Source organism: Chiloscyllium punctatum, chromosome 7 (assembly GCF_047496795.1).
Source record: "Chiloscyllium punctatum isolate Juve2018m chromosome 7, sChiPun1.3, whole genome shotgun sequence".
NCBI lineage: Eukaryota > Metazoa > Chordata > Chondrichthyes > Orectolobiformes > Hemiscylliidae > Chiloscyllium > Chiloscyllium punctatum.
This window is the reverse complement of record NC_092745.1, coordinates 81,428,241-82,518,295: the sequence shown is the minus strand read 5'-3', so window position 1 is coordinate 82,518,295 and position 1,090,055 is coordinate 81,428,241. Positions and strand designations below refer to the sequence as shown.

The window sequence follows — 1,090,055 nt, the reverse complement described above, 5'->3', positions numbered from 1 at the left end:
AGAAGAGAAAGAAGAGAGTGTTTGAACTTCAGAAAATGACACTTAGAAAGGAAGCCAGCTTAAAAGGATGGAGATGAAGGCTGAAAGCAAGCTTAGTGTGAAAGAGCAGAGAGTTAGAACAGCAAGGTTAGCAGCTGAACTGGCTGATGATTATGAATTGGTCCATAAAACACAGTTTGGCTTTCAGAACCCACTTCAATCCATGAGGGATAGGAATTGGGAAAAAGAGAAATTCTTACAATGAAAGGGAAAGGTAGATCTTGGTGAAGATCATGAGAAGAACTTACCACAGGGTGAAAAGGAAACCCTTGAAGGAGACAAGGAATTTTTAAAAACTCTGGTGTTTTCATTAGAATAAAGTAGGCCACATGAAATCATAATGTTGGTCGGCTAGGAAAAAGCCAGATGTCGGAAAATAGGACAAGTCTGGGAGTTTTGTTGAAATGGTAGCAGAAAGCACAGTGGAAGCTAGAAAGCTGCATCAGTGTGTACACGCTGATCAGAGGTTGGTTAAGGAGGAAGTGCCGGGTCTGCTTAGAAAATATACTCACAAAGGTAGAGTTTATTCACCTAGGCCAGGAGTAGCAGGTAAAGAGGTTATAATATTAAGGGACACAGGATCCTCTCAATCTATGATGCTGAAGGATGAGGAGATATGTACTCCTGAAGGACTATTGTCAGAAAAGGTACTAGTAACAGGAATTCATGATGAGATAAAAAGTGCTCAATTACGTAAAGTGAGGTTAGAGTATCCAGACAACAGTGGAGAATTTGTGCTAGGAGTACTGGACAAACTCTCAGTTCCAGAAATACAATTTGTCCTTGCAACTGATATAGCTGATTCACCAGTAGGAGCGCTGCCTATTGTGGATGAAAGGCCAATGAAGACTCCGGCAACTGAAGCAATGCAGGACTCTTATCCTGGAATCTTTCCTGATTGTGTAGGTCACAAAGTCATCAATTGAAACAGGAGAGGTCAGAGGGCACTGATAAGGAAGATAAAGTGGCATTAGCAGAGACTGTGTTCGATCAGATAGTTGAGACAAAATAGGAGCCAGTAGGTGGTCATGCAAATATTTTAGCTCAGCTAAACTAATTGAGTTACAGCAGAAAGATGAAAGTTTAAAGCAGCTATATCAAAAGGCATATACAGAGAATGAATCTGAATGTATCCCTGATTGTTATTACCTGAAAAATGATGTCTTCTTGAGGAAATGAAGGATATCACATATTCAGGCTGATGAGAAATGGGCAGAAATTCATCAAATTGTCTTGCCAGTGGGGTAGAAAAGTGTTGCAAGTGGCACATGAGTTAACACTTGGAGGTAATTTAGGAGTGAGGAAAACACGGGCAAAAATACAAAGACATTTTTACTGGCCGGGACTGCACAAGGATGTAGTTGAATTTTGTCAGACGTGTCATACATGTCAGGTGGTAATAAAACCTGCACCTTTAAAACCTATTCCAGCATTTGAGGAGCCTTTTACAAGAATCTTAATTGATTGTGTAGTTCCCTACCTCAAACAAAAAGTGGGAATCAGTATTTGTTAAAAATAATGGATGTGTTGACTAGATTTCCAGAGGCTGTCCCCCTATGCAATATCACAGCTAAAAGGATTGTAGAGGAAGTACCAATTTTTTTTACTAGATATGGACTATCAATAGAGATACAGTCCGATTGAGGGTCAAACTTCACATCAAAACTATTCAAGGAATTTATGCAAAGCTTAGGCATAAAACAATTCAAATCTACTGTGTACCATCCAGAATTGCAGGGAGCACTTGAAAGATGGAATCAAACATTAAAGACCACGTTGAAGGCTTATAACAGGACTATCCAGATGACTGGGATAAGGGAATTCCATTTGTGCTTTTTGCAATCAGAGATGCACCAAATGAATAGACCAAATTCAATCCGCTTGAATTAGTTTTTGGGCATGAAGCAAGAGGACCATTAAAGTTGAGTAAGGAGAAATTAGTAGGTCAGAATTCAGAGACCACCCATTCGGACTATGCGTCAAATTTTAAAGAACGATTAAATACAGCTAGGGAGTTGGCTTGACAGCATTTAAAAGTATTGCAACATACAATGACAACAGCAAGCCGACAAGAAATCAAAAATTCACAATTTTGCTATCGGGGATAAAGTATTAGTGTTACTTCCGCTAATAGGTGAACCTTTAAAAGCAAGGTTTAGTGGACCTTGTCAAATCAAGAGGAAACTGAGTGAGGTGAATTACTTGATAGGGACTCCAGACAGGAAGAAATCTCAGAGTGTGTCATGTGAATATGCTCAAAAGGTATTTGACCGGGAAGGAAAGCAAGAGGAGAAGGGGTTAATTAATACAACATAGAGAGAAGAACCAAATTCAGAGGATTCTGAATTGGGCATGCCTCTGATTAAATTGAGCAATGAGGAAGTTGTCAAAATTTGGGATAAATTATTGGGTTACCTTCCTGAGAAAAATCCAAATGATCTGAAAGAGTTACGACTATCATAGAGAAATAGACTGGGAAGTACTAAACTAATTGTGCGTGATGTAGATATAGGAGATGCTATTCCGACTAAGCAACATCCTTCTATGCATAACCCTCTCAAGTTGGCGCAGGTTCAAAAGGAGATTTAACACGTGATCCAAGGCAACATAACTGAAGTGAGTTACAGTGACTGGAGCTCACCCATAGTCATGGTGCCAAAGCCAGTTGGTGCCCAATAGTTATATGTGGACTATCGCAAAGTTAATGCTGTTACAAAGACTGATGCATATCCAAATCCGCGATTGGAAGACTGTGTTGAAAAGGTGGGACAAGCAACTTACATTTCTAAGTTGGATTTACTCAGAGGCTACGGGCAGGTATACCTTTGTCAGAAAGAGCAAAGGCAATTTCAGCTTTTGCAATGCTGAATGGACTGTATCAGGTTAAAGTTATGCCATTTGATATGAGAAATGCTCCAGCCACATTTCAGAGACTAACCAATAAAGTAATTACTGGATTACCCAACTATGTGTTGTACATCAATGACATGGTGACTTTTAGTCATTCATGGGGGAAAATTTACAAATGATAAACCTCGCTAAAAGTGAATTTGCCAAAGCCCAAGTCACCTTCTTGTGTTATTGGATATGGACAAATGGCTGCATAGGATGCAAAAATGAAAGTAATTGGGGAATTTCCCATACCATCGACAAAAGGAGCAGTACTACAATTCCTGGAATAGAGTGGATTCACTGAAAGTTTGTGCCAAACTTTAGCAGTGGCTGCTCCATTCTTCAAACTGATTTTAAAAAAATGTTTCAGTGAACAGCAGATGGTTAGAAGGCATTTGACAGCCTGAAAACAGTGTTAATCACTGTCCCAGTATTAGGCACACTGATTACGCAAAGCCTTTCAAGATGGCTATCTCTGTAAGTGATGTGGGTGTCAGTGCCGTGCTTCTGCAGGAAGACAAGGAGAAGATGAAAAGACCTATCCCGTATTTCTCCAGGAAGTTGAATGTTCATCAGCAGAAATATTCGACAGTTGAAAAAGAGACGTTGAGCTTGGTGTTGGCTCTACAGTATTTCAGTGTTTATATTACCATCCATGCATCTGAGACAATTGTATACACTGAACAATAATCCATTGATTTTGTGGAGAAATGTAAGGATAAAAATGCCAGACTGTATAGATGGAGCCTATTGTTACAGCCATTCCATTTGAAAATTGTGCAGGTGGTTGATGGGAAAACATGATTGCTGACGCATTGTCAAATCTCGAGTGAGAAACAGAGGCGTTTGGTGGTAGGAGTGCCTCAGACTGAATCTGAATGTGGTTGCGCATACTTGCATGTTTATAGTGAATGTATGTGTGTGTCTTAGAGTAGTAACCAATTTGTTTTGGGGGTTTTGAAAAATGAAGCCATCTTTGGATATAGATGGTTCATTTTTTTTAAGGGGGGAGATGTCACAAGGCTGGTCCTCTCTCAAAGTTACTGTGCCCTTGAGTTTTTTTTTCAGAGAGGTAATTGGCCAGGCTCCAACTAGACTGGGTTTGAATGGTTTATTGAGGCCCTTTTTATTTTCCCCTAACAGATAATGCTTCCGGCCTAAGGCTTTCATGTCTTAAAAAAAACCCAGTATAATCAAAGGGGTGTGGCCAGGTGTCAAGCTGTGCAGGTTATTCAGTTCATGGGTTAGTTGAGTCAAGGTCACAGTTGAAACTTGAAGCTCTCTGTCGCTCCTTCTGCCCTTCTGACTTTGTAACCTGTACACTTTTTGTGTCATTTTTACTCTTTGTGCTAACGGGTCATTTATTGGGACCGTTGCAAGTATTTTGGAACAGCATCATTAAGTTGGAATAGTCTATTGGGTTTGGATAGGATGAGTTTTTTGGATATTCTATTTTTGATTCGTTGTGTTTCATTCCATAATTTTGTAAATAAATTCTGTTTGTTTAAAGCGTGGCAGTCTGACCTGCTAATTGACTCTGGGAATATCCACTATACTCTTGCCTAAAACAAATAGCAAAGTTATGGACTGGGCTACCTGCTTAAAAATATTTTGGGGGATCAGGTCTGGTCCATAAAAATACCCCAAATAAATTATTGAAGGAATTTTGTTATCAATGCTGGGGAAAAATGTGACCAACTATGTTGCACACTAAACCTCACTGAGGAGTAGAAAAACTAACATTGCACAAATATTGAAGGCTTTGAAGACCCATTTTGTATCTGTTACTAATATTGCTTATGAACAATAAATGCTCAATATCGGAACTCAGGAAGAAAAGGAGAAAACTGACCAGTATGTGACTGCACAGTCACATGTAGTGCTGAATCTTGTGTATTTGGACAATCGATGAAGGGCTTATGCCCAAAATGTCAAGTCTCCTGCTCCTTGGATGCTGCCTGACTGGCTGTGCATTTCCAGCACCATACTCTTTGAATTTAGACAAATAAGATGATCTCAGAGAAAGCATTGCCTTGGCACTAAACACTGGAATGGCACAGTGTTCAGAGCTGGACCTCAGCTATTTATGATCTACATTAATGATTTAGATGAACAGTCAGAGACTAATGTATCTAAGTTGCTGATGACACAAAGCTGGGTGGAAAAGTAAGTACTGGCAAGAACACAATGGTTTTCAAGAAAGCGTACGTAAGTCATTGTGGCATTCCACACACTACAAGAAGTGATAATTAATAAGTGAAGACTTAAGGTGTTCCATAATAGATTGGGAAATTCAACACCGTACATCATGGGCGGCACGGTGGCACAGTGGTTAGGACTGTTGCCTCACAACACCAGAGACACAGGTTCAATTCCCGCCTCAGGTGACTGACTGTGTGGAGTTTGCACATTCTCCCCGTATCTGCGTGGGTTTCCTCCAGGTGCTCCGGTTTCCTCCCACAATCCAAAAATGTGGTTAGGTGGATTGGCCATGCTAAATTGCCCATAGTGTTAAGTGAAGGGGTAAAATGTAGGGGAATGGGTCTGGGTGGATTGCACTTCGGTGGGTCAGTGTGGACTTGTTGGGCCGAAGGGCCTGTTTCCATACTGTAAGTAATCTAATCTCCAGTCAAATGGAAAGGCTGAGGCAATGGTGCAAATTGCCAAAAGGTTCATAAAGAAATCAAGCAAAACCAGTAGGACTTGTAAAAAGGTAAAAAATGTGTTGCTGGAAAAGCGCAGCAGGTCAGGCAACATCCAAGGAGCAGGAGATTTGACATTTCGGGCATAAGCCCTTCTTCAGGAATGAGGAAGGTGTGCCAAGCAGGCTAAGATAAAAGGTAGGGAGGAGGAAATTGGGGGAGGGGCGTTGGGAATGCGATAGGTGGAAGGAGGTTAAGGTGAGGGTGATAGGCCGGAGAGAGGGTGGGGGCGGAGAGGTTGGGAAGAAGATTGCAGGTCAAGAAGGCGGTGCTGAGTCCGAGGGTTAGGACTGAGATAGACTGGAAGGATCCCTTGGGGCCTTGGAGGGAAGTGAGGGGCGAGGTGTGGGCGCATGTTTTGCATTTCTTGCGGTTGCAAAGGAAGGTGCCAGGAGTGGAGGTTGGGTTGGTGGGGGATATGGACCTGACAAGGGAGTCGCGGAGGGAGTGGTCTTTCTGGAACGCTGATGGGGAGGGGAGGGAAATGTATCCTTGGTGGTGGGGTCTGTTTGGAGGTGGAGGAAATGACGAGGGATGATATGATGTATCTGGAGGTTGGTGGGGTGGTAGGTGAGGACCAGTGGGGTTCTGTCCTGGTGGCGATTGGAGGGGTGGGGTTCAAGGGCGGAGGAGTAGGAAGTGGAGGAGATGTGGTGGAGAGGATCGTCAACCACGTCTCAGGGGCAATTGTGGTCTTTGAAGAAGGAGGCCATCTGGGTTGTTCAGTATTGGAACTGGTCCTCCTGGGAGCAGATGCGGCAGAGGCGAAGGAATTGGGAATATGGGAGGGAGGAGTCTGAGATGGTCCAGGTAAATTTTAGGTCGGGGTGGAAGGTGTTAGTAAAGTGGATGAACTGTTCAACCTCCTCTTGGGAGCACGAGGTAGCACTGATACAGTCATCGATGTAGCGGATGTAGCAGGCATTGGCCATGCGGGTGCCCATGGCTACTCCTTTGGTTTGGAGGAAGTGGGAGGATTGGAAAAAGAAGTTGTTCGGAGTGAGGACCAGTTCAGTCAGTCGAAGGAGGGTGTCAGTGGAAGGGTACTGGTTGGGTCGGCGGGAAAGGAAGAAGCGGAGGGCTTTGAGGCCTTCGTGATGGGAGATGGAGGTGTATAGGGACTGGATGTCCATGGTGAAGATAAGGCGTTGGGGGCCAGGGAAGCGAAAATCATGGAGGAGGTGGAGGGCGTGGGTGGTGTCCCGAACGTAGGTGGGGAGTTCTTGGACTAATGGGGACAGGACCATGTCGAGGTATGCAGAGATGTGTTCGGTGGGGCAGGAGCAGGCTGAGACAATACCTGCTACATCCGCTACATCGATGACTGTATCGGCGGTACCTCGTGCTCCCACGAGGAGGTTGAACAGTTCATCCACTTTACTAACACCTTCCACCCGACCTCAAATTTACCTGGACCATCTCAGACTCCTCCCTCCCCTTCCTAGATCTCTCCATTTCTATCTCGGGCAACTGACTCAACACCGACATTTACTGCAAACTGACCGACTCCCACAGCTACCTAGACTACACCTCCTCCCACCCTGCCCCCTGTAAAAAATTCCCAATTCCTTCACTTCTGCCGCATCTGCTCCCAGGAGGACCAATTCCAATACCGAACAACCCAGATGCCCTCCTTCTTCAAAGACCGCAGTTTCCCCTCAGACGTGGTTGACGATCCTCTCCACCACATCTCCTCCACTTCCCACTCCTCCGCCCTTGAACCCCGCCCCTCCAATCACCATCAGGACAGAACCCTACTGGTCCTCACCTACCACCCCACCAACCTCCAGATACATCGTATCATCCTTCGTCATTTCCTCTACCTCCAAACAGACCCCACCACCAAGTTTATATTTCCCTCCTCTCCCCTATCAGCGTTCCGGAAAAAACACTCCCTCCGCGACTCCCTTGTCAGGTCCACACCCCCCACCAACCCAACCTCCACTCCCAGCATCTTCCCCTGCAATGCAAGAAATGCAAAACATGCGCCCACACTTCCCCCCCTCACTTTCCTCCAAGGCCCCAAGGGATCCTTCCACATCCATCACAAATTCACCTGCACCTCCACACACATCATTTACTGTATCTGCTGCATCCAATGTGGCCTCCTCTACATTGGGGAGACAGGCCACCTACTTGCGGAACGTTTCAGAGAACACCTCTGGGACACCCGCACCAACCAACCCAACCGCCCCGTGGCTGAACACTTTAACTCCCCCTCCCACTCCGTCAAGGACATGCAAGTCCTTGGCCTCCTCCATCGCCAGACCATGGCAACACAACACCTGCAGGAAGAGTGCCTCATCTTCCGCTTAGGAACCCTCCAACCACAAGAAATGAATGCAGATTTCTCCAGCTTCCTCATTTCCCCACCCCCCCCACCTTATCTCAGTCCTAACCCACGGACTCAGCACCGTCTTCTTGACCTGCAATCTTCTTCTTGACCTCTCCGCACCCAACCCTCTCCGGCCTATCACCCTCACCTTAACCTCCTTCCACCTATCGTATTCCCAACGCCCCTCCCCCAAGTCCCTCCTCCCTACCTTTTATCTTAGCCTGCTTGGCACACCTTCCTCATTCCTGAAGAAGGGCTTATGCCCGAAACATCGATTCTCCTGCTCCTTGGATGCTGCCTGACCTGCTGCGCTTTTCCAGCAACACATTTTTCAGCTCTGATCTCCAGCATCTGCAGTCCTCACTTTCTCCTTGTAAAAAGGTAATCCTTGAATGGAACAAGACATGTACTGAATGTATGGAAAATAGTCCAGTACAAAGTCTAATGCCATGTTACACCCAAATTCCTCTTTAAATAGCAAAAAACCCCAAACAATTGAAGATTGAAGTAGTGGCAAGTGTGAGAATTTCAAAGTGAAAATGACAGAAAGCTAAATATTACTTTGATAAAACTGTTATTGACAGAGCTGAACATCAGAGAGGTAGAGTACAAACATTCAATGCTCTCAACCATAAGGCTAATTCAATTAAATTCGATTCCAAAGGTCAGCTCACCTAACTGTGTAGATCTGTGGGAACTGAGCAGTTGTAACCTTGATCATATGTAGTTAACATGAATGCCCACATTGTTCAACCGCAGACATCCATGTATAACTACAGAAGCTGTCCTTTCACAGCTGGTAGCAGAACAGGAAGAAAGGAGCTCAACATCTACATGGAGTGTAGAATATTCTTAAATCCCAGAGGTCACTGTTACCCTGAAACAGACATGAATCAGTGACAACAGTTACTAAGGCAACAGCACACTCCAGAGAAGGAAAACCATGCTACTGATGAGCAGGTATGAGGAACAGCCAACAACACAACTGCATACGATTAAGACATTTTCAAATTTAAAGACTATGTTTGCACAGTCTGATGAAATTAAAATAACTAGACTTAATATCTCTTTATTGATGAATGAATTTGTTTGTGATCATCTTTATTGGTAACTTGTGTAATTTTTAATTGCAAATGACAGTGCATGTAACTTTTTTTATGAAAGAAAGAATGTTTGCTGAAATGCAATTGTATTTTGTGTACTACCTGGCTTGCTGTAGTCATGGGACGTGTACCTCTGCTGTAAGTGTCTTTGTGTGCAGTCTGTGACCATTAAAAACATAAAATGAAACAGGAGACACATTTCAGTATGTGTTCAAACTAAATGAGTAGTTGTCACTCCTGAGTTATTGTTGGATGAATGGGGCACCATATTTTCTGTTAAAGCTTAGTTCCTAATTTCAGTGGTTTTAAAAGATGCTCTGAAGATTTCTTCCTATAGTAAGGCATGTTTTAATGTAATCATGCTTGCAGAATTGTATGTTACAGTCAAAATTCCAGATACTGCCATCACCATCCCTAGATATGTCCTATACCACCAGCAGGACAGACCCAGCAGTATACAGTCAGGAGGGAGTCCTCAACATTAATTCTGCTCTCCATGGTACAGACATCTCATGGCTTCAGGTTAAACATGGACAAAGAAACCTCCTGCTGATTACCACACACTGCCCTCCCTCTGTTACTGAATAAGTACTTCTCCATGTTGGAGGAATCAATGAGGATGGCAAGGACACAAAATGTATTCGGGGGTGGGAAATATCAGTGTCCACCATCAAGAGTGGCTCGGCAGCAGCTCTACTGGTCAAACTGATCAGGTCCCAAAGGACATAGCTGCTAGACTAGGTCTGTGACAGGTGGTGAGGGAACCAACAAGAGGGGAAAAACATAATTGACTTCATCTTTACCAATCTGCCAGCTTCAGATGCACTTGAACATGACAGTATCAGTAACCACTGCACAGTCTTTGTTGAGATGAAGTCCTGCCTTCACAATGCAATTGTGTGGCACTATTGCCATATTTCAGTATCTGAGGAGTTGTAAATAGTGCTGAACATTGTGCAATAATCAGCAAATATCCCCACTTCTGACCTTATGATAGACGGAAGGGCATAGGTGAAGCAGCTGAAAATGTTTGGACCTAGGACACTACCCTGAGGAACTCTTGCAGAGATGTCCTGGGGCTGAGATGACTGACCTCCAACAACGAACTTCCTTTGTGCAAAATATGACGCCAACCAGGCAGGACCATAAGACATTGGAGCAGAAATTAGGCCATTCAGCCCATCGAGTGGTTCAAGGAGGCAGCTCCCTGCCACGTTCTCATGGCCAACTAGGGACACCCACATCTCATGAGTGAATATAAAAGAGAAGCGCAACTCCATGTTTTAAACAGGATTTCATTTATTTCAGCTTTCCACGAGAGTTTAACACCGCTCCCGATGATCTAATGATGGGAACTTCTTCCCGCTCTGGGACAGGCATCAGAGAATGACACGACCAAGGAGACCATTCGGCCCGCCGTATTAATACTAACTCTTTGACATAATTATACAGTGAGTCCTTTTCTCCGCGTAGCCGCCAAAGTACCAGTCCCTCTCCCCTTGCGCTCAAAAATAAAGCAGAGTAAAGATATTAAAACAGGCTCCATGTTAGAACCGGCCGAAGGTGATTTGCCGGAGCCGGTTGTTCCGGGCCGTCCGGACCCAAAATGATGAGACACCGTTTTTTTTAACCAGGTCCGTCACTTCCGGCCGTCCGGGTGGATCTGGAACTGGATCTGAAGGATAAGGTGGGATCAGCCTGAGGTTCAGCCCCTGGCACTGACCAAGGTAAAGGGCAGATTGTTGGACCAACAGCTTCCTCACCCCCTCCCCAAACTCCCCTCAACACACATCCCCACCCCTCCAAAACTCCCCTCAACACACATCCCCACCCCTCCAAAACTCCCCTCAACACACATCCCCACCCCTCCAAAACTCCCCTCAACACACATCCCCACCCCTCCAAAACTCCCCTCAACACACATCCCCACCCCCCAAACTCCCCACCCCCCAAACTCCCCACCCCCCAAACTCCCCACCCCCCAAACTCCCCTCAACACACATCCCCACCCCCCAAACTCCCCTCAACACACATCCCCACCCTCCCCAAACTCCTCTCAACACACATCCCCACCCCCCCAAACTCCTCTCAACACACATCCCCACCCCCCCAAACTCCCCTCAACACACATCCCCATCTCCTCAAACTCTTGTCAACACATGCCCCCCACCCCCACAAACACACATCCCCATCTTCACAAACTCCCCTCAACACACACCTCCCCCCCCAAACACCCATCACCCTCATACACACCCTCTCTCACACCTCCCACAAACCCCCATACACCCCCATCCCCAGACACACCCCACCACCCCCACACATATTCCCCCCCACCCCCCAATCCCCGGCCTCCAAACATTGTAATTTCTGATGTTCCTCAACCTGACAACAAGCTGGGGTTGGGCTGCAACTAAGAGTTGGCCCCAGAAACAAACAAGCCCAAACGGTTAAACAGTGTTGACAGGTAGGAGGCTGGAAGAACACAGCATCTGGATTAGTGGTGCTGGAAAAGCACAGTCGTTCAGGCAGCATCCGAGGAGCAGTAAAATCAACGTTCAGGCAAAAGCCCTTAATCAGGAATTGATGAAGATGAAGGGATTTTGCCGGAAACGTCAATTTTACTCCTCCTCGGATGCTGCCTGAACTGCTGTGCTTTTCCAGCATCTGCAATCATTGTTTTTACCTGGAAGAACGCAGCAGGCCAGTTAGCATCAGGAGGTGCAGTAGTTGATGCTTTGAGTGTAACCCTTCAGGGCAAAGAGCAAAGGCATGTTGACTTTTTCCAAGAATAGATTTTTCTTGAATAAAATAAACTCACACTTGTTAGAGCTATCTTGTCCCAAAGTGCTTTTTAGCTGTTTTATTTTTGGACTGAAAGTTGAAAGATAAAATCTGTCATTGTTGTTGAACACAGGTTGTAAGTTTGCTCGCTGAGCTGGTCGATTTGTTCTCAGATGTTTCGTCACCTTGCTAGGGAACATGATCAGTTGAACACACTCCAAAAGAAACTGCACCAGTTGCACCAATCGCCAAGAGGAAGTCATTTGTTTGAATTTTCTGCCTCCTAAGCCAAATTAGGAAATTCTCAAATGACATACAAGAGTTCGGTCAACAGTTACAACATTCAAGAGAAATTCTGTCAAACAGACTACGACGAAGTTCAAGCAAGTGCCACAATCATGCGGTAAATCAATCTATAGTTAAAAGACAAACCAGACTCTGGCTCCTTCATTTACTTTACAAAGGGTTTAACATCTGGCATTTCATCATATTGTTCAATGGTACTATACCATAGTAGGTAAAAGAGGTTTCTTCTGAATTTATTATTTGATTTCTTGGTGACCCTTTTACTCATAAATGTTCAGATCAAAGATCGTTAAGAGAGGTACCAGGGAGGAAGATGTGACAATATTGTTCATACTGTTGAAAAGACGTACAGAAAAGTGGGTGCATGAGGGAAGCTAAAATATTGAAATCCAGAGCACTCAAAGTTATACTTAGGAACAGAGCCAGGGTATCAGACACTACTGAGCGACAATTATTTGACACATTCATTTCGAGAAATGATTGTATCCTTTTTTTAAAAAAATACATGAAGAACAAATCTATAGCTGGAGACAATATTTCGAAAAATGCTTGTCCTACTACTTTCTTTTGTATTCTCAGCCATGGTTGTTTGAATAGCAATCATGAATAGGAACAGTGGCTGATATTTGTTTTCCTTCTTTTTCTAATTTAGCAAGATTTTGAACAAGCATTTGTAAAGTCTGAAGTGTATTTTGGATGTCTGATGGGTTACCTCATGGATGTTTGAATGTGTTTCTGATAGGGTTTGAACAAGCTTGTGAGGTCATTGGATTTCCATTGCCTGAAGCCCGATATCAAGAAGCCCAACATCAAGAATCATCTATTTCTGTTTAATGACTATTGATGTATTGTTTCTGTATAAGTGTTCTGAAGTTTTAGCATAATTACCGGAATCCTTTGATAAGAACATAGGAATGGGGACAAGACCTACAGAACTTGTTCAACATCCAGCCAATTTCTGGGATCTTACTGGTATTTCATTACTAAAATAAGTCATAAAAACTTAAGTACCTTACATTGATTGTGTGAAACAAACATACAGGGAAAATGCTGGAGAAACCTAGCAAGTCTGGCAGCATCTGTCATGAGAAAATAGAGTGGAATGTTTGAGTCCACTATGACTTCCTCTGAAATATTAACGGTTTCTCTCTCCACAGATGCTGTCAGAACTACTGGGTATCTTCAACATTTTATATGCTTGTTTCAGATTTCCAGCATCCACATTATTTTGCTTTTAATTGATTGTGTGATGTTGGTTGCAGGCAGTTTGTAGTCTCCCCCAGCATCTAATAACGTACTATTTGGAAGCTGTTTGCAGTTATAGCTGAGAGATTGTTTTTCAGTTGTCACTTCTTGTTTGTTGTATCCCTTTTTCATATTTATACTTAATAGCATGAAATTAGTTTTATTTTTGCTCTTCAATTCTTTTCAAGCAGTCTTGATTTCTTAAAAGGTTTGCTTCATAATGTTTTATTTCTAGTCAGCAGGAATGAAGACAGGACTTTTGTTTTGGGATGCAAGAAGACATCTATTCAGCTGGCGAAATTGTACTTCTCTGCAAAAAATCTCAGCATTCCCAGAAAGAACTCAGACATGGAAAACTTACAAAATAAAAATCCAAAGATTAACAATGAACAATAGCCATGATTATTCAAGGAGAGATTCTCAAGTTTGGCAAACCTATGTTCAACGCAATGGGGAATTGGTAATGTGCTCCAGACATTATTCAACCTTCAGAACTATTGTACACAATGCGGGAAATGCATCAAAAACAGTACCAGCAATCCAAGTAAGCATGGTTGTCAGCCGAAACTTTCCCCACTACAGCAGATATATGCCTGCTTCTATTTTATCAAAGAAACGTTCCATTCTTGAAGAGGCTGCTGACCTATCTAAAGGTTTTCACACATCTTCTCGTGTCTTAGCTTTACCAGTCCCACTACTCTGGATTCTACTAAAGCCAGTGAAAAAGCTGACAGCGATGCTTCTCGGCAGGTAACCTGCACGTTATATAAATATTTTAACAGGTTCATTGCATTCCTAACAATAGTGGTGAATAATATACATATTTTCAACATTGCACTCCCATGTCAATGATTTGGAACTTGCATTCCAGTTTCCAAAGGGATCATGAAGTTAGAGGTATTTGCCTCTGCCTTGATAACGTTAAAATAAGAGTGGCCTTTGTATGGTTAAAATGATAATGTAAAATAGGAACATTAAGCTGTCATTTTATAATGTTTTTACAATCATGTAGCCTGAGCTTGTTAATGTCATTTTTGATGCCTTTGGAGTTACTTTAATTAATATTCCAACTGCAGATGGAGAACTGGTTATTTGCAAAAGATGAGAGAGTTTGGTTGCAGAATTTAGCTGTAATAACAAATCTACGAGTTACATTTTTGTTGCAAAAGATGTTGGTCAGCTCTCTTAGAGTGTTGTATGCAGTTTCAGCAAACATAAGAAGGATATGTAGCATAGTGTAGTGTCTGTACTTCTGAGCTTGAGAACCTGGGCTCAAGTCCCACCTGCTGCAGAGCTGTGTCACAGCATATAAGTCATAATGATATGTTGCACGGACAGAGACCTTTGGTCTAACTTGTCCATGCTGACCAGATATCCTACAGAAGTCTAGTCCCATTTGCCAGCATTTGGCCCAGATCACTCTCAACCCTTCCTATTCATATACTCATCCAGATGCCTTTCAAATCATACCAGCCTCCATCACTTCCTCTGGCTGCTCATCCCATACATGCACCACCATCTCTGTGAAAATGTTGCTTCTTAGGTTCCCTTTAAAATATTTCCCCCCTTAACTTAAGTCTGTGCCTTAGTTTTGGTCTCCACCACCCTGGAGAAAAGGCTTTGCCCATTTACACTATCCATGCGCCTCATGATTTTATAAACCTCTATAAGATCACCCCTCAGCCTCTGATGCTGCAGGTAAAATAGCCCCAGGGTTTCAGCCTCTTCCTGTGGCTCAAACCTTCCATTCCTGGCAACATCCTCATAAATCTCTTCTGAACCCTTTCAAGTTTCACAACATCCTTTTTATAGCAGGGAGACCAGAATTGGATGCAGTGTTGCAAAAGTGGCCGAACCAAGGTACTGTACAGCCACAACGTAATGATGACCACGAATCCATTACCAATTGTCAGGAAAAACCCATCTGGTTCACTTATGCCATTTAGGGAAAAAAACTGCCATCCTTCTATGGTTGGACCTCCAGCAATTTGGTTGACTCTTAACTGCCCTCTGGGCAATTAGGAATGGGCAATAAATGCTGCCCAGTCAGCGATGCCCACATCCCATGAATGAATTTTAAAAAGCCAAAAGCCGCCTTCACTATCCTATCTGCCTGTGATTCCACTTTCGAGGAACTATGAACCAGCACTCCAAGGTCTCTTTGTTCAGCAACACTGCGCACGACCTTATCGTTAAGTGTACAAGTCCTGCTCTGACTTGCCTTTCCAAAGTGCAGCACCTCTCATGTATCTAAGCTTAACTCCATCTGCCACCCCTCTGCCCAATGGCCATTCTGAGCAAGATCCTGTTGTACTCTGTGGTAACCTTCTTTTCTGTCCACTGCACCTCCAATTTTGGTGTAATCTACAGACTTACTAACTATATCTCCTATGTTCACATCCAAATCATTTATATAGATGACAAAAAACAGTGGACCCAGCACTGATCCTCATGTCACATCACTAGTCACAGGTCTCCAGCCTGAAAAGGACCTCTCCACCACCACCCCTTATCTGAACAGATTGATTAAAATAACTGAAAGTTGCATTCTTCCCCATTTAAATGGAGGCTTCTGGACAGGAAAAGATATAAACTTGTGGTAAATGATAAGTTTTAAAAGGCACTTCTAGAACAGTCATGCCCACTTCTGATTCAGGACGCGCGTATTAACATGTCTGAACTGATTAATTGGAAAATGTCGAGGAAGGACAGAAAAGGTCTTGGGATAATGTAAAGGCAAATATCATTGAATATCAGAAATTTGAGTTCTGAGCTATATTTAAACAAGTTTGGCTTTTCTTCATCAAGGAGGAGATTTTGAGGATGATTTAGTTGGCATTTTAAAATGATTGAAAGGTAGTTGACGAAATGGATCAAACGAGTAAAGGATTGAAACAAAATGAGGAATTTGCAATTTAAAAGAAGCTCAATAATATTTTTGCTTTGAATCTGTGTAATAGAGTTCTGCAAGAGATTGTAAAGAAATGCTTTTAAAGTAAAAAGTACAATTTTGAAATAGTTGGCTTTTTTTGAAATATCAATCTCATAGATAAGCGTTTTTTTAAAAGAAATTAGAAAAAAACACTGGACATTCAACACAAACTGAAGATGTTACTTAAAGACTGGATATATTTACCAGCCAGCTTCTTTTCCTGCATTCATGTCACACTGGTTCATGATGTCAATCCACTGCTGGTCTCATTGCAGTTAGACCTCTCGGCCCACAACTTTATCTTCTCCCACTCACCCTTGCCCTTGAGAGTCTACTTCTTGCAGTAAGCCCTTGTACTGTTCCCCTTTGCACATAATTTCCACTTTGAACTAAATTTCCTACAGTACAGTCAGTAATTCACTCAATCTTTGCTGCACTCTGCAATCCTACTGTGAAGTAAGTTTGCAGATGACACCAAAATTGGAGGTGTAGTGAACAGTGAAGAGGGTTACCTCAGATTACAACAGGATCTTGATCAGATGGGCCAATGGGTTGAGAAGTGGCAGATGGAGTTTAATTCAGATAAATGCGAGGTGCTGCATTTTGGGAAAGCAAACCTTAGCAGGGCTTATACATTTAATGGTAAGGTCCTGGGGAGTGTTGTTGAACAAAGAGACCTTGGAGTGCAGGTTCATAGCAGTGGATTCGTGGGTAGGTAGGATAATAAAGAAGGTGTTTGGTATGCTTTCCTTTATTGGTCAGAGTATTGAGTACAGGAGTTGAGAGGTCATATTGTGGCTTTACAGAACATTGTTGGAATATTGTGTGCAATTCTGGTCTCCTTCCTATCGGAAAGATGTTGTGAAACTTGAAAGGGTTCAGGAAAGATTTACAAGGATGTTCCCTGGGTTGGAGGATTTGAGCTATAGGGAGAGGCTGAACAGGCTGGGCTGTTTTCCCTGGAGTGTCAGAGGCTGAGGGGTGACCTTATAGAGGTTTACAAAATTATGAGGGGCATGGATAGGATAAGTAGACAAAGTCTTCCCTGGGGTGGGGGAGTCCAGAACTAGAGGGCATAGGTTTAGGGTGAGAGGGGAAAGATATAAAAGAGACCTAAGGGGCAACTTTTTCATGCAGAGGATTGTACCTGTATGGAATTAACTGCCAGAGGAAGTGGTGGAGGCTGGTACAATTGCAACATTTAAAAGGCATTCGGATGGGTGTATGAATAGGAAGGGTTTGGAGGGATATGTGCTGGGTGCTGGCAGGTGGGACTAGATTAGGTTGGTATATCTGGTCGGCATGGACGGGTTGGACCGAAGGGTCTGTTTCCATGCTGTACAACTCTATGACTCTATGTTCCTTACTAACCATGAGGTGACAGAATTTTCTTTCTTATGAAGACCTGTTCAGAGAATCTATTAGCTACAGTGATCAAAACCTGATTTGGGTAGAGCAATTTGGTGCTTGATATCTGAAAGCCTGCATCAGGCAGCTACCTTCTTTGATTAGGTTATTCTGCCTTTTTAAAGGTGCTGTACTAATCTGACTTGAACTTGAAAATTGAATTTGGAAAGAATATGCCAGTTGCAATCCTGCTTTAAACCAAATTTTCAAAAGTGCAGTCATTAACTCACTGGACCTTTGTCCGACTCTGCTGCATTCCCACATTGACCATGCTCCATAGTGACCCCCTTACTCACTAACGTCTTTATTCAAAAAGAGAAAGTATAAGCCAGTTAGCTTCACATCTGACATTTTAAAACCATATTATAAAGGACGCAATACCTCAGAATTTAGAGGTAGATAATGTAATCATGCAGAATCAACTTGGCTTCAAAAATGGGAAATAATGTCTGACTATTTTCTTAGAATTCTTTGAGGAAGTAAGAAGCAGGGTAGATAAAAAGGAATCAATAGACATAATATGTTTGGATTTCCAAAAGGCATTCAATGAGAATCCATTAAGAAGGCTGTAGAACAAGATAAAACCCTGTGGTGTTTGTTGCAGTACATTAGCATGGTTAGAGCTTGGTTAACTAATGGAAGACAAGGGCCAAAATCTTATCACAACCTGAGCAGGACAGTGGTGAGAAATGTGGCAGAATTTTCTGAAATGTCCAGCATCGACTTCCGGTTTCAGAAGTCGCTGCCATTGATGGACCATGGAGGTTCATTGCAGAAACAGATTTAAAATAAAGAGGAATTGTATCCATTATCCATGGATGTTTGGCATCTGATATGTATCATCTCCTCAAGATCCTCATGGCACCTTTCCAATCCTTAGCAAGCACCGACCCACATTGCAGGGCCGATCAGCTTGCATTGAAAGGCTGTTGCAAGGACACCCTGCATGCATGAACAGACAGGCTGCGTTTCAGAGCTGCTTGCTTACTCAGCATCTATTGAAGCTTACAGAATCCCCTGCCTTGCCATAACTTGTGCGGTCACAGAAGCAGGAAGCTTGCCTTGCTCTTCAGCAGTCCTCAGTCGCAATGGCATATGTCCTGCTTTACCTCCACCACACGCAAACAACTTACGCTGCAGACAAATTGCAAGAAACCATGTTCAGTCTTATGGAAATAGTCCTCACCAAAGTCCATGGAGGCATCCATTAGTCAGGGGATCCAGCCCAATAAATCAAGGATAGCCTCCAGTCCAGGGAATAGGCATCTGATAAGGGGTGTTTCTCACTCAGGAAGTCCATGCCTCTGCGTTCAGGAGTGAATAATGGTAAGACCTATGGCCCCATTGCTGCCAATCCAGGGAGTAGGATTAATGCAGTCGGGCAGATATACAGGTATCAGTTATGTGTCCAAACACTTCTCATCTGGAGCTGTCTGGCTAGGTCGCTGATGTGTTATAGGTAGTCAGTTTGGTCAATCCAGTGAAACCTAGAGGAAGATGAGTTGTGGGGTAGGGGACTGTTGCCATAGGAAGGAGAGTTGGGAAAATATTTATGGGGATTAGGGGCTGCAGAATGGGGGGGAAAGAATAGAATGATAGTTATGAAGGGGAAATTATTTTTTTGTGAGATGAGGAACTGCGGTAAAACGTGGATGGGAATGGGACATGGGAGGGTGTTTCATCCCTGGTTAGGAGCACCTTGGCTTCAAGTGGAGAGGCTGGGGACAGTGTGGGACCACACCCGATATTGTGACCTCATATGCCAGGAGTCTGGTGTAGGGGGGAAGGTATGTACGTGCGGGCTCGTATAACCAGGTTGTATGGGGATCTGAAGAGATGCTAAGCCTAATGGCTTTATAAGAAGGGCTGTCAAGAAGTAAAGCTTGATGTTTGGGCCTTACTGACATGTAGAGGCAGAGACTTGAAACCACTGTCAGAAGAGCACTTACTATCCCCTTCCATAAGGCTAGAAATTGAAACTGCACAATGGGAAAGAGAATGGCTATGACCACACCTCCTGTGAGGGAGGAGGCTTCAAGAGCCACCAGTGTGAGGCCCTTTAGAGGCCCAGAACATTACGTACTGACCCATTTTTTGTGGAGGACTCAGGCTGATGGGTCTTTGAATTTCTGATGATCCTAATGCTTTGAATACCATTGCCCTTCCCGGTTTAAATATGGTGCAGGCACTTGGGATTCTGATCTTTCAGCAAATATCCGATGAGTAGCTTCTTAGTTTGGGAACAATGAGTGGCAGAATGAACCTAGAATTGAGTGAAAAGGGGCACCATTGGTGCGGGCAAGTTACTAATGAGGCGAGTTGATGTGAATTAGTGCATTATTTAAGTAGGCCCAGAGTGAACTTTTCTTCCTAACCAGTTGCTCAAGAAATCCTTTTATGAGCACAGCAAAGAAACTTACCAAAGGACCGAGAGAAAATACCATTTTAAACAAACTTGTTGCATATTTTTACAGACGGTAAAGTTTGAGTATATCAGAAAAGCTTTTTTACTGGAGTGGGAAATAGTTTTCATAATTCCTCCTTCCCAAGTTTAGAAGAGGTTAAATCATATTTTCTTTTTAAAAAAAGCTTTCATTCATCTAGAATGCATTATCTGAGATATCTTTTCTCTCTCGGGAACCACTTCGTTAAAATTAGCTGCAACCTCATCATATGAAATCTTCAACACCCTTCTGATCCTGGATGAGGAGTGAAAATTTTGTTTGCTCTGTCATGTGTGTTTCTATGTTGACTGTGAAGTTTAGAAACCCTTCAGTCCTCATCAGATCTGGCATCAAAGGACACTATAAAATCTCCATAATTCCTTAAGAAATACCTCACAAATATTTTTTCAAAATTACGCAAGTTAAAATTTTGGGGATGTAGTTAATGAGTTGGAGGCTGACTGTTTTAGAAAAGTGTTATAAGTCTTGAGCAGAAAATAAAAGATCAGTTGGCTGAGGGCTCAGAGGCCAACAAACCATGCATTTCCTCCATGCGCTGTGTTCCTCTGCAGCAAATGTGGCAGAAATGCTATATTAGAATGGCTCTGCTAATCCACATCAGACAGTGTTAACTCTGAGTTTGGCTAATTTTATGAGGTTAAAGGCTGCCGAGGAGTAAATGAGTCGAATATCTTTTGAAAACTCACCTTGATGGACAGTACTTTATATTGATGCATCGCTTTTCTTTACATAAGCACTTCCCCTTTGCTAGACTGATCTTTTGTTGTATAGTTCGAAAATGTTACTACAACTAATTTGGGTTGAAAGTATTCTGTGAATTGGGCAAGGATAAAGCAATATTTTTGTTTTCATTTTTGAAGTATTTTGCTTGCAAGATAGATATTTAGTCATTTGATAGTATAAGACTTGAGAATTGTTGAAATGAAATACATTTTATTGAAGCTTTGTCTCTTGCACTCATCAGGACAATTCACAAGAAAACAAATAAAAGGGGAAACACAACATTTATGCTGAATGAGAAGAGGTGTTGCCATGGAGCAAGCATCCATTTTGTTACTGCTGATGGAGAGTTAATAACCAGATTTTGTTTAAATTTTAAAGCAGGCAGGTTGACTCTTATTATTAGCACATTGCCTTGAGCAATCGACAGTGATTGGCAGTCATTTATTTTATTGAATTGGAACAAGTGCAGTGCAGGCTCTGTCTAGGTACACATTCTATGTACACGAATGTATGTAACTTCCAGGACACGACATTGCAAGCCAGCTGACAATCTTGAATTGGATGTCAGCATACTTCCTCATACTTTCAGGCTTATGTAGCAGATGTTATCCAATTGCAGAATCACATCTAATATTGGACAGTATTGCGAGTTTTGCAGGCTCGGACTGGTTGGTACAGTTAGTGCGTTGCTTGTTGCAATCAGCTGAAGGGACATGCTGTTTGAGATGATTCACCAATCTGTGGGATGTATGGTTAGTGTAGCTGGCATCACACAGGCACTGAAAGTCGTAAACCACATTACTCATTTGTATGATAGGAAGAACTTTTCTTTTGGCTGGATGGCAGCATCCTGTTTGTGGCGGACACCATTCCTGTTGTTACTATGTAGTAGCAGCATTAAACAGCTAGCTTCACCTAGTGCTCAAGCTTTTAAGATACCTTGCCCTTTCCAATATAATCTGAGGTAGGCTGGGTCGTTTTCAAGATCAAAATGACTATCTTTGGGCCTTGCATGAGTTTCACAATATAAGTGAGAAATGATCTAATCAGAGTAGCCATTATCCTACAGAATGACTTTGATGTGCCCATTTCTACATCAGGTTTGCAAGTATGCCTTGTGCTGTATTTCTGAGATTGCTGATAAGGGCAATCTTCTAGCATGTGAAACTGCAGGAATGCTGGTGTGTATGCTGACTAGTGAAGGTAGGTTTGCAATAGATAGAGCAAAGAAACTTTCACAGATTGCTCAGCTGGACATTGAAGAAAGGGAGCTCATTTGACTGCTCCATTTCAAATGTGAATTTGCACTTAGGATGTAACTTATTAAGATATACAAGGACATTTTTGCATGTAGTGTGGATTCACATATAGTAAACACACCATCTATGTATGAGAAACATGCAAGGGGTAGGTCGTTATGTGTCAATTTGTGGAAGGCACGTTTCTCAGGGGGTCCAACATCAATACTCATTTACATAAATATTAACCACTGGATATGTTTTAATTGCATTTCATTGTTTTTATATTTTGCAATGAAATTAGCCTTACGTTTGAGCATTGAACAATTATATCAATTCCACCCAGCTGTATTAGCTTCAGCTTGGTATTTTATGGAGCAGTCTGAGATCAACAACCATTCAGTCAGTTAATTGTATTCTCATTTTGTGCTGTTGCTGAGGTATGAGAAACCCTTGTCTTTGATGTTTTAGCCTAAAGATAAAATGACAGAGACTAAAGCCAAAAAAAAAGAGTTAAGTGCATTGGCGTAATGGGAGATGACTGCATACATATGGCAAGCATTTCAGAATTTAAGCAAGCTACAGTGTCTATAGTGCAGAAAATAGCAAGCTTTCATCAGGTTGTAACAGATTTATTTTGTGTGCTTTCAGGAGTATAAGGAAATGGTGGCAGGCTCTTCCACCTGACAAACAGGAGCTACTTAAAGATAATGTGAAAAGGCACAAGTGGAGAATTCTATTCGGCATATGTAGTCTGTCATGTTTGATTGCAGTATATTTTTGGACCCACTTGGACAAGAATCCTATTACAGGCCGAACTCGTCTACTGATGTTCAGCAAACGACAATTTCTGCAACTCGCTGAATTTGAGTACCAGTCGGTAAGTATGTATTGAATACAAAAGGGTCTGAACTGTATCCTTAGCTTTTGTGTCTGTCAACACAAATTTATCCTGAATGACATCTTCAGCTGTTGTCTTTTAAAAAAAAATCATTACATTCCACTGAGTGCTTATAGTCTGTCCTAAATCTATAATAATTTATTATCCAAGTACTATATCCAAATATATGCCATTGAAATATTCTGCATCAACATTCCTGTTGAGTTTCTCATGTTAAAGGTTTTTAAAGGCAGCTATTCATTTAGATCTGTCGTAATTTCTCTATGAACCAGTAGATGGCACTTCAATCGCTTTCCCCATAATCTCTCACTGAAATTTAACACAGAAATATCAATGCATCCATCATTGAAGACTCTGTGCACGTGCCCAGACCTCCATTGTTTTGTTTTCAGTTCTCTTTTATTTGCACATAAGCTCTTTATATAATTGTTTTGTACTAGAATCTTTTTTGCACCTTTACTATGTTTGTTAGTAGCTCTTTGTGACTTTGTTAGTAGCTGGGAATGGTGGATCAGTGGTTAGCACTGCAGCCTCTCAGCGCCAGGGACCTGGGTTCGATTCCAGCCTTGGGTGACTGTCTGTGTGGAGTTTGCACATTTTGCCCGTGTCTGCGTGGGTTTCCTCCGGGTGCCCCGGTTTCCTCACACAATCCAAAAGATGTGCAGGTCAGGTATTGGCCATAGTGTTAGGTATGTTAGTTAGGGGTAAATATAGTTTGGGGAAATGGGTCGAGGTGGGTTATTCTTCGGAGGGTCAGTGTGAAGCTGTTGGGCTGAACAGCCTGTTTCTGTACTGTAGGGAATCTAGTCTAATCTTCATTTGCTCCTGTTCTTGACTTCCTCTGGCAGACAGTAATCCAGCATCTTTGCTACTACTGTTCTCTTGTATCTGCAAAATAGTCATTCTTGAGGCTTTCATGGCACTGATTTTTAATTTGCTGAAGGTGTTTACTACTGATTCTTCTCATCTTTTCAGGCATCTGCCATGTCATCTGATATTTTGTTCTTGAGCACTTGCCTCCACACTTGAGAATATTATGGAGTTGTCACCTTCTTGAACTGTTACAGTTCATGGGGGGAGGTGTTGATTTAGATTCCCCCACAATGCTGTCGGGGAGGAAACTGCAAGATTTGGATCTACCAACACTGAAGGAACGACAGTATACTTCCATGTGAGGATCATATATAACTTACAGGGGTAATTGCACATGGTGGTGTCCCCTTCCATCTTCTGTCATTATTTTTCTTGTTAATGGAGGTTGAGGGTTTGTAAAATGCTGTTGAAGAAGCCTTGGTGAATTCTTGACCCATCTCTTATTATTGCTGAAGTAACTCCTCAGAATCACCACGTCACCCTTTATTTACAAGTGGAGTCCAGCTTTCTCAGAGCCACCTCTCAGATTGAGCAGAGCTCTGACACTCCTGTTTATATCTTGTCAGCCATGGCTTCCTTATTGGACCAGATTAACAGCCTGAAAGAGGAACTCACATTCTGACTCCACTTGCCTCCGCACTTGCATTCTCTCATTTCTGTTTCCAGTTGCAACACAGTAGGGAAACGTTTTCACACTTCGGACTTCCAGATCACTTGTGTAATAATCCTTTCAGTACATATGAATAAATTAGTACTCTAGTTAGCTGCACAAATTACATAGTACACTTCAGCCAATACTCTCAATTACTGAATAACTTGACAACGTAATGTTCCTGAAATGTAGATATTATGCCTCCATATATTTCTGGACTCTTCACAGTTAGCTATTTTTGTTTCCTTGTAATGCCCTGCGTCTTATTTCCTGGTCCAACCTGAAATATATTAAAAACAACAATGGTCCTGAGCTGATTGCTCTGGAGCATCACTACTTATATCCCTCCAGTCCAGAATCCATTCATTGATTGCTGTCACGTGGTTTGTCCCTTTCTTAGAAGTCACATGACACCAGATTATAATATGAACAGATTGATTTGAATTTGCAAGGTTTCACTTCACCTGACGAAGGAGTAGCACTCTTAAAGCTTGTGATTTCAACTAAACCAGTTGGAATTGTAATCTGGCATCATGTGACTTCTTACTTTGTCCACCCCAGTCCAACATGGCATCTCCACATCATGTCCCTTTATTATACTAGCTCAGATGAAAATTCATAAGCCACTGCATTTCCTTTTGAGGAGAGTGTAGTCTTTTCTGCAAGAACATTCTAGATTTGTAGCACATGACAGACTTCTCTGATCCACATTAGGAACAGGAGTAGGCCAGTCAGCCCCAGTAGTCTGTTCCACTATTTAATGTGGTCATGACTGATCTATGACCTAACTCCAGACTACTATGTGCACTTATGTACATACTAATCAAACTTTCTCCTGTCACAATTTAACTTAATTAGAACAAAGTACAATTAAAACTTTCTAGACTGACAGGAGTTGCAGCCTCCAGGGCATTCAGGTTTTTGGTAAGTGAAAATTAGATGATTTATGCAGTATATTTACAGTTGGATCAATTTCATTCACATTCCTCTAATTTCACTAAATCTAATCCCTAAAAGATTTAGTGGCACGGCGGCACGGTGGCACAGTGGCTAGCACTGCTGCCTCACAGCGCCAGAGACCCGGGTTCAATTCCCACCTCAGGCGACTGACTGTGTGGAGTTTGCACGTTCTCCCCGTGTCTGCATGGGTTTCCTCCGGGTGCTCCGGTTTCCTCCCACACTCCAAAGATGTGCAGGTCAGGTGAATTGGCCATGCTAAATTGCCCGTAGTGTTAGGTAAGGGGTAGATGTAGATGTAGGGGTAAGGGTGGGTTACGCTTCGGCGGGGCGGTGTGGACTTGTTAGCCCGAAGGGCCTGTTTCCACACTGTAAGTAATCTAATCTAATCTAAAAAAAAAATTACTTTTCTGTTCAGGCTCTATTTGCAATTATGAAAATGCTTCCTTAATTTTATTTGTGCACTTTAAAAATATCTTTAAAATCCCTATTAACATTTTTAGAAAGACAGTTAACAGAGATCAAGGTTTCCTTTGTTTTCCAACCGCAACAGAGGGAGTTTCCCCTCCTCTCAATCGACATGAAATCTAGTGTATGGCCAATCCTCTGCGCACGCATTTGTCCCTGCCCCCAACACATTTTACCAGCAGTGGGAGTGACATCAGGCCAGTTGAGACTCTTAAATCGGCATTTAATTCCCAATTAATGGCCTTCCTGTTGCCACTGTTATTTACCTAGTGGTAGAGTCCCATGCTAACTGTCCAGCCCAACATTTTTCCTTGCTCAGGTTGATGGTAAGCAGGAGGTTCCCTCTGGACAAATGGAGGGTTTCCTCAAGGCAGTAGCCCCCACAACTAATCCCTGGCAGCTCTTTGAGGTGGGATTGCCTCACCCAGAGGGGAGAAAAACCTACCTTCACCTATAACAATCAGTCACTTAATGGCTGTATAATGGCGTTCTGCTTGGCGAACTCTGTACCCTCAACTGAGGGGTCCCTGCATACACCATTAAGTCTAGCCCATTGCCTCAAACTTTCCACTGGCAGCTATTGTTTACTAAAATTAATAAATAGAGAAAAAAAATACACCAAGTTAATATATAATTGTTTCCACTTTCATTTCAAGGTATATTTTATAGTTTTCTTTTAAATTAAGAAATGTAGCTCCAGGCACAGGGCTTAAGGTTGTGTGTACTATTCAGGATGAAAGGAATTGATGTAAATGACAAAGAAGCAGTCAGGTGTGGTGCTAAGCTTGGCTTTTAACAGTTTGTAAGAGACAGAGAAGGCTAATGGAAATGAGTTTGTTTTAAAGATAACTGAAAGAGTGAATCAATGTATTTAGAGAATCCGGTGTTGGACTGGGGTGTACAAAGTTAAAATTCACACAACACCAGGTTATAGTCCAACAGGGTGGCAGGAGGCTCAGACTAGCGATTCTGTAGTCCAACATGTTGCGTATTTTTGCTGTTAGCAAAGACGTTGCCAAATTGACAAATTCATGAACTAGTAGAGTGCCACTAATTTTTATTTTATAACTGTGTATTTGTAAAGATTCCCTTGCTAAGACAAATAACATTAAATATACATTTTAATGGAATTAGAAAAGATGCAACTTCAGAAACTTTCTGTTCAGTTCTGAAAAGCCTCATTGAACTTGCAGAATCTCTGGCGCTGAAACTATGAGTTTCCCAGTGCTCCCTTTTCAGAATTGAAGATTAAGTGACCTTATTTTGCAGTAATAAAACCAGAAAATGCTGGAAAAACTCAACTGTGGAGTCATCTACGGACCTAATGTTTTGAGTTGAATGATTCTTCAAGTCGTATTTAACTTGAAAAGTTAACTGTTTCTGTCTTTACAGAATGCTGCTCGACCTGCTGAGTAATTGCAGCAATTTCTGTTTTTATTTCTGATTTTCAGCGTCTGCAGAATTTTGCTTTTAACCCAGCACTTGTTTTAGGACAATTTTGGGTCTTTCAATCTTCTCTGGATTCGGAAGTGGTGATGGAGGACTGGAGAATTACAAAAATTTTGTCTTGTTCAAAAAGATTGTTGAAGATGCGCCCTGTAATTACAAGCCTGTAAGTTTAACTTCACTGGTAGGGAAACTGCTAGAAACAACAATTAGTATTAACATGCATGTTTTGAGAAGATTTGTAGCTCAGGTTGAGGTTCTGGATGTAGTTTGCTCACTGAGCTGGAAGGTTCGTTTTCAGACATTTCATCGCCATACTTGGTAACATCATAAATGAGCCTCTGGTGAAGCATAAGTTTAGTGTGTTGGTGGGTTTGTGGGCTACCATTTCTGAGTAGTCTGGTAGTCATTTCTGAGATGTCTTTGATGTAGGGGAGTGTGGCTAGGATTTCTAGATGGGTTTTGTCTGCTTGTTTGGGTTTGTTGCTGAGAAATCGGCGGACTGTGTTTAGTGGGTACCCATTCTTTTTGAATACGATGTATAGGTGATTTTCCTCAACTCTTTGCAGTACCTCTGTGCTGCTGTGTGCGGTGGCTCATTGAAATAATGTTCTAATGCAGTTTTGTTTGTGGATGTTGGGATGATTACTTCTGTAGTTCACTATTTGGTCCGTATGTGTTGTTTTCCTGTAGGCGCTGGTTTGAAGTTCCCCATTGACTGTTTGCTCTACTGTGACATCTAGGAATGGCAGTTTGTTGTTGTTTTCCTCCTCTTTAGTGAATTTTATGCCAGTAAGGGTATTATTGATGATCTTGAAGGTTTCCTCTAACTTGTTTCGTTTAGTGATGACAAAGGTGTCATCCATGTAGCAGACCCAAAATTTGAGTTGGATGATTGGCAGAGCAGTTTGTTTGAGATTCTGCATTGCTGCCTCTGCTAAGAACCCTGATGTTGGTGATTCCATGGGTGTTCCGTTGGTTTGTCTGTAGGTTTTGTTGTTGAAAGTGAAACATGTGGTAAGGCATTGGTCCACTAGCTTGATGATGTTGTCCTTGCTGATGAAGTTAGTAGTGTTTGGTGGCAAGCTGTGTTCTTGAACTACTGAAACCCATTTGCTGTAAGTAAACCTAAAATGCTGGTAGGGAACTCTGTGTCTTTGGTTCTTCTGAATAATGTAGTCAGTGTTTCTTTGGCCAGGTTGATGTTGACTTGAAAGGGTTAAGAAAAGATTTACAAGGATGTTGCCAGGATTGGAGGATTTGAGCTATAGGGAGAAGATGAACAGGTTGGGGCTATTTTCCCTGGAGTGTCAGAGGCTGAGGGGTGACCTTATAGAGGTTTACAAAATTATGAGGGGCATGGATAGGATAAATAGACAAAGTCTTTCCCCTGGAGTGGGGGAGTCCAGAACTGGAGGGCATAGGTTTAGAGTGAGAGGGGAAAGATATAAATGAGACCTATGGGGAAGCATTTTCACAGGGTGGTACGAGTATGGAATGAGCTGCCAGAAGAAGTGGTGGAGGCTGGTACAATTGCAACATTTAAAAGGCTTTTGGATGGGTATATGAATAGGAAGGGTTTGGAGGGATATGGGCCGGGTGCTGGCAGGTGGGACTAGATTGGGTTGGGATATCTGGTCAGTATGGACGGGTTGGACCAAAGGGCCTGTTCCCATGCTGTACATCTTTATGGCTCTGACGGATGTGAACAGGCTGTTACGTCAAAGGAGACCATTATTTTGTCCTCTTCTGTCTTGGTGTCTTTGGTATTCAGGTATTCTTGGGTGGAGTGAATGGAGTGGTGTGAGTCTTGTAAATGTTTTCATCTTTGGTTCCTTGGCCAATCTGTATGTTGGTGTTCCAGGTAGCGCGAAACTATGGGGGTGGGGGGCTCCTGTTTTGTAACAAACAGGACATTGGACAAACAGGCAGAAAACTAGCCACCACGCTACATGAACATCAACTAGCCACAAAAAGACATGATCCACTATCACTAGTATCCTTTCATACAGATGACTGGGACAACATATCCACCTTCAGACAAGCCAAACATGGACAAGCACGAGAATTCCTTAAAGCACGGCATTCCAAGTGGAACTTTATCAACAAATACATCGACTTGGACACCATTTACAACTCTCTGAGAAAAAGAACAAGAAATGACACCACCCCAGGAAATGACACCACCAACCCAAGAAAACCTAAACACAAATAGAAAGTAGGTTGCACTACTAGTGCTTCACCAGAGGCTTACTGATGATGTTTTCCGAGTATGGTGATGAAACGTCTGAAAATGAACCTTCTAGCTCAGTGAGCAAACTTACATTCAGCATAGTGACATGGAAAAACATTAGTTGCGTAGGCAGAGCCAACATGGATTTGTTTAGGGAACGTTCAGTCTGATTAATTTGCTGAAGTTCTTAGAAGAGGTGTTGTTCTGGTGCACATAGACTTGCATAGGGTTTTCAATACAGTACCCACAGTAGTTTTGTGGGAAAAGTTATATCTCATGGAGTAAAAGAGTTAGTAATAACATAGATATAGAATTGGCTGAGGAATATAATCCATAGACTGAAGGTTAACTTGAACTGATTTGGGCTGGAGAAAGGTTTGAAGTGGTGCTTTCCAGGTTCTGTATCATGACCCTTGTTTTTTCTAATGAAAAACAAGTGTAGATCTTGGTGTGCAGGGGACAACTTCAAATTTGCAGATGACTCAAAACCTGAGAGCATTGTAAACTGTGAGGTGGACAGGGGAAAACTCCAAGACAACATTGACAAGTTGGTGGAGTGACTTACAGGTGACAGCTGGTGTGCAATGTGAAGCAGTGTGAGCTAATACACCTTGATACAACAAAAATGAAGAGACCTTATGTAAAAGCAACTATTCTAAAGGAAAGGGGCAGAGACACCTCAATGTGTGTGTGTGTGTGTGTGTGTGTGTGTGTGTGTGTGTGTGTGTGTGTGTGTGTGTGTGTGTGTACATTAAGACATGAAAGGTGGCAGGACAGGTAGAGTGAGCTGTTAATATCACATTACAGTATTCCAGTTTTCATTTATCGGGTCATAGACTCAAGAGGTTTGCTGAATTTGTGTGTGGAGTATTGTGTCCAGTTCTGAGCATCACGCTTTAGTGTGATGTGAAGGCATTGGAGAAAGTGGAGAAGGGTTTACAATAATGGTTCTAGGGATGTGAAACTTCAGTTATGAGGATAGACGTAAAAAGTTAGGACTCTTTCCCTTGGACAGACTGAGGCTAAGAGGAGATTTGATAGAAGTTTTCAAAATTGTGAGGGGTCTGGATAGACTAAATGAGGAGAAACTGTTTGCACTCTTAGATTAAGAACCGGGTGTGCAAGTTCAGTGTTTTGCAAAAATAAAAAAGTGCAAGCTGAGAAAAAAAAACATTTTTGCACATTGAATAATTAGTGTATGGAATGCACCACCTTGAAGTGTGGTGGAGGCAGATTCAGTTAAGGCATTCAAGTGGGCATTAAGTAATTATTTTAAATTGGAATAATTTTGCAAGATTATCACAAAAAGGCAGGAGAATAATAATAATCAAAATGCTTAGAGAGCTGGTATAGACACAATGTAGTGTTCAGTTTATTTTGGAGCTAAGCTAGTTCAGTGTTATGTAAAATATGGTTGGCAAGAACTAAAGATAGCAGTAGCAGTTTCCATCAGGCCAGTTATATAATCGAGGCCACAGTAATTAGTGCTAAAGTCCACTAAGTAAATGTTCAGTGTTTTTTATGTTGGAGTGGAGGAATGTTCTTAAATTCTGAAACATATTGTCCACCTGGCTGCAGTTGTTCATTTGTAGCTTTGTCATTTTAAAATAAATTTCAGCAGAAAATGCATCCACATTTTCAAGACTATCAAATGGCAATGATTATTCTTTGCAATTCTGAAAACTGTACTTTTTAAAAGCTACAAATTCAAAATAATTTTCTTTTTGAGACGCTGTTTAAAGAATTTCTTCCCTATATATTTGTAAGTAAAACCAGGACACTGAGTAGCAACACACTTATGATTATATATTATACATCAGAAATAATTTGCTGCATAATGGATTGATAAGCCTTAAGTTTACCAAATAATAGCTTGTCAGACTGTCAGGTTGTGAGGAGAACAAATACACTTAACTCACTATAAAGCATTTGTAAAATATAGCACCTTTATTCTGTTATTTATTTGTTGGACCTGGAAGGAAATTTAGCAAAATGTAAAGGTGATAGCAAAACCATTCAGCAACTTGTGAAATGATATTGGAAGTGACTAAGAAGCTATTAATGTTGGAAAAATGAGTGATATGAAACACTTGTGTAATTATTTTTAATAAAGGAGGATTTGGCTAGGTGCGATTAGACTAAGTACGATTCTTCCTTCACAAATTCATGTTTTTGCAATGTCTTTATGTAGAAAGATGTAAACCTTTTGTAATTAATGCATTGTGAGAATCTGAGGAAATGTAGATGAATTCTAAAACATCACACTCTGCTTGATACTATTCTCTTATACACCAAGGTATAGATTAGCCAGTTTCTGATAAACGGTAGCACAGTGTAACTAATCCATACAGGGGTTGCTGGAGTATGCTTTGAGTAAGTACAACTAGATGTGATTCTTACAAGGTATATTTTAACATTGCACTGTATTTTATTACCTGAAGTGCATGAAGGACAATAACTAAAGAAAGAACAAACTTTCATTTCTCCAGGGCTCATGACTTTCATTACTTCAGTAGAACCCAAAAGCATTTTACAGAGAATGAATTATTTTTGAAGTGTAACCATTCTTGTATTGTAAAGTAATTGCTCCTTGCATGCAATGCACATTTTGTACCTTGAGTTGCCTCAAAATGCTCAGACTGTGATTAAAGATTGTAGCGGTACCAATCTTACAGCTGTAGGGACAGAGCTTTTGAAAGGGAGGAAGAAGACATTTTGGAGATGTTGGAGGAGGCAGTTCCTGTGGGCAAGCGGCATCATAGCTCATGTAGTCACTGAACTCATAGTGTTGCTAAGCTTAGATTACATAGATTTCCTACTCAGTTTGATATCCAATTGGTGTATCAGAAACTTGGAATGGAATAATACAACTTTGATAGCTTAATTTTTGAGCTTAACCATGGTATTTTGGAAGGACAGTGGAGGGCGAAATCATGCCTTAGCTATTCTTTGATATTTTCCAGTGCCTGGCTTATAGTGACATTTTGAAAAGTTCAGTCATGGTGTGGCCCAGAAGATCAAACAGGCCTGGGGAGAAAACACACACTTAACATTCAGCTTAATTATTGTCTTAACATTTTTAAATGAATTGTTCGATTAATTTTATCTTGAAGAATTGATGCTGAAACCACATTTGTTTCTCATTATTTCTTTCCTCCCTTAGGTGCTGGAGAGCTACAAGGATAAAATTCTACCTGCGAATGACCCAATGTATAAAACCACTCAGTTTATTTTCAGCCAGTTGGTTGAAAAAAACAAAGATATCCCAGGAGTTTCTGAAACTAAATGGAGTATTAATGTTGTTGAAGATCCAGAGATCAATGCTTTTGTCATGCCAGTAAGAAATAAACCATGAAATGTCTTTAGGCTAAAGATGTAAACATTTAGTATACTACATTAACAGCTTAATTGGGATCTTTGCAGTATCAGAGTTGTTATATTCAGTTACGAATTCTGTAGTACAATTGAAAAATAATTTCCTTATTCTATCCTCTTGTGGCTTACTTGATTAGTATTTCTCTGCAGTTAATATGTCATTACAATGTTTAATCAGTGAAGTGTCTCTAACGCTTCAGCTTTTGTTAAATGTCCAACTTAATCCGTGTCATATTCCAATTAATTTAGAATCTCATCAACCTATGCTTGATGCTACTTTATACAATGAAGCAGGACCCAATAATAAGTGCCAATTAGCATTTTATTCTAAAATATAGCTGAAAATGATATTTAATTAAGGCCTCCTGGTGACAATAATGTGAACTTATCAGTTATCATTAACCATCTACAAGTGATGGAATGTTGTGCATCAGTGCACAGGACAACATCATGAGGAAAGGGCATAGCTTCATTTTCAATTTCCTAGGTGTTGCTGAATTCCCAACCCCAATGTTTTTGGGCCTCTAGGTACAACGTGAGTGAATATTATAAGAAAGAGAGTTTCTTTGGATTACAATCTGATTTACTACCAAAAATGAGTACATAGCTCTTGTGATTTCAGCATGTTATTTAGATTGGATTTACATATTGAACAAAGATTTTTGTAAGGGTACATCCTAGTATGGTATTTTTATCCGGTAGCAATTAGAAAATACACTTTTAAATCTGAAGTAATATTTGTGTACTGTAAACCTAATCTATATATAAAATTAATTGTTCACTAGGAGCAGGCCAATGATGAATTTCCTGTAGACTATATCAGTTAAAAATGAAGGAATTAGTGATTTCTACTGCAAAACCTATTTAACAATTGTGCCAGCTTCAAGAGACATTCAGCACTCAAGTTGATCTGCACTACTTCATTTCAATAGTGTGTGCCAGTGGCAAAACATTTGCATTGGATGTTCCTTTTGTGCCAGTGGTTGTGTTTCTTTACCAATGATTCACTGCCATAATCTTACCACATTTACAAGATGGAATAGACCTTGTTTCGAGCATGTTATGATTTCAAACTGACTCAACACTGAAGATTTTGAGGATGCACTCCCTTTAAAATGTGATTATTTTTTTAACCAAAGAAAGAAAGAATGCTTTTAAACTAAATTATTCATCATTTAAAATAAGATAATCAGTACATTGTGCACAATTTGTGTGGATGCATTGTTATCTGGGTGGCACAGGTTTATTGCTCTTTGCTTGTTCTTCTGTTAATATGTCTATCTTTACACTTGCTATATGTTATTTTTACTGAATTTAAGAGTTGTTTTAAATAATCCAGAAATGACTCCTGTGGCGTTTGCAGGAAGGAAGCCTGTGAAGTCATTCCCAGATCATGCTTATGCTTAAGTCATATCAACACATGATAATATTTAACAAACATTATCTTTCCCAGCAATTTGGTGGCTGCCTTCTTCCTCCCATTGCTGCAGCCCTCAGCCCTCAACGTAGGAGCCCACCTCTCCTATCTGCCTGATCAATGTTGAACATGCACTTAAAGCAAGTCTGTGTCTCACCATGTGGTACTTTTGCTGCCACTATCTCCTTTTATGTATAGGGATTTACAGGGTATGCTTGATCTTTTGTGATGGAGGAAAACCATTTATTGGTCAATAACTACAAGATGCTGTTGTATTGAACAAGTAATTTATTGCATTGTTAACGACTGGTTACAGTTTACATTGATATGATAGACATTGTTATAGAGACTAAGAGGAGGTTCTGAATATTAGGGCCTAAGCTGCTCTGCCCATAAGTCCTTATGATATCATCATAGTGGGTGGTGAACAAGGCTCTCCTGAGTATTAATCCTTCAGACCCTTAAACACTTACATAACTATCAGGATGCCATTTCTGTAATGAGGTTGAAGTATATCATTTAAAAGCTCAGGAAAATGGTTTCTATTTTTTGCTTCAGTCTGACCAAATATTTTCAGCAAATATTGATATTGCATACTAGAAGGCTGTGCTTTAATCAGTAATATACTTTTGGTTGAGTAAAGTGCCCCAGTTTTTGCATGTGGCCTTCATGACTCCTTCCTAGTTGCCTGCATTGAGGTGGCCAGTGTGCAAATTTTGGTGTACCTACCTTACCTGCATGAATGTAGCACACAATTCATTATGTCCCATAGCTCCTTTGTGCTGCTGTCTGCTTCTATGTTCAATAGGAGGCAAATCAGCATTGTGCAGACACCATATGGATTAACTAGTCTGCTGTTCTAGAAGGTAGGCTCCTAAAGATAAGTCGCATAGAATAATATTTATATAATTTCAATTATGGAAAGTTATCATCAGCGCATGGTGTTCCAGTGTGATACAAGTGAGGCTGGAGACATTATTGGCAAGCTGAACATGAGGGCTGATACCATTGTTTTGTAGACAACTAGGAAAGTCTTCAAAGATCACACTCAGAAGGTAAATACAAGTAATACAGTGACCTCACGTGGGTGGTCAAGTTTGGTGAATGCACCTTCACATAGCACCTCCTCAGCAAACCACCACTCCCTCACACTGGTCAAAGTTCACCATCCCTATCACTTACTCACCAGTAAATCCTTGGGCCCTTCTGGCATGCACTCAACATCCAGTCATATCATCTCATTCTCTCTCTCACACACCAATGCCTCCAATTAGGTTGTACTCGCAAAGTGGTTTTCAAACAGTGTAACCTTGATTAGAGAGTTGCTGTGGAGATTAATTTATCACCACTGGATTTTCAGATGATGTCATAAACATTAGAATTCCACCTGTGGTTCCTAAATTGTAATTTAGAAATATGTTTCACCGTAATTAGCTTGTGAAGCAGTTTATTTTCTTCTTTCTTTTCCCTTTTCTCCCATTCCCTTACCAAATGTCATAAGATTTGTTAGTTTTGTGATGAGCAACAGTAGCAATGAAAACTTATATCATTTGGACAATTTTACTGACGCATTTATTTGATCCTCGGGAAATTAATATGGAGTTGTATAACTTATTTTCAAATTTTGAATGCAGTCAAAATTTGGTATACAACTGTTAGCATTCAGCATTAAATTCCAGCCTTATCATTTACTTTCCCTAATTTTGTGTTGAAGAAGTGTCCTTTTCTAATAAAATTGTTTTCTTCTCACACAGAATGGGCAGGTATTTGTTTTGACTGGGCTGTTCAAAGCTGTGGCAGATACTGATCAACTTGCATGTATTCTAGGTCATGAGATGGCTCATTGTCTCCTTGGTCATGGGGTGAGTACAAGTCATTGATTTCAACTATTTGGAAAGGGAAACATTTAAGAATTGAAATAATGATATATTCACAAATTGACTTAGATATACAAGTTATCAATTTTATTGTTAGAATGGGACAGCTTAGATATTCAAGTGGAATAAACTTAAATCTTGGAAATTATAATGGTAAAATATGGCATTTTCATTGCGTTCAATTTAATAACAACTGGAAAAATCTTGGGCACTTGTTGCAGTTCGAGGACTTGGCTCTCACTCTGCAAACATACCTCTGAGCTGAGCTAGCTTTTCTCTCCTTCTCCACTGCTTCCAAAGCAACAGTGGAAACATAACTCACAGTGAGTTCCAATAATTTGTTTTAATGTGTGTAGCCATTCTTTCCCCAATCCTTGGTTTTAAAATCATCTTCCTTCTGTTTTAGCCCCCAATGAAAAATAAAGAAAAATAAAAAGATGCAGACTCTAGAAGTTCAAATTCCATCATCTGCAATGAAAGGATTCACAGGTCTCAGCAGTGTAACCTGGGTCTCTGGGTTACTAGTGCAGCAGCAATACCACTGTGCTATCACCTCCTCTCATCTCACCAACACCAAGACCCCCTATTTCCACTTCTCTGACACTGTTTAACTGGACCCTGATTCACCTCATTTCCTGCGTCGTTGAAGCTTTTGTTCCCTTTAGGCATGACTTTCTAATGATTTCCTGACAGGACTCCCATCTTGAGCTCATCCAAATATCTGCTATCCCTATCCAGTTTTTACCAGTTTACCATTTAGCCCAAACAAGCTGAACAATGTTTGTTCCTCGTGTGAAAGTACCTTGATTTTTAAAATAAAAACCGAAAGAACTCTGGATGCTGGAATTCAGAAATAAGGACAGAAATTGCTGGAATAGCTCAGCATGTCTGGCTGCAGCTGTAGAGAGAAATCAGAGTTAATGTGTCCCTTCCTCAAACCTGCTGAGCTTTTCCAAAAACTTTTGATTTTAAAATGCTTGTTGTCAATTTCAAGTACCTCCACAGCCTCACTTCTCCCATTCTGTAAATGCTCCCAAGAACTAATAGTTTGACTTCTTATATCTGACAAATTTTCATCTCCTTTTCCATCTAGGTACCTTAAACCCTCTGGTCTCAACATTAAACTAAACAATTTCAGAACAGTAACACATTTCTCCACGTTTGTTATCCACCCCCATACTCCCGTATTCTGTTCTGGAAAGTTACTCGTTTTTCAACTATTTACAGTTCCCATTAGCAACCATTCACCATTTATTACCTTCTCAGCCTATCATCAGCAATTCTTTCTGCTTGTGCTTTTTTTTCTTTCCTCTATCTATTTACTCCTCCCCCTCCAACCCCAAACCCCTTCAACAGCCTAAATACCTCATGTTTCCTAGCTACTTTCAGTTCTGATATAGGATCACTTGACTTGAAATGTTAACTCTGTTTTTCTCTCCACATGCCAGACCTGTTGAGTTTTTGTTTCAGATCTCTAGCACCTGCAGTTCTTTGATTTATTTCATCACCCAACCATCAGCAGCTGTATCCTCAGCTGTTTGGGCCCTGTGGTCTGGAATACCCACTGTAAAACACTCTGATTCTCCTTTAAAAAGCTTTCAACACACAATTTTAACCAGGCTTTTGATTACTCGCCCAAATATCTCAATTGTGATTTATCGATACATTTTGCTTGACAGCACTTCTTTAAAGGGTTTTGCTCTCTTAGATGCTCTATAAGTATCTGCCGCAATATTTTAGTGAACACAGGTTTGAGGAACAGCACTCTGGACTCAACATTCAGTTCACCAATTTCAGAACAAAACCTTTTACTCTCATTTTGTTTAATTTCCTTTGCACTTTCCTTTTGCTTTTAGACAGCAGCACACATGCTGTAGCCACATTATATATTTCTTTCGTGAATGGGGCAAGAAAAGAAACATTTGCTTTGCCCCTGTGAGACTAACTTGTAACTTTACCCACTTCTGATAAAAGGTCATCAAACTGAACTGTTAACTCTGGTCAGTCTCCACAGATAGTGCCTCACCTGCTGAGTACTTCTAGAATTTTACATTTTCATATCATAATAAATGCAAATTGTTTTTATGATGATAAGCTTAAAAATGCAATGCATGTAAACTTTTACATCACTTTAGATCTTTCACAAAACCCCAAGTTACTTCTCTGATTTTGATGAATTCCGATTGACCACCACTTTTCAAGACAAAATAGACCCAGGTTATTTATCCTTTCCCCATTGGGTATAACTCCAGAATCTGGTTTCATCCTGTAAGTCCTGTTCTGTATCCTTACTTATCCCTTTATATTCTTTTTATAATATTACAACCAAAATTGCCCATGAGACATCAAGACCAGCCACAATACAAATTTAGTATAATTTCTCTATTTTTTAATTTTGTTCATCTAGAAACAAACCCTCATGTTTGTATTTTTTTTTATTTGACGTTTGTAAAAGTGGTCAGTGATTTGTGCATTTTGCTACGGGACAAGCCAGACCCCTCAAAATATTTCAAGATAGGTCATCCCTAACTGCTTTTGAACTGAACTGCTTCTCTAGATTCCAAAATATGTGTATGCAATCACTTCAGAATAGGACTTCTCTACTTTTTGATTTTGATGAGTTTATTTGACATCTATCCTCCATTTGAAATTTGGTTATTGTAATTCTTTATAATCTGCTGCTTCTCCCAGGTAAATCTGAGCAAAAATAATTGTTTTTGTTGTTTCATTATCATTGTGATTTTATCTCTATTGCTTTTATTGTGCCCGTTGAATATTTAACTATACTATTTTGTATTATTTCATAATTTAGCTTCATAGTTCCTGTTATGACTATTATATATTTTTCTTCCCTCTAGTTTTTCCATATTCTCACTTACCATATTGTCCGCTAATATCCATGCATTTAGTTGCTGTCCTTTACATAACTCTCAATATCTTTCATTTATTTTTTATTATCACAATGATTTTTATTTTTTCTCTTGTTATTAGTAGAACATAACTTTACTGACCCTCTGTTAAATGTTATCCAAAATGTTTTCCATATGCCAAGGGCATATCCTGGTTTACAAATACATGTTCTGGACAGTTAATTTTGGTGCAAATGAAATCCCCGATCATAATTATTTTCTACTTGTTAATTTGTGTTCATATTTCTTCCTCTATCTCACTTTCATTGTTTGGAGGTCTATAGACTGCCACTATGAGTGTGATTGATCTTTCATCTGTATTCACATGAATTTTATATCTGTCTGAATGATGGCTCTGTCACATTTTCTTCAGCAGTTACGTTATCTGTAATAAATACAAGTGATTCAGCTCACCTTTGTCCCTATCTACCTTTACTAAATGTGTTACACTTGTAATGCTTAATTCCCAAGCCTTTTTTTTCTGCAGGCCTAACTCAGCAATCCCAACTACATTTGGTTCTTGCAATGTATTATTGTTCCAATCCCCCTATGTTTATTACAAACAGTGCATCCATAACTGTACAGATGGTTTAAATCATCTTTAGTACTGCAATCATCTTTTCACCTTTCTTTCTATTAATATGTTTCTTCTTTGGTTATTTATGTGCTCCTTCAGTATTATCTCTTGTGCTCTTCTTTCCTCTTTTGTTTTATAGTTTAGCTTTTCTCATTTCTTGTAGATCCTTCCTTCAGAAGTTGCTATTTTTTGGAAGAGAGAACACAAGAACAGTGTTATTTAAATTGAGAAAAATAACTGAAAGCTGCAACACAAAGGGACTGGGGGAGTGGGATTGGGGGGTTTACTTGTGCGTAAAACCACGGAAAGCTAGCATACGGGTGCAGCAGGTAATTGGGAAGGCTAATGGAATATTGGCCCTTATTTCAAGGGGTTTGAATATAACAGTAGGGAGATCTGTACATGTTCTGGACAGTTAATTTTGGTGCAAATGAAATCCCCCATCATAATTATTTTCTGCTTGTTAATTTGTGTTCGTATTTCTTCCTCTATCTCACTTTCATTGTTTGGAGGTCTATAGACTGCCACTATGAGTGTGATTGATCTTTCATCTGTATTCACATGAATTTTATATCTGTCTGAATGATGGCTCTGTCACATTTTCTTCAGCAGTTACGTTATCTGTAATAAATACAAGTGATTCAGCTCACCTTTGTCCCTATCTACCTTTACTAAATGTGTTACAAGGTGCTGATGAGACCACATTTAGAATATTTAGAGTTTTGGACCCTGTATCTAAGGAAAGGTGTGCTGGCATTGGAGGAGGTCCAGAGGAGGCTTACAAGAATAACCCTGGGGTGAAGGGCTTGTCACACAAAGAAAGTTGAGGACTCTGGATCTATGCTCGATGGAGTTTAGAAGAATTTCTGGAATACTGGGTTTAATTCCGGTTTCCCTTCAATTGCAAAGATACCCGTAAGATACAGGAGCTGAAATTAAGTCATTCAGCCCATGGAGTCTGCTCCACCATTCAGTCATGGCTGATAAGTTCCTCAACCCCATTTTCCATGTGACCCTTGATCCCCATGATATTCAAGAACCTATCTACCTCACTCTTAAGTATACTCAGTGACCTTGCTTCCACAGCCTTCTGTGGGAATGAATTCCATAGATTTATCACTCTCTGGCTGAAGAAGTTTCTCCTTATCTCTGTTCTGAAGGGTCTCCCCTCTACTTTAAGGCTATACCCTCAGCTCCTAGTCTCTCCTACCAATGGAAACATCTTCCCAACATCTACTCTGTCTAGGCCATTCAGGATTCTGTATGTTTCAAGTAAATCCCCCCCACCCCCAATCCTTCTAAACTCCACTGAATATGAACTTGGAAAGGTCCAGAAAAGATTTTCAAGAATGTTGCCAAGGTTGGAGGATTTGAGTTATAGTGAGAGGCTGAATAGGCTGGGGCTATTTTCCCTGGAGTTTGGAGGCTGAGGGGTGACTTTACAGAGGCTTATAAAATCATGAGAAGCATAGGATAAATAGGCAAGGTCTCTTCCCCAAGGTAGGTGAGTCCAAAACTAGAGAGCATAGGTTGAAGGTGAGAAGGGAAAGATTTAAAGGGATCCTAAGGGGCACCTTTTCATGCAGAGAGTGGTGCGTGTATGGAATGAGCTGCAGAGGAAGTGGTGAAGGCTGGTACAGTTAGATTATTTAAGAGGCATCTGGATGGTTACATGAATAGGAAGCATTGAGAGGGATATGGGCCTAATGCTGGCAAATAGGTCTAGATCAGTTTCGGATATCTGATTGGCATGGATGAGTTGGACTGAAAGATCTGTTTCTGTGCTCTACACAACTGATTCTATGACTCTTGACTGGTTGAAAGCCTTTGCCCTATTTACCCTGGTTGGTGCAAGATAGGTCACACTCTGGTTCACATTATGGAGTGGTATCATCCATGGCTAACCTGGTACCATTCTTGTCTGAGTCAGAAACCTGAGTTCATGTCTATCTCCAGTACTTGGACATCAAAAAACTCTCCAGTGCAGTACTGAGTGGTTAATTTGAAAGTGGTTGCCAAGGTGAGGTTTTATAGTTGGATTGAGTTAATTTTTGACAGGGAACTCCTCATTAGAACAATATCATAGGCTCTTGAATCAACACAAGTATGCTGCAATTAAGATAGTTATCATTTAATTTTAGATGAGTTGAGGGATTCACTTATGTCAGATAGGAGCAGGTTGGTGTTGGTAGACAGTATAATTTTCCAGTATACGGAAAATCAGGATAATTGTAGTGTGGATAATGAGGTTCCATTGCTTATGCATAGATCTAACAGTGTTGTGATGATATTTGTATGCATTTGACTCATTTTCAATGAAATGAATAACCACTGATTTACCAGGATGCTAGTTATGCGATCATGTTTTGATTTCTAGGCAGAACATGCAAGTATAATTCAGCTCCTAGATTTTGTGTCCCTTGTTTTCTTGACACTTATTTGGGCTGTGTTCCCACGGGATGGTCTTGCTGCTCTGGGACAGTGGATCCAAAACAAACTGATTGAGGTGAGAATGTTCCCTTGTTTTCTGTGAATGTAGATTTTTAGATTAGCTTTATCTTCAAAAGAACAGTAACTCCTCTCTACAGATGAAAATCATAATTTGTTCAAAATGTAGCAGTTCCTTTTGTATTCCTGTCTCTTTAACACATTGACTCATGCTGGACTTCAATTCATGATGGCTCTGATTTTGGTAGTTTGCTATCATTTAAAAATGAATGAACAATTTTGATAATTGGATTGCTAATGTGTTTTTTTTTCCTGGTGCATTCATAAAGTTGTCAGACTCCTGCTGTTTTTTTTGTGCTGGCATAAGTTAACTCTGCACAAACTGAACTCTTCTAGTTTTGTATGCTTGATTAGTTTGCCAGGTGCAGTATTTCCTCGTTGTCATGTTGGCAACATTGCTTCTTTTATAAAGTATTAAGATAAAAGTTAAATGTTTTATTAAAATTAGCTGTCATCATATTCTCTGACTAACCATGCCATTTGTAAAATCTTCAGTATTACACTGAGACTGTCTTTAATGTTTTCTCGAGTAGGGCATGCAGTCCTGCTTCAAACCATATTTTTCACTTTGGTAGGCAGCTAGTGTAATTTCAATATAGTAAGGAATGTAATGTTTCAACAGTTTAGTAATGCAAACAAAATCAGTTTCCTGCTTTCCTGAAACCATTCTTTGTGCTGATGGCTCAGTCTCTTCCCAGTTTTACGGATTCCTTACGTCCGCTATTACTACCAACCCACAACCTCAACTGGTCTTATTGTTGGGAATTATTTCTAGTTCTGCCCTGCTAGTTGACCTTAACTTCATCTTAATTCTGTGCCTGGTCCTTTGAAAACAATTTGCTTTTCAAGTGTTTGCATTAAAATTTTGAATTATTTTGAGGTACATTTTACTTTGAATGTCCTTTGTCTTTTACATTTAAAACAAAACTTATTTCAGTTTAATAACATTTTAAATGACCCCAATGCTCCTAACAATTAAAATGATTTGGAGATGCTGGTGTTGGACTGGGGTGTACAAAGTTAAAAATCACACAACACCAGGTTATAGTCCAACAGGTTTCACCTGATGAAGGAGCGTCGCTTCGAAAGCTAGTGTGCTTCCAATTAAATCTGTTGGACTATAACCTGGTGTTGATTTTTAACAATTAAAATGTTATTCTTTCTCTGTTGCCATTGTTAAATAGGGGACCATGTTGAAAGCAAAGAGAGGGGACTGATGTGAGCATCGAGAGAAATTCTGAAAGGATTACAGAATGGGTGCAGATGGCTTCATGCAATATCATCTGAGACACAAGTTGGATAAGAATAGAGAGGCACTGGAGGGGCTTAGTGTGAATATCGATGCTAACACTTGCAGAGTATTGAAACTGATAATGCTGTCGAGGTAACTATTGTTTTAGGAGGCATGAATCAGTATCGGAAGCAATGCTGGCAGTGACATAAAAAAGAATTAACAGTGACAGGCTAACTTGTCATATAGAAAAGCAACCACTCAGGACTATAAATTACATTTCGTAAACCTGCCACTATTAGGTGAAACTTGCAGACCTTTTTAACGTGGCTCATTATTTCCTACCTGAAAGGAAGCAGGGAAGCAACAAAAACAGAAATTAAATAGGCAAACAAGGGGAAAAGAAATTTCAGTAAAATTATAACAGAATGCAAAAGGAGACAAAGAAATAGACAGACAAATGTATTTTGAACAAAAGAGACATGGTGACATCTGACGTATTGTGATCAATATCATGGGAAATGTATTCTTGTGATCTGTCACCCTGTGACATTTTACTTAAGTAATGGAAAATACTGTCTGTTCAGTTTAAGCGAATTGATATGCATGATGAAGAGAACTCGGTCAACTAAACCACCTCAAGTTATGTTATTGGTACATTGATTCTTAGGGCTGGTTCTTTGAAGTGTGTGTAAACTGTAAGCAATCCAGTTTTTGTTACTTCTGAGTCTTACATAAAACATTTGGTAATACTTTTGCAATTTAATGCTTTACTCTGCTTTTATTTGAAATTTAACACTAGAGTAATAGCAGCAGTTACACGATCAGGACATGTTTTAATTGAATGCACCCTTATGAAAGATAATGGATTTACTAGTTGTAGTACGACTTTGAAGTCCACAGCCAGCATATTGTGTTTTATTGTGCATACATCTAACACCCTATAAGACAGCAGCATTTCTTGAGATGAAACCTGGCATTTTATACCTTACTTTCTGGGAGGCTCTGTAACCAAATGCGGGTAGCAGTCAAATGAGATGAACAACAAAATGACAGCAGATGAACTGATAACACACATTGAAATAAATCTCACAGCCATTATACAGACATGACTGCGGGATGACGTAGATTGGACCTGAATATTGAAGGATACGAGAATTTTTAGGAAGCTAGAGTAATGTGGAGGTTTGGTTCTGTTTAGCTAATGATGGTATTAGCACTTCAGAAATGGATGACCTTTGTTCAGGCAATCAAGATGTAGAAGCAGTTTTGGAGAAATGAGAAACAAATCATTTGTGGTGTACAGTCCTTTTAACTGAAATAACATAGCAATGTGGAATATAAAGGAAAAAATAGTGGGAATTTGTCAAATGTACAGGAGTAATTATAGGAGATTCTAATCTATGTATAGACTGGAAAAGTCTGAAGGGCAAAGGTGATCAAATGAGGAGTTTATAGAATGTTTTTGAAATAGTCTCTTGGAACTGCACATTTTGGAATCAGCCAAACAAGTAGCTATATTAGACATGGTACTCGGCCAAGAAATGAAATGAATTAGTGGCCTCATAGTCAATGCACCTCTAGGTGACAGTGATCAGAAGATGATTGATATTTAAATTTGGTTTGAGGGAGAGAACAGTGTCCAAAATTAGAATTTTAAACTTAGATGAGGGCATAAAAGGATAACTAACTAAAGTGAACAGGTAAATTAGCTGAAGGGATGCGTCAATAGAGATGCGATGGTGCACATGTTTCAGGTTCAGTACATTCAGTGAGAAAGAAAAACTCTAAGGGGGAAGACATCACTCAATGGTTAACTTAAAAACTTAAAGGTAGTATGAAATTTAAGGAAAATAACATAATTATGCAAAGATGAGTTGTGGGGGCGAAGATTGGATAGAATATATTTATCAAAGAATAACTAAAAGTACTAAGAAGGATATTAGAGCATGAGTGAAAGTTAACTAGACATAGGAAAACAGATTTATATACATTTTAATAAAGAGATAACGAAGTGAGCAGTCATTCAAGAAAGTGGGAAATTAATAATGGAAGATAAGGAGATGGATTAATTGATAGGTATTTTCCATCTTTGCGGAAGATACAAGTAATCCCAGAAATAACTGTAAATCAGGAAATAGAATGGAGCTTAAGAAAATTACAATCACCAGTGAAATTGTTGGAGCTACAAGCTGTTAAGTCCTTGATTCCTGGTCAACTTTATCTTCAGGTCTTAAAAGAAGTGCCAGTGAGATGGTTAATGTTTTGGTTTCAATTTTCCAGAATTCCCTAGACTCTGGGAACCACTCCATTTGTTTGGAAAATAGGATTTTGTTTGTTAAAAGGGCAGGACATTAGCAAAAAGCAAACTACAGACTAGTTAGCTTAACGTCAGTCATAACGAAGATATTATTCAGGCTGTCATAGAAAAGTTCAAGGTAATCAGGCATAGTCAGTATTGTCTTGTTGGTTCCAAGACAATACTGACTATGCCTGATTACCTTGAACTTTGGAAAATTGAAACCAAAACATTAACCATCTCACTGACACTATACCTCTGATCCTAGTCATTTATGTAAATTGTAAACAATTGAAGCCCAGCACTGAGTCCTGCATCTTGTCAACCAGAAGAAGATTTATTTTTGTCTATTTTGTCTAGCTAACAGGAAGGAATTTCCTAACTATGCCAAAATGTAACCTCTATTTTATTTTCCATAATAACTTTTGATATAGCACCTTACCAAAGTACAGTACGTCAACCAGTTCCCCTCATCCAAAGCACATTATTTTTCATAGAATTCATGGAAGCTAAATCAATAAACTTTATCTTTTAATGTGAGAGAAGTTTGAATATTTGAATATAAAAGTGAGAAAGATTATGCTTCAATTGAATGGGGCATTTCTGAGACCACACCAAGAATACTGTGTACAATATTGCTTTCCTTAATTAAGGAAGGATATAAATGTATTGGAAACAGTCCATGAAGGTTCTTTACTAGTCTAATACCAGGAAAGGGTAGGATATTTTATGAAGAAAGCTAAGCTTATATCTTCTCGAGTTTAGAAGACATAGAAGATGATGAGGGGTCTTGATACAATGTAAGTGGAAAGGATGTTTCTTCTTGTAGGATAACCTAGAACTATTTAAAAGCAAATGGTTACACAACTGAGGCAGATGACAGGAATTTTTCCACAAATGGGTTTGAGTGTCTTTGAAACTCTGTTCCTCAAAAGGCCATGAGCATTTTTACAACAGTGGCAGATAGTTTGTTTTTTATGTAAGCAAGGTGGTGAAAGGTTATCGAGGATAGATAAAAATATAGATCTGTCAGATCAACCATGATATTGTTGAATGGTGAAGTGGCATTTCCAACTTTTGACTTTGTTGCTAAATATTTACTCTTGACTCTGAAAGTATATTTTAAAGCTGTAATAAAGTGCGATCAGAGGTGACGCAAAATAATTCTATTGAATGGAATTACCTACTTCGATTTATACATTAGAATTGAAGAATTGATCAATGTTATCAATCACCAATAACATTAGTACGTGTATTTTCTACAGTACATGTTTGACAGACCGTATAGCCGGAAACTAGAGATCGAGGCTGATGAGGTTGGATTACGACTTGCTGCTAAGGTAACTTATAGTCTCCAAAGCTATCTGATTTTTGGTTTGCAATCATGTATTGAACGGTACAAAGTTTCATGTATTGCCAGTTGCAGAGAATATAATTACCAAGTATTTTGCTCACCATTCTTTACAGAAGACCTGGTGAAAACATGCTTTCATTGTGTAATTAAAAACTACTGTCTTCAGTTTTCTTTATGGTCCATTGGAATTAGACTGATTCACAGAATAAAATACTGATGCTGAAACTAACATTTTTATCTCTATAATTTTTACCTTTTTTATTAAAGAATTTGTGTTTCAAATTCAGAGATTAATATTTTGTATAGAATGTAGTTTCTTTAAATATGGAGCTGCTGCTGATCAGTAATTTTGTATTTTAAAATAACACTAATGGCATTGACTAGTGGAGAGATGCATCGTGTCAGATGCTTTTTGTTACTTCTTTCAGAGATCCATTGTTCACAAATGACCTTCACCTGGCCACAATTACCAAAATGAGTTAATTCTTGGAGACCGCATAGTTGAGTCTGATCGTCATTATCCACTAGACAGATCAAATTTTCAATTTTTATATATTTTAATTTTTATACTTTTTTAAGAAGAGTTGTAGAGTCATACAGACCCTTTCAGTCCGATTAGTCCACATTCACTGTTCCCAAATTAAATTAGTCCCACCCTCCTGCATTTGATCCATAGCTCTCCAAACCTTTCCATTTCCTGTGCTTATCCAAACATGTTTTAAGCATAATTGTACCGGTATCCACCGCTTCATCCACACACTGACCACTTCATGTAAAACAAAAGTTGCCTCTTGCAGCCTTTTTAAGTCTTTGTCCTGCCACCTGAAAAATAAGCCCCCTAGTCTTGAACTCCCACAACCAAGGGAAAATATCTTTGCAATTCACCCTATCCCCCTAATGATTTTACAGTGTCTCGAGGGTCATCCCTCAACCTCCTATGCTCCAGTGAAAAATGTTCCAGCCTACTTTTATAAGTCAAACCCTCCATTCCCACCAATATCTTGGTAAATCTTTTATGAACCCTTGCCAGGTGAATAGTATCCTTCCCATAACAGAGTGAGCAGAGCTGCACACAGTACTCCAGAAGACACCTCACTAATGTACTGTACAACCTCAATATGATGTTCGCAAGTAAAGGGACAGCTGAAGAATCGGAAGCCTTCAGAAATGAAATAACGAGAGTCCAGACACCAAATATTCCTCTTAGGGTGAAAGAAAAAGCTGGTAGGTGTAGGGAATACTGGATGACTGGAGAAATTGAGGGTTTGGTTTAAGAAATGGAAGCACATGTCAGATACAGGCAGGAGAGTATAAAGGTAGTAGCAGTATACTTAAGAGGGAAGTCAGGAGTTCAAAAAGAGGACCTGAGATAGCTTTGGTAAATAGGGTTAATGAGAATCCAAAGGGTTTTTATGTTAAGGACAAAAGGGTAACTATGGAGCGAATAGGACCCCTCAAAGATCAGCCCCAGCCTATTCAGCCTGTCCCTTTAGCTCAAATCCTCCAACCCTGGCAACATCCTTATAAATCTTTTCTGAACACTTTCAAGTTTCACAACATCCTTCCAATAGGAAAGAAACCAGAATTGCACTCAATGTTCAAAAAGTGGCACAACTAATGTCCTTTTCAGCTGCAGCATGACCTTCCAACTCCTATACTTAATACTCTGACCAATAAAGGAAAGCATACCAAATGCCTTCTTCACTATCCATGGCACTTCTAATTTTGGCAAATAGGGTTAATGAGAATCCAAAGGGTTTTTATATGAAGGACAAATGGGTAACTAGGGAGCGAATAAGGCCCCTCAAAGATCAGCCCCAGCTTATTCAGCCTCTCCCTATCGCTCAAATTCTCCAACCTGGTAACATCCTTATAAATCTTTTCTGAACTCTTTCAAGTTTCACCACGTCCTTCCGATAGGAAAGAGACCTAGTTGTGTGGAGCTGCAGGAGATGGGGGAGATACTAACCGAGTATTTTGCATCACTGCTTACTGTGGAGAAGGACATGGAAGGTATAGAATGTCAGGAAATAGATGGTGACATCTTGAAAAATGTCCATTTTACAGAGGAGGAAGTGCTGGATGTCTTGAATTGCACAAAGGTGGATAAGTCCCTAGGACCTGATCAGGTGTACTCTAGAACTCTGTGGGAAGCTAGAGAAGTGATTGCTGAGCCTCATGCTGAGATATTTGTATCATCGATAGTCACAAGTGAGGTGCCAGAAGCCTTGAAGTGGACGAACGTGATATCATTATTTAAGAAAGGTGGTAAGGATAAGTCAGGGAACTATAGACCAATGAGCCTGACTTTGGTGGTGGGCAAATCATTGGAGGGGATCCTGAGCGACAGGATTTACACGTATTTGGAAAGGCAAGGACTGACTAGGGGTAGTCAACATGGCTTTGTGCTTAGGAAATCATGTCTCATAAACTTGATTGAGATTTTTAAAAAAGATACAAAGAGGATTGCTGAGGGCAGAGTGGTGGACGTGATCTTCATGGACTTCAGTAAGACAAGGTTCCCCATGGGAGACTGGTTAGCAAGGTTAGATCTCATGAAATACAGGGAGAACTAGCCACTTGGATACAGAACTGGCTTGAAGGTAGAAGACAGAGGGTGGTGGTGGAGGGTTGTTTTTCAAACTGGAGGCCTCTGACTAGTGGAGTGCCACAAGGATCAGTGCTGGGTCCATAACTTTTCGTCATTTATATAAATAATTTGATGTGAGCACAAGTGGTATAATTAGTAAGTTTGCAGATGTCACCAAAATTAGAAGTGGATAGTGAAGAAGGTTACCTCAGATTACAATGCGATCTTGATCAGATGGGCCAGTGGGTTGAGGAGTGGCAGATGGAGTTTAATTTAGATAAGTGCGAGGTGCTGCAATTTCGAAAGGCAAATCAGAGCAGGACTTATACACTTAATGGTATGTGGTATGGTCCTAGGGAGTGTTGCTGAACAAAGAGACCTTGGAGTGCAGGTTCATAGCTCCTTGAAAGTAGAGTCGCAGGCAGATAGGATAGTGAAGAAGGCATTTGGTATGCTTTCCTTTATTGGTCAGACTTTGAAGTATAGGAGTTAGAAGGTCATGTTGCGGCTGAACAGGACATTAGTTCGGCCACTTTTTGAATATTGAGTGCAATTCTGGTCACTTTCCTATCGGACGGATGTTGTGAAACTTGAAAGGGTTCAGAAAAGCTTTACTAGGATGTTGCCAGGGTTGGAGGATTTGAGCTATAGGGAGAGGCTGAACAGGCTGGGGCTGTTTTTCCTGGAGCATCAAAGGCTGAGGGGTGACCTTATAGAGGTTTATAAAATCATGAGGGGCATAGATAGGGTAAATAGACAAAGTCTTTTTCCTGGGGTGGAGGAGTCCAGAACTAGAGGGCATAGGTTTAGTGTGAGAGGAGAAAGATATAAAAGGGACCTAAGGGGCAACTTTTTCGCGCAGAGGGTAGTAAGTTTATGGAATAAGCTGCCAGAGGAAGTGGTGGAGGCTGGTACAATTGCAACATTTAAACGGCATCCAGATGGGTATTTGAATAGGAACGGTTCAGAGGAATATGGGCCAAGTGCTGGCAAATGGGACTAGATTAGGTTGGGATATCTGGTTAGCATGGATGAGTTAGACCAAAGGGTCTACTTCTGTGCTGTACATCTCTATGACTCTATGAACTTGGCACAGGGGACTCCTCAAGTCCCCCAACTGTCAGCATTAAACTGTGCATCAAAAAAAGTCTTTCCAGAGCTGTCCGTGTGTAGGCCTCTCCAGAAGCTGTATATAAAAACAATCTCTCCTTCTTCACATTTTTTTATTGAAGTATGAAGTTTCAAACATTGAAAACCTCCTTCTCCAGATCAGAACTTGACAAATAGTTGGAGGCCTCTCCCACACAAATTCCGTTTGAGAAAATAATTTTCTTACTTCAAAATGTAAACAGTCTCTCCTTCACATATATTTTTGAGTGTAGTGGACAGTGAAGAAGGTTACCTCAGAGTAGTGGGATCTTGATCGGATGGGCCATGGCCCGAGGAATGGCAGATGGAGTTTAATTTAGGAAAATGTGAGGTGCTGCATTTTGTAAAGGCAAATCAGGGCAGGCCTTATACACTTAATGGTTATGCCCTGCGAAGTGTTGCTGAATAAAGAGACCTTGGAGTGCAAGTTCATAGTTTCTTAAAAGTATATTGAAGAAGACATTTAGAATGCTTGTCTTTATTAGTCAGTGTATTGAGTGTTAGATTTAGCAAGTCATGGTGCAGCTGTATAGGACATTGGTTAGGCCACTTTTGGAATACTGTGCGCAATTCTGGTCTCCGTGCTATGGGAAGGATGTTGTATAACTTGAAATAGCTCAGGCAAGATTTACAAGGATGTTGCCAGGTTTGAGCTATTGGGAAAGGCTAAATAGGCTGTGGCTAGTTTCCCTGGAGTGTCGGAGGCAGTTGGGTGATCTTAGACATGGTTTACAAAATCTTGAGGAGTTTGGACAGAGTGAATAGCCAAGGTCTTTTCTCCGGGGTGGGGGAGTCCAAAACTAGAGGGCCTGGGTTTAAGGTGTGGGGAAAGATTTAAAAAGAACTAAAGAAGCAACATTTTCATGCAGAAGGTGGTGGAGGCGGATACAATTATAACATTTAAAAGGTAACTGGATGGATACAGTGCACGATAGTCGAGGATGACATATCCTCTGGGGTGGCACGGTGGCTCAGTGGTTAGCACTTTTGCCTCACAGCGCCAAGGACCCGCGTTCATTTCCTATCTCGGGTGACTGTCTGTGTGGAGATTGCGCATTCTCCCTGTCTGCGTGGGTTTCCTCCGGGTGCTCCGGTTTCCTCCCACAATCCAAGGATGTGCAGGTCTGGTGAATTGGCCATGCTAAATTGCCCATAGTGTTAGGTGCATTAGTAAATATAGGGTAGGGGAATGGGTCTGGTGGGTTACTCTTCAGAGGGTCGGTGTGGACCTGGTGGGCTGAAGGGCCTGTAGGGAATCTAATCTGATATCCCTCCCAGATCATCTCAACGCCTTCTATGCTCACTTTAAGCAGAACTTTGGCAGATTTTGAGGTATTTTAGGTGTTGGAGGTGATTTCCTCGAATTCCAAGAGCAGCAATTACTGTTTTATGTGTTGCATTGTTTTGGAACTTTGGAGAAAAAAGGTCAAAACAACAGCACCTTTAAAAGGGAGAGGAACAGACAAGGGAAGCACATGGTGAGGTCAGTGCAGTGGGGGAGAGAGAGACAGACCCACACTGACACAGTGGTGAACCTGCACAGTTATTGCCTTTGCTGTTTGAATTCATGTATCATTGGACTTCGGAGTGCAAATGGGAAAATTAACAAACAGTGAAATTCACAACAGATCTTGGAGGAACCTGTTTGGGAGAGGTCACAGCACAGAAACAGATAAGTGGATATTTTAAGCGTGCCCTCACAGTAAGTCTGCAGGAGTGAGTAGTGTGGGTTCTGTCTTGATTACATGTTTTCTTGGGATATGTCTCTTGATTAAACAAGTATGAATTTAACCTGGAGCAGGGTTTTGTAGAGGCATAAGACAGTGCTAGTTTCTGGTCTGTAGATTGAAAGAAGCAAAAATGGCCTTCAGGAGAGTGATATGCTCCTCATGTCAGATGTGGGAGTTGAGGGAGAGCGTATGGGTGACTGAGGATTATATCTGCAATAAATGTCGTTGGTTGCGAATCCTATCAGATTGAATGGATCGGTTAGAGAGACACTTAGAGTCAATGACGAATTTACAAGAACAAGGCGATGTGATGGATGGCAGCGAATGGGAAGGGGGAAAGTCGCAGATACAATCACATAGATGGGTTAACTCCAGGAAAGGTAAGAGAGGTAGGCAGTTAGTGCAGGAGTCTTCTGTGGCTATCCCCATTTCAAAAATGTATGTTGTTTTAGAAATTGTAGGGGGTGATGGATTCTCAGGGGAACAAAGCACGAACAGCCAAGGTTCTGGTATTGAGACTGGCTCAAATGCAATGAGGGGTACGTCTGCTTCCAAGAGATAGATTGTGTTAGGGCATTCTCTCGTCCGAGGTACAGACAGATGTTTCTGTGGTCAGCAGCGAAAAATCAGAATGGTGTGTTGCTTCCCTGGTGCCAGGATCAAGGATGTCTCAGAGAGGGTGCAGAATGTTCTCACGGGGGAGAGGGGACAGCATGAGGCATTGTACACATTGGAACCAATGACATGGCAAGGGAAAAGGTTGAGATTCTGAAGGGAGATCACAGAGTTAGGCTGGAATTTAGAAAGGAGGCCCTTGAGAATAGTAATATCTGGATTACACCCGGTGCTATGAGCTAGTGAGGGCAGGAATAGAAGGATAGCGCAAATGAATGCACGGCTGAGAAGCTGGTGTATGGGAGAAGGATTCACATTTTTGGATGATTGGAAACTCTTTTGGGGTAGGTGTGACCTGTACAAGAAGGACAGATTGCACCTAAATTGAAAGGGGACTCATATACTGGCAGGGAGATTTGCTAGAGCTGCTCGGGAGGATTTAAACTAGTAAGGTGTGAGTTGGGGGTGGGGGGGTGGCGTTGACTCAGGGAGATAGTGAAGAAAGAGATCAATCTGAGACTGGTACAGTTGGGAACAGAAGTGAGTCAAACAGTCAGGGCAGGTAGGGTCAAAGCAGAGAACAAGGTAGGACTGATGAATTAAACTGCATTTATTTCAGTGCAAGAGGCCTAACAGGGAAGGAAGTTGAACTCAGGGCATGGTTAGGAATATGGGACTGGGATATCATAGCAATTACAGAAATATGGTTCAGGGACGGACAGGACTGGCAGCTTAATGTTCCAGGATGCAAATGCTACAGGAAGAACAGAAAGGGACAGAAAGAGGAGGGGAGTGGCTTTTTTGTTAAGGGATAGCATTACAGCTGTACTGAGGGACGATATTCCCGAAATACGTCCAAGGAAGTAAGAAAGGGATGATCACCTTATTGGGATTGTATTATAAACACCCAAATAGTCGGAGGGAAATTGAAAAACAAATTTGTCAGGAGATCTCAGTTATCTGTAAGAATGATAGGGTAATTATGGTAAGGAATTTTAACTTTCCAAACATAGACTGGGACTGCCATAGTGTTCAGGCTTTAGATGGAGAGGAATTTGTTAAGTGTGTACAAGAAAATTTTCTGATTCAGTATGTGGACCTACTACAGAAGCTGCAAAAATTGACCTTCTCATGGGAAATAAGGCAGGGCAGGTGACTGAGGCAGTAGGAGTATACTTAAGAGGGAAATCAGGAGGGCAAAAAGGGGACATGAGATAGCTTTGACAAATACGATTAAGGAGAATCCAAAGGGTAACTGGTGTACCCTCGACCCCTGTGGGAAGCTAGGGAAGTGATTGCTGGGCCTCTTACTGAAATATTTGTATCATCGATAGTCACAGGTGAGGTGCCAGAAGACTGGCGGATGGCTAATGTGGTAACTGTTTAAAAAAGTTGGTAAGGACAAGCCAGGGAACTATGGACCAGTGAGCCTGACGTCAGCGGTGGGCAAGTTGTTGGAGGGCATCCCGAGAGACAGGATGTACCTGTATTTGGAAAGGCAAGGACTGATTAAGGATAATCAACATGGCTTTGTGTGTGGGAATTCATGTCTTACAAACTTGATTGAGTTTTTTGAAGGAGGACTGATTAGGGCAGAGAGGTAGATGTGATCTATATGGACTTCAGTAAGGCTTTTGACAAGGTTCCGCGTGGGAGACTGTTTAGCAAATTTAGATCTCATGGAATACAGGGAGAACTAGCCAATTGGATACAGAACTGGCTCAAAGGTAGAAGAACAGAGGGTAGTGGTGGAGGATTGTTTTTCAGACTGGAGACCTGTGACCAGTGGAGTGCTACAAGGATTGGTGCTGGGATCGCTCCTTTTTATCATTTATATAAATATTTGGATGTGAGTATAAGAGGTATAGTTAGTAAGTTTGCAGATGACACCAAAAGTGGAGGTGTAGTGGACAGCGAAGGAGGTTACCTCAGATTGCTACAGGATCTTGATCAGATGGGCCAATTGGCTGAGAAGTGGCAGATGGAGTTTAATTTAGATAAATGTGAGGTGCTGCATTTGGGAAAGCAAATCTTAGCAGGACTTATACACTTAATGGTAAGGTCCAAACAAAGAGACTTTGGAGTGCAGGTTCATAGCTTCTTGGAAGTAGAGACGCAGATAGATAGGATAGTGAAGAAGGCGTTTGGTATGCTTTCCTTTATTGGTCAGAGTATTGAGTACAGGAGTTTGGGAGGTCATGTTGCGGCTGTACAAGACATTGGTTAGGCCACTTTTGGAATATTGCGTGCAATTCTAGTCTCCTTACTATCAGAAAGATCTTGTGAAACTTGAAATCAGAAAAGATTTACAAGGATGTTGCCAGTATTGGAAGATTTGAACTGTAGGGAGAGATTGAATAGGCTAGGGCTGGTTTCCCTGGAGCGTTAGAGGTGACCTTATAGAGGTTTATAAAATCATGAGGGGCATGAATAGGATAAATAGACAAAGTCTTTTCCCTGGGGTGGGGGAGTCCAGAACTAGAGGGCATAGGTTTAGGGTGAGAGGGGAAAGGTATAAAAGAGACGTAAAGGGCAACTTTTTCACGCAGAGGGTAGTACGTGTATGGAATGAGCTGCCAGAGGAAGTGGTGGAGGCTGGTACAACTGCAACATTTAAAAGGCATGTGGCTGGCAATATGAACAGGAAGGGTTTGGAGGGATATGGGCCAGGTGCTGGCAGGTGGGACTAGATTGGGTTGGGATATCTGGTCGGCATGGCCAAGTGGGACCGAAGAGTTTCTTTCCGTGCTGTACATCTCTATGACTCTAGTTCCAATCATCAATCGGTGCTAAATTAATTGATTGTAGTCAGTTGGTAGCATGTTCGAAATTGTGGTTTGAGTATGGGGTTAAAAGCAGCAATAGTTTCTACAACCAATTGTTATCCAGTGAATGTGGCTGAGAATTTGATCTCAGCCCTCTTGTGGGCAGTGGTAGTGTCTTTATCCTTGGACTGGGTGGTCAGGATTCAAGTCTCACCTGTTCCAGAGGTGTGTAATAATATCTTTGACAGGTTGATATTGAGAAACAGGTTGAAGGCTTTTGGAGGCCCTCTTCTGGCACAGTGGTAGCGTCCATCCTTCTGGATTGGGAGGCCAAGGGGTCAAGTCCCACCTGCTCCAGAGGCGTTTGATGACATCAGGTTGATTAGAAAAATAGGTTAAAACATAAAACGGTGAACTAAGAGTTAGTGAATCTTGCAGCTGCTCCTGAGTCACAGGCTTTCTTATGGGTTATATTATCAGAAACATAATATTTTTCATTTTAAATCATTTTTGTGGAACATTTACAGTCTTAAAAAATGTTTAAAAAGTGAAGGAGAAGAGACTTTTTTTGCTCATTAGGTCTCTTTTATATCTTTCCCCTCTCACCCTAAACCTATGCCCTCTCGTTCTGGACTCCCCCACCCCAGGGAAAAGACTTTGTCTATTTATCCTATCCATGCCCCTCATAATTTTGTAAACCTCTATAAGGTCACCCCTCAGCCTCCGATGCTCCAGGGAAAACAGCCCTAGCCTGTTCAGCCTCTCCCTATAGCTCAAATCCTCCAACCCAGGGAACATGCTTGTAAATCTTTTCTGAACCCTTTCAAGTTTCACAGCATCCTTCCGATAGGAAGGAGACCAGGTGGCTTCAGGTAATTTTTTTTATCTTTGCTACCTGTAAGATTGAATGACATTAATCTTGTAATTGCAAGTCATTTTCTTTTTGTAGAATTACAAACCATAGAATCTTTCTAAGGCTTTAACTTAAACTATATATCTAAACTATGTTCAGAACTAACATTATAAAGGTCTGCACTGTTGATAACAAATGTTATTTCCATTTTTTAATCAGTTCATGATCTTACCAAGGTGTGTAAACGTAAATCGTGGGCAAGAAACCACATTTGACCTTTGGGTCTTTAATATTCTTTGCTACTTTTTATTTCTTCTAGCATTTTGCTAAATTTTACTCGTGTGTCTGAGATATTGCAGCTGCTGTTACTTTCAATTATAATATGATCCAACAGCAGTGAATCCTTTCAGGTTTAATTAGAGAAGGCTTAATAGTGTAAAATGTTACAACTGAGATAGCCAGACAATGAGGGCTGGAAAATTGAGTCTGGTCTCAATACACTGTTAAGCATTTATTTTTACACAATGAATGTCGAGCACCTTCAGCAAATTGCCTGTCTTTTATATGTATTTATGAGCACAGGTGAGCACCTAATTAGTGTCACCATGTGAATGCAATTAATACTTAATTCATAGCAGGAGATGCAATGGACTCTTGTGGCTCGGTGGTGGTGTCTCTGTCCCTAGACCAGGAGGCCTAGCCTTAAGCAGAGGAGTGTAATAACATCTGTGAACTGGTTGATTAACAAATGTCTAGCAGGAGGCGCAAAGGCTCTTTTGATTCAGTAAGAGTGACTTTTGGGCCATCAGGCTGGGGATCAAGTTCCATCTGCTCTATAGCTGTGTGTGACACTTCTAAGCAAGTTGGTTATAATCTATAGCATGAGGTGTACTGGAGTGGGTATGGAGGCGCATAGAAAGAGAATTGAAGGAGGATGTGAGCAGCCAATGACATTCATTACTCCCTTCAATTTTTTTTGGGAATGGAAGGTTGACAGCAATCTTACGCATTGATGTTTGCTTTAAGGCCTCATCTTGCTGAAGCTGATAGGGCACCCCTACTGCCAGCCACTAAAAGTTGGGTGTCCTCATCGTGGAAGAGACTGCAGAAGGAGAGTTCATAATTGGGTACCGTGTGGTACCAAGGTAGACTATGTTGGATGATTTGTTAATTCCAGCATTGACTATTTTCATATTTACCAGTGACTTCTACCTACCAGATCCTGACTGACTCCTCCAAGATCCACATTCTGAGGTTTCATCCATTGTTGCTGCAGTCCCATTGGAGCACATCGCCTACTGATTGGCTAGCAACTTGAGGAGATGGGATCTTTGAATGTAAAAGCACACAAGTTCCTTTAACCAGACAGCTAACTGTTGACTTTAATCTGTCTGATTGGTATACAATTGTTTGAGACTTTTGAAAATGACCTTAGCAGGGTTTCCCTCAACGTGTTGGCGAGTGAATGGAACTACTGCTCCAGCCATTAGTTTCAGTCCAACATACAAATTGATGTGACAACTGTGAAATCCAGTACAAATCAATCAAGTTATAATGTTCTTATGTAAATGTGCTTTTTATAAAACATAATTGCAAAAGGCTGACAAACCAAATTTATTGTGATTAATCAAATATGTATTAATTTTAACCTTTATTTCACAAATTTTTTCATTATTGTAGGCATGTATTGATGTGAGAGCAAGCAGTGTATATTGGCAACAATTGGAATTGATGAAGATCGTTTCTGGAACATTTCAAATTCCTGAATGGTTTTCTACACACCCCTCAAATGATCATCGAGTTGAACACCTGGAAAAGCTAATACCTGAGGTAAATAAGAGCCTGTATTCTTCTAGAGAACTGTCGAGCTAGGAGGGTAATCAATTAAATGTTAAATCTTTCTGTCTTATTAACATACCTGTGACCTAGAAAGTGTTTGTCAGGCATCCATACTCTGATTTTTTTTTTTAACTGTTAATATTGTTGAAGTTCAGGTAACGTTACTAATACTTGGCAGGTTTAGATTTGATCCTAAACTTAGAAAGCCTTCAGTTTCAGAGAGAATTTCTATCTCTACTCTGTCTGCTGCTTGACTTTACCCTGTTGAAGTTAAGATTGCAAGGCTAATTTTCAGGTTTACCACCTGGTCCTCTGAGTTGATAAATTTAAAAATAATGGCTTAGTAATAAAATTAATTTAGTATTAGAAGGCCACTCAGGTTATGAAGCTGAAAGTTCCACCTTAAGTTATAATAATTACCAGTCAACTTCCTGTAAACCCAGCATCTGAATCTGTGAAAGAGCACAATGCTATGGTATGTTGTCAGTTGCTATTGTGTAAATGGATAGGGTTGGTACATTCATGTGCAACTGACTTTCGTTCACACGGAACTGGGAACAAAGTGTGTAGGATTTCTACAATGTCTTCTCTTCCTCTTTCCTGTCTTGATGTATATATTTAATAAGGATTGTTGACATTCACTGATGAGGTGTGGTACATTACATCAACAAGCAGGTCGTACTTATATTGCAGTTATTACAGAATAAATGTACCAAAGTGTTTTGCAGAGGCATTACAAACGAAGCGTGATTCAGAGATGGATTCATGCAACATGGAAGAGGCCTTTCAACCCATCCAATCTGTGTTGACCTATATATTAATCCCACTTGCCAGCACTAGCCCCACAGCCAGGAATATTATGACATTTCAAATTCTTTTTTTAAAGTTGTGAGGTTTCCCCCCTCTTCTACCCTCTAGTCTGTGCATGCCATATTCCCATCATCCTCTGGGTAAAAAGTTTTTTTATTTACAAATCCCCTCTAAACCACCTGCCTTTCACCTTAAAATTATGCCCCTTGTTATTGGCCTTTCAACTAAAAGGAATATCTGCTTCTTCATCCTGTCCAAGACTCTCATTGTCTTAAAACCTTAACAAAGTCCCCTTCAGCCTTCTCTGCTCTTTTAACAAAACAATGTGAGCCTATCCAGCCTCTCTACATAACCCGGGCAATGTCCTGATGATCATCTCTGTACCCTTTCCAGTGCAATCTTTCCAATAGTGGTGAACCAGAGCTGTCACAGTACTCCAACAGTGGCCTAACCAAAGATTTTTACAGCTCCAACATAACTTCCCTCTCTTACAATCTTTGCCATAACTGATAAAGACATGTGGCCTGTATGCCTACTCAACTACCCTATTAATTTTACTGCTGCCATCAATGGTCTGTGAATTTGCACCCTAAGATTCCTCTGCTCCTTTGAGCTTCCCAGTATCCTGCCATTCGTTGAATACTCCCTTGTCTTGTTACTTCTTCTAAAATGCATCACCTCTCAATTTTCAGAGTTAAATTCCATCTGCCATTCCATCTGATCAACCTATTGATATCTAAGACCTTTTTCAACCACTCATCCGCAAGCTTATAATCCCCATCACATTCTCATCTAGATTGTTTATATTTATCACTCACGGTGGGGACCCAACACTGATCCCTATGGTATGCTCCAGAACACTGGCCACCAGTGACAGAAACAGCTTTCTAACACTGCTCTCTTTTGCCTACCATGAAGCCAATTTTAGATCCATCTTTCCAAGGTACCTTGAATCCCAGATACTTTTACCTTCTTTATCAGTGTCCCAGGTGGGATATTGTTAACGGCTTTGCTGAAATCTGTAAAAACTATATTAGCTGCGATACCCTCACCTACACATTGAACACCTCTTCTCAAATTTCAATCAGATTTTTTAGGCATGACCTCCCTCTGACAAAACCATGCTAACTATCTCTGATCGAACCCTGCCTCTCCATGTAGCGATAAATTCTCTGTTTCAGAATTTTCTCCAGTAGTATCTTTACCACCTTCTTGAAAATGGAACCATATTAGCTATCCTACAATTCAATAAAATCTTGGTTGATCTGTTTGTGCTTTTAATTCCATGTTCCCATCTACTCCCAATAACATTTGATTCCTTTCCCTAATGAAAATCTAGCCCCCTCTGCTTGAGAAGTTTTCAATGATTCCACTTGCACCATCTTCTGAGGCATGGATATTCCAAATTAGCGCAACCCTCTGAGAGGAAAGAAAATCTCCTACTTTCTGTTCTAAATGTGGGATTCCTAACTTTAAACAAGTGCCTCCAATTCTGGGTGTGTGTACAAGAGGAAACATCCTTTTCAATTCCACCTTGTCAAGATTGTTCAGGATCTTGTATACTTTAGTTAAATCATTCCTCACTTGTCTAAACTTGAGTGAAAACAAGTCCAGCTATCCAACCATTCCTGATAAGATAACATGCTCATTCCAAGTTATTCCAAGTATCAGTCCAATAAATCTCTTCTGCTCTGAGCCTCTTCCACTGCATTTACATCCTTCCTAACTAAAGAGACCAAATTGCACACAGTATTTGGGATGTGGTCACACTAATGCTGTGAATAACTGCATAACATTCTTATTTTTATGTTCAATTCCTATTGTTATAGGGGAAAGTATTCAATTAGGTTTCTTAATCACTTGTTTGTATGTGCATGCTTGTTTTTGTATGACCCCTGAACTAGAACTGCTAAGTCCATTTACATCTTGAAATTCTGCAGTCATTCTTCATTTTGGTAATACAAGTTCATATTTTTGCACATTTTACTTGATTTACCAGTTCTTTGCCTTCTGTCTCAACAGTCTGAGGCAACCTGTTCCAACTGAAGACGTAGCCATTAATAGTAGAGTAATTCAAATCCAGAATAAGCAAGAGGTCCAAATTAGATGTGTACTAATATCTTGCTATGTTATAACACTGAAGGGGATTACAGAAATAAGGAGGGTTCAGGCCATGGATGGATTTGAAAATTGGTGAGAAGTTTAAAATCAAGGTAACTTTTAACTGTGTGACAATATAAGTTAGTGAGAATAGGGATATTGGGTAATTTGTTACTGTAAAGATAACATGATTACAAATGCTAGAGTGTGTGTTGCTGGCTAGGATTGCATTAGAATGGTTCAACCTGCAGCAATGTTTCCTGAAAGTTGCACAACTGCTTAGAGAATTTGCTCGCTTTAATTGGCACAAGGACACATTGACTTCCAGTTCTGGAAGTCACTACCATGCACAAATCTTGGAGTTTTGTCCAGCAGCAGAATAAAGAGATGGGAAGTAGTTCTGGAGATAAGAAAGGCATGTGTAAGGGTTTTGGCATCAGATCTGCTAATGCTAGGGTAGGGGCAAGCAACGCTCTGAAGGTGAAAATATGCATTTGTAATGATTATGTGGTCCACAATGCCATTGTGCACCCCTCTTAGGGTCAGATATGACAGCAAGTTTGTGAACAGCATAGTTCAGCTTCAGGAGGTTGCCGTAGGAGAGTGTGGAGTTTATGATGCAGACCAAAGAGAGTGGCTTCAGTCTAGCCAATATTTAATTGGCGGAAATCTTTGCTCATCCAACAGAGAGTCCCTAGTTCCCCTTTCTCAGTGAATAAGAACAGAAATAAAAACACCTATTTAAGGTTAGTCAGATGTTGTGATTGTCTCAAAAGCAGGTCACTTTATACTAACGTACTTCTTTTGATGAGAAAGCTAGGCTTTCATGGGAATTGTGTGTTCTTTTAACTGCTAAAGGAATAGTGTGATTATTTTTATTCATGAACTAATATAAATTAGTTGCACTACAGGAGTCATTCATTCACTTATACTCTGTGAGTTGCAGCAGCTCAATGATTCTCATCTTACTAATAATATAGTCAAACAGCCTACTAAAAGATCACTGAGGTTTGGCTGAGGGAAAATGTAAAAAGCATACCCTGTAACCTCAGAATTGCATGTTATGTTTAATGTGATTGAACCTTCCCCTGACCCCCTCACCAAGTTCGTAATGTCTGACTTGGCAACAGGTGATACAAGGCCAGTTCTGAACACGCAATGTGCAGTTTGATTCTGGGAGTGACTATTGTTAACCTGAACCAAAATTTAGTAAAAAATGTCATGGGGGTAATGGATATACAGATGTCTGCAGTGATTGTTATAAGCCTTCAGGTACAATAAGGTAAAAACAAGGACTGCAGATGCTGGAAACCAGATTCTAGATTAGAGTGGTGCTGGAAAAGCACAGCAGTTCAGGCAGCATCCGAGGAGCAGGAAATTGATGTTTCGGGCAAAAACCTCTATTCCTGATGAAGGGCTTTTACCCGAAACTTCGATTTTCCTGCTCCTTGGATGCTGCCTGAACTGCTGTGCTTTTCCAGCACCACTCTAATCCAGAAATAAAGTAAATTTAAGTGATCTACTGTCTCACTCTTGAGGTCATTGTTAAATATAGATTAAAGTGGAACAGTGGCACGGGCGGCACGGTGGCACAGTGGTTAGCACTGCTGCCTCACAGCGCCAGAGACCCGGGTTCAATTCCCGCCTCAGGCGACTCTCTGTGTGGAGTTTGCACATTCTCCCCGTGTCTGCGTTTCCTCCGGGTGCTCCGGTTTTCTCCCATAATCCAAAAATGTACAGGTTAGGTGAATTGACCATGCTAAATTGTCCCTAGTGTTAGGTGAAGGGGTAAATGTAGGAGTATGGGTCTGGGTGGTATACGCTTCGGCGGGTCGGTGTGGACTTGTTAGGCTGAAGGGCCTGTTTCCACACTGTAAGTAATCTAATCTAATCTAAAGCTAAAAGTACCACACAAAAGTGGCACATTACACATCCTGTGTAAATTAAAAGTATGTTCTTACTCCACTTTGAAATATCAATTAGTGAGCATCTTTAGCACATTTATACAAATACCAGGACACACAACTTTTGATTCTTAAAATTATTGTTTCCAATGTCAGAGATAATGGGCTGAATTTAATGCAACCCATTGGAGGCAAACACAAATATAGAGATGCCAAGAAAAAAATGCATAAGGGCACACAGGGATAATAGAAATAAAAGGGCAACAGAAACATAGAGGTGTGTCATAGTGCAAAAAACTGCAAGGGGCCTAGTTAGGAAAAGTCACTTTTTATTTCTGTCCTGGAGGTTGAGTTCAACCAACTAATTCTAAATTTTCCTGCTTTTATTTTTATTACACTGGCAAGCACGATATCTGAACAATTGTAGGTATTGAGAATTGCTTACTCTCATTTCAAGACTTTGGATACCAAGTCCAGCAACAACAGGAAAAGTATTTTATCTTTCCTATTGTTTCATGAGTAGTTGATAAATATAATATTTATTTTGATTGGGAATGTAATTTTGGAAAGCCATCACTGCTGTATTCCTTCAAACTGTATCTTTTTTTGCACCCCGAGGTGAATTTCAGTATGGAACGAGGATGAAAACTTCGATATGAAGTCATGATTTGGAGATGCCGGTGTGAGACTGGGGTGTACAAAGTTAAAATTCACACAACACCAGGTTATAGTCCAACAGGTTTAATTGAAAGCACACTAGCTTTCGGAGCGTCGCTCCTTCATCAGGTGGTAGTGGAGGGCTCAATCCTAACACAGAATTTATAGCAAAAATTTACAGTGTGATGTAACTGAAATTATACATTGAAAAATTGATTGTCTTAAGCCTTTCATCTGTTAGAATATCATGATAGTTTCACTTCTTTCATGTGTAAATCACAAAACCTTTTTTTAAAAAGTTGCATTCTCAGGTTAGCTGTTAACAATGGTGATAGCCAGACAATATGTTGAAGGTGTTAGCCCCCTGTGTTCTCTGTCTATGCCATGATGTTTAGATTGATTCTAGTCTAAAAAGTGAGATAACGGAGTTTTACATGAATTCATGCAGTTTTTGAGCTCAGAGTTCTACATGAATCTGTGTGTGGTGTGTGTGTGTGTGTGTGTCTCTACGCGAGTCTGTGTATATGTGTGTGTCCGTGGGTGTGTGTGTATATAGTGCAATGGTGGTCACCTGTAATGTGGCATGAACCCAAGGTCCCGGTTGAGGCCCTCCCTATGAGTACTGAACTTAGCTATCAGCCTCTTCTTGGCCACTTTTTGCTGCTGCCTGTCCCGAAGTCCACCTTGGAGGATGGTCACCCGAAGGTCCAAGGTCAAATGTTCTGGGCCACTGAAGTGTTCCCCAACTGGGAGGGAACCCTCCTGTCTGTTGATTGTTGTGCGGTGCCCATTCATCCGTTATTGTAGCCTTTGCTCAGTTTCCCCAATGTACCACGCCTCTGGAGATTGAAGTCCTGAGTAGGGATCTCAACATCTGCCCCACCGCCAAAATGGACCCGTTGGTTCTGGCAGCAGACATGGAGGAGTTCATCAGACGAATGAGACTTTGGGAATTCTTTCAAGGTGGCAGCAGTGATCCCAATGAGCCCACTGATGAACTGGAACAGTCACCACAGGGATCTGTAGAGGAGCGACCAAAGAACGTGTCAACTTGGACCCCACTGGAGGGCCGCTGCCCTGGGCTTGACATGTATGCTCAAACCGTCAGGAAATATATAAATGCCAGATTCATCAGCCGTACCCACAAGGTAGAGCAAAACATCACCTGTTCACATCGCAATGCCATCCAGGCTCTCAAAACTAATCACAACATTGTCATCAAACCAGCAGATAAAGGAGGAGCCATTGTTATTCAGAATAGAACAGATTATTGCAAGGAAGTGTACCAACAACTGAACAACCAGGAACACTACAGGTAACTACCAGCTGATCCGACCAAAGAACACACCCGTGAATTAAACACACTGATCAGAACTTTGGATCCAGTCCTTCAGAGTTCCCTACGCGCACTCATCCCACGTACTTCTCGTGTAGGCGACTTCTACTGCCTTCCAAAGGTACACAAAGCCAACACACCAGGACATCCCATCGTGTCGGGCAGTGGGACCCTATTTGAGAATCTCTCCGGCTATGTGGAAGGCATCTTGAAACCTATTGTACAGGGGATCTCCAGCTTCTGTCGCGACACTACAGATTTCTTACAGAAACTCAGCACCCACGGATCAGTCGAACCAGGAACATTCCTCGTCACAATGGATGTTTCCGCACTCGACACCAGCATCCCCCACAATGATGGTATCGCGGCAACAGCCTCAGTACTCAACACCAACAATTGCCAATCTCCAAACACCATCCTACAACTCATCCACTTTATCCTCGATCACAACATCTTCACCTTTGACAACCAGTTCTTCGTCCAGACACATGGAACAGCCATGGGGACCAAATTTGCACCCCAATATGCCAACATTTTTATGCACAGGTTAGAACAAGACTTCTTCTCTATGCAGGATCTCCAACGAACATTATACACCAGGTACATTGACGACATTTTCTTCCTCTGGTCCCATGGCGAGGAGTCACTGATAAAACTACACAGTGACATCAACAAGTTTCATCCCACCATCAAACTCACCATGGACTACTCTCGACTGTCTGTCACATTCTTGGACACATGCATCTCCATCAAGGATGGGCACCTCAGCACCACACTCTACCGCAAACCAACAGACAACCTCACAATGCTACACTTCTCCAGCTTCCATCCAAAACATAGATACCACCATTACGCGTGGGGACACCTCCCACCTTGTACATGGCAGGTACTCATGTGACTCAGCCAACGTTGTCTATCTTATACATTGCAGGCAAGGATGCCTGGAGGCATGGTACATTGGGGAAACTGAGCAAAGGCTATGGCAACGGATGAATGGGCACTGCACAACAATCAACAGACAGGAGTGTTCCCTCCCAGTTGGGGAACACTTCAGTGGTCCAGGACATTCGACCTTGGACCTTCGGGTGACCATCCTCCAAGGTGGACTTCGGGACAGGCGTCAACGAAAAGTGGCCAAGCAGAGGCTGATAGCTAAGTTCGGTACCCATAGGGAGGGCCTCAACCGGGACCTTGGGTTTGTGCCCACATTACAGGTGATCACCATTGCACTACACACACACACGCACACACACAAGCACTCCTATACACACACACATGCGGACACACATATACACAGACACCCAGACACACACTCCCACACTCACACATGCACCCCCCCCCAGAGACTTAAGACACTCTATATACACACACACACACACACAAACACGCACACACACATTTCTCACACTCTCAACCCCCAACCCAGACAGACGTACACACAGACAAAGACCACATACACACATATATTTTGTGGGGTGAATTTGTACTTTCAGGGTTACATTGTACTTTACTCAAAAACTGCATATATTCATGTAGAACTCTGAGCTCAAAAACTGCATGAATTTATGTAAAACTCCGTTACTCACTTTTTAGATTCAAATCAATCTAAACATCATGGCATAGACAGAGAACACAGGGGGCTAACACCTTCAACATATTGCCTGGCTATCATAATTGTTAACGGCTAATCTGAGAATGCAATATTTTCAAAAAAGTTTTGTGATTTACACATGAAAGAAGTGAAACTATCACTGTATTCTAACAGATGAAAGGCTTAACAGACAATCAATTTTTCAATGTATAATTTCAGTTACATCACACTGTAAATTTTTGCTATAAATTCTGTGTGTTAGGATTGAGTCCTCCACTACCACCTGGTGAAGGACCGATGCTGTGAAAGCTAGTGTGCTTTCAATTAAACCTGTTGGACTATAACCTGGTGTTGTGTGATTTTTAACTCGATATGAAGTGATTGTAATGTTTCTGATGCCCAACACAAACACCTGTTGTTTAGGCAAACCTGTTTCAGTTGCAAGCCAAAACTCAATTTTATGTGCAAACTGGTCTGGAATAACAAACTGCAGGGTTAATTAATCAATTTTAACCATTAAGACATATTCTCTACAGAGAATGAGTTCACATGACCTCCCAATTCATGATAAACATCACAATAGCAGCTGAAGCCTACTTATTGAATTGATTAAGAAACAATAACAATTAAACAGTAAATTTTAATTATAAAGGTTAATTCAACATAAGTTTCTCTTTGAATAAACAAAAATCCAGAAATCCAACTCCAAACAACTGAAACTATGCATTATTGATTACAAATTTATTGTAAATTTAAAATCACAACACCAGATTATAGTCCAACAGGTTTATTTGGAAGCACTAGCTTTTGAAGTGCTGCTCCTTCATCAGGTGGTTGTGGAGTATAAGATCATAAGATTCACCACCTGATGAAGAAGCAGCTCTTCAAAAGCTAGTGCTTCCAAATAAACCTGTTGGACTATAACCTGGTGTTGTGTGATTTTTAACTTTGTCCACCCCAATCCAACACTGGGACCTCCAAAGTTATTATAGTTTGAGAAGATCATTCAGCTATTTTTATGTTAATTAACCAGAGTATCTAATGTTCATCCATTGTTCATTTAACTGACTCCAGGATTTGTACCTCCTGTACAAACAAAGTACCACGTTTGTTGGAAATTTGAAATAAAAATAGAAAATGCTCAAAATCCTGAAGAGTCCATGAATCAAAACTGATAGTATTATCCCAAAAATTAACTGTTTTTCTCTCTCTACAGAAGCTGCCTGACTTAGAGTATTCCTGCCCGTTTTTTGTATCGTCTAGATTATTTTAAAGTTTGATCCATATGTTGATTATGTTTGTATGAAAGATTTCCTGATATCAGTCATGAACAGGCTCTTTACTAGTTTAAACTGTATTCACATGTTCTGTTGCTATTCCTAACAAGTATTAGCTCAGGTTCGGTTTAACTACAATTTGAAGAAATTTAAAAATTTAATCTATTGGTCAACACTTTTCTTGGTTGAAAAACTCAAGGTTTTTGCACAACAAACTTTAAGTGAGAAATAAATCATGCACCACATGTCATTAGCTTTTGTCAATTAGTGATATAGTAAGAAAGGAATTGTACTTAGTGCTTCAGCCCTGGGATTTATCTTCCCAATTTTCTTTGACATGAAGTTGATATAAAAGAAGATCATGAAGTATCCTTCAGAATTAGTCAAAACTATCAAATAGGGAGTTCAAAGGTATAGCATGCTTTACAAGTTTTCTTATTCATTTCAAGTGTTTTTGCATCAAAATGACTCTATGACTGTATGACTCTATAAAACAATTCTCTGACTCCTGCTCCAACCTTGGAGAATAGCCACTGCTGATATTGTCTTGTCTTAGTAATCCATATAATCAGAGATCTTACAGCTATCTCCCATTGACAGAGACCAGGGTACAAGCCAGGATTCCATTCCTCACTCTGATACATTTTTGGAAATTCAGAGGGCATTTGACTTATTCCAAATCAAGTTAAATATAGATATTTTGAAAATTCTTGACACAAAAATGATGAGGTTTGGAGAGATGTAATGGTGGCTCTTGATCTACAGAATTAATATGTTAAAAGATGCAACTGAAGTGGCACCATGCACTGTTGTGGATCTTAACACCCAGTTGAGCATCCTGCATCATTACCAATGTGTGAAAAATAGCCTTTGATAACAGCAACATTTCAGTTTTGACACTTTCCATTCTTTATTGAACTGCACAAGAAAAAGACTTGGAAGTTCGAAGCGTGCTGACAGTATGATTTAACCACACGACTGTAATCATGTTCCAGGCACCGTAAATCACTGTCAGCATAATTAGAACATAATTATTTCAACTGATTTCCATAATAATATGGTAGATAGTTGATTCATTGACACCCATAGAAAAGATTTTTTTGGAATGTATCTAATTTGCATTTATTTAGTTGGGGTTCATCGTCAACACAGTTAATTGGTTTGTCTGATTTCACTGAAAATTCTATTTGTTTGGACTTGATGGGAAGACATAGATGGTAAGCAGAGGGAAAATCAAGTTATATTGTACAATCATTCAGCACAGCAACAGACCCTTTGGACCAACTCATCCATGTTGACCAGACATCCCAATCTAACCCAGTCCCATTTTACCAGCATTTGACCCATATCCCTCTAAATCCTTCTTGTTCATATACCCATCCAGATGCATTTTAAATGTTGTAATTGTACCAGCCTCCACCAGTTTCTCTGGCAGTTCGTTCCATTTATGCATCACCCTCTATGTGAAAAAGTTACCCCTCAGATCCTTTTAAATCTTTACCTTCTCACCTTAAAGCTATGCCTTCTTGATTTGACCTTGAGAAAAAAGACCTTGGCTATTCACCCTATCCATGCCCTCATGAATCTATAAGGTCACCCCTCAGACTCTGACACTCCAGGAAAAAAAGCCCTAGCCTATTCAATATCTCCCTATAAATCAAATCCTCCAGTTCAAGCAATAATCCTTATAAATGTTTTCTGCACCTTCTCAAGTTTAATAACATCCTTCCTATAGAAGGGCAACCAGATTTGTATGCAGTATTCTAAAAGTGGCCTCACCAATGTTCTGTACAGCCACAGCATGACATCCCAACTTCTATGCTCAGTGTTCTGACCAATGAAGGCAATCATGCCAAACACACCCTTTAACACCCTGTCTACCTGCAACTACATTTTCAAGGAACTATGCACCTGCACCTCTAGGTCTCTTTGTTCGGCAACACTTCCCAGGGCCCTCCCATTATCTGTATAAGTCCTGCCCTGGTTTGCCTTACCAAAATGCAACACCTCAAATGTATGTAATTCAAACGCCAACTGCCACTCCTCAGCCTATTGGCCCATTTGATCAAAGTCCTGCTGTACTATTCTTCACTGTCCACTACACCACATATTTTGGTGTCATCTGCAAATGTACCAACATACATTCTATATTCGCATTCAGATCATTTATATAAATGATGAAAAGTAGTGGACTCAGGACCTATCCTTGTGGCACATTGCTGGTCACAGGCTCCAAACTGAAAAACAAATCTATATCACCAGCCTGTGTCGAACCTCTTCTTCCCAAGCCCACAAACTTTTGCTTTTATTAATATCTGAAGAGTTTCGATAGTGGACAAGGAAAGTATTTTGCTTTAACATAGGAATTAGTCATTAGAAGTGACAGTATTAAAATTGTCACTAAATATAAGGAGAAGCATTTTTGAAGTATTTAGTCCTGAAGCATGTTATTATAGCTTTAAATATTTTGCATTAATATGCTGTTGATAACAAAAATGACAGTTTAAGGAAGGTGTTGATAATGCAGAGTGTACAGAAAGAGTATTTTGTTGGCGTAGTTTTTGGGTTGCTTAACAGAGAATTATCATTCTGGGCTGAACTCCTGTGTTGTGAACTTACTTGGTCCTGAATTGGCACATGCAGAATCATGACTGCAGTGGACCCTCAATGCCCAGAAGTCTGTTTGTTTACATGCCAGTAACTCGTCTTGCAATGTCATGTGTGTGATTGATGAAGTTTTAGATTAGATTCCCTACAGAATAGATTCTAAACAGTGTGGAAACAGGCCATTTGGCCCAACAAGTCCACACCCTCCCTCCGAAGAATAACCCACCCAGACCCATTTCCCTCTGACTAATACACCTACACAATAGGCAACTTAGCATGGCCAATTCACTGAACCTGCACATCTTTGGACTTTGTGAGGAAACCCATGCAGATATGAGGAGAATGTGCAAACTCCACACAGACGGTTGCCTGAGACTGGAATTGAACCCGGATCCCAGGCGTTATGAGGCAGCAGTGCTAACGCTGAGCCACCGTGCTGTCCCTGTTCCTGTTCACTGCCTGGATAAGCTTTTCAACAAAGCAATAGCGAGTCCACTTTCAAGGTACATCATTTGCTATGTAGTGCTTTGGGATTCTTGAAGTTCTGAAATGCACTGAAATAAGAATTATCTTATGGCTAAGACCTTACATAAAGACCTGGATGAAGCAGTTGATGATGACTATGTCTGCCCTACACTGGGATTTTATAACCTGAAGGAACCTGTAAACTGACAACCGAAGAGGCTTTGAGAGTTGGACAGCTATTGGAAAATATCGCTCAGATTTTACAGAAGACATGCTGTCATATTCAGGCCCAGAAGGAAAAAGGCTACTGCTATAACTCAAGGGTGCAAAAGGTAAAAAACAGAAGCAGATGGAATGCCATGTGGCTTTGCAAGGAATGCAGATTGATGCAGGGTGTCACTAGTGCATGCAAGGTTTTCCATAAACTTTGTAGCTGCCTTCTGTCAACTCCAAGATATATCGCAGCCAGAAGAAATTCCACAACCTTTTTGTGTAATCATAGGTAGATTAAATGAAGGTCAGTGTCTGTGATCCCAACAGCATCATGACACATTTGTTCTGTCTCAGTCTGCCATACCATCTGTGTTTGAGCCACTACAGAAACCTGAGTATGGCTTCTGGGCAATGACTCACGATTCCAATGTGTGACCCAAGCACATGGAGCATCGTACATGCTGATAAAAGTAGTCCTGCCACTAATAATATGCTTGAACTGAACAGAAGTCTGAGGGGCTGAAACAGCGCTTTCACTGCCTGAACTGCTCTCGAGGAACCCTGTAGTACTTGGGCAGATCTTGTATCAAGTTTTTTCATGATCAGCTTTACCCTGAGTAATATCCGCATCATGAGGCACTGCTCTTAACACCTATAGTGATTAGCTGGAGAGGAAGAAAGGAGACAGCCAGTACCTGTACTTTGTTTATTTTTGGCCAGGCTTGCTGTGATCAACACTTCCAATTGTAAATGAAACCACTGCTAGTCCCATATACTACCTTCATTCTCTTACTTCAACGCACTGTGTCTGATTGAACTCAGTGCTAAAATAGAATCTATCACAAAACAAACATTCCAAACCAAATTTACAAACTGAACATTGTCAGAATGCACGCAAAAGTCGACTCATCATCATTGCACATTCCCTTTAATACTTGATTTCTATGTATCTTCTTTGCCTGTCTAGTGCTCCTGTACAGTGCTTTTTGCCTTCTCCCTTTCCTTTTGTCCTTCAAAGCAGAGATGATTGTGTTCATGATGTGGATTGTTTGATATGGTTCTGACGTGTATGTAGGTGATATGAGGGCCAATATGTGTTCAGCATGTTCTGCTACAAGTAGCACAGGGTACTTGATGTTTGGGTTTTAGTTGAGTTACTGGTTTGGGATCTGTGCTTTCACTTCTCTCTGCACTTGCTTTCAAAAGAGTCCTCACCATTTATTTGGTTGTGTGGTCCTTGGTGAACTACACTCTGAATTCAAAATCGATGTCAATACTCCTAAGTGGAGACTTCATTGTGCTATTATAGAGCTGCTTTTGACTGCCATTACAGTGCATTCCAGACCCAAGCTCCTTATAGAGAATTTGGTTTGATAAATAAATGTTGGCCATTCCGGCTTCGTGGAACAGACCAAATCAGCTGTGACAGTCTGAATATCCTGTGTATGCAGATAGGAACACAATGGCAATTTTCAGGATGGTATTATTTACTGCATTGACCTTTTAAGATTATTATACTATGATTAGATAAATAAATAATTAAATAAGTAGTGTGGTACATTAAAACGCCATTTGATTTCAGGATGTTGAATCCTCCCCCTATTCCTGGGTTTCTTTCAACAAAAAACCTCCAATTTTTTACAGATGGAATGGTGTAGGAGGGAAGTAATGGTTTGGGAAGGGTGATATCAGTGTGGTGGAATGGTATGAGAGGGATGAAATGCCATAGGATGGAAGGGGCATGAGTGGGTGACATGAGAAAAATGAGAAGGAATGGGATTGGAACAGCATGAAAGAGAGAGAATGGCACGATCGGGGTAAATGAGATAAAGAAATTGATTGTGTATTGATTTCATGAGGTTGAGGGGTGACCTTATAGAGGTTTTTAAAAACAACAGGTAAGGTGAATAACAAAGATCTTTTCCCCAGGAGTGAAAAGCTAGAGCTCATAATTTTTAAGATGAGAAAAGAAAGATTTAAAAGGGACCTGAGGGGCAACTTCTTCAGACAGAGGGTGATTCGTATGTGGAATGAACTGGCAGGGAGTGGTAGATGCAGGTACAATTACAACATTCAAAAGACATTTGGACAGGCACATGAATAGGAACAGTTTAGAGGAATATGGGACTAGTTTAGTTTGCGAAATCTGATTGGCATGGACTAGAGTCATAGAGATGTACAGCACGGAAACAGACCCTTCGGTCCAACTCGTCCCCGTCCATGCCGACCAGATATCCCAACCCAATCTAGTCCCATCTGCCAGCACCTGGCCCATATCCCTCCAAACCCTTCCTATTCATATACCAATCCAAATGCCTCTTAAATGTTGCAATTGTACCAGCCTCCACCACTTCCTCTGGCAACTCATTCCAAACACGTACCACTCTCTGTGTGAAAATATTGCCTCTTAGGTCTAAATTACATCTTTCCCCTCTTACCCTAAACCTATGCCCTCTAGTTCTGGACTCCTCCACCCCAGGGAAAAGACTTTGTCTATTTACCCTATCCATGCCCCTCATGATTTTATAAACCTCTATAAGGTCACCGCTCAGCCTTTGATGCTCCAGGAAAAACAGCCCCAGCCTGTTCAGCCTCTCCCTACAGCTCAAATCCTCCAACCCTGGCAACGTCCTTGCAAATCTTTTCTGAACCCTTTCAAGTTTCACAACATCTTTCCAAAAGAAAGGAGAGCAGAATTGCACACAATATTCTAAAAGTGGCCTAACCAATGTCCTGTACAGCTGCAACATGACCTCCCAACTCCTAACTCAATACTCTGACCAACAAAGGAAAGCATACCAAATGCCTTCTTCACTATCCTATCTACCTGCGACTCCACTTTCAAGGAGCTATGAGCCTGCACTCCAAGGTCTCTTTGTTTAGCAACTCTCCCTTGGACCTTACCATATGACTCTATATGTATGACTTTCCTGTAGAGTGAACCTACATTTGTCCAACTTTTCTCTTGCCCTGGTTGCAAATCATGTATGCCACACAAGTGTTTATTATACGTTACATAGGAAATAGGAGTTAGACTGAGCCACTTTGCTCTTCAAGCCTGCTCCGCCATTCAATATGATCATGGCTGATTATCCAACTAAGTGGTACCCTGTTCCCACTTTCTCCCTTAGCCTTTTATGCCTTTAGCCCTAAGAACTTTGTGTCAAAGCTTTTTCCTGAAAACATTGTGTTTTAGCCTCAACTGCTTTTGTGTGGTAGAGAATTCCACGTGCTCACCATCCTCTGGGTGAAAAACTTTCTCCTCATCTCAGTCCTACCTTGTATCCTTCATCTGTGACCTCTGGTTCTGGATTCCCCCCACCACCAAAATGTCCTTCCTGCATTTACCCTGACTCGACCCCTCCTCCCTCATTGTTCTAGACTCCACAGAATATAATCCTGACCAATCCAGTCTCCTTCCATACATCAGTCTCCTGCCACCCCAGGAATCAGTCTGTTAAACCTGATTACAATCTCTTCATAACCAGAACATCCTTAGTCTGATAAAGAGACCAAAACTGCACACAATATTCCAAGTATCGTCTCACTGTAGCCCAGTGTAATTGAAGTGGGACATCACTGCTCCTGTACTCAAATCATCCCTATGAGGACCAACAGATAATTTGCCGCTTTCACTGCCTGCTGTACGTGTATGCTTGCTTTCAGTGCTTGCTTTATAAGCACACCTAGGTTTCATTGCCCTTTCCCACTCTATCACTATTCAGAAAATCTGCCGTTTTGTTTTTGCTACCAAAGTGGATAACTTCACATTTTATCCACATTATACTTCATCTGCCAAGTATTTGCCCACTCAGTTTGTCAGAATTCCACTGAAGCATTTCATGCATACGACTCACAGCTCACCCTCCCATATAGCCAGGTCAGGAGTGAGGTGATGTGGTCACCTTTTATGAAGTGTTATGTTGTACTGTATATGGAGACCAAGTGATGTCTGCCAACCACCTGACAGAAGTTCACATCATTGCTCATGTTGTCAGACAATGAATAAGCATATATCCTCCTCTATAAGGACCATAAGCCATGGAAGTGGAAGTAAGGCCATTCGGCCCACTGAGTCCACTCCACCATTTAATCATGGCTGATGGGCATTTCAACTCAACTTATCCGCACGCTCCCCGTATCCTTTAATTCCTTGCGAGATCAAGAATTTATCAATCTCTGCCTTGAGGACATTTAACATCCCGGGCCTCCGCTGTGCTCCGTGATGATGAATTCCACAGGCCCACCACTCTCTGGCTGAAGAAATGTCTCCTCATTTCCATTCTAAATTGACCCCCTCTAATTATAAGGCTGTGCCCACGGGTCCTAGTCTCCTCGTCTAACGGAAACAAATTCCCAGCGTCCACCCTTTCTAAGCCATGCATTATGTTGTAAGCTTCTATCAGATCTCCCATCAACCTTCTAAACTCTAATGAATACAATCCCAGGTTCCTCAGCCGTTCATCGTATGTTAGGCCTACCATTCCAGAGATCATCCGTGTGAATCTCCGCTGAACATGCTCCAGTGCCAGTATGTCCTTCCTGAGGTGTGGGGCCCAAAATTGGACACAGTATTCTAAATGGGGCCTAGCTAGAGCTTTGTAAAGTCTCAGAAGTACATCGCTGCTTTTATATTCCAACCCTCTTGAGATAAATGACAACATTCACTTTTTTAATCACTGACTCAACCTGCAAGTTAACCTTTTGAGAATCCTGGACTAACATTCCCAGATCCCTTTGTACTTTGGCTTTATGAATTTTCTCAACATTTAGAAAATAGTTCATGCCTGTCTTCATTTTCCCAAAGTGCAAGACCTCCCATTTGCTCACATTGAATTTCATCAGCCATTTCCTGGACGACTCTCCTAAACTGTGTCTAAATCCTTCTGCAGCCTCCCCACTTCCTCAGTACTACCTGCCTGATCACCTAACTTCATATCATTAGATTAGATTCCCTACAGTGTGGAAATAGGCCCTTTGGCTCAACAAGTCCATACCGACCCTCCAAAGAGCAACCCACGCAGACCCATTTCCCTCTGACTAATGCACCTAACACTATGGGCAATTTAGCATGGCCAATTCACCTGACCTGCACATTTTTGGACTGTGGGAGGAAACCGGAGCACCCAGAGGAAACCCACGCAGACATGGGAAAAACGTGCAAACTCGACACAGACAGTTGCCCAAGGCTGGAATCAAACCTGGGATCCTGGTGGTGTGAGGCAGCATTGCTAACCACTGTGCCACCGTGCCATCTAAACTTCATCAGCAAACTTCACCAGAATGCCCCCAGTCCCTTCATCCAGATCATTGATATATAAAGTGAACAGCTGCGGCCCCAACACCGAACCCTGCGGGACACCACTTGTCACCGGTTACTATTCCAAAAATGAACCTTTTATCCCAACTCTCTGCCTTCTGTCAGACAGAATCCTCAATCCATGCCAGTTGCTCACCTCGAACACCATGGGCCCTCACTTTACTCAGCAGCCTTCTGTAAGACACCTTATCAAAGGCCTTTTGGAAATCCAAATAGATTTCGTTGGTCTGACCTATCTGTTACCTCTTCAAAGAATTCTAATAGGTTTGTCAGGCACGACCTCCCTTACTAAATCCATGCTGACTTGTTCTAATCCGACCCTGCACTTCCAAGAATTTAAAAATCTCATCCTTAACGTTGGATTCTAGAATTTTACTAACAACTGAGGTTAGGCTAATCAGCCTATAATTTTCCATTTGTTGTCTTGATCCTTCCTTGAACAAGGGTTTGCAACAGCAATTTGTCAATCACCTGGGACTTTCCTGACTCCAGTGATCTTTGCAGTGATCAACCAATGCCTCCGCTATTTCTTCAGCCACCTCCCTCAGATAAACGTTTGGGCTTTGGGTTTGAGATAGTTCCAAATGGTATAGTAGATGATGCTGATTTAGAATTAATGGGAAAGACCCACATTGATTAACCAGTCTGGCTTGGCTAAGGTAGCATCTTCATTGGAATTAGCATTTTTGCCTGTCTGAAAGCTAATGAAGATCGTGATCTTAACTGGACAAAACCAGGACGTTTAAAAATGCTGGTAAAAGCTACACACTGTCAACTGCTTAAACACAAGCTGGATCTTTGTAAGGCTCAGTTCTGTTGTGTTCAAGCCCTCTGAACTTCATTAAGTTTGGAATGTTTCTAAGGACATTTTAAGCACGATATGTTCTACATTTGATACAACAGATTGACCAAAACAAAAAAAATCAACTGTTGCCATTGTCGTGACTCGAGTGTAAAATCATTACTTTGATTGTAATAAGATCTACCTGCATTTACAGAATGGTAGTATAATATCAGTTAATAAGTCGACTGCATTGACAAGATCATGGAAAGAAAGCATCGAGATAGAGCGATACCAATAAACTGTTCTTGCTGAGGCCTGAATGCAACAGGAAATTTGTTCAGTTTTCAGATCTAAACACATTATATGGCCTTTTATTTATACTAATTACATTAATATGTTTAACAATATACCTTGTGCTATAGCATATCATGTTCAGTCTATTTACACAGATTGATCAAGAAGTGCTTAGATGGGAGAACAGCTGCATATGGTATCGAAATGATACCAGTGATGTTTTTACAATGTAGTTTAATAAACATTGTTAGTGAGTGGCTAAAAATGACTGTTAACTGTATGAACGTTGGCATTTCTTTAAAAGGAATTGATTTCCTGCTTATTTTTGTGATAAAGTGTTTCTTGTTTTCTTATACTTCCATGCAATTCAGGGAACAAATGAAGGTAGCAACTTTGTGAAAGAAATTGGTCTGATGATATCCAGTTTGGTGTTTATTAAACTTTTCAACATTTCTTTATGAGAAATATATGTATTGAGAGAAAGTTGGAACTTTTCACTCAGCTTTTTATATAGTCAAAACAGAAATCCTTACTTATCATACTTTCAGTAACCAGAGATACAAACTGTTATGGATGTTGAATTCTATGGCCAACTTTAGGCATAATATAAATTTCATACTGCTTTTTGATTTTCTTGCAGGCTATAAAATTACGAGAGGAGTGTAGTTGTCCTTCCTTACCATCTGTAGATCCACGGTTGATCTTCAAGCTCAGCATGCAGGAGATACTGAAACTTTCAAGGAAAAAGGAAGAAGCAATTTGTTCAGATTCTGAAGCTAAGCATCTTTCTCAATGTTTTGAACCTAGTCCAGTCATGATTGAGAGAATACCTATAGTCGTTCCAGTACAAACACTCCAGAGTACACAAAGCACTCATAAGTAAATGTATTTCATTTTTATTCACTTCCATGACTTGAAAATCAGCATTGTGTGATTTTTTTATTTTTTTAAACTCTTAACAGAAGTAGAAAGGCTGTTTGCCTATTGTGTTCCCAAAGCAAATATTTAATCACCTCCTGAATTTTGAGGATTCCTGTAGTTATCCTCCTAATTATTTCATAATTGAGTTTAGTTCTTTTTTGATCTTGAGTGCAGACAAGCAGGGGAGGAAATCTGCATTGCTCACAAAAACGTGATTGTACAGGGCATTGTTGGTGACAGAATATCAACTTTGGTCTTGTGCTTTGCTCCTCGGAATTCAGTGGAGCAGAAATGTACATTGGCTGCAAAGTTATTCTATCCACTGATGCCTTGTTTTAAGTATGCAGACTGGGTCTAAGTAATAACTATGTAATATATAAAGTAAATGTTGTGCTGATAATATTATTTGATTAATACTGTAGAGGCCTGCACTAATGTTGTGGACTCTATTTCAAATCCCAGTGCAGCAGCTGGGGATGTTAAACTAAATTCATCAGTAAATCTGGAATAAAATACTGGTTCCATAAGTAATAAAGTTTACATAAGCCTAGAGGACCAGACAGTTGCTCTCTCATTAGAGAGATGGGACTTGTGAGTTGAACCTGAGGTCATTGTACCTCAGGTGAGGGGAGAGGTTGAGAAAGAAGCATCTTCACGGTGACTTCAGCTGGTATAGGAAGCAAACCCGTATTGTTGGCATCACTCTGCATCACAAACCAGCTGTCCAGCCAACTGAGTTAAGAGTTTCATTAATAATGTTTAAAAACCGTCAGAATGTCTTTAAAAATCCACTTGGCTCACAATTTCATTTTAGAGGAGGAAATCTGCCTTCAGTACCTGACCTGGCCTTTTTGCGACTTCAGACAAACAGCTTTGTGGTTAATTCCTAAAGGTGATTTGAAGTGGCCTGTCTGGCCATTCAGGTGGCTGACTGCCACCTGCTTATGGCAAATTAGAGATGGACAAAAGGTGCTGGTGTTACCAATGATATTTATATCCCATGAAAAATAAGATGAAAATTCAAAATGGAGGAGGAAATTCAAACTGAAGAAGAAAGGTAAATAAAACTGCATTTTTAAATAAATAAATGACAATTAAGATTACCTAATGATTTGATGGTCTAATGGTAATATCACATTCACAGTTACTCTCAATGTAGCAGATCCTAGTGTATATGAGACAAAGTCAAACTTTTGATCTGCAAAACTTTTAATGTCTTTGCATCTATTTTTAAACTTGGTGGTGAATTTTTAATTTTTTTTTATACTGCTTTCATGCCTGTGCAAAACTGAATTTTTTTCTGTTAATGGAGCAAATGCCTCTGCTTTTCTGCAAGTTTCAGAGAACAGGTGCAAATCTCTCACCTCTATCATTGGTTTTAATTTGGGATTGAGAACAGGAACAACCGTTCCTACACTCATTGCACTTTCATTAGCCTACACCAATTTTATATAAAATTACTTTATATAAAATGCTTATTAACTGGAATTAAATTGTGGAATTTCTGTATATCTAAAGGAAAGGAAATATATATTTTTTTGAGAACTATCAGTCGGTGTCTTTTTATTTACTCCATGCAGATACCATTGTACAAATGGTAGGAAAAACAAATACAGTTGACTACTTCAACAACAAGATATTGGGAACTATGGGTGGGAAAACAAGAGCTGTTTAAAGACTTTAAAGAAAACTGTCAAGAGCCGAGTGGGCCTGGCAGAATCCAAACTGACAGGTGAGCAGGTCATTTTGAAGAAATTGCCATTGAGTCAATAGACACATTCCATCAATTTGCTAATGACAGAAAATAGATAGGATAGTAATTAGCCAGCTTGGATTTGTCTTTTTGTGAACAGGATATACCTGGATAGTTTCCACATTGCCACGGAACATTTGGCAAGGGACATGGCAAGTTCTGGAGTTTTCAGTACTATTGCCAGAATGTTATTAGGGCCCATAATCTTTGCAGTATTGAGTGCGGACAGCCATTTCATGTTAGTGAATCATATTGGCATTTGTGATCTGTTGAGGAGGAGCCTGAGTTGATCATCTATTCATCACTTCTGAAGATGGATGCAAATACTTTAGACTTGTCTTTTGCACTGTTGTGCTGGACTTGCGTATCATTTGGGATGTGAGTATTTGTGGATCCATTTCTCTGGGTGGTTGTTTACTTGTCCACTACCAATCATAGATACCTATGACAGGACTGCAGAACTTACGTCAGATTTGTTAGCTGTGAGATTGCTTAGCCCTGTGTTTTAGCTTTACAGGTTGATATCTCATTTTTAGGTATATCTGACACTGTTCCTGACAACCCTACTTACATATCTAATTAAACTAGAATTGATGCTCCAGCTTGATGATAATGATAGAGAAGTGCATATGCCATGTAACCTATGAGGCTACAGACTGGTTGAATTCAATTTTGCTGCAGCAGATGGTCCATAGCTTCTCATAGATTCCCAGTTTTGTGTTGCTAGATCTGTTTGAAATTTATGCCTTAAATTATTCAAAGATTCTGCATCCACTACCTTTTCAGGTCAAGAATTCCAAAGACTTCCTACTCTCAGAGCAAAAATAATTCATCTCATCTATGTTTTAAATGAGTGATCCCTGATTTTTAAACAATGACCTTGATTTTAAATTCTCCCATAACAGGAAATACCCAGCCATTTCTACCTGCTGATGAGGGTAGTGCATATGATGTGGTCTACAGGGACTTTAGCAGGGGTTCTGATTAGATTCCTCATGGCAGACTTTTCAAGAAAGTAAGAGCCCTTGGGTTCCAGGGCAAAGTGGCATATTGGATCCAAAATTGGTGAGAGACAGGAAGCAGAGGATGTTTCTGTGCCTGGAAGCCTGTTCTGCGGGGCTTGATGCTGGGGCCTTGCTGTTAATGGCATATAATTATGAGATGGACTTAAATGTGGAGTGTATTATCAAGAACTGAAAATGTGTTGCTGGAAAAGTGCAGCAGGTCAGGCAGCATCCAAGGAACCGGAGAATCGACGTTTCGGGCATCAGCCCTTGGATGCTGCCTGATCTGCTGCGCTTTTCCAGCAACACATTTTCAGCTCTGATCTCCAGCATCTGCAGTCCTCACTTTCTCCTCTGTATTATCAAGAAGGTTACTGATGACATGAAAATTGGTTGGGTGGTAAATCGTGCAGAGGATAGCTGTAAACTGTAGGAGGATATTAACAGATTTATATAAGCTGTTACTCTTTCAAGCTTCAATGGAGACCAGCCTAGCCTGTCCAACCTTTCCTCATTAGACAGCGGTATTAGTTTGGTTAACTGTCTCTGAACTGCTTCCATTGCGTTTAAATCTTTCTTCACATAAGATGAGCAAAACTTTGCACAGTACTCCTAATGTAATTTCATCAAGGCTTTGTAGAACTGAAACAGAACATCCTTACTTTGTATCAATTACTTTTGTGGTAAATGATAACATTCTATTAGATTTTCTAAATACTTGCTGTAGCTCCACATTAACTTTTGCAATTTATGCACCATGACTCTTCAATTCTGCTGCATCTCAAAACTCTGCATTTTCTCACCATTTGGATAGTATGCTGTTTTATTCTTCCTGACAAAATGGACAGTTTCACACTTTTCCAATTTGAACTCCATTTTGTCACATCTTTGTTCGCTCATAACTTATCTGTTTCATTTTGTAACATTGTCCTCATGACAACTTACTTTCCTCTCTGACTTTGTGTCCTTAGTAAGTTTGGCAATCATGCCTTCTGGCCCTTCATCTTAAGTATACATTATAAACAGTTAATGGTCCCAGCACTGATCTCTGTGACACATCACTCGTTACATTGCTCAACCTCAAAAAGACCAATTTATGGCCACTCCCTACTTCCTTATAGCTAGCCAGTCAAAGTGAGTTGCTGGGCCATTGTAGTAGGTAATTAAAAATTACATAGTAGGTTGTCTTCCATAAAGAGCATTAGTGATCCAGATAGCTTTTTATCACTCTATATAGCCATCGATCCAGCAGGTTTGGTTAATCAGCTGTTTCTGATTTCAACCTTTGCTACTTCCATCATTCCTGGAAGGACAATCTTCTATCTAAAGGTAATATTCAAATATTAGATTTCTATTTTAAAGAGATTTTCACCAACCAGTCCCTTAGGATGAGTATGAGGCAGTTGGTGCAGTGGCAGCAGGGAAAATGAGCTTCGCACAGGGGAAGGAGAGTAGTGCAGAGCAGGGCTCTCTGCTATGGACGTTAAAGATCGAGGGTGTACAAGGGCATGGTTGTAATATCACTGGACTTCAAATGATCTGTGGGTTCAAATCCCATCACAACTGCTCGTGCTTTTTAAACTAATAAATCTAGAATATAAAATCTAGTATCAATAATAATGACCATGACAACTATCATTGATTGTTGCAAAACTCCATCTAGTACATCAGGATCATATTGCTATTGGAGATAAAGGTGACTGTGACCCTTAGCTTCACTGTCCAATCCTTCCAGACAGGAAGAGGCAACGTAATTAACAACGTGCAGATTAACATTTACTGCTGTATTTTAGAGAGATTATGAAGATTCTCTTCAGTTTTGGGTGGGTGGGGGTGGTGTTTTATTGTCCTGTAAACAGAAGGAGGATTCGCATGTGCCTTTGCCAGGTTAGTGGAGTTCTCCAGGGTGCCAGCCACTGCATATGACTAGCTTTGTAAATATCTCATTGCAATAGTGACATAAACTGCAAAGGTTACCACTTAATCTGCAGTTTGTATGACCAGTCAGCAAATTATATCGTTGAAATGTTGACATTCTGCCAATTGTTTGTCTTGTTACTTCAATCCTTCAGCAACCATGTCAAACTATAGAATTGCTACTTTGTGACAAAACCTATAAATCTTATGCCTGTCCAATAACTCTCCTCCACAATCCAGTTACATATGACTAGGCTCATAAAATGAGAATAGTTTTGCCATGAGGAACATTCTTCTGCCAAGAACTGGAGTGCTAGATGTTGCCTCAACTATTTTTTGAGGAGCATGCTAATATCACTGGGGAGTGTCCCAATTTGTGAAGGTGGGCTTTCACATCTCCCACAATCTTATCATGAAGGCAAAGCCTTTTACACCAGGGAGTACATCAGCAAGAAGAGATGGGAGGAGGTGATTAGTGCATCCACATTCAGATAAACTGTCATTGAGGATATCATTCAAATGGTTCATGAATTTGACTCCTTACCATTCTTCCGTTATAGATGATCATACCATATACCCTTGGCTACAATCCTGAATTAAAAGCCACTACAAAACAACCATTCCATTGCAACTTCTGGGAACAAAGCATCAAGTGCAGCATGGTGGCTCAGTGGTTAGCACTGCTGCCTTACAGTATCAGGGACCCAGGTTCAATTCCAGCCTCGGGTGACTGTCTGTGTAAAGGTTGTTAATTCTCCCAATGTCTGCAGGGATTTCCTCCAGGTGCTGCGGTTTCCTCCACAATCCAAAGATGGTCATGCTAAATTGCCGATGGTGTGCAGGGATGTGTACGCCATGAGAAATGTAGGGTTACAAAGGATAGAGTCGGGGGCTTTGTCAGGGTGCAAAGCTCTTCAGATGGTCAGTGTAGACTTGATGGGCCAAATGGTCTTCTTCCACACTATGGATTCTATGATTGAGCTAATGATCAACTTGTGCATTTCCTGTATGCCTGTGTTTTTTCTATTCACTCATGGAGTGTGGTTGTCACTGGCTGGCCAGCATTTATTATTTATTTCTAGCTGACGTTGAGAAGATGGTGATGAGCTATCTTCCTGAACTGCTGCAGTCCACATGCTGTAGGTTGACCCACAATATCCTTATGGAGAGAATTCCAAGAATTTGATTCAGTGACAGTGAAGAAATGCCAAAGTATGTCCAAGTTAAGATGGTGAGTGACTTGATGGGGAATTTGGGTAGTGTTCCCATGTACCTATGGCCTTTATCCAATTAGATGGATGTACTTATGAGTTTTGAAGGTACTATCTAAGAATCTTTGAATTTCTGCAGTGCAGAAATAGGGAGGGAGAGAGTGAATGTTCATGAGTGTGGTGCTAATCTAGCAGATTGCTTTCGCCTGGATAGTGTCATGCTTCTTGAGTGTTGTTGGAGCAGCATTCATCTAAGCAAATGGAGAGTATTATCTGTTATGCTCCTAACTTGTGTCTAATAAATGATGGACAGGCTTTGGGGATTCAGGAGGTGTGTTACTTGCTGCAGTACTCCTAGCCTCTGACCTGCTGTTGTAGCCACTGTGACTGTGTGGCAATCCTAGTTGGAGTTTCTGGTCAATAGTAACTCCAAGGATGTTGATGGTGGGGGATTCAGTGATGGTAACACCATTGAATATCTGGGGGTGGTAGGTGGATTGTCTCTTATTGGAGATGGTTATTGCCTGACATTTGAGTGAAGCAGATATTACTTTCCACTTGTCAGCCCAAACCTGGACATTGTCCAGATCTTGTTGCATTTGAACATAGACTTCTTCAATATCGGAGGAGTCATGAATGGTGCTCGAACATTGTGCAATCATCGGCAAATATTCCTTCTTCTGATCATAAGATGGAGGGAAGTTCTTGTTGCTGTCTTTGCCTGACCCAATACTTCTGAGCAGTGAGATGTCAGTGGCTACAGGATGGCTAGTGGAAAGCTGCCGACCTCTAAATCTTGTGGCCTGGAGAAACCAGCTTTGTGCCTGCACTGTACTATCTGGTGATAGGAAGTATACTGTCTGATGGATAGCTGCAGATATAATGGGATGAATTCTGTCATTCCAAAAAGATCATGCTTGTGGTCCATGAAACCATTGTGATTCCCCTGGGGTGACACTGCAGCAATCTGAGTAATCTGCTGGAGGACAGATTTATCGATGTCAGATTTTTCTCCCCTGAACTGACTGTGGCCCACTCCTGCTCAATGACTGTCAGTTATCGAGGCCAGTAGCTGCAAGTATAAGATCAAGTGACAGTGTTTCTTTCTCCTCTGTCTTGTCTCCTTAGGCCCGCATCAGTACTTCCTGGTCAGGCAAAACTTTTGGAATGATGTACCTTTAAATAAGCCAAGTACCAGATGTTATCAGTTGTCCACAGGCTGTCTGCACTGGAGCACTTGAATACTCGACTGTAGACAGATTACTCTGCATTATATATATGTGTGCTTAACATAAACAAACACACAACTGGTCATTAAATAAGCAGAATTCATTTGCTCATTTTATTAATTTAGCATAAAATATTATGCAGCTGCAATGTTTTTTTTTAATATGTAACAAATACAAACAAAGAAGAAACCAGGCTTAAAGATAGGGGGAGCTGTATCAAACAATCTATCATCAATTCTGAAATTCCCTATATAGAAAACAAACAAAAGTACAATATTTCTCAGCAAATCAAGTATCATTTGTGCAGGCTGATTCAAGCCCATCCTATCTAAAGATTATATCACATTTGAACAGCCATCAGGAGTCAAATCTATACTGAGCTAAGTAAAAATACACTTAAATTCAAACACTAAAAAAAGGTTGTTTTGTTATAACATGAGTTTTGTTAATACAAATTCGCTTCAACACATTTGATGAATTGGGGACACTGTTTCTAAAGTCTGAACTTTTAAAGCGTGTATTAGTTATAATGTAATTCCGGCCCCATTAGTTTAAATGGTGCTGTTATTATGCAATTTCTTTATAACACAGGATTGCATGAGAATGGAGCTACCATGTTATAACAGAACCAACTGTATGTAGCATTTCACAACAATGCAGAGCCACAAAACAAAACAAGCCCTAAAACAAGTTTCAGCCAAAAAAGAACACTAAGTACAATGTTAAAAGCACAGAAGGCGTACGTAAATGAAAATATAAAATAAAAAGACAGAAGAACAACAGAAACATGGATAACAAAGCCACCACAATACTTTGAAGGGATATGACCTATTCTCTTAAATTCAAACCTTTTACATGACAGATGCAGCTGTGCTTAAGCGATTAAGTATGCTGTGGTAATGTTCACAGGTGTTGGTAATGAGGGGTTAACAAAGCCAATATCTTAGGCCTTTCAGAAGAGGACCAGCAAGATCCCCCAGAGAAATGGAAAATGCTAAAAAAATCAACTTGTGAGATTCAACTTTAGTATTCATTGCTTACAAACAAAATTCACAAGAATCAAAAGGATCAATTTGTTGGTATATGCTGTAACAAGGGCAATAAATGCAAGTTTTACCAGTGTAATATAAATGGTGGTTGCCTTTCAGAAGAGGACCAGCAAGATCCCCCAGAGAAATGGAAAATGCTAAAAAAATCAACTTGTGAGATTCAACTTTAGTATTCCAATTATTCCAATAAGAATTTGTTAAAAAAAATCACAACATTGATTTAATACCAGCAGCTGGCACAGAATACAAAGGCATCATAGTCAGACAACTGTGCCTATAGTTTAATGTGCAGCTAACAGTGTTGACAGTGTAGCCAAGACAAAAAAAAGCAAGCCATCTGCGTGGCAAGTGTGATCTATTACACTCACCACAAAGCAATCCAAGATATATGCAAGACACATGGTGCAGTAGGACACTGTGTCTGCCAGTGCAAGAAATTTAGCTCTAAAAATACTACAAAAGGGACTACAAAAGGGCACCAAATAGAAGACAGGTACAATAGTATGGCAACAGCAGCAAGTTATGTACTAGAGACCTGTGTAAACATACGGTAATACACTAAGTTCACAGCTTGACAGACCCAAGTCAAGACCCAGAGTAGAATAACTCCCAGGTAGCGGATGAACAGACTTTCCACATTGTGAATGCAAGACATTATGTGGACGAGGTCAACCTATTTAGAAGATTTTATCGCAATAAACGTTTGTAAAGAAAACTGGCAAGTACATTCAGAACCAATATTGACAAGGAGCTCGTCCAAGTATCCTACCAATGGGAATTCTGAAAGACATATTCCGTGAACATTAGAACTAAGGACAACTGACAACTGCTAACAAGGGGTCACGAATCCCTTACATCGTTACACTGACAATATAATTCAGCTTGTGGTAATTCAGCATGGAAACCATAGATATTTTATCTGTTAGACATGAGCAGACCAGTGCTTTCACTCACGAATGGTTGGCTGTGATGGTCTAACTTTCAACAGCAAAAGTTGCCAGGTGAATGTAAGTTAGATTTTTTTTTGGCACTATATATTCAGCTGGCAGATTCATCCCAACCCAAGCAAAGTGAAAGAATTTAAAAATTGCCTTACACAACGAAATAGATCAACAGATATGCCTTAGATTCTTCAACATCTTCATATCATACTATGGATTTTTTAAACAAAGAATCATATTTTTCTTCGGAAAGTTATTCCTTTATATATTGCAGGAGAACTATCAGCATGTGTTCAAGTCTCTCAGACTAAAGTTGTCAGCAGAAAATTGCCGTTTGCAGAAGTCCAACCCAAGGAAGAAGACAATACAGGTTGTCAAAGCTTCACAGCAATGACCATAGATATGCATTGAGCAAGAGAGTAAACAAATTGAGTTTGAATCCGAAAGTCTATCACAAATTCTTTAAATTATTCCAATATAGAGCGTAAAATACTTGCTCCAGTATACAGTACCATAGAATATATTTACCTGTTCAGTAAGCAGTTCACTGTCAAAATTGATCACAAGCCATTAAAAATGATTTTCCATAATCCTTTGGGAAATGCACCATCTAGATTATAGTGACTTTGGTGAAAGTCCCTGTATTTCAACATCTGCTACACTCCTGGCACAGTAATAAAAGCAAATTACTGTGGATGCTGGAATCTGAAACCAAAAGAGAAAATGCTGGAAAATCTCTGCAGGTCTGGCAGCATCTGTAAGGAGAGAAAAGAGCTGACATTTCGAGTCTAACTGACCTTTTGTCAAAGATTCCAGCATCTGGTAATTTGCTTTTACCAAGTATTTAACCCACTGCCACCTCTCTTCCAGGAATGTCTACCCTGAAGAAGTACTGCTTTTCTCTCTGACAGGATTTTCGTTCGTCTCTCTCTCCCTGTCCACCTTCACAGCTTTCCTTTTCTGTCCCAGTGCTAGAGTATTTACTAAGACTCACTTCCACAGCCATATTTCCTTCCTCAGTGACCTTCTTCGTCTCCGACTTACTCCATGTGGATTTCAACTCCAATTCCACCCTGCATGCAGCCTCCAGGATTACAGGTACTTGCATGATATACAACATTTTTCCAACTGCTATTCTCGCCACATCCTAAAAGCCACACTCAGGGCCATGCACTGCCACATGAAAGCACTTGACACCTCTCTCCAGCAGCACTGACTTAACTCTTTCTCAAAGCTGTCCTGGTCCACAGTTTCATTTCATCCTTCGTATTACTCGACGCCTTAATTCCAAACTTTTCCTGTTTCTCGCAGATGTTAAGGAACGCAAGCTTCAACTTCTCATCCACACCCCTGCCCACCCTCCACCTTCCAACAGTCCCAATCCCTTGAACCCCATCTCCTCCAGCCCCAGCTCTTGCTGTGTGTTCACCATACTCTCTGACCTTCCCTTCTCTGAGGCTGAGCGTGCTGTTCTCAGCAAAGGATTCAGCTTTGTACCCTTACACCCCACCTCAATGAATTCCTGGCACAGTAATGTTAGTTTTCCCAAGATGCTGGCACCGGTAAGGTAAGTAGTGTTTGGCTTTCTGAGCCCATCCACTCCAGATCAGCCTCACCCTTCCTTCACTTGCTTTTTTTGTCTTCTTTTTCTTGCCTTTTTGTCTGCTTTCTTTTTCTTTTACTTCATCTTCGTCTTGGCATCATGGACGAGACGGGAGTGAGTACTCCCAGCGATGTTGGCGAGATGGTATCTGCAGCTTTGTTTGCATGGTGAGCCCGGATTGGGACTCCTAGAGATGTCGGTGAGGCAGCAGCAGCAGAGCTGAGGACTTCTAGGGAACCAGCAAGACCAGTCACCATATGCGCTTGTTTTAGTGAAATGTTTTCTTTTTCTCTCTGGAATAATTCAGATCATGTTTGATGGACCCTTCACTAAAATTACTTATTTTGCGGTTCACAGCTGAGTATAGGAGGCATTAAAATTAAATGCTTCAACCTCTCTCAGGAACAAATGATTTTTGCTATTTTAACAACTCCTGTACTGACCCTGACTACATGACCTCCTTTGACTTCTTCAAACCTTCCACTCTTTCAATAACGAGGCTGCCATATTAGGGAGACACATCTGACTACAGGTTACAACAGTTGTGGTGCCCAGGTGTGGAAGGGTGAACTGTAGTTAGAATTAAGTGTCATACACCGAGTCATCAGGAAAAGTAATTTCTTGGATATACATTACAGGAGCTTTTGAGGGCTTTGAACTCTTAGAAAAATGATGTAAACTTTATCTTATATTGTAAACATTTGTTAGCAGAGATGCTAACTCTTTACTGACTAAAGAAGATTTTACTTTTAGACAAAGAGTCATAGACTGTACAGCAGGGAAACAGACCCGAGGGTCCAACGTGTCCATGCTAGCCAGATATCCTAACCTAATCTAGTCCCATTTGCCAGCACTTAGCCCATAATCCCTCTACACCCTTCCTATTCATATACCCATCTAGATGCCTTTTAAATGTTGGAATTGTACCAGCCTCCACCACTTCTTCTAGCAGCTCATTCCATACATGTCCTACCCTCTGTGTGAAAAAGTAACCCCTAAGGTCCCATCTAAAATTTTCCCCTCTCACCCTAAACGCTGTAGTTCTGGACTCCTGTTTTACTCTGAGGTAACCTTCTTTGTTGTCCACTACACCTCCAATTTTAGTGTCATCTGCAAACTACTAACTATATATCCTATGTTCACATTCCAAATTATTTATATAAATGATGAAAAGCCGTGAACCCAGCTCCAATCCTTGTGGCACTCCACTGGTCACAGGCCTCCAGTCTGAAAAACAACCCTCCACCACCACCCTTTGTTTTCCAACTTTGAGCCAGATCTGCATCCAAGTGGCTAGTTTTCCCTGTATTCCATGAGATCTAACCATGCTAACCAGTCTACCATGAGGAACCTTGTTGAATGCCTTACTGAAGTCCATGTAGATCACGTCCACCGTTCTGCCCTAATCACTGCTTTTTGTTACTTCAAAAAACTCAATCAAGTTGGTGGGACATGATTTCCCACACATAAAGCCATGCTGACTATCGCTAATCAGTCTTTGCCTTTCCAAATGCATTAAAATCCTGTTCCTCAGGATTCCCTCCAACAACTTGCCCACCACTGATGTCAGGCTCACCAGTCAATAGTTACCTGGCTTGTCCTTACCACCCTTCTTAAACAGTGGCACCACGTTTGCCAACCTCCATTCTTCTGGCACCTCAACTGTGACTATCGATGATACAAATATCTCAGCAAGAGGCCCAGCAATAACTTCCCTAGCTTCCCACAGAGTTCTAGGGCACACCCGATCAGGTCCTGGGGATTTATCCACTTTTATGTGTTTCAAAATATTTAGCACCTCCTCCTCCTTTGAAATATCGATATTTTTCAAAATGTTACCATCTATTTCCCGTCGTTCTATATCTTCCATGTCCTTCTCCACAGTAAACACTGATGCAAAATAACCGTTTAGTATCTGCCCCATCTCCTGCAGCTCCACGCATAAGTTGCCTTGCTGATCTTTAGTTACCCTTTTGTCCTTAATGTATTTGTAAAATCCTTTTGGATTTTCCTTAACCCTATTTACCAAAGCTATCTCATGTCTCCTTTTTCCTTCCTGATTTCCATCATAAGTATACTCTTATTGCCTTTATACTCTTCTAAGGACTCACTTGATCTCCGTTGTCTAATGTGCTTCCTTCTTTTTCTGAACCAACAACCAGTCATCCAGCATTTCCTACACCTACCAGCCTTTCATTTCACCCTAACAGGAATAAACTGTCTCTGGACTCCCGTTATCTCATTTTTGAAGGCTTCCCATTTTCCACGCATCCCTTTACCTGCGAACATTTGCCCCCAATCAGCTTTGGAAAGTTCTTGCCAAATACCAGTAAAATAGACTTTGTCTATTTATCCTATCCATGCCCCTCATGATTTTATAAACCTCTATAAGGTCACCCCTCAGCCTCCGACCCTCCAGGGAAAACAGGCCTAGCCTATTCAATCTCTCTCTATAGCTCAAATCTGCCATCCCTGGCAACATCCTTGTAAATCTTTTCTGAACCCTTTCAAGTTTCACAACATCTTTCCAATAGGAAGGAGACCAGAATTGCACGCAATGTTCCAACAGTGGCCTAACCAATGTCCTGTGCAGCCGCCAACATGACTTCCCAACTCCTGTACTCAATACTCTGACTAATAAAGGAAAGCATACCAAATGCCTTCTTCACTATCCTATCTACCTGTGACTCCATTTTCAAGGAGCTATGAACCCGCACTGCAAGGTCTCTTTGTTCAGCAACACTCCCTAGGACCTTACCATTAAGTGTATAAGTCCTGCTAAGATTTGCTTTCCACAAATGCAGCACCTCGCATTTATCTACATTTATCTCTATCTGCCACTTCTCAGCCCATTGGCCCATCTGATCAAGATCCCATTGTAATCTGAGGTAACATTCTTTGCTGTCCACTACACCTCCAATTTTAGTGTCATCTGCAAACTTACTAACTATATCTCTTATGCTCACATCCAAATCATTTATATAAATGACGAAAAGTAGTGGACCCAGCACCGATCCTTGTGGCACTCCACTGGTCACAGGCCTCCAGTCTGAAAAAACCTGTATACCTTGCTCACCAGTCTCCCTTGGGAACCTTGTCGAACACTATACTGAAGTCCATATAGATCACATCTACCACTCTGCCCTCATCAATCCTCTTTGTTACTTCTGCAAAAAACTCAATCAAGTTTGTGAGACATGCTTTACCATGAATAAAGCCATGTTGACTATCCCTAATCTGTCCTTGCCTCTCCAAATACATGCACATCCTGTTCCTCAGGATTCCCTCCAACAACTTGCTCACCACCGACGTCAGGATCACTGGTCTCTAGTTCCCTGGCTTGATCTTACCACCCTCCTTAAACAGTGGCACCATGTTTGCCAACTTGCAGTCTTCCGGCACCTCACCAGTGACTATCAATGATACAAATATCTCAGCAAGAGGACCAACAATCACTTCCCTAGCTTCCCACAGATTTCTAGGGTACACCTGATCAGGTGCTGGGGATTTATCCACTTTTATGTGTTTCAAGACATCCAGCACTTACTCCTCTGTAATTTGAATATTTTTCAAGATATCACCATCTATTTCCCTACATTCTATATCTTCCATGTACTTTTCCACAGTAAATACTGATGCAAAACTCTCGTTTAGTATCTGCCCCATCTCCACACAAAGGCTACCTTGCTGATCTTTGAGGGATCTTATTCTCTCCCTAGTTACCCTTTTGTCCTTAATGTATTTGTAAAATCCCTTTGTAAAAACCTTTTGGATTGTATAACTCTATTGTGGCAACAAAGTATTTTTCACTGTATTTTCCCAAATGTATGGAGTTGTAGGATCATAGAGATGTACAGCACGGAAACAGACCCTTCGGTCAAACTAGTCAATGCCAACAAGTTATCCCAACCTAATCTAGTCCCATTTGCCAGCACTTGGCCCATATTGCTTTAAACCCTTCCTGTTCATATACCCATCCAGATGCCTTTTAAATGTTGCAATTGTACCAGCCTCTATCACTTCCTCTGGCAGCTCATTCCATACACGCACCACCCTTTGTGTGAAAAAGTTGCTGTTTAGGTCCCTTTTATATCTTTCCCCTCTCACCCTAAACCTGGAGGAAACCCACGCAGACAAGGGGCGAATGTGTAAACACCACATGGACAGTTGCCCAAGCTCAGTTCGAACCTGGGTCTCTGGGGCTGTGAGGCAGCAGTGCTAACCACTGAGCCACCATGCCAGGAGAGTACATTGCCCTTGGGCCGAAGGGCCTGTTTCCACACTGTAACTAATCTAAGTAATCTAATCTAATCTAAAGTCTGTTCAAAAGAGTGTGTCAAGGGTGTAATCTTTTTCAGCAACTTCTAGCGTTTAAGTAAAATAAATCCCTGAAGCTCATTTTACAATCCGCAAGTAACAATTTATTTATCTAACTCTAGCAGTGAACAAATTAATTAAACTATTGACAGACCGAACAAATCCCCTCTAACTGCTAACTATTCCCAAATAAGGCAAAATTCTGATGGTATGCTGTTCCAATAAAAGAAGCCCCACTTATATAACAAAACAATAAAATATAGTCTCTCAAAAGTACAGCCAGGTTACATGTCTTCTGGAACTTTCTCTGTCTTCTCTAATGATCCTTCTGTCAGGAATGTTTTACTCTGTAGATTCTTCTGTCAGGAATTAAGATGGTGTGCCACGGTACCATGGTAAATCGATGGTGCTCTCTCTAAGAGCTGAGAGCTGTTATCTCTAGTGCCTGAAGTTCTCCATGTGTGAGACATGCTAGAGCAACAAAGGTGACCATTGATCTATTCACTGTGAATGGAGACAACTTTATCCCAGTCATATATACTTTTCTCCCTGTTTCCGAGATCCAGCTCATCAGAATGTTCTTCCTTGCACAATATGTTAGAATATTAAACAGTTTCTTCCCATGCTCATCTAAAGAAGGCAGATTCAGTAGGCCCAAGAGGAGGGATGACAGATCTACTTTGACTTTGGTTCCCAAGATCCCCTCCAAAACATTTGCTATAGTGCCTCAATACCTGCGAAGCTTGTGACATGACCACATGGGTGAGAGTACCAATGTCTATTTTGCATTTGGGGCACATTGGGAATGTTCCATTTTTAAATATGGCAAGCTACTCTGGGGCCAAATAGGCCCTGTGGAGAACCTTCAGTTGCATAGCCTGCATTCCATTACAGATCTCAATCTTTCTCACTTTCTCCCAAATGTCCTCCCATACCTCTGACAAGATGTCCACTCTCAATTCTTGAGTCCAGATCCCACAGAGCCGTTCAGTGTTCTTCGAGACACCTCATCCCAGTAAATAGTAGAGGGTACTAATCGAGAGAATACCTATGAACTAAAGTACTCTCCTCTCCACATCAGGCTTACAGGGATTAACCAATGTTATATGGTCTTTTTTCTGTATAAAGTCCTTAATCTGAAAATAACAAAAGAGGTCCCTACTGGACAATTCATATTTATGGCTCAGCTGATCGAAAGACATCTTGACATCTCCTTCGAATAAGTCTCCTAAACAGGAGACTCCTCCAGACTCTCATAACCTAAAGCCAGAATCCATCAATCCCTCCTGAAATTCTGGTATTCCTACTATGGGAGTAAGAAGGGAAGTTTTATATAAATTACCCTCACTTTGTCACATCATTCTCCATGTTTTAACTGTGCTAATGAAAATCCAGTTTCTCCGATGCTCCATGACAGTCATCATCTTGTCCATAAACAGCAAATCAATAAGGGGACGTTTTGCCTGGGAGGCCTCGGGTTCTGACAAGCCCAATCATTCACATAGGATAATAGGGAATTTATTTAATATCTCTTGAAATCTGGGAAATCTAAGCCCCCATCCCCTATGGAAGCGGCAGTCTAGCAAGCTTAGTAAGAGATCGCATGAGGCACCAGATGAAAGAACCAAGCTTAATTCTCAGCAACATTTGTCGAGGTAGCATCAGAAGGAGCATTTGCATGGGATATAATAAGCGAGGAAGAACATTCATTTTAACCAGAGCTATTCTACCCAACCAAGATATTGGTAGAACCTCCCAATGTTGAAGGTCCTCTCTTATCTTCTCAAACAAATGCACAAAATTAGCTTTATATAGTTAATCAAAGTCAGGAGTAATAAAAATGTCTAAATTATATAAAGCCTCCCTGTGACCACCTGAAAGGGAATTGGATTCCACCTTCAAGATCAGATACTCACGGCATAGCCTCCAATTTCATAAAGTTGATTTTATACCCCGAGAAACAGCCAAATAAATTAATATATTGTATTAAACGGGGTGCAGATATTGTCGGGTTAGATAGAAAAAGAAGAACGTCGTCTTCATAAAAGGGTGATTATTAGGCCCTCCTGATCCCACCTCCAGGACAACTATATTGGGGTCCCTCTGGATAGTCAATCACTAATGTAAACAGCAGCTGCAAAAGGGACACCCTTGTTGGCTACGTCTACGAATACTAAAATTGTCAGACCTTATGTCATTAGTAAGGACTGCTGCCGTAGGATCACTATATAACACTGCCACCCAGCTGGCAAAGACCCCCGCTCAAGACCAAACTGTTCCAGGACCTAAAAAAGGTCCGGCCATACCACCCGGTCAAACGCTTTCTCCACATCGACCAAGCCCGGAATCGACCCCCTGCTAGCACACCTGGACCATGGTCAGCACTCTTCTAATGTTGTTAGAAGACCCGAGACCCCCAATAAAACATGTCTGGTCCTCCTTTACAATAGGGGGCAATATCTTCTCCAACCTCAGCACTAGCATTTTCGACAGAATTTTCAAATCCACATTTAGCAGTGAGATGGACCTGAATGAAGCATAGTCTTCTGGGGTTTTCCCTCTCTTGAAAGGAGATGTTACTTTCTCTCAGAGAGGATGGGAGGCAGTCCTGACTGTACAAATAATTGTACATGTCCAACATTGGCCAGGCCAACATCTTTATCAAGTCCTTATAAAACTCACTCAGAAATCCATCTGGGCCAGGTGCTTTACCACTTTGGAGCTGCCTTGCCACCTCCTGTATCCCTTGCATTGTCAGAGGGGTATTCAAAAGGGATACCTGCTCCAAAGTTACACCTGAAAGGTTCAAGATCTTAAAAAAAGACTCCATCTTCATCAACCTGTCCTCATAGACCTCTGATTAATACAACTCAGAGGAAAATTTCCTAAACGCCGTATTAATCTTTTTGTCTAATGGATGTGAGAGATTGGGGGTCACTTATCTTCCTGGCCAGATATACCAGGTATCTACCTGACTTATCACCGCACTCGAATAGCCTTTGTTTTGCGAAGGCGATCTCTATCTTCATTGTCTGGGTGAGTGCAGCCCAGAAAGCTGTAACCCGCTGTAGCCTGGTTATAAATGGCCTGTCAAAGTATGTCACCTTGGCTGCCTTCAGCTGGCCCTCAAGCATACATTGCAGCTCTCCCCTCTGTCGCTTCCAGGTCACTGAGTAAGAAATAATTATATACCCCTTGCATAGTCCTTGGCAGTCACCCTGAGCACCAAAGGGCTACTGGCTGTACCCAAATTAATATCACAGAAAATTTTAAACTCCCACGAAAAGTACTCAATAAACTTGCTGCACGTCAGGAGAAAAGGATCTATGTGCCAATGCCGCAAGCCTGTCCCATCACCTCTGGCCTTAACCTCCAAATACACTGCCACATGGTGAGAATGTTCCCAATTCTACAGGACAGTACAGAATCCAAAAAGGCCAATGGAGCAAAAAACATATCAACCCTTCTGTGGCACTTGTATGGGTTAGAGAAAAAGTCCCTCCCCTCAGAGTGAAGGCATCTCCACACATCCACCAGCCCCAACTTTGCACACAGGTCCACCAGTTGTCTGGATTGCAGGGAGGTGCCTAGGAGACCCCTGGGCATCCTGTCCACCTTGGGGTCTGACAGTTTATGTTTCCCCCCATAACGTGGTGCACTCCAAGGACCATCAACTTGGAAAGTGCATCAATTAAAAAATTAAGGGGGTGTGTAGGGGCAATGAACATTCAAAATACCATACTCCTCCCCATGCATTAGAGCTTTGAGGATCACAAACTACCCATATTCATCCTTAATTTGGTCTAACAGTTGAAATGGGAAATACAAGATAATCAGAGGGTTAGATAGGGTGGACAGGGAGAGCTTTTTTCCAAATAAGGGGACAGCAAACACGAGGGGGCACAACTTTAAAGTGAGGGGAGATAGGTATAAGACAGATGTCAGAGGTAGTTTCTTTACTCAGACAGTAGTAAGGGTATGGAATGCTTTGCCTGCAACGGTAGTAGATTCACCAAGTTTAAGTGCATTTAAGTCGTTATTGGACAGGCATATGGACGTACATAGAATAGTGTAGGTGGGATGGGTTTCAGATTAGTATGACAGGGCGGCGCAACATCGAGGGCCTGTACTGCGCTGTAATGTTCTATGTTCTATATTCTATTAAGTATAGCTACTCCCCTGCTTTAGAATTAAAAGACGAGAAGAACACTTGGCCGAACCTTCTCTGCTGTAACTTTAAATGCTCCTTATCGTCTAGATGTGTTTCTTGCAATAGAGTGACATCAACCTTCTCTTTTCTAAAACTCAAAAGTATTTTCTTTCTCTTAATCAGTGAGTGACTTCCCTTAATATTCCAGGTGCACCATTTAAATGAGCAACTGGCCATAGCCATCTGAAACTGCCCGTGATCCCCCCATGAGGAACAACCCTAATCATAACACACTGAGTGGAAATCGTAAAAGATTCATAAAATCTAGAAAGTACAACTACAAAAACCAACAAAGCAGAACTCCTAAAAACTACTCCTACAGTAAACCAACACAAAAGACAGATAATAGGAAACTTCCATCCTTGCCCACAGGGGGCACTCACATTGGTCCTTCTAGCTGAAGCTGCACCCTAAACCCAAACAAAACAAAAGTAAAGAATTCATATATCTTATAAACAAGGAAATTAGAAGTGGGCATTCAACCCATCCCACCCATACATTGATCCCAGTTATTACTGATAAAAAAAACCCATCCCAAACCCAGAAAAAGAAAAAAAAGAAGAAAAAATGAAGAAGAAAAGGAACCCCATATATTAAAGGAGCAAAACCAGGTAAACAAAGTAAACAACAGAGAAAACAAAGGAAACACTATTGTCCATATTACTTGAATCAGCCAGTCTATTTTTAACTTTCTGATGAGTCAAAAATATGCACGGATCTTCCATGGCTGAAACACAACACTGCCGGGTACCTTACAGAATACCGAATATTGAAGTCGCTCTCAGCCTCTTCCTTACTTCATCAAATCACAGCCACTGATCACAGCCACAGAAAAGTCCTGAAAGAACATCATTTTCGATCTCTTGTAAATTAGGGCCTGTGGATCCTTCCCCATTGTTCTGGAAGCTTCCAATACCATTTGTTTGTCTCTATAGTACTGAAATCGTACTAGGTCCAGGCGGAGGTGTTAGTCTGATCCAGGCCAGCACGCCGTGACCTGGTGAGCCTGCTCAACTTGCACCCGGCCCACCTCAGCTTCCAGTCCCAAGAACTGCAGGTATCATTGCTCAAAGAAGCTGACTGGCTGATCCTCTTCCTCTTGTTCCGGCAGCCCAATAATGTGGATTTTTGGGTTCATTGGCCTGCTTCACTAAGGCCCATCCACACCTGTTTTTCAATGGTGTGGATTCTGCTGTGGTCTCCACTGCTCAACCTCCTCCATAGGCGGTCCGAGATGCTGGATCTCCTGCTCATGCTTTTGCAACATGGCTAAGATCAGTTCCAGCTTGGTCCAGGTCTCCTCCATCGCTGATTCAATCTTTTCTCAGAGTTTAATGAACTCTGAAACCAGGCTCTGCTGCGCAGTTAAGTTCAAAGGAGCTTCTGCAGAGGTCGACTCTGAGGCTGTGGGCGTGTCCATTACTGCAGGGGGTGCCCTCCATGTTGTGATCCACATGACCCTTTTCCTTTGGTCATCTTCCTTGATCACAAAAAATAACGTACAAAGATTCAGGGGACTTAATATTGCCGATTTTTACAAAACTGCTAGTTAAGGGAGGGTAAAAACACACCACTTTTCCTGGGTTGTGGTGCAGAGCTCAACAAGGCAGACCTATCAGATCGCCGCCATCTTGAATCCTCCTTTATTTTAATTGATTTTTATTATTAGATATCAAACCATTTTTCAGTATTATTGCTGACTGTAGATTTAAGTCAAAGTGGCAAAATACTCGTTTCTATGGTTTCAAATATTCATGCTGATGTTTAGCCCTGGTGATTGTTAAGTTGCTGTGCTTAAAACCAAATTAGATTTGAATTAAAAATTAAAACAGTTAGTATGTTATCACCAAGTTGAGAAGTAGAACAGATGGAAAAGACTCATCTTCCCTCCCTGCCCATTTCAGTTTGTTTAGGAAACCATATGAAAAAGGGCTAATCTCTGCCTTTTCCAGAAGGTTGAGTTTTCCCACCTCTGGGTGAAGCAATGCAATTATCAACATGAGGGCAAAATGTGTGGTTTACTCGCATACCAATTAGGTACAGCGAAAAGTGCATACCTTGTTCCAGCTGTTGACACTCCTATGGGGGACAATGTGACAGATCCAATAGAGATCAATGACAAAGTCTGCAGCTTTGATGCATGTCTGAAACCAGAGCTTTGAATGAAGCATATGAAAGCTTTGATGCTGTGGGGAACTCTTGGAGTTTAAGAGAATTAAAAGTCATTCTAATCTGCCTTCAGCAAAAGCACTTGAATTGGATTTTCAGACCAGGGAATTCTTCAAAGTATTTTTCACCATCCTCCTTTAACTGAGAGAGTATATGTTAAGATTAATCTGCTCAGACGCCTGGAGACAAAGATTGCTGAGTTAGAGGTATGGCATATTGGTGAGGTTTCTTAGAGTTTTAGACTGAATGTGATTACGGTATATATTATGAAGGTTGAAGTGATAAAGTTAAAGAATGAGTAGCTAGTTATAAGGGGAAAGGAAGGAAGAAATGTGTTTGAATTTTGGATTCTAAAGAATTGCAGAAGGGTGCAATTTTAGATTGTAGAATTTATATTAATCAGAAAAATATTTGTAGAGAAATATTGCTATGTAGCAGCAATGTCAACACTAAACTGATAATGCACAATGTTTTGAAAGCTGTTAATGGGGAAATAAATTGAGATGTAACAGAACAGTATATCTTCTACTTCTATTATAATAATCAGCATATGCTATGACCCACAAGTGGGAGAATTAACTTGAAACTCATCAGTGCTTTTGTCTGCAGATAATAATGAAGCTAATCCACCTCCTGATCGCCAATGTTGGCAGTGTATGTCAGTGCAAATAATTACGAGACCGAACTCAGAAATCATTAATTCCTTTCAAGTATATACACTGACTGATGTTGCTAATTTTCCAATCAACTATTTACTGATGATTCAAACAAATAGGAGAATCAGACAGACAAAGGATTTCCTCAAGCAGATATGAACAACAGGCTTATACTGTGTCCTCCATGTTTAATGGGAATTTCCTTTCATAGAATCCCTACCAGGTGGAAGCAGGCCATTCAGCCTATTGAGTCCATACTGACCCTCTGAACAGCATCCCACTCACATTCAGTCCCCTACCCTATCCTATGATCCTGCATTTCCCAAACCACCTAACATGCACATCTTTGGACTGAGGGAGGAAATTGGAGCACCCACAGGAAACCCATACAGACACAGGAGAAAGTGCAAACTCCACACAGTCACCCAAGGCTGGAATCAAACACAGGTCCATGGTGCTGTGAGCCACTGTGCTGCCCCACATTTGGAATCGCTTGATGCCAGTGAAATAAAGAATGTCTGCTTCATGATCTTTGGGTTAGCTGTGTTAAAATTTCATGATTAATTTTTGGTGCAGTCAGCAGATTTCACAGCACAGGTATCATACTGGATGAGGTTGAAAGGTGCATGGTCGAGGTGGAGCAAATGGTGGAAGAGTCAAAAAGGGTCATTTCACAAGTGAGGTCATAGCTAGTCTGGTATCATTGGATGCTCAAGCATCAGCAGAGGCAAAACCCAGGCAAAGACCATAAGACATAGGAGTGGAAGTAAGGCCATTCATCCCATCAAGTCCACTCCGCCATTCAATCATGGCTGATGGGCATTTCAACTCCACTTACCCACACTCTCCCCGTTTACCTTAATTCCATGCAAGATCAAGCGTTTATCAATCTCTGCCTTGAAGATATTTAACGTCCCGGCCTTCATGTGCTCCATGGCAATGAATTCCACAGACCCACCACTGTCTGGCTGAAAAAATGTCTCCTCATTTCCATTCTAAATTGACCCCCTCTGATTTTAAGGCTATGCCCATGGGTCCTAGTCACCCTTGTTGGAAAACAAATTCACAGCGTTCCCCCTTTCTAAGCCATGCATTATGTTGTAAGTTTATATTAGATCTCCCCTCAACCTTCTAAACTCTAATGAATACAATCCCAGGATCCTCAGCAGTTCATTGTATGTTCAGCCTACCATTCCAGGGATCATCTGTGTGAATCTCCGCTGGACACGCTGCAGTGCCAGTATGTCCTTCCTAAGATGTGGAGCCCAAAATTGAACACAGTATTCTACATGGGGCCTAACTAGAGCTTTAAAAAGTCTCAGAAGCACATCGATGCTTTTATATTCCAAGCCTCTTGAGATAAATGACAACATTACATTTGCTCAACCTGCAAGTCAACCTTCTGCAAGAGAATCCTGGACTGGCACTCCCAGATCCCTTTATACTTTGGCTTTATGAATTTTCTCACCATTGAGAAAGTAGTCCATGCCTGTATTCCTTTCTCCAAAGAGCATGACCTCGCATTTGCTCACATTGAATTCCATCAGCCATTTCCTGGGCCACTCTCCTAAACTGTCTAAATTTTTCTGCAGCCTCCCCACCTCCTCAGTACTACCTGCCTGTCCGCCTAACTTCGTATCATCAGTGAACTTTGCCAGAATGCCCCCAGTCCCTTCATCCAAATCATTAATATATAAAGTGAACAGCTGTGACCCCAACACTGAATCCTGCGGGACACCACTTGTCACCGGCCGCCATTCTGAAAAGAACCTTTTATCCCAACTCTCTTCCTTCTGTCAGACAGCCAATCCTCAATCCATGCCAGTAGCTCACCTCGAACATCATGGGCCCTCACCTTACTCAGCAGCCTCCCATGAGACATCTTATCAAAGACCTTTTGAAAGTCTAGATAGATAACATCCACTGGGTTTCCCTGGTCTAATCTATTTGTTACCTCTATAAAGAATTCTAATAGGGTTGTCAGGTATGACCTCCCCTTATTAAATCCATGCTGACTTGTTCTAATCCGACCCTGCACTTCCAAGAATTTAGAAATCTCATCCTTAACGATGGATTCTAGAATTTTACCTATAACCAAAGTTAGGCTAATTGGCCTATAATTTTCCATTTTTTGTCTTGATCCTTTCTTGAACAAGGGGGTTACAACAGTCATTTTCCAATCATATGGGACTTTTCCTGACTCCAGTGATTTTTGAAAGATCATAGTCAACACCTCCACTATTTCCTCAGCCACGTCCCTCAGAACTCTAGGATATAGCCCATCGGGGCCAGGAGATTTATCACTTTTAGCTTTTCTAGCACTTTCTCTTTTGTAATGGCTACCACACTCAACTCTGCCTCCTGACTTGCCTTAATTGTTGAGATATTACTCATGTCTTCCACTTGAAGACTGACAAAAAGTACTTATTTAGTTGTTCAGCTATTTCCTTATCTCCCATTACTAGCATTCCAGCGTCAATTTGGAGCAGCCCAATTTCTATTTTTGCCTTTCGTTTGTTTCTTATGTATTGAAAGAAACTTTTACTATTATTTCTAATATTACTGGCTAGCTTACCTTCATATTTAATGCTCTCCTTTTTTATTTCTGTCTTTGTTATCCTCTGTTTTTGTAGTCTTCCCAATCTTCTGATTTCTCAGTGCTCTTGGCCACTTTACGGGCTCTCTTTCTATGATACATTTCCTGACTTCCTTTGTCAGCCATGGCTAATTCCCGCCCCAGATAATCTTTCTTTTCTTTGAGATGAACCTTTGCACTTTGTCCTCAATTACACCCAGAAACTCCTGCCATTGCTGCTCTACTGTCTTCCCCACTAGGCCCTGCTTCTGGACGATTTTCATCAGTTCCTCCTTCACGCCCCTGTAATTATCTTTATTTAACTGTAACTGACTGAACTCTATCATATTATGATCACTCCTCCTAAGTGTTCCATTATTTTAAGATTTTGTATAAAGTCTGGCTCATTACTTAGCCCTAAGTGCAGAATAGCCTGCTCCCTTGTGGGCTCCATCCCAAGCTGTTCCAAAAAGCCATCCTGCATTTCATGAATTCCCTTTCTTTGGATCTACTGGCAACATTATTTACCTTGCCTTTCTGCCATACCCTATCTATTTCTTGGTACATCCCTATCTATTTCTTGGTACATCTGGTCCTGGTCCTGACCACTGCTGGGAGGTCTGTACCTATGGTTTTGTTTTGCCTTTGTGGTTCCTCAACTCCACCCACACAGACTCTCCATGTCTATCCCTAACCAGGAAGGAAAGCTACTCGTGGCTGGATATTTTATGTGCTAGCAAGTGGGAAGTTGAACAGATTCAGGGTAAGACTGGAACACTTGATGATCTCAAAGTCAAAGTCAGGTTTGAGGGCACACAGCTGTTTATGACATCTATGAGCCTCAATGTGAGTGAGCAGGCAGCATTCAAGATGGAATATTTGTGCAGGAAAGCCCATTGGGAAGTATTGTTTAGAGGTCAAAAACACTGTCTCACTTTTCTGTTAGATATTTATATTTCTCACGAGTGGGAAGATAATAAGGTGTTGAAAAATTAACATCAGTTCAAATAGAAGATTCAGGAGAATGCCAAAATTGTAAGAGCTTCGGTTATGTGAAAAATATAGTTTCCTTCACTTTGAAAAATGATCACAAACACAGAAACAAAATACAGAAATGTTCTAAATCTCATCATGTTTTGTGGAATTTATGATCACTATGACAGTTGATAGCTGGATGACTGAATGGTCTGGCAATCACCAAGTAATAACGGTAAGTATTTTTAAAGCATTCATGGAAAGATTAGTTATGTAGTATATTCATACTATTGACAATCTTTAGGGTGTATGGTTGGTGGGAATTTATACTCATGATTACATTGGAAGCAGCTGGTATTGGTCTATACCAAGCTTCTTTGTTGATTTACTATGAATACATTTCACACAACTGTAGACCAAGTTTTCCTAAGCCATTTAGCAAAATTACAGGTTGAGCTGCGATCAGTGGAATTAAGCTTTAATTTTGGAAATTCTCAAGTTTAAAGACTATAAACCTGGCACTTACTGATGATTGACAGTTTTATAACGTTACAAAAGTGACTCTTAATTAATCGTTAAATCCATGCTTACAATACTTAACCAATTGGAAAATAGAAAGGGGATAACCAAGCAAGTCTACATATAATAAACTTCAGTTTTTAAAGTATGTTCCAATCATTCTCCTGCCTTAGATTACAATTTATGAGTGCCAACTTATGCTCTGAGGATATTGAATGGTCCAACCCGTTTTCTGAAAGGAAGTGTGAAGGTGTATTAGAATTGACTGGATTTCCCTCTACATCACTGAGTTCATTACACGTACTTGGAGAGTTAACAGGGCATTAACTTGGCCTTTCTAAATGGGGAGGTAGCTGCGATTTAAAATGCTGTCCATCACTGCAAAGTAACTTGAACAATCAATATGCAATATGCAGAGTATTTCTCCTTGTACCATAAATTAACCATGGTTAATTTTCATCAGAATATATCTATTTTCCATATTTATTTGGGGATTTAACAGATTTGTGCACAATGCAGATATACAGATTTTTAGACATTGAAGGCTAAAGTTTTAATTTGTGAATGTCTATTTTCTAAAAATCAATGTGATTAAAAGCATGTTGTTGACAGTACGTTGTGAAATAACTTACATTTTACAGTTATGAATTTCACTTGCATAAAACAATGAAGTATGTTCAACATAATGATGCACTTTATTTTAATGTTGTCAGTTTGATTTGAATATTTCCTTGCTATGTTTTACAAATTATTCCTTAAAATACTGCCCATTTATTTGCTTCCTTCTATCTCCTTGAGTCGCATTTACGTTTTAAGAAAAGGTTTCACTCAAAATCTCCCCAAAAAAGAAAAGAAATGATACTTCTCTTCAAAATATATAGCAGCCAATGTTCAATCGTCAATCATATTTCTTTTTAGCTCAGGTCTCATTATATTTGCTATTGAACTGAAATGACACTGATGGAAACAGAGTCTAAACCATAGTATTCTGCATTCAATAAAATGTTGTACAATAAACATACTTATGGTGCTTATTTCTGCAGTATTTTAGTCAATGTTATTAAATTAGATGTTTGTTGTTGCTATAATTTAAGGAATAATATTTATAAACTCTCAAGGAAAACATGGAAGTATTTAGTCATAGAGTCACAGAGATGTACAACATGGAAACTGACCCTTCGATCCTACCTGCCCTGCCAACTAGACATCCCAACCCAATCTAGTCCCACTTGCCAGCACCAGGCCCATATCCTTCCAAACTCTTCCTATTCATATCCCCATCCAAATGCCCTTTAAATGCTGCAATTGTACCAGCCTCCACCACATCCTCTGGCAGCTCATTCCAAACACGTATCACCGTCTGTGTGTAAAAGTTGCCCCTTACGTCTCTTTTATATCTTTCTCCTCTCACCCTAAACCTATGCCCTCTAGTTCTGGACTACCCAACCCCAGGGAAAAGACTTTGTCTATTTACCCTATTCATGTCCCATATAATTTAGTAAACCTCTATAAGATCACCCCTCAGCCTCCGACGCTCCAGGGAAAACAGCCCCAGCCTGTTCAGCCTCTCCCTAAAGCTCAAATCCTACAACCCTGGCAACATCCATGTAAATCTTTTCTGCACTCTTTCAAGTTTCACGACATCTTTCCAATAGGAAGGAGACCAGAATTGCACGCAATATTCCAACAGTGGCCTAACCAATGACATGTACAGCCGCAACATGACCTCCCACCTCCTGTACTCAATACTCTGACCAATAAAGGAAAGCATACCAAATGTCTTCTTCACTAACCTATCCACCCTGTGACTCCACTTTCAAGAAGCTATGAACCTGCACTCCAAGGTCTCTTTGTTCAGCAACACTCCCTAGGACCTTACCATTAAGTGTATAAGTCCTGCTAAGATTTTGTTTCCCAAAATGCAACCCCCACGCATTTATCTGAATTAAACTCCATCTGCCACTTCTCAGCCCATTGGCCCATCTGATCAAGATCCCGTTGTAATCTGAGGTAATTTTCTCCACTGTCTACCACACCTCCAATTTTGCTGTCATCTGCAAACTTACTAGCTGTACCTCTTATGCTCGCACCCAAATCATTTATAAAAATGTCAAAAAGTAGAGACCCAGCACCAATCCTTGTGGCACTCCACTGGTCAGAGGCCTCCAGTCTGAAAAACAACCCTCCACCACCACCCTCGGTCTTCTACCTTTGAGCCAGTTCTGTATCCAAATGGTTAGTTCTCCCTGTATTCGGTGAGATCTAACCTTGTTGAACGCCTTACTGAAGTCCGTATAGATCACATCTACTGCTCTGCCCTCATCAATCCTTTTTGTTACTTCTTCAAAAAACTCAATCAAGTTTGTGAGACATGATTTCCCATGCACAAAGCCATGTTGACTATCCCTAATCAGTCTTTGCCTTTCCACATACATGTACATCCTGTCCCTCAGGATTCCCTCCAACAACTTGCCCACCATCAACGTCAGTTGATTAATGAAAATGATTGATTTCCATCCATTAAAATGATGCTATATTAAATAAACCCTTTTCAAAACTACAGATGATGTTCGAAGAAAAGAACTGATTTGTTTGAAAATTTGAAATCACTTTGCTATCTTGATAATTGAATCCTATTAACTTTTTACTCAGTCGTTTTATTGGGAATCACACTGGCTTCAATCATGGCTTTGTTTGTGACTCAGCAATATTGCATGTGGCCACTAAATTTCCATCACTGTCTGCAAAGTCGATCCTAGTGGAACAGCTCTCAAGATATTTTGGAGATTCTTATTCCTTCACAGAATTTGAAGTTTGCAGGATTTCCTTCATGTACTAGCAATACTTTAGATCGAAACATCTAAGTGCAGAAACAAGGTCCATCGTATAGAACAATGCAACCCTTCATAAAAGTAGCATAAAAGTTAAGAGTTCAATTAGTGGTGAACATTTGGGCTTTAAAACTATAGTTGCAATGTGTGACTAATAGGTGGGGAGTTCTGCAGTTTTGAGATGTGACAAAAGGCTGCATTCTCGAATTCAAGAACAATCTAGTTTAATTGAACGAGAAGGAAGGCCATTTAGCATTCTGCATTGGGAGCATTGATGTCCACACATAGAATGCATGAAATACACCATTTCCCAGTTACTTGCACTGTAGCAATCCTAATAACCAAAAAGGGTGTACAAGCACATTGGGGCTGCATTCTCAATGTTTGGAGATTTTTTTTTACAATTACCTGAGAGGTTTTAACTTCTATATTTGTAGCAAAGAAAAACACAATTTCTTTGAATCCTTCAATTTGAAATGTAGTAAAAATTAACAAAAAAATTATCCCATCACCAATATAAATCTCTGAACTTGATTGAATCAAATTTCAAATCCTGAAGTACCTCAGTGCTTAGCCGAAGCAGAATTTTGTCCTTTAAATGAAGTCAGACATCAGAAGTCTGGTGACCTTTGTTTCCTTTGAAATGGTAAGGAAATTATTTTTATGGTTTCTATTTTCAGTATTACAGCTGATGTAACTGTCATAACTGTTTCAGTAAGTTTATTTTGATGGGCAGTTTTATTTCGGTGTGCATATCAAGGTCAGACCCATTGTCAACAAGATGTGTTTAAGAGCGTATTGGCAATGATTGCAAATACTTAAAAATGAATGGTGCTATTTTTAACAATCAGAGAAAACAAACCGTTTTTCCTCACAAAATTGAGAAGGGTTACCAAAAGTAAAGGACTGATTGTGGTACAATTTTCTTCACATATTTGTCAAAAATGCTTCTCAATAGTTTATATTGGAGATACTATATCACATTTATAATGTTCTTCCAAAGACAGCACTGGGTGATTTCATGCAGCACAAAGTACATAGATACGGTTGAATGATTATTTACCTGGTAGTAAAGTACTTCTAACGGCTGTGATAATGGACCAGTTTTAATAGATTGAAGTGACATTGGAAACTGACATCAACCTTTAATCAGATTGAAGTAAAACTGCCTAGTATTGCACTAAAGGAGGTTACAGCACCAAAGTTTACCTCTTTCAGTGTAACCTCTCCTATGGGAAATAGAAAAGATGATTTTTCACTGAAGGTTTTTCACCAGTTAAAATCATCAGTGTCATCATTAATAGTCTGTACAAATCTAGTGAATTGTAATAAAAACAACATTGAGTCCACTTTCAACAAAGACAATGAAAGCTGAAATGGCTTCACTCATGCTTTCTATCTATCCAATATTAATCAGAAGCACCAAGTAAGCGAGCCCTATCCTCAAGCTTCAAAATCACAGATGCATTCATTCCACAGAAAACTCAGCATTCATCTCCAGCAACATCTCTAGCCTCATGGCAGCAAAAGTGACTTGTCTTTTTGTCATATTTGAACCAGATGTTGGCCACATACACATCTATAGTTGTCCATAATTCCTAAAAATGGGCATTTTTTCTATATATATGATGATAGCTTTTAGACTGCCATGTACTTCAATGCTGATCCATGCTGAAAGTCAGTAAACATTTCGAAGGTCTTCATTCCTTCATGGAACCTGGAGTTGCAGCATTTCGTTTCAAAGAGCAACAAAGTTTGTATTGAGAACCCTGGGTGGAGACTAAGATCCATAAAGCAGGATTTAAAGTAACATAATAAGTAGACTTCACTGATAGCTTTCACAGACCCACAGAACGATTACAGTGTGGACAGAGGCCTTTTGGGTCCACATGCTTGTTTTCCCAATGGGTATCACACCTCGTGTCATTCTCCTGCCTTCTCCCTGAAACACTGTGCACTGTTCAATTTCAAAATATCTTTTTAAATGCTTTGTTTTACCCTACCTCCATCACATTGACAAGCAGTGCATTCCAGATCTTAACCTCTTGCTGCATGAAAGCATTTTCAATCGCATTACATATGCTACTTTTACTGATTGGTTTAAATCTATTTCTTTGCATTCTCGATCTTTTTATGAATAGTAATATTTTCATCTTATTATTCTATCTGGACCTCTCATGATTTTGAATACTATAGAGATAAGGCAGGAACAGGATACTGATTAAGGATGATCAGCCATGATCATAATGAATGGTGGTGCAGGCTCAAAGGACAGAATGGCCTACTCCTGCACCTATCGTCTATTGTCTATTGTCTATTTTCTTCAAGGAGAACAGCCCCAACTTCTCCAGTCTATCTTCATAACTGAAATCCTCATCCCTGGAACCATTTTTGTAAATCTCTTCTGCACTCTGTCCAATTCCTTTACATCCTTCCTGAAGTCTGATGCACAGCACAGGATGCAACACTCCAGCTGAAGCTGAACTAGTGTCTTACATAAGTTCAATATTACCTCCTTGCTTTTGTACACAGGCCCCTCTTCAGCCTTTCACATCAAGGCTGCATTCCACTGAGTGTGGCATTAAGGAGTCCCAGCAAAACTGGAATCAATGGGTATCAGAGGCAAACTCTCCAGTAGTTAGAAACATATCTGCCACATTGGAAGATGATCATGGTTGTTAGAGGTCAGTCACCTCAGTTCCAGGATATCTCTGGAGGACTTCCTCAGGGTAGTGTCCTAAGCTCAACCACCTTCAGCTGCTTCATCAATGACCTTCTCTCTATTGTAAGGTCTGAAGTGGGGTTATTCATTGATGATTGCACAATGTTCATCACCATTCATGACTTTTCAGATACTGAAGCAGTCCATGTCCAAATGCAACAGGATCTGGACAATAGCCAGGCTTGAGCTGACAAGTGGCAAGTAACATTTGTGCCACACAAATGCCAAGCTATGACCATCACCGCCTCTTAATATTCAATGGTGCTACCACCACTGAATCCCCACTATCAACATCCTAGGATCAGAAACTCAACTGGATTCACCACATAAATACATTGGCTACAAGAGCAGGTCAGGAGCTAGGAATATGGCAGCGAGTAACTCACCTCCTGACTCCTGAAAGACTGTCCACCATCTACAAGGTACAAGTCAAGAGTCTGATAGGATACTCCCTACTAGCCTGGATGAGTGCAGCCCAAACAACACTCAAGAAGCTGGACACCATCCAGGACAAAGCAACTCGCTTGATAGGCACCACATCCACAAGCATCCACTCCTTCTAGCACCAACGCATAGTAGCAGCAGTGTGTACTTTCTACAAGGTGCACTGCAGAAATTCATGAAAGATTCTCAGACAGCTGCTTCCAAACCCATGATTACTTGCACCTAGAAGTACAAGGGCAGCAGATATATGGGAACACCACCACCTTCAAGTTCCCCTGCAAGTCACTCACCATCCTGACTTGGAAATATATTGCTGTTCCTTCACTGTTGCTGGGTCAAAATCCTGGAAATCCCTCCCTAATGGCAATATGGGTCAACTCACAGCAGGTGAACTGCAGTGGTTCATGAAGGCAGCTCACCACCAACATCTCAAGGGCAATTAGGCATGGGCAATAAATGCTGGCCTGCCACCGATGGCTGCATCTCACAAAAAAGTGCCATGATAATGAATGTAAATCTGTCAACCTATGCTGCCACCTTTAATGATTTATGCAAATGTTCATTTGGGACCCTCTGATCCTGTACCAAGTTTCGAGATTTACTTGTCTCCATTTACAGTCTCCATGTCTTTCTTACCAAAATATATCCTTTCACACTTCTTTGTAATAAACTTAACCTGCCAGCTGCCTGCCCACTTCACCAACTTTTCTCTGTATTTCTGAAGTTTTAAACCATCCTGCTCACTGTTTGCACTGCTTCCAGGTTTTGTATCATGTCACCATTATTTTCTCTTTCTGTCACTCAACCAATTTTGTATCTATGTTGTTACTGCCACTTTTTTTCATGAGTACTAACTTTCCTTAGACGTCTGTTATGCAACACTGTAACAAAAGATCATGGGTACTAAATAAACAGCAAGTATTAGCTGGATGATGACTTGTACAGTAGCGAGCTTTTGCAACTCTGACTTGTATCTCATTCACAGTGACTGGGTGAAGATGAGACATCTATCTGCAGAGACCAGTTGCTGTGGCATAAATAATCATCTTCAATCTTTTGACAGCTCACATGTCGTGCCAGTTTGTAGTACAGGAATTTTCAGCAGTGCTTTACCTTTGTACTCTGTCTACATTGCCTTCTTCGACCTCATCAGATTTGGGTTGTATGGCTGTCTTGCTAAGGGGTCATCCACAGGACAAGGTGAAGCACCGGATCTCCCAGTCAGAGGTTACAACCCTGCTCACTGGGCTGTGAAATAGTCAGCATGCAAACCCAGCGTATGGCAGCTTTACTGGCACAACCAGCCAGACATTAAAAAAAGGTGGGGCTGCTGGCTTCTGAGTCCAGTTTATTCGGCTCCTCCAGTTAAATATTATATCACGTCCAATAGGGAATTTCAAGACATGTAACCCAGTTTTAACGGTTAAATTGATGACTTACTGAATGCAATATGAGCCGCTTATATCAGGAATTTTCTAGTTTTTTTGATGCATGGATTATAGTTAGTTAGCTATTTTTGAGTTTGACAGAAGTAGGCCAGAGGTATTCATTGGCCTCCTTTTCTTCGTGCTTGGGAGAGTGATAGGGTTTCTGTTGCTCATTATTCTCTATGCTAAATAGATATTCAGTAACATCTGGACCATCTGAAAAAAATACAGAAATGGGGGGATGTGCATGCTGACAGCTACACCATGTAATATTGGATAGCGCCAATTATAATTGCTTTTGAACATTATCTACCTTTCTCACTTGTTCTTCAAAAGGTTCATTTAAAACAATAAACATTGGACAGCAGGAGAAGAATTGCTCAATATTTGTTTGAAGTTATTTATTGTCAGGATACTGCATGAGCCTGAATTCGAATGCCCGCAGATGTGTAATTTTGATTTACACAGGGTCAAATGTACACCAACTATGCTCTTTGTAAATTTACTGTTGCAATTTTTTTGCATGGGAAAAAATCTCAAAATGACACAGGAAAGACTCAAGTGATGAATTACTTTCTTTATTCAATGATCAAAGGCAGGTTCCTTTTTCTCATGGCCATTTTGTACTCAGCACTGGCAATAAAGGCTTTGCAACCTTTTAGAATAGTGTCTCCCCTCCAAGTCTCACATTACTCTGACTTGGAACTGTCTCACTGTTCCTTCACTGTTGCTGGGTCAAAAGCATGAACCTCCCTTTTGAACAACTGTTATTTTACAAACACCATATGCTTATGGCAGTTCAAGAAATCCACAACGTTCTCAGGTGCCAGTGGCATTCACATGCCATGAATGAATTAAGTATATCTTAGCCCTTTAAATTGTGAGTTAGGTTTCAGAACAGCAGCAGCAAGTCTTAAGATTAATTAATCATTATAAACTGTAAGGAGGACAGTTCAGAACTTCAGAAGGATGTAGACAGGTTGGTCAAGTTGGGGAACAGATTAAGTTCAATATGAAAATATGTAAGTTGATACATTTTTGGTAAGAAGCACATGGAGAAACTGCAAAGAATTAAGATTACTTATACTACACTTCCAATCACTTTAATATATCAAGTTAAAAGTGCTTTGTTTGAGGTTAAATTTTTCAAACAAATTAATTCAGTAGAATAACTTGTCTGTCCACTGGCATCACAAACAATAGTCATAACCTTAAAATCAGTGCAGGGCCATTCAGAAGAGAATTGAGAAAACCTGCCTTCAGGCAAAGGATGTACAAGTGTAGAACTCGTTTCCTCAAAAAACCTTACATACTGGTTCAATTACTGCGTTTGAATTCAAGATCCATAGTTATTTTGTGAGCCAAGTGTATTAAGGATTAATAAGGCAAGACTGGTGGATAGAGGAACTACACAGATCAGCCATTGAATGGCAAAACAGATTCGAGGGATGAATGCCATATTCCTGTTCCTATCATTTTCCCCAATTTGGAAAACATTTTGCTGGCTTTTGTAAACAGACTGAATCACTGTGTTGTCAGTGGTCCAAAAAGGTGAGAGCTGCAGATTTGTTTCAGCTGTTCATGTTGCTAATTCTTGCACGACATCTTCAATAACTTGGGGAAACATTCCCCTTGAGAAGAACACTCTGCATTGCTGGAGATGTTGTCGTATTGTTGGTGCTAAAGTCTAGGCTATCGCCAGTAGCAATGCTGTAAGGTAAGTGGAATAAGTGCAATGAGATGATGTGACAAAGTCAGGATATGTGCAGAATGAGGACATATAAAGGATGAGGTCATCAGGATCTGGGGGAGAACAGTTGTGGATCCTGAAGGAGTAAAGCTTATCATCTCGGTATTCCTCAGTCTGTCTGACACTGTTTATCACATCACTGTAACTTGTACCGAGTTGAAGATAAGAACCTCCTCCCATTAGACTTTTTGCTACCACATTAAATCAAGCAGGTTCAGTGTATCCCTAACAAGAGGGAGAGGATGGTGACAGTAAAACTATCAGATACCTCACACAATGATGAGCAATGTGAGGATTTCTTCCAGAACCTGAGGGCAAGCACTGCTGGATCTATTTAGCTGTCCCTTACAGCAGTTGAATCTGAAGGTTTCTTGACAGCTTTTGGAAGGCTCCTTAGGCAGACAGTAAGCAGAAGAAGTGAGCATTCAAGAGCTTAACAGAAGGCAGAATCTACACTTGGTGTCACACGATAGCATTTCAGACTGGGCGAAAGACATGAGCAGCGTGGGAGGACTAGGAAATCTATGGAGCTGGAGTCACACAGGGAGAGTCACTGATTGCGTTGAATGCCAGTAGTTTGTCAGAGTAGTTCTGAGTGAATGTTCAACTGGAGAAGAGTAGATATTGGAGACTTTGTGGATGAAATCCCTGGCAGGTGCGGGGAAATCTTTAAATAAATAGTGCAGTTAACAGGCTTTGAAAGCTAGAGATAGGCGGGTTTGTGAAAAAGAAAGGAGATTGGAAGAATCAAATGACTACAGCTCCATGGAGTTCCTAGTTCTCTCTTGCTGCTGCATGTTTCTCGTCTGGTCTGAAATGCTTTCTTTTGTCACCAAGTGTAGATTCTGCCTTTTGTTGGGTTCTTGAATGCTCACCTCTTCTGCTGACTGTCTGCCTGAAGAGCCTTCCAGTACTTACAGTTCAATAGGCATGGCTACAGTAAGGAAATCAAGGGCCACAGAATCAATTTAAAGCTATGTCCCAGGCTGGGGAAGTTGTGTAGCCAAGATTACAATTAAAAGCTGAAGCAGACAAACTCTAATGGAAGAAGAAAGTTAGGAGACTGAGTGCCGAAGAGAAGGTGCATTCATTGCTTAAATCACAATAAAGATGAGTAGGCATAATTTAACTAACACATAGTGGGACATTCTGAGAAAAAATTGTGAAAGCGGAAGAAATTATTATGTAGACACTCAGAGAATGGGATAGATTCAGTCAGGCCTTTAAGTAAATTGCAATCATTGTTAAAGCTACAGGTTCAGGATTCATTCAGTAAAACCATTCAGGAAACAAATATCATTTATTCAGGCTACAATTAGTGGAAGTGGCAAAAAAGGCAGACATTTTACTCACAAAAGATGGGAATCCTCCATTTTACTTTGTGAGCAAAGGAATCTTCCATTTTGACTGCAGAAGCAAAGGAAAAGCTTGTAGTCTGACAAACAGGGCAGGAACATTGATGTATTCATAATGAAAAGCCTCAATAATCACATTAGAAAGACATGACAGCTGAATAATATTGCTAGGAAGATTAGATTTGGAGATGGGTCAAATAGAACACAGAGCACAACATCTTTACGAAAGCAGTTCTTATGGTACAAAATTGCTTCCATCTGTGATATCTTTGCAGGACAAAGTGAAACAGAAATTCAACACTGAGTTAAACTGGTTTCTTCTGGTAATTACATATATATAAATGTACACAGGAGGGTGCTATTTCATTCTTTCTCCTAAATGAATATGTTAAACATTATTTAAAATTCCATGCAACTAATTGTTTTATTCCATTGTTTTCCATATATTTACAAATCCAACTTAAGCACTGATTTCTTATTCCTAAGAGGATAAGGATGTTGCCAGTGTTGGAGGATTTGAGCTACAGGGAGAGGCTGAACAGGCTGGGGCTGTTTTCCCTGGAGCGTCGGAGGCTGAGGGGTGACCTTATAGAGGTTTACAAAATTATGAGGGGCATGGATAGGATAAATAGACAAAGTCTTTTCCCTGGGGTCAGAGAGTCCAGAACTAGAGGGCATAGGTTTAGGGTGAGAGGGGAAAGATATAAAAGAGACGTAAGGGGCAACTTTTACACACAGACGGTGGTACGTGTTTGGAATGAGCTGCCTGAGGATGTGGTGGAGGCTGTTACAATTGCAATATTTAAGAGGCATTTGGATGGGTATATGAATAAGAAGGGTTTGGAGGGATATGGGCCAGATGCTGGCAGGTGGGACTAGATTGGGTTGGGGATATCTGGTCAGCATGGACGGGTTGGACCGAAGGGGCTGCTTCCATGCTGTACATCTCTATGACTCTATGACCTAAGAGGGGACTCAAACTTTCAGAACTTGGGTAAAAAACTTGATCTGCTACAGCCTGAGACTGAGGAGAAATTTTCTCTGACAAGACTGACTTTGTCCTTGACCTTTAATTTATTTTTCTTTCCTTCATCAGACATGTATGTCTGACTCTGACTCTGATCTGAAATGGTTTCAAGTACAACTTGTGTTGGAGTAACTATTAGTCCTCAATTCATATCACAACAGTCCAACTGATAATAGTCAATTAATTCTTCCAATCTCCCTTATTTTTCACAAATCCCTGAAGTAACACGTGATTCATATGTACAAATCTAAGTTTTACACGATCAAACATTTGACTAAGTAAGTGTGAGGGCCACATATTTTTATGATTTTCACTTGCAGTCACTTCAACTACTTATGATGGTGTTAATTCACCCTAGCCTTTTGGTTCAACCTCAGACTTCTTTCTCTTACTCAACCTTATCATGACTCTGGTCTGACTTGCTGAAGCTGCCCCTCTTGGTTGTGATCAAAGTGTATGAAGTTGATGTTAAGACTATCTTCCAGTTCAGATTCAAAAATAACCCTTGGATAGCAATAAAACTTCAGCGTTTTTGAAGGTGTACATGCGTTATGTCAAGTTGGCTATATGTAGCGTTTAATCAACTAGGGGAAAGTGAGGACTGCAGATGCTGGTGATCAGAGTCAAAAAGTGTGGTGCTGGACAAGCACAGCTGGTCAGGTAGCATTCAAGGAACATGAGAATCGATATTTCGAGCATAAGCTCTTCATCATGAATGAGGTGGTGACCCAAGGGGGCTGAGAGATAAAGGGGGTGGAATGGGGGGGGCATGAGTCTGGGGGGGAGGTAGCTGAGAATATGATAGGTAGATGAAGGTGATAGGTCAGAGAGGAGGGTGGGGCGTATAGGTGGAAAGGAAGATGGACAGGTAGGACAGGTGAAGAGGGTGGTGCTGAGTTGGGTGGTTGGATCTGGGATAAGGTGGGCGGAGGGGAATTGAGGAAACTCGTGAAATCCACATTGATTCCATGTGGGTGGAAGTCCCAAGGCCGAAAATGAGGTGTTCTTCCTCCAGGTGTCGAGTGGCTAGAGTTTGGCATCCTGTCTCCCCAGTATAGAGGAGACCACATCGAGAGCAATGGACACAGTAGATGACTTGTGTGGAAGTACAGGTGAATCTCTGTCAGATGTGGAAGGATCTTCTGGGGCCTTGGATGAAGGTGAGGGGGAGGCCTGCGCTGAGTTTGCACTTCTTGTGGTGGCAGCAGAAGGTGCCAGGAGTGGAGTGTGGGTTGGTGGGGAACGTGGATCTAACAAAGGAGTCGTTGGGGGAATGGCCTTTCTGGAATGCAGATAAAGATGGGGAGGGAAATATATCCCTGGTGGTGGGGTCTGTTTACAGTGGCTGAAATGGCAGAGGATGATGCAATATATTCCGAGGTTGGTGGGGTGGAAGATGAGGACTGGGGGTTCCTTCCTAGTTGTGATTGGAGGGGTGGGGTTCAAGGGTGGAGGTGCGGGAAGTGGAGGAGATGCACTGGATGGTTTTATTGGAATCTGCACACTGTAATATTGTGTTGTACTTTGGACTTCTCTGGGTGATGGGACTTCTGACACATTTTCATCTAATTTTCTCTTGTGGATCAAAGCTTACATATGTCATAAAATGTTGGACACTGTCTTCAATGAGAGAGACAAGCCACACAAAATGCAAGATTTGGATTTTATACTAAACTTGTTGGCAGCTACAGCAATTGTCCTGAGTCAAATGCTTGCATTCTGCTGCTCCACTCCGATTCTTTTGAATTTTCATCCTTCTTCTAACAAAGCTTCAATAGCATATTCCTAAGTTTGTCCAGAAATGCCTTTTTTTGGATTTCTTCACTGTAGATGCAATAATCTTTCCATAAGCCTTTCAGCTAAGTTAGTTTGGTGAAATCATGTTCCATATTTTTGCATTGGACAAATTGGTCAATCATCACTTATATCCTGAAATTGACTGCATCTTTAAGTTGATCTTCTAACTTCTGAAAAATGTCATTTTTTCTGGTCATCATCAGAAAAATTGGAGAATTTAATTCTTCTTAACTCTTTGGTATGCAAAGTAAAAGAAGGCTGATTACCTACCTTCTTTTTGGCTATCCGTTATTTGATGAAGTAAAGAATGATTCTTTCTTTAAATGACAAAAAGTCTGACAGCATGTGACTAGACTGCTACTCCTTCATTCAATATTTGCTTTCCATCTTTCTTTGGTTTAGTTTTATGGCTTTAAATTATTGCGAGTAAAAATTTATTTTGCAAAGTTCTTTGTTGGCTTTCCTCTTGTTTTCTGTTATTCCAGTTTTAACAGTTGCTGTCCTTTTGATAGCTGTACGCTTGTGAGGGAGAGAAGTAGATATGCTACAGTGCTTCAGCTCTGATTTGTATCCTTTGGTTTGGTTGTAACACTTCAGTTTTGGTTATAGTTGGAACTCTAGCTCTGAACTTGGACAGTGATGGATGACTGCTGAGAAAAAGACTTCTCACAACTGGTGTATTACTGTCAGATTTTCAACCTTTAGTTGCCACAGCAACAGGTAAGCTGCCATGCCATGACTATCTTTTAGAGCCTATTTGCTGCCGCCATTGCTGCTAGCATGATTTGCTTTGTTACTTTCTAATATTTGTCTATGCAACATATATAATGAAGGCAAAATACTTGACAAGACAAGACAGATATCTTGAAATTTATTTACAACGCAAACTATTTACTATGATACTATATAACAGACAGTCTGGATTCTGTGCTTCCTGATGTTACTGTATATTACTCACATATAAATGACTGCATACCCTGACTCTATTGCTTAAAGACTGAAGGCAAGATTAATACTTTCATGCTGGAGCCTCAAAAGTCATAATGTCATGTAACTGTCTTAAAGGTATGGGCCTGTCCTGTTTGGAAACTGTGTCATAATACAAGAGGATTTATTTTATTTGATACATTTACTGACCTGTCCTTGAAACTGTAGTTAATTCTGATTGTTGATTTTAACATTCACTTTAATATGTGCTTGAATAAAATCTAACCTCACCTCCATTATGTCGACTTGCCTGCAGCAATTCCACTTGAATATGTATTATTAGGTTTAATGAAGCAAAGCATTCATTATGGACTTCCCACCAAATCTGTTTCATGGAGCATTTTGTACAGTTTGGTTTACTGAACAATTCTTTAGTTAGGAACAAAAGGGAATGAGCACAGAGCAGGATGGGACTTGGAATAATGCTTAACCTACTTGCATTGCCACTGTTGTCTGAATGCAGCAAGTTGGTCTATGAGTTATATAAAGCTAGGCAGTTACAAACCATGCAATAAAATTTATAAAGAACTTTGCATGATGGATCTCTGTTTTCTTGGAGCTTTGGAATTTCTGGTTTCTTACAAAAAAATTGATATTTGGTGGAACTGACTGTTAGCCATGCACCCAAGAACAGACTCTTGATTCTTTTCCACTAACCTCTGTCAATCATAGATTTGTAATCAGTATGTTCACTGGAATGATTTTTTTTGAAAAAATCTTGGTCTGATGTTTGATGTAGGCAAGGAACATACTGTTAAAGCTGCCCTGGGGAAATGCTGTCCACATAAATTTGCCATGTGACACTGTATTGAATATCTCATTAAACAATGTACTTGTCAAAGATGAACCTCATACACATACATCAACTGTCACATTGTAAATCATGAATGTATTGTTTATTGCTGTTGACAGTCTAATCAAATAAGTGACAAGAATTTGATGAATCAGTTTCTGGGTTTCTAATTGATGGTATTAACAGAATATTTTGCTTTGTTTCTAGAAAGGTGTCAACCTTGACTCACTTTTGTTTCTGAGGTAGAAAATTATATTTCAAGTTCTACTCAGGACAGAAGGATATAACCTAGAGATTTCTTGGATCCAAAACATTGAGGCTGATATTAGATCTTGTACTTTATTTAAATAAGCAAATAAAGGTCAGTGTCCTTAGCTAGCATCAACCCTGAGGAAGATTTAATTAATGGCATCTCATCATATCAAGGTCTTGTAGTGAACATTCAGATATTCCTCAGTCATGTTGGATATAAAGTGTTAACACTATTTCTTTCTCCACAGATGCGATCAGATCTGCTGAGTTTCTCCAGCATTTTCTGTTTTTATACCATACCATAGCATCGATGGTGCTTCTTGAGGCCCTGATGCTCAATACATAGTCCAAATTTTGAAGCTGTATAGAAAAGTAAGAAGGACCACTGTCTGAGACATAGTGATCTTGGTATCAGTACAGATGATCACTGTTGTCAAAGACTCTCATCTTTATGTCCAAATGTGGTGCTCACAGATTGGAATGCAGTGTTGAATCTCCATATCGATGTCAGCCTAACTTGAGAGATGGTTCTCCAGGTAGGAGAAGTGTTCCATATTTGAGAGGATTTCTCCATTGATCTTAATAGAGGGTTAGATTGGAAATTGCCCTGAATACTTCCCTCAAGAAATGCAAATTAGATGCCCATACATAGGAGACCTTTATTCAGAAGAAACTGACTTGAAGGAACCTCCTGAATGAAGGAATACAATTTTAGGAGAATGCCCGTTTGTAAGAAGAAGACAGAAAAGGAATTGGAGAAAGACATGTCCACAGTTTGAAGGCTAAGGACCAAATCCACCTCCCAGAAAAGCATCTTTGCAGGAGTTACTCTGGGTGGACTCCTAAGTCCAATCATCTTAAGTTGCTTCATCAGTAATATTTAAGCCATCATGAGGTCATAAATGGAAATGTTCACAGTTCAGCACCAATCCTACTTCCTCAGATATTTAAGTCGTCCTTATTCATGTATAGCAAGGCATCCACTATGATGAGGCTTGTGTTGATAAGTAAAAAATAAGCATTTCCAACAACAGTGTTTAATAACCTCCCCTTGATTTTCAATAACAGTAGCATCGTTGAATTCCTCATTGTCAAGATCCCAGGTATAACCATTGACCAGAAGCTGAATTGAGGTCAGAGGCTAGGAGTTCTGTGGTATGGAATCACCTCCTGTCTCAACAAAGTGTGTCTACTATCTATAAAGTACAAATAAGGAGTATGATAGAACACTCTATACTCTCTTGTTATATGCAACTCTAACAACACCTAAGAAACTTGACAGCATCCAGGACAAAGCATCCCACTTGATTGACACACAGCCCACCACTCTCAGAATTCACTCCCATCACACCAATACACAATGCCTGCAAGTGTATGCCATCTACATGACGCACTGCAATAACACACCATGGCTCTTCTGACAGCACATTCTAAATCTGTGAGGTCTACCACCTAGAAGGACAAGAGAAGCAAGTGTTTGGAACATCACCAGCTGTAAGTTCCCCTCTAAGCCACTCACCATTCTGACTTGGAAATGTTCCTTTACTGTCCCTGGGTCAAAATCTTAGACCACCCTAATGGCAATCAGGATGCAGCTACATCCCAAGTACTTCAGAAAGAAGGTAATACACCCAACCTTCTCCAGCACTGATTGGTATGTACAATAAATGCTAGCTCTCAATGAATAAAGAAGGACAAAAAATGTCTTTTAAATATCCTGCTGGAAAATCCTTAATGATGGATTCCAGCATTTTCCCAAACACAGTAGATGTGCTTAAAACAAATTAGCATGTCTTGAAGTCTAACAGAGTAGTCCTCAGCAATCAGAGGTCCTTGGAACAGTATGTCAAGGGCATTGTCTGATATCAATTCAGAGACTTGTGCGCGGTCTGTCGACTGTTTGGCACAGTCACAATCAGGGAATCCATACACCTACAATCCAGGGAATGGGCCATGGTCAGGCCTGAGGGTCCAGTGCAGTCCAGAGAAATCACACAGAACAGTCAGGAAGCTGTGCAGCTGTCAGTCAGGAGTCTAGACATTCATTGCTTGGAGCTGTCTACCGAGGTTGCTGAAGGGGATAGATCATGATAAGTCCTGAGAGGGTCAGTCCACTAAATGTCAAGGGGAAATTACTCAGGTCTCATTGCTGCAGGAGGGAATCTGAGGAACATTTGTTGGGAATGGAGTAAGCATGCTGGGATGTAGACACGATTACAATTGTGAAAGAGGGCAACTCAATAGATAAGAGGTTGGAAATGATGGAGCATTGATGGAAAAGAGGTTATGTGGGAAGGGCATTCCCATCAAGGGCAATCAGCACCCTGACTTCCATGGAGGAACAGTATTCTTCTACATCTGGCATGTTGACTTGATATCTCTGTGGTAAATCTGACACTTCCCTCCCCTTCCTGGACCTCTCCATCTCCATTAATGACGACTGACTTGACATTTTTTACAAACCCACCGACTCCCACAGCTACCTGGATTACATCTCTTCCCCCCTACCTCCTGCAAAAATGCCATCCCTTATTCCCAATTCCTCCGCCTCTCCGTATCTGCTTCAAGGAGGACCAGTTCCACCACAGAACACACCAGATGGCCTCCTTCTTTAGGGACCGTAATTTTCCTTCCCATGTGGTTAAAGATGCCCTCCAACGCACCTCATCCACATTCCACCCCTCACCCTCAAACCCCACCCCTCCAACCGTAACAAGGCAGAACCCCCCCCGGTGCTCACCTTCCACCCTACCAACCTTCGCATAAACCACATCATCCGCCGACATTTCCCCCACCTCCAAACGGACCCCACCAGCAGGGATATATTTCCTTTCTCACACATTTCTGCTTTCCGCAAAGACCGTTACCTCCATGACTACCTGGTCAGGTCCACATCCCCCAGAAACCCACCCTCCCCATCCTGGCACCCTCCCCTGCCACCGCAGGAATTGCAAAATCTGCGCCCACACCTCCTCCCCCACCTCCATCCAAGGCCCCAAAGGAGCCTTCCACATCCATCAAAGTTTTACTTGCACATCCACCAATATCATTTATTGTATCCGTTGCTCCCAATGCGGTCTCCTCTACATTGGGGAGACTGGACGCCTCCTAGCAGAGCGCTTTTAGGGAACATCTCCAGGACACCCGCATCAATCAACCCCACAGCCCTGTGTTCCCAACATTTCAACTCCCTCTCCCACACTGCCGAGGACATGGAGGTCCTGGGCCTCCTCCACCGCCGCTCCCTCACCACCCAACGCCTGGAGGAAGAACACTTCATCTTCTGCCTCGGAAAACTTCAACCCCATGACATTAATGTGGATTTCACCAGTTTCCTCATTTCCCCTTCCCCCACCTCACCCCAGCTCCAACCTTCCAGCTCAGCACCGTCCTCATGACTGGTCCTAACTGCCTATTTTCCTTTCTACCTATCCACTCCACCCTCCTCTCTGACCTGTCACCTCCATCCCCACCCTCATTCACCTATTGTACTCTATGCTACTTTCTCCCCACCCTCACCCCCCTCTCATTTATCTCTCCACTCTGCAGGCACCCTGCCTCTATTCCTGATGAAGGGCTTTTGCCCGAAATGTCGATTTTCCTGCTCCTCCGATGCTACCTGACTTGCTGTGCTTTTCCAGTACCACTCTAATCGAGACTTTGATATCTCTGTGGCCAGCCAGCTTGGAGTTAGTCCTCAACTGAGGAGATTCTCATCTCCTGGTTATATTTTTTTTCAGAGACAGTCCCCTGAACTGAGGCGATTCTAAGTTTCCTGTTTATATATATATATAATATTTCTTTTCATCAGGAGATTCAAATCTCCTTTCTTTTTGTTTATTTTTATATTCTCCTGGTTATATTGGTCAGCTTGGGCTCTTCTGATTGGCCCAGGTTAACAACCCCAATCAAGAGCCTCATAGTTATCAAGGTCCACTTGATCCCAGTCACTACAGTGAGGTTGGAAGGGGGTGCTAGCAAGAAGGGACTATGTACATTTGAGACGTTCACCAATAGGAAAAGGTTAATGTGAGACTTACTATGTGAAGAATGACTACTGTTTGCTTCCATCATACTGATTATGATTGTTACTATACCCAGAGTGTTTTGTCCAGTGTAGGAGGAGCTTCAATTCTCAGTAATGTGAGGCTTTTCAAGGGGCAACATTATAACAGAAGCTTAATAAAATAAAGCTGACACACACCTGAGAATACAACATGTTTTGTGAATGTTAGACCAGATTTGGTAAGATCACATTTGGAGTACTGTGTTCAGTTCTGCGATAGGGAGAGTTTTCGTACCAAGGAGAGGCTGAATAGATTGGGACTTTTCTCCCTGCAGCATAAAAGGCTGAGGGGGACCTGATAGAGGTTTATAAAATCATGAGGGGGCATAGATAAGGTGAATTGCAAAGGTCTTTTCCCCAGTGTAGGGGAGTCCAAAACTAGGCGACGTTGCTTTAAGGTAAGAGGGGAAAGATTTAAGAGGGACCTGAGGGGCTTATATTTTTACAGAGATTGGTGAGTTTATGGAATGAGCTGCTAAAAGAAGTGGTAGTGGCAGGTATAATTACGATACTTAAAAGACATTTGAACAGGTAGATAGATAGGAGAGGTTTTGAGGGATATGGGCTGAATGCAGGCAATTTGGATGAGTTCAGTTTTGGAAACCTGGTCAGCATGCATGACTTTGGCCCAAACGTCTGTTTCCATGGTATTTGAGTTTATGGTTCTATTGTATTTGACTTTACGGTTCTATTGTATGCCCCAAGCACTATTGACCACATCATGCAACATCACAAGTCAATCCCCCTAATGGCTGTGATGTGACCTGGAAACATACACTTTTGTTGCTCAAGTACCAGTCACCTTCTATGATCCCATTGCCCGTGCATAGTGCATCAGGAAAGATGTTGAATGCAATAGTGACAATGGTATCGTGTAAGTCTTGGTATGAAGTGTGTTCAATAGCAGAGACAGAGTGAATGCATACCTGTCTCAGTTAGGTTCAGGCAACACTAAAGCTCCTACTTTTCCCAATATTAGGTGTCACACCTAAGATGATCATCAAACTTCAAATAGCCCTTGAACAGGGGAAGAGGCAAGTTAAAGTAGACTGGGCTGTAATCTGTTGTGAAAATAGAAATAACAAGGGGCTGGTGACCTCCTGCTCAGCAACAAGTCACCGTCTGTGGGCTATGCCCCATGCTGCAGACATATTTTATGTTTGCATCTTTGAAGAATTCACAGGACAGGGGTTCAAAAGCCAGTTTCAACTCTGCTGTAGGATGCTAGTTGGATGGAATTTTTTGTGTGTACCAGCTGGTATTGAGCATTAGCGTGCTGTGAAGGTCATAGTTGAAGAACTATCCCTATTCATGCTAGTGTTGCAGGTAAAATGATTTTCTGAACTCTGAGTGCTAGAAATCATATAGCTAGCAGCCAGATAAAATGGAACAGAACAACAAAAGGACTCTTTTTAAACCTGAATACTGGAATTTATTCCTGGTCAAAATGAATAAAAGTTACTGAATCTCAACCACTCTGTAAACTAAGGATAATGAAACTGACTGTTCAACTATTAATGTCAATGCTACCAGTAAACTCCACTGCAAAACCCATAACATTCAACTATCTGCTCATGAACAATTCAGAGACTAATTTCTAATTAGCTCATTCTTTTGGACTCACCTCTTATTTCTAGCCTATACCAATGTGTGCTGCATTTATAATTCTTCTTTCATGTAGTAATCAATAAATTTACTTTTTTGTTAATTCACAAATTAGTCAAATTGGCTCCTTTGTGTAATCTCAAAGGAAGATATCTATAATAGGCTAAATGGCCTTTTTCAATGAGCCTTGTTGTAACCAACCAAACCAATGAGTGAATGAAGAAGAAAAGCCAGTTCATCCCTCATCACCTGAGTGTTTACCAGTTTGGGGTATTCAGTCCGAAACTATAATGAATTGGGGAACCTCACCCAGGGTCAGGGTGTAACACTGGTATCAGTGTCCCATGAATCAAAACCCTTTACTCCCACAACAAATTTAGAACCATACATTCAATTCGCTGGTACTATTTTCCCTGGGCCAATTTACTTCTTGCTCAGGTACCAGACCAGAGACTACTTTAGCCCCTAGCTGCTCACATTTCTTTGTCCTCTCTATATCATCAGTGCATACATGGACCCTTCTCTACCCACTCCAAGTTCCTCCTTGTTGAGGGTCAGGTGACAGGATTAAATTAACTCAGAGGAAACCAAACAAAATGTCAGAGAGGAATGCTGCAATATCCATTCTCTCCTTAATGTCTAAAGGTCCGGGATTGATCGTTGGGCTGTACCTGGGAGTATTACCAGGAACAACCATTGCTTTCAGTGCAAATACAATGGGCTGAATGGCCTCCTTCTGTGCCACAACACTTCCATGATTTTTATCTCCAGGGGCCTATTTCCTATGGGAGGTTCAGTGCTGACCAGTGATGGGCACTTGATTACATCAGGCCTCCCTCAGAGACAGGTTTCCAGTGGTTATCTTGGGCAGGATGGTGTGGAGTGCTTCATGGGAATGAGAAGGGAATTACCACTACAGGAACAAAATTCCAGCCAATATCTGGACCCATTCCTTGATGGAGGGCAAGTCTACTTTGAAAACCTATCAAAGGAAGCAGAAGATCAAATCATAACTAATATTTTTTGATGTGCATTAAAGCCAAGCAATCACTTCAGCCCAAAATTAAACTCATACAAAATTAGAAGGGCCCATGGGAATATTTATTAAAATCAAATAAATCTTGCTGAGGTGGAAAGGTTGTGAGTGCTTGTTCAGTCATTCTGAAGCTGAACTATACTTAGACGGAAACTCACTCAGAAAAAGCGATATTGGATGCCAAGGACAATATTGAAATACCCACACTGGAAGAAATGACCCTAGCTATAAAGAAATTACGACATGGCTATGCTTCAGTATCTGACTGCATAGTTACCAAATTTCTCATTATCTTTGAGCCCCAGGCTCCTCATGATATTGCCCATGATTTATTTGGATTTGGACTTCAGGAATGGTTCTATTGGAGCAAAGGTATGGATCATTAACTTGCTTTATTTAGTTGAGCACTAAAGTAAATTCTTGAGTGATACAGTTCTAGACAATCTGTTAAATTTATTATCTTATTTGTGAAATGGGATCTTTCTAAGAAGGAATTATATTAAAAAGAAGTGGAGGCATGATATGTTCGATGGTCTTTTGTTCTGTGAAGTTGTAAGTTGTTAACTGTAATCTGTTATACATGCTAAATATTGCGCTTACTTCTAACAGAGAGAGTGAATGGCTATAAGAAATATTTTATGAGTTACACTGAAAAGGGATTGAAATGGAATGCTATGATGTTCAATTGTAGGGGAAACAAGGTAACTAAATGTCTAGATTTTTACAAATCAGCTCCACTAGTTAAAATGTTACGTAATATATAGGACAATTTATTTTCTGGTTTGCATACCATGGAATTATAGGAAATCCTGATAAGCAGGTCATTCAACACATCTGGCCTTTGCCAGTTTTTTCAAAGAGCATGCCACTTATGGACCCATTCCATTGCTGTTTCAGCATATCTCTTTAATCTTTTCTTCTTTCAAGTGATTACGTAATTTCCTTTTGAAGGTTAAATTAAATCTATTATGATTAAATCTGTTTACATTATTTGATCTAGCAGTACAATCCAAATCCTACCTACTTGCTGCATGAAACAGGCTTTTCTTTTTATTTGCAAATCTCTTTTAAACAAACCTCTCTTTCTCAGATCCCAGCACTGATCCCTGTGGCACCTTTCATACCACTTGTTCTATCTTGCAAACCTGGAAAATATTTATTTAAACTTATTCTCTGCTTCCTGTTAACAAGCTAATCTTCGATCTATGCCAAAGTGCTTGCCTCTACATTATGAACTTTTAATTTCCACAAGAACCTTTGATGTGGAATTTGATCAAATGCCCTCTGAAAATCTAAGGACAGTGCATTATCCACAGAACATGTTTACCTCCTTAAAGAGCTCCAATGGATTAGTCACACATGATTTCCCTTTCACAAAACATGTAGACTCTGCCTGACTACCTTGAATTTATAATCTTGCCTTGCTATAATCTCTTTAGTGATATCTTCAAATATTCTCCCTATGGCAAATGTTAGACTAACTGACCTGAGTTTTCTTCTTTTTATCTCTACCCTTTCTGAATTTACAAATTCTATGTTATTCTTTATTACATTTGCTTTCTTTCAATCTAATGAATCCATTCTTGAATTAAGAATGTTTTAGAGAATTAAAACCAATGAATCAACTATCACATTAGACATTTCTTTTAAGTGCTGACAATTAAGTCCATCAGTACATGATCACTTGTCAGCCCACAGTTCCAATGATTTACTTAGGACCACTTCTCTGTTGATTGTGATCTTCTTGCCTTCTCCAAATGTCCTGTGTGCTTCAAGATTCACATCCCAATCCATGTCTCTGCTTTGTCTCTGGAATAGTTAGAAGATTGTACTTACTTATTTCCTTATGTATTCTCATTCATTTGTTTTGTTTTGAAAGCTGTGGGCATTCAGACACAGAGTCTTTAGATTTATCCTTTAATTCTTCTTGTAAATTTTTAGCTTTATCTGCCGGTTCACTCATTTGTAGTCATTATCCCTGCAGGTTATAGTTTGTTTATCTTTTTTCCTATTAATATCTTTTTCATGTCACAGTATTTGAAGTCTTAGCTGGAGTTCCTAAAACAATCAACATTTGCTACTGATGTGGTCACTGTGAACCACAATAGAGTCCACCAGCTCCCATATTATGCAGTTACAACACATCACCTGGTTCTGCATCTCTTATTTATTTAATTTGTTTTTAATTTTGTTTTTTAAAACTTCCTACTGGTATAATAACACATTTCACCTTTGAAATAGATTTGGTTACAGATCTTAAAATTAGACATAAAAGTACACAACTAAGTTTATGATCCCATATCAAGCTAACATTTAATTTTTAAAAAAATGTATCATTGTGTGTAGAGATATTCGAGGAGTTAGTTCAGTCATTTTGCCACAAGTAAGGCAAAACAAAACAACTTGATCCAAATTCAATCAGAAGTCCTCATTTTGACAAAGCTTTGTTATCTGTATTTGACAGACTGGAATTTACAAATTCCATGACTGTAATTGTATCTTAAGACTGTAAGTATCAACTATTATACTTAGCCATGACAGTGTAAAATGAATATCAGATATATATCTTTACAATATACTCTTGTAGTGCATTTGAAAGTAGATGGCTACGCTGTTCTTTTCAGTATTACATTGCTCATTTCTATGCAGTTCAGCATTTTCAGTGCTTCTCTTTATGTAGAACTATCAGACGTCTTCTATGTTATTCATTATTTCAAAAAGGGTCCTGTATTCAGATTAGCTTTACAGGTAAACATATTTTGTATAATAAAATAAGACTGCCTGCAGTTATATTCATTTTGTTGGATTCTAGCAAGCTCTTCATTCAAAATTACCCCATAAATCCTCTGGGGGAAACAACCGGCAAGTAGATTATTTTAATAAAATGCAAATTATATTTTAAAAAGGGATTATGTAATTATATAATTTCAAAAGGAATACAATTTTAATACATAAATATTAATATAATGCTGCCTTAAGACCCTCAAAATATTTCCATTTTAAAACTATATTTTTCCTAAAGAGTGTCAATTTATTCATTGTTATTGGAAGCAGCAAGTCAGGAAATTAGAGTTGCAAAAGGGAAGTGGCTGCTTGTGAACCAAGATCAGTAACAATGACACTAGAACACAATGAAAATTACATTTATTTATTTAGATCAATAATCTCATTAAGATAATTCTAAAACTAAATACTGAGGTGAACTTTTTGGGAGGCCTTTTGAAGTAACTCCTGATATTGTTAGCTGTCACCTTGTAATTATTTATAAGCACCAAAACAGAGTTGAAATATAATGTTGAAAATGTTGGTGATAAGTCTTTAATCCCTAACCAATTGAAATGAGATTAGTGCAGCTATGTGCCAAATATGCAAATATCAGTGGATTTTCCACTTGCATACAATTCAAAAGCACTGTAATTAAATGAATAAAACTGTTTTTTATCTTCAAAGTGCAATTTTATATAGATTAAGAACTGTAATCATGGAAGAGATGGAGGATTTCTGTCAATTTTACTTTTAGATGACTACTCATACTGAGTAGATGGACAGAACACTGCAGTAACGACAATTGACTATTTGCAAATGTTGCACCCTGTTCAGAAAAGTGCACAAAGATAAACCAAGAGACTATATGTCAGTCAGTTTAAATTCAGGAGTGGCGAAGCTTCTAGAAATAATAATTCAGGGCAAAATGAATAGTCATTTGCATGAATATGGATAATAAGGAAAGCCAGCATAATTTTATTGAGAACAATTTATGTTCAACTAAATTGCTTTTTTTTGATGAGCCAACAGAAGGAGTTGATGAGGGTAATGCTGCTGATGTGGTATAAATGGACCTCCAGGGTACAATTCTAAACAGGAGCAGTGAGGTTTTGGTGTATATGTTCTTAAGAAACTGAATGTAGACTGACAGGTTAAGTGATTGGTTAATAAACATGCAGCACCCCTGACTTGATTAAAAGTGGGATCTGGTATTATGGCCAGTCTATTGGTCCTGAAACTTAGCCAATATTCTGGGTGGGGTGCAGATTCTACTCTCATCATGGCAGATAGTAGAATTTGAATTCAATAAATAATCCGGAATCCAGCTGCCTCCTCTATACCATGGATGTGCAATCCCTCTACACGTCAATCCCCCACCAGGATGGTTTCAGTGCTCTCCATATCTTTCTGAAACAAAGGTCTGTATGGTCCTCACCCTCTTCCACCTGGTCAAGCTTGTCTTCACTCTAAACAACTTCTCTTTTAACACCTCTCATTTTCTTCAGGTCAGAGGGGTGGCGGTGGATACTTGCATGGGCCCCAGTTATGCTTGACTCTTTGTGAGGTACGTGGAACATTTCTTGTTCCAGTCCTATTCTGACTCCCCAGCACAGTTTTTTTCTCCGATGTATCGATGATATCATCTGTGCTGCTTCCCTCTCTTTTCCAGAATTGGAAAGGTTTATTGATTTCACCTCCAATTTCCACCCTGCCCTCACTTTCACCAGGTCCAACTCTGACTCCTCTCCTTCCTTCTTCCACATCTCTGTTTCCATTTCTGGGGATAGACTGGCCACCAATATCCACTATAAACCCACCAACTCCCACAGTTATCTGGACAATACATCCTTGCACCCTACACCCTGCAAGGACCCATATTCATGCAAATGACTATTCATTTTCCCAGTTCCTCTGTCTCCACACATATGCTCCAATGACACAATTTCAACAAGGGACCCTCCAAAATGTCCACCTTCTTCCTCAACTGAGGATTCTCCAGCACCATTGTCAATGGGGCCATCAACTGGATCTGACCCATCTCTCGCACTTTGGCTCTCATCCCCTCTCTTTCTTCCTGTAACAGCTATAGGCCTCCCCTTGTCATTACCTACTGTCCCACCAGAACCCACAACCATAGGATCATTAGCTGCCATTTCTGCCACCTCCAGCAAGATGTCACCACCAGACACATACTCCTCTCCCTTCCTCTGTCGACCTTCTGCAGGGATAATTCCCTTTGGGACACCCTGGTGCACTCTTCCTTCACTCCCAACACCTCCCCACAGTTTCATAGCACCTTCCCACAACCAGCAAAGGTCTAACATCTGCCCATTTGCCTCCTCCCTCCTCAGTATCCAGAGGCATAAACATATCTTCCAGGTGAAGCTGCACTTTATCTACATTTCACACAATCTCGGTTCCTGCATTCACTGCTCACAATGTGGTCTCCTCTACATTGACGAAGCAAAACACAGATTGGATGACAGCTTTGCAGAACACCTACATCCTGCCTGCAAAAATGACTCTGAGCTTCCAGTTGCCTGCCATTTTAACACACCACCCTGTTCCCTGGCTACCATCTCTGCCTCAGGCTTGCTGCAGTGCTCAAGTGAAGCCCAGCACAAGCTGGAAGAACAACTCATTTTCCACTTGAGGACCCTGCAGCCTTCTGAACTCAATATTGAGTTCAATAACTTTAGGATTTGAGGTCTCCCACGTCCTAGCCCCCACCCCCATATACCAGGTCTTGTTACCACATAGTCTGCTGTTACATACAACCCATCGTTAGTCACTGACAGTCTCCATTAACAGATATTCACCCTCCTAGCCAAGTCGTCATCCAATCCTTTGTCTGTCCAACTGTTCTTTTCTCTCTTTGGACTCTATTCCTCCTGTTATTTACTCCTTACCCCCTCCCCTATCCTATCTTTTGCATAAAAAACATTTTCCTGCCTACCATCAGTTCTGAGGAAGGGTCACAGGACCCGAAACGTTAACTCTGATTTCCATTCACAAATACTGCCAGACCTGCTTAGCTTTTCCAACAACTTCTGTTCTTATACCTGGAATTAAGGGTTGATTGAAGACCGTGAAACTATTGCCGATTATTGGATAAAAAACATTTGGTTCGCTCATGCTCTTCAGGGGAGGAAATCTGCCAACCTTACCTGGCTGAGTCAACAAGTGACCCTAGACCCACTGCAATGTAGTTGACTCTTAACTGCCCTCAGGGCAATTAGGGATGGGCAATAAATACTTCTCTAGCCAGAGATGCCCACATTCTCTTGTAATTACAAGAAAAACGAGTGCAAAAGAAAAGAGGTAATGTTAAACTATGGAGCATTGGTTTAGCCTAAACTGAAGTACTATGTTTAGTTTTGAGCATCACCCTTTAAGAAAGTTTGAGGAGTAGGGACACTGTACAAAAAATGAACTGAAATGGCTCTACCAATGAGGAACATCACTTAGGAAGAGTCTAGGACTGTTTCCTTTTGTGGAGAAAAGGTTGAGAGGTATACAAAAATCAAGAAGGGTCTGGTCAGAATAGATGTAAAAAAGCTGTCCCACTGGTGAAAAGATCAACAATATGATAGTCAATAATGATTGGAATGTGGACTGCACTGATCAAGAGTGTGGTGCTGAATAGGTCAATTTCAGCATTCAAGAGAATGTGAACACAGGAGGGATATTTAGTACGTTTGCAGATGACACACAAAATTGGAGGTGTAGTGGACAGTGAAGAAGGTTAACTCAGAGTACAATGGGATCTTTATACAATGGGCCGAGGAGTGGCAAATGAAGTTTAATTTAGATATTTGTGAGGTGCCACATTTTGGAAATGTAAATCAGGGCAGGACTTATACACTTAATCATAATGTCCCAGGGAGTGTTGCTGAACAAAGAGACCTTGGAGTGCAGATTCATAGTTTAGTATGCTTTTTTTTTATTGGCCAGAGCATTGAATATAGGATTTGGGAGGTGATGTTGTGACTGTACAGGCCATTGGTTAGGCCACTTTTGGTATATTGTATGTAATTGTGGTCTCCCTCCTATAGTGGTGAAACTTGAAAAGATTAGAAGTTCAGAAAAGATTAGCAAGGATGTTGCCAGGATTGGAGTGTTCAACCTATAGGGAGAGGCTGAATAGACTGGAGCTGTTTTCACTTGGAGCATTGGAGGCTGAGGGGTGACCTTATATGGGTTCATAAAATCATGAGGGGCATGGATAGGATAAAAAGACAAGGTATTTTCCCTTTGGTGGGTGAGTCCAGAACTAGAGGGCATAGGTTTAGGGTGAGAGGGGAAAGATTTAAAAAGGTAACTTCTTCATGCAAAGGGTAGTGTGTGTATGGAATGAGCTGCCAGAGAATGTGGCGGAGGCTGGTACAATTACAACATTTAGAAGGCATCTGGATAGGTAAATGGATTGGAAGAATTTAGAGGAATATGGGCCAAGTGCTGGCAGATGGGACTAGATTAATTTAGGATATCTGGTCGGCATGGATGAGTTGGACCAAAGGGTCTGTTTCTGTGCTGTACATCTCTATGACTCTATAGACTCGAAGAGGAAGCTGGATTATTATCAAAAAATGAACATGCAAAGCAAATGGGGAGAGACTATCGAAAGGCACTAGGGAAATTATTCCTTCAGACAGTCAGTACAGACACAACTGGCTAATGGATGTCCTTCTGTGCTGCAACCATTCTGTGATTCTGCAAAAGAAATAGGATTAAGTGAAAAATGTTTATCACTGAATTCATTTCACTGAAGTTTTGGCATTACTCATGAAATAGGAAACAACTGGGAGTTGGAATGAGAGATAATTATAACAGGATTAAATGGAGTTCTTCGGGTCCTCTGTACTATGACCTTTGCTGCTTGTTATTTTTATTAATAGTACCAAGGAGGGCACTAAAAATACTATTATTACATTTGCAGGTGATAGTAAATTTACACAACAATTGGCGAGAGAGAGAAAATTATTAGATTGCAAAATAATTTTCGATGGATTTAGTGAATTTTCTTCTAACTGACTACTATAGATTCATAAGTACATCCAAACATATGAAAAAGGAATCATGGTAGGCCACCTGGTCCTTTGAGGTTGTTTGATTGATCTGATTTTAACCTCAACTCTATCTTCTGCATATCCCCCATAACCTTACATCCCCTTGGTAATCAAGAATCTACCTAGCACTGTCTTAAAATTATTCAAAGATTCTGCATTTTGAGGAAGGGAATTCCAAATATTCACAATCTTCAGAGAGAAAAACTGTTTCCTCATCTGTGTCTTAAATGCGTTACTTGTTTTTTTTAAAACTATGACCTCTGGTTCTAGATTTTCCTTTTGATATTCACCCAATCAAGTCCCCTGAGGCTTTTATGTTTCAATTAAGTAATCTCTGATTCTTTTGAACTCCAGAGGATACATGTCTAACTTTCTAACCTTTCCTCATAGGGCAATCCACTCATTCCAGGTAGTAGTTTAGTGAACCTTCTCTGAACTTCAAAAACATTAACATATTTCCGTAAGTATCTAAGTGTTGTGACCAGTTCTGTTCATGATACTCAAGATGTAGTTTCACCAATGCCCTGTATAACTGAAACATAACCTCCTTGTTCTTGCATTAAATCCCCTCATAAAATATAATATTCTATTTGTTTTCCTATTACTTTGATGTACATGCATACTAATCTTCTGTGACTCATGTACGAGTATACTCAGCTCTCTCTGCATCTCAAAGCTCTGCAACTTGTCACCATTTAGATAATATGCTTTTTTTAAATTCTCTGTGACAATTTCACATTTTCCCACATTGTACTCTATTTGCCAAATCTTTGCCATTCACTTAACCTATCCATATCTTTAATAAGCTCATTATTCCTTCCTCACAACTTGCTGTTCAGCGACTGGCTACTTTCAAGTTCCACAAATATCCCCTCCTCAATGATGAGGTAGATTCTTGATTACCAAAGGATGAAAGGTTATGGGGAATATGCAGAAGACAGAGTTGAGGTTAAAATCAGATCAATCAAACATCAGTATGAAAGATAAGGCTTTTTCATAGGAATCTTCAATCAGAAAAGCAGAGTGGATAATCCATCTCGGCCTCCTCCAGTGGTCCCAACAACACTGATGCCAGTCTTCAACCATTCAAATCGCTCCATGTGATATCAAGAAATGGTTAGAGGCACTAGATATTGCAGAAGCTATGAGCCCTGACAATATTTTGGCAAAAGTACAGAAGGCTTGTGATCCAGACCTTGTCGCACTCCAAGCCAGGCTGTTCCAATACAGTTTTAACACTGACATTACCCGACAATGTGCAATATTGCTCTAGTATGACCTGAACACAAAAATCAGAACAAGTCCAACCCACCCAGTTAGTGTCACATCAATCCACTCTTGGTCATCAACAGTGCTATTGAGCAGCACCTGCTTAGCATTAGCCAGCTCAGTGATGCCCAGTTTGGGTTCCACTAGGACCACTAGCTCGCCTTGGTTCAAATAGGAACAGAAGATCTGAATTCCAGAAGTATGTGGCCTCAAGGGCCCTAACAAAAGTGGAATCATTGGGAATTTGGTTGCAAACTATCTGGTGGTTGGAGTCATAGCTGACACATAGGAAGATGATAATGGTTGTTGCAGGTCAGTCATCTCAGCTCCAGAATATCTCTGCAGGAGTTCCTCAGGGTAGTGTCCACGGTCCAACCATCTTCAACTGCTTCCCTCCATCATAAAGGTCAGAAATGAGGATGTTCGGCAAGGTTCGGCAATATTCAACACCATTCATGACTCCTCAGACACTTGAGGCAGTCCATGTTCAATTGCAACAAGCTCTGGACAATATCCAGGCTTGAACTGACAAGTGACAAGTGACATTCACACCACACATGTGCTAGGCAATAACCATTTCTGATGAGAGTCAATCTAATCACTACCTCTTGACATTCGATGGTGTTGTCATCACTGAATCCCCCACTATCAACATCCTGGATGTTACCATTGATCTGAAACTCAACTATACTCATTACAGAGGAACCGCGATTATCCAAAGGACATGGGCGGGGAGTATTTAGTTTGGTTAATTGAATTCCGGATAATCGAATGCTGCAAAATATTTCACTGAGCATTGGGAGCTTGCGATCTTGCCAGATAATCCAATATTCGGACAATCGAATGCAGGATAATTGAGGTGACTCTGTATATAAATACAGTAGCTATAAGAGCAGGTCAGAGGCTAGGAATACTGCGGTGAATAACTCACCTCCAGACTCCCAAAGTCAATCCACCATGTGCAAGGCACAAGTCAGGAGTGTGATGGAATACTCCCCTCTTGCCTGGATGAGTGTAGCTCCAACAACAACACTCAAGAGGCTTAATGGTTTGATTGGCATCACATACACAAGCACTCACCCCCTCTATCACCGACAGAGTAGCAGCAATGTATAATACCTCCAAGATGCATTGCAGAAATTTACCAAAGATCCTCAGACAATAACTTCCAAACTGATGACCACTTCTATCTAGAAGGACAAGGACAGAAAAGAAATGGGAATTCCAACACTTCCAATACACCCACCAGAGTTGAGAGTGTGGTGCTGAAAAAAATAGAAAGTGCCAGAGAAACTCGGCAGGTCAAGCAGCATCCAAGGAGCAGAAGAAGGACTGCTTGCCTGAAACATCGATGCTGCCTGGCCTGATGGGCTTTTCCAGTACCACACTCTTGACTCTGATCTCCAGCATCTGCAGTCCTCAATTTCTTCCAATACACTCACCATCCTGACTTGGAAATATATCGCCGTCCCTGCAGTTGTTGGGTCAAAATCCTGGAATTTCACCCCTAAGGACAGTGTGGGTCTGCCTGAGGCACATGGACTGCAATGGTTCATAAAGGCAGCTCACCACCACCTTTGCAAGTACATTTCGGGACAGCCAATAAAGGCCAGCCAGTAATACCATGTCTCACTCGTCAATAAATAAAAAGCAAGAGTAGGGTGGATACCCTTCAGTTGTACAGGGTGTTGGTGAGATCACATCAGGAATACAGTGCACAGTACTGATCACCATATTATGGAAGAATGTTAATGCACTGGAAACAGTTCAGAGAAGGTTTATAAAGGCAACACCTGGAATGAGCAGATTGCTTCATGAGAAAAGACGAGACAAGTGAGACCATAACCTCGAGTTCAGAAGAGTCAATGGTGACTTAATTGAAACAAGTAAGATTCCTGGGGAGAGCTTGACAAGGTTGCTATGCAAGGGATCTTTTCTGTTTTGTGTGAATCTAGAACAAGGGGTCATAGTTTAAAAATAAGATGGGGCAACCATCTAAAAGGGAGACGAGGAAACATTTTAACTCTCAGAGGGTTGTGAGTCTTTTGAGTTCCCTTCCTCAAATGGCAGTCGATGCAGAATATTTGAATATTTTTAAGGCAGCGGTAGATAGATTCTCAATTTCCAAGGGGCATGAAAAATTATCGGGATATGCAAGAGTATGGGGTTGAAGTTAAAATCAGATCAGCCATAATCTTATGGAATGGCTGAATGGACTGAAAGGCTGAGTGACCTATTTTTGTTTCTTGTTTGTATGTTCACATGTATGTTTGTACAACACTTCTGAAAGAAGAATCATATTGGACAAGAAACTCTGCCTATCTGTCTCACTTCATACATACTGCTTGACCTGTCGAGTTTCTCTGGCACTTTCTATTTATATTCTTTGAAAGTTTTATTCTTTCTCAAATCCATGCCCATCCCTGAAATCTGCCATAGTCTCTAAATAATTCTTTAGAGTTACCATTGGCTGTGGTTAAGTTGGTTTCACTCTTGCCTCAGTTATAAAGCTCAAAATTGGATTCCTACCCCAAAGCAGGAAACATCATGACTGAAGTTCTGGTGCAGTACTGAGCGAAGTGTCTTTTGGATGAAATATTGAAACTGAGGCACTGTCTTCTTTTCATGTGGACATAAAAAATCCTGGGTCACTATTTTGAAGTTATTCTTGCCAATGTGTAATTCTCAATTAGCACCACTGAAACAAATGATCTGATCATTATCACCTTGCTTCCGTGGGAGTCTGCTGCTTGAAGATTGGTTGCCATATTTTCTACACGACAAAATTGATTACAATTCAAACATTCATCAACTGGCTCAAAGCACTTTACAGCAAATGGTCATGCCAAGTGTTGCATAAGGCTAATCTTCTATTTCTTTCTGTTACCAAAGTCACAAATGATACCCTATTTGACTACAATAAAGGGGAATAATCACAACTTGTGTTACCTGTAGCCTTTGATATATCATCCATCTCCAATAATAATTGTGGATAAATTTCCTCCAGTTAGACGCTAGGTACACAGAAAAGACATTCTCTTCAATTTCTGCCACAAATTCTATTGCCTGGCAACTAACTCCATTCACCTTGCTAGCCACTAAGGTTGAATATGATAGTTTGCAGCTTTAATGTTTGCATAATACAGCTCTGAGCTCTGAGCACATATCCACTACCACAAAGACTGTTGATTTTCACCTCAGTATTATTGCTTGATTTTGACATTGCCTCAACTTCTCTGCTACAGATAACAATCATTTATGCCACTACTTTTGGCTATTTCAATGCATTCCTTGTTGAACTCCCATTTTCCATTTTCTGAAAATTTAAGGTAATCAAAAATATTGTTACTCATATCTTGCATCAAGATCTAATCACCTTCCATCCCTGTGTCTCAAAAGTGCCTCAATTTAAAAACTCTCATCCTTGTTTTCAAATCCTTTGATGTTTTTATGCCTCCAGAACCTCCTCGAAATGCCTGAGAATCCATGCTATCTGATTGTGATCTCTTGCACATCACCAATTTTAGTTGCTCTGCCATTGAAAACCTTTTCTTCCTGTAATTTCCTAAGCATCTCCACATCTATATTCTCCATTGATATGTTCGGCAAAAATTCTTTTTATCTAAAATTTTGGTCTTATGTCCTAGAGCTTCATTATGTGACTTGGTGTTAAATTTGCTTTGGTAACACTCCTGTGAAAATATACTTTACGTTTTATCACAGTAAAAGCACTATATAAATGTCAGGTTCTTTTAAAAAATCATTTTCAGGAAGAGGGAAGTGCAGCTGGTGATGAATGCTCAGAATGCTTTGCTGTTGTATGGCATTGTGTTTATTGATTCTCCTGATCTGGTGCTAGAGGTTATAGTTTAAAGCCAAATTTCAAAACCATCAACTGAAAGTGCAATCAATACATGATCACAGAGCTACTAGACTAATAATAAAGTTTATTTTAGCATATTTAAGATGCCCTTTCATTGTTGAGGCATCATCAAAGAATGATCAAGGACTTGCACTAATAATACTTGACAACTTTTTGCTGCCTGTGGCATTCAGCACAGCATGACATCCATCTGTAGAATTTCAGTCGACCTGTCACATTGTAGTAATAAAGCACATGAGATAGATGACTCAGGGAAAGAGTGGGGATTGATATCTATGGCTGCCTATTATTTTCATCATGCTTTTATTTATCGTTACTTTTCTTGAAGAGCATTGGGTTCACAGACACATTTGGTAGAGTGCAGTGCATAATCATATAGATAATAGTAGCAGTTGAATGTAATGCTTAACATAAAAAAAAATCCATTAAAAAGAGTTCCAGAGGGTTGGAGCTAAACAGTTTTGTTAAATAGCCTCTTCATACCGTAAACTGTGTGGCTGGTTTGTTCAGTCAGCTGGATTTCTAGTTTATGATTCAGAATAATGACAACAGTGTGGATTTAGTTCCCATTCTGGCTGAGGTAAATTTGAGGAATCTGTCTCTTTACCCTAACATGGGGAGAGGACAGAAAGCCATCCCACTGATGCCAAAAGAATTGTCTCAGACTGATGCATCAGCAAACAATGAACCATAGGCCTGCATTTAGGCAAAATGCATATGAATTAACACAGTAAAAGCTAATATAATTAGAAAATGTGAGGTGAATCACAATTTCAAATGTAGCAGGCACAGTGATCTTGTTAGAATCATAGAATGGTTACCATTTCAGAACAAGTAAGCAATTATTTCATTCGTTGTAATTGCATGTAATCCAAACCATTGTCACTTGTTTTCCCCTGACATTTTTATCAATTATCTTAAATCTGTGTCTTCTAGCTACCAATCCTCCCCCTAAGTGGTAAACATTCCTCCCTACTTGCTCTCCTAAATAATCTTACCCCTCCTGTATTTAATTCCCTCAAAAACTATTTCTCCCTGAGGGTGAACTATCTTCTGTCATCTCTCTATATATCTTCACTCCTGCATTCCTAGTATCATTAACACAACGTAAATAGATACTGTATAAAGCAGCTTCATATTCACAGTAAGTCTGCAAATAAAAGTGCCTCAGGCTACCTCACATGAGGAACAGACTTTTCCTACAAATTTCAAATTTTATACAAATTTGAATCAGAAAATAGTTAACAAGGTAGAGACAAGTTTTATCACAGCCCAAAAAAGTGATCCACTTTTACTTTTCTCTCTCTCTGGAGATTTCAAATTATACATCTGGATGCAGGAAAAAAATCTTTTTTGTTGGTAACATTTATACGTCATAAATATCAGGCAACTGCCATCTGCAACAAGGGAGAATCTAATCATCGCCCTTTGATATTCAATAGCATTATCATCCCTGAATCCCCAACCACCAATGAACTAGGGGTTGCCACTGACAAGAAACGGAACTGGACCAGTCATATAATTATTGTGATGATAGGTGCAAGTTTGTAGCTGGTAATCCTGAGACAAGTAACTCACCTCCTGAATCCCCAAAGCCTGCCCACCATCCATGAGGCACAAGCCAGGAATGTGAAGCAATACTCTTCAGTTACCTGAATGAGTGCAGTTCCAAGAACACTCAAGACGCTCAACAAATCTTTCCAGGATAAAACAGACTGCTTGTTTGGCACCTCATGCAAATCTTCAATGTCCATTCCCTCCTGCACATTTATACTGTGGCAACAATATGTGTTACCTCCAATATGCACTGCAGTAACTCACAAGGCTCTTTTGATGACACTCTATCAACTGGAAGGACAAGAACAGAAGATGCATGGGAAGGCCACAATCTCTTTGCAAAGCTGCACACAAAGCTGTCTCGAAAATTGTATTACAATTCCTTCACTGTCACAGGATCAAAATTGTGGAACTCCCTTCCTAACAGCATTGTGTGTCCCTACACCTTGCATGGACTACAGCAGTTCAAAATGTTGGTTCACCACCAATTTCATAATAGCAATCAAAGATAGGCAGTAATTGATGACCAAGGTAAAAACAATGACTGCAGATGCTGAAACCCAAATACTGGATTAGTGGTGCTGGAAGAGCACAGCAGTTCAGGCAGCATCCAACGAGCAGCGAAATCGACGTTTCGGGCAAAAGCCCTTCATCAGGAATGATGAAGGGCTTTTGCCCGAAATGTCGATTTCGCTGCTCGTTGGATGCTGCCTGAACTGCTGTGCTCTTCCAGCACCACTAATCCAGTAATTGATGACCCACATTTCATGAACAAATTTTTAAAGAATTATTTCTGCTGTCCTACCCAGGATGCGAATATACAAGTTTTCTTGTCAAAATCGTTCTATGCTGGCTTGGACTCATGGTGCATGAGATTCAGCTTTTGTGAGAAACAAATGGGCTGTTGAGTTTTGATGCTTTGCTTTTACTTAAATGAGGAACTTTTAGTGACAATGGACATATACGGAGATGATTTAATCTGGTGTCATGGGTGTGCAGATAAATGAAATTGCACATGGAACATTTTTTCATTAAGGAGCTATGTGTTCAAGCTTGATTCTGATTTTGAGAATTTAATGAAATTCAAATAATATAGATTAATTCACATCTTTACTAAGATTATGACTTAGTCCTTCTGTCGCTTTAAGTTGATTACTCTTGAGCCTAACAATAATCGGTTGTGAGCCATACTAACTCATTACAATTGGCCCAAGCCTGTCTGATGTTCCATTAAAACTATCTTATTCACTTTAAAGCTCATGCTCTACTCCAACTCTGAGCAATAGTTGATTCTGCCTTATCATTGCAGGATAACTTGTTATTCTTTCCCTTATCCTGGGCAGTCTTGTAGAACAGAGAGACCTAAACGTTCAAGTACATTATTCTTTGAAATTTGTGTCACAGGATGGTTAAGAAGGCATTTAGCATGCTTCCCTCCATTGCTCAGACCTTTGAGTATAGAAGTTGGGACATCATGTTGCGGTCGTACAGGAGGTTGGTGAGGCCTCTTCTGAATTACTGCGTGCAATTCTGGCCACCCTGTTATGGGAGGGATATTATTAAACTTGAGATGATTCAGAAAAGATTTACCAGGATGTTGCCAGGAATAGAGAATTTGAAATATAAATATGGACTGGAAAGACTGGGATATTTTTTACTGAAGCGTAGGAGGTTAAGGGATGACCTTAAAGAGGTTTATAAAATCACGCGGGGCATAGATCAGGTAAATAACAAGAGAAAGTGCCAGAGAAAGTGACAGTTATTAATGTTTAAAAGACATTTGGATAAGTACATGAATAGGAAAGGTTTGGAGGGATATGGGCCAAGCACATGCAGATTTGACTAGTTTTGTTTGGAAACATGGTCAGCATGGACTGGTTGGACTGAAGGGTCTGTTTCCGTACTGTATGACTCTATGGCTCTATTCAATGATTCAGTTATTGATCCCTCTTCTCTTCAATTCTCTTTTATAATGTCAGTCATTACTCTCAAGGCAACCTTTCCATTCTCTGAAACTCTATTTTTGCTACTATTCTTAGTTTCCTGTCACCATAACAGCTTTCATTTTCTGCTTGATGACCATTTCACTTCCTTGTAAAAGCTCTGAGATGTTTGACCACATGAGGAGCATGGTGTGAATATTGTGCAGTTTATTTACTGTGAAGGGGCCACCATGAGAGAACTACTACTTTTCTGCACTGAAGAAATAAGAGCTATCTGAACTCTCAGAAATACTGGCAGAAATGCATGTCCAAATTTCTCAGCTTAGTCCCTAACAAAATGGCAGGACCATTATTGAATTGGGAACCCAGTGGGTTCTGCTGTGATGCGAGAACAGGGAACTGGCTTAATAGCCCACCTCCTAGTTCCACAGCCAATCAGGAAGGAGAGGTGCATCTATTCTGTTGAAGGTAAAATTTCTAATTAAAGGGCCTTTGGCATGTGTTAGAATTCTGGATTCAAGAGGCTCGGCAAACAAAGGAAACCTAGAAAGGTACCTTCCTGGATATCTCAGCATTGCCTCACACTCATTGTTAATGCTCCTCAGACCAATATATCTTGCAACTCCACTTTAAAAAAAACCACTATTACCAGGGAAAAGGTGCTGGAAAGCTACTAGACCAAAGGCTTGAGAAGATCCCAGGACCAGATGGCTTCCATCCCAGGCTCTTAACCAGAGGTGGCTGCAGAGATTGTTAAGGCATTAATTATAAACTTCCAAAATTCCTTAGTTCTGGCAGGGTCTGAATGGATTGGAAAATAACTAATGTAACCTTACTCAAGAAAGGAGGAAGACAGTTAGCAGGGAATCTACAAGCCAGTTAGACTAACATCTGTCATAAGGAAATTGCTCATCATAGCAGGATATTAAGAAAATCAGGATGTGACTATTACATAATATTCAGAATAAAATTAGTAATGAATTGGAGAAAGATAGATTCACTAGATAGAAACAACACACATGTTCTGGAATGTTTTGAAGAGATAACAGAAAGGCTCAGTGAGGGTAACACTGTTGATATGGTAGAACGTGGATTTCTAGTAGGCATTTGAAACAGTGCCACCACAGCAGACTTGTGACAAATGTTGCAGGTCATGCTATAAAAAGGACAGTGGATACAAAATTGGCTGAGTGACACGAAATGGAGTGTAATAGTCAATGGATATTATTTGGGCTGGAAGGAAGGTTTGTAGTGAAATTCCCAGGTGTCAGGACCCTCACCTTTCCTGATTTATATTAATAAGCCGGATCTGGGTGTGGAGAGGACATGAAACTTGAAAGAATTGTAATCTGTGAAAAGGACATCCAAAAGAACATTGGCAAGTTGGTGGAGTGGGCAGATAGAAGGCAGGTGAGATCAATTCAAAAAGAGTGAGGTGATGCAATTTGGTTGGAAGAGTATTGAAAGACAATATAAAATTGGTTGATTTTGAAATACAGCAGAGGGATCTATCTTGTAGGTATACAGATCATTGAAGGTGGTGGTCAGGTCAATAAAGCATGATCGTTTTCAGCTTTATTATTAGGAGCATAGAATGCAAGAGCAAGGAGATGATGTTAAACCTAACTTGTTAGATCTCATCTGGAGTTTTATGTACCGTTGTAGGTGCCTCATTGTAGGAAAGATATGAATGCATTGGAATCAGCGCAGAAGCGATTTACAAGAATGGTTTCAGGAATGTAAAACTTCAATTGAGGATGAAATGGAAAAGTTATGAGTGTTCTTCTTGGAGAGAAGATGGCTGAGAGGAGATTTGATAGAGGTTTTCAAAATTATGAGTGGGTTGGACAGGTAGATACAGTAAAGCTCTTCCTGCTTATAAAAGAAACAAGAATTAGAGGGCATGGATTTAAAGTGATGTGGAAATGAGCAATGGAGATATGAGAAAACATTTGTTTTACTCAGTAAGTAGTTAGCATATGGAATGTTCTGCCTGGAAGAATGGTGGAGGTAGGTTCAATTGAGGCAATCAAGAGGGCATTGGATAATTAGTTGGGAATAAATGGTGTGCAGAGACATACAGAAAAGCAATGGTCTAGATAATGGAACTGATGCAAGCTCGGTGGGCTAAATGGCCTCCTCCTGGTCATAATAAATTTTGTGATTCCGTGATTAAAATATGGAACAAGTCGCGAATCAGGCAAGATCATATTAAATGTCACAACAGGCTTGAGGTATGAAATGGCCCACTCCTGTTTCTTCAGCCCTAGTTGTATGACTGATCCAAAAACAATTTAAGAGGAAATAAAGTAGATTGAGTCACCTTTCCACTCCGCAGGAATTTTAATGTTACGTACTGTTTTGTGTGATGGTTGAAGCTGCAATATGTTTCTGTGAATTGCAATTGTATTTCATTAATAGGATCCCAATAGATTTTTACCTGTTTACTAAGTCAAACACAGAGCTTGATTAATCCCATTGGTGAAAGATCCTCTGAAGAAACCATTAAATGTAATATTGAAACTTTAGTGGCCAAGAAGAGCAGACATATAGAGGGATTTGGGAATCCTCATGTGTAAATCATAAAAAGCTGACATACAAGTTCAGCAGTTAATAAGGAAGTCAAATGGCTTTTATTTCAAGGAGAATGAAGTATGAAAATAGGGAAGTCTTGCCCAAACTATATAGTATAGTGCTGTTAGGAACCTTTGTCTTTGAGAGCAAACAAGGTGTGTTTTATCCACCACTATGAGTCCCAATGTAAGAGATGATTTCCTAATTCCATACTCCAAGAAGGAAGCTATGCTCATGAGGATAATGTGCTGGCAGTAGAACAGACTCATTGTAGCTCTGTGTGAGCTATCCCAGCTGAAAGTGTTAGGATTATGGGAGGACTGCAATAACGTTTAAATAATATTATCTGTATAAATCTGACAATACAAATTTAGAAATCCTTGGTATGTAGATTCAGACCTAATAAGTCAACTAGTGCACAATGCTGAGAAAGTGTTTCAAATTTAACAGTGATGAACTGATGGAGTAAAAAATATAACTAAAAATACCTATGTAGTGGCTCGGACTTCTATTGAATAGCTAGAATTGTAATCTTTATGTTTCTAACCAACAGTAGTTTGAAAGGGTTAGAGATTAAATAAAATGATGGAGGAAAATGGTGACAGGGTTGAAGAGAAACTAAGTGGCAATATATGTATGATTTTGTGCATTATTTGTAGGATGTTAAAGTAGGGCACAGTAATGCCTTGATAGAACTGCCACATTATGGAAACTGGAATGAACATGTCTCTTTAAAAAGAAACCCTTCAGTACTGCAGAGCTAAGGACATCACTGTCACCCCATCACTTCTCTCATTGTTATTATGCAAAGTTGCATCTGCTCAATTTTATTCAGTATTCTGGAAAGCTTCAACCATTAACATGCTGTATGCATTTCAGTACAAGTGTAAAATTGATGTCTGTCTGAATTATGAAACTGTCACCCAGTAAAAGATTTCCTAGTATTCCCATAATATCCATAAGTACAGAGCTCCCTGTGATGTTTCATATTAAATGTGTCGTGGATATGACAATTCCTCAAGGCTCCTGGTGCAAAGTGTTTGATATTCAAGCATGAAGCAAACCCTCCAAAAATAATCAAGACATGGTCAACAATGTATTCAGGGAAATTATATATGTGGAATAGATAATGTTCTTAATGGTAAATGGTACACACTTATACAATGAAAAATAGTTTTCCAAAATAATTGCCTATCTGTTCTTGAACAATGCTCCTTCTTATAATCACTCCATTTCTTTATTCATAGTGAGGTTATGTGGATGTAGAGAATTGAAAAGTAATCAACTTTTGGTGAAAACAGAATACACTGTTCTCTTTCTTTACCTCTGAACGAGCTTTCTCATCAAATGTCTGCCCATTTAAAAAAAAACTCAGTGGTGATATCAACCCCGCTTATCACCCTGATTTACCACGCTGCAGAAAGAAAATGACATCCATGTCCACTCTTTGGTCTCAAAAGCATTGTGTGAGTGGAATTTATGCAAACACAGGAAGGCTTCTATTAAAATATTAATATCTTCCCCAATATCCTTGGAGTTTTGGTATTACACTTCAGAGTGTGTTGTGCATTGTGGGAAACATCCTGCATTAATATAGTGTGAACACGTTTTACGTTTTTATCATCTCAACAATTTGTGCGGAAACTATCATACCTGCGTGAGCATGGGACTCCTTAATCATTTTCTTTTAAGTTTGATCCTCAGAAATCTCTTAAATTTCAGCTCTTCATGATCATTGAAGAAAATGGCAAGGCTAGTAGGAGCTGTAGGATGGTTTCATATGTGAGTCTAATGAATGGTATGTAGAAGTGCATTGTTGATTTACACACTTATTCTTGAAGACTAAAAGTAGCACTTGCAACAGATAATTTGTGTTGTTGAAATGGTTTTGAACAAAAAAGAAGTAGAAAAATGTTTGAGCAATGAAAAGAGGAGTGAAATAGTAGCGTTGGTAGTTCTTGAGAAGTTATTGAACCTCTTTGTGCACTGAATAGTTAGGGCTGTCATGATAGGGCTGCATTGATTGCTTCTAACACCCCTCTGTGAGTCGCCTAAATCTTATTTTTATGGGTTTCCTATCTCCTAACAGCCTACTTCCTAAATCCCTCAGCAAAAAGAAATGCCTCAATTGCTTTGAAACAGTTTTTTTTGAGAAACAGATATTTTTGTTCAAGTCTACACTAATATATTATCTCATTTCTAAATTTAGCTATGCTAAGTTGTGGATTGAAGTAGAATTTTGTAAAAATTAAACATATTCTCTGTTACTCAGCCAAATACCAGCATTGACTTTTAATGAAGTGTAATATCGTTTTGTACCTCTCAGAATTTTTAGCTTTAACAAAAAAAAAGCTAGCAATTCTTCTCTGCTTGAGGTGGATTTTTTTTCAAAACATTCCACTTGTACTTGCAAGAAGAGCTGGTAATAACCACATGCCTGCCTGATTATTTAGCTGGACAGTTAATATCTGATGATCCAGAAATTGTCAAACCAAACAATCCTACCATCTGTGCAATTAATTTGGATCTGAAGCCAGGCTTTCTACTCTCAGGCTAGGGAGTTTCACTGCACTGGAGCTTTGACTACTGGCAACTCCATATTACCAATGTTCGCAGATGTGAGAATGTGTTGGCAAGGATACTGCCTGCTTTGTTAATCTTCCTGTAAAAATTCAACCCACCACTGACAAAAATTGTAAAGAAAAACTGCTCTGGATGAAGAATCAACAGACAATGAGGCAAATACTTACTTCAGGGCAGAGCACTTGTGGAATGGAATGAAAATTTAGAAAATCATGTTAAATGTTGTATTAATTTTCCATTAATCTTTATTGTATTTGTTTGAAATTCCCCTAGTACAGTCAATCAAATTTATTACCATGAATTTATCAAATTCTTGCATTTACAAAGATCCTTAAGCAAACACATTTTGTATCAATTATTTTTCTGTCATCTTGTGAGCTACTATTTAATGTGTAGAAACATATACAGACACAGAAACATAGAAAGTAGGAGCAGTAGTAAGCTATTCAGCCCTTTGAGTCTGTTCTGTCATTCAATATGTTCACGGCTTATCATTCAATGAATCCCCTGTTCCTGCTTTCGCCCCATACATTTTGATTCCTTTACTCCTATGAAGAATAGCAATCTCCTTGAAAATATTCAATGTTTTGGCTTCAGTCACTTTCTGTGACAGAGAATTTCACAGGCTGACCACTCTCTGCTGAAGAAATTTCTCTTCACCCCAGTACTAAATTGCTTATCTTGCATTCTTAGATTCTGACCCATGGTTCTAGATTTTCTGTTTGTTGGGGACATTGTTCTCATGTTACCTTTTCTGTTTCTGTTGGAATTAATAGGTTTCTATGAGGGTTGGGTTGCATGGAAAATTAGATAATCAGAGATAAAGCAGAAAGTCGGATTGCAGGTTATTGATGAACATGACTATTATCAGAAAATTAAAGGAAGGGCCAGAATGTGTGAATGTCATTTTGCACCAAAGAATTGTGCAAGTGTCGGAAAACTTGATAATAGAACAAATTAAAAACTTCTTTTATCTGAATGCATAGAGCATTTGGAATAAAATTAATGAGTTAACAGTGCAAATAGAGATGATGAGGATGATTTGTTGGCATTTACTGAGACATGGTTGAAGGGAGACCAGATTTGGGAATTGAATATTCAGTGTTTTGGAAGGAATAATGGAAGGAAACAGAAGTGGTGTAACTTTGTTAGTAAAGGAAGAACAGTAGTAAGAAATGATATAGGCACTGGAGATCATGACATAGAATCAGTCTGGGTAAAAATAAGATATAAGAAAGGAAGAAAGTCCCTGGTGGGAGTAATCCCAATACACTAGTTCCACAGCAGGGCACAATATAAAGCAGGAAATACAGCAGGCTGATAAGAAATGTGCAGTCATAACCAAGGGCAATTTTCACATGCATATAAACTGGATTAATCAAATTGGCAAGAGTAGCCTCAAAGAAGAGTTAATTGAATGTATTAAAGATTTATTCTTGGAGCAATATATTGGGAAACAACCAGGAAGGAAGATATTCTGGATTTGGTATTAGTGTAATGAGGTAAGGTTAATTAATAATTTCTAGTCAAGGATCCTCTAGGAAGGAGTGATCTCACATTTGAGAATTTCAAACTTTGTTGGAGGAAGAGAAATTGGAGTCAGAGCACTAGCATTCTTGAATTAAACAATAGGTGTGAGGACAGTTTTCGTCCTAGTCAGTTCAGCAGGAAGACTGAAAGGTAGGACATTTGATGAGCAGTGATAGACGTTTAAAGATATATTCAGTTCCTCCTGACTAAAATATATTCTGGGGAGGAAGAAATATTGTAAGAGGGGTAAAAAATCCAAAGCTGAGCAAGGAATTTAAAGATATTATAAAACTAAAAGCTAAGGAATACCATATTGTAGAGACCACTGGCAGACTGAAAGATTGGAAAACTTTTAAACATGAACAAAGGATTAGTAAAAAGGCAATAAAAAAAAGCAAAGGTAAATGGTGAAAGAAGGTGAGTGCAAAATATAAAAATGAATGTTAAAAGCTTTTATAGGTATATGTAAAGGAAAGGAGTAGCTTTTAGTGGATAAAATTACAGAGTTGATAGTGGGGAACATGAAAATGGCAGAAATACTAACTCAGTATCTTACTTCAGTTTTTTAGAGTGGTGGACACTAGGGTCATCCCAATAGTAACAGGTAATGCAGAGATTATAGAAAGGGAGGAATTTTGAATGATCATTGTCATTAGAGAAATAGTACTAAGCAAACTACTAGGATTGAAGGCAGAGATGTCCCCAGGGCCTACTTCCTCAGGCATTAAAGGAAGTGACAGCAGAGATGGTGGATTCATTGGTGGGAATATTTCAAAATTTTCTAGATGCCGGAAAGGTAGAAGTGGATTGGAAAAATACTCATGTAACACCCTTATTCAAAAAGGGAGGATGGTAGAAAGTAAGAAACTATAGACTAGTTAGTTTAATATGTGCCATTATGAAACCAGTATTAAGAATTCAGTGTTAAGCAAGTAATAACAGGATATTTGGAAAGTCAAAACATAGTCCATCAAGTCAAGCATAGATTTATGAGGATTAAATCATGCTTGATCAATTTGCTAGATTTCTTTGAAGAGGTAACAAGCAAAGTGGATAATGGGGATTTTGTGGATGTAGTATGTTTGGACTTCCAGAAGGCATTCGATAAGGTGCCGGACAAAAGGTTAAGAAACAAGGTAAGATCACATGGGATTAGTGTACTTTATTAGCTTGGACAAAGGATTGGCTAACTAACAGAAAGCAGAGAGTGGAGATAAATAGGGTTTTTTTTGGTTGTCAAGCTATAACTAGATGTCACAGGGTTTGGACCTTGGGCTTCAATCATTTACAATCTATATTAAAGTGCTAACTCCTAAAGGCCTATAGGAATCACCAAGTAATCACCTTGTGGAACTTTTGAGTAGGGGTTGCCTTGGCAACAAGCCTGTCCAGCTGGAACTCATCACCTTTATAAAGCAGACCAAAGGGGATCCTCTTGTGGTACTGTGGTAGTGTCCCTACTCCTGGACCATGGTGGCCTGGGTTCAATACCTGCTTCAGAGGTATGTAATAATATATCTGAACAGGTTAGAACATAATACATAGAGCATAGAACAATACAGCACAGAACAGGCCCTTCGGCCCTTGATGTTGCGCCGACCTGTGAACTATTCTCAGCTTGTCCTCCTACACTATCCCAAATACATCCATGTGCTTATCTAAGGATTGTTTAAATCTCCCTAATGTGGCTAAGTTGACTACATAAGCAGGTAGTGCATTCCACGCCCTTACCACTCTTTGTGTAAAGAACTTGCCTCTGACATCTGTCTTAAATCTATCACCCCTCAATTTGTAGTTATGTCCCTCATGCATGCTGATGTCATGAAAAATACTTTAACTATCTACCCTACCTAATCCTCTGATCATCTTGTACGTCTCTATCAAATCCCCTCTTAGCCTTCTTGCCAATGAGAGCAGGTTCAACTCTCTCAGCCTTTCCTCATAAGACCTTCCCTCCAGACCAGGCAACATCCTGGTAAATCTCCTCTGCACCTTTTTCCAATGCTTCTACATCCTTCCTGAAATATGGGGACCAGAACTGTGCACAATATTCCACGTGTGGCCGCACCAGCGTTCTGTATAGTTGCAGCATGATATTGCGGCTCCGGAACTCAATCTCTCTACGAATGAAACCTAACACACCGTATGCCTTCTTAACAGTACTATCCACCTGGGTGGCAACTTTCAGGGATTTATGTACATGGACTCCAAGATCCCTCTGTACATCCACACTACCAAGAATCTTTCCATTGACCCAGTACTCTGCCTTCCTGTTATTCTTCCCAAAGTGCATCACTTCACATTTAGCTGCATTGAACTCCATTTGCCACCTCTCAGCCCAATTCTTCAGTTTATCCAACTCCACCTGCAACCTGTAACATTCTTCCATACTGTCCACTGCTCCACCAACTTCAGTGTCGTCTGCAAATTTACTAATCCATCCACCTATGCCTGCATCTAAGTCATTTATAAAAATGACAAACAGCAGTGGTCCCAAAACAGATCCTTGTGGCACACCACTAGTAACTGGACTCCAGGCTGAATATTCTCCATCAGCCACCACTCGCTGCCTTCTTTTAGAAAGCCAGTTTCTAATCCAAACTATTACATCACCCTCAATTCAATGCCTCTGCATTTTCTCCAACAGTCTACCATGTGGAACCTTATCAAAGGCTTTACTGAAGTCCATGTATACCATGTCAACTGCCCTACCCTTATCTACACGCTTGGTCACCTTCTCAAAAAACTCAATGAGGTTTGTGAGACACGGCTTGGCCTTGATGAAACCATATTGACTATCTGTAATCAAATTGTTGTTTGTTAGATGAATATAAATCTTATATTTTATAATCCTTTCCAAAACCTTTCCTATAACAGAGGTAAGGCTCATTGGTCTATAATTACTTGGGTCATGTCTACTGCCCTTTTTGAGAAGGGCACAACATTTGCAATCCTCCCGTCCTCTGGCACCAAACCTGTAGACAATGATGACTCAAATATCAAAGCCAAAGGCTCTGCCATCTCCTCCCTAGCTACCCAGGGACTCTTTGGATAAATCCCATCCGGCCCAGGGGACTTGTCTACTTTCACTCCTTCTAGGATTGATAACACCTGTTCGTAACTAACCTCGATCCTTTCTAGTCTAATATCGCGTACCTCATTCTTCTCCTCTACAATATTCTCCTTTTCCTGAGTGAAAACCAATGAGAAATGTTCGTTTAACATCTCTCCGATCTCCACAGAGTCCACACTCAATTTCCCACTTCTGTCTTTGATAGGCCCCATTCCTACTCTAATCATCCTTTTATTCCTCACATACCTATAGAAAGCTTTAGGATTCTCCTTTATTCTATTTGCTAAAGACTGCTCATGTCCTCTCTTTGCTCTTCTTAACTCTCTCTTTAAATCCTTCCTAGATGATCAGTAACTCTCCATCGCCTCATCTGTACCATCTTGTCTCATCAACACATAAGCCTCCTTCTTCTTCGTAACAAGAGATGCAACTTCTGTAGTAAACCACGGTTCCCTTACCTTATCACTTCCTTCCTGCCTGACAGGGACATACCTATCAAGGACACACAATATCTGTTCCTTAAATCAGCTCCACATTTCAATTGTCTGCATCCTCTGCATTTTGCTACCCCATTCTATGCATCCTAATTCCTGCTTAATCGCATTATAATTGCCCATGCCCCATCAATAACTCTTGATCTGTGGCATGTACCTATTCCTTTCCATCGCTAAACTAAATGTAACTGAATTATGGTCACTCTCTCCAAAGTGCTCACCTACAACTAAATCAAACACCTGGCCTGGTTCATTACCAAGCACCAGATCCAGTGTGGCCTCCCCTCTTGTCGGCCCTTTGACATACTGTGTTAGGAAACCCTCCTGTACACATTGGACAAAAACTGATCCATCCAACGTACTAGAGTTATAACATTTCCAGTCAATGTTGGGGAAGTTAAAGTCCCCTATAATGCCCACCCTGTTCCTTTCACTCCTACCCAGAATAATTTTGCTAATCCTCACTTCCACCTACCTGGAACTCTGCGGAGGCCTATAAAAAACTCCCAGCAGTGTGACGTCTCCTCTCCTGTTTCTAACCTCAGCCCACACTACCTCAGTAGATGAGTCCTTATCAAAAGTTCTCTCAGCCATCATTATACTATCTTTGACTAACAAGACCATGCCTCCCCCTCTTTTACTGCCTTGCCTGTTCTTAATGAAAGATCTAAACCCTGTAATCTGCAACATCCACTTCTCACCCTGCTCTATCCATGTCTCCGAAATGGCCACAACATCGAAGTCCCAGGTACCTATCCATGCTGCAAGCTCACCTACCTTATTTCAATACTTCTGGCCTTGAAGTAGACACACTTCAAACCAGTTTGCTGTCTGCCAGCACATTCCTGTGACTCTGAAATCCTGTCCCTGTCCTTCCTACTCTCATCCTCCTGTGCACTGCAACTACACCTCAGTTTGCCATCCCCCTGCTGAGCTAGTTTAAACCCACCCAAATAGCACCAGCAAATTTCCCACCCAGGATATTAGTACCCTTCTAGTTCAAGTGAAGACCGTCCTGTTTGTACAAGTCCCACTTTCCCCAGAATGAGCCCCAATTACCAAGAACCTGAAACTCTCCCTCCTGCACCATCCTTGCAGCCACATGTTCAGCTGATATCTGTCCCTATTCCTTGCCTCGCTATCACATGGCACGGGCAACAAACCAGAGATAACAACTCTGTTTGTTCTAGCTCTCAGCTTCCACCCTGAAATCCTGCCCTACATCCCTATCCCTCTTTCTACCTCTGTCATTGGTACCTACATGGACACTGACTTGGGGCTGATCAACATCTCCCTTCAGGACCCCAAAGATACAATCCGAGACATCACGGACCCTGGCACCTGGGGGGCAACACACCAACCGCGAGTCTCGTTCGTTCCCTACAAACCTTCTATCTGAGCCTTTAACTATTGAGTCACCAATGACTAACACTCTCCTCCTTTCCCTCCTTCCCTCCTGTGCAACAGGGACAGGTTGATTATAAAAAATAGGTTAATAACAAAATATAAGCAGACCCAGGGCTGGATCTACAGAATAGTCTGTCCCAGGTTAGGACTAGCCCATGAACTACATGAGTTATGGCTCTATTTTGTTGTTCAAAACTACACAATTTTTTTTTCCCAGTTGGGTTTCCTGAGTTATTACAATTAATGACTTGGATGCAGGGATGATAGCCTAGTCAACTTTAGATGGCACTAAAATAAGTGGGAAAGTAAGTTGCAATAAAGAAGTAAGAAATTCACAACTGGATATGGACAGTTCGGTGAATGAGCCAAAATTTGGCAGATAGAGTTTAATATGGATAATGAGAGGTTATCCATTTGACCATAAGAATAGAAAGGCATGTTATTATCTAAATAGAGAGAAATATCAAAGTGCTTTAGTGTCGAGAGATTGGGGCATCCTCATGCAGAAACTGCAGAAAACTAGCATACAGACACAGCAGGTTAAAAGTAAGGCAAATGTAATTTTAGCATTCATTGCTAAAGGAATAGGATATAAAAGTCAGGATGTGTTGCTGCATCTGTTCAAGGCATTACCATGAGTGTACTTGGAGTATTGCATACATTTTGGTCCTCCTACTTGTGGGGCAATTTGGAATTAGGTCATAGTTTTAGGACAAGGGGTCGCAGATTTAAAACAAAGGAGGAGATATAACTTATCCGAATCTGAGAAATTCACAACCCCAAAGTGTGGCAGTTACTGGGACATTGAGTAAATTTAAGGGGAGACAGATGCTTTTAATTAGTAATGGGTTGAAGGGATAAGATGAATGAGCAGGAAAGTGGGGTTGAGGCAGAAGTGAGATCAGTCATGATCATATTGAATAGTGGAATAGGGTCGAGGGGCTGAATTGCCTACTCCAGCTCCTAGTTCTTATTTTCTTATTCTTGTAAAGCCCAGTGAAGAGAGTCCTAACTGAGCCAATCTTTCTTCATATATCAGTACTGCCATATCAGAATAGTAGATTTAATATCTCCAGCATCCTTACACTATGAATACCTAATTTCAATGATAAGTTCAGAAAATTAATTGCATCCATGGTTCAAATGATAAATAATTTCAATAACATTTGATTACTTTGAACCAAAAATAAATGAGACATAGTATCATTACAGGAACTTGCCAGCAGTGGACAATAAACTTTGATTTTTCTAAAGATTTTACTAAACATGGAAAATGTCTTTGCAATATTGTCTTGAAGTTGAGAAGAACACCACTTATCTTTCTGATTGTGTGTTTGTTGCAAAAAGGTCCAATTTTTTTGTATTGTGAAACATTTATGTTGCTTTTGAAAGCTCCACATGCTTTCAGAACCTGTTAGAATAAATGAATAATTCCGCAAATGCTTCAGAGCTCTGCCAGTAATATAGTCCAGAATAAAACTGAGCCCTACATAGCACAAAAGCCCTGTGCTGAACCCCACATCATATTGAATTACCTGGTCTCATACTTGGCAGAGTTACTTTGGTTCAGTTCACAGCAGTTGGGCTAATCAAATGGGACAACTCATCCATGGTTTTCACTCCTGATTGCTATTCAGTCAATCCTGCAGGAAAATTCTCTGATGTTCATGTCAAGAACAAACATTAGGCCTGTTCATAATGGCCGCTATGGTCTGATAACTTACTGACATTCACAAGAATGGTCAGCTATAAAAGTACAACAGTTTGCCTGCACGTGCAAATTATTGCTTCAGATTAGGAGGAGTAATTATATAAAATGGTGGAATAGTGTTGCTCAGAGTTTGCTGTTTGTGCATTGAAAAAAGCTGTCTATTTCATTGCTCAGTTAACAATGCTTGGTGTCAACTTTCAATATCTTGTGGTTAAACTTTTTGAAATTACCCAGCATAGCATGAGAACCAATGTATTATTTGTTATGGAGGCGATTGGAAGACATTTTTAACATGACTCCATATATGATTAGTAGAATTGTGTTGCGTATTATGCTTTTTAATATCAAACTGTGTTTGAAACTTGTTTAAGACAGGAGCCCTTTAATTGTAAGTCTTACTTTATTTTAATGAAAAAATGAGGGAAATGAACATAGTCAAAATTGTGGAGTTTTAAATTTTTGGTTTGAGTCTTTCAAGTATGAAATATGCATTTAAATATACATTAGGATCTAAATTAGTCAGCATTAAACATACAAGTTTCGAAAACTCTTGTGTAAATCATATTAGTTCGGATACCCGATTACAAATGTCAGGTCAACTTTTTAAAGAGATCTCTGTTTGTGAAGGAATGCTTCAAGAGTAATTCAACAATTCAGCAAGGAGATTTACCAGGATACTGGTTGAACTGGAGAGTCTGAGCTAGGAGGAAAAAAATTAGTTAGGTTGGAATTGTTTGCCTGGAGGCAGTGAAGGTTTGAGACAGGAGCTGATAGACATGTATAAGGTTATGAGGGGCACAGATAGGATGGATAGCAAGGCATTCTTTTTCATTAGTACAGGGGTCAATAAGCAGGGTTCATAGAGTCATAGGTTCATACAACATGGAAACAGACCCTTGGGTCCAACTCGCCCATGCTGACCAGATATCCTAAATTAATCTAGTCCTATTTGCCTTGAAAATGTTAAACTCTTCCATTCATGTACCCATTCAGATTCCTTTTAAATGTTGTTACTAGACCAACCTCCAACACTTATTCAGGAAGCTCATTCTGTACACGCACGTCCCTTAGGCCTGTTTTATATCTTTCCTCTCTTACTTTAAACCTATGCCCTCTAGTTTTGGACTCCCCTACCCAGGATAAAAGATGTTGACAATTCACCCTATCCAAGCCCCTCTTAATTTTATAAACTTCTCTGAGGTCACCCCTCAGTGTCTGACACAACAGGGTAAAAAGCCTCAGCCTGATCAATCTCTTCCTATAGTTCCAATTCTGGCAACATCTTTTTTCTTCCAATCTTTTCTGAACCCTTTGAAGATTCACAACATCATTCCCATAGCAGGGAAACCAGAATTGAATGCAGCATTCCAAAAGTGGCCTCATCAATGTCCTGTACAGCTGCAATATGAACTCCCAACTCCTATTCTCAGTACACTGACCAATAAAGGCATGTGTAACAAACACCTTACTCAGTACCCTGTCCACCTGCACTCCAAGGTCTCTTTATTTGGCAACACACCAAGACCTTACCATTAAATGTATAAGTCCTAATCTGATTGCCCTTCTGAAATGTAGCACCTCACATTTATCTAAATTAAACTACATCTGCCACTCCTCGATCCATCAACCCATCTGATCAAGGTCCCATGGTATTCTGAGGTAATCTTCGCTGTCCACAACAACACAAATTTTGGGGTCATCTGCAAACTTACTAACTATACCTCTTATATTCACATAGAGCCATAGAGTCATAGCGATCATTTATATGAATGTCAAAAAGCAGTGGACTCATCACTGATTCTTGTGGCACATTGCTGGTCACAGACCTCCCGTGCGAAAAGCAACCGTCCACCACCACCGTCTATCTCCTCCCTTCAAGCCAATTCTGTATTCAAATGGATAGTTACAGAATCATAGCTTTGCACAGCATAGAACAGACCCTTTGATTCAACATGTCCATGTCAACCAGATATCTAAACCTAATCTAGTCCTATTTGCCAGCCTCTGACATTCCAGAGAAAAGCCCCTCTTCCCTATAGCTCAAATCTGCCAATTCTGGCAACATGCTTGTAAATCCTTTCTGAAATCTTTCAAGTTTCACAACATCCTTCCTATGGCAGGCTGACCAGAACTGAATGCAGTATTCCAAAAGTGGCCAACCAATGTCCTGCACAGTCACAATGTGACCTCTCAGCACCAATACTCAATGCACTGATCGATAAAGGAAAGCATACCAAATGCCTTCCTCACTATTCTATCTACCTGTGACTTCACTTTCAAGAAACCTGAACTCCAACGTCTCTTCGTTCAGCAACTTTCCCCAGGACCTTACCATTAAGGGTAAGTATCCTGCCCTGATTTGCTGTTCCAAAATGCAACACCTCACAGTTATCTAAATTAAACTTCACCTGCCACTCGTTGGATCAATGGCCAATCTGTTCAAGATCCTGTTGTAATCTGAGGTAACCTTCTTCACTGTCCACTACACCTCTAATTTTGGTGTCACCTGCAAACTTACTAACCGTATCTCCTATGTTCATATCCAAATTATTTATATAAATGACAAAAAGCAGTGGACCCAGTACTAATCCTTGTGGCACACCACTGGTCACAGGCCTTCAGTCTGAAAAGCAGCACTCCACCACCATCCTCTGTCTTCGAACTTCAAGCCAATTCTGGATCCAAATGGCTATTTCTCCCCATATTCCATGTGATCTGACATTGCAAAGCGATCTACCATGAGCCTTGTTGACCGCCTTACTGAAGTCCATATAGATCACGTCTACAACTTTGCCCTCATCAACAGTCTTCATGAATTCTTCAAAAACTCAGTCATATTCCACGTGATGTGACTTTGCTAACCAGTCTACCATGTGTAACTTTGTCTACATAGACTACAGTAAGATGTTCAACAATGTCCACCATTCTGCCTTCATCAATCCTCTTTGTCACTTCTTCAAACTCAATCAAATTTTTTAGATTAGATTCCCTACAGTATGGAAACAGGCCCTTCGGCCCAACAAGTCCACACCGATTCTCCGAAGAGTAACCCACACTGACCCATTCCCGTACCCTGTATTTACTCCTGATGAATGCACCTAACACTATGGGCAATTTAGCATGGCCAATTGACTTAACGTGCACATCTTTGGACTGTGGGAGGAAACTGGAGCACCCAGATGAAACCCATGCAGACAAGGGGAGAATGTACAAACTCCACACAGACAGTCGCCCAAAGCTGGAATCGAATCTGGGTCCCTGGTGGTGAGAGGCTGCAGTGGATGAACACGTGGCTTGAGGGATGGTGTAGGAAGGAGGGGTTCAGATTTGTGGGACATTGGGACTGGTTCTGGGGAAGGTGGAACTATTACAAATTGTACGGTCTGCAGCTGAACCAGAGTGGAACTAATGACCTTGGGGGGAGTTTTTGCTACTGCTGTTGGGGAGGTTTTAAACTAATATGGCGGGGGCTGGGAACAAGAAGAGAAAACAAATACACAGCGAGGTGGAAACTGGAGACTGTAAGAATCATGAAGTCAGCATTAATAACACAAAAGAACTGGTGGCCTGAGGTGCATATACTTTAATGCAAGGAGTATGGTGGGTAAGGCAGATGAACTTACAGCTTGGATTGGTGCCTGGGAGTATGACGTTATTGCAATTACAGAGACCTGGTTAAAGGAAGGGCATGATGATTGGCAACTCAATGTTCCAGGAAATAGAGGCTTCAGACAGGACAGGGAGGGAAGTAAAAGGAGGGGGTGGAGTTGCATTGCTGGTCAGGGATGATCTCATGGCTGTGCTAAAGGAGGACACTATGGAGGGCTTGAGTAGTGAGGCACTATGGGTGGAGCTGAGAAATAAGAATGGTGCAGTTACATTGTTGGGGCCGTATTACAGACCTCCCAACAGTGAGCGTGAGGTAAAAGAACAAATAGGTAAACCGATTATGGAAAGATATAGAGGCAACAGGGTGGTGGTGATGGGAGATTTTACTTTTCGCCATATTGACTGGGATACACTTAGTGTCAGAATTTGTAAGAAGCGTCCAGGAGAGTTTTCTAGAGCAGTATGTCAATAGTCCGATGAGGGAAGGGGCCAGGACAGGTGGTAGAAGTTGCAGTGAAGGATTTCTTTGGGGACGGTGACCACAATTCTGTAAGTTCTAGAATACTCGTAGATAAAGATGAGTGGTCCTAAAGGAAGAGTACTAGACTGGGTCAAAGCCAATTATATCTAAATTAGGCAGGAGCTGGGAAATACAGATTGGACACAACTATTTGAAGGGAAGTCCATATTTGATATGTGGGAGGCTTTCAAAGATAGGTTGAAGATATGCAGGACAGACATGTCCCTTTGAAAACAAGGGATAGAAAAGGCAAAATTCATGATCTATGGATGACAGGAGAAATCGTACGACTAGCCAAGAGGAAAAGGGAAGCATACATAAGGTCCAGGCAGCTAGGAACAGAACGGGCCCTGGAGGAATATAGGGAGAGTAGGACCAGTCTTCAACGAGGAATCAAGCGGGCTAAAAGGGGTCATGAAATAGCTTTAGCGAGCAGAATTAAGGAGAATTCCAAAGCCTTTTATTCTTATAAGAAGCAAGCAGGTAACTAGAGAAAGGATTGATCCACTAAAGGATAAGGAAGGAAGGCTATGTGTCGAACCTGAGAAAATGGGTGAGATTCTGAATGATTACTTTGCATCAGTGTTCACTGAGGAGAGGGACGTGATGAATGTTGAGATTAGAGATAGAAGTTTGATTACTCTGGATCACATTGACATAAGTAGGAAAAATGTAGGGGTAGGCTAGTGGTTATTAATGTGGCGGGACAAATCCCCAGGACTGGATGGGATCTATCCCAGGTTGCTGGGGGAGGTGAGAGAGGAAATAGCTGGGGCCTGACAGATATCTTTGTAGCATCCGTAAATACAGGTGAGGTGCTGGAAGACCGGAGGGTTGCTCGTGTTGTCCCCCTGTACAAGAAGGGTAGTAGGAATATTTCAGGTAACTATAGACCAGTGAGCCAGTCATCAGTGGTAGGAATGTTGCTGGAGAAGGTACTGAGGAATAAAATCTATTTATTTTTGGAAAAGAATGGGCTTCTCAGTGATAGGCAACATGGTTTTGTGCGGGGGAGATCATGCCTTACCAACTTAATAGAATTCTTTGAGGAAGTAACCAAGTTGATAGATGAAGGAAGGGCTGTAGATGTCATATACATGGACTTTAGTAAGGCGCTTGATAAAGTCCCACATGGTAAACTAATAGAGAAAGTGAAGTCATATGGTGTGCAGAATGTTCTAGCTAGTTGGATAAAGAACGGGCTGAGCAAAAGGAGACGAACAGTAGTAGAGGAAGTGAGTTTCTCGAAATGGAGAAGGGTGACCAGTGGTGTTCCACAGGGATCAGTGCTGGGGCCACTGTTGTTTGTGATATACATAAATGATCTGAAAGAGGGCACTGTTGGTATGATCAGCAGGTTTGCAGGTGACACGAAGATTGGTGGAGTAGCAGAAAGCATAGGGGACTGTCAAAGAATACAGGAGAAAGATAGATGGGCGAGTTGGGTGGAAAAGTGGTAGATGGAGTTCAATCCAGGCAAATGTGAGGTGATGCATTTTGGAAAGTCTAACTCTAGAGCAAATTATACAGTAAACGGAAGAGCCTTGGGAAATGTTGATGAGCAGAGAGATCTGGGAGTTCAGGTTCATTGTACCCTGAAGATTGCTGCACAGGTAGATAGAGTGGTCAAGAAGGCATATAGTATGCTTGCCTTCATTGGATGGGGCATTGAGTATAAGAACTGGCTGATCATGTTAAAATTGTATAAGACATTGTCAAGATTAGAGTGGTGCTGGAAAAGCACACCAGCTCAGACAGCATCTGAGGAGCAGGAAAATTGATGTATCGGGCAAAATCACTCCATCAGCCTCCTGATGAAGGGCTTTTGCCTGAAACATCGATTTTCCTGTTCCTCAGATGCTGCCTGAACTGCTGTGCTTTTCCAGCACCACTCTAATCTTGATTCTGATCTCCAGCATCTGCACTCCTCACTTGTGTCCAGTTCAAGACATTGGTTCGGCCGCATTTAGAATACTGTGTACACATTTCTGGTCACCACATTTCCAAAAGGATGTGGACGCTTTGGAGAGGGTGCAGAGAAGGTTTACCAGGATGTTGCCTGGACAATATCCAGGCTTGGGCTGACAAGTGGCAAATAACATTCATGCCACACAAATGCCAGGCTATGATCATTACCAGTAAGAGACACTAACCACCATGGCTTGACACTCAACGGTATTACCATCACTGAATCCTCCACTGTCAACATCCTTGGGATTACCATTGACCAGAAACTCAACTGGACTCACTACATACACAGTGGCTACAATACCAGGTCAGAGATTAGGGGTACTGCAGCGAGTAACTCATCTCCTGACACCCCAAAGTCTATCCACCATCTACAAGGCACAAGTCAGGAGTGTAATGGAATATTCCCCACTTGTCTGGACAAGTGCAGCTCCAACAACACTCAAGAAGCTTGACACAATCCAGTGCAAAGCAACCCTCTTGATTGACACCACACCTACAAACATTCAATCCCTCCACCACTGGCGCTCAGTAGCAGCAGTGCGTACTGTCTACGAGATTCACTGCAGAAATTCAAAGATCCTTAAACAGCACCTTCCAAACCCACGACCACTTCTACCTAGAAGGACAAGGGCAGAAGGTACTTGGAAACACTACCACCTGCATGTTCCCCTCCAAGCCACTCACCACCCTGCCTTGGAAATATACCACCGTTCCTTCAGGCATTGGGTCAAAATCCTGGAATTCCCTCCCTACCAGCATGGTGGCTCAACTCATAGCAAGTGGACTGCAGCAATTCAAGAAGGTAACTCACCACCACCTTCTCAAGGGCAAATAGGGATGGGCTATCAATGCTGGCCAGCCAGTGACATGCAAGTCCCACAAATGAATAAAAATAGAAGCATGGAGGTGAATAAGGGGATGAGAGCAGCGGGCATGGGAATTGATAGTCTCTTCTGCTCTTCCTGGGTCACCCAGCCCAACTCAATTCAGCCTGCTGCCCCCCAACTAAATTAGAAATGTAGATGGCTATATATAATGGCTGGGTTTGTGCAATTAACATGCAATTTCTCTCACCTCTCCACACCTGACCTAGGATTGAGAAATGGGGCCTTGGCTTATGCTCAGGGGAAAGAAATTGATATACTTTCCATTGACTGAGCTTGATTCATTGAAGATGTGTCTGGACAGATGCATGAGTAGGTGGGGAGCAGAGGGATACAGATGCTTAGGGATTGGGCAACAGGTTTAGACAGTGGATTTGGATCGGCTCAGGCTTGGAGGGCCGAAGGGCCTGTTCCTGAGCTGTAAATTTTCTTTGTTCTTTGTTCTCTGCTAAACACTGAGCCACCGTGCCACCCATTAGTGAGACATGATTTCCCATGCACAGTTTATTTCAAATTCCAAATACAACATAAAATTGTGTTAATCATATATAGAAAAACATTAAAATGTCTTCTAAACTCCTCAATATTAAATAAATTCTGGTGCTTTTCTGAGTGTTTGGGAACATTACAGCGCAAAAAAAAGATGAAAGTTAATGTCAAGAACTGTACCTGATCAATGACAGGTATCTGTAGAGAAATATTTCCTTTGCTTTGTCCTAAAATCTCCAGACAGTGATAAATGAGATTTGTCTCCTAAACCCACACAAACTTGCATTTGTACATTTCCTGTCTGCCCACCCAAAGTCTGAAGTGTTTTGGTCACAGCTTGTGTAAAGTTTGGAGCCCCACTTATTCCCTCACTCTTCCTTAATGGAGAACGTGCTGACTATCCCATTGCAGAAGCTATGCTTCTCAGTAGATTGGTACCCAGCAGTTTTAGAAACTGAACATTGAGAGATACCAAGCAGATAGATACCAACCGGGAGTTTGACTTCTTTCTTACATTCCTGGCCAGCACTGCCACTCTCTAGCCACACTGCTCCTTGACCCGAAGTCCCAATTTCGTCACTAGCCCCTAAATGTTGGTAAGGAGGATTTTACATGGCCGAAAGGGCTGTTTGTATTTTTGCCATTGTCTTTTCCGGTTCCAAGGTCAATGCCAGGTGGTCTGTCTGGCTTCATTTCTTTGTTGTGACTTTTTAGTGGCCGATACAACTGAGTGGCTTGCTGGGCCATTTCAGAGGGCAGTTGGGATTCAAACAACATTGCTGTGGCTCTGGCATCACAAGTAGGCCAGATCAGGTAAGGATGGCAGATTTTCTTTCCTAAAGGACATTTGAGCAATTCACTTAATGTCCTGTCTGCATCCACATGGCCCCACACTCTTCATGCCAATTGCAATGGACTCTCATACCCTGTGCCATTCTTTTGCTCTATGTCATTCTCCATGTTCCCTTACACCCACCATTTCCCATCTATTCATAGTCCGACATCCCCCAATCCACTGGTTATCCATCATCCCTTCCACGTGGCTCCTCGTAAATCCTATGATACCCTTTATATATCTACCCATCCCTACTGGCCCTGATATTCCCATTCCATTCTTTGCCCACTGCCATCCTATACTGTCAAACATCCTCGAGCCCTTTGGCCCTACCCAAAATCCATAGACCCTATAGCCCCATGCATCAGCCTTTGTCATTCCCTTTCCATACCAACTCATCTGTTGTCCAGAATGGGCATACATCATGAGGCTTCCTGATAGAAAATAACATTATGTCACTATTGCAAAGGCACATCCATATTGGTACAATTTAACATTCAATACATTGAAATTCCTTCTACTAAACCCTTATGAACACAGATATTTCCATTCTATAAACAGTTAGAGCTGTCTATCAAAATGTCTACTTGATAGACATCCATTTTGAAGATGATAGTTTGGAAAGTCAATCATATAGTCCAAATATTTCAATGGTTTTGGCAAACAGGGACTCTGAAATAACGAGCACAATGGTTTTGTTTTTAACTCTAGACCTTTTTGGTCAGTTCCTTGACAGTTTTGATAGTTTTGACAGATCTTCATTCTGCCAGGTATGGCAGTTGCATTCATCATCCCAGTCATCAGTAAAGTGATGGAAGGGGTCATTGGCAGTGACATATTCAGCAATAACCTGCTGGTTGACGCTCAGTAGGTCCACATCTCTCCTTACACATTACAGTTTCAGTCCAACCACGGACAAAAGAAGTGAACCATAGAAGTATGGTGAAAGCGAATATGCTTGACATCAAGGTAGCATTTGACTGAGTATGCCATCAAAACTGGAGTCAATATAAATCAGGCAGAAAACACTCTGCTTGGTTGGGCATATATATAACACAAAGGAAGATGGTTGTTGTTGTTGAAATTCAATCATCTCAGTCACAGGATATCTGTACATGAATTTCTCAGGGTAGATATTTTCAATCAATCTACTCAACTATTATCACATACCTCTGGTGTGTGTGGAACTTGAAAAACCCAGGCTTCCTTGTTCAGTGTTAGGGACACCACCACTTCACCATAAGGACCTTCAATTCCTCAGGGTAGTGTCCTAATTTATCTGTTCAGAGATGTTACAACACAACTCTGGAGCAGGTAGGACTTGACTCAGGCTTCCTGGCTCAGAGGTAGAGACACAACCACCATGTCACAAGATTCCTCAGTTCCTCAGGGTAGTGTCCTAGGCCCAACCATCTTCAGCTGCTTCATTCATGACCTTCCCTTCAATATAAGGTCAGATGTGGGAATGAGTGTTCATGATTGCACAGTGTTCAGTACTATTTGTGCCTCTTCAGATACTGAAGCAGCCCGTGTCCATAAATAGCAAGACCTGAACAATGTCCAATCCTGAGCTGAGAGGTGGCAAGTGGTATTCATTCCTCACAAGTGCTAGGCAATGATCAGCTCCAACAAGAGAGAGCCTAACTATCTCACTTTACTGTTCAACAGCGTTACCATCATTGAATCCACAATTATCAATATCCTGGTACCATTGACCAGAAACTGAACTGCAACAGCAAAATGAATATTGTGGCTACAAGAACAGCTCAGAAGTAAGGAATTCTGTAGTTAGTGACTCACCTCCTCTCTTTTCAATACCTGACTACCATTTACTTGTCAGGAGTGTAATGAAATACTCCCCACTTGCTTGGAAGGATGTGCATCTAAAAATACACTGTCTAGGGGAAGAGCATCTAGGGGAACAGAGCAGTCTGTTTGAAGGACACCCTATTCATTACCTTCTACAATTACTCACTTCATTACCAGTGCACAGTTGTAGTAATGTGTGCTGCCTACAAGATGCACACAATAATCCACCAAGGCTTTTATGGCATCACCCTAAAAACCTGCCACCGAGAAGGAAAAGAGCAGATGATATCACCACTTGCACGTTCCCTGCCAAACCACACACCATCCTGATTTGGATCTATGTTGCTGTTCCTTCACTGTCATTGGGCTAAAATCTTGCCACTCCCTCACTGTGCTGTGGGTGTCCTTACATCCAAGGACTGCAGTGGTTCAAGAAGTTAGCTCCCTTCTCCAGCACAGTTAGGAACTGGCAACAGTTGCTGCTCTCATCTGCAATGTGCACATTTCAGGAATGATTTAAAAATGAACTCATGCACTTTTCATTCATAAGTATTCCCTTATTTCATAATCTCAGAGAATGCATTACCTCTCCCAAAGGTGCTCTGGGGCCTTAGCTCTCCAAAACTGTCCCTAGCTATCCAAAGGAAATGCATTGACAACAGACCTGCTCTTTCCTAGTCACATCTCCACACACAAAAGTTCATTTTCCAGGGACTCCAAAATATGATTTCAGGGGACGCAGCTGCTCATTTAACTGGCCAGCTGTCCCAAGGAACCATGCTTGCTTAACCATGGCCCTTCCCCAGTGCCACTCGTGCAAAACTGAGAGATGCCAGGTTCAGTAGTAGGGTTTGAGACTTCCAAGTGTCCCAGTATAATGGTATGGTATTTAATGCATTCCTCAGCATTAGTAACTAGTCTTTATACAACTTGGTATGAAAAGATACAAGGCCGATCATCTCTCTTTGGTAAGTTATTTGAAACAAATGGGTGATTGTAAAACAAGAGATAGAGTTGCATTTGGCATGAAGAGGACCATTAAAATTTATTAGCTTCTTGGCAGTTAAAGGAGGTTGTGTCGTCTTTCAAGACAAAAGCACACAGACATTTAAACTGTTCAAGAATATCTAGAAAGCTGATTATTATGGAATTTGCTGAAATTTCCTTAATATTACTATAGAGATAAATATTTATACAGTATGATGTGTTTTCGTTTAACTGACAGTTTCTTTCATGAATGTCAGAATACTCTTCATATAAGAGTTAATATCCAAGGTTGGTCTTATCAACACTAACCCTAAATAAGATTTGCAAGTTTTATGGTTGTGTTACCATGACAACTGTTCTCCGGACACCTGGTCTTTTGATTTGTTGGAATAGCTAGAAGAATATTAATGCTGGCAATGTGTCTGAAAGATGAGATGTACAGTGAATGCTTTGGAGATCACATTTAGTGTCCAAGTGGAGTTGAAAACAAATTCACAGTGTAGTTGACATGAAGGAAGGCTTGGTTTTCAGAGGATTTGGACTGACAGTAAAGCATTCTTGAAAGGAACAGAAGTATTTTAGAAACTGTTAGGAAGAACTGTGCACATATCTACACTATGGATAATGACACTTGTTTTATTAGTTGCTGTGAAGAAATTATCCTCCTTTCTCCAACAATTTCATTTGGTGCAGTTGTTATCACTTTTCTGATCATTTGGTTACTGCCTGGAAAATAATAGCTTGGATGTTGCAGTCAAAGTGACAGTGCTCATCACTGATCCCAAAAGATACAGAATCTCTCAGGCATGGATTTTACATTACTTGATTGCAATTTATTTCTGGTGGCAGCTATAGGCAATATGCAATATAAGGCACATTGATGTCATCAAGCAGGCTAATTAGCCAATCACATTGAAGAATTTTCACAAATCTATTAAGAGGTAAAACACGTTAATTATTTTGATGTACACATGGTACTAAGTCAAAGGTGAAATAGTGTAATCAAATCTTTTTTTAAAAAGAAATTTTCTGATGTCTCTTTATATAATGGGGAAATTGTATAGGCCCTAAATGTAACATTTTTTCAGAGCCAATGAAATTCTTCAGAAAGAATTGTTAGTGATACACTGTTTAAAAAAAAATAAATTACATCAGGTCTAGTGATTTTTAAGACTCCCATTGGCTAAAACTTTTAACAGCATACTGAGAAGCAAGATTTCCATTGGCTAAAATTTCTAACAGCACACCTCGAGGACACATTGAATTGCTCACAGCTACTTCTGGATTTCACATTTAGCTGAAGATATTAGGATAACAGAAGTTGCTGTCAGTCTCACCAAATAATGATGGCAGATGTTATTCAGTTTCACCCTAATTACAACTACAAAATCTGTGACAATACATTTGTATTTGATGACAGACTGGGTCAATGTGTTTCAAGGTATCATTATTACAACAACTACAAATGGTTACCTGCATGTTTGATAACATTTTGGTCTTTTATATTTTTCATATTTTGCAGGATATTGACAGAATCTTCTGCTTTCTTTGCTGGCAAGGTAGGAAGAGCATTATTTAAGCAGGGTGATATTGTGCCTGAACCCCATCATTTTCTCATCTCCATCAGAATCAAATTCTGAACAAGAAGGCCCATGATCGACATTCATCCCCTGCCACCGGTCAGATCCTTAAGTGACTGATTAAGGGTCAGGTCTGAACCCACTTGCAAGCATGTTGTTGCTATGCAGCTTACATAATAGGTCAAATGGTGTGGACCTACCTATTATCAGCTGGGTTGGGGAGGGTCACTCACTGAAGGCGGCCAATTGATCAAAAATAATAAGTGCTTGATTGAAAGTCTGGATATTGAGAAGGGGGGAGAAGCTGGTATCAATACCCTTCCTTTGCTTCTGATCCCCACTCCTCATTCTCATCCCATCCCACATTGCAAACCTGTAGCCCAGACCCTCAGTAATCCTGGGACTCTGGGGCTGTGTCCGTTTTGACAGTGACAGGCTCTTTAAATTGTGCTGTCAAACATAAAAGACTGGTAACTCTCATTAGGTGGGACATCTGGGTGGCTCAGTGGTTAGCATTGCTTCCTCATAGCAGCGGGGTCCCAGGTTTGATTCCAACCTCAGACAACTGTCTGTGTGGAATTTGCACATTCTCCTCGTGTCTGTGTGGGTTTACACCAGGTGCTCTGGTTTCCTCCCACAGTCACAAAGATGTGCAGGTCAGGTGAATTGGCCATGCTAAATTGCCCATAGTGTTCGGTGCCTTAGTCAGAGGGAAATGGGTCTGGGTGGGTTACTCTTCAGAGGATTGATGTGGACTGCTTGGGCTGAAAGGCATGTTTCCACACTGTAGGGAATCTAATCTAATCTAATCTGACCCCAGAATCTTGTTTCCAAAGGAAGGCTAGCTGGTGGCAGCACTACTACCTGACGGACATTGGCCTTCCTGAGATTTGGATTAGATTTAGACTAGATTCCCTACAGTGTGGAAACAGGCCCTTCGGCCCAACCAGATCATGATATATTGTGTTAAAAATCACACAACACCAGGTTATAGTCCAACAGGTTTAATTGGAAGCACACTAGCTTTTGGAGCGACGCTCCTTCATCAGGTGATTGTCACTAACCACTGAACACAATCACCTGATGAAGGAGCGGCGCTCCGAAAGCTAGTGTGCTTCCAATTAAACCTGTTGGACTATAACCTGGTGTTGTGTGATTTTTAACTTTGTACACCCCAGTCCAACACCGGCATCTCCAAATCATGATATATTACAAGTCTCTTGTCAGTTGTCCAGCCAGTAGGTGAGGTGGCAATACTTTAACAAGATTCTGCCCACTGAGTCAGTTAGAAGAAAGGCCAATTATGCATTATTAGCAGAATTCAAACAGGCCTTTGTTGAATTCACTCACGAAAGTTCTGAGTTCACATTCTGACACAGTGGCAATGAAGCCCAGAGCCATGGAAATGGAAACAAGTGTTAAGAGTCTGAAGTGAAGACAGTGATGGCAAATCGCAAAGCTACCCCGGCAAACCAAACACAGAGGTGGGAACTACATCAAGTGAAGCTCAGTGATCATGCAGACTGACCAGCAATGGACTTAGCTAGGCACTGATCTGTGAAATAAACCTAATACAGAAGTGAAAAATAGCACAGGAGAAAGCCCCCAATAGAGGATGCAATTAGCAACACGAAAAACCAATTGCCCTCAATAACTGAAATATTATTTAAGTGAAGGTAATTAGAGAGAAAGGGAAAAAAAATGCACTCAGAAAATACATATTGGCAAGCACATGAAGGAACATAAGTGGGCTAAGTCACGAAAGAACTCCATTGATGGGAACCCAATCAAGCAAGATCGTTAGAGAATCACAAATGCAAAGAGAGACTGGAGTAAAGCTGTAGTGGAAGCACAGAAATGTAAACAGCAGTCAGTGAGAATCCCAGCAGCAGGGGACATAGATTGACAGGCTGATCTCTTCCTGGGAAAGAGACATGGCAAACGCATGAATTTGACTTGCTTGTCAAAACAGACCCACAGGACAAATTTTGGTAGGCAGAGATTAAAATCACATGTTGATTAGTTTGCACACATTGAAGCCACTTCAATTTGAGCATTGCAAGAAGCTGCAACAAACACTCTATTTCTCTTAAAACACAAGCTATATGTAATGGGAAAAGAATCCAGTTCCAAAGACCAGTCTTTGGTCTCAAAACATGAACTCTATTTTGCTTTCCACAGATGTGCCAGATCTGTCGAATTTCTCCAGTTTTTCTGTTTACTTCATATTTCTAGCATCTGCAGTATTTTGCTTTTACATCACATTCTTCTGGTGCCCAGATTTGGAATCACTCAATAATAAGATTGCACTGGTACGCAGGTTTAACAAAACATTGACACTTTTGTATTCCATGTCTTTCTTTATACAGACTATTGAAAGCATAGGTCTTAGTTTGATAAACTTTACAACAGTGGCTTTGTCAAAGAAATTACCAACAATTGCAATCAGTTCTGTTTCTTTGAAGCTGGGCCAAAACCAGTGGCCAAAAGAAACTTTAAGGGGTTTTCATGAAATTTTCTAAATGGTAATGTTCTGATTTACTGGGCCACATTGTCATTCTTTTCATCTATTAGTTGATGCTGTCACACAATAATAATATTTGAGTTGTATTTAAGTTGATATATGGAGTAGTTTGTCCCACAGAGACAGAATTCGAATAATTCATAAATATGCTCAACTATGAATCTTTTATATGAATCATTTGTTAAACTTAAAGACACAACACACACAGAAAGCATGGACCTCCTAGCTACCACAGTATTTAAATTAGAACAAAACAACTGACAAAGGTAGCAACAAATAAACAAATGGGTTCCCCTGTGGTCGTTCCCCTAAAAAATAAGTATACAGCTTTGGAAACTGTTGGGGGGGACAGCCTTGCAGGTGTAAGCTGCAGTGAAGGGGTCTGTGGCTCTGAGATTCAGAAGGGAAAGGGGGAGAAGAGGAGAGCGCTAGTTATAGGGGACTCTCTAGTTAGAGGGACGGACAGGCGGTTCTGTGGACATGGGCGAGACTCTCGGATGGTTTGTTGCCTCCCGGGTGCTAGGGTCCGAGACATCTCGGACTGTGTCTTCAGAATCCTTAAGGGGGAGGGTGTGCAGCCAGAAGTCGTGGTACACATTGGCACCAACGACATAGGTAGGAAGAGGGGTGGGGAGGTCATTCAAGAGCTCAAGGAGTTAGGCTGGGAGCTAAAAGCTAGGACAGACAGAGTCGTCATCTCTGGGTTGTTGCCGGTGCCACGTGACAGAGAGGCAAAGAATAGGGAGAGAGTGCAGTTGAACACATGGCTGCAAGGATGGTGTAGGAGGGAGGGCTTCAGATATTTGGACAATTGGACTGCATTCTGGGGAAGGTGGGACCTGTATAAACAGGACGGGTTGCACCTGAACCAGAAGGGCACCAATATCCTGGGGGGTAGGTTTGCTAGCACTCTTCGGGGGGGTTTAAACTAATTTGGCAGGGGGATGGGATCCGGACTTGTAGTCCAGCAAGTAAGCTAGCTGTGTGTCAGGATGTCCAAGACTGTAGGGAGGCTGTGGAGAAGGTAGCACTGACAGGGACTATTTGTGGACACAGAGATGGGCTCAAGTGCGTATACTTCAATGCAAGGAGTATCAGAAATAAGGTGGGTGAACTTAAGGCGTGGATCGGTACCTGGGACTACGATGTTGTGGCCATCACGGAAACATGGATAGATGAGAGACAGGAATGGCAGTTGGAGGTTCCTGGTTACAGATGTTTCAGTAAGATTAGGGAGGGTGGTAAAAAAGGAGGGGGTGTGGTATTGCTAATTAGAAATGGTATAACGGCTGCAGAAAGGAAGTTTGAGGGGGATCTGCCTCTGGAGGTAGTATGGGCTGAAGTCAGAAATAGGAAAGGTGCAGTCACCTTGTTGGGTGTTTATTATAGGCCCCCCCAATAGCAGCAGAAATGTGGAGAAACAGATTGGGAAACAGATTTTGGAAAGGTGCAGAAGCCACAGGGTCGTAGTCATGGGCGACTTCAACTTCCCAAATATTGATTGGAAGCTCTTTAGATCAAGTAGATTGGATGGGGCGGTGTTTGTGCAGTGTGTCCAGGAAGCTTTTCTAACGCAGTATGTAGATTGTCCAACCAGAGGGGAGGCCATATTGGATTTGGTACTCGGTAATGAACCGGGACAAGTGGTGGGCTTGTTAGTGGGTGAACATTTTGGTGATGGTGACCACAATTCTGTGACTTTCACCTTGGTTATGGAGAGAGATAGGTGCGCACAACAAGGAAGTTTTTACAATTGGGGGAAGGGAAATTACGATGCTGTAAGACAGGATTTGAGGAGCATACGTTGGGAGCATAGGCTGTTAGGGAAGGATGTGGTGGAAATGTGGAACTTTTTCAAGGAGCAGATACGACGTGTCCTTGATATGTATGTACCGATCAGGCAGGAGAGAAATGGTTGTGTGAGGGAGCCTTGGTTGACGAGGGAGGTTGAATGTCTAGTAAAGAGGAAGAAGGACGCTTACATAAGGTTGAAGAAACAGGGTTCAGACAGAGCAGTGGAGGGATACAGGATAGCCAGAAGGGACCTGAAGAAAGGGATTAGGAGAGCTAAGAGAGGGCATGAAAAATCCTTGGCGGATAGGATCAAGGATAACCCCAAGGCATTCTATGCGTATGTGAGAAACCTGAGAATGACGAGAACGAGGGTAGGTCCGATCAAGGACAGTGGTGGGAGACTGTGTATTGAGTCGGAAGAGATAGGAGAGGTCTTGAACAAGTACTTCTCTTCAGTATTTACGAACGAGAGGGACCGTATTGTTGAAGAGGAGAGTGTGAAACGGACTGATAAGCTAGAAGAGATACCTGTTAGGAAGGAAGATGTGTTGGACATTTTGAACAACTTGAGGATAGACAAGTCCCCCGGGCCTGACGGGATATATCCTAGGATTATGTGGGAAGCAAGAGAGGAAATTGCAGTACCGTTGGCAATGATCTTCTCGTCTTCACTGGCAACGGGGGTGGTACCAGGGGACTGGAGAGTAGCGAATGTTGTGCCCCTGTTCAAAAAAGGGAATAGGGATAACCCCGGGAATTACAGGCCAGTTAGTCTTACTTTGGTGGTAAGCAAAGTAATGGAAAGGGTACTGAGGGATAGGATTTACGAGTATCTGGAAAGACACTGCTTGATTAGGGACAGCCAGCACGGATTTGTGAAGGGTAGGTCTTGCCTTACAAGTCTTATTGAATTCTTCGAGGAGGTGACCAAGCATGTGGATGAGGGTAGAGCAGTGGATGTAGTGTACATTGATTTTAGTAAGGCATTTGATAAGGTTCCCCATGGTAGGCTTATGCGGAAAGTCAGGAGGCATGGGATAGAGGGAAATTTGGCCAATTGGATAGAAAACTGGCTAACTGGTCGAAGTCAGAGAGTGGTGGTAGATGGTAAATATTCAGCATGGAGTCCAGTTACAAGTGGAGTTCCGCAGGGATCAGTTCTGGGTCCTCTGCTGTTTGTAATTTTTATTAATGACTTAGATGAGGGAGTCGAAGGGTGGGTCAGTAAATTTGCAGATGATACAAAGATAGGTGGAGTTGTGGACAGTGAGCAGGGCTGTTGTCGGCTGCAGAGGGACTTAGATATGATGCAGAGCTGGGCTGAGGAGTGGCAGATGGAGTTCAACCCTGCCAAGTGTGAGGTTGTCCATTTTGGAAGAACAAATAAGAATGCGGAATACAGGGTTAATGGTAGGGTTCTTGGTCAGGTGGAGGAACAGAGGGATCTTGGGGTCTATGTACATAGATCTTTGAAGGTTGCCACTCAGGTGGATAGAGTTTGTAAGAAGGCCTATGGAGTATTATCGTTCATTAGCAGAGGGATTGAATTCAAGAGTCGTGAAGTGATGTTGCAGATGTACAGGACTTTGGTTAGGCCACAGTTGGAGTACTGTGTGCAGTTCTGGTTGCCTCACTTTAGGAAAGATGTGGAAGCTTTGGAGAGGGTGCAGAGAAGATTTACCAGGATGTTGCCTGGAATGGAGAGTAGGTCGTACGAGGATAGGTTGAGAGTTCTCGGCCTTTTCTCGTTGGAACGGCGAAGGATGAGGGGTGACTTGATAGAGGTTTATAAGATGATCAGAGGAATAGATAGAGTAGACAGTCAGAAACTTTTTCCCCGGGTACAACAGAGTGTTACAAGGGGACATAAATTTAAGGTGAAGGGTGGAAGGTATAGGGGAGCTGTCAGGGGTGGGTTCTTTACCCAGAGAGTGGTGGGGGCATGGAATGCGCTGCCCGTGGGAGTGGTAGAGTCAGAATCATTGGCGACCTTTAAGCGGCATTTGGATAGGTACATGGATGGGTGCTTAATCTAGGATAGAAGTTCGGCACAACATCGTGGGCCGAAGGGCCTGTTCTGTGCTGTATTGTTCTATGTTCTATGTTCTAAATGTTTTTATAAAGTCACTGATGTAATTTTACATGCAAAAGGAACCACCAAAATACCCCCTCAGCATTTGATGAAGTCACAGCCAATGTGTTTCTACCACATGTGCACAAAGCTGGAAGATTTTAACCAGACAGTTATTGCCTATTTATTGCATCTCAAATTTCAAGGCAAGATTTAAATATAGAGTTTATAGTGTGCATTGCAATAGTATCCATGACATTTTTTCCACGCACTGTAGCTACCGAGCTTATTGAAGCATTAAGGTGGAGAGTCAGGTACAAGTTCACATGGAACTGGCACCTGGGTCTTTGTGACTCAAGTAAGATGTCCTCCTCTAGCATTCTCAGTATATAATTATGTTCAACAAAAGCCTGTAGCTGTTCATCACAAGCAGAAGAGTGTGGATCTTGCATTATTACATTCTCCAGCCCAACAAAATGGAAAAGGGTTAGAGAACTTTTAACCAGATCTCTGTCCTGCCAGCCATGCCAGGTATATCTTTGGGCCTGTGTCTTTGTATCCACAAGAGATTTTGTGTGTGCTGGCTTTGATCCACTGCATATGTTTTTAAAGACACAGGAGGCATTTCCTGCAATGAGTCTTTTGCTTACCTGCCCTCCTGTTACGGACCAGACCAGACCCATTAAGAAGGTAGCCTAGACCCTAACTTTTTCTTATTGTAAAGGTAAATGTAAGGTGCTGTGTTCAGGGAGCTCAGGGATGTGGCTGATGTCCCTGACTCTTATACTTGCAAGAAGTGTGCCCAGCTGCAGATTTTGTTTGACTGCATGATGTCTCTGGAGCTGCTGGTGGACTCACTGTGGAGCATCTGCAATGCTGAGGATGTCGTGGGTAGCATGTTTAATGAATTGCTCACACCGCAGATTAGAATTGCTGAAGGAAACATTGAATGGGTGATCAAAAGGCTTACAGAGTAGGAAGGCAGTGCAGGTGTCCCCTGAGGTAATCTCCCTCTAAAACTGGTATACCATTTTGGATGCTGTTGGGGGAGATGGCTCACCGGGGAGGACAGCTGTTGCCAGGATCATGGCACTGTGGCAGGCACTGCTGTTCAGAAGGGCGGGAAAAAGACTCGTAGGGCCATAGTCATAGGGGATTCTATTGTAAGGGGAGTAGATAGGCGGTTCTGTGGCTGAAAACAGGACTCCCGGATGATATGTTGCCTCCCAGGTGCACGGGTCAGGGATGTCACTGATCTGCTGCAGAGCATTCTGAAAGGGGAGGGTGAACAGCCAGTTGTCCTGATGCATATAGGCATCAACGATATAAGTAAAAAAGAGAGGAGGTCATGAAAGTCGAATTCAGGGAGCTAGGAGAGAAGTTAAAGAGGAGTACCTCAAAGGTAGTGATCTCATGATTGTTAGCAGTGCCACGTGCTAGCCAGGGTAGAAATTAAAGGACAAACATGTGGCTTGAGGGATGGTGTAGAAGGGAGGGGTTCAGATTTGTGGGACATTGGGTATGGTTCTGGAGAAGGTGGGACTATTACAAATTGGATGATCTACACCTAAACCAGACTGGAACTAATGTCTTTGGAGGAGTTTTTGCTACTGCTGGGGAGGGTTTAAACTAACGTGGCAGGGGGCTGGGAATTAGAAGAGAAGACTAGTAGACAGTGAGGTGGAAATTAGAGACTGTAAGGAACAGGATCATGAAGTTAGCATTACCAAAGGGAAGAGTAGGCAGAGAGCAGATGACCGCAAATGAACTTGTAGTCTGAAGTGCATATGCTTTAATGCAAGGAGTGTAGTGGATAAGGCACACAAAATTATGGCTTGGATTGGTGCCTGAGAGTATGACGTTATTGCAATCACAGAGACTTGGTTGAAGGAAAGACATGATTGGCAACTAAATAGTCCAGGCTTTAGACAGGACAGGGATGGAAGTAAAAGGTGGTGTGGCAATTAGGGAGGAGTTGCATTGCTGGTCAGGGATGATATCACAGCTGTGCTAAAGGAGGACACTATGGAGGGCTTGAGCTGTGAGGTGTTATGGGCGAAACTGAGAAATAAGAAGGGTGCATTTACATTGTTGGGGCTGTATTACAGGCCTCCCAACAATGAGTGTGAGGTAGAGGAACAAAGAAGGTAAATAGATTATAGAAAGATGTAGAGGCAACAGGGTGGTGGTGATGGGAGATTTTAATTTTCACCACATTGACTGGAATATACTTAGTGTCAGAGGTCTGGATGAGGCAGATTTTGTAACGAGCATCTAGGAATGTTTTCTAGAGCAGTATGTCAATAGTTCAACTAGGGAAGGGGCCATATTGGACCTGGTGTTGGGGAATGATATGTGGGAGGCTTTCAAAGATAGGTTGAAGATATGCAGGACAGGCATGTCCCTTTGAAAACAAGGGATAGAAAAGTCACGATTTGTGAACGGTGGATGACAGGAGAAATCATGCAACTAGCCAAGAGGAAAAGGGAAGCATATATAAGGTCCAGGCAGCTAAGAACAGAATGGGCCTGGGAGAGCTTGACCACACCCATTCAGGCTGCATCTATTGTTCCAGCTTTTGAAAAAAAAAACAAGGCATTACAAGCTGTTTACTCTAGTGGTTCTGGTAGACTGCTCAATATCTCCTGCCTTAAAACCTCTCTTCAAAAAATAAACGCAGGACAAAATAACTTCTTAAAGCCATAGCATCGTCAAACTCAAGCACAAAGGAAGGGATGCCGTCTGAGGAGTTTCAGGTCATGGTGATCATCTCTGTCTTTGCCTTTTCCTTATTATTACCCAGGTCTAGTATAATAGTGCCTTTTTATTCTGAATTATTAGATGTAAAACAAATGTATTATCTGCATTTATCAGTTTTACTAATGTGACTGCATATCCTACATTAACCTTCTGTTTCTTTGTTTTTAAAAGTGCATTGCTTTACATTGATATCAGTGCTGTGGAAGACAGAGGGCTCTGTGAACCAAGGATTGTTTTCTGAGGCAAAACAACGAATCTTGCGTGCTAAGAATTTTGTAATCTTAACAGCTTGTGTGCACAACTAAACTTCAATTACTGCCAATGGGAAATAGCGGTAAATCATTCATCAAAGTCAAGAAATGTACTTTTTCACAGGCGATTTAATTTGTGCAACTATATCTAGATTTCCACTGGACAAATTAATGTATGTAATAACTGCATAAAATATTTTTCTGTTTCACTTCTTCGAATGATTGAATTGCATAAAGATTATAGTGCAGAAAGAGGCCATTCACCACAATGACATGCCTGTGCCAGCTCTCTGCAAGAACAATTCAGTTTTTCATCCAATTGGCTTTTGCAAGCTACAATTGGAACTGAGCACAATATTGTCAGGGGGTATATTCCCAGTTTGATATGGAAAATAAAAGCTTTTTCCCTTACTGACATTGATTCTTTTGCCAAAAACATTCAATCAGCATTCTCTAGTTCAGCATTCTTCTTTCAATGGAAACATATGCGTCTTTATTTATTCTGTCTAGATCCCTCATGATTTTGAACACCTCCAGTAAATCTCCTATTAACTTTATCTGACATCTACAACTATTCACCACTGCTCCCAGTTCCCTGTCACTCAGTCAATTTTATCACAATGTTGCTACTGTCCCTTTTATTCCATGAGTTCTAAATGTTTTGATACTACTTTTGTTTAGTATTTTATCAATTGCCTTTTGAAAGTCCATACACACCACATCAACTGCATTGCTATCAGCAATATCTCTGTTAACGTTATCAAATATTGCTCTTAGCAAATCAATGCTAGCTTTCCTTATTTAATCTGTTGGCAGAATTTTCTCATTTTCAGTTGAAGGATTTTGTTAAGTGAGATTCCAGTCATCAGATCCACCATGGCTCAGAGACATTCCTTATGAAATTTTCTGAGCTTTACCTTATTAATCAGTACCTTAAGAATTGAATGGCAGAAGATATGAAAGCACTTAACACTGCTTCTGTGCTCATGTCACTGTCATCAAAATTAAAACAAGTCACTTTAGGTTCCTGAAAAAAAGATTTTTGAGTGCTAGACTAATGGTCTTCTGGTTGCAGTGCCACCTCAGCCTCCATTGACTGAGCTCATCTGGCTTTGGACCACATCCCCACACAGGAAGGGAAACCCTGACCACTTTCTCCTGTCATTGTTCAATGTCCATGGCCTCAGTAGGTCTCCTGTAGAACACAGGGGAAGCTTTTGCCTTTGATCTCTTCAGGCTGTTGTGGAGAAGCTTGTTGACCCATCTACAGGCAAATTAGGGGGTGATTGAGCAGTGAGCATAAGAGCAAACTGAGTTGTCTCTGACCTTAACTCTGAGTCAGCGGTGTCTTAATGGGACACAGTAGAATTCCTACTTCTCAACTCTAGCTGCCTTAACTCAACTCTCCTTCCTGCCATTTTGTGTCTTCCCTCCTTGTCATTTCCTCTCATTCCCATCTCTCGCTTTCTCTCTCTCTTTCTCTTTCTTTCTTTCTTTCTCTCTCTCTCTCTCTTTCTTTCTTTCTTTCTTTCTTTCTCTTTCTCTCTTTCTCTCTTTCTTTCTTTCTTTCTCTTTCTCTCTTTCTCTCTTTCTCTCTCTCTTTCTTTCTCTCTTTCTCTCTTTCTCTCTTTCTCTCTTTCTCTCTTTCTCTCTTTCTCTCTTTCTCTCTCTCTGTCTCTCTCTCTAGAACATAGAACATAGAACAGCACAAAACAGGCCCTTTGGCCCACGATGTTGTACCGAACATTTGTCCTTGCTTAAGCACCTATCAATTGCCGCTTAAAGGTCACCAATGATTCTGACTCTGCCACTCCCACAGGCAGCGGTTTCTGGGTAAAGAAACTATCCCTGACATCCCCCCTATACCTTCCACCCTTCACCTTAAATTTATGTCCCCTTGTAACACTCTGTTGTACCCGGGGAAAAAGTCTCTGACTGTCTACTCTATCTATTCCCCTGATCATCTTATAAACCTCTATCAAGTCACCCCTCATCCTTCGCCGTTCCAATGAGAAAAGGCCGAGAACTCTCAACCTATCCTCGTACGACCTACTCTCCATTCCAGGCAACATCCTAGTAAATCTCCTCTGCACCCTTTCCTAAGCCTCCACATCTTTCCTAAAATGAGGCAACCAGAACTGCACACAGTACTCCAAATGTGTCCTTACCAAGGCCCTGTACAGCTGCAACATCACCTCACAACTCTTGAATTCAATCCCTCTGCTAATGAATGCTAATACACCATAGGCCTTCTTACAAGCTCTATCCACCTGAGCGTCAACTTTCAAAGAGCTATGAACATAGACCCCAAGATCCCTCTGCTCCTCCACCTTACTAAGAACCATACCGTTAACCCTGTATTCCGCATTCTTATTTGTCCTTCCAAAATGGACAACCTCACACTTGACAGGGTTGAACTCCATCTGCCACTCCTCAGCCCAGTTCTGCATCATATCTAAGTCCCTTTGCAGCCAACAACAGCCCTCCTCACTATCCATAACTCCACCAATCTTCGTATCATCTGCAAATTTACTGATCCACCCTTCGACTCCCTCTTCCAAGTCATTAATAAAAATTACAAACAGCAGAGGACCCAGAACTGATCCCTGCGGAACTCCACTTGTAACTGGGCTCCAGGCTGAATATTTACCATCCACCACCACTCTCTGACTTCGACCAGTTAGCCAGTTCTCTATCCAACTGGCCAAATTTCCCACTATCCCATGCCTCCTGACTTTCTGAATAAGCCTACCATGGGGAACCTTATCAAATGCCTTACTAAAATCCATGTACACTACATCCACTGCTCTACCCTCATCCACATGCTTGGTCACCTCCTTAAAGAATTCAATAAGACTTGTAAGGCAAGACCTATCCCTTACAAATCCGTGCTGGCTGTCCCTAATCAAGCAGTGTCTTTCCAGATACTCATAAATCCTATCCCTCAGTACCCTTTCCATTCCTTTGCTTACCACCAAAGTAAGACTAACTGGCCTGTAATTCCCGGGGTTATCCCTCTTACCTTCTTTGAACAGGGGCACAACATTCGCCACTTTCCAGTCCCCTAGTACCACCCCTGTTTACAGTGAAGATGAAAAGATCATTGCCATTGTCTCTGCAATTTCCTCTTTTGCTTCCCACATAATCCTACGATATATCCCGTCAGGCCCGGGGGATTTGTCTATCCTCAAGTTTTTCAAAATGCCCAACACATCTTCCTTCCTAACAAGTATCTCCTCTAGCTTCCCAGTCCATTTCATACTTTCTCTCTTTCTTTCTTTCTCTCTTTCTTTCTTTCTCTCTCCCTCTCTCTCTCTCGCTCTCTCTCCCTCCCCTTTCTTCTCTCTGGTTTTCTTTCTTTCCTCTCTTTTCCTCTCTTTGCATTTCCTTCTGCTTTACTTGAAATTCTACTTTCCATTGTTCCCATTTTTAACCTGTCTTCCACTATTTGATTCGTTTCACTGTCCTCAATATCCACATGTAAACTATTAGCCACCCCTATGAAAAGTTTGGATTTTCTGGCTTTTGGGAAGTTCTATTACTAACTGCCTTGCTAAGTATTTTAAGTGATTAAGGGACAGAAGTATTATGTCCTCAAAAGTAACTTCCCCAATTCTGCTTGGAAAGTGCCACTCGATTTGCATCCGCAGTCATTTTGGTTGCATTAGTCATCTTAATGATGTAATTTAAAAGTTTAATGTGTCCTTAGGTGATCCAGGGTTATGATCCATGGTGGTGACATGCAGACATTAAGTGTACAACTTGCTAATTACTGTTGTGTTAAGATAAGAATAGTCTGAGAGAGATGAATCTCTTCTTAAACTGCAGCAAAAAGAAGTAACAGTGGGAAACCACTTCGAGCAGTTTTACCTAGTGATGGGATAGAGTGAATTGAATCTCACCAGTTTACTGGAAAATATGAATCACCATTTTCAGACGCACTAATTCAAAAGTATAATCCTTCATTTATTGAAAGGACTGCAATACCTACACAACAACTTGAATGTTAATTTTATTGTTTGCTTTTAAATTTGTATAATCGTGTTTCCCCCAATAAATTACATTGGATTGTTTCCTCATTAGTTTTTTTTTTCAAATTGTTCATATTGTAAACAGGCTCAGTGCATTATAATGTCATGAAAAGTTTTATTTTGTCCATGGTGGGGGTGTGTGTCTCTATTTCCTGACAATATGTAGCAGCACTTCTTAATGGTACAAAGTATTAACATTAATTGATGGTGGAACTTGTAATGAGTAAAACATTCTAATATGCAGAGAATTAGATGTTGGATATCATTTTATATTCTTCAAAATGGAGCTCCAGTACAATTTGTTCATTTCCAAGTTTTATTGGTTTTTTAATGTTGTTTTCCATTTGGTTATGGCAAAGATTTTGGCCAAATCTAATGAGGCCTGTGCTTCAAACTGTCTCCACACTGAATCAGTATTATCAGTAGTTGAATTCGATAGACAATAAAAATGTACTGCACTTACTTTGCCAAATGAAATACATCACCCCACCAATGATGCAATACTAATTTAGACCTTATTTACTCCTACCTATTCTGATACAAGCTAATATCTTACAATTTAATATACTCCACTGCTTTTTCAGAGTTTGCTGTGCACCTTGTTTAGCTTGCTGGTATTTTCTCTTGCTTCCCACACTACTACCAAGTTAATTTAAGGCTTTTCCATCAGCACTAAAAAAAACCCCACAAGGAAATTGGTCCTGCCTCTTTTCAGGTACAATGCAACCAGCCATTATAGGTCCTATCCCCCCTACAACCAATCCCAATGCCCCAACAACCAAACCCCTCCCTTCCTGCATCATCTCACCAGCCACAAACTCATTGCTTTAACCTCTGTTTCTATGCACACTAGTATGTGATATTCAGTAGAATTTGAAGTCCCATGCATTAGTTTCTTTCCCAGCTCCTTAAATTCTGCATGCAGGATTTCATCCTTCTTTGAGTCTACATTGCTGGAACTGATATGGATGATGATCACTGGCTGTTAATTTTTCCTCTTCAGAATACTGGGCAACTACTCTCTGACACCCTTGATCCTAGCATCTGGAAGGCAATGAGCCACTCTTGAGTCACATCCACAGCTGCAGAAATTCATGTCTGTCCCTTGACTAATATCTACTGAAGCACCAGTTATTTCTCAGTTTTGCTGCAGTGTCCATACCCCTCTTCAATTGAGTCAGCCATGGTGCCATGGCTTCAGCTATCCCCTAGCACAGAGGAACCTGGATTCAATATAGAATACCACCTAGATAGTACAATACACTCAGGAATTTTTCCTGTTGTCAACTGCCTGGTGGTCACCCATTCCCTCTTATCCTGAATATTCTGAAGCTGAGAGGTATGAATGACCTATCCACAAAACTCTCAAAATCGTCAGAATCTGGAGCTCAAGCTACTGCAGCTGACAAAACATACTATCCATAAAGTTACCTGGAATTCCCATTTTGAAGAAAATGCACACAAGCATCCAGTGGGAAAGGTGAATCTATGGGGACTAACAAAATAACTTGAAGATTACGTTAGATCAAAGGAAGTCACTTATAAGGATTGCAGAAATAACTGGTAAGACTGATGATTGAAAGCAATTCATAACCCAACAAAAGATGACCAAAAACTAATAAAGGAAGGGAAAAGAGAAAATGAATGCAAGCTAGTAAAAAAAAGTGTCCTGTAAAAGCTATAAGTATATGAAAAGAGAAGGCTGGCTAGAACAAATTCAGGTTCATTACAGGCAGATACAATAAATTTTATACTGGAGAGTAGAGAAAATGTTGAAGAAACTAAAAATTACAGAAAAATTTGTTTTAAACAGCACCTTATTAACTGCCTTCTCAATGAACCAGCAAAAATTATATACCTGAAATACTAGAAGTTTGCTGTAATATAATGATCTCCATGATGTTAAAATAGTTGGTTGAGGGCACGAGTGAGAAGGCTTTCTGCCAATCAGTTTTATTTAAAGTGAAGATGCAATATTATTTAAGTGATTTCTGCTGGAAATAAACTGTAATAGTGGTGTGTATATCCCCTGCATTACATTAGTGTGTGATCTTAGATTGATTATGTGAACCTTCTTGATCAACTTGAATATTTGTTCAATCAGTACATCCCTGGTCCCCTGGGTATTGGTTAATAAATGCGTGTGTTTGTCTTCACTGCAGAAGAACACAAAATAACAAAAAATGCTAGGCAATTATGAGGAACTGAAAGAAGTTAGCATTAGTAAAGACGTAGAATTTGAAAAGTAAATTGAATTGAAGATTGATGAATACATTGCATCAGATGAGCTGCATCTAGAGGGTTGAAGGGGATGGCTATCATTGACACATTAGTGGTATTCTTTCAGAATTCTATTTATTTTGGGAAAGTTCATACAAACTTGCAAGTAATAAGTATTACCCTTATAAGGAAGGGCGAAATAGAATGGAGAACTGTAGACCTTCATTTGATGTCAGCAAGGAATTTTGAAGTTTAAGGATTTGTAAGGATTTCTACCAGTGGATTCACTATCTCAGTGCCTACTTTTGATAATATCCTGGAAAAAAAAACTAGGATTTATCATATCAGGTTCAGTGGACCATCAGACTTTAGCTCCATTAGTTTTTTGAGCATTGTTAGCCAATGGTAGTCATTGTATTTATTTTCCATCCTCCTTTTGAAGAGACTTCACAAATATTCCCATCCTCAATGATTGAGCAGCCCAAAACATCAATGCAAAACATAAGGCTGAAGCTTTCTCAATAATCTTCAGCCAGAAGTGCCAAGTGAATGATCCATCTTGGTCTCTTTCTGTGGTCCCCAGCATTACAGATTCCAGTCCTCAGCCAGTTTGATTCCCTCCAAGTGGTATCAAGAAATTGGTGGAGACACTGGGAACTGTAAAAGTTACGGACCCTACAACGTTCCAGCAATAGTACTGAAGAACCTGCCACTCCCCTAGCCAAGTTGTTCCAGAATAGTTGTAACACTGGCATCTACCCGACAATGTGGAAAATTGCATGGGAAAGTCCTGTATATAAAAAGCAGGACAAATCCATTCTGGCCACTTACTGCCCATCAAGCCACTCTCGATCATCAATAAAATTATAGAAGGGGTCATCAACAATGTTATCAAGCAGCATCTGCTCAGCAATAACTTGCTCAGTGACGCCCAGTTGGGGTTTTGCCAGGGCCACTCAGCTCCTGACCTCATTACAGCCTTGGTTCAAACATGGACAAAAGAGCTGACTTCCTGAGGTGAGGTGAAAGTGACATCCTAAGACATCAAGGCTGCATTTGACCGTATGACATCAAGGAGCCCACACAAAACTCAAATCAATGGGTATCAGGGGACAAAATCTCTGGTGGTTAGAGTCATACCTGACACATTGGAAAATGGTCATGGCTTTTGGAGGTCAGTCATCTCAGCTCCAGGACATTGTGCAGGACTTCCTGAGGGTCATGTCCTAGGCTCAGCCAGCTTCAGCTGCTTCATCAATGACCTTCCATCCATCATAAGGTCTGAAGTGGGGATGTTCACCGATGGTTACATAGTGTTTAGCACCATTCACGACTCCTCAGATACTGAAACAGTCCTTGTCCAAATGCAGCAAGGTTTGAACAATACCCACCCTTGGGCTGACAAGCGGCAAGTAACAGTCATGCCACACAAATGCCAGGCCAAGACCAAAACCAATGAGAGACAATCTAATCACCACCCTTTGACATTCAGTACGGTTACCATCACTGAAATCCCTATTATGAACATCCTGAGAGATATCGTTGATTAGAAACTCAACTGGACTCACCACCCAAATGCAGTGGCTACAAGGGCAGGCCAGAGGCTATGAATACTGAGTAAGTAACTCAACTCCTGACTCCCCAAAGCCTGTCCACCATCTACAAGGTACAAGTCGGGAGTCTGATGGAATACTCTCTACTTGCCTGAAAAAGTGCAGCTCCAACAACACTCAAGAAGCTTGACACCATCCAGGATAAAGCAGCTCATTGATTAGCACTACATCAACAAGCATCCACTCTCTTCACCATCAACACTGTGACACACCTTAATGCACTATTTACAATATGCGCCACAGAAATTCACTGAAGATCCTCAGACAGCACCTTCCAAACCCATGATTACTTGCACCTAGACATACAAGGGCAGCAGATATATGAGAACAGCACCACCTTCAAGTTTCCCTCCAAGCCGCTCACCACTGACTCAGAAATTTATCACAGTTCCTTCACTGTCACTGTACAAAATCCTGGATTTCCCTCCCATTGGCATTGTGGATCAACCCACAGCAGGTGGACTGCAGCGATTCAAGAAGACAGCTCACCACCACCTTCTCAAGTGCAATTAGGGATGGGCTATCAATGCTGGCCAGCCAACGACGCCCATGTCCCACAAAATGAATGAATTTTTAAAACTCTGTATTTGTGCCAATCATTCATTTATGTAAAGGATATAGTAATTGGATACTTCAATAATAATTGTAAAATTAGGCAATCAACATGTTTATGAAAGGGAAATCATTTTTGACTAGCTTGTTATAGTGTTTTGAGGACTTGATATAAATTTAAACTAGATTTTGATTTAGATTTTATTATCACATGTACTCAAGTACAGAAGTACAGGAGTACAGTGAAAAGTGTACAATGTTGCAACAAAACACATTATCTTAGGTGCCAAGGTATTTCGGTACAAAAAACTTAGGCACAATGTCATAAGAGAAACAGATTTTAAAGGTTAAACATCACTCCATAGAACAAGTGGAAAAACAAAGAAATAAGGTAGTAGTTAACATTGCAGTCTTTATTAATTTAGACAATGAAAATAAAGTAATAAGTTAAAAGTTCAACACTCTTTGATGAGTCCTCCACTAATCTTGCTCAGCAGGAGGCAGCTGTCTGTTCTCGACGGTAATGCCAGGGACACACCAGATGGCCTCCTTCTTTAGAGACCGCAATTTCCCTTCCCATGTGGTTAAAGATGCCCTCCAACGCATCTCGTCCACATCCCGCACCTCCGCCCTCAGACCCCACCCCTCCAACCGTAACAAGGACAGAACGCCCCTGGTGCTCACCTTCCACCCTACAAACCTTCGCATAAACCAAATCATCTGCCGACATTTCCACCACCTCCAAAAAGACCCCATAACCAGGGATATATTTCCCTCCCCACCCCTTTCTGTCTTCCGCAAAGACCATTCCCTCCGTGACTACCTGGTCAGGTCCACACCCCTCTACAACCCACCCTCCCATTCTGGCACTTTCCCCTGCCACCGCAGGAACTGTAAAACCTGTGCCCACACCTCCTCCCTCACCTCTATCCAAGGCCCTAAAGGAGCCTTCCACATCCATCAAAGTTTTACCTGCACATCCACTAATATCATTTATTGTATCCGTTGCTCCCGATGCGGTCTCCTCTACATTGGGGAGACTGGGCGCCTCCTAGCAGAGTGCTTTAGGGAACATCTCAGAGACACCCGCACCAATCAACCAAACCGCCCTGTGGCCCAACATTTCAACTCCTCCTCCCACTCTGCCGAGGACATGGAGGTCCTGGGCCTCCTTCACCGCCGCTCCCTCACCACCAGACGCCTGGAGGAAGAACGCCTCATCTTCCACCTCGGAACACTTCAACCCCAGGGCATCAATGTGGACTTCAACAGCTTCCTCATTTCCCATTCCCCCACCTCATCCTAGTTTCAAACTTCCAGCTCAGCACTGTCTCCTTGACTTGTCCAGACTTGTCCGACCTGCCTATCTCCTTTTCCAGCTATCCACTCCACCCTCTCCTCCTTGACCTATCACCTTCATCTCCTCCCCCACTCACCCATTGTACTCTATGCTACTCTCTCCCCACATCCACCCTCCTCTAGCTTATCTCTCCACGCTTCAGGCTCACTGCCTTTATTCCTGATGAAGGGCTTTTGCCCGAAACTCGATTTCGCTGCTCGTTGGATGCTGCCTGAACTGCTGTGCTCTTCCAGCACCACTAATCCAGTATTTGCTTTCCAGCATCTGCAGTCATTGTTTTTACTTCGTTAAAATGCAAGTAACTGAGTCTGGAAGAAGGAGGACACATAAGCTAGATACGAAAGAAGTTAATTTAGCTGGAAATATATTAAAATACAAAGAGTAAGACAGATGAGCTGAGGTACAGATAGGCGTAAGAGCGCATGATATCATAGCTACAACTGAGACTTGGCTAAAAGACAGGCAGGATTGGCAGGTCAATGTTCCTGGTTTTAGGTAGTTAGAGAAGGCAATAGAAGAGGAAGGGTGTTGCAGGATTTATCAAGGCATCAATTGTAGCAGTGAGGAAGGACGATATCTCGGAAGGATCATCAAATGTGGAGAAATTTTAAAAATCACAAATGTGGGAAGCACATTGTTAGTTGTGTACTAAAGGCTACCAAGCAGTTAGGGAGAGGTAGAGGAACAAATATGTAATTAAATTTTATATTAAGGCAATAATAGTAGGGGGTATGAATTGTTGAAATGTTAACTGGGATAGTTTTACTGTGCAAGATGGGGAGGGAGCAAAATTCTTAAATTGCATACAGGTGGGCTTTAGCCTGTACGTAGAAAGCTCAATGGAGGCAGGGGCTTATGTGGAAATGAGCCCAGACAAGGTTATAAGTAGGGCAACATTTTGGTGATAGTGATCATAACTCAGATTTAGAAAAATTAAAGATGAAGATATTCCAGAAAAAAAATCTAAACTGGGAATAGGCCAATCTTATGATGATACAATTTGGCTGGGAGCAACTACTTGCAGACAAACCAGTCAGAGTAGTAGGAGACTTTTAAGTCGGAAGTAACAACAACCACTATGTTCTTTTGTAGACAGACCATGGAACCAAGACTGGAAACCCGTCGATGTTAAGGGATGTAAAATTTGAGATTAAGGTAGAAAAAGAAGCTTATAGTAGATATCAAGGTGTACAAAAAGTGCAGGGGGAGAAACTTAAAAAGGAAATTAGAAAACCAAAGACAGTGCATGAGAAAGGATTTGCGTTTGGAATAGAAGAAAATCCAAAAGGCTTTTAAAAAATATATAAAGAGCAAAGAATAACTAGAGAAAGAGTACAGCCTATAAAAGGCCAATGATATAATCCGTGCATGAACCTGGAAGTAGCAGACATTGATTCTCCCAATAGAAAATTGCAGGTATAAACGTCAGGTGGAAGGACTGTGAAATATTAAAAGAAATTAATGTAAAGAGAGAAGCTGTACTCATAGGATTAACAGCCTCAAAAATGAATAAATTCTGAGGCATGAATGGGATGTATCCTAGGCACTAGCAAGCAAGTGAAGAGATATTAGGATCCCTCGCAGTAGTTTTCAAGCCTTCTTTAGGGGTGAGGTGTTAGAGGACTGGAAGATAGTATTGTTGTCCAATCATTATAAAAGTGAAGAAGAGATACAGCAGGAATGTACAGTCCAGTCAATCTAACCTTAATGGTTGGGAAGCTATGAGAAAGAATTCTGAGAGATAGCTTGTATCTGCACTTGGAAATATGTGGATTAGTCAGGGATAGTCAGCATCAATTTGTTAAAGGTAGATTGTGTTTGACAAATTTGATTGAATTATTTTTACCACAACTAGTAATGGTTTAACCTGAGGGTCACCATGCATCAGGCGAGGGGATGGCTTAAGAAGGACAATCGTTCATAGTAACATCATCTTGTGCAGGAATTGAATCCATGCTGTTAGCATTATTCTGCTGTATCACAAATCACTTGCCCAGCGAACTGTTTTTTTTGTTTTCAAAATCATGGCACTATACTTTTACTGTGTTTAAAAATCTCTGAATTTGTGTTGTCACAAAACTGGTCTTTTTTTTCCTAATTGCTGTCCCTTTTCTGAAGGATACTGTCTCCTCGTTTTTTTTTCAGAGGGGCTCCAATTAGACTGGCTTGGTACAGATATTAAAGGGTATCGAGAGGCCTTTTTGTTTATATGTACACAGATGAGACTTCAGGCCGAAGTGGTCATGTTTTAGAAGTGGCTTGTATAAGGAAAGGGGAGTGGTCAGCTCTCTAGCAGTTCAGTCCAGAACTAGTTAGGAGTTCAGCTTTGTGGAAAGAGGCTGCAAAACTCTTTCTCTCCTTCTGCCCTTCTAACTTCAACCTGTAAGTATTTGCTCTATTTTATTCTGTTTTTTCAATGGGGTTTGCTTATTGGGACTGTTGTGTATATTCGGAATCGCACAACTAAGTCTATATTGGATAGACTGAGTTCTATAGGGGTTCGTTATTCTGTTCTTTGTGTTTCAATTTGTAATTTTGTGAATAAATTTTTATCTGTTTTAAAACCTGGTAGTCAACCTGGCGAACTTACTTTGGGTAATTTTCACTGTACACTTACTGAAACAAATTGCAAAGTTATAGTCTCGACTGCCTGCTTAAGAATGTTTTGAGTGGTCTGACCTAGTCCATAACAGTGTTTTAAGTAAATAGTTTGATTTATTCTACTTTTTCTTTTGGTTCATACATTTCTGTTTTATAGTTCAAACAAAATCTGCAATATTTTGTGTTTACGTTTCAGTGAGAGACCACCTTGTTAAAACAAAGCAATTAAACCAGGTTTCAGTTCGCAAACTGACTTGTCCAGTAATAACATCAGCAGTGATCATAACACTCTCAACTTTCCATCTTCTCACTTGTTCTGACTCTTCGTTCTCGATCTTTCTCACCTCAATCTGATTTTCCAATCTTGGGCTTTCTCACTCCCATTGCCTGTATCGACACACTGTATATTATCCACACTAAATTTTTCCTGTTAATTATATATACACTGTATATTATCCATGCTAAATGTTGCCTGTTAATTATATCTGTTAAATGACGTGAGATGTGTATGTAATGTGGATCTGGTGTGCTGATATTTTAACCTCTTGCATGTGGCCTATTTTCATCTTGCATTGATGTTAAAGTTAGAGCTTGTGCTCCTAATGAATTATTCATTCTGGACAACACATAAGATTAATGTCTTGTCTACTGGCTTCCCCTTATGTGACCCCTATCTATCAGGCAAATCGTTAATCAGGATGTTAGTATATTGGCATAAAACTACAGATAAATAAGCAGACCAGAGGTTTAATAAGCCTACTGTAAATGCAGAGCCTATTTATTATTGTTTCCCTCACCATGATCACAGAATTATGTTGCTGAAGTATTTACTGTACATGAGTTCTTAAGAGGCCTGCAGATGGCCTTAGAATGATGTGAAATGTTGGTCAAATAAAAACCTTATCATGTCTATTAATGCTAACTAGCAGATAAAGATAGACTCTGCCTTTCTAACTTTCCTAATTTATTGTAAAACAGGATCAAAGAGCTGATGAAAGTGTCTGATTTTGTTCCCTTTTAAATGGCTGCCTGCCTTCATCACAAGCATTTTATGAAACAGTTGGGATTCCCAACGTCAGTGAAGAAATGTTGATCATAATGTTACCTACAGTGAATTTCCCAAGAAAGATGGTAGGGCTCCTGTTAACAGTAATGATGCTTCCAAATATCTTAACTCTTAATGAACTTTCTTCTTTCTTTGAAGAAATATTTTGTGTCAGATTTGGTATACAGTGCAGAAGATGTAAGCTTTTGAAATGTAATCATCCTACAGATATAGTTTTGTTTGTGTCATATAAACATCTGACATCAACAGCTGGCAACATGTGGTTGGGTAAATTGCTGCCACCATCTGCAGCCTTTTAACTGTATCTACAAGGCCTACTTGGTCCAAAGTGAAAGAGGAAAAGAGATAGTCTAAAGAGAAGAGGCTCTTTCGTCAATAAAATAGAAATCAGATGCAAGTTACATTAGTTAGATTGACATTATTACAAAAACTACTGGGATACCGAGTTGGTAGGTCTGTCTTCTATGAGATCCAGAGATATTCTATCTTTCACCACCACTGTCTTAGGCATTAATTCTTGAAGTACCATTTCCTAACACAACAGTTAGCTGTCATAAGGAGTCGACCACATACAACATTTTTCAAGAAGCTAATGAGATGATAAGTTTACCTTATTAGTGTAGCTGTGAAGCACACATTCATGTATTTTAGCTCATGTAGTCATTATCCTGACATCCTCCTCAATAACAGTTTTTTTAAACAATCTGTCTCCTGACAACCTAAGGAGATCCTTGCAATTATATTCTGCTTTCTCAGCTTATCATTAGCATTCCTATCACTTAGTCATGTCGTTAGGATTTCAGGTCCCACTCCAGGACTTGATGAGAATAATCAAGACTGACATTCTTGTTAAACCAGAGCAGGGACCTAAGGGGTAATGTTTTCACTCAAATGGTGGTACGAGTATGGAATGAGCTGCCAGAGGAAGTGATGGAGACTGGTACAACTGCAACATTTAAAAGGCATATGGATGAGTATATGAATAGGACAGGTTTAGGATGGGACTAGATTTAATTTAGGATATCTGGTCAACATGGAACAAAGTTCCTGTCTCCATGCTGTACTTCTCTATTACTCTATGACTCTCTGTCATCTCAATTGTAAGTCAAGGATCTCATGGCTGTATTTCAAATAAAAGAACAAAGGAGTAATTCCTGGTGTCCAATTTAATATTTATCTCTCAATCAGCATCAGAAAACAGATTGTCCAATACTTATCTAACTGCTATTGTGAGAGTTTCATGTGAACAAATCAATGCCACATTTCTTACATTTCAACTCAGGCCACGCTTCAAACTTTTATTGATAGTAACGTGTTTTGTATCATCCAGCAGTCATTCAAAGCATTACATCATAATCACTTCAGGCCTGTTCTCTAAATATTGGTCATGTGAGACTTTGTTTCAGCTTTTTTTGCCTTTCCAGTTTTCAAGTGTTTCAATTTAAGTTACAAGCAGCATAAAGTACCTTGCTGCCATTCTATGCTAGGCCAGCTGCAGTATTCCACTGAAGCCCAAACACAAGCTGGAGGATCAGAACCTCATTTTCTGCTGAGACACTTTACAAAATTCAACATTGCATTCAAGAGCTTCACAGCATGAACACTAACCTCAATTTGGATTACACCCCTCACTGTGTCTACTTTATGTCATTTTGGCTTTTTGGCTTTGCTCTCAGTAGACCTAATTGATTTTTGCTTATTTAAACCTACCATTGACATCTATTTTATATTTCAGTCTCTCCTTTACTATATTAGCACACCCTCTGTCTTTTGCTCTGTGTGCCATCTCCAACTGTGCCATCTGTTCCTCCTCCTCTTTTGTCAACAGGATTGAAAAACATTATTTTCCAGGTTTGGACTGTAAACATTTAATCTCTTTCTCCACAGATGCTGTTAGACCTGTTGAGTTTCTCTAAAATTTTCTATTTTGATTTCAAATTTGTTTTTATTTAAGCAAACAGAATTATGCTTTAAATATAATCTAGTTAATTATTCAAGTTTTGCTGGAAGGTATTTAAGTATAAAATGATAAAAGCAGTGGCTAAAATACATATACAAAAATAAGTAAGGATAAAGGTGATATATGAGGATAAAAATTAGATCAGTGTTTAATGTCTTTGCAGTCTTGAACTCAGAATTCAGCAGATATAATGGCTTCTGTATTCAAAGAGGTGGAGGTTTGCTCCTAAATGTGGATTGTACGGAACAGTTCAGGGAGTAAGTTATGACTCCTTTCTTTCATTTACATGGTACTGCAGGTTGTAGCTATTGGTAATCTGATTCAGTAGAACAACTGTGGACATCTGTCTCCCTGTTGAAAGCAGCGACTTTTAAATGTTTCTGTCATGGTGTTCTAATTGTTCTGATATCCTGCACCAAATCATTGCCCACAAGCCTGACTCAAATCAAAATATAGACTGAAAGTAAATTTCAACTCAGTTCAAAATGTAAAATGGCTGTTCTTCCAAATCTGTCTATTACTGCCTCTATATGTCATGTTTCTTACCTTTGGTCTGAGACAGATATCGATCCATTGTCTTTTAGTTGATATAATTATCTTTTTAACTGCCTCAGTTATTAGCTTTAATGACTTGCATTGTTGTAAGTTATTGATGAAAAGGAACTAAATTTTCAAACTTTGAGGGAAGTATTGTCAAGGAGGAAATGGAGAAAGGTAGGATGGGAATGTTGTCATGGTAATGTCATTGGATTCATAATCCAGAGACTCAGGCTAATGCTTTAGAGACATAATTTGAATCCCACCATGCGAGATGGTGACACTCAAATTTAGCCAATAAATCTGGAATTTTTTTTAAAAAGCTAGTCTATTAGCAACCATGGAGCCATTTCAATTGTCATAAAAGTCTACCTGGGGAGGTGACAGCTAGTGATATTATTGCTGGACTGTGAATCTGGAGACCCAGGTAACATTCTGGGGACTGGGTTCAAATCTCCACCAGGACAAACGGTAGAATTTGAATTCAACAAAAATCTGAAATTAAGAGTCTGATAATGACCATGATGCTGTTGTTGATTGCTGGAAAACCCATCTGGTTCAATAATGTCCTTCAGAGAAGGAAACTGCCATCCTTACCTGGTGTGGACTACATGTATCTCCAGAGCAACACCATCTCCCCTCCCCGCCACGGTTTCATGGTTACCATTGCACTAGCTATGCTTTCAATTCCCAACTTAAGAAGTAAATTAAAATTTCATAAGGTTTGAGGTTTGAGCCCATGTTGCCAGAGTATAGCTTGATCCCTGAATTACTAATCCAGTGAAAATATGACTATATCATGTTGAGTACTACATTTGAGGATATGCAGAGAGTGGCAAGGACATGAAATGGACTTTGGGTGGGGGACTTCAAAATCCATCACCAAGAGTGGTTCACTGGAACCACTATTGACGAAAATGGTCAACTACTAAAGGAGATAGTTGTGGATTGGGCCTGCAGAATTGGTGAGAGAAAAACTTATTTGATCTTGTCCTCATGAGCCTGCCTGAAAAAGATGTATTTGTCTATGGTAGGAGTGTGACCACCATATAGTCCTTTAAAAACAAAGTCCTGCCTTCACATTGAGGATAGCTTCCAGTATGATGAATGGGATAACCACAATAATGAATGTGGTATTTTGAACTGAACTGGCAGCTCAGGACTACACCTTAATGAGGCTCTGTGGGCCATCAACAACATAAGAATTGCACTCAATCACAATCTGTAGTCTCATGACCTAACATATCCCCCATTCTATCATTAACATCAAATCAGGGAATCAACCTTGCTTCAATGAAGAAAGCAGGAGGGCATGCCAAGGGCGGCACCAGGTAAACCTAAAGATGAGTTATCAACTTGTTGAAGCTGTAACACATGTCCTACATTCCAGTGTAAGCAGTATCTGGTATACAGACTATGTGGAGAAGAAAGTGAGGACTGCAGATGCTGGAGATCAGAGCTGAAAGTGTTTTGCTGGAAAAGCGCAGCAGGTCAGGCAGCATCCAAAGAGCAGGAGAATCGACGTTTCGGGCATGAGCCCTTCTTCAGAAATCCTGAAGAAGGGCTTATGCCCGAAACGTCGACTCTCCTGCTCCTTGGATGCTGCCTGACCTGCTGCGCTTTTCCAGCATACAGACTATGTGAGCTTACAACTAATAAGCTAACAAACAACTTATAAGCTCTGGAGTTCAGCCACATGCAATTATGAATGGTGGTAGATAATTAAACAACTTACTGGAAGTGACTGCACAAATATCCTCAACCTCAATGATGGAGGAGACCAGCCCTTCAGTGTAAAAGGCAAGGGTATAGAATGTACATCCATCTTCAGTCACAAAATTGAGTGGGTGGTCTGTGTCCTGTCCACAAAAAAAACATGACAAATCCAACTCAGCCAATTATTGCCCTTCAGTCAACTCTCAGTAGTTACCAGAGTGATGAAGGTAGTCATTTTCAGTGCTATCAAGTGGCTGTTACTCACCAATAGACTGTTCATTCATGGCCAGTTTGGTTTCCATCTGGATGACTCAACCCTAAATTTATCACAGCTAAATATCGACAAAAGAGTGGAACTCGTGAGGGGAAATGAAGCTGATTGCCGCTGACTTTGAAGTCACTTTGAAGCAACTCTTGCTTTAAAGAGTCACAGCAAAACTGGTCAATGGCAGTTGGGAGTGTGTGTCTCTGTTGAAGTCATATGTCCTCTTGTGGAATCAGGGCCAACTGTCTTCAGCTGCTTTATCAATAATGCTCCCTCCATCATAAGATCCGAAATGGGCGTGTATATAAATACTGTGGATTTTTAAAAAGTTCTTTTTTGATGGGATGTGTGCCTTATGCCCTTGAATTGAATGGCTTACTGGGCTACTTGAAAGTGTAGTTAAGAGCCAATCACATTGCTGTTTGGTCTGGAATCAATATGGGCCAGACCAATTAAGAAAGGCAGATTTCCTTCCCTGAAGGTCATTCCTGAACCAGATGTGCTTTCCTTCCCCCTCCACATTCCTAATGAAGGGCTTATGCGTGAAATGTCGACTCTCCTGCTCATCAGATGCTGCCTGACCTGCTGTACTTTTCCAGCACTACACTTTTCGACAAATGTGTTTTTACAACAATTGATGAGAGTTTCATAGTTACTGTTATTGAGACTAGCTTTCAAACTCAGATGTTATTGGTTGAATTCAAATTTCTATAGCTGGCTTTGAACCTGTATCCACAGAGTATGCTTCTGGGACATTAATCCAGTGACATTATCATTACACACACTTTTCCCTCCCGAAACCTACAAGAGCAGTTCCAGGGCGAAGGATTCTACAAGTAACTTCCCTCCCTTCTCCTCACTGTCTGTCTACATGGTACAAGGTAGCAGAATGACAGAATACTCTCCATTGCCTGGATAGGCACAGCTCCAACAACCCTCAAGATGATTTACATCTTCCAGGACAAAAGAGCCATGCATAAGTATCATGCTGTCCACCATTTTTAACATTCACTCCCTTCATCAATGATGTACAATGGCAGCAGGTGTACTATCTACAAGATGCAGTGCATTAATTCACCAAGACTCCTTCAATATCACCTTCCAAACTTGCAACTTCTACCACCTAGAAAGACAAGGGCAGCAGATGCATAGGAACAGCATCACCTACAAGTTCTCTTCTGATCCCACATCATCTTGGCTTGGAACTATATCACCATTCCTTCATTGTTGATGGGTTAAAATGCTGGAACTCCCATCCTAAAAGCACTATGGGGTTACCTACACCTAAAGAATGCAGCAGTTCAGCAAGATTGATTGGGCAATGAATTCTGACCTAGCCAGAAAGTGAGGACTGCAGATGCTGGAGGTCAGAGTTGAAACGTGTAGCGTCGAAAAAGCACAGCAGATCAGGCAGCATCTGAAGAGCAGGAGATTCGATGTTTCGGGCATAAGCACTTCATTAGGAATTCCCAACCTGTGCTTTTCCAGCACTACACTTTTCAACCAACATCCCTAATCACACAAGCAAGTAACATAAAATGTATGGCCATCAGATGGGAGTTACCTCTGCTTGGAGAGTGGAGTGATTGGATTCTCTTGGCTGATTTTGTGCATCTCTGCTCATTACTAATTGTCCTGTTTCTCGTTCAGCCAAGTGCAAGGCTTTTGTAGCCTTAAGCATTATATTACATTCCATGCATGAGGCATGTAGCTCACTCTAATTCTGAGTGGTTTTCATTACCTACTGTTATCCACAGCACTGCAACCTTGGAACCAATAACTGCAACTTTACAAAAACGGAAAGAACTGTGGATGCTGTAAATCAGAAACAAAAGCAGAAGTTGTTGGAAAAACTCAGCAGGTCTGGCAGCATCTGTGAAAAGAAGTCAGGATTTACGTTTCTAGTCCAGTGACCCTTCCTCAGACCTCAGGCATTCTGAGGAAAGCTCACTGGATCCAAAACATTAACTCTGATTCCTCTTCACAGATTCTGACAGACCTCTGAGCTTTTCCAGCAATTTCTGGTTTGTATCTCCAACTCCTTGTCTTTAAGATATAGATACCCATGCCAGTGAAGGTTCCTGCATTGGTTCATAGACACCACACTCCACATGGCATGATCTGGTTGGGATGTGGGTGTTATAAGTAACTAGAGCCTGTTAATCTTTGTGTAGCAGTAAATTTCATTGCAGTGTACAGTTCTCAACTAAGTACTTGCTGGATGTTTTTGTCTGGATTCTGTTTCTCATCTCTCACACTTGGGTGTTTTAACTGGACCTATGCAAATAGCCCTGAGACTCCTCTCATTTCACCTGTGTATTTTCAGCGAGGGACACTTTTTAATATGGCCAAGAGGAAAGAATGACATGTAAGTTTTGTTTCCAATTCTTTCATCTGGAATCCATCCTCTAACCTAGACTCTTCACCTCATATCTGTTGATGGTTTCGTCCTTTCCCCGGCCTCCCTTCTGGCATTCTTCAATCTCTCACAGTCACTATATCCCTATTCATGAACTCCCTTGACATTCTCAGCTTTCTCCATCCAACTCCCCAAAGCTAGGGTTTACCCTGACACCACCCTTAACAAAATACATCTGCTTCTTCAACTTCATCAACACACCTCATGATTTTGTTATGTTTACCCTTCTCAACATGCGGTTCCCACCTTTCCTAGACCCCTTGTCTTGAGCAATATCTTCTGTTTTTCAGTTGCCTGCCTTAATTCCCCAAGATCCTTTGCCAAGTCACCAGCCGCACACTTTAAGTTTCATTCTTTGCCCTTACTTTCTAACCTCTCACTTGTTCCAAGCCAGGATGGTGTGTGAATCAGAAGAGAACTTGTCGGTGGTGCTATTCCTATGCATCTGTTGCCCTTGTCCTTCTAGGTGGTAGAAGTTGCAAGTTTGGAAGGTGATGTTGAAGGAGCCAGTCTGGTTGCCCTGGACAGACTGCATCCCCTAGACCATAACACTCAGACAATAGCAAAATCTTGCAAGTCCTAAACTACAACAGGAACCACCCAAACACACAAGAGCATTAGCACCCTGTTCAAAACGGCTACAATGCACTGCAGCACTCCCAACCAATGAAGGGAAGAAGAACACCTCTACAGAGTCTTCGCCAAGAACGGATATCCCTGCAACTTCATCCTCAGATGCCTAACAGACAAGGACATGCCACAACCTAACTCACTGGTCATGCTACCATACATGAAAAACATCTTGAATCTGATAGCCAGACATGTCTGACCACTAGGTTTCATGACAGCCCATAAACCTACAGCCACACTCGGTCAACAACTCACTAAGACAAAAGACCCTATACTCAACATGCGCAAGACTGACATACTTTACAGGAGTCCATGGTAAAGACTGCATGCAACACTATATAGGACAAACAGGTGGACAACTAGCAATCTGCATCCATGAACACCAACTAGCCACTAGATGCCACAACTAGCTGTCCCTAGTAGCCACACACAGAGATGACAACTGTGACCACAAATTCAACTGGGTTAACGCAACGATCATTGGACAAGCTAAACAGAGGATAGTCAGAGAATTTCTAGAAGCATGGTACTCATCCATGGGCTCCATAAGCAAGCACATGGAGCTCGACCCAATATACCGGCCACTACAACAAACAACTTGAATCAGCAGGAATGAAACCAACTCAATTCCAGAAGACGCAGTACAGCAGCACTTCTCAAGAGGCTCCAAAGTGCTGAAGATGTCACCTAGACAGGGGACAAAACGTCTGCAAATCATCTTCCCAGCTCGGCGAACATACCCACAACCATGACAGACTCATTATGAATAAGGTTTCTTCTGAGTTAGTTGCCCTCGAGGCTGTGTCCCTTAGATCTCAAACCTATGTGCAATCAGTGCATTCAAGATCCATTTGTGAAGGATCCAAGTTATTGAAGAAGCGTATACTCAACAGATGTTGCAGGAAGTAGTCTACACCGAGATATTAGCCTCCTGTATATGGATGGGTTTGTAAAGATGAGGCTTTCCTTGCTTTTCACTGACAAGGTTGTAGCTGTTAAAGTAATTCCAGTGAGCTGAGTTGTCAATGAGTATACACGGTATTCTAATGAACGCAAAAGAGTTTCTTGACTATCATTGTTGGGAAGGCCAACCTGTCTGAAACTTTATGCTCACTTATTACCAGAACTTGGTAACTCGCTGATGGAGATCTGAGTTTTGACCCCACACCTAATTAAGTACCAGCACCATCCCTCCATTCCCCCACCAACCCTCACCCTCAGCTTTCCACATGGGCTAAGAAGATTTGATCATATGTGCATTTTCAGCGTTTCCATCTTAATTTCATTTTCCAAGGTTTTCACTTTTTTTCTTTGTATCCCATAAAATATTCAAATACTTTCTTTTTCCCAAAAGTGGTTATGTCACATGAGATTTGCTTCCCTTTCTCTCAAATTGCAGCTGATGCTTTATGAATTGAGAGCAGTGTCTGTGAAAATAGCTGCTGAGGCTCTGCTGTTCCAATGTGTACTGAGCCTGTCGGAGAGAGGCAGGGCATATAGACAGCAAGATCAATTGATTCTCAATCTCGGGGAAACTCGTACTCCTCAGCTGTTACTGTAATTCTAAGCACAGAGGAGCACTGCAGTTTTCTGAGAATACAGTTTAAGGACTTTTGATCAGATTTAATGTTATTGGCCCCAATTTAGAAATATTAAGGTATGTATGGTAATTCTGATTAGTGTTACTCACCAGTGATTCTCTGTGGACTGTTTTCATTTGGGAGGGGTTGTTCATCCAAATACTTCTATAATTTGCATTTGATGCTGAGTTAATCACAAGCATTTGAGACCTGTCACCCACGCAGGGAAGCAGTAATTATTCTAGGAATTGCAATGCAGAACAGTAATGCTCAGTTATTTTTTATGAGATAAATATGAGTTCTATTCAGGGACAGGGAGAGAAATCGTAGGTCCTGGTGCTTCTATTGCCATGCTCCCCAGCCTACGTCTGCCCTCCTGACTCCCTTAATCCTCCTCCTCAATCATGCATGATAGCTTTCCCCCTTTTCAAGATTCACCAAGAATTTTCTTTTTACTTAAGCTCTTCCTGCTCAATCATAGCCTCCAAGTATTTCAAATATTTGCAATTTTTATTTATCCATTACTGATGTCACTCTAATGTGGCTCCATCTTTATGACAAGAAGTGAATATGCGTTCAGAGTCATGTTTATAACCAGTGAATCTTAGAAATTAATTAGAATGAAAAGTCATAGCACTTGAAGAGACAAATTGAAATTGGGTAAATTTTATTTGAAAAGAAAAATTAGATTTTAGTTGTCAAACAAATAACAGCTGCTGACTGATTTGCCTGCTAGGGTGGCAAGTTGGCTCAGTGGTGAGCACCGCTGCCTCACAATGTCTGGAACCTGGGTTTAATTCCACCTTTGGAGTTTGTACAGTCTCCCTATGTCTGCGTGGGTTTTCTCTGGGTGCTCTGGTCTTCTCCCACAGTCCAAAGACGTGCAGGTTAGGTGAATTGGCCATGCTAAATTGCCCGTAGTGTCCAGGGATGTGGAGGTTAGGTGGGTTGGCCATGGGAAATGCAGAATTACAGGGATAGGATAGAGGGTGGATCTGGGCGGGATGCGCTTCGTAGGGTTGGTTGTGGTCTCAATGGGCCGAAGGGCCTGGTTCCATATCATTGGGATTCTATGATACACTACATATTTGTGGGAAACATTAGATGTGCAAAAGAAGGCCCCCCCCCCCCCCACCAAAATGGTAGCAGGCACACGTTGCATCATTAGTGCATCATAAGCTGCCAACATCTCTTCAGAACTTTCATACGCATTGTCACATGCATTAATGGAATTTTACATCCAGTATTTAGTGTTTGTGAATCTTGCTGAGCGCAACAACAAAGGTGCCAGAAAGCCTTACATGACAACATTTACTGCAAAAGTATTTTATTTACACAAGTAAAGCCAAGGTTCTGTGATCAAAGTTTTAGCCAGAAATCATTAGATTAACTTATAAAGGACTGACATTTTTGAGGGGTTGAAATCCACCATCTCCTATTGTTTCACTACTGAACCGTTTGCAGTGGTATATCAACTGATCACAGAGTTGCCAGGTCGGAGGCTGTTCCTGCCAACCATGCTCCCAAAATTATTCCAAAAGAAGCCAAGAATTATTTGTATTGTTGATTTTGTTGATTATAATGATAATAGAATGGCAAATTCATCAAATATATCAAAATTGAAAGTTATTTACAAATTAATATAATTTAACTATTTTCTCCATAAAAAATCCTATCATGTCTTCAAAAACCAAATAATGTATCCTTATCTGTTTCTTGAAGACCATCATCACATGGATCATGGAGGAGTAAAGGGATGACCTTTTAGAACTGAGATGAGGAAGAATTTCTTCAGCCAGAGGGTGGTTAACTATGGAACTCATTGCCGTAGATGGCTGTGGAGGACAAATGATTGAGTGTACTTAAGACATAGGTAGATAAGTTCTTGATTAGTAAGGGTGTCAAAGGTTGTGGGGAGAAGGAAGGATAATAGGGTGAAGAAACATATCAGCTATGATCAAATGTCAGAGAAGACTTGTGGGTTGAAAGGCCTGATTCTGCTCCTATATCTTATGATTTTATGATGAAGTCAAAAATCACACAACACTAGGTTATAGTCCAACAGGTTTATTTGGAAATACAAGCTTTCAAAGCACTGCTCCTTTGTCAGGTAGCTAATGAGGCAGGATCATAGGACACAGAATTTATAGTAAAACATCAAAGTCTTATACAACTGATGTGATTTGAACAAACCGAGATTGCTGCTAAATCTTTAGTCACTCAGAATGGGTTGCAGGTTGTGCTTCATTAATATGTAAATCCCAGAACTTCTTTCAAGTCACATTCCTGAGATAACTTAAGGTTTTAAAACAAAGATGAAATCTCAGCTCAGACAATGTATTAAAGGTGTAAGGATAGACTCTGTCTATATCCCAACCTTGAATCAGACTGGTTCTGTGTCCAAAGAAGGAGTTTATAAAATGTCAAATGGACTGACTGCCTACAGATTGAGTGTTTCCTGAACGAAATAGAATGTATCCGTAAATGCAAATTCACCCCATTGACATGTGTGTGCACTCGCGCATATGTGCATCTGAGGGAGGGAGACAGCGTACATGCCTGTGTGTAGGGGAGAGAGGGAGAGCATGCATTTGCACGTGAGAATTTGTGTGTGTGCACATTTGTGCGTGCTTGAAAAGCGTGTGCGCAAGTGTGACATGGTATACGCCTGTGAGAGAGTTTGAGTGTGAGGGGTGTGTGTGCCTAAGAGAAAGTATGTGTATGAGAGGATCTGCTTGAGTTAATTAGTGGGATTGTGTGTGTATGTGTGTGTGTGAGAGTGTATAGTGTCGTGGGGTCACCTGTAGTGTGACATGAATCCAAGATGGTTGAGGTCATTCTCATGGGTATCGAACTTAGCTATCAGCCTCTACTCAGCCACTCTGTCTTGGATGATGGTCACTCAAAGATCCAACGCTGAATGTCCCTGACCGCTGAAGTGTTGCCCAACTGGGAGGGAACATCCCCATCTAGTGATTGTTGCCCGGTGTCCATTCATCTGTTGTCATAGCATCTGCTTGGTCTCACCAATATACCATGCCTTGGGACATCCTTCCCTGCAGCATATGAGATAGACAACATAGGCCGAGTTACATGATTACCTGCCACACACATGGTGTCCCCCCACATGTAATAGTGGTGTCCATTTCAACACTCTGACACGTCTTGCAGTGGTTGCCATGACAGGCTTGAATGGGGTTGTGGTCAATGTTGTCCTGAAAACTGGGCAACTTGCTACGAACAATGGTTTGTTTAAGGTTTGGCGGTTGTTTAAAGGCGAGAAGTGGAGGCGTAGGGAAGGTCTCAGCAAGATGCTCATTCTCATTGATAATGTGTTGCAGGCTGTGAAGAACACGACATAGTTTCTCCGTTCCTGGGAAGTACTGGACAATGAAGGGTACCCTTTCTGTCTGTCACCTGAGGAGCTCATGATGGTTTCTCACTGTGGCACGTAGGAACTGGCAATCGATGAGTTAAGCATTGCACCCTGCTCTCATGAGGGCATCCTTGAGCATCTTCAGGTGTCTATCTCAACCCAGGTACCCCGTAGCCTTCTCTGTTCTAAAAAAAAACAACCTGACCCTACCCATCTTCTCTTCATAGCTAAACTGCTCCAAAACAGGCATCATCCTGGTGAATCTCCACTGCACTCCCTCCCTTCCTATCATGCAGTGGCCAGAACTGCATACAGCACTGCAGCTGTGGCCTAACCAAAGTTTCATACAGCTCCACAGAACCTTCCTGTTCTTATAATCTCTTCTATGACTGATCAAGTTAAGTGTGCTGTATAACTTCTTAACCACCCTATTAAGCTGTCCCGATGCCTTCAGGGTCTGTGGACATGCAGTGAAAGATCCCTGTGTTCCTCTGAGCTTCCTAGTGTCTTGCCATTCAATGAGTACTCCCTTGTTTTCTTACTTCTCCCAAAGTCCATCAGCTGACACTTTTATGAGTTAAATTCTGTCTGCCACTGATCTGCTATTTGACCAATCCATGTGCATCTTCCTGTAACCTAACATCTTCTTCCTCACTAATAACCACCCAGCCAATCGTTTTGTTCCACAAACTTACTTATCATCACTCCCATAGGCTCATCCCTATCATTGAGATATATCACAAACAATAACGAACCCTGTAGTACACCACATGACACTGGCTTCAGTCTCACTAACAGCCTTATGTCACTACCCTCTCTCTTCCACTGAGCCAATTTTGGATCCATCTTGCCAAGTTACCCTGAACTCTATCTGACTTTACCTTCTTTATCAGTCCCCCATTTGGGTGCTTGGCAAAGGCTTTGCTGAGATCAATTTAAACTATATTCAGTGCATTTCCCTAATCTGTACACCTGATTAACTCCTCAAAAATTCAAACAAACGTCTTTGGCATGACCTCCCTCTAACAAAGCCATGTTGACTATTCTTAATCAAACCTTGCCTCTCCAAGTGGAAGTTAAGTCTTTCCTTCAGAGTTTTCTCCAATAGTTTCTCCACCACTGATGTGAGATTCACTAGCCTGTAATCACCCACGTTATTTCTACCATCATTCTTGAAAAGTGGAACCACAGTAGCGGTCCTCCAGTCCTCTGGTACTTCTCTTAAGGACAGTGAGGAATTAAACATTTGATTTCGTCTCTTACCTCCTGCAGCAACCTGGAATACAACTGATTCAGATCGGGGATTCATCCACAATTAAGCCTGCCAAAACCTCCAAAACCTCCTTACTTCATATGTCAATCTGCTCAAGAACCTCACAGTCCCTCTCCTCAGTTTATGTACCTTCTTGCTCCTCTTCCTGAGTGGAGTACCTACTTAACATCTTGTCAATGTCCTCCAGTTCCACACCCAGATTGACTGCCCCTACGTCCCTAATGGGCCTGGTTATCCCCTTCTCCTCCTTCTCCTTAAAATACAGAGAGGGTATCTTGAGAGTCTCCCTAATTTTACCTGCCAGTGTTGTTCATGCTCCCTCTTCGCTCTTCTAAAACTGCTTTCTGAAGATCCCCTCCCCCCCCCACCGCTGCATTTTCTATACACCACTTACTGTCTCTGTTGATTTGCTCTATTTTTACCTGTTAAAATTCTTTGTTTCCTTCTTATCCAGTCCTGAATATTGCTAGACACCCAGGGTTACCTGAGCCTGTTGTGCCTACATCTCATTCTAAAGGGAACATGTTGAACTTGTACTCTCCATGTTTCTTTTTGGAATGTCCCCGACTGTTCTGCTGTTGATTTCCCCACAAGTGACTGTTTCCAGTCTATTTTAGCCAGATCCTGCCTTAGTGTAATATAATTTTTACAAGTCAACATTCTCAAAAACTTAAATTAAAACAGGTTGTGTAATGGTTGTTCCTTTTTGAAGTTTTACTAGAGGATGGAATTGGCAGGAAGAAAGCATGCAAGAGTGAGGTGCTAGTTTTGGCAACATTTGTTGTCGAACACAGACATGAGGAGCTGAACAGCTGTTATCAAATAAATAGGTTCACACCAGGCCGATTTTGACTTCAGTGGTGAGCAGATGCCAAGTAAAAACTGTTTAGATTTTATTGACCAAAATCTCAATGTCATTTTTTATACATGTAATATATGGGAAGTTAAAGATGTTTTGGCCAAAGGTTGGTAGTTATGTGTACTGTTAAGATTAACTATTGCTCAAATATATATGGTACTTCAGCTACAAAGCATTTTTGTCAGCTTATGAACAGTGTAATATAAATACAAAGTTGTTTCTCTTACTTTATTTCCAAGTGTATAAAAGTTAAGATAACTCCCAAGAACTCAATGGAACTACTGCATCACTTTGAGAATAAAAAGCTGAAAATTACCTGTACTTAAAATATGTCTTGGAAAAGAATGTCTCTGTACCTCTGAACTTCAGATTGTGATTATTCACTTTATCTACACCCCTTGCTTGCAGTTAAGTTTAGTATCATTTCAATGAATTGATTTTATCTCACTCTTATGAACTGTCAAGTCTGTTGTATTTTTCTTGCATTCCTCCAATGTTGGCTTCCATTGACGCCTTTGTGATACGCTTTGGGTTCTGTCGTCTTAAAGTGGGCCAGCATCTGTATGTGAGAGTGAAAGTGCCCCCAAGGGGGAGCTATGTTACACAAAAAATATCCTGTCAAATAAACTATCCTCATTGTCTTGGGGTCTCACTACAGGACACCAGATCTTAAGTACTGGTGGGTGTTCCAGACTTGGATGAAACATAGATCATAGGATGATACAACATAGAACAAGGCCTGGATATTATTTAAGTTCACATTCTCTTGCTCTTGTTTATATCATTTGCTCCCATTCAACTTCTCCTTTTTGAAAGTTATCTGCTTTCCAGAGTTGCATTATATACCCTGTCTTCAACATAGGTTTGTCTTGTATACCCTGCCTTCAACAGTAGGGAGTATTCCTTGTCTGTAATGTTGATCACAGGGAGCTGGGGGGAGGCCAAGAGAAATTCCCCAGTGGTCTGGGGAATGTTCTCCTGATAATTCCTGGCAATAAGTAGGGGACGCACTGAAGACAAATAGGTTCCTAAGCCTGTCTTCATGTCCATGTTCTCTTTAGTCCAACTCTGAAATTAAATCTTCCTAGCAATACTATTTCTGATGCCAGATGTTCCTAATGTAATCAAGTATTTTATCTTCCTTAGTAATTTTTATTCAGCTCTGACAGTGATTCTCCCTTGCTTTGTTGTTGCATTGGAGGGGTTTCCTTTGCTTGTCTGCAATAATGGAGCTTTACCCATGTTTTGTGGCTCAAATGACTGTTTTTCTGCCCATCATAGCTTAGTGGAGGCTTTCCCATGCTTCAAACCTTCGTTATGACTCCTGTCACATTATTCTAGACTCCTGAAAAACTTCTGTGACATACAAGAATTATCAACTACTTTAACTTGCTGAAAATGTAGCAAATGATTTGATAGAAATTTGCCCAGCTCACCACTCTCACAGAATGCATGAGTCGTCCCTAGTTTAATTTTTCCAGCCCTGCTTCATAGTCAGATAGTCCCAGAGCTGCTCTCACAACAGAGAGAGACAACTAGTGGTGGTTTAACCTAGGGGTCATCAGACTTCAGGTGAGGGGAAAGATTGAGAAGGACTTTTCAGGTGACTACAGCTGGTCCAGGAATTGCACCAGCACTATAAACATCATTCTGCATTATAAACCAGCCATCCAACCAACTCAGCTGATAGAGATGTCCAATTGGAGATGCAACCTTTCAATAAATGACTGCCTTTTCATCCTGAATAATGGTGCCATTTTGTAGGAAGGACTTTTTGGATTTGTTTTATGCAATCCTCAAGACCAGGTCAGATCACAGATTCAGGATCACTTCTGCAGACCATTGCCTTTTGAAGTAGTCTGTACCTTTACCTTGATTTCTTCTCTTCCTTCATGTCTTCAGTCAGGGCTGAAATGCTTTCTCTGTCATAAAATCATAAGAACTAGGATCGGGGGCCGGCAATTCATCCCCCCGAACCTGCTGCATCATTTAACATGTTCATGGCTGATCTCATCTTAGTCTCAACTCCACTTTCCTGCCTGTTCTCTATAACTCTTCAACTCATTACAAATTTAAAAAACTGACTATGTCCTCCATGAATTTCAATGTGTCTCAGCATCCACTACTCTCTGAATTCCACAACCTTTTGGGAGATGTAATTACTCCTCATCTCTGTTTTAAATCTGCTACCCTTTATCTTAACCCCTCACCTCTGGAATCAATCTACTGATCCTCCTCTGAAATGCTTCCAATGCAATGACATTCCATCTCAAGTGAGGGAACCAAAATTGTACTTTATACAATTTTGTACAATACAAGCTGCAGGCTTGCTAATGCCCTGTGTATTTGCAGAAACACTTCCATACTTTTATACTCAATTCCTTTCACAATAAATTTCACTTGTCTTCCTTATTACCAGCTGTACTTACACACAAGTTTTCTATGATATATGCATGAAGGCACCCAGATCCCCTTGTGCTGAAGCATTCTGAAGTTTCTTTCCACTCTTCTGACAAAAATGGATAGCCTCTCACTTATCCATGTTAAACTTCATCTGTCAAATTTTGGCCCATTCACCTAACTTATCTATATCTATTTGTAAATGTCCTACTTATTCATTGCAACTTGCTTTTCTACGTTAGTGTCATCTGCAAATATGGCTATGGTACTTTCTATCCCTGCAACTGAGTCATTAATATAGATTATAAATAGTTGGGGCCCAAGGTCTAAACCCTGTGCCATCCTATTAGTCATATTTGCCAACCAGAAAGACTTACTTATCCCAACTCTTTGTTTTCTGTTGGTTAGTCAATCCTCTGTCCAAGCTAATAAATTACCCCTAACCCCATATGATCTTACTTTGTGCATTAACCTTTTGTAGGGTACCTTATCAAATGCTTTCTGGGAGACCAGTATTCTATATCCTTAGGATCCACATTATCCACATTGTTACATCTTTGAACAACCCTAGCAAATTAGGCTGATCTCTCATTTTAGAGAGAGAGAGAGAAAGAGAGAGAGAGAGAGAGAAAGAGAGAGAGAGAGGACTGGTGGTGGTTTAACCTGAGGTTTACTCTGCAGATTGAGAAGGAGAGTCCTTCATGCTAACCTCAACTGACATGAGCATTGAACTCATGTTGATATTGCTCTGTGTTGTAAACCAGCCATCCAGCCAAGTGAGCGAACTAACACCCTAGTATTACTTCCTTAAAAATGAATTCTAACAATTTCCAATGACCCGTGTTAAACTAACTGGTCTATAGTTCCCTACTTTCTGTTTTGCTCCCTTTTTAAATAGGGCTATTATATCAGCAATTTCCATTCCACTGGAACTTTTCCTGCATCCAGGGAATTTTGAAATGTTACAACAATGTCCTTCTCAAAACTATCTTTTTGCGTTGAATATTAATATGGTTTATAGGTTTTATTATCATCAGCAATACCTGTGTCTCTTGAACTCTTCTGGATCACCAATATGTTATTCCCTGATTTTTTAATGAAGATCTAAATTATAGTTTCTCTCAGTTGGCACATTTAGGCATAGTGCTTGTCATTCACTGTTGCCGCTGTGCTTATGAATTCATTCAATATTAGAATTATTTACTGTGGATTAGAATATTCGCCTTCTGGTCTAACTAGAATAATCTTGTTTAATAAACAGCATGAATTTTATTGCATTACTGCAACCAGTTATAGGTTATATGCATATCACGTACATTACTACAGAAATTGTTAGGAGCACTGTTACTACCGGTCTGTCTCCAACAAGCTCCTTCTCCAGTCTAGTTAAATCACCACCATGTCATGGCAGTGGATGGTGCCTACTTTCAGACCCCTTTCCAAAACTCATTAAATATCTGTTTAGGAACAGGCATCACATGTTTGGAACTGATTGAATACTATGTGAAACAAGGTAATTGGTTGAATAAAATTACATGCAAATTAAAAACATTCTAGAATTTGGTGTCGTTAAGACACTGTGCAATTTTTTTTCTGTCTGGTTGGTTGGTTTAATTCCATAACAATGTTAGTTGTATGTGATCTCCTTAAGAATATGCTTGATAGGTCAACTATCTTTTTATGTCCAAACCACAAAAGCAATATGTGATTGATGCTGGAAATCACGAATACACCTTTTCACATTTGAACTAATATCTTTTACCTTTCCCATGCTGGTTACAGTGTTCCTTGATATTGGGGAATGCTTTGTCTAATAAACATTCAACATAGGTGATGTTCTCATGGTATTTTTGCTAGATTGTTAATCCAGAGAGCCAGGAAATGTTCTGTGGACATGGCTTTGAATCCCACCATGGCAGATGGTAGAATTTGAATTCAATAAAAAATCTGGAATTAAGAGTTGAACGATGAACATTAATCAATTGTCAAAAAAGCCGATATGGTTCACTAATGTCCTTCAGGAAAGAAATTTGCTATCCTTACCCAGTCTAGCCTACATGTGACTCCAGACCCACAACAATGTGGCTGACACTTAACTGCCCTCTGGGAAATTAGGGATGGGCAATAAATGCTGGCCCAGCCAGCGACACCCTCATCCCGTGAACAAATTTTTTAAAAAACAGCTGTTATGTGTAATATCTGTTTTTCACTAGGGAGTTGAAAATTTTACCAAATCCTCAGTATCTTTGATGGCGTTCAACCCATCTCTGTACGACAAAACTGCAGTATCCTTGGCTAAAGATGGAATTAAGATTACTATCTATTATCTATTAAAGACTATAATGAGGCACATTGTAGCAATTTCAGTTTAGTTTTCTTGAAAGTGATTACAAAGTACAAAACTGTCTTAAAATGTAACATTTCATATTCAAAATCTTGCTTCAAGGAACACAAATAAGTGGTATTGTAAGCAGAACATTATAATGGTGTTATAGGGAGTTCTTTCCATACTTGATATTAAGATGTGTTGCAGAAAACGTAGCATTTCAAACAAGCTTCTGTCATATATCTGGTCAGTGAATTCATTTTGCTTGCCAATATCAAATGGGCAAATAATATTTGTCTAAACTGATATTTCTATATTGAGAGTCAGTGCATGATGTGATAATAAAAACTTTATATTCGTGTATTGATCAATTTATAAACTTATAATTTCCACTTGTTGCTGACACAGGTGACGTGCTAAAAGAAAATCAAATATGAGTCGAGAAGAGAGATTTTATGTTCCAAACAAGAGGTTATGAGATGAAGGATGAAATTGAGATGAATATCTGAATGCAAATGATAATGCATGTACTTAAAATCAGATATGTGGAGATAAAATAATACAGAGAAATTGCCAAAATGACAGTGGTAAAGAACACCAAAAACAAGCAACATGTCAGGGAATTGTTTCTGTAGTTCCCTTTAAGGAATGAAAATAGTCAAATGTTAAAAAAGTTAAACACATCTATCAGGGAAATGTTAATGATAAAGAAACATTAATAGAGGAAAGGGAATTATGAATGTCTGAAATAGAAATTGGTAACAGCTAAGAATAGTAGAATCAAAACTGAAGAGAGAAAAATTGGAACTGGAATAGACCACTTGATTTTGATCCACATTCTGAGGAGTGAAAAAGTTGTTTTCAAAATGTTTGTGACAGGTTTAAAATTAAGCAGTTAATATAAGTAGAAAAGGTGCTAGTAGAAGGTATTCGTCGAATTGTAGGATATGTTTTCAGAAATGTTCATGTAAATGGAACAACTAGATGTGAAGAGAGAAAGGGTAGAGGATTGCATTAAATAGATAGCAGAGATTGAGATCGATTCAGAGAGAATTTATTTGTTTTGCAGAATGATCTTTCACTAGAATTTATTATACTATCAACTACAGGAGACAGAAATTTCCAAGGTACAAAAAACATTAAATTAAGCATCTGAGATCTACAACTGATGAAGAGATAATGAGGATTGATTAAAAAGCACAATATTTGTCATAACTAAGGCTTTAGATATCATTTATATTTGTATTGAGGTTATCACATCGTCCATTATAATTGTTCATAAAAGGACTTTGAAATAAATTTGGAGTCATGTAAACTTGTTATTTAAGCAAGATATGAATAATTTTAATAGGACAGAACTTTTTTGAAAGTAATTAAAAACTACAAATGTGAAGCAAATGGATATACTTAACATAATATTTATTATGTTATGAATTTATTATGTGGTTGTTTGTGAGAAATCCAAATTATTTTTAAAAAATAAAACATGATGATGGAAGTGCTCATTGGGTCAGGCCGCATTTGTGAAGACATATAGAGTTAAGGACATTTCTCATTGAGATGATTTTTTAAAATGAAACATGCTTTTTGTCTAGTTTAAATTTGAAAGTGGTTTGCATTAAAAACTCAACCCCAAAATTTTAACAAGTTAATAATCAATTGCAATCTGGTTAATATCTCAGCCTGGTTCAATAGTGTTTTGCAAGAATTGCCAGTTAGTTTGGCTTCTGCATAGATACTTTGAGGATGGAATCTTTTCTTGAAGTGGTTTCTTCCAGAATGGAAGGGATGTCTTGAGTAGACTTACCTGCCACCAATCTTTCTTACTGGTATCAGTTTCGGCCACTCATACCAAGCAGAGGAGAATGGCCATATGATCATCCAAGCAGAATATAGGCTCAATCTTGATGAACAGTGAATAGTATATTAATTCTTACTTATTAATTAGGTACATTATATCTGTGATAAATAGTTATTGCTTGTGTAACATCAGGCTTACCTTGAGAGTAAATTCACATTACAGTTATGAAAATATTCAGCAAACTATCATCTGAAGCCTATGAAATCACTCCATTGCCAAGTAAAGTTACAATGATCAATAGCATTTAGCTACCAAAGTTGGTGAGGTTCTTCAACATACTCCAGAGTGTGGTGCTGGAAAAATACAGCAGGCCAGGCAACATCCGAGGAACAGGAGAATCAACATTTTGGGCATAAGCACTTCCTGGTGAAGGGCTTATGCTGAAATGTCGATTCTCCTGTTCCTTAGATACTGACTGGCCTGCTGTGCTTTTCCAGCACCACACTTTTGACTCTGATCTCCAGAATCTGCAGTCCTCACTTTCTTCAACATGCTGCAGAATTTTCAGAGACAAGTGTGCTTTTCTTCTCAGGAGTAAGAAGTGTTGGTCTTTAATGATGTACTGGATTAGTGGTGCTGGAAGAGCACAGCAGTTCAGGCAGCATGCAAGTAGCTTCAAAATCGACGTTTCGGGCAAAAGCCCTTCATCAGGAATAAAGGCAGTGAGCCTGAAGCGTGGAGAGATAAGCTAGAGGAGGGTGGGGGTGGGGAGAAAGTAGCAGAGAGTACAATGGGTGAGTGGGGGAGGGGATGAAGATGATGTGGCTGTGGTAGCGAGTTTTTGTTTCAGGACATGGTTGAAGAACACCTGTTGCATACAGTATTAATTTCTGTATTTTATGAGTTCTCACAACAACGCTTTGATACCGAGCAGTGTTGCGTCTGCACCATGAAATTGTGTTTTAGAGAATTCATTCACTTCAACCAAAGAATTTTGTCCACATCAAATAGTAACAATTGGCCCCATGTTAAGTTTGAAATTGATTAGATCACTCTTAACCATTGTGATTTCTGTTATAGGAGCAAATTACTGCAGATGCTGAAATCCGTACTGAAAACAACAAATGCTAGTCAGACAGCATCCATGGAGAGAGAGTAAGCTCTGGTGAAGAATCATCTAGACTTGAAATGTTTGCTTGCTGTCTCTCCATGGATGCTGTCTGACTAGCTGTGATCTCCAGCATTTGTTGTTTTCAGTGATCTCTGTTATAATTGGTTCAGCTGAGTCATCAATTACTTTAAGGAAAGATTGATTTGTACCTTACAAAGGGAGCATATCATTATGTATTGAAATACTTTCTAATGAAGGCAAGTCTTGATTTTCTATGTTTACCTACAAAGATGTTTGCTGCATGGTCTTAGCCTATTTGTGCACATTAGCATTATTAATTTTGTGGTTTAATAGTTGTTTGGACTGCTGCATCCACATTCTCTAAAGATGCCCCACTTTCTTTCAAAGGTTGTGATAAAGCTGGAGATTGTTTTCATTTATGTTTATTAACTCCACAGCTAGAAGAATTACTTCTCATATCAAAGGACTTAAAGATGTTTTGCGTTGCTCTATCATGTGATGTAATGGTGGTTTTGCACCTTAGAAAATTGATAAATTGTGTTCCCTTGTATCATAGCTGAAAGAGATGTATCAGAAATTCTGACAATTCTGCCCCTGATTCATTCTAGTTGTATGTCACCATAATTACAAAATTCTGACAATGTGTAAATATCATTAATATTGTTCTCAACAATCTACAGGAGCCTGTATTCATCAGTGAAATCTTGCTCTCTCCATTATATGATTGCTGTTTAATGTAAAGTCTTTATCAAATGATCTTGCAATCTTATCAGCTGTATCTGTTTCTTCTCTTACATTTCATCACTCTAAAGCTGGATCTGCAACCAAACTTATAGGATAAGTGTTATGGACCAGGTAAAAACCCCTCAAATCATTTCAAGAAGATAGCCCAGACCCTAACTTTTCTAGTTGTTTTAAGCAGGTGGAAGGTGGATATTCCAGGAGTGATGCAGCTGGTCAAACCACTCAATTTTAAACAAAACAGAATGTATTTACAGACTACTGAATGAAACAAAAGCAAAGAAAACAGAATTTAGACAACCTGCTTGACACGATATCTCCTACAACTTAACCAAGAGCTGTTCCAATCTCCTGCAACATCCCATAAACGCACCCCTTGGCAAAAAGGTAAATTCAATCACAGGTTCTTACAGCAGAGAGAGATTGCAGAGAGGATCAGCTATGGATCATTGGCTGAAATTCTTTTATTCTTCTTTTATTCCCAGCAGCTTCTCAGGATCCCCAGCTAAAAGTAAACCAAACTAGACAAATTCCTGAACTGGAGAACTGGTCACTCCCCTTTCATTGTACAAGTGTTTTAAAAAACCTTTTCCATGATTGTTGCCTTAGGCATCATATGTTAGTTATAATCAAAGTGGTCTAACCCAGGCAAATCAGAACCTCTGCCTTTTACAAGCCCTTTTGAAACAAAAAACCAAGGACAACATAACCTTGTTGAAGCAGCAGCTTCGTCACACCTTCAACCTTAAAAAAATAAACCACCAAAGATGGCTTCTTTTCAAATCCCTTAATTCAAACCCCTTTTAAACACCCACTCTACTATAAAATGTACACTATAAAATGTATACATTACATTGACTATAACCATACAAACATGCACTACTACATTCTATTTCAGTCCATTTACTCTTGCCACCAAATACCTCTGTTTCACATCCAAGTCTCGATAATGCATTGGCAATCATATTTTCTCATCTTGCCACATGCACAATATTCAAATCGAATGGCTGTAATAACAAGTTCCATCTAAAAAGTCTGGATTTTTTTGTCCTTAAATTTCTGCACAAACTTCAGTGGGTTATAATCAATATACTTTCATTGTCTCAAATACATAACTGGTAACAGAAATGTTGCAATGCCAATACCAAGCTCAAAGTCTCCTTACTTGTCAAATTTTTCTGTTGATGCATGTTCAGTTTTGGGAGAAATCCTGATGTCTTTCTACCTTATCTTCCTGTAAGAGCACAGTACTGACACCCATGTCACTCATATTTATAGCCACCTTGAATGGCTTTGCAGAATTAGGTGTGCCTAACACTGGGGCAGTGGTTAACACAGTATTCAGGCTGTCAAATGCATTCTGACAGTTTGCTGTCAACTGAAAGTTCTTGCTTTTCTTTAGCAATTCAATGAGAGGAGCAGCCACATTGCTAAAATTTGGTACGAATTTCGGATAAAACCCACTCGATCCCAGGAACCATAGTACTTTTCATCAGTGGTATGGGAAACTTCCCAATTATCTTTGTTTTTTCATTCATGGGGCCATTTGTCCATTTCCAATAACATTGCCCAAGAAGGTGACTTGGGCTTTGGCAAATTCGTTCTTAACCAGATTTATTGCCAAATCTGCCTCCCGAAGTCGATTGAACAATTCTGATATATGTTGCAAATGTTCCTTCCATGTGTGACTAAAATTACATGGTTATCAATATGGAAATGCCCTTATTGGTTGGTGTCTGAAATGTGTCCGGCGCATTTTTCATACCAAATGACATGACTTTAAATTGATACAGTCCATTCAGTGTTACAAAAGTGAAAACTGACTTTGTTTTTTTAGACAATGGTTTCTGCCAGTATCCTCTGAGCAAGTCCAACTTAGAAATATAAGTTGCTTGCCCTACCTTTTCAAATGTGGAATTGATTATGAATCAGACTTTGTAACTGCATGACTTTGCAATAGCACGCACAAACTGTTGGGTACCATCTGGTTTGGCACCACTACTATGGGTCATCTCCAGTCACTGCAACGCACTATGATTATGTCTCCCCTTGCAATAACAATAACTGTTTCAGGTCATTTTGATTTCCCTCTGGAAGGTAACTCAATACTTTATTCCAATTTTTGACAACTTCCTCATTTTCCAATTTAGTTTTAGGAATGTTCAATTCAGAATCCTCTGAACTTGGTTCTTCAATCTGTATTGTAATCAGTAACACAGTCGCCTTTTGCTTTCTTTCCCTGTCAAATTTGAGCATATTTACATGACATTATCTGTGAGATTTCTTTCTGTCTGGAGTCCTTGTCAAATAGTTCACCCTACCCAATCTCCTTTTGACTTGATAATGTCCACTAAACCTTGCTTTTAAAGGTTCACCTATCACTGGAAGTAACACTAACACTTTGTCCCTGACAGCAAAATTGCAAGTTTCTAATTTCTTGTCTGCTTCTGGTTCATTGTATGCAGTGATATTTTAAAATGCTGTCTAGCCAACTTCCTTGCTCTATTTAATTGTTCCCCAAAATCTGACACATAGTCCAAATATGTGGTCTCTGAATTCTGACTCACCAATTTATCCTTAACCAACTTTAGCAGACCTCTCACTTCATGCCCAAAACTAACTCAAATGGATTGAATTTGGTCGATTAATTTGGTGCATTTCTGATGGCAAAAAGTACAAACAGAATTTCTTTATCCCAATCATCTGGATAGTCTTGAGTGTAAGCCCTCAACATGGTCTTTAATGTCTGATGCAATCTTTCTGGTGCTGCCTGCAATTCTGAATAGTATACAGTGAATTGGAATTGCTTTATTCCTAAGCTGTCAATAACTTCCAAGAATAATTTTAATGTAAAATTTGACCTTTGATCTGATTATATCTCTGTGGGTAGTTTGTATCTAGTAAAAAAAATTGAGTAACTCCTCTACAATCCTTTTAGCTGTGATATTGCGTAATGGAATGGCCTCTAGAAATCTAGTGGACGCATCCATTATAGTTAACAAATACTGATTCCCAAGTTTTGTTTTGGGTCAGGTCCTATGCAGTCAATTAAGCCTCTTGTAAAAGGTTCCTCCTCATCTGAACAGATCCTGTATCTGTGCAGAGCTTGTGTGTAAGGAATGGCTGTTTTAATGTGTTTAGGGTGGAATCTAGAGAAGTGCAACATCATTAGGTTATCCATGGGTTTGTGGTAGAGTGAGGTGCTGAGGTCACCATCCTTAATGGAGATGCATGTACCCAAGAATGACACAGATACTAAAGAATAGTCCATGGTAAGTCTGATGGTGGGATTAAACTTGTTGATATTACTGTGTAGTTGTTTCAGTGACTCCTCACCATGTCCGGAGGATGAAAAATGTTGTCAATATACCTAGTGTATAGTATTGGTTGGAGGTCGTGTGCAGAAAAGAAGTCTTGTTCAAACATGTGCATGAAATTGTTGGCATACTGGGGTGTAAATTTGGTCCCCAAGGCTGTTCTGTGTTTCTGGATGAAGAACTGGTTGTCAAAGGTGGAAACGTGGTGGCCAAGGCTGAAGTGGGTGAGTTGTAGGATGGTGCTTGGAGATTCGCAGTTGTTGGTGTTAAGTACTGAGGCTGTTGCTGCAATGCCATCATTGTCTGGGATACTGATGTAGAATGTTGAAACGTCCATTGTGAGGAGGAATGTTCCCGGTTCGACGAGCCCGTGGATGCTGAGTTTCTGTAAGAAATCTGTAGTGTTGCCACAGAAGCTGGGGGTCCCCTGTACAATGGGTTTCAAGATTCCTTCGACATAGCTTGAGAGGTTCGCACACACACATGTTCCCATTGCCTGATATGATAGGACGTCCAGGTGTATTGGCTTTGTGTATCTTCGGAAGACAAGGATGTTCTTTTCCAGTCAGGGAACATTTCAGCTGTCAGGAACATTCGGCTGCGGATCTTCAGGTGCCCATCCTCCAAGGTGGACTTCGAGATATGCAACAACAGAGTGGCCAAGCAGAGGTGAATAGCCAAGTTCAGAACTCATGAGGGTGGCCTCAACCGGGACCTTGGGTTCATGTCACACGGTAGGTGACCCCACTGCAATATACTCTCTCTCTCTCTCTCTTACACACACACACACACACTTTCATAAACACACACATACACAACCCAAATTCAAACCCAAGCATACACCCTCTCACAGGCTTATACTCCGTCACACTCATACACGCACATCATGAAGCATGCACACATGCAAACGCACACTCCATCACTCACACTTGCACTCACACTCACACACAGACTCACACTCTCTCTTATGCATGCACACACAAATAAGTCTTTGGGGTGAATTTGCATTTGGAGAATTATATTTGCAGATACATTCTATTTTGCTCAAAAAGCACACAATATGCAGGCAGTCAATGCAAGCAGTCAATCCATGTAATATTTTATAAATTTCTACTTTGGAAATAGAACCAGTCTGATTCAACATTGGGATACAGACAGACTCTAACCTCAAACTCTTAATACATTGTCTAAGCTGAGATGTCACTTTTTTTTATAAAACCTTAAGTTATCTTGAGAATGTGACTTAAAAGGAGTTCTGGGATTTACATATTAATGAACCGAAAACTGCAATCCATTCAAAAAGATAAAAGACTTAACAGCAATCTAGCAATCATTTCAGTTGCATGACACTGTAATCTTTTGTGATAAATTCTGTGTCTTATGATCCTGTTCCACAGCTACTTGATGAAGGAGCAGTGCTCTGAAAGCTAGTGCTTCCAAATAAACCTGTTGTACTAGAACCTGGTGTTAAGTGAGTTTTATCTGGACATATTTAAACAGATCCTTACAAGCCCATTGGCTGCAACAGGTTTGCTCATCCTCACTCTTTGCCTCACTAAGCTTACTTTCTGCCTTCATCTCCATCCTTTTAACCTGATTTTCCTCTCTAAGTACCAATTTATAAAGTTCAAACTCCCTCTCTTTCTTCCTTTCTCCTCTCTCTCTTTGTCTCTTCTCTCTCTTTCTCTTGCTTTTTCCCTTTATTCTCTCCTTCCTTTTGTATTTCCTCTGCTTTTATCATAATTCAAACAGTTTCATTTCTTTTTCTCTTTCTTTTTTCTTTTTCTTTTGCCTCTAACTCAAGTTGCTTCATTTTCAGTTGAATTTTAGCCATCTCCAAAGATTTTGATGGCATCTCAAGCAAATTTAAATGCTGAGCTATTGTTATAATTGTCTCTCCTTTCCTTATGAAAGAAGGCTGCTCCAACTCCAGCTTGATGGCCAATTTGAGCAGCTTTGCCCCCAAAAGCCCCCAGAGTCATTTCTTCCACCCCCAGAAAAGTCTTGGTAACTGACAGAGCCATTACTACATCAGCACTGTTTGAACCAACCAAATTCAACACCCGGAACAAAAGGCACTATCACCTACCATTCGCTGCCTTTGAGTCCAACAACCCTAATCCCGAACCAGGACTACAGGATAAAACCCACAAAGAGCTCCCAGTTTGTTATGGACCGGGCCAGAGCTCCTCAAAACATTTCAAGAAGGTAGCCCAGACCCTATCTATTCAAGTTGTTTTAAGCAGGTGCACAGTGGATATTCCAGCAGTGGTGCAGTTGGTCAAACCACTCAGTTTTAAACAAAACAGAATTTATTTACTGAATGAAATGCGAGCAAAGAAAACAGAATTTAGAAAACCCGATTAACTGCCGAATGAAACATAAACAAAAGAAAACATTATTTAGAATAACAACTATTTGAAAACCCGATTGACTTGATATCCCCCACAACTTAGTAAAGAAGTGTTCTGATTTCCTGCAGCATCCCATAAACACACCCATTGGTTAGAAGGTAAATTTAAACACACATTCTTACAGAGATTTTAGAGAGGATCAACCAAGGATCATTGGTTGAAACATGGGATCATGCCCATTTAATTTTTAAAAATACCTAAAAGCCCTTTTCCTTCATTGTTGTCTTTGAGTATCTGTTAGCCATAATCAAAGTGGCCTGACCCAGACATATCGGAACCTCTGACCTTTACAACCCCCTTTTGAAAGAAACCAAGGACAAAAACCTTTCTAAAGGAGTAGCATCATCACAGTAAGAAATATATAGATTTGTTCTGCTTTGAGTTTTTGTGTGAAATCCAAAGCAATTCTTTACCACACAAATTGTCTCTTTCATTTAGACCTGTTCAGTTTCCTGTCTGAAGGATTTGTGAGTTTAAATCTGCCTGGAGGTGTGTAATATTTTTCTCCATTATCATTTGTTGTTGTTTCTCTTATTAAATGATTTACTTGAAATTTGTTGCAGAAATTTAGGAGCTTTTCTGTAGACAGACTTTACAGTTTGATGTTTTAAGTTGTTCAATCACTTTGACTGTAATAAATGTTGATGCTTCAGTGCATTAAAAAAAATTAGAATAACTTTTAAAATTATTGGATACTGAAAATGAACTGTTAGATCACACTTATCATGCATTTTAACTGAGATCATCTCATTTATGCTTTTAAATGTTTTCCTTAATTTCTATGAATTTACATTCTGAATGTAACTACAACATGCTTCACTGAGATTACTGATTAACTTGTCATCATATATGTCATGGTCAAATATGTTTGCACCAGTATTGGTAGTTAATATAGTTGGTCACTGCATGAACTTCATATGAAGAAATTTGTGGTTACAGATGCCTTTAACCTGTATGTGTAAATGTCTGATAAAGATGATTGCCTTGAAGAGCCTCACATCTTTCACAAGTAAAACTCACTCCCTGAGACCAAATAAAAGCTTATTCTAGCCACGCTGGGTGAAATGCTGCACTGGCAGCCTTTTGGTCATTTCCATTACAGGCTTGCAATTTGGAGGAGGCTGGAAAGCAACACAGACTGCATTTTACAAAGTGACTTGTATCCTCAGCCTGTCAATCTAGTTGACCCTCCTCCCATTTCTGCCACCCTCCCCCGCCCCCCCCAAAACCTCCCCAAACCTTTATGCTCCTTTCTACCTTGCTCTCCCTTTCAACCTTATCAGGTTTCAGTCTCCCCTCACTCCCATGCAACCCTTTTATTTAAGTCTTCATCTACATCTCCACTTTACTCCTTAATGCAAGGCATACAGCTTAGTAACACCAACATTTATAATGCACTGTTCATCCAGCTAAGACAGGATGGTGGTGACCACAGATGACACCTTGCAGTCGCCCCTACCCTCTCATGCTCCATCATCTCCAACCCAAACATGTTGAGTTATCTCCTTCACAATGATTGCCCTATCTGCATCCCAGCATGGTGTCTTCAATCTCCACAAGACTTCCTTAAACTTGCCCAAGACAACAGTCCCTTGATTTTCATTGCATTGGCCTCCAGGAATGACTCTGACTTACCCCACTGAACAATGTGGAAGAACACCCCTGACTAAAGCTGGACTAGTCCCCTGATTGATCTCTATTCAACTCCCTGAGTGAATTACTGCTTGAAGGAATCAACCTGCAAGATTGACCGTGATGCACTTCCTGTACTTTAAATCGATGGTTTCTCTGATCCTTAATGCCCAAATCACTGACCATATCCAAGCCTCTAGAATAGGGATGGGTAATTCCCTTGACTGTAGCAGTATCTCCTGATGATCCCAGTCTTCCTCGACGACACTAACAACTATTCCCCATAGACTTGGAAACATGAGCATTTGGTGAATGCACAAGTTCGTAACATAAACTGTTGGAGCAAAATGCAGTGACTTAAGCTTGGGTATTAATGATATGTGAATGTATACAAATATTTCACTCATTATGCGCAAGTGAGATTCTTGACCAGCTTTAAAATCTTAACTGCAAAAGTGGACATTTTATTCTCAATGTTGCAAACCTCCCCTTTCCAATCTTGCTGTATTTTACCAATTGTCTCACTGTTGCCTGCATTATTCAAGAGCTGGAAAAATTCTGCCTTGCATCTATAAAAGTCAGTTTTAAAATGCATAGCTTCCAGAGCAATTGAGAATCATTTATTATTTTTCTTGTTATAAAGAGTTGACACATTCGAACAGTGATATGATAATAACTTTAGATGTCTACTTATGGTTGTGCCGTAAATTTGTTTAGTGGTTAATGCCTAGAAAGACCTTTACTATGCTGATATTCTGTTGTGTCTGGCAGATGTGGGAAGAATGTTGTGCTGGCAGGGGAGTTACCCTGCAGTTACTAAGGAAAGGTTTCTAATTTATTGGCCTTGACACAGTTTTAAATCGCATCAAGTTCTCAGTCAGTGGAGCTGCTCTGGAGGATGTGGAAAGCTAAGAATCACTTATAAAGATAGTCAGACATATATGATTTGAAGAGGACAGAAAACTCTCTGAATGTAACTTGAAAAATGCTTATCAAAGTACAGGAGAACAATAAGGTCATGCTGAGAATGTTTCTCACAGAAGTCTTTTCAGCTGAATATAAAAACTTGTTTCTCCTTCAAAACTCTTCTCCTGTAAGTTTTCCCTTTTTCATTAGTTGAGTTATACTGTTGGCTTCCCAACTTCTATAAGGAGTGTCATTTTGCAGCAAAGATTTTTCTTGTGAATTTTACTGATTTAAAAAAAATATAATGATGCTCATTTGTGAAGGTGGCATTTTAAGCTTTCTTTTATCCTTCTAGCCAAGAATTTTGCTTTTAAATTAAACATTTTTATTCTTCATCTAATGGATTAACTCACCTTGTGTTTCTGATATATTCTGCTGTATCCTGGATACAGAGAAAAACCTTTGTTACAAAAAAAGGGACACACATTACAGAAAGAGGGAAAGTAGTGGCCAAAATCAATTATGGGTGTGGAAAAATTGAATATGGAAGAGTTATTAAAAAGAATGTTTTGAACAGGAAATGAATTGTTTATATTTCAACATCAAACTTACTCAGCAATGTTCCTTCAATGTGCAGCACACACATCTCTTTTCCTATTATTCTCACTTTCACACTCAGCTGCTCAATCCTCCTCCATTTCCCTGCCACATTTATTTTCAGGAGGACACAGTGCTGACCATCGAATTAAGCAAGAATTGACTAGTAATTCTGTTTTATTTAAAAGAGGGGCAACACAATGCTTTACAGCAACCTTACTTTGATTTCCAGTTATGATACACCAATTATCACCATTAAGTAAAATGAAAAGGCAAGTAAAAAAAGAATAAACTTCAATATAATAAATAGACAATAAAGCGAGGATACCAATGATTCTTTGTTCTTAAAGGTGAAGCAACATTGGTATGCAAGGAATACATTGTTATGAACATATGTTACTGAGGTTGACAAGGTATACATTGCCTAATTAGCTGAGAATGAATGAGGACGTTGGAGCTTTATGACACTGGTATATACTTCAGCACAAAGCAAATTTAAGTATTACAGACTACACGACAACATTGAGGCTGTGTATGTATAGTTATCATAGATATCAATTTTTGTTTTACTTGCCTCATACGTGATTCTTCCATGTTGCTAATAACAGTCCAGATGTTGCTTTGGGCAGGTAAATATAATGATTGACTCTATATTCAACTGGAGGATAAGGAGAAAAAGTACATTTCTTAAATAGTTGCAATGTTAATATATCAGTTGTGACTTATGACACTACTTTGCATTCTTGATTACAAGTAATGTAAGTGTGAGATCACAAAGGATGTAACTCTTGAGGATTTGGAGAAAGTGGTGTATTCATCTAGTAGTCCCCAGAATGATGATGTGTTTTCTTGTGTCATGAATCTGTGAGTGGAGTCTTTTGATGTTGGGAATTTGTTGTGCTGTAGCTGCCACATGTTTCTAGCTGACCAGGAAGCTTCTGCTCTTACCACCTTCCATAAGCATGTCAGCAGGATACACAGATCAATAAGCAACCAATTTAGCAGTGTAATGACACACCTTCCATCCCCACCAAGTCCGGTGAAGGGTCTTGAAACCAGAGTTTCTAACACAGAGGCAGTAACATTACCACTGCACCACAAGACTTCTTCAGATACGTATTTAACCCTTTTCCTTATTTATCAAATTATTGTCCTAACGATTTACTACACATGAATATGTCTCATATTTGATTACATTAAGCTCAGCAGGATTCTTTGATAAATCCTACTCCAAGACTTGACCGAAAAACTCAGGGTTGATACTCCTTGCAAAAATAAGGGAGTGCTATTGTGTTGGAGGTACAGTATTTCAGATGAGCCATTAAAATGAGAACCTGATTAATGCCTCAAATCAATACAAACGATTCTATAGCATTATTTCAAAGAAAATGGAGATAATTCTTTTGTTCAATATATTAATTAACAGCACTGAAACAGATAATGTGGTGAATGTCTCATTGCTATTTGTGGAAACTTGATTTCCAAATGGCTGCCATATTTCCTATATTACAATAGAGAGCATATTTCAAATGTACCTCTGGCTGTAACATGTTTTGACATATACATGAATGAAAGATAATATATAAATACTAGTCATTTACTTTTGATCCAGCTTATCTGAGATAAGTATTGATACGTTCCTGACTTGGCCCCATCCAAATTCCTCCCACTTGGAAAAAAATCATGAATTATGTGGCATTGCATTTCCTCCATCATGCTTTAGTTTTACAATCAGTCTATTATCATATGCAACTCTGAAGCTCCCAGATCATTGCCTGCTCACTCCCCTGAGTTAATTGTTAGTTTCTGGGAAACTTGGTTATGTGTGGTCCCAATATCCACAAGTTATTCAGGGTTGCGAGTATTGCTGAAATTAAGCATATTTTTGAAAAAAAATTGACATGTACTCATCAGTACATTTCAAAGGAATATAAATTCGACGGGAAAGCTAACATTAATACAGCATGAGAGGAGAGAGCTAATTGCTAGTAAGTGACTTTTAATTGGTAGAGTTGTTCTCATACAGAATGCATATATTAATGCTGATTGACAGATAACAGCCAGGCTTTGTTTAAAATTTAATCCAGGTACTTTGATTGTAATCGGTAATGTCATTGAAATAAACTAGCAAATGGTTGACACCTATTTTGTTGCTTTTAAAGAAATCACACTGCATGTACATGAGATTTCTATCTGGAAAGAACAGGGCCCTGTTTATTAACATGTGAGGCTTCCAATGCAAGTAAGTGTGCCACACTACAAACCCAACTGATAATCTTAAATTGGTTGTCAGCATAATTCCTTGCCCATTCAGGATTATCCAATTACAGACCAATTGGCTATCCTAGGATCCTCTGGAAAGCAAGGGAAGAGATTGCCGAGCCTTTGGCATTGATCTTCAAATCATCATTGTCTACAGGAATAGTGCCTGAGGACTGGAGGATAGCAAATGTGGTTCCCTTGTTCAAAAAGGGAAGTAGAGACAACCCTGGTAATTACAGACCAGTGAGTCTCACTTCAGTTGTTGGTAGAGTGTTGGAAAAGGTTATAAGAGATAGGATTTATAATCATCTAGAAAAGAATAATCTGATCAGGGACTGTCAGCATGGTTTTGTGAAGGGTAGGTCATGCCTAACGAATCTTACTGACTTTTTGACAAAGTGACCAAACACGTAGATGAGAGTAAACCGGTTGATGTGGTGTATATGGATTTCAGCAAGGCATTCGATAAGGTTCGCCACAGTAGGCTATTGTACAAAATGCGGAGGAATGGGATTGTGGGAGACATAGCAGTTTGGATCAGTAATTGGCTTGCTGAAAGAAGACAGAGGGTGGTGGTTGATGGGAAATGTTCATCCTGAGTCCAGTCACTAGTGGTGTACCGCAAGGGTCGGTGTTGGGTCCACTGCTGTTCGTCATTTTTATAAATGAGGGCTTAGAAGGGTGGGTTAGTAAATTTGCGTTTGACACTAAGGTCAGTGGAGTTGTGGATAGTGAGGAAGGATGTAATAGGTTGCAGCGAGACATAGATAGGATGCAGAGCTGGGCTGAGAGGTGGCAAATGGAGTTTAATGTGGACAAGTGCGAGGTGATACACTTTAGACGGAGTAATCGGAATGCAAAGTACTGGGCTAATGGTAAGATTCTTGGTAGTGTAGATGAGCAGAGAGATCTCGGTGTCCATGTACACAGATCCCTGAAAGTTGCCACCCAGATTGACAGGGTTGTTAAGAAGGCCTTTATTAATAGAGGGATTGAGTTCCGGAACCAGGAGGTTATGCTGCAGCTGTACAAAGCTCTGGTACAGCCACACTTGGAGTATTGTGTACAGTTCTGGTCACCGCATTATAAGAAGAAGGTGGAAGCTTTGGAAAGGGTGCAGAGGAGATTTACTAGGATGTTGCCTGGTATGGAAGGAATGTCTTACGAGGAAAGGCTGAGGGCCTTGAAGCTGTTCTCATGAGAGAGAAAAAGGTTGAGAGATGACTTAATAGAGACATACAAGATAATCAGAGGGTTAGGTAGGGTGGACAGGGAGAGCTTTTTTCCAAGTATGGGAATGGCAAGCACGAGGGGACACAACTTTAAAGTGAGACGAGATAGGTATAAGACAGATGTCAGAAGTAGTTTCTTTACTCAGAGAGTAGTAAAGGTATGGAATGCTTTGCCTGCAACGGTAGTAGATTCGCCAAGTTTAAGTGCATTTAAGTCGCCATTGGACAGGCATATGGACGTACATGGAATAGTGTAGGTGGGATGGGCTTCAGATTAGTATGACAGGGTGGCGCAACATTGAGGGCCAAAGGGCCTGTACTGCGCTGTAATGTTCTATGTTTTATGTTCTATGTTAATGTTCATCATTGTGTTGCAAGTTTCGCAAGCCTAGCTGGTCAGGTGCCTTCAGTGCCTTGCGTGTTGCGAACAGCCAAAGGGCTATGTTGTTTGATATGATCTGCCAGTCTTTGGGAGGTGTGGACTAAACACCTGGCATACAAGAACTGAAATTCATATATTACTCATTTGTGTGACCATCTTTTTGACTTGATGGCAACATCCTCAGCTTCACATTTTGCTGGAAATTCTGGGTTATCTTGACATTCCAAGGCAATCTGAGATAGATTGGACACTTTTTAAGACCAATGTTGATAGTCTTGGGGACTTCTGTGAATTTATATATAACACTGGGTTACAGTTCTTGAGGGGAGAGGTCTCACTGTATAGCACTAGTACACAGTTCTGGTGGAACCAGATCTGTAACTGTATAATGCTGATATACAGTTCTGGTGGGGACGGGTGTGTCAGTGTATAACACTGGGGTACAAAGTTGGTGGACACAGAGTGGCTTTGATGTGTCCTATTTCAGCACCTGACTTATGGAGACACTATGGCAGCATCATGTATTTTGGCAGATGCAGTGTCATTGAAACTGAACACTATTTATAGCAGGTGAAGGCCGATCTTATAGCGCATGAAACTTTCGGAATCCCAACACGTAATCTGAGCAGTAAAGGTAGGTTTCAGTAGACAGTGGGAGAGACACCCTGTCTAATTGCTCTCTGAAGACATTGAGGAAAGACAGCTCATTTGACTCATCTGTCAAACATGAATTTGAGCACAGGATGGAGTCTATTAAGACATGCAAAAAAAGGTTACATGCAGCTGCAAATTCAAATATAGCAAATATACTGTCAACATATCAGAAATATGCAAGGGGTAAGAGGCTAGATGTCATTCCATCAAAGACACATTTCTCATGGAATCCAATGGAAATATTTGCCAGCACTGGGCCTGCTGGAGACACTATGGCAGCATCATGTATTTTGGCAGACGCAGTGTCATTGAAACTGAACTCGGTGTCATTGAAACTGAACTCAACTGTATAAGTGACTGAGTCCATAAGTTCAATGAATAGTGATTCTCACACACAGTGGTGTGTCTGAAATTGTCATGATTAGTGCTGCAGTGCAAATGTCTATGGCTTCACTGGGTGGTGAATGGGCAAATGGTGCCAAGTGAGCAAATGGACATTGCATTTCTATCAATATGCAAGTTCTGAATGGCCTTTCCTCGAAAAGAGTTTGTTACCATGTAAGTGTGCAACTTGCTCAAAAATGGTTGTAGCAATCCACTGAAACATTTAATTTAGCCAGTTCATGTTATGCTGAACTGAGCACAGATAAGAGAGAAGGTAAAGAATTCATTGCTTTTGTCTGTCTTGGGTAGCCCATACGTACACCAATAGGTGCAATTGTGAAAATTGCAGGGATGCTATGTTTGCCACATAATTTTGAATTTGCATCTACTTTTAATGTGTCAGCTTACAATAATATTTTAATATAAGCAGATGTGAAGAGGTATGCAATACAGAATAATATTGACTTAATTATTTTGGTTGAAATGTAGATTGGCCTGATGATGACAGATAATGCTGGTGGAATTCATAAATTCAGTTTGGCAGTTCTATGAGTCCACAGGAATGGGACACATGGCATGTGGGTGACTGAGGTAGGTTGCAAAATTTTGGCTTTCTAATGGCAAGTTGAGATGCAACAATAAAGTCAGCAACATGTTTAAGAACAGGAGTAAGCCATTCAGCCCTTCAAACCTGTTCTGCCATTCAATGAGATCATCGCTGCTCTGTGGTCTAACTGCACATACTTTCCTTTGGCTCATATCCTTTAATACCTTGGCTTAAGAAAAATTTTATCTATTTCAGACTTAAAACCAAAAACCGATCTAGCATCAACTACCATTTATGGTAAAGAGCTCCAAACCCCTACCTATCCTCTGTGTGTCGAAGTGCTTTCTAACGTCTCTCCTGAATTATCTGGCTCTAATTTTTACACTATGTCCCGAAGTTCGAGAATTTCCAATCAATGGAATTAGTTTATCTTACCTTGTTTACAGCATGTCAAGTATTATACTAGCCTGTGGTGGGTTTATATTTGTAACAAATTTGCATGCCACAAATGCTCATTAAAGTGAAACAATTTGCAATAAAGTCCTACCTTCAAGATAAAGTTAATGGTGTATGAGAATCTAGTGGCACCCAGTTCACATTTTTTTTAAATACCATACAACTGTCAGTTTTGTGCAGTTGTGTATAATTGAATTGCTTTACCTTGTTTAAGTCTGTGGCATAAGAGGGAAGAGCAGGAGAATGTCAGCTTATGTGGTGTCTTTGGAAAGACAGTGGTGGATCAGTGCTGATGGGGGTTGTGCAGTGAGTTTGGGGGCATAAAGTAGTGAAATGGAAAGTGGGTTAGAGACAGTCAATCAAGGTAAGGAAACATCAGGTTGTATCAGTACTGTTTAAATATGTTTCATAGGATGTTAGTTGGCAGAATCCTTATTGTGCACTGACAACGTTACAATTACTCCCACCGTGATTATTCAGACAATGATTTTTACATTGCAAAAACAGAGCCAACTGTGCTTATAAGTTCTGCTATGTCCCTCAGACTGCTGTTAATACTGGACACTAACATGAACATTCAAGAGTAAATAAAATCATAATGTTTTGTTTGTTTCAAACTAGTAGAACACCCCTACAACCATCACTGTGTGCTAACAATGTGGCAGGTTAGTATAATTAGCTGTCTGACTAGGCTAGTCTCAACAAATAACACATGAATAAATTGAGAGCATTGTAATACAAACTACTTTCAAACAAAATCTAATTTTGAAACACACACATGCAACTTTTGTGCTCTCAATACATCTCATATTAATGGCAATTGTTTGGTTAGGAAAGTTGTAGCCATGATCCACAGCCACATTGTTTCACCAGGAATCTTTTTAATAGGCAGCCCATACATACAACATTATCAGCTGATGGTGGCTTCACCAAACCCCTAAATCAAATGTATTTTGCATGCATGCTGCTATTACTTAGAAATATAATTGTAAATACGTGGGGAAAGACAAAAAAAGAGGAAGAGTACACAGTTTCATTGAAAGCTTCAGAATAACATACTGTTGAAAAAGTCCTGCTACAACATACAATAAATTAACCCTATGTGAATCTTCCTGGATTTCAATTAAAAGCTTAGTTGATTTTTTTGGTCCCCTGCTATTTCCTCGATGAATTCAGATAGAAAAGGTTGAATCTTAGCTGTTGGAGTTTAAAATAATAAAGGGTGATCTTATTGAAACACTTAAGCCCCTGAAGGAACATTATAGGATGGGCATTTCCTCACATGGGGAAATGGGACTAGGGTATGCTATTTAAAATAAATGGCTGTTGTATGAGGTGATGGTTTTGAAAGGGTTAATGCTGGAGACTGCACTAAGCTCCACCCAATTTGATGAGGTCATACAAACTTGGATACTGACCAGTCAGAACATCTTAGACTCTTGTGGAGTGAAGGCTTATATCCACAGGTCTCCTCATTGTCTTAGTAACCATGTTTGTCTTTCTAATGTAACTTGTATCTGATTGCTATCATGCAGTCAATTACACCTTGTTTAAGATAATAGCCTCTTCTTGTTAAAACTCAGTTGGTGGCAGCAAATTACCCTAACCACAGGCTGTCAGTGGTTAGTATCCCAAACCCAAGTACAAGTGATATCTCTTTTCCAGACACAGTTGAGAAGTTTCTTCTGAGGATCATTAATCTGTGAAATTCTCCTCCCGAGAGACCAATGGAAACTGGGTCAATTAATTTCTTCAAGGCTAAGCTACCGAGAGTTTTGGCAGATAAGGGAGTTAAGACGTTAGAGGGACAGACAGTAATATGGAGTTGAGATCACAATCAGATCAGCCATCATCTTATTGAATGCTTGAATGGCCTGTTTACGGCTTCTAAATCCCCTGTTTCTATGTAATATTTACTGTGATATTAAAAAAAAATTCTGTTCAGGATCACTTGATAGATTTTCCTTGGTTCAAAGTCTGTATCGTTGGGAAATCAGCAAAGCCCAGAGTTGATAGCAAGACTGAATAAAAAAGTTAAATAAAACATTCAAAGCAGGAGCATCTTTTTTCTGGCAAGTGGACAGAAACACAATCTGAATCAGTCATTGATTTTGTGTCAATCCTTTGTTTTATTGGAAAAGATTTTCAAATAATCCCACAGAGGCCAGTATCCTGTCACCAAATCATCCTTTATTTACACATGGAGAGTCTTTGACACTGATCCAGCTCCCTCAGAGCCAGGTCTCAGAGTGAACAAGACCATGGGCACTCCTGTTTTTTTATCTGTCAGCCAGGGCTCCCTGTTTGGACCAGATTTGCAGCCTCAACCAGGGAACTCATATTCTATGAAGACTACCTGACTGATTTCATTACAATCATTACAGGTTTTGTTAATTTGCTACTAATTTTGATATGGTTCATGATTACATGTTTTATGATAGCGAAGTAAAGGTTATTCTGTGTATTTTGTTTTGTTTCACCACAGAGTTCTGCCGAAGGCTGACGTGAATTTTCTCCATATTTAGGTGTTTTTGCAATCAATTTTCCAAAATTGATTATTTTTAAAAATCAATTTCTTCACATTTCTAAATAGTGATTAGATTTCCTAGTGAATAGGGTGGATGGACAGTGGTTTTCAGGACTTTGAGTTATGCTTGTGCCCAATTTCGGCATGGTATAGCACACTTTGATATGGTAAAACATGACAGCAGCTCTTGGTAGCCTCATGTTTTATTTTTGAAAACTCATGCACACAATTTCCTGTAATGAAAGAATAACCCAGTATGCATTCTGTTCACCATAAACTGATAACAGAAACATGTTAGCTTATCTACCTCTGTGGTAACCATAGAACTGGCTCATACTTTGTATGTTTGTCCGGACCCAACCTTTATTACAATTCCCTGAGAGACCAGCCAAGTGTGACTCATCCTCCACCTTAATAGCATTTGATCCAATATACTTCAGAACTCACTCTGTGCTGGCTGAACCACTAGGTCACTGAGTTTTTTATGTGTAAGGGATCTTCTCAGCTTCTTGCTTACCCAGCTGTTTGAGAGACTTGCAGTTCTGACACAACAACCAAGTTCTTCAATTTTCTAAAAATTATTTCCAAAAAACCCATCATTTTTGCAGTCAATCATGTTATTGCCTTCTAGCCAATATTTCCGTACACCAATTCAATATCACTTTCTGAATATATTAAAATATTCTTCCCTTATTTCTTAAACTTACAATACCTGTATGATTCTCATGCTGTCAAAAGCAACAAGAGGAGTACATTTTACCTCAGGAGTCATTCTGCACAGGGGTCAACATGAGACAATATGATGATTGCTTGATAATTGAGTTGCTAGACAACTGGCCCGTGCATTTATGATGGCAAGCTAACAATTTGAAGATCTAAACAAAACTAGTAATGTCCTATCCCACTTGAAAATTTAGAATCATATTCAATTCAATAATATTACAGGTAATGTGTTTGACAGTTCTACTGAATATCAATGAGAGTTTATGGCACAGTGCAAGAGCATCGTGATGATTTTCTTTTCCCCCTCTTGGTCCTGTACTGGCTTGCTTTGATTCCTTCCCTTTGAATTTACATTTGTCTCTCCCTTATTCTCGGGTGAGGTTTTTGTTCAGCACAGTACTCTTATTCTTATTTATCTTCCTTTTTTTGTTTAAGGTGGAAGCTTACAGTGTTTTGGTCGAAAACTATTTCTTAGTTTTCATTCTGATAATAAATAAGAGGACATGTCTTTTTTGGCCAGGACATTGTTTTAATATCACTGATTCTGTTCAGTTCACATTTTTTTTGTCAGCGGTGGGGTGATGGTAGTGACAGTTTGGGAGAGTGGAAGGAACTTTGTTCTAGTGGTGCCACTTCAAAGTGATTTTACGTAGACTGTGTAGAAACACTGGGGGCAGAAATGCATGGTGTTCCTTATTAATATCAGTGATTATTAATATCAAAGCTGTTGGAGCTTGTAGGCAGCAACATGCGATGTTGCATATCCCCAGGGTTTGTCTGTAATCAGTGCGGTGTTGCTTCAAATGATGACATGAGGGGCAAGAAATTCATTTTCCCTTCTGTCTGAGCATAAGAGCCATGAGTTATGGAATGTCCAAGACTGAGCTGAGTAAGAGACAAAATTGGTCTACCCATCTCATTTCCATGATGGTGACACAGGATGAAATGGTTGCACACTCTGATCTACATTATACCTGTGGCCTCTCCCCACAGCAAGAGGGCTCATCAATGCTGATTCTCCCTGACGTGATCCAAGCAGTGTGCTCCTTTTAAAGTTCACTGCCAGTTTAAGGGAGTCAGCACATCTGTAGTGATGCATGGCCTGATGTCGAGGATGCTCTTGACACCATATAGAGTTCAGAATGGGAGACCAGGGAGTAAAGTGTTTCCCAGGGGAAGAAAGAAGCCCTCCAGGGTCAGCTCAAGGAGCATGTTGCCCAAGAAGCTTACAGCCTGGAGTGTGGCTAGAAATGACCTCTCATAGGTGGTCAAGGTCAGTGCGTGCATTCTCACATTATATCTCATGCCCATCATACCTCTCACTAGTTCAACATTCTATACCTTCATCACTCACCTAACAAACACTCATGACTCACACCTAACAATATATTGCACCTCACTCACACATACGCAGCACCTCACCCACATGGCTCTGGCTCCACATCACCATCTCCCAGCCAACTTCCCTCAGCTATTCAGTTATGGTGGGCACATCATTGAAGGACTGACACAGTCAGTGACACTATGCCCATCCCTTGCAGGAGAAGATTGCCCATAACAGAAACTTTCAGGGGAAGGCTCCATGATTCCATCTTCTGAGGTCTTGGGAGGAGATAATGGTACACATTATGGGCTTTGAAGTAATGCAACTCAAAGTCTTGGCTGTCCACAATAATTGTAAGTGACAACCTTATGCCCCTTTACAATTCCCTCCTCCTCATCTTCCTGAAATGTGACATTGTTTGGCAACTGATGTGGCCATAAAGTCCTTTCTTCCTTGCTTCCATCTTTCCCAGTTTTTGTATCACAGAAACCCTCTCCTTCATCTTTGTACATTTTCAGATGGCAAATAATTACTGATTAGACGATCACAGCAGAGTGAGGATGCACAACATTGAAAAAGAAACATCATCATGTGACTTTACAGTGAAAGGATATCAACACTTCACATGCCCTAGAAGCTAGCATAGAATTGGTAGCTACATACAGAGAGTCATTAGGCATGACTGGACTACTGCCAGGGCAGGGAGAAGGGGTAGCTGGTGTATTAGCTCCTTGGAGGAAAAGATTGCAGAGAGATCTGCTTAGGGTATGTAGATGAAGTCTTTGAGGCAGCATATAGGAGAATGCCGATAACCATTTAGATGGAGCTGCTTGAGACCTTGGTAGGATTGTTAGATAGTCGCCTATCACTTTTCAGGAGTTTGGAGAACTCGAGTCTGCATGAGTTCTTAAAGCCAAGTGACCTTTAAATTAATAATTGTAAAGATAGGGTACTTCTGAGGTAGGTAGTGATGTCATTGTGCTCTCAGTGGTCATGTGTTAGAGATTCAGGAAGCAGTTGCCTTGTAAAAGGTCAGTCTTTGTTTTAAAGTTTGTTAACAAGATAGGGGTGTGTCTAGCTAGGTCAGCATTTACTGGCCATCCACAGAGTCAGTAACTTTGCCATGGGTCTCAAGTTATATATAGACCAGAGCAGGTAAGGATGGTAGATTTCCTTCCCTAAAGGACATTAGTGAACGAGATGAGATTTTACAACCATCAGCAATGGTCAACTCAGCATTAGGCCAACTCTTTATTCCAGACTTTTTTTTAATTGTATTCAATTATTGTGAAATTCAAATTTCACCATCTGCCACTGTGAGATTCAAATTCCAAAATGTTCGTCTGGTTTCTAAATTGATAATCCAGTGACATTACACCCTCCCACCACCTCCCCTCCCAATGCTTCTGAGAGGACTTGAATTCTCAATGCTTGGATCTACTGGAATTCTCATCATTGTTACTTGTGGTATTAGCAATGGTGCCCTCCAGTGAGACTATGTTGTAGATGCGACAATGTCAATTATTGCCACAGTTTGAAGTTGGGGTAGTTTGTAGTTGCAATCATTTCTTTGAGTCTCTGTGTAGTCCTAAATGTGTAGCTTGATGCCTAAGTGTTATCTGTACAGAGATATCTGTGATGAGATGCTGCAGCATATGGAAGCAAAATGAATAAGACCTGTATAGGGCAGAAAAGTGTTTAATTTAGAAAAATGTGAGGTTCTGTATTTTGCAAAGACAAATCCAGGTAGGATATATACACTTAATAATAAGTTCCTGGAGAGTATTGCCAAGAAAGAGCGCATGTTCATAGTTCCTTGAAAGTGGAGTCTCAGATAGATAGGATACTGAAGAAGGTGACTGGCATGCTCTTCTTTATTGGTCAGAACATTGAGTATAGGAATTGGGAGATCACATTGCGGCTGTGCCACCTTTGGAATACTGCATGCTATTCTGGTCTCCCTGTTATAAGAAGAATGTTGTGAAATGTGAAAGGGTTCAGAAAAGATTTACAGGGATGTTGCCAGGGTTGGAGGAATTGAGCTATAGAAAGAGACTGAACAGGTTGTGACTATTTGCCCTGGGGATTCAGAGGCTGAGGGGCGACCTTATAGAGGTTTATAAAATCATGAGGGGATTGGATAGGGTGAATAGAAAAGGTCTTTTCCCTGGGGTGGGTCAGTCCAAAACTAGTAGGCATAGGTTTAAGGTGGGAGGTGAAAGATTTAAAAGGGTCCTAAGGGGCAATTTTTTCATGCAGAGGGTGGTGCATGTATGGGATGAGCTGCCAGAGGAAGTGGTGGACACTGGTACAATTACAACATTTAAAAGGCATCTGGATGGGTATACAAATAGGAAGGATTTAGAGGGATATGGGCCAAATGCTGGCAAACGGGTCTAGATTTATTTAGGATGAGTTGGACTGAAGAGTCTGTTTCCATGCTGTGCATCTCTATATCTCTTTGGAAATGAGTTATGCTGACACCATTGCCTCTCATACTAAAATATCTTTAGTCTTTCCTTGGCTTCTGTGTCCAAATGTGTTGGTGTCAATGAATTGGTCAATGACATTTGGAGCCTTAGGATTGCCAGGAATTACAGACCCCTCAGTTCCATGGTAAATTTGTTTTCCTTTAAAGGACTTCATATTGCTGAATCTAGCAGCCCTGCCCCTCTCAAACTGAGATATTTATCCTGTCCACTCAGGGTGGGGTCACAGCCATTATATTCCCTCTTCCATATTTTCAGTTCATATGTTGGTGAGGCCCTGAACTTCCTCTAAATGCCATAGGATTCACATCCCCCCAGGTCCCAACTGAATCCACCTCATCTCCTTTCCACCCAGCCCCTGGCATATAAGGTGCCTATGCTAAGTATGGATATACAATGTCCTCTGCTCTCTCCTGAGGCCAGGATGTTCCTGACTGTAGGTGAACTTCCCATCAGCATTATTCCATTCTCTTCCATAATAATTTACTGTTTACCTCTTTATAAATGCAGGTTCTCCCCATTACAACTCTCTTCCCCTTCCCTCTGGTCTCAGCCCCCAGTGCTGGTGAATTGGTTCCCTAGTCTCCTTCCCTTTCCCCTTTGGTAAGTTAAGAATCAAATTATTCGGGCATTATTAAGGCACTTAACAAGCTGTAAATCCCCTCATTAGTAACTCACTGCTGCCTGATGAGAACATTGCCTCACCACTTGGCAAATGTAAGAAAGTTGCAATGGATTGTTCCCAGTGTCAACAGAGACCTTGCTGGACTGGTCATAACTCATGTTGTTCAAGCTCCTATAAAGTTCTGCCCAATGTTTCAGGTTAGGTTACCTGATGTCTGAGATTATTGTCTAACAACAACAATAATAACAACTTTCCTTTGTTCTTGGTATCTATCCAGGTTGGAGAGATTTTTGCCGGATTCCTTATTTTACTAGGGCTCTGTGGTGCCAATGCTTGTTAAATGGTCAAATGCTGCCTTGATAGTTAAGACAATTACATTCATCTTTGAAAATAAACTCTTTTGTCCCTGTTTGAATCAAGGTTATAATGATGTCTAAAACTGGTTCTGAAATAAAATAAATCTGAGGGTAAGGGGTAGCAAATTTACAGCAGAGTTGAGGAGAAACTAAATCTCCCAAAGTGCAGTGAATGCTGGGACGGTAAGTAAATTTAAGGAGGAGTTAGACAGATTTTTAATTGGTAATGAGTTGAAAGGATTGGAGAGAAGACAGGAAAATGGGGTTGAGCAACATATCAATCATGATCAAATGGCGGAGCAGATTCAATGGGCCGAATGGCTTGGTTCCAATCCTATATCTTATGAACTTATGAGCTCTGGAGAGCAGATTAATGGTGAGTAAGAAGAGTTTACTATCACAATGGATGAAACTTTCCATCATTTTGATTGCAGTTATTGCTAATGTGATGATTCAATAGATTAGATGTGTCTTGCTTTTTGTGGACAGGTCACTCTGGGTTATTTTCCACATTTTTATCTCAGTGTTAATGTTGTCGCTGGTAGTAGCAGTTTGACTAAAAGTGTCGTTAGATTTGGAGAACTCTAAAGTCAGAATGCTATCAGGGCCCATAGCTTTTGCTGCATACAATGTGTTCAATCATTTCCCAACACTGTATGTTGTGAATCAAATTGTCTGAATGCTGGCATCTGTGATTGTGATCAGGAGTAGACCACGATGTATCATCCACTCTACATGTCTGAATGAAAATGGTTTTGAATGATTCAGCCTTGTCCTCTCTTAACATTAAAACTCCTTTCTCCTTAATTCTCAGCTGGGTCATAATTTGGAGACAAGAATAAACGTACATGAGAACTTGTTGTCTGTGCCATTCAGTTGTGATTTCTGGTAGGCTGAACAAAAATTAAGATGACAGTAATCACAATGCATGTCTACAAGCTAGACTGTGTCAGCCTCCAGGATGATGAGTAGCATGGACTGCAGTGGGATAATTAGGAGAGAGACATTTGAGAAGATTAAGGAAATCTAAGACAGGTAATATCTGTAATTGGGAAAGAAAAAATGTATTACATATTACTATCCTCTACATAATTCATTTAAAGACAAGCTAGGAGGCTGAGAATTATAAAGCAAGTAATATGGTGAGCTGGAGTAAGAGATATAGTGAATTTAGCTTGTTAAAGTGGTTTCAGGGCTCTGCATGCAAGAATTGCTGATAAGGGAGATGGGTAGTTATAATGCCAAAACATAATGTCTGTAAGTTTCTAATGCATGATCCGAAATCAGTGTCCGTCTGAACCAAAAAACATTGCAAAGGATACATTACTTTTAGATAGTGAACAGTGAATTGGTATCCAGGATTCAAAATGAAGGAAAAAGAGCATGGTTAGTGTCTCACTTTGCTCATCTTGGCTAGATTGCTGAGAAAGTAGCACTTGGTACTGTTGTCACTTCCCCCACATAGTATGAGAAATGTTCCGGGTAGATATACTGCCCCAGGTCATAATTATGAAACTTTGGTTTCATTTTCTTTGCCTTTGTGCCAAGATGATCTGGCTTCTTTGCCTGCATGTATTTTATAGAAGGAACTTTTCAAAAATGACAGAATAAGACATTGCAATCAAGCTGACAATCACATGTCAGAGCCAAGCACAGTTCCTGGTTTACCTGTTGCTCCAATGCATTGTTGTGATATTTATCTGTGAAAGGCCTTACAGAGGCTGCATGATTACATGCAATTTACATGAGATTTATACTAATCACTATCCTAAATTACATTGAGAAACTTTGTATGAAAATCTCTTCAAATCTTCATTGGAGAACAAGAAAATGCATTTAAATAACATCTTTAATTTTAAAAAGTGCATTATAAGAGGGTTATAAAATCTAATTTGACACAACCATTTCATAGTGATGGAAAAGTGATAAAATTCATCACGTGTAAATTCCCCCAAATAACTTTCCCTCCAGAATGCGAGAGAATTTCCATGGAAATATTGTGATTCCACACCATTACTTTTGTGTTTACACCATTTATCTCTTCATTTTCCATTGAAATTGCAGTGGGAAATAGTATGAGATCACAATGAAATTACTTGTCACTATCTCAATTAGAGATAGGTAAATATAAATTTAAAGGTTGTAAATATGTAACATAAAACAAACAAATATAATAATGTATTGTGGGTAATAACTTCTAATTTTGATTTTCATTGATACTGGTTCAATATTTGGACAAAGCTACTAAGCTAGAATGAAACAGAGAAGAAATTTGCAATCTTCCCCTCAGATCACTCATGATCTAATTGAAGGCCTGATGGGCTGAATGGCCTCATCATTTTCCTGTATTTCTGTTATTCACTTTTGGAAAGAGTTACAGTTTATGCCATTTTTAGTTATGTAGTTATTACTGTTAATTAAATATTTCATTTTGGCATTTTCTGCAGCGATAAACTCTAACAAAATGATTACAGACTTCATCATGCAACTATGACAACCCCTTAGCCTGGCTCAAGTTCAACTTTCAACACACTTGAGAGCTGATAGTTCTTTTCTTTAAAACGATTGCACAGATCAGGTTCAGCTTTCCTTTCATCGTTCCACTAGCTGATTTTATGAACATTAAAAATGTATTATTTTTCACTGCTGTGTTTATTAAAGAATCCACTGTAGTGATGTACAATAAATAACTAATAGATTCATTTTTGTGTCGGCTTTTGGCAGTATGGCTGCTGACATCAAGTAGTCTGAAAATAACTGGGTTAAGAGATAACGAATATGACAGACTAATGAAACTTTTAGCAGTTTCCTCGAAGTCATTGCATACATATTTCTGTTTCTATTAACACGAATAATACATTTAACTTGCACTGAAATTGGTGCAACCATTGAAAATTTTTACCAGCAGGGTTTAGAATAATAGGAGGATTGCAGCAAAACCCCTCGATCGGGAAATACAAGAACAAGGTGAGAACTAATGCAGATTGCACATTGAGCTTTGTTCAACTTACCACCTCTAGATTAAACTAAATAGCAAATCAGAGAAGTTAATACAACTTTATTGAAAATAAATGTTACTGGCTCTGTATCTAGCTTTCTTTCTCTCATTTGCTAAATATATCTCGTAACTCACATGAATCCTCCTTTTCCTTTTGTTCATACAATTGCTAGTTCACCTGAAGAAACTGATGAGATTGTTGGGTTTTCCTCCAGATCTTAGAATCTTGATATTCTAAAGAGCGTGCTTCTCTAACTTTATTCAATTGAACCGCTCTAACAAACTTCTAGTTTAATCTTTATTGACTGTTCTGTAATTCAGTGGTCGGTTCTCCTTTGAATCGTCCTTCCTTATTTTTCTGAAAGTCTGATTACATTAACACACAGCCTGTGAGTTTTCCCAGGGTCATCTTTTCTGCTCTTCTGATGTAACTATTTTAGAAGTATGGTTGAAAGCTAATTTACCTACAAAGAAATTTCCATTGCACTTTCGGTGAAGGTACAGTGAAGAACAGGAGGTTTCTAAGGAAATTAATCTCTCTCAGTTCTTCTTCCTTGCAAATCTTCATTATATTATCCTGTGTATTCCACTTTTCCCTCACAGTCCATGGATCCAATTGAGTTTATAGCACAGAAGGAGATCATTTTGTCCATTAGTTCTAGGCACTTCTTTTCTGGAACAATCCAAAACTGTGACCACCCTCATAGCATTGTATTTTACTCACGTAATATTTACTCAGTTTTCCCTTAAAAGGTACAATGATTTGTGCCTCAACTATTTTCTATGTTAAAGCATTCAAGCGTTGAAGCTCTGACCCTAAAGGTGTTTCTCCTAATTGTTTTCTTCACTGATGTTCCTTTCTCCCTTTTTGCACAGAAAGAAGATTTTGAGGGTTAAAAAAATCATTTCACACTATTTATTTTATACTGTAACATTGCTTTCACACTCTAATTTCACATTGTAATCTGCCTCACCTGAATTGGTGTGTTTGATGCTATGTCAGTTCAGGCAAATGTTTAGTAATGCTGCCTGCTTGAAATAGGTGTTCAGCTCCTCAAACGAACAAACAGGATCCTACACTGGTAGGCCAGACCCTGAGTGCAGACCCTGAATGGAGTGTGCTTTTACTCTCCCTTTTAGTAATTTCAACAATTGAATGATGCTGGACGTTGCTCAAGAAAATAGTCTGGGAAATCTTCAGATTTTGTTTTGTTGGACCTGGGAGAAACAGAAGTACAGGAGTACAGAACTGCCAACTTCCTGCTGGTTGTCCACCTGTTCCAAAATTTTGGAAGGTCTCAGTATAGGCAGCCAGAGTGCTTGTTGGGAATATTCAGAGGCCAAAAAAAAATCTGCAGACAATATTCAAAAGATGATGTCAACATCCCTTATAGCTTTGCTTGTATTTTTCACTAATTTCTAATCCCATCCACAACAATGGATGCTTCATGTACTGGTGTAACCATTTCTAATAATAGATAAAAATATTATTAGCCACTTCAAATGAAAATGCTGGCAAGTTTGTAAGGACAGCGCTGAAAATGTGTTGCTGGAAAAGCACAGCAGGTCAGGCAGCATCCAAGGAACAGGAGAAGCGACGTTTTGGGCATGAGCCCTTCTTCAGGAAGGCTCATGCCCGAAACGTCGATTCACCTGTTCCTTGGATGCTGCCTGACCTGCTGTGCTTTTCCAGCAGCACATTTTCAGCTCTGATCTCCAGCATCAGCAGTCCTCACTTTCTCCTCGAAGTCTGTAAGGACAGTCAGCTTGTGTTATATTTTAACTTGTTACTCAAACTGGTCCAAACTTTGGAACATTCAACCTTCTGAGGGGCTTTTGACAATACAGACACTTTCTCAAGAGGGGTTCTTTTGGGCAGATTGATTAGCTCAGTTGGCTGAGCAGCTGGTTTGCAATGCCATGGGATGGCAGCAGTGTGGGTTCAATTCCTGTACCACCTGAGATTACCAGGAAGGACTCTCCATCTCAACCTCTCCCCTTGCCTGAGGTATGGTGACCCTCAGGTTAAAGACCCACCAGTTGTCTCCCTCTCTAATGAGAGAGCAGCCCTGTGATCTGGTAAGACTATGGTAACTTTCTTGTATCTTACATTGGCGATTACAGTTTAGCAAGGAAAGGATGTCTGCCTTCCTGTTGCTAACTTGCAGCACTGTCTCAGGAAATTTGAACTCTGGTTGAAAGGATGTTGCTTGTTGCTCCAGAATATGGGTGTGCTTTATCCAACATTAACAGGATACCATCCCTTTAAAGTCTGGCCATTTTTAAGTAACAGCTTCCTGATGAATTTTCTGCCTCCTAATCGTTGAGCTGCCTATAGGAATTGTGGTTAGTGCTGGCAGTTTACCAATTGTGTTTAAATTAGACTTGGCCTTGGAAACAAGATAGGACCCTTGCCAACTGCATTAGGCAGGTGGAGCAGATGGCTGGCCCATCACTTGCCTGATTTACACTACACACAAAGATTGCCCCCATACTGTCTTAAATTGCATGATAGTCCAACCACCACAGGAACCAAACTGTTAATTAGAGGACAGTTAATTACACCTCTTTTGTAACCAGTTAATGACCTATTATTGCCTCAAACCGGCTCTCAGTTAAGGCATTAGATAAGCGACTTAAATCTTTCAACACTGAAATGAAGTAAATGATATTAAATATAAAATCAAAGTATAGTAAAATAAATTAAAATGTTAACAATTCTGACCCAATCATTCCTGCTGAGGCTAATATTCTACATTTTTCTAGTCTCTCAAAATCCATGTGCCTACAGCTCAAATCTGGATTGATACCAAAACCTGTAGCGTAGCCTTTGAATCTAATTGATTCCTGCCCAGAACCTTAACGCTATGCAATAGCTTGTGGCCCATACTGATAGTCCCTGAAAATGGGTGTGGGGAGTGTGATGAATTCTTTCCCCTGCAACCAGTCGACGTAACACAAGCAGTTTCTTGCTCATTACCAGCAATATCCACGCTGTTGATCAGCTACACTCGTCAGCAGGGGAGTCACAAATGTAACCATCTTGTATAACGCAAAGCTCGCCTGCTGTTGTAAGAGGGAGCCACATTTTGGCTGGAGATGATGTTGGAAGTCTTTTTGATTGCTGAATTTGACTTGGTGTGATGAATCTATGAGATTTATATAAATGCATTTTGATATCTTTTACTGTGAGTTTGGGTTCTTGAAATTCTAAAAATTAAAGATATGAATTTTCTGCGTGTTTGGAGTTAACAATTAAAATTTAAAGAAAACTACAATATCCACACTTCTAACTGAGCAGAAATTACCCAGGGAGCTACCCAGAAGCTTACTGGGAGAATGTTCCAGACTTTGACTTCTATTTGTCTGTGCTGGGAAGTTGTTTGAGAGAGAAGTGTGTATCAAGATCTGGAGTGGTAAGAAGTCTGCTGAGCAACATGTGCTAAACACATTCCAAAGAAAAGGGGGTTAAAATAATTAAATTAACAGAGAATAAGAAATTATTACCAATCCCAGATCAGAGTGTTAGGCTACATTTGGTGGCAAAGAAGTGAAGGTTTTTGATATTTTCTAAATAAAAGAAGAAGATTAATTAAAGCTACTTCAGGAATAAGGTAAAAACAATGACTGCAGATGCTGAAAACCAAATACTGGATTAGTGGTGCTGGAAGAGCACAGCAGTTCAGGCAACGAGCTCGGTGGATGCTGCCTGAACTGCTGTGCTCTTCCAGCACCACTAATCCAGTACTTCAGGAATAGTCTAGCACTGGAAGAAAAGTAAGCCCTGGGCATAATAATTAAGGAAGTTATCTACAGTTCCTGTAGATAGGTTGAAATTTTACTTCAAGCCTCTCAAAGTTTTAAAAAGAAGCCTTTTTCCTTTGGAAATGAGAGCAACTGGGTCATGCTAGATTTACACCACTAGGTAGTCTTAGAACTGCAATCATGTTTCTTAGTTCAAATTTTGTGAGAAGATTTGTAGCTCGGGTGCCCGTTGTTATGGTTCTGTTCGCCGAGCTGGGAATTTGTGTTGCAGACATTTCGTCCCCTGTCTAGGTGACATCCTCAGTGCTTGGGAGCCTCCTGTGTAGCGCTTCTGTGATCTTTCCTGCGGCATTTAAATGGTTTGAATCTGCCGCTTCCGGTTGTCAGTTCCAGCTGTCCGTTGCAGTGGTCGGTATATTGGGTCCAGGTCGATGTGCTTATTGATTGAATCTGAACTAATCCAGGCAGTTGGATTGTATTGCATCATATTCTTTACTTGTAGGTGGTGAAAAGACATTGGGGACTCAGGAGATGAACCACCTGCTACAGATTTCGCAGCCTCTGACCTGCTCTAGTTGCTACTGTATTCGTGTGGATAGTCTAGTTCAACGTCTGGTCAATGATCACCACTTCCACTTATAGTGATAAATTTGGTGATGTTAATGCCACAAGGAAATTGTCAGACTTGTACTTTCCTGCCACTTTATGTATGAAAGTTACTTGCCACTCATTAGCCCAAATCTGAATGTTATCCAGGTCCTGTTCTGTGAGTCACAAACAGTTCAATATCTGAGGAATTATGAATATAGCTAAAGGCATTATAATCATCATTATACATCCTCACTTCTGCCTTCATGAAGGTAATTGATGATACAGCTAAAGAAATTGCAAACACTCCATCCTTGCCTTACGCCTTCATTTGTTAAATCTGCTATCATTGCGAATGGAGTTGCCCATGGCACCTCCTCCACTAATTAGTACACCATCTTTCATGACAGTATGTGGCAGAACTGTAGACATTCGTCCTGATCTGTTTGTTGCAGGATAACTTTGCTTTGTCTAAAGTAAGCTACTTGCTGTTAAAATATGTATGGTGTCCTGTGTAATGACTTTATCAAGCTGGCACTTTATTTCTCGATACACTTGGGCTTGCTTCTAGCATACTACAAGTTCTTTATTAACCAGTTTGGACATCTGACTTTACAATGCCAATGTGCTACATTTCTCCTGAGTAAGCTTACTTTGTTTTAAAAAAAGGTGATATTGCTCATTTACGCAAAATGACAAATATCTCACCCTTTTTTGTTGTGGATCACGTACCAAGCGTAATGCTATCTGTATAATCTATTTTGTTTTAGGCAGACCACTGGCTAAAGCACGTGTGATAATTTTCCCAGACATTGCATGGAAAATGACAGCAAAATCTGAAAGTATGGCGTCTACATTCAGGCTGCTCTTGGTTTTTCGATTTTCTTGGAACAGTAGGTCAATTCTTGCTCGTTCTCTGGATTAGCTTGAATGCATTTAACTGGCTTAGGAGAATGGTGACGGGTGAGAGAAAACCAGAGGTGACTCTGACTTAGGCTGCTTTCCATATCTACACATGCACTCTTCAGACTGGACAGTGATCATTGTCAAGAACCCTGGCTGATTGTTCCTCCTTAACCAAGAAGGACTTAGCTGATTTTAATGCTCCAAGGGCTGCTGAGACTGATAACAGATGAGAGAATCAAGATTGTGATACCTCTGTATCACAGCAGGCAGGGTACTTACACACTAAGCCAGCTTGAGAGTGACTGATTGTATTGTTTTTTATATATATAAACACCATATGGTCTTTTTGAACAACTCAGAGATGATTGACAGGTTTGCTTTTTGTTAATTAAATTAAATAAAGTCTGTGTAGGCTAATTAAGATAAATACAGCAAATATTTGAATTAACCTTCTGAGTACTGCAAGACTCTGAGCACATGCTCATCTATCCTTCCACTTATGTATGTGCTAATAAATTTCTACATGCCTTATGAAACAAGGCCAGTAATAAAAATGTGGAATCTCAAAATATTCTGGAATTTGTAAAATGATAAAACTGTTTTGTATAGTTCACAATAGTTTATTCTTAGAGCAGAATATAACAGGCAAGGGTTAATACTTTTGGAGCAGGACAGATATTTTATTTTACAGATCATTGGATAATTGAATGAAAATTATGTTATAAATAGCCTAAGATGAATCTAAAGAAGAAATATGGTGCACTATCTCGTGGGTTTATAGTGCTTATAGAAACGCCTGAAGCTTCTGGGCATTTTATTAGGAGGAGTGTGGTAGTGATGTATAAGGTATGGAAGATGTGGCCTGCTGACTGCTGTGTTCCATAGGTATTCAGACTCAGCTGCTGAGGTTTTTTACAGTGGAAAGAAAATAAATTTTGTCACTGCTGAAGGACCTACAGGCTTGCAAAATCTTGCAGCGAATCCCCAAGAGGAGACTGTTCATTGGAAAGTGGAGAGTGTGTGCAGGATGGGAGAGCAGCACACGTTCAAGGTAGGGTGTCTTTTCATTGCTGTGATGAAGGAGCTCTGATTGTTGGGTGAAGGAAGAGAGAGAGAGCGAGGCTTTCAGTGTCGTCTGTCATTCAGGTCATGCTAAAATGTCAGGTCATCTGGAATCCGTTTATGCAATGTGAATGCATTTAGCAAAGGTTCTGAGTTTTCTTTATTCTGGAGAATTGTGTTATCACTGACTTGTATTATAGATTTCCGAAGGCAAGTTTAATGCTGGGTTAGGCTGAAACAGGCTGTGTGTAAATCACTGGCTGTATGTGAATATATTACTGTTGCATATTAGTGAACACAAAACAAAAGATTTGAGAAAATTATGAAAAATTAAATGATTCACATATGGTAGTTGGGGAATATATGTTGCATATTCTTAATTATTATCCTGTTACTGAAACATGATTACTGAATTTGATGAATCTGTTTTGCAGTTGGCCTGTTCTAAGAGATTGTGTTTTTGATTCATGGCTTTCAGAATCTGTGACACAGTTGCTAACAGGTTACTATTTTGTTTTCCAAATGTTGTATTTAATGTAGATGCAGAGGGTCCGGGTAGTGGTGATTGTAATGAAAGCTACTCTTACAGATTGGCTGGTAGGTGTGTCTCAACTGCTGTGCGATTAAGAAAATGACATGATGCAGCACATTGCATTACAAATCAATACAGCGTTGACAGCTTTTGCCAGCCCTTGCAGGGCAACCAAAAGGGCCTGGCCAGTAATAAGGAAAAGGTTTAATAAGGAAAACTGTGAAACAAATTGAAGAAATTTATGCAGCTTTATTCAGTTAGTGTGTTCTACAATGAGGCTATGATTTATACACTTTCATCATAAGTGGTTGAGGCATGTACATTCTCCAAGAATTGCATTGAGCACCCTAACTTTTAAAAAAATGTTATTGTTCTTTGCATTGTTCTTGTCTAATTTCTTTATTACATTTTATCAGTCTTGTGAATCAAACTCATTTATTTATTGTATATCTAGTGATAGAACAAAATGTTGGTGAGTGATAGGTCAACAGCCAGTTGATATCTATAAAAAAAGAAAATCCTTTTGGATTTCCATTGGATACCAACACTAGAATGTAAAATTATACTTAATGTACAAGATACAAATGATGTATACATTATTATCTTTTGTCTTTTATGTAAAATTTTCTAAAGTGCAGCTGAAAAATTCCTAAGGATTTACATTTTTTCACTTTCTTTCTCAGTAGATTGCAGTTGTCATGACATGGAGTCTTTCAGCCAATCAAGAGCTGGGAGGCAGTTAGAGTTAGGGATAGAGAATGGTCTACAATTGTCATAATTGTTACTGGTTGGTAGGATAAATATTCTGTCTCTTACTCTAAAACAGTCTAGCCCATCACAAGATGATGATTTGCCCAACATGTCAACTAATAAATGATAAAGCTGGTTGGATGATGGATAGTGCTTGGAATATCAGGGTACTTAACCATTTAATTAGGAGTCTATCATGTTTCATGGATTTGTAAGTTTTGCTTTGTGAAGTATTTTACCCTAATGTACAAGTGATACCTTACCCAGTCTAGTACAAGTACCAGCGTCATTGCAACCTAAATTACAGCCCAACTCGGATTCTGAGTACATGCTTTGTATTAGGTATGTCATTGTTTAATCTTAGTATGGGAAGGATTGTGTACTAGACTTGATGTAAGATCATTATTTCGGTCATGAATTGTTAGTAGTTAAACTTGGAGTGGGAAATAGAGTCTCCTCATAGACGCTGGTGCTCTAGAGTAAAACATAATCAAGTTTAACATCCCATTCAAGAACAAAGCCAGTCAGAAAATTATGCAAGCTGATACTATTACAAAGAAAGTTAGATTTGCAGAAGCTGCAGATAAGTCTAAATGATTGGAGTAAATCTAAATTTGAAGTCAGAACTCCTTGTGAGTTTACTGTTTTTAGATTCCTTTCACTAACTTCCTGCAAAACAGCTGGAGGTTCTTTCAGCTGGAACACCAATGCTCAAAATCCTCAAGTTGCACTTACCTGAAGCAGACAGTGGGTGGCATCAGAAACCTAAATAGATCATCTGAAATAATTAAACAGATGTGTTGACCTAATTCTGATCTACAGAAATCTTCAAGTGATACGAACTGTGATTCTTAGTTGCAGGAGGGACTTGGCAGTAGCAGAGTAAATAGAAAACGTCAGAAAATTCAGCATGATTCTTCCCTACCTTTGTAACATAGAATGAACTGCTTGAAACTTTTCATGGTTTTTCAGTTAAGACTAAAGTTGAGGAGGTTTCTTGAATCTAATCAAACTGGGCTACAAAGGTACATGGTCATTACTATCTATGAATAATCAGCTAATTGAAATTAAAATGAATGGTGAAACTGAACGTTTATCACAATTTTATTTTTAGTTCAAACAAGCAGTTTTGAGTTGGATATTTTACTGCATTGTTTAAAGGATCACTAAACAATAATTTGGAGGCAGTTAAGCCCGTCCAGCAGGGAATTACCAGGTTTTGATAGATCAGTTTTACAACTTACTCCATTTTTATTTTCCATTTTGTGTTTGTTTAACAATGAATCCTTACTTCTGTTGTGTCTCCCCTTATTAAGATACGTCCTATCAAAATCATTGCTTTTGATGTAATATGGCTGTGATTGTTAAATTGATTGCAGTCTATTCACACAGCACACAATCCCCCAAAAGCATCTATCCATGTCTAGATCCATATCCATGGATCTATTTCTTTTAACAAATGAACATTCACCAAGATAACCTCCTACGTTTCTTCAAGTAATATCAGGTGATATTTTATACTCATTTGGATAGGCAGACAAAACTCAGATAAGTCCCTCATTTGAAAATTAACAATTTTGATAAAATAACATTGAATACCAGCTTTCAATAATATTCTCAGGTTTTTATAGTGAGAGCTGAACCTCCTGGCCTGACTCAGGTGAGTGCTACTGAGCCAAACTGACAGCGACTTCATCTCTTGTGAATACAATTGAATGATGAAATTACATTATTTGTGATGTCATTGTTAACAACCAAGAGTAATTAAGGTTCATGCAAAAAAATTACATTGAAACAAATAATAATACTTTCTATATTCACTTATGGGATTGGGCATTGCTCTCCAGTTATAGTAGAAAGTAGTGGTCAGCTGCCTTCTTGAACTGTTGCAGTCCACATCCTGCAGGTAAATCCACAATGCTGACTTTAGGAGGGAATTTCAAGATTTTGAACCAGTAACAATGAAGGCAGAACCTCCAATTTCAGTGAACATTCTGGAAGGGAAAAATAAAGCCAACATGTACTCATCCACCTGTTTCTAACTTCTATTTTACAGAAAATGCTTGATGCAAAGATAGATTAAATTATGTCACTATTGCATTTGTCACTGGAACTGATTCTTGAGGGAGGACAGAGAATTAGGGCTTGGAGGAACTCTTAAAACAAATTAGCGTTACCTACAAATACTATGTGTAAAATCTCACGTCTGAACTGTACAATTCGAAAGCAACTGTGGTTTAGTGGGCTGCACTCTCGCCTTCAAGAAAGTTAGGTTTTTGGGTTTCATTCCAGGGACATGAATATAATAAATCTAGGCTGACACTCCAGTGCAATACAGAGGTGCTGCATTGTTGGATGACAAATTAAACTGTGGCCCATTTATCGTCTCTGGTGGATGTAAAATGTCTCATGGTGTTATTCTGCAGATAAAGAAGGGAAAATCCCTGGTGTCCTAACCTATTCCTCAATCAACATCAGTGAAACAGATTATGTGATCATTATCACATTGCTGCTTATAAGATCTTGCTATTCACAACTTAGTTTTTTTAAAATTTTCTACTGTATAACAGTGAGTTTTCATTTCAAAAGTGTATTGGCTGTAAACTGTTTTGGAATGTCCTGAAATAGTGAATGGTGCTACATAAGTACAGGGTTGTTTTGTATCAATGGCTTGTTTTGTTTCGAATATGCTTTCCATAGTGCAAGTGAATATGTAGTCACTGCTTCACTTTTTCCATTTAAGAAGGTACTGGCTTCATTAAAAAATGTATTTACCAGTTGTAAAACATGTTGCCATTCTCACAATGATAAAATAGTGCACTTCAGTGTGACTTATGAAACAATGTATTTTTGAAAATAATACATTTTTCAAATGGTTTTATGAGAATGGAACTTTTAAAAATCTGCATCTTTGATATAACTGAAATACTGCCCCTTCAGCTTTGTCATGAAATGTAAGAACTGCTATTACAACCGGGAACCTGTTTTACAAAGGTTACCCTGCACCAGTGTCCAACTAAATTGTATCACTTCCACATAGTTAAACAATAACATAGCTGAAACATCCAGGCTCAATTACTATACAGTGACATTAATTTGGTTTCTTCTTGCTATTGGTGTTTGTAATATCTTCAAACAATATCCTCTGATTAAGCTCTGTTTAAACAAAAATATTTTTAAAAATCAATAGAAGTAGAAGCAGCAATGTAGAAGATAATCATATTTAGAATGTTAATGAATGATCTGATCAAAGTCTTCAAAATAATCACAGGAAAATCAGGGTGGACAAAGATAAACTATTTCCACTGGTTGGAGATTTTAGAACGATTCTAGAACAATTTCCAGAACTAACTAGCTTGTAAATTAGGGATAGATCATTCAGGAGAGATTTTAGAAATCTCTTCACACAAAGGGGAAAAAAATCCAATAACACGTACTCATCCACCTGTTTCTTTAGGGTGCTTTAGGTTTGGAACTATCTTCTATAAAAGGCAGTTGATGCTAGTTCAGCTGTTAATGTTAAGTCTGACGGAGATACATTGTTGTGAAGCAGAAGTATTTAACCCAAAGGCAGGCCTATGGAGGTAGGCCACAGATCATCCATGATCCCATTGAATGGCAGAACAGGCTAAAGAAGCCGAATGGCCTCCTCCTGTTCCTATGTTTTCGATTTAATTGATAAAGCTGTAAAGATGGTGCCTTTTCAATAGAGATTGATCAATGGATTGAGGAGAGAGAGTCTGGGACTGGCATTTCTCTGTCATAATGACTTGAAATGGAAACAATCGGACCTGCCAAAGGAGCACAATAATTGGGGGAGAGATGGGGCGTTAGATCCACAATGTTGGGAAACTGTTCCCAATTAAGATGGGGGTGGGTGGCTGGGGGGTGGGGTGGTGGTGGTGGGACTGGAAAGGCCTGACGCAGGAATCCTTAATGTACTGTTTGAAACTAATCAGTCCTGCCTCCACCAGAATTCAGTGATTCTCAGACAAAATGGATTTCAAGGAGTCTCCTAGGTCTCTTGAAGAGTGACTGACTAGCAAATCCCTGTTGGGTTTATTTACAATCTCTGTACGGTTGGGGGGAGGGTGGATGACCCTCATTGACTGGCACCTGGTAGCCAGTCACATGACTCAGTATTGAGAAATGGGTATCACTGAAAGTCAATAGCTTTGCATCCAACCTGCAGCTTTCCTTCCAGATGATTCTGTCCCCATGATCTTCATCCTATACCACTCAACTATCCACAGGGATCAAGTGTGATCCTCTGGCTGGACGTCATAGTTATTGGATAGAACTCTGAAGAGGAGTCAGTGGACTTCAAACATTAACATTATTTTCTCTTCTGCACAGATGCTGCCAGACCTGGTGAGTTTCCCCAGCAATTTCTGTTGTTGTCTGATGCAGTTCTTCAGCATTTGCAGTTCTTTGTTTTATGATATCCAACAATTTGGACATGATGAAAATCTTTCAGAAGTTAAGATTTTCTCAACAGTATATCTTTTGAATTTTATTTTATATTTGTTTGAATCTTTATCACCAGGAATAGTCTCAGTTAAACAGGCAAATGAAGTGTTGTTTTATTTATCAGAGATTGTCAGCATTGGCTGAAGGGATGGGGACTTGAGGCTGAAGGAAAAGATTTATGGAATTGAAAATTAGGCAATTGCTCTGATAACACGGATGTATTTGGTTGGAAAATGAAGCAGTATTACATTATTAAGTGCTTAGAAATAACGACAAACAATTGGGAATATTTGTGATGGAGAGGAAGAGACTGCCTGCTAGTGATGACAGTGATAATGTCTTATCAATAATTACTTTGTTGCATCCTACTCAGGAGTCCAAAAATCTTCTCAAATCCTGGACAGAAATTAAAACTTGGATGGATGTTGGATTTGCAAAAGAATTACAAAGTATTGGGGAGGAACCAAGTGTTTTGCATAAAAGAAACAGCTTGTTGGAAGCAAATTTGGCAAATCAGGAGACACAAGAATAACAGTTCAGGTTTAACACCATAAGACCATAAGACAGAGGAGTGGAAGTAAGGCCATTCGGCCCATCGAGTCCACTCCTCCATTTAATCATGGCTGATGGGCATTTCAACTCCACTTACCCACATTCTCCCCGTAGCCCTTAATTCCTTGTGACATCAAGAATTTATCAATCTCTGCCTTGAAGACACTTAGCGTCCCAGCCTCCACTGCACTCTGCGGCAATGAATTCCAAAGGCCCACCACTCTCTGGCTGAAGAAATGTCTCCGCATTTCTGTTCTGAATTGACCCCCTCTCATTTTAAGGCTGTGCCCACGGGTCCTAGTCTCCTCGCCTAACGGAAACAATTTCTTAGCGTCCACCCTTTCCAAGCCATGTATTATCTTGTAAGTTTCTATTAGATCTCCCCTTAACCTTCTAAACTCCAATGAATACAATCCCAGGATTATCAGTCATTCCTCATATGTTAGGCCTACCATTCCAGGGATCATACGTGTGAATCTCCACTGGACACGCTCCAGTGCCAGTGTGTCCCATCTGAGGTGTGGGGCCCAAAACTGGACACAGTACTCCAAATGGGGCCTAACCAGAGCTTTATAAAGTCTCAGTAGCACATCGCTGCTTTTATATTCCAACCCTCTTGAGATAAATGACAACATTGCATTTGCTTTCTTAATCATGGATTCAACCTGCATGTTTACCTTTAGAGAATCCTCGACTAGCACTCCCAGATCCCTTTGTACTTTGGCTTTATGAATTTTCTCACCATTTAGAAAATAGACCATGCTTGTATTCTTTTTTCTAAAGTGCAAGACCTCGCATTTGCTCACATTGAACTTCATCAGCCATTTCCTGGGCCACTTTCCTAAACTGTCTAGATCCTTCTCCAGCCTCCCCACTTCCTCAGTACTACCTGCCTGTCCACCTATCTTCATATCATCGGCAAACTTCGCTAGAATGCCCCCAGTCCCTTCATCCAGATCATTAATATATAACGTGAACAGCTGCAGCCCCAACACTGAACCCTATGGGACACCGCTTGTCACCGGTTGCCATTCTGAAAAAGAACCTCTTATCCCAACTCTCTTCCTTCTGTCAGACAGCCAATCCTCAATCCATGCCAGTAGCTCACCTCGAACTCCATGGGCCCTCACCTTACTCAGCAGCCTCCCATGTGGCACCTTATCAAAGGCCTGTTGGAAGTCTAGATAGACCACATCCACTGGGTTTCCCTGGTCTAACCTACTTGTCACCTCTTCAAAGAATTCTAACAGGTTTGTCAGGCATGACCTCCCCTTACTAAATCCATGTTGACTTGTTCTAATCCGATCCTGCTCTTCCAAGAATTTAGAAACCTCATCCTTAATGATGTATTCTAGAATTTTACCAACAACTGAGGTTAGGCTAACTGGCCTATAATTTTCCATCTTTTGTCTTGATCCTTTCTTGAACAATGGGGTTACAACAGTGGTCTTCCAATCATCCAGGACTTTCCCTGACTCCAGTGACTTTTGAAAGATCTCAACCAACACCTACGCTATTTCCTCAGCCACCTCCCTCAGGATGTAGCCCATCGGGGCAAGGAGATTTGTCAATTTTAAGACCTTTTAGCTTTTCTAGCACTATCTCTTTTGTAATGGCAACCATACTCAACTCAGCCCCTTGACTGCCTTTAATTGTTGGGATATTATTCATGTCTTCCACTGTGAAGACTGACGCAAAGTACTTATTAAGTTCTCCAGCTATTTCCTTATCTCCCATCACCAGGCTTCCAGCATCAGTTTGAAGTGGCCCAATGTCTACTTTTGCCAGTTGTTTGTTTCTTATGTATTGAAAGAAACTTTTACTATCATTTCTAATATTACTGGCTAGCCTACCTTCATATTTGATCCTCTCCTTCCTTATTTCTCTCTTTGTTATCCTCTGTTTGTTTTTGTAGCCTTCCCAATCTTCTGATTACCCAGTGCTTTTGGCCACTTTATAGGATCTCTCTTTTTCTTTGATACATTTCCTGACTTCCTTTGTCAGCCATGGCTGTCTAATCCCTCCCTGGATAATCTTTCTTTTCTTGGGGATGAACCTCTGTACAGTGTCCTCAATTATACCCACAAACTCCTGCCATTTTTGTTCTACTGTCTTCCCCGCTAGGCTCTGCTTCCAGTCGATTTTCGTCAGTTCCTTTCTCATGCCCTCGTAATTACCTTTATTTAACTGTAACACCATTACATCCGAATTTGCCTTCTCTCTTTCAAACTGCAGACTGAACTCTACCATATTATGATCCCTTACTTTAAGATCTTTTATAAAGTCTGGTTCATTACATAGGACTAGGTTCAAAATAGCCTGCTCCCTTGTGGGTTCCATGACAAGCTGTTCCAAAAAGCCATCCTGTAAGTATTCCAAGAATTCCCTTTCTATGGATCCACTGGCAACATTGTTTACCCAGTCCACCTGCATATTGAAGTCCCCCCTGTGATCACCATGACCTTGCCTTTCTGACATGCCTTTTCTATTTCCCAGTACATGTTGCGCCTCTGGTCCTGACCACTGTTAGGAGGTCTGTACATAACTCCCATTATGGTTGTTTTGCCTTTGTGGTTCCTCAATTCCACCCACACAGACTCCACATCATCTGACCCTATGTCATTCAGTGCCATAGATTTAATTTTGTTCTTGGATTAGTGGTGCTGGAAGAGCACAGCAGTTCAGACAGCATCCAAGGAGCTTCGAAATCGATGTTTCGGGCAAAAGCCCTTCATCAGGAATAAAGGCAGTGAGCCTGAAGCGTGGAGAGATAAGCTAAAGGAGGGTGGGGATGGGGAGAAAGTAGCATAGAGTACAATGGGTGAGTAGGGGAGGGGATGAAGGTGATAGGTCAGGGAGGAGAGGGTGGAGTGGATAGGTAGAAAAGGAGATAGGCAGGTAGGACAAGTCCGGACAAGTCATGGGGACAGTGCTGAGCTGGAAGTTTGGAACTAGGGTGAGGTGGGGGAAGGGGAAATGAGGAAACTGTTGAAGTCCACATTGATGCCCTGGGGTTGAAGTGTTCCGAGGCGGAAGATGAGGCGTTCTTCCTCCAGGCGTCTGGTGGTGAGGGAGTGGCTGTGAAGGAGGCCCAGGGCCTCCATGTCCTCGGCAGAGTGGGAGGGGGAGTTGAAATATTGGGCCACGGGGCGGTGTGGTTGATTGGTGCGGGTGTCCCGGAGATGTTCCCCTAAAGCGCTCTGCAAGTGGATGTGCAAGTAAAACTTTGATAGATGTGGAAGGCTCCTTTAGGGTCTTGGATAGAGGTGAGGGAGGAGGTGTGGGCGCAGGTTTTACAGTTCCTGCGGTGGCAGGGGAAAGTGCCAGGACGGGAGGGTGGGTTGTAGGGGAGTATGGACCTGACCAGGTAGTCACGGAGAGAACGGTCTTTGCAGAAGGCGGAAAGGGGTGGGGAGGGAAATATATCCCTGGTGGTGGGGTTTGCTTGGAGGTGGCAGAAATGTTGGCGGATAATTTGGTTTATGCGAAGGTTGGTAGAGTGGAAGGTGAGCACCTTGGATGCTGCCTGAACTGCTGTGCTATTCCAGCACCACTAATCCAGAATCTGGTTTCCAGCATCTGCAGTCATTGTTTTTACCTCGTTAATTTTGTTCTTAACTAACAAGGCCACCCTGCCCCCTCTGCCCACCTCCCTGTCTTTTCCATAAGTTGTAAATCCTTGGATGTTTAACTGCCAGTCCTGAACCCCCTGCAACCATGTCTCTGTGATGCCTACCACATAATCATTCATGATGATCTGTGCCGTTAGTTCATCTACTTTGTTACGAAGGCTATGAGCATTCAGGTAAAGTGCCTTAATGCTAACATTCTTATCATTAGAGATATTGGAAGTCATAAGATGTCCTAAGTTATCCTTCCTTTTTGTTGCATTCCTAATCTGCCTCAAGGTTAAATCCACCTGCATACATGCTATCCTCCTGCTTATCTTTCCATTTAACTCCATACTCCCTGTTGCTTTTATTTTCCCTTCCCCCCAACTCAAAAGTTTAAAGTCCTACTGACCACCCTATTTATCCTCTTTGCTAGAACATTGGTACCAGATCGGTTCAGGTGGAGACCGTCCCAACGGTACAGATCCCCCAGTTCCAAAATTGATGCCAATGCCCCATGAAATGGAATCCCTCTTTCCCACACCAATCCCTTAGCTACATGTTTACTTCCCTAATTTTCTTATCCCTATGCCAATTGGCACATGGCTCGGGCAGTAATCCAGAGATTATGACCCTTGAGGACCTGTACTTCAATTTCCTTCCTAGTGCTTGATAATCCCCAAACAGGTCCTCCACCCTAGCTTTGCCTATGTTGTTAGTCCCAACGTGGACCACAACAACTGGATCCTCCCCCTCCCGCTCCAATATCCTTTCAAGCCGGTCAGAGATGTCCCGCACCCTGGCACCGGGCAGGCAACACACCATGCGAGACTCCCGATCCGGCTTGCATAGGATATTATCTGTCCCCCTAATTATAGAATTCCGTATAACCACTACTTGTCTTTTTGCTCCCCCATCTTGAATGGCCTTCTGCACCATGGTGCCGTGGTCAGCTGGCTCATCCTGTCCACAGCCCTTTTCCTCATCCGTATCAGGAGCAAGAATCTCTAATAAGTGAATAAGGCCAAAAATTGGTATGAAACTTTAAAAAATGCTTCAGGGCATTTGTAAGGAATAAAAATAATAACTAGTTTTGTTTTTATTTGTAAAGAGAATTGACAGAGGCTGATAAAATTACAACACCTAAGAGGAATCTGAATGGATATATGGATAGGAAGGGTTTAGAGGGAGGTGGGCTAAATGCTGGCAAATGGGACAAGATTAATTTAGGATATTTGCTCGGCATGGAAGAGTTGGACTGAAAGGTCTATTTCCGAACTGTACACCTCTATGACTCTACGATGTGTGATGTATAACTGATGTAATCAGTGTGATTCTGAAATGAAGCAATGCCAAACATGACTAGAGTCTCAAGGACAAACCAATTGGGATCAGCAACGCAGCTGGGGTCAGGGATTAAAATTATTGAAATGAAGACCTTAAAAAGTAGCAAACTTACTAAAATTATTTATAAATGAAGAACAGATTGATTCTGTTAGAATTTTAAATGGATTGAATTGTTGGAGTCTTGATGTTTGATATTTGTGCACAATCATGCTTTACTGTAAATTGACAGGATTTCTACTGATCGCTGAGTTAGTGATGGATTGCGCACCAATCAACCCCGCTGCCCTGTGTCCCAACATTGTATTCTGTCCTGTCTGCAACTCTGTTTCAATCCCACTCGTCTAGCAGGAACTCAGTGGGTCAGCAATGAATTACTCAACTACTGTGAAGCCACCAGGAGCTAAACAATTGAGATTTTATCTCACTGCACAGACTAGGCAGTTAAGTACAGCCAGCAAAAACTGGCAAGGTTCTTTCTTTCAATGCAGGCACATTAAGTTCCAACGATGTTGATGGAAGCTGGCTGCTGTTTTTGCTAGGAAATGCCAGTGAATTTCTCATCTCGATAATCCAAATGTTAGATGAACTATAGTCATACAGTACCCAAAAAGATAGACTTTTACATTTGTTTAACCTGTGGGCCTTGAGAAGGACTCAGGGGCTTTTCCAGTCACATATCTGCTGTTGGCAGGTGGCCAGGTGATCTGCAATTCTCTAGGTTCATTCTTTATGGCAACTTTACAATGTAGGAATTCAGCCAGTGGGATTTTAGGAGGGCTTGGACCTTAAATCCAGCCAACTCTTATTCTGCTATGAGTTCATGAGAAATTAGCTTGCCGGAACAGCTCCACCATCTGTGGAAATCCATTAAGGATAATATATCCAGGCAAGAAAGAATAGCAATGTCCCATCTTTCAGGTCATGAGAGTGATGTCAATCCAAGTGTCTTACACATAGCTTAGATGAGAATAGGATTGGATAGAGCTGTGATGTTTTCTGTCAATGAATGCTATGCCACTGTGGGCTGTCATATAGGAATGGTTGTTTGAATTTGCAAAGTTAACATTATCTGACATTACACAGTTAACAGAATCCCTCAGAGAGGAAGAGATAATAGTAAAAAATGAGCACACTGATCAATGGGACCCCATTAATTATTTCTCCATAAATGCAGAGGGTGAAATTCATGTATACGATGGCGGATCACACTCATTGGTCAGGGGACCAGCTGGAGACCTGTATCACATCGGTGGGTGAAGTAAAATTAAACTGAGTTCTGGCCGGCATCAAGCCTTCTCCAGGACCCCGGATTCTGGGGAAGGCGAGGGTGGGGGTGCACAGGTCTGTAAAGCTGGCAGTACCTCTGGGCGAAGTGGATGCTTGCACTATCACTATTGATTCTATTACAATGGTTTATATTACCTTTACAAATTCTTTCTAACTCAGCTCTCTGTACCAGAGTCGAGATCACAAATTATAAACTGTGGTTCCAGAGCTGCAAACAGCTCATTCGAGGCTCATGTGCACCTCCTGAGCTCATGGGAAAAAACTCTTGCAATTAAGTAAGAAGTAGGAAGGAGCCTAAGACTAACAGCACGCCCATTCACAGTGGTATTATGAATTAAGCCCAATAATGAAAGAGCCCACCAAAACTTACTGGTGACCAACAAAATAAATGAGAATCACATGTCTCTCCCATGCATCTTGAAAGTTGCTCAGCGTACCCTGATCAGCTTGCCAGAGTTGCGGGAGGGTGGGGGGGTGGTGCGGTGTGGGGGTAGGTTACCTCTAGTGATGCACTCTGTGCTTGATCCAGGGACCCAGAGCATGAAACTGAGAACTGAGAAGCAAACCTGCCACCATTGCCTCTGATCCCCGTCTGGTCCTTGCCTCTGTGACCCTCCTCCTCATCCCAGTCCACCATCATTCAACTGTATCCAGGATTCACCGATTATCCCTGTTCAGGTTCTTGTGCCTGAAGAATTTATAAAGGTGATATAAACCATTGTAACAGAGTCAATAGTGATGAGAATCACCGTAAGTGTAATGGAAAGAAATATGTTGAGTGAACTTCAATACTGAGTGATGCACTTTGGAAGGATTACTCTGTGCAGAACATATATTGTAAATGTCTATATTCACAAATTCTTAAAATGTGGCAGAACAAGTTAATAAGTTGCTTACAATGCCTGCTTTCCTGTTATGTCTGGTGCCCCTAATTCTCTAGGCCTTCTTATTTTCTACTTCTATTGCCAACAACCCAGAATGGAAAAACCCTTGCCCCTAGCTACATATTTCAATACCTCCTACGCCCAATACTCAGAATGACCCACTGGTCTATGGAGTCAGTCTGCTGTGCTGAGTGGGTGAGGCTTCTGTAGATACAGATCTAATTGAATACATTTTCTAAATGCACCCTCTGAGCCCCCTATTCATGGGTTCTTGAACTTCATTTCATCCCAGTTACAGGATTGGGACCTGGGGACAACAATCGTTGTCGGCGGCACGGTGGCGGCACGGTGGCACAGTGGTTAGCACTGCTGCCTCGCAGCGCCGGAGACCCGGGTTCAATTCCCGCCTCAGGCGACTGACTGTGTGGAGTTTGCACGTTCTCCCCGTGTCTGCGTGGGTTTCCTCCGGGTGCTCCGGTTTCCTCCCACAGTCCAAAGATGTGCAGGTCAGGTGAATTGGCCATGCTAAATTGCCCGTAGTGTTAGGTAAGGGGTAGATGTAGGGGTATGGGTGGGTTACGCTTTGGCGGGGCGGTGTGGACTTGTTGGGCCGAAGGGCCTGTTTCCACACTGTAAGTAATCTAAATCTAAATCTAAAATCTAAATCTAATCTAAAATCTAAATCGTGCCCCACATTTCAGCAAAGCCTTAGAAAAGCTGCCGAGGAGGTCTATCAGAATGATTCCATTGATGAGGGATTTCTGTAGTGAGGAGAGTTTGCAAACATTAGCACTGTTGTCTTTGCAAGGGGAAAGGCTAAGACATAATCTAATAGAGGCTTAAAATAGGGGTTTTGAGCAAATAAAGGCTGTTCTACCGAATGATTTTATCAATAACCATGTGATAGTTGTTAAATCATTGGCAAAGGCTCTAGTGAGAAGATGAGAAAACATTTTGTTGGCATGAAGAGTTACTAGTATTATTGTATTACGAATGTCTAAAAAACTGCTTGAAGCTTGTAAAAGGGAGTTCAGCAGGATTATGGATAAATAATAGGAGTGGGGTCTCAGTAAAAATGGTCTTTCTAAATCCTATTCCAACGCAAAGTGTGGTATGGCCTTCTTCGATAGTGTAAGCGTCTATAATTCTATAATCTACTTCAGGCAACAGGAGACTATAGGGTGGAACTGGATGTTCTCAACAGATGTAAAATTATTTAGGTAACATCAAAATGTCAGTACAACTCAAATTAACTAACATAAAGGTTACGTTCTGTAGATTAATATAATTAATCTGGAATCTGAACCCTAATTATCTTGAAGTGAAATTAAATCCAAAAATGTTATTGTGATTGACAGCCCTCATTTGTATCAAAATTGTACTGATATAATTAACTACAATCATTAGGCTGCATTTACTGTTTTAGTGTAGTCATTTTTGACCAACATGTTGTTATTCTAGGAGAAAGTGAGGACTGCAGATGCTGGAGCATCAGAGTCAAAAAGTGTGGCGTTGGAAAAGCACAGCAGGTCAGGTAGCATCCGAGGAGCAGGAGAATCAATGTTTCCGGTATAAACCTTTCATTAGGAATGTAGAGGCGGAAAGGGGCTGAGAAATAAATGGGGTTGGGGGCTGGGCAGAAGGTAGGTGGGAAGGTAGGTGGATGCAGGTGGGAGGTAATTGTGATACCTTGCCCCCCAGCTCCCCCCCACTCGACTTCTCCTATCCCCCTATTTATCTCTCAGCCCCCTTCCCCCTCAACATTCCTGATGAAGTGCTTATGCCTGAAATGTTGACTCTCCTTCTTCTTGGATGCCACCTGACCTGCTGTGCTTTTCCAGCGCACACTTTTTGATATTGCAATTCCAGAAATGCTTCACACAACTTTAATAATTGCCTCTATATTTAACATTACACTGGCAGTAACTCCAATTCAAAAAGACATTCTTTCTTGATTATTGAGCTTTCAAAAATATTTTCTTCGCCTATCCAACAGTAAAGCAATTTCATCATTAGGGTTCCCCTTGTCAAGCACAAAGCTGTAAAAGAATAATTGACATTATGAACCCTGTTGTTAAAACTTTCTCTTCACCTATCATTGACTCACTTTAGATTGGATTAGATTAGATTAGATTCCCTACAGTATGTTAGCCTGTTTTCTTTTGTACATTCTCCTTGTGTGTTTACTCTACAATACGTAGGCTATATTTATACCCTTCAAGTGCTTTGTAACATCCTGAAAACAAAAAATAGGCATACATTCTTTCTTCAATCACTGGTCTAGGTAGATACTCCAACCTGTATCCTATGGATTTCAAGCAGGCATGACTCTTAATCCTCAATCAATGAAAAATATTTTAAAAATTGCTGGAAGTTGAAAGGCTGTATCTGGTTATCATCTCTATAAACAATATAAAACTGATTTTTTTTTTACCCAGTAGATTTTACTGTTTTATTTGCAACATAATCTGAACGCTGATGGAGAATTTGGACAGACAGCTGAAAACATCATTATTCTGACATCTTCATGGCCTCAGTTGCTCGCAGATCCTGACATCTGATGTGAAATGATACTCTTGTTGACTTGCTGTTTGCTTTTTTTCTGTTACAAGGCATCTCTCCTCTACTCCACAGTGAAACATATCAAAATGAGCAACTTATATAAGGGAAGACCATATTAAATATAACGTGAAACATTAATCTTTTTAAAATCGTGATGATATGTTGCTCAGTATTTATAAAGACAGATGGAACAATATTACTGTATATCCACAGGATGAGTTAGAATGCAAAGATATATTAATAATGCTAAATATCTGAAAGGAAACAAAGTCTTGGAACTCCACAGCAGGTTGATTAACATCTGACTCTGAAAGCTGTGGCCTTTACCATGTATGTATGCAAACCATGTAAACGTTATGGTGTTGACTGATCCAGATGGCCTAGGAACTCAGCTTTCTGGTGTAGAGCCAAACTAGTGACCCTCACTGCAGGTGCCTCTAGTATTGGCCTATCACATTTTCTGTCAGTGTAGCCATGTTGCAGGGTCAGGGAACAAATCCTTGTGTCTCCAGAAGTAAGTGAGTTCAAAATCTTTTGAATGTAAATAGGATATTGAATGAGTATTTCAGCAGTTGTTCACATTTTTGGTAGTCCTGCAACCTTTTGAAACTATGAGAATGTAAAAATTAGATTTGAATTATTGGATTTTTTTTTAGAAAAGAGAAGCTCTTCTAAATCACATTATTTTTTATTACTGTCATCTCAAGTAAATGAAAAAGAAACTTGGGGACCTTGTCCTTTCAGGTTAGTGTTAGGTTACAGAAAAGAATGTATTTGTGTACAATGCATAACCTTGACCTTCATCTAATACCAGCAATTTTTCCTGATACCAGAGCTTTATTGCAAGAACTTATGATGTTTCCTGAAAATCATTTGGTCCAGATTAAAGATTCAAGTGAAAATAATCACACCAAGTTCCTTTAAGCTTACAAAGAAAATTATTTCTATGACATAAATCCGTGTGAAACTGCCAAACCCTGTACACTACCCGGCATGACATTGAGGAGCTTTATGGTTGATTGATCTGCTCCTTGTACCTTCCCCCCTCTTTCTCCATACTAATTGAAATTCCTGTGTGTATGCGTGGTAAAGGTGTGTTTCAGAGAAGAGCTTTATATTTATTTATCTAAAAGAGAAAAAAATCAAAGCACAAAATCTGCGGATCTATTTAATTTATTTTGTGAGTTTGAATTTGAAAAGACATTCTTGTGACAGATGCTTTGTGGTAGAGATAGCAATTGTCACTACCAAATGAAATAAAACTAGCTGCCAAACTAGTTCCCATTTTTAATGTGGGCCTTATTGAACTTACACTCTGTGTGACTTTTAAAACAAAAGTCTGCTTCAGTAGGCAAGACAAATGGATAACCATTAGAATCACTTCCTGGCACAGTATACTGTTGATAGTTGATTAGCGTAAATGTGTTTGAATTGAGCCTCGGTCTGAGGTCAAAAATGGCTGCCACACTGTTGTGTTTGCCAAACCACAGACAGCCTGGGTGATTAATAGGCCTGACCTTCAATTTTTATCCCTGAGACATTTAGCACTATCTTCAATTTCACAAGACAGTACACAATTACAGTTCTCATAGCATTTAATTCAATCACACCTGACTGAATACAAGACAAAAAGTTGATTGTCTTGATGTATCTACCAAAAATTTGAAATGAAAATGACTGAAGTTACATTGATGCCATGATGTTGTGATATAATGAAAACAATATTTGATATGTGTAAAAATGTCAGCATTAGGCAAAGTTTATAACTTTTAAAATCTGTATTGATAGTCAATCTTTCCTGGACAATAATGGGTGAACTGTTTTCATGCTAAATTGAGAACAGGATCTGCAATTCAATTATTTGGCTAGCATCCCTTTAATATTTGCAAAGTCTGCTATTTCAGAGCAGTGATTTTACAATTGATGCATTTAGTGTTCTTTGGCATTGTGATCTTCGTCACCTTGACTTCTGCTTTTATGCAGCTTGTTTTGATGCAGTGTTTAAGAACACTAACAATTGTAACAAAAATAGAAAATGCTGGCATCATTGAACAGGTGAGTCAACATCGACTGCGAAAGCACATGTTGACATTTTGGATGCAATTTTAGGATTATAGGATATTAATTGGAAACAGCATTTAAATTAGAACAGGACAAGGAGAATAAGGAATGGAGAGCATAGATCAAGCAAACACAAACAGAACAGAATGACCTCTAAAATATTTACATGGCAAAAAGGAGACATTATTAGCCAGATATAATCTGTTAATAAGATAAAGGGAGGTATAATAAGTACAAGAGACAAAAGGGGTGCGTTTAATAGACTCGATAGCTTACCACCAATAGTTTGTAAATTAACTTTTTGCCAGTAACTGTTCTTTTGGTACCAGTCAAAAACCTTGCGCCATCCGAAATTTCACTCTTGCTTTCTGGAAGCTTGATGCTTCATGCCTGTTTCTGAAGGACAGATGGGATATGGTATACAGATGAGGTTACAGTTGCCTGGGATGCATAATATTGAGGTCAGGATGGAGGTTGAGTTGGAGATGCATGGGACAGTTGTAACTCTAGTGCCCGAAAAGTCGACTCTCCTGCTCCTCGGATGCTGCCTGACCTGCTATGCTTTTCCAGCACCACACTTTTCAACTCTGACTCTCCAGCATCTGCAGTCTTCACTTCCCCCCTGTAACAATTCCTTGCCCTGATTAAAATGAAAACTATAATATGTGGCATTTTAAAGGGAGACAGTACTGTGGACTATCACATGGAGATAATTCAGGCAAGAAATATAGACATCAGCTATGGGAGGTAACCTCACATTATTTAGCCTTCACACCTTAGCAATGTAACTAATTTCAATATAAAGTGGTGTTTAGCAGGTCGACAGGCATCTAATAGGCAACCCAGAAGTTATTAAAATTTTGTGCAACCTTTTAAAGTGACTGAGAGCTATATTGGTAATTTAAAACTCAGCTGAATTTTGGATATACTTTTCAATGGGCAGAATGTGAGGCAGAACCAGTGGGATAACCCTAACCAATTGTCCATAGGTACTGTTGTCAAACAGGTACCCGTAGTACAATGATACCTTGCACATAAATCTGCAAATCTGATGTATACAATACCCTTAATTGGGGACAAATCAATCATATCTAACTAGCAGCATCATTTCAAATAAATAACCTTGGCGAGTTCTTAGCCATTACAATTCCTTCAAGTAGTACGTTCAAATAAAGAGAGATTCAGAATGCAGTTTTGCCTTTAAGGTAGAAGCTGTTTTATATGGTTGTGTCCTCACGGAGTATGAAAATCAGGCTGTTTCCCTTTTTTAAAAGGTTCATAAAGATAAAGGGATAAGTTACCATATCAAAGGATTTCCACATTTGATACACAAGCCAATTCCCAACAGTTTGCTCACTTTTGCCTGTCATGCACAGCAGGGTATTGAAAATGCTGACTAGTGGTCTATCACTGCTGAAGCCTGATTTTTATTATAGTGCTGTGCATGGAGGCTGGCTGTGATATAAATTAGGCGCAAATAAAAAAACAGCAATACTGCACATACTATAATCAGAAATAAATGCAAGCAAGGCTGGAAACATTCAGAAGGCCAAAGGAAAAAATAAAATAATGTATGATTTTGGACTCTGTACTTCTCCTTAATATAGCCAGCGTGTAACAGTTTGAAGACAGCTAAGAATATAACAGTGTGTTTTCAGTATACTTTTGAAGGCAAATTAAAACTGTTGGCAAACAAAATTGGCTGGTTCCCTTGATATATGATGTCTGGCCACCATTTTGTTCTGGTCATTGGCACAATGAATTCTCACCCAGCTCTTAGTGACACCATTTTAAAATTGTTGCCTTGTTCCATAAATTATAAATACCATTTTGAACAACGTTGAAATTTCTGCAGATACACAATTATTGTGATGTTATTACTGAACCTTAAAACTGCCTTGTATGAACAAGTCCAAATCATTACATGGGCCGAATTTTAAACTGGCTATAGTTTGCTAAAATTGTGTTACCTTGGATAATTGTGGAAAATGATGGTATGATTCATCACAAATTAAATTCTTGAACTCTTCTGGGCCCTTCAGTAGTACAAAGAACTTGCCACATTCCATATTCTTTGACAATTGATAATTTTATAACATAACCGTTTCAATAACAACTAAAGATGAATACTTTATAGGGCAAATCATTATAATTTTGATGCCAAGAACCAAATGATATTTTCACTAGTACTCTGAGGAATATTTCTGCCATTTTTCTGAGACTTCAATTTGCTAATTTGAAAATACATAAGACGGTATTTCCTTGTAGAACTTGATTGCCATGTTAGAAAACGATTTTCAGATTAATCATCTTGAATTAAGCTAATGCGTTAATTTTGTGCCATGGCAGCTGTTTTCACGAGGATATTGAGGATGTGCTGTGGTCAGAAGCAGCGTGGCAGACCATTCGACTGTCAGGTCCCATGTTTCTGTTGAAAATCAGGATATTATTAATTGAAACTGGGCTGTGAGTGCTAACATTAATTCACACCAATGCTCAAAATTGGAAATCTGTATCAATTAGCTATTTATCTAAATAAACTTGTAAATTTTGAAGCCTTGCTTTTTGAACTTGATTGTAAAGAGGGTGGAACGTGTATGGAATGAACTGCCAGAGGAAGTGGTGGAGGCTGATACAATTGCAACACTTAGAGTCATAGAGTCACAGAGATGTACAGCATGGAAACAGACCCTTCGGTCCAATCCATCCATGCTGACCAGGTACCCCAACCCAATCTAGTCCCACCTGCTGGAACCCGGCCCATATCCCTCCAAACCCTTCCTATTCATACACCTTCCAAATGCTTCTTAAATGTTGCAATTGTACCAGCCTCCACCACATCCTCTCGCAGCTCATTCCATACATGTACCACCCTCTGCGAGAAAAGGTTGCCCCTTAGGTCTCTTTTATATCTTTCCCCTCTCATCCTAAACCTATGCCCTCTAGTTCTGGACTCCCCAACCCCAGGGAAAAGATTTTGCCTATTTATCCTATCCATGCCCCTCATAATTTTGTAAACCTCTATAAGGTCACCCCTCAGCATCTGACGCTCCAGGGAAAACAGCCCCAGCCTGTTCAGCATCTCCCTGTAGCTCAGATCCTCCAACCCTGGCAACATCCTTGTAAATCTTTTCTGAACCCTTTCAAGTTTCACAACATCTTTCCGATAGGAAGGAGACCATAATTGCAGGCAATATTCCAACAGTGGCCTAACCAATGTCCTGTACAGCCGCAACATAACCTCCCAACTCCTGTACTCAATACTCTGACCAATAAAGGAAAGCATACCAAATGCCTTCTTCACTATCCTATCTACCTGCGACTCCATTTTCAAGGGGCTATGAACCTGCACTCCAAGGTCTCTTTGTTCAGCAACACTCCCTTGGACCTTACCATTAAGTGTATAAGTCCTGCTAAGATTTGCTTTCCCAAAATGCAGCACCTCGCATTTATCTGAATTAAACTCCATCTGCCACTTCTCAGGATGGGTATTTGAATAGGAAGGGTTTTGAGGGATATAGGCTGGGTGCTGGCAGGTGGGAATAGATTGGGTTGGGATATCTGGTCGGCATGGACAGATTGGACCAAAGGGTCTGTTTCCATGTTGTACATCTCTATGATTCTATGTCTCTAAATGTATACTTCAGATAAGCACTCCTCCTAAGTTTTTCTCAATTTGCCATGCAGCACAGACCAAATAATACCAGTTAAATCTCAGTTAGAGCATGCAACTCTGGGAAAGGTTTAGATTGGCAGCTTCTGGGACCAAAGGACTGGAGGCCCTGGCTGTTGGCCTTGAGGGACTGAAATGACAAAAATGCAAGTGGGTGTGTTGTGGTGGGGAGACAGGCCACTGTCAGGATAGGGATCAGAGGCAACAACAGGAATTGGGGGGGCCGGGTGTGGTGTGGCTTGCTTCCAGAAGCCACCATCATGCCCATTGTCCTTGCCTCTAATTGCATCAGATTGGGTAAAATGGTCCCCTCTCCATTTCCATAGCTGTGACGGCCTGGCAGGCTGATCCTGTCAGAAAGCTGGGCATTTCTCTTGCCTGCCAGTGGTAGTTTGAGGCTTTTATTGTTAACTGATCACCTAATTGGGAGCAGGTCAAGAAGGTCCCCCAGTGAACCTTTTCTCCCAGGTCTTAATTGCTAACGTAGCGAGAACAGGAGGGTGGGGGATCTTTCAAAGTGCAGTCATTTGCCCTTCTCACCACTTTCCTCATGGAGGAGGTGAAAATAGTGCTATCTGAGTGATGGCTGATATACCATATGATCATGCAGATGTATGATGAAAAGGTATAGTCATTGCAATCTATTATGAAAATACTATAAACATATTGGTTATATAATTTAAAAAAAAAAGGTCTGTGGGATTAGACTGAGATCTTCCACCAGCAGAACCATCAAGCACCTGGCAGAGAGAGACTGAGATTCAATGTCTTATCAACGATGTCTTTTTTTTCTACTTTGGTTGCATTCCTTTTGCCTAATGTTCATTAAAGGCAATATTAATCTTATTGTTATAACATTATTTTGTATACAGGTGACCAGATTGAGTGAAATAAAGCACAATTCTACTCAGGTCTGACAATCCCACTGTGACATGTCATCACTGCTGGTCAGGGCTAACATTCCATGTAACTTTTCTCCCTGTTGCATAGACCTTCCACGTCCATGTGCAGCAGTGACTTCCTGAAGCAGAAGCAATTCGTCAGCACGCGATGAGCATGCACAGAAGTTCCCAGTGGCTGCACAGTTGTACAACTTAGAAAGAACATTTGTCAGAAACCAGAGTCCAGGGGACATTTTTAAGTTATAATTCCAAACCGGTTTATTTAAAAGAAGGCTGATACAATTGAAAATATCTGCCAATGTAAATTGTGTGACTATCTGAAGAGAGACTGATGAAATGTAACACCTAAATTGTCACAGAAACTTCAAACAGATTGAAATGTGATCTCTTGTGATTACAAGTAACTGCAGCGGCTGGCAATCCCCTGCTCAATAGCATGCCATCCCTCTACAAATTAGGTACCAAAGTGCAGATGCATGTTTTTCCCTTTGAACGAATCACAAAAATAGCAGGATTACCATTAGTCAGACTGAATGCTCTCATGTGTTCCAGCCTGGTTTCAAGCATTAGTATACTGTGAAGGTCACAGAACTATCCCTTAGTTACCTCTATGTTGCAGGTAAATACCTCTCACTCCAAGTATCTCCAACTACAATTAAAAAGGCAAAAAGACAACAATGCTGGAATTCAAAAAAGGCCAAAAGGAATCAGAACTACAGACACTCAATCAATTTGCAAAACTAACAATCACGAAACCAATAATTCAATTACCGCTGTCATGTTACTCCAAACCTCCACTGCAATAGCTCTGATATTCAACTATTCCTTCTTCACAAATAATTCACAGGTGAATTTATATATGTACTTTTTCTAACTCTTATCTTTATAGGCTCACCTTTTATTTCCAACCTGTCAGTGTATGTGTAGTGTAGGTAATTCTTCTCACATTTTGTAATGAATGAACTCTTGCTTTTTTGTCAAGGAAACTTGATTAAATTTGTTCCTTTTTAAAACATAAGTAAACTTGATTCTGAGTCAAAGACGTCCACAAGAAATGAGATCATTCTTAAATGAGGTGGTGGTTGAATGAAAGGAGGGCCAGTTTAACCCTCCTCACCTGGGGTAACAATTCAAGGTACACCCTCTGAAACTGAGATAAATTGGAGAACCTCACCCAGGACCTAATCATAACAGTCATTGCTACATTTGTAATAATATCTCAAAACATGATAATTGTCATTTTTGGGCAAACAATTGATTTATTTGTGATATTTCTATCATGCTAACTTTGATGTATGGTTTGAATGGGTATTGTGCCAAATATTTCATTAAGTGAAGATTACCTTTGAGCCATGCATCAGTTAATATTTTATAAAGTCAACAAAATGTCAATAAGCCTCTCAGTAGATCAACCCCCAATTGGTCATCCTACTCAGTAATCCATTTTCTATTCAGAAGTGATTTGGGTTCATGAAAACAATCTGTTTCAAAGTATTTTCTCAAACGTTAGTCTGAAGTCTATTATCTGTAAGGCGAAAGTCTAACCCAGCTTTCTAACTTTTCATTTGGTAATGTAACACAAAGTGCTGAAAGTGCAAAAGGGCACAATGTTTGTTGAAACCAGAGCCGTGCTCTCCTTACCATTTTCTTAGGATTCCTGACAAAGTTAAAGCTGACTTTAGGACATCGCCAGCATTTCTACACCATAATTTTCAGATTTCATTTGAAATAGCTTAATAAACTAAATTACATTGAACCAATTTATGAACCAAGGTATTGATGGAGTTCAGAGATCATATCACCAATCATCCCTCCTCAGAAGTCTCATTCTGCATGCCCTAGGATATTACAAAACAGGAGCTAATATAATTTACACTGAGGAATGTTAGCAGAAGAACCTATTCTAGTGTACAGACTGAAATTTCAACATATAAATTTGAAATTGTTTTGTGTCTCTGCGTCTGACGTCTTCCTAGTTTACTGTTGAGGTGAATGTAATCTAACTGGAACAAGCGATTTTCTTTATTCCCAAGCAAATGTTATCAGTAATACATCACCTGTATTACTGTATTTAAATCTGTATTAGTATCTCCATCAAACAAAATTACAAATCTTACTAAGTGTGCCAATGACCCTTTTCACTGTCTCCACACGGTCTGTTTCAAGCATTTAAATTTTCCTCCAGAATTTCTAGAGAAGGCAAGGAACTTTTCTAAAAGATGTAGATTGGCAATGCCTTAAGGCTACCCTTATGAAATTGCTCAGAATAATCATATTCATTCAAACACAGATTCTTTCTCTGGGTTATTTTAGAATCTAAATCCCAACACTTCCATATTTAGTTTTACACCCTGTAGTCACCTTTTTTTTAATTTCTCCAGTGTTTCAATTTTCCCCTCCACAGAGCTCCCTCAGCTCATTAAAATCTCCTTGTAGCTAGAGGGCGAGTTGTAATCTCTGTAACTGCTGTCAACACTGGCACATGTGAGCCCAAAAGGAGATGAAGTTGTTGCAGTGTGAACAATGGTTTACCTCTAATTCAGCGACATACATGAGGAGCCCATGCGTATTGCAACATATAAATAAGATGGAAGAGATTGGAGAGACAAACTGTGGCCAACAAGAAGCAGTGAGGATAACAAGTGTGGATCTCAAAAATCTGGAGATTATAGAAGAAAAGAAAGACTGAAGCAAATCCAGAATCCACAATATTCAGATACTGAGTTTGGATTGAGTAAAGCATGAGTATAGTTGAATTATATCCTCAGCAAAACTGTTGCACCACATTGACAAGTGGACTTTTCAATTTGAAGCATTATCATCCTGTGAAAGATCAGCCCTGAAAATCCACCAGATTATTTTTAGCAATGTAATGCCACTTGAACTTGTAATGATTTGCATCCTCGAATGTAGATGATTACACTGCTCACCCATCCTACTCCCTGTTTCTATAAGTTGTGACTGTGGTCAGAGAATTGCAATATCCATTGGTGTTTTGATTTTCCAGCTTTGGGAAGGATTTAGGTTAAAAATGAGGATTGTAGCCATGAAAGAATGAAGAATAATTAAGGATTGCAATAGTAAGCTGGGGGAGTAGCAGGTAAATGTTAAACAATGTTTGGAACAGTGAATTGTCTGACAGCTGGATGTAATAGAAAATCTTGTGTGATTTTGTCTCAAATTTAAAGGAGGTTTTCAAGTGAAATACATGACAGAGACTCCCAAAGAAGTGAACAAGGTATTGGAAGGAAGTAAAAAAGAGATATGTACGTAAAATTGAATTTTCTATATGCCTAGATGCAATTGGGTTATGGAAACAAAGCTCATGTGTGCAAATCGCAGTCAATGTCTCATGTGCCATGTAAAGAGAGTTGGTTGTGATGCTGAGTGCCATCTCCCTTCCTGGATTACTATGTAATGTGTTTTTTAAGCACATGCACTTCACAGTGGTTATGAAACAGTAATTCTTTATTACACTGGTGTCAGATCTTTACAAATATTAATGGGAAAGCTTAAAAGAATAAATTATTTATAGAGGACATTCACAGCCGATCCTAGAGTTTCACCATCAAAGGCTTAACTCCTGAACTTTAATGAGCCACCTTACACAGTTCAGTTGGGAGCACCTAATGCTAATTCACATGGTCACTTGAACCTTATCTCCAGACATAAGAGAAATCTTCCTACACTTGGGGCTTCTTAAATACTCTGCAGGTGGTTATACTGGGTCTGAAGCAACTGTATACCATCTCCATTTACACTTTACAAATCTCTAGTCACTGTCAGAGGGTTCCAGCTGTGACATTCTGCAACACACAAGTCCTGGATTCTGCTGCTTGCTGCTTTCTCCCTTGCCTTATGAGATCCAACCCTGCCCCTCATCTTGCCAAGGACATTTTTCCCTGCGTGGAGGATCCCACAGAAGCTCATAGGTTCCCCTCCTTGGTTCTCTTCTCCCCCACACCTCTGCACATTTCCAGTCACCCTGCTACAAACAGTTGGCTACAGATCAGCAGCACTCAAGAATGTGAAGTATTTTAGGGTGACACTTGCTAACCAAATGCATGTCACTTTTCACATGAAGTGGAAAGTATAAAAATTACATTTTTAACATTAACTTAACATTTCAGAGTATATCACCATTAAATAATAAAGCACAAAGTAATTCTTTATTAGACATGCTGGATAATGGCAAACTGCACTGATGTTCCAATATGCTGTGTCATGGGTCACAGTTGGAATTTGGTCACCACTTGAATTAACTCCCAGACAGCTAGGTATCTCTGGATAAAATGGTTCCCCATTTGAAAGAGATAAATCATTTTTTATCTAACTCTGAGCTGCGGTTGTGGAGCAGTTAAGATGTACCAGGAGCTCATCTGCCCAAGCTTTTGTGCAGTGCAGGGAGGAGGATACTTTCTGGTTCAATATGAAAGACAAGATTAACAAGAACTTGGTGTTACTGTTACTATGTACAGACTTCGTGGGTAAGTTCAACTCAGAAACTTCAGAGTTCAGGGACAGGTCTTGCATGAGTTTAGAACTTTCTTTTCATACAAGCCAATGTCAACAGTAAATGCTTAAAGGTTTATTTCACTCCTGCAGGAATAGGAAATATGAACACAGTTTGTTGCTCAATGGTCAAATTTATGGAAAAGGTCTCTGACTGCTTTTTGACTTCACTCTTTCACTAATGAAATGCCCCAAAAAATAGTCAAAATTGTCCTTACCCTGGAAGTGATGACAGATTAGGCATGGAGTAGAAAAAAATAGGGTAAGTTTGCCCTGAAGAGAAGTTCACTCACTTTACTTGTGCAGATAAATACTGGGTGAGAAGGTTCATAGATGACTGTTGACTCACTAGCAATTAAGGCCCTTAAGTGGTTAGTTTGCCCACGTGGAAACCAGGGTGACCTGCTGGATGCAGGAGCTCCAATTTCCACAACCTGGGGCTGTTTAGAGGCAAAGCTGGCAGGCAGATGGGTGGCATGAAAACCATCCCCCAGCTATTACCTCTCATTCCTCTCTCCCTATCCTACCCCACAATGACAAGTGAACAAAGATCACCTTGGCATCCCTTCAGAGTAAGCTTTCACAGGCAAAGAGGCTGGCAGCTTCCAGTGACCTGGCACAGCAGTGACTAGGCACCTGATAGGATGAGAAGCTTGCCTACGCACTATATATCTTCTCTGAATGAGCTGACAGGTGGGCAATAGACTGAGTTATCTCATCTCTGTAGGTAGCATCTTAATCATCACTGACAACTAAAAGGGGCAAATCTCACAACCTTAAATAGAAGTCTAGATTTTGCTGACCTGTGTTAATATGTGGTTGTTTTTAGATACAATACTGATAATATTCCAAGTTTAACCATATTTTAAAATCAAGATTAGGAACTGAAGGGTGAATGGGTTCCAGCAATTGCCAATGAGGCTGGTACTGATGACTAGAAAATTGATTCAATCACTCGTAATATTTAAGCTGCCACAGACTCATTGCTGTGGAACGTTCTTATAATTCTATGGCAAATTATTATAAAATATCTGGCATGGTGGTTAGTGCATTGTGGCATTATTAAACATTGATAGGGGATGGCTCAATGATCCCTCCATTGATTTTGTAATCCCAGCCTTGCTCTTGTGGGATGTGCTGAACCAAATACCTCTCCCTGGGAGGTTAAGTTGTACATGATTGTTCAATGGACGAATTTCCACGTCGATAGGCTGCAAGCTGTTTAGATGGTTCCTCATAGATGGCTGTATTCCTGCTCTCTTGAACTCAAGATAAAGAACAATGTGGATTTATATAGTGCCTTTCATGATCTGAGGATAACCCACAGTGTTTTGCAGCCAAGAGAGTACATTTGAAATATAGTTGTCATTGTGATTTAGGAAACAAGCTGGCAAACTGCACACTGACAGCAATGAAATAATGAATAAATAATCAGCAGCACAGAAAAATGATTGATGGATAGAAATTGAGCAGGAAGCTGATATTGTACTTGTTTTGTTTAAAACTAAGGTGTCAATTAGCTCATTAGCTAGACACTGATTTTCATTTCAGAGTGATGCCAATAGTGTGGGTTCACTTTCTGTGTCAGCTGAGATTACCATGAAGGTTCAAATTTCTGAACCTCGACCTTTGCCTGAAGCAGGGTAACCCTCTGGGTTAAACCACCACCAGTTGTCTCCATCTGATAAGTGCGCAGTGTGATAGTCCCCTTGGACATTGGATACTTTTCTTGCTCTGAATTAGTACCATGGGATCTTTCAGAGACTAACCAGGGCCGCAGTTCATTGTCTCATCCGTGCTATAATAGGGCATCATGGTGGCCCAGTGGTTAGCACAGCTGCCTTACAGCGCTAAGGATCTGAGTTCAATTCCAGCCTTGGGCGACTGTCTGTGTAGAGTTTGCACATTCTCCCCATGTCTGCATGGATTTTCTCCCAGAGTCCAAAGATGTGCAGGTTATGTAGACTGCCCATGCTAAATTACCGATATGCAGGCTAGGCCATGGGAAATGCAGGGTTTCAAGAATAGGGTAGGAGGTGAGTCTGGATGGGTTGCTCTTCAGAGAGTTGGTGTGGACTTGTTAGGTTGATCCGCTTCTGAGCTTACTTTCACAATCAGGACTCCCGCCCACCTTCCGAGGACCCCTTCGCCCACCTCCAACACACTGCATCCACCTGGACACCCCGCGCTGGCATATTACATGCCCTTGACCTTTTCATTTCCAACTGTCGCCGGGACATTAACCGCCTCAACCTGTCTACCCCCCTCCGCCACTCCAACCTCTCACTCTCACAACGTGCAGCCCTCCAATCCCAACCTCACCATCAAGCCAGCAGATAAAGGGGGCGCAGTGGTAGTCTGGCACACTGACCTCTACACCGCTGAAGCCAAACGCCAACTCGAGGACACCTCTTCCTACTGCCCCCTTGACCATGAACCCACCCCCATCACCAAACCATCATCTCCCAGACCATACAGAACCTCATCACCTCAGGAGATCTCCCACCCACAGCTTCTAACCTCATAGTCTGGGAACCCCGCACTGCCCGGTTCTATCTCCTTCCCAAGATCCACAAGCCTGACCACCCTGGCTGACCCATTGTCTCAGCATGCTCCTGCCCCACTGAATTCATTTCGACCTACCTCGACATTGTCCTACCCCCCCCCCAGTCCAGGAACTCCCCACATACGTTCGAGACACCACCCACGCCCTCCACCTCCTCCATTTCCCTGGCCCCCAACACCTCATCTTCACCATGGATATCCAATCCCTCTACACCTCCATCCGCCATGACCAGGGCCTCCAAGCCCTCCGTTTTTTTCCTCTCCCGACATCCAGTACCCTTCCACTGAAACTCTCATTCATTTGGCCGAACTGGTCCTCACCCTTAACAATTTCTCCTTCGGATCCTCCCATTTCCTCCAGACCAAAGGGGTAGCCATGGGCACACGTATGGGCCCCAGCTATGTCTGTCTCTTTGTTGGCTACATAGAACAGTCAATCTTCCGTAATTACACCGGCACCACTCCCCACCTCTTCTCCGCGACATTGATGACTGCATTGGCACCACTTCGTGCTCCCACGAGGAGGTTGAGCAATTCATCAACTTCACCAACACATTCCACCCTGACCTTAAATTTACCTGGACCAACACCTCCCTCCCCTTCCTGAACCTCTCCATCTCCATTAATGACGACTGACTTGACACTGACATTTTTTACAAACCCACCGACTCCCACAGCTACCTGGATTACACCTCTTCCCACCCGACCTCTTGCAAAAATGCCATCCCGTATTCCCAATTCCTCTGCCTCCGCCGGATCGGCTCCGAGGAGGACCAGTTCCACCACAGAACACACCAGATGGCCTCCTTCTTTAGAGACCGCAATTTCCCTTCCCACGTGGTTAAAGATGCCCTCCAACGCATCTCGTCCACATCCCGCACCTCTGCCCTCAGACCCCACCCCTCCAACCGTAACAAGGACAGAACGCCCCTGGTGCTCACCTTCCACCCTACCGACCTTCGCATAAACCAAACCATCCGCCGACATTTCTGCCACCTCAAAAAAGACCCCACCACCAGGGATATATTTCCCTCCCCACCCCTTTCCGCCTTCAACAAAGACCGTTCCCTCCATGACGACTAGGTCAGGTCCACACCCTCCTACAACCCACCCTCCCATCCTGGCACCTTCCCCTGCCACCGCAGGTATTGCAAAACCTGCACCCACACCTCCTCCCTCACCTCCATCCAAGGCCCTAAAGGAGCCTTCCACATCCATCAAAGTTTTACCTGCACATCCACCAATATCATTTATTGTATCCGTTGCTCCCGAAGCAGTCTCCTCTACATTGGGGAGACTGGATGCCTCCTAGCAGAGCACTTTAGGGAACATCTCCGGGACACCCGCACCAATCAACCACACCGCCCTGTGGCCGAACATTTCAACTCCCCCTCCCACTCTGCTGAGGACATGGAGATCCTGGGCCTCCTTCACCGCCAGTCCCTCACCACCAGACGCCTGGAGGAAGAACGCCTCATCTACTGCCTTGGAACACTTCAACCCCAGGGCATCAATGTGGACTTCAACAGCTTCCTCATTTCCCCTTCCCCCACCTCACCCTAGTTCCAAACTTCCAGCTCAGCACTGTCCCCATGACTTGTCCTACCTGCCTATCTTCTTTTCCACCTATCCACTCCACTCTCCTCTCTGACCTATCACCTTCATTCCCTCCCTCACTCACCCATTGTACTCTATGCTACTTTCTCCCCACCCCCACCCTCCTCTAGCTTATCTCTCCACGCTTCAGGCTCATTGCCTTTATTCCTGATGAAGGGCATTTGCCCGAAACGTCGGTTTTACTGCTCCTTGGATGCTGCCTGAACTGCTGTGCTCTTCCAGCACCACTAATCCAGAATCTGGTTTCCAGCATCTGCAGTCATTGTTTTTAACTTGTTATGTTGATTAGCCTATTTCTACACAGTATGGATTCTATAAAAAATAAAATGCACTGTGCCATAAGTATTACAATAATAAATATAGAATGTTTCACAATCTAAATATCAGGAGAATAAATTAATTTCTGGTCATCAGTAACTAGCCTCACCAGCAAATGCTGGGAAACATTTGCCCTTTAATTCCTTGTGGAATGGCATTCTTCAACCATGCAACAGCAACTGTAACAAAATTACTTCCTGTAGTTTAACAGACAGAAATCCTGTGGTGTTGTTTCTGGTGGCACTGTGCAGATTAATCTCCAATAGACAGCACCATATGTTGTTAGCTGTATGGTCCATGCTGTATCTGTCATTGATGTGGGCATGTGCAGCCTAAAAACAAGTGACAGCGATACTCTGCTATTACTCCCCTTCCTCCTGGGGCTCCTGTTGCAACTGTTCTTGGGGATCTGTGAGCAGATTTTCAAAAGGGCAAGTCTAGAATAATGGAATAGGGTTGGGATGCAAGATATTATTGATTATGCCATCAGCTTGCACTTCATATCAGATGTCAGGAGCAAAGGGGAGGTAGGATTTGAAAAGGGGCATAAAGCAGGGAGGTGCTATCATCCTTGAATATTCTCAGATTGTGACAGCCAGCTTCATGCTACTGAGAGTCACTTCCTATGTGGGAACCAAGGGATTCTAGCATCCTTGTCCAATATCTGTTCCCTTCTACCTTGTCCTTCTTAAATGCTGGAAGAATGACAGTGATTGGATTGGGTGATGTCAAGAGCTACCAAAGCTGAATGGCTTCAGGTAGTAAAAGGTGGGTTTGAGGCTGTAAATACAGTAGCTGTTTGAGGGAGGTGTGGAATATCAATGTACGGCATGAGTCCTACGGCATGAGGAATGCTGCTGATTAAGTGATGGGAATGTGATACAATGAGCAGTGATGCAGAAGATAGTAGATGTCACCTGAAGATGAATGCTTTGACTGATTTTGACCTTCCTCATAAGGTCATTGGACTTTTTGCAAAACTACTGTCATGACCTTAGTCTGGACTTTTGGTAGTTGATCTGCTCCTATTCTCCCTAAGGGTGATCCCTGAGAGATACCTGGACCTCCAAGGGATTAAGGCATCTCTGTTCCTGTCATGTGCAGTGCTAATACCTGATCATTTTGTCTCCCTTGGTGTTCGTTTTCCAAATTCTTCTGTTTTGGCAAGTGTTTCTTCAACTTGTCTTCAAAAGTCTGTTGACCTTTAAGGGTGGCTAGAACATGTTTTAAGTACAGAAAGCACAGGAGCAAGGAAAAGCTACTCAGCCCATTGTCAACAGTGTGGTGCTGGAAAAGCACAGCAGGTTAGGCAGCATCCAAGGAGCAGGAGAATCAACATTTTGGGCATAAGCTCTTCATCAGGAAAGAGGTGTAGGCCGGGGTTGAGAGATAAATGGGAGAGGGTGGGACTAGGGGCAAGGTAACTGAGAGTGCAATCGGTAGATGAAGGTGGGTGGGAAGGTAATAGGTCGCAGAGGATGGTGGAGTGGATAGATGGGAAAGATGATGGACAGGTCAAGAGGGTGGTGCTGAGTTGGAAGCTTGGGACTGGGATAAGAGGGGGGGAGGGGAAATGAGGAAACTAGTGAAATCCACATTAATCTCATGCAGTTGCAGGGTCCCAAGGCGGAAGATGAGGCATTCTTCCTCCAGGCATCAGATGGTTAGGGTTTGGCGATGGAGGAGGCCCAGTGCCTGCATGTCCATGGTGGAGTGGGAGGGGGAGTTGAAGTGTTCAGCCACAGGGCGGTGGGGTTAGTTGATCTGGGTGTCCCAGAGATATTCTCTGAAATGATCCGCAAGTTCACATCCTGTCTCCCCAATGTAGAGGAGACCACATTGGGTGCAATGGATACAGTAGATGACATTAGTGGAGGTACAGGTAAATTTCTGTCGGATGTGAAAGGATCCTTTGGGGCCTTGGACAGAAGTGTGGGGGGAGGTGTAGATGAAAGTTTTGCACATCCTGCGGTGGCAGGGGAAGGTGCCGGAAGTGGGTCGAGGGCTGGTTGGGGGTGGGGTGGATCTGACAAAGGAGTCGTGGACGGAATGGTAGGTGTGGGGAGGGAAGTATATCCTAGTGGTAGGGTCTGTTTGTAGGTGGCGGAAGTGGCGATGTAAAAGGAGGTTGGTGGGGTGGATGGTGAGGTTCTGTCCTTGTTGCGTTGAGAGGGGTAGGATTCAAGGGCGGAAGTGTGGGAAGTGGAGGAGATGCGCTGGAAGGCATCGTCGACCATGTGGAAAGGGAAATTGTGTCCTTTGAAGAAAGAGGTCATCTGGGATTTTCTATTGTGGAATTGGTCATCCTGGGAACAGATGCAGTGGAGGAATTGGGAATATGGGATGTGTTTTTACAGGAGGCAGGGTGGAAGGAGGTGTAGTCCAGGTAGCTGTGGGTTTATAGTAGATATCCGTGGTTAATCGGTCGCAGGAGGTGGGGATAGAGGGGTCCAGGAATGGGAGGGAGGTGTCCGAGATGGTCCAGTTGAATTTGAGGTTGTGGTGAAAGGTATTAGTGAAGTTGATGAACTGTTCAACCTCCTTTTGGGAGCATGAGGTAGAGCACTGATGCAGTCATCGATGTGAAGGAAATGGTGGGGGGTTGGTGCCAGTTTAGCTGCGGAAGATAGACTGTTCCATGCACCCGATGAAGAGGCAGGCACAGCTGGAGTCCATGCGTGTGCCCATGGCTACTCCTTTGGTTTGGAGGAAGTGGGAGGATTGGAAGGAGAAGTTACTAAAGATGAAGACCAGTTCAGCCAGGTGGATGAGGGTGTGAGATGAAGAAACGGAGGGCTTGGAGACCTTCATCATGGTGGATAGATGTGTACAGGGACTGGATGACCATGGTGAAGGCAAAGCATGGGTGGGGGGAGGGGCGGGGAAACAAAAGTCTTGGAGGCGGTGAAGAGCTTGGATGGTGTCCCAAACGTAGGTGAGGAGTTCCTGGACTAAGGGGGACGGAACAGTGTTAAGGTATGCAGAGATGTGTTTAGTGGGATAGGAGCAGGCTGAGACAATGGGTCGATTGGGGACGTCTGGTTTGTGAATCCTTGATAGGAGATAGAATTGGGTGATGCAGGGTTCGTGGACAATGAGGTTAGAGGCTGTGTCTGGGAGATCCCCAGAGATGTTGAGATTCTGGATGGTCTGGGAGATGATGGTTTGGTGATGGGAGGTGGGGTCGTAGCTGAGGGGGCAGTAGGAGGAGGTGTCCATGACAGGCATAGCTTCAGCAGTGTAGAGGTCGGTACTCCAAACTACCACAGCGCCCCTCCTTGTCTGTGGGTTTGGTGATGTTGAGATTGAAGTGGAGGGAGTGGCGGGCTGCGTGTTGCGAGGGTGGGAGGTTGGAGTGGGTGAGGGGGGTGGACAGATTGAGGTGATCTATGTCACGGCAGCAGTTTTAAACAAAGAGGTGAAGGGCGGGTAATAGGCCAGTACGGGCTGTCCAGGTGGATGGGACATATTGGAGGTGAGGGAAGTGGGTGGGTCGATGTCTTGATTGAAAAAGTGGGTCGGGAGCAGAGACTGTGGAAGGAATGTTCGATGTCGCAATGCATGTCAAACTCATTAATCCGGGAGTGTAGAGGGATGAAGGTAAGGCTTTTGCTGAGAACTGAACATTCATCCTCAGTGAAGTGGAGGCCTGGGGAAAGAGTAAAAACCCGGCAGTGCTGGGAGCTAGGACCTAGGATGGGGGTGGTGGCGAAGACTGCCACTAGTGGCGTGACTACAGGATGGGGAATAGAAGTGACACTCACCATGGGGTGGAAGTGGGGCTTATGGCAATGCCCGTAGGGACAGAAGTGATATAACGCATGATGTCAGCGACATTGCCGGCTGAGTTCCGGTGAGTGACGTCACTGGTGGAAGTGACATCGGCGATGTCGTTATTCATGTTCCAATGAGTGATGTCTCTGGGGGGGATGTTGCTGTGGCAGCAGCAACAACGGGGCCAGTAGTGACGTGCAGGGTAGGTATCATGTTGGTGCCGGCAGCACTGGATCTAGCAGTGGTCATGGCAGTGGTGGATCCTGCGGCGGCCACCTTCCCAGTGATAGTGATGGTGGTTATCCGGAAGGTGATCATGGAGGTGGCGTGGTTGGCAGTGGCAGTGGTCTATGGGGCGGTGGGGGTGGAGTTGTCATCATCATTCACTGTGACGGCCATGGCTGGAGTAGTCGCATGGCTAATGGCATCTGAGCAGTTCCAGAAGCCAGGAGAAGCTTCTGGAATGGTCGAGGAAACCCACCGCCCCATGGCTGAACACTTCAACTCCCCTCCCATTCCACCAATGACATGTAGGTCCTGGGCCTCCTCCATCGTCAAACCCTAACCACCTGATGTCAGGAGGAAGAATGCCTCATCTTCCGCCTTGGGACCCTGCATCCACATGGGATTAATATGGATTTCCCCTGTTTCATGATTTCCCCTCCCCTCAGCTTATCCCAGTCCCATGCCTCCAACTCAGCACAACCCTCTTGACCTGTCCATCATCTTTCCTATCTATCCACTCCACTCTCCTCTCCGATCTATTACCTTCCCATCCACTTTCATCTACCTATCGCATTCTCAGTTACCTTCTCCCCAGCTCCACCCCCCTCGCATTTATCTCTAGCCCCCTGGCCCATAAGCCTCATTTCTGATGAAGGGCTTATGCCCGAAACATCGATTCTCCTGCTCCTCGGATGCTGCCTAACTTGCTGTGCTTTTCCAGCACCACACTTTTGGCTCTGATCTCCAGCATCTGCAGTCCTCACTTTCTCCTATTCAGCCCTTTGTGCCTATTCTGCCATTTGATGTGATCATGGCTGACCTTCAACACCATTTTCCTGCATTATTCCCATTTTTCTTGCTGTTTTATAAGACCACAGAATAGGAACCGAAGCAGATGATTGAGTTACAATGTTGCTGGTCACACTGGCAATGCCAAAAAAAATCCTTGCTGAAGGCTCAAATCCCGGTATGGAAGCAATTCAACTCGAGTTTTGTGTTTTTCCACTTGGCTCTGAATGGACATGGTCATGCTGTATACTGGGGTCGGTGCTCCCAAACATCGGGACTATTGAATGTTACTTCTCAATCTCAGAAAATAGATTTTGGAAGTTAAAATGTTTTGTTCAGAATGGCACTTTTGACAATGCCAGCCCACAGTTATACACCTTATCCAGCTTTCTGCTGTAGTGATATAGCTCTCAACTGGAAGTTGACAACACAAAAACCTCTGTCTCAAATTCACATCAAACTGACTGTCATAAAGATTGCAATGAATGAAGTCTTGTAGGTGCCTGAGCAACTTGGACTATGGTAAGATATGTGACAGAATTGGGTGAGAATTCTGGTGCAATACATCTCAACGCTGAGGTAATCTCATTTGCATTGATAGAATTCTTTCTACAAAGACATTGATAATTTGATTGTGTCGCATAGGTTCATAGAGGACAAATGTGCAGAATATCTCATCCAGTACAAGTTCGAATATTTGTATGGAACTGAGAATTTTGCAAAATATTCAGTAATTGAATGGAAAAAAAAGGAGGGATAATAGATTGAATATAAGGCCCTGATACTTTTATTGAATTGGAAAGGCAGGCAATGACAGAGATTAACTTTATTCTTGGTCATTCTCCAGTGCCCTTACTAACAAAACAATCTCTTCCCAAAATTATGTCCACACACATGTGCTATGTAAGTGGGTTGACATTGGTGTGTTTATTGATAGATAAATGGGTATGATTATCAAATATGAAGTCATCCATGGATTCCAAAACAATTTAAAATAATCCTTTAGAAAAATGACTTTATAAAAAAATCCTTTTTTAAAAAAATATTTTTATGATAAATCTTTGTAACACAAATGAATGGTAAAAGCCAAGTAACAGTTCTGACAAACGTTTTTGGTTCTCATCATGAGGGATGTCAGGAATGGAGAATTTTCTACTTTCAAAAACTCAGCAGCAAACATTCCATGTCAGATATAGCAATATTGTAGATCCATCCAGATTCAGAATAGTGTGACATTTAATTTCCCACTCAAGCTGTCTTGTGCGCTGGCAGAGTAGTGCTGGCAGAGTAGTACTGTCAATTGCTAGGGCAGCTGATTTGCTGTTGCTCAAATGTGCTTGAAAACTGGAATTTTCAGTGTTACTATGACTTTAGTGCAAAGCTGTGGTACTGAAGTCGCAAACTGGAGAGCTAGCTTGTGCCTTGGCTGTGTTGAACTGAATAAAAATACAGCCTTCAGGGGCTCAGCTTTTAAAAGAAATATGCTTTCTGTGTACTGTGTTACTGAGAACATTGCTGCCTATTCGGCAGCTTCCAAAACATGTCAGGCAGCAAAGTGAAGTCCACGACCATCTTGTGTAGCGTTTTCACGGTATTGCACTCTGTAGTGATGAATAACAATTTTAGTTAGGTCCTTTCCCTGCAGGAGTACGTAACACAGTGGTAGCATTTCTCAGAGACGCTTTTTTTTCAGTCCATGCAGACTCTAGGCTCAGTGACTCATTCTTGATCGGAAGTACAATGGGGAATCTTTTAGAAAGTAAAATTTTGCCCATTGTCATATCCACAAATGATAACTCTGGGCCACCTAAAAACATATTATACTTTTAATGACAACCTATGGTTTTTTTCAAGAAAGAGGAATTACAGTGAAAAATTGGTTGTGGATATAAATTTAGTGGCTTTCTGGAGAGGAATTCTGGAATGCCACTCAAAAGGCATCAAAGGAGAAATGATCCACAAATTGAACTGTAATCTCCCGTGAGTATCTCCGACTGTGAACATGATGGTTAAAAAAAGACGACAAATATGTCTCTCAACTAGATTGTATTTCCCCTTTCAAGGATGTGCAGGGATATGGGTTAAAAGCAAACATCACCCTAGTCTGTGTGCACTGGTGTGCTGTAGTGTTTGTGTGCATGAGCTTGTATTTGAACACTGCTGTTAAAACCTCAATCAAAGGACCATCTACTAGTGACTCCTGCATATCAAGTACAGAATTCTCTCCTGCCAAGAGTGCTGGAAGCAAGTTTGCAATCCAATTCAAAAGAAGATAGGACAAAGAAATGTGGTTAACCTTACAAAGCCAAGTATTTCAAAATTGACTGCTCAACTACCAATGATCTATTATCTACTCATTATGAATGACCCAGAGACTGATCAGTATATCTTTGTATCACTTTTTTGGGCTCATTTCTCATTCCAAATCTTTGTGTGCTGTAGCATTATTTCATCTTGCCTTTAATAATGAATGAACTTGCTCATTTGTTAAATCAAAGCTTGTCCTCAGTGAGTTTCTATTGAATAGATCTGTTTGCAAAAGCCTCCTTTTACTTCATTATCATTCTCTATCACCTCTGTCCTTTCTCTCATCCTGCTTAGCTTCCTTCTCAGTGATGCTCCGCCTATGTTAACACGAATACAGAGCCATATTTTTCAGTAATGCAGCAAAGCTCAAATATATAGGACATGACTCTTCAGCTGTATTACAGGAAGCCACCAGGTCTATTCAAGCACCTGAATCTGTTCATAGAATCCCTCCAGTGTAGAAACAGGCCCTTCAGTGCAGCAAGTCCAACCGACCCTCCGAAGAGTATCCCACCCAGACCCATTCCCTTATTACGCTACATTTACCCCTGACTAATGCACCTACACACCCTTGAACACTTGGGCAATTCACCTAACCTGGACATCTTTGGATTGTGGGAGGAAACCAGAGCACCCAGAGGAAATCCACGCAGACATGGGGAGAATGTGCAAACCTCTTGGAAGATCTGCTTTATTTGACTTCCATTTGATATGAATCACTTGATTGCACCACAACTAGAGATGGGAATCCTAAAATGAAACATAGAAACATAGAAGATAGGAGCAGGAGGTGGCCATTTGGCCTTTCAAGCCTGCTCCACCATTCATCACTATCATGGCTGATCTTCCAACTCAATAGCTTAATCCTGCTTTGAGACAGAGAAAGGCATGTAAGGGACAGCCCTTATGTCCAAGCTGTTAGCCATTTTTTTTTGTCCAGAGGCAAAGAATAGGGTGTTGAATGACTGACACAATATAAAAAGCATTGTGGAAGTTCCCAGAAAAGCAGGCGCAAACCTGAATCACACACCAGATGCACATTAATAAAGTGAAAGCCTTGTGATTCATGAAACTAGTTGGTTTGTGTAGTAAAGCTACATGAGTCAAGTCAATGACAGCATCGATTTGAGGGAATCCTGCAGTCTTTGCAAATCCCAAAGTCCTACACCACTGCCTCAGGACGTCAGGGAGAAATTGCTGAATGTGTTTGCTCTCTCAAGCAAGACATCAGTCATTTGTTTACTACAAGTATGAACTGCAGATAAACTGATGTTGCTGATATTCCCTGTGGCAAACTTGAAGGAACCAGAGGCAAAGAGGTTCAGGACTGCAGTGGCCTAAATTATAAGAGGCAATACTGTGCTAGTTGGTCACAAATCGTCTTGTAGATATGACAAATCTGTCACTATTTCCATTAAGAATTGAAGTGCTTGGTTACACTGTTCCTTAGGGAACGGCAGGAATCTTGCTCTGAACCTACCGTTTCAGTTGGAAGAATAATAACTCCCTCTGAGCTTCATTGATCTGCAATTTTGTTCCGTTCTCCTGCTAATTCTACTCCTCCCAGAGTTAGTTTCTGATAAGGACCCTGACCAGCAAATAACGAATCTCTTACAATTGTGGAGCAAACTCTTTTAAAGCCTCTAATTTCAAACACCCTACCGCTAATTGTTAGAAAAATGTCTCCAATAGCTAAATACAGTTTGCTTGAGTGTAACTGAGGAACCATATAAATAGGTTGCATCAGAACATGTGCAGCTTGTCTTTGGTGGGCAGAGAGAAGTGGTTTTGGGTGGTAATTTCACAAAATGACATCAGATTTGTAATGATGTCAGTTAACTTAAGTTTAAATATTTTAATCAGGCTCCCACTATTTTGTACAAGAGCTCTGCTCAGCAGGTTTAGTAATCCCAGAAAATCAAGGTAGTTGTTAAAGCAGCAATAAGAGGCTGGGAAGAAGAGAAATGTTATTTTCCATTCTCTTGTTCTTTCAGTAGCTTGATTATTATTGATATCTTTTAAATTCAATATGATCATCTTATAGAATTAACCCCAGTATATCTAAACATATCTGGTGTCGCAATTGAAATAATTAACTCAAAAGATGTCTCTTAGGATTTCTTACCATGACATTGTTTTATTGTTTGCGTCTTCTGCATGTGGTAAAATATCCAAAACCTATCTTGCAATGTTACTTAATAGCTGTGGCTGAAATAATAGTCTTGATTCTTGTGGCATGTAACAAAATATTATTCTAACCAAGTGGTTTAAATATTATAAAGGATATGAACAGTAAATGCCTTGCTAGCAAAGTCCACATTGAGAATAAATTAAGAAAACAGATTTAATTCATGAGCAAAATTGGGAATCAGGGAGCAAACTGTGCTGGTTGAAGTCATGCCTGGCACCTATGAAGATGGTTGTGGTTGTTTGACATCAGTCAGCTCAGCTCTGAGACATCTCTGCAGGAGTTCCTCGGGGTAGCGTCCTAGGTTGAACCATATTCAGCTGCTTCATCAATGACCTTCCCTCTATCATAGGGTCAGAAATGGGGATGTTTGCTGCTAATTGCACAATGTTCAGCACCTTTCACAATTCCTCAGGTACAAGGTGCATTGCAGAAATTCACCAAAGATCCTCAGATAGCACCTTCCAAACCCACAACCACTTCCATCTAGAAGGTCAAGGGCAGCAGACATATGGGAACACTACTAGCTGCAAATTCCTTCAAGCCACTCACCATCTCAGCTTGGAAAGTATGCCAGCCAGCAATGCCTACGTCTACAAGAAAATAATTTTTAAAAAGTTTACATTTTAATGTCAACAAAAAAAGCAACTAGATACTTCAGTTTCTCCAGTATAAAAGTGTGTTTTTTTAAACCTTTAGGCTTTCTTCGTATGAGTTGCAATTATGTTGTTTATGGTGAAGCCAAGGACTTTTGTATTACCTCCTCAAAATGTTCTCCCCATATTTATGAATGTTGATTTTGACACTTTTTCACCATATACTATACACACTTGTCAATTCTAACCTGAAGTTACTTTATGCTAATAATAAACATTTTTTAAAAGATTACTAGATAGAGTTTTTTTTATAAACTACAGAAATCACCTGATAAAGATTTCAGAAGGAAGTATATTAATCCACACCTGTTTTACCATTCTAGTACCTCAGGTATTCAACATTGTAGTTACCTTAATTCTGGTTTATATTTCAATGTATTTCCATTAATTAAATATGTTCCTAACACCACTCAAGAGATTTTGTACTATGTGGTTGACAGTGTGACAGATGCTGCCAGTGAAAGGTGGAAATCCAAAAGCATCCTGGTTTTAAACATTAATATGCTAGATGGCTAGGAGAAAGTGAGGCCTGCAAATGCTGGGGATCAGAGTCGAGAGTGTGGTGCTGGAGAAGCACAGCAGGTCAGGCAGCATTCAAGGAGCAGGAGAATCGATGTTTCGAGCATAAGCTCTTCATCAGGGATGAGGCTTGTGGGCTGGGGGGCTGAGAGGTAAATGGGAGGGGAGGTTGCGGCTGGGGGAAAGGTAAGCAGGTATGACAAATCAAATTTTCATAATCTCAATAATGACAGATATGATTAGTAATGCTTCTGTTTCTTCTGGAGTGAGATCTGGTGGATATATGAACCTATTCTAAATGACACCATTTTTCAAGGTCATAGCTAGAACCACTCAGAGTAAGAACACAAGGTCCTCCCTTCACTGGCAGCCTCTGAGCAGTGAAATTGAATGTGACCTCCAGTGAATTTGCAGTTCAACTAATAGCTTGAAACAGAAGCTCCAACCCCAGATACTGACTGCTGCAGTAAACAGTCTCCGCAGTACCTGGAAATCAGCCAGAAGGTGAGATATGGCTATGTTTTTAAACCTAGTATAATTTGAGCAAGCTGGCAAATCCACAACAAAGTGTATGGGATGAAACCCAAGCATTTTACCATTAGTAGTCTGAAATTCAACCTGACATGTTGAACCATTCAATGAAATGAGTGTAGTCATGGAGATTGTTATGAATGTTCACATCTCGTTGAAACATTAAAGTTTAACAATTTATTTCTAGACTCTTTCCCCTTTCAGACACATCAAACATGTGCAAACGTCATGAGGTTCCAGTTCAGATTACAAGAGGATGAAGACTTTTACATTCTTAGTCACATAATCACTTGGGTGGCACAGTGGCTCAGTGGTTAGCACTGCAGACTCACAACGCCAGGGACCTGGGTTTGACTCCTGCCTCGGGCGACAGTCTGTGTGGAGCTTGTACGTTCTCCCTATGCCTGCGTGGGTTTCCTCCCACAATCCAAAGATGTGCAAGTTAGATGAATGGGACATGCTAAATTGTCCATTGTGCTAGGTGCATTAGTAAATATAGAGTAGGGAAATGGGTCTGAGTGGGTTACTCTTTGGAGGGTCAGTGTGGACTTGTTGGGCCGAAGGGCCTGTTTCCATACTGTAGGGAATCTAATTTATCATACATTTAGTGAACTCCCATAGAATTAAGATGCTTAAATGAGTTAGGAGAGTGAATGCTATATTTTACTGGAGAATATCTACAACAGATTTGTGTACATGATACTTCCCTTCAGACTTCCCCTTAAATGAATCCAGATTGCATTAACTCTTGATCTTCTCTGAGGCAATCATCACACTTTTCCTCTCAAAGAAACTTGTACTTCCAGACAGGAACTAAGCTTAGCATGCGTGACATGCAGCTGAAGCTTTACTGGTATATCACAAATTGGCTGTTCTAATACTTGGATGCTTCAATTAGCTTGTATCAAACTCTTGAATAACTTTAATTTGAAAGCTCCTTTAACTTGATACGTCAGCTTCATCTCAAGAGGCTGCTCACAATGTCAAATATGAACAGTAACATTCCCAAGTCTGTCTGTGTGTGGAAACTGCCAGAGTGCAAACTGAATAAAATTTCATTTGTGCCAAACTGGAAGATTAGATGGAAACAGGTGTGAGTTAATTATCATATTTTTGCCCCATCAGTGGCACTGTCAGAATTTTTTTTATTGTTTATGTGTGGCTTCCCTACTCCTACTCTAGCTGAACATACCACAAAATTAAGACTGAAACTGGGCCTTCCATATTTTTATTGCTCAGTTCTGTCACATTACCCACAAAAACTCTGAACCATCAAAGTACCCATTAATTGATCTCTTCTTAACTTTTACCTCCTAAGCTCAATTTTCATATCAGCCAAAGATCATCTAAATGGCAATGACAACTCCATTTATTTCAATGAATCACACCAGCAAATGGCCACTTTGTGATTTGTCAGGATGCCTATGTCAATTAACCTTTGTACACAGATTAGTAAGTGCTAGTGTTCTCGCATGATCTGTAACATTTATATCAGAGGATATGTTACTAATGTCAGTTCTCACCCACTATACTGATGCACGAGATTCCTATTTCCTATTCCTGTCAATACTCATCAATTTTTGAAAATGTCAAAGGAAAGAGTATTAAACAACATTGGCCTGTTTTCCTTCTGGTCTTTATTTACAATCCAATATGAAACATACTAGAAGTAGTAACATAGCATTTAACATGCAATTTTGGCTCATAAGGGAAAGCTGACAAACAAGATTTCTTATCCCTGGAGTAATCCTTTCATTACATTTTACATCCAATCCTAATCATGTATCTCATCCTTACAATTGATTACTTGTGTTAATGGACAATGTTGATGTACTGTGTGTTATCAAATCCCCTGCCAACACAATGTATGCAGTTCTTGACTTAGTGTCAACTATGCTTGTGAACTGGCACATTATCTATCACGGGATATTGTGATTAGTGAATATCCCTTTAACTTGGCATTACAATTGATGGGTATCTTACTGAAGGAGAAGCATACTTATGTAAAAAAGAAAAAGGCATACTTTTTTGTCTGTTTATTTTATTTGTCAGATATCACAGTGATTTTCATCAAAAATCAAAAGGTTTGCAAAACAATTTGAGTCAGAAATATTAAAAGTGAGAAAGGATAATTACATGGAAAATATTTGCAGATTTTTTTTTCAAGACCTTGTTTCAAATCTAGCCTAGGTTGATGAGATACCTATTTGCTCTGAGAGTTCTACATGAAATAGAGTTGGTATTTAAACCCAGGTCACAGTGACCTGCGTTAAACTACTCCATGGGTCCTCAGTCTTATTTTGAGAGATCACCTGACAGCTAACATGAAAACATGGAAAATGCCATGTTGATGGACAATATTGTAGTTTAATATTAGAATAGCAAATCAGAACGGCCAAGTGCAAATCCAAGCAGTTTAAAAATTATATTAATCTGGTAATTTTTGGTACATACCAGAAAGAAATGTTGATGGAAGCTTCTTGCAAAGGTCCAACTGGTTCAGTACCATCCAACCCCTGTGATTGTTTTGTGGTTAATCCATGTGGTAACTATTCTCTGGATAACAATGAGTGGATAATAAATGTTATTTTGCTATTATGACTTACTTCTAGAGGATTCATTGGATAGATTTATATCCTGCACATAAATCTGCTGTTGTGGAAATGAACAATAGGCAATTTTTAGAATGAGCAACTAGTGCACTGTGTTAATTTTCACAATATTGGCCATTGTGGGGAAAAGAAAAGTATCATTCTGAATTAACAATATTATATTTTGCTTGAGTTGGCCAACCAAACCAGTAAGTTGTTTAATATATTGCAGTAGTTAAGTTTATATTGATTAAATATTCAATTCCATAAGATCTATTGTCATGAAAAAAGACTGAAAACTGATTGGAAGCATTTTAGTTTAAAGGATCCAGTCAAAAACCCTTAAAAGAACATCTGGTTGCTGGGGATTGAAGAAAAAACTCCTAGTAAGCAAATCTCAGTTGATACAGAACTAAAATACTGCAGCTGCTGAAACTCTTAAATAAAACATAAGATGATAGTAGAAACATGGAAAAATTTTGGTAGCATTGTCAGAGGGAGAAACAGTTAATATTTCTGGTCAATGAAATGTAATCAGAACTGGAAAAAGTTATAGACATAAGAGGTAGTACATATGAAGGAAATGTGGTGGGACAGGGAAGGTGAGGAACAAAAGGTAAGATCTGTAATATAGTTGAACACAAAGAGATTAAATGGGAACAGGGATAATGGTGCAAGTAAAAGTAATTGATAAGACAAATAACCATAAGATTTGACCACTGTGGTTTTAAGTATAAAAGCTACTGAGATGAATGGTGTCTTATTTATTATTTAAAACATTATTTTTAGAATTCAGATTTTAGAATAGTGACATATAGGGTTTGTTACTTCTCTGATTTTTTTTAAAAAACAAAATACAGGGTCAAACAATCTTTCCTGAACAGTGACTTAATCCAGTGTGTGTCAATGAGCAGGGACCCCATGTTAATAGGATATTATTTTTACTGTGGATATTTGAAACAGATGGGCTAAATTGAGTCATTAATTTGTTTTTGGATAATCAAGGTTCAACCTAAGCTTGAGAAACCCAGAGATTAAAAGTTTTCAGGTAGTTGGGAAGAGACCTGACAGGGACAAGAAACAAAAACATTTTTCTCCTAAAGGAAAATTGAATAGTTCAGGGAAGAGTCTGTGGAACACCCAGACCACGTTTATTTTATTAAATATCTGCACAATAGTCATACAGTCATAGAATCATAGAGATGTACAGCACAGAACAAGTCTAAAATCTCAGTTTTGTGAGTAGCATGTGTATCTCAAGGCATTTTTTTTGTTTCTTTACTTTTCCCATTATCAACCATTTATGGTTTGCATTACCATTTTTTTGTCATTTAATCTTGTCCATTTTCTATTCAAACATAATTCATCCCCTCCTTATCTCTGTGCTTGCTGAAGCACATTACATCTCTGGTTCAAGATCTGAAGCAATATCATTGAGTTGCATTAAATGTGGCCCATCACAGTGGGAAACATTGCAACCAAGCTCAATTAATTGTGGGTGAGAGCCCACATCAGTGTCCTGGCAGAAGAAAGCCTTTCATAATTAGATTGTGATGAGAAATGGCCCATGGAAAATCTCACCGACTTGAGACAACTGGAAACCTGACGGGTTGATTTCAGTCCTGAGAGACCAGTCAAGGACCAATCAACTTTGGTAAAGCCTTTGAAAAGGTTCCACATGGTAGGCTTTTGAGAAAATGCGGAGGCATGGAATTGAGTGTGATTTAGCAGTTTGGATTAGAAACGGGCTTTCTGTATTAAGGCGGCAAGTGGTGGTTGATGGAAAATATTCAGCCTGGAGTCTGGTTACTCATGGTTTTCCACAAGGATCTGTTTTGGGACCACTACTGTTTGTCATTTTTATAGATGACATAGATGCAGGCATAGGTGGATGGGTTAGTAAGTTTGCAGATGACATTAAAGTCGGTAGAGTGGTGGACCATGTGGAAGAATGTTACAGGTTGCAGGGAGGTAAAAACAATGACTGCAGATGCTGGAAACCAGATTCTGGATTAGTGATGCTGGAAGAGCACAGCAGTTCAGGCAGCATCCGAGAAGCAGTAAAATCGACATTTTGGGCAAAAGCCCTTCATCAGGAATAAAGCATTTATTCCTGATGAAGGGCTTCTGCCCAAAACGTCGATTTTACTGCTCCTCGGATGCTGCCAGAACTGCTGTGCTCTTCCAGCACCACTAATCCAGAAACAGGTTGCAGGGAGACTTGGATAAACTGCAGATTTGGGCTGACAGCTGGCAAATGGAATTCAATGCAGATAAATGTGAGGTGATTCACTTTGGGAAAAGTAACAGTAAAGCAGAATACTACGTCATTGGAAAGATTCTTGGTAGTGTGGATGTGCAGAGGGATCTTGGTGTCCATGTACATAGATCCTTGGAAATTGCCACCCAGATTGATAGTGCTGTTAAGAAGGCATACAGTGTGTTGGGTTTAATTGGTAGAGGGATTGAGTTCTGGAGCCGTGATGTCATACTGCAACTGTACAAAATGCAAGTGTGGTCGCACTTGGAATATTATGTACAGTTCTGGTCACCCCATTCCAGGAAGAATGTGGAAACATTGGAAAAGGAGATTTACCATGATGTTGCCTGGTCTGGAGGGAATGTCTTATGAGGAAAGGCTGAGTGTCTGTTCTCATTGGAGAGAACCAGCCTAAGAGGGGATTTAATAGAGACATACAAGATGATCAGAGGATTAGATAAGGTGGACAGTGAGAGTCCTTTTCCTAGGATGATGATGTAAGCTTGTACAAGGGGACATAGCTGCAAATTGAGAGGTGATAGATTTAATATAGATGTCAGAGGCAGGTTCTTTACTCAGAGTGGTAAGGGTGTGGAAAGCCCTGCCTGCCAATGTAGTTAACTCAGCCATATTAGAGGCAATGGATTGATCAGTCCACCAGGCTACAAAGCACCATCCTTATCATCATTGCAAAGTCAGAATTGAATCTGAGAGCATGGGAGAATAGATTGGAATGGATAAGGAGTGGAGGGGGGTTGGGGAGGGCAGAGAAATTGAGGCGATCAATGTCATGGTGACAGTTCTGAATGAACAGGTCGCTTGTTGGTAAAAGGCCAGAGGGAGCGGTCCAGGTGCAAGGAAAGTGTTGGAGGTGGGTGTAGGGGTCTGTGGAATGGGGATGGGACTCTTGTGGGCATTTTTAACTCATTCATTTCAGTACCATTGCTTCACGGGTAAGAAATAGCAAGACCTCACCAGCAAAACCATTTTATCTCTTTCTCAAATTGTGATCATGTACAAAATCTAAACACTACAGAATCGCTATTCCCTCAGTAACAAGATTCTTTTGTAATACATTTTTCCTTCTTGGTAAAGTAGGGACCTTGTAAATAATGGGCCAATGCCATCATCCAGGCAGTGTCGTTAGTATGATTGAGTGGCAACTTAAACAATATTGATGAGAATCAAATTGAGCTTGCTAGTACACGAAAGCCTCTGTAACAATAGGATTTCCTTACCCCTTTACCTCCTGCCTGATTGTTAGTATTGAAATCGTTGTTGATTGAGAAGGGTGATAGATCTGATTGTGTTTTATTGAGTATCACAGCACTACACATTTGAGCATTTGTGAAAAAAAATCACTGAAATCCTGTTTTACAGTTTGGTGTTTTATGTAAGTTAGTTTTATATTAATGCTGGCAATAAGCCAAACCTTAAAATATATTACAGTGGATTCTAATGGTTTATAAATGTTGCCAATGGCATTACCTTGACAGAAACACCTTTTGTTCAATGTCTGTGTAAATGAAGACCTGGGGTAATTAAGTCTGATTGTGAATAAGAAAATAGTTCTTAATTATTTTGCCCATAATTCATTTTTCCAATATTAATTACAAAAATTGTATCCCTATTAATGTTCATTTTTGACAACAGTAAATAACAGGCACATCTGCACACTGAAACTCCACATGTGAAATGCAGGAAGCTGATTATGTCAGTAAAAATAAATGAAGTAGAACCACATTCCGGAGCTTCAGTTGGTAATTAAATATTTCTGCTTTCTCTTGGCACCTGTCAGATGAACCTAGTGCTTCACCAACTGTTTGGCAACTGTTCCTATGGTGACTGTTGCATACTTGCACCTTGTCAGTTGGCCGATTTTAACAATTGTTTATAATGAACAACAGTTTAGAATGCATTAAACTCCACTGAAGCCTCTCTTAATCAGACTTGCATCAGTAATTATAGCTCCCATTATTCAGCTTAATCAAAAAAGCTTCTTCAAATATTAGTAGTAAAGAAAACAGTCTTTCCCATGATTCGCCAGATATTATAGCTTAATTTAATTGTCTCTTTATGCACGTGGAATGACTTAGTTTACCAGTGTAAAGTAAAAATGCTGGAATGCATATCACATCAATCATCTTCTGAAACAAGAGAGTTATTAGTGCAATACAGTACTATGAAGGGTTATGTCCAAACCATAACCTGAATTTATCTCTCAGCTTCAACTAAATCTTTCAGATTTCCAATATTTTTCATGTCAGCTCAAAATCATATTTTTAGAAGTAACGTAATGTTGATAAAAGGCAGATGGATATTTTGTTTAATAAAACATAGAAAGAAAATCCCTTTCTCACTGAGGAATCCATCAATTATCATTATGAAGATAAGGAATCTAACTTTAGGTGTCTATATCAAAGCTGCTTTGAAATCCTTGCCAGTAGGCAATTGAGATCAGTTTGGGGCCATTTCCGATTCTGCACTGTTCCTCCCTCTCTATCCCTGGGACTGAGCACCTGGTACCCAATCTGTATTTTTCACAGTAATATAGTCACAGTATAGTTATAAATGTGGCAGAACATGATGCGAGAACTCCCACTTAGTAGAATTCCATATGATCCAAAAGACCTGAGAAATCTGGTGGCAGGCAAGACGTGTGATTGATACGTCTCGTGTACAAATGGTTATTTATATTGCTATACAGCAGAATATTAAGAATGATTTGTTTCAGAATGTGACTGGGCGATAGTTTCTGAATGTGTAGACCTACTAAATAAACTGGAACCTCAGTGCAGGTGAACAGGTATTGTTCAAACATCAATGACTCTAGTGTAGTGATTAAATGTCTCTCCTTATCAATAGAGTGCGAGAAACCATTCCTTACCATGGCAACATTAATCAGTATCCTATTGGACTACTTATAATACAGTCATTTAATTTGTTACAGCATATGGAATTAATCCTTTTATCACGCTTTGTTGTTTGAGGGAAGCCTATTTACACGTATCACCCAATCTACCAAAGGGGATCATTTGTGGTTACGTTAACTATCTCAATACCCCATTGAAATAAAGTAGATTGAGATTTAGAATTCCTAGATTTCCAAAATTTCAATGTCCTCAATTGACTATATGACAGTAGTGTTACTCATTTTAAAATGTTATTGTTTATTTACATGTTAACATATATTAGTCATTGCAGCATTATGATGTTAAAGACATCAGAAAGACAGCAGTAGATTAGTCAATGGAAACATTAAACACTAAAACATTTTTAATATTTTTAAACATTATAAGCAGTGAATGGGAATCTCCATATAGAATTGTTGCATTAAAAATTAACCTTTTCAGAACAGGCCATTTATAAGGACAAATTTTGTTAAAACTTACTTTGCAGCAACAGTATATGATTAGGACTCTGTATCCACAGCCTACAAGGAAAATTAATGTCTCCTCTATATCTTGGTATCCTTGTCCCTCCTGAAAAATGAGCCTGCCTTGGATATTGGTTGGTGGCTGCCTGTCACTCCCACCCACCAGGCCAGCTTTTGCTTTTCCCCTGTTTCTCTAGTTTTAGCTGAATTTCATGATCTTTAAAAAGTGGCATCCTTGTCCCAACCATTAACTGAAGAGTGTAATGTGTTTGGTAGAGAATTAAAATCAGATGCCTATGTTTTCTCCACCTGCTGCTATAGTGAAAGCGGTCTTTTGATGAGGTGCAAACTTTTGACTTCCTCCTTCTTCCCCCATCCCCAACCTGGATGTGAGGGGCTTTTAAAGAAATATATATCTGCAGTGCAGGGTGATGCTCGATGGTAGATATCATGCTCTGCACATCCTCTCATGGGGAAGAACAGTCCATGTGGAAATATTTCAGGTTAAATTTCAGTGTCATTGAGAGTCTGATTTCAAAGGTGACAAATGATGCAATAACTCAGGAGCACCAAAATACATCATACACTCAGCGTAAACAGGCTAGTTCAAGCCTGGGACAGACAATTCTGCAGATCCATTTCTAGGTCTGCTTTATGTACTTTCTGATCAGCCTGTTCAGTGATGTTGTAACACTGAAGGAGGATGTAATTCTGAAGATGGACGAGGGAGATCCAGTAGATGTAGTGTACGTGGACTTTCAGAAAGCTTTTGATAAAGTCCCACATAGGAGGTCAGTGAGCAAAATTAAGGTGCATGGTATTGGGGGCAAATTAAAAGTTGGTTAGCTGATAGAAAACAAAGAGTAGTGATAAACAGCTCCATTTTGGAATGGCAGGCAGTGACCAGTGGGGTTCCACAGGGATCAGTATTGGGACTGCAGCTTTTTACAATATATGTTAATGATATAGAAGATGGTATTAGCAATAACATTAGCAAATTTGCTGATAATACTAAGCCTCTCCCTATAACTCAAACCCTCCAACCCTGGCAACATCCTTGTAAATCTTTTCTGAACCCTTTCAAGTTTCACAACATCCTTCCAACAGGAAGGAGACCAGAATTGCATGCAATATTCCAACAGTGGCCTAACCATGTTCTGTACAGCTGCAACATGACCTCCCACTCCTGTACTCAGTACTCTGACCGATTAAAAAAAGGCATACCAAACGCCTTCTTCACTATCCTATCTACCTGCGACTCCACTTTTAAGGAATAATGAACCTGCATTCCAAGGTCTCTTTGTTCAGCAACACTCCCTAGGACCTTACCATTAAGTGTATAAGTCCTGCTATGATTTGCTTTCCCAAAATGCAGCAACTCACATTTATCTGAATTAAAGTTCATCTGCCACTTCTCAGTTCATTGGCTGAACTGGTCCAGATCCTGTTGTAACCTGAGGTAACCTTCTTCGCTGTCCACTACACCTCCAATTTTGGTGTCATCTGCAAGCTTACTAACTATACCTCCTATGTTCTTATCCAACTCAATTATATAAATGATAAAAAGTAGTGGACCGATCCTTGTGGCATTCCACTGGTCACAGGCCTCCAGCCTGAAAAGCAACCCTCCACCACCACCACCCTCTGTCTTCTACCTTTGAGCCAGTTCTGTATCCAAATGGTTAGTTCTCCTTGTATTCCAAGAGATCTAAACTGACTAACCATTCTCCCATGGGAAATCATGTCAAATGCCTACTGATGTCCATATAGATCACGTCCACTGCTCTGCCCTTATCAATCCTCTTTGTTACTTCTTCAAAAAACTCAATCTAGTTCGTGAGACATGATTTCCCACACACAAAGCCATGTTGACTATCCCTAATCAGTCCTTGCCTTTCCAAAAATGAGTAAATCATGTCCCTCAGGATTCCCTCCAACAACTTGCCCATCACTGATGTCAGGCTCACCAGTCTATAGCTCCCTGGCTTGTCCTTACCACCCTTTTTAAACAGTGGCACCATGTTAGCCAACCTCCAGTCTTCCGGCACCTCACCTGTGACTATCAATGACAAATATCTCAGCAAGAGGCCCAGCAATCATTTCTCTAGCTTCCCACAGAGTTCTCGGGTACATGTGATCAGGCCCTGGGATTTATCCACCTTTATGCACTTTAAGACATCCAACACTTCGTCCTCTGTAATATGGACATTTTTCAAGATGTCACCATCTATTTCCCCACATTCTATATCTTTCATGTTTTTCTCCACAATAAATACTGATGCAAAATACATGTTTAGTATCTCCCCCATCTCCTGCTGCTCCACACATCTTTGAGGAGCTCTATTCTCTCCCTAGTTACCCTTTTGTCCTTAATGTATTTGTAAAAACCCTTTGGATTCTCCTTCATCCTATTTGCCAAAGCTATCTCATGTCCCCAATATTTCAACCAGCTAATTCATGAAAACCATTGGTATGGATTATAAGTGACTGAGGCCCAAATACAAAACCTAGTGGCACTCTATTGAGTTACCATTCCGTAAATGACATATTCATTTTTATTCTGTTTTCTGTTCATTAACCAAACCCCAGTTGTTTCAAATATGTTAACCCCAGTCCTCTGCACTTCATGGTATTCAAGAACAAATGTTCAAAAGTTGATGAAACCACCAGACAGTTAAATAGTTTTTGTTGGCACCTTCCACCCTCAATCCTAAAACAGATTACAAGAAGGGGTGGCATAGTGCCTCAGTGGCTGGCACTGCAGCCTCACCAGCTCCAAGGAACCGAATTTGATTCTAACCTTGGGCAACTGTCTGTGTAGAGTTTGTACATTCACCCTGTATCTGTGTGGGTTTCCTCCAGGGCAAGATTTCCTCCCACATTCCAAAGATATGCAGGATAGGTGAATTTTCGAAATCAAACGATCTACCACCTCCCCCACTCCAACCTCCCCTCCCTCACAACACATAGCCCTCCAATCCCTTTGCTCCAATACTGACCTCACCATCAAGCCAGCAGATAAAGGGAGTGCAGTGGTAGTTTGGCGCACTGACCTCTACTCCGTTGAAGCCAGACGCCAACTCAAAGACACCTCCTCCTACCACCCCCTTGACCATGACCCCAACTCCCCCATCACCAAACCGTCATCTCCCAGACCATACACAACCTCAGCAGCTCAGGGAACCTCCTGCCCACAGCTTCCAACCTCATAGTCTGGGAACCCCGCACTGCCTGATTCTACCTCTCTCCCAAGATCCACAAGCCTGACCACCCTGGCCGACCCATTGTTTCATCCTGCTGCTGCCTACTGTCCTATCCCCTCTAGTCCAGGAACTCCCCACATATATTTGAGATGCCACTATGCCCTCCACCTCCTCCAAGACTTCCGTTTCCCCGGCCCCCAATGCCTCAACTTCACCATGGACATCCAATCCCTCTACACCTCCATCTGCCATGACCAGGGCCTCCAAGCCCTCCGTTTCTTCCTCTCCCAACATCCCCAACATTACCCTTCCACCAACACTCTCATTCATTTGGCTGATCTGGTCCTCACCCTTAACAATTTCTCCATCGAATCCTCCCACTTGCTCCAGACCAAAGGGGTAGCCATGGTCACCCGTATGTGCCCCAGCTATGCCTGTCTCTTTGTTGGCTATGTAGTACAGTCGATCTTCCGTAGTTACACTGGCACCACTCCCCACCTCTTCCTCTGCTACATTGATGACTGCATTGCCGCCACCTCGTGCTCCCGCAAGGAGGTTGAGCAGTTCATCAACTTCACCAATACATTCCACCCCGACCCTCAATTCAGGGTAGCACGGTAGCACAGTGGCACAGTGGTTAGTACTGCTGCCTCACAATGCCAGAAACACGGGTTCAATTCCCACCTCAGGCAACTGTCTGTGTGGAGTTTGCACATTTTTTTTTAGATTAGTTTACTTACAGTGTGGAAACAGGCCCTTCGGCCCAACAAGTCCACACCGCCCCGCCAAAGCGTAACCCACCCATACCCCTACATCTACCCCTTACCTAACACTACGGGCAATTTAGCATAGCCAATTCACCTGACCTGCACATTTTTGGACTGTGGGAGGAAACCGGAGCACCCGGAGGAAACCCACACAGACACGGGGAGAATGTGCAAACTCCACACAGTCAGTCGCCTGAGTCGCCTGAGTCGCCTGAATCCACGTGTTTGTGTGGATTTCCTCCAGGTGCTCCGGTTTCTTCCCACAGTCCAAAAAATGTGCAGGTTAGGTGAATTGGCCATGCTAAAATTGCCTGTAGTGTTAGGTGAAGGGGTAAATGTAGGGGACTGGGTATGGGTGGATTGCTCTTCGGAGGATTGGTGTGGACTTGTTGGGCCGAAGGGCCTGTTTCCACACTATAAGTAATCTAAAAAAAATCTAATCACTTGGACCATCTTCGACACCTCCCTCTCCTTCCTGGACCTCTCCATCTCAATTAATGATGATTGACTTGAAATTGATATTTTTTACAAACCCACCAACTCCCACAGCTACCTGGATCACACCCCTTCCCACCCTACCTCCTGCAAAAATGCAATCCCGTATTCCCAATTCCTCCGCCTCCGCCGCATCTGCTCCCAGGAGGACCAGTTCCACCACAGAACACACCAGATGGCCTCCTTCTTTAGAGATCGCAACTTCCCTTCTCAAATGGTTGAAGATGCCCTCCAACGCACTTCGGCCAAACCTCACCCCTCCAACCATAACAAGGACAGAACCCCCCCCCCCCAGTCCTCACTTTCCACCCTACAACCATCGCATAAACCAAATCATCCGCCACCTCAAAAAAGACCACCAGGGATATATTTCCCTCCCTACCCCTTTCTACCTTCCGCAAAGACTGTTCCCTCCGTTACCACCTGGTCAGGTCCACACCCCCCAACAACCCACCCTCCCGTCCTGGCACCTTCCCCTGCCACCGCAGAAATTGCAAAACCTGCGCCCACACCTCCTCCCTCACCTCCATCCAAGGCCCCAAAGGAGCCTTCCACATCCATCAAAGTTTTACCTGCACATCCACCAATGTCATTTGTTGTATCTGTTGCTCCCGATGTGGTCTCCTCTACATTGGGGAGACTGGACGCCTCCTCGCAGAGCGCTTCAGGAAACATCTCCGGGACACCCGCACCAATCAACCCCCCCCGCCCTGTGTCCCAACATTTCAACTTTTCAACTCCCCTTCCCACTCTGCCGAGGACATGCAGGTCCTGGGCCTCCTCCACTGCTGCTCCCTCACCACCCGATGCCTGGAGGAAGAACGCATCATCTTCCGCTTTGGAACACTTCAACCCCAGGGCATCAATGTGGACTTCACCAGTTTCCTCAATTCCCCTCCTTTCACCTTACCTCCGTTCCAACCTTCCAGCTCAGAACTGTCCGCATGACCTGTCCTACCTGCCAATCTCCCTTCCCACCTATCCTCACCACCCTCCCCTCTGACTTATCACCTCCATCCCCACCCCCATCCGCCTATTCTTTGCTACCTTCTCCCCAGCAACACCCACCCCCCCAAACATTCATCTCTCCTGTTGCTATCCTCTATTCCTGATGAAAGGCTTTTGCCCGAAACACTGATTTTCCTGCTCCTCGAATGCTGCCTGACCTGCTGTGCTTTACCAGCACCATTCTGATCGAAACTCTGGTTATCAGCATCTGCAGTCCTCACTTTTTCCTAGGTTAGGTGAATTGGCCATGCTAAATTGCCCATGGCTTTTTGGTGCATTAACAGAGGGAAATGGGTCTGGTAGGTTACTGTTCGGAGAGTCAATGTGGACTTGTTGGGTCAAAGGGCCTATTTCCACACTGAGGGGAATCTCATCTAATCTGAAAAAAAGTATTGCACATGCTGGAAAAACTGAAATAAAGACTGGAAAAAGCAGGTCTGCCAGCATCTCTGGAGAGTGAAACAGTATATATTTTGGTTGATAACCTTTCATCAGAATTCTAGGGAAAACATTCAGCTCGGGTGCAAATGTTTTTGCTGGCCACCCTGTATTCTTTGACCAGTTGTCAGCTGAGAGTAGATAGCACATTTTGGGAATGTAACTGTTTGACATTCTGAGTTTTGGCCTACCCAGTGCAATTGTCACACAAAATGATTGACAGATGAGAAAGGTTGATGCATTCCATCACTGCTATTTATAGAAGGTCCAATTGATCACTTGAATGGACTGCTGGAATAAGCGCTAACTCTTCCCAGAGGCTGTCCTATGTACCTCAGTGGATGGAAGTACACAGAGACTTTGTAGTAACTCTCTTTTCAGGTCAACTGCCTTATAATAATTATCAGTTTTTTAAATGTATTTAAGATGATTTAACTTTCTGTTGCAAGTTTAGTTCAAATGCAACTACAGCAACTCCTTGCCATTTTATGCGTTCAGTAGTGAGACAGACAATGAGATGCCATTTTTGAGTAGCTAATGGAGCAACACAATTCAGACAGAAACTTTGGAAAATTAGCATTTAACCACACTCTTGCTCTTTACCTGAAATTTCTGTTTAATGGCAAACACCATTATTTTGAGAGCAAGATTTGTCCTATTGTTTGTCATTTTCCTGGTCAGTTGAGTGAAAGTCAATGACTTTATGTGCTGGAGTTAGGGATGCGATGGGTGACAAGGGATATGAATCTTTTTGACTTCACCTGGAAGCTCTACTCTGTATGATTTTGAAAGAATGGTTACCCAAGAAATCTTGCTGATTTATGATGTAATGTAGAAAAAATATTCAGAAGAAGCTGACTTTGGAGCACAGGATTAAATAGCCCGTGCAACAGTTCCAGATAATCAGCAGATATACTCGTATCTATAAGTCTTTATCTATCTATGAGTCTTTGAATATTGCTTAAGCAGTATTAAAAACAACTCCATTTGCAATAATCTATTTGCCAGGTTAGAGTAGATGGAACCTTTGTTAGCACAAAATATCTAACCCGTTTAATCATTTGGGTAAATCAACATATATTTGTAGCTGAATAGAAACACAGAACACAAAGTTATGTCCAGTTTTATCTGTTCTGCTTCTTATACTCCCATTTACTCCCGCACACATTCCCAATTGTCTTCAAAGAAAAGGTGGAACTAACAACTGATGAATGTGCAATCCCACTCCATTATCACAATCTTCCACAACAAGTATTTTTTTCCTCAATAAGTTCACTTGTTATAAACTGAAATCATGGGCAAGATTTTCCCTTGGGCTTTTGAACCATAATGTTCAGGCCAAATGGGCATAGTAAGCCCACACTGTATAAGGAACAGTTAGCTGGCTGTGATTTTTCCCCAAATTGGCCAGAGGGTGGGCTCACCATTCTGAACTCTGAGAATGTTACCTACAGAGTTAGATATTGCAGAGTTCAATGACTCAAAGAAATCTGGGTGTTTATGAAATACAAAAGTATATGGGTAATTAGAAAAGCTCATAGAATGTTATCATTTATTGTATGGGAAATTGAATACAAAATTGGAAGGTAATGCTTCAGTTATATAGGATATTGGTGAGTCCATGCCTGGGGGACTATGTACAACATTGGTCTCTTTATTTAAGGAAGGATGGGAATGTGTTCAAAGGAGTTTCAGATAAAACATACAGTCTTATGGTCTAATATCTGGAATGGGTAGGTCTTGTGAGGAAGGGTTAGACAGGCAAGCCTTTAATTCACTGGATTTCCAAGGCATAAGAGGTGATGTGATTGAAATGTATAAAATTCTTGAAGGTGTTGAGAGTGTGTATGAGGAAAGGATGTTTCCTCCTGTAGGAGAACCTGGAGCCAGGAGTTACTACTTCAAAATAAGGGGTTGTTTATTTAAAACAGATGAGTAGAATGTTTTTAATGAGGATCATGGGGGCCTTGGAAGGCTCATCCTCAAAAGGTAGTGGAAACAGTTTTTAAATATTTTTAGGGCAGATGTTGACAGGATCTTGATAAGCTAAGGAGGTGGAAGGTTATTGAGGTAGGTGGAGTGTGGATTTGAGATTGCTATCAGCTCAGTTATGATTTTATTGGCTGTTGGAGCAGACTTTATGGTCCAAAGGACCTATTCTTCCTCCTTGTTTATGTGTACTTCCAATTGAGGATGGTGTGCACATTCCTGCAGCAGAGGGGCCAAAACAAGGCCTTCCAGCTTAGAAGAAACAGCAGGTTATGTTTTCTGATAAATGATAGGGATAGTATCCCAAGATAGGGGTGCCCTCTTTCCAACTTCTTTCAACCTTGATTTTTAAAAAATGGTCTCAGTGGCTGCATAACCATTGTTTATGGCTGAGATGTGGAGGTACTCTCCAAAGCAGCTAGACAGACAGTGAGAGCTTCCCAAGCCTTCTTGGGACACCGTCTCTCTCCCTATGCTTTATAGCCAGGACACTTCTTTCTATTTTTACTGTCCTCGCCACTTCTGTCAGATTGGAAAATCTAACTTACTTCTAAAATTTTGGGTCTTAGTAGACTCTTAACTAGTTGAATTGTTTACCCATCATTTGTGATTGCACTGTCTTTGTCATAGGCATGTCCATTCCTGCACCTTCCTCATGTGATGGACAAAAAAACTTCTCCAGATGTTCCAAATCTTTTTAAAAAAGTGTCTTAAATCCAGGAACGAACAATCAAAAAACACCAGAGCTATATGTTATAAAAATAGAACAAGCTGAGGAATTTCTGAAGAAGATTCCTATCAAGCTCAAAGCATTAACTTTTTCTGTCTCTCCATAGATGTTATTAGATCTGCTGAATTTCTGTAACCTTTTTCTATTTTTATTTCAAATTTCCAGTGTCCACAGTATTTTGCTTTGATATACGAACTGTACATAATATTTAACATTCTATGGTTTTGTTATTGAAGAAAAGAACCAGTGCATGTTAAATCATTACTAGAATAAATGAATTAGAATGATTAAATGAAACATAATTGAGATTTTTATCATCTCATTACACAAAGCTGTCATGCAAGAAAGCTACACGCAGTTGTTGTATTTAACGCAAAGAAACTGCATTTAGTGCACCACTGAGAAGGGCATTAAACATTTGATCAAGTGAAAATAATTAGTTGAAAAGCTTTTGAATATGACTTACCCTGGTGGCACTATGAATTATCCTACAGAGTAAAAGGCCCCAGGCATGTTTTGATTGACAGGCACTTTGCATCTGACACTTTTTTGCATCGTCAGTCTTTGTGAGACATTGTCCACTTCCTGAGCATGTTAGTTAGCTGTAAGGTTTTTGCTGGTTAAGAGACAAGTTGAAGACTCTAATGTGAATAAGGAGTAGCTGAGACACAAGAGGAGTGAAATTTTTTGAGAGATGAAGGAACTTCAAGTTTTCTTACAGTAAGACTAACATAATGAGAGAGTGCAAATATTGAGTATTGCTGAAAAAGAGATAAGCTATTGAAACTTTTTGTCTTGAACTTATCATAACAGAATCAAAAATAGTAAATCTTACAGCAACGATTTATGCTGCAGTAGAAAAGGGTCCTGATTGGTTGGAATATGTAGATTCTGATTTGTTGAGGTGCTACCATGGAGAATCCAGGGAACCTCTGTTCTCAGGTATTCTGATAATTTACTGCATGCTAATTTATTGTCTAATACATTAAAAAACACAATACCTGGACATGTTCTTTCCGTTTGTTGAGAACAGGGCATTAAGTGTGAATATAGACAGCTTTTAGCAAATGGAAGTGAACTACATTGCAAGGATAACTAATAACCTTATATTAATTGTTCACGTAATCATTAGCATATTCAAGATTATTCAGCAAATATTGTTCAATTGCAAAATCACATCTGATGTAAGAAAATCAGTTTGAGCTTTAGAACGATAGGTTAGTTGAGTTTCAGGCATTATTCTCCGTATTGTAAATAGCTGAAGACATGTGATTAATGACCAATCTGATGCTGTGCTTGATTGGAACTTGCTAAACAATTCCAAATTTACTAAGATTTACACTATCATCCAATTTGAGATAATTGATTAGACTCCGAATGTGTTTCACTTATGCTTACTAGATGTGCCTATGGTCTTGTGCAAGCAGAAATAACATGTCCAGGCTTGGCACCCTTTTCTGAAGTAAGCAAAAGCATGGGGGTCAGTAGTTCCCGGATATCTTCCCTTTGGCAATGTCTGAACCAACAAAGTTGACTTGTTAACAATTACCCCTTTTTCTCACGCAGTTTAAGTTATTGCTCCCTTTGAAATTTGGTACACTTGCCTTTGCCCCAGTTGAGTGCAAAATTAAAGGTTTTGATTGTTTTCTTTTCTTGCTTTGTTAGCAATCCAAAGATGAAAGTAATTCGGAAGCTCTGATTAGGATAATTGACTTAGCTTTGATTGCAAGAGGAAGCAGGAACTGTAAGAATTGAAGAGTTGTACCGTTTTGAAAATGTGGATAAAATGAATTATAGTTGCTTTCAAGTTAAGATTCATTATATTGTCTACTGTAAGTTGGAGGGCAAAGGAAAAACATGCATAAAAACATATTTAAACCAAAGAGGCATGCTGGAAGTACTCAATAAGTCATGCAGCATCTCTGGAGAGAAGAACAGAATTAATGTTTCAGGTTGATGACCTTTTGAAGAGAACTCAGTATTTTGCTTTTGTAGGATTACATTTGGAGTTCTGACATTTAAGCTGCAGAGCTATCTATTTGTAGATGTAGAAGAAATCTTTGGCATTTGCTTCATTATTGATATGCTGGGAATATGAAGTATGCAATTTAATCAAACAATGTAGCTCTGCGCTTGGATGCTAAGAAGGAACTCCTGGACGCCAAGTAAAGCACATTTATCAGACATTAAATTTTACATACCCATGTCCATCAACAGGATCTCAAAAGTGTTTTTCAAAAGAAACACACATTACTGCTCAAATCTCAAGTTATCTCCCTTCCACATCTTTGAAGTGATGGGTATGTTTTTTATTTATTCATCCCACTCTCACTGTCCTGCTAGATCATCATTTTCATTCAATAACCTTTTTCTCACTTCAGATACTAGTCCCTATCAAGATGTTCCTAGGTTTGTTAAGTATTATGTTCCCAGGTTGCGCAGATGTGTGGGTTAGACTGGCTTAACATGAGAACTAAGGCACCTATTAGAGTAATAAAGCAAATCTAAATGTAAACATGTGCCAGTTGACCTTTCGGAATTTTGTCATATCACTTGTACAGATTTTGTTCTGCTAAGAGTTTTTACAAAGCTGACTTCCACACTCTAACACAGACTTAATATAAAATGGAACTTAACACAAATGAATTTATTTTTGTCAAAGTATACATTTGTTATTTTACTATCATGATTTCTAATACCTCACAAATTTATCAGCAATTTGTTTTTATTTGAGAGATTTTCTAATCAGCATTTTCAGAGGTCTAGACTCGAAACATTGGCTTGTTTTCTCTCCATGAATGCTGCCTGACCTGCCATGATCTCCAGCAGTTTTTTTTTGTTTTCAGTCATGTTAATACATACCTCTGGAGCTGTTGGGTCTTGAACCCAAGCCTCCTGACTCAGAGGTATGGACACTACCACTGCATCACAACACCTTATAGGAATGTCTAGCTTAATTTATACTTCACTTGGCTGCTTAAGTAGAATAACAAGGGAACAGGATGATGAGTAACTTTACGCAGTCTGTTGTCATGCTTTGAAAAACTGACCCGTTGGCAACCAGCAGTTCTTTAAAAAAATGCAGTTAGATTTGAGAGATCTTGGCAAAACCACATTTATTGTCTGTCCTGATTGTCTTCTGTCTTGAGTCAAACATGGAGTGTCAGACTGGAGCTACCTGTAGACAAGGACAGATAGTGTTGACAGTCTTCCTTCCTTGAAGTAAATTGTTGAAATGTTTATATTACAATGTGTGTTGCTATTTCTTGTACCAACACCAAGTTATTAGTTTTATTGGAGTAGATATTTTAATGATGTCGAAGGTTCTGCTGAATCAAGAACTTTATGAATAAACCTACAGCAGATTCACCTTGCAATCATTTATTTCCATTAAAGACAGAGTGGAAGAGTTATTATTTTTAAAAAGGTCTGGGTATGTCAGTTAATAATCTACCAGGCAAAAGTACAACTTGTTACCTCTTTGATTTTGGTTTCCACTGTTCTCTGTAGCCAATAATTACTGGATGCTGTCAATTCAGGAAACTTGTCTACAAGCCATAAAGGTCACCACATGGCATTTCCAGTCTGTGATTTGATAGCGGATCTTTGCCAGATCAAAAGTTGGAATAATATTTTAGTTTTGTTTGGAATAGGATAGGCCTTTGTTCTTATACATACCTATAGTTCAAAGGCATGAAGATATTCCATTTCTAAACTCACACCAAAGAATGACTGATCAGATGAGAGTCAAGATTAGAGTGATGCTGGAAAAGCACAGCAGGTCAGGCAGCATCCGAGGAGCAGGAAAATCGACATTTTGGGCAAAAGCCCTTCATCAGGAATAGAGGCAGGGTGCCTGCAGAGTGGAGAGATAAATGAGAGGGGGGTGTGGTTGGGGAGAAAGTAGCATGGAATACAATGGGTGAATGGGGGTGGGGATAAAGGTGATAGGTCAGAGAGGAAGGTGGAAAGGATAGGTGGTAAGGAAGATAGGTAGGTAGGACAGGTCATGAGGGTGGTGCTGAGCTGGAAGGCTGGAGCTGGAGTGAGGTGGGGGAAGGGGAAATGAGGAAACTGGTGAAATCCACATTTATGCCATGGGGTTGAAGTGTTCCAAGGTGCAAGATGAGGTGTTCTTCCTCCAGGTGTTAGGTGGTGAGGGAGTGGTGGTGGCGGAGGCCCAGGACCTGCATGTCCTCGGCAGAATGGGAGGGGGAGTTGAAATGTTGGGCCAGAGGGCGGTGTGGTTTATTGGTGCGGGTGTCCCGGAGATGTCCCTAAAGCGCTCTGCGAAGAGGCGCCCAGTCTTCCCAATGTAGAGGAGACCGCATCGGGAGCAATGGATACGATAAATGGTATTGGTGGATGTGCAGGTGAAACTTTGTTGGATGTGAAAGGCTCCTTTGGGGCCTTGGATGGAGGTGAGAGAGGAGGTGTGGGCACAGGTTTTACAATTTCTGCGGTGGCAGGGGAGGGTGCCAGGAAGGGAGGGTGGGTTGTTGGGGGGCGTGGACCTGACCAGGTAGTCACAGAGGGAACAGTCTTTGCAGAAAGCGGAATGGGGTGGGGAGGGAAATATATCCCTGGTGGTGGGGTCCGTTTGGAGGTGGCGGAAATGTCATCGGATGATGTGGTTTACGCGGAGGTTGGTAGGGTGGAAGGTGAGCACCAGGGGGCTTCTGTCCTTGTTACGGTTGAGGGGTGGGGTTGAGGGTGGAGGCGGGATGTGGATGAGATGCGTTGGAGGACATCTTTGACCACGTGATATTACTTGAGCTGGATGAAGTAGCATCTGCTACTTGTATTTAGGATACTTGGATAATTGCTTAATATCTATTTTACATTAGCAAATCAAAAGGACAAAGTGGGTTTAAATAGTACGTATTTCAATGCCATGAAGACAGCAAACTTTCCACTAATTGTTGAAGGGGAGACGCAGCTAATGAAAAGAGAAATTCAGAAGCAGTTCACCAAGCAATCTTTCTGCTGGAAAACAAAAGCATCATAATTTCAGTTTTCTCTTCATAAAATATCAGCATATGAAGTATTCATTACTGTCAAAGTGTAATGAAAACAGTATGGCTTGTGGACAAGTTTCCTGAATTTTAATGAACATAATAGAGTTTTTAGCAAATTTGTTTATTTTATCTGCTGTGTTATAATCTATGGGTTTAAAGTTATTTGCCTGTAGGTTTTATTTTTACAATTTTGCAAATCCCATGTCGCTATATCACACATGAAACAGAAAAGTGAGTTTGGGAGTTACTTCCACTGTCAGAGCTGCATACATGTTTATACGTCCTGAAATACTAACGTAGAATAGGTGGCAATGACCCAAAATTGGATATTCTAAATTGACCCAGAGCTGGAGAAATCAGTCCTGACAGGAAATTGCCAAATTAAATTAAACAGTAGTTAGTAGTTATCATGCACAGAGAACAGAAGAAACTCAAGTCAAAGGGTCGGGGGAACCGCTTACAACTAGCTCAAGGGCTATGAATTGGATACATGTTGATCAGACATTCTGGCATCTTCACTGCCAGAGTCTGTGCACTTTACACCTCTGGCATAGCACCAGAAAAGGCTGTTGGCGCAACCCCACGGATTATTTGAACCTTGCGCATGATTCACAGAACTTTCTGGAAGGTCAGGGATGAGAGGCAATAAGATACACCTGGATATCATCCCTTCAATGAAGATCAGAAGACTCACAGCAAGTCTCATAGCAGAAGACTGTGTTGCAACCAAAGAAGACCCAGGAGAAGATCTACCTTGACCTCTGAGACTGACCTTTATGTAAGAAAGCTAGTCCTATGCCAAAAGACTAAGGAGATTCCAATAAAGTAGTTGAAATGTCCAATGCATTGACACCGAAGTATGGACAACACAAGTAACAAAGAACTTCCACACTTTTCTAAAGATATAAATGGAAAACCCTCCCCTATCTGTATTGGCAAGCAAAGTTCAGTTTGTAGAGAGACTAAGTGACATACAGGATGAACAAACTCGAGCTCCTTACATTTCGAGCAGGAATTTGATATGGGCAATGTAGGTAAACCCCACTTTGGAAAACTTGGGAGAGCCCTGCATTGTTCTGTGCTGGGCAGCTTTCAGGAGGTTTCAAACTATGTGACTTCCATTTAATCTCTGAGCCCCTACTGAATTCCTGTGTTCAAGTAATTAACTAATCTGCTTAACAGACACCCGTGCGATTAGGTAAATTGCAAGTATCAAATTGTTTTCATTTCTCACCTCCACATTAATCACAAGAGATTTTCCAGCAGACTGATGTGCAAACTTAGACATGATTCTGTGGATTTGGCTACCATGTTTCCCAGCATGAAATGCTGTATTGAATTCCACCCTGAATTCTGATTTCAAACCAATTTAGAATAATTGTTTGAGGAGGAAGCTCTTCCATTTGGCAGAAGCCTTAAACTTGAAATAAGTTTGGCCACATTGAACTGATGTCCCAGTGGCGATGAATCACAAGACAAAAGGGTTTTTAAGTCGATTGTCTCACTCAGTAGCCACAAGTGATCTAGTGTGTGAAATAAAATTTTTCTTCAGTTATCTGTGCTTAGGATGAAGGCATTATTAAAGCAGAGTAGAGGGTGGTCAAGAAGGTAAAAACAAGGACTGCAGATGCTGGAAACCAGAGTCTAGATTAGAGTGGTGCTGGAAAAGCACAGCAGGTCAGGCAGCATCTGAGGAGTAGGAAAATCGACGTTTTGGGCAAAAGGCCTTCATCAGGAATAGACCAGTAGTCAAGAAGGGCAGACTGTCATACTGCACAATAGAAATGTTTTTCTGTGTTCGAACTGAGGCACATTATTGTGCAGAGTAAGGGGAACTTTGACATGCATTTATCCTGAAGAAAGGCTTATGCCCGAAACAGCGATTATCCTGTTCCTTTGATGTTGCCTGACCTGCTGCGCTTTTCCAGCAACACATTTTTAAGCTCTGCATTTATCTGTACTTTGCCAAACCTGGGAGTGCTTGATCCTGAGATACAAATGTGCATTTATTTAGATTTGTACAAAAATGCATTTCTCTTGAAAGTAGAGAACATTGTAAGATATCATAATTGGAGGGAATTGAGAGTCGTAGCACAATGGTTTGTTTATTCGGTTACCACAAAAAATTCATTAATCTCCACATTTGTGGTACTGTAATGAAATAATTTGATTTGTAAACTAGAACCCAGAAATACTGAACTCTCATCTCACCATGATGAGTTTTTAGTTGAACTTAATAAATCCTTGGTTAAGAGCATGAGAACAATGATTACGAATGATTTGGAGATGCCGGTGTTGGACTGGGGTGTACAAAGTTAAAAATCACACAACATCAGATTATAGTCCAACAGATATAATTGGAAGCACACTAGCTTTTGGAGCACTGCTCCTTCATCAGGTGATTGTCAGTAGCTGCATTGTTATAAATATGTGAGTGAATGCTTTATAAATGAAATAGAAACATCAAATGCTGGAAATAGCAGGTTTGGCAGTGTCAAATGTGAGAGAAATGGAGTTAATGGGCCTGATTCTCTGAGGAGTGACAATCTTATGCAGTTGCCACTCTCCCTTTTTTTATGGAAGGAGGGAGCTCCTCATTTCAGGGTAATTCCACATAGCATTCCTTCAGAAATATGGAGCCATACTTCCATTCTGACAGATTTTCATTGTGCAGATCTGTCAGAGGAAGGCAAACTATGCTCCCTTTCACAGCAGCCAGCTCCATAGAGGGGTGAGAGGGTCAAGTCAGAGTCTGGGATTGTGGTGAAAGGGGTGGGGAGGGAAAGTGTGTTTGCAGGGGTGCAAGATAAGTGTATGATCAGTTGGATAGTTACTCAGGAGTTAGACTTTATATTTAATATTCTAACTACCCTTGGGTAACTATCTTATCTGATTTAATCTGAACCTTCCAATTCTCCAATTTAAGTGGACATTTCCAGAGGGTTGCAAGTGCAGAGGAATTGACCGGTTGAATCTTCAACTTCCAATTTGCTTCAGAAATGATTTATCTGGCAATGTTCAAGGTTAACAATTTCTCTGCACAAAAACTGCCAACCAACTGACTGTTTCCAAACAGTTTCTGTTTTAAAGGTGGCAAGTTGTGTTGGGTAGGCTAAAGGATATTAGGGTGGACAAATCCTCAGGACTGAATGGGATCTATTCCAGGTTGCTGAGGGAGGCGAGAGAGGAAATAGCCGGGGCCCTGACAGATATCTTTGTAGCATCCTTAAATACAGGTGAGGTGCCAGAGGACTGGAAGTTTGCCCATGTTGTCCTCCTTTACAAGGGGACAACATGAGCCTAATGTCAGTGGTGGGAAAGTTGCTGGAGAAGGTACTGAGAGATAAAATCTATTTATATTTGGAAAATAATGGGCTTCTCAGTGATAGGCAACATGATTTTGTATGGGGGAGATCGTATCATACCAACTTAATAGAGTTCTTTGAGAAAGTGACCAAGTTGATAGATGAAGGAAAGGCTGAAGATGTCATACATATGGATTTTAGTCAGGTGTTTGATAAGGTTCTCCATGGTAAACTAATGGAGAAAGTGAAGTCACTTGGTATGCAGGGTGTTCTAGCTAGGTGGATAAAGAACTAGTTGAGCAACAGGAGACAGAGAGTAGTAGTTGAAGGGAATTTCTCGAAATGGAGAAAGGTGACCAGTGGTGTTCCGCAGGGATCAGTCCTAGGGCTACTGTTGTTTGTGATGTACATAAATGATCTGGAAGAGGGCACTGTTGGTCTGATTAGTAAGCTTGCAGATGACACAAATATTAGTGGAGTAGCAGAAAGCATAGGGGACTGTCAGAGAATACAGGAGAATATAGATAACTGGAGAATTGGGCAAAGAAGTGGCAGATGAAGTTCAATCCAGGCAAATGTGAGGTGATGCATTTTGGGAAGTCTAATTCTAGAGCGAACTATACTGTAAACAGAAGATCTTTGAGAAAAGTTGATAGCAGAGGGATCTGGGAGTTCATGTCCATTGTATCCTGAAGGTGGCTGCATAGGTGGATAGAGTGGGCAAGAAGGCATATAATATGCTTGCCTTCATCAGACGAGGTATTGAGTATAAGAGCTGACAGGTCATATTAAAATTATACAAGGCATTGTTTCAGCCACATTTAGAATACTGTGTACAGTTCTGGTCGCCACATTACCAAAAAGATGTGGATGCTTTGGAGAGGGTGCAGAGAAGGTTTACGAGGATATTGCCTGGTATGGAAAGTGCTAGCTATGAAGAGAGGTTGAGTAGGTTAGGATTGTTTTCATTAGAAAAAAGGAGATTGAGGGAGGACCTGATTGAGGTCTACAAAATCATGAAGGATATAGACAGTGTAGATAGAGATAAGCTTTTTTCCAGGGTGAGGGATTCAATAACAAGAGGTCACATGTTCAAAATGAGAGATGAAATGTTTAAGGGGCATACACAAGGCAAGTACTTCACACACAGGGTGGTAGGTGCCTGGAATACGTTGCCAGCAGAGGTGGTGGAGGCAGGCACAGTAGATTCATTTAAGATGCATTCGGACAGATGCATGAGTAGGTGGGGAGCAGAGGGATACAGATGCTTAGGAATTGGACAATAGGTTTAGACAGTGGATTTGGATCGGTTCAGGCTTGGAGGGCTGAAGGGCCTGTTCCTGGGCTGTAAGTTTTCTTTGTTCTTTCTTTAGTGGCAGGAGACAGAGGATGGTAGTGGTAGAAGACTGTTTCTGTACTTGCAGCAATGGGAGATCAAATGGGTTAGTACTGGGCCCCTTATTGTTTGTGATGTTCATAAATGATGTAGATGAGAATATAAGGGTGATGAAAAGTAAGTTTGCGGAAATTGGCTGTAAAGGAGTATATAAACTGTGGCTCAGTGGTTAGCACTGCTGCCTCACAGCACCAGGGTCTCAGGTTCAATTCCAGCCTTGGGTGATTGTCTGAGTGGAGTTTGCACATTCTCCCCATGTCTGCGTGGGTTTCCTTCCGGGTGCTCTAGTTTCCTCCCACAGTCCAAAGATGTGCAGGGCAGGTGAGTTGTCCATGCTAAATCGCCCGTAGTGTTTAGTGCATTAGTCAGAGGGAAATGGGTCTGGGTGGATTAGTCTTCAGAGGGTCAATGTGGACTTGTTGGGGCAAAGGGCCTGTTTCCACACTGTCGGGAATCTAATCTAAATGGTTTGGTCAGATGGGCATATTGGTGGCAGATGGAATTTAACTCCGATAAATGTGAGGTGAGGAACTTTGGAATAAGGAAATACAGAATGAAGTACTAGGATGCTGTTGGGGTACAAGTCCACAGATCCCTGAAAGTAGGATGATGGGGTAATAGGGTAGTTAAGAAGGCATATAGAATGCTTACCTTTATAACTCGAGACATAGATTATAAGAGCAAGGAGCTAATGTTGGAGTTGTACAAGACTTTGGTTAGGTACTGTGTGCAATTCTGGTGACCAGCATATAGGAAGGATGTGATTAATATGGAGGGAGCACAGAGGAGATTCATTAGGGTATTGCCTGGGATGGAGCCTTCAGATATGAAGAGAAGTTTGTTAAGTTGGTTGTTTTCTTTACAGTAAAGAAAGTTGAGGGGGAACCTGATAGAGGTGTATAAAATTGTGAGGAAATGAACACTATGAATGGAAAACAATTGTTCCCCTTCATTGAGCACCCATAACAAAAGGGCATTGTTTTAAACTGAAATGCAAGAGATTTAAAGAGAATTTGAGGAAATGCTTTTTACCCAGAAGGTAGTAAAGATTTGGAATGCACTGCCTGGGAGGTTAGTTGAGGTGGGAAACCTCATAAAATTTGAAAAGTACTTGGATGAACATTTAAGGCTATGTACCAAATGCAAGAAAATGAGGCTAGTGTGTGTGGGTGTATTTTTGGTGGTAAAGATTTGGTGAGCTAAAGACCCTCTTCTGTACAGTATGATTTTGAGGGTTTTGTCATTTTTAACTAGTCGGGCTTACATGGAAATCCAATTGCACAAGGTTTCCCAGATGCCCGTGCAAATGTCAGGGCAAGACCAACTCCAATTGGCTGAATTTCCTTCCTTTAAGATTTTTGACACATTTTCAGTTAGAATGAAGGGGCACTTCTGTCATTCTCCAGGAGGATATCTCCCACCCCTCATAGAACGACCTGCCAATCAGTATCCAGCAGCTTTGTGCCACACCAGATCAATGACCACTTCTGGTAGGGGACCCAGGAGATTGAAGAATAATGGATGCCCCTAAATACTGGTAAATTTGAAATCTCTCACCAGAGCTGCATTGGTAGACCCTGGCAAAGGAGAAGAGTTGTGAGAGAATGCTAAACAGAGGTGCGATCAGGAGGGGAGGGGGGAGTTAAAACTGTGGGATTGGGAATGGGTTGGGCTGCAAATGGCACTGGATTCCAGAAAGCAGGCATCCCCATTCCAATGGACCAAGTGTTCCACTTGATCAAACATAATTTTTCAGACTCTAGGGAGCTGACACAGATTCATCTGCTCTCTCCAAAAGCTCATGTAGAACGCTTTTTGTTTCTACTCATAGACTCTGTGACATTACATTGAGTGGAGGCAATAAACAGTAACCCCTTCAGATCACTTCCTTGTACAACAACAGACTGCTGCTAAAACTGTACCCACCATATTCAAAATAAAAACAAGAAACTGAGAGAAGTCAGGCACTTAATGAGCCCACAATTTTATAAATTCAGTCGACAACAAGAGTGAAAGGCCCACTCCTGGGGAGAATAGGAAACAGCAGAGAAAAGGCAAGATTCAACCCTATGATTTAGTGGATATTTGCATATTAGCCCCACCTCTCTTCACACTTATTGGGCTAGAAGTATTTAGCTTTTAATCTTGTTCTAGTTTGTTTTATTGGCTGCTTGCCAACCATTCCTACATATGGCCTGACCTTTCTAATGAAGTAACTGTTTCATATTTTATCCATGTACTTTAGAATTTTTTTAAAAAGCATCTCTAGCAATCCATTAATCAATTTTCTTAAAAATTTGAAATACAGATATAATTTATTACTATTCTTGCAAGTCTACCCATTGCTAGATCCCACATGATAGTGATGAGTGCTGTACTTTTGCAGCATGAAAGAGAAGGCAGAGTCTTTAATTTCTCAGAGGGTTATTTTGTGCAGTACTGTTGAAATATTTGGTGGTAATACAAAATTATTCTTTATAGCATTAGATGTCAACATGAATTGCTATCTTAAGATGACTCAAAATGTGAACCAAAATAATTGTGATGTTTTGTAATGATATTCTAGTGCTTTCACTCTAATTTACTGGATAACTAAAAACTTGAATCTGATGTCAGACTCATAATTAATTGCTTTAGGCACTGAGAGTTGGGAGTATATTGCTATGACAGTCCTCCTATAGTTGACCTTCCGCATGACACAGTCATCAGAAGCAAAATGAAAAATGCTCCATTATCCCAAACTGTCAACTCTCGCTCTGAAGAAGACCTCAAAATCACAGGCGTAATTTTTCAATTATAGGGTATAGGAACGATTACACAACATCTGAATCAGTTTATTTTTAAATGGGCTTTGTGTCTAGAGGTTATCATTCAGTGGAGTTTGTCCTTGGAAAAGTGCAGGTTTATGCGATCATAACTTAGAAAGAAATTCAGCATCAATTTCACCACTGATTTATTAATGCATGCAGGGTGCACACTCTTGCTTTAATGAGCATCTGTCATGTTATTGCAATGTTGCTGAGCATCCTGGAATCCTTTTTAAAAATTAAAGATGTCTTCGGGGGATGATCCTTTCATCCAGACTTAGTTAATTGATGCAGTGAGACACTGGAAACAGAGAACCAATAAACAGAGCACTATACAATTATTCAATAAACTGAGCTTGGATTAACATTGTTTCTAAAATAGGGAAGCTGACTATCATCAAATTAAAAGGCTATTATTTGGGTTACCAAATATTTCTTTATATGTTGTTTTCTCCCTCTATCCATTCATAATTTTCCTTCGTCTCAAGGCACTCACTGATACCGATGCAAGATTTCACTGGCACTTGTAGCCTCCGCTATGTGGCCATTTCTCTTCATGAGAATAGACAGTGGAGTAGATTTTTATCCTCACCACCTGAGTGCTAAGCACCACCTGGATGGAAAGCACAGAGGGAATCTGCAGGTGAGGGTCCGTAAATTGGGAACAAGAATTTGTCTAATTTTCATTCCATTGAAATTGCCGGAAAATAAATTTTTTAGGTTTTGTAGATGTTGTGATATCCCCATCTAATCTTCCTCTTTAGACATTGTTCAAGCTACAAAAAGAAAATGTCCCACAATGAGCAGTGTTGAGCAATTGGAGGAGTGGGTAGAGGAGGCGGCTACAGAGGGATGGGTCCTCCATAAGGTTTTTTAAAAATGTAATACTACAGATATTCGACAGAAGGTCACCAAAAAGTGATCAAAGACAGGGACATTTCTTCTCTTCTCAGCTGAGGAGCATCAAACTGTGACATCTTTACTTAAGTTGTTTTGCTTAGATAAATTAATTAGCATCAATTTGAATTTATAACTACCTAGTCTACATGACTCCATACTATTGTCTATATTTATCTAATGAGCTATTAGAAAAACCAATGATTTGCATATCACTTTTTTTTGTTCTTTTATGTTACTGACATTCTGTTATAAAAATTATTCATCAAAACATCTGACTCCTGCATACCCACAACATTTAAAAAACATCTGAATGTGAATATAATGTTCATTTGTAAAGTAAATTGTGTTGATAATGTGAATGGATAAATCATTAGCTAATTCTGTGGCTCCAATATCCAAACAGAGTGTAATTTATTGTAGTAGGTTTGCATTTAATCATGAACTTGTCATGGTAGGAATGTGTTAATCAGTTATCCTATACTTGTCTTTTTCAATAATGGTGTAGTCCAGAAGGTTTCTCGAGATAAGACTGCGAGTTATAGAAGATAACTGTTTAATGCATAGGATTTCTATATTATGGCATTGTAGTTAAATGTAACAGAAGTTGATAGAGAGTTGAGAATGAAGCTGATTTTGCTATTTATGGAAATGGCACATTCTGTGTGGTGCTAAGGCCTTCATTGCCATTCACATGCCACACTCTTTTATTGCTACTCCAGCCAAGAAAAAGAGCATTAATGTTCTTAACACTTCCATTGGCATCCTTGACTCATTCAAGTGGCTAATTTTACTTGACTGTAAACCTGGAGATATGTGGTTATCTGAACTGCTCAGGAAGAACAATAAAATAAATATGTTCAGTGGAAAGGAGCATGTGTAAAAGAGAAGAAAATTGGGGTCTGCATAAATGCTAATTAATGGGTTGACGATGGCCCCGTTCAACTAAACCCATTCCGTAAGATTGGCTAGTTCGCAAGTTTTTGGAGTCATTAAAAAACCTCTCCAATTGTTTATAAAATTCTCCCATTGGGTTGGTAAATATCAACAAGCAGAATGAAATAAAGCAGCAGACATGTTGTCAAAAGCAAATATTTTTAGTCCAGTTTGGCTCCTAGAAAATTGAGTGCTGTTTTGGAAATAATGAATGTACATTGATTGGCCTTTTGCACCCACAATGGGTAGACATGGCCAATCAATTAGCCTGAACCTCTTGCACGGTTCTACATAAAGGGGGATTTTTCACTTCATTGTACTTGTGACAGGGTGAAAAATGAGCAGACCTGTAGAAGGTGTTTGTTTCATATAATAGAGTCATTGTTTTTATTTGTAAAGTAATATTTAGAGATGAGCTCCTGCAGGCAATTGGTAGAAATCTATTTAAAATTCTGCTGTAGCGATAGGCATATACTTAACATCCCTGTGTCATGAACAGATAAGGAAAGAGAAGCATGTAGAAAGCTTTGAACTAAACAAGATTGAGACGGTTTGGGAGAGCAGTCAGTTCCCAGTGGTAGCCTTGTTAATGTCCAGGAGGCAAAATAAATACAACAGCTGACAAAATATAACAATCCTATAATCCATTTTAAATGACATCATTGACAGTTTAACCTTACTTTTACATACACAGAAATATTTCAGGAGTAATAGTGCTGTTAACATCAAGCAGCCATGATCTAAACCAAAAATGTTTATTTGCCTTAGGCAAAATCACAAAAGACACATTTGAATCCTTTTCACTGCCCATTGTGAACATGACATTTTTTTATGGGTCCATTGTTAGACAGTTGCAATTGGTATCATTCATACATGTAGGAAGTCGACATTACAAGTCTTCTCTGTTCCCAAGAGATGAAAAGGCCAAGTCAAGGTAATGTATTTAAAATTATGAAAATATCAACAAAGCTGGCCATGGCTAATTTCTTTGTCAGAAAGGTTTTTAAACTCCAGATAACTCTAATTAAACATATAAGGTGGTTTGTTGGAATGGAGGTTTTTTTTTAGCCTAAGCTTCCAGTGGGTATCATGTTGAGACCTGGAATTTCCTCAAGTTATGCATAAAAAATAACCAAGCATAATGTTATTGCAGTGCAATGTGTGAGGAAATTTGTGCCCATTTTCATGCTATGCTTGGCCTTTGCATCAAGTCAATGAATTAGCTGCTCAATAGCATGGCTCAGCCCTCATACAAAAGAAAATCTCATGCAATTTGCCTAAATTTAATGCCAGTTCTCAGCTGGTTTTAAATGAACACTCATTTAGATTTAGTCACATTTCTTTTTTTTATGACATTTCATTATTTCACTTCACTCAAGACTTGCATTTTCTGTATCTATTCTGATGCAATTTATTTTTAAGGTTTTCAGAATTGCACATACAATTGGCTAGGAATTTTCCTTTTCTTATCGAATTGTCTGAGTGGGTGTCTTTAGGTATGAGACAGCCCTGCTTCAACCAGCAAAAGAGGGTCATTGGTTCAGGTGCCAGTGAATCACTTAAATAGTGGCCTGGCAGTCGCCTTGGCCAATCCATTCCTGAAGAAAGTGAGGACAGCAAATGCTGGAGATTAGAGTCGTGAGTGTGGTGCTGGAAAAGCACAGCAGGTCAGGCAGTATCTGAGGAGCAGGAAAATTAATGTTTTGGGCGTGAGCCCTTCATCAGGAATCATCAGGAGTCAGCCCTTCCTGATGAAGGGCTTGGCCGGAACGTCAATTCTCCTGCTCCTTGTACGCTGCCTGATCTGCTGCGCTTTTCCAGCACCACACTCTCAATCCATTCCTGAGACAACCAGTGGCTTTAGGTGGGGTGGGTCAATCAGAGGTCACCAGCCACTCGGGCATTGCTGTTTCAAAGGCCTAGGCTTTAGTGCTGAGCAGCTGGAGTAGTGGGGTGGTAGGTGATTTTTTTTTGCTATGATATTATGCAATGGGTCTTGCAGAGATAAGGAGATAATGGAAGCTCATATGCAAAGGCAGAGTGATAGCTTTTGTTGGTCACCTCGTCACCCCATACTTGGGCAAATCACTTACCTCCCCAACCTGGCAGGAAGGCTGTCACTTTTTGTGTCTAACCAGGAATATAATTAATTAATTAGGTCAGTGGTGGTAAGGCTCTTACAATTATTTGACCATTTACCTGTCTTAAATGGCAATGAGTCAGAAGGGTTAACCATGGACCATTTTGCCTAAACATAATGCCAGAGGTATCAGGAAAAGTGCAGGTTTCTCCTTAGCACCAGTCTGCCCAAATATTTGCCCTTCTTTCCAATTTCATTGCCATCTCGAAGGAAAGGAGAAGTCCTGACCTCTGTACCTATGGCATCATAAGGATAGCTTGACTGCTTCAAACTTCAATCTCAAATGTAAGAATTGACTTGAAAAAGGAATAGGTCTTAACTTCTGTGCTTTCTTTGAGCCTGTTGATTTCTCCTTCTATACATTGGTTTGCATATATGATAATCATATTCTCAGCAAATTTTGGCATCAGAATATTGAGCAAAGTATGAAGCACTGCTACTGTGGATAAATTTTATCGGTCAGACTGAAATCAAATCAGACTCTAGTCAAGGAAAACATTTTACTTGCAACTACACTGTATAACCTTTTAAGTTCAAAGTTTGTGAGAAGATTTGTAGCTCGGGTGCTCGTTGTTGGGGTTCTGTTCGCCGAGCTGGGAATTTATGTTGCAGACGTTTCGTCCCCTGTCTAGGTGACATCCTCAGTGCTTGGGAGCCTCCTGTGGAGTGCTTCTGTGCTGTTTCATCCGGCATTTGTAGTGGTTTTAATCTGCCGCTTCCGGTTGTCAGTTCTAGCTGTCAGTTGCAGTGGTTGGTATATTGGGTCCAGATTGATGTGCTTATTGATTGAGTCTGTGGATGAGTGCCATGCCTCTAGGAATTCCCTGGCTGTTCTCTGTTTGGCTTGTTCTATAATAGTAGTGTTGTCCCAGTCGGACTTATGTTGCATGTCATCTGTGTGTGTGGCAACTAAGGATTCTGTACACCAGAACTGCAAAAAGAGGAAGAAGAACACCTATACAATGTATTCGCCAAAAACGGATACCCGCGCAATTTCATCAACAGATGCCTAAGGGAAAGACAACGGTACAAGGACATGCCACAACCCAAAGGACTAGCCACGTTACCATACATCAAGAGCATTTCTGAACTGACAGCCAGACTACTGCGACCACTAGGACTCATAACAGAACACAAACCAACAGCCACTCTCAGACAACAACTCACCAGAACGAAGGACCTGATACCCAGCATGAGCAAAACCAATGTATTGTACAAAATCCCATGCAAGGACTGAACAAAACACTACATAGGACAAACAGGAAGACAGCTAACGATCCGCATCCATGAACACAAACTAGCCACGAAACGACACAACCAGCTATCCTTAGTTGCCACACACACAGATGACAAGCAACATGAATTCGACTGGGACAACACTACTATTATAGGATAAGCCAAACAGAGAACAGCCAGGGAATTCCTAGAGGCATTGCACTCATCCACAGATTCAATCAATAAGCACATCGATCTGGACCCAATATACCGACCACTGCAACAGACAGCTGGAACTGACAACCGGAAGCGGCAGATTCAAACCACTACAAATGCTGGAGGAAACAGCACAGAAGCGCTTCACAGGAGGCTCCCAAGTACTGAGGATGTCACCTAGACAGGGGACGAAATGTCTGCAACACAAATTCCCAGCTTGGCGAACAGAACCACAACAAACTTTTAAGTATTTTGCATGTTTCAATAAAATTATTCATCACTCTTCAAAGGTGTAGAGAATATAGACCCAGTTTGTTCAACCTCTCTTCATAGGTGCCAAACAATGACCATCTCCAATTAGAGAGAATCGAACCATTTCTGTTTGATCTTCAGTGGTATTGTGCATTGTGTTCACTCAATTTCCCTGCAATGTCCAACCAGAATATTTGTTGGATAAAATAAGATAAAATTAATTAACTCTATCATAGAGTCATAGAGATGTACAGAATGGAAATGACTGAAAAAAAATTTTGCATACGACAGAAAGCTAACCAGACATAAAACCTCTTACAAATTTTTTTCAAGGTTTTGAAAGAGTTAACAAAATGTATATCCTACAAGAAATGTCAAGACAATTGATAATGGAAAATAATGAAATGGCGGATGAATTAAACAGGTACTTTTCATCAGTCTTCACTATAGAAGGTAAATGTAATATTCCAGAAACAGGTTTAAATCAAGAAATCAAAGGAGGGGAAGAACTTGGGAAAATAAAATCATCAGAGAAGTGGTGCTATATCATTTGTTGGAGTCATGGGCTGACAAGTACCAGAGTCCTGACAAAGATCATTCTGGTGTCTTAAAAGCAATGGTGGGTGAGTTAGTTGGTTTTATTTTTCCAAAACTCCCTTGATTTGGGGACAGTTCAATTAGATTGAAAGATAGCAAATATATCTCCTTTTATTTGAAAAGGAAGAGAGACAGAAAACAGGAAACTACAGGCGAGTTGGCTGACTCCTGTCATCAGAAAGATTTTAGAAAATATTATTAAATAAGTTATGTCAGGCCACTTACATAGGTTCAAGATAACCAGGCAGAGTTAACATGGTTTTGTGAAAGGGAATTCATGGTTGATCAATCCATTGGAGTTATTTCAGGAAGGAACATGTACTATATAAGAAACCGGTGTACTACTTTACGAGTACGAAGTGCTGCTTTTCTTAGATTTCTGTAAGGCATTTACTAAAGTCCCATATCAAAGGTAATTATGGAAAATAAAATCTCAATGTGTGAGGGATAGCATATTTACATGTATAGAAGATTACCAACTGGCAGAAAGTAGGCATAAATGTTACATTTTTGGGATGGCAAGGTGTAATGACTGATCAATGTTGGGGCCTTAACTATTTGCAATTATAAATGAAAAGGAGATGAAAAGTATGCTTGCCATGTTTGCTGATGACACAAAGATAGGGAGGAGAGTAGGATCTGAAGAAGACATTTACAAGCAACAAAGAGATGGCGATAGATCAGGTGAGTGGGTAAAGTCCTGATCAATGCAGTACAAAGTGTGAAAATGTAAAAATTATCCATCTTTGCAGGAAGAACAAAAAAAAACATATTATCTAAATGGGGTGAGACTGTGGATCTCTGAGACGTTAAGGGCTTTAGGATGTCCTAGTGCATGAATTGAAAAGGCTAGAATGCAAGTACAACAATAAATAGGAAAGCTAACAGACTGTATCATTTATCATGAGGAGAATCGAATACAAAAATGTGGAGGTTAGGCTTCAGTTTACAAACACAGGTGAGACCATGTCTGGACAACTGCGTACTGTAACATTCACCTTATTTAAAAAAGAGTACATATGTTAGGAGCAGTTCAGCAACAGTGTTTCAAAGACTAATACCTGAAATTGATGTGTTAACTTGTGAGGAAAAGTTAGACAGGCTAGGCATGTATCCTTTGGAGTTTAGAAGAGTCAGAGGTGACTTTATTGAAACATATAAAATCCTGAGGTGTCCTGATAGGGTAAATGTGAAGAGGGCCTTTACTATTGTTAAAGTATCTAGACCTACTGATCACTGTTCAAATATTAGGGGTTGCCCATTTTTTAAAAAAGGAGGCAGAAGGTTCTAAGTCTTTGGAACCCTCTACTTGAAAATATGATGGAAGCAGTATTTTTGATTATTTTTTAAAGCAGACCTTGGTCAGCAAGGAGATGAAAGGTTAGAAAGGGTAAATGGGACTGTAGGTTTGAGGATACAATCAGATCAACCATGATTTTTATTAAATGATTTGAGGGGCTTATTGGCAGACTGTTGTTACTTTTTTGTATGTTTGTAAGGATCAAAATTCCAGTGGCTTGCCATTCACTGAAACAACCTATCCCTATAAATACTGTGGCTATAAGAACAGGTCAGACGTTCTGAATTCTGTAGTGATTTATTCACCATCTGTCTCTCCATAACCTGTCCACCATCACAAAGCGTAAATTAGAAATATAATTGGAGTAATTCTCACTTGCCTGGATGAATGCAGCTCCAACAACAGCTTGACACCTTCCGAGACAAAGCAAAAAGCTTGTTTAGTCCACATTTACCATTTTCCCAACATTCACTCTATCACTGATGCACTGTTGCAGCAGTGTGTACCATCTTCAAGATGCAGAACAGCAGCTCAGGCTCCTGTGCCAGCACCTTCCAAATTCTTGAATGCTGCCAGCAGTACCAATGATTGCAGCTGGATTAGTGGTGCTGGAAGAGCACAGCAGTTCAGGCAGCATCCAAGGAGCAGCGAAATCGACGTTTCGGGCAAAAGCCCTTCATCAGGAATAAAGGCAGACAGCTTGAAGCGTGGAGGGATAGACTAGAGGAGGGTGGAGGTGGGGAGAAAGTAGCATAGAGTACAATAGGTGAGTGGGGGAGGGGATGAAGGCGATAGGTCAGCGAGGAGAGGGTGGAGTGGATAGGTGGAAAAGGAGATAGGCAGGTAGGACAAGTCCGGACAAGTCATGGGGCCAGTGCTGAGCTGGAAGTTTGGAACTAGGGTGAGGTTGGGGAAGGGGAAATGAGGAAACTGTTGAAGTCCACATTGATACCCTGGAGTTGAAGTGTTCCGAGGCGGAAGATGAGGCGTTCTTCTTTCTCCAGGTGTCTGGTGGTGAGGGATTGGCGGTGAAGGAGGCCCAGGACCTCCATGTCCTCGGCAGAGTGGGAGGGGAAGTTGAAATGTTGGGCCACGGGGCAGTGTGGTTGATTGGTGCGGGTGTCCCGGCGATGTTCCCTAAAGCGCTCTGCTAGGAGGCGCCCAGTCTCCCCAATGTAGAGGAGACCACATTGGGAACAACGGATACAATAAATGATATTAGTGAATGTGCAGGTAAAACTTTGATGGACGTGGAAGGCTCCTTTAGGGCCTTGGATAGAGGTGAGGGAGGAGGTGTGGGCGCAGGTTTTACAGTTCCTGCGGTGGCAGGGGAAAGTGCCAGGATGGGAGGGTGGGTTGTAGGCGAGCGTGACCCTGACCAGGTAGTCATGGAGGGAACGGTCTTTGCGGAAGGTGGAAAGGGGTGGGGAGGGAAATATATCCCTGGTGGTGGGGCCTGTTTGGAGGTGGCGGAAATGTCGGCGGATGATTTGGTTTATGCGAAGGTTGGTCGGGTGGAAGGTGAGCACCAGGGGCGTTCTGTCCTTGTTACAGTTGGAGGGGTGGGGTCTGAGGGTGGAGGTGCAGGATGTGGACGAGATGCGTTGGAGGGCATCTTTAATTGCGGTCTCTAAAGAAGGAGGCCATCTGGTGTGTTCTGTGGTGGAATTGGTCCTCCTCGGAGCAGATATGGCAGAGGCGGAGGAATTGGGAATACGGGATGGCATTTTTGCAAGATGTAGGGTGGGAAGAGGTGTAATCCAGGTAGCTGTGGGAGTCGGTGGGTTTGTAAAAAATGTCAGTGTCAAGTCAGTCGTCATTAATGGAGATGGAGAGGTCCAGGAAGGGGTGGGAGGTGTCAGAGATTGTCCAGGTAAATTTAAGGTCAGGGTGGAATGTGTTGGTGAAGTTGATGAATTGCTTAACCTCCTTGCGGGAGCACGAGGTGGCGCCAATGCAGTCATCAATGTAGTGGAGGAAGAGGTGGGGAGTTGGGCCGGTGTAATTACGGAAGATGGACTGTTCTACGTAGCCAGCAAAGAGACAGGCATAGATGGGGCTCATACGTGAGCCCATGGCTACCCCTTTGGTCTGGAGGAAGTGGGAGGATTCGAAGGAGAAATTGTTAAGGGTGAGGACCAGTTCGGCCAAACGAATGAGAGTGTCAGTGGAAGGGTACTGTTGGGAACGTCTGGAGAGGAAAAAGATGGAGGGCTTGGAGGCCCTGGTCATGGCAGATGGAGGTGTAGAGGGATTTTATTTCCACGGTGAAGATGAGACATTGGGGTCTGGGGAAACGGAAGTCTTGGAGGAGGTAGAAGATGTAGGCGGTGTCTCGAACGTATGTGAGGAGTTCCTGGACTGGGGGGATAGGACAGTGTCGAGGTAGGTAGAGATAAGTTCAGTGGGGCATGAGCATGCTGGGACAATGGGTCAGCCAGGGTGGTCAGGCTTGTGGATCTTGGAAAGGAGTTAGAACCGGGCAGTGCGAGGTTCCCGGACTATGAGGTTGGAAGCTGTGGGTGGGAGATCTCCTGAGGTGATGAGGTTCTGTATGGTCTGGGAGATGATGGCTTGGTGATGGGGGATGGGGTCATGGTCAAGGGGGCAGTAGGAAGAGGTTTCCTCGAGTTGGCGTTTGGCTTCAGCGGTGTAGAGGTCAGTGCGCCTTTATCCGCTGGCTTGATGGTGAGGTTGGGGTTGTAGCAGAGGGATTGGAGGGTTGCGCGTTGTGAGGGTGAGAGGTTGGAGTCGGGGAGGGGGGTAGACAGGTTGAGGTGGTTAATATCCCGGCGGCAGTTGGAAATTAAGAGGTCGAGGGCAGGTAATAGGCCAGCGCGGGATGTCCAGATGGAAGCAGTGTGTTGGAGGTGGGCGAAGGGGTCCTCGGAAGGTGGGCGGGAATCAGAATCATGACTTGTCCAGACTTGTCCTACCTGCCTATCTCCTTTTCCACCTATCCACTCCACCCTCTTCTCCCTGACCTATCACCTTCATCCCCTCCCCCAATCACCCATTGTACTCTATGCTACTCTCTCCCCACCCCCACCCTCCTGTAGCTTATCTCTCTCTCCATGCTTCAGACTCACTGCCTTTATTCTTGATGAAGGGCTGGTGCCCGAAACGTCGATTTCGCTGCTCCTTGGATGCTGCCTGAACTGCTGTGCTCTTCCAGCACCACTAATCCAGAATCTGGTTTCCAGCATCTGCAGTCATTGTTTTTACCCCAATGATTGCAGCAGCTGCATTGGAAAACCACGACCTCACTTTGTCCTTCAGGCCGCTCACCATCCAGACTTAGAAAGATTTCACCATTCTTTCAGTGGTGCAGTGTCAAAATTTGGGAACTCCCTTCTAAACAACATTGTGGGTATATGTGCATCTCAGTGATTGCAGGGGTTCAAGAAGGCAGCTCACCATCATTTTATAGGGCAATTCGGGATGTGCAATAAATACTGACCCAGTAAGTGATGCCTACATCCCATGAATGAAACCTGACCTTACTTTTATCTTAATTATATAATCCATTTATACACTAAAATACAAATTGATTAAAACAAATAATGAATTCAATTGTTTGTCATTTGCTATGATAGCTTTCATTTGAAACAATAGACATTTTGTGTTTAAAAAAGCAATTAAATCCTATGGTGCATTAAATTTCAAACTGCATGGTGGTATGTATTCACAGATCAACATAATTCCACTCTCCATATCCTGTATTCATTAGAGGAATGCTTACATGAAAATATGAAACATTGTTACAGACAGGAAGCTTATGTTATGGTTATATTATCTGACTATGTCTTTAATTGTGGTTTAAAATGAAGGATTCATTTGATCTGTTCGGAAGTCTACCTGACAACAGACTTGTGTGGCATGGCTTTCAAAGACAGAGGGAGGTCTGGTTTCTTTTGCTGGAAAGAGATGTACAGTGCTCTGATCTGAACACAATGGCAACAGCATCTGTGTTTATGATGATTCAGATGCTGGGCTCCAAAGTCCTAGGAGAACATTGAGCATGATTTTGTGGATGATGTCACGTAAATGGTTTTGCTTTCAACTGCCAATGTAGAGTAAAGTTCTGATGTACAGAATAGCTTATCACCTATTCTATTTAAATCGTGTGGACTTTGTATCCATGTTGGCATGGAAACTGACTTTGAGAGTTACCAAGTACAATGTAGCTGCTTGAAGGATCAATTGGTACAGGCTTTGCATATCTTTATCATTCATCACATACCCTTGATGCATGTTCCATTTGGCCAGAGTGTAACATGCAGTACTCTGTGTCGGTACTGTAACAAATCCGAGACCTGAGCAAGCATGAGAACCTCATTGATCCATTAAGAATGGCTCCTAAGAGCCTATTCTGGGGCATATCAGAAACAAGCAGTTCATCAGTAATGAGATAATTCAGGTAGCATTTAACCATAATCATCTAAGCAACAAGGAGGAAAATAGAATATCTCAGCATTCTACCTTTTAGATCTGATTCAAATACACAAGCCATGTGCTCATGTACCGTGGGAGATTGGGATTGAGGTAGGAAGAATGAGAACTTCTCCCCTAACATTACCCACGAAAAACGGCATTGCACATTCAATAATAGTGTGGATATTCTATGGTTGTAAGTGTGACAGAAGCAGCTCCTGCATTTTGTGCAGGCTGTGAGACCTTGGAATGGGTTTTTGAATTGTGAAGCTCACCTGACATTACTTCTGCTTTCCAGTCATCATTAGGATTAGTTTGTAATGATCTGTGACATGGCCAGGATTTGTAGTCAGCAAAGTTGGCCACAGCATGAGATTCACATGCAGAATTCTGTGTTTACAGGTGCTCTTCACCTGGACTGTATGAGAATCTGGTTAGTATAATTGCCCTTGATTGGCCTCATAACACTCATAAGTAGAAACTGCATCCTCTGAGGGAATAAACACTAACTCTGACCACTCTAGCTGAGGTGGCAGCATTTGTCATTTCTGTTGTGACTTAGATGAGGATGGAATGCATCACAGCATTTCAGAGTGAGTTGTACACTCAGACATTCAATTTAGGAGATCCACCAAAAATTTATATTCCTTTTTGCATTCCAGTCCCTGTCAATCTCATCAGTGTCCCCACATTCCAACCCAATTATTTTTATTTAACTGTTCATTGCCCTTCTTTATCCTTTGAGGTGTTATGATGCCCAACATCATATTGCATTCCCCCACATTATAATCGAAGTCATGGCCATGGTGACTGTTGATACCCTCCCTGCTCTAATGTGTCATATCCTTATATGCTGAGATCCTCCCTTTCACAATGATTGTCCCCTCTGCATCCTAAAATACCCACAATTAACTACCCCACTACAACACTGGCCTCCGATAACCCCCACCCCCCCCTTGACTTTCAGTGAAGAGAACCCCTGGACTGACTGAGACCCAGTACCTGGACTGACTTGAAATTGCAGCCCTTTTGTGGTTATTCTCCCGCAAAACACCGCAGGAGGATATGAGAATGTAGGTTAACTTCACGTTCATAATGAATGTTAGACTAGCTAAACAGAATTATGTCGAATACTTTGTCCTTGCTCTGTTCTACCTCTGTCCAATCTCTTTTCCACGTGTCACATGTCTGTCTAATTTTGATCTAATGTTAGTCTTAATTGTTATAGAAAATGAGGTTATACATTCATTTATATTTTATTCTTGTACAACAAGCAAAAATCTTCTATTCTTGGCCTTTCTTTTATCCATTCAACAAGAATCCATTTAAATTCTAGTTTACTGTCAAGGTTGATGCAGGCCTTCCAATGTATAAGGTACCTCTTCAGTCATTTCTGCTGATGTGTACTCTTGGGGAGTTCAAACTTGTTAAAATCTGCTTTATAATACTAAAAGTCATTTTGTGGCTGTACAGGATGTTGATTAAGCCACTTTTGGAATATTGTGTGCAATTCTGGTCACCCACCTATCGGAAAGATGTTGGAAAACTTCAGCGGGTTCAGAAAAGATTTACAAGGATGTTGCCAGGGTTGGAGGATTTAAGCTATAAGGAGAGGCTGAATAGACTGGGGCTATTTTCTCTGGAGTGTACGAGACTGAGGAGTGACCTGATAGGGGTTTATAAAATCATGAGGGACATGAAAACGGTAAATAGTAAAGGTCTTTTCTCTGGGTAGGGTGTCCAGAACTAGAGGGCAAAGTGACCTAAGGGGCAACTATTTCACGCAGAGGGTGGTGCATGTATGGAATGAGCTGTCAGAGGAAGTAGTGGGGGCTGGTACAATTACAACATTTAACAGGCATCTGGATGGGTATAGGAATAGATGTTTAGAGGGATATGGGCCAAATGCTGGCAAATGGGAATAGATTAGGTTAGGATAGCTGGTTGGCATGGATGAATTGGACCAAAGGATCTGTTTCTCTGCTGTACACCTTTGTGGGCGGCACGGTGGCACAGTGTTTAGCACTGCTGCCTCACAGTGCCAGAGACCCGGGTTCAATTCCCGGGCGACTCTCTGTGTGGAGTTTGCACATTCTCCCCGTGTCTGCGTGGGTTTCCTCCGGGTGCTCCGGTTTTCTCCCACAGTCCAAAGATGTGCCGGTCAGGTGAATTGGCCATGCTAAATTGCCCGTAGTGTTAGGTAAGGGGTAGATGTAGGGGTGTGGGTGGGTTGCGCTTCGGCGGGGCGGTGTGGACTTGTCGGGCCAAAGGGCCTGTTTCCACTCTGTAAGTAATCTAATCTAATTCAAAACCTCTATGACTCTAGAACTCAGAGCAGAAGTAGGCATTTCACCCCTTCACGCCTGTGCTGCCATTCAATGACTGTGATTGTTCTCAACTCTATTTTCCTGTCCATTTTTCATAACTCTTCAACCAATCACTAATTAAAAACCTGTCTTTTTCCTCTTTAAATTTAAGAATGTAAGAACTAGGAGCAGGAGCTGGCCATCCTGCCCTCTGAGCCTGCTCCACCATTCAATAAGATCCTGGCTGATCATTTTGTGGCCACAACTCCACTTGCCCATCCTCTCACCACATTTCTGAATTCCTTGGCTGTTCAAAACATTATTTGTCTTAGCTTTAAAAACATTTACTGAGGAAACCTCAATCACTTCACTGGGCAGGGAATTCCATAGATTCACAACCCTCTGGGTGAAGAGGTTCCTTGTCAATTCAGTCCTAAATCTGCCAGCCCTCCCAATTTTGTCCTCTTGTCCTAGTTTCACCTACTGTGGAAACATCCTCTCTACTTCTATCTTATTTATTCCCTTAATAATTTCATGAGTTTCTTTAAGATCACCCCTCATTCTTCTAAATTCCCCCAATTCCAGTCTACTCAGTCTCTCCTCATAAACCAACACTCTTAACTCAGGAATCAATCTTGTTAGCCTCTTCTGCACCCCCTTCAGTGCCAGTACATCTGTTTATAAGTAAGGAGACCAAATCTGCATGCAGTACTCCAAGTGTGGCCTCACCAGCACCCTATAGAGCTGCAATATTACCTCTGTGCTTTTAAACTCAATCCCTTTAGCAATGAAAGACAAAATTCCATTTGCCTTCTTAATTACCTGTTGCATCAGCAAACCAACCTTCTATGCACAAGGTCCCTCTGCACAGCAGCATGCTGCAATTTCTTACAATTCAGGTAATAATCTTTTCCGTTATTCCTCCTGAAATGGATGGCTTTACATTTATTAATATTGTACTCCTTCTGCCAGACATTCGACCTCACTTAAACTATCTATGTCCCTTTGCAAAGTTTCACAGTCCTCTGCACACTGGTCTACCACTCATCTTAGTGTCATTTGCAAACTTTGGCACACTACACATAGTCCCCAACCCCAATTTACCTATGTGAATTGTGAATAATTGCAGTCACAACGCTGATCCCTGAGGCACAGCACTAGTCACTGATTGCCAACCAGAATAGCACTCATTTATTCTCATATAATATAGAACATATAAAAGCAAATTAATGTGGATGCTGGAATCTGAAACCAAAAGAGAAAATGCTGGAAAATCTCAGCAGGTCTGGCAGTATCTGTAAGGAGAGAAAAGAGCTGACGTTTCAAGTCTAACTGACCCTTACAGATGCTGCTAGACCTGCTGAGATTTTCCAGCATTTTCTCTTTTGGTCTCATTTATTCCCACTTTGCTTCCTGTTGGTGAACCAATCCTCTATCCATGCTAATACATTACCTGTAATGCCTTGCATCTTGATCTTATGCAGCAGCCTTTTGAGCAGCACCTTGTTGAATACCTTTTGGAAGTCTACGTACACATCTACTGGGTCTCTGTTGTCCACCATGTTCGTAATATTTTCATAGAATTCCAAAAGAATCGGTAAACATGACCTTCCCTCCATGAATCCATGCTACGTCTGCCCAACGGGATAGTTTCTATCTAGATGCCTTGCTATTTCTTCCTTGATAATAGACTCTACCATTTTCCTCACTACAGAAATTAAGCTAACAGGTCTATAATTCTCCATCTTTTGTCTCTCTCCATTTTTAAGCAGTGGTGTCATAATCTGATGGAACTGCCCCAGAGTCCAGTGACTCAATGTTATTCAATGTTACTTAAACTTACTCAATGTTCCAGCATATGTCACATTCTGGGGTAATGCATTCAACACAGTCACAACCTTTTGAAAGAAGTAATTTGTCCTCATTTCTGATTTAAATCTCCTACCACTTATCCTAAAACTATGACCTAGTTTTGTCCTGTCTTACTACTTTTGAAACCTGTTTTATAAAATCTTATTTAGTTCCCACTATTATTTCCCAACTGATGACTGACTGACTAGTCCTTTGACTGCACTGTATGGAGATCTCCAGCTGACTTCCCATTAATTCCCTGACTGGTTGGACTACATTTGCAGGACTGAGTGTGACCTACATCTCAAACTGGAGTGATATGGAACCTTTGAAACTTAACACACCGAATGACCTACTGATCATGGACAAAGTCTTTGACCTACTCTGCTGGTATCCCTGACTAATGACAGTCCCTCTTGACTGAAAAAACATTCCTCCTGATTTTCAAACATGGCTTTCTGATTGAAGCACATTTGTGTATATTTGTCATGTAATCCACTGGTAAATGTTGCGGGTATGACATAGCACAGTGCCATACATCAACATTTCCAGCCACCTGATTGATCATTCCTGGCGAGCATGATTGCTGGCTTTGTGTCTGTGTTAATGAACAAGACAAGATGTGAGTACTGTATGAAATAGTTTATTGGATTATATTTTAAATTGCTTACAGCTGATGTGATACCAATCTTGCTGACAAGTCTAAAACAAAACTATACCTTGAGACTGAAAGAAGCCCTATAACCAACACTTTCCAGCTTCAAATTCACCTGAGATTCAATTCTGAGGTAATTTAACTGTAAGCTGTTTCATAGCTTATTGAGAACCTCTGCTTTTATCAGACCTCCAGTCATCAATTCAGCTAAGAAACTACAATCCTGCTACAAAAAGAGACTGATCTTGTTATAATTCATTTATGTATTTATTCCCAAACGTTTCTAATCTCTTGGGTGTATAATAGTGTGTGTGAGTTATCATGTTTAAATACTGAGTGATATTGATAATAAACAATCATGTTTCTTTTTAAATTCACAAAATATGCAGCTACAAATTATTTAAATTGGGATAAGTCACCCTGTCTGTAAAATAATCATACACCTCAAACACAACAATACTTTGTTCAAAGACAATAACAAAATACTGATACCAAGTCTGTGACAAAAGGCATCTGTGGTAGAGCTGGTGTCAAGAAAGTGGATAGCCTTAAGGATCCCAATAAATAGCCCTAAAACTTCTGAGGAAATCATATTAGGAAAGAAAGGGCCAGATGAAGACGTTCATCTGAAATAGACATGGTTGCATGTTATTAAGCTTTTCAATGTAAATTATAAGTAATTACCTCAGAGTTTACTTAGTGTTTGCTCTTGATTATTTTATAGGAAAATTAATTAGTTTTACAATATGGTGCTATCATGTGCAGATAGCTTTTAAGAAAAAATATAAAAGTCTAGTTAACTGTCCCAACAAGGGTCACATCATTACAGGGAACAACATTATGATCCCCAAAGAGACTATGATCAAACCCTGAAGACAACCCAGAACAGAATCAATGTGATATGTCAGTATCATTCCTCCTGTCATTATTTTGTGGAAATGCCAAAGAGTTAGGAAGCCAGAATTTGAATACAAATCAGATTAGACTGTCATCTGTACACCCTTTTTATGTAGCTGTGATAACAGGATTGGCATAGTTAATAATCTTGTGATCTGTTGCAACAGCTTTAATCTAAAATGGTTTGGGATGTCCTGGTCTATTATAATCTCAAGACGTGTTTGAAGTTTTAGAAAATTGAAATAAAATTATTCTTGAAACAAAACTCCATGTCATTTACAAAGGTCTTGAGTACACAGTTAGAAAGATACTTGTTCTGATCCCCGACCTGCATTCCCACTTATTCCATTTAATGATGAATTGGAGACTTTACACCAATGTCAACCTGGAAATGAATTTAGATCTTCAAAAATATTATCATCCTTTACACTCAAAATTTAAAACTCTTTATAAATTATGAAATTTTAAACATATGCATCATAAGAAGGAGGAAGCACGAACATTTTACTGAGTAACAATATATTGGAAACCACTTTCATATATTCATGTACATAGATTCCAATTGTCTGCATTTAATACCAAATATGGATATTTTCTTTCAAACTTTTTTCCAGTCATTTCATTAAGAAACTTTGATAATGTGAGAAAATTTAAGGGAGCTAAATTATTACTGAAACACTCCAGTACATCTCTGCATCTACAAGGTAGGTCAGAGCTAATGATTCAGTTATGTTTCTTGTATGATCTGATGGCACACAAAAATACCGAAACAATGTATGAGTGCATGAGTGATCACAATGTAGTTTCATCAAGATAACACTAGAGATGATAACCATTGTCATGATGAATGATGTAATAGATGGCTGAAAGGATATTTGATTGAGTTTGAGATTATTAAGAATTTTGATAAGCTAAATGGGGGCAGATTGTTTCCTCTGATTAAGAAGTCAGTGACTTGGGATCAGAAATCTGGGATTTTCAATGGCAATGGAGAGATTACTTGGAGTTGTGGAAGTCTATGGAGTATTTTGTCAAAGGGACTGGTTTAAGCTGAGAGCATTGCATCTTTTTAATGGAAATTGGATATCTAGTTGAAGCAAAGCTGTTACAGGGCTATATTATGGAGAGCACCTGGATTTATTTTGGAAGAGCATGGCTGAAAACTGTCATCAACATAAAGGGCTCAATGGCTTTCTCCTGCAGGTGTGTACAATTCCATGGCTCTATGGTCCACATCTGTGCTTCACAAACCTTTTCATGTTGTGACTCATACTGAAGCCTGAAAATTGTCATGCCCCTTTGATAAGTGCTGGAGAAGAGAAGACTTACGAGAATAAGGGAGGGGAGTCAGCCAATGCTACCTTGCCTGAAACCCTGAATTTCAGGTGAAATCCCTATTTTAGACCTGTCAGTCTCCATTTTGAGAAGCCCTCCTACTTGCATACTATTGTTTTAGACTCAAAAGAGTCTAATTATAGAAAATGTACAGAATCAGATGATGTATTTTTCAGAAAAAAATACATTATCTGCTTTGCTGACATCTACAATTGTATGTTGTCAATTCAAACTAGACAAACAGGAGGCTGGAAGAACACAGCAAGCCAGGCAGCATCAGGAGGTAGAGAAGTCGAAATTTCAAGTGGAACCCTTCTTCAGGACTGGGGGTGGTGTGGGGGTGGGGGGTGGGGGCTGCAGATAAAGCGGGTGGCTGGGATAGGATGATGAGATGGGGATAGGTGAAGACAGGTAGAGGATAAGACCTGGTTGGTCAATGGGAGGAATGATCCAGTTGTTGGCTAAGCAGTGAAAGGGATTAGGGAGGGGCTGGAAGGGAATCAGGGGATGTGGAGGGAGGTTATCTATCCAAACTGAGCTGTGAATACAGCAGAACTGCCTTTGGTTTTAAATTTGGTAACAGTGAAGTTTTCATATACCATACTCATTGAAAATGTTACACCTCTACCTATACTGTTTTTCCTCTTCACAACTACTCACTCAGCTTGAATTGTGAATTTGGACTTTTGACCATTAACTGAACTTCAAACTGACCAAAACACCCTTTTCCACTGACTGTCTTTGCCTTTGTTCATATTTAGCCAACACAAACTTCAACCTTGCCTTCAGTATCTCTACACCTAATTTTGATCAGTCATCACACCACACAGAAATTCCAATCCTTCAAAATGAGCCATCCATGTCCAAGTTCCATCTGCACCAATTGCCACTGGGTTTTCAGATTTCTACTGTTTCTTTAACATCACTGTGCATTGGTTTTAAAATTCTTGTTTTTGTCTCTAAATTCCTGTAGAGTCATAATATACCCTATGTTTGCAATTTCTTTTCAAGCTCTGGATCATAATTTGCTTTTATTTTGTCTGCAATCTTGGGGGTGTTTACATTTCCAACTTTATCCTTAACATTTTGATGATTTTTTGGACAACCTTCCAAATTAATGTCCTATTAAATGCTTTAACTCCAATTTGTTTTTGTATTACCAAATAACTTGACAGTTTGTTTTGTTTCAGGATGCTATTTAAGTACAAGTTGCTTTTGATGTCAGATTGCATGGTGAAATGCAAGTGATGACACCTTAATATTCCTGAGCTATTTAGCAATTCTAAGACAATATCATAAAAAACATATAAAGTATGTATATGTATTGAAATTTCTTGGGTTTGGTTGCCTTGACAACAAGCAAGTTTAATATGTATGTGAATTATTGTTCATTTAAACTTCCCTTCCTTTTGTGGATAATTAAGAATCAATAGATTACTGATTTATAAAATTTTATAAAGATCTTTAACCTATTGGCTTCTATAAACTGTGCCTTCCCTTGAGTGGATTAAAGGTTTATAAGAAATATGTGATGTTTATTGAAAGTGCTTAGTTGTGATTGAGAGTAATCTTTTAAATTCCTAATGATTGAATTTAAAGTGTCTGGTCAGATTAAATACCTGCTTGTAATACCATAGATTTACATTATAGAAGGTGTGAACACAAATCTTACTGAAAACTAGTAAATTCAATGCTTCACTGTTCCTTTCCTCATCTGGAAGATGCCAACTTTCCTGCACCAGTAACATTGGTGCTGTGAACATCTGTGTCTTACATGTTGGTAAATATAGGCAAGATTGCACATTGAAAAACATCTGAACTGAGCATTTGCTTTTCAGTATGGTCACCCTCTTCAAGTACCATGTCCTGTTGACGATCGTGGACTTGTCTTAGATTATGCTTGAGAAAATACTGCAGTAGGAGCCATTTCCATCTGTAGGATGGCCGATGGGGAATCTCTCCTGCTCTTACTGCCTGCCATAAAATGTATTGAAAGGGTTTATAGCCAGATAATCAACATGTTTGCATACAAGAATCATGATTTCAAGCCGCAGTTTTATAAGGCTTTGGTTAGGCCACACCTCAAGTATTTCATTCAATCCTGGTCGTCACACGAAGGTTTGGAGATGATGCAGAATAGGTTTGTCGGGATGCTGCTTGGACAGAGGCTGGATAGAGTGTGGGAGTGTGTGTGTCTGTAAGGGTGTGTGTGTGCGTGTCTGTATATATGTGTGTCCATGTGTATGTGGTATGTGTGTGTATTGGAGTGTGTGTGTGTGTGTGCGTAGGAGTGTCTGTGTGTGTGTATAGTGCAATGGTGGCCACCTATAGCGTGACATAGACACACATATACACAGACAAGCACACAGACACTCACACACACCCTTACAGACACACACTTACACATGCACCCTCCTCACAGACTTAAGGCACTCTACACTCACTGCACACACATATACACTCTCTCTCACACTCACAACCCCCAAGCCAGACAGGCACACACACACAGACACAAAGACCCACATGCACACGTACATATATTTTGTGGGGTGAATTTGTACTTGCATTGCACTTTGCTCAAAAAAACTGCATGAATTCATGTAAAACTCTGTTATCTCACTTTTTAGATTAGAATCAATCTAAAAATCATGGCATAGACAGATAACACAGTGGGCTAACACCTTCAACATATTGTCTAACTAACAGCAATTGTTACAGTTAACCTGAGAATGCAACTTTTTAAAAAAGGTTTTGTGATTTACACATGAAAGAAGTGAAACTATCATGGTATTCAAACAGATGAAAGACTCAACAAACAATCAAGGTTTTTTCAATGTATAATTTCAGTTACATCACACTGTAAATTTTTGCTGTAAATTACAATTGTGTCCTCCACAATCATCTGCTGAAGGAGCTGTGCTCCGAAAGCTAGTGTGCTTTCAATTAAACCTGTTGGACTATAACCTGGTGTTGTGTGATTTTTGACTTTGTACACCCCAGTCCAACACTGGCATCTCCAAATCATTAATATTCTTTGTTGGACTTAAAGAATAAAATTGTTAATTTTTGCTTTAAATAGTGACCTCTGGGATAGTTTTTTGCCTCTTGAATTTTAACAGATTAGCACGTGAGGTAAACTTTTTCTGTGTGGCTGGTTTAAATTAGCAGTGGGATTTATCCCATGTTGAAACAGTTTTTAGGCACTTTTAGATAAGCACATGAATGTGCAAAGAATGAAAGGATATGAACCAAGGACAGACAGAAGGATTAATTTAATTTGGTGTTATGCTCAGCACAACATCGTGGGCTGAAGGGCCATAGTGTTCTGTATTATATCTTCTATGTGTTTGGTCACACTACAGGCACAACTTCCATGTCCACCAAGATCTAAAGTGGGGCTTGAGCCCAGAGCTTATGGTCCTCCTGTAGTGTGGGTCATTGGTTAGCAATTATAAGGATGAACTTTGTTTGAGTTCACAGCCCTCACATCACAACACTCATCCTGTGGAGCTAACATGACCTGTCGTGTTGTCTTGACTGATATAAGTGATTATAGTATATCTGAGGACCGGTTTTAGGATTCACAATGTAGCATGTCAAGCATACACTTTCCTAAATATTTCATTATTGATAGCTTTTTTAAAAACATTAATACAGTCCCAAGATGTAACTCTAATGTAACACAGTAATTGAAACATCACCATAGGGCTGTTAACTCCAGCTGCACTTTATTTACTGACAAATAAAGGATTGTCAATTATTTTAGTTAATATCTGGTCCTGAAAATTGCTAGGATTAGTATGTCAACAATGGATGTACAAAACAATAAATTTCACAAAATATTACATATAAACACTGCTTTTATGAGGAGGCTCCACTTGCATTTCACAAAAAAATTAAGTAGTTCCCAAAACTGGTTGGAAATTTCCAGACAATATTCAGTAGGCTTGATTTCTGTGACCCCCACAATTAACTTAGCGAAGGTTGATTCCAGTATTCCTGAGAGGATTCTGGTGATTGTCTACCATTAATGGCAAATCAAAATGATTTCATTTTAATTTCAGTACAAGCCTTTGCAGTTGCACATGAACAAATTTCAATGAGGGATTAAGAGTTCATTATAAGCTGTTGACTTGCCAGTTAAAGATGTCTGTGTCTATATGAAGGTTCATGAGGGCAAGGAATTAATAAGGACTTTTTAAAAAAAATACAAAGTGCACTTTCCCATTGTCTGATTTGAATGGAATCTTTTTTGTACTTTTTTCTTCACTGCCAATTAGTTTGAAAAAAAACTTCAACACTGCAAAATGTGAGAGGCATGAATGTCTGACTTCAACCCAGTTAGATAGAGAGGCATAATTTGCTGATATAAACCGAGCCAAACAGGATCTAAATTGAACATCTATAATTGGGAGATTTCGATCCGAGAGGCTAATGCCACATTATTAGCATGAAATACAAACTTATCAAAAGGAACAGGGGAAAAACATTACAATTATTGCAATTATTATAATGAAGTTGCAAAGTCAAAATAAATCAAATTCAGTTAAAGATTGCTTAATTTTGCAAGTGGTAAAATTTTTCTGCGGAAAGTGAGATTAAGTTGCAGCAATCATTAAACAGTTGGAACTTCACTCTGATGGCCCTCACACAATATTGTTGCTGAGAGCTTTAGCAATGCTGCTGATTCCAGAGGACCAAGACCCATTTAAAGAGGTCATTTTCACCAGTATCAATGGAGGATCAAACATGGTGAAAAATAATATCGTTTATATGGTGACAGAGACTAGCTGTTTACCTCGTTGTCTTAAAATGAAAGCAACATGTAGTCAATTGTGTAGATTCTTCCACAACTATCTGCATCCAGTCAGGCCTCAGAATAGTCAAGAATGACAAGCTTATCTTTCCAGTGTTGACAGATTACTCTGCAGTATGAATTGATGCCTTTCAGAAAATCAGAAAGCTAAGGAATTAAAAAAATTACTTTTTATTTCAAGATTCATGTAAGGTGTAAAAGGCACAGGATTTTACACATATTGTGGTGGAAGTAGGCAACATAGAAAATTAGTGTCAATATTAGAGTGATGCTGGAAAAGCACAGCAGGTCAGGCAGCATCCGAGGAGCAGAAAAATCAACGTTTCGGGCAAAAGCTCTTCGTTAGGAATGAGGCAGGGAGCCTCCGAAGTGGAGAGATAAATGGGAAGGGGGGGGTGGGGCTGGGGAGAAGGTAGGTGAGAGTACAATAGGTTGATGGAGGAGGGGATGAAGGTGATAGGTCAGAGTGGAGGGTGGAGCAGACATGTGGGAAGGAAGATTGGCAGGTAGGACAGGTCATGAGGGCGATGCTGAGCTGGCAGGTTGGAACTGGGGTAAGGTGGGGGGGAGGGGAAATTAGGAAACTGGTGAAGACCATATTGATGGCCTGGGGTTGAAGTGTTCCGAGGCAGAAGCTGAGGCGTTCTTCCTCCAGGCATCAGGTGGTGAAGGAGGGGCAGTGGAGGAGGCCCAGAACTTGCATGTCTTCGGCAGAGTGGGAGGGGGAGTTGAAATGTTGGGCCACAGGGCGGTGTGGTTAATTAGTGTGGGTGTCCCGGGGATGTTCCCTAAAGGGCTGTGCAAGAAGGCGTCCGTCTCCCCAACGTAAAGGAGACCGCGCCAGGAGCAACGGATACAATAAATGACATTGGTGGAAGTGCAGGTGAAACTTTGATGGATGTGGAAAGCTCTTTTGGGGGCTTGGATGGAGGTGAGGGAGGAGGTGTGGGCGCAGGTTTTGCAATTCCTGCGGTGGCAGGGGAAGGTGCCAGGATGGGGAGGGTGGGTTGTTGGGGGGCATGGACCTGACCAGGTAGTCACGAAGGGAACAGTCTTTGCGGAAGGCGGAAAGGGGTGGGGAGGGAAATATATCCCTGGTGTAGGGTCCGTTTGGAGGTGGCGGAAATGTTAGCGGATGTTGTGGTTTCTTCGGATATAGTACAGAATGGGTCCTTTGCTGTTCTGAGAGAGTGTGGCCCTCAGTTGAGGCATAGCTGACTGTAGAGAGGTTAGGTGGCGGCACCTGGCTGCGAGTGTGGAGCGGAGGACCCTGAAGGAAAACCGTTGCTGATGGTTTTGAACTTGTAGTCTGTGCTGGTTGTCCTGTTCGGATCCAAATTGTGCTGGTTTGAATGTAGTCCGCAGTCCATGTGGGATCAGTTGGTTGCGGAGGCAAGCACTGAGGAAGCAGATATGACTGTGGTAGCAAATTTGTTTTAGGACCTGGTTGAAGAGCTTCAGGGCAGAGGAGATGACCTGGGGTTTGCAGTGAGAGAGAGAGAGAGAGACTCGCTGAAATCCTTGTAGAGAGCAGAGGAGACCATCTTCAAGGTAGGCATCCTTGCAAGAGGATTTGCAGTAAGGTTAAAATCAACTAGGCAAAAGTGAGGACCGCAGATGCTGGAGATCAGAGTCAAGATTAGAGTGGTGCTGAAAAAGCACAGCAGGTCAGGCAGCATCTGAGGAGCAGGAAAATCAACATTTCAGGCAAAAGCCTTTCATCAGGAATGAGGCAAGGAGACTCTGGGGTGGAGAGCTAAATGGGAGGGGGGTGGGGCTGGGAGATGGTAGCTAAGAGTACAATAGGAAGGAGGTGGGCATGAAGGTGATAGGTCAGAGAGGAGGGTGGAGTGGAAAAGGTGGGAAGGAAGATTGGAAGGTAGGACAGGTCATGAGGTTGGTGCTGAGCAAGCAGGTTGGAACTGGGGTAAGGTGGGGGGAGGGGAAATGAGGAAACTGATGAAGTCCACATTGATGCGTTCTTCCTCCAGCTGTCAGGTGGTAAGGGAGTGGCAGTGGAGGAGGCCCAGGACCTGCATGTCCTTGGCAGAGTGGTTACACAAACAAAATAACTGCACTGTAAACAAGTTGCTAATTTAAGAAACATTTAACTGTGTCATCAGTACAGTGTGTTTATCATATTTATTCAAGAGGATAATTTTCAGTACAGCTCCAAATGTATGTTGACTTGAATGCGCATTGGCCTAATATGCCAAAGGGGACTTTCTTTTTAGTTTCAGGCTGATTTATTGAATGATAAATAGATCGTAATTCTAGTAACATTTACCTTTACTGTTATTGTCACATTAGCACCAACGATACTGATAATTGAAACAAAAATAACGTTGACTACAGTCCACCAAAATAATGAGTGTTAGTAAATAGTAGTATTGTCTGACACACAACCATATATTTTCCCTGCCTTAAAGAAGGAATTTCGCCATAGTAACTTATTTCAACAACCCAATCTCTTATTAATGTTAATCCTCTTAGGCTGTCCATTTCTGCAAATGTTCTGAATATTTGAGCAGTAAGTGTCAATTATCATTAGGAAGATCAGCTTGGAAGACTGCTAAGCCTGGACCATGTAAAAGAACTAAATTAACATATACAGTTGATGCCACATTATTCCTGAACTAATGATTGCTAAAATTAATGCAGCTTTCTAGTGATTGTGTGCAGTAATCTTTCACGTTAGTGCTATTAATTATGTCCTCATCACTCAAGGCAAGAATGTTTAAGAATGGACATAACAACGCAATACAATGTTATTCAGAATTCCTTGGAATAGTTTAATATTTATAGATCGAATTTTCATGGTTAAAGCTAATATATTATCATCACAGATTTCTTATACATTTCTCTTTTGCACCTGCATGTTTTGAAATCATTTTGGAAACAGTTTTTTGTTGGAAATGACAAAACATTGATACATCTAACATGTTATTGCATTAAACAGTAAACATTAAACATATTGTAAGCCAAGAGACCCAGGTTCAAGTCCCACTTGATCCAGAGGTGTGTCTTAACATCACTGAACAGGTTGATTAGGAAATAATCTTAAGGGGTCCAGGTACTACCATCTTTGTTCTTAGTTAAATTCAAGGTACCTAAACTTTGAAGGTTTTTTAAAAAAAATGTAAAGACTAAGGGCAAAATGTTCCCTTTCGAAGTTAAAGTATGTCATTCAGTCTGTTGCCTGGCATCATATTCACTAACTCCTGGGGAAAATTGGCAGTGTAGTGCACAGTGAAGAAAGTAACTGCAGAGTACAGATGGGCTTGATCAGTTGGGCTGATGGGCCGAGGTGTGTCAGATTGAGTTTAATTTAGGTAAATGTGAGATGTTGCAAATTCTCACCTTGGAAAGGCAAATCAGGGCAGGCCTTATACACTCACCGAGGACCTAGGGGGTGTGGCTGAACAAAAAGACCTTGGAGTGCAGATTCATAGCTCCTTGAAAGTGGAGTCACAGGTAGACAGGATCATGAAGAAGGCATTTGGAATGCTTACCTTTATTGGTGAGTGCTATGACTAAAAGAGTTGTGAGGTCATATTGCAGCTGTACAGGATGTTTATTAGGTCACTGTTGGTATACTGTGTTCAATTCTGGTCTCTCTGCTGTTGGAAGGATCTTGTGAAACTTGAAAGGGTTTTGAAAAGATTTATAAAGTTGACAGGATTAGAGGGTTTAACCAAAGGGAGAGGCTAGGGATATTTTTTCTGGAATGACAGATGCTGAGGGGGTGACCTTATCGAGGTTTATAAAAGCATGAGGGGCATGAATACAGTGAATAGCCAAGGTCTTTTCCCTGTGTGGGGGAGTCCAAAACTAGAGGACATAGCCAAGAGGGGAAAGATTTAAAAGGGATTTAAGGGCAATGTTTTCATGTGTATAGTATGTGCTGCCAGAGGAAGTGGTAGAGGCTGGTACGATTACAACATTTAAAGGCATCTGGATGTGTCTATGAATAGGGAGGGTTCAGACAGATATGGTCCAAGTGCTGGCAAATGGTACTAGATTAATTTGGGATATCTGGTTAGCATGGACGAGTTGGACTGAAGGGTCTGTTTCCATGCTGTACAGCTCTCTGACTCTAAGGTATCTCACTGGAACAGGCACTTCTCAACTCATTATCTCTGCATACAAGATGGTTTATGAGTTGAAAATATGCTGGAAATCACAGTGGAGAAAGTCTCATCCATGGAGAGAGAGCAAGCTAACGTTTCGAGTCTAGATGACTGTTTGTCAGAGCTATCCTTTGTTGTGTGAATTACTGAGCAAATTGCCTCATGAGCTAGCTGGAAGTTCTCATCACCAAAGGTACTTTCCAGGTTTGAATGGTCAGACATCATGTTGAAAACCCAGCTGCATATCACTTCAGGTGTGCACCAAGATCTTCCTATCAGATGTTACAACACTACACATACCAGCAAACTCCCATTCATTGGCTCTTTGCTTCACAGATGATACCCAACAGGTTTTGCTGGATGGTGTCACAGAAAGATGGGACATTCTGTTCCCTGTGAATGGAGTCAAGAGATAGAGTCAAAAGAGATAGCAAAGATTGCTGGCGAAAATTCAATGTGCTTCACTGGGGTAGGTAGCAATCTGTTCTGTCTTCTACCTCACATTGTCAGGCCATCACTCACTCTAACTCTGCCACTGCACACGTCTTTCAAAGCCTCTTAGCCCTCAAGCTTCACCATCACACACACTGTCCACTTAAGGGCTCACACCAACCTCATCCTCTCCCACAATGAATCATTCCTGACCAATGCACTTCCTACTACTCACTGGGGATGTCTTGCCACCTAGAATAGTTATACAAACCGCTACTGCACCCATTGCCATCAACCTCCAATTCTTATATCTCATTGCAGGATAAACTGGCCCATAACTGGGTCAAGGGCCAATGCTGGCAGTAGTTGGCAGACATCAATCTGTATGCCCCCTTTTCAGGAAGGCCCACCATGCAGGCTAGAGATGAGCAGGACTATTCCTAAGGGAGCCATCAACAAGTCAACAACATTGTGCTCTGATCTCCTCTAATGCATTGGTCTGCATAATCTGCTCTCCATCTTCAACAATAATTCTTTCTCTTACCTTGCCATGGTACCCATGACTCCTCAACAAGGAGCCTGTATTCCTCTGTGCCAGCATCCCTTCTACAGACAGATTTTACAATCAGTAACTGCATTGCGGGTTACAGGGAAAAGTCAGGAATGATGGATTTGAAGATTACCAGATCAGCCGTGATCTAACTGAAGGGTAGAGTGGGCATGGTGAGTTCATTTGCCTTCTTCTGCTCCAATGTCTAATAGTCATAAGGAGGAAGCCCGAGAAACTTCAGGGTACACTAGCAAGGCACTCACCTAACCCTCCACCACCATAGTGACTGTCACCTTGGTGGTATCATAGGTAGAATAGGTATGGGGACACAATCTAGTGAGAATGTCACTGATATGAAACCACAGCCAATGAAGGAAGAATTGCCCTAGGTCTGCTGCAGACCATTCACTGACCCAACCCCATGCAGAATATGTGCCTCTCTACTCTGTTCTAAATGAACAGCTTTTCCACCCTCTTCCACCAGTCAGAAGATACAAAAGCTTAAATACGTAAACCAACAGGTTCAAGAATAGCTTCTTCCCCACTGCTACTTGACTTCTGAAAGTCCCCCTCAAATTTAAAGTTTAGTGTTTACCTCACTCTTTATGCGCCTTCTCTGCAGCTGTAACATTGTATTCTTCACTCTGTTTTATTACCCTAATGTACTTTGTATGGTAAGAGCTGCCTGTACTGCAGGCAAAACAAAACTTTTCACTGCACCTGGGTATATGTGACAATAATAAAGCAAGTCAAAGACTTCAGGATGGAGGAACCAGGGACTAGGATGTGCAATTCGTAGGCTCAATATGGACCTTACAGGAGAGATTGAGGAATCTGTCAGGTTTCCACAGACTACAGGGGGGACCGTCTGTCCTATGTCTTAAAGCCATATTGTAACATTTAAAGCTGTGAGGTTGCCAATTTTCAGTTTCTGTCATAACACTGTGAATAAATTGTAGCCTATATCAGTGGAAGCTTTGTCAAGGCAATGCAATGGTACAGGGAAGTTTTATTGCAGGGACAGAGATGTGTCTCACACTCAGCTGTCTTCATTAAAGGGTAGAATCTCTGATGGCACTCATACATCTCTGGTGCAAAAACCATTTTAGCCTTTGCATCCAGGAAGTATGAATTGCTCACTGTAATACAGCTGCCTTAGCAATAACACAAACGGAGATTGCTGGAAAATCTCATTATCTAGATTGAGGAAGCAGAGTTACTAGTGGTTTTTCAGAACTGATGGTAGCTAAGGAAAGCTTGGTATATGTGCTGAAGATGGGGGTGGCAGGAGGGGTTAGGAGTAAATGATCAGTTGAGATGAAGTCCAGAGAGCGAACACAATTGGGCAGACAAAGGAATGGATAAAGATTAGCTTGAGGGAGTCAGTACCTGCTAATGGGGATCATTAGTGGCTGACAATAGATTGTGTGTAGTAGCAGTCAAGATTAGAGTAGTGCTGGAAAAGCACAGCAAGTCAGGCAGCCTCCGAGGAGCAGGAAAATCAATGTTTCAGGCAAAAGCCCTTCATCAGGAAGGTGATATAGTCCATGCCATGACAAGGCCTGATGTGTGGGGGTTCTGCTAAGTACATGGGAGAAGGTGCTCAGGTTCTAAAATTATTGAACTCCATATTGAGTCCTGAAGGCTATAGAAGTCCCCAAAGAGGAGAATTAGGTGCCGTTCTGTGCTGAGCTTCACTGAAGCACTGCAGCAAGCCTGAGACAGAGACGTTGGCTAGGGAATAGGATGATATGTTGAAGTAGCAGACAACAGGATGCTCAAGGAGGAGAAAGCGTGGACTTCAGATGCTGGAGATCAGAGTCAAAAAGTGTGGTGCTGGAAAAGCGCAGGTGGTCAGGCAGCATCCGGGGAGCAGAAGATTTGACGCTTTGAGCACATGCTCAAAACATCGATTCTCCTGCTCCTTGGATGCTGCCTGAGCAGCTGTGCTTTTCCAGCACCACATTTTTTGAATAGGAAGCTCAATGTCTTTTTTTGCAGATGGTAGAATTTCCTCAAAGTGGTGTTTTGTCTCCACAGCATAGAGCAGACCACATAGTGAGCAGTGACTACAATAGACTAGACTGAGTGAAATGCCGGTAAATTGCTGCTTCACCTTGAAGGTGTGTCTGAAGCCTTGGATACTATGGAGGGAGGAGGCAAATGTCATGCCAAAGGTTCAATGAGTTAGAGGTACAGATGGATAAAATTAAGACCTTTTTGAGTACAGAATGTTCAGCATCAGAGAGTGGAAGGGGAGAAGGTACGGTAAATAAACAACATGAAGTGGGGTTGGAGAGGGAATGGAATAAGAGGGAAAGGCAGGCAGGGAAAGTACCAGAGGATCATGGGTATCTCTGAGCTGTTGCACCCTGTGTTCATTAATGCCTGAAAGGAAACAAAAAGGTTTCTCATTAGAAAGTCAAATGAGCCAAAGGATGAAGTAGACCTGAGGGGTAGACAGCTCTGAGCCTGCTTAATGCAGTGCTGATGGAGAGAGAGTCGAGTGTGTATGTGGCACTGAGTGTGGATCTCAGGATGTGACAGGAACAGCTTTTTGAGGAGCATTGTACATCATGGAAATACCTGTGATCCTGGGTGGATTCAAAACACAAACTTCACTTGGAATCCATGAAGTGTGAGTCTGAGCAGAGCCAGTCACTGAGGAATGTGGTGTGGCTGTGGAAGTGATTGTTCGTGATCAATTTTGCAAACACCAGGAGCAAATCCAAAAGTAATGACGATGAACAAGAAAAAAAGATTAAAACAGAAATCCTGTCAGAGAGAGGAGCAGAACTTCTTCAAGGTGGACATACCTGGAAGAGTTGTGGTAATGAGTTAAACACTAAACAAAATAAAAGGATTTCTGTTATAATATACAAATTTACCATGCAGCCAGTTACTATTTTGTCTACATTCTCCAAATCAAAATGCCTGTTGGTGGGCTGCAGTTTGAAAATTGCAAGTAAGATTTTGATTTGCACAATTTGAGCAAAGTTTTCTACCTACTGAGATACAAGGGAAGACTTGTTTCTCTATTTGATGTATACAATAAAGTGTTTTTTTTCAACAATATCTTTTAATATGCTTACCTATACAAAGGACAAAGCTTGACCAGCACCAATATCAATGCCAAGGCAAAAAAAAACTGTAGATGTTGGAAATCAGAAACACAAACAGAGATTTCTGGGAATGGATTTCAGCATGGATTTTGGTCCGATAATTTAAGGGCCTGAACACCTTGTCCAATGTCTTTACCCCAACTCCTAGACACCAGGCCTTGTCATCACATGGGCTACTACCACAACCAGGCAAAAGTGAGGACTGCAGATGCTAGAGATCAGAGTCTAGATTAGGGTAGTGCTGAAAAAGCACAGCAGGTCAGGCAGCATCTGAGGAGTAGGAAAATCGACGTTTCGGGCAAAAGCCCTTAAGTCCTGATGAAGGGCTTTTGCCTGAAACATTGATTTTCCTGCTCCTCAGACGCTGCCTGACCTAATGTGCTTTTTTAGCACCATCCTAATCTAGATACTACTACCACAACCAACTATTGTCAGTCACTAATGGGGTCCATTTAGCAGCTTTGATTCTGCAAGGCTGCGTTTTACACATTTGTTTTCCCAATTGCTGTTCTCTCTCTTTGGGCTCCATCTCCACCTATTGTTTTCTCCTCACCCCACTGGGATTGGAGGGTTTGAGTTATAAAAATTTGCCTGGATAGGCTGGGACATTTTTCACTGGAGTGTATAGAGGTTTATAGAATCATAGATAAGGTGAATAGCAAGGGTCTTTTCCCTAGGATGGGGGACTACAAAAGTAGGGGACACATTCTTAAGGTGAGAGGACAAAGTTTTCAAAAGGACATGAGGGACAGCATTTTTAGAAAGAGAGTGGTTCACATATGAAAGGAACTGCCAGAGGAAGTGGTGGATGTGATTACTGTTACAGCATTTAAAAGACATTTGGATGAGAACATGAATAGGAAATGCTTGGAGGGATATGGACCAAACACAGGTGGGTGGAACTAGTTTAGTTTGGGAACATGGTCAGCATGGACTAGTTGGACTGAAGGGCCTGTCAATGCTGTATGACTTACACTGCCATTGTCCTCCCTAAAATCGATTCTGAAGAAGGTTCACTGGGTCTGAAATATTAACTTTGCTTTCTCTCCACAGATGCTGCCAGACTTGCTGAGGATTTCCAGCAATCTCCTGTTTGTGTTTCTGATTTCCAGCATCTGCAGTTTTTTTTAAACTTTAGCAATAACATTGGTGTAGGACAAGCTTTGTGCAGACACTAAAACCGATTATAGAGGTAAGAATATCAGATATGCAATTGGAAAAAAGAAACATTTTATTGCATACATCACACAAGTCATTCCTTGAGAAATGTGTACCTCAGCAGGGAGAAGGTTTTGCTCAAAATTGTGCCAGACAAAATCCTACTGGCAATTTTCAGGCCTCAACCCACAGATGGGCCTTTTGATTCAGAGGAGGTAGATGGAAAGGTAATTGGCTGCATCAGGGATTTGACCTGAATTTTCTGAATAAAATTAGTCTGGGTAATTCTCCCGTTTGGTGAGGTAGATGCCAGGGCTTCTGCATGAACGTTTTCCCTCTGGTAATCAGGTAAAATTTACTGATTTCCCTGCTTGCTAATTGGCTACCTCAGAGAAAAGCTGCTGTCTAAGCCTGCCGGCAACTATGGAATCTCTCATCCTGACACTTGAGCATAGCTGTTGCCAAATTGGATGTTCAGAGGCTGCAGGGAGACATTATACCCAGTGACCATGGAAGCACCTTCTGCAGTTGTAATGGATCCATTTAAAGTGCAGAAAAGGAGGATGTCAACCAAGCCATGTATGCACCTGCAAGTGAGGTTTAAGACCCAATACAGTAGGCACCTGCTTGATTTTGGAAACATTGTGATTCTGAATGTGACATAAATCGATTGGGATGGGGTCGAGTTGGGTAATTAATAAAATTTAAAATGTATTCCTGTCACTTGATAGCAAGATTTTTAATTCACCATTTCAAGAATGAAACCTGAAGCTATGAACTACTCCTACTTAGCATTTACTTTAAGTCCATGACTGTCATCAACTAGCTGAGCAGAGAGACTGTTAAAATAGTTGCTGAAGAGTGCACCAGAATTAGTTAGTCCTTAGCAACCTGCTCTACTGTAATAAAAACAAAGGGCTAGAAAAACTCAGCCAGCTTGGCAGCAGCTATGAGGAGAGAAATAAATGAAATGTTAAGAGTTTTTCCAGTAATTTGTTTTTATTTAATATTTCTAGCATTTCCATACTAGTACCTACCTACCCAAACTGGAACATATGTCCAGAAAATGAAGGGCAAATCTCCAGTACGTGTATTTGCAGTCAGTGTACCCCCTTCAGATCATAAGCAAAGTGATGGAACTATAATTTATATCATCAAGTATCATGCACTCACCATTAGGATGCTGCTGATGCTCACTTTAGGTTCCAATAGAACAACTGACCTTGTCACAACTTGATCCATACATTGTTAGAAGGATTGCCTACATGAGGACCAGTGAGAGTAGCTGTGTTTAATGTCAAGTCAGCATTAAACCAAACATTTGACAGCAGAAAACCCTAGATCAACTGGGGTCAAAAGGGTCAAAGGAAAAAGTATTGATTTAAAATCAGTCAAGTTGCATGCTTTTTGAGTATGCATGTAGATGAAATATTGGCAATTTGATCTGACTCTATAATTCTTGTTAATAGGCTTAGTTTCATAAATGCCTTCTACAAGGAAACATATGATTCTTTATTAACATGTTCAACTTCTCTCTATTGGGGTAGACTTTACATGAATGTGAAATTGATATTCTATATTGGGCTTCCGTTATGGAAATGAAAAATTAGACAGTGTCGAGAATGTGTGCCGAATTTGCAGGAATTTTTAAATAATACCATCTTCAGTATTAATTGAACTGCCATCTTGCACATTTGCCTATTATTTTATCTAAAAATAAATCTCTACAAGTAGTTTAATTTGTATTGAGACATTAAATGCTTTACTTTTCTTCATCTTTGGGTTACCAGGGAATATATTAGGAATGTCATGTACTCTAATTAGCAGTTTACTGTAGTTTGAGGCGACTGTTTGATCTATAGGATGTTAACATGAACGCACAAAAGATGCAGATTTCAGTGTTTAGGAATTTCACCCTCACTATTGAAATTCTGTTTCCTTAATTATAAGAAAAACAGCCCGGAAGAGAAGGATGCATAGCCAATGTATAAAGCAATGTTTTCTATTTCCTTCAAGTGTTGGTACCCTAAGTGGTGTATTGGGTCAAAGTTAATTGGTTGAGCATAAACTGCACCTTATATGAGCTCCTTTCTTACAGAGCACCAATGAGAAGATTCTCCACTTCCCATGCTAAAATGCCCATGTTAATGGGTACAAAATTCACAAAAACTGCTAAGAATAAGCTAGAAGAAATCAATTGTGTTTTCTGTGCTTTTGAGGGCAGTTATTTTTCAGAAATTCAATTAATAAATTGTATTTTAATAATTACAATATTGTTGCACTTTGGAGCTTTCAGATCACATTAATTAACACCAAAGAGAAAACTATTTTACAGTATTAATTTATGTATAAACTAATTCAATAATGCAGTCAATCTTTTGGACAATGATAGGAAATATTTAATGTGGCACTGACCTTCAGCACCAATACACAATGCATTCTTCCACAGTTATACAATTTTCATCGGCAATCTTTCCCAAACAATTGTTATTAAATTTTATAGAGAGCAAATATGGGTAAATTATTTTCTGTTAGAGCTAAGCAAGCAATTATTTCAAATTGAATATTAGATATGAGAAGTAGTATAGGATGGTTCATTACAATCTTATAAAATGAGATTTATTTGCCTTTTGTCATATGTTTAAATTTTGATTCATAGACATGTGTTTGAGTTTTATTGAGCCAGTATTTGAGATACTCCATTCAATATTTAGGCTTTCCGTCTGAAATATATATTAGAGAGGTAAAAGATGGTTATTGGAGTTGATTGCGAAAGTTAAACAAAGGAGTTTTTTCACAAAAGGATAAATGTCTGTGCTAGGGCATTATCAGTTGGACATTCTAGACTGTGTTCTGAACTTCTAAAAGGATGGCACACGTATTAATGTGTATATCGATGAAACATTTAAGTCTACTTTTGTCTTCCAGAGTTTTAAAACTAGGTTTCCTACCTGACATTGAAATTATAGATGAACAAATTCACACTTCGACTTTTATGTTAATTGTCAATATATTAATTTAAAACCAGTCCAAATTAATTAAAATAAAACATTATTTTCTAATGATAATCAAAGCAGTGAAAGAAGTGAACCGACATTTGTTACTCGAAGTCTAGTTAGTTCATTGTGATGAATCCAACTTACCAAGATTTTTAATTTGGCAAATTCTATCGGTATTGATAAAGGTTTTTGCAGGATCTAAAGATGTATGTTGTTATGGAAGATGACACTCCCTTTTGAGCTTGTGCTTGAGCAAGTTACTGAGCAGACAGACATCTGTGCTTGAAACTAAACCCATGCTTGGGGTTGCCAGGAGGGTTTTTTGTGGCAATGTCATTTTACTAATTGTAATCAAGGTTAGTGTCATTCTCATATTTGTGGGCTTTGAGATTAATTGATCAAAGCAGGATACTATTTCTCATCAGTCTTTTAAACTGAGGAAGGTCAGCTCACTAATTCAGATTCAATATAATAAACCCGTATTTTTCCTTGTTAGGTAATGTACACTACGTGGGGCTGCATTTTCTAGCATCATTCACACACCTTCTCCAAATTGTTTTACATATATAGTTAATTGCCTGTTATTGATTGAATGAAGAGACTAAAAGATTTTAAGTACAGTGAAATAAGAATCCAGAATTGAACTAATTGCTAAATACACTTTGGTAAAATTGATCAATTAAGGGCCATATGGAAAAGTGAGTTTACACTAAAGTTGCTGGCTATAGTTGTGCCAGGCAAACCAGGCTTACATGTAGCCATAATTTGTTGGCCACACCTGAATGTAGCCCAAGGCCAAATATTCTGTTTACCTTGAACTTGGCCATGACAACTCAGAGATTGTCCCCTGTGCACATATAGTCTGCCTTGCTACACCAATGCCACCAGCTGTTAGGACCTTGGTTGAGAGCTTCACTTTAGGAAAAAGCACATGGCCAATGGCAGTGATCTAAAAACCCTTGGATATCATGTAATAAAGCCACACATTTTTCCTGGAAAAGTGAACAGAGCTGTAGAATTTTATAATCCCCAAAGCAATAACAAGAAAATGCCAGGATATTGCATTATGGTAAGAAATGTGACATATATAGTTGTAGGAATTTGGAGTCCTGATACCTTGCATAAGAAGTTGTTGCTGTAAAACAATGTATTCTCATGCAATGTTATTAGCGATTTATCTGTAGGTTAATGAAAATAGTATGTGCGCATATGTTTCTTTCCATTACTTCATGCTTCCTGTGTCACATTTTTCTATCACAGTTAATTATAGGAAAACTTTAGGCACATTTTTTGCAGCTGATTGGTTTTGATGATAATTGTTTCCAACAATCTTTCCTTTTTTCCAAAGGATAAAAGAAAATAAATGGTTGCTGATAACTGCTATTAGCTCTTTGTTTCAGCATGTGCAATGACTAATTTCACATTCTGTCAATAATGAGCAGTAACACAAAAGTTATTATAGCTAAGATCATTCACTTCATAGAACAATTAAATATGTAAACATTAAATTTAATGCTACAAAACACTTTGCTACAGTGTGCCAATCATTTTGTTTCATGAGCATTTGTTGATTTTTCTTTTATGAGCATTTGTTGATTTTTCTTTTCAGATATTCTATTTTTAAATTCTGATATATTTGTAATGGTATAAGAGCCGTTTAAATCTTCAGCGTAAATAGCATTCAACTTTTGTAGTATAACATGCTTTATTTGCAAAATTGTTCATAACTTCAATGCAAACTCTGTTGCATATGAACTAATTGGTAGGTGGAGGGATATTGTGATGCTAAAGTTGAAAGGGCAGATATTTGAAAAATAACAGGCAAAGTTGAAAGGAATGAATCTCCAACGGAGCCAAGAGTCATTAGAGAAAATAAAGTATTATCCAATAGCTTGATTGTTAAAACATAGATGCAACTCCATGAAATGTTCATTAAGGAAGTTGCCTTGTACACTACTGCACTGTATCATGATCTGCACTGTAGCAGGACAATTAAGGAAACGCAACAAAATTTAGGCTGATATTATCCACTCACATATAAAAATTCCATGATACCTGACTGCTGTGGGTGCTTTTGCAACAGCTTAGCACTTTTCCTTCTGCTGACCCAATGTCTGAAACTGTAGAGTACTGCAGTCTCACTATTCTTTTGCTCTGCATGTTCCTGTGGAATTGAGTCATTTTTTGACAGCAATGAATGAAGCACTGTGAATGCTGGCACTGTTTTTTTTCATGTATGCAGTAGGGTTATTGCACAGATCTCAGAAAGACATTATTTCTTTAAGACAGCTAGATGACATCAAGATATGTGACACTTTGGTATAAGTCTCCCTCTTACATTTTTGTGTGGTCATTTGGTCCTGCAGTCATTCATTCAGTATTCACCCTGTTAGTGGTCAGTCTGCTAGGTAATCAGTCAACAACGTAAACGATATAAAAGTAAGCTAAGCTTTGTACAGATGCTAGGGTGCACAAGGGTCTGGTCAAGCTGGTTCATGTGATTAGCATTGTTAAATGGTTGTTATTCACTGATGTAGATGCAGGGGGCTGCAGGGTCTTTTCCTGTGCTGTAGACCTCTATGATAGAATGAACATGCAAGTCTGAGATGTTGTTATTCAAATTGTTAGTTGGAATGAGCTGGATTAACACAAAGGCTTTGAAAATGTGTAACTGAAACAAAATACAATGAGGTCTCAAAAAAAACCAGAACAGATTACTAAAATCTTTTTGCATTTTCGAGGTTCCTCTTTCTGCTCAGTTTCATTAGATAAGGTAGGGTTCAAAATCTGGAACCACTCTGGAAGGTGGCTCAGTGTTATTCCCTGGTCCCTGTAAATAATATTGTTTTGGAGCTGCAGATACCCTCTCCAAGCCTGACTCTGAAAGTCTGTGGATCCAGAAACAAAGGCGGAGCACATAGAACTGATTCTTACCCAGTTTCCATCACATTGTCATGTCTAATTTGAAATGCCATGTAGAACTCAGCCCCTTTATGTTTCAAGGTTAAAAATCACACAACACCAGGCTATAGTCCAACAGGTTTATTTGGAAGCACTAGCTTTCTGAGTGCTGCTCCTTCATCAGGTGGTTGTGGAGAATAAAATTTTAAGACGTAGAATTTATAGCAAATACTGTGTTGTAAGTTCTATTGCTATAGAATGTTTCTCATAAGCATCAGGAACACAGGACATAGGAGCAGGAAGAGTACATTGCAGCCTTGAAGTCTGCTCCACCATTCAATAAGGCCATACTGAGGTGTGAACTCGACTTTCCTAGATGGCCACATAATGCTTGATTCCTTTGTCTATTAGAATGACTCAATTTAGCACTGAATAAATTCGATGACCCAGTCTTTATAGTTTTCTGGGAAATAACTGCTTCTAAACCCAGTTTTATCTTTTCCAGTTAAGGAGGTTAAAACTATACACTGTGCTTCAGATGTGCTCTCAGTAAGGCTCTGCCTGGCTACAGGACAATACCTCTCCTCTTACATTCCATTCTCTTCACAACAAATGCTACCATTCCATTTGTTTTACATATTATTGCACACTAACCTTCTGAGACATGTATTGCAAAATTCTGTAATCACTTTAATTTAAATAGCATTCTGCTTTTCCATTACCCTGCTAAATTGGACAAGTTCACGATCCTGGTAATGGATTTGAGCTTATGGACATATTGAACTTTTAATAACAATTTTGTTTTTAAAAGAGGACATACAACCAAAAGACCAAATATTCAATGATTGGCTGGAGATGAGATGGAATTACACACATGAACTTTCAAACAACAGTCTTCAAAGGGAGAGAGGCAAGTCAAATCAAACTGGATTGTTATCTCTTGTGGCTACAGTGATAATAACAGGCTGACGACCTCCCCTCTCACCTGAAAACCATCTTGTGTTAATATCCCAAACTGCAGACTTGTTTGTGTTTTCCCTTTAAAGAATCAAGAAAAAAGTTAAAAGCCAGTTTCAAATCTGGTCTGTGTGTGCTGTGAATGACACTGTGAAAATCCCTGGTCATGCCTAGGCCTTCAGGTAAAAAGAAAGGAAGACTCACTTTCTGGTTTGAGCACAAGTTAAAAAGTGAAATCTCAGCCAAAAGGGAACAGACCAGGCAAAGGCAATTCAGCTGGACCTGCAAAGCCAAGCTTCTTGAAATCAACTTGTGAGGGGGTCAGAAAGAGCTATACTTGTGGCTAGTTGTATAGTGTGATGCTGTCATTCAATTGAGACAGATAGGCAGGTGAAGGGCATAGTGCAGGAAAAGAAAGAATTTGAATATAATCAAGAGCCATCAAGCTGCAAAGCCTGGGTCTGAAAATCTCTAGATGGAAAATTTCTTAATATTTATTGTGGTTTCAGATCACATTTCTTCTCCATTATCCCTGAAGGATGTGAGCCCATGCATTTAAAAAGTCTCTTTAATTAAAGAATAAATGATTGGATTTGGCAGCTCTGAGTAAGCCTTGGGGAGGTTTGGTGGGACTTCAGAATATTGCTACAATTACAAACATTTTAATCTGACCTTTCTGATGAACATGAAAAAGATGAGCAACAATTTAAGGGTTCCTTAAACCCATATCATCCTAATTCATCAAATTTATTCAGAGTCCATTTTCACACCATAACTAGTTATTTCCTCTTGTGCATAATGAATGAGTGGAAAATCCTGCTTAAACTATTTAATCGATTGCTGTTAATTAGAGGAATAGAATGCAAATCAGAGAGGGTATTGCTGTATTGAATATTGACCTGAATCTAACTGAAGAACTGCCCACATTTCCAAATATGTAGTAACAGGAAGGATATTATTGTCCTTGAAATGACACCAAAGTCATACATTTGAGTGTAAGCATTTAGGAGCAAGAATAAGATATTCAGCCCTTGGTCCTGCTCAAGCAATGGATGAGACCATGGCTGACCTGATTGCCTCACATCTACGTATCTGGCTACCCCTTATACATTGAGTCCTTTGTTGGTCAAGAATTTATATAAATCTGCCTCAAATATGCTCAGTGATCCTGCTTACACCATTCTCTGGCAAAGAGAGCTTCACAAATCCTGAACCCTCAGAGAGAAAAATCAAATTCTCCTCATGGCCATCTGAAATAGAAGATCTCTTATTTTTAAACTGCATCTCTAGTTCTAGATTCTTCCATAAATGGAGACAACCTTTCAGTATTTACCCTGTCAAGTCTCCTTGTGATCTTGTATGGTGCAATAAGATCCCTCACATTTTTTTAGTCAGCCCAGCTATTCCCACATTTCCCCATAAAATAAGCTCATCAACCCAGAAAAAAGTTGTGATTCTCTGAACTCTTCTGGTGTCAATATAGCCTTATAAAGTGAGACCAATATCATAAAGTATGCTAGAATTGTCTGAATTGTACAACTGTAGCAAAATGTTTCTACTTTTCTCCTGACAATAAGTGATGGCATTTCATTTGTGTTCTTAATTACTTGCTGTATCTGCATATTAATATTTGAGATTCTTTTACCAAGGGATCCAAATCTCTCTATACCTCAGACTTCTGCAATCTCTTACAATTTAAATAACATGCCAAATTGAACATGATCACAAAATGTGATCATGACTCCTCACTTAATCACTCTCTATCGAGAAACATTGAAAAGAGGTGTAGGAGTAGGCTAGTTATCCCTTCAAGTTTGCTCCATCATTCAGTATGATCATGGCTGATCCTTTATCTCAGTGCCATATACCTGTTTTTTCCTCATACCCCTCAATGCCTTCAATTTATACAAAATGGTATCTATACCTTTCTTCATTATACTCATTGATCTCCACAAGCTTCCTTCTGTGGTAGAGAATTCCACCTGTTCACTACTTTTTTCAGAGAAGAAAATTTTCCTCATCTCAGTCTTAAATGGTGCAACTCATATCCAAAAACTGTCATCCTGGTTCTTGACTCTCCAACAAGGGAAGCCATCTTCCCTGCATCTCATCTACACAGCCCTTCTGGAATTTTAGCTGCTTCAATCAGATCTTCTCTCAGCCTTCGAAACTCTAGTGGATACAGGACAAGTTGAACCGATGTCTCCTCAAAAAACTGTCCTGCCATTCCCAGTATCAGCTTGGTAAACCTCCACCGCACTTCCTCTTTGGCAAGTATATCTCTTCTTAGGGAGACAAAAACTGCATTCACAAAATAGAATCCCTACAGTCATTTGACCAATTTAAGTCCATACTGACTCTCTGAAGAGCATCCACCCAGACCCACCCCATCCCTGTAACCCCACATTTCCCATGGCTAATCCATCTAGCCTCCACACAGACAGTCGCCTGAGGGTGGAATGAATCCAGGTCACTGCCGTTGTGAGGCAGCAGTACTAACCACTGAGCCACCATGTTGCCAAACTCAGTATGCCAGGTCTGACATCACCACGGCCCTGTATAATTTCTTTTTATTCACTTGTGGGAAATAGGGATTGACCATCCCTAGTTTACTTGAGAAGCTGGTGATGAGCTGCCTTCTTGAACTACTGTAGTCCGTGTTCTATATGTCAACGCACAATGTCCTTAGAGAGAGATTTCCAGGATTTTGACCCAGCAGCAGTGAAGGAATGGCAACATTACCCAGAAAATATTCTCTTTAATTCCTCAGACAGTATACTTCTTGTACATTTGCAACAGTGCCAACATTTTGGGAGATAGTAAATGAGTATTTTGCATCAGTGTTTACTGTGGAGAAGGGTATGGAAGGTCGAGAATGTGAGGAAATAAAGCAACATCTTGAAAAGTGAACATTTTACAGAGGAGGAAGTGCTGGACATCTTAAAATACTTAAAGGTGGATAAATCCCCAGGACCTGATCAGGTGTACCCTGGAACTCTGTGGGAAACTAGAGAAATGTTTGCTGGACCCTTTGCTGATATATTTGTATCATCGATAGCCACAGGTGAGATGCTAAAAGAGTGAAGGTTGGCTCATGTGGTGCCACTCGGTGGTAAGGAAAAATCAGGGAACTATAGTCCAGTGGGCCTGACTTTGATGGTGGGCAAGTTGTTGGGGGGAATCCTGAGGGACAGCATTAACATGTACTATGAAAGGCATGGACTGGTTAGGGATAGTCAAACCTGTTTCACAAACTTGATTGAGTTTTTTGAAGAAGCTACAAGAGGATTGATGATGGCATAGTGGTGGGTGTGATCTGTATGGACTTCAGCAAGATGTAAAACAAGGTTTCTCATGGTTGACTGGTTTGCAAGGTTAGATCACATGGAGTATAGGGAGAACTAGCCATTTGGATACAGAACTGACTCAAAGGTAGAAGACAGAAGGCGGAGGGTTGCTTTTCAGACTGGAGGTCTTTGACAAGTGGTGTGCTACAAGGATCAGTGCTGAGTCCACTATTTTTCTTCATTTATACAAATAATTTGGATGTGAATGCAGCAAGTTAGTAAATTTACAGGTGACACCAAAATTGGAGGTGTAGTGGACAGTGAAGAAGGTTATCTCAGAGTACAACGGGATCTTGATCAGATGGGCCAATGGGCCGAGGAATGGCAGAGGGACTTTAATTTGAATAAATGCAAGGTGCTGCATTTTGGGAAGGCAAATCAAGGCAGGATATTTACACTTAGTGGTCAGGTACTGGGGAATGTTGCTAAACAAAGAGACCTTGGAGTGCAAGTTCATAGTTCCTTGATAGTAAAGGAGATGCTTGGTATGCATGCACTGAGTATAGGAGTTGGGAGATCATGTACAGGACATTGGTTCGGCCACTATTGGAATACTGCATTAAATTCTAGTCTCCCTGCTATCAGAAGGATGTTGTGAAACTTGAAATGGTTCAGAAAAGATTTACAAAGTTGTTGCCAGGGTTGGAAGGTTTGAGTGATAATGAGGGTCCAAATAGGCTGGGGCTATTTTCCCTGGAGAATCAGAAGCTGAAGGGTGACCTCACACAGGTTTATAAAATCATGAGGGGCATGGATAGGGTAAATAGACAAGGTCTTTTCCCTATGGTTCGGGTATCAAAAAGTTGAGGACAAAGGTTTAAAGTGAGGGAGAAAGATTTAAAAGGGACCAAAGAGGCAAATTTTTCACACAGAGTGGTGCATATATGGAATGAGCTGCTAGAGGAAGTGGTCGAGGCTGGTTAAAATACAATATTTTAAAAGGTATCTGAATGGGTATATGAATAGAAGGGATTGAGAGGCCAAATGCTGGCAAGTGAGACTAGACTAATTTAGAATATCTGGTTGGCATGGACGAGTTGGCCTGAAGGGTCTGTTTACATGCTGTGTATCTCTATGACTCTATTTAAGAGGCAAACATTTTGAGTGAGTACATTAGAGAAATTATTTGGAATCTTAATCATTACGGGATTGCAATTAAATGATGTATTCTAGTTTATATTGTCACAAATGAAAGTGTACAAATTCGATCTCAGAGGTGTGTCATCCTTGTTTCAACAAGGTTCAGTTAACATTGTATCTTGTTTGATATCAACAGGTGAAAAAAGCATTGAATAGAGGTATCATGACCCAAACAATATTCATAATCTTGTTGTTCATATTGCCTATGTCCATATTTAAAGCTAAATATCTTGCCTTAGAAATTCTGTTACTGTTGCCAGATTACCTTATTTAAAGGAGGCCCAACTTTGAAGGTGTGTGAATTTTTACCCATTGGTTGAACATATATTTCTCCCCTATGCTTTCTGTCGAAAAATTGACAAAATGTTAATAATGTGACATACCATCATCTAATTAGTGCAAAGAAGGATGCAAAACCCTGTTTGCATGAAATAGCTCTTTTGAGCATGAAGCATTTTGACTGTGATTAGATGCCTGGTCTGACCTTTGGAGACCACTGACAGTTCAAATCCTCTGAATAATTCAAAGATATATTAAAGGTGCAGATGAAAGAACTACAGTGAACTGAAATCACCTTGTGCTGTGCAGATGTGTTCCAAATATTCTCTTTACCTTTGATGCTCAAAGGGATTCAAATTTTGTGCAATGGTTGCATCAATGCTATGGACAAACACAAAAGGGGATTTATTATGTTTCTCAGCTGATTTGAATCCATCTATCTTTGCTTAGATATACACATATTTACAAGGTCGCCTTCAAAGTCAATTACGTCTGCCAGTCATTAACATTTTTTCTGCAGATTGGAAACCTTTTATTATTTTGGCACATAATAACTGAAACTTTGCATGAATTTAATTTACATTTCTATGTACTTAGTTAAGTGGAACCTGCAAGAAGAACGTGTTCGTGGTTCTATTATCTTTAACCCATGGCAAGGTAAACCTACCAAATCAAACTTATTAACCTTAATCCTATTATCAGCTTTCAACATCAAACAAGAGAAGTATACTCACAATTCAATATAATTTCTTTAGAGTAATTCTCAGAGAAAATCTGTTTTAAGAGAACTCACCTGTTTCTTGTTTCACCATTTGTTTGACCGTGTGTTGCTGTTTAAAACTTAGTCTGTCTGTGGCTGTTTAAGCAGGCTGTCATTATCTATTTTATAGGAGAAAGTGAGGACTGCAGATGCTGGAGATCAGAGCTGAAAATGTGTTGCTGGAAAAGTGCAGCAGGTCAGGCAGCATCCAAGGAGCAGGAGAATCGACATTTCGGGCATGAGTCCAGAAGGGCTTATGCCCAAAACATCGATTCTCCTGCTCCTTGGATATTATCTATTTTATGTCAACAAAAAACAGTCCTTATCATTTCACTTTTACAGTTGCTTGCATGATTTTTAATGGTTCAACTCTTCTTTGGTGACCCTCCAAGACCCCTACAAGTTCTGAGCTTTTCTGTTTTCTCACTAGTTTCTTGGCACTGATTGAAATGCTGCATAGTGCATTCTATTTCCAATAACTCTTATTGAATTAATTTAACCCTTTCATATTTTAATTAATTTGGTCATTCCCTATACTTTAGGAATGCCACAGAACTTGCAGTCTGATTGTTTAGGTGCCATGATCAATGTTTCCAGATTATGATCAGGACATCTCACAGAAAATCTTCTGACATGTATCAGGATTTAAATTCCAAGAAGCTTAAATTGAAAGTTCAAAAATGTGTTCTGGAAGAAGAGTGGAGAGTAATTTTAAAAGTGCAATAGACTTATGTGGCCAACTTCCGCCTGTGCTGGACCTGTTTTTGTGTCAGACTTTGCTTCCTATGGGAAATTGAGTTTCTTGCAGTAGTTTATGTTCTCTTAATTGACACCAAGATACTTTCCTGTCTAATTAAAGCTGGCTGGAGCAGGAATGGGGATCAGTTTCAGGCATCTAAGGCAGCAAGCAAGAGGTGTCTGGTTGTTCTGAGTGAGAGTTTGTGTTAAACCTTGCCATTACACGGTAGGTAAATGAGTCATCATACAGAGTTGTAGGTCTGGCAGCCATGCGGAAGTAGAGGGAGGTCCTGGAGAGTTGTAGGAGTATGCCCCTCATCAAGTTGCAGGTTACCTCTGTTAAGCATTATGTCCTTTTGTCACCAATTCCTCTTCCCTAAACTCTTGCTCCTCGCCCAGGACTATTGCCATTGTGCCTCATGGTGCTCAAAGCCAACTTTTCTTTGGAGGACAGAGCAAAACATCACAATGTCTGACACCTTTTCAAAATTATATTTCTAGAACACTACCCAATGCTTGTTTAGCCTCAGTGAAGAGGGCATATGTCAATGGGTGATGTCCCTGTGCATAGCCACCTATGAGATGCCGCAGTAGTCTGCAGTATTCTTTAGTACTGGTCCTCCGTCGTCTACTGGTCTTTTTGCCTCTACCCATAGATTTGGTTTTCAGAGATGCGCCTTCATCTCCTTCATGCTTCCTGTCCCCCTTTGTTAGCTTCCTGATGCCCTGATGTGCAGGTCAGCGCTCATCAGCTCCACTGGCCTCAATTTCTGAAGATGCTGCACCTTTTACCATCTGCAGTCTTCCTGGTACACATTGGGGTGTCCTGTTATGTGACTTCAGATGAAAAAAAGGTATTCTGATTCTCAATGGGAGGCAATGATCTAGTGGTATTATCACTAGACTATTAATCCAGAGACCCAGGTAATGTTTGAGGGACCTGGGTTTGAATCCCACCACAGCAGATTGTATAATTTGAACTCAGTAAAATCTGATGATTGTGAATCCAGTGTCAATTGTTGAAAAAACCCATCCGGTTCATTAATGTCCTTTAGGGAAGGAATCTGCCATCCTTATCTGGTTTGGCCTATATGTGACTCCAGACCCACAGTAACATAATTGACTCTTAACTGTCCTCTGGACAAGTAGGGATGGGCAATAAGTGCTGGCTTTGCCAGTGAGGCCCTCATCCCATGAACAAATAAAAAAATACATATTCTGATTTTAATACCTGAGACCTTTATGGAATAAAATGCTTCTGAAAAAGGAAAAGATGTCTTTAAAATGGCCACAGCAATCATCTGACCACACTGGTTAGCCAAGCTTTATGGAACGAATGTGGAATAGACAAAATCATCTGAGTTAAAATGAACATATTTATCAGAACATGTTAAAAACGTGTCCACCTGGTTAGGCCTGAAGAAACCCTCATCTTCTAATTTGATTTCCAACTTTTATTGTAAGCTTCAAATATTTAAAATGCAAAACATTGCCTCCAATTATTAAGCTTGGAAACCAGGAACTCGCAGTGTCCTGCACGAAGCAGCTATATTTCAGGGAGCTGTTCTTTGACAGAGCAGACAAGATGGATTTATAATAGCAATACAATGGAGAAGGTATTCTCTTTTAAACTCTCGAAGGACAAAGCATCCTGTGACAACAACTGAAGAGAGTCCTCTGAACACTGAGGACTTAAAGATTGACAGAGGAAGTAAACAACTGTGGTCTTTGATAAATGTTTTTCACCTCAAAGTACAACGTAAATACATTGAAACAAATATGCCTCTACCTTCGTGTCCAGGGTCCTCTGTCTCTTTAACTTTATACTTGCGTGTATGCTAGACATTGTAACTATCATTTTTTTTAATGAACAGATATTAAAATTGGTCTATCTTTCATTCAAGAATATCTTGTGTTAGTGGGTCTTTATAGACAAAACACACATTTATTACAGAGTGGCACGGCCTCAAGTTAAAAGGAATAGAAGTTTGTTACAGCAATCCAAGTAGGCTATAAAGAAGGAATTCAACAATCCTCACCTAGTTGTAACAGTCCTAGCAGCTGTGCTCACTGTTCCAAGGCCCAAATATACTCAAGAGGCTGATCAACGTCTAAACTAAATCTGAATATCTTGAATGCTTGCTCAGCTTGTGATAAGTTGAGAAGCTTTAACTTCAAGAGGTGTTTTAGGTGAATTGTGGGGTGAGGTTGGTTTATTGGGGAACTCCTTAACCTGTGAAAAGCATCAACAATTCTCTTATTCACCTCCAGGACTGGTTCTTGACATGCTCCTAACCTGCTGGGTTTCTCCAACACTATCTACTTTTATTTCAGATCACTAGCATCCACAGTATTTTGCTATTGTTTGATGGATTGAGAAATGTGAGTTGATAAGTAGTTATTAAGTTGCAGCCCTTTGCATCACAGCTTACGCTTATGACCCAATCACTATTTTTAAATGCTCATTAAAATTAATTTTAATAACCAGTCAGTGAAAATTTTAGTTTCTTGGGCATAATTAATATGCAGTGACATGTGTGTAATATGTGATTTAATAATTATGTGATGCATCTTTGAAATTCTCTTGTATTTCACCAGCTAATTAAAACACCTCACAATGACAGCTTAGGTGTCTGAATACTTACTTGGGAAAATATGGTCTATTCACTCATGGGGAAGATAATGTAGGTGAATGTGGAACTAGCTCCTTTAAATTTTGGATATACTTTAAAGTAATCTTTTGCTCAAAGTAGCAGCATTTTGCTCTAATAATTGCTTTTTTCCCCCAAAAGACTCTATTATTAGTGCTGGATCATACTGAAGTAGCATTGTTTGAAAGATTAGTCCCAGCATTTATTATCTTGCCCATATGGAGCTTGGGTTTATTAAGTGGGATAAGTGCTGTAACAGATTTTATACATCTAGTAGTAGCATGTAGCTGATGGCAGGAACTGCACAGCACACAGTACATGCTGTTACTCAGGAGCTGGTGCTTCCTTATTGTGATTCCGGATCTGTATGTTTAAATGTTATAGCTGTTTTGTTCCCAATTCTCTTCATTTTGGAAATGGATCTCAATCATGAGATTTCTGATAATGGTCAAATTAAAAAGGGCAGCATGGGTGACTCAGTGGTTAATACTGCTGCCTTACAGCGCCAGGGACCTGAGTTTGATTCCAGACTCTGGTGACTGTCTATGTGGAGTTTGTACGTTCTCCCAGTGTCTGCGTGGGTTTCCTTGGGAGCTTTGGTTTCCTCCCACTCTCCTCAGATGTGCAGGTCAGGTGGATTGGCCACACGAAATTGACCCATAGTGTCCAGGGATGCTCAGTCTTTGTTGATTAGCCATGGGAAATACAGGGATAGGAGAGGAAGGTGGTTCAGGGTGGGTGTAGACTCGATGGGCCAAATGGCCTCCATCCATACTATAGGGATTCTGTGGTGAAACAACACTATCTTGTAAATCAGAATTATGTACTGGGCAGTTATTTATAAACATGCTGATATTTTATTGAAATGACAGTTAAGACAATTTTAAAATGCTCAAATATTTAAAACATTCAGCAAGTTTCACATAACGTTGCAGACATTGGGTGAAAATTATTGCTGCACATTCAGTGTTGCTAAACCCAGTGGATAGAGGAGATCTTCTCCTTTTGATTGGAGTCCTTACACTTTAGAGATTTTATAGTGGTAAGCATATTTTTTTAAAATCTCCCAGTCTTAGCTCCCAATGTGTCTTCAAAACTTCCCTTGTTACTCTCAGCTGTAAAGTCTAGTTTGCAAATTGTTCTCAATGGAGTTCCTCTGCATATGCCTGATTTGTGTTGCTGTACCAAACTGGAGGATACCAAGGCATAATTTCTTAGTTATAATTTGATTTGCAGAGAATGTTGGGAGCAGGAGTGCTCCTTCCCACACCACAAGTAAAACTTAGGCCTTACCTAAATTGCTCAGTCTCCTTCTCCCCAGAATAGGACAGCCTGGCAGATTCTATCACTTACCTAATGTTGGAAAAATGGGGGTAGAGAGGTGTTATGGGAAAGGCAGCTGGAAGATATAATGCAAATTAAATGAGGCCTTCATTTCTTGGACCATTACGCGTGTTCATATTTCACTGTCAGTATATCAGTCTGCCATTAAGACACATGCTCGTGATATCAGCAATATCATAGGCTGTGACTTTTCACCTAGCTTAATGTTATCCTAGAGGCTAACAGCCCACAGAATGCAATGTTTGTACAAAACAGTTTGCTGCAATAAATATCTGTTGGATTCTACAGCACCATGCTAACTATAGTCTGTTTCATATGTTGTAGAGGATAACATAAACATTGCCACATCAGGTAAAATACGCGAAAGTAAAACAAAAAAAACTGCAAGTGCAGGAAATCAGAAGAGAAACTAAATCTATTGGAGAAATTCAGCAGGTCTAGCAGCCTCTTGGAGAGAAAGCAGAGTTAATGTTTCAGGTCCAGTGAACAGGTGCATTCTGAAGAAGGGTCAGTGGACCTAAAATGTTAACTCTGCTTTCTTTGCACAGAAGCTGCCAGACCTGCTGAATTTCTCCAGCAATTTCTGTTTTTATTTCAGTTAAAGTATCCTATTGGAGTTGCTCACACCATTGCACACATGCCAGAACTAGTCGTGCAGTAAAAATTGATAAAATGACAGATCAGTTCAGGTAATGCCTAAATTTTACTTGTGGTGCAGGGAAGGACACTCGTGCTCCCAACATTCTCACAGAGACAAATTATAATGACAAATTATAACTAAGAAATTGTACATTGATATCCAACAGTTTGGTACAGCAACACAAATCAGGCATGTGCAGAGGAACTCCACTGAGAGCAATTTGCAAGCTATAGATTTTGCAGCTGCGAGGAAGAAGGGAGGAGAGCTTTCAAAGTCACATCAGGAGCTAAGGCTGGGAGATTTTTTTTAATAGGCTTGCCACTATAAAATCCACAATGTGCAAGGGGAAAGGAGAAGATCTCCTCTGTCCACTAGGTTTAGCATCATTAATGTGCAGTAATTATCATCACCCAATGTCTGCAGGATAATGAGAAACTGTTGTGGAGTGTTTTAAATGTTGCGCCCTTTTGAGCATTTTTAAATTGTCTTGTCATTGCAGTAAAGTATCAGCAGATTTAACTAACATATTCACTATATTCCCTTGAATTTATAAGATGGTAGTGTCAACAAAACCACAAGAGACCAGAACAATAGTTTGGTAGAGTTACAAGATGAGCTCATTTTATATTCTCATTAAAGTATTATAAACAATTTCAGTATTCTGTAAATTTAATCTGGTTGAATTACATATATCCTGAAATTAGAATGTAACGGCTGACTGTAATCTTCCTGAAACAAGAAAAAAGTTCAAATTGTTAAGAAATATAAGGAGAAAGTAAGGATTGCAGATGCTGGAGATCAGAGCTGAAAATGTGTTGCTGGAAAAGCGCAGCAGGTCAGGCAGCATCCAAGGAGCAGGAGAAGCGACATTTCGAGCATGAGCCCTTTTTCAGGAATGAGGAAAGTGTGCCAAGCAGGCTAAGATAAAAGGTAGGGAGGAGGGACTTGGGGGAGGGGTGTTGGAAATGCGATAGGTGGAAGGAGGTTGAGGTGAGGGTGATAGGCTGGAGTGGGGGTGGGGGCGGAGAGGTCAGGAAGAAGATTGCAGGTTAGGAAGGTGGTGCTGAGTTAGAGGGTTGGGACTGAGACAAGGTGGGGGGAGGGGAAATGAGGAAACTGGAGAAATCTGAGTTCATCCCTTGTGGTTGGAGGGTTCCTAGGCGGAAGATGAGGCGCTCTTACTCCAGCTGTCATGTTGCTACGGTCTGGCGATGGAAGAGTCCAAGGACCTGCATGTCCTTGGTGGAGTGGGAGGGGAGTTGAAGTGTTGAGCCACGGGGTGGTTGGGTTGGTTGGTCTGGGTGTCCCAGAGGTGTTCTCTGAAATGTTCCGTAAGTAGGTGGCCTGTTTCCCCAATATAGAGGAGGCCACATCGGGTGCAGCGGATGCAGTAAATGATGTGAGTGGAGGTGTAGGTAAATTTGTGGCAGATATGGAAGGATCCCTTGGGGCCTTGGAGGGAAGTAAGGGGGGAGGTGTGGCCGCAAGTTTTGCATTTCTTGTGGTTGCAGGGGAAGGTGCCGTGAGTGTAAGTTGGGTTGATGGGGGGTCTGGACCTGATGAGGGAGTCACGGAGGGAGTGGTCTTTTCGGAATGCTGATAGGGGAGGGGAGGGAAATATATTCCTGGTGGTGGGGTCCAGTTGGAGGTGGCGGAAATGACGACGGATGATACGATGTATCTGGAGGTTGGTGGGGTGATAGGTGAGGACCAGTGGGGGTTCTGTCCTGGTGGTGATTGGAGAGGCAGGACTCAAGGGGGGAGGAGCGGGAAGTGGAGGAGATGCGGTGGAGAGCATCGTCAACCACGTCTGAGGGGCAATTGCGGTCTTTGAAGAAGGAGGCCATCTGGGTTGTTCGGTATTGGAACTGGTCCTCCTGGGAGCAGATGCGGCGGAGACTAAGGAATTGGGAATATGGGATGGCATTTTTACAGGGGGCAGGGTGGGAGAGGTGTAGTCTCGGTAGCTGTGGGAGTTGGTCGGTTTATAGTAAATGTCCGTGTTGATTTGGTCGCCCTAGACATGGAGAAGTCTAGGAGGGGGAGGGAGGAGTCTGAGACGGTCCAGGTAAATTTGAGCTCGGGGTGGAAAGTGTTGGTAAAGTGGATGAACTGTTCAACCTCCTCATGGGAGCACGAGGCAGCGCCGATACAGTCATCGATGTAGCGGAGGAAAAGGTGGGGGTGGTGCCAGTGTAGCTGCGGAAGATGGACTGTTCCACATATCCTACGAAGAGGCAGGCATAGCTGGGGCCCATGCGGGTGCCCATGGCTACTCCTTTGGTTTGGAGGAAGTGGAAGGATTGGAAAGAGAAGTTGCTCAGAGTGAGGACCAGTTCAGTCAGTCGAAGGAGGGTGTCAGTGGAAGGGTACTGGTTGGTACAGTGGGAAAGGAAGAAGCAGAGGGCTTTGAGCCCTTTGTGATGCGGGATGAAGGTATACAGGGACTGGATGTCCATGGTGAAGATAAGGCATTGGGGACCGGGGAAGCAAAAATCATGGAGGAGGTGGAGGGCGTGGGTGGTGTCCCGAACGTAGGTGGGGAGTTCTTGGACCAAGGGGGACAGGACCATGTCTAGGTATGCAGAGATGATTTCAGTGGGGCAGGAACAGGCTGAGACAATGGGTCGGCCGGGCAGTCAGGATTGTAGATTTTGGGCAGGAGGTAGAAACGGGTGGTGCGGGGTTGTGGGACTATGAGGTTGGAGACGGTGGATGGGAGATCCCCTGAGGTGATGAGGTTATGGATGGTCTGGGAGATGATGGTTTGGTGGTGGGAGGTGGGGTCATGGTCAAGGGGGCAGTAGGAGGAGGTGTCCGCGAGCTGGTGTTTAGCCTCAGCGGTGTAAAGGTCGGTGCGCCAAACTACTACCGTGCCTTCCTTGTCTGCCGGTTTGATAGTGAGGTTGGGGTTGGAACGGAGGGAGTGGAGGGCTGCATGTTCAGAGGGTGAGAGGTTGGAGTGGGTGAGAGGGGTGGAGAGGTTGAGGCGGTTAATGTCACGGCGGCAGTTGGCTATGAAGAGATCGAGGGCAGATAAGAGGCCAGCACACAGGTGGATGGGGTGTGTTGGAGGCGGGAGAAGGGGTCGTCAGAGGGTGGGCGAGAATCCTGGTTGAAGAAGTAGGTGCGGAGGCACGACAGCTGGAGAAAGAGTGCCTTATCTTCCACCTAGGAACCCTCCAACCACAAGGGATGAACTCAGATTTCTCATTTCCTCATTTCCCCTCCCCCCACCTTGTCTCAGTCCCAACCCTCGAACTCAGCACCACCTTCCTAAGGTAAAAACAATGACTGAAGATGCTGGAAACCAGATTTTGGATTCGTGGTGCTGGAAGAACGCAGCATTTCAGGCAGCATCCGAGGAGCAGCAAAATCAAAGTTTCAGGCAAAAGCCCTATTCCTGATGAAGGGCTTTTGCCCGAAATATCGATTTTGCTGCTCCTCAGATGCTGCCTGAACTGCTGTGCTCTTCCAGCACCACTAATCCAAAAACCACCTTCCTAACCTGCAATCTTCTTCCTGACCTTTCTGCCCCCAACCCCACCCCCACCCCCACTCCCACTCCCACTCCCACTCCCACTCCCAATCCCAATCCCACTCCGGCCTATCACCCTCACCTTATCACCCTCACTTTAACCTCCTTCCACCTGTTGCATTTCCAATGCCCCTCCCCCAAATCCCTCCTCCCTACCTTTTATCTTAGCCTGCTTGGCACACTTTCCTCATTCCTGAAGAAGGGCTCATGCCCGAAACGTTGATTCTCCTGCTCCTTGGATGCTGCCTGACCTGCTGCGCTTTTCCAGCAAGAAATATAAGGAACTGAGCATATTCACTCATGCAAGTTACTATGGCAATGAATGGACTTCTCCTTAATCTTATTGGTTATGTTCTCTGATTCAGTGCTGATATTTGAATAAGGACTGAATAATTTTTTTTGCTTAAAAAAATTTTAAAATTAACTGCAATTTCAAGTACTCAGAATGTAATGGTTCTGACCCTGACATTATTTAGATTAATGTAAAGTGTATGATGGTGGATGAATTTGTAATTTTAATTGAGCAAGATTCCCAAATGAATATCCCCCATTTCACACATATGCTATTTAGAATTCAATTTGAAACTCTTGGCATCAGGGAACTGATGCCTGGCTCAAACCACTCATCATAATAGGTGCTCTACATTTCAATTCAGAATGAAAATCTATTAGTTTGAGTTTGCAGTGTTGTACTGTCTGCGGGTCATTGACGATAGAGTTAATATGAAGTGGTGGTATTGGCTTCCAAGTGACTACCCTACTACCTACAGTGAGTAATTATTTCCTTAATACTAAACATGAAAGAATAGCGACAATCTTTTGATCATGTTCCATATATCTGGCTATGTACTCCTGTTCCTGCAGGGCCACAAAGGAAAGTGAGAAATAAAACAGGCCCCTTTTATTTCTCAGCAGGTGATTGATTCTTTTATTCTCTTGATGAAGAGGAGACAGTGCTTTCCCCGTTCATACCTCCATTAAAATTGAAGACGCAGCATATATTTTGTAATGAAAGAGACTTCCAGTTTTGAACAGGTACCTTTGCTCCTACTTGGGCAAATGTTAAATTTCTATCTGTCAAATCTTGGCAATTTGGATGATTCTAAAATCAGCCATCTAGTTGCTGTCAGGCAGGTGAAGAATTAACGCAAGGAAGAAATTTGGAAAGGAGAATGAAGTCTTTTGTGTTTAGACTGTATAAAGTGAGAACTGCTCAATTTTCTAATTCACTATTAAAACTCTGAATAAGAAAATGCCCAATTATATCACTGAATCAATTTGCTAAATGCTCATGGAATATTAGTCTACATTTGCAGAATTCTGGATTATAAATGGTAGAAAGCTGAGTAAACTGTCTCTTTTTTCTCTTTTGGGCATGAATCTTAGGAGGGATATTTGAACGTGGTGTTGAATAGTGTAAATTCACCCAAATTATACTAGTACTGAAGTGAAGGAGCTGGTGTTGGTCTGGGGTGGACAAGGTTAAAAATCACATAACACTAGGTCATAATCCAACAGGTTTATTTGGAAGCATTAGCTTTTGGGCGCTCCTTCTTCATCAGGTAATAAAGGAGCAGTGCTCTGAAAGCTAGTGCTTCCAAATAAACCTGTTTAACTATGACCTGGTGTTGTGTGATTTTTAACTTGAAACCAGTACTGTAAAACATCACCCATTTAAGACAAAGATGTGGAAACATTTTTCTCTCAGAGGGTTATGACTCTTTGGAATTCTCGTCCTCAAAAGGTAGTGAATGCAGAATCTTTATTTTTAAGGCAGAGGTAGGTTGATTCTTGATTACGAAGGTGATAAAAGGTTATTGGGTTAAGAAGGAATGTAGAGTTGAGATTAAAATCCGATCAGCAACAATCTTATTGAAATGAATCAAAGAACTGCAGATACTGGAAATCTGGAACAAACAAAAACTGAAATTGCTAGAGAAACGTAGTAGGTCTGGCAGCATCTGTGAAGACAATACAGAGTTAATATATCAAGTTCAGTGACTCTTTTTCAGAATTGCTGACAGCTAGGAAAGCTTGGTATTTATGCTGATGACAGGAATTGAGGAGAAAGAGGAGCAAGTGGAAAAGTGGAAAGGGAGCCCAGAGAGAGGGGTCAAAAAAGGTAAAAGGGCTTGGTGATTGGTAGCCAGGGAAGAAGAGAAGTTAGAAAGATGATAATGGGGACTATAAGTAGTTAAAAATGGGTTGGCTGTGTTGAAAGGAAACTATTACATGACAAGCCCTGAGATGTGGGGTGGAGAAATGGGGGTGGAGGGTGGCAATGGTAGTAGACATGGAAAGATGTCATCTTACTGAATGGCAGAGTAGAATTGAATGGCTGAGGAACTTTTGATTCTTGTTTGTATGTTAATAGTTAAACATAATTTTCATGCTTGTACTCCTTAATTAAACCACATTTGTCCATGTGACTATTAATTCTGCCCTGAATGATTGTTTCTAGAAGTTTCCCTACCAATAAATTTAAACTGTGTATTCTCTAATTGTTGGCTTTATCTTTACACCATTTTGTGAACAAAGGCACAATGTTTGCAATTCTCCAGTCTTCTGGCACCACTCCTGAGACTAAGGAAGACTGAAAAGTGGCCAACACTTCTGCAATTTCCACTCTCGCTTCCTTCAGTATCCTTTACAAGAATCTCATTGGTTCTAGTGCCTTGTCAAATTTAATTATATAGAGTCTATCTAATATCTTCTCCTTACAAATTTTAATCCCTTCTAATGACTGAATTACTTCCTTTTTTCACTAGGACTAGGCTAGTGTCTGCTTCCCTGTTGAAGACAGGTGTAAAGTATTTGTTTAGTACTCCAGCCATGCTCATTGCTTTCACTTGTAAATCTTCTCCAATTTGTCCTACCCCCCTTACCACCATTTTACTACTTATGTACCTATAGAAGACTTTGTGATTCCCTTTTATGTGAGCTGTCAGTCTCTTTTCAAAATTCCCCTACTTCTCTACACCTTTTACTCCCTTTTGAGCCTTCTATGTTCAGTCTGTTTCTCAATTGTATTGCCAACTTGACATTTGCCAAAAACATGCTTTCACCTCTTTACCTTAGTTTCTATCTCCTTCTTCATCAAGACAGCTTTGGATTTGATTGCCCTACTTTTCCTTTTGCAAGAATAAATCTTCTCTGTGCCTAAGCTACTACTACTTTGAAGAAATCCCATAGTTGACCTTCAATTTCTCCCACTTATCCTTGGCTCCAGTCTATCTCGCTCATTCTGTTCTCACCCCATTGAAATCAGATTTCTCCCAGTTAATTTTGCTTAGTATGGATTGTTCATAACTATTTTCCAAAGCCAATCTCATGATACAATGATCGCTGACAGTTAGATGTTTTGTCATTGACACTTGATCCACTTGTCTTACGGGTTTTTTAAGAATCAAGCATAGCAGTGAATCCTTTCTCGTTGGCGAAGACATGTTCTGCTGTAGGCAACACTCCTGAATATAAGTTAGAAACATATGCCTCTATCTTCACTTTTCACCAACATCATCCTTGTCTTTAGTCAAATAATTAATGTTCCCCATTATAACTACTTAAACTGTCAATTTAAGTGATATACAATCTTGACATGAAACACTCTCCTGCAGACTTATTTGTAACACTCCTATAAAAATTACAGATTTGCTCATTCACCTTTTTCACAATGCTATTACAGAAGAATCAAATGTGATTAATATTGAAAATTGTACATTTTAATATATAAATATTGACATAACAAAACCAAAATTCTAGATTAGATTACTTACAGTGTGGAAACAGGCCCTTCGACACAACAAGTCCACACCAACGTGCAACCCATCCATACCCACTCCCCTACATTTACCCCTTCACCTAACACTACGGGCAATTTAGCATGGCCAATTCACCTAATCTGCACATTTTTGGACTGTGGGAGGAAACTGGAGCACCTGGAGGAAACCCACACAGACACAAGGAGAATGTGTAAACTCCAGACAGTCAGTCGCCTGAGGCGGGAATTGAACACGGGTCTCTGGTGCTGTGAGGCAGCAGTGCTAACCACTGTGCCACTGTTCCACCGTGCCGCCCAATTGAATTGAAAAAGTCCAAGGAAGAAGTTACATTCTGAAATTCTTGTTACATTATTGAATTTTTATTTGAAATGGGGTTGCTACTATACAAATATAAAGTGAAATTTGCACCAAAATCTTAGTTCAACTCCTGATAGGAGAGGTAGGCTGTATGGGAATTGAACTGACAATTGAAAGAAACTTAGTAAAAGCCTATATGAGACTAATTGGATGGGTCAAATCTTCTGCATGCATGCATAAGTGATCTAAAACGATTATTATTTGTTATTTACTCATATTTTGTACAATTTATTTTATATAGGCTTGCTACTCTAATGGCTATCTTTGTTTGCCTACATTTTTTGATTTTGATTTTTGATTACTGGTATTTTCTAGTTTAAGCAATAACATTTATACTCATGCCTTTCCTTCATTTTGTAGTTTTCTTTACTGTTGCTTTAGTTACTTTTATTTCATTTACTTTATAACTTGCCATCCTTTTCACTCCATCTGTTACCCACCTCGATTTCCTTTCCTGTTACATAGTTACTTTGTTGGCGCTGAACGGGTGGAATTTAAAATTTATGAGATGGAGTACAGTAGGTTCAAAGAAACAAAACAGCAACAAGCTCAAACTGAAAAGGTAAAATAATTAGGTATAATAGTAACTAAGGCAAGAAGAGGATAGAGGAGCTTTGGTCTAGAAAAGAAAGAATGCGGAAGAACGATGCAAGATTTTTTTTAAAAAAGCAGTGATTGCAGTGAAGCTGGATTGAGGCCAAAGGAAACAGAACATGGTGGAGCTGAGCCAACTGGCAGAAAACATGCTGGAGTTATAGTAAGATTGAGGAAAGGAAGTGAAGGGAACTAGGGCAGAGCTAAAATTAGGAAAGCAAGTGCAGGCCAGAAACATAAAATTTAAAAAAGGGACAGAATTAGAGCAAGCCCAAAGGGAATTGGTGAGATCTGAAAGAATATTAAGAAAATGAGTATGACTGAAAAAGGGAATCGAATTAAAACAACATGTGAATTGTTTATGCAAAGGTAAAGGAAAGTGATTATTTATTAAATGAGTATTTGCTTCGCGGAACAGGGATTAGATAACTGATAGGAGAATGAGGTGAATTTCTTTTTCTTATTCTGAGTTGAACTATCGGGATCAGGGATGACTTTCTTTCAATTCAGGGATGAGGGTTACTGAGCAGGCCAATGCCGGATCCCCATACACTGCCACAGGTGAGGCACATGGTGTTTGAAGAGGCTAATGGGTGGGATACTCAGGTATTCACTTCATTTTCTCTCTATTTGAGTTTCGACTCCACCTGGGCATGCCAGAGACTATCTGAACTGTTGACGTCTTCGTGAGTGCTTCGTCTCCAGTTTGAGCTGTCTTGGGTGAGAGTTCCCATGTTGGAGGTATTTAATTTTCAGAGAGGCTTTGAGAATGCTTTTGAAATCTTTCCTCCACCGTTCTGGGAGCTACACGCCACGTTAAGGCTTGGAGCAGAAGGCTGGTTTTGGAAGACTTGTGCATGTATTTGGAAGGTGTGACCCATCCAATGGAGCTGATTGGACTATAATCCATGGCTTGATCTTGGGGTAGATGATCTGAGAAAGGACACTGTTATTGGAAACCTATCTTGTATTGGATTTATAGGGTCTTGTGAAGGTATCATTGATGATACTTTTCCAGTGTTTTACATTGATTATGTCTATGATGCATACAAAAGGGTAGTAACACTGCCCTGGAGACCATTAGCTTGATTTTGGGCTTTCTCATCAAATGCTGTGTGTTCCTCAGAGAACAAGTCCATGCTGGCATATTGGGAGGATGTTGAGCTTCAACATTTCTGATTGCCCTGTCCGAAATGATGTGACTGAGATATAAGAATTAAATCACGTTGTCTCGTTGACCTTGATAGTCTGAGAGCAGTGTAGTTCAGTGAGCCAAGGCTTCTAGAGGAGCTTTGCTTTCAGGATGTTTTGCCAAGGGGCAATCCTTTTGTATCCTTTCCTTGCCTCAGTGAACACATCAACAATGATGTTTAGTTTAGCCATTGAGTATGGGCACATATAAGTGTGTTGCAGTTTGATGACAGTGATGACAGTGATTGGGGTGAACTTGGATCTGGTCTCGAGGTTGTAAAGTTTTCCTTTGTCCTGTAGATAACCTACACTCCAGCAGGGTGCTTCATGGATATAGAATGGAATGTTACTTTTTGGAAAATTGAGAAGAGCACATATGAGATGATGAAGCTTTACTTTGGTCCCAGATTAGACTTCTGTGGTGGATCTGTTGGTGAGAATCAAGGTTTGCATGTCATCTTATAACAGGTGGAAGATGATGGCACATTTCTGTGGGTGGCCAAATTTGAAGAGGATGCTCCATAATCTCTCTTGAGATAGAGGTTGCTGGATGCATTTGTCATGGAACTGTCTTGTTGTGAAAATCATGTCCCCAGTGTCTTTGGTGGATGGAAACATTTTGACTCTTAATAAGAGAAACCCACCGTCTTCTCATACGTACTGTTTGTGAAGAATTTTAAGGGCAGACCAGGTGTTGTGGACCTTCTGCTGTTCCTTTTCTCTGAATGTTGCCAGGTTGATTGTGAGGCACTGACTGGTTAGATCTTTGCATGCAAAGAACTTCAGTCCATTAACATTGAATTTCCAGTGCTTCTGGTGCCGCTGCTGTTTTTGGGTGAGTCTGATGGAAGTATTCCACTGGATAAGGTGATGGTCAGTCCAGCAGTTTAGTCAGCCCAGCTGTCTTAGTGCAAATGATGTGAACATCCTCATTCAGACAATGATGTAATCTAGCCAATGTCTGGATTCATGGTATTGCCACGAAGTCTTGTACTTGTCTCTCTGGTGAAATAGTGTGTTTGTTATGCGTTTGCTCTTGGCATTTTAGCAGGAGGAGGACCCCATTGGTGTTGGCTGTCTCTATTCCTTCCTTGACAGTCATGCCTTTCCAAAGTTTTTTTGTCCCTCCAAACTTTGACTTTGAATTCAACAAAGAAAATCAGCTTTCCTCCCTTTGGCATACCTCTCAGTGATAATCAGTGCTTCAATAGAATTTCTCTTTGACCACATTTGTTGCATCTAGTATTGGGACATGCTCATTGATGACTGTAGTATACTGCCTCTCCATTTGGGTGAGCTAAAGGGTCATGAGGCGTTTGGTTATCCACAAGGTGCAAAACTTGACCTACTCTTGGGAAATAAGGCAGGGCAGATGACTGAGGTGTCAGTGTGGGAGCACTTTGGGGCCAGCGACCATAATTATATTAGATTTAAAATAGTGATGGAAAAGGATAGACCAGATCTAAAAGTTGAAGTTCTAAATTGGAGAAAGGCCAATGTTGACGACATTAGGCAAGAACTTTCGAAAGCTAATTGGGGTCAGGTGTTCGCAGGTAAAGGGACAGCTGGAAAATGGTAAGCCTTCAGAAATAAGATAACGAGAATTCAGAGAAAGTATATTCCTGTTAGGGTGAAAGGAAAGGCCGGTAGGTATAGGGAATACTGGATGACTAAAGAAATTGAGGGTTTGGTTAAGAAAAAGAAGGAAGCATATGTCAAGTATAGAGAAGATAGGTCGATTGAATTCTTAGACGAGTATAAAGGAAGTAGGAGAATACTTAAGAGGGAAATCAGGAGGACAAAAAGGGGACACGAGATAGCTTTGGCAAATGGGGCGGCATGGTGGCTCAGTGGTTAGCACTGCTGCCTCACAGCGCCAGGGACCTGAGTTCGATTCCAAACTGTGTGGAATTTGCACATTCTCCCCGTGTTGGCATGGATTTCCTCCGGTACTCCGATTTCCTCCCACAGTCCAAAGATGTGCTGGTAGGGGGAATTGGCCATGCTAAATTGCCCATAGTGTTAGGTGCATTCGTCAGAGGGGGATGGATTTGGGTGGGTTACTCTTCGGAGGGTCAGTGTGGACTTGTTGGGCCAAAGGGTCTGTTTGCCACGCTGTAAAAAAAATAGAATTAAGGAGAATATAAAAAGTTTTTACAAATACATTAAGGACAAAAGGGTAAGTAGGGAGAAAATAGGGCCCCTCAAAGATCAGCAAGGCTGCCTTTGTGTGGAGCTGCAAAAAATGGGGGAGATACTAAATGAGTATTTTGTATCAGTATTTACTGTGGAAAAGTAAATGGAAGATATAGACTGTAGGGAAATAGATGGTAACATCTTGAAAAATGTACATATTAAAAAGGAGGAAGTGCTGGATGTCTTGAAATGCATAAAGGTGGATAAATCCCCAGGACCTGATCAGGTGTACCCTCGAACTCTGTGGGAAACTAGAAACTGGGCCTGTTGCTGAGATATTTGTATCATTGAAAGTCACAGGTGAGGTGCCGGAAGACTGGAAGTTGGCTAATGTGGTGCCACATTTTAAGAAGGGTGGTAAGGACAAGCCAGGTAACTATAGACCAGTGAGCCTGTTGGGCAAGTGGCCAGTGGGCAAGTTGTTGGAGGGAATCCTGAGGGACAGTATGTACAAGTATTTGGAAAAGAAAAGACTGATTAGGGATAGTCAACATGGCTTTGTATGTGGGAAATCATGTCTCATGAACTTGATTGAGTTTTCTGAGGAAGTGACAAAGGGGATTGATGAGGGCAGGGCGGTAGATGTGATCTATATGGACTTCGGTAAGGCATTCGAAAAGATTCCCCATGAGAGACTGATTAGCAAGGTTAGATCTCATGGAATACAGGGAGAACTAGCCATTTGGATACAGAACTAGCTCAAAGGTAGAAGACAGAGGATGGTGGTGGAGGGTTGTTTCTCAGACTGGAGGCCTGTGACCAGTGGAGTGCCACAAGGATCGGTGCTGGGTCCTCTACTTTTTGTCATTTATGTAAATGATTTGAATAATTTTGCACATGACACCAAAATTGGAGGTGTAGTGGACAGCGAAAAGGGTTACCTCAGATTACAACAGGATGTTGATCAGATGGGCCAATGGGCTGAGAAGTAACAAATGGAGCTTAATTCAGATAAATGTGAGGTGCTGCATTTTGGGAAAGCAAATCTTAGCAGGACTTATACACTTAATGGTAAGGTCCTAGGGAGTGTTGCTGAACAAAGAGACCTTGGAGTGCAGGTTTATAGCTCCTTGAAAATGGAGTCGCAGGTAGATAGGATTGTGAAGAAGGTGTTTGGTATGCTTTCCTTAATTGGTCAGAGTATTGAGTACAGGAGTTGGGAGGTCTTGTTGCGGTTGCACAAGACATTGGTTAGGCCACTGTTGGAATATTGCGTGCAATTCTGGTCTCCTTCCTACCGGGAAGATGTTGTGAAATTTGAAATGGTTCAGAAAAGATTCACAAGGATGTTGCCAGCGTTGGAGGCTTTGAGCTATAAGGAGAGGCTGAACAGGCTGGGGCTGTTTTCCCTGGAGCGTTGGAGGCTGAGGAGTGACCTTATAGGCTTTTATGAAATTATGAGGGGCATGGATAGGATAAATAGACAAAGTATTTTCCCTGGGGTCAGGGAGTCCAGAACTAGATTGCATAGGTTCAGGGTGAGGCGGGAAAGATATAAAGGAGACCTAAGGGGCAACTTTTTCACGCAGATGGTGGTACATGTATGGAATTTTTAGGCCTTGACTGAGACAGTCACAGAGATGTGCAAGCATTAAATTTACAATCACATATCTGAAACTTTTCTCTGGAGGCAGAATAAGCGGTGGCAGGGCTATGTGCCCAGAAGCAATAGATGGTCAATTTTGTCATTAATGGTCACTTAAGGCTGACCTTTGGTAGATAGCCGTCTGGATGTGGCCACACAGCGGCAGATCAAGAGCAGCAGTGCACAAACAAACAGAGGACCTCCCTTCAGCTACAGGAGAATGACAAGTGCTGGAGACCATCAAAACTTGACAGGTCCACAACACACGTCAAGTGGTGGTCATCACACATGTCAAGTATTTTGGACTCTATTGTTGGGAGACCATGGAGCAGTGAATATGAAGAAAAAAATTCATACTCAATCCCTGTGTTACCATCACACTGAGGCTTCTACAGAAATGGAAAAGGAACAAGCACGAATCCCCACGGTTGCTTTACTAGGTTAACCAATTAATAGGTTAAGTAAGTGGGCAAAAAATTGGCAGATGGAGTATAATGTGGAAAAATGTGAAGTTATTCATTTTTGGAAGGGAGAACAAAAGAAATGAAGATTATTTAAATGGAGAAAATCTGGAGAAAGCTGTAACACAAAGGGACTTGAATGTACTTGTGCATGAAGCACAAAAAGCTAGCACACATGCAACAGGAAGGTTGGTGGAATCAGATTAGATTCCCTGCAGTGTGGAAACAGGCCCTTCAGCCCAACAAGTCCACACTGACCCTCCAAAGAGTAACCCACCCATACCCATTCCCCTACCTTATATTTACCCCTGACTAATGCACCTGGCACTATGGGCAATTTAGCATGGCCAATTCACCTAACCTGCATATCTTTTGATTGTGGGAGGAACCCCAAGCAGACAAGGGGAGAACGTGCAAACTTCACACAGTCCAATGCTGGAATTGAACTCTGGTCCCTGGCGCTGCCAGGCAGCAGTGCTAGCCACTGAGCCACCATGTCATGTTAGCTCTTATTTCAAGGAGATTGGAGCATTAGACTGAAAACCAGAATAACTGCGGATATTGTCAATCAGAAACAAAAACTGATACTGCTGCAAAAGCTCAGCAAATCTGGCAGGATCTGTGGAGAACAATCAGAATTAATGTTTCTGGTCATATGACTTGACTGAGGAAGTTCTGAGGAAGGGTCACTCAACCTGAAATATTAACTTCTGACTTTTCTTCAGAGATGCTGCCAGATCTGCTGAGCTCTTCCAACATTTTCTCTTTTGTTTTTGGAATATGGGAGTATTGTGGTCTCACTGTGGTTTTACAAGTTGCTAATGAAACCACATCTAGAGTATTTTGAGTAGTATTGGTCCCCATATTTGAGAGAAGATATTATTTCATTGGAGGCAGTTCAGAGAGGTTTAACTAGAATGATCACTGGTATGGAGGAATTGTGTGATGAGCAAAAGCTAAACAAGTTGAGACTCTACTCACTGGAGTTTAGAAGAATGAGAGGTCATCTCATAGAAACATTATAGGGTTTTTGAAGGGGCTTGAAAGGGTAAATGTTAAGAAGATGTTTCCCCTCGTAGGACCAAAAGGCATAGTCTCAGAGAAGGTGCCTATTTAAGATTGAGATGGGGAGGCATTTCTTCTCTGAGGGTTGTATGTCTTTGGAACTCCTTGCCACAGAGAGCTGTGGAGGCAGAGTCCTTGTGTAGATTTAAGCAAGAGATGGATACATTCTTGATTGATAGAGGAATCAAATGCTATGGAAAAATGTGCAGCCAAGTGAATATGAGGAATGTCTGATCAGCCATGATCCAATTGAATGGTGGAACAGGCTCAGGGGCAAAATGGCTGACTTCTCTTATTTCTTATGGATTTCTTTGAAAAGTATGACCCTTGAAAACAACAGCAGGTCAGGCAGCATCCGAGAAGCTGTAGAGTCGATGCTTTGGGCGTAAGTCCTTCATCAGGGACGTGGAGGGAAAGGGGGTCTGAGGGATAAATGGGGCTTGGGGCTAAGGCTGGGGGCAAGGTAACTGGGAGGTGATAGGTGGATGTAGGTAATTGTGATGGGTCGTGGGGAGGGTTGAGCTAATATGTGGGAAGGAAGATGGACAGGTAGGATACGTCAAGAGGGTTGGATCTGGGATGAGGTGGTGGGAGAGGAGATTTGGAAACTACTGAAGTTGATGTTAATCCCATGTGATTGAAGGGTCCCAAGGTGGAAGATGAGGCGTTCGTCCTCCAGTTCGCGGGTGGCTTATGGTCTTTTTGTCTAACTGGTCAGAATATTGAATATGAAGCCATTCAGTATCGAATGGTGACCAGACCAGTTACAAACCAGATTGTCCATAAAGAAATCAAATGTCTAGTCACTGTAAGCTTCAGTCTGCTTGTGTTGTGGAGTGAACCTGTCACAGGCCTGTAGCTAAGATCTTTTCTTTAACTTGGAAATTTAAAATTTGAAGAAGTGGGAGAAGGGATGTCTCCATGTTAGGGGTGCTCACCCTCACTGTAATGGCATCTTGCTGCTGATTCCAATCTGTAGAGCTCCTGTCGGCTTTTCAGCTTCAGCAGGCCACCTCCTGTCTTTACATGAATAGCAAGCCCCCTCTCTGCCCACAAACTGGCTGATTTGCAGTATGTCACAGCAAAGTGACTATTTTCCAATCAGAAGCCCGCACGAAAATCCAGCCCTTGCGTTACTAATTCAAGCCTTTTTCAAGTATGAAATGCATAATTTAAGTTATTTGCTGGAATGTTAACTGCAACACTGCAGTAGCCCAAGCAACTGGAAGGTCATGATCATTCTTGCAGACAGAGCTGAGGTGTTCTCTCAGACTGCATTTAGTCTTACCAATGTAAAGGAAAACATATTGTGAGCAGAAAATACAACTCAGATTGAAATAAATATTATTAAACTGTTGCTTCACCTGGAAGATATGATTTGGGGCTTTGGGTGGTGAAGACAGAGGAGGTGGAAAGGAAGGTGCCATATCTTCTGCCATTGCATGGCAAGGTGCCATTGATTGTGAGAAAGTGATAGAAGTGTGGAAGAGTTGACCAGGGAGTCAGAGAAGGAATGATCCATGCAGAATGTTGATAGTGGAAGGGAAGGAAGATGTGCTTGGTGGTGAGTATGTTGCTGGTAGTCACCATCTCTGTCATCCATTTTTATTACAAACGTCTTCCCCCATGTCTTGTTTGAGGCTTATTAGCTTTTCTGTCAGCAGAGGGGATCCTTTTTTTCATCTTTTATATCTATCATTTACACGTACTTTAATTTTCTATCTCTCCTTTACCATTAGTAGCATTCCCTTTGTCTCTTGCTCTGACACCTTAGTCATTTGCATCTCTCGCTCTTCTTCACCTCTGTCTACAGCATTAAAAAACGCAATGTTCCAGCCCATTTCAGTTCTGAAAAAGAATTGTTTTGGGTATGAAACATTAACTCTGTTTCTCACTCACAGATGATGTCAGGCCTGCTGAGTTTCTCCAGCGTTTTCTGTTTTTTAATTATTGATTATCTTTGTCAAAGTTGTGTATGAACAGAAATAGGTATCTTGCTCTCAAACCTATTCTGTCTTTCAATAAGATCATGGCTGACCTGTAACTTAACTTCAGATAATCTGTCCGTGCTTCACAGCCCTGGACACCTTTGGCTACCCAATTTTTATTGGTTTTCTATCTACCCCAATTTTTAAAATAGATCCAGCATCAATTGTCATTTGTAGAAAAGTGTTCAAACTTCTACTACAATTTGGGTGAATAAGCATTTCCTAACTACATTTGTGAAATATTTCTAATTTGTTGATTTTGCCTCTGTTCTATATTCCCCAAAACATGGATAATTTATTCAAATCTGCCCTAGTTGATTCTTAATATTTTGAACACTTTGATTAGGTCACTTCTTTAACCTTTGCAGGTTTAAGAAATATAAACCTAATGTGTAATGTCTCTCCAAAAGTAAAAATAAAATGAACTGTGGATGCTGAAAATCTCAAATAAAAATGGAAAGTTCTCAGCAGGAAATACTTGGCTGGTTTAGCAGCATCTGTAGAGAAACAAAATTAACATTTCAGACTGATTAGCTATCCTGATGAAAGATCATCAACTTGAAACCTGAGTTGAATTTATTTGGCCTTGAACTGTATACCAGAAGACTTGGGTTGGCCATTAAAATAGCCACGATTAAGTTGGAGGGCTCCCTGAAGCATTCCCACTATACCTGTCTGAAGTGGAGGCAAAAATACAGATTTCCTGATTATACCAGTTAGTCTGACATTGGTGAAGGTCAGGTTATTGGAATAAATCCTGAGGGACAGGATTTATATGTATTTGGAAAAACAAGGACTGATTGGGAATTGTCAACATGGCTTTGTGCATGGGAAATCGTGTCTCATTAACTTGATTGAGTTTTTTGAAGAAATAACAAAGAGGATTGATGAGGGCAGAGCGGTGGACATGATCTATATGGATTTTAGCAAGGCGTTTGACAGGGTTCCTCAAAGTAGAGTGTTTAGCAAGTTTAGATCACAAGGAATATAGGGAGAACTATACATTTGGATACAGAACTGGCTCAAAGGTAGAAGACAGAGGTTGGTGGTGGAGGGTTGTTTTTCAGACTGGAGGGCTGTGACCAGTGATGTGGCACAAGAATCGGTGCTGGGTCCACTACCTTTCCTCATTTATATAAATGATTTAGATGTGAACATGGGAAGTAGAGTTAATAAGTTTGCAGGTGACACCAAAATTGGAGGTGTGGTAGAAAGCGAAGACAGGTACCTCAGAGTGTAACGGGATCTTGATCGGATGGACCAATGGGCCGAAGAGTGGCAATGGAGTTTAATTTAAATAAATGTGACAGCACTGCATTTTGGGAAGGCAAATAAGGGCATGACTTACACACTTAATGGTAAGGTCCTGCTGAACAAAGAGACCTTGGAATGCAGGTCCATATTTTGTTGAAAGTGGAGTCTCAGGTAATTAGGATAGTGAAGAAGGCATTTGATATGCTTCCCTTTCTTGGTCAGATCATTGAGTATAGGAGTTGGGAGGTCATGTTGCGGCTGTAGAGGACACTTCTGGAATATTGTGTGCAATTCTGGTCTCCCTCTCATAGAAAGGAAGTTGTGAAACTTGAAAGGGTTCAGAAAAGATTTACAAGGACGTTGACAGGGTTGAAGGATTTGAGCTATAAGGAGAGCCTGACTAGACTGGGACTGTTTTCCCTGGAGTGTCAAGGGCTGGGGGATGACCTTATAGAGGTTTATAAAATCATGAGGGGCATAAATAAAGTAATTTTTTTTCTCTCTCTGGGGCAAGAGAGTCCAAAACTAGAAGGCATAGGTTTAGGGTGAGAGGGAAAAATTTAAAAGGGACCTTCAAGGCAACTTTTTCAGGCAGAGGATGATGCATGTATGGAATGAGCTGCCAGAGGAAGTGGTGGAGGCTGGTATAATTATAACATTTAAAAGGCATCTAGATGGGTATATGAATAGGAAGGGTTTAGAAGGATATGGGCCAAATGCTGGCAAGTGGGACTAGATTATGTTAAGATATCGAGTCGGCATGGATGAATTGGACTGAAGGGTCCATTTCCTGTGTTGTATATCTCTATGACTCTATGACCAGAAAAACATGCAGCTAATTTCCATGATTTGAATGCCAGGAAGGGTGGATTTTCCAGTTTTAGATTTTGTTGATTGTAGACTGGCCTCTCCTCTGCCTTTACATGCGTCATGGTTGCCCAACATCTTAATGGAGTTAGCTAGCCAGAGACAGATTACACTGAGGAGGATGGGGTCAGGAATCTGTCAAAGTTGGTGGTAGTAGAGAACTTACAACTTCCTTGGAGTAAATATCACCAACAACCTGTCCTGGTCCATCCACATCAACACTTCAGTCAAAAAAAGCACACTAACTCCTCAGAAGGCTAAGGAAATTTGGCATGTCTGCAATGACTTTTAGCAATTTTTATTGACGCACCATAGCAAGCACATTATCTGGCTAAATTATTGGTTGGTATAGCAACTGCTCTGCCCAAGACCTCAAGAAACTACAGAGAGTGGTGAACACACCCCAGTCCATCTCACAAGCTAGACTACCTTCTATTTACCCCATCTACTCTTCTCGCTGCCTTGGGAAGGTTTCACCCACTGTGGTTATACTCTTCCACCTTCTTCCATCAGGCAGAAGTTACAAAAGTTGGAAAATTTATACTAGCGTATTTGAGAACAATGTCTTCCCTGCTGTTATCAGATTTATGAACAGACCTCTCATACATTAGAGTTGATCTTTCTCTGTACCTTCTCTGTAGCTGTAACTCTGTATTCTGCATTCTGATCTATTACCCTGACGTACTTATGTGAGGTATGATTTGTCTGCGTAGCACACAAATCAATACTTTTTGCTGTATCTCAGTACATATGACAATGAAAAATCAAATCAAATTACATCAAATCATTGGTATCAAGGGCCATCCACATAGAGTGGTTCTTATCCTCTCTAAAATAATTATTCTTTTGCAGACTTGGGGTTGCTGTGGCTCTGAAACTAATGGTCCTTTGGGCTTGCACCATCAAGAAAGCGAACAACAATTAGTTTAGAGGCCACCAATTAACAGGACACTTCTGGGAATATCATTGTGTCAGTCTCATTGCAGCAAGTGAAAGCTCAGGGATCCCCATTTAATTCTGATATTAGGTTCAATAGCTCATGGGAAATTCCTGTTTGTTTAACTCTTTCTGTCATCATGCATACTAATTAATCTGCTGAGAATCCCTAGTTTGTTTTATCTTACCCTGTTGCTATTTTGTGCAGTGTCTTGTGAATGTATTTTTTCACAATGCTGTATCTGAGACAGTTGTCACCTTTTGGATGAAATGTTAGACTTGTCTTGACCTCTCAGGTTGAAGTAAAAGCTCCCATATATTAAAGAAAATCACTGGTGTTATCCTGCTATCTGAATCATTGTTTATTAGTCAACATAATTAAATAGATATGTCTGGTTATTATAGCAGAACTTCAAGAGAGTCAGTGTAAAGAGGGGAGTGTAGTGGCCATCACTAAGGAGAAGTTGCTGAGGAAGCTGGATGAATCACCCGGACTGAGTGGACTATGCCCCAGAGTTCTGAAGGAGATAGCTAAGGATATTGTAGTGGCATTGATGGTGATCTTTTAAGAATCACTGGAATCAGGGAGGGTCACAGAGGACTGAAAAATGCTAATGTTTAAAAAGGAAGGGAAATAGAAAGTGGGAAATAGAAAATGAGAAATTATAAGCCGGTTAGTCTGACTTTGGTCGTTGGTAAAATTTTGGAGTCCAATATCATGGATTCATAGAGACATTAAGTTATAAACCATTGCAGAGTGCTTGGAAGTGCATTATAAAATAGGGCTGAGTCAGTGCGGCTTTGTGAAGGGGAGGGCAAGCCTGACAAATTGGTTAGAATTCTTTGAGGAGTTGATAAGCAAGTTCGACAAAAAAAAAGCTAGTGAATGTGATCTATTTGGGTTTCTACTCGGCATTTGACAAGAGGCCATACAGGAGGCTGCTAAACAAAATAAGAGCCCAGTGTGTTAGAGGCAAGGTACTGGCATGGATAGAGGATTAGCTGACAGGGAGAAGGCAGAGTGTGGGGTAAATGGGGTCTTTTTCTGGACAGCAGTTGGTGACAAGTGCAGTTTTGCAGAAGTTAGTGTTGGCATCACAACTCTTCATGTTATACATTAATGATCTGAATGAAGGAACTGGGGGGATTGTTGCATATGACACAAAAATAGGTGGAGGAAGTGTTGAGGAAATGGGGAGGCTGTAGAAGGCCTTCGAAAGACCAAGAGAGTGATCATAACATGCAAAGGAATGTAATTTGGGAATATATGCATTTTGGTAAGAAAAGTAAAGGCATAGAATATTTTCTAAATGGGGAAAGGCTTCAGAAATCTGAAGTGCAAAGGGACTTGGGATTCATAGAGACACTGAGTCATAAAAAAATAGGAAGAGACCCTTCAGTCAAATTAATCTAAACTGACCATAATCCCAGACTAAACTAGCCCCACATGCCTGTGCTTGGCCCATATCCCTCCAAACATTTCTTGTTCATGTACTTATCTAAATGCCTTCTAAATGTTGTAACTGTATCTGTATCCATCACTTTCTCTGGAAGTTCATTTCACACACAAACCACTCTGTGTAAAAGCATTGCCCCTCATGTCCTTTTCAGACCTTCCTCTTCTCACCTTAAAGATATGCCCCCAATCTTGAAATCTGCCACACTCAGGAAAATATGCGTGCCATTCACATTATCTATACCCCTCATCATTTTATAAACCTCTAGAAGGTCATTCCTCAACTCATAGAGTCAGAGAGTAATACAGCATGGATCCAGGCCCTTCAGCCTAAACATGTCCATGTTGACCATAATGCCCACTCAGCCAGTTCCAATTTCTTGTATCTGGTCCATATCCCTCTAAACCATTCCCATCCATTTATCTATCCAAATGGTTTTTAAATGTTGCTATTGTGCCAGCCTCAACTACTTTCTTTGGCAGCCCATTCCATGTAAGCACCACTCTCTGCATGAAGAAGTTCTCCATCTGGACCTTCTTAAATCTTTCCCCTCTCAGCTCAAACCTATTCCCTCTAGTTTTCAATTCCCCATCCCTGGGAAAAAGACTATATACATTCACCCCATCTATGCCTCTTATGATTTTTTACACCTCAATAAGGTCACCACTTATTCTCCTATGTTGAGGGAATAATGTCCTATCCTGGCCAACCTCACCCCATAACTCAAGCTTATTAGTCCTCGCAACATCTTCGTAAATCTTCTTTGCGCTCTTCATAGTTTAATTATGTCTTTCCTATAACAGGGTGACCAAAACTGTACAAAATACTCCAAGGCCTCACCAATAACTTATACAACATAATAAACCCAACTCCTATCCTCAATGCCTTAACCAATGAAGGCCAGCATGCTAAATGCCTTCATCAGCACTCTGTGTACTTAGAGCCATAGAGTCATAGAGATGTACAGCACGGAAACAGGCCCTTCGGTCCAACCTGTCCACGCCAACCAGATATCCCAACCCAATCTAGTCCCACCTGCCAACACCCGGCCCATATCCCACCAAACATTTCCTATTCATATACCCATCCAAATGCCTCTTAAATGTTCCAATTGTACCAGCCTCCACCACTTCCTCTGGCAGCACATTACATACCCGTACCACCCTCTGTGAAAAAAGTTGCCTCTTAGGTCTCTTTTATATCTTTCCCCTCTCACCCTAAACCTATGCCCTCTAGTTCTGGATTCCCCAACCTCAGGGAAAAGACTTTGCCTATTTACCCTGTCCATGCCCCTCATAATTTTGTAAACCTCTATGAGGTCACCCCTCAGCATCTAATACTCCAGGGAAAACAACCCCAGCCTGTTCAGCCTCTCCTTATAGCTCAAATTCTCCAACCCTGGCAACCTCCTTGTAATTCTTTTCTGAACCCTTTCAAGTTTCACAACATTTTTCCAATAAGAAGGAGACCAGAATTGCATGCAATATTCCAACAGTGGCCTAACTAATGTCCTGTAAAGCTGCAACATGACCTCCCAACTCCTGTACTCAATACTCTGACCAATAAAGGAAAGCATACGAAATGCCTTCTTCACTATCCTATCTACCTGTGACTCCACTTTCAAGGAGCTATGAACCTGCATTCCAAGATCTCTTTGTTCAGCAACACTCCCCAGGACCTTACCATTAAGTGTATAAATCCTGCTAGGATTTGCTTTTGCAAAATGCAGCACCTCACATTTATCTGAATTAAACTCCATCTGCCACTTCTCAGCCCATTGGCCCATCTGATCAACATCCTGTTGTAACCTGAGGTAACCCTCTTCGCTGTCCACTACACCTCCAATTTTGGTGTCATGTGCAAACTTACTAACTGTACCTCTTATGCTTGCATCCAAATCATTTACATAAATGACAAAAAGTAGAGGACCCAGCACCGATCCTTGTGGCACTCCACTGGTCACAGGTCTCCAGTCTGAAAAACAACCCTCCACCACCACTCTCTTCTACCTTTGAGCCAGTTCTGTATCCAAATGGCTAGTTCTCCCTGTATTCTGTGAGATCTAACCTTGCTAATCAGTCTCTCATAGGGAACCTTATCGAACGCCTTACTGAAGTCCATATAGATCACATCTACTGCTCTGCCCTCCTCAATCTTCTTTGTTCCTTCTTCAAAAAACTCAATCAAGTTTGTGAGACATGATTTCCCTCGCACAAAGCTATGTTGACTATCCCTAATCAGACCTTGCCTTTCCAAATACATGTACATCCTGTCCCTCAGGATTCCCTCACCAACTTGCCCACCATCGACATCAGGCTCACTGGTCTATAGTTCCCTGGCTCATCCTTACCACCCATCTTAAACAGTGGCACCACATTTGCCAACCTCCAGTCTTCCGGCACCTTGGGGGGTGACTATCGATGATGCAAATATCTCAGCAAGAGGCCCAGCAATCACTTCTCTAGCTTCCCACAGAGTTCCAGGGTACACCTGATCAGGTCCTGGGGATTTATTCACAGCACTTCCTCCTCTGTAATCTGGACATTTTGCAAGATGTCACAATCTATTTCCCTACAGTCTATATCATCCATTTCCTTTTCCACAGTAAATACTGTTGCAGACTAATCATTTAGTATCTCCCCCATTTTCTGCAGCTCCACACAACGGCTGCCTTGCTGATCTTTGAGGGGCCCTATTCTCTCCCAGTTATCCTTTTGTCCTTAATGTATTTGTAAAAACCCTTTGGATGCTCCTTAACCCCGTTTGCCAAAGCTATCTCATGTTCCCTGTTTGCCTCCTGATTTCCCTCTTAAGTACACTCCTACTTCCTTTATACTCTTCTAAGGATTCACTCAATCTATCCTGTCTCTACCTTACATATTCTTCCTTATTTTTCTTAACCAAACCCTCAATTTCTTAAGTCATTCAGCATTCCCTACACCTACCAGCTTTTCCTTTCACCGTAACAGGAATATACTTTCTTTGGATTCTCGTTATCTTATTTCTGAAGGCTTCTCATTTTCCAGCCGTCCCTTTACCTGCGAACATCTGCCCCCAATTGGCTTTCGAAAGTTCTTGCCTAATACCGTCAACATTGGCCTTTCTCCAATTTAGAACTTCAACTTTTAGATCTGGTCTTTTCCATCACAATTTTAAATCTCATAGAATTATGGTCGGTGGCCCCAAAGTGCTCCCCCACTGACACCTCAGTCACCTGCCCTGCCTTATTTCCCAAGAGTAGGTCAAGTTTTGCACCTTCTCTCACGGGTACATCCGCATACTGAATCAGAAAATTGTCTTGTACACACTTAACAAATTCCTCTCCATCTAAACCTTTCACACTATGGCAGTCCCAGTCTATTTTTGGAAAGTTAAAATCCCCTCCCATAACCACCCTATTATTCTTACAGATAGTTGAGATCTCCTTAAAAGTCTGTTCCTCAATTCCATCTGAGTATTAGGGGGTCCACAACACAATCCCAATAAGATTATCAACCCTTTCTTATTTCTCAATTCCACCCAAATAACCTCCCTGGATGTATTTCCGGGAATATCCTCCCTCAGCACAGCTGTAATGCTATCCCTTATCCAAGTCCCATGTTCCTAACAATGCCTTCTGTTCATCTGCCTTCACTGTAAGGCCCCTTGCATTGAAATAAATGCAGTTTAATGTAGCAGTCCTACCTCGTCCCTGCTTGCCCTGACTGTTTGACTCGCTTCTGTTCTCAACTGTACCAGTCTCAGATTGATCTCTTTTCTCACTATCTCCCTGAGATTGTGGAGGATGCTCTATATACTTCAACACACTACATACATTATCTATATATATATATACATACAAGCATACAATAATTGGTTACAATTGTTTTCTAAAAATATTGTCTTTAGTCTGGAGTTGATAGAGTGTGGCGCTGGAAAAGACACAGCAGGTCAGGCAGTATCCGAGGAGCAAGAGAGTCAACATATAGGGCATACCCCTTCTTCAGGAATTGTACTCTACTGAGGCAACATACTCCATATTTTTATATCGTACACACCTGACCTGCTGTGCTTCTTCCAACGCCACACTCTATCAACTCCAGACTAAAGGCAACATTGAAAATGGAAAAAAGCAAAGATGTTTGTCATGGAAATCTGAACAAAATCAGAAATTAACTGGAAACAATCAACGTATACTTTTACAGTAAACAAGTGAGTATTTCAGATATTTTTAATTTCAAAACAAGCATTCAAATAAATATATTTCATGAGAGTGTATCTCATGTTTGATATCTGGATGTGTTTTATGAGGAATAGAATGTGCAAATCCAGCTTGTGAACAGATAGCCATCTGCTATTAGCATGATCCTTTGTGTTAGCTTAATTATCGAATCCATTATGGTTAAAGATAGCTCTGCTGTTTTGAGCGAATACCTCTTTGAAGCAATTTATGCAGAGAGGCTTTTATGTGTGTCAAGTAGGTGCTGAGAGTCTGACAATTGGCCCTGGAGGGTAAAAGTCTAAAATCGAATTCTAAATAGGAATGTTTATCTCGGAAGAAAACTCACTTGGGAATTTTGTCAAATTATAATTACAAGGTCTGTTTCCAAATGGCTGCTGTCAAAGAACAGATTCCATAATCAAAATCAGTATCCAGGAACTACACCCAAAATGTAAACTCATTTGTTCTCTCCACAGATGTTGTCTGACCCACTGAGTGCTTTCAACATTTTCTGCATTTGGTTAAAAGGTTTTGACACAACACTGTTACATTTCCTTAATATGCAAACAAACCAATAGTGAGGGAGTTGGTACAAGGTGCACAAATAAAGAAAACCATGCCATTCAGATAGATGTTTGAAACCCAATACTGCCTGTTTTAGAATATGTTTTGTATTTTTGTCATTCCTTTGAAGAGATTATTAATTAGGCACTCACTTTTTGTTTTTTTTTTGCTTTTTGTTTTCTCAGAATGCCTAATTCCTGATTTATAACGACAAAGTACATTTAGTTATGCCTTGGACAGGATAAACAAAATACAGAATATATTTTAGAAGCAATTGGTAGATTACAAATACTATCTGAATGACATTTTTGTTTTAACTTAAATGCTTTGTGCCAACTCATTTAACATTAGTTTGTTGATGTTGTAAGAAAATGTTACATATTATATAACAGATGTGTTAAAACATCTTAACCAAATGCGCAAAATGCTGGAAACATTCAGAAGGTCAGACAACATCTGTGAAGAAAACAAATTACTCAATATTTCAGGTGTAGTTCCCAGATACTGATTTTGATTACAGAATCTGGTCTTTTGACAGCAGCCATTTGGAAACAGGCTTGTAATTATAATTTGGCTAAATTCCCAATTGAGTTTTCTTTATAGATAAACATTCCTATTTAGAATTCGATTTTAGACTTTCACCCTCCAGGGCCAATTGTCAGACTCGCACCTTCTTGACACACATAAAAGCTTCTCTGCATAAATTGCTTCAAAGAGGTATTAGCTTGGAACTGCAGAGCTATCTTTTACCATAATGCAGTTGATAATTAAGCTAACACAAAGGATCATGCTAATAGCAGGTGTCCATCCATTCCTGGATAGATTTATACATCTTATCCCTCATAAAGCAAATGCAGACGTCAAATATTGAGACACAATAAATATTTTTTGAAGCTAAATATTTCAGGCAATTGGGTCTGTAGAAAAGACAGGGAAATTGACAAACGAGAAATAACTATATTGATTTTAAAATACATTATTAGCAGTGGTAAGAGGAATTCAGTAAGGCTGATCAGGCAGTGGAAACACTGAGGGAAGGATGAAAAGTGGATGTGAGACTCAGTAGAAGTAGTCAGCAATAGTAAAAACAGAGATAGATATATACACCAAATTAGTTTTGTTACCAAAGTGGAAATGTGATGTTTTCCACTTTTGTAGAAAAACAGGCAGACAGATTATTACCCGAAAAATAGATGGGAAAGGGGAAATGTGCAACAAAACCTGTGTGTCCTTGTACACTTGTTGTTGCAAGTAAACAGGCAGGTGCAGCAGCATGGTATGATGGTTTTCACAGCAAGAGGGTTAGAGTACTGGAGCAGGGATGTCTTGCTGCAAGTGAACAGGACCTTGCTAAGACCACTCCTGGAGAAACTGTGTGCAGTTTTTGCTTCCTTATTTCAGGAAAGATGTCCTTGAAGTTCACCAGACTAATTCTCAGGATGGCTATATTCACTAGAATTTCGAAGAATGAGGAGGGAATGTCATGTAGAAATGTATAAATTTCTAACAGAATTAGACAGTGTAGATGCTGGAAGGATGTTTGTGATGACTGGGAAATCAGAAACAGGAGCCACAGATGAGGGATAAGGGGTACGCCTGTTAGAATAGAGATGAGGAGGAACTTCTTCACCTACACAGCAGTGAGTCTATGGCATACTATGCATGAGGTAACTGTTAAGGCAAAAACATTGAAGGCATTCAAGAAAGATGTGGATATAGTTCTTAGGATGAAAGGGGAATTAGGAATAGAGAAATCAGTAATCAGCCAGGATCATACTGAATAGTGGAGCAGGTTCAAAAGACCAATTGTCTACTACTGCTCTTATTGAGTCATAGGGATGTATAGCATAGAAACAGATCCTTTAGTCCAAATTATCCATGCCGACTAGATATCCTAAATTAATCTCCACCCATTTGCCAGCACCTGGCCATATCCCTCTAAACCCTTCTTATTCAAATACTCAACCAGATGCCTTTTAAATGTTGTAATTATACCAGCCTCCACCACTACCTCTGGGAACTCATTCCATACACTCACCATCCTCTGTGTGAAAAAGTTGCCCCTGAGGTCCCTTTTAAATCTTTCCTCCCTCACCCTAAACCTACGCCCTCTCTGCTATCCCAGAGAAAAGATCTTGTCTGTTCACCGTATCCATGCCCTCATAATTTTAGAAAGTTTTATAAGGTTACCCCTCACCCTCTGATGCTCCAGGGAAAATAGCCCCAGCCTATTTAGCCTCTCCTAATAGCTCAAACCCTTCAACCCTAACAACATCCTTGTAAATATTTTCTGAACCCTTTCAAAATTTCACAACATCCTTCCTATACGTGGGAAACCAGAATTGAACACAGTATTCCAAATGTGGCCTAACTAATGTCCTGTACAGCCTCAACATGATCTCCCAACTCCTATACTCAATGTACTGACCAATAAAGGCAAGCAAACCAAATGCCTTCTTCACTATCCTATCTACCTGGAACTCCACTTTCAGGAAACTGTGAACCTGCATTCCTAGGTCTGTTTGTTCAGCAAAACTCCCAATCTAGTAAACTGAAAGAGCTATTACAAAGTAAGAATAAGATGCAAAGAAAATAATAATAAGTACAAAAGAGAATTCTGAAAAGAAATGCAAGGCTGCTATGGTCTGCAGCAAAAGTTTAAATGAAGATGCAGAAGAGTGATAAAAGGACATGTGGGCTCATTGTTGTCTCAATAGCATCTGTCCTTAATAGACAGAAGACTACACAGATGATGTGAATGGGGAAAACTATGGCAGTTAGAGTTCTACATAGGAAGCAAGAGATCATTTGAATTGGAAAAAGCCCAAATTATTTTATTTCCTTGATGATTAGACACCATAAGTTGGACTATATCAACATCCTCTCTCCTACAACCCACCCATTGCCCGGTGTATTTTCTGCTGGGGGTGTTGGGCCTATATAATATGATTAGCCCACCACCTTCCTACCCATCAGTGAGATGACTCTGGCAATGTGATAGGGACAAGCATTGAAATTGGTAGGTTGTTAAGGTCAATTGCCTTGTTAACAATATGCTGCGCACTACACAGTAAAGAGCTAAATACTAAGAATGTACAGCAGATGCTATGTCAGAAGTAATAATACCATGATCACATGATGTTGTAGAGACTCTATGGAAGGAGCATAATAAGTCATAAGATGTGGATGTTTCTGGCTTGTTCAGCATTTATTACTCTACCTCGTTGTCCTTGAGATGATGGTAGTGACCTGCCATTTTGAATTGCTGTAATGCTTTTTCTGTAGGGAGACCTACCATTACATTAGAGACAAAATTACAGGATGTTGATCTAGCTAAACAGAATGAATTTGATGAATGTCTGAGTAAGGATGATGAGAGAATTGGAGGAGAACTTGCCGTTGGTGGTCTTCCTCTATATCTGCTGCCCCTTGTCCTTTTTAGATAGGAGAGATTGTAGGTTTGAAAGTTCTGTCTAAGGAACCTTGATGAATTTCTGCAGTGCATTTGGTAAATGGTACACACTGCTATTATTAAGTGACAGTGAGGGCTGAATGTTTGTGAACATGGTAGCAGTCAAGCAGACAGTTTGTCTTGGATTTTGTCAAGTTTCTTGGGTGCTGTTTGAGCTGCATACATCCAGGCAAGAAGGAAGTGTTCCATTACATTCCCAATTTATGCCTTGTAGATGACAACAGACAGGCCTTGGAGAGTGCGGGATACTAGTCTGAAAACGTCTGATCTCAGAAGCTAAGCAGACTCAGGCCTGGTCAGGCCTACTTGGATGGGAGGCCTTGGAGAGTCGGGAGTCAGGAGTTAAGTCATATGCTGCAAAATTCTGAGTTTATGCCCATAGCCCCTTGCAAACATCTCTTCGCTGCTGATGTGACATTTCATTGTTAACCAGTTGAAAATAATCTTAGAACAATGGCAAACTGTATCCATGAAGTTTGTTTTGTCAATAACATATTGGCAGTATTCAAATTATTTTGCTCGCTATAGGGCATTTTTAATGCTTCTAGTGCAAAGCCTCACCTGCCAGAAAAACCTACCCCAAAATCTTCTGCAGCACTGGCATTTTTAAAATCTGTCTTATTCCAGTCAGTGAGAAAATCTTTGATTCTATTGTTTTTCTATTCCAGTGTGCAGTCTATATCAGACAGATTTTAAGGTGGATGTTCAAAATCAGAAAAAAAGTCCTCAATTTTCGGTTTCCCTCCATTGATGTGATACATTCATTTAGGCTATTCGCATTTTCAGGGCAGATGCTGAGTTTTACCCAACTTAATTTTCATTTAGACTGTCACAACCTTGCTTCCAAGCCATCTTTCTCAGTTTTGGATTCCAGCTGATATTCAGTCCCTTTGTTATTATGACACTGTATGGTTTTACATCTCCAAACATTTATCACTTTTTAGTTTAGCTTTGAAATAACTCGTCAGAAGCCAGCATTCCATTGCCAATCACTCTTTATTTACAAATGCATAAACTTTGACAATATCACTGCCTCTCACTGAGTCAACCACTCCAGACCCAATATCCCATTTTCCCTGACTGGGGCAATTAATCTGGTCCAATCAGGAAACTCACATTTTATGAGATCCAGCTGGCTGACCTGATTACAATCACAAGGAGAAAGTGAGGACAAAAGAAAAAAAAAGGAGAAAGTGAGGACACTGCAGATGCTGGAGATCAGAGCTGAAAATGTGTTGCTGGAAAAGCGCAGCAGGTCAGACAGCATCTCCTGCTCCTTGGATGCTGCCTGATCTGCTTTGCTTTTCCAGCAACACATTTTCAGCTCTGATTACAATCACAAGGTTGATTCAATTATAAAATCCTCACGTTCTGAATTAAAGACAGCGGATTTGAACCTTCTTGAATGGAAACACAAGCTGATATCTCGTGGACTAGTGAAGATAGGTTTTCATTCGTGAAGATTCCATCTTAGGTGGGAGAGTAGATTGAGACCTTGATAACCTATTCAAAAAGTTCATATTGTGCTATTCAAAGAAAAGCAAAACGTTTTCTTGTGGTCCTAGCCAATAGCTGTCATTTATTGTGTGCAAGTTATTTGCCACAACTGTCTACTAATAGAAGAAACCCAAAAATAATACATTGGATGTGGATTCAGTTTGTGGCTTTATAAATTCAAGGCTTTTCTTGCTCTTCTTTTATGAAACTTTCTCACCTTGTGGAGACTAGAAGCATGTCTCTCTTTTAAACTACTTGAAATTTACACTAGTCTCACTTTCCAACACTTGAGCCCATAGCTTGAATGTTTTCACATTTCGAGTGCTCATCAAATACCTTGTAAGGATTGTGAAGTTTCTCACCTCAACTACCCTCTGGGTGAAAAGCAAATTCCTGAAATCCCCTCTAAACATCATGCCTTTCACCTTAAAATTATGGTACTTGTATTGACTCTTTCTCTGGGGGAACAGTTGCTTTCTGTTCACCCTGTTCATACACCTCATAATCTCCTCAACCAGGTTCTCTCTCAGCTTTCTCTATTTTAAAGAAACTAACCAAGCTTACCCAGCCTCTCTGCATAGTTAAACTGCTCCATTCCAGCAATATCCAGGTGTATACCCTCTGCACTCCCTCCAGTACGACCATATGCTTCCTATAGTACAGTGACCAGAACTGCACACAGTACTCCTTACCAAAATTTAGTACAATTCCAGAATAACCTCCCTGCATTTATAATCTATGCTACTTTTGAAAAAGGCAAATGTCTCATAAGCCTTCTTAACCACCCTATTAACTTGACCTGTTGCCATCAGAAACCTGTGGAAAAGTAACCTAAGATCCCCCTGTTCCTGTTTCTACAACCTATCCTTTATCCCACAATGCTTTCAAATTGACAGATTCAAGAGATTCACTGTCTTTGATATGGGGCTAAGAATATATATGTCTGTTTTGGATTAAGAGATTAGAATGTATTGAATAGATTTTTATGAATAAGATTTTTTTAGTATTGTGAAGTCTGTAATAGTTATTTAGACAGGTACTCCATCACAGAATTGCTTCTGAAATCTGTCCAGGGTGGGTGAGTAAGCGTGCATGGAGGCAGCAACGGCATAGGTTGATAGGTCATAGGGGAGCTATATGAATCCATGGGTCTGAGTGAGGCTAACACTAGTTAGCACTAAACTGGCATAGAAACTGTAAGGGGTCAGGGTGGTTGGGGCACCATGAGTTGACATGGGACTAAAAGAGTCAATGGGGGTGCATTGGTCTGGCATAAGGTTACATATGTAGGCATGGAGAGCAGGAGAAATTGTGAGGGGCATGAGGGCTGAGGCCAAGGGATGAGAGCCCCTTATTTAACAAAATAGAAGTTCCAGAGATCTGAGGTAGTCCTTTAAAACTGTAATACTCATCAGCCCCTGTGGCTACCTCAGATCTGCAACTAACTCCTTTCTGCACTGCCTCACTCCCTCGCTGTCACCAAGATGAAAATGCTATCATTGGGGCATCTCATCCTAAGGTAGGTTTGCCAATCTGGAAGAATTCCCAACCCTTCGTTTTTTTAGCAAAACCATCAGTCATTCGTTTTTTCGTAGGTACGGTCAGTATAGCTATGAAGATGTAGAATGGTCAGGAGTTGTGACTGTTAACTTAACATTTCACAAAAAGGACCGTTAATGAAGACAAACTATGAAAAGGAAAGAACTAAATATGCTCGACTAATAAAGATACAATTGATTTGAGTTAACTGAAAATTCTCTGATTACCTCCTCCATAATGTAAATCTTCCACTAAACTAGACCTGTCCGGATTGGATTAAACAGGGGTGTGTCTAAAAAGAAAAGGAACGTGAAATTCTTACCTCTATTTAATAAAGGTAGCGGAGGATGTGGGCTGTGCAGTCTGCCTGAACCAATTAAGGAGGCAGTTAATCTTGGGGGTTCAATGAGCAGCCATACAAGAAACCTTTTTCTTAATTTCATGAAGGTGGCTACACTTTCTAACAGCTGCTGTTTTTACACCAGCCACATGGAAGTGTATGTTATGCATTGAAGATGGGAAGGTATTAAAAGGTCGGGATAGCTCCTTTACAGTTCATCATGAAATTTCGTAGCATGCTATGCTCGATAAGACGAGTTTTGCCAGTGCTATGATTGGGAGATGTAACTGTGCCTTTGCTAATCTGTTTGCCACATTGCTGTATCTGACAGCTGGGGGGCCTCCAACCATTGTAAATCTGAAACATCATTGCATAAGTTTAAGTTCATCTAATAGATGATGAGGTGGATTGAAATTCATACTGAAAAAGTGTAGCCTTGTTCAATAACAATGTGTACTGTTTAATCTTTTCCTATAGCTTTAATGTCTGGCTTTCTGTTGAGAAAGCAGTTCAGGAGCATGTTTGCATGGTTAGAAAGTTTAGTGTGCTATTGGCTGTAACCCTACTCTTAATCAAGTGCTTGACTTTGTACACAGCTAGTTTGAAGAGCCTACTTGTTTACTCAGGGACTTTCAGCTGTCACAGGGCATTTGAAATCTGTTTATAAGTTAGGTATTAAGCCAGGGATTGAGGGTAGAGGCTGTTGAAAGTAGTCAGCCATTTTTGACAAACCACTGATTGTTTCAGAAGAACTGATCCAAGAGTTTCTGGGAATAGGAAAGTCATTTTACCTGACTTATCCTGGAGTCAGCCTGTCCCTATTTGCACCTCCGGTTTGTTTTCAGGCCTTTTAGGATTTTATCCTGGAAAATTCTATCTTGCAGAAGTCATAGGTAAAATTATGATGGTAGGATTAGTCTTGTTTACTGTCTCATGCCTCCATTATGAAAATCCAACACATAGAATTAATTATGGTATCAGTGGGTAGAATCAAGTAGGCAATGCTGACTATGCTGAGATGTATGGCAGAAAAGGCATGTCTTGATGTTGAGATCATTTTGCCCCTATCTTTCATGCTTTAAACAATCAGCACAGTGAGATTCTCAATGGGTAGATGCCAGTTGCCAGTGATTACACAACATGGGATATCTTTGAGTCACCCACAAGTCACTTCCACACTTCAGTATTGAACATTGGGCTGCACAAGCAATGAACATTGTAATGCAGCAGCAAGGACACTGTGTGCTCAGGACGCCCATGCAGCTTGTGGACTGGACCAAGGTGCATCTCTGGGCTCTTTGCTTGCTGTCATAATGCTCACTCACTCTGAACCTTCCTGAATAGTCATAGCAAAGAGGAAAAAACGAGGTAAAAACAATGACTGCAGATGCTGGAAACCAGATTCTGGGTTAGTGGTGCTGGAAGAGCGCAGCAGTTCAGGCAGCATCCAAGGAGCTTCGAAATTGACGTTTCAGGCAAAAGCCCTTCATCAGGAATAAAGGCAGTGAGCCTGAAGCGTGGAGAGATAAGCTAAAGGAGGGTGGGGGTGGGGAGAAAGTAGCATAGAGTACAATGGGTGAATGGGGGAGGGGATGAAGGTGATAGGTCAGGGAGGAGAGGGTGGAGTGGGTAGGTGGAAAAGGAGATAGGCAGGTAGGACAAGTCCGGACAAGTCATGGGGATAGTGCTGAGCTGGAAGTTTAGAACTAGGGTGAGGTGGGGGAAGGGGAAATGAGGAAACTGTTGAAGTCCACATTGATGCCCTGGGGTTGAAGTGTTCCGAGGCGGAAGATGAGGCGTTCTTCCTCCAGGCGTCTGGTGGTGAGGGAGCAGCAGTGAAGGAGGCCCAGGACCTCTATGTCCTCAGCAGAGTGGGAGGGGAAGTTGAAATGTTGGGCCACGGGGCGGTTTGGTTGATTGGTGCAGGTGTCTCGGAGGTGTTCCCTAAAGTGCTCTGCTAGGAGGCGCCCAGTCTCCCCTATGTAGAGGAGACCGCATCGGGAGCAACGGATACAATAAATGATATTAGTGGATGTGCAAGTAAAACTTTGACGGATGTGGAAGGCTCCTTTAGGGCCTTGGATAGAGGTGAGGGAGGAGGTGTGGGCGCAGGTTTTACAGATCCTGCGGTGGCAGGGGAAAGTGCCGGGATGGGAGGGTGGGTTGTAGGGGGGCGTGGACCTGACCAGGTAGTCACGGAGGAAACGGTCTTTGCGGAAGGCGGAAAGGGGTGGGGAGGGAAATATATCCCTGGTTATGGGGTCTGTTTGGAGGTGGTGGAAATGTCAGCGGATGATTTGGTTTATGCGAAGGTTGGTAGGGTGGAAGGTGAGCACCAGGGGCGTTCTGTCCTTGTTACAGTTGGAGGGGTGGGGTCTGAGGACGGAGGTGCGGGATGTGGACGAGATGTGTTGGAGGGCATCTTTTACCACGTGGGAAGGGAAATTGCGGTCTCTAAAGAAGGAGGCCATCTGGTGTGTTCTGTGGTGGAACCGATCCTCCTCGGAGCAGATCCGGCGGAGGCGGAGGAATTGGGAATACGGGATGGCATTTTTGCAAGAGGTAGGGTGGGAAGAGGTGTAATCCAAGTAGCTGTGGGAGTCGGTGGGTTTGTAAAAAATGTCAGTGTCAAGTCGGTCGTCATTAATGGAGATGGAGAGGTCCAGGAAGGGGAGGGAGGTGTCAGAGATGGTCCAGGTAAATTTAAGGTCAGGGTTGAATGTGTTGGTGAAGTTGATGAATTGTTCAACCTCCTCGTGGGAGAACAAGGCGCCAATGCAGTCATCAATCTAGCGGAGGAAGAGGTGGGGAGTGGTGCCGGTGTAATTACAGAAGATCAACTGCTCTACGTAGCAAACAAAGAGACAGGCATAGCTGGGGCCCATACATGTGCCCATGGCTGCCCCTTTGGTCTGGAGGAAGTGGGAGGATTCAAAGGAGAAATTGTTAAGGGTGAGGAACAGGGGTACTGTTGGGGACGTTTGCAGAGGGAAAAACGGAGGGCTTGGAGGCTGTGGTCATGGCTGATGGAGGTGTAGAGGGATTGGATATCCATGGTGAAGATGAGGCATTGGGGCTGGAGAAACAGAAGTCTTGGAAGAGGTGGAGTCTCAAACATATGTGGGGAGTTCCTGGACATAGGGGAGATAGGACAGTGTTGAGGTAGGTAGAGATGAGTTCAGTGGGGCAGGAGCATGCTGAGACAATAGGTCGGCCAGGGTGGTCAGGCTTGTGGATCTTGGGAAGGAGGTAGAACCGGGCAGTGCGGGGTTCCCGGACTATGAGGTTGGAAGCTGTGGGTGGGAGATCTCCTGAGGTGATGAGGTTCTGTATGGTCTGGGAGATGATGGTTTGGTGATGGGGGGTGGGGTCATGGTCAAGGGAGCAGTAGGAAGAGGTGTCCTCGAGTTGACGTTTGGCTTCAGTGGTGTAGAGGTCAGTGCGCCAGACTATCACTGCGCCCCCTTTATCTGCTGGCTTGATGGTGAGGTTGGGATTGGAGCAGAGGGATTGGAGGGCTGCGCATTGTGAGGGTGAGAGGTTGGAGTGGGGGAGGGGGTTAGACAGGTTGAGGCGGTTAATGTCCCAGCGGCAGTTGGAAATGAAGAGGTCGAGGGCAGGTAATAGGCCAGCGTGGGGTGTCCAGGTGGAAGCAGTGTGTTGGAGGTGGGCGAAGGGGTCCTCGGAAGGTGGGCAGGAGTCCTGATTGTGAATGTAAGCTCGGAGGCGGAGGCGATGGAAGAATTGTTCGACGTCACGGCGTGTATTAAATTCGTTGATGCGTGGACGGAGGGGGATGAAGGTGAGTCCTTTGCTGAGGACTGATTGTTCGTCCTCAGTGAGGGGGAGGTCTGGGGGGATGGTGAAAACTCAGCAGGGCTGGGAGCTGGGATCTGGTGTGGGTGTAGAGCTGGGAGTGGGGGCAGAACCTGTAACGGGAGTGGGTGTGATGGTGGGGGAATGGGGGTGGAGTCATGAGCAGGGGTAGTGTTCCCCTCGGGGTTCTGGGGGGTGGGGAAAGTGACAGTGGGGTCTGTGGGGGGCATGTCAGCAGAATGCAGGTGAGTGGCGATGGTGGGGGCGGAAGTGGTGGTGACCACGGCAGTAGGGGTGGCAGAAGTCACTGAGCATGTGGCATCAGCGATGATGTGAAGGGCGGAAGTGATGTCACGTGTGATGCATGAGGAATTGTAAGGGGTGGAAGTGGTTGTGGAAGTGGCCATGTTGGGGACAGAAGTGACATCATCAATCAGCGTGGGGGTGGCAGCTGCATCAGTCGCATGGCTAATGGCGGAATAGATTCCGAGGCCAGGGGAATCTTCTGGAATGTTTGAGGAGCGCTGGTTATGGAGGTGGGTGGATAAAAGTTTGTTGTACTTACAGTTTTGATGTTTGAGATGGAATTGAAATACTGTTTGTTGAGAGTATGAATTCTCCTGAGGATGTAGTACAGAGTGGGTCCTTTGCAATTCTGAGAGAGTGTGGCCCTCAGCTGAGGCAGGGCTGACTGTAGAGAGGTTAGGTGCCAGCGCATTGCTGCGAGCGTGGAGTGGAGGATCTTGAAGGAGAACTGTTGCTGGTGTTTTTGAATCTGTAGTCTGTACTGTTTGTCCTGTTCGGGTCCGAACTCTGCTGGTTTAAAGGTGGTCCGGAGTCCGTGTGGGATGAGTTATTCCTTTATTCCTGATGAAAGGCTTTTGCCCAAAACGTTGATTTCAAAGCTCCTTGGATGCTGCCTGAACTGCTGTGCTCTTCCAGCACCACTAATCCATTGCAAAGAGGAAGTCCCACTGTGCACTACCATGTCCAGTAGAAGCTCCAACATCCTGCCCACAAAGCAGAGTGCTAATTTCTCCTTGTCTGCCACATGTCGGACCAATGTTAGCAGTCGCACAGACGGTTCTAGACTGGCAGTGCATGTCTGGATACAAAACAACCTGTTAAGGCTAGTTCATGTGCCAAGGATGCTGGACAATTCCGTGATATCTGGTGAGTTATAGATGTCTACAGCAGATAAATGGCCCTTTGTACCATTGAGTCTCTACTCATCAAAACAGCCATTGAACTATTGTAATCCTGTTTTCCAGCGCTTGGCTGGTAGCCTTGTATGCTTTGGTATTGCAAGTATATATCTAACGACTTAATGTTATCAGAATTTCTGCCTCTACCACCCTTTCAGGCTGTGGATTCCAAATTCCCATCACCTTCTGGATGAAAAAAATGTTCTCATATCCCCTCTATACCTCCTACCCCTTTACCTTAAATCTATGCCCCATGGTCTTTGATCCTTCCACAAAGGAGGAAAGATCCTTCCTGTCTACCTCTGTGAGGGGTGAGCTGTTCTAGGAGTATTGCATGGTAAGACGGGGTGGAAATCAGATGTGAACACAGGCTATAGCAATAGGAATGGCAATTAATGTGTCAGATTTGGTGAGAAAACCTGCCCAGACCTGTGGCAAAAATCACTCCACCAAACTCTAAGCTTCTTGCATCTCGGCTGAATCTTACAGCTTTTTGGCTATTGTTTTTCATTAATTTTTCATCCTGCCTCCTGGTGAGTGACACTGTTGTTTAAAATTGGACTGTGGCCCTGTCCAAGTTCACAATGGCTGAAACTCTCTGACTGTCTTTTCATGCATCTTGTAGTATTCTAGAGTAGCAGATGAAACAATAGGCCCAGTGACACTTCAGACACAAGTGTTGAAAGAAGTTCACAACTGCTAACGGTATATGAGTGAGACTATAACATGAGCTTCGTGCATTACCCTGGCTTATTTCCCAATAACCTCTCCTAATCAAGATGCAGAAAAATATAACACAACCTTCACAGCTGCAAATTTACTTGAATTAATCTATTGTGCTAAATGACTTTCTGAATTCTTTATGAAATTGTATTGACAAGGTTGTATGATCTACACTGAGTTTCAATGATAAGCAAATTCTGCAGCGAACTGAATCATCATATAATTCAGTAGCAGAATTTCCAACAAGATTATGGTCCAATTCAGAGATATCTTTGATTTGCCTTTTTTTAAACAAAATGATTGATCACATAGAGACAGAATCAATATTTTGACTGTGTATATAAATTGGCATTTATACATTAAAATGGCCTGATCTAGATACTTCCAATACATGATGTATGATTTCAACTGTGGACTGATCCTTTGATTATTATCGTCAACTATCCTGTTCAGGAAAGTCAGAAGTATAGCTACTTATCGACCACAGATCTGCTTTACTGGGCTCTTATATAATATTGCTTGTCATCTGCAATTTGTCAAGACAGATTAAATCTTTTGTCTGAAATATTCTAAAGCTAACAACAATATGAATAGTATTAGTTTTCACGGTGTCTTCCAAACTTTTTGGCATTTGGTTTCAGCCACCAATCCTGATAATACATGGAATTCATTCTGTGAGCAATCATTATTTTTCACAGTATATATGTCTACTCTTCCTGACTTACTTTTGGGGAAATTGACAGTTTTGTATTAGGATGAATTGATTGTCCAGATCATGTGGGCACTGTCAAAACAGCATGTTTGGCCTCTACTGTCACAGACACATTATATTTATTTGTTATTCACTAATGTTGGAATCGATAGTTGCAGGCATGGATTTTTCCAATCTGGCAATCATCAGGTCGTATGTTGTTAGCCCTTGTCTTGGATATTCTATGTGTACAGATGCTGAGAGGTGGCCAATAAGTGGTATTTGTTTTCATCTAGTTATGCATGCCTTGGTTATTTGTTGAGGGTAACTAGTTACAAAGCTGACTTTTGACAATACCATTGTTAATTATTAAAGAGAGGAATACGATCAAACCCTAAATGCCAGGTAGAGTCATAGAGCCATAGAGATGTACAGCATGAAAACGCCCTTCATTCCAATCCGTTCATGCTGACCGGATATCCCAACACAATCTAATCCCAACTGCCAGCATCTGGCCCATATCCCTCCAAACCCTTCCTTTTCATATATCTATCCAAATATATCTTAAATGTTGCAATTGTACTAGCCTCCACCACTTGCTCTGGCAGCACATTCCATACACGTACCACCCTCTACGTGAAAAAGTTTCCCCGTAGGTCTCTTTTACATCTTTCCCTTCTCACCCTAAACCTATGCCTCTAGTTCTGGACTCCCCCACCCCAGGGAAAAGACTTTGTCTATTTATCCTATCCATGCCCCTCATAATTTTGTAAACCTGATAAGTTCACCCCTCAGCCTCGAAGCTCCAGGGAAAACAGCCCCAGCCTGTTCAGCCTCTCCCTATAGCTCAAATCCTCCAACCCTGGCAACATCCTTGTAAATCTTTTCTGAACCCTTTCAAGTTTCACAACATCTTTCCGATAGGAAGAAGACCAGAATTGCACATAATAGTCCAACAATGGCCTGACCAATGTCCTGTACAGCCGCAACATGACCTCCCAACTCCTGTACTCAATACTCTGACTGATAAAGGAAAGCATACCAAGCACCTGCTTCACTATCCTATCTACCTGTGACTCCACTTTCAAGGAGCTATGAACTTGCACTCCAAGGTCTCTTTGTTCAGCAACACTCCCTAGGACCTTACCTTTAAATGTATAAGTCCTGCTAAGATTTGCTTTCCCAAAATGCAGCACCTCGCATTTATCTGAATTAAACTCCATCTGCCACTTCTCAGCCCATTGGCCCATCTGACCAAGAACCTGTTGTAATCTGAGGTAATCTTCTTCGCGGTTCACTATGCCTCCAATTTTGGTGTCATCTGCAAACTTACGAACTATACCTCTTATGCTCACATCCAAATAATTTATGCAAATGATGAAAACTACCTTTGAGCTAGTTCTGTATCCAAATGGTGCATTCTCCCTGTATTCCATGAGATCTAACCTTGCTAACCAGTCTCCCATGAAGAACTTTGTCGAACGCCTTACTGAAGTCCATATAGATCACATCTACTGCTCTGCTCTCATCAATCCTCTTTGTTACTTCTTCAAAAAACTCAATCAAGTTTGTGAGACATGATTTCCCACGCACAAACTCATGTTGACAAATCAGTCCTTGCCTTTCCAAATGCATGTACATCCTGTCCCTCAGGATTCCCTCCAACAACTTGCCCACCACTGAAGTCAGGCTCACTGGTCTATAGTTCCCTGGCTTGTTCTTACCACCTTTCTTAAACAGCGGCACCACGTTAGCCAACTTCCTTTCTTTTGGCTTGTCACCTGTGACTATCAATGATACAAATATCTCAGCAGGAAGCTCAGCAAACACTCCCCTCACTTCCCACAGAGTTCTAGGATACACCTGATCAGGTCCTGGGGATTTATCCACTTTTATGTGTTTCAAGACATTCAGCACTTCCTCCTCTGTAATATGGACATTTTTCAAGATGTCACCTTCTATTTCCCTACATTCTATGTCTTCCATGTTCTTTTCTATGGTAAATACTGATGCAAAATACTCGTTTAGTATCTCCCCCATTTTGTGCGGCTCCACACAAAGGCCGCCTTGCTGATCTTTGAGGGGCCCTATTCTCTCCCTAGTTACCCTTTTGTCCTTAATGTATTTGTAAAAACCCTTTGGATTCTCCTTAATTCTATTTGCCAAAGCTATTTCATGTCCCCTTTTTGCCCTCCTGATTTCTCTCTTAAGTATATTCCTACTGCCTTTGTACTCTTCTAAGGATTCACTTGATCTACCCTGTCTATACCTGACATAGGCTTCCTTCTTTTTCTGAACCAAATCCTCAATTTCTTTAGTCATCCAGCATTCCCTATACCTTTCCTTTCACCCTAACAGGAATATACTTTCTCTGGACTCTCATTAACTCCTTTCTGAAAGCTTCCCATTTTCCAGCCATCCCTTTACCTGCGAACAACTGTTCCCAATCAGCTTTTGAAAGTTCTTGCCTAATACCATCAAAATTGGCCTTTCTCCAATTTAGAACTTCAACTTTTAGATCTGGTCTATCCTTTTCCATCACGATTTTAAATCGAATAGAGTTATGGTCGCTGGCCCCAAAGGGCTCCCCCACTGACACCTCAGTCACCTGCCCTGCCTTATTTCCCAAGAGTAGGTCAAGTTTTGCACCTTCTCTAGTAGGTACATCCACATACTGAATCAGAAAATTTTCTTGTACACACTTAACAAATTCCTCTCCATCTAAACCCTAATCGTATGGCAGTCCCAGTCTGTTTGGAATGTTAAAATTCCCTACCATAACCACCCTATTATTCTTACAGACAGCTGAGATCTCTTTACAAATTTGTTTCTCAATTTTCCTCTGACTATTAGGGGATCTATAATACAATTCCAATAAGGTGATCATCTCTTTCTTCTTTCTCAGTTCCACCCAAATAACTTCCCTGGATGTATTTCCAGGAATATCCACCCTCAGTACAGCCCTTATCAAAAACACCATTCCCCCTCCTCTCTTGCCTCCCTTCCTATCCTTCCTGTAGCATTTGTATGCTGGAACAGTAAGCTGCTAGTCCTGTCCATCCCTGAGCCATATTTCTGTAATTGCTATGATAACCGAGTCCCAAGTTCCTAACCATACCCTGAGTTTATCTACCTTCCCTGTTAAGCCCCATGCATTGAAATAAATGCAGTTTAATTTATCAGTTCTCCCTTGCTCTCTGCTTTGTCCCTGCCTGCCCTGACTGTTTGACTCGCTTTTGTTCTCACCTCAGATTGATCTCTTTCCTCACTATCTCCCTGAGTCCCACCACCCCCTTCTCCCCACCTGACTAGTTTAAATCCTCCCGAGCAGCTCTAGCAAATCTTCCTGCCAGTGTATTAGTCCCTTTCCAATTTAAGTGCAATCTGTCCTTCTTGTACAGGTCACTTCTACCCACTGAGCATTGATTTAACCAAGTGCAAAAAGTGTTTGTATATTTAGTCTACTCGAGTGAGGTTTCAAGTCCCAATCTTGCTCTGTGGGTGACCTGCAGTGTGGTTTAAAAATCAAAAATAATAAATTACTCATTTCTTAAACTTTCCAGAATAAAGTGTATCTGTGGGATGACAATGAGAATCTGCAACTGGGTTTTGAATATGCAAGGATAGGATGTTTAGGGGCAGAGGTCTGAGGTCAAATTCACATTTAAAACAAGGCATATACCCAATGAATAATTTATTTGATGGAATTTATTTTACCCGTCTTGTCTCAATCAGTCAATCAAACTGTGTCTAATGCTGTCGTGCAAATTGATCCCAAAATTGTGCGAAGTACCCACTATACTTTTTAACCACCTTTTTATATCCATCTTGTCAAATGATCCAGCATAGCTGATGGCTTCCGAGCTCCACAGTTTGCAGGATTTCTTTTTTTAATGCTTGTAATTCAACACAAGAAATGTAAATGCATTTTTCTATATGTTTAAATGACTGCACTCATTGCAGGCAATAAAAAAGCTTTAGCAAAGCGAAGGACACAATCTTTATCCATTATCCATATTACAGGCCAAGATTTATTTTCTCGGTAATGCCATCAATTAAAGATACAAGTCTACAAAAATACAGCACAGCAAGGAATACATTCAGAATAGAGATGGGTCATTTAGGTAGCAGGGCTGATGAAAGGCTAGTGAGCACTAGGGCAAGGAAGAGCTTGAGCTGTCACAGTGAAAGGCCCAGGGGTAATGTTTTGTTATCATTGCATGGATAGTAATCTGTGAAATCTGTGGACTGGATTGTGCATTCATTGTAAAAACCACTTGCTTTTCACTCCATTGATTTCAGTGGAATGAATACAAATCAAGTTTCTGAAATCAGCAGGCAGTTCCAACCATCACATTACCCTTCCATTGTTAAAGGCCAGATTTTACCCTTCCTGTTTTAACAGTTGGATGGAGGGAAGGGAGGGGATTTTGATAGCATATATTGTGAGAGGCTGTGTCACATCAAATTGTTTATTGAGAGACATATCCTGCTTTATATTCTGTACCTACTTGTGTATATTAGTTTTGAAAATTTAAAGATTTGCTGTCATCAAAGTCTAGAGCTGATCTCTGCCAAGCTTTCCCTAAATGTTGACTCTAATTATTTCTCCATTTTCAAGTAATTGACTGAAGTATTTTTATGATTTGCTTAATTACTTCAAATAAAAAGTACATACATGTTTGTAGTAAGCTACAAGTGAGCTCCCAACATTTGCAATCCATGCAAATAATTTAGATGATAGGGCTGGGTGTAATATATGTAAGTTTCTTTTTGATGCAAAGCTAGTAAGAAAAGTGAGCTCTGAGGAAGACATGCAAAGGTTGCAGAGAGATACAGACTGGTTAGCAGATTAGGCAAGGAGGTGGAAAATGGAATGCAATGTGGGGAAATGTGAAGTTAACTACTTTAATAGGAAAGATCAAAGTGTGGAAAAGGCCATTTGACCCAATAAGTCCGCACTGACCCTCAGAGTATACTGGTCAGACTCCCTCACCTCCCCTCTCCCCACTCCACCCAGAACCCTGCATTGCCCATGGCTAATCCACCTGGCCTGTGTATCCCTAGACACAATGGGCAATTTAGTACAGCCAATTCACCTAAAATGCATATCTTTGGACTGTGGGACGAAACCAGAGCACCCGGAGGAAACCCACACAAACACAAGAGAATGTGCAGATCCACACAGACAGATGCCCGAGGGTGGAATTGAACCTGGGTCGCAGGCACTGTCAGGCAGCAGTACTAACCACCTGTGCCACTGTGATTAAAAAGGTCATTGAATATCTATTATAAGGTTTGTGCCTTACAATAGTTGGTACTCTCGATGATCTTGTCTACGAATCACATAAAGTAAATACAGCAAATGATTAGGACAGCACATGTTTTGCTAGCCTTTATTATAGAGCGATTGGCACATACAATTAGAAATATACTACTGCAACTCTATAGAGACATAATAACATCACACCTACAGTGCTGTGTGCAGTTTTAGTTTCCATACATAAGAAAGAATACGTTTGCATTAGAAAGCGTACAATGAAGATTCACAATCTGATTCTTAGAATGAAAGATTTGCCCATTTTGAAGGTAGATTGAATAAAGAAGGTTTAGAGAAAAAGAAATACATGATCTTATTGGAACATATAAAATTCTTAAGTTCCTTGGGAGAGGAGATGTTGTGGAGTTAGAACTAAAGGTTATAGTCTAAGAACAAGAAGTCAGCAACCTAGAACTGAAGTGAGAACAAATTTCAACTTGAAGGTCTGTGACCCTTTGGAATTCTCTACTGTGGAGGAGTAAGAATTTTCTTTTTTTTGTGTATATTCAAAGCAGACTTTTTTATATGTTCATAGGATTTGTGGCATCATAGGGCATCAGCATTAATTGTCCTGGAGAAGATATTGAGCTGCCATCTTGAATTGCTGCAACCCTTGTATGTAAGGACATGCACAGTGATGTCAAGAAGGGAGCCCCATGATTTGAAACAGTAAAAGAATGACAATATATTTCCAAGTCAGAAGAGTGTGTGACTTGAAGGGAAACTTGCAGGTGGTGGTGTTCCGGTAGTGGTGTTCCCATCTATTTGCTGCACTTGTCCTTCTAGTTAGTAGAGGTTGCGGCTTTGTGTGTTGACTTTGGAGCCCTGTTGAGTTACTGCAGTATGTCTTGTGGATGGTACACATTGCTGCCACTGTGTCAATGTTGAAGGCAGAAAAATTTGAAGATGATGGCTGGAGTGTCAATTAAAAGACCTGCTTTGAAATGGATGGTATCAAGTTTCTTACATGTTTTTGAACCTGCTCTTTATATGGCAGGTCTAATTCAGTTTCTGCTGAATAATAATCCCTAGAATATTGTCACTGGGGGACTCCGAGCTGGTAATACCATTGAATGTCAAAGTGTGATGATTATATAATCTCTTCTTGGAGATGTTCATTGCCTGGCGCAAATGTTATTTGCTGCTTCTCTGCCCAAAATTGGATATTGTCCAACTCTCTGCAAATGGACCTGGACTGTTTCAGTATTTGAGTTGTCATGAATAACAGTGAATAATGTGTAATCATCAGTGAACATCCCCACTTCTGATCTCATGATCTTTGAAGCAGCTGATGATGGTTTGGGTTAAGGACAGGAGATAATCAACAGTTTGCCTGATAAACAAATCAGTTCTGATAATCAAAGTGAGTGCATTGGTCCCAAAGGACAACTGTCAAAAGCGATACTGAAGTCAAATATTTCCTACATGGTGCACGTCAATGGAGAAATATGACTCTTGTAAGTAGAGCAGGGAAGGCCACTTAAAACACAAAAGCTGGTTCAATGTAAAGGATGAGAGAAGAAGGCCAATGAAATCTGGGAGCAAATATATCCTCAGAAGATCTTGGGTCATTGAAAGGAGTCAAATTAGTAGGAGGGATACATAAAACAATAGCAATCAAGAAAATGATAGAAAGCAAAATGGAATGCACACTTTAATAAAGTCAAGGAGCATAGTACTGATAAGAAGCAGAAGCCCATGTGATCCAGAAGTCTTAGTGGCTCAGAAAAAATTAGAAAACAAGTTCAGAAAAGATACCAAGCAGCAAGATTTGAAGATTTTCTTGGCTTTATAGGCAACAACTACTTGGGAATGCCCCAAGATTGCATTTCAAAAATAAGTATTTGTTTAAAAAGTTTGTTGGATTCCCTCTAACACGACTGGCACATGTTATAATGTTAAAAATCACACAACACCAGCTTATAGTTCAATAGGTTTATTTGGATGTACAAGCTTTTGCAGCGCTGCTCCTTTGTCAGGTAACTAGAATAATGAATAATGGATAATGTTATAATGAATTGCATGAACAAATAAAACACTTGTGTTGTCATCGTTTTGAATACTTTTTCAAGATTGTGTGGAATATTAAAGGATATATAATAATGCAACACACAATACAGTATAATATGTTATCAAAATGGAATATATTATCTGTTATTATCTAATTCTGTCAATAGGATACAAAATACCTAACAGTTAAAGCTTATAAGGTGCTGTGAATAAACTAGTTAATTGTATTAAAATACATATGAAGAGTCAACCAAAGGTTTTGAGGCTTTTGTGGTGTGTGTGAAATAAAACCTTAACAAGAAGGTGTTGACTGGACTTGTTCTAAATGCATTTAGCATCTATTGTACAACATTGGAAAGATCAGTTACAAAACAGCTGCAGTTGATTGGTCATTGCCTAGAGGTAGTTCTGACATCCTTGGATTGAGATGATGCAGAATCTAAACTGTAATGAGTTAATAGTTGTCAAACTATGTTACTCATATCATTATAATCCTCTAACTTCATTATATTTTTTGCATTGAACCGTAGATGTGTTTTAAAACAAAACGTCGCTTTAACAAAGGAAACGATTCAGCAATCACATACTTTGTCTCTTGCTAACCTACTTAGTTTAGCCATAAATGAAATATTTTATGCAAATAGTCATTTAATATTTACTGGTGGAGAGTGTGGACATACTGATTATTTTGTCCTTCTGTCATAGATCCTGTTCATTTTTTTGAATTGTTAAAGAAAATTTTATATTCCTGTCATTTTGTTCCCTGATAAGCAGACAAAGCATACATGCCAGACATTGCATTTTTTATATAAATGGAATTAGTGAACAATTAATTGCATGCAGAATGGCAGGGTTTCTGATTCTACTGTTCTACTTTTGTGTTGCCCTTCACTGGTTGCTGCTTTAAAGAAAGCCCTGCAGTCATTGCCTTATAATTATTCCAGAATCTCATCCAACTTACATGAACTCTAATGATGAAAAAATAATGGCTTCAACTAACAAATTGAGTGCCCATGTTATTAGTATTTGAGCTGACGCATATTTCAGCAAGTATTTTTTTTAAATGACTGCAGAAAAATTAGCCGATTGCATCCTCATATAATGGTGAAACACAGACTTGTGTTCTCTAAAAACAAGCCAAAGGCTAGCAATTTATAAAATCTATTCTGAGTGAAATACAAACTAAACCAGGAGGTGAAATCTCTTTAAGCAAACCATGCAGTCTGAATTATGTGACTGAAAATGACAATATGCAGGATTAACCAAGCAGTTTACTCAACTAAGGCAGTTCATATTTATTTAGTTGAATTCATTTACACCATTTGCAATGTACAATTGAGTGTTCTGTTGGTAGTTGTTGGCTGAACTGATTGATCTTTTGAATGAGATAAATAAAGATCAAGTCAATATCAAGACTAGATTCAGCCAGGTTTTTAATTAATATTACTGTCTAAAGACAGGAGGGTCTTGTGGCACAATGGTAGTATCTCTACATCTGGGTTAGAAACTTAGGTTCAAGTCCTACTTGCCCCAGACATGCCTGAAGATGTTTGGTTAATTAAAAGTATCTACTTTGCAAAGACATGTAGAATAAAATGCCCCTCACTAACATCACAAATATTGGACAAGGAAGGCAAATTCATCCTTGTGCTATCCGTTTAGAATTACACTATTCTCATTTCAGTGTGTTATCTTTACTGTTTGCAAAATGTGAATGGTTTTTTTGCATTCACTCCTTACCCAGAAGTCACATTTTTAATAAAGAAAACCCTCCTGATTTAATTAATATTTTACTATATTTAACCATTAATGTAGAGGCCAGAAAACTAGTCTAGACTGTTTACAGGTTTGTACTGTGACTCATTATGTTTTGGGATGATTGCAATCCGGTGAATCTGAATGTAGACTTAGGGAAAAGCTTACTTTTATTCTTACACATTTTCAAGTTGATTTTTTAGTTACTTAATCATTATTCCATTGTACCTAAATTTGTGCAAAGATTTCATCCTGTGACCTTTCGAAAGCAAATGAAATGTGATTAATGTCAGCCTGAGACCTAGTAGTAAAGAGTATAAAAATTGTACAATCCCTACAGTGTGGAAGCAAGCCATTTGGCTCATTAAGTCCACACTGACCCTCTAAAGCACATCCTGCCCAGAACCAACACCATGTAAGCCTGCATTCACTATAGCTAATTTACCTGATCAGCACATCCCTTGACACTATGAGCAATTTAGCCTGGCCAATCCACCCAACCTGAGCACCTTTGTAATGTGTGAGGAAACCAGAACACCCAGAGGAAAGCCATCTAGAAATAGAGAAAATCAACACAGACAGCTGCCCAAGGTGGAATTGAACCGAGGTCCCTGGCACTATGAGGCCAACCACTGAGCCTATGCTGCCCTGCCAAGGTGAGCTTGTACAAGACACCTGTTAGACTTCAGCTAGAGGACTGTGTACAATTGTGGACAATGCATTACAGGAAAGAAATGAATACATTGGAGAGAATGCAGGAGCAATATAGAAAATCTCAGTTATGAGGATTATTCTCCTTGAAGAGAAGGTGGCTGGGAGGAGATTTGACTGAGTTTTTCAAAATCACAAAGATGGGGAAAGTAAATGGGAGAAGCTGTTCCCACAGGTAAAATAAAAAAAATTCACACAGTAAGTAATGAGAGTATGGAATGCACTGCCTGAAATATTGTAGAGACCGACCCAGTTGAAGTATTCAGGAGAACATTGGATAGTTATTTGGATAGAAATAGTGTGCAGGGAATGGGGCAAAGGCAGGAGATTGGCAAAAAGTAATTGAAGCAATGCAGCCATAATGGACCGAATGCCGTAACAGTTCTCTGATTTTTGAACCAACACTAAAATTTGGGCCCCAGATGTAGCACTACCCGTAGACAGTTCTGGTACCAACTTTATTGCTCAACTAGAATATAATTTCTATTGTAACAAAGCTTTTCTAATCGTCAACAAGGTGGAAGGTACAATCTTGACAGTTGCTACTCGTTGTCAGCATTTGACTACTATCTATGCAGAATAAGGGGCTCTCAATGCCACCTCAAACACGGACCAAACAGAAACGATAGGAAACATTTCCACTTTAACAGTGTGTGTCACTGCAACAGTCGTCCCTCTGGTCTTTCTACATGTGAATGTTAATTAATACTGATCTGTGAGAAACATTGCAATATTGACCCAGGTCCAATAGGAGCCAACTGCCCATCTTTATTTCATTTAGGTCTCTAATCGCTGAGAGAGATTGAGAGGAGTTTTAACAAAACCACACTGGGCAGGATTCCAAAAGCCAGGTTTCCAAGGTTGGAAGGGCAGTATTAATCTAAACCTTTGAGCCACTCAGCCACCCATTGTTACAATTACTAAAATTATGATGATTTTCACAGCTGTAGTTGTGTTGCTAATTAGCTCAAGTTAGGAACACTCAGAGGAGCTTTTGTTCAACACTAAATTGGGGATGTTATGACATTGATTCACGACTGTACATTGTGGAATTCTACACCATCCGGAAGCATTTGTTTATTTTTTTCTTTGTTCTGCCACTGTTAGTTGAATTATTTCTGTAAGTATGTTACAGATGTCACAAGATATTTGCAGACATCTGTACTCTGATATTAATAAAATAATCGTTTGCATTATGAATTGAATTGAATTTATTTTCACGTGTACAGAGGTACAGTGAAAAGCTTTGTCTTGAGAGCAATACAAGCAGATCACAGAGTTAAGTAGCATAAATAAGTAAATAATAGGTAAACAGTGGTACAAAAACAAAAACACAGGTACAGGCGAATGCTAAGAATTCATGAGTCCATTCAGTATTCCAACACCAGTAAAGTAGAAACTGTTATGAAGCTGGCTGGTGTGTGTGTTCAGGCTTCTGTACCTTCTCTCCAATGGTAGAGGTTGTAGAAAAGCATTGCCAGGGTGGGATGGATCTTTGAGAATGCTGGCGGTCTTTCCTTGTCAGTGGGCCTGGTAAATGGATTCTATAGATGGGAGATTGGCCTTTGTGATGGTCTGGGCCAAGTTCACCACTCTCAGTAACCATCTCCAATGTTGGGAGAAGATTTGTAGCTCGGTTGCTCGTTGTTGTGGTTCTGTTCGCCGAGCTGGGAATTTGTCTTGCCAACGTTTCGTCCCCTGTCTAGGTGACATCCTCAGTGCTTGGGAGCCTCCTGTGAAGCGCTTCTGTGCTGTTTCCTCCGGCATTTATAATGGTAGTGTTTATAGGGCAAGCCAAACAGAGAACAGCCAGGGAATTCCTAGAGGCATGGCACTCATCCACAGATTCTATCAACAAATACATCGACCTGGACCCAATATACTGGCCACTACAGCGGACAGCTCGAACTGACAACCGGAAGCGGCAGAGACAGGCCACTATAAATGCCGTAGAAAACACAGAAGCGCTTCACAGGAGGCTCCCAAGCACTGAGGATGTCACCTAGACAGGGGACGAAATGTTTGCAAGACAAATTCCCAGCTCGGCGAACAGAACCACAATAACCATCTCCAATCTTGAATGGTACAGTTGCCATACCAGGTAGTGAATCGTCCAGACAGAATACTCTCGATGGCGCACCGATAAAAATTGGCAAGTGTATTTGCTACCGTGACAAATTTTCTCAGCTGCCTGAGGAAGAAGAGATGTTGTTGGGCCTTTGTAATCAGTGTGTCCACATGAAGAGTCCAAGAAAGCTTGTTGTTGATGACCACTCCCAGGAGCTTGACACTCTCCACCCATTCCACTTCTGTGCTGTTAATGTGTAGGGGGGCTTGAGTAGTATCCTGCCGAAAGTCAATAATGAGTTCCTTGGTTTTACCAGCATTGAGATCTAGGTTGTTCTCAGTGCACCATTTTCCAGGACTTCTACCTTCTGTCTGTAGTCTGTTTTGTCGCCGTCTGGGATTCAACCGACTATGGTGGCGTCATCAGCGAACCAGTAAATGCATTAGTCTGGTATTTGGTGACGCAGTCATGTGTATACAGCGAGTACAGTCGGAGACTGAGTACGCACCCCTGGGGGGCTCCAGTGTTGAGTGTTAGTGAGGATGAAATATTGTCCCTCATTTTCACTAATTGTGGCCTGTGGGCCAGGAAACTGAGGACCCAGTTGCAGAGAGTGGGGCTTAGTCTGAGATCACTAAGTTTAGTAATCAGTCTCGAGGGGATAATAGTGTTGAAGGCTGGGAAATCTGGGTTCGTGTTCTACTTGATTTACTCTGAATTAAATATATGCCAGTGTTTGTGGTGAATCGTACTGTTTTTCTTTACATAGCCTATTTATAATGCTAAGTAAAATATACTGTAAAAATAGACTACATCAAACTCCCTCTTTATGTTTAATAAATACCATTGTTATTTAGACCCCTGACAGCATATAGCAATCGGATGATTAACAGTTCTGATAAAAAAAACACCTTTAATGGATTTGTCTTCAGCAGGAAGTGTATTTCAATGTTGTGATTCATCTTTTGGCATATCAATAGACAATAGGTGCAGGAGTAGGCCATTCTGCCCTTAGAACCTGCACCACCATTCAATATGATCATGGCTGATCATCCACCCCCACCCTCCTCTAGCTTATCTCTCCATGCTTCAGGCTCATTGCCTTTATTCCTGATGAAGGGCTTTTGCCCGAAACATTGATTTCGCTGCTCGTTGGATGCTGCCTGAACTGCTGTGCTCTTCCAGCACCACTAATCCAGTATCCTTAATCAGTATCCTGTCCCTGCCTTATCTCCATAGCCCTTGATTCCACTATCCTTGAGAGCTCTATCCAACTCTTTCTTAAATGAATCCAGAGACTGGGCCTCCACTGCCCTCTGGGGCAGAGCATTCCACATAGCCACTGCTCTTCAGGTGAAGAAGTTTCTCCTCATCTCTGTCCTAAATGGTCTACCCTGTATTTTTAAGCTGTGTCCTCTGGTTGATGAAATGTTTTCATTGTATTTACTTAATTATTGCTATTCCTTTCTCTCTTCCATGCACTCCACATTCTGATTTTTGCCATCTTTGCTCCTTTGAATTTATAAGCCAATCTCTACAGATTCATTGAGTAACTTTGTATAGATATCGGTTGGAGAAAGTGAGGACTGCAGATGCTGGAGATCAGAGCTGAAAATGTGTTGCTGAAAAGCGCAGCAGGTCAGGCAGCATCCAAGGAGCAGGAGAATCGACGTTTTGGGCATGAGCCCTTCTTCAGGAATGAGGAAAGTGTGCCAAGCAGGCTAAGATAAAAGGTAGGGAGGAGGGACTTGGGGGAGGGGTGTTGGAAATGCGATAGGTGGAAGGACGTTAAGGTGAGGGTGATAGGCTGGAGTGGGGGTGGGGGCGGAGAGTTCAGGAAGAAGATTGCAGGTTAGGAAGATGGTGCTGAGTTAGAGGGTTGGGACTGAGACAAGGTGGGGGGAGGGGAAATGAGGAAACTGGAGAAATCTGAGTTCATCCCTTTTGGTTGGAGGGTTCCTAGGCGGAAGATGAGGCGCTCTTCCTCCAGCCGTCGTGTTGCTACGGTCTGGCAATGGAGGAGTCCAAGGACCTGCATGTCCTTGGTGGAGTGGGAGGCAGAGTTGAAATGTTGAGCCACGGGGTTGTTGGGTTGATTGGTCCGGGTGTCCCAGAGGCGTTCTCTGAAACGTTCCGCAAGTAGGCAGCCTGTCTCCCCAATATAGAGGAGGCCACATCGGGTGCAGCAGATGCAGTAAATGATGTGTGTGGAGGTGCAGGTGAATTTGTGGCAGATATAGAAGGATCCCTTGGGGTCTTGGAGGGAAGTAAAGGGGGAGGTGTGGGCACATGTTTTGCATCCCTATCAGCGTTCCGAAAAGACCACTCCCTCCGTGACTCCCTCGTCAGGTCCACTCCTCTCACCAACCCAACCTCCACTCCTGGCACCTTTCCCTGCAACCACAAGAAATGCAAAACTTGCGCCCACACCTCCCCCCTTACTTCCCTTCAAGGCCCCAAGGGATCCTTCCATATCCGCCACAAATTTACCTACACCTCCACTCACATCATTTACTGCATCCGCTGCACCCGATGTGGCCTCCTCTATATTGGGGAAACAGGCCGCCTACTTGCGGAATGTTTCAGAGAACACCTCTGGGACACCCGGACCAACCAACCCAACCACCCCGTGGCTCAACATTTCAACTCCGCCTCCCACTCCACCAAGGACATGAAGGTCCTTGGACTCCTCCATCACCAGACCATAGCAACACGACGGCTGGAGGAAGAGCGCCTCATCTTCTGCCTAGGAACCCTCCAACCACAAGGGATGAACTCAGATTTCTCCAGTTTCCTCATTTCCCCTCCCCCCACCTTGTCTCAGTCCCAACCCTCTAACTCAGCTCCATCTTCCTAACCTGCAATCTTCTTCCTGACTTCTCCGCCCCCACTCCCACTCCAGCCTATCACCCTCACCTTAGCCTCCTTCCACCTATCGCATTTCCGACACCCCTCCCCCAAGTCCCTTCTCCCTACTTTTTATCTTAGCCTGCTTGGCACACTTTCCTCATTCCTGAAGAAGGGCTCATGCCCAAAACGTCAATTCTCCTGCTCCTTGGATGCTGCCTGACCTGCTGCGCTTTTCCAGCAACACATTTTCAGCATAGATATCGGTTGGCAAACCTACTCTGAGAACTACCTGCAGAGACTAATCACCAGTGCTCTTTTAAGTACATTGATTCTGTGTATAACATGGGGAAGTTTGATCCTTGTATGCTTGATACATTTGATAATTCTCTCAAACATGTCTTTTATTTATGCTGTTTATGACTTGCCAGGTGTACATTTGAAAATGGCTCCAATTTATACAACGAAAATAATGTATACATAGCATGCATGCCCACTTATTCAATTATGCATGCAATTGCATTACTGAATACTGCTAATTCAATCTTTTCAGTCCTTGATTAATAAGTGTTAAATTGAAGCACTATTTTCAATTGTTATATCTAGTCTTTTTTTGTTTCAAAGTGTTTTTTAAAAAAATGATTTTCGCACTCATTGAGGTGAGGGCTGTCAATGCTAATGGTAAAAATGCTTTCTTGCTTTTGCATCTTTTGCAGCCTGCATCAACAATAAGCAATTCACAATTATGAATAGTTCTTATGCTTTAAGCACATCTTGTTGGACTTATGTACTCAGTGACTGTAGAGAATAGAATATTATGAAATTTTACTACAGGGGCTCTGGTGGGGTTTTCTAGGGTAAAGATCGAGAATGCCATTTCCTGGCAGGCCTGTCGGTCTTGACAGGATTTCCAATTATGCATGAATTGCTCTGGACTAATTTACATTCCTTTCAAATCATCAATAGTCACAGGTGAGGTGCCGGAAGACTGAGGTTGACAAACGTGGTGCCACTGTTGAAGAAGGGTGGAAAAGTCAAGCCAGGGAACTATAGACCGGTAAGCCTGACCTCAGTGGTGGGCAAGTTGGTGGAGGGAATCCTGAGGGACAGGATACACATGTATTTGGAAAGGCAAGGACTGATTAGGGATAGTCAACATAGCTTTGTGCATGGGAAATCATGTCTCACAAACTTGATTGAGTTTTTTGAAGAAGTAGCAAAGAAGGTTGATGAGGGCAGTGCAGTAGATGTGAGCTTTTTGGACTTCAGTAAGGCGTTCGACAAGGCTCCCCATGGGAGATTGATTAGCAAGGTTAGATCTTATGGAATACAGGATGAACTAGCCATTTGGATACAGAACTGGATCAAAGGTAGAAGACACAGGGTGGTGGTGGAGGGTTATTTTCAGACTGGAGGCCTGTGACCAGTGGAGTGCCACAAGGATCAGTGCTGAGCCCTCTACTTTTTGTCATTTATGTAAATGATTTGGATGCGAGCATAAGAGATACAGTTAGTAAATTGGCAGATGACACCAAAATTGGAGGTGTAGTGGACAGCGAAGAGGGTTACGTCAGATTACAACAGGATGTTGATCAGATGGGCCAATGGGCTGAGAAGTGGCAGATGGAGTTTAACTCAGATAAATGCGAGGTGCTGCATTTTGGGAAAGCAAATCTTAGCAGGACTTATACATTTAATGGTAAGGTCCTGGGGAGTGTTGCTGAACAAAAAGACCTTGGAATGCAGGGTTAATAGCTCCTTGTAAGTGGAGTCACAGGTAGATAGGATAGTGAAGAAGGCATTTGGTATGCTTTCCTTTATTGGCGAGAGTATTGAATCCAGGAGTTGGGAGATCTTGTTGCGGTTGTACAAGACATTGGTTAGGCCACTGTTGGAATATTGTATGCAATGCTGGTCTCCTTCCTATCGGAAAGATATTGTGAAACTTGAAAGGGTTCAGAAAAGATTTACAAGGATGTTGCTAGGGTTGGAGGATTTGAGCTATAAGGAGAGGCTGAACAGGCTGGGGCTGTTTTCCCTGGAGCATCCAAGGCTCAGGGGTGACCTTATAGAGCTTTACAAAATTATGAGGGGCATGGATAGGATAAATAGTCAAAGTCTTTTCCCTTGGGTCAGGGAGTCCAGAACTAGAAGGCATAGGTTTAGGGTGAGAGGGGAAAGATATAAAAGAGACCTAAGGGGCAACTTTTTCACGCAGAGGGTGGTACGAGTATGGAATGAGCTGCCAGAGGATGTGGTGGAGGCTGGTACAATTGCAACATTTAAGAGGCATTTGGATGGGTATATGAATAGGAAGGGTTTGGAGGGATATTAGCCAGGTGCTGGCAGGTGTGACTCGATTGGGTTGGGATATCTGGTCGGCGTGGATGGGTTGGATCGAAGGATCTGTTTCCATGCTGTACATCTCTATGACTCTGACTCTAAATGTTTAAGGAACCCTTCTAGGTCATTGAGAGTGCACCTAGCTGGTGTACAATAATGAGACCTAGAAGAGAGACCCTAAGTCATGAGACCCAGTCTGGGGAGCCTATAAGAGGAGAGGTCACAGGAATCAGGTGTCTTTTAGCCATCACCCCTTGTCTGTCCATATTCATCCGCAGATTAGGGCACGTATGCTCCTCCACCAACTGGCAGCAAGGTCCACCTGGATTGCCTGTGGAAAACTCATCACTTTTCTTACTTGCTGAGAAAACCAAGTAGTTAGGCCAGGGGAGAAATAAGGTCCTCAAACATTTGTGAAATTGTCTGAAGTCAACACCAGGTTGTCGTCCCACAGGTTTGTTTGAAATCACAAGCTTTTGGAATTAGCCCCTTCATCAGCTGAACACTTTAGGGCCTTACTTGATGGTGTGTTGAGAAGTTGTCATGCTTGGAACCTCTTGCCCCGAATTTAATTGGGGGACTGATGGGTTAGGTGGTTTGGGTTGGGAGTCAGTGAATATTTATCTGGGGTTAACTCCCCTAACTATTTGTACCCCTCATATTTTTTGCCACTTCCAGGAGGGGGAAATCATACCCATTGAATCCAGTGAAGATAACAGGAACAGAAATGAGAAATCTCCTGAGAGATCAACAGGAGGCACCAAAAGATGATTACACCAGCAAGCCAGTGGTCTATAGAAAATCGAACATTACAGCACAATACAGGCCATTTGGTCCTCGATGTTGTGCCGACCTGTGGAACCAATCTGAAGGTTATCTATCCTACACTATTCCATTTTCATCCATATGTTGGTCCAATGACCATTTAAATGCCCTTAAAGTTGGCAAGTCTACTGCTGTTGCAGGTAATGCATTCCACACCCCGACTACTCTGAGTAAATAAACTATATCTAACACCCCTCAATTTAAAGCTATGTCCCCTTGTGCTAACCATCACCAGCTGAGGAAAAAGGCTCTCACTCTCCACTATATCTAACCCTCTGATTATCTTATATGTCTCAATTAAGTCACCTCTCAACCTTCTTCTCTAACAAAAACAGCCTCAAGTCCTTCAGCCTTTCTTCGCAAAACCTTCCCTCTATACCAGGTGACATCCTAGTAAATCTCCTTTGAACCTTTTCCAAAGCTTCCACATCCTTCCTATAATGTGGTGACCAGGACTGTACGCAATACTCCAATTGCGGCTGCACCAGAGTTTTGTACAGCTACAGCATGACCTCATGGCTCCAAAACTCTACCAATGAAAGCTAACACACCGTACACTATCGGCTTATGCCCGAAACGTCGATTCTCCTGTTCCTTGGATGCTGCCTGACCTGCTGCGCTTTTCCAGCAACACATTTTCAGCTCTGATCTCCAGCATCTGCAGTCTTCACTTTCTCCTAATATACTATCTTAACCCTATTAACCTGAGTGGCAACTTTCAGGGATCTATGCACATTGACACAGAGATATCTCTGCTCATCTATACTATCAATAATCTTCCCATTAGCCCAGTATTCTGCATTCCTGTTGCTCCTTCCAAAGTGAATCACCTCATACTTTTCTACATTAAACTCCATTTGCCACCTCTCAGCCTAGCTCTGTGGCTTATCTATGTCCCTCTGTAACCTGCAACATCTTTCAGCACTACCCACAGCTCCACTGACCTTGGTGTCATCTGCAAATTTACAAACCCATCCTTCTACACCCTTATCTAGGTCATTTATAAAAATGACAAATAGCGGTGGTCCCAAAACAGATCTTTGTGGTACACCACTAGTAACTGAACTCCATTTCCCATCAACCACCATCCTCTGTCTTCTTTTAGCTAGCCAATTTCTGATCCAAACCACTAAATCACCCTCAATCCCATTCTTCCATATTTTGTGCAATAGTCTACCGTGGGGAACCTTATCAAACGCCTTCCTGAAATCCATATACACCACATAAACCTTTATCCTTATCTAACTGTTTGATCAACATCTTAAAGAAGTCAATGAGGTTTGTGAGGCACAATCTACCCTTCACAAAACTGTGTTGATTATCCCTAATCAACTTATTCCTTTCTAGATGATTATAAATCTTATCTCTTATAACCTATTCAACACTTTTCCCACAACTGAAGCAAGGCTCACAGGTCTATAATTACCAGGGTTGTCTCTACTCCCCTTCTTGAACAAGGGGACACTTGAACAAGGGGACAGCATTTGCTATCCTCCAGTCCTCTGGCACGATTCCTGTAAACAATGATGACACAAAGGACAAAGACAAAGGCTTGGTAATTTCCTCCCTGACTACCCAGAGAGTCCTAAGATAAATACCATGTGGCCCAGGGGACTTATCTATTTCCATACGTTCCAGAATTGCTAACACCTCCTCCTTGTGAACCTCAATCTTGCCGAGTCTAGTAGCCTGCATCTCAGTATTCTCCTCGACAACATTGTCTTTTTCTCGTGTGAATACTGACAAAAAATATTCATTTAGTGCTTTCCTTATTTCCTTGGACTCCATGCACAACTTCCCACTCCAATCCTTGATTGACCATAATCTTTCTCTAGTCATTCTTTTATTCATGGTATACCTACAGAAAGCTTTAGGGTTTTCCTTGATCCTATCTGCCAATGACTTCTCATGTCCCCTCCTGGCTCTTCTTAGCTGTCTCTTTAAGTCTTTCCTGGCTAACTTGTAACTCTGATGTGCCCTAACTGAGCTTTCACATCTCTTCCTAATGTAATCTTTCTCTTTCCTCTGGTTTGGCATGGATAAGGAAAACAACCTGGTCTAACTGGAACAGTCTGCTTGAGCAATCAATAGGAATTTTAACGCATTTCTGCAACTATTTACAGGTTACAAGATCTACATTACTGGAGAGACTATTAGGAGCGTACTTGCCCCAGATCTGTCTCCTACCAGTTCCTTCATTAATCTGACCAACTTACTATTTTATTATAGTGTGAGGTGTTTACTGAATTTAATCAAGTACTAACCTTTTCAAGCACATATACAACAGAGGAATTGAGGAGAAGGCTCTAGGTTATGCTGTGTCCAGGCTCCATGTAACCATATAAACTCCACAACCACCTGATGAAGGAGGAGTGCTCTGAAAGCTAGTGTGCTTCCAGTTAAATCTGTTGGACTATAACCTGGTGTCGTGTGATTTTTTAACCATGTAAGCAAGGCTGTGAGAGGCCGTGTGGGAGTGAAGAAGGAGCTGAAGTTCACCTGGGAGCTAGTTGTGGAGCATTAGCTAGAAGATAAGATTGAGCACTGAGAAGTGAGGAAGCATGTAAGGTGCTTAAAGTAAGAGTGATTTTGGAGGGAATTAAGGAGTGATGTATCAGAAAATAAAGTGTGAAATCCTTCTGGGGGATGATTAGAATCTTTGTGACACACAGTAATTACTGACATCTGTGTGGTTTGCTAAGCAATCCATGGTATTGTCTTTGTCTCATCTGTCATCTAATATGCAGTGTATTTCACTTTAGATTCAGGTTTTATTGTCAGGTGTACGCAAATGCAATGAAAAGTGTACCGCACCGTATTAGGTGCAAAGGCACCTATGTACAAAATCTTTGGTACAAAAATAGAAAAACATAGAAATAAGTGTAAAATGTTCAACACTACAATTCTTCTTAGTATAAAGTAGAAAAATAAAAGAAAAAAAAGTTACAAGTTAACCATTACAGCCCTTTCTTATACCATGGGGCTGCAGATACTTTGTGCTGGGCTTTCCCCATGAGGGCTCGCTCTTCACAATGTAGGGCACGCTAGGCTAAGTCCCACCCAGGCTCGCTAGCTACTTAATCTCCACCCACTATCTGGTCTTGCCAGTCTTTGGATGTTACAATATTAGATATACATTTCTTGTTAACTCAGCCTGATTTCAGATGTCAGCTAATTTTCCTTTTTTTGCCTTTGTTTCATAAAGTTTCTGTTTGCTTGTTCAAATCCACTGAATCTTGTGGTGTTATTCTATTCTTAAAGATTTGATATTCCCAAACTTCATTAAGTTTAAGCAGAAGTTACTGATCCCTAACCAGACCATGAGCAGTTTTGGGGGTCTGGTATGGGATTGTATCTAAAGAAATGAAACAATTTAATCTCAGTTGTTTTGTAGAGCCTTTAAGATCCAGAAGACTGCACTTCTTATCAATGCAGCTCCTGACAAAGTGCACCATCACAGAACCTAATGAAATTGAAGTCAAAGGAAAAAAGGGAAGCTTCTTCACGAGCTTGATTTGTACCTACCACAATATTAAATGGTTATGGATGTGGGACATCATTCATCTAAGACCCCAGATATCATTGCAAGCTTGGGTTGAGAAATGGCAAATAGCAATCACTCTATATGTGCCAGGCAATGACCCTCTCCAAGAAAAAATTCAGACCACTTGCTCTTTACATTCAATAAATAATTCATCAGTATTAGCATCTGGGAAGCAGGTGAGAGACAGCATTTACAAACCGTAAGTCAGGAAGTGAACTCCATTTTCCTATTGAGTGCAGTTCTCACAACATTACAAAAGATTAATACCATCCACAACAGAGCAATGCATCAAAGCAATACATTTGAGGAAAATTTCAGGAATTTGGTTTCTTTAGAAATAGATTTCTACAGAGAATTAATTGAAGTTTTAGTTTTGACTAAAGCTGATGGAGGAACACTACCTATTATTCCAAAATGCTCAAACACAAAAAGTACATATCCCTAAAGTGTAATATCTCTAACTGTGTTGAAACAAACACAGGTGGATTTAAAAATGACAGATTCCAAACACACCCAAATTTTGTTGGGCTGTGATAAAGATGTGAGTAGTGAGGCTCCACCCTGCACACCTGACCTGGTCAGCTCTATTGTGGCATAGATACCTTCTGGACCACCATGACTTTCATCAAGTGGCCACCTTCTGCCTGGCTTATTGACCCTCAAGAGTCATGAGTCATAATCTGCATTCAGGCACTTTTTAAGAAATATGTTCAAACACATTCTTGCACATGCTACTTCCATGTCTCCCATGTACTCTTCATGACCCTATTTAACCTCCATACCAACTCATACCAACCTATGCTTTCATTTGTACCCTGCTTGCCAACATAAAATGGAACTAGTCTCATGACAAGCCAGATTACCATTAAAAAGATCGGATGAGAGAATTTGTTGATATGGGTGTAAGGAATATTGTGAATTTTGTAATTGGGTCATAGTCAATGAGTCATACAGTATGGAATAGACCCTTTGGTCCAACTAGTCCACACTGATCATGTTCCCAAAATGAACTAGTCCCACCTGCCTGTGCTTGGCTCATATCCCTCCTTCCTTTCCTGTTCATGTACCTAACCAAATGTCTTTTAAATGTTGTAACTATGCCTGCATCCACCACTTTCTCTGGGTTAGAGACAAAAAAAAACTGCAAATGCTGGAATCCAAAGTGGACCGGCAGGAGGCTAGAAGATCACAGCAGGCCAGGCAGCATTAGAAGGGGCAGAAGTTGCGTTTCAGGTGTGACCCTTCTTCAGTCCTGAAACATCGACTTCTGCACCTCCTGACGCTGCCTGGCTTGCTGTGTTCTTCCAGACTCCTGCCTGTCCTCCACTTTCTCTGGCAGTTCATTCCACTCAGAGCCACTCTCTATTTTTAAAAAAAAGTGCCCCTCATGTCCTTATCAGATCTTTCTCCCCTCACCTTAAAAAAAATGCCTCCGGTGTTGAACTCCTGCACCTGAGAGCAAAGACCCTGTCACTCACCTTATCTATGCCCCTCATGAATTTATAAATCTCAATACGATCACCCCAACCTCTCCTACAGTCAAGTGAAAAAAAGATCCCAGCTTTTCCAGTCTATTTTTATATGTCAAACTCTCCATACCTGGCAATTTCCTGGTAAATCTTTTCTGAACCCTCTTGGGTTTAATGATATCCTTCCTGTAACAGGGCAACCAGAAGTGCAATTAGTATTCCTGAAGTGGCTTCACCAACATCCTGTACAATCTCAATATGATATCCCAACTCCTCTATTCAAAGGTCTGAGCAATGAAGGCAAGTGTGCTAAACACCTTCTTAACCACCCTGTCTACCTGTTGTTTTTTCAGGATCTGTTTTGGTCAATGTCTCAATGTCTATTTAGACAAAGTAAAAAGATGTCTAATGGTTGTATGTTTTATGGATAGCAGATGATTGAGGGAAAATTGGTTGATGTTGACTACATTAACTTCAGTAAAGCCTTTGACTTGGCAGACTGGTACAAAAGATGAAGTCACATGGTATCAGGGGTGAGCTGGCAAGATGGATGCAGGACTGGCTCAGTAATAGGAGACAGAGTAGTGGTGGAAAGAAGCTTTTCAGAATGGAGGGTTGTGACTAGATGTGTTCCACAGGATCAATGCAGGGATCTCTACTGTTTGTGATCTACATAAATGATTTGGAGGTAAAGGTATCTATTCTAAGCTGTAAGTTTGCAGACAATACAAAGATTGGTGGAGTTGCAGATAGTGAAGAGGATTGTCATAAGATACAGCATGATATAGATCAGTTGGAGGCATGGGCAGAAAAAATAGCCGATGGAGTTTAATCCAGACAAATGTGAAGTGATGCATTTTGGAAGGTCAAGTACAGGTGGAAATTATACATTGAATGGCAGAACACTTAGGAATATTGGTATGCAGGGGGATCTGAGTGGGCATGCCCACAGATCACTGAAGGTGGTGGCAGCACAAGTAGATAATGTAGTTTTAAAAAAGGCTTCTGGAATGCTTGCCTTCATTGGAAGGGGCATTGAGTTTATGGATAGACAGGTTATGCTGCAGCTTTGTAGAACTTTAGTTAGGCCACACTTGGAATATTGCGTACAGTTCTGGTCACCACACTACTAGAAGAATATGGATACTTTGGAGAGGGTACAGAAAAGGTTTACCAGGATGTTGCCTGGTATGGGGAATTTAGTTCTGAAGAAAGATTGGATAGACTTGACTTATTTTCACTGGAACATAGGAGTTGAGGGCGACCTGATAGAAGTTTATAAGATTGTGAATGGCATGGATAGAGTGGAAAGTATGAGGCTTTTTCCCAGGTTAGAGGCGTTAATCACTAGGAGATACAAGTTCAAGATGCAAGGGGGGCAGAGGGGGGAGTTAAAAGAGATGTGTGAGATGTGGTGAGTGCCTGGAATGCAGTGCCAGAGGAGGTGGTGGAAGCAGACACAATAGTAGCATTCAGGAAACACCTGGACGAATACACAATTAGGAATGGAATAGAGGTATACAGATCCTGTAAGTGAAGACAGTTTTAATATGGAAGGGCAAAAATGTGTTGGTGCAGGCTTGGAGGGTTGAGGACCTGTTCCTGTGCTGTATTGTTTTTTGTTCTGATACTTAAAATATCTGATTAGCACTTTTATATGATTGTAATATCAGTTTTTCTAAAAGTTATGAATAGACATCTTTCGAGTTATTTCACACATGCCATTGTTACTCTTGGAGTCACTGATTATGTGAATTAATGTTCGGTGAATAGATGGAATAAATATGCCATGCGTTGGCATGAAGAGTACGAAAGGCTAATGTAGATGGGTCATGAGTTGGTACAGAGTTGAAAAGTGTGGTGCTGGAAAAGCGCAGCAGGCTAGGCAGCATCCGAGGAGTTTCGGGCATAAGCCCTTCTTCAGGAATGAGGCTGGTGTGCCAAGTGGGCTGAGATAAAAGGTGGTGGTGGGGAGGATAAAAGGTACCTCAGCCCACTTGGCACACCAGCCTCATTCCTGAAGAAGGGCTTATGCCCGAAACTCCTCGGATGCTGCCTAGCCTGCTGCGCTTTTCCAGCACCACACTTTTCAACACTGGTCTCCAGCATCTGCAGTCCTCACTTTCTCATGAGGTGGTACAGAGGAGTAATGGTAGGGGAGGGCTGTGGGGGTGAAGCTAGAAAGATTGAAATATAGTACACATTTAGTTAGTAAATCCAGAGAACAGTGGTGAGTATCTTAAACATCTGCCTGGACTCTCGATTTTCCTCAGTGCCTGCCTCTTAACTGATTCCAGGATTGCAGACTGGACTCTATCTCACATTTGCTTCCCCCGGATCTCTACCACATTACCCTAACATGAAATTTAGGTCTGACAGGACACTTTCTACTGAAGTTGGTTGACTAAGTTACAAATTTCTGGATTCAAGCTACCTGTATGAAATGTGAAAGCTGGGCTCTAGAAGCAAAAGGGGCAAGTTAGAAGGACTGGATTACACAAAGACTTTATGCTTTTGGAATATTGTTGGGAATTGAGTACTGCATGAGCTTCCAAGACACAACCCAAAATGTTTCTAGAAGGAGAAAATATTGAGTCTACGGATGAGGTAAAGCTTAATGAGAGAGGATTTGTTTTTTGGACCTACAACACTTTTCTGTTTTAAAACATTCTTGTGTTCTTATTATATTTTGATCAATTTCCTCAAAAAAGTGGCATCAGAAATGTTTGTCCTGTTGTTTATGTTTCTCATTCACAATCAACTGATTTTTTTTAAAGCTTGATTTTGATTAATGTTTAAAGATAAATTATATTTTGCAAAATAGCTTTAAAATCTGATGCTAAGAGTATTGGTAAAATTCTTGATCTTTTTTCTTCATTTCTTTCATGAGCCATGCTAATTTCAACAGAAAATTATGATCTAATTGTACACAATAGTACTGCATCAAATAATTTACTCTATAGTTGTGATATTTATTATTCATTAGTCTAATCATCTTGATTGCTTTCTATCTTACAACCTTGAATTTTAGCACTTATGAATGTGAGATGTATTGATATTTAGGCATGCAAATATAATTTGATGCAATTATAACCATTAAAGAATAGTCACAACACATTAGCCTTATATCGATTCTATCTATTATGGAGGATAACAGATTTCATTCCAACAAAGAAATAGTTTTGCATCTTCTATCAAACCAAATAGAAAATGTCTTGTAACCAAATATTCATTGATTAAATTAAATCACTTTAGTCCCCAAAAAGTTTAAATGTGGTGCCTTTAAGTTTGAAATACGGCACCAATTAACTAACAGAAATGACATTTAAGGTATCATTTGTTTGCAAAATATGCACAAATTAAGCTAAGAGATCCCTGCCCTGAACTGTTGTTTACAAGTGTTTGAATGAAATAATTTAAATGTATTAATGCACCCAGTATCATTAATAGCCCCTCATATTTTATAATATGAAAAGACAAATGTAGAAGATGAAAGAACTTTTAATTTTACCACTGTGCTCTACAGTTGAACACAAAATGCATTTGCTGCAAATCCATTCACACCCTTTTTTGATTACCCTTGTTATAAAAGTTAATATAAGGGTGATTTCCATAAATTATTCTCAAATCGTCAATAGCTTGATTTGAGAGACAGTTTTGCTATTAGCTATAAAATTGAGACACTTGATATCTACCACCATGTGATATGTTTCCTTCCGGTTGTTAAGTCATCAAAATGATCTCTCACATCTTTTTCAAAAATCCTTTGGTTTGCATTTATTTCGTCTTTGTGTTGGCCAAATAAAATCCTTGCAGAAATTATGAAATTGCCAGTCTTTGCTTGCCTGTAAATGATTTAATCCATTGATTTTAGGTGTTAATGCACTGCTCAGGTTGCTGCCCTGTGTTGAGTTCGCCATTGTCAATCCTGCGCACTGCTAGTATGTTAAAACATTCTTCAAGTTCCTCAGTTCATAAGGGAAAGATTAGATAATCATCTATATTTAAGTGATTAGCTTTGAGAGATATTGTGTTTGCGAACACCAGATTGAGACAACTAGCTTCTGATTGTGAATCTTTTGTGTTCTCTTCACTGGCCCTCATGTGAAATGATGAGAGGTTTACAAATGTGGAATAACTACTTGGCAGCAAAGCTTGAATCCTTTGGATTCCTGTGGAACCATATGTTGGCATGGGGAAGGGCTTATAACCAAAACATCGACTCTCTTGCTCTTCGGATGCTGTCTGACCTGCTGTGCTTTTTCAATTCCACACTTTTTGACTCTGACTCTCCAGCATCTGCACTTCTCACTTTCTGCCATGGGTCAACTCCTTCAGGACAAGATTAGATTAGATTCCCTACAGTGTGGAAACAGGCCCTTCAGCCCAACTAGTCCACACTAACCCTCTGAAGAGTAACCCATCCAGACCGATTTCCCTCTGACTAATGCACCTAACATTATGGTCAATTTAGCATGGCCATTCTTTGGACTGCGGGAGGAAACTGGAGCACCCGGAGGAAACCCATGCAGACACAGGGAGAATGTGCAAACTCCACACAGACAGTTGCCTGAGGCTGGAATCGAACCTGGGACTCTGGTGCTGTGAGGCAGCAGTTCTAACCACTTGAGCCACCGTGCCACCCCGCAAGTGCTGTTTTTTTTTTAATCTGGAGGTGATGAGGAAAAGTGACAAGTCTTTTCTTTCTTCAAATATTAACTTAGATATTATTAAACCTCAGTGACCACCAAGAGCATCAAACACATCTGGCATGTTGAATAACTCTCTTCAGGAAAGACGTGAAGAGCTTCCACCTCCACATTCTGAATCTCTTCACAACTAAATTACCCAGGTTTGTTATCAGAGAGACTCAGAATAGGAAACACTCTGTGATTCCCTTCACATTACCTTATACTAAAGGCGCAGTGTCAAAACATAAGAATCTTAACCGTCAGTTGTAACATAGTCATAATAGAAAAATGGCTGGAATGTATCATTCCATGAACCTTGGAGAAACATATTGCCATTGCAGCCACTGGCTTCTCTGGAAAGGAAAAGTTTTACCAATCAATGTCATATAGACTGAAATTGCTTAAATTAGCCAGCAGAATAGAAGACTTCCATTCCATCAGTTTGGGGTGGTTTTGAAGTCTGACCATGAATTTAAAAGGTAATACCTTATACCCAATCACCCTTTCTCATTTCCTGAGTGCTAATAACCTGTTTCCTTTAGCTTTAAAATTTAACAATAACTTGTCCAGTAAGTATACCTTCTGATAAGACTGGTCACTCCATAATAATTTCTGTTTCTTATTCAATTATTGATGCTATTTCATAATTCTTAGAGTTAAAGCGTTTCCGAGTTGGATGAACTTCAGCAGCAGTTTTTTTTCCGAATGTGTTTTTGCATTTTCCAATACAGGACAAGTGAAGTCTTGCATGAATTCAACAATTCTTACCTTAATCATCTCTGTAATAAGAAGACTTATTACATTCACCAATGTGCTGGGATAAGAGAATTGCCTGCAGATGTCAGATTTTACATACTTGACACATTTTGTCACTCCTGGCATCAAACCGAACCCATTACTATTTAATCTGATTTGAGTACTGTTTCATTTGCCTAAGGTTTCATTAGCAAAGATGGATTTTCAAGCTATAGTCATCGAGGCTGAACATTCTACGGATACAAGCATTTTGTTTTCTCAGCATTGATCCAATAGGGGCAATATCTCCCAAAATATGTGTTTGGCTAATGCTTTATGCTTTGGAAATGGAGAGGAATTCTGCATGAATTTTAACAGAAGTTCTCTGGTGCAATTTATTTCAATATACATCAATGTATTTTCTTCAGAATGGTCCAAAAAAAAAGACACAATGAAGTAGTCTTCAAATTATTTTTCAAATATCAATCCATTTACAGTAGTTAACGTTTATATATAGTTGTTTTGAAAGTTGTGTCACAGGTAGACAGAATGGTTAAGAGGGTGGTTAATGCGCTTGTCTTCATTTCTCAGAGCTTTTGAGTATAGCAGTTGGACATCATGTTGAGGTTGTAGCAGACATTGAGGCCACTTTTGAAGTGCTGTGTACAGTTCTACTTGCCCCGCTACAGGAAGGATATTACTAAATTGGTGAGGGTTCAGAAAAGAGTTACTAGGATGTTGCTGGGACAGGAGCGTTAGAGTTTTAAGGATAGGCTGGGAATTTTTTTACTGGAGCATAGGAGGTTGAGGGGTGATCTTATGGAAGTTTACAAAATCATGAGAAGCATAGATAAGGTAAATAGCAAAGGTATTTTCCATTGGATGGGGGAGTAAGATTTAAAAGGGACCTGAAGAGCAGCTTTTTCACACAGAGGGTGGTTCATTTGTGGAATGAACTGCCATGGGAAGTGGTAAATACGGGTACAGTTACAATGTTTCAAAGACACTTGGAGAGGTATGTGAATAGGAAAGGTTTAGAGGGATATGGGCCAAATGCAGGCAAGTGGGAGTAATTTAGTTAGGTCAGCTCGAATAAACTGGACCAAAGGGTCTGTTTCTGGGCTGTATGACTCTATCACTTGGTAACAGTGCTCACAGCTGACCTCCAAAAAAGCCATTCTATCGAAATCTATCGGCATAGATTTCTATTTTCCCAGCATTAGTTTGAAACTGTCACCAAGTCATGGGGCTTTTCAAGGGTGCAACAACTGTGATATCATGAAGCAAAGTAAACAGTCAAACACTTATTAAAAAATCCGTTTGTAGGATGTGGGCATTGACGGCCAGGCCTGCATTTTACTTTTCATATGGAACAATAAGTATTGGATTGTTTCGTCAGTATTGTAAAGTTTACTGGCAGCGCTATGTTCTTTTGGAAGGTTTGGGGGTATTATAATAATTAGCCCTTCAGGGAATGTTAACAAAACTCTTGAAGCTCTATAGTCAGATAGTAACCTTTTCTTTTTTAACCTACACCAGATAGCCCAATAAGTAATCTAACTTATTTATTAAAACCTCTCACTAACAGGTTAAACCTTTTCTATGCTTAAACAGTAGGATATTTGTTTTAGTATCACATAATAATACTTAAATAAACAGTATCCACTCTTCAAGACCATTTGCACCAACTGCAGTTATTCATGACTCACACACTGCAGGTTAAACGTCTTGCACCCAAAATGGGGTCTGTCATAACACTGCACTAAGTTGAAATGGTTCGGCTGACCTCAGGTTTCATAAAATTCCTATAGAGCAGAAAGGGGTCATTTGGCCCATCGAGTCTATACCGACCCTCCAAAGAGCATCTACCCACACCCAGCCGGCTATCCTACCCACATTTATCATAGGTAACCTGCACATCCTTGGCTTCTATGGGGCAACCTACTGTGGTCAATCCACCAAACCTGCTCATCTTTGGACTGTGGGAGGAAACCCATGTAGATATAGGGAGAACATGAATACTCCACCCAGTTACACAAGACTGAAATCAAACCCAGGTTCCTGGCACTGTGAAGCAGCAGTGCTACTCATTAAGCCAACTTTTCCCTCTGTGCAATTTATGTCACTGCCCCTTTCATCATACGATCAAAAATTGTATCTGTCAGAAATGAATGTGGGACATCTGAGTTCGACTTGCCATTTTAAAAGGTCGGCTGACTCTTCCCAATTTTATGAAAATCTAGCCTTATATTATTTTGTCCAGTATTGCCATTTCAAGTTGATTTACGGAGTAAAGGCAAGTAAGGAACAGATTATTTTCTCTCTCCACAAATGTTGCAACACATGTTAATCTTTTCCAGCACTTTTTGGGTTTGTTTAAGATTTCCAACATCTGCAGTATTTTCCTTTTGAAGAAAGAGCAGATACCCAGGTTTAATTTTAAGGTTACACACTTTTGCTCTGAACTCAGATAGCATACATTGACTTTGGCATGAGTGCAGCATAGATTCACCAGATAATACAACTGTTGAAAAGATTTTGTGTTCTTTATTCTGAGATATGGTTATTGATGGTAATGTCAGCATTTGTTGCCCATCCGTAATTGCACTTGAAAACAATTAAGAGTGAACCACATTGTTTGGGTCTTCAGTCACATTTAGGCCAGACCAGATAAGGATGACAGATATTGTTCCCTTTTAAGGATATTAAGAAATGAGTTGGGGTTTTGCAATAGTTGGCAGGTTCACCAATACTGGGCGTACCTTTCATTCCCATATTCAAATCCACCAGCTGCCATGGGATTTGAGCTCATCTACCCAGAGCATTTGCTTGGGGTTGGGATAACTAATCCAATGACATTACTATCATCTCTTGAAGTATGACAGCAGATTGCATTAGTTTGGTTTACATTGAGTATGAAAGATCAAGGGTGAGAAATTTGGGTGTTCAAAATGATTGAAGAACATGTTAGGGGAGATAGAGAGAAAATTATGTGAAGAATCACAATTGCTACAAAGGTTGGTGGAATCAGGCAGAAAGGACATTGTCATAGAGTCATAGAGATTTACAGCATAGAAACAGACCCTTCGGTCCACCTTGCTTGAGATTAGATCAATTGAAAAATTCAAAACTGAGATTATTGGCTGTTTTAAGGTGATGGTATTTAGTGTATCAAATTGGAGACAAAGGTAAGAAGTAGATCAGCCATGATCTAATTGAGTGGCAAGAAAGAGTTAAGAGATTGAATGACCTATTCTTGTTCCAATATTGCTTTTTTGTACAGTTTTGTTTTTCTTTCTATCTTTTTATTTTAAGGAAATGGTTATTCAAGACAGGACAGAGGAGAAATTTCTTCTCTGTTTTTTGTTAATCTTTGAAATTCTCTACCTCCAAAAAGCAGTAGAGTTTGGGTCATTTAAGTATATCACCTCTGAGTGAGACAGTGTTTCAATCTACAAGGGAGTCCAGGGGTGTGAAGGGCATGCAGGAGACTGAATTTACAGTTAAAATCAGATCATCTATGGCCTTATTGAATGGCAGATCAAACCAATGGGCCAAATGACATACTCATTTTTTAATGGTATTTTGCAAGTCTGTGAGATCTCCACTTTTTCTTTCTTTGTACTTCTCACCTAATCCTTTAACCAATATTGTTAAATTAAATCATAATCATAACAGCCTCTTTCAAATGTAGTGCACTAGGAATACTTAGGTTGTGTTATGGTATGGAGATAGACAGCTGAAACAAATCAGGCAAAAGTGAGGACTGCAGATGCTGGAAACCAGAGTTTAGATCAGAGTAGTTCTGGAAAAGCACAACAGGTCAGGCAGCATCCGAGGAGCAGGAAAATCGATGTTTTGGCCAAAGGCCTTTCATCAGGAATAGAGGCAGGAAGCCTCCAGGGTGGAGAGATAAATGGGGTGTTGGGGGGGGAGGGGGGGTGGGGTTGGTGAGAAGGTAGCAAAGAGTACAATGTGAGTGGGGTGGATAGATGGGAAGGGAGATTGCCAGGTAGGATAGGTCATGAGCTGGAAGGTTGGAACTCAGGTAAGGTAGGGGGAGGGGAAATGAAGAAACTGTTGAAGTCCACATTGATGCCCTGGGGTTGAAGTGTTCTGAGGCGGAAGATGAGGCGTTCTTCCTCCAGACGTCAGGTGGTGAAGGAGCAACGGTGGAGGAGGCCCAGGACCTGCATGTCCTCGGCAGAGTGGGAGGGGGAGTTGAAATGTTGGGCCACGGGGCGGTGTGGTTGATTGGTGCGGGAGTCCCAGAGATGTTCCCTGAAACACACTGCGAGGAGGTGTCCAGTCTCCCCAATGTAGAGGAGACTGCATCGGGTACAATAAATAATATTGGTGGATATGCAAGTAAAGCTTTGATGGATGTGGAAGGCTCCTTTGGGGCCTTGGATAGAGGAGAGGGAGGAGGTGTGGGCGCAGGTTTTGTAATTCCTACCGTAGCTGGGAGGGTGCCAGGATGGGACGGTAGGTTGTTGGGGGGCGTGGACCTGACCAGGTAGTCATGGAGGGAATGGTCTTTGCGGAAAGTGGAAAGGGGTGGGGAGAGAAATATATCTCTGGTGGTGGGGTCTGTTTGGAGGTGGCGGAAATGTCGGCGGATGATGCAGTTTTTGTGAAGGCTGGTAAGGTGGAAGGTGGGGACCAGGGGGGTTCTGTCCTTGTTAAGGTTTTGGGGTGGGATTTGAGGGCGGAAGTGTGGGATGTGGATGAGATGCGTTGGAGGGCATCTTCAACCACATGAGAAGGGAAATTGTGATCTCTAAAGAAGGAGGTCATCTGGTGTGTTCTGTGGTGGAACTGGTCCTCCTGGGAGCAGATATGGCAGAGATGGAGGAAATGAGAATATGGGATGGCATTTTTGCAGGAGGTAGGGTGGGAAGTGGTGTGGATCAGGTAGCTGTGGGAGCCGGACATTTGTAAAAAATGTCAGTGTTAAGTCGGTCATCATTAATGGAGATGGAGAGGTCCAGGAAGTGGACGGAGGTGTCAGAAATGGTCCAGGTGAATTTCCGGTTGGAGTGGAATGTGTTGGTGAAGTTGATGAACTGCTCAACCTCCTCGCAAGAGCACGAGGTGGCGCCGATGCAGTCATCAATGTAGTGAAGGAAGAGGCAGGAAAATGGGCTTTTGGCCAAAATGTCGATTTTCCTGCTCCTTGGATGCTGCCTGACCTGCTGTGCTTTTCCAGCACCACTCTGACCCTAACGCTGAACCAAATCACCCATTTTATTCTGTATTCACAACACAGGAAGATTAAGAACTTCGAAGACCCTCAAGATTGACCCAACAGTTTTTGGAATGTCCAATCTCAGACTTTGTGTCGAATTAATTCCTGGTACTGTTTGTAGCTTAAACAAAAGATTTAGCAATTTATTAACAATATGGTAACTTTAATATGGCAAAATAAAACAAGATAATCTAATTGGTCAATTCTATAAACCGAAAGGCCTGTGATTTCAGCTGCATTCACACAAAATACAGGCAGACAAACAAACACAATTACGAGAATAAATAAAAGGAAAGAACAAAACTGGCAAGATTATTTAAGTGGCTTTCAAGATGCATTGTTTCATGAGTATAGATGATGGTTTCTTGATAGATTTTCTGGAGATGTTGATCAGGGTCACATTTACAGTTCATTCAGATAAAAGCAGTAATACTTACAACTTAGTTTTCTATTCTCTGAGCTTCTGAGAGCTGCTCACAGGAGGTTAAGCAGGGAGCTTTCAAATCTTCATGTGGTAGCATCAACAGCCAGATTCCTTTTCGCAAAAATACAATCCAAATCCCAATTCAAACTCTGGCCATTCCGTGACGGACTTATCATCTCCTCCACAAGGTCTGTTACCATTCAACATCTGCCATCTGCCTGAGCACAAGGTCTTTTCCAGACTACTTGGCAACAATTCCCAGGTACTGACATCATAAATAGCATCTTGTTTAAACAGAATGGTCTTCCCTAGTGATGAAGCACCTGCAGAATCTTTATTAAGAATCAACCTGCAATTAACTTTTGTGCTTGGGCTCATGAATAACCAAACACTTGTTTGGTCCCTTTTACTTTGAACTCAAGCTGTTACCAGAAGTTCTCTTTAGCTCATGGTTCCAGTTCACCAACAAATTGATTAAAATAATAAGTTACGAACAATCAGTGAGGATTCTAACAGTTGGTACAAGCTTAAATTTTACAAGTACCTAGAAGGCTGTATTATAGGTATAATACTCAATGGCAACATTGTTTAAGGAAAGGTTATGTCTTCTATCACTTTTACTGCAACAAACGTGCAATCTTGCAGACTAGGCAATGGTCCGATTGGACAATTGTGTCAAATAATGTAACAATGAGATTTATTTTCAACTCGCTGTTCCAGAAACCTTTTGGTGATTTGATGAGCCTTATGTAACTTGCATTGTTGGAACACATCCATTTTTTTTACATATTGACTCTTTGGTTATAATTAAGCAAAGATGAGCACATGTTGGAAGACCAAGGTTGCCAATCCAGCCTGGTTTCTCAACTGTTTCCTTCTATGCTTGGTAATTTGGTGCTTTGATTAGCTTAATCCGTTCATTCCTCAAACTTTCAATCAAACTCCTAAATTATGTTTACAGTGCAATTGGATAAATCTGACGTCATTCCCCAACAAGTATGCAAATTGTGTCCCCGCACTTATGGCCCTGATATAATTATTTATGAAACTGTCTCCAACTCTAAAACTGTATCTTTGAAAACACCATTCCTTGCATAGTCACCATCTGTGCATTTCTCCAACCCCTTCTTCACTATTTAACCAAGACCCTGTAGATTAGAGCTTTCTCTTTGCCCTTATTGGTTGAATTGAATTCCTGCTTTTAAAGATATAAATGATATTTTCTTTTGTATTCATCAATATAAATGAAAATTCAATTGTGCTAGCCAGAATTTGTGATTTTTCTAACTTTGAGTGAGCATTGATGCTTACTGGCAAAAAGACAAATGCTCTTTTTATCTTTATCACTGTCAAGGATTGGATCCAAAATTGCCAGGCATCGGGCAATTCCCCAAAAAGCCAATAGTTAGTGGGGGAAAAGCAACACAATTGTGAAGCTTGGTGTATCAAAACTGGGGTTAAATGAATGACCCAAAATATATCCAAATTATGCTGAGTTCAATCAACTATAAATGATAATACGAGGACTAAAATTTTTTGATAGACCTACCAAAAACATTATTTGTTATAATCTTCAGAGAATATCAGCGTGTCATAACAAAGTGTGGACAGTCAATGTCTATAATTATTCATGATTATCATAAAAATCAATTATCTGTGATAGCTTGGCTGCCCTACAGATTTGGCACTGGAATCCAACTGTAGGATTTTTGAAGATCACTGTGAGGTAACAGCTGGTGACTAGAATTCTGATGATATTCCCTTAAAACAGAAATTACCAGGCAGATCGGCTTTCAAATACTATTCTGCCAGCAGCTAAACTGTAAACTTCAATTCAAAAATCTGTTTAAGGATAAAGCCTGGAAATTTCATCAGCATCAGCAAAAACCAAGGCCAGGTCAATCTATTACTTTACTTCCTATGAAATGTATTTATTAATTTGCAATGCAGACTTCCATTATTAAAGAAAACATTGGGGGCTACTACAGTAGAGAGCTACATCATCATTTTACAAATCCAGGCAAGAAATGCTTCTGTGAATGATTTGTCAATTTGGACCTTTTTAGGTTGATTTGGATATGTTTTGATATTTTTGATCAGTCCTGCATTCCTTTTAATACTCAAAGTGTCTTTTATTACATATGCATAGATTTTAATTTTTTTATGGAGGAGAGGTGGAATAGTAATGTTGTTATAACACTTCATTGGTATGCTTGTAGAGACCATCTGTTGCTTGGCAACATAGCAGAAAGCACACATTTCGCTTTTTCAAATTTTCTTCCATTCCCTTCTGATGAGATGCATGTCCAACTGCAATTTTACATCTCAAAATATCTAAATACTAGGCATTTCTGTCAATTATCAATCAAATTACTTTTGATTCCTTCCTTGTTTACTGTCATGTATTTACTCATATTCTGATTTTACTTTGATTGCCTTCATTATGTCTTCTTTGTAAGTTCAGTTGAAATCCCCCTTTATTTGCATAGCACATGCCTTCCAAATAGTAAATTTTGCTTGGCATTTTGGATTCAGCAATTAAACTGCACCAGTCATTGCTATTAAATGTTTTTTGGAATTTCCTGGGCTGTTACTTTCGTGGTGCTCTATTGTTTGTCAAGTTGTCAATGGTTGGGCATGACCCTAGACAGGAATTGTTGAAAGGTTGATTGTGGGAGGCCACAATATAGCAACACTTCTCTTTGAGAATCTCAGATCTAGAAGGTTGTTGAGGTTGATCCCAGGTCACTGAATGGCATAAGACTCTGTGCTGTTTGTCTTGTTCCCAGTGTTTCATACTGAGACAAAAATTCTGCTGAGGACCAACAACTCTGTGAAAGATTGCCCTTTCGTCTGCTAAAACTGTCTAGTCTTTAAAATTTAAAGAGCAGTACATTATTTAATGAGTCATGCTTACAAAATTCCAAGATCAAGGATTTGATGTTAAGAGCAGGTACTGGAGAGGCTCAGTAGAGAAAGGCCACTGCCTAACACTTCCTTTCACAATGCACAAAGGAACTAGAATCAACAAAATCCTTAGGATTATATGCATTGGGGAACACTAAGGAAATAAATATATATATGTTTTAATCATTGCAATGGCAACTGTAATAAGGCACCATGTGTCCAAGTTGAAAGAAATTGATCTGTATTGCACTTCAGAGAATGTCAAGTTTGAACTAATATGGAATGAATTTTTAAAAATTGAATAAATATAACTATTTTTTTACAAAAATAAAACTCTGCAAGAGTTGCCGACATGTGCAGAGAAGCGGCTATGGCAGAATATTGTGCTTTTTGAGCTAAGTGCAAGCTAAATTAGGTGGAGTGAAAGTTGTCACAAAGCCAGCCAATTTTTTTCTCACCAAGTCTTATCAAAATGCCCGTTTTAATTGCCATTGTTGTCACAGTGGCACGTATCATGGTTACATCTTCCGCCGTTCTGAAGAACTTGCCACTTGCTGGACATCCGTCGCAAGACCAGCAGTCCTTGGAGTTGCACTATCTTCAACAGTCCACTATGCACCTGCAGGAGTGTGGGATCTAGCATTTGCCCAGCTTGTGACTGGTGACTGGACAGAGATGGTTAAAACAGGCTAAATGACACCGAGATATTGCAACGGTGACCTGGAGGTGCTAGTTGACAGGATAGTACACAAAAGGATTACCCTCTTCCTGCTGGATAGATGAGGAGGGGATACTCACCTTGGCTGGAGAGGACCGGGACAGGTTTTGTGTGGATATAAAAACACTCGTGCTGGCAACTGGATAAGTACCATCTCAACATTCACAGAGTGCTGCATCAGGCACTGCCTCTAACCCATTGACTGCAACACCTTCTGTGTCTTAAACAGAAGTCAATATGCCGAGCGCATCAGGGGAGGTGTAACCATTGGGCCCAGAGGAATCCTCTTGATCTTGGTGGAAGAATCTGTTCAGGACTGTAAGCAAGGCTGCTCACTGTACATTCCACGAGCAGTGACATTGAACCATCAGAGGGCTTGCGAGGGGAAGGGAATGTGGTCTGGGAAGTTGCTGAGGAATTTACACACTCAGTTGTGCAGATGGGTGAGGGTGAAGTGTTCCAGATCTCTGGCACTTGGAGTAGTGATGGTGACCAAGCATCTGCTCAGTCCACCCCAAGACTGTAGTTTTTGTGATGAGAGACTTAATGAGGTTATTCAGATATAAGTGAGATGGGCAGGCATTTTAGACTCTCCTCGCTGAGAAGCTGAAATGATGCAGTCAGTCCAGTGACTGTCTGGGTCCATAAAAAGGTTGTGATGGAGAGTCAGGCTCAGCACCCTCAGAATGCTGCAATGTCCCACACATCTACACTCTAATTTCCAGATGTTGGTCTTTGGGAATGAAACCAGGGTGAACGAGCGGGAGCAGGGAGCCTCTACCACATTCCAGGTGCTGCGTCCTCCCATGGAAACAGGGCAGTGCCAGGAGGCACACGACCAGAGGAGAAGCCACATATGGGTCCCCTCAGCAGTGCACACTCTGGTGGCTGCAACGGTAGCTGGGTTCTCCAGCTTCATCCTGCCTACCTTCTCCACTCCTTGGAATTTCAAACTGGGAAGGACCACCTTGCCACAAGCAAGAAGATCCTTGGTTTTACTGAACTATCTGGACAGAATTGCTACTAGAGTCATCACATCAAATGTAGAGCAAGTTGCCTCTACATCATCTAGACAGGGAACTCAGTGAGGCACAGAAGAAGGGTTTTGTGAGGGGCCCCCTTGCAACCACGGCTGCCATTTGTGTATATTGACTGAGTTTGTGATGAAGGTTTCTTTTTCGCTGCTCACCTGATTGTTGACTACCTCTGCCGTCACCCGAGTGTGCACTGCTGAGGGGACCCATATGTGGGATCTCCTCTGTGTAGGGCTGAGATGGTTTGTTGTTTCCTGAAACATCGCTCCTTGGTTCCTCAAGATCCACTATGATGAAGGTGGTGATGATGTCTCCCTGAAAGTCAGGTGCCATTGTCCGTTCTGAAAAGGTGCATGTGGCAGGTGCACATGTGACCTGACCTGCTGTGCAGTTGGACGTGAGAAACATAGGGGTTGTTTGGAGCAAGGTACGAGCTGAACCTGATAGGTAGTCAGTCAGGTTTCCGTTTTGTGTATTCCCAAAAGATTGCACATTGCTTTTGTTAAGATTGCAACCTGTGATGAGTTGGTATGTTAACAAGCTGTTTAACAAGGAAGAAAGGGCATCAGTTGGGAAGGCAGCACTCCCTGGTAAGAATCTCGCCCTACCACTTGAGCAAAATAGGGAAATTGTGGCAATATGATCGTGACATTGAGATGACCATTCACCTGATTCTACTACTCATCTCACCCTAGTTCATGTCAATCATTGCTTGTAAAACTCTGCTCCATAATTTTTATCTTCCTTTCCCAATGGTACTGAGGCCAATATCTGGTGTCACAATATCTATCCTACTTCCCTGACATGCACCTCAGTTTTGGGCATGCAAGTGAACAGACATTGATTCTAATTTTAAATATGTGGGAAACATTTTTAAGACAAGGCATCAATCAGCTGCCATCTGAGAATGATGCTCAGTGGTTAGCACTGCTGCCTCTCAGCACCAGAGTTCTGCATTCAATTCCACCCTCAGGCGACTGTGCAAATTCCACACAGACATTCTCCCAAGTCCAAAGATGTGTAGGTTAGTTGGATTGGCCATGCTAAATTAACCATAGTGTTTAGGGATGTGCAGGCTAGGCAAATTAGCCACTGGAAATGCAGGGTTCCAGGGATAGGGTGAGTCTGGATGGGGTGATTTTGGGAGGGTTGGTGTGAACTTGATGGGCCCAATGGCCTGCTGCTACACTGTAGCGATTCTGTGACCAGGAGGAGACTGCATACACTTCCTGTCCTCACAAGGAAACTTAAACACAAACGATGTTAAAGTGATCTTTGTCCCTTTTCTGCTTCTTCTTATTGGCTTAACATGGCTTCAAAATGACAATAGCTCTTCGCTCTGGCCGTTGAATAAAATACACTTGGCACCTGACCCCATCAGAGGCTTTGAACATCCATGTTCAAAGAAGTATCCAGCTGGTGTTCATGCTGGCTACTCAAAGAATTAATCGTAAAACAATTGCAGGAATGAATGGAATATCAATGGACAAGCCTTTTGGCCAATTTTAATTGTCACCCACTGGCTCAAAGGAGCTAGAATTGTTTTGTGTGTGCAGACCATAGGCGCATGGACTTGCTCCCACGATCTTTCTGTGTGCTCCCTGTTGGTAGCTGGGTAATTGTAAGTTAAATTCATTTTTTGTGAGCTACATCCTTAAGCTCTGTTGCCATTCATTGTGATCTTGCCCAGCCATGTTAGTATTCAGCAAAGGAAAAGGATGAAACACCCGCTACTTACTGATGGATGTTAAAGATTATGTTATAGATCAGGCTGCAGTTACGGTCAGACCAACTGTCTTTCACTATGATTAGAGTAGAAGACAAAAGGATTTAAAAAAAGCTCCTGATACATTCATAAAAACACAAGGAAGCACATGTGATGATGGTCATGACGAGGACTAACAGAAGTTAGAGTAAGAATTGAGCTAATTAAAATATATAATTACATTCTATATATTGCAATTCACTACTTTTGTACAACTATCAATTAAACAAAATGAAATACATGAGAACACAGAATACGACATTCGTAACCATGAAGCTTAGCATTCTGAATTTGTTTGACTCAATGTGTATTGAAAATTAGTTTTCATCCTTTAAGTTTCATTTCTTTTTTTATCATCCAGGATATTGTCAATAGAAAAAGAAGCAAATACATGGAGCAGCTATTGCAGGTTACAGGATTATGTACACTACAGCTCCAGTTTGAATGGATTGCTGCCTGGAATCCAGCTGACAAAGCCTAGTACAAGCTCCTTCAGTAAATTAGAATATCTTTCATCTAGTGCTGCCTTCTAATAATAATGGAGGATTGACTGCAGACAAAGACGAGTATTGGGAACTGGGATGTTTAATCCTGGGACTGGCAAGATGCAGAAAGGATGTTTGATTTCCTGTCAGTCCAAATGAATTAACCCTGTATCTTTATAATAAGATTTCTTGTGTAATGCAAAGTTCTACCAAGTACTTCATGACTGTTGAGCTATGATAACACTTATCCTCATGAGTTAAGTATTGTCTATATTTTATTTCTTTTTGATTTGGTCACTTTCCAGTTCTGTTCTTCTTTCAGGCCATGTCTCAAAACAAATTTTCTTCAATCCTTTGGAAAAAAAAGTTAGATATTAAGAAGGCTTTAAAATGCTGAAAAGTTTTGGTAGAGTCGATGCAGAGGGAATGGACAGAAATAACAATAGGCTCACTGAATTGTGGAAAGGCTCTGTGGCAGTCTCTCAGCAGGGAAAGAAGTACTGTGGTTAGGTTTATTTTTATTCATTCCCAGGATGTGGGCATTGCTGGCTAGGCTAGCATTTATTACCCATCCTGAATTGCACAGAGGGCAGTTAATCAACCACATTGCTCTGGGTCTGGAGTTCAATGTAGACTGGACCAGGGAAGGATGGCAGTTTTCTTCCCTCAAAAACATTAGTGAGCCATATTTTTTTCCTGACAGTTGGCAATGGTTTCATCATCATCATCATCAATAGACTCTTAATTCTAGTCTTTTATTGAATTTTTGAATTCACCATCTGCCATGGTGTGATTCAAACCTGGCTGCCTAGAACATGACCTGTGTTTCTGGATTAAATACTCAAACAATAAGACCACTAGCCCATTGCCTCCCCTGAAGTGAAAGGAATGAGTCATGGGGAAATATGCTTACTCTTGGCTACATGTCAGTTAGGCTCACTAATGAGCCAGCTATCCTTGAGCCCATCAGACTTCAGAGGTGGCTTGATCTTTGATGAAGTCCTTGCAGCATTGCTGGCAACAGTCATTGCTCCCAGTGACAATGACAGCAGTGGGGAGCAGATGGCCTCTAATTCACCAGCAACTCTTGGCAGCCAGGTTTTCCATTAACGTGATCTAAATCTTGGGCAATGGCTATATTGTCATAGATTCATACAGCATGGAAACAGACCCTTCGGTACAACCAGTCTACGTTGACCATGTTTCCAAACTAAACTCGTCACACCTGTCTGCATTTAGCCCATATCCTTCCAAATATTTCCTATTCATGAACTTATCCAAAAGTCTTTTGAATTGTTGTAATTGTAATTGTACTTCACCATCTTCTCTGGCAGTTCATTCCATACATGAATCACTCTCTATTTTTTAAAAAGAAAGATCCTCCCACGTACTTTTTCAATCTTTCTCCTTTCACCTTAAAATATGCGCCTTAGCTTTGAACTCCCCTAACCCTAGGGTAATAAGGCTTGAAAGGCCAAATGGCCTTTTCTTGCTCCTTTATTCTATATTTATATATTTCGTGATTCTCCACACACTATATTTTTGACATAGATCCTTCATTCACCTCATCTATACCCCTCAGATAATTATATAAATTATTTATATCGATGACAAATGAAATTGGACCCAGGTTTTGTGCAAGGAAAACTGTATTTCACAGACTTGAGTGAGTTTTTTTTAAATAAAGTAATGAAAAGGATTGAGGGCAATGTGGTAGATGTTGTTTGCTTGGACTTCAGTAAAGTCTTTGACAAGATTTCGCATGGTGGACTAATTAGTAAAGTTGGATCCCATGGGATTCAGGGTGAGCTTGCCATTTGGATACAAAATTGGCTTGATGGTAAGATACATAGGGTAGTGGTAGACAGTTTTTTTTTGGACTGGTGGCCTGTGAGCAGCGTTGTTCCACAGGCATTGTTATTGGGTCCACTTTTGTTTGTCTTTTTATATAAATAATTTGGATGAGGATACAGGTGGCATGGTTAGTAAATATGTGGGTGATGCCAAAGTTCGTGGTATAGTGGTTAGTGAAGAAGGTTAGCTAAGATTACAAACAGATCTTGACCAATTGGGATAAATGTGAGCTGTTGAATTATGGTTGTACAAACAAGGGCTGGGCTTCTCCCCAGCTCTGGAGAGAAAAACCAAGACATGGCATCATTTTACTTGATGTAATATGAACAACAGAGGTCTTGTTCATTGGCTAGCTGCTAGTTTACCCAAGGGAGGCCTGATGACGTAAATGCCTCTCAAGGACCTACCATTAATTGTATAAGAAAGGGATGATCATCTTATCGGGATTGTATTATAGACCCCCCAATAGTCAGAGGGAAATTAATTTGAAAGGAGATCGCAGTTATCTGTAAGAAGTGGATATGGATGGGGATTTTAAGTTTCCAAACATAGACTGGGACTACCATAGTGTTAAGGGTTAAATGGAAAGGAATTTGTTAAGTATGTACAAGAACATTTTCTGATTCAGTATGTGGATGTATCGACTAGAGAAGGTGCAAAACTTGACCTACTCTTGGGAAATAAGGCAGGGCAGGTGACTGAGGTGTCAGTGGGGGAGCACTTTGGGGCCAGCGATCATAATTCTATTAATTTTAAAATAGTGATGGAATAGGATAGGTCAGATCTAAAAGTTGAAGTTCTAAATTGGAGAAAGGCCAATTTTGACAGTATTAGGCAAGAACTTTCAAAAGCTGACTGGGGGCAGATGTTCGCAAGTAAAGGGATGGCTGGAAAATGGGAATCCTTCAGAAATGAGATAATGAGAGTCCAGAGACAGTATATTTGTGTTAGGGTGAAAGGAAAGCATGGTAGGTGCAGGGAATGCTGGATGATAAGAGAAATTGAGGTTTTAGTTAAGAAGACGAAGGAAACATATGTCAGGAGAGATTGAAAGAATCCTTAGTAGAGAATAAAGGCAGTAGGACTATACTTGAGAACATGTGCAATGAATACCAATATGTTGCAAAGTTAGTACAGTCATATCGCTGTAATTCAGCATTAACTGCCTTGTTAGTTATGAACTGACATGTTCTGTCTCCCAATTGATATAAATTGGCGAGAGATTCTATGATTAGACACCTTGCTTGGTGTGAAGTTAATAATATTACAATGCAAGTCTACTGGATATATTGAAATGTAATTAGTTTAGCTTTTTATTGATTTAACTCACAACTACTTAAATGATTTCAAGCGTTTTAATGATTTGGTCTTTCTTATTTGACACTTGATTTGGTTTATTCACCATCTTCTAGGTTGATGATATTAGGAAAGTCAGACTGATGAACCTTTCTATGTAAACACAATATTTGTTCCCTCCTCAGTTCCCTTGTCTTGAAGAAATCCATCATACACACAGCAGTCCATATTTGAAATACTTTATTGAGATAATGCTTTGCTTAGTTCCAGAGACATATGTACATCTCTAAATGATATACTTAATCTGACTACAAAGCTTAAAATCTACAATCTTTCTTCCTTATTTCCCCCTTGACCTATCAGAAGATGAGCAGTTACATTTTCTAGTGATATATTTTCTATCTCTGTGCACAGACATTCTTATGCTAAGCAATAAATGTCTGCACAAGAGTATGTAGTACCACCAGAGTTAACTTAATATAAACATTTTAAAAGGTTAATCTTCAAATACTAACTTATATATTTTTTAAAATCTTGAAATCTCTTGAATATCGTGGTTAATCAGTCTGAGAACATGTCAAGTGATCTTGCCCCTTTGGGTATGAAATGTTGTAAAATACAATTTTAAGGAATTATAATGAGCTCAAAGTTAAAGGGGAATGCAGACATGTCATGTGATCATTTCACTCTTAACTTCTCAGCTTCCTTATAAAAAAGAAATAAAAACCTTACACTTATTTAGCATCTTTCACAAATTCAAAGCATCCCAAAATATTTAAAAAGCAATGTTTAAACAAAAACAAAAAGCTCAGCAGGTCTGGCAGCATCTGTGAAGAGAAATCAGAGTCAATGGTTTCGTGCCAGTTACTCTTCCTTGGAAGCAATGTTTATATGTACTCACAGTGTAATGTAGGAAACTTTAACAAATAACATCCACATTTTCAGATATAAAGCAAGTATTCATCGTCTTCTAGCACATTGTCTCTGTCTCTGATTTGGGATATTAAAAATTGAGAAGCAATTAACTTTTGTTAGCTTTTTGCTCCCAAGAAGTCAGTATGACTGTTGAAGTTTCATTTTGAGAACAAAATTGGGCAATTTCTAAGGCACTTTTACAGATAGATCACAGAAGTCTTATTCTATTTTCAATGGAGTCAAACCGCAATCTCCATGGCATGCCATTAAACTCCCAGACAGATGTTCTCCTATTCACTAGATTTTCCAGTCAACACATTTCTATATATCCCATGGGTAAGAACCTTGTGCAGTCTTTTATGTGGATCTGGGTCAAACGCATTTTTAAAATCCAGGTAAATGACATTCACTGTGACACGCTAATCCACAAGGTCAGTAACTTCATTGAAAAAAAATCTAATAGATTGGGCAAAACATGACCTCTCATTTCTAACGTCATACTGCTGTTTCCTGCTCAGCTATACGTCTCTTGATTATCCTTTATACTGCCCAAAGCAAATCCCCCACAATTGATGGGAGATTTATAGGTCTATAATTAGATAGCTCATCCCTTGCTCCTTCTTGAATAGCAGTTGTATATTTCCAATTTTCTTTTCTTCAGTGAATGCAAGTTTAGTTCTGCAAATTGTTTTTCATAATTTATCGCCACAAATAACAGACTAATCCTTGACATTCTTCTTTGACTATTCTGCAAATCATCAATATTCTTTTGAAAAATCAAACCTTACTTTTTCTAGTGATATATTTTCTATCTTTGTGTTGTGGTGGGCGAGGTGATGGACTAGTGATATTATCACTCAACTATTAATCCAGAAACCCAGAATAATGTTCTGGAGACCTGGGTTCAAATTTGAATTTAATAAAATAAACCTGGAATTAGGGGTCGATTGATGACCATGAAACCATTGCCAATTGTTGAAAAAACCCATCTAGTTCACTCGTGTCATTTTTAGAGAAGGAAATCTGCCATCCTTATCTGATCTGACCTATATGTGACTCAGAGCCACAGCAGTTGACTCTCAACTGCCCTCTGAAATGGCCTAGCAAGCCACTCAGTATCAATCACTAGAAAGTCACAACAAAGAAATGAAATTGGACAGACCACCTGGCATCGACCTTGTTACCGGACAATGGCAACAATACAAACATCCCTTTCGACCATGCAAAGTCTTCCTTACCAGCATCTGGGGACTAGTGCAAAAATTGGGAGAGCTGTCTCACAGACCAGTAAAGCAATAGCCTGACATAGTCATTCTTATGGGAACTATACCTTACAGGTAACACCCCAGACCCCACCATTACCATCCCTGGATATGTCCTGTCCCACTAGCAGGAAAGACCCAGCAGAGGTGGCAGCATAGTGGTATACAGTCAGGAGAGAGTTGCTCTAGGAGTCCTTGACATCAACTCCGGACCCCATGAAGTCTCATGGCTCCAGGTTAAACATGGGCCAGGAAATCTCTTACTGGTTACCTTGTATCATCTTCCTTTGGCTGATGAATCAATATTCCTCCATGTTGAACAACACTTGGAGGAGGCATTGAGTGTGGCAAGGGCACAAAATATATTCTGGCTGAGGATTTCAATGTCCATCACCAAGAGTGGCTCAGCAGCAGCATTACTGATCAAGCTGGTCAGGTCCTAAAGGATATAACTGCTGGGCTGGGTGTGCGGCAGGTGGTGAAGGAACCAAGGGGAAGAAAGTGAAGACTGCAGATGTTAGAGATCAGAGTCGAGAATGTGGTGCTGAAAAAGCACAGCAGGTCAGGCAACATCTGAGGAACAGGAGAATCGACATTTCAGGCATAAGCCCTTTGTCAGGAATGAGGCTTGTGAGTCGGGGCTGAGAGATAAATGGGAGGAGGTGGGGTGGGGGGGAAGTAGATAGGAAAGCGATAGGTGGATGAAGGTGAGGGAGAAGGTGATAGGTCAGAGGCGGCAGTGATGGACAAGTCAGGAGGGCGGTGCTGAGTTGGAGGCCTGGGACTGGGATAATGTGGGGGGGAAGGGAAATGAGGAATAAATCCACATTTATACCGTGTGGTTGCAGGGTCCAAGGCGAAATATGAAATGTTCTTCCTCTAGGCATCAGGTGTCAACGGTTTGGCAGTGGAGAAGGCCCAGGACCTGCATGTCCTTGATGGAGTGGGAGGGGGAGTTGAAGTGTTCAGCCATGGGGCGGTGGGGTTGGTGGGTGCGGGTGTCCCAGAGATGTTCTCTGAAACGATCTGGAAGAACGTCCTGTCTCCCCAGCGTAGAGGAGACCACATCAGGTGCAACAGATATCGTAGATGACATTGGTAGAGGTACAGGCAAAGTTTTGATGGATGTGGAAGGATCCCTTGGGGCCTTGGATGGAGGTGAGGGGAGTGGTGTAGGCACAGGTTTTGCACTTCCTGCGGTGGCAGGGAAAGGTGCTAGGAGTGGGGGGTGGGCTGGTGGGGGGCACGGACCTGACGAGGGAGTTGCAGAGGGAATGGTCTTTTCGGAACGCTGATAGGGGTGGAGAGCGGTGGTGGGGTCTGTTTGGAGATGGGAGAAGATGATGTGTTGTATGCGAAGGTTGGTGGAGTGGAAGGTGAGGACTGGAGTATTTCTGTCCTTGTTGCGTTGGGAGGGGTGGGGATCAAGGGTAGTGGTGCATGAAGTGGACGAGATGCACTGGAGGGCATCGTCAACCATGTGGGAAGGGAAGTTGCGATTGTGGAAGGAGGCCACCTGAGACTTTGTGAGGTGGAATTGGTCATCTTGGGAACAGATGTGGAGGAATTGGGAATAAGGAATGGCAGTTTTACAGGTAGTAGGGTGGGAGGATTCATAGTCTAGGTAGCTGTGGGAGTCGGTGGGCTTGTAGTATATAATCTGTGGTTAGTTGGTTGCCAGAGATGATGATGGAAAGGTCCAGGAAGGGAAGGGAGGTGTCCGAGATGGTCCAGGTGAATTTGAGGTCGGGGTGGAAGGTGTTGGTCAAATGGATGAACTGTTCAGCCTACTTGTGGGAGCACGAGGTGGCGCCGATGCAATCATCGATGTAGCAAAGGAACAGGTGGGGGGTAGTGCCGATGTAACTGAGGAACATGGACTCTTCCACGTACCTGACAAAGAGGCAGGCAGAGCTGGGTCCCATGTGGGTGCCCCTGGCTATCCATTTGATTTGGTGATGGAACCAAAAAGAGGACAAAACATACTTGACCTCATCCTTACTAATCTGCTGGCTGGACAAGCATCTGTCCATGACAGTATAGGTAAAAGTGACCACCACACAGTCCTTGTGGAGATGAAGTCCCGCCTTCACATTGAGAATAACCTCCATCATGTGTGTGGCACGATCACCGTGCTAAATGGCACAGACTTCAAACTCGTCTAATTGCTCAAGACTGGGCTCTGTCAGCCATCAACAGCAACAGAACTGTACTCCAGCACAATCTGCAACCTCCTGGCCTGGCATATCCCCCACTCAACCATTACCATCAAGCCAGGGGATCAATCCTGATTCAATGGAGAATGCAGGAGGGCATGCTGACGTCAGGCTTACCTAAAAATAAGGTGTCAACCTGGCGAAGGAACCAAACAGGACTATTTGTGTGCCAAACGGCATAACCAGCAAGTGATAGATATAGCAAAGTGATCCCACAATCAACGGATCAGAGTTAAGCTCTGCAGTCCTTACACATCTAGTCGTGAATGGTGGTGGACAATTAAACAACGGTGGAGGAGGAGGGTCCACAAATATCCCCATCCTCAATGATGGAGGAGCCCAGCACATCAGTGCAAAAGGCATGGCTGATGTATTCACAATACTCTTCAGTCAGAAGGACTGAGTGGATGATCCATCACTGGCTCCTCCAATGGTCCCCAGCATCACAGATACCAGTCTCCAATCAGTTCAATTCACTCCACATGATATCGAGAAGCGGTTGGAGCCACTGGATACAGCAAAGCCCTGATAACATTTTGGCAATAGTACTGAAAATGTATGCTCCAGAACTTGCTGCTCCCTCCTAGCCAAGCTCTTCCAGGATAGTTACAACACTGGCATTTACCTGACAATGTGAAAATTGCCCAGGTATGTCCTGTACTGAAAAATGTGTTGCTGGAAAAGTGCAGCAGGTCAGGCAGCATCCAAGGAGCAATGAAGAAGGGCTTATGCCCGAAACGTCGATTCTCCTGCTCCTTGGATGCTACCTGACCTGCTGCACTTTTCCAGCAACACATTTTTCAGCTCTGATCTCTAGCATCTGCTGTCCTCACTTTCTCCAGGTATGTTCTGTACACAAAAAGCAGGACAAATCCAACCCAGCCAGATACCGCCCAATCAGTCTACTCTCCATCATCAGTAAAGTGATGGAAGGGCCCATCAACAGTGCTATCAAGCAGCACCTGCTCAGCAACAACCTGCTCAGTGACACCCAGTTTGGGTTCGTCAGGGTCACTCAGTTCCTGACATCATTACAGACTTGGTTCAAACATGGGCAAAAGAGCTGAATGTCGGAGGTGAGGTGAGAGTGACAGCCCTTGACATCAGGATATGCCAGGATTCACTGAAATAATTTCTTGCTAATTTCAGTCAGGAATTGATTTTCTTTATTTTTAACAAAGTCTTCTATTTCCTGCCTGACTCTTCCACGGTCTCTTTGGTGTTATACACATAACCTTAGTGTACCCATCTCTCAAAGTTAAATGTATTCATACACACATTGCCAGGACAAACAACCTTAATAATTGCTGCATCCTTGTGATATCCTTCAATTATTTTGAAAATGAGCCATGTTTTTATACTTGAGTTTCCTGGTAGTAACACATATGTAGTGGATCTTGAGTTGCTTAACATAAATTAGTTATAAGTTTTTGAATTAAGAGCTGGCTGACTGTAGGAGTGTTCCTTTTGACCAATATTACTTGATGTTTTGCCTGTCAAAGTTGGAATTTTTTTCCTAAATGAAGCTCATGGTTCATTGGTCTTCTGTTGTTGCCAGGTTTTTCTTAGAGATTGTTTGTTTAAATTGCATTGCTCTGTATTAGAGATATGACTAGTAGCTAAGATTGTTTTCAAACAGACTGGATCTATAAGTTGAAGTTCTAAATTAGAGGAATGCTAATTTTGCCAATACTAGGCAAGAACTTTCAAAAGTTGATTAGGGGCAGATGTTTGCAGGTAATTGGAAAGCAAATCAGAGCAGGGCTTATACACTTAATTGTAAGGTCCTGGGGAGTTGCTGAACAAAGAAACCTTGGAGTGCAGGATCAAAGTTCCTTGAAAATCGAGTCACAGGTAGATAGGATAGTGAAGAAAACATTTGGTATGCTTGCATTTCTTGGTCAGTGCATTGAGTACAGGAGTTGGAAGGTCATGTTGTGGCTGTACAGGACATTGGTTAGGCCACTTTGGAATATGGTGTACAATTCTGGTCTCCATGCTACAGGTAAGATATGTGAAACTTAAAACGTTCAGAAAAGATTTACAAGGATGTTGCCAGGGTTGGAGAGTTTGACCAATAGTGACAGGCTGAATAGGCGAGGGCTGTCTTCCTAGAGCATCAGAGGGTGAGGTTTACAAAATCATGATGGACAGGGATACATTTTTTCCCTGGGGTGGAGGAGCCCAATACCAGAGGATATAAGTTTAAAGTGAGAGAGGAAAAATTTTAAAATGGATCTCAAGGACAACTTTTTCACGCGGCGGGTGGTGTATGGATAGAACAAGCTGCTGGAGGAAATGGTGGAGACTGGTACCATCACAACATGTAAAAGGCATCTGAATTGGTGCGTCAATAGGAAGGGTTTAGAGGGATATGGGCCAAATGCTGACAAGTGCGACACGATTAGTTTAGGATATCTGGTCGGTATGGACAAGTTGGACAGAAAAGTCTATTTCTGTGCTGTACATCTCTCTGACTCTGACATTAACTGTATATATCAAGGTAAGAATTAGATCTCAGCTGCTGCTTATTCCCCCATGTGCTTATGTGCCCTTTACATCATCATGACTGCTTCATGTGCATGCTCAGTAGATAATGTTAGATTCAAATTCCTGAAAATAAAAATGGTAGCTTCATTCCTGTGCATTAAAAACAACAAATGCTGTAGAAACATAGCAGACCTGGCAGCTTTGTGGAGGGTAAACAGAGTTAACATTTTGAGTCCAATATAACTCTTTAGATCCCTTCAGGTTTCACTTCAGGTTTCTTGCTCCACAGGTTCCGCCAGACCTGCTGACTTCCTCCAGCATTTTCTGTTTTATGTCAGACTTCCAGTATTTGCAGTATGGTGCTTTTAGTTTTTTTTTGCTTTACATCTTCTTCTAAGTCTTTCCTTTGTTAAATAATACACACAATTCTTCCTACAAAGATTTTACAGTCATAATCTTTGTGGTGGCTTCTTCACCCTTCCCCATAATTGTACACGTCTCCTTCTTCCCTTCTGTGCTTGGAGTGGAAAGTTTGCTTGTTATTAAAGGGAATGGATGACTTTCTATTTTCTTATTGGTTTCAGAAAATCTTTGGTAGTTAGTGCAGGAAACACTTTCAGTTTCTCTCTCAAGAATTTATATGCTTGCTTGGGATAGTTAGGAGTGGTAATTCTCAGCAGTGTTTCAGCAATTGTTTGGTTTTGCCCAAACATTTATTTTCATTCACTCATGGGATGTGTGTGTCTCTGGTTCAGCTAGCATTTATTGCCTGTCCCTAATTGCCAAAAGTCCAGAGTGTGGTGCCGGAAAAGCACAGCACGTCAGGCAGCATCTGAGGAGCAGGAGAATCAAGGTTTCGAGCATAAGCCCTTCATCAGGAATCCTTTGATCTCCAGCATTTGCAGTCGCCATTTTCTCCTAATCACCAAGAGAGCAATTAAGAGTCAACCACTTTGTTGCAGGTCAGGAGTGACATGTAGGCCAGACCAGGTAAGGATGACAGATTTCCTTCCCTCAAGGACATTAGTGAATCAGATAGATTTCCCTCCACAATTGACGATAGTTTCATGGTTATCAGTAGATTCTTAGTTCCAGATTTTTAAACTGAAGTTAAATTCCATCATCTGTCCTGATGGGATTTAAACTCCGCTCCCCAGAGCATTCTGTGGAACTCTGGTCCCCAGAAAACATCACTAGGCCATTGCCTTCCCAGTATACTCAATAATAGTATAATATCACATCCAAATCAATCTGAAGTTTTGGATCCTTGGTAGCACTTTGGTTACTTTCTTTCAATTTTATAAAGTGCCAATGATCAGCTTTAATATTAAACTGTGTAGTTCTAAGACATAGAGAATTTCTCACATGCCTCAGTTGCTGCAAGGATTTCTTTTCTCTCCAGCCACATGTCTCTGTTTGGTTTCAGTTAGGGATCTTGAGGCATAGTGAACTGGGCTTTCCCCTTTTATCTTTGAGTCTGCCACAAAATTGCTCCCAGTCTGATTGATGACACATCAGCCACTGCACTATTGGAAACTGAGTTAGGATCTCCAAGGGTATTAGCAACATTTTTATTTTCTTTGAAAGTTATTACAAATATTCATTCTTGAACAAGTTGTGGTCTTGTGCAAGAAGTTGCCTCAAGCTTGGTGTGGCAGAAATTTACCAACTTCATTGACCATGCTTATTAATCTGTCAATTTCTGTGACATTCCTGGATGAGGGGTATCTTATTTTCTGTGGATTGCCAGTGATTCCTGTTTCTTGGACTACCAGTCCTAGAAACTTTATTGTGTGCTTTGGCAACTCAAGTTTCTCATTTTTTTATTCAATCGTTGGATGTGGACACCATTGGCTCAGCAATTTTTTGCCTATCCTTAGTTGCTTTTGAGAAGGTGGTGGTGAGCTGCCTTCTTAAACGATGGCAATCCATGTGCTGTAGGTTGACCCACAATTCCCCAAGGTAGATGTAATGATTGTTACGAGGTCAGCCAGGAAAACCTCATTGAATATGAGTTCACTGATTGGGGCTGTTAATTGGGCCCAGTCCAGGAGCCCTGGATGACTGATTAAAGAAAGGTGTATTGTCAGACATTCTGACACTTAGAGCTGGCGCTGAGGAAGCTGGACCTGTGTCAAGGATTTTACACATGTAAATAAAGTGTGGATTGGTATAGCGATATGTCCTCTGTGGGCTTATTTCAGTGGAAATGAGAATCAAGCACACTCTTGAAGAAACTCACTTGAAAAAGTCATTGTTGTGTTGAGGTAAACATTTCTGGCATTGTGTTGTTATTTGGGAAACTTGACCTGTTCAATCCTGCCATTAAAGACTGGACTGAGTATGTGGAAGGAATACGTTAATTTTTGCCGGCAAATAACATTGGGGCAGATGAAAAGCAATGAATAATTCTCCTGAAAGCTTGTGGACCTGCATCGTTTTATGTTATTAGGTGCATGACTTTCCCTGAGACACCCGATACTAACACCGATCAAGAGTTGACAGACTTAGTTAAGGAATATTATAATCTCAAGCCACCTCTAATTCTGAGAAGCTATCAATTTTATTCAGTAATTTGAGAGCCAGGAGAATCCATGCCAAGATTTTTGACTGGGTTAAGAGGAGTGGCAGAGGCATGTGTCTTTGGTTTAACCCTAAATGAGATGCTGAGAGACTGTTTGTTTGGTATGTGGGTTTAATTATGTTACCATGCAAAAGCAACTACAGGCAGAAGCCCAACTGGACTCCAAACAGGCACTACAACTGACTTTTTCGTTGGAAAATGTGGCAAGTGGAACATATGAGTTGCAGGACATTCGATGGAAGTAGACATCCTCACCAGTCCTACTAAGCTTGGGGTACACCACTTGAGTGAAGGCAATTGTACAGCCTTACCCAGGACATTTCCTGAGCAGAGGGACTCTAGGTCAGCCCACAGAAAAACCTCAAAACAAAGCCAAGCCTTGGCTAAAGTTTCAAAATTTCCTTCAGGATCTGGGTCAGCAAGCAATTGTAGTTGCTGCTGCTGTGCAGACTCGAGACAGCAAAAGAGACCTACTGGACTTAAATTGAGTAAGAGAACACATAAGCCAGGGTCCAGGAGAGTGCATACTTTGGAAAGTCTAATTTGGAACAATTACATTGCTTAGCAACATCCAAACCAAATGTCTGGTTAAATGATCATCCAATTCTAATGCAGGTCAATACTGGTATGATCTTTTCAGTGATTGCAGACCCAATCTTTGACAAAATTCGCTCTAAACTCCAACCTTTAAATTTGCACATGACCTTGGCTAGACTGAGAACCTATACTAGGGAACCTTTACAGATTAAGGGTACAACTTCATTTCTAGTCTCTTATCATAAGCAGCTTATTCAGTTACCAGTGATGTCATAAAAGACTCAGACCCAAGCTTGATGGTGTGAAATTGGTTGTGAAAGATTCACCTAGATTGGCTCAACATTTTTCAATTTAGAAAATGGCTGCCTGCGTGAAATCTGAACTAAGTACCTGGAAGTTTTTCAGGAAGGTTTAGGGACTATCAAAGGAGCTAAGGCCATCTTGCATTTTGATCAGGAAGCAATTCTATGATTCTGCAAGGCCCCCCCCCCCAGTGCCATTTGCCTTATGGGAAAAAGGAGAGGCAGAAATGAGGAGGCTGAAACCAGTACAGTTTGCGAAAAGGGCATCACCAGTTTTACCGATTGTGAAGCCTGATGGCTTGGTTCGTCTTTGTGGGGATTTTAAACAAAGGAAAAACTGTACTTCACAGCTGGATAAATACCCAATCCCTCACATAATGGATTCCTACACAAAGTTGGCAGGAGGGCTGTCCTTGACGGAGCTGGACATGACTAATGTGTACTTGCAACTGTGGTTAGATGAAGGTTCCCATCAGTTTGTGACAAGTAATACCCATAAGGGCTCCTAACAATAAATGAGACTGCTGTTTGGGTTAGCGTCAGGCTGTGCAATGTTTCAGCAGATGATGGAGAACATTTTACAAGGGCTACCCCAGATTGCCATTTATCTAGACAACATGCTAATAACACGAAGACCAATAAGGAGCACTTCGAGAACTTGGACATAGCCCTTAGATGTTACTCTCAGGTGGCCACATGCTTAAGAAAAGAAAAATGTGTGTTCCAGGCACCCCAAGTAACATACTTGGACTACAGAGTCAACTAGGCTGGGTTACACCCATTGGAAGATAAAGTGAGGATGATCAACGGTGCCCCAGTTCTGACATCTGTTACCAGAGCTGAGGTCTTTCCTTGGCCTGGGGAATTGTTCTGGAAAGTTCATCCTAAAAAAGGGTCAGCCTTGGAAATGGTTGCATAGCCAAGCTACAGCTTTCAGGGAATTGAAGAAACCACTATCTTCTAAGATGTTAACACACAAAACATCCATAGCAAGATCTGTTATTGACATGCAACTAGGCAAAAGTGAGGACTGCAGATGCTGGAAACTAGAGTTTAGATCAGAGTGATGCTGAAAAAGCACAGCAGGTCAGGCCTGTACTCCCTGAAGGGCATCGGAGTACTATTAGTTCATAGATGGCCCAATGGAGAGGAATGTCCTATTGTGTATGCATCAAGGACTTCGGCTAATGCAGAGTGTAAATTTACCCAGATAGAGAAGGAAGGTTTGGTGATCATATTTGGAGTCAGGAAGTTCCACCAATACTTTTATGGAAATATATTTGTTATAATAATGAACTAAAAAACCCCTACTAAACCTACTTGTAGAGGACAAGGCAGTGCCACCAATATTTTCAGGCCAAATTTGGATATCGGCCTCTGTGGAATTATTCCAGGAGGGAATTTCAGGATTTTGACTCAGGAACGGTGATATATCTCAAAGTCAGGATGGTGAGTGGCTTGGAGGGGAACTTGCAGGTGGTGGTGTTCCCTTGTATTTGCTGCCCATGCCCTCTTGAATGGAAGTGACTGTAGTTTTGTAAGGTGCTGTCTAATGATATTTGCTGAATTTCTGCAGTGCAGCTTGTAGTCAGTATGCACTGCTGTTACCGAGTGTCGGTTCTGGAGGAAATGGAAGTTTCTGAATAAGGTGCCAATCAAGCAGGCTGCTTTGTCCTGGATGGTGTCAAGCTTCTTGAGTGTTATTGCGGCTGCACCCATCCATGGAAGTGGGGAGTATTCCATCACTCTCCTGACATATGCCTTGTAAATGGTGTTCAGACTATGGGAAGTCAGGAAGTGAGTTAATCACCACAGTATTCCTCGCTTCTGACTTGCTCTTGTTGCCACTGTGTTTATATAGTGGGTTCAGTTGAGTTTCTGCTCAATGGTAATGCCCAGAATATTGGTGGTGGGGAATTCAGTGATGTTAATGCCAATGATGTCAAAAGGTAGTGATTAGACTGTCTCTTATTGGTAATGGTCATTGTCTAGCATTTATGTGGCACAATTGTTACTTGCCATTTGTCAGCTTAAGTTTGGATATGGTCTGTTGAATTTGAACATTTAGGGTTAATCCTGCATTTTATAGTGTTTGTAGTACTACTCTTCATATATGTGCTCTGCCTTTATTGAATCATGGATCAAGTTAGCATCCATATATCAAATGATGCCTTCTATACCTTCTAAAATTTTTGACATAGTTCTCTGGAAGATCTCCAGTGTGGATGTGATCCCAAAAGATAGATCATTAAAACAGTAATGTTTAAAAGATGTAATGAAAGTTGTTAAAAGCTTTGGCTTCTCATCTAGTGGTAAATGCCAAAATCCACAGTTTGCATCAAGTTTTGTGAAGATGGTACTTTTTGTGAGTTTTGGCAAGCTTCAAAATGACGGCATTGAATGTGCATGTTCTGCTGTTTTATGCATTTTGGGCAAGATCAATGACAAATTCTGATGGAACCATTTGGTTTTGGTACTATGCCAGAACACCATCTTGATAGTTTAGTTACTAGCAAAATAGTACCTTGTTGAAGCATTGCCTCTATTTCACTTTTTAGATTAGATTAGATTACTTACAGTGTGGAAACAGGCCCTTTGGCCCAACAAGTCCACACCGCCCCGCCGAAGCGTAACCCACCCATACCTCTACATCTACATTTACCCCTTACCTAACACTATGGGCAATTTAGCATGGCCAATTCACCTGGCCTGCACATCTTTGGACTGTGGGAGGAAACCGGAGCACCCGGAGGAAACCCACGCAGACACGGGGAGAACGTGCAAACTCCACACAGTCAGTCGCCTGAGGCGGGAATTGAACCCGGGTCTCACGCGCTGTGAGGCAGCAGTGCTAACCACTGTGCCACCGTGCCGCCCACCCAAGAAATGGGTGTGGGACTTATCTAGATATAAACCAATTAGTTACTTTAGCATCTGTTCTTATCATGAGATCACATGCAGTTTTCAGTTTGAGCATGGATCTGAACAGTTTTGAGGATTGCATTCTGATTTTATTGCTTTGTTCTTGGTCATTAACTTCTTCAATGTTGAAGATTAGTTCTGCTTAAAAATGAGCATTCCTGGTTCAAAACGAAATGTAATGTTTCAGTGGATTCTCTATCTTTGCATATTGGTGTTATATTTAGCTGCCCTTTAACTTTCAATATTAGAGTCAGATTAATAAAATTGCAGAGTTTCATTTCAGTCTCCAGTGCTAGCAACACATTGTTCACAGCTGCCAACTGTCTTCCTGCCACACTAGTGAGATTCTACAATAACATCTTGGGAATTTTCTTATTGTTTCTCTGGCTGCTGTTTCAATGCACGCTTGGTTTTTCACCATTGAAATTGAGTGGCTCCAAAAGGCTTGTTCAGTGGGATTTTTCTCTCTCTCTGAAAAAAAAATTGGCTTTGCTTTCTTATCTTGGACTGTATAGCCAGCTGTGCTGCCTTCATCAATATTTGATCTTCTTAAGAGAGTAGAGTCTGAATGACTTTTTTTCTATCCCTGTCTAAATAAACCTTTAACATTCTGTACTCTCAATCGCCAGCCAAATGCTAAACATTATTAAAATATGAAGTGATTCCTTCCCCAGGGGCCATATTTTCTTCAGTTAAAACACAATCGAGCAAGTTGAATTTATGAACACTGAAATACGAGTCAAAAGCTTCAATGACATCCTCATAGGAGGCTGTCTCTTCATTCACCCAACCTGGTTAGCATATCACACGCAGTAATGGTATATAGCAAGGTACTGACCTGATCCTTATTATTCTTTGTTTCCACGCTTGAAACATTTCAAAAGCAAGTGAAACATTTTTTCCATTTTTCTGTTCAATTTCTCTGCCTGTGTGGGCCCTCCACCTTTTTAACCATTTCTGGGAGTAGCATGATAACCATTTTCCCATCCTGGGTTGAGTTTCCTATCCTAAAACAGAAGAAGTGAAATGAGGAAAGCAGATATCTTGGTCTTTTTGGTCATCTTACAGGAGCTAACAACTTTTCTACCTTCACAGTTAGAATTAGATTTTGGAAAGATAAGACTCATTTGTTACTTGTAGCCATTCTTCAATTTGACCCAGTTATAAATCTCCATTCATATTCCTATCATTCAAGCTCCCAGGTTTGTAAGAATTATTGAACCTTGCATTATCGGGACTTAGGGCTAAGACATTCACTGGTGCTGGATGATTTATTTTGAGTGCTAGGTTAGATCTGTTTGGCCTGTTAAACCTTTTTGATATTCAGTACAATCATAGCTGTACTGTTTGTGTTTTGGATTCCATATTCCCACACCAATAATGTTTGATACACTTACAAAAATTTATACTGGCTTCTTATAATACTCAATGACCCTGCCTCCAACTTTGAGAGGAAAAAAAGAATACTTTAATCTCTGTCATAAAAGAGTGATCCTGAATTTCAAGAGTTCCCTAGTTCTGGGTTTTGACTTGGTTACAAAGGGCATTGAGTTAAGCTTGTTTGATAAATAAGTGTTACAGGGATTAAGAAATAAAATTATGAATGTAGGTATTAGAGATTTGGCAGTAATCAGAGTTAGTGGTGCTGACCAATGATGGTATGAAAGTCAAGGTATATGGCATTGGTAATCTCCTAACTGGAAGAGGAATCTAAATTACAACAGAGCTATTTTCTATGGTTCTGCACCTTGTGGTTCAGCTGGAGATTACAGCTGGGAATTTTGTCAGAATCAAGACCCAGGCACCTTTGCTTATATCGAAGAGAAAGTGAGGACTGCAGATGCTGGAGATCAGAGCTGAAAATGTGTTGCTGGAAAAGCGCAGCTGGTCAGGCAGCATCCAAGGAGCAGGAGAATTGATGTTTCGGGCATGAGCCCTCTTTCAGGAATGAGGAAAGTGTGTCCAGCAGGCTAAGATAAAAGATAGGGAGGAGGGACTTGGGGGAGGGGCGTTGGAAATGTGATAGGTGGAAGGAGGTCAAGGTGAGGGTGATAGGCCGGAGTGGGGGTGGGGGTGGGGGCCGAGAGGTCAGGAAGAAGATTGCAGGTTAGGAAGGCGGTGCTGAGTTCGAGGGATTTGACTGAGACAGCAGTCCAAGGACCTGCATGTCCTGCTGCGCTTTTCCAGCAACACATTTTCACCTATGCTTATATCACCTACAATGGGTAGGTTTTGTTTTGCCAACATTGAACTGGAGTAATTTGTGACCTGTCTGGGTCCAGATGTCAGACACGTCATTAAAAGCTGTAGCCTACTGATTGACGGACTGGAAGTATAGAGGTAAATTTGAATAAAGGCTGACCAGTACTTCCTGATTTCACCAGGACAGCAGGTTTCCTGTGCTCAATTTTAGTTCCTCAAATTATTGTCTTCATTTTCCTCTTTTAAATTTGTTGTGTCTTACCCTATTTATAAAAGGTATGTGAAATGTGAGACTATGAGCTACACTCACTTAAAATAATCTGCTCTGGTTCAAGTTTGATGAGCACTCCGAGGCAGAATCACAGATTTTGTAGAATCAGAGTGAGAAAGAAATTGTATTGTGATAAAAGAAAATTCCTCACCTAAAGAAGGAGGTTGTGCAGCACTGTTTAAACAGCCCAACATCCATAGATTTCAAATGCAGTGTGGGATTTTATGAGGTAATAATTTCACAGCACTCTGGGGAAACAACAACATTTGAATTACTTGAGCTTCAATTAATCATTCTGTTTTGGTTTAATTAAAATTCCATGCATTTATGGTTTTGTAGGGAGCTCAAACTATAATTCAGTCCCTTATTGATCCTGGTTTCATGTGAATACTGCCCACCACTGGGAACCTCAAACACATACTTATGACACCACACTTAGAATAAATGTTTGCTGTGATGGCAGAGATTTTGAAGCTGACTTTAATCTCTCAAAAAGTGGACAGTATATGATAATTTTGTCGTTGCTTTCCTCTTGACATCTATATTTTTAACCTATTTCTTCACGGAATAAGAACTGTCTTGTATTATTTTTAGCCATTGTGGCCAATAAAAACAGTACCCATTTTCCCATCTTATGATGGAGACACTACAGATCAAATTTGATTCTTAATCTGAGCTCAGTTGTAAATACTCAAGTAATAGCTGAGATAATGCAAATGTTTTTATTGGTCCTGTCCCCTGAGGGAAAAGATTGGCCTTGGCACAGAAAATTCTTGTATTGAACATCCAATTGAGCCTCCGAATCTAGGAACAAAAGGCTGCATTTCACGACCTCTAGGAAAGAAAAGGAGAAAACTGGTGCAAGCTGTGATAATATAAGCAGGTTGCTTTGAACAACAGCAAAATTTGAAACAAATGAGCAAAGCCCTTTCTGAAAGGTTTCTGCGAAATAGCCAAATTATAAGATCACAAACATGAATTTAAAGTAGTACCATTAAATGCTGACTTCTTTACTGGGATGCACTATAATCACAAGTTATCTTGAAAAGTAGAGAAAAATTTAGAGATTTTACACATTCACCATTTTACATCAAATGTAAAGTTTGTCAGTGTTCCGTACAATCTTATTTATTTTCATAGATTCTTAAATAAGTAATTACTGTAAGCTCAATGATTCACTTAAGTAACAATAAGTATGTTTATAAAGGACCTTTAACATAGGAAGATGCCCCAAGACATTTTACAGGGTCATAATCAGGCAAAAAGTGACACAATGAAAAATCAGTAAGGTGACCAAAAGCATGATCGTAGTTTTTAAGCACTTCACTATCTTACACTTTCACCAACCAGGCTAATTAAATATTAGATCTTCAGGATATTTTATTGTTATTCCAATCTATTACAGATCATTGCAGAAACAACATTTGAGAAGGTGAAATACAGTTTTAAGGAGCAATACGAAAGATATAGTAAAGAGGTGATTATGTTTCTGGAAGGCTACTAATGAAGTCAAGGAAGTGAAGTGGTATAAGAGATCAGGGTTGGGTGAATACCGATTCTGAAGTGTTATGGAGCTCAGGATTAAAATGCTTTTATCAAAATAGAAACAAACAATAATTAATATGTAAAATCTGACCACTTGTAATTATGGAGAATGTAATCCTCAATATGCTTATTCTTCCCAATTATTTGCAAGAAAAAGATATCTTTTGCATTTAAAATGATTGAATACACCAATAACCAATATTTAGGTGTACTAAGCATTCCCCGTGATGTCTCACATGTTAGAATTTATAGGGCACTGCATTTCCCCAAATTATTACTTTCATCTTCTTTTATTAGCAGTAAGGTGAATAAACCAACTCTCACAATGAAAGGAATACACAGCTGTTGGTTTAATCTTAAATTAAATTAGTTACTTGAATACTTCATGCCCACCATCATAGTCCTCATCAGTGTCTTGAGAAAAATAAATTCTTGGGATTTGCAAATAATAACAAACTTTTGCAGCTGGTATAAATAAGATGAATGTCTTTTAAAAACATTAAGTGTGCTCTCAATGCAGGAGGTAGGATCCAGTCATTGAATAATTTTTCTGACTAAGATATCCAGAGATGTTACTTACACACCACTGGAGCAGGTGGAACTTGAACCCAGGCCTCCTGATCCTGCAGCAGGGACACAATCACAAGAACATTTTCTAATCAAGAGATTTTCAATCACCCTGCTCAGCGATGTTTATGATACACCTGAGGAGCAGGTGGGAATTGAACCCCGTCACACCTGTGATATCACACCAGCTCTTGATGGTAATTAAAACCACCTGAAGTCTCTTCAAGCAAAATATTTATGATTTAAGCTTTGTAGTAATTTCAGGCTTAGTCAATATTTTAAAAATGTTCTGGATGATCAGGTTGTAAATATCAGGAGAGAAGATTTTGATTATTTTTGCACAATATGGGTCAGAGGCCCTTGTGTCTTGGCTAGCTCAGTTGGTTGGATGTCTAGTTTGTGATGGAGAATGATACCAACAGATGGGTTCAAAACCTGCACTGGCTGAGGTTACTATAAAGGACTTGCCTTCTCAACCTCTTTCCTTGCCTGAGGCATGGTGACCCTCGGGTTAAACCACCACCACTTCTCTGCCTCTGAGACTGTGGTCTGATAAGCCTATGGGGACTTTACCTTTGTATTACATTTTCTCCTAAAATCATTCCTTGAAGATTGATCTTAATTTCTTTGGCTATGGTAACTTCATTTAAATTCATTTGAATTACATTTTGCTGCTCAAAGCAGACTTAAAAGTCACACTAATTTTGTGTATGCAAATGTGGTGCTATACGTACTAGTGGGGTTGGCCACAAATGCAACCTTTCAAAAAAAGCATTTCTTTAGTTCTGCATCAGTTAAATAAGTGAATTAAGAATTTCATTTAAAAATAAGACAGATGTAAAATAATTAATGTTGGAAGAATCATTTTAGGTAATTGTTGATGACCTACTGAAAACCTTCAAGCAATCCTATACTTTCACCAACTAGGTTAATTGTATACTAGAACTATACTAATGTTCAGGACATTAATAGGATGTCTTACTGCAGTTATACAGGGGTTTGGTGAGACTGCACCTGAAGTAATAATGTACCATTCTGGTCTCCCTGCTGAAGTCCCCGCTCCAGGCATCCTCCCAAATCCATGTTTTTCACCACTCTGACAAAAGTATTTTTCAGAATTCCATCATTTGGAGATGCATAAGCGAAGAAAAGATATATTGCACTTGCCAGAGAGGGATCATGTTGAAGGTTCACTAGATTGAAACTGGGGATGGCAGGACTGTCATATGAGAAGTAATTGGTTCAACTTGGCCTGTATTCACTATAAAAAAAATGAGATTGGATTCAGTTAGAATGTATTAAATTCTAACAAGGCTGGACAGATTAGATGCAAGAAAATGTTTTTCTCAGGATTGGGAATGGGGAACAGGGGTTACTGTCTGAGGACTTGGGCTAAGCCATTTAAAACTGGGATGAGGAATTATTTCTTCATTTGGAGGGTAGTCAACCTATGGAATTTACTACACAGACCACTGTTGAGGCCAATTCACTGAGTATATTCAGGAAAGGGATTGATACATTTTTAAATGTTTAAAAGCATCAAGCTGTATGATGAGAAAATGAGAATATGGTTTTGAGATAAAGGATTATCCATGATCATCCATGATCCATTGAATGGTGGAATAGGTTTGAAGGACCGAATGGTTTACTCCCATTAATAATTTCTGTGTTTCTAGAGATATCCTTGTTGAACAAATGAATGATTTATTGTCACATATCTCTAGGAAGATACAGTGAAAAATTTTTGTCATCACAATCCGGAGCCATTTTGTGATACAATAAGAATAAGAAGACATTACCTAAATAGGAGTTCATTTTCTGTTCAAATTGGCTTCAGGACTTTTACAAGATATTCCAGTCCTCAAGGAGTCCTTGCTGCAGGTACAGCAGATGGTGCTGATGAACCAAAAGACCCTGCTCTGCTGCTGCTGTCCCCATCTGGCCAACACTGCCAAGAGTCTCCGCACCAGGCCTACTGCAGCTGGGAGTCCCCGCTCCAGGCATCCTCCCAAATCCATGTGTTTCACCACACAGACAAAAGTATTTTTCAGAATTCCATCATTTGGAGATGCATAAGTGAAGTCCTTCTGTTATTCCTCCTCCATTTCAGTAAAATTTTTTCTTTTCCCAGTGAAAAGGCAATGTCTCAGGGAGTGGAGTTCCTGGTCAAAAATGTTCACAACTCAGGCCGAGGACCTACATGAAATCGGTAAATTTGCAGCAGACATTGATGTGCTCTTGCTTGACATTACACCTTGAGAGTCCAGCAGATTGTAAAGGAACATAAAGAAAGAAACAACCCGTCTTTCACATTAGTGCCTCAGCTTCTTCTCGACAGCATCACAGGCACCTTCATGTTATAATCAATAAATAAGCCTGTTCTGGTATTGCCAAAACAATGTTTTTCATTGAGTATTCTGTCAAATTTTTCTGCCAGTTGTTTGGAAGGTACGTTGGCTGCAAAATTGGAAACTGTAACCTTAAGCCTAAGGGTGCTGCTTTTTTACCAAAATGACATCTGCACCAACTGTGCACTTCTTTTGGCATGACCCAAGCTGAATTTTATCTTGAGAAAGGGATTAGTGTGTTTTGTAAAATTGCATTGTGTGATGTTAGCCAGTATGTCAACTGATTGTGCAACTATGTAGCCATTTCAACCTTGCATTCCAACTAATGTCATCTCTTGAACGTGTATTCACTGAGTGTGTTAAACAGTAGGAAGGAGTCCTACTAATGTCGTTTAAAGTATTCAACAGTACTCTCAGGTTAGTTTTGATTGCTTTCTATTGACTCTTCTGGAAGTATTGGGTCTTTTGAGGAATTGTTGAAAGTTGGGGATGCCTATAACGAGTGATGCTGCTTGTGGGGAAGGTGAAGAGCACTCTGTTCCCTTAAACTTACAGCCAACACATCAGCTACTGAGTGACAAAGATGATCCAATTTACACCTGGCTATTGTTTCACCTTTGCAACCAAAGCACAAATGACCAGTACGCAGACGACGAAGGCCACCAAGCTGCAACTTAAAACATCACAGGTCCACCCTCTGGAGGATTGAAGCAATGGCTCTGCAGGCTGGAGCACTCAGGAAGAGCTCTCTCTGGGTGTATGTCCGATTGTTGGTGGTTTGCTATGTCTTACACAGCTCGGCCATGCTAAGTACAGAGTCAGTGATTTAGTGAACTGTTCAGGTGGACCAAGAAGAAGGGAGGAGGCTGTCAGCACTTCTATGTCCACAATCACCTTATTCTGTTTTGATTTCCATGAACACAGCCCCAGATTTCTATTGTTCAACATTTCCATATCATACCATCCCTCCGTTCTGGGTCGTTGTAGTATTTTCATATTCTCACGCCATATTATTGAAATAAAATTAACTAGTTCACACTACGTTTATCCAACTAAACCTTCAGTATGCCCAAAAAGACTCAACTAATCATGCGTCTACATTTCTTTTGTGAAAAATTTGTGTACTGAAGAAAGGTCATTCCAGATTCACAATGTTAACTCTCTTCCACTCTCCACAAATGCAGTCAGACTTACTGTGTTTCTCCAGCATTTTTTTCAGAACTCCTGCCTCCACAGTAATTTTTGCTTTTATTTTCATGCCACAAGAAGACACTGTTTCACTTTCTCCAATGCACCAAGAGTTTAGTTGTGTTTACCTATCATCTTTTCATGTTTGCATCCTATCAAAGTCCCCAACTGAGTCTTCTATAGCATGTGTAACCTCGGCTTTGAGTGGGCTGGGAATTGTGTTATCCCTTCATCCTGTCCTGGCTCCACACCACTTGCATCCAGTCATTCAATTCTAAAGTACACATATTGTCTGTACCTGGGCTGGAGGCTAAATGTAAGATTGATGGTCAGTATTTCTCCATCATTGTACCATCCCTCTTGTTCTTCATGAACTTCTTGCTGACATAGATCGAAGTTCTTGTATATCTGAAATGAGAAAGGTGAGGTAAATTTACAAATTGAGTGATGCATACTGACATGTCCTGCAATTTGCATTTCAGAAGAGATTGTGTGGATGAGGGAGGAGGTCCTCAGGATAACTGATTGCGGTGGCGATCTGCTCCTGCTGCCTATTGAGCACTTGTCTGTAGGGTCTCTGTTCCATGTGGGAAGGTCTCTCTCCCTCTGGAGCAGGAGCTCTAATGTTGTATCAGGAAAAAACCCAGAACCCAATCTCTGACCTATTGCACTGTTTTAGCTCTTCTATTGGTCTTTGGCAATCGCTTCCAATGTCTGGTGCACCCAACATGCCTATTGCCTTCAAAGATACAGGCTAACGTCAAGTAATACAGGCTAGGTGTCAGTGATGCTTTGCTCAAAGGAACTTAAGCATGCAGTCAGCCAACAGTGTGTTCTGCATTTAATTTTTAACTCATCAGTTAGTTCTTTAAAAAAATTCACGTACTTGTGAAAACTGAAAAATTGACAAATAAAGTTTTCACACATTAATAGTGTTTTGTGAAGGTTAGCAACCTGCAAATAAAAGTAAATACATTTTGAAAGGTTGATTAAAGATTGTTTAGGTGCGGCTGAGTATCTGTTGTAAATAATGCATGTTCAGCAATTTTGTTTTTCTCTCTGAATGCCGAAAAGGTAAAAAGAATTCTTTAAGGGTATCATATTTCAATTCCAGCATTGCATGCAAAAGCTTTATAAATAATATGAACCTTTCTACATTTTTAACAGACCATATTCAATTGAAGATTGATGCAGTTTTGCTGTTGCTGCCTGTTATTATAACCATCAGTTTAATGCTGTAATGTTCAGTTTCTGCATCTGTAAGCTACTGATTGTAATCCAGAAAAGTGACATTATCTCATGTTCCAGTGCCTATCAGTAGACATTATTTATCGTTAACAATTGAATACCTGGGCCTTTGAAACTTGTTTCATCCCTGATGTTTTTAAAGAATTTCATTTGTCCAATTAGCACACCCAATAGCTACACTAGTTTTGTTGTGTTAGTGAGCCCATGACTAACTTATAAGATCATCAGACTTCTTTTAGGATTTGTGAAGGCTATTATTAGTATTTTTATCACTAACTCAAGAAAGTGTCTCATATTTATCAAGTTCGCATTTATCAGAAATTCTAGAAATATTGGTATGTTACAGTGGACTTGCAGGCAATAGTCCCATTCACAAAGCTTCCTCTTGGGTTTGTGCCAAATGTTGTAAGTCCTACCCAAAATATATAATTTAATTTTTTGACAAGTTCCTGTATTCATCAAAGAAAGGACTGTCAGTTTTGGAGAGTAAAACAGGTTCATTAATTGCAATCCTTGTTGACATCAAGAACATGCAGGTCTTTTCAGCATAGGTTAGAGGTGAAATAATATTTATATTGTCTTGAGACAAGAATATATCAATCCAATCTTTCATAGTATCTGTAGGGTACCAGTCTCTCTCTTTTTAATCTATTTGACTGTTCCAAGTTTCATTTTGTTCATTCACAGGACAAGGGCGTAACTGGCTCGGCCAGCATTTATTACTTATGTCTAATTGTCCAGAAGACAGTTCAAAGTTAACCACGTTGTTGTGGGTCTTGAGTCACATGCAGGTCAGACTAGGATAGGATGGCAGTTTCCTTCCCTAAAAGACATTAGTCAGCCAGATGGGTTTTTCCTAACAATCGACAAGAGTACGTAGTCATGATTGGACTCTTAATCCCAGATTTTTAGTGAATTAATATTCCACCATTGGCCATGGTGTGACTCAAACCTGGGTCCCTAGAACTTAACTTGTGCCTCTGGATTAACAGGCACTGATTCCTGAAGAAGGGCTCATGCCCAAGACGTCAATTCTCCTGCTCCTTGGATGCCGCCTGACCTGCTGCGCTTTTCCAGCAACACATTTTCACCTCTGGATTAACAGTCCAGTGACAATACCACTCAGCCATCACCTCTCCTTTGATATTGTGTATATATAAAATTAAATAATTGTATTATATTGTATTATTATGTCAAATTAGAGTCAATTAAATTAATTTTATACTGTCGATTCATAGCAAATGGTTTTCATCATGGACTCTAATTTAAATATAGATAAATATATTTGAAAAATTGTTTTGAAGAGACGTGATCCAAATATTACTATTTTAAGAGGATTATATATATAAAACTTTAAACCAATGGACACTTTACTCAGGAAAATAATGTAACAATGTGACAACTGCAGGGAGCAGATCAGATGGAGCCATACAATCTGGCCAGATTTTGAAGAGTTCCCTTGAGAAGAACTATTGCACTTTTGAATGTAATGAAAGAGAATTTGGCCTGCCTGTGTAGAAGTCGTCTCCAACCTTTTTTAAACAGAAGATCAGTTTAAAATACAACCCAGGATTTGCCCTGAAGAGAAAAATAGAACAAGTAGTTTATGTCTAGAACTGTAGAAGTGTGATACAAGTATATGCAATTATTCATATTTTCCTCTGATCACTGAGTCGCAGTGTGACATGTGCGACTGCACATTATTTGCCAATGCCTTGAAGTCTAGGTTGTAGTTTGAAAATGCTAGTTGTATACAGTCCATCAAATAGGTATTTGTGAGATGGGTATGATACTTAGACTTATTATCTTCATTTGGGAAAATGCTGTCTCATAGAAGTATGTGGATTCAAAGTGGGTATTTTACTCTATTTACTCTATTTATCTATCTGACTTTCAACTCAATATCAATTTTATATAGTAATCATCTTCAGAATAACTCCATTGCTTTGTAAATCAAACACCTGATGAAAATTTGTAGCCAACCCACCAATGTTTACTTGAAGGAATTGATCTGAGACAAAAAAGACAATTTGTTCCATCACATCTAATTCCGAGTGAATTTCTTTGCTAACTTTCTCAGGCGTGTACAGATGTGTTCTAAATAGAACCATATTTCTTTTCCCTTGATTTTACTTTTTGTAGTATTTTCTCCAAACTCAGGAAATGTTGTAGCATTTTGTTTTCCAATTGGGAGGACCACGGACCCAGGTTCAATTTGAGTGCATGCATTGTCAGCACTGATTATATGCTCTAAGTCTCTGTCCTTTCCTTGCAATTAATAATTTATCTTGTATAATGTTGATGTCTGTCTGTAAGGGACCTGAGGATTAGTTCATTGTAGGCAGCATCAGGTTTGTCAAGTAAGGATTCAAACAAATGTTGTTGATGGGCTCTTTCTTGAATCAAGCTCATAATCTTAAAACCAACTTCCATTACACAAGTTCACAACCTTATTCACTAATGCTTAACTAGTGTAATATACACTATTTGACAAAAATAGGAGAAATCAAGATCATTTCTGCAAACTGTAACAAAGTCCACATTTGTACCAAGCATAGCTGGTGCACCATCAGTTATGATAAAAACAATTTTGATTGGTATGATTTTTTTCACGCAAGTACTTTTCAAATTTGTTGTAGATATCCTCAGCCCCTGTTCTTGCTATAAGGGGTATAAGGATGGGAAATTCCTCTTTAGTTGTCACATCCTTAAAAACTGCGTGCACAAGGATAACCTGTGTCAGTCATGTCAATGCATTCATCAAACTACAATGAAAACCTTCCACTGTTCTTCAAGTTTTGCTGTGGTTGCTGAAAGACAGCTTCAGACAAAGATACCAGTCATCTCACTACTGTGGAAGCGCCAAGTGACATGCTCTGGATTCTCATTATAATTTCTTCTTTGTTCTTAAAGTCTTTGAGTAAGAGTCAGTGGCCGCAGTCTTTGTTTCTTTAATTACTTCCACCATCTGTGAATGATTTCCTGTGTTTTGACAGAAGATGGCAAGCGTGAAATGATGGCAAACACTTCACTGCAAGCCTTACAGTTCCTGCTTGTTCAGAAAAAAAAATGACCTGTGCTTTCAAAACAACCTTCAGCTTATCAGCTTCTTTTGGCTGAAGTGTGCTGTTCAAGGGAAAACTATTACTGAATTTATTGTGCATCCTTGTGCGGTGTCAGAACTAACTCCCTTTTTTTAAACGTTTTTAGATCTTGGTGACCTAATCAGGCAAATGCTCTTTTCTTTTACAGTTGTGAACAGAAATTAATTTTCCCTTTCCACTACATGTTTTTTGTGTCCTTTAGAAGTCCCAGGTTCATCACTCACTGTTATTGTATCACTTTGTAGTTTGTAGGTTTATACTACAGCTGGGCCTCTGGATCTGTGCCTCTGCATTGTCTGGAATATTGCTGGCTGCTTTCAAGTGTGGAGGCATGGAAGGTCAGTTCCATGGTTGTAATTTGTTTCCAGGTCCCTGGTTGGCCTGCGTCACTGATATATTGGATGTGGGGTGTGACAGCATTCCCTGCACTTTTTCTTTTTCCTGTAAAAAAAACTATTAGAGGACAGCTGAAGGAAAAAAAAAACTGCAGCTCTATAGCGAATGGACAGTAGAGTGAGATTAGCTGAAATGCTCTTCTAGACAGTCTGCATAGACATGATGGGCTAACCAGCCTCCAATGTTTCTGGTACTATAATTTTGAAATGATAGTCTACCTGCTAAAGCTAAAGCTGTAAACCCTGTTAAGAACATACAGTTTACTCTAGAGACGGGACTTCTGGAAGTGTAAATCACACAGCAGCATGATGATTGACATGAGCACATTGAGGGACAGTGGGCAGACAGTGAGAGACTTTGCGATATATCAGTTGATTGTGATCTATATGGTGGATATGAGGGCTGTAGAGCATAGAGTCATAGAGGTCTGCAACACTGAAAAAGACCCTTTGACTCATTGAGTCTGCACTAGACAAAAACAACCATCTTATTCCTTATGAAGGGCTTTTGCCCGAAACGTCGATTTTCCTGCTCCTTGGTTGCTTCCTGACCTGCTGTGCTCTTCCAGCACCACTCTGATCTAAACTCTGGTTTCCAGCATCTGCAGTCCTCACTTTTGCCTAAAGACAACCACCTACCTATTCTAATCTCATTTTTCAGTACTTGGCCCATGGCCTTGTACACTTGCAATGCCAAGGTATTCATCAAAATACGTGTTACATGTTTTGAGAGTTTCTGCCTCTACCACCCTGGAACTCAACATTGAGTTCCAGATTCCAAGCAGCCTCTGACTGAAAAACATATGACCTATCAGGGCAGGACTAATGTACTTAATGTTATGGTCCTGGGGAGTATTGCTGAACATAGAGACCTTGGAGTGCAGGTTCATAGTTCTTTGAAAGTGGAATCCCAGGTAGACAGGATAGTGAAGGAGGTTTTTGGTATGCTTGCCTTTCTTGGTCAGTGCATTGAGTGTAGGAGTTGGGAGGTCATGTTGCAGCTGTACAGGACATTGGTTAGGCCACTTTGGAATACTGCATGCAGTTCTGGTCTCCCTGCTACAGGACTTATGTTGAAAAACTTGAAAGGGATCTCTCAAGATTTCCAAGGATGTTGCCAGGGTTGGAGGGTTTGAGCTATACAGCGATGCTGAATAAACCGGGGCTATTTTCCCAGGAGCATTGGAGGCTGAATGGTGATCTTATCGAGGTTGATAAAATCATGAGAGGCATGAATAGGGTAAATAGACAAGGTCTCTTCCCTAGAGTGGGAGAGTGCAAAACAAGAGGGCATAGATTTAAGGTGAAGGGGGGAAAAATTTAAAAACGACCTAATGGTCAATTATTTCACCCAGAGGCTGGTGCATGTATGGAATGAACTGCCAAAGGAAGTGGTGGAGGCTGATACAATTACAATTACAACATTTAAAAGGCTACTGGATGGGTATATGAAAAGGACCTGTTGAGAGGGATAAGGGTCAAATGCTGGCAAATGGAACTGATCAGCATGGATGAGTTGGATTGAAGGGTCTGTTTCCATGCTGTACAGCTCTCAGACATTATGACTCTCTAAACCTCCTACCCTTATCTCAAATCTGTGCCCACTGATCACTGAACTCTCCACAAGGGGAAAAAGTTCCTTCCCTATCAGTCCCTCATAATTTTATACTTCTCAATAATGTCCCCCTCAGTCTCCTCAACTCCAGGAAAGCAACCCTTGTTTATTCAATCTCTCTTCAAATTTAAACTGTCAGTTTAGGCATCATCCTAGTAAATCTCTGCAACGTCTCCAATGCAATCACATCCCTCCTCAGAAATGGCACACAATACTCTAGCTGTGACCTAACCAACTTTCTACATAGTTTCAGCATAACCTCCCTGCTCTTCAAATATATGCCTCAGTTAACAAAGACAAGTATCCTATATGTCTTCTTGAGCATTTTATCAACCTATCTTGCTACCTTGAGGAACTGGTAGAAATGCACACCAAGTTCCCTCGATCATTGGTGCTAGCCAAGATCCTACAATTTAGCATGTATTCCCTTGCCGTGTTTGTCCTGCCCTGGTGCATCACCTCATACATGCCCAAATTGAATTTCATTTGGCATTGATTAATCCATCAGACCATCCAGTTTATATCCTCCTGTATTCTAAGGCTGTCCTCTTCCCTATTTGCCACCTCAAACAGCAAGGGTCCCAACATTAATTCCTGAAGAACCCCACTCAATAAAGTCACACAAACACCGCTAGAATATCATCCTCTGCTTCCTGCCAATCAGCCAAATCTGAATCCAATAGCCAACTTTCCTGGGATCTCCTGGGCTGTTGCCTTTTTTCTATCAGTCTCTCCCATAGGACCTTACCAAAAGCCTTGCTGAAATCCAAATGCATTGCCCTCATTGACATTCATGGTTACATCTTTGAAAAATTCAATCATAATCTCCCTTAACAAAATCATGCTGAATCTTGACTAATTCCTCCCTCTCCAAGTGCAAATTAATTCTGTCTCTCTGAATTGCTTCCAATAGTTTCCAAACAACTGAGGTTAGACAGATTGGCCTGTGTTTTCTGATTTAGTCCTAGCTGCCTTCTTGAAGAATAGTCCTTCAGTTCTCTGGCACTTGTGGCCAGAGAGGGATTGAAAATTTTTGACAGCTCCCCTGTAGTTTCCTCCTTGTCTCACTGAAGAATCTGGGATGCATTCCATCTGGCCCTGGATACCAATCTAATTTTAAGCATGCCAGACCATTCAGGATCTCCTCTCTGTCTACGCTAATTTCTATAAGTATTTCACAGTCTTTCTCCCTGACTTCTATATCAATGTTATCCCTCTCACTATTGAATATTGACACAAAGTATTCATGTTGAACAATACCTACATCCTCCAGCTCCATGCACAAATTATCACTGTGTTCCTTAATGGGCCCTACTCTTTCCCTAGTTATCTTTTTAATATCAATATATTTGGAAAATAACTTCAGATTTTAATTTATTTTACCGGCCATTATTTTATCATGCCCCATTTTTGCTCTCCTAATTTACATAAATTACCCCTTGCACTTTCTGCATTGTCATTGCTCTGTCTCACTATTTTTCTATTTTTCTTTGCAACACCAACACCTCTCAGCAAAGTGTGAGGGCTGAAAACTCACTAAAACTTACCTGTACCACTGGGGAATTCCTGAGGAGCATTTTCTATTCATCCACCTGAAGCATAGGGAATTCAGCCAATTAAAGCTGTTCAGGAAGATAGCGAAGTGCTTGCAGGTAGTTTGCACAGAATACGTCACGATGAGAACACCATTTGGCACAATTTGTGACTTATCCTTTTCTCATAAACTATTACCTGACCAAAGTACCCTAAAGTTAACACTTTGCAGAGTTTTCTTTTTTTTTGTTTATTATGAAATGTAGTTATATGTAATATAATCCAAACTGTTTGTCAATAATCTTTGCATCTTGATGTGCCGTGTCAATGGTAGTCATGATTTGGAGGTGCATGATTTGGCTTTGCATCTTGAAGTTTGTTCTGGATAATAACCTAATTGTTTATTGACTAAAGAAAGCTGGTTGACTTGTCCTTAATACTGAGCATGATACAGTATGAGACTTCTCTAATTGTCCATTTTAACATCCCGGTTATATTTCAGATTTGTTATGACTAATGAAGGAGTGGGACTAGGAAAGAAAACAGTGCACCCCTACAATTCCAGGTGTAATAATACTTTCCTGCTTTGGGAAAATGCTGGATGGCTATGTCAAGATCTAATCCAAAGCTGCAGCGTCAGACTGTAAGCTGCAAAGTGGACTTTGATTCAAGTTTTGTCTCACTTAAAACATAAGCAGTAGCAGGATGAAAGTCAATCTGACAGCAACAAGTCTGTGTAAATAGGAACCTGTTGACTCAATTTAGCACCTTCACAGCCAGCAGAATGAACATATTTTTGATCTATTAGTATTCTAAACTACTACATTCTCAAAATCATCCCTATGTGCAGTAGGCTATATTTGTGTGAAATCTCATTTAGAGTTGCTGCTAAATGACTTATTAATCCTTCAGTGAACAAAGCTCTGTTCAGTTGGGACTATTTGCACTCAAATGACATTGATTTGGTTTTCAATTCCCATTTTGTTTAAGATATGTGTGTCTTGATTAATGGAATGTATATGGTACATTAAGAGTTTTTTTTTTGCAAAGAAAAGCTATCCCCAGTAAGAAACAAGTGCAAATAGCTTTTAAGGAGGCAAATTTTCATGCAATTTCTTTTTTAATCACCTTTCTTTGATTCAAACAAGAACTAAAACTTTATCACTTTGGACAGCATGGTATAGCATAAGTGATGATGATTGATCACATTGTATCACTACTTATATTACTGTGAGATTAAATCAATATCTAATATTTGCAGAATGTTCATATAGTGATCTAACTTTAAAATAATTTCAGAAACAGTTTCTTCAAACCGTTATAGTTAGAACTAATCAGAAATTTGCGCTGATTTGTCCGTTAAACTTATTTTTCCAATTTGAGAGATCAAATTGATTCCAAACACTTTGGCATTTTTGTTCTTCCCAGGGTGATGTGGAAAATGGTGACAAAGTTTGGAAAATGCAGTGAGAATTAAAAGATGAGACTTTCAGTGTTGAGAAAAAGTTGCGAATTTCCTCTTAAATAGCAACTTCAGAATTTGCTGTTAACAATGCTTGCTTTCTTTTGGGCACAGGTTTCTACAGATTATACCCATGTTACTTTAAAAACGCTCTATCACTAACATGCAGAGTTCATTTTTCACTTTCATCAGTGTTCAAATTACAGGGCGACCGCTCCCCCCACCCCCCACCGTATCCATTGCATCCCAAACATATAAAAGGGAACGTTCTAGAACCAGAGACCAGGAGGCTGCTGGGAAGGTACATTTCCCATTTAAATTAATGGGTTTGCACCTATCCATGGTTTTGGACTTCTGCGGCAGGTCTTGGTACATATCTCCTGTGGCTATGGGGTGGGGAGGGGTAACTACTGTATATTTGACAGTCAATGCTGACTTTGGATCTCTGTGCTAGATATTTTGGGAGCCACCGTGTCTGTTACACACTAGAGAGCTTACAAATTCCTGTCATATTCCTAGGTTCTTGGGCTATGGGGATGGCTGCTGGGAGACAAGGGTTACCTCCTCCAAACATGACTGATGACACCTTTTGAAAACCCTCAAACTGATGCAGAATGGAGGTTAGCCCATGCTTTCAGTAGGACCATTGTGGTCCTTGACTACAGGGCCACAGCCTCCTTTAAGTGATTGTTTTGATGCATGAACTGCTCTGGAAGGACCTTGCAGTTCAGACCAGAAAGGGTGTTTCACATCATTCGGCGTGTTTTGTCCTTCACAACAGCAAGGGAGGATCATAGGACAGGCTTGGATTGAAAGACAGATGTGGTATTGATGGGGAATCCTCTGAAAGAATTGGACGGCAGATCCTGGTTGTGCAATAATAGAAGATTCACAGCTGCAATGAGGATAAAAACTTGGCTTCCAGTCAATATCCTTACAAATGTACAAATAGTGTCTCCCAGCTGAGCTCCTCCCTGTTTGCTGAACCTGCATGATTATCCTAGACCTTCTTTTTATTGCTTACTTAGGGATACACTGCTGTGGATTAAAGGATTAACATAAACTTTACTCTAAGAGTTACTGAGAAAATATATAAGGAGCCTTGTCATAATGATGTCAGACTACATGGAACTGGAGGCTGAGTCTATGCAGTCCTAGAAAATGTCCTCTTTTACCATCTGTTGTAAATGATTATGTTCAATCAAGCCTGTTAGTGTTCACCAATCACCTAAGTGTGGGCTTGATATTACCACATCAGGGCGATAGTGCAACTCAAGCAAATAATGATTTCTGCCCTAACCTACCTGAAATATTTCTCAGCAATGCAAGGTCTCAGCCAGACAGAATGAAAGCAGAGTCAGCATAGAATGTGTAGAACTGAAAGGTCCATCACGATGGCATCAGGGGAATCAAGCAGAAAAGGTACCAACTGTAATTTTACGAACATCCAGAAATGGCAGTGAGAAGGCCCACAGGTGAGAAGAAAGGTACTTTCCACACAGCAGAAATTGCAATCACAGCATTGCCCTTTCACTACTGAAGCCTATATTCAGAAGATGCAAGACAACAATAATTTGTAACACATTTAAGACCTAGAGGAATGCCTCTACTTATAGAGTCATTGAGTCATGCAGCATAGAAACAGGCCCACGGCCCACCATCTCTATGCCAGGCAACAAACACCAAGCCACATGAATCCCTTTTACTTGCAGTTGCATTTTAAGTTTTTATCCTGATGCGAAAAATAAAATACTGGGTATCACCTTCTGCTGAAGGTAGATATTTATCTTCAACAGGAGAAAGTGAGGATGGCAGATTCTGGAGATCATTTTCTTGTCTGCTTGATCCCATCCAGGATAGTCCCATGCCCACTTAAAATTGAAACAAAAGATGAAATTGAGACCATGCTCCAAAACAAAAATTCAAAAGCTACATAGCTAACAATGCAGTTATAGTGTCAGTTCCTAAAACAAATGATCCATTGGAATTTATGTTGACTGAATACATTTGAACAGGATAGTGCAATGAAAAGTGCCCTCAATGGCATCTATAAATGAGACCTGGATACAACAGCAGTTTCTCTTAATTTCCATTAAAGGAATCCAAGCGGCTGACCACATTTACAATACCCTCTGAACATTATTGTTTTTGTTGCCTGCTCCTTGGCATCTACATCCACACCTCAGATTTTTCAGCGGGCAATGTCTAATGTGTAGGGTGATCCCCGTATCTGCGAAATTGTTTCACTTTCTCGCAGTTTACTGTGGCCCGAACATATTATAGGGAACGTTCCGGGACCAGGGCTCCGCCAGGATGGTAAATTTCCCATTAAAATGAATGGGTTTGCTCCTATCTGTGGTTTTGAGCTTCCACTGTAGGTCTTGGAATGTATCCCCCGTGGGTATGGCGGGGGGGACTACTGTATTGAAAGTTATGGAACGTGCCAAGTGCCACATGGATAACCTTTTCACATGAGTCCACTAAAGCTCAGCATGAATACTGAGTGAAGGGAGTCTTGAGAAGCTTATACAGTGTTGATTGTGATTTAATGCCAAGTGTGAATTCTTAAAGCCAAAGCTAAATTTTTGGACTACATTGTTTAGGCAAAAGTGGTCACGGAAAATTTCCAATGTTTAGGAATATTCAGAACAAAGGACAGCACAACATAGGATGCCTGTCTGAAATAAAAACCTTTTGTTTCTATGCAGTCCATATCTCTCTATTCCTCACCTATTCATATTTCTGTCAAGGTGCCTCCTAAATATTGCTATTGTATTTGCTTCTGCACCTCTCTGGCAGCGTCCTCTGTGTAAACAAAAAACTTTTCTCTCACATCTCCTTTAAACTCCCCCCCCCCCCTTTTAACTTTCCTACATCTGCTAGTAATTGACATTTCTAGTCTGGGAAAAAGACTCCGACTATCCATTCTATCCATGCTTCTCATAATTTTGCAAACTTCTATTAGGTCGCCCCTCAGCCTGCAACATTCAAGTGAAAACAAACCAAGTTTGTCCAATCTCTCCTCATAGCTAATAGCCTCCAATTCAGGCAATAGTCTGGTTTGCCATTTCTGTCTCCTCTCCAAAGCCTCCACATCTTCCTTGTGCTGTGGTGACCAGGATTGTATGTAATATTCCAAATGTGGCCTTACAACATTACATACAGCTACAACGCAATGTGCAGATTTTTATGCTCTCTGCCTGACCAATGAAGGCAAGCAAGCCATATGCCATCTTGTCCAATTTATCCACTTGAGTTGCCACTTTCGGGGAACGGTAGACCTATATGCATAGATTCCTCTCTATGTTGTAAGAGTATACTTGTATACACTTGTAAGAGTACTTGTAAGAGTATTGCTGTTTACTATATACATCATCAGTAAGTACTGGAACAATCTTATTTCACAACACAATGGTATCTGACAACCATTCTATTAAACCTCAAAAGCTCTAACTGACAGAAAGCCATCATTGAGATTCACTTAATGATATGGGCATCCTGGAAGTTCTCTGACAATGCCTGGGTCTACTGATCAAAATTGAAATGGATCACACTACCATAATTTTGTTAAACACAATGAAGCTCACAAAAAGGTTTCCCAGAACCCAAAGGATCTGATTGTAGCTGATGCGGTGTGATATAGTCACAGGATAAAAACTACTGCTAATTCTCTATCAAGGATAGCCATTATGCTTCATGCAGGGATCATTAAAGAAACTAAGGTCTTTGCAGCTTTAACCACTCAATGTTTGCAAGCCAAAGTGAAGACATTGCAGGAATTTTATGAGATTCAGTTATTTAATGAAGAATGTGTGCAAATCTATGTTCTACCTTGAGATCTGACCAAAGTATGCCCCAGTAACTTTATTTTGCCACAGTGTTTTGAACAATGCCAATGATCTTTTGGCCTAAAATGAGAAGTTGTTTGCCTCTCAAACTTTGTGAACATCCTATAGAAGATCCATCAGGGCCATCTAGTGATGTCCGGATGTACAGGGTGCAGTAGTCACTATTGATCCCTTGTTTTCTTCGGGAGATGATCTCCAAATGTGCTACCTGTCCTAATCATGCACAGTAGCAGCCCTTCTCCTTTCCTGCCAGGCCTTGGGAACACCTTGGCATTGATCAGTTTGAGTTTAGGGAGATGAATTTTCTTAGCTTGGTCATATACCTGAAAGGCGAGGTCAGAAAGTTCAATCAACCAACCTCAAAGGCCATGATAACTCTGTGAAGATATGTTTTCCACACATGGAATCTGGACATAGTCACCTTTGACAGTGAAGATAATTTGTCAATAAGCATTTTCAAACCTTTGCCACCTCATATGGATTAGTCCATTTAAGAAACTTACTAAAGTATCTTAGGCTAACAGCAGAGTAAAGAGTTAACTCTACATTTATTCTAAGCACAGCTACTGATCATGTATGAAATAAGTTGTTGCATTTCCTACAGTGTGGAAACAGGCCTTTTAGCCCAACAAGTCCACACTGACCCTCCGAAGAGTAACCCACCCAGACCCATTTCCCTCTGACTCGTGCACCTAACATTATGGGCAATTTAGCATGGCCAATCCACCTGACCTGCACTTCTTTGGACTGTGGGAGAAAACCAGAGCACCCGGAGGAAACCCATCAGACACAGGGAGAATGTGCAAAGTCCACAGAGTCGCCTGAGGTGGGAATCAATCCCAGGTCCCTGGTGCTGTGAGGCAGAAGTGCTAACCACTGAGCCACTGTGCCATCATTATGTCATCCTGAAGAGAAGAAGAGTCATTAGATTCGCACCATTAATTCTGTCTGTATCTCCACAGACGTATTGAGGTTCACGGGCACTTTGTTTTTATTTCAGATCTTTGGTATCTTCAGTACTTTGCAATCACATGGAGGTGGAGTCTGAATTTGTTAGGATGCCAGATATGACCTCGCTTCCCATCCTTGTATGTGATGATGGTTAATAAAGTCTATTAATGATCAGTCATATGTATAGACCTGATCTTGAGGTCATAGATTCATTCGTCCAGCTGGTGTGGTTTTCTGCAGATGTTTTGTTGCCTCGCTAGATGACATTGTCAGTGCATCTTCAATAAAATAATGGTCTATCCTGCCTGGTTTTTATGTGTCTCTATTTTTTTGGAACTTCCAGTTCTGTATCTGAATGGTTTGTATATGGGGTCCAGTTCAATGTGTTTATTGACTGAGTTCTCACTGGTGTGCCTATCTTGCATATCTCTGTGTTGCCTGTGCTATGATGGTTACACTGTCCCAATTGAATTCATGCCTTTTGTTGTTAGTGTGGTCGGAAATGAGAGTGTACTGGTCATCTCTGGCAGTGGTGAGTTGATGTTCATGCACACATATGGTCAGTTTTTTCCCCGTTTGTCCTATGTAGTGTTTTTCACAGTCCTTGCAGGGTAACTTGTAAATAACGTCTGTCCTGTCGGATGTGGGTGTCAGGTCTTTCACCTTTGTGAGGAGCTTGTGAAATTTGTTTGCTGTTTTGTGGGCCACTAAGATTCCTCGTGGTCTGAGTAGTCAGGTAGTCATTTCTGATATTTCTTTGATGTACTGATCTTACTACAACTGCTATTACATGATGATAAATCTGGCCACTTGCTGCCTGCCCCCACTCCCAGTATGTGATCCACATAGCTATTGCTAACCTTTAATATGAGAATTAACATTAAATTCTGTCCATGCCAATTGCTGACTTGCTTGTGGAAGCGTGCACACTTCTCTTAATGCTGTTAAGACTCAGGTTTCACAGTTTAAATTCCGCCCAGTGTTAACACAGGCAGCTTCCAGCGTGGATAATTGCCACTCAGGAGCCAGAATCCTGGCTGAAATTTCTCCCTTACTAGCCAAAATGTACTGTGATTAATTGTCATATGCCAGTTATCTCAGCTGAAATCAGCTAATTGTACACAAACTGGCTCAATATTGTATTGTATAGTGAATTGGGTAGAGCCATATAAATACTTCATATCCAAAAATTACTTTTCTCTTGATTTGCCATAAATTCAGTCAGGAAATAAGGATTATTTTTATTCGGGAATAGTTAAAATGTAAAACCTGCTACTACAAGGAGATGTTGAGACAAAAAAACTTAGATGCATTTGAAAGGAGACTGGACAATTATGAGAGAAATTGTAGTGGAAAGAAACATTGAAAGATATTGTAGACACAATGGGAGGATGTCCAGGGGGAGTATAAACTCCACTGTCAGGCTGAACTGCCCACGCTGTGTTCTAAATTCTTTGTAATATTAAATGAGAAATTAATTGAGAAAATAGTTTAAACCTCACTGTGGCCAGCTCAACTGCAGAATCTGTGTATTAGAAACCAGACTATGAAAGGTTTGACACTATGACCATTCTGAGATATCAGTCCTTGCCGTTAAATGTAGTTAAAACATATTAATATGTATTTTAATAAGTATTTTAACAGACACCGGGACAAACAATTAGCACAAGAATCAAAGTCCAAATGCATAGTATCTATACAAATAAATTATTCCTCAATTAGGCACTGAGTTGTCTTTGAACAAGAGATTCACTGGGAACTGCAAGCAACCCTGGGTTGTGGGTCCTGTACCCATTGCTGGGTGAATACCAGCAGCAGTGGGATGAAGCCCTTTTAGTGAGTGTTCTAATTGGCAATGGGGCAGGCAGGCCATCCACTATATCCTACTTAAAGTGGAAGGTGGTGGAGAATTCATCTACCATCTTGTCTAATTAAATGCTCTTACTCACCACATTAAATTGTCCTCTATTTGTTCATCTCATTACACACACATTCTTGCAATTACAATTCATGCAGAAAATGTAGTTGTATTGTGTTATCTGACTATGGTATTCTGTACTAAAAACAATGCTATGAATGCAACCATGATTTTCAGCTGTGAAAGCTGGTAAAATGTTTGTTGGTGCCTCTTTCACATAGTTGCTGCTATCGGTATACTTTCAGTTCTGCACCCTCTCTAGAAACTCAGCCCTTGTTCAGTTTGTCGGCGAACTAGATTATCCAGACAGAATTTAGGTATGTTGAGCAGAATTCATTACTCATTTGAGTTGCAGTCAGTCTCCTGCAGTGCTGCTTATGTTGGCCAACAGACTTGTGATACATTTATCCTATTTATTTTGCACAGGACATACCTGGGCAATTTTCCACATAGGCAGGAAAATTGTGCTGGAACAGCTTGGCTAGGGGCACTACTAGTTGTATAGTACAAGTCTGCAGTACTATTGCTGGCATGTCATGGGCCTTAGTCTTTGAAATACCCAATATGCTGTATGAAAACTGACATCAATGATGTTAGAAGGGGAGAAATGTAACAAGATAACATTCTTAATGTTACATTAAGAAGAATGCTTAATGGTCAAGATGGTGGCAGAATAGGATGCTCCAACTGGAGCTCCTACTCTCCTTCCCTAATTCTTGCTTCCTTCTCTTTTTATCTCCTTTTTAAATCTCTTTCTACACCCCCCCAATCTTGGTGCTTTCCCCATCTTGGTGTTCACGAGGCAGGTCTTGGCTGCTTTCAGCCTGGTCTCTCAGTTGTATGTTGGCTGGTTTCCTGGGCTCATGACTGTGAGTGGATCCTGCCCAGGCATGTTCTAAGGCACCGGGAGAGATTAGAGAGGTGGCAGTTCCAGTGATGGTATCTGCGGTAGCTTCATCGAGAACAGACAGCTGATGTCTTCCTGGAGAGCGAGATAACTGGAGGACTCATCAAAGGCTGTTGAACTTTTAACTTATCCCTTTATTTTTCTAGTTTAAACTACAAAAGATTTTAATGTAAACTATGATCTATTTATTTATTTTTCTACTATTCTTTGGAATAATGCTTAACTTTTTAACTCTCGTTTCTCTTGCTACTTTGAACTTATGTTTTGTATATACCTTGGTACCTTATGTGGCAACATTATACACTTTTCACTGTACTCCTGTACTTCTGAGGTTGAGTACATGTGACAATAACGTATTAAATCTAAGTCTAAAAGAATACTTCAAAGGGCAGGGCAATGATAGTTGAAGTCTTTGCTGTTGATATTGGAGAAAAGGGAGGATGAGCATAGTGCTGAAGGTTAATGGTGAAACTGAGATTTAGAATTAATTAAGCAGGAAAGTTAGAGGTTTGCTGTAGAAGAGTTAACTGAAATAATGATTTTGATATTGAACTATATGCTGGATAACAATGATGAATAGACTTTGATAACCACAAATGTGACAAACTTGCACTACTTGGTGTAAGATGAGTGATGAAATTATAGAAAGTCAGAGCTTGTATTGGGTAGAAATTAGAAAAGTGGCAGCAAGAGCATTGGAGATGTAAGAGGAATGAAGGGTCATTTCAATGATACAGGAAATCATATTTGGTTTGTGTGGTCTCTACTTTATTAGGCAAATTTCTCCGACACCAGGTTAGTGCTTTGAATTTCCTAATCCTCTCTTCACTCCAACTTACTGAGTTGAACAGCAGAGCAGCAACTGAGTACAGAGTTTTGTCAGACATATAAAGCTCAGTGGTCATTACATTAAAATTTGACCTGATTGTTCCTAACAACATTGCTGAAGGGAATTTAAGTAAAAAAGTGGAAAGGTGAGTTAGTTGAGTGGTGGAGATGTCCAAAATAGGAATAAGTGCTATTGCTGATGTGTTGGTTATGTTGGAGTTGAAAGAGAAAAGCATAATTATTTTTCCTTGTCAATAGATGTGGAACTGGAAATGCACAGGAGATCAGACAGCATCTAAGGAGCAGGAAAGTCAATGTTTCAGTCTGAAACACTGACTCTCCTGCTCTTCGAATGTTCTCTGCCCTGCTGTGCTCTTCCAGCTCCACATTCATTGGCTCTGACTTCCAGCATCTGCAGTCCTTCCTGTCTCCGTTATTTTTCCTTGGTTTCTATGGACCAAATCAAGAGAACTCAGAAAAAAAAACCAAGCCTGTTTTGTACAGAATTGTTCCAGGTATCATTTTACATACAGATATGTATTCAAATAAATCCACATTCAGTCAGGAGTTCTGTTTGATGTTAGGAGAATTTTTTTTCTTTCCGGGTCATCCTTGAGCCGTATTTCTCAGCCTCAATTACTGAAATTAAATAATGTGCCAGAAGCCATGAGAGGATGATTGACAAACCAAAGAAATGCTGAATCAATCATCAAGCTGCCAGAAATAAAATAATATTCAAATTACTTTGAATTCAATTCAGGTAATATTGCAGTTTGATACATCAAATTAGATGATTGTTCGCTGTCTTTTGAGGAGTGATAATAAAAACTGTAATTATTGTAAATCTACAATGTGTCATGGTTTCTGTTCACTTGTTCTTAGGCTGCTTAACGCATTGTTTTGGCAATTTACATTCTACATCAGAGGCTTGTGGTATGATTATTCAACTGCCTTCCAAAATAGAGAAAGATTACTTGAGGGAAAATAATATAATCAGAAAGCCAAAATATAATAATGACAGTTTGTTTGATCAATGGGCATGCTACAACTCCCCTACAAAATGACAGGATGAAGTACATTCCAAGGGATCACCTATGGGCAATAGTCTGAAATACTGAATCTGAGAAAAATATCTGAAGCATATAGTTTGATGATGCACCAGACTGGAATTAGACTTGAAACCAGATGGGAAATTTTCCATTTCATATTGTAATAATAAAACCAAAGCAAATTATTGTGCCTTTGGATGATCCCATCAATGCTTGGTTAGTGTAGCAATAAAGTTAGGAATCAGATATGGGATCTTCTTAGTCAGACAACATTAGGTAGTGTATTCACACCAGTTAAGTGATTGATGGCAGGCACATGATTATTTTTAAGCATCTTGTTAACCTCATGGAGCTTCATGTAATGTTCTCTTTTTACAATTCTCTTGTTTAAAAATGTAACTTTGGTTTACATGCCGTTGTCTCCCAATTGATATATGCGTGTTTAATAGCAGTCAATTGTAATGAATATACTTCATGGTAATATAACTTCTCAATGGTAAAATAACTAACACTTTAAAATCTTGTCACAAGTCATTAGCTGCTGATTGGTAGTGCATGATCCTTAGTGATATTACTTAGCCAGTTGGATAGTTAGCTAAACCTTGGGGAATTTGTTTGTAAAATTTGAAACCCATCATGCAGGAAACACCAGTGGTGTAAAACATGAAGCAGGGTGGGGTGGGGGAAACCAAAACATTATTACTCAAAACTTGAGAATTACTGAAAAAAAAGACACGTTTGTTAAACCTTTTGTCGTGCACTTGTCAGGACATTTGCAAGAATACCAATTCAAAGGGAAAACCAACAGTTATATTATATGGAAGGAGGGTGCTGATTGGTTGGCACGTAGTGTCTTTTTTAAATTAACTGTCCCGAGCTGCCTTTGAATAGCTTGCTAGATCATTTCAGAGGGCAGTTGAGAATCAACCACATTGTGTGGTTTGTAGTCACATGTAGGCCAGACCAGATAAAGATGGCAGATTTCCATCTCTGCAGGTTATTAGTGAGCCAGATGGGTTTTTCTGACAATCAGCAATGGTTTCATGGTCACCAGTAGGTTCTTAATTCTAGATGTTTTTATTGAATTCAGATTCCATCATCTGCCATGGCAGGATTCAAACCAAGAACATTAGTTGATTTTACGAACTAATGGTCTAGCAATAATGCCATCACCTTCCCTGCATTGACTTAGATTGGAGATCAAATGCTTTGGACTAATATGTTTGGACACTTAGAACAAAGAGACATCTTGTGTCTGAAAACATTTCTTCCGTGAAGTGAATATTTATTTTCTAATACTTCACTTTATGCTCTTTTATTTGGCAGTCAGGGAGAATTATCGTGTTGACTTATAGAGTGATCTCCTGCTCAGTTTCTAGGTTAGAGCGTTAGGATAGAAATATGCTAAAATACATAGGGGCCGAGCATATATTCCCCAAACATCTGCAAGCAAGAGATATTCATCTGCAGGCAAGAGGTATTCATCTGTTGCAGAGGTGTAGATGCCTACATGAGGCTGATTGATACTCCAAACCCACACATGTAGCTTCAGGTCACAATTCCGTGAGGTGATGTACTAACCTGCACCCTGAAGCATTGGGTAGACAGTAACACTAATCCTGGTGAAGCACAACTAATCATTCATCATTGTGTGGCATTGGGGTCAGGTTCTCTTCAGCAATCCATGGGAGCTGAGCTCTGCGGAGAGCTCAGTCATGGCTGCCTTTGTCAGTTGTGATAGCTTCACATCTTGGCAATGAAACAACTCTTCTCTCCTAAATGGCCTGCAGGAGAACATTTCCAGAGGAAAGTTGGGGTGAGGAGCAGAGCTTGAGTGATGCTTCCAGGTTGCAGATAACAAAGTGTTGCCTGGATGCCTTTTAAATATGATGCCCAGAAGTTGGAGCCAATAATGTCCTGGTGTCATTCAGAACTTCCAGCCCATTAGATCTGGCATTTTAATTGTGCATGAGAATGCAATGAGCTGAGAAAAACATAATAATGCAACAGCACTCAATCCCTTCCTAAGCATAAGTAGTTCCTGCTTTCGGGTCCGTTGCGACATTCAGTCCCTAAAAATCAAGAATTCACCCAGTGAATTGAAGAAGATTGTATGAATTAACAATTTCATTTATTTGTTATTTCTAATAAGAATTACTACAAATGTGAACTGAAGTCAGATAACTGCAAAGTACCAAGGAATGCTCTCTCCATACATTCTAAAGTATATGTCACATTCATCCAGTATGAATTTCTACAGCAGGTTCCAAGGTACTAATGATTGGTAGACTTACATCTATCTTGCAATTATTAGACTTATTCTTAAACCAAAGCAAATTATTGCAGTTACTGGAACAATGCAATACAAGCAGTAAAAGCTGGATGTCAGGAAGTCGGACAGTATCTGTAGAGAGAGAAACAGGGTTTTTGGTTTTGTGACCTTTTGTTTAGAGCACAGACAATCACCTCAAAGTGGTATGTGACAGGAATGAAGAAGCACTTCAGTTCAGCAACCTGTATCAGGAGAAAGTGCCATCAAACAGGAGAGTTTCAGTCTGAGACGTTGTGTCTGATAACACGAGTCGGCCTGTCAGGAAGAGTTTACCGATAGCAACGGGAATTCTGGCTACTGAAGTGAATTGTTTTAAAAGATCAATTTTGGCCCTCCTCACCAAACCCCCAGCACCCCTATTCCCAACCCCTGTCCAACCATGCCATCGCATGATCCCAACCCTTAATTGCCTCTGACATCCACAAGGGCTTAGCCATACCCCTTATTTTCAGAATTACAGAATCTCAATCAATTTAAAAATGAAGGATCATGAAGCTACTGTTCAACAAACAACGTCAACATTACTGGTAGCCTGCACTACAATGAACTTGACAATCAAGTCTCTTCTCTTTGCAAATAATTTAAAAACTGGTCCATATGTTGTCTTTTAATTTTTATCATTTGCACTCATCTCTTATTCTTAATCTGTGTATAAGTATGTTCCATTAGTTATTCTTCTCACACTTAGTAATTTATAAAGTGACTCTTCTTAATAATAAAGCAAAACTTGTTAAATTGGCCCTTTTTAAACCAAGTTAGTTCGCATCTGGGAGAAAAGTAATGATCATTTTTAAGTTAATCTTGTTGCAACAAACTGAGGGGCTGTATAAATGAAGAAGGGGAGCTATTTCATCCCTCCGCACCCACAAGCTTATGGTGGGTTCTGAATTGGGAACCATAATGAATTGGAGAAACTCACCCAGGATCTGGTTGTAATAATTTCCACATTGCTACCTTGAGCAGAATACCAAATTCTGATCAGAGTCATAGAGTTGTACAGCATGGAAACAGACCCTTTGGTGCAACCCATCCATGTCGACTGAGTTTCCTGAACTAAACATTTGCATGTGTTTGGCCCATATTCTTTCTATACCTTCCCTATTCATATACTTGTCCAATTGTCTTTTCAATGTTCTAATTGGAACTGCATCTATCACTTCCTCTGGCTGTTCATTCCACATACAGACCACCCTCTGGGTGAAAAAGTTGCCCCTCAGGTTCCTTTTAAATCTTTCTCCACTCATCTTAAAAATTTGCCCTCTAGTTTTGAACACCCCTATCCAAGGGAAAGAACCTTTGTTATTCACCTTATATATGCCCCTCATGATTTATAAACTTCTATAAAGTCACATCTCAACCTCCTACACTCCAGTGAAAAAGTCTCAGTCTATCCAGCCTCTCCTTATAACTCAACCCCTTTAGGTGATCAGAATCCTTGGAATGGCACAGGACTTCATTTCAAACATTCCAGTTTGACTGATACCTGTTGTTGGATTGAGCACTGGCTGCCTATTATGGGGCCTGCTGAAAAATTGAGCCTTGGGTGACTTGGGAATTTTTATTAAAAGATCTATTTATTGTCACTAGATTTCACATGGTTACAGTTATACAAAGAGTTGTTCCTTCAACTATAATACCTGCACAATTTAGATTAGATTGGTTTTAGACCATCTTTAATCTGCTTGACCAAGTAGAATTGTCTCATACAACTTAGTTAGAAGCCACATGACACCAGGTTATAGTCCAACAGGTTTATTTGAAAGCTTTTGGAGCATGGGACTTCACCTGATGAAGGAGCAGTGCTCCAAAAGCTTGTGATTTCAAATAACTCTGTTGGACTATAACCTGGTGTCATGTGACTTCTGACTTTGTCCACACCAGTCCAACACCAGCACCTACACATCAGATAACTTAGATTAAGTAAATGGTGCAATCTGTTTTCTCCATAAATTTCAAGATGATCTGATAATTCTTTTTTGGGTACTGTTTAGGCAAATTGAGTTCCGGCAGCTCCAAGAACTCTAACATTTAGAGGGAACAAGACCTACTTTCTACATTCAGCCATCTTCAGTTGCATCTTGATTGCTATTCTACTAAACTGTTCCAGTCCTCCCAACACTTACTTTCCTCCATCTTCATGTCTGTGTTGCATGTTTATTATTGCCCTCTCCTCTTGTCTGCAAAGTCCACTTTTGTACAGGTTGCTCCAAAGCAAAACATATTATCTTGTGAACAGTTAGTATGCTGCAAGAAACAAAAACAGAGAATGCTGGAGAAACTCAGCAAGTCTGCCAGCATGTGTGGATAGAGTAATAGACTCAACATCTTGAGCCCATTATGTCTCTACTTTAGAATTGAAATGTATTGGAAAATCGGGTTCAGATCTCCAGCATCAACAGTATTTTGCCTTTGTTATTTTAGCATGCTGCAAGACCATTTTATGTTGCTGTACGTGAGTTAGAGACTGATGGGAAGATAGTAATGGGCAACATTTATTCTCACTTTTTCAGTAAAATAGGGCAGTAGTCAGACAAAAGTTGGCTGCAATGAATGCAACTGAAGCAGTCTCATTACTGTTTGTAGAAACCACTTCTATATTAGAGATTTTTGAGAAGATTTATAGCTTAGGTTGATATGTATGTAAGCTAGCTTGCTGAGCTTGAGGGTTTGTTTTTAGATGTTTCGTCACTATACTAGGTAACATCAGCAGTGAAAGTCTGTGGTGAAGCGCTGGTGGTATGTCCCGCCAATTTGTTTATAGGTCTTGGTTTCTTAAAGTGGGTCTGTCATTTCTGTTTTTTTTCAAGAGAAGTTGGACAGGATCTAAATTAAAGTGTTTATCGATGGTGTTCTGATTAGATGCCATGCCTTCAAGGATTCTCATGCATGTCTTTGTTTCACCTGTCCAAGGATGTGTATGTCGTCCCAGTCAAAGTGGTGTCCTTCTTTGACTGTGTGTATAGAAACTAATGATAGTGGGTCATGTCTTTTGGTGGCCAGTTGGTATCCTGGTGGCAGGTTTCCTGCTAGCTTGTCCGATGTAGTGTTTATTACAGTTTTTGCATGGTATTTTGTAAATGCTTGGTAATTAGTTTGGTAATAGTATCTAATGGATCCTTTAGATTCATTAGTCATTGTTTAAGTGTGTTGGTAGGTTTGTGGGCTACTATAATACCTTCCCTTGGGGAAGAAAACAACCAGAAATGACATCACCCACTTTAAGAAACCAAGACCTATAAATAGAGAGGTGGAGCATACCACCAGCACTTCACCGGAGACTCACTGATTATGTTACCTAGTATGGTGATAACACCCTGAAAATAAACCTTCAAGCTGAGTGAGCTAACTTACATACTTAGCATATATGTATATTCACTATTATGATAAATAGTCAATGGGGAAATATTATTTCTGACTTTGCTCATGCATTACTCATTGGCATTTATAGACATGGTCTGTATCAGGTTTGTCATTTCAACAGTAGACAATTGTTCATTGAATTGTTCTAATTGTATCATAGAACAGACCTGGACTTTTTCCACTGTATTATGAGTTGAGACAATCAAGAGGTTCGATGAGATTTACAAAGGCTCAGTGGTTACCACTGCTGTCTCACAGCGCCAGGGACCTGGGTTTGATTCCAGCCTTGGGTGACTGTCTGTGTGGAGTTTGCACATTCTCCCCATGTCTGCGTGAGATTTCTCCGGGTGCTCCTGCTTTCTCCCACAGTCCAAAGATGTGCGTTAGCTGAAGACTTCCACTCCCTTTCCCACTCCACCAAGCATGCAGGACCTGGGCCTCCTCTATTGCCAAGCCCTAACCACCTGACACTTGGAGGAAGAATGCCTCCTATTCTGCATTGGGACCATCCAACCACTTGGTTCACCAGTTTCCTCATTTCCTCTCCCCCCACATTATCCCAGTCCCAAGCCTCCAACCCGGCACCGCCCTCTTGACCTGTCCATCATCTTTCCCATCTATCCACTCCACCCTCTGATCTATCAACTTCTTCTTCCCCACCTTCATCGACCTATTGCATTCTCAGCTACCTTCCCACAACTCCATCCCTCCCATTTATCTCACAGCTGCCCCAGCCCACAACTTTTATGCCTGATGAAGGGCTTATGCCCGAAATATCGATTCTTCTGCTCCTCAGATGCTGCCTGGCCTGCTGTGCTTTTCCAGCACCCCATTCTTGATTCAGATCTCCATCATCTGCAGTCCTCACTTCCTTGCAGTCAAAAGTTAACTAGATTTCTACCACTAGGGTAGTATAAGGTAGCTGCATTAGTCAGGGGAAAGTAGTCTGGGTAGGATACACTTCGGAGGGTCATGTAGACTTGTTGGGCTGAATACCCTGTTTCCACACTGTAGGGATTCTATGATTCTATAAAGGGTTGGACAATTTAATTTACATGTGTATATGCAGTCCAATATTCTTTGAATGCATGGGTGCAGATTTATATTCCTATTTTTATCTTTATTAATAGAATGAGTCAAGGTGAAGAAAAAAAGGTGGCGTGTAATCCTGACCTGCCCTTGTTATTTGTATTCCTTGTATATAAAGTCTGTTTAATGAACATATTGGTAACATTAATGGTGGAATATGTTTATCAGGCCCACTTTAGAAATTACATTACCTCTCTGTCTATTGATTTTCTAAAGAATTTATTGTATAATAGTGCCTCTGCAATCAATTCCCTTACTTTAATAGGTATAGATACTATCCATCTGGAGCAGAGAGTTTGTCTATGTTAATCTCCTCCTTCATTTAAATATTTTTGAAATTTTTGTTCTCTTTCTCTAATGTCTCAGCCACTTGTTCACTTCTGTGATAAATACTGCAGCAAAATGGTTGTTCAATATTTCTGTTCTTTCTACACCATTTCTCCAGCTAGGTTCTCGTCTGGTGTATTCTACTATTTCTACTCTCACTAGCATATATAAAGTTGCCAGAGAAAGAAACATCTATGACTATTGGAGCATTTTGAATTCAACAAGAGAGAGGGCAAAATCCTTATTAAAGAGGAGGAAAATAGAGTAAAAATGCAGGACATCTGAAAATTGACCGTAAAATCTTCTGTAAATATTTGAAGAAAAAAAGATTACTGAAGCCAAATGTAGATTACATACAATCAGGAGTCAGGAAAATTATAATGGAGAACAAAGAAATTGAACACATACTTAAATGTCATCCAATAACTAGGACCTGATAATCTACATCCCAGATTACAAAAGAAAATGGCCCTGGAAATAGTCATGGAATCCTCACAATGTGGAAGCAGGCCATTGGCCTGTTGAGTCCACACCAACCCTATGACTCAGACCGACCCTATCCCTGTAACCCTGCATTCCTAAGGCCAATTCACCTAACCTGCACATCTTTGGACTGTGGGATGAAATTGAAGCAGCCGGAGGAAACCCACGCAGACACAGAGAATGTGCAAACTCCACACAGACAGTCGCCTGAGACTGGAATCGAACCCAGTCCCTGCTGCTGTGAGGTAGCAGTGCTAACCACTGAGCCCACCATGCCACCCAATATTGGATGCATTGGTGATCGTCATCAAGAATTTTATAAACTCTGGAGACATTGCTACAGATTGGATAGTAGCAAATGTAAGTCATTATTTAAAAAGGGAGTGAGAGAAGTGTCAGAGAATTATTGACCTAAAATCAAGAATAAGAAAAATGTTAGAGTCTATTGTAAAAGAAATGCTAACAGAACATTTGAAAAGCACTAATGGGATTGAACAAAGCTAGCATGTGTTCATGGAAGGCAAATTATGCTTAACAAATCTACTGGAGTTCTTTTTGATGATGTAACTCATAAAATAAATAACAGATAACCAGTGGATGTGGTATTTTTGGATATTTGGTAAGGTCCAGCAGAAAAGGTCAGTGGGCAAAATTGGTGCATGTGGGATAGAAGATAATATGTTAGCATTGATTGAGAATTGGTGGACAGATAGAAAATAGAGAGTGGGAATAAATGGATCTTTTTCCGGGTGGCAGGCAATGAGTAAAGGGTAATGCAAGGATCAGTAATATAACACCCAGCTGTTGTGAATAGATCTGGTTGACAGAACTAAAATGCACATTTTTAAGTTTCTTGATGACACAAAATTGGGCAGGGTTGTGATTTGTGAGGAGGATGTAAGGAAGCTTCAAGGTCATTTAGGGAGGTTTAATAGATTGAATAGGTTGACAATGTTGCTGTAAAAATGGTGGCTGCATATACATGCAAAGTGCAAGGTTATATACTTTGGTGTGAAAAACAGAAAAGCAGAGTATTACTAAATTAGGGCAGAACGGTGACTAGCACTGCTGCCTCACAATGCCAGGGACCCAGGTTGAATTCCTGCCTCAGGCAACTGCCTGTGTGGAATTTGCACGTTCTCCCCAGGTTTCCTCCAGGTGCTCTGGTTTCCTCCCATAGTCCAAAGATGGGCAGGTCAGTTGAATTGGCCATGCTAAATTGCCCATAGTGTGAGGTGCATTATTCAGGTGTTAAGTATACAGTAGGGAACTAGGTCTTGTTGGGTTAATCTTCAGAGGGTTGGTGTGGACTTGTTGGGCCGAAGGGCCTGTTTCCATGCTGTGGGGAATCTAATTGCGACATATTGGGAAATGTGGATGTACAAAGTGATCTGGTTGTCTTTGTACACCATTCCATGACATTAGACAAGCAGATGCAGAAAGCAATTAGGAAGGCAAATGCGATGTTGCCATTCATTGCAAAATAATTTCAGTTCAGAAGTATGGATATCTTACTGGCCTTGGTAAAACCAAATCTGCAGTATTATACGCACGTTTTGTCTTCCTACCAAAGAAAGGATATATGTACCATACAGGGAGTGCAGCAGCAGTTTTCTAGGCTGTTCCCAGGGATGGTAGGACTGTTATATGAACGGAGATTAGTTAGTTGGGCTTGCATTTGCTCATGTCCAGAAGGATGAGCGGGCATATGATTGAAACATATAAAATTCTAACAGGGCAGCACAAACTGGTTAGGGAGTCTAGAACCAGGGGTTGGAGACTTAGCATATGGGATACACCATCTAATGGTGGAACTCATTTCTGGAGCAGGCTAGGGAGGCAAAGTCATTGAGTGTCTTTAAGACAGAGATAGGTAGATTCTTGATTCATAAGGGGATCATGGGTTATGGGAAAAAGGCAGGAGAAAAGAGTTAAGAACCATTGGAGCTAGAACAAACAGAGTTGTTATCTCTGGTTTGTTACCCCTGCCACGTGACAGCGAGGTGAGGAACAGGGAGAGATATCAGCTGAACACGTGACTGCAGGGATGGTGCAGGAGGGAGCGTTTCAGGTATAGGGATAAATGGGGCTCATTCTGGGAACGTGAGACCTCTACTAACAGGATGGTCTTCACTTGAACCAGAGGAGAACTAATATCCTGGATGGGTAATTTGCTGGTGCTATTCGGGTGAACTTAAACTAACTCAGCAGGGGGATGGGAACCTGAGGTGTAGTTCCAACGCACAGGAGGATAAGAGTCGGGCATGGACAGGATGTCATGGTCATAGGAGTGTGCTGGCAGACAGCAAGCTGGTTAGAAGTGTGTCTACTTCAACACCAGAAGTATCTGGAACAAGGTAGGTGAGCTTGCAGCATGGATAGGTACCTGGGACTTCGATGTTGTGGCCATTTTGCAGACATGGATAGAGCAGGGTCAGGAATGGATGTTTCAGGTTCCAGGGTTTAGATCTTTCATTAAGATCAGGCAAGGTGGTAAAATAGGGGGAGGTGTGGCTTTGTTAGTCAAGGACAGTATAACAGTAGCTGAAAGAACTTTTGACGAGGACTTGTCTATAGAGGTGGTATGATCAAATTGGTGGAGCATATTCAATGAGATGAATGATCTAATTCTGCTCATATGTTATTTAGAACTGAGAAGGAGAGAATTCTCCACTTAAAGGGAAGTGAACCTGTGGATTTCTCTACCTGTGGATTTCTCTACCTATAGGGGTCTTGACCATTGAAAAGTCAATAAAGAGAGAGAACCACAGATTTTAAAGGCATCAATCGCTCTGGGGATAATGCAAGAGTATGATATTGTGACAGAGAGTCATCAAGGATCCTGTTGAATGGTGGAGCGGGCTCAAAGGGCCACGCCATCTACTTTTACTCCCACTTCCTATGTTTCTGTGTTTCACTGTTATTTTTTGTGAGATTATGTTGTGAGTCCCTTAGAGGTTGTATCACCAATGTTCCCTATAATATATTGTCCACTGCGCAGAACTCTGTGATCCATGTATAGCAGAAACGTGAAAGCCAATGAGCCAGCATGCTGAACAGCATGTGTGGAACTTCCCAGAGGCTGTACATGAGAAGGAATACTGCCTATCAAATTGTCATTTTTAATTTTCAATTTGCATATTTGCAAAATCCTTTTCTATTCCTTACTGATTTAGTCATGTAGTTTGGCTGTTTCTACTTATTTTTTGGTTTCATTCCAAAATATTAACACTTTCTTTCATCATCTTCTTTATTATTTGCAAACTTAGAGATTTCCTTCTACTTTAGTTTCAGTTTTTCACCGATGTTTTACTCATTCATGATGTTTCATTTTTTGTCTAAATCATATTTCTCTTGAATTCTATTTTGGTCACAATTAGAAGTATTTCCCACTCTTTATCTTTAAGTGTCAACATTTCTTTTCTAGTTTACACTTCCTAGTTCTATTGTCATGCCCTCAAAATGAGCTTTTATCCTGTCTGTTACTTTGAATTCTAAAAGGCTGCTTTCTTTTGCTCCACAATGCTGTACTGGGTTGCCAGTCCTCTATTTAGCCATGTCATTGACAACGCAATGGTTGAAAGTACTTAAAGCTTTCAATCAGGAACTGACCCCAGTTTGAGAAAATGAATTGGGCACGCTATTGAAAAATCAACCTGTGACCTCTCAATGAAGAAGGTACAAATACTCACTCCTCTTGGTCAGGTACCAATAAAACAGCTGGTGCCTGTTGAAGTCAGTCACATCATGAGTCAACACTTTAAAGAAAATAGGGGAAGAAATTGGGTAGAATTTAATAAAACATAATGGCATAGATCCAGACTTTATATGATAACGTGAAACAGCGACGAGCACTCCATCATATGGCAATAATGATTGAAGGAGATATAAAATGATCTGCCAATTCATTACCACCCATTGTGCACTATTGCACAAAATTAAGATTGACACCAATGACTTCTTGATTGACTTACAAAAGAAATAGTTTAAAAAGGTCCAAGAGAAAATTAAATATGATTCTGGAGTTAGAGAGGATTGAGAGATATGTCAAGACTGTTAAAGGGAGATATCTTTGTTCAGTTTAATGGGCCTTTCCTTTTACAAAAATTCTTATAGTCTTACATATTGTTCCACCTTTTCCAGGCTTCAGTTGGAAATGAATATGTATGATTAAGTTCTTCTGTGCCTTTCTCTTGACAAAATAATAACCTCATCATTTCCAACTTACTTATAGCTACATTTTATTGCTGGTCCATTGGCATCATATCATATTCCACTTGAAGGAGTGCATGTTGCTGACTCGTATCCACTAGGAATTAGATTTAATGCAATACTGCTTAGTCTCATTTAACTAGGGGACTGTGATTGCTGTCAGGGAAGAAATTAACATTGTTCTTGCTCCTGTCTCAACTAGAGTCAACCTTTAACAGTGGTAATTCCACAAAAAGGTCTTATTACTTTCATAATATGTGAATCTGTTTTGTTTTCTCATTGCAAATCATATCAATTAGGATAATAGAAGTAGGAAAAAAAGTGATTTACATGGTAACTGAAATGTTATTCCACTTGAAAAATATATATTTGCTTTTATATAACACTGAAGTGTCACTGATGTAACTGGAACTATTTCAGTGTGACATTTAACTCATTGTTTTGAATAGTATTGAGTGTCTATCTAACTTGCACAGAATTACAGGAGTGTGATTTACAATGAGCAAACCTTAAGAAGTCTGAGGATAAATTCCTTCTAGTCTAGACGAACAGATAAATTTGAAAACCTCCCTCAAAAACTGGCTGTGGAGTCAGTGTTTCCTGAGTGGGAATAGAAATCATAAAGATTTAAACTAAGGCCCCTTGAGATACGGTGATATGAATTTAATTTTATTGTATGGAACCATATGAAGCTCATGGGAGTGGAAAGTGAGAAGAGCACAAGCATTTAATTGTGCAAGAGGCCAAGACTAAGCTTCAGAATGATTGGAATCAAGCACAGTTTTAAGCCATTGGTAGACTGACAGCAGCTCATCAGGAACTCTTTTTAAATACATTTTCATGCCATGTATGCTGAGTGAAAGGCAACCTTGCCAGAATTAATAAAAACTGAAAGCACTTGAGAAATTCAGCAGGTCGGGCAGCATCACTCCAAATCACAGCAGCAAAACATCACTGCTAGCTGGATATTTTGTCCACTGCTTCCTCTGCAACCATAAGAGGTAGGAGCACAAGTAGGGACATTCAGCCCATTAAGTCTACTTCGCCATTCAACAAGATCAGTATTGATCTGGTAACCCTTTAGCTCCACTTTTCTACCTTATCCCCAGAACCCATGATTCTCTTACTGTTTGACAATCTGCCTGTCTCAGCCTTAATGTACCAGCCTTAACAGCCCTCTGTAAAATTGGGAAATGAATCTGGAGATTGATGAATTTGCCTAATTATCTTTGGCCATGGGAATATTTATATGGTATATCACCCCCCCCCCCCCTCCCAAAACCTACAAAAGGTTGGGCATGGTCAACAGTAAGATAATTCCTGATTTAGGCACAATTTGTATCACTGTGATTAGAAACTTATTTTGCACTGACATAAATGAGGAATCTCTCTTAGATACAATTTCAAAGTCAATTTATTTGTAAAATCGCACACAGCTCCACTGCAGAATAGGACATTCACTGGGTACATATTAGTATTATCAGAGGATGACTGTATATGCAAGTGAAATTTAAAGCAAAAGTGACATTTGAAAAAGAATCTCAAAATATGGTGCAAAAGTTATGAATTTGCTTCAGAAAGGCTCAACAGGCTTCTCAGATCATTAATAACTTATTTGAAGGGAGGAGATAAACTTTGGCCAAGTAAAAATAAAGGAATAGAGAATCCAAGGTTTAGTCATGAGTCATACAGCCACGACAAAGCTTACCAGCATAAGTCTCCAATTCACTTATTGCAGATGTTAAAGTAATTGCTCTTTGTGTCACTTTGCGTCACTATCCCCAAGGGGAACTATTAGAAAGTGCTTCTATGAGACAGAGTTGGTTTCAGCATGCTGATACTCTATTGTGTAGGTGTTGCTGCTGCAATGGCAACGTTTTTTTTTCTAGTTAATAATGAGTAGTACCCATTGTGCATTCTTAAATGTTTGCAATCTTGGTAATTTTGTGAACTTTGAGATGTGATCCTTCACCTATGTATCCTAATTAAGAATATACTTTCTTGATAATAGGGCTGTTTTAAGCGAGCTGATCCCATTTCTTATGTAATCATACTGCAATTTACAGACTAATTATCATTTGTAAGGTTGTTGATTAAAAGGACTCCTAGAAAAATAGCACAATTAAGCATTGCAGCAAAATATTTTGTTTAATTAAAGCTTTTTGAAAGCACGCTGATTTCTTAAACTGAGTTACACTGAAAAAGGTTTACTAATGTAGCAACTATTGTCCCAATGAATAGTACCCAGAAGATTATGTTTCTTGGCTGTTTATCACCAATTTTCTTGCCTTCCCTTTACTGCCACTGACACTTCTATTCCCTCCTCTGTTTCCTCTGGTATTGACTCATTAAGCTAGATTGACTATCTACTCTTTGAGTTTAATAATATGATTAATTACATTCTCAGTAGTGAAATCTCAGTTTGATCGCTGCTCTGTGCTGAGTTGGCTGATAACATCTTGGGTGGTGATCGTGTCCTGAAAGACAAGGTTTGCATCTTGTGGTTAGAGAAAGATTTGACTGTGATATCTCTTGTTACCAATTAGTTCTGTTGACTAAAAGATGGGGTCTTTTATGATGGGGTCACTCTGTAGAATACTCCACCAGCATGAACTCTTCATAAGAGGTCATTATAGATTTAGATTCTTTGATGTTGCCACCGCAGACTTGCCAAACTATTTAGCATTAATTTGAAGGCTGTTGATCTGAGAAAGGATGTTTTCTTTTCTGTGCAAGTCTGAAAGCAGGATGCTGTTTAGAAAAAATAGAACTAGGAATGTCTGTGTTGAGAAAAAAAGGGGTAAACACAAAATTACTATATCGCAATGTGATTCACCAATTTGAGTGGAAGACAGAAAAACAGTTGGGAAAGAAACGTTAATGAAGGAGTTTCAGGAAAATGATTGGTTTGTATTCTTGAGGTATCTGCTGTTTAGCTGTTCTGTTTGTCTTACTTGTTATTTGTAAACTGCTTCTTTTAACTCGATCCAGTATAGCCATCATATGCCATAATTGCAACTTTCTCTCAAAATATCTCACATTCGAAAAAAGAGAGAAGGCTACTAAACTTTCTGATCTTGTTTTAGGAATAGCCATACAATAAAATTTTTGACTGATTTAAACTTGTAAAGACATTAATGAGAAAGGATTCTTCTCTTGAACAATACCATAAGTAAGCATTCAAGTACAGAATTTAATTAGACATCAGCTCAATTCAAGTTTCTTTTAAAAACATGCAGCTTGTGATTTTAATTAGTTGAGATGTTACAGTGGCCTTTGGAACCTTGGAATGACAAAGGGAACTGTCAGCCAGATTTTCTACTTCTGATCAGTATCCTTGCCACCTGTTTGAACATGAGGTGAAAACAGAATGAAACTTAGTTCTGGCATCTCATTGATTGAATATCCTGCTGATGCTCACTCTCTAGGCTTAGACATGCAAAAAGCTATTGCAAAAGAATAATTGACTGGAGGTAAGGGACACCATAGACTGAATGACTGCCTCAAGATGACAGGAAAAAATTGGGTCAGTAGCAAATTAAAATGGCTCTGAAAATATTACACTGGCTGTGCAGACAGTCCTTTGAAAGAATTAACATTCTTTGGGTTAATATAATAAGCATCAAAGACGATCAGTTCTAGTTTAACAAAATAATCTTTTGGGTTTCTGAAATTGCTTTTAATATTTGAAGAATTGGCCACTGACTTGTCCGTGAAATACTACAATTTTAACTACATTATTTTTTTGAATGCAGTTAATTATCAGATATGTGAAGACACTGTTGGACTGTCATCAGCGTGTAATGACACTTTGAAGTTTGAATCTACCCGAGGAAAGTAATTAAACTGATAAAGAAAAGTGGGGGTGTTCAGGCAGACTCTTAAAAGATGCCTGTTTAGATTGGGTTTAAGTTGGCAAGTGTGTTGTAAAATGTGGCCCTTTTATGTCTTTTTATCTCGGTATGACTAAAACCAGTGTACAAAATGGCTCGTCAGATTAACCAATTCCTGTAGATTATTGCACAGAATATGGTGATTTACTTGATCAGAAACCTGCTTAAGATTGAAGTGCACTGCAGCATCATGTTGATCTGATTTGTGAATTTGTCACCTTGCCTGCAGTACCAGCAAATGAAGAACTCCAAATTTCTCACATACTCCATTTTCAGCTAGTTTACACAGAGTTGGGAAGACAATTGGAGCAGTTGCTTGCATGAGATTCTCTGATCCTCTATTAGATGGTTCTTGCAGCCAAGTTTTGTAAATAGTGCTGCAAGGAAATGGAATGTACCACTTTTGGAAGAAGCCAGCTGGAGAAATTGGGATAGATGGGCATTGCAGAGCCCAATATTTGGTCATCTTCATGAGATGCTCCATTATCCATGTTACCGCGCTACCTTGGCAATATTCTAAACAGGGGAAATATTTTATAAAATTGGAAATTGATTCACCTCCTGTCAGAAATCAATGTAGATAATTTTTAATGATCTTATATTGTTCAATACAGTTTGGACTATCATTTTGAATTGAGAGTTTGAGCCTGTCATATGTCAGTTAATTACACTGCACAGCAGAATGATGAGTATGTGCCAGCTATTCCCTGTAAGGAGATCAACCTATGCCCTCATTAATAGTAATAGTTACTGCCTGTATTTGCATTAACTTTATCACAGTGAACACTATGTCACAAGCACCCCTTCAATCAGATCAGATTACCCCTTCAATCAGATGCCCATTTCAACCAAGCCCCAATTTACATACCTGAAACTCAACAATTAAGATTTCTGAATCAATTACCAGTCAAATCCTAGGACTGTACCACCACAGAAGAACCAGATCCACGAATCATTTCCATGATGTCATCGCTGCTTGACATATCTCTACCTGGCATTAATACAAATTTGATTCCAAAGTCATTCCCACTTCATCCTCACCATTTTTGGCACTTCTGTAAGCAGGAACCAGGTGTGGGTATGCACTCATGAGACAGTGCATTCTAATACCACAAAAAGGAGACAAATATATTAATTGACTGTCTTCGCACCATTTCTACACTGTCGACATTGTATTTGTGATATTACAATAATGAGGAATTAAAAATAAAACTTGTTAATTTACGTGCAATTTGTTCCAAAGAGAAAGAAATGACAAATTGACACATTTCAACTAATTATTATCGTGGAAACAAGAACATGGAAGCAGCATTTTGGAACACTTAAGTTCAACAGAACAACTTCCTGGAAGTGTGGGCACCCTGGCTTTAACATTAATTATGCAGAATATTCTATAGAAAGCTCTGGTGTTTCAACACTTCACATCATGGATCAAGAATAGCAGATGACAAATCTGTTTTGAAACATATTTAGATGTGTTTGCATAAATGTAAGGACTATAATGAGATTGCATGGAATAAAGTACAGCCTTTGAAAAAAATTATTATTAATCAATGAAAGCTGAGATGCTATTTCATTTCTCCCTTTCTTGTTCACAGCCTTGTCCTGCTCTCCCTTTATTATGTGGATTGTTCAATGTTTTGGACAATAATATTTTGAATAAAAATATCTTTGTTATGTGAGAAATAATTGTGTATCGTTGCATAATACATCTGGAATGATGTTGCTTGTGTAAGTTGGAAGACAGTAAATAAATGCTTGATGGTACAGAACATTAACATTACGAAAGTGACATCAGAAGTTGAAGCTTATCATTTTATACTCTTCAGAATTAGGATGTAACAAACAAACTTGATAAGAAAGACACCATTTTGTACAGAATGAGAAAAGAGTGCTGATTGGTTGGGCCATAATTGGCATGGAGGTGCAGCAAGAACTTTGAACTACCAGACTTAATTCTCAGATCAGGCAGGTAGGTTCTGATTGGTCAGGGTATTGCCATGGGGATGCAGCAATCTCCATGAACCCTTCCTTTTGAAAAAGGTGCAATGTACAAAGAAATTCCTTTGACTTACATGAAAGAGAGTCATGAGTATTTAAGTACATATCTTCTACAAAGTGCAAATGTACCATATTGTTCTCTCAGCTGATGATTTTATATTAGTTTCCAGGTCATTTTTAGTGCAGCGTGGACTATCGAATAAATGCTTTCCAATAGCAGAATTTCAATTAGTGGTGGCTATACCATTTGCAATTGGCAGCATGTTGCTTCTGTACAGCTGATGATTTAATGCAACAAAGTATTAATTATAGTGACTAAAAATGTTGCATATACTTTGTCAAATATTGTGAGCAATAAAGTGCATCCACCAAATTGAATAATTGTTTAATGAGTAGGGACCTGAGGTGGTAGTTCTGGCATATAAAAAAAATATTGTAGCGCACAGAAGAATGAGGAAATGTGGGTGTTGTTCTCTTACGTTGGCAGAATGCAATAGTTTTCAACAGAAAGATGCTGTTTTCCTAAAGGCAAGCAGGAAGATGAAGGTCAAAAGTCAGATTTGTCAGAGCTCGCTCAGAATTGTCTAAGATTGTAATTGCTGCTTTTAAATTTGAAAGTATGTTACAGCTGGCATTTGGGAGCTGAGATAATGAAAGTTATTGGGGCATATATAAAGTGACATTTCTAATAGTTCAACGGAAGACATGCAGTCAGCCTGAGAGACAGCCATGAGATTGAAGTAATGAGTTGTGTATGTTTAATGTGCAAATAAGGTGATCTATGTGTGCACTAAGGCCTCAAATGATGCATGACAAGTACTAAGTATGTGGGATGTCTTGGAAGTAGCAGCAAGGAAGATGAAGTTGGAAACTGATGATTCTAGGAACAGAAGAAAACTCAAAACCCAATCCCCTGAAAGAGAAACAGGGTTAGGCGAGTAGGAATCAATGCAGGAGTTCTAGCACAGAACAAGGTTCCTTCTTTTCAAGAGTTGCTTTAGATTTTCTTAAGTTATCAGTGCCAAAATACATAGGGCTATAGAATATAACATATTGGAAAGCAAAGATAACTATGAAAACTATTTAATAATTTTTTTGGAGATGTATCATTGGAAAAAGATTGTGCAAGCTCAACTACTTTGTAATTGTTTTGGTGCATTATTCTTGATTGGTAATGTTTCACATTTGTTTATATTTCAAAAAATCATCATGATTAATTTGGATGATCTTTTATGCATTGTGCACATTTTAAAGGGATCAGAGACAGAAGGTGTGACTGCAAGTGAGGATTCAATCTGGTAAATATGATAGCACATGGACTGCATTGGTTCAAACAAGAAGCTCACCACCAGCTTCGCAAGGGCACCTATGGACTGGCAATAAATACCGGCCCAACCAGTGACATCCAAGTCCCACGAGTGAATAAAACACACATGAACTGTAATATTAAAATATGATGCACGCTTGTGTATTCAAAACATGTTCAGTCACCCCGTTTTCCAGGATCAATCCTGGTGAACTGTTTCCTTACGGTTCTTAGCAATTGCTACATAATATTGCTCAAAGTTATTTGGAGATAAAAGTAGAAGAAAAATGTTAAAATAACTTGTTCAAGTCATATTTTATTAAATGTTTTAACAAACAGACAATGTGTTGGGAGGACAGAAGAAATCTTAAAGTACATACCTAAAATATGTATACTTATTAATAGATGTGTTAAAACATTAAGATCTTGGTTTTTGTATACTTAATCATTTTTAAAACTTATGCCATTATTTAAGTGTTTTTGTGTGTGCTTGCTATATGCAAAATAGCTTCCATGTTTTCAACGGGCAGAAAGTCACGGTGACAGGCAAGGCACCCAAAACAAAGTCAGGCAGCAGCCAACTGATTGAAAAGAAGCTCTTCCTGCAACCATAACATGCTGTGAGTGGGCTACATTATGGAGTGTGGGATCCTTCCTCTCAACTTGTATAAGCAGTACTTGCTGGAACTGCCAGCTGGTCTGATTGGTCAGTAGTTCTGGCAGCACCAAGATCTCAGTAGTGGGTGCCATTCCATTCAACTGAAAAATAGCAAATATAACTCCTCTACTCAAGAAGGAGTAGGAGAAAAGTAGAAAGTACAGGCCTGTTAGCTTGCCAATGGTGTGGGGTTGTTTATTAAATTGAAATCTCACTAGCATTATACTCTCCCTGTCTCACTGACCAAATCAGAAAACTTTATCCTAAAGAGTTTGACCATCTCCTGGAATAACGTGACCAGGAACTTTCCCCTCCTTGATGTTTGATAATGTCTGTAGCTAGGCTTCCAGGTCAACAACTCTGAATCAAAGTTCCTGCAGCTTATGGTTCTTAGCAATACTACAAGCACATACCGCAATTTCACTATTTGCCCTGAATTATACTGGCATCCAGAAGCGCCCATGTTCTGCAGTCACAGCACATCACCTGCCCTGCCACCTTTAGTATATGCTAATTAATTAGTAATATAGCCTATAGCTCCAAAAATGTTCTAACAATATTTGATTTTCCAGTTCCTTCTGCTACTTGAAATTTGGAATCAAATTCTGGAGGTAGTTTAAAAGTTGCAAAAGGAAATCAATTTTATTGGCCAATGATCTGAAAAGCAAATGATAGATTTTGATGAATTCTTAAAATCCACCAAATGTCTTCTTGATGAAATTGAATTGCTGACACCTGTGGATGGATGGATGATCTTCCAAACAAGGCTTTAGTTTGGGTAGAAATCAAGTCGGATTCAAGTCTTCGATGGAAGTCATCATTCAGATTGTCACACTTTACAATGTGATCAGAATACTGAAATTTGGAAACTTTAGAAGGTTCCCAAGCAATTTAACCACGAAATGGAGAGGAATAGTCTTGTAGCTATATGCTGCTATGGAGGTTTGCTACTTTTTTTCTTCAATTGCCTAACATCGTGAAAGCAAAAATCATGTTCAGGAAGTGTGACTAGGCAACCATCAACCCTGGAGCCCTCAAAGTCTCTTACAAAGATAGATTTTCCAGGAATTAGGTGCAATAGATCCTACCACTTATTTCCTTAAAAGCTCTGCTTTGCTGTTTTTCAAAGTCATTTAACTTTCTGTACTCAGCAATTGGTTTACAGCCTAATTCAACCGTTGATTTCATTTCTAGGAAACCATGTTTCCTTCAAGCCTTTGGTGAAATGAAAACTCTTTTCATCCAGAAAGTGCACTGACAGTTAAATAACTTCTAGTTTTATATGTAATCCATAACAATAGTATTCCCAACACGAGTCTGTAGTCATAGAAACTGATGCTGCTGAGTATTCAAATTCTCTGATCTTTAAAGCTCTTCTTTGGTTAGTCTTCAATTAGTTTTGCAAATGACTAAACCAAGACATTGGAGTTTTTGTTTGTAGCAGTCACTGCTGCTGACTATGATATTTCTCTAGTAGGTTATTCTTCCTGATGCTGCAATGGGAGACTGGTTAGCAAGGTTAGATCTTACGGAATACAGGGAGAACTAGTCATTTGGATACAGAACTGACGCAAAGGTAGAAGACAGAGGGTGGTGGTGAAGGGTTGTTTTTCAGACTGGAGGCCTGTGATCAGTGGCGTGCCACAAGGATCAGTGCTGGGTCCTCTACTTTTTGTCATTTATATAAATGATTTGGATGTGAGCATAAGAGGTGTAGTTAGTAAGTTTGCAGATGACACTAAAATTGGATGTGGAGTGGACAGTGAAGAGGGTTACCTCAGATTACAACGTTACAAATCACACAACACCAGGTTATAGTCCAACAGGTTTAATTGGAAGCAGTAGCTTTCAGAGAGTCGCTCCTTCATCAGGTGGTTGCAACACCTACTGAAGGAGTGGCGCTCCGAAAGCTAGTGTGCTTCCAATGAAACCTGTTGGACTATAACCTGGTGTTGTGTGATTTGTAACTTTGTACACCCCAGTCCAACACTGACATCTCCAAATCAGATTACAACAGGATCTTGATCAGATGGGCCAATGGGCTGAGGAGTGCCAGATGGAGTTTAATTCAGATAAATGCGAGGTGCAGCATTTTGGGAAAGCAAATCTTAGCAGGATTTATACACTTAATGGTAAGGTCCAAGGGAGTGTTGCTGAACAAAGAGACCTTGGAGTGCAGGTTCATAACTCCTTGAAAGTAGAGTCACAGGTAGATATGATAGTGAAGGTGTTTGGTATGCTTTCCTTTATTGGTCAGAGTATTGAGTACATGAGTTGGAAGGTCATGTTGCGGCTGTACAGGACTTTGGTTAGGCCACTGTTGCAATTCTGGTCTCCTTCCTATCGGAAAGATGTTGTGAAACTTGATAGATTTCAGAAAGAATTTGCAGGCATGTTGCCTGGGTTGTAGGATTTGAGCTATAGGGAGAGGCTGAACAGGCTGGGGCTGTTTTCCCTGGAGCGTCAGAGGCTGAGGGGTGACCCGATCGAGGTTTACAAAATTATGAGGGGCAGGGATAGAGTAAATAGACAAAGTCTTTTCCCTGGGGTCGGGAAGTCCAGAACTAGAGGGCATAAGTTTAGGGTGAGAGGGGAAAGATATAAAAGAAACCTAAGGGACAACTTTTTCACACAGAGGGTGGTACTTGTAGGGAATGAGCTGCCAGAGGAAGTGGTGCTGGTACAATTGCAACATTTAAAAGGCATATGGATGTGTATATGAATAGGCAGGGTTTGGAGGAATATGGGCTGGGTGCTGGCAGGTGGGACTAGATTGGGTTGGGATATCTGGTCAGCATGGACGGGTTGGACTGAAGGGTCTGTTTCCATGCTGTACATCTCTATGACTCTATGACTCTATATGAAAACTGAACCTGGATATGGTAATAATGACGAATCTAACATCTATTTATTACAGCCAGCTATTATGCAGAGCTAATGTTAATCCATTAAGCTACATAGAGCAACATGTTTCCAGTGGCATGTCATGTTTTATGTTATCCTGAGGTAAAATGGAGTATGAGATACATATGCCCTCAAATGCCATGCTCTGATACAGTGATTATATCATGAGCATCTTTCAAAGTATTCTGAAATACTGACCAAGAGATGTCACACAAATGCCTCTGCTCATATTTTCTCACCAATCAGCATCACAAAAAACAGATTTTCTGATCATTACTGTGGGAATTTACCATGCACATGATTCTTCTTTTGCTGTGAATTCTAAGTTTGGGACTGTTTTTAGTCTCCCAAAAGTATGCAGCATCACAACATTGTCCTCTTATGCAAGGACTGTTTATTTGCAACTGGATCTTAACACTCTCTTCACATGAGTTTTGAGCTTTTGCTGCTTTCCTGATCTCTCTCTCTCTCTGTTTCTGTTTCTCTCCCTCTCTACCCTGCTTCTCAAGTGTCTCTAACATGTAAGCTTCAGTTGTTAACCCTATTGCTTTACATTACTGTAGAGACTACATTTCAAGAGTGCTTCATTAATTGTAAAGCATTTTGGAACATCCTATCGTTTTGAAAGGCACTAAATAAATTTAAAACTTACTATATTTTTTCCAGAAGTGCTGTTCAATCACTCCCTTGATTCTACAACTGTGCTTTTGGGCACCTGCCTGTCTTTATAAAGCAAACTATTGCACTAAGATACTTGACATTTCGTTGGGCTATTTTATTACAGTAAAGGTGCTTTATAAATACAAATTACTTTCTTTTCTCCTGCTTTTGTCTACTTGTACGATTTCACTCTGCTATGCTGTCCCTCCATTACCAATCTCCCCTCCATCCATCCCTCTTTTCCATCTAACTCTTTTTGGTTCTGAAGTTCCTAACTTTAGCTTTTCTCTATCTTTTTCTCATTTCTTTTCAGTAAGCAGTAGAAAGTGGCAACACCTGGTGTCCAAATTGTGTAATTGCAGGGTAACAACTTTAGATTGATGATTTCTGTTCTAAGTGACACAAGGATTTATAATGAACCAAAGTTGACACAAGAGGAGAATGAAAAGTGACAAAGTGACAATAGGAGATAATGTTCTTTGGATCAGCCATGATCTCATTAAATGCCTGAGCAGGCTTGTGAGGTTAACTAGCCAGCTCTTGTTTTTATATTGCTAGAGAGTGCAGACAGATTTAAATTTAATTGGATCTCTGTGTTTCCTATCTTCAAAACTTATTTCCAATTGTCACCATCAGCTTAAATAATTAGAGCATGAACAATTTCCCTTGGTGTTGATTCAACAACAAGTTGTCATTCTGTAGCTCTTTCAGCATCATAAAACATGATTACCTGATGGCTAGATGACCGTTATTCCTATGCAAATGGGAGATGGACGCTCCTGGGATCTGAACCACCTTACCACTGCCTGACACCCTTTTCTCAGTGCCAGACCCAAACCTGATCCCTCCAGGTCCAGACCCGACAGCTCTGTCCACCCACTGTGCCCAACACCCAATTCCTCTTCCAGGGACTCAACCCCCTTTTCCCCAATGCCAATCCCAACCCTCCTTTTTTCCACCACTGGTCCTGCCCCCTTTTCCCCCTGTTTCAGACACCATTTAACTTTCATGTCTTATCCAACCTTTCACCTGGCACTCCAGACATAACATCCTTGCCCCGCCACCAGATTGGATACCTCCTGCAAACTCCAAGACCCAACATTGTCTCCCATTCTTAGCTACTCCTGGGATCCACCCTGATCTTTGCCAAGTATTGTATTTACCTAGCTCCCTTTGCCACCTTACACCCTGGCAACCTAACTGTCTGGCAACTCCCTCCTGCCCACAGCATGCTAGCCAAATGGCAGCCTACTCACCTGAACACTAGCCCCTAACCGCATAGTATTCAACTTCCCTGACATCCTATCACATTACTTTCCATATTACCTGTTTGACAGTAAACATCATATTAGCTGTGTGAGATTCTGGACCTTTAAATGTCAGAATGCAATAGCAGACTACTCTGAAAAAGGGGGTATGGTTCTACACTGAGGGATCTGTCAAAGTGGATGTTTGGCTTCACATTTCTGACGAATCCACAAACTCTCAGAAGTGTGGAGATCTTTTGTTGTGAAAACAATAAGAAGCAAAGTGGCAATCTGTGTGAGTTTGCTATTCCTTGGAAAATTCAGACCATATTTATTTAGAAGAAATAAAAATATCCAGACATCAAATAATTGTTATCAGAACTTAGGCCAAGTATTCACATAATTTACACAGATAAGTGTACCAACTTTATTTAAAAGCTCAATTTGTGCAACTTTCTGCACTTTGAGAAGTCTCAGGAATATTTTCAGACAGATGCTGGTAAAATATGGAAGGAATTATTTCACATGTAGAATGTTAGTCCATGGAATGCATTATCAAAGATATTACTTTAAAAGGGAAATGCAAAATAGTAGGAAATGAATAACATAAAAATACATCACAAAAGGTTTCACGGAACGTATTTAGAATTGATAATTGAGGATTTAGCACCAGCACAGGCACAGTGGGCTGTGGTTCTATGAATATGTTTATTTATTACTAATTTAGTATGTTTAGTGTGTCCGCAGTTACAGCGGAGAAAAATGACAGGTTTGCCTGAAGCACATGAATGTTTGTGTAATAACGTATCTGAAAAGGTTGATTAGAAAAATGGTTAAATAATAAAAAAAAGACCCATTTGAAAAATATTTTGTTGCAGTTCAGACCTACGCTCCTGATCTTTGAACATCTGCTGTGGCGGAGTGTGGGCAAATGGGAGGACCTCCTCATGGGTCTGTTCGTGGGCCTGACCAGGCTGGCTATAAAAGGTCCAGGCAGCAGGCTATGGAGAGGATCATCTCTGCTGACTGTCTGTCTTCCACATTTATATTTGTTACAAAGTGTCCTTAAAGAGGTATCGTGTGAATAACACGTGGAACTAGGAGAAAAGATATTTATAGTTGTGTCTGTGTTGCAGAGTCACAAATAGTCAAGGTCCTACATGTACCAAACAATTCACGTGAAATCATAGGTTTTGACATCAAAAGGCACCTCTCCCCTCTGTCTTCACCCATCATCTGCCAACATTCTTATTGTAATTGCCATTGGCTAGCAGAAATGGTCTGATTTTTGTGGAACCTTCTATTTGAATGGTCAGGAGAGGAAAAATGAAAAGAATTACCAAGTATTAATTCTGTTAAATAAAAGCAATTGCAACTTGTAAAACTCCCTGTGGGGTGTGATGTAAACTGTGGAATTTTTAAATACAATTTTTAATGTTATTTGGTTTCTGATTTTGGAGTTAGTAATCAATGGTTCTTCTATGTGTTGGAAGTTAATGACTAACTTGTAACTATTTCTGTAAAAACAGTAATTTATTTAAGAATCAATTCTTTGAAGCCTAGGTGTAGACTGAATAGATGTGTACTAGAGTACTGAATACAGAACATACAGCACATGAACAGGCCCTTCAGCCATCATGCCTGTGCCAACCGTGATGCTATTTTAAACTAATCCTATTCTCCACTACATGGCCCATATACCTCTATTCCTGACCTGTTCATGTGTCTATCAAAGTGCCTCGTAAATGTTGCTGTCATATCTGGTTCTACCAACTCTCCTGGCAGCTCATTCCAGGCACCCTCTGTGTAAAAACAACTTTCCTTGCACATCTCCATTGAATGTTTCCTTGTTCACCTTAAACTCATGCCTCCTAACATTTGATGTGTCTACCCTGCGAGGAAGATTCTGACTATTCACCGTACACACACCTCTCATAATTTTATATCCTTCTATTAGTTCACCTCTCTGCTTCTGACAATGAGCAAAAACAATCCAAGTTTGCCCAACCTTTCTTCATGCTGGTAAATCTTTTCTGAACCCTCTCTAATTTAATAATATCCTTCCTATAGCAGGGCAACCTGAACTCCAGTACTCCAAAAGTGACCTCACCAACATTCTACACAACCCAAACATAACATCCCAACTCCTATACGCAATGGTCTAAGCAATGAAGGCAAATGTCCTAAATGCATTCTTAACCACCCTATCTATATGCGATGCACACTTCAAAGAATTATGTATCTGAACCCCTTGGTCTCTCTGTTCTACAACGCTACCCAAGGCCCTACTTTTAATTAGATAAGTCCTGCCCTTGTTTGTTTTACTAAAATGTCTTTGCCTACTGCATTTTGCATTTAATCACAAAGTAAGCTTGAGGAACAACACCTCATTTTCTGATTTGATCCTTTCTAGCTATCCAATCTCAACATTTGAGTTTAATAATTTCAGACCATAATTTAGCTACCCTTTTTTTTGCTCTTTAATTTGTTGTTTGCAGTCAGTAACACACCTCTCATAGACACATTTTTTTTGCTTATTTATTCTTTTCTGGTCTCATCACCACCCTATTTGATTTTGAAAGACCACTCCTTCTGTCATGCAATCTCTCTTGTCTTTCACCTTATTATAGACCTTCCATTTGTCCTTGTCACACCCACTCACCAATGTATAATCATTGGACTATCAAAGCTCAACCCATGTATCACAGAGTTAGGCATGGGAACGGTGATATTCCAATTTGAATATCTTTGAGAATCCTTCCTACTTAATCTGTCTGGATATACTTGATTTACTTACCACTCTGTGCTCCCTCTTGACTCTTGTTTCCAACTTATTGGAATTGCCTTGTTTTTGGGTATGCTCATACCATTCTGAAAGCAGTGAACAGTACTTTCTCTTCCATTCCCAGTGTTGTAATTTCTTGAATTCTAGCCAGGCCTCTCTTTCTTATCCACATGCCATCCCTTTGTGGATCTTCCTAAGCAAGTGAAGCAAGCTGTACGTTTATGGCACAAATTTCCAGCACTGCCTGTACAGAGTCTATCATTTGTATTCTATGTGCCAATATACTTTATACTCAAATTTTCAAAGTCTGCACTAAGAATATTTATTTGCTTATTTCAATATTTAACCATTCTGGCAATATGAGGCAATCTAGTAATGATTCTAGGGAAACATTTCGTAAGTAACAAAATGCAAAACTTAACAAAGGAGGGCAATGACTTTATTGTCCTTGCATTGTTCGTTCTTCCCAATTCATCCTAGGACACAAAATGATGTTCTCTTGCTCTTTCTTTATCACCTATAGATTTTTGCTCCAGCTGGTACAGATTCAATATGAAATTTGGACACTGAAAATTAGTGATTTTTAACAATTTCCAAACTAAGTGTTTGATCAATGATGTTTTGAACTCTGGTCTGATTGATGCATGGCTAGTTTCTGATTAGTTTCAGTCTCTGGTTTCATAAGGGTGATGGTCTCCTACCAATGGTACTTTAACAAATTTCTGAATTAGTCATTTTAGGTATCAGTTATTTATGGGACAATATTATGGCTCTTTCTGTTACTTTGTCATATTTCCTGACTCCCCACTGAGAAAAGGGGTGCCTTAAGATAGTTTCAGTGTCTACTTGTTTGAGATAAGGGAGAATATGGTGTCAGTAGATACTTGCTGAAATCCTCTGGACCAAATGGTATCAATATTATATGTCTTAAGCAATTTCAAAGTGGTAGGCACTTTGAAATGTGTTTTTGTTGAAGGATTTGTCTATTTATGTGCAATTATTAATATTAGCTATAGGTGCTCTAAATAAGATAATTAAAATAACGAAAGTTAACAAAGTTACAAATGCTTTAAAATTGAAATAGAAAGCACAAAATAGATCATCTGTACTAAGTGTACGCAAAAATATCACTGCATACAAATGACTAAAGCACTAGAAAAGATTACATCAAACTCAGCCGTGTCAAACCCCCAAAGTCTCCTTACCAACATTTGGGGGCTAGTGCCAAAATTGGGAGAATTGTCTCACAGACTAATCAAACAGCAGCCTGACTGTTATGCTCACAGAATTATACCTTCCATAATGATCCAGATAATGTCATCATCATTTCTAGGTATGTCTTGTCCAACCATCAGGACAGATGCTGTGGAGGTGGCAGCACAATGTTATACAGTCAGGAGGGAGTAACACTGGGAGTCCTCAACATTGACACTGGACCCTATTTAGTCTAATGGGATCAGTCAAACATGGGCAAGGAAACCTCTTCCATGTTGGAAGAAGCACTGAGGGGCAAGGGTGCAAAATGTACTAAATTGGGTGAATCCATCCATTAAGAACAAAGAACAAAGAAAATTTACAGCCCAGGATCAGGCCCTTCTGCCCTCTAAGCCTAAGCTGATCCAAATCCACAGTCTAAACCTATCACCCAATTCCTAAGCATCTGTATCCGTCTGCTCCCTACCTACTCATCTGCCCTGACGCACCTTAAATGAATCTACCGTGCCTGCCTCTACTACGTCTGCTGGCAACATGTTCCAGGCACCTACCACCCTCTGTGTAACGTACTTGCCGTGTATATATGTATCATTTATGTATATTACAAACAACAGCAGCCCCAACACTGATCCCTAGTACACCACTGGTCATCGTTCTCCATTTCGAGAAACTCCCTTTAACTACTACTCTGTCTGCTGGTGCTCAACCAGTTTTTTATCCACCTAGCTACAATACCCTGCACAACACCATGTGACTTCACTTTCTCCATTAGTTTATCAAATGCCTTACTAAAGTCCATGTATATGACATCTACAACCCTTCCTTTGTCTATCACTTGGTCACTTCCTCAAAGAACTCTATTAAGTTGGTAAGGCATTATCTACCCTGCACAAAACCATGTTGCCTATCACTGATAAGCCCATTCTTTTCCAAATATAAGTAGATTTTATCCCTCAGTACCTTCTTTAGCAACTTTCCCAACCACTGATATCAGGCTCACTGGTCTGTAGTTACCTGGAATATCCCTACTTCCCTCCTTGTACAGGGGGACAACATGAGCAACCCTCCAGTCATTTGGCACCTCACCTGTGTTTAAGGATGCTACAAAGATATCTGTCAGGGCCCCAGCTATTTCCTCTCTCACCTCCCTCAGCAACCTGGGATAGATCCCATCCGGTCCTGGGGGTCTGTCCACCTTAATATCCTTTAGCCTACCCAACACCTCTTCCCTCCTTATGTCAATGTGATCCAGAGTAAACAAACTTCTATCTCTAATCTCAGCATTCATCACCTCCTGTTCCTCAATGAACACTGATGTGAAGTAATCATTGAGAATCTCACCCATTTTCTCAGATTTGACACACAACCTTCCTTCCTTATCCTTTAGTGGACCAACCCTTTCTCTGCTTCCCTCTTGCTCCTTATATAAAAATAAAAGGGCCTTGGGATTCTCCTTAATTCTGTTCACTAAAGCTATTTCATGACCCCTTTTAGCCCACTTGATTCCTTGCTTAAGAATGGTCCTACTCTCCCAATATTCCTCCAAGGCCCGTTCTGTTCTTAGCTGCCTGGACCTTATGTATGCTTCCTTTTCCTCTTGGCTAGTCGCATGATTTCTCCTGTCATCCACGGTTCACGAATCTTGCCTTTCATATCCCTTGTTTTCAAAGGGACATGCCTATCCTGCACTATCTTCAAACAATCTTTTGAAAGCATCCCACATATCAAATGTGGACATTCCTTCAAATAGCTGTGTTGAATCCACATTTCTCAGCTCCTACTTAATTTTGATTTAATTGGCCTTGGCCCAGTTTAGTACTTGTCCCTTATAACCACTCTCATCTTTGTCTAGTGGTCACTAATCTCAAAGAAATCCCCCATTGCAACTTCTACTATCTGGCTTAGCTCATTCTCCAACACCATTCCCAAGAGTGGCTCAGCAGCAACATGACTGATCAAGTTGGTTGAGCCTTATAGGACATTGCTGCTAGACTGGGTCTGTGGCACATGAGGGGAAAAAACATGACCTTCTCCTCATCAATCTGTCTGCCATAGATGCACCTGTCCATGACAGCATTGGTAAGTGTATGATGGTACTGCTTCATTTATTCAACCTTGCTAGACCTCACAGGATTAGTTCAGCAATTAAATTATCAAGTATAGGAGTAGGCCTCTCATAATTAAGCTAAAGAAATATAGTATTACTCTGTCTTAAGATCCTGCTATCTGATTTGTCAAGCCAAAGCAAGAGGCAAAATATAATACATAGATCACAATTAAGCAGAATGGGTTAATTGATGTACTCCAAATATCTAACCACTAACTAAACATTAAACATGAACTTCTATACATAAACATATATTGAAATTAATAAACTTTTTTAACAGGTATATTATTCTAGCAGTATCAGTTCCTTTGTGTATGATTACTGGAAATCAAATTTGCAATTTAACCTGTTAAATTTCAGGCATTGTTGATGTTGGTTTCGTTACATTATATCCTGGAAAATTATGTATGTACATTTTAATGTGTGAGTTGTTTTTCTTAAGGAATGATTTATATTACAGTTGCCTCTTTGCTGCCCTCTCTGGGGAGATGTAAATACATTTATTCAATAATGACTGCCTCCAGTTGGACATGTGCACAAAAGCAGCGTAAAATATTGCAAATCACATCTAGTTCATGTTATCCACGGTATAAGACTTTCCAAGTGAAGAAGATAAAAGTTTATAAGATTGAGTTTTCCAAACGAGTTCTGCTTAAAACTGCATGATTAATTGTAATTTTTCATTTGAAAAGTGAACCAACCAAAAAATTAGGCAAAGCAGCTATTGTTATGACCAACTTAGAAAAGTTCACTGATTCTTCAGCCCCTTTACTTCTGGGTCACCAGAAAAGATGATGATTTAATTAAAGCACACAAATTTCCCAATGTACTGGTCTATTACTATTAAGATAATAGGAACACTTACGAGGTTCCTGGACTTAACAAAAACTTCCATTTATTACAAATAACTGAATTTTAATCAAAGTAAACAGCTATGAATAATCAATATATGGCTCAATAAATAGTTAAAATCCCGATACATATAAACAGATGGCCAAAAAAACATTGTTTTTATGGAAGGAGGGGAAAGAAGTGGGACATCACAGTTCAGTAGCACCAGTCCAAGGGGTTCCTTGAGCTATACCTTTTGCTTTGCAAGGCTTTCTAGTCTTTCACCTCCTTTCTGAAGGTTCTTTCACTTGCTTACAGGAAGCACAGGGCAATTAGTACACTGACTACAAAATCTTTTAGTTACTGGTTAAAAGCAACACCTTACAGCAACTGGTGAGAAATTATAACTGGCTTGTTTTAGGGTTTAATACTTCTTTACTGCAAAGAAAGAGAGAGAGAGAGAGAGAGATGCACAACCTGCTGTTGCAGCAGGATGAAAGTGTTGTCCCTGTCCACACCAAAAGCTGTTCAGTTGCCTAGGAATGAAACCAGAGAGAAAAGAACTGCGGATGCTGGAAATCAGAAACAAAAACAGAAATTGCTGTAAAACTCAGCAGGTCTGGCAGCATCTGTGGAGAGAAATCAGAATTAACATTTCAGATCCAGTTATCCTTCTTCAGAACAGATGGTAGCTAGGAAAATGTTTTTTTTTAATGTAGGAGATAGGAGGTAAGGAATAAACGATGGGTGGAGATAAAGCCAAAAGGATGATGACCATTGACATTCATGATGAGTCACCATTGCACAAACCAATTAGCTACTTGTTGTTGGCTAAATCTCATAAAATCCTCTCCAACCCTCCCCATCCCTCCACCTCCCTCTACAAACATCTTCTCCCTTGCATGAGCACAACAGTTTTGTCCCCCCACACAGCACGTTTCAATAACTTGTTTTTTAAACACACAGTAACTCCTTCCGTAGTCCTCAGTTTTAAAAAAGTTATTTTTAATTTTTTAACTGCAAACAAATATATGGAAAATAAAATGATAGTCTTTAAACTATGCAAGAACATAAGAATGTATTGTCAAATACATTTGAATTATTAGATCATTTTAATTCCATGACTCTGGTTACTGGGCAAGCATATAGTCAAATGTTGTGAATGCTATCTGTTGGACAGGCAGCTGACTGTTTTTGACACTGTCATTTTTGGTGTCGGCAAGAAAGGATCAGTAACCATTAAGGGTAGACTGCACTTGGGATTAAATACAGGCTACAGCTCTCGGAATGGTAGATAAGGGCTTCATAATTTTAATTTACTTTTTCTTGGTGCTGGGTGTGGAGCTGACTGATGTTCAACACTATTCCTGTTTCATGATAAATTACTATTTTCTAAAACTTGTTACTATTAATTTTGAAAGAGTGAAAAGTCTGGGTACTTGGAAAACTCTTGAATCATTCGAGGGTTCAAGTCTGCATTAGTGTAGGTGAAAGAAACATAGAACCATTTAAGTTTAACAAAAACATGATTCTGAAAAAGGGAAATTTAGAATTCATAGAATTGATTTTGTTTGGCAAGAATGTTGGTAAATTCTAAAGTTATCAAGCTTTGAAGCTCAATAGACAAAAACTCAAACTTTCATAACAAATATTAGCAAATGTTTAAAAGTGAATTAGAGGGAGGAAGTGGTGACATTTGAATGGGGAAATAGTCTAAGTGGTAAAACAAGTTTTGATGAGAAATAGATGCCAATGTGATAATGAAATTGACAGAAGATGCCTTAAAGATGCAGTGCTTAATGATAAGGCATGAACCCAAAGCAATATATGGCATGTCTAAAGTAGGTGTGCCGGGCCTAAATAGGCTCTGAATTACTAGATTGTTCTTACGTATTATTCATTGTTGGCACAATGAAAAATAACAAGTTATGTTGCAGCTGCTGTTTACCATGGGAATTGCTCTATGACTGTAGGCACAGCTGTACTGCTCAATGTCAACTAACAGTGCAACTAGTCAGACTTTTTATTTAATTATGTGGCAACTACTCAAAACACTGCTAGTAGGTTAAGGACACACACTAAACCATATTTGACTCTGGTACATTTCAGTGATTACAGCTTCCTTAACACCAGGAACAGGAGTGGTGGAGAGAGGAAGAAGAACAGGAGTAAAAATTAGAAACAGGTGAGAAAAAAATATAAATTTTAAAAAGCGTAATAATCCCACTCTAAATAATAACAGAGGATGAGAGTGGAAGATTGCAACGAATGACTCAAGAAACCACCTCACTGCACTGAGATATCCTTCTGGGAATTAACTATATCTTTGAGAAATCATGATGGTACTACTGCAGGCAATCCAAGAAGAGCTTACAGTTATTTAGGAGAATACACTGGCATTAAATGGAATATGATTTTTCAATCTGTATTCATGAAACAGTTATTCATTCAGCAATTTTTCATTTAAGTGGAGTTAACTGTTTTCTTTTGGGCGCAGAAATTCTGTAAAGAGGTGATAATAGCAGCCGTCAAACTGGCTGTATAGCTGTTTGTGAACAAGGTTGTGCTTTTTTCAGCGCTGGCGCCTATATAATTACTTTTCTTATCAGAAATTCTTAATTAAAGTGTTTTTAAAGGTAAAATGTTTTTTTTTAAACAAACAAATAATTTATTTTCCGTTGCTCGCATAGTCAGAAAAGCATGGGTTTTGAAACAATTATATAATCTTCAATTTAAGAAAAAACAAAACCATCTGAATAAACAATCAACAGTATCTAAACCATAGTCATTCCATCTGAGGAGTCATTAATAATTTCAGCCTGTTTGCCAATTAATTTGGATTGAAAAGCACATGCATTTTTCTGATTGCACTAAATTCCTGTTACCTGAGGCTTGGCACTTGGAATACTAAAATGAAAAAGTCATCCCATGAATTAATCTCAAAAATACTTTCAGCACTTTAGTTAGTAATGAAAGAATATGACCTGATTTGGTAATGCAATAGTTGAGAGCTTTTTCCCTCTCCATCTTGACTAGCTCACCATACACCCTATATGATATTAGGATCTCACAATATGTTTAATATAATGCTAACACTAAGGAAAACTGATGCGTGTTTATTTGTGAGAAACCAAAGTCATGCTTTTTGTTTATCTAAAAAAAGTATCATTAGATTAGATTCTCTACAGTGTGGAAACAGGCCCTTCAGTCCAACAAGTCCACACCGACCCTCTGAAGAGCAACCCACCCAGACCCAATCCCCTATATTTACCCCTTCACCTAATACTACAGGTAATTTAGCATGGCCAATTTACCTAACCTGCATATTTTTGGACTGTGGGAGGAAACTGGAGCACCCAGAGGAAACCCACGCAGACACAGGGAGAATGTGCAAACTCCACACAATTGCCTGAGGCAGGAAGTGAACCTGGGATTCTGGCATTATGAGGTAGCAGTCTAACCATTGTGCCACCATGCCGCCCTAAGTTCATGAGTGCTCAAAGGTAGATTAAACATAAGCAACTTTGAGATGACTTACAAATAGTTCAGAGAAGCATATGTTTCAAATGTCCTGTTTATATTGGAAATTTTCATTTCTAACCATTAAATATTTTATTGAGGTTAAGAGATACGATAAAACTTGAGTATGTGCATACAAAATGAAACCAATAAACACAGTAAAAGATTGCATTTACATATCAAAACTTTAACAAGCGAATAACATCATAAATCTGAAATGCCATTACTTACGTCCCTGTTCTCATATTATTATTGTACAGAATATGCATTTAGTGTGTAATAAACCCACAGAATTGCATACTAGGGTCACATGTTTGTAGCGATGAACAATAATTGGTTACAGTCAACTAAACTGAACTGTTAAAGGGCAAACCTATAAACAAACAATGGAAAATACAAATGTCTAGAAAGCAAATTAGATTACATTACTGTGGAAACAGGCCCTTTGGCCCAACAAATCCACACCGACCCTCCGAAGCACAACCCACTCATACCCCTAACCTAACACTACAGGCAATTTAGCATAGCCACTTCACCTGACCTGCACATCTTTGGACTGTGGGAGGAAACTGGAGCACCCGGAGGAAACCCACACAGACACGGGGAGAATGTGCAAACTCCACACAGTCAGTCACCTGAGGCAGGGATTGAACCCGGGTCTCTGGTGCTGTGAGGCAGCAGTGCTAACCACTGTGCCACCGTGCCACCCACAAAGGTTCAGCATGTACAGTTAAACAAGCATGATGTGATAAATTAAGAGATGGCACTGATGTAAAAGAAAAGGTTTGCACAAGAACAAGGAAAATTGAAAATGCAATAGACTGAAATGGCAATGAAAAATGGAATTTAGAAAAACGGAAATAAGAGAGAAAAATTAGAATGCAAAACATGCAGTGTATTATCAAGGAGAAACAGCAAATTATTTTGTAAGTATTGTTATGGTTACATTTAATAATTGACCATGGGAGTCTTGAACATAGGTATATCATTGTTCAATCAAGTGAAATACAGGCTGAGTTTATTCCTTGGTTCGTTAGAATAACCGAGGAATACAGAATAATGCAGGATCTTTATATGCTGTTTTGACCAAATAGACATCTCATTATCCAAATTGCAACCTTGTTTCAGTTAAACATAAGAAATGATGTCCATTCTAGGTCATAGGCTAATGTTGTTAAGGTCTTTTCCACCCAATCAAGAATAATTTAGTGTGGCACTGTTTTGCCCCATTCCTTATCAGAATCTATCTCCTCCCCGTCTCTGAATTTCTCTGACTCCAAGGCCTCTCTGGAATATTTTGTTAACACTAACTGTTGTTTATATAAATTCCTGCTGACACTAACCTCTAGGGTGCACCAGGGTCATTTAGTACAAGCTTCATATGGAGAAGTCTGTTCTTTACTTTTGTGCATTTAACCCTTACAGTGTGATTCACTGTAAAAGAATAGTAAAGAGAAACATAGGCCTTTTAAAAATAGATGCCAGCAAGACTCCAATAGTCAACAAGGAAATGACAGAATATTAAATGAGCAGTTTGTATTAATTTTGTTAGTGGATAAAGAAGACAAAATCCCAATATATAAATAGACCCAAAGATGCATTGAACGATTACATCTTTGCACTCCTGGAGAAAAAGAATTATGTAAAAAGAAATTTTTCAGACCTTATGGTTGTCACCCACTGCCTCCCCCACACCTCCTTTATGCCAACAAACCCCTCCCCCAATAACAGTATGACGTTGATCATAATCTTACACCTCTTTCAGAATTATCACCTGGATTTCACTCCACAGGTGAACGTGCGGAGTTGGGAAATATCCCAAATCCCAATGTGGTCTCCTCTACATTGGAGAAATCAAATACAGACTGGGTGACCCCTTTGCAGAACACATACGTTTTGTGCATAAGAATAATCTCAAACTTCTGGTTGCCTGCTTGTTCAACACACCACTGTGTTCTCTGGCCAACATGTTTGTCTTGGGCTTGCTGCAGTACTCCACTGATTCTTGTTTTCCACTTGGGGACCCTGCAGCCTTCAGGTCTCAATTTTAAGTTCAACCATCCTCAAATACACTAGGCCTTGTCAATACATGGGCTGCATTCACCACACCCACTCATAGTCTCCAGGAGCAGCTTTACTTTCTCCCCAGCTCTTCCATCCCTTTGTCTGTCCAACTCCTGTTCTCCCTCTCTGGGCTCCATCTACATGTTTTGTTTACTCCTTTGACCCCCACCACGCCCACCCCAGCTTCACCATATACCAACCTATCGTAGCTACAATCAATTCTGAAGAAGAGTTGCTGGACCCAAAGTGTTGACTCTGCTTTGTCTCCACATATGCTGTTCGACCTGTTGAGATTCTACAGCTGTTTCTGTTTTTGTGCTAGGCTATGGATATGGTTTTGGTTTGAAAAACAACTTTTATAGCTGTGGTCATTACTATTTCTAATATGGGATCTATAAGAATCAATAGCCAAAAAAAAACTGTCTGAATTCTGTACATTTTAAGTTAAATTTTGTTTTCAAGATAACTGTACTAATTAAATTATTACAAAAATAATCAAAAATGTGATAATTCAGAGTTGGATCTATTTAGTTTTGATTCTTTTCAATTTATTTCATGATTTTATGTATTATGTATGCAAATTATGTTATACTAGTGATACTTGCATGTATTTGATTAGAAATGTTTTTTATCTTTTATCTTTCAACTGTTTTTATTTTGTTTACTTTTTTGTTTAGATAGGCTCTTCAGGCAAAGGTTGTTGACCCCTACACTGGGTGGATGTGAAGTTGGATATATAAATGGTAAATTAAATCTCAGTCCTGGCAAATGTAGCATTACCTATTGGTCAGCACTAACATATAGAAAATAGAATTGACATAGGGAAGATTGATAATATACCTGTGCGCAGCAATAGATTTTGATGTTAGAGAATGGCCATTCAAAAATTGTCCAGTTTGTCCTTTGTGGCACATTGGCTGTTTAGATATAGAGGGAGAATAATTTTTAAAATCCAATTAGAATGTTAGATATATTTTGTTAACATAATTCTGCAGATGTTATGTGAATATCTTATAATACACTATTCCCAGCACACTTCTGGTTATCCAATTCTGTTCTTGGTGCCTCAATAATGCACTCCTATTTTAGTGCCTATGCAGAGATCGGCAACAAAAGTTATCCTCGGAGCAATATGCAGAAAGGTTAGAGGAGCTCAAGCTCTCTAAGAAGTGATTTAAAGGGACAAAATTGTAGAAAGCAAAATACTGTACTGAACTGAAGAAGAAAGAGTAAACCCTGAATATTATTTCAAAGTTCAACTATTAGGAATGGTACAACAGCAATTTGAATTTGTGATAAAATGAATTTAAAACTTAAGATTCCAGACCAGATCATCAAATGTATGTCATGATCTGGTTAGGGACAAGTAAGTGGTTTTCTTTTAGACAAAATTTAGAATCCCAGCTTCTGACTAAGAGCATAAAGCCACAAAATTCCATGATTTTTGTTGATGTTAGGAAGGAGGATGTGCTGAAAACTTTGAAAATTTTGAAAAACGTAAGGATAGATAAATCCCTGGGCCAGATGGGATATACCCTAGGTTTCTACAGGAAGCTAGGGAAGAGATTCCTGCAACTTTGGCAATGATTTTTATGTCCACACTGGAGTAGTGCTAGATGATTAGAGGGTGGCAAATGTTATTCCCTTGTTCAAGAAAGGGAATAGGAATAATTCTGGGAACTACAGACTAGTCAGTCTTACGTCAGTGGTGGGCAAAGTATTAGAGAAGATTCTGAGAAACAGCACTTATGTTTACTTGGAAAACTATGGCTTTGTGAAGGGCAGGTCATGCCTTACAAACTTTATTGAATCCATTGAGGATGTGACAAAACACATTGGTGAAGGGAGTGCAGTGGATGTGGTGGATATGAATTTTAGCAAGGCTTTTGGCAAGGTTCATCAGGGTAGGTTCATTTGAGATGTAAGGAGGTATGGCATACAGGGAAACCTTTCTGTCTGGATATAGAATTGGCTGGCCCATAGAAGACAGAGGGTGGTGGTAAATGGAAAGTATTCAGCCTGGAACTTGGTGACCAGTAGTGTTCTGCAAGGATCTGTTCTGGGAGCTCTGCCCTTTGTGATTTTATAAACGACTTTGATGAGGAAGTGGAAGGGTTGGTTAGTAAGTTTGTTGATGACATGAAGGTTGGTTGAGTTGTGGCTAATGTGGAAGGCTGTTGCAAATTGCAACGGGACGTTATTAAGATGTAGAATTGGGCTGATAATGTCAGATAGAGTTCAACCTGGAAAAGTGTGAAGTCATCCACTTTGGAGGTTAAATTTGAATGTAGAATATAGGCTTAAAGGCAGGATTCTTGGCAGTGTGGAGGAACAGAGGGATCTTGGGGTCCATGTCTATAGATCCCTCAAATTTGCCACCCAGGTTGATAGGGTTGTAAAGAAGGCGTATTGTGTGTTGGCTTTCATTAATGGGGGACTAAGCTTAAGAGCGGCAAGGTTATGCAACAACTGTATAGAGCCCTTCTTAGGCCACACTTGGAATACTGTGTTCAGTTCTGGTTGCCTCATTATAGGAAAGATGTGAAAGCTTCAGAGAGGGTGTAGAGGAGATTTACCAGGATGTTGCCTGGACTGGACTGGAGGGCATGTCTTATGAAGAAAGGTTGAGGGAGCTAGGGCTTTTCTCATTAGAGTGAAGAAGGGTGAGAGGTGACTTGATAGAGTCATAGAGATGTACAGCACAGAAACAGACCCTTCGGCCCAAATTGTCCATGCTGACCAGATATCCTAACTTAATCTAGTCCCATTTGCCAGTATTTGGCACATATCCCTCTAAACCCTTCTTATTCATATACCCATCCAGATGCCTTTTAAATGTTGCAATTGTACAGCCTCCACCACTTCCTCTGGCAGCTCATTCCATACATGCACCAACTTCTGCGTGAAAGAGTTGCCCCTTAGGTTCCTATTAAATTTTTCTCCTCTCACCCTAAACCTATGTCCTTTAGTTCTAGACTCCCCACCCCAGGGAAAAGACTTTGTCTATTAACCCTGTCTATGCCCCTCATGATTGATGTTGAGAGGCATTGATACAGCAGATAGCCAGAGACCTTTTCCCATGATGGAAATGTCTATGACAAGGGGGCATAATTTTAAGGTTTCGGAACGAAGGTTTTGGGGGGGATGTCAGAGGTAGGTTCTTTACACAGAGAGTGGTGGGTGTGTGGAATCCACTGCTGGCAGTGGTAGTAGCGTCAGATACATTAGGGACATTTACGCAAATCTTGAAGAGGCACATGGATGATGGTAAAATGAAGGGTTTGTAGTTTAGTCTGATCTTCGAGTAGAATAAAAGGCGGGCACAACAACGAGGGCTGAAGGGCCTGCACTGTTCTATGTTTCTATTTTCAATAAGCAACAATAAATTTTACTATCCCAAGTTAGAACTGTTACACAATGTGCTGCAGCAAACCTTTTAGTAACTGGCACCTACAGGACAAGGAGTCTGCTGGTTAATGTATATATTCCGATTCATCAAGAGGCCCAAATAATCTATGTAAAAACACTGTTATATTTTATTTAGAGCATAAAACACTTAAATAATAATGCAACTCTGTCTTAAATAAAACTTACCGCCTTCACTCTGGCACTTTCAACTGACTACTTGGACATCATAGAGGTCGCAATATCTGGTATTTCAGGTATATGTTTGTTTTTCTGATTCACTTAAGGTGCCAGTTAAAATAGAGCTTGCTTTTGTCGGCAGTTCCTTCATTGCAACTGGCTTTGATTCTGGAGTCCGTATGCAAGCTGGAACACAGCTTTAAAGCAGCAAATTATGAGTGTAAGCATTTGGATGTTAGACATTCATAAATTGGGGACCCTTTGTATAAAACATATATTCTAATATCCAGAAATAACCTGAAGTAAAAATATATAAAACAAACAAACTGTGGTCAAACACTGCAAACAACAGTCAAAAAAGATCTCTCAGATTTGTCAGGAATCTCACAGATATTGGTGACACTGGATCATCAAATCTTACTAAACTTTTACAATTATTCTCTTGGACAAGTCAGGCTTTAAAACTCTCTCAAAACCCATTTGTTCAGAAATTGCCTCATTGACTGCTCATGTCTCACTAATTCACACTTCTTGCTGACAAGTGTGCCCCATGGACAGAAACTGCACTCCAGTAGCTAACCCCAACATGACTCCTGCATTTCTGCAGCCATCCAGCTCCACCAAGGGATTACTGCCCTGGGTCTCTCACAAATCTAATGTTGTTCAGCAGCACTAAAATTCAAACCTCTCTCACTTTCTTCAGGTCAAAGATGTGGCCGTGAGTACCTGCATGGGCTGTGTTCAACCCATTACCTGCCCTTCTGCCCTCACCTTGTCCCTTCCCCTGGTCCTCACTTACCACCCACCAGCCTCCACATCCAAAGGAATGTAAGCCATTTTTTCTGTCACCTTCAATGGAATGCTACACCCAGAAACACAATCCTCTCTGCTCCCTTGTCAGTCTTCTGCAGGACCAGTTCCTTCCAGAATGCGCTGCTCCACAACCCCTCTATTCCCAACACCTCCCATTCATTCAGCACCTTCCCATACAATTGATGAATGCCCATTTACCTCCTCCCTCCTCACTATTGAAGGCACCAGACACACCTTCCAGATGAAGCAGCAATTTACATGTACTCTGTTCAATCTAGTCTACTTTATTCACAGCACAATCCTTTCTACATTGGAGAGGTGAAGTAAAGATGATTGCTTTGCAGAATATCTATGTTCTGTCCACAAAATTGACTCCAGGGTTCTGGTTGCTTGCCACTTTGTGGTCCCTGGCCAACATTTCTGTTGCAGGCCTGCTGCATTGTTCCAGTGTGCCTCAGTGCAAGCTCAAAGAGCAACATCTCATTTTCCGCTTGAGGACCTTGCAGCCTCTAGGACTCTACTTAGAGTTCAATAACTTTGGAGCCTGATTCTGTCCTTCCATGTCTTTTTACCCTCCCCTACTCCCGGTCCTGGGTTGCTTTTAGCACAGTCGCCCATTCTTACCTACTCCTAAGCTGCTTTCAGTACAGCTCAAAATTCTCTCCTACGTTTAGCTATTATCACTTCTTCAGCTTTTCTTCTGTCTGACCTATCCCATTTACATCTCTCTTTCTCTCTCTCTCTCTCTCTCTGTGGGCTCATTTCCATTTATCTGCTCATCCACCTCAACTTTCAACTTTCAGCATAATATACTTTTCCTAGCTGTTAACAGTTCTGGTGAAAAGGCAGCTGTCTCAAAACGTTAACTCTGCTATTTGTAGATTTCCTTCACTCCCACTGTAAGCTGTATGAAATTATCAAAACACACAGGCTTCTTCTGAGCATCCCCACCACCACTAACCATCCTGCTGCTCCCAGGATCTCTTCTGAGTCCTGACATTATGAAACAACTGCTGTGACGACTTTTGAGTCCAAACTGCACAGAACCAGTTTCACTTTTGGGAGCACTGTTATCAGCCCTCCTGGAGTATGAATCCTGCTCCTTATTCTCTCTCTAACAAACAACCTGTTTTTAACCTTTGTGTTCGTGGTGATCTATTGAAACCCTCTCAACAAGCCCTACCCTTATTCATAGACAAAAAATGTAGCAATATTGAAGCTCATATTCAGTTAATGTTACAATATGCATCAATGGCTGGGCTTATAGAGAACAAATATATACCCTGAAAAAAGAATTTTATCACAAACTAGTGAGAAAAGACTCAGTTACTCTCAGAATAATATATTTTTAACAATGAGAATAAGGTAGCAAAGATGATTTTGGGATGGAAGAGTTTCGTGATAGGAGAATGAAGTTTGTTAGGACAGTTGGTGCTTCTCATTAATGTTTTTGCAACCTTAATCTCACTTTTGTATTTTGCACCCAAAGGAAATTAACATTCCGTTGAAAAGAAAGATGAATATATTACAACTAACCTTTCATAACTTCACAGAGTTGAATTTGTTTATCTCATAGATTGTAGATAAATTAAGAAAAACATAAATAGAAACCGTAAGTAAACAGATAACCCTCAAATATGGAAAAGTTTGTGCATGCTGGTTTGCACCAAGTCCTCTTTTCCAGCCCTGAGAAAGCCGTGAGCCTTATGAATCTTTGCAGTTGGTGAAATCAAACTATCCCTAGATATCATTTAACCTTGGAGTGGAGCCTTTTTGTAGGTCAGATTTCCCAAAACGTGTGGGATTCCTGCTTGTAGGTGGGAGGATTGGTTTCATGACTTGTGTGACAGTGAGCCATTAAACATTCAGGAATCACAGGCTCAGCCAATCATCCAGCAGGCACAGGTAAGAAGTCATTGACCCTGCAGTTACTTCTGAATGCTGAAGATCTGTGCAACATATAAATGTGACTGGGCAGACATTCATTTCCTGCAATCCCACAGCAACAGTTTTGACTATATTAGTGACACAATGACTGCTCCTAGAACTGCTTCTGATCGAACCTCATCCTCTAATACCCTATACTCCTCTTTCCACCACCACCACCACCAGATCGCTATAACTACTGCTACCACCTGCTACTCTGGAATGATGTCTCTAGAGTAGTTAATCTACTATTTATTGGTATCCTCCATCAGTTTGTTCAGGAATAGTGAGGTCCTGTTTCCCAGTAATGGCAGCAAGAGCCTTTCTTGCCTGACCGAAGAGATTTTGACTGACAGGGAGTGCTTTAATTTGCATCAGCCACAGCCAACTCTCCACCCAGCCCACCTTGGATATCACCATGCTTGACTTGGACGTTGAAGACTTCTTTGTGTTTTCACATGTGTGTCTGTACACATTCCCACATTGACCTTGGAGCTTGAAGTCAACATCCTCCATTGCCTTTGAACTTCCCTCTACTAGTTCCAACACTTGACTTGCAATCTGTTATTTTTGGCTCTCACAACCTCACCTTCCTTCTATAACCCTAGATTTCCTCACAATCATGTGTAACCTCTCATTTATAAACACTAACGTTTTCTGTGTATTACAACCACCCTCCTTTCATCTGCCTTAACACCCATGCAGAGTCTGTAACTTGCCTCTATACCTCAATCAGCCATGCCCAATCCTCTTTAACAGTCACCAATCAATCTCAATGCATCAATGAGTCCTCCTCGGTGGACCTATAATTCTTTCTTTGGGGAGTTAAAAAAGCAGATATCCATATCTACCAGGAAGACTATTTTGCTTGGTGTCATCATTGGTGGCTCCTCGTGGATGAGAATGACGTCTTCCATTCTTAAGATAAGTCCATAGGTGGTTGAATAGTCTGATGTGGCTTCCACAGACTCTGTTACCTCAGAGCCAGGAAGCCTGGGCTCAGGTCCGACCTGCTCCAGAAGTGTGTAATAACATCTCTGAGCAGGTTTATTCAAAATTATTCAGACTCCTGGCTTCCTGTATCTATTCAACATCCTAAGCCAACATTCACCTGTGGCCTCTTCATGTGGAAGTTCAGTAGCTGTAAGGATGATCCCTCCTTAGGCTAGATCCATTGTACACAGTTCCAATGAACATGTGGGGAATATCAGAAACTGAATAGGCTCTTTAGGAATGTGAAGTCAACAGTCAATTTGCTGGAGGTTGTCTGGAAAGACTCAGAGCAAGTGAAACTTTATGCTGTCCTATTGCCTTTGACTGGCTTCTTAATTATCTGCCTTCTCATCCTCAGAGCAAGAGAATCCTTTTAACTGTATTGCAAGGATGACTACTGGGTGGTTCATCAACTGTAACCTTCAGACCACAACAGTGCTTAAATCCAGACTAGCTTGCATGAATCACATAAAAAAATTGGATCAGGCGTGGGCTAGTAAGCCTCTCAAGCCTGCCCTCCATTCTATAAAATCACACCTAATCTAGTAAGTAAAGCTGCCAAAGTTCCAGAGAACTGCTGTCTGATTAGAGAGGTTGATAGTGGTTTAGTGTGAGCGCCACCAAACCTGATCTGCCACAGAACACAACCCCTTTCGAACCAGCTCCTCCAACATCAAACCCTGTGATACTTCAAAAGTCTACCTGCCTCATCTTTATAACCTGCCTCAGTGATCTAGCCTCCAGAAATTTCTGGGGTAGAGAATTCCAGACATTCAGTATATTCAGAGAAGAAATTTATTTGCATCTCAGTTTTAAATGAATAGACTCTTATTTTCTGTAACTAATTATGCCCTCTAGTTCAAGATTTCTCAAATAGTGGAAATTCAGCTCACCAGCACACCTTCTTGATCTACCATATAGAGACCAGAGTTACAATCAGTTTTAATCCCTTAATGGAAACAATCCTGGAAAGGCAAGACTCAAAGAATGTCTGCAAGAGGTGAATATCTGCTGAAAGGTAGTCAGCCTTGCTGTTATCCCTTCCTGCTTGAAGGCTTATCAATTTGTGATGCTTACAAACTGCACAATGGGAAGATGTTATTCTATGTGAGGCATTAGGGGAAAGAATAGTGCTCCAATAGTCAGGGTTCTCAAGTGAAATGTTGCGAAGAATGAGCAGCCTCTGTAATTTGGTTCCTGTAGCTGTAGTTGCATAGACCAATGATCAGACCGGTGATTGAAATAAAATTAATGAATAATACGTTTATGAAGGTGAGCTTGTACTTCTCTGGAAGTTTAGAATTGGCCTCCAGATCCCTTTTTGAATTTTATCAATTTAACTAACACCTACTTGGCACCCATTTCACCCCATTCACTCATATCAATATTCCCCCAGATTAGCCAGCATTAATTGGAAGATGTAATAGGTGGTATGTAACTTTGAAGTGAACCATTTACTTTGATTTACGGGTCTTTAGTTTACAGTTCCTCATTCCTCATCCATCCTCTCTGACACCATTTCGCCATTCCCTATCTCCAATTAGGTAGATGTTGCTTCACAGTTTCCTCTATTGCTTGTGCCTGGGAAGTAATCAGAGATGCATCAGTAAAGAAAAAAATGACTGAGAAATCAGAAATCTCAAAAGAGAATTTTTTTTTGATTTAGATTACTTATAGTGTGGAAACAGGCCCTTCGGCCCAACGTCCACACCGACCCTCCAAAGAGCAAACCACCCAGACACATTCCCCTACATTTACCCCTTCACCTACCACTATGAGCAACTTAGCATGGCCTATGTACCTAATCTGCACATCTTTGGACTGTGGGAGCACCCGGAGGAAACCCGTGCAGACACGGGGACAATGTGCAAACTCCACACAGACAGTTGCTCAAGGCAGGGATTGAATCCAGGTTTCTGGAGCTGTGAGGCAACAGTGCTAACCACTGTGGCACCGTGCCACCCTTGGTTTGCAGTTCCTCATTCTTCATTCATCCTCTCTGACATCATTTCGCCATTCCCTATCTCCAATTAGGTAGATATTGCTTCACAGAAGGGAGTGGAAAATTAACGTTTTTAGTTTAGTTTAGTTTGGAATTTTTAAAGAGCTAATTTTTGGATGTGAAGCGTTCTTTCTACCCCTAGAAATTGAAGGCAACAGAGAGTTGGGGGACTTACTACATTAATAATCTCAATTGAAAACTAATGAATTAAACATTACAACTTAATGAGCAGATGGTGAAATCTGAATTCAATAAAAATCTGGAGTTACAAGTTTAATGATCAATGCCAATGGTCATGAAAAACCCATAGGTTCACTCCTTTAGGGAAAGAAATCCGCCATCCTTACCTGGTCTGACTGACATGTGACTCCAGAGAGCAATCTGGTTAACTTTTAACTGTGAGAAGGTGAGGACTGCAGGTGCTGGAGATCAGAGTCAAGAGTGTGGTGGTGGAAAAGCACAGCAGGTCAGGCAGCATCTGAGGAGCATGAGAATAGACAGTTCAGACAGAAGACCATTCCTGATGAAGGGTCTTTGCCCGAGTAGTTGACTCTCCTGCTCCTTGGATGCTGCCTGACCTGCTGTGCTTTTCCAGCACCACACTCTCGACACTAACTCTTAATTGCCCAGAGTAATAAATAATGAATAAATAAAAGAGATGCCTGAGAGGAATGTTTCGCTCCTGACACATGTAGATGGGGGCTGAAAATGTATTGCTGGAAAAGCGCAACAGGTCAGGCAGCATCCAAGGAGCAGGAGAATCGACGTTTCGGGCATGAGCCCTTCTTCAGGAATGAGGAAAGTGTGTCCAGCAGGCTAAGATAAAAGGTAGGGAGGAGGGACTTGGGGGAGGGGTATTGGAAATGCGATAGGTGGAAGGAGGTTAAGGTGAGAATGATAGGCCGGAGTAGGGGTGGGGGTGGAGAGATCAGGAAGAAGATTGCAGGTTAGGAAGGCAGTGCTGAGTTCGAGGGATTTGACTGAGCCAAGGTGGGGGGAGGGGAAATGAGGAAACTGGAGAAATCCGAGTTCATCTCTTGTGGTTGGAGGGTTCCTAGGCGGACGATGAGGCGCTCTTCCTCCAACCGTCGTGCTGCTATGGTCTGGCGATGGAGGAGTCCAAGGACCTACATGTCCTTGGTGGAGTGGGAGGGGGAATTGAAGTGTTGATCCACGGGGTGATTGGGTTGGTTGGTCCGGGTGTCCCAGAGGTGTTCTCTGAAACATTCCGCAAGTAGGCGGCCTGTCTCCCCAATATAGAGGAGGCCACATTGGGTGCAGTGGATGCAGTAACTGATGTATGTGGAGGTGCAGGTGAATTTGTGATGGATATGGAAGGATCCCTTGGGGCCTTGGAGGGAAGTAAGGGGGGAGGTGTGGGCACATGTTTTGCATTTCTTGTGGTTTCAGGGGAAGGTGCCGGGAGTGGAAGTTGGGTTGGCGGGGGGTGTGGACCTGACGAGGGAATCACGGAGGGAGTGGTCTTTTCGGAACGCTGATAGGGGAGGGGAGGGAAATATATCCGTGGTGGTGGGGTCCGTTTGGAGGTGGCGGAAATGACGACGGATGATACGATGTATCTGGAGGTTGGTGGGGTGGTAGGTGAGGACCAGTGGGGTTCTGTCCTGGTGGCGATTGGAGGGGCAGGGCTCAAGGGCGGAGGAGCGGGAAGTGGAGGAGACGCGGTGGAGGGCATCGTCGATCACGTCTGCGGGGAAATTGCAGTCTTTGAAGAAGGAGGCCACGTGGGTTGTTCGGTATTGGAACTGGTCCTCCTAGGAGCAGATGCGGCGGAGACGAAGAAACTGGGAATATGGGATGGCATTTTTACAGGGGGCAGGATGGGAAGAGGTGTAGTTTAGGTAGCTGTGGGAGTTGGTCGGTTTATAGTAAATATCCGTGTTGATTCGGTCGTCCGAGATAGAAATGGAAAGGTCTAGGAAGGGCAGGGAGGAGTCTGAGACAGTCCAGGTGAATTTGAGGTCGAGGTGGAAGGTGTTGGTAAAGTGGATGAACTGTTTAACCTCCTCATGAGAGCATGAGGCAGCGCCGATAGTCATTGATGTAGCGGAGGAAAAGGTGGGGTATAGTGCCAGTGTAGCTGCGGAAGATGGACTGTTCCACATATCCTACGAAGAGGCAGGCATAGCTGGGGCCCATGCGGGTGCCCATGGCTACTCCTTTGGTTTGGAGGAAGTGGGAGGAATGGAAAGAGAAGTTGTTCAGGGTGAGGACCAGTTCAGTCAGTCAAAGGAGAGTGTCAGTGGAAGGTACTGGTTGGGTCGGCGGGAAAGGAAGAAGTGGAGGGCTTTAAGGCCTTCGTGATGTGGGATGGAGGTGTACAGGGACTGGATGTCCATGGTGAAGATAAGTTGTTGGGGGCCGGGGAAGCGAAAATCATGGAGGAGGTGGAGGGCGTGGGTGGTGTCCCGAACGTAGGTGGGGAGTTCTTGGACTAAGGGGGACAGGACTGTGTCGAGTATGCAGAGGTGGGTTCGGTGGGGCAGGAGCAGGCTGAGACAATGGGTCGGCTGGGGCAGTCAGGTTTGTGGATTTTGGGCAGGAAGTAGAAACGGGTGGTGCGGGGTTGTGGGACTATGAGGTTGGAGGCGGTGGATGGGAGATCCCCTGAGGTGATGAGGTTATGGATGGTCTGGGAGGTGATGGTTTGGTGGTGGGAGGTGGGATCATGGTCCAGACCATTGCAACACGACGGTTGGTGGAAGAGCGCCTCATCTTCCGCCTAGGAACCCTCCAACCACAAGGGATGAACTCGGATTTCTCCAGTTTCCTCATTTCCCCTCCCCCCACCTTGGCTCAGTCAAATCTCTCAAACTCAGCACTGCCTTCCTAACCTGCAATCTTCTTCCGGACCTCTCCACCCCCACCCCCACTCCGGCCTATCACCCTCACCTTGACCTCCTTCCACCTATTGCATTTCCAACGCCCTTCCCCCAAGTACCTCCTCCCTACCTTTTATCTTAGCCTGCTGAACACACTTTCCTCATTCCTGAAGAAGGGCTCATGCCCGAAACGTTGATTCTCCCGCTCCTTGGATGCTGCCTGACCTGCTGCACTTTTCCAGCAACACATTTTCAGCTCTGATCTCCAGCATCTGCAGTCCTGTTTCCCCACATATAGATGGGGACCTATTCTCTGTTATGGACCAGTATACAAAACTGTGCATCATGGAGCAGAAATTGAACAATACAAGTAGTCTCTTGATCATAATGGATACAATCTAATTCCAGGAAAAGCTATCATGTTGATCCTGAAACAAAATGTAGGGCAGACCTGATATAAGTTTTTTAAAAAGACTGATATGTGAAGACAAAGACAGGGTTTTTTTTTCCATTTGTGAGAAGAAGTAGCTATTATCCATTTGGTGTTCCATTATATAAAGCTCAAGTTACTGTAAGATTAATTCTGATGCATTGTGAGGAATACCGTGGAGAGTTTCCAGCATCTTAAAATGTCAGAAGATAAATTAGCTCCCTGTAAAATAAAAATTTCCAGTTTAATGACAATTTTCTTTTAATGTGGTGATGTTGCATCAAATATTTGTTGTATCAAACCATGTAGCCTGCACTGACTAATATAAGTGGCTCCTTTCTTCTGTATTTAATCAGTCTGCATAAATTTCAGTTGCAGTTATTGGAAAAATGAATTGATTTATTTCATGGTAACTTTATTGTATAATTGTTCACCTTGAGTGGGTTGTTGAGGATGCAATGCAGCAGTACTATCAAACTGATTATTGTCATCTTTTAAGCTGACAAATTGAAAATGATAACAGAAGTCCTTTCATTTACTTGGGAATGTTCTCTCTCTATAATTGACGAGTTGATTTTGATGGTATGAAATCAACATTAAAATGATGTATGTCTTGTGCATAAAAATTATATCTTATTGCTTGAAATTGAGGATTATGATCATTTTTTTAAAATGATGGATTACAGTGACATGAAATATTCCTAATTTAAAGCTCACAAAACCAAAACTGCGGCAATGTGCAAAAGATGGGTTAATTCCTTAGTCCATGTGATTTCTAAATAACCTGCTATATCTCAATAATAAAAAAAACTATTGTGCTCTGCATGACCAGGCACATCTTTTATCTGATTGTGGTGATGGGTCTCAGTCAAGTCGGCTATAAAGTACTGTAAGACACATTAATATAAGACAAATGCATTTTTTATTACTTGTATTTGTGTGTGTATGTCTCTGGTCAAATCATGGTGTACATTAATGTCACTTTTTTCCATACTTGTGTGTATGAGTGATACCTCAATGAGTGCACGTATGCGTGCAAGTATTAAAAAAACCGTGTGTGTGTGTGTGTGTGTGTGTGTGTGTGTGTGTGTGTGTGTGTGCCTGTGAAATAGCTTGTGTATGTATATGTGTGAGTTACCTGGATGCTTTTATTATTCTCTTGTGGGATGTGGGCATCACCAGAAGGGCAGCATTCACTAGGCAAAAGTGAGGACTGCAGATGCTGGAAATCAGAGTCTAGATTAGAATGGTGCTGGAGAAGCACAGCAGGTCAGGCAGCATCCAAGGAGCAGGAAAATCGACATTTCGGGCAAGAGCCCTTCATCAGGAACAGAGGCAGGGTGTCTGCAGAGTGGAGAGATAAATGAGAGGGGGGCTGGGGCTGGGGCTGGGGCTGGGGAGAAGGTAGCAAAGAGTACAATAGGTGGATGGGAGTGGGGATGAAGGTGATAGTTTAGAGGGGAGGGTGCAGTGGATAGGTGGAAAAGAAGATAGGCAGGTAGGACAAGTCATGGGGACAGTGCTGAGCTGGAAGTTTGGAACTGGGGTGAGGTGAGTGAAGGGGAAATGAGGAAACTGGTGAAGTCCACATTGATGCCCTGGGGTTGAAGTGTTCCGAGGCGGAAGATGAGGAGTTCTTCCTCCAGGCATCAGGTGGTGAGGGACTGGTGGTGGAGGAGCCCTGGGACCTGCATGTCCTTGGCAGAGTGGGAGGGAGAGTTGAAATGTTGGGCCATGGGGTGGTAGGGTTGATTGGTGCGGGTGTCCCAGAGATGTTCCCTAAAACGCCGTGCAAGAAGGCGTCCAGTCTCCCCAGTGAAGAGGAGACCGCATCGGGAGCAACAGATACAATAAATGACATTGGTGAATGTGCAGGTAAAACTTTAATGGATGTGGAAGGCTCCTTTGGGGCCTTGGATGGAGGTGAGGGGGGAGTTGTGGGCGCAGGTTTTGCAATTCCTGCGGTGGCAGGGGAAGGTGCCAGGATGGGAGGGTGGGTTGTTGGGGAACATGGACCTGACCAGGTGGTTACGGAGGGAATGGTCTTTGCGGAAAGCAGAAAGGGTTGGGGAGGGAAATATATCCATGGAGGTGGGGTCCGTTTAGAGTTGGCAGAAATGTTGGCTGATGATGCGGTTTATGCGAAGGTTGGTAGGGTGGAAGGTGAGCACCAGGGGGTTCTGTCCTTGTTACAGTTGGAGGGGTGGGGTTTGAGGGCAGAGGTGCAGGATGTGGACAAGATGCGTTGGAAGGCATCTTCAACCACGTGGGAAGGAAAATTGTGATCTCTAAAGAAGGAGGCCATTTGGTGTGTTCTGTGTTGGAACTGGTCCTCCTGGGAGCAGATATGGCGGAGGCAGAGGAATTGGGAATATGGGATAGCATTTTTTGCAGGAGGTAGGGTGGGAAGTGGTGTAATCCAGGTAGCTGTGGGAGTCGGTGGGTTTGTAAAAAATGTCCCTGTCAAGTCGGTCGTCATTAATGGAGATGGAGAGGTCCAGGAAGGGGAGGAAGAGTCAGAGATAGTCCAGGTAAATTTCAGGTCGGGGTGGAATGTGTTGGTGAAGTTGATGAACTGCTCAACCTTCTTGCGGGAGCACGAGGTGGCACCGATGCAGTCATCAATGTAGCAGAGGAAGAGGTGGGGAGTGGTGTCGGTGTAACTATGGAAAATGAACTGTTCTACATAGCCAACAAAGAGACAGGAATAGCTGGGGCCCTTACGGTTGCCAATGGCTTCCCCTTTGGTCTGGAGGAAGTGGGAGGATTCGAAGGAGAAATTGTTAAGGGTGAGGACCAATTCAGCCAAACAAATGAGAGTGTCGGTGGAAGGGTACTGTTGGGGACGTTGGGAGAGGAAGAAATGGAGGGGTTGGAGGCCCTAGTCATGGCAGTTGGAGGTGTAGAGGATATGCAGATCCTGGGCCTCCTCCGCCACCAGTCCCTCATCACCTGATGCCTGGAGGAAGAAAGCCTCATCTTCTGCCTCGGAACACTTCAACCCCAGGGCATCAATGTGGACTTCACCAGTTTCCTCATTTCCCCTCCCCCCCCACCTTACCCCAATTCCAACCTTCCAGCTCAGCACCATCCTCATGACCTGTCCTACCTGCTAATCTTCCTTTCCATCTATCCACTCCATCCTCCTCTCTGACCTACAAGCTGCATCCCCACCCCCATCCACCTATTGTACTCTTTGCTACCTTTTCCCCAGCCCCCATGCCCCTCCCATTTATCTCTCCACCCCGGAGACTCCCTGCCTCTATTCCTGATGAAGGGCTTTTGTCCGAAACGTCGGTTTTCCTGCTCCTCGGATGCTGCCTGACCTGCTGTGCTTTGCCAGCCCCATTCTAATCTAGGGTAGCATTCATTGCCCATCTGTACAGAAGGTGGCAGTGTTACATTCTTGAACCATTGCAGTCATGTGTTTCCGGTATAGGTAAAGTTCCTAAGTTTTGTTGGAGACATACTTGTCCAGGCAAATGGAGACTATTCCATCTTACTTGTAGATGGTGGACAGGCTTAGGAAGCCTGTCAATTCCAAGCCAATTCCAAGCCTATGACCTGCTCTTGCAGTCATTGTATGTACAGGGCTGGTCCAGTTCTGGCCAATGGTAACCCCAGAATGCTCATATCCAGTATCAGGGAGAGATAGTTACATTCTCTCAATTTGGAGTTGGTCATTGTCTGGCACTTGTGTGGTGCAATTTTTACTTGCCAGCTAACAGGTCAAACTTGAATGTTGTCCAGGTCATGTTGCACATTGAAATAGACAGCTTCACTATCTGAGGCAGAAGGAATTAACATTGCATAATCATCAATGAACATACTCACTTCTGACATTATGATGGATAGGAGATCGTTGTGAAGCAGCTGTAGATGGTTAGACTTGGAACTCCTGCAGAGATGTCCCGTGCTAACTGAATGACCTCCAACAACAGAACTATTTTCTTTGGTGCTAGATGAGACTGCAACCAGCAGAGAGGGTTCCTTAATGCCACAGCCAGGGAAATGCTGCCTTTATATCAAAGCTAACAATAATTCCATCCCTCTGAGTGCAAGTAAATACATTGAAGTTTATGTACATGTAATGTTTGTACACATGAACTTGTGAAACTGTTGTGAGAAATCTGGCCTGTAGATGGTGCTAAAAGTACCAATTTGCAGGTTTGAAAGGAGGCATACAAACTCTGTTAACCAGCTCTATGTTAATTTTCTAAATTGGAAAGTCTTAATTTCTAGCTTTCCAGAGAGGAAAAGAATGAAGTTCTCAATAAAAAAAAAGTTGGTAATTCCAATCAAGTCTGATTGATATATTCGGTTTAATTTCATTCATTGCATTTAATAAAGTCATGGCCCCATAGATTTTGTTATTAAATGTTAATATAAAGTTGCACAATATGCAAAGAGAATCCATGCATGACAAAGAGCTCTGTGTTACAGCATTCCTGCATATTGCATTACCCATAGCTAGGTATTCATCAAGTTATGGTAAAGTATTGCAATCTGATAGTTTTTTATATTTTTTATAAGTAAGAATAATTTAGAGAATAATTGTAATATTTAAAGTTTTTTATGAGTTTAAATTGTATTAAAGATAATAGCATCTGTGAGAATGGTCATTGCATCTGTGTTTAACTGTGTTTTCTTAATGCGCATGTTCAGAAGGTTAATAGAATTTACTGGGTCATTGTTGCAGAACACAGCCAAAATGCTTATGAGACTCTACAGGGGAAGGCTGTGGGCTTAACTGGCACATAATGAGTTGGCTCATAATGAATACCAGCCTTTGATTTTATTCTCTCCATTTGGAAACTGAACTCTGAACTCCTGCTTGATTGGTCACTTTGGCCTAGTCTTTCGTTCCCCTCCTGGGAGAGGTAACCTGGCAACATCACATGGAGCAGAAAGCGTGCTTAGACTCTGACAGCATTCAGTGAAGGAATGAGATGGTTTGTGCAACGCACTGGCCAGCAAGAGAGAGGTAGCAGAATTGGGTGACAAGCATATCTCACTAAAATGAGTTTGCTCGGTGGTGCAATCATCCTGTTTGTAACATCAGATGCCACGAAATTCAGGTGACAGGTCATTTCTTTTCAGGTCAGTGTTTACATTCAGTTTTATGTTTCGTTAAATTGAATTTCTCTTCCACACTCATTAGTGTGGATTAACCCATTTTGTTTATAAAGCTTCCTGATCTTTACTCTGCGAAAGGCAATTTTGCCATAGAGTTTTGTAATGAACCAGAGAGTAATAGATCTGCAAGTATAAATGAAACTCAAAATTATGTGAAAATGTCACAACATTCTTTGATAGCATTTTCCTGTGTGCATGAATTTTGAAAATGTTTGATAATTTTGTAAAAGAACTTTGTTACTTCTTAAAGTAACTACTGACATCTTTGTAAAAGCTATTGAAAAAGCTATTTTGGTCAGTTTCTCAGCAGGTAACAGAGTAAAATATGAATTTACATTTTATTGATGCAGCTGCCTCACACATGTCACAACAACAAGCAAATCTTTGAATTTTTCTATTCTGTTTCATTCAAGTTTGAAGTGGATCACATCCAACATTTTAAACTCATGAGACTGTTTAAAATGCAAATGGTTAGAAAATCCCTTGTAAAATGAACTTACAAGAAACTTTGATCCAATTATAAGTCCCGAAAAATCAACAGTCCATAATATTTTTTGTAAGCAAACAAAATTGATTATAATCCTTACAAGCCTTCCATTATTTCAGTGTTTAACTTTGACTAAAGAGCTGGAGAAGCGAAAATAGTGCAATTGTAAGGGGCCTGTGTATATATAAATACTATGAGACGTTGTGGAAAGTTTATGAATACACACAAAGACGTATTATTTTCCTTCAATGAGGGCATGGTAATCATGATAGAATATTTCCTCTGTGCACGAAGTGTAATAAAATTGTAAACCTGGTTCCTTTAAAGGTTTCTTTGATTTTGTTGCACAGAGGAAATCTGTCCGTCATTTCTCAAGACTATAATATAAACCTGAACTGGTGACTTTCTAATCTATTTTTAGGAGGTTCTTATTATGGAAAACTTTTGGCAACATTTCCATTGCAATATTCTTTCCTATGTTTGTTGTTCTTAATTTACTTTTTGATTGTTATCACTAGTTGGCTGACTATGTTTGTTAGATATATGTGTAATACTTCCATATCAATTACTTAAGTTACTAATTAAGAATACCTTGTATATCTACTCGAAGAATGCGGTGAGCAGAAATTAAAAGATGAATGATACTGGCTGAGCACTAGTTGTATTGTGACCTAGATTCTTGCTAAGTTATGGCAAGAATAGAAATTGATGTTGTATAATGTGGTGCATAGAAAATGTCAAATGAAACTCCATGTGGTGACATTCATGTCAACCCAAAGTGAGTTTCTGTCAACAAATCTACTTAAGATATAGACCATATCTCAGAACGAATTGCAATTTGTTCTCTTTACACTTTTAGATCTCTATTTATAATAACTTGCAGGTAAAAATATAAATTATGTTTTCTGTGGAGTTTCTTTGCTTTCCTGAAGGTGCAGGTTTTGGGAAGGTTGGCATGTGTGAGGCTGTTGATGGTGACAAGAGCTTTTAGTGCAGCATGTGATTGCAGGGGTCAGAGGTGAGTTTCAATTACTGCCCAAAATGAGTATGAAGTCTAGAGAGAGTCTGTTCATGTGATTGAAGTTGATGCTGGATTGCTGAAACTTTCGCAGTTTCATATTTCAGTTAGATTCAGCCAGCAAGATTGTGGGGTAATGAGGAATACCCCTGTTCTGTTAGCTGAGTTAGCTAGTAGGTGAAGTTGTGGCAGGAGTGGGTTAAGGAAAGCTCAGAACAGGGTACAGGCTGCAGGTTGTCTGTAGAGAAGATGCCATCAAATGTTTAAGGATCACCTATTGCAAATTATCAAAGTATGTCATTTGTGCATGGAAGTTGCAACTGAGCTGTAGGACATTGATTTGGATATTTTAATGGCTGCTCACTGAAACAGGCAGGCATTCTGATTCACCATTCTTGTCGTCTTTTATGTTGTATCAAGAGGCTAACTCCCAATTTCCCTTTGCTTTCTTTTAAATCAGAAGTCAGCAGTTGACAGTTGGAAATTATCTCTGCTGACTTGTATTGGATGATGTTTCCAAATATCCTCCAATACTTCCCTCAATTGGTTATTCAAACATGAATCCAAGTATAAAATTGGCAAGCTCTTTCAGCAGGTGTGGCATCGTGACAAAGCTCAATATTGTTCTCAGCTCACACGTGTTCCAACATTTATCACAATCATTCAGGTTGGTGTGGGAATCTTGGCAGTTCCTTTCCCTTTCTATGACAATAATGCATGCAGTGCCATCCTAGGCTAGGCTAACTCAGTGCAAATTATAAGCTGGATTTCTCCAGGCTTGCGGTGATAAATTGGGAAACAGGAGGCAGGGAAAAGGACAGTGGCAAGCATCAGGAAAGCGGCATATTGCTATTCGTGAAACACTGAACATCACAGCCACTGAATGAGGGGTTGGTTAGCTCAGTTGGCTGTTAAGTTGGTTTGCAATGCAGACTGATGCCAACAGCTCAATTCCTCGGTATTGGGAGAAGATACATGGAGAGGGCACTAGCTAAATTCTGGTAACCTCCCAGTGAGTTGTGTAGTAGAGACACTCTTTCATAGCTGCTCCAGGTGGAGTATAGAGAGACTCCTCCATGTCAGTGGCTTTCCCTGTCATTACAACACTACCAGTGAGCAGTATGCCCTGATAGCCTACCTGCCTGGCTTCAGCACTGTACACAAACAAACTTAACTTCTCTTTGAAAGCTCTTGACTTTCCTCTTGCAGTCCCAATAGTCATCATCCTTGTTTGTTTACTTCAGTTGCACACTGAGTGATCGGAAAAATATGAAATACGCATTTTAATTGTGTACAGTCTTGACATTCAAACAAGTTCCATTAACATAATTGTGAATCTTTTAGTCATAGAGTCACCCAGTATAGAAACAGGCCATTTGGTCCAAGATGTCTATGCCAACAGACAAACACCAACTACACAAGTCTCATTTACCTGTACTGGATCCCTAGCCTACTTTGCACTGGCATTTTAAGTGTTCATCTGGATGCTGCTTAGGTATTGTGAGAGTAACTGCCTCCACCACCCTCTTAGACAGCGTGTTTCATATTTCTACAATGCTCTGTGTGAAAATTATTTTCTCACATCTCCTCTAAACTTGTTAAACCAACTCCTTAAACTATGCCCCCTAGTCTTAGACATGTGTGCCTTGGGGAAAAATTTCTCACAATCCATCCTGTTTATGCTTCTCATAATTTTGTATCCCAATCAGATCCATCTCTCAGCCTCCTCTACTGCAGGGAAAACAAACCCAGCCTATCCAGTCTCTCCTCATAACTGAGACTTTTCATCCCAACCAACATCCTGGTGAATCTCCTCAGCCCCGTCTCCAGTGCAATTGCATCCTTCTTATAGTGCAGTGACCAGAACTGCACCCAGTATTCCATTTAAGGCGAACCAATGTTTTATAAAGTTAGAGCAAGACTTCTTTGTTCCTGTATTCTGCACCCTGGCTAATGAAGGCAAGCATCCTGTATGCCACCTTCACCACCCTGCCTAACTGTGCTGACTCCTTTAGGGATCTATGGATTTGTACACGAAGGTCCCTTTGTTCCTCAGTACTCCCAAGGGATCTCCTATTCATTGTGTATATCCTGCCCTTACTAGAACTCCCAAAACTTATCAGGATTAAGTTCCATCTGTCATTGTTCTGCCCAATTTACCAGCCAATCAATATCAGTCTATGTCCTGAGACCATTTTCCTCACTATTAACAATGCTACCATCTTTAATGTCATTAGCAAACTTACTAATTACAATATACGTGCAACATTCACATCCAAGTTGTTCATGTACATAAACAGCAAGGTTCCCAACATCTATCCCTGTGGTACACAGCTGGTCATAGACTTTCAATTACAAAAACAACCCTCCATCACCCTTTGCCTCCTATTTACAAGCTGATTTTGGATCCAGTTTGCCAACTTGCCTTGGATCCCATGCATTCTTTCCTTTGGGCCAGTCTTCCATGTGGGACCTTGTCAAAGGCCTCATTGTAGTCCATGTAAACTACATCAGCTGTACTACCTTCAACAATATATTTAGTCATCTTTTCAGAAAACTTAATCAGTCAAACAGGATCTCCCTCCAGCAAATCTGTGCTGACTATCCCTGATCAGTCCCTGCCTTTCCAAGTGTTGATTAATCTGTCCCTCAGATGTTTTTCTAATAATTTCTCTACCACTAATGTCAAACCAATGCCTGGCCTATCCCTGCTGTCCTTTTTGAACAAAAGAACCACATTAGCTATCCTCCAGTCATTTGACACATCACCTGTGCCCTGCAAAATATTAAATATTTCCACCAGGGACCCAGCAATCTCCTCCTTTGCCTCCAGAAGGACCTTGGGATACACCAATCATAATCTTGCAGACCTTCATCAGGTTGATCCTCAGCCTCTGATTTTTCAGTGAAAACAATCCAAGTTGACCCAACCTCTTATGGCACACAGTGGACCAGAGGCTAGCACTGCTGCCTCTCAGCGCCAGGGACCCGGGTTCGATTCCCGCCTTGGGTGACTGTCTGTGTGGAGTTTGCACATTCTCCCTGTGTCTGTGTGGGTTTCCTCTGGGTGCTCTGGTTTCCTCCCACAATCCAAAGATATGTAGGTTAGGTGAAAAGGCCATGCTAAATTGCTCATAGTTAGGGGAATGGGTCTCGGTGGGTTACTCTTCGGAGGGTCGGTGTGGACTTGTTGCACTGAAGGGCCTGTTTCCATGCTGTAGGGAATCTAATCTAATCTAATCTCTCCTTTATAACTGAACCCCTCCAGACTAGGCAGCATCCTCTGGCCAACCGTCTCTGCACCCTGTCCAAAGCATCCATATCCTTCTGATGAAATGGTGACCAGAACTGCACACAATATTCCAAATGCGGCCTGACTAAAATTTTCGACAGCTGTGGCATAAATTGCCAACATTTATATTTGCTGCCCCAGTCAATGAAGGCAAATGTGCTGTATGCCTTCTTAACTGCCTTATCCGCCAGCATTGTCAATTTCCTAGAATTTCACCACCCCAACTGAATTCCTTGGCTAAAATGTCTTACTCCTTTGTGAGCACATTTGAGAAGTATTCATTTAAGACCTCAACTACATCATCTTGATTTACACAGTTTGCCAGTTTAGTCTCTAATAGGTTCCAGCAAATAATCAACCCCTTTTTATTTCTAAGCTCTGCCCAGATCATCTCATTTGAAGACCCATCTAGGACATCCTCCCTCATTCTGCTGTGATAGTCTCCTTTATCAATAAAGCATTGACCCTACCTCTCTTAGATCCCCCCCATTATACCTTGAAACCTCTATTCCATGGAATGTTGAGCTGCCAGTCCTGTCCTTTCTTCAACCATGTCTCAGTGTTTGCAACAATCTCATATTCCCAAGTTCATCCATCTTGTTACTGCCTTGTCTTTTCTTAATTTACAGGAAATCCCACACAAAACATTAAATAGGGTAGTGTTCTCTGTGTCCAGGTATAATGTCTATTCCATGTTTCTAAATAACAAGTATGCCCACATCATCTTTTTTTTGCTTTAAAGTATATCCTTTGACATCCAAACTAAGTTAAGGAGCTCCACCCCTTTTCTTTGTGAGAGCACAGAGCCATAGAGTCCCACAGCATGGAATCCAGAGTGTGGTGCTGGAAAAGGCAGCACCAGTGGATTTCACCAGTTTCCTCATTCCCCCTCCCCCCACCTTATCCCTGTTTCAACATTCCAACTTGGCACCGCCCTCATGACATGTCCTACCTGTCCATCTTCCTTCCCACCTATCTGCTGCACCCTCCCCTCTGACCAATCACCATTACCCCCACCTCCATCTACCTATCACACACACAGATACTTCCCCCACCCCCCCACCCCCAGCCCTACCCTCCTCCCATTTATCTCACCACACCTTCGGCTCACAGCCTCATTCCTGATGAAGGGCCTTTTCCCAAAATGTCAATTTGCCTGCTCCTCAGATGCTGCCTGACCTGCTGTGCTTTTCCAGCACCACAGTGTTGACTCTAATCTCCAGCATCTGCAGTCCTCACTTTCTCCTACAGCATGGAGATAGGCCCTTTAGCCCAAACTGGTCAATGCTGACCAAAATGTCCATTCACACTAACCCCATTTCCTTGCACTTGCCCAGATCCTTCTAAACCTTACCTATCTATGTATTTGCCCAAATGCCTTTTAAATGTTGATAATGTATCTGCCTCAACAACTTTCGCTGATAGCTCATTCCATACACATACTGCCCTCTGTGTAAAAAGATTGCCTCTCAGTTTCCCTTTTATTTTTTTCCCCTCTGACCTTAAACTGATTCCCTCCAGTCCTCAATTCCCCAACACTAGGAAAAACATTGAATGCATTCACCATATCCATGTGTCTCGTGATCTTGTACACTTCTATTAGACCCCTCTTCAGTCTTTTATGGTCTAAAGAAAAAATGTCCTTGTTTGTTCAACCTCTGCCTATAACTCAGACAGTTGAGTCCTGGCAACATCCTTGTAAACTTCTTCTGCACACTTTCCAGTTTAATAACATCCTTCCTATAGCCAAGTGACCAAAACTAAACTCAGTACTCCATCTGCAGCCTCACCAACATCCTGTACAACTGCAACATAACTTCCCAACTTCTATTCCCAGTGCCCTGACTGATGAGGACCAGTGTGCCAAAAGGCACCTTCACTAACCTCTACCTGTGACTCCACTTTCAGAGAACACCTGCATTCCAAGATCCCTCTGTTCCCCTGCACTCCTTAAGGCCCTACCCGGTGCAATTTCTGATCTTCTTCCTCACTGTCCATGATATTGCCTATTTTAGTGTCATCTGCAGACTTGCTAATCATGACTTCTACATTCTCGTCCAAATCATTGATCTAAAGGTCAAACAGCAATGGGCCCTGTACCAACCCCCAAGGCACTCCACCCTAGTCACAGGCCTCCAGTCTAACAAGCATCCTTCCACTATTACCCTCTGCTTCCTACCATCAATCCAATTGTGTATCCAGTCTGCCCTGAATTCCATACAATCTGATCTTCCAGAGCAGCCTACTATGTGGTACCTTATCAAAGGCCTTTCTGAAATCCATATAGAATATGTCTACTGCCCTACCCTTGTCAACTTTCTGGTCACTTCATTAAAGAATTCTAATAAATTCATGAAGCATGATCTCCCGTGCACAAAGCCATGCTGACTCAAACCCTAACTTTCCAAATGCATGTATCTCTTATCCCTCAGAATCTTTTCAAGTAACTTACCTACCACAGATGTTAGGCTTGCTGCTTTATAATTCCCAAGCTTTTCTTTGCAGTCCTTCTTGAATAAGGGCACAACATTCGCTACCAACCAGTCTTCTACCACCTCACCTGTGACTAACAATAATGAAAAAATATCAGCCAAGGACCCTGCAATTTCTTCTCTAGTCTCTTGCAGTGTTCTTGGATATATCTATTTAGGACCAGAAGATTTATCCACCTTCATACATTCTAATACATCGGACACCTCCTCTATTGTGATATGGACTGTCCAGAAGGTATCACCACTAACTTCCCCAAGTTCCCAAGTCTTTATGTCTTTCTCCACGGTAAACACAGAGGAGAAATATTCATTGAAGACCTTGCCCATCTCCTGCGGTTCTACACATACATGTCCAATTTGATTCTGTGATGCCGGTGTTGGACTGGGGTGTACAAAGTTAAAAATCACACACCAGGTTATAGTCCAACAGGTTTAACTGGAAGCACACTAGCTTTCGGAGCGACGCTCCTTCATCCTGGATCACCTGGTGAAGGACCGTCGCTCCGAAAGCTAGTGTGCTTCCAATTAAACCTGTTGGACTATAACCTGGTGTTGTGTGATTTTTAACTATGTCCAATTTGGTCCTTGAGGGATCCTGTTCTCTCTCTAGTTATCAATTTTCCTTTAATATACTTAAATAACCCCCTTGGATTCAGCCAAGGCTATCTCAGGGCCCCTTTTTTCCCTCTTGATTTTCTCCTTCAGTAACCTCCTGTATCCTCTATATATCTCCAGGGATTCCCTTGATCTCAGCTGCCTGTACCTGAGCCCTGCCTCCTTTTTTCTAGTTAAAGCCTAAATATCTCTTGTCATCCAGGATTCCCTATTCCTGTCAATCTTGCCTTTCACTCTCACAGGAACATGTGGACTTGAACTGTAGCTATCTCACTTTTAAAGGCCTCCCACTGTCAGAGGTCCCTTTGTCTGCAAACAAAACCACACTAATCAGCCCCACAAGCTCTTGTCTAATTCCATCAAAATTCACCTTGTCCCAATTTAGAACTTGAACCTGTGGACCAGTTTTGTCCCTCTCCATAACTATTTTAAAAATTACTAGAACTATGGTCACTGGTCCCAAAGTGCTCCCCCACTTTCGCCTATTCTGCCCTATTTTCCAAGAGTCAGTCAAACTTTGCCCTTTCCCAAGTAGGACCCTCTATATACTGCTTGAGGAAACTTTCCTGAACGCACTTAACAAATTCCACCCCATTTGAGACCTTGTCATTCTGGCAGTCCCAGTCTATATTAGGAAAATTAAAATCCCTTCCTAGGAGAACTGTATTGCTCCTGCAAGTCTCCCCAGTCTCCCTGCATTTGTGTTCCTCTAATTCCTGTTAACTATTTGGGGGCCTATAGTATGACCCAAATAAGGTCACCATCCCCTTCTTATTTCTTAGCTCCATTCACAAAGCCTCACTGGATGATCCTTCAATTATTTCATCTCTGACTACTGTTGTAATAGTCGCCTTAATCAAAAATACAATTCCCCCTCCCCTCTCTCTACCACCTCTATCCCACTAAAGCACCTGTACCCTGTTACATTAAACTGCCAGAGTCAAGATTGTGTGAGAAAAGCACAACAGGTCAGGCAGCATCTGAAGGGCAGGAAAAAGTGATGTTTCAGGCAAAAGCCCTTCATCAGGAAAGCTGCTCCTCAGATGCTGCCTGACCTGCTGTGCTTTTCTAGCACCGCTCTAATCTTGACTCTGATCTCCAGCATCTGCAGTACCCACTTCTGTCGACATTAAACTGCCAGTCCTGTCCCACCCTGAGTCATGTTTCTGTAATGGCTATAATATCCCAGTCCCACATAACTATCCATTACCTGAGTTCATCAGCCTTATCTGTTAGCCCTCTTGCATTGAAATAGATGCAATTTAATCCAACAGGCATTCCTTGCTCCCTGTTGTGTTCCAGCCTGACCTGTCTCTTGGCTTTACTATTTCTGATTACTGTATCTCCTTCCAGCCTCACATTTGCCTCCCTGCTGTTGAGGATCCCATCCTCCTGCCAAACTCTCCCTTGTAGCACTAGCAAACTTGGCTGCCAAGATATTGAGTCCCCCTCCGCTTCAGATGCAACCAGTCCCTCTTAAAGAGGTCGCCTCTGTCCCAGAAAAGACTCCTATCACATGTTTGTTCCAAACCTCTTTCATTCCTCCTTGAAAGTTTCCCACTGTTCTGATGCTGATTTACCTACAAGTACCTGTTTCCAGGCCTGTTTTGCCAAATCACATCTTGCTGGATGAAACTCGCTTTTAACTCTTGAAAAGGAAAGATTCAAACAGGTTTGTTACGCAGACAGCTGTCTTTTCTGCCAGCATGTTCACAGTCTGAGAGAACACCCAGTGAATTATCATTTAGTTTGCAGTACATTTGAAATCTGACCTTTGAAATTTCCTTGGCACCTTGTCAGATGTGATAATCCAAGCATTTCTCGCCAAGCAGCCACTGAATTCACATCTGCAGTCATTTTGGCTGTTTCAAACCTCTTTTAAAAAGCACATGTTGTATAGTCTGAAATTATGATTCATGGTCATAATACTCCACCAAATTAAACCCTCCCCGACAGCACCAGCAAATATCCCTCTTGATCAATACATTAGTCCCATCCTTGTTGATGTGGAGCTCACTCAGTTTAGACAGTTTCCACCTACCCCAGAAATAGAACTTAATGACCCAAGAATCTAAAGCTCTTCCTCTCTTGAATCATTTCTTCAGCCAGTGATTCATCATTCACAATTGTTCTGTTTCTGAACTCAGTGGGGCTTGGAACTAGGAATCAATTGGAGATTACTACCTTTGAGGCCTGATTTTAAAGTCTATCCTGGCTCCCTAAAATCTGTGGCAGAACCCTGACCCCCTTTTGATCTGTGATATTCATATGTATTCCTGCCGTGAGAATCCCTACACCCCAAGGATTGCAATGGGTCATCATCACCTTCTCAATCAGAGTTAGGGATTCAAAATAAATCCTTGCCTTGCCAGTGATATACACCTCACATAAACAAATAAAAAGCAAGTTTAAAGTTCTCAGTTAAATTTCAAGTTTTAAAATTAAAACAGTTCCATCGATCTTTGGCTCCATTTAACTGGCAATTCTTCATACTTGAAACAAAGCAATGATTGTGGCTGCCTCTTTGCCATTGAACTACATCATAACCAAGTTTAACCGTGTCCACATGTCACATGTTCATTATCACATTCATTGAATAATCATCAGCAATGGGAACTCTGGTTGATTTTTTAGCTGCCGAAGCCAAGGGCATTTTGAGGGAAATAAAGCACAGAATCTGAATCATCTTAACTGAGATGTGCTATTGGAAACCTTTCCACTGATTGTTGCTCATTGAGTTATCCATTAAGAAATAAGGAGGGATTTACATACCTTTTTAATAAAAACGTCTTTTGATATTTTACATGATCATTGAGTTAAAATTTGGCATATCGCAGTGTCTTTTTAAAACACACTGAAAGTATGACATATCCAGTTACCAAAAATTGATAGACAATGTTGATTTGAAAAATGCATGTTCTTTTTCTGCCTATACCTTATTCATTTTGTTCTCAATCTCCAGATAGGTATTGTAAAAGTAAGAAGTCTGGCATGTTGCAGCGATTGCCAATTATTTAAAGAATATATTTGCTATACTATAATGGTTAATGAATTAATTTAGCTGAGCTGACCATTTGGCTGTGAAGACTGTTCACTTATCTTGAGAGTATTCCAAGCAGACAGTTATTGAAATTTTGGAATTCCCTTGGAAGTGGAATTGTTGCTGTGGTAAACTTACCTTCCCGCAGTTCACAGTGACATCCTTTGAGAACACACAGTTGATTAATGAAATGATAATCATATCAATAAATAGACTGACTGCAGATGTGACTGATCGAGCTACACCATGATCTTAATCAGACATGCACATCTTTGAAAGATCATTGGGTCAGAATAGAAAGAAAGCAAAAACATTAAGGTTAAATCAAATCCCTCAGTATTAATGTGACAAAAATTGAGCTGGGATTTGTAGCGTCTGATAATAATTCAAACTCATTCCGAAAGTGTGAAGATATTGTTGAGCTACCAGCCTGAGACAAGGCTCCAATGATTGATTTCAGGTTTCCAAATGGATCAGTCTGGTCACTAGACATTTCCCTTGGGTGTTGCTATATGGAATTTTTAAGGTCCATTTGACAAACATCAACAAAATAAGCAGATAGTCCTGATTTCTTTTGTACCAACAGTGAAGTTCATAGCTTGTAAATTGTAGAATGCTGGATCTGTGATTTACCCACCTTCACACCAAGAGCAGACTCTGAACTGCAGGAACCACTTTGAATATGAGCTCATTCACTTATCTGTTGTGCTGTTGATTCAAAGCTACATTCGCCCAAGTCAGTTTTTTTTTAACATCAGGAAATATAAGTAAAATTTATTCTCAACTACCTGGGTAACAATTTTTTTCAATTTCAATTGAAAGGAGGTAACAAAATGAACACAAATATGCCAAAAGATATAATAGAAGAAAAATTAAGATTACAAAGTTAGCATTTATAAGTAAATTATTCAGGAAGATCATTGAAGTGGGCTGTCCTAATAGATTCAAGGGGTGATTAGAAGAGAAAAGATATTGAGCGATATGATGTGAAGCATCAGATGTCTAAGTAAAATGTGAATTTGTGGGGTCTTATAAATTTGTTTTCTTCATATAATTCCATAACCCTGACAGATAATTATTTTATGTGGTATCAAGATAATTAACAGTAGACCTTTCATGAGATATTTAATAGTTTTAACTTTGCCATGATAGTTGAATTATTGGTGCTGACAGAAAGAATATTTTTGGGAATTACCAGCCGCATTTTCTCAAGTTACACCACCCATGAGCACAGCCACCAGGAGGAAAACCAAAATCATGAAATAATGAAAGTACTCACATTTTTCATAACTTGATAGAATATCAGGTTTTCCTTTTCTTTATTGCAGTCTTTCAAACTGGTGTATCTCTTTTGCTCAGATTTATTTCCCTGTTCTGAAGTTAACATAAATGTAAATGAACAATGGTTTTTTCATTTGAATTTTGAAGTTATTTTACCTCAACCTTTGTTATTTGGAAACATTTGTTCAAAACCTCTTCAGCATCAGTCATGAAGGTGACAGGAATGGTAGCATAGAGGTAGTTTTACCAATCTAGTTATCTGGAGGCCCAGATTAAAACTCCAAATTCAAAACCTCTGGCAGTTAGGGAATTTCAGTTCAATTAATGAACATACCTGCAATGAAAAGCTAGTGCCAGTAATAAAAATCATGAACTAACTGTTTGTCATAAACCTGTCTAATTCACTGTTGTTCGATAAGGGAAAAAAACTGCTGTCTTTACCTGATCTAACCTATATATATGACTCCATAAATGTGGCTGACTCCTAACCACCTTGTGAAATGCTCATGCTCACTGAAACATAACTTAAAAGCAGATTCCATCATCATTGTAAATGTTTTGAGTTAAATACAATGCTTCTTTAGAACTACAGGAGAGTGGAAACATGATAGGTCACGTCATCAAAAGTGGCTGGGGAAGAAAGGATAAAAAGCAAGAGCCTGCGACTGGTTAAAGAGCTGGTGTGACTAAATCACTGAGATGTCAGTGAGCAGAAGGTAAAGGGTGGAGTAAACTATGTGAACCACAAGGGATTCTACTTTCTAAAAGTCTAACTTGTTTGTGACTACTAGTGAAGAATCATGCAAGTCTATTCTTTTCTTGAAGCTCTTATGATTATTATTTGTGGATATTACAGTATCCAGAGCTTCTGGAGGCCCTTCCCCAAATTAATGGCAGGGTCCTGTATGAAAATGTTTATCCCATCCAGAACTGGTTGACACCAGTGAGGGATCTCCCTTGTGTAGCCGAGAAGTATTACAATGCAGCCCACATCTCCACCAGAATCATCACTGAACAGACTATGGTATGTTGAAAATGCATATCCACTGCCTTGAAAGGTTCAAGGAGGCTCTGCAGTACACACCAGCCTGGTTCATGAATTGTTGTAAGTCGTGCACTGCATAATATGGCCATGCATGTTCCTGAGTGCCCTTTGTGCAGCAAAATTGGCATCCATTCAAAACCTTCAACATACCCTGCTTCATCACCAATGCACTACAGTAATTCACAAAGATTCTTCCAATAGCACCTTTCAAACTGATGACCTGTACCCCCTAGGATAAGGGCAGCAGATGCACGGGAACTCTGCCAGCTGCAGGTTCTTCTCCAAGCCACATGCTCAGCTGACTTCAAACTATGTCACCATTTCTTCACTGTTACTGAGTTAAAATCCTGGAACTCCCTTTCTTACAGCATTGTAGGGTACCTCAAGCCCTATGACTGCAGTGTTTTAAGAAAGAAGCTCACCATTGCCATCTCCATGACAATTAGGGACAAGCAATAAATAATGGCTGAGCCAGCAAGACCCACACATCATAGACTGAGTTTTTAGAAAATAATGTGTTCTCACTTTGCTGGTTGCCAGTGTAGCCTTGCTATCAACTATAGCTTGGCCTGCCTGTCTCTCAGCAATCCGAAGGGCTTCTTCCCAGTAGGGATGAGGATCTTGACATTGGTACACCACAGCTCATCTTTGACCTTTCCTTCTGATTGTACGTGTGCTTGTCCTGCAGGAGAAAATGGCGATTTTGTGACTTGACAAATGCCACTTAATCTCCTTTTTCTCATCCATTCTCTTCACTGATACTTGCCCAACGATGTGTTAATTCCTATCCAATTGTCCTGTCATGTTGAACTTGCTTTGACTAAACACTTTAGTCTCAGGTGATTTCTAGACTTAAGGCTGATGATGCATTCACTTGCTTAATCCAGGTGGAAGTTTGTATAAAAATGTAAATAACCTAATGCTCCCAGTAGGGGCAATCCCATGCCCCTGTGCTATTTACCTAGATTTATCAACCCTTTTCTAGCACTGCACTCATGACCTTGATCTTAGGTGCATTCCATTGAACATAGAACATAGAACTTTACAGGGCAGTACAGGCCCTTCAGCCCTCAATGTTGTGCTGACCTGTGAATGAATCTGAAGCGCATCTAACCTACACTATTCCATTCTCGTTCATATGCTTTTCCAATGACCAGTTAAATGCCCTTAAAGTCAACTATTGTTGCAGGCAGTGCAATCCATGCCTGTACTACTCTGAGTAAAGAAATTACCTCTGACATCTGTCCTATATCTATCACCCCTCAATTTAAAGGTGAGAATCCCCATGCTAGCTATTGCTATTCCAAGGAAAAAGGTTCTCAATATCCAAGCTATCTGACCCTCTGAATACATTTATATGTCTCAATTAAGTCACCTCTCAACCTTCTTCTCTCTAACAAAATCAGCCACCAGTCCCTCAGCCTTTCCTCCATACCAGGCAACATCCTAGTAAATCTCCTTTGAACCTTTTCCAAAGCTTCCACAACCTTCCTATAATGCGATGGCCTGAACTGTATACAATATTCCAAATGTGGTTGCACCAGAGTTCAGTGCAGCTGCAGCATAACCTCATAGTTCTGAAACTCAATCCTTCTATCAATAAAAGCTAACACATCATATGCCTTCTTAACAGCCCTATCAAACTTTGTGGCAACTTTCAAGGATCTATGTACCTGGACATCGCGATCTCTCTGCTCATCTACACTACCAAGAATCTTACCATTAGCCCAGTGGTCTGCATTCTTGTTAGTCCTTCCAAAGTGAATCACCTCATGTTTTTCAGTATTAAATTCCATTGGCCACCTCTCAGCCCAACTCTGCAGCTTATCTATGTCGCTCTGTAACCTACAACATCCTTCAGAGCTATCCACAACTGTACTGACCTTAGTGTCGTCTGCAAATTTACTAACCCTTCCTTCTATGCCTTCATCCAGATCATTTATGAAAATGACAGTGGACCCAAAACAGACCCTTATGGTACACTGCTAGTAACTGAACTCCAGGACAAATATTTTTCATCAACCACCACCCTCTGTCTTCGTTCAGCTAGCTAATTTCTGATCCAAACTGCTAAATCACCCTCAATCCCATTCCTCCATATTTTGTGTAATACCCTACCATAGGGAACCTTATCAAACATCTTACTGAAATCCATTTACACCACATCAATCGCTTTACCCTCATCCACCTGTTTAGTTACCATCTCAAAGAACTCAAAGGTTTGTGAGGCATGACCTACCCTTCATAAAACTGCGTTGACTATCCCTAATCAACTTATTCCTTTCTAGATGATTATAAATCCTATCTCTTACAACCCTTTCCAACACCTTTCCCAAAACTGAAGTAAGACTCACTGGTCTATAATTCCGAGGGTTGTCTCTACTTCCCTACTTGAACAAGGGGACCACATTAGCTATCCTCAAGTCTTTTGGTACGATTCCTGTAGACAATGACAACATAAAGATCAAAGCCAAGGGCTCGGCAATCTCTTTCTTGGCTTCCCAGAGAATCCTAGGATAATTCCCATCTGGCATAGAGGACTTAGCAATTCTGGAAAGTGTAAAAATAGATAACGCCTCCTCCTTGTGAACCACGATTCCATTTAGTCTAATAGCTTGTATCTCACTACTCTCCTTGATCACATTGTCTTTTTCTAGTGTGAATACTGACAAAAAGTATCCATTTAGCACTTCCCCTATCTCCTCAGACTCCATGCACAACTTCCCACTACTACCTTTGATTGGCCCTAATCTTACTCTAGTCATTCTTCTATTCCTGCTTTACCTGTAGAAAGCCTTAGGGTTTTCCTTGATCCTATCCACCAATGACTTCTCATGTCCCATCCTGGCTCTTCTTAGCTGTCTCTTTAGGTCTTTCCTGGCTAACTTGTAACTCTCAAGTGCCCTAACTGAGCCATCATATCTCAACTTAAAATAAGTCGTCTTGTTCCTCTTGACAAGAGATTCATCCACGGCTCCTTCGCTCGACAACTTCCTCCCTGCTTTACTGGTGCATACTTATCAAGGATCTGCAGTAGCTATTCCTTGAATCAGCTCAACACTTCAATTGTGCCCACCTCCTGCAGTTTCCTTCCCCATCCTATGCATCCTAAATCTTGCCTAATTGCATCATAATTGCCTTTCCCCCAGTGGTATATGCTTACCTCTTACCACATGAAAGTAAACATTAACGAATTGTGGTCACTATCACCAAAATGTTCACCTACCTCCAAATCTAACACCTGGCTGGGTTCCTAGCCCAATACAAAATCTAATATGGTCTCGCCCTTTGGCCTGTCTACATACTATGTCAGGAAACCCTCCTGCACACATTGTACAAAAACTGACCCATCTCTGACTTGAACTATATTATTCCCAGTCGATATTTGGAGAGTTAAAGCCCCCCATAACAACCACCCTGTCACCCTTGCTCCTATTAAGGATCATCCTTGCTATTCTATCCTCTACATCTCTGGAACTATTTGGAGGCCTATAGAAAACTCCCAACAGGGTAATCTCTCCTTTCCTGTTTCTGATCTCAGCCCATACTACCTCAGTGGATGAGTCCTCAAATGTTTTTTTCTGCAACCGTACTACTGTCCTTGACTAACAATGCTGCACCACCCCCTCTTTTACCATTTTCTCTGTTTGTACTGAAACATGTAAATCCCAGAATCTGCAATAACTATTCCTGTCCCTGCTCAATGCAAGATTATTGCTAATCTCCTCTCCAATCTGTCCAGACTGTTTCCACCAGGTGGGAGGCTCATTGCTGAAGAAGACCACCTCCCACCATTTCACTGACAGCCAGGAGGAGAATCTGCAGGACCATGGAACCGGTCTATGTGTTTATCCTGGCAATTGCAATAATACCTGTAAAGGCCTTGGAGGTGACTTGAGATGGGGTGGAGTGCTAGGTTGCAAAGACAATAGATTTTAATGAAGAGGGAGTTTGGTGGGATATATGCTTGAACAGGGTCTGAGTTTATGGAGGGTTATGAAGAATTGTGGAACAAATTGACAAAACTATAGAATGACTGGAGGTCAATATGGAACCTTGATATAGAGCCTCCCAACTTGACGAACCAGTTCCTTTATATCTTGCCTGGATACATTGAACTGTCTTCTGGTGACAGGATCCTCTAATGGAAACCTGTCCCATCATATAATTGCATGTTTCATATGCCGACCACTGGCCCTTTAAATTTTCACGTGAATTTCATGGATGCTGGTTCCCGCATGACGCAGAAGTGGCACCTACTTACAGTTCCTGCATTGTAAACAACTGTTTACATTTGGCTCATAGATTCAGTGTATGCATTAATTGTGAAAGAAATAAAAATAATACATTAAAAATGTCTGCAAATAATTTCTACAAGAGAAGAAAAATGAAATTTGGCTCATTCTGTCAATTAGCACTTTGAAAGAATACAACTGTTTATCATTACCATGGTTGCCAGGACCACTGTGGCATAATGTTGTGTCCCTTCTTCTGCAGGAGGCTTAGGTTCCAGTCCTGCCTGCTCCAGGGCTGGGGAATAATGTTTGTAACTGGGTTGATTTGGAAAAAACATCAAATGCTCTTGTGGTGCTGTGCCAGTGTCCACTTATCTGGACTAAGGCCTGGATTCAAGTCCTACCTGTTCTAGAGGTGTGAAATAACATCCCTAAATAGGTTGATTATAAAATATCTTTGTTAGTTCTGTTGGTCTAATAAAAAAGAAACTCATTAGTCCTGTTAATCTAAAATTAACTGTTTTCAGTTCAGATGTGTAATATTTCTGATTTTCTATTTTATCTTAAAAATTTATTTATTTTTATGATGGTTGAATTTAACAGGATCTTCATTTATGTAACAGTCATGAGCTTGCATGCACAGCACTGTAGATGTAATTTGCTTACTAGCAGATACAGATTCTTTTGTAGAAAAGGAGCAAGTAAAATGTACATATTCGTAATAACCATTCGGCTAAACTGCTGTGTCACAAATGGAAATTGCAAAGAGTTTAGCAATCTAGCTGTGATGCTTGATAATGGTTTGTCCATAATGGCGCCACCATAATGAGAACAAAAATTCCAATTTAACCACAAGGCCATTTAATTCCATATTAAGCTTTCAGATTGTTTTGAATTTCTGTTTGACATGACGCCACTCAAAGGTTAATGTATTTTACAGACAATGAATTTAATTTCTTCTCACAGTGGCCAATTTGCCCATGCTATTTTACAAAATAACATCTTAGCTAGACAGCATCAACCTGATTAAGTTTTGCTCACAGGCAATAAAAGCAGAGGTGAGTCCTTACCTCTTTGCCATTCCAAGGAGGTTACAGCTCCCCTTTATTTGTTACGCTTTGCAGTCAGGGTTTGAGCCAAAGGAGATCCTTTTAAGTGCGTCAAAATGTCACATTTAACGGAGCCAATGTTGTATCCAGCAAAGTGTGTTTTTCTCAGCTCCACTATAGGTTCTGACCTCAGTGTACTGCTGCTAATACAAAATTGAAGTCTCTTTGCCAAGAAGATGTTTGCGGCATCGGCAGCCAACTGCAGCCCAGCCATCTCGTCTAACTAAGGCATAAGGCCTAATCTCATGCCAGGCTAAGTGTTACCTGCTTATGCAAGGAACACAGCATGATGTTCAGCAGACCAGCAGAATTAAGTGGTCGGCAAAAATATGGAAATGTTATTGGAAATCTGCAAAATCCTGCACAGGTATTCAACCCAAAGACATGCTTTTGTTGGAATTGCATTTCACCTTTTACATGAGGTTCCCGCATGCTCTGGTTGAAACTATATCAACTGTTATCCTATTTGCAGGCAAAATAAATGCATTAAAGTATATTTGGCATAAATAGTCACCTGTGTATTGTGCCTAGCTATACATCACATTTATTAATATTATATTTATGCATTACACTTAAAAATGACACTAATTAAAATATTCCTAAATTTAGTTACGTATTTAATTATCTCTATAAATATTTAGGAAAATACTTTTCAGATAATTAAATTGATTTTATTTATATTCTGGTTAGGAAATGAAATTAACTAAATGAAAAAAAAAGTTTAATTCTGTGCTTTTAATACAACAAAGTTGTTGGGATAATACTGTGTTAACAATCCAAATATTTTTATTTCTGTACTGATTCATGTGATCTGGGAATTACTTGATTTCGTTGCCCAATCCTAGTTTTTTTTTAACTTAGTGGCTTGCAAGGCTATTTCACAGAAGAATAAAATATATATAGTGCAGAAAGCCCATCATGTCTGCAAAAGTTCTTTAGACCTACTGCCTGTATTTTAACTGAGAGCCAAACTCCTGCCTTTACTCCATAACTCTGCATGTTATTCTTATTCAAATAATCATCCAGTGTCCTTTTGACTGCCTCAGTTGAACCTGCCTGTACAAGTTCAGGCAATTCTTTCAAACCCAGACCACATGCTGTTTGAAAGGGTATTTTTTCCCCTCATCTTTCATTTGTTTCTTTTTCAAAATACTTTTAAACTGTAATGGCTGAAGAAACTCAGCAGGTCTGGCTGCATCTGTGGAGAGCGAATCCTTCTAGAGAGTGTCAGCCTAGCATGGCTAAGCACATAAGAAGGATGTCAATATTGAACTTTTAACTTTATTTCCTTATTTTTCTACTTTGTACCTCAGATTTTGTACCCAGGTACCCTTGTACCTAAGATGGCACCTGAAGGTGCCACTGTACACTTTTCACTGTACTCCTGTATCCCCATACTTGAGTATACGTGACAATCAATCTAATTCTAACACAATTAACATTTTGAATCCAGTGATGGTTCTTCAGAACTTGAGTTGAGTTTATATGACGATCAATGATAGTTTCATAGTTACCATCACTTGTGATCAGCTTTCAATTCCAGATTTTATTTATTGAATTTAAACCCATGTCTCTAGACCAGTAAGTGTCACATTGGTTCAAACCTGTGTAAATACATAAGAAGCAAAGTACTGTAGATGCTGAAATAAAAGCAAAAAAAAAGTGAAGTCTCAAATGGTTAGTCAGATCTGTGAAAGCAGGAAAAAGCTGAATGGTTCATTTGAAATAGGCTATGTGATCAAAAATATACCCATCCACATGCCTCTTAAATGTTGCAATTGCACCAGGTGCCACCTCTTCCTCTGGCAGCTCATTCCACACGTACCACGCTCTGCGTGAAAAAGTTGCCCCTTAGGTCTCTTTTATATCTTTCCCCTCTCACCCTAAACCTATTCCCTCTAGTTCTGGACTCCTCGACCCCATGGAAAAGACTTTGCCTATTTACCCTATCCATGCCCTTCATAATTTTGTAAACCTCGATAAGTTCACCCCTCAGCCTCCGACACTCCAGAGAAAACAGCCCTAGCCTGTTTAGCCTCTCCCTATAGCTCAAATCCTCCAACCCAGGCAACATCCTTGTAAATCTTTTCTGAACCCTTGCAAGTTTCACAACATCTTTCTGATAGGAAGGAGACCAGAATTGCATGCAATATTCCAACAGTGGCCTAACCAATGTCCTGTATAGCTACAACATGACCTCCCAATTCCTGTACTCAGTACTCTGACCAATAAAAGAAAGCATACCAAATGCCGCCTTCACTATTCTATCTACGTGCGACTCCACTTTCAAGGAGCTGTGAACCTGCACTCCAAGGTCTCTTTGTTCAGCAACACTCCCTAGGACCTTACCATTAAGTGTATAAGTCGTGCTAAGATTTGCTTTCCCAAAATGCAGCACCTTGCATTTATCTGAATTAAACTCCATCTGCCACTTCTCAGCCCATTGGCCCACCTGATGAAGATCATGTTGTAATCTGAGGTAACCCTCTTCACTGTCCATTATACCTCCAATTTTGGTGTCATCTGCAAACTTACTAACTGTACCTCTTATGTTCGCATCCAAATCATTTATGTAAATGACAAAAAGTGGAGGACCCAGTACCGATCCTTGTGACACTCCACTGGTCATAGGCCTCCAGTCTGAAAAACAACCCTCCACCACCACCCTCTGTCTTGTGATCGTCTCTCTCCATCTGACACGAGTGGCATGGCAAAATTCTGACTAGGGTGGATGCCAATTGGTTGTCTTTATTACTTGTTAAATGCCTTGCTAACTCCACAACTTGCCTCATCAATATTCAGAGCCCTATTTTACCAGATTTGCCAAACAAGAAAGGCACTGGGAAAACTTGATAATGAATCCAGAGAGTGTACCTGGCAGATTCAGCTCACCACTTACTCTGAATGAATTCCATGTTTTACACTGGGTGACAGGGCATGCTGCAATGCACCAGTCAAAAATACTCTTCCATGGACATTGGCATCTGGATTCAGCCAATTTATCTTGACCATCCTGGCTCTTGTACTATGCACAGGCTCTGCACTCTCTAAGCATAGAGGGCCAGAAACAAGCATGGAAAGGCTGTAGTGGGGACAGTCTGTGCACATGGATAGGCAGCCAGCTTGCAGACTAGACCATGCTGCATCTTAGGAATGATCATTTGTTCTTTTATCCCTTGGTGACTTAGCAACTACCTGCATATTCACAACATCCCTGTTTTGCTTTAATGTGCCAGTTAGTGCAGTCATAGGAACAGACAGCTTACCTTGCTGCTAAGCAGTCCACAGCCTAGAGAACACACATCATTGCTGTATAACAGCATGCTTCATCAACCCACACCTGCTCTTTGTGCCAACAGCTTACATGGTGAACACACTGCATGCACAGCAAGCAAGCAGCCATGTCTTAAAGTCTTAAGACAGTAATTCTCAGTGAAGTCCATGAATGGCAGTCATCAGTCAGGGATCCCAGTTCAGTAGGTCGAGGGCAGTAGTCCAGGGAGTTGGCCAAGGCCAGACATCCAGCCAAGGGAGAGTTGGTGAGGGAACCCATGCTTCTACTGTCTACGGAGTAGGTCACAATCAGTTTGTTGACACCTCTGTGCTAAATCCAGGAGATTATCCAGGGTTTAATGCAGTTGGAGAGATATATAGTGGAGTGGCATGGTGGCACAGTGGTTAGCAATGCTGCCTCACAGCCCAGGTTCAAGAGCTCAGGCAACTGTTTGTGTAGAGTTTGCACATTCTCCCCGTGTCTGCATGGGCTTCCTCCCACAGTCCAAAAATGTGCAGTTTAGGTGAATTGGCCATGCTAAATTGTCCGTAGTGTTAGTTGAAGGGGTAAATGTAGGGGAATGGGTCTGAGTGGGTTGCTCTTCGGAGGGTTGGTGTAGATTTGTTGGGCCGAAGGGCCTGTTTCCACACTGTAAGTAATGTCTGCACTGTTTTGTATAGGGCTGTCCAGTCGTGCTGGTAAGGGAATTGGGTCACAATCACTCCATCAGTGCAAACTAAAGGAGAAGGGATCGGAGTGTGGGGGAGGGGGAGGGGTAGGGTGGAAGGTGAAGGTGGGGTCACTCCAGCAATGAGCCTCAGCGGCTTAGTCTTTGAGGTAAGATGGTGGAAGTTCTGGGCAAGGGCACAGTACTATTGTGAAGGCGGAGCAGGATTTGCAAGGAGAGAAAACTGTGAAGCATTCCAGGGAAGGGTGTAATATGGAAGAGGTAATCATCCATTATCAGAAGCACCTCAACTTCAAAGTAGTGGGGCAGTGAATTACTACACCAAGTATAGTCGCCTCATATAAAATGACCTGAGTGTTAGCGTAGGCAGATTGAGGTACATGTTAGATGGGGATTTGGGTATGTATGAAGCCAGTGGAATTCATAGGATGGGCTGCTAGGAAGGGGATGTGGATATTTTGGGGGCTTTCCTGATGTGGTCAGACTGAGGCTAGAAGCCACTTGGAGAGAAGCACTTTACATCTTCTATTGCGATGCAAATCAAAAATGTGCAACGGGAAGAAAATAGCTGCAAGAACACTTTAATGTCCAGGGTAATGTGACTCGCTGTGTGAGGGAGGGGGCTGCAGCACACATTGTTCACAGGGCTTTTAAAGGGAATAGCTTTGGGCACAGGCCCATGAAAAATATAGCACACAGGTTAACAGACTGCCTCCTCATTTGCCCTCCAACAACATTGACCCTCTCTGTGTGTCACACCTCCCTATCACAGCCACTGCTGCACAATTCTTTGACAACTACATCTTTTGTGCACAGAAGAAGCTGTTGAACGGGTTTGGGCACTGGTTTCACCAGGACATAATGCCATGTGGACACATTGGTCCTCCTGCTTTTGGAATGTGCAGGAGATTCTCCGTGCAGACTTCCATCCATTGAGCCTCGTCTGTGATCATGAAATGCTGCAGATATACTCATAAACACATGTAAAAAAGTTAACTTCATGAATATGGAGAAATTGATTGTTAGGAGATAAAGTTTCTTCACCCATGCCACCAAAATGCCTTCAATAGGTGCTTTATTTCTCTGCCTCCAACTAGTTCTCAATGTACTCCCTGGTCCTGCAGCTGGGATGGAGCCTGGAGGTTTGGTAAGGTGACCCCCAGGGTACTTGCATCTAGTTAGGCCATACAGGCCAAAGGTCCTGTTGTCAGAGACAAGTTGACCTTTCTCAGCTTGGACTTCCTAGGATCAGAGGAGTCAGGCATAATGGCGATCTTGGGCCTGGCCACCTATGCAATGGCAGAGTGAAACCACTGAGAGGCACATGTGTTTGTTCTGCTCCAGTTGGGTATTTCCCTGGCACTGTCTTGTCTCCTTGTGAAGAAGAGGCACCTGGACCGCAATCCAACTGCTCCACATTTCTGTGCCCTTGGCCCAGTGACTTGAAGGTGAGGCAATGGGTTCAGGCACATGCATCTCTCCAGCAGACCTGGAAGATACTGGACCTGGCTCTCCATGGCAGACACCACTCTGTTCATGGAGACAGATAGATAATAGGTCAAAACGTGTGGTGCCGGAAAAGCACAGCTGGTTAGGCAGCATTTGAGGAGCAGGAGAGCCAATGTTTCGAGCATAAGCTCTTCATCAGGAATGTGGAGGAGGCCCAAGAGGCTGAGAGATAAATGGGAGGGGGCATCTGCTGGGGCAATGTAGCTGGTAGTGAGGGGTGATGGTGATAGGTTTAGATTACTTTAGATTAGATTACTTACAGTGTGGAAACAGGCCCTTCGGCCCAACAAGTCCACACCACCCCGCCGAAGCGTAACCCTCCCATACCCCTACATTTACATCTACCTCTTACCTAACACTACAGGCAATTTAGCATGGCCAATTCACCTGACCTGCACATCTTTGGAGTGTGGGAGGAAACCGGAGCACCCGGAGGAAACCCACGCAGACACGGGGAGAACGTGCAAACTCCACACAGTCAGTCGCCTGAGGCGGGAGAGAAGGGTGGAGTGGTTAGGTGGGAAAGAAGATGGACAGGTAGGACAGGTCAAGAGGGTGGAACCAAGTTGAAGGTTTGGATCTGGGTTAAGGTGAGGGGATGGATAGATGAGGAAACTGGTGAAATCAACATTGATCCCATATGGTTATAGGGTCCCAAGGTGGAAGATGAAGTGTTCTTCTTACAGGCATCAGGTGGTTAGATTCTGGTGGTGGAGAAGGCCCAGGACTTGCATGTCCCTGGTGGAGTAGGAGGGGGAGTTGAAGTGTTTGGCACAGGGCAGTAGGGTTGTTTAGTGCGTGTGTCCCAGAGACATTCTCTTTTAATGTTCCACAAGTTGGCGGCCTGTGTCCCCAATATAGAGGAGACCGCATTGAGAGCAACGGACACAGTAGATGAGGTGTGTGGCGGTGCAGGAAAATCTCTGCCAGATGTCCTTCCAAATGACAGAATTCACCACACTAATACAGCTTGTGAGCATCCCATATTGTTGCCTGCTGCTGCTGTTCTGCCCTGTGCATGTGGGTGAAATCTTTAATTGCTGACACTTCGGGATCCTCTCCTGCCTGCGGCTGGTCAGGTCCCTGATCTCTGGCAGACTACTGAGTATCTGCAGCCTGGGATTTCTTCTTCGCCAAGCTGTGGTGCTGTTGCAGTGAGGTGCTCACCAAACTGTGCACATGCACTCTAAGTCTATAAGTCTATGGTTCCCACCAAGGTATCAGTATCTGGGTTGGTGAAGGGTTCGGGAAGCTGCCGAGCCAATGATTTCAGTGCAACCTCAGTACTCTCATCTTCAGAGTTCCAGGAGGGGGCTTCTTTAGCAGATTCTTCCCATGAGGCAAAATGCAACACTATTACAAGACAAACAGAAGTTGTGAAATTTAATTTTGAGTACAGGAGGCTGTAAAATACCTAAGTATAAAATGAGATGTTGAGCAGAAAATGAGAAACAAACCTGAATTTCTCCTTCGGCATGTTACAGCCTTGAGGACTCAAAATTGAATTCCACAAGTTCAGAGCTTGACCTCTGTCCTCTCTTTACATCGCATCCACCCTCTCCCATGTTTGTGTCTTGTTTGCAACTTGTTGACTTTGCTGTCAGCTGAATGGACACATTTTCTTCTTTTCATACCTTCATTTATATCCATTTTGCACCTCCATCTCTCTTTTGCTTTGGGCACCTTCACCATCTGTTTCACTTGCTCCTCCTCCCCCTCTGTCTATAGCATAAAAAAGCACCATTTTGCAGCCTTTTCAGATCTGCAAAAGAGTCCTATCAGACTTGAAATGTTAACTCTGTTTCTGTCCCCACAGGCTTGCTGAGTTTCTCTAGTACTTTGTCTGTATTGAAGTAGTAAGTAAGCAGTTTGTTTCAGGATTTCATAAAAATACATTCACGAAAAAAAGATAGCTGCGAGTGAGTGCAAACATTTCTGGAAAGAAACTGAGTACGGCCATGAAAACTGAATAAAGAATTTTTAAGTGGCGAACAATGAGGGTTAACTCTCTGGAAGTTTGTTGTGGATATAAAGGTTATATCTGTATTCCTGATATCTGCAACAAGATACTTTTTCAAATAGTTCTTAAATAATGTAAAGTACATTATGTATTATTCAGTGATGACCACAATAAACAAATTGCAAAAATAAAACCTATGATGTATCAAGCTGGGATCACTGTAGGATCTGAATTGTCTAGTGTCACTATCAGCTGAGATCATGCTAATAGTAAGTAATTGTCTGTCAATAGTAATAGCGTGTATCTGATGTTTACAAAAGGAAACATGACATGAAGGATAAAAAATCTTGTAGAAGTAAAATGTGTTGAAATAGGTCTTTTTTTTATCATCTGAGCTAAATAGAATAAAGCAGACAGAAAGTTATTATTATACTGTGGCCCAGTTCTTCTGACTGGAATGTAACCATTACAGCATTGTACTGTAAAAGATGCACTATGAGACCACTCAGAAGTCCTGATGCACTCGCTACCCAGATAGACTCCCACCAAGATCCTGCTTTCTATTTATATGTTTGTGTTTCTTTGGGTTGGTGATGTCATTTCCTATGGTGATGTTATTTCCTGCGGTGAAGTAACTTCCTGTTCCTTTTCGCGGGGGTGGTAGATAGGGTCTAACTCAATGTGTTTGTTGATAGAGTTCTGGTTGGAATGCCATGCTTCTAGGAGTTCTTGTGCGTGGCTTTGTTTGGCTTGTCCTAGGATGGATGTGTTGTCCCAGTCGAAGTGGTGTCCTTCCTCATCCTTATGTGAGGATACTAGTGAGAAAGGGTCATGTCTTTTTGTGGCTAGTTGGTGTTCATGTATCCTGGTGGCTAGTTTTCCGCTTGTTTGTCCAATGTAGTGTTCGTTACAGTCCTTACACAATATTTTATAAATGACATTAGTTTTGCTTGTTGTCTGTATAGGGTCTTTCAAGTTCATTAGCTGCTGTTTTAGTGTGTTGGTGGGTTTGTGGGCTACCATGATACTAAGACATCTCGGAAAGAACTAACTCCACCCCACCACCACCACCTTACAACCCCGACATATGTCGCTGATGTTATTTCCAGAATTTTGCAAGGTTGATCAATGGGAATTTCCTTAGGGGTTTTCCTAAACAGCTGCCATAAATCAATGGAAGATCAGCACAACTTTCAAACATATCTGAACATAGTTTCATCCAATCTTCCAAATTACATCAGCTAACTGGGTAAAGTAACCAAAAGATGTAGGTTTACTTGCTGAGCTGGAAGGTTCATGACCAGACGTTTTGTTACCCTAATAGATAACACCTTCAGTGGGCCTCCTGAATTTACTCCTTTTTTTCAAGTAGGAGCACACTGAAATCAAATGTGCTGCCAATAGCAAGTCTATAGACCAAATAATATGTTACACAAGTCATAATAGTGGTGTTGTTGGCAGGCCAGCAGGACTGAACATGTTGTTATTTTGTGGACTAGGTGCAAGAAAGTTGGAAAGGAAGGAGGTGGGTAATCGCATTTGGGGTAGGGAGGATACCCTTCCAGGGACAACCCAACTCCCCCTCCCAACCTACTAAGGTGTTCATAGCTCCATTTTCTGAGATTCACGCAATTGTCAAAACCTGGACCCGTCTCAGATCCCTTCAGGTCCTAATCATTTTGAACTTAACCATGTGCAGCTATCTAGTCTTTCTGTTTCTTCTCCTGTTTCTATGGCTCTTGTGGCACTGTGGTAGTGCCACTGCCTCTGGACCAGGAGGTCTGGGTGATAACATCTCTGAGCAGGTTGATTAAAAAAACAACTCCTCCTTGCCTGTCCAGCCCACTACTGACTGTGGCATTGACAGATCTGTTGTAGCTGGCAATCAGATTGCCAGCAACTGCCCAAGGTAGGATTTCTATCCACTGAGGGGTGAAGTCCCACTCTCAATCAACTTAGCCCATTCACAGCCGGAGGGTAGGTTTCCTTTCAACGGGTTCACTTCCATACAATTCTTCTTCTGGGACAATTTGCCTCCTTCACCTATGTTAACTGTAACAGAGGTGTGTTATGCAAGTATACTGCTGGATACCATATTTTGCTCCATGAGTTACTCCCTGTAAATCAAAATCCTATCCAATTTGGCTAAATTTCCCTAATCTTCCAACAGCATTCTTTGGAGCTGAGAGGAGGGTGTGGTATGCAGGGGTGAAAACTGCATCAGGATGAATGCCTGATGCATTTCCAACATTGGGAACATTCCTTATGAACACAGACATAAATCAGCTATCCCCATCTTGGAAGCAGGAAACCGAGTAAGACTGTTACAGATTAAGTTTGATTTTATGAAACCATCTGTACTGTCCTCACGATGTGTGGACCCCAGTCACATGGAAAGGCTGCCAGCTTTGTGGAGGTAGCCTTCCTATGGTAGTTGGTAAGGTATTTGGAGTTGGAGGCTCCATATCTCAAGAGAGGGGGCCCACCAGGAAAAGCTGTATTTGCAGCTCAGATGATCCATCCAGAATGGCACCCATTGTACATGGATGAAGCTGAACTGCTGGCCCACTAATTGGCCAGGCAGCACTGGGAGCCTGGCCTGACAAACATGCAGGCCACTAATGTTTACATGAAAATTTCTTTACCATTTTGTATTGAATGATTGCAACAAATTATAAATTGTTATGTTTAATATTATGCTGTAAATTAGAAGGTATTAACCTCAAAATCTTGTAAGATGTCAGCACGGACATGGTGGGCCATGGTGTTCCTGTGCTGTATTATTCTATGTTCTGTGTGCTAGGAGAGACCTCAGAATACCCAACACATGACTGATGAGCAGCTACACTTGGTTTGGAATCTTCCAAAAAGATTTCCAACACTGTCGCAGTAATTGGATGGCTCTAACTCTGCATAGTCACCCAGGAAAGGTTAGAGGGATTAGATCTTGCTCCAATTTTTGGCAATCATAAAACTGACCCCTGACTTCCAAATCCGAAAAACCCTAAATTCTGCTGGACTGTTACCCAACTCAAAGCACTTCCCTATTTGATCCTCCATTGGCCCATCACTGACCCTACATCCCCTCTCTGTACTGACCCCTGATATGACCCCTCGCCTTCAGCCCAACACTGCTCCAACCTGACCACCCCTACAACTCTTTCTTGACCTACTCTTTTATGCTCTTTACCTACCCTGTCCACTCATTCGGTCACCTTACCCTCTCTGTGACTTGGTGTCTTACTCTTTCATCCACCGACCCGTCATGCTACCATTCTTCCACCAACCCCATCATGCATGAATTTTCCATCCTATGCTCTCAGTCCTTACTTTCCTCCTATCTAACACCTATCCTAGTCTCACTCACTCAGGTTCCACCTTACCCCCATCTGGTTATCGGTCACACTTCCCGCTCACCCAGTCTTTTGTTATCTTATCCCCTCAACTACCGACTGCCACCCTATCCCTTACACATTCACCTGCCATTCTACCCCTTATTCAACTGGCATCCTAATGTTTCAACCACTCACCTGCCACTCTACCCTGTTACCCACTTACTTTATATGTGTGGCTTCTCTATTTTGTCAAAATGACATTGGGATCTTCAAACTCCATGGTATGCCATATACAGCTGTATAAAGGGAGTATGATTTGGCTTCCAGCACTGCACTGGAAGACTCCATAGTCAGGAAAACTCTCTGTTTCTCAAGAGATTTGATGTTGGATTTTGGAAGTCTAGGTGAGGAACACTGAGCTCAGGCACAGAGCAAGTAAAAGAGATAATTCTGACAATTCAACTGACTCTGATTGTCGCTCTTCAGGATATTCAGCCCATTGTTTTATAGGATAGAAAGAGATGTCTTTTTCCTTGTAGTGTATAAACAGGAGATTGTCAATATTATTGTGTGGTATTATAATATTTGTTGATTTAATAACTCAGCAAACAGAAAGATAGGAAATGTGATTCTATTAGCTTTAGATCAATAAGCACAGGGAATAGCAATAGGAGAGCTGAATGCTAAGATGTCGCTTAGTGTAATTTGAGTTCAATGATTTCTATGTATTCTAACGTGGTGCTAATTTCAGAGAAAACTACATTTACAATGTTGCATGAAATCCTTGATCCCCAACTTGAAATCCACATTGATATGTTGAAGAAGCTGTAGAGAAAAGTAACAGAAGGATGAATCTTACATGACTTTGGCTAAGTGTCAATATTGTCACATTTCATGGAGGGTTACTCATCATGAGGCCAAGCAAGATCTCTTGCTGTATCTTACCAAACTCGTCTATGCCCCTGGACTGATCTCAGAGTCTGCCCTTACCTTACTTTGCTGGGTCGCCCTAACCAAAGACTAGCTGTCTTGACTTGACTGAAGACTGCTGACAACCATGATAAGTCTCCTTGTTTTACATCTGCTCTAAACAGCATGCCACTAGAGCAGTACTATGAGCCTGGTGTCTCTGACTGAGACAGTAAAGGCAGAGTAAGGCAAGGCTAAAATACTGCGAGCATCCAGGTAGTTTCAAAGTGAGTCAGCGCTAAATGACCAAGCAAGCAACCCAGAGCTGATGAAGAAGGGTTATCAGACTTAAAACATTAATTTGGCATTCTTAACACAGATGCTGCTAAGTTTCTGCCACAATTTCTGTTTTAGTTTTAGCCCAGAGAGGCTTCCTGATCCAGTCCATGAGCTGGGTATATGTCATGAGACACATAGTGACCTGGCTGCTGCACTTACCGGGGAGGCAATGGCCTAATGGTATGATTGCTGCACTGTTAATCCAGAGACCTAGGTAATGTTCTGGGGATCCAGGTTTGAAGCCCATCATGGTTCTTAGTGAAATTTGAATTCAATAAAGATCTGGAATTAAGAGTCTAATGATGACCGTGAATCCAATGTCGATTGTTGGAAAGAGCCCTCTAGTTCACTAATGTTCTTTAGGGAAGAAACTGTCATCCTTACCTGGTCTGACCTACATATGATTCTAGACCTACAGCAATGTGGTTGACTCTTGACTGTCCTCTGGGCAATTAGGGATGGGCAATAAATGCTGACACCGCCCTCATCCCATGAATGAATTTTTAAATATTACAATGATAGTTACCTTGGGTCATCAGGTGCAACATTGAAGAGCGGAAGTATACTGTATCTGTATGGAGTATACTGTATCTGTATGCAGTATACTGTATTTGTATGTAGTATGCTGTACCTGTATGGAATATACTGTATCTGTATGGAGTATACTGTATCTCGATGGAGTATGCTGTACCTGTATGGAGTATACTATATCTGTATGGAATATACTGTATCTGTATGCAGTATGCTGTGCTATACAGGATCAGAGAAGTGCCACGAATGTCGTTTGAGGTTGGCATGTATCAGATGCCGTTGTACACAGAGGAAGGGTGAATATAGCTAGTGCCCATTGTGTGTGCTCTGAGATATTAGCGAGTCATGTCCCGCATGAGGTCTTTTGGAGCAGGTGGAAAGCTGATGTCGACAATGCTGATGTCCATGACAAGAATTTTTAATGTTGATTTTGCTCATGTCAGGTGGTGGGATAGAAAGCTGCATATTAATGAGGTGAGAGGTGCGATTTATAAAAATTATTAACAAGCAATAATTCTCTTAGTAGGCAACTTGCCACTACCATCAAAAGTCACAGTGAACCTGTATGAATGATTTGGAGGTGTCGGTGTTGGACTGGGGTGTACAAAGTTAAAGATCACACAACACCAGGTTCTAGTCCAACAGGTTTTTGTTTTGGAAGCACTAGCTTTCAGAGTGCTGCTCCTTCATCAAGTGGTTGTGGAGTATAAGATTGTACAACACAGAATTGATAGCTATATGGCTATATTATATGGGTATAAATTCTGTATCTTATGATTTTAAAAATCCACAAACACCTGATGAAGGAGCAATGGTCCAAAAGCTAGTGCTTCCAAATAAACCTGTTGGATTATAACCTGGTGTTGTGTGATTTTTAACCGTCTATATAAAAGCTTAGTAAAACCACGTGTTAAACAATTTTGGGCTTCAGATTATAAAAAAACACAAAGGCAATGTAGAGAGCGTGACACAGATTCACTCAGTTGCTGCCTGATAAGAGGAAATGATATGAGAAGAGAGTTGGAAAATCATTGGGGCTAACAGTCTGGGGACAGAAGAAATGAGAGATGGGGTGATTAGGCAGAGGTATTTAAAACAATGAAAGGAGCAGACTGAATAGATGGAAACAGATTAATTCTGGTAATTGAAGGATCCAGAATGAGGAGGCATAAATTTTTTTAAAAGGTTGCATGTAAGAACATTTAGATAGAAAACATAAGAACCTTTTTCACACAGAGTAATGCCTAGATAGGCATTTGAGGAAACAAAAAGGTCTAGAAGGATGCAGAAATTTGGCAAGACATATAGGATAAAGACCTTTCCTACTATGCAAGATTAACAGCAACATCAACTGGATTGGATGAAACAATCTTTTAGTTGACATTGTGAGATTTTTTTTTGATGTACTTCTGCATCATTTTTGAGTGTTTGAAGTTGTTTAATGAGCATGGCTTTTAATTGAAATTCATTCTATGATGTTTTATTTATTATGATTGATTATTCAAAACCTAAACTCAGACAGTGAAGGTTATATAGAATTTGAATGAGCTGTACATCTACCCATGAGGTAACAGTATTTAAAAATTAAATGGACAGTTTTACTTCCTCTGGAAGACCAAGAAAGAAAACAAAAGTATAATCTTGAATGTTTAATTAGTGGGCCCAAAAACTGAATCCTATCAACGTTATTCTTAGTAATAAAATGCTGAAAATATTCATCACATCAGGCAGAATCTGTATTTGGTGAAAAAAGTTGACATGTGAGGACAATGATTGTGTCAGAAGTGGAAAAATCTAAAAATGGAACAGGTTTTAATAAGTGCAGAACCCAGCAAAGGGAAGGCGTGTGATAAGACTGAAAGCTGAGAGAGATTGAATGGTAAAGTGGATGATGGTGCAGACAAAAATAAAGGCAAGGGAAAGAAAACAAAAGAAGAGTGGATGGAGGAAGATGAGGAGCAACAGAATCATCACCAACAACTGTTCAAAAAAGAGCAGCAGAGATTATTGTCTGAAATTGTTAAAAGCAGCATTGACTCCAGAAGGTTGTAAAATATTAAACTGAAAGACAAAATTTTGTTCCTCGAGCTTACCTTGGATCCTGTTGGAACAGTGTGGGAGGCCAAGGACAGAGAGATCAGAGTAAGATTGGGTAAAGAATTAAAATGACATTTTGCATTTTGCAGCCACGCTTGCTTTTTTTTAGCAGATTGGAACAGATAATGCTTGTTATTTGGTATTGGAAATTATGTTTTATGCTACCTATGTGGAGCTTTACCATATTATGAAACTTAAGGGGGCAATTCTAAACTAATCTGGCAGAAACTTGCTCATATAAGGTCTGTGGTGGTTTTTCACCTAACTTGATGCTATTCTATATTGACGTCAAGAGGGATTAAAATAGCTGGGTGAAAAATCAATATTTGACTCTGCTTTCTGCCAGATGGAATAAATTAAAATGACTCCCCCATTCCCCAACCCCCTGCTAATGTTTTGAAGCTCTTGTTTCACACACACTAACACTATAGTGAACATCACATATTGCTCTCTGCAAACTCAGTGCACCCAGGATATCTTTGGACAAAGGTGGAAGTAAGAGGAGCTCTTAATTACAAAAGGCTGGAGGACTATTTAAACAATTCTGTGATTAAGATTGGTAAACAGTTAATAGAATAAGCCTGCTGGGTTATAAGGGAATCAATATTTGTAACAGAATTTTTAACAAATACATTCCAAGAATCAAGAATTACAGTGTAAATGACATAAACATTGCTCGTATAAATATGAACATAAAAACAAAATAGGAGCAAGAGAGGGTCGTTTGGCCCCTTGAGCCTGCCTTGCCCTTCAGTAAGATCATGGCTGGTAATTTTGTGATATTTATCAAAATCTTCTGCAATGGTTAAATTGTGTATGATGCACTATGTTTGTTAACAAACTAAGTAAAATAGATAAGCTTTTTCTTTAACTCTATTGGAAAAAACGGTCCTCCATATGAATCTGGTAGGTGGGTAAATTTTGCAAGCCTTCGTTCTCAATAAAAAGACCTTCTTGACAGAAATGAAATGGAAATATAAGATCAAAAGAAATAGGTCATTCAACCCATACAGGCTTCTCCATCATTCGATAGGATCATGAATGATTTGATTGTGGCTTTAACTCCACCTTCCTTTCTGTCCTACATAAGCCTTCACTCCCTTGTCAATTAAAAATATGTCTAACTCAACCTTGAATATAATTAATGACTGAGCCTCCATTGCGTTCTGTGGAAGAGAGTTTAAATAGCAGCAACCATCTGAGACAAGAATTTTGTCCTTATCTCCATTTTTGGGGAGATCCCTTATTTTTAGACTGTATTCCCTAATTATAGATCCCTAAAAATAGGAAACAACAGCTCAGCATCTATCATATTAGCTCCTCTCAGAATCCTCAATATATTTTAATAAGATTCCCCCCCCCTCCCCCGCCCAAATCTACTTCTTTTAAATTCTGATGTGTATAGGCCCAATTTGCTCAACCTTTTCCACGGCAGCTGGAGCTGGATGAACATTAGGTCATTTGGGAGGTGGAGGGTAATAGAGAGGAATTACAGGGAGATAGTCTCACCTCAGGTACAGGAAAAAGGTAGATAGGTTACAGTCAGGGGAAAAAAAGGGAACAGGCAGACAGAATAGGGATCCTCTGTGGCCATTACCATCTATAAGAAGTATACCATTTTGGTTACTAATGATGGGGGGAACAACCTACCAGGGGAAAACCAGAGTGGCCAGATGTCTGTGGCTCAGAAAGGAAGGGAGGGAGAATAGAAAAATGCTAGTGATAGGAGACCCAGGTTCCAGGGTCTGGGATGTCTCTGATCGAGTCTACAAGATTCTGAAGGGAGAGGATGAGCAGTTAGAAGTCATGGTGCACATTGACACCAATGACATAGCCAGGAAAAGGGATGAGGATCTATAAAGTGATCTCAAGGAGTTAGGTTGGAAGCTAAAAAGCAGACGAACAGAGTAGTAATCTCAGGATTACTAGTGGTGCCATGTACTAGTGAGGGTGAGGGTAGGAACAGGGAGCAAGCGTGTTAAACATGTAGCTACAGGGTTGGTGTAGGAGGGTGGGCTTCACGCACATAGATCATTGGGGTACCTTTTGAGGAAGGTGTGACCTGTATGTGAAGGATGGGTTACACTTAAACTGGAGGGGCACCAATGTCCTGGGCAAGAGATTTGCTTAAGAACTTTGGGAGGTTTAAACTAGTTTGGCAGGGGAATGGGAACCAGAGCTACAGATCAGTGGAGAGGGTATTGTTGAATGGGCAGAAACAGAATGCAGGAAAGATACACAGTTGATAGGACAAAGGGATGGATTAAAGTGTGTCAGTTTCAATGCAAGTAGCATCAGGAAAAAGAGTGATGAACTTAGAGCATGAATTAGTACTTGGAACTGCGATGTTGTGGCCACAATGGAGACATGGATTTTATAGGGGCAGGAATGGCTGCTGGATGTTCCAAGGTTTAGATCTTTTAAAACACCCAGTCACTTTACTGGGTGTTTCTGTAGAATCCCGTTTAGCTGTAGAGAGATGGAAGAACAAATTGGATAACAGACTTGTTTTTTTGGGTGACTTCAACTTCCTCAATACTGTTTGGAACCTCCTTAGTTCAGATAGTCAGGATGGAGCCAATTTTAACAGTTGTGTCCATGAGGGATTCCTGACTCAATATGTAGGTAGATAGGCCAATGGAGGTGGTGGGGGCTAGTGGCCATATTGGACTGGTTCTAGGCAATGAGATAGGCCAGGTGTCAGATCTCTTGGTGGGAGAGCATTTCAGTCACAGTGACTGCCTGTCTCATTGCAACTGCCTCACCTTTACCATAGACGTGGAGAAGTATAGGAAGAGACAGTATGGAAGGGTATTTAATTGGGGGAAGGGAAATTATATTGCTATTATACTACAGGAGCTGTGGAGTATAAATTCAGATCTAAATTGGGAAATACACAACAGAAATGGGGAGGCTGTATAAGGACCACTTGTTGCGACTGTTAGATAACTTTGCCCCACTGAGACAAGCAAGGAATAGTAAGGTGAAAGAGCCTTGGATGACAAGAGAGGAGGCGCTTCTCGTCAAGAAGAAGAAGGAAGCTTACTTAAGGTCGAGGAAGCAAGGACCTGACAGATTTAGGGGATTACGTGGTAGCCGAAAGAACTCAAAAGTGGACTGAGGAGAGCTAGTTCCGGGCACAAAAAGACCTTGGTGGGAAGGATTAGGGAAAACTGAAGGCATTCTATACTTATGTGAGGAATCAGAGAATAATCAGAGAGAAGGCCGATCAGGGAGAGTGGACAGAACTTGTGCCTGGAGTCTGAAGAGGTAGGAGAGGTCGTGGATAAGCTTTTTGCTTCAGTATTCACTAGAGACAGGGACCATGTTGATAGTGATAACATGGTGGACCAGGTTAATACGCTTGAACAGATTGATATTAAGAAAGTGGATGTGCTGGAAATTCTTGGAAGCATTAAAATAGATAAAGCCCCAGAACCAGACCAGATATATCCAAGGTTATTATGGGAAGTGAGGAATGGCGATGGTCTTTGTATCCTCACTCTTCATGGGAATAGTACCAACTGATTGGAGGGAGGCGAATGTTGTTCATCTGTTCAAGAAACGGAATGGGGAAATCCCTGGGAATTATGGACCAGTCAGTCTTATATCTGTTGTAAACAAGATACTGGAATGGATTCTGAGAGATAGGATTTATGACTATTTGGAAAAACATTGTATGTTTAAAGATAGTCAGCATGGCTTTGTGAGGGGAAGGTCATGCCTCACAAGCCTAATTGAGTTCTTTGAGGATGTGATGAGACAAGCTGACAAAGGTTGAGCAGTGGGTGTGGTGTATATGGATTTCAGTAAGGCATTTGATAAGGTTCACCATGGTAGGGATTCATTTAGGAAGGCTGAATTTGAATGCTGAATACAGGATTAAAGACAGCATTCTTGGCAGTGTGGAGGAACAGTGGTATCTTGGAGTTCATGTCCGTAGATCCCTCAAAGTTTCCATCCAGGTTGATAGGGTTGTTAAGAGACAGTCTGGTGTTTTGGCTTTCATTAACAGGAGGATTGAGTTTCAGAGTCGTGAGGTTTTGCTGCAGCTCTATAAACCCCTGGTTAGACCACACTTGAAATATTGTGTCCAGTTCTGGATGCCTCATGAGAGGAAGGATGTAGATGCTTTAGAGAGGATGCAGAGGATGTTGCCTGGATTTGAGGGCATCCCTCATGAGGAGAGGTTGAGTAAGCTAGGGCTTTTCACACTGGCGAGAAGAAGGAAGAGAGGTGACTTGATAGAGGTGGACAAGGTAATGAGAGGCATAGAGAGAGCAGATAGTCAGAGACTTTTCCCCAGGGCAGAAATGGCTGTCATGAAGAGTCATAATTTTAAGGTGATTGGAGGAAGGTAGAGGGGAGATGTCAGAGGTAGGTTCTTTGCACAGAGTGGTGGGTGCATGGAATGCACTGCCAGCCATAGTAGTAGAGTCAGAGACATTGGGGACATTTAAGGAACTGCTGGGCAGCACATGATGGCAGTAAATTGAGGGTTGTGTAGGTTAGGTTGATCTTAGCTTAATGTAAATGCTCGGCACAGCATCATGGGCAGAAGGGCCTGTGCTGTGCTCTACATTTCTATGTTCTATGTTCTATGTTGTCCCAGTTGAAATGATGTCCTTCCTTATCTGTATGTAAGGATACTAGTGAGAGAGGGTCATGTCATTTTGTGGCTAGTTGATGTTCATGTATCCTGGCAACTAGTTTTCTGCCTGTTTGTCCAATTTAGTGTTTACCACCCCCTGAGAAAAAGAACAGGAAATGACAACACCTAGTATGGTGACGAAACGTCTGTAAATGAACCTTCCAGCTCAGTGAGCAAACTTACATCCAGTTATTAATATAGATTTTAAATAGTTAATGCTCCAGCTGGGGACCTCTGTGGTTCTTTATTTAAGAGCTTAGGATGCTGTCCATCAGATCCAGGGAATCAATAACCTTTAATCAATTAGTTTACCTCATGTCTTTTCTCTCATGTTCAGAATTGTTTTAACTCAGTTATGCCAATGTACAGCACAGAAACAGACCCTTAAGTCCAACCCATCCATGCCGACCAGATATCCTAAATTAATGTAGTCCCATTTGCCAACTCTTGGCCCAAATCCCTTTAAACCCTTCCTATTCACATATCAATCCAAATGCGTTTTAAATGCTGCAATTGTACCAGCCTCCACCACTTCCTCTGGCAGCTCATCCCATAAATGCACCACCCTCTGTTTGAAAAGGTTGCCCTTGGGTTGCTTTGAAATCTTTCCCCTCTCACCTACACCTATGCCCTCTACTTCTGGTCTCCCCCACCTCAGGGAAAAGATTTTGTCTATTTACCCTATCCATGCCCCTCATGATTTTATAAACCTCTATAATGTCACCCTTCAGCCTCCAACACTCCAGGGAAACCAGCCTCAGCCTATTTAACCTCTCCCTGTAGCTTAAACCCTTTCTTGCTTATGCTATCCGTTTTTGTCCTATTCTGGAGCAAAGTATTGTTTCTTGTACTATGAAGAGCAATAAAAAACACTTGTTCAAAAGCTTTGCCATTTTCATGTTTCCTGTTATTAATTCCTAAGCCTTGTTCTCCAAGGGAACAATGCTCACTTCTGCCATAGTTTTATTTTAAAATACTTATCGAACTTGTTACTGCCTGCATTTGTGTTGCTAGCTGGTTTTCTTTCATGACTATTCAGGTAATGCAGGGATCAGTGCTAGGACCCCAGCTATTTACAATATATATTAATGACTTAGTTGAGAAAATTTAATGTTATGACTCCAAATTTGCAAGTTACACAACTATGAGTGGGAGGGTGAGCTGTGAGGAGAATGCAAAGATGTTTCAGTATGATTTGGCCAAATTGAGTGAATGGGCAAATGCATATGAAGTATTATGTGTTTAACTGTGTGGTTATCACTCAAGTAACAAAAACAGTGAGGCAGATTATTAATTAGAGAGATTGGAAAAAAACAGATGTGCAATCAGACCTTTGTGTCCTTGTACATTTTGTTGTTTGAAATAAACATGTAGGCACAGAAGGTGGTGAAGGCAAATTGGATGTAAACCTGCATAGTGAGAGGATTCAAGTACATCAAAAGGGATGACTTGCTGCAATTGTACAGGGCCTTGGAAGGACCATACCTGGAGAGTTGTGTATGGTTTTGGTCTCCTAATCTGCGGAAGAATGTTATAGGGAGTGCAATGTACGTTTACCAGACTGATATCTGAGATGACGTGACTGATGAATGAAGAGAGACTGGATCAGTAGGGATTATATTCATGGGAGTTTGGAAGAATGAGTGGGGATCAGGAAGAAGACAATGAGAAAACTAAATGCGGGAAGGATGTTCCTAATGGCGAAGAAGCGCAGAACCAGGACTTCCAGTTTAAGGATCTGGGGTAGTCTGTCAGGACTGAGAAAAGGAGAAATTTCTTTATTGAGAGTGTGGTGAGCCAATGGAATTCACTGTCACGGAAGAGTGGTTCAGACCAAAACATTGAATGTTTTCGAAAAGGAATTAGATTTGGTTCTGAGAACTAAAGGTAACAAAGGGTGTGGGGAGAAAGTGGGAACAGGGTACTGATTTAGATGATCAACCAGGATCATATTGAAAGGGAGCAAGCTTAAAGGGCCAAATGGCAGACTTCTGTTCCTATTTAATGTATCTCTATTGCAGTTTCTCTCTCCATATACTTTTGAGTCATCTGCTGCTTTCTGTAATTTGTAAAATCTCTGACCTGCTAAAATTTGTCCAGAATTCCATCTCTTGTCTTTTATCCTTAACTTCCTTAGTAAGCCATGAATGGTACAGCCCTCTTTTCCAATGTATCCTTAATGAGGGTTATGAAATATCTCATTAAATGTCTTAACTTATTTTCAAAGTACACTTTAGCCACTTTTGCCTTCACATCCTTGTAATTACCTTTATTAGGTTTTGGTCAGCATTTCCCAATTTCTTTCCCATTGTGACTCCATTTTGAGGCTTGAAAATTGGCTTGACCCTTCTGTGAGATTTATGAGAGCATGAATGGGGACAGAAGGTGAGTTAGAATGAAGAGGGTTTGGAACTACATGGTGTTCATTGCCACCTCTAGGCTTGCAATCCCAAAACTCCAACTTGTGACCCACTTTGTGTCCTGACCAGCACTTTGGAACACTTTGCGTGGGACACCAGCTTCAGGCCCAAGTTTCTCACCCTCAAATTGAATGTAAAACTTTATAATGTTCTGATCAAGTTTAAAAATTATTCATGAGATTTAAGCATTGCTGGCCATGCCAAAATTCATTACGTATCCTAATTACCCAGGAGAAGATGATGTTGAACTGTTGCAGTCCTTGGGCTGAGTTAAGAAGGATGTTCTAGGATATCATTCCAAGACAGGATAGTGTGTGGTATGAATGGGAACTTGCGAATGGTCAGGTTGCTATGCAACTGTTGCCTTTCTGGATGGTGGAGGTCACAGGTTTGGAAGGTGCTATTGAAAGGGCCTTGGTGATTTTAGTGCATCTTGTAGATGGTACACATTGCTGCTACTTTGCATTGGTTGTCGATGGTGTAACTGTTGAAGAAGATAGAATGGGCTACCAATCAAAGGGCTATTTTCCTCTCAATGGTATCAAGCTTCTTGAGTCCAAAAGAGAAAATGCTGGAAAATCTCAGCAGGTCAGGCAGCATCTGTAAGGAGAGAAAATAGCTGACGTTTTGAGTCTAACTGACCCTTTGTCAAAGCTTCTTGAGTGTTGTTGGAGCTGCACCCATTCACCAAGTGGGGAGTATTTCATCATATTCCTGACTTGTGCCTGTAGACGGTCGACAGGCTTTCAGTTGACAGTAAGTGAGTTACTCACTGCAGGAAGTTTAGTTTCTGAATCTGCTCTTGTGGCCACAGTATTTATCAGTGACCTGCTAAATATGACCTCCAACAACCACACAGTATTCCTTTGTGCAAGATATGACTCCAGCCAGTGGAGGGCTTTCCCCCAGTTCCTATTTGCTTCAATTTTACTAGGACTCCTTTATTCTGTACTTAGTTTAATACAGCCTTGATGCCAAGAGCAGTAATTCTCACCAGACAGTTAGAATTTAGCTACTTTTTCCACATTCGTTTCAAAGGTTGTAAAGAGGTCAGGGGTTTGGCAGCCCTGATGGAACCCAAATTAAGCAGGTTATTCATTTGCAAGATCCACTTCCAAAGACCTCTTTCATGACTTCGCTGATAATTGAGAATGGACTGATAGTGCGGTATTTGACAGGGATGGATTTGCCCTGCGTTTTGTAGGCAGAACCTACCTGGTCAATTCTTTACATTATTGAGAAGATGCAATGCTGTAGATATACTCAAACAGCTTAGCTAAAGGTGAGGTTAGTTCTGGAGCATATCTTCAATACTATTGCCGAAAATATGTCAGGACAATTGGCTTTGCACTATCCATTAAGTTAAGTCATTCCTGGATAGCTCATGGAATTAATTGAATTGGTTGAAGTCTGGCATCTCTGATACTTGCCTCCAGAGGCAGGCAAGATGAATCATTCAATCAGCACTTTTGGCTAAAGATGGATGCAAATGCTCAGTCTTGTTTTTTCCTGATGAAGGGTTTTTGCCCGAAACGTCAATTTCGCTGCTCGTTGGATGCTGCCTGAACTGCTGTGCTCTTCCAGCACCACTAATCCAGTATTTGCTTTCCAGCATTTGCAGTCATTGTTTTTACCTCTTTTGCTCTTGTGCTGGGTTATCTCGTGATTGAGGATGAGCATATTTGTGCAGTGCCCATGTCCAGTTTGTCGTTTTAGTTATTCACCTGCAATCACAACTGAATCTGGCAGGACTGCAGAAATTAGATGTGCATCATTGGCTTTAGAAAAGTGTAGTTCTGCCTATTGTATGCCACTTCTACTTGGCTTATAAGTAACCTGGTGTTATAGTTTCACTAGGTGAGCACCTTACTTTTAGATATACCTGGTGCTGTCCCTGGCATGTTCTCCTGCACTCTTTATTGAACTGTGGTTGATGTTTTAGCTTGGTGTTAATGGTAGAGTTGGCATTATACCAGATCATCAGGTTACTCAGACTGAGAGGATTGTATGCTACATATACGTTAATGAGCTGTGCCTCATTACACATTGTCAGGCCGAAAATTACTTCTCTGATTGGTTCCAGACATATATTCCCAGAAACTGTCCTAAATACACTCTTGACCTCATCTTTGAGATTACCTTTACAAATTTGATTTCCCCAATCTATGTAACAATTAAAATCTGCAATAATTATTGTAGTATGTTCCTGACAAACGCCCAGTATTTCCTGATTTATCCTCTGTCCTACACTGTTGATGCTGTCTATAAATCATTCCTGCAAGTGACTTCTCTGCTATTTTTTATTTTCACCCAACTTGATTCTACATCTTTATTCTCTGAACCTAAAATAATTTCTCGTTACTGTACTGCTTTATTCTCTGGTCATAAAGCTACCCAGCTCTCTCTTCCTGTCCTTTCAAAATGTCAAATACCCCAAATATTCAGATCACTGTGCAACAGTATCTCTGTAATAACTATTATGTCATGGTCATGTATTATTATTCTTTCTACTAATTCATTTATCTTGTTATTAATGTTGTATTCTGACAAAAGCCTTTAATTCAGTCTTTTTACCATTTTGTTCCAATTCTGACCTTATTTCCTGTGCACTCCTATGTTTGTATGTTATCAAGCTGGTTATCAATACCCATATCACTACTCTACAAATCTTGCCTTATGCTTTCTCTTGCATTTCCAAATATCCCCTTACATAAGCCCTCCTCCCCAACCCTGGCCATTAAGCTCATTGTTAAAGTAAATCCATCAAGCCTCAAAATGGGTTGAAGGCAGTCAAACTCTTTGTACTTTTTTTAGCTTCTGAAATAGGTTAAAAATCTAACTTAACTAATCATACTGTGGATTTAGCCTTTTCTTCCATGCTAAGATATCAAGTGGCTTTTGATTAAAGAGATGCCTTCCAAAAGGCTATGCCCCTTAAATTGTTTATATAATTACCTTATATTAATTATTGATTAAAGAGAAGTCTTCCAAAAGGCTATGCCTCTTAAACTGATGATATAATCATATTATAGGTGGCTCATTAGACATTACAAGCTTTGTCCGATGACAAGGCAACTTAACAGCTAAGGTGTCACTCTGGTTGAACACCTCAACAAGTCACTGGGAGACTCCTTCATAGAAACATTGTGATAGCTACAAATATGCAATATCATCTTCTTCCACAGGAGAAATCTGGGGCTAAATTATTGTTCATTATCACAAGCAGACTTAACAGATTGTGACAATAATTAAGTATGAGTACATCATAGTTAATAAGATTATATTTTCACCTCATTTTATCATTAATAAATCTAGACTGCCCTGAGGAATGGTGAAACAATCCATTTTAAATTACATTGACTTTATCAAAGACCACAAATTTTTAACCTGAAAGGAGCGAAGCCAGGATTGCTACAATAAAACGGAGCAATCATAAATTGATTATGAAGGAGAGGAGGATTAGAAATTATATCATGAATAGACCAAAATGGAAGTAAAAGAGTTTTATGGTCAGGAGAAATGTTTAAGTTCATCATGGCTTTATAAAAGTCTTCCCTGAAGCACTTTTCTCCCAAGCTGCCTGGTGCAGTCCCTCTCTGTGGCCTTGAGACATCTCAACTTAGAGCTCATAACAAATTAAGGAGTATGCCTGCTGCACACTCAGTCCATCAGGACCCCAAAATTGTATTCTTCATGGCAATTCCATTAACAGAGTTCAAGTCGACTCTGAATTAAACAAATCGACTACAACATCAAATCCCTGGACGAAAATTTAGCAAATAGTTGAGGAACTGGAATGAAGAACTTGATGTCTAACTGTAATTTTCAAATGACTACCACCTCTTATTGTTGGCAGAAGCACTTTGAACTGATGTTGATGACTCAGCACTGGTTCAAGTCAGTTATATAACCAAGTAAAGCATGATTTTGTAGTTCTTTTATTTCTTCAAAAAGAGCAATCCTTAGATTATCCAGCCAATGGTACATGAAGGATAGCTGAATAGAACTAAATTTATTAGGAAGCATGTTAGGCAAATGTGGGGTTGGGATTGATGCTATTTACTCGTTCAATCTTGCGCTGATGGTATAATTCTGATATTAAACAATGGTGTGTACTGATTGAAATGCCCAACTGCCAGATTCATCGATCTTACCAAAGTCTCCTGCAGTGAACATCCACTGCTGAGCAATAATTAAATTTTAACTGACATATAGCATCCAAAGTGATTAGTTATAAGCTAAGCCATTCTTTCACTTGAGTACAGATTATTTTATAACCATTGTCATGTATTAATCAGTATGAGAATAATGTGGAGCTAGAATTACAGGGCTGTAGGACCTCGCCCTATTAACTGGCCTAGCCAAAATACCATACATATAGAAAGCTCTCATAAAATGACGTATTGTGAGAACCTTGATTCAGAATTCCAGTCACAGAATCACAGTCCTTCAGATCAGAATACAGACAGTCTTGCTTCACTCATTTTCATGCTTACTGCTTTTCATTGTTATTGGTAGCTGTTGTATGTGAATCTACCATTAGCAGACAATGTGTGATGGATGGGCAGGGATGACTCATTCTTTAAGAAGCTGGAAATGATTCTTGCAAGAGCTCCGTGATGTGATATTGTTGTGAATGGATAAAGTGAAACAGAATGTGGCTTTTTGCTGCCCTTGTTGCATCATGGGTGTTGTAAGTATGTGTCCTTTTTACAGGGGCTATTTGCTGAAAGAAAGCTTTCAGAAAACAAATAAATGTAGCTCTATTAACTGTTCAAGCTGCCAAACTGTGTGCAGAGAAAGAGATATTTTGTTTACAATTCAAGTACTAGTTTAGTTGTATCTGTGCTGCTTTAATCATTGTATTGCTTCTAGCAAATTCAAAGTGGATTTATAAGATTTATGGTATACCAGATTATTTCCTCTTTTGAGTGCTTTGTTCAAATAACTCACTTCCCCAATCCTGCTGATCTGTATAAACACACTATTGAAGTCAGTTAGGTATATTGTATTAGAAAGTCAGGGTAGAAAGTGATTCTGTATTGCATTTGAAAAATAAAGCATTATTTTACTATAAAATTCAGATTCCTTGGTTGATTAATTTTTGTATTTGTTCTTGGGACGTGAGGGTCACTGCAATGGAAAGACTTAAATTACCATTCCCATTTGGTCTTATTAAAGTGGTGTGAGCTGCCTTCTTGAACTGCTGTAGTCTGTTTAACATAGGCACACCCACAGTGCTGTAAGGGAGAGAGTGCCAGGATTTTGACCCAGCAATAGCAGTACCAAATCATGATGGTGTGTGGCTTGAAGGTAAAGTTGACTAGTGTTTCCATGCATCTGTTGCCTTTATTCCTTTAGGTGGTGTAGCTAATTGATTTGGAAGGTGTTGTTGCTGGAGTCTTGGTAAGTTGCGACCGTGCATCTTTCAGATGCTAGTCACTGTCATCATGGTGTTTCAAAGATAGAAGGCATGAAGGTTCATGATGGTGATTTGGTGCCAACTAGCAGGCTAAAATGTTTGGATGTTTCAAGTGTCCCGAGTGTTGTTGGAGACAGGCCATCTAGGCAATTGGTGAGTATTCCATTACATTCCTGACACTCACTTGGTAAATGCAAAATATTTTAGACTCAGAGGTAATTTACTTGTCACAGAATTCCCAGCGTCTGAATTATACTTGGCACAGTAGTAACAGACTGATGCAATTATTATTTTGATCAATGGTCACTTCCGGCATGCTGGTAGTGGATTCAGCGATGGTAATGCCACTAAATTTCAATGGGAAGAGGCTGAGATGGATCATCCACTTGACACTTCTGGCTGAAAATGCCAATTTGTAGAGACATGTCGGGCCTTGTCATTATTAGTATGAAACAGAAATGTTCATTGAGCCTTCTATTTTTATTTTTTCGTAGTCATCAGCTGTCAATAACAATTATCACTTTTCACAACTGGACTGTAGAGCTATGATTTTGGTTTGATGCTGTTCCCATGTTAAGCATGCATATAGCTGCACGATATATCATTGTCGGGTAAACTGAAGAGGAAAAGTCAAATAGTTTTCTTCCTCTTGTTGACTGTAAACCACTTACTTTAATTTCTAATGGATCTGTCCTGCTGCTAAGGCAAGATATAGTAATGGATGGTTATGTAAGTGTCCAGGACATTGGTTGTAAGTCATGTGTTTGACAATGCCTGTTTCATTTCACTGTCTCTTGACAAGTATGCAGGACAGCTGTTCCAACTTTGACATGTCTCCAAATATCAGTGAAAAGGACTTTAGACAGTTGACTGAGGTGATTAGCTTTTAATATTTTTTATGCTTAGGTGGATGCCAGAAGTCCATTTCTTTTCTCATTGGACTTATTATAGTTCTTTTGACACATTGAAAAACTTGCTTGGCTGCTTCAGAGAATTGCTAGGAGTCATCTACATTGGCTAGAGCCACATGTAGACTCAATCAGATAAGTGAGCAGATTTCCTTCCCTAAAGGATATTAGTGAACCAGATTGTTCTGGATGTTAATAGGCTAGTTTCATGGTGTTCCAAATTCATTTAATTAATTGAGCTTAAATTCCCAAGCTGCTGTGAGGAGATTTGAACTCATGAATGCAGATCATTTGTCCACGTTTCTGTGTTATTAGTCCAGCAACATCGCTGATATACTTCCATTTCCACTGTTAACACATAATGATGTAGTACACATTTTTTACGATATATATACAATTACAAATGTATGAAAACTGAAATTACTTCATTCTTGGTGTGATTATGTAGAAGAACATAAAGAGAAAACATGCTAAGAATTTGGTATGACTTGCTTCTACCCGAGCCAACCACAAGCAAGTTTTAATTGCAATTTATAAATAGCATTGTACATAATAGAATAAATAAAAATGGTTGAAGCAACTTGTTGACTACACATCCTTAACTGTAATCAAAGAAATAGATGTGTTCCATGGATAGATTTAGATGAACATGTCTCAATTTGGACCAATTTAAAATTATTCAGATTTACCAGATGTTTAGCATTGGCTCCGAGTTTGGAAAGATAGGTTAAGTTTAAAAAAAAATTATAGTTTTAGATTTTTAACAAGAGTGACAATAATAGGGAAATGAGGACTAAGTGGAAACGTCATATTGCAAGAGACTGATTTTGTTATTATTTATTGCTCTGGTAACTTCAATTTTTTTAATACTGATGATCAGTGAATCCTTGTTATCATTATTTCACATAGTGCTTCTTGTGATGTATATTGAAAACATTATGTGTGGGGGGATCTTGTTGAAATGTATATAATTTTAATTGTGTTAGATACTAGAAGGATGTTTCACTTGATTGGGGTGTCTTGAAGTAGGCAGTCATAGTCTCAGGATATAGGTTGATCATTTAGGATTGAGATGAGGAACAAATTCTTCATTCAAATGGTAGTGAACCTGTGGAATCATCTGGCTTGGAATTCTCTGCCACAGAATGTTGTAGGCCAAGTCACCTGAATATATTCAAAAAGAGATTTTTTTTTATATTAAAGGCACCATGGGGTATGGGGAGAAAGTAGGAACATGACGTTGTGATGGATGATCATCAGTCATGATCATGTTGAATGGGGTAGCAGCAGGTTTGAACAGCTGAATGCCCTACCACTGTTCCTGGTTTCTATGTTTGTGCCTAAAATCCTAACATAGACTGAATAATGTAATTTGAAAACATTGGAAGTTCATCTCTTATAGCATCAAACTCAGTCCTGAGGGATAGAATTGACATTTTTTTCTTTTAATTTTTATTTCTTAATACTTTTGTTAAGGTGAAAAAAAATGCACAGTGAATGACTGGTTTTCTATTCTGGACATTTATTGCCAGTATCATATGTTATTAGATCACTTGTATAGTTTGATACAGATAAAGATTCTGTGTAGTTTCACAATGCATTTAATCGCCATACTCAAAACAGCTGACTCTGCTCCATCAGCGCAAACCCTTTTAATTCTGATTCCAGCAATCCTTCCAAGCTTCATGCAAAATTTTGGACAATTTGTCTAAGGATTTAAATTCCAATTTAACAAATTCTTTGATCTTTGATTGCTTAGTTGCTATGTATAATTAGAATACAGCACTGGTAGCAATTAGCTGTCTGTAATTTTCAAACTTTTGTTTCAACATTCAAAAGATGATCGACATTCAAATATGAATCAATTGTAAATTTGGGGATAAAGAAATAGCTGGGATTTCTTGTATTTTTCAATACAGTTTGATTTTAGTAATGCCTATTAGCAAGGAAATTCAGCTGTAACTGAGTCACATTGCTTTTAGATGAAATCGTGTTATATATAATACTCGATGTTTTTTCTGTTAGTTTTGCAACATGCCTTAGTGAGTACTATCCCTCCATAATAAAGTATAATTGCCAAGTTTCCTAGTTTTCCTACAATATATTCAGGGCCAATGCCTCAAATGTTTTGTTGGATTTATAAAGTTGCATGAACGTTTTCTCTTGCTTTCTTATTTGCTTGTTGAGATCTGCACCATCCATAGCCCTCCGCTGCACCACCTCTATTCCCTGTTTTACTGCTCTAACCCCCCTCCCAATGCAATAAAGACAGAGGCCCTTTGTCCTCACCCACCACGCCACCAGTCTCTGCATGCAATGCATCATCCTTAAACATTTCCGCCAATACCAACTAGACCCTACCACCAAGAACATCTTCCCCTCCCCATCCCTCTCTGTCTTCCACAAGGACTGGTCCCTTTGACAGTCCTTGGTTTGCGCCACTCTCCCCACTGACCTCCCCCAAACCCCCAGATACCTTCCCCTGCAACCAGAAAAGATGCAAAACCTGCTTGTACACCACTCTGCTTACCTCCATCCAGGGCCCCAAACAGTCATTCCAGGTGAGACAAAGGTTCATCTGCCTCTCTTCCAACCTAGTTTACTGTATCAAGCACTTCTGATGTGGTCTTCACTACACTGGGGAGACTGAACGTAAACTTAGGAAATAGTTCACCAAGCATTGCAGCTGGGCCTGCAGGGACCGACTGGACCTACCAGTCACCGCCCATTTCAATTCCCCCAACCACGCCCTTTCTGACATGATCATCCTTGGCCTCCTCCATTGCCACAACGAACTACACACAAACTGGAGGAACAACACCTTATCTTCCACCTGGGCAGCAGCCTACAGACTGGAGGACTCAACATTGTGTTCTCCAATATCAAATAACCTCCCTTCCCAGCCCCTCCCTATCTCTTCCACTGCTCCCTGCCACCAACCGGATTCATTCCTCCCGTTGACCAACCAAGGTGTACCCTCTACCTGTCTTCACCTATTCCTACTTCACTACCCTGCCACACCACCCCGTTTTTCTGCAGCTGCCCCCTTACCCACCCCCAGTCCAGAAGGAGTGTTACACCCGAAACGTTGACTTCTCCACCTCCTGATGCTGCCTGGCTTGCTGTGTTCTTCCAGGCTCCTGCCCATCCACAAGTGTGAGCAATCCCTGCTGTCAAGAGTTGCAAGAGCTGCCTTTAAAAATATTTTGACAGCCATGTGTTCTCCTCAATATGAATCCCACCCAACTGGTTTATAATGGAGCAGCAGACACAAAAGACCAAAAGAGTGAGGAATCATGAGAGAAGGCAGTAATACACTTGCTATTCCACTTGCCTGTCAAGACAGTGTAACAAGACCGTTGTGAAGAACTATATGTTAATAGACTATGAAGGAAGACAGCTATGTAACATTGAGAAGAACAACTTAGATTTCAGGCAACTTCATGGACAATGTTGTCAGTATACCTATAAAGATGACCATGACTTGAATTTCCAAAGTTCCATCTATTTTCAGTCAGCTACAGGGGACATATCAGGAAAACAAATCTATAATGGTCTGGATAAACTATGGACAGATGCTATGTTCTGAAACACATCTGATTTTACCAGCTGTGGAATGAGACATGCCGAGTAAGAGATATTTTTTTCTATGACTCTCCAGATGCCATGGTCAATCAATGTCATTCGTGACACAAAAGCTGCTGACTTGAAAACTAATGGAGTATCTGATAATTGTCAAACTGATCACTCCTAGTAAATTGTGATATTTTCTACCTCCTACCAGTATGTAGTAGAATAACAGCTTGTTGAAGTAGTTTGCTGCCACCAATCGTCTTTGTCCTTGCTTTGTCTTAGACACAACTTGGTGAGTCTTAGAGCATATAGTACTGTAGAGTATTTATAGAAGAGATAGTGTTCTTGGAATTCAAAATGGTATATTGCATGAAAGCAGTAAGTACAGTTTCATTTGGTCAGGCATCCATACTAGGATCTTGTACATAGACATCTGCACCGTAAACAAGCTAGAATAGAGTCCCTTGTCATCAGACTGAGTGTGACATTAGTTGAATTGGTGTTGCCAATGTGACATAGCATTTAAGCCCTTGAGAACCATTACTTTAAACAGGAGCGTACATCAAGAAAAAGTTCTAGCTCATTAAATCTGTGGACTATCTTTGATATTTAGCAATAAAAACTACACATCAAACTCAGCACTAATCTGTGGTATTCAGCAATCTCGTGGTTACTCAATGAAGTGAGCTGAATTAACCAAAAGATTCAAAGGGACAAGAACTACCCTGAACTTGTGTCTTGTTGGTAACACACTCATCTGTTTATGGAGCCACTCGAAAATGCCAGCAGAAACATCAAGAGTGACAAGTATTGCCCTAACTTCCCTCTATTTATAAACAATTAGATTTTGAAGAAGCGGAGGTGCCAGTGTTGGACTGGGGTGGACAAAGTTAAAAGTCACATAACACCAGATTATAGTCCAACATGTTTGGACTATACATGTTTGGACTATACACCGTGGGCGGCACGGTGGCACAGTGGTTAGCACAACTGCCTCACAGCACCAGAGACCCGGGTTCAATTCCCGCCTCAGGCGACTGACTGTGTGGAGTTTGCACATTCTCCCCGTGTCTGTGTGGGTTTCCTCCGGGTGCTCCGGTTTCCTCCCACAGTCCAAAGATGTGCAGGTCAGGTGAATTGGCCGTGCTAAAATTGCCCATAGTGTTAGGTAAGGGGTAGATGTAGGGGTATGGGTTGGTTGCGCTTCGGTGGGGCGGTGTGGACTTGTTGGGCCGAAGGGCCTGTTTCCACACTGTAAGTAATCTAATCTAATGTTTATTTGGAAGTACTAGCTTTTGGAGCGCTGTTCCTCCGTTAGGTAGCTGTGAAGCAGGATCATCAGACACAGACATCAAGTCTCTGCAGAAATGCAAGAAATCAGGAAAGATCCTGAATGGATTACGGATCACAAACCCACTCAAGTTGACCTACAACACAGAGTATGCTGAGAGACTTTTCTCGCATAAAACCTCAAGTTATCTGGAGAATGTGACTATAAAGAAGTTCTGGGATTTACATATTAATGAACCAAAATCTGGAATCCATTCTCAAAGTGAAAGACTTAACAGCAATCTAGGTTTGTTCAATATATCGTTTCAGTTGCATGACACTGAGATTTTTTGCGATAAAATTCTGTTGTTATGATCCTGCTTACAACTACCTGATGAAGGGACAGTGCTCCGAAAGATAACACTTCAAAATAAACCTATTGGACTATAACCTGGTGTTGTGTGATTTTTAACTTTGAAGAAGAGCAGGGGAGTTTTCCCAGTGTCCAGACCATTATTTATCTTTCAATCAATATCACAAAAACAGATTATTGGGTCATTATTACATTGATGTTTGGGAGTATGTTGAGCATAATTTGGCTGCTAACCTTCTTGCATTACAACAATGAAAAGATGTATTAAGTAGTTTAGTAGGCACAAGGTACTGTGTGACCTTTGGTAGTCATAAAAGATACAATATAAATGAATGTTCTTTTTCTTGCAAGCACAGGACTGGGACAAGTCACAAAGCAGGTAGGGATGCTGGAAAGCTGATTCAGCTACATTGGAAGTTTGAAAGTGTTTGTTAGAGATGGTGCGAAAAACACAAAAACAATTGGTTTACCGTACATTTCACAATTGTACCTTACCATTATAGCTGAGTCTGGATTTAATAGGAGAGTCTCTAGCACTGGAAGGTTCCAAGTTGCATGATGCCTGCTCAGATGTATCATTGCTTCTATTAGCCAGGACAGGCAGAGTTCATTATAGACGTGTTTAGCACCGTTGTGCCTCCATCTACGATACACAGCTTGCTTAACTTCTCCCATGCTTTCAAACATCCATGTAATTTAATTCCCTCTATACATGTCTGGTCTCGTAATTTACAGTCCAACATTGCAGTATTGTCCTTGTTGCTTTCTAATTCTTCAATGCCTTAAGATGTCTAAAATTGCTAGCAGTGTTCCTGCTACATCTCAAGGATGATGATTAGTATAAGGTTAGACTTGCTTATTTCAACTTCCTTGAGATGCATGTGAGTATTTGATCAGCATTATAGATAACAGCTTCTCATTTAGAAGCTTTTATTCAGAATTTTAGTTTGAAGTCAGTTGGGAGACAATATTTATGTTGATCAAGAATTTTCAGTGAATAATAAAGGATAGATTTTTGCTTGTTTCAGTACACTTTGTTGAGGCGAGAAGAAGTAAGTTCTCTTAAAAAACTGTGGTAAAAAAGGATGCTTTTGGACACAATCTTATTGTCAATAAAACAGATGCAGCACCATCTTTCTTAACTGCGTTTTCAAAGAAGTAGTTGTGACTACAAGACAGTCATGTCAGTGGGAGATAATACTACACAGCTGGCAAGTATTTCAAAATAGTGGAGAATAGTATGTTGGTTGTGGAGAGGTAAGATGGGTGCAAGGGGTGGAAAATATATAATTTTACCCTATTTAAACTCACCTCTGAAATTATCGTCGCCTTTTTAAGAACATGATTTTTCTTGAAATGCCTGTTCATGTGAATAAAACATTAATTCAGTTTCATTCAGACAACTTCTTGACTGGTATCAAATGCATATTTGTAGCGAGGTAGTGAGTAGTGTGGATTTGATCCAAAAAAAAATTAATTTTTGAGTGCATTGAAGCTGGCAAAAATTATTTTAGACAATTGTATTAATTGATGTGTATCTTTATTGAGAAGCTTGAATGCAGAGTCAAAATTCATATTTCAGAAGCCCACAACAGTTAAGATAATGAATGAAGTGATAATTAAGAAATAATAAGATAATGTGAGAGAAGAAAAGAGGGCAAATTATAGGAAAATCATGATATGCAGGAAGTAAGAGTGCTGAAATTGGAGGACTTTATACCCAAGTATTAATTGCATTAATGCTGGAGTAAAGGGTCAAGAAGGGAAAGATTTTCATAAGTATATTCAGGAAAACCTTCTATCCTATGTATTTTTGGCTCATCTAGGAGTTAGATATAGATCTAGTACTGGAAAATCAGATGGGCCAACAGAATCAAGTGTCTGTGGGATAACATGGGGATAAGATTGATCATTATATCACAAAGTTATGATTATTGTTCAGAAAAGAGGAATAGCACTTTTCATCTAACAATGGTATAGACTGATAGCAGAATACCAAATTTCAAACAGAACAAGAATTTATACTGCACAGGAAAAGATTGGCATATTTGATATTGGTTGTTCAAGGCATTGCCATCAGGAATACACTAGGGAGCTATTAGCTAATTCAAAAAAGGAACAATGCCGAGGCAGAGGACTAGTCCATGCATACGAATAAGCTCATCAATGGAGAAGATCAAGAAACAATCTGAAGTAGAACTTCTAAACTGGCTAACTTTAATGGGGGATATGAATGGATTTCAGCAAGGAAAAGTAGAATCAAAGATTGACAGGAAAATCTGTAACAAATGATGGGTAATCTTTAAGGAAGAGTTGTTTCAACTGCAGACTTTATACATTCCAACAGGGAAAAAGCGGTACGGGAGTCAAATCCAAGGCTACTTGGACATTGCCAAGTTAGATAATATGCTGAAACAAGATAGAGGTGTTATGATGTATGTCAGGTGACTACTTCAAGCAGGAACTAAATCAAGTATAATAAGTTGAGGGTGAAGTGACAAGAAATGAAGACAGGCCCAGTTGACCCAATCTTTCTTCATTAGACAGATTCCTGCCATCCCAGGAATCTGTCTAGTGAACCTTTGTTGGATATATTTTCTTAGATAAGGAGATCAAAACTAAACTGCACACAATACACGAAATTTGATCTCACCAAGGCCCTGATCAGTTGCAATAAGACTGCTGCAATGTACGCTTGTTTTCAGTGACTGGTGTAGAAAGACACCCACATCCCTCTGAATATCAACATTTCCCACTCTATCACCATTTAAATAATACTCTACTATTTGATTTTCTACCTGAAGAGAATAGCTTCACATTTACCTATATTATATTGCATCTGCCATGCATTTGCCCACTCTCACAGCTTGTTTAAATTGCCTTCACGTTTCTTTGCATTCTCCTCACCACTCATGACACCATCTCGTTTTGAGTCATCAGTAAACTTAGAAGCATTACATTTGAATCCCTCTCCTAAATCAATGATATTTGGTTGGATAGATTGAACCCAAGTACTGATCCCTTTGGTACCCCATTTGTCACCACATTCCACTTTGAAAAAGACCCACTTTTTTCTATTCTCAGTTTCCTGACCATGAACCAATATTCAATCCATCCCAGTATATTACCAGTAAACCCATGTGCTTTGATTTTGCACACTAACCTCTTATGTGGGATCTTATCAAACGCTTTCTAAAAATCCAAGAAATTGACATCCACTCGGTCTCCTATTATTATGTAGAAAAAAAAACAGTAGGTTTACTGAACACTATTTCTCTTTTATAATCCATATTGACTTTGTACAATTTCGTTGATAATTTCATATCCTTTGCAAAAGACAATAGATAGAAGGGAGAGTTACCAGGGGAGTTTGAGGAATGATGGATTTTAGCTACGACATTTAGTTTGAAGAAAATGGGTTTGATCTCCTTTAATAAAGATGATTGTGGGGAGATTTGATAAAGGTGTACAAATTTGTGACTGGTTTAGATAATGGAGACAAAGAAAAAAATCTTTCTATTAATTGATAGTACCAGGAATAGCAAGCACAGATTTAGGGTTCAGGGACAGAGATACAGGTTTAACATGAGAAAGAATTCTTTTATGTTGCAAAGTGTAATATTCTGGACCTGGCTGCCTTCTTGGGTGTTGGAAGTGGGGACAATATAGGGTTCAAAGGTGAACTGGGTGGATACACATGAGAAATAAATATCCATGGCTAACGAGATTTGCTGGGTTGAATGATTTAATTTTGTACTTTTCTGATTCTATGAATCAAATCATGTTCTACATAGCTTTTACAAGATTTCAAACTATACAAGAAAGGTGAAACTAGTAAAATGCAGGTGGCTGGCTCGTTAAGCTAGAATGGTAAGAGAGAATTTTCTGTCATCAGCTCAAGTTACAAAAGTGTGATTTAGGGTAAATAAGAACTTTTTTTGACTTACAGAGAGCCAGCAACTCCTGCAATAGGTTACTACTGTCTGTGAGCATAGGTTCAAAATAGTCAGGTTAACTCTAGTAGCAGAGAAAATTCTTGAAACAGTTATTCAGGATTGAGTGAGTGGTCATGTAGAAAAATGTGATTCAGTTAGAAGGAGCCAGCACAGATTTCTTCAGGGAAAATCATATTTAACTAACTTGCTGGAGATTTTTTAAACAGGTAGCAAAGAGAGCTGATGAGAGCAACATTCTTGATATGATGTACATGGACTTCAAAAAGACAGTCAAAACAGTGCTGCACAACAGACGTGTTTAAAAAAGTTATAGTTTACTGAATAAGTGGAACAGTAGCAACAAAAGTATGAAACTGGCTAAGAGATAGGAAAAAAAATAAAGTTAATGTATATTTTTTGGGCTGGAGGAAGGCTGCAGTGGAGTTCCCCAGGGGTTTGTCTTGGGATTTTGGCTTGCTTTTCCTGTTTTAAGATCTTGGTTTGCAGGGGGCTATTTCTAAGCTTGCATATGATACAAAACTCAAAAACATTATAACCCATGAGGAGGACAGTTTAAAACTGCAGAATAATACTGATAAGCTCTTAGAGTGGTAAGATGGAGGTAGATGAAGTTCAATGTAGAGAAGTGTGATGTAATAAATTTTGGTAGAGGGAGAATAGAGAGACTGCACAAAATAAAGAGCACTACCCTGAATGATGTTCAGGAGCAGACAGACTTCGGTATTTCTGTGCATAAATTACTCATGGTCATAGGAGATATAGAATGAGCAGTTAATAAGGAATACAATATACTAAGTTTTATTAATAAAGCGTTAGAGTACACGAGCAAGGAGGTTATGCAAAACTTGTATAAGGACACTAATTAGACCTGATCTGGGGTGTTGTGTACACTTCTGGATGCCATATTTTGGGGAGGATGGGAATGCAGAAAGTTTTCTGAAAATGCTTCTAGATACGAAAACGTCATTAATGAAGACAGATTGGAGAATTCAGGACTATTTTCCATGGAAAGCTGAAGGCAAAGAGGAGATATACATTTTCAAAATCATGAGGGGTATGGAAAGTGTAAATATGGAGATATTGGTACTTCTCATAGAAGGATCAAGAGTGAGAGGACAGATTTTAAATAATTTGCAAAAGAAGTAAATCTAATGTGAGAAAATACATTGTTATAAAACGAGTATGGCTCTGGAGAGTGTTGCCAAACAAAGAGACCTAGCGCTGCAGATGCATAGATCCTTGAAAGTGGAGTCACAGGTAGACAGGGAGGTGAAGAAGACATTTGGCATGCTTGCCTTCATTGGTCATAACATTGAGTATAGATTAGATTCACTACAGTGTGGAAACAGGCCCTTCGGCCCAACCAGTCCACACCAACCCTCCGAAGAGTAACCCACCCAGACCCATTTCCCTCTGACTAATGCACCTAACACTTATGGGCAATTTAACATGGCCAATTCACCTGACCTGCACATCTTTGGACGTGGGAGAAAACTGGAGCACCTGAAGGAAACCCACACAGGCACAGAGAGAATGTGCAAACTCCACACAGACAGTCACCTGAGGCTGGAATTGAACCTGGGACCCTGGTACTGTGAGGCAGCAGTGCTAACCATTGAGCCACCATGCCACCCCACGGAGTTGGGATATTATGATGCGGCTGTACAGAACATTGGTGAGGCCACTTTTCAAATACCACGTACAGTTTTGATTGCCCTTCTATCGGAATTATGTTGTTAAACTTGAAACAGTGCAGACAAGACTTGCAAAGATGTTGCCAGGACTTGACAATTATCAGGAGAGGCTGATTAGGCTGGTTATTTTCTCCCCATGACTGTTGGAGGCTGAGGAGTGACTTTATAGAGGTTTATAAAATCACAAGGGGCATGTATAGGATAAATAGACAAGATCTGTTTCCTTTGTTGGGGAAGTCCAAAACTAGATGACATAATTTTAAGGTGAGAGAAGAAAGATTTAAAAAGGACCTGAGGGACAACCTTTTCATGCAGAGGGTGGTGCGTGTATGGAATGAGCTGCTCGAGGAAACAAAGGGGACTGATACAATTGCAATATTTAAAAGACATCTGGATGGATATATGGATAGGAAGGGTTTAGAGGGATATGGGCCAAATGCTGGCAAATGTGACTAGGTCATTTTGGGAAATCTGATTGGCACGGATGAGTTGGACCAAAGGGCCTGTGTCTATACTGTACCACTCTTTGACTCTGAGTACTTAAGTCTGTAAAAAGTTGCCTGTAAATGTATTTAAGGTTGGTTCAGTTAAAAATTCAAGAGGGCATTCAATGAACATTTTGGAACAGTATTCAGGATAATGGGGAAAGTCTGGAGCTGAAAGTTTTCCTATAAGTTTAACTCAGTTCTATCAGTTAGATGGTTTAATTGTAATTGTTCTATGAGTTGACTGGTTTCCTGGCATGTTTTGGATTGATCATGGACACCAGAAAGGAGCATATCGAATTTTTTCCTCCTTTGCCCTTTCTCTTGTTGCCCTATCACAAGAGGTTGTGTGGTAGTGGATAAGCAGAGATGGGAGGTTAGAATTTTCAGGAGTGTTGCGAAGTATTTCATGTGAGCTCAACTTGGTTGATAGGCCATGTGATAGATTGCTGAATTTGTTCATTCACTCACAACACGTCCTGGGAAACAATGAGTTACAGTGGTGCAATGAGTTGTTTTCAACTCTTTGCCCTGCCCCACCCAAGACCAGTTAAAGCAACCACTTGATTACAGAGGAGAATCAATGCATAAAATAGAATATTTAAATATAAATTAGATTTGGATTGGGGGCAACAAAAGAGCAAGGTTCAGAGAAGCATAAGCTTACTTAAGGTTGAAGCAATTAGTAAAAGTATGCAAGTTACTTAAAGAAACAAATATAATGATGCAACATGGTGAGATTGCATTGTGATAATAATGTTTGTGCCAGAGAAGATAATGTAAAATGACAAATGGGTGAAGGATTTATCCTATGATTTACAGACGTTTCCTCTCTCTACATATAATATATATCACAGAAATATTTCCTTTGATCTTTAGTTTTACAGAAACTGTTAGTATGAGCCTTTGCAATCTATTATAACATTTCTAATGGAATCAAGAAAAAAATAAAACGTGTCCCTGCTATATTTATGATATCACCAGTATAAATCAACCAGAGGAAATAATTCTCACTGATTCTGCTATTCTGTTTTATACCCAATATGAAAGTAATATATCCATATCACATCTTCTATCTTCAGCTGTGAGAATGTTATTTGTGAAAGGAGAAGAGTAGGAATGGAGGATAATCTATATTTGCACTAACTAAAATATATGTTAGGTTTCTTATGGCCCAATGTCAAGACAACATGAGAATTGGAAACAAACAAACTCCAGATAAGAATAGATTAAATTTTAATCTGTGTTAAATATCAAGAATATGAAAACAATCATGTTTAAATCTTGTCACAAACTTGGTTGCCTAGCTACAGATTCAATTTCTTCCTTGACAGCAACCTGAGGCTGAACCAGGTTGCATACAACCTCAGGCTGCTATATGGCACTGAGTTGACCTTTTGATCTTATATCCTTGACACAAGATCACATTTCATCTCTCTAATATTGCCCATCTCCTTCTCTTATTTAGTTCATTTTCTACTGAAATCTTGATTCATGCTTTTACCACTGTTAGCCTTGGAAATTCTGATGTTCACCCAGCAGGTCTCCCAAAATTATCCTCCATCAAATTAAGTTTATCCAAAATTCTACTGCTCATCTCCTAAAATGCATTACATTCTGTTAACTCATCCCCTTTGTGCTCACTGATGTACATTGGATCTTGTTCCCAAAACATCTTGAGCTAAAATCTCATCCTTGTGTTCAAATCTCTGCATGACCTTACCTCTTTCTGTCTGTGTAACCTCATCGAGTCCTACAATCCTCTGTGATCTCTGTATTCCTATAACAATGATCCCTTCTCCATGCCCCACTTCCTTTGCTCCACCATTGATAACTGTTCTTTCGGATACCTACTATCTAAGATCTAGAATGCCTTCTCTAATCTATCAACCTACTTATCCTTTAACATACAATTTAAACTTAGCTCTTTTTTTTAAGTTTGTGCCAATTTTTACATGGATGATCATTTTATCGCATTAAAGGTGCTATCAAAGGAGCAAGTTGTTGGGACATTTGAACTATTTTTATATCTGTTGTGGTCAATCAGCTTGTTCACATTAGTACCATTGTTAGTTCATTGTGAGGTCTGTACATTTACTGATTGCTCATATGATCCAAATGACTCCACCTCTGGAAAATAGTGTACCAAGTGTTTTCAAGGATCAAATGAAACACCACCATATACAAAATGTACATTGTCTTTGTCCAAATTTTCCAAATATAGTCTATAGCCTTTTATCAGTCAAACATGTGTCAATGCACATCATTTTGGCAGTCATAGATTGGCCTAAATTTGCTACCCTCTTTAAATTTGTTTGGTTTATCTCACAGCTATCTTTGTGCTCCTTAAGTTTATGTTTGGATATTCAGAGTAAGTGAATGCATCAACTATCTGCCTTAAGCTAAGAGTGTACAATCACAATGAATTATTTTCCATCATTTGTTGTTTCTCAGCTCTTACCTTTAAGACTCTCTTATACCCTGAGGCTTTCCCTTTTTGCTTGATATTTTCAAATGTATACTGCTCTGTTTAAAATTGCTTTGAGGTCTCTGTCACTTTTTTTTAAATTTTAGATTGTTTCTGTTTGTAATGCATCTTTCTAAACATTTATTTTCTGTAACTTTTACAGCATGTGTCTAGTAGAAATGTAATTACCGAGTGAGATTCTTCTGCATTTTCACACTGACATCTTGTTATGATTCCAGATGTTAGGAAAACTATTCCTTTCTTCCATTACGTTTTGCAAAGAGGTTCAAATAGTTCTGTTGACAGGGATGAGAATAATTTTAGTTTTCAAAAATGAATCTGGTCATGTATCAATGAATTCTTTGTGTTGCATCTTTGCAATGGACTATTACTGTTCTTTCAAATGCATGATCAACTTCTCTCTTTTCGACATGGGAATCAACTATTTCTAATCATCACAGAACTGTTGAGTCACACTTCAATTACTGAATAAGCAGGCTGTTACATAGGAACAGGAGCAGGTCATTCATCTCTTTTTGAGCCTATTCCGTTATTCAATTAGGTCATGGCTGATCTATATCTTAACCCCATTTATCTGCTTTGATTCCATCTCCCTTAATACCCTTCTTACATTTGTCTGACAAAAATCTATCAATCACATTTATGAAATTTTCAGTTGGCTTAGCTTCATCAGGTATTTGAGGAGAAAGTTCTGGATTTCTACTACCTTTTATGTCAAGAAGTGTTTACCAACATTAATCCTGAGCAATCTATATTTAAACTTACGACTATGCCCATGTCCCCTCTCCACCCCAGACTGTACTTCACCAGAGAAAATAGGGTTTTCTCCATGTACTCTTCAAAATTCTTAACTTATCAGGAACACCTAAATTATACTGCCCCTTAATTCTCCACTCTTGAGGGAATATGAACCAAGTTTTACATCACAACAGACATAACACTTTAAAAGTAGTCCATTAACCAGAAAGTGCTTTGAGATACCAATGGTCCTCAAAAGTGATAGATAATGTAAGAGACAAAATCAGAAATTACTGCAGAAACTCAGCATCTGATGACTCTTTATCAGTTCTGATTCACTGAGTTTCTCCAGTATTTTCTGTTTTTGTTTCAGGTCTCCAGCATCCACAGTTCCTTGATTTATGCAATGTAAGTTTTCTTTTGGTCTTTCCTCATAATTCAATTGTTTTAGCCCCCATATGATTCTGGTGATTCTGCACTGCATCACTGCAAGCCTGAGGTGATGTTTCGAATTGAACATAGCAATCCAGATGCTATTGAATCAAAATTTTATACATCAATAGCATTGTTTCCATTTTAATATTCCAGTCCCCTTGAAATGAAGGGCAACATTTCATAAGCATTTTCAGATTTTTGTCCATTCCAATTTATTTCCATGAATTTGAAATCTTTCTGCTCTTTTACAGTTCTTCACTTGTCATCTTTTAGCAATAGTTAAAAAATAATTTTGTCAGCAATTCAGAAATTATAAATTTTAACTGATGGGAGTAGTTTTTAATATTGAAGTAGTAAAATAATTATGCAAATAGCTTTGTTAATTGATAGTCTCACACTAGTGATTACTATTGAAATGGGATGTAAAGTAGATGGCTGATCCAAAACTACCAAACTTGAAAATTTACTTAGAGTAATTCTCTCAATCTTTCTGCCTGGCTATAAATATCGAATTCAATCAATTGTTTGATAGTACAGAACTTGAATATTGATTATGAGAGAGAAATGTTGTCAAAGTTTTTCATTGTACAGTCATTAAAATGAGTGTAAGAATACCATATTTCTAAAAAACAGAACAATTTGTACTGCAGGCAGAAAGGCTACAGATTTATTACTGTACTAATTGCTACTCTAACAACCATTTAAGATAGTCAGTTGAATTGGTAACATGGCCTACACTTGCTGGAAGTGATATATGTCATATTTAGGTACATATTCTCTGAAAACAAAAGGAATATGTTTAATCTTTGTAATTTTTTTGGATACTTGGGAGCTTGGGGACCCCATAGTTTCCCATTGTTTTTTCCATGCCAATGACTCAGACAATCAGAGTTAATGAGCCAAACAATCAACATTCTTTTTCTTCAGGAATATAAATTGGTCAGATTGTTTGAAATGTGGCATTCTTGCAGTTGTCTTGGTTGCAAGACGTAGATCTTCAGCAACAGTGTTCTCTTTTGAACATTGCAAGGTACAATGTTCTGAGCATCCCTATACAAGATAATATTAACTTTCAGAAAGAAATATTGATTCCAACATACTTGTTGAATAAATATTCCATCAGAAGCGGGGAGGATCAAAAACTAAAAGCAACTATTCATGATGTTAAGTGAACTTACACCTGTACATTTTACCAAATATATCTGCAATAACATATAAAGGTATTGATAACAAGATCTTCTAATTTGTGTGTCAGTACAATTTCAGGACACTCAGAAACCAGGCTCCCTGATTCATCTCCCAGAGTTTCTCTCTTTTAAACTCATTCTTCCTTTGCTACCCTTGGTTTTATTTTCTCTCTAGGATACTCTCAGCTTTAGGCAACTGCAACAGAATCAACTGTTTCAAAAAATAAAACATCTGGCTAATGAAGGCTACTGTCCATATGCTTTCTTCACTACACCGTCTACCTGTGCTGACACCTTGAGGGATCTATGGATCAATATTCGTTTGTTCCTCAATACTCCCTTGGGACTTGTGATTCATGGTGATGTTATTCCCTTACTAGACCTCCCAAAATGCATAACCTCAAACTTAGCAGGTTTAAATTCCATCTGATATTATTCTGCCTAGTTTACCAGCTAATCAATGTCAGACTGTAGTCTGAGAACATTCTCCTCACTACTAACAATGCCACCACTTTTTCATGTCATCTGCAACTTACTATTTATTCCTTCGGTATTCACATCTAAGTCATTAACTTACATAATAAATTCTGGATTAGTGGTGCTGGAAGAGGACAGCAGTTCAGGCAGCATCCGAGGAGCAGTAACATCAACGTTTCGGGCAAAAGCCCGATTCCTGATTGAAGGGCTTTTGCCCGAAACGTCAATTTTACTGCTCCTCGGATATTGCCTGAACTGCTGTGCACTTCCAGCACCAGTAGTCCAGAATCTGGTTTCCAGCATCTGCAGTCATTGTTTTTACCTTACATAATAAATTGCCATTAACTGTGGTATAGTGCCTGTTGCTGGTCACAGGCTTCTCATCACAAAAACAACCTTCCACCATCATTCTTTGCCTCCTATTTGTAAGCCATTTTTGGATCCAGTTTTCCAACGTATCTTGAATCCCATGTGCTCTAAACTTTTTGACCAGTCTTCCATGTGGGATCTTATCAAAGGCTCTGCAGAAGTCTATGTGAACCACATCAACAACTCTATCATCATCAAGATAATTAGTCACCTTTTCCAGAACTCAATCGTGTTAGTCAGACAGCTTTGCCTTCTAACAAAGCTGGTGTGACTATCCCTAATCAACCCATATGTTTCCAAGTGTTGATTTAATTCTGCTTTTCCAATAAGTTTCCTACCACTGAGGTCAGACTAATTGGTCTGTAATTACCCTGTTGCCTTTTTTTGAACAAGGGAACCACATTAGATATCCTGCAGTCATATGGCACTTCATCTGTGCCCAGCAATGGATTAAATATGTCCACTAAAAACCCAACCATCTAATTTAAGATCTCACATACTCCGACTCCATGCACAGATTGCCTTTACGTTCTTTATTAGATTCAAGGAGCACAGAGAAAACCCTTTGGCCCATCAAGTCGGCACTGATATAGCTACCATGAAAAATGAACAAATCTCAATTTCCTGCACTTGTCCCATATCCTTGAATGTTATGATATTTGAAGTACCCATCCAAATAGTTTTTAAAGATTATGAGGTTTCCAGCCTCCCACTACCTTCCCAAGTAGTACATTTCAGATTCCCACTACTCACTGAGTGTAATTTGTTTTCCCCAAAATCCCGTCTGAATCTCCTGCCCCTTACCCTAAAACTATACCCTCTTGTGATTGACTTCTCAATCCAGGGGAACAATTGCTTTATTCACCCTGTCCATGCTCCTCATATCCTCATACACCTCAATCATGTCTCCCCTACTCTAAAGAAAACAATTCAAGACCACCTCATCTTTCCTTCTCACTCAATACCTCCATCCCAGGCAACATTCTGGTGAAACTCCTCTGTACCCACTACAATACTATCACATCCTTCCTGTAGTGAGGTGATCAGAACTGCAAACAGTACTGAAATTGCGGCCTGACCAATGCTCTGTACAACTTCAACACTACCTCCTTGCACTTATAATCCATGCCACGATCAATGAAAGCAAGTGTCCCATAGCTTTCTTAACTATCCTACTCATGTGCTCTGCTGACTTCAAGGAGCTGTGGGCAATTATCCCAAGATCCCTCTGTTCTTTTAAGCTACCCAGTGTCCTGCCATTCATTAAATACTCTCTCATGTTTCTTCTTGCAAAGTGCATCACTTTGCACTTATCAGGGTTAAATACCATCTGCCACTGGTTTGTCCTACTGACCAACCCATCTATATCTTCCTGTAACCTACAACCACCTTCTTCACTGTTAACCACTTTACCAATTTTGGTGTCGTCTAAAAATTTGCTTAACCTTTCCCCCATATTTTCAACTACATAATTTATGTGTAAAACAAACAATAAGGGTCCCTGTACTGATCCTCAAGGTATACCATTGGACACTATCCTCCAGTCACTCAAGTGACTGTATTCTATTACTAGCCCAGTTTCTGATCCATCTCATCAGGTTTCCCTCAATACCATGTGATTTAACCTTCTCAATCAGTCTCCCATGTGGGATATTTTCAAAAGCTTTGCTAAAATCCAAATAAACTACATCAACTGAACTTCCCTCATCCACACACTTGATCACATTTTCAAAACATTTTAACAAATTTGTTAGGCATGACCTCCCTCTGAGAAAGCCATATTAACATCCCTAATTAACCTATGCCTTTCCAAGTGACTATTGATTCCTTCCTTCAGAATTTTCTCCAATAGTTTTCCTACCACTAATTTGAGACTCATTAGTCTGTAACTTTCCTGCTTCATCGCTACTACATTTGTTAAAAAATTGAACCATATTTTCGATTCTCCAGTCCTCTGGCACTTCTCCCATGGCCAGAGAAGAATTAAAAATTTATGTCAGAGTCCCTGCAATTTCCTGTCTCACCCCCCACAGCAACCTGGAATGCAATTCATCTAGCCAGGGAATTTGTCTGTTTTTAAGCCCAAAAAAGCCATCAATACCTCTCCATTTCCCATGCCTAAATGTGCAAGTTACTCAGAGTCCCGTTTCCTGAATTCATTTCTCATTTTCTTGAGTGAAAACCAACGTTTTCACTCACCATCCTTCCAATATCTGGCTTCACACACCGATTACTTCCTTGGCCTAATGGGTCCTCCTCTTCCCCGATTAATCTCTTCCCTTTAATACATTAATAAAATATTTTTAGGAGGTCCCACGCTTTCCTTGGTAATTCTCTTCCTCTTAATATACTAAAATTCCATGGGATTTTCCATAATTCTATCTGTAAAAGATATTTTGTGGCCCCTCTTTGCTCTCCTAATTTCAAAGCACCCCTACACTCTATACTCCTGAAGAGGCTTTCCTGTTTTTAATGCTCTCTACCTAACATACGTTTTCTTCTTTTTCTTTATCAAATTCTTGATTTGCCTTATCATCTAGCATTCCTTGAACTTGTTGCCTTTATCCTTTACTCTTTGCGGAACACATCAGCCTTGAACTCTCCCTATCCTCTTTCCAAAAGTCTCCTACTTTCCGGTTGTAGACTTATATACAAGTAGCTGCTCCCAGACTATGCTTGCTAGATCCGTCTAATGATATTGAAATTGGCCTCTCTCCAATTTAGTTACTTCTGTTCTATCCTTATCCCTTTCCACAATGACTTTTAACTTTTGTTCCAATCTTTGAACTTCTTGAATTTTGTCAACTTCGTACTTTTGTTGTCTCCATATTTACTTTCTGTTCAATTAAATAATTTTCATACTTCCAAGTTGTTTTAAACTTGTAATATTGTAGAGATTTATTTCAATATTTTCCTATGTCTTCAGCAAAAATCTATCTCCATTGTTTGAAACCCTGAGGCCTAAAATAATTCTACTTACACTTTGCATTAACGTTATTTTTGAAGTCGTCTGAAAAATTGCATGCCATATTCCAGAATGTTCCTCACCATTGATCTGTATAATTTTATGAAACTTTGTTCTGACTTGTAAGTCAATATCCTTCAGATGCACACAGTAATTGACTTGTTTTACTGATAACTGCCTAATACTAATGAACTCCATTTCAGTAAAGACATAAACTAGAGGCTGCAAAATCTGGAGGTAGAGATTTTTAAAATCTCTATTAGTCCCTTTTAAGGTCCAAAATATACCTCTTCTGGAGAGGTCTGATTTAAGACTTTCCTGCAATTGGCAACTTATTGCTTATTGTAAGAGGGATCTTCACTAATATTAACCTTAAAATTGAATGGAGATCTTGCCACTAATTTCAATCATCTTCTAATGCTAGTCTAAGACTCACAAATACTAAGTGGTGAAGGATGACCACAGGGTCGTCACAGCAGAAAGAAGCATGGTCTTGAACATCAAGAAATGTTTATTACATTGTAGTAAGACAGCAAGTTTCAACAGAGGAAGTCCAGATAACTCTCTTGTCAGTAAATAAGAGGCTAGAATTAAAATTACTATAGTGTGGAAACAGGCCCTTCGGCCCAACAACACCACATCATCCCTCCAAAGAGTAACCCATCCAGATGAATTCTCCTTCCCTAAATTGACCCCTGATTAATGAAAATAGCCTACACATCCTCTAAAACTATGGGCAATTTAGCATGGCCCAGTCACCTAACTTGCAGACCTTTTGGGTTGTGGGAGGAAACTGGAGCACATGGAGGAAACCCACGCAGAGACAGGGAGAATGTGCAAACTCCACACAGACAGTCGCCCGAGGCTGGAATTGAACCCAGGTCCCTGGCGCTATGAGACAACAGTACTAACCAATGAGCCACCATCTTTTTCAAGACTGTGACTGCATCAAAACTGTGTGATTACTGATAATAGTATCTATCAACAGATTGTATCAGACTGACAGCCACCTCCCAGAGATTGTCATTGATATATCAGTGGGTGGGGCCATTCCAAAGTTTGAGTTAACTTTTACAGATCATCTGTTTCATACAAGGGCCATGATAGACATTAATTGGTAACCTCATTAGCACAGGCAATGGCATTGTGCACCAGAAGGATGCAGAATAGGTCAGTTAGTGATGTGGTAGCAGCAAATGCCATATTCACTCTGACTATAACACCCATTCCCAACTTTGCAGAGCGAGCATCAAATGAATACAACATAAAATGTCATTGTACACATACCAATGATATTTTTAAAAAATACCTTCACAGGTTGAATATGCAGAGAGTCAGACAACCTCAGCATCTTGAAGACAAGTAAAAGGAAGAGGAGGAGGGGAAGGAGGAATGGATGGTGCAACCAACATATTCCTTTATGGCTCAGCAATCTGAGATCAGTTAACCTACTTAATAGCAATGAACACAACTCCCTACCAAATAATAGTCCCCGAACTTTCCTCTCTTACAGGTAACCATAGTGTCTAGATCACATCTTTAAGATAAAAAAAACTACCATAAAACAAACATTGCAATTAATACTATCAAACAAACTGTCCATTATTATTTAGTCACTGATCAGAGACAGGAGGCTGTGACTACAGCTGAGGCAGGTAAAGAGATCGTAAGACCAGGAGCATCAACTATTCAAATTTTCCAACAAATTTGAGGTTATTTCCCTCTTGGATGAGAGTGAGGGTTATGGATAGATGAGTTACTTGATCATGGCACAGTGGTATAGGAAGTCATTCAAGTAGTTCAAAAGGCTATGCATCCAAATGTACGTAACATTCAAATGATCAAAAGCAGATGAACTGGGTATAAATAGAAATAAAAACACTTGTTTGATAGCCATTACAGAGGCATGGCTGCAGGATAATGCAGACTGTGACCTGAATATTGATGGGTACAAGATATTTGAGAAGGACAGCAGGTTAGGAAAATATGGTGGGGGTGGGGGGAGGGGTAGCTGTGTTAGTTAATGATCATATAATCACAATGGAAGAGGTGGTCAAAGTTTAGGAAATCAAGAAGTGGAGAGTGATTTCAGTTGTGGTGAGAGAAGCAAGAAATTAGCTATGGGATTGGTTGATGAGCACTCTAACAGCAATGAACTGAAGGATGGACTATAAATGACCAACTAATAGTGGAAGCTTGTCAGAAAAGTACAGTGATAGTCTTTTGGGGATTTTAATTTAAATATTAACTGGAGAAATCAGATGGACAAAGGTAACCTTGATGAAGAGTTCATACAATATTTTCTAGATATTTTCTGAGAACAGTACAATTCTCGCACATGTCTCTGTTTGGCTTGTCCTAGCAGGAAACTGTATGCCAGTTCGAATCATACATTTCATAGGGAGGATGAAAGATTTTATTCAAATGTTCTATTAGGGATCTAAGCAAAGTTCAACAAAATAATTTTGTGAAGAGAAAATCATATTTAATTTTTTTGTGATCTTTGAAGAAGTAACATGTGCCGTAGACAGAAGTGGATGTAATTAGATTTCTTGAAAGCATTTGTTAGGTTCCACATCAAAGTCTTTTTGTGGAAAATAAGAGCTTATGGTGTAGAAGGTAATATATTGTTGTGATAGAAGATTGATTAGCTAACAGGAAATAGCGATTAGGCAATTAATTAGGAAAGCTAATAGTCTGTCTTATTGTTTATTTGAGATGTATTGAATACAGAAGTAGTGAGGTTTTGCTTCATTTGAATAGAGCATTGATAAGTTTATGCCATGAGTACAGTGTACAGCATTGATCTTTTTTAAGGAAAAATGTAAATGAACTAGAAGCAATTCAGAGAAGGTTTACTGAACCAATAGCTAGGATCGCCTTATGAGGAAAGGTTGGACAGGTTAACCTTCTACCCAGTGGACTTTAGAAGAGTAAGAAAGATCTTGATTGAAGTATACATGATCCTGAGTGGTCTTGACAGTGTGTATGTGGAGGGGATGATTCCTGTTAAGAGAGAGTTTAAAACTAGGACTCAAAGAGGATCTGATGTGATGATAGAACTACTGAAGATTCAAGTAATGGCAAAAAAAATTGCGGAATTAGTAATTCAGCAATGTATACATTAAAGAAATCAGAAATATTAATTACATTATAACATATTTGGAACAATGCAGACTTTGATTCATAATTCATTTTCAATATTTTATAAAGTTCTTGGGAAGAGAATCACTGGCAAGGGCAATATTTATTGCCTCCTAATTGTCCTGATTAAATCTCAGCAGCTGATTTGAGCTTTGATAAAAGTTGTGCAGAAAAATAGAGATAAGGATGGTCCATTGCAAACAAGGAAACTTCTGTTATGTTCTATTAAAACTGAAAATATCATCCATTGCTTTAGAACGAGTTTCATCCTCTTCTGATACATTGACACAGTTGTTTTAACAGCTATATTTTAATCAGTAGCAACAACAAAGGATTTTTTCCAAAATATTTCAAAGAAATCCCTCTTTTTAACTTAATTCCCTCTTCATCAAATATTCATCATTACATTGAATGCTGCAGTTCTGGTAATCTGCATAATGAAATTCTGTTTTAGAATGCACTCTGAGATTCAGTGCTATAGCATTAATTTGGAAATGTCCCTCTGGGCCACAATAACTGTGCCATCGTCAGATACATTGCCCTAATTTTATGAATGATGAAGCATGTTTTGCGGAAACGTTGTTTCATAAAATATTAACTGTCATATTCGTGAAGGTGAGAGTTGCAGGCAAATTGTATATTTTTGAAATTTTAAGTTCTATATCAGCTTAAAACAATCTGACCTCCATGTGATGAATTCTTCCAATTGACCAGCAACATTTGACCTCTTCTTTAAGTCAAAGTGATTGGGGCAATACAGCATTTCCATCTTCAAACCAACTATTCTTACTGTGCATTAAACACCGGTACTTTGTAGTGTGCATTTGGAGGGCTAATTTGGTTGGGTTGATGGTATAAAATGAATGATAGGGAATCCATGATTGTTTTTTTCCAAATTCCTTCCTATTTTTATGAAGAGAAACTTCCTGACATCAATGGTCACTTTATATTTTACTAATTTGAACGCGGACAGGATGGTGTGAATATAAATGAGAATGGTGTGGAGATCCAAAAGGTGGCATATGAGGAACCATAAATCTTGCACTTATCCAATTGTTCAGTTTCTTGCAGCCTGAATGAATGAAAACAGTGACTTCAAAGAAAATGAACAAATTGACTATAGCACTTTGGTGCTGGAAGGAATTCAAATGTGGGAAGTAAATATGGATTCAGTTGTATTAGGATGAAGCATGGTTATAGAGATACTCTTGGCTGAAGAGAACAATAGCTATGTGTCCCAAAGACTGTGCTATCTGCCCAGTACCAGGGTAAAGGGCAATGTCTTGGACTTGGAGCAGTCAGAGAAGGATCCAGTTTTCATAGTCCACATCAATACTGACTGCATGGATAGAAGTAAGAAAGGGGTTCTGCTAAGGGAGTGTGAGCAGCCAGGGGCTTAACATTAGAAACACAAGATTAATATGTAATATGATTGAGAAACAGTGAGATATCTTGAAGGAAATATTTCATAACTCAACAAAGATATAATACATTTTTGAATACAGACACACTTTCAAAGCATTTTTTTTTCTCTTGCAAACATCAATACAGACCCAAATATGCCAAATTTTAAAGGAAGGATACAGTCTAGTCGGCAAATCAAATTTGAAGTATTGCCATGAAGAATGCACAAGGGAGTACATACACCAAAGTTTTTCCTTAAATTCAAAACAGGCAAATTGGCTCTGATCAAGGCATACAATGCAGAATACAACAAGGAGATGTGTCCCCCATTGTTTTATTTAATTGCTAAATGTATATATTAGGTTTCCTGCAGCTCCATGAGCTATAGATTGCTGCAGACAATCTTGTAAAAATGACCTGCACCACTTGCTCACTGCACAAACTTGATGCCTAAATAGTTTGTCTCAAAACTATCTTGCAGGATATTGGCTACTATGATCAGATTGTAGCTCTCTGAAAATCTCTCAAATTCATGAATGGTCTGATGGTGGTCACTGTCAGTCCTGAAAAGTGCCCAAATATTCTAGACATGTTTAAAAAAATTAGCAACAGGTGAAGCTAGCCATTTCACACTGGTTCTATCCAGTAATAACATGACTAGTCTGGAAAAGTAGTTGCAGCTAGAAATCTTTTAAATAGCAGTCACTGTTTTCATTCATTCAGGCTGCAAGAAACTGAACAATTGGACAAGTGCAAGATTTGTGGTTCCTCATATGCCACCTTTTGGATCTCCACACCATTCTCATTTACATTCACACCATCCTGTCCGTGTTCAATGCTGGTGTGATGCCAAATATGCAGGTTACCATCCCAACAACTGGATCATATCAAAAGCTTGTCCCTTTAGCTGTTTACAGCAGAGAACTGACCATGAAGAAAAACGCAGAAATTGCTGACAAAACTCAGCATGTCTAGCACCATCTGTGGTAAGAAAGCAGAGTTAACGTTTTGAGTCCATTGACTCTTCATCAGAACTTTATCAGATTCAAACTGAGTGTGCACTAGGAGAGTGAAAGATCAACATTGAGATGTAACCCTGTCCAAGCCATGAGCTAGTTGTTATCGCTGCATGCAAAGTGTCCTTAGAGCAGCATTGCAGTGAAGAGGGGTGATACGTCCCAAGGTCTGGCTTTAAAGTGCAGAAGTGTACTGTAAGTGAATTGGAAGTGTGCAGTGATGGTATGGAAGGGCTGGCATATGTCAAATACCAATGTACATAGATCAAGGTGCTGTGGCTGCAAGCTAAAGAGTGTGCCCTTAGATGTTGGTACCAGGTATCCAAGATGTATGTCTATATGAGCAAAAGGCAAGCTGAAGTTGCCGGCTACCTGCTCTGGCTTTCATGTCAGGAATTGTCAACGACTAATTCCCTGACCACAGGTGGTAGGATTGCACGCTGCATATTGATGAGGTGGGATTTGCAGTTAATGAGGCTGTTAACAAGCAATTATCCTCCTTACCATTCCCGAGAGAGAATCTCATCTCCATGCCTCAAGCTCTGTTTGAAAATGAAATGTGTTGCTCTCAATGTAGAGAGAGGCACAGTAGGGACACAGTGGTTAGCACTGCTGCATCAAGGACCTAGATTCGATTCTAGCCTTAGGTTACTTTCTGTATGGAGTGCAAGTTAGGGGTAATAGCTATGATAAATGGAGGGTTAAGAGAATGGGAAAGAGATGTGGGTCTGGGTTGGATGCTCTTCAGAGAGTCAGTACAAAATCAAAAGGCTGAATGGCCTCTATCTACACTATAGGGATTCTATGAAAGGCTTCTTCCAATTTCTCATGCAATTCTGCCAAATTTCACACCATAGCCCAAGTCCTTCAGGGCCTTATAACATTCAGCTGTTAATGTCTGTGTGCATCCTCTGCTTGTATCACTTCAATTTCTGTTGTCATGTTTTTGGAAGAATAATGATGTTCACAGTTCTTGGAGTGTGTAAATAGCATGAAGGGATAGAAAAATCTAAGGTATCGATATATAAATCATCATAAGTAGGAAGTTAAGTTAATGTGGCCTTAAAAAAAGCATTTCTAGAGGCATGGAATTACAAAGAGGAAAAAATATGCTAAACCTCAATAGAACCTGTGTAAGTCACATTTGGATAGTGCTGACTTCCATGTTATAAAATGGATATTATATGTAACTAGTGTATAGTTTGAGATCTTTGATATCAATTATTGTAAGTTTAGAATGTATGTTTTATTCTACTAACCTGTGAGATTTCTGCATTTCTGAGGTTTAGAATTGTAAATATTCCTGAAGCCATGGGGTGATTTATTTTTTAAAAATAATTTTTGAGGACTGACTTTGAAGTGAATGTTTTTTGTGCATCACTAATTGATATTTTATCTTGGATTAGTTTGCAACCTTGATATGTAAATAATGGAGCCTCAAGGTATGAAACTTGATTTTCTTTAATAAGCTTGAGGTAAACAGCCAAAGCTTAGAGAGGGATACTTTTGGTTTCAGTTTTATTTTGAGCTTTTTTCCTGTGAAGTCCTTGGAAGAAGATTGCTACAGAACAGTGCTACATATACAAATGTAAGATCATCAAACATTGGAGCAGCAGCAGTGTATTTAGTCTATCAAGCCTGCCAACCCATTCAATTTGATCATGGCTGATCTGATAACTCTCAATTCAATTTTCCTGCCTTTTCCTTTATTACCCTTGAATCCCTTACTGATTAAGAATCTTTCTATCTTCACAGATCTACTACCCTTTAAGAAAATAACTTCCTCCTCTACATCTTTGTCTTAAATGTGCAAACCTGTATTGTGAAGTTATGTTCTCTGGTCCTAGACTCTCCCCTAAAGAGGAAGTAACCTCTCTGCACCTACCCTATCAAGTGCCATCTAAATCTTTTACATTTCAAAATGGCTGTCTCTAAATTCCAGTGAGCACAAGCCCATTCTACTCACCTGTTCTTAGAAAACAGTCCCTCTATATCTGGTTCCAGTTGAGTGATCCTTCTCTGAGCTGCTCCAATACCAGGAGAAAGTGAGGACTGCCGATGCTGGAGATCAGAGTCAAAAAGTGTGGTGTTGGAAAAGCACAGCAGGTCAGGCAGCATCCAAGGAGCAGGCGAATTGACTTTTCGGGCTTAAGCCCTTCATCAGGAATCCAGACACTCAACTCTGGCTCCAATACCATATATATCTTTCCTTAGATAAGAGAGTGAAACTGTTCACAGTGTTCCAAATGTGGTCTGACTAGTGTCTTGAATAACTTTAACAAAGCCAAGATACTGTTATACTTCATTGAAATAGAGTCCAATTTCTATTTAACTTCTCTATTACGCACTGGACTCGGTTTCTAGATTTTTGTGCATCATATATACAAGGACTCCAATATTTCTCCATGCTCTAGTTTTTTGCAGGCTTGTTCTATTTAAGTAGTGACATAGTGAAATACATTATCTTAGAGTCGGGAGTTTGTGTGAATCCCAGGCCAGCAATGTTGGGTTAAACCCAGAAGAGGTTACTTACAATTGTGTATATTGAAGCTCAGGATGATAACAGCTCCTGGAAGAAGCCACATATAGTTCAAGTCTAAAAGGTGAAATCCTAAGTGGCTTAAACCGACGAGGGTGTCACATGCTGGGATGCCAGTGTGAATACTGGTATGAATGGTGTTTTGGATATTATACTAAAGCTGCTTTGTTTCTTTACAATTTGCAAAGGAGTGTTTGGGATTAATGAGAGTATACGTTTATTGTCGGTTCTAATGTAACACGATCTTGACCAATCTCGCGCTACAAGAAAATTGTGCAATAGCCCTGCCATTTAAACTAATTGAGCCAGAATCACATTATAGCCAATACAAGTATGGAAAGTTCACATTCTACAAAAAACGGTCTAAATTCTTCAACTGCATTAAGTCAATTCGCATTATAGCAGTGCTGACTTTAAAAATCTTTGCATTTGTCTGAAAAGTAGATTGTTTGTTTTATTGTATTTATCTTCATTTCTTATGTTAATAAAGTTCTATTTTATTGTTAGCACACTATCATATTCATGTTTCAGAGAGAGACCACACTTTCCTCATTCCTGAAGAAGGGCTGATGCCCGAAATGTCGATTCTCCTGTTCCTTGGATGCTGCCTGACCTCATGTGCTTTTCCAGCAACACATTTTCAGCATTTCATTTAAACCCTGACATGTGCTCATCTCATTCCCATGGCTGTTCGGCTTCAAGTCCAGAGCTTCTCTTAAATAATCTACAACTGGATTATTTGAGCAGTCTGAACAGGCTGGAGACCCAAAGTTGACAACTTGGATGAACATCAGTGCAGAATCATATGCCCAATATTACTCCTTAAATTATCATCACCACATTTGTCAGTGTTGCACTTTGAGCATCATTTAATGTTTATTTAATTCTAATTGAATAGAACTTATTAACAGAGACCCTCAGGCAGTGGTGGTCTTAGTGTGGTCTTTTTACAAAAGATGAGAAGTACCTGCATTTTGCTTCTATCATTTATCATTGCAACCTTATGCAGATACATTATCCCAACATGTGCTTAATTAAAAAAGGAAGCATGAATATTTTATTAAATCACTTATTTCTATGGTAATCCCCATAGACCACCAATAGCTGCAAGATGCCATTCTTCACACAAATATGCAAATCTTTACTTAACTCAGAATACCCTTAGAAAAAAGCATAAAATTTAGAATAATTTAATTAATAATCGATTAATGTTTGCATATGTTTGAATTGACAGATTGCAAAGTGGTTTATAAATACAGAGATAATTGTTAGGTCTTTCCGCTGTTGATTGCTTTGATATTGAGCAGTAGCAACTGTTGTCAAGTGTGACTGTTGTGCAATATTAGTCTTAAATTAGTCAAGAATGCGATGGAATACTCTCCACTTGCCTGGATAGGTGCAGCTCCAACAACATTCAAGCAGCTTGACACCATCCAACCATGGCAGCCCACTTGATTGACACCCAATTCACCACTTTCAACATTCATTCCCTCATCACTGACACAAAGTGATAGCAGTGTATATCATCTACAAAACGCACTGCAGCAATTCACTCAGGTTCCTTCAACAGCATCTTCCAAACCTAAGGCCTGTACTATCTAGAAGGACAGAGCAGCAGATACTTGGGAATATCACCAAAATAAAGTTCCTATCCATGCCACATGTCATCCCAACTTTGAACATGAAGGAATAGTGATGTAGTTAAATAGATCAACTCCTTCCTCATACCACAAAATAAATCTACACCTGAAGATGGCAACAGTTCAAGAAGGCAGCTCAAAGCTATCCCTCTCAGGGCAATTCAGGATGGGTAGTAAATTCTGGCTTATCGAGCATTGCCCACAACCCTGGAATGATTTTTTAAAAAATGCCTTGTCTGTGTTTTGCCAGGTGTTTTGCAAATTGTTTACCTAAAATAGAGAATTACATTGAGATTGCTGCTTCCTTTGAAGTTAAGACTGTTATTTAACAGGACCCATCTCCTTACTTAAACTTAATCAGTGAGGCTAACTGAAACCTTAAGCTTCTGCTGGTAGCAATAGTTGAATGAAATTGTTCCCATGAGTTTGTTTATCTCAAGTCACTGAACACTTAATAACACATTAGTGATCTCTAGCAGAGCTAGTGTTCAGTTGGAAATTCCATTGCTGCAAGCATTTTAGAACTAATTGGTCATATCTTTTGTTACTGTTTATGGACACTTTATTATATACTTAAAAATTAGTTTCATGATACCATTTATAAAACTGTACATTTCTCAAAAATAATGCAGACTGAATTCAGACAATAATTGTAGTTATAAATATTCCCAGTATGACGGTTTCCTTCAGAATTACTTTTCTTAGGCCAATGTCAAAATAGTTGCATATAAAAATCAGTTGAGAAAGTGAGTTTTTTTTTACCATTCATGGGATGTGATTTTGGTGGCAAGGCTGGCATTTTTATCCATGAGTAGGTACTGGTGAGTCATCTGCTTTGTGCTCTGTAGCCCATCTGTGTAGGAACACCATGAGAGTTGCTACTGAGGGAGTTCCAGGAATTACGCCAGTGCTAATGAAGTAGTGGGAATATAGTTCCGAACAAGGATGATGTTTTACTTGGACGGTAAAGTGCAGGCCTTTCTAGGTAGGAGAGATCAAGGATTTGGAAGGTTTGTGAGTCTCTGCAATCCTTTTTAAGATGCTTTGCACTCCCACCACTGTGGGCTAGTGATGGAGGAATTGAATGTTGAAGGTTCTTTTGTCCTGGATGGTGTGGAGCTTGTTGAATGTTATTTGCAGCTGTGCTCAGTCAGACAAATAGGGAATATTCCATCACACTGCTGACTTGTAGATGGTGGACAGATTTTGAAGATTCAGGAAGTGAGCTGTTTGCCTCAGAGTTCCCTGTCATGCTGTTCGTGTAATCACAGTATTTGTGTACTGATCCAGTGAGGGAAGAGTGATTGTTCTTGATGTCAATGCTGCATTTGACCGAGTATGATATCAAGAAGCTCTATCAAGACTTAAGTCAATGGATATCAGGAGACAATTCTTCATATATGTAGTACAAAGGGAGATGGTTGCGTTGTTGGAAGTCTACCACCTTAACCGTAGGACATATATGCAGGAGTTCCTCTGGATTGTGTCCTAGGCACTAATCATCTTCAGCAGTTTCATCCATAGCCTTCCTCTTTATCACAAAGTTGGAAGTGAGGATATTCACTGATGACTGGACAATGCTCAATACCATTTATGACTTCTCAGATACAGGACCTAGAGAATATACATGTTTTGACTTAAAACTGTTGATTTAGAACTTTTATGTGGCCCCCTTTCTGATGCCTTCTGAAATTGGGAGAACAGTACATTCACTAGTTCGCCTCTATCTGTAATGTCTGTTGCTGCCTCAAAGAATTCTTTATTGGACTAGAATTAGACCTAGAACTAGTGGTCATAGTTTAAAAGTAAGGGATTGACTATTTTAGACAGGGATGAGGAAACTTCTTTTCTCAAAGGATTGTAAATCTTTGGAATTCCCTTCCTCAAAAGAGAGTTGAATGGGATGAAAGATTATCTGTGACATGCAAAAAATCTGATCCCTCATGATCTTATTGAATGGCAGAGCAGGTGCAAAGGGCTAAATGACATACACTTGTTTCTTTTTTTGTTTCTTTGTAAACATAATTTCCCTTTCTTAATCACATATTAACTCTGCCTAATTCTCTTGACTTTCCAAAGTACCCTGCCATGACATCTTTCTTATAAATATTAATAGTTTCTCACATTTTTCCTATGACAAATGTTTCTTGCTATTTGTCTCCCTTTTTGAATGATGGGAGTTACATTCACTATCCTTCCATCAATTAAAATCTTCCCTGAATCTAGGGACAGCATCTCTAATGACATACCCCTTAAACTATTTTCCCATTCACTCTACACTCTAAGAATAATCCTCTTGATTATTCTTATTGATGTTTAAAATGTTAGTATTGGACCCATACCTCTATCCCTTACACTGAATGTTAAATTCATTCATATTATGATCATTGCTATGTCGGGGTGCTTTCACTATGAAGCCATTTATCAATCTTATCTTCTTTCACAATATCAAGTCTACTGCACTTTCTCATCAGTTGCAGAATGTGCTGTGCTAAGAGAATCCCAAAATTTCCTCCTCTAATCTATTTTTGCCCTTCTCAATTTTCCAATCTGTATGTAAGTTAAAATGCCACTTGATTATTGATATAGTTTTATGAGAGAAAAAAAACCTTTGTACCTTATTCTATGGTGTGGTCATTGTCAGGTTACTGTTTTGCCTTTCTCAATTTCTATTCTCAACACAAATAGGTTTCCTAAATTTAGTTCATCATTCTTGATTGTGCTCATACCAACATTAATTACAAGAGCTAACCGTCCACCTTTTCCTAACTTTCTTTCTTTCCTAAATGTTTTGTACCCTTCAATGTTCAGGTCCAATGTCATTTATGTCATTCTACAGAGATATCTCTGTAATGGCTATCATGGGCGGCACAGTGGCACAGTGGGTGCCACGGTGGCACAGTTGGCGGCACGGTGACACAGTCATTAGCACTGCTGCCTCACAGCACCGGAGACCCGGGTTCAATTCCTGCCTCGGGCCACTGTCTGTGTAGAGTTTGCACATTCTCCCCGTGTCTGCGTGGGTTTCCTCCCACAGTCCAAAGATGTGCAGGTTAGGTGAATTGGCCATGCTAAATTGCCCATAGTGTTAGGTGAAGGGGTAAATGTAGGGGAATGGGTATGGGTGAGTTGCTCTTCGGAGGGTCGGCGTGGACTTGTTGGGCCGAAGGGCCTGTTTCCGCACTGTAAGTAATCTAATCTAAAAAAACCTAATCTAATCATGTTGTATTTTTGTATTTCTATTTGAGCTATTCATCTGTTTTGTCCTGATTATAATGTACATTCAGAAGCAGAACTTTTGTTTTACCTTTTGATTACTTTTGTAATATCGAGCTTTACCTGTTGATTTACTTGCAGATACATAACTTTCGCTCATGCCTTATTGCCACACATTAATTTACCAAATTTTCCAGATTTGATCCTTTATTGCCACAATTCAGTTTAAAAGTCTTTTCTACTTACCCAGTTGTATGGCTTGCGAGGACTCTAGCTCCAATATAGTTAAGGTATATACAATCCTAACAATACAGATCTGAACTTCCTCAAATTGTTCAAGGGAGATGGTTAAATTCTCTGTTGTCTGTGTAGGTTATTGCTTGCAGTTTTGTGCCATGAATGCTACTTAGAGTCATGGAGTCATACAGCATGGAAACAGAGCCTTCGGTCCAAGCAGTCCATGCCAACCATTATCCCAAACTAAACTAGTCCCACCTGCTTGCATTTGGCCCATTTCACTCAAAACATTTCTTATTCATGTACTTATCTAAATGGCTTGTAAATGTTGTAACTGTACCTGCATCCACCATTTCTTCTGGAAGCCCAACTGACATATGAACCACACTGCGTTAAAAAAAATTGCCCCAATGTCTATTATAAATCTCTCTCCTGTCACCTTAAAAATATGCCCCCAGGTACTGAAATCCTTCGCCTTTGGGAAAAGACATTTGCCATTCACTTATCTATACCCCCCATGATTTTATAAACCTCTATAAGATCACCCCCTCAACCTCCTGTGCTCCAGTGAAAAAAGCCCTAGACTGTCCATCCTATTTTTATTCTCAAACCCTCCATTCTCAGCAATGTCCTGATAAATATCTTCTGAACCCTCTCCAGCTTAATAAAGTGCTTCCTATGATAGGAAAACCAGAACGGGGCACAGTACTCCCAAAGAAGCCTCACCAATGCTACTTGCTACCTTTCAGCCAAAGCCTGAATGTTGTCTTGCTGCAAGTAGGCAGCAACGACTAAAGGTTTTGAAGATTTGCCAATAGCACCTGATTTTGCAATCATCAGCAAATACCACCCCCACCATCCTGCCCATATGCTGGGGAAAAGTTATTAATGAAACAGTTGAAGACAATTCAGCCAAGACACTATCCTGATGAAATCCAAAGTGACTTCTTGGTGTTGAGATCCAAGCAGTCCAGTTCAACAAACATCTTTCTTTGTGCTAGATATGGCTCCAATCAGTGGAAACATGTCACCCCACTGACTACAGTTTTGTTTGGTTTGTTCGGCAGTAGAATTTTTAGCATTGCAATTACAGTTGCACTTTTGAGAATCTTGTGAGCTAACTCTACCGGACACTTGAAATTGGGCCTGAAGAAAAGGGAAGATCTATCAACACTTGTTGCATCTCCACGGGCAGCTCACCATATTTGATGAGTGACTTAAAATATTTTTGACCCACTTACTTTGCCAGCATCAGTTTTCAGTTAAGAGGGCAGTGTGAGGTTTGGAGAACAGTGGGGGTCTGACACAAGTGCTCTGCTGTTGAAGACTTCTTGGTCTGTCTGGCAAAGCTCCCTGACTTTGTCACCATGTGTGGTCCATTGAAGTTTTCCTGATGGCATCATTCAAGAGGTAGTTAGAGCACACAAGCCTCTCCATGACATCAATGTGATGATGCATGTGAGTCAGATGAAAGAAAGCTGTGTATCTCACTAGTATGGAAGACGGCAGCAGCAGCAAGGTGATAAATTCACCATCATTTGATATGTCCCCAAAAATATGCATCTCAAGACTGTGTGGACAATAACTGTGTCCCAAAGTCTCCATGTGAAACCAAGTCATATTCAGGCTTCCACCAGGCTTATTTGCCAAACATAACTTTCCAGTGCTGCAATGCTATGTTTAAAAATAGTACTGTGAACCTACTGAAGTACCTTTAGACAGATGACACATTTGGCTGCCAATATGGACATACAGAATATGTCCCTGAAATAATAAAAGAACAAACTAATCCTCTGCAGTTAGCTCTGCGGTTGAAATTATTAAAGGAGGCCCAAGAGCACAAATATGTGTGTCTGGCACTTAAGGAATTAAATTACATAATTGTCTGATTAACTATTTTTATTAGTATTGAAAGGGTTTGAGCATTGCAAAAGAACTTTTGAGCCTATAGTAGTCTGATATCATACTGGAATTATCTCTGGCTTACAGAATTTCAATCTTACTGGCTATAGTTTGTCCTATTTTCTCATCTCTGCTGAAGGTGCTGGACTTTAATTCACATGCTCCTTCTGCACTTGATACAAATGCTCGGTTGGATCCTGCAGGTAGGATTTTGCCACTTGCATGAATGTAAAACGGATGATTAGGAATCAGTACTTTGTATTTCATCTCTTGTGGACTTTAATAGAATTAAAAATCAGGGGAGTTGTAAAATGGGCTACTGTTTTGCAATCATATGTGAGCATAGCCAGTAAATTATTACCAGACTATAAAATTGAATAGGGAATTACACTCAATTTGATCCTATTCCGACACAATATCAAAACATCCGCACAGATTTCCAGCACTATTTTCCCACAAACAGTTCCCCATCCCATTCCTCGTTTATGACAGTTTTAGTAACATGACTGCTTTAGAATCTAGGACAAATGATTACAGCATACATGTTCATTCTTGAAATAAATGTGACAATACTTTTTTTACATCCAGTAATAAAGAAAGGATTTTGCAATTAGTGGCAATCGATTGATGGTGCTGAATACATCTAACAGTAGCCCGCTTTAGCTTTTGCACTGTGGATGAGCTCAATCTTTGCAAAGTTGCTGAGTCATTTAGCATTCTAATTACAGGACTATGTCCTGCATCATGACAACTATTATTGGTGATTTTGCCATGATCTATATGCCATCTGAAATTATGTTTGAGAACATAAGAAACAGGAGGACTAGTATGTGACTTGGCCTCCTTAAACTTACTCCACCATCCTCTTTACCCAAAGTAAGGCTTAGAAGTCTCAATGAAATTTCAAACTAGCTTTTTGTAACTTGACAGTATAGCTATGTTAAAAAAGGGGTTATTAATGTTGTGATCTGATATTGTGCACTTTTTAAAGGATCATAACTTAAACAGCTTTCAATCTTTTATCTATATGGATTAGGAACAGGAATAGGCTTTCGGACCCCTCCCCTTCTCCACCCTGCTCCTCCATTCAATAAGATCATGGCTGACTGTGGCCTTAATTCCAATTTCCTGCTACTCTGCCTTCTGCCTTCCTTCTTGATCAAAAATCTAAATGTACCTCAACAGAATATGATGGCTAGTCACATGATTGTTAAGCAGTCTGAGGTAGCAGTGATAGGCACCAGTTGTATTCTGCTTAGTCTCACCTTCAAATAAAGCGCCCACATTATTGTTCCAACAATTCTATGTGTGTGATCGGATATTTATATCCAAATAAAGAATTAACACTATGGTAGCTGCTGGAGATTTTTGGTTTTCAAGTATATACTGGCAGCATAGTTTTGAAGATTTTACTGGGAAAACAATGATTTACATGGAGCAAAAAGAACAAAACTGGTATAAATGTGAAATGTTTATCCAACTTTATCATGTGTAAATAATCCTGCAGCATTGTAGGGACAACACACACCATTCTGATGTTGCACATTATTTAACCCAGAGGATGTTGTTTCTTGATAAGTTTGCTCAAAATTGCAAGAACTTAAATTCTTTAGTCTATCTGCTGCAAACTTTAGGCAGGAATAGGTACTAAACAGCACACATTAAGTCAAAGTCACAGACAGGAGAATTCAAATTGGATTGAAGCTAAATAACGCAGACTGAGCTGGCATGAAAAATCAATTCATTTAGCACATCTGACAGCCAAGAAAACGTAAAAAAATGTTTTCTTTAAAGAAAAGCAAGCAGTTGTAATTTCATGCAAAAAGGACTGTTCTATGGTGGGACTGTGAGTAAATGTTGTGGTGAGGGCGAGTTGAAATGTGGGACATCAGATTGCTCAATAGCACCACTATTGCAATAAATCTATAATCAGTTAAAAAGGCAGTGGCCAATAACGATAATGCAATCTGGAGCTAACTTAACCCTAGAAAAGCTGGAAGAAATGTAAATGCCTGTTTAAAAATTAAATTGTATTAAAAGTTGTGTTAAGATTTACCAATAATCATGATTATTTTCAGAACTCTATTGCAAAGCAACAGAATTCCTTTTTGAGCTTACATTGTTCCCCAATACATTAAGCTGTGTGTTCTGGACCTTAATATTTCTGAAACAGATTGTCAAGCCATTAAAATTAAAAGTGCTTTTGGCAATGAAGATATCAGTAATTGAACTCATCAGGTCTATCCATGATCATCTGAAAACTCCAGATGAATAATGATCAATACTTGAAGATCAATAATGAATGAAGTTCAACTTCAGAATGCACCGACTGAGATTCATGTCTTTCAGGAAACAAATGACAGAACAATTGATCAGCTCATAAACAGATGCAGAAAAAGGAAGCATGACGAACACAAATGATTCAATATCATAAGCAAAAATCAAAAGCCAGATAGGCACAGCATTCCAATCAACAACAATGTGTACTCACCAATGTCAAGAGCTAGGAAATATCCAGCCTACTACAGGGTTAAATAATGATGATGACCAGGCCATTGATACACAAAATGAACTAACATTCAGCGTAGTGAATATTGAAGAATGTATTGGCACATGGAAGCCAGAGGAAGTCTTTGCAACTGTTCCAGATTATGTGCCCACAAATTTTGTTCATTTATTCTTTTGTGTGATGTGGATGTAATTGACAAGACCAGCATTTTTTTTTGCCTATTCCTCATTGTCTTTGAACTCAGTGTCTCAGTATAATCTATATGAAAAATTGGATACCAGTGCAGAAGCATACATCATTTTACTTTGCACATTGAAATGTATGTATGTACATAAGTAGCAAGCATTGACTTGACTCGCCACATGCAACACAGACACCTGCAGCATACCACGTATCATATCCTGCCAATCTGATAAAGACCCATTTATATGAACTGTTTTCTTCTTGCCAACCAATATTCTATCCATGCCAGTATGCAACCACTTACACCACAGTTGACCGCAACATCCTCCTCCAATATGTTCCACTTTTGTTCAACTGGCTGGATTTATTCTTATCTATTTGAAAATAACCAGGTAACCACTTGCAATGAATTTCTTTGGTACTGCACTGTTACCTCAGGTGTGCCTAGGGATCCATACTTGGCCTCCCATTTTCTCTTTTACATGCTGTTCCATGGTGACAATGTAGGAAAGCATAATTGGATTTTACACTAATATTGATGGCACCAAGCGCTACCCTACCCCTCTGTGGACTTTTTTTTACTTTTGCTGAATTATCAGTTTGTTTATCAGAGATTTCCTCCAATTAATTTTTTTTAGATAGTGGATTGAATGCCCAATTGAATGCTTTATTCTGGATATTATCAAGTTTTTTTGTGTGTTGTTGGCACTGCACTCATCCAGGCAAGTGGGGGAGTGTTCTGCCACACTCCTGACTTGTGTCGTGCAGGTGGTGAACGGGTTTTATAGAGTTAGAGGTGAATTACTTGCTGTGGAACTGCTAGCCTCTGTTCTCTTTCATAAACAAGTATTTAAATTGCCATTCCAGTTCAATTTCAGATCAATGGTAACCATGTTGATGGTGCAGATTTTGTCAAGTGTGCAGAAGACCAATCAGCTCACTGTGTTAACCAGACAGCAACAATCTGATTATACTCATCCCATTTTCTAGCTTCCCACCTATAATGCACTGGAGAATATGGCAATGCAAGTGAATATCCAAATACTGCTTAAATGTCACAGAATTTTCTGACTCAACCAGCCTTTCAGCCAGTGAGTTCCAGACTCCCACACCTTCTGAGTGAAAAATGTTTCTTCTCAATTCTTCTCTTAGCCTTCCACCTCTTGCCTTAAATCTATATTCCTGGGTCTGCTAGTGGATAAGGTGCATTATAGATAAAGTTCACATCCATTCTATCTACGCCTCTCATAATCTAACATACCTCTATGAGGTTCTCTCTCAACTTTTGCTGGTCCAAGGTAAATAACCGCAGCCTATCCGATCTTTCCTCATAACTGAGAACCTCCAGCCAAGGTAGCATCCTGATAAATCTCCTCTCCTCACTCTGTGATGCAATGGCATCCCTCATATAATGTGATGATAAGAATGTATATAAACTCCATTGGTGACCAAACCAGCTTTTTATACAGTTTCAGCTTAACCACTCTGCTCTTGTATTCTATGCGTCATATAATAAAGCCAAGTATCCCAAATGCCTTCCTAACCATCTCAATGTATGAGTTCTGCTGACTTCATGGACCTGTGGATGTATCCTGCTAATTGCCAGAATTTTCTAGGGTTCTAACATTCAAAGCTTAATCTCTTGCCTTGTTAGAAGTATAATACTTTGCACTTTTCTGTGTTGAGTTCTGTTTGTCACTCCTCTGTCCACCTAACTAGTCTGTTCATGGCTATACTCCAAACTGCTCTATCAACTTTTGTGTCTTCGATGAACATCTTGATCAAACCCCTATATTTAAGTCCAAATCATTAATGTCAACCACAAACAGAAAGGGCTCCAGCACTAAGTCCTGCAGAATCCCACTGGTAACAGACTTTCAGTCACAGCCACAGTTCCAGTACCGTTACTGTCTGTCTCCTACCTCTCAGACAATTTTAAATCTAATATGCCACTGTGCCTTGGATCCAATGGGTTCTTATTTCTTGACCAATCTGTCACATGGAACTACTTCAAAACCATGCACACCATATCAAATGCCTGGTTGTCTTCTCAAATATTCACGGTGGCACAGTGGTTAGCACTGCTGCCTCACCGTGCCAAAGACCCGGGTTCAATTCCCACCTCAGGTGACTCTCTGTGTGGAGTTTGCACATTCTCCTCGTATCTGCGTGGGGTCCCTCTGGGTGTTCCCGTTTCCGCCCACACTCCAAAAATGTGCAGGTTAGGTGAATTGGCCATGCTAAATTGCCGTAGTGTTAAGTGAAGGGGTAAATGTAGGGTAAATGGGTCTGGGTCGGTTGCGCTTCGGCGGGTCGGTGTGGACTTGTTGGGCTGAAGGGCCTGTTTCCACTGCTGTAAGTAATCTAATCTAACTATGTCAAACACGACCATCCTTAAAAATGGTGACTCTCTAAGTACGCATATATTTTATCAGAATTCTTTCTAATAATTCCTCGTCACCAAGTTTACATCAAGTAGCCTCTAATTTCCTAGTCTATCCCTCCCTTTTCTGATAATAGGACAATGTTAGCAGTTCTCCAGTACTCTGATACCTCTCCCATGCCTGTGGAAAAACTGCCAGGGCCCCTGATATTTCTGTCCTTGCCTCTCTCTACAACCTGTGGTTTATCCACTTGTAAGGCTGCTAAACCCATTCGTACTCCTCTCTCAAACTAAACATTATGTTAATATTTCTAATATTTTGCAGTTCTCCATCCTGATGTCTTCACCTATGTTGTCATTTTTCATTGTGATGGCTGACACAATGTACTTACTGGATTAGTGGTGCTGAAAGAGCACAGCAGTTCAGGCAGCATCCAACGAGCAGCTGCCTGAACTGCTGTGCTCTTCCAGCACCACTAATCCAGTATTTGGTTTTCAGCATCTGCAGTCATTGTTTTTACAATGTACTTACTGAACATCAGACCCACATCTTTTGTGTCCACACACACAATTCCTCTATTGTCCTTAATGATCCCTGCTCTTACTTACCTTAGTTATTCTTTTGCTAAGATCAGTGCTGTAATATGAGTAGAATATGGCAGAGACATCTGATACAAATAAGTATCAAGCGTATTGAATCGTTAGGTTAATGAGCAGATCCATTTTCACTGGGTGAATGGGTTTCCTAAATTTTAGTACCCACACTGGCAGAACTTTGTCAGTGGCAAACATAGTGGCTTGAGCTTCTAAGGTAAATTTTCTACTTTGTTCATGCTTCTACCACATTCCAAATCCCAGTGAAGGAGTCATTTGTTCATGGCAAGAATTAATTGTGGCCATGACCTACCATTCTGCTGCTTGGAGTGTCAGACACCTGACCAGATCAGCCCATGAACTGGATACATTCTTACTTACTGTTTGGTTGTAAAATACTTGGCAAACCCAAAGTTAAATGACAGTCAGTCCCTTTCTGGTGGGGCCTGTTGCAGCCCAGACTGGCACCCACCGTGTTTTCTGCAAGTGCAGAAACATCTGAGCCTTAACACAGAAGATCTGCTGGAATTTTCTGATAATCACAGGAACAGTCCCAAACATACCTCCACACTGGAGTCAGGTTAGAAATATCCAATTCCTCTATTAATTTTGCTACATTTATTGGGCAAAGTCCAGGAGAAGAAATGTTGGCCCAAATACCTAACCTTCTTCTGCCTCTAGGGCAATATTCTGTCAAGAACAAATAGAATTACTGGAGTTATCTTTTGCTTTTAAGATTATTTATGATTGAACAGTATTGTAATATGCAGGTGCTTACTTTCTGGAATGTTGCCAGTTTGTTTGCATTGGACAAAACACACATTGTGATTAATGTAGTAATGTTATTTCAAAGGCAGCTGTCTGACCTGGTGTGGTGCATCTCTAGAAATGAGCTTCTTGGAACTGAGCCCAGTGCTGCATGCCCAAACTGAGAGAGTGGATGGATGTTGGGGATTGCTCAGCATGCTCAGCACCAGCTGCCAGTGCAGCTCCCACCTCTATAGGCAGCTAACTAGAGCAAAGGCATCTCAGTCAGGAAGTGTGCCTGATGGGCTGCAAACCTCAGATAATTTCAGAGCAGGATTGAGTGAAAGGGGTGGCTGTAGCCTGTAGGAGTAGAGATAACTGCCTTCATATGAAATCAGGGGAACATCATTATTGTACAGGATGAGTTTCTCTTAAACAAAAATGCTTACATTGTTTACCCACAGTTGATCACTGAAACTGGGCTGGTGCTCAACTTTCCAATCTTTGATCTTATGATAAATGTCTTGATGGAATTTTCAGGAGATGTTGACCCCCAACTTTATATATTCAAAATTTTAGTGCTACTCTTCCACCAGTTTCTTTCAGCAGACAATAGCAAATAAAACTTACTCAAGCAAACATGTGAAGATTATTGATAGAAGAAAGTTTAGATTGTGTAAAGTTAGAAATAACTTGTGTTCTAACATCCCAGTGAGGTTCAAGTATGAGTGATGGACAAATTATTGTTGAACACTCCACAGAACGCAGTGCAGTTAAGACCACAGATTCCTCCACCACCCCTCCCCCCAAAAAAAATCTCAGGATATTTTCTGAGGCCTAAATACACCTAGCTTACCCAAAACAAATTGCTGGAGATATCCAGCAGGTCTGGCAGCATCTATGGAGTGGAAGCAGAGTTAATGTTTCAGATCCAGTGATCTTTCTTCAGAACAGGTCCTCAGCAGTAATTCTGGATGCCATGAAGTCTTGGGGCATTAGGTAAGACATAGCTAAGTTATATTGCTGATATCACTTACTGTTATCCTTAACTAATAGTTCAGTGCTCCTCCATTTGAAGACTTCTCAGAAGGACCACTGAAGGCAGCAAAGCACAGAGTTATTTTTGGGTGGGAGACTTCAAAGTCCATCAACAAGGGTGGCTAGACAGTATAACTACTGACCAACCTGGCTGAATCCTGAAAGACATTTCTGTCAGATTGGAACTACAATTGATGGTCAGAGCACCAATAAAAGAGAAAAAACGTTAACTTGCCTGCATCCTTGTCAGTTTGGCGTTTCTAAAGTAAGCTCTCTGGCAATATTTGTAGGAGTGACCACTGCATATTCTAATGTACAAAATCATAAAATTACTATTAATTTCAGATGAGTAATGATTGCTGACAGTTTTGATAGCTGTATCACTGCAAAATCTAGGCCGTGCTGCAATAGATGCTTGATGAATGACATGAAAATCTGATTTTACACACAAACAAAATTTGATAATACCTCAGAAACAGGTATGGGGTCACAGTTTTGACTGATCCTACCTAGAGCCATTGCTGTAAGCAATTAACAAACTGGACTATTTGGATTTATAAGGGTTAATGTCAGGGACCGTGGAAGTAGCACTTCTTGAAATGATGATATAAGAGAGCATGATGACAGAGATAGGAGGGAAAATGATAATAGCTTTAGCAGAGCAAAACCATTATGTACAGCTATTTTTAGTTCCTTAATACATAATAAACTAATTGTTGTTTTAGCATACTCATGACTCTGTAATATGTTCAAAGCTGGACTAACCAAAGTACGAAAGAAGCATTGTGTTGCCTAATTGTTAAAATGAACACGGCATGTAGGCAATGCTGAGTAGCTGCACACCTGAGCAGAATTGTGAGCCACTAACAGCAAGTTCAACTAGCTTGACTAGTTGCGGCTAGTTTGTACTTAGCTGAGTTGGCTGGATGGCTGGCTTGCAAGAGTGATACTCATGGTGTGGGTTATATACCTGCACGAGCTAAGGTTACCAATGAAGGACTCCCTTTCTCAAGTTTTCCCTTCAACTGAGGTGTAGTGACCCTAGGAGGTATTGGAGGTAACCTGTAATGAGTGAGCAGCCCGATAGTCTGGTAAGACTATCCCAACTTTACTTTTACTTCTTATACAGGGAAGGAAGGGGGAAGAGTAAATTCCAGAAGACATTTAATTGACTTTAACAAGATTGATCAGAAGTAATACCAATTAATGGCAGCACATGGCAAAGAGTTGGCTCTAATACTTTGAGTCTGCACTGGAGGTTATTTGTGCTTGAAGTGGACTGAAAGAGAGATAACATCAGTCTACATGGGGCCAGGATATCCTCTAAACAATTTTGATGATAACACTGGAACATGTAATGGTGACAGTCAATACCAGAAGTCCAGTCTCAGGATCTGGATACAATGCTGCAATAAGTTAAAAGACACACAGGAGTGATTACATTTTCAAATGCCATATCCATCCACTGCATCACTAACTTCTCACACTCTGCAATGGATCACATCCTCAACAACTACCTGTTGATAATCTACATTAACTGGGCCTCATAAAATTGTATTGATAACATCACCTTATGCTCACACACTTAACATACTACAAGGAGAAAAATAGAAATTGCTAGAAAATCTCAGCCATCTGGCAGCACATGTGGAGAGAATCAGAGTTAACATTTTAGGTCAAGTGACCCTTCCACATCATGATCAATTTGGTTAGAGGTGGTTATTTGGTCTGGCAGGGTCAGATTGTGAGAGGCAAGGGGTGGGGATATCAGTTTGGATTGGAGATGAGCTATCTATCTGATGGCAGAGAGTTAGTTCAGGTCTGGTAGGCTTAGGATGGGTTAGTGGTCATCAGGTCCAACAGGTAGCCGTGGCCTTAGATCAGGGGTGTGTCATTGAAGTGGGGGGAGGGTGCATCAGTTGTGACTTGGCCTTCAGATTAATAATTACCTAGGCATTTGAGTAGGTTTTTAATCCTCTAACTATTCTTGAGTAACTATTAAGCTTCTGTCTGTCAGAAACCTTTTGAATTCTGTGACCTAAAGGGGCTTATTTTGAAGAGGGTTCCAGGTGCAGGGGGATTGTCCATCTCCGAATTCAATTTCTCAGACAATTCACACACAGTCAGTTGCATCAAAAATTCTGGATAATCCTTACATGGAACTCAATTGTACACTGCTCCAACAATACATTGGCCATCAGAATGTATAAGCCATGATTTGTTGCATGTTAGCAGTTAGTTACAGGAATCATTAATATGATCGAAATCGTTAGAGAATTTGAGGAGGACCAAATCCTTTCAGATCCTAAATTGTTCTGCCCACAATTCCAAAAAACCCCAACATTGTCATAAAAACAGAAATTGCTAGAGACCTAAGCAGGTTTGTGGTTACTACGCAAGTCGCTTATTAATAAATTTAACAGATGGTAAAAGGTCTCCATTCTTTTTGTGTTGTGGTGATTGTTCATCCATTATTTTGAAAGGGGCAGGAATGATTAGAGCAGCGTAAAGCGTAGATTAATAATCCTTTCACTTTTTCCAGACATTTGACCATTTTTGACTTATGCCTCCATTTCATTAAAATTTGCAAATGAATGAACTTTAACCTTTAGGTTAATGTAAATGAGTAATTTAATCAACAGGCAAAGGACAGTTTACTTTCAAACTTGATGTTAAGATTAAGCTACTCTCCAGATATATTGTATTCATGGTCCTTGCACATTACCTCTTTCATTTGCAATGCAATGCTTGCCAAGAACTGAAACAAGATCTTGTGCATGAATTAATTTAAGAAATAGCATGCTGCGTTAGCATTGTAAATATGCTGGAAACAATAATCTTTTCAACTGAAAATAAATAACAGCTCGATAGACCCTATAGCTCACTCTATAGCTGTCAATCAAGTTTATTAAAAAGAAACTTGAACAGACGAGCAAATACAACAAATTTTACTGTATTGAAAACTTCATTGATGTCACAACTCAAATAATTGATAACATTTCCTAAAAGTTATTTGAATTAGAAGAAATGCTTCTAATTTACATTAAATCCACAAAAATTGGTGTCGGTAGTTTTTCGATATTGTGACTGCTTTTGCCTTGAAAATTGCATATTCAGACTTTACTGGTGCTAGCCATGCCGAGCTCCATTTTGGTCAGGGCATCAGTATGTGCACAGACAACACTGGAGCTATAAAGGTTAGGCAGATTGTGATATCGGTTATTGTGCAATGCTGATTTGGCCATTATCATCCTCAACCTTCAAGCTATAAGACCCTCTCTTCACCTTGCATATCTGAGCATAAGTTCAGCAACAGCAAGGATATTTGTTGCACAACATAAAGGTACTCTAACCTATTTTAAAGGTGGTTGCAGATTGCTTTGTACTGGCTGCTGATGAGTTAGTAGAAATGTTGAGTAGTTTGTACTCCTATGTAATGCATCTGATGTCTACATTGAGTGGTGTGACACAAGATAAAGTCCCATCTCTTATTTCGAGGATACTGTTTAAGACACTTGGTCCCATACAATTGTTGTGCACTTGTAGTTTCTACCTCATTGGCCTGTGCGTGGCACAGAGAAGGATCAGAAGCAATGCAGACTTGAGCAAGCTGAAAGAGTTGAGGTCGAAAGCCACAGCTTCACTGGGTGCCTAAGGAGCAATACCTGCGTATCAGCGAGGAACACTATATCAAGACACCTCTGCCTCCCTAAGGGGATGGCACAATGGCTTCGTAGTTAGCACTACTGCCTCACAGTGAGTTCAAATCCACCCTCGGGTGACTGTTTTTATGGAGTTTGCATGCTCTCCCGTGTCTGTGTGGGTTTCCTCTAGATGTTCTGGTTTCCTCTCTCGGTCCAAAGGGTTCAGAAAAGATTTACAAAGATGTTACAAGGGTTGGAGGGTTTGAGTTATATGAAGAGGCAAAATAGGCTGGGGTTGTTTTTGCTGGAGCATCGGAGGCTGAAGGATGACCTTATAGAGATTTATAAAATCACGAGGTGCATGGATAGGGTAAATAGACAAAGTCTTTTCCCTGGGGTGATGAGTCCAGAACTAGAGTTCATAAATTGAGGGTGACGGGAAAAATTTAAAAGGGACCTATGGGGCAACTTTTTCACGCAGAAGGTGGTGCATGTATGGAATGAGCTTACAGAAGAAGTGGTGGAAGCTGGTACAATTACAACATTTAAAAAGCATCTGGATGGGTATATGAATAGGAAGGGTTTAGAGTGATATGGGCTAAGTGCTGGCAAATAGGACCAGATTAATTTAGAATGTCTGGTTGGCATGGCTGAGTTGGACTGAAGGGTCTGTTTCTGTGCTGTATATATCTATGACACAATGTGCAGGTTAGGTGGATTAGCCTTGCTGAACCACCTATAGTGTCCAGGGATGTATAGGGTGGGTGGGTTAACTATGTTGGTTACAGGGATAGGGAATGGGTCTGGTGGGATGCTTCTCAGAGGGTCGTGCGGATGCATTGAGCCAAGTGACCTGCTTCTGCATGACAAGATGTATCTGAATTTAGGTCAAACTCCCCATTGGTGAGTCTAGAGAAGTAGGCAGATTTGGAAATGAGGATGCCAGCAATGAAGTGATCCTAAAATGTTTTTGTGTGTTTTATTTATTCTTTATTCTTTAAAAAATAAAATGAATCACAGCCTATATTGTGCGGAATAAAATTAGTTCATGCATGTGAACAATGCAGACTAAGATAGTTTAGATAATGGTTTCTGTCATCAGCTTGATCTTGTTAAAGTAATAGATAGCATTGATTAAAAAAAAGCAACTGCAGTCAAATACGAGGTTGCACAGTTTCCAGTCTCCATTTTGAGCCTATTATATTTATGCAGTTGACAACTATGTCTGCCACTGGTTATCTTGGAATGTAGCACATGTATGTTTTAGTTCTATTTATTGTTTGTCATGATTTATTGTTCTATTTATTGTTTGTCTAGGTCAAACTGCACCTAGAAGGAAGTAATGGGAAGTAAAATAGGTGTAGAATCATAACAGGTGACAGAGAGAATATTATAGACAATAGATAATAGGTGCAGGAGTAGGCCATTCTGCCCTTCAAGCCTGCACCACCATTCATTATGATCATGGCTGATCATTCCTAATCAGTATCCTTATCTCCATAAACCTTGATTCCACTATCCTTGAGAGCTCTATTCAACTCTTTCTTAAACGAATCCAGAGACTGGGCCTCCACTGCCTTCTGGGGCAAAGCATTCCACACAGCCACCACTCTCTGGGTGAAGAAGTTTCTCCTCATCTCTGTCCTAAATGGCCTACCCCTTATTTTTAAGCTGTGTCCTCTGGTTCGGGACTCACCCATCAGCAGAAACATGTTTCCTGCCTCCAGAGTGTCCAATCCTTTAATAATCTTATACGTCTCAATCAGATCCCCTCTCAGTCTTCTAAACTCAAGGGTATACAAGCCCAGTCGCTCCAATCTTTCAACAAAAGATAGTCCTGCCATTCCAGGAATTGACCTCGTGAACCTACGCTGCACTCCCTCAATAGCCAGAATGTCTTTCCTCAAATTTGGAGACCAGGACTGCACACAGTACTCCAGGTATGGTCTCACCAGGGCCCTGTATAGCTGCAGAAGAACCACTTTGCTGCTATACTCAATCCCTCTTGTTATGAAGGCCAGCATGCTATTAGCCTTCTTCACTACCTGCTGTACCTGCATGCTTACCTTCATTGACTGGTGTACAAGAACACCCAGATCTCTTTGTACTGCCCCTTTACCTAACTTGACTCCATTTAGGTAGTAATCTGCCTTCCTGTTCTTGCCACCAAAGTGGATAACCATACATTTATCCACATTAAACTGCATCTGCCATGCATCTGTCACTCGCCTAACCTGTCCAGGTCACCCTGGAATCTCCTAACATCCTGCTCACATTTCACCCTGCCACCCAGCTTTGTATCATCAGCACATTTGCTAATGTTACTATTAATACCATCTTCTATATCATTAATATATATTGTAAAAAGCTGCGGTCCCAGCACTGATCCCTGCGGTACCCCACTGGTCACTGCCTGCCATTCCGAAAGGGAGCTGTTTATCACTACTCTTTGTTTCCTGTCAGCCAACCAATTTTCAATCCAAATCAGTACTTTGCCCCCAATGCCATGCGCCCTATCCACTGGATCTCCCTCGTCCATCTTCAGTGTTACATCCTCAAAAAGTTCCAGAAGATTAGTCAAGCATGATTTCCCCTTCATAAATCCATGCTGACTCTGACCTATCCTATTACTGCTATCCAGATGTGTTGTAATTTCATCCTTTATAATTGACTCCAGCATCTTTCCCACCACTGAGGTCAGACTAACTGGTCTATAATTTCCTGCTTTCTCTCTCACTCCTTTCTTAAAAAGTGGTACAACATTAGCCACCCTCCAATCCACAGGAACTGTTCCTAAATCTATCGAACTCTGGAAAATAATCACCAATGCATCCACGATTTATAGAGCCACTTCCTTCAGTACCTGGGATGTAGCCCATCAGGCCCCGGGACTTATCAGCCTTCAGATCTAACAGTCTCTCCAACACCAATTCCTGGCAAATATAAATTCCTTTCAGTTCAGGTCCTTCAGCCACTGTTACCTCTGGGAGATTGCTTGTGTCTTCCCCAGTGAACACAGATCTGAAGTACCAGTTCAACTCTTATTTATTCTACCACACTACTGTCAGTGCTAGCTCTTTAACTGGACTGCTCTAATCATATTTCAATATGTTTTTGTGTAAAATCTTCTTACAATCTCTATTTCCAAAAGGACATTATAGACCCACATTTGAAAATTCATCCAAGATATACTGCTCCTCTGAGCATATTAAGATTACTTTGACTTCTGTGTTTTTTTACGATTTTTTTGTCCAAATCCATTTATCCTGATTTGTCAACACTTGGCAATATTCTTTCATGATCTAATGTCTCAAACTTTCCTTTCATAATTAAGAGAGCATTAATCAAATTTACTGTTCATTTTCTCCTCTCCAAATCAGAACATTGCAACCTCAAGTGATTTTCTGCAACTATAATCTTCATTGCTGGTTTCATTTTAGCACACTTTTGCTGTGTATCAGATATATTTTCTATAATATGATTCCCTGAAGTACTCACAATGCTTCAACAACCACTAAAACAAAACATTGTGTGAATTCAGCTCAATCGGAGCTGATCTGCATGACTTTATCCAATCTGACTTATATATGAAGCCTGCTTGTTAACTGCTAAAAATATGTTTTCCACGATCCAGCCCAAGCTTTGGGTCACCACGTGGATGACACCTTTGTCATCGCGAAACGTAATAAATTAGAAGAAACTCACAAACACAAAAACAACATCCTTATTAGTATAAAGTTCATCAAAGGGGAAGAGAATAACTACAGACTCCTGTTCCTATATGTCACGGTAGAATGCAAAGCCAATGGACAGCTACAGACCAGTGTTTACAGGAAAGCTACAGGCACTGACCAGATACTCAACTTAAGGAGCAATCATCCCAACACCCACAAACTGAGCTGAATCAGCACCCAGGAACCAACAGAAGCTGAGGAAAAACTTCCAAACAGCATATTCAGGAACAACAGGTGCCCGATAAGCGCAGTCATAGCGTCATAAAGTCATAGAGATGTACAGCATGGAAACAGACCCTTCGGTCCAACCCGCCCATGCCGACCAGATATCCCAACCTAATCTAGTCCCACCTGCCAGCTCCCGGCCCATATCCCTCCAAACCATTCCCATTCATATACCCACCCAAATGCCTCTTAAATGTTGCAAGAGTACCAGCCTCCACCATTTCCTCTGGCAGCTCATTCCACACCCATGCCACTCTCTGCGTGAAAAGGTTGCCCCATAGATCTCTTTTATATCTTTCCCCTCTCACCCTAAACCTATGCCCTCTAATTCTGGACTACCCCACCCCAGGGAAAAGACTTTGCCTATTTACCCTATCCATGCCCCTCATAATTTTGTAAACCTCTATAAGGTCACCCCTCAGCCTTTGACGCTCCAGGGAAAATAGCCAGAGCCTGTTCAGCCTCTCCCTGTAGCTCAAATCCTCCAACCCTGGCAACATCTTTGAAAATCTTTTCTGAACCCTTTCAAGTTTCACAACATCTTTCCGATAGGAAGGAGACCAGAATTGCACACAATATTCCAACAGTGGCCTAACCAATGTCCTGTACAGCCGCAAATTGACCTCCCAACTCCTGTACTCAATACTCTGACTGATAAAGGAAAGCATACCAAATGCCTTCTTCACTACCATGGAACATAGAACAATACAGCACAGAACAGGCCCTTCGGCCCACAATGTTGTGCCGAACATTTGTCCTAGCAAATGTTTGGCACAACATTTGCTCGGACAACTATCCTATCTACCTGCAACTCCACTTTCAAGGATCTATGAACCTGCACTCCAAGGTCTCTTTGTTCAGCAACACTCCCTAGGACCTTGCCATTAAGTGTATAAGTCCTGCTAAGATTTGCTTTCTCAAAATGCAGCATCTCGCATTTATTTGAAATAAACTCCATCTGCCACTTCTCAGCCCATTTTGGCCCATTTGGTCAAGATCCTGTTTTAATCTGAGGTAACCCTCTTCACTGTTCACTACACCTCCAATTTTGGTGTCATCTGCAAACTTACTAACTGTACCTCTTATGCTCGCACCCAAATCATTTATGTAAATGACAAAAAATAGAGGACCCAACACCGATCCTTGTGGCACTCTACTGGTCACAGGCCTCCAGTCTGAAAAACAACCCTCCACCGCCACCCTCTGTCTTCTACCTTTGAGCCAGTTCTATATCCAAATGGTTAGTTCTCCCTGTATTCCGCTAATCAGTCTCCCGTGAAGAACCTCGTTGAACGCCTTACTGAAGTCCGTATAGATCATATCTACCACTCTGCCCTCATCAATCCTCTTTGTTACTTCTTCAAAAAACTCAGTCAAGTTTGTGCGACATGATTTCCCTCACACAAAGCCATGTTGACTATCCCTAATCAGTCCTTGCCTTTCCAAATACATGTATATCCTGTCCCTCAGGATTCCCTCCAACAACTTGCCTACCACCAACGTCAGGCTCACTGGTCTATAGTTCCCTGGCTTATCCTTACCACCCTCTTTAAACAGTGGCACCATGTTAGTCAACCTCCAGTCTTCCAGCACCTCATCTGTGATGAATGATGATACAAATATCTCAGCAAGTGACCCAACAAATGCTTCTCTAGCTTCCCACAGAGTTCTAGGGTACACCTGATCAGGTCCTGGGGATTTATCCGCTTTTATCCATTTCAAGACATCCAGCACTTCCTCCTCTGTAATATGGACATTTTGCAAGATGTCACCATCTATTTCCCTACAGTCTATATCATCCATTTCCTTTTCCACAGTAAATACTGATGCAAAATACTCATTTAGTATCTCCCCCATTTCCTGTGGCTCCACACAAAGGCCGCCTTGCTGATCTTTGAGGGGCCCTATTCTCTCCCGAGTTACCCTTTTGTCCTTAATGTATTTGTAAAACCTCTTTGGATTCTCCTTAATTCTATTTGCCAAAGTTATCTCATGTCCGCTGACTCCTACACAACAGACCTAAACAAGAAGACACAACACGCCCAGAAACTCTAGCCACTCTGCCATACATTAAAGACATATCAGAGATGATGACCATACTCCAGCCCCTAGACATCATGGTAGTCCATAAACCTACCACCACACTGGAACAGCTCCTGATGAATTTAAAGAACCCCATACCCAGAGCCAGCAGAATGAACATCGTATACAAAAAACCCTGCAAGGACTGCAATAAATATTACATTGCATAGACGAGCAGGAGACTAGCCACCAGGATACATGAGCACCAACTAGCTACCAAAAGACATGACCAAATATCACTTGTATTGATGCACACAGATGAAAAGGGACACTGGTTCGACTGAGACAATACATCCATCCTGGATCATGCTAAACAATTCCTAGAGGCCTGGCATTCAACCCAGAACTCCATTAACAAACATATCAATTTGGACCCCTTTTACCAATCTCTCGGATAAAGAACCGGAAGTGATATAATCCAACACAACAGACCAAAACAGATAAATAGTAAATGGGACCAAACACCAGTACTTCATTGGAGGTTCAGTGATGATGTTACCTAACATGGTGACAAAACGTCTGAGAACAAACCTACCAGGTCAGCCAGCAAACTTACAAGCTTAGCTACACATCTTCTCCAAAATTGCAAATTCTTTAGTCTCCCTAGTACAAACTGCCTCCCCCTTCCTCTTTCATGCTTTGTCCAGCCATGACTAATGTATCCAACTCTGTCACAGGGCTTCGTTTTTATTCCAGTGTTTAACTTGACATTTTACTTCCACTCCAGAGCTCCCATTGTTGAGTTATGCTTTCTTTTTAAGTATTGTAGGGGCCACTGGGCAACGGCTGAACTTTCTATGCTGCTTGCATTTGGTAATTCTGCTAGACTACAATGAGCAAAGCTTATTTCACTGCTAGCTTTATATTTCCCTGAAATGGTTCAGACTTATAGTAATGTGTTTAACTAAGCTGATGAGATAAAATAATCAGGTCACAAAGCAAAAAAAAACTTAGACAACAGAGGACTGAAAAGAGAAAGACGAACACAACGTAAGTGGAATTGAATAGAAATGAGGAGAAAGTTCAGCAATTAAAATTGATTATATTAAAAGAAAGGTAAAATGCACAGTAAAATAAGAAAGTAAGGAACATGATACCAAGAATATAAAAAATCATCATAGTTGTAATCAAAACTGGTAAAAAAAACAGTCGAATAACTAGTTGCCTGACTGTAATGATCAATGTTTAAACTGCCAGATCAATGACAATGCAAAGAATGCACAGCCACATTAAAATGGCATCAATCCAGTCTTGGGTACTTTTATTTGTATGTGTAAATGTGACTTAATGAACTTGTGTACATGTTACTGGTGTTCCAATATAACAACAACTGATATATACAATGCAGCAGGTGTTAGCTCATAATGTTTAGTTCCATCATATTTTAATTGCACTGTTGCTGCTTTTGTTTTAATCATGGTGAAAGTTAGTTTAATGTATGCATTCTCACAAGAAATATTAAGACAGAAACAATTAATGATCGGAACTGTAGATTACAACATAGATAGAGTATTTTCCTACAAGGCAGTATTGTGTTGTAATGAAAATTGAACATAATTTTGTTGGGTTACATTACAATTTGGAAAATCTGACTTAGGAAGACTATAATTTGGAAGAAAATACTCCTGCAAGTGTTTGCTTCTGTATCATCCTGTCAGAATTGTTCCACACTAGTGCAGGTGCAGCTATTCTGAAGGCAAAAACTTTAGCTGTTTTATACACTGTATTGGGATGAATTAACATTTAATCAGCTTTTGATTGTATTGGTTGTGGAAGGAATATTTGACCAAAATGCCAGGAGAATTCACTGCCCTTTTATAAATAACACCAAAGGGTCTTTTACGTGTACCTGCACCATAAGAATAAACAGCAAGGCCTCAGTTTAATATATTACTGGCACTTCCAACCATGCAGTAACACATCAATACAGTATTGAAGTGTCAACCTAAATTACATGCTTCCATCTCAGAGTAATGTTTAAGCCTAGAATCCTCTGACTCAGAGACTCAAGTACTAATGAATGAGCTGGGCTGTTTTTGTCAGGTGCAATTCAATAAATTACACTTGCTATAACTTAAGTACAATTAGTTCAGCAACCTATTTCTCAAATATTTTTATAATCATTAGAGAAATGACAAACTTCATGAAATTATTTCTTTTTGAATTTATGAATGTGTGTGGTTCTAAAGATATATTTGTCAAATATTATTACACATAAAAATTAGAGCAATTTTGGTGCATTACTTCTGAACAACTTGTTGACCATTCATTCTGTTACATTGTCCGAAATACTTGCTTTCTTGCAGTGTCACCCTTTTTATCAGAAGATTAGGAATAATTGTAACAAACAACATAATAAAACAAATCAATGCACTGCAATTGAATATACTGATTCCAGAAGACTATGTAACAAATGTGTCACCATCAGCAGCCTGTATGATCTTCTTAAAATTGTACTACACTGCACTTTATTACCCCTTGGGGGTTTCAGAAAGCTACAAAGAGTGTATGTTGAAATGAAACCTTCTAAACATTGGAAAGGGGAGAGGGGAGTTTCAAAGAGCCAATTGTTGAAAGACATTTTGAAAAGACATGAAGATAGATCAAAGCTGCAGAAATCCTGAGAGAAAAGTTAAGATGATTAGAAGGGAAGTAGTGAGAACCTTAGTGAAATGTTGTTGCTGCCACCATACAAAATATTCCTTTCTCAGTTTTTAGTAAACAATTTTAAGAAAAGAAGTTTTGCATTCCATAATTGGATTAAAAAGGTTTGCATTTTTGGTATGGTCATTTGGTTTGTCATATGCTGGAGAAGTGTTGAAGGATCTTTGTTACAAGTGCACTTTAATCCTTATTGTTTTGTTTCCTTTATTACAATTGCTTTTTTTGAAACTTCATTTTTTGGATATGCACAGTATCATTGAAGAATAGTAGACTCAAATGATGATTACAGTAGAAGGCTGATGGCACATTGAATCTCCATCAGCCAACTGGAGGAGCAATTCAGCTCATCCCACTCCATTGCCATTTGGTATCTTTAAGTCATTTTCTGATCCTTTTATGAAAGTCTCAGTTGAATCTGTTGTCATCACTGGAAGGATTATTGGTATTAATGTTTTGAGTTGTTAAGTATGTGAGGAGCAAAATCAATTGTTAAATCACATAAGACTGAGACTTGATGGAAGAAAGCACCAAATCTACCATGCTTCTGTGTATAGTTTAATAAGAAATGTGACTAATTTGCATTAGAATTGTATCCAGTCTGTCCCATGCTCCTTGAAGCTGTGACCAATATCTATACATGGTGACAAGTGGCGACCAGACCAAGAAAAACAATGTAAATGGCAAGAAAAAACATCTCATGGAGAAGCTCAGCAGCAGAGACCGGGGTGAAGGACTTTGAGGCCCGACCAGAGTAACCAAAACTACAACTAGAATAGTCAGCGCCATGTAATACATGAACCTCAATATCATGAGTAACCATTTCCACTCATGAATCTTATGTAGAGGACACTAGACATGTCAAGCAATAGTAGAAAGGAAATAAGCTGATAATATTGCAGAACTGAATGCATATTACTGCAGCAACCTGAGAAGTGTTGAAAAGGCACCACCTGCAATTTTACAATGCCCTTACTGTGACAGGAGGAATGTTCCACTGAACTCACAAATAACATGGATGTTGCTAGGTTGATCATTTGAAAGAAGGTGCTACTCAAAAAAGCCTATGTTTGCTCAACAGGAAGGAAGGAAAACCATAAAGGGAAGATTTATGCATGAAGCGTGGGCATCAAACAGTTAGTAAAATACTTTCCTTTGGGAAATCACAAAGAATGCGAACCAATGATGAAGTGATCCCATTGAAGTTAAAGTATGTCATACAGACTTTAAATTAGTCACAGGAGCTGGAGTCACGGTTTTGTGTGATGCACTTAAATGGTTACAACACAATAGCTTGCAGCCTTTATCCATCAAACTTCAATCTCAAAACAAACTCAAAGTCAAGAAATATGTACTATTAAGATACAAAGGCACAGAAATCTCAGAAATGCTGTCTGTTATCCAAAGACAGCAATGTTCACTGCTAAGCAGAAAGGTCTGTATCGATATGAATATCATTCTTAAAGTGGAAGAAGTTAACAACCAGGACCAAGTAAATGAATTTAGAAAACTCTTCAGAAGTCTGGGAAAACTGAAACCCGCATACTGCATCACACTAAAAGTAGATTCCATCCCCATTTGTTTGTTTAAATGTAGGAAAGTCCCACTCTGACTTCTAAAGGTGTGATATTGAGAAAATGATTCAACAGGGGGTACTTTGCCAATTACAGAACTGACCAGGTGGTTCTCTGCTGTGATGCCACTTCCCAAACTGAATATACTCAGTAGAATTTCTGGCAACTTTATACGTTTGAACAATGAAAAATGTACTCAATAGCATCTACGGATGAGAACCTAGCTAAACTCAAAAATAGCAAACCTTTCACCTAGCTGGACACAAACAAAAGAAGAGCATGACAATAAGAGTACATGAAGTCTTGCAGGATAGTACAAGATGCTGGTGAAAGCTTATTGTGGTTTCTGAAAATTTATACTTTTATTTTCGGTCATATTCAATGTCTAATTTTTCCTACCGCTACATGGACATCTGAGATCCATGACTGCAGTATGCATTAGAATGTCAATCAGTGAGCGCAGAGCTTCCCAGAGGCTGTGAAGGTTAGAGGGAATATTATCACATTGTCTAGATGATAGGCAGAACACAAAAGCTTTAAGAGAATTTCCACCATGAACAGGCCAACAGAAGGAAGAACATTATCGTGCGTGCTGAGTCAACACATTAAACCAAAGACCCAGAGATCGATAGTTGCCTATTGTAGAAAGAGGAGAGAGGGTGGGGACTTGGTTGCAGCAAGAAGTGGGTGCTCTGATAAAAAGGGCGCAGCTTCCAAGGTCGTATTTTGTCCCTCCAGGAAATTGCAGTGATCTTGAAGAAACACAAGTACCCTAATTTTTGTGAAAAAGAAGCCATTAGTCAGATGCACTAGATACCTTGATCCTTAGGAAGAAACCAACATTGCTCAACCTATGATAAGAGATGAGGAATTAAGACCGTCCAAAAATAAGTTTGCAATGATCGGATCCTCAAAAACCTGAAAAGAAACTGTGCACATTAAAGGAGATATGTGAAATCACTCCAAATGTTATTATAGCAAAACTAGAGGCTTTTAGGGTTGTAGGGGGGGCATGTAAATAATGTGATTAGCATGCGGAAATGTAAAGTAAAGGATTAACTCTAATATTACCTACTGATCATGGTATATAAAGCTATATCATAATGCTGTCAGATCATATGAGACTGAGACTTGACAGAAAAGGGTAACAGCAAAGTTCTACTCTACCATGCTTCTGTATTGTTGATATATTTTTTGGGGAGGGTAGTGCAGGGACGGGGATCACATTTACCAAATATAGGCAGACAACACCTTGTGCTATTTTCTAATAGTTTAGTCATATTGGTTAAGAACTAGCAGTTTAGATATGATACACCATTTCGTCAGACAAAACTTTTATACAACTGTGACAGATGAGAATGCTGGGGTGGTGGTGTTGGAGTGGTGGATTATTCAACCCTGGTGTCATGCAGTCTTCGGTAGTAATTGCCTTTGTTCTTCCCTTGGCCTGATGTCAGGAATCTCCCAGAAAATGGTGGCTCATTCTTCTGGATCCTCTCTTTCCCTCTCTCCCACCTACCCTTATTTTTGGGCTAGTAATCTTTGTTGTGACAATGATCTGTCTAAACTGTCTTGACCAATAAGCACAGGCAGCTACGCATGATGCCAGAGTGACTGTTGTCCCCTTGCCCACCTTCGTTTGAAGATTAGTTTTCATTCCTGCCAAGCCAAACAAAAATGTTTCCAACACCCTGTATTCAGAATAGGATCGTGTGGAGCTCGATAAATCTTCTACCTAACCTTGTAGAAGGCTAAGTACACTGTAATAGTACTAGATGAGGTCTCATGCTTCACAGGAAATAATTAATATGGAATATTAAGAGAACGCAGTTTTAAAGGGATCCATATTTCCAACATTATGTTACTAGTTTGTACCGATAAAAAATAAATGAATTGTGAATGCTGGAAGTCAGAAATAAAAGCCGAAATTGCTGAAAGCTCTCAGTAGGTCTGGCACATTTATGGAGAGAAAACAGAGTTAACGTTTCAAGTCTAGTGACTCTTTTCTCAGAACCTGTTCATTCTGTGCTTTCTGTCCACAGATACTGCCAGGTCTACTGAGATTTTCCAGCAATTTCTGTTTTAGTTTGTACCAATATTGTGTTCAGACCTGATCTGTTCCAAGTCCCTTTACCTCAGGTCTTGATGACTATGGAATGCATGCCATTACACTGTGCCACAGGTACAACATAAGTCCGTAAATCCTTCTAATACACTTAAAGCAGACAATGAGAACAGGAGAGTATCTTTGTAAGCCAGATTTATGTTGTAGCTTTAATGCAACAGCTTTCAAAGGACTGCATGTTCTTGCCATGAACAAGTGTAATTCTCATTGCAAGGGAGTATCTCACACCATCTCAAATGTTACTTTCCTGACCCTCACCTCTTTCATTAAAAAATGAGTTTTCTTATGTCACCATTAGTTCTTTTAAAGTTGATCTTTAGTTCTTAATTCTTTTGCTAAAGGAAACAGTTTTTATCTGCTCTGTTCAGACCCTATTATGATTTTAAATATCTTAATCAAAACTACTTTTAACCTTTTCTCTATGAACAACCCCAGCTTCTTCAATTCTCTCATCTAATAAACTCTCCAACCAATTTAAGAACAATTTATTCCCCGCTATTATTAGATCTGTGAATGGGTCTCTCATATCTTAGAGTGGATCTTCCTCTGCACCTTCTCTGCAGCTGTAACACTATATTTTGCATTCTGTTCTTTTACCCTGATGTATTTAGGTAATGTTTGATTTGTCATATCATGGTATCTTGGTACAATTTACAATAATAAATCAAATCATATCTCTCAATATTTTTCTGCATCCTTTTTCTGTTTCCTTTCTCAAGACAGCCTGTCTATGTCCTCTTGAACTTCACAAAAATATCTTCCTCACAATTCCAAACGTTTACAAGTTTTATGTCATTTGCACATTTTGAAATTATCTGCAGTTTTATTTTTCTTTCATTCATTTTGACCAAAAGCTGCCATGTTCCGTTTTGTTTTCAAAAATACCAAATCCTTGATCATATATTGATTATGGGGCCCAAGAAGGGTTGCATCTATTTACACTTTTTTCTTCTGAAGTGAATTGCAATATCAATTCAAAATTCAGTAATATTATTCTTGATACAGAATTTAACCATTGTGTGTGTTTATGACCTATATCTAATATTGTCTGATCATTTGAACAATGGACACTACAGAAATTGCAAGCTTTAACTCTGCAAGCATGCTTCTACATCAAATTTCAATACAGCATAGCAACTGAATATTGTACTTTTAATAAGTACTGACTACTGTGGCAAATATAGATTATCATAGAAATATAGCCTTAAAATATGGCAATGCAAAGGTCATTTAGTCTAGTTTGTAGTTCTTGCAACTAAAATAGTGTATATTTTTGTATAAGGAAAGATATACTGAGCTTCAAGTCTATTTATGTGAACATTCTTGATGTACCTTTCTTAAATTTTATTGTTTTTCATTGAAATCGATGAGAAAATGCAATAATAGAAGCCCTCAGTTAAATTTCTCTGTTCTATAAATATATTGTCAAAAAGGTTCATTAAACAGCCATTTATTAACAGTTCAGCCACACCAATCAGTGTTAAGTACAAAATGCTTGATTGATTTGGAATTCATGAAAAACTTTCTTCAAATTGTGAGATGTTTGTAGCACCTGAAAGAGTTAATTGACATCACAAGATAATTTACATCCATCAGAATATAAAGGATTGTTGTGTGAGTGCTTGTGTTTCGGGAGGAGTGTCCCCGCTTTTGACCCAGGAGGCTTGAGTTCCAGTTCTGCCTGCTCTAGAGGTTTTTAACGCAATTGCTGAACACATTGAACACAGGAGTCTATCAGTGGTTTTGTTACCAGTATTCAATTTAAGTTCTTCAAGATTTAAGTCCATGAAGCTAACAGCAGCAGTATTTACCCTTAAGTCTAGTTTGATGTCTTACAAGAGGCTATCCTGCAATTTGGATGTAATATAATTAGCCGTGAAGAATAGTGTAATAATCCTATGCTGATTATCAAGATCAAGTCAACCTTCTGGTAAAGAATTCATGTGGACATCCTTCTCCACCTGATATTGATGATTTAGACTCATACAAATAAAGTTAAAAATTGCACAACACCAGGTTATAGTCCAACAGGTTTATTTGTGAGCACTAGCTTTCGGAGTGCTGCACCTTCATCAGGAGCATAACCACCTGGTGAATGAGCAGTGCTCCAAAAGCTAATGCTTTCAAATAAATCTGTTGGACTATAACCTGGTGTTGTGATTTATACCTTTGTCCACTCCAGTCCAACACCGGCACCTCAAAATAATACAGATAAGAAGGGCTGGTGAGAGTGACTCGATCAAAGGCATCTCAAATAATTTGAGGCCATAATCACAACATATGCACCCTTTTTTTATTCACTCGTGGGATGTGGGTATCGCAAGTTGGCCATCATTTATTGCTTGTTCCTAGTTGCCATAAGAAGGTGGTGGTGAGCTGCCTACTTGAACTGTTGTAGTTCATGTGCTGTAGGTAGACATACACCGTTCTCTTAGGGAGGTAATTCCTGGATTTTTACCCTGTGACACTGAAGTAACAGTGATATATTTCCAAGTGTAGAGGTTGAGTGGCTTGAGGTGAACTTGCAGGTGGTAATGTTCACGTGTATCTGCTGCCCTTGTCATTCTAGATGGAAGTGGTTGTGGGTTTGGAAGATGCTTTCTAAGGATCTTTAAATTTCTGCAGTGTATCTTTTAGATAACACACACTGTAGCTAGGCTGCTTTGTCCTAAATGGTATTAAGCTTCTTGAATGTTGTTGAAGCTGCACCCATCCAGGAAAGTGAGGAGTGTTCCATCACATTCCTGACTTGTGTCTTATAGATTGTGGACAGGCTATGGGAAGTCAGGAGGTGAGTTACTCGCTGCAGTATTCCTAGCCTCTGACCTACTCTTGTAGCCACTGTGTTTATGCAGTGAGTCCATGTCAGTTTCAGATCAATGGTAACCTTCAGGATGTTGATTGTGGGGGATTCAATGATGGTAACACCATTGAATGTCAAGGGGTGGTGGTTGGAATATCTCTTGTTGTGATAGGTGCCTGGCATTTGTGTGGTGCTAATGTTATTTGCCACTTGTCAGCCCAAACATGGATATTGTACAGATCTTGTTACATTTGAACATGGACTGCTTCAGTATCTGAGGAACTGCAAATGGTGCTGAAAATTGTGTAATCATTGGTGAATATATCCTCATCTGATCTTATGAGGAACTCTTCAGAGGGTTTGGTGACAATTCGCCACGGCACATTCGCCACCGCCGATTAGCCACTGCCGGTTTGCCACCAGCGTTTCTCCACGGGGCCGTTTGACCTCTGGAGACTATTCGCCACCGGAAAAATATATAAGTACTAATTGTTTTCCCTCCCGTCTGTTCTTTCATACTTTTCAGTCCCCTTTATTTATACAACAACATAGTGCATATTGATAAAAAAAAGGTGAAATAAATATCATTTTATTGGTTTATACATAAAAATGAGTTACAACACTTGTGGTGGCGAATCGTCCTCAGTGGCCGATGGGAGGTGGCTAAGCGTCCTCAGCAGTGAAAGGGCAGTGGCGGCAAATGGTCCCATCCTGCCTGCAGAGATGTCCTGGAGCTGAGATGACTGACATTCAACAACAACAACCATCTTCCTATGTGCTCAGCATGACTCTAACCAGGTGACAGTATGCCCCCTGATACCCACTGGTTCCATTTTTGCTAGGACTCCTTGATGCCACACTTGGTCAAATGAGGCATCAATGTCAAGGGCTGTCACTCTGACCACATTAGTGGAATTCAACTCTTTCGACAATGTTTGGACCAAGGCTGTAATGAGGTCAGGAGCTGAGTGGCCTTGGCATGTGCTGCTTGATAGCATCATCAATTACACCTTCCATCACTTTATTGAATATCAAGAGTAGACTGAGAGGGGTGGATTTGTCCTTTTTTTTGTATGCACAACATCCCTGGGCTGGTTGCTAGTGTTATTGTTGAGAGTGTGGTGCTGGAAAAGCAGAGCACGTCAGGTAGCATCCAAGGAGCAGGGAAAGTCGATGTTTTGGGCAAAAGCCCTAACTGTACAGGAGCAGCTTGGCCAGGGGAGTGGAAGTTCTGGAAGACAAGTCTTCAGCAGTATTGCTGGGATATTGTCAGGGCCCATAGCCTTTGGAGTATCCAGTGTCTCTAATCATTTTTAATATGGATTGAATTGGATAAAGACCAGTATCTGTGATAGTAGGGACCACTGGAGGATGCTGAGCTGGATCATCCACTCAGCACTTTTGGCTGAAGATTGCTGCAAATACTTCTGCCTTATCTTTTGCACTGATGGGCTGGATTCCCTCCATTTTCTGGGTTAGTGATGCTGGAAGAGCACAGCAGTTCAGGCAGCATCCAAGGAGCAGTGAAATCGACGTTTCGGGCAAAAGCTCTTCATCAGGAATAAAGGCAGTGAGCCTGAAGCGTGGAGAGATAGGCTAGAGGAGGGTGGGGGTGGGGAGAAAGTAGCATAGAGTACAATAGGTGAGTGGGGGAGGGGATGAAGGTGATAGGTCAGGGAGGAGATGGTGGAGTGGAAGGGTGGAAAAGGAGATAGGCAGGTAGGACAAGTCATGATTCTGATTCCTGGCCACCTTCCGAGGACCCCTTCGCCCACCTCCAACACACTGCATCCACCTGGACACCCCGCGCTGGCCTATTACCTGCCCTCAACCTCTTCATTTCCAACTGCCGCCAGGGAATTAACCACCTCAACCTGTCTAACCCCCTCCCCGACTCCAACCTCTCACCCACACAACGCGCAGCCCTCCAATCCCTCTGCTCCAATCCCAACCTCACCATCAAGCCAGTGGATAAAGGGGGCTCAGTGGTAGTCTGGCGCACTAACCTCTACACCGCTGAAGCCAAACGCCAACTCAAGGACACCTCTTCCTACTGTCCCCTCGACCATGACCCCATCCCCCATCACCAAACCATCATCTCCCAGACCATACAGAACATCATCACCTCAGGGGATCTCCCACCCACAGCTTCCAACCTCATAGTCCGGGAACCCCGCACTGCCCGGTTCTACCTCCTTCCCAAGATCCACAAGCCTGACCACCCTGGCCGACCCATTGTCTCAGCATGCTCCTGCCCCACTGAACTCAACTCTACCTACCTCAACACTGTCCTATCCCCCCTAGTCCAGGAACTCCCGACATATGTTCGAGACACCACCCATGCCCTCCACCTCCTCCAAGACTTCCATTTCCCTGGCCCCCAACCCCTCATCTTCACCATGGATATCCAATCCCTCTACACCTCCATCCGCCATGACCAGGGCCTCCAAGCCCTCCATTTTTTCCTCTCCAGACATCCCCAACAGTACCCTTCCACCGACACTCTCATTCGTTTGGCCGAACTGGTCCTCACCCTTAACAATTTCTCCTTTGAATCCTCCCACTTCCTCCAAACCAAAGGGGTAGCCATGGGCACACGTATGGGCCCCAGCTATGCCTGTCTCTTTGTTGGCTACGTAAAGCAGTTGATCTTCTGTAATTACACCGGCACCACTCCCCATCTCTTCCTCCGCTACATTGATGACTGCATTGGCGCCATCTCGTGCTCCCGCGAGGAGGTTGAGCAATTCATCAACTTCACCAACACATTCCACCCTGACCTTAAATTTACCTGGACCATCTCTGACACCTCCCTCCCCTTCCTGGACCTCTCCATCTCCATTAATGACGACCGACTTGACACTGACATTTTTTACAAACCCACCGACTCCCACAGCTACCTGGATTACACCTCTTCCCACCCTACCTCTTGCAAAAATGCCATCCCGTATTCCCAATTCCTCCGCCTCCGCCGTATCTGTTCCCAGGAGGGCCAGTTCCACCACAGAACACACCAGATGGCCTCCTTCTTTAGAGACCGCAATTTCCCTTCCCACATAGTTAAAGATGCCCTCCAACGCATCTCGTCCACATCGCGCACCTCTGCCCCCAGACCCCACCCCACCCCTCCAACCGTAACAAGGACAGAACGCCCCTGGTGCTCACCTTCCACCCTACCAACCTTCGCATAAACCAAATCATCCGCCGACATTTCCGCCACCTCCAAACAGACCCCACCACCAGGAATATATTTCCCTCCCCACCCCTTTCCACCTTCCACAAAGACCGTTCCCTCCATGACTACTGGTCAGGTCCACGCCCCCCTACAACCCACCCTCCCATCCTGGCACTTTCCCCTACCACCGCAGGAACTGTAAAACCTGCGCCCACACCTCCTCCCTCACCTCTATCCAAGGCCCTAAAGGAGCCTTCCACATCCATCAAAGTTTTACTTGCACATCCACTAATATCATTTATTGTATCCGTTGCTCCCGATGTGGTCTCCTCTACATTGGGGAGACGGGGCGCCTCCTAGCACAGTGCTTGAGGGAACATCTCTGGGACACCCGCACCAATCAACCACACCGCCCCGTGGCCCAACATTTCAACTCCCCCTCCCACTCTGCCGAGGACATGGAGGTCCTGGGCCTCCTTCACCGCTGCTCCCTCACCACCAGACGCCTGGAGGAAGAACGCCTCATCTTCCGCCTCGGAACACTTCAACCCCAGGGCATCAATGTGGACTTCACCAGTTTCCTCATATCCCCTTCCCCCACCTCACCCTAGTTCCAAACTTACAGCTCAGCACTGTCCCCATGACTTGTCTGGACTTGTCCTACCTGCCTATCTCCTTTTCCACCTATCCACTCCACCCTCTCCTCCCTGACCTATCGCCTTCATCCCCTCCCCCACTCACCCATTGTACTCTGTGCTACTTTCTCCCCACCCCCACCCTCCTCTAGCTTATTTCTCCACGCTTCCGACTCACTGCCTTTATTCCTGATGAAGGGCTTTTGCCCGAAATGTCAATTTCGAAGCTCCTTGGATGCTGCCTGAACTGCTGCGCTCTTCCAGCACCACTAATCCAGAATCTGGTTTCCAGCATCTGCAGTCATTGTTTTTACCTCGTGGATTCCTCCATTACTGAGGCTGGGGATATTTGTGGAGCTTCCTCCTCACTCCAGTGAGTGGTTTAATTGTGCACCATCATTCACAATTGAATGTGGCAGGGATTCAGAGCTCACATCTGATCTCTTGGTTTTGGGATCACTTAGCTCTGTTTATCACTTGCTGCTTATGCTGTTTGGCAAAGACAAACCTTATGGGTCTGAGGCTTAAATAACTTGAAGTTCAATGCTTTGTATTTAGTAGATTATTGCCTGCAGTAAAGGCTAGTAAAGGCTAGCAAAGCCTCTACGTCATTTGAATAGATGCTAAGGCTACCCCACACATTAATCTGAAACAGTCAAGAGTGTGTTGTTGGAAAAGCACAGCAGGTCGGGCAGCATCCGAGGAGCAGAAGAATTGACGTTTCAGGCAAAAGGCCTCCTGATGAAGGCCTTTTTTTGCCTGAAACATTGATTTTCCTGCTCCTCGGATGCTGCCTGACCTGCTGTGCTTTTCCTACACCACACTCTTGACTCTAACCTCCAGCATCTGCAGTCCTCACTTACATCTATGATCTGAAACAACCAGATTGAGTCAATGAGAAAGTGAAGTTCCATCATATTTAGCACATTGATTTCAACAGTAAAGTTTTTTTTATTAATGTTGAAGTTTGCAACCTACTCAAGCTAATGATGATGTTTCGGACTTCAGAAAAATTAAAAGCTAATGTTGCTTACCACTGCAACAGATGTTTCTGCTGCTTGTTTCTGCCAAGGTCTCGATCATCATTCATGTTGACATTTGAAGTAAGTGATAATGTTAACTCCCTGAAGCTAATGGGTTCCTTTTTGAATTTGCAGATTGGGATTGAATTTCAACTGAGAAAGTAACTCTGAACTGTCTCCCTGGCTTTTCTGGCATGAGCAGGAACAGCGTCAGTCTGTCTTTATTTTCCTCTGTCTCTTTCTCTCTACCTCTCCCTGTATCTCATTCTCTTTCTTTTATATTTTTCTTTCTCACTTCTCGTCTATCAAAACTTCCCTATCCCACTGACCAAGAGAAACAAATTGAAAATGTAATTGGCACATGATACTGAAACCTGAAGAAAAGGAATGATGTAAAGTTGCCACTTACTCATCTCTTTGTTGAAGTGACAAGCATAGCTTTTTGCTTTAGTTTATATTTTTGGTGTCATTTTATTCCTAGAATTCAGAATTCAGGAGTAAAACTTTTCTTGTGGATGTGCTTGATGAAGCAGCACTGCAGATTGGAGGGTCTTGTTTTGAATCATCATGAGAGGGTGGACATGTCTCAGGCGATGAAAAGAGCTGGATAGCGTTTATAATACAAACTGGCGTAATGCCCTTGGCTCATGTCATGCTTTCTCAAGATTCTCTAAAGTGGGATATGATCACTCAATTTCTGATTATGGAGGCTTTCAGTAGTTTCCACATGAATAATTTTGAAATTCAGTTGACAGAGCTTCTGAGTTTAGATTTTAACATTCACAGTTAGTATGAAATTGAGGGCGTTCTCTACTGACCTCAATGAAAGCCACCCACAAGTGTATATGCAGTGTTGAATTCATCTTTCACTGAGAAGTGGGATCTCTGGTTTCTAGCAACATCAATGCAAATGATCAATCTGAATAGTCTTCTCAGGCAGCAAACCAGGAAAGAATCATCGTTCACTTTTAAACCATTTTGGAAACAGTGAAATCAAAATTAGGACAGTATGTGATTTAAAGTAGATGCCAAAATATAATTTTTATCATTTTAAAGCATTCGTTTTATTTTAATAGAGAAATTTGACTTTTCACAAACATAAAATGGTCTTATTCAGGGTCAAAGATGATTATTCATTAATAGTCACCGGTATGTCATGAAAAATCCGATTACATTTTATACAAGATATAACTTTTCCAAGGCTATTTTTATTGAGGCCAAAAATGGAAGAGTAGATGTTTTCATCAAAGTAGATTTCTAAACCTTTCCAGTTGTGGGGACATCATCAGTGCATTCCATGCGGGAACAGGGTGTCATTGGCAGTAACTTACAGTTTCTGCATTTAACTGTGCATGTGCAAATGTAAGAAGTTGCTGCAGTTCCACAGTGATAATTTAGCAAATGTTGGCAGGTTTGTTGTCATTATAAGCACAAATTCTGGGTCATTACTAATGATCCTTCATTGAACAAGCTCCCTTAGTTTGCCTGCCTCTTCTCTGAATTCTAACCAAGCTTTTTTTCTGCCCTTCACTGACAATTGCGTGTTTTCAGTTCAGTAATCAAGGGACAGGTTTAATTGCTGTGCTCTTTGACCCCCTTACCACCAACAAGCCTCCACCTATTCTGTATTTTGTTCTATTTCTGTCTTGTAGCTTTGCCAGTTGCTGCAGAAACATTAGAAAGATTTCAACTAGAAGGAAGCTTTAATAAATCAAGGAGAGAACCATGGTAATGTATAGTGCTGCATGATTTCTTGCTGTGTTGGAAGCTTTATTCCTTTTTTTAAGTTAATTTAGTTTTACATTCTGTTCAGATCCTATGAAATACAATGCAGCCTGTCTGCTCTCAAGAACAGGATAACTTGTTATCTCCCAGTGAAGCTCAAATTTAATTTAGTTGAGATTTTGGCAGAGGGGCAAATTATATTTTGAGCTTGATGAATAGTTAGAGAGAGACCTTGAATAGACAGGGCTTGCTACTAATAAATCGGAAGCTGCATTATATTCTACAGGCAAACAACTATTTGGCTATGCAAATCCTACCTTTTCAGGCAGTGAACAGAGAGCATGGATTCAGTGCCATCATGACCTCTATAATTATGGCTTAAAATATCTACTCTATGAGCAGTTGTAGTTGTTTGACAGCCTGAGACAGGGAGTGTGTTGCGGTGGGCCGATTATATTGACAGTTTCTCTTTTGGAATCCCAAGCTAGCTTTGTTTCAAGTTACAGCCTGTACAGTGTTGTTTCTTTTGTAAGCTTTTGTTGTTGCATTGAACTATTTTGCATGCATACAGTAGAGATCAGAAGAAAAAAAAATATCAAGTGCTTAAGAAGTGTAATAAAAACATACTTTCAAGATGAGAAATGTGAAACACTTTGCATTTGACCTTTAATCAAAAATGGCGTATTCAGGCTAGTTAACTCGTTTTATAGAGCTGACAGGTAAAATCATAACAGTGCTATGTTTATTTATCTACTCTGAGCAGTTCTTGATATCTCTTTACTCTAGCATGGGCCAGTGTTGGGATATTCTATTTTTTTTGTAAGTTCAAGGTATTCCCTTAGAAAGTGGTGTCTGATGATACAATTTAGAGCATACTTTCAGATAGGATGACAGACTGAGGTCAGTGAGCAAAGACAAGTTTTTGAATATTTCTGTATTTCTTTTTCTTTGTGCCAAAGTGCTCTCAAATCCCAACTCAATGATCTCCCTCCCATACAAAATTGTCCTGTTGCTGCTGCTGTCCTTTCCACAGATGTCCATGGCTTCTCTCTCCCTCCAATCTGGGCACCATTTATATTTTTACTTCAGGATCATCGCTGTCTTTTCAAAAATAGCAATCTCATTTAACCTACTTTCTCTTTCCATCAGAGTAATATACCTAGCTCATTTTCTGTGACTAATTACTTTCATCTTCAAAGTAAATATTGTGCTAAACTGGAAATTGTGCATATGAATTAATGCTTTACATGGAAAAAATTTTTGATAATCAATGTTTCGGGCAGAAGCCTTTCTTCAAGAATTTTAGATGTCCCAGGTAATAGTACAAAAAACACAATACATCTTTAATATTTAAAAGGAAATGCATCTGTAGATGGGCAATAAGTAGTGAGAGTAATAGAAGAACAAACAATTGCATCATGTAGATAATACCACACAACCTTCAGGGAACTCAACCTCTTCTTTGTCCAGTTGACAGCAGGTATTCAACCTGCTCCTTATTTGTACTCCTAGCCTACTTATCAAGGTCAAGGCCATTTCTATGTTGGGGTTTAGTGATGGGAACAGTTTGCTCAATATACCTCAGCGTAGGGTTGGGAGAAAAGTTTCCATAGCACCTTACTGTGATAAAGATTTTCCAGTGGTATATTTTGAAGATGTTGTAATATCTTTTGATTACTAAGTCCATCTGAATTTAGTGCTTTGTAAAAATCCAATTATCTAATGTTGCTGGGACACAGCTGGTGGGAAACCTTTACATTATTTGCATCCATATTTGGGCAAAGAAATTATAGATGGAATTTTCCAGTTTTGAGTTAAACTGTTTTTTTAATGAGATTCATAGCATCTAGTCTGCTGGTGGCTGAAAGTGACTTTCCTCACATAATCAGTCACTCTGCCCTCTTTAACTAAGCAACTGGCTCTTTGGTGGCTCTCTCATGGAATTGTGCAACAGAACAGACAGAAGAGCTCACCAATGTCAGGGGATTCCTATTCAAAGTCCAGCTCCACACGGTCACAGATGCTACGAGCCAAAAACTGGCCCTCACACTATGGTGCTCCACGGTAACCATGGCTGATGTGACTTGAACATCAAAGCTCTCTCTCAGTTTGAAGACAGGTACCTGGAGGTAATGGTGGATGGCATGGTTGGAGCAGAGGGTCAAGCTTCTTCCTTCCAACCATCAATGGTAGTCACACTACTAGACATGGATGACCTGTATACATATAATGGTCTGAGTCAGGGCTATGTCCTGGAGTAAAAGGAGTACCTAGCACTGTAGAAAATTAATGATCTTCTGCCCTTGCAAGGGTAAGTGCCACTTTTTCCTTTCTGCTACCTCATAGACGCACAGCCATCACTCATTCAAACTCTGCCACTGCACACATTTCCCACCAAAGCTCATGGACTATAATTCTCACCACTGCTGCATCCCATGGTCTTACCAATTAATGACTTCGTTAAATTGCATGGACCATCAAAACAACCGAAGGCAGGTTTGACAGAGGAGGTCAGTAAGCTGGATCAATGGATGGAGGACTACCATGCTGGAGGACTACATTATGCACTACCATGCTGGCTCTGCCATTTGTGCATCTAGTTGTGCATTTAACAATTTGTTGACCATTATGGTCCATTACTGAGCCAATACAGTCATGACTATTGCTTAGAAAAGACACTTTTTCATCTTGCCCACATCAGTTCAATACCATATGTAGGTAAGCAGGGTATGTGTTCCAAAGACTGGCAGTTCCTATTTATCAGAATATCCTTTTGGCTGTTTGGAAAAGATCAAGCAAAAGAATGACCATACCGAATCAACCCATACTTGGGAAACTCGTAATGCAGTGTCCAACATTAGATATAATTCTGCAATTGGATAATATTTGCTGAATAATTCTGAGTGTACAACGAATACACTGACAAACAATTTAGGCTTGTCAGCTGGTTCACGGTGTGGTGCATGTGTGCACACTGGAAGCTACATATATTAATATAGAGGGCCCTGTTCTTTGCAAACAAAAAGAACATACAAATACAATAAGCCTGTTATAATTTTTTTTAAATGATGACTGCCAGTTGCTGGTTCTTTTTTCAGGGCAAAGCTGTGATCACTCAGATTCAACATGTCTGGTGTAAAATGTAATAAACCTTGGTGGTTAATGTCATTCATCATTAATTGATGCCTTCTCCATTGAATGCCTATACCAATCAGTTTCCATTTGCCAACCAATCAGCACTCTCTCCTCATACAGTGTAAATGTTGATTTCCTGTTGGATTGGTATTCTTGCAAATTGTCTTTATGAATACATGATGAAAGGCTTTTACAAATTTTTTTTTTCCAGCAATATTTAGGTACTGTGTGACCAAATGATCTTTTGCAATCATGCAAATTGCAATAGCCTCAAATTCATAATTTTGCTTTATCCCATGGAAAGGAAAAATCAGTAACTTACATGTAGTCCACCATTTTATGCAATTATTGCACATTTGACATTCAGTCCTAGGTAGCTTGTGTAAATTCTAGGCTCTACCTGTGACACAGGATGAACCCCATCCCCGTTTCAAGCATTCACATTCCCTTTTGTGTAGCCAATCCTGTGCCCTAGTGTACTTTCAGCCTTCCCCATTTCTATTGAGCCCTTCTAATAATAGTTGATTTTCCCACATAACCTCCAGTACCCAGGTCTTTGTGTAACTTTGCCCCTAAACCTTCCCTTGGGAGAAACAAGAACAGCCATGGCCTATGAAAATGCTTCCTCCTGGAAATCCAGGTCTGTTCCTATAGTCAGTACCACCCTCCAATTGGAATTGTCCCCTCCACAATCAGCCACTAAGACCAAAGATGTAGCAGAAGAGTTAGGCCATTCAGCCTATTGAGTCTATTCTGCCACTCATGGCTGACCTCATTATCCTCAATTTTGCTTTCTTGACTTTTCCCTGTAACCTTTGATTTGCTTCCTGATTAAAAATCTGTCTATCCCAGCTTTGAATTTGCTTAATAACCCAGCCTCATCAGCCGTCTTCTGTAAAAACATATTACCCTCTGAGAGATGAACTTCCTCCTCATCTCTGTTTTTAATCTTTTTAACCTTACTATGAGACTATGCCCTCTGGTTCTAGATTCTCACTCAAAGGGAAACAACCTTTCTATGTTGTCAAGTTCCCTAAGAATATTGTATGTTTAATAAGATATCCTTGAACGCTTCTAAATTCCAATGAGTACAAGCTCAAAAGATTCAAATGGTTGTCATATGACAATACTTCCATATCTAGTGAACCTTTTCTGGACTGATTCCAATGCTAGTATACCTTTCTTTAGATAACAAGCCCAAAGTTGTTCATAATATTCCATCTGTCAACTGACTATTGCCTGATATATTCTTAGCAGCACCTCTCCACTTTTTTAGTCTTCCATTCCCATTAAAATAAAGGTTAACATTCCACTCATCTTTCCCACTGAACTTGGATGCGAGCCTTTTGTGATTCATGAATGAGGATTTCCAAATCCCTCTGTTCTATAGATTCATTTCTCCATTTAAATAATATTTAATTCCTCTATTGTTTGTACCAAAGTGCTTATCCTCAAATTTTCCCAAATTACATTCCATCTGCCAAGTTTTTTGCACACTCGCTTAATCTGTCTACATCCCTCTGCAGACACTTTGTGTCATCCTCACCAATTGCCTTCCTATCTATTTTTGAGTCATCCACCAAATGACTATTGTACATTCAATTTCCTCATTCTGGGGGAATATTATTTTGTAATAATTGCAGCTCAAGCATTGATTCCTGTGGCACTCCTCTAGTTATGGCTATCATCCTGAAAATGTCCCATTATCCCAAAATGCTATCTTCTATTTGTTAGCCAGTACTCTATCAATTTTAATGTACTGTTTCTAATGGCAAAGATTCTTATCTTATTTAGTAGCCTCATATGTGGTACCTTATCAAACATCTTCTGAAAATCCAAACACATTATATCCAATGCTTCCCACTGCTCCTGCTTCTAAAAATTCTAGTAAATTTTTAGGCATAAGTTGGTCACTATAATCATTCTATCAGCGACCCATACCATGAATCTGATCCTCAAATTTGAGTCATGATCTGTCCCCAGGATTCTGTGGACTACCCCCACATAAACCCCCAATATTGAGCAAACCCAGGATTGACCATGGCACTCCTTTGGACTGACTAAGATAACAACCTTGATAGCCACATCCCAGCGCACTCCTAAACTGATCTCCCCGTACTTCTCAGACTGGTATGGAAATGGAAATGCACATGTACTGCAGGACTGACTGTAGTCCAATCCCCAGATTGCAAGGACATAAATCCCCAAACTCTAATAGGGCCAAGCATCTGACTGGCCAGGCCAAACTTGCTGGATCAATTAGATTAACCCTATGCCAGACCGTGAAAGTACCACTGTTCCTGATTGACTTTCAGAGGTACCCATTTGTTTGAAGTGTTTGGCTATTGGCAGGTGCACATGTTGCATGTGTAATCTTGATGAATCCCAATGCCATACAATGACATGACCACCTCTTTAACTGTTCAAAGCTCCCCATCCCATGACCAGCTGTCTGCCTCTTCCTCTGCACTAAAATTAATGCAACTTACAGAAGCTCGCAACCTCAAAGCAAATGCAAAGTGCTGAGTGTTTAGGAAGAAGCTAACAGCCATAACTTAATATGTGTAGCCATATGAATGTGTGTGTCCCTGCACACAAAATGACCAGGAAAGTTGTAGTTGTTTTTGATCTCCAGAATAAAGTGGCTAAAGACTGAAGTAGTATGTACAGAAACAGGCATGAAATGTGCTGATGTTGGCAATTCACCATTGCTGACTTGCATGGATTAATGTTCAGAAAGATAACAGGCATGGAGCATGCAGGAACATTATGGTAAAAAAGTTGGATGATACAATCAGTCGGTGAGTTGCAGCTGCCAAGCAACTGCATTGAGTTATATTTCTGGAATTTGTGCCATCCAGTTTCTCAGGGTAGAAAAGGAGAACTGGAAGTGACAATGAATTAAGGTAAATTGGGCTACTAATGGGATGCAAATACATGGAAATAAGATAGTCACTGGCTAATAACAGGAGTTTGAAGTGACTATTTAAGGAGAAATTCAGAAAACATACTTTGACGTCAGGGTTCTGATTCTTTCATTCTTATCAGATTGTCCCACCTTTCTTGTCATTTCTTGCAACACAACAGGGAGGGAAATTCCCTTCCTACAAGACCAGCATCTTGTGTGCTGGAGTTGGAATCAATGGCAATGAACTCCAGAAACAGTAGCTCGGTTGAATTTCTTGGTCTGCTGATATGGTTATGTTTGTTTACTGCAAACAGTAAACAGAAATTCAAATCCCATTTTTTAAATAACCAAAGGCTGTTTGAAAATTTTAGTCGACAAGCAGGAGGCTGGGAGAACACAGCAAGCCAAGCAACATCAGGAGTTGTAGAAGTAAACGTTTCGGGTGTAACCCAGTTGACAATGTTTTATTACGTGGAATATTTATTGTCTTTAAATTATTCCATTATCACCACATTCAAACAGATGTGCAAACTGCCTAGTTGGTTTATCATGCTATTTGTGTACAATGAGATTAAGCTAATTTTAACCCATTCTTTTTTAATGTTTCTGACTCTCAGTAGTGTTCAATTCTACAGCCAGGGGCATCTCAATAATAATTTACATGAGTCTAATTTTGAGGTGTGAACTGAGGTAAGTTACTTGATCATGTGGAGAATCACAGCTGAATCATATTCTGACCCAGCATCCATATTAAACATACCAATGGCTTCCATTGGCAAGAATAGCCCGAACAGATTTTTATATCCTCTTTCGCTGAACCCACTTGTGATTGCTGCTATTGCAGACGCTCTGGTGAAGAGCAGCTGACTTCGCTTTGATTACACATTATAGCATTGTTAATTGTTTGTTGAAAAAGGACCAAAGTCCATCTAGATTAGTTTCTCCCATTTTCATAGTTTCCTGATATAACAATAAAAGCATTGTTGACTGATCATGATTATAATTATTGAATTGTCTGGCCTATTGCAACTAACATAAAATTAATGCAGAAAAATACTCCAATAATTTTCTTCAAAAATTTCTAAAAAATGAAGAACATAGCTGTCATGGTAAAAAGCAAGTTAATAAGCCATTAAAATCACTTAGTTTTGACTTCTTATTGATTGAGATACATTTGCTGCAAATTGAGGTCAGTACAGTGTGAATAAGAGTCAGTCAGCTCACTTAGCAGAGGAGGCGCGCCAGTGTGATGTAATCTTATTCATTTATTTTATACTTATATAAATGGATTATTTTATTGGAACAATTAATAAAATAACCACTTTGCGTTGCTGACTCTGACCACGTTGTACCATTCAGAGTCGTAAGATATGAAAGAAAGATTTGCATTGATCATTGCATTTACATTTGTCATAGATCAGCCATGATCATATTGAATGGCAGACCAGTTGTGAAGGGCTGCAAGTTTCTATGTTTCTATATTTTAGATATCAAGTCAATTATTTGGTTATGTGCTTTAAGGTATTATGTTACAGCACAGAAGTTTCTAAAATGCAATCGTGTTCTTTCCTTCTGTGCACCTGTATGTGTCTTATTATTAAACTCTGACAAGTGTATTTGTAAAGTAAACCTTCAGGAAAGAAACTAATAGCAAATGTGTTATGATCCCAGTAATCCTAGAAAAATCTGATTCAAGAATGGAACTTTTTAAATTCATTCATGGAATGTGCGTGTCACTGGCAGACCAAAATATGTCGCTAAACAATAAAAACCAAAGAATTGTGAATGCTGGAAATCAGAAACAAAACCAGAAATTGCTTGTAAAATTCAACTCTGGCAGCATATATGGAGAGAAAACAGATTTAACATTTTGAGTCCAGTGTCCCATCTTCTGAAGAACGATCACTGCACCCAAAACATTAACTCTGCTTGATCTCCACAGATGCTGAGACTGTGGTGCTGAAAAAGCACAGCAGGTCAGGCAGCCTCCAAGAAGCAGGAGAATTGAACTTTTGAGCAAGAGCCCTTTTCATCAGGAAAATCGACATTTCGGGAAAGAGCCCTTCATCAGGAAAATGATTTCCTGATGAAGGGCTCTTGCCTGAAATGTCGATTCTCCTGCTTCTCAGATACTGATCCAGCAATGATGAAGGAATAATCATATATTTCCAAGTCAGGATGGTGAATGACTTGGAGGGGAATTTGCAAGTTGTAATGTTCCCAAATACCTGTTACCCTTGTCATTCTAGATGGGCAAAGTTAGAAATCACACAACACCAAGTTATGGTTGAACAGGTTTATTTGGAACGACAATCTTTGGCAGCACTGCTTCCTCATCAGGTAGCTAAATTGACAAAGGAGAAGCACTGTGAAAGCAAATATAGTCTGTTGGACTATAACCTGGTGTTGTGTGATTTTTAACTTTGTCCACCCAGTTCAACACCCGCACCTCCACATCGACCTCAACTGGGTTGCTTTATCCTGAATGGTGTCAAGCATTTTGAGTATTGTTTGAGCTGCAATCATCCTGACAATTTTTTAGGAATGTTCTGTCACACTCCTGAATTGTGACTTCTAGATGGTGGACAGGCTTTAGGGAGGCAGGAAGTGAGTTACTTATTGCAGTATTCCTAGCCTCTGACCTGCTGTTGTCACTATTGTGTTCATGTGGTGCGTCAAGTTGAGTTTTTGGTCAATCGTAATCCCAAAGATATTTTTAGTGGTGAATTCATTGATTAACAAGGGGCAGCGGTTAGATTGTCTCTTATTGGAGATGGTCATTGCTTGGCATTTGTGTGGTGCAAATGTTACTTGCCACTTGTCAGCCTAAGTAGGAGACTGGAAGAACACAGCAAGCCAGACAGCAACAGGAGGTTGAGCAGTCAATGTTTTATATATAATCCTACTTCAGGAATGGAAATGGGGGTGGGGGAGCTGCAGATAAAGCAGCAGGGGCAAGATTTTGGATGGGGTGAGGGGCAGAATGGTGAGGGAGTGACAGGTGAACACAGGTGGTGGGTATGACCTGGTTGGTCAATGGGAGGGATGAATCCAGTTGGTAGCTGGAAGGAAGAGTCAGTCAGAAGAATGGAAGGGAGTGGTGTTGCTGGAAAGGGATTCAGGGGATGGGTGGGAAGGTTATTTGAAATTGGAGAACTCTATGTTCAGTCGTCCATGTTCAGGCTGTGGGCTGCCCAGGCAGAAGATGAGGCATTGTTCCTTCAAGTTGTGGTCTGACTCATAGATATAGAACAATACAAGCTCTTCAGCCTTCACTGTTGTGTTGGCCGTTTATCCTACTCTAATACCAGACTAAACTACATACCCTTCATTGTACTATCTTCCATGTGCCTATCCAAGAGTTGCTTAATGTCCTTAATGTACCTGACTCGACTACTACTGTTGGCAGTGCATTCCATGCATCCTCCACTCTCTGTGTAAAGAACATACCTCTAACACCTCCCCTAAATCTTCACCAAATTACCTTAAAATTATGCCCCCTCATGATAGACATTCCCACTATGGGAAAAAGTCTCTGCCTGTCAACATCTTGTACACCTCTATCAAGTCACCTTTCATCCTCCTTCGCTCTAATGAGAAAAGCCCTAGCTGCCCTAACCTTTATTCATAAGATATGCCCTCCAGTCCTGGCACCATTCTGGTAATTCTCCTCTGCACCCTCTCTAAAGCTTCCATATCTCGATGCTCCGAAAGCTAGTGTGCTTCCAATTAAACCTGTTGGATTATAACCTGGTGTTGTGTGATTTTAACTTTGTACACCCCAGTCCAACACTGGCATCTCCAAATCATTTCCAATAATGAGGCATCTTGAGCTGAACACACTACTCCAAGTGTGGTCTAACCAAGGCTCTATAGAGCTGCAGCATAACGTTGCAGCTCTTAAACTCAATTCCCCAGCTAATGAAAGCCAATTTATCATAGTCTTCTAACAATCCTATCAACTTGGGTGACAACTTTGAGGGACCTATGGACATGGACCCCAAGGTCCCTCTGTTCTTCTACGCTGCCAAGAATCTTGCCTTTAACCCTGTAATCAGCATTCAAATTCAATCTTCCAAAGTGAATCACTTCACACTTTTCCAGGTTGAATTCTCTCTACCACTTATCAGCCCAGCTCTGTATCCTGTCAATGACCTGTGGCAACCTACTACAGCCCTCCACACTATCCACAACTCCACTAACATTTGTGTCTCCTTGGTTTGCCTTGGCAATGAAGGAGGCTGAGGATGGACATGTCGGAGAAGGATTGGGAAGGAGAATTGAAATGAGCAGTGACTGGGAGCTCAGGTAGGCCTTGATTAGCCCAGCTGAAATGCTCAGTGAAATGTTTCCTTAGTTTACGTTTGTAGAGAAGACCACATTGGGAACACCAGATACATTAAATTAGATTGGAGGAGAGGCAGGGGAACCTCTGTCTCACCCGGAAGGACTATTTGTGGCCCTGGATGGAGGTGAGGGGGGGTGGTGTGTTGGCAGGGTTTGCATCTTTTACGATTGTAGGGAAAGGTACGGTGGGGATGTGGCTAGGGGTTGGTTGCTGGGGAGACTGGCGCTTACCAAGGAATGACAAAGGGAATGCTCCTGGTGGGAGGCAATAAGGAGGGGTCGAGAGGGGAAGATGTTCTGAGTGGTAGGTCTAATTGGAGTTGGCACATGCGTTTCCTCAAACACTTCCTGTGTTCTTCCAGCTTCCCAGTTGTCTACTTTGGATTCCAGCATGTGCTGTGTTTTTGTTGTCTCTCACTTGTCAGGCTAAGCCTGGATATTGTTCAGATCTTGTGCATTTGGACACAGTCTGCTTTAATATCAGGGGAGTTATGAATAGTGTTGAACATTGCGCAATCATTACCAAATATCTTCATATCTGACCTTATGATGGAGGGAAGGTCATTGATGAAGCAGGTGAAGGTGTTTGAGCCAAGGACACTACCCTGAAGAATCCCTGCAGAAATGTCCTGGAGCTGAGATAACTGACTTACAACAGCCACAGCCATCTTGCTATGTGCTGGGTATGATTTCAACAGCAGAGAATTTGCCCCCAGTTTGCATAGGCATTGATTTCAGATTTGCTAGGGCTCCTTGATGCCACACTTAATTGACTGTGGCCTTGATATCAAGGACTCTCACTCTTTCCTCACCTCCAAAAATGAGCTCTTTTGTCCATATATGAACCAAGGCTATTATGAGGTCAGGAGCTGGGTGGCCCTGGCAGAACCCAAACTGGTCGTCACTGAGTAGATGCTGTTGGATAGCACTGTTGAGGACAGCTTCCATCTCTTTATTGATGATTGAGAGTGGACTGATAGGGAGTTATTTGGTTGGGTTGAATTTGCCCAGCTAATTTGAGTTCAGGAGAAACTTGGTTTGATTGACCATAAGATTTTCTTTTGCAATTTGCTTCCTATGGTTGTCCATCACTGAATATATTCACACCAAGCTGCTAATGTATTTTTAACAAAAGAATACATGCTGTCACACAAAAGGAAAAAGGTAATTATTTATAAAAGATACATTTGAAAAATCTGATCACAAGCAGCAAAAAGAAAGCCTTAAACTTGTTTCCCATTAATATCCTTCAGACACTCAACCATCTAAGGTTTTCAGCTTTCAGAGTTGGCACATACTGAATTATATCCAACTGTAAGGATACTCTATGTTATTTTATGTCCATGTGATCAGAACTAAATGTCTCTAGTAAAGCAAAAATTGTGTGTATTCTGAAAATCTGAAATTAAACAGAAAATACTGAAATACTTTGTAAGTCTGGCAGCAGAGAAAAAAAGGAGTCAACATTTCAGGTTGATTGCTTTTATTAAATCCAGATATAACCAGAATCAGATATTTGTGCATATGTTTCTTCATGGTGTTCAAATGGTAAGCAAGAAAACATTCAGGGAGTTATGCAATTCCTTCACAGTAAGATTCTTATTCACAACAACAGTTTTATCACACTCACTTAGCACAATTAATACAAAGCATTGTTGTGCAGCAATAAGCGACACGCCACATTTCCCCCATATGATTACATTTAGCAAAATAATGTGTAACTGTCTCCCAGTATTTCTATTATCTTAAGAATTTTTTTTGCCTTTACTGGCTTGATTGCCTCACAGGATGTTTTAATTAATTGATTTCCAAGTCACTATATCTTATTTTGCTCAGTTTGCACCCAAAATTAAAAAGTTTTAGATGTGTTTAAAATGCCAACTTAGTTTAACTACTTGCTTATTAGTTACTGTGAAGAAAACAATAATCAAGACAAACTCTTCATTGTGTTAACTACCACGGATCTCAGAATAGTTCTTCTTTTAATTACAGACCTCAGACATTTGTAGGGACTTCCCCAATCTCGCGCTGGTAGATCATGTTGATGAATGGAAGAAATTCAGTTGCATCAAATAGCTATTTATGATCAATTTTAGCTTATTTTGTAAGGTTTGGAACTTATGTCCAACCTTAGAAGGGACAGAGACTCTCTATGCTGAGATTTCCCTTCATCCCTGCCCTTGTGGGGTCTGACATAATACTGGAAGGCTTGAACATCTTGTAAGAAGGAGCACTCTGACCTCCAGATGTGGCGTTGAGGTTCAGTCCTATATTTTTAGAACATGGCTGTTATGCCGCCGCCTACACCTGGAGACAGAAAGTGCTTATGAATTCAGTGACTTAAGAATTCTGACAGCTGCCTGCCTACACCACTCTGTCCTTGCCCTGGGCATGCTGCCAGCTGGCTTGTTCACATGTTCATCCTTAGAATTGTATAAATGCTTGTGAGGCCATAAAATTATTAATACATTCAGCCAGTTGCTCTCAAATCTTATTCTTCTGTGAAAGCAATTAAATTCACAAGCTATTTGTAACTTTGTTTTCCTTGTTACTATGCAAGAAAAGTTCATTACTGATATTTACTTTATTGAACCATCATAATGAGTGTACCCAGAGCACCCATTCACCACCCTATTGTTGTATCTTGTTGTTTTCTGATTAATTCTGGAGTCATCTCTATTGGAAATCTATTGGAAGTCTTAAAATAACTCCTGAAGGAAGAGTAACTTTGCTGAACCACCACATTGAAAACCCTCCCAAAGTTATCTTTATCTTTCTATAACGAATACACTCCTCATTCTTCTTTCCTTGTTTAACTTGAAGCAATATTTTGGATTGCCTTTTTCCATACCACCTTATCTAAGTATCTTAAGCATTTCCTTTCCAGGCTGCGAAATGTATTATTCTCCAGCCTTTCCTAATAACTCAGATCCTGACTCTTGAAAAGAGTCTTGTGTATTTTCTTTGCTTTGCTTCCAATACTTGAATGACTCTCTTGACAGTCAGCATTGAACACAGCAGGACTAAAGCAGGAGATTGTTTAAAAGTTGCAAAAATGGCAGATGCTAGAAATCTGAAGCAACAACAGAAATTGCTGGAAAACTTCAGGTCTGGCAGGATCTGTGGAGAGAAATCATTGGAGATTCTTTTATCTGTATTCCTCTGACTTGTATTCTACCAATCTGTTTTTAATTACACCACTATTGATAGCCATACTTACAGTTGCCTAAGGTTTAAGGTCAGGAATTTACTCTTAAACCTTTCTACCTCTCTTCCTAGCTTTCCTCCACTATGGCCTATGTCTTTGCCCTTTTGACTTGTGTCATATTTTGTTTTATAATACTCCCTTGAATTACTTTGGGACATTCTGTTATGTTAAAGAGAAAATTGGACAAGTACGTCTTTGCTTGGTGAGATGGTTTATTAGCTGGGCTATTTGTGAATTGTGGTGACTTGTTTCCAATTTTGGAATGTTTGGAAAGAGTTACCAAAATCATATCACAACCCCCATCAAAATTGACAATAAGATTTAAATTCCACACATCTATTTACCAGAGTTGCCACTGGTTGTTTGAGAACATGATGCTGTTACTTGCGCACTCCAGCCTCAATTTACTGCCCATAAAATGCAATCTCTCTCCTTTAACTGAAATGCTCTTGCTTCCCACTCTGTTAGATTATTTCATACATCACTAACTGAGTGATTTAAATTTCTCTCCTTTTTGATCTGGTTGTCATTTTGAAATAGCAATGCTTCTCTTCCCATTGCTTTAAAATTGTGCACATATTGAATTGCCTTCTATGCCAGCATCCCTCAATAGTCTTCCAAAGTCACAGTTTATCCAGCATTAGAAGAAGGTGCTTATTGCTCATGATGTGCAAGGAGATGGTGCAATGACAATCGGAGTTAGCATTCAGTGGGGAATGCAGCAGAGACTGGTAGTCTCCATGATCCTATCAATTAAAAAGGTGCGATGTATAGGGGAATTCCTTCTTCCTCATTGTAAAGGTGATTTGTATTAATATATGTAGCTTCTAACATGTGCAGGTGTATTGCAGTATGAGCCCAATTAATAATCTTAAATTGGTTTCCAATGTAATTCTAAGCAGTGTCAAGATTATTTAGTATATGTTGTCTGTTTTAAAGCGGAGGTTGACTCCCTTCTAAGAACTAAAACCAAAACACTGAAAGAGGAGCACCTCACCCTATAATCCATAAATTGTGTGAGAAGTGGTATAACCTGTTTTTCAGCAACTTCTAGTGGTTAAATAAAATAAATCCCTGACACTCTCAACAAGTAAAAATGTATTTATCTAACTCTGACAGTGAACAAATTAACTAAACTATTAGCTAACCAAATAAATCCCTCTAACTGCTAACTATTAACTGACTACTAATTGACTCAAAGGTAGAAGAGAGAGAGTGGTGGTGGAGGGTTGTTTTTCAGACTGGAGGCCTGTGACCAATGGAGTGCACAAGGATCAGTGCTGGGTTCACTACTTTTCATTATTTATATAAATGATTTGGATGTGCGCATAAGAGGTATAGTTAGTAAGTTTGCTGACAACACCAAAATTGGAGATGTAATGGACAGTGAAGAAAGTTACCTCAGAGCACAAAGGGATCTTGATCATATGGACAAATGGGTTGAGGAGTGGCAAATGGAGTTTAATTTAGATAAGTGCAAGGCACTGCATTTTAGGAAAGCAAATCTTAGCAGGACTTATACACTTAAGGGTAAGGTCCTAGGAAGTAATGCTGAACAAAGTGCAGGTTCGTAGCTCCTTGAAAGTGGAGTTGCAGGTAGTAAGGATAGTGAAGAAGGTATACTTTCCTTTATTGGTCAGAGTATTGAGTACAGGAGTTGGGAGGTCATGTTGGGCTGTACAGGACATTGGTTTGGTCACTTTTGGAATATTGCATGCAATTTTTGTCTCCTTCCTATCGGAAGGATGTTGTGAAACTTGGAAGGGTTCAGAAAAAATTACAAAGATGTTGCCAGGGTTGGAGGATTTAAGCTATAGGGAGAGGTTGCATATACTAGGGCTATTTTCCCTGGAGTGTCGGAGACTGAGGGGTGACCTTGTAAAGGTTTATAAAATCATGAGGGGCATGGATATGGTGAATAGACAAGGTCTTTTCCCTAGGGTGGGGGAGTCCAGAACTAGAGGGCATAGGTTGAGGGTGAGAGGGGAAAGATATGAAAGAGACCCAAGGGGCAGCATTTTCACGCAGAGGGTGGTGCGTGCGTAGAATGGGCTGCCAGACGAAGTGGTGGAGGTAAGTATGATTGCAACTTTTGAAAGGTATCTGGATGGGTATATGAATAGGAAGAGTTTGGAGGGATATGGGCCAGGTGATGACAGGTGGGACTAGATTGGATTGGGATATCTGTTCAGCATGGACGGGTTGGACTGAAGGGTTTGTTTCCATGCTGTACATCTCTATAACTCTATTCCCAAATAAAACAAGATTCTAATGGTATACTCTTCCAATAAATGCGAGTCCCACTCATATACAAAATACAGAATTTAGTCTCTCAAAACTACTGGCAGGTTACATATCTTCTGAAATGTTCTTTTCCCCCCTTCCAATGATTCTTCTCTCAGGACAGCCTTTTCCATCATTGGTGCTGTTATTATTTACATGGTGCTTTCTCTATTACTTCGATGACTGTGAGAGCCAATAATTCTCTCTGAAGATCTGAAGGCTGTTAGTTCTGTTGGATAGCAGCTTGCTCTGGGATCTTTGTCTTACTGTCCCCTTCTTTTATACCCTTGATGACATATCAATATTTCCTATGATAGGATTGGTTCCATGTCAAAACCATCAGATTTAAATTTAACAGGTTTTTGATATCTAAGTGTCTGGTTCAAATTGATTGCCTAAATTGAAAAGCTTGTTGTCTTGATTATAACTGCTGCTTGGCTTGTTAACTGTATGAAGAGTGTGGTGCTGGAAAAGCACAGCTGGTCAGGCAGCATCCGAGGAGCAGGAGAGTTGATATTTCGGATAGAAGCCCCTCATCAGCATTCCTGATGATCAGCAGTTTGCACATTTTACATTTGCACAACCTTTGGAGTGAGAGAAACTAGAACAGATCCAATGTATTGGATTTTAACTCCTATAAATGGATGTGTTGGGATTGGATCAGACATTTAAATTCAAAAACAGAAAAAGAGCTTAATCTGCTTCAAGATCACACACTTTTGCATTTAACAGAGTGGGATGTGATGGGAACATAATCAATCCAATGCAAGAGGCAAGTCCTCTAAATTAGTGCTCTGTGAGCCTTCATTTTACCAGAGATTCTATTTTTGTCTTGTGTTGGTCAGGTATCTCAGGCTTGGGGAAACCTGACAAATGAAAGCAACTGAGGAGCAACTGCTTTACACATCCAGCTTAAGCTAAAAATCCTGCAGAACTGCCCCAAACTAAAACTGCAAATGTGTTTTTTAATTTTTGGGGTTTTCTCCCAAGCTCAAAACGTCCAGAATCTTTTGTTGCTTTGCTTGCTCATAAACTCTCCCAATGCAAACAAAAACCTATTACACTGTAATAAGTCTTTCCCTCAATGCTGTGTTTTAAAAGAACTCACTGTTGCTACAGAAATGCTTACTAGTTAATCATTATACACAGGAAGCACATTTTCAAATTCAAACTCAAATATCCAAACTCAAAAGTAAATAGTATTAAAATGTACATAAATTGGAGATCTTAATCATATAAGGCTAAAATCAATGCCAACACTAGTTTTGATGCAGACTCTATTTCTCCCTCTGTGGAAGCTGCTAGACCTGTTAAGTATTTCCAGCATCTTAGGTTCCTTTTGCCAATTTCCTGCATGTACAGATTTTTGCTTTTGTGTTAAAAACAGGAAGTATTGTCAGCATCTCTGACAATACATGTGGAGAGACAAACAGATTTAATGTTTTGAGTTCAATCAGAGCTAAATATCTGCTTTAACCACAGTACTTTGCTTTTATTTGCTTTTGTCTTATTCTTATGGCCACTGACTCAAATTTGTCCTTTATTCCTTGCAATATAGGTGTCATTAGCAAGGTTACATTTATTGTTCATTCCTAGTTGCCTTGAGGATTGATATGCCTTTCCCTTGAACTGTTGGAGTCATTGTGACAACAATACCTCAGAATACAGTTAGGTGGATTTAATGCAGAGAAAAGGAGGACATGGCATATCCAAGTCGAGGTCATAGGTGACTTGAAGGTCTCTTTCCTTCTCAATGATATAAGTTGCAGGAGAAGATGGTGCTGCTAATAGCTTTGTTGAGTAAGTTGCTGCAAAGTATTGTTTTAAAGCCATGATTGAAAAGAATGAATTACTATACTTATTGCCTGAAAATCACTGTCTAAATCAGAAAGTTGTTCTGGTGGTCACCAAGAATCAGGTGGAATTTTGTATTTTTCTGCACAGACTCAGAATTGCCTTAAGTCTTTTGAAAGTTCTAAATGAAATGAAATACAGAACTGCAGATGCTGAAAAACTGAAACAGAAACAGGAATTGCTGGAGAAACCCAGCAGGTCTGGCAGCATCTACGGAGAGAAAGCAGTGCTAATATTTTGAGTCTAATGATCCTCCTTCAGAATGGTCACTGGTCACTGGACACAAAATGTTAATTCCACTTTCTTTCTACAGCTGCTGCCAGAACTGCAGAGTTTCTCCAGAAATTTGTGTTTTTGTTTGAGTTAAATGACCCTGGGTGACGTACCCACTCAAAATGATTTTCTGAGATAAAACTATCTGTGGAATTTACACTACTATTGCTTGTGCACACCCAAAACTCAAAGGCCAGACTTCCTGTTACTGAGTGACACTTAACAAAGTGTGTTGTTGAGGAACTTGTTCATCATAAGTAGATGACAACAATCATCATTGATTCCACATTGTGTGGCAATGCCTTCTAACTTTGAATCACTTGGGTGGACAATAAAAGTATTGATCACTGCAGATAATTCATTTTATTGACACCAAGATACAAAGAGAAATAGTCAGTCTGAAAATGAAAAGCACAAAAAATTCCTGCATGAGTCCCTTTCTCCTTCTATTTTTAAAATCTCAAACCCTGCTTGCTGTCATGACTATCCATGTGCCCCAAACAGAAATATTTTTAAAGAACCCAGCAGCTACTCTGTCTCCAGAAAGACAATTAAATTGTCTGTCTCAATCTCAAATGAAAAGAAATGGGAAAAGTGGGAAGTTGTTCTTCTCACCGAATGTCATAAGATTCAATACCAAAATGAGTTTAGCCTGGATCTACCCAAGTTATCAAGAACTGGATTGCATTAATGTTACTTGGATCCTAACAATGTGCCTTAATATTTCATCCCACTTTGTAAATTTCTTTTGTATATGTAAACATGAGTTTGTATGTGTGATAAGCGAGTATTTTTCTTGTTTTACTGAAACTGGCTTAAGAACAATCAAAGCGATCTTCTTTGTTTCACAAAACAATCAAGAAAACCTTGTTTTATGTACTTTACAGCTAAAGCACATAACATTAAACAATCACTGAATTGGAAAGCACAGCACATCAAAAAATCAAACGAGAAATGGAAAAAGTGGGAAGTTGTTCTTCTCACCGAATGTCATAAGATTCAATACGTCATAAACGCTGGAACTACAGCAAGTCATTGGTGGAAGGGATGAAAATTGATTCCCCTGGCAGTGGTATTGAACATACAAACTGTGTGTGTGTTACATAGCTCAGGGTGTAATGATAGTTTTCCCTTTCTGATCTTAGCTTGTTGATCCCAAAGGCAAAATTCTTGCTTTTCCAAAAAAAATCAGCCCCATTCTCAGACTCATCAACCAGATATAGACAAACTCAGTCTTCATTTCTACAGTTTCCGATCTGATTCTCCATTGCAGCCTTTTATTTTCTCAGTGTTGGTAAGGCTACTCTGGTCAGTATGAACTTTTCTATCTTGTTTATTCTCATGTTAACATTTTGATGTATTCTATTTTTACCTCTTCTTTTCAACGTTTTCCCCTTATCCACGTTTTTCATCAAAAATGCAGTATTGCGTACAGTTCTGGTCACTGCATTATATGAAGGATGTGGAAGCTTTGAAAAAGGTTCAGAGGAGATTTACTAAGATGTTGCCTGGTGTGGAGGGAAGGTCTTATAAGGAAAGGCAGAGAGACTTGAGGCTGTTTTCATTAGAGAGAAGGCTGAGAGATGACTTAATTGAGACATTTAAGATAATCAGAAGGTTAGATAGGTTGGACAGTGAGAGCCTTTTTCCTCACATGGTGATGGCTAGCACGACGGAACATAACTTTAAATTGAGGAGTGATAGATGTCAGAGGTAATTTCTTAATTCAGAGAGTAATAGGGGCATGGAACACACCGCCTACAACAGTAGTAGACTCACCAACTTTATGGGCATTTAAATGTTCATTTGATATGCATATGGCCAAAAATGGAATAGTGTAGGTTAGGTGGTCTTCAGATTGGTTCCACAGGTCAGCACAATATCAAGGGCCGAAGGGCCTGTACTGTGCTGTAATGTTCTATGTTCTAATAAAGTCTCTTCACATACTGACACAGAAATTCATCAAAATGATGCATCTTTTTGTTAATTCAATTATTTTTGAATGCAATACAAAATTATTCTTTTAATTAGTAACTAGCCAATTTTGACAGGTATGACACATAATAAAGGGACACCAAAAATAAAAAATAACCTATATATTTTGCATTTGTCCTTCAGCAATGTTAACGGTGGTTGAGATTTGTCCTATATTGACTGCTAATAGTTTCATTGGTAACAACATAATGAACACAGTCACAGCAATTGTCACAGTCAATGCAACCTAGCAGGAATGTCACACAGAGTAATAAATAGTTAGGAGTTGACAGCAAGGACCACTCATTATTTCACGGTTATCAAATAAATTCAGATTTTCTTTGCTGTTAGCTTTGCAACCCTTAAATGATACACAGTCATTGTTATTCTATTTATATTTTGAAACAACAAAAGGTTCCAATCTTGGATCGAGTGGTCAGTTATCAATTAAAAAATATTAATGAAATGCTGGTGCATAGAAAAAGTCAGCAATCAAATTCCTGGATGGGTGACAGATTGTAATTTCACAAGCAGGGAAAAATTATATTGATTAACAGGAGGTATAAATAATTTAATGGAAATAAATATAGTTAAATATCATATAAATAAATTCAAAATAATGTTGTAATCGTTGAAAAAATTGTATTATTAAAGAGGAAAAGTTGGTTTAATTTATTATCACTAAATAAACTATGCCCACTCATTAGTTGCACTACGGTGATACTCTGTGCGGTCAGCTCTGATAGCTCAATCAAATATTATGTAGTCCTTAGGTTTGATTTCAAGCTTTTCGTGTGATAAAGGAGTAATAGGGCAATATGGGTGCTATGATTGAGATTAGTGATCCAAGACTTGAGATGTGAAAAAACTAGTTAAGTGAGCAGAAAAGAAGAATTAGATCCTCATTACAATTCAGTAATCCTCAACTGTAAAATGTGTCTTTGTGCAGTAATGAAAGGCTGGACTGAGTTAGCCTGCCAGAGCTCACTCTCTAGGCTTAACGTCCAAGCCATAGTGAGATTGCTGAAAAGGAAAGGTTTAATCAGGTATATGCATTGCAGGTGAGAATATTGTCTTTGCTGTATTGCCAACCAGTAGCTTGTGGCTACAGTAAAATAAATTCTTGTCTTTAAAAAAATGGTTTATTGCATGATAGCAATCAGGTACAATTTACATTAATAAATTAAATATTCTTCCTAAGACTTTTGGAAGAACCTTAAGATAAGGGCCCATGGTGTTAGAGGCAAGGCACTAGCATGCATTGAAGATTGGCTGTCTGGCAGAAAGCAGAGAGCAGGGATAAAAGGATCTCAGGATGGCAGCTGGTGACTAGTCGTGTTCCACAAGGGTTCGTGTTAGGACTACGTCTTTTCATTTTATCCATTATCAATCAAGATGAAGGCACTGAGGACATTCTGGCTATGTTTGCAGATGATATAAAAGTAGGTGGAGGGACAGGTAGTTTTGAGGAAGCTTGGAGGCTGTAGGAGGATTTAGATAGTTTAGGAGAGTAGGCAAAAAAGTTGCAAATGGAGTACAACGTAGGAAAGTGTGAGGTCATGCAGTTTGTTAGGAAGAATAGAGGCATAGACAATTTTCTAAATGAGTAGGAAGATCAGAAATCTGAAGTGCAAAGGAACTTGAGAGAATCCTGGACTGGAACTCCCAAGGTAAACTTGTAGGTTGACTCGGTAGTTAGGAAGCCAAATGTAATATTGGCATTTATTTTCAGAAGACTAGAATATATAAACAGGAATGTATTTCTGAGACTTTGTAAGGTTCTGGTCAGACCACGTTTACAGTATTGTGAGCAATGTTGGTCCCATACCTCAGGAAGGAAGTACTGGCCCTGGAGCAGGTCCAGAGGAGTTTCACAAGAATGATCATAGAAATGAAAGGTTTAGCCTAAGAAGAATGTTTGAGGACTCTGGGCTTATACTCGATGGAATTTAGAAGAATTTGGGGGGGACGTGAGGGATCTAATTGAAACTTAAAAAGTACTGATTGGCCTGAACAGAGTGGACACTGGGAAGATGTTTTCATTGGCAGGAGAGACTAGGACCTGAGGGCACAGCTTTAGAGTAAGAAGCAGACTCTTTCAAACAGAGATGAGAAGAAACTTCTTCAGCCAGAGAGTGGTGAATCTATGAACCTATGGAAGTCATTGCCACAGCAGGCCAGGTCACTGAGTATATTTATGTCAGAGATAAATAGGTTCTTGATTGTCAAAGGGATCAAATGTTACGGGGAGAAATCGGGAGAATGATGTTGAGAAACTTATCAGCCATGATTGAATAGTGGAGTAGACTTGATGGGCTAAATGCCTAATTTCTGCTCTTATGTATTATGGTCTAACTATGGATGTACGTCTTCATCCCACAACATCACAAGATATTCTGCCTTTCCCCACCCAAGTCCTTATGATATCATCAGTTTGTATGCATCTAATATAGTCTGCAACATTAGCCCTTTCAGAACCATTAACTTATCCAACAGGCTGTAATGTCTTCTGGGTTCTACCCCTATTAGATCTGTGGCTGGAAGGTCCATTCATGGGTCAAAACCAAATTGGTCCCAGTATTAACTCAGCAGGTTTACTACATGGGGAGTGTGACAAGCAACTGGTTTTCTGCTTATAGCCACTAAGCATCTACCAAAGGACACAACATTAAAATGGAGAAGCTGTAGCCTACAACTCTCCTTGTTGTCAACTACCTCCTCCTCAAAAATCTCCTATTACCATCACTTACCCTGGCTTGGGCCAGTGACAATTTTAAAAATCAATGGATGTCCTCCCATCAGTGGCCACTGGGAAGGTGATAGCACAGCCATTCAATAGATCTGCTATTCTCTGTTTGGCTGGAAACTCTTGGTGGAAAGGATTCGCCCCTCCCGGTCCTTGATTTCAAGGGAGAGTGCTTCCTTGTTAAGTGAATCAGTGGTTTTTAATATAGTGGGCCTGTCTTAAAAGAGGTGGGCTTTTAACAGCTCCCCACTGGCAGGTAGGACCCTTGTTGCCTCCCATAAATATCACCACAGTGATAGCTTATGAAGCTATAATACAATTTGATTCATTCAGTTCGGACAAGGAGGGGATAAAATGTAAAAAAAAACTGGGAATCTAAATTGAACATTGCTTTGTGAGTTGCAGATCATGTTAAAAATACACCCTTTTTAAAAAATTTATGTCACAATGTTTAGTGATACATTTCTGTTTATGATTAATTTCTTATCAAATAGTCTAACCCTGTACTCAAAGCATGTGAATTTTAACAATCTAAAATTGTGATGTTTCTCTTCTCTTGCAGCTCTCAGCAGAAGTGACTGAAATGCGCTTTCTGGGATAAAAGCCACTAGTGGACTGGAACATATTATCATAGAATACTTATAAATGAACCTGGTTGTGACATTGTATCTGCGTGTGCACAGTGTGTGAAGAGGACAGAGTATTAACTAGGATGTCAACGGAGTCAGAAATTCAACAGGTTGTCAGGGCCGGCACGAGAAAGGAATCCAAAAAGAAAGGTAAACTGTCATTGTAGTTGCTTCTTCATACAACCTAAACTCGGGCTCCCTGAATTACTAAATAACCCTCAGTGCAATAATTCACAAACTGCTTGACAAATCTATCATGCTCTACAGGAACAGTTGCAACTGTTGTTTCTAAGAAGTGGTCTCCTGTATTTCGCGTATTATGTCCTTTTCTGGAGTTTATTGAACTCACTGGGATGGTAATGGAAATAATGGCCCTCAGTATCTCCAATCTTGAAATTAGAAAACTAAGTATCTGATGTGATGTGGAGGTGCTGATGTTTGACTGGGATGGACAAGATCTGAGGTGACACAATGCCAAATTTTAATTCAATAGGTTTATTTGAAATCATAAGCTTTGGATCACTGCTACTTCATCAGGTGAAGTGAGAGAGAAGTACACAGGCTCAGAACTTAGAGGAAGAAAGATCAATAGGCAGCAAGATCGAAAGATCATACAAATAGAGTAAATGGAGTGTTGATAGGCTGAATAATAAGTCTCTGTACATGATCAAAAGTGTCAGATGGTGTGAGTAAAGTGTCAACAGCTGAATAGTAAGTGAAGGGGATGACCCATAATCCAATTAATTAAGGCAGAGAGATAATGAGAAAAAATTAAAAATAAGATGGTGCTGGAAACAAACAAAACAGCTGGAATAACATGACAGGTATAAGCGTCACATGCTGAGGGTCTAACCAAAGTAACAAGTAATCCAACACTGTACTAACTAATGAAGGATAATCAGTAGTGGAAAGATGACAGGAAGACAAGTGCCAAGGAGAAGATTAGGCTCAGATAGATTATGTCTTCCTCGATTGATAAAACTACCAAGTAAAATTATGATCTTCTGAGGAAAAGGAAGCTGAGTGATACGGTGAAGATCTGTTGGAATCTGTAGTACTATAAACCCATCGAGTACATCAAATGCCAAAAGGAAACATTTTTCAGTAGAAATCTTTTGATTAAAGAAAAGGAATCCATCCTTTATCTTAATCCAATTTCCTCTGATACCACATGTTTTTATTCTGAAACTGCATGTGTAGATTTAAAATAATTGCCTTTTAATATGATTATTAGTGTTTCTTATGCCAGATGTATAAATATCCAGATTTATATCAAAAGACTTCTTTTGATCACCGTGATTGTGTTAGTTTTTCAACAGCTGTCTACATAATGCTTATTTTGTGTTACCCCTATTTAACAACCGTGAATTTTAGGGGTGATTTGAATTCACTTTGATCTGATGGGAAAGTAATGGGAAACCAGTTAATATTAATTGGTCAGAGTATTGAGTATAGGTGTTGAGAGGTCATGTTGCAGCTGGTTTGGCCGCTGGTTTGACCAGGAGGTCGGTTTGGTCACTTTTGGAATATTGCATGCAATTCTGGTCTCCCTCCATTCGGAAGAATGTTGCGAAATTTGAAAGGGTTCAGAAAAGATTTGCATGGATTTGGGGCAGCACAGTGGCTCAGTGGTTAGCACTGCTGCGTCACAGCACCAGGAACCAGAGTTCGCTTCCAGCCTCAGGTGACTATCTGTGTGGAGTTTACAAATCTTCCCATATCTACGTGGGTTTCCTCCGGGTGCTCTGGTTTCCTCTCACAATCCAAAGATGTGCAGATCAGGTGAATTGGCCATGCTAAATTGCCCAACGTGTTAGTCAGAGGTAAATATAGGGTAGGGGAATGGGTCTGGGTGGGTTACTCTTTGGAGGGTCGGTGTGGACTTGTTGGGCCAAAGGGCCTGTTTCCATACTGTAGGGAATCTAATCTAATCTAATCATGTTGCTAGGGTTGGAGGATTTGACCTATAGGGAGACGCTGAAGAGGCTAGGGCTGGAGCATCAGAGGCTGAACGGTGACCTGAAAGAGGTTTATAAAATCATGACAGGCATGGATAGGATAAATAGAGAAAGTCTTTTTGCTGGGGTGGGAGGGTCCAGAACTAGAGGGCATAGGTTTAAGGATGAAAGGGGAAAGATATAAAAGAGATCTAAGGGGCAATGTTTTCACGCAGAGGGTGGTGTGTGTATGGAATGAGCTGCCAGAGGAAGTGGTGGAGGCTAGTATAATTGCACCATTTAAAAGGCATCTGGATGGGCATATGAATAGGAAGGGTTTGGAGGGATATGGGCCGAGTGGGAAAGGATTAGGTTGGGATATCTGGTCTACCTGGACGAGTTGGACCGAAAGGTCTGTTTCAGTGCTGCACATCTCTATGACTCTAAGTAGGTTCGTTTCCTAGACTGTTCTCACAAATTTAAATACCACATTGGCTTTGACAGGGGTTGCAGGGTTCACCAAAGTTGGGAAGGAGCTTATTAATAAATTTTTATTGGAAAGTAGTTGATCAGCAATTTTAAAATTAGGCCTCCCAGTTAAAATCTGCCAGCATTTTGAATAATAGACAGGAATACTGGTCCAGCATCAGTGGCTTCCCACAACTGGTTAAAATAAAGTCTCTACTAATTGTTTCCTACTCAACTACAAGTGGTACATATATCCATAAATGAATAGCATATTGGATGATGTAATGAGCTGGTGCCTTTTTCTTAATCTCAAAGTACAGAGTTCAAAACAGGTCACATTTAAATGTCCTTTGTTACTGATGATTTAAAGGTCTGTGAAATGAAGTCGAGGCTGAGCTTCAGCCCAGTTCCTTCTATATTTATAACACAGAATATGTTGCAGCACTGAGATTGATATATTAACTCAGAACATCAACCTCCATTTCATCATCAATGTTTACTGTGAATATTTTAAAAACAGATTCATATGCAGGGTCACTATCTTGTATTGCTTGCAAAATCTTCTCTGTATTCCTGACAGAGCTCTAGATTTGCAGCCCACAGTTGTGTACTATACTGGTGTTTTTGATCTTAGGTGGTGTGTTTTGAACAACTGGATTGCAAATCAATTGTATTAGCTACTACATTGGAGGTGGGTGGAAAATGTGATTTTAAAAAGAGATTCACAGAGGGTTTATTCAATCATCACCAATCTGGGTGGGGCTTGTTGGATTGGATTCTCTGTTTGGTGTCAGGACCAAATGTAGATCTCAATTCTGAATTCAGCTGGCGATAGTGATCGTTGAGGACTGATCAATTAATTGTGAGAGGGCTTGTCATCCAGTTGTTTACAGTGCGTTGGCTGCAGATGCTGGAGGTCCGTTACAAAGTGCTGCAGCAATAAAGTAAAGCTGCAACCTGTCATTATAGATAAGAGGGAGAGAGGTAGCATTTAGAGGGCTTGTACCCTCTCAGCACTTTTAAAATTTATTAAATTAAAAATAGCTACACTTACCAGACCACCATTGTAGAAGGAGGGTGATTTAAAACCTAGCTCCCAGTGTGCTGCACTCTTCCTCTGGCTCTGTTTTGGCCATTTGTAGTTGATGTAGAAGTCAGCCTTTATCGGACAGCCAGTTCAAGATCTGATTCAGCCTCTTGGATGAGAATTGTTATAACCAGATCATCTGATGGTAAGACCATAAGATGTTGAAGCAGAAGTAGACCATTCAGTCCAAAGGGGCTGCTCCACTCTTTAGTTAGGTTATGGTTGTTCTGGTAATTTTCGATTCCATTGTCTTGTCCTTGCCCCTTAACCCTTGATTCCCTTACTGATTAGAAATCTCTCTAACTCAGCCTTGAATGTACTTAAAACTCTAGTCTCTTCAGTCCTCTGTGGTAAAGAATTCCATAGATTCACTACTCTGAAGAAATTCCTCACCATCTCAGTCTTGAATGGGCAAAACTTTACTCTAAAACTATGCCCTCTGGTCCTAGACTCTTTCACAAGGGTAACAACCTTTTCACATCTACCTTATCATTTGCCCTAAGCATCTTATATATTTCAAAAGGTCACCTCTCATTGTTTTAAACCACATGAGTACAAGTCCAATCTACTCAACCTCTCCTCAATAGCCAGTCTCACCATAATGCCAGGACTGTATATTATCTCTTAAATAAAGACAGAAACTGTCGAGTATTCCAGAATGATTTAACAATTGTCTGGTATAGTTTTAGCAAGGCCTCCCTATTTTTATACCCAGTTCCCTTTGAAATAAACACCGTGGTTTCATTTCCCTCCCTTTTATCTGCTGAACCTGGATGCTAGTATTTTGTGATTCATACGCAAGGAACCCCAAATCCCTTTAAGCTGCTGCTTTCAAAGTCTTTCTCTGTTTAAATAATATTCAGGTCTTCTATTCTTCCTGCTAAAGTGCATAACCTCACAATTGCCAAGTTTTACACATTTGGTTAACTGGCCTGTATCCCCCTGCAGATTTCTTGTGTCATCCTTACTTCTTGCGTTTCCACCTATTTTTGTGTCATTTGGAAATTTGGTGGTTGTACATTTCTCTCAGTCCATATATATATGAATAATGGTGGCACTAACACTCATCCTTGTGGCACTCCACTAGTTACAGTTTGCCAACCTAAATATGCTTCCTTTATCCCAACTCTGTGTTTCTATTGGCTCATAATAGAAGGCAGAGAGTTATAGTTAGAGTTTTAATATACTACCTCCAGCATCATGGACTGTCATTAAGTAATCTTATTTGAAGTACCTTATCAAAGATGTTTTGGATAGCCAAATATAATACATCTACTGTTTCCTCTTTATCTGAGCTGCTGGTTTTCTACTCAACAAACAGTAATAAATTTGTCAGGCATGATATTCCCTTCACAAAATTATACTGACATTGTTTGATTATCTTATGTATTTTTACTGTTATATCTTTTATAATAGACTCAAAATGAGGAGAGGGAATAAGACTTCCTTTTTACCTCCCTCTAGGATGATTATAACAATTTTTAAATTTTGTTTTATGATCCAACACTATTAAACATAAATTAACAGGTAATTAACTAGATCAACATGAAGGACCCAATCAATTTCAAGATTTCTTGAGTGAAGCAGAGTCATAGAGATGTACAGCTCAGAAACAGACCCTTCGGTTCAACTCATCCATGCCGACCAACTATCCTAACCTAATCCAGTCCTATTTGCCAGCGCTTGGCCCATATTCTTCTAAACCGTTCCTATTCATATATCCATCCAGATGCTTTTTAAATGCAGGAATTGTACCAGCCTCCACTAGTTCCGCTGGCAGCTCATTCCATACACGCACAACCCTCTATGTGAAACAGTTGCCCCTTAGGTCCCTTTTATATCTTTCCCTTCTCACCCTAAACCTATGCCCTCTAGTTCCCCCACCCCAGGAAAAAGACATTGTCTATTTATCCTATTCATGCCTGTCATGATTTTATAAACATCTACAAGGTCACCCCTCAGCCTCCAATGCTCCAGGGAAAACAGCCCCAGCCTATTCAGCCTCTCCTGATAACTCAAATCCTCCAATCCTGGCAACGTCCTCGTAAATCTTTTCTAAACCCTTTCAAGTTTCACAACGTCTTTCCGATAGGAAGGAGACCAGAATTGCACTATTCCAAAAGTGGCCTAACCAACATTCTGTATAGCTGCAACATGACCTCCCAATTCCAGTACTCAATACTTTGACCAATAAAGGAAAGCATACCAAATTCCTTCTTCTCTATCCTGTCTACCAGAGACTCTCAAGGAATTATGAACCTGCACTCCAAGGTCTCTTTGTTCAGCAACACTCGCCAGGACCTTACCATTAAGTGTATAAGTCCTGCTAAGCTTTGCTTTCCCAAAATGCAGCACCTCACATTTATCTAAATTAAACTCCATCTGCCACTCCTCAGCCCGTTTGTCCATTTGATCAAGATCCCTTTGTGCTCTGAGGTAACCTTCTTCGCTGTCCACTACATCTCCAATTTTGGCGTGTCATCTGCAAACTTACTCACTATACCTCCTATGTTTACATCCAAGTCATTTATATAAATGACAAAGTAGAGGACCCAGCACCAATTCTTGTGGCAATCCACTGGTCACAGGCTTCCAATCTGAAAAGCAACCCTCCACTGCTACCCTCTGTCTTCTACCTTTGAGCCAGTTCTGTATCCAAATGGTGAGTTCTCCCTGTATTCTGTGAGATCTAACCTTGCTAACCAGTTCCCCATGGGGAACCTTGTTGAATGTCCAAATGGAGGGGTTGCTTTTTATTATTACTATCCTGTAAGAAAATAATAAAAGAATTTTATTGTCAAACCCACACATAAATGTAGGTAAGAAATTTTAAAAGGTGCAGAGGGTATCTGCACAAACAGGAAAGTTATAACAATTAAACTTTAAAAGACTAACATTCCTTAAGATGTGAGAATGAAACCAGGAACCTTAATTGTTTGTCAGTTGTCTTGTTTCCTCAGAGGGGTTGGTGCTTGCAGATAACCTTGATTTCTAAATTAATCATTCCTTTCCAAATTGTTTTTCACAGGCCATTGGTTCTTAATTGTAAAAGAGAGTGAGAAAGGGAGGTAGTGTTTCAGTATCCTTGCAGTTTTCAGTACTTGTTGCTTCCTTTTTCCATTGTTGGCCAAGGACTGCTGTTGACACACAATTCCTTTGTGGATTGTGGATCGTTGTTTAATTACAAGCTAAATAGTTGGAGGCGCACTTTCACCTTTAAACGTGGAAATTTATCATACAAGTGTGAGTAAAATAAGAGGTGATAATTCCATGTAGCTGGATTCGTATAATCTATGTAGATTGCCATTACATGACATGTGACCATAGCACCCATTTTAGGTCAGTCGTATCCTATATTAAACCATTCAAGCATTTCTCCAATATTAAACTAAAATTATGGAAGTTGAATATTTACACTGCATCATCACAAAACCTGGACTGTGCTGGGGAACCAGTGCTCTTTGCCAACAGCTGGAATTTCCAGACCAGCTCTCATTTATTCCTGCCTCTTGTACCGTTACATTTATATTTAATGAGGAGTCCAAATAAAAAGTAAGGAGACCTTTAATAAGGTACTTCAAATAAGTTTACTCAATGAGAGTCCATGATGTTGGGTGTAGTATGTTAAAATTCTCTAATTGTAACTCTCTGCCTTCCAGTATTAGCTAACAGAAACACAAAGTTGGGATACAGAAAGCATATATCAAAATTTAACAAATGTATCATGCATAGTAGTTAAACATTTTGAAGTCTAGAATTTCTTGATAACTTATAATATTTTAAATGATAGAAGTAGGCAGTTTCAAAATTACTTAGAGGGCATTCGTTTAAGGTGAGAGGGGAAAGATTTAATAGGGACGTAAGGGGCAACCTTTTCCTGCAGAGACTGGTGCATATATGGAACAACCTGCCGGAGGATGTGGTGGAATTAGGTACAATTGCAACATTTAAAAGGCATCTGGAAAAGTACATGTGTAGGAAGGGTTTAGAGTGATATGAGCCAAATGCTGACAAAAGGGACTATATCAGTTTAAGATATCTGGTTGGCATGGATATGTTGGATCGAAGGATTTGTTTCCATACTGTATAACTCTCTGACTAAGAACAAACGAGATTATCTGAGAAAGATTTAATTCATGGAAGAGGAAGAATGTATAGCAGAGTAGTGTATGTTTTGGACAGCATCTCATAGAAAAGCTTCTGTAGTTTTATGGAAGCTATCTATAACGTATAAAGTGTTTATACCACTGGATGATGATCAAAGAAATGATCTACAGCAAGTGCCAGGTTACAGTCTGGTTAGAGTGTATGAATCAATTCCATTGCAGCAGCAGTTGATTGTATCAATCACATGGAAGGGATGTGTATGAGCAGACAGTTGCATTAATCCTGAGCTCACGAATTCTCACAATGAGAAAATGCCCAGTGCTGTACTGTGAGCTCCTACCATGCTCATAATTGAGTTCGGCAGATCCGATTTCTCACTTGTGAAAAAGTTGTAGACTTTTTTTCTGGTAATTAGACTACAATGGCTGAAGTAAGTATGATCAAGATACTAAGTTAAGAAGCACATCTTGCTCATATCACTTGTAAACCTGCCTCGCATAATTGTTTTGCCAGACTTCCAAACCTCACTGCTGCTTCAAATTCTATTAATTCAATAGAGTAAATTTCACACAAAATACTGGGCACATGGAATGATGAGTTGCAGAATTCTATAATACATTTTTAGTTAGTTCAAAAAAAATGTAAAAACTGAGTAATAAAGTTGAGCAATAATCTGAAATGCAAATCAGTAGTCAAAAACGATAGAGTAACTTGTACAGAAAAGAATGAGGGCTAATGTAGACCTGACCTTGTGTAATGTCAGAGAAAGTCTCTGTCTTAGTCAAAATGGCACCAAATCCCCGATTCCAAAACTCGCACTCTGAAATCCAGCACCCTCCAGTTTTGCTGGAGGCCATAGGAGCAGAGTATCTTGCACCTCTGTGGTTCACAGAAGCAGCTTCACATATTTAATGCAGTTACCTTCAAATAGATCCAATTGTTGCTCGTAGAATTCCAAAAGACAAAATAGGTTTTGCAATTTTCAGGAGAAGGTTTAAAACTGCAGGAATTATTTTCCAGTGTGTTCCATATTTCCACCACCTTCTAGATGGAAAAATTCCTTCTTGTTATCTCCTCTAAACCACTTGTTCCTCACCTTAAACTTATGGTCTCTGGACTCAGACACAGAGGTTTCCCTTCTTTATTTTGACTTTTGTTTAATCTATTACAGTTTCTCATTTTTTAATCAGTTTTTTGTTTTGTTCATTGTTTTGTCGTTATAACCAGTTTGTTAAATACTGCCTGTCCAGCCTCACCTTATAACTCAAACTCTTCAGTCTTGGCAACATCTTTACAACTCATTTTTTGCAACTTTCCCAGTTTAATAACTACTGCAAACCAAACCAGGGTCCTCTTGCTATAGCCTCATATGAGAATGAGATTGTGCTCAGCCACAGTCATCACAATATCCCCACCCCCTCAGTTCAAAAGATCAAAAAATAGGAAGGAGTTAGACCATTTATTAGGGATTATGTAATTCAAGAAAGATAAATGTAGTGATTGGGGTTTTATCAATGATACTTTTTTAAGTAATGAATTCATCAATGGACACTTTGAAGCTTGTTTTATTGATCTCTGCATGGATTTTAAGGCCTGTTACTTTGGTATGGAGGTTTAAGGATAAAGAGTGGTGGGTGGGAGTTTGGATTGTTGTGTGTTGGCGCTAAATTGGCACTGCTGCTCTCATGGGCCATGGGGGTAAGTAGAGGAGAACAGGTTGGAATATATAGTGTCAGGTGCTATGGGGAATGAGTATAGGTTTATAGATTGGCTATGTAGTGTGTGTGTGATGGCTATGGGAGTATTTGTAGAGGAGCATTGGCTGACATGGAGAAAATAAGTGGTTGCTGTAGGTAGGTGGAAGACATGAAATGGCATAGGTTGGAATGAGTGTAGAATGGGGAGAATGTGGAAGCTAAGCAGGTGTGATGGCTGAGGGTTGGAGGTCTGTTTTTACTTTATGGTTTTTGTGATTTTAGCAGGTTCAGCAAATACTGCATCACTAAGGCCAGCCTTTCACACAGACTGTCTTCCCACTGACAGCCCTTGTGGGAAAATGGAACCATCTTGGGCATTTCACCTGTGACAAATTTATGAAAGCAGGAACTTTTCCAAAGTTGCAATCTTAACTTGAGTATAAAATTCAAGCTATTGTTTAACTACAGACCAATTTTGACTAGTTACCCTCATAAACCTGAAAATGACATCCCAGATTCTTCAGAATAGTCTTGCACGCAGACTTTCAGAAGTCTTTATATCAGGTAACACTGAAGAAAGCCCTTTAAAAATGCAGGAAGAGAAGTAGCCATTTGCCCATCAAGTCTGCTCTGCCACTTAATACATTTAATACAATCATGGCTGATTGAGCAATTCAATGTCTGTTCCCCACTCTGTCCCCTGAATTCTTTATACCATTGATAATCAAACATTTATGAATCTTTACTTTGAATACAGTACCCGTGGGGGATACATTCCAAAACCTACCACGGAAGCCCGAGACCGTGGATAGTCACAAACCCATTCATTTAAATGGGAAATTTACCTTCCCAGCAGCCCCCGGTCCCTGGTTCTGGAACATTCCCTGTAATATGTTTAGGCCACGGTAACCAGACCCGCGGATATGGCAGTTGTCCTGTATAATTAAAGATTGGTCATTTTTACTTTATGAATTTAAATTGCTGAGATGATATATCCATCTTGAAGTGACCTCTCTCACATAGTGATTGCAGAGATTCACCACCCTCTGAGTAAAAACAAATCTCCTCATTTCAGTCCTAAACGGCTGCCCTTTATATTTAAATTGTGTTCTATACTCCTCAGCATCTTAACTACATCAAACCTGTCCATTTGCTTAAGTACACTGTCGGTTTCAATGTGATCACCCATCATTCTTCAAACTCTAGAGAATAAAGGCACAGGTTGGTCAATCTCTCCTCATAGGATAGTACCGCCATTCCAGCAAGATGTCCGATGAACATTCATAGCACTCTCTCAATGGCAATATGGTATGGAATATGCTACAATATACATATATATGTATAATGTAGCATGTTCCATATATTATTGAGTCACTACTCCCTGAGGAAACTATTTTACATTGTCTTTTACTGATTTGTGTAAGAATCACAGTATTGCTGGTGCATCGAACACAGCATGAAGTCAAAAGTATTCTTACTAAGGATCCAACACTCAGAAGATATTTGCAAGTATTTTTGTTTTAAAACACATTTACAATACTGAAGATGAAAGCAGACTGAGCAGTGCATGGGGACACTGCCAGTTCACTCTAGTGGTTAATCATTTACAACAATCCGATCTCTTTTCAAATCCATGAGTGTTCTGTTACTTCGCTAGGTGCAAGTTGCATCAGTTTTTGGATGGACTCTCACCATGAGACCTTGTGAGTTTCCCACTGAATCTTACTGAACATCTCATTCACTACCTATCCCACCCCTATGGCATGCCTCACATTTGATTTTATCTCCATCTTATCATGCATAATCTCTGGACCAAACTACAACTGCTGAAATAGCCTCGAATTGACCAGCATTTTTTGCACTTTAAAAGCCCATGTGTACCCAGACAAGCACTGCTATTTAAGAACTACCCTGCATGGTTCCTGACATGCCCAGGACATGACAGATATGACAGGACCTTTGTAGCAAGTGGTGAAGTTGCCAGGTTCCTATTCTGACCTCCATGTCGAGAATGCCTGGCTTGTTCGGCATGTTTGGCAAGATAAGGTTTGAATATTAATGAGGCAAGCTGAGGCATAAATCAGGCATTTCAATGGATGTAATCCCCCTCAGTTGGCAACTTGCCACTGCTTAGTGAGAAACTCACCACACCATTTGACCAAAACATGAAACATGCTCTTGATGTTACAATGGGTCTCAGAATTTCTTAACCGATTCTGCCACAGATAACACCATCATCAATGTTGCTCAGACCCCTATAAGATTCTGCCCTTCTGTCTGATGTTGTGTTATTGCAATTGTTTGCAGTGATCAATACATGTTTGTGTCATAATGACTTAAATAAAATTTTCTCTTTGTTGAAAGACAATACCTTCAGCTGTAGCATCATTAATCTGCATTGTCTAATATATGAATGAATGATGACAATAATGGGAAGCTAATTGCCTTTAGCTTGTGATAACTATGAAGGTTCCTCAGGATGATTTACTATTTGCACCACTGAACAGTGCTCTTCCCATTCATCAACATGTTGAACAGCTGGGCAGTGTTCCACTCAGTTGTCGGTTTTGGCCCAAGAGCAATGAATGGAACGACATAAAAGCACTGACATTCTTTTTATAGCACTAGCTCTCAGCAGCACACCAATGTGGAGAACTGAGTAGCTACTTAATCAGCTATTTAATGTGCCAGTGAATGTTCAGTAATACAGTCCATGTTTGGTTCATGGTATCAGCCATACACATCCAGGATCATCACCTTCTGATAAACTGACCTGTCAGTTTTAATGATTTATCGATTTACACACAAGACTGATCTCAAGTACATGCAGTGGATTCCTGATAAATTAGGACAGCTAATAAACTCTTATGTAGAAAGAGAAGTTGTGGGGGAAGCAGCTAAAAGTAGATGTACTTATTGCAGACAACTCACACATTTATTTCAGAAAGAAACTTGTTGCTCCATTGGAACTGTAAAAACAATTGATAATTGTTAAAGCAGTTCTGAGTAGATTTCCTATATCCTTTGAGCAGGGAAGTACAATCACACCAAAGTAATAATCAGGTTGAGAATTTCAATTTATCAATACTCTGTGTTGGTTACTGTTGACCAGAAATTGAAGCTAGCTAATGCTGTACATAAGACAGGTCAAGAGCTCAGAATTCTGAGATTCATAATTCATCTCCTGACCTTTCAAAGCCTGTCCTTCATCTACACGGCACAAGTCAGGACTTTGATGAAATATTGTACTTGCCTGGATCAGTACAGCTCTAACAAAACTCAAGATTCAACACTATCAGAATGGAACAGAACTGATAGTCTTGGCATTAATGGTAACCATGCTGTCATCAACTAGTAATATTGGCACTGAGAGAATATTTTCACATTAGGCTCCTTATGGCTTACACCCACCATTCCATTCTATTGTTTTCATTGCTTTCACTGATCCATATGTCTTTGGTGTACATTTCAGCCCAGTTTTCATCTCATCTTGTTCCTTTTTTGCTTCAATGTGAGCTCTGAGTGACTTCCTGGGTAATGTCACTTGCATAAGATGTCTCAAAATATGGAATTATTCATGAAGTTGCACTCATTATCTTGACCTACATTGCCTTTTTGCATTGCTTCTTTACCATTTGTTACAATTATGCAAACATGAGAGCAGGAAACATCGCACTGGACTTTACATGCTTCCATAGTGTGGGTTTTTGCCAGGGATAGTGCAAAAATGGCAAATACAAGCCATAATTTTCTTGGTAACTACCACGCTGACCTCATTTTACAGGGCATGAGTGGGGTGCTAAATTCAATACCCCACTTTGTGCCGGATGCTCCGGTTTCCTCCCACAGTCTAAAGATGTACGAGTTAGGTGGATTGGTCATGCTAAATTACCCATAGTGTTCAGGGGTGTGTTGGTTAGTAAGTTAGCCATGTGAAATGCAGGGTAACAGGGATAGGGTAGGAGGATGGATTTGATTGGCATGCTGTTTCGAGGGTCAGTGTGTTTTCATTGGGCTGAATGGCCTGTTTCTGCATTTAGAGATTCTAAATACTCCAAGCGAACACACAAGATAAGAAAAGTAGGAATAGCAAATTGAGTTGAGTTAAAGTCTTGGACTTTCTGTAAAACCAACATGACACTATTAGTGAATGCTACTGATCTCGATGTATTTTCCAGAATTGGCTTACTTACATAGCTTCCATAGGTGATGCTCTAACCATCAATCAGAAATACAGATGGGGAATGTACTGTGGAAAGTCCTAGCTCTAGATTCAGTTTAAACAACTGAATACGGAAGAACAACAGAAATCAAAGGATCTAGCTAGTAATTATGTGTTAGCTAAAATGTTTAAACGTTTACTGGTAATAGGTTGCTGAACTTTGTGGTATATGAAACATTTGCTGAGTAAGCATGTCATTTATGTTTGCATAGTAGTATTACAAGGGATGTGTTTGTAAAAATTGTTTTATAACCATCACAGTGCATAAGCTGAAAACAAGCAGAATTAGTCAATTTTCTTGGACTGCTTGGCTGTTTAAAAATTAATAATTTAGGTAATAGTTTATTCAATTGTATGTTGCATTACATGCTATTTGTGACTGTAATTGAGAAGTTTGGTATCGTAGGGTAAATTTTAAGAGCTCTATATATGAGTATAAATGTATAAGGCTCAAATCGCATGTTTAACATTAGTCAATGGATAAATTTATGCATTTGCTATGATTTTACCCACTTTGCATAAATTAATTTTTGAATAATAGCATTAAGAATACCTTTTGACTAGCCATTTCTCAATTACCATATGTTATTATTATCTAACCCACATGGATAGGATGATTATAGTTTGAAGATGGCTGATGAGGCCAAGTTAGAATCTTCAGGCTTAATGAAATGTAGAACATTTATCGTTATCCACATTGTCTGTTCTCGTATTATCAATTTAACTCATGATTTGTTCTTTACACTACTCTCGTCTTTTGTCTTCACTTTGCTCAGGGATTGATGAGAAAGTTGCATTTCCTCTTGTTAGTCTTCACATCCTTCAGGGGCTACATCATATGTTCTCTCATGCATCTGTTCTAGAGGAGTTAGTAAACAAGGACCTGCTTTAGGAACTTGGTATCATTATCCAAACTTTATAACTGACTTAACAAAGCTGATGACAGATGATCATAGCTTCAATGTTTTGTTCCTGCTTGTGAGAGGGCGCTGGTGTTGGTCCACATACTTCCTCAAATACCATTGATGGTATGACTCCAATGCATGAGTTGCCTCCTGTACGTTGTCCGTGTTTCAGGAGCATAAGATGAGGATCATGATTCCATTCTGGACCATGAAAGTAATTTCTGTTTTGATGTCATGATCTTCAAATGTCTGCTTCCTCAGACAGCAAAAGGCTGCACCAGCAGATTTCAGGCAAACATGGATTCGTTTCACAATAAAAGTCTTTGGTGAAAGATAACATCCATGGTGCTGGATGTATTCCACATTTTCCATGCACTCATGAGTCTTAATCTATGGGGCAGGTGGAGCTTATTGGTGGAGGACTTTGGTCTTTCAAACATTGAGTATAAGTTCCATTTCCTCATATGCCTCAGTAAATATGCCTCAGTGATTAAACATTTGTTTTAAAATTGACTGCAGCATCATCAGCATATTAAAACTCGATGACCGACAATGGCATGGTCTTCATTTTTGATTGGAGTTATCTGGGATTAGATAGTTTATTGCCCACTTGATAAATAAATGCACTCAGAGATTAGGGAGCTTTTCTTTAGTCAATTGGAGCATGGTAGGAAGGAAAATCAAAAAGAAGTTGGGGCAATTAATCTTTTTAATCTCAAAGTAGTCTATAATGGATTTGTTTCAATAGGATCTCATTTTCTAGGAGATCCTTCATAGGGTTGTTAACCTGTGCCAATTGAGGAACCCAGGCTGACAGATATAAACAGGAGATTTAGAAGATTTCTTCAGTCCAGGGACCAGCTTTGAGTTGGCTGGTCAGAGACGGAAAGTGCAGACCGCAGATGTGGGGGATCACAGTTGAAAGTGTGGCATTGGCAAAGCACAACAGGTCAGGCAGCATCCAAGGAGCAGGAGAATTGACAGATTCCTGATGAAAGGCTTTTGCCCAAAACATCGATTTTCCTGCTTCTCGGATGCTGCCTGACTGCTGTGCTTTTCCAGCACCACACTCTCTGGCTGGTCAAAGCCCATGCACTGTGTAATGAAAAAGGCATCAGAATTGCATAAGTGATATTCAGGATTAGTTACATGTTAAACATGTATTCTCCACATGTAGTGCATATGATGAAGTTGAAGGATGACTTTGATTGGAAAATTGCTGCTGAGATTGCTATTTTATTTCAACAATAGCAGCACAAAGACTGATACCATGAAAGAAGCCAATTTGCTGGGCATTTATGTCCGCCAAAAGTTTAGCTTTGAGAATTATGGTGGATTTAAGAGGTAAAGTAATCTTGAGCTGAAGAAACAGAAACTCTTTGTTCTCTCTTTGAAGATTGTGTGGCATTCATTTCAATTGATCTTTTGAGATAAATTAAATGTTCTTAATCTTCCATTCTAAGTCTAGTTTTATTAATTTCTTTTATAGGCATATTGGCCTTCACCCAGTAGAAACAGCTAACAATGGCAGCAAGACTGATCCATTTTAATAGAATGCGAAATGTTGGCCCTCAGCCACTAAAGGTCAAAATGATGTGATTGAAACAACAAATAATAAATGCAACATGATTGTACCGATAAAAGATTTCTGATATGAGCTAGCCTCACAAAGTCTTTGTAGGCTACAGTGGAGAGTTAGTGTTTGGAGTTAATATGCTTTTTCCACTTTTGCTGTTTTCATTTAACAAGGTGGGAAGCACAGTTAATCATGTTTTGTATGTAAACGATTCGCAAAATGGAACGTGAATTCCATGCCAACTATCATTATGGCCTTTTTAAATGGATTGGCAATTAGTGCCAAATTATTGTGAGTTTGTGCCCAAAAGGAATCAGTTTGAGATTACCCAAATTCATTTCACATAGGATCTGTACAGTTAATAAGGAGATTTGCACATCATCAATCTGCGCAGCATTTGAACCCAAGCCCAGGGACAAAGTGTGCTAATTTCGTTCACCGCCTGGTTCTTACTTTGATTTTTTTTTACGGGGAGTGAAATCTTTGGAATTACAGTTTACTTTGGGTTTTGTTTGATGCCAAGAAGCCACCACAGACCTTTTTTTTAAACTCAAAGCTGGAAACATGGACCAGAAAATTAGTTGTTTCATGTAATTTATGTTATCTCGTGTTTTGACAAACTTTTCCAGGCACCTGAACCTAATTCTGGACAGAGTGCATAACAGACCACCTTTATGCAAGTACATATATTTAAACTGGAAACATAATAGAACAATGTTTTACAGTAATGTAAACTATGGTTCATTGTCATTTTAATGTAGCTGAGCATGTCACAAGATAAACTACAGTGGAAATTATAAAGAAGTAAAGGGACATTTCAATAGTATGACTATACCAGTTGAAATCAGAGATTAGTTGCTTCTTTGAAACAGAGTCCTAAATTATTGATGAGGATTGTAACTGCTAATGGATTTCTGGAAGAAAACCATACTGATGACTTAATTTCGTGTTCCCCTTAGCAGAATGAGAACCAGCTGATTTCAATAGATAATCATTATTTAAGATTCACTGGATGCCTTCTCGCCTCAAAGCACCTGCCCATAGCAGATAAGTTCTGGATTAGTGGTGGTGGAAGAGCACAGCAGTTCAGGCAGCATCCATGGAGCTTCGAAATCGACGTTTCGGGCAAAAGCCCTTCATCAGGAAAGGGCTTTTGCCTGAAACGTCGATTTTGAAGCTCCTTGGATGCTGCCTGAACTGCTGTGCTCTTCCAGCACCACTAATCCAGAATCTGGTTTCCAGGGTCTGCAGTCATTGTTTTTACCTACATAGCAGATAAGTGTCAGGGAGTCCATGGTAGGGGAAGGCCTAAGCTTCCCTGGTGGGGCCGAGAGGAAACTTGGTGCTGTTTTGCAGCTCACATTGAAGGTCAAAAGAGATCTGTTCAGAGCTTGTTGCACCTAGTTCTTCATCCTGTTGTATTAATCAATCTGGAAAATATTAATGGCTTCACTGTTAAGGACACCAGTTGAAGCTGACTTCATATTACAATGGTACCTTATGATCCACCCTTTTGCAAACAGTGTAGTCGTGGGCTGAGTTAATCAAAGCCAAGTGGGAATCAAGGCCAGAGTTTAAGTCTCGATGGTGGAACAAAATTATAGGCAGCAATCCTTCCAGAGGTTGCCTCTTTGGTGCACCCACTTTCCAGTTAAGGACAGAAAGTGGGCTTTTACAATATTTCTGGAGGATTGGCAATTCTACAACCTTGGCAGTGCCATCAAGTAGGCTTGTTACAGTTCAGGCTGAAAGCAGGAGAAGGATACCTTCCTGTTGAAATGGGGTGATGGAAAGGAGAGAAGAAATGGGTAATTGAGCGCACTGGGGAGACAAATCACTTTTATGCCGGGTCGTTCTGGCAGATCCTGATGATCAAATGTGTTATACTTCCAGTTGCAATGGGGCCACTGAGGCAGCCATTGTTATGGATAGCTCTCTCCATTGGCCATGAAGCCTGCAAATATAAACATCCCCAATATCCCACTACCCCACTCCATCTAGAAGAAGCTGTTGGAGGCCGCATCATTGCATTTTGCAGCTTCTGAATATGTTATGAGGACCAAACCTAACCGGAAGCTGGAACGGTGGCCCTCAATTGAACTCCTCATTATTCAGATGTTGCTAGTCAGGGGGTGATTGAGCCACTGCTATTCACATGTTTGGTTAAATGACCTGGTTCTGGAATGGCATCAGGGATTGTTCTGACATTTATTTGTTGTCAGTCCCAACCCCAATCACCTTTCCTATCATCCAGCAGACTGGTAAAATTATTCCTCAAGGGGTGGATAGTTAAAATTTCACAAGCTTTGCCACCAGGAGGATACCAATCCAGATATGAAATTGGTCCTTTGAGCAGAAATGGCCTTTAAGTATATATGGAAGCCTGTGGGCAAGTGGCAGAGCAGCTGAATATTTAAATGCAATGTTGGATAGCCAGCAATGTTTGTGTGGTACTGAGTGCAATGATAGTTGGAGGGAACTGCCTTTGGTACTTCACTTCAGCACTGGGTACAGAGGAAGTGAACTTGCTGCAGCTGGCCATTGTTGATATGAGCAATTTTTGCTACTTATATATATTAGCTGCATGTATTTTTACAGCAGATGGTACAGTTCTGTTGCTGGCTGTTTGCTGACCTGGAGCTTTTTTGCATCCTGTTCCATCTGGTGTTTTCCAGATAGACATCTGCGCATGTAGGTGTGTGTGTATGAACAGGTGGGAGCAAGCTACCAGTTTGCCTCTGGTAGAGACCAACTTGTTGGCATCCATTCAATTCCCCACCTTTGTTTTCTCCAAAATTAAAAGTGGATACCATTAGCTGCCATTGATCCAATATTGTGGATGTACCAATTATATTGACCTCAGCAGGTTCAAGGCATTCCATGAGCTCAGTGACAATAGAAAATAAACAGGAAAAGAAGCAATGGTAAATGCTGAGAACAATGTACCTTAATTTTTTGCACATCTCACCACCAGGTTTCTCCAATGCATTTCTATAATATCCCTAGAAGCTTTGGATGTCAATTTGTTAAAAACACATTTATGATGTAGTATTGTACAAGACTTGGGCTACCTTATAGATATTTAAAGGACACCAATTTTACATAATTAACTGGGGAATGCCTCTAACACTCATACAAGACACAAATACAATATTGTATGAGATAGTAAATAACTGTAACAGGTCAGGTGAATTGGCCATGGGAAATTGCCCATAGTGTTAGGTTCATTAGTAAATGTAGGGGAATGGGTCTGGATGGGTTACTCCTCAGAGGGTCAGTGTGGACTTGTTGGGCCGAAGGGCCTGTTTCCACACTGTAGGGAATCTAATCTAAATGAAACTATTATTCTGATCAGTTACTTCCATTCTGTTTCTATTAATCAGGTGTGGGATTTGAAAATATACCTTAATTCAACTTCTGTGACTCAGAGTCCTCAATTTGTGCGCGTTTGACATTGCTAATTAGTACTATAACTATGTAAAATGTGGTCAATGAGTCAAAAATGTTTGTGTGTGTGTAGTCCATTTTAATTTTGAAAGTGGTTCTATTTAAATATAAAGCAGCAAAGCTTTAGATTTAGAGATCAAATGAAGATCTATTTATTACAAAACTGCTGCCCTGGCTATTCACATGAAAGTGATAGTTATTAGCTAATACTCACACACACACATAAAGATTAAAAGTAGGGATGGATAAAAATAATTTAAAAATTGAAAGTAAGTTCATTCTCTAAGATTGTGGCAGACTTGTTTCTTTTTGAAATTTGTCTTTCCAAAGTGAAGGATTGAAACTTGAAGTCAGTTTTAGCAGCTGCAACTGAATAGATTAGATTACTTACAGTGTGGAAACAGGACCTTCGGCCCAAAAAGTCCACACCGACCTGCAACCCACCCATACCCCTTCACCTAACACTATGGACAATTTTAGCATGGCCAATTCACCTAACCGGCACATTTTGGACTGTGGGAGGAAACCCACGCAGACACGGGGAGAACGTGCAAACTCCACACAGTGGGTCACCTGAGGTGGGAATTGAACCCGGATCTCTGGCGCTGTGAGGCTGCAGTGCTAACCACTGTGCCACCGTGCTGCCCCATTGAATAGTGAGTGTTTGCCTTGAGACCTTGAGTTGTTTTCTTTGTACACTCCTTCTTGTAATTCATTGTCTATGAATTCTCCCTGAAAAATGCTTTATAGAGTTCTTCCTGGGGACTCTGCACAAAATGGCTGCTTTCAGCCAGTCTTCATACAATTCAAAACTCAACATGACTGTGTTTGCACACTGTTGAATCATATTCTATAGTAGGTATTCGGTTAGCACAGATTTGGATCATAGTTCCATCCCTTATCTTCTATCCAGGTTAATTAGTTTTTTCAATGTCTCAATTAGTACCTTAACAGTTCTGTTCTTCCAGGTTTGGTGAGATAGGAACAAGTATTCACACTTCCAAGGAAGCCATTGTCAATGAGTTTCTGTTTACCTTTATGGAAGCGCTCTTTAAAATTTAAATATTTTTACATATGTCTATTCATAATCCTTCCAGGGGTAAGCACAGTTCAGTTCCTCCATCTGGCTGATTGTAAGGAATGTTAGTTATGCTTTGGGAGTTTTCTTTTGGACAACAAGTATTGTGGACAGTATTAGAAATGCTTTTATGCCTATTTTGGAAAAAAATGACAGATTATTACAAATTCTATAATATTATATCCACCCATTCATGACAATAATTTAATAGTTCTTAGTACCAGTCATGAAATAAAACATATGCAGCCTTTCCAAACACAACTTTTATAAGAATTATCTTTGTATGGTCAGAAATATTGAGAAAAACAGATATATTCAAATGTGGAAGTACAAAATAATTTTCAACATACTTTGGACAACAAGTATTGTGGACAGTGTTAGAAATGCTTTACTAAATAGACTGAAGCTTATTGCATATTTTGCAGGAGATGATTCAGAATAATCAAGCAGAAAATGCTGAGCGGTACTCAGCAGCATCTGTGTGAAGAGAAACTGTTAATGTTTAAGATTTTAACTTTTTATAGAATGAAAAATAGTCTGAAATGCCAACTGTTTTCGTCTGTTGACAGTTGCTGTCAATTCTGCTTAATATTTCCAATATTTTCTGTTTTATTTTCAGCTTTGCAATATCTGCAGTATTTTGCTTTAGAGTAATTCAATGGGTTAACCTACAGTGAGTTATGGTCATAAGGTCATTACAATACAGAAGGAAGCCATCAAGTTCATGCCAACTCTGTCTGGAGCAATCTAAACAATTCCAGTTCCATGCTGTATTCCTGTATGTTGGCAACTTTAGTTTACTTCAAGTACCCATCCAATTACTTTCTGAAATCATTAATTGTCTCCACTTTGAACATCCACTTAGGCAGAGAGTTTCCAGTCGTTACCACTCACTCCTTCTATACGTTTGGTAAGAGATGGGCTTGCACCCATCTGCCCATTGAAATCATCTGCCCTTCTGAATTCATCAGTGGAGTACACAGGCAGGTGTGAAGTAAGCATCAATACTGAGCTCACATGGAACCTTTTAAGCATTGACAATATTGCCTTCATCAGGAGACATTTACTTGAGCATATTACTTACAAAGTATATTGTACATTTTAACAGTTGTTTTTCAAACATACTTCCAAGTGCTTCTGTGCCATGTGATTATGGTCTGCTAGTATATGGAATGGGATGCCTTAGTTAATTCTACTGTTCAGTCTTTTTAATAATAGTCAAATAAATCTATACTGTGTTGCTAAACCACTGAGTAATTTTATAGGTCAACTTAAGTAGGCCAACTGAAGTGAATAATTTCTTTGTTTAGTGATTCATAGGACTATTGAAATCTTTTCTGTTTATGAACTGGATTTAATCTTTTTTTGTAATCTGTTGAATATTGTAAGGATGATAACTCAATCAAAAATAATTTGAATTTACAATGTAGTATAGTTGAAAATAAAGCACTGAAGCATGGAACATGGAGAATTGGCAACAGTCTGTACAACTGCCTGCTGTCAAGGAGTCATTGTTATGTGGAGTACTTGAGCAGTGGGGGAGCAAATCAAGCGATGATTAAAGATGTAGTCAAGCTGAATGACCATTTTGAAGGTTTCTGGTGAGTTATTTTCATTGCCTGATGAATAGATGCAGAAACAATTGGTTGATTGGGTTTAGTATATGGAAATTTTAAAGGCAATCAGAATGTTTTTGAATCTCTTTTTGTGCTCATTCATACAAGAATTGAGATAAAACAAATTGCCTGCCAGTGGTTCAAGATATATTTAAGTAATTCTCCAAGTCAGGTAGTATCTGCAGAAAGAAAGTTAATGTTTCTGTGCGTTGACCTTTGTTAAGAACTGAAATCAGCAATGCAATTGAATATAAGCAAATGAAAGTGTGGAAAAGAGCAAACAGCTAGCATTGCAGGACCAGAGGGAGTGGCAATTTTACTGTTGTATTATGGTTAAACAGGTTGGGACTGTATTCATTGGAACTTAGAAGAATGAGAGGTGATCTCACTTGATAGGGTAAATGCTGAGAGGAGAGTTCAGAACTAGGTTCATAGTCTCAGAATAAAAGGATGCCAGTTTAAGACTAGGATGAGGAGGAATTTCTTCTCCCAGAAGGTTGAGAGGCTAGGGGACTCCTTGCCACAGGAAGCTGCTGAGGTCCTGAGTCCATATATATTTAATGCTTAGATAGATAGATAGATTCTTGATCAGTAAGGGAATCAAGAGTTACAGGGTAAGGACAGGAAAATGGACATGAGCAACGTTGGAGCAGCCATGATCCTCTTCAATGCTGGAGCAGGCCTGAGGGATTGAAAAGCCTACTCCTATTCCTATTTCATATGGTCTTATAGTTGACGTTGATTGACAAATCCTTACCGCACCTCATGATGGTGGAAGACCCATCTGGCATATTTGCTGCCATTGTCTTCTTTCCTGGTTGAGATCTACAGGACCTGCCTGGTCTAGTTTGATAGAGGGAAGACACTTCGTAGGTACAATATGATGATGACCCCATCTGAAACAAGATGTAGATTTTTCCATGACAGCAACAGGTAGAATTTGCATTAGTATGATATTCATTGTTCATAAGATTATGAAGGAGACCTTGATGCTAAGTCTTACTCCTTCAAAAACGAAAGGTATTTTCTTCTGCTCAGCTGGACAGGGCTGCCAAACTGATGAAGCTGCAACACGAGGATACTTATATATCAACCAATGGAAGAGCACTGAGTAGATAAGGCTAACAGATCCCACAATCAATAGATCAGATCTAAACTCTGCATTCCTGCCACATCCAGTCAGGAATAGTGGTGGGAAATTAAACAACCAAATGGAGGAGCGGACTCCGCAGTTGTCCTCATTCCTGAAAATAGGGAGCCAAGCCATCAGTACAAAAGACAAGGCATTATCATCTATCTTCAACTAGAAGTTTCGACTGGATGATTAATCTCAACTACCTTCTGAGGTTCACAGCATTATGGATGCCAGTCCTCAATAAATTTGAATCATTCCATGTGAGATCAAGAAATGGCTGAAGGCAAAGGCAATGCACCCTAATAATACTTCAGAGATAGTACCAAAGAATTGTGCTCCAGAAGTAGCTGTGCCACTAGCCAAGCTGTTGCAATGCAACTACAACACTTACCTTCACCAGACAATGTGAAAAAAAACTGTCCAAGTATGTCCTGTTCACAAAAGGTAGAAAAATTCCAACCCAGCCAATACATTCCCAATCACTATATTCTTGATCAACAGGAACATGATGGAAGGTGTTGACAGTGCTAACAAGCAGCACTTTCAAATAAATGACCTGTGAACCTTTGAGCCTCACTGAGGCTCAGTTTGGACTCTGCCAGGGCCACTCAGGTCCTGACCTCAGTCCAAACATGAACAAAAGATGTTACGTAGTATGGTGACGAAACGTCTGAAAATGAACCTTGCAGTTCAGTGAGCAAACCTACATCCAGAACCCCAACCTGAGCTACAAATCTTCTCAAAACTCGCTATGAACAGAAGAGTTGAATTCTTGAGGAAAGGTGAGAATGACTACCCATGAATTCAAGGCAGCATTTGACCGAGTATAGCATCAAGGAACCCGAGAGAAACTGGAGTCAATGGGAATCGTGTGAAAATCTCTCTGCCAGTTGGAGTAATACCTAGTGTAAAGAAAGCTGGTTGTGGTTGTTTACGATCAGTCATCTCAGCTCCAGAACCATAAAACCATATTCTGCAGGAGTTCCTCAGGATAGTGTCCTCAGCCCAACCATCTTCTGCTGCTATGTTAATGACCTTCCGTTCATCTTAAGGTCAGAGGTAATAAATGTTGGCCTGATCTGCAATGCAAACATGTCATGAATGAATAAACAAAAATGAAATGGAAGAAGAAAATTTAAATTTCTTTTGCAGCTGGTAGAACTGTTTGAGACCTAGAATGGTGAAGCATCTCCTATGCTTACCTAAAAAGGTAACATGAGAAGGGGAGGGGCCAATAAGGACGATTGAGGACTGCATCAGAAGGCTGCAAAACGAAAGATTTCTTTCAAATCTTGAAAGGGGAGAGTAGGGCACTGGTTTGGTGATTAATATCACACTGAATGTAGCAAACATAGCGGACAACTATCCATTAAAGTTAGTAGCTAGTGGAGTGGAAAGTGAGGACAAGGGCAACCTCATTATGCTTCTTACCTTGCATCCTCTAAAGGCTCCATTTCATTATCCTAGTTTGTCCATTTCTGTTCCAACCTTTTTGATTGCACAAATTTCCATACTTGGGTTTTTTTATATCTTCCTTTTTCTCAGTTGTGGATACTCCCTACCAGTAGATACTATGGGTATTAGCAAGGTCGACTGGGTTCTTGCTCAAGTCCATCCTATTTCCTGCCCTTTGCTCTCACCCCAATCCCTGTCTAATAAAACCATACTAGTGTTCCACTTGTGTTCTACATCCACACCTCCAGCCTCTGTATTGCAGTCTTGATGAAAGACATGAAAGGTTAACTCTGTTTTTCTCTCCATAAATGTTATCTGACCAGCTGAGTATTTCCAGCCATTTTCTTTATATTTAAGGTTAGTAACTTTTATTCTTTTCTTGAAAGAACCTATGTTTTAATAAGATGTGATTGGGTTCATCAACTACGTTTTTCCTCTGTTCAATGTACATTTTCATTAATAAAACCCTAAGTTGTTTGGAAAACCAATAGTAAAAGTTATGACTGCGATCACTTACTTTTGCTGGTGCAATGGCAGCCAAGCCAAATTACAATGCTGAATAATATGAAAAATTTAAATGATTCAACCTGACAAGTGATAGTCCATAATTTCACTGACTTTGGAACTATAGCCCTCCGTGACATCTTTCTCTTTATAATCATCAGGCCTACTTAACTGTTCAATCAGCTCATTTTAAACAGTTTATCTTCATATGCACACCATGACTGTGCAGAGTCCCAAAGCAGTTGACTCCAGAGGAATTGTCCAAAAGTTGAAACTTATGATGGACAATTTCCTGGCAACTGGAAAAGTCCAAAAGAGTCCTATATTCAGGGTTAAAGTCTCTGAAACTTTGGACAACTCCAACTGACTTATCTGAATTGTTAGCCAGCAAATGTTAGAGGAATTTAAATCTCCTCTAACCCCTGGTTAACTTTAAAAGGAGCTGGACATTTCACTGCCAACACCTCCAACCAGCCCAATTCATCCCATAGGTAGCCAACACCTTACACCCTTGGCCCTGATACCACCTCTTGCATCTCCTCACATCATCTGCCACCCTGCCCCTCCAAATTACCCAACTGCCAGCCTATCCCCTCAGCTACCTGCCACCATGCTCCCTCCTCTACTTGGACTAGTTGGTGGCTTGGACTAGAGTTTTGCAGGACTGGAAATGTTCTGCACAGAGAATTCCTCCAAAGAGAAGGGTGTTTTATTTTGTTTGGTCATGGTTGGACAAGATCTGAGCCGACACATTATAAACTGCAAGTGCGCAGGTCAAAACTAAGGTCAACTTAACTCAGAAAATGTGCTATTTCAAGTTACCTCATAATGCCTTACTTCTGAATGGATATTGGTTTAACGTTTCAAAGTCTGATACGTCAATAAGTGAAAGGTTCAAGAACTGGTCAAAAGGACAGTGTTGATTGTCATTCAAGTGCCCTGATAACACTTGATTGTGGCATTGAAAATACAATCCAGGAAAAAGGCAGAAGCAAAGTCTGGATATGCTTGAAATGCAGTTTGTGCAAAGACTGTATGGGAGCAGATAGCTGGACACAATAATCTGTTCCAAAGTAATGGAGAAGAGTTATATTGCCCTCTTTCAAGGGAAGGTTCCCAGTTTAAGGATCCTCTTTTCATAAGAAATGACAAGCTGAATGATGAGCAGCACACTACCCAGCTTTTTGCCCTATTTTGGGCTGGTTTCCTATTGGAATAAGAGAGAGGCAGGTATTATGGATAATGAAAATGGGTAACACAGCTACCACTGTTGATGTAGGTGAGGAGGTTTCCCAAGTAAGCAGGTAGGCCATACAGGATAAGTAGTATTGCAAGTTTGGGTGGATGTGGACAAATGGAGACAATGTTGCATGCGTTAGCAAGAGTAGTAGACCCTGAGCCTTGGTTGGAGGTGGGTTCAGTAGCAGAGATAGAGTGAGTGTGAGGTATTGAAGAGAAGATGGTGGCACATACACTGGCGGCATGGAGAAGTTCAGTGACCTTCTTTCTACAGTGCTGTGCATTCCTGCAGATGACTGAGAGTCTTGTAATCTACATGGCAACTTCAAACCAGACTCACCTGTCTGGTGTCATGGTTTCCACTTCTAGTCCTGGGGAAGAAGACATCCCACCCGTGCATTATCCTGCTCATTAGGACCTCCATGACCATGTCCACAAAGTAGACCACCAATTTCCCCATCTGCCATGTCAGGTACAAATATCAGGAACTGTGCAGTGCAGCTCCGGATGACAGAACTTGTCTAAATGTATAATGGGCTTTTAAAATGGTGGCAATGCTGGCCAATTCTGGGACCTTCAATGAGTGACGAGTTGTGTCAGAAACAGCACATGGTCAGATGCAGTGGAAATCAAACTGGATAATTACAGTAAGAGTTGAAACACCAATTAATGAGGCAAGTTTGGTAAGATACAGTGATAAAATGTAGATTCATAGAAACCCTACAATGTGGAAACAGGCCATTTGGCCCAACAAGTCTACACCAAACCTCTGAAGAGTATCCTACCCAGACCCATTCCACTATTACTCTACATTTCACCTGACTAATGCACCTAGCCTACACATCCCTGAACACTATGGGCAATTTAGCATGGCCAATTCACCTAACCTGCATATCCTTAGACTGTGGAAGGAAACTGGAGCACCCAGAGGAAACCCATGCAGACATGGGGAGAATGTGCAAACTCCACACAGTCACCTGAGGCTGGAATTGAACCCAGGTCCCTGGCACTATGAGGCAGCAGTGCTAATCACTGAGCCACTGTGCCAAGCCAACTTGCTGATCTTCACAGCAAAAGTCACTCCGTAAAACTTGATGCAAATGTCAAAGCCAAAAGACTGCAAGACTTAGCCCAATATTTCAAAGTCTAGTCTTCCAAGTTAATTATATTAATTTCTGATTTGTAAATCACATCAGGTCCTCATGTAACGATACTGTCAAACAAATGAACAGTTATACCAGGAAAGAAAAACATATAAAAATATATGTATAAGGAAAACATTACAGTTATAGCTGATTCCATGATTGCTACTTTACAATTACCATGAGACAGTTAAGCATTTTGAATGAATTGCTGTTTTCCACTTAACATCTCAACTACTATAATTTGAATAATGAACTTGGATGAGACCAACTTGAGGCATCCCATCATGGTCTAAGTACAGAAATCTTTTATTGACCTAGTCTGCTACTTCAGATTAACTTATAAAAATATTGTCTCGCAGATGACCACCTGTAATAATTCTGTTCCATGTGCAGTACTGACATCATAATACTATGATAATTAAGATGCAAATTTCCCTGTTCATAATAACATCAGGATTTCCTGATATCTCTTTAGGTTTTTTTGACTTCCTTCTTTCATGAAATATGGACATTGCTGACAAGGCCAGCACGTGATGACCATCCCTAATAGCTCTTGAACTGTAAAATAAAACAAAGAACTGTGGATGCTGGAAATAGAGTCAAAGTCATAGTTATTGAGATGTACAGCACGGAAACAGACCCTTTCTCCAACTCATCCATTGCTGACCAGATATCCTTATAAATCTAGTCCCATTTGCCAGCTTTTGACATATCCCTCTAAATCTTTCCTATTTATATACTCATCCGGATGCCTTTTAAACATTGTAATTGTACCAGCCTCCACCACTTCCTCTGGCAGTTCATTCCATACACGCAACAACATCTGACTGAAAAAGTTGCCCCTCCGGTTCCTTTAATATGTTTTCTCTCTCACCTTAAACCTATGCCCTCTAGTTTTAGACCTCCTCCTCCACCCCCGGAGAAAAGACCTTGTCTGTTTACTGTATCTGTGCCCCTCATGACTTTAAACACCTCTATAAGGTTGCCCCTCAGCCTCTGACACTCCAAGGAAAATAGCCCCAATCTATTCAGCCTCTCCCTATAGCTCAAACCCTCCAGATATCCTAACCTAGTCTAGTCCCATTTGCCAACACTTGGCCCTTGTCCCTCTAAACCCTTCCTACTCATATACCCATCCAGATGCCTTTTAAATGCAGCAATTGTACCAGCCTCCACTAGTTCCTCTGGCAGCTCATTCCATATAAGTACCACCCTCTGTGTGAAAAGCCCGCCTCTTAGGTCCCTTTTAAATTTTTCCTCTTTTACCCTAAACCTATGCTATTTAGTTCTGGACTCTCCCACTCCAGGTAAAAGACCTTGTCTATTTACCCTACCCATGCCCCTCATGATTTTACAAACTTCTATAAGGTCACCCCTCAGCCTCTGACCTCCAGGGAAAATAGCCCCAGCCTATTCAGCCTCTCCCTATAGATCAAATCCAGCAACCCTGGCAACATCCTTGTAAATCATTTCTGAACCCTTTCAAGTTTCACAACATCCTTCCTATAGGAAGGACACTGGAATTGCACACAGTATTCCAAAACATTTTGGATCTGGTGGCCCTTCTTCAGAAGCGGAAATGAATGGCTTGCTAGGCTATTTCAGTGGGTAGTAGAGAGTCAACTACATTACTGTGGGTTTGGCATCACACATAGGATATAGTAGGTAAAAATGATGGATTTCCTTCCCCAAGGTTCCTAGACCTCCATGAATAGTGTTGAAGCATGACCCATGCATCAATGTTATCCTGTGAATAGTACAGGTCGACCCCTGTATCCGCGGAATTGTTTTCCTCAGTTTCAGTTACCTGCGGTTTACCACAGCTTGAACATATTACAGGGATCCTTCCGGAACCAGGGACCGGGGGCTGCTGTTTCGGGCTTCTGTGGTAGGTCTTGGAACATATCCCCTGTGGATACAGGGGGACTACTGTAGTGGAACATGTCTAATTAGAAGCCAACAATGCTTTTCCAAAAAGTATTCTGATTGGATTCCAGTAGAAACCTATTTAATCACCGTACCTTGCACTGTTATTAATTATAAGGACATATAATTAATCAGAAACGAGGTGAATGTTTTAATCTTAGATTATTGTTAGAGAGTGCTCCCAAGTCGTATGTTGCTATGAATTCACCAAATTACTGGCCTCAAATAGACTGCCTTCTTATTCTTTTATTGTGTCCTGTGAATGAGCCTGTTTCTCTCAACATTCGTTGAGTGTGAAGGTCACAGGAAAAGCTAGCTTTCATTTTTATTATCCGCTCCTAATTGCCCTTAAGAAAGTGTTTGTGAGCTGTTTTCATTGAATTACTGGTGAAGGTACTGTTGTATTTCGGTTGGAGAGGGAGTTCCAGGTGGAGAGGGACTGCAAACAGGAATTCCTATTGGGGTGCTCTTCAAGTGCTCCCTTCAATTGCTTTCATCATTTCTTCTTCTGGAGTCACCATAGTTGATGACATTGATAATCATATACTGGGTTAGTTACAGGTTGTGTTTGAAGCTTAGTTATTGCTGGATATATTGCATATTTTCACTACAACAATCAGCCTTACAGCAAACTAAAGAGAGGTAAACTACCTTTGCCATGTTTAAATTTACAGTTATATCTATGCGACAGAACTCATTCCCATAAGGTTGCAATTTTATCCTCCCATTAACTTGAACTAAATGTATCAAAATCCATACAACTTCAGTGTAATTTTGACGTGGGTTGCCTGATGTTTGGACGGTTGCTCAAATTAGTATGGGACAGGTATTTAAATATACATTTATGAATTTTGTATTTCTGATGCACCTAAATAGCAGGTACAGTATGGTAGATGGTAAACTAATAGTGTAGAATGAGCAAATACTCTAGCTGCAGTTATGAATACTTAACCATATGTGCCTGATAAACGGGCTGTAATGAATTTCTAGTGCAGTTTCATTTGTAATAGAAATATTTGTTACATGTTTCCTTCACTTTGTTAAATTGTTTGGCATTTTCCTCACTCAGTTCCTCACTCATCCCCTTCTTCACATTTGCAGGGAATTACAAAATCACCATTTTCATCACTCATTCTTTTATACTCTGCATTATAATAGTGATTATCATTCAAAATGCATTTGATTATCTTTTAAGTGCTTTGGGACATTATGAATGGAGTTGCATTCATGCATTTTTTTCCTTTCTTTTTGAATGTCACCTTTTGTAGTGGGAAGTATATTCTAAAAATGAGCTGTGCTAGGATCCTGCAATGTGCTATTCTCTGACCCTGAGCCTTCACCTGTCTACACTACAAATAGGACATCATGTACAATGGTGATCAAATATTACTAACGCATAATTGAGATCTATGTACTTCCTGAATAAATTTGTTTTTTACCTGAATGAATGATTTTAGCTACCACATTTATGCCTAACATGGTACTTAACTTATCAGGTTCATTGGGCATTGATTTTGGGAGAAACCTACATCCAGAAGGGATTCACGCCTGAATAATTTCACTAATTGACAGTCCTATGACAGCATAAACAATTTCTGCTGTGATCAATATTTTTCCTGTAATAAGCTAATTTAGTTTAGAAAAAAAGGGAGCAAAGTTGTACTACATTTTTTTTCAAAAACAAACAAGTAGTTATATTGCTTTTATTTTGTTTCTGAATTCCTATTTCCTCCGCATGAATGGGTCCATGTATCATAGTGCTATCATCAGTTCTCTCATCCTTCCTATAGTTCTGCTCCCATCCACGCAGCTTTCAAGATTCTAATAACTGTTGAACTGTTCCAAAGGCTCATGCTCTTCAAATTCTACTACTTAGGTCCCCATACATGGCGCACCTGTAGTCACATCCAAGTTTTAATTACCTAATCTGAGGGGTGTGATGGCCTCATGGAGCAAAATGTTCAGGTTACATTCCCCTTCCCTATTGTAGTGTAATGTCTACAGCTTGGAGTCAGCTCCTCAAATTGGATCTGAAATTTCTCAAGTTCTATACACTTACTACAAACGTCTTCACTCTGGCTTACCTTGGTATCCTGCAGCAGCAACACATTACATGTCCAACCATCACTATTCATATTTTGTTTAATTTATTAATGATGTCTCTTGTATCCCTGCCCTTTACACTTCAAGAATCCTCTTCTCTTTACTCTTTATTGTTATTATTTTTTAACACTTGTATCAATCTTATACTTAAAAAGCTATTTTTAAGATAAAAAGTAAAACAGACACGTGATATTAAAGATGTTAGAGAAATACTTGCTAACCCCATTCACCAATCAAATGCTTTCTCCGCAGTTACATCAATTGTGACTCGTGACATCAGTCCACCTCAAATCTCACTAAAGCACTCAATCCACACCTTTTATCCTCTCCTGCTTCCCTCTCACTCAAAAAAAAATTTCAAGCCGAGGAATAAAATAAACTTGCCAGATAACAGTCAACCAGCTTCTTCTCTTGTAGCTAAGCAGGAGTTAATTCCTAGAGGCAAAAGAAATTAGGCAAAATCCAACCTTTTTCCCTTCCTCTCCGAACTCCCTGACTTACTCAATTCTGGCACTTTATTGTAAATTGCACTAAGTTGTTTTTTTATATATGATCCTAACACTAAAAGCTGATCAGAGTCACTTCATGAGGATCCAATTTTAGTTGGTTCTTAATTAAACTGCTATTTCACTGGAACTCTTAGGCAAAAAAGTGACTTATGGCTAGCAACTACAAAGTTTAAACTTCAGCTTTTAGTTTAATGCCAACTACAAACCGGTTTATGTAAAATAAAAATTTAGACTTTCTTACCCAACCATGCTTACACTCAATTCTAGCTTCTGGATTAAGGTAAGGACTGCTTGTATTTGGGAAATAGGAGATTTCACGTTGAAGAATTTCAACATAAAATCAAAAAAATGTGACTATGATTCAGAAAATTCAATGGACAAAACATACTTTTCTGTGTTTAAATTTTTTGTTAAATTTGTGTTTTAGATCAATTGGAGTTTAAGGATTGTCTTACCCCTTTGAGACCTAAATGCATCCTCAGCTATAATATTAAAATCTTATATAAATGTCACATTATTTACTCCTTTTTACCTTTATAAATGGGTCATTGGATGACATCATTGTGGTATAGAGGATTAACTTGCATCATCAATGTATTTAATCAGTCTTCAAGTGACTCAGTCAATGAGTACTGTAACAAACAACCATCCATTGTTAAAGTCAGGTCAGTTTCCTTGGTTAATCTTTGCAAACAGCAGTGATTGTGTTTTACATTACTGCTTAGTTTCAACCTTGACTGCATAACACATCTCAGTTTTCCAAATATCAATTTAATTAATATTTAATGTACAGCTATTCCAATCAAGTGAGATTTCCCGATTTTTGTGCTTCCAGACAGGATACACTAAATTGTCAAGTTCCTTTGTGAGGATGGGTGAATTGGCTCACCTCCTTTATTCATCCACCCCTTAGTTTGGTAGCAACAAACTTTATTTGAAAGGATCCTTTCTCTCAGGGATACCTTTTCCCCAGACAAAATGAATTTATATTTTAAAATGGGTTACCAATTTATCAAGGGGTCCTTGAATTAACAAAAGAGTGAGTTTATCAGTTACTAAATGTGAGAAGACATATTAACTCCACACACTTATGCAAAGTTCAGAAATATGAAATTAACCCCAATAAAGAAAAACATTATAAAAAGGCATATGGAGTAGTCTCTAAGTTATTGGTCAAGAGTAGACAATTAAAGTGGGTGTCATCAATAGCACTGGCATTGGCAGTTGATTTTAACATTCTTGGATTTTCAGGTTGATTGAAATCCTTTTGCCTTGGTTTCTTTTCACAGCAAAGTGAGAAAAAATTTTTATTTTTCTTTACCTGCAGTGCAGCAGTGTTTAATGCCTGCTCTCAAACTGCAATATTCACATCATCATGATGTCCATATATTAGTACATCAGGCCACTAATGCATACACACCAGTGTTGAAGTTCCTTCTAACACCTTTTTTGCCTATCCGTCGACACAAACATTTCTGCAAGAGATGGCTTCCTGTTGAGAGAGGATTGAGTAGTGGGTCACTTATTCTCTCTTCCTTTTCAGTCTTTGCATTTAACGTTTCACTGACTTTGTACAGGTGTGACATTCTGGAGGACCTCTCCAGACAGCTGCTGAATTTAGAAGTGCAGTTATGTTTGGGCTATCCATCTTCTTTCCACACTTTGAAGGATTTGATCTTTGCTGGAGCTTTCTGTGCTTTCAAGATTCCCCTCTCTCTATATAGGTGTAGGATAGATTGATGTTGTTAGAAGAGAGACAGAAATCCCATTTTGCTGCAATTTGATCTGACCAAAGGAATCTTGCCTTAGGTAAGTTATAAAAGGCTCTGTGAATCAATATTGACTGGCTTAAGATGTAAGCTTTCTGATTCTAGATTTTTTGACTATTTAATGAATGTGTTTGGAATTTTAAATTGACGAATTTCTAATAATGACTGTTTTTTCCATGCATCTTAGATTCACATATTGTTATTCGGCAACACTATTTTTGTTTGCAGTGACTGATAAAACACTATCTCTGAGAGGAAAAAATCTTCATAGTATTTGCAGCATCCAGCGCAAAATATATTGCATTTATTTTGTGTTTTTCCCCTTTGTTTTATGTAATCCTTTCTTTGTTGCCCCTGCAGTTCATTTTGATTCCTTGTGTCTTTACATGAATTGGCTCTTATGACTAGTCTGCACTTGATGCACACAGCAATATCAGCAGCAAGATCTGGCCAAAGTGTACAAATTAATTGCATGCTCAACCTCAAAGGTGCTGTTTTCCCAGATGTAATTCATACCAAAATCTTGCAAGATGACCTGTCTTCATCCATGTATTCCATCATTATTACATTATTCTAGCATGGCATGTTCTGCATTTAAAAAGAATTTTGTTCTAATCATGTGGTGTATCAGCCATTCATAGTTGTTCTGAGAAGGTGCTATTCATGAATTCTATATTTTAACCCAAGAATCATGGTAATTGTCCAAATGAGAATGGTGTGTTACTTGGAAAGGCAATTGATGGGAAAGGAGTGAGAGTGATGGCTGAAAAAATGTGGCTGTGGCTTTTCTTTCTTAGAGTATAGAGGCCATGTGTTGGGGTATAGCTAGCAATGAAAACTTGGTGAGTTATGCAATGCATCTGATAAATCACAAATGCTGCAGCCCACTGCACTGCTGAGTAGTGGGACTAAATATTAATATATTAAATTTAGGTGACAGGTTTGTCTGCCCAGTATTAAGCTTCTGCATGTTGTGTCTGCATTAATCCCCATTAGGAAGCACATCATCAGAACCTTGATACAAGTATTTTGGGTAGTATTCAAAAGTATGGAGATGAATATCATGGAATACTAAACTGTCAATTATATGTATATTTGGAATTTAATTGAATAGGTGATAGGTATTAAGGATTCATATAATGGAACAGGATGCAATTGTGTTAATGTGCATGATGTATAACTATACTTGTCTCTAGTAATGAAAACCTTTAGTGTATAACAACTACATAATTCTATCTTCTAGGCACATGGATCAGCTGTTTTACTCCTCAGGCCTGCTCCATCTTTCAGTTTCATAGTTGACCTGCAATCTGTCTCTGTATACCACCCCACCCCCAACTTTGCCCCATATCTCTTGATGTTTCTGACGAATTAAAATCCATCAATCTCAAATTTAAATTTAAACAACTGATCTAGCATCAACTGCCATTTTCAGAAGATACTCCATGCTGAGCATTTCCTAATCTCACTCCAGGACGATCTAACATTAATTTTGTGACCATATCCCTGGTTTTAGACTTACCAACAAGAGGAAATGGGATAGACTGGGAAGGAACTATCTGTTCCCTTTAATATCTGGAGAATTTTGATTGAATACTTCTCAACATTCAAAATTCAGGGGAATACACATCTCATTCGGGCAATCCTACTTCATAATTTAACACTTGAAATCCAGTTACCACACTGGTAAATCTACACTGCATTCTTTACAATGCTACTATTAATCTTCCTAAATTGGGTAGAATGGTTCATAGTAGTCAAGTTCATCTAACCAAGGTTTTGCAATGCTTTTACATATCTACTCCTCCCATTCTGCACATGTTCATGATGTTTTAGTGATCCGTGTTCCTGACTCCAAAGTTTCTTTGGACTTCCCTTGTTTCCCAGTTAGAAATTGCCCAGTTGGATCTAAAATGGATGGTCTCGCATTTGCATACATTTAAATCGATTTACCACAATTTTGATCATTCACCTTTCTATTATTATCCTATTGTAATTTTATGCTTCCATCTCCAATATATAAAATACCACCTGTCTTCACATTGTCAGCAAATTTAAATATGTGGTATTGTATCCCAGCTAAATGATTAATGAATATAGTCAGACCGTCTGAGTTTTAACTAATATCTCCAATCTGCTTTTGCATCGGAGTTATTGAAATGACTGATCCAGATTTCGGCTAACACTAACCTTCATGGTCTTATTGCTGTGGGAAACATTGCTCGGTTTGTTGGAAGTCAAGGAGAGATAATTGAGCTTTCTTTGTTCTTGCCGATTGACCAATGCTTTGTCATTTTCTGGGACAAAAATTGCCAGCCACTTTTCAGCTCAGATCTGGAAGCTGTCCAAGACATATTTAAGGATTTGTGAAGAGAGTGAGCTGCTGCAGAGTTGTCAGTAAAAGGTCTGACATCTCACCTTATGAGAATTATAGAATCACTGATAAAACAGTTGAACATGATTGGATCCATGATATTGCTATCTTGAACTCCAGTGACAAAGCAGCAGTATTTAAGTGCTTGACATCTAAAAACTACAACAATCTTTTGTAGGTCAGGTCCTATCCAGTTGGTGGCTAGGTTTCCCCATTGGTATGGAATTGATGTAGTGCAATGAAGTGATGTAGTGACTTCATAGCGAAGCTGATCTTTTTTGCCCCTTTTTAGTAGGTTCATATTAGCATATTCTCACTAAGGAAAAAGAAGTCTTCAATCCATCAAAGACTCTTCACAAGCAACAAAAGTGAGCTACTGTGGATGCTGAAAATTTGATGCAACAAAAAAAAGTTGAAAAATTCTGGCAACATCCATAGGGACAGTCACAGTTATGTTTCAGGTCAATAACCTTCAGAAAATAATCGACATGTGAGTGATACTGATTTTGGAAATCAATTTCCATCTCACATCAGTGTCCAGAGCAACTGTTTTCTATTCTGCTGACAGTGGCAAGTCAGGGATGAATGTCTTGGTCAAATGCATACTTTCGACCTTATAGTGGTATGGTGAACTCAAAAACATGTTTCTTTTGATAGATACTGATATTTTCTTCTTATTTATAAATTTTCAATTGAAAGCATGCTTAGTTCTATTGGGCTTTTTAATGGAATCAGTTTTAAAATAATTGATTCAAGTCAGGGATGAGAAATCTGTTAAAAAAAAGTAACTTTCTAATGTGTATTTTTATTACTGTGTTTTAGTTGAACTGTTTCCAGGCTGACTGTTCATAACACACAGGATCATTTCTTGTCGCATTAATTCATGATGGATATAAGAAAAAGTAAAATAATTAAAATGAAAGAGCATTCATTCTCCCAAACAAGAAACAAGGTTAGAATCATAATCTTAATTGGTATTTGAACTTCTGTTTTGATCTGAAGAAAATAATTAGTGAGGAAAAGGTAAGTGGTAGTGTACTGGTTGGGATGTGAGAAGGGAATGGTATTAAGGCCAGTTGTAAAGAGAGCAATAGAAGAGTTCAGCATCTCTGGAATCAGATGTTGCAATGTAACATCATGATCATATGTTGCAGGATGTGATGAAAAGGAAGGCTTATTGAAAGTGGTAGGAGCAGGCAGTGAAATGAGTGATAATTAGTACTATTGTCCCTTGCAGACAACGTGAAACCATGTCCAGGGGTAATATAAGTAATATTGATTTTTTTCAGCACCCAAATATCCAGGCCTGTTCAACTGGGCTTTTATGAGCTTGCCCTGATCTACTCCAGTGAATTATTAGGAAGGTTTCAGAAGCTTAGATACAACACTCCAACCTATTTCTAGAGCCATATTTTTACCCAGCATTCTTTCAGAAAATTCAAAGTTGCAACAAAACCAACCTTCAGGAGGAGCAATAGATCTCAAAATACCCATTGTAAATCATGTACCCGGATGCAGATACACCCAGGTGCCCAGTTCCTGAGCATGATTGTGTAGGCAGCTGGTCAGTCATATTGTTGGCATTGACTCTAAATTTGCACACTTATGAATTCAAGCATGGTGTTGTACTGTTTGACTAATATCACCACTGCCATACAGTAACAACCACCCAATGCTTGTGTATAGCAGTGCACTTCAGCAACAGTTCAGAGACAACTGGCAAAGCTGATTTTCAGCTCTCTCATGCAGCAGAGTTGGCAAGCACCTTATGGAAAATAATATTCTTGTAGTTAATGGCACTTTGCACTCACATGGAGAAGCCTGAAATCTGATCAACTCTGCTTGCTGATCAATGAAGTGTAGTTAGTTCTGTTTGACAAGAGATCCTTTGTAACTTCCCTTGCATAACAGTGAGAATAAAGCTTTGAGATGTTGAAATTTCCACTACCTACAAAAAGCTAGACACACAAGAGTTCATCTCCACAACCACCTCTCAGTCCTTACCTTCCTCTTGAAGTTGTAGTGGTGGCTGCAGTAGAGGTTAGATTTCAGTGAGGATATCTAACTGTTTTCTGAATACCCTAAATGGATATGGCTTCCCCTTTGCACTGTATCTTTCAGCAGCTTGTCTTGCTCTGTGTGTCCTCTCTTCAATTTCCCAAGCATTTTGTATTCCAAGGAGAAAACCTACTTCTGCACCCATATCCTGAAACAACTAGTCAGCATTGAAGTCCAGAAAAGGTCATCTAATACCTGCCACATCACTCCCTGTTACCCTTTGCAACTTAATTGACTATGAATAACACCTTTGTACAATTTGTAAACATTTGTACAATTATCGTAATAGCCAGAAGAAACCAAGCAACAACTAATTTTTAAGCAGGTAATAGTTTAATTAACTAGTGCTGCTGTTGTGAAGTCCATGCTGTTTAATACATATTCTAATATGTAAAGTTCAGACTGTATTTACTGGAGTATTTAACTGTAAAACAACAAACTATACTAACAATGCTGTGTGAATATCTCAAGGACTCCAGAGATTCAAGGAGGTAGCTCACCAGCTTATTGAGGGCAATTTGGAATGAGCAATAAATGTTGACCTAGCCAGTGATCTTCACATTCCGTGGACAAATGAAAAATAAACCAGCAAACTTGTTTCCAGCACAATCTGCAGTAGAAGTATGTGCACCTGCACCTGATTGACACCCAAACAACAGGTTTTCCCATCCCACTATTCTCTGTGCATTGTTGAATGTTTTCTATGATACAACATAGCCAGTTACGTACCCTACAGAAAAGATAATCAAGTAGATACTGTGTGCTCATGTCATGTTGAACTAAATTAAAGTACTTTTGACATTGATTACATTCAGCCAATTGCACAATGCTCCTCAACTGCCATGAACCAACATGAAAGCTGCAACTATCTAAGGAGCCTTTCCCTGTTGTCAGCCCTGCCTCTGTTACTGGATTGATTGTTGTGTGAACTTGATTTCTTTGAAATATAGGGGACATCTATTGAATGACTGAAATTAGCTCCAGATACATTATGTTCCAAAGGTTAGATTGATTTGAGCATAACACAATCAACAAATTGGTATGAGATTAAAACAAGGCTGTGTTTATTATAACTGCAATTGCAGGTCACATCCTCAAAGCACATATAGTTGCAGTGTCTATGAAGTAACTGTATAGCAGCTTCATACTTAAAATGTATTTCTTGTATCAGCCCAACATCCCTGAAATGAAATAAAAATCCATTGACCCCAAGAAGAGCTCACAGTGCCTTCCTCACCCCCTCACTTGCTGCCCCACATCCTTAGGGAGTTGAGGGAGTGGGACCTCTTCAACTGAAAACTGGACATAGAGACACTGAATGGAACAGTAAGGATTTAGCCAGCATCATGGGAGCAGCCACAGGATAGCCAACATGGTGCTGAGGGAGCAGACCGTAGGATGCTGAAGGGAGCAGAGAAGGGATGGATGGTGATGGAATCAGTGAGTGGAGCCATTAAGGGATGGCAAGAGGAGTGACCAAAGTCAGGACAACCAGAGAGGTGGCACAGGAGAGGCAGCAATGAGGGTGCACAACTCCGTGTCAGTGCTGTCTGAGTAGACATCATGTGCACCAACTTTCTATTGCATTAGCAGGAGATACACTGATAAATAATTGTTTTAACTTAGTTGCACTACATTGTAGTACAAGGATAAAATCCTTTAATTACATTGTCAGTTGATTCTGTTTCTTGACAGTAAAGTCAACAATTTTGATTTTTTTATAACTTGGTAAAGTCCACCTCATAAACACAAAATCATAAAACCTTACATTAAGTAAAATAAATGGTTATTGCTTTGTGATAGTCTGGATGTATTAACAAACCATAGAGCATTGCTAAACCTTGAAGAACATTTAAACAAAAGAATTAGAAGCAGGAGTAGACCAATCAGTCCCTTAAGCTTGCTCCACCATTCAATAAGATCATGTCTGATCCAACATTTCCAAATTTCACAGCATCTCACAGATCATCAGTTCAGATTTACTCATCTGAAGTTTTGATTCATAGCCTAACAATGTTCACTATCAAGGGGTGAAAATCTATCCAATGGCAATTCAGAGTGAAGGGTGAATAACATCTTTGAAAATTTGTGCAAATTAGATGAGATATAAAATATTTCTAAACCAATTTTATGATTGCTGTTAGTAAATTGGTTATATATAAATTCACTATTGCTGGCATATTTTATCAAAGTTATTAATCTTGTATTCATCAGGACAATTTATAAGAATAAAATCAGTTCAAGAGGGAAAATCCAACAGTTATGCTGAGAACTGAATGCTGTTACCTTTTATATTAAGTTGAAACAGCAAGGTATGTGTACATGTTCTTTCTGAGCTCGACTGACAATCTTAAATTGGTTGTCATGGTAAAATCCATACATACTACATCATATGCATGACCCTTATCGAAAAAAAAAACTAGTGTCCTCTGGAAAGCGGTACCACAAGCATTCAGGCAAAACTCCTGCTGACAGCCTTTGATTAATCCTATATCTTTCTAAATGAAGATATATCTTGTCCCTCAGAATTTCTTTCCAATAATTTTCCTTTGCTTGAGGTTAAGTACTAGCCTGTAGTTATTTGGTCTTTCCTTCTTTCCTTTCTTGAACAATGGTACAAGATTAAATATGCTCTAGTCCACTGGCACCATATCTGTGGTCAGAGTGAATTAGAAACTTATGGTCAGAATCTTCCCTCTTTCTTCTCTTACTTCATTTAACAGTCTCAGATATATTTTATCAGGTCTGGGGAATTATTTTCACTCTGTGATGATAATAGTTAATAGTTCTTCTTAATAGTTCCCTCAATAGTTCTTCTCTCACTATTAATTTCATTGAAAATTTTACACTCCTCCTCTCTTATTGCAATATTTGTACTTGCCCTCTCTTTTGTAAAGTACTCATTAAGAACTGTACAAACATACCATATCCTCTACCTCCACTCACAGGTTACCTGACCAGCCCCCATTTTTCTTCAGTTATCCTCTGGCTGTCTATGTATTTATAAATCTTTTGTTTTCCATTTGTATATCCTTGTTGACGCATTTCCATATCTCAATGCTTATTAAATGATAACGGAGGTAGGGTAACCAAATTAGAAAAGAAGATGACCAAAGATATTTTCATAAGGTGCTTACTAGTGTCATAGAGTCATAGAAATGTATAGCACGGAAACAGCTCCTTCGGTCCAACTTGTCCATGCCGACCAGATATCTTAACCTAATCTAGTCCCATTTGCCAGCACTTGGCCCATATCCCTCAAAATCCTTCCTATTCATATACCAATCCGGATGCCTTTTAAATGTTATAATTGCACCAGCTTCCACCACTTTCTCTGACAGTTCATTCCATACATGCACCATCCTTTATGTGAAAAATGTGCCCCTTAGGTCCCTTTTGAATTCTTCCCTGCTCACCCTAAACCTATGACCATTAGTTCTGGACTCCCCCACCCCACGGAAAAGACCTTGTCTATTTACTCTACCCATGCCCCTCATGATTTACAAACCTCTAAGATCACCCCTCAGTTTCTGATCTCCAGGGAAAATATCCCAAGCCTATTCAGCCTCTCCCTCTAGCTCAATCCTCCAACCCTGACAACATCCTTGTCAATCTTTTCTGAGCCCTTTCAAATTTCACAACATCCTTCCGATAGCATGCAACATTCCAAAAGTGGCCTAACCAATATCCTGTACAGCCACAACATGACCTTCCAACTCCTGTACTCAATACGCTGACCAATAAAGGAAAGCATACCAACACTTTCTTTGTTATCCTATCTATCTGTAACTCCACTTATAAGGAACAATGAGCCTGCACTCCAAAATGTCTTTGTTCAGCAACACTCCCTAGGACCTTGCCATATAAGTCCTTCTCTGACTTGCCTTTCCAAAATACAACACCTCACATTTATCTAAATTAAACTCTATCTGCCTCTCCTCAACCCATTGGCCCACCTGATCAAGATCCCACTGTACTCTGAGATAACCTTCTTCACTGTCCACTACATCTCCAATTTTGGTGTCATCTGCAAATTTCCTAAATATAACTCCTATGTTCACATCCAAATCATTTATATAAATGATGAAAAGCAGTGGACCTAGCACCAATCTTTGTGACACACGACTGGTCACAGGCTTCTGGTCTGAAAGGTAACCCTCCACCACCACCCCAAGTCTTCTACCTTCAAGTCAGTTCTGTATCTTCTTAAATAAGCTATGTTGACCACTCAGTCCAGTGCTTATATCAGTAATACCATAGGAGAAACCAGGCACTTTGTGACAAAATGCAGTTCAGTGGCATAAAGTTACATCTGTGATTATGTGCTTCAAGTGACTATTCTATCAATTAATAATCTTTTTGTTCATAAATTTTGAATGCATGGTCTTTTAAAACTTATGAATATTTGGATCTGTATCAAACTTAATTGAGTGCAGGAATGATCATTAAGAATTATGTGTGATGCTTCACATAGATTAATTATACTTAATTTACTGGACAGTTTACCAACTCCTTACTATAATTTATGTTCATCTGTTAATGAACATTACATGCATTATTTTGTCCTCTAATGTACAACCAAAACAACTATAAGACTAAAAGTAATTTCATAATGCAGTCTCTATCCTAACAACCCCCATCCCACCCACAGAAATAAATTTGACTTGCACTTTCAATCTCATATCCATCAAGTCAAAGTAATTTTATTCCTTCCTTCTGCTTAAATATTTATAAGAACAGCTAGAAAAAAGTTCATAAAGTTATCTCCAAAAAACCCTATCAATATCAATAGTGGTTTAAACAAAATGCTTGATTTTCCTTACTTCAGATTTTCCAAATGAACTCTTCTCTATACGGGCAATAATGTCACAGATAGAGTAACTCATTTTTGTGTATATTGTTATGATCCATCCCAGCTCAAGTTTCTACAATTTGGCTTGATTCCAAACAACACACCCTAAACCACTAAAGCTTATGGTATGAACTGATTCCTTTTCATTATTCACCCTCCCCCTTTGTTGATTACAACAAAGATAAATTGGAAAGAATCCCCTCTCTTGATATACTTTTCTCCCATATCCAAATAAATTTATGTTTTAAAGGGAGCTAATTTAACCAGATTTTCTTGAGTTAACAAAGAGTGAGTTTATTAATTATTTAACCCAGAAGACTGGGAAAACAAATCACATGCACACAACTTAGAAATAAAAGATGAGTCCAAGAAGATAAAATGTGAAAAGAACAGATATGGAGTTCAGTCTCTGAATTGTTTGCAAAGAGCTGATAATTGAATGCTGCAAATTCTGCACTTACATTTGTCATTAAACAATTGATTCCATGATCCTTATTGATTGAAACTGCATATTGATTGAAACTCTGTCATTCCGATACCTTTCGACCGTAATTGAATTCCAGCATTCAGGAGGAGAGAGAGAGAGAGTCCTTTTATTGTCATGTTTCCTTTTGTCCAGCTGCTAGCTAGCTGACTTCTAGACTCAGAGTGAGAGAGGGAGTTGAATTTTCCCAACCCCAAAATGATGTGGGTTATGAGCAGACAGTTTATAAAATCAGGTGAGATGCCCAATGAGAATTTTCTCAACACTGAGACCAAAACATCTCATTGTCTAATCGTGTGTTGGATTGTGAGATAAGATCCTTGCTAGTGAATGGCGAAAGATCTGTATATATGGGTGATTTCTCATAATCATCCTCATTGTTATCTAATCTCACCTCATTAATATTCTTCTCCCATTCTATCAGCTGCTGAATAGAAACTGGGCACTGAGAATTCTTGACATGAATGTTAGAACAGTTATCTAGCGATGGTAGCTCATTTCTCTTCAAGATGTCTGCACTGGATTTCAGGCATCACCCATGGACAGCAGCCACACATATCTCACATCCCCATGGAAATTGGCATCTGATATTTCCCAATGCAATTTACAGTGCACTGGCACCTTCCATTTGCACACAGGAATGCAAAGCTCATGGTTTGGAAAAGGGTACATCTCAGGGTTCCTCATTTGCTGTCTTAGCACTCAGTCACTTTCTAGTTACTTCGATATTTACAGCATCCCTGCTTTGCTTTACCTTTTTGCACATTGTTCTCTCAGCAAGCAGTTAAAGGCTCAGAGTAGTTCTGTCTTGCCTTACTGTTTAGTGCAGACTCAAAGCCAAGCAGCTTACCTTAGTTGTCAGCAGTCATCAGTCAAGGGTATGAAGGAGTTATTATATGGTACTGTTACATCAATCTCACACCTGCGCCATGTGCCAAACACACTGCATATGCATTTACTGAATAACCATGTCTCAAAGTCAATGTCAGGCAAGTCATGGAATCACTCTTCAGTCAAGTGGTCCCGGCATAGGAGGCTATGGGTGGCTTCTGAGATTGATGCAAGGGCTTGGGCATGATCAAGTAACTGTCAGGACAGTCAGACCCATGGTCTCCCTACTTCTACAGTCAGGGGAATGGGCCACGGTCAACCCTGTTGGTCCCTTGCACCCAACCTGGGAAACACAGAAGTCATGGGACTGTACAGGTATCAATCAAGGGTTTGGTTCAGGGCTGTCTGTCTAAGTTGTTCAAAAGGGTGGGGCAGTCCTGATGTCCATCCACTAAAGGTCAAGTGGAATTAATCAGAGTTCACTGATGTGGGAAGAAAACTGGGGAATTCATTGTGTGGATTGGAAGCAGCATGCTGGGATGCAGAGGGGATTATAGTTGTGAAGGGTAACAACTCAATATGTAAGGGACATGGAGAGACAATAGAGCATTGAAGGGAAAGGAATAGTGTGAGCAACAGACTACAACATTCTGGCTTCCATGAGGAGCAGTGCACTACTATATCTGGCATGCTGATTCAATATGCCTGCAACTTGAGGCATAAAGTGTGAAGATGAAGAGTTTGACAATCAATTCAAATGGGAATGTGAGGAAGTTCAAAGTCTCTGGGTTTGACAGCAAGGATATCCAAAAAGGTAATATGTACATTTTAAGGTTCAACAATGGCAAGAGGCTGAGCCTGAGACTCACTGGTTAAGGAATGACTGCTGTTTCTATCCATCATGCTGTAAATAACAACTGCACAATGGAGACTAAAATGGCTGTGACCAGACTTGGTGTGGACTATCCAGTATTTTGTACTGTGAGGGAAGGGGCTTCAATTTTGGGCAATGTGAGGATTTTCAAAGGGCAGCAGCATTGCACAGATACGCATAAACTAAAACTGAAACAGAACCACACCTAAACAAATATTTTGCATCAGTGTTGATTGTGGAGAAGTATTTGGAAAATTGAGAATGTAGGAAAATAAACAGGAGCATCTTTGAAAATGTCCATATTAGAGAGGAGCAGGTGTTAGATGTCTTAAAATGCATAAAGGTGGATAAATCCCTGGGACTTGATCAGGTGTACCTGAACTCTGTGGGAAGCTAGGGGAGTGATTGCTGGGCCCTTGGCTGAGATATTTGTATCATTGATAGCTACAGGTGAGGTGCCAGACAACTGGACGTGGGCTAACGCAGTGCCACTATTTAAGAAAGGTGGTAAGGAAATGCCAGCAAACTATAGACCAGTGAACTTGACATCAGTGTTGGGCAAGTAGTTGGACAGAATCCTGAAGAATAGGATTTACGTATATTTGGAAAGGCAAGGATTGATTAGGGATAGTCAGCATGGCTTTGTGCATGGGGAATCATAATTTGATTGAGATTTTGAAGAAGTAATTAAGAGGATTGATGAGGGCAGGGCTTTATACATGATCTATATGGACTTCAATAAGGCTTTCAACAAGGTTCCCCATGGGAGACTGGTTAGCAAGGTTAGATCATATGGAATACAGGAAGAACTAGCCATTTAAATACAGAACTGGCTCAAAGGTAGAAGACAGAAGGTGATGGTAGAAGGTTACTTTTCAGACTGGAGACCTGTGACCAATGGTGTGCCATAAGGATTGGTGCTGCGTCCATTGCTTTTTGTCATTTATATGACTGACTTGAATGTGAAAAGAGGAGGTATAATTAGTAAGTTTGCTGATGACATCTAAATTAGAGGTGTGCTGGACAGTGAAAAAGATTAGCTCAGAGCACAATGGGATCTTGGTCAGATAGGCTAATGGACCGAGGAGTGGCAGATGGAGTTTAATTTAGATAAATGTGAGGTATTGCATTTTGGAAGGGCAAATCAGGGCAGGACTTATACACTTAATGGTAAGGTCCTTGGGAGTGATGCTGAACAAAGAGACCTTGGAATTCAGGTTCATAGCTCCTTGAAAGTGGGGTCACAGGATAGTGAAGAAGGCATTTTGTATGCTAGTGTTTAGAATAGAACATTCGTTATTGACATGGGCACTCAATGAGTGCAGTGAAAAGTTTGTAATGTCACCTCTTGACTTCTGCAGGGGCATCAGTATGTGATTACTCCTCTGGCTGGATACTTACAAAGAGAGAGGGAGATTTCAGTGAGGAAGGGGCACAGTTTTAAGTAAGATGCAAGAGGTTTAGAGGAAATTTGAGGAAAGTTTTTTTTTACGCAGAGGGTGGTGGGTATTTGGAACTCTCTGCCTGAAAAGGTGGTGAAGGCAGGAACTCTCAAGCTATTTAAGAACTATTCAGATAAGCACTTCAAATGCTCTGGTATACAAAGCAATGGGCCTAATGTTGAAAAATGGAATTAGAATAGTTGAATGTTTGATAATTGACATGGACATGCTGTGCTGATTGGCCTCTTTCTATTCTGTAAAAACTCTAAGTCACACCCTCTGACATGCTGTATACATTCTCTTGTGAAAAATAACCTGCTCCTCAGAATAGGCAGCAAGGTCATCCACCTTAAACTCATTCCTGATAAAGGGCTTATGCCTGAAATATCAATTCTCCTGCTCCTCAGATGCTGTCTGACCGGCTGTGCTTTTCCAGCACCACACTCTTGACTCTGATCTCCAGAATCTGCAGTCCTCACTTCCTCTCTTTAAATATGCAGACTGATGATTTTATCATTGTCTCTCATCTATAATCCAACATCCCATCGGAATCAGGCATCGATGGTGATTTGCTACCAGGTCAAGGCAGTGAGAAGCTGATCCAGAGCCTCAAGAGACTCAAACATTTTTCAATGTGTGTTTCAATTGTCTCCTCTGGCCCAGAAATTATCGCCCAAGTTGCACATGAAAGGCTCTCATCAGGCTTTCACTGGCCTAGGATCCTCTCACTTTTGAAGCACAATATCCTCCTTAAGCCTCTCCACAATATCACCGAGTGTCATTGACTGTTCCTTTGGTGCTAGCTAAAGGCTTCCTATGCCAACTTCCGCTCCCCACTCTTTGCAGTCAATGGTAAAGAAACTAGGTCAGTTCATTATTTTCCCTTTTCCACCAAGGTGAAAACCAATATCCAACCTAATATCTAATAGACTGTGAAAAACTTTAAAGAACATAGAGTAGATACATTCAAAAAATTATTTCAAATTAATTTGCCAAAGTAGAATGAGGGAATATGGGTTCAAACTAATTAAAGGTGAATTTAGGGCAGAAGGCAGGAGTTCTTCCAGTTGCAAAAGATTAACAACTGGAACATATTCTTATGCCAGTAAAAACCCTGAAATCAATTAAGAAACAATTATACGCTGTGGTGAAGAGGGACATTAACATTTTATTTTGGATGGAGTAAATAAAATTAGGTCAAATGCCCTTCCCCGTCCATTATCATCTTTCGGTCCTGCAGACGGACAAATTAATTGAAGAGAAGTTCTGATTGTCTCATTTTCCCAAAGGGATGAGATGCCATTAGTGAGAGGTGCCATTAAGATTTAAACCCAGACAGATCACCCACAAAAATCAGGCTTAGGGCCCAAATGTACAGGACTAATGTTGAGAGTTAATTCACAATCCAACTTGAAATACCCATCTGGCTGCAAAGATACCATTTGTATTTACCAAACTGATTGATTGATAAACATTAACTCACTCACTCATTCTGCATTGGAAAGTCTTTTACCTGTGACTGAATGTTGACATTCATAAAGAAACATATTCCAGGCCACTATACCCAGCATTTTACAAATAATGGGTACTCATGTCCACTGACAATAATAATTTTCAATCCAAGTGCAGTGGAGACTCAAATAAATTATCAAGGTATTTGTTCAGTGTCCAATACATAGACCTCCACCACGTAAACATTGAAATGATGTAATTTTCACTTTACTAGCAAATGACTACATCCTTAGGTTTTGACTTCTTAAATAGCTGCCAATTTATTGACAATGAGGAATCAATTTTGTATTGTGCATTCAGATCCCACAAGGTCAGACTATTTTTACTCATTTACTCAAACAATCAGAGGAGACATGTTTCTTTAATCATTCAGCAAATTGCAAGCCAGAGTTCAACAGGAAACAGTACTGCATAAATGTTCCAAGGCATGTATTCCAACAATTTTCATTTTTACTCATTTCTAATCCAACAACCTGGATGGATATGTTCTGATGTGAATATTCTTAGTTCACTATACATATGTCATAATGATGACTCAGAATCCCAAAATACTGCAGGCATTTTTAGTGCTCAATTCTGATATATGTGTTTGTTTTAAAAGAGGACTATAACAGAGCAAAAATAACTGCAGGTATAAATTCAGCAGCTGGCTGGCACAATGTCTGTGTGAGATGGATGGGATGTAACACCTAAATGGGTCAAAGAAACTTCAAACAGATTGGACTGTGACCTCCTGTGACTACAAAGATAGCAAGGGGCCCAACTGCAAGCCATTCACTGCAGATCATGTTCCAAACTGTAAATATATATTGTAATTTTCCCTTTGAAGAATACAATGGATAGGATTTAAAAAGCCAGTTTCAACTCCACTGGAGTGTGCTAGTGGAACTCAAAGTTCTTATGTATACCAACCTGGATTTGAGTATTAGCATGCTGTGAAAGTCATTGTCAAAGAATTATCCTGCAGTCACCCTTCTGCTGCAGCTAAAGACACTGAGCTAAATCTAAAGTGAAATCAATGAATTTCGTTTTTGGCAAATTTCTTAGAGGGCTTCTCTGTGAAGCCTAGTACTTGTTCTTGCATTATCTCAAACACAGCTCATTCACTAGGTAACATGCCCCTATGTTGCACTGTTCATCTAATGCCAACACAATTCTCCCCCTCACCACTGGCAGAAGTGGTTACCACTCCTAGGATCCCTTGCAGCAACGTCATATTTAAAAGATTATTGTGCACCGTCAATCACTGGCAGTCTGGAGCTGTCTTCCACAGTCTGAGTCATTTGCTCAAATCTGGCCAGACAAGGAGTAATTAGCACCCTGCTCGGCAGACAGGAACGTGAAAGTCCTGGGGGGTTGGTGTGGCGCAAAGGTGAGCCAACCACTTCCCTTCAGGGCTGACGAGGAGGCCACAACACCAGACCCCATGAGCCTGGACCGGAGTCAGTATGGTCCGCAAGAAAGTCAATGATATTCTCCACTCCTCAAGGGCTAGTACCATCCTCTTGTTCCTTATACTCATGCTGCTAGTACATCTCCTCACACTAAGGCATTTGTTCTATCATTGTCATTATTGCATACAACGTTTTCCCTCACTCACTCTCACCCATTCCAAACACCCACCCTACCAACTCTTTATGGCCTCTGTTCCTCCTATTCATGAACTGGGGATATCTCACAACTTTTGTCCCAACTACACCAGAACTAATAGCTGTGCTACCCACTTTCCTCTCACTCAGTCCCTCTCTTTCTCTCAGACCAGCAGAGAGCAGCCCACAAAGAGCCAGGACAGGTGGGGGATGTTCAACATTCAACTCCTCATCCTGTACAAGAAAAGGATCTTGGCTCTCACTGGTGAGGATTAGGACTGGTCCTGTTGTGAAACAGAAACATTAAGGTATCAACAGCCAAGCAAGAAACATTGTCTACTCTACACTAAAGGAAAGGTTTGTTCCTGTCTACCCTGTCTGAGCCTCTCAAAACTTTATACACTCAATCAGAGCCTCCCTCAGCTTTCACTGCCCATAGAAAAAAAGCTCCAGCCTATCTGATCTCTGTTCATACCTAAATTGATCCAGCTCAGGCAAAACACTGGTTAATTTATTCTGCATTCTCGTTAGTGGAATCACATCCTTCTGTGGCAACCAGAATGATACACAGTTCTCCCGCTGTAGCCTAACTAACATTGTGCATCATCATAACCTCTTTGCTTTTGTATTCAATGCCTTGACTATAAAGTCAAATATCCATATGCTTTCTTATCTGCCTGTTCTGCTGCTTTCAAGGAGCTATGAACATATACATCAAGGTCCCTCTGATCCTCTGTACTTCCTAACATCTTATTCTGCATTGTTAGTCCTCTCAAACATGTCACTCCATTCTTCTGAGTATTAAATCAATCTGATAATGTTCAACCCTCTGTCTTTATCATCCTGTATTCTAAGGTTTTCCTTCACACTATTAATGACACCATCATTTTTTTCTGTCATCTATGAACTTACTGATCATACCTCTTACATTCATGTGTATATAATTAATGTACACAATAAACAGCAAGGGACTCCTTACAAAACCCTGTGGAATGCCACTGGACACAGGCTTGCAGAAACATAACCACCCTTTGATCATCACCCTATACCTCCTGATGCAAAGCCAGTTTTGTATCCAATTTGCAGAATTTCCCTGGATCCCATGGGCTCCTAGTCTTTTAACCAGCTTTCCATGTGATACTTTATTCAAAAAACTTACTGAAATCCAGATAGACTGCATCAACTGCATTCCCCTTATACGCACACCATGTCACATCCTTAAAAATTTCAATCACATTTGATAAACATGATTTCCCCCCCCCCCCACTCTTATAAAGCCATGTTGATTATGTTTGATTAATCTTTACTTCTCCAAATGAAGATTAATTCTGCTCTTCATAATTTTTTCTAATATTTTCCCAACCACAGATGCTAGATTCACTGGCCTTCAGTTTCCTATGTTTATCTCTACAACCTTTCTTGAATAATGGTACCACATTAGTTGTCGTCCAGTCCTTTAGTGCCCTCCTGTGACCAGAGAGGATTTTAAATTTAATGTCAGAGCCCTTGCAATCTCCTCCCCTACCTCCCACAGTAGCCCCGGATACATCTTATTTGGTCCTGGGGACTTATTCACTTGCAAGCCCACGAAAACTGCAAGTACCTCCTCCACCTCATTGCTAATTTGTTCAAGTATATCACAGTCCCCTCCCTGATTTCTAGATCTGCATCATTCTTCTTTTGGGAATATTTATTCAACTTTTAGCTGCCTTCCTACCTCATCCTGGTATAGAAGTAGGATGAAAACTTTGGAAACTTCAACAACCTCTCTAATTTCCCTCAACATTTCTAGGATGAATGCTGTCTGGCCCTCACTCAACTTCAGACCAACCTTAACTCCCAACTACTTTGGCATTCATCATCACTCCATTGTTCCTATATTTGATTAAAAAAAAGGATCTATGCTGGATGCAGTGCAGTGTGGAGCCAACAGCATGGGTTCAATTCCTACAACAGCTAAGGTTACTATGAATGTCCCATCTTCTCAATCTTGCCTTTTGCATGAGGCATAGTGCCCCTCAAGTTAATCCACCTCAAGTTGTCTCTCTGTAATAAATGAACAGCTCTATGGTCCTCTGGGATTATGGTGACTTTAATCTTCTTTACTTATTAACATCTCTTAAAACTTTAGATTATCATCCATCTCTTGGCAACCCTCTTCCTTTCAGATTCTTTACTCACATTTTTTGCTTCATTTTTCTTTGCCCACAATGTTTTTTAACTCATCTTCTGTAATATTCTTCATTATTCCTTTTGATATTACTTTGAATAATTATTTCTATCATGTTCTCCTTGTTACTTCTATCTCTCAATTTTTTTCATTGCTGGTACTGTAACATTACGGTTAGACTTGCATACCATTTGTCTGGAGCTGCTGCATGCAGTTCATGGAGTATAAGTGTTACACATTTTTCCTTCCCGCATTATACTCGTCTGACTTAAATTTCATCTGCTACTGTCTCCTCATTGCATATTTTGCCCAACTCATTCTGTAATTTCTGAATTGTTCCACTACCCTTCTTAGCTTGTGTCATTCTAGAGGTTTATCATGAAGTAGAACTAAAAACTTTGACAAAGACATCTATCCATAGTCACTCCAGGAGGGATGATGAAATACAATAATTAGTAGCTTCAGCAGTAACTGATTCAGCAATAATAGATTTAAAATGTATCTGGGACTCATATCTGGATTAAACACGACTATATTTATCTGGATTTTCTGCCTGTGTGAGAAAAGTAACACATTTAGTTAATAAGAAAGGAAGTTCATAGTACTAATAATACAAAAAAGACTCCAAAGAAATTCACAAATAAGACGTGTTTCGTGGTTCTCTGCTTTACAGTTTTGGTGTCTGTGGCATTGTATGTTCCCATTACAAAAGGGCGAACACCTGTCAGATATTATATGTCCTTGTCTTACTAAAGTGGTCATATCAGATACAGCAACCAATGTAACTTTTCTACACAACATTACCACTGAAATCTGCCAGTACTTTGGTTCCAGTGTTGCTATAGAAATGAGCTGATGTTACTGGCCAATAGCACCTTAACAGGTGTTCTGTTTGCTAAAAGTTAGAAATATAAGTCATCCCAAAAGTGATTCTGGACACTAAGAAGTAGATTTTAATAAATTGATCATGTCAGCTCACTGTCAGTGAACAGGAAAACCAGTTGGAGTTTACAACAAATAAACAATTTTCTGCCATGCATTTTCTACTGTTGTAGATTGTCATATTTTTGCATTGCTGCCTTGAAAGATCATGTCTACTGAAGCAGCAGTTGACTTTTCACTAATGTTTTAGGGTAATTTTACACAAATGTAGTTTTTTATTTCGCATGGAGATAATGTAACTTAACTCTAGGCAAGATTACCACTTTAATGCCAGATTAAAGACAGTTTTGTGCAGGAGTCTAGGTTAAAAGTGCATACATTATAGGATACTACACAGACATAATGTATCAAATAGCTTCCTCTGTGCTTTAGGTTTTCTATTGGCTAAATCATACATTTTTGAGCTAAATGTAAATTGCATCGATTTTTTTTGGAAGGTTTCCACTGCTAAGTGAGTTTTCTTGCCAGAGCTTGTCAATTTGCCTCATTAACTATCTGGTCCTGATGACATCACTGTCATCTGATTCTGTTCCCATCTTACCATGTGCCATTCCCAGAACAACTCACCACTTCCAGGATATCCTGGAATTAGCTAGCTTCATCTTTGAAAAGCTATTGTTAACCTGGACAACAACTGAGTGTCTGGAGCTGCCTCACATGGTTCCTGACATTTACACTGGATATGACACATAAAGGAAACTTGGTGCTTTGCTTTGTAGGGAAGGGCCTGGCGGTCTTGTTGGATGGGGTGCAGCAGAGGCAGAACATCCTCTTCCCCTGGATCAGAAGAGGACACACAGATATCAGACCATGCCAGTCTAGTCCAAGACCACCGCCTTGTTTAGTCTCATCTCAGTCATCTGGAGGAATACACTGCATTGTAGGAAGAAGGTAAATTACCTTCTCCACAGTTGTAGTTCCAACATCTTCTCTTCAATTCCTCACACTCACTTATCTGCATTCATGTCACACCAAAGTTCAAGCTGTACGACTTTCACTATTGCCTGCCACCAGCTCATACTGGCTGCTCATTCAATCAGGACAACCCCCCCCCCTCCACTCCCGGTTGGACCGAAGGGTCTGTTTCCATGCTGTACATCTCTATGACTCTATGACTCTAACTCAATATGTCTGTCAGTATCTGTAGAGAGAGAAACAGAGTTAACTTTTATGAGTCCAGTTTGAACTCCAAAGAATCTAACTTAATTCCAAAGAAGGGTCATACTGCACGAAATGATAGCTTTGTTTCACTGTCCCGACCTAATCAGATTCTCCAGCATCTAGTTTGTTTGGTGCACTTGGGAACATAAGGATATGCATATTAATGAGGCAAGATATGCCATTATAGTGTTGTGAACAAACAATAATCCCCTTTGCTAGGTAATGGTGAGTTGCCTATTAATAAACTCATCTTAATGTCAGCAATGCATAAAACCTTTAGGAAATTGTTCACAATGTTAAGATATGCCTTAGCAGATTTTTTTTTTGTAATTCTGCTACAAATCTTGCCATATCCAACATGATTCAGGCCCCTTTAAGATTCTCCAAAAATGTAGAATATATTATCATGTAGGTGTGGAGGATTTGAAGCTGAAAGTGGGAATTTTTGTTAATTTCCAGAAAATTCACTAAAATGCACAAAGATCCTTTTGTTTCAAATTGTCATCTTTAAAAAGCCGTGTTGGTATCTCCATTCCTTTTTAATGAATGGCCAGCATCATAAATAATGTAGGAACAGAATTTATTTAGAAATAATGTTTCACAGTTATTAGCAGGCCAATACTTTCATTTATTTCCTCTGGACTCCTTGTGCACCCATTGACACATACTGGCAATAGATCTTACATTTCAAGATGACATATTGCACTAGTTTCCTTCGATTTAATTTTGTTACATCTATTTGTATTATTAGTTTTAATATTAATGGTAACAACACAGAATGGAACAGCTGAAGGGGTGGAAATCTCCACCTGTTCGTGTCCATTTCAGGTTTGTCTATGAACAAATAAATGTGAGATTTAGTTTGGCTATGCAGAAAACTGTGTATTGGACAGTCATTATCCTGAGGGTTTTAAATTTCCATCTGTGCACCATCTGCTTTCAGTTTTCTTTGTACTCAGTATCTGTCTAAAAGATTGAAAAGGTAAAAACTTGCTCATTTCTTTTCTACTGTTGAGAATGTTATTGACAGGCCTGATCTTGTCCTCCGTTGACCGAAATGCATTTACCAGTTTGATGGAGACATGGTGTCATATAATGTTAATCAGAATTTTTATCTTGTTTTGTTTGAGGTCAATGGTATACTGATATCCCCACTGAGATCAGCTATCTTAGCACAGACCACAAATGGAACTAATGATCATTCTAGTTTGTGTCACCCATTGGGCAACCTACTGCACCATTCATAAGTGTTTTTTTAAAAAGAATGAATTGAATTGCTACAGCTGTTTTTCTCCCCAGTGATCAATCTACCTTGATGGTACATTTGGCATGAACCACAATTGCATGCAGGTTTGGCACTATTCTGTGCCAGCATTAAATTGACCATTTACTTGACATGTCAGTTATTCTGATGTTGGATCAAAATTTTGTCTAGTACCTCACCTTTTTACTATAGCACTCTGCAAACTATAGACCTTAGACGTGAAACACTCCAAGCATTTGAAAAGAAAGAATACTACATTTGGCTGGAGCATATGTTGTAAGCGCATAAGGTGCAATATGAACATGCATTTTGCATCATGCATTTTGTGAGCATGTGTTTTTTCAGGACTCATGAACATTTCATCATGGAAGTGTATTTTATATTCGTGTAACTGATATTAAACTATGCTTTTAAGTTAAGTCATATTCTCCAGATGTTAGATTTGCAGATCACATAATGAGATGGAAATATGGCATAAATCCATACATCAAGAATTTAGATTCAATGAGTCTACTTCCAGGAGACAATGAGTCCACTTTAAGGAGCATTTCTCCTTAAGTGAAGAAGGAACACTGGACCCATAATGTTAACTATGATTTCTTTCCACAGATGATGCTGACCTGCTACGTTTTTCCAGCAATTTCAGTTTTTGTTTCTGATTTCCAGTATCCACTGTTCTTTCGTTTTTTTGTAAGTGTGCAGGAGACAGTGATAGGATAAAATAGTAGCTCTGCTTGTCATCTCCAAGATGGAAAAGCCCTCATCTCCCTGCACTTGAAGGTAGAAAAAAGGAAAAAAATCATATCTGTGACTGCAACAACTGAGTAGAACAAGCTGTGGTTGGAATGGATGGATCTGTTACAGCTGAGACAACTAGTAGTATTTCATGTCTATTGCATCTGAACTCAATGAAGAACTAAATAGTCCAGTGCAGATCATTTTTATACTGCCCAAAGAAATGTCCGTAGTCTATTAACTAGGCTGAAGTGATATAGTTCAAAGAAAGAATAAAGTTAAGTTGAATTAAGGAAGAAATTCTGTATCTGTTCCCTATACATTCACTTACTCGCGAAATGTGAACTTGAAGTCTGTATGACACCAACCGCATCCCAAAAATAGCAGAACTTGTTTGGCTCTAACAACTCAAGACTGGACATCCAAGGGAAGCTGTAGCCAACCAGCAACCGCCAAATCATACATCACAATGTGCAACCTAAAGGCCTAGTTAATCACCTGCTCTACCATTAACATCAAGCCAGGGGATTACCTGGCTTGAGTACAGGAGGGCAGGCCAGGAACAGCACCTGAAAATGAAGTATCAACCTGGTGAAGCAAAACAAATAGGACTAACTGCATATAAAACAATATAAAAAACAAGTAATAGACAGAGCTAAGCAATTCCACATTCAACAGATCAGATCTGGTCTCTGTAATCCTGCTACATCTATTTGTGAATGGTGGTGGACAACTCACTAGAAGAGAAGACTCCACAAACAGCCTCATCTTCAAGAATGGGGGAGCCCAACCCACCAGTACAGAAGATAATGTTGAAACATTTGCAGCAATGTTCAGTCAGAAGTGTCAAGTGAATGATCCATCTTGGCCTCTACCAGAAGTCCCAGCATAAATCAGTCTTCAACCAATTTGATGTACTCCACATGCTATCAAAAAAAAGATTGGAAGCACTGCATATTGGAAGGACTACAGTCTCTGACAACAAACCCACAATAGTAGTGAAGACTTGTGCTCCAAAACTTCTTGTATCCCTAGTCAAGCTGTTCCTTTGCAGCTGCAACACTGTCATTCACTAGACAACATAGGAAATTGTCCAAGTATGTCCAGTGCACAAAACTGAAAGATCATCGCCCTATCAGTCTACTCTCAAACATCAGTAATGACAGTGCTATCAAGAAGGACTTGCTGAGAACATAGAAGAGTATAGCTCTTCAGCCCACGATGTTGTTCCGAGGATTAATCCTAATCTAAAATAAAATAACCTAACCTATGTACCCCTCAATTCATCGCTGTCCATGTGCATGTCCAGCAGTTGCTAAAATGTCCCTAATGACTCTGCTTCCACCATCACCGCTGGCAACGCATTCCATGCATTCACAACTCTCTGTATAAAGAAACTGCCTGTGACGTCTCCTGTGTACCTTCCTCCTAACACCTTAAAACAATGACCCCTCATGCCAGTCAATCTGCCCTGAGGAGAAGTCTTTGGCTATCGACTCTGTCCATGCCTCTCATTACCTTGTATACCTCAATCAGGTCACCACTCTTCCTCCTTCTCTCCAGAGAGAAAAGTCCGAGTTTAGTCTCAGAGTTTAGTCAATCTCTCTTCATAAGACAAACCTTCCAGTCCAGGCAGCATGCTGATAAACCTTTGCACCCTCTCCAAAGTCTCCGCATCTTTCCTATAATAGGGCAAGCAGAACTGGACACAATATTCCAAGTGTGGTCTCACCAGAGTTTTGCAGAGCTGCAGTAAAACCTTGCGGCTCCAAGTCATTTATAAACCTTGATCCCCCTATTAACGAAAACCCAAAATATCAGTAATGCTTTCTTAACAACCCTATCTACTTGGGTGGCAACTTTGAGGGATCAATGCACTTGAACATCAAGATCCCGTTGTACCTCCTCATTGCCAAGAATCCTGTCTTTAATCCTACATTCAGCATTCAAGTTCAACCTTCCAAATGCATTAGATTAGATTCCCTACAGTGTGGAAACAGGCCTTTGGCCCAACAAGAATAACCCACCCAGACCTATTTCCCTCTGACCAATGCACCTAATACTATGGGCAATTTAACATAGCCAAATCACCTGACCTGCACACCTTTGGACTATAGGAGGAAACCAGAGCACCCGAGGAAACCCACACAGACACAGGGAGAATGTGCAAACTCCACACAGACAGTCGCCCAAGGATGGAATTGAACCTGGGACCCTGGTTGTGTGAGGCAGCAGTGCTAACCACTGAGCCACCATGCCGCCCCTAAATTACTTCGCATTTATCCAGGTTTAACTCCATCTGCCATTACTCAGCCCAGCGCTGCATCCTGTCAATGTCACGTTGCAGCCTTCAACAGCTCTTGATACTATCAATGGCACCTCCAATGACACTTTTGTGTCATTGGCAAATTTACTAACCCACCCCTCAACCTCCTCATCCAAGTCATTTATAAAAATTACAAAGAGCAGAGGCCCAAGAACATAGCCCTGTGGGACACCAGTCTCCACTAACCTCCAGGCAAAATACTTTCCATTTGCAGCCACTCTCTGCCTTCTGTCAGCTAACCAATTCTGCATCCAGGCAGTCAAATCTTCCTGTGTCCAATACTTCCTGACTTTATGAATGAGCCTACCATGGGGAACCTTATCAAATGCCTTGCTGAAGTCCACAAACACCAATCCACCGCTCGATCTTCAACCTGTCTCGTCACCTCCTCAAAGAACTCAATAAGATTTGTGAAGCATGACCTGCCCCTTACAATGCCATGCTGACTGCTTTTGATCACGCTTTTGATCAAAATATTCATAAATCCTATCCCTCAAAATTTATTCCAAAACCTTGCTGACCACAGACATTAGACTGACTGGTCTGTAATTGCCAGGGATTTCTCATTCATTGAAGCAAAAACTCATTTAGAGCTTCTCCTATCTGCTCAGACTCATGCACAAGTTCCCTACACTATCCCTGATCAGCCCTACCTTCTCCCTGATCATTCTTTTATTCTTCATGTATGAGTAAAATGCCTTTGGGTTCTCCCTTAACCTTTTTTCTGCCCCTCTTGTCCCTCCTTAGTCCATTTTTGAGCTCCTTTCTAGCAAGCCTGTAATCCTCTAAATCCGTGCTTGACCTTTGCTTCCTCTACCTTACAAAAGCTGCCTTATTCCTTTTAATGAGATGCTCCTCTGTACTCGACATCCAAGGCTCCTTAATCTTATCCCATCTTGCCTGTTTCAGAGGAACAAATTTATGCATCACTTGCAACAACTGCTCCTTAAACAGTTTTCACATGTCTGTTGTGTCCTTTCTGTGGAACAATTGCTCAAAATCTGTACTTCCCAACTCCTGTCTGATACTGTCATAATTTCCTTTTCCCCAGTTAAATATCTTCCTATGGTAACTGCTCCTTTCCCTCTCCATGGCTATGATAAATGTGAGGTCGTTGTGGTCACTGATACCAAACTGTTCTCCCACCATGAAATCTGACACCTGTCCTGGCCCTCCCCTCATCAGCTTGTCTACATACTGAGTTAAGAAACCCTCCTGAACACATCTGAGAAAAACAGCTCCATCCAAACCATCTGCACCAAGGAGGTTCCAGTCAATATTGGGAAAGTTGAAGTCACCCATAACAACAATCCTGCCACATCTGCATTTTTCCAAAATCTGCCGGTATGAGTTCTTCAATCTCCCTACTGCCATTAGGGGGTCTGTAGAAAACCCCCAAAGAGGTGGCTGCTCCTAACTTCCATCCATACTGACTCAGTAGACAAACCTTCTTCAATAACCTTCATTTCTGTAGCTGTGACACACTCTCTGATTAGCAATGCTATACCCCACCCCCACCCCGGTTCTTTTTAAATGTTCTAAATCCAGGAACACCTAGCAACCATTCCTGCCCCTGTGAAACCCACGTCTCCATTACGGCCACATCATTGTCCCAAGTATTGATCCATGCTCTAAGTTCATCAGTCTTATTTCTGACACGCCTTGCATTAAAGCAGGCACATTTTAACTGATCCCTTTGTTTTATCAGATGAAAAACTTCCCTGATAGATTCACTAATTCCTGTTACTGCCCCATCTCCAACTTCTCTCTGCACTCTCTCCTCACTGCTTTGTTCATAAAAAAAAGCAGTAATTTGCTCACTGTTGCTCAGTTTCAGTTTCACTAAGACCACTAAGCTCATGGACTAATTATAGCCTTTGTCCAAATATGGACAAAAAAAGCTAAACTCCAGACATAAGGTGAGAGTGATTGACCTTTACATTAGTTTTCTGAATGTAGCATCAAGGAGCTCCAGCAAATTGAAATCAGTGGGAACAGGAGAAGGAAGAGTGAGGGGAACTCTCCATTGGTTAGAGTCATACCTGGCATAAAAGAAGATGCTTATGGTGGCTGGAGATCAATCTTTTCAGCTCCAGTGCATCTCTGCTAGAGTTCTTCAGTGTTATGTTCTTAGCCAACCTATCTGCTTCAACAACATCCATCATGAGGTCAGAAGTGAGGACTTCTGAGGACTACACAATGATCAGAAGCCTTCAGTACTCAAGGTACTGAGCTAGTCCATGCTCAAATGCAACAAGACCTGGACAATATCCAGGCTTGGGCTGACAAGTGTCATTTATTATTACCAGACACTGACCAGCTCTGACCAAAAAGAATCGAGTGTCACCAATTGACATTCAGTGGCATCACCCACTGAATTACCCACTGTCAATATTGTGGGGTTACAATTGACCAGAAAGTGAACTGGACTAATCATCTAAGTACTGTGACTACATTCAGGTCTTGCAATATGTAATACACTTTCTGATTCTCCAAAACCTGTCCACTATCAACAAGACACAAGTCAGGAGTGTGATGTAATACTGCCCACTTGCCTGTTTGAGTGCATCACCAACACTCAAGAAGCATGCCGCCATTCATGAAAAAGCAGCCCGCTTGATTGGCACCATATCCACAAACATTCACTCCCTCCATCACTGATGCTCAGTGCAGCTGAGCATACTATCTACAAGATACACTGCAGAAATTCACCAGGGCTCCATAGATAACATCTTCCAAACCCATGACCACAACTATCTAGAAGGACAAGGGTTGAGAACATCATACTAATTTTGAAATATATCGAGGGGAGATTTGATAGAAACTTACAAAATAATGCATGGCTTAGAAAGGGCGGACGCTGGGAAGTTGTTTCCATTAGGCGGGGATACTAGGATATATGGGCGTAGCCTTAAAATTAGAGGGGGTCAATTTAGAATGGAAATGACGAGATATTTCTTCAGCCAGAGCGTGGTGGCCTGTGGAATTCATTGCCATGGAGTGCAGTGGAGGCCGGGACATTGGGTGTCTTCAAGGAAGAGATTGATAAATTTTTGATCTCGTAAGGAATTAAGGGCTGTGGGGAAAGTACGGGTAAGTGGAGTTGAAATGCCCATCAGCCATGATTAAATGGAAGAGTGGACTTGATGGGCCGAATGGCCTTGCTTCCACTCCTATGTCTTATGGTCTTATTGTCTTATTCCTTCAGCGTTGCAAGTAAAAATCCTGGAACACCCTCTCTAACGGCATTGTGGGCATACCTACATTTATTGAACTGCGGCAGTTCAAGAAGACAGCTCACTAGCATTTTCTCAAGGACAACCATGGATGCATAATACATGCATAGCCTAGTCAGCAATACCAACACCCCATGAAAAGGAAGTGGCTCTGCTGAAATAGTGTCATGTGCAAAGTAATCACTTTTCAACATAGCTTATGGCAGAGAATAAAAGCTTTTGGAAAATTGTTAATATCCCTTCTACTGCACATCCAATACGAACTGCTGCGGATATAAACTTAACAATAGCTTTTTCACAAACTCTGAAAATTATTGAATGAAATAAAAATTCCTATCTTGTCTTTATTACTCTGTACTTTTGATTTGATTCAGAAAAGTAAGTGGTGACTTGAAGATTCTCAGGGGTCTTGAAAGGATAGAACTGTCCAATGCCGAGAGGAAGAACATCTCATCCTCCACCTCGGAACACATCAACCCCAGGGCATCAATGTGGACTTCACCAGTTTCCTCATTTCCCCTCCCCCCCACCTTACCCAGTTCCAACTTGCCAGCTCAGCACCATCCTCATGACCTGTCCTATCTGCCTATCTTCCTTCCCACCTATCTGCTCCACCCTCCTCTCCGACCTATCACCTTCATCCCCACCTCCATCCACCTATTGTACTCTTAACTACCTTCTTCCCAGTCCCAACCGCCTGCCATTTACCTCTCCACCCTGGAGGTTGTCAGCCTCATTCCTGATGAAGGGCTTTTGCCCGAAATGTTGATTTTCCTGCTCCTTAGATACTGCCTGACCTGCTGTGCTTTTCCAGCACCACTCTAATCTTGACTCTGATCTCCAGCATCTGCAGTCCTCACTTTCGCCTTGGTGTGGATAGGATGTTTCCCATTGTGAGAGAATCTAGGACAAGCATTACTATTTAAAAATAAGGAGTTACCCATTTAAGACAGATTTTTTTTCTTTCGGAGGGGGTCCTGAATCTTTGGTGATCTGTTCCTCAAAATATAGAGGAAGCAGAATCTTTAAATATTTTTAAGACTGAGATGGAAAGGTTCTTTGTAAGCAAGGAGATGAAAGTGGAGTTGATGTTTTACAACTAGATCAGCTATGATATTATTAAACAGTGGAACAGGCTCATGGAGTCAAATAGCATTCTCTCGCTTCTTCTCATATATTCAAAAATATCAATCTTGATGAGCTGGTAACTGTGTCTGGCTGAAAATTGCCTTCCCTATCAGTGTCTGTTTTCTCAATCCTCAAATGACTCATATTTTAGAGTACGCTGAAAATGCTTCTAAAACACTCTGAAGCTTTCCTTAAAGAACAGCAGTGTTGATCTTAATGACTGGAAGGAACAACTTATTTAATCATTCAGAATGGTAGCAACTTATCCATCTATCTTTGAGTCATAATGTCTTAGTGACAAGACAAAACTGTGGTAAAGAAAGAAGGAAAAAGTAAGTAAATCCTTTATTCTGGATTTAATTACCTAATGAGCTTGAAGATACTTGTGTTGCGCATTAGCTTGTTAACAAATATCCAAAAAGACCCAGATGGCATAAGCTGATTTCCCTGAGTAGATAATATCCTCACATTGATGGACACCTTCTGCTGATGACCATTAAATGTGCTCTCTTGCTACATACACGTTTCACATCTTCAATGTGATAGAATGATACCTGCTACTTAACAATGATTTTCTCCAATGCACCTATCCAGAAATCTATCTATGCTTAAATATCAGATGGAAATACATAGGTATCCATGAAACACATATCTGGATCCAATGCATAAAATAAGCATGCAAAATTGATTCTTTGTGTAACTGGGGATATAATTGACATGTTGAAGATACCAATTGTACCCAAAGAGGTAATGTGACAGTCCTGAAGGGGATCAAACTTAACCAGTGGAAACAATAAAACAGCTCATGGTATTTCCAGGACATTGTGAGAGTGGGGTAGACAATTAGTAGGAGAATGTAAATTTGACTTCTTAAACAAAATATTGCACCTTAAACAGCACATCACTCATTGAACTGTCAATGTAAATTATGCACTTGAGTTTCATCAGTAGGGATTGAACCCATGACCCTCTGACTCAGAGGTGAGAGTGCTATCATGGAGAAAGGTTTGACATTTAATCAATAGAAAAGAGAAATGTTAAAGGTTAACATATACAGCATTTCAAGGCTTCCTTGATAACTGTTTTCTTTGTGGAAGTCGACATAGTGTATGTATATTTTCTTTTGGGTTAAGGCTTTTAAATAATCTAGAAAATGATTCCACAAGTCTAATGCATTTCCTGAATCTAGCCACAACAGAGGAAATTTTACTTGGTAACTCATTAGGCCAATATATTTAATATTCATAGAGCCTTGTTCTTTCAAAACTACCTTGGAATTATCAATCAAATACAAGACTGAAAAATGAACTGTCTTTTGTGTGATAATTGTATTAAATGGGCCAAAAGGATTTGAGGGATTACTATATTAAAGTTGATTATAGGTTTTAAATCTAATCATTAGGATTCAAAGAGTTAACAATAGAAATTTATTAAAGCCTACTTTCATTAGCCTTGTCTTATTGTAATGTTAATATACTTATTTATTGCAATACCATGATGTTACCAACCAAGTGATGAACTCATCAATTACCATTAACTGTGTCCCTATTTGTCTTTATTCTGCTTGTGGATTGAAGTTTCACACACATTTCGGATGAATAGAATGAATTCCATGAAATGGTCCATTGAACAAAAGATTTAGATGGGGTATTTTGTTTTGGGTTTTTTAGATTTTCCCTGTCTATGTAGTTCTGTTGAACAGATGGCTATTTGATTAATAGAAGCAGAGATCTCGAATCTGTTTATCATTCTGTTGGAAGTAAGTTTTGTAATAAAATGTATACGTTATTACACACGCTATACCTGATATTGAAAGGACAGACAGAAATTTATGCTTGCACAGATTTCTCCATCCTTTTCCAACAAAAGGTTTGACGTTACACAGTTTGAAATAATGTACAATAAATCTCTCTTTCTCAACATTTCCTGGCAGGTCACTATTCAGGCAAGTCATTAATCACCTCCGCAGCTTTCTGTCCTCAGCCCATCTGATAAGATTTGCAACATTCAGCCCAGTCCATCCTTTAGCTGACCTATCTCCTTGGTGTTCTCAACTGTTTTCTCCCATGATTTACTTGCAATAGATTGCTGCCCAAAAATGCTCTCAAGAGATCACAGGTAAAGCGTGTGTAATTATTGTGTACTGATGTTGTAATTAATCAGTAATGTTTCAGACTCTGAATTCTTGCTGTTATACAACCAAAGTATTCTGTTCTGTGAGTCTTATATTTGTTTGATATAAACCTTTGAGTGCCTTTGCCATTGATTTGCTTCTCCTTATATGTGGCAATCTATTTCAACACAGTGAGGTTTGACCCTGTTTAAAAATGATTAGGCCCTGTGCAACACCAGACAATACCAACTTACATAAACAATACATCTGGATTCATGAGTACAGACATTTTGTCAGAAGCTTGCATTTTCCTGGTAAATGGTCCAGTGCTAGACAATATAACCAAAGAGATTCACTACAACTGGTCGTGTTTAACTTTGGAAAGTCCTAGGATAATGTTTTAATATTCTAATTTCTTTATTTATGCTGTATGCATTCTTTTAGGTTATTTAACTTCAATCTCCTTGCTTGTGTAGTACAATTTGTCAAAGTTTAGTTTTGCTAAGTTGATCATAGCATTTGAAGCTCTCTGCATTCTGAAGTATGCAGTTTGAGTTAAACCAGTCCTGGGGGAGCAGTGATATGGGTAAGCTTGGATGTTCTACTTTCCGTACTGTGGGAGCAGTTGTAAAATGGAGGGGACATGTATCATAAATATTCTCAGGAACATTAGTGCCAGAGACCAGCAGCACACTTGCTTCGAAGTGTGATCTTTCCTCTGGTGATTTCAGACAGTCCCTTAGCACCCATTCCTTTCAGCACTGTGAGAGCTTGATGACAGGTCATTGGTCCATCCCATCAATTGTTGAGTAGGATGGGAGGAGCTAAAGTCTCTTCTTGGCCAGACTGGTATACTCAGGATGATAAGGTAATTTAAAGACTGCAGGGAGCTGATGAAACAAATGGTTGTTCTACAATATCATGAAAGGTGACCTATATTTTTGTCTGTCGTTTAAAAACGTACTTGTCAATTTTTTTGTGCTGGCATGGTTTGTTGTCTGTCAGCTTGTCTTTGGAAGTGTGTTTGCATTATTCCAAGAAGAGTAAAGCGGTTTTGCATGTTAATATCAATAATCTCATTAAAGCGAATGTAAAATTTCTTCAAAAATTTGGGAAAGGGGTCAAACTTATTTTGCTGTGCATTTTCCAGAACATTTTACAAATGCGTTTGATTGTATCAAAACTCATTTCCCTGTTAAAAATTTCTAAACATGCTGTTGCAAAAATGAGACTTCTATGCATTTCATGCTTTCTCATACATTGTAGCTGATAGTGTATTAGCCATAGCTGATGTATTAATAACTACTTCTCATCATATTTTGTGAATTGTGTCAGTTTTCATAGAACCATTGGAACAGTTATAGACCATTTATTTATATTTATTCATAGGATGTGGGCCGTGGTGGATAGGCCAGAATTTATTGCCCATCCTTAATTACCTAAAGAGCAGTTACGAGTCAATCACACTGTTTTGAGTCTTCTTCCCTCCCTGAACGACATTAGTGAACCATAAGGGTTTTTTGACCAATCGACAATGGATTCATTAGACTCTAGATTTTAAAAAATTGAATTCAAATTCCACCATCTGGTGTGGTGGGATTCAAACTCTAATCCCCAGGACATTGCCTGGGTTTCGGGATTAACAGTCCAGTGATAATACCACTAGGCCATCAATTCCTCTCTCTCTCTCTGTCAATCAATAAGACCTTACCTGATATGTACATGAGCTTTATGTTCCTCGATTCCTTGAATCTAATAATCTTAGTCACAGCCTTTTGAAGAAAAGAGGTCTGGATTTCTACTACCCTTCATGTACAATAGTTGCTTGATTTTCCTCCAAAATGGCCCAATTTAAATGTTCAAAAATATTCTCTCCTTCTTCCTTCTCCTGCAGAGAAAACAGTTTCTCCCGTTTACTGCATCAAATACTTTAAACTTTTTAAACACTTTGATTAGATCCCTAGCCAATTATCTTTGCATGATACGAGCCAAGTTTATGAAAGTGAAATGAGATGTCAAGTGCAATCACATTATACTACATAAAATCCTGAAACTCAAAATAATAACAATAAATTAATTATTAAATCACCATGAAATTTTACTGTTGTTTTAGCTCTTCATTCAAGACTTTTTAAATTAGGCATTGTTAATTTTAGATTTCCTTTTCTTTTCAGATTTCAGTAATTTTAAAGCTGTCCATTAGGTTTCACAGAGCATTGCAAGTTGGGAGAAATGTTTCGAATCTGTAATTCTGAACCATGTTTCATTGTTCTACAAAATCAAATCACTGTTTCCAGAATCATCACCTTCACTGTCTTACAAATTATACTGCTTTGGTTTAGAGAGGCATAATCTTCTTCAAAAAGTGCTAGTGATTTCTCTTTACTTTGCTGAGCACTTAACTTGATAATTCGGTGCACACTGAATGCAGTATTGCTCTATTTCATTTTAATAAGTTCACATCCTGCACTCATAATAGCATTACTTTCATTAAAAAGGTATCTTAATTTTTCTCAAAATATAAGCGTAGCTAATACTTTTCAAGACAGTATGTGCCACTTCTATTTTAAACTTTGACTTCTACATTTATCTAGGTTGGCTGAATTCAAATTGATCAGGATTCTTTTTCTAACTATCCTGAGCTCAACCTGGCTATGCATTACTTCAAATGACTTTCAGGACTCTAATCTCCACAGATGGCTGCCTGATTCTTTACCTTATCTTCACTTGAGTATTATTTGTCAGCTTGAAATAATTAAAACCAGTTTTTTAAAAAAACTTAATCTGTTATGTGGAATCTGGTTGTGGAATCTTCTTGGATGTGCCCTGTGGGCATTGAATTGCAACTGGGATTTACAATAAAACTATTCATTACCCACATCCTCCCAGCAGAATCCATAAAAGCTTGATTCTTTTGCACAACCAATCGCTTATTTATTTATCCATATAATCAAGTTCAGTGTCATGACTGAAGACACAGTTCTTCACTGGTGATACTGATGGTGACCATTCACTAAATCACATTTGAATTAAAAAGCCAGTTTTGGGAATGCTTCATATTTAGTAAATTGAGGGAAATACCAATAAAACATTCTTGCAATACAATCAGAGGGTACAGGATGCACATGTAGAATTTGAAGATGTATCCTTATGTAGATGAAAACAAAGGAGATAGCCATTGCGTTTTCCGGGTCTTTGAAAAAAAATCAGGTTATTTCAAGGAAAGTTTTTTTTCTTGTGTTCTTCAATGATCAAGGATGGATAGAGCAGTATTTAGGGTCAAAAAACTTAAGAATGTTTTCTGGAACGAGTTTGATATCAAAATGATTATTCTTGTTGGATAGAATACTAAATTAGGGCAGCACAGTGGCTCAGTGGTTAACACTGCTGCCTCACAGTGCCAGGGATGTAGGTTCGATCCCAGCCTTAGGGACTGTCTGTGTGGTGTTTGCACATTCTCCCCGTGACTGGGTTGGTTTCCTCTGGGTGCTCCGGTTTCCTCCCACAATCCAAAGATGGACAGGTTAAGTGAATTGACCATGCTAAATTGCTCATAGTGTTCAGGGATGTGTACATTAGGTGTATTAGTCAGAGGTAAATGTAGAGTAATAGGAGAATGGGTCTGGGGGCATTGGGGGGTTTACCTTTCAGAAGGTCGGTGTGAAATGGGTCTGGGTAGGTTGCTCTTCGGAGGGTCGGTGTGGACTTGTTGGGCCGAAGGGCCTGTTTCCGCGCTGTAAGTAAGCTAATCTAAACTTGTTGGACCAAATGGCCTGTTTCCACACTGTAGGGATGCTATGATTGTAATTATGAAAACAATGGTACCACACATTGAAAACCATAAACCAGCCTAAAGGCTATTCTTTTTTGTGGACTTGAAGATACTTAATTTGGTTTTGTTAAAAGTCATTTTTGAAGATTACCTGCAACATTTTTAGCTGATTCAAATAATGGATGAATTTGCAACATTGTGTTACTTTCTAGTTTTCCATCATTTTAGGTAGCACTGTTCAGCTATCAACGTGTGAGTAGTTGTTATCATGAAATGGAAATTGTGAGAATTTTTAACCAATGGAGTGTTTCCAGTATTAAGAGGATTAAGATCAACCCTTTATTTTATCTTCTGCCTTTGGGCTGGGATTAAATCTGAGCATGTAGTACTGAAGGACATTGAATTTCACCACCGCCCAAGGCAAGAGTTGCTCCTTATCTTTCGGAATGTAATATCCTCTGTTTCGTAGCAAAAAGATTTACTTCTTCAGAGATTCAGTCACAATCTGATTGGTGTGAGAGACCCTACTGTTGCTACTTACGATAACAAATTGGACACACAAACTTGGTAAAAACTGGTCAAATTTGTAGATAAAGCCTAACTAGACAGATAATTGAATGTGATGGAATGATAAAATGAATTAGACAAAATATGTGTAATGGTCTGATAATAGTAGGTGAAATTTAATGTGGATGATTGTGAAGTTTTGAATATAGGAAGAAAAAATGGTCAATCAAAATTGAAGGCTGAAGTTCAGTCTCCTACGAATAAGCCCACAGTAACAGCTTTCCCCAGCTCAGTACCACTCTTGTCAGGTTGCCTACTCTCCAGGATTATACTGCTGTATTCATAAATTAAAGATTAATCACATGGCTGCTGCTGCAAATGACCTGAGAGAACAATCACTGAGAATTTGTGCCTTTATTTTTGCGAGCATATTAAAACCTATGCATGCCAAAGTGAACAGGAACACGTCTGGCACACTTTAAAAATTGAAGATGTTGCTTCATAACAAGTTCATTTTAGAGCGGCAATTATTCTCAGCATTAAGTCATACAATGAAACTCCAAGAATATGTCCAATCAGAGTCAGTAAAGCTGTTCCCTTGATCTTTTCTCAGTTGTCCAATGTGTACTTGTTCCTGTTTCCTTATGAGCAATTGAAATTAAAAGCCTCTAACTGGTCTATCATAGCTCTGTCAATACACCAACCTTTTGGAGCAAAGCTGCTTGCCACCCGACCTTGCCCAACCCATGTCTGGATCAATTTTCTGTAATTGGTGAGCTTTAAATCTACCACCCAACTTCATGATCAGCCCTTGACTTTACCACCTCCCGTGGCTCCTCTTTTTGCATTATCCCAATCACTGACAAGGCCTTCTCCAAAACTTGCTTTTAACTTCATCTCTCCTTTTAAAAGCAAATTTCCCAACAATTGATGCAAAGAGTTTCAGGTCAAAATGTCATAAGATTTTAGTTGTAACTAATACACTACTATCAGTAAAGACTAAACACTACATATCAACCAACTAATACACGAAAAAAATGAAAAAAAAACTTCCTCATTAACTAACTAACAAAACTTAAAGACTTTCCAACATGCTTTTGCTTTACTTCATGCTCCCAGTGACTATGTAGTCTTGAGGATTAAGTTCCAAACGCCTCCTGGCTTTTCGCAGTCTCCCTATTGTGCAGAGGCAAGTCTTGCAGTGCCCTTTGAAAATCATTTCACTCTTTTATATTTGCACAAACTGCGTACCAACAGAAAATTTCACATTATGAACTCATAAGTCTCAAAATCTCAATAAATTGTGTCTCATCAAATAGAAAATCAGTTCTTTCCGGAATCCTGCTTCATGTCAAGTAAGCATATAATGTCCTCCCCTGCCTTTCACTGAGCAGCTATTTTTGTTTCCCTCTCCATATCTTGGCTATCCATATGCCTTTGTATCTGAAACACATCCTTTGTGTGAAGGTGTGAAAACTGTCACTTGATTTGCTATAGATTTTGGTTGCAGATCATGTGAGCAGTCTGCAGGTAGAACTTATCATTATCGTTTATTTAGGATCTCTATTTTATGTCAACTCAAAGAAAATGTTTTAAAATAGCATTCATAACAGTGTCCAAAACCTACCTCCCTATGCACGCTTACCCGATCTTTCACCTTTGAAAAATATTACTTTGGGCTGAATTTTATACAGGTCTGAGCAACTACTGCTATGATAAGATTTGAGACACAAACAGATGAGAAGTCAGATGAGATCCATCTTGGCATTGGAAGCATCATGCTCCATCTTTTATGCATTTTACAAATGAGATGGCAAGATTCTCACTAGGCGACAGTGAGTTGCCAGTTAAGTGGGATAATTGCTTGTTAAACATCTCATTAAGAGCCCAACTCACCTCATTAATATATTATCTTGCCAAACTTCCCAAACAAGCTAGATTAGAGGGACACCCACACCAATCAACCACACCGCCCTGTGGTCCAACATTTCAACTCCCCCTCCCACTCTGCCGAGGACATGGAGGTCCTGGGCCTCCTTCACCGTCGCTCCCTCACCACCAGACGCCTGGAGGAAGAACGCCTCATCTTCCGCCTCGGAACACTTCAACCCCAGGGCATCAATGTGGACTTCAACAGTTTCCTCATTTCCCCTTCCTCCACCTCACCCCAGTTCCAAACTTCCAGCTCAGCACTGTCCCCATGACTTGTCCTACCTGCCTATCTTCTTTTCCACCTATCCATTCCACCCTTCCCCCGCCCTATCACCTTCATCCCCTCCCCCACTCACCTATTGTATTCTGTGCTACTTTCCCCCCACTCCCACCCTCCACTCATTTATCTCTCCACCCTTCAGGCTCTCTGCCTGTATTCCTGATGAAGGGCTTTTGCCCGAAACGTCAATTTTACAGCTCCTCAGATGCTGCCTGATCTGCTGTGCTTTTCCAGTACCACTCTAATCTAGACTCTGGTTTCTAGCATTGGCAGTCATTGTTTTTACCTTACCAAACAGGCTAGCCATCGAGAAAATTCAACATCATTCCCAAGTGGGTACCTCGTGGATTCAGTTTATTGCTCACTGCGAATTATCATCATATTGTGTATGACCAAAGTCAGGCTCAGTGCGCGAACTGTGGAGACCAGTTACACACACACCTCAACCATGGGCAGGAGCATCCAGCATTTATCAACCCATCAGAACCCCTCTGCAATATTCCTGGCTTGGTGCTCTTACATTGCAGGGCACACTGGCAACAAGCCTTGAAAAGCTATGGCAAGGATACTTGGCACACACAATAATCCAGCTGAAGGATTGGACGGAGCTGCATTTCAGGGCTGCTCACTAACTTTTTTAGCACTTGCTTGCTTCCCAGATACCTGCATGGTCACAGCATCATTGCTATGCTGTGCCAATTAGTGCAGTCATGCAATGAGGCAGCTTGCCTTGCTGGTCAGCATTCCTCAGTCAAGGGGGCATACATCTTGCTGTATTGCAGGGGAGGGAGGGTGCGTAGCATTGAAGCCTTTGGGGTGTACAGGAGGGGTTGCCAAGAAAGGGATTTCAATGATTTGGTGAGGTGGAAACTCACTGTCACCTTCCACCTTGCTGGTAATCAAAAATATGCTATGGGGAAGAAGCATCTCTGACCACAGTCACAACGGGGTAAGTGGCTCAATCTGTGAGGGAAGGAACTGTGGAATCAATGATGTTAGAGCTTTAAAGGAAAGAACGTAACACGCAGACTCTCCTAGATCATCCTTATGCCTTTCTCCCATCTGTACAGTGCATATCTCTGGTACAGACATCACTGAACAATTCATTCCCACCCACATCTTTCCACGTGGAAGCCATGAAAGAATAGGGGTGTTATATAGGGAGGGCCAAAGGTTTTAGGAGCACCCATAGCCCAGCATAAACCTTTTTCCTTTCGTTTCCAGAAGATGCATCAGGCTCTCAGCAGAGACATTCTTTCCATGCAGCATTTTCTATGGCCATGAAATGATGCTTCATGCTATGACAATGACATTTGGGGATACATAGACAATCAGATGTAAGGTGGAATCAGTGACATTTATAATAAAGTGTAAAATCACATACAGTGTCAGCAAAATACTCTTAACAGATCATCTTCTTCCTATCATTCCTACTATGTCTTAGTGTACTCCCTAGATCTGCAGTTGGGTGAAGGGAGCCTGTTCAGCTTTAGAGACCATTGGCTTTGAGGTTTGATCCATTGACATCAGAGGTATTTGTGTATGAACATTGTAAAGAACCATATCATTTTGTTTTGGTGTTATTTAAAAATTGTGAACTGAAATGAGAAATAGCAGCTTTAAAAACCAATGTTTGAAAGAGTCGCCAGAGTTTGAAAAGCAAGTCACCTGATACCCATGGCATACATTGTAGACAACTGTTGAAGAAGCAGTAATCGAAGCTCAAATTGTAGACACCTGGATCTGAGGCGTGTATTATTGCAGCTCTTATTAGCAACAAGATTGATTTGTGGCTATGACGATTATCAATGACTGAGATCTTTTGACTGCCAACAATTATGTGATTGGTTCCCAGGTAACTGAGCAGCTTGGGAATGGGAAAGTGGTTTGATCTAAACTAGCAAGAAACTGCTCGTCAAATACTCTGGAAGAAAACCAGTTACCTTTCCTGTACTGGTTGTTGAAAGTTGTGACTTTTGAATGTGAATCAGAGGCATTTTCCAAATAAAGCAGTCACTCTGTAATTAGAACAAAGAACAATACAGCACAGGAACAAGCCTTTCAGCCCTCCAAGCCTGCGCCGACACATCTCCAATGTGGATTTACTCTCAAATAGCCACCACCAATCAACATTCTCCATGTCTTACACACCAGTAACAGCCTCCAGAGAAAGACCGCTGCACAACAAGGGACTCAGCCAGCTGGAGAAGGATCATTTCAACATTGGAACAGGAAACAAAGACTCAGTTCTTCTACCACTGCTAATAATTTGCTGTACCTATTTATTTGTTTGTGTGTGTAAAGAAGCATATATAATGGGATAATAATTCTTTGATATTGCAGAAACTTGCTCTGCACTATCAACCTTGATCTGTAAGTCAGGTAAATTGAGGTGATGGTGTGTACCTTTTAAAAATATTTGGTCTGACTCAAGGAATATGCGTTTGATGTACTGGTGCTAATCAGTAGATAATAAAAACATGCTGAGGGTCTTGCAAGTTGAGTCTCCTGGGTTTCAACTTCCAAGGTTAGAGTCAGCAGGTAGGTTGAGGGTGAAGGTCCTGAATATCTATATTGTGTCCTGAGTGGAGACTTCTGAAGTGATTGTATGTGGTTCCTCCTCTGGTTGGATGCCTTGTCTCCTTGTGAGGTCAGGGCACCTGGAATGGTCATCAGGCTTCCCCTCCACTTCTTCACCTTGCCATATCGTTGGTCCCAAAGACTGCAGATGTATGCACCTCTTTGGCAGACCCTGAGGGTGCTGAATCTAACTCTCCATGCCAACCTGTCCGTGGATGCAGCCAGACAATTGCATGATTCACTCCACTGCTGCATCTTCTGGCCAATGAGGGCCATTATGTCCCAGACACCCAATAGCCATTTTCACCATTCCTCCCTATGCGTTTGGCTGATGCTGCAGCGTCTTCTCTGCCCGGGGTTGAGAAGAGACATGGCAGTCCTCCAAGTACCAGTGACCTGGAGGTGTTCCTTCATCAGCTAGCTGTGGAGCTGTCACAGTAAGGTGCTCAAAGATTGTGACCCCACACTCTCTAAGTTAATGTTGCCACTGCAATGTCAATATCTGAGTTGGAGGAAGTCGCCTTGCTGATGCTTCCACTGAGGCCTCAGTGTTGTTGTTCTTAGAGGTTGAGGTTATGGCTTCTGAGGTAGCCAGCCATTTAATTGGAATGGTAGTAGAAGAGCCGATTGTATATTCAAGCCAAAAGAGAAAGAAGGCATCATGGCCAGTGGTTAGAAGTGTAATGAGTGACACTGACAGCGAGGTTAATGTGTGAGTTGCAGTGGAATGAAGAGTGGTACATACTTGGCTGATATAACATGGATAGCTTGGATGGCAGCCACAAAAGTGGTCCTAGTCTTCTCCTGTGATGGCCAGATTCTCTCCTTGTATGGGATGGGGAGCCTATGATCAGGTACTCCTGTTACCGTAAGGACCATGTTATTTTATTTTGTGGTTTTAGTAAACCATGGACTGAAGTGAGAAAGAGCTGTTTTAAAACAAGTGTTTGAAAGCATGGCCAGTTTTGAAAAGCAAGTAACCTGATATCCATGGCAGACATTGCAAACAACCGTTTGATCAAGCAGTAATTGAAGTTTGAGTTTGAAAATTGAAATTTGAGTTGCAGGCAATATGGAACTGAAGAGTGCGCTGATGCAGCTTTTTCTGGCAAAAAGAAGTGTATTGATCAGAACTTTTTGCCAGCCAACAGCTGTGTGATTGATTCTCAGGTAACTGAATGGCTTGGAGCTGGGAACAACCTCCAAAGAGGGAGAAGTGTTTCATTCTTATCCTGCTCAGAAGCAGTCTCCCAATTCTCTGCAGTCAAAACACACCATAAATCTGAAGAAAACAAAGTTATATTTTTTGCAGCAATTGATATAAGGTACAACTTTTAACAGATAAATCAGAAAATTTTTGTGAGTGCATCAGCTTGGAGAAAGGCAACTGAAACAATGTACTGGCCACCAGAAAAGCTGTAAGGATCATCTCAACAAAAGAACAAAAGAACAAAGTTTATTGAATTGCCTTTCCAGATTCTCCTCTTTATTCAGATTAGAGTTTTAACTAGTAGTAGTACATGTTGGAAGTTTAAGCTGTTTATCTGTCTAATTACTAATTACGAATGGTAAATGGTGATTCTTGTTCAGTACAGAATCCTAGTCTGTGCTTTCTATCGATTGAGGTCTGAAAGTCAGGTAAACAAGGGATCTTGACGTACTTTATAAAATCTTTAACATTTGTGATGCCTCTGGGAATAACAAGATTTGATTTCCAGCACATTACCCCAGTGAATCGTAACAACCCAATGGGCACTCTGTCCTGTTATAGCCAGCCTTTTTCTGGAATTAAAGAATGAAAGAGATTGAGTTAGTTGAATGTGAATGGCCTAGCTATTAGTCCTGATGCAAGTGGGTGAAAGGTGGTGAGTTGCTAAAGGTAGTGAGGAGGTATTGTAGGGAATGGAAGCTTAATGGTATTTGAGGTTCAATGAATATGAATGAGAGAAGATGATGCAGGCAATAGTGAGTGTGGCAGACTATAAACCTTAGTGTGAGGTGTGTGCAGTAGGAGGGAGATAGAGTATGAGGTGGCAGAGAGAAAAATATGGAGAAGGTCATGGCTTTCTTACGGTACTTGCTAGCCATTGCTCTGGATCGTAGATATGTCACTGACCTGAATGGTGACCTCACATCAGTCTGGAATTTTCTCCTGGTTTGGTCTCCTCTACAAAGAGGAGAGAAGAGTTCGGCCTTCCTGTGCACCACTCCTCAACCAGCACCCCCATGTTCTTGTTGGAGAATTGCAGTGCCATCTTTCACTTCATCAACAATTTCACAATTTGTCATTGACTGAGAAGGGCAGCTTCAGATTTCCAGTACTTGTCCAGATACACAGCAGCCATTTGAAGATGGCAGCGGAAAAGGGAGTGCTGGCCTTTTGGTAAGTTGGTCTGGGAATGGTGCATTGTAAGGTGGTGCTAGAATCAAACATGACCGATCTGCTAGGGATGAGTGATGAAGCTAATCCAGCTAGTTTGGTAAGATAAGCAAGAAAAGTCATCAGGCCATGCAATGGAAATTCCTCCAAAATACATCTGTAGTCATTGTTTTTACCTCGTTGATTTTAACCCTACTGCGAATCCTCTTGCAAGGATGCCTGCCTTGAAGAAGTTTTCCTCCTCTCTTTACATGAATCTCAGGGAGTCCCTCTCCCACTGCAACTCCCAGGTCATTTCCTCTGCCCTGAAGCTCTTCAACCATGTCGTGAAACAAACTCGCCAGCTCAGCACTGTCCCCATGACTTGTCCGGACTTGTCCTACCTGCCTATCTCCTTTTCCACCTATCCACTCCACCCTCCTCCCTGACCTATCACCTTCATCCCCTCCCCCACTCACCTATTGTACACTATGCTACTTTCTCCCCACCCCCACCCTCCTCTAGCTTATCTCTCCATGCTTCATGCTGTCTGTCTTTATTCCTGATGAAGGGCTTTTGCCCGAAACATCGATTTCGCTGCTCCTTGGATGCTGCCTGAACTGCTGTGCTCTTCTAGCACCACTAATCCAGAATCTGGTTTCCAGCATCTGCAGTCATTGTTTCTACCCCAAAAAATGTAAGTATCAGGTCTGTGTCTTGTTACAATGGCCCTTCAACACTCCAATTGTTTATGCATCTCTGTTCATAGTGTTATCTCTGCACTTATTGGTTTGTTCAACCACTCTCTCATTCATGCCTTGGATGCTTGACACCTCAGCAAATGCTATAGTACCACCTTTTGCAGTCTTCGCCAGTGTTGCCTTTGTCTTCACTTCCTAATTTCCAAGTGGTGCAGACTCTCTCTTCTAACATCAATCTTGTTTCTTTTGTTATTTCACCTCCACTAATGGTTAGTGCATGAATGAGAAACAAAGGCTGTGCACAGCCTGCTCACTGGAGTAGATTTCTGTTTTCCTATTTCACACACTTGTCAAATCCTAAAGCTGCAAAGCAATCAAAAGTAAACAATGAAATATGCCTGCATATGTGGAGTATGATCTTGAGATATTGTATGAATTAAATAAGATTGAAATGTTCATTACAGATAAAAACTATTTCTTGAAAGTGAGGAAACAATTGAGGCGATCAAAACTGCTAGTTTATGGTGACAAAATAAGTGAAACTCTCTTTCTTTGTTAGTACATGGGATCCCAAGATGTGGGGGAGTCACATTTTATAATTCAGAAAATCTTTCAGTGGAAATAATAAGTCACTGGGTTTGTTGAATACTGAAAATATATGAGAAAACAAAAATGCTCATCTGATACTCATCAGTTTAAAGAAAAAGAGGTACTTGATCCCCCAATGGCTAAAGTAAGTGGCACTGTATGAGCCAAGAAGACCCCAGGTTTGATTTCTACTCTGTGCTGTTCCAACTGAGTTCAGCTGATACAGTCATTCAAGACTAGAAAAGGAAAGGCTTCCCCCACAACATGGTGAGGTTGAGATTCGGCTTGATATAATGTCCCTCATTTTTGAACAGCTTGCCATCACACAAGATATGATGGATGACGATAAAAGCATGATATGAAAGTGCTTCTGACCCTAATTTTGGAATTTTATAATTATGGAATTTAATGTTTCAGGAGAAAACATTAAGGAAGTAGGTGATCAGTTTTTTTTAAATTAGCAATCACAAGTGAAATGCAGGGCAGGATTTTGTGTTTTTGATCAGGACCTGACATCAGGATCAAATGCAGATCATGTTCTGCACTATTTTTAGAGTAGCAATTAGTCATCAATTTTACCAATTATTAACTTATGAATCATATAATTGTACAGTACAGAAGAGGCCTTTGACCTATCAAGTCTGCACTGACAAAAAAAATGCTCTAAATCTGCACTGGGCCTACTTTCCAGCACTTGGTCCACAGCCCAAGTACTCATCCAAGTCCATTTTAAAGATCGTGAGATTTCCCACCTAAACTCCCCTCTCAGGCAGAGCATTCCAGATTCTCTCCAACCTTTGGGTGGGGGGGGGGGAAACAATTTTTCCTCAAATCTTCTAAACCTCCTGCTTTTTGGCTTAAAATTATCTCCCCTTTTCATTGACCCTTCAACTAAGGGGAAAAGCTACTTATTTATTTATTTATTCTTTTTGTGGGATGTTGGTGCCACTGGCTGGCCAGCATTTATTGCCTGTCCCTAATTGCCCTTGAGACGCTGGTGGTGAACTGCCTTCTTGAACTGCTGTAGTCCACCTGCTGTTATGGACCCACAATGCTGTTAGAGAGGGAATTCCAGAATTTGAAACCAGTGACAGTGAAGGAATGGCGATATATTTCCAAGCCAAGATGGAGAGTGGCTTGGAGGGGAATTTGAAGGTGGTGGTGTTCCCATGTATCTGCTGCCCTCATACTTTTAGATAGAAGTGGACATGGGTTTGGATGAGGATCTTTCTGAGGATCTTTGGATGAATTTCTGCCGTGCTTCTTATAGATAATACACATTGCTGCTCTTGAGCATCAATGATGGAGTGAGTGGATGCTTGTGGGTGTGGTGCCAGTTAAGCAGGCTGTTTTGTCATGGATGGTGTCAAGTGCCTTGAATATATTTGGGGCTGCACTCATCCAGGAGACAGTGAGGTCTGCAGATGCTGGAAATCAGAGTTGAGAGTGTGTTGCTGGAAAAGCACAGCAGGTCAGGCAACATCCAAGGAGCAAGATAATCGACGTTTCGGGCCAGAGCCCTTCATCAGGAATGAGGGCTTCGCAGTAATGTTGAAATCAACTAGGAGACAGTGAGATCTGCAGTTGCTGGAGATCAGAGTTGAGAGTGTGTTTCTGGAAAAGCACAGGAAACGATAAAACGCTCCAGCCCAAAATGTTGATTTTCCTGCTCCTCAGATGCTGCCTGACCTGTTGTGCTTTTCCAGCAGCACACTCTCAATGCTGCACCCATCCAGGCAAGTGGAATATTCCATCACATTCCTAACTTGTACCTTATAGATAGTGGACAGACTTTGTGGAGTTAGGAGGTGAGTTACTCACCACAGTATTCCTAGCATCTGACCTGCTCTTGTAGCCACTGCATTTATGTGGTGAGTCCTGTTGAGTTTCTAATCAATGATAACTCTCAGGATGTTAATAGTGGACATTCAGTGATGCTAACACCATTGAATGTCAAGGGACAATGGTTAGATTGTCTCTAACTGGTGATGGTCATTGCCTGGCTTGAGCCTGGCGCAAATGTTACTTGCCATTTGTCAGCCCAAGCCTGGATATTGTCTGGATCTTGTTATATTTGGACACCGAGGAATTGTGAATGGTGCTGAATATTGTGCAATCATTCCCATTTCTGACCTTAGAATGGAGGGAAGGTCATTGATGAAGCAGCAGAAGGTGGTTGGGCTGAGGACACTACCCTAAGGAACTCCTGCAAAGATGTCTTGGAGCTGAGACGATTGACCTCTAACAACCATGATCATCTTCCTATGTGTCAAGTATGACTCTAACCAGCAGAGAGTTTTCCCCTGACATTCATTCTACCTTGACAATGCCCCTCATGATCTTATACTCATCAATCAGGTATGATCTCATCTTTCTGTGCTCTAAAGAAAAGCACTGAGCCTGTCCTGCCTCTCTTCATAGCTAAAATGCTCCCACCCAGGCAACCTGTTGAACTCTTCAGCATCTGCTCCAATTCAATTACATCTTTTGGATAGTGCAATAACCAGAACTGCACACAGTACTCCAACAGTAGCCTAACCAAAGTTTTTTTACAGCTCCAACATAACTTCTGATCTTGTAATCTATGCTACAACTGATAAAGGTAAATCTCCCATATGCCTTCTTAATTATTCTTCCTGTCATCTTCAGAGATCTGTGAACAAGCACTCCTTCTGTTCTTCTAAGCTTCCTCATGACCTTCCATTCACTGAGTGCAACTTTGTCCTGTTGCTTCGTTCAAAATGCACCACTTCACACTTATCAGGATTAAATTCCATCTGTCATTGATCTGCCCGTCTGACCAATTTGTTTATATCCTTTGTAGACTAGGATGTTCCTATCATTTCCCCACCCCACCAAATTATTTTCTATATCTTTTATATAAATCACAAATAGTAAGGGACCAAGTATTGATCCCTGTGGTACACCACTAGACATCAGTCTCCAGTCACACAAACAGCCTTTTATCACCACCCTCTGACTCCTACCACTAAGCCAATTTTGGGTTCCATTTACTAAGTTAGCCTGAATCCCATGTGTTTTTTGCCTTCTTTATCACCTCCCTGGCAAAGAGCTTGATTGGTGTCCAGTTAAGGCTAATCCTTGAAACTGGAAGGCCAATATGAGGCCCTTCAGCATGGGAAGAATTTTAATCTGTCTTTGCATCTAAGGGAAAAATAGAAAGCCTCCATATTGAAATGCCATTTCAGAAACTAAACAAAAGCCTGTAAACAAAATATGGCCATATCTGCTAGGCCACCAGTGTGGAGAAAGAACTCCATGACAAGGCAGCGTATGACCACAATGTGGATGGATGAAGAAAGTTGGAGGGCCCCCAACTACTTGCTGGAGCACTTGTGCTAACCATTTCAATCCACTCTCGCAATCCTCCCTAGCCTGCCACTGAAAGACCACCTTTAAGCAATGCACTCACGTATGTCTGTTCTCAGCCCCATACCGGGGCACAAAGTACTGATGGTGACAGCACCAGCCTTCTGTTTTGTTCATGATGTTTGCTGATACCAATTCACAGATAATGAATGCAGAGCTGATATCCATAGAATCCATATATTCTTTCATTTTAAAAAATTAATTAGTATTTGTCACTTTTTGTTAAACTATGTTTATGAGCAATATTGCTGCTAATGCACATGCTTCTTTATGTCAGCAAATGCAGCCTTTATTTAAACCTATGATCAGTGGTATTGCCTGGTTCAAGATATAATTTTCTTGCTAGCAAAGATTTGGAGGTGCTGGTGTCAGATGGGGGTGTACAAAGTTAAAAAAATCACACAGCATCAGGTTATAGTCCAACAGGTCTATCTGGAAGCACTAGCTTTTGGTGCGCTGCTCCTTCATCAGGATCAAGGACCTCCTGATGAAGGAGCAGCACTCTGAAAGCTAGTACTTCCAAATAAACCTGTTGGACTATAACCTGGTGTTGTGTGATTTTTAACCTTGTTGGCAAAGTATGACGTGGGATACTGGATATTTCTGATTATAAGGCTGTGATCAAATTTATAAGCATGAACTAAACTCCAGGATTTGTTTAGAGTCCTGACAAGAATCCTGGGTCATTACAAGCTTTTGTATTATGTATCGAACAATTTCAGATAGGGGATTACACTCTCAATTTTATCTTTTTATGTCTGAGATTTTTCAGGCATGGAGGTAATCTGAGAGCTGAACAGTGTAGTAGGATATTCGTAGAATACTATTAAACTTGTTTGTGTGTCACTGATCCTGTTTTATTGATACTTAATTTGCAGTCAAATATTTAGGGAAGTAGACTGGCAGGAGACTGGAAGAACACAGTAAGCCAGGCAATAATAGGAGGTGGAGAAGTCGAAATTTCAGGAATAACCCTTCTTCAGGACTGGGTGTGGGGGGAAATGCAGATAAAGGAGGTGGGGGGGGGCGGGTGCAGAGTGGTGATGTGGGGACAGGAGAAGACAGGTAAAGGGTATGACCTGGCTGGTCAATGGGAGGAGTGAATTCCGTCGGTGTCAGGGAGGAGTGGAAAGGAGGGTGAGGTGCTGGGAAGGTAGTCAGGGAATGGGAAAGGAGGTTCTTTCAAATTGCCTACTGTTCAGCTCTCAGATTACCACCATGCCTGAAAAATCTTAGACATAAAAAGATAAAATTGAGAGTGTAATCCCCTATCAGAAATTGTTCGATACATTATACAAAAGCTTGTAATGACCCAGGATTCTAGTCAGGACTCTAATCAAATCCTGGAGTTCAGTTCATGCTTATAAATTTGATCACAGCCTTATAATCAGAAATATCCGGTATCCCACATGTCATAGTTTGCTAGCAAGGAAATTGTATCTTGTGGAAATGCCATTCATACTTGGGGAAACCAGTAATACATATCAACAAATTAAAACATTCAGTAGTTTCCAAAAAGAGAAATAACCCACCTTGCAAAAATTTCTGACATCTGTTGAGACCAATTTTGACTGTAAGATAAAAGACATCTTATGTATTGAGTTATGTGAGTTATTTATGGTTATAGGCTGCAAGGTTCACAACCACAAAAACAAATTACAAGGTTACAGGATCTCTTATCAATCTTTATTTAAAAACAAAACAATAACCATAGCTGCAAAGTTTCTCCATTGCTATTTTCTTCTCTCATTAGGCTCTTTATGCTACAGAATATTACTGAGCACTCACATACAGTTTCACTATAATTCAGAAGGATCCAAAGCAATGTTGTACTGATAATTCCTTTCAATTTAAACAATTGTTGTGTAATTGCATAAAACAATTTCATTAAATGGTTTATTGCATCTCATTTAAAGCTGCAGATAACTTTAAATTGGTGACAATGCAGCTTGAGAGTAAAGAAAATCATATTTTTTTCTCCCTAAGTAATGTGTTTCTTCAAATTGTGAAATAAGTTGTGTGAAAATAAGAAGTGAGAACAGGTAACACTACTCTGAATTGTAAAACAATCCCATTATTTACTCAAACCAGAGTAGTTCCTATTCAGTGTGTCTTGATTTATAGTGGACTACTTACAGTGTAACACTAGCCAGTTTTTGACAGACACCTACGTTCTGGTAAAACTAACAGCTGGTTTTGCCAGCTGGTCTGTGCAGGTTAGCTCAGTGGGTTAGATGGCTAGACTGTTGTGTGAAATAACATCAAAGATGTAGATTTAATTCTCTTAGCAGCTGTGGCAACTCATTGAGGCATGTTTCTTTTCCTTGCCCCATGATTGCTATGTCTCTGATACCTATTGGTTCTTTATTGATTATGACCGATTATCTACGTTCCAACACAAATACCTGAATTGCTGGAAAAGCTCAGCAAGCCTAGCAGCATCTATGGAGAGAAATCAGAGTTGACATTTCAGGTTAAGTGACCGTTCCTCAGAACAGTTCTGAGGAAGTGTCACTGGACTCAAAACGTTAACTCTGATTTCTCTTCACAGATGCTGCCTGACCTGTTGAGTTTTTCCAGCAATTTCTGTTTTTATTTCTGATTTTCAGCATCCGCAGTTCTTTCAGTTTTAACTAACAACCAACTTGTATCACAAAGCTTTGACTTCCATAATGTTCATATTCAGAAACAATGCAGTAAGAAGATTGTGAAATTGCAATTTGAGGCAATTACCAGTGTAGTGAGTGTAATGCGGTCAGCCAAGTGGACCTCAGAGAATATAAGTTCCCTGATTGGGGCTGTTAATCAGTCATATTGTGGAGCCCTGGCTGACAGTTATATTCAGGGGCATCAGAGGTTTTGTTCACTCTGAGAGCTGGCTCTGAGGAAGCTGGATCAATATCAAGGACTTTGCATGCATAAATAAAGGGTGACTAGGTGATGGGATACTGGTCTTTTCGAGAATTATTTCAGTGGCAAAGAGACAAACTTTGCTTCTGAAAGAATTCACTCAACAATCATCTTCAAGTTGGGGTAAGCATTTCTGTCATCATGCCTTTACTTGGGAAGCTTGACTCATTCAATTCTGCTTTTGAAGACTTGGCCCAATGTATGGAAAGATTGTTTTATTTTTTCTGGGTGAATAATATTGGGGCAGATGAAAAGCACCAAGAAAGTCTCCTGACAGCTAGTGGACCTGTAGCATTTTCAGTCATTAGGAGTCTAACTTTCCTGGAAGCACCAGATACTAAAACAGTTCAGGAGTTGACAAATTTAGTTATGGAACATTACAACCCTAAGCCTCCTCCAATTCTGAGATGCTATTGGCTTTATTTGACAGTTTGAGAATTGGGGAATCAGTATCAGGATTTTTGACTAGGTTAAGATGTGACTTTGGTTTAACCTTTAATAAGATATAGAGAGACCATTTGGTATGTGGGATTAATGATGTAACCATGTAAAAGCACCTATGAGCTGAACTTCAAATAGGCACTACATCTGGATTAATCATTGGAAAATGTGGCAAGTACAGCATCTGAGTTGCGGGCTATTCCAATGGAAATGGACAACCTCACCCTCAATTGAGCTTGGGGAACACCATTTGAGTAAAGGCAATTGCGTAGTCACACTTATCAGAGGGACCCCAAGTCAGCCCACAGAAAAAACCCCAAAACAATGCCAAGCCTCAGCCAAACAGTTCAAATGTTCTTCAGGATCAAGGCCAGTGTGTGGATTTAAAATAGCAAAAGAGTCCATTTGGGCCTAAATTGAGTAAGAGAACGCAAAGACCAGTATCCATAAAAGTGCATATCTTGGAACGCCCCACCTACATCTCGTTTTAAACAGTTAAATTGCTTAGCAACATCCACATCAGAACCAATCAAAATAAACGTATGGTTAAATAGTCACCCGGTTCTAATGGAGTTTGATTCCAGCATGGCTGTTTCAGTGATCACAAAACCAGTCTTTAACAAAAGTCTCACTGGATTCCAACCTTTGTGCAAGACTTTGACTAGACTGAGAACCCTATACTGGGGAACCTTTACAGATTAAAGGTACAACTTCGCTTTCAGTCTCTTATGAGAGGCCGCTGGTTCAGTTACCATCTGATTGTAGTAAAAGGCTTGGATCCAAATTTGATGGGATGAAATTGATTGTGAAAGATTCACCTGGATTGGCTCAACATTTTTAAATTAAATACCATATACTCGAGCAATAGTCAATCATATGTAAAAGTCAAACCCCTATTTTCGGCCAAATAATCTGGAATTTTCCATATATCTTGTGTAAAAGTCAACTCTAGTTCTTCACAAATATCAGATCAACATTTATGAGTCAGTGTATCAGACGTCATGTCCCACTCCAGCTCTCCAGTCTGCCGGTTGTTCCACTCTGTTCCCAGCCTTCCAGTCCGCTGGCTGTTGTGTTCTGCTCTGGGTTTTCAGAATTACCATAATTTGTGTTTTTCTCTTTATTAATTTAGAGATCATTTGGGTTTTTGCTAATGATACAGTATGATTTTTGATGGACCTCAAAGTTCGCATCCATGTAATAGTTGATTCCATAGATTTTACCTTAAAAAGTAGTCAAAAATTTGGATGAGTACTTGAGTATATATGCTACCTGGAGGTTTTTTAGGAAGATCTAGGGACTGTCAAAGGGGCCACAGCCATCTCGTATGTTGACCAGGAAGCAGTTCAACGATTCTGCAAGACCACCTAGCGCAATTTGCCTACGGTAGAGGCAGAAATCAGAAGGCTGGAACATGAAGGAACCATCAAAGTAGTCCAGCTATGGAATGGGCAGCATCAGTCTTATTGATTGTGAAGTCCGAGGGCTCGGTTCACCTTTGTGGATATCTTAAATGAATGATAAACTGTTTCTCACAGCTGAATAGATGTAGGTTTCTCCCGCTATCCGAAAGTAGGGTGTTCCTATGAAACCTTTCATAAGCCGAAATGGTGTAAAGTGAAAAAGCAATTACCATTAATTTGTATGGGAAATGTTTTGGAGCGTTCCCAGACCCAAAAAAAACCCAATCAATTCATACCAAATAACAAAAACCTAAAATAACACTAACATATAGTAAAAGTAGGAATGATATGATAAATATACAGCCTATATAAAAAGAAATAATGTATGTACAGTGTAGTTTCACTTAGTTCCCGGGGAAGGAGCTTGGCAAAGCCACTCTCCCTGCTCTGGGTGTGCACTGCCTCTATAACGGCTCACTACAAAACAAACACTGAATACTATTTTCGCTTTTCATCTTTGGATTTCTTTTGGTTAGTGTAAACAGGTAGTAATGTAGGTTTTTCGTAAAAGTGAAGTGGCGTAAAGCGAACTTTCAAAAAGTGAGGGATACCTGTACCCAATCCATGTCATAGTGGATTTATACGTAAAAGGGCTGTCCTTCAAAAAGCTAGGTGTGAGCTATGTGTACTTGCAATTGTGGTTTTTGAGGATTCACAGAAGATTGCTATAAATAGTACCCATAGGGTTTGTACTAATATATGATACTGCTATTTAGTGTAGCATCAGGCTGTGCAATGTTTCAGCAGACGATGGAGAACATTTTACAAGTTCTACCCGAGGTTGCTATTTATCTGGATGACATGCTAACAACAGGGAAGACCAATAAGAAGCACTTAGATAATTTGGATTATAGCCCTTAGACATTTCTCCCAGATGGACATATGCCTTAGAAGGGAAAAATATGCATTCCGGGTACCCCAAGTGACCTACTTGGGCTACAGAGTCGACAAGACCAGGTGACACCTGTTGAAAGATAAAGTGAGGGCAAAGAAAGGTGATGCTTATACGCCTATACCACAGCTTAGCTTTTTCCTTTGGGCTGAAAATCTGTTGCTGGAAAAGCGCAGCAGGTCAGGCAGCATCCAAGGAGCAGGAGAATCGATGTTTCGGGCATGAGCCCTTCTTCAGGAATCTTTTCCTGAAGAAGGGCTCATGCCCGAAACGTCGATTCTCCTGCTCCTTGAATGCTGCCTGACCTGCTGCGCTTTTCCGGAGCATATTTTCAGCTCTGATCTCCAGCATCTGCAGTCCTCACTTTCCCCTAGAAGATTTTTCCTGAGGGCGATGAGCTATTCCAGAAAGTGAAAACGTCCCTGGCCTCCATCCTGGTTTCTTTGCATCAATTAATACAAATGGGTCAGCCTTGGAAATGGTTGTGTAGCCAAGCCATAGTCTGCATGGAAGTGAGGAAACAGTTCTCATCCTCTAAGCTGTTGGCACACTGTGATTCAAGTGAAATTAGTATTGACATGCAATGTCTCTCCGGGAGACAGTGAGGTCTGCAGATGCTGGAGATCAGAGTTGAGAGTGTGTTGCTGGAAAAGCACAGCAGGTCAGGCAGCATCCGAGGAGCAGGAAATTTGACTTTTTGGGCTGGCGCCTTTCATCAGGAATGGAATTTCCTGATGAAGGTCTTAGGCCCGGAATGTTGATTTTCCTGCTCCTCAGATGCTGCCTGACCTGCTGTGCTTTTCCAGCAACACACTCTCAACGTGCAATGTCTCCCCGCTGGCAGATATAGCAAAAGTGGCGCTGCCAATGGAAGAATCTGTAATGGTTTTAAAATTTTTGAACACACTTCCAGTCATAGCTGACAATATCAGACTTTGAAAACTGGGCAAAACTGGCAAAACTGAAACAGCTGGTCGTGAGGGAGGGAAACCGAAGGGCCATCACAAGAAGAAACCTTTTTAGAGCCAGAGAAACCAGGTCACCATAGGGGATAGCATTTCATTATGGGGAGCAAGAGTGATTGTCCTGAGCAAAGATCGCTGCCAGATGCCAGCTGAACGCTACTAGGGTAATCCAAGGGTTTCCAAAATGACAGAATTGGCGAGAAATTATGTCTGGTGGCCAGGACTGGATGCAGATATGGTCGTGTTGGTGAGGCAGTACCTAAAGTGTGATCAAGGACAAAAATTACTGCCAGCCGTTCCCACACATTCGTGGGAATGGCGAGGTGACCGCTGGACCTGTTTACATATCAACTATGCAGGTTGTTTCCTAGGCTCTATGTTTTTAGTCATTGCAGATACCCACTCAAAATGGCTGGATGTGTATTGAGTTCATTCATCAAACATGGGGATAATGACAGAAAAACTGCACGCACCTTTTGCAATATATAGACTGCCTGAAATGTTTGTCACAGATAAAGAACATAATTTACCAGCAGGGAATTTGAGTAGTCAAATGGTATTTGTCATCTAAGAACAACTCCATGCTATCCATCAGGGGTTGAAGTTTGGTGCAGAGGGAATGGCCCTGCATGGATAAGAGGCATGGTTAATATGAGGTCAGAAAGTGAGGACTGCAGATGATGGGGATCAGAGCCAGCCAGGCAGCATCCAAGGAGCAGGAGAGCAGTATAAGCACTTCATCTGGAATCACAGGGTGGCCCAAGGTGGCTGACAGATAAATGGGAGAGTGGTGGGGCTGGGGGGGATGGTAAATGGGAATGCTATAGTAAATGAAGGTAGGGGTGAAAGTGATAGGTTGGAGAGGAGGGCAGAGTGGATAGGTCCGAAGGAAGATGGACAGGTAGAACAGTTCAAGAGGGTGATGCCAAGTTGCAAGGTTGGATCTGAGATAAGATGGAGGAGGAGAAATGAGGAAACTGGTGAAATCCATATTGATCCCATGTGGTTGGAGGTTCCCAAGGTGGAAGATGAGGTATTCTTTTTTCAGGTGTCGAGTGGCTAGAGTTTGGCTGTGGAGGAGTTGCATGTCCTTGGCAGAGTGGGAGGGGGATTAAACTGTTCGGCCACAGGGTAGTGGGGTTATTTAGTGTGTGTGTCCCAGAGATGTTCTCTGAAATGTTCCACAAGTTGACATCTGTCTCCCATGGTGGCTCAGTGGTTAGCACTGTTACCTCACAGCACCAGGGACCCAGGTTTGATTCCAGCCTCGGGCGACTGTGTGGAATTTGAACATTCTCCCTATGTCTGCATGGGTTTCCTCCCACAGTCCAAAGATGTGCAGGGGAGGTGAATTTGCCATGCTAAATTGTCCATAACATTGGGGATGTGTAGGTTAGGTGTATTATCAGGAGAATGTAGAGTGACAGGGTAGGGGAATGGCTCTGGGTGGGATACTCTTTGCAGGGGTGTGTGGACTTATTGGGCCAAGTGGCCGGTTTCCACACTGTAGGGATTCTGTTCATTTACTTATCCAAATGTCTTTTAAATGTTGTAATTGTACCCCCATCCACCACTTCCTCTGAAAGTTCATTCCACACACAAGTTCATTCAAACTACCCCCTGTATAAAATAATTACCCCATGTCTTTTTTAAATCTCTCTTCTCCCACTTTAAAAATGTGCCCCCTAGTTTTGAAATTCCCCATCCTAGGGAATAGACAACTACCATGAACTCTATCTATACCACTCATTATTTCATAAAACTCTATAAGGTTATCTTTCAATCTCCTACCTTCCAGTGAACAAATGTCCTTGTCAACTTTCCTTTGGATGTGTTCTGAGTCCTTCAGCGAACTTCCATGGGCCAGACAAGAAAGCATTCAAGGTGATTTTTAAAAATCAATTGACAGCCTTTTAAACAATACGTTATTTATTTTCTAATAGTGCGTAGCTTATGAGCTGTTATGGTACATATGTAGTGTCCATACTTCTGAGCAAAAAGGCCTCGGTTCAAGTTTCACCTGTCATAAACACATTGACTAAGAATATGCACAACTTACATGTTGCATCTGTAGGTTGTCGAGGCCACAAAGAGAAGGGAATAACTGTCAGTAGACCAGACGTGCTGCAGAGGTTTTAATTGCTGCAGCGAAGAGCCTCCAAGCCTTGACAATAGAAAGTTTGCTGTTCAAACACCTCTAGTCTCAGAAGGTGCTTTCATTGCTACATAGTTGAGGGTCAGTTTTTTGGAAAGCACTTTAACTTCCTTGCACTTCAATCACCTTCAGCTGCAATTCACTGCTGCCAGCTTTCACTATGACATGGGAGCGGTTTTTTGCAATTCTACATTCCACTCTACTGAGTGACAAGAGAAGCCACCAGATGAAGCAGAAATTTCACAGGGCAAATGTAAAGGACACTGAGATCCATCTCAAAAGAAGCAAGATCTCCAAACAGGGACTACAGGCAGAGGATTATATTTCCCAATGTAACTGAGTCCCAATACTTCTCAAGGCTCATTTTGTCACAGTAGAATGCTGCTGACATCTACAGGCTCTCAGAATAAAGCCTGCTTCCAGGTGGATCAGGTGGGAACACATTAACAATGCCCAACCATATGCCTGTGTCTGAACGACCAGCCGTTACTCCCAACCCAACCCCAAACAACACCTATTCAATCATCACTCCTGCCACTTTCCAGCAAGGTCTTTGCCTTTCAGGCACCGTAAAGTAAAAAAAAGAGATGTGTGAATTTCCATCATGCTTTATGTAGCGAGGAGAAAAGAACAGCATTTGTAGAGAGTGACTTTTAAGGCATTCTGTGAGAGGCTTAAATGTCTTTGCAAGTGTTGGCTGCTCAGTTATGTATGTGAAATACATCAGAAAGGTAGAAATGAGTACAGCTGCAAAGTTTGCAGTCAAGTGAGCCTTGAGGTCCTATTATATAAGTCAAAGAGACGCAAAAGGATAATGAAGCAAGATTGTACTCATATTGATGTTTTGATGAGTGTCATAGGATTGGATGAATGTGAAGAAGTACTTTGATCAGTTCCTAGATGAGGTTCCTCCAAATGGTTACCATTCAAGACAGGATACCTCAAACTCTGAAGCTCCCAATGGGTAAACTAGGAGGCTGAGGATAGGAAATGGGAAGAAAATGTTTGATCACTGAACCAATTGGCTTAGTCTCCATTTGCATTGACTTAGATATATACAATTTTTCTTCTATTAACTTCTGATTGAAACGAGCTCCATTTCAGATTTCCTGAATGAATGAATTGCACTTATATTAAAAAAAAGAAAGGACACTTGCAGATATATGGCATATTTTTTTCTTACGGGGAAGACCTGTCAGAGAGTGCAGCCTAACAATTATGTCTGAATTGTGTGTGGGTGTAGATTAACATGAGTTACAACCTACAAATTATCAAAGGCCTTTGGAAAAATTGGAAGCATATTAGGGAGATAATAATGGTAATTAATTTTATTTGTAGTAGCCTTCATTATGTTTCATTTCATAAAAGAGTATAAGACTAGGACATGGAGATTGACAACCCAGTTGAGAAGATTAAATAAAATTGACTATTTTGCATATTTTGTCTGTATTTTCTTTAATGCTTAGTTTGTGCTGCATGCAAAGTAATTTCCATTTATTTAAACTGATGTTAGTTGGATATTGATTAACTTTATCATCTTATGGATTTTGTTATTTTCAAGGCTAATACCAAAACAATTGGTTCAGCCATCCCTCTTTTGTTTTCTGCCCTCGGACTTTTTCCTCCCTCACATTCACCCTACCCTACTGTTCATCAAAAAGCAATATGACTGCAGCCTCGCTACATTAACCTTTTGTTTTCTTTTTGATTGACTTATGGCATTTATGCTATCTTCCCTCCATTGTCTCTCATCTTTCTCTCTGTCAGTCGAGCTACCTTTACATCCATTCATGCATGTACTAATATAGCCATTGTCTCTCTAGGATTGATTTCTCTCTTGTTTCTCTCTCAGTCCTTTATTTTTGGTCACGTACATAATGTTACTCTGTCGTATCATCTATAGGTATGAGTCAATTTACATTAACTCAGCTAATGACACTCAAGGGCAACTAGGGATAAATACTGACCCAGCCAGCAATACGCACATACCATAAGTTAATTTAAACCAGTCCTACCTCATTCTTTGACCAAATGACTAACAATGTGCTGCCTGACTTCTATATAATGCTGAATTGTAGCTGTTAAACATTTCCTCCAATGAAGCATTGGGAATTTTGAAGCAAGCATCGAAACTCAAAACTCATTAATGATTCCAATATCCCATTAATTACTGACGTCGGCTGCTCCAGATTGTCTAACATTTAGTGTCCTCTCGAACCCGAGCTGAGTTTCCAACCACATATTTTGAGTCTGCCCAAGTTTGCTTATTTTTAACTCGACAAAATCCTCCTGCTCCTGACTCACATTTACCACAATAAAAATCCTACACTATTTGCCTTCATACTCGATTACACAATCACCCTTGTCATCCAACGTATCCCTTTCATAACATCCAATATGTTCAAAATACCAGTGCACACATTCTGCCTCCTGCTGCAATGAGCCCTGCTTCCCTATCACATTCATGTTCACTGACCTACATTAGCCCCACTTCATCTTATAACCAGAATTTAAAATCCTCTTCCTCATCTACAATACATACTTGACTTTAGTACAACTTCTGTCTGTGATTTCTTTCGTACCTAAACCCTGTCCCAATTGTTCATTGTTGAACTTTGACTCTTATGAGTTCACTTTCTCTCATCCACCAAAGATTGCAAATCTGTTAGCTGTCTTGAATTTTGTGAATTCCCTTTCTACTCCTTGACTTTCTCTTTTCTTGTTTCTTGTTTCTTAAATGTATATCTTTCATTATACCTATGATCGTGTTTCTTAATTCCTTACATGCTTTGTGCCTATTTTTACATATCTGTGAACTACATTGGGGTATCCTTTTATACATTCAAGATGCAGTATAATGAATGATGTTATGGAATAGTTCTGAGGGGAATCATTTGCATTTACAAGACAAGTTTGCTGCTCAGTTGATAGCATATTCACCAAAAAAAAGTTGACTTGCAACCTTCTGATTTGTTTCTTTTAACTTCCAGGTCAGGATCGGAGTGAAGCTGGTCTGATAAAACGGTTTAAAGGAGATGGATTCCGGTATAGGGCAAAACTAATTGGTGTGGATGAGGTTTCAGCTGCAAGGGGAGATAAACTCTGCCAGGACTCAATGATGAAACTAAAGGTAACTTTACAGAATTCAAGACATGTTGAAATATAATAAGACAGTGAATATTTATATTGAGCAGGGTTTCTTCTACACTGACTTAGATTGCTGAATCACCTACCACACAAAGTGTGGTAAGTTGTGATAAGATAAGGACAATGGGAGGATGAAAAATTTCATTTTTATTAGAACAAAGCACATGCCAAAGAAAGGGGACAATTTATTTGTAAGACAAGTGTGAATGATAGTAATAAAGATGTTATATCAATAATGAGCAACGACTGACCCAAGTAACTTATTCTAATACATTTCTTTAAAAAGTTTTCAGTCACAATATTTCATGTTCTTTAGAAGAAAACAATTTAACTTTACAAAAGTTATTCAATATAAAGATTTATGGGACTGTTGTAGAGAAGGTATGGGAAAATTCACCAGAATGTTGACTGGGCTGGAGTTTTTCAGCTATGAAGAAACGAGATAGTCTGGCTTTGTTTTCCTTGGAGCATGGAAGTCTGAGATGGGACCTGATTGAGGTATATAAAATTATGAGGGGCATACAAAAGGCAGAGAGAAAGAATCATTTCCAATTAGTTGTGGGTTAATAATCAGGTGGTATAGATTTAAGGAAAGTAGCAAGATTTTTAAGAGGGGATTGAAGAAAGATTTTTTTCACCTGGAGGATGTTTGCATATGGGGAACTCACTGCCTGAAAGTGTGGCGGATGTGTTAACCATCACAATATTTAAGAAATTCATTGATGAACACTTGAAATGCCACAACACACGAGGCTACAAGCTAAATACTGGAAAATGGGACTAGAGTACCTAGATACCTGATGGCTGATATTGGCATGTTGGGCTAAACTGCGTCTTTCAATGATTTTAAAAACTCTATGACTAAGTATTCAAGTAAAGTTTCCTTCTTTGAACCGAACAAAATAAAGCAGCCATTTATTATGGGGAACTCATAAATGATCAGTGACAAAACAACAGAAGACAGTTGGGCTGAAGATACCTCCAAACATTACGTCCTGTGGCTGTACTCAGTGACCTGCAAAAATCCTGTCCATATTCCTTGTATCAGGTATGCTTCCAACTGTTGTACACCCTTTCCTTCATTGCGTCGACCTTGGCATTGATAATGATTCTTGGTATTATGGCCAGCCAAAGGCTATTTTGACGCTGACTGCAACTATATCATACTTTCTCTTATATTTAGCTCTATTGTTCATGCTTGGATTAAGGATGAAGTCTAGCTTTAAGTGGCCCTAGCAGAACTCCGATGAAGAGCAGAATTTAATGACTTGCCTATGACTCACGAACAGTGAGCATACTTTTAGGAAAGGCCCACTACATTAAGTGCCTATCAGGTACTTAACAGGGTCTTCACTGGATCAAGGATTACCAGCCAAGTCTGTTTGCTGGGGGTTGCTGACCAATGACAGGGTTGCAGCTCTTCATTGCTCAAGACTGGCATTGGGTGGTGATGGCTGCTGTCACATGGGATGCTGTTTAGGTTTTCCACTTCAATGAGTCATCTGCCTGTTGTTTGTGATTTTTTTTGCCTTGGTGTGAAGTCAGGAATGTGATTCTTAGACCTTTGCCTCTGCTCAGCTGCTAATTCTCTTTTCTGTTTCAGTTTTACAAGTCACACAACACCAGGTTATAGTCCAACAGGTTTATTTGAAAGCACTAGCTTTTTGAGCACTGCTCCTTCATCAGGTGGTTGTGGATGTTGAAGGAGCAGTGCTCCGAAAGCTAGTACATCCAAATAAACCTGTTGGACTATAACCTGATGTTGCGTGATTTTTAATTTTGTACACCCCAGTCCAACGCCAGCACCTCCAAATCATCAGTTTTTAAAAATAATTGTTTTCTTAATATTTTAAGGTAAAATCTGGTTGAGATATAATCTCTTCCTTGACTTGCATTATTATGCAAGTACAGTCACTTTCCTGATCTTGCTAGCAGTGTTTTAAATCAATGTGGTGTAATGCCTGTTGGTATCAATAGTGGAAGAAGGAGGCCCTTAAATAGTCATTAGTTGGGCACTAAAGGTTCTGAATTGGTGATGGTAGTGTGAGAAAGGCCATCCACAAGACTTCCCTCCATAATCATAATCAAGGCAGAGGCAGTGTAGCGGTGGGATCTCCACCCATCACCCTCTGGCCTGACAAAATGCTTCCTTCTACCACAAATTGGTACGGGAAATGGCATTATGTTGCACCCTAATTGTCAGTGAGCAGGATATTGGTTAGTCACTGTCATTTGATGGCAGTATTGATGATTCTATTACTGATGACTGAAGGTATGCATTAGGTAAATGTGTCTACATAAGGTAATTGCCTGGTTGAGATTTATTGTTTGTTTTTACCTAGGTACCTTACCACTTTACTAAGTAGCTGTCATCATCACATTGAAATAGTACTGAAAACAAAAAAAGTGCCAGAAATCACAGCAGGTCAAGTAGCATCCGTGGAGAGACAGAGCTACCATTTTGAATCTGGATGACTCTTCATCAGAGCTGACGTGAAGTGTGGAGGGGGCAGCATTTATGCAACAGTGGTGGGGTGGAGTGCTGGAGGAGAAAGGGTAATTATAGTGCAGATTAAGTGATTGGAATGTGAGAATGGCAGAAAAATGGTGTGTCCAACTGCCAAACTCAAAAGAACAGATGGTTCCAGTGGACGTGACATTGAGTTCAACACCTTCAGATTGTAAACCCACTCCCAGTCCTTCCCTTCCCTTTTAGCTTTACTTGTTACATTCTTTGTCCCAATTATGACAATAACAATGAAGGATTTCATACCAGGACATCAAATAGGTGTTCCTGTGGCATGAAACAAGACTCCCTGTTGCCTCCCTGATGCCAGGGTCAAGATATCAGAGTAGCAGCAGGGCATTCTTCTAGAAGTGAGGGACCAGCCAGAAACCTTGGTCCTCGTTGGTATCAATGATTTAGGCAGGAAGAGATAAAAGGTTCTGAAAGCAGAATTTGGGGAGTTAGGAAGGAAATTAAAAATAAGACCTCACTTACCGGTAAGCATAATAATATGAGGATTGATCGATTGAACACGGACAATTAGAGAAAGAGCATCAGATATCTGAGACATCAGGATCCATTTCAGGGCACGGAGTCCTGTACAAGCTAGAGTGAATATCTCTTTGCATGATTGGGACTGATATCCTCACAGGAAGGTTTGCTAATGCTTGGGGTTGGTTTGATCAAGCTTTTCAGCGGGGTGGGAACCAGAAGGGCAACTCGAACAGGAAGCGAGTTAAGCTAGAAGCATGAGGTAGATAAGCTGCAAGGGAGACTGGAAAGCAGACAAAACATAGCCGAACATTGAATATGCCTCCAATGTGGAATGATGTCAAAAAGAAAGTTTTAAGGGCACTTTGCTTGAATGCACATTGTGTTTGCAAAAAGATAAATGATCTAAAAGCACAAAGTGCCATAATAGAACTATGGCTCCATTGAAATCAGGGTGCAGATCAGAATATTGAAAGATGTTGTGGTTCTGTTCGCCGAGCTGGGAATTTGTCTTGCAAACGTTTCGTCCCCTGTCTAGGTGACATCCTCAGTGCTTGGGAGCCTCCTGTGAAGCGCTTCTGTGCTGTTTCCTCCGACATTTATAGTGGCCTGTCTCTGCCGCTTCCGGTTGTCAGTTCGAGCTGTCCGCTGTAGTGGCCGGTATATTGGGTCCAGGTCGATGTGTTTGTTGATAGAGTCTGTGGATGAGTGCCATGTCTCTAGGAATTCCCTGGCTGTTCTCTGTTTGGCTTGCCCTATAATGGTAGTGTTGTCCCAGTCGAATTCATGTTGCTTGTCGTCTGTGTGTGTGGCTACTAAGGATAGCTGGTCGTGTTGTTTCGTGGCTAGTTGGTGTTCGTGTACACGGATCGTTAACTGTCTTCCTGTTTGTCCGATGTATTTGTCCGATGTAGTGTTTTGTGCAGTCCTTGCATGGGATTTTGTACACTACATTAGTTTTGCTCATGTTGGATATCGGGTCCTTCGTTCCGGTGAGTTGTTGTCTGAGCGTGGCTGTTGGTTTGTGTGCTGCTATGAGTCCTAGTGGTCGCAGTAGTCTGGCTGTCAGTTCAGAAATGCTCCTGATGTATGGTAGTGTGGCTAGTCCTTTGGGTTGCGGCATGTCCTCGTTCTGTTGTCTCTCCATTAGGCATCTGTTGATGAAATTGCGAGGGTATCCGTTTTTGGCGAATACTTTGTATAGGTGTTCCTCTTAGTGGCCAATATACCGGCCACTACAGCGGACAGCTCGAACTGACAACCGGAAGCGGCAGAGACAGGCCACTATAAATGCCGGAGGAAACAGCACAGAAGCGCTTGCAAGACAAATTCCCAGCTTGGCGAACAGAACCACAACAACGAGCACCCGAGCTACAAATCTTCTCCCAAACTTTGAACACCTACGGGCGAGAGACGCTAAGACAAGCCAGGAAATGGGAATCCTGTGCCAACCGCCTAAGCACCACATACGAACAACTCCGGTTCCTGCATGAATGCCGAAAGAATCGAATCCTTCCACCATGTGTCAGATACAGACCACCAGTCAACAATCCACAAGCCAGGGACACAGCCAGGCAGAACGGATTCAGGATGATCCAGCTAATGATTACAGACGCTCACAACAGACTACACAAATACAGACAAGAAACTGCGCGCCAAAAATCATTAATTTCAAAAACCACCAATCAGGAATGGACCAGGACCATAGAACAGGCCGTCACCATAGGACAGAACAGGACCACACACCGCAAAAAAACGGCACTAAAAGAAAAAATGGCCAAACTAACACACAAAGAAGAGGACACCACAACAAACACCTGGGTTAAAAACCTCTCCCACAGACAGTTCACAGACATGGAAAGAACAATACTGGCCAAGGGACTCAACTACAATCACAGGGACACCAAGACAGCAGACTTCCTAGCAGCACTAGAATGCACACTCAGGAACAATGGACTGACAGAAAAGACACAACAAACTGTAAGACAAAGTATCATAACCCTGATAACAAGAAAAAGACAAACACATAACCTCAACACCAAGGAGAGGGAAGCACTAAAATCACTAAGAAACGATAAGAACATAATCATACTACCAGCAGACAAAGGCAGAATGACGGTCATCCTGGACAAAGCAGAGTACATGCAAAAAGCACAACAACTACTTGCAGATACCAACACCTACCATAAGAGGGAGTTTGACCCCACCTCACAGCTCACCAATAGGCAAAACAACACACTGAGGAATCTACAAAAAAACGGACAGATAACTAGGTCTGACCTACAAAGAATGAAACCTGAAAGCAACAACACCCCCAGATTCTATGGACTACCTAAAGTGCACAAACCAGACATCCCACTAAGACCCATAGTATCACTACCAGGGACACCATCACACAAACTAGCCAAGGAACTACAGCAGAAACTGAAACACCTGATCAGCGGATCCAGACAATCTATATAATCGACACAGGAATTCTTGGACATCATCAAAAATATACACATAGACAAGGAAGAAACTATGGTCTCATTCGATGTAACAGCACTGTTCACTTCCATCGACAAAACCCTAGCTAAAGAAACAATAGCCAACCTGCTGGACAGACATAACAGACAACAGGACGTTGAACCTATCAACAAAGACGGCATACTTAAACTACTGGACCTGTGCCTCACAACACACTTCACATTCAACAACCAAATATACGAACAAATCAACGGAACACCCATGGGCTCACCGATCTCTGGACTCATAGCAGAAGCAGTAATGCAAAGGTTAGAACAAACAGTCTTACCACAAATTCAACCCAAACTCTGGGTCAGATACGTGGATGACACCTTTGTAATAATTAAAAACACAGAAATAGAGAACACACACCAGATCATCAACGCCACACTCACAGGAATCCAATTCACTAGAGAGGAAGAAAAGGACAACCAACTCCCATTCCTAGACGTGATGGTACAGAGAACACCGAATGGAGAATTCACCACAAAGGTTTACAGGAAAGCCACACACACAGACCAAGTCCTAAACTATGAAAGCAACCACGCCAACACACACAAATGAAGTTGCATCAGGACACTATTCAAAAGGGCCACAACACACTGCAGCACACCAGAACTACAAAAAGAGGAAGAGGAACACCTATACAAGGTATTCACCAAAAATGGATACCCTCGCAATTTCATCAACAGTTGCCTAAGGGAGAGACAACAGAACGAGGACATGCCGCAACCCAAAGGACTAGCCACACTACCATACATCAGGAGCATTTCTGAACTGACAGCCAGACTACTGCGACCACTAGGACTCATAGCAGCACACAAACCAACAGCCACGCTCAGACAACAACTCACCGGAACGAAGGACCCGATATCCAACATGAGCAAAACTAATGTAGTGTACAAAATCCCATGCAAGGACTGCACAAAACACTACATCGGACAAATACATTGGACAAACAGGAAGACAGTTAACAATCCGTACACGCGAACACCAACTAGCCACAAAACGACACGACCAGCTATCCTTAGTTGCCACACACACAGACGACAAGCAACATGAATTCGACTGGGACAACACTACCATTATAGGGCAAGCCAAACAGAGAACAGCCAGGGAATTCCTAGAGACATGGCACTCATCCACAGACTCTATCAACAAACACATCGACCTGGACCCAATATACCGGCCACTACAGCGGACAGTTTGAACTGACAGCCGGAAGCGGCAGAGACAGGCCACTATAAATGTCGGAGGAAACAGCACAGAAGCGCTTCACAGGAGGCTCCCAAGCACTGAGGATGTCACCTAGACAGGGGACGAAACATTTGCAAGACAAATTCCCAGCTTGGCAAACAGAACCACAACAACGAGCACCCAAGCTACAAATCTTCTCCCAAACTTTGAATATTGAAAGATATTTGCTTTTTTAAGAAGGATAGATAAGAACGAAAAGGAGATGGAGTTGCACTAATAATACAAGATGTGACCAGTACATTATTAATGGAGCACCACAGATTGGAGAAACAATGTGTGGAACCTGTTTGGGTGGAACTAAGAAGTAGCAAGTGTCAGAAGACTTTGGTTGGTGTTATTTATATACTGCTGAATAGTTGTGGCAGCATGGGGAAAGATATACATCAGGAAATGAGAGAAGGTAATAACATGTGCAACACGGTATTCATGGGTGACTTCATTCTACACATTGTCTAGGTAAACCAACTGAGCATTAAAGATGAGGAAGATGAGGTTTTGGAGTATCTTTAGAATGGTGTCGTAGAGCAGCATATTGAAAAGCTGATGAGAGACAAGCTATTTTAGGTTGTACAAAGTTAAAAATCACACAACACCAGGTTATAGTCCAACAGGTTTATGTAGATGCACTAGTATTCCGAGTGTTGCTCCTTCATCAGGTGGAGAAGCGGCGCTCCAAAAGCTAGTGATTCCAAATAAACCTGTTGGACTATAACCTGGTGTTGTGTGATCTTTGACTTTGTCCACCCCAGTCCAACACCGGCATCTCCAAATCATATTTTAGGATGAGTGACATCTATAATTGAATTTTATATTCTACTTGAAAATTAGATAACTCAATCTGAAGCAAGGGTGGTAAATTTGATTAATGAAGATTATGAAAGCACAAGGCACAAGTTGGCTGAGCTGAAGTGGGAAAATGTATTAAAAGGCATGACTATACATACAGAATGGACAATATTTAATGAACTATTACCTGGTTTACAACGATTATACATTCATTTAAGCAGCAAAAGCTCAAAAAAGCATCAACCGTGGCTAACAAAAGGGGGTTAAGGAATGTATAAGATACTTTAAAAAATTAAGAAGTGACTGAAATTGTAATAAATCTAAGGATTGGGAAGTTTCAGAATACAGAAAAGGAGGATCAAGAAAGTAATAAAGAAAGGAAAAATAGAACACAAAAGCAATCTAGCAAAATGCATTTAACTGGACTGTAAAAACTTCTGCAGCCATAAAAAGGAAACAATTCCCTAAAGCAAGTGGGTCTGTTAAAAGCAGAGTCAATAGAATTTTCGAGGGGAACAAAGAAATGCCGGAGAAGTTAAATTATTATTTTGTGCCTATTTTCACAAAGGAAGGTATAAAATATCTCCCAGAATTGAAGTTCCAAGTGACTAGGGAGAACAAGCAGTTGGAAGAATTGAGTATTAATAACAACACTGTACTGGAGAACTGATGGGTCTGAAAGTTAATAAGTGCCCAGGACCTGACAGAACCAGAGTGTTCAAGAAGGTGTTGACAGAGATAGTGAATGCATTAATAATCATCTTCCAAAATTCCAGATTCTCGAATAATTCCTGCACATTGAAAGCTTGGAAAAATAACTCCACTATTTAAGAAAGGAGCAAGGGTAAACAGAGAACTGCAGACACATCAACATTACATCTGTAGTGGAGAAAATGATCATGTAAGTGACAATGAACACGTGGACACAAGTGATCTGAATGTAGATAGGTGGCCTAATGGTGCAAATGGAGAATCATGCTTGACAGACTTGTTGAATTTTTTTGAACTGACAAAATTAATAAAGGGGAGATAATGGATGTGATATATTTGAATTTTCAGAAGGCTTTTGTTAAGGTCTCCAAGAGGAGGTTTAGTTGGGAAATTTAAAGCGTCCTACAGGAATTGATGTAATGGCATGGATTAAGGCTTGGTTAATATACAGAAAACAGAGTAGGAATAATTGGTCATCTCACGTTGGAAGATTGGGGCTCGGGAGTACTGCAAGAATTAAAGGAATAGACAGGGTAGATGCAGGAAGTATCTCTGCTACTTTTCTTCTTCTGTATAGACCTTCAAGGTTCATGCACAGTAATGACTTCCAAAATCAGAATTCAATGTTGTGACTTTTGCTGGCACACTGAACACCATGCGCAGACTGTGGCTATGTAGGTGCACCGCCATGCAGCTTAGAGGAAATGGTGGATGAGGATAAGATGTTTCCCTTCGTTGGGGAATTTAGAACAAAGAAGCACAATTTAAAATGAAGGGTGAGGCAGCATTTTACTTGTACCTCTTTCAATATAGTCAATTCTTTGATGCTTACAATTGCTGTCTCTTTTACATTGGTGTGGTCTTGCATGGTAGACTGGTTAAGAAACTAAGATTCCAAAGGATCCAGGGCAATTTGGCAAATTGTATCGTAAATTGGCTTAGTGGAAAATTCATTTAGAATAGTTAGATGTGAGGTGACGAGCATGAATTTGATGACCCAAAGGGCCTTTCTCCATACTGTATCACTCTCTGCCTCTAATCACTCAATATCTAGGGAAAATACAGACAGAGTCTTTGTTGCTTTAACTTATTTGTATGGACATTTCCTGGCACACATGATTGATAAGGATGGCTATTTGCCTGATAATCACAACTATGAATTTTCACAGGTGCAATCATTCATTAGCATTGTGGAACTGTGTAACAATATTGTTGAAATTTAGTTTAAAAAACAATTGAGAATGTTGACCAGCATATCAATGCCTCATTTGAGATATGCTCGCAGCATAATAGATGATGTTGTAATTGATACCTATGGAAGAGAATGGAGATGAAAATTGGTAAAGGAGATAAAGGAATGGGCGGCACGGTGGCACAGTGGTTAGCACTGCTGCCTCACAGCGCCAGAGACCCGGGTTCATTTCCCATCTCTGTGTGGAGTTTGCGCATTCTCCCCGTGTCTGTGTGGGTTTCCTCTGAGTGCTCTGGTTTCCTCCCGCAGTCCAAAAATGTGCAGGTTAGGTGAATTGGCCATGCTAAATTGCCTGTAGTGTTAGATGAAGGGGTAAATGTAGGGGAATGGGTCTGGGTGGGTGGTGGGTCAGTGTGGACTTGTTGGGCCGAAGGGCCTGTTTCCACACTGTAAGTAATCAAAAAAAACTTTGTTACTACAGTGTACTGAATTTCCCTATTATATGGGTTGGGTACAAGCGACCTTTAAGCGAGTGACAGAGACCTACAACTGAATCTGTGTTTACACAGAAATTGGATAGCCAGGTTTATGTACTTACTGCCACATAGAGAAGGCAGAGTCTGATTCAAAGTCAGGCAGAGTAATTTGGTTTTCTTACTGCTTATCTCTCTGACCTAGCTTCTTGTATCTCATCTCATTAAAATACTGTGATTGAGTTGCTTCAAAGCCAATTCCCTTCATTAATTTTAGCTTGACTTTCCAACATCATTAAACTCTTCATTTAGATGTTATGACATTCCTTGATTTCCTACAAAAGCTTGTATATTGAGAGTTCTTCTTTAATCAGCTTTTCCTAGTCTGCCAAAGTATTGGAAGTGCCTCATTTACAGTCACCTTTCCTGTGAGTTCAGTATTTGATTCATTTAAAATTTACACAAATCATTACATGCTGTTAGAAATAAGGACAAAATAATTCTCGTAAATAACTGAAAAGAAATTCATAGAAATTCCAAAAAATTGTAATAGAATCAAGTGATTAAAAACAAACATTTTGTACACCCATCATTTTAAAAACAAACATTTTGTATACCTGGAAAATAATAACACCATACACCCATTTCAGAATAATGGAGCTTTTTTTTAGCACAGATAAATGGCCTTTCTGTGGCAGTAACCAAGCATCAATCTATTCTATCTCCTTTTACAACACTTGGCCCACAATTTGAATGCTATAACATTTAAGAGCTCATCTAAATTCTTCCTAACTGTCTCAAGGGTTCCTACCTCTACCACCCTTTTAGGCAGTGAGTTGCAGATACCCGCTACCCTCTGGGTGCAGGTTTTTCCCCAGTTCCCCTCCAATCTTCCTGCTCCTTACCTTAAAACTGTGACCCCTGATTAACAACCCCCCTATAAAGGGAAACTTTTCTCCTTAATCTCAGCTATCTATGCCCTTCATAACTTTGTACACCTCAATCAGGCTCCCCCTCAGTCTCCTGTGCTGTATATGTGAATTAAAATGATGGGCGGCATGCATGCTTATGCCAGCTGCCTGCTAAATGGTGCTGGGGTAATTATACCTTTGCAGCTTCTGATCACAGTTCCTGCACACAGTGTTAAATCTACTGTCAGCTCCTGTCAGGCATGCTGCATTTCAAAGAAATAGCCCTGGAGCTCCAGATGGAGCAACAATGCTTGTATCCAGCACATGCGGAAATGCTTCTATTTTTCTTGCCACCAAAGCGGAGATTTCGATGCTTCACCATTCTGCTCCTTACTCACAGAATACATTTCATGTCTCCTTAATTATTTTGCCACTTACCTCCCAGGGTTTCTCCCCTTCATTTACTTTGCTGCATCGAGCTGTTCGAAAAGCTGAAACAGAATTCAAAAATAGCTAGTAAATTCTAAACTAATTTTCACTTCTCCTTGTGGACATTGTTTTAACGTTTATCTATTCTAAATTAGCAATGTGTAAGGAGTGGACACTAAATGAAAGCTATTGTTGACCAACCAGTCATGGGGGAAATAGTAGAAATCTTCACTGAGCTTCCCAAACTCGTGTTAGATCACAAAAGGATGAAGCAATTAATGGATCACTTATGTTGACATCAGGGAGTTATTCAACATTGTAAACATAGAGGAAGTCACAGATTTCACAAGTTTGGTGGTAATGTTCAGTCCTCTGTTCCTCAAAAACAGCAGTCAATTCCAGTGAGATATAGTACTGAGTGATTAGCAATCTTTCAGTTGAACCTGAATCTGGAATTGATTCTGGAAAAGATTAACTTCACTAGTCAAACATCCACAAGAGTAACTGAAGCTGTCCAGTCTAATCAATAACATGAGGGCAATAATGACTTCCATGTGAGGTATATCCATGTTTGATATATTAAAGGGATGATCTAAACATCTATGATATGCAAAAAAAAGGACAACTCTTCTAATTAGAAAGCAATTGCTTGATCTAGAAATCCAGGATACCATAAAGGAGAAAGTCCTTATTTCAACAGAACAGCTACTTCCCAGGAAGGCCATCTGGGAGATTAAAGGTCCGTAGAACCAGACGGTACAGAAAGGGCCCTTTGTACCATCAAGATTGTACCTAGATCAAGCAATGGATCAACATCAATATATACAAAATGTCGGCCAGAGAAGTTAACTCCTGTGAAGAACTGATTGTTTAAAACCAGGACCAACAGTCCTCAAGCAAAACACCTACTCCAAACAATTTCAAAATTCTGAAAAAAAGGTAGGAAATATCCAGACTGTCTGCAGTTGTGAAGATCGAGCCTTAGGCACAGATGGTATAGTAATAAATGTAATAAAGTTACATGCATGATTGTACAATCGGTGAACTATTGGAAAAATGGCAGTGGAGGGACGAGTGAATATGTTGTCTCCAGTCGTAGCGCTGAAAGAAATTAACATTCATGTCACATTGGCTCCATCCATTCTACTGATGTTACACAAACCCATGTATAGAGATAATGAGTTCTACTCCAGTTTTCGAAGGGAGCAGATATGTTTGTACCAGCTCCTTAAGTTCCTAGTAATTTTGCCTCACCAAATGTAGCATATATTTGCAATAATGCATTAATTCTTGTTATCTAAGAATAATGCCTCTTTTGTAGATATTATATGTTGGGATACCCTTTAACACTAATTACTTGATAAGCCCAAGACAAAGCAAATACAAGGGAGGATTGGTGACCTTAAACAACTCTTTGGTAAAGGTGGCAAATTCTGTAAGGTGTCAGGAATGGTAAACTTGTAAAATATGTACCAGAAACAGCACACCAGACAGCTAGTATTGAATGTTTGGCATCTGTCAGTATTGGGGGAGAAAGTGAGGACTGCAGATGCTGGAGATCAGAGCTGAAAATGTGTTGCTGGAAAAGTGCAGCAGGTCAGGCAGCATCCAAGGAACAGGAGAATCAATGTTTCGGGCATAAGCCCTTCTTCAGGAACGAAGCCCTTCTTCTTATGCCCGAAACATCGATTCTCCTGTTCCTTGGATACTGCCTGACATGCTGCGCTTTTCCAGCAACACATTTTCAGCATCTGTCAGTATTACCAATTTTAAATTTCCAGGTTAATAAGTTAAAATGTCATTTATGCTTAGAGTAAAAGTCAAGTTTACATCCTGTGTGTATATTTTGATTTGAAATAAGACTTAAGGAATTATTTATACAACAAATTAACTATTGCTTCCTTTTTCTAGTTTATTTTGTTTCTAACTTTATTTTTGGCAAGGGAATATCTGTATTCAAAATTTGAATAGAATATTGAATAATGGATTATTTTGTGATATAGACCCACATTTACATGATTACATATTTAGGCTGCCTCACTTTCTTTACAAACTCACTTCAGCTAATAGAAATGGTTGACTTTTACACTGTTAAACCCAGCTAAATTAAAGTTCAGGTTCTCAATATAAATGTGTTATAACCTACTATTGCATCCAACATCTCCCAAACCCCGTGCTTGCAATTGCTTCTTATCCTCAGAGATAAGCTACAATAAATAGCTTTCCTCTAAAGACTATAGTTAATGAGGCAGTCTTTCTGAAACTCTGTAATGTGACCCAGTTTTCAACAGCCTGTTGTACCATGCAGCACAGCACACAATGTCAAACAGAGTTAGTCTGTATCCATAATTCTCTTTTGGCAGCGAAATTAAAAGGACTTATTATAACAGGAAAAACCAGGGCTTTTACAAGTTTAGTAAAACAAGAATTAAATATATAATGTAAAAGTACTGATAAAGGGGTAAATGTAAATCTAGAGAATGAAGGCATCATTGAAATACTAAATAAGAAATTAAATTATGGCAAATGTTGGAAATCAGAAATAAAAGGAGAAAATTTTTGCAATAGTAAGTATGTTCAAAAGCATTGTGGAAAGAAAAGCAAATTTCGTGGTAAGCTCAATTACCTCTTGTCAATAGTCAACATGTCTCATGTTCACGAAGAGACAATGATAAACTAAGTGCTTATTTTCCAGTTTGTCTGGGGATAAAAGCAATAGTTTAACATGTTAAATGAATATTTTGTATAATATTCTTTACTAATGATAGTAGAATGCGGAACATTTATTAGAAATAATTATAGAAAAGAAAACAATTGTGGAAAATAGTAGATCTCAAGATGGATATGTCATTGGATGCTGATGACATGTAACTTTGCCTGTTGCAAGAACACAAAGGGGAGATAACAAAGTCTATGACTACAATTTTGCAGTGCTCCAAAGAAACATGAATTGTGCATGTGAACTAAAGAGCAGTAACACCTCCTTTCATGAAGATAGAAAGGGATAAAACAGTTTCTTAATTGTCCAGTTTTTATAATCTGGGTACAAAATCAATACTTTATCACCTGTGTAAATATCTCACTTGGCTGAATTTTCCTGTCCTACTGACATCAGAAACAAAGAGACGTGGAAAATTATGAGGCAAACCTCCCAATGCTGGCATACACTTGGAACCTAAATCATTTCTTTCTCTCTCCTTAAGATTCACCAACAGCAAAGACAACATTAGCTGTCTAGATGTTATATCCTTGGTCAGTGTCTGGAATGGTTAATCACTCCAAAGATCTAGATATATTGGGTGCAATAAGACCCACCCAACTTCCACTCTGTCTCCAGTTTTCTGATATGAAAAACATGCAAGTAATTCAAGACCTTAGTGAAGGACAATCATGCCACCATGGGGCAAATTGAGGTCACTGTGACTGTCTGGGGAGGAACCTGAAAGATAGAATCTGATCCATTACGATTAAGCCTTGTTTCAATCAGATCTTTGTGCACTGATGAAACTAATGTAATTGGGCACAGTGGGGGTGGGTGGGGAGAGGGGATGGGATCTTCCATCCACATTAAGCAGTGATGCATGGGAACATCTGGTTTCCCTGGGATATGTTTGCCTTAATGACCTTTAAAGGACCTTAACATAACTCATACCAGTTTAAACACAGCCCCTCGGAAGCATTCTGATAATCCAAAACTTCACTAAAGCATATGGTAACCAGTCTGGGTAGGGATCAATTATCACGTCAGGTTTGGCTCTAGAGAGTGCCCCTCTGGGGTTTTTGTGAATTTCAAGCACGACAACTTGGTGCCACTCCAATTCAATTAGACGTGCCGCAGTGGGTACAGGCATGTTTTTGCAGGCTCCAGCAGCTTGCCTCAGCTCTGCAGATTACCCCATGTAGAGAGAGAGTCTCCAGTCTCATGCAAGGCTGAGTAGTTGTTCTACTGGCGGAACTGAGCCTCATAAGTTTCCTAGCCAGGGAATGCAAACCTAAAGAGGTAGTGATGATTTCTACTAAGTAATATTTAAGCCAACATTCAAAAGCTGTTGGTGATCCAATGTAGAAAATAAGTTAAAATTATATTCAGCGCAGAGGAAAGTTATAAGAGAAGACTGAGATACTGCAACAAATTCCATTGGTTGAGAAGTCATAATTGATATTTCTAAAATGCTGAAGGTTTATGATAGAATGTATAGGAGAATATAATTTCTGCTTGGGAAGTCACCGACAAGACATCAGTTTTAAATTGTCGTTCAGACGCAGTAGAAAGGAGGCAGTAAAGTTTCCTCAAGCAATTGGTTATTGGAGTATGAAATGCTTTGCCATTATGAGTAGCTGGGGCGGGGAAATTGCATCTTTTAAAGAAAGAATAAACATACATTTGAAGCAAAAGAAGGTACAGGGACATTGACAGCAAGCATAGTGGGATTAGTTTTGGATTGTCCAGCAAAAGAATGGCATGAAATGTTAAATGATAGCCTTCTGTGTTATAAATGTATAGCTCCATGATTATCTTTATGTTTATTTGTTATGTACACTGTTACACTACCCTGAAGATCCCTGTCAAAGATGAGCTGGAGCTGAGATGACTGACCTCCAACAACTACAGCCATCTTGCTGATGTGCCAGGTTTGACTGTAACCAATGGGGAGTTTCCCCCCAGGTTGCATTGACTCTAGTTTGCCTCGGGCTCCTGGATTTCACATTTAGTCAATTGTAGTCTTGATGTCAAGGACAGCCACTCTCAACTCCCCTCCGGAGTTCAGCTCTTTTGTCCATGCTTGGACCAAGGATGTAATGAGGTCAGGAACTGAGTGTCCCTGGTGGAACCAAACTGGGCATTGGTGACCAGGTTATTGCCCTGTTGATCACCATTTTCATCACTTTACTGATGATCAAGTGTAGACTGATGAGGCAGTATTTGGCTAGGTTGGAATTGTCTTGCTCTTTGTTTACTGGCTAGGTAGGCATTTATTGCCCATCACGGGTTGCCCAGAGTTAACCACGTTGTTGTGGGTCTGGAGATGCATGTAGACCAGATCAAGTGAGAATGGCAGGTTTCCTATCCCTAAAGTAAGTTCATGAATCAGATGTGTTTTTCTAGCAATTAACAATGGCAACATGGTCACCATTGGGCCACCTCTTTATTTCAGATTTTACTGACTTCAAATTTCACCATCTGCTATCGTGAGATCTGAACCCATGATCCTAGAACATTGGGCGGGTGTTCTAGAATGCTACTTCAGTCTCATTATCGCTATGCCAATGCTTCCCCTTAATTGTCAATTTTCTATGTTGTCAGGTAAATCGTACCTGACCGTAACCATACTGAAGAAACTTGGATTGGTGCACAGAAAGTTCCGGAGCTTACACCTTCAGTACTATTGCTTGAATTTTGTTAGGGCCGTAATCTTTGCAATATCCAGTGCCTCCATCCGTTTCATGATATTTCCAAGTTAGGATGATATGCTGTTTGGACAAGGATTCCGCTGATGGTGTTCCAGTGTATCCATGAAGTATGCCTGATGGGCTGCAAACCTCAACCAAACCTGAATCAAATGGGCTGAAGAATGAAAAATGTGATTTATGATGCTGTGGACCTCCAGTGGAGGCTGAAATGGATTATCCATTGGCACTTCCGCCAGAAGTTTGTTGGAAATCCTTCAGCCCAATCTTTTGCACTGATATGCTGGACACCCCCATCATTGAGGATGGGAATATTCTGTCATTACAGTAAAGGTTTCCTCCATCTCGCTGTGTGGCACTGTCTCTGTGGTAATTGAAATAAACTTTTCCTCTACTATTCATGATTGGATGTGGCAGGATGTCGGAACTTAAACCTGATGCATTGTCTATTACTTGCTGGTTATGCTTATGTCGTCCATCTAGTCCCGTGTTGTATTTTTATCAGGTTGACACCTCATTTTTAGATATATATGATACCGTTCCTGGCATTCTCTCCTGCACCTTTCATTGAACCTAAGTTGATTCTTTGGATTAATTTTAATGGTAGAGTAGAGGATATTCAAGGCCATGAGGTTACAAATTATGTTGCAATACAATTCTGCTGCCTCTAATGTCCCACAGTGCCTCATAGATGTGTACCTTTCAGTTTCTTGATCTGTTTGAAATTTATTTCAATTACTACAGTGACAGTGCCACACAGCTAGATGGAGGGAACCTTTACTGTAATGACAGGATTTTGTCTCCACAAGATCTGTGCAGTTGTAACTTCTACAAATTCTATCATGGAGAGATATGTTTATAGCAGGCAGATTGGTGAGGATGAGATTAACCAGTTTTTCCCCCGTGTTGGTTCCTTCATCACCTGATACAGATCCAGTCCAGTAGTTATGTCCTTTAGGCCCGTTCACTTTTTGACTATTCCAGTTATGAATCAACCACATTGATGTGGCTCTGGAGTCACATGTAGGCCAGCCCAAATGAGGACCATTTTGCAGTTTTCATTCCCTAAGTGGCATTAGTGAACTTGGTGTGTTGTTGCAACATCTGTTAATGGCTTCCTGACCATCATTTGACTTTTTCATATTTTTATTGTATTCAAATTCCATCATCTGCCAAGGTGGGATTCAAACCTGGGAGCCTTAAACATTACCTGGGTCTCAGGATTATTACCACAGTGACATTGCCATTACACAATCGCTTCCCCTGAGACAAAATTTGTAAGAGTCCTGTGTATACCCATGGATTATCACACCTGTACAGAGTCAAGGAAACATCTAACACAAAGAATACAAAGGAAGAGATAGTTAGAGTTGAGTGCCCACCCTCCTCTCAGCAGGAAGCAGACTGATCACATATTTGCATTCTACCCTTCTGTGTGTATACAATAAGGGATTACAAACTGATTGCAGCTGCTGGTCTATGTGCACCACTGGCCTGATATAAAATTGTGTGTACTAGTGTGCTGTAATGATTAGAGTTTTGAAACAGCCATCAAACACTACTACACTGCAGGTAAAGAATATGAAAACACACTTAATCTGAGTGTTGCCAACCACCATCGAATAGAGCTAGAAGAAAAAAAATTCCATCAGCCTACAAAACCAAGAATCTTACAGTCGACTTGGAGGTGGAGTGGACAGCGAAGAAGGTTACCTCAGATTAGAATAGGATATTCATTAGATGGAAAGTCAAGATTAGAGTGGTGCGGAAAAAGCATAGGAGGTCAGGCAGCATCCGAGGAGCAGGAAAATCGATATTTCTGGCAAAAGCCCTTCATCAGGAATAGGGCAATGGGCTGAGAAGTGGCAGATGGAGTTTAATTTAGATAAATGCGAGGTGCTGCAATTTAGGAAAGCAAACCTTAGCAGGACTTATACACTTCATGGTAAGTTCCTAGGGAGTGTTGCTAAACAAAGACACCTTGGAGTACAGGTTCATAGCTCCTTGAAAGTGGAGTCTCCGTAGATAGGTTAGTGAAGAAGGTATTTGGTATGCTTTTCTTTATCGGTCAGAGTATTGAGTACAGGAGTTGGGAGGTCATGTTGCAGCTGTACAGGACATTGGTTAGGCCACTTTTGGAATATTGCATGCAATTCTGGTCTTCCTATCAGAAAGTTGTTGTGAAACATGAAAGGGTTCAGAAAAGATTTTCAAGGATGTTGGCAGGGTTGGAGGATTTGAGCTATGGGGAGAGATTGAATAGGCTGGGGCTGTTTTCCCTGGAGCGTCGGAGACTGAGGGGTGACCTTATAGAGGTTTATAAAACCATGAGGGGCATGGATAGGATAATTAGACAAACTCTTTTCCCTGGGGTGTGGGAGTCCAGAACTAGAGGGTATAGGTTTAGGATGAGAGGGGAAAGATATAAAAGGGGTATAAGGGGCAACTTTTTCACGCAGAGCGTGGTACATGTATGGAATGAGCAGCCAAAGGAAGTGGTGGTGGCTCGTACAATTGCAACATTTAAAAGACATCTGGATGGGTATATGAATAGGAAGGGTTTAGAGGGATATGGGCCAGGTACTGACAAGTGGGACTAGGTTGGGTTAGGATATCTGGTTCGCTTGGATGATTTGGACTGAAGGGTCTGTTTCCATGCTGTACATCTCTATGACTCTATGACCGCTCAACTACCAATAGCAATGCTACTGGTACCATCCAATATAATAGCCAGAGCATTACTATCTCTGAAACTCTCTCTCTCAATATGCAGGGGTGCTAAAAACTAGAAACTCAATGGGACCAGCCATATAAATGCTATAGCTTTAGCAGCATGTTAGAGTCTAGAAAGTCTATGTTCCACAAGGCACAAATCAGGTGTGTAATAGTATACTCTCCATGTACCTGAATGTGTGCAGTTTTAACAAAAATTCAAAACACTGCTGTTCAAATCAGCCCTCTTAATGACACCCCGTGCACCATCATAAAAGTTCAATCTCTCCACAGTATGGACCAGCTACACGATGCACTGTTGCAACTCACTAAGGCTTTATGAACAACATGCTTTCAACTTGAAACCTCTACCACCTAGAAGTTTCAGGACCAGGGGAGCATGTGCATGGAGACATCTCCACCTGCAACTTGCCCTCCAAGCTACATGCCGCCTTGACTCAGAACTACAGTGTATATCACTGTTCTTTAATTGACACTGATTTTTTTTTCTGAATAGCACTGTGGCTGCATCCTCACCATCACCACCTTCTGAAGGGCAATTAGTTCTGGGCAATAACAGCTGGTCTGGCCAAACACCATGAATAAATAAAACACTCTCAGATTAACTAAATGATTCATTTTGTCTGCTTAATCCATCTGTAATCGCATCCTATAACTTTACACTCTGCAAGTACTAAGATTTTCCTCTGCTCCCACACAGGATAGAGGAAAACTCTGGTAGAGGCACATTGTGTCAGGTCCCTGTGCTAGGAATTCCTGGGGTTTCCTCATAGTAGTTTGATGGACCCTGGAAAAAGGTCAGAGATAGATCGGTAAATTTCTTCATTTATCTTTTGCAGCTCCAGGACTGCTGGCTGCAATCATAGCTCTCTGGCTATTGGTATCCAACAAACCATCTGGAGTTCCACTGGGCCATGCAAATTACCTGCTGAAGGAACAATGTGTGCAGCTGCTTCTCCACGGGCATGTGGCATTGGTGGAGTGTTACAGACACCTGCTTGGTACCATAGAGCCAATCCGGCACATTACATTTCAGACAACCAAAAACTGCATTAAACTGAGGCTTTGATAGTGATCTCTTATATGTCCAATTTCATTACCTATTCTTATTCAAATAATTATAATCAACAGGGGCAGGATACAGAGGTGAATGTTGCATAATACATTCAAAACCCAAAATTATTAACTGACATCATGACATTAGCTCCACACATCAGGACTGTTCTTGAAGAGAGTCAACCAGTGTGTTCTAGTCCAGTTCCAGTTCCAGTTAATTGCTATGTCTCTGTTGCTAACAGTCATGTTTATTTACTGTTAAGTTTGGTCTGAGGCCTTATATTGGACTCTCCTGTAATTCAGATGTCATGTAACCATCTATGAAGTAGTATAATGAAACCTTGTCTATTTTATTAGCAATGAGCCTGGAGGCAGATTCCATAGGAAGTTTCAAAAGAAAGATGGATATATCTTTGAAAGTGATGACGTTAGAGGGCTATGGAGATCAAGCTGGAGAGTGGGACTAGCTGGGTATCTGTTTTGGTAGCCAGTACAGACATGATGGGTTGAATAGTCTCCTCCTGTACTGTAAAATTCTAAAATTCGATGATTTTAGATTTTAGTGGGCATCCTTCCCTTCATGGTGTCATTAAGGCGATAACTTAGACGAATATCAATATGAAGAATTGGTGGTAGTGAATCTGCCCAAGGGAACACAAATTGTTTTGGTGAACATGACTACAACAGATATCATGCTAACAGAGCTACTACATGAAAATATACAACTGAGGACAGCTTACAGATTCCAAATATGTCCCCAAGGGAAACAGTCACTTATTGGGCATTTTACAGAGGTGTCCCTTAATTGGCATGTTTTTTGTGTTTTTCAAATGAACTGGCTTCACACTTTTCAATTTGTGTTTCTTTCAAATAAAATAAAAGACATGGTGTTTAAGGCCTGGTGCATTTCATTTAAGAAAGAAGTTACCTGCCAAAAGAGTGGTAGGCAAGCAATCAAAGCAAGTTGGGGCTTGCAGGTTGCTGTTCAATGGTGTAGTTTAGAGGAGGCATTGCTTGTAGCTGTGATTTAAATTAAGGAATGCAGGAGCAGCTTGTTGACATTTGTCACAGTCGTTCATACCATCTAAAGCTGTACAGACATGAATGTAGGTCTCCTCATTGTAAGGAATAAACACACAGCAACCTCAGTAAAGTGCCCACTGACACTGATGAAGATCTAATGGGTCATGCAAAGCAAGCATTTAGTATTTGCTGCATTTTGTTAGTTGACCATACAGACATCTGTATTGTCATCTTAGAACATGGAAAGCCCTCAGTAGCAGGCCACTACCACAAATACCATGACGGAATTCATGAAGCAAAAATATCTAACGCAACTATAAACTGCTTTAAGTACAAACACTGTTTCAGTTAATACACTGAATTTGGCTTTAGTATATCTTGCAATCTGTTCTGTTATTTAATTTTGTAAGAAAACGATGTTGCATGCACAAGGGCCACTGTGTGTTGGCTCTTTGGAATCTAGAAGTTTAGATTAGATTAGATTAGATTAGATTACTTACAGTGTGGAAACAGGCCCTTCGGCCCAACAAGTCCACACCGCCCCGCCGAAGCGCAACCCACCCATACCCCTCCATCTACCCCTTACCTAACACTATGGGTAATTTAGCATGGCCAATTCACCTGACCTGCACATCTTTGGAAAGTGGGAGGAAACCAGAGCACCCGGAGGAAACCCACGCAGACACGGGGAGAATGTGCAAACTCCACACAGTCAGTCGCCTGAGGCGGGAATTGAACCCGGGTCTCTGGCGCTGTGAGGCAGCAGTGCTAACCACTGTGCCACCGTGCCGCCCACAAAGTTAAATTTGGGATGATTACTGAGGGCAGTACAGATCTTATCTGCTCCTGGAAGTGCCTGTCAGATTGTTGACTGGTGCTGCAGATACTTGTGAACAAATGGTATGGGCAGACCCTCTCTGGTGAGCTTGGGCATCTTCATGCTGTGCTCCTTCTGTGTTCAGATAGAGGCACTGTTCTGGTTTATGTGTTTCCTGCTATGGTGCTTGTGTTAAGAGTTGTGTCACTTGAAGAGATTAATATGCTAATAGGCTAACAAGGATGTAAGACACATGACCAACGACCATGTGCAGGCCAGCAAAAAGCATGCATAAATAATAGTCTATAACTGTAAGATATGGCCTAAATGGTTTAAGAATGTTTTTTGTGTTTTTCAAATGAACTGGCTTCACACTTTTCAATCTGTGTTTCTTTCAAATAAAAGACATGGTGTTTAAGGCCTGGTGCATTTCATTTAAGAAAAAAAGTCTGTGATGCAAGCTTTAAAACCACAGGAGGAGGCCTCAGACAAGACTTGGAGCAATGTAGCATTCATATCAAAACCTGAACCTCAGAAAAGAAAAGATTGTGCCAGGAACAGTAAGTGCTTGATTTGTACCAAAGAAAAGACTTGAACTATAATTGGAAACAGCACTGGCAGATTTTAAAACAAAGCAAATGCAGAACATCAATGACATTTGCAAAAGAAAAAGATAATCATTATGATAACTACCAAATTCCCTAGCACAAATTGGAAGACCCCAGACATCCTGTTCAAATTTAAGGTTTTTAAATAAGGATGAAGCTGTGCTTTTTAGATTTAGCTTCTTCGATGTTGCAGAAAATCTTAAATAAGCATGAAAATTAAAATAACCATTGGAAACAAAGCGTCTCTCAGAGTTAACACCTCAGACCTATCTAACCTATCCTGTTAAGCTATGGAAAATGCTGGAACATCAGCTTTGTGTAAAATTAAATTTTAGAATTTATTATCGAGAGCTGGTGCGTTACCGCCAACAGCTACAGGAATCAATTGATTATTTTATCAATAGTTGCCATGACAAGAAGAACTACTGTGATTTTCAGAAGCTGATTTCTCTGAATAAATAATGGAGTTGGTTATAGCTTCAATGCCTGTCAAAACCTTCCAAAAAGACTACCTCAAGAAAAGAAAGATTATGACATTGACACATTGCTTAAAGATGGCAGAAAATATGAATCTATTGCAGCAAAAAAACATCATCTGCGAACGTAAGGTGCAGTTAGTAAGGTTGGTGCTGTAGCTAGGATGCAGAAAGCAAGCAAGCTGTGTGGGAAGCGTGGTCTGTTGTATCCACTGCAAAGTTTTCCTGCTTTCCAAGATGTTTGCAAATCATGTATCGGAAAATAAACTGCTAGAGAACCTCAGCAGATCTGACAACGTGTGGAGATAAAGCAGAGTCAATATTTTGGGTCCAGTGACCCTTCTTCAGACATTAACTCTTTTTCAATCTCTACAGTTGCTGCCAGACCTGCTGAGGTTCTTCAGCAATTTTTGTTTTTGTTTCAGATTGCCAGCATCCGCAGTTCTTTGTTTTCTGGTTCGTGCAAAAAAGGTGCTGGGCTTATCTATGTAAGCAATCTAGTCCTGACGATACAATTAGAGGCTAAAATAAGAGATAACCAAACAAAAATCATTTGCAGCCTGCTGGCAGTGACAACAGGGAGTGGATCAGAGACTTTCATAAATGCACCCAAAGGCATGTGGTTAGCAGAAAGACTGGTGAGGGTGAAGATTCAAAGTTAAAGAACATTTAAACAGAAATGAACAGATTTTACACTTTGTGAACGTGGCACATTGTATGTGCAAAGTCAAACTGTTAGATGCTTTTGCCACTACTAACATCAAATGCCTAACAGTAATTGGCAAATACATCAAGCCTAAAGTTAACAATGGGAGCAAGTGCAAATGTCCTGTGAGTCAGAATGCTGCAGGACAAGTGCTTGGATCTTTGCAAGACAATGTGGCAACCTACAAAGAAAAATAAACTACATTTAACAGGACATCCATTCAAATGGTGGTACATTGATGACAAAATATAGCTATGGCAAATCTGCACAGAAACCTCAAATATTTAACCTGGTGGACACGAATCAACCAGCAATAGCAGGATTATCTTAGTGGATGGATCTCAACATTTTGACCATTCACAAGATTGTGAGGGAGGTGATGGCAAAATGATATCATCTGGTTTTGAATTCTGCCATGGCAAATAATGGGATTTGAATTCAATAAAACTCTGGAATTAAGAGTTCAATAATGACCATGAAACCATTGTTGATTGTAAGGAAAAGAAACGTTTGGTTCACTCATGCTTTTATTGAAGAAAACTGCCATCTTTACCTAGTGTAGCCTACATGTGATTCCAGACTCACAGTAATGTGGTTGACCATTAAGTGCTCTCTGGGCAATTAGGGGTGGGAAATAAATGACTGTTTCAGTGATGTCCACATCTTGTGAATGAATTTTTTTTTAAATCACCAATTGCAGCAGAAGACACCAAGAAAACCTGCATTAAGTGAGTCCAGGATTTAGAGCAATTATACCTAGGCAGAAGAATTTAAAGTGATGCTGTAATGCATCTCAGAGATTATGTCATTCCATCAATTGTCCCACACAGAAAGTGAGGTGTTCACATCAACGGGAGCTGGATGATATGGAATGTAATGGTCATTATCCATTGTGCATATCAACACACAGACTGGCACTGTTCCATTATATGTGTGCGAAGGAAAATTGGCACAATCAGGGACAAAGACCAGAAATTGCTAGAAAAATACAACAGGTCTGGCAGCATCTATGGAGAGAAAGCAGAGAGAATTGTCACAGTCAGGGTATGTTTAAACCAAAGATGTCTAAATCTATCCCTTAAATATATGCATTCAAAAAATTCAAACATTAGAGGAACTGAGGACTAAATTCACAGGAGCAAAATGCTTCAAGCTGAGTACCAAATATAAATGGTTAGCTCCCTCCAATCATAGGAAGTTACTAATTTCAAAACACCATTCGCAAGATACTGTTTCCTGAGACTATCTTCCAGTCTATCTGTCAGTCAGGATCTGTTCCAGCAGCTTAGGGGCAGAATTACAGAAAGTAATCCTGGATCTGTCTGTATTGCTGATGATGTTGCGGTGACAGGTGAAATAAACAGAGCATGACTGAAATCTGCATTCACGACTGACAACAGCTCTTCATCAAGGATTCACTTTGAACAGTAAGAGTAGCAGGTGAATATAAGTCAGATCAACATTTTTGGATCTGCTTGTTCAGGTTATTGGATCCGTCCAAATACAAAGTCAAAGATGTAAGACAATTCCCTATCCCCATGACAAAAAATGATCTGTAGAGATATATTAGCTCTTTTAACTTCAATGCACCAAATTTTGTTAACAAAATGTTATTTTTAACAGAACTCTTAAGAAATGAAATATGATATGAAAGGATGGAGGATTATCAATGTGTGCTTGATTTGTTCAAATTAGTGCTAGCAAAAATCTGTATTTTCCTCAGTACTATGACAATTCTGGATGTCAATGCATCACAGGGTTAGGAGCATAAATCAAGAAAGATCCAAAACCAATTGCATTTGGATCTAAAGTCTATCTCAGCGCTATCCAATTTTTATCGTAGAGGGAGAAAGACTTGTTAGGATTCCATAATTGAGACTTTGGTATGGAAACTGAACAAAAACCATTAATTATAAATTGGTGCAGATGACTGAAACTGCAATACTTACACTAGACAACTTCTCATGAAAGTACGGAAATATGACTTTGATATCTGCTAGAAAGTCACTGGGCACAGTGGCCCAGTGGTTAGTACTGCTGCCTCATAGCTCCAGGAATCTGGGTTTGATTCCAGCCTTGGGCAACTGTCTGTGTGGAGTTTACACATTCTCCTAGTGTCTGTGTGGGTTTGCTCCGGTTTCCTCCCACAATCAAAAGATGTGCAGGTTAGGTGGCTTGGCCATGTTAAATTGTCCACAGTGTTCAGGGATGTGTAAGTTGGATGCATTAGTCAGGTGTTATATGTAGGGGAATGGATCTGAACTGATTACTCTTTGGAGTGTAGGTGTGGGCTTGTTGAGCCTACAGGCCTGTTTCTACACTGTAGGAATTCTAATTTTAATTTTATATATAGGGTACCAAGTTAACATCTTGAACAAACTCTAAAGAATACCAAATTCAGGAAAAAATGCAGAAATTCCAGTTGATTTAGAGTAGACAGTATGGACATTGAGGTAGAAGATGTGCTTAAGGTTGATTTAAAGAATTTTAGTCAGTACAAACACAGCTAACTTTAAGAGGAAGCAGCTAATAATCCATGACTGAAGACTGTTTGGAAAGTTATCCCAGAAGAACGGCATGATATGATCCTTTTGGCCATACAGAAATCAACAAAGTATCTCAAGACATGTATTTTTTTATTCACTTGTGGGATATGGGCATCAACATTTACTGCATGTCCTCAGATGCCCTTGAGATGGTGATGGTGAGCCACCTACTTGACCCACTGCAGTCCATGTGTTGTAGGTAGACCCACAATGCCCTTAGTTAGGGAATTTAAAGGGAAACATGTCTGTATACAAAGCTCTTCACCGGGATATATTGTCACAGCTACATCAAGGACATAGGGAAATGGTAAACAAAATGCCCGGTAAGGGATGGTGTGTCAATGGTGACATAGAAAACAGTGAGATTGTGAGAGGCACGCTGGAGGCACCAACAATTGAAACACAAAAAAAAATCTGCGCTCTTGTGAGATTCCATTTCTAAATTTAGATTTATTTACTATACATGGTGATGATTTCCTCGTTATGACCAATTTCTTCTTGAAATTTCCAATTGTCAGTCAAAATAAAAGGACAAGCATGTCCAAGGTAGACACAATGAGTGTAGCTTTCAATGTATTCAATACACTTGCAGACATTATGTCTGACAATGGGCTAGAGTAGGCACAGACCTTTCAAGGGTATGTGTACCTAATGTGTAGGTTAACCTACATAGGGATGTGTAGGTTAGGTGTATTAGTCAAGGGTAAATGTAGAATAATAGGGTAAGGGAATGGTTTTGGGTGGGATACTCTTTGGAAGACCATGTGGAATTGTTGTGCCAAATGGCCTGTTTCCACACTGTAGGGATTCTAATAATTCAGTGGGGTCTAAACCCTGTGACAAATTATTACTGGTCCAATGAACTCATCGAATGCTTCACATTCTCAAAGCATTCAACAAAATGTGCAAGGCAAAAAATAAGGTTCTTATATTGCTATGTCATATTTAAGTGGCACACCTCTGGCTATGTGCTTCCTATCAGCAGCAGAGTTTATGCTTGTTAGACAATTTAGGATAACCCTGCCAAGCCATCATGTGTAAAGGTTCTCAAAGCTGCACAACAACCTTCTTGAAAAGCAAGGGAGTTTGAAGATAGTGTGTAATGCAGAAAGTCAGAGTCATACATTCTATACATGTTATTGTTACCCTCAGAGATATCCAGAGTGTGCACTGAGCCTAGATCTTACAAAGTCACAACACCTAATGGAGCAACATTGAAATATAAAGCAGAAGCCAACTCAGGGAACTTACAGTCCTCCTCTGTGCACGAATCACTGACAAATGAATAATGAAGGCATAGAAGACCATCAGGACAGCAATCAACACATTAACAAGATACAAGACTATAAAACACCTTCAAGTTGAGAACATCCAGTTGTGAAATCTAAATCTCTTTAAGATGTTAAAATATCACAATATTCTGAAGAATTATCAAACCACCTATATGTTATATAGACCCTTGGACTGTTCATTCTTCAATGGTCATTTCTGTATAAATAGTCTTGCAATTACTGTAATATACATGTTTCCACTCTTACTGCACATTATTTTGTTTTGCTTTGAAGAATTATATTTTTAAGAGCTTGATTTGCTAATGGGTAAAGGACGAGGACCATAGACCGCATGACCACTGTCAGTCCAACTTGGAGCATGCTAGCAGAAGATTGCACACTTAGTTTTCTATATGCAAGTTATTGTTGAAGCTGTCGCTAAACTTGTTTGAGAATTTCAAGTGAATCAGATCATCCTACTCAATTTATGTAAGTAAAAAGTAACAATGAGAAACAAAACATCTGCTGCCTCTTTACATACCGCTGATACTCTGTGTTCCCTGGAATCACATTCTTCCTCATTCTCCTATTCTTTCTGTATTTTATGCTCACTAAGAGCAGATACATCATTGTTTTCAAGCAGAAAATTCACCCACATGAATAAATCCTTTCATTGCTGTGATGACTTTTCGAAGTTTCTCTCATGTTAAGTTCAGGAGTTACAAAGTCCCTGAACTTTCAACGGGAATAATTTCTGTCCAGTATAGTGGAGTGTCAGGGATTTCAGACATAATCTATCATCCTCTTCTATCTCTGGTATCACTGATGGAGTTTCTTCCACTATAGTGTAATTTTTGGAGGTGTGACTGATGTCATACGGGACTTCCCATAAAATTTGGAGAAAGTAAGGACTGCAGATGCTGGAGACGAGAGTTGAAAAATGTGATGGTGGAAAAACACAGCAGGCCAGGCAGCATCCGAGGAGCAGGAGAATCGACGTTTCGGGCATAAACCCTTCTTCAAGAATCTTTCCTGTGTTTTTCCAGCATCACATTTCCCATAAAATTTCACCAGTTCTGCCTGTTGAATCGACTATAGCATGAAGCAAGTATATCCTCAGTACAGGATGGTAAGTAGCCCCACGGACTGCTTTAGCTGTTAAGTTATTAGCTGCACAGGAAGACTCACTTAAAACTGCTGTCTGTGGATATGTGGACTCAGTTGGTTGGCAGTCTTGATGCATTTAATTTAACAAAGTAGAAGTCAATGATATGGGCATTTGCATCCACCATTCAAACAATCTCATTTCACGATTGAGAATAATTCCAAAGGACAAATGAGTGGGAGTAAGTTGTGCATGAGCTCACTTTAATCTGTGGACTTGGGCATCTAAAGTTTTCACTGTACCAACTTCAAGTTGGACTTTGAGTAAAAATATTTACCCATCAGCCTTTTAATACAGTAGTATAATTTTACCATTAATTACCTTTAATGGAACTGATATAAAAATGATCTTTTCTCATCAGTTGTGAGACTTTTCTATGACTTTAATGGAGCAGTAAGAATTCTCAGAACTGCATGAGATGTAAATGAACAATACGTTAGTGTTTTTCCTACAAACAGAATCCTTTATGCTGCATCTGTAGCCCCTCTTGTTCTATCAATGTGAAGTTTTGGGAAGCCCAGCAGAACTCTCTTTAAAGGGAGTGCAGGAGTCCACTCCAAAAGCAGGGAATGTCATTTTTTTTTTAAGAACTAATTTTGGGTCAAGTAAATCATGAGCAGTTACTTTAGCATCCACCAGGACTATCTCTTCCCTTCCAATAACACAACATTGGGTCATAGTCCAGCAGGTTTATTTGGAAGTACAAACTTTCAGAGCGCTGCTCTTTCATCAGGTACCTAGTGGGGCAGGATCATAGGACACAGAATTTATTGTAAACTATTAAAATGCCATACAACTGATGCAATGTCTTGAACAAACCTACATTGCTGAAAGTCTTAATCACTAAGAACGGATTGCAAGTTTTGATTCATTAATATGTAAATCTCAGGACTTTTTTCAAGTTACATTCCTGAAATAACTTAAGGTTTTATTTTAAAAAAAGACATCTCAGTTGTGAGGTTAGAGTATGTCTGTATTCCAATCTTGAGTCAGACTGGTTCTATTTCCAAAGTGGGAATTTAGAAAATGTCACATGGACTGACTGCCTAACGATTGTGTGCTTTTTGAACAAAATAGAATATATCTGCAAATGCAACTTCTTTATTGCACAGGATCTCCAACCAATACTATACACCAGATATATTAATGACATTGTCTTCCTCTGGACCCATGGCAAGAGGTCACTGAAGCAACTACACAGTGATATTAACAAGTTTCATCCCACCATCAGGCTTATCATAGACTACTCTTTAGTATCTGTTTCATTCCTGGGCATATGCATCTCTATCAAGAATGGACTCCTCAGTATCTCACTGTACTGCAAGTCTACAGAAAATGTTAAGATGCTGCACTTCTCTAGCTTCCACCTTAAACATATCAAAACAGCCATTCCCTATGGACAAGCCCTACATATACACAGGATCTGTTCAGATAAGGAAGAATGTGATGGACACCTGAAGGTACTGAAGGACACCCTCATAAGAACAGGGAATGATGATCAACTCATCATTGCCAGTTCCAATGTGCCATAGCGAGAAAAGGTAATGACCTCCACAGGAGACAGACACAAGCTATAACTGATAGGGTACCCTTCATCGTCCAGTACTTCCTGGGAGTGGAGAAACTATGCTATTTTCTTCATAGTCTGCAACACAATGTCGATGAAGATTAACACCTTGCCAAGCCCTTTCCTATGCCTCCACTTCTCACCTTTAAACAACTGCCAAACCTAAGACAGACCATTGTGACATTTTATAAATTCCTACTTTGGAAATAGAACCAGTCTGACTCAAGATTGGGATACAGACAGACTCTCACCTCACACTTTTAATGCATTGTCTGAGCTGAGATGTCACTTTTTAAAAATAAAATCTTAAGTTATCTTGGAAAGTGATGTGAAAGAAGTTCTAGGGTTTACATATTAATGAATTGAAACCTGCAACTCACTCTAAGTGATTAAGACTCAACAGCAATCTCGGTTTGTTCAATACATTGCATCAGTTGTATGACACTTTGATATTTTACAATAATTTCAGTGTCCTATGATCCTGCCCCACTAGTTACCTGGCAACTGTTTGACTATAACCTGGTGCTGTGCGAGTTTTGAATTTGTCCACCCCAGTGCAATACTGGCACCTTCACATCATGGTTTCCAATAACAGATCTTGACCTACTCAGTGACATGCAAGAATTTCAGATCTGGATGTAGGTTTGCTCGCTGAGCTGGAAGGTTCATTTTCAGACATTTTGTCAACATACTAGGTAACATCTTCAGTGAGCCGTAGGACGGAGCACTGCTTTTGATTCCTGCTCTCTATTTATATGTTTGGGTTTCTTTGGGTTGGTGATGTCATTTCTTATGGTGATGTCATTTCCTGTTCTTTTTATCAGAGAGTGGTAAATCGGTTCTATCAACAAATACATTGACTTGGTCCCAATTTACCAGCCCCTGAGAAAAAGAACAGGAAATGACATCACCATAGGGAATGGCATCACCACAGGAAATGACATCACCAACCCAAAGAAACCCAAACATATAACTAGAAAGCAGGAATCATCAGCATTGCTTCATCCGGAGGCTCACTGAAGATGTTACCTAGTATGGTGACGAAACGTATGAAAATGAATCTTTCAGCTCAGCGAGCAATCCTACATCCACAAATTCAATCTGAGCTACAAATCTTCTCAAAACTCACTAAATTTCAGATCTATTTGCAATTTGTTTAAAATAATGGCAGCTCTTTGCAAGTAAAGGGAAAGACTTGCATTTGTGTAATGGCATTAACAACCACTGGGCATCTCTCAGTAGTTTGCAACCAGTGAGGTACTTGTGAAGTGTGGTCAGTGTCACAATATTAAAGATAGAGGAACAATTTTTGCCTAGCTGACTCAATCAAATAGCAGAGTGATGACAACCATACGGTCACCAGGATGTTGCCTGGAATAGAGTGCTTTAACTATGAAGAGAGGCTAGAAAAGTTTCAGTCATTTTCTTTTGGAGAGAGAATGAGGAGGGAAGACCTAATAGAGGTGTATAAGATTATGGTGGGTATGGACAGGATGGATAAAAGCAGATGTTCATTTTAGATGAAGGGTCAATAACAATAGGGCCCATATTTAAGGTCGAAGGCAAGAAGCTTAGAGGGGATTTGAGGAAAACATTTTTCATCCAAAGCGTGGTGAGGGGCTGGAATGCACTGCTTAGGAAAGTAGTTGTTGCAGGTGACTTCACATCTTTTGAAAGGTTTTTGGATGAATACTTGAAATGTAATAACATTTAAGGCTATGGACTTAGTGCTGGAAAGTGGGACAACGTATAGATTTAGCATAGTTTGGCACAACAGACTTGATGGGCCGAAGGACCTTTTCTATATAATACAATTCTGTTATTCTATGACCAGTTTTGTGACATTAATCGAAGAATAATTATTGCTCAGGATGCCAGTGATACCTGTTTCTCATAGTGATGCTGTGAGAACTGAAAAGGCAGATGAGATCTTTATTAAACTGAAGGATGGAATGGAGTAATGAAGCGTAACCTCAAAATTGTTGGGCTTTCATGTACTATCACAAGACTCATTCCAACTACTTCAGACTTGATGGCAGGACCAAATCTGACCGGATATTTTTTCTTTGGATGTGTTCACATAGGAGAACACCATACACCCACTCATTACCAAATTCAATGATGGTACAAACATAGACAATGCTGGAGAAATTCAGCAAGTCTGGCAGATCAGGAGAAAAATCATATCTCACTTGAAATGTTTCATCTGTTTCCATCTCCACACATGGTACCACACTGGCGGAGTTCCTCTAGCATTTCCTGTGTTTGTTTCAGATTCCCAGCACCCATATTATTCTGTTTTTATTTCAATAATAGTCCACTTGTCTTAAAGTCACCAGATCAATAGCTTAAAGGTTGATCATATAATATCTGACAGTGCAATATTGAAGTATCTTTCTCTTCAAATAATAATGAAGCTGAGCAGCACAAGCCTGATGGGAAAATGAACACATTATGTGCCAGACAATTCTTTGAGCTCCTTCCTTGACTGAATAATGCAATGGAACTATTTAACTATCATGCAAAAGAGTTGTCAGATTGCTTTGGTCATTAAGAGGCTTGAAATCAGATTGCCCTCATCCCCTGACATATATTCGTAACATTGACAATTAGCCATTACAGATAAGGAAGTGATGTGGGATAATTTTACTCCTTTTCAACCTCTCAACCAACTGCAACCAGATACGTTTTAAAGAATATGGCAGAGACCAGGTACACCCTGACAGATGTGCTGCAGTGACCCCTGAAAGCTCCAATGCGCTGTCTATAGTTTACAGGCATATAATTGGAACATTACAAAACTCAACATGTGGAGATTGCATCCAATTAACCTATGTGGCAGTGGCTTTCTGTCAATATTAAATTTTCTTCATAAAACATTACAGTATCTAACGAGTATGAATATCGCCATTACCACGTTGGATTGAAATGTATTTTGCTACAAAAGCAAATACTTTCAATCACTTTTTGAAAATATTTATCCATGCAAAGAAGGACCACTTACATGGGACCCCTGTTGTTGCACGCATACAATGTACATATAATGTTATTAATATTCCATACTGGCACCATCTCTCAGTTTTAGCTTGCATGGATCAAAGTGAAAAACATGAAGACTCGTACACAAAGCAGATTGCCAATTTGAGTTGTCAGGGTGTCAAAGATAAACAATAGGGTATTATTTTGAAACAAGTTATATTAAAATGTCAAAGTAAAGATTTGTATCATGTTAATGCATTTTTAAAAATTGACAACCACTGTGTGAATGTTTCATCTCCAATGTGAGAACTAAGTTTCTATTTCCTAACAATAAATATATTTTTCATAAATGAGGGTAAAAGTAGTTTTCTGTAAAAAGCAGGCAGTCCTTATAATTAGATATTTTTCACAGATAAGGAGCTCTGACATTTCCACAAAATCACCCAAAATTAGAAACTGTCTACAAACTTGACATGCATGCAGTACTGAAATGGATGAAAAGTTTTGTAGTTTCATGGTGATGTAAAATATGAACTATTGATTTTCAAATTCCATCATCCAATTTAACAGCTGCAACTTTCACGGCCTGAAATGCTTTTAAAAATGGAACCAAAAATGAAGTAAAATGGCCATAGGCATCTCCTGCTCACAAGCGGTCAAGTTTCAGTGTGAATTAGACACAGAAAACCAAACTGAAATTTTCACTTTGTCCAAAGGCAAGGAAGCCAGTGAATCTTTCCCTGGGGAGGCATAAAAGACTCTTGTCTCTTACTTTAATTTTATGCCCTGATGAGAATGCTTACACATTCGAGATGAAGACATCACCGGTAATTATTAAGCTTGGAGACGATGAACTGAGACACAAAATATACAAACAAGTTGCAAGCTATTGCCTTTGGCAGAGAGAGAGAGAGAAGAAACTAACAATACAGCATAGAAAGGCTGGGAAAAGGAAGCTGTATCTGAACACACTGACAAAAGAGAAGGCTACAATTTTAAAAAGAGCATGGTGAATAAATTCAGCCTTGAGAGGGAAGGCTGCAATTTAAAAGGTATGTGGAGAGTGGGGAATGGGTTCATTCTGAACACAGCACAGACACAGAAGGCAGCAAGTTTAATAAGTGTGTGCTGAACAGGGAGCGACTTGAGAAAGGCTTAGTGAGAACCAAAAATCCAAGATCGACATCTCAGGGAATCTGCATGTTTATTGGATGGTGAGACGTTGCAGTTTGAGATTGTGTCTAGTTACCTTAAAACTAAAGAAAAAAGAGCATTTATAAGAAGAAACAACTTCTTGGATTTCAGGAGAGAACATATGCAAAAGAAAAGGAAAATTACATCTTGTCAAAATAAAATAAAATGGTAAAACTGAAGGAAAATAAAGTTAACATAATTGAAGTTAAGTTACTAGTAAGTTTGTAGTAACTTTGTATTTATGTTTGGGCAATAAAGGACAATGAGGACAAATGTGTATATTCTGCAGTATGTGTGAAGTTAGGGATCTACCATGTGTTCCAGACAAACACATCTGAATAAAGCATGACTGCATAAGCTTGGTTGCTGGGTTTTGGAACTTGAATAATGGCTGGAGTCATGACTGTGCCTCTATGAGGCAAAGTGCTGCATAGATAGCACATAAGGATGCTGTGTAGATTAGCGGTGTCGAGCAGGAATGGGTCACTATCAGGCAATCTAAAACAACCCAGGAGGTAGAGCAGGAGTCCCTTGAGTCTGTTGTGCTTACCATTTGGTATCCCATTTTGGAAACGAGTGAAGGCAATGGTTCTCAAGGGAGTCCAGCCAGATACCAATCTATGGCACCAAGGGTATCTTAATTGAACAGGAGGAAGAAAGAAGAATGGAAAGGCAATATTGAGAGTGGAACCCATGGTCAGGCCATCAGATAAGGGATTTATGTGGCATAAAATGTGACTCTAATTTGGTGTGTTACCTCCTGGCTGTCAGGATCAAGGACATTTCAGAGAGGCTGCCTCAAATGTAGGATGATGTCAAAAAGACAAAAGTAAAGACATGACTTGAAAGCATACAGAGTTCACAACAAGCCAGATGATCTAGAGGCATAAATAGAGGTAAATGGTATTGATATTATTTGCCATTTCAGAAACATGACTGCACGGTGACCAGGACTCTGATTGACTATTTAGAGAGGGCAGAAAAGGAGGAAAACAACGTGAAGTTATACTGATAATTATAGATGGTATCAGTACATGAGTAAAGAAGAATCTCCGATCAGAACCACAATGTGTGGAATCTGTTTGGATAGAGCTAAGAAGCAGTAAGAGGCATCAGACATTGGTTGGAGTTGCTTACAGACTACCGAATAGTTGTGGTAGTGTGGGGCATAGTATAAATCAGAAACTGAGAGAGCATGTAGCATGTGAACACCGTAATAGTGGATTACTTCCATCTGCATATAGTCTAGGTAAAATAATTGAGCACTAAATCTGTGGAGGAAGTTTCTAGACTGCCCTAGACATGGTTTTCCTGAATAGTATGTTGAAGAACAACTAGAGAGTGGATTATTTTGATAAGGTATTATTCATGAAAAATTGCTAATTAATAATCTTGCTGGAAAAGCTCAGCAGGTCTGGCAGCATCTGTGAAGAGAAATCAGTGTTAATGTTTCTGCGGAAGGGTCACTGGACCCAAAACATTAACAGATGCTGCCAGACCTGCTGAGCTTTTCCAGTAACTTCTGGTTTTGTTTCTGATTTATAGCATCCACAGTTCTTTCAGTTTTTAATTAATAACTTTGTTGTGAAGGAACCTTTGGGAATGAGTGATCACAATATTATAGAACTTTACATTATGTTTGAAAGTAATGTAGTTTAACCTGAAGCAAGGTGTGAAGTTGAAATAGGGCAAGTTATGTAAGTCTGAGGCACAGGTTTGCTGAGCTGGATTGGGAAAATACATTGAAAGGCTTGACTGTATATTGACAGTGGAGAATCTTTAAAGAGCTATACATTCCTTCAAGGTGAAAAAGGTCAAATGTTTTAGTCAGACCTGGCTGAGAGAGGAACTTATAGATTATATAACATAGAAGGAAGGGGCTTATATATGGTAATCATTCTGAGGATTTCAATGTTTTCAGAAAACAGCAAAAAAGGACTAAGAGACTGATGATAAAGAGTGGAATATAAATAAAATCTATGAAAAAGAACATAAAAATAGACTGTGAAAGCTTCTGTAGTTACATGGATAGATTGATTGAATCCTTAGAAGGGTTTAAAGAATGTAGGAGTATACTTAAGAGGGAAATCAGGAGGGCAAAACGGGGACATGAGATAGCTTTGGCAAATAGAATTAAGGAAAATACAAAGGGTTTTTACAAATATATTAAGGACAAAAGGGTAACTAGGGAGAGAATAGGGCCTCTCAAAGATCAGCAAGGCGGCCTTTGTGTGGAGCTGCAGAAAATGGGGGACATACTAAATGAATATTTCGCATCAGTATTTACTGTGGAAAAGAATATGGAAGATATAGACTGTAGGGAAATAGATGGTGACATCTTGCAAAATATCCAGATTACAGAGGAGGAAGTGCTGGATGTCTTGAAACAGTTAAAAGTTGATAAATCCCCAGGACCTGATCAGGTGTACCCTAGAACTCTGTGGGAAGCTAGAGAAGTGATTGCTGGATCTCTTGCTGAGATATTTGTATCATCAATAGTCACAGGTTAGCAAACATGGTGCCACTGTTTAAGAAGGGCGGTAAAGACAAGCCAGGGAACTGTAGACTAGTGAGCCTGACCTCGGTGGTGGGCAAGTTGTTGGAGGGATCCTGAGGGACAGGATATACATGTATTTGGAAAGGCAAGGACTGATTAGGGATAGTCAACATGGCTTTGTGCGAGGGAAATCATGTTGCACAAACTTGATTGAGTTTTTTGAAGAAGTAACAAAGAGGATTGATGAGAGCACAGCAGTTGATGTGATCTATATGGACTTCAGTAAGGCGTTTGACAAGGTACGCCATGGGAGACTGATTAGCAAGGTTATATCTCATGGAATACAGGGAGAACTAGCCATTTGGATACAGAACTAGCTCAAAGGTAGAAGACAGAGGATGGTGGTGTTTTTCAGACTGGAGGCCTGTGACCAATGGAGTGCCACAAGGATCGGTGCTGGGCCCTCTACTTGTCATTTACATAAATAATTTGGATGTGAGCATAAGAGGCACAGTTAGTAAGTTTGCAGATGACACCAAAATTGGAGGTGTAGTGGACAGTGAAGAGGGTTACCTCAGATTACAACAGGATCTGGACCAGATGGGCCAATGGGCTGAGAAGTGGCAGATGGAGTTTAATTCAGATAAATGCGAGGTGCTGTATTTTGGGAAAGCAAATCTTAGCAGGACTTATACACTTATACTTTGCTAAACAAAGATACCTTGGAGTGCAGATTTATAGCTCCTTGAAAGTGGAGTCGCAGATAGATAAGATAGTGAAGAAGGCATTTGGTATGCTTTCCTTTATTGGTCAGAGTATTGAGTACAGGAGTTGGGAGGTCATGTTGCGGCTGTACAGGACATTGGTTAGGCCACTGTTGGACTATTGCGTGCAATTCTGGTCTCCTTTCTATCGGAAAGATGTTGTGAAATTTGAAATGGTTCAGAAAAGATTGACAAGGATGTTGCCAGGGTTGGAGGATCTGAGCTACAGGGAAAGGCTGAACAGGCAGTGGCTGTTTTCCCTGGAGCATCGGAGGCTGAGGGGTGACCTTTTAGAGGTTTACAAAATTATGTGGGGCATGGATAGGATAAATAGAGAAAGTCTTTTCCCTGTGGTCGGGGAGTCCAGAACTAGAGGGCATAGGTTTAGGGTGAGAGGGGAAAGATATCAAAGAGACCTAAGGGGCAACTTTTTCACGCAGAGGGTGGTACATGTATGGAATGAGCTGCCAGAGGATGTGGTGGAGGCTGGTACAATTGCAACATTTAAGAGGCATTTGGATGCGTATATGAATAGGAAGGGTTTGGAGGGATATGGGCTGGGTGCTGGCAGGTGGGACTAGATTGGGTTGGGATATCTGGTCAGCATGGATGGGTTGGACCGAAGGGTCTGTTTCCATGCTGTACATCTCTATGACTCTATGAAAAGGAAATGCTTGGCTGAATTTGGGGTCTTCAAAAGCAGAGTCAAGGGAATTTATAGAGAAATGACAGAGAATGTAAATGGTTATTTGTGTCTGTTCTTACTGAGGAAGAAAGAGAAAATCTCCCAGTCACAGAGATCCAAATTATTCAGGAGAATGATGAATTAAAGCAAATTAAATACCAGGAAGAATGCTATACCAGAGAAAATAATCGGATTGGAAGTTGGTAATTCCCTGGCACCTCATAGTCTATATCTTTGAATGTTGAAGAAGTGTTTACTGTGGAGAAGGACATAGAAGAAATAGATCGTGGGAAATAGATGGTGACATCTTGAAAAAATTCCATATTATAAAGGAGGAGGTGCTGGATGTCTTAAAATACACATAAAAGTGGATAAATCCTGGAACCTAGAATCCTGTGGGAAGCTAGAGAAGTGATTGCTGGGCCTCTTACTGAGATATTTGTATCATCAATCATCACAGGTGAGGTGCCAGAAGACTGGAGGTTGGCTAACGTGGTCCCACTATTTAAGAAAGGTGGTAAAGAAAAATGAGAGAACTATAGACCCAGTGAGCCTGACATTGGTGGTGGGCAGGTTGTTGGAGGCAATCCTGAGGAACATGATTTACATGTATTTGGAAAGGCAAGTGGTAGTCAATATGGCTTTGTGCATGGGAAATCATATCTCACAAACTTGATTGAGTTTTTTGAAGAAATAACAAACAGGATTAATGAGGGCAGAGCAGTGGACATGATCTGTATGGACTTTAGTAAAGCGTTCGACAAGGTTCATCATGGTAGACTGGCTAGCAAGGTTAGATCTTATGGAATACAGGGAGAACTAGCAATTTGGATACAAAACTAGCTTGAAGGTAGAAAATAGAAGATGGTTGCCTTTCAGACCTGAGGCCTGTGACCAGTGGTGTGCCACAAGGATAGGTGTTGGGTCCACTGTTTTCATCATTTATATGAATGATTTGGTTGTGTATATAGGAGGCATAGTTAATACATTTACTGATGACTCCAAAATTGGAGGTGTAATGGACACCAAAGTAGGTTACATTAGAGTACAACAAGATCTTGATGAGATGGGCCAATGGGCTGAGGGGTGGCAGATGGAGTTGAATTTAGATAAATGTGAGGTGCTGCATTTCGGAAAAGCAAATCTTAGCAGGACTTATACACTTAATGATAAGGTCCAAGGGAGTGTTGCTGAACAAAGATGCCTTGGAGTGCAGGTTCATAGCTCCTTCAGAGTGGAGTCACAAGTATTAGGATAGTGAAGAAGGCATTTTATATGCTTTCTTTCTTGGACGGAGTATTGACTATAGGAGTTGTGCGGTCATATTATGACTGAATAGGATATTGCTTAGGCCACCTTTGGAATATTGTTTGCAGTTCTGGTCTTCCTCCTATCAGGACAATATTGTGAAACTTGAAAGGGTTCAGATAAGATTTACCAGGGCATTTAAAGATGTAGCCAGGGTTGGAGGATTTGAGCTACAGGGAGAGGCTGAATAGGCTGGGGCTATTTTTTCTCTGGAACATAGAAGGCTGAGTGGTGACCTTATAGAGGTTTATAAAATCTTAAGGAGCATGGATAAGGTAAATAAACAAGGTCCTTTCCATGGGGTGGACAGAAGAAATTGAGGGCATAGGTTTAGGGTGAGAGGGAAAAGATTTAAAAGGAACCTAACGGGCAACTTTTTCATGCAAAGAATGGTATAGAATGAGATACCAGAGGAAGTGGTGGAGGCTGCTACAATTACAACATTTAAAAGGCATCTGGTTGGGTATATGAATAGGAAGTATTTAGTGGGATATGGGCCAAGTGCTAGCAAATGTGACTAGATTAGGTTAAGATATCTGTTTGGCATCGGCAGGTTGTACAGAGGGGTCTGTTTCTCTGCTGTACATCTCTGTGACTTGAAATTAGCTATAAAGATAGTCCATTGGTGATCAAGATTACAAGAAGAATACAGGAGAATGAGATTGAGAAATATATCAGCCATGACTGATTCAATGGGCCAAATGGCTTAATTCTGATTATATATCTTTCAGTTTTATAGATCCATATCATCATCAACAAAATTCTATTGACTCTAGAATAATTCCTGCAGATTGGAAGCTAGTAAATGTTACAATACTATTTAGGAAAGAAACAAGTGAAATAAAAGGAAATCATACTCCCATCAGCCTCCCATCAGTTGCTCGAAAATGCTTGAATCTATCTGTAGAGCAAATGTAATGGGCCAAATGGCCTAATTCTGCTCCTATGCCTTATTGTCTCTCAGTCGATGAGTGAACACTTGGATACAATAGATCTGATTGGGCATAGTCAATATAGATCTGCAAATTAATAACCATGTTTGATAAAGTTGCTGAAACTTTTTGAGGATGTTACAAACAAAATTGATAAAGGGGTATTGCAATATTTTCAGAAGGCTTTTGATAAAGTCTAACAAACATGAGGGAATAGGAGCTAATATGCAGACATGGATTAAGAGTTAGAGAAAAAAAACTGCAGATGCTGGAATCCAAGGTAGACAAGCAGGAGGCTAGAAGAACACAGCAAACCAGGCAGCATCAGGAGGTGGAGAAGTCAACTTTTCAGGTATAACCCTTCTTCAGGACTGGGGATATGGATTAAGAATTGGTTAACAGACAGAAAACTGCAAGGATCAATTGTACAGGAGCTTGGTTATACTGCACCTCAGGAAAGATACAATTGCCAGTGAAGGAGTGCAACAGTGGGATCGCTGGACTTGCTTATGGAGAGCGATTGGATTAACTGGGCCTGTATTCTGCAGAGTTTCCAAGAATGAGATGATCTCATTGAAACCCACAAAATACTTAAAGGAGTAGTCAAGGTACATGTAGATAAAATGATTCTCCTGGTTGAGGAGTGTAGGACTGTAAACACAATTTAAAAAATGAGGAAGATGCCATTTCGGACAAGATGAGAAATTTCTTCATTCAGAATGTGGTGAATCTTGGAAATTCTCTACCCCAGCAGGCTAGGAAAGCTTGGTTTTTGAATATATTTAAAGCAGAGACTGATAAATGTTAATTATCAAGGGTGTAAAGTGTTGCAGGGATATTTGTATATTGTAAATATTAGGTTTTGAAGTGTTACATCAGTAGTGGTCAATTTAAATGATGGATTAGGCTCAACTGGCTGAATACTCCTATCCATATGTTTGTAAACAGTTTTTCTATCTGTCTGTCAAAAAAAACTGACACATTGTAACAAGAACATTAATTTTCTTAAAAATCAGAACATCTAAAACTCTAAGAATAACTAAAACAAGCCATCTGCTTATGATCCAAACCACCAACAAAACAACTGTCTCAGATAAAACAAAATGTACATTTCAGTTCAACAGAATGATCTTTAAACTGTCTGTTCCGTTCATATTCCTTTGACACTGGACACTATCCCTTTTTAACTTTGTATACATGCTGTGTATATTTTGCCATTATATTTTCAATATTTATCTTGAATCAGCAGGTAACAAAATTGGTCTTTCCTTCATTTGAGAAAACCATGCATCAGCTTTACGCTGTTATGATAGAGATTAGTATTAAGAGAGAAGTTTAAGAACAACTTTGCTTCAGTCAACTGCAACTGGAGAAGTTGAAAGGAATTCAGCTGACACATCCACACCACACTCCCACCACACCCCAACCCCGTTCTAACAATACACTTCTTGTACAGTAATTCTGTTTTTAAGTTTGGGGTTTACGATGCTATCTTTTTCACCCTAGTTTTTTGATGTTTACAGTATTTCAGACTCGCCCTTCTAATACACATTCACTGTTTATGTCTTCCATTTGCCTAAATATCAAGGTGAATGTCATGCTAATTAATAGACAAGCACTTTTATTGCATTGTTTTATCTTCTTGTCCTGCCTCCATTAGATCTTTCTTATCTTTGAAAGATAGCACAAAAGCCTGACCTTATCTTAGACAACTGCTGTCCACAGTGAACCTGTAAAACATAAATAAGACTGACAGCTCAATTTGCCTTTGGCCTCCTACTAGCTTGCTTAAATGTTTGAAAAGCACCTGACATACATGTTGCTCTGAGATTGCACCCAATTTGGGTGTGATCCAATGTTTTGGCCAAGATATTTGAAACAATTGGAATGGCATTGATCAGTTTTCATTCATGCTACTTTATACTGACAAGATCATATGATTTTAACACAAGGATATTGAGGGAAATTTGTTTCCTTCAAGTTTAGTCATATTATCTGGGGCTTTCTGTTTGACCCATTCAATTTAATGAGACGCAAAATTGTGCAGTGCAGCAGTGGAAAATTCTTGCCATTTTGTCCTCCCATTAGGCCCCAGTGATCCTTTGCAAGTGTTCTTATACAGCACCAGACACAGCCTGAGGGGAGCTGGCATATTTTATGAAAACAGAACATCCCACCAGTTTCTTTCCTGGGGACAGTGCAAACAGAAAACAAAATTGACATCTTGCAACTGTTGTTCAAAAATGATTCCTGTCAGGTCTACTATGGTTCGACTTCAATATTTATTTTTAATTAGCAGTCATTTTTCTACATTTCTCCCAAAAATAAAGAATCCAGCAGCAAATGAAACACTGCTATATAGTGATTCATGGAGAGGCATTGGCCTAGTGGTATTATCATGTCAGATAGTGGAATTTGAATTCAATTTTAAAAATCTGGAATCAAGAGTCTCATGATAATAAAAAAACTGATTTTCAATCATTAGAAAAACCCAACTGGTTCACTATTGTCTTTTAGGGAAGGAAATTGTTGTCCTTACCTGGTCTAGTCTCCATGTGACTCCAGATCCACAACATTGTGGACAGTTCGTAACTGCCCTCGGGGCTATTAGGGGTGGGCAGTAAATGCTGGACTGGCCAGCAATGTCCTCAAAAATGAAAAAAAATCACTTGAAAGATCTTAGCCTTAATATAATCAAGGAGAAAATGGATGGCTTAATTAACTGCTGCATAAATTAATCAGCACAATGTTTTTTTTCTTAACAAGTGAAAGCTGGGTGATTGCTCCTGATTTGCAGAGGTTACTTGCAGTAGCTGCAGTTGCACAAGACAGGATCTAAACAGATGATAGAAGAATTGACCATTTAACAGTGTTACATTCATCTAGAATTTGTTGTGGTTGTCATGAATTTCATCCCAACACAAAAACCATTAAACACATAACACACAATATTACAGTAACATAACTGCCTTTTGACCAATTGTCATAAGTCAATTCATTATTCTCAGACTGGTTTGACAGATACTGTGACCTTTTCTTATTTACCCTGGATGCATGTACAATCTCAATAGCTGCCCATGTCTTCAGGCTATGTGATAGAAGGTCAGGAAAATGACACAAACATTCTACAAATTCTTAAATTGTGACATGGAACAACAGCATTGTATTGTTATTACTACAAAGAAATAATCTATTAAAATGAAATGGAATTGCTGTCTGTCACAATTTTGTTTGTAAACTTCTTTGTTTGCCCACCTGTAGATCTGACTTTTCATGAAAGCATAGATTCTTGATGCATGCGCAGGCACCTAGGATTAAACCTTTGCAAATCCCACACAATTGATAGGCCTCCTGCCAAATATTTAGGAGATTGTAGTCTAAAGCCTTAAAACCTTGAACACACAATGTAAGCTGATACTTAGGGCAGTACTAAAGACAACAGTATTATCAGAAATGATTGTTAACCCAGTTGCTCATTTCTTATGGATTTGCTACAGATATAGTGCATATACAGGACGACCCCCATATCCATGGAATTGTTTTCCATGGTTTCAATTACCAGCGGTTTACCACAGCCCAAACATATTATAGGGACCCTTCCAGAACCAGGGACAATGGGGGTATCGAGAGGGTAAATTTCCCATTTAAATAAACGGGTTTGTTCCCATCTACAGTTTCGGGCTTCCGCGGTAGGTCTTGGAACATATCCCCTGTGGATATGGGGGGGACTACTGTATGTCGTTCCATTGCTCACTTGCATGAGGAGAACGGAATTTAACTGCTTTCTGACTTATTTTTCCTCTCAAACAGTATAACAAAACTGATTAACTGGTATTCATCTTCCCTTTGGGATCTTGTCAGCATCATTGTTCTCTATTTTTGTAACAACATTAGCCTTCAAAGTAGGTCAGTGTATATGAAGCACTTTTGGAATATTTCTGAAGGGTATGGTCAGATGTTTTTGTTTTCTTTGCTGTGATATAACATGGCTGTATATTAATTGTCATTATTAATTGTCATTTAATTTCAATTATATTAAAAGCTAGTCCTTTTTTTTCTAAAAGCTGTTCCTTGGCTCAAGGATATTCTTTGATTTTTTTCAGAAGGATAATAAACCAAGCTGGACTCCAATTAGTCTGGTTTAGTGCAGAGATTAAAGGATATTGAGAGGCCTTTTTGTTTATATGTAAATAGATGAGACTTCAGGCCAAAGTGGTCATGTTTTAGAAGTAACCTGTAGAAAGAAAGAGGAGTAGTCAGCCCTCTAGCTGATCTGAACAGTTTAGTTCAGTCCAGTACTAGTTGAGAGTTCAACAGTGAGCTGTGTGGAAACCCTCTCTCTCTCTCTCTCTCTCTCTCTCTTAATTTCAACCTTTAAGCATGTGTTCCATTTGTATTGGTTTTTACAGAGGTTTGCTTATTGGGGCTATTGTTTATATTCGGAACAGCTAACTTTAGTCTAGTTTGGATAGACTGAGTTCTGTAGGGGGTTCTTTATTCTGTTCTTCATGTTTCATTGTGTAATTTTGTGAATAAATTATTTGTCTGTTTTAAACCTAGTAGTCAACCTTGCTAACATATTCTGGGTAATTTTCACTTTACACTTACCCAAAACAAATTGCAAAGTTATGGTCTGGGTTGTCTGCTTAAGAATGTTTTGAATGGTCTAGCCTAGTCCATAACATAAAGGCATCAAAAGTTCAGCTTTATAAACTGTAAGCAATTTCTCTTTTGAGGCAGTATAATGGTAAAATGATGTGAGATTACCTCTTTGAGACAGTCTTGTGTTATTTCCCAAAAGCAATGTTCAGCAACCTCCTTCACCAGATTTTGTGTGCCACTTCCAAACAATCTTTTTTTAATTTATCCATTGAATGAGAATGTCGCTGGCTAGGCCAGCATTTATTGCCCATTCCCAGTTGCCTAAAGGCTAGTTAAGAGTCAACCACTGCTGTGGTTCTGGAGTCACATGTAGGCCAGACCAGGTAAGGATGGCAGTTTCCTTCCTCAAGGACATTAGTGAAGCAGATAGTTTTTTCTTCCTGACAATCAACAATGGATTCATGGTCATCATTAGATTCTTAATTCCAGGTTGTTTTTTATTGAATTCAGTTCCATCTTTGAACCCAGGTCCCCAGAATATTACTTTGGTTTCTGAATTAATAGTCCAGGGATAAACAATGACTCAGTGGTTAACACTGCTGCCTCACAGCACCAGGGACCCAGGTTTGATTCCAGCCTTGGGCGACTGTGTGTGGAGTTTACACATTCTCCCCATGTCTGCATAGGTTTCCTCCAGGTACTCTGGTTCCCTTCCACAATTCAAAGATGTACAATTAGGTGAATTGGTCATGCTAATTTGCCCATATTGTTCAGGGATGTGTAGGTTAGGTTAATTAGTTAAAGGTAAATGTAGAGTGATAGGGTAGGAAAATGGGCCTGGGTGGGTTATTCTTTGGAGGGTTGGTGTGGGCTTGTTGCGCCAAATGGCCTGTTTCCACACTGTAGGGATTCTAAGTTCTAAGTGTCACCTCCCCACAAATTCAACACAATTGAACAGCATGGGAAACAATTCACTAGTGATTTTGAACTTCAGTGCTTAGCAAGCCAGAAACACAAGAACTGCTTGGTTGAATGTTGTGTTTTCTTACTGCCACTTATTTTATGTTGTTTTATCTCCTACAGGGAATTGCAGCTGCAGCACGGTCAAAAGGGGAACATAAACAGAGAATCTTTCTGACCATTTCATTTGGAGGAATAAAAATCTTTGATGAAAAGACAGGAGTAAGTCACCATACAACAGGGTACTTGTATAAAAAATATTCCTGGCTTGCAGATCTCAGATTCTTCAGTAGGTGAGGATAAATTGAGTCTGAAGCTCATTTGGGAAAGATTTCATTCCATTTTATTAATCCTGAAATAGTCATTACCGTCAAATGTGATAATGGACTGAAATCAACATGACAGGATATCAACGAGATTTTTAAAAATTAGACATGCCTGTTTACAACAATGTGAAACCTGCATCTCAGGATTTATTGCTGAATCCATGCATTTTAGAAAAAGCTTGACATTTTGCATTTATACTCTGCGAACCAAAGACTCAACAATTTGTTTAAGATTAAAAATTCTGATATTAGGCTGCCAAATCTGCAAAACCAAAATTGTGCAAGACAACCTATGGGTTTTGCTGTTTCCAGATGTAATAAGTAATTTGTTCATTTCATTTCATTCCTCAAATTTAATGTTGATGTGATATGCAAAACTGACTATTTTACAGACACGTTGCAATATAATTGGACCAAAGGAATATATGAATCCAATTGAACTGAATAGATATGCATGACATAATTCAAAAACAAATATAACCTTTAAAAGATGTCCCACTTCTGGCGTGACGAAGCAAACTGAGTATCCTGTGCTCAAATTAAATGTTATGATGTCTGATATCTGATGCGTATGTTATCCTCTCAAGAAGGAGAACATGTAAAGTTGCATTTAGGAAATTGCAAATACTTTACAATGGCACAATAGATCAATATACCACTCATAGCTGTACTGAGCAACACAGACCAGTAAATTGTCAGCTGATCAGCCAGGGTTGCAGTTTATAAAATCATGAGGGACAAAGTCTTTTCCCTGGGGTGGGGGAGTCCAGAACTAGAGGGCATAGGTTTAAGGTGAGAGGGAAAAAATTTAAAAGGGACCTGAGGGGCAACTTGTTCATGCAGAGGGTAGTGTATGTATGGAATGAGCTGCCAGAGGAAGTGGTGGAAATTGGTACAATTACAGCATTTACAAGGAATCTGGATGGGTATATGATTAGGAAGGGTTTAGAGGAATATGGACCAAGTGTTGGTAAATGGGACTAGATTAGGTTAGGAAATCTGGCTGGCATGCACGAGTTGGACTGAAGGGTTTGTTTCCATGCCATACATCTCTATGACTCTCTGTTGATATTAAAATTTTGCTCACCAGATCAACACGTGTCATCAACTGTTTTTATGCACTAATTTTGATGCAGTGCCAGTGCAGAGAAAATAATTAGCTTTTGAGAGAGAAATTTCCTAAATATTGTCCAATTTTAGAGAATTAGTATCCTATTTGCCACTTGCTCTTTCTGCTAATAGACCATATTTATTAACTTAGTCTGATGTTACTGAAGGTTGGTATTCTTGAGAATCACTGACCTGGGTAAGTTTATATATGCATAATTTATTTGTTGTTTCATCTTAACATTGACACATTTGAAATAATATGGATCATTAAAATCATCTTTTACTAAGGTATTGTGGCTGGTCATTAAAGACATTATTATTAGAAGTGTGTAAAAGTTATACTGGTATAGGAAGGTAAATCAGTAATAAAATCATTTTCTTTTATTTGCTCATGTTACATGAGTTTGTTGCTGTCTGGCCAGCAGTTCTTGCCCATCACTAGTTACTCTGAACAAAGTATTTTAGAGTTTTCTTCTTCAATTGATGCAGGTAATTTGCTGAAGTAGACCCACAATGTCATTAGGGAGGGAATTCCAGGATTTTGACCCAGTGACAGTGAAGGAACAGTAATATATTTCCAAGTCAGGATACTGAATGGCTTAGAGGGGAATTTGCAGGTTGTGGCGTTCCCATGTATCTGATGCCCTTGTCCTTGCACATGTAGGTTTGGAAGATACTGTCTAAGGATCTTAGGTGGATCTGTGCAGTCCATCTTCATATATACTGCTGCTACTGAGCGTTGGTGGTGGAGGGAATGGATGTTTCTAGATAGGGTGTTAGTTAAGCAGGCTGCTTTGTTCTGGATGGTATCAAGATTCCTGAGTGTTGTCGGAGCTAAACTCATCCAGGCAAGTGGGGAGTATTCCATCATTCTCCAGACTTGGGTCTTGTAGATGGTGGACAAGTTTTGGGTAGTTAGGAGGTAAAATATTCATTACAATATTCCTAGCCTCTGACCCTGTAGCACTGTACTTATATGCAAGCGGAGTTGAGTTTCTAATCAATGGTAACTCCCAGGGATGGTAATATCATTGAGTGTCAAATGGCAGTGGTTAGGTTGTCTCTTTTGGAGATGATCATTGCCTACCATCTGGGTATTGCAAATATTACTTGTCAATTTTCAGCCCAAGCCTCAATATTACTTAGATCTTGTTGTATTTGACCATATACTGCTTTGGTATCTGAGGATTTGAGAATGGTACTGAACATTGTCCACCAATGATTACACATCCCCACTTCTGACTTTTGTTGGAGGAAGGGCATGGATGAAGCAGCTGAAGATAGTTGAGCCTTGGACGCCACCTTGAGAAACTCCTACAGAAATGTCCTGGTGCTGACATGACTGACCTCCAACAATCGCAACCATCTTCCTATGTACCGGATATGACTCCAACTACTGGAGTGTTTGCGCCCTGATTCCCATTGATATCAGTTTTGATAAGGCTCCAGAATGCTACATTCTGTTGAATGCAGCCTTGATATAACAACCTCTTACTCCCCTCTTCCCACTGGAATTCAGTTGTTTTGTCAATGTTTGAACCAAGGCTGTAATGAGATCAGGAACTGAGTGGCCCTGATGGAACCTAAACTGCGCATCATTGAACAGCTTATTGCTGAGCAGGTGCTGCTTCATAGCACTATTGATGGCACTTTCAATCACTTTACTGATGATCAAGAGTATTCTGATAGGGCAGTAATTGGCTGGGTTTACTTTCTGCTGCATTTTGTATACAGGTTATACCTGGGCAATCTTCCATATTGTCAGATAGATGCCAGCATTGTCACTGTACAGGAATAGCTTGGCAAAAGCAGCAGCAAGTTCTGGAGCACAAGCTCTATTACTGGAATGTTGTCAGAATTTTCAGTCGAAAAACACAAATATTCTCTGGTCTTTCAGCAGAAAAATGGATTGTTAGCTGCACAAGGCAATATATTTTGCTTCAATCTCACTTCAACAGTTAGTGTATTTACAAAAATACACTAACCTACAACTCACCTGCTCCACAGGGTCCTAGGAAGGATCACTTAACTGGAAGCAGTCACAATCCACTTCACCAGACCACTCAATATAAGAAACCTGCGAGGAAGCAGGGTAAGCATGCTGGCCTGCTAATAAGACTGAGACTATGTGGTTTCAAGACCCCCCCCCCCCACCCCCCACCACCTAGCTTACTCTTAGCAAATGTACAATCTCTGGAGAATAAGATAGACAAACTCAGATCACAACTCAGCTTCCAGCATGAACTGCAGGACTGCTGCACACCCTCCTTCACAGAAACCTGGCTCAACCCATCCGTTCCATACTGCGCACTTCAAGCTGATGGTTTTTCTATCTGTCGTATGGACCGTATAACGTCCTCTGGTAAGACAAAGGGTGGAGGAAGTTGCTTTTTAATTAACAACTAGTGGTGCAAGACATTGCAACCCTGAGCAACCATTGCTCCCCAAAGCTTGAACTCCTCACCATCAAATGCCGCCCCTTCTATCTACCACAGGAATTTACCACTGCTATACAAACTGCTGCATACATACTGCCACAAGCAAAGGTTGAGGTCGCTCTGGATGTGCTGTACTCCACCACTAACACCCTGGAGACAGAACACCCCCAGGCCTTGTTTATTGTAACTGGTGACTTCAATCAAGCCAATTGAAGGAAGGTGTTGCCCAAGTTCCACCAGAACATTACCTGTCCCACCAGGGACCCGAACATTTTAGAGCACTGCTACACCATTGTGAAAGATGCCTACCGCTCCATCCCCCATCCTCATTTCGGGAACTCTGACCACAATGCCGTGTTTCTTCTCCAGGCTTACAGGCAAAAGCTCAAGCAGGAGACCCACTCGCAGATACAGGTCCAGTGCTGGTTGGAGGAGGCAGATGACCAACTCTGGTGCTGTCTGGAATCGGCTGATTGTGCCGTGTTCATACAGTCTGCAGGTACCTTGGACGAGTATGCCACAACCGTCACACTTTATCAGCAAATGTGTGGAGGACTGCATACTGAGGAAGTCAAACTGGGTGTTCCCCAACAGGAAACCCTGGATGAATCAGGACATACAGAACCTGCTAAAAAAACCACACGTGAGGCCTTCAGATCAGGAGATCCACTCAAATATAAGGAATCGAATTATGACCTTCGCAGAGCCATTAAGACAGCCAAGGACCAATACTGATCCAAACTAGAGACCCAGACAGACATCTGGTGGCTATAGCAAGAACTGAATGACATCACAGGTTCTAAGAAGAGACAGTGCAAGACAGATAATGACACATCCCTCCCAGATCATCTCAGCACTTTCTATGCTTGCTTTGAGCAGAGTTTCGGCAGCGAGGTAACACCTATTCCGACAAGTCCTGATGAACCTATCCCAACAGTCACTGCATCAGAGGTCAGATCAGTTTTTCTTCAAGTGAATCCAAGGAAAGTGATGGGACCAGATGGAGTACCAGGCCGTGCACTCAGAGCATGTGTAGACCAACTGGCAGAGGTCTTCTCGGACATCTTCAACCTCTCCCTGCAGCAGGCCACTGTCCCTGCCTGTTTCAAGAGGGCCAACATCATCCCTGTGCCGAAGAAGGCTCCTGCAGCATCGGGATTCCTGATGAAGGGTTTATGCCTGAAATGTTGATTCTCCTGCTCCTTGAATGCTGCCTGACCTTCTGTGCTTTTCCAGCACTACCCTTACGATCTGATCTCCAGCATCTGCAGTCCTCAGTTTCTCCTCCGTCTCAGTGCCTACCACCCAGTGGCCCTAATGTTGGTGATCATGAAGTGCTTTGAAAGGCTAGTAATGGCATTAGTCAACTCTAGCTTCCCCACTACTCTTGACCCACTGCAATTTGGACCAACAGATTCATGTCAGATACTATATTACTTGTCTTTCACTCCTCCCGAGAACATCTTGACACTAAGAACAGCTACATAAGAATCCTACTCATTGACTACAGTTCAGCCTTCAACACTGATTCAAGACTGATTATTAAACTTAGTGATCTCAGACTAAGCCCCATTCTCTGCAACTGGATCCTCAGTTTCCTGACCCACAGGCCACAATCAGTAAAGATTGGGGACAATATTTCATTGTCACTAACATTTAACACTGGAGCCACCCCACCCCCCAGGTTGCATACTCAGCCCCCTGCTACACCCACTGAATACCCATGACTACCTTGCCAAATACCAGACTAATGCCATTTACAAGTTCGCTGATGATACCACCATAGTTGGTTAAATCTCAGATGGCGACAAAACAGACTACAGACGGGAGGTGGAAGACCTGAAAAAGTAGTGCATTGAGAACAACCTATCTCTCAATGCCAGCAAAACCAATGAACCCATTATTAACTTTAGGTGGGATGTTACTCATGCCTCTCTACACATTAACAGTACAGAGGTGGAACGAGTGGCGAGTGTCAAGCTCCTGGGAGTGATCATCCACAACAAGCTTTCTTGGACTCCTCATGTTTATGCACTGGTTACAAAGGCCCAACAACATCTCTTCTACCTCAGGCAGCTGAGGAAATTTGGCATGATGGCGAATACCATTGCCATCATTTTTAGGTGAGCCATCAAGAGCATTCTGTCTGGATGTATCACTACCTGGTATGGCAACTGTACCATTCAAGATTGGAGATGGTTACAGAGAGTGGTGAACTTAGCCCGGACAATCACAAAGGCTAACCTCCCATCCATCGAATCCATCTACCAGGCCCACTGTCAAGGAAAGGCTGCCAGCATTCTCAAAATTCATCTCACCCTGGCAATGTTTTTCTAAAGCCTCTACCATTGGGGAGAAGGTACAGAAGCCTGAACACACGCACTAGCCAGTTTCATAACAGCTTCTACCCTACTGATGTTAGAATACTGAATGGGCCTTCAAACTCTTGACATTTGCCTGTACCTGTGTTTTTGTTTTTGCCACTGTTTACCTATTACTTACTTATCTAAGTTACCTATCTATGTGATCTGCCTGTATTGCTCGCAAGACAAAGCTTTTCACTGTGCCTTGGTACACGTGACAATAAATTCAATTCAATTCAGTTCAATTCAATTCAATTCAATTCATCAGTTAGTGGCTACATATGAAAGATATCAAAAGCACAAGGTAAAACCAATTGTGTGACTGAGGGTTTGGGGTGGGGGTGTTTAAGTAGTCATATAAAACAAAAAGAAATGGATGCATTGCAGGGCAACTATTTTGATAATAACCAAAGTGGAGCAGGAAGAGACAATGTACAAGCACCAAACAACAGTGGAAAAGAAGATCAAAGAGAGAAAAAAAGCAATACGATAAAATTAATGGTTCTTAAATGTGCATAATATTTGGAGCAAAATAAATAAATTAATAGCACAGATAGAGGTTAATGGCTATGATCTTTCAGCAATTAAGAAGACATGGTTACAAGGAGATCAAAGATAAAAACTAAGTATTCGGGGAGTTGTGACTATTTGAAAGGACAGTAAGGAAGGGAAGGGTGGTGGAGTAGCTTTGTTAGTCTGAGGTGGAATACGTATGATAGGAAGAAATTATGTAGAATCTATATGGATAGCTGTCAGAAATAACAAGTGAAAGAACACTGGTGGGAGTAGTCTACAGGTTTCTGAACAGTAGCTGTCCTGTAAAAATTGGAAAAAAAAATTAATCATGACAGTCTTTAATTGTCATGTTGGTTAGGAAAATCAAATTAGCAAAGAAGGAAAAATTCATAATGTATTTGGGACAGTATTTTAGAACAACATATTGTGGATCCAATCGGGGATCCAACGATTTTGGATCTGGTAATGTGTATTTAAGTATATTCAATAAACAGTCTCTGAGTTAAGTTTTCCCTTAGAAACAGTGGCCATAACTTGGTAGAATTTAGCACTCAAGTTTGACAGTGAAAAATTTTCATTTGTAACAACTGTGCTAAATTTAAATGAGGGCTTGTACATAGGAATGTGAGGCGAAAGTGGGTACTGCAGATGCTGGAAATCAGAGTCAAGATTAGAGTGGTGCTAGAAAAGCACAGCAGGTCAGGCAGCATCTGAGGAGCAGGAAAATTGACATTCCAGGCAAAAGCCCTTCATCCGGAATGAAAGGGATGTGAGCAGAGTTGGCTGGAGTGGACTGAAAAAGGAGTTCAGAAGAAAAGACAATTGCAGAAACTTAAAATCATTCATAATTCACAGTAAAGATATATCCCAGTAAAGAAGAAGGACTCGAGGAGAATAAAACAACCATGGTTGACCAGAGCTGTTAAGGATCATATCAAATTGAAAATAAAACCTACAATGTGGCAATGATTACTGGTAAACTAAACGATGAAGCAAGTTTTTAAAGCCAATCAAAAGACAACCAAAAAAGGGATAAAGAAGGAAAAAAATAAATTATGAGGGCAAACTAGCAAGCAATCTTTTAAAAAGACAGCAAGAGCTACCTTAAATATATGAAAAAGATAACAAAGGCTAAAATGACCATAGTATCATTCGAGAACAAAGCTTGGGAAATAATAATGGGGATGCAGGAAATGTCAGAGGGTTGAATAAATGCTTGGCATTTATCTTAATGATAGAGAACATCAATAAAGCATTCCAAAAATCAGGGGGCTGAAGTGAGGGAGGAAATAAAAACAGTAACTATCACTAGAGAAAAATGTATGAGGGAAACCAATGTTGTTCAAGGCTGCTAAGTCCTCTAGACCTGATAGGCTGTATTCTAGGATTTTAAAGGAAGTAGCTACAGAGATTGTGAGTGCACTGGTAATAATCTTCCAAATATCTTTAGATTCTGGAGAAGTCTCAGACAATTGGAAAACAGCAATTGCAACCTATTGTTCAAAAAGGGAGGGAGACAAAAATAGTTAGCTTAACATTTTAATTTGGGAGGATATTAACATCTATTATAAAGTCTGTAATCTCAGAATTTAGAAAACTGTAATATAATCAAGCAAAATCAACACGCCTTTCCAAAAGGGGAAATCATGCCTGACAAATTTATTACAGTTCTTTGAGGTAACAAATAAGATAGGTAATTGGGAAGCAGTCGATTTAATGTTTTTGAATTTTGACCAGGCATTCAATAATGTACTACACATACGGCTACTTAATAGCATAATAGCCCATGGTGTTGGATGTATTATATTAGCATGAATAGAAGATTGGCTCGCTTATAGGAGACAGAGAGTTGGGGTAAAAGAGACATTTTTAGGATGTTAACCTATAGCTAAGGGAATGACAAAGGGATCAGTATATTAATGACTTGGATGATGGAAGTGAATGTACTGTTGCAAAGTTTGCGGATGATACAAAAATAGGTGGGAAAGTAAGTAACGAGGATGATACAAAGAATTTATAGAGAGACACAGACAGGTTGAGTGACTAGCCAAAACCTGGCAGTTGAAATGCAATGTGGGAAAATGTGAGGTTGGTATGTTGAAGGAAGAACAGAAGAACTGAATATTATTCAAATGGAGAAAGACTGCAGAAAGCTCCAGCACAAAGGGATTTGGTCCTTGCACGTGAATCACAACAAGCTAGCATCCACATTGAGCAGGTAATAGGGAAGGCAAATGGAATATTGGCCTTTATTTCAAAGGGAGTGGAAGCTAAAATTGTGGAGGTCTTGCTGAAATTCTTTATGGCACTAGTCAGACCACAGCTGGGACACTGTAAACAGTTTAGTTCCCTTATCTAAGGAAAGATATACTGGCAATGGAGGCAGTTCAGGGAAGGTTCACTCATGTAATTCCTACGATGAAGGGATTTTCTTATCAAGAGATGTTAAGTAGGTTTGGCTTGTACTCATTGGGGTGAGAAGAAGGAGAGACCTTATTAGAAACTTTTAAGGTTCTTAGGGGGCTTAATAGGGTTGATTTCCCTTGTGCGAAAGTCTAGGACCAGAAGGTATAATTTCAGAGTAAGGGATCACCCACTTAACAGACAGATGTGGAGGAATATCTTCTGTCAGAGGGTAGTAAATCTGTCGAATCTTTGTTGCTGAAGAGGGCTCCAGAAGCTCAGTTGTGTTTGTTGATTATTCAAAGCTGAGCTAGACCGATTTTTAATCAGTCAGGGACTCAAGAGTTATGGGGATGAGGAAGGTAGATGGACTTGAGGATTATCAGATCAACCATAATCTCATTGATTGGCAGAGCAGAGTCGCTGAGCTGAATGGCCTAAGACAGATCTTGCATTTTATGGTCTAAATGGACCAAGATTTTGAATCATACCAAATTATAAATCCCAAAGGAAGTGTGCAATGTAAGGGAATTAAAATGAAAAAGAAATGCTATCCTGTTTTGTAATTTACTAGCTGACCACAGTAGTTTTTGGATTTAAGATAATTTTTGTGAAAAGAAGATAGGATTGGTTACTGAAATTTGCCATTTTTTAATCCCTTGAATCTACTGCACTATTTTATCCTTAGCTCAGATTTGATGCTTGTGCTATTGTTGTCCATGGCAGGTAATTTATCTGGCCCACTGTTAGACTGTGTAAGTAACTGAGGATTATAATTTTGATGAACATCCATTTTTTTTTGTTAATCCCATTATTTGTTTTCTTGTTAAAAACAGATTTCCTTTAAATGCACTTAGCTTTAGAGAGAGAGAGAGAGAGGGTGTACACGTTGTGTTGGACTGTTTCCCCACTCACCATTGTCAAAAGTCTCTTATTTTTTGACAAAATGAAACTTTAAACCCTGGAAAAAAATATTTTAAGTGCAGAATAAAAACAGACTACTTCCTTAGATGTACATTTAGATGTTATTTAAATCTTGTCCTATATTTTATTCAATAATCATTTCAATGTAAGCATTTTAATATAATAATAGGATTTAAATTAATTTACAGAATTGCTTTTCTATTAGCTATGTTGCACACAAAAGAAATTACAGCATATTTTACCAAACAGCATTTATGACATTTCACACGTCCAGGAATAATTTTTATACTCTTGTCTTGATTCTAAATTTATCTGTGTCACACAGAAAGGAATAAACTCATTGCCAACAGGACACAGCTAACCGCTCAAAACTAGGACAGTCCTCATACTGTTATCTGTGATTGCTTGCATTGGGTCAAATTGCTATAGGCATTACTTTATGAAGAAGCAAGAACTGAAGAAAACACTGGAAGTTTTATAAAGGTCTTGTTACGACTCGGGTTAAACCCTCCTGCTTAATTTAAAACCAGCAACATAGAAAAGGTTTATCCTGTGCAGTAATCTGTAAAAATTCGAGTGGCCAAGAATTATGTAAAGTAAAAATTAAGAAGTTTATTTCTTAAAGTATAACCAAGAATAATTAACCAACAACTATTTACAATTGCTTCTTCTAACTTATCTTTTACTTTCCCTTCTATAATACTAGTCTGATAAAACTCCCAGTTAAAGTATTCAGAAAAATCCAAATGTTAAAACCAGCCAACGGTCAAATATTTTCTTTATCTTCATCGGTAGATTGGCTCTCCAGGTCAGTGTTGAGGTTTTTCTCTGTGAAAACTCCTTCACTGGACAGGTACCTCTCAGAGAGTTCTGACTAGCAGCCTACAGCTGTTGGTCTGGTGGCAGTTCTCCTCCAAACTGTTCAATTTTCCCCAGTCTTATACCCCAAAGCATTGGATTGTGTCATTGGTTTTTAAGATTGTCAATATACTCAATTCAAACTTGATTGGAATTTGTTTTTTTTTTCGAAGAATAATTTAAACTGATAGGCCTAATTCGAACCTGTTTTGTCATTTCCAGGCAACTAGCTATCCCAGTAGCTGGAGCACATGTTACATTGTGTCTTATTGAAAACACTTGGTGCTGTCACTGCTAGCTTTTACTCTCTTAAAGGGTATAGTACACCCACATCTTCATAAAAAATGAACCATCATAATGAAAAGATGGCTTCATTTTTTTCTGTACTTTTTAAACATATTACCCTAACATACAGATAAGTTTAATATAAGTTCCCCTTAACTTATTTTATATAGGAAAAACATTAAAGACAAATCTCATCTCAACTCTATCAGTTAAATCTGCAATAACGCATCCACAATTACATTCTTCCAACCTGCAATGTGTATAATTTTTAAATTAAAAGTCTGTAAGACTCCAATGAAATAGTCTCATATTCTTGTCTTTAAAGCGTTCTAAGAATGTAAGCGGATTTTGGTCAGTGTACACAACCATCTCTGACATATTGTTCATGACATACACATTAGAATGTTGTCAGGCCACTACCAAACTCAATAGTTCTTATTCGATTGTGGAGTATTTCCTTTGGTGGTTGTTGATCTTCTTCGAAAAGTAACCAATTGGCAGTTCAATCCCATCCTCATCTTCCTGTAGAAGTACAGCTCCAACTCCAATGTCACTAGCATCGAAGGCAACTTTAAAAGGTTTTGAAAAGTTTAGCGTAGCTAAAACTGGTTTGGTGATTAATATTGATTTCAAATGGTTGAATCCTTCCTGGCATTGTTCAGTCCACCGAAACTTTGTGTTTTTCTTCAGGAAATCGGTTAATGGTGCCACTACACTGCTGAGGTTTGGAACAAACTCCCAATAGAATCCGCTGAGTCCTAAGAATCAAAACACCTCTTTCTTTGAGGTGGTCGTGGAAATTTGTTGATGTCTTTGTCTTTGTCTTTGCATTCCATGGGATCAACCTTCCATGACCGATGTTATGTCCGAAGAAATTCACCTCTGCTTTCGGGAATTCTGTTTTATTTAAGTTTATCACAAGTTTTGCTTCTCGTTGCCATTCAAAAAGCTCTGCCAACTGTACCATGTGATCTTTCCAGGACTTACTAAAGATCACTTCATCGTCCAAATAGACTGCACAATTTGTTAACCCAGCCACAACTCTGTTCATGAGTCTTTGGAATGTGGCAGATGCGTTCTTCATTACAAAAGGGATCACTTTAAACTGATATAGCCCATTTGGGGTTACAAACATAGAAATTTCTTTCCCCACCTCTGATAAAGGTATCTGCCAGTAACCACGCATTAAGTCCAACTTGGTGATGTAACTGGCTTATCCGGCTTTCCCGATACAGTCCTCCAATCTAGGAATTGGATATGAATCTGGTTTTGTAATGGTATTGACCTTCCAATAATCCACAAAGAATCGTTGAATCCCATTCAGTTTGGGAACTAAGACGAACAGCGAGCTCCACTCGCTCTGGCTGGTTCGATGATGTCCTCATTGAGCATGGCCTCCACCTCCATCTGGACCTATCTGGCTTTGAAAGGATTAAGCTGATAGGGGTGTTATTTTATTACAGCAGTATTTCCTACATCTACTTTATGTGCATTAGCATTAGTCCTCCCCATCTGATTCTTACATATGAATGTGGACTGCAATAACAAATCTTTCAACTGTGCTCTATGCTCCTGAGACAGATAGCTTACTAACATATCCCTCCTCAAGGACTTCTTCATTTTTTAATCTACTTTAAGGCACATCAAAATCCACATCATCTGGATTTGATTCCTCACTCTGAAGGGCAATAACTAACACCTGTTTCTCCAGTTCTTTCTGTCTAGTGTAATATGCTTTCAACATGTTCACATGACATAGTTGACACCTTTTTTTTCTATCTGACATCTTTACTGGATAGTTTACCTGACTCAACTTTTTCTCAATTTGATAGGCACTGCTAAACCTGGCTTTGAAGGGATCTCCTATCACTGGTAACAGTACAAACACAGTATCCCCTTGGGAAAATATTTGAGTCTCAGAGCTTTTATCTGCCATCTGTTTAATTCCATACTGTGCCCTCTTTGGGTGCTGTTTAGCTAATTCACCTACTCAATTTAATCTCTCCCTCACCTCTGATACGTAATCTAAGTGTGAGATCTCTGACCTTGGTCCTGTCAATTTTTCTTTAATTAATTTAAATATTAACTCAAGTAAAGTAGATTTGTTTGGAGCATCTCTAATAGCAAACAATATGAATGATATACCAATGGTAATCACTGGCCAGCAATAAATTGTCTATAATACCTGTAAATTAGATTCAGGACATACAGTCATAGTCATAGAGTCAGAGAGAATGTAAATAGACCCTTTGATCCAATCAGTCCACGCTGACTAAGTTTCCAAACTAAGCTTGTATCACTTTCCTGTATTTGGCCCATATCCCTTAAAGTTTATAGTTGTGCTGGAAAAACACAGCAGGTCAGGCAGCATCTGAGGAGCAGGAACGCTTCATCAAGAATGAGGCTGGAAGCCTAATAGTCTTATCTGTTTACCTAATGATTTTATAAACCTCTAGAAAGTCACCTCTCAAATTCCTATGCTCCAGTAAAAAAAGTTTGAGCCCGTCCAGCCTAATTTTAAAAGTCGAACCCTCCATTCACGGCAATGTCTTGGTAAATCTTTCCTCAAATCTTCCCGCCCATTTATCTCTCCACCCCAGAGGCTCTCAGCCTCATTCCTAATGAAGGGCTCCTGCCCGAAATGTCAGTTATCCTGCTCCTTGGATGCTGCCTGACCTGCTGTGCTTTTCCAGCACCACTCTACTCTTGACTCTGATCTCCAGCATCTGCAGTCCTCACTTTCGCCATATCCATTCAAACCATTCCAACTCATGTACTTATCCAAATGTCTTTTAAACATTGTAACTGTACCTACATCCACTACTTCTTCTGGCAGTTCATTCCACACATGAACCACTCTCTGTGTAAAAAAAGTTGCCGCTCATGTCCTTCTAAAAGATTTTCTCCTTTCACCTTAAAGATATGCCCCCTAGTTCTGAACTCCCCCAGCCTAGGGAAAAGATCCTTGCTATTCATCTCATTTGTTTACGTAATTATTTTATAAACCTCTATACAGTCACCTCTCAATTTCCTACGCTCCAGTGAAAAAAAGTCCTAGCCTATCCAGCTTAATTGTATAACTCGAACCCTCCATTCATGGCAACATCTTGGTAAATCTTTCTTCAACCCTCTCCAATTTATTAATATCCTTCCTGTAGCAAGGCAACTAGAACTGCACAAAATACTCCAGAAGAGGCCTCACAATGTCCTGTACAACCTCAACATGATACTCCAACTCCCTATACTCAAAGGCCTAAGCAATGAAGGCAAGCATGCTAAATGCCTTCTTAACCACCTATCTGTGACACAAATTTCAAAGAGCTATGCACCTGAAACTCTAGATCTCTCTATTCTACAACACTATTTTAGGAATGTAAGCTTTTCTGTTATTGCCTCACTTCCCAGAGAAGAATATTAACTTCCCAAAGTGACAATAGCAGCCAAAACCCCACATGACATAATCTATTATTATAATTATGTATGCACTGAAGCATCAGCATTTAATGTAGTTCAGGATTATCTATTAATGTAAGTAAAAGGAAATCATCCAAGTCCTGAAGCCAACGTCTATAAGAATATTTTTGTTCACTTCAAAACACATTCTTTTAAACTCAAAACAGTAGTTTGATAAGCTTAACCTCAACAATGAACCATACGATTTCTTCGACATTCTTTGGTTACTGTTAGTTTACAATCTAGAAATCATTTCAACTTATATTGAAATCCATGTTTTGTGTTTTGTTTGGTTAGGTCTATCAGTTGTTTTATTGTTCCCTGATACCAGCTTGTTTTTTTGTTCCCTGATACCAGAGATTACTGTTCAATTATGTAAATTCTATGATAATAGAAAGCTTCTTTCACAATGATAGTGACTCTCAAACTGCGAATATGAAGTCAAAACATACAATATATCATGCCATTAATTGCATTAATATCTGTTTTATTCTTCTGTCAAAAGCCACAGAAAATTCTAATATACCTTAAATGAAATAATGTTTGCTTGATCACGTAAAGAAACAATAGCCTTTGATCTACATGCTAATATCAGTGACTAAAGAATATTGTCAGAGAATTTCACTGCTTGTTGGTTTGCAGTACATTCCTTTCACTTGCAGCTATTGTATAGAAAACATCAAAACTGATGAGAAATTTTCCTCTCTGTTTCAAATAATTACAATAGTTCCAACACTGTTATTCTCATTTGTTCACAACTGGTTTGTTTATTCACCAGAATATGCCATAAGGATGTTAGAAAGAATTCAGTTGACCTTACAATCATGATTTGATGACATCAAGATTTATGGCTTATGGAACCAATAGAAAATTAGCCAGCTCAAATTAAACTCGTTAATGCTGCAAAACAGAAAGTAGTGGTAATATTCAGAGTGAGAGGCTGTAAGAAAAATAGTGTCGAATGTAATTCCATAGGATTCTCTTACTGAGTATTCTGCTATTCATCCTCTTCATAAATGATACAGTGGAAAGTATTTTGAGTATGTTTCCTGATGGCTATGAAAGGCAGCAAATGTGATTTTGGGGCAAGAGAAATAATAGTTACATTTTCGAATGGAGGTTGATGCATGGAAACTAAACGTGTACAAGTTTGTGCTGTAACAAACGTGTTGACATTTTTCACAAAGCCTACATTGAAGCATTATAGAGAAGTCTGTTTTCAACACTTGAGGTTTCATATTTTTGAGTTAACATTAATGCAGCAATCAGCTTATTTGTGGTAGATGTTTTCATGCCAATCTAAATTTCTCGGCTTTGGTGTGTTTTTCCAGGTTTTGCTACAGTCAGGGTTTGTTTCCTATTGTCTCTGTTAGTTTCTGCAATTATTTTATCGGTCTCGTAGAATTTCTCTTCTTACCCCATTCCTACACAATTATCTCTGGTATTCCACAAGGATCTGTTTTTTTATTATACACTGTATCTCTACCATATAATCCAGAATCACATCAGTTTCCAATTGTATGTTAATAATACTAGATCTACCTTAGTACCATCTCTTTCTCACTGCACTATTTTTGAATCGGCAGACTGTGATTTTGGGAGACCAGCTATTACTACTGGCAATTTTGTCACAGGTTATGCCCAAGAGTCACATGAAAAAGAAGAGCAGGTGAATAAAGGATCATCAGAGGCTTAAGGTAGATAGCCTGGACATAGAAAGGATGCTCACTGCCTTCTAATTGATTGCTTTTGAGACAGGTCATTCAGTATCAAATTTCAGAGCACTGTTGCACATGGCTTACTTTCTACAACTAGAAACCCATAAAGATGTTCACCATCTGCACTCACTGCATTCAACAGCGTCTTCAGGGCCAATGCAATAAAAAGAACCAATAATTTCAACATCATTCAATTAACATCGACAGTCTTTTACACCCAAACCAACAATAAAAACATTACACCAACCAACAGCTCTTGAAAAATTAAACCATTCACACTGATTCTTGCTCTTACAGGCTATTCAATAAATGTTCTATGCTAGTGCTTCAATTTAGTACATTCTGGATAGGATAAGTAGACGGAGTCTTTTCCCTAGGGTGGGGGAGTCCTGGGCTAGAAGGTATAGGTTTAGGTTGAGAGGGGAAAGATGTTAAAGGGACCTAAGGTGCAACATTTTCACGCAGAAGGTGGTGTGTATATGGAATGAGCTGCCAGAGGAAATGCTGGAGGCTGGTACAGTTACAACATTTAGAAGGCATCTAGATGGGTATATGAATAGGAAAGGTTTACAGGGATGTTGGGCAAGTGGTGGCAAATGGGACTAGATTAGGTTAGAATATCTGGTTGGCATGCATGAGTTGGACCGAAGGGTGTGTTTCCATGTTGTACAGCTCTATGACTCTATGATACTATGGTGGCAGTGAGGTGAATGGCTGCAGAGATCATAAAGAGTGTGCCTCAGATATTGTCCTGGGTGCCCTCAACAGCCGTGGGCTGTGATGGCTCTACTTTATTATCTCAGTCAGGGTTTGAGTGGTCTGGAATGCCTGACTGATGATTGACAGCAAGGACAATGGTGAGTGGCAGGGGCATGAGATGATTTCTAATGTTGGAGAGCGGTTCTGCTCCTCATGTTTCTTATGCAACTTGTACAGAGTTTCAACTCAGCCAGTCCATTAGTCTGCTGGAGAATGAATCACTGGACAACTGAGGCAATCTTCAACCACCTTTCATCTAAAGGGGCTTCAGCAATCATTTATGCTTCCATTATATCACTTTGCTGTTCCATAGAAGATGTTGGTAACATCATAGAAGCTATTTGGGCTTCCCTTAAATCACTTCATTTTTTTCCATCTAAGTTGCTGTGCAGCCCTTCAGAGTTGTATATCATTATCTGGATGCTTCTTGATTGCAGTGGAAGCTGCAATCTTCTTCACCAGACATTACATGAGACTATGGGACACCAGAGCTTGCTGGAAAGAATTGGCTGGCCTTCTTCATGCTGAAGAGAAACATCACAACATGAGGAAACCATACAGCCCTCAAGCCTGTTCTGCCATGAGACAATAGCTGATTGGTGACTGAACTGCATATACCCACCTTTGCCTCATACTTCTGATATCTTTGGGTTAACAAAAATCTACAAACCCATTTTTAACTTAAAAATTGGTCTTGTAAGAATTGTCATTTGATGCAGAAAGTTTCAAGCTTCTATAAACCTTTATGTGATGAAACATTTTCTAGTTTTGTTCTGGAAAAATATGATCCTAAACTTCTGATCAGGGGAAATAATTTCTTTCGAACTGCCCAATCTTGAAAAATTTGATCAGTTTTCAGTCCTCAATCTTCTAAATTCACATCAATACAGCCTGAGTTTTCACAATCTGCCCTTGTAATTTAACACCTGTATTTCAGGTATCCCTCCAGATAAACGTTTTCTTTTCCTCCAAGGTCAGTATCTTTTTCTGAAGGCAGGGTGCCCAAAACTGTTCACAGTAGTCCAGGTGTGATCTGACCAGATATTTGTGCAGTTGCACTATGATCTCCAACCCTTTCTATTCTAATCCTCAAGAATATAAAGACCAACATTCCAGTAGCTATTTTGATTATTTTCTGTACTTTTAACAGAGTGGACAAACATTTGAGCTCCAGTGGTGGGATGAGATTGTCTACCCTTGACTTTAAAGCTGCATTTGACAGACTATGATATCCAGTTCTGAGGAAGGGTCACCAGACCTGAAACATTAACTCTGATTTCTGTTCACAGATGCTGCCAGACCTGCTGAGCTCTTTAGCAACTTCTGTTTTTGTTTTTGGTATCAAGAAGCCCAAACAAAACTTGAACCAACAATATTCAGGAATATAATCTCTATTGGCAAGAGTCATACCCAATGCAAAAGACGACAGTTCAGTTTGTTGGGATCAATTATCTTAGTCCCAGGTCATTATTGCAGAATAATGTCCTAGACCTGCCTCACCTTCAACTGCGTCATCAGTGACCTTCCCTCCATCATAAAGACCAAAAGGGGAGTTCATGGATAGTGTCAATGTGTTCAGCATCATTCACAAATCTTCAAATACTGCAGCAGTCCGTGTCCATATGCAGCAAGACCTAAGGAACGTGCAGGTTTGAGCTGATAAGTGGCAAGTAACATTTTTGTCAAACAATGACCATCTTCATCAAGAGAGAAACTTACGATTTCCCTTTGAAATTCAATGTAAGGTCCCCCCGCCCCCAAAATCCTGGGACTACTCATGGATATCTTAGGGCAAAAAGAGAAAAACAACCTTCTGATGGCACACAGGAGGGCTTGGGGGACCTCATGTAAATTTTATCAGTATTAAATAAGGGAGCGTTGGATCTTGTGAAGATTTCCATATATTTGTAACCTTAACTTGTACAAAACAGCAGGAAAAGTCATGCAAGATCAACTCATGAAGCTATACTTGCAATTGGAATTGAAGAAAGGATTTCTAGTCTTGAATTGAATTGAATTTATTGTCACGTGTACTGAGGCACAGTGAAAAACATTGTCTTGTGAGCATTACAGGCAGATCACATAGTTAAGTAGCGGAGATAGTAAATAATAGGTAGACAGCAGCAAAAACAAAAGTACAGGTATAGGTGAATGTTAAGGGTTTGTAAGTCCATTCAGTATTCTAACAGTAAGGTAGAAACTGTTACGAAAACAGCTGGTGCATGTGTTTAGGCTTCTGTACCTTCTCCCCAATGATAGAGGTTGTAGAAAAACATTGCCAAGGTGGGATGGGTCTTTAAGAATGCTGGCAGCCTTTCCTTGTCAGCGGGCCTGGTAGGTGGATTCTATAGATGGGAGGTTGGCCAGGCCGAGTTCACCACTCTCTGTGACCGTCTCCAATCTTGAATGGTACAGTTGCCATACAAGGTAGTGGTACATCCAGACAGAGTGCTCTCGACGACACACCTATAAAAGTTGGCAAGGCTATTTGCTGTCATGCCAAACTTGCTCAGCTGCCTGAGGAAGAAGAGACATTGTTGGGCCTTTGTAACCAGTGAATTCACATAAAGAGTCCAAGAAAGCTTGTTGTGGATGACGACTCCGAGGAGCTTGATACTATCCACCCATTCTACCTCTGTGCTGTTAATGTGTCGGGAGGCATGAGTAACATCCCGCCTAAAGTTAAAAATGTGTTTGTTGCTTTTGCTGGCATTGAGAACTAGGTTGTTCTCAGTGCACCATTTTTCCAGGTCTTCCACCTCCCATCTGTCGTCTGTTTTCGCTCCATCTGAGATTGGACCAACTATCAGCGAACTTGTAAATGGCATTAGCCTGGTAGTCTTAGCAGGAACAGTCAGTGAAAGGTGACTTAAACAACACAGTTCCATTCAATAAGACTCACAAAGAAATGCTGAACACCTCAGAGCAGCATCCATAAAACACTGGGATAATAACAAAGCCTATGGGAGATCTCTACGTGGACCTTGCACATCCTTGTCCTGATTCAGACATATTCTGCTGAAACCTTTTGATACATACTTAGAGGATCAACAGAAATCTTGAGACCCTCATCCCTCAACTCCAAACCCCCAATATCCAAGAAAGGTAGCATTGCATGGAGGATAATGGTGTGGACAATTTATGGTTCAAGGTGTGAAGTCAGCAGCTCCTGCACCTCGTGAAGGCAGTGAACCCTTGGAAAGTGATTGTGATTTTGACAGCAATAAGACCATAAAATGTAGGAGCAGAATTAGGCCACTTGGCCCCTCAATTCTGCTCTACCAATTGATCACACCTGATGCATTTCTCAATGCATTCTGCTGCCTTCTCCTGTAACCTTCCCCCCCTTGCTAACCAAGAACCTATCTATCTCTGTATTGAATACATTTAATGACTAGGCCTCCATAGCCTTTTGCAGCAATGAATTCCACAGATTAACTATCCTCTAGCTGAAGAAGTTCCTCCTCATTTCCTTTCTCAAGTGTTGTCCCTTCACTTTGACGCTGTGCAGTTGGGTTCTAATTGCTTCTACTAGTGGAAACATTATCTTCACTCAATCCAGGCTTCTTAGTATTCTATAAGTTTCAATCAGATCCCCCTTCATCCTTCCAAACTGCATGGAGTGCAGAACCAGAGTGCTCAACTGCTCCTCGTATGACAAGCCCTTCATCCTCAGGATCATTCTTGTAAACCTCCTCTGGAACCCTTCTAAGGCCAGCACATCCGTCCTGAGAAACAGAGCCTAATACTGCTCACAGTATTCCACGTGTGACCTGCCGCCTCAGCAGCTCTTTTATTCTAGCCTCTTGAAATCAATGCTAATATTGCATTTGTCTTCCTCACTGCCAACTGAACCTGCACATTAACTAGGACTCTCAGGTCCCTTTGTGGTTCAGATTTCTGAAGCCATTCCCCATTTAGAAAATTGACTATGCCTCTATTTTTCCTACCAAAGTGTATGGCCTCAAAGTGAACTGTTATAGTCTGCATGACATTACTTGTGTATCACAGCCATTAAAAGATTAATTTGTAATGTTGACCAATGTGGTCAAAACTGCGTGTGGCCAGGACTTTTAATTGACACAGCAGGTCAATGTATAAGGTCCACATACAGAATTATGTGAAAGTGGATGTCTTTTTTTCTGTACTGTCTATTTAATACAATTACCATTTGAAAGGCCTCATTGCACAAAAGTTGAACTCACTCCCTTACAGAGGAAAATAAATCTTACTTTGCCCATTCTGTAGCAGCCATTTCTCATTGTGCATTTGCAATTTCAGTGGGAATGGAAGGTAACACAGGTAGAGCTTCATGCAGTGAGTCATAGATAACACCTATCAATTTAGGTGACAACCCCCCATCCCAAACCTTCATGCTCCAATCTGCCATGCCTCCCAGCCCTCCAATTGGCTTTCATCTTCTCCCACATTCCCTCCCAACCTGTTTATTAAACAGGTCATCTTCTCACTTTACATCTGACCCACAGGAACACAGCTTAGACACTGTCCTCCCATCAAAGTAGGGCAGTGGTGACTATCAATGACCTATTTTCCACAATGCCATTTACCGTCCCATGTTTTATCATCGCCCCCATCATATGTTCTGTTGTCCACCTCTTTCACCTCCTTGTTACCTCCAAAACGGAGGCCTGGATGAACATGTAGTGAGCCGGAGCTGTAAGGTACTCGCTCTGTCTTTCATATTGGGAATTGTCATTGTCTAATTTCTTTGCGCCACATGGGAAAATAGATAATTGCGTGTAAATGAGCTGAGATTAGATAATAATAAAATGCAAATTCTTGCAAATAGGCTTCTCGCAGGATTGTCACCCTGACCATTGAAACCTTGGGTGGAAAATCGGACTTTCTTTCTTGACGTCAAGAATCTAATTTTTCTGTTCTCTCTAGATTTTCTCAAGTAATTGATCATTGAAGGGCTGGGAAAACTGTGCTTCTAGTCTCTTTCAGAGGCCATTTGCTCCTCTGAGTTATTTACTTTTTCAAGTACCAGAAACAGTGATATTTTTATGTATTGCACAGTTCTAGCATTAAATTACTATTAGCATGAATATAAATTTATGTTACTGGATAAAACATCACACTGTATTCTAAAATGTTCAGTAACTCCACATAAAGGGGAAGTTGAACAGAACTTGAAGGGCCAACATAAAGATATTATTTAACTCAGACTGAAGTAATTATAGGTCCTGCTCCTATTTTAAATTCTCAAATATTAAAATTGTCTGTGAGGTTTTGGAAGGAAAAAAGACACCTGGAACACAAGATAAGAAAGTTAAACTCTTTTGTCAGAGCAATTGTCTGTAATGTCAACATCAATAGTTTCAAAATGCTTTGCACAGTCTGGTATTGAGCCATCCAGACAAGAATTTATTTTTGCAAGCTCTGAGTTGGTGAGTTAGAATGTTTGCAAGGGTTGGCCAAATGACCTCAAAATACCTGGGTTAGAGAGGAGAAAAAGCATTTGGATTCTCATTCAGGATTATTATCCAATGACTCCTGCTAGAAATATCAGTGCATAGTTGAGTGAAGTCTGTAACCCACAGTTAAAAGGCTTACTAAACTTTCTATTATCTAGTTTCCAAAGATGTATCCCTACCTACAGGAGGAATACAGTAAGAATATTGAAGGGACAAATCAAACTGAAACTTCAGATTACTGATTCCTGCCCATCGGAATACATCTTGATCAGGAAATATCTTACAGCTTTTCCCACTGGGAGTAGGTTGAAAGACCGTGCATATGATAATAATGAAGAACAGCGGGATCAGTTCAGAGTAATCTTTCAGTAACCGTCAGCACTAAATGGGTGAAATTTTACAAGGACATGAATAATACTGGCTATGATGAGATGCATGTCAGAAACAAGTGAGAAGTCCAGTGAGATCTATCTTGTCAGGAGTAATCTACTGCAACTTTTGTGCATTTCCCGGGCAGCGAGGAGAGTTTCTCGTTAGCCTGTGGTGAGTTGCCAATTTAGAGAATTATAGCTTGTTAAGCAACTTATTATTGGCACAACTCACCTCATTAATATTCAGTTTCCTATCTTGTGCTGTATAAGCCAAATATGAAGAGTTCTCAACATGGAAGTCAGAGGAAGTACCCAGAGAATTCAGCTCACTGCTTGCTCTATGTTGGATATGGACATCAAAATCTCAAGCACACTCCATGGGCACTGAACTCAACATTCACAGACGTTGGTGTAAAACATATGCTAGCCTCCAACAACCCTCATAGCTCATCTTTGATCCATTCATAATCTGCTTTTTCACTTCAGTGCTGCACCTTGAGATGCACTGGCAACTATCATTATAATGCTTCAATATGACACTGTATTCAGTGATACACATCCAGCTCATGAAACCTCTGGGCTGTTTACTTGCTGTCATAATGCTCACTACTCTGAGCCTACCCATGTATTCTCAGCATCCCTGTCTTGTCTTGTCATTTTGCACTTTATCCTCTCACCAAGAGATACTCAGCTTATCTTAATTCTGCCATGCTTTGCCATTTAGTGCTGACACAAAACCAGGAAACTTGTCATGGTTGTCAGCAGTGCTCAGTGAATTCAAAGGGTAATAGCATTCACCAAGGAGGTCCTGGCTCAATAGATCGAAGGCAGCCTGCGATACCAGTTCCAGGACTTGGGCATGGTCAGTCAGCTGTTGACACTGAGTCAAGTTCCTCTCCACAGAAGGGGCAGGGAATTAAGTGCCACCACCTATCTTGACTCTTTGCGCTGTAATGTGGGCCACTAATCCACTTCGAATGAGAAACAGGCAGATTTTACAGGAGTTGAAAGTGGTGGCACAACTGTTACATTTGATACAAATAGGGGAGTGTCCTGAATGAGTGCATAGGCAGTGCAAAGGGCATGCAAAGTTGGGCTGTCAAGGATTGGGGTTGGTAAGAGCAAGGGAGAAATATGTTGCAGGTAACAGTGAGAGAGAAGTCACACATGTGTCATGGTTGGAAATGGATCCCAGTATCAGGGATAATGTGAGTGTGAGACATCTGAGAGGAGATGGTGGCACTTATGGTGGTGGAATGAAGAAAGTCACTGACCTTCTTCCTATATGATTGTGCATTCCTCCAGACAGCTGAGACTGTGCTGACTTGAGTGACAACCTCGAATCAGGATGGCATCTTCTAGTGACATGGCGTCCAGTACTACGCCTAAATGAAAAGGACATCCCACATTTGCACCACCCCATCCAGCAGGACCTTCAGGTCTCTGCTTACATAATGGTTGCCAATTCCCCTTGTGTCAAAGATTGTGGTGCTGGAAGAGCACAGCTGGTCAGGTAGCATCCGAAGAGCAGAAGAGTCAACATTTAGAACATTAACTCTTCACCAGGAATTCTTCATCACATTCCTGATGAAGAACTTATGCTCAAAACATCAACTCTCCCACTCCTTGGATGCTGCCTGACCAGCTTTGCCTTTCTAGCACCACACTTTTTGACTTTGATCTCCAGCATCTGCAGTCCTCACTTTCATCAAGTTAATTTTCCTTGTGTGTCATGTCTGAGTAAATCTCAGGAACTGTGCAAAGCTGCTTCAGCCTGACAATGTTGGTCTGGGTGAACAATGAAAGGATGAGATGCTGGTCTTTCTGCAGATATCCACTGAGTGGCACATTGTTCCATTAATCGTGCATGGTAAGATGAAGGCTAGGATCACTTTTGTGGGATGACATGGGTTAGTAAGTAATCAATGAGCTAGATTTGATAAGATACAATAAGAAATCTCACCAACCTTCATGGCCTCCAAGAAGTCTCCAAAAATTCTTCAAAAATGTGACACAACTTAGTCATAGAGTCATAGAGATGTACAGCATGAAACAGACCCTTTAGTCCACCCTGTCTATACCGGCCAGATATCCTAGTCTAATCTTGTTCTATTTGAAGCACTTGGCCCATATCCCTGTAAGCTCTTCCTATTCGTATACCCATCCAGATGCCTTTTAAGTGTTGTAATTGTACCATCCTCCATCACTTCCTCTGGCAGCTCATTCCATACACAGTCCACCATCTGCATGAAAAAGTTACCCTTAGATCCGTAAGATTAATCTGAATTTTAAAAATGATAAGAGCATAATTATGTCCTTCTCTCTGATGGATGGAGACTACCATCTAACAAACTTGTATGTTGGAGTGCATTTAAATTACTGGTACTGTTCAATGCTAGCACGGTAGTTTTGACAAAATTCAATGCAAAGCATCCCATTCATTTTATCCTTTAACATTTGACATGTTTGCAAAGATGAAAATATGATACTTGATTTCTTTTTGCATCTACTTTTTAACTTGTATTTTCAGGTTCCAGTACTACCATTGTGCACTAAAATAAAACAAAGGATTGCAAATGCCAGAGATCTGAAATAAAAACAGAAAGTGCAGGAGTAATTCAGTAGGTCTGGCAGCATATGTGGAGAGAAAAACAGAGTTAACCTTCTGGAGAAGGATCACTGGACATTAAATGTTAACTGTTTTCTCTCCACAGAAGCTGCCAGATCTGCTGAATTGCTCCAGAACTTTCCAATTATGCACTGTTATGTATCTTGTTATGATTCTAAAAAAAATTCAAATTTGTCCGATTAAGTTGAATCCAGCAGAATGCAAATTTGGCACTCATGACTCTGTTTGAAATAGTGGTTGATAGATTTTATTTGTTGGTAAATAAAGAAGGTAAGGAGCCATGTGTGAGCTGGATGGATTTAAGATGCAGATCAGCCATGATCTAACTGAATGGAAGAACAGGCCCAAGAGGCTGAATAAACATTTCCTGTTTTTGACTCTCGATATTTACTTTGTTGCTGCTGCACTCTCACTTTTACAATTCTTTTTCAAATAACGCTTTTCTTACTACATCTCTATATCTCTGTATCTTTTCTGTACTTTTGATTTTCCCGCACTTTCATTAAATTCCACACATTCATCTACATCAAGAACACTATTATATTGGTGAGATTGTCCAAAGTCTTCAATTTACAGAGGGATGTCATCGTTTAAGTGCCAAATAATGGAAACTCCTCCACTCAATGGCAAGACAAAGCAATTCTATCAGCATAAAGATTTAAGGTCAGCACAAACATATTAGGGCCACAGAGAGAATTGATTTAAGGTTCAAAAGACTAGTAGAATGGTGACTGAGTCTATGAAACACTATTCTAGCTCAGTGCAATCATCATATGGTGTAGTATTCAGACTTGTTCTATTATTGCAGACTTTAGGGATTTCTGCAAGTTTAGATGTCACCATTGAAAAATGTCCTGCCTCTTTAAGATCTGGAAATAAAACTAAAATAGAATTGAATTAAAAGAGAAGTGAGATGGACTAAAGACAAAGGAAAGATGCAAGCAGTGGAATTGACAATACAGTGAATTTCTGCTGTTGTCTATTTACCACTTAAGAAAAAACATACCACTATTTGCACTGAGATCTAACTTCTCCTCAGAGAAAACATTGCATATTTTGCACTAAGGTTATTGCACAGTTAGTCAATCACTTTTTTTGTCAGCCATTTGGCAGAGAATTTGATTACACTGTCAATTCAAAGAAGCACTTTGTGAGTAATTGCCTCTGGTTGGTGAGACAAGGAACAGATAATATAATGTCCTGTATTGTAAATCATTCAGGTAAATTTCATAATGGGCCAAAATTATCAGGTGAAATGAAAGCATAACTGCTGAAAAGTATATATTTGAATATTGTTAATATCAAGAAAAATAAATTAACAGAGAATTAAAAAGTATTCATTGCTGCAGCATGCAGGACTTGATCAGGATTTTAATACCAAAAATAAAATGTAGAACAAGGTCACACTGTAGTCTATCTCTGTTAATGGACATGCTGTTAATTGGAACATTGATTCGAAGGAAACATTTGCTGATTTATTCCCCATGCAGAAGACTGCTGGTTCATTAGGCGAGGGTTTCTTCTAGAGAGGAATGATTGTTAAAGGAAAAGAATAGCACAGAGGCAGTGCTATCAATATAAAGTACACTTCCCATCCCCCACTGTTACATTGAGTCATCCTCCAATGCTTTGACCAAATAGACATTACTCATGTGCGAATCTAGTGGTCACTTTAACTCACTGCTATAAATTCACTTCTAAACCCTGGGTAAATCCATGCAGCAGTTAAAGAATTCAGAAGGAATGGAAGCTGCTAACATGGTTGGCTTCATTTATCCCAAAAGTTTAAATGTAAAGTGGAAAGTGCAAGATAAATCGCAATGATAATGTAGGTAAAGGATGCTGGGATAAAACCAGAACAAAGCTAGTGAAATTAGCACATTTCCAAATATAGATTCATATCATCGCTCTTATTCAAGTTTCTCTCTGCCACAAGGAGTCTGTTCACTTTCCAGAAATAGACTGGTTATTATGGCTGAGATATTCCCTTGTGCAATGCTGAGCACACCAGAGATAATGTGACCCAATTCCTCGAGTTAAAACTCAGAATGAAAAGATATATAATATTCTAAAAAAATAAATCTTACAGAAAGATAATGAGTAGCAGAGTCACTTGCACTTCGTAACAATATACATTGTTACCAATTAAAAACTAATATAGTTTAATAAGGTATGTTAAGTGCAATGAATTTTCTTTTTGAAAATTAGGAAATGATAGTCCAGAATAATGCTTGAAGTAAAGGAACCTATTTTTGCCTCCTGGTAAATTCTTACTTTCGGTGCAAGCTCGTTTTCGGGTAAGATTTTTTTTAGGGACAGGTAACCACCTGGTTAGAGTCATAGAGATGTACAGCATGGAAACAGACCCTTCGGTCCAACCCATCCATGCCGACCAGACATCCCAACCCAATCTAGTCCTACCTACCAGCACCTGACCCATATCCCTCCAAACCCTTCCTATTCATATACCCATCCACATGCTTCTTAAATGTTGCAATTGTACCAGCCTCCACCACATCCTCTGGCAGCTCATTCCATAAACATACCACCCTCTGTGTGAAAAAGTTGCCCCTTAGGTCTCTTTTATATCTTTCCCCTCTCTCCCTAAACCTATGCCCTCTGGTTCTGGACTCCCCAACCCCAGGGAAAAGACTTTGTCTATTTATCCTATCCAAGCCCCTCATAATTTTGTAAACCTCTATAAGGTCACCCCTCAGCCTCCGACGCTCCAGGGAAAACAGCCACAGCCTGTTCAGCCTCTCCCTTACAGCTCAAATCCTCCAACCCTGGCAACATCCTTGTAAATCTTTTCTGAACCCTTTCAGGTTTCACAATATCTTTCCGATAGGGAGGATACCAGAAATGCACGCAATATTCCAACAGAAGCCTAACCAATGTCCTGTACAGCCACAACATGACCTCCCAACTCCTGTACTCAATACTCTGACCAATAAAGGAAAGCATACCAAACGCTTTCTTCACTATCCTATCTACCTGCGACTCCACTTTCAAGGAGCTATGAACCTGCACTCCAAGGTCTCTTTGTTCAGCAACACTCCCTAGGACCTTACCATTAAGTGTATAAGTCCTGCTAAGATTTGCTTTCCCAAAATGCAGCACCTCACATTTATCTGAATTAAACTCCATATGCCACTTCTCAGCCATTGGCCCATCTGGTCCAGATTCTGTTGTAATCTGAGGTAACCCTCTTCGCTGTCCACAACACCTCCAATTTTGGTGTCATATGCAAACTTACTTACTATACCTTTTATGCTCGCATCCAAATCATTTATGTAAATGACAAAAAGTAGAGGACCCAGCACGACCCTTGTGGCACACCACTGGTCACAGGCCTCCAGTCTGTAAAATAACCCTCCACCACAACCCTCTGTCTTCTACCTTTGATCCAGTTCTGTATCCAAATGGCTAGTTCTTCCTGTATTCCATGAGATCTAACCTTGCTAATCAGTCTCCTATGGGGAACCTTGTTGAACGTCTTACTGAAGTCCATATCAATCACATCTGCCACGCTGAATGCATCAATCCTCTTTGTTACTTCCTCAAAAAGCTCAATCAAGTTTGTGAGACATGATTTCCCACACACAAAGCCATGTTGACTATCCAAAATCAGTCCTTGCCTTTCCAAATACATGTACATCCTGTCCCTGAGGATTCCCTCCAACAACTTGCCCACCAACGAGGTGAGGCTCACTGGTCTATAGTTCCCTGGCTTGTCCTTACCACCCTTCTTAAACAGTGGCACCACGTTAGCCAACCTCCACTCTTCCAGCACCTCCCCTGTGACTATCGATGATACAAATATCTCAGCAAGAGGCCCAGCAATCACTTCTCTAGCTTCCCACAGAGTTCTAGGGTACACCTGATCAGGTCCTGGGTTTTTATCTACCTTTAGGAGAAAGTGAGAACTGCAGATGCTGGAGATCAGAGCTGAAAAATGTGTTGCTGGAAAAGCGCAGCAGGTCAGGCAGTATCCAAGGAGCAGGAGAATTGATGTTTCAGGCATAAGCATTCCTGAAGAAGGGCTTATGCCTGAAACATCAATTCTCCTGCTCCTTGGATATTGCCTGACCTGCTGCGCTTTTCCAGCAACACATTTTTCAGATTTACCTACCTTTACCCGTTTCAAGATATCTGGCACTTCTTCCTGTGTAATATGAACATTTTGCAAGATGTCACCATCTATTTCCCTACAGTCTATATCTTCCATATCCTTTTCCACAGTAAATACTGATACAAAAGAATCATTTAGTATCTCCCCCATTTTCTGCGGCTCCACACAAAGGCCGCCTTGCTGATTTTTGAGGGGCCCTATTCTCTCCCTAGTTACCCTTTTGTCCTTAATGTATTGTTGAAACTCTTTGGATTCTCCTTAATTCTATTTGCCAAAGCTATCTCATGTCCCCTTTTTGCCCTCCTGATTTCCCTCTTGAGTATACTCCTACTGCCTTTATACTCTTCTAAGGATTAATTCAATCTATCCTGTCTATACCTTTCATCTGCTTCCTTCTTTTTCTTAACCAAACCCTCAATTTCTTTAGTCATTCGGCATCCTTACACCTACTAGCTTTCCCTTTCACTGTGACAGGAATATACTTTCTCTGGATTCTCGTTATCTCATTTCTGAAGGCTTCCCTTTTCCAGCCGTCCCTTTACCTGCAAACATCTGCCACCAATCAGCTTTCAAAAGTTCTTGCCTAATACCATCAAAATTGGCCTTTCTCCAATTTAGAACTTCAACTTTTAGATCTAGTCTATCCTTTTCCATCATTATTTTAAAACTAATAGAATTGTGGTCGCTGGCCCCAAAGTGCTCCCTCACTGACAGCTGCCTTGCCTTATTTCCCAAGAGTAGGTCAAGTTTTGCACCTTGTCTAGTAGGTACATCCACATACTGAATCAGAAAACTGTCTTGTACGCACTTAACAAATTCCTCTCCATCTAAATCCTTAACACTATGGCAGTCCCAGTCTATGTTTGGAAAGTTAAAATCCCCTACCATAACTACACTATTATTCTTACAGATAGCTGAGATCTCCTCACAAGTTTGTTTCTCAATTTCCCTCTGACTATTAGGGGGTCTATAATACAATCGCAATAAGGTGATCATCTCTTTCTTATTTTTCAATTCCACCCAAATAACTTCCTTAGATGTATTTGCGGGAATATCCTACCTCAGCACAGCTGCAATGGTATCCCTTATCAAAAATGCCACTCTCCCTCCCCCCCCCTTCCCCCACTTGCCTCCCTTTCAATCTTTCCTGTAGCATTTGTATCCTGAAACATTAAGCTGCCAGTCCTGGCCATCCCTGAGCCATGTTTCTGTAATTGCTATGATATCCCAGTTCCATGTTCCTAACCATGCCTTGAGTTCATCTGCCTTCCCTGTTAGGCCCCTTGCATTGAAATAACTGCAGTTTAATTTATTAGTCCTACCTTGTCCCTGCCTGCCCTGACTGTTTGACTCACTTCCATTCTCAACTGTACCAGTCTCAGATTGATCTCTTTCCTCACTATCTCCCTGGGTCCCACCTCCCCCCACCCCCCCCCCCCCACCCCCCCCACCCCACCCCACCTTACTAGTTTCTATCCTCCCAAGCAGCTCTAGCAAATTTTCCTGCCAGTATATTAATCCCCTTCCAATTTGGGTGCAATCCGTCCTTCTTGTACAGGTCAGTTCTACCCCAAAAGAGATTCCAATAATACAAAAATGTGAGTCCTTCTCCCATACACCAGCTCCTCAGCCATGCATTCATCTGCTCTATCTTCCTATTCCTGCCCTCACTAGCTCGTAGCACCGGGGGTTCATCAGCCAAGTAAGTGATCATTCTTCAAGAAGTAATAATCTGTTAAATAAGGTAATTGAAAGGCAAGATGCCTGGAAAGTTAAATGGAATGACACAGACACGGGGGATTAGTATATTGTTTACCTCCAATTTGAGGCCAAACAGGCTGTGTCAAGATTTTATGTTAATCATAGAGCCATCACAGCTGAGTACAATATTGATGGAGTGTATGTCCCCTCTTCATGCTAAGGACACCTTCCATTGTGTTGTGTGCACTATCCTTTGCTAAATATGATAATTCAGAACACACTAGCAGCTCAAAACTGGGCATCCACATGGCACTATGGGCAATCAGCATCAATAAAAGTTTATTATCCACAAATTGTAATCTCTGCAGCCAACATAACCTTCCCTCTACAATCAACATCAAGCCATTAGATCATCTTTGTATTGTGGGGAGCGTGGGTGATCTAGACTTTAAAGCTATTCTTAGTAATAGTGATAATGAAGCTGCCTGATTACTGCAAAAACCTACCTTGTTTACTAATGTTCTTTACATTACCTGGTTTCGATATGCATATGACTCCAAATCAGTGTGTTTGGCATCAATGCATTTGACTGTAACCTGCAGTCTGAAATGCCTCACAAGCCACATTGTTGCACCAAACTGTTACAGAAATGTCAGATAGTATGCAGAATAAACCACCTAGCATTGACCTAGGCACAGGATATGACACAGACATTTTCAGCCCAATCTATAGAAGCAAGATCCCTCAACAACATCTGAAGACTTGTGGAAACGTTTGGAAATCTGTCTCAACCAGATTATTCAAGCAATGATTTGATATGGTCATCTTCACTGCATTGTACCTAACAGACAATGTCCAAGACTCCTTCATCACCATTCCTGGCCACGTCTTATCCCATCAGCAGAATAGCCTAACCCAGGGGAGTTATAATCATACCATTAAATTGAGAGGAGGAGAGCATGGAAAACTTCAATAATGACTCCAGACTCCACGAAGTCTCACGCAATTAGGTCAAACTATGGCCAATGCTTGAACCTCGCTTGGAAGAAGCTAGTCATATCCTCATGGACATATCTGCCAGACTTGTGGAATGTGGGGAGAGGAACACAAGGGGAAACCTGACTCCTTATCCTCATCAATCTGCTTTCCATAGACGCATCTTTTTCTGAAAATATTAGTAGGAGTGACAACCTTTCAATCCTTGTAGAGATAAAGTCCTAACTTTACTATAAGAACACCTTGCATTATGTTGTTTGACTCTACCATGTAATAAATATGATAGAATCAGAACATGTCTAGCAGCTATTGACCATCAGCATCTGCAAAATTTTAATCAACCAATCGCATCGCAAAACATTTCCCTCATTTCCCCCACCATTACTATTACATCAAGGAGCAACCTTGTGTTTAGTGAGCAATGTTGAAAAGCACGCCAGGAGGAACAGCAGCAGGCAAAACTATAATTGAGATACTAATCCGGTGAAGATGAAACATAAGATGAAAGGCATCTTAGATAGTAAAAATAGCATGTGCTACACAACCAATGGATCAGACTAAAGCTCTGACTTCCCACATAGAATCATGAACAATTTTGAATACGGACAGCCAATGGGAGCAGAATTGCTAATGAACATTCCCATCATGAGTGATAGCAGAGTTATTTTTGGGTGTGCTAGAGTTGAGATGATGTGCTGATGTGTTTGCAAACATCTTAACAATGATTAACATGATGTGTAGCCAGTGACATTTTTCCTAGCCTTTTTACTGGAATAAATTTTTGTCTCTAGAATAACTTTCATAAGTCACCAATATGTTACTGGGAAATAGCTTCATATTCCATCCAACTTTTTAAGCATTATCTAAATATTATTATTATTATTATTATTCAGTTTGATTAGTAGAGGGTCATGTTTTGAATTTTCAATTTCTGATTCATTTTTTAAATCATTCTGATTTCAATCCCTATTTCTTTCATGACTTTACATACACTACTTTCTTGCTACTGTCCCTATCATTCTATGGCTGTAATATATTATTATGATACACTCCTGATATTTCATCCTGTTTAGAGTACTCGCTAAATTTCTTATGGATTAAATAATGTCCAGTAAACTTCACTTTTAATGGTTCCCAAGAGATAGATAACAGAGCTTGTTTCCAGAAACAAAATTCTAACTTTGGGCCTTTTATCTGCTCTATTTTTCTTCATTTGAGTATTTTTCAATTGTTGGTGTTTTCCAAATACCAATGTGACCTGCCATTTGAATTTTGAGCAAACCATAAAATTTTGTTATGATATACTCAATGGAACTACCACCAGATGCATTATTCCTCGTTCTTCATTGGCTGCCATTTGAAGTAGTCTGCATTTCCTCATGAACATTTTGTCTTTTAAATAATAACATTCACGTATTAATTCTAATCCAACTCCTGAGTAGATTGCTTGACACAATTGTCTCAACTCAGGACGTACCTATTCTGTTTCTATTAATGAAGATGGGCTAAATAGGTCAGCCTCATTCTCTTTACCTTCATTGTTTTTTCTGAACTTTTTGAAAGTATAGTCAGATAACCAAATTGCCATCATCTCCATTTTGCATGGACACCTCCTCTTCCTTTCTACTCTTGTGAGTCTGAGATCTAGTTACAACACAGTCAAGAAACAATCCAGGATGTTCCTCCTACAACATCTCAGTTTCCTTTACTTCCCCTGAGTTTTCCAAAACCCATTGTGAAACCAATATTTTTGAACTAACCAGGTCATCCCTAACGATAAAATCAAAAAGATTCCTGTTATTGGGATTTATGTATAACTCCAACTCTATTTCCCAATCATTCTTTACTTCAATTCTATAATTGGGATCAGTTGTAACCTCCATATAGACCTCAAATTAATAGTTTCTCCCTTAACCCCTCTGAAAGACAATAATATCCTCAACCAGCTTCAGGAACTGCATTGCTCCCCTTTTTTTAGTATCTGTTTGGTTTATCTCCTTGAGTAGAAGATTAAGGAAGTACCTTTTCTTTTGAAAATAATACATTTAGAATCTTGAATGTTCTGATTCTATTTTATCAATAATTGAGAAAGAACTTTCTTCGCTGTTCTAAGCTATCTCTTCTTTTCTTTTAGATTCTATTTGTATCAGTTCAATTCCTTTCCTGGCAAACCAGTTTCTGAAAATTCCTCAGGTTTTCATCATAGAATCCCTACAGTGTGGAAACAGATCATTTGGCCCAACCGACCCTCCAAAGAGTATCCCATCCAGACCTATTCCCTTATCCAATCACTCTACATTTCTCCTGACTGATGCAACTAACCTAAACATCCCTGATCACTATGGGCAATTTAGGATGGCCAGTTCACCTAATCTGCACATCTTTGGACTGTGAGAGTAAGCCGGAGCACCCGGAGGAAACCTATGCAGGCAAGGGGAGAATGTGCAAACATCCACAAAAATCTGCCCCTTTCTACTACTGCAATTAGTCTCCCACTTAAGTTCCAGAAAATGGCTTCTTAATGTCTAGCCTTATTACAATGGAAACATATTCTTTTTCAGTATATCACTTTGAGACTCTTGCTTTCTTATTTCATTATTTTGGGTATCCTTCTGCCTGTTTCCTAAAACTATTTCATTTTCCATCCCCTGTGCTGGTGTGATGCCACATCTATAGGCCATATGTCCCAAAAACTGAATGATTACATCAAACAGCATGTCCTTTCACCTGTTCACAACAAGCAAGGTATTGTCCATATCCCACCAATATATGCTTGCAAAACTCACAACACAGTGTACAACATTAGAAGTGATTGTGCAATTGAACAATATTTACTGGTAATCCAGAGTGTGCAAAGAATTACACTCACAACCATCCAAGGATTGTCTGTCGGGACTTGCAATGTTCCATGCTTGCACATACATATATATTAATAAATAGGGACCTGTCCTTTGCAGACAGAAGAAACATGTAAATGCACTGTGTCTGTTACAACTAAACAAACAGGTAATAGCAATTTGCTGGTTCACTTCCAAAGGAAATGTCCTGTACAACCAGTGTCAACTTGCCTTGGTTTAAAATGTAAACAGAGACTGGCAATTAACTGTCAGTCATCATCATTTGACATTTTTTCCATGGAAATACTTCTACCAATTAGAGTGCACCTGTCATCAAATCAGCACTCATCTTTTATGTAGTATCTATGTTAATTTTCACCTTGAATTACGACACTTGCAAATTATTCTAATGATTGCAAAACAAAACACTTTCACAAAATGAGTCTTTTTGTAGCAATATATTATAAACTTTCTTCCTAAGGTACAGTTTCTTTCCTGCCCTATACAGTTGTAGCAAGACTTTTCTACTTTCATGCACAATTTACCCTTCAAAATCAAACTACATACTTCCTGGTTGGGTCTAGTCACCGATAGACAAGAGTGGGATTTTTATCTCCTCTAGCTCACAAATGCTAAATAGTTAGCATCCTCCTCATGGCCAAGTAGAGATCAACTAACCCAACACTGGTGGATCCAACATGTGACCTTTCTGAAGTATATATAGCAGGATGACACTTCATGGTACAGTTCTATCCCAACATTCCAGAATCCATTCCCCTCACATAATCCATTTCTTTGTGTAAAAGATACTCTGCTCATTCTCACAGGCTATGCAGCATCACCATGCAGTTCATGAAGTATCATACATTGCCAAGGACATCACTGATCACCGCGCCTTTGGTTATATTTGTGGCAAAGAAGGGAATCACCGCTTCGTGGCAATAAAGACATCCCAAGCAGTGAGTGTGAATTTTCTTTCAAAAATATTTTCTCAGCATCATATTAACATAGCTGTGGAATAAACACCATCTAAAATAAATAGAAACATTGCATTTAACAGTTAATAACATATGGTTGTTGACTTTTTTTCACCATACTATAAGTGACGCAGACCTAGATATGTTCATGTAACAACCTCTAGTGCTAAGTAAACCTGTACTGTATACATCATACAATCTTTACTCTTATTTTGATGTTAGGCTGAACCTGTAATTCTTGACCTACGTGATCTCTTTCAACTCATCTATGAACTGAAACTTCGAGAGGAGAAGGAGAAAATGGCACAAAAGGACAAACAATGTGAGCAAGCAGTCTATCAGGTAAAAATATCCACATCCTTCAATAGTGTGAAGATGAAGAACTGAACTGACAACATTCCCTCTACTAACCATTTCTTGCAAAGTAGTTAATGATTAACGGAAAACAAATTAAAAATTTTTGTTTATAAAATAGTTACTTTCATTAATTGTACTTCTTTAGAAGAAACATAACTCTCTGGTAATTATCTATATGATAGCTATATTTATTTTTATTTATACCATCAATTTAATATTTTAATTACAGGTTTGTTCCAACCATTTAGCAGTTTATGCTCTTCATCTGTCAAAGCAGTAATGTGGTATTGTTAGCCTGGCAAGGAGGTTTTGATAATTTCAATTTCTTATGTATATTCTGGAAGTTCACATTGATTTCCAGGACACTTTAGAGATGTGTGAAGTACTCCATGAATTTTTGTTTTGCACTTTTTAGGCAGTGCTGTATTTCTGCATGAAATGATTTTTGTGAGACAGGAAAAATGAGTTCAGTGGTGTTGCTGCAACATAAATAACATTAATATTTCTCAGATGTACAAACACCACTAGGATGGTTTGTCAAATTCTGTAAAGTAACAAAATCTTATGGATCATTTTTCTAAGTAAGGAAGTTATCACCTTTCTATCTCTTCAATGTATTTTTTCAAATATAATTCCTGAGCTCAACAAACCAGAAAAGTTTAATACTTAGCAAAAGCAACTACTATTGTGAGCACAAATAGCTTCTAATGCCACAGAGAAACCTCCTGTATATGCAACTAAGAGTATCTCAGAAGTTCCAGTCCCAATTCCACAATGTTTACTTCAACCAACAATACAATGAGAGAATATTTGTGAGAAAATGTGCAAATTGTGTATAATGCTTAAGTGATGCCTCCAAGAGGGTAGAGGAGATCCAAACTGAGGGTTTTCTTTACTCTGCTTGATGGTTAATTATCAATAATCTATGTATTATCTGTAGTCAGGTTGGAGAAAATCAAGCATTGAAATTGTCTTAATCATTAAGGTCCCTCAAGGCAGTTTAATGGAGAATGGCCATCACCTCCAAATATGGCTACTTTGTTTCAGTTTACCTCTAATAGGAGGACCTCCAGTTATAGAATCATAGAGTCAGAGATGTACAGCATGGAAACAGACCCTTCGGTCCAACCCGTCCATGCCGACCATATATGGACCAGTTTTGCTCTCATTGCTTTTTTGTCCTATTCTTAATCATTCCTCAGCTACTCTGCTGCCACCTCAACCTCTTCAATGGTGCAATTTAGGAGCTGTACCTATCTAAGTATTATCTTTCAAGCAACTGTGCATAGGTCAAGGTTCTTCACCTAGTATAAAGTTTTGGCAAATTCTCTTGGAAGCCAATAGTTGGAATTAGTTTGGCAAGATGCCTTTCATTTTTGAACCCTATTACATATTCTGATCACCTCAACTCAGTTCCCAACAGACAGATGTCCTACAATGTATGACCATTCTTATACCAATAATAGGTTGATCTTAAACAGACTATGTAGTCTTTTTTACAGAAGTTACAAGGTAGAGTATTAATTGATACATTGGCACAATTACGAATTTTCTTCAAATTATACTGTTGAGGTAAAGCCATTGATTAATTGAAACTATGCTTTACATTAACCTACTCTCAGTCTTATTACTTAGGTTGAGGGTGTGTAATGATCTAATGTACAAAATACTCATTCTTACTGAGCATACAAGACACAAGATGAACGTGAAGAAATCATACAAATCAATGGTAGTTTTAATTGTTTCAAATTATAATTCAGAAACAAGAATAGCTTTTAATTGAATAGTGTATTTAAATAACCGCAACTTTCTACTTTGCAATCCTGTCGTATGCATCTTTCCTCAAATATGTTTTGTCTGATACTTCTGCTGATTTTCTCTCCCTTTGCATTTCTGACTTATTCTAATTCAGACAATTTTGGAGGAAGATGTGGAAGATCCTGTCTATCAGGTAATTTTGGGAATCTTATCACAATATTGAAAAACAAAGGTAATATCGTTAAAAGGTTTACCTATTACCTTCAAGATAAAGGGATACATTTCGGTAAATTTGCTTCTTGATTCTATTTGTAGTTGGTTTAATATTATTACACCTATTGGGAAGATAGGACATCACAATTTGATTTTCAATAGGTGCATACTGCAACAATCTAGGTTTCACAATCTTTCAAGTGTTTACATGGACTGGCACCCATTGATTATCTTAGTCTTGTCTAAAAATCGGATGCAATGAAATTTTGATTGTGTAAATGAAACAAATACAACACCTTTTTTCCATTTTTGAGAAAATCAAATTTACAACATAACTTTATCCTTATTAAGGTTTCACCAGGTTCATATTGAAATGTATATCTCTCCATTTCCCTCATTTTCTGTTTCTTGTATTCCCTCTCATTTCATGTTCCATTTCTTAGATAGAATCAATCATAATGTACATTTCCTGATAACCCATCTGCATTCCTTACCCAAATAGTCGATATTAGTGAATAACAGTAATCAAACAAACCTCAGCTTATCATCTTATCTATTATTAATATACTTTTCAACAGATGTGACTAGATAGTAACTCAGAATACTGTAGGTGGAAATGTTTCCCTCTTTAGCCAAGTGAATGGCTCCACAGAACTAAAGTATTTACAGTAAGCTGTTGATTGAAACTTCCTGAACCAAATAATTATTTCTCACGCTTACAAAAGATGTAACAGCATTATGGGTCTTCCTACACTAAATGGACTTTAGCAATTCAAGAAGGAAACTCATCACTACATTTTTAAGGGCAATTAGGGATGGGCAATAAATGCCTCACTGGCAGTCTACATCTACTGCATGAATAAAATCAAATATATCTGCTTAAGGGCAGACTGATCAAACTACAACTGCAACTTAGTTGTTGGATTAATTGGATCCAAAACAAACACTTTGTCAATAGGGGCATGCTAGATAGTTTTCAATTCTATCTTCCTGTCTGTTTTGGCTCAGTGCTAGACAGTACTTGACTTTGAGTCAGAAAGTAATGGTTCAATTTCCACTACAATGCTTTATTGAGTGTTGTACAGCAAATCAACTATTGGTTAGATGAAATGTTAAATTGAGGCTCTGTCTGTGCTCTGATGTGGATGCATAAGGCACATGGCAGAACTTGAAGATCATTAGAGGATTTCTCTTTCCCAAATAAAGTATTAATCTCATTGTTATTCTTTAGAACCTCTGTGTATTAATTGGTTGTTACATTTGCCTACACAATAATGGTGAGGCTGTGAAAGGTCCTCTTGAGGTCATTATATGTGTTATTCATGAAGATGAAGATAGTCCCTTAAGTATTCACCACACTCATGACGAGTTCTTTCCTTACCTTAGTTAACTGAGTTGAGGTCTGTCTGGATTAACTGTAATATCCTTTCAAAGGAGTTAAGTTAAACTGATAACATGGAGACTCACCCGCTAACTGTACAACTGAGAAGTCATAGTTATACAGCTCATGATTATCCATTTGTTGATTTCAATGGATGAAATTTTATAGGCAGTGCAACCATTGGCAAGGTATTGTGCAAGCAAAATGAGTCTGAAAATGTTCCTACCATAAGCAGCCATGTTTTTACTTGCGTTATCTAACTGCATTGAACTTGCTTTCTTTATGAGCCTCCTCAGAATCGATTTGACAGCATTAAAAGACCTACCTTCCATCAGTCAGTGTTTAACACTGGCTGTTTTTCAGTGATCCTTCAAAGGCTGACTGAAGTAACAATGAAAGAAATGTAATCTTCCGGAAGACATGTGTCAGACCTAATATGTGGTATTAGCAATTTTGTTTCATAAAATATACTGGGAAAGCCCAGCAATTCAACTCAAACAGCTAACTCACCTCTGAAAACTATGGTTGATTCTCCTTCAGACTCATATTTGCCAGTTAGTTTAAGCTTTCAGTTTCTGACTGTAAGATATTCCAAATTAAATGGAGAGGACATTCTAATGTAATTCACTCACCCATCTGGACCACATCCAATGAGAGGATCATGATGTTCTAATAATTGTCAGTGAAATTTACCCAATAGTCATATGAGAAGAAAATAACAGTAAATGTTTTATAATTATGTTCCCTAACCATTTTTGACCACTGTTTAAATTATTTTGGGTACTTCTTTTAGGTGATCCTAAAGTGACATATGAAAGTAATAGACTTGTGTTTACGTAGTGTCGAGTAAAAGGGATATTAACAGATTGATAATGTTACTGACAGGCAGCTAGAATTTTGTTGCGAAATAAGATTCTTTTTGATGAGACTGAAAGCTGGAGTTACCCTGCCTCAGCCACTTGCTGGAGGTGGAGCTGGCATTGAGTCTGTCATCCTCCGAAATGTCAGTGGAGGTTGCTTGTCCTTCAAGTGGCCAGCTGTCTCCAGGAATTTTACAAGGAGAAACTATGCCTGCTCCAAATCACACCTGTGACAAAACAAGAAATACTGGCTTTGGGGCGAGAACATGAGATTCATAACTTTTTTTTTGACATTTTTGCTGCATCAGAGCAGCTCTCCACCATGGTGAAAACTGGGGTCTTTGATCTCACTTAAATTAAGTATTTGATAGCATAATTGCATTTTTGACCTCAACTTCTCCAAGATATTCTGTAAAATAGATTGTTTAACTTTGAGTCCTACACAAGGAAGCCAAGAATTATGTGAGACATATAGGAAAATGGAATTAAGACAAGAATCAAATCAGCTGTAGCCTTATTGAATAGTGGAGCAGACTCAGAGAGTTTGTTGGCCTACTCCTGCTCTAAGTCATACATTCCGAATGTATGAAATGTGTAGCCATATCGTGCACAGCAAGATCACACGGTTTGATAATGACTAGATGTTCTACTAATGCAGTATTGATTGAGAGATAAATACAGACAAAGACACAGGGAATAATTCCTCTTCTCATCTTCAGAATACTGCCAAGAGATCATTTACATCCACATGAACATTATGGAGACTCTTGTCTTAACATCTCATCTGAAAAACAACACCTCTGACAACGCAGCACTCTTTTAGGACCGTATCTTTGGTCCGTCCATGGTGGCGGTCTTCTGATTTTATATAATGCCTTAATTTAAAATAAAACACTCCCCAAAGCAGCCATATCCCAATTAGTTCCAGGATGTTTTGTGCAAAAGTCACTCATTGAAATGTGGAAAAAGGCTGGACTTCTCTGATGCGACTCATGGACACGCCACTATTCATTGGGCCACATCCCTAACCAGAAATTAAAATCAACCAATGAGATGAGTAAGCTCAGCCTCAGTTTTGTAATCAATTCCTGGTTAGTTATGATAATTATCAGAGATAAAAGTCCTCACGTTCTCCTCCATGATAATAATCAGCACAATCCAGATTATTGATCAAAGTCTCACTCGAAAATACTGATTGCTCTGCAGGCCTTGTGTAGTACCAGTAGCCATAGTATAAAAGAACTGGAGGACACCATGAGACCAGCAATTCAGGATGATTCTGAAGCTTCCCCACCTGCCTGGCAACAAATGCAGAGCGGTTTCCCCTCGCAATGATAACAAGGCAGTTGTGGTCAAATCTTTTTTAAAATGTTGTTAGTGTGCCACAAGTGGAGATGACCTCTCTCTTGCCCTACCTGCAATGACAGACTGATATTCCTGCCATGCAGAGGACCTCCTATTGGCCTTTCTACCTCTGACAATACAACTATCATCCTTAACTGAACAGCAAGTACTTATACTGTCTACTAATTTGCCAGTTAATGGAAAACCAGATGACTTCTTACCTGACCTGGCCGACATGGGACTCCATATCCAGAATAACATGGTTGACTGTTAACTGCCCTCTGAAATGACCAAACGGTATAAGTGCAGTTCGGGATGAATAACAAATGCTGGTTTTGCCAGTGACACCAACAATGTATTGAAGAATTTTTAAAAATACACACTACAACTTTGCCCATAAAATAAGTGCAGTGAGTTGAGGAATTTCTAGTTATTTATATTTAATATTTTCATTTATTTTTAACAATCTGTCATATATCTTCTATCATATGTGTCTTCTATGTAGCATGCTGTATATTTATTTTCATTTGCACTTCTTTTGTTCAACCATTTTTCATCCAATCTAGCTGTATTACACTCTGTTGTTTTGTTTCGCATCACTTCCTTCTATCCAGCTATCTCTTCTACTCAATTATTTTTCCATCCCTTGACTTTGCTCTTTGGTAGAGGCAGAATCAGTTTAAAAGCTTTACAGATCAACTCACAGAACCATATGTGTAACAGCCCTTATATTCAGATGGAACAATAGTATCAAGATGCATTGCATACTCAGCAGAATGTGATACCTCTGCTTTGGTCATTTAATATCAAAAATTACCTTTTTCTTATGAATGAACTTTAAGATGTATACATTGCATGGAACCACACACCACCTTCCAATGCCCAGTTAAATCTCTGTCACAGATATATCAATAACTATTATTTGAATACTAATTTCCATCACTTAACTTGGAAGGTAACAAATCTGAGCTTGGGTAATTAGATAAGTGCATTAGTTGTTGAAGTCCTGAGGAGGACTCATTTATAGCCATACTGTAACTTAATCCATGATAGTTTGTTTACAGTATCCCCGATATATATCTGTGTGTCATGGCTTGTTAATTGATAAGCAAAAAAAAAATCTCTGGTGCACAAAAGGTGTACAATATTATATGTAACAGAACATTAAAGTTCCCCTAATGACCAACAGGTTTATTCAGTGTATAGCTGAATTATAGAGGATTGGCCCAAGTTAGATCCCAGCCTCTCTTGAGTTACTTGATATCGATCAGTGGCAATAGAATCACTGAAACTATCTTTAGAACCTCAAGACTTGGCCAAAGTTCCTTATCATTTCTCCACAACTCTGCTGGTAATGCAGACTTGCGGATGATAGTAACGACTGGTTTGGTGATTCCTATTGTAAAATATCAAATCAACAACCAATATTTGATCTCACACGTTCATGAGGAACATTTTAATAACTACTATTGTATCACTGTGGTCATTGAAGTTACACTCCATGAAGAGTTGAATCTTTCAGCAAGTGCTAAAATTGTCATGAAAAAAGGTGGAAAAATCATAAAGATCAATTTGAAGAATAGTGTTCACTTTGTAATTAACTGTGTTAATGAGTGTATAAAAGGCTGAATGACCCATAATCAATTTCAGCTCTAAGCTCTGCAGTTCTGCCACTTTCAATCATGAAATATGGTGAATAGTTAAAAATTAATGGGAAAGAGGAAATCAAGAACATCCCCAACCTCAAAGATGTTGGCGACACCATATCATTGAAAAAGACAAGGTTGAATCATTTGTAACTATCTTCAGCCATGACCACCCCCTAATGTCACCGCCAACACAATTGCCTTTTAACCACTTACCATGATGTCAAGGAACAGTTGAGTTGTGCAACAAAAGCTCTGTGAACAGACAACATTCCCATGATAGTGATGATGACTTGTGATCCAGAATTGGCTACACCTCCAGCTAGGTTGTTATAACACAGTGACAATACTGACATTGAATTAGACAATCATTGCATAGCTACAACACAGAAAGAGGCAATGTAGCCTATCAGGTCCGTGCCAGCTGAATCCATTCCAGTTATTGTAACAACCTGTTCAGATGTATCATTACACACCTCTCGAGCAGGTGGGACTTGAAGCTGGGCCTTCTGACCCAGAGATAAAGACATGACCATTGTATCATACCAGCTAAAGCTACTCATTCCAATCCTACTTTCCAGCATCTGATCCATAGCCTTGCAGATTATGGCACTTTGGGAGCAAATTCTAATTCCTTTAAAATGAGTTGAAGGTTTCCATGTCAATCCTTAAACTAAGCAGCAAATTCCAAACACCAACTCTCCTCTAAATGATTTTTCTAAATCATGTCACCTCTAATTTTCTATTAATCACCTTAAACCTACGTCCCTATTAACTGACCCTCTACTCAGGGAAGCAGGTCTTACCTTGTCTACTCTACCCCAAGCCCCGCATTATTTTGTACACTCTAATTAGGTCACATCTCAGCTTTCTCTGTTTTAGGCAAACCAATTCTAGCCTATCTTATCTTTCTTGAAAGCTACAATTTTCAAGCCCTGGCAACTTTCCTGTGAATCCTTTCGATTTTCTCCCTGAAGAAATTATGTCTTTTTTGTAATAAGGTGACTAGAACTGTACACAAAACTTCAGCTGTAGCCTAACCAATGTTTTATATATTTCCAGTATTGCATCTCAGCTTTTGTATTTGTATTGCACCCACTGAAAGAACAACTTCCTGTTCTGCCACCTTCAGGGATAGATGAACATGCATTCAAAATTCTCTACATCTCAATATGCTTCCATTAATTGTGTAACCCTTTGTTTGCCCTCCTCAAGTACATAACCATTCACTTTTTTGGATGAATTTAATTTGCCACTTTTTCACCTATTCGATCAAACTATTTCGTATCATTCTGCAGTCAAGAGTCATCTGCTTCACTGCTAACTACATGACCAATTTTTTTGTTGCATGAAAGTTTTTCAATCATGCCTTCTGGATTTAAGTCTAAATCATTAATATGTACCACAGGCTGAAAGGGAACCAGCACTAATCCAGATTCACATCAATGTAAAAAGCTTTCCATTCACAAAAGTATCTGTTGACCATTATACTTTGTTCCCTGTCACTAAGCTAATTAGAACCAGTTCATCACATTCCCCTATTTCCTATGAGCTTTCATTTTTCTGACTAATGTGCTTTGTGGGACCTTGACAAATGCATTGTCACTAGAATCCACGTACACGACATCCACTGCAGTACCAAACTCAATCCTCCTTGTTACTTCCCCAAACATTCAATTAAGTTTATCCAGTATGACCTTCCCTTAGCAAAACCAGGCTGACTGAGTCTGATTAATCTGTGCATTTCTAAGTAACTGTTTATCTTATCTCAATATTCACTGTAGTATTTGCCCACCAGCCAGGTCAAACAGACGTACTTGTAATTTTTTTTTTTACTTAGCCCTTTTGAAAACTGACACAACATTCACAGATCTCCAATCTTCTGCTACCTTGACTGTATCTAATGAGGATTGAAGAATGATCCTCAAAGCATCCGTTACTTCCTCTCTTTCTTTTTTTAACACCCTAGTCTACAAGTCATTTAGCCCTGGTGATTTATTGACCTTCAAGGTCAATACATTCCTTCTCATTATGCTTAATTTATTTAATATTTCACACTCCTCTTTAACTAGAATGTTTGCATAATTTCATTCTTTTGTGAAGACAGAGACAAGGTATTCATTAATAACCTAGTCCACACCCTCTGCATCCATCACAAGTTATAATATACATTTCGGATAGGCCCTACTTTTTCTTGGGTCGACTTCTTGCTCTTGAATGCAGATAATATATTTTTGGATTTCTCTTGATTTAAGCAGCCAATAATATTTGTGTCTTTTTGCTTCTATAATGTTCTTTTCCACTTCATTCTGTTTTTTTCCACACTCCACTAAGCTTCATCAAGTGGTTATCTTCAGATTTTTTACACGCTACTGTTCGGTGTTCACTTACCCTGCTTCTGGGTAACCCTGGAAACTCTAGGTTTGGCAATACTGCTAACCTTTTTCTTTACTGGGATGTGTTCACTCAGCCCATTGATGGAATGCCTCCTATTGATTTGCCACAGACTTTCCTTCATGTAGCTGTATCTAATTTACTTTTGCCAGGTCATCCGTCAGCTTTGTAAAACTTGCCTTCCTCCAATTTAGAATTCTTACTCCCGTTCTATCGTTGTCCCTTTTTATAATAATGCTAAACCTAACTCTACTAGAATTGTTATTGAACTCTGTTATTAAACTTGTTACATGCTAGCTGAAAGGCTAAAAAAGCAGTTCAAGAATTTTGTACCTTCTGTGCCTTTTACACTGTTTGCATCCCAGATAATATTTAGGTAGTTAAAATCCCCAGCTATTAAGCTTGATTATTATTGCACTCTGAAATTTGCCTCTATATTTGCTTTTCTAACTCATTCCAACTACTGGGGTTCTTTCGTACATGCCTAGCTCAAACTATATTTCTTCAGTTGGTGCTTCATTTAATAAATCATCCCTCTTCACAATTGCAATTCATTCTTTAACCAGTAATGCTGCAACCTCACTTTTTTTCTTAATCCCCTTAATATCCTGCTTAAAGACACAATATCCAAGAATGTTGAGCTGCCATCTCGTCTCCTTTAAGCAAACTTTCCAATAGAGTAATGATATGATGCAACCATGAGTCTATCTGTGCCCTCAACGTATCAGTTTTTTTTTGTTATACTACTCACATGTACATATATATATTTTAATACCGCCATATTCCTCTGCTATACATTTTTTTTAGTCTCTGCTTCCTCTGTCTTTATGTCATTCACTAAATTTCTGCCACCCATTTTCTGCCTGAATTTTCACACAGGTTCCCAGCCCATTGCCACTCTAGTTTATATCTCTCCCAACAGCACCAGCAAACCTTCCTGCAGGATATTTACCCCAATTCTGTTCGACTGTAGGCCGTCTTGTGCATGAGTGAAAGAATCTTAAGGAGTAATAAAATTTAGAATTTTCCTTCAGTAGTTAACAAAACACTAATCTTTAAGTTAAGCAAAGTTTTATCACAGCCATTAATAAGATGTATACAAGATCTGAGAGGATCTGTAGCTAGGTAATTAGTGGCTCGCTTAAAACATTTTTTGAAGCTTGAGTCAGTTACTTCCTTAAGTAGAAATAGAAGCACATATAGATGTCTTGTGACATACTGGTAGTGTCCCTACATCTGGGCTAAGAAGTCCGAGTTCAAATCCCATCTGTCCTGGAAGTCTATGTCCAAATAGGCCAGCCCCTGAGGTGATGGAGGTAATTTAAATTGCCTGAGCATACATTGTACTAGGCTAAAAAAAGCAAACTAAATCCAGACCCACTAATTGCCATCAAATCTACTCTTAATCATCATTAAAATGATTGAGCTGTCAATGAAATGTTCAGCAATAACCTGCACACTGCTGCTCAGTTTGGTTTCTATTAGGAACATTGAGCTCTAGACCTCAAAACAGCTTCAGATTAACACAGATAAAAGGGTTGGGTCTCAAACGTGATGAGAACAGTTTCAAGTGTTCATGTGTCAGACATTGAAGACCAACGTATATAGATTCTTGTTAGGCAAAGGAATGACAAATTATTAGAGGCAAATGGGAATGTGGAATTTGGAATACAGATCAGCCATCACCTCATTTAATTGTGAAGCAGGTTTGAAATGCCAACTGCCCTAATTCTGGTCATAATTTGTATATTACTATTTAACTATCATTTTAATCAAGAAAGAGCTTAATCATTTTCTATCGACAATCAATGGCATTAACATTGCCAAATGAATCACCATTAATCATCATCAATGACAACTAAATTAATTCAGCGAGTTGTATAACCCCCATGTCCCACATATATCTCTGAAAGCCTTTCCATCATCCAGAACAGACAATGTTAGTAGGGGAATGCAAAGCCCACATCCCTGAATGAAAGCTCCAACAGCAATGAAGAAATGCAATCAGGACAAAGAAGCTACTTGATTGGTACTTGATCCATTACCTTAAAGCTTCACTACTCAGATTATTAATGTACTGTGCTTGCCTGTGCATCCATCTATAAAATACAATGCAGTGACTTGCCAAGTCTCCTCTGATAGTGCCTTCCAAACCCACAACCTCTACCATATATAAGAACAAGGCACATGAGAAAAAACAAGATCTTCAAGTTCTTCTTTAAGTCACAAACTATCCTGGTTTGGAAATATATTTCTGTTCCGTCACTGTCATTGGGTTAAAAAGCCTGGACCTTCTACCGAAAGTACTTAATGTGTATCACAAGGACTGCAGTGATTCAAGAACATGGCTCATAAATATCTTTTCAAGTGTAGTTATGGACGGACAATAAATACTAGCTAGCAACATCTAGATCCCAAGAATGAACAAGAGTTGTTTTTAGAAAATGGAGTCATTTTTCCTATAATTAAAATAAATATTTCACATGCAAGGGTTTAGCTGTTTATGTTTATACATTGCCTAAAGTGTTCATATCTGAACTGTTTGACTTTGTTTTTGAAAGCTGATGAGAAATTGCACTGTTGGATTAAACCCCTAAGAGAGTCTGGTATTGCCGAGCATTGGTAAAGATTTGCCTTGATTGAAATATGAATGATTCATAATTTCATATCTGAGTCCTGCTTTTTTGACACTTAATGCAATATACAAAGTATACTTAATATCAGCAATCTAGGATTATTAGATGATTAGCAAGGTAAATAGCCATTGTTTCTGTGCTTCAAGCTTACATATAGCTCTGTGCATCTCTCTACACTGTAAAATATTATGAAATTGCTACTCTTACTCTAGCTTCTGTTTTATTTTTGTTTCTACTTCTTAATTCATGATGTGGTTTCCTACTGTTTGCCTTTGTGCTTTCCATTTGTGCTGCCAATGTAACAGTACATTGTATTTGAGGCTGGACATGAACCAATCCGTGAAACAGAGGAGAGCATTTACCAGGTACAAACTTTTGATCTGTTTCAGTGATTTTCATGATTAATTTGGTGGACACATTCTCACAAAGATTTGTGCTCAGTAATTCAAATGCCAATCAAATATGGCTGCAGAGTTAAAATTATTCATAATTTACAAGCTGCCAGAAAGTCTACATTTCAAAATGTAGAGATATTTGTTATCTGATTTAAGAGTTAAGACATTGTCATCATAGTCATCAATGTTCATTCCATTTAAAAATTATTTTTGACCTATTAGCTAGTAGTTTAAAAATAACTGACACTTTGTTAATGATCATGGTCTAATTGTGGCAAAAACCATTTAATATTTCAGTATAATAATAAAGTGGTACATTATGCAAGTTTAAGAAGTTTCATTTGTGAGACTGTTAGTGTTCCGGTAAGATGTCTCTGGTATACAGTTAAGGACGCTGCATATAGATCACTGCAACTACAAATAGAGTGGAGGAAGTTATCATCTATAACCTTAAAATAACTACTGACACCAATTTCATGTTGCAGTTGTCTAGGAAACAAGAAAATAATTCAATCATTTGATGCTGTGACTTTGTAAATGCATTAGCAACAGTTGCTAAGTGGGGCAGCTCTTATAGTGTCACCAATTTAATTTTCATGTTAAATTCCTGATGGACTGAATAACCCTGAACATTGTTTAAACTGGATGAATTTGCTCAAAATGTCATGCCTGTTGAAATGTTAAAATTGTTTTCTGTTTGCTGTAATTTGTGATACCATTTTCAAATGCAGCATTCATCCTGCAGGATTACAAGCAGATACTATGTACTCTGCTGGTAAATCAAGTACAACCTCTCCACAGTATCGACTTCACACAACACCAGGCTTGGTCAAGAGCAGAGAAATCTATCCTGTTATATTTGGTCATTTTAAGTAGCTTCCAATGCTCATTGTCCATTTTCCTTTGAGCTGTTCATATTTTACTTGAATCTGTAGAAAGATCCTAATCCAAATCACACAATAATTTTAAACAGTAGTCTGGGAAACATTAAATGTTTTAACATTGGTTGTTATCAATACCAATAGTATATGTATTAAATTTATAAAGCCTATTTAATGGAACTACGGGCTAGGTATCATTTATAATTCAATTTTGCTCACAGAGGTAAATATTTGCCACAGATTTGTGTTGGAAATGTGAAAAGAATTATTAAAATAAAATTACCGCTGAAGAAACACTCTCAGTATTCAACTGAAGTATTTTACAACTAATGGCAGAATTGTTATTCTCCCTTTATAATTTAGTAACAGTCTGCTCTGTCACTGCAGCTGGTTAGCATGTCTATTCCTATTGTCTGATTGAAGTTTCATAGTAACTGCTGGGTAGAGGAGATTTATTGGAACCTTATTATCAGAAGATGCAATTGTTTATAGATTTATTAAGGATGCCTGTTGTCGGCATTCTTTTATCTATGTGAGATGATGGACATATAGCCAATCTGCTGAGGATGGAATAAATTCACACTTCTGCTGATACTGAGGAGGCTGGTTCTGCCACAGGTGCCGCATATGAAGTGGCTACCAGATATACTTGAGGGGTTTTTTTGGTTTTAGTGCCTGAAGGTCAGCTCTTTAACCAAAGAACACAATGGTGGAAAATGGTGATGTCGCCATTCAATTCAAGTGTTGGCTTGTGTCTCCCAAGTTTGAAAACTCAATGTTCAGGGGTTACAGGCATCCTTGAAGCAGAACTTTGAGTGACCCACTGATCCTTTGGTTTCAGCTATCTTGCTATATAGAAAATTCTTCCATCTTGCAAAGTCACCTCCGCTTGATTAATTCTAGCACACTTAGGGGATTGAATTTTAGAGAACTGTCAAATTTGTAATTTTTAAGAGTATGCAACTTTAGTATATTTAGAGTACTGTAATAATAAATAATTAGCAATCAGATATTGGTAGTTTCCTTCTACTTTTTTCAATCAATGCAAAATATGTGATTTTGTTATAAGAATATAGCTGTTTGGTTTCTTATTAAATTGATTTTGTTGTTAAAACAAAACTCATGAGAACTGTACTTCAGTTATATCTTTGATTATATGAGGTGTAAAAATAAGATGTGCCATAATATGCTAGAATGTGAAGACACTGTATATAGTGATAAGCCTGAGTTCTGCTGTTCCTCAATCTGCTGAGTTACTGATCTCAGCCATCTCACTTCAATAGGCTACTGAGAAGAAAATTGATTTTTGCTGGTGAGAATGAAGAAAAATTGGCCAGAAAATTATTCCAGACTCTCTTCATACAAATGCTTCAGAGGAGCAATGTTGGAGACTGGAAACAAGTCTCTTGGCTCAAGAGGTTAAAATAAAAGGCCTATTCTTTTAGCCCCTGTTGTTTTAGTGATAACTCTATAAATTTTCCCTTTGAGATGAGAAATATTGGAACAATAAAGTCGACATGTGCTCATACAATTCTTTTCAGGAATGAAAGTGGAAAACAATGGAATGTTGATTGCACACTTCTCCAAGTCTGAATGGTGTGGGTCAGATAGTGTCTCTGTTGCCTTTTCCCTTTGAGTAGATGGATCATAAGACATTTACCTAAAACTAAAGATCAGTTAACCATACCTAACCAAGGCAACCAAGCAAAAAAGCAGGAGAACATCCTGAACTCATAACTATCTAGTTTAGACCATGCTGCTCAAGCGAGTGGTGAATCCCACTTCCCATCCCCACACTACACTCCCGACACCTTACAATATTCCTCCTTTTAATCATTCCTAAATAAACTGTAACATTAGAATCTTACATTATGGATCAGTGAGTAGTGACTAGATTATTCCATAGCAGTGGTGTGATTGCCATTGTTACAGCTTATGCCAAGAATTATATATATCTAGCTACACCAGTCAATACTTTTTAATACTGTTGAAACCTCTTTCTTTAAAATCATCAACAGTTGTATGTTTTTACTAAAGTGTTATGATAGCATGATTGTTTACTGAATATTTGTTTTCTAATTGTTCACTCAGGTGCCAACAAGTCAGCAGAAGGAGGGTGTCTATGATGTGCCAAAAAGCCAACCAGTGAGTTAAATGTGAATTTTTCTATTTGTACTTTGTTTCCCTGATATTTTATGTAACTTATTAAGTTTATGTTAAAAAAAAGGTGCTGCCTCTCCAATTATCTACTCTAATACATGTCTTTATCTAACCTCTGGGTATGATGCTTAATTTCCTCAATGCGGAAAACTGAATCTACCATAATGTAACTTTGAAAATTCTAGTAAATTCAGCAAGAACTTTCAACATTTTGCTCTAACGCTAAAACCTAATCAGCTATTTGGATAGCTCTGATTTGAATAGCTGAACTAGCAATTAGGTCTAATGTGATTGAATTCTTCCAATAAAAATTCAGGTTTTCTTTTTTATGAGGTATTTATGTAAAAGGGTACAGGACTACAGTTGTTAGTGAAGTATTGAAACCAGTAACTTAAATGTTAGTCAATTGGTTCACTATGATGTTTGAATGATTATTACAACCTTGTTAATCTGCTGACTGTCTATGATATCAATGCACATTCATGTAGGATTGTGTCACTCATCACAACTACAATTACAATGTTTGAAATTGTGATATTGGTGCTGAGTAAGGAACTGTCAATAAATGAACATAGCAGGCACAACTCCTTCCAAGACAAATGCTATTTCAGCATCTAGTGTTCTAACTTCATTCATGACATGGCAAGAAACTTGCAAGAAAAATTTTGCCCAATAGATTATCTTTCTGTCGAAAGTATTGGTCAACAGCCCTCCCAATCCCCACCCACTCTCTCTCTCTCTTTTACATATTTTTACTTCAATCAATATTAGGATTTGTTCCTATATCGTGGTTTTCTCGGGCTTGCAAACAGGAAGGATCTTGATTTTCTGGATCACACTTGGGATGATCTTGATGGCCATCCAATGGCTGCCTGAGACCTAGGGTGCTGCAAAATGCTGTGGGGCTTGTAAATAGGTGCAGACATCTCCTCTGTTACTACAGCTTCTTGAGGCACCGGAGTCACTGGCAGAGGGGCAGAGGCAATGCTACCCACTCCCCAGCAGTGCCCAGAGAGAAGTCCACTTCCTTGTAAACTACACCTATGCCTCCTTACTATCCTGAGAAGTTCAAAGTCTTGACAGATACTCCAGGCATCTCACCTCCTCTTGCTTTGCCACTGCTGCATAGAGAAAGTGATAATAAGCACACATCTCTGACGTGAGCGGTCTGCTGAATCATACTCTCCACTATGTCATGATTTTCTCTGCATGGGAAACCGTTTGCATGCACCTCAGCAATATGAGGGTAAGTTTTCTCGCATTAAAAGGAACTTACCTCATGAGGTGGGCCTCCATTCTGCCAGAGTGGCGAGGAGAGAAGGAGTGGTGAACCGAGGGCTGCCGGAAAGGGTGCGTTTTCCCGCATTAAAAGGAACTGACCTCGCAAGTTGGGCCTCCATTTGCTGAGAGGTGCGAGGGAGGAGCGAAGGACTTCTGGGAAGTCATATATTTGTGCGGTTGCATTACCCGAAACACTACTCGGGTAGTGTCTCCCACCCATCCTCCTTCTCTAACCAAAAAAAAAGTTCTTTGCGCCAGATGGGTGAGGTGACGAGTTTATTTTTTATTCCTTATTTTTTCAACAGTCTCTTTGGGAATTTAGAATAGTGGGAATGGAAGTGAGGTCAGTTGAATGTTTCTCCTGCAGAATATGGGAGGTAAGGGTCATCACTAGTGAATCTGCTGTATACATCTGCGGGAAGTGCACCCAACTCCAACTCCTCGAAAACCACATTAGGGAACTGGAGCTGCAGCTGGATGCACTTCAGATCATTCGGGAGGCAGAGGAGGTTATTGAGAGGAATTACAGGGACGTAGTCACTCCTCAGTTACAAGAAAAAGGCAGATGGGTTACAGTTAGGAGACGGAAAGGGATCCCCTGTGGCCATTCCCCTCAACAATAAGTATACCGTTTTGGATACTGTTGGGGGGACGACTTACTGGGGAAAGCAGTGAGGAACAGGGCTCTAGCACAGAGTCTGTCCCTGCAGCTGGGAAGGGGGAAGAGGAGCAGAGCAGTAGTCATTGGGGACTCCACAATTAGGAGGACAGACAGGAGGTTCTGTGGGGATGAGAGAGACTCACGGTTGGTGTGTTGCCTCCCAGGTGCCAGGGTTCGTGATGCCTCTGATCGTGTTTTTGGGATCCTTAATGGGGAGGGGGAGCAGCCCCAAGTCATTGTCCACATAGGCACCAACGACATAGGTAGGAAGAGAAATGTGGATTTAAGGCAGAAATTCAGGGAGCTAGGATGGAAGCTTAGAGCTAGGACGAACAGAGTTGTTGTCTCTGGTTTGTTGCCCGTGCCACGTGCTGGTGAGGTAAGGAATAGGGAGAGAGAAGTTGAACATGTGGCTACAGGGATGGTGCAGGAGGGACAGTTTTGGATTCTTGGATAATTGGGGCTCTTTCTGGGGTAGGTGGGACCTCTACAAGTAGGATGGTCTTCATCTGAACCAGAGGGGTACCAATATCTGGGGGGGGGGGGGGTTGGTGGGGAAAGAATTCGCTAAGGCTATTGGGGTGGGTTTAAACTAATCCAGCATGGGGATGGGAACCAAAATTGTAGTTCAAGTATAGAAAAGGTTGAGAGTAGGGGAGGTCCAAAATCAAATTTCAGGGACACAAGATGGCACTGGCAAGCAAGAGGTTGGTTTGAAGTGTGTCTACTTCAATGTCAGGAGCAGCCAGAATAAGGTGGATGAACTTTCAGCATGGGTTGGTACCTAGGACTTCGATGTTGTGGCCATTTCGGAGACATGGATAGAGCAGGGACAGGAATGATTGTTGCAGGTTCCAGGATTTAGATGTTTCAGTAAGAACAGAGAAGATGGTAAAAGAGGGGGAGGTGTGGCATCATTGGTCAAGGACAGTATTGCAGTTGCAGAAAGGATATTTGGGGACTCGTCAACTGAGGTAGTATTGGTTGAGGTTAGAAGCAGGAAAGGAGAGGTCAACCTGTTGGGAGTTTTCTATAGGTCTCCGAATCGTTCCAGAGATGTAGAGGAAAAGATAGCAAAGATGATTCTCGATAGGAGTGAGAGAGACAGGGTAGTTGTCATGGGGGACTTCAACTTTCCAAATATTGACTGGGAACACTATAGTACGAGTACTATAAATGGTTCAGTTTTTGTCCAGTATGTGCAGGAGGGCTTCCTGACACAGTATGTAGACAGGCCAACAAGAGGCGAAGCCACATTAGATTTGGTACTGGGTAATGAGCCCGGCCAGGTGTTAGACTTGGAAGTAGGTGAGCCCTTTGGTGGTAGCGATCTCAATTCTGTTATGTTTACTTTAGTGATAGAAAGGGATAGGTGTATACCACTGGGCAAGAGTTACAGCTGGGGGAAAGGTAATTACGATGCAATTAGGCAAGATTTAGGAAGCATAGGATGGGGAAGGAAACTGCAGGGGATGGGCACATTAGAAATTTGGAGCTTATTCAAGGAAAAGCTCCTGAGTGTCCTAGATAAGTATGTACCTGTCAGGCAGGGAGGAAGCTGTAGAGCACGGGAGCCATGGTTTACGAAGGATGTGGAATCTCTGGTCAAGAGGAAGAAGAAGGTTTATGTTAGGATGAGATGTGAAGGCTCAGTTAGGGTGCTTAAGGGTTACAAGGTAGCCAGGAAAGACTTAAAGAGAGAGCTCAGAAGAGCCAGGAGGAGACATGAGAAGTTGTTGGTGGATAGGATCAGGGTAAACCCTAAGGCTTTCTATAGGTATTTAAGGAATAAAAGAATGACGAGAGTAAGATTAGGGCCAAACAAGGATAGTAGTGGGAAGTTGTGCGTGGAGTCAGAGGAGATAGGGGAAGCACTAAATGAATATTTTTCGACAGTATTCACTCTATAAAATGGCAATGTTGTCGAGGAGAATACTAAGATACAGGCTACTAGACTAGGTGGGATTGAGGTTCACAAGAAAAAGGTATTAGAAATCCTGCAGAATGTGAAAATAGATAAGTCCCCTGGGCCGAATGGGATTTATCCTAGGATCCTTTGGGAAGCCATGGAGGAGATTGCCGAGCCTTTGACATTAATTGTTAAATCCTGTAGTCATTGTCTACAGGAATAATGCCAGAAGACTGGAGGATAGAAAATGTGGTTCCCCTGTTCAAGAAGGGGAGTAGAGACAACCCTGGTAATTATAGACCAGTGAGTCTTACTTCAGTTGTTGGTAAAGTGTTGGAAAAGGTTATAAGAGATAGGATTTATAATCATCTAGAAAAGAATAATTTGATTGGGGATAGTCAGCACGGTTTTGTGAAGGGTAGGTCGTGCCTCACATACCTTGTCGAGTTCTTTGAGAAGGTGACCACATAGGTAGATGAGAGTAAATCGGTTAATGTGGTGTATATGGATTTCAGCAAGGCGTTTTATAAGGTTCCCCACAGTAGGCTATTGTACAAAATGCGGAGGAATGGGATTGTGGGAGATATAGCAGTTTGGATCAGTAATTGGCTTGCTGAAAGAAGACAGTGGGTGGTGGTTGATGGGAAATGTTCATCCTGGAGTCCAGTTACTAGTACCGCAAGGGTCGGTGTTGGGTCCACTGCTGTTCACCATTTTTATGAATGACCTGGATGAGGGCGTAGAAGGGTGGGTTAGTAAATTAGCAGACGACACTAAGGTCAGTGGAGTTGTGGATAGTGACGAAGGATGTTGTAGGTTACAGAGAGACATAGATAAGCTGCAGAGCTGGGCTGAGAGGTGGCAAATGGAGTATAATGTGGACAAGTGTGAGGTGATTCACTTTGGTCAGAGTAACCGGAATGCAAAGTACTGGGCTAATGGTAAGATTTTTGGTAGTGGAGATGAGCAGAGAGATCTTGGTGTCCAGGTACACAGATCCTTGAAAGTTGCCACCCAGGTTGACAGGGTTGTTAAGAAGGCATACAGTGTCTTAGCTTTTATTAATAGAGGGATCGAGTTCCAGAGCCATGAGGTTATGCTACAACTGTACAAAACTCTGGTGTGGCCGCACTTGGAGTATTATGTACAGTTCTGGTCACCGCATTATAAGAAGGATGTGGAAGCTTTGGAAAGTGTGCAGAGGAGATTTACTAGGATGTTGCCTGGAATGGAGGGAAGGTCTTATGAGGAAAGGCTGAGGGACTTGAGGCTGTTTTTATTGGAGAGAAGAAGGTTGAGAGGTGACTTAATAGAGACATATAAGATAATCAGAGGATTAGATAGGGTGGACAGGGTGAGCCTTTTTCCAAGTATGGTGATGGCGAGCATAAGGGGGCATAGCTTTAAATTGAGGGGTGATAGATATAGGACAGATGTCAGAGATAGTTTCTTTACTCAGAGAGTAGTAAGGGTATGGAATGCTTTGCCTGCAACAGTAGTCGATTCGCCAACCTTAAGTGCATTTAAGTCATCATTGGACAAGCATATGGACGTACATAGAATAGTGTAGGTTAGATGGGCTTCAGATTGGTATGACTGGTTGGCGCAACATCCAGGGCCGAAGGGCCTGTACTGCGCTGTTATGTTCTATGAAACCATTAATGGCTTAGCTATATTCTTCCAACAGTAACCGTCCAGTAATCTTGACTTTTTCCTTCATGTTATCTCCTCAATTTTCCTATGGTGACAAGCATAGCAATGTTATGTCCACAGCTGATGGCACTACTGAACAAATCACAATAGATCATGATTATCTTAGTTAATATGGCGGTGTGGTCATTCACTGAAAGATAATTTCACAATGCTACAGAGTTTTTTTTTATAACAGCAGAACAGATTTTTATCACAGATATATATTTTTTTAAAAAGATATTCAGATACAGGCAGCTGTTAGGAAAGAAAAAAATCCAACAAAACAAAGCCTAATCTATTCCCCAAAACCATTGGATTATTGCAATTCAAATCCGGAGAAATGATTTCTCCATCTCAAAATCTTTGAGTTTAATGTTGTTGATTTTCCACAGTTCTTTTCTGTGAACTGAAGACTTTATATAAGAATACTCAAAACTAAAAGTTTAGAATTTTTCAGCTTTTGAATATCCTGAAGACTTCGAGCTAAGCACCCTGGGTCTGAATGATATAGGCAATAACTTTTCTACTGAGGTAACTGTGTTTTCTCTGAACTGTTCTAGATTTATTTTTAGGAGGACAGCTATACTTACTTCTGACCCCAGTCATGTCTTCTCCAAATTGTCGTAATACATTTACCTTCTGGATTTTCTAAGGTAAAACAATCCTTGATTATCCTTAACCAAAAACAAGCAAATGGTCTTCACTATTGACCACGTGCTGTAAAAGCAGCACAATACAAATAATCTTCCATTGATTTTCCATGAGTCCCTGCTCTCTGACACAATGCTTGTCCCAGTGGCATCCTAACTATCCATGATGGGGACAAACAAATAGCTCCTTAATGCAGCCACCCTTAAGAAACCTAGTTCAATAATGATACTGAAGTCTGTCACTGAGATGCAGTCGTCCCCCCCTGGCACATCATGCTAAAGCCTATTTCCATTACTACTAACTAGGGATCATTCCCTGTCCACCACACTCACCATACAGTGTTACCACATGAAATGCCATGGTGGACTAAATAAGGTCATTGATGCACGTATGGCGCTGCATTCAGGTTGTTTGGGCTGACCTGGAGGACAGTCAGCAGGGAATGTAAGCCTGTTGCCCTTTAAATGAGGCACTAGTACTTGCTACAGTGTCAGTTGCTGCAGCTTCTACTGTCCTGTTTCCTAACTCTACCCTGTGAATGGATGACCCTCGTGTCTACTCATCATTAATTGGCTGATAATTTCACATGTTACCAGCTAATTAATGCCTACTTGAAACCTGCACCCACTTCTATTCCTGATCTTGGGGGCCTGATTATCCACAAAATCCAACTCATGCAGAAAGAATATCTACTCAAAAAGAAAGCAAGAGGAGGGAACACAAAAGCAATCACTAAAAGACTTGATGAAATGTTTTCTGCTGCCATCTTGGCTTCGAAGTTGGTGTGAGGAAATAATATTAATTTTTCCAGTATAATTATATGAAAAGTAAACAATTTCATAAGAAAACCAAGTAGATTTTCCTTTTCTGTGTTTTGAATCTTTTCAAAAACGATTTTTTTCCTTCAAGAATTTATTGCTGGTATTTCAGTTCACCACCTTCTCCTGAAATTTCTTATTTATTGCCATAAAATTGGACAGCTTCTAACCTCATGGTCTGCACATGATCAAAAGAGTCTTACTTTCAATCCATGTTTTTTTTTTAAATGTTACGCTTCTCTACAATTTTCTTCTGTGTTTATTTGTTATTGATTTTTTTCTTCATGTGTAGTTTCTGGGTCATTAGCCCTGATTTTTCAACTGACCTTTGTCATTATTCCCTGCTGATATTCCAGATTTATTTTATATGTCCTTGTTCACATCTTATTTCTAGTTTCTGCTGGAGTTTTGTGCCTTTCTTTTCTCTGTAGATGTGTGATGGACACAGATGTTAACCTAAAAAAAAATCCCAAAAACCTGACAGTATTAAAAAGCTGACACAGCCTGTAGAAAGCCAGCAACTCAAAAGAAGCCTCAGATGGGACCATAAAGTATGCAAAAATCAAACATGCAAATGATTATAAATGTTTGCCTCAAATATCAGATTATATCCTAGGACTAAATTATGCAATAATATAAATAATGGCAGATTGTGGAATAATGTATTATTTTCAAATTACTGAAATATAAATTATTTTAAGATTATTTCACATTACTCATAAGGTATAATCAAAAAAATACTATTCTTTAACATTTCTGATATAAGTTACTTAATAACAAATTTGGAAACACATCTTACAAATTATATGTTTAGTAACACACAAGCTAAATATTAGCTTGGCTGGCCCTGTTAAAACATTTTATTTTCTATTTAAGTTAAGATTTTCCCTCATCTCTCAAATATTTAATAAAATTATATTTGTATTGTTAGTCTACCAGATTCTCAGGATGTAATCTTCTATATTTATCCTGTGCTAAAATAGTAGAAAAAAATTTGGTGATTGGAAAGCTGATTCACCAAAACATTTTTCCACAGCCACAGCAAAATGTCTCATCAGTAGGTCTCACATCCAATCAGGGTGAGTGAGCTGGATGAAATGCTGAAGCAAGAGAGAAATCCTGGAAATGTACACAATTATAAGATTGAGTGGTATTCAAGAAACTATTGGGAAGCAAGAAGCTGCAGACAGGAGTCAAAATATGGGAAAGCCAGTCTTCTGTTCTTGGTCTCATGCTTGAAGGTTGTGTCAATTTCAGTGAGACAGTAAACCTCTTTCCTGAGAATGGTAGCAGGAAGCCAGCCAGCCTCACCAAGCACCTGTAGCTGTTAGTAACAGAGCTATTGCAGCAAGAGGGTGATACGCAGGCCCTGAGTCAAGTGGCAGGTTTTAGAATTCAGTGGCATCCTGAGGTCTAACAAGATGTTTGGCTCTAATTTGCAGCTTGCAGGCATCATTTCATCACTTCCCAGGTGTTCTCCTGCACAACATTCCTCTCGTTAGCGCATTTTGCTGTTACACAGATATCTTTCACTCCAGTCCACTCCTCAAATCTCCATCTGAATATACAACACTCAAGCTCCCTGTCATGCCACAGTCTTCTCATGCCTGATCATCACAGCTCTATCACCAATAGTTCTCCCCCTGCACATGTAACATTTTGCCTTTTTTCATTGCAGAAGAAGAAAGTCCATAGCCCAGCCAGGGAGGCAACCAGGGTGGACCAATAGACATGGCCACCTGAACCACAATGTAAGAAAAAGAACTGCCCTGGCCCTAGTGGTAGATGTTGGAGTGGACAGAGACCAGGTTATTAATTGAGATTAAGGAATAACCTGAGGAGTTCTCAATACTCTATCAGACTACACCATCATGTTACTCCTATGCACAGTAACACAATGCAGAGAACACACAGTTTGTCAGGTACATCACAGATAAACAGATATGTGTTACATGTGCGCAGAATGTGGTAGACGCAGACAACACAGTGGAAAGTTCCTGTTGAAAGGTGCAGGACTTTGTACAGTCTGCTCAGCTTTGCACAAATGCTAAGGCTTCAGAGTTATTGACAAAATTAGAGTTTGTGGAACAGTAATGAGAAATGTGTGTTTCTGTCAGTATTTCCAAAAGCACTGTGCATCCTCATGCAGAAATTGAAGGAGGCCATCTTTAGCATGAGTGTCATGATGTCCCAGAATTTTGCACTGATGACCACCTGAAGAGTGGCCAAACATATGGAGGATGAAGTATGGCAGACAACTGAATGCATCCTGAACTACATCTGTGCTTCTACAATCTGAAGAAGGACTCAAAATGTTAACTCTGGTCTCACTCTCTCACACAGGTGCTACTAGACCAACTGAGATTTTCCAGCATTTTCTGTTTTAGTTTGTTATGCAGTTAATCACTTGACTTTTTTTGTCTTCAAAAAATAATGTAGCTCCTCATGAGATATATAAAAAGCTTTAAAGGTTCAGACATTTTTGCTGAATTCCTTGATAAGTTTAACTTAGTTCTTCCTTTACCTTCCTCCCTGTACTGATCTCTCCTTTTAAACTCATGGGCCTGAGTTGGAATAGGGTTCCACATGATGCTATCTGTTGTAAGATGCCTTATTGAAACCACTATCTTTCAGACCTTTTCAGACACTTGCACATTCTTACTTGCCATCAACAATTACTAAAGGAGCCAAGGGGTAGGAACCTTTGCTATCTATTCCCCTCCAGAACTTTGTGTAACCTTTAACACTGACTGCTGCTTCAATTTAGGCAGATGTTTCAAAGGTTTACCTTTGAATTCCTCATTTCTGTAATTAATTCCACAGTGTGTTAAACCTGGGACCTGTTATAACCAGGTGAGAAGGGGTGAATGAGCTCCCCGTTTTTTAATTCCCTTGGTTCACCACAATGAAGTTTTTAAAATTCTTTTAAACATGCGACTATATTACACTTCACATGCAGTTTATTAGTTCAAAAATGAAGGAACCAATTAAAAATGTTTTTTTGACTGAAAGAAAGTGAAATTTTATTGCTTACAAATCAGAAGTGGCTCTGATACAAAAAGCAAGACCATGAATATGCAGTTTAAAGGTTTCTTACACTCCCTGAGGTATTAGGCCTGAATTGCAGTTCATCGTGTATATCTACTCCTGACTTTATTGTGGTTTTTCAGGCTGAACAGTCGCGAGGCCTGCTTCATCCCAATGTAAAGTTTCTAGTAAGGTGTAAGTCAATGCTGGAGATGTGGATCTGAGTAACTTGTTTCAATCATTTTGATAACATGTTAATTTCAAGTCAAACTGAGTCTTGCTCAGTAATGGTTTCATGTACTGGCTCAACCTGTGGTCAGATGAGCAGAGCAGTCATCTTAAGTCAGTGTTTTTAAACCATGTTTTAAATCCATGAAAGGTCCCAAGTGTAAAAAAAATCAGATAATGAAAATCAAAATTTGATAGCCCAGTTTAACGATGATCAGATTTTGTGTCTATCGCTCAGTTTCTCAGCACATTTAATCCAGAAACTTGCTGGTGGTATGTTTCAGTACGACACCATGCAGCCTATTTAATCTAAGATTTCTCTAGGTCTCCGGCTCAGTAACACACAATACAGAACATTTAATCTGCGATCGTGCTGCCTGCGTGAATTAGACTCAAATGATGTGCTTACCTGTTGGGATCAATGTATTTGCATTGATGCTTCAAATCTCAGATCATATGATGCTTTTAAACATATGAATAATTGCTGTAACTACAGAGTTTGAGGAATTGGCAGAGTCAGTTGCAGTTTAAATTGGACTTTCCTGAGGAGAAATTTCTCTTACTGTTCTGAATCTCTTGAGAACAGTAGCTACACCTTCCACCTTCATTAAAGCAGAGTTCCTGCTAACTAAAGGAGGCAATGAACAATAAAAGAATGACAATTAAAGCAATTAAGAGTCGTACCTCCTTTCAATCATCAAATTGATACTTCAGTAAGAGCACCTCGTTTTATTGGACATGAAAAAATCAATTTTGAATTGAGTTGCATCATATTTGTTGCTGAAGTAAATATATTATAAATTAAGATTAGTTTTATTCCTGAGCAATTACAGCACTGGCTCTCAGCCAGTTCCAAACACAGTTTCAATTTTCAGTGCACAGATTTCGTTACAAAATAAGGTCCATTTCTCAAACATGAAAATAACCTTACTCCTACAGAACGGTTGGACCATTGGTAGTGATTGATTAACACCTGAAAAAGATTGATAAGGTTTATGCCCCTTATTAAATAGATTAGCTGTCTGCAGCATGGAGAATGTAGTAAAGTAAGGAACACGAGCCTTAAAAAAACCCAAAGACCTGGGGATTCTGGAAATCTGAAACAAGAGCTGAAATTGCTGGAAAAATTCAGCATCTGTGGAGAGCAAGCACAATTAATATTGTGAGTCCAGTAACCCTTCTTCAGAACTCAGACGATTAGTATACTGCCAGCATTACAACATACGGCACTTTGCACCCAATTATTTCATAAAACTTTATAAAAGGACATTTTATTTAAGTGCTTTATAACTTCTCCTAAACTTGTCCTTTTTCATATAGAACTTGTGTTTGCACATTACAATCAACTCTTCAAATCACTACATATTTAATTTTCCAACTGTCCGAAAGAAAATCTGATAAAACTATTGATGAAATTACCAATAGGTGTAATTCTGTCATCTGCCAGTGCTCAATTGAATTCAGTGGAGTCCAATAACTTTGCAAAGGAAATTTGAACTGTCAGTTATTAAACTGAAAGAGCTATGCCACAGGATTTCACATTTAAACAAAAAAATCTTTGCTGTGCAAGGGTGAAACAAAGCAAATGCTGCTAACTTTGCACTATATTTCATAAACACTTATTCTTCAAGCCTAAAGGTTCAACAGAACACTGCCTCTTCTGCTGTTAGTTCCATCTAAGAATTCCCCAATACTTTAAAGGGTCTTAATGGTTCGTTTACTTCTCTTGGAACCAAACAATGGTGTTTCACAGCTTTTAGAAATTGATTTTGATTCACTTCAATCACTTCAAATTCTACGTGATTTGAGATTTTTTGGGGTCATTCCACAAGCATTAGATGTGGCAACCCTCCTAAAAGACCTCACAATTGTTGATGACCTCTGGATTTCCTCACCTCAGCTCTGTGTAGTCTTACTGCACTATTGCTTAAATCTCCCTTGGTTTCTGATAGCACTCTGCTATTTGTCTATTGCTCCAGTAGGCTCTAGTTTTGCTTGTCTCAAACCTGTTTCCAAGGCTGACTTCAACTGCCTTTCCTGTGCAAAATCACATAGATGAAACCAAGCCAAAAGGTTATCTCCTTGCATAATCGATTTTCATAGCACTTTGTCATTACTGGAATGTTCCAGGTAGAAATTTAAATGATTTAGCACCAACTCTTCAAACCTTCCATTTGATCTGCAAGGTGGATGCTTTAAGATCTCCTCTTGTTTACCAATTGTTTTCCAATTTTCTTTGATCTGGACAATTGCATGAATAATGTAAACCTCTAATAAGAATGACTGCAATCTTACCAGGCTTACTAAGAAGCTAAAAGAAAACCACGTGCTATTTATTGTTCTCGCACCTCTAGCTCTAACACCTTAAAGTAGTGTGAACCATTTTTTGAACTGTAATTATCTTTGGCATATTTAGCAATTTCTCAAATTAGATTCTTTCATTTGTCTTAATTTTCAAAACTAAAATCGCAAGCTACAAGTTATATCCCTAAAATATTTGAATCGTGAAATTACATACTTAATTACATGGTGGAGGAGAGGGGGGAAATGGTGGCAATTTAAAACTAAATTATAAATCTTGGCACTTTATCTCTGGAGCAACAGAACCAACTGATATTGTTAAGTAGAAGAGTGATGGACATGCAAATCATACTTAGTTTAGTGCATTAGGGTATATTAGATTAAATAGTGCATTGAGATGGAAGATGGTCAGGAAGATTATGACAAAAATTTAGCTGCAAGGGGAGGTAGTTGTATCATGGTATTCTTACCTAGCCTGTCTTATTTGTGACTCCGGACTCACAAAAATGTATTTTACTGTTAATTGCCCTCTGAAATGGCCAAGAGAGCCAATCAGATCAACGCCAATTAGGATGGCCAACAAAGGCTAGCCTTGCCAGTATGCCCCAGCCACATGATTTTTTTTTAATAAAGATTATAAATGTGTAAAATAGTATTTTGGACTTTATGCCTACAACCATATGCTGAGGACAGATATAGACTGTGAAAAGCTTAGGGGACAATGGGTGGATGCTCTGACATTTTGTTTTCTCTACAGTATTACTCCTGTGTTTCACCATGGATCAAATTTCTGCAGCAGTCCCTCAAGTTGTCTTCTATCTACATAGTTGTTTCTTTTACTTTCATTTGTCAGCTTGTTACCAATTTGTTTGCATCATACCTTTGAAGATAGAACTTATATGACATATTTCCAAGAGAAATAAAATACATTTGAGATAATTAATGTAAGATGTTATATCAGTATATCTGGAGAAATATATATCATTAATAAACCTGGAGGAAAAAAAAAGAACCGAATTATCCTTGATTTTAGGACTGACAAGTTGATCTAAATATTTCTAAGGATGTTAACTCTAGATGAAACTAGATGAGGCATTTCAGTAGCTATTAGCATATCCAAGCTCAACTCTTCGATAATGCCAATCACTACTAGCTTTTGGTTAGGATTATTTGTTTCCAACATTCTCTTTCCTTGACTGAAACTAAAGGCCCATTTGGTCTACAATTGTAACAGGAAACCACTAGGGTTGTTTAATGTGAATCATAAACACAATATAGTTTCTTATATGATAGCAGTCAGAAACAGGTAGTAAGTTAGATGTTATTCCGAAGATTATGAGAATATCTATGGATTTGGGTCTTCACTCTACAAAATCCTAAAATATTGTGCCTTTCCAATTCCCAGTCATTATGACATCATCAGATTGGGTTGAGCTTAATGCATTCTCAAGCATTAACTCTTTCAAAAACATTACCTTATGCAGGAGCAAGTACCCTGCTCTCCCTTCTTTACCAGAGATGATATGTGGTCATCCAATTGGAGAAGTTGTTTCCTAATAAAAACATTAGCAAATTATATCTCAAGATCTTCCACACTCAAGGGTCCCTGATATTGAAATAAGTTTCAGAGCAGATTCAGACTGTTGAATGTATATGAAAAGCACATGTGTACATCGCTTGTTCCTGTTTTTAAAGTGCATTAGTCATCTTTTATCATAAATGGAAGTACAAGTGCTATAAATTCTATTGTCACACTCTGAGAACTAGGTATGTATAATAGAAGAGCCTATTATAACGGTGGCTCAATGGTTAGCGCTGCTGCCTCACAACACCAGCGACCTGGGTTTCATTCCAGCATTGGGTGACTGTTTGTGTGGAGTTTGCACATTCTCCCTGTGTCTGCATGAGTCTCCCCTGGGTGCTCTGGTTTCCTCTGACAGTCCAAAGATGTGCAGGTTAGGTGAACTGGCCATGCTAAATTGCCCATAGTGTCCAGAGATGTGTAGGTTAGGTGCATTAGTCAGGGAAGGCTTTTATATTTGGGCAATCTCTGCAATAAAATATTTCTGAATCCTATGTCCAGCTGTTCTTATTTCCTTTAAAGAATATGTCTGTTTCTGTGTGGTGGGGTGGGATGGGGTTTGGTGTGGACCTAACTTATGATCTGCTTCTATATTCTTCTAAAACATTTATGAAATTCACTGAAAATAAATGGCAGTTTTATTAATCATATTTACTCTGTTATCTAAGCAACTGTTACATTTGAGAAAGACAACATAAAATGGTATATTAATAAGGCATAGCACTTTGCAGCATTCAAAGTGGTTCTGGCTGTGTAATTTCCTTGAGATGTCAAGATGATGCACTCAGCTCTTTGTTAGTATTAGCATTTAATGAGCATCCGTATACTGGTGAGTGGAGCGCAGTGTGTGTATTTAACCACCCATGAACAGAGCTTCACTTTCCTCACCAAGAGGTAACATAGATGTAGCAGCATCATTCAGGTTGGTTGACCCCATGTCGGGAAAAAAAATTAAAACAATTTCCTAAGTCTGAACAACCCACTTAAATTGTAATCCTGTATTGGTTTCAAAAGTAATGGGTTGCTGATTAACTGGTATGAAACATCACTGGTAATTTGCTGTTAATATCTGCTGCAGACTCTTAGTAATTTCTCCCTATTTCCAACTTATGGACCATCGAACTACAGTTCATAAGTGAAATACTTTGCATTGGACAGTCCAGTTGTGATTATGAGCTGGCTCATGCAGATTGCAACTCCATCACTTTTCATACAAAAGAAGAGAGCTCTACATCTTTGATAATAAACTCTGATCAGGGTTCCTTCAAAACTGCAGAGCTTTACTATCATTCTGGCATTTCTGTTATACTGCTAAACTGTCATGACCCCTTTTCACAGCAGTCAAATGCATATCTTGGAATTTAAAGGTCCAGAGTCACAGCTAACTATTTTGATAGCTGCTGTCAAAGTAAGTAAGCAAGCTAAGTGTGAAGTTAGGGTGATGGGAGGGTCACAGGTAGGGTGCCAAATAAACCATGTGCCAAAAAAGTATGGTGCCATATAAGTAAGGTCACTTGGTCAAGTGCCAGATAAGTATGGAGCTTCGGGATTGAAGGTGATTTAACAGTTTGGATCAGAAATTGGCTAGCTGAAAGAAGACAGAGGGTGATGGTCGATGGAAAATGTTCATCCTGGAGATCAGTTACCAGTGATGTGCCACAAGGATCTGTTTTGGGGCCACTGCTGTTTGTCATTTTTATAAATGAACTGGATGTGGGCGTAGAAGGAGGGGTGAGCAAATTTGCGGATGACACTAAAGTAGGCAGAGTTGTGGATAGTGTCGAAGGATGTTGTGGGTTACAGAGGGACTTAGATAAGATGCAGAGCTGGACTGACAAGTGACAAATGGAGTTTAATGCTGAAAAATATGAGGTAGTTCAGTTCGGAAGAAGTAACAGGAATGCAGAGTACTGGGCTAATGGTAAAATTCTTGGCAGTGTAGATGAACAGAGAGATCTCTGCGTCCAGGTGCATAAATCCCTGAAAGTTGCCACCCAGGTTGATACAGTTGTTAAGAAGACAAATGGTGTGTTGGCATTTTTTGGTAGAGGGATTGCATTTTGGAGCCATGATGTCATGCATTAGCTGTACAAGACACTGGTAAGACTGCACCTGGAGTTTTGCGTATCGTTCTGGTCACCAATTATAGGAAGGATGTGGAAGCTTTGGAAGGGGTTCAGAGGAGATTTACCAGGATGTTGCCTGATATAGAAGGAAGATCTTACAAGGAAAGACTGAGGGAACTGAGGCTGATTTCATTGGAGATAGAAGGTTGACAGGTGACTTAATCGAGGCATACAAAATAATCAGACGGTTAGATAGGGTGGACAGTGCAAACCTTTTTCCTCAGATGGTGAAGGCTAACATGAGAGGATATAGCTTTAAACTGAGGGGTGATAAATTTAGGACAGATATCAGGGGTAGTTTCTTCACTCAGAGAGCAGTAGGGGCATGGCACGGCCTGCCCACAACAGTAGTAGACTCGCCGATGCTAAGGGCATTTAAACGGGCATTGGACATACATATGGATAATAATGAAACATTGTAGGTTAGATGGGCATCAGATTAATTTTGGATTAGTGGTGCTGGAAGAGCACAGCAGTTCAGGCAGCATCCAAGTAGCTTCAGATTAATTTCACAGGTCAGCGCAACATCGAGGGCCGAAGGGCTTGTACTGTGCTGTAACGTTCAATGTTCTATGCTCTATAAGTAGGATGCTGGCTTGGTAATGTGTCTGGATGTCAGGTAAATGGATGTCAGCTGGATTGAGTGCAACATGTATGGGACCAGATAACTCATGCAATATTCAGGGTGAATCGAGGTGGGCAGGTAAAACCGGATCCCGTGAATGTTGGTAAGGTGGTGGGTGTTGGGTCAACAGTGGGGTTTGGATTCAGCAAAGATGAAGACGGGGCATTATTTCTCAGGAATTGAGCCACATCAGGTCTGGAGCAGAGAAAGCGAGGGACAGGGGTAAGGGGAATGGATCCAGAGTGGAATAAGTTGAGATAGGGAAGAGGAGAGTTCTCTGGAGTCTGTGAAGAAGGATAAGGTTCCAGGGTGGTGTTGATGAAGAGGGGGTTATGTCCCAGGGACTGAAACTGGTGTCAATTCCAGTGGTTGAAAGGGGGCTGGGTAAAGAGCAGGGAAGGGTTTTTTTTCGGAGATTGTCAGGGAAGGGGCAATGAAGAGGGGGTTTAGTCTGTTTGAAGAGCTGGTCAGATTTGGAGTGGATAGAGAATCACTGCAGATTTAATGCCACTATTGCTCTAAAGGTTGAAAATAATGTCTATGAGCCATGTTATATTAATCGATAATTCTTAAGAGGGAAGGCAGCTCACACCAAACAGCAATGCTGACAATGGAGGGGAGGGGTTAGTGCAACAGCAAGGAGCATGGGAAGAGAGAAAGCAGACTCCTGAGCACCATTGACCACTCTAATAAGGGCATGAGTACAGAAAGCACTGGAGCTATTTCCAGATGAAAAAATGACATTGCATCCATCTTTCACCATCCCACCTACGTTTCCCTCAGCCCTACACCCCCATTTATCTGTCCACATTCCTAATGAAGGGTTAATGTCCAAAAACGTCAACTCTCCTGCTGCTCGGATGTTGCCTGACCTACTGTTCGTTTAGAGCACCACACTTTTTGACTCTGACTAGGTAAACAGATTGCTACATCTTCCACATCCTGCAGGCAGATCTGCAGCCATCAATTTCAAAGGATGCACAATTCCTGTAACACTGAAGAATAGTGAAGAAGGCATTTGGTATGCTTTCCTTTATTGGTCAGAGTATTGAGTACAGGAGTTGGGAGGTCATGTTGCGGCTGTTCAGGACATTGCTTAGGCCACTGTTGGAATATTGCGTGCAATTCTGGTCTCCTTCCTATCGGAAAGATGTTGTGAAACTTGAAAGGGTTCAGAAAAGATTTACAAGGATGTTGCCAGGGTTGGAGGATCTGAACAGGCTGTGGCTGTTTTCCCTGGAGCGTCGGAGGCTGAGGGGTGACCTTATAGAGGTTTACAAAATTATGAGGGGCATAGATAGGATAAATAGACAAAGTCTTTTCCCTGGGATTGGGGAGTCCAGAACTAGAGGGCATAGGTTTAGGGTGAGAGGGGACAGATATAAAAGAGACCTAAGGGGCAACTTTTTCACGCAGAGGGTGGTACGTGTATGGAATGAGCTGCTCGAGGATGTGGTCGAGGTACAATTGCAACATTTAAGAGGCATTTGGATGGGTATATGAATAGGAAGAGTTTGGAGGGATATGGGCCGGGTGCTGGCAGGTGGGACTAGATTGGGTTGGGGTACCTGGTCGGCATGGATGGGTTGGACCGAAGGGTCTGTTTCCATGCTGTACATCTCTATGACTCTATGACAGCTACACTGAACTTCCTAGTCACCAGCTCCTTTCAAAGCTCAACTGGAGACTTGTGTGACATCTTCAATTGCCAGCCCACAAGAGCAATCATAAATTCACAGACACTCTATACCCAAAAGAAAAAAACAGTGAAAAACCTCATGCTTGGAAATGCATTTAATGTCATTATAGGGCCTCCATTTTGAAATATATAAGATAAGGCAAACCAATACGTAACATTTACAGATTTTCTTATTTGTTTCTTTCTGACTAGGAAAGCTAGTCAGTTTGTACAGTTCAGCGTGGACCTAACAGCAAAACTGTCTGATCCTTAGGATTTGCAGTGGGCTTTGGCTTCCCTCAGGTTTCAGGCACTGCACACTGTATAAGAAGGAAAGATGTTTCTGGAGCAGTTGTACCAGAGAATGCTCACTCCATAGACTAACACTACACAATGCTACAATGTAGCCCATGCATCAGCCACGGCCGTCATTGAACTGACAATTAGTTGTCGGAAGATGTGCTTCCATTGCATGGGCCATTCAGGAGGAGCACTCCAGTATCCCACTGAGCAGGGTCTCCCGAATAATAGTTGTTTGCTGTACCCTGCGCAACATAGCTCAACAAAGGGATGGAAAATTAGTATGTGGGGAGATGGACCAGATACCTGTCTCATTGGACAAGAAAGAGGGAGTCCACTGGAGGTGCTGAGTATGCCAGTACTGCTGCTATGAATACTGTAGAAGCATGGGCAGTTGTGAGATAAGGCCCAAAAATCTAATAGACACTATGTATGAGAACACGTGACATTATTTGAGTATTAATCAACATTTAGAAGGAATAATCAATAGTCATCCATCACTATGTTGCCCTAAAGGGAATATTTATTAGTTAGGCGTGATACTGTACTTTGTCTACTGGTTATACATTGCACTTCTCTTTGTTCCCTTCACACCAATAAATTCCTGGTCTATTTGCTAGACAATGCATCAGGTTGTAGTGACATATGCTTACATGGTGTTGGTACTTGTTTAACACAAGGCTTAATTTGCAAGGGACATTCCATTATCACAAAGATTGAGAGAGACTACGCCATGCTGAATAGCTAATGAAATAAAACCACCTAATTACTGTTCATGCTGTTAAGCAGGTTTCATGCTCCCTGATGACACTGTTGAATGAGAGCCTCAACACCCTACCCCATACTTAAAACACATGAGGGTTGAGGCTTCCCACATACATGGAGTGAGAACAGAGGAAAATGTAAAAAACTTGTGCATTTAATTTACAGTAAAATAGTTCATAGAAGATAAACATCCATACCTCAAAAGTGAATTCAATATTCTTTCATGTTTATGTTCCTTCACTATGCCTGTGTTGCAGCTGAGTTGCTGCAGCTCTGCTGCCTGCTTCGTCATCTAGCCATAGATGAGTTTGGTGAGCATCCACGGGGCTTAGGGGGTTTCATTAGTCTCCTGCACAGGTTCAGGTGCAATCTCTGAGGCCTGAACCGATGGAGGTGTCTGACAGAGGGGAGTTGGTGTGGCAGGGCTCTTTTCCTGAGAGGAGATATCTAGAGTGCCTGTCTGTTACTTCTCCTCCATTTTAGTGTGGAAAGTCACTTCCCTCACTTCTTGAGGGGATGAAGAAATTATACCCCCTCTTGCTGTTCTAATGAATGAAAACTTGCATGGATAGTGCAATGGAGTGAAGGTCTCTGGAGACATCCGGTCAATGTTAACTGTTCTGCTGAACCTGACTGTCCATAGCTGCTGCCACCATGTCTATGGAGGCAGTCTTCTGCTTGCAAGCCAGAACCATGACATCGGTCAAACATGGACTGACTCCTCTGCCCTTCGTTCTCCTCTCAGCGTGATCTCTGGCACCTCAAGCAAGATGTTCTCCCATGTGATTTTGCTCTTTTGATAGCTCATGGATTGCTGAGTTCAGAGACTCTGCTTCTGTACTGGGTTCAGCAGGGGCCTGTTCTCGTTCAGTCCTCAAAATACAGAAAAGCTCATCCCTTCCTTTCACATCCAACAGAATGTTACGCTCCAAGCCTATTCTCGATACATTATCGATAGACATGGGTGGGGATGGATATCTTGTCAGTGCATTCTTTAAGAGTCATGGGTGCTCCCCCTCAGATGCACCACCTGGCTTCACAAGTCTGCAATTGCTGTCTGGAGGCTTCAGAGCCAAACAAAGATCTGTTAGTGACCCAAGGTGTCACTTTACCAATGGTTGCATTCAGACTGTAATGCTTAATATGCAGTCATCAGAAGCTGCTTTTACATTTTCTCATGGCTTAAAACGACAGAATTATAGAAAGGTTATGGTGGAGAAAGAAGCCATTCACCCTCGTGCGTCTGCATTGGCCAACAAAAAAAAAACTAGCCATTCAATCATTCTAATCCCACCTTACGGCCCCTTGTCCATAGCCATGCAGGTTATATTATTTCAGACGCAGTTCCAAGTAACTTGGAATGGAGTAGATGGCTGGACATATTAAATCTTTCCTTCAACACAGTGCCATCCCCCTTGCTCTCCAGGCAGCTCAGCATCCTGCTTCACATGTAGCAAACCACAGAAATCAGGCATGCCCCCTTCTGTCTTGGCATATCTTTCCAGTCTGCATAGTCAAAGGAAGAGGCATTAACAGACGTGAGCATGAGTACATGAACTGTTTGCCTGTATTCACAGAGACAGATACAACTGAGATTAACTGTGTGCACTCTGAGTAAGAAGACAATGGCTTGGATCCAATTATGATTCAGAGGGTTCTGAAGAAAGAGCTGGCATTTATGGATTTAAATCTTAATACGATGTGTGGGCAGGATATTTATCTGTGGTATTGATCCAAGCCATCTTTGTGGTGACGTTGTTGTCCCATTTGAGCTTTTGCTAAAAAGGTAAGCTGTGTGTATGTTCTCTGAGTTGTGATGTAAGGTTAGCGAGCTCATGATATGCAAACTGTTAAGTGCTAAAAGGCCCATTTCTGGTTAAGCATGAAACAAGGCAGATATGTGAGATGGAGTGTAATTGTGTTGCTTTTAATTCAACACTGGATGCTGCAATGAAGATAGAGACATTGATTAGACATGAGGCATATGACATGAGGCATATGAGGCATCCAAAGGAATGTGTCATGGCTCTGTACAGCAGTACATTTTCTATGGTAGGCCATGGTCATACTGATATGGAGAATTTACTACAGTGGCACCTACTCTGGCAAACTACAGGAGAAAATTCATCATCTTCCCTGTCATGTATTTGTGTTTGTTGCTCAGCCACCTCCACCCATGCTGCCTTTATCAGACAGGATGGTCTTGTGTTACTATTCCTGGGGAGTAGGATGCCCTTGTGCACATGCACACCCTACAGGAGTAAATATAGGAACTGATCAATAAATTTTGGGACTGACTTCTGCTTCTTCTCTGCCATCACCAGGAAAAGGTGAGGGCCAAGATACAAGGCCAATTGCTGATCCCAAGTTGCAGAAAATCAAATGCTGTCCAGGTGCCTTTTAACTATGGAACCCAGAAGACCCTGGCAGGGAGAGGTTGTGAGGGGTGAAATGGGTGCATAAAACCTCCTGCCCACCTGCTAATTAACTTATGCCTTTACCCATGCATTCATCTCATAGGTAATGAACCTGAATAAATTAATTGCATGAGAGAACCGAACTTTGGGACTCCCATTTTGCAGAACTGTCATGACATTTATCTTGAGAAGAGATATTTCACCCTTAGGCTTACCTACAACTTTAAATTTTCAAAATATACAAGATATGAGGAGTAACTATACATGTTACGGAACTTGAACGGGTTCAGAAAAGATTTACAAGGATGTTGCCAGGACTGAAGGTCTTGAGATATTATAAGGGTCTGAATAGGCTTGGGGCTGTTTTCTCTAGAGCTGAAAAATGTGTTGCTGGAAAAGCGCAGCAGGTCAGGCAGCATCCAAGGAGCAGGAGAATCAACATTTCGGGCATAAGCCCTTCTTCAGGGCTTATGCCCGAAACGTCGATTCTCCTGCTCCTTGGATGCTGCCTGACCTGCTGTGCTTTTCCAGCAACACGTTTTTCAGCTCTGATCTCCAGCATCTGCAATCCTCACTTTCTCCTGTTTTCTCTAGAGGATCAGAGGCTGAGGGGTGACCTAATAGAGGTTTATAAATTCATAAGGGGCATGGATAGGGATGATAGACAAGGTCTTTTTCCCCAGAGTGGGGCATATCCAAAACTAGAGGGCAGAGGTTTAAGGTGAGAGGGAAAAGATTTGAAATGGACCCAAGGGGTAACGTTTTCATGCGAAGAGTGATGTATGTGGAATGAGCTGCCAGAGGAAGTGGTGGAGGTTGGTCCAATTACGATATTAAAAAGGCATTTGGATGGGTATATGAATATGGAGGCTTTGGAGGGATATGGTCAAAGGCTGACAAAGGGGTTTAGATTTGTTTAGAATATCTAGACGGCATGGATGAGTTGGACCGAAGAGTCTGCTTTCATAGTGTACATCTCTATGACTTCATAATTAAAATACCAAGGTTATAATTCGGAGGCCTGACCTAAAATCCAAAATGTGAATTTAAATCTGTCATGAACCTTTGAATTAATTTCAGGAATTCTTGAAATAAAAAGTTGCAATCAGAAAAAACAATGATAAAGTTATCCGATTAAATCACTCATTGCTTTATAGGTAACAGAGCAAACCATTCTTACCTAAATGTGACACCAGATCCATACCAAAGTGTTTGATTATGAAATGGCTAAACAAGCTACTCAGTTATCTATTCAAGAAGAAGACCTTCTCAGGTGGACTAAGTATAGACAATAAATACCACTAACACACCTTGCCACAAACACAGAAACATTCAAAAGTTGATTTTTGAAAAGAAATTGATGTGCAAAAATTACCACATAAACAACTATCAATTGTCATCAATGCACATTGTTTTCAATTCTTGTCAATATGTTACTTAAATTATTTCAATTAACTGGCATTGATGGAACAATTTTTAAAATGTATTGCTCTATTAAAGATTATTGTTACTTAATTGTATGCCAAAAACTTCCTGTGCTTATCATCAAATTTCTTTGCTGATGCCTCATCTATTCATTTAGTTTGTCTAGATCATAGACTCTCACTGTTCATAGTCTCCATTTTCTAGCATTGAAATGGCTAAATCAGTACATTGCCTTCAAAAGGCCAATGAAAAGCTTCCCACCTTCAGTCTTTCAAAAATACATTTATTTCATGATTTTCACAAATATTGCCACAGCAAGTATCTGAACTGAGATGAAGCACTTATATCTCCTCCAGAGCTAAAGCACCTTCAAAGACTTGATTTCCTCTTTTGTATTTTTCCCAAATTGTCCTTATCTCAATGACAGCACCTTGCAATTATATGAAATCCTCAAGTAGAAAAATATCCCAAGATACTTGAGGGGCACAATAATTAAATTAAAATGATTAGTTAAACAAGAAAATTTTAAGAACGCTCTTTAAGGAGGAAGGAGAAGTGAAGAGGTCAAGAAAGAAAAAGGTAGAAGACACTGCTGCCATTTATTTAGTAAAGAATTAAGAGAGAAATAATGAGGGCAGAGTTAAAGAAACAGGGTAGTATTGGACAACTAATGTAATTACATAAGTCAGGAACAGTGAAGCATTGAAGGAAATTGAATAGGAGGATATGAATTTTTATATCTGAGATTTTGGGGAACATTAGCAGATAGAGGGAAAATGAGACAGAATTTGTTTGGACATGGACAACAGATTATTATTGATGAATAAGAGTGGAAAGTGGAACTCTGTAGAGTTAGTACTAGCCATTAGTGCCATTTTACAACACGAAAGCACCTCCATTTTCTGATATTGACTCCCTGGTTGACAAAGATCCATTACATTAATAGTGAATAGATCCCATTAAGATGGGATTACATCACAACGTGTGAATTCAATTTAGAAGTCCTTGTTTCACATTCAGAAGTGTCTTATGGCACAATATGTTGTCATAGCAGTCAGCAATGTATAATGTGATGTATTGTAATATTGCTGGAATGTCAGCAAGCATAGAACTCAGACAATTTTGGTCTGAGATCTTAGAACAGTGTTAGTAGTTATTGTTTTTGATAAATTTCAAAACAGTTGGAATCAAGATTTCAATCTTTGCTGTATATAATAAAAGGGTTAACAAATAAGGAAATGCTCAGACTGTATCATACTGATAGTGGTGTTTCAACAAAGACACTACGTAGCTATGAACAGGATTATCCCAACTACAATTTCTATGAATTTTGCTGCCCTCATCATTGTAGACTCTTTGACTAGTCATTCTGTTGTTACATTTCAGTTTCAAGGGCCACTCCTGTGCACAAGCCTTATACCTCTTTCTCTCTTCATATCTTTCTCTCTATCATCCCATTTGTCTCCTCAGCTACCTCCAAACTCTGCTGACTCTGAGTCTTCTATCAGAATGAAATTTTTTATGATCTCAAAATTTCAATTCTTATTCTTCAATGACAATTTTTATTCACTTGCTTTTTAAAAAAGTGACTGTTCTGTATTCAAATTCTTGAAAGGTTATTAATAAATTAATAAAGGTTATATTGATATCAGGAACCTACTTAATGAAGAAAAGTTGAACTTAGGCTATTCCTATTAAATAGAAATTTTAAGCTGACCTTTTTGAAATGTTGAAAGTAACAATGTGTTTTGATTGACAGTTGATCCAGTCAAATTAGTCAAAGTTGAAAAGTCCAAATTGAAAAAGAATTTAGGAATAAAAAGGGAAGAATACATTTCTAACTGTGACCTTTTCAGTCGTAGGTGGCATTTAGAACCCACTGTTCACTTGTCTACAATTGATATGGAAAATCAGCAATCTATTCAAACAGACTGTATTCTCCTCACATCTCTCAATTATAAATGCTTCTAATCTTGTACCGGTTGATGCTGCTCTTGGTACAATCTAGATTGACTGATTGAACTGTACTTAGATTCCTTTCCCATCCAAGAAGGCAAATGTTACAAAGTACTCTGGTTTAATCCCTCAGGAGTCCCAGTGTATGGAATAAATAATGAGAAAGGTTAAAGAGGAAACCTATCTGTTCTCTAAAAGTCAAATGGTGGATTGCACATTGATTCAAGAACAAAAGTGTGTAGAGAACACATATTTAGAGATGAAGACTGAACAATAGGGGAGCCACAGATAGAGCACCAGTGAAGAGAAATCACTGAAAGGAGGTCATACATGAATTCATTGAATAGCGGAGCAGGCTTGAAGGACTGCATGGCTTACTTCTACTCCTATTTTATGTGTGCATATGGAAGAGAGAATATTGAGTGAAATGCAAAAGGATAGAGAGGGGTAAAATGTGAAATATGGAATTGAATCTAATGTGGAGAGAGGGCATGAAAAAGACAATGGAATGCAAATATATAAAATAATGTGAAGGAAAGCTTTGTGTTTGCTGAAGAGACTTACTGTTCAGATATCAGATTGAGCTGTAACCTACTCCCTAACCCTGGGATCGAGGAAAAGGCTGACCAGGTTATGGAGACTTAGAGATACTGAACTGTAAATGAGGAATTGTTAATTCAAGATATACCTTCATCAATCTAATCCCTGGATTACAACACCACTATCTGTCCATTTTAGCAGTCAAATTAGTTTCTTAATATTAGACTCATCAAATTACAAACAGAAGGGATACAGCTGCTGTGGGATTTGTAACTAAAAGAAGACTTTTTGAAAGAGTAAGGTAGCTTAAAAGTATGATTATGCTTTTATCTAATTTAATTATTGAAAACTATGTTTGAGAAAGTTAACATGATCTGCGGAGAAATTTGATTAATTTGCTTATACAGTCAGTTCTTCTATAACATGATGGTTGCACTCTTGTGCAGCCCTATGTTATAGAAAAACCACACTATAGAAACAGTGCTTAAAGTGTTGGCAATTCGATCATATTACAGCCAATACACCTTTTAAAAGTTTGCGCTCAAGAAACAGTGTCCCCAATTTGTCAATCATGTTACAGCGAATTTGCATTAACAAAACACACATTATAGCAGAATGACCTGTAGTTATTCTCCAGCAGACTGTATTGTTTATTTTCCTGTATGTTTGAAAGATATCTAAACTATTGAAAGGGCTGGCTTAAATTTGAAGATTTGTTGAAAGATTGTTAGACATTTTAAAAGAAAGTAAGCTGTGTTATGGACCAGGGCCAGACCCCCTCAAAACAATTCAAGTAGCCCAAACCATAATTTTGCTCGTTGTTTTAAGCAGGTGTAAAGTGGATATTCCAGGAGTGATGTAGCTGGCCCAACCATTTAGTTTTAAACAAAACAGAATTTGTTTGCAAAATTACCAAACAAAAGAGAACAGAATATAGAATAACAACCTATCTGAAAACCCAACAGATTATCACAACTTATTGATGCTGTTCCAAATTCTTGCAACAATCCCTATAGACACCCTCAGCAGAAAAAGTAAAATCAAACACAGGTTCTTATAGGTGAGAGAGAGAGAGAGAGATGGCAGAGAGATTCAGCATGGAAAAGAAAAGCTGAGCTGGGAGAATTGGCCACTCCCCTTTCGTTATAAAACATTTTACAGTTTTTTTTAAACTTGAAAGCTTTTTGCCTGAGGAAATATCTCTTAGCTATAATCAAATTGGCCCTAAAACCCTTCAAAGCTAGACTTTTTGGAATCACTGCTTTTATGACCTGCCTGAAAATAAAAGCCATGGATAGCATAACCTTGTCAAAGGAGCAGCATTGTCACATCTAACATTCATTGTAAGTGCTGTTTACACTGCTGTGTGTTCAATCAAAGAGGCAAGGAAGATTTGCAATCAAGGTGGAGCCAAGGATTGTGTATGAATAGAGATTTGGCTGGCAACAAGTAACTACTTGATTTGTGAGCTAGTGACCAGTTATTAGTGACAAAGGCTTTCTGCCTGCCAGCAATTGTGTGTTTGGCTCCCAAATAGTTTGCAAACAGCTTAGGGATGTGAATGAGATTGGCAGAAGCCATTAGCCCTTTTGGATAAAAAGAACTGTTTCAAGAAAAATGCATCTCAAGTTTGAAGATAGCCAACTTATTTTCCCTCATTAGTTGCTGATATGCTGTGACTTTAAATGAATAGGTCAATAACATTTTCCCAAGTGTCAACCAGTCATCTTGTGCCACTTGCAAATGAGTGAAAGAACCTGGAGAAGGGAAATTGAGAACCAATGTTATGGTCAGCAAAAAGGATCATCTCAGCAAAGTCTGTGGACAGGGCCAACATACTGCCTTCCCAGTCTTTCCCTCCATTTATAACATCCATTTTGTGTGTGTGTTCATATATGTGTGTAGAAAGGGAGTTTATAAGTTGGTAAAAGTTTAAACTGATAGAATAATATGTCAGTAGTTCACAATTGTTTATCTGCAGTTAGAATCTTCTTACTTCCAGTAAATTTTAATTCTTTTAATTCTAGAAACCTGGTTTGTGCTGTCTGTGAACCTGGTTTCTGCTGTTTGTGAACCTGCACCTTAAAGTCAGCAAATTGAGTAATTTGGCATCTTTGTTAGAATCTTTAAATTTTGTGATGACTCCAGGAATAGCAGGGCTTGATTTCCAGCCAATGATGATAATGAGAGTAAAACTGTTTAGATTTCATAAACTGGTTGCTATAATTATTTCCTATCTCTAGTGTTTGGAATGGGTTGAGTATCAAGAGTTTTCTTGAGCTTATTGTCCTTTTCATCAGTATGTTATTTTTTAATGTTCATTCATGGGATGTGGGCATCACTGATTATGCAAGTTTTCATTGCCCAGCCCTAATTGCCCAGAAAGAGTCAATGACATTGCAGTAGGTGTGGAGTCACACACAGGCTGGATTAGGTAAGGACGTTAGTTTTCTTTCCTCAAGGGTATTAGTGAAGCAGTTGGATTTTCTAACAATTGTCAATGGTTTTATGGCCATCATTAGACTTTTAACTCCATTTTTTTATTGAATTCATCCTCCAACACTTGCATTGGCAGATTTGACCCCAGATCCACAGAACATTAAAGTGAAACAAAGAACTGTGGATGCTGGAGATCTAAAACAAACCAAAACAGAAATTGCTGGAGAAACTCAGCAGATGTCAAAAAAACAAGAATTAATATTGAGTCCCGTGACACTTCTTCAGAAACTGAAGAATAGTCACAAGATTCAAAATGTTAACTCTGTTTTCTCTTGGCAGATTCTGCCAGACCTGCTGAGATTCTCCAGCAATTTCTGTTTATGCTTGTGCCCCAGAATATTACCAGAGTCTCTAGATTAATAGTCTAGCGGTAATAAAACCAGGCCATTACCTCCCAACTTGCATTCACTCTATGATTGAGGTAAGCTATCCCAATACTAATTGCATTGTTATGTCATTTACTTGCAAAAAACTTAATTGAAACAAAAATCAAGAGGTAATTACTTCTCACATGTATTAAGCCGAACTTTGTTTGGTTTAAATTATTACCATTTTGAGTGCTGTCTTCGGCATTTTGAGGTTATTAGTCACCCTCTATTAATTTTCAAGATTGACAAAGATGAAGAAATGTATTTACACAAATTAAAAATTGTGAAAGACATTATTATGAAAAGCCTCATCTACCGCGGAATAACATCTGCAACTAGAGGGTCAGCTTTTATATGCACACTGATGATACCTGACAGTACCCAGTTATTTCTTTACTTCCTTGATTTATTACAATGCAACAAATTGTTGCATCAGTAAAGAAGATTGTTTCCTAGTCCTGATTGTCCCAGGGAAAGAGGCATGTTGGCAATAGATAATGGTGCATTTGTCTGCAGACAATTAATTGACATGGAGACAGTTGCCCTAACCAATTGAAGATGAGGCGTAGACTCTGGATCAGAGATGTTTCAGTGTGAGAGGAGTAGAGGGTAGAAAATGAGAGGATACTTACCTCAGTCTACTATGTCATTGACCAACTGTTTTCAATCTTTAATTAAAAATAGATTTCGTGGAGTGTGGGGAGGAAGGCTGCTGATAGCCACCTGCCTCCAGGCAGTTAAACTGCTACTCATTGCATCAAAAACTCCCACTCAGCCTGCTGTAAGCCTTATTAACAAGTCTATCAATGAGACTAATTGGTTACCTGCCTCAATTTGGATAGATATCTGTGCAGGGGTCTTGTGACTCAGTATAGGGTCCCTTCATTTTAATGAGAAGGCTTGCATTCAAGTTCCACCTGCACCAGAGATGTATCATAACATGTCTGATTTATTTAAAAAACATCTAAATATCCACGCAGGCCCTCAACCTGCCTCAGTAAAAATGGCCAGCATCAGTAGCAGGGCTGGGAAATTAGCCACCACCTGACTGGTGCTTCTGGTATTTTCAGATCATGTCTGTTTATTCTACACCTCTACAGGGTCTAAAAGTCCAGTCCCATGTCTCTGCTGTGAAATTGCCTCACTGATACAAATTCACAGTTGAATCAATGCTCACCAGTGTACCTGTATATTACGGGTGGGCACAGGAAACAGATGATGCCCAGATGGTCGATGAGCCGGTGTTTAAAGAAGGTGATTGATGGCGAACCATTCAGGAAAACATTGGAATAGTCAAGCTAGAGGTTTACCATCTTTCATATTTGTAATATCGAATAAATGGCATAAATAAGGATTAAACCATTGTTGGTATTATATAATGACGTTAAGAGGAATCCAACTTAAATCTGTTTTGCACTGAGGCAGCCCATTTATTTCATTATAACTAAGGTGTACATTTTAAATACATAGTTCCTAAATATGAAGACATGATGTGACAGAGTACTCCTAACAATTCCTTCGATCTACATCTTTGGTCTGAACTTCGATCACATTTTGATAGTTAGTTGCCTCTTATTCTTCAAAACTCACTGGCTAAATTGAAAAGAAGTCTGAAGTCCAGTTTCATTTATACCTATCGCCTTGCTATTCTGGTATAGGGGTTGCCCTGTGTTTCCCATGTGCCCAAAAATGGACATATGTGAATTTCCTGATGAAAGATGGCAGCACTAACTTTCTGCCCCTTATTCTCATTCCTTCCTGCCATCTGAATGGCTCTGATATTCCAATGTAGTGTTGAAATGGGCACCTCTGAGGAAACTTAGCCGTCTATCCACAATATTCAAATGTCACTATCCCCACAATTTGACATATATCCAAATCAAAGTAAGTGGGTGGATGAACGTTACACTTTGGCATTAGTGTAACAATGAACAGGATTTCTTGAAATTCAAGGCTGTAATGAACAGTATATTATAGAGGTCTGAGCAATGATGACTAAAGCGAGATGCGTGGCAAAATCAGGCAAAAAGTGTGGCAAGGCCCATCTTAATGTGGGAAGCAACCTGTGCCATCTTTTATGCTTTTCACAAGTGGCTTGCAGAGATTCTTGCTCGGCAGCTGTGAGATGCCAGTTGATGGTGGTTATTGCTTGTTAAATACCACGCTAATGGCACAGCTCACCTCATTAATATTCAGGATCCCTGATGTTAGGCACCTCCTCACCCATACATGCTTATTATGCCCTATTGTTAGCTGTCTTCTCCTGTAACAACAGAAAGGAAGGGAATTAATGTGGTAACAGTAGTTGGCACATCAGTTAATGTTGGTGTGAGGAGGCAGTCCTCAGGAAGGGCATGCAGGGACAGTGGTGTGTGAGGTTGGGGTGAACAAGAGCAAGTAAGGGAAGGTGGTGCATGCAGTAGTAAGAGCAGCAGAACATTGGTAGGGGAATGGGTGTAGTGGCAAAGATAGAGTGAATGCGATATAACAAAGAGAAAAGTATGCACTTTCCTTGGTGGAGCAGAGAAGGCCATTGACCCTGTGACATTGCTGACCATTCAATCACTCTGGAGGTGGCACTGACCCAGGTGGTGACTTCAGACCAAGATGTGATGTTGTAGCCCCCTCTGCCAGTCCTCCAGCAAGAGGGCAGCTCACCTCTGGACTACTGCCTGAAGCAATACCTCTATACCCCTGTTGGAGAATGACGGTGGTACCTTCCCCTTCTCCACCATATTCGCACTTTATCAGTGAGCAAGGCAGCTTCAAAATACCAGTGCTAGTTCAGATGTACACAGGCCTTTTAAAGATGGATCAGACACTGGCGCAGAATCCCAGTGATTTGACGGAGACTCACTGAATATCGTGTTGTTGTAGGATTGGCATATGGTAAAATGGGTGGAAATCAGACATAAGGTATGCCACAGGAGTGTGGTAGGTAATTAATGAGGCAAGTTTGGTAAAATGTTACAAGAGGACTCGCTAAGCTTTGCAGCAAATAACCCTGTAAAAAAGCTCAACACAACTCAAACTTAGTCCTATGTTTCCACACGCTTTTTAAATACTTTCAGAGAAGTCGACACAAATAAATAGTCCAATACCTCCCCCTGCTGATGTAGTCAATTACTACATGACATAATGTATAGAACAGAAAGAAAGGATCCTGAATTCTATTCAAATGTATGAGACGTGTTATAGTTGATTTCAGTGCCTGTGGATTAGTTAGGAGGAAAATTAGAAGGCATCCCACTCCACACATTGATGTTTGATGATATATGTGGAAAAGTTAATGTCTGTAGACTTATGTTAATGCACTGTCAGAAATAGGCAGGGTGTTCCACAGTTCCATCTACATCATTTGCCTAGATTTCCTCTTTACAAAATAGTCAAATGTCTAGGAGAGATGTTCTGAAGAAGGGTCACTGGACTCGAAACGTTAATCTGATTTCTCTCCACAGATGCTGCCAGACCCAATGAGTTTTTCCAGCAATTTCTGTTTAAGTTAAATGTCTAAACTGTATTAAAAGCCATTTTATAAATACCAGTCATTATTGGTAAGTTGTAATAGGTGTGATTATATGTACCTGACACCATGCAAGTACAAGGAAGCATGTCTTGGAGAAAGGTATTGAAAAATATTTTAATATATTGCAATAAGACTGAGGATATGGGTTCAACTGGCTAGATTGATTTTTATTGCCTTATCCCATTGCAAGAGGGCTTTATGTAATTGAATAAACATATCATTCATCAAAACTTGGTATACTTTTTTTAAAGAAGTTCAGTGAGTCTACTTACTCTCCATGGGGCACTACACTGAATTGTTAATAGTTAAAATGTACATTTCAATAATGTACAATGTAATGCCAAGGAAATGCCATTATCTATATTACAAGAGAGTAATCAATCTGGTATGTTTCTTTCCAGACAATTCATCAGTTAGACCTCTTTGGTGATATGTCTACACCCCCTGACATTACATCACTTGGGGTAGGTGCCAATTTTAAGTATTCATCAATTTGTTTAAGTTCTCAGAGTGATCCTTACAGCCCTATAACGGAACAGTAACAAATTATTAAAAGATTAATAAGGAAGAAAAAAAGTTAGAGAGAAAGTTAGCTAAAAATATAAAATCAGATAGGAAAAGTTTCTTTAGTTATTAAAAAAGAAAAGAGTCAAGAGAGAAAGTATTGACCCTATAGAAAATGAGTCTGGGAAATAAGCAATGGAGGTGAGAGACAACAGATGAATTGAAAAGATATTGTGCATTAATCATCGTGAGAGAGGAAACAAATAACATCCCAGGATTGTAATGCAGCATTTGTAAGAGAGGAAGGAATCAAGAAAATTATTATTACCAGGGAAGTGGTACTGAGTAAATTGTCTGAACTGCAATTTGACAAGTCCTCAGGTCCTCTTGTATTTCATCCGAAGGTCTTAAAAGAAGTAATTAATGAAATAATTGATATTTTGTTTTAATTTTCCAAAATGCATTATCTTCAGGGAAGGTTCCTTTATATTGGAAAATGGCTAAGGTAAGAGAGGGAGGAGAAAGCAGGAAACAACAGGCCAGTTAGCTGAACATTTATCATAGGGAAAACGATAAAAGCTATTATTCAAGAAGCTATAACATGGCACTTGGATACATTGAAGGTCATCAGGTAGAGTCAACGTGGTTTTCGCAAGTTTTGAGAAGATTTATAGCTCAGGTTGTGGCTCTGGATGTAGATTTGCTCGCTGAGTTGGGAGGTTCATTTCCAAACGTTTCATCACCCTACTAGGTAACATCTTCATTGGGCCTCAGGCGAAGCAGTGTACATGATTCCTGCTTTCTATTTATATGTTTGGGTTTCTTTGGGTTAGTGATGTTATTTCCTGTGGTGATGTCAGTCATCAAAACTGACATCATTTTCTCAGGGGGTGGTAGATGGGGTCTAACTTGATGCGTTTGTCGATAGTGTTCCGGTCAGAATATCGAGTTAAACTCCATCTACCACCCCCTGAGAAAAAGAACAGGAAATGACATCACCACAGGAAATTAAATATTCATATTCCTTAAAATTAGTTTGTAATTTTTCTGTCACTAAAATGAGTGCAAAAACATTTAGCTAAAATGGTGTCATAGCAAAGTGGAATTAAGAGGGAATGAATGGAATTATATTTACATAGATTTAATTCTAGAAAAATGCAAAAGGATACAATATTTCTAACCTTTTTTGAAACCAAATATTTCATTCTTAATTTTTTTTTGTAACTATTGAAACTTGAAGAATACAGAAGTATTTTGTGGTTTGATTTTGATGTTGTTTTTAACAGTTGCAAAATCTGAACCTTGAATATTTCATCTAGGTGGTAGTATCACTAAATCATTTGTATTTTTTAAGACCCCAGCATCACCTGCAAATGCCCTTGGATCAGACACATTTGCCTCTGGAGTTCTAAGTGCCCAGCCGACAGGAAGACCTGACTTGTTTGGATCTGTTCCTTTCAACACTGCTGGTGTGCCCACAGGTAAAGTGTTGGTCAGCGTTATGATAAGGACCAGTTATGTTAGTGAACAATTCCTGGATCAAAAAAAGGTCTATTAAACATGTTTAGTCTATTCCTTCTCGGAGTCATGTTTAGTCAGCTGATGATCAATCTTCTCACTTTATTTCATGTTCTGAGGAATGTTTATTTAATATGCCATTGGTAAAAATGAGTATTGTCACAGTAATCTTCATTGTTGACTTGGACAGGATATGTCACAATGGGAGCGGTGCCACCTGCAGTCTGGGCGCAACAATCAAGTGCTCAAAATATCATCAACCCTTTGTTAGCTGGAGTCCAGTCAACAGCATGGGGCCAACCTACCTTATTTGCTGTTCAGCAGCAGTGGGCTCCTGTTGGAAGCCCATTCCAGCCTACTGTTTTCATGTCAGCACAAACTCCTATGCCACTACAAACTGCCATGTTTAAAGCAGCCTTATCTGCTGGTCAACCAACAATTGCCAGTCATCAAGAAGAGAAGCCAAAACAGAAAATGGGGAAGGAGATGTTTAAAGAATTCCAAATGGTCAAACCCCCAGTAGTGCCATCAAGAAGAAACGAACAGCCATCACTCTCGTGCACCTCAGAGGCCTTCACAAGCTATTTTAACAAAGTTGGGATGGCACAGGAAATGGATGATGCTGATGACTTTGATATCTCTCAGTTAAATCTAACTCCAGCAACCTCCAATTCCACACCATCATCAACCAATTCACGTAAGTTTCTTGACAGTTATTACTTTTTCCTTTAATCATGTGTGATCTTGAGAAAATTATTTTTTTTCTGCTAATTTTCCTTCCTTGTGCTGGATTATGGTTCCACAAATGCCTTTAATTCTCCAATACCTTATTTTAACGGCCTCATCACAATATGAACCTAAACATTTGATTGTTAGCAGGTGAATGTACATGGGTTGAAATCCCAGTTGAGTTGATCCTCTCTATGCTTGACATCCTCATACATGAATTTTTAGATGGCTCACTGAATAGCGATCAGGAGTTAGATTGCTGGCTGTTCATTTTCTCCACTCCCAGTAAGGCTATTAAGTAGAACTCCCATGATACTTCAGAATTCTGGAAGATTCTCTCCCTATGGCTATCTGTCATGTTATGCCATTATCCATTGAGCCATCTGAACATTCAAAATTTCATTTTCCTTAATGCAATTACTTTTTACACGGAAGAAAAAATGATCAGGAATATAATTTTTGGACAGAAGTCCAAGTGACATTTTGTATCATTGGTAAGAATGAACATATTATTTAAATAAAATTCAGAAAGTAGGCACTGGTTCTGAAAAATCCAACTAACTGATGTTGGTGCTCCTAGTTGCTGCTTGATTTAATGTTCTTTAAAAACTCTATGGCTGCTTTGAATATTCAATATACCAAAGAGATATAGACTATTATTACAGAACAGATACTGTAAGAATTCAAGATTGCAAGCCACACAGAGTAGCATTATTCTTCTTTTCAGTGTTTTTGTTTCCTAAAGGCTATGTGAAAAGAAAGCAATGAGTGGGGTTTTGGTGCAGTTGAAGCAGAATCTTTAAAATCTGTTCCTCCATGGAACAATATAAACGAGCAAAATGTCATATTTAAATTGATTTTTAATGATGGACTTGCTGATGGAATATTTTTAATGTTCCTCATTAATGTTCTTCCTGAAAACATAATGTTTACTATTTGAAAATCACAGTTACGTCATGTGTGTGTTTTTCTATCAAAAGTCTACGCGAAGAATCAATGCCCATGATGTGGCCTATCACCAAGGTCAAAAGACATAAGGATTAACCAGATCTAAATGAAGTAGCAATGTTACGAGAAATGAGTATACAAAGTTTGTATTGAGGAAGGGAAGATGCATAAGCAGTATATGTTAAGTCATGGTAAAGAATAAGTTAATAAATGTTAATACAAAACAGTGATTCTCTGGAAAAGGTTGCTATTTTATGCACCGGCAGTGGAAGGTCAGCTGGTTTTTGGTTGTGGCAGACATCATTTCTTTCAAAAATTGGTACTGCAGGAAATATGGTGCACAGAGGATATCGTTGATTAGTTTTGATCATCAAAATATGTTGAAAAAGAACCTTGTGCATTTTTCCCCTAAATTAGCCTGGGTTTATTAATCCACTTTAACACCTCTCCCAGGAAGTTGTATGGGCAGGGTAGTGAATGTTTATATTGTGATATGGCATGCATCACTATTAGGTTCGGTAGGTTTGTATGTTTCTAACATAGTAAGAAGAAGAGCACATAAAACAAAATGTTTGGAGTTTGTAATTCACAATTCTAAAGCAAACCACCTGTTATCTAAAAGCATGCAGTACAATCAAGAACATAAATAAATGATTGTGGTTCTCAAATTGAGAGTTAAGCATCACAAAATCGAAGGAAAGATGTAACAATTAAAATGTTGCTAGTTCAACAGCGCACATATAGCCAATTTGGACTCTACTTAAGAATGTACATGATACTTGATTAGCTGCAAAGCTGTACATCATAACAAATTTAGAAGATTTTGTTTTATTTAGTTTGAAACTATTAAGTGTTTTGCTTTAGGAATCCATTTTATTTGTTATTGCTGTTTTTTGGATCCCATTACATCAAGCAACAAAAATATTTGACAAAAAAAGTTCACAATACTAACTGAAACCCACCTGTTAAATGACTGTGGTTGTCAAATTGAGAGTTTGTAATCATCACGAGTACAGGTAAAGATATAAAAAATAAAATGTTGCAAGTTCAACAGCATACATTCAGCAAAGTTGGACTCTACTTAAGCACATATACAATCTATTATTTGCTGAAAAGCAGGACTTCATAACAATTGCAGAAGATTTTGTTCATTTATTTTGAAACTGTTAAATAGCTTGCTTTGGAAACAGTTTCATTTGTTATTACTTCTGTTTTTCTGTCTTCCATGAAGCTCCAACTTCATCTCCACATCAGCACACACCTGAGGCATCTTGTCAGCACACACCTGCGACATCTCCTCCTCAGAGCACGCCAGCTGCTTCTCCCCTTCAGACCTCTCCCACCACTTCTTGTCACCAGAATCTTCCATCCAGGTCACTAACTGAGAATCCTAGTGACCCTACTCCCGGTGGCCAATTGGGGGATGAGTTGGACAACCAAACCAACAGCAAGTTGCAAGTAGCTGTGAGTATTCAAGCAGCAAAGTAATAGAGGTAGTGCCATCTCCTGTACCATATTTTACTGAATTTAGAACACCAAAAGTGAAAGAAATGAGTACTGGGGAAGAGAACACACTTACTAAGCATCTAATGTCAATTATAAGAGCTTCTATGTTAAGTATCACAATTCAAGTGCAATGTAAAACTCCAGTACAATTTAATTCCATTGTTAAGATGTTAATCAGATAATCCATTCGCAAACAAGAGTCTTAAATAGAATCAATTGCATTGGTACGAGAGGGGAACTACTTAAGGTTGGTTAGAAAATTGACTAAAAGATACAACTATGTATCAGTGAAACAGTTTATAAAAAGGGATATTTGGAAATGAGCATATTGGTTGTACCTATGCTCCATTTTGAAGTACACAACACGAGTCAGACGAGAATGTGCCATCCATGCATTTTACTGTTTTTTCCTTCTGAGTATTGGGACACATTTATAGAAATGACTCTATATGTTTAACAAGAATACATTACGCATAAAAAAAATCAGCTAGAAAGATTCATCCATGTCTTGTTGTGTTAGTTTTGGATAATATTACAAAACATTGTAGCATGTCTCTAAGGTTTAGAAACCAGGAAAGGGGAACCAAAAATGTGATTAAAAAAAAACTATGAAGATAAACTAGCCAGGAATACAGAGAACGAGACTGCAAGAGCTTTTCCATGTATATGAAAAGCTAAAGTAATGGTTAGTACTTTTTAAAAACTGAAAGAACTGCAGATACTGTAAATCAGAAACAAATCAGAAATTGCTGGAAAAGCTCAACAGATCTGACAGCATCTGTGGAGAAACATCAGAGTTAACTTTTCGGGTTGAGTGACTCTTAGAACCTTAGATACTGATACATGATAAATTATCTTGATAAATGAGGAAATAGAAGAGACATTGATTAAATATTTTATGCCTGATTTCACAGCAGAAGACTCAAATCATGTACTTGGCATTGAGAGTAACTGAGTGTTTAATACAAGTAAAAAATTTGACGCAATTGATACAGCAGAGAAAAAGTATTGAGAGCAAATAAACAAGGAACAAGCATAGGCCGATCAGTCCTTCAAGCATGCTCTGCCATTTAATAGGTGGTAGTGCTGTGGAGGTAGTGGTGTTGGACTGGGGGTGGACAAAGTTGAAAATCACATGACACCAGGTTATGGTCCTGTTGGATTATAACCTGGTATTGTGTGATTTTCAAATTTAATAAGGTCATAGTTGATTTGATTTTTTAACCTCAACTCTACATTCCTGTTATCCCCGATAATCTTTAATCCCCTTAGTAATCGAGAATCTATCTTCCTCTGCCATAAGAATATTTAATGATTCTGCATCCACTGCCTTTTGAGAAAGGGAATTCCAAAGATTCATAACTCTCTGAGAATGATAAAAAGTTTCCTTATGTCTGTCTTAAATGCTTGACCTGTTATTTTTAAATGATCTAGATTCCCACAAAAGGAAACATCCTTTCAATGTTCATCTAATCAAGTACCCTCAGGTTCTTACATATTTCAGTTAAGTCTCCTCTGAATCTACAAAATTCCAAAGGATGCGGAGAAGACCTGTTCAGCTTTTCCTCATAAAGCAAACCACACATTCTAGGTGTTAGTATAGCAAACCTTCTCTGAACTGCTTCCAATGTATTAATATCCTTCTCTAAGAACAGTGTCTAATATGGTACACAGTACTCCAGATGTGATCTCACCACTTCACTGTATAACTGAATCATAACCTTTCTACTCTAGCAATCAATTCTCCTTGGAATAATAAAAAACATTTTGTTAACTTTCTCCACTACTTGCTGTAATTGTATACTGTCCTTCTGTAATTCAGGCACTAAGAATCATTGAGATCTCTCTCAGAGCTCTCACCATTTTGATTATATGGTTCTGTTTCATTCTTTTTGTCTAAATGGACAATTTTACACTTTCCCACATGACACTGCCTTTACCAGATCTTTGCCCAATCACTAAACTTACCTTTATTGTGGTTTGGTGACTCAGCGAATAGTGCTGCTGCCTCACAGTGCCAGAGAACTGGGTTCGATTCCATATTTGGGTGACTGTCTGTATGGAGTTTGCACATTATCTCCGTGTGTCTGTGTGGGTTTCCTTCAGGTGCTCCCATTTCTTCCCATGTCCAGAGATTTGCAGGTTAGGTGGAGTGACCATGCTAAATTATCCATAGTGTCCAGGGATGTGCAGGCTAGGTGGGTTAGCCATTGAAAATGCAAGGTTACAGGGGTAGGGCAAGGGGTGGATCTGGGTGGGATACACTTCAGAGGGTCGATGGGCCTAATGACCTGTTTCCCCATGGTAGGGATTCTATGATTCTACATCCCTTTGAAAACACCTTATGTCCTCTTCACAATTTAAAATCCCTTTCATCCCTTTGTGTCATCAGCATATTTAACTACCAAATTTACAGTCCCTTCATCCAAACCATTTACATAAATTATAAAGAGTTGAAGCCCCAGCACTAACACTTGTTTACAGACTATTCATCACACCCTGCCAGCCTGAAAAAAACCCAGTTATTCTTACCCTTTGCTTCCTGTTAGCCAGCCAAACTTCTATTCATGCTAATATGTTACCCTTTACACCAGGAGATTTGATTTTCTAAAATTAGCTTTGATATAGCAGCTTATCAAATGCCTTCTGGAAATCTAAGTAAAATACTTGCACTGGTTCCCCTTTACCCATAACACAAGTTACTTCTTCAAAGAATTCCAATAAATTTGTTAAACATGATTTCCCTTTGATAAGAGAAAGTGCCAAGTGTCTTCTTTAATAATAGCTTCTAACATTTTCCCTGTGATAGATATTAAGCGAACTGGCCTGTAGTTTCCTGCATTCGGCCTTACTCCCTTTTTGAATAAATGATTTACATTAGCTTTTTTTTTCAATTTACAAGTACCTTCTTCAAATCGAATGAGTTTTGGAAAATTAAAATCAGTGCATTAACTACCTCACGAGCTGTTACCTTTAAGACCCTGGAATGAAATCCACAAGGACCTGGGATTTGTCAATTTGTAGTTCCAACAATTTACTCAATACTGCTTCCTGACAATTGTAATTTTCGACAGTTCCTCCATTTTCTATAGGACTAATGTTTATTTTGCCAACGCTCTTCAATTTGAAATATCTAAAGAAATAGAAACATAGAAACATAGAAAAAATACAGCGCAGTACAGGCCCTTTGGCCCTCGATGTTGCGCCGATCCAAGCCCACCTAACCTACACCAGCCAACTATCCTCCATACTCCTATCCAATGCCCTTTTAAATGCCCAGAAAGTATAAAATATTTTCATACTTTTGGCTAACTTTCTTTCCTAGTATAATTTTTCCTTTCTTTTCATAATTCTTTGCCTTTTTATATATAATGTCCAATCTTCTTACCCGTCACTTATCTTTGCAGAATTATATATCTGTTCTTTGAGTTCAGCACTATCTTTAGTTAACCAAAGATTGTGAGTCAGTCCCTTAGAATTTTTCTTATTTTTTGAAATAAACACAAAAAGCTAAAGAATCCCTTGAACGTAATGACCTACATTCCAGAATTATAAAAGCAGTAGCTGCAGAGATAGTGGAGGAATGCTTATAGCAGATTGAAACTTAGCTAATGTACCACTTCTATTAAAGAAAGGAGAGAGAGTAATTGGGCAGTTAGCCTGATAATGGTCATCAGGAAAATGTCGGAATTTATTGTTAATGATGCTTTAATAGTGCACTTATAAAATCATAGCATGATCAGATTGAGTCAGCATGGTTTTGGGTCAACAATCTTATCAGTTGACAATATTATTAGTTTTTTTTAGTTGAAACACAACACCAGGTTATAGTCGAACAGGTTTATTTAGAAGTACAAGCTTTCAGAGTGCTGCTCCTTTGTCAGGTAGCTAGTGGGACAGGATAATAGGACACAGCCTTTTAAAAAGTTTTTTTAACTATGTAATTAGTAACATAGCTAAAGGAGATCTAATTGGTGTAGTATACTTGGAATTGCAAAAACAAAGTGTGTAATAAATTGTCACGCAAAATATCAAAATGCAAGATAAGAATTTCTGGGGTTTGAAATGATATCTCATTATGGATGAATGCTTATGAATGATTAATGGCCAGGGAACAGAGAGTTAGGATAAATGGGGCATTATCAAGTTGGCAAACCCTAAATAGTAATGTTTTACAAGCAGCGGTTGCTAGGGCCTCAACTGTTTACAATTGATATTAACGACTTTGATAAAATTTGATGCAAAGGTGCGTGGGAATGTAAACTGTGATGAAGCCACTAAAAGGGTTCGACGGAGTGGGACCATTCAGCGCAGCCATTTTGGTGCGAGCGATTTGGCGCGGCCAGTTTGGCGCAGCCCATTTTGGCGCAGACCCATTTTGGCGCAGAACTGTTTTGTAGTTATTCAGTAGTTTGTAGTTATTATTAAAATAAAATATAACCCATTAAAATGTCATCAACAATTTTGTTGTCAAAACATGGAAAGGAAAAGTGCTCATACGATGGCTATATATACGTATTTGATAGATATGCTGCTGATAAGATAACAAAGTTTTGGAGATGTGAGAGGAAAGACATTTGCAAAGCTCAAATTCTTGTTATAAATGGTGACCTAGTGAAACAAATTCATGAACATTCGCATGCAGCTTTGGCATCTAAGGTGGAAAGAGATACTGTCATTTCAAAGATAAAAGTATGGGCTGCTGAAACTGCCCGTAATTTTGAATAAACGTCATTTTAGATTTTTCGTATTTACCTTATTTCATTTATTTTTATTTTCTTTTTAACATTTTTACTAGAGAGGATTAGCATTATTTTTCATTTTATTGCTTTCATTAATGCTTTTCACTAAGCCTGAAAAGGAATAAATATGAGCTGCGCCAAAACAGTTCTGCGCCTAAATGGGTCAGAGCCAAAATAGGCTGCGCCAAATCGCTCGTGCCAAGATGGCTGTGTTGAATGGTCCTACACCTGGGTCCAGAGACCTAAACACATTAACCAACTGAATGTCAAGATAACAGGAAGAGAGTATTATGCGAGGAAGTGTGAAGGTGTTTGCTTTGGTTATGAAATAAAAAAGCACAATATTTTTAAAGGGCATACAACTTTTAAATATTAATGTTTTATGAGACTTGGACATACTCAAACAAAGAATGCAAGAAGTAGGCATGCAGGTACAGAAAACAGTTTGGGAGAATGAAGGCTTGTTATCTTTATTGCAAGGGTATAAGGAAATTTTGCTACAGTTGTATAAAGTTAAGGAGAGACCACACCTGAAATACATTGCTGTTTTTGTCTCCATGATTAAGGAAGGATATATTTTCATGAGTGATGCTTAAATTAAGGTACTCCAAATTGATTCCTGGAATGACAGGGCTTTTGTGTGATAAAAAGCTAAACAAATTTTGCCATATTCTGGAGTTTCGAAGATTGAGAGATGATCTCAATGAAATTTATAGTATAGAACCTGAGATTTTGTATCCTTTAGCTGGAGAGTCTAGAACATGCTGGCAGAGCCTGAGGTAAAGAGTTCATCATGTAGGAGGGGCCAGTGAGGGGGAGGGAGGGGTTGTGGTGGTGGTGGTGTTGAGGTGGAATTTCTTCACTTAAAAAGTCCTGAATCTTTAGAATTCTCCCATTTTGAATGCTCCATATTGGTGTATGTTTACGGTTGACTTTAACTAATTGGTTATGCTGTTAGAGCATGGAGGGATGTAGAGAGCAAATAAACTGGAGTTGAAGGAGAAAATTGGCTTTGATCATGTTAAATGGTGAAACAAGTTCACAAGGTCACACAGTCTACTCCTGCTACAATTTCATACATTCGTATATTAAGTAGAGAATAGTATTTACATGTGTAACACCAAAAATCATTTTGTACTTTCAATACAAAATTCAATGCCAAAGTACAAATGGTTTTACATGTACGTCCATGATCTCCAAACTAGATATTAATGGGGAGGTTAGAAAAATTAAGAGGGATAAAAAGACCAAAAATACAAAATGCATTTTTATAAACACTTTAGTAGTAATAGGATAGTAAATGTGGCAGAATCATAAACAGTTGAAGGAGATACATTGTAGCAAACAGTGAAGAAATGAAATTTGTGCTTGGTCTCACCTTTCACTGAGGAGACCACTATTTCAGCCTGTGGAGCCATAGATTTGGCTCAAGCATTGTTAATTGGAATTATTCTTCAAGAGAAATATTACTGAAGAAGTTCCTCAAATTTCAAATACGAAAATCAACAAATATGATGACTTAAATTCAAAGATATTGATGAAAAAAGTTGGAGAATCTCTGATTTGATTTAGCTGTTGAAAATAAAGTTGTACTGTGAGTTTAAGGAGAGGTAATGTATCTGAGAGAAGATGGTGACTCTCAAGTTAGCAGAGTGGAAAGGTGCATTGATCTTCTTCCAACATTGCTGAACATTTCACTAGATGAAGCCCGCATTACCTGGGTGGCAAACTCAGACTAGGCTGACATAATGTCTTGGCATCCACTGCTGGTCCTAGCAAAAGACCCCCATCAACACGAAGTTGTCCAATGGGAATTCTTGGTTTCCCTCCCCCCCCCACCACCCCCCCACCCCCCCACCCCATCCCATAAAGATAGGATGCCTAATTCCCCTCTGTCTGCCATATCTAGAGCAAATGTCAGGAACTGTGCAGGGCAGTTGCTGACAGTTTTTTTTTCAGATGCTTACCAGCCTTTTAAAGATGTCACATGCAAGAAAGGCCAGTGAATTTCAGTATTTCCTCACATGACTAGTTGTTCCAGGAATGGCGTATAGTAAAATGAGTAGAAATTCAATGTGAAGAATGCCAGGGGGCATTATAGGTAATTAGTGAGGTGAGATGAGGATGAGGAAATGTGCTAAGTCTCGTGGCAAGAGGCCTTCCAAAAATCTTGTGGAAACTCGAACTTGGCCAAAGAAAAAGGAAGGTTCAGCTAAGCACTTGGAGTGACATGATTTAATTTTGACCTCACAATTTAGATATTGTTAATAAATTCTGCTTGACCAGCATTACAGCATTATTTGAAGGAATAACAGTGAGGTTTGATATGGAAATATTTGAAATTATACTCTCAAGACATCCCAAATTGATTTTCAACCAATGATGGGCATTGGAAATACAGTTATTTATGTAACATGGGTAACAGTGGTGGCCTATTTGTGCATAACAAGCTACTACAAACGACATAAAAATGAATGACCAAATCATCCATTTTAAATATTTGGAAGAATTACCAATTGAAGAACTGGAAACTGAAAAGGGTGAGTCAATTCAGACTATTCTGGGTGTCTGTAGACAGAATACCCTTCTGACTTTGGAATCAGAAGCAGAAAAGTGTAATTAGGGCAGGAATAACAAATATGTATTCTAACATTTTGCAAGCAGATGATAGTGCATCAATTGTCGTTTGCAATACTAATATCTACTGCTGAAAAATATCAAATATTACCTTGAAAACTGTATTATAAATTCTTCATTTAATAAACTGATTGTTCTTTTCTTGTTTCAACAGATTGTTAGTTGTGAGACATCTGCAAACAACGATGTAGTTGGTGATTGTCTTGATGATTCTTTAACCCCACAGGTCGGTAGTTAGATAGCAGATTTTGGGGTAGGTATCTCTTTTCTTTTTCCTAGGTGTGCACGCATCCCACTGCTGCTGATCACTGCGACCCATGGATTGTGGTTTGTTTTAGTTCCATAATCATCTTTTTTGTGTGTTTTTTTGTTTAAACATGGCTTTGTTTTCATTCGACTCCATTCAACTGCATGAAACTGTGCCAATGAAACATATAAAATATTTTTTGTGTTGTAATGGGTTTCATACTGTACTCTGAGATGTTATGTGCTATAAATATGAGGTTTTACTATGCAATTTAATAGCTCTTTGTCAAGCATAAGAATCCCAGTCTTGCAGCTCATGATTGCTGCAACAGATGCATCATTGGCAAAGACATTTATAAAAAAAGGAAACAACACCAGAAATGGACATCTTCAAACTGCAAATTTCATCAAATTCAAAAATTGAATCCTGTACTCTATAACTTCAGTTAAATTCAGCATGAGCTTGGGTAGTGAGTGAGAAAAATAGAGAACTAAAGTAGAGACCACAACCATCAAGCCAAATAGAGGCATTGAGACTGAACTTTGGCAATATAGATAGTTAATGGGGGAAACCTGATATAAAGCATGACTGCAAGAATTGAAGACAGTATTAAATGTTTGAATGCATTTATATATAAGATTTTTTTAAACAAAAAAGTAGTTTTCTAACTTCACCACCTGAGTAATAATCTAATTGGCCATATGTAATAGAAATCTCACATTTTTCATTAACTTTATGTGAATTAACTGAAAACAAACGGTTCTATTAAGATTGTGAGCTTCCTTACCAGATTACCATCCAGATTGTGAAAATGAATTATTTATCATTGTATTTCCAGGCTTTTATGAGTGTTTAGTGATAACCCAACTGTATATGAGTGAGACAAGACACATATATGTGAAGTGCAATGCAAGATTGTATTCAGTTTAATTCTGTATCTGTCTGCCCACAGGTAGAAGAGCCTCTCTATGCCCAGATAAAGAAGATCAAGAAATAACCAGCTGGAGCCATGAGTGTGTTGCAGGAAAACCTTGAACCATTCTCCATTGGATCAGCGTGCAAAACAAAATCAATCAGCCTGACCTGCACCTCCCTCAAAGCCATTCTGTTTTATCAGAGAAGCAAAATGATGAAGGATTACTGTGACAGATGCTGTTTAAGGAATTAACTACTGTTTGCACCAAGGTGAAGAGAACTGTACTCTGTATCTGGAGGATTGATTGATCAGTTTGTTGCAGATGTGGAACTAACCAACAAGGCAGTCACATTCTGCTAGAAATAACTTACGTAAGAAACAGAGTATTTGAATCTTCTAGAAATTACACTATTTGTCATCTAAGGTCCAAGAGCTCGCTGCTGAATCACTATGCAGATGTCAACCTCTCTTCTATGTTCTTTTATGGAAAGTACATTCAACATTCCCCCTCAGATCAGAGAAAAAAAAACCTTTTTCAGGAAGCAACAAAATCAAACTTAATTTATAACAGGACATTGATAGCATGAATTTGCTACTATGTATGAATTCTGACATTTTCAAATCAGACAAAACTCTTATCACTTTTTGTACAATATGAAAAGAAAAATCAAAACACAAATTTTATTTTATAAAAAAATCTGCGGTTCTTGCTGTTCAACTGAACACTTTGAATGTGTTTTAGATAAAGTGGCTTTAAGAAGTTTGATTGAGGATTTGTCATCTTTTTCCTTTTTGTAAATATCGATGTTCAAAACAATCTTTTAATTTAGTTTGTTTTCTCTGCATTTACAGAATCTAAATTTTTGAACGAGATTGAAATTAAAGGGATATGACTGACTATGTTTCTGCATATTTTAAACTTACCTCAGCTCACACTTTAGATAAAGTTACACATTCTTTTTAACCTTATCAAACAATACATTATAGAATGGATTTTTTAAAACAATTCACAATAATTTCTGTAAGTTGCCATGTAATACTGTTTCAAATATACATATGGAAAACATTATTATGCAATTTATTTTGTTCAGTATATACTATGTGCTACTGTTCAAGTTTTCCATATTCAATCCATTTTATATTATGCTTCCCCTTTTCTTTGCTGTATGTTACAACTAGTCCCCAGGTGAAGGTCCTCAACTGGTTATGATTTCAGATGGGATACCCTGAAATGGTTAAACTGCTGGGTGAGGAGGGACAAACTGGCAGCACTTTTTAATTCAGCCCCACTCTGTTTGTCACAACCAGGTTAATGTGAAAACCTTTTCTCAATCCGATTATGTTTACATTTTCAAAAGGAGCCAAATTCACCAGGTTTGATTAAGTTAAAGAAAGGATGTGTTTATTAGCGTCAAAAGATAAAACATGACACACATGACATACAAATTAAAATTTGACTTTAATAAAAAGATAGCAGATATAAGGTAAAGAAGTCAACATCTGGGTTCCATAAAAAGTAAATGATGAGTATTATGTACAGTTCTGGTCGCTCTGCTATAGGAAGAATATTATTAAGCTGAAAAGGGTACAGAAAAGATTTACGAGGATGTTACTGAAACTGGAGGGTTTGAGTTGAAATGAAAAGCTAGATAGGCTGGGACTTTTTTCCCCTGCAGTGTAGGAGGTTGAGGGGTGATCTTATAAATGTTCATAAAGGAGCATGGATAGGATGAATAGCCATGGTCTTTTCCCAAGGGTAGGGAAGTCCAAAATTAAAGGGCATAGGTTTAAGGTGAAAGGGGAAAGATTTTAAAGGGACTTGGGGGTCAACATTTTGACGCAGAGGGTGTTTTGTATAAGGAATGAACTGCCAGTGGAGATGATAGAGGGGGTACAATTACAACATTTAAGAGATATTTGAACAGGTGCATGAATAGGAAAAATTTAGAGAGATATGGACCAAATTCAGGCACATGGAACTAATTTAGTCTGGGAAATCTGGTCACATGGACAAGCTGAACTGAAGAGTCTGTTTCTGCGCTGTATTATTCTATGACTGCTGCTGCTATTGTTAAAGGTTACTGATCACAATGCATTTGTAAAAGAAGAGCTGATTTTTCCTGTTTCCTTTCTTGACAGTAACTTCTCTGATTGGTCTGACTTCCTGCATTCCAAATCAGGGGAGTCTTTATTTACTTGCAGACAAAGGTGTCTAATGGATACCTCAAACTATGACATTTACAGTGCAGTAGTCCATGTCAGCACTAATAGAACAATACACAGAGACCCAGAGATGAAAGTGGATTTTAATAACCCACAGTAGATGGCTACTTGCTGAAAGGGGTGGTCAGCTCTTCATTTTCTGTAGCTGCAGGAGACCAGTTTGATTTGATTTGTATCTCTCCTTATGAAGGGTTGTTGTTTGAATTTTCCTTAACAGCTTTGTTATTCCATGGTCCCTGTCAAGTTTTTGACAGGCAGTTACTGACTTTATATCCACAGTCATCTTTCTGCTACATGTCCTTTCTTTTAAAGAATACATATTGTCAATAAAAGTTCAATCTGTTCATAAGTAAATTTGGGAGATGAGCGGCTATCATGGTATTAACTCATTTTGTGCTACAATTCCATTGAAGCTGACCATTCTCTGATGTATTACCCATGTAATTGTTTTTTCCTTGTCAGGTAAAGCTGAAGCATTTCCAACAATCTTCAGCCTGAAGTGTTATGTGGATGATCTTGATCTCCTTTGAAGGTCCCCAGCATCACAGATGTCAATCTTTAGTCAATCTAACTTACTCCACAGAGGTGAGATGAGAAAGTTTGCCTGAACGTCAGTCAACAGTTGACTGACGGTAGCATCAAGGAGTCCTAGTGAAACTATTGTCAGTGGAATCAGGACAAAGTACTCTGCTGGTTAGGTTCATGCCCAGCACAGGGGAAGATGGTTCTGGTTGTTGGAGGACAGTCATCTTAGCACCAGGAGATCATTACAGGAGTTCATAAGGTTTGTGTCAGAAATGGAGATTATTGCTGATGGTTGCAAAAATGTTCAGCAGTATTCAGAACTCCTCAGCTACTGAAAGTCTGTGACCAAGGCATCAAGACTTTTGACAACATCCACTTTTGAGCTGACAAATAACATGTGTGCCACACATGTCCTGACAATGTCCATCTCTAATAAGGGAGAGTCTAACCAATGTTACTTTACATTCAATGGTGTTACCTACCCTGAATGACCCACTATCAACATCCTTGTGATTACTATTGAACAGAAACTGAACTGGATTAACCATATAATTACTATGGCTACAAGAGCAGGTCAGAGGTTAATAATCTTGCAATGAGTAATTCATAGACCAACTCCCAAAGACTTCCTTTATAGACTATTTATAAGGCATAAGTCAGGAGTATGATGGAATACTCCTCTCCTCCCTAGATAAGTGCAATTCCAACAACACTCAAGAAGCTTAACAACATGCAGGACAAAACAGCTCACTTTGAATGTCACCACATTCACTCACTTCACTCAGTAGCAGCAGTGTGCATAGTCTACAAGATTCATTGCATAAACTTGCCAAGGCTCCTTAGCGCCTTTCGAATCCATGACCCCTACCATCTAGACAGATAAAGACAGCTGGTATATTAGAGTACCACTTGCAAGTTTCCCTCCAAGCCTTCCTGACTTTGATATGTATTTCAAGTTTCTTCCATGTCAATGGTTGAAAATCCTGGAACTCCCTTCCTGATGGCATTTTGAGTCTAACTACATGAAATGGACTGCAGCAGTTCAAGAAACTTGCTCACTAATACCTTCTCAAAGGCAATTAAGAGTAGGCAATAAATGCTAGACCATCAAATGATGTCCACAGCTCATGATCAAATTATAAAAAGTGAAGCTCAGTCATATCCACAATCAGGTACATTTTACCAGCAGTCACTGGATGTCAATTATGAACAGGAACCTCAACTCATTTGCTTGTCCTCAATAGCACAGAGCTTTGAACTGAACACTAGCAAGTTGATTTCTTTTTACTGTAGTAGATCCAATTTATTTCACCAGAACTGTTCTGCTAATATTGGAAATACCTGGAGTGCAATGCATAAACTCACATGGCAGCATGTGGCACGGTGGCACAGTGGTTAGCACTGCTGCCTCACAGCGCCAGAGACCCGGGTTCAATTCCCGCCTCAGGCGACTGACTGTGTGGAGTTTGCACGTTCTCCCCGTGTCTGCGTGGGTTTCCTCCGGGTGCTCCGGTTTCCTCCCACAGTCCAAAGATGTGCAGGTCAGGTGAATTGGCCATGCTAAATTGCCCGTAGTGTTAGGTAAGGGGTAGATGTAGGGCTATGGGTGGGTTGCGCTTCGGCGGGGCGGTGTGGACTTGTTGGGCCGAAGGGCCTGTTTCCACACTGTAAGTAATCTAATCTAATCAGCATATTTTGTAATCTTACCAAGGTTATTGTGGAACTTTGCAATGTTTTTAAGCAATTTGCTACTTTCTGTTTATGTAGCCTTAAGAGCATTCACAGGATGGAGAACATAAAAATCCATCTGTTTCTGATAGTTCACAATGCCACCTATTTAGTTGCTCACCAAGTATCATTTTCCCCCTGAACAATATCTTGGCCCTACTGTATTACAACATCCAATGATCTTTCCTGCTAATTTATTCCATAAATTTATGACCAGTTGTGTTAATTGTTTCCAGTTGACATCCTAATTATCATTCTCTGACATTTGGTATTTCAGCTTTTCACAGAATGCACAATTAGCTTTGGATAAATCATGGAGTTGTTGATTAAGCTGTATTAAGAATGAAACACCACAAAATAATAAAATTGAAGTGCAATATAATAAAGAATCCCTAAGTTTCAAAATACTTAGGTTTTGTCCTGTGTTAATGAGAAAATTGCAAGATAGTTCTGAGGACTATGTTAACCATGCACCATAGTTTAATTATGAATAACATTGCAGGCCAATTACTGCAAGTGCCTTTGATTTCAAGGTCAACATTGTTAGGGCTTCCATATTGAACATAGGGTACCAATATCCCAGGGCATGCGCACTGGGCATCAGCCACACTCAACCCACATCCACATACATTGACATCCATCATGTGCCAATTTATAGGAATCTTCATGTGGCACATTTCCACTCTTTGTAAAGAATGAGTCATAAAGTGCTTCTGTGCTTCAAAATTGCACTTTAGGCCAAACCAGTAACTATCATTGCAATGCTGCAAAGCCACTGCATGCTCAAGGACACACATCCAGCTCATGGACTGGATCAGGCTGCATCCCTGGCCTGTTCACTTGCTCTCATAACACTTCTTCTGAGTCTGCCTGGATGTTCACAACATCATTCCCTTGCCTTGCTCTTTTGAGGTTTGCCCCTCAACCAGGGATACCAACCTAACAGTTTTGCCTTTCCATTCACAGAATCAAAGCTGCTGAGCTTATCATGATTGTCAGCATTCTTCAGTCAAGTCAAGGAAGACAGCCTTCAATTGGGGTGCCAACACAGGAAATTAAGGGCAGTCTTCAATACCGGTCCAAGGGTTTAGACATGATCAGTCAGACACTCAGGGTGGTCAGAATCAAAACTTTCTCCATATAAGGGATAAGGAGCTAAATGTCAGGCAACCCATTATCCATCTTGACTCTCTGTTTTGGACAATTTTCTTCCTGGAATGTGAGAAGTAGTAATTATAAGAGATGAAAGTGGCTGGCACAGTTTTAATGTTGGCACAGGAGTGGAGGTGTCCCAAGCGAATGAGTAGGTAGTGCAGAGAGCATGCAGGGTTTGTGCTGTAGGGGGTCAGAATGTTGGCAGCAAGTGAGGGAAGGTGCTGCAGGCAATAGTGAGAGTGGTAGAGCATGAGCCTAGCTGAGAGATGAAGTGAGTATGAGGTATCAAAGAGAGGACAATGGCACTTAAACAGGTGGGTTGGAGAAGGACATTGGCTTTCTTCCTATAATGCTGCGCAATCCTCTCGATGGCTGAGACAACACTTAGCCAGGTGGTAACCTCAAACCAAGCCAGCATGGTCCAGTGTTATGGCCTCCTCTACTCGTCCTGTTTTAAGAGGACTTCACAAAGTGCATTACCCAACTCACAAGGACCTCCAGGCTCCTGCCTGCAAAACGGGACACCAAATTTCCCTTGTAATCAGGGCAAATGTCATTATTTATGCAGGGCAGTTCTGAACTGATAGTGCTTGTCCAGGTTCACATGGCTTTTTAAAGTTGACTTCAGCCCCAAGGATGCTGTAAATTTCAGGATATCCTGGCAGTGGTGAATTGTTCTGAGAGCAGTGTTTGGTATAATATGGCTAGATTCAGACATGAGGAGTGCCTCAGTCACAGGCTAGGTAACTGATGAAGCGAGTTTGATAAGATATGGCTTCACAGCAAAAAAGCCTCCAAAAAAATCAAATCCACTGATACTTGGTCAAAAAATGTAAAACTCAACTCAAAGTGTTGAGCTATCCTATTCAATGAAACAATATAAAGAATATTGATTGGTGAAGAACTTTCTAAATGAATACGTAAAGAGCTAAACATTCTAAATATATGTATTCCAATAGCTGTAGGGAAGGTAGTAGTGCTAATGTAGTCTTATGATTGATGTGGATTTGAACTGAATGTTTAGTTCCTGGAACTTAATGTTCCTAAAGCTCCACGTTATGGTCACCGCTTTCCAAACCTGAGGGACCCATGTGAATGAACAAGGGCTACAAGGCAAATGAGACTCCCAGAAAGCTGCATGAAATAGGAAACAGAATAGGTAGATGCTGCCAAGTTTGGGTTTTACTTTTAAATTATTAACTGTGCTGCAGTCTAAGCTTTTGACTTTTAGGTCAATGCTTTGTTACCATAAAGCCTGTAGAGTGCACATAGTATTTCTGTTTGAACTAACGCAAGAACACATACTTCAACCACTTGTTCAAATAGATGAAGAAATTCTGATTTTAATTGTGCAACATTTCAGAATCAAATTTCATTCTGAGCAGACATTCAATGATCACCAAACATTAAGGTGTTGTTCTGGGTCTAAAGTGGGATCCATACTGCACAGACATATCGTGGTGTTAACCGTGCTGGATGCATTTTTGCACGATCGTTGATGCAGGTGCTGTGATGTATTGGAAGTACAACAAGGAGGCAGACAATGAGATCAGTCGGTGTTTAGCACTGATTTGACTCTAACAATAATATTATCAATCTCAATGTTCAAGTTCACAACCTTTCTATACTTTGTACAACTCAACAAGCTTTCATGCTGGAAGAACGCCCAACAGTATTTCTGAAAGGAATCACCAACCAAATTAGTGGTTAAGCTCAGTAGATCTGGCAGTATCTGTGGAGAGATCTCAGAGTTAATATGTTGGGTCCAGTGACCCATGCTTAGAATGTTTCAGAGGAACCAGTCTCTGTCTCAGGCTTGCTCCAGTGAAGCTCAGTGCAAGCTGGAAGAATAGTACCTTATTTTCCGCTTGGGAACTCTACAGCCTTCTGGTTTCATTATCAAGTTCAACAACTTTAGAGCTTGAGCTCTCCCATGTCCCTATCCCAACCCTCACACGCCTTTCAGCGGGATGTTACTCATCCTTCCCCTACACATTAACAGCACAGAAGTGGGATGAGTGGAGAGTGTCAAGCTCCTGGGAGTGGTCAACCACAACAAGCTTTCTTGGACTCTTCATGTGGACACACTGGTTACAAAGGCCCAACAACATCTCTTCTTCCTCATGCAGCTGAGGAAGTTTGGCATGACAGTGAATATGCTTGCCAACTTTCATAGGTGAGCCATCGAGAGCATTCTGCCTGGATGTATCACTACCTGGTATGGCAACTGTACCATTCAAGATCAGAGATGGTTACAGAGAGTGGTAAACTTTGTCCGGACAATCCCAAAGACCAACCTCCCATCTATAGAATCCATTTACCAGGCCCATTGTCAAGGAAAGGCCGCCAGCATTCTTAAAGATCCATTCCACCCAGACAATGTTTTTCTACAACCTCTACCATCGGGGAGAAGGTACAGATGCCTGAACACACACTCCATCCGGTTTCACAATACTTTCTACCCTACTGTTGTGACAATACTGAATGGACTCACAAACTCTTAACATTCGCCTGTGCCTGTGTTTTTGTTTTTGCCACTGTTTACCTATTATTTACTATCTATGCTACTTAACTCTGTGATCTGCCTGTATTGCTCGTAAGACAAAGCTTTTCACTGTGCCTTGGTACACGTGACAATAAATTCAATTCAATTCAATTCACACACCAGGCCTTGTTATCATGTGGTCTGCTGTTACACACAACCTATTGTCAGCCACTAACAGTCTCCATTAACAGCTATTCACCCTCCTACCCAGATTGTTATCAATTCCTTTGTCTGTCCAGCTGTTCTTCTCTCTCTTTGGACTCGATCCCCACCTATTGTTTACTCCTTACCCCTTCCTCCTACCCTATCTTCCACATAGAAACTGACATTTTCCTAGCTACCATCAGTTCTGAGGAACGGTCACTTGACTTGAAATGTTAACTCAGATTTCTCTCCACAGATGCTGCCAAACATGCTGAGCTTTTCCAGCAATTTCTGTTTTTGTTTCTGATTTATAGTACCACAGTTCTTTCAGCTTTTACACACAAAAATCCGTTGGTTTGTTCTAAAGTCTATTTTATAACCTATAATGTGTTTAGACTACTGGCAGAGGTAGTACAGTAGATAAAGACTGAGGCAGCTACAATAACCTGTGTGTTAACACAAGCATACAGCAGAAAGGAATACAGAACAACCTTGGTTACCTGAACATCGATTATCCAAATTTCGGATTATCCAAAGAAGGTCACAAGATCCCGGTGAACTGTGTTATCTGAACATTCGATTATCCGAACAAAATACTCCTTGCCTGTGTTGCATGGATAATTGAGGTTGTCCTGCATATTTAAACTACATTAAAGCCCACCTGGACTACCACAAGAGGCAAATATATGGAGTAATCAACAAACCAGAACTTTTTTTATTCATTTATGGGATGCCCTGGCTGGACAAGATTTACAGTATTGCCCATCCATAGTTGCTCTTGAGAAGGTGGTACTGAGCTGTCCCTTGAACCTGTGGAAGTCCATATGCTCCAGATAGACCCAAATGCCATCAAAGGAGGGGACTCCAAGATTTTGAATAAATGACACTGCAGAAAGAGCGACATATTTCAAAGTCAGAATTGTAAATGTCTCAGAGGGAATGTGCAGGTGGCAGTCCAATGTATCTGCTGTCCTCGTCTTTCTAGATGGAAGTAGTCATGGGTTTCGAAGGTGCTGTCTAAGGGTCGTTGGTGTATTTCTGCAGTGCATATTTTGGATGGTGCACACTGCTGCTACGGTCAGCATTGGTGGGGGGGGTGGATGTTTCTGAATGTGGTGCCAATCAAGTGGCTTGCTTTGTCCTGGATAGTTTCACGCTTCTTGAATGTTGAAGCTGCATTCATCCAGGGAAGTGGGGAGCATTCCTTCACACTCCTGCCTTGTGTCCTTGCAGACAGTAAACAAGTTTGGTTGAGGTGTGGGGTGATTTACAGACTGCAGGATTTATAGCCTCTGACTTGCTCTTGCAACCATTGGATTTATATGGCTTGGTTCATTTTCTGGTAGATGATAACCCCAAAATGTTGACAGTGGGGGATTCAGTGATGGCAATGCTATTGAATGTCATGGGGTGATAGATAGTCATTGCCTGGCATTTTTGTGATGTCAATTTTATTTGTCACTTTTCAGTCTATGTCTGGATATTGTACAGGACTTGCTGCATTTGATACGGACTGTTTCATTAAGTAAGGAGTCCTGAATGGTTTGGAACATTGCGCAATCATTGGTAGACATTGCCTTTTCTGACCTTATAATGGAGGGAAAGTCATTGATAAGGCAGCTGAGGATGATTGGACCTAGGACACTGCCTGGACGAACTCCTGCAAAAATATCCTGGAGCTGAGATAACTGACCCCCAACAACTACAACCATCTTCATGTGTGCCAGTAGAGAGTTTTACCTCTGACTCCAGTTTTCCTGGACTCCTCAATGTCACACTTGTTACAATATGCCCTTGATGCCAAGGGCAGTCACTCTAACCTCATTATCATAAAATCCCTACAGTTTGGAAACAGGCCATTTGGACCAACAAGTCCACACCAACCCTCCAAAGAGTAACTCACCCAGACCGATTCCCCTACCCAACTGCTCTACGTTCACCCGGCCTAATGTGCTTAACCTGCACATCCCTGAACACTATGGGCAACTTAGCATGGCCAGTTCACTTAACCTGCACATCTTTGGATTGTGGGAGGAAACCAGAACACCCAGAGGAAACCCATGCAGACACAGACACTAGCTCCCCACAGACAGTCATCCAAGGCTGGAATTGAACCTGGGTCCCTGTCGCGGTGAGGTAGCAGTGCTAACCACTGAGCCACCATGCTGCCCAACTTCACCTCACCTCTGGCAATATATATGATGAGAGAAAGCATTTTGGACACATGTTCCACCACCATCAATTGTCAGTGAAACATCAGTGTCATGATACTGTTCGAAGTGCTTGGGTAAATTCAAATGACCTGTCCTCAGAAAACTGCTGACAATTAGGTATTGACTAAAATTGGAACAGGAATAGAGTCATAGTCATAGAGATGTAAAGCACAGAAACAGACCCCTCGGTCCAACTTGCCCATGCCGACCAGATATTCCAACCCAATCTAGTCCCACTTGCCAGCACCCGGCCCTTATCCCTTCAAACCCTTCCTATTCATATACCCATCCAGATGCCTCTTAAATGTTGCAATCATACTAGCCTCCACCACTTCCTCTGGCAGCTCATTCCATACACGTGCCACCCTCTGCGTGAAAAAGTTGCCCCTTAGGTCTCTTATATCTTTCCCCTCTCACCTTCAAACTGTGCCCTCTAGTTCTGGACTCCCTCATCCCAGGGAAGAAACTTTGTCTATTTATCCTATCCATGCCCCTCATGATTTTATAAACCTATATAAGGTCACCCATCAGCCTCCAACACTCCAGGAAAAACAGCCCTAGCTTATTGAAGGGCTTTTGCCCGAAACGTCGATTTCGAAGCTACTTGGATGCTGCCTGAACTGCTGTGCTCTTCCAGCACCACTAATCCAGAATCTGGTTTCCAGCATCTGCAGTCATTGTTTTTACCTTATTCAACCTCTTCCTAACGCTCAAATTCTCCAACCCTGGCAAAATCCCTGTAAATCTTTTCTGAACCCTTTCAAGTTTCACAACATCCTTCCTATAGGAAGGAGACCAGAATTGCACACAATATTCCAGCAGTGGCTGAACCAATGACCTGTACAGCCACAACATGACCTCCCAACTCCAGTACTCAATACTCTGACCAATAAAGGAAAGCATACCAAATGCCTTCTTCACTATCCTATCTACCTGCGACTCCACTTTCAAGGAGCTATGAACCTGCACTCCAAGGTGTCTTTGTTCAGCGACACTCACTAGGACCTTACCATTAAGTGTATAAATCCTGCTAAGGTTTGCTTTCTAAAATGCAGCACCTCACATTTATCTGAATTAAACTCCATTGGCCACTTCTCAGTCCACTGGCCCATCTGATCAAGATCCCAATGTAATCTGAGGTAACCCTCACTGTCCACTACACCTCCAATTTTGGTGTCATCTGCAAATTTACTAACTACACCTCTTATGCTCACATCCAAATCATTTATATAAATGACAAAAAGTATGGACGCAGCACCACTGCAAAATCTAAAGAACATTACCTCAGACTTGGGAAGCCTTATATAATCTACAAATGTAGAAGTTCCAACACATAACAATTCATCAGTTCCAGGTGCAGGATTAATGGGGCTGGAGTGCAAGAACAATCAAAGCACCCGCATGTGGCAGATATTCTACAAAGGATCAGCAATGGTAAGAATATCAGCTTGCTGTGACCTTGCATTAATCCATGCACTTGTTCAAACTTTAGAGACGCAATAGTGGACTATTCAAGAAATACTTACAGAACTGAACATAAAAGAAGAATGAAACACTTCATTTCCCTCTGAATTACCGGAGTTCAAATGTCAGCTCTATGAAGAGAAAAGTCAAAGTTCAAGATGAAAAGAATGAACAACTTGCTGAGGATAAATCCAAAAATAAGAATACTATCGCTGAGAGAATGAAGTCTTTCAAAAGTATGTATACTCAACTGACAAACAAAAGTTGAAAGGAAAAGAAAAGAAATTAGGATTAAATATAAATTCTGTATCAACCATCTGATGACAATCTTGCCTGTTTACAGGAAGGTTTGGAGCAATTTTCATGTAACTCAGATCAGGCTCACCAAAGGCATCTACTGAAACATTAGTTTGAGCTCAAAGAAATGCTGCTGAAGATGATGGAGATGCACAGTACTGTACACACAGCAAGGAGCTGCAAATTACACATGACTGTTCTTTAAGAAGTAAAGCCAGCAATGATAACATAGTGAAAGAACTCAAGCAGAACAGAAAGAAAATTAAACAAGCACCCAAGCAGCATACAGAATACTGCCAGCCTTCAAAGAAAATAAAAGGAGAAGAGGTTGGACAGTAGAGAACTGTAGAGAATTTCTCAAGTCAAGATTTGGATGATGAATTATCCCCAATTAGACTAACTGGAAGCATTGCAGTAAAGTTTTCTTTGAAAGAATAATAATGTTGAAACTAAAAAGAATCTAAACACAACAATTGATCTTGTTATATCATTCAAAACCTTTAAGACAAAGAAATAGCAATTACATATTAATAAGACACATGATTGAGAAAGCTATGTGGTGTAACAAGAAATGACATGATTAAGAGCCAGTGCATCAGGGGGTCAGTGAAAATAGTAGGCTTACTGAAGAATGCAGTTAAGAAAAGATTGAAATTTTCACTGGATTCGAAACATAAACTTGTCTCAAGTATCATTTATCGATTTTCCAAGGTCTGTGTTCTCTGGAAGCAAAGACCTTTGGAATATAAAAGTCCTTTCAGCACATCAATATAAAGTACTTTCCAAGGGAGCACAGTTTGAGGATAGAGCTTTGGCAATGTGTGGCTGACTCTCAAACTCACACTCACTCAGAAGGCAACTGCCCCACCAGGAAAGCTGACTTGCCCCCTAATGAGCTCTGTCAAACCACATTACAATTATTTTGTTGCAGAGTGTTTCCTGATTCGTGAATAAGCAATATTACAGTGCCAATTTCAGGATTCGATTGATTATGACAGGACCAGACATAATATTGAAGTTTATTTTTGAGAAATAAAGGTATATCAATAGTTTAAAGTGACCTTCAGGAACTGTAAGATTTAATCCCTGGACAAAGAAAAAAAATCAATTGATCAAAGAACAGCACACAAATATTACAACACTGATAACTTGTTATTCTCAAAGGTTTCTGACTGTCAGTCGCTGTACATGCTGTTTGGAATATTGTGAAAACATACAAGACCATGCTTCGATCAATGAATTTTATACTGTTTTCTGCTGCACTATGTATTGTACAGACAGTTGGTTACTGGTAAGTTTCTGTTACTAAAGATATAGTTGTTCAAACTTTTAGGTAACTGGTAGAGTACAATGCAATTGAATTAAGAATCCTTGAGCTAAAGAAAAAGGCTATTAAAAAACCAACCAAAAAAATACTCAAGGGGCAGGATGTATGAGGAACAAGCTGCAGTTTAACTTTCGTGTTTTTCTGAATACTGTCCTGGTCATCACTGCCAAACCTTAGATGTGGAAAATGGGTATTTGACCAAGGCAAGGTGGACAATACCTATGTTAACTGCATTTTAACGAGTCAGCAGCCTATCCAACCCAGTGGAGAAAAATGAAAAAACCTATTTTATGTGAAAGTAAAATACTGAGGATGCTGGTCATCTAAAAGAAACACAGAGAATGCAGGAGCAACTCAGCAAGGGGCGGCACGGTGGCTCAGTGGTTAGCACTGCTGCCTCACAGCACCAGGGACCTGGGTTGGATTCCAGCCTCGAGCGACTATCTGTGTAGAGTTTGTACATTCTCCCCATGCCTTCATGGGTTTCCTCCCACAATCCAATAACCTGCAGATCAGGTGAATTAGTCATGCTAAATTGCCGTAGTGTTAGGTGCATTAGTCAGGGATAAATTTAGGGTAGGGGAATAGGTCTGGGTGGGTTACCCTTCAGAGGGTCAGTGTGGACTTGTTGGGCCAAAGGGCCTATTTCCATATAGTAGGTAATCTAGTCTAAAAGTCTAGTGGTATCTGTGGAGAGAGAAACAGAGTTAACATTTTGCGTCTAGTATGACTCTTCTTCAGAACTGAAAGATGTTGGAAAATGTTTTGGTTTATTCTTTTGACAGAGGCAGACAAAGGGGAAAGAGACCACAGAATGAGGAAGTCCAATGCAAAATACAATACTGTTAATGGTGGTGAAAGGGAAAAATGAGTGTAAGTTAAAATGTGAAAGAGAGAATGGATTCACTCTACTGAAAGCAAAGTAAAAAAAATCACACATTTTTTAACTTTGTCCACCCCAGACCAACACCAGCACCTCCACATCATGGAAAGCAAAGTAAACAAATCAAAACTGTAGGGGATGGGGTGGTGAAAGATAGAGTCGGAATGTAGAGTTGAGGTTAAAATCAGATCACCTGTGACCTTATTGAATAGTGAAACAGGCTCTAAGGGCCAAGTGGCCTATTCTTGCTTCTTGTTCATAAAATGGGGAAAAGATATCACATAGTCAGTTTCTGAAGTTAGTGAATTCAATATTGAGATCTAGAGACTGTACAGCGCCGAAACCGAAAATAATGTTTTACAGCTGAGCTTGCATTGTGTTTCATTGGAGCATAACGACAGGCCAAGGACAAAAATGTTAGCATGAAAGCATGATGGTTTACTTAAATTGACAAGCAACTAAAAGGTCAGTGTCATTTCTAAAGGCAGAGCAGAAGTGCTCCACAAAGAGATCATTCAGTCTGCATTTGGTCTTGTCAATGTAAAGGAGACCACACAGTGAGCAGCAAATGCAGTGGACTAGATTGAAAGAAATATGAATATAACTTTTTATAGTTATTGTGAAGAATTTATGAATATTCCTCTGAATGTGGTTATATTTCTAACCATAAAAGATTTTTTTTAAATTACATCCTTTTTACAACAAAGCAAGAGGCAATATGTATTGTAATGCATTTAAACTCAGATTTTGCAGCAATTTGTTCAAAAAGCTGCTAGCGTTTAATTTTATTTCTCATTTTTGTGAACACAATCCTTTTGATATAATTTACTTTCTTGAAGCTCTATAATTTTACTAGTGTTTGTAATGCCTCTTTCAATATCAATGCCAGTGTTAAACATTTTAAAATAACTTTGGTAAATTAGAAGATGAAGAATTTCATACATACACATTAATATATTTGTTACAAATATTGCATGGTTAAATTTGCACTCCCTTCTGTAATTAAATTGAAAGCAATGCATCTTAGAGACATATATTTGAACAAACAAGATTTTTTGTGTTTTTTTTGGTCATTAGTCATTTCCAAGGGAAATGAAAATAAAAGCTCTGAATATTACTAATTTGAAAGGAAAGTACAAAATGTGTGGAAAGTCGATTGATAGCAACTTTGACAGCAGGTCCTGTTCAAAATGTTAGGCTTGCTTTATCTTTCAATACTGAATATTGTAACTTTAGAGAATTGCTAATAATGGGCGATAATATAGGCCAAAACATAAGAATAGTTCTAGCTTGTAATCCATTGGTTCGGCTCATTATTCACGGATGAACAAACTGTTTGTTCCCTACAGTCTACAGAGGAACAATTTCAAAGTTGAACATCTTCACATTTCACACATTTTCTCAATGCCATTCTTATTAAACTGTATGTGTGTGCACTTGATTGACTCGGAACGCTACATTGTAACATAACCAAGAAAATTCAAAACACTAAACAGCTTGAATAAATAAACATCCCCTTTCATGACACCTGCATTACTGAAAATTAATTAGAATTTAGAGTAGAATGATGGCACTTTGGTACAACAAACTGTGGTAGGACTTATACAATTCATGGTAGGGCCTTGGGTAGTGTTGCAGAGCAGAGGGACCTGGGGTTTCAGGCACATAATTCTTTGAAATTTGCATCACATATAGAGAGAGTATCAATGCCAGTGTTAAACATTTTAAAATAACTTTGGTAAATTAGAAGATGAAGAATTTCATACATACACATTAATATATTTGTTACAAATATTGCATGGTTAAATTTGCACTCCCTTCTGTAATTAAATTGAAAGCAATGCATCTTAGAGACATATATTTGAACAAACAAGATTTTTTGTGTTTAAAAAAAGGTTTAGCATACTTGTCTTCATTGCTCAGTTGTTTGAGTATAGGCATTGGGAAGGCATGTTGAGGTTGTACAGGACTCTGTATTTCAGTGAGGCCTTTTCTGGAATACTATGTGCAGCTCTGGTTGCCCAGTTATAGGAAGGATATTATTAAACTGGAGAGGATTCAGAAGAGATTTACCAGGATGTTGCCAGGTTTGGAAAGTTTGATTTATAAAGAAAGTCTGGATAGGCTGGGACTTTTTTCACTGGAGCTCACATGATTGAGAGGTGACCTTATAGAAGTTTATCGAATCATAAGGGGTGTAGGTAGGGTCGATGATAGATGTCCTTTCCCTAGGATGGGGGATTTCAAGGCTCGGGGGCTCATTTTTAAGGTGAGAGGAGAGACATTTAAAAATGACAGGAGGAGCAAATTTTTTACACAGAGGGTGGTTCGCATGTGATGTTCAGATTCTGAATGAAGCAGTGAATGTGGGCACAATTACAATATTTAAAAGACATTCAGATGAGTACATAAATAGGAAAAGTTTGAAGGGATATGGGCCAAATGTAGGCAAATGGGACCAGTTTAATTTGTGATTATGTTCGGCATAGACTGAACCAAAGGGTCTATTTCCATGCTGTATGACTGTGTGAGTCTATGATCATGAAACCATTGTCAATTATCAGAAGAACCAATCTGTTTTAATAATGTTCTGTCGGAAAGGAAACTCCCATTCTCATCTGCTCTAACCTGAATGTTACTCCAGACCCCCAACAATACGGTTGACACTTAACTGCATTCTGAACAATTCAGGATGGGCAATAAATGCTAGTCTAGTTAGCAACACCCTTATCTTCGGTATATAAGGTAGCCTTTTGAGAGGTAGCATGGTGGCTCAGTGGTTAGCACTGCTACCTCACAACACTAGCATCCCAGGTTCAATTCCAGCCTTGGGTGACTGTGTGGTGTTTGCACATTCTCCCTCTGTTTGTGTGGGTTTCCTCCCACAGTCCAAAGATGTGCAGGTCAGGTGAATTGGGCCATGCTAAATTGCCCTTGGTTTTAGGTGCATTAGTCAGAGGGAGGTGGCTCTGGGTGGGTTACTCTTTGGAGGGTCGGTGTGGACTAGTTGGGCCTAAGGGCCTGTTTCCACACTGTAGGTCATCTTGTTTTTTCCTAGTTCCCAGCAGTTCAGAGGGAGGGTTACTGGACCCAAAACATTAACTCTGATTTCTCTCCTTCTATGCTGCCAGATCTACTGAGATTTTCCAGTAATTTCTGTTTATCTTTCAGATTTTCAGTATCTGAAGTTCTCTCGGTTTTCTGGAAAATGTTCAATATTTTGATTTTTAAAAAATTGATACATGCACAATCCAAATGCATAAGCTATGTTTCTAGTCATCCAGCATTTTACAGAACCTGAGTTTTGGAAAAGCAAAATACTGTTGATGCAGGAAATCTGAAATAAAAGCAGAAAATTCTGGCAACACTCAAAAGGCCAGCCAGCATCTGTGGAGAAAGAAATCTATGAGATAACATTTTAAGTCAGGGATATTTCTATTTCTCCCTTCATTGTTACTTACCAACTTTGTAGCATATTTCCCGTATTTTCACCTTTTGACCTAGATTGCTGTCCATCCAGCTTCGCCTCCTGGTCCTCATATTGCCTGCTTTGTCTTAAATATCCAGAAGTGCTCTTAAACCCAGCTGAATGCTTTCTTTCCCCCCTCCCCCCACCACCCCATCACCAAATCACCTGTGTGTTTGTTTCAACTATTGACAATCATCATTAAATCACTGATTAATATCCCAACAGTTAAAGAGAGTCAGGGGCAGAGTTGAGAATTGTAGCCATCACAAAAGAGAAAGTGCTACAAAAGCTAAAAGGTCTAAAAATTGATAAATCTCCTGGCCCTGATGCGCTACACCCTAGAGGTCTGAGGGAGGTGGCTGACGAAATAGCAGAGGCATTGGTTGTGATCTTGCAAAAGTCACTGGAGTAAGGGAAAGTCGCTGTTGTAACCCCCTTGTTCAAGAAAGGATCAAGACAAACAATGGAAAATTATGGGCCGATTAGCCTAACCTTAGTAAGGGGAGGTCGTGCCTGACAAACTTGTTAGAATTCTTTGAAGTGGTAACAAATAGGTTAGACCAGGAAACCCAGTAGATGTTATCTATCTAGATTTCCAAAAGGCCTTTGATAAGGTGCCTCTTTGGAGGCTGCTGAGTGCAGTGAGGGTCCATGGTATTTGAGGTAAGTTACTGGCATGGATTGAGGATTAGCTGCCTGACAGAAGGCAGTTGAGATAAAAGGTTCTTTTTTGGAATGACAGCTGATGACAAGTGGTGTCCCAAAGGGTTCAGTGTTGGGGCTGCAGCTGTTCACTTTATATATTAATGATATAGGTGAAGGGACTGGGGGCACCCTGGTGAAGTTTGCTGATCATACAAAGTTAGACGGACAGGCAGGTAGTACTGACTGGGTAGGGAGGCTGCAGAAAGATTTAGACAGTTTAAGAGAGTGGTCGAAGAAATGGTTGATGAAATTTAACATGAGCAAATGCGAGGTCTAGTACTTTGGAAAAAAGAATACAGGCGTGGACTACTTTCTAAATGGTGAGAAAATTTGTAAAGCCAAAGTACAAAGGGATCTGGGAGTGCTAGTCCAGGATTGTCTAAAGGTTGACTTGCAGGTTGAGTCCGTGATTAAGAAAGGAAATGTAATGTTGTCATTTATCTCAAGAAGGTTGGAACGTAAAAGCAGTGATGTGCTTCTGACTCTTTATAAAGTTCTAGTTAGGCCCCATTTAGAATACTGTGTCCAGTTTTGGACCCCACACTTCAGGAAGGACATACTGGCACTGGATTGTATTCAGTGGAGATTCACACGGATGATCCCTGGAATGGGAGGCCTAACATACGATGAATGGTTAAGGATCCTGGGATAGTATTCATTAGAGTTTAGAAGGTTGAGGGGAGATCTAGTAGAAACTTACAAGATAGTGCATGGCCTTAGAAAGGGTGGATGCTGGGAATTTGTTTCTGTTAGGCAGGGATCCTAGGATCCATGGGAACAGCTTTAGAATTAGAGGGGTCAATTTAGAATGGAAGTGAGGAGACATTTTTTCAGCCAGAGAGTGGTGGGCCTGTGGAATTCATTACCACAGAGTGCGGTGGAGGCCAGGACTTTAAATTTCTTCAAGGCAGAGCTTGATAAATTCTTGATCTCGCAAGGAATTAAGGGCTACGGGGAGAGTGCGAGTAAGTGGAGTCAAAATACCCATCAGCCGTGATTAAGTGACAGAGTGGACTTGATGGGCTGAATGACCTTATTTCCACTCCTAAGTCTTATAGTCTTAGGTACTCCAATTGATTAATTTATGCACAAAGCCCAATAAGGGCAATGCAGACCATCAACGGTGTGGGAGATGCAGGGAGAGAGGAAGGGGACTAAGTCAAATGGGTTTGGAAGCGGAGATGAAACATAAGCCTATTGCACTCGGCAGTGCTAGGTGGCCTCCCATCCAAATGCTAAACAAACCTAAGTCTGCTTAGCTTCTGATGTCAGGCATTTTCAGTCCAGTGTGGCCACTGTTTTAGCTGATAGTGTTAATGGCTCTTTTGTTTTCAGGTGCTGTGGCTCTCTCTTTTAAATCTGCTATCATTACCTCAGAAGTATCAATCTTTGACCCCAATGATCTTGCAAGCCATCATCCCATCTCTAGTCATCCAAGTTTTCTAAAGTCATTCAATATGTTGTTGCTTCCTCATACCATATCAATATTTCCCAGAACTCTATAATTGAATTCCTTCATTTAAGTTTCTGCCCTTGTCACAGTATCAATATAGCTCTTACCAAAGCGACAGATGACATTTTGTTTGATTGTGACAAGGATAAACTTTTCTTCCCTGTCCTTCTTTATCTGGATCCAAGGAAGTACTTGCATTGGCATCACTCTGACACAACTATCTCTGGTGACCCCAAGATCTATCCTTGGCTCCTTCCTATTTCTCACTTGCATGACCCTCATCAATGACAACACCTAAAGGAACAATTCATTTTTACATGTACTCAGAGGACACCGAGTTCTATTTCACTATCACTTCTCTCAACCCCTCCATTGTTGCTAAATTAAAGGACTGCTGGATGACTCCAGTTCTGGACAAGCAGGAATTGTCTCCAAATATGAAGCTATTGTTTCCTGAACCCAGTCCAAACCCGTACCAGTGTTACTGCCTCCATCTGTCTCCTTCAAAACAATCTGAGATTAAACCAATGTGTTTGTAACCTTGGTGTTACATTTGACCCAAGATGAGTTTCTGTCCTCACATTTGTGTTATTACCAATAGTGTCTACAATCTACCTCTTAATAAACATTGCCCAACTTTGTCCTTGTCTCAACTTATCTACTGCTAAAACTCATTCAGAATCTCCTTATCGCGAGACTTGACTATTCTTGCACATTCTACCCTCAATCATCCAAATATCATTCAGAGCTCTGCTGCCTAAGCCCTAACTCCTGTGCCAAATCTCTTTCACCTCGTATCTATATATTCTGTGACCAACCCTGGCTTCAAATCAAGCAAAGTCTTGACTTTAAAATTTTCATCCTTGTTTTCAAATCTCCATAGCTCTGTTCATTCTTTTTCCTGTCCTCCAGTTTCACAATCTTCCAGGATGTCTGTGCACCTCTAATTCTGAACTGATAGCCATCTCAATTTTAATCACTTCACCTTTGATATCTGTGCCTTCTTTTGCCTAGATTCCAATTTCTTGAATACCTTTCCTGTATTCATTGCTTCTCATCCTTACTTTTTTTCTTCAAGACAGTGCTTGGAAGTTACATCTTTGACAAAATGTTAGGTTATCTGATTTAATATGCATCTCAGAATCATATTGTATTTTATAGTGTTCCTGTGAAGTGTCTTTGAAATTCAATTATGGCAAAGATGCGACATAAACATAAGTTGCTGTCTGTGGAATCTTGTTAAAATACACACCACAGCTATGCTTAAACTAGGCCTCCCAGACGTATGCTTTTTTTATATGATCTTCTGGATTTATTATAATTTCTTTCTGATTTCAGCAAAGAAACCCCCATGGAATTTAATAATCAATCGAATGTGTTAAATATAGCCAAAGTAGAAAGACAATGGAAAAGATCATTGAGGAGTCCATCACAGCCAATTGATTGCATTCTTTCTTCCTGGTCTTCCTGGAGCACTTGTGATCCTTGCCAGAGCAAGCATGTAAGTATAACAATGGAAACTGTTATGATCCCAGTAAATGTTGTTAGTAGATAAATCACGTTCCACCAGAAACCTAACTTGATAGATCATAACTTTATTTGTTTTGTTTTTAACAAAGTGGTCTCTTGTTCAACCATAAACATGCAGTGCTGTAGATTTTGCTTCAACAAAGCAAAGTTTTATTGCAAAAGGAATGAAACTAAAATAGAATGATCCAAGCTATCTACTTATAAATTCAAAGATTTTAAACCAACAGTAAAAGTATAATCCATTAATCCCAAACCACTCCTTTATAAATTGTAAAGAAATAAAAGAGCTTTCATACACAGTAGTACCCAAAACACCCTGGTACAGTTTCCAAAACACCATTCATAAAATACTCACACCAGTGCCTCTGTATCCAACACCACTATAGGTTTAAGTTACTCGAGACTTCAGTTGTTAAACTGGAATTGTGTTAGCTTCTTCTGAGAACTATTATAAACGTGAACATTTATCCTAAACAGCCACTTATGACTCTTTATTTGGTCTGGAACCAACAGTAAAGTCATAGAGTCATAGAGATGTACAGCATGGAAACAGATCCTTCGGTCCAACCTGTCCATGCCGACCAGATATCCCAACCCAATCTAGTCCCACCTGCCAGCACCTGACCCATATCCCTCCAAATCCTTCCTATTATATACCCATCCACATGCCTCTTAAATGTTACAATTGTACCAGCCTCCACCACATCCTCTGGCAGCTCATTCCATAAACATACCACCCTCTATGTGAAAACGTTGCCCCTTAGGTCTCTTTTATATCTTTCCCCTCTCACCCTAAACCTATGCACTCTGGTTCTGGACTCCCCAAACCCAGGGAAAAGACTTTGTCTAGTTATCCTATCCTTGCCCCTCATAATTTTGTAAACCTCTATAAGGTCACCCCTCAGCCTCCGACACTCCAGGAAAAACAGCCCCAGCCTGTTCAGCCTCTCCCTGTAGCTCAAATCCTCCAACCCTGGCAACATTCTTGTAAATCTTTTCTGAACCCTTTCAAGTTTCACAACATCTTTCCAATAGGAAGGGGCCCAGAATTGCATGCAATACTCCAACAGTGGCCTAATCAATGTTCTGGACAGCCACAACATGACCTCCCAACTCCTGTACTCAATACTCTGACCAATAAAGGAAAGCATACCAAAGGAAAGCCTTCTTCACTATCCTATCTACCTGCGACTCCACTTTCAAGGAGCTAAAAACCTGCACTCCAAGGTCTCTTTGTTCAGCAACACTCCCTAGGACCTTACCATTAAGTGTATAAATACTGCTAAGATTTGCTTTCCCAAAATGCAGCACCTCACATTTATCTGAATTAAACTCCATCTGCCACCTCTCAGCCCATTGGCCCATCTGGTCCAGATCCTGTTGTAATCTGAGGTAACTCTCTTCGCTGTCCACTACACCTCTGCAAACTTACTAACTGTACCACTTATGCTCACATCCAAATCATTTATGTAAATGACAAAAAGTAGAGGACCCAGCACTGATCCTTGTGGCATTCCACTGGTCACAGGCCTCCAGTCTGAAAAACAAAACTCCACTAACACCGTCTGTCTTCTACCTCTGAGCCAGTTCTGTATCCAAATGGCTAGTTCTCCGTGCATTCCATGAAATCTAACCTTGCTAATCAATCTCCCATGAGGAACCTTGTTGAACAGCTTACTGAAGTCCAAAAAGATCACATCTATTGCTCTGCCCTCATCAATCCTCTTTGTTACTTCTTCAAAAAAATCAATCAAGTTTGTGAGACATGATTTCCCACGCGCAAAGCCATGTTGACTATCCCTAATCAGTCCTTGCCTTTCCAAGTACATGTACATCCTGTCCCTCAGGATTCCCTCCAACAACTTGCCCAACACTGACGTCAGGCTCACTGGTCTATAGTTCCCTGGCCTGTCTTTACCACCCTTCTTAAACAGTGGCACCATGTTTACCAACCTCCAGTCTTCCGGCACCTCACTTGTGACTATCGATGATACAAATATCTCAGCAAGAGGCCCAGCAATCACTTCTTTAGCTTCCCACAGAGTTCTAGGGAACACCTGATCAGGTCCTGGGGATTTATCCACCTTTACTCATTTCAAGACATCCAGCACTTCCTCCTCTGTAATCTGGACATTTTGCAAGATGTCACCATTTATTTTCCTACAGTCTATATCTTCCATATCCTTTTCCACAGTAAATACTGATGCAAAATATTCATTTAGTATCTCTCCCATTTTCTGTGGCTTCACACAAAGGCCACCTTGCTGATCTTTGAGGGACCCTATTCTCTCACTAGTTACCCTTTTGTCCTTAATTTATTTGTAAGGACCCTTTGGATTCTCCTTAATTCTATTTGCCAAATCCATCTCATGTCCCCTTTTTGCCCTCCTGATTTCCCTCTTAAGTACACTCCTACTTCCTTTATACTCTTCCAAGGATTCACTCGATCTATCCTGTCTATACCTGACATATGCTTCCTTCTTTTTCTTAACCAAACCCTCAATTTCTTTTGTCATCCAGCATTCCCTATACCTACCAGCCTTCCCTTTCACCCTAACAGGAATATACTTTCTCTGGATTCTCGTTATCTCATTTCTGAAGGCTTCCCATTTTCCAGCTGTCCCTTTACCCGCGAATATCTGCCTCCAATCAGCTTTAGAAAGTTCTTGTCTAATAGTGTCAAAATTGGCCTTTCTCCAATTTAGAACTTCGACTTTTAGATCTGGTCTATCCTTTTCCATCACTATTTTAAAACGAATAGAATTATGGTCCCTGGCCCCAAAGTGCACCCCCACTGATACCTCAGTCACCTGCCCTGCCTTATTTCCCAAGAGTAGGTCAAGTTTTGCACCTTCTCTAGTAGGTACATCCACATACTGAATCAGAAAATTGACTTGTACACACTTAAGAAATTCCTCTCCATCTAAACCTTTAACGCTATGGCAGTCCCTGTCAATGTTTGGAAAGTTAAAATCCCCTACCATAACTACTTTATTATTCTTACAGATAGCTGAGATCTCCTTACAAGTTTGTTTCTCAATTTCTCTCTGACTATTGGGGAGTCTATAATATGATCCCAATAAGGTGATCATCCCGTTCATATTTCTCAGTTCCATGGAAATAACTTCCCTGGATATATTTCCAGGAATATCCTCTCTCAGCACAGATGTAATGCCAGACCTTATCAAAAATGCCACTCTCCCTCCTCTCTTGCCTCCCTTTCTTTCCTTCCTGTAACATTTGTATCCTGGAACATTAAGTTGCCAGTCCTGGCCATCCCTGAGCCATGTTTCTGTAGTTGCTATGATATCCCAGTTCCATGTTCCTAACCATGCCCTGAGTTCATCTGTCTTCCCTGTTAGGCCCCTTGCATTGAAATAAATGCAGTTTAATTTATTAGTCCTACCTTGTCCCTGCCTGTCCTGACTGTTTGACTCACTTCTGTTCTCAGCTGTACCCGCCTCAGATTGATCTCTTTCCTCACTATCTCCCTGGGTCCCACGTCCCCACCTTACTAGTTTAAATCCTCCCAAGCAGTCCTAGCAAATTTCCCTGCCAGTATATTAGTCCCCTTCCAATTTAGGTGCAATCCGTCCTTCTTGTAGAGGTCAGTTCTACCCCAAAAGAGATTTCAACGATCCAAAAATGTGAATTCTTCTCCCATACACCAGCTCCTCAGCCATGTATTCATCTGCTCTATCCTCCTATTCCTGCCCTCACTAGCTCGTAGCACTGGGAGTAATCCAGATATTATTCCCCTTGAGGACCTCCTTTTTAAATTTCTGCCTAACCCTCTGTAATCTCCCTTCAGAATCTCAATCTTTTCACTTCCTATGTCATTGGTTCCAATGTGGACAATGGCCCCTCTCCCCAGTGAGAACATTCTGCACCCTCTCTGAGACATCCTTGATCCTGGCTCCAGGGAAACAACACATCATTCTGCTTTTTCTTTGCTGGCCACAGAAATGTCTGTCTGTACCTCGGACTACAGAATCCCCTAACACAATTGATCTCTTGGAAGCCAACATACCCCTCATTGCATTAGAGCCAGTCTCAATACCAGAAACTTGGCTGTTCATGCTACGTTCCCCTGAGAATCCATCATCCCCTACATTTTCCAAAACAGCATACCTGTTTGAAATGGGTATATCCACAAAAGACACCTGCACTAGCGAAACAAGAAAGAAGAAACATTTAACATCATCAACAACATCCTCATAGGCATAAAGTTCACCAAGGAGGAAGAAACCGACAACAAACTCTCATTCCTGGACCTCACAGTCGAAAGAAAGGACAACGGAGAACTACAAACCTGCGTATACAGAAAACTGATAAACACTGACCAAATACTTAACTACACCAGCAACCATCCCAACACACACAAATGAAGCTGTATCAGAACACTATTCCAATGAGCCACCACACACTGCAGCACAGACTAACTTCGGAAAACAGAGAAGAACCACCTATACACGTATTCAAGAAGAACGGATACTCAAAAGAATACAGTCCGCAGGTTCCGCAAGAACAAACCACGACAAGCAGACCAAACACAGCCAGAAACCCTAACCACCTTACCATACATCAAAGAAGTTTCAGAAATGACAGCTAGACTACTAAGACCCCTGGGAATCCTAGTCGCACACAAACCCACCAACACTCTCAAACAAATCTAACAAACTTAAAAGACCCAGTACAACCCATGGACAAAACCAACGTCATCTACAAAATCCCATGCAAGGACTGCCACAATCACTACATAGGACAAACAGGAAGAAAGTTAGCCACCAGGATACATGAACACCAGCTAGCCACAAAAGGACACGACCTTCTCTCCCTCGTAGCCCTACACACGGATGAAAAAAACCACCATTTCGACTGGGACAACACATCTATTCTGGGACAGGCTAAGCAAAGACATGCCAGAGAATTCCTAGAGGCTTGGCACTCCAGCCACAATGCCATAAACAAACACCTAGATCTAGATACCATCTATCAGCCCCTCAGAAAATGAACAGGAAATGACATCACCACAAACTCCAGGAACCCCATCCAGGACAAACGTATAAATAGAAAGCAGGAGACAACAGTTTCGCTTCACTTGGAGGTCACCACTGATGATGTTACCTAGCCAGGTAATGAAACGTCGGGATATCAAACTTACAGCTCAGCGAGCAAACCTACACCCTAAACCTCAACCTGAGCTACACACTTCACAAACCATGCAATTAACTTCTCTGATTCTGTGCTGTGAACTTCGCCCAACAGTTCCTCCAAGATTAGTTGTGAATTAAACTGTTTGTTAATTTTCCCAGATGCACTCCGATGTCCAGCGATACACAAATTCAAACAGCAAAGGCAGTAACTGTGCAGGTTCTCTCTCTTTCTCTCTCTCTCCTGCACTGTCCTCACCATATGCTTCCTTTGTCTGCTCTTCTCCCTTTTAAAACAGCTGTTGTTTTGACTTTTTTTTCCCAAAGTTCCAAAACAATGCAACAGCATATAAAACAGTAATTGCTGCTCCTGGAATCCAAGGAAATCACCTCCAACACTTAAAATACCTCAAAAAAAGGAGCAGCTCTTACAGCCAGAAATTTTTCCCCTCCTCCATCTTCGATCACCACACTCTAAGAACCTAACTTCTTGCCTTCTCCAAGCAGCGCTTTATACAGCCAACTTTTCTAATCTTTTTAGGGTGGCTCAGTGGTTAGCATTGCTGCCTCATAGCACCAGGGACCCAGGTTCGATTCCAACCTCGGATGACTGCTGGAGTTTACACATTCTCCCCGGTCTGTGTGGGCTTCCTCGGGTGCTCCAGTTTCCTCCCACAATCCAAAGATGTGCAGGTTAGGTGAATTGGTCATGCTAAATTGCCCATAGTGTTCAGGGATGTGTAGGTTAGGTGTATTAGTCAGGGGTAAATGTAGGATCGTGGGGAATGGGTGGGTTGCTCTTTGGAGGTTTGGTGTGGATATTTTGGGCTGAAGGGCCTGTTTCCACACAGTCGGATTCTATGAATTTCTATTCTTGTTTCAAGATCTTTCCAGGACTGAAAAAACACAACCAAAAGTTAAAAGTGAAACTCCCTGTCTCTCATATATGGGTGTTGCCCTTAAACTGAAAAACAACAATTTCCAGAACTCTCTATCAAACCACTGAGGCCCCAATATTTAACATGCTGACTCACAAGACACCTAAAATAAACAAAAGTCTATTTGTGCCCAAAGCCATCCTCTCCACAGATAAACCACAAAAACTATATTTGACAGGAATTGCCATTGATACAGAAACACTTTCAAGTTAATGGATAATTCAGCCACACAAAAAAAACCACCAATTATGAACTCAAAAAGGAGATCCAAACTCACTACAAATATCATTAGAAATATACATATATAGTCCACAGTTTACATCACAAAATCAATACAATCTTTGCAATCTGATTCTCAAGATCAGGTAGGAAGGAATATTATTCAGTGTTGACAAATAGATTGGCAAACTTGTGTATTCTGTCAAAAATATTCTTGAAAAATAAAAACATTTTGCACCACATATGGATCACCAGCGACGTTGATGAAACTCTTCCATCGATGTCTATTGCTCGCGCCTAAAAGAAGCAGCTAGCTTTTTGCATATATACATAAAGTGACCTGTCCTGGGATTGATGTTCCTTTACTAAATTGGATTGCTCAATAGACTGTCTCGTTGCCTCAGGGATTGCAACTGGAACTGCAGCACATCAGTAATACATATTATTTGACCCTCATTGTCCAGCCACCCTCACTTTGCACACAGAGGAGGAATGAGCCCAATTTGGAGGTGTCAGGATAAACTCAGCAGAAAATTCAGTGTTTCATACTTTCATGGGAGATACAGGTCATTAGAATTGTCTTGAACTAAGTGGACTCGACTTTAAAGGAGTAAACACTGCAGATGACATATGGTTCCTCAAGCGGTGAAGAAATAAGTTCAGGAAATTTGAAATACAAATTTGGAGCAAAAGTACTGTGCAATATGTACAGTGATACAAGGTCAGAAACAGCACCTGTAATTTTACCTACTTTTCAAGTTGAAAACAAGACTGTCCCACTAACCTTTCTCCAATAACATGAAAGAAAGTAAAAATCAAAACTGGGAAAAAGCTCAGTGGAGCACCAATAGCTTGCTCACTTGCCCCATCACACTTTAACTGGTCATGATATCTCATGTTAACATCTTTATGCTCAATCTTTGTCATCTCAATTTATGTAGTATAGGTATGCAAGACTTGAAGTACCATCTCAGTTTGGTGGCGTACCATGTGACTCTTTTGACAGACAAGAGAAACCCTGCAGAGGTGCCTGCAGAACAAGGAATTTATGTGAAGGTTTTGTGTGTGCTGAGACAGGTAACAAAAGTTTTCAGTCGCATGTGATCAAACTAACATGGAAGAATTTAAACTTGACATAGTATCGTACCGTTTATCAACAATACAGATAAGGTCTTTAATAGGAATCTACACAGTGTTGAATAAAGATAATCATAAATTGGTGTTAACCATCGATCATTTGAGGTGATTAGAGGTATTTTTGCTTGTTGCAATATAACCAATTGTTCTGTTTTCAGTTTATGACCAAAACATGATGTCCTCTCCTGTACCATGTGTAACTCAATGAAGAATAAACAGCAATAATTTTTTTAAAGCAGATCATAACCTGCAATTGGGAATCAAATTAGGTGTAAAATAGCAATGGGAAAGAAAATTTGTTTATCATTCAGTAAATTACCATAAAGCTCAACACTGGTGCATGAAAAATGCCAATTTGACAGATAAGTATCTCCAAATCCTCGATGAGAACTCAGAGAAAAGACTCAAAATCTATTCTCTGAAATCTTCTTTAATGTTACAGTTTATTCAGGTTCCTTTTTGGAAGTAAGTGCCATTGCCAAAGCAGTATTTACTATCTATTGCTAAGTCACCCAATGCACATTCAGGGCCAACATGGAATTTGGAGTTAAATGTATGGCAGACTAGGTAGGGTTCATATGTTCCCTTCTCTGGAGGACATGAGCGATCCAGGTGGGTTTTATAATAATTTAGAAGTAGGATTCCCAAAATTAATTTAATTTTACAAAGGGTATACCCAAGTTGGACTAATGTATTTTGCTGTACAAATAAACTCTGCTGTTTCCCAATATCTGAATAGTCTTGTTAATCGCCGTTTAAAATTGACTACATGTAAATAATGACTGCACAAAAATTTGTTTTTGTGACTGGACAAAACTATGAGAAGTTTTTTCTGAAATGAACATAAATTAGAGACAAAATTAGACCGTTTGGCCCCTTGAGACTGTTCTGCTATTTAAATAGATCGTGGCTGATGTGTCTATGCTTTGAATGCTATATTCGCATCTACCCCTGATAACCCTTGATTCCCTTGTCAACAAGAATCTGTCCACCTCTGTCTTAAAAATATTCAATGATTCCACCTCCATGGCATTCCGAGGCAGAGAGTTCCAAGTCACCAACCCTCTGAGAGAAAAGAAATCCCCTTATCTCTGTGCTGAAAGGATGACTACTGATGTTGAAAAGTGCCTGTAGTTCTTGAAAAATATCCCCCTCATTGTTAAATTATTCTTACTAAAACTTTTGTTGCTTAAGGAAAAAGGTCTAAGCTAGATGAGCCAGATCTATCCACAAGAACATGTTGTGATGTCTCCTTCTTAGGCAAGCATTCAATTGAATCCCTGTGATGCCCAATTTATGAAGACTCAAATTTCCCTACTGGCCAATTTACAATGGAAACTTAAATAATGCAGTAATATTACCCACTCCAACGTGTATGGTTCAATAGAATTGTCATTTGCAAGTTCATTTTAAGAGTAGCCGAATCTTCTAAACATTCTGAAGTTTACGTCCCTAATTCTAGATACCACAGTAAGCTGCTTTCTGTAGAGTGAACCATTTACACTCCCTGATTTATGAATATCTGACTTTCAAATGCTTGGGCTTACAAACATGATCCCAGACATGGTTTTAAATTTTAAAGACCATTCACAAACATTTCCTGTATTAACAGTTGACTGCTTTCCATTATCCAGCATTGTGTTCCAACTTGCGAACCCGTGAACTTGCAAGTGGACTCCAGAATAAAGACCATAACCCAGAAATTGCCTGTATTCTAACCAATTTGGAAGCAAAATGTTACAACTAATATTATAGCTTTGCAATGAAATACATATTGTGTGAACTTTTTAAGGTCGATGCATTCCTCGCAGAGTCCTTTGTAATGAAGATGATGATTGTGGAGATAATTCTGATGAAAAAACTTGCAATAGTGTTAGTAATGCATGTTCCAGAAAAACTGAACAGTATTGGGCTGTACAGCATATTGGAAGTGGGTATGTATCCTGTCCTCAATCCAGATCTGACTGACATTTCAATATAACACTTTATATGGGTACACTTTTGATTCTAGATCTGTGGTACTCAAATTCCACAAGATAATTGATAGAGTGAGTAGGACCTCTGTTTCATGTTTTGTTCAAAAGACAGCATCACTAACAATGCAGCACCCTCTCAGTAATACACTAAGATGAGATAATTGAGCAAGCAATGTTGATGCCAAGCTTGGATTTTATTTGATTGCAAATCTTAGAAGGAAGTAATGATTGGCAATGGAAGAGTGATACATAGTTTTGAATCTATGGGAAAAAATGAATTATAGTCAGAGACTGTATGATAAACCATTATCCAGCAGTGGTAGCTGATTGGGGGAGCTGGGGGGTGGGTGGGGAGCTGTTTAGCTCTGTTGGTTAGTCAGCTGGCTTGCAATGCAGAGTAACACTAACAGTATGGGTTCAGTTACTGCATAAGCTGAAGTTACTAAAAAGGATTCCCCTTCTTAACCTTTATCCTCTCCTGAGGGTTGTTGACACTTGGGTTCAACCACCACCCATAATCTCTCTCATGAGAGAATAGCCCTATGGCCTGATATGGCTGTGCTGATTTTACCCTTTTAGTTAATGAGGAAGAGAGTCTAGAGCAATATATTGTATTTGAATGAGAGTTTAATCGAGGAGAATTTAAATTAGGATTAGTTCATAGCCCCATGAATTGGTGAGTATAACTGAGTTTCAATTAATCATTTTTATATATTTACAGATACAATATTTTAAGTGAGACTCTAGAAGGAACTGTTTTAGACAACAGGTATTATGCAGGAAGTTGTGCACCATATTATGTGAACAATGTAAGATTCAGAAAACCACACAATTTGGAATTCTACAGCCCTGAGGTAAACACATTGTGAGAATAATCTATAATTTTCTTTTTAAATGTGAAGTTTTGAATGTGATTTTTTAAAAGAACTGTATCTAGCATAGTTCATTTTTTTAAATGAACAAGTAAATATAACTCCTTGAATGTAAACAATGTGGCCCAATTTGCTTTGTACAACACTAACTCTGAATACCGGTAAGAAATAAATTCACAAAATAAGTTAAAGGAGAAGAAAAAGTTCAAAAGGTAGAGGCTTATGGAGGTAATAGCAATGCTTAATAAGATCCAAACTGCTGAATGCATGACATCAAGTAAATAACTGAAATCTTATTTATTGTTAATGGGACCACATTCCACAGCACACCTTGACAGAATCTGTGGCTAACTCCAATCTCTTTCTGGTGTTGGCTGAGCTGGCCGTAGCCCATATCCATATCCCTTTTGGCAATGAAAATCCTGGGTGCTTGCTGGACACCTAAAGCTGGGAATTTTTCAATCTCCTGCTGTCTACCTCAGTAATGAAAATCCAGGCACTGCATTAAAAGTCTTGTTCAAGTCTAGATTAACTTTGTCCTTCGATTTACCTTTAGCCATAAGTTCTAACACCTCTTTAAAAGAGTTCAAAAAGGTAAATCAGGTATGATCTTAAAACCTCACCCCAACCCAAACAATATGACCTGGTTGACTTTGTCTAATTACTTCATAATTATCTGAATGTTTCATATTATTGTTTTTGTTTCAAGCAGAATTCAATATTGTAATGTCAGATTTTATGCTTAATTAATTTCTAAGCCATTACTTTTACAATTTAAAAAAAAACTTCTTTATTTACTTCTACATAATTGTTGAGCTCATTGCATAAATGTAATGATTTCTTCAGGATCCCTACCTGAATGTGGCCAATTTCATTGGTCAAATGTTTAGTCATCCTTGAGTATAGGCTATTGAATCTTGGAAACTCATCCTATTTAGTCTTATCAGCATGTTGCCAGAATCATGTAAGGTACTGTCGGCCTTGATTGCTCATTTGAGAATTAGCTGGAACCCCAGGTTGCTTTTCTCCAGGGAAGGTCACCACATCATGCCATCATCAAGCTGGTGGCACAGTAGGGCAGCTGAGCTGGGCTCATCTGCCGGCATCGATGTTGATGAGGGATCCCAGCACAGACCTGGTGGCAACAGCGAATAAGCCCCTACTTACTTTCCCAAAGGGAACACATGACTTGGCATCAGAATCGGCAGCTACTATCTTAGTGGAAGTGACATTGGCGCGGTAGGCCCAGCAGGAAAAGAGGGCGCCTGGGGATCAGTGTGTTGTCATTGGTTGTGTCTGGCGGTGGCGGTGGCGGTGGCAGTGGCAAAGTGATGGTAGACATCGACAAGGTGGGCCCAGTGCCAAGAGATGTGACTCTAACATTGGTTGGTCTGGCGAAGGCAGCATTGAGGCTGTGGCAGAGGAGAATCGGCCCAACAGTGAAATGTGGCACCTGAAGAGTGGCGACTCTGAAGTGATTGGTTCCATTATAGACGGCAGTGTGCAGCGAAGGAGGGATGGCAGCGTAAGTGTCCTTGATGATAAGCTGGCTCAGGACTGATGGAATCTCTTTAAGCTGTATCTTCCTGTTTTTTTCTTATACTTAAACTATTCAAAATGGCACCAGATCAAGGCGACAGTTGAAAACCTTTTCACTGCATTTTACTGTTTTTCTCACTGTAAAATACATGTGACCATAAAGTCATTCATCACACATCATTTGTAATTCAGGTGCATGACTAGTTAGCACCAGCCTCCCTCTGGGACTGGGAGCAGTAATTACATCAACCAAGACCTGCTAGCGAATCAAGGGAGAACCCAGAGCTACTGTAGAGTCATAGAGTCAGAGAGAAGTACAGCATGTAACCAGACCCTTCGGTCCAACCCGTCCACACTGACCAGATATCCCAACCCAATTTAGTGCCACCTGCCATCACCGGGCCCATATCCCTCCAAACCCTTCCTATTCATATACCTGTCCAAATGTCTCTTAAGTGTTGCAATTGTACCAGTCTCCACCATTTCCTTTGGCAGCTCATTCCATACATGTACCACCCTCTGTGTGAAAAGGTTGCCCTGTAGGTCTCTTTTATATCTTTCTCCTCTCACCCTAAACCTATGCCCTCTAGTTCAGGACTCCCCAACCCCAGGGAAAAGACTTTGCCTATTTACCCTATCCATGCCTCTCGTAATTTTGAACACCTCTATAAGGTCACCCCTCAGCCTCCGACACACCAGGGAAAACAGCCCCAGCCTGTTCAGCCTTTCCCTATAGCTCAAATCCTCCAACCCTGGCAACATCTCTGTAAACCTTTCAAGTTTCACAACATCATTGCACGCAACATGCCAACAGTGGCCTAACTAATGTCCTGCACAGCCGCAACATGACCTCCCAACTCCTGTACTCAATACTCTGACCAATAAAGGAAAGCATACCAAACGCCTTCTTCACTATTATACCTACCTGCAACTCCACTTTCAAGGAGCTATGAACCTGCACTTCAAGGTCTCTTTGTTCAGCAACACTCCCTCGGACCTTACCATTAAGTGTATAAGTCCTGCTAAGATTTGCTTTCCCAAATTGCAGCACCTCGCATTTATCTGAATTAACTCCATCTGCCACTTCTCAGCCTATTGGCCCATCTGGTCAAGATCCTAATTAAAAATAATTCACTTCAAGGATAGGATAGTTGCTCAATCCCAGGTCACCGGGAAGTGATAGGGAGAAGGGTTCATAAGGTGTCGATTTCTGTAGGCAGGGGAAGTGTTGTTGGCAGCAAAACCAGGAGGGTAGCTCTAAGTGGGCACCCTGCTTCCTGATTATGGAGCCTTCAAGCAGGGACTAAGTGTTTCGAAGGCAGGAAGTACAAGAATCCCGCCAAAAGCTGCAAAGGCCTCACATTGATTAGTTTGTCCCATTCTCAGTAGGCCAAGCCTTTTGCCCTCCCCAGCATAATGCCAGTGGCACTGGAATAAGACTTTTAAGTGAACATTAGTCAGCCACTTAAACACCTTGATTGGCAACTAAATGGAAGAGCATCCATGAATGTTCCCTGCAGAAGAATAATCCATGTTCAATAACCAAATTAAATTCCCTTGTGTCAACAAACTCACCATGACCAAGGGGAAAAGATCAGGCCATTATTTCTTTCATTTTTGGAGAGGTTTAAAACCACAATGGTTTTATTATGACTTTTTGCTGTAAGCTGTGTTTTTTAAACTTCCCTGCCACTTAATTGTGCTGTCCCATTAACAATCGTCACCATCTCATCATTTATCTTCTCAACCTTTAAAATGTTGCTATAGGCCTCAACTATTAGTTGTTAAGCATGCCAATTTATTGATATTTTAATTTAAAACAATTCATGGCTGTTATCAATTACCTAATAAATCTGTCAAGATTGACTACAAACAGTAAAGTGTATATGTTGGAATAAAGATGGCTACAACACATTAATTATGTTTAAAAAACAGCTGTGCAGATAGAGAGTACATAGAGGATATTGTTCTAACTGAGCAGAATGACGAGCATGTTTCTCTTCTCCACTTAATAGAATCCCTACTGTGTGGAAGCAGACCATGCAGCTCATTAAGTCTACACCAACCATCCGAAGATCATCTCACCCACATTTCCATCCTATCCCCGTAACCCTGCATTTCCCATGGGTAACCCACGTCGCCTGCTCAGGCCTGGACACTATGGGCAAATTAACATGGCCAAATCAACCTAACCTGCACATCTTTGGACAATGGAAGGAAACTGGAGCATCCAGAGGAAACCCATGCAGATACAGGGAAACTGTGCAAACGCCACACAGATCGTCACACAAGAGTGGAATCGAACCCAGGGCCACTGTGAGGCAGCAGTGCTAACCACTGAATAACCATGTTGTCCCACAATGCCAGGGACTCATGTTTGATTCCACCCTCACAGGACTGTCTGTGTGGCATTTTCACAATCTCCCTGTGTCTGTATGGGTTTCCTCCCTTAGTCTAAAGATGTGCAGGCTACGTGGGTTAGCCACAGGAAAGGATGAATTATGAGAATTGGGTAGGGGACTGGATCTGGGTGCGATGCCCTTCAAAAGCTTGGTGTAGACTTGATGGGCTGAATAGCTTGTTTTCACACTGTAGTGATTTTATGACTTAGAGCCATTCTCCCTCCCTTCCCTCCATTATTAATCAAATAATCATCTCATTGCATCATCATTGGCAATCATTCACTAATGAGTATATTTGTCCATCTAGAAAGTTCTGTGTCACCAGTAATGACTTCTGTGGGTCCTTGCATGGCTGTTGAGCCTGATCCAAGAACCACATCTCTGACCACATTATTGGCAGGTATTTCTGGGAAGTGGAATTGGTCACTGGCCTCAAGATTATTGGCATTCCTTTCTCTGGTTCCTTTTCTGTACATCCTCTTGCCCACAGTATTCTCCAAAAGTTGTGTCCCTTCATACCAAAGGTTCCTCCAAGTGGTGTCTTCTGAGTAAAGGTCTTGCAGTTATTGATGGCTTTATTGCATTTCTTGAGGCAAGCCTTCAGGGAATCTTTGAAGAACTATTTTGTCTTCCTCTCACTTGAGTGCCTTCCTTGAGTAGGGCAAGGAGGATTTGCTGTGGCAGTTGGAACCCCAGGGTTCTAAACATATGGTTAGCTCAGCAGAGTTGGTTTTGGATCATCATGGCCTTGAAGCTGATGTTACTATGCCACTCACCCCAACTGATGCAGAGAATCCATCTCAAATAGTGTTGGTGGTACATCTGCTGGGCCTTGAGTTGGTGACTATACATAGTCCCAAGTTTCTGATCTTCATAGAAGAGTCAGAAGGATGTCTATCTTTTGCACAAGGATGTTAGTATCAGTGTGGTTGTCATAGTCATTGAAGATTCTCATTTGCAGCCATCCAAAGGCTGAGCTCATGGATTGGATACAGTGTTGGATCTCCGTATGGCTGTCAGTTTTAGATGAGAGGTAGTTTCCTGGATAGAAGAAATGCTCCATGTTTGGGAGGATTTCTCCTTTGATCTTAATGAAGCAATAGCCTGAAACTTTCCCTGAGATGTGTTGGTAAAGGACTTGCACCTTTTTGAGGTTAAGGCTGAGACCAATTCTTCAATATGCCTCCCTAGGCATTAAATGAAGCTCAGATTCTCTTCTGAGAGAGCAGAGATGACATTGTCATCTGCATATAAGAGCAATGTTGGTATAGTTTCCCTCTTGGCTTTCAACCAGCTGAGGTTGAAAAGTTTTCTGTCCATCCTGTAAACAATGCCTACACCACCTGAAAGCTGCTTATTAACAAGATGAAGAATGGTGGCGATCAAGGTGGGAGAAAAGGTGGGAGTGGTGAAATATCCCTGCTTGACTCCTGTTAAGACCTCAAAGGATTTTGTCACACCACCATCGATGCACCAACAACTTGTTATGGAGGAGACAAAGGATATTGGTGAACTATCTGGGCAGCCAGCTTTTCCATATCACTTCTCCATTGACTGAGTCAAAAGTCTTGGTCAGATCGATGAAGACCATGTAGTTGTGGTGTTGTTCCTAGCATTTCTCTTGGAATAGTTGAGTTGTGAAATTCAGGTCCATTGTTCTGCTGTTTGGTTAGAAACCACAGTGACTTTTCAGAATGATTTCTTCAGAGACTAGGAGGAGGACCCTAGTGAGGATTCAGGTGATAATCTTCCTGGCGATGGAGAGCAGGGAGATTCCTTGATAGTTTCCATAGTTCACTTTGTCTCCATTCTTAAAATTGGTGGTGATGGCAGTATCCCTGACATCCTCGGGGATTTGTTTTTTGTCCCTGGCTTTCAGGAACAGTTGATGGAAATGGCAGGTGAGTTCTGCTCTCTTAGTTTGAAAATCTCTGCTAGAATCTTATCCTTTCCTGTGGTTTTCCAATATCATTGCGGTTGCTTAGGAGTACTTATCCATTGACGGCTGATGTTGTTTCTGTCTCTAAAAAGAAATTCCATCCTCACACCACACAGGTTATGGCCTAGGGTGTTGGGTCCATATATGGCACTGAAGAAGTCCTGGCTGTCATGATTTTGGCAAAGAGTTGCAACTCCATGGCTTTCTCAGCCCACCATTGGTTCTTGATTTCCCTAGTTCTTCTTTGTTACTTCCTATTTGCTGTTTTTTTGAGTTCTCCTGTTTGTCTAGCTGGTGATGTTCCTTTGGAGAAAGTGAGGACTGCAGATACTGGAGACCAGAGTCAAACATTGTGGAGCTGGAAAAGCACAGCCAGTCAGGCAGCATCCAAGGAGCAGAAGAATCAATGTTTTGAGGATAAGCTCTTCATCAGTGATTTTCCTTTGCCAGGCATGGAGAACTTTCCTGTTCTTGTCAATGAAATCTTAGACATTGTGATCATTCTTGTAGATTTAGCATTGGTGTTTCCTGATCTTGTACCTGATGGTTTCTACATGGCATGAGATAATGGCTGTCTCAGCTCTTTCAACATTTCTTCGACGCCATCAAAATGAACACTCTGAGATATTGGTAAAAACATTGTTGCTTGGTTCATAAAGCTATTCAAAATTGATATTTTTTCTGAATTATTGCTTCATCTTCAGCTACTTCTTGTGGCTGTTGATGGACATAAAGGAGCAGATGAGCTGGTGGTCTGTCCAGAAGTTCATCTGTACTGGTCATTGCTCTGATAATGAAGACACCCATTCGGTCTTGGGATTGAATGATGAGATAGTCAGTGGTGTTTTAATTGTGGATACCTCTAAGAAATCCTGAGCTTGCCCTTTCAGCAGAACAATGTCCTAGTGATAACCAGCTGGTGAACAGGGGAATCCCAGTGGAGTTGCAATTCCCAACTCCTTCCCAGAGTTGGGGGGCCTTTTCCAACCATAGTGTTGAAGTTCCCAAGGAAAATATTTCTTATCTTCTTCAGGGATGTTGGTGAGTATGGTGTCCAGGATGGAGTAAAAGCCTTCTTTGGACTTATCAAGAATTGAAGCATATGGACTTGTGATTGTTGCTTGCTGATTCTTGGCATGTTATTGACGGAGAGTTATGAGGTGATTAGTGATGCCAACAAGGAGCTGCAAGAGTCGGTTGAGGAGCTTCTTGAGAAGAAGGTATTACCATGACCTTCATCTCTCAGCTGCCCTTCACCTGCTCTTTGAGTCTCCTGTTGAGCAACGATATCAATGTTGAAGTGCCTGAGTTCACAGGTAATAAGGACAGTTCTCCATTCCGGACAACCGTTTTGCTCGTTATCCATGAAGTTTTGTAAATTCCAAGTTCTGAATTGGAATTTGGAATTTGACTTTGAGTTTGACTTTGACTTTCAGACCACAGGTAGATTACCTCATTGGAGGTAGTTTACCAACAAAGAATGAGACTATTTTGGTTGACCATATTTGTGCTGGCTGTTTCCTAGTGTATTCCAGGGTTCTGGTGCTATCCTGGCATATATACTAGAATGGTTTTGGCAATGAGGGCTTGCAGTTACATGAATAGACTAGCGAAGCTGTTATTATTCTCTTTGGAGTACAGAAAGCTAGTGGGAGATTTGATGGAGGTATTTTGCATTCTGATGGATTTAGCCTGAGTAACCAAAGAGAATCCATTTCCATTGGTAGAAATTCAATCAATGGATGACACCGATTTAATCGATTACGAAGAGACCCGAACGGCAACATGAGCAAAATCTTTACACAACAAGTAATTAAGATTTCAAATGTATTGTTGATAGAATGGTGAACGCAGATTAAATATTAGGCTTACAAATGGAATGGGATTGAAACTTTAAAGCAAATTTGCAGTAGGTTTGGAAAATAAATTAAGGGAGTACAACTAAATGGATCGTTCATTAAAAATTGAATTGCAGACTTGATGAGTTGTTATAATCAAAAAGAAGTTCTAAATTTATCTCTACGGACTCATTAAGAAGCAGAAAAACATATCTCATTGCATGGAAGCTACACAGGATACTTCATAATGTAATTCAGATACTTTGACTAGTTCAGTATTATCTAAATCATTGCTTTGACAATGTCATTCATTCATTTTTGTATAAATGAATAATTTGGAAATAACTCATTTCATAGTAATTTTCTTCTTTTTCATTCCAGACTGAAGGAAAATTTGAACTATCATTGAGTGAGCATGAATCATTTTCAAATTTTTCACACAATAGATTTCAATCTAAGAATCAAAAGTTTGGTTTTAGTTTTGGAATTAGCTTCCCAAACGTTTTTGAAATTGGAGTCAGTTACAATAGTAACAATTTCAATAAAATGATGCGAAAGCTCCTCAAGAACTCTTCATCAGTAAGTATGTAACACTAATATATTTTAAAGTATTATTGCTGATGGTCTTCATAATTATTTCTTTCAAATTGATTTAAAAAATGAAAGTTCTTTGTCAGAGTAACTCTGGAATTGTGCATAGCTCAAGACATCCGATGCTGGTCTATAAGCTGCCTTTGACCTCTTTATCTCTAACTGCTGCCATGACATTGAATGCCTCAACCTGTCCACCCCTCTCATCCACTCCAAACTCCCATCCTCACAAGCGCAGCCCTCCACTCCCAACCCCAACCTCATCATTAAACCAGCAGACGGGGGCAGTGTGGGGGTGGGGCGTGGAATGCAGTGGTAGTTTAGTGCACTGACCTCTACGCTGCTAAAGCCAGGTGCCAACTCATGGCCAACTCCACCTCTCCTCCTACTGCCCCATTGACCATGACCACACCTCCCATCACCAAACTATCATCTCCTAGACCACCCACAACCTCATCACATCAGGGGATTTCCCATCCATAGCCTCCAACCTCATAGACCTGGAACCCTGCACCACCCAGTCTGCTCCCAGGAGGAGCAATTCCAATCCAGGACATCCCAGATTTCAAGGACCTCCTATTTCAAGGACCGCAATTTCCTCTCCCATGTGGTTAACAATGCCCTACAGTGCATTTGCTCCATTTCCCACACCTCGACCCTTGAACCCCACCCGTCCAACAACAATAAGGATAGTTACTCCTGGTCCTCACCTTCCACCCCACCAACCTCTGGATACAACACTTCATCCTCCACCATTTCTACCAGCTATGGTCAGACCCCACCATCAGAGATATATTTCCCTCTCTACCCCTATCAGGATTAGCCAGAAACTATTCCTTCTGCCACTCCCTTGTTAGGTCCATGCTGCCCCCATCAACCCACACTCCACTTCCGGCAACTTCCTTTGCTGGCACAAGAGGTGCAAAACATGCTCTATACCTCCTCCCTCACTACCTCTGTCCAAGGCCCCAAAGAATCCTTCCACATCCAACAGTGATTTTCCTGCACATACAAACACTGCATCTACTGTGTTTATTACTCTTGATGTGGTCTCCTCTACACTGGGGAGACAGGATGTCAACTCACGGAATGTTTCAGAGAACATCTCTGGGACACATGCACCAAACAACCCCACCACCCTGTGGCTGACAACTTCAACTCCTCTTCCCATTCCACCAAGGGCATGCAAGTCCTTCGCCTCCTCCACCGCCAAATCAAAGCCACCTGACACCTGGAGGAAGAACGCCTCATTTTCCATCGTGGAAACTTCCAACGCATGGCATTGATGTCAATTTCACCAGTTTCCTCATCTCCCTTCCCCCCACCTCATCCCAGATCTAACTGTCCAACTCAGCACCTCTCTCTTGAACTATCCTACCTGTCCATCTTCCTTTCCACCTAGCTGGTTCACCCTCCACTCCGACCTATCACCATCATCCACCACCTCCATCTGCCTATCGCCTTCCCAGCTACCTTCCCCCACCCCACTCTCCCAATCTCCTATTTATCTCTCAGCCCACTTCCCCGCACCCCCCATCCCCATCCCAAATTCCTGATGAAGGGCTAATGCCCGAAACATCGATTCTTCTGCTCCTCAGATGCTGCCTGACCTGCTGTGCTTTTCCAGCACCACACTTTGTGCCTCTGATCTCCAGCATCTGCAGTCCTCACTTTTTCCATAGCTCAAGATAGTTAGATAATCATAACAGAAGCACTATACTTGGTTTCATCACTCCTAACCTAAAGATTTGAAATGTTCTAATTTCTCCCACTTAATTGTTTCCAATAACTCCTCTCCTTTCTGCTGGCAAATGTAAAATATGCATTTTAATGTGACCCAGAACAGGCTGAGCTGACTCCATCACCATCCCCCTTCCCACGATGCCATTATTGAATTGCTCACACATTAGCAGGTATCAGATAGTGCTCACCATCTAGTTAGCTGTAACTCCAGTTTGCTTAATTGCTTACAAGAAAGAGATGGAAGCAATAAATTAGATTCCCTCCAGTGTGGAAACAGGCCCTTTGGCCCAACAAGTCCACACCGACCCTCCGAAGAGCAACCCACCCAGACCCATTGCCCTACATTCACCCCTGACTAATGCACCTAACACTATGGGCAATTTAGCATGGCCAATTCACCTGACCTGCACATCTTTGGACTGTGGGAGGAAACCGGAGCACCCAAAGGAAACCCACACAGACACGGGGAGAATGTGCAAACTCCACACAGACAGTTGCCTGAGGCGGGATGTGAACCCGGGTCCCTGATGCTGTGAGGCAGCAGTGGTGACCACTGAGCCACCGTGCTGCCCATTTGTTAAATGTATTAAGGTAACAAATGTTTAATTATATTTTATTTGAATATGTTTCTTCCAAACAAAAAGCTGATAGTGTTGGCAAATAACTTCTTGTCATAATGAGCCGTAGCATTGAGAAATCACAGGCCAAGCAATGCATGGACCAGAAAAAAGATGCAGGACACAGCCTCTAAGGACTTAGTACTCCCATCCTGAGAGGTCCAGGAGGTAACTTCTGGAGCAGCTGGGGGTTTCTCTGCAGGGGTTGTGGAGATGCTGGCTCCGTTTGCAAGACACAAGGGAGAGGAGGTGCCAGTGGTGAGAAATATTGTACAAAGACTGACAGTGACAGCAGGAGTATTGTGAGAGTTGCAGTGGAATGATGAATGGTACTTATGTGTTAGAAACAAAAAAACTGCAGATGCTGGAATCCAAAATAGACAGGAATGAGGCTAGAAGAGCACAGCAAGCCAGGCAGCATCAGGGAGATGGAGAAGTCCGATGTTTCAGGTTTAACTCTTCTTCAGGAATGATTACATGTTGGCCAGACATGGATGACTGTACCTCCCTCCAGAAGCCTTCTCAATCTTCTCCGCTGAGGGCCATGAATCACTTGTCATACATACAGAATGAGTTATGTTCTATCTTCTTCTGTCATGAGACAAAGACAGGGATTGAGTGTGATGAAATTGAATGGTACAGCTGTTAATGCTGATGTAGGTGGGTGAAAAGTGGTGAGGTGTTCGGAGGGAATGAATATGCAGCACAGAAGCCATGCAGGTTTAGTGGTGTAGGAAATTGCTGTGGTATGAGAGCAAGTGAGAGAAGATGCTGCAGGCAGTACTAAGAGTAGTAGAGTAGAAGTCTTTTTTATTAGATTACTCACAGTGTGGAAACAGGCCTTTCGGCTCAACAAGTCCACACCGACCCACCGAAGCGCAACCCACCCAGACCCATTCCCCTACATTTACCCCTGCCCCTAACACTATGGGCAATTTAACATGGCCAATTCACCTAACCTGCACATTTTTGGATTGTGGGAGGAAACCAGAGCACCCGGAGGAAACCCACCCATACACAGGGAGCATGTGCACACTCCACACAGTCAGTCGCCTGAGGTGGGAATTGAACCCGGGTCTCTGCGCTGTGAGGTAGCAGTGCTAACCACTGTGCCACCGTGCTGCCCACCTCCATCTTGGTGGGAAATGAGTGCAGTAGCAGAAATAAAATGAGTGTGAGGTGTGAGAGAGAAGAGTTTGGTACTGACCCTGGGACAATGGATATCTCTAGGGCATTGCTGGCCATTCCTCCACACCACAAAGAAGTGTGGGACCAGGCTGACGGGGTCTGGTCCTCCTGGAAGAGGATGCCTCTCCTTTGGACCATCCCCCTCAAGCATGGCTTCCAGATCCTTGTTGGAAAATCACTGTGCCAACCTCCCTTCTCTCACATGTTCCAATTTGGTTCACCAACAAGCAGGGAAATTTTGGAATGCCAGTGCTCATCCAGAAGCACAACAGAATTTCAAAGATGACGCGGACACATGCCCTTCAGTTTATATTCATTGAGTGGTGAGCTTTTCTGGAACGAGCGCATGGTAATATTAGGCCAGAGATGGCATCAGCATGTGTAAGTGGTTAATGTGGTAGGATTAGTAAGATATAGCAAGAGAGCTCATTGGCCTTTGCCCTTGGAATACCGTCCCAAACACTCAATGCAACTTGTACTTATCCATAAAACATAAGATTCAGCTCATAAAGCTGATGGTGGGGTGAGGAGTGGAGCTAGTAGTTAGCTTTTATGGTAATGCATGTGGTGTCATTCAAGTGGGCTGCATTGTTCTTGATAGTGCCAAGCTTCTTGAGTATTGTTGATGCTGTACTTATCCAAACAGGAGGACAGTGTTTCATCATAATCCTGACTCTGGCTTGTAGAGGGTAGAAAGGTGCTGGTGAGGTATGTTGCGAGGTATGTTACATCCTCAGAATAACCAGCTTTAGGCCTGCACTTGCATTAAAAATATTTATGTGGCTGCTTCAATTAAGTTTTTAGTCAATGTTATTACCTAAGACATACATGGTGGGGTAATTCATGATAGTGATGGCGTTGAATATGGTTAAACTCTCATTTATTGGCTTAGTCCTTGCCTGGCATTGTTTGGTAAAATGTTACTCATAACTTAACAACCCAAGTTTTAGTGTTGCTTTTTGCCAAAGGTGTGTTTATGGTATGTTATTACATTGGCTACAGCTTGCAATGCCACACTGCATGTGGCCTTAGATTACCATTATCTGATCAGTTAAAAATGGGGTTGAATATTACGTGATCATCAGCAAGCATCCCCAATACTGATTTACTGATTGAGGGAAAGTTATTGCTGAACCAGCAGAAAGTAAGTGGTCTTAGGCCCTAACTGATTGTATGGCCTGGAGTTGTGATTATTTGTCTCCAAAAATAGCAACCATTTTCCTTTCCACTTGCTGCTACTTCAACTAGGGGAAAGTTTTCACCCAATTCCCATTAACAATATAGGAAGGGAAATGGTTGAGATTCTGAAGGGGGATTGCAGAGAGTTAGGCAGGAATTTAAAACGGAGGTCCTTGAGAGTAATGATATATGGATTACTCCCGGTACTACGAGCTAGTGAGGGCAGGAATAGGAGAATACAACAGATGAATGCATGGCTGAGGAGCTGGTGTATGGGAGAAGGATTCACATTTTTGGATCATTGGAAGCTGTTTTGGGGTAGAACTGACCTCTACAAGAAGGACGGATTGCACCTAAATTGGAAGGGGACTAATATACTGACAGGGAAATTTGCTACAGCTGCTCAGGAGGATTTAATCTAGTAAGGTGGGGAGATAAGTTCCAGGGAGATAGTGAGGAAAGATTTCAATCTGAGACTGGTACAGTTAAGAACAAAGGCAAGTCAAACAGTCAGGGCAGGTATGGACAAAGCAGAGAGCAAGGTGGGACTAATAAATTAGACCGTGTTTATTTCAATGAAAGGGACCTAACAGGGAAGGCAGATGAACTCAGGGCATGGTTAGGAACATGGGACTGGGGTATCATAGCAATTTCAGAAACGTGGCTCAGGGATGGACAGGACTGGCAGCTTAATGTTCCAGGATACAAATGCTACAGGAAGGACAGAAGGGAGGCAAGAGAGATGGGGGGAGTGGCGCTTTTGATAAGGGATAGCATTACAGCTGTACTTAGGGAGTATATTCCTGGAAATACATCCAGGGAAGTTATTTGGGTGGAACTGAGAAATATGAAAGGTATGATCACCTTTTTGGGATTGTATTATAGACCCCCTAATAATCAGAGGGAAATTGAGAAACAAATTTGTTAGGAGATGTCAGCAATCTGTAAGAATAATAAGGTTGTTATGGTAGGGGATTAAAACTTTCCAAACATAGTCTGGGACTGCCATAGTGTGAAAGGTTTAGATGGAGAAGAGTGTGTTAAGTGTGTACAAGAACATTTTCTGATTCAGTATGTGGATGTACCTACTAGAGAAGGTGCAAAACCTGACCTACTCTTGGGAAATAGGGCAGGGCAGGTGACTGAGGTGTCAGTGGGGGAGCACTTTGGGGCCAGCGACCATAATTCTGTTAGTTTTAAAATAGTGATGGAAAAGGATAGACCAGATCTAAAAGTTGAAGTTCTAAATTGGAGGAAGGCCAATTTTGATGGTATTAGGAAAGAACTTTCAAAAGCTGATTGGAGACAGATGTTCACAGGTAAAGGGATGGCTGGAAAATGGGAAGCCTTCAGAAATGGGATAATGAGAGTCCAGAGACAATATATTCCTGTTAGGGTGAAAGAAAAGGCTGGTAGGTATAGGAATGCTGGATGACTGGAGAAATTGAGGGTTTAGTTAAGAAAAAGAAGGAAGCATATGTCAGGTATAGATAGGATAGATCGAGTGAATCCTTAGAAGAGTATAAAGGCAGTAGGAAGGCAAAAGGGGGACATGAGATAGCTTTGGCAAATAGAGTTAAGGAGTATCCATAGGGTTTTTACAAATACATTAAGGACAAAAGGGTAACTAGGGAAAGAATAAGGCCCCTCAAAGATCAGCAAGGTGGCATTTGTGTTGAGCTGCAGGAGATGGAGCAGATACTAAATGAGTATCTTGCATCATTATTTAATGTGGAAGAGGACATGGAAGATATAGAATGTGAGAAATAGATGGTGACATCTTGAAAAATGTCTATATTACAGAGGATGAAGTGTTGGATGTCTTGAAATGCATAAAAGTGGATAAAACCCCTGATCAGGTGTACCCTAGCACTCTGTTGGAAGAGAGTCAAGTGATTGCTGGGCCTCTTACTGAGATATTTGTATCATCGATAGTCACAGGTGAGGTGCCAGAAGACTGGAGGTTGGCAAACGTAGTACCACTGTTTAAGAAGGGTGGTAATGACAAGCCAGGGAACTATAGACCAATGAGCCTGACGTCGGTGGTGGGCAAGTTGTTGGACGGAATCCTGAGGGACAGGATTTACACGTATTTGGAAAGGCAGGAACTGATTAGGGTTGGTCAACATGGCTTTGTGCATGGAATTGTGTCCTAATTCCTGAATTCCTCATTCTTGAAGAAGGGCTGATTCCCGAAACATCGATTCTCCTGTTCCTTGGATGCTGCCTGACCTGCTGTGCTTTTCCAGCAACACATTTTCAGCTCTGATCTCCAGCATCTGCAGTCCTCACTTTCTCCTGCATGGAAAATCATGTCTCACAAACTTGATTGAGTTTTTTGAAGGAGTAACAAAGAGGGCAGAGGGCAGAGTGGTAGATGTGAGCTATATGGACTTCAGTAATGCGTTTGACAGGGTTCCCCATGGGAGATGGTGAGCAAGGTTAGATCTCAAGGAATACAAGGAGAAGTCACCATTTGGATATAGAACTGGATCAAAGATAGAAGACAGAGGGTGGTGGTGGAGGGTTGTTTTTCAGACTGGAGGCCTGTGACGAGTAGAGTGCCACAAGGATCGGTGCTGGTTTCTGAACTTTTCATCATTTATAAACATGATTTGGATGTGGGCATAAGAGGTATAGTTAGTAAGTTTGCAGATGACACCAAAACTGCAGCTGTAGTGGATAGCGAAGAAGGCCACCTTAGATTACAACAGGATCTTGATCAGATGGGCCAATGGGCTGAGAAGTGGCAGATGGAGTTTAATCGAGATAATTGTGAGGTCACAGATTCATAGAGTCATAGAGATGTACAGCATGGAAACAGACCCTTCGGTCCAACCCATCCATGCCGACCAGATATCCCAACCCAATCTAGTTCCACCTGCCTTATTGAAGTCCATATAGATCACATCTACCACTCTGCCCTCATCAAACCTCATTGTTACTTCTTCAAAAAACTCAATCAAGTTTGTGAGACATGATTTTCCATGCACAAAGCCAGGTTGACTATCCCTAATCAGTCTCTGCCTTTCCAAATACATGTACATCCTGTCCCTCAGCCCATATCCCTCCAAATCCTTCCTGTTCATATACCCATCCAAATGCCTCTTAAATGTTGCAATTGTACCAGCCACCACCACACCCTCTGGCAGCTCATTCCCTTAGGTCTCTTTTATATCTTTCCCCTCTCACCCTAAACCTATTCCCTCTAGTTCTGGACTCCCCGACCCCAGGGAAAAGACTTTGTCTACTTACCCTATCCATGCCCCTCATAATTTTGTAAACCTTTATAAGGTCACCCCTCAGACTCGACGCTCCAGGCAAAACAGCCCCAGCCTGTTCAGCCTGTACAGCCTACCCCTGTAGCTCAGATCCTCCAGCCCTGGCAACATCCTTGTAAATCTTTTCTGAACCCTTTCAAGTTTCACAACATCATTCTGCATGCAATATTCCAACAGTGGCCTCACCAATGTCCTGTACAGCTGCAACATGACCTCCCAACTTCTGTACTCAATACTCTGACCAAGAAAGGAAAGCATACCAAATGCCTTCTTCACTATCCTATCTACCTGTGACTCCACTTTCAAGGAGCTATGAACCTGCACTCCAAGGTCTCTTTGTTCAGCAACATTCCCTCGGACCTTACCATCAAGTGCATAAGTCCTACTAAGATTTGCTTTCCCAAAATGCAGCACCTCACATTTATATCTGAATTAAACTCCATCTGCCACTTCTCAGCCCATTGGCCCATCTGATCAAGATCCTGTTGTAATCTGAGGTAACTCTCTTCGCTAGCCTCGAGATTTTTCTGATTTTAAAAGCAAGTGCCAGGCATTATATTCTGGATGCAATTCAAGTGGCCAATCTATCAGATTTGAAACAAAACACTCTTATTCATACTCAATTGATAAAGTAAAACAAATTAAAGAAGAAATTAGAACAAGTTAACTCTATTGGAAAACTTAACAGAATAATAAATTAGTTTACTACTATGCAGTAACTGTTCCAATCTAGTAACATGCCATAAACACACCCTTGGCAAAAGGCAATTTCAGAAAAATAGATTGTCTTACAGGCATTTCTCCCTCCCAGGGGGAAAAACAACAAGAGAAAACTCTGAGAGAGAGAGTGGCAGGGTGAGATATACTTCAAGATCCAGCAACTGCTACTGAAAACTAAAATTAAAAATCCTGTTTCAGTGGGAGCTTGATCCATTCTGGCTGCTTCTATTGTTCCTACTTTTAAAAAACATCCAAGACCTCATAAACTGTTCATTCTAATAGCTCTTAGTACACTGTTTGGCACCTCTCTCTCAAACATCTTTCACAAAAAAAACTGAGACAATGTACACCTCTGAAAGACAAAGTATCATAACGTTACCATGATATTAACTGTCAGGCAGCATTGTTCATGTATCAACTGATGCGGCAGGGAATAAAAGTGTCTGGGACTGGATTTTGTATAAACACAACAATCTTTGTTTTAACTAGCACCTTATGAACCGGCACTCTTGATAAACCAGCAAAAATTATATACATCAAATACTGCCAAATTTACTGTATTATACTGTCCAATTGTTATAGTTTTTAAGTTTATATATCACAATGTAAATATACTTGCTGTTCAATCAAATGGCCCACACAAAATATCAACGGTTGATTCAGTTTCAAGTCAATTTCTCCTCAAGTACTGCGATCAACTGCGATGTCCAAGTAGTCAGTTGAGGGTGTGAGTGAGAAAGCTCTCTGCTGGTAAGTTTTACTTAAGGCAAAGTTGCAATATTATTGAAGTGATGTAAACTTTAAGTAACAATGATGTGTATATCCCCTGCAATATGTTTCAATTACTTAGTGTCTGTTTTTACATTGATTATGTGGATCTCTTCATTATCCAGAATATTTAATTAACCAGCTTTCTCCTGGTCCCATTGGTAATAAAACATTTATTGCATATACACAAGTGTGCTCAGGTGTGGACACAATTTGAAAAATTCACTACTCATCTTCTCCAATCATTGTTTATTCTGATTCCTTTTCAGAGAAAGAAAATGTTTCATTCACAATTCTCACTCCAAGTGGCTCGGTTTAAGATCAAACCTAGGGGACTCATGCTCCATTATGACTTTTTCCAAAGAATTAAGCAGCTGCCAACAGTGTACAGTTATGGAGAATACAGGGACGTCTTTAAGGACTATGGAACCCATTACATGAGTGAGGGTACACTTGGCGGAACATATGAATATATTTGGGCAGTTAACAAAGAGCAAATGCAGAAAGATGGTATGTTTTTTTTAATGCACTGAAGTATTGAACTGCAGTTTTTCATTTTGAGGACTAAGGCATTGTTAAGTGTAAAGGCACTTATCTTAGTGCTATTGTGGTGCAGTAGTAGTGTCCCAACCTTTGAGCCAGAAAGCCCAGGTTAATCTCATATGCTCCAGAATTGTACCAAAACATACCTGAACAGGTTCATTAGAAAACAACTAGACATTTGTCTTATTGATAAGGGTAGTGTTCTGCTGTAAGGGGCTATTTCCTGTTATTCAGTAATTCCTAGGGAAGACCAAGGAAAAAGTGTGAGCCTAAAATCATATTTCAGGAATGTGTGCTGTCATTTTGTTTCTGACACTCCAGTTCTTTAGTAAAAGTCCCATTTCTTGAAAGCATCCTCTTTGATTCCTCGTACTTGGTTATCCTGACATGATGCATCATCCCCATGAGAACTGAGTTGGTGAAGAAAGTAACTGTAATAACCTCAGTTCCTTAAGCTCCTCTATTGCTATGCTGAAGGAAATTGCAAAGACCTGCATTGGATTTTCTCATGATCTTCCTTGTTATTCTTTGGTAAGATTTTGGCAACCAGTAATGATCAAAGTTAAAAATCGCACAACACCAGGTTATAGTCCAACAGGTTTATTTGGAAGCACTAGCTTTCGGAGTGCAGCTCCTTCATCAGGTGGTTGTGGAGTATAAGATCATATTTATAGCAAAAGTTTACAGTGTGATGTAACTGAAATTATTTATTAAAAAAGGCCTGGATTGTTTGTTAAGTCTCTCATCTTCTAGAATGAACATATTGGTTTCAGTTCTTCCATATGTAATTCGCAGAATTTGTTTAAAGTTACATTCTCAAGTGAACTTTAACAATTGGTGTCATGTCGGCCCAGATAATGCATTAAAGGTGTGAGGTGCTCTGTGTGAAACTGGCTGTGCCACAATGTTCAGACTGATTCTGTAAAAAAAAGATTTACAGAATCTTACATGGATTCATGCAGTTTTTGAGTAAAATACAATGTAATTCTGCAAGCACAAATTCACCCCACAATTGTAGATGTGTGTGTGAATATAGGTTTTGCTATAAATTCTGTGTCTTATGATCTTGTACTCCACAACCACCTGATGAAGGAGCAGCGCTCCGAAAGCTAGTGTTTCCAAATAAACCTTTTGGACTATAACCTGGTGTTGTGTGATTTTTAACTTTGTACACCCCAGTCCAACACTGGCATCTCCAAGTAATCATCAAGAATATCTTTGATAGAGGACAAATCATTGAAAATTCTTCTAATGGAGAGGATTATCATTTGGAAATGCACAGGTTAATCACTCAATTTCAATTATCAAATTAGTGTTTTCCAAAATTAAAACATGAGTCCGAATGTCGGGAAATATCAGGAATGATTTAGACTTAATGCCCTGAGTAAAACATGAAATCAGCATCTTGGATTCCATTATTCATTATTAATACATTCCTTTATTTTCTATAAACTTTTGACATCAACACATTTAAAATTATGTGTTCCAGAATCCATAAGAAAATAAATTTCAATGGATAGTCTGTCAGGACAGCAGTAATTTTCTTTTATTTTTGCCATGTCAGTAGATATTTCCATGTTTAGATTTTCTTTTTGAGCTCATCGAATTGTGCCCAACTATATTAAAATGAAGATAAAATCATATTTTCACTAATGTACCAGAGAAGCTTGCTTCTTCACTGTTGGAGGATTGCTGCTGGAAGATGATAAAATGTATTCCTTTGCAGCTTAAGAGAGCTGAATGATATAGTTTAGTTAAAGAAGAATTCTGATCTTTTATATATGTATCTATGGAGTCCTGCAATGAATGCATGGGACTCTTATTCAAACTAAACAGGTGTGACTTCAAGATCCAAAAGTAATTACACAACAGCTTTGGAATTAATAAGATTGTCTGTTTCCCTCCAAACTATTTTCCTGTGGTTGGATTGAAAAGATCATAGATAAGAATAACATTTGGATTGTACATTTCACACAGAAATGTTCATTTGCAATGTACACTGGAACTTATTATATTTTTGTGATTGCTTGATTGAAATGAAAAAACATGGATGAAATTACTCAGCCTAAGTCCAATGAGTGACAGTAAAGAAGAACCTAGCTTCAGAGTCTGTATTTACTGGGGATGATGGATGGAGGGAGAGGTGCAGTGTTCAATTTCAATAGGCCCTTTGTTGATTGTTTTTCAACTGAAATATGAGATTGAAAATCTAAAGCCAACAAATGCAGGAAATCACCAATGTTGAAATCTGGTAAATATCACGAAATGAGTTGGAGATTCCATAAGGAGTGAATATGATCTTAAAATTGCAGCTAGGACATTTAAAGTAGAAACCTGGACAATTTTCTTCCACAGTGGAAATCTAGAACTTTCTGTGCTCACAATCTGCATTATCAGTCAACTTAAATTTTAAAAATCAAGATTGCTAGATTATTATGAATAAATGGTAACAGAAACATGCAAAAAAGATGAGTATAAGACCATAAGATATAAGAGCAGAAGTTCACCATTTAGCCCATTGAGTCTGTTCTGTTGTTCAATGAGATCATCATGTTTGATGGAGTCATAGAGTCATATAGAAACAGACCCTTCAGACCAACTCCTCCATGCTGACCAGACATCCCAATTTGACCTAATCCCATTTGCCAGTATTTGGCCATGTCCCTCTAAACCCTTATTATTCATGTACCCATTTAGATGCCTTTAAGTGTGGTAATTGTAACCATCTCCACCACTTCCTCAGGCAGCTCATTCCATACATGCACCACCTTCTGCGTAAAGAAGTTACCTCTCAGGAACCTTTTAAATTCTTTCCCTTCTCACCTTAAACCTATGCCCTCTAGTTTTGGATTGCCCTATCCTGGGGAAAAGACCTTGGCTATTCACTCTATCCATGCCCCTCATGATTTTATAAACCTCTATAAGGTCACCACTCAGCCTCCGATACTGCAGGTTAAAAAGCCCCAAACTATTCAGTGTCTCCCTTTAACTCAAACCATCCAGTCCTGCCAGCATCCTTAAAAAAATTTTCTGCACCCTCTGAAGTTTAACAACTTCTATAGTTTAACAACTATAGAAAGGGCTTATGCCTGAAACATCAATTCTCCCTTTCCTCGGATGCAGCCTGACCTGCTGTGCTCTTCTAGTGCCATACTTTTCAACTCTTTCCTATTGGAGGCAACCAGAATTGTACGTTGTTTTCTAAATGTGATCTCACCAATGTCCTGTACAGCCACAACATGACACCCCAACTCCTATAGTCAATGTTCTGACCAATGAAGGCAAACATACCAAATACCTTCTTCATTATACTGTCTACCCGCGACTCACTTTCAAGGAACTATGCACCTGCACCTCTCATTCTCTTTGTTCAGCAATATTCCCCAGAGCTCTACCATTAAGTGTATAAGTCTGCCCTGGTTTGCCTTACCAAAATGAAACACCTCACCTTTAGCTTAATTAAAATCCATCTGTCACTTCTTGGCCCATTGGCCTATCTGATCAAAGTTCCCTTGAACTTTGAGGTAATCTTCTTTGCTGAACACTACACCTCCAATTTTATTGTCATCTGCAAACTTACTGACCATGCCTCCTTTATTCACATCCAAGTCATTTATATAAATGATGAAAAGCAATAGTCCCAGCACCGATTTTTGGGACACACCACTGTTCACAGTCCTCAAATCTGAAAAACAACCCTCTTCCACCACCCTCTGACTCCTACCTTCATGCCAATTTTGTATCCAATTGGCTAGCTCCCCCAGATCCATGTGATCTAACTTAACTAACCAGTCAACCATGCAGAATTTTATCAAAGTTTGCTGAAGTCATTACAGACACTGTCTATTGTTCAGTTTCACTTTTCTGCTTTACTGCCATAACCCTTAATTCTCTCACTGATTAAGAATCTGCCAGTGTCAGCTTTGAATATAGTTAATGACCCAGCCTCACCAGCCTTCTTTGGTAAAGAATCCCACAGATTCACAAACCTCAGAGGGAAGAAATATTTCCTAATCACTATATTAAATGTATAATCTCTTATTCTGAGATAATGCCCCTTGATCCTCAATCTTCCCACTTAGAGAGACAAACTGTCCTCATGTACCTTGTCCAGTCCTCTAAGAATCTTGTGTAACTCAATAGGGTTGACTCTCATTTTCCTATATTTCAATGAATATAGGCCAAATGTACTCATAAAACAGTCCCTCTATGTCTGGTTTCAACCTGGTGAGCCTTCTGTGGACTGCCTCCAATGCCAGTAATTCTTTCCTTAAGTAAGGGTCTCAAAACTGTTCACAGTATTCTAGCTATGATCAGACTAATGCCTTGTGTAGTTTTAGCAGAACTTCCTTACTTTTATATTCCATTCCCTTTGAAATAAAGGCCAATATTCCATTTGCCTTCACTATTACCCAATGAACTTTGATGCGAGCTTTTTGTGATTGTGATGATGAAGACTCCCAAATCCCTCTATGTGTAACTTTCTGCAGTCTTTTTCCATTTAAATAATGTTCAGCTCCTCTATTCTTTCTGCCAAAGTGCAGAATGTATAGGTGAGGTTAACTGTCATCTAGTTGAGTAATGGAATGTGCTCAGGAAACTCAATGACCTAAGTTTAGAGCAGTTATGCTCAAAGACAACCAAGAGAAAAATGGCCAAAGATTGAATAAAGATTCAACTTTGAAGGAATGCACATATCCACAAATTACTATGCACATATGAAAGCCATTCATTATTTATACATTTATTTTTCTGATGTGTAAAAATGTTAATGGAACTAGAAGCTTCACTGGAAGAGTTGATACATTATCTATAGTGATTTGAAAGGAATGTCATTTTGATTAAAGGTGGACTTCCATCAGAATCTCTGAGGATCAAATAGAGAGAATTCATCTAATGACTTAATGATTGATGGACATGAATGGAGACAGAATGATTATATTTATAATTGTAACATATTTACTATATTGCCCTTATAATGTTCCAAAAGTCTTGTAAATCATAGGGAAGAAGTTTGTAGTCATAATGACAGTGAATTGTCTGTAATAATTCTTATTACTGTTAGGATCCTAACAACAACATTTTCATATGCAAAATTAAACACATAAACCCAGACGCTAATGTCAGTGATTTCATGTTCCTCTATGAAGTGCTGTTTTTGAAATGCTCACAGTTAGAAATCTTTTGAAATCATTTGCATTGATGCAAATTTTCATTTGTTGTGCTGTTAGTCGAGCTACATAAACACTTCAGAAAGTCATGGCTTGTAGCTACTTAACAGCATATTAAGTAACAACCAACTTCTCTGACACTGAAAAATTAATTTTACATTGTGAGATGGCATTCTGTAATAAAAATTATAAAACTTTTAAATGGCAAAATTTTCTTTTATGTTTAATGTTTTCATTTTCTGTAACATTATAAAACATGTGTGATAAATGTGCTCGCTTCTTCCTGGTTTGCTACCTGTCCTCATTGTGATTGGATTTTAGTCTCCTGATGGCATCAGTGTTGCTGCTAGAAATTCAGCTTGCAGCAGCATAATCTAATGTTGGAAAAGGCAAAATCCATGTCACAGAGATCAGCTATCTTTGAGGTCAATACTGAGTACTGTTGCGTCATTACTTACTACAATATTCAGGCCATGAACTTAATTACAAATTATTCAAATATTGACTGACAGCATTTATCTTCTTTTAATCTTTAGGTTACACATTGGATGATGCTAAAGACTGTGCAAAGGCAGGATTTAATGTAGGGGCAAACATTAAAGGAGTCTATGTTGCTGTTGACGTCAATGCTGGAGCTTGCAGTGGGCTTCTGAACATTAAAGGAGGTACTTCTAACATAATAGGTTTTCACAAAGTTAATGTGGCATTTGTCCACTATATATTTTATTTTAACTCATTAATAACTATCAAACGAGTGGGAAATTTTAGTAGCTCACTGTGAAAATTCACACTACAAACTGGTACTGGATCATGCAGATCAGGAAAGTCCCAAGTTCAATTTCTGATGTAGCTGATCACAACCAGGGAAGCTATTAAGTAACACAAAAGATTTAATAGATGTATGCTTGTTTGTTTTCCTCATAACTGAAAATGTGTTGCTGGAAAAGCGCAGCAGGTCAGGCAGCATCCAAGGAGCAGGAGAATCGGGCATGAGCCCTTCTTCTGTTTTCCTCATAAGCTTTGTTTCTCAGTTGAGAAAAGTGGGAAAGTGTTAAAAGAATTAGCAGGCTGTTTATCAATCTATCTGAACTACAACATGTACACTGCTTCATGACCAATGCAGTTTGGAGTCAGATTTGATCCTAAAGAACACTTCCGAAGATGATCATTGGATTCAAAATATTAATTTTAGTTTCTCTCCATAGATGCTGCCAGACTAGCTGAGATTCTCCAGTAATTTCTGTTTTTGTTTCAGATTTTCAGCATCAGTAGTTCTTTTTTGTCATTTGCTACATTTCTTACAGATTCCTGTTAATTTAGTGTCTTTTCCACTTTCCTGTTTAACCATTCAGTTAAGACAATGGTCCCATCCCAGTTCAGGTGAAGCACCTTCCATCAGCATAGTTTCTTCCTATCCTAGACTAATATTAGTGTCCTATGAAAAAGACCCCTTCATTCTCACACCAACCCTTTAGCCACATTCTGGGTATTCACACTCAAGCAAAATGACTACTTGAGTGCGAGACAAAGAAATGTTCCACAAATGTGAATGCTTATTTTTAGAGAAGTGGTGTGAAAACTGGTGGATTAAAGGGCAGAATAGGCAGCTTCAATTAATTTTTTTCTTCATTATTAATTCTAATTGTATATCCATTGCTCCAGAGGGTATTTCCAGATCAAAATACACCGAAGATTTCATAATATTCGTGAGAGGTGGAGCAAGTGAGCATGTGACTGCTCTTGCTCACAAACAGCTTCCAACTGTAGAGCTGATGCAGGAATGGGGAGATGCTGTTGAGTATAATCCAGAAATAATTAAATTTAAGGTAATATTTTCATTATTAGAATTACTGAAAGAACTTTTACAAATAGTTGGTTGACACTATAGGACTTGAGTACAGCTGAAGAAATATACATTTTGTCAAGGCTTTTCATCTGCACTCATCATGACAATTGCAAAAAATATCAAGATAGAGGAAGGCAAAACAATGTTTATGCTGTAAGAGAGGAGGTAGAAGCATTGCCATCAAGAATGCAACAGTTAGTGATGACTGACAGTCAACTGCCAAGTTATGTTTAAATTTTAATTGATTCTGATTAGTCAAGGCATTGTGCTGAAAAATGAATCAAAAATGTCTGTCATCTATTTTATTGAATTAAAACAGATGCCTGTGCGTACGCAAGTTCTTTCATTCTGCTAAGTTCAAGTCTCTTTTTTAGTTTCTTCCCATGCATGCACAAGTGTACAAAACTGCAAACACAACTACAAATTCTATATTTGTTGTCTGTGAAATTTGCATACTCAGAATTATTTAGCAAATGTCATTTAAGCATGGAATCACAACTAATGTTGAACATTGTGTTGTGACGTTTGCATTCATTGACTGATTAAGTGTGGTCATTGCCTTGCTTGTTGTGAGCAGCTAAAGGGATAAGCTGTTTGGTATGATATGCCAATCTTTGGGACATATGGCCCATCTACTTTGCATCTCATTGGCACCGAAACTCATATATCACATTACTCATTTACGTTCTAAGCAGAATGTATCTTTAGTCTGACAGAAACATCTTGTTAGTGGTGAACACCACTGGTTTCAATATTGTGTAGTTGCACCATGAAAGCTACCTTCACCTGTTGTCCAAAGTTTGGGATGCTTAATCCTTCCAATCCAAGGAAGTCTTAGGCCTGTTTCTACCTTTGCACAATAGACACAGAAATGATCTGAGGATAGCCATTATCCCACAGGTGTTGATGTGCCTCATTTCAGCATCAAATGTGCACAATGAATGAATGGCATGGATGCTATTTGAGAAGTTGCCTATAATGTGAATCATACAGGACATTGTACAATAGGAATCCCACTACATTTATTAATCAATGAAAATAGGTTTGTAGTACAGAACCCTATGGCCAGTTTTTCAACTAAGTCATCAAGGCAGGGAAGCTCATTTGACTGTTCCATTTCAAAGATGTGGAGGTGCCAGTGTTGGACTGGAGTTAAAAATGAATTTGAGCGCAGGATGGAGCCCTTTCAGACATACAAGGAAATTCTTATATGTAACTGTGGATATAAATATAGCAACTGTAACATGTATTTATCAGAAGATGTGAAGGGAGGAGTTTATGTGTCACTCCATTGAATGACACTTTCTCATATAACCCAACAAAACTATTTACGAGAGCTCAGCCTCATTAGAATACCATGGCAATATTATTTATTTGGGCCCACATGGTGTCATTGAAACTGATTCAACTGAGTGAGTTGCTGAGTGAATACTGACTCAATAGTACTGGTTGATCTGGATTGCCATGGTATAAACCTACAGTGCAGATACCTACCTTTTCTGAGTGGTGAAGAGGCTTGCAATGTCAAATGAACACAGGGACATGATACTGCTATCAATATGCAAGTTGTTTACAATCTTTGCAAATGTGAAAGAATCCTCAGCTATTCACTTCATGCAAGGAACTGACTGCACCCAACCAGCCACTGCTTTTAAAACTGACAACATGTCCAACCTTAGATATGATTCTGAGATTGAACAACATTTACTAAATAATCCATTTTGTGTTTTTAAATATCTATTGGATGTGGGCATCACTGGCTGGCCAGCATTTATTGGCAATGCTAGCTGCCCTTGAGAAGGTGGTGGTGAGCTGCCACCTTTTTAACACAACAATGATGCAAGAACAATTATATTTCTATGGTGAGAGGTTTAGCAGTATTATCCCACTTTCGTTCTCAATTACAGCATCTAATTGGAAAATAAAACAGCTACTGAAACACATTAAATAACCAATTGTTTTAAAACTATGTAAAAAACAAAGCATTAGAGGTGAAATAACTTTTTAAGAGATACAGACATTGGCTTGCAAAACCCACAGACATCAAAATGACAAAGATAGTCTCTCTATCTAGCTCTCACTCTCTCTCTCACACACACACAGACACACAGAGAGTCTCTCTCTCTCTATCTGGGCACAAGAGCTCAACACAACTTGTTTCTGACCCTTCCAACATTCACTCAAGTGTTAGATTCTGAACAATACAGCACAGAGACACAAAATCCAGCAAATACTCTGCTGGAATACTCCAACCACACAAATGGAAAATATAGCCGAAAGATTGTTGTTTATTGTTCACATTTTAGAATTTAGATCCCACAATGTGAATCTTCCAATCTAACTTCCTCTAACTATTATATGTCAAATCAGGCACCTTCCCCTACTGTTTATTCTCTTCCCTCCACTCAGACTTTTAAGCTAGAAACAATTATATTGGAGCACCTGCTTCTGTATTTGTCACATCCTTGGGGTCAAAGTTTCCATCTATCCTCTGATCTGTGGCAAACTGTTAACTAGAGGTTCCTCAGCCAATGATTCCTTAGGACCCAGCTGCACTCAAGCCAAATTTCTCCCAGGAGCTTTCTGATATGCTGAAACATAACCTACTTGCAATAGCGTCTGTTTGCTCACCCACTAGCTTCCTGTTTTGCTCAACTTGCATGACTAGGCTTTCATGATCGTGCACTAAAGACATTAGAATTTCATCCATCGAAATACTTGCAGTACGCCCTCCTGTCTTTGTGGCTGCTGATGACCTCTGATACAATTTCATGTCTAGGGACAACAAGATCAGTCTCTATATCTTATTCACAGTGCAGTTGTTAATTCCACCTGTATCAATATAAACAGAGGCATGCCGTCAATGCTTCAACTTTGGTACACTGGCTGGCATTTCTTGTAACTGTGAGTTCATGTGAGGATAGTGAAACATTGTTCAATCACTGCATGATGGGGGTGAGTTCAACAGTTGCTGTCACAAGTGACACATCAAACTTGATGCTGCTGGTTCCCTAGGAGATGGTTGACACTTACAGTATTTACAAATCCACCACTAGATTTATAGGAGGGGGCCGGGGTTGTGGCATTAGGGGTGATGTCATTTGACTAGTAACCTAGACCTCAAGCTAATGTCCTGAGGACTTGGCATTGAATCCCTCCCTAGCAGCTGACATGTGAACTCATTTAAAATCTGGAATGAATATCTAGTCTACCATGTAACCATTGACAATTGTTGTAAAACCCATCTAGTTCATTAATGTCCTTTAGGAAAGGAAATACATCATCCTTACCTAGTCTGGCCTGCATGTGACTCAAGACCCACAGCAATGTTATTGACTCTTAACTGTCCTGTGTGCAATTTGGATTGGGCAATGAATACTGGTCAAGCCAGTGATGCCCATATGCCATCATCATCAGAACCCTTTTCCTCCTCATCTTAGTCTGTTTCAAATTCTCTGGCTGTCATGAGACAAGCCATATCTATCACTAGTTAATGCTAGAGTTAGCTTTCAGACTTCATCCTAGGGTCTGTAGTCAGTCTCTTCATGCGCTTGTGTTACCTTAGAAACCACCTTAATGTTCTTCAGTTGTCCATTGGCCCTTGCTGTCCTCTCCAAGTTTTGTGGCATTTAGCTTGCATTCAGTTTTGCTCTCCCTTTTATTTTCAATGCCGTCATGCTGTAGGGACTCTATTACATTAATAATAGCTTTTACCTGCATTTCCCTCACCTGTCTTTCAATACTCAGAACATCCCACCAGCTGCTGCCCTGTCCTCCAATTCCTGTTGTTCTCCTGCACCTTTTATGTTTTTCCTTCAGAATTTGAATTCGCCCATGCACTCACAGTAACCAAATTGCCTTTTCCTTTGATTTCTTATTTTGGCTACAGCTTGTCCACTCTGCAATCCTCTACTGCAGACGGTCAAGACTGCATCATTTCCAGCAACACCACTCAGAAACGTTTGACCTTGCCATACACATATGAGGATATTTGATCCTTCTTTGAGGGTTTCTTGCCCATTGACACAGTTCAGCATTTTATTCTTAACGTCAAAGTCCTGTAATGGTTCACCAGATTATGTCAGCCATTCCTGTTCCACCTTACAATAGTTCTTAGACTTTAGGATTTGACAAAGCACAAAAATCACACTGACATGAGTATTGGCTCAACCATAAATTTGTTTATTAATATATACCTCTTAATGCCCTAATAAAAAGCTTCTAAGTTTGGTCTAACTGATACAATGTATTGATTGATTTGCCTGATTTAAATCCATCCAAAATTTAATGTAGCTTGCACCCAAAGTACAGAAAGCCATCATCAGAAAAAGCTTTATTGAAAAACCACAGGAGAAAGCTCATGTTTCTGCCCAAACTTTACTTTATTCAGACCCAAGCCCGCAATATTTGGTTGTTGCCCGTAAGGTTACCAGAGCCCCTCAGTCCCAATATCCCTCAGAATTGGCTGATAACTTGTAACTGTCTACAGACTTGTGCTTCCAATGAGAACAATATGTCTTGACTCTCGTTCATGACTGCAGGCCTGTCCAGACCAAAATCACTATAACTTGACTGAAACACTTGCAATCAGACTGCGTATTAATGACATGAGATTATGTAACAATGAAGCTGTCGATGAATGATAATCCATGAAAGTAAATCTCTTGCCACACACAAGTGAGAATTTTGTCTCATCATTCAAAACTTAGTTGGAAATGAGACATTTTTCTCTCAGTGCTTCTTAATCTTTTGTCACAGACTGTGGACATTCTTGGCACTTCATATTTCATGAAATACTGTAAGTTTATCTCAAGGTTTAACATGTGCCACTGGTATGATGTGTTACAAGTTGTGCAACTTCTGGCAATGTAGTTGAGATATCCACTAAGTATGATTGTGCATCCGTACACAGGAAACTTTCATAGGTTCTATCATTTTAGCACATATTTCAGATTCTGTGGGTACAATTACTTGACCCTCTTGAGGCAACATTCCATGGGAAGATGCCAAGAGCCAACTGTATTCAATCTCAGATCGCACAGCTTTTCTCCACCCATGAGTGTGAGATTTGGGATACTATGTCATTCAATCAATTAGAGTCGTACAGTCACAGAGAAGTATGGCACGGAAACAGACCCTTTGGTCCAACTCGTCCATGCCGACCAGATATCCTAAAGTAATCTAGTTCCATTTATCAGTGCTTCACCCATATCCTTCTAAACCCTTCCTATTCATATACCCATCTTTGTGCCTTTTAAATGTTATAATTGTACCAGCCTCCACAATTTCATCTCACACCTCATTCCATACACATACCACCCTCTGTGTGAAATATTTGCCCCTTAGGTCCCTTTTAAATCTTTCCCTTCTCATCTTAAACCTATGCCCTCTAGTTCTGGACTCCCCCACCCCAGGGAAAATACCTTGTATATTTATCCTATCCACGCCCCTCATGATTTTATTAACCTCTATGAGGTCACCCCTCAGCCTTCGATGCTCCAGGCAAAACAGTCTCAGCCTGTTCAGCTTCTCCCTGTAGCTCAAATCCTCCAAGCCTGGCAACATCCTTGTAAATCTTTTATGAATGCTTTCAAGCTTCACAACATCCTTCCTATAGGAGGGAGACCAGAATTGCACACAATATTCCAGAAATAATCTAACCAATGTTCTGTACAGCTGCAACATGACCTCCCAACTCCTATACTCAATGCTCTGACCAATAAAGGAACGTGTACCAAATGCCTATCCTTCACTAACCTCTCTACCTGCAACCCCACTTTCATGGAACTGTGAATCTGCACTTTAAGGTCTCTTTGTTCAACAAAACTTCCCAGAACCTTACAATTAAGTGTAGAAGTCCTGCCCTAATTTGCCTTTCCACAATGTAGCACCTCACATTTATTTAAATTAATCTCAATCTGTAATTCTCAGCCAATTGGCCCATCTGATCAAGATCCCGTTTTGATGTTAGATTTCTTTTCCTGCTTCTAGAATTGTGCTGCCATCAAGCACTTCTCTTGCACAACATAGCCTTAGGAAAAATGCTATTACTTCTGAACCTTAGGTCACCTTCAGAAGTTAGAACATAGCACAATACAGCATAGAACAGGCCCTTCAGCCCTCGATGTTGTGCTGACCTGTGAACTAATCTCAACTCTTCCCCCATACACTATCCAATCATCATCCATGTGCTTATTCAAGGATTGTTTAAATCTCTATAATGTGGCTGAGTTGACAACACTGGCAGGTAGGGCATTCCACACCTTTACCACTCTCTGAGTAAAGAACCTGCCTCTGACATCTGTCTTAAATCTATCACTCCTCAATTTGTAGTTATGCCCCCTGGTATAAGCTGACGTCATCATTCTAGAAAAAAGACTTGCACTGTCTACCCTATCTAATCCTCTGATTATCTTCGATGTCTCTATCAAATCCCCTCTTAGCCTTCTTCTTTCCAATGAGAACAGACCCAAGTCTCTCAGACTTTCCTCATAAGACCTTCCCTCCAGACCAGGCAACATCCTGGTCAATCTCCTCTGCACCTTTTCTAATGCTTCCTTCCAGAAATATGGGGACCAGAACTGTACACAATATTCCAATAGCGTTTTGTATAGTTACAGCATGATATTCCAGCTCCAGAACTCAATCCTAATGAAACCTAGCTCACCATATGCCTTCTTAACATCACTATCAACCTGGGAGGCAACTTTTAGGGATCTATGTACGTGGACTCCAAGATCCCTCTGCACACCCACACTACCAAGAATCTTTCCATTGACCCAGTATTCTGCCTTCCTGTTATTCTTCCCAAAGCGCATCACCTCACATTTTGCTGCATTGAACTCCATTTGCCACCTCTCAGCCCAATTCTGCAGTTTATCCAAGTCCCCCTGCATCCTGTAACATTCTTCCAAACTGCCCACTACTCCACCTACTTTAGTGTCATCTGCAAATTTACTAATCCATCCACCTATGCCTGCGTCTAAGTCATTTATAAAAATGACAAACAATAGTGGTCCCAAAACAGATCCTTGTGGCACACCACTAGTAACCAGACTTCAGGCTGAATATTCTCCATCAACCACCACTCACTGCCTTCTTTCAGAAAGCCAGTTTCTAATTCAAACTGCTAACTCACCCTCAATTCCATGCCTCTGCATTTTCTCCAACAGCCTACCATGTGAAAGGCTTCACTGAAGTCCATGTATACCACGTCAACTGCCCTATCCTCATCTACATACTTGGTCACCTTCTCAAAAACCTCAATGAGGGTTGTGAGACATGACCTGCCCTTGACGAAACCTTGCTGACTATCTCCAATCAAGTTGTTGCTTGCTAGATGATTATAAATCTCATTTCTTAAAATCCTTTCCAAAACTTTCCTACAACAGAAAGTTGGTCTATAATTACCTGGTTAGCTCTATTGTCCTTCTTGAACAAAGGCACAACATTTGCAATCCTCCAGTCCTCTGGTACTAAACCTGTAGATAATGACGACTCAAATATCAAAGCCAAAGGCTCTGCTATCTCCTTCCTAGCTACCCAGAGAAACCTCAAATAAATCCCATCCGGCCCAGAGGACTTGTCTACTTTCACTCCTTCTTGAATTGATAGCACCTGTTCGCAATTAACTTTGATCCTTTCTAGTCTAATATCCCATACTTCATTCTTCTCCTCTACAATATTCTCCTTTTCCTGAGTGAAAAATAATGAGAAATGCTCATTTAGCACCCCACCGATCTCCACAGGGTCCACACTCAACTTCCCACTTTTGTCTTTGACTGGGCCTATTCCTGCCCTAGTCATCCTTTTATTCCTCACATTCCTATAGAAAGCTTTAGGATTCTCCTTTAGTCTATTTGCTAAAGACTGCTCATGTCCTCTCTTTGCTCGTCTTAATTCTCTCTTTAAATCCTTCCTAGCTGATCTGTAACTCTCCATCGCCTCATCTGTATCATCTTGCCTGATCAACACATAAGCCATCTTCTTCTGCTTAACAAGAGATGCAATTTCTGTAGTAAACCACAGTTTCCTTACCTTATGACTTCCTTCCTGCCTGACAGGGACATACCTATCAAGGACACGCAATATTTGTTCCTAAAACCAGCCCCCCCATTTCCATTGTGTGCATCCCCTGCATTTTGCTACCCCATTCTATGCATCCTAATTCTTGCCTAATCGCATTATAATTTCTCTTGCCCCATCGATAACTCTTGACGTGTGGCATGTATCTATCCCTTTCCATCGTTAAACTAAACATAACTGAATTATGGTCAGTCTCTCCAAAGTGCTCAGCTACAACTAAATCAAACACCTGGCCTGGTTCATTACCAAGTATCAGATCCAATGTGGCCTCCCCTCTTGTCGGCCCTTCGACATACTGTGTCAGGAAACCCTCCTGTACACATTGGACAAAAGCTGATCCATCCGATGTACTAGAGTTATAGCATTTCCAGTCAATGTTGGGGAAGTTAAAGTCCCCCATAATGACCACCCTGTTCCTTTCACTCCTGCCCAGAATAATTTTGCCAATCCTCTCCCTGGAACTCTGCGGAGGCCTATAAAAAGCTCCAAGCAGTGTGACTGTTCCTCTTCTGTTTCTAACCTCAGCCCACACTACCTCAGTAGATGGGTCCTTGTCAAAAGTTCTTTCAGCCATCATTATACTATCCTTGACTACCAAGGTCACACCTCCCCCCCTTTTACCACCTTGCCTGTTCTTAATGAAAGATCTAAACTCTGGAACCTGCAAAATCCATTCTTCATCCTGCTCTATCCATGTCTCCAAAATGGCCACAACATCGAAGTCCCAGGTAGCTATGCTGCAAGCTCACCTACCTTATTTCGGATACTTCTGGCGTTGAAGTAGACACACTTCAAACTAGTTTGCTGTATGCCAGCACATTCCTGTGACCCTGAAATCCTGTCCCTGTCCTCTCTACTCTCATCCTCCTGTGCACTGCAGGAAAAAAAGGGTTGTCGTCAAACACACCCATTTACTGTTGAAAAGGCCTTTGAAAAGCAATTCAATTAGTCCCTACTTTGCTCTTTCCCCATAAATTTTAGCTATTAGCTCAATAATACAAAAATTACATCTCTTTTTGTTACACAAAAATCAGACAAAGTAACATCAGAATCAGACAATTTGTGATTTACCAGTGCCTTTAAAATTCCAATCGAACCATATCTAGCATTGACCAAAACTATCCCTTTAGCCCTACTCACATTAGAAACTAATGGCAGAATGTAATAGGGGCCTGAATGGCATGAGCTATGTTGATAAAAATGGGGGAATCACATAAGAAATCAAGCAAAGCCAATCTCAACATTGGGAACAACATGTTGCATTTTCAAGTAATTTTCATGCATTGAAGCAAGATTATCATTCAGTAGTGGTGAGTTGTCTATTCAGGGAGAAATTTGTGCTCAGTCAATCTGAGCCTTCCAGGATGCTCATCACATCTCTGCCTTGCCTTTCAGTGCCTTGCCCCTCAGCCAGAGATACCAATCTCACAGCACTGCTGTATTACTGTGCTATTTAGTGCAGATATAAAACCGAGAAGTTTCTCATGGTTATCAACAGTCCCCAGTCAAGTCATGGGAGATAAACATCTGTTATGATATCCTGGCACAGTAAATGAAGAACAGCCTCCAATACCAGTCAAGGGGCTTGGACATCTTAGTCATTCATTCGGAGTAGTGAAAACAATTCTCTCCTCAGTAGCTGAGGAGCTAAATGTTGGACAGCCACCACAAGTCTTGACTCCTACTGCCCTATTGGGAGCTAATTTCCTCCTAGAATATTAAGGCACGTATTAAGGGAGATGGAAGCAGGTTGCACAGCTGTTACTTTTGGTGTAGCTGAAGCCTTGGGGATGAATATGCAGTGCAGAGGACATGCAGGGTTAGTGCTATTGGAGTTGGGGATTGGACAGTGAGTGAAGGAAGATGTTGCAGGCAATCATGAAATTGGTAGAGCTTTGGTGGAGAAATGGTTACAGTAGTAGCGACAAAGCAAGCGTGAGGCATCAGAAAGAAAGTAACGGCACTTATGCTGAGAGAGTGAAGAAGGTCTTCCTACATTGTCATGCATTTCCTCAGATGGCTGAGACTACACTGACCCAGGTGGCAGCCTCAAACCAGGCATGATTTACCTGGTGTTTTGGCCTTCACTGCCAGTCATGAGAAAAGAAGATATCTGCCTCTGCGTCATCTTGACCAGCAGAATTCCAGGTCCTTTTGCTGCCATACCCAAGGAATATGCCATGGCAGCTCAGCACTAACAGTACTCATACAGATGCACAGAAACCTCTTAAAGGTGGTGCTGGCACCAAGGACATTAGTCTATTCTAGAATATTGCAGCAATGGCAAGTTTTTCTAGGTACAACAAATGGTAGAATGGTGCTAGAATTGGACCAGAGGGATACCATAAGGACGGGGTAGGTAGTTAAAGAGAGTTATTTAGTAAAATGCAGCAAAGAAACCCACTAGGCCTTGTAGAACTTGACAAAAATGAGACAGCCTAAAAAATGTAAATTTCAGCCCGAATAAATAGTTCAGTGTGGGAAATTTCCTCCTCTATTTTTCTCTCACTCTCACTTGTGTGGCACATCCCAATCACCCACAAAGATCAAAATTTCTATTAAATGGAAATAATAGTTGCAAGCTAGGTTCCCAGCACTCTGTGACTTCCCCTAGCTCTGTCATCTTTACCATATTTTTGTATATGGTAGGAAATGCAATTTTATTAATAATTTCCCCTTTTTTTTCTTTATTTTGCAGCCAGTACCTCTTTATGAGCTAATCACTTCAGATACATTTCAGAGTGCCAGTAGGATCAAAGCCAACATGAGGCGAGCCCTCGAGGAGTATCTGATGGAATCCAGTTCCTGTCGATGTGCTCCATGTCAAAACAATGGTGTTGCTGTTCTTAAAGGTATAATACAATCAGTGGCTGGTGGACAATAGAAGACATAATTCTTAAACAATAATAATTTTTGTTTAATTCTTTTCAATGTAAAGAAATAATTACAAAATCCTTTATTACAGTGACAAACAGTGAACTTTTTTAGATTAAATCACTGGGAGGGGGTAACATCACTTCTGATGAAAAGCAATATTCAAAGAATAATACCACATTCTCAGAAATGCCTGCTCTTTCCTTGATAATTAGTCATCATTAATTATAGTGAAAGCTCTTTCTTAAAATCAAAATGCAAATCTCACCATATTTCCCTAAAAGTAGATATTATAATGTGAGCCATTGCTTTACAACAACTGACTGAGTCAACATTTACTAGATTCTATAAGTGATAATAGGATTCTCCTACATTTCTATTCATGTTTTGTGGATTACTTCAACAATTCCTTCCATTTTCCAAGAGAACAGCAAATTAGGATGCTTGATGATAATTAACACAATTGGATGCAAATCATGTTGCCTTATTCCTTGCAATCATCTGTGTAATACAGCTTGATACCAGTTAATTGCAGTACAGACTACAAAATGAAAATGTATTGTCTAACATCAGTAATGAAATGATTTAATCATTGCAGGCACCCAGTGTTCATGCATATGTCCTGCTGGTGCTCATGGAAATGCCTGTGAAATTACAGCCAGGAAGGGTAAGCATCATTAATTGCGTTAATGAAAGAAATAATAATTGTATTTTCAGCAATGATAGATAACATTTTGCAATACTAGACCAATGCAGCATAGTCTTGTGGCAGTAGCTTGATTCATTTTATAGACATAGATTAAATTTATTTTCCTTTGTTTAACTTATCCCAGTTTCAGTTACTTTACAATAAATAGAATCTTCTGAGCTCACGATGAGGAATAAGGAGGCGGAAGGTCTTGAAAATTAGGTGGGTTTTTGTCAAGACTTATACCCAAAGCCTTCCCACTTCATGCAAAAAAGTGCCAGACAGAAAAATGCCTGCCTTGCCTGGATGTGGGAAGGTGTTGTGTTTTAAGACCTTCCATCTCCTTCCTTGAGTTGTCAATTACTGACACTTAAGTTTCTCTTCCAACGTCAGCTTTAAATCCCCCAACACCCAATAAACCTGCTGAAATGATTGTGATATTGGCTGCAGCCATGGTCTTCTCTGTGGCCTTGCCAATAATTTAGAGCAGTCACCTACAGCCTTGAAGCTCTAGTCAGGCAAGACATAATATCCAAGGATCCTCAGTGGGGAGGAAGGGTCCTCTTAAATCCCTGGCTGGCAGAAAATCCAACAAGTCTTCCTTTTAAGTGTGAACATAAGTGTCTTCATACGTTCCAGGAAATATGCCAGCTACCAGCCAAATTCAGAAGATTTAATCCAGTAGGAAAATTGGGAATCAGCCACTTCTCATAATGAAAGAAAATAAGGTTGTCTTTTCTGGGAACCTGCCGTCATGCTATCGATTGCAAAATAGAAAAACTACATTTTTACAAAACTATTTTGTTCTTTTCAGCCTAAAATTGCACACTATGATGAATTTCTATACATTTTGATATTTGATACCAAAAATCATATTAGAAAAATATAACATTTAATGCCATGGCATGTCATATTGTTTTAGATTTTTCAGTCGATGGGAAGTGGAGTTGTTGGTCACCTTGGTCTGAATGCAGAAATAAACAAAGGATAAGGACTCGACAGTGCAATAATCCCCCACCAGAAAACGGTGGCCAAGCATGCAGAGGTGATCATCAGGACACATTGTTATGCTAATGATGAAACAATGTTTTACTTTGACCTTCTTCACAACTTCGGATTTTGGCTTCAAAAGTATTTGAATCAAATATAAAATCTTGTTTCGGTTGAAGAAGATGTGGCAATTGTAAATGTAACTTTAAAATATGATTAAACAATGACTAATAAAAGGAATCTGGGGTAGTAAACATTAGTTAAATAAAGTCAATTCATCTTTAAGACTAAACAGCTTTTCTTTTGTTTTTCTGTATGGATGAATATATTTACATGCAAAAATTTATCAAGTTATGAACTTAATATAAAAGGACCATACCAGGATCTCTAGGCATATTTTATGTTCAATAGGTAGATTCAACTGAATAACCAATAAGCATTTCACACGTATACATGGAGAAACAACTAATAGTATGAGAAAAAGCAATAAAAAGATACTTAAATTCCTTTATATACATTCTGCATGAAGATGATACGCTTCATGATGTGAAAGTGTTAGAGAAGTCACCACATCTGAAAACATATACATGAAAAAAATCTAATTATTATCTTTGTGGAATAAATAATATTGTACTATTATGCAAAAGATCTTGTGAGTTCTTCAAAGCTCAGTTGCAAAGTCCAAACTAAACATGTTCTGCATTAATTCTCACATATCTTGTTAATTTGCTAATCTTGGCTAGGGTGACAGTTGTAATGTTACAATTTAAGTAAGGAGAGCAATACTCAGAAATGCCTGATGTCCTGATGTCTATCAAATGCCATGTGTTTTAGAATAGTCAGGTTTATGTGCACAAGCAGTCACTTACTAGCCTTACGTATCAACAATGATCACTTGAACAAGGTAACAAAAGGCAGTATCTGGAGAGCTATGACCAGAATGAGCAATATCTTGGTAGAAAAATCACATTTAATGTAAAGAAATGCTAATAAACTATAAATGGCAGAAGATAATTTGGCAATTCGGGGTAACCATGGAAACAATGCTACCTAAAATAAGTCTAAGAAAGTACCATCTAAAAACATTCTTATGACAGTCCTAATCTTATTTGATTACCCTGTGACCAAAATCCTAAATATATCAACCATGGTGTTGATTAGTTCAGTTGGTTGGACAGCTGGTATGGAAGGCCATACTGTTAGTGATGCTAACAGTGTAGGCTTAATTTCTGCACTGGCTGAGGTTACCCTGAAGGACTCTCCTTCTCAAACTCTCCCCTTGCCTGAGATATGGTTACAACTGTCATCTCTCTCGAATGAGAGAACAGCCCAATGATCTAGTACAATGATAACAACTTTGCTTCTTGGCTACTCTACTTAATTAATCATCCAATATTGTAAACAATTATAACTGTTTCAATTATTAACTCCAGAAGTACATTATGCCCACTCTCAGTTTAAAAAAACTGGATGCTAAATTAAATAACCCCCAAATCTGTAATGAAGATCATGAAATGAGATTAACCCATGCTCATGCCTGCTTGGTGAATCTTTAACAGGAGACTAAATTTCTAAATAATAGCTCTCCAATTTCAGATGGAGTTAAGGATGAATTTCTTTTTCAAAGGGTCATTAGTCTTTAGATTACTGTGCCCCGGAGAACACCAGAGGCTTGGTCATTGAATATATTGAAAGCTGAATTAGATAGATCTTTGTTGTATGGAAGAGTCAAGGGTTATGTCGTGTAGAGGAAAGTAGAGTTACTGTCACAAGATTAGCCAGGTTCTTATTGAATGGCTGGAGAGGCGAAACCTACAGAGATTAAAAGACACTGGAAGATTAGCCCTCATATGGCTGAAAGAAGGAATTTCTGCAATGAGCCTTACTGATGGAAGTCACTTCAAGGATCTTAGAAGACGAAGGAAAATGAATATTACTTGCTTACTTCAACAAAATGAGGAACAGCTAAACTCTTGGAAGCGAGAAATAACTAAAGATCAGTAACTTTTAACCTCTAAATGTAAGCAAACTGTGAGGTGCAGGTATTTAAAAAATAAAGTCACAAGATTCCACTGTTTTGAACAATAAAGAATAAGCTTTACTACACAAAGTTAGAACAGTAACACAGTCTCCAATACATATGGAAAGCTTACATTCTATCATCTAGAGAAAAACCCACAAAACACATCAAATAGTAAATGAAATCAAGTCAGATATTACAAATTTGTTGGCAATTCAAATGCCCACCACCACCACCCACCTAGCAGCAAACAATGCTGCCTTTAATTTGCCAGATTGTAGAAGTCACAGGTTTGAAAGGTAGTGCCAAACGTTCTTGGTGACTTATTGTCATGAATATTGTAGATGGCACACATATCTGAAATTGTGCACAAATGGTGGAGAGAATGAATGTTTAGAATGGTAGGCAGGATGCCAACCAGGTGGGTTACTTTGGCCTGAGGATGTGGAGTTTCTTGAATGTTGTTAGAGGCACACTCATCCAGTCAAGTGCAGAGTATTCCATCACACTCCAGAATTGTGTCTTGTAGATTGTGGACAGGCTTTGGACATGTTGTTAGTGACACATTGAGTGAGTAAATTTCATTAAAGCTTCAAAAAGGATTACAGTCCTTCACTTTTGATGATCTCCCCTTGAAACTCCTTCATGGACTTCCTCAAAAAACATTTGAGATCATCTTTCTTTCCTGGAAGTTCACTTCCCTGAGTTCTGGAAATTACACTCCAACACTTAACACACAGGTGGATCTAAATCAACAAAGCCATACATTTAGCAGATGTCACATGTACCAATACTATATTACATGTAGCCTTTGAAGCTATGGAACCCACAAAACCAGAACTAGAAAATCGGAGGGATTAAACATCTTTGATTTACCATGAGCCAAGAAAAAGCAATAGTAACATTTAGAATAGCTGATTTTGGAAGAAGTCATGCTCAATAGTATTTGAGTATGAAATCAGCCGGTTTCAGATGAGTGTTATTTGAAGAGGGCATGTTTGTATTGTTGGGAATGCATAGTCCTTAAAAGGAAATGTGCAGGAAACAGGAAAACATGGAAGGCTTTGGAAAATTTCTGGATGGAAGAGGCTGTACCATGTGACTTCTTGGAACTGAAAAAGTTAAGTTTGTGGTGGTTCACCTACTGTTACAAAAAGTCAGATAACCTTGTGAAAGAAAGACAATTCAAGCACTTAAGGGTGATAAGAGATGGACTTTGTGGCTTTAATTGTGATTTGAAGGAGACAGTGGGAGGGTGGGGGGGGAGGTGCGGGTCAATGGATTAAAGGCTGCTTAGAAAATTCTTCTGGAATTTTTCTGTTTATCCAGTATGGATCTGTCAATGGAATAAAATACCTCAGAAAGCTTGCAGTGGAAGATTTCACTCTCCCTCCGTCTCTGTCACTGCAAAGAAGACATCTCAAAGCATAATTGGCTGAAAAAAATCCCTCTCTTCTGTCTGAAATGTTTCTGAGAACCTGAGAAAGTTGCAAATATCAGAATTTCTGACAAACTCAAATTCTGAAAGCTAGGTTATTATTTCTATTCAAAAGCTTAAATGTAACTTTTGATCTGAAATGAAGTTTTGACTGAAGATTTTCCATCATTCTACAGTGATCTGTCCACAGGAAATGTCAGGAACTGTGAAAAATCATTCCAATTTATAACAGAGATTGCTGAAAAAGCTTAGCAGGTCTGGCAGTATCTGTGGAGAGAAATCAGAGTTAATGTTTTGGGGTCCAGTGACCTTTCCTCAGAACTAGTTAACTCTGATTTCTCTCCACAGAAACTGCCAGACCTGCTGAGCCTTTCCAGCAATTTCTGTTTTCATTTCCAATTTGCAGCATCTGCAGTTCTTCTGGTTTTTATTCTATTTATAGTTTGAGGTTGGACCTCTGGCCCAAAGAATTTTTTTTTCTCGTTTGCCTTTTTCTTTAAAAACGACCCATATCATTTGTGCAGAACTGTATTGTCTTGTTTCTCATATGTCTATGTTTGTTTGGCACTAAGGTAATACAATTTAATTCTGGAATATGACTTCGATATTATCCACTTCATTTTATTACATATTCATCATGTGGGTGTTACTGATGTCCAGAAGGATATCACATTGGTGCTGGTCCGAACACACATGTAGTCCAGACTAGATGTGAGTTTTTTCTTTCCCTGAAGATCATTAATGAACTCGATGGGTTTTCCCAACAATTGATAATGGCTTCATGGTCATCATTAGACTCCTAATTCCAGATCTTTATTCTCTTCAAATTTCACTATCTGCTGTGGCAGAATTCAAGCCCAGATCCTTAATACATTTATTGGGTCTCTGGACTAATAATTTAGTGAGAATACCTCGAACACCATCACCTCCCCTTAAACCACCAGATTCAAAAATTTAGTTTCTATTAAATAAGTATTGCTAAAGGAACCTAGTGACAATTTATTTTATTCAGGGTACTAGTGATAAATGGAAATAGTTTTTCATTTTAGTCAATGAATCAAAGCATTTACACTGCCACTATATTCATACAGTAATCGGGCTCAGTTAGCAGCAGGCTTCTTCTGTCAGAGTTGTAGCAGCATTGTCGAAACTAGAATCTAACTAAATCACAATAAGGTTAAGAGATGTTGCTTTCCACGTGAAGACAAATAAGGCAGCTTGAGCCTGGATATTACACACCATAGCCAAGTCTGGGCTATATGAAATAAAGTGGGTTCCCAGTCTATTACTTTCCCACCTAGCCCAGGCTTATTCCTATTAGTTAAGTATTGCATCCATAAATAACAATTAAGGGTCAGTTCACCCTGATATTACACTGGCCATGCATAGTATGTTTGGCATGAGCAGGCAGGCAGTTTGTTTAGTTTTTAAAATGGAGTGATGGAAAGCAATACCAACTTTGGAGGGCTGTTGTTTGCACGTCACTCAAACAGAAAATAGTAGCCATCTTCATTCCTACCTGCAGAGCGTCTGGGGTTCACTTGGGCCTCTTTATTTCTTGAATTTTTATCTATAGTTCTGGCAGCATCCATTACAGATTTCTGGAGTTGCCTAGATGATTGAAGTTCCTGAAGTTCCTTGCAGCCATGACGAAGGCCAGGTAGGATAAAGTAGTGCAGTGTAGAATTTCTGTTCCTCTGGGGTCAGTGCCAAAATTGGGAGAGCTGCGTTGCAGACTAGTCAGGCAATTGGCTGGCATTGTCTTGATTCCATGAGTATGACTTTGTCCCAACGATCAACAACACCATCCCTGGATATGTCATTTCCTACTGTCAAGGCAAGCAGTCAGATGACACATTTCTTAGGAATTCTCAACATTGGCTCTGAACACATGAATAGGAAAGGTTTGGAGGGATATGTGACAGGAGCAGGCAGGTGGGACTAGTTTAGTTTGGGATTATGTTCGGCATGGACTGGTTGGACGGAAGGGTCTGTTTCCATATTAGATGATTCAATGTCTCTAAGATTCTATAAATCTCATAGCATCAAGTCAAACATAGGCAAGGAAGCCTCCTGCTGATTACTATGTACACCCCATCCTCAGCTGATGAATCATTACTCCTCCATGTTGAAAACCACTTGAAGGAAGCACTGAGGTCGTCAAGAGCACAAGTACTCTGAGGTGGGAGATTTCAATCTCCATCACCAAGAGTGGCTTAGCAGCTCCACTACTGACCATACTGATTGAGTTTTAATGGACATTAATGCTAAACTGTGTCTGCAGCAGGTGGTGAGGGAATCAACAACAGCAGAATATATATGCTTGGCTTCCTCCTCACTAATCTGCTGGCTGCAGATGCATCTGTCTATGACAGTATTGGTAGAAGTGTCCATAGAACAATATTTGCCATGTCTGAGTCCCATTTTCACACCGAGAATACCATCCATTGTGTTATGAGGCACCAACTCTGAGCTAAGTGAGATAGATTTCAGACGGATCTAGCAACTCAAGACTAGACCATGAGGCTCTGTGGGCCATTAGTAGCAGCAGAATTGGGCTGAAACACCATGTATGACCTTATGGCTTGACACGTCTCCAGTCCACCATACCATCAAACCAAGGCTCAAAGCTAGTTCAATGAGGAGTGAAGGAGGTCATGGCAGAAGTAGCATGAGGCAAACCTAAACGTGAGGTGTCAGCTGGGTGAAGCCACAAAATTGGATTACTTGCATGCCAAACAATATAAACTGCAAGTGATAGATGGAACTAAATGATTCTATAAACAATAGAACAAATTTAAACTCTGCAGGCCTGCCACATCCTGTCATGAATGACAGTGTAAAACTGAATAATAGATTGAAGGAAGAGGCTCCACAAATATCTCAATCCTCAATAATAGGTGAACGCAACACATCAGTGCAAAAGATAAGGCTGAAATGTTTGCAACCATCTTCACCCAGAAAAGCTGAGTGAATGATACATCCTATCCTCCTCCAGAGGTTCCCAGCATCTGAGATGCTAACCTTCAATCAATTTGATTCACTCCACATAATATCAAGACATGGCTGAAGGATATTATAACGGCCACGGGTCTTGACAATATTGTGGCAATAATAGTGAAGACTTGAGCTCCAGAACAAACCACACCCCTAACTAAGTTATTTCAACGCAGCTACCCAACAAAGTGAAAATCACTCAAGGACATCTTGTACACTAAAAGTAAAACAAATCCAAGCTGCCCAACTACCACCCTATCAGTTTACTCTTCATGATCAACAAAGTGATGGAGTAATCAAACAGCATTTCCTTAGCAATAACAAGGTCACTGGTTCTTAGATTGGGTTTTCCAGGGGCCATTCAGCTCCTGATCTCATTACAGCCTTAGCTCACTCACAGAGGTTTGTAATAGTGACTGCCCTTGACATCAAGGCCGTGTTTGACTGAATATGGCATCGTAGAGTTCTAGCAACACTATAATCCATGGGAATCAGTGCAAGACTTTCTACTGGTTAGAATCATACCTGGCACAAAAGAAGATGGTTTTACTTGTTGAACGTTAGTCATTAAAGTTTCAGGACATCTCTGCAGGAGTTCCTCAGGACAGTGTCCTTGGCCCCCTATCTTCAGCTACTTCATCAATTCCACCATCAGAATGTCAGAAATGGGGTGTGATTGTTCATTCTTGCCCAATGTTCAGTATCATTTGCAACTCCTTAGATACAAATCTTTTCATGGTCATGAAGCAATAAGATTTTGACTAGCTTTGCCAAGAGAGAATCCAACCATTATTACTTGACATTTAATGGCATTACCATCACTGAAACTCCCACTATCAATATATTGAAGGTTGTAATTGAACAGAAACTGAAATGGACCAGCTATTTAAAAGCTGTAGTTAGAAGAGTACATCAGAGACTAAGAACCTTGCAACAATTAACTAATCTCTAGTGTCCCTAAAACCTGTCTACCATCTACAAGACACAAGTGAGGAATGGAAAAGCACAGCAGGTCAGGCAGCATCCGAGGAACAGGGGAATCAACGTTTCAGGCATAAGCATTCATCAGGGCTGATGAACAGCTTATGCCTGAAATGTCGATTCTCCTGCTCCTCGGATGCTGCCTGACCCACTGTGCTTTTCCAGCACCACACTCTCAACTCCTGCATCTGCAGTCCTCACTTTCTACAAGTCAGTATGGGATGGAATACTACCTACTTGCTTGCTTGAGTGCAACTTCTCACCATTTAAGAAATTTCACATTACTCAATGCAAAATAGCCCACTTGATTGGCACCACATCCATAAACTTTCACTCCCACCACCATCGATGTGCAATATCAGCAGTATGTGCCATCTACAAGATGCTCTTAAGAATTTCACCAAGGGATTTAGCTACCACCTTCTCAATCCATAACCACTAGCAGCTAGAAGGGGAAGGAGCAACTGATACATATGAACACCACCATCTGCAATACTCTCCCCAGAAAGACTTCAAACTCCCTCTCTCATGGCATTACAGGTCTACCTACACATGCATCTCAATGACTGGTTATCAGGTCAGGAATTTTGTAAGATATCTGAAACAGGCAGAATACAATGTCCAATGTTCGTTACGGTTAGATTTGTGACAGAACCAGTCAAGAAGTTTCAGTGAGGCTGATCCTGACACGGGGAGCATCTTGCTCTATGTTTTATGATTTTCTCAAGCCACTTGGTGAGATTCTCATTAGGCAGTAGCAAGTTGCCAATTTACAATGATAGTAGCTTGTTAAATGCCTTGTTGACAGCCAAATTTGTGTCATTAATATTGAGTTACTTCTCTTATCTGATTTGCCAAACAGGCTTGACACTGAGGAAACCCAACATGGAACTTAAAGGAGTTACATGGTGGATTTTGTTTGCTGCTTATTCTGAACAACCTCTATGCTGCTTACAAACAAACTGCAATTTAGGGAATAATCCATAAGCAGCAGCTGTGCACATCCTTTATCGGCAGACATTAGTATCCAGCATCTGTCGACCCATCACAACCATCATATACCTCACCAAGACACTGATACAGCACTCACAAAGCACAGGGTGCCTTTACAGGGTGCACTGGTAACCAGTATTGAAAGCTTGTTGCAAGGACACTGTACACTCTTGGACATGTAGCTCATGAATTGGCTTTGGCTGCATCGCAAGGCTGCTCACTTATACCTTTAGTGATTGCTCACATACCTCCATACCATGTCTGTTATTCTGCTAATGCTTCAGCCAGAACCAAATACTGTCAGTAGTGTCATTTTTAAGTGCTGTTTGTTCAGACAGGCCACTTGTCATTCTCATCATTAAGGATCTGACAGTGGGGAGAACTTCTTGCTGTCAGATCACCACATCACAATATTGCCGAATTTATCGATAGGAACGAGTTTCATTTGATTAAGGTACAGGCCTTCTATGGTCACCGTTATCAATTCCTGGACCCTATGCTCAGTACACTGCTTGTTGCCATAATTTCAACATCCTTAAGCACTCAAACCTAGTGCTTCTGAGGGTCCATGTTTCTTACAAAACTAGTTGTTTGAGGGAAAAGACTACCCAGTGTCACCCTGGCTCAAGACACTATTGCACAACCCCCTGATTGATGTGGTGTGCAGGTTTAATGCTGTCCATGCATTGACCACAGCCAAGCTGGAGAAAACAAAAGAGCTGCTGAAAACACAGTTTCACATTTGGATCAATCTGAAGGTGTCCTTGAGTATCGACTGTGGTACACAATCCTGGCATGCTGTTTGGAGCAGACCATGAGGGCATGTCTTGTTGCTGAGGAACTGGGGACTGGAAGCAGTCTTCTGAGGACAAGGACACTGGGGAGGAGGAAGATACTGTTGTCCATGACAGCGCTCAGATGAACTAGGCACTACAAGATGGACCTCAATGGCACCTTCATTCAGCACACAATCATGGTCTGTAAAATATTCTTTGGCCATGATGCCAAAATCTGGTTCGTGGTCAGGGTGAACTTCTACCTTGATTGGAGTTTGTTTCTGTTCCGTTCTGCTTTCTGTAAATAAAAGCTCATGCTTGTATTTGTCTGGTTGGTTGCCTATGTATAAAGCATATCCTCGAACCTCATTTACTGCAACCGTTGCTCGCAATGTGTTCTCCTCTTCATCTGAGAGACCGAACGCAAACTGCAGAAAAGTTCAGGGAACACCTCTGGTCTGTACACACCAAACAACGCCACCTTCCGGTGGCAATCCATTTCAACACCCCCTCCCTTCTCCCCCAATGACGTGTCCATTCTGGGCCTCCTCCGTCACCTAAACAAGGCCACTCACAAAGTTGAGAAAGAACATCTCATCTTTCGCCTCAAGAGCTGACAACCACTCGGCCTCAACGTTGAATTCACTAGTTTCCAAATCTCGCCTCCCCCCAACCCATCTCAGATCCAGCCCTCTGATTCAGCACCATCCTCTTGACCTAACCTACCTATCCATCTTCCTTCTCACCTATCCACTTCACACTTCCAACTGACCTATCACCATCACCACCTACTATTACCCACCTATCACCATCACCATCTACCGTTGCCCACCAATCACCATCCCACCTACCTTTCCCCTAGCCCCAACTTCTCTCCACTATTTATTTCTCAACATCCTTCCCCCTCCCCATTCCTGATGAATGGTTGTGCCCAAAACTCTCTTGCTCCTCAGATGTTGCCTGACCTGCTGTGCCTTTTCCAGCAGCACACTTACAGCATTTCACAGACTGTGTGTAATACTCCCCTACTGGACAAAGATAGCTGCAAGTATACACTAGAGAACAGAGTAGCACTACCTTAGGAGAAGTTCAGACAGGATATGGACAGGTAAAGTATGTGGTCTGATGGTTAAACAGGAACTAAGTTGAGAGAATGGAGTTGTATGTCTGAGAGGGTGTCAGCCATACTGGTTACATGCTGTGGGAAACGTGGCTTCACAGCTGCTTTGCTATGCCACGGCAAGGAAGGGGCATTGCCAGATTGCCACTGCTTGTCTGGGTGCTCTACAGCCTTTCAAAGATGAGACAGGTGCGAGTGGTGCCAGCCTTTTGGCAAATGCCTACTAAGCGGCAAATTATTCTCGAATGGAAGGGTGTTAAAATTGGACCCGAACTGGATGTGAGAAACGCCACAGGAACAAGTAAGTAATTAATGTGGCAAGTTTGGTAAGATATAGCGAGAGAATTTGTTAAGTTTCTAGGAGGGCAAACCTCCAAAAAGCTAGACTTACCCGAAAGCAATATATGGCTCAGCCCGCAATCTATTTTTATCTCTTTATTTATGATGGGAATCGTAACTGCTTTGATATCCCGTGTAGGTGTTAATGTTCTAAATATATTGATTTGATATTTCATTTTGTTAACTATCAGTCTGTTCCTGCTGTATTTAAAACAATGGATCAAATATCAAGAAGATTAATGTAAATTTATCATAATAAGGTCTATTGCATAGCTGACTCCCATAATTCATTGCAATATGTTGACCAATCAGCTGGTAATGATGATCCTAGAAGTGTGAGATAGATAGTTGACATTACAGTTATGGACAAGCTTCCTGCCCAAACATTAATGTGCACAAATCATTTTTAATCTTTCTTCAACAAAGGAAGATTCGTTCTTGTTGTTTCAGGTTAAATGTTCCTCATCAATGGTTACATCTCAACATTGATTACATTTAAGATACCAACAAAGAAAGCAGAGTGGCATTTCAAAATGTTGACTATACTACATAGCCATTTATACTCAATGAAGATGATCATTTAAAAGCAAATAATTCAAAGACCCAAAATATCAGCAGTATCATTTTGTTTTAACAATGTTTGGATTGTGCGTTCTTCCCAAGGCATGTAGCACCACCATCTTTAGGGGGTGGATGATTACAGCTCCTTGTTCGCTGCCTTGAACCATTTTGGCAAGACGACCATCCTGACCAACAGCTCCAATTTCCATTAGTGGGCCCTTTGAAAGAGAAAGACATCAATGGGAAATAAACTTTGAGAAGATTACATACAACGAATTGCAGAATGGCAGCGTATTCTTATGTAACAACATGAACAACTATTGTAAAATAATTTCAAAATGCATGTCATAAAAATATTTTTGCTTGGTATCTCTCAGTATCTCAGTAATACATTTCCTGGATTGCATTAATTTCATCTAAGGCAGTAGCATCTGAAATAAATAATTTAATAAATATAAGAAAGCATTAGATTGGTGGGGGAAGTCGCATTTTTGATTAAAGTGAGTTTCACAGCAGAAATCGGAGATGAAATAACTGAAGAACCATCCAATGAGGCTTTGAGGGTAGAGCTAAAAAATAAGAAGGGGATGATGACATTATTGGGTTGTACTATAGGCCCCCAAACAGTCAACAGGAATTAGAGGAACAAATATGCAGGGAGATTGGAGAGACTTGCAGGAGCAATAGGGTTGTCATAGTAGGGGATTTTAATTTTCCTAACATAGACTAGCACTGCCATAGCTTTTAAGGGCTTGGATGGGATGGAATTTGTTAAGTGTTTTCAGGAAAGTTTCCCTAAGCAGTATATAGAGGGTCCTATTTGGGAAAGGGCAAAACCCGACTGACTCTTGGAAAATAGGGCAGAATAGGCGATAGTGGGGGAGCAGTTTGGGACTAGTGACCAGAGTTCTATTAATTTTAAAAGAGTTATGGCGAGGGACAAAACTGGTCCACGGGTTCAAGTTCTAAATTGAGGACAAGGTGAATTTTGATAGAATTAGACAAGAGCTTGCGGGGAGTGGTTTTGTTTGCAAGACAAAGGGGGAGACCTATAAAAGTGAGATAGCTGCACTTCAAGATCTATATAATCCTGTGAGGGTGAAAGGCAAAGTTGACAGGAATAGGGAACCCTGGATGACAAGCGATATTGAGGCTTTTACTCAAAAAAAGAAGGCAGGGCTCAGGTACAGGCAGCTGGAGTCAAGGGGAAGGTATATAGGGGATACAGGAGGTTACTGAAGAAGGAAATCAGGAGGGAAAAATGGGGGCATGAGATAGTCTTGGCTGAGAAGATTAGGGTGAATCCAAAGAGGTTCTTTCACTATATCAAAGGAAAAAAGAATAACTAAAGAGAGAATAGGATCCCTCAAGGACCAAATTGGACACTTATGTGTAGAACCGCAGAAGATGGCAAGGTTCTCAATGAATATTTCTTCTGTGTTTACCATTAAGAAAAACATGAAGACTTGGGAACTTAGGGAAGTTAGTGGTCATATCTTGGGGATAGTCCAGTACAGCAGGTGTTGGACATATTAGAATGCATGAAAGTGGATAAATCACCTGGTCATGACTAGATATATCCAAGAACATTGCAAGAGGCTAGAGAAGAAATTGCAGGGGCCCTGGCTGATATTTCTGCACCATCATTAGCCACAAGTGAGGTCCTGGAAGACTGAAGGGTAGCAAATGTTGTGCCCTTATTCAAACATGGTTGCAAAGAAAACTCTGGGTACTCTTGACCAGTAAGTCTAACATCTGTGGTAGGTAAATTACTTGAGAAGATTCTGGTGGAGATAAGATGTACATGCATGTTGGTGAGGCCGCACTTGGAGTACTGTGTTTAGTTTTGGTCACCTTGCTATAGGAAGGATGTTACTAAACTGGAAAAGAAATTTACAAGATTGTTGCCAGGACTCAACGGTCTGAGTTATAGGCAGAGGTTGGACAAACTAGGACTTTTTCTTTGGAGCGTAGACAACTATAAGTTATCTTCCAGAAGTGTATAAGATCATGTGATGCAGGGATGGATGAATACACTCAGTGCTTTTCCCAGGTTTGGGGAATCGAGGACTAGAGGGCATCAGTTTAAGATTGGAGGGGAAAGAATAAAAGAGAACCTGAGGGGCAATTTTTTTACAGAGAGGGTGGTACGCACATAGAACGAGCTGCCAGCAGAAGTGATTGAATCGGGTTCATTAACAACATTTAAAAGACATTTGGACAAATACATGGACCAGAAAAGTTTAGAAGGATATCGATCAAATGCAGGGAAATGGGGTGAGAGTGGATGGACATCTTGGTCGGCATGGACCAGTCTGGGCCAAAGGGTCTGTCTCCGTGCTGTAAGACAGTATGACTCATTAGATTATCTGAATAATTTGCAGTTAACAGAACAAAATCGCACCCTTCAACCAGTTGGCAATGACGTTAAAATTCAAATTTGATATTCAAAGTTATTGGAACTGAATTATGAATATTTCAGGATTGTATAGCTGGACAAAATCAGCATATGTTGTTTGCAGCCTAAAGAGTTCATAGAAAGTCAGGTAAATGAACTCAACTGAAGGGCTTTTGCCCGAAATGTCGATTTTCCTGCTCCTTAAATGCTGCCTGACCTGCTGTGCTTTTCCAGCACCACTCTAATCTAGACTCTGGTTTTGAGCATCTGCAGTCCTCACTTTTGACTCAACTGCAATCCTGTATGGGTTAAATCCAATTTGTTATTCTGTCTATTAAATTTCCCATTATTCTCTAGTCAAGAACGCATATCCATAGTGGGCATCAAGCTCTCATTATGTCACATGTTTCAGTGTCAGAAGCATGAATGCTTCAAGGATATTTTCTGTCTTTGAGCAAAGAATTTGAATTAGGTGAAAGGTATTTTTTAAAGGAGTTTGAAGTATCCAATTCAAATGAGTTCAGATAAATTTCTGAATAGCTTTTAGTGGGTAGCACGGTGGCACAGTGGTTAGCACTACTACCTCACAGCACCAGAGACCTGGGTTCAATTCCTGCCTCAGGCAACTGTCTGTGTGGAGTTTGCACGTTCTCCCCGTGTCTGAGGGAGTTTGCTCCAGTTTCCTCCCACAGTCCAAAAATGTGCAGGTTAGGTGAATTGTCCATGCTAAATTGCCTGTAGTGTTAGCTGAAGGGGTAAATGTAGGGGAATGGGTCTGGGTGGGTTGCTCTTCGGACGATCGGTGTGGACTTGTTGGCCCAAAGGGCCGGTTGCCACACTGTAAGTAATCTAATCAAAAGTGACTAAAACAGAAATTAAATAAGTAACACTAAACAAACAGATGAGGGCATTAAAATCACTGTATTTATGATCAATGTTACATTTATTGTTACTATTACATTTTAAACAGTAACATGGATCCCTGCCGCATGGATTCCTATGATACCTGTCAACTTACCCTTTCGTTTAGTATCCTGGCACGCTTTCCCTTCATAACCAGGCAGACATTCACAGGTACAGACGTTGTCCAGAAGAATTGCTTTTCCATTATTATAGCACACAGGACACCTACAGGGATTAAACTCTGCCACGTACTCTTCCCAGGCTCTTTTTAAATTTTGCTGTTTAATTTCAACAGACGGAAGATTACTTCTGGCCACCAAATCATAAATTGGCATGAGCTGCAAGATTAGAACAAAGAATATTTGAAAAATAGATTTGATCCAAAGTTTAAGTCACAGTTTCTTGTGCCATAGATTTGCCTATAAATGCAAAAACATTTGCTCCACACACTGAGTTTAGGCCAGGACAAATTGGAGCTAAAACAGAAATTGTTGGAAAAGTTCAGCAGGTCTGGTAGCATCTGTTCTGAGGAAGGGTCACCGAACCCAAAACATTAACTCTGATTTCTCGTTACAGATGCTGCCAGACTTTCTGAGCATTTCCAGAAACTTCTGTTTTTGTTTCTGATTTACAGCATCAGCTGTTCTTTCAGATTTCAAATTGGATCTAGTAAGTTAATAGCAATTTACGAGTTTATCATCTATAACATATAATATGAATGTAAAATTGCTATGAATTTGAAACTGATGATTGTTATATCAACTAATATTGTACATATTAAATATGATTAGATTCCCTACAGGCTGGAAACAGGCCCTTTGGCCCAACAAGTCCACACTGAAGAGTAACCACCCCCCTCTGACTAATGCACCTAATACTATGGACAATGTAGCATGGCCAATTCACCTGACCTATACATATTTGGATTATGGGAGGAAACCCGCACAGAATGTGCAAACTCCACACAGTCACCTGAGGTTGGAATTGAACCTGGGACCCTAGCGCTGCGAGGCAGCAGTGCTAATCACTGAGCCACCGTGCCACCCTTCTAGACAGAAGTGGTTAAAAATATTAAGGTAAACAACATTGATTACAATCCCAATGTTATTATTTTGCATTTTTGGAATGACCTCATTAATTTTACCAAAGAAAACACTAACTTCCAGAATGAAATGGCTCAATAAATCTGTGTGAGATCTTTACTAGAGCAATCTAACTACCATACTATGTTACCAGTATCACTTCTGTTTCAAATGCGTACTAATTTTGATTTTAAAGAAAGCAATCATTTATGCCTCAATTCCATGTGCCATAAATTGCCTGGAAAAGTAATTTGTCATAGCCTCTTCCACCATGTCCCCTCTCCTTGTGATACTATTCAAATAATGTTTCTTGATTGATTCTTTACATCATATGTACCAAAGTATAGTGAAAAGTGATGTTTTATGTGCTTTACGTGCAGATCGTACTACACAAGTACATCAGTGTAAGGGAACAGAGTGCAGGACACAATGTTCCAATTGCCGAATAGGTGCAGAGAGAGATCAACATTAACATTATAGTCCATTCAAAAGCCTCATAACAGCAGGAACATTATAATCAGAAGATATAGCACCCAGGCATCCAGTTTATTGTAAGCTGCAAAGTGCTTTGGTGCACTTTGTGTTTGCGAAAGACATTACATAAAATCATGTCTTCTTTTCTTTTTTGGGGTGCTCAACCTAACCCCCCCCCAGTACTACCATTTGAACAAAACTTAATACTTCCCCAGCTTAAACTCTCCACATTCCAATCCTCCAATTTTCTGACTAGATCTCAGGACACTCATCTCCAGACATTCCTCCCATTCTGAGATCACAAGAACGGCTCCTGCTGTTCAAAAGATGCAAACTACAAACCCAATGTCCTGCACCAAGCTCCATTCACTGCAGATTCTATTTATCCTAGATCTAAGGAACAGATTCAACATTCCAACAACCTCTCTATCCAGCGTCACAAAGCCTCAAACACCTAACTCCCACCTTCCAATGTTTCAAGATACTGGGATAATTACAAAATATTATTAGATTCTGAGGCCCAATTCTAATAATATCAAAGCTTGGACTCCCTCTCAGTGATTCCAGATCCAAGGATTATCCTCATTGCTGATCAGTCAATTATTCCAGCCAATTCTACATTGGAAAACACCACTTCATTGTGAAGCCTACTACTCACCATGAGGAAACCAGCCTCCTATCAAACAGATTTGTTGCTTTATTTTCTGTTCCCTAGCGATGACATGTTTTGCAAAACATACTAGCATCGTCTCAAAAAATCCACATCTCCTTTCAATTCTCATGCATTTAATATTGGGTTGGAGCTTACATTTTTTTAAGCGGGTGTCAGTTGCCTTGTGTATTTTGGAATGTATATCACTTCTATGTTCAGCTAGTTTTACCAAATTTGCCTCATTAACTACCTGAAATGCCCTTATGACAGCCGTCTGTTCTGATTCTAGACCTAATTTACCATGCACCATTCCCAGAACAATTCACCACTGCCAGGATATGCCAGAACTAACAGGTAATCCTGGTAGTGGTGTCATGTATAAAGACCATTGTGAACCCAGGCAGCCACTGTCAATCTGGAGCTGCCCTGACCGGTTCCTAACATCAGACATTGCAGACTCGATTTATGACCTGCTTTGAGGGCAGGAGTTTGGGAGTCCTGCTGGACAGGATGGTGCACAAGGGGATTGTCCTTCTACAATGTAGGAAGAAGGTCATTGACCTTCTCCACTCAGAGATAGTGAGGGCTGCAGATGCTGGAAAGTCAAAGAGTCAACAAAATGTGGAGCTCGAAAAAGCAGAACGATCAAGCAGTAGCAAAGGAGCAGGAGAATCGATGTTTCGGGCAGAACCCACTATCGATCAGTCCTGATGAAGGGTCCAGCCCATTACGTCAACTCTCCTGCTCCTTAATGCTGCTTGACTTGCTCTGCTTTTTCCAGCTCCACATTTTACCTTCCCCACTTCGCTAGCATTGAATGCAACCATATTCTCTCCAATAGCTCACACTCATTCAATCTCTGCTACTGCTGCCACCACCCACCAAGGCTCATGCTCTACTATTCTCACTGCTGTCTGCAACATCTTTCCTCATTTGTTGTCATTCATCCCAACACCTGAGATCACAACTATGCCTAGGCAAAAATGAGGACTGGAAATCAAAATCTAGATTAGAGTGGTACTGGAAAAGCACAGCCGGTTAGGAAGCATCTGAGGAGCAGGAAAATCGAGGTTTTGGGCAAAAGTCCTGATGAAGCCCAGATTCCCAGCCCTTATATGAAAAGCTTTCTAATTCTGACTGCCCCGAGTCACTGACTGACCCTGGACTGCTATTAAAGGCTGCCCTTTACTTATTGTGCTGAACACCTTGAGATAAGGCCCATGTCCTTGAGTTGATCGAGAAATAGTGAGAAACCAACAAGGTACACACAATTTTTAAACAATATTCACACCTTCAAAGCCCAGTTCTGGGCTTCTCCTGAGTTCACCCCTCTGGGTCACCTGACCAGCTTTGTAATGCGTCAGCATCCCCCCAACTACATTTATAACACACATTGACTTCCATGTCAAGAATTCACATTGTCTACTTGTTTGGCACATTTGGTAAGATATTAATAAGGCAAGTTGTGGCAGCAATAAAGCAATTAACAAGAAATAATCTTCCTGAATTGGCAATCACTATTGCCTAGCAAGAAAACTGCCTCATCGTTCAGTGAATGCATAAAAGATGCAGCGAGTTGCTCCCAATGTTGAGCTAGACTTCTCCAGATTTCACATATGATTCTGCTACAAATCTTGACAAAACCCACATCACTCATGCCCCAGATGTTCTTCCCAATAACTTTAGATGCTGAGAAATGCAAAGAAGAAAGTAAAGTTGCTGTTTACAATTGTAAGGTTTTCCTGATAGCCTTCAGAAAACTATAGCATCTTTTTCTTTCTGAACATGTTGATGGCCTGAATAGATCGTCTGAAAAAAACCATCAAGGAATAGATTATGTTTATTGCTTTATTCTTGAGCTCTTCGTATACAATACAGGCCATAGCAGCCTTCACCAAGTTTTCATCAATCAGCTGAATTTCCTCTCTTTAGAGCTAAGGTTCAAACATTTTTCAGCTGCTTTCAATTTCTGATTATAAAGTTCACCTTATTGTTTCAAAGATCTGCTAGCATCTTGTGACTCAATGCAGGGTAAGGGATCAAGCTTGTGTAAATCCATCAGATCTAGGGAAGGTGTCAAGGCAGGAAAGCAAAATAATAATATGGAAAATGAAGGTCAGAGAATGGCAAACCCAAACAGAGAGAATAAGCAATAACAAAGAATATATCAGCAGTCAAGACTAAATGATTACAAAGATAACAAAAAATGAAACTAAAGGCTTTGTCTGTGAATATATGCAGCATTCATGACAGACTAAATGAATTGACAGTGCACTTTGAATTAATAAATATCATCTGAAAATCATTTTGGAGTCATGCCTGTGGAATGACAAACATGGCTTTCTGAACAGATCATATTCAAGTACAGTAAGAAGACAAAAGCGGAGATATAGTGCTCCTAATAAAAGATAGTATTGATACAACGGAGATGAATTATTTAAGGAGATCAGGATGCAGAATCAGTTTGGGTGGAGATGAGGACTAGTTATACTATACAACATATACACGTTAAAATATAATACTGGTAACAGTAGTCTCAATGAGAAGTTCCTAAAGTCCTTTCAAGACTTTTTTTTAAGCAGCACTCTCTAAAATTGACCCAAGAGAAGGCTACGCTGGACTAAATAGTATATAATTTGACAGGATTAATTAACAACAGAACAAAGGCACCTCTAAGCAGCAGTGATCTGATTGAATTTTACATTCAAAAAGAAGGGTGGGTCTAAGACTAGTATTTTAAATTTAAACATCAATGTGCGTATGAAAGCTGATCTAGCAGAAGTGAAGTGGGATACTAGGCCAGGAGGTGGATCAAAGAAGCATGAGCAGATATTTAAAGAGGTATTTCAGAGCACTCCAAGTAAGTCCACTCCTATTACAAAGAAAAATTCCAAGGACATGACCAGTGGTTAACCAAAGAATTTAAAGAAAATTAAAGAAAAAGACCTTGATATTGCTCAGCATGTAAGACCATTTGCTTTCTAATAAAGAGAAAAACATGCTTCCAGAAACTTATCTCTAAGGAAAGACTTCCAAAAAATGAAACCAGACAGATCCAACACACCACCTTTCTATGGAGTACCCAAAATTCACAAAACAGGAGACCCCCTCAGACACACAGTCTCACTACCTGGAAACACCAACTTACAGATTGGCCAAGAAGCTACACCAAAGACTAAAACACTGAGTAGAAGGCTCATGCCACTCCATCCACTCCACCCAAGAATTCCTGAAGACCATCAAAGACACGAAGATAGAAGAGGATGAAATAATGGTCTCTCTTGATGTAACAGCCTTGTTTACTTCAATCAACATTAACCTGGCCAAGGAAACACTGACTACACAATTAGAAGAACCAAAGACACATACACTAAACGCAACTAACTTCATCAACAAGGGGAGTATCATCAAGCTAACGGACCTATGCCTTACCACCCACTTCACCTTCAACAACAAAACTTACAGACAAACTAATGGAACACCCATGGGATATCCGATATCAGGGTTTGGATATGCCAGTGTTGGACTGGAGTGTGTGATGAAGGAGCAGTGCTATGAAAGCTAGTGCTTCCAAATAAACCTGTTGGACTATAACCTGGTGTTGTGTTAGTTTTAGCTTACTTCCTCAAGACCTTCTGAGGAGCCTATGTTGGATGGTATAGCCCCATGTTAAAATTGTCGATGTTTCTTGTAACAAATGGAATCTTTCTTCAATTCATAAATCAGCAGCTCAATTTCCTCTAGAATCTTTCTTCAAAAAATTCCCTCCCTCTGCTCACTTTTAGTAATAAGCTCATGTGTTATTTAAGAGCTGACTAACACACTTTCTTTTTGCTCTGTATAGTTGTTTCACTATCTTTATGTCAGCTGTTTGTTATAATTTTGGGCTATGCTATATCCAAGACTTTGATGTTGCTTAGCATGTAAGACCACTTTCTTTATACTAAAGGGAAAAATATGCTTCCAGAAACTTATCTCTAAGAAAAGGTTCAAGGATAACAATAAAAATCATTCCTGTCTTTTGTCTACTCATATCTATTCATAGTTCAGTTTTGTTTTCAATTCTTTGTATTCTTTTGATGGAAAATTATCTTTTTTCACATATTTGTCTCAATTTTTTCTTTGTCAATTATTTATCAAAGGACTTGTCAACATGTATTACAGATATTCCTCAGTAAATGCATTTTGTTCACAAATCTTTAGTGTTTAAACATAAGTAAAGCTAATTGTCCATTTTGAGATTTTTAGCATTTCAATGGCCTATTTTTGATAGTTTTTTTTAATTTGATGGTGTCACTGACTAGGCTAACATTTATTGCCCATCTTCAATTGCTCAGACGGCAGTAGGTCTAGAGTCACGTGTAGGCCAGACCAGGTAAGGACGGCAGTTTCCATACCTAAAGGGCATTAGTGAACCAGATGTGTTTTTTTCCTGACAGTCAGCAATTGTTGCATGGTCATCACGAGACCCTTAGTTCCAGATTTTTTTCAAAACTTGAATTCAAATTCCACCATTTACCATGATGGCATTCAAACCCAGATTCCCAGATTAACAGCCCAACGATAATACCACTAGGCCATCTCCTCCTCATAAAGTGCATTTCTTGTACATGATTAAGACAGTGAATATCAATTTCGCACAAACAACTATTTAACTGCATTGAAACTGAACTAAAATATAAAGACAATGCCCTGATGGTATCTTTTTACCTCAAAGTCAATGACAGCTGGCAGATATTTCAAAGATTTACCCCAATGTCGATACATTTTGACATCTGGTATTCCATGACCTAATAGTCCAGCACTTGATTTCAGGTCTCCTCCTAGTACATGTGGAAGAACATCTTCAACAAGGTTACTTGATGTTTCTGAAGCTAAATAATAATTAAAGAAAACCATTATTTTTACATAGTTAAATCATTTCTGTCAGATGAAAATTCGATACAATAATGAAATGAATATAGGAAAAGTCAAAGTTATTTCTAAATATATTAAACATAGTGGAAAACATTTTGCTATGGACAAGTAGAGTCCTCATCTATCTTGACTATTCATAATGTTATTTATATTTATATTTTAATGAGTTTTCAGATAAATTTTGAAATTTTGACAGAATAGAACACTTCTCCACGTTTAAACATGTAGGGAGAATTTTACTCAAAGAGAGGTGTGGTGGAGTGAGTGGGAGTAAGTTCTAAATTGAGGTTGACAAACCTAGAAGTTACTGAGGGACAAGTAAATTTTCCCATAAAAGTGTTCAAACATTTGAAGCGATTTAGTATAACATACTTTTCCTTTAACTCCAAATGATTGAGTTGCCATTTTATTTATAAAATTTTTCAGTGTACTTCACTTCTGTAGGAGCAGTAAATAATTTTTTTAAATTCTACTAAAATCTGATATTGTGACTCACAAACCTTTATTTGATGAGGTACTTACGTTCTTTATAGTCCAAGTTACTTTTACAAATTTTGCCCTTTATGGAGCCACCCACATCCATAGGTCCTTTTGAAACCACTACTCCTAGTGATCCTGCAACGCAAAAGCCAGCTTCGGATGCAGTCACATCTTTAAGATAATGAAAGAACATGGGCCATAAGACATAAGTGTAAAAGGAAACCATTCAGCCAATCAGCTCTCCTCCACCATTCAATGAGATTATAGCTGATCTGACAATCAACTCTATTTTTTTCTGCCATTTCTCCACAATATAACCTTTGATTCCCTTATTTATTAAAAATCTGTCTATCTCACCTGCCTATTTCTTCCATGAAAGACTTTTCATTATACAGATCACAGAAGTCAGCAGCGAGAAATCAGAATATTATGTTGCCTCCCTGGTGCCAGGATCAAGGATGTCTCAGATGGGTGCAGAATGTTCTCAAAGGGGAAAGGGACCAGCAGGAGTCATTATACATATAATTACCAATGACGAAGGAAAAATGATGAGATTCTGAAGAGAGAATGTAGAAAGTTAGGCAGGAATTTGAAAAGGAGGTCCTCAAGGGTAATATCTGGATTACTCCTGGTGTTACACGCTTGTGAGGATAGGAATAGGAGGATAGAGCAGATGAATATGTGGCTAAGGAACTGGTGTATGGGAGAAGGATTCACATTTTTGGATCATTGGAATCTCTTCTGGGGTAGAAGTGACTGGTACAAGAAGGACGGATTGCACCTGAATTGGAAGGGGACTAATATATTGACAGGGATATTTGCTAGAGCTGCTCGGGAGAATTTAAACTAGGGGGATTTCCAAGGGAGATACTGAGGAAAGAGATCAATCTGAGACTGGGACAGTTGAGAAAAGAAGTGAGTCAAACAGTCAGGGCAGACAGGAGCAAAACAGAGAACAAGGTAGGACTGATCAATTAAACTGCATTGTTTTCAATGCAAGAGGTCTAACATAGAAGGCAGATGAACTCAGGGTATGGTTAAGTACATGGGACTGAGATATCATGGAACTGCAGAAATGTGGCTCAGGGATGAACAGGACTGGCAGTTTAATGTTCCAGGATAAAAATGCTATATAGGAAGGATAGAAGGGGAGGCAAGAGAGAAGGGGGAGTGGCGTTTTTGATAAGGGATAGAATTACAGCTGTAATTAAAGAGAATATTCCTGAAAATACATCCAGGAAAGTTATTTGGGTGGAACTGAGAAATAAGAAAGGGATGATCAATTTATTGGGATTGTATTATAGACCCCTCCACCCACCCACCCCCACCCCCCCCCCCCTCCTCCACCCACCCCCACTAATAGTCAGCAGGAAACTGAGAAACAAATTTGTAAGTAGATCTCAGTTCCTGTAAGAATAATAGAGTAGTTATGGTAGGGGATTTAACTTTCCAAGCATAATGTCATAGTGTTAAGGGTTTAGATGGAGAGGAATTTATTAAGAGTGTACAAGAAAATTTTCTGATTCAGTATGTGGATGTATCTACTAGAGAAGGTGCAAAACTTCTCTTAGGAAATAAGGGAAGGCAGGTGACTGTGGGGGAGCACTTTGGGGCCAGCGACCATAATTCTATTAGATTTAAAATAGTGGTGGAAGAGGATAGACCAGATCTAACAGCTAAAATTCTAAATTGGAGGAAGGTTAATTTTGGCGGTATTAGGCAAGAACTTTCAAAAGCTGTTTGGGTGAAGATGTTCGCAGGTAAAGGGTCAGCTGGAAAATGGGAAGCCTTCAGAAATTAGATAATGAGAGTCCAAAGACAGTATATTCCTGTTAGGGTGAAAGGAAAGGTTGGTAGGTGTAAGGAATGCTGGATGACTAGAGAAATTGAGGGTTTAGTTAAGAAAAAGAAGGAAGCATGTGTTAGGTATTGACAGGATAGATCGAGTGAATCCTTAGAAGAGTATAAAGGTAGTAGGAGTGTACTTAAGAAGAAAATCAGGAGGGCAGAAAGGGGACATGAGATAGCGTGGGCAAGTAGGGTTAAGGAGAATCTAAAGGATTTTTACAAATACATTAAGGACAAAAGGGTATCTAGGGAGTGAATAGGGCCCCTCAAAGATCAGCAAGGTGGCCTTTGTGTGGAGCCGCAGGAGATGAGAGAAGATACTAAATGAGTATTTTGCATCAGTGTTTACTTTGGAGAAGGAAATGGAAGATATAGAATGTAGGGAAATAGATGGTGACATCTTGAAAAATGTCCATATTACAGAGGAGGAAGTATTGGATGTCTTGAAACACATAAAGGTTGATCAGGACCAGCTCGGGTGCACCTAGAAGTCTGTGGGAAGCTAGGAAAGTGATTGCTGGACCCCTTGCTAAGATATTTGTGTTGATAGTCACAGGTAAGATGGCAGAAGACTGGAGATTGGCTAATGTGGTACCTTGATTTAAGAAAGGTGATAAGGACAAGCCAGGGACCTATTGACCAGTGAGCTGCATTTTGGGAACGCAAATCTGAGCAGGACTTATACACTTAATGGTAAGGTCCTGGGGAGTGTTGCTGAACAGAGAGACCTTGGAGTGCAGGTTCATAGCTCCTTGAAAGTAGAGTCGCAGGTAGATAGGATAGTGAAGAAGGCGTTTGGTATGCTTTCTTTTATTGGTCAGAGTATTGAGTACAGGAGTTGGGAGGTCATGTTGCGGCTATACAGGACATTGGTTAGACCATTGTTGGAATATTGCATGCAATTCTAGTCTCCTTCCTATTGGAAGGATGTTGTGAATCTTGAAATGGTTCTGAAAAGATTTACAAGGATGTTGTCTGGGTAGGAGGATTTGAGCTATTGGGAGAAGTTGAACAGGCTGGGGCCGTTTTCCCTGGAGCATTGACGGCTGAGGATTGACCTCATAGAGGTTTATAAAATCATGAGGGGTATGGATAGGATAAATAGATTAAGTCTTTTCCCTGGGATGGGGGAGTCCAGAACTAGTGGGCATAAGTTTAGGGTGAGAGGGGAAGATATAAAACGCACCTAAGGTGCAACTGTTTCATGCAGAGGGTGGTGTGTGTATGGAATGAGTTGCCAGAGGAAGTGATGGAGGCTGGTACGATTGAAACATTTAAAAGACATCTGGATGAGTATATGAATAGGAAGGGTTTAGAGGGATATGGGCCACGTGCTGGTAAATGGGACTAGATTATGTTGGGAATCTGGTCGGCATGGATGAATTGGACCGAAGGGTCTGTTTCCAATCTGTACATCTCTTTGATTCTAAGTGTGTTTAACTACATGTGCATACTTACCCCGTCCATTGCAGCAGGCATAATAAATGAATCACAAAGTTATGTTATTGTAATTGCTGTGCAATACAACAGAGTTTGAACTAATATTTCATCTCTTCCCCTTGATGAAATGTTACCGTACTATTGTATTATTCTAACTTGTTTTAAACAACAAAAGTATTAAATGTTACAAACCTGACTCTGCCAATACCTTCTTATTCAGAACAAGAATGAACTCATAAACACCTCCCAGTGTTCCTGAAGCATAGTAATGAGTACCATAATCTGCAATGAATTTAGCGTACATTCCATAATTGTATTCATCTGGAAGTTTCATTAGGGATTGAGTCATATCTTCATCCAAAAGTAAATTATATCTCCTCATTTTGAAGTAAGCAGTTTGAATTTTAGTACGAATACGAACAAAACTAACATCCTAAAAAAAAAGTCAACACTTTATCTGAACAACTGTTTAAAAGGAGTAATGTCACATTATTTCAATCATAGATGTTTCCACTAAGTTAATCAATCAGTGTCTATAATGTAGGCGACTGCATTTCGGTTCACGCAAACTCTGATCTGTTGAATCCAGTCAGTTTGGTTTATTGTTGTAGTACATTCAATGATATTGAAAATAAGATTAACATAAATGTAATAAAGCTCAAACATTGAAATCAGATCAGTGTAAGTCTCAATAAGCGGATAATGTCCATAAAGTACTTGTTTCTATTTTATAATCTAATTATCTGTTGACACAAACCAGCACCACCTACAGTCTCCTCAAAATTAAATGACCCTAGCTTAGGCATACTGACAATATCCATTCAAGATGTTCAGATTGGTTCAGGACCTCAAAGCACTGAAGTGCACACATTAGCAGATGCAAACTGTTTAATATCCAGGTTAGATTTGTTTAGATTCCCTACAGTGTGGAAACAGGCCCTTCAGCCCAACCAGTCCACACCGACCCTCCAAAGAGTAACCTACCCAGACCCATTTCCCTCTGACTAATGCACCTAAAACTACAAGCAATTTAGCATGGTCAATTCACCTGCACATCTTGGGATTGTGGGAGAAAACCCACACAGACAGAGGGAGAATGTGTAAACTCCACATAGAGAGTCACCCAAGGCTGGAGTCGAGCCAGGGACCCCAGTGCTGTGAGGCAGTAGTGCTAACCACTGAGCCACCGTGCCACCCCTATTATATCTTATCTCTGCTAACCTACACTCACAGAGCTGTCATTCATTCTAATTCTGCCACTATATATGCATTACACCAAGGGTGACTGATTACAGTGCATAACATCAGATGCATTTTGCTCAGTCAGACGTTCACAGTGTTCCTGCCCACTGTGGTTCTTAATTACTCACTGGGGACACCTCACCATTGTGCATGGTTAGGCATGGTCTCAAACTAGCCTTGCACCAATTCTGATCAGACTCAACCTCCTCATTGACTCGTTGCAGGAAAAGCTGAACCATAACCAAGTTAAGGGGACTAAGTGTGGTGGATCAGATTGGGGCATCAGGCTCCTTATGCACTTTGAGGAAAAGATCATGAATGTGACAGGATCTTTCCTGTGTGATAAGCTTATCTGAGTCTGAAAAGGATATAGCCAGGTTCAGCCCAACTTGGCAAACGGAATATAATGTGAGAAAATGTAAGATTATGCACATTAGCAGGTGCTATAGGAAATAAGAGCAGGTCTAGGCCACTTGGACAATTGAGTCCGTTCCATTATTCAACAAGAACTTTTCTTGGATTCAGATCCACTTACCTGCCCACTCACTATAACCCTTAATTCCTTTCCTGTTCAAAATCCATCTTTGCCATAAAAACATAATGAGGTAGCCTCAACTTATTGGGGCAGGGAATTCCACAAATTCACAAACCTTTAGATGAAGAAGTTCCTCCTCAACTCAGTCCTCAATCTGCTCCCTCTTATTTTGAGGCTCTGCCCCCTAGTTCTAGTTTCACCTGCCAGTGAACACAACCGTCCTGCTTCTATCTTATCCATTCCCTTCATAATTTTAAACATTCCTATAATATTCCCCCCTCATCTTCTAAATTAGTATAGTCCCAGTGTAATTGATACCTCCTCATAAGGCAACCCTCTCAACTCTGGAAGGAACCTGGTGAACCTCCTCTGTACTCCTTCCAATGTTCCAAGTAAGGAGACTAAGATTGTACACAATACTCAGGTGTGGTCTCACCCGCACCCATACAGTGGCAGTATTACCTCTCTGTTTTTAAACTCCATCCTTCTAGCAAGGAAGAACAATATTCCATTTGCCTACTTAATTACCTGCTATACCTGCAAACTCACCTTTTGTGATTCATGCATAATGGCACCAAGGTTCCTCTGCACAATACCATACTGTAATTTTTCACTATTTAGAAAAGCAGTCCATTTTGCTCTTATTCCAACCAAAATGGATGACCTCACATTTATCAACATTGTACTCCATCTGCCAGACCCTTGCCAACACACTTAACCTATCTATATCCCTCTGCATATTTTCACTGTCCTCTGCACACTTTGTTCTACCACTCATCTTAGTGTCATCTGCAAACTTTGACACACTACACTTGGTTCCCAATTCCAAATCATGTTAGTAAATTGTAAACAATTGCAATTTTAACATTGATCCATGAGGCACACCACTAGTCATGATCGCCAACCACAAAAACACCCATTTAGCTCCACTCTTTGCTTTATGTTAGTTAACCAATCCTCTAATCATGCTGATACATTACCCATAAAACTGTGCATCTTTATCTTCTGCAGCAGCTTTATTTGCAACATCTTGTTGAATACCTTCTAAAAAGCCAGACATACCACATCTCAATTGTCCAGTGTGCTCATAATATCCTCAAAGTATTCCAGTAAATTAGTTCAACATTATCTATCTTCCATGAACCCATGCTGCATCTGCCCAATGGGACAATTTTTAATCCAGATATCTGGTAATTCTTCCGTGATGATAGGTTCAAGTATTTTCCCTACTACAGAAATTAAGCTAACAGGCCTATAGCTATCTGCCTTTTGTCTACCCCCTTTTTTTAAACAGTGGTATCACATTTGCTGCTTTCCTATCAGTTGGAAACCACTGCAGAGTCCTGCAAATTTTGGAAAATTTCCACAAGTGCATTTGCTATTTCATCTGCCATCTCTTATAGTACCCTGGGATGCATTCCATCAGGGCCAGGAGACTTGTATACCTTTAGCCCCATTAGTTTGCCCAGCACTACCTCTTTAGTGATAATGATCATTTCTAGGTCCTCACCCGCCACAGTCTCCTCATCATTAATTATTGGCATGTTATTTGTGTCTTCCACTGTGAAGACCGACACAAAATACCTATTCAAAGCTTCAGCCATTTCCTCATTTCTCATTCTTAAATCCCCTTCTCATTCTCTAAAGGACCAATGTTTATCTTATGAAGGGCTTATGTTCAAAACATCGATTCTTCTGCTCCTCGGATGTTGCCTGACTGGCCGTACTTTTCCAGCACCACACTTTTCGACAGGGTTTACCTTAGCCACACTGGTTTGTTTTATACATTTGTGGAACTGTTTGCTCTCTATTTTTATATTTGGGCTAATTTATTCTCATAGTCTATCTTGTCTTTCTCTATAGCTTTTATTGTGGCTTTTTGTTGACTATTTAAAGATTTGCAAATCCTCTAGTTTCCCACTAATCATTGCCACTTTGTATGCATTGGATTTCAATTTGATACCCTCTTTCATTTCATTAGTTATCCATGGCTAATTATCCCATTTCCTACAGTCCTTCCTTTTCACCGATACATACTCTTGCTGAGTAAGATCACTTTGAAAGTCTTCCACTGTTCCTCACTTGTCCCACCATATAGTTTTAGCCAACTTCTTCCTCATCCCATTGTAGTCCCCTTTGTTTAAGGACAAGACACTGATGTTGGATTATACCTTCTCACCTTCCATCTCTATGTTAAATTCAAATATACTGTGATGGCTCCTCCCAAGAGGATCTCCAACTATGACATCATTAATTATTAATTATTCCTGTCTCATTAGAGGAGAATAGAGGGGCTGAATGTTATTAAAATGTAGAAAGTCTACGGCACAGATGGATTCGGGAGGGCTCGTGCAAAAATCATGAAAAGTTAGCATCTAGGTTCAGCAGGTAATAGGAAAGGCAAATGGGTTATTCACCTTTATTTCAAAGGGAATGAAATAGAAATAGAGCTAGTCTACAGAAGATTTGTAATGCTGATACCAGGTGTGGAGGCATTGTCTTAAGAGGATGTTTTGAATAGATTAGGGCTGAATTCATTGGAGTATAGAGGACTGAGAGGAGACCTGATTGAGACATACAAGACTATTAGAAGACTTGAATGGGTAGACATAGAAAGGTTGTTTCCTCTTGCAGAGAGTTTAGGACTGGTGGGATAAATCTCAAAATCAGAGGTCATCCATTTAAGACAGAGCTGGGGAGGAAGTTTTGCTTAGATTACAGTGAATTTATGGTATTCCTCACCATAAAAGGCTGTCGAGGCTGGGCCAATAACTACATTCAAGGCTGAGATAGACAGATTTTTAATTAGTAATGCAATCAAGGGTTATCAGGTAAAGGCTGGAAAGTGGAGTTAAGGATTATGAGATGAGTCATCATCTTTCTGAAAGGTGCAGCAGACACAATGAACTGAATGGGCCATTTCTTCTCGTGTCTTATCATCCTATAGGAGGGTGAGCCTGCATGTGGACAGGAGTTCTCAGCAGGTCAGGGCTCGGTCAACCAAAGATCACCAAGGTACGGACACTCGTGCCTTCAAATTTGCCAGGGCTTAACACATACCAGGCTCCCTCCACCCTAGCTGCGGAACTATGGCCTGGCCCAGATATGATGAAAGGGAGGGGAAGAAAAATAAAATTCTGAGGGCTCAGTGGTGACATTGGTGTTCAAACATGGTGCCAAGACTTACTTACTTCTATTGCTATAACTGCTATCTACTGTTGCCTTAATGTTGCAACATGTTGCGCTGAATATGGCACCAAATTAAACTAATCCCTTCTGTTTCCCAAGGTCCATATCCCTCCATTAGTTGCTTATTCATGTCCTTATCTAAAAGCCCCTTAAACATCCATATTGTATTTGCCTCTACCACTATCCCTGGCAACACGTTCTAGGCACCTACCACTTTCTGTGTAGAAAACTGCCCTCACATCTCCTTTGAATTATCCCTCTCTTCCCTTAAATGCATACCCCCTAGTATTTGATGTTTTAACTCTGGGAAAAAAATTCTGACTTATCCTCTCAAAATTTTATAAACTTCTATCAGGTCTCCCGTCAACATTCATCACTTCAGTGAATACAACCCCAGTTTGTCCTTATAGCTCATGCCCTCTAACCCAGGCAGCATCCTGCTAAATCTCTTCTGCAATCTCTCCAAAACCTCCACATCCTTCCTGTAATACCCAGAAAACAGCCTTCCGATACTACCCTCTAACCACGGACAAGCCAATTCTGAATCCAAATGGCAATGTTACCGTGGATCCCATGCGTCGTAATCTTCTGGATGAGGTACCTTGTTGAAAGCTTTACTAAAATCCTTATAGACAACATCCACTGCTCTACCTCATTGATCACCTTCATCACCACCTCAAAAAATCAATCAAGTTTGTAGGGCATAACCTGCCCCACACAAAGTTGTGCTGACTGTCCCTTAATAGGCCATTCTTTTCTAAATGTGCGTATATCTAATTCCTAAATATCCTCTCCAATAGCTTCCCAACCACTCTCTGTACTTAAGCTTAGGCCTTACCTTGGATTGGTAAATTATTATGGAAAATTCATCTGCAACTTGACCTCCATCCTGGCACCCCTACATTTGCTATTGAAAAGGGGTCAGTCTTGGAACTGGTCTCATTGCTAAAATATAGACTTTAGGGAGGTGAAGAGGCAACTATTGTCATCTCAGGTGTTAGAACACTACAATCCCAAGTGAGATGTGGCACTAATTTGTGATGCCTCCCCATTCAGTGTCAGGGTAGTGTTGGCTCACCAATGGCCCAGTGGAGAGGAACGCCTGATATGCTTCCCAGACTTTGGCTGATGAAAATACACCCAGACAGAGAAGGGAGGTTTGGCGATCATGTTTGGTGTAAGAAAGTTACACCAATACCTTTACAGATGTAAATTTACAACAGTAATGGACCACAACACCCTGCTAGGACTACTTAAAGAGGAGAAAGTGAGGACTGCAGATGCTGGAGATCAGAGCTGGAAAATGTGTTTCTCCAGCTTCCTCATTTCCCCTCCCCCCACCTTATCTCAGTGCCAACCCTCGGACTCAGCACCACCTTCTTGACCTGCAATCTTCTTCCCGACCTCTCCGTCCCCACCCCCTCTCCAGCCTATCACCCTCACCTTAACCTCCTTCCACCTATCGCATTCCCAATGCCCCTCCCCCAAGTCCCTCCTCCCTACCTTTTATCTTAGCCTGCTTGGCACACCTTCCTCATTCCTGAAGAAGGGCTTATGCCCGAAACGTCCATTCTCCTGCTCCTTGGATGGCTGCCTGACCTGCTGCGCTTTTCCAGCAACACATTTTTCAGCTACTTAAAGAGGACAAAGCTGCGTCACTCTTTGCTTCAGGTCAAATTCCAAGTGCGTACAATTACAAGTTGGAACACTTTGTACGGGAGGGCAGAAGTGAGGACTGCAAATGCTGGAGATTAGAATTGAGAGTGTGATGCTGGAAAAGCATAGCAGGTCAGGTAGCAGCCGAGGAGCAGGATAATCGACATTTCGGGCAAATACCCTTCATCAGGAATGAGACTGGGAGTCAAGAAGGTGGAGAGATAAATGGGAGGGGTGTAGGGCTAGGGTGAAGCTAGCTGAGAGAGCGATAGGTGGATGGTCGTGGGGCTAATGGTAGTAGGTCAGAGGGGAGGGTGGAGCTGATAGGTGGGAAGGAAGATGGACAGATAGGACAAGTCAAATGTGGAAACTAGTGAAATCCACATTGATGGCAGGGGGTTGGAGGATCCTGAGGCAGAAGATGAGGCATTCTTTCTCCAGGCATCAGATGGTTAGGGAGTGGTGATGGAGGAGGCCCAAGACCTGCATGTCTTTAGCAAAGTGGAAGGGGGAGTTGAAGTTTTCGGCAATGGCACTGTGGGGTTGTTTGGTGAGGGTGTCCCGGAGATGTTCGCTGAAGCGCTCTGCGAGTAGACATCCTATATCCCCAATGTAGAGGAGACCGCGTCAGGAGCAATGGATATCGTAAATGACATGTGTGGAAATTCAGGTGAAACTTTGACAGATGTGGAAGGCTCCTTTGGGACGTTGGATGGAGGTGAGGGGTGTGGTGTGGGTGCAGGTTTTTCAATTCCTGCGGTGGCAAGGGTCAGTTTTGAGAGGGGATGGTGGGTTGGTGGGTTGTGTGGACCTGACAAGGAAGTCACGGAGGGAATGGCCTTTACAGAAAGCGGATGGGGTGGGAGGAAAATATATCTCTGGTGATGGGGTCTGTTTGTAGGTGGCAGAAATGGTGATGGATGATGCGATGCATATGGAAGGCTTTGTCCAGGAGGCCAAGTGGCAAAAGCAAATGTGGTGAGCCACCTGCCACTGGCAGATATACCACCAATGGTGCCACCATTGCAAGAGTCCGTTCTGGTTTTAAACTTTCTGGACAGTCTTCCGGTCACCACTGACAATATCAAATTGCGGACACAGAAAAATCCCATCCTGGTAAAACTAAACCAGCTGGTAGTGATGGGGGAACCAAAAAGGTCATCACAATTGGAATTAAAACATTTCTGGACCTGGCGAGACCAGATCACCATTGACAATGGGATATTATTATGGGAAGCAGGAGTGATTGTCCCAAGCAAAATTCACTGCTAAATACTGGATAACCTCCAGCAGCGTCTTCCAGGGATTTTCAAAATGAAGATGTGAGAGAGAAGTTATGTTTGGTGGCCAGGATTGGATGCTGACATAGTAGTGTTGGTGGGCAGTGCCCAGAGTTCTCATAAGGACACAAATTACTACCAGCATCTCCCCCACATTCATGGGAATGGCTGGGCAAACCCTGAACTCGTTTACATTTCAACTACACTGGTCCTTTCATGAGGTCTATGCTTTTAGTCATTTTAGATGCTCATTTAAAATGTTTGGATGATATTAAGGTTCATTTGTTAAACACAGACACGACATTTGAAAGGTTATGAGCAGCATTTGCAATACACAAGTTCCTGGTCACAAACAACGGGCCATCATTTATCAGCAGGGAATTCGAATACTTCCTAAAGTCAAATGACAATTGGCATGTCAGAACAGCTCCATACCATCCAACATCCAATGGCCTGGTGGATAGATCAGTCCAAACTTCAAAAGCAGGCTAAATGAAACAGCCTACAGCTTCACTTGACACCAAACTGTCCTGTTTGATTATCAGAGCACTCTTCACTGCAACTACAGGGACAGGCCCAGCAGAGTTGCTAAAGAGGAGAAGACTCTGCACCAGGTTAAATCTGATCTTCCTGGGGTGGGGGGGAAGAGTAAAACAGTACCAGGAATACTAATGCTGGACACTAGACTCCTCTCAGTGAGAGAGGCAGTTTAGTTCAGGGTTTGGTGTTGAAACCATGGGAACCACGGCCCTGCATGGGTAAAACGCATGATCGATATGAGCTCAGGTCCCGTGACGTACGAAGTTCAGGGAGGTGAGGCAGTCCTGAATAAGCATGTGGACCACATGAAAGCTGCAACTTTGCAAAACATGCCCGGCCTCTCAGAACATCAAGCAAGGCTGTCAGAATCCATGGTTCTCTCTCTCTGCCTCGTGTCTAAAGGACCACTGAGGATGAGATGGACACAGCACATGACACAGCCTCAACACCATTGTCACCTGAAGAAGATGCTCTGGGCGCAAGAGATGAGTCCGGTGTATGCCATTAGTATCCAAGGCAGTGTCTGAGAAACCAGACCTTGTGCGAAAACATCCCAGGAGAAGCTACAGGAAATTTAATGGACTTCATCCCAGGATTCAGAGGGGGAGGGAAGTAGTGATTCACCCAGGTGGATCTAACAAAATATGTGTTCCCTGATTGGACCAGGTTAACAGCCCCAAGCAGAGAGTCCTGGCTGACAGATGTAAACAGGAGTGTCAGGGATTCTACTCACTCTAGGAGCTGGCTCTGTGCAAGCTGGGTCAGTTGTCATGTACTGTGCATGTGTAAATAAAGGATGACTTGGTGTTAGAATACCAGCCATTATGGCGTTATGTTAATGATCTGTGCTTTCTTTCAAATAGAGAATATTGCAGACTCTATGTTGTCATGTATGTTGTCTGTGTACATAGCATAGGTAAGCACTGTATTTTAGTACAACATACGCACAGCCTATATGTTATCCTGTACATGTACAAATCCCAATACAAATCTAATTAATTAGTTACAAGACTAAAATGTGTTATTTTATGAGTACTTTATACAGATTATATTTACAAGATGTGACAATCTGATGGACACCGCCTCAGATATAAATGGAAGAAATAGTAAGAGAATCAAAGCACAAGATTTTCTAATGCAATAAACCTTCCTTGCTCGTGTAGCCCAGTGTTATACAGAAAGGCTTTGGTCATTTCCATGTCTTACAATAATTACTTCAAAATAAATAAAGAAAAATGCCATTTACTTACTTTCCCTTGAAACTTTGTTACATTTCTAATAAATGTGGAATACTCTCCAAAAGCAATCGCAGCTTTTACAACAGAAACTTTCACACCAACTCCAAAATCAAAAGAGTCTGAACTCCTCATTGCTGTAGCTAATTCATATACATTATCGTGAACATCTATGGTAAATCCAGAATCAGCAATTGCCTTTGAATAAAGCAAAAATAAGTGAAAAAGTTTTAACAATATTCAGAGATGAAATCTATTACCTTGTAATTATTTTGAGTGATATTTGAGAGTGAATTTGGGCATTTACTAAACTTTTAAAATTTTTCTCCTACATTTTCCTCCCTCCACTTCATAAATCAGAGAAACAGGCCCTTAAGCCCAACCAGTCCACACTAAACAAGCATCGAAAGAGCAACCCATCCCTCCCCGCCTTCCACATTTTACCCCTGACTAATGCACCTGATTACTGTGGCTCTGTGCAAGCTGGGTCAGTTGTCATGTACCGTGCATGTGTAAGTAAAGGGTGACTTGGTGATAGGATACCAGTCATTATGGTGTCATGTCAATGATCTGTGCTATCTTTCAAATAAAGAATATTGCAGACTCTATGTTGTCATGTATGTTGTCTGTGTACATAGCATAGGTAAGCACTGTATTTTAGTACAACATGCGCAACAGCCTATATGTTACCCTGTACATGTACAAATCCAATTAATTAGTTACAAGACTAAAATGTGTTATTTTCTGAGTACTTTATACAGATTATATTTACAAGATCCCTGATTACTGTGGGCAATTTAGCATAGCCAATTCATTCTAACCTGCACATCTTTGGATTGTGGGAGGAAACCGGAGCACCTGGAGGAAACCCATACGGACAGGGAGAACGTGCAAATTCCATGCAGACAGTCACCCGAAGCTGGAATCAAACCTGGGTCCCTAGCACTGTGAGGCAGCAGTGCTAACCACTGAGCCACCATGCCACTACTGCCGCATGGCATCTCTCAATCACTTTGCCCCAATTGCCTAGAACATGCATTGGACCCAAATAGTTGTGTCTATTGTTCACATCTTTCTATGAAAGATGGAAGATATTTAAATAGGAACCACACAAAGATAAGATAAAAGAGAAAAACAGCCACGAGAGAAAATATGGGCAGAATGAACTGTAATAGGAAAGATGAACTGGTTCATGGTAGTGATTATATTTACAGAATAAATGGCTAGTAGCATTACAATAATTCATCAAGAGTTAGCTGGTTGAGTTTCTGACAGTCAATTTTCTCTCTAGGGATTTGGAATAGTAAATTGACCAGCCCCTAAGTGGAGGCGGAGTGTGGAGGCTACTGTCCTCTGTTAGGAAGATCCTACTGGGAACACTAATTAGCTCGTGTATATTCTTTTAATTGTGTAGATTACTGCATATCTGTGGAACTAACCACCGCTTGCTTACTTATACTGTCAATAGCTGCCACCAATTTTCCTTTGTATATTGAGTCTTTGAGTCTAACTAATTAGCAATGGCACATGATAAACCATACTAAATCGTACTAAGATAAGGAATTTGTCTTGCACATCAAGATGTACTTTATCGCATGACAGCAATTAGTTAGGCATAATTACAAAGACTATCTGGAGCCAGCGGTGAAGCAGTTATCTCTAACAGGACCTCATGCTAGCCTGCTGTTCTCCACCCATAGGCTGTGTGATGTCTTTGGATTGGATTGAGCTAATGCAGATTCAGCACTGGCTGTTTCAGAACTATTGCTTTAAGAAATACCTTCCTTCAAGTTTTTCTTTGTTCCCATAGCTGACATTTATGCATTCAGGTACATAACTACTTTTAAATTTACCACTATCTTCCAATTCTCATTGAGTTTATAAATTCAGATAGTCTGAAGTTTTCTCAATTCTTCCAGAACATACCCTTCTGACTTGAGAAGATTGGATGGTATTTTATTCCAGGACTGTTGGCCTTAATTCTGATGTGGACCTTGATTGATCTCTGAACCATTTCTTCAATCTTTTGAATATTTCTTGAAGAGGATGTTTTTCCTGCTAAACCTGGCTACACCCACCCTGCTTGATAGGTAGCCTGTGCCAGTGATGATAACCGGCCTCTCGGAAAAACACCCAAGATGAGAAGTAATCATTTACTTCTCCAATGTCAATATTTTCCAGCAGTCCAGCCTTCAAGCCCACTCTCAGAAAAATGGCAAGATTCCACCCAGTGAGTGCTATAAAAAAATGAAGAGCTTAATCATTTGGTTTGTTCCCTCTAAGCAGAAAATAAATATCTGCAGCAAGTTTTATCATAGTCAAAGGAACTTGCTTTAGCAAGCTAGCATCAGTCACTTCAGTAATGTTGATTTAAATATCTCTGTTTCCTTGCAAAGATGTTGTTTATTTTCTTGAGGAAGACTCACCTTTCTCAATGGTTCTGCTGATTTGCCAGTAATTGTTCTGGAAGTTTCCAAATATATTGGAAGATATGAAATTTACCAAACATATGTCAGATGGTTTCTAAATGTTCATTTGCCCCATGCAATTTAGGTGCATTTCCGATTAATCGATAAATTCAGAAGGAATTCAGCACTAAATAACACTCGCAGCTATAAATCTTGCACACACACTGAAACTTCAATCTGCAGACTTGCATGTACCCGTCTGAAATTTTCATCAATGTTTATTTGACATAAAATACTGCCAACTGAGAAGAACTTGGCGTCAGTAAAATCTCTGTTTTCTGAAACAGGAAGTTGAACAGGAAACTGAATCAATTCAGACATCTATTAATTTTAACAGAAAGTGGTTGCTGGGCCCCTTGTTGGGATAGTTGTATCATCGATAGCCACGGGTGAGGTGCTAGAAGACTGGAGGTTGTCTAACGTGATGCCATTCTTTAATAAAGATGGTTAGGAAAAACCAGGAAACTATAGACCATGGAGCCTGACATCGATGGTGGGTAAGTTGTTGGATGTGACTGTAGGATGCATGGTTAGCAAGTTTGCAGATGTCACCAAAATTAGAGGTGTAGTGGACAGCAGTGAAGGTTACCTCAGAATACAATGGGACCTTGATCAGATGGACCAGTGGGCCGAGAATTGAGCGGATTGAGAATAGGATTTGAATATCATGTTGCGACTGTACAGGACATCAGTTAGGCCATGTTCAGTTTTGGTCTCCCTGCTGTGGGAAGAACATTGTGAAACTCCAAAGGGTTCAGAAAAGATTCACAAGCATGTTGTTAGGGTTAGAGTGTTTGAGCCTTACGGAGAGGATGAATAGGCTGGGGCTGTTTCCCCTGGAACTTCTAAGGCCGAGGGGTGACCTTATGGAGGTTTATAAAATCATGAGGGGCATAGATAGGGTGAATAGCTAAGGTCTTTTTCCCAGGATAGGGAACTCCAAAACTCAAGTGCATAAGTTTAAGGTGAGAGGGGAAAGATTTAAAAGAGACCTCAGGGCAACCTTTTCACACAGGGAATGTTGCGTGTATGGAATGAGCGACCAGATGAAGTAGTAGAGGCTGGTACAATTACAATATTTAAAAGACATATTGATGGGTACATGAATAGGAAGGGTTTAGAGGGATATGGGCAAATGGGACTAGTTTAATTTAGGTATCTAGTCAGCTTGGGCAAGTTGAATTAAAGAGCGCTTCTGTGCTGTACATCTCTGGTGTTATTTCACATGAGTATTTGATAACAGAGAACACTGGTATATGTTAAAATGTTAGCTAGCAGTAACAGTGCGGCATTATGTAGTCACAACTTTGGAAACTACTAATTGGGCTACGAGAGCTTAAGATGCAAAGAAATGTTTTTGAGTTATTGCAGCCATCTAGGGAAGTTGTGAAGCAAAATCTTTGCTGTTTCATAACTGCCAAAGAAAGGTACGAATTGGAAAATGGATCATTGCTTACCTCAAAACGGTATGTGAGTAAATTGTATGGTTTTCGGAAGTATTTCTCATCATCGTTGTAATAGAGGTGCTCACATTCACTGTCATATCGCAGTTCCCTCCAGTCCCCATTATACACATATTCACAATATCCACCAAACCCAGCATCTAAAACAGTTCTTCCAACTTCACTTATTAAGTTGTTATAGCTTAAAAAAAAGAGAGATTAATTCAGCATTTAATCTGCAAATAAATAAGCATGTTCTAATATATTGTTTCTCATGACAATCCTGAGAATACTGGATGCGATTTTGAAGTAGCATCTGAAACAATCATTGAATTTTCCGTGGTGTTAACAGACACCGTCTTGAGGTAGATACCGAACCAATAGAAGAGGATGAGATTTCAGCATTTTTAATTGTCAGCTTGCTGTCAGGGTGGAGTGGGGATAGAGAGTCTAATAAGATTCCTGATCTTTAATGGGGAGATACCTGTAGTAAATGGATGAGAGTCCATTCTTCAGTCATTCAGCCCCCACCCTCTTTGCTCCATCTTTGTTTTTGAACAGTATCATGGAGATCTTTGTGACAAAGGTGACCAGGAGGATTCTCCCCTCGAATGTGAATGGAGTTCCTCAACAGATATCATGGCAACAGTGTGCAAGATAGAACAGCATGTGAATACTCTAAATGCTACTCACTGTATCTCAGGAAACAAAACAAATATTGAGGTAGAACTGCTTAAGTAAACTCCCATTTACAAATTTTAGGTAATCTATATGGCCCTGTACAACTGTAGTGTGTGACTCAGCATTTCAGGCAGATGAAATAAAGTAAATGTACAGAATGAATGCACTGACTGAAATTGTAGAGAATGAACGGTCAATAGGGTAGACGGAAGAGAGATTTAAGGTATGGGGCAAAAATCGCTTCACCAGAGGGTAATAGATTCTGGAACTGCCTCACAGATCCAGGAACCCCATTCGATTCCAGCCTTGGATGGAGTTTGCATGCTCTCCCCACATCTGTGTGGGTTTCCGTTGAGTGCACTGGTTTCCTCCAAAGATGTGCAGGTTAGGTTGATTGATCAGGCTAAAACTGTCCGTAGTGTCCAGGGATGTATAAACCAGGTGGATTAGCCATTGTAAATGTGAACTTATGAGGATAGAGTAGCGGGCTGGAATTCTGTGGGATGCTCTTCGGAGTTTTGGTGTAGACTCAATAGGCTAAATGGCCTCTTTGCACACAGTAGGGATTCAATGATTTTAGAGAGATAAAGTGTACCTTAGAATGTAAAAGCAGCACTGAAACAATGAACTGATCTATTAATAATGAATAAGTACTGAATATTGACAATTGATAATCATCATTGGAAACATAAGATTAAGTCACAGGAACGATAAATGGATCAGCTTCTTCTACAGTTCCCAATATCAGAATAATGAACAGCAGGACCATGGGAAGCACTAAGGATCAGAGGGACATTGGTGATCGCGTCCATTATTTCCTTAAGGTAGCAAGACAGGTAAATGGTCAAGAAGGCATATGGGATATTTGCCTTTATTAGCCACAGAATATAGTCTAAGAGCAGGGAGGTTATGCTGGAACCATATAAAACATTGGTTAAAGCACAGAGAGTATTGTGTGCAGTTCTGGAATTCACACACATAGGAGCGATGCGATTGTACTGGAGAGGGTGCAGAGGGGACTTACCAGGACATTGCCAGAAGAGTTTTCATTATAAAGAGAGATTGGATAGACTGGGAGTGTTTTTCTTGAGCAGTGGAGACCGGCAGGATGTGACTGAGATATATAAAATTATGAGGGACTTAAAAAAGGAAGACAGAGCAGAGATTTAAGGTAGAGGGCAACAGGCTTATAGGTGATACGAGCAAAAATCTTTTCACCAGATGATAATAGATTATGGAACTGACTGCCTATAAGGGCTGAAGAGGCAGAAACTCTCATAACGTTTAAAAAATATTTAGATGTGTACTTGCATGCCAAGGCATTCAAGGCTATGGGCTGAGTGCAGGAACATGAGATTTGAATAGTTAGATGATTGCTTTTGACTGGTACAGACTCGATGGGCTGAAGGGCCTTTTTCTATGCTGCAGAGCTCTATGACTCTTATGGCCATGACACAGATGTCAATGTTCAATCAATTTAATTAATTCCAGGTTATATCAAGAAACAAGGCGGTTTTTGCCCTAGTATGGCATCAACAAGCACTAACTAAAGTGAAGTTATTGCGATTCTGAGGAAAATTCTTCATTTGAGTCATGCTTAGCACAAAAGAAAATGACTGCAGTTGTTGGAAGCTATTGCCCCAGCCACAGGAAATCACTTCAGGAACTTCCAAAGATAATGTCCTGAGCCCAACCATTTTCAGCTTCTTCATTACTGACTTTTCTCTATAAAAATGTCAAAGTATAGATGTTCTCTGATGATTGCGCAATGTTCAGAACTGCAGCACTCCATGCGTATAAACAGCAAGACTTGGATATCATCCAGGGTTGGGCTGGTAAGTGGCATGTAACATTCACACAAATTTTCCCAGAGGGAAAATGGAAATGTAAAATCTCCAATGGCATTACCTTCACTAAATCCTTCACCACGAACAAATTAGGGGTTACCATTGATTAGAAAACTAATTGCATAAACCAAATAAATACCATGGCTACAAGAAATGATTAAGAAGAGCTGGAAAGATCCTCCTGGGCAACCATGTGAAGGAAAGCACCCTAAAGCTTCTACTATCACTATCTACAGTTCCAGGTTATAACATGCATATAAGGGTGCATTTTGCACAGCAACCAAGACTCCATGAGTAAATTGTATTACATACCACAAGGATTGCTATTGGGTGAAAGTTAACTCATTTTTGATCCTAGATGAAGAAACAGCAAATGACTTGATGATGAGATCATAGTCATTGGATCTGATAGCACCCATTTAACACCATGACCCAATTAATAGTCATCCCTTTAAGTCAGGCTGGTATGAATTTCATAATTAACAAACTATTTGAATATACAAAGGATTTACAATTCTGTGATAACTAATTACATGCTTATTCAGCAGTGCTGCTTGGTTATTACTCCATCAGCCAGACAGCAATATGCAACATCCAAGTTATAGTCCAAGGCATGAAGTATCATATGACCATTAGGCTGGAATACAAACATAGAAAACAATATGATCTATAGAAGGAAGCCCAACTGAATGTAGACTGTAATCAAAACATGTCTTACCCTGTCATAATTGCTTCTATGCCTGGGATTTCAAACAAGTTACTGCAGAAAGTCCTTCTCTCATTTGGATAATCAGACTCACAGGTTTCTTCATCTGAAAAATCTGCACAGTCTCTCTCACCATTACACAGCAAATATCTTTTAATACATCGACCTAAAAAAGAACTCAATTGTGATTTTAAACATGAAATTCATGTTAATAATTTTACATATTTTATAAAGATGTTTTCAAAACCTAAGCTTGTATCTCTAATCACAAGCTTCTGAGTTAAATTATTTTCCTAATTACACTTTTAAAGCCCAGTGCTGTTTTTCACTAAGCACACGCAAATGCTGACATTAAAAAGAAATATTATTGAATCAGAAAATATGCTTTGTGATCTGATTTTAATTTCATCGTTAGGGATGAAATACAAAATTGTTACATCATTGATGCAGCACCCAAAATTGATACGATCTCGACCATAAAATGGGAGGAGCAACAAAGAAAGTAGCAAGTGATTGGAAAGTAAGTAGTCCTCTGAAAGGGGTAGAGAATGGGGCAGTGGAGAATGGGGTGGCAAGCAGGGCAACAAAGGGAGCAGAGAAAGAAGAATGAAGGGCGGGCAGCATCAACGAGCACAACAGTTCTGGTTTTGGTCCCAAATTCAAGTTCTAGTGTGAAGCAGGTGTCCATTGATCACATTAACGGCACCAATGCTCTGTTCAAAAATATTGGCAGGAAATCCAGTGTAGCTTTTCACAATACTTCTCTCCTGAATGTTGACAGAAATGCTGAATGTTGCATCAAGGAAATGGGGACAGAAACATGGTTTTACAAGCATTACTTTATTTTGTGTTTCAGTCTTTCATATATCTTTTTTAACAGGATATCCAGAAGTTTTGGTATAGAAATTGGCATCATTAATCAATTGACTATAAATAACACATGTTAAAATTCTAAATTAATTGAACTGTGATTGTTAATTATTATACAGAGAAGTACTTGCCTGAACTGCATTGAAACTGATCACCACAGTTATTTTCTGGTATGCATTGTTCAGACGTTTCGCATGAATCTTCTTGCCACAAAGATCCAATACATAGACTGCCGCCATATATGGCTGGCCGATTCAGATTCCTATATCTGAACTTTGCCATAAATCAAATATGTTAATTATTGCTCCTGTTTATATATAGAATGTATAGCTATAAATATATATATTTGTAATCACATCAATAAACTTTAAAACTGAGTATTATTTTGTAAGTCACAAGACACATGATGCTCTATTCTCTACATAAATGTTGGATCATCATATTGAAATGATTGATACAATTAAATTAAATTTATTTAGGTCAATGAGCATGCATGTGCATCTACTTAGCTCATGTCCACCTCACTGGTCAATATTTTAAAGAAATTGTTAATAACAGGACCATGTTTGTAAAAATTGCACATCAACATCCAGTCTACGGTTATTATGCATTATGCATTCCCAGCCCTGCTCTGTACTGTGACTTTATTGGAACTGGCAACCAGATGGCAGCCTCAGTAAGATTCTCATGGTAGATACCACTATGACTATGGCAAGTCAGGAGACACATTGCTGAAGGTTGCATATCTATCCCAAACATCTCTATGTTCTGTTGTGATAGATTAGTTACAAAATAATCTCAAGAGCCTTGAGGTGTGGGTCAATGATCACTTATTGAGCCAATATTTGGAGAGTCTACCCCGGAAAAGATTCCGAGGTAGCACTGTAACTCAACGATGATTCCTCAGATATTTATACATTGTAAGTCATCTAATCAGTACCTTACTCAACTTTTACACCAATATCTTGTTTTTCACACATTCTAAAAAGTAGCAAGACGCCTGTTACCCCTGATCTCAGGACTCCGTATCTCCACTCTGAATACAGTGCTTCATTCCCTTACATGCTTTGCCTTTCTTGGCATGGTACGGGTCATCCTCACATTCTATTTCCGAATAAAGCCTCAACATTAATGTTGGTTCAGCCACATTGCATGTTCACAGAAATTCTGTCTGTCTGCTCTGTCAGCATCTGAGTGTGTTTATGCAGTTTAACTAAGTTAACTTTTAAGCTGACTACTTTCTTGATTAAGAATAAATGAAAATTACTCTTAAATTATTTATCTGCCTATTGTTTATTAACTCAACTATAACTCTCTAATTCCATTCTAACCCCAGCAGAAACTTCATATGGATTTATAGGTTAGCCCATGTCGTACCCAAGTGGCCCCATAACAGTTCATACAAAAAAGTATGCATTTTCATGTATATTTTGAGTTATCCAAGTTACCTAATATACACATAATTCCTTTCATGTATTAGTAACATTATTTTCATCAGTCTCTGCATAAACATTGTCCTTATTGCGTTTAAACCTTGCCTATCTCACAGTGGTGCGTGCATGTTTTGTTAAAAGCTGTCATCTGAAAATGTTCTTTCAATGGGAGTGTCATTCCTGTTTCATTTGTTGTTGCTGTGGTACCTGGTATAGATCTATTTGAGTTGTTGTGGTACTGTAGACATGGAGGTCTGATGGTCAACCTATGGACTGTGAAGATGATGTGCTCATCTCTTCCTGATTAGCTGCCTACAGTTGAGGAAAAGCTTGTCCAGTCCTACATATGTGATTCTGGTTACATCTGCATCCCTCATTCATTTCTACCACAAATTACTGAGGTGACAATTGCCTTGTGTGGGTCCTAAGCTTTCACTTGACAGTGATTCTGTTGACAGTGTTGAAAGATCAACCCTTGGCAATGACTTGACAATCTTGTAAAAATGATAGTTTGTTTTTTTTTCATATTGATTTTGTCACTCACACTTGTTACTACTTCTGGCTTTACCAATTTTTTTGCTGTTGGAGAAGTAATTTGAGTGTGATATGAGATTAGTCTTTGCACTAGAGTGCTCTCCTTGCCTTCAGCGGTGTGTTTGTCCACTGGAGAATTGCTTTGTGTGTGTGCTGGATTTTCACTCAACCTTTCCATTTGACTAGGAATAGTCCAGAGATGATTTATGGTATTGAATTTCACAATCCTTAAAGCTGCTGCTGAATTCTTCATTTATCAATTGAGGGTCATTGTTGATTACCATAACGTCAGGAACCCTGTAATGGCTGAAGTGTGCTTTCTGACATTTGATAATCTCTCAATAGTCATTGAAGTCAGCTAGTCTGTTCAGGTCATCCTTTCGTTGCTATTTCTTGTAACACTTAAAAAGTTGCATCGCGCTGGGTAGCTTGTTTGAATTGCTGTGCTTATTATTAGCCATACATTTGTTTGCAAATTTATCTTCTTGCAATGAGAAAACTGCTTTCCTCTTCTTCTCCTTTGTGTGTTGTGCTCAATAGTATTTTCATTCTGCATATTATTCGTGATTATTCTGCCCTTTGGGTCTGCGGTATCTATCAGCAAAATGCCAGGTCAGGTCTGTTTGGCCAAGAATATGCTGTCAAGTTGTGAATGGCAAGATGAGAATTTCTATTGAGTGACAAGATGCCAATTTGAAAACATTTGCATTGTTAGCATGCCATTATTATCTAACCACACCTCATTTCCATGCAGTTTCCTATACTCCTGTCAGATAGAAATTAGATGGCAACAATTTAATGTGAGAGTCAGAGCTAGGACAGTGATTCTAGATATCCATTCACTCCTCTCAGCCTCCATCCTGGACAGCAGTCCCCCACATCTCAGGGTCCACTCCATGGGTAGTGACCAGCAGAATCCCTGTCCATGGATATTGACATCAGGCACATACAGCCTTGCTACAAGCTCACAATATGTTTCTGTAGTTCAATGCTGCACTGGAGTACACTGCTACCTTTCATTTTCATACAGGTGGTTCTGCTATTACGTGGTAATTACCTTCCTGTGCCAACCCGTATTATACAAAAATCGCACAATACAAATACACTTAAAGTTTTGGTGATGTAATTGCATTATTGCTAACAGATTTAAAAACTTCAAGTTTTAAATATATCATTCCCAAATTCACCAATCACGTTACAGCCAAATCATGTTGACGAAATGTACGTTTCAGGAGAACGACCTGTACTGCTGGCAGTAGGAACGGGCACCTACTCACCTTAGGGTTCTTCACTTGCTCTCTTATTACTTTCCTTGCCTTTTTGCATTTTGCTGCCTCAGTCAGAGCTTGAAGGATCACAGTATGTCTAACTTGCTTTGTTGCTTAGCACAGACACAAGTCAGGTGGCTTGTCATAGTTGTGAGCAGTGATCAGTTTAGGGAGTGGACAGGTTGCTGTACAGCACCATTCTATGTCCATCGCACACCTGTAGCATGTCTCTAATATTTTACGAAAGTAGTCCTCAGTCAGACCGGTGAAGATAGCTTTCAGTCAGGGGGTCCTGTCATCACTTGCTCTCAGTCCAGCGTGTTGAATATTATCCAACAGCCACTTGGAGCAGATAGAGTGAAGGTCATGCCTCAGCAGCCCAGGGTTTGGAATTAGGTACGGTTCCAGGATGGATGACAGTAAGGACAGGTAACCTGTGTGGCTTGGTTCTTAAACAGCCATATGTTTACAAACATACACTTGTATTTGCAATTAAATGTCATTGATATACTCTGAGAAATATATGCTTTTGGTTCCACTCCCACTGTGGGCATAATGGAGGGCAGCTTCTGACTGACCTGGTGCATGGCTTGGCTTCACAAATGGAGATGATGTTGGTAATCCTGGGAGCTTCCAGCAGCGGTGAGTACTTCTGCCTCTGGAGAGAGGGAAGTTAGGATAAACAGGACACCATACAGCCTTCGTGCATGGTGATGAGGCAAGTTTCAGAGTATAGCCTAAGAACTCTCACTAGGGTTCATCGAGAAAAGCCCTCCATGAAACTTGCCAAAATTGATACTTAGCCAATTTCTGGTGAAATTTAAACTTATGCCTGGAACTATTCAGACAACAGTCTGACTTTTATTTTGACCTGAAATGGCCACTAGATTGCAGCCTAAGTCATGGCCTCATTAAGACAGTCACATGGTTACAGTAAGTGGGCGGCACGGTGGCACAGTGGTTAGTACTGCTGCCTCACAGTGCCAGAGACCTGGGTTCAATTCCCGCCTCAGGCGACTGACTGTGTGGAGTTTGCACATTCTCCCCGTGTCTGCGTGGGTTTCCTCCGGGTGCTCCGGTTTCCTCCAACAGTCCAAAGATGTGCAGGTTAGGTGAACTGGCCATGCTAAATTGCCCATAGTGTTAGGTAAGGGGTAGATGTAGGGGTATGGGTGGGTTGTGCTTCAGCGGGGCGGTGTGGACTTGTTGGGCTGAAGGGCCTGTTTCCACACTGTAAGTAATCTAATCTAATCTAAAGTCAGCAGGCAAATTGGTACATTCCGGTTGGCATTTAGTTCCCAAGCATTTGAAACAATCACACTTCAGGCTTGGAAGCTGAGAGCTCTTTGTTTAAAATCCACCTTGCCATGCCAGCTGGCTAGGAGACTGCTGAGGCCACTGTCATGTTGCACAAAAGCCTGACCGGTCCAATTTAGTAATGAAATATAGTCCACTAGAACATATATATGTATATATACATTATATATATATATATATATATATATATATATATTCCTACATAAAACTGATCATGAGTGGCTTGTTAAGCTAGAACCTCTGGAAGTCAAAATTCTTGATCTGATAACTACACTTTCAGGAGTCATAGGAATACATAAAACATAGGAGCATGAGGAGGTCATTCATCCCTTCAGACCACTCAATAAAACCAAGGCTGATCTAGTCATGGTCTCGGCTCCACTTTCCTGTCGCACACCCCGTAAACCTTCACTCCTCTATCTGCCAAAAATCTATATAAATCAGCATTTAATACATTTAAAGATGTTGCCTCCACTCCCCTCTTGGTACAATAATTTCACACTCTAATGACCTTTTGACAGAAAAAAAAACATTCTCTACACTTGTCTTGAAAGGAAGATCATTTTTTCTTAAACCACGTCTGTGTTCACTAGTTTAAAACTCCGTTGCAAGATAAAACAGCACACCATTCAGATCTTATATGCTTCAATAAAATTACCTCTAGCTCTTCTAAACTCCAATTCATCCAGGGCTTAAATTGTTCAACCTTTCATGATAAGATAAGCTGTTCATGTCAGGAATGAGTCAAGTGAACCTTTTCTGAACTGCTCCTGTATCAATGATAGTGTTTTAGAATAAAGGAGATTAAAACTATACATAGTATTCCATATGTCATCTCACCTTGTACAGCTACCATAAACCTCCTTACTCTTATATTTTATTCCATTAGTAATAAACAATAACATTCCATTGCCTTCCTAATCAGTCATTGCACCTACATACTGAGTCTCTGAGATTCATAATACAGGACCCGAGTTCCCAGACTTTCACCAAGTTTCTCTACACACACTGGTTTTTCACTCTTTCTACACAAATTGACAAGCTTCTATTTATCCACATCATGCCCCATCTGCCATTTTCTTACCTACATATTTAATATAAGTTATGTCCTTACTACAAAATATAGATTTCCTCTTGAAACTTAGTTTCCTATGGTGTCATCAGAAAATATAACAGTTACATACTGTCTCTGGGACTCTGTTTAAATAATCCTATCTAGTTGGCAGGAGTCTTGGTTGTGAGTCAATGTTTTCAATCTCCACGATAGACTTAAACATGGATCCTGATTTGACACTTCAGTGCATCATTGAAGCAGTGCAACTTGGGAGGAACCACAAAATTATCATTATGAATGTCTGCTCAGGTAGATAGAAAAGATCCCGTGGTACTATTAAAAGTAGATTAAGTGTAAGTTCCATTATTTTATGGGCAATTTATGTCCTTTAATTAATGCCATCTAGAAGAATAAATTATCCAGTCAGTCATTCATTAGCAGTTTAAATATTGCATTCACCCACCTGACAATGGCCACTGTTCTTCAACTGTAATCAATTAGTTAACTAACACTTTAAAACATTGTGAGGTATTAAAGGCACCATATACATTCGGGTTTATCCTTTTTGTTATTAATGAAAACTTTCCTTTGAAAGCCTGTACACTTATTTGTTCCACGTAATTGTATTCCACCAATCTCATGCTATTAGATTCGAAATTCAATAAGGTCCAGTAAAGGCATGGAAATCACAATGTATATTTAACCCACAAACTTTGTACGACTGCTCACTTCCATTATAGTGACATGCAGCCCAATGCTAGATGCAGTGCAGAGTGCCTGTAGACTCAAAAGAGAGTTTCTGTGCATATGAGCCTAGTAATAATAACTAGCCTATACTTCTTAAATGCAGCTTGCAGCTCTTCAAAAGGAAGATGCATTGTGATTGCAACAGCTCATTTCATTAGCCTTCTGCTCCCTTTTGTTGGTTCTAATGTAAATTAGGATTCCCACTCGAAATTTTTTATGGTCCGTGATTACACACCTCGCACTGTTACAAGCTTAAACCCAAATCCAGCACACATTTTTCAGCCATGTTAAAATTATCCAAATGCACTGCACTATATTGATTGAACTCATCCACCTCTCTTGCAGGACTAAATGATACACATGCTGAGGCAACAGGAACTAACAGAAGAAGGGAGGCATACCTGTATGTTCTGATCTCCCCTGGGGAAAAGATGTTGCCCATTTTCAGGAGGGCTACTGCTGAGGCTACAGCCATTTGGAGGGCTGAATCACTGATGACAATGCAAACCTCATCGCGAATCCTCCATTTAACATCCCATTTGTCTCTCATTCACTCATTTCCTCTGATCTATAACTGAATTCTGATCAACCCTCTTTCACCACCCTCAATAACCTGTCACAATTTTATTTCTTTCAAGAAATCCATGAAGTTCAAACTAACAAGGCAATGGCAATGGAGACAGATTAAAAGTAGCATTTGCAATAAAAGTTACCAGGAGGATATAAGAGGGGCTAGAATCAGAAAACATACTTTAAGAATAAGAGGTATCCCATTTTAGATAAAGATAAGGTGATTTTGTTTCTGTCTCCCAAAGCACAGTAGATGCTGGGTTACTGAACCTATTCTCAGCTGAATTACATATATTTCTGTAGGACAAAAGAGCCAAAGATTTCGGGAGCAGACAGGAAAATACGTTTGAGCTCACAATCAGATCAGCCATGAGCTTAATGAATGACATAACAGCATTGAAGGGTAAAATGGCCTACTCCTTCTCCTAAATGTTATATTCCTATGTTTATATAAAAACACATTGTCATCTGATTTCAGACAGACCACATTATTTCTACTTCAATAAGATAATGGCTGATCTGGTTGTGCTCTTCACTAGCCTTGTATAATCTGAGAGACAATTATGCCTTGCAGCTGCAGATGTCATTAGGACAGGGATAGATAGAGAAATGAGTCACTTAACAGAAGTACAGACTGCTCCAGCTAAACTTAGCAGTTGGCCATCAGCAAAAAACAAAGGAAAGTGAAAAACAAGAAGGACCAGGTCACCTTGATTTAAATGTGATTTAATAAAAAAAAAGGAAGGATTGATGATTTGCCCTGAGTATGATAAGATGTACCTCACACTGGGATTAATAACCATTAAGGATGCTTTACCTCTTTAATGGTGATACATTCCTTTATGAGATCACTGCTGGATCTGGTAACATCCTAGCAGTCAAAATAACTGCTGTTTCGGGAGTCACAAGAGCAAACCCTTATCAAAAGAAACCTTGTGGGCTTGTAATCTCTACAATCAGACAAGAGGCAGGTCAATCATGAATCTTGACTCATGAGAATTCGAGGGATTGACTTAAAGATATGGGTTATTGCCAGCTCATATGCAATTTGATGAAGACATTTACTATGTGTTGTGAGATCTGGCACAGCTTTTTATGTGAATGAACAGGCAGCCACAAATCTTTGGGTACATGAGGAAGGAAGTTTCATGAGATAGTGGAACCCACAATGTAAGATTTGTTTCTTTTTCTTACTTTCTCTGCTTCAGCCTTGCCTTACCATTAAGGATTTTGAAATCAAAGCATGATGTGCTTGATGGATAAATTGTTGTCATTTGGAATTACTGATAGCAAGCTCCTCCCAATCATTTTTATCAATGCTGCTGTATTTCGGGGATAGCTTTGGAACATTTTTGAAGCATTTTCATTTCCTGGAACACTGACGTGTTTAGTGTTTTGAAATCTGGATCTAGTGAGGGAGATACTTTCCACTCACCGAGATGCAGTGTCCAGTCTATTGCAGTTGAGTTTCCAGCAGTTTTATCTGGATGATCGTCAAGTTGTCAGCATTTGTGTTGACTTGCAGAGGCCTTTGCTATCTAAATCAGATTGCTGTATTTTGTAGAAGGCTGAGCTGACACCATTGATTTTTAAAGGATCTCCTCGTCAATGGTTGCTTTTTGAGAGATGTGACTGCCAAAGTAGAGAAATTGCTCAACATTTTCCCAAGTTTCACCTTCAATGCAAGTGACAATTGGAATATTTTGCTGACCAGATCTACATCAGTATGTGATTTCGGTTTTGACAATATCCAGTAACAGGTTAAGGCTCTTGCATACAAAATTGAAGAGATCAAGGGTGGCTTACAAATTTCATATTCACACCAGAGAGCATCACACTACCTTGATTCATCCTGGTCCAGATTTTGAATTGCACAGCCTCAGATCTCTCACTCAAGATAGTAGTCACATTACCAACAATCAGTTTAAAGATTGTGATGATTATCTTGTACTCAAAAGTACAATACATAGAGTTTCACAATTTACTGAGTTAAACTCTTTTGTCAGGTCAATGAATGCAATGAAGGGGTCCTAGTGTTACTCTCAACACTTTGCTTGTATTTGTGTAGTAATGAAGACTACGTGAGTGGTTCTTTTGGAAATATTCTTATGCATCTGGCAGGATTTTCTCAGTAACAGGTAGTAAAAAATTCAGGAACATGCTTTTCAGGACTTACTTAAAAGGAAATACCTGGGTAGTTCTTTGAGATAGTTAAAATTGTCACATTCTTGAAGTGGATGGTTGATGAGAGGGTGTACTTTTTCCCTCCAAATCCAAATGTTGAGTGTGTAGAGTCTAGGTGTGAACAAAATCCAAACAGCATTTAAGTCCTCAGCTGGATACTGCCTGGGCTGTTGCTTTTGTCAGTTGTTCCATTTGCTTGATTGCTTGTTGCAGCTCTGCCACTAATGGTGGTACACCCATTGGTTGTACCACAGAGTTCAGGGGAAAACCAGGAGAGTATCAACTGCCATTGCAGCTTCATGGTTAATGAGTGTTGTGTACTGATGTCAAAGGGTCTGATAGGATTAATACTAAAAACTGCCAAAAACGCAATCCACAATGATGGTGTCATGTAAATAAAGAGAAAATTAAGGAACACTTTAAGGTTAGGCATAATCAGGTGCTTTAAATCTCCTTCACCAACATGCACAGAACCTGGAATCAGTGGTTCTCTAGAAAAGCAAAATGACTATAATTCTGTAGGAGAAAATGAGAACTGTAGATTCTGGAGAATCAGAGTCAAAAAGTGTGGCGCTGAAAAAGCACAGCAGGTCAGGCAACATCAAAGGAGCAGGAGAGTCAATGTTTCAGGCATAAGCACTTCACCAGGATGCTGCATGACCTGCTGTGCTTTTCCAGTGCCACACTTTTTGGCTAAGATTGAGTGTTGGGTTACAAAGAGAAGACCTACTGTGGAATAATACAGAGTCCTCTAGCATATTCATACATCACTTATTTAATTAGAATATGTGTCTATCAGAACTATGCTATCCTGTACCCCAAGAATATCCACAAATATGTTTCATTTTATCTTTGTCTAACTGAGACAGTTAGGTCTGCAGGTGCAGGTGATATTAGAGGAATGGTAAATAGAGAAGCGAGCTGATTAAAACAGAAGTACTAAATCAGTCTGGCTAAACTTAGAAGTTGGTCAGCAGCAAAGAACAACTGAATGCAAAAAACTACAGAAGCCAACCATAACAAGAATCAAAGTTAACTGGCTGCTTATATTGTAAAAAATCTGATGGGGACCCAAATGGAAAGTATTGATGCTTTGCCCTCAGTTTCTGTCACTGGGGTCAGTAACAGTCCTCTATTATAGTCAAATTTCATGTCTGGGTATAATTGGTTAGTGTAGAAGCATTGATATCATTAAAAATGAACAACAGCCCCTGCCATGCCTCCCTGTACTCTTCTGCAAATTGAAACTATGGAACCATGCACCAAAAGTTACCAGAATAAATAAACTGGCAACTAACCTCTAAAAGCTGATAATCCTTTTAAGTATTTGAGGATTCCTTTATGCTGCTTAACATATGTCTAGATGTAAATTAAGAGAAGGAGCTATATAGAAAGTGGGGGTCCAAACTCAGTACTAGTATTAATCATTGTGAACTTCCTGATTTTCCTGCTCTGAAAACCTTTTGTGGATGTTAATTGGCTGGGTTCTAACCCATTTGCCAAGATGGAAACAGGACATTTTGCATCAGGGTCATCTACATACACAGGTGTATGGAGCCATTAGCACAACAAACAGGCAATTGGAAAGTAATTTTATCCCAATTGTGTTTTATATTGTACCATTTTGTCCACAATTGCAAAACTAAATAGCATTCCATGTACATTTCTTTCTGACTGTTAAACTGATAGTCATGTTCTATTGAATGGTATTTTGCATTTACTCCAATAATTCATCTTCAATTTTATCTTCGAATTAAATAATGTAATTTGAATGTGAATGACCCTTTTTAATCAATTAAACACATTTCCCTCTGCCTGCTGAGGAAACTCTGCAAATAGCAGAGTTTTCTTATAATTACGCTCTGTCTAAAATTAGTTGCATTCTATTGAGTTCACAGCTCCCAGATAGCATTGACCATATTTGTCATGAACCTTGTTCCCTTACCAGAATCTCAATCAGTAATTGGAAGATTTCTAATGATAGTCCTTAATTTCAAGGATTTACTTTGCACCTCTTAGAAATGATAGGGAAGGGGATGGGAGGGAAAATGTTTGAATAAATTGGCAAAAGGGAGCTAATCACACCCTTCCTGCCATTTCAATGATTAAGTTTCACTTTACTACTAATTAAATCCCTGAAGTGGTGAATTAATGACCACTTAAAGCTCCAACCTGCCATTAGTCTGATTAACTTTGTTTCTGGCAGGTAGAAAAACTGGCCAAGTTCACAACTGGTCAAATACTGTGGCCCACCACTGATTTGGGTGGACTGTTTCAATTTGTCCCAGTCTGGAGGAATCGTGCACAGAGGAGGGAGGCCAATGCAGGGCCACATAAAGACCCATCTCCGACAACCCATCCCCCCAATCCATTTCCCCCTACACCACCCACCCCAAAATAAGCATCTTCCCTTTTTGCTGGTGTTGGTATGCAGCCAAAAACAGTCCAGGCTTTAGACATATTGCTGCTACTCACAATGGTTATTGCCTTTGATTGGACAGCAGCTTCAAGCCAAATGGCATATTTCAGTCCTGGATCCCAATTTGCTGAGAAACACTCTGGATCATGACTTAAGTGTCTGAGTGCCGCTTGATTTGATGCCAATCTGGTTAGCTTTCTCACTGGTGGAGGTGGGGCATGTTTCACTCTTCAAGACGTTCACTGCAACCTTCACCAAGAAAGTGGAAATCCCCAGCCCAGATATCTGACGGGTATATGGAGCTATTGTGTGAAATTGTACAGCCTATCAAAGTCTTCTTCCATCAGGGACAAAACCAAGTCTGTCTCCCTCACTGGTGAGTACTGCTAGCCTGCTAGATCTCCCTAGAGATAGGCGACTAAGAGATAGCATCAGGAGCCCTGTCCAATCATGGATGGCTGGTGGGTTCCTCAGGCTGCAGGCTCGATTGAAAGGCTTGCAGTTTAAGAATGTAAACAGTAGAGTGGAAGAGATGGGCACTGCTCAGACAGCAAGGTGTTCCATTGAATGCAGGAACACTCAGACATATACTTAAAACATACATGTGCTGATGGCTAATGCTAAAGACCTCCAGAGCAGAGCAATTATCCCTGTGAAGAAAATGCTTCGACTGTGGGTAAGACCTTTTAGCCCATGACACTGTCACTAGAGATTGGAAATTCTACAGCTTTAATGATGCACTCACCTGCTGCCAGAATGTCCCCTCCACAAAACTGCTGGGCTTAGCACTCACTAGGTGGCCACTTTGACACAGGAAAATCCTGACAGAGACTTCCCTGTCCCCCCTTATGAATTACTGGCTAAGTGTTGCTACATGGCACGTAGGTCACTTCCATTGTTGACTTACTTATGGCAAAATCATTCTCTATACTGCCATCAAGGAGCAGTAAGATTCCACACAGCATGTGCATACCTCACACAGAAATTATTTTATTGCTATTTTTCAAAGGTCCGGCTGGCTTTTTTTGTAAATTTATTCATTAGTATGGGAACATCGTACTGTTGTAATGGATAGACAACAATTACAATTATACAATACTTAAGCCTCTCTTTCTATAAAAATGTGAGAGACACATTTTCAGCAAGTCACCAGGTTGCAGAAGTAAATAAGGGCTATCTCTAAATATTTGATTAATCAAAGTAAAAACATTCACTTAAATATTTTCCTTGAAAAAGATAACATTTGTAATAGATTAACTTAATTAACTCATGGTTTGAGTACTCTTTTGAAATCATATTTACTTAAGGTTAGCTGAGTTTATGAAACCAGTCCAGAAATTGACCAGGAAATTCTTAAGCCCTCTATTATAGTCAGTGCATTGCATTGTATCTCATTTTAGCTTATTCTTTCTCAGGTCAACTAAAACAGCCAGTTGTACCTCTTTCAATTTTACCTTTTCTTGCAATCTATAACATGTACAACTTGTTTGGTTTCAGCTAACTGCTTCAAGTTATTTAACTTGCTTTCTTTTCTATTTTTTCCAATGTTGGTTCTATCCTGTATGATGGGCTTTGCCCTTCCATCTACATTTTATTATATAAAATGCTACAGTCTTACTATAGCTACAGCTATGGACAGTAACCATTTATATGAGCTTTGATTGTAGGAATCTAATGATATTTAAAAATGGGATATTTTGTTGTTGTATTCACCTTTTCTGTTAGTTTGGAAAAGAGATAAAACAAAACTATCCAAGACGAAAAAATTACGAATAATGGGCCTGACGTGGAGCCTTTCTCGTCATGCCTGGATCCATTTTTAATTCCGTTTTTAATATTTAAACACAAATTCTGATTTACACAATAACATTTCAAAATAACTAAGAAGTTCTTATTTGTAATCAACTGGGGCACTTCAATATACAGTTCATCAAGAAAACATCCATTTGGAATTATTTTGAACATATTGTCAACATCAAACCACAGGAATGAAGGGTTGTGTCTGCTGAAACAAGTAGTTTTTCCTTTACTCAGTTCTGAGATGTAAATATCACTGATGGAGCCAACACTTATTGGCTGTCTCTAATTGCCCTGGAGAACGAGGTGATGAGTTGCTTTGTTGAACCACTCTAGTCCATGTTCTGTTAGGGGAAGGAGTTCCAGGCTTTTCAAAATAAAGTTATGGTAATATGGTTCTATGTTGGGATGTTGTGTGATTTGGAGGGGACTTTGCAGGTGGTGGTGTTCCCATGCATCTGCTGTACTTGTTCTTCTAAATGGTGGATGCTACAAGTTTTGAAGATACTGTTGAAGAAATCTTGATGAGGTGCTGCAGTGCAACACAATGATGGTACACAGATTTAGAACAAAGAACAAAGAAAATTTACAGCCCAGGAACAGGCCCTTCGGCCCTCCAATCCTGAGCCGATCCAAATGTACTGTCTAAACCTGTCGGTCAATTCCTAAGCATCTGTATCCCTCTGCTCCCCACCTACTCATGCATCTGTCCAAACGCATCTTAAATTAATCTACTGTGCCTGCTTCTACCACCTCTGCTGGCAACGCATTCCAAACGCCCACCAACCTCTGTGTGTAGTACTTACCATGTGTATCCCCCTTAAACTTTCCACCTCTCACCTTGAAAGTGTGACCTCTCGTTACTGAATCCTTCACCCTGGGAAAAAGCTTGTCTCTATCGACCCTGTCTATATCCTTCATGATTTTGTAAATCTCAATCAGGTCCCCCCTCAATCTCCTTTTTTCAAATGAAAATAAACTTAACCTACTCAACCTCTTTATTGCTATTGAACTCACAAACTTACTTAAGAGACTGCAGGATGTTTAGTGTGTAACTAAAGAAGTTACACTGTTGAAACAGCAGTAGCACTTTGGCATTTTGGCTCAAAAACATGAATAGTGCAATGTGAAAGCAATTTTACTGAAATGTTATCATATCTGAACTAGAAACCTTGACAGTGACAATGGAGCCTTGAAATATGTTAACTTCTCAGCTTTAGAAGCAAACATTCATAACAAACAAACAGAAATAGTTGAAGAAACTCAGCACATGTGGAGAGAAAGCAGACAGAAGTTCTGAAGAACGGCCACTGGACCCGAAACATTAACTTTGTCTCCACAGGCTTGGGTTTCTCCAGCAGTTTCCATTTTTGTTTCAGATTTCCAGTATCTGCAGTTTTATTTTGTTTAGAGATTAATTCACAAAATGCAATTTTACATCATTCTTTCTCAGATGCAGTTTGACCTTTGGTTCTTCTCTATCATTTTCTGTTTTTGTTTAAGTATCTACATCTTGTCTTTTAGGTCAAATGAGCCAATTCCTTAAATCAAAAGTTAACCTGTGTTGGTATATGAAATCATACCTTTCTCATTTCACAAGGCGAACACACTGTCCATTGTGCCCACTGGCCAAGTTGACAGTCAAGTGGGACTACACTTCGGATTTTTCGGCCAGAGTGATGTGTGCAACAATATCCTGAACTGGGATGAAATAACATTAATTCTTTTTCAGCATAAAGTTTACTAATGGTTATTGTTAATAGTAAGAATGGTTTGATATACTAGAATAACAATACATTCTTAGTATCCAGAGTTATTACGGCAGATGAAAGAGATTTAAATTTTTAATCCTTCCCTCAAGGTTGAACAAGCAATTACAGTCAATTACATTCTTTCTACTCAGCAAATTAGAAACATAAAAATATGCTTCTGCTGCTACCCATGGGCAGCTGTCTGTTCTCCACTGCTACAGCTAGAAGCAATCTGCCACCTCACACATAGAAGAAGTGAAATAACAGTAACCGCAAAAGAAAATCCTCCTGAATATACAAGAATTATATATAATTCCAAGGAATTGTGAAAAAACATCAATAAACTCATGTTTGGTTGGATACCATTGGCACATCGATAAATGAATAGGATAAACCTTGCTCAATGATTCTCTGGTCATGTACAATTGCGGGCAGTATAAAATTATAAGAAGGACAGCAAATTCAAGCAGGAGCTCTTGCATTAATTAAGCAGAAATATCTTAGCGACCACTATTTTATAACTGAGCTGGGCAGTGGCCTTTAGGGGCTAAAGGGGCCAGCACAAATTCATTAGAGTCTACAACCTATACTGATGAGGGTGGGCCTTCTTTGAAATAACTCCACAGAGGCTGGTGTCCCATCACTATGCCATCCTTTATTTATACGTGGAGAGTCCTTGATACTGATCCAGCTTCCTCAGAGCCAAGTCTAAGGGTAAACAGAACCTCTTAACACTTGTGTTTATATCTGTCAGCCAGGACTCCCTGATTGGACCAGATTAACAGCCGCAAAATGGCAACTCATATTCTAAGATAGTCATCTGGCTGACCTCATTACAATCACTACATTCCTGTCAAGAAATTTTGCTTTGTTTGATTCAGACTTGACATCACTTAAAGCAAATAAGAAACAATGATGACATTAACTAAATTCTGGTCTATGAGAGTAAGTTATCATGAAGATATGCTTATGTCAAATGATAATTTTTAATCCATTGGCTGGAACCTGAACTGAACACCTGAAAACAAACCTTGCTTTAAATAAAGACACAGAAGCTTATGTGCCTTTAACTCATAGAACAATAAATCCTAATTTGTGTTGCTATACTTTCTGCTAAGTCTGAGTGCAAAACCCATATAAGACAATGGTTTCACAGTGTGAAGAACTCACAGCACTCATTAGCAAGACATCTGTAGCAATCACCTGATTTATTTAACTCTCAGAGTTGGAGGCTTATTCATGTGGGGAATGGATCACTGATCAAGTCAATTTTGGAATACACAACCAACGTAATTTCAACCCCTCTGGCAGTTGTAAAAGGAGGTTCACATGACAAGTCAATCTTGTATATGTTTTAAGCACGTATTTTCTCAGCTGAACTGGCCTCAGAAAATCAATGTCAAGATGGTTTAAAACATGAGGACAAATATTTTACATTTCAATATTGGACGGGCTCTTCGACAATGTAGGTCAGTAAGCACAGAGAGATGGTAGATGGAAAAGGCTTGCTGAGGGTTACAATATGGGCAGCAGAGTTCCCATAAAGTGCAACGTGGCATACCAGCCATGAAAACATCATAACAGTTGAGTGCAGAGGGAACAAAAACATGGATGAGAGCTTCAGTAGCCAACACATAAAGTCTTGAATTTGCAGTTTCCCTAGTACTTCATGTTAAATAGGTAATATGCCAACATAATCACTGAAGAATTCAAAAGAAAGATTGGTGAAATAAAACTGAGCATCAACACTATATAAATGGGATAACGTGTCAACCACATTAAAGGATGCATTAGCTTGATAAGGATGATGAACGATAGTGCATCAAGGTCATAGCCCTAGAGAGTTTGTGATTTTGTGGCTTTGCTTAGAGCTACTCCTGTGCTATGGTGAGGGTGTAAAGGTTCAACTTTGAGGGGCAGGAAGGATGGCTGAGGATTTGGGAGGCTGAAGATGCTGAAGATTAAAGAAAATTTGGAAATGAAGCTATAATTTTCAACAAAAGAAAGGTCAAATGTTTATTCTTTGAGAAAGGGTTGATGATAGCAGATTTACAAGGGAACTTGGAAAATAACAATGAATAAAACCATTTATGTTATCATCTAATTTGGAAAGAATATTAAGTGATCGGCAACTTACTGGAAAAAGGATCAGAAGAGCAGAAGGTTTCATGAACTAACCAGCTATTGTGAAAAGAGAAAACTACAGAAAGATTAAAGCAAGGAAGAGTAGAAAGTTTTTTTTGTTTATCCTTTCAGGAGATGTGGGTAACAGTGGCTAGACCAGCAAACCTTGACAGAAGTTTAGTTTAGTGGGCAAAGTGAAGGTAGTGATGTAGCTGAATAACAAATCTTCTGATTAGTGACACAGAACTCTTTGCATTGAGCTGGAGATAATAGTTGAGCAAAATTTTAAGAAGAGACTGATAGTGGAGAAAAGAGTTGTGGAGATAATTTGACATTCCACGACGATCAAGAAGTAGCAAAGACTTTAGGTAGAGAACAGCATGGTTTGAAAATGCTTATTAATTTTCAGACAGATTTCTGAGATTAAAGAAAAACTGCTCCAGTATTTTGGTGGGTTTGAAGCAGATGGGAGGAAGAGCTGCATGTTCCTGAGTGGTGTTGGCTCACTGCTCACTAACAAATGGTGGGGCTTTCTTGTGTCAAGTAGCCACGTAATCCCAGATCCAGAAACAGAAGAAAACCTCTGGTATTTTTAAACATTCCGACTCCTCTGCTGATTTCAATAACCATTTATATTTACTGTCACCAAAATCTCGGATTTATATTGAAGAACACGGCATAAAATATATTGTGTAAGGAACTCATCTTTACTTTTCAAGTTTTAAGATGTACAGGGTGGGATTCTGGCCTTTGGAAATGGATTGGGAAGTAGTGTAGGTGAGAAAATAGCAGTGGGAGGCACAGTGAGGGAAACCTAATGTCTTCCCACGCCATTGACTATTTCCATGGCAGGAATGACAGCAGTTCAACCAAGTGGTGGTTGACAATTGGTAAGCTAATAAATTGGCCTATTGACATCATGTTACATCCACTGTCACCTATTAAACGACATTGAAACAGTACCTACAACAAATAGAGAATCTACCTGGCACACCAAAGTCTGTGTAAAGGCCTTCCTTTCCCAAGGTTTTATGATCCAGGGAATCTATTCCCCACCTCAACCCTTCCCAGCAGAAATGATCACCCCCAAGAGATTAGATGATACAACTGTAGGATTCATGCCTTTTATTACCAGGGCCTGCCTGCCTCACCCTGACACATCTCCAAATCTCTTGCTGTCCTTTGAATACTACCCAAAAAGGGTGCACTCTGTCCTTCTCTTTGCAATCTCAGAGGCAGCCATGTCTATTAGATGCACAGCTGAGGTTACCTGGTTCCTAACTCCAGGATCAGGCCAGAAACTTAGAAAGGCAAGCTGATAAGCTTAGTTAGAATGCAATCCAAACAACATGCTTTTAATTGTCCACTGCTTGTAAAAGTCCCCCAAATCACCATGCACCCTGATTCATTCACGTGATGCTAGGTCCTCCTTTTGGTCCCAGAATTATGACCCACAGCATACCACAGCCATAGATTCCATTACAAATATCACCACAAACACATTCAGTTATTCCAGTTTTTTGAAGTGGTAAACACTAACCTGTTGCTGATCTGATTCGAATTGGCAAAATGAGTTAAAAACAGCAGGCATGCAAAAGATGAGAAGCAATTCAAAAACAAATTCATTCTTCATGCAGTGTAAATCTAATATTTATACCATCAGAAAATGTACAGTTTATATCAAATAAACTGCTACTCAAATGAAAAAGCATTAAAGAGCTGCAAATTCCGAAGTATTGTAGCAGAACGTCAATTGAAAAGGGTTGAGCAAACAAGCCCATTTAATAAATGATTAATAGTAGTGTAAATTCAGAAAGGAAAAGTTGAGCAAACTCTCCATTTGACTTTGTTATAGAATATTTAGATCTTATATTTTTCATATAATATTGCTATTTTTTTTACATTAAACTGAACAGAAATTAGTAATATTAATGCTCTGATTGGAATATATAAAGTTGATGCTTTGTAATCAATTTCTAAATGTCAGTATTCTTTGATACGTTAAATTTGTATTATCTACAATTTAAAAATTGATCATGATTGCTGTATTAATATAGTAAATCATATTTGGATTAATGTATCGTATGGGAACCTTGACATTGCAATTTTTTTTGCCACTTACATTGAGGGTTTCCTTCAATCTGCTGTTTACTTACCATGTGTTTTTAAGGTGGCAGTATTGATTGCTCAGTGGTTAACACTGCTGCCTCACAGTGCCAGAGACCCAGGTCCAATTCCACTCTTTGGTGACTGTCTGTACAGAGTTTGCATGTTCTCCCTGCGTCTATGGGTTTCCCCCAGGTGCTCTGGTTTCCTCCAAAGATGTGCAGGTTAGGTGGATTGGCCATGCTAAATTGCCCACAGTATCCAATGATGTGAAGGTTAGCCATGGGAAATGCAGATTTGCAGGAATAGGGTAAGGTTTTAGAACTGGGTTCAATCCCAGTCTTGGGTGACTGTCTGTGTGGAGTTTGCACATTCTCCCTGTGTCTGCGTGGGTTTCCTCTGGGTGCTCCGGTTTCCTCCCACAGACCAAAGATGTGCAGACTAGGTGAATTGGCCATGCTAAATTGCCCGTAGTGTTCGGTGAAGGAATAAATGTAGGGGAATGGGTCTGGGTGGGTTGCTCTTCGGAGGGTCAGTGTGGACTTGTTGGGCCGAAGGGCCTGTTTCCACACTGTAATTAATTTAATCTAATCTTATAAAGAAAGTAGGGTGAATCACTCACACTTGGCACTAATGGATATAGCTTGTGCAGCACATGCTCCAAACATTGGTATTGAGAATCATAAATGAGCCTCATTACCAGCATTGGGCATAACGTGCAGAGATAACTTAGTGATGTGAAGTCTACACTCTTGTGAATGAAAATCAACTTGAATACAGTCACACAGAGAGGGTTCTGATGATGAAGAGTCACCAAATTCAAAACTGTAACTCTGCTTTATCTCCACAGATGCTAGCCATGAGGTGCTAGTGTTGGACTGGGGTGGGCAAAGTTAAAAATCATACAACACCAGGTTATAGTCCAACAGGTTTAGTTGAAGGTACAAGCTTTTGAAGCGCTGCTCCTTTGTCAGCTAACTACCTAATGAAGGAGCAGTGCTCTGAAAGCTTGTACTTCCAAATAAACCTGTTGGACTATAACCTGGTGTTGTATGATTTTTAACTTTGTCCACAAATGCTGCCAGGCCTGCTGAGTTTCACCAGCAATTTCTGTTTTTTTTTCAGATCTTCAGCATCCACAGTCTTTGTGTTATAAGCATAGATTCGGTGGTAAGAAATGACATCACACTTCGAGTGCAAAATACACGACACCAGTTCCATGTAATCTGATGTCACCATGACCTTACTCATTTTGGACATTCTCCATAAGTGGACTTAGACCTAAACATACATTTTCATTTTACTAACAATTAGGGTCCTGCTAATGTTCGGAAGAACAGACAGCCTGTTTACAGATCCATCTGCCAAACAGTGTAAGCATTAGGGTGTCAAGTAAAGATCATTTTCTTTTTCAATTTTCAGTCTAATTGGGGAGGGGGGAATTTCAGTTGAAAATCTCTCTATTCCCTCAGGTGTATAGCCAAAGATACAAGGTAGCAGACAATGACGCATCCCTCCCAGATCGTCTCAACACCTTCTATGCTCGCTTTGAGCAGGATTTCGGTGGAGAGGTAACACTTATTCTAACAAGTCCTGATGAATGTATCCCAACAGTCACTGCATCAGACATCAGATCAGTTTTCCTTTGTGTGACCAAGGAAAGCGATGGGACCAGGTGGAGTACCAGGCCGTGCACTCAGACCATGCGCAGATCAACTGGCAGAGGTCTTCTCTGACATTTTCAACCTCTCCCTGCAGCAGGCCACTGTCCCTGCCTGTTTCAAGAGGACCATCAGCATCCCTATGCCTAAGAAGACTCATGCAGTATATCTCAATGATTACTCCCCAGTGGCCCTAATCTTGGTGATCATGAAGTGCTTTGAAAGGCTGGTCATAGCACTAATCAACCCCAGCCTCTCCACTACTCTTGACCCTCTCCAATTTGCCTATCAGACCAACAAATCCACGTCAGATACCATATCACTTTCCTTTCACTCCTCCCTAGAACGTCTTGACACCAAGAATAGCTATATGAGAATCCTATTCATTGACTACAGTTCAGCCGTCAACACTATTATCCCCTTGAGACTGATTGCTAAACTTAGTGATCTCCGACTAAGCCCCACTCTCTGCAACTGGATCTTCAGTTTCCTGACCCCAAGGCCACAATCAGTGAAGATTGGGGATAATATTTCATCCTAACACTCAACACTGGAGCCCCCCAGGGGTGCATACTCAGCCCCCTACTGTACTCACTGTATACCCATGACTGCGTCGCCAAATACCAGACTAATGCCATTTTCAAGTTCGTTGATGACACCACCACAGTCGGTCAAATCTCAGATGGTGACGAAGCAGACAAAAGACAGGAGGTGGAAGCCCTGGAAAAATGGTGCACTGAGAACAACCTAACTCTCAATGCCAGCAAAGCCAAGGAACTCATCATTGACTTTCAGCAGGATGTTACTCATGCCTCCCTACACATTAATAGCACAGGGATGGAACGAGTGGAGAGTGTCAAGCTCCTGGGAGTGGTCATCAACAACAAGCTTTCTTGGACTCTTCATATGGATGCACTGGTTACAAAGGCCCAACAACGTCTCCTTTCTCAGGCAGCTGAGGAAATTTAGCATGACAGTGAATATCCTTGCCAACTTTTATAGGTGCGCCATCGAGAGCATTCTGTCTGGATGTATCACTAACTGGTATGGCAACTCTACCATTCAAGATCGGAGATGGATATAGAGAGTGGTGAACTTTGCCCAGGCAATTACAAAGGCCAACCTCCCATCTATAGAATCCATCTACCAGGCCCGCTGTTAAGGAAAGGCCGCCAGCATTCGTAAAGATCCATCCTACCCTGGCAATGTTTTTCTACAACCTCTACCATCGGGGAGAAGGTACAGAAGTCTGAACACACGCACCAGCCGGTTTCATAACAGTTTCTACCCTACTGTTGTTAGAATACTGAATGGACTCACAAACTCTTAACATTCGCCTGTACCTGTGTTTTTGTTTATGCCACTGTTTATCTATTATTTACTATCTATGCTACTTAACTATGTGATCTGCCTGTATTGCTTGCAAGACAAAGCTTTTCACTGTGCCTCAGTACACATGACAATAAATTCAATTCAATTCAATATGGTTCTAATGCACAATTATTACCAATGCTCATCAAACTACAGTAAAATATTTAGCTAAGAATGATTTGTGATCAAGATTTATTTGTGAAGATATTTTATTTTTATCTTTGCTAAATTTAAATCCTAATCAAGTTGGTGACAATAAAACTCTGAAAGGGAAGCATATTTATAACCAGTAACTCAAGTGTGTAGTGTTCAATTGAATTTAAGGCCCCAGTATTGTGAGGGTTTTCCATAGTCCCAGATCAATATAAATTGTTGAATAGTGATGAGTGATGAAGGTTAGATGGTTAGCTTTTTGTCATGGGATCAACTGTTACAGTAGCATAGTAATAATAAATAAGCTGCTGATAGTGCTTTAGTGCCCTCTCTTGGCTGATTGAAGAGAATCAAGCATTTGAAAGGTTTTAAAGTTGCAACACAGAAAACGCCATTCATCTTAACCAATTCATATTGCTATTTATCCTCAACTACTAGCAAATAATCCAAAGAAAATTAACTTATCTTTTCTGCAGCCCCTCTAGGGGTGGCCTGGTGGCTCAATGGTTAGCACTGCTGCATCACAGAGCCAGAGACTTGGGTTCAATTCCAGCCTCAGGTGACTGCCAATGAGAGTTTGCACATAATCCTTGTGTCTGTGTATGTTTCTTCTGAGTGCTCCAGTTTCCTCCCCCAATCCAAAGATGTGCAGGTTAGGTGAATTGGCCATGCTAAATTGCCTATAGTGTTCTGGGCTGTGTAGGTCAGGTGCATTAGTTAGGGGAATGGATCTGGGTGGGTTACTCTTCGGACGTTCAGTATACACACTCTCTCACAGGCTTATACTCAATCACAACCCCACACACACTTTACCAGTTACTCAGGTGTTAAACTAGGTCTTAATAGTGTAACTGTTCCTGAATAACTATTTGCAGTGGAATCCTTCAAATCTTCCAGCTTACATGGATACTTTTGGAAGGTTCCAAATGGAGGGAATTGCCCAACAGAATCTTCAATTTTTCCAAGTAATTCCCTGTGAGTCTGCTACTATTGGGATTTCACAGAGACCCGATTCACAACTCTCATCTACGCTACAGCAATGATTATGTTGCAATTGGAAAATTCAGGCCAATAAATTAGATTTCCTACATTCAGAAAAATATGGCACTTGCAAAGATAAGTACTGTGCTCATGCTTTTGTTTTCATTTATTCATAGTATTTGAGTTTTCCAGGTTGGGCTAAAGTTTATTGTCTATCCCTACCTGCACTTGAGATGTTGATTGTGAAATGCCTTCTTGAACCATACCAATTCAATGGAAGTAGGTGATCCATAATGGCATTAGGGAGAAGACTCCATGTTTTGGATTTAGTGAAACTGAAGGAACAGTAACATATTTACAATCCATGATTTCTAGTGATATGAAAGGGAACTTGCCATGGAGGTGTTCCCATGCATCTAGCGAAAGGGCTGAGTTTCTTTATATAATTGCTGAAGCCTTGGTCATTGCTGGATGCTCCATTCGGTCACTCTTTTGTAAAGAATCTTTAGAGGTTGATACAACTGAATGATTTGCTCGGCCATTTCAGAGGTCAGTCTGAAATCACATGTAGGTAAGGCCAGGTAAGAAAGGTAGTTTTCCTTCCCTAAAGATGGATTTTTACAGAAATCAACAATGGTGTCAAGATTCCAGATTTCATCAAATATAAATTCCACCATCTGTCCTAGTGAGATTCGAACCTAGTCCCTAGACCATGACTTGGAGTTTGGATTACTGTTTCAGTGACAATACCCACTGCACAGTTGCCTTCCAAACTGTAAGTAGTAACATCGGAAAGCAAGTGTACAGCTGCTTCTGACTTGTACTTTCAATTGCAGCAAAACCATATAATGTAGCGACATTAGTTGCATGTTGAGGCTGAGGGTGACCTTTCAGAGGTTTATAAAATCAGGAGGGGCCTGGATAGGGTCTTTTCCCCAGGGTAGGGGAGTCCAGAACTAGAGGGCATGGGTTTAGGGTACAAGGGGAAAGATTTAAAGGGGACCTAAGGGGCAACTTTTTCATGCAGAGGGTGGTGTGTGTGTGGAATGAGCTGCCAGAGGAAGTGGTGGAGGCTGGTATAATTACAACATTTAAAAGGCATCTGGATATATATATGAATGGCAAAGGTTTAGAAGGATATGGGCCAAGTGCTGGCAAGTGGGACAAGACTCATATAGGATATCTGGTTGGCATGGAAGAGTTGGACTGCAGGATCTGTTTCCATGCTGTACATCTCAATGACTCTGTAACTGTATGCTGTCAATGGCCATTTCTTCTAGCTATTGCAGAACTTAGCAATTAACCATCCCTGACATACCAGCAGTTTTCATACTGCTGACATTTATACACGGTCATCAAACATTTTGAAGCTTCTGATAGTAAAAGAATTACAGTAATGATTGCAATGGTGGTGTTGAGTATGTGTGGTTTATTGCTGCAACTATTGCTAGGGAACCAGAGCAATAACCATAGCGTCATAAAACCCTTAATGACCAAGGTCCATGCATTAGCTGCGCTACTTGGTGATAATCGTATAGGTCTGACCTTCAAACTCAACAAAGGCACAAAATGTTCCAAGGCCAGCCTTCATGGTTCCAAAATGCTCAAGCTTGGAATATTTCAATCAATACCTGAGAGTACCTGATGTACTTTGACTAATATAATATCCCAAACCTGTATTATGTGCTGGTTATGACTAAACTACTGATTTATTCACCTTAATGGAAAGAATTGATATATTTCACTCTTTTGGATGAGATCTGATGTGAATGATCAGAGCTGCAGCAAACTTTCATCTATCTGATTTGCCCCAACCCCTGTTCATAGTTAAGTACCAACTGAGAATCAGATCTGTACCAAAAGTACATCATAACTCATCACTGCGATGTGGTTTCATTATCTCCAGCAGCATTTATTTTACAACATAGTGGGAAATGATTGCTCAGTTGGGTTAAAGCATTAGTGTACATGTTAACTGAGTGCTTTCTAGATGGATGCAGAATATCACTGGTATAAGGCTCCTGTTGTTTTCGCTGATTATCAAAGTAAATTATAGACTTTAATAACTCTTTGTAAGATATAGCATTTAGATTAAATAATTGGATAAAAAGAAAAGGTTTATGTTTTGACAGTCGTATAGAGGAAGGAGCCACTTTTGATTTGGTACCATTGCCAAAAAGAACAAAGATTTGCACTTTGTTAAGATTTTTTTGACTTTTCATTCAAGCAAAGGAGGGGTCTGCATCTCCCCCTGGAAAGAAGCAGAGGGTTGATTATTGTACTTGGAAGGAAGCATGAGAACACAAAGTAATTTAAAACACATCTGCACCTTCAACATAATTATATGAGACCTATTAAAGTTTCTACCTGGCTAATGTTTGTGCATGGCTGGACTTTATGTTTTCATCATAAAAGTATATTGGCCTGTGACAGCCCATTCTTGTCTCCCTTGGATTGACTCCTTACTGAACAGACATGAGATTCCGATCAGAGTTGAAAAATATGGTTCTGGAAAAACACAGCTGGTGGAAATAGGTGGAAGGAGGTGAGGGTGAGGGTGATAGGCCGAAGAGGGGGTGAGGACGGACAGGTCGGGAAGAAGATTGCAGGTCAAGAGGGCGGAATGTAGATTTCTCCAGCTTCCTCATTTCCCCTCCCCCAACCTTATCTCAGTCCCAACCCCCGGATTCAGCACCGCCCTCTTGACCTGCAATCTTCTTCCCGATCTCTCCGCCCCCACCCCCTCTCCAGCCTATCACCCTCACCCTCACCTCCTTCCACCTATCGTATTCCCAGTGCCCCTCCCCCAAATTCCCTCCCCGCTACCTTTAATCTCAGCCCGCCTGGCATACCAGCCTCATTCCTGAAGAAGGGCTTATGCCTGAAACGTTGATTCTCCTGCTCCTCGGATGCTGCTTGGCCTGCTGTGTTTTTCCAGCACCACATTTTTCAACTCTGGTCTTCAGCATCTGCAGTCCTCACTTTCTCCTATGAGATTCCGATCAGCTCTGTGCAAAATATGTGAGGCTTTAAGTATTCCACTACAGCTGAGCAGTGACTGAGAGCTTAGTCCCTGTAATTTACTGGTTAAAATCAAATGAGTATCAGAGTTGAAAATGCTTCAAGCCTCCTGAATGTGCATTTGTAGGTACCATTATCACACCCATTTGGTGCCAAATTTTACATGGATCAATGTGGTATAGCCATTTGCCTCTTGTATGTGTACATTCTAATTTGACCACAAGATGGTGGACCAGGTTGGAAATTCTGTTATACTCTCTGACTGACTCCCATTCACTGCATAGGGTGTATGTGCCCCAATAAATGCCTCTGGTTTTTCCTGTAGCATCCTGCAGTCAGTCCCAAAATGCCCAAGCTTTTGACAGTTAAAACAAATAGGCTTCTTGGCCTTGCCTTTTATCTGAGTCCTTGGGACGGCTCCCAGAATTTTCCATGCTTAGTTTCCTATCACTCTCTCCACCTCTATCTTTTCCAGTTGGTTGGAAGTGACGCAGGAAGTGTTTCTTTTGGCACAGGAGTTTGTTGATCAGCTCATAATAATCAGCCAATGTAGCAGCTTGCCCGGACCCAGTCACTGTCTGACTGGAAACAATGATGGAGTTTCTGAGTATCTCAAAGAAATTAGGTCTGAAATTTTCATAAGAGGTTTCTATCGTAAGCAGTTTGGCCTTTCAATACCAGGTATGTTTGATTGGACAATTTCCCAAGGATACTGTATTTTTAACAGTATGCCTCTTGCACTAACTTGAGGACATATAAGATAGACTAATAGTCTGAGGCATTATCCTCAGGCAAGAGTGGATAGACTTTGTGTACTTTCCAGAACAGTTCACTCTACAGTAATAAGACCCAATTGGACTGGCTACTTTAATTGCTGTAGCACCTGCTAAGAAAGGCATAATGGAAGTTTCTATCTTTGCCTCAGCAAACTTTGGAATTATTTGAGCAAACTGAGTTGCCTCCACCTGTAAGTCTGAGCCAGTAGTGTCCTCATGGGACACTGTAGGATGCCTACTCCTCAGCTTGAGCTTAGTTCACACTTCAATTTCTGCACTTTTTCCTGAAATTCTCTCTTCTCTCCTTGCTCTTTCCTCTCTTTGCCATTTTTTCTCTCTCTGTTTCTCATTCTTTCTCTTTTTCTTGAGATTCTAATTTCCCTGCTCTAATTTTACCTCTCAACTGCCAATCTCATCACCTCCTTAACGTCGTCAGTTTCCACTGATGAACCATTTATATTCTTTGAGAGAAATTCCAATGCTGGGTGCCTGACTAAATCCTTCAACTGTTTGAGGGACAGGAGATTTCATTCCACAAATGTAATTTCCCTAATTCAACGAGAAACATACCACCATTGAATGTAGACATCTCTATACTATAGCAATGCAAACTCAATGCAAACTTTTGCAGTTTCTTCCTTTCAAACTGCTTTCAGGTTGATAATGTATCCTCTAATTCTTTCATTTTCAAATTGCAGCAAGAGCTTAAGGCTTGTGGAAGTATCCTCTATATCCATAGTATCCGGATGGGTATATGAATAGGAAGAGTTTAGAGGGATATGGGCCAAGTGCTGGCAAATGGGATTAGATTAGGTTAGGAAATTTGGTCAGCATGGACGAGTTAAACTGAAGGGTCTGCTTCCGTGGTATACTTCTCTATGATTTGAATTCTGGGTAATCCAAAATGGAGGACGGGAAAAATTTCTGGCTGTAACAGCTGCTCCTTTTTTTGAGGTATTTTAGGTGCTGGAGGTGATTTCCTCAAATTCCAGGAGCAGCAATTACTGTTTCATAGGCTGTTGCGTTGTTTTGGAACTTTGCAAAAAAAAGACAAAACAACAACAGTTTTAAAAGGGAGGAGAACAGACAAAGGAAGCATATGGTGAGGTCATGGCAGGAGAGAGAGAGAGAGAGAGAGAAAACCTACAGTTACTGCCTTTGATGTTTTAATTCATGTATCGCTGGACATCGGAGTGCATCCGGGAAAATTATCAAACAGTGAAATTCACAACAGATCTTGGAGGAACTGTTGGGCGAAGTTCACAGTTAATTGTTGTTTTAAGTGTGGCCTACAGAGAATCTGCAGTAGTGAGTAGAGTAGGTTCTTTTTTGATTGTATATTTTTGGACATATGTCTCTTAATTAAACTTAAAATATAAGCCATAACTATTCATTTAACCTGGGGCAGTGTTTGTAGAGGAATAAGACGGTGTTATTTTCTGGGTCTGTAGATTGTGAAGGAGCAAAAATGGCCTTTAATAGAGTGATATGTACTTCTTTTGGATTAGTGGTGCTGGAAAAGCACAGCAATTCAGGCAACATCTGAGGGGCAATAAAATCAATATTTCGCGCAAAAGCCTGCCCGAAACGTCGATTTTCCTGCTCCTCGGAGGCTGCCTGAACTGCTGTGCTTTTCCAGCACCACTAATCCAGAATCTGGTTTCCAGCATCTGCAGTCATTGTTTTTACCTAGTTGATTTTAACCCTACTGTGAATCCTCTTGCAAGGATGCCTGCCTTGAAGAAGTTTTCCTCCTCTCTCTACAAGAATCTCAGGGAGTCCCTCTCCCACTGCAACTCCCAGGTCATTTCCTCTGCCAGCTGTATTCCTGATGAAGGGCTTTTGCCCAAAACATCAATTTTCCTGCTCCTCGGATGCTGCCTGAATTGCTGTGCTTTTCCAACACCACTAATCCAGAATCTGGTTTCCAGCATCTGCAGTCATTGTTTTTACCTGATATGTACTTCTTGTCAGATGGTGGGAATTTAAAGAGAGTATAAGGGTTACTGCGGATTACATCTGCCATAAATGCTTCAGGCTGCAAACCTTATCAGATCGAATGGATCGGTTGGAGAGACAGTTAGAAGCAATGAGGAATTTGCAACAGCAACAGTATGTGATGGATGGCAGTTATAGGAAAGGGGGAAAGTCTCAGATACAGTCACATAGATGGAGAGCATCTCGATCTTCTTTCAATTCTGATGAAAGATCATTGGTGACTCTACTCCTCAAATTATGTCTGCTGAGCATTCCAGGATGTTTGTTTTTAATGTCTGAATTCTAATATCCAAAGTGTTTTTCTTTGGATTAGAACAAGTCATCGGTTGCACTGCCAAGAACAAGGAGTACAAGTTCAAAGCAAAAATGCTTAATAGCCGAACATGTTCTTTACCTTCTTTTAGTCAATAATAGTTTATTGTTTTTGCGTTCAAAAGGAAAACAAAGGTGCAAAGTCCACTGCAACAAAAGATAGAGCACTAAATAAAAACAAAGAGCTGGAGAAACTCAGCAGGTCCAATGAGTCCTCTTCAGAAATTGAGTCTACTTCTTCAGAGTAAAAACATAAATAGCTGGAGATGACTCTATGACTCTATATGCAGCAGACCCAACAATACTGATGGAAAGAAACAATGTTAACACTTCAGTGGCCTTATTCTGGAACTGAAAAACCTTACAAATGTAACAGATTTTGCACAAGTGGAAGGTAGAAAGAAGAACAAAAGGAAAGGAAGTGAAATATAAATGGATTAAGGTAGAAGTTAAGAGAAACAAACTGTGTTAAGAGAAATTTAATATGTTAAAAACCTATAAACATTGATCAAATTGGATAAATTTGAGATTTCATAAATACAAAAATTACTTTTTCAATATCAAGACTGTTCAAGAGTACTGATAACGTTGTGCAACATTAAAAACTCAATTGCTTCAATTGCCCAACATTTTATTCCTGATGAAGGGCTTTTGCCCAAAACGTCGATTTCGAAGCTACTTGGATGCTGCCTGAACTGCTGTGCTCTTCCAGCACCACTAATCCAGAATCTGGTTTCCAGCATCTGCAGTCATTCACAAAGTGTGGCTAGTTCAAGGGGTTTTACAATGAAACTGATAGTGTAAAAATGGAGTTTCAGATCCTTTCAAGTTATTTCAAGAGATTTCTAATTACGGTGCATGCAAGAGAATGTTAGAATCGCTAACAACAGCTTTTGTATTTTCACCATTAAATATAGGTTTAGTCAACAAATGTTACAGTCCATTTCAAAGTTGTAATGATGGAGAGAGTTGACAGCTTCACCACAAAATGTGTATCATAAGGAGTTCTCACTGCATTTGAGACAGGTTCTACAAAATCCAGTGATCAACCATGGTCTCATTGAACAGTTGACCAAGCTTGAAGAGGTAAAGAGGCTACCCCTACTCCGATTTCTTATGTTCTTATATTCTCACCAAATTTTGCATGGTCAGTGAACTTGGAAATGTTACACTTTACCCCCACATTCAAATCAGCTTCTTAGTTTGGGAACAACTGGGGATAAACATTGATCCTTGCAGTCCCATGCTACCAGTCTGATAATGACCCCTTTATTCCTACTCTCCAATTTCTGTCCAATAACTAATTCTCAATCCATATCAGCACATTACTTCCATTACGTGTTCTAATTCTGCACACTAACTTCCAAAGTGGGGATTTATCAAAAGCCTTTTAAAAATTCAAACACGCGATCCATTAATTCTCTCTTATATAGTCTGCTATTATATCTTCAAAAAACTCCAATTACTTTTAAAAACATTCCCTTTTCATAAATTTATGTTGACTCCACCCAATCCTATCATTTTCTAGGTATTCAGCTATTATATCGTTTATAATAGGGAAAGCATTTTTAATAGAGAAAGCATTTTCCCTTTTACTAATGTCAGGCCAGCAGGCCGATCGCTCTTCACTTTTTCTCTCCCTCATTTTGTAAATATTGAAGTTTTTTTACCTTCTAATCTGTAACTGTTATTCCAGAAATTTAAAAACTGACCACTGATGCCATCCCACTATCCCTACAGCTACCTCTATCAAAACTCCTTGGTATCGGATGCAAGGATTGCATCAATTCTCGGTCTCTTATTCATTTCTCCAATGCTAGCTTCTTACAAATACTAAGTTATTTCAGTTCCTCATGTGAAAGGTCCTCTTTCCTTTACTCTGCCCTCAGGCCGGTGTCTGGGGTTCACCAGTTACTGTGGTGGTCTCTCTCCAGCAGGCTCTGAAACTTCAAAGACCTGAAATGCTGCATTAGGGCAACTCCGCTGGAGAGGGAGCGCTGAACCGAACTCACTGTTTATAGCCTGACCAGCGAATCGGAATTTATCGCCACAGTAGTCGTGACTGCCACCAATTCCTGGGCAATTCGCTCTTGGTGATGGGACAATGGCCACTTGGTACCTACCCACTTGGGCAGTACCCTCAAGAGAGAGATAAAAAGAGAACAAACTGCTTGTCCTGGCCAGCAATCTCTTTTAAAAATGGGTGGTTTGAATCACCCAGATCACCCTTCGGTCCTTGACACTGGAATTATAATCTTGGATCTGCTGTGAACACAGCCAGAATTGGTGTACCCAGAAGGAGTACAGACGGACTTAAATATGAATTCAAAATTACCAGTGAACTTTATTAAAGAAAAATTCAACTTGCCCAATCCGTACTAAACTTCAATGAAACTTAAACTGTATATTACGACATAAAATATAAGAACACTGGAGCGGACACAATGTAAATCCTTAACCTTACAAAATTTACAGTGTTCTTATACTTTAAGAATTACACAACCACCCTCCTCCCTATGCTTAACCAACTACTCCAGAGTACCAGTGTCCCAGGGTTCTTACGGCCTCAGAGGGACTTGTTGCTTGTCTGATGGGGCTCCCTCTCTGTCTCGGGTGTTGTTGCGGACTTCCGAAGTCTGAGGTCGCGGACAGGGTTGATGTCTTCAGCCCCAAAGTGTAGGTGTGCAGAGATGCAGCGAGCTCAAGGCGAGGAGAGTGAAAAAGGAAAAGAGTCCCAATAGCTGACCCTGCTGCCCCCCTTTACCCAAAGGGCTGGCCGGCTCCACCCCTCAGGGAAGTTCATTTCATAAAGCATCTCCGGGTGATTGTTGGGGCCAGTTTAATCTCATCATTTGTGGAAACAAAAGGGCTGAAACCGTCCCAAATTTACTTAACTGAGATTTTGATGACTTCTTGGGGCCTCCCAAACCGTTTCAGATGAGAGTAAATCATTATCCCATTACCTCGCTAGGCTCCATTGTTCACGGTTTCGGGATTCATTACCATTTCCACGCCTGTCCCTTGACACGATGTCTGGTGGGTGCCGTTTTGTTGGTCGAACTGTCTCGTATTTCTGAGGATCTCTGTTCCCAGAAGAAGTTGTGTCCTTATTCTGGCAGGTTTGCTGGGAAATCCTGCCTGCACAGATGCCAGGTTGATCTGTTTTTCATAAAAGGCCATTTTCTTTCTGTCTTTCCTTTTAAAGCTGGGGATTGCCCTCAGACTGCTACACTCAATCTCATTTACCCTCCGGTTTTGGGTTTCCCGGGAGGTTTAATGTATCATCTTTTGTGAAGAATGTGTATTTGCTTAGTTTCTCTGTCTTTTCTGTGTTACTCATTTTAAAGCCTTCTCTCTTGGGCATATAATTGTTTTTATATACGTTTGTGGTGAATGTCATCACCAGCTAGATCAGCAGGTATGCAGACACAAGAATACAGTGTTTTGTGTAATAATTCAATTCAGTGGAAGAGTGACATGAGCAGCTGACTGTCGAACTAGGACAGCATCTATGCAGGGTGTTCAAAATGGCTCTTTTAACCCAGGGGCTACAGCAAAATAATGTGCATCATAGAAGAGAATCACTAGTGTGGAAACAAGCCAGTTAGCCCAACAAGTCCACACCAACCCTCCAAAGAGTAATCCACCCAGACTCATTCCTCAACATTTACCCCTGACAAATGCAAATCCCTAAAACTATGGGTAATTTAGCATGGCCAAGTCACCCAAACTGCACATATTTGGAGTGTGCAAATGGAACACATTCACCTAAGGCTAGAATTGAACCCAGGTCTAGTACTACTGTGAGGTAGCAGTGCTAACCACTGAGCCACTGTGCTATCCTAACTAGGCTAGAATTAGAAGAGTATTGATGGCTAAAAGTGTTTGAAATTACAAAGCTAGAGAATTCACTACTTTACTGATTAAATTTAAACCAATATCTCTTATCTCGCCTGTGCTTGTTTCTTAATATATAAATGTACGTCAAATGGCCTAATTGAAATTTCTTAGTTAAAGTCAACAAGAAATACTCATCAGCCAATCTGTAAACTTTACTACTAATAATAATTTTCACTTACTAATATCAGGAGATCTTGCAGTACAATAGTGAAATCTTAAGCTCTGGGCTAGTATTTCCAGGTTCAAGCCTGGTACCAGGACATACTGGCCATAAAAGGTGAATTTGTAACGTGACCAGACAGACTGATTATTAGCCTCCAAAGCTGAGTGTGTTTCCTGTTCAGTCATTGCCAAACTGCAGCACATTAGTGTGGACCAATCCAATTAAACTTTTCAAAACAAGAACAGGGGTAAGAAACAGACAATCAAAATGATGCACTAAGTAAAAGATTAATAAGAAAAATAATCAGTTAGCCAGTTAACTATCTGTGTTCCTGTGAGGTCCACTTTAAAATTTGATGGGTGACAATATTTGAAAAGTGCTACAAAGTTGCTTTGTTTAAACACGAGGCCCCTGTCCTTTGGTTACTTAATATGTAGTAGCATTCTTCAGCACTATTTTTATATTCAGCATTCTGCCTGCATCCAATTTTTGATTGGGTGGGAGATTGAGTGACAATGATACCACCACTAATTTCTTACTCTGTACAAATTATGGCAACACATAATTAAACCTCAGTGGTTAGCACTGCTGCTTCACAGCATCAGGGACCTGAGTCCGATTCTAGCCTCAGGTGACTGTGTGTGATGTTTATGCATTCTCCCCATGTCTGCATGGGTTCCCTCTGGGTGCTCCCGTTTCCTCCCACAATCCAAAAGTATGCAGCTTAGATGAACTGGCCATGCTAAATTGCCCAAAGTGTTCAAGGATGTGTAGATTAGGTGCATTAGTCAGGGATAAATATAGGGTAAGGGAATGGGTCAGGGTGGGTTACTCTTCAGAGGGTTGGTGTGGACTTTTTGGGCTGAAGGGCCTGTTTCCACACTGTAGGGATCTAATTCAATACATCTGGACATATCTGCTGTTACCATGACTATATCCCCAGATCACCTATGACTATCAAACTTTTAATTGCATCATGTATTTCCCAAAAGAGGATATAGAGCTAGAAATGACTATGGATGTAAATCCAGTGGCTATCTGGAGAGGAATTCTGGAATGTCATACCTGAAGATTTCAAAGAGACGTCAAAGGAAATAATGTGCTTTGAATTGTACTAAAATCCCTTAAGTGTAACACAGACTGTGAACACGATGGAAGAAAAGACAAGAATCTGGGTGAGAGATGTGTTTGCATTCTCTCCTTTTCAAGAATTCATAAAGACAAGTCTTAAAAGCAAGCTTAAATCCTCTTTGTGTATGTTGTTGGACTGAGGTACCCATGTGTTCTAACTTGTGTTTGAGTACTGGTTGCTGTGAAAGTCACAGTTGAAGAAGTATCAACCACGTCATTCGCTCTGAGTGTGAGAAGCTAATTTGCAAGCCAGATCAAATCAAACAGGACAAAAAATTTCAGCAAACCTACAAAGCTAAGAACCTCAAAATCATCTGCTCAACTATCACCATTCTGCTATTTATTCAAAATCAACTGTTCTACTATCTATGTTCTAACATCTATTAACCAAAGATTGATCAATATACCTTTTAATTTTTATCTTTTTTGGACCCACTTCTCAGTTCTAGTCTCTGTGTACAAATGTTGCATTATCATTTCTTCATTTAGTAACTAATAAACCCAGTCTTTTGTTAACTCAAGAAAGCCTGGTTGAATTAGTTCCTTTTAAAACATGGATTAATTTGAATCTAGAAGAAAGGTATCCATAGGGGACGGATACTTTTTAATTAACTTTATTGTGACCAACTGAGGGGACAGATAAAGAAAGAAGTAGGGTGAGGTCAACCCTCCAATCAGGAGCTTAACATTTTGGGTTATCTCATTTGGAACCATAACAAATTGGGGGACCTCACCCAGGGGTTGGTAATAACAAAGTGAGGACTTGAGTGCAGGAAGTAAACCCAGAGACTCAACCAAAGTATGAGGCGAGGTAAATGATCACTTTGAAATGATTTTAAATAAAACTGCAAAGGTTTTCTTGGATTTGCACTACAACAAAGAGTGACAGAGCTTATGGAGCCCTGACTGATGGGGACTGTATGGAGAAATCTGGGACAAACATCTGAGAAATCCATCAAACCTTATCTTGATGTCGAGTGCATTTTCTAACAGAGATCCAGATGATGAAATGAGATACTCTTGAGGGAGCAACTAAAAGTGTATTAACAGGGATTATTGCTCATTATCACCCTCATTAACATCAAATCTCACCTCATAAATATGCAGCTCTCCATATTATCATGGCATGGAAAGAAACTAGACACCAACTTCAGGTTGCGACTTGCTCTTCTGGATGGCTATCTTAAACACCTGGCATCAGTATTTCAGGCCATGCTTCAGGATAACTTCTGCATGTGCCCAATGTCGAGGGATGCTAACATTCAACACATGCCAGCCTCTCCGTGCCATCATGTCACATCTCTGATCCACTTAACAATATGCCACTACCCCTCAATGTTGTACTTTGGACTGCAGTGGCAACTATCATGGGAAAGCTACTACAAGAACACTTTACATGCCAGGAGGGAAAATCAGTTTACAGACTGGACCAGGCTGCAAAACAGGCTGCTCACTTTCTGTCTTAATGTTCATCAAGTTAGCACCTACCTAGATGCTCAAAGTATCCTTGCCTTATTGTGCTGTATCCCTTCAGACTCAGTCTAAAGGCACACAGTACTGCAGTATTGCCTTGCTGTTCAGCTCAGACGTAAAGCCAGACAGCTTGTCATGCTGGTCAGCAATCATTAACCTTCAGTCAAGTGGATGCACATCTTGATGTATGGCAGATCGCTGCCTCAATCTTACACCTGCATCATCTGCCAGCAGCTTATGGGGCAATTGCACTGTATGCACATCAAGCAAATGATCTTGTCTCAAAGTCTAAGAGGAGTAATCGTCAGAAAGTCCAGGGGCATACTGTCAATAAGTACAGTAAGGCAAGGGCAGTCTCTTACGTCAGTCCAAGAGTTTGGATATGAGCATTCAGCTGCTCAGTGTGGTCTGAATCAAAATCTTCCTGAGATACAGGGTGAAAAGACAGATGTTGGGCACTGCACCAACTGTTTTGACTCTTTCAGCTGTATTGTGGGTTGCTTTCTTATGGACTAAGAGGATGAAAATATTACATTCAGTGAAAATGGGTGGTACAGCTATTGGTGCTATTGCAAGTGAAGGAGAAATTGGTGAGGTGTCCCTGGGTGAATGTCTGGGCAGCTTAGAGGCCATGCAGGGTTGGTAGTGTAAGTGAATGAGGTGAGAATGAGGGAAGATGCTGTATACAAAAGGACAAAAGGGTAACTAGGGAGAGAATAGGGCCCTTCAAAGATCAGCAAGGCGGCCTTTGTGTGGAGCCACAGAAAATGGGGGAGATACCAAATGAATATTTTGCATCAGTATTTACTGTGGAAAAGGATATGGAAGATATAGACTGTAGGGAAATAGATGGTGACATCTTGCAAAATGTCCAGATTACAGAGGAGGAAGTGCTAGATGTCTTGAAATGGTTAAAAGTGGATAAATCCCCAGGACCTGATCAGGTGTACCTGAGAACTCTGTGGGAAGCTAGAGAAGTGATTGCTGGGCCTCTTGCTGAGATATTTGTATCATCGATAGTCACAGATGAGGTGCCGGAAGACGGGACGATGGCAAACATGGTGCTACTGTTTAAGAAGGGTGGTAAAGACAAGCCAGGGAACTATAGACTGGTGAGCCTGACCTCAGTGGTGGGCAAGTTGTTGGAGGGAATCCTGAGGGACAGGATGTACATGTATTTGGAAAGGCAAGGACTGATTAGGGATAGCCAACATGGCTTTGTGCATGGGAAATCATGTCTCACAAACTTGATTAAGTTTTTTGAAGAAGTAACAAAGAAGATTGATGAGGGCAGAGCAGTAGATGAGATCTATATGGACTTCAGTAAGGCATTCGACAAGGTTCCCCATGGGAGACTGATTAGCAAGGTTAGATCTCATGGAATACAGGGAGAACTAGCCATTTGGATACAGAACTGGCTCAAAGGTAGAAGACAGAGGATAGTGGTGGTAGAGGGTTTTTTTCAGACTGAAGGCCTGTGACCAGTGGAATGCCATAAGGATCGGTGCTGGGTCCTCTACTTTTTGTTATTTACATAAATGATTTGGATGCAAGCATAAGAGGTACAATTAGTAAGTTTGCAGATGACACCAAAATTGGAGATGTAGTGGATAGCGAAGAGGGTTACCTCAGATTACAACAGGATCTGGACCAGATGGGCCATTGGGCTGAGAAGTGGCAGATGGAGTTTAATTCAGATAAATGTGAGGTGCAGCATTTTGGGAAAGCAAATCTTAGCAGTATTTATACACTTAATGGTAAGGTCCTAGGGAGTGTTGCTGCACAAAGAGACCTTGGAGTGCAGGTTCATAGCTCCTTGAAAGTGGATTCACAGGTAGATAGGATGGTGAAGAAGGCGTTTGGTATGCTTTCCTTAATTGGTCAGAGTATTGAGTACAGGAGTTGGGAGGTCATGTTGTGGTTGTACAGGACATTGGTTAGGCCACTGTTGGAATATTGCATGCAATTCTGGTCCCCTTCCTATCAGAAAGATGTTGTGAAACTTGAAAGGGTTCAGAAAAGATTTACAAGGATGTTGCCAGGATTGGAGGATCTGAGCTACAGGGAGAGGCTGAACAGGCTGGGGCTGTTTTCTCTGGAGTGTCGGAGGCTGAGGGGTAACCTTATGGAGGTTTACAAAATTATGAGGGGCAAGGATAGGATAAATAGACAAAGTCTTTTCCCTGGGGTCGGGGAGTCCAGAACTAGAGGGCATAGGTTTAGGGTGAGAGGGGAAAGATACAAAAGAGACCTAAGGGGCAACTTTTTCACACAGAGGGCGGTACATGTATGGAATGAGCTGCCAGAGGAAGTGGTGGAGGCTGGTATAATTGCAACATTTAAGAGGCATTTGGATGGGTATATGAATAGGAAGGGTTTGGAGGGATATGGGCCTGGCGCTAGCAGGTGGAACTAGATTGGGTTGGGATATCTGGTTAGCATGGACAGGTTGGACCGAAGGGTCTGTTTCCATGCTGTACATCTCTATGACTCTACAACAGTGAGTTTGGTAGAGCATGAGCCTTGGTTGAAAGTCAGTGTTAAGTAACAGAAATGGAGTGAGTGTGCGGTAGTCAAGTGAAGCTAGAGGGCAATTAATCTAGCAGAAGGAATTTATTGACTTTCTTCTCAAAGTGCTGGGGATTCCTCCAGATAGCTGAGACTACGTTGCCCTCCATGATTAGGGTTTGGTGTTATGGCCTATTCTGGTGGTTCTGGAGGATCAAGATGCATCTGTCTGTATCACCCCCATTCATCAGGACACTCGGTTCCCTGTCCACAAAATGGGGCACCAATTTCCCCTTGTCGGTCATGTTCAGGGCATGTGTTCATGGTCTACATAAATACCAAAGACAAAGGTAGGACAAGGAAAGAGATTTTTGTCTTGAATTGAGAACAGCTTCTGGCTTAATTAAAAAAGCAGGACTATAAAGATAATAGTTTTTGAGTTACATGCAAATTGGCATGGATAGATGTGGTTACATTCCCAACAAAGTGTGTGGCTCAAACTTTAGTGTGAGATAGACCTTCTCCGCAATTTCCCTTCCCACGTGGTTGAAGATGCCCTCCAATGCATCTCATCGACATCCCGCACCTCTGCCCTCAAACCCCATCCCTCCAACCATAACAAGGACAGAACCCCCCTGGTCCCCACCTTCCATCCTACCAACCTTCGCATAAACCGCATCATCCGCCAACTTTTCCGCCACATCCAAACAGACCTCACCACTGGGGATATATTTCCCTCCCCACCCCTTTCCACTTTCCACAAAGACCGCTCCCTCCGTGACTACCTGGTCAGGTCCACAGCACCCAACAACCCACCCTCCCGTCCTGCCACTGCAAGAATTGCAAAACCCACACCTCCCCCCTCACCACCATCCAAGGCCCCAAAGGAGCCTTCAACATCCATCAAAGTTTCACCTGCACATCCCCCTATGTCATTTATTGTATCCGTTGCTCCGAATGCGGTCTCCTCTACATTGGGTTGACTGGACGCCTTCTCCCAGAGCGCTTTAAGGAACATCTCTGGGACACCCACACCAATCAACCCCACCGCCCCGTGGCCCAGCATTTCAACTCCCCCTCCCATTCTGCCGAGGACATGCAGGTCCTGGGCCTCCTCCATGCCATTCCCTCACTACCGAACGCCTGGAGGAAGAACGCCTCATCTTCCACCTCGGGACACTTCAACCCCAGGGTATCAATGTGGACTTTACCAGTTTCCTCATTTCCCCTACCCCCATCTTACCTCTGTTCCAACCTTCCAGCTCAGCACCATCCTCATGACCTGTCCTACCTGCCAATCTTCCTTCCCACCTATCCACCCAACCCTCCTCTCTGACCTATCACCTTCATCCCCACCCCCATCCACCCATTGTACTCTTTGCTACCTTCCCCCACCCTCCTTTCTGACCTATCACCTTCATCCCCACCCCCATCCACCTATTGTACTCTTTGCTACCTTCTCCCCATCTCCACCCCTCCCATTTATCTCTCCACCCTGAAGGCTCCCTGCCTTCAGTCCTGATGATGGACTTTTGCCCGAAATGTCGATTTTCCTGCTCCTCGGATGCTGCGTGACCTGCTGTGCTTTTCCAGCATCACTCTAATCTAGACTCTGATTTCCACCATCTGCAGTCTTCACTTCTGTCCAGTATGAGATAACTGAGTCATGATTCATGGGATACTGACACCAGTACTGGGTGGGAAAAGGGTTGTTACATTGGGATAGGTGTCCATAAGACCATAAGACATAGGAGTGGAAGTAAGGCCATTCGGCCCATCAAGTCCACTCTGCCATTCAATCATGGCTGATGGGCAATTCAACTCCACTTACCTGCATTCTCCCCGTAGCCCTTAATTCCTTGTGACATCAAGAACTTATCAATCTCTGCCTTGAAGACATTTAGCGTCCCGGCCTCCACTGCAGTCCGCGGCAATGAATTCCACAGGCCCACCACTCTCTGGCTGAATAAATGTCTCCGCATTTCTGTATTTCTGTTCTGAATTTACCCCCTCTAATTCTAAGGCTATATCCACGGGTCCTAGTCTCCTTGCCTAAGGGAAACAATTTCCTAGCGTCCACCCTTTCCAAGCCATGTATTATCTTGTAAGTTTCTATTAGATCTCCTCTTAATCTTCTAAACTCCAATGAATACAATCCCAGATCCTCAGCCGTTCCTCGTATGTTAGACCTACCATTCCAGGGATCATCCGTGTGAATCTCTGCTGGACACGCTCCAGAGCCAGTATGTTCTTCCTGAGGTGTGGGGACCAAAACTAGACACAGTACTCCAAATGGGGCCTAACCAGAGCTTTATAAAGTCTCAGTAGCACATCGCTGCTTTTATATTCCAACCCTCTTGAGATAAATGACAACATTGCATTCGCTTTCTTAATCACAGACTCAGCCTGCATGTTTACCTTCAGAGAATCCTCGACTAGCACTCCCAGATCCCTTTGTACTTTGGCTTTATGAATTTTCTCACCGTTTAGAAAGTAGCCCATGCTTGTTTTCTTTTTTCCAAAGTGCAAGACCTCGCATTTGCTCACATTGAATTCCATCAGCCATTTCCTGGACCACTCTCCCAAACTGTCTAGATCCTTCTGCAGCGTCCCCACTTCCTCAGTACTACCTGCCTGTCCACCTAACTTCGTATCATCGGCAAACTTTGCTAGAATGCCCCCAGTCCCTCCATCCAGATCATTAGTATATAACGTGAACAGCTGCGGCCCCAACACTGAACCCTGCGGGACACCGCTTGTCACCGGCTGCCATTCCGAAAAAGAACCTTTTATCCCAACTCTCTGCCTTCTGTCAGACAGCCAATGCTCAATCCATACCAGTAGCTCACCTCGAACACCATGGGCCCTCACCTTGCTTAGCAGCCTCCCGTGTGGCACCTTATCAAAGGCCTTTTGGAAGTCTAGATAGACTACATCCACTGGGTTTCCCTGGTATAACTATGTCATTTGAACTATGCTGGGACCAGTAGACAGGTGATTGTTATAACTAAGGTTATGGAGAGAGCTTTACACTAATTATTGGGGTGGGTGAGTTCAACTGAGGGGAAGTTTAAAAAATCATTAAGGAACAAGAAAGGAGACACGTAGAGTAGGGAAGAGACAAATGATAATCAAAGTTTGGCAGGAAGGTGTAGAAAATATCCAAAGAAGACTGCAGTACAAATTAGAACCAGAAAAAAAATACTGGTAAAAGTCAAAGCTTCATGTAACATCTGCGGCAAAATAAATGAGTTTCTTTTAATTCATGGGATGTGGGTGTCACTGGTTAGACGGTTAACATTGCTGTAGGACTGGACTCAGGAGTCTGGGGTCTAGGTAAGGACAGGGCTTTCTTTCCCTCAAGGTGGATTTTTTACAACAGTTTCATGGTTATCGTTAGACTCTTAATTTCTGAATTTTATTAAAATCAAAATCCACTATTTGCCATAGTAAAATTCCCAGGTCCCGAGAACATTACTTGGGTTCATAGACTAACATGATGACTAAGACTGTAAACTCAATATTCAATGGTATTTAACAATCTGGAAGAATAGGTGAAGAGGAAAATGAAGTGGGGTAGTGTTGTTAATAAAGGAAAGTATGAGTTTAGCGATATGAGTAGGGTGATATATGAGTGGTGATACAGGTGCAATAAATCATGATGTGGAATCAGTTTGGGTGGATACAAAGAACAGCAAGGAAAAGATGTCATGGATGGCAGTCATCTATTGGCCCCTGAAGAGTTCAGTCACTTTAAAACAAAATTAAATCAGGAAATAATCGAGGCAAAGAGGGACACTCCAATTGTTATGGATGATTTTAATCCACACATGAACAAGACAAATCTGATGAGCAACAGTATCATGGAAGGCAAATTTGTAAAGTGTTTTTAGAGCAGTACATTGCAGAACCTACCTGGAAACTGGTATGTCTAACAGTGATGTCTAACAGCAAGAGCTTCTATTAGTATATAAAAAGAAAGAATAGTTAAATCAAGTTTGGAATGCTTTGAGGATGCAACTGGGAATTAATAACAGGGATCGGAGAAATAGCAGATATTTTAAAATGACATTTTGCATTGGTCTTCATGATGGAGAACATTTCAAATATCCCAGAGATAAGAGATAAACAATTTGCTAATCTGAAGAAAGATTTGTCACAGTCTCTACCATGAGGTTGACAAAGCACTTGATAGTTAATGGGGCTCAAGGAGGTCATGTCAATAGGACTTGACAACCTGCATTCAAGGACTTTAAAGGAAGTGGCTGAAGAGATAGTGGAGATATCAGTCAAAATATTCCAGACGTCCCTAGATTCTGGAATGATTTCAATTGATTGGTCAGCTACTAATGTGACCCCCCTGTTCAACAAGACTGTGAGACAGAAAGCAACAAATTTTAAGCCAGTTAGTCTGCGATTTTTCATAGGAAAAGTGCTGGAATCTATTAATAAGGAAAAAATATGAGGACATTGAGGAAGTTTAATGCAATCAACAACATCAACGTGGCTTTGTTAAAGGGAAAGCATAGAGTCATTGTCATGGAGATGTACACCATGAGATATCCTACATTAATCTAGTCCCATTTGCCAGCATTTGGCCAATATCCCTCTAAACCCTTCCTATTCATCTGTCCATCCAGGTGCCTTTTAAATATTGTAATTGTACCAGCCTCCACCATGTTTGATAAACTTGCTGGAACTCTTTGTGAATATAACAAGCAGAGTTGATAAAAAGAATTAGTAGATGTAGTGTATTTGGATTTCCAGAAGTCATTTGATAAGTACCATAAATAAGGTTATTGCACAGGATAGGAGCTCATGGTATTAAGTATGTTGTATTAGCTTAGATTGAGGATGAGTTAACAGACAGAAGCCAGAGAATTGGGATTAATGTGCTTTACTTCAGGTTGCAAAGTTGCAACTAAGGGAATGCGACAAGGATCAGTCATGACCTCAATTACTTATATTTATTTTGATGACAGGAAGCTGGGGCAGAAAGTAATATGTCTAAATTTGCTGATGATACAACAAAAGATAAGAGAGCAAGTTGTGATAAGGACATAAGAAGGGGATAAAGGTAAATTGAGTTAATAAGCAAAAACACGGCAAATGGAGTTTAATGTAGGCAAGTGTAAGGCTATGTAGTATTGTGGGAAGAAACAAAAGGTAGACTATTATTTAAATGGAGAGAAACTAAACACAAGTGCAGTACAGAGGACTTGAATATTCTTGAACATGAAATACAAACAGTTAGCATGCAGCTGTAGCAATTAATTAAGATATCAAATCAAATCTTGGCCTTTGCAATGGTGTTGAAATTTAAAAACAGAAATCTTGTTAGAACTGGATGGGGTGTTAGACAGACTGCACCTGGAGTACTTTGTATAGTTTTGCTCCTTGTATTTAAGAAAGTACAGGAGGCAGTTCAAAAGCTAATCACTACCCTGATTCTTGGGAAAAGGGAGTTCACTTATCAAGAACAATTAAACAGGACAGACCTTTAGTCATTAGATTTTAGAAGAGCAAGGATAATCTTATTGAAACAGATGATTTTGAGAGGGCTTAACAGGGTAGATATTGAGAAGATGCTTCTGTTAGTGGATGAATCTTAAATTAATGGACATAGTTACAGAATAAAGGGGCACTCGTTTAAAACTGAGATGCAGAGGGATGCTTGAAGAAACATTATTAATTATGAGGAAGTTTAAAAGGCTGTGAATGAATGCAATACAATAAATTTAATTATGTATACTTCAAATGTTGCCAACGTTCTTCCATGAGATGTCAAACTGGACCTTGACCTCAAATCGGCAAATAATGAGAGGGAAAAAGAGAATGTTGGGAACATGGAAACCTATTCGGTATCCTCATATGATAAAATTCATTATGAAGCAAGTTAACTTTTCTCACACCCAACTTAAAAAATTCAAAGTCACAACTTTATTAATTAAAACAATTGAAAGAAAAGTATACATTGTAAACCGGACTTAGAAACAATTAAATATTAATAGAAGAAAATAAACATCTTGTAAAAGGGTGGCACAGTGACTCAGTGATTAGTTCTGCTGCCTCACAGGGGCAGGGACCTGGGTTCAATCCCAGCCGCGGGTAGAGTTTGCACATTCTCCTTGTTTTTATATGCGTTTCCTCCAGGTGCCCCAGTTTCCTCCCACAGTCCAAAGATGTGCGGTTTAGGTGAATTGGCCATGCTAAATTGTCTATAGTCTTCTGGGATGTTAGGTTAGGTGTGTTAGTCAGGGAAAATATAAAGTGATAGTGTAAGGGAATGGGTCTGGGTCAGATACTCTTTGGAGGGTTGGTATGGACTTGTTGGGCCAAATGGTCTGTTTCCATACTGTAGGGTTTCTAAGAAAAGCAGCAATCTCTAAGATACCATTAAATGTCTTACATTTTATTATGTGAATATTCATTAAAATATCTAGAGAAAGAAGTACTGCAACTCTGGTTAGCTGGCTAGTGAAACTCTTGAACTTTATAGTTTTTTTAAAAAAGTTATCCAGACATCGTAAAGATAAAACGATTTCTCCTGAGCTCCAATTACAGACCCAAATAATTGAACACTTTTGCCCTTAGTCTTTTCAATAGCAGAGATTCCAGATGATTGGATTGTACCATTTTTCTCTGTCCATGTGTTTTCCAGCAGTGAGTTATTGTCTTTGAATCTGGCTGTAACACCAACTCACGCCGCTTTCTTTTCTAAATATCACATTAGAATTTCATTATTCACCAGCACCAGTACAAGAAACTGATTCTACCAAAACAGTCCGTCCACACTATGTGCTTTTTTTCCTTTCAGTGGCTTGATGGTTTTGTTGTGTTCGATTGATCCTAATATTTTTAATGAACATACAACTTTCAATCCACATTGTCTACAGCAGGTATCATAGACAGACCTTCGCAAAGTCTAGAGATAGTAACAATTATCTGGATTAATGGTGCTGGAAGAGCACAGCAGTTCAGGCAGCATCCAAGGAGCAGTAAAATCAACGTTGTGGACAAAAGCCCTTCATCAGGAATAAAGGCAGAGAGCCTGAAGCATGGAGAGATAAGCTAGAGGAGGGTGGGGGTGGGGAGGAAGTAGCTGAAAATGTGTTGCTGGAAAAGCGCAGCAAGTCAGGCAACATCCAAGGAGCAGGAGAATCGACATTTCGGGCATGAGCCCAGCGTCGATTCTCCTGCTTCTTGGATGCTGCCTGACCTGCTGCGCTTTTCCAGCAACACGTTTTCAGCTCTGATCTCCAGCATCTGCAGTGTCCTCACTTTCTCCGTGGGGAGAAAGTAGCATAGAGTACAATAGGTGAGTGGGGGAGGGGATGAGGATGATAGGTCGGGGGCGGGGGGAGGGTGAAATGGATAATTGGAAAAGAAGATAGGCAGGTAGGACAAGTCATGGGGATAGTGCTGAGCTAGAAGTTTGGAACTAGGGTGAGGTAGGGTAAGGGATCTGCAGTCATTGTTTTTACCTTTTTACATAGTAACAATTATGCTTGTCCGTAGTTGCAGTATTGTTATAACTGAAATTGTTCGCGCATTGTGGACCGTTGTAAAAATAATGTACATCCTCTCCTTTAAAGCTCAAGACAACCCATTTATAAGACTCAATCTCTCTCCACTTTCACATGACCTTTATATTTCTTGACAAATTACAAATCAATTATCCCATCTTCATTCACTTACTCATCTGCTAAACTTAATGAATTTAGCTTCATACATAATTTTTAATGTTTTGCATTGTCCAATTCGGTCCTCGATATTTATACTACGAGATGAACATGAAAATTTGATGACAGGATCCGTCGATACCTTTCCTTCATCCCTTCCCAGATTTTAATAATCGCTGCAGGAATTTTTATCTGGAGTGTTGGTAGCTCCAAAGTCTCATTTCTGTTTTCCCAATATAATAGACCATTTGTAGTTTCCGATGCTAGATAATAGTATATGTTTAGAGTCATAGAGATGTACTTATAGATGTTTAGTTAGTTTATCTAGTCTATTGATGTATTTTATTAAACACCTCATTGAGAATAAGGGTGATAACTAAACCTAGAGATAACGTAGAATTTGAAATGTCCATTATCTGTGCTGGTTTAATTTAGGCCAATCGTAAATTGTCAATCCATTTCTGGAGTTTCACACACTGATCTTCCCCTGTACTCCCGCCAAAAAGCACATGAGCTTATAAATTCCCCTCAATTCCCATCGTGTATCATTGTTACGTCAATCTTTTATTTTTATTGGTGATAAAAAAATCCAGCCTTCTTCTTAATATTAATGTCCAACCTGTCTTTTAACAGAAATTTGGAAGGATTTCCAAATTTTTAAACTTCCTGTTGTATCAGTTACTAATGAATGCTATGCCATCACAAATGTCGTAAATATCATTGGTCTACTTTTATACCTTAACATGCCAAATTCCTCTGCCCATCAATGTACTTAATACAGTTTACATCACAATATTAAATGGCAATGGTGGGAAATGATTACTCTGTTTCACACTCTTGGTAACTTTAATTGATTCTGTTCCACCAGGAAAGAGAGATGTTGATACAAGGAAAGATTAGAGAAATTGGGCTTATTCTCCTTGGAACAGAGAAGGCTATGAGGTGACCTTTTTGAAATGTTCAAAATTATCAACAATTCTGACTGGGTAAAAACGGATATTCTATCGCCTCCAGTTGGGATGTCACAATTCCAAGATTGTCAGCAAGGCAGCGAGGAGTGAGGTGAGGAGGAGAAACTTCTTTATTCAAAGAGTTGTCAGGATTTGGAATGTGCTCCCTGGGTGAATGGAGAGATGGATTCCATATGAGGTTTCAAAAGAGAGCTAGATGTATATTTGAAAGTGACGAATTTAGATGGCTCCAATGATTGGGCTGGAGAGTGGGACTAGCTTGGTAGTTCTTTTGGGAGCTAGTTAAACATGATGGGTTGAATAGCCTCCTTCTGTACTTTAAACTTCTATGATTTGATGATCTCCACCTTCAACCATTATTCTAACATGTATAAAGTGTACTCATGATGAAATAAATTCAGGGTAAATTTATAATATTTTTAAACTTCAATTAATCAATTTTGCCTGAACAAATCAAATACCTTCAGGAAATCAACAAACACCACTGAGGGTTCTTTTCTGGACTTTTTTGCCGCCTTAATCAGTTTGTAAAATAGTCACCTTTTCATTGCATTTGGAGCTACTAAATCTTTTTGAAGGATAAATCATTTTCATCTTTGGTTTATAATAATAGCTTTTAACAATCTCTCAGCTATAATTTTGCTGAGAAGGCAAAACAGGACTGAACCAATTGTTTTGGCCTCCAGTTATCAACACAACTCAGAACTGCAGGATCTTTTGATTTAGCAGCAAAACCTTTCCAGAAAGTCTAACACACCTTGGTATTGTAGATATCTTCATCCATTAACTAAAGACTCTTGCCAGATCAGTCTGATTGGAGTCAACTAAAATCATTGAATCAAAAGCAGTAATTTTATTTGGGCAAGCAGCCATTTAATTCTTAAAATCTTCCACACCTTCCCTAATCTCATTTTCATTGATATCTAACATTAAACTAGGTGAAAGTGAGGATTCCAAATGCTGGAGATCAGAGTCAAGATTAGAGTGGTGCTGGAAGGGCTTTTGCCAGAATCATCAATTTTCCTGCTCCTCAAATGCTGCCTGACCTGCTGGGCTTTTCCAGCACCATGCTAATCTTGACTCGAACATTAAATCACCATTCTTAGCTTCCTTATTGGTTTTATGAATTTATCAATGTCAGTCTATTCATAATTGTCATCAATTTTCCCCTGAAACATTCTTCAAGCTCTTATAAAGGAAATTTAATTTCATCAGACATACCCACAATTCTCCTTGACCTTTTTTAATCCTTTAAAAATTGTGTTTATACTGTTTTGTAGTTAGATTTCTTCCTTGCATATCAGTTTCTAGCTCCAGAGCTTGTAAATGGTCTCTACATTTTTGATTGCATCCTTATTGGACTGATTAGACATTTTACCTTCATGCCATTTTTTTTTACTAACAATTTGGCCAATTAATTATCTGATCTTTATTTTGGCACTTTATCATCTGTTCTACATTTTCTAATAATTCCACATTTCCTTCATTCATCCTTGTTACATTATCCACACCTTCATTAATACTTTCTACACCAGAAGATCTATTATTGAGACTATTTTCTTCCTCTATTTCATCTTTTCCTTCATCATTCTCATCCACATCTGATAATGGAGATGCTACCAGGACACTACCTTTATAAATATTCTACCATTCTTCTTTTATCAGATATTTGGGTTTTTTTGTGATCAAAATCAGTGCTGTCATCAGATTAATGTGCCAAGATCTTTGGTACTGTTTGCCTAATGTTAACAGGAATAATATATCCTGATCAGTTTTGATTGATTTCCACTCTCTTCGGCCATTATCATTACTTTCTATTCTCGTAGATTTCCTGGTCTATATACTTTTGTGCATTTCGTTTTGATCTAATCTGACTTTTTTTTCTCTTTCAAGTCATACAATTCACAACCAAATTTGTCATCTATGATTAGAGGGCCCTTATATTTACAGTAGGATGTGCAACAGCATTGTAATTGCTCGAATTGTTACATTTGCTACAAGCTTCTTCATTGCATGTTTATTCTTCACATATTCTCTAAATGTTCCTATGTTGTTGCAAATTTCAAACCACAACTCACAGTCTAATTGCTCATGAGGATTTCTAATATAATATTCTCCAGTTTATTTCTTCCTGCCATTCCCATTACCTGGCCACAACTGCCTCCAACATCACATCAATGCCATTGGTGCTACCTTCCCAATACTTTACATTGTCTCTGGTTACAAACATATTGGGTATACAAATGATCCTCGCATTGTAAAAGGTCAGGCTCACTTCCTTCAATAAGTCCCAGTCCCTATTGGTTTCTTATCAACATTCAGTTCTCTTTTATGCTTTTCCATTGTATTTCTGGGCCTTATAAAAGGAGTAAAATAGTCCTCCTTAAAAGTCTTATGAGTGCATAAATAAATCTTCAACTAACTTCGTAGATCAGCTAATTTCTTACATATAGCCCTGCTTATTTTTTGATAGTAAAATATATTATAGTTATCATATTTGTTAACCAATAACCTGAACAAACGTGGGATTATTTACAGTTAAATCCTGTCCAGGCAGTTTAGGTCACAAAACAAATGCTCTGTTTTGCTTTTCAAAACCTTAATGGTCTCTGCAGAGCTCCCAAGTGACCTGGATTTCACTCAAACTATTTTTGCCAATTGGCATGACTAGTTTAGCGAGTTCTCAGATCGCCAATGTGCCTAATAAGGGTGCGCAAACTCACTGTTTTTTGTTGTTCCAAGAGGACCGTGTGGAGATAGGAACTCTACAGCTCAAAATTGAGAAAAAAATTGAGTTCAAAATTGAGTTCCTCCCACCAAGTCTGTACAGTTAGAGCCAGAGATGTACTGTGAAAAATTCCATCCCTTCTGGAAAGGGCTTCACCGGACATATATGGTATTTGCAAGATATAAGCAACTTGCTGCTGACCAGTGGGCATGGGCACTAGAAACAGAATCCATTTATGAAAAGCTCCATAGTGGTCACATTAGGACACATGTTGCGTCAAAGATGCATTCTGCCCAGGACTGCCAAGGTGCAAGTGATAGTACAGCTCCCCATTCACACAAAAAAAAAATAGTCATGAGGGTTTTGGGAATGAGGAGTGTGTTCTATGGAGGTTCATTCCAATCTTCAGCTGAGTAGTCACCCAACTTTCAGACCTGCAACAGAAATAAAAACAAAGGTAGTACTGACCACAGAATAGCATACTGTTTTTTGAAAAGCTGAAAACACTTTTATGAAGTGAGCCTGTTCTTGTAGTTCCAGATTTAAACAAGCATTTAAAGTAAATATTGATGTGAATGACACCAGGGTAGAGGCTGTTCTCCTTCAGGAAGACAGATCAATTTTTTAAAAATCATAAATGGTACTGCACAGTACAGAAGTAAACTCTGTTTATTACTGGCTCTCAGACAATTGAGATATATGTCTGAAATGACTGAAAGACCATAATCTACACTGGCCACAACTGGTTAACTGTTATGGGTAAGTTTTAGATCCAAAATTACCCACATTGAGAGGAAATCAAATGTAATTGCAGATGTTCTGTAGAGAACCTAAACTGACCCACTTATAAATGAAGAGATATAATTGACATAGGTTATATGAATGAATGTGTGCTTGAGTATAAGGCTTTTTTTGTTTTTCTCCTTTTTATAAAGAAGTGAGAATGAGTCAAAGTCGATTCATTATGCAGGAGAAATGTTACGACCGCATCACCTACAGACATGTCAAACTTCTAATGGGAAACATATTTTTAAAAAGAGGACATGAAGCCAAAAGATAACTGCAAATGTCCAGAGAAGAGTTTTGAAATGTTACACCCCGTGGTATTGCAGGACCTTCAAAGGGACAAATACACCATAAAGTAAACTATAATCTCCTGTGAATGTCTCAGACTATGGCTATGACGGGAAAAGACAGCAATCTGGGTAAGAGACATGTTTGCAGTTTCCCTTTCAAGAATACACAGGGACAAGGGGTAAAGGTGAGCTTCAACCCTACTCATGTATTAGTGTAATGAGGTCCTTATGTGTTCTAGTCTAGCCTTTCTAGATTTTAATATTGAACTCTATAACTTTAGAAAATGGACACAAAATATCTGTTCTCCATTTTTCTTTCATCTCACCCCCTCCCCACAGATTTATCTTGTTTACTTTACTTTCAGTAGAGAGGACCTTCTCTCCCTTCCACACTTTAATTTACAACTATTCCACGTCTCCTTTTCTCTTTCACCACCATGAACAACCCCTCCCCCTTGGCTTTGCACTGGGCCTCCTCATCCTCTGTTTCCCTTCAGCCTTTCTCTGCCTCTGTCAAAACAATAAAATGATTTAGGGGAGAAAGTGGGGACTGCAGATGCTGGAGATCAGAGCTGAAAATGTGTTGCTGGAAAAGCGCAGCAGGTCAGGCAGCATCCAAGG

General features: G+C 40.3%; 4 protein-coding genes across 14 annotated transcripts; 3 read left to right on the top strand and 1 right to left on the bottom strand.

Annotated features, from left to right (window-relative positions):
* The first annotated feature begins 10,712 nt into the window (after positions 1 to 10,712).
* oma1 (OMA1 zinc metallopeptidase) lies at positions 10,713 to 80,607 on the top strand. 5 transcript variants are annotated; one of them, XM_072574211.1, is made up of 10 exons: positions 10,761 to 10,798; positions 11,986 to 12,255; positions 13,639 to 14,153; positions 22,820 to 23,048; positions 32,862 to 33,035; positions 36,245 to 36,352; positions 42,231 to 42,359; positions 47,157 to 47,231; positions 58,628 to 58,777; positions 78,785 to 80,607. In XM_072574211.1, exons 3-10 carry the CDS (start codon positions 13,648 to 13,650, stop codon positions 79,025 to 79,027), a joined length of 1,614 nt encoding a protein of 537 aa, XP_072430312.1. In that variant the 5' UTR covers positions 10,761 to 10,798; positions 11,986 to 12,255; positions 13,639 to 13,647; the 3' UTR covers positions 79,028 to 80,607. The 5 variants fall into 5 exon arrangements, with proteins under 5 accessions (XP_072430311.1, XP_072430315.1, XP_072430314.1 ...); XM_072574210.1 differs by lacking the exon at positions 11,986 to 12,255 and having other exon boundaries at positions 10,713 to 10,798; XM_072574214.1 differs by lacking the exons at positions 11,986 to 12,255; positions 78,785 to 80,607 and adding an exon at positions 61,619 to 62,232 and having other exon boundaries at positions 10,713 to 10,798.
* A 167,041-nt stretch (positions 80,608 to 247,648) lies between these two features.
* dab1a (DAB adaptor protein 1a) lies at positions 247,649 to 927,791 on the top strand. 7 transcript variants are annotated; one of them, XM_072574204.1, is made up of 15 exons: positions 247,649 to 247,821; positions 687,052 to 687,268; positions 780,060 to 780,199; positions 826,900 to 826,998; positions 862,861 to 862,992; positions 863,233 to 863,352; positions 865,280 to 865,318; positions 875,905 to 875,964; positions 878,967 to 879,020; positions 911,812 to 911,874; positions 913,269 to 913,395; positions 913,623 to 914,129; positions 916,341 to 916,573; positions 924,149 to 924,220; positions 925,194 to 927,791. In XM_072574204.1, exons 2-15 carry the CDS (start codon positions 687,202 to 687,204, stop codon positions 925,236 to 925,238), a joined length of 1,758 nt encoding a protein of 585 aa, XP_072430305.1. In that variant the 5' UTR covers positions 247,649 to 247,821; positions 687,052 to 687,201; the 3' UTR covers positions 925,239 to 927,791. The 7 variants fall into 7 exon arrangements, with proteins under 7 accessions (XP_072430305.1, XP_072430306.1, XP_072430301.1 ...); XM_072574205.1 differs by lacking the exon at positions 247,649 to 247,821 and adding an exon at positions 247,954 to 247,978; XM_072574200.1 differs by lacking the exon at positions 247,649 to 247,821 and adding an exon at positions 548,808 to 549,102 and having other exon boundaries at positions 925,194 to 927,790.
* A 10,812-nt stretch (positions 927,792 to 938,603) lies between these two features.
* On the top strand, positions 938,604 to 995,355 carry LOC140479872 (complement component C8 beta chain-like). The gene is made up of 12 exons (XM_072574209.1): positions 938,604 to 938,742; positions 946,627 to 946,789; positions 954,070 to 954,205; positions 956,058 to 956,199; positions 956,963 to 957,095; positions 965,213 to 965,410; positions 975,188 to 975,428; positions 981,169 to 981,297; positions 982,295 to 982,458; positions 993,262 to 993,415; positions 994,036 to 994,104; positions 995,048 to 995,355. Exons 1-12 carry the CDS (start codon positions 938,675 to 938,677, stop codon positions 995,197 to 995,199), a joined length of 1,749 nt encoding a protein of 582 aa, XP_072430310.1. The 5' UTR covers positions 938,604 to 938,674; the 3' UTR covers positions 995,200 to 995,355.
* A 10,810-nt stretch (positions 995,356 to 1,006,165) lies between these two features.
* On the bottom strand, positions 1,006,166 to 1,057,171 carry LOC140479870 (complement component C8 alpha chain-like). Its single transcript, XM_072574199.1, has 11 exons — positions 1,056,964 to 1,057,171; positions 1,053,132 to 1,053,249; positions 1,038,357 to 1,038,498; positions 1,037,368 to 1,037,521; positions 1,034,137 to 1,034,323; positions 1,030,227 to 1,030,409; positions 1,020,727 to 1,020,967; positions 1,017,289 to 1,017,417; positions 1,016,560 to 1,016,723; positions 1,009,757 to 1,009,979; positions 1,006,166 to 1,006,558 (listed from the first exon to the last, which is right to left on the bottom strand). Exons 1-11 carry the CDS (start codon positions 1,057,047 to 1,057,049, stop codon positions 1,006,410 to 1,006,412), a joined length of 1,776 nt encoding a protein of 591 aa, XP_072430300.1. The 5' UTR covers positions 1,057,050 to 1,057,171; the 3' UTR covers positions 1,006,166 to 1,006,409.
* Between the last annotated feature and the right edge of the window lie 32,884 nt (positions 1,057,172 to 1,090,055).

What these genes read in the sequence shown, in the direction of transcription:
- LOC140479870 (XM_072574199.1), bottom strand. Translation starts at nt 1,057,049, where the DNA reads ATGAATTTGTTTTTGAATTGCTTCTCATCTTTTGCATGCCTGCTGTTT. An exon ending in CAGCTGTCATTGACTTTGAG is followed by an intron (nt 1,009,980 to 1,016,559) that starts GTAAAAAGATAC and finishes CTAATCTTGCAG; the next exon opens with CTCATGCCAATTTATGATTT. An exon ending in CCAGGATACTAAACGAAAGG is followed by an intron (nt 1,006,559 to 1,009,756) that starts GTAAGTTGACAG and finishes TCTCTTTCAAAG; the next exon opens with GGCCCACTAATGGAAATTGG.
- dab1a (XM_072574204.1), top strand. Translation starts at nt 687,202, where the DNA reads ATGTCAACGGAGTCAGAAATTCAACAGGTTGTCAGGGCCGGCACGAGA. An exon ending in TGGAAGATCCTGTCTATCAG is followed by an intron (nt 865,319 to 875,904) that starts GTAATTTTGGGA and finishes CCAATGTAACAG; the next exon opens with TACATTGTATTTGAGGCTGG. An exon ending in CTGACATTACATCACTTGGG is followed by an intron (nt 911,875 to 913,268) that starts GTAGGTGCCAAT and finishes GTATTTTTTAAG; the next exon opens with ACCCCAGCATCACCTGCAAA.
- LOC140479872 (XM_072574209.1), top strand. Translation starts at nt 938,675, where the DNA reads ATGCTTCGATCAATGAATTTTATACTGTTTTCTGCTGCACTATGTATT. An exon ending in AGAGCAAATGCAGAAAGATG is followed by an intron (nt 975,429 to 981,168) that starts GTATGTTTTTTT and finishes TTTAATCTTTAG; the next exon opens with GTTACACATTGGATGATGCT. An exon ending in TGGTGTTGCTGTTCTTAAAG is followed by an intron (nt 993,416 to 994,035) that starts GTATAATACAAT and finishes TAATCATTGCAG; the next exon opens with GCACCCAGTGTTCATGCATA.
- oma1 (XM_072574210.1), top strand. Translation starts at nt 13,648, where the DNA reads ATGAAGACAGGACTTTTGTTTTGGGATGCAAGAAGACATCTATTCAGC. An exon ending in TCAATGCTTTTGTCATGCCA is followed by an intron (nt 33,036 to 36,244) that starts GTAAGAAATAAA and finishes CTTCTCACACAG; the next exon opens with AATGGGCAGGTATTTGTTTT. An exon ending in TGGAAAAGCTAATACCTGAG is followed by an intron (nt 58,778 to 78,784) that starts GTAAATAAGAGC and finishes ATTTTCTTGCAG; the next exon opens with GCTATAAAATTACGAGAGGA.